The sequence below is a fragment of the Lepidochelys kempii genome, chromosome 1 (assembly GCF_965140285.1).
Source record: "Lepidochelys kempii isolate rLepKem1 chromosome 1, rLepKem1.hap1, whole genome shotgun sequence".
NCBI classification, from domain to species: domain Eukaryota; kingdom Metazoa; phylum Chordata; order Testudines; family Cheloniidae; genus Lepidochelys; species Lepidochelys kempii.
This window is the reverse complement of record NC_136380.1, coordinates 332,377,406-333,465,819: the sequence shown is the minus strand read 5'-3', so window position 1 is coordinate 333,465,819 and position 1,088,414 is coordinate 332,377,406. Positions and strand designations below refer to the sequence as shown.

The window sequence follows — 1,088,414 nt, the reverse complement described above, 5'->3', positions numbered from 1 at the left end:
GTGGCTCACAATGTTAACACTTTACAACATCTTATGACCAAGTTATCTGACTCATACAAAATCTTTGGGCTAGCAATAAGCTTGAAGAGGACTGTTATCATGCACCAAGGCTCTTCAGAACCAGCTCAAGATATCACCTTTGATGGCATTTGTCTGGATGTTGTTGACCACTTTTGCTACCTTGGCTCTACTGTTACCAGCAACGTAGATCTTGATGCTTAACTTGACTGTAGAATTGGCCAAGCAGCCAGGAACTCTGGTCTTGTGCAAGACAGAGCTTGGAACAATAACAAATTGTTAACTAAAGTGAAAAAAACATATTTATTATATGTGTTTTATCCACTCTTCTATATGGCTCAGAAACATGGACAACTTATGGCTAACATACCAAAAGACTAAACAGATTTTAAATCAGATGCTTGCGTAAAATTATTTGAATAAGATTATCTTGCCATCTTATTCAAATAATTTTGAATGACAAATGACAGAATGACAAATATGGAAGTGTTTTAAATTGTGCTGGTATGTCATTCATGGGAATATTGATTAGTAAGAAAAGTCTCAGTTGGCTTGGACGTGTCAAGCGGATGCTGGATTACAAGATAGTGAAGAGTGCGCGGTACTCTGAAGCTCACAAAGGGTCTAAAAAGAGAGACAGTCCACAGTACAGATTTTGGAATTCCTGCAAGGATGACTTAATATCCTTTGGAATCTCTGTGGATGGTTGGCAGGGTCAGCTTGTCGATGGAGCGAGGCGTTGCGAGGCCAACTGGCTCAAGCTTTGTGGTGACCGGCGTCAGAGGAGGAAAGAATCTATGGCTGGGATTCAGGGCATTGCTAGGGTGTGGGTAGATGGAACTGTCACACATGCATCAGACTCCGCAGTCATCAGATAACTCGAAGGCATACACACCGTGCTCTGTAAAGAGCGACAGTGTCATAGACCTAACAGACACCCATAGGGAAACTCTCCTTGGTGCCTGAGACCAAATGAACAGCATGCAAGGTATTTGGCTATGACATCTAGAAATTCCATTCTGACATTGCATGCTGCCATCATGTTCATTGCATAATCCCTGTGTCTGTTCATACACATCTGGGCACCCTGTTGTGGCTTCCTGAGGTTCACGTATGTGTCATTGACCGCTCTGAACTGAAGGGAAGTATGTGTTTTGGTAGAATTCTGTCATGGTTCTCCTCCAGGCGGGTGGCTCTGCAGGGAACTGAGTGTATTGTATTAACCTGCATGGCTGACTGTAGGAAAGTGACCAGAAAGTGATCAGGTACCCTTGAAGTGCTTGAGTCACTGATTCCGGTGGTCTGAGCAGTGACCCAGTCCCCACTAAGGCAACAGCAGTGCTTACCTTTATGGGACTGGGACTGCGTGACTCCTGTGGGTAGCAGTGGCTAGGTCCTCCTGAAGGATGTCACACAGGTGGTACGTAGTGTCTGGGTTGAAGTTGTCGTGCCCTATGCAGGCCCAGTCTGAGACCCCTATAAAACTGCAGGGAGGTCAGATGATGCAGATATTTCCTTGCAGATGGTGAGATCTGGCCTGTGCTGCAGCACTACACTGCTATTGATCATTATTAGTACATCCAACTCTCCAGCCTTCCCAGCACATGATCCCTTCCCCCTTCTGTCCCCAGGCATCCAAGCCCACTCCCTAGACCTGTCCCAGCTCTCTCTCTCTCTCTCCAGACTCTCTCTCTCTCCAGAACTGAGGTTCCCCTTCCCTGCCCCACCCCATCTGGCTACCCCAGATATTCCTCACCTTCACCCCTGAATTTGACCTACTACCTAACCCCCTGCACAGATAACCCGTCCCTCATTCCTGATCAGCTACCTGTAAGGATTGATGGGAATTCAACCCAGGCCTGGAGGGCTCCCAAGCAACCAACATCTCCATGCTGCCACCCAGCAGCAGCTATATCCTGGCTGCTCCCTGTGACTCAATCTGCAGAGACTGAACACCACAGAAAGTTCCACCTTGAGTGATCTGGCTGACAGTGGGCTTAGTTATCCCTGATTGGCTCCTTGATCCTAGATAAGCCCATGGGGTGTACCTAGAAGTGTCCAGGCAACAATGTGGATTCCTGGCTAGCAACCATGACTGTCCTGCATCTGAACTCTTGGTATTGATCTTGGTTCTGATTTGGATTCTTTCTGCCAATCAGCCCCCAGAACCGCAACACGGACCCTGATATCTGATATTGACCCTAGGCCTGATTCCTGACTCTGTCTCTCTCTAACCCTCATCTTGACTCCTGATTCTCAGCCCGGTTTAACCCTCAGCTTAACTCTTTTGGCTCTTGATCCTGACACTGGCTCTGACCCCTGTCTTTATTTCCTGGCTCCTCAGCTCCCGCCACTAGTTCTGACTTTCTCCACACCAAATCCTGGTTCCCAACAGGTTTTTTCTTTCTCTCTCTCACACACATACACATGCTCTTCTTATGCTGACCTGTGGCACTGGCTGCATTTTCTTGTGGCTACTCAAATGCCCCTCCACCCAACTGTGGCCTGCATCTAGCCCTCCCACATTGGAGGAGGACGTGTATTGGGTGTTAGACATTCTCTGAGCACATTTACCAGGTTGGGCCTCACAGGCAAGATAGGTGCTTCTCCATCTGTTTTACCCTGCTTTTTGGCTTGCTCTGGAGTTTAGAAGGGAGATAGATGTTCAGAGGGCTAGAAGGAGGCAGCAGTACGTGTGCCCAAAGGTAGAAATGTAAGGGCCAAAGGGCAGTTAGGCATTTAAGTCACTTTGTGAATGTAGCCCAGAGTCTTATTCTTATTGCAGCTTGTTTTATTTACATTATATGTGCTGGTCTTTGAACAGAGGTGGTCAAATAGCACATGGGTATTCCCCTAATTCAGGAATCTCCCAAACAGCAACACCACCTCAAGAATTGCAGTGTTGTCAGTTCCTGTGATTTTTATGGTGAGTCTAATGATTTTTGGTGATTTAATTAAAGCTTCTAGAGGCCAGAGATTATGTAAGAATTTCAGCTTTCACTTATTAAAGTAAACTTCTAGCCTTCTTGACATGGAGAAGAGCCTGAACTGACTGTACCCTAAAGGCTCCAAAGCTAGATGAAAAATAAAAAGAACCCCCAATATTTTATTTTTTAAATCTCCTGATTTTGTGGGGCTTGACTCATGATTTTTAAACAGTTGGGGTTGACAATACTGGAATAAACTCTAGATAGAAAGATTAAGGAGCAAATTCTCCTGCTGACTACAACAGCTCCCCCAAAAAGAAGCTTCATTCCAAAACTAATAAAAATGCAATATTTCTTCAAAGACTGAATAGTGCTCGCATGCCAAGAAAAATAAAGGTTCTAGAGTAGCAGCCGTGTTAGTCTTGTATCAGCAAAAAAAAAAAAAAATGAAATGAGGAGGACTTGTGGCACCTTAGAAACTAACAAATTCATTTGGGCATAAGCTTTCGTGGCCTAAAACCCACTTCATCGGATGCATGGAGTGGAAAATACAGTAGGACGATATATATACACAGAGAACATGAAAAAATGGGTGTTCCCATACCAACTGTAATGAGACCAATTAATTAAGCGCTATTATCAGCAGGAGAAAAAAACCCTTTTGTAATGGTAATCAGGATGGCCCATTTCAAACAGTTGACAAGAAGGTGTGAGTAACAGTAGGGGAAAAATTAGCATGGAGAAATAGTTTTTACTTTGCGTAATGACCCATCCACTCCCAGTCTTTATTCAAGCCTAATTTAATGGTGTCCAGTTTGAAAATTAATTCCAATTCTGCAGTTTCTCCTTGGAGTCTGTTTTTGAAGTTTTTTTGTGGGAGAACTGCGACTTTCAGGTCTGAAATTGAGTGACCAGGGAGGTTGAAGTGTTCTCTGACTGGTTTTTGAATGTTATAATTCTTGATGTCTGATTTGTGTCCATTTATTCTTTTGCATAGAGATTGGCCAGTTTGACCAATGTACATGGCAGAGGGGCATTGTTGGCATATGATGGCATATATCACATTGGTAGATGTGCAGGTGACCGAGCCTCTTATGGTGTGGCTGATGTGATTAGGTCCTATGATGGTGTCCCTTGAGTAGATATGTGGACAGAGTTGGCAGTGGGCTTTGTTGCAAGGATAGGTTCCTGGGTTAGTGTTTTTGTTGTGTGGTGTGTGGTTGCTAGTGAGTATTTGCTTCAGGTTGGGGGGCTGTCTGTAAGCGATGACTGGCCTGTCTCCCAAGATCTGTGAGAATCAGGGATTGTCCTTCAGGATAAGTTGTAGATCCTTGATGATGTGCTGGAGAGTTTTAAGTTGGGGGCTGAAGGTGACGGCTAGTGGCATTCTGTTACTTTCTTTGTTGGGCCTGTCCTGGAGTAGGTGACTTCTGGGTATTCTTCTGGCTCTGTCAATCTGTTTCTTCACTTCAGCAGGTGGGTATTGTAGTTTTAAGAATGCTTGATAGAGATCTTGTAGGTGTTTGCCTCTGTCTGAGGGATTGGAGCGAATGCGGTGGTATCTTAGAGCTTGGCTGTAGACAATGGATTGTGTGATGTGGTCTGGATGAAAGCTGGAGGCATGTAGGTAAGTATAGCAGTCAGTAGGTTTCTGGTATAGGGTGGTGTTTATGTGGCCATTGCTTATTAGCACTGTAGTGTCCAGGAAGTGGATCTCTTGTGTGGACTGGTCCAGGCTGAGGTTGATGGTGGGGTGGAAATTGTTGAAATCATGGTGGAATTCCTCAAGGGCTTCTTTTCCATGGGTCCAGATGACGAAGATGTCATCAATGTAGCATAAATAGAGTAGGGGCATTAGGGGAGGAGAGCTGAGGAAGTGTTGTTCTAAGTCAGCCATAAAAGTGTTGGCATATTGTGGGGCCATGCGGGCAGCCATAGCAGTGCTGCTGACTTGAAGGTATATATTGTCCCCAAATGTGAAATAGTTATGGATGAGGACAAAGTCACAAAGTTCAGCCACCAGGTTTGTCATGACATTATCGGTGATACTGTTCCTGATGGCTTGTAGTCCATCTTTGTGTGGAGTGTTGGTGTAGAGGGCTTCTACATCCATAGTGGCCAGGATGGTGTTTTCTGGAAGATCACCAATGGAAAATACAGGCGCTTAAAGCTATGCCACACTGCCATCTGCTGGCTCTGACCATAACAATAACATATGCCCATTCAACATTGACCTGTGCTGGAACAGAACTGGACCTTATCCAAAGTCTATTCAGTCAGTGGAAAGTCCCATTAACTTCAGTAGAGTTTGGATAATCTCATATGGTAAGGGTCTGTCTACACAGAAATGCTCCAGGGAGGTATTGTTTATTAAAATAAATCCAGAAACTCTTAAAGCAAATTAAAATAAAGCTCTCCCAGATAAGGTTTAATCACTACAGTCTCTTAAGTTGACTCGGAAAGCAGCTGTCAGTAGGTGACTTGACAATGGAGCTGAGAGAAATGTAAAAAAAATTCCCATCAGAAGTCTTAATGAGGGCAAACTCTGATGATGGTCTGAAGTTTGGCACTGGAGAAAATAAAATGCACATGAAAAGAGAGTTCTTGGTATTGAGTTACCTTGAACAATTTTAAAGGGCAAACCTGCTCTCATGCATCCTGAATGTGTAGAAGGAAGAGGCACTCAGGAGGATCTTTCCATCTTGCTGGAAAAATGTAACCAGCACTTGGGAATTAAAAAAAAGCAAGGGGTGAAAAAGATTAATTGATACTTTCAATTAGAAGCATTAAATATCACCTCCAGGATGCTAGCGCTAAGTGTGAAAACAATGTGCCAGTACTTCTTGTTGGTGTGGAATTTTTAAAAATGCTCCTGCAGCCATGGATTTGCACATTTCAGCAACATTCAGCAGCATCATTTTTCCCCAGTGGCTCTTGACCTCATTTTCAGCAGAGAAAAGACAATGAGAGCATCAAAATTCAATCTAATCAGTAATTACAAATCCCCAAGTGATTTTAGACATCTTTTTGATTATGAAATATTCTAATAGTTATTTTATTGGCTGTTACATGATGTATGACTATAAATATAGCATCCTAGAGACAATTCTGGCACTAAATAGAACTATACGTAGTATTACCAAATAAAACCTGCTTAATTACTGTAAAAATAAGTTGCATATTTAAAAATGTGTGTTATTATTTTTCTTTGCAATGGTTCTTACATAAGTCTTAACATAGCACAAAAATAACTTGATGCACTTCTTTTTTTTTTTTTTTACACAATTTATAATGGCTGGTATATTTTCAAATGGAGGAGAAACAAGGGGGGGAAATCAAATGCCCAGCCTAGCCCACATTATTTAAAAACTAGAGGGGAGGGGGCTATCCATGTACAGGAGAGTATAGCAACATATTCAGTACTACCCAGTTTATCAAGGCTGTACTCATTCTAGTAAAAAATAGAGAAAGCAGAGTTCTATACCACATACATTTATGACGAATGCAGATGTATGTGCTGTGCAGTGTTTTATATTACGTCATGGATCACCTTACTGACCACACTGAAGTGTGCTCAATGTTCCCCAACAGCAATAATACAAACAAGTGGGCAGCAGAGCTAGTGGACAGCATAACAGAACTAGGGACAAACTGTGTCCTCAGTTACCTCTTGGATGGTGTTTCAATAGCGCAACTGAGGACAGACTGTTTCATTCTGCGTCTTTAAATTTTCAGGGCAAGGGTGGGAGGTGAAGCTATTGCTCATGTTGAGCATGTCAATGAGGCTATTTCTAGTCCCTTTGTGCCACTCTGGAAAGGGGCTGAAAAGCCATCAGATCTCCCTAGGTAAGGATTCTCCTGGTGTGTGGGACTCACCAGCTGGCACAGAGCCAGGGTAGTCTGCCACAGGTGGCATGCCTGGAGCCTTATTGCCTTCCTACAGTCTTCAGCTGGTGTGATGCTTGTTGTAGGTCATAGCCAACGGGCATAGATTAGAGCAGCTTTGAGGCTGCTCGATTCCACGCCAAGGTCAGACTAGCTTAGAATTGGGCTTAATATCAGGGAAATGCAACTGGCTGCTTTATGGCCCCCATCTCAACTGCACCCAACAGGAACTGGGTGAAACTGAGAATCTAGGTGATGGTCTCCAGATGTTCACATAAGATTCAGATCTGAATAGTTCCTATTAACACTTTTCTAGAGTGTGACATACAGGCCCCATACCCACATCAGCCTAGTTACCTCTCAAATCTACCTGCTTTGAGAACTCTAGTGCCACTGTTCACCCTAGAATCCCACACTCCTACAGGGTCCTGGAACAGGATCTCAGGTTAGGACAAAGGCTCCTTGCCCCCAGGGCCATCCACACAGAGCTAGATATATTAGTTATATCAATTATTTACACCACCCTATGTAGTAAATTTGCTATGCCATTTGATAACATTGTAGCAAACCGTACAAAATCATCTTAGTAGGATGGTTCTGCATCTTCCATTATTCATTTGAGGCATAAAGGACCAGAAATGTACTCCTGCCATAACACCACCGACTTTAACAGAGTTATTCCAGCACAGGAATTTGGTCAATAATGCTTAATAAATATTCCATTAGGAATCAGGTTTGTGAAGAGAGAAGATAAAAGACTTTATTAAAGGCATAAACATTAAACTCAAATCAAGTCTGCTCAGGCTTCTGGAACTTCTAGTTCCCAGGATGCATGCTCAGAGGTTTTAACATATGCATTAGCATACTCACTCCCACGTGGTCATTATTTTATTATATTTGCATAGACATCCCGTACTTATATTCAGATAGCCTTATTGGGAACAAAAATCACTTTCATTCCAAGGATGGGATTTGCAAAAGTGCCTAAGTGACTCAGAAGCACAAGCTTTTGAAAATCCTTCTCTAAGTTATGTTTTTGTTGATGTTGAAATTGAGTTAACAAAAAATGAGAAGTTGAGTTTTTCAGTTGTCGTCAACTTGGTGAAAATGAAGAAATTGCCGATTTCACTCTGTGCTAAGCAGAAAGCCAACATTAATAACCTTTAAAGGGGAAATTTTATTTGTAGAGAGGTCATGAATTATTACAAAGAGGCCCTGGGGTTCTGAATTTTTAATATTATATTTTAATGATCATGTTGGATCCACAGTATATGTTCAATAAAACTTGGAAGCCCTCCTTCATTCAAACTTCAAAAGAATTTAAAGAGCAGCTGACTAGGCAATGGTCTACAGAGATGACAACAAGGAATGAAAAAGAAAGTGTGTAATCTCCCAGAGGAAAAACAAATACAGAGCCTGTATAAATCTAGAGCATCTGGAAGAGAACTGTTGCAGATGAAGACAATAAGAATAAATTATATGGTTACAACTATGATGGGAGGCAGCAGAAAAATAAATTTGGTGCTTTTGCAAAATTAACATAGTAAAAGAAAGCATTAATGTGCATTATATGGAAATGCCATTTTTCACAAACACCATTACCTATTGTTTATTTAGAAAGCACAGTTAAGGCTGAAATAATACTGTAATTACCTGAAAAAAACCCAGAGCATTGTTTATGTTTGTCACTTAAAATGAATACCTTCCATAAACTGGAATCATGATATACTTGATCAAGATTCTTGGAACCCAGCTGCTCACCCCCAAAAGATTTAGTTTCACAAAGTTATGGTATCTGTTCCCACCATAAATAACAGCATTAATTTCTCAACAGCATTAATTTCTACTCTCTAGGAATTTAGTTTTTAAATAAAAGAATAATAAAATAGAAGAATATTTTATGTAAATATAATATGAATGCTAGAGCTGCTTGAAATTTTTCCGTTGAAAAAAATTGAGATAAAAAATGGCTTTTTTCTCTAAAGAAAATTGTTCAATGAAAATGTTTTTTTCAAAAATTTTCAGTTTTACAATTGCAAAAAATTGCCCCCAACTTTTTTTTTTTTTTTTGCATTTTTTTTTCCAAGGGAAAAATTTGGGGGCAATTTTTCAAATGAAAAATTCAGTTTCTGAAAACTAAACACAAAAACTTTTCATTTTTGGTGTCAGGTTAAAAAAAATTGAAGAGTTCTGTGAAAAGTTTCCTAAAACATATAAAAAATTTTCCTTTTTCTTTTTTTGAAAATTTTCTGAGGAAATACTGACCAATATTTTCCCAATCAGTTCTAATGAAAAAAGCAAGAATGGCAGTGTAACCTAGCTGAAGTCACTTGCAATTGCTGCTTTAAACAGGCCATCAAAACAATCAACCCAAAAGTTGTAATTTACTCATAATTACTACAGAGTGATACCTGAGCCATTATAGTATTACATCTACTTAGACCAGGTATCTCAGAGACCACTAAGAGACTTCAGAATGACAACCATTGTTCTTGTAGAACAGCTACTATTATTATTTAGACAGAGGTAGTGTTTAGCAGCCCCACTCTGTAATCATGACCCCATTGTGGTTGGTCACAATAACCTTCCTGAGATGCTACCCCGAAAAATGAGTTTTGGGGTGCTGCCACAGTAACCTTTCTGTTGCCCCCTTAATATGCTCTTCCCGGGTAAAAGTTCTTGGGGTTGCTAAGGAAACACTCAAAGGACACGGATCTAGCCTTCTGATAAAGTAAGTGACACAGGCAGTATTCTTTCCAAAACAAAGTATCCTTTTAGTAAAATAACTAATAGTCCCTAGTACAGTGTATTCTAAAAATCCTAAATAAAGCACAAAAAATCCCTGAGACACAAATCCCTTTTTGCAAGTTAAAGAGCACTTAAACTACAATAGCATATAGTTAAAATGATACTAAGCGAAGTTGTTTGTTGCAAGTGGCCAGTTTGCAACAAATTGCTGACAGCAGATCTTAAATTGCTTTAAAGTTCATATAGATAAAATACAGTTAAAACACACACACCACACACATCTCAAGCATACACATCATAAGTACTATAAAAACTATCCTAATCTAATACTAAAGCTATAGTTAAAGACTATTAAGCTTATTCTATAAATCCTTTGCTGTTTTCTCTTTAAAAATCAAATCACTGCTGCTGCTGTTCAGCTCCTGGTCAGCCAATTCTGTTTTGTTTCAGCTTTTTTTCCCACTCCCTCTGCAGTTGTCTTTGGCTTTTCTTTCTGTCACGTTGGCTTCTCCTGTACGGGTCTTGCCTTCTCAGATGCAGCCTTCAGACTCTCCAAAATGCTGCTGGCAGCTGGCCTTTGATGCTACATGGTATCCTGTCATTATATAGCTTCCTATTCTTGGCTAGTTACCTCACTCACAGTCTTGACCATTACTTCAGACTTCTGATTGGCAGGTTTGACCTTTAAAACAAGTTGTAACGAGTATGAGTGGGTTCTGGCCAGTTAGAGGCTTAGCTGACTGGCCTCTCTGTCATCTCTCCCTTTCTTGCACATGCTCACTGTTATTGTTTACTTCAAATTAGGACTCTACCGACCCCAACACACACTTTTTGCCAAGGCACCATCTTGGAAATTCTGGGCTTTCTGCCAGGGCACTGTTTTAAAAAAAATGTTTAATTGTCCTAGGTTCTTACTAAGCATGCTCAGGGTCCACAGGGCCATCTCAGAGTGTAGTAGTTTTTACTTATTCAGGATAGAGATCAGAAATACAAAGGAGAGACTTCAGAGTAACAGCCGTGTTAGAATTTTCACTGGTAATAGGGACTTGGCAGGAGGATAGGGTTGCCAACCCTCCAGGATTGGCCTGGAGTCTCCTGAAATTGGCATCTCCTGGCAGCCATCGAAAGCAATCCAGGAGATTTTAATAGGATATTTTAAGAAAATGATATTACATCATGTTGGGGAAAAAAATCTCACGGAATCGCTTCAGTTAGAGTTGGCAACCCTACATGAGGCACATGGGTTGCCAAAAGGAAGAGTTTGGAGAAGGAACTAATCAGTTAGTCTGCAGGCACATGGCTACAAGGCTAAGCTTCAGTGGCAGCATCTCTGTAAATAGTTATTTTAATAAAGAACCAGTTTAGTTTAGTGTTGTGAACCTATCGATCTATGAAAGAGCCAATATAGTTTAATAAGAATGGAGCCCTCTCATGTTATTACCCAGCACGTTACATGAACTACTGTATAGACATAACACATACAGAAAAAAAATCCTTGTCCCAAGAGATTTCAAGATATATTTCAATCTATTCATTTTTTATGGCTATAAACTGGTTTGTCAATAATTATCAGTTTTCAGAAAAAAATGGAGTCCTAATTATTACTTTTCTACTGATCATTAACAGACAAATCTTGAGATCAGGCATTTTGAGACAATAATTTAGAATAAATAAAATGCATTCACTAAATGAAGTCATGTCTTACTCTCTCATTTTTGTCCTGTATTGGTGTTTAATATTCAAATCAATAGTCTTAACGTGTTCTATAGTGCTGCAGCAAGCTGTTCCCTACAGATTCACATGCCAGGGCCCCAGCCCCTGGAAGCATGTGAGAAATGCACAAGAGCTCCCTGACTGCCTCAGGCAAAAATAATAAACTAAAAATAACCAAGAAGCTTGCTGAGCTGCCACTGGCAACCTTCTGAATTCAATGTTTGCAAGCAAGTGAGCCTGGAAAATTCAAAAGAAAAATTACTGTTACAAGGACATTAATTTCCTATTAATGTTCTCTGGGTCTTTTGCCTTCTGCAGGACATGCTAAATGCACTTTTGAAATTCTCAGTCCTGGCTCATGCAGCCATACTGGGGCTAGTCAAGGACACTCCTGCCAGAGGTGAATACTCAGTAGTCCCACCTCTCTTCATATAGTTATAGTGGATGTCTGGCCAGGGGAGAGGGAGGTGTAGATTAGCATACATCTAAATGTGTTCTCTCCTGCCTGGACCAGGATTAGGGGAGCAAAAAGCAGGTTTAGAGCCCCCTTTCCCACTCATCTGCACCAAGTGTAATCACAGCACAGCTGAGGATCCGGCCCTATATTTTTAAGCAAACATGGACTGTATTTAAAGCTTATGCTCTAATAAATGTGTTAGTCTCTAAGGTGCCACAAGTACTTCTGTTCTTTCTAAGACATTGTAAAAGATCATGTTACCTACACACAACCACTTGGGCTGTAGCAAATTCAAAGAGAGAACTGGTTAAAAATTCTTTCACTGAATGCGGATAATAGAGCTCAAAGGTTTATTTTTCACCAGAGCTGCAATTTCACCTCCCTCCTGAGTAAATATGAAATGATTGGAATACACCCGCCCCATCTACTGGATGCTGAAGGGAATGCAACTAAGAAACAAAAGACTTGAGAAACCAAGTGCAGGAGAAATGACTGCTGAAAGCCAGTAGGAAGGGGGAGAGCCACTTCCCTCACTCACACTTCTTCTAAACATTTTTTGAGCCTAATATTTTAGTCTCTAGAGGTACTTCGTGAATTTTACTTCTCTTGGCACATCAACTGCTGACTGAAACAGTGGCTTGAATGTCAATCACACTTTCTGTCAGCACTGACCTCAGTGCAGCTCTTGGGTGCTGAGAACTTTTGGAAACCAATGAGATGGCTAACTGGTGGGGGGGAGGGGTCACACACTTCAGAGCTTCTGTAGGCAGAGCTCATTGTTCACACCAGGGCTCCTTGAATTCCTTCATGCCACTCCACACGCCCCCTCCCAGCCCCCCTCTATTTTAGGGACTCCTTGCAACTCCCTGCACCCCCTTCCTCTTTCTTGGGACTCTGTGTGGGCCTCCCATTTCCCTTTCCATCCATACCAAGGTCCTATATTCTCTCCCCCAGTGCCAGGGGCTCTGTGTGCACCCCCATTTCTCTCTTCCTGCCCACACCTTCCCATCCTGGGTGACCAGATACCAAGTGTGAAAAATTGGGACCAGGGTGTGTGGGGGGAAATAATAGATTCATAGATTCATAGATATTTGGGTCAGAAGGGACCATTATGATCATCTAGTCTGACCTCCTGCACAACGCAGGCCACAATAGGAGCCTATATATGACAAAGCCCCAAAACTCAGAACAACTGGTCACCCTATCTGCCTCCCAATACCACAGGTGCCTAAATATATAGATTTTGAAATCTAAATTAAAGCTTCTATTATTAAAAATCTTTACCATTGGTGGTATTTATTATTCGTATCTGGGTAGCACCCAGGAGCCTCAGTCATGGCCCGGTCCACACGATGCTAAGTACTGTACAAATACAGAACAAAGAGATGCTGTCTTCCTCAAAAAGCTCACAAACCATGATGCCTGCTATGAAAGAAGATTTAAATGCTCGCGCAGGAATTGGAGGGAAAGTGGCAGCAAGTGTAAGATGTGACCATCTACCCCTAATACTTAAGGCCGCCCACTACAGTGACAAGAAACTCTGCAACAGCCATGCTGCTGCATATGCCTTTGTTTTCGATGCCCCAATCTGGGGACTGATTGAAATCATCTACTCGCTTATAAATATACCAGTAACATCCTAGAATCTTCTGTACAGAGGCAGTATTAATATACTAAAATATTCATGAAGGCCTAATTATGGAAGAGGCTTTTAGCATTTTGAAAAGAAGAGAATTTCCCTATTACATCATGTAACAAACAATACCATGAAGTAGGAGGACACCAAATACAGGACTAGTTAACTATTCTGCTTTATCAGCAGACTCACACATCTCAAGTTAACAATACTATATTTGCATTTAGATGCAATACCAATCCTGTCTCTAGCCATAAATAACCACCTCTTCCAGGAGTTGTGTTTTAATATAGAGTTCACCCATTACCTGGGCTCACATTTGAATTCACACACAGCCGTATTTATTAGTACAACTAGGATATATGACAGACTCCCAGAAATTAGAGATGCAATGGACCTAATACAAGTAGGTCACCTAGTTGTTCCCAAGCACTCAAAACCTGGGAAATGCTTGCCTGTGCAACCTTCATTTGGTCCCCTTGTGCATTTTGAGACAGTGTTTAATTACACGATTACACAGTATTTTCCATAGTTTGACAACATTATAAACAACTGAAAACAATGTCTTATAATGGAAGGTGTTGGGTAACTTTAACAACAGGTGTTGCTACCTCCACCGCCTATAACATACACTTATACACAGGCATTAGTCAGGGAGTCATAGTGAAGGCTTCAGAGTAACAGCCGTGATAGTCTGTAGTCGCAAAAAGAAAAAGGAGTACTTGTGGCACCTTAGAGACTAACCAATTTATTTGAGCATAAGCTTTCGTGAGCTACAGCTCACTTCATCGGATGCATACTGTGGAAAGTGTAGAAGATCTTTTTATACACATAAAGCATGAAAAAATACCTCCTCCCACCCCACTCTCCTGCTGGTAATAGCTTATCTAAAGTGATCACTCTCCTTACAATCCAGACTCCAGCAAGAAACTGTTGAATTGGAATTCATTTGCAAATTGGATACAATTAACTTAGGCTTGAATAGAGACTGGGAGTGGCTAAGTTATTATGCAAGGTAACCTATTTCCCCTTGTTTTTTCCTACCCCTCCCCCACCCCCCAGACGTTCTTGTTAAACCCTGGATTTGTGCTGGAAATGGCCCACCTTGATTATCATACACATTGTAAGGAGAGTGGTCACTTTAGATAAGCTATTACCAGCAGGAGAGTGGGTTTGTGTGGGGGGGGTGGGGGGGGTGAGAAAACCTGGATTTGTGCTGGAAATGGCCCACCTTGATTATCATACACATTGTAAGGAGAGTGATCACTTTAGATAAGCTATTACCAGCAGGAGAGTGAGGTGGGAGGAGGTAGTTTTTCATGCTTTATGTGTATAAAAAGATCTTCTACACTTTCCACAGTATGCATCCGATGAAGTGAGCTGTAGCTCACGAAAGCTTATGCTCAAATAAATTGGTTAGTCTCTAAGGTGCCACAAGTACTCCTTTTCTCTTTAGTGAAGGCTGTGGCCCCTTTTTGCTAGGTGCTGTAAAATCTCGTATGAAGACAAGATTCTTTCTGTGAAGAGTTTACAGTGTAAGACAAAATATGCAGGGTCAAAGGAGAGTGATACAATCAAATATGTACATTTTTAATATACATGTCTACGTCTTGGCAGGTGGCAGTTTTGAGAAGCAGCTCCCAACAGCAGCTGGAAAATTAAACTGAACCTGACTGCCTAATTCATACACTTGAGAGCCAGGCTGCCAGTGGGGCTAGATAGTGGAGGGAAGACTAAGCCAGGAGCTTGACTCACAGCTCTCATTACAGCCAACCCTCAATGCTCAGAATAGTCTGCACATGGCTGGGACCATCCAGATACGTGCATACAGCTCGACCAAGTATATTGTCACCAGTTCCTCTCATCCAACTCCACTCTAGATGCCTTGGGCAAAGGATTTCATAATCTATTTTACCAGTCCTAAAGATAAATTTAAAGGCCCTTGCCAACTGACTTGCTTGCAGTATTGCCAAACCCAAGCCTTCAAAAATCATGCATCAAACCTCCCCCACTTTCTCTGCACTCCTCCCCTCCCCCCGATTATTAGATTTTCAAAATTAATGAATTCACATGTGGGGTTATTTGCCTTCTCTTTTCTCTCCTCTCCGCCAGAAATGAGCTCTTCCTCCCCCCTCAGGCCAGTTCAAAAGGCAGTCACCTTGGGTGCCAACTTTCCAGGGCTTCATTTTTGTTCCTTCCTTCTTCATTCTTTGATTGGCTGGCCAGTTTTACTGTGTTGATTGGCTTGCCTTTTTTTCACTCCTCCATACTCTGGCTGACCATTTTTGCTCCAATGACAAGTCAGCTGTAGTTAGTTTGATTTTTTTGGCTTTGTATTTTTCTTTGTTACTCAGGGGCATGGAGGGGGGAGGGGGAGCAATCAAAACACTTTCTGCCCTTCCCACCAAAATGACTAGGGCGACTCGTGCTCCAATCCAATCCCCAAGCTTTTCTCTGAAACCAAAAGAGAGAAAAACTTAACTTTTAAAATTTTTAATGAACACTGGGACTCTCATGTAATCACAAGAGCTGGAGCTTAAACAAAAGTTCCAAATATAGTAAGACTTCTGATAAAATTCTTAGGGTTGACAACTGTCATAGAGTCACCGGGGCGATGCTCTGGAACTACTCCGTATGAAGCCAGCCAGGACTCTGGGGGATCATGCCTCGTCTCTCTGAGCATTGCTCTTGTTTCCAGAGCAAGAAGTTTACACAGCTTCGACCTTCCTGGGTCTGACCTTGGAGCATTCAGCATCCCCTTCCACACCATGCGCTTCCCGCAGCGAGTCCACCCAGGCAGGGCTCCTGGGGAAGCCAGAGGGCCCTGCATCCCAACTCCGCAGTCAGACTATCCGCCAGTGTAAAATGGAAGGTTTATTAGTCGACAGGAACACAGCATAGAACAGAACTTTTTAGCACAGATATCAGTGACTTTCAGCTAAGCCATCTTGGGGAGTCCTGGGCCAGGCAGCCTGGACTCCCCCTCTTCCAGTCCCCCCAAGCAGACTGCCTGCTTTCAGCGACCCGACCTCAGGCACCCTCACTGCTCCTCCTCCTTCTCCTTCTCTTTGTCTCACATCTTGGGCAAAGAGTCACCTGGTTGTATCCCCATCCTGGGTCTCAAGTTATGAAGGGCAACGGTCATAGCATATGTGCAGGCAGCTTGAGCAGCTTCACCTGCCCCAGAGGTCTCAGTCAAACTCACACACCCCTATTCCCACCACCGAGTTATTGGTGCAGCACACAGGGAAGCTGAGGCACACACAGTATTAACGCAAAACAGTAAAACCCACATACAACATAACAAGGGAAAATCTCTACTTCATCACAACAACACTGTGATTCTAATTTCCAGGGTCTGATATCTCTGGGTTTACATATATAGTAAGGTGAAGGGTAAGAAACCTGTGGAAGCCTGGGGAAGAAAGAGGAAGAGGGGAGAAGCCAGTACTCTTTATTTGCATTGGTCACAATGAATTTCCACAGCATAATTTTGCACACCTACTTATCACTTGCACTGCATTTGTGCATTCACATAGCTGGAAACCTACACAGTCTTAGGTGCACATAAATCCCCAATTTTTACAAGTATATATGGAAGTTTGCACACACATTAGAATTGCAACTGCATGTCTATGAATGGGCATCTGCTTTTTGACTAAAAAACATCACCGATTAACACTGCTGTCTCAGTTTCCTGTTCATTAAAGGTCAATAATATTTACTTGCTCCCCTGCTGCCATGAATTAATTTTGAACTGTAATTAGTCCCACAGGCATAAGGGTCTGCAAGACCAGTCCTAACTAGCTATTATTTATAAAGCCTTTTGAAGCTAAGTGTGAGGGAGTACAGGTTTCAAACCCACACATACAAGTCCCCAGGCAGCACTCAGGTCAGGCCATAACCACGGCCACCGCCAAATAATTAGGGAAGGGTTAGCTTGCTAAGGGGCGCCCCCACCCCAAAGATCCCAATTGGGGGAACATCTCCCCCACAATTGACTAAGCAGTGATGTATAAGTCAGGAAGTAACAACAGGAAGTTATCGGAGCAACTAGACGAAGCCTTGGTTGTCTGCTGCTATGGATCCCATCCGCTAACCTGAGCCCTGCATTCCTGACTGCTGCTGCTGGTTCCTGTTCTCACAACCCAGACTCCTGTCTACTTCCAGGCCCCTGCTCCTCAGCCTTACCGCAATGCTGTCCCTGGCTCTGACCCGTGGCCTGGCACCTGACTCCATCTCCAGCGCTGATCTTCAGCTTGCTATCTATGTCTTTGATTTTGACCCTCTGCTCAGACCATTAGGCCTGACTCCTGGTCTGACCATTAGCCATGACCACCTATTCCCCAGGTGTTGCAATAAGTGTTCAAGTTATTATAACCTTGTTCACAGAATATCAAGGTTGGAAGAGACCTCAGGAGGTCATCTGATCCAACCCCCTGCTCAAAGCATGACCAGTCCCCAATTTTTGCCCCAGATCCCAAATGGCCCCCTCAAGGATTGAATTTACAACCCTGGGTTTAGCAGGCTAATGCTCAAACCACTGAGATAACCTTCTTTGAGGTACTTGTAGACACAGATCACTTTTGAAAACTACACATGTCTTTGTTGTATAAATTTTGCCTCCTTCACAATTACTGAATATGTACAGTGTTTGACATTTCCTAGATGTGCATCTATTTTTAATCACTCACCACTTGGGGAATCTGATGAGGCTTGCAAATTAGGCCCTTATTTGTAGTTTTAATGAGCAAATGTTACATGCTACCAGCAGATGGTGGAAGAGCACCAGGAAAAGAGATTATACTTTAGTTACTAGCTGTTGAAAAAAATGGAAAAGCAGAAACAACCAAAGGAAGTTTTTCTCTTTTTAGAAGTCTATAAAGTGTTTCACAAAAGTGATCACAGTTCAATTTCATAATCTAATCCAGGTGTTTGAAGTAGCATCTTGATCTGAGGATACTATGATGGACTTTGAGTTCTTTCATTTTTATGTGTTGATTTTAAATTTTAAGGGTCTTATCTGTCCAGAATGTTAATCCAAACAATCAATGGCCCCTACTACTTTAGATCACTTGTTCATAAAATACACAAGCCAAAAAAAATGTAAATATGGGTGTCTAAAGATAGGTACCTAAATACATATTTATGCACCAGAATAAATAACCAGATTTCCAGAGGTGTCGGGCACCGGTATGTCTCATTTCATCTGAGTGGGAATTGTGGCTCTTTCAATATGAAGTCAATTTTATGCTAACATATGAAATTTTTAAAGTGTTCTTTTTAAACAGCTTGATTACATTTTTCAGGGTATGTCTACACTACAAAATTAGGTTGAATTTATAGAAGTAGTTTTTTTAGAAATCGGTTTTATATATTCGAGTGTGTGTGTCCCCACAGAAAATGCTCTAAGTGCATTAAGTGCATTAACTCGGCGGAGTGCTTCCACAGTACCAAGGCTAGAGTCGACTTCCTGAGCGTTGCACTGTGGGTAGCTATCCCACAGTTCTCGCAGTCTCCGCTGCCCATTGGAATTCTGGGTTGAGATCCCAATGCCTGATGGGGCTAAAACATTGCCGCGGGTGGTTCTGGGTACATATCATCAGGCCCCCATTCCCTCCCTCCCTCCGTGAAAGCAAGGGCAGACAATCGTTTCGCGCCTTTTTTCCTGAGTTACCTGTGCAGACGCCATACCACGGCAAGCATGGAGCCCACTCAGGTAACCATCACCGTATGTCTCCTGGGTGCTGGCAGATGCGGTACTGCATTGCTACACAGTAGCAGCAACCCATTGCCTTGTGGCAGCAGATGGTGCAATAGGACTGGTAGCCGTCCTAGTCATGTCCGAGGTGCCCTGGCCGCGGCGGCCGGGAGCGCCTGGACAGACATGGACACAGGGACTAAATTTGGAGTGACTTGATCAAGTCATTCTGTTTAGTCCTGCAGTCAGTCCTATTGAACCATCTTATGGTGAGCAGGCAAGAGATGAGGATGGCTAGCAGTCCTATTGCATCATCTTCTGCCGGGCAGCCATGAGATGTGGATAGCATGCAGTCCTTCTGCACCATCTGCTGCCAGCCAAAGATGTAAAAGATAGATGGAGTGTATCAAAACAAGAAATAGACCAGATTTGTTTTGTACTCATTTGCTTCCCCCCACCCCCGTCTAGAGGACTCATTCCTCTAGGTCACACTGCAGTCACTCACAGGGAAGGTGCAGCGAGGTAAATCTAGCCTCGTATCAATCAGAGGCCAGACTAACCTCCTTGTTCCAATAAGAACAATAACTTAGGTGCTCCATTTCTTATTGGAACCCTCCGTGAAGTCCTGCCTGAAATACTCCTTGATGTAAAGCCACCCCCTTTGTTGATTTTAGCTCCCTGAAGCCAATCCTGTAAGCCGTGTCGTCAGTCGCCCCTCCCTCCGTCAGAGCAACGGCAGACAATCATTCCGCGCCTTTTTTCTGAGCGGATGCCATACCAAGGCAAGAATGGAGGCCGCTCAGCTCACTTTGGCAATTAGAAGCACATTAAACACCACACGCATTATCCAGCAGTATATGCAGCACCAGAACCTGGCAGAGCGATACCGGGCAAGTAGGCGACGTCAGCACGGTCGCATGAGTGATCAGAACATGGACAAAGATTTCTCTGAAAGCATGGGCCCTGCCAGTGCATGCATCATGGTGCTAATGGGGCAGGTTCATGCTGTGGAATGCTGATTCTGGGCTTGGGAAACAAGCACAGACTGGTGGGACCGCATAGTGTTGCAGGTCTGGGAAGATTCCCAGTGGCTGCGAAACTTTTGCATGCGTAAGGGCACTTTCATGGAACTTTGTGACTTGCTTTCCCCTGCCCTGAAGCGCATGAATACCAAGATGAGAGCAGCCCTCACAGTTGAGAAGTGAATGGCGATAGCCCTGTGGAAGCTTTCAACGCCAGACAGCTACCGGTCAGTTGGAAATCAATTTGGAGTGGGCAAATCTACTGTGGGGGCTGCTGTGATGCAAGTAGCCCACGCAATCAAAGATCTGCTGATATCAAGGGTAGTGACCCTGGGAAATGTGCAGGTCATAGTGGATGGCTTTGCTGCAATGGGATTCCCTAAGTGTGGTGGGGCCATAGACGGAACCCATATCCTTATCTTGGCACCGGAGCACCAAGCCGGCGAGTACATAAACCGCAAGGGGTACTTTTCGATAGTGCTGCAAGCTCTGGTGGATCACAAGGGACGTTTCACTAACATCAACGTGGGATGGCGGGGAAAAGTACATGACGCTCGCATCTTCAGGAACTCTGGTCTGTTTGAAAAGCTGAGGAAGGGACTTTATTCCCAGATCAGAAAATAACTGTTGGGGATGTTGAAATGCCTATATGTATCCTTGGGGACCCAGCCTACCCCTTAATGCCATGGCTCATGAAGCCGTACACAGGCAGCCTGGACAGTAGTCAGGAGCTGTTCAGCTACAGGCAGAGCAAGTGCAGAATGGTGGTAGAATGTGCATTTGGACGTTTAAAGGCGCGCTGGCACAGTTTACTGACTCGCTTAGACCTCAGCGAAACCAATATTCCCACTGTTATTACTGCTTGCTGTGTGCTCCACAATATCTGTGAGAGTAAGGGGGAGACGTTTATGGCGGGGTGGGAGGTTGAGGCAAATCGCCTGGCTGCTGGTTATGCGCAGCCAGACACCAGGGCAGTTAGAAGAGCACAGGAGGGTGCGGTATGCATCAGAGAAGCTTTGAAAACCAGTTTCATGACTGGCCAGGCTACGGTGTGAAAGTTCTGTTTGTTTCTCCTTGATGAAACCCCCCGCCCCTTGGTTCACTCTACTTCCCTGTAAGCTAACCACCCTCCCCTCCTCCCTTCGATCACCGCTTGCAGAGGCAATAAAGGCATTGTTGCTTCACATTCATGCATTCTTTATTCATTCATCACACAAATAGGGGATGACTACCAAGGTAGCCCAGGAGGGGTGGTGGAGGAGGGAAGGAAAATGCCACACAGCACTTTAAGCACAGCACTTTAAAAGTTTACAACTTTAAAATGTATTGAATGCCAGCCTTCTTTTTTTTGGGCAATCCTCTGTGGCGGAGTGGCTGGTTGGCCGGTGGCCCCCCCACCGCGTTCTTGGGCGTCTGGGTGTGGAGGCTATGGAACTTGGGGAGGAGGCCGTTGGTTACACAGGGGCTGCAGTGGCAGTCTGTGCTCCAGCTGCCTTTGCTGCAGCTCAGCCATACACTGGGGCATACTGGTTTGGTCCTCCAGCAGCCTCAGCATTGAATCCTGCCTCCTCTCATCATGCTGCCGCCACATTTGAGCTTCAGCCCTGTCTTCAGCCTGCCACTTACTCTCTTCAGCCCGCCACCTCTCCTCCCGGTCATTTTGTGCTTTCCTGCACTCTGACATTATTTGCCTCCACGCATTCCTCTGTGCTCTGTCAGTGTGGGAGGACAGCATGAGCTCGGAGAACATTTCATCATGAGTGTGTTTTTTTTTCTTTCTAAGCTTCACTAGCCTCTGGGAAGGAGAAGATCCTGTGATCATTGAAACACATGCAGCTGGTGGAGAAAAAAAAAGGGACAGCGGTATTTAAAAAGACACATTTTATAAAACAGTGGCTACACTCTTTCAGGGTAAACCTTGCTGTTAACATTACATACATAGCACATGTGCTTTTGTTACAAGGTCGCATTTTGCCTCCCCCCACCACGAGGCTACCCCCTCAATCCTCCCCCCTCCCCGTGGCTAACAGCGGGGAACATTTCTGTTCAGCCGCAGGCAAACAGCCCAGCAGGAACGGGCTCCTCTGAGTGTCCCCTGAAGAAAAGCACCCTATTTCAACCAGGTGACCATGAATGATATCTCACTCTCCTGAGGATAACACAGAGAGATAAAGAACGGATGTTGTTTGAACGCCAGCAAACATACACTGCAATGCTTTGTTGTACAATGATTCCCGAGTACGTGTTACTGGCCTGGAGTGGTAAAGTGTCCTACCATGAAGGACGCAATAAGGCTGACCTCCCCAGAAACCTTTTGCAAAGGCTTTGGGAGTACATCCAGGAGAGCCGCAAATGCCAGGGCAAAGTAATCCTTTCACATGCTTGCTTTTAAACCATGTACAGTATTTTAAAAGGTACACTCACCGGAGGTCCCTTCTCCGCCTGCTGGGTCCAGGAGGCAGCCTTGGGTGGGTTCGGGGGGTCCTGGCTCCAGGTCCAGGGTGAGAAACAGTTCCTGGCTGTCGGGAAAACCGGTTTCTCCGCTTGCTTGCTGTGAGCTATCTACAACCTCATCATCACCATCATCATCTTCTTTGTCCCCAAAACCTGCTTCCGTGTTGCCTCCATCTCCATTGAAGGAGTCAAACAACACGGCTGGGGTAGTGGTGGCTGAACCCCTTAAAATGGCATGCAGCTCATCATAGAAGCAGCATGTTTGGGGCTCTGACCCGGAGCGGCCGTTCGCCCCTCTGGTTTTCTGGTAGGCTTGCCTCAGCTCCTTAAGTTTCACACGGCACTGCTTCGGATCCCTGTTATGGCCTCTGTCCTTCATGCCCTGGGAGATTTTGACAAAGGTTTTGGCATTTCAAAAACTGCAACGGAGTTCTGATAGCACAGATTCCTCTCCCCATACAGCGATCAGATCCCGTACCTCCTATTCAGTCCATGCTGGAGCTCTTTTGCAATTCTGGGACTCCATCATGGTCACCTCTGCTGATGAGCTCTGCATGGTCACCTGCAGCTTGCCACGCTGGCCAAACAGGAAATGAGATTCATAAGTTCGCAGTTCTTTTCCTGTCTACTTGGCCACTGCATCTGAGTTGAGAGTGCTGTCCAGAGCGGTCACAATGGAGCACTCTGGGATAGCTCCCGGAGGCCAATACCATCGAATTGTGTCCACATTACCCCAAATTCGACCCGGCAAGGCCGATTTAAGCGCTAATCCACTTGTCAGGGGTGGAGTACGGAAATCAATTTTAAGAGCCCTTTAAGTCGAAATAAAGGGCTTCATCGTTTGGACAGGTGCAGGTTTACATCGATTTAACGCTGCTAAATTCGACCTAAAGTCCTAGTGTAGACCAGGGCTCAGACCTTGAAGGGGGAAAATCATTATTCCATTTAAATAGCATTACTGCCCTGTAAATATTTTTGGATTAGAAGCTGACACAGGTGCAAAGTTTAATAGCTATCAGTTCCATATATTAGCAGAACAGTGTTTTACAGTCAAATAAAATCTCTATATTTTAGGCCTCTGCTGCTTTTGTCTTATCTTTTCCATAGTCTAGACATGGTAGCCTGATGGGAAACTACTCTCCCTCTGTCTCAGATCACCCATAAGCATTTCTGTTATGAGAATATCTCATGTTTAATTAAATTATTTAGCCATAGCAAACTAATGACTATCTCAGTAATTATACAATCTTCCTCACTACCATATCTGAGGGCTAGATCCACAAAGGGACTCCAGCACCTAACTACCACTTCAGGCCCAACATTTCGGCACCACTGAGATCCTCACAACCCCCACTCAGCTACCACATAACTCTGGAGCTGCCTGAAGGCCCTAGATTTCCCCCAATAAAGACACCATTTCATTCACAGACCAGGTGATTCCTGCACCTCTCTCCTGCTGAGCCTTATTAGGGACCGGCACACAGAGCATGTCTTATCTGCACAAAGAACAGCAGGGAGGAGCATATTTAACAGCACAGTGGTTCAAGTGCTCACCTGCAATGCAGGAAAACCAAGTTCCAGGCCCCCGTTCCTGATTTGGAGCAGCTCTCCCATGTTCCAGGTGAGTGCTCTAACCATGGGGATTCTCTGGGTCATTCTCTCTCACTGGCCCAATAAATATGTATTTTATACAGAGTGGAATGGCTTCAGAAGCAGAGATTGAGAGAGTCCAAACCCAGCATTCTCTCTAGCCTGGTGATTAGGCTTGTCAACTGATGGTGAGAGGCCTGCGATCAAATCACTGCTCTGAAACAAGCATTCCCCCCACCCCCCGTGAGAATGGGCTGACCATGCTTAGGCACCTAACTCCAGGAAGAGGGTCCATGACTGTGAATCCTGATGGAAGGGAGGTGCCTCCCTCCAGCCCAGAGTTAGTTGCCTAACTCCCTGAAAGGGCTGGGGTCAAAACTCTCTGGCATTTCCTACTGGCTAGCTGGTTCATCTTACTGGATTCTTTTTGAGGATCCTTTTTGTGCCCAATTCTCCCCATGCATTACATAGGGAGCCTAACTCATGGCATTGTATGCTATTTGGCTGCAGGGTAAAGAAAAGCTCACAGTTGGCCCATGCCATCTGACTCAGGCTGTGGGGCTGTTTCATTGCAGTATAGACTTCCAGGCTCGGGCAGGATCCTAGAGCCCAAGATCCAGCTGCGCCCAGATGTCTGCATAGCAATGAAACAGCCCCTCAGCCCAAGCCGGGCCCCATGAGCCCTAGTCAGCTGGCATGGGCCAGCCACAGGTGTCTAATTGCTCTGTAGACATACCCTTAGAAATTAGGCACTGCAGCACTGAGTGTTGTGATGCCTAAGCCCCTTTGTGGGTCTTCCCTGCGTGCTTCCCAAAAAAACAGGTGTTACAGCTGCCCAGTTCCGAGATCAAACTGAGGATTCTCTTTGTGGAACACCTGATTCAGAGTAAACAGTTCAGTTAACATGAAATCTAGTGACTGTTTTATGAACAACACATTCAACATAAACCTACACAGAAAACAATGCAGAATGTGAATTACTCTTGTTGCATGGTGCAAATGTTAGGGAAGAAAATTGGGTAAGGTTGGATTGGATACATTAAGCGAAGCACTCAAGTGTATATTTAAGTCCCACTTTAAAGTTAACCACGTGTTTGACTGAGTTAGGCAGACTTAACCATGTGCTAAACTGCTTCGCTAGATCAGATCCAAGGAGAATGCATTTATACATAGTACCTGGCCCAGAAAGGCAATTTTCAGAAAAGTCATTTACAATAAAATCTTGCTAGATTACACTTATAACTGTCTAACAACCCCATTGCAAACTAATTCACAAATGGGCACACGTATTAAGATGTATTGATTATTATGCTAGAATAGACTATTGTTATCATCTTTTCTAACCTCCTGTATAATATAGGCCGTACGACGTCTCTGAATTAATTCCTGTTTGAACTAGAGCATACAGTGCCCGGTTCTTTTGGTGGCGTACACCATGCATACATGTGTAGCCCCCTTGCCTGGGTACAAATAGCAGTGTAGATAGTGAGACATGGTTTAGGAGAGTAAAGACACACCTGAAGGATGTGGGTGTGGACCTGAGTACACACCCTACACAATTTTCCACTTGCACACGCCATGCATCCCTATCTATTTTTAGCTGTGTAGAGTCCGTTGCTGGAGCTTGGCCCTGCTGCAGTGAAAGTCTCCAGCAGCTCAGAAGGCACCACCAGTGTGGAAAAGCTAAGCCAGCTCCCCACGGCTGGAGCACATCCCTGCCACAGGGAAAGACTCCGGCAGCAGGGAAAGGCTCTGCTAAGAGCCCTTCTACCAGAGCATTTCACTAACATGGGTAGCTGTACACCGCAGGGGAGACACAGCCTGCGTTTTGCTATGGAGTGTAGCTACACAAACAGTAAATGCTGTCACTAATGGTGTGTAGTGCAGGTGTAGTCTTAGAAAAAACATCCAATCTTGATTTATAAAGAATCCACCTCAACCCTTGGCAAATTTTTTCCAATGGTTAATTACCCACCCTGTTAAAAGCTTGCACCTTATTTTTATTCTGAATTTGGCTAGCTTCAATTTCCAGCCATTTGCTCGTAAGAACGGCCATACTAGGTCAGACCAAAGGACCATCTAGCCTAGTGTCCTGTCTTCTAACAGTGCACATTTCCAGATGCCCCAGAGGAAATTAAAAGAACAGGTAATCGTCAAATGATCCATCCCCTGTCATGCATTCCCAGCTTCTGGCAAACAGAGGCTAAGGACACTGTCTCTGCTCATCTTGGCTAATAGCCATTGATGGACCTATCCTCCATGAACTTTTCTAGTTCTTTTTTGAACTCTGTGTAGCCTTAGCCTTCATAACATCCTCTGGCAAGGAGTTCCACAGGTTAACTGTGTGCTGTGTTGAAAAATACTTCCTTTTGTTTGTTTTAAACCTGCTGCCTCTTGTTATACCTTTGTCTGCTAAACTGAAGAGCACTTACAGACTGTGATCAAATCACCCCTTAACTTTCTCTTTGTTCAGCTAAATAGATTGAACTCCTTGAGTCTACCTCTGTAAGGCCTGTTTTCGAATCATTTAATCATTCTTGTGACTCTTCTCTGAACCCTCTCCAATTTGAATTGTGGACACCAGAACTGGACACATTATTCCAGCAGTGGGCACACCAGTGCCAAATACAGAGTTAATATAATCTTTTTATTCTTATTCAACGTTCCCCTGTTTTTACATCCAAGGATATCATTAGCCTTTTGGCTGTAGCATCTCATTGGAAGCTCATGTTCAGCAGATTACCCACCATAACCCTCTAGTCCTTTTAAACAGTCACTGGCTCCCACGTTAGAGTCCCCCATCCTGTAAGTTTGGCCTACATGCTTTGTTCCTATATGTATGACCTTCCATTTGGCTGTATGAATCTTCTTTGCTTGCACCCAACTTACCAAAAGATCCAGATCACACTGCATCAGTGAACTGCCTTTTTCGTTATTTATTATTTCCCTTTAAGGAGGATAATGCATCACAAAATGCATTTCACTTCTTTGATGATACTTCATAGTATATTAATGAATCCTCTATAGTATATTTTTGAAAGTAACAAATCTTTAGCAGTATGAGACCCACTACAGCCTTCTGCTACTAAAGCTTTGCTGAGAAGTGGGGTGAGACCACCCTTTATGGCATGCAAATATTGGGGTGTGCAAATTAGCAAGGTTCCAGTGTAAAATGTATTAATGTTTTAAGATCCATGGGAAGCACAAGCTGTTATGCTCTCATGTGGATAAACTAATGGCAATCAATATTACAGCTACATCAGCAATTGTGTATTGTAACTGCAAACAAATTAGCTCTTTGTTTTTTTAATATAGATCCTACATGCTTGATTTTGGTGCAAATCAGGAAAACAGAAGGAGGAAATGGAGGACAGACAGAGCCCCTGGCATCTGGTAAAACATATCCATCAGCTGCAACCAGGTCTGTAATTGCCTGTAGATCAAAGAATCAGTCCAGCATAACAGTGACCACCATTGAGCTCTGCCCATCATCCAGATGGATTTTAAAATGCTGACACCCTGAATGACTTCTCTCCCAGGCAGAAAGAAAATAAATAAATTATAAATGATACAAGCTTATCTATTTATATGTGTGCCTGAAACAGTCAGGAATAAGAGAGGGACCCCACAGGGAGTTTGTGGGGGAGAATGGAGGAATGCAAGGAGCCTCTGGTATGCGCAAAAAGCTCAGCCTACAGAAGCAATGACATGTGCAGCCTTCTAGTATGCTGGGGTACGGTTACACAGCAGAAGCTGTGTGCATGGCTAGCCTACCCGAACTAACTTGAATCCAGATTGCTGCTATTGTTACCTGCACTAACGGCTCAGTGCAGGCTTCAGCGGGGGTAATCCAAGCCTGGCACAGATTTGGGACACTTTCCTGGCTTGCCAGTTTGTGCTGAAGCCTGCCCTGCAGTCGTCTCTGCTACAATTACCTGCACTAGCTGGATTCACACTAGCTCATAGGCTAGCCCACACACAGATTTTGTTGTGTAGACATACCCACTGTGTCCATAAACATCCCCTTCTTGCCGGCAATCTGTTCTTATTTAATTTCTTAGTGAGTCAATGTAATTTCATTATTTCCACTTCAGAACCATAGTAGCCTTTTCTTGTGATTTATTTGCTAGGAATCATAATCGTTAGGGCTTTCCTCAGACAGACTTTTGTTGCTGTCATCTTTGTTTATGCACTGCCACCGTTCACCATTAGATGGCACTGCATGACTACTGCTTACTAAACCTATCTTGCCTCACCAAAAGAGAATGAGGGTAGTCTGTGAAATAATTCCATATCCCGGCTTCTCATTACCTAGAGGGCTTCAACTGTAGAACTTGCTAAAAGCATTATGGAAACAGATAACTCTGAAATTGCGCCTGGAACAGAATGAATTGGAGAAAAGACCTTGTTCATATCCAATTAACAAGCAATAGCTTTTCTACAGCTAAACATCCAGACAGGGAGTGAACATCCAATGCGGTCAGGATCCCCTTTTGACATACAGACAGCAGGACTGAGCTAAGCTAAGCTCTATAAACCATTCTCCTCAGGAATGGTGAAAGGGGAACACAGGAGTAAGAATATCTACCAGCTGGAAGAGAGGGACATATACCATTGCCAAATGGCCATTTTACAGTTGTGCTTACTTGGCTCTGTCAAATTTAAGGGGACAGGGTCAGGAAAGCAGGTTGGGGGAAATAAAAGTTCCCTATAGGAGGGCAACCTTGGAGTGGGGACTGTTAGCAGAGACAAGGGTCCTACAGTAACACAAGATACTGCCGTCATTTATGTATGCTTAAATTTATACATGTGAGTAGTTCCATTGATTTCAATCAATGGGGCTACTTGTGTATAAAGGTAAGCATGTGGATAAGTGTTTGCAGGACTGAGGCCAGGGATATGGTTATGCTGAAGGGCATTGTTGGCTGCAACCAAGTTGTCTTTTGATCTATGTGTCATCACAGCTCTATTTAAAGCAGATGAGCATGCTAGCTACCTCCCATTCAGGCTAAACTGAAGGGGCAGTTAAATGCATCTTTGTTCATTGATAGTTCAAACAATAGAAGCCACAGCCCAAGGCATGAGCCAGCCTGGCAAAGCCTGAGTAGATGCTGAATCATGTGGCCCAATGTGTTTCCTTGGAGACTGATTGCACATGCAGGGGCTGGGGCATTGCTTGGTTGGCAGCTGCGTGTATCCATCTGTGTGTGAGCATAGAAAGTCAGCAGAGACGTAGTGTGAGTGTAGCCATGGGAGGAAGCCAAGAGAGATATTTCTTTGAGGCAAAGAACTCGCTGGGAAGGCAGACTTGGATCTCTGAACAAAGAAATTGCCTTGTTCCATCTGTATCTGGGAAAACAGGACTTTGTGTGAATCCTTTGCAAATATGCAGGATTGCAATAAACAAATACCAACTCATCTCATCAATTTCTCCTCTTAATGGAAACAACCTAGCAAGGCCCTGGGTATTGACTAACTGCTCAGGCCAAGTATCAACAATACTAAAGTAGTGAGCATTCTGAAAATTAGATAGATAGGTAGGTAAGAACTGATTTGAATTGTTTGACTTTGTTGTTCCAGATACTTCCTGCTAACTAAAATTAAACTTTAAATATGACTGGGTGATGGTATACACAGCACTCAAGAGCATTTCCTGCCTTCTACCCTTTTAGCCATGCCCCTGGTCAGCAGCATAGAATCATAGAATATCAGGGTTGGAAGGGACCTCAGGAGGTCATCTAGTCCAACCCCCTGCTCAAAGCAGGACCAATCCCCAATTAAATCATCCCAGCCAGGGCTTTGTCAAGCCTGACCTTAAAAACTTCTAAGGAAGGAGATTCCACCACCTCCCTAGGTAACGCATTCCAGTGTTTCACCACCCTCCTAGTGAAAAAGTTTTTCCTAATATCCAACCTAAATCTCCCCCACTGCAACTTGAGACCATTACTCCTTGTTCTGTCATCAGCTACCACTGAGAACAGTCTAGAGCCATCCTCTTTGGAACCCCCTTTCAGGTAGTTGAAAGCAGCTATCAAATCCCCCCTCATTCTTCTCTTCTGTAGACTAAACATCCCCAGTTCCCTCAGCCTCTCCTCATAAGTCATGTGTTCCAGTCCCCTAATCATTTTTGTTGCCCTCCGCTGGACTCTTTCCAATTTTTCCACATCCTTCTTGTAGTGTTGGGCCCAAAACTGGACACAGTACTCCAGATGAGGCCTCACCAATGTCCAATAGAGGGGAACGATCACATCCCTCGATCTGCTGGCAATGTCCCTACTCATACATCCCAAAATGCCATTGGCCTTCTTCGCAACAAGGGCACACTGTTGACTCATATCCAGCGTCTTGTCCACTGTAACCCCTAGGTCCTTTTCTGCAGAACTGCTGCCAAGCCATTCGGTCTCTAGTCTGTAGCGGTGCATTGGATTCTTCCGTCCTAAGTGCAGGACTCTGCACTTGTCCTTGTTGAACCTCATCAGATTTCTTTTGGCCCAATCCTCCAATTTGTCTAGGTCCCTCTGTATCCTATCCCTACCCTCCACTGTATCTACCTCTCGTCCCAGTTTAGTGTCATCTGCAAACTTGCTGAGGGTGCAATCCACACCATCCTCCAGATCATTTATGAAGATATTGAACAAAACCGGCCCCAGGACCGACCCTTGGGGCACTCCACTTGACACCGGCTGCCAACTAGACATGGAGCCATTGATCACTACCCGTTGAGCCCGACAATCTAGCCAGCTTTCTATCCACCTTATAATCCATTCATCCAGCCCATACTTCTTTAACTTGCTGGCAAGTATACTGTGGGAGACAGTGTCAAAAGCTTTGCTAAAGTCAAGGAACAACACATCCACTGCTTTCCCTTCATCCACAGAACCAGTTATCTCATCATAGAAGGCAATTAGATTAGTCAGGCATGACTTGCCCTTGGTGAATCCATACTGACTGGCAGGAGGGACTGAACCTGTGACCACTGACTCTTAAAATGTGAGCTAAAAAGCCTTAGTTAAAAAGGCCCTGGTCTCTTAGCCACAGCTGGCGAATCACTGAAACAGAGAAATGGAACTTCATGAAGTCATCTAGTCAAGCCCTCCACACTAAGGTGGACCATGTACACCTAGACAATCCGGGGCAGGTTTTTGTCTCATCTGTACTTAACAACCACCAATGACAGGGATTGCACAACCTCCTTGGGAAGCCTATTCCTGTGCTTTACCATCCTTATAGTTAGAAAATTTTTCCTAACTAAAAATCTGCCCTGCTGCAGATTAAGCTCATTACCTCTTATCCAGAGGTGAAAGTATGCCGTGCCGGACAGGACCGGCTTCCCCAGGCTGGCAATTTAAAGGGCCCAGGGCTCCCTGTAGTGGCTGGAGCTCTGGGCCCTTTAAATTGCCTCCCGAGCCCCTGGTGGCTGCTGCAGGGAGCCCCGGGTCCTTTAAATCACCACCGTAGCCCCGCCACCACTACCCCGGGGCTCAGGCAGCGGGGCTCGGACGGTTCTTTAAAGGGCCCGAAGTCCCGCTGCAGTAGCAGTGGCTGGAGCCCCAGGCCCTTTAAATTGCCCCAGGGCTCCCAGCCACCTCTGCAGCTGGGAGCTCCGGAGGTGATTTAAAGGCTCCGCCTCTTCCGGTTGAGGCCACACCTCTTCTGGTTGAGGCCATTCCCCTGCTCAGAAAGAAAAGAGTACTTGTGGCACATTAGAGACTAACAAGTTTATTTGAGCATAAGCTTTCGTGAGCTACAGCTCACTTCATCAGACTCTGGCGTACCGGTAAGTCCTTTAAGTTACTTTCGCCCCTGGTCTTATCCTACATTTAGGTTACATGGAGGACAATTGATTACCGCCCTCTTTATAACAGCCCTTAATATATTTGAAGATTGTTATCAAGTCCCCTCTCAGTCTTCTTTTCTCCAGACTAAACAAGCTCAGGTTTTTAAATCTTTCCTCATAGGACAGGTTTTCTAAACCTATTATTTTTGTTGCTCTCCTCTGGACTCTCCAATTTGTCCACAACAGTCTTAAAGTTTGGCACCTAGAACTAGAGACAGTACTCCAGCTGAGGCTTCACCAGTGCCAGGTAGAGTGGGATAATTACCGCATGTATTTTACATATGACATTGTTGTTAATACACCCCAAAATTATATTAGCCCTTTTTTGTATGTGTGCGTTTGATTTTTCCTTCCTACATGTCGTACTTTCCACTTGTCTTTATTCAATTTCATCTTCTTGATTTCAGACCAATTCTCCAATTCGTCAAGGTCATTTTGAAGTGTAATTCTGTCCTCCAAAGTGCTTGTAACCCTCCCACTTTTGTGTCAGCTGCAAATTTTATAAGCACATTCTCTCCTCAATTATCATGTAATGAGTGAAAATATTGAATGGTTTCAAACCCAGGACTGATGCCTGTGGGGCCTCACTAGATATGTGTTCCCAGTTTGACAGCTAATGATTGATAATGACTCTTTGAATACACTCTTCCAACCAGTTGTGCACCCATCTTATAGTAATTTCATCTAGACCACATGTCCCTCATTTATTTATGAGAATATCATGTGGAACTGTGTCAAAAGCCTTATTAAAATTAAGATATATCATGTCTACAGTTTCCCCCCAACCAGTAGACCAGTAACCCTGTTAAAGAAGGACATAAGGTTAGTTTGTCATGATCTGTTCTTGGTAAATCCATGTTGGCTATTACTTGTACCTTTGTTATCCACAAGCTGCTTACAAATTGATTGTGTCAGTATCTTTCCAGTTATCAAAGTTAGGTTGACTGGTCTATAATTCACTGGGTCCTCTTCGTTTCCCTTTTTAAACGCAGGTACTATATTTGCCCTTCTTCAGTCCTTTGGGACCTGATGATCTTCAAAGTGTTCTCAAAGATCATCAATAAAAATTCTGGGATTGCATCAGCTAGTTTCTTAAGTACATTAGGATGAATTTCATCATGCTCTGACATCTTGAATACCTTTAAGTGATCTAAATATTCTTTAACTTGGTCTTTCCCTATTTTGGCTTGCATTCTTTGTCCCTTGTTGTTAATATTAATTTTAAGTATATGGTCACAATTTACTTTTTTAATGAAGAATGAAGAAAAATATGCATTCAACACCTCAGCTTTCTTGATGTCATTTTATTTGTTCTCCTTCCCCCCCCAAATAGAGAGCCTACGCTTTCCATCGTCTTTCTCTTGCTCCTAAATATTTATAGAACCTCTTCTTACTGCCTTTTATGTCTCTTGCTAGATATAACACATTTTGTGCCTTAGCCTTTCTGATTTTATCCCAACATGCCTGTGCTGTTCTTTTGTAGTCATCCATAGCAGTCATCCATGTTTCCACTTTTTGTAGGATTCCATTTTGATTTTCACCTTATTAAGGAGCTTCTGACAGCCATATTGGCCTCTTCCTATCTTTCCTTTGCAGCAGGATAGTTTACAGTTGTTCCTTTGAATATTGTGTCTTTGAGAAACTGTCAGGACTCCTGAATGCCTTTTTCCCCTCAGATTCTCTTCCCATGCAACCTTTCCTACCAGTTCTCTGAGTTTGTTAAATCTGCTTTTTTTAAGTGCAGTGTCCTCATTCTGCTTCTCTCACTCCTTCCTTCCTTAGAATCATGAAATCTATCTTTTCATGTTTCAGAGTAACAGCCGTGTTAGTCTGTATTCGCAAAAAGAAAAGGAGTACTTGTGGCACCTTAGAGACTACATTGGTTAGTCTCTAAGGTGCCACAAGTACTCCTTTTCTTTTATCTTTTCATGATCACTTTTACCCAAATTGCCTTCTGCCTTCAGATTTGAAGCCAATTCGCCCCTCCCCCTGCCCCCCCCCGTTAGTTAGAATCTAGTCTAAAATGGTTGTCTCCTTTGTTGCGTCCTCCAATTTCTAAATGACAAAGTTGTCCCCGGCACATTCCAAGAGCTTACTGGACATTTTGTGTTTTGCAGCATTGCTTCTCCAACAGATGTCTGGGTAGAATGCCAGACTGAGTGGGCATGGATTACCATTCCATTATATGGATGGTATGGGTGGGATGCAGGGTTTTGTGAGACTAGGCAGGATATGTGCTCCTTGTATATGCCATGGAACCTAACTCCCTGGAGGCTCCCTGGAGGTGGGGATGGTAAATTTGCCACTGCACAGCTCCTTTAGCTATTGACCCTTTTGAAGCAGGGTTGGAAGTCATGAAGATTCTACTCTGGCCCTGAGGCTGGTATAGTGGCTGAGGAATATATCTATTGATGTTCTGTGACTGCTGGGGTGTGAGAGAGAGCATTTTTACTCCCCCTATCCCAGTGGAGATTCCTAGGGCCAGACCTATTACTTGGGCTGAACAAGAGGATCTTTGCTTAGTGCTAACATCCCTTTGGTAATACTTGTCCTCACCACCTCCAGAACTGATTATGAACCAATCTTACACACTGCATTACAACTTTTTGTGGAAGATTTTGTGGTGGGATGGAGAATGAATATCCACTCCTGTCTGGTGTCCTTCCTACTGGAGGGTACAAGTGCAGGCTGGGGATCAAGTGGCACACTTCTGCAAAGCCTAAAGAGAAGTTGCATCACCTGGTAACATAAGACCAAGGACATCAGGATGAAGTTGACACTGAAGAGACTTTCATACAAACCAAGTACTATTTACAATGATGACCTGATGCAATTGCTAGCAGCAAGTCCCTGTGATAGTCATAACAACATAATATTCTGGTGTCTTAACCAGAGAAACTGAACAGGCCTCTCAGCAAGAGGGGCAATAGATGCAGTTTCCATCCCATGACACAATTAGTCCAGGAAGAGAGTAAATCAATGTGTTTTTTTACAAGCAAATCCTGTGTGGTTTCATTGTTAATTAATAGGTCTAAGTGCAATGTTTTCTGTCTATGTGTGGAATACGTTTGGGAAGAGGTATTAATATTAGTTCTGGCCTCCTAATATTTCATTACTTAAACCAATTTTGTTCACTCCGTTTATGGGTTGACAATCTCCCTTTCTCTGTTATTACGGTTTGTTTGCTAGGCTGCTGGCAGTTTAATTTTTTATTGCTTTGTTAACATATAACTACATAAATATGGGAACAGTATATCAGCTATATAGAACAGTGACATATCACAGTGGGAACAATATGTATACATTTAATGACATTGCACAGTAATGGTAACACACTGATTTTGTTCTACCAAATGAAATGGAGCTATTGCAGTCCATTGTCATAAATCTTTGATAACCTCACAAGAATTCTTGCACTACATACTGTATAAAAACATCACTCCAGTATCCATCCACAGACACACAGTATTCCTAAAGTCATGGATTCTAAGACCAGAGGGAACCAATATGATCATTCAGTCTGACCTGCTGTATATCACAGGCTATAGAACTTCCCCAAAATGATTCCTAGAGCATAGCTTTTAGAAAAAAACATCCAATCTTTATTTAAAATTAGTTAGTGATGGAGAAGGCAACACAACCATTGGTAAATTGTTCCAATGTTCAATTACTTTCAGTGTTAAAAATTTACACCTTAGCTCCAGTCTGAATTTGGGTAGCTTCAACTTCCAGCCATTGGATTGAGTTATACTTTTCTCTTGTAGACTGAAGAGTCCATTATTAAATATTTATTCCCCATCTAGGTACTTATAGACTGTAATCAAGTCACCACTTAGCCTTCTTTTTATTAAGCTAAATAGATTGAGCTCCTTGAGTTTATCACTGTAAGGCATGTTTGTGGAAATGTATTTGAGTGATTGCATATTTGGGCTTTAGCATATTATAAAAAGTGATAAAGATTTCACACCACTTCTATTGCAACAAAGAAACCATTATTTAATACTTGCTTCTTACTGTGGAGTCCAAGAATATCCACTCCAGGTACACAAGATCATCTTTAAGGGCTTTTAGACAATCCAAAGTTATACTTTTGATTGTCAGTTCCATTAGGCAGCTCTTTCTTAAAGGCACACTATTAATCTCTTGCCTAAAATAGTTAAAGACATGTTATTAATTAACATCTGTAACACTATTGATGACCACAATTGAATATATTATACTTACAGTTCCTGCAGATACTAACCGGGCAGGAGGAAAATTCATAGCTTTTAAGGCTAGAATGACCAATATGATTATCTAGTCCGCCTTCCAGTATAAATCAGACCATAAAACCTCACCCAATAATTCCTGCATCAAGCTTATCACTTCTGTTTGAGCTATAGCATATTTTACACATAATGCAGTCTTGATTTAAAGACTACAAGTTATAGAGAAGCCACCACATCTCAAAGTAGTTTTATTCCACTGGCTAGTTACCTTCCCTGTTAAAAAGTAGCACCTTATTTCTAGTCTGAATTTGTCTTGCTTCAGCTTCCAGTCATTGGATCACCTTTATGCTTTACTTAATACTTACTTAACATCAAAAACATTTATAAATAACTAATGAAACCATTTAAGTTATTGATTCAGTAGATTCAGGAGTTGGGGAAAGAATCGACACTAACCATGAAAAAGGGGAGGAACTACAGTAAGATTAATTTATAAGGAAAGAAGAATGTTTTGCTAAACCGAATATCTGACTGGAATTCAGACAGACATAATAAGCATAATAAATGAGATACAAACGATTACACTAGATGAGTGAGCACATTCACTTAAGTCTTTATAAATGTTCAGGTGGAGCAACTGCAAAGTTTATCATCAGAAAATAGCTGGGGTACTGTTAGAACAAGTAAAATGAAATAGCATCCGAGACAGAATCTCTCCATCCCACAACATGGCTGAGAAAATCTGATCCACAGGCCAGGTAGAAGCCTACAAACCTTCTGGGCTCTTCAATGGATAGAGATGGTTGAAAAGATTCCCCCTATAGATTTTCAGTGGAAGAACAGGTTTTTGATTAAATGAAAAATGGTGCAGAAAATGTCTCAATTTTTGTTTGTTTTCTGCAGTTTTGAACCAACATTTTTCAGTTATTCAGCATTTGGTTTGTCACCAGAAGATTTAAGTTTTCCAATGAAAGTTTCAAAAGAAAATAATTTTGTTTTTGTCAAATTTTTCTGCAGATTCCCCTTCCCTTACCCCTTTAATTTCTCAATCACCTTTAGCAATAATATTGTGTATAGTAAGGGAACAAAGGAAGAGGAGAAGGAGGCTGAATGAATGCTTTATGGTGGTCACAGAGATGAAGGGGTTTATGTATGTGAACATCCAACGCAACATAACCATCGAAGTCTGTAGTTTGGAACAAAGTGAGGGCTAATTTTTATTAACACCATTAAAGGAATTTTCCTCCTTCAGACTTGACACAGAAGTAAGGTGGGGTTGCATATGTGCATAAATGTGTGTGTGTGTGTGTGTGTGTGTGTGTGTGTGTGTGTGTGTGTGTGTGAGAGAGAGAGAGAGAGAGAGAGAGAGAGTTTTATTCAGGAACATTAAAAAACAAATTCCAAATGCAACAGGAATGTCACAAGGTTCCTTATTCTTATCAACCCTGTTCCTTTATGGGAATAAGCCATAGTGGTATAAACACCCAAGTATTACTTTGTCCACACGAGAGGTTTAACAAAGTGGTACCATTATTAACTATAACAGTGTAATTGGTAAAAATTTTATGCGTAGACAAGCTCTTAGCCACCTGTCTGATTTTCAAGAGTTCTGAGGACCCAAAGTAAATGACAGCTGTTGGGCAGAGCTGGGTGCAATTTTTTGGCTGAAAATTTTTCAGCAAAAAGTACACATTCTGCAACTCTGAAACATTTGCAACTTCCCATTGATTTTGCTGAATTGTTCATTTGGACAAATACAAAAAGCAAGAAAACTGTGGGAGGGGGAATCAAACTGTTTTGTTTTGATATTTTTGAAATGGAATATTTCAATTTTTCAGTTTGAAATGACTTTTTGCTTCAAAATGTATTTTAATTGGATTTTTAATATTCAAAAACATTTGAAAATGGCCAAAATTGAAGTGGCACATTTCAGTTTCGTAGAAACAAAACAGTTCAGTTGACCTGAAACGTTGGTGGGTATGTGGGGGTGTGTGTGTGTCTTACAATTCACCAAAACTCTCCAACATTTTTTGGTTTGGTCCAACACAAATCCCAATATTTGAAATTTGCCAATGAACTGAAAAGCTGTTATTGGGTCAGCTTTACTGCTGGATGTTTAGTATAGCTTGTTGGGCATTTTTTCAGCAAAACCAAATCTTTTCACGGAAAATATCTGTTTTGACAGACAGAGGAAAGGAGGCAGCAGCGCTCTAGAGTAGCCAATATCCTTGTGATTAAGGAACGCATATGGGATGTGGAAGAACCTGGTTTAACTCCCTGCACTGCCTTATTCAGAACAAGGGTCTTCTATACTTCACATAAATGCCCTAACCTATTGGCTATGGTATATGCTCTCTGCTGACTCACTGGATTTTTTGTTTTTGTTTTATTGTAAGAAAAATTGCCAAGGTCTTATTTCGATTCCTCTTTGGAACAAAAAGAAATGTCAAAAAAATCATTTTTTTTTTCACAAAATGAAATTTTTGTTGTTTTCTGGCCAGTGCTATCACTTAGCACTTCTGAAAATCAGGAACACATCTGCTTAAATGTATACATCTATTTAAAAAAAAAAAACTTGGCCTACATGTTTACAATTATATTTTAAAGTTAAATTAGATTTTTGTATATTAGGGTTTTATACTGCTGCCCATCAGCACAGTACCTGAGCATCTAGTCCATTAAATGCCTCATATTTCAGATTAAATTCTTACAGGAATAAAAAAACAAGAACAAAAAAACCCCAATCTTTAATTGTACCAATTTCTACATTCAGCCTAAGTCCAACACTAATGGCAAACCACTGAAACTCCAAGAACATGGTAAGGAATAAAGCACTGAGATGCTGCAGTTGACTTAAATGGTTATTATTGTATTAAATCATATTTATAAAGACATGACAAAGTTATAAAGTACAATGCAAACAAGCAGGCAGTTAACAACAAAGCAAAATGGCTCATTAAATACTTAGCATGACAATTTGATTACTGCAATACACCAGTATTACAATTGCAATAAGAAATATAATAAGCTTAAGCTATTTTGAGACAAAAGAGCACAGCAAACCAAATTTCTATGGGGTGGTATAATTTTATAACAGTATCTTTTCTGAAAAACTTTCAGAAATGCAGTGTCATTAGCTAACAAAATTCAGTTATCAGCCAATACAGCGTAAATCCTTTTTCCAAGTTATTTTTATTATTACTATTACAGTATTGCCAACCCTAGATGTTCAAAAATCAAAGTCTAGGTGAGGTGCAGAATAGGTGAAAATGAAGAAAGGATGTCACTCAGCTGAGGGTTGGGAGGGACATCGGGGGCCAGTACTTACCAGAGAATGTGACATCAACCATTTCTTCCTGGCTCCTGGCCCATGGGGCTTGCTGGGCTCAGCTCCCCGCACCGAGCGTTATGACCCCTGGTGTCACAGTGCTGCTTAGGTTTGCCCTGGCCTCTCTGAGATAGGGGAAACTGGGCCAGATTTGTGGGAGTGGCATTCCTACCTGGTGCATAAGGTCACGGTTTAACTCACTCAGATTTGGCCTGGCCAACCCAGGGGCCTGGGCCAAACCTGAGTGGCGCTGAGACCCAGTGCACCAAGTCTCAATGCCCAGAGCAGGGAGCTGAGCCCAGCCAGCTCTGTGACCCTTTAACACATTCTGGTGACTCCATTTTGGGTCACAACCCACAGGCTGAGAAACCCTTATCTAGCTGAGAGTGCACTGGACTAGGACTCGGCAGAACTAGGTTCCATTTCTTGCTCTGCCACAAACTTCCCGTGTGACCATGGGCAAGACAAGAAATGTGGTCTTGATGAAATTAGTAAAAGGTGGGTGCACAACTGGATGAAAAAACGATATCAGAATGTAGTTATCAATGGTTCATTGCCAAACTGGGAGGGCGTATCTAGTGGGGTCTTGCAAGGATCTGCCCTGGATCTGGTACTGTTCAATATTTTCATTAATAACCTAGATGATGGAATACAGAGTATATTTATAAAAACTGCAGATGACACCAAACTAGGAGGGGTTGCGAGCACTTTTGGGGACAGTATTAGAATTAAAAACGATCTTGAGGAATTAGAGAATTGTTCTGAAATCATTAAAATGAAAGTCAATAAAGACAAGTGCAATGGTGTACACTTAGGAAGGCAAGATCAAATGCACAACTACAAAATGGGGAATAAACCGGCTAAGCAGTAGTACTGCAGAACAGGAACTGGGGAGTTAAAGTGGATCACAAACTAAATATCAGGCAATAATGTGATGCTGCTGCAAAAAATTCAAATATCATTCTGAGATATATTAACAGAAATGTATTAGGTAAGACCCAGGAGGTAATTGTTCTGCTCTATTTGGCACTGGTGAGACCTTATCTGGAGTACTCTGTTCAGTTGTGGGCACAACACTTCAAGAAAGATGTGGACAAAGTGGAGAGAGTCCAGAGGAGAACAACGAAAGCGATAAGAGGTTTAGAAAACATGACCTATGAGGAAAGGTTCAAAGAACTTGGCATGTTGAGTCTAGAGAAGAGAAGACTGAGGTGGGGACATTAAAGAGTATGGTGATCAAGGTGAAAAAACCTCAAGGGACTAAATTATCCCGTCTTTGAGCTCATGCTTTTACATGTGAGATGCACTTGAACTATAAACTTAGGCATTGTTTAAACCCCCCTCCTCCTCCCCAAGAAGTGAAGGCAAAGAAAAGTTTTGCACAAACACCAGAACTGAAACCACTGCGTTTTGCTCAGCAATATTAATTAATTATTGTTGGATACTTTGGGGACCCACAATACAAAGGTTGGTTGCTTATTAAAATCCCAGCCATCTCTGAACAGAAAATATAAATAACTATCCCATTTGCCCATGACATTGAATATCCATTCAGGAGTATTCATCATTTTCCACTTTATTGTATTTTCCTTTAAGCCTGAAATACAATGCTGTGCTTTAGGGACCTAAGGGGCAGACTTCTTTTAGCAGCTCAAGATAAACTACAGTGTGATGGTTATATGCAGAATACCTCTGCAAGTGTTCACAGCTCCCTCTGAAAAACTATGGGCCAAACACATCTGCAGCTTTATTTCATTGCAGCAGAAAGTCAGTTTATACTGGGGATGAATTTGGCCATATGTGTTTAAAGCTTGAAGGAAAAGCTAAAGGAATCAAGGGAAATCAAGAATATTCAATGAATTTCTGATGCATGTGTATCCTTTTATTGGATTTTTTCCTCAAGGGCTTATTATGGGGGCACATTTTTTGTTCAAATCTGAAAGGTGTTCATGACTTATTTATTTATCTTTCTTGGAAAAAAGACAAGGAAAGAGCCATACCATGAAAGATTATGAAATTATCATATATATTAATCTTCTGTTGTTACAGACTTCTGCCAAGTTTATAAGAAGGTTAGGTAATAATTCTCTCTTTCCATAGTGAATGTGAAATATTTTAGGCTTCAGTGATTATGAGCATCTGAGCTGCAAGATGTTCTGCCACATTCATATACATCTCAGATTTCTGCTCTCAGGCTGGTGTTCTTGAGGGACTTACTGGGATAACAGCTAGCCACCAATAAGTCCTATTGACGGCAGCCAAAAATCTGTTTTTAACGGTTGCTATGACCAACTAATCTATCTCAGATTTAATTCAGGCATTTCCTTCCCAACTACACTGGCAAACAGAAAACAAAAAACATTATGCAAAAGACCGAACAGAGAAATCACAAAGGAACCGGCAATGTTTACATGCACATTGAAAACAACTGCTTTTAAGTTTGGCTAGATCTTCTACTCCATGGAGGGTTTAAGTTCTGTCATGAAGAAAAACAAAAGTTTTTTGAGAGTAAGATGAGAAAATCCAACAACAAAGGAAAGAAAAGAAATAATCAACTGACAAGCTTGGCTTACTGCACACAGTGTAAGGTGCAGGTATGCAGGTGAAGATTCCTTGAGATGAACCATCATGTGTTACTATAATTTTGTTCAGTATGTCATTCCCCAAAACAGCAACAAACCTTTCCCATCAACAACATAGTAACTAGTTTACAGCCAATGTCCAGCCTGTCAGTCTAATCCCACTACCTGTCTTGACACAAAGGAGGTCTTGTGGTTAAAGCCCTGGATGGAACTCAGAAAACCTAGATCCAAATCACTGACTCTGCCATAGAGTGCTTGAGTGGCCTTTGGTAAATCACTTATTTTTATTCAGGTATTCAATCCATATTTTCCTTTGCTTAATTTCATCGAGCATGTACCTTTGTGATTACGCTCTCGAAATATTTGTACATGGATATCATATCCTCCTTAATAAGTGTTTGGCCAAGGTATACATACTTAGGTGCTGATCCTGTGCCTAACTTTATTCTTAAGTCTTTACAGCATCAGGGCCTGAGGTACCACAATAATGACAGATAGAGGGACAGAACAGGGGGATAGGTCATAAAAGATTGATAGATGGAGTTTTTGCAGGATAAGGGCCATAGATTTTGCTCTTTTTACTCGTAAATCAATCCCTCTAGTCCCTTGACAATAGAAGTAGCCTGAATCTGATATAGGAAATAAAAGGAATAGAAATGCCCCTGAGTAATATACTGAAAAATGTAGTGTAATAATTACTATGCCATTACACCATGAAGCCACATGTTCCTCCATTATATCTGTGCCCTGAAAGTTAAAGCTTTGCCTCCTTCTCATAATAACTTTCAGTCTCTCTAGGAAGAATATGAATTCTAATGAAACACTTTGAAAAAACAATGAATAAATCATTGACTTAATCCCCCTTGATAACGTGTGTACCAAAAAAGTTAATTCTTAATTTCCATTCACAAATGAAATTTTCTCGTCATTAAATCTAAAATAGCAGATGTGATTTTTTTAATTAAAAATGATGGCAAATTATGGATTTTTAAAAGCTTTTAATGCTGTATATGTTACCCAAAGCTACAAGCAAAACATCCCCCTGGGAGGGTAATGCCAGTTTGCTAGTGACTGAGGTTTTTCTCATGATATTAAAAAGGAGGAAAGAAATAACAGCACAAACACAACAGTTCAGAACTCATTAAAATGTTCTTTGTTCATGAAAAGCACTCAATATCCTTGACAGTTATAAATATCCAGTGGCAAGTGTAATATTTCAGAAAGGGAAAAATCTGAGCTTAACACTTCAATGATAAGTTTTATCTCATAGACAGAAGGGCCAGAAGTAAGTTTGTGTTAATTGTCCCAGGAACACTGTCTCAGCTGATAGACACTGAGTTTGTTTAAATTTAAGCATGTGCATAAAGCCCATTGAAGTTAATAGGATTAAGTGTATGTCAAAAAATAAACAAACCCACAGCAGCACATTTTAAAGCCTGGGTCCACTGACTGAGACTTGTGCTGCAGGGCTAAAATTAGCAGCATTGATGTTCAGGCTCAGGCTGGAGCCTGGGCCCTGAGACCTGGAGAATGCGGAGGGTCTACACAGCTATTTTTAGCCCCACAGCACTAGTCCTGCAAGCCCGATTCAGTTGACCCAGCTCTAACACTCGCTTTTTTTGCTGCCTAGACATACCCTAAGAAGCCTCAGGGCCTCACCCAAGGCTGCTGAAATCATTAGGAGTCTTTCCATTGATTCATTAGGCTTGGAACAAGACCCTAAATCTGACCTAGCCCTTTTTCCTCTATCTATTATACAAGCGAAATCACATCATTATTAATATGTTCTTTCCCCCAAACAAATACGTGCTTGAGCACATAACAAAAACCATGCCGCCAAGTGCTAAGCATTCATGAGCAAAGAAAAAGTAACAGAACACTGTGTGTGCAGAATGGAGAAGCTGGGAGAACTAACAGACTGTGGTATAGTCTCCAGTAAGAAACAATGAAAGGATCCATACCAGACCCGTGAAACACCGGCTTCCCTATGGGTCAGCACTGCATTGGCTGAGTTGTGAAATAAATGACTTGAAAGTATATTCTATCTCTAGTTTGCCATCACCATCAAAGCTCTTGATGGATCACCAAAACAATTGCACAGCTTTTTACAAGCACTCACTATTTAAGGAGCAAGAGCAAAGATGTGAAATAATAATGCTTGAATATGCATTGTGCCTATGAGGTGCAGCTTGGGATGGGGGCAGTGCAGAAGCAGAAGCACCTGGAGTTACTGTGTCTCAGACAGGTATGTAGCCTCTGGTGCTACAGGAAGAGCACAACCATTGCTGCCAGGGGTGCTGAACAATTTGTACAGCCGGGGTGCTGAGAGCCACTGAAAAACTGTTTCCATCATATATAGGGTTTACTACTTCAAGCCAGGGGGCGCAGCAGTGTCCCCAGCACCCTCAGTTCCAGCACCTATGATTGCTGCACCCTGTGAAAGGATAGAGAGGCCTCTCTACCATCCTACTTAAGGCCGTGGTCCTGCCCTTTTGGGGAGCCTCACCTAGCCATGTAAGTGGCATGGCATCTGATCCTGCTTCTCTTGAAGTACAGTAGAACCTCAGAGTTACTGACACCTCGGGAATGGAGGTTGTCTGTAACTCTGAAATGTTTGTAACTCTGAACAAAGTGCAGTTCAGGCTCCAGATCCACCAACTAACACTCCAGGCCAGGTTTCAGCAGCAGCTGAGCTCCCTACTCAGCTCTGGCCTGAGTTTGCAAGCTTGTCTCCCTCCCACAGGAGTGGGGGTAAAAAAACAGTGTATCCCCCTCCCAACCAGGGGAGGAGCGAAAAACAGCAAGTCCCCCTCCTGGTGGCAGGTGAGGAGGGGTGAAAGCAGTGCAGACCCCATCACTGCTTCTGCTCTGCTGGCTCTAGCTGCCCAGCATCTTGGAGTAAGTGACTGCCCTGTGCATTGGGGTGGGGATGCGGGTGGAGTGGGGACAGGCTGCCCAGATGTGCTTACCTTTAAGATGCAATACAGGCACAGTACAGTATTTGCTTCTTTTATTGTCTCTGCTGCTGCCTGATTGGTTACTTCTGGTTTCACATGGTGTCCGGTTGACCGGTCAGTCCATACCTCTGGTGTTCGTATCTTTGAGGTTAAGTGACAACAGTCCCACTGAGTTCATTGCTAACAGGATCAGGCCCATTGTTCATGGACACAGGACTTCGTGTCTACCTCCAGCACAGATGCCCAAGGGGATCATCCTCTCCCCTCCTTATGCAACAGCACAGACAGGGCACAAGGAAGCGCTTGTTGCTTACCACTGCATCCAAGGACCGCCTATTGCTTCGGCAGCTGCCATGCTTTCCTGTTTTGCTCAAAGGAAGTGCTTCTCTCAGATGATACTTCTGGGCCTGGTGCTTATGGGGATGTGATATTTCTGAGCATGCTTGTCAGCATCTTGAGGCAATAGTTTGGGGGATGGAAGGTAAAAAGCCATATTTAAAGAAAGGCACGTGCCTGTCAGTTTAACAAACCCCCCCACAATAATTCACCCTGATTTTGAGACGAATTGTGGCAAAACCAATCATAATAAATAACACACACAACAGATGTAAGTAAGTCAATAGAGATCCACAGCTTCAAAAGCATTAAAGCGATCTATTATTATTAATAGTATGGTAGTGCCTAGAGGCCCCAGCTCGGACTGGGTCACTGTTGTGCTACGTGTCGTACCAGCACATGGTAAGAGACACAAAGCTTCTAGTCTGAACAGACAATACAGACAAAAAATGGGAAGGGAACCAGAGGGACAGAGCAGTGAAGGGACTAGACTAAGGTGACACAGCACATTACTGGCAGAGCAGGAAAAGAACACAGGTCTCCTAATGCCCACTCCATTGTCCTATCCACTAGATCACACTGCCTCTTATTGAGGAGCTTAAGGACTTTAGAAGGAACCAGGTCAAACAAGCGTTCTAGAATCAGAAGTTTCAGACATGGGCACTGTCCTAGGATGTCTCTTGTCTCATATTTGAAGGCATAGATCAAAATATAGTCACTTAAGTTAGATATTTACATACCATGTACCAATTTGAACATCCAAATCTAGAATGTCCTATTAAAAACTGTTCATATTTTAAAAGAGAATTTGTCTCCATGCAGAATAAAATACAAAGGCATGTGGCTTGTCCGGATCCCCATGTTTATAGGGAGCTGAATCTTTAAGACTTTATCAGAGACATTGGAGACTTTATCCAATGAAAGTACTTTACAAAATTTTTAAAAGCATATTTCCAACTTGCACCCTAAGATCTACTCACACGTTCTACTGGTATATGAGTAAATCTAACCTGACATGCAAAGAACCAGGAAAAAAAGTATGAGGACGTGCAAATTAAAGTCGGGGGGAGGGAGGCTTCTTTAAGTTACAACATCTTACAGTTTCTCTTTGCTCTACATTGTGCAAATTGGTCACAATTTGACTCACTTATGCCTCTGCAGAGCAGGTGTAATTGGGTCTATGGGAGTCCCACTGACTGTAATTTACACCACCTAATGCTTCACTTCTGAATTTGGGCTTATGTCTTTAAAAAAGGCTTAATGAATTATCCAAACTGGTCTATCTCTTAAACAGTATTTCTAAAAATGGACCAAACCAGGGGTCAGAGTCGACCCTTGGGTAGGGCAAATTGGGGCAACCGCTCTGGGCCCTGCACTTTGGGGGGGCCCCCTGGGCTGGTGCGATTGGCCAGTGCGGTCAGTCCCGGAAGAGATGAATCCTTCTCTTCCACCCCAGGCCCCGCATCCCCGCTAGGGACGGCCCTGCTAGGGATGGTTTTGTCAAGCTTCTTTGATTGGGTTATGGTTTTGCAAGTTTGTGTGGTTCAGAACTGGCCCCATTTTATCTAAAAACCTAACATTGCAGGGCTCTGTAAAATGATCCCAGAGTTAACACAATTTATTAAAAAACATGTTCCTCTAGGCTGAATACTGGTATCCACCGACTGACTCCACAATGGCATGAAATAGGATGTATATAAATCTCTTGAAATCACAGTCCTTACGGGTGACAAAGAATAACCTTTTAAATCCTGCACAACACTATTGACCCACAGTTAGTGTAAATTAGTGTAGCTCCATTGATTTCAATGCAGTGACACCAATTACAGCAGCTGAGAATCTGGCCTAGTACAATTTGTGAAAAAAGATCAGGAATTTTGAAAGCACCTTCCAAAGACTAATAGGGTGTATTGCATGCATGTAAGGATCCAGCATGACATTATTAAACAGCATGACATCTCAAGGACATTATATTTGTCAGTTTGGAACCCAAGTTCTTTGACTGCTGTCCAACAGGGATCTCAAGCAGGACTTTTCATGTCTTTGAGCACTAATTACCATCACCAGGCCTCTATATTAATTGGTTATAAATATTCATAAATATCCATGTGTATTTTTTGGTTCCTTTAAACAGTAACTGGAGCATTCTTCCTGTTTGCAAGCTGATAACTGTATCCTGTGCTAAATGAACTCAAAGGCTGAAGGTCAAAGAGTTTCTATGGTTAATACTGAGATAAAAGGGAATACCCTCAGGTTATCGCTCTACTGACTGCTGTGTTCTCACTGGCTACGATACCAGCCCCCCCACCCCACCCCCTGCCCTGCTCTGGCTAGCTACTACCCTCAGGACTCCCCATCCATTTGCTCACATATCACTGTCTCTCCACACTGTTACCCCTCTAACCCCAGCCTTCCCCCCCTTGCTCCTCCTTGACTCTGGAACAATGTTTAAGCATTCATTCCCTTAGTGAGAGGCAGTGTGGTCCAATGGCTAGGACTCTGGACTGAGAATCAGGATACCTACAGATTAATTCTCTACTGTCTTGCCATTCGTGTAGTTATTTCCACCCGTGCAAACCAAATCTGAAGTCTAGTACTGTACTGTACATCCACTTTGCACTCATTGTGCATGGATGTAAATGACTATGCAGGGCTGAAGGCATTGGGAAACCAGCCCTTAGTTTCTATCCTGGCTGTGCTACTGAGTTGCTGTGTATCCTTGAACAAGTCCCTGCACCTCTTTGAATCTTGTTTCTTCTGCAGAAGGTAAACCCTGAAAGGGGATCTGGAGGAAACTATGTATGGGAAACTACTGCAGTTGTAGTGGTTGACATTCTAAGAATAGTTAAGGCAATGGAACAAACTGATAAGGGGAATTGTCCATTGACTTTTCCTGGGGCTATTTCCAGCTAGAGCTGACATTATTCTACAATGGTAAATGATTCAGTGCATGGGTAATTCAGTAGAAATCCCTTCCAAACCAAACAATCCTACAATAGCAAAGACGATCCTTAGCTAACTATTATTTTTTTTGTTAATTATCCCCAGATATTATAAACAATGGCTCATTTTGTTGCTGTATATGTAGATCTAAGTTGCACAAGTTCCTGTACTGTTGTTGAGTGGAAGTTGTTTAAACCCCTTCAAATTCCTGGTGGGGCATTATTGATGAACGTGTATTTATTAACTGCTGGTGCACAGAACGTGGCGACTGGGACTGACTTCCATTGCACAGTAAATGCTGAGGGATGAAAGATGCCTTGTTTGCCTGCAGCAGCATTTAAATCACATGCCTAATGGAAGCCTCAGATTTTCACTTTAAAATTACACAAGTATGTCAGGTCAGGTGGGATGACTCCAGCGAATCAATATTTAAAACTGTGCAGGCTGAATATGCAGGGCAGCTGTGGGAGTTATGATCAGCTACTCAGAGTGTCAGAAAACACACAGGGGCAGAGTGAGATTGCTTTACTCATGCTGAATAGTACTTTACTCCATGAATAGTCCCTCTGGAGCCAATGGCACTGCATGGGCAGTGAGGCACTGCCCCACATAGGTAAGGTTATCTCTCTGGCCCACACATGGAGGAACAACGGCATATTGCTATTTTTGGTCCACACTTCAAATGGCCAAATGCCAGTCTCCAATCCAGAGGACACCTGCACCCAGCTACAGGAACATGACCTGAAAGTTGGCCAATTCAGTTCTGTCTCCCTCAAAGCTTGTGGAAGGTTCATGCCACTGACCCTCTCTAAGAAAAAAATCAGACCTTAAGCAGGTCAACATTTTCAAAAGCGACTAGTGGTTTTAGGTGGCTTAATTTGGGGATGTCCAATTTGTGACATCTGAAAGAGGCCAATTTTGAGGAAGTGAATCTACTCCTGTGAAAATGGGGCCCTCTAATGGTGCCTGAAATTAAGCAACCAAAAACTGAGACACTGAAAAATCACTATTTGTTTTTGAAAACCTACGCAAACACCTGCAACTCTGAGACTTTTATATGTCTATTTTCCAAAGGATTTAAGATTCTTTTTCTGAGCACACATTTGTTTCCTTTAGGTATTTACTTCACCTATAAGACTCTGGGTGCAATTGCAATAGTTAAAAACAAAGGGAAAGACATGATGCTCATTTAGTCTGTAGCCCAGTACACTACACATAAAGGGGCCTTGGAATGGGTGTTAATGTATCCATCAACTTTACTGCCCTTGCTGTAAAAGGACCTTGGTTGTCAATGAAAAAGAGACCCATAATTTAAATCAGTACATCAAGATAGCGTTAACTGCCAACAGTAAAACAGCCTCCTAGTTACATGCATGTGTGGCTATCTAAGGAAAAGTTCTGCCATTACTTCACTCCTGGGTGTAGCAGGGTTGAAGAGTGCAAATGAGGATAGAGTTTGGTTTAATTAAAGCTTCCAGAATTGTCAGGCTGTTTTTAGGGTCAGTAAAAGTGAGATAGGATAAGGATCTTATATTTGGTGGTATATTTGGTGGAAGAGTCTACTGGAAGCACGGCAGCATTACCATGTGGAGACACGTGCTTCTTTTGATAGTTTACCTCAAAGAAAGAGAGACTCTTTTATGCCTCCTTTGTTTGCTGGACTCCCTGAGAAGCAACAAATTTGCATGAAGAAATCACATTGCTCTGATCATTTTAATTAAAGATTGTAATGCATCACTGGCTACATAAAAACAAACATCACACTCATCAGCTGTATCCCACACATAAACACGCACATGCACGGCATGTGGAATGAATGGAACTCAGGACCTTCTGTTCCAAAACCATATGCCTCTACCACTGACAGGATTATCTTTAGCAGTTTTTGAACAGACCAGTGAAACTTTCATAACCCCTCTGCCAGATGCCAATGGCAGTAACAAAGGGTTCAGTCTGTCTAGGGGTCCTTTTCCAAAATATATATAACTATGGCTCAAATCCCCACCCAGAGACATATGACTACTTTCCTACTTCTGGCTCTGGGAAATTGAAATAAAAACACTTTGGTGAACATTGGGAGCAGTTTTGCCCACTCATAAGCACTCATAGTCCTTGGGAATACAGAACCCCATGTGTCTGTTTTATTTGGGGGGGGGAAGGAGAAAACAGACAATAGCAACATGATAGCCCAGTATATATACAGACTATAGAGAGAATATATCAAGAATACAGATGGTCAACTTTTTTCTAACTGAATGCTTTTCTATTATTAGATTTATCAAAATGTTGTGTTCCATTTCCATAAACCCTAACTGGAAAAAAAAACATTTTGATAAGGTCAAAATGAAATATATTGATTTTTCCTGTAGGAAATTTCTGCAGAAAATTTCAATTTTTCCTTCTGATTCAAAACAAACACATTCTGAAATTTCAGACTGTCCCATCGACTGGGAATTCTGGGTACTGCCCAGCTCTAACCAGGAGTTTGGGCACCCCTACCCCAGTCCCAAATGATAAATATCCACTTATGGGATCTAGATGCCATCTCATCACAAACCCCACCCACCTAAAACCCCACTCATGGTTGAGTTAGTCCCGGTGATAGCCAAGAAACATCTGGGGGTGACTCTCTTCACTGGTCTGCTCCAGTCCAGAGAGAACTGTTCTGCCCTATCTCCCTCCAATGTGCAGCTACCCAGTCCAGCCCCAGGACTACAGATCTGTTTCTACTGGCCAAGGCACTGTGACATCAGTACAACTCTACTGCTGCTACTGCCACCAAATTAGTCTGGTCCAGTCCAGCTTTGGAGTCAACTCTGCTCTGATGCTGGTCCAGGCAGATCTCACTGTGGATCCGAACTGCTGGTCCATGCAATCCTTCCTTTAGATTCAGCTCTGCTGCCACTCTCATAAGTCCACCTGCTCCAGTCTGGCAAAATCTTCCACACAGGGCACAGAATCTCCAAGTGAGAAAGCCCGATCAAAACAGGACCCTTGGACAAAATCCCTATGACAGAACTCAGCTCCAGGGGAGAGCCCTTTCCTCCTCCTCTTTGCTGAGCCTGAGCTTCAGTACCCCACCAAAGTCCATGAACCATAATATCCTGCCCAACTGTTGTGTTATTTCATGAGTAGAGTGAGGATGATAATCTATCATCACATTTACACCACACAACAAATTCCAACCAAAACAACACTGAGTAGGTGGAATTATACATAAACAACATTATAATTAATGTGCATGAAGCTGGTCGAAACTGCCTTTTCTCCAGTGAAGGAAGCAGAGACTACCATTCCTTTATGCCTTCTAACCCTGACATTTTTGCTGCCCATCACTAGTATAACTATCTACAATGTCCACCCCCACTGGACAGGATAGGCCAGATCCAAAGGCAATGGGGGCAATGGGGGGATTCTGAAAAAATCCTATTCTGAAAAAGGAAAAACTTTTTCACTAAGTGGGTGGTGAAACACTGGAATGCGTTACCTAGGGAGGTGGTAGAATCTCCTTCCTTAGAAGTTTTTAAGGTCAGGCTTGACAAAGCCCTGGCTGGGATGATTTAATTGGGGATTGGTCCTGCTTTGAGCAGGGGTTTGGACTAGATGACCTCCTGAGGTCCCTTCCAACCCTGATATTCTATGATTCTATGATTGTATGATTTCCCAAACTTTCAATGGATCCAGCCCTATATACAAGACTGGGGCATAGAGAAAAGGAACAGGAAGCTAGGGCATTCAAGTGAACATTCTCCATTCCCACTGTATTCTTCCTCTAGTTTCCTGAGCTTTCCCAGAGCCACATCTCTCCTGGTATAGTTCCCACAAGTTCTGACTACCCTTAATATAAGTGGCACAGGTAGCAACCTAGTTAAGCTTGCCTGACACTTCCAATTATAAGAGGCTGTTTTCAGTTGCTTATAACTTTTCTAGGTGTTAACCATTTGGGCTGACATTTTCCATGCCAGGAGACTGTGTCAGGTATGAACAATGTGGGAGAGAGGGGTGAGGAGGAAGACAAATTGTCGAGAAGGGATGGGGCTGGGATGAAAAGCTAGAGTGGGATGGGAGAGCAAGCGACTGGGATGAGGAGCTGGGCAGGGGAGACTGGGACTAGAATGAGGCACACACTTGAGGCACCCCCGAGTGCCATAGCGCACAGCTCCATAGGGTTTCCTTCCTTAAGAGTTTTTAGGGACAAGGCAGGAGAGAGCTGCAGGATCCCTGATTACACAGACCCAAAGGCCATGCTCCCTTCCAGGGTAGGGGAACCACAGCACCACACTAGGTGCTAGGGATACTACAGAACACAGTCTGGAAGCCACAGAACACAACAGATGTCAAGTGTACTGCAGCCTGCAGCTAGGTATCTGGCTCAGTGACATCCACAGCCCCCACCCTATTTACTTGGGCTGTGTCTTTGAATCCCTTAAACAACCATTTACCTTCTTTCACACTGACCACCTTACTAATTCTGGGGATTCAGCTTTGACTAAGAGCTCCTGTGTTTTGCAAAGCTTTTATTTAGTTATTTTGCAAAAGGAAAATGCCCTTCCAGATTTCCAAAGCGTTTTTTTCCCCTTCAGGGCAATGTTTAACAAAGCACCACGAGATATATCTGATTAAAAACCCAGCCAACAATAAAGTGATTATCTTTCTGCATAGTGTGCCGTGCCATATGGTGGCTGAGCAAGTGGGAAGAACTGATGCTTAATATGCTGCTCCACTGATTTACGATTACCAACTTCATGTGGAAAATGACTATTTCTTTCATAAAAATCTAATTAGTTTAAAAAGTATGAGTTTGCAGAGGAAAATTTATGTTGATAAAGTTGCTAGTGCAGTTTCAAAAATATATTAATGATCTGTAAACAGCTACACTGGCAGATGCAATCTGAGCCAGCTGTCTTGTTCTGTCCCACTGACCTGTACGATCAGAAGTACTGCTTGAAATAAACATAAGCAGCTGTTTTTATTGTTGCTTATTATTTATCATATTTATAAACTTCTTACAATTACATCAAATTAGGGTATAAATCCACCAGCAGATTAAACAGCAGTTATACTCCTGTTAGGAGTTCTGCTGACAAACTGAAGGCTTTCAAAAGGGAACAGTGTTTTAATCTCTATTTTCTTTTTTCCCCCTGCAGCAGTAGAGATGGTACTGGGGGGCAGAGGACACAAAAAGGAAAGGGGAACCAAAACAGCAATTGAATCCAGACTGAGAAGGCTTAATGTAGAAAAGCATTTCAATAACTTCCCAGAATCATAACAGGTTCCTCCTGACTAAATCCACATAAATTCTGCTCTTGTTCAATTGTAATTCAGAAGACGGTTCTGTGATTCACTGGAGATTGGGTTTGATTCTTCAAGATAATGAGTGCCCTAAGGGCCCAATCCATAGCCTGCTGAAATCATTGCAAGTATTTCCATTCAGTCCAGTTTTTAATTCCTATTCTTAGAGATTGATGTATACTCCAAATGATGAGATTGTATATGATTTCTAATATATATCTACTTAATCCTATCTAATGACACTATGGAAGTTTTCATTATCCATATAACTCTCTACTTCATTTTCAATCCTACCAACTCCTTGGACTCAATCTTGTGGCAATGAGCTCCACAGGATAATTATGTATAGTATAAATAGGTGGAATCCCACAAGGATTTTCACCACGTCAAAGTGTACAGATTATACCTACCTGTGAGTCAAACCCATCTGTACTCTGACCCCTGGCCTCCCCTCTCTATGCATCTCACCACCAGCTCAAACTTAGTCTTTTGAAAACTGAACTTCTCTTGTTCCTCCCAATCTTTCTCCCCTTCTTCTCTGCTTTTGTCCCTGTTGATAACTTCATTATCTATACCAATTCAGAGGCTGTCAGGCTCTGTGCCATATCCATTCTTCACTCTGCTTCTACTCCCCAACCCATCCCTTCAGGCTCTCCCTAAATCCTGCTCCCTGCCCCCACATAACCTATGAAAAAAATCATCCTTTTCCCTCCATGGATACAGCTGAAACCATTGTCCACACCTTGCTCATCTTTCATCTTGATGGCTCTAACGTTCATCTCTCTCTGGCCTCCCCACTTGTCATTGCATAAATCTTGCAGACTATCCAAAAATGACTGTAGCAAAGGGTTATAGTGACTCATGCTGGATCTAGCACCTCCTAATTCAAAGAAAAGACAGAAATTGTTGGCCTGTGTTTTTCTTTGCTTATTCCTTTGTTTTCCATTGTCTGTGTTTACTTGTAAACTCTTTGTTGCAGGAATCAGATGTTCCTGTCTTGTAAAATATTACATATGTTTGTAGATCTGCATAGCAATATTGGCAATGGGCTCAGTTCTGATCTTATACTAGTATTAATTGAAGTTACAGTTACACCAGTTTAAAACCAGCACGATATCAGAATCAGGCCCATAGTAGGCTAAGCCGCTCATTATAGCACAATAACTAGCATCACTCCCAGAATGGGGAACTGTAACTTCAGCAAAAAACAGAAAAAGAGATTGAGAAATTATTCTCTCTTCTCTGAATGTATGTAAATCCATAAAGCCAATGGGAATGACACATATGCTGATAGAGTACCACACTTCTTTATGGATCCATTTCTTTAGTAATTTACAATTAAAATTTAGGCATAAAAACAGAAATCATTCCTAATGTATTAAATTAGAAATATGGACAGTAGAGTTGATATGGTATTTGGCATTAGTCAACTAATCTGAATTTGGTCTTATTTCTAGCAAGAAACTACATGAAGAAGAAAGATTCTCTGTTAATTCTGTAGTTCAAAGATACTGCAGTAACATAACCAGCAGTGAGTTAAAGAAGCCACTGAGAAGACCAACCTACAGAACCCTAAAACTGAGGAGACAAAGGGTCAGAGATTTTATGAGTTAATTAGAGGAAAACAGCAAGAAATAAAAGTATCAAATAACTGCAAGGAAAAAGGAAACATGGAAGGGAATTGTCTCTTCTGGTGAGGAGCAGAGTGTTAGGTGACAGCTAGAGAAGGGATACTAAAGAGGAGTAAACACCCAGCTAAACAAAGAACCTTTCCTTTGCTGGAAATTTATTCCCTTATCTTCCCTTCCCTTCCCCCATCCAGTTCTGTGGCACGAGCAAGGTGGGCAGGGAAACAAGCAGGAGGGACAGCAGTGTCCCATATCAGTGTCCCATATCTAGTTCTTATGCCTGCACAGGAAACCTCCAAAATGCAACCTGAGTGTAACTCATGCAGAGACATTTGCCTGAGTTTGTAGCATACCTGCACCAATGGCTCAGAGGTGTGAACTGTCCCAGTCACTTCAAATCATTTCTAACTCAGATGCTAATGATGACATTTTGTGTGTCATACTGTTAACTATGTCATTTAGCTTTGGGAGACACTGAATGACAGGAAAGAAGATCATATAAACAAACATTGAATCAATCTTTTGAAGAAGGGAAGTGCTAATAAACTGGTATACATTCTTATTAATTAATCGTGATTAATCACACTGTTAAACAATAGAATACCAATTTAAATTTATTAAATATTTTGGATGTTTTTCTACATTTTCAACTATATCAATTTTAATTACAACACAGAATACAAAGTGTACAATGCTCACTTGATATTTTTGATTACAAATATTTGCACTGTAAAAAGTATAGTTTTTATAGAAATAGTATTTTTTAAGTATCGGGGGGTAGCCATGATAGTCTGTATCCACAAAAACAACAAGGAGGAGTCCGGTGGCACCTTAAAGACTAACAGATTTATTTGGGCATAAGCTTTCATGGGTAAAAAACCACTTCTTCAGATGCATGGAGTGAAAATTACAGATGCAGGCATTATATAATGACACATGAAGAGAAGGGAGTTACCTCATAAGTGGAGAACCAGTGTTGACAGGGCCAATTTGATCAGGGTGGATGTTGTCCACTCCCAATAATAGATGAGGACGTGTCAATTCCAAGAGAGGCAAAGCTGCTTTTGTAATGAGCCAGCCACTCCCAGTCCCTATTCAAGCCCAAATTAATGGTGTTATATTTGCAAATTAATTTTAGTTCTGCTGTTTCTCTTTGAAGTCTGTTTCTGAAGTTTTTTTGTGCAAGTATGGCTACTTTTAAATCTTTTATAGAATGTCCAGGGAGATTGGAGTGTTCTCTTACTGGCTTTTGTATGTTACCGTTCCTGATGTCCAATTTGTGTCCATTTATTCTTTTATGTAGGGACTGTCCGGTTTGGCCAATGTACATGGCAGAGGGGCATTGCTGGCACATGATGGCATATATAACATTAGTAGACATGCAGGTGAATGAGCCTCTGATGGTGTGGCTGATGTGGTTGGGTCCTCTGATGGTGTCACTAGAGTAGATATGGGGACAGAGTAGGCAACGAGGTTTGCTACATGGATTGGTTCCTGGGTTAGTGTTTCTGTGGTGTGGTGTGTAGTTGCTGGTGAGTATTTGCTTCAGGCTGGGGGGCTGTCTGTAAGCGAGGACTGACCTGCCTCCCAAGGTCTGTGAGAGTGAGGGATCATTTTCCAGGATAGGTTGTAGATTGTTGATAATGTGCTAGAGAGGTTTTAGCTGGGGGCTGTACGTGATGGCCAGTGGTGTTCCTTTTTGGGCCTGTCCTGTAGTAGGTGATTTCTGGGAACCCATCTTGCTCTGTCAATCTGTTTCCTCACTTCCCCAGGTGAGTATTGTAGTTTTAAGAATGCTTGATAAAGATCTTGTAGGTGTTTGTCTCTGTCTGAGGGATTGGAGCAAATTTGGCTGTTTCTTAGGGCTTGGCTGTAGACAATGGATCATGTGATGTGTCCTGGATGGAAGCTGGATGCATGTAGGTAAGTATAGTGGTCAGTAGGTTTCCGGTATAGGGTGGTGTTTATGTGACCATCGCTTATTAGCACTGTAGTGTCCAGGAAGTGGATCTCTTGTGTGTACTGGTCCTGGCTGAGGTTGATGGTGGGGTGGAAATTGTTGAAATCCAGGTTGAATTCTTCAAGGGCCTCCTTGCCGTGGGTCCATATGATGAAGATGTCATCAATGTAGTGCAAGTAGAGGAGGGGCGCTAGAGGACGAGAACTGAGGAAGCGTTGTTCTAAGTCAGCCATAAAAATGTTGGCATTCTGTGGGGCCATGCAGGTACCTATAGCAGTGCCACTGACTTGAAGATATAAGTTGTCCCCAAATCCGAAATGGTTGTGGGTGAGGACAAAGTCACAAAGCTCAGAAAGCTTCTTGAAAGTATTTTTCAATTCACCTCATACAAGTACTGTAGTGCAATGTCTTTATAATGAAAGTGTAATTTACAAATGTAGGGATTTTTGGTTACATAACTGCACTCAAAAACAAAACAATGTAAAACTTTAGCACCTACAAGTCCACTCAGTCCTACTTCTTGTTCAGCCAATCGTTTGGACAAACACGTTTGTTTACATTTGCAGAAGATAATGCCTGCTTCTTGTTTACAATGTCACCTGAAAGTCAGAACAGGCATTCGCATGGCACTGTTGTAGCTGCATCACAAGATATTTACATGCCAGATGCACTAAATGTTCATATGACCCTTGATGCTTCAACCACCATTCCAGAGGACATGCATCCATGCTGATGATGGGTTCTGTTCGATAATGATCCAAAGCAGTGTGGACTGATGCATGTTCATTTTCATCATTTTATTTTTTGGTGGTTCAGGTTCTGTAGTTTCCACATCAGAGTGTTGATCTTTTAAGACTTCTGAAAGCATGCTCCACACCTCATCCCTCTCAGATTTTGGAAGGCACTTCAGATTCTTAAATCTTGGGTTGAGTGCAGTAGCCATCTTTCAAAATTTCACATTGGTATCTTCTCTGCATTTTGTCAAATTTACAGTGAAAGTGTTCTTAAAACGAACATGAGCTGGGTCATCATCCAAGACTGCTATAAAATGAAATATATGGCAGAATGCGAGTAAAATAGAGCAGGAGACATTGAACTCCTTGGGGGAGAATTGTGTCACAAATTGAACTAACATATTTTTTTTAGACGAGCATCATCAGCATGGAAGCATGTCCTCTGAAATGACAGCCGAAGCCTGAAAAGGCATATGAATATTAAGTGCATCTGGCACATAAATATCTTGCCGCGCCAGCTACAAGAGTGCCATGTGAACACCTATTCTCACTTTCAGGTGACATTGTAATTAAGAAGCGGGCAGCATGATCTTCTGCAAATGTAAACAAACGTGTTTGTCCAAGCAATTGGCTGAACAAGGAGGAGGACTGAGTGGACTTGTAGGCTCTGAAGTTTTACATTGTTTTGTTTGTGAATGCAAGGGTTCTTTTGTACATAATTCTACATCTGTAAGTTCAACTTTCATGATAAAGAGATTGCACTTTGGTACTTGTATTAGGTGAATTTAAAAATACTATTTCTTTTGTTTATTATAGTACAAATATTTGTAATAAAAATAAATATGAAGTGAGCACTGTACACTTTGTATTCTGTGTTTTAATTGAAATGAATATATTTGAAAATGTAGAAAACATCCAAAAATATGTTGACGCTGGCAGACCAGGTCAGATGAGGGCCACAGGCCAATTTGCTTGTGTATTAGTATATATCAAAGTGAGTAATCTATAAGTGTGTATTCAGATGTTTAAACTTCCTGAAAACTCCTGGAATGTGACTTGTCTTGTTTTCACTTATCTATTCCTGTTATAATGTAATAGCAAACATTTACATTGTGTATACCCATGTAACTAAATAACCCATCAAAGAAATGTTTTGAAATGCTAATGAAGGACTTAAAGACTTTAACAGAAAATGCTAATTTCAAAGCAAGTGGCCTTTACAAGATGGTCAGAGGTCAAACGGTTAAATGCATTCCTCACTCATCATCATCAAAGGAAAAGCCCATGTGGGTACAGCTTGCTTTCTGTGTGAAGATACTATAACTGTGGATTCAAAGAAAGATCCTTTATCTCTGGACTGTTTGGACTCTTACAGGGAAGTTTGCCAGATGCAAAGCAGAGATCCCCAGCAATAATTTGGGTAACTTGAAAGACTTTTGGGAACTTGCAGTTTATTACATCACTGCCACTATTTGGACTTACAAACTGATTCACCTGTAGATATATTTAATCTGCTTTAACCTCTCAATAACTCTCATTCTTTTTTCTTAGCTAATAAATCTTTTCTTAGTTTACTATAGAATTGTTTACTATAGAATTCGCTGCCAGCATTGTCTTTGGCACAAGATCTGGAGTACCAATTGGTCTAGGTAAGTGACTGGGGACGGGAAGAAACCTGATGTTCTGTGATTTTTGGTTTAAGTGACCATTATCACAAAGTTCAGCTTGACTGGGTGGCAAGAAAGACTGGAGAGTCTAAGGGACTGTCTGTGACTCCATGATCAGACTGGTATAGTGATCCAGGAGTTCACATTTGTTACTGGCTTGGTGAAATCTAATTATAGAACACACCACCAGTTTGGGGTACCTGCCCTTGTTTTCTGACTGTCTCCCCTGAGATAGGCACGCACAGTTGTGAGCCACTCCAGAGAGCATGACACATATGACTAACTTTAAGCATGTGCTTAAATTAAGTCCCATTCACTTAAATGAGATTTAAGCACACACTTTAAGTTAAGTATGTGCTTAAGTGCTTTGCTGAATGAAGGTGAGTGGGAGGACAGAAATATATTATATCTATATTACATCTGTCAAAAGAATTTTATATAGGCAGAATGAAATTACCAAGTTGTACTTTAGCTAGGACACTAGTACTAAAACCATTACTTTTGCAAAAGTGTCATGGGATCTTTTAATGATCATAAGTAGTTTGGGTCTAAATTTAACTCTCATCTCTCAGTTGGTTTGTTGTTGTTAAGAAAATGTAACAATGAGATTTGGTTTATTATTTTTGAGAACAATATGTGATAACTTGCATACATTTATACATTTATGAAAGTTTTGCTAAGAATAATTGTGGCCTGTAGACTTCCAGTAAAATGAGAAATTCTATATTAGAGTAGACGGTTAGTTGTCATTCACAAAGATGAAAATGCAAAATAGAGAGGCTTATTTCAGAATTGATCAATAATAAATCAACAGACCAGAGATAACTCAGAGTCTGCTCATGAATTAGTAGTTTGACATAGACCAAAGAACCATCAAGAAAGGCAAAGGAAAATGAGAAATCAGAGGAGGAGGAAGAGGAGGAGAAGGAGGAAGAATGGGTTTCAGGAAGGCTTCTTCTATATGCACAATAAAGTATCTAATATAAAATTGTAGGCAAAAAGATGGAGTAGCAGATCATTCTGACAAAATGGGTCAGACTCTTGAAGTCAAAAGGGCTATTCAGGGTGTAAGTCAGGGCAGAATTTACTCCATTGATCAAAGAACATCCTTGATGTGACTGTCTTGATGTTACTGGAGTTACATCAGGGATACATTTGTGTCATAAATATAAAGGGAAGGGTAAACCCCTTTGAAATCCCTCCTGGCCAGGGGAAAGCTCCTCTCACCTGTAAAGGGTTAAGAAGCTAAAGGTAACCTCGCTGGCACCTGACCAAAATGACCAATGAGGAGACAAGATACTTTCAAAAGCTGGGAGGAGGGAGAGAAACAAAGGGTCTGTGTCTGTCTATATGCTGGTCTTTACCGGGGACAGAACAGGAATGGAGTCTTAGAACTTTTAGTAAGTAATCTAGCTAGGTATGTGTTAGATTATGATTTCTTTAAATGGCTGAGAAAAGAATTGTGCTGAATAGAATAACTATTTCTGTCTATGTATCTTTTTTGTAACTTAAGGTTTTGCCTAGAGGGGTTCTCTATGTTTTTGAATCTAATTACCCTGTAAGGTATCTACCATCCTGATTTTACAGGGGGGATTTCTTTATTTCTATTTACTTCTATTTTTTATTAAAAGTCTTCTTGTAAAAAACTGAATGCTTTTTCATTGTTCTCAGATCCAAGGGTTTGGGTCTGTGGTCACCTATGCAAATTGGTGAGGCTTTTTATCCAACATTTCCCAGGAAAGGGGGGGTGCAAGTGTTGGGAGGATTGTTTGTTGTTCTTAAGATCCAAGGGTCTGGGTCTGTAGTCACCTAGGCAAATTGGTGAGGCTTTTTACCAAACCTTGTCCAGGAAGTGGGGTGCAAGGTTTTGGGAAGTATTTTGGGGGGAAGGACGCGTCCAAACAGCTCTTCCCCAGTAACCAGTATTAGTTTGGTGGTGGTAGCGGCCAGTCCAAGGACAACGGGTGGAATATTTTGTACCTTGGGGAATTTTTGACCTAAGCTGGTAAAGATAAGCTCAGGAGGTTTTTCATGCAGGTGCCCACATCTGTACCCTAGAGTTCAGAGTGGGGGAGGAACCTTGACAATTTGGCTTTAGGATCGTATTTCCCTCTCACACCAACTTCACCATTGACTAACTCCATTGAATACAACTGGGTTATTATTAGGGCTGTCAATTAATCCTAATTAATGCATGCAATTAACAAAAAACAAATTAACTAAATTTAAAAATAGTCACAATTAATCACAGTTTTAATTTCACTGTTAAACAATAATAGAATATCAATTTAAATTTATTATAAATATTTGTGGATGTTTTATTACATTTTCAAATATATTGATTTCAATTACAACACAGAATATAGAGTGTACAGTACTCACTTTATATTTTTTATTACAAATATTTGCACTGTAAAAAGATAAACAGAAGAAATAGCCTTTTTCAATTCACCTCAGACATCCACTGAGTCCTACTTCTTGTTAAGCCAATCACTAAGACAAACAAGTTTGTCTATATTTACAGGAGATAATGCTGCCCGCTTCTTATTTACAATGTCATCTGAAAGTGAGAACAGGCATTTGCACTATGGTAGCCGGCGTTGCAAGGTATTTACTTGCCAGATATGCTAAGTATTCGTATGTCCCTTCATGCTTCGACTGGTAGGCTCTAAAGTGTTGCATTGTTTCGTTTTTCAGTGCAGTTACGTAATAAAAATAGTAATAATTCTACTTTTGTAAATTGCACTGTCATGATAGAAATCGCACTACAGCACTTGTATGAGGTGAATTGGAAAATACTATTTCTTTTGTTTCTTTTTATTACAGTGCAAATACCCCCTGTATTTGTAATAAAAATATAAAGTGAGCACTGTATACTTTGTATTCTGTGTTCTAATTGAAATCAATATATTTGAAAATTTAGAAAACCATTCAAAATATTTATAAGTTTAAACTGGTATTCTATTATTGTTTAACAGTGTGAGATTAAAACTGTGATTAATTGTGACTTTCTTTTTTAATCTGGCGATTAATTGTGATTATTTTCAATCATTTGACAGCCCTGGTTATTATTCTTAATTTATATCGTCATGAAACTGAGAGGAGAAACAGGCTCAATATGTTCACATGACTGCTGATGTGGTGCTGAAAGAGTGACCTGGGAAGGGTGTATGGAATGATACATCTTCCAGTATCACATCATAACAGAATCTGCTTATAGATCAGTAGAGGTCCTAGATCTGAATGAATATTGGAATAAACTTTTCTATTTTTTACATTGTGTTGGATGAAGAAGAGAGCAAATATTATTCCCCTGAAAAGTTATTTTCCACTTGGAATGTAACTTCAGACTTTTATGTAACAATGAATGCAAGTGCAGACAATGAGAAAATTATTAGGATACCTGACATATACATAGTGCCTTTCATCAGACAGGCTCAAAGCCATTTACATCCATTATATGCCTAGATAGGTATTATTATACTCATTACATAGATGGGTAAACCAAGGCACAGATTAGTCTCAGGTGCTACAGTGGTGTGGTCCATTTATGTAGAGAAAGCTAAGGTGACCTTCCCAAAGTCATTGATTTCAGTGGGAATTAAGCACTTAAATTACTTTAAGAAAATGGGACTTAACCCCCCAGGCTCACAGGATTTGGGAATGCAGTGGGGGACAGCACTGGAATTAGCTGGGTAATCAACTCTGTTGTTGTGTTTTACTTCAGTACCTCAATATTCAAAAAGTTGGGGGAAGCATGAATAGTTGGATATGCTGTTGCACTGTTCCATATGGAAATAGATTATGGATGTGCTGTTCACCCAACTTGCTCAAACATTTGTCTTCTGATAGTAAACACAGTAACAGTAGCAAAGCGTGAACGGGAACTCACCACTTATGCCCTCCAGCTAATGAGTTGTTAAACTGGAAAACCAAGTGTCTTGAGGCTACATACATGTTATCTATCACGAAAGCTTATGCTCAAATAAATTGGTTAGTCTCTAAGGTGCCACAAGTACTCCTTTTCTTTTTGCGAAGGCCATCTAAGGAGCTCTTCTTTGTTTGACACCTGGTAGCAAACACAGCCTGTTCAATCACTCAGTTGGCCTTGTAGTCAAATTGTGTCCAACAGAAAAAAAGCATGATCAGCTCCTTGTCCTAACAAGATCAACCAAACTTTCTGTGTTAGGTCCTGACTGCCAAACGTCATTTGGCCCTACCCACATAATAGACAAACTGCATTCAACCAGAGCTAAAATGGAACAGGAGAGGGATTACTGTTTGACATCACACATCAATGCACATCTCAAATATGTAGTGTAAACGCTCAATAGAAGGAATAGTTCTCTTTTTAAAGCATTCTGCTGGTGCTCACCTCCCTCCGCTGTATTACCCAAGACTGAGCAGGATCTTTCCTCCCAGCATATGCAGGTTGACAGGAGCTAAGAGGTTTTCCTTTCTCCTCCATTCAACGGCTGCTGAAAAGTGCTGCAGAAATTACTCAGCAGCTACTGCTGTGATTCCATTAATAAGGTAATTAATTAACTCATTAATTATTGACATTAAAATTTGCCACCCATAGAAGCTTAAAGAGGAATGCAGAGGGGTAACGTTTGTTAAAAAACCCAAGCATATAGGAGATTTTTTTTAAAAAAGAGCCCCTGAATCCCAAACCATCACTGAAACCCAAACTCAGGCCAATGCTGTTTTGGTGGATTTGTCAAACTCAGGTAAATCAATTATGATGATGATCAGTTATGAGTATTATTTATTTATTATTTTATTACAGTAGCTCCTAGATGTTCTGTAGCACAACAGACACTAAATATATGTTGTATAGATAAACTCACATAATTTCACCCATGGGAAATAAAAGAGAGAACAACATATGAATTATGCTAGAAGATGTTCAGATACTACAGGGACAAGGACAATACCTGAATAAAATCGAATAGGCTCAGGCGCTAGGCACGATATAAACACAGGGTAGCAGCACAGTCCCTATCCCAAAGAATGTACGGTCTCAGGCAAGATGCAGTAGGGGGCATAGCACACAGTAGGAAGAAGCAACAAAGGGAGGACTGGGCATAAATATCAAGTTTTGAGGAGCTCCTCAAATGACATTTGTCACATTTGTGGCATTTAAGAAGTTCAGAGGCTAGAAAAGGGGAAGGGAATGCTTCCCTGGGGGGAAAATTATACTGTCCCCAATCCCCCTCTTCTATCCTGTGTCTGCCCCAACAGACACCAGCAAATTAGTGGCTCCACTACCTACCCATATCTCTTATTGTGCGCCAATTCCTCCTCCCCCAACTAAGTATTCTCAATTATGCTCCTCCATTCTCCCGCTGCAACTTGCCTGCCATGACAGATACAGTAGCAGCCAGTGCCAGTCACCCTCTTACTCAACGGTTCTCAGCCCTACAAGTTTTGCTTTCCTGCTAGCCAGCTACCAATGGCCAATCACTGCAGCCTAGCATGAAGCATGAGAATCCGCTGGGAAGTAAGGAGTCACAACGGAGGTGCCAAATTCACTAGATGCTTTATGCCTGGCAACTCTGTGGTGAGAACAGCAATGAAAACGTGTCAACGCAGGGAAGCTATGTGTATAGCTAGATGATGTTTCTGTTGTTTTTTACATTATAAGGGATAAATAATAGGAGTCCCTAGTGACCACCTACCTAGGTAGAACAGACTTCTAATATTAGTTAATTTAACAATTACAATTGAAAGAGAAACAACTATATTATATCACCCTAGAATTACAAAGAACTCTTTCATTTACCATGCTTACTTGAAAAACTCACATTGTATTTGGTATACCTATCAGGATTACAAGAAGGTTGCTAATGTCTTTAACTTTATGTAGCTGTTAGTCTGTTGCAAAACATATGTTGATTGCCTACCTAGTGCAAAACCTTCTCTTAACTAACACAGGCTTTGGGAGGCAGGCCAGTCCTCGCCCACAGACAACCTGCCAACCTGAAGCATATTCTCACCAGCAACAACACACCGCACCATAGTAATTCTAACTCAGGAACCAATCCATGCAACAAACCTCGATGCCAACTCTGCCCACATATCTACACCAGAGACACCATCACAGGACCTAACCAGATTAGCTGGTTCAGTCACCTGCAGGTCCACCAATGTAATATATGCCATCATGTGCCAGCAATTCCCTTCTGCTATGTACATCGGCTAAACTGGACAGTCCCTACGGAAAAGGATAAATGGACACAAATCAGGTATTAAGAATGGCAATATATAAAAACCTGTAGGAGAACCCTTCAACCTCCCTGGACACACAGTAGCAGGTTTAAAGGTAGCCATCCTGCAGCAAAAAAACTTCAGGACCAGACTTCAAAGAGAAATTGCTGAGCTTCAGTTCATTTGCAAATTTGACACCATGTCATAAATATAAAGGGAAGGGTAAACCCCTTTGAAATCCCTCCTGGCCAGGGGAAAGCTCCTCTCACCTGTAAAGGGTTAAGAAGCTAAAGGTAACCTCGCTGGCACCTGACCAAAATGACCAATGAGGAGACAAGATACTTTCAAAAGCTGGGAGGAGGGAGAGAAACAAAGGGTCTGTGTCTGTCTGTAGTCGTCTTGGCCAGGGACAGAACAGGAATGGAGTCTTAGAACTTTTAGTAAGTAATCTAGCTAGGTATGTGTTAGATTATGATTTCTTTAATTGGCTGAGAAAAGAATTGTGCTGAATAGAATAACTATTTCTGTCTATGTATCTTTTTTGTAACTTAAGGTTTTGCCTAGAGGGGTTCTCTATGTTTTTGAATCTAATTACCCTGTAAGATATCTACCATCCTGATTTTACAGGGGGGATTTCTTTATTTCTATTTACTTCTATTTTTTATTAAAAGTCTTCTTGTAAAACACTGAATGCTTTTTCATTGTTCTCAGATCCAAGGGTTTGGGTCTGTGGTCACCTATGCAAATTGGTGAGGCTTTTTATCCAACATTTCCCAGGAAAGGGGGGGGTGCAAGTGTTGGGAGGATTGTTCATTGTTCTTAAGATCCAAGGGTCTGGGTCTGTAGTCACCTAGGCAAATTGGTGAGGCTTTTTACCAAACCTTGTCCAGGAAGTGGGGTGCAAGGTTTTGGGGAAGTATTTTGGGGGGAAGGACGCGTCCAAACAGCTCTTCCCCAGTAACCAGTATTAGTTTGGTGGTGGTAGCGGCCAGTCCAAGGATAACGGGTGTAATATTTTGTACCTTGGGGAAGTTTTGACCTAAGCTGGTAAAGATAAGCTTAGGAGGTTTTTCATGCAGGTCCCCACATCTGTACCCTAGAGTTCAGAGTGGGGGAGGAACCTTGACACACCATCAGCACAGGATTAAACAAAGACTGTGAATGGCTAGCCAACTGCAAAAGCAGTTTCTCCTCCCTTGGGATGCACACCTCAACTGCTAGAAGAGGGCCTCATCCTTCCTGATTGAACTAACCTCGTTATCCCTAGCCTGATTCTTGCTTGCATATTTATACCTGCCTCTGGAAATTGCCACTACATGCATCTGACGAAGTGGATATTCACCCACAAAAGCTTATGCTCCAATACATCTGTTAGTCTACAAGGTGCCACAGGACTCTGCTGCTTTTACAGATCCAGACTAACACGGCTACCCCTCTGATACTTCTCTGAACTGTTGTTTTGATCATAACAGATCACATCTGCTTTTCTAGCTACCTCTTTTAATCAAGAGAAGGGTCTCAGCAGCTACATTAAATGTTTTCATACCTCCCCTTTTTTCCGCTTTTCTTTTCTGTTTTAAATGAAAGGAGAAGTTATTAAGCTACAGCCTTAAGACACATCAAGGCTGTCATTGTGAAAGCAAGTTATTCTTTCCTGTATTTCCCAGGTGGCTTTCAGTACTTCAGGGATGAACAGTCACTTTTATGAAATGGTGCGACCTGCATGTGAAAACCCATGTAACACTGAAGGGTTTGTCAAACTGGTAAAAGTGACTCTACACAATATCGACCCAAAAAAGCCCCAACAGCCCAAGAGCAGACAGCAGGGTGAAGAGGATGTTTTTAGGTCAAACAGGATCACATATTTTGATGGGGAATGGAATGAAAAACTAGTCGGTCAGATTCAAACTGTTACTCAGAAAATGCCGTTATACCATTTCTTTTCACGCAGCAGCTGGCTAAAATGATGGTACTTAAATGATGGCCCATTTCAAATACTGGTCCCTATCCAAGTGCTGTATAACTAATGAACAACTTACTCAGAATGGAATTGTTTTGATTTTAATTATTCCTAACACTACACTCTATCATTCTTGGAATAGTTTATTAGATTGTACAAACTCCCTACTTCCCAGAGAACACTTTGAAACCCTCCCTCCCATCAGTGTTTAGGTTCATAAGATTCAGATCCTAATTTACAAGTGTTGCCTTAATGAGAGTTCAAAACCCTGCATTCGGATACTCACATTGGCATTTAGAGATATTGCTGTCTTTTTTCATGGACCTAAACCCTGATTGGAGAGACATTCTGTGAAGGCATCTATGTTTGAAAATTTGTTTCTCTCACAGTGGGCCAAATCCTGAATTCCTTGCTCAATGTTAGCTTAATCATTACTGAGGCAAGAGAATACGTTTTTTGGCTGTATTCTCCTAGCTCTGGCCTTACAGATACTTATTAATCACAGTAAGAGACAGAAGAAAGATTTTCCATCTCTAGATTCTGTGCTAGTCCTTTCTGATAATCGTAACACTAGTTTGGATTTCGCAGTGAATGTGGATTGGTGTTTTTTCCTGTCTTTCATTTCCATTCAGCTAATTAGTGACCCTTAAATGTGGGAGAATGTTTCTGTGGCAGTTTTATTTAGGAGGCAGGGAATTACCCCCTTAGCACTGGCAAATCAAAGAGACATTTTGAACCTTTAGACATGTGGGATCAATTTACACCACTATTTCCACTGATTTATGGGAAATTGCTTCTGATTCACAATGGTGTGAGATCAGGATCTGACCATGCAGTAATATAAGCTCCAGTGTAACGACTTAGCTGACATATCTTAACCATGGGACTACACACAAGCTTAAAGTTAGGCACATGCTTAAGTATCTTACAGAATAATGAACATATACTATAAAGATGGGCCTGAGCATCAAAGATTGGGTCTGGATCCTAATAAGGACCCACTTCTGAGCTTCCTCAACATCCAAGGGGGCAGGGGCCAGTTGAGGAGTTCAAATCTAAAGTTCCCCAATATTTGAGTATACTTGGATCTGGAACTTTAGTTCAGGTCCATCTCTAACATACACAGTTAGCAATATCCAGAGTGGAAATGACTCCATCAGAGGCAGTGGAAATCCTTCTTTACTGGTTCCTTTTGACCATTGGTTATTCTATTGTATTTTCAGTATGTGTGTCATTCTCTTTGATATGTCACTGACAAGGGCTTGGTCATTATATCCCTTTTGAGACCCTGGTTATAGGCCCCAGGCAACACCACTCTTTCTTTTCAGGGCTAAACTAAGTTCTGATATTTTCTAAAAATCCTGCAATCAAACAATGGGGTGCAAAAAGAGAGGAATATGCACCCAACAACAGAACAAAATATCATTGGGAAATGCAAAGAAAATGAACCATGCTGAGGTTTTGTTTGTTTGGGAAAGGAAATTACAGTTCTCAAGAGTGTTTTTGGCAGTTATTTTTCTTTCTCCAGAGAATTCACATAGGAAATACACTGCATACATATTTCTCAGCATTTTCGTGTTTTGATGGAATTCATTATCATGATGGAAAGATACTGTTTCCTATTATAATACAAATAAACAGGAAGAAGTTCTTCACTCGTATTGCTGATCTATTCCTGTCCTTGACTGCGCAGCTCAGATTTTCCTTCACATTAAAGATGGCTCCAAACTAATCATTTGGATCTGAACAACAAAGAACTTTGGTGAAGTTCAGAGCCTGTTCTAAATGTTGTAACTGACTTTTTTGCTTTATTGTGCTGAAGCAAAAACCTGGAGTCAAACATCCACAGAACTGTGGGGCAGTTTGGATCTGGAGCTGAACTGTGCTGTTCAGTCTCATCTCTACAGTATAATTAATCAGATATGGTTGAATGGGAACAATAGGAAATATATCCACTTGCTCATTTTACAGGAACTAAAACACAGGAATTGCCATACTGGACCAGACCTGGACAGATCCATCTAGCCCTAACTGACAGTAGCCAGCACCAGCTGCTTTAGAGGACGGTATAAGAAACCCTGCAGCTGGCAAGTGAGAGATAACTATGTTTCTTAGAAGAGAAATCTTGAAGGGACTGATTAGAATAAAGGTGCTGAACTGTTTTTGCAATCATGGGATATACTTCTGTCTCACTGAAAGCGATGGAGGGTAGGTGCTGGGGTTGCCCTTGATCTAAATGGGACCAGGATTTCATCCACACTCTCTAATTTTCCTGGAGACTGTTTACATGAGAAGCATTACCCTGATGTTGCAGCAACAAGATGCCAAGAGAGGATCTGGGTGCAGGCAAAATGACAGGATTCTCAGTTCCTGGCCTCAGGTGCAGTACAGAGGTGACACATTAAGTCTTTGAGAGAGAGAAACAACTGCATTGTTGTTTGAGCTGCCCTCAAATGCCAATTAGTGAAGGCATGGAAATGAGCACTTTGTAGGAAACCGATTACTCTGTGGCCAAGTCCACCATGCCAACCAGCGAGAATTTTTACACCATGCCAACCAGGGAGCATAGCTAATGCTGCTAAAGAAAGTATTACAAGGAGGAAAGGGGACCGGGAGAACCTTTCTGCTTGCAGAATTCTCTAGTCTCTAGGGGTGTTCTGTCTGTGCTGAAAAGAGGGACATAAATAGCAAGCCCTTTTTGGGAGCAACAAAATATTAAACTTGTAGATGAGATATTTGAGTTTATGTTCCCAGATTAAAGCAGCATGCAAGGCTTGAAGTAGGGAGAAAATTTGCAATGTGAGAATTAACAGCCTTCTGCATTAAAAAGGGTTTAGAAAAATTGCAATCCACATTCCTAACAAAAGTGAAAAGCATGTGTCAAGGACTCTCATGAGGAGATTTTCCCCAGTCATTATCCAAGGGCTACACATGATTAACTTCTTGGTTAGGAATTACTGATTTATGTCCTCTGGGGCTTGATAGGAGAACTTTGCTTGACCTTTCCACTTTCAAATAACACTGAGTAAAGTCATGCCCTTTCCTATCAGCACCCATGTATGAGCCAGGAAACACTGCAAGTTTCTTTCCCTTCATAGAATTTCTTCAGGATTTCTCCACCGGGGGCGGGGCGGGAGGAGGGGGAAGCATTTGCTGCCATATAGAAGAAAGTTGGGGTCTGGCTCACTAGCCCCTGAAAAACCCTTCCTGACATCAGAAAACCATGTTCTTCCACATCTTCTGTGTGTCCCCTTTAGCTCTGCCCACCTCTAGTCCACTGGAGCTATGCCACCAATGTGTACACCAAGACACCCCTATGAGAGTGTTTACCAGAGGGGAGGAGGAGAGTGGCTCTGCAGGAAAGGCATCTAGTTGGCAGCCGGTATCAAGTGGAGTGCCCCAGGGGTCGGTCCTGGGGCCGGTTTTGTTCAATATCTTCATAAATGATCTGGAGGATGGTGTGGATTGCACTCTCAGCAAATTTGCGGATGATACTAAACTGGGAGGAGTGGTAGATACGCTGGAGGGGAGGGATACCTAGACAAATTGGAGGATTGGGCCAAAAGAAATCTGATGAGGTTCAATAAGGATAAGTGCAGGGTCCTGCACTTAGGACGGAAGAATCCAATGCACTGCTACAGACTAGGGGCTGAATGGCTAGGCAGCAGTTCTGCGGAAAAGGACCTAGGGGTGACAGTGGACGAGAAGCTGGATATGAGTCAACAGTGTGCCCTTGTTGCCAAGAAGACCAATGGCATTTTGGGATGTATAAGTAGGGGCATAGTGAGCAGATCGAGGGACGTGATCGTTCCCCTCTATTCGACATTGGTGAGGCCTCATCTGGAGTACTGTGTCCAGTTTTGGGCCCCACACTACAAGAAGGATGTGGATAAATTGGAGAGAGTCCAGCGAAGGGCAACAAAAATGATTAGGGGTCTAGAACACATGACTTATGAGGAGAGGCTGAGGGAGCTGGGATTGTTTAGTCTGCAGAAGAGAAGAATGAGGGGGGATTTGATAGCTGCTTTCAACTACCTGAAAGGGGGTTCCAAAGAGGATGGCTCTAGACTGTTCTCAATGGTAGCAGATGACAGAACGAGGAGTAATGGTCTCAAGTTGCAGTGGGGGAGGTTTAGATTGGATATTAGGAAAAACTTTTTCACTATGAGGGTGGTGAAACACTGGAATGCGTTACCTAGGGAGGTGGTAGAATCTCCTTCCTTAGAGGTTTTTAAGGTCAGGCTTGACAAAGCCCTGGCTGGGATGATTTAACTGGGAATTGGTCCTGCTTCGAGCAGGGGGCTGGACTAGATGACATCCTGAGGTCCCTTCCAACCCTGATATTCTATGATTCTATGATTCATTACTCCTGGGTGATGTGGGGGGCATGATGGATTGATCAGGCCCAAGCCTGCCTCTTCTGACTCTTTCCTGTTCCTAGAACACCCCATCCCATTAACAAAGGCCAGTGGCAGAATCTGAATAAAGGTTGGGGAGAGGATGCCATGGAAGCAGCTGACTCACCCCTTCCAAATCAGGAGGGGGATCTCTCTGCACAGGCCCCCAGGACAAAACAACACCACAGAAGAAAAGGTTCCCTCTATAAGGAAGCAGAAATAAAGCATGGTTCAACACATCCAGCGTGGCAGGGAGTGAAGACATAGGGAAGCTTTGTGATGAGAGGAAGTCAAGAGCTGAGAGGCTTTTCCGCTTCCTTGATCAGGCCTTTTCCCAGCACTGATATCTTCCCAGGACCAACCAGCAGACTGGAGAGGAGAAAGTAGAAAGCAAGTGGCAAAAAGTGCAAACAAAACAATTTGTACATTGCGAATGAGAGAGACCTGGTGCAAAGCCCAGGAAAGGCTTTCCATTGACTTCACTGGGCTTTGGATCAGGCCCATGAGAGACACCTTAGAAGAAACAGGCAGAGAAATAGGTCCCCTTGGTTGGAGAGCCAACAAGCAGACTGTGACATAACATATGCCTCTGCAAGCTAACCAAAAATCACCTGTGTGCCTTCCTCCTGTCTTTTTTGGTCATTGTATGACATCTCCTGTTTACTGTCACTGTAGACAGCCCAGTCCAGCTAGCTCCTACGTAAATACATCAGTGCATAATTATTCATATTTAAACATTAGGACTGGAAAAGACTCTGATAGTTTGGTCGTTACTGTCCCAGCCAAAGAAGGTTGTTTTATGTCTCCTACTTTGTTTTAAATATTCAAGCATGAGTTGCACAGTTCCTTCACTACAATTATATTTAACATATTGACATACAATAAACCAGGCTACAGCTTGCAATGATTTAACAGCACTCTTTGCACCAGCCATTCTATAAAATTTTAATGGACACACACAAAGTGACAGACATTAATGTATTCTGTAGAATGCAGGCAAGTCTGCAATTTATTTTTTTACAGAGACCTCCAGCAGTAAATAAAAAATTTATTAAAACCAATATATTACTTGATGCAAAAAGAGCTAAAATATTCCAAAGTTCTGCCAATATATTCTTGGCCAGCAGTTTTTGAAAGTTAATTTTAAAATGGAGCAGGGGAAAGTAGCAGCATTTAAGTTCTAGAAACTGTGTTTCATTCTTCAGGAAACAGCACAGTTGAAAGAGCTCAGACCAAGGTATAGATAATGTCCTAGCTTCCCAAAAGAGTGTTTTTTTGAAGAGATTTGAAGGAGCACAGGGAGTCTAATTGGCCCACAGGAAAAGGGAGATGGTTCCAAGCAAATATTACAGGCTCTCGAGTGCCATGGTGATGGGCACAATAAAAATCTAAAGAGCATATACTAAATGCACAAGTGAAAGCATTGAGAAATGCACTCTGGTAAGAGTGTTTCTGAGACCTATGGAAAGACAAGGTGTTTCAAATCATTGCAATAATATAGACTTTACTTTAACAGTTACATTCACCCTCCTACTGAGGGCCAGCATATGGCCTATGCACCACCTGAGTTTTATTTTAAGAACCAAAGTGGTGCATCTGCCTTCTGCTGGACTTTTGCACAGTGGTGAATTGGAATAACTGCGGAACTCAGGAAATCCAGAGTGGTCTACTTTAGAACCTGCCTGGAGAGGACCAATCCCTTATCCCTCCTCCATTTGATAAGCAACATATTCATGGCTGTGGCATTTGTGATGCCCCTCATTCTCCTGTGGGGGTGTGATGGCTGCCAACTCACATGTCTATGAATGATTCAGCTTCTTGCAGGCCGACACCATTGTTTACATGCTAGTTGGAATGTTCCCAGGAAAGCTCAGATGTGGTGTCTCCCAAAGTCCATTGTCAGTTAAGTGTTTCTTGATTGGGCACTTACTGAGAATAGTCCTTTCTCAAGAAGCTGACCAAATGCTTCACTGAGGCTGCTTAGAATCAAACACATGCAGAGCCAATATTCATAACTTCAAATACAAAAATGATACACACATACAGACGGCATAATTATAACCAGCAAACTACGGCCTTCCCACAGACACTCCACTTGGCCTCCTCCGTATACGAATGGGTGCAACCATAGGACCCTGGTTGCAACAATGATCTATCCGGTCGCAGTTTATGTCAATAACATCAGACTGGACTTTTTCTCCCCATTCAAATGCGGCCCACTATAGAGAACTAGGACTAAGTACTAGCAGCTCCACCACTGCTTGCTGGCAAAAGGCGGGCAGGCGACCCTGGGAGCATGAGAGCAAACGTTACCCTCTTATCTCCTCCTCACTGCAAGTTTCCTTTAACTTGGAAAGTGGAAGCTAAAGTCAAGTAGCCAGTCACCACAGAATTATACCACATGGTACGGTGAGCTCAATGTACATACAAGGGCCCAGCAACATGACTACAGGACTTCGCCTGTCGGCATGCTGCTAGGCCACAGCTGGGAAATATTTTAACTTGCTAGAATCAGATGGAATGTTTTCAACTTAATTTTTTAAAATAATAATGAAACTATTTAGTTTTGAGAGAACATTTGTTGGCTAATCCTTTTTTTTTTTTTTTTGGCCTAAACACCACACAGTAGGGTACCTTTAAGATGTCCTGGTCTCATTTTCCCTTGATCAGGCACACATGAAGATGAGAATGAAACTCTTGGTTTATACGCAGGAAATGCTAATCTTTTAATTCATTAGGTATAATACATTGGCAGGAGACCAGGAAGTACTCATTTTAATTGCCTTCAGAAGTAAAAACAAAATTAAATTATTTGATTCTAAAAGTACTCCATCCAGTATGGAGTGCATTGTAACAATCTGTACAGTGTGTAACTGGCAAAAACACAAAGCTGGAAAAACTTTTAGATTCAAACTTAAAATAAAAAATAGAATTTGACTATTCAAGGTCAAGGCACCTCTGCTAGATTTGGCCATACTGTGTTGTGCTCAGGATCCAAAAGTGACTTTCCTTCACCTTTGCTGCTTCCAAGTTCTGGGTCCAGCTTGGGACCAGTCCAGCCACCAAAGTAAGTTAGACCAGCCTCAGGTATGCTGTTTATATTCCCAAGGAACTGTTCTGGCAGCTAGTAATTGCTGCTATGTAGAAATCCATCAACCCATGCCTCCTTTTCCCCAGATATACTTCCCATGTGCTCGAGCAGGGCCAGAAGTGTGGTGCAGAGCCACAACACCAGCTCTGTCCCACCCTGGAATCCTCCCTTTCAAGGGGTAGTTCCCAGCTGGCTATCTCCACTGGATTACCAGCCACTTTGTGCCATGTTCTTTGGTGACACTTCTTTGAAGTGGAATTAACACACAATTTGAATCTTCCCCCCACTCCCCCTTCAAGTAAAAGTCTATTTTCTTAATCATTTGGAAACTAGTTGATCCCCAGGTGGCTATCAGTCAGAAACGTGGCAAATTTCCCAAAGGGAGCCACTGGGGTGCCGCAATGGGAGAGATGTCAAGGATTTGAATATTTGGAGGAAAAGTGTTGCTGGACCTGCTGTAAATCCCCGCTTGATCCCCTGGCAGGAGCCCCTGCCCTAGCCTGCCTCCTGACAGGAGCTACCCCAATGCTCATTCACCATCACTTTCTTCTACTGATTCCCAAACTCAGGGAAATGACATGGATCAGGAAGACATCCTGAGGGTAGCAAACAACTGGCATGGGCCCAGAGTGGCCCCATGCAGAGTATGGGGGTAGACGTGGAACCACAAGGACCCTTTCCTAATTAAGGGGGTTCCTCTTCTTGTGATCACAGAAGATATAAGAAAGGTAGTAGGTAGGGTAGCCAGCTCCCTGGTATGCCTTCCTGGCATAGGAGGAGACCCCTATCCTGTGACTATGGGCTCTTCAAAAGCTTTAGGGCCTGACCCAAAGCCCATTGTAGTGTAAGACAGGTGATGTTGACAGCAACAAAGACCAGGTTCAATAGCTAGGGTACCTCATAGCATTACAAAATGAAACTGGCTCAAGCCTCCCCAGAAATCTGGAAAAAAAATGACCACCACTCTAGGGCACCTCTAAGAGACAATGCTTCCTCACTCACCGGCACTGAGTCTGTGTATGACAAAAGAAAACTTTTATTAAGAGGAGAAGGAAACACAGCATTGATTTGGGAAAACACTGCAATGACTCAAAAGTATGTAAACCGTAAGTAAAGCACCTGTTACCACCACCACCCCATCTTGGGCCATAGTCCTTTGCCCCAGTTGCCTACCTTTGTGGTGTGAAAGTCCAACAGATGAAGGTCTCTTTAACATACCACTCTCCTTTTCCCTGCACTACTCCCCTGTTCATGGTTTGTTGTTTGAGGTCAGCAAAGCCCAGAGACCAGTGGTGCGTTCGGGTGCCCATGGGGAGAGAAGGCAGGGGGTGTCACTGATGCCGCCACCTCCTTTCGACATTGTCGCTGCCACCTCTACTGTTGCTCAGTTCCTTGTCTTGCTGCTGCTGTTCCTCGGTCTTCAGCCACGATGCCATGTTCTGAGGCTCCTCCACCTAACCCAGTCTTCAGGGATTTCAGTTCCTAGTGATATCGGTGGGTAGTGAGGAACCTCACTCCTGCTGCCCTCTCTGCATTGTCTTTTGCCACAACACTGTCCACACCAGCAGGTGTAAGGCTCAGTCACAGTGTATTGATGTTTTCAGCTCTAGTGATCACTGAGAAGAAACCATGGCTATCAACTGAGTCTAGTCAGTTCTGTCTTTAAACACTGGAGGAAGGGGGTCAAATGGTATTTTAGGACCCTTTAAAGAAATCTTCCCCACCCACTCTGACTTTCACTTAGATTTGGCATCACTGCCCCCTGCTGAGCAGGTGAGGTTGATGTTAGGGTGACCCCTCTCAATTAGGGCATATAAAGGGAAGCTGAACTGTACTTATGTCATACAATAAGGATAACATTTAATTACCCCTGCATCCAAGACAACGTGAATTTTAACCTAAAACAGCCAAAATTGATCTCTTTGGGAAAGCAGCTCTGTCTGCTGATCACCTAGACAAAATAAATGTGTCTATGCAAATACGGTCTGCTCCTGAGATCTTTTCTCCCAATTCATCAAAAAATAGCAGATGAGATTCAGACCCTGCCTTACTGCAGTAATTGGGAATCTTTCCATTGACTTCAATGAGCTGTGGATTAGGATCTCAGTGTTTAAATTGCTAGACTTTTACATTACACCAAATAGTGCTGAGTTAAGCTTTTTAGTGTCCGAGCTGTGAGGGAGAGTCCAGGGGGAAGGGACATTTGTCATACTTTAAAAATCAGCTTCTGAAAGTACTGTAAGCAAGTTCCTTCTCTAGTGATAGATCTGCTTTAAATTAATGTTACTGAAAATGTACAAAGTGTATGGAATGTAAAATTTAATTACCCCTTGTATGGCCAATATTTCTGCTGCAGAGGCAGCCTCAGTCCTCAGCGCTGCATTGTCATGGACCTGATGTCATGATCCACTAGCCGGCCAAGAATCTATGAGCATCCTCTGATTATATTTAATTGGATCTGATATACCCCAGCCGGCTATCTCCAAACTCCTTCACATCAGAAAATGTGATATCAGCCCATCAGGCACCCTCGCCTGCTCCAAATGTGCCTCAGCCCTGCCCTGCAGCCAGATCCTTGAGTTTACTCAATGAAGCGGGAAAAACAATAACAGAAAATGTGGAAATGGCAGAGGTGCTTAATAACTTCTTTGTTTCGGTTTTCACAAAGACGGTTGGTGGTGACTGGATGTCTAACATAATGAATGACAGTGGAAATGAGTTGGATCAGAAGAGGCTAAAATTGAAAAAGAAGAAGTTAAAAATTACTTAAACAAATTAGGTGTCTTCAAGTCACCAGGGCCTGATGAAATGCATACTCAAGGAGCTGACTGAGGAGATATCTGAACCATTAGCGATTATCTTTGAAAAGTCATGGAAGATGGGACAGATTCCAGAAGACTGGAAAAGGGCAAATATAGTGCCCATCTATAAAAAAGGAAATAAGGACAACTCAGGGAATTACAGGAGAGTCAGCTTAACTTCTGTACCCGGAAAGATAATGAAGCAAATAATTAAACAATCAATTTGCAAACATCTACAAGATAATAAGGTGATAAGTAACAGTCAGCATGGACTTATCAGGTTGGTTTGACATGTTTTGTTCTTGACAGCTTTCTTTGACAGGGCAACAATGGTAAGGGTAAAAAATGGTGTTCCTAGCCTCTGTTTGTCAGAGGGTGGAGATGGATGGCAGGAGAAAGATTACTTGATCATTACCTGTTAGGTTCACTCCCGCTGGGGCACCTGGCATTGGCCACTGTCGGTAGAGAGGATACTGGGCTGGATGGACCTTTGGTCTAACCCAGTATGGCCATTCTTATGTTCTTATGTAACAAGCCTTGTGGATAGGGGGAAGCGGTAGATGTGATATATATTGACCTTTGTAAAGATTTTCAAACTGTCTTGCATGACTGTCTCATAAACAAATTAGGGAAATGCAAGCTAGATGGAGCTACTCTAAGGTGGGTGCAAAACTGGTTGGAAAACTGTTCCTGGAGAGTAGTTATAAGTGGTTTACAGTCATGCTGGAAGGGCATAATAAGTGGGGTCCCGCAGGGATCAGTTCTGAGTTCGGTTCTGTTCAATATCTTCATCAATGATTTAGACAATGGGACAAAGAGTACACTTACAGAGTTTGCAAATGATACCAAGCTGGGAGGGATTGGAAGTGTTTTGGAGGATAGGATTATAATTCAGAATGATCTGGACAAACTGGAGAAATAGTCTGAAGTAAATAGGATGAAATTCAATAAGGACAAATGCAAAGTACTCCACTTAGGAAGGAAAAATCAGTTGCACACATACAATATGGGAAATGACTGCCTAGGAAGGAGTACTAAGGGAAGGGATCTGGTGGTCATAGTGGACTACAAGCTAAATATGATTCAACAGTGTAATACTGTTGCAAAAAAGGTGAACATCATCCTGGGATGTATTAGCAGGAGTGTTGTAAGCAAGGCATGAGAAGTAATTTTTCAGCTCTATTCCACACTGATTAGGCCGCGACTGGAGTATTGTGTCCAGTTCTGGGTGCCACATTTCAGGAAAGATGTGGACAAATTGGAGAAAGTGCAGAGAAGAGCAACAAAAACGATTAAAGGTCTAGAAAACATGACCTATGGGGGTTGTTTGAAATAATTGGGTTTGTTTAGTCTGGAAAAGAGAAGACTGAGAGGGGACATGATAACCATTTTCAAGTACATAAAAGGTTGTTAGAAGGAGGAGGGAGAAAAATTATCCTTCTTAACCTCTGAGGATAGGACAAGAAGCAATGGGCTTAAATTACAGGGAGGTTTAAGTTGGACATTCTCAACTGTCAGGGTGGTTAAGCACGGAAATAAATTGCCTAGGGCGCTTGTGGAATCTCCAGCACTGGAGATTTTTAAGAGCAGGTTAGACCAACACCTGTCAGGGATGGTCTATATAATACTAAGTTCTGCCACGAGTACAGGGGTCTGGACTAGAAGACCTCTCGAGGTTCCTTCCAGTCCTTTGATTCTAATGTGCCTACTTAATACTACACACCCAGATTCTAGACTGGGATAGTCCACCCAGGAGTGCAAGGGGAATTCTTACTTCCTCTCCTTACTCACTACATCTGCAGCCATGAACTCCAAATCACAATCCACCCCAACGTTTAATTATGCATTAGAGTAACAATTGTTATTTATCACCTGTCCACAGATTTATAGAGTTTAAGGACAAAAGGGACCACTAGATCATTTAGTCTGACATCCTGAATATCACCAGCTATTAAATTTCACCCAATTACCCCTGTATTAAGCCCAATAAATTGAGTTAGACTAAAGCATATCTTTCACTAGATTAAAGAACTCTTAGGTACCCAGTAATTTAGGGACCCAGTAATTTCTCCCCATGAAGGTATGTATACACTGTAATCAAGTCACCTCTCAATTTACTTTTTGATAAATTAAACAAATTAAGCTTTTTAAGTCTCTCATTGTAAGGCTTTTTCCTTCATCCCTCAAATAATTTTGTGGCTCTTTTCTGCACCCACTCCAATTTTTTATAATCCTTTTTAGAATGTGGACATCTGTCATAAATATAAAGGGAAGGGTAACCACTGTTCTGTATACAGTGCTATAAACCCCTCCTGGCCAGAGGCAACATCCTGTTACCTGTAAAGGGTTAAGAAGCTCAGCTAACCTTACTGGCACCTGACCCAAAGGACCAATAAGGGAACAAGATACTTTCAAATCTTGGGGGTATGGGAAAAGGCTTTTGTTTGTGCTCTTTGTTTACATTTTTATTCTCTCCTTGGACTGAGAGAGGCCAGACAGAAATCCATCTTCTCCAACCCATCCTAATCCAAGTCTCCAATATTGCAACCAGTATAAGTAAGCCAGGCAAAGCGGATTAGTTTATTTTTTGTTTTATGTGAATTTTCCCTGTGTTAAGAGGGAGGGTAATTCCTGTTTTCTGTAACTTTAAGGTTTTGCCCAGAGGGAGATCCTCTGTGTTTTGAATCTGAATACCCTGTAAAGTATTTTCCATCCTGATGTTACAGAGGTGATTCTTTTACCTTTTCTTTAATTAAAATTCTTCTTTTAAGAACCTGATTGATTTTTCATTGTTCTTAAGATCCAAGGGTTTGGGTCTGTGTTCACCTGTACAAATTGGTGAGGACTATTAACAAGCCTTCCCCAGGAAAGGGTGTGTCGGGCTTGGGGGGGTATTTTGGAGAAAGACGTCTCCAAGTGGTCTCTTTCCCTGTTCTTTGTTTAAAATGTTTGGTGGTGGCAGCATACTGTTCAAGGCCCCGGCAAAGTTTGTACCTTGGGGAAGTTTTTAACCTAAGCTGGTAAGAATAAGCTTAGGGGGTCTTCCATGCAGGTCCCCACATCTGTACCCTAGAGTTCAGAGTGGGGAAGGAACCCTGACATCACCCAAATTGGATGCAGAATTCCAAAACCAGTCTCACTGATCCCATATGCAGAGGTTAAGAACAGGACTTATACACACTATTATTTTTCTCCATAGACCTCTGAACAGCAATAAAATAATCAGTTTTGATCACCACTGATGTAGAATGAAGTCAAAGCAGCTGTGAAGCGTTCTACATTCCATTTCTGGCGCCATCTAATCCCACAGCTGCACTTCTGTGAATAAGCAGCAAGATTCAGTACCCATTGCTTATAAACCCAGCAGCTTTCATGGCCAGTAATTTTTACCAAAATAATACTGTTGTCTTAAAAATGTGGACCAAAAACCCCAACTATCTCTTCATCCTTGTGGACTTACTATATGGAGATAGCAGATTTAAAGTGGCTATAGTTTGACGGATGTTTATAGACACTCTTTTGATAGGTGATAAAAAAGACCCTATGAAGCAGCTTAAATGCACATTGCAAGAGCAACATGTAATTCTTCGACATTGGCAGTGAGTTGCTTATTAATGCAATGGAACAAGCTTTGTTGTTTAATTTACACTCTCCGGTACACAGAAGCACTTCTCAACTAGACAACCTAGTATATCTGCCAAGGCAAGGCCCTGTATTTCTGCAGAGCTTCTGATGTACTGGTAATGTCAGGCTGTCATGTCATGGAACTGCTTCCCCTACAGAATCAGTTCCAGCAAGCATTTCTATTGCTTCTGGTCAAGCCCTGTTCAGTACTCTGCCATGAAGAGCTTCATGCTTCCTGCACATTTGTTTCTTGAAATATAGCCTGTGCACTGGCCAGCTTCAGATCTCATCTTGGTAACTTTTTAGTGACCAAGCTGGAATTGCCACAATTGTGTGCACAGTTATCCAACCCTTGTAAATATGCTTAAGACTTATTAGTATTCTATTATTATATCACATTGTCTTATATTACTATTCCAAGCAGTTGGTAATACAGAACTGATTCTCATCTGATCTTCCAATAACAAACAATTTCAATTGGCAAAACATCACACGCTAATTTATTGCAGATCATGCTGCCTTTGGTGCTTCATTTGAAAATCTGCATTTAAAATTATTGTGAGTGCATGGAAAGATGCCCTGGAATAGTGCTCATTACAGCACATCAGCTTTCCTTCTGAGCAGCCATCTCAACCCAGTTGCCTCATATCTGTTGACAGGGAAGTGTTATGTTTCCTTTCACTTCGGGAATAGGAGCGACCCTGTTCTGCACATCAAGGTCAGCAAGAATCCTTCAATGGTGGGGGCTAGAAATCTTTCTTCAGCGCGGTTCATTATGAAACAGTCCGGTTGGTTTGAGACATCATGTAGAAGTGCACATATTGTTGTGTAAAGGAAATTACGTTTGTAAGATTTTAGTGACATTGTTACATTACTCACCGTAATCTGGTGACCCTTTTATATATGAGTGCTTAAGAAGAATGACAGTATGAAAGGTTATTGCTAGAACATAGTCAAGAAGAGCCCAAAGAAGAATTGCAGAAACTGCTGATATATACAAGAGATTTAAAAGGTTTATTTTTTCAGCTTCTAAACACCCATTTGCAGGTGAAATACCATCAAACAAAGCCTTGATTTTGTTAAATAAAATATATGGTTCATTTCAGCTGACTGACCTGAAACAATGGTATGTTCCAGTAATAATACAGTAATACAAGCCCAGATCTTTATAATCCCTAGGAATTTTATTTCTCCGGGGTTATATTACAGAATATGCAGAAAAGAAATTTGCAAATAAATGTAAATTACAAGCAGCCTCCTATTTTTACATAATATGGTCATGTCAGCTCACTTACACTTTTGGGGTCGAAGTACCATACATAATAAAGGACATCATGGGAGATGGTTGTGTATAGAACACTGGACTGGGCCTCATGAGACCTGGATTCTGCTCCTGGGTCTGCCACTGTGTGACCTTGGGCAAATTACTTCACCTCCCGTGACTCAGTTTCCCCATCAGTAAAATGGGGATAATGACACTGATCTTCTTTGCAAAGCAGCTTGAGCTCTACCAAGGGAATGGGCTATATAATAGCTAGGGATTTTGGGTAGGGGGGGGAGGTTGTTCCTAAAATACAATAATTGGAAAATGTTAAGGCTCCACACAAGGTATTAAGCACTCTGCCACTATGGTTAACACTGGTCACAAAAAGTCATTCTGGTGGCATTGTCAAACCCAGCAGGGTCTCCAAGTGACTCACCCTCTCAGAGTAAACCTTATAATGGAGCAAGCCGCAACACTACCACCACAGATCTCAAACTAGCTTGAAAGGAAATGAGAAACAGTCAATTATTTCAGAATAAATCACACTGATTTACCCCCAGCCTATGGGTTCACATGCATTTGATGTTATTATTTAGGTATTATTTAGATACATTATTCATCATGTACCACAGGTGCCCACTATGTGGGTGCTCCGTGGCTGAAGCCCCCACAGGGAAAAAAATAGTGGTTGCTCAGGTGAGCACTCACCAGCCACAGCTGTTCAGCTGCACCACCACCAAGCAGCTGGGGGAAGGCAGAGCAGTAGGCAGGCAGGGGCCTGGGTGAGGGAGTGAAGTGGGGGGTGGGAAGAGGCAGGGTGAGAGCAGGGCCTAGTGGGAAGGGGGCAGAGTGGGGGGGCCAGCCCTCGGAGGAAGTGGGGTTCTAAGCAACCCCGGGGCAAACTAGAAGTCAGTGCCTATGTCATGTACCCATATATTCTTACAATATTTACAATAGAAAAAAAAAGTTTGTAATGATTTTGTACATACCGGGCCAAAAAAGCTTTTGTTTTAAATGAATCAATTTTCCCCCCAGATTTTTTCATTTGGCCACCAAACAGAAATATCAATTATTCCCTCAGCTCTATTCAGGACCCGTCACCACTACACCAACCTTGTTCACAGACTCCAAGCAAAGCCAAGGAGACTGAATGCTCCATGTAGCCCAAAATCTGAGATTCAGACACAACATTAGGAGGTATTGGGAAGGCTATTCTATTCCTGTGTGTTGTATTTGTTCTGCAGATAAAGATAGGACTTAAGTCTGCAGGGCTGTCACTTTGGAGCTTTGCATGAGGGTGTGGAAAGGTAAAGTCTAAGTGTAGCTTTGTCCAATTATTTATCTGTTCCTTTTTGTATGAATTCATTGTGCTGCCGTAGAGCGATAGACTCTAGAGCAGTAAATGACAGGGTTAGGATCTCAGTAATAGGTACATCACGTAGGACTTTAATTTGTTGGGTGAAAACTGCAATGCACTTAAATTTAGGCTTCAACAGTTTTTTGTAGCCTTTATTTTATGTTTTAAGACAATGCTATTGTCACCTATGAATTATATATACACGCAAAAACAAATAAGGCAAGAAAGATACTTGATCGAGTCACCTCTTCTGGGAACATAACTCTTTTTTGTATCTCTGGTCTCTATGTTCTTCCTCTGTGTCTTATCCATTTTCTTTTTTGTCAATTACCTAGTTTTTATCCCTTGTTCCATAACTTTGTACAGACTCAGTTTACCAAATTACCTCATCTGTGTACCTACCTTCCTATTCTAACCCCAAATTAAAATATTCTAATACATAAATCACAAGAACTCACCCAAACAAATACGTTTTTTGCTTATCCTGCTAAAACTTACTTTTATCTGTCTACTTCTGTCACTTATTCTCTGCTGTCAACCCCACTGGCTCTGTCGAGTTTTTATCTTACAATAGTTGTTATTCTCCTTACTGGTCTGTTTTTGTGGGGTTGGGTTTTTACTTGTTAGCTTGTCTTGTTGTGACGGGAGAGGGAGTGCACCTGGAACTTGACACTCTGCTTCATTCTGCTATTTACACAGATTAAGTGTTTTACAAATAAAACACACAAACCAGGTTTCATGGTTTACACAGTCCTGAAGCTGTTTCAGAAATGCTGCATCAGCAGAGACACAGACAAAAAGCAAACATTCCTTTATATTTTCTTCAAATACTATGTGCAATATTCATTTCTCTGAAATTATTTAGTATATATGTTTTACTAACTATTCCTTACACAGTTTTCTAACAAACGTTCATCTGACATAGCATGATTTGGCAAATGTCAGAGGCAGATTTAGGATTTCCATGATTTTTACAGACAAACAAAAATAGGCAGGTCTCTGCCCTGTGGAGCTTGCTTCCAAATTAGCCATGAAAAGCAAGGGATGTCAATAAAGAAAGTGTGAATGGGAGGATGGCAAGAGGAAAGTTGGAACAGTGAAAGCCCAGTGAGTGAGATATGCTAAATGCTACATTGACATTACTGTTCTCCTCTCTGAAATACCTCCACTGAAACCCATGCATCTACAGAGCTGTAAGTTGAGTATAAGGGAGCAGAGTCAGGCATTTCATTTCTCGGAGCTGTGTGAATACCACAGTATGTTTCCTCCAAATATTCATTCAAATATTGAACCAAATTCACTTTCAACATAATCACACCCCTTTCCATGCTTGCCTTCTGCAGGCTTTCGTGCAAACAAGCTTTACTGGCAGAACAACTCACAAAAAGTCAATTTTTATTATGTGTATTAACAGGCACGAGTTTGAAGCTTGCATACTCAATAAACACAGAAAGAATTGTTTTAATTCATGTGTATAATCACCAGAACCACTCATCCAATTAGTGAAAAAGAATCAAAAGAGCCATGTAACACAAGTGACTAAGGCAACATAGCTTGAAAAAAACATTCCTTTCCCTCAGCAGCGCTATTGCGTCTCTTTAAACAAAAACTTTATGTATCAAAATTTGGGTTCAGAGTGAGGAATTTAACAAAAGTAGAGATCAGCAATGGAAGTCTAGAAAAAACAAGTGAGTTATGAATTTGGAACAGGACAGAAAGGCTGTATGGCACTCATGGCAAGGAAAGTTGTTTCAACTACGAGGAGAGGCAGTTGAAGAAAGGCACAGAGTTGTTGTTCTTGATAAACCCAAGATCCAGACTAAAAAACCCACATTTCACAGATATAGCTGGTCTCTCATCTTCTAAATTCATGCAAAGCCACTCACTGTCTAATGTAGATTCCACGTAACACTGTGGAGGTGATGGGACTGGAGACCCTATTGATTAGTCCCAGTGACAGAAGAACAAATATATTTATGCAAGCCTGATAATATTTGTGTACTGTACTAAGAGTGGCTTGCCAGTTGCAGTGGTTTTGGATTTCTCCTCTAGTAATATGACCTCTCTCTAGGAACACTGTAGAATCCTGTGTCATAGGTCAAAATGAGACTTAAAGTCCTTGTACATCAAGGCCTACATAATTTCCAAATTCACCCTGATACTTTGTCTGCTCCCAGAAAAGAAAAACGATTGCATCGTTTAGAAAGACTTACAGCTGGGCTTTAATGAATGACTGGTATACCAGGTATATAGATTTCTACAGCCCTACACTATTAGAATCCAGCACAGACTTCACAGCAAGATTCACTCAAAAGATTGATGAATCAATTCAGAAAAGTTCAAATGGATATAGCCATAGTCTTTATGGCTCCAAACTCTCAGAATAAAATCCTACAGCTCCTAAGGTCTATCAATAACTCAGCCTTTAAAGCAGAGATAATACAAAAGTGAAGGCACAGAGGATATGTGAATTCAGAGGGTTTAGTGTTGTGTATTTGGTTGTCTTGGTAATAGAATCTTGTTGTCCCAAGGATATAACATTTAGTGTCATCCTCCAGATTTAACACTTTTCTCTAGGATCTACATCTTCATTTAAAAGAAAAATCCAAAGAACAAACATTTGAGGGAATAGTTTGGCTCAGAGTATTGGTAACAATATAAAGGGTCTTCCATATACTCATAGAAATGTAGGGCTGGAAGGGACCTTGAGAACTTATCAAGTCCAGCCTCTGAGGTGTGGCAGGACCAAGTAAACCTAACCATCCCTGACAGGTGTTTGTCCAACTTGTTTTTAAAAACTTCCAATGATGGTGATTCCAAGACCTCCCTTGGAAGCCTATTCCAGATTTTAACTACCCTTATAGTTAGAAAGTTTTCCCTAATATCCAACCTAAATCTCCCTTGCTGCAGATTAAGCCTCTTACTACTTCTTCTATTTCAGTGGACATGGAAAACAATTGATCACCATTCTCTTTATAACAGCCCTTAACATATTGAAAGACTGTTATCAGGTCCCCCCCTCAGTCTTCTTTTCTCAAGACTAAACGTGCTCAGATTTTTTAACCTTTCCCTATAGGTCAGGTTTTCTAAACCTTTCATAATTTTTGTTGCTTTCCTCTGGACTCTGTCCAATTTATCCACATCTTTCATAAACTGTGGTGCCCAGAATGGACTCAGTACACCAGCTGGGGCCTCACCAGGGCCGAGTACAGCAGGACAATTACCTCCTGTTTCTTACATACAACACTCTTGTTAATACACCCCAGAATCAGTTTTTGTTGCTGCTTCATGTTAATGACTCATATTCAATTTGTGGTCCACTGTAACCCCCCAGATCCTTTTCAGCAGTACTACCACCTAGACAGTTATTCCCCATTTTGTAGTGAGGCGTTTGATTTTTCCTTCGTAAGTGAAACACTTTGCACTTTTTTTATTGAAGTTTACCTTGTTGAATTCAGAACAATTATCCAATTTGTCATGGTCATTTTGAAGTTTAAACCTGTTCTCCAAAGCTCTTGCACCCCCCTCCCAGCTTGCTATCATCTGCAGTTTTTATAAGCATACTCTCTACTCTATTATCCAAGTCATTAGCATGTAGCTAGTTTAAATCAATCCTTTGTTGGTAGTGACTGAGAGCTGGATCCAAAGCCCATTCAAGTCAATGGGAGTCTTTCCATTGACTTCAAAGGGTTTTGGATCAGGCTTTGAAATCATAAATATCTGGCATCTGTCCAAAGGCCGGCATGGAATGTGTTGCTGGTCTTGGGTGCCAGGTAGTTCCGAGGGGCAGTGGTTACAATAGATTGAAATGGTGGGAAGAGAGCTCCCTGTGCCAGCCCAGGAGAAAGATGTAATGAGGGAGCCACGGAGATCTGTACTCCTCTATTTATTCTTGCTTTAGCACCTGTGGAGAGACCAGGAGTTAAATCCTGACCCCACTGAAGTCTATGGGAATTTTGCCATTGACTTCAATGGGACCTGCGTGTCACCCCATTTGTCTTCATCACAACATCTGGAACTGAATGGCACTTTTATTGGCCATCCATGGATTTGAAGAGGAAACTACTTATTCACCTTTATTCACTTCCTCTGTGTTATTGAGGCACATAGGCTGGGCAGTGTGGGTAAGTATGCACTGCCAGTGGAGTGCTATGTCTGCTCTGGAGATGTACAAGGGATTACAGTCTCCCCAACGCTCAATCCAGATTGTTCGACTAGCTAAATCCATCTGAAATTTCAAGAGCAACAAATGTCGTATTCATGCTGCAGAAAAAAGTGCCTCTGACTGTGAAGAGTTACAAAAGGATTTCACAAAACTGGTGACTGGGCAACAAAATGGCAGATGAAATTCAGTGTTGATAAATGCAAAGTAATGCACGTTGGAAAACATAATCCCAACTATAAATATAAAACGATAGGGTCTAAATTAGCTGTTACTACTTAAGAAAGAGATTTTGGAGTCATTGTGGATACATCCAGTCAATGTGCAGGAGCAGTCAGAAGCTGGGAATGGGAGGCAGGAGATGGATCACTTGATGATTGCCTCTTCTTTTCATTCTCTCTGAAGCATCCGGCATTCGCCACTGTCAGAAGACAGGATACTGGGCTAGATGGACTTCTGGTATGACCCTTTATGGTTGTTTGTATGTTCTTATGTTCTCTGTCTTGCTAATACATATGGAAATCGTAGCATCAAGGAAGTGTATACTTCCCCATATACTTTAATGGGTGATAATATTAAAATTTATCTCTAACCAGTTATATGACATTACCTACAGCTAGATGAAAAATTGTGGGAAAAAAAACTCATGAAAAATTTGTCAAAATTTCATTTTTTCCCACCAGCTCTACATTGCAGCCCATAGAGCTAGCTTCAGCATTTTATTTTACTTAGGAGTAATGCAGGGAATCTATATGCCTGTAGGGTGTAAAATATTTGCTTAAGCAGTTTGCAGATGGCATAAGTTAGCATAAGGCTTTGAGGCCTATGACCTTTGGCATAGATAAATGGCCCACCAGTTACCTTGAGCTTTGGGGAACTGTGAATAGCATGCTCAAGGGAGGATTTTGTGCGTAACAATACCAGGTAATCCCCAAAAAATGAGCTGATACTGGGCTTGGATATTTTAGGATAAAATGTTGGCAAAGGCTTAACTATGAACCTGCCTTGGCAACAAATTGATGTATATGATAAATAGTTGACATTATTAATATACTAACCTATAAGATAAAGATACCCCAACATTAGTAGGGTGAAGAAGTTAGATATGGACAAGAGAGGCTAGGCATTTGAATGAATATTCATGACAGAACCTAAGCCCTATAATAGGCCAGACCACCATGTAAGAGAGAGATCTGGACCATTGGACTCATTTGGCATGCCAGGGACAGGGCTGGACCTTACCATGAGATCCCCAAGGAAGGGTGTGAGTATACAAGCATAAGTGTGAGTAATTGTACAAGATATCACCTTAACTATGTTTTTGCTATCTTTTTATGTGTTTTGGAGCTCTCCTATCTTTACTAGTTGTGCTAATAAAAGTGGTGAAAGCTTTCCTTTGCCCTCAATGTGAGTGTCTCTGTTGTGCACACCAGGTTTCCCAACCAGTTATTGAACTTAATAATGTTAATTCTGTTGTGCCTGATTCTGGGACTAGAAACCTACAATCCCCCAGCTCTTTAAATCAAAATTAATTGGAAATCAATAATAATCAATAACCACTAAAGAATTGGGTTATAACATTAACTAAGCCACTGTGCATCACCTCACCAGAATACCTAGATTATGTGCTTGTCCGGGAGGATTCGATAGAATCATTTATCAAAACTTTACATTTTTTTGCAAAACAACCCTTGCCTTGGTATTTTTCACCATATTTTAAGTCAGCATCTTTCATTTATCAAACATAGTTTTTTTTCTTATTGAAACCCAGAGTTTTAAAAAAATAAATTCTAAAAATTATTTTAGTAAAATTATTGCATAAAATGTTGCAAAAAACCCAGAAAATGGGACCATTTCAGACCTTGTAAAACGGAAGCAATATTGAAACTTTGAAATGTTTTGCAAAATCACTTTTTCTATCAGCTCTAGATAAGATGCAGATAGACAATTTGGATTCCCAATGGACAGTGAATCATTACAAGCTTAATCTATAGAGTGATTGATTTTGAACAAATATTTCCTGAACCTCTGAGGCTAAGCCTCCCCAAGCATGTCCAGAGATAGAATCCCACTCTAAGCCTGAAAACTCCTTTAGCCATGCCTTTACTTTCTGCAAATATCCCTTGTCTTGACATCCCTTCTGCAAACATCCCATACTTGTTGATGTAGCCCAACAAGTCTCAGCCTGACATCTTTTACATTTTGTGTAAGTAGCTGCACTCTGTACTGCTCTAACCAGAAAAGCCGATAGATCTATAGGTTCCAATGCATAGAGCCTTAGAGGAAGAACATATGTAACTTGGCCACACCGGACAGTCTCTATGCAAAAGAATAAATGGACACAAATCTGACATCAGGAATCATAACATTCAAAAACCGGTAGGAGAACACTTCAACCTCTATGGCCACTCAGTAAAAGATCTAAGGGTGGCAATTTTGCAACAGAAAAGCTTCAAAACCAGACTCCAAGGAGAAACTGATGAGCTTGAATTAATATGCAAACTAGATACCATTAACTTGGGTTTGAATAGAAACTGGGAGTGGCAGGGTCATTACACATATTGAATCTATTTCCCTATCTTAAGTATCCTCACACCTTCTTGTCAACTGTCTAAATGGGCCATCTTATTATCACTACAAAAGTTTTTTTCTCTTGCTGATAATAGCTCATCTTAATTAATTAGCCTCTTACAGTTTGTATGGCAACTTCCACCTTCTCTGTATGTGTATATATATATCTTCTTACTATACGCTCCATTCTATGCATCCAATGAAGCGGGCTGTAGCCCATGAAAGCTCATGCTCTAATAAATGTGTTAGTCTCTAAGGTGCCACAAGTACTCCTGTTCTTTTTCTGGATACAGACTAACACAGCTGCTACTCTAAATATGTTAAGAGGGTCTGTTACCCAGGGTTCTTTCAAGCCAAAGCTCTTGGTAACTTTTACTCTGTGCGAGGTGGTGTCAAGAAACAAATCGGGGAGACACAGCTGTCCGACCGATAGATGGCTGGCACAAGCAGGACAACACAAGAGTGCTTTCACTTAAAGCTAAACTTTACTTAGTCTCAAGAACTTACACACATCCACAAAAGGTTAGTAAAACACCCCCAGCCCTCAATAATTACCGAAGCTGAGCATGGCTCTTGAGCTGGTGGGGAACACAAGATGTATCCGGATGGAGAGAGTCCCTTCCTCAAACTTTTTCCCCTTATGTATACATTAGTAATATAATGATATGTCACTTAAAGAAACTTTGTTAAGCAAGCAGTTTCAATGGTCAAGCAAGAGGTTTCCTTCTGATTACTGATTAACCAGGTGTGTTTTTTTCCCAGCGTTTGCAGCCTTGTATCAGCAACTTGAACATAATTCTTCTCAGGAAGAACACGGGGTCGAGCTGCCCTTTCTGTGGAACCCAAACCCCCCTCCCCTCCTGCCTTGGTTAAGCTAAGCCTGCTGCATTGCCACTTTACGGCCTGCTGACTTGGCTGCTTTTAGCAACAGTGGTTTCAGGCACTTTACTGGCTTGCCAAGTCTCCTCATACAGGTTCTGTGGTTAAGGGATTCCCAGTGAAAATGCAGAAAGAGAACAGATAGGCACAGAGCCTTGGGATATGTCGGGACTACTGGTGCTTCATAAATTGTTATTAATAGTTTAACTGCAACATATAAGCCAGAAAGCACAAAACATTTAGTTTTGGTAGGTCCTATAAAATAATTTTTTTAGTTTAAATATTACATACATATGGATGCACATTCGCCTATCAGATACTTAGAATCCAGAGGACTTTTACTGTGGAGCAAACTTTAGACCCTAAAATATTGATGGCATCTCTTTAAGTGTTCAGTTTTAATTCCTACACTGAAGGCAGGGTTGTGGAGGTAGAAAATCAACCATTTAGTTATTAGCAAAATGAGAAACATTTTTAATAATAGACACATATAATAACATAGATGATATATTTCTCTGATTTATGGGCTGCATATGTAACTATAACACAATCGTAAAATGTTACTCACAGAGCAATGCAATACGTTTGTTTATCTGTGCTCCCAGATTAAGAAAGTAATGTTGTCAACTAACCATGTGAGGGCATTGCAGATTCCAGATTAATTACCATCTGTATGGGACAGATGTTAAATCCTCAATTTCACAGCAAGGCATATATTGCTTATTTCCCATGGAGCGTTTCTTTGTCTGATCAATAAAATTTATCAGTCTAGCTCTTCATCTTGCCATAGAGGTCAGAGAAATGACAGAGGTACATCTGTTTTTGTGTCAAATAAAGGCTGAGGAAATTAATCCAATCCAGGCAGATAAACATCCCAGCGACAAGCATCCTTCAATCTTCCGCTAGGCTACTTCTGACAATTAAGTTTTAAGCATTTGGGGATTTGTAAGAGTTGGCACTGTTAAAAACTTTTTACGGATTCCCCAACTAGAATTGGTCTCAGTAACTTAAATGTACAGAGCCTTATTCGTCTCTCAACTAGGCTAGTGCAATCCCAGTGTATTCAACTGCAGCCAATGGGGTAGGTCCACAGCAGATTCTCACTAATAATATTGCATCACAGGCTGAACTATTAATGGTTATATTTGTTGTATAGACTAAGAAGGGGAGTAATGAATCTGGTTATTATGTTAGTGACCAGATACTATGGGGATGAATGCCTTTGATAATAAACAGTGTGCTAAATGCTTAACTCCAGTGAAGTTAATGTGGAAATTGAAGACAAGGGGTGAAGTGACCTTCCCAAAGAACACAAGGATCCAGTGACAGAGCCATATGTGAGCAAACTACTCTGGGTTGTGTTTCATGTTTTTACATGAGCATCTAAAGGGTGTAGAAAACAAACTGTATGATATTCTATACCATTTGTTTAGGAAATAGTATGTGATCAGATAATAAAAGACTATGATGCATTAAGGGGAAGAGTTAAGGTTGCAAGCGTAAATTTAACTTGCACATTTCCTGCTTTGCCATTCTGTCTCTGTGGCCCCATTGCATTTCAAGGTGTAATCCAGACCAGTAAGGGGCTGTGCAGCCTTGGGTGCCTCACAATGCCTTTTTGCGGTAGCTCCTACATGGGCTGCTCACAAACAGCCTGCCAGCATGCAAGCCACACTCTGTGTGTCTGTGTATGGCCACAGACCTGGTTCAGTAAATCCGATCCCAGCAGCCTATCAGCAAACATCAGCCACACTCTGGCTCCTACCAGCCTTGGTTATTACTTGCAGGGTGACCCCAACTCATTCCCAGACCCAGATTCTACCCCCAAAATGTGTGTTCTGTACTGTTTAGCCCTCTCCTGGACAGTTCAGATATTTTAGGTCCATGGTCACAGTGATGGAACAATATACAACAACTTGCCATCTTAAATGGAGTTACCCACACAGTCACAACACTGGGTTAATTAAAGAACCAAAAAAAAAGTTTATTTAAGTATACAGAGATAGTTTTTAAGTGAGTACAAGTAATGAGGCATTAAAGTCAGAAATGGTTACAAGGACCAAATTCTCAGCCAAAAGTCCAATGGCTGTTTCTTTTGTATTCTTAGGTGAAAAGACAGAGATAGGTAGGGAGAGAGAACCTGGAGTGATTTTGTGCTTCATGTTTATAGTTCAGTCACCCTTTGAAAATCATTTTCCTGAGTGTGACCCCTAGTTAAAGTTCTTTCCAGCTGAGAGCAAGGAAACATGGAATAGGGTGGGGAAGAGGTGTTATGCTATTTGCTTTCCACCTCTGTTTGCTAAGATGCAGAGCTGTGTGTCTCTTGCCTTCCCCCTATTCCATGCCAAAGATTGGCCACTTGATAAGTGATGGCCCATAAGCTTTGAGGATACCTGGCTAGGGGTATCTGCTGGTTCTTTGTTTTTGAGAAACAGGTTTACCCACTTCCCAAACTAGTTAGATAAACACATTTCAGTCATCATTTCAGATTATGTTCATAACTTTGCTTATAATGTTGCTACATGCATTTCACCACAATATTACTGACAAAAAAGTGATTAGTTTTCAAATGATACCTTACAAGGCACTTGTTGTACAAAGATTATTATAGTAAGGTGTGAATACTGGGTTGCATTCCGTCACAGCCCCTCATTACTATGGTATCAGTGCAGCTGATTATTAATGGATTTTCTCTCAAAACACTCCTGTGAGGTTCAGAAATGTTATACCTATTTTAAAGATGTGGAACTAAGGAACAAATTAGATTATATAACTTGCCTAATGTCACGGGGAAAGAACTGAACACAGGTCTTCCAAGTCCTCATCTGGTGATTTAAAAATTAGAAAGAAGCACGGTCTGGTGGTTGTGTTGTTTTTTTATGTAGAATATGGCATTACAGTAACTCCTCACTTAACGTCCTCCTGCTCAACATTGTTATGTCGCTGCTCAATTAGGGAACATGCTCCTTTAAAGTTGTGCAATGCTCCTTTATAACGTCATTTGGCTGCCTGCTCTGTACACTGCATGTAAAATTTTGTGGAAGAGCAGCTACTTTACAAGGGAGCATTGCACAAGTTCCTCTTCTCCACCTCCTCCCCTTCCCTCCAAGCACTTCACACTTAGGACTTTGTATTCATTAATGATCTGGAGGATGGTGTGGATTGCACCCTCAGCAAGTTTGCAGAGGACACTAAACTGGGAGGAGAGGTAGATACGCTGGAGGGTAGGGATAGGATACAGAGGGACCTGGACAAATTACAGGATTGGGCCAAAAGAAATCTGATGAGGTTCAACAAGGACAAGTGCAGAGTCCTGCACTTAGGACGGAAGAATCCCATGCACCGTTACAGACTAGGGACTGAATGGCTAGGCAACAGTTCTGCGGAAAAGGACCTAGGGGTGACAGTGGACGAGAAGCTGGATATGAGTCAACAGTGTGCCGTTGTTGCCAAGAAGGCCAATGGCATTTTGGGATGTATAAGTAGGGGCACTGCCAGCAGATCAAGGGACGTGATTGTTCCCCTCTCTTCGACATTGGTGAGGCCTCATCTGGAGCACTGTATGTAGTTTTGGGCCCCACACTACAAGAAGGATGTGGAAAAATTGGAAAACATCCAGCAGAGGGCAACAAAAATTATTAGGGGATTGGAACACATGACTTATGAGGAGAGGCTGAGGGAACTGGGATTGTGTAGTCTGCGGAAGAGAAGAATGAGGGGAAATTTGATAGCTGCTTTCAGCTACCTGAAAGGGGGTTCCAAAGAGGATGGATCTAGACTGTTCTCAATGGTAGCTGATGACAGAACAATGAGTAATGGTCTCAAGTTGCAGTGGGGAAGGTTTAGGTTGGATATTAGGCAAAACTTTTTCACCTGGAAGGTGCTGAAACACTGGAATGTGTTACCTAGGGAGGTGGTGGAATCTCGTTCCTTAGAAGTTTTTAAGGTCAGGCTTGACAAAGCGCTGGCTGGGATGATTTAGTTGGGGATTGGTCGTGCTTTGAGCAGGGATTGGACTAGATGACCTCCTGAGGTCCCTTCCAACACTGATATTCTATGATTCTATGACTTTCTGGGACACTGTGTGTCCACTCCTCCCCCTCCCTCCCAGAAAGTCCTAAGCACCTCCAAACAGCTGTTTGGCAGCAGGGAAACCCTGGGAGGGAGGGGGAAGAGCGGGGAAGCACCTTGTCTCTGTTCCTCCCCCTCCCTCCCAGAAAGTCCTAAGTGTGAAGTGCTGGGAGAGAGGGGGAAGAGCGGGGAAGCACTGTGTCTCTGTTCCTCCCCCTCCCTCCCAGAAAGTCCTGTTTGGCAGTGCTTAGGATTTTCTGGGGGCAGGGAAGGAGCAGGGATGTGGTGTGCTTCGGAGAGGAGGTGGAGTGGGGGTGAGAAGAGGTGGGCCTGGAGTGGAGCGGGGATGGGAAGAGGCAGGCCTGGAGCATCCCCCAGCAAAGTCGGTGCCTGTTCTTCTCCAGGTAAGCTGCCACTGCTGCTGTGAAGGTGTTTCCCAGCGTCCTTGCCTGCAGTGGGCTGTGCCTGTGTGGGGTAAGCCAGGGGCACTTTCCAACCACAGTACAGTACTGTACAGTATAGAATGCCTTTTGTCTGCCCCCCAAAAATTTCCTTGGAACCTAATCCCCTGCATTTACATTAAATCTTATGGGAAAATTGCATCCGTTTAACATCGTTTCACTTAATGTTGCATTTTTCAGGAACATAACTACAACATTAAGTGAGGAGTTACTATGTAATGGTTGTGATCAGAGCATAGTATATCCTTTAAGAAGGGTAATATTGTCACTAGTAGGTGTTGCATCACCTACTTAGGGGCAGTTCTCTTGCTGAGTGGAAACATGGTTTATGCCAGACTTTTTTATCTAACTTCATTGTCAATATTCCCTCCATAGAAGTGCACATACTTTTGCAGCTTTGCATCTAACAGGCATGTGATGGACCTTTAACTCAGTGACTCTAAGGAGAAAGGCTTGTTCTCTGAGTTAAATTCAACTGTGTTCAGAGTGTGTAATCAATGCTTGATGCACTAACCCCTTGAGGAACTTGAAAAATACCCTCATCCTCTCAACTGTGTCCTGTAGGAAGCTTCCCCCACAAAAATACCATCATTGTCCTCAGAATCTAAGCTTTTATTTGGCAAAACCAAACAAAACCAAAAGAGAAGCTTATGGTTGTGACAATAACATTTCAAATTGGAACTGAGTATAAAGTGGTGCAGTGTTAGCTTCCTGAGTCTGCCAACAGTGTCAATGTCTCTGCTGCTGCCCAAGGCTTGCCCAAGCTGCAGCAGGATGAAAACTGCTATTTGGGACCTGTAGTCAGTTGTTGTCTGAGTGTGTGTTCTCTCTTTCTCCTGCAGTGAGTAGCAATCAAACTGACAAGAATTAAGTCAGTTTCAAACAACTGCTGCTACTTAAGAAAGCTAGCAGGAGGAGCGGAAGTGGGCACTGGAGCTATTCTGTAGGTAAGAGGACTCAAAAACAAGGTTGGGGAAGTGGAAGAATAACAGAGACAGACACATACCTCTGACAAGCAGCCAGCGAGCCTGGGAGGGGAGATGCACCAGGTTTTTCCCTGTGACTGAGCCACTGTGGCTCCTATGAGGATGCCCATGATGCACAGCAATGGGTCAGCTACAGGAGAAACCACATGAATCATGGGAAACAATATGGTCAGGAAGCTGGGCCCATGGGGGATAATGAACTACAACTACCATGAGATATCACAATGACTCAGGTGGATGCAGAGATTAGCGTCCAGGTGACAGACATCAAACAAAAAAAAAAATCTACTTGGCTTTCCCAATATAAAATTCCAGAAAAATCAATTTATTTCCTGTGGAAAAATATTTTTTAGTCAAAATCCCATTTTCCAATGAGATATTCCATTCAAATGTTTTCAACCAGCCCTAGACTTTACCATTGGCACACTTATATTATAGAACTTATTTATATTATATTATAGAACTTATATTCTCCCTCTGCAAAAGCACAAGAACCCCCCACTTGAGATAAAGGAGAATCTTTTTTTAATTTTTAGAGATTAACTCACTGTTACAGTTCATTTAGAACAAGGCAGGGGTACATACCTAGATTGGCCAGCTCTTCACAAAGCTTGAGTGGTCACGTGGGTAAGGCATCAGATTGGGACTCAGTAGAGCTGGGGTCAATTCCAAGCTATACCACATGCTTGTTGTGTGAGTTTGGACAGGTTACTTAATTTTATTGTGCCTCAGCCCTTTTCTAAATCTGGGATAATACTTCCTTTGCCTATTTAGATTGTAAAGTCTAACTGGACCTACAAATTTATCTTGAGTGTAAATTCAACTGTAAAAAGTAAGAGTTCATAAAATGTCACAATAACTTATAACAATAAATATTGATGGGAAAAGGAGCAAAAGGGAGACATGCTAGTTGATTTAGCAGAAATAAAAAAGGCCTACTAATATAATTCAAGAACTGTGTTAAAATTATGCCTGGTAAACAAGAAAATTGGTGTGTCAGAAATTAAACCTAATTGGTGAACAAAATAATGAGGGGATGGGCTACTGAGCCCATCACTCCCTTTTTGGTTTTTAAAAGAAAAAAGCATTTGGGGCACAATAAGGAGGGAAACTGAACACAACAATTGCTGACTGAAAGAAGGGGAAGCAAACATGGCTGCCTCCTGTGACCCTGGGATCTACAGCAACTCTACTTAGCTTGTCCTGATCCGGTGAGATGTCCTGATGAGACTGGGCCAGAGAGAGGGACCCAGGTGACATCACCACTTTCACAGGCTTTAACTAAATCCCAAACACCAGCTGGGATGTAAGATTTTGTCCTCCCTCCCTTGTCTCTCCCCTGCCATGTGTCCTTTTATCCTTCTCCACCTTATTTCTTCTGTCTCCTATCCCTCTCCTTTTGCCTGTGGTTTAATAGGTGTCTGGCTTAGCTGGCCAAGACAGCACATTTTGCAACACTGCTGTGAGCCTGTGACCAGAGAGGCAGTTAAAAGCAATGCCCTAAACAGCCCCTTTATAGAGAGGAGGCGTGGCAACTCTCCAAGATTGACAGGGAGGGGCAATCACACTCACCCTAGTGGGAGAAGCCATGCCCATGACACCAGAAGCAGAGGGGCGGGACAGGAAATACAAGAGGCAGGCCATGAAGCTCACTTGGGCTGGAACTGCCAGTGGAGATAGACACTTCTCCCCTGCTGCTGGAGTGGGATACTAAGGAGGACCTCTGCTGCCCTGAGGACTCACCTGAGCTTCTAGAGCCGCCAGCCACTCCAGACACCAAGGAGCTGCTGGGACTATCATTGGCCATATATCCTGGGAAGATGGAGGACAACCCCAGGATCCAGGTACAACCCAAGGGGAATCTAGGAAGAAGCCCAGGGACAGCCAGCCAATTATAATCCAGCTGAATTTCTGCCTGAATCCAAGTCAGCGTGTTGCAGCTGGATCCCCACTGATCCAGTGGCAGAACACACCACCACTGTTAAGGCCCTGGGCTGGGACCTGGTGCAGTAGGGAGGGCTCAGGTCCCCCTATCTCCCCTGCTGCCAACCCCACCCGTGGGGTGGTATCTTCCCTCCACTTTAGGCCAGGAGGCCTGCATTGATCTGCCATCCGCCAGAGCCTCCTTGACTCTTTGGTTCTCTGCCTGAGGGCCTGAGCCTTAGCCTTAGAAGTGCCTGCACTTCAGAGACAACTCCCACATTTTTGTTCACCAACCGCCATTTTAGGGGCATGACAGCAACGAGGGGTGGTCACACTTGCCTACACCGATGCTAGTCCAAGATCTTGGAATGGCTGATTAGACCCAGTGTTGTGCCAGCATTTTTCAAGCAGTCATGTTGCAGGTAAGAGTCAACACCAAAGACAGAAGCCTCATGTTCTATCTTTGCTGCTCTTTTCCCTCCGCTTTGTCTAGGAAACAGTATCAAATGTTAACAACAGCAGTAGTTTCAGCCCATCACAACTAACTTTCTCTTTTCCTCAAAAAGGATAGTTGCCACTATGACAGGTTTCCCCCAGGAACTGGGGTATCACTGAGCCCTTTGACTCACCAGCCTGGGCTCCCTCTCAGCACTGTGCTGCTGTGAACCACTTGCAGTCCTACACTTCCACCAGCATTAACACAGGTAGGGATACACCTAGCTGCAGTTACATGCAGGCTTCGGGCAGCCACTGCATGAACCAACAATAGAGGGGCTACAGCCAAGATAACCCCCAGCTTCCCAGGCACACACCCCCACTGGAGAATAAACCCAAAATGATACCATCTTGCATTGCACAGGGATCTGTGAAATGTAAGCTCATAAATAGTTCACCCCTCCCTCAATGTGGAGAGGAATATAAAACAAACTCGTGTTAACCAAGTTGAGATTTTTCTCAGACACTTCACTTAAAGGCACACTGGTTTAGATAAAGCAAAAAACAAGTTTATTAACTACAAAAGATAGATTTAAGTGATTATAAGTGATTGCAAACAGATCAAAGCAGATCAAAGATTACCTAGTAAATAAACAAAATCACAAACTAAGCCTAAAATACTAGAAAGATTGAATATGAATTAGCAATTTTTCACCCTGGTTGATGATACAAGTAGTCTACCAGGTTTCCATACACAGTTTAGAAATCCCTTTAGCCTGGGACCAGCACTTCCCCCAGTTTGGTCCTTGTTTCTCAGGTGTTTCTAGGGGTGTCCTTGTGTGGGGACTGAGGCCCCTAGATGATGTCACACCCCACCTTATATAACTTTAACATATGGCAGGAACCCTTCATTCCAAAAACAGTTCCCAGACAGTTTGTGGAAAAATACAGGTATCAAAATGGGGTTCAGTGTCATGTGATCTGGTCATATGCCCTTGCTGAGTCATAGCAGCCATTACTTACAGGCTGTCTGGAATGTTCTCAGGAAGACTCACCAGGTGGAGGATAAGCTTCTCCTAAGGTCTATTGTTTCCCCTGATGGCCCATTACCTTGAATAGGCCCTTCACAACCAGCTATCTAGACTAGAAGGATCTTGCCTAGTGGGTGCTACCCAGGTGTAACTACATTTGAAATACAGACACATAGTCAATATTCATAACTTTAGATACAAAAATGGAACACGCATACAACTCAGATAATCATATTCAGCAAATAATACCTTTTCCAATGACACCTGCTATGACCCATCTTGTACAAAATGCATCATAATTATGTCATAATTACATCATAATCATACAACTATGAAGAATATGGACTGCAGTGTCACAACCACCATCTAAGAGCTTGTCAAACAAGGGGTTATTTTCTTCTAAATAATTTCTACCGCTAAAGGGAAAGGGAACAAGGGATGCTGTTAAAATTAAAGCCTTACTTAATACTTTACATTTCTTTAAATTCATACTTTAAATGCTTAAGTGTTTTTTCTTCTTTTCTATATCATTAAGGAAAGGTTTAAAAGGATTTTTAATAATGATTTGCCATGGTATTAAGCAATCTTAAAGTCTTTAACGTTGGGCAGTTTCAGGGTCATGTTAATATCTTTGACTCTTTAGGCCTATATACTCCATCTAAATTAATACAACAGGACTCTAGCTACTACTGTAATGCAAATAATAATTGATTATGAATGTTTAGCCATATGTATATATTTGCAATTATATTATTTGTTGCTTTGATACACAATATGAGGGAGATAATAGAGTAAGTGATTCAAGGGCTTTACCATTCCTCGTGTGCCCTGCTTCTTTTTTTTTTATATGGATGAAATGCATCTGGAAGACGTTCCTAAGTTCTTCCCTTACACTTTCCACCAGCTCTTCCTATGTCACCCAGCTGCCTGTCTCCACATGTTATGACATCTTCTCATTGTAATATTTCTATTGTGCTTTGCCTCAGAGGTAGAGAAATGACTCATAACATTAAACTGCATTTTAGTTTAATAAAATGCTACATTGCACTGGAATACTAGCTGGATGGTTTGTAGCACATAACGCGACAACACAGATACTGAAACAGCAAAAGTATAATTTCAAAATGATATGTTTTTGCCAAGTGTATAAACATCAGACCGATACCAATAATCATTGGTAATAAAATCCTGTGGGTACTTTGTCAGCGGGTTTACCAATGTAATAATATGATCATCCACTAAGGGGCACCAAGGTGCTATGTTTAAAACTGTCCTGAGAGTTCTTTTCAGAGTTTAAAACTTCTGAAGTTTCCAGACAAAAGTTCCTCTCCCCAAGACACCAGTCCCAAGATTCAGTAAAATCCTAGCCTATAAAACTCCCTTACAGTCAACAGAGGCCTATGCAATATACATTTAATTCACTCTCATTTACCACAGTGCTGATCACAGTGACAAATATGATACTTAAATCACTCAAGGGTGTGTCCTCTTTACAAGACAATAGCCAAATCCTAAGCAAAGAAACTGAGGCCAAAAAATAAGCTTTGAGAACAAAGCGAAGGAGCTTCATAGGCCAGAATATGTTTGTTACCAAATGAACATTAAACAACCTATAAGTAAGTGTGCCTGTGATGGGGCTGAAGTCAAGGAAACCGTGATGGCTGAATGTCCATGGGAAATGCTAAAGTCAGAGTGGAGGAATTTTCAGCAGTCATTCACCATCATACTCACCATAATCATTATATGGCTATTGAGCAGGGGAGGGCAAACTATGGGCTGCGGGAGCGGCCAGCACCACGTCCCTGCAGTCCCTGGGGGAAAGCGGGGGACAGAGGGCTCTGTGCGTTGCCCTTGCCTGCAGGCACCACTCCCCACAGCTCCCATTGGCCAGGAATGGGGAATCACAACCAATGGGAGCTTTGGGGGTGGTACCCACAGGCAAGGGCAGTGCACAGCAGAGCTGCCTGCCCCACCCTACCCCCAGGAGACACTGCTGGACATGCTGGCCACTTCTGGAAGTGGTGCGGGGCCAGGGCAGGCAGGAAGCCTGCCTTAGCCCCGCTGCATGCTGCTGCCACCCTGGAGCCACTCGAGGTAAGCAGCACTGGGCCAGAGCCTGCACCCCGACCCCCCTGCCCTGAGCCCCCTAATCCCCTGCTTTGAGCCCCGTACTATACCCCACAGCCTTCCTGCACCCCAACCCCCTGCCCCAGCCTTACAGTCATGGCCCTGCACACAATTTCCCCACCCAGCTGTGGCCCTCGGGCCAAAAAGTTTTCCCACCCCCGCTATTGAGAAATCTGTACAGTGGAATTGCCAGACTCTGTGAATAAGCACGCAGAGATTTGCCTGACATATTATTGGGAAATAACCTATATATCCATTGTGCAAATCAGACTCATTCACAACCAGTTGGAATGCTGAGAACTGCGTAACTGAGAAGTAAATGTACAGTTATCATACAGCTTCTGACTGCATCAGGAAATTCTCTGACTGTACTCTGACTGCATCAGGAAATTCTACTTAATTATAATGTACTTTTAAAGAAGCATCAAACCACTTTAACTCTATCTGCTGATCTAAAGTTAATCTATCTTTCACTGCTGCTGGTTAAAATAACAACTTAAACTAACTAGAGTGGGTGTGGAGTGAGCAGTTCAGTGGTCATGAAGCCAATGGTATTGCATCAGTTTATACAGCTGGGAATTTGGCCCATTAAGTTTAACTCTTCCATTCTCCCCTGCACTTAACAAAAATCTACATTTTGTGTCTACGCTAAGCTGATGGTGTCTTAATAGCAATGGTTTGAAGAAGTTTAAAATTATTTTAAAATATTGTAACATATTTGAAACACATCTCTGATACACTGTGACACTGATCACTTGAAATTACTAGGCAGTGGTTTGGGAATGGCAACAGTTCTGATTTGAGCTTTCAGAGCAGTTAATAGAGAGTGCTGCTCACATTTAAGAACTAACATTTAAAATGTTTTCAGCCTTGTTTGGTTAATTGTTCCCATCTGGTGAAGGAAAGACAAACACACAACAGTATTGGGCCAGTACCTGAGCAGCAGGAAGTGAAACTGCTAAGTGAAACCTCTTTGTTTTCAAATTAAGTTAAATGGGAAAGTAAGCAATCCACATACATGATGAAAGGGTCATCCATTTTCAATTTTAGATGGGTTTAGCAACCTAGGCAAGGAATTTTAAAAAATGTATTCTCATCTTGTCACTGCCTCTGTCTTTTATAGACACAGGAAATAAAAGCTATCACTTTGTATATGATCAGCAGCATTGCAAAGCCTGGAAGTGTCTTCAACAGAGGAGGGCCATTTGTCAGCACCTGAATTTGTGTTAAACCATTTAGCATATGCCTACTTAAAATCTTGCTGCACAGTGAGATATGAAGTGTCATGAGACACAGTTGTAAGATAAGAGAACACAGTAAAGCAAATTTGTATCTTGCTGCTACAGTGGAAAGATTTAATATGTCCTATCCATTTACTATACATCATAGCCAGAGATATAATTGGCTAGAATGGTTAAGATTTGATTTAAAGCAGTGACTCCATCAGCTTGGGTTTTTGTTAATGGGAAGTAAGGGTTCCTTACTACATTGTATTTTCCCTTGTTATGGTAAGCCCTAGGTTAATTGTATGTTGCAATCTAATCTATTCCTGCCTTCACTACATTCTCCACAAGACAACACTGATACACATGCTTGATCATTCTCCACCTTTATAAGAAGAAGAATGATAGTTGTCACAGACTATAGCTTACCTGAAATATGAGGGGCTTGAAATCGATAATGACTGTTACAATGATTACAGCTTCCATTTCTATTCACTGCAACGCTTACTGGATCACAGTGGTCAAAGCTTAAAGTCCTTTGGCACTAGGCTAAGAGGTCTTATTCTATTCTTGTTATATATTAATACTGAAAAATCTGGGAACTAGATGATGACTGAAGACAGGGCCACACAGATGTATTCGGGTACCCAGGGCAAAATCCAAAGCTGAGGTACCCCATCCTTCCAAAAAAATTACCATGGAAATGAACACATTTTAGAAGAGGGGAGGGAATAGAGGATCAGAGAGGGCTCAGGCCTGTGAGGTCACTGCCCTCCCTGTGGGGCCCACCCAGCTGGGTGAATCACTCCCCACACTTTTGATGGTTGGTGCCAAACCGGAGTGGTGCTGTAACTCTGTGCATCAAGTCTCAACACCTCTTACTCAAATTTGGCCCACCTGCCAAGGATCCACCCATGAGGATGCAACTGTAAGATCATGGGCAAAGACTTGTCAGGGCTTCCTTTATCAGGACATGAACCAAAGTCCGTTGAAGTCTTTACACTGATTGTGCTGGGATTGAGATCAGGCCCGACTTCCTTTATCTTCCAGTTCTTAGCTTTTTGAATGCAGAGAGTTGAAAAGGTCCACTATCACTATTTGTGTAATGTAATAATGTATAAATAGTAGTATTGTGTGTTTGCTCATGTGCATATATGCGTGTATACACATACACATATATACAGTAGGTATGCATGAAAGGTGGTATAATTTTGTTTGGAATTTTTTAAGCAACTTCAGAGAATTTAATTATCTGTTCTTCTACCAAATGGGGACTGCAACCAGTTGCAGTACAATCTTCCTCATCCTACAGCACCAAGGGTCCTCTCCTTTCACTTAAAGGAATTCTCTCTAGGGGAAAAAGGACAGTTCACTCAACTCTTGGCTTTTATTCTGAGGCTGCCAATAAGGATACCAATTACTGCCAGTTATAGTGGTAATTATATTTTTAACCTTCCCTTTGAACATGAGTGAGAATGCATAGGTTATGGAAGAGCCATCACACAGATGATTATGATTTTTGGAACTACCCCCATACTCTGTCAGTATCTAATTAGTGACATATAGAGAAGAGGCTCTGTATCCCTGAGCCATGCAGTCCTCCATTCCGCTCCTGAATGTTAATATGGAAGTTTGGTATGATAGTTTCTGACTTGCAATCTCTAAGCAGGAAAGAAAATAAATTGAGATATTCATGAAGATCAACATTTAGTGGGCCAGATCCTCAGCTGACATAAATCTGGGTCTCTTGATTAACTGCAATGGAGCATCCCTGACTGACACCATTGAGGATCTGGCCACAGTTTTTAAAAACACAAATCTCCAGAATCACTCCCTGTTAAAATTAGAAAGTAGATCAATAGCTGCTAGAAATAGTATTTGGGGGAGATATTTTTTAATGATCTTCCAGCTTGCTCTTTTAAGGAATCTGCATGGACATGAGGGCCTCTTGAGCTTCCTTCCAGCCCTACGTGTCTATGATTCTGTGCTTTTATGCCCAGGATGCAATTTCTTGTAAACTGGCCAGTTGCAGTTGGCTGCCATAATAACATAATCTTACACTTCAGTATTGCCCTAAGTACCTGACTACAATACCAGCCTGGGATGAGGGGCTGCTGACCCACCATGTTCAGAGTTCCCATCTCTATTAAAGCCCCTATTATGCATCAAGATACCAGTAGTGTGGATTTCTGCATCTCTGGTTCCATACAGGGTCCCATTGCTGCAGTTTATCAGTTCAGTCATTGTGCCCATGTGCGTTAATATGGTATTTGATATTCCCAGATATGAAGTGATGTGGGATTGTGTGCCTGCACAGAGCCAAACAGTTCATGTCCATGTCTGTCCCTAAGTGCTGTAGAGCAGAAAGCTTCCTTCTCCCTTAACTGATCATTGCCTCACTTTGATTCATTCATGGCTCCATTTAACTTGCTTTAACATCTTCTGTGGTGTCTGCGATAGAATATTAATATTTCATCGAAACTTTGATGTGTCCCATCCTTCAGAATACTCCAGCTAAAAAAATTCTCCATACATCAGCAAGACTTGCTTACATTGATACGTCTTTACTGTTAAAGGTGCGCATGTATTGGCTCCAACTTCCAGGATCTCTGAGGGCACCAGTGCCCCGTAAGAGTGTCTCTTGTGTAAGGATGCAATTGTTTTCTTTTATCAGATAGTTGCAAAGTAGGCTTGGCTTGGAAGTGGAATGCAAATTTGGGCACACCAATTTGGAGACCAGGAACTAAAGCTGTCATCGCTGCAGCTTTATCAAGTGCTAGCTAGGTGGTCTAATTTGCCAGATGGTCTAGAGCTGTCAGGGACAGCTGCTTCTTGTTTATTGCTTATAAAGAGGCATTAATCTGAGTGACCTGGACTCCCATGGGCTAGCACCAGTGGCAGCAAGTATTGGTGTCACTGGATCCTTGTTTGTGTTAGGTGAACAGGCTTTTTAAAAATAATATATAGCTGCTGTAGTTGGGAAGATCGGCAGGATTAGCCATAAGTATACCAAGAACGCTGCAATAAATATTTGATCTGGAAAGAAAAAGTGAACAAAGATTGTACTTTCAGAAAGATAAACGCTGGAATGGTAAATGTCAAAATTTGGATGTTACTAAGACAATGCTAAGAAAGAGATTTAATACCAGACGTCTCTGTAGGAGGCAAGCAAAAGCTGAAGTCATAGAGATAGTGTACTTCCCAGGGTAATTTAAAAAGGGATTCACAGGCTCAGGGATGTCAATACAAAAAATAGTTTAGACTCAGAAAAGAATAGCAAGTTTGCTCAACAATGAGAGCACTAATAGCGAGTGATGTCTATGAGCCTGATTCAAAGACCAAAGTAAAATTTCCTTCTAGAACGGCCACTGGATCTGGTTGGGAAATGTGTCCCTCACCTGGAAAATTTCAATGAAACAAAAAAAGTTTTTCATTAAAATTTTCCTTGGAAACATTGAACTTTTAAGCCAAACATGGAAAAACCATACAAAATTCAGATTTGGATTGTCTGACAAAAATTGAAGTTTTTGAGGAAACCACTTTCCACGAAATTTTCTTCTTCATCAAATGTGATTTCCCACAAAAAATGTTGATAGAAAACTTTCAACTAACCCTAATAGCACCACTGTATTAAAAGACTGCCAAGAACTTTTTTTGACAAAGAAATAAGTACAGATGGGTCGAAACCAGACAGTTCAGCAGTTGGAATCTGAACTTTCCCACAGGTTTGGGCTGTTTAGAGATTGAGGCTTTTGTTTCAGGGCATCTTGAGAAACAAGACCTTCCATTCCTGGTGTTTGTGAAGGAAGCTGGAAAAATAACTATAATCAGATATAAGCCTCAAAGTAGAATTTAAAGGGATCCTGAAAGCAGAAAGCCACAAAAAGTCCTCCATTTCTAAGGTACCAGAAAGTCCAAATGAAAAACAAAAAAACGGCCCTTCATCCCCCATCCCTGGGCTAAATAGGCCCTCTTTCATATGGTAAAGAGGGTTTCCACCCACTTCTGGTGGGGGGGAGAGCATGTCTTCCCTCTACTCCATGTCCCAGCCTTGGGATGCTAAATTGTGGTCAGTCCTCAGCTCTAAGCCCAAGGCTGCCCTGCTCCATTTCTTAGGGTGCCTGCTTCTGGTCAGTCCTTCTTCTCTGGGTGAACAGTGTTCCTCCTGGAGTCCAGCTGAAGGCCTCTCCTCAGCTCCTTTCCCAACTTCTTCCACACAGCCCTTCCCAGGTTCCTTCACAAGCTCCTTCTCCAGAGCTACCATTAACCCTTTTCTAGACCCCTGTTCCTGGAGAATATCCCTGCAACCCCCACCAATGAGAACATAGAATCATAGAATATCAGGGTTGGAAGGGACCTCAGGAGATCATCTAGTCCAACCCCCTGCTCGAAGCAGGACCAATCCCCAATTAAATCATCCCAGCCAGGGCTTTTTGTCAAGCCTGACCTTAAAAACTTCTAAGGAAGGAGATTCTACCACCTCCCTAGGTAACGCATTCCAGTGTTTCACCACCCTCCTAGTGAAAAAGTTTTCCCTAATATCCAACCTAAACCTCCCCCACTGCAACTTGAGACCATTACTCCTTGTTCTGTCATCTGCTACCACTGAGAATAGTCTAGAACCATCCTCTTTGGAACCACCTCTCAGGTAGTTGAAAGCAGCTATCAAATCCCCCCTCATTCTTCTCTTCTGCAAACTAAACAATCCCAGTTCCCTCAGCCTCTCCTCATAAGTCATGTGTTCCAGACCCCTAATAATTTTTGTTGCCCTTCGCTGGGACTCTCTCCAATTTAGCCACATCCTTCTTGTAGTGCGGGGCCCAAAACTGGACACAGTACTCCAGATGAGGCCCCACCAATGTCGAATAGAAGGGAACGATCACGTCCCTTGATCTGCTGGCTATGCCCCTACTTATACATCCCAAAATGCCATTGGCCTTCTTGGCAACAAGGGCACACTGTTGACTCATATCCAGCTTCTCGTCCACTGTCACCCCTAGGTCCTTTTCCGCGGAACTGCTGCCTAGCCATTCGGTCCCTAGTCTGTAGCAGTGCATTGGGTTCTTCTGTCCTAAGTGCAGGACCCTGCACTTATCCTTGTTGAACCTCATCAGATTTCTTTTGGCCCAATCCTCCAATTTGTCTAGGTCCCTCTGTATCCTATCCCTGCCCTCCAGCGTATCTACCACTCCTCCTAGTTTAGTATCATCTGCAAATTTGCTGAGAGTGCAATCCACCCCATCCTCCAGATCATTAATGAAGATATTGAACAAAACCGGCCCCAGGACCAACCCCTGGGGCACTCCACTTGATACCGGCTGCCAACTAGACATGGAGCCATTGATCACTACCCGTTGAGCCCGACAATCCAGCCAACTTTCTGCCCACCTTATAGTGCATTCATCCAGCCCATACTTCTTTAACTTGCTGACAAGAATACTGTGGGAGACCGTGGCAAAAGCTTTGCTAAAGTCAAGAAACAATACATACACTGCTTTCCAATACATCCACTGGTTCATCCACAGAACCAGTAATCTCATCATAGAAGGCGATTAGATTAGTCAGGCATGACCTTCCTTTGGTGAATCCATGCTGACTGTTCCTGATCACTTTCCTCTCCTCTAAGTGCTTCAGGATTGATTCCTTGAGGACCTGCTCCATGATTTTTCCGGGGACTGAGGTGAGGCTGACTGGCCTGTAGTTCCCAGGATCCTCCTTCTTCCCTTTTTTAAAGATTGGCACTACATTAGCCTTTTTCCAGTCATCCGGGACTTCCCCCATTCACCACGAGTTTTCAAAGATAATGGCCAATGGCTCTGCAATCACAGCTGCCAATTCCTTTAGCATTCTCGGATGCAACACATCCGGCCCCATGGACTTGTGCACATCCAGCTTTTCTAAATAGTCCCTAACCACCTCTTTCTCCACAGAGGGCTGGCCACCTACTCCCCATGTTGTGATGCCTAGCGCAGCAGTCTGGGAGCTGACCTTGTTTGTGAAGACAGAGGCAAAAAAAGCATTGAGTACATTAGCTTTTTCCACATCCTCTGTCACTAGGTTGCCTCCCTCATTCAGTAAGGGGCCCACACTTTCTTTGGCTTTCTTCTTGTTGCCAACATACCTGAAGAAACCCTTCTTGTTACTCTTAACATCTCTTGCTAGCTGCAGCTCCAGGTGTGATTTGGCCCTCCTGATTTCATTCCTACATGCCCGAGTAATATTTTTATACTCTTCCCTGGTCATTTGTCCAATCTTCTACTTCTTGTAAGCTTCTTTTTTATGTTTAAGATCCGCAAGGATTTCACCATTAAGCCAAGCTGGTCGCCTGCCATATTTACTGTTCTTTCTACACATCGGGATGGTTTGTCCCTGTAACCTCAATAGGGATTTCTTGAAATACAGCCAGCTCTCCTGGACTCCTTTCCCCTTCATGTTAGTCCCCCAGGGGATCCTACCCATCAGTTCCCTGAGGGAGTCGAAGTCTGCTTTCCTGAAGTTCAGGGTCCGTATTCTGCTGCAAACCTTTCTTCCCTGTGTCAGGATCCTGAACTCAACCAACTCATGGTCACTGCCTCCCAGGTTCCCATCCACTTTTGCTTCCCCCACTAATTCTTCCGGGTTTGTGAGCAGCAGGTCAAGAAAATCTCCCCCCCAGTTGGCTCCTCTGGCACTTGCACCAGGAAATTGTCTCCTACATTTTCCAAAAACTTCCTGGATTGTCTATGCACCACTGTAGTGCTCTCCCAGCAGATATCAGGAAGATTAAAGTTGCCCATGAGAACCAGGGCATGTGATCTAGTAGCTTCTGCGAGTTGCCGGAAGAAAGCCTCATCCACCTCATCCCCCTGGTCCGGTGGTCTATAGCAGACTCCCACCACAACATCACCCTTGTTGCTCACTCTTCTAAACTTAATCCAGAGACACTCAGATTTTTCTGCAGTTTCATACCGGAGCTCTGAGCAGTCATACTGCTCCCTTACATTCATTGCTACTCCCCCACCTTTTCTGCCCTGCCTGTCCTTCCTGAACAGTTTATAACCATCCATGACAGTACTCCAGTCATGTGAGTTATCCCACCGAGTCTCTGTTATTCCAATCACGTCATAATTCCTTGACGTCGCCAGGACCTCCAGTTCTCCCTGCTTGTTTCCAAGGCTTTGTGCATTTGTATATAGGCACTTGAGATAACCTGCTGATCGCCCCTCATTCTCAGTATGAGGTAGGAGCCCTCCCCTAACAGACATTCCTGCCTGTGCTTCCTCCTGGTATCCCGCTTTCCCACTTACCTCAGGGCTTTGGTCTCCTTCCCCCGGTGAACCTAGTTTAAAGCCCTCCTCACTAGGTTAGCCAGCCTGCTCGCTAAGATGCTTTCCCTCTCTTCATTAGGTGGAGCCCGTCTCTGCCCAGCACTCCTCCTTCATGGAATACCATCCCATGGTCAAAGAATCCAAAGCCTTCTCTCCGACACCACCTGCGTAGCCATTCGTTGACTTCCACGATTTGACGGTCCCTACATAGGCCTTTTCCTTCCACGGGGAGGATGGACGAGAACACCACTTGCGCCTCCAACTCCTTTATCCTTCTTCCTAGAGCCCCATAGTCCGCAGTGATCCGCTCAAGGTCATTCTTGGCAGTATCATTGGTGCCCCGTGGAGAAGCAGGAAGGGGTAGTGATCCGAGGGCTTGATGAGTCTCTGCAGTCTCTCTGTCACATCGCGAATCTTAGCCCCTGGCAAGCAGCAGACTTCTCTGTTTTCCCAGTCAGGGCGGCAGATAGATGACTCAGTCTCCCTGAGGAGAGAGTCCCTGACCACCACCACCCGCCTCCTTTTCTTGGAAGTGGTGGTCGTGGAACCCCCAACCTCAGGACAGCGCATCTCATGCCTTCCAACCAGTGGAGTCTCCTTCTGCTTTCTCCCCCCAGACGTATCATCTGGTCCACTCTCCGCAATGGTACCTGTGGAGAGAACATGAAAACGGTTACTTACCTGTGTCCGCGTTGCTGGTACGCGGACATTCCCCCTTCTTCTTCTGGAGGTCACATGTTGCCAAGCTTCCTCACTGGCCTCTTGTTTCCGCTGTGCAACCTGCTCTAAATCTTTAGAGCTTTGTGCCTATCAGAAGCATATCCTGACTTTTATCCAGAAAATCCTCAGATTCTCGTATGCAACGCAGGGTCGATATCTGTTGCTCCAGACCTTCGATCTTCTCTTCCAATATGGAGACCAGCTTGTACTTTGTACAGACAAAGTCGCTTCTGTCCTGTGGAAGAAAGACAAACATGGCACATCCAGTGCAGGTCACAATAGCTGACCCCACCCCCCAAATCACCTTCCTACTATGTGCTTCCTCAGAGAAGTTGGCAAGATGTAAGCCTCACTGGGCTCACTCCAGGCGAACTCCCAGGCAAACTCCTGCTGTGTGCTGCTCCACTGTTCCCCGCCGCTCAGCTGGTTTGCGGAGCTCTGGCTACTTTTAAACAGCCAGGCTTCCCTGAAACAAACAAACAGACAGCCCCAATACCTGCCCCCTGCAGGCTACCACAGGATCATATGTTTCCCAGTTGGCCTGGCCGCATGTCCTCTTCTCTCAGTCATGTGATCAGAGCAAGCAGGAGAACCAGGTACAAGTCAGGGCTAGGACCTGCGTATCTTAAAGTTCTAGTACATCCTGTGACACCTCGCATGTTTTACACTGGAGATGAAAAAGTCTCCTAAAAGTGTTTCCCTAGTCCTCAGTCCAGAAATCAGGCTAGTGTCCTGATCACTTCTAAAAGAAGCAAGACCTTTGATCCTTAGATAGCAAACTGAACAAAGCACTTTACAGACAAATGTATACTTGACAACTAAGATTAAAATGAATAAGCAGTAAAATCACAAAGCCGCCCCTTAGAGGAGTTTCTCAGTGTGGGACAATCACCAGGTGGTGTAGAACTGATATAATTTCCTACACCAACCTCCAGCACAGTGGGTGTGGCATGGACAAAAGGGGTGTGGCATGTTTTGCGGAGGTTTGTGGGAGTAAATTAAAGCTGGTCCAGTGGCTGCTCTAATATATGTTAGGGACTAGCTCAGTTCCCAGGTGGGCCCAGGATTGGAGGGAACATAAAGATGGCTCCAGCCCCTATCTCTGGTTCTGTACTAAGCATAGCTCAGGTGCAAAGGAGAAGCTTCCCCCATATTTGTTTTAAACTACATATTTTTATAGAGGTGTTTTGTCTTCACTTGGTGGAGTTTTCTGACTACATCTCAGCTGCACAGGATACAGTAGCGGTTAGATTAATGCTCTGTTCACTGTCAGGCTGAAGCAACCTGCCCGCTCAGACAGCGAGCCTCGTTATTCACCTTGTACAGCCACTGTTCAGGGCTAAATATAGCCATCCAGTTCACCACAAAGACTGAGCCTGGAGTAAATGTTAAAGGCCATCCAGATAGTTAATGCTTTGTGCAAATAGGATCCAATAGAGCTGATGTAACAAAATCCAGGCAGCTTTTTTCAAGCTCTGTATCACAGGAAAAGGAAAGCACAGCAATAATGGCAAAGTACTCCTTGTTCTTCCTATCTATGCACTGGTTCGGAATTTCTCATTTAATTTATGGCTTGCTGCAGCAATTGCATGAAGTCACTGGAGTCCTTAAGACAAAGTCTGGAATAAAAAAATAAAGTCCCCGAATAATATGTGGTATCTAATCTTGGCACACTGAGACACTGATGTACAGGTTGAGCATTTTCATTGCACCATACTAACAGCAAAGATGTTGGAAAGAAGCTTTGTTGCTTCCTTTTTTCCATTTTCTTTTTCTCTTTTGGTGCGTATGCATGTTTTCCAGTTTATCAGCACTCTTGAAATATCAGATATAGGGCATGACCAGACAAGAAAAAGGTCATTAGCTGTGCCAGTACTTTGGATTCTTGATTAGGAAACTGATGGTTTAAGTGGCAGCATTGTCTAGTGGTTAGACTATAGAGCTCTATAACCTCGGTTCTAATCCCATCTCTGCTGCATCACCTTGAACAAGTCACTTCATTTCACTGTGCCACATTTTCCCATCTGTAAAACAGATAGAACAAACTTAACTTCTATATATTAAGTTGTGAAGTGTAATCAATTAATAGTGCAAAAGAACTTTGATATCATATACCAAGAGATTCTGTGTTAAAGTATTGTTAACTGTTAAATATTGCTGCCTTCACACCTCACCCTACCAAACTCACACAAAACATCAGCATGCTCATTGCTAGATAACACAAAATCTGGCATTTTTCAATGGTCAAATCTACCAGTCTAGACACAATACCTACTCACCCATTTAAAAAAAATAAGTTACTGACCCAGGTTAGAAGTTTGCAATGCCATGGTAGCAACTGGAGATCTAGTTAAATTGGTTGATCCCCAAATAAGAGACAAGTTGGCTCAAAAGAAAGTGATCAGACACTAACCTGGTGCTCTGTCTGCTCTATTCAAATCCATGCCAGAAGGACCCAAAGGATAATTCACTCATTACTAACCTATTCCAGGTATGGAAAGAAATGACTTTTCACCAGATTGAAAACTGTAGAACCATACAGTCTTCCTCCACTTCACAATTAGAGATAGCAGTTAGTCACAACATTTCAGATGCTAATGTGGATCCAAAATTTCTCAAAGTTTAAAGATGTTTGGATTTGAGATTTTGGTTCTGGCCTGCTTCTATTCAGAATGCCAAAAATCATCACTGCATGGTTAACACAGATGTCTTGTAAACCTGGTAGATTATGCATAGGCAGCTAGAAATAATCATTTGAAGATCAGGGAGGGGGAGGAGGGGATATCAGAGATGAAGGATCATGCAGAGACCTTGTGAAATATGCCGGTATTTCACATATTAGGCAGCTAGAAATAGTCATTTGAAGATGTAGCAAAAAATATAAACTCCCACAGTCTCATTATCTTTTGATATTTACAATAAAAAAGCATTTTCTAACTTAAGACATTGGTTCAATGTACCAAGCAGATAAATGCTGCCCCTTAAAGTGTATGCTAGTATTTCAAAGAAGTATCCCTAGGCACTCCTGACCCAATCCTGCTTTCCCTGAAGTCCATGGCAAAACTGCAATAAGGGAGAGGATCAACCCATTTCTCTCTTTGTAATAGATCTGTGGCAGTTTACATAAAGACATTATAGACATCAGTTAAACTGCACTCATACAGCAAAGACAAGGTTTGAAATACCATCACCTACTCCCACTGGTGAGTGGGAAGCTTGCCTTGGCAAGTGATGGATCTGACAGGATCCCTCTTTGCAGAATTTAATTTTTGCTGTTTATTTGCTTATGCCTGATTTTAACACATATGGTTCCAAACTTTAACTGAATATAAACCAATACAACATTTTTCTGAGGCTGCAGGCAGCTCCAGTGCCTCTGCTGCTGCTCATGGCTTTGCCAAGAACCAGCAGAATGAAATTAACAAGACTATGTTCAATTTCACTGCTGTTCAGACCATGATGGTAACAATGAAATAGTCTGGAATCATTGTTGCTGCTGCTTGGGAAAACTTTGAGGAAAAACAGGCAGTGTATTTTCCATGGACTTTATTAGTGTTCCCTACCCCCTAACTTTTACCTCCTGATTAATAGGTTTAGTCCTGTGATTAGTAGGTATCTGGTATATTTTTTTAAGTCTTGGGTATAGAGAATTGAATTCAGGAGCTTCAAGTTCAATGTATTCTGTATAGGTTGTTATGCCCCACACATTACCATGGTATCTGAACTAAAGAACCATTGATATTAGCAATGGTTAAGCTTACACCCTTTTTGTAAGCCCAAGAACTAGAGGATGACAAGAATATATATTTGAGCCCATTTGAGATCATATGCGGTAGTCAATAAACTATAGATCTTCAGCCTAAGCCAAAGCAAACATTGATCCTAAATTATCCAGCAGAGTGATCAGTGGGAAACAGATCAAAATATTCTCACTGAATGATAAGCAATGGGAAGGCTATGTCTGGGAAGCCCAGTCTGTTTTAAAGTCAGATGAATATATTCCAATCAAATATAAAGAGTTTGTTGGATTGTATTTTCTCTTATGTCTGTTCAGAAATGCACCTCCCTAGATACATTTAGCCCAGAACTATAAATATCCTAAACCTTAGCAACATACTCTAATTGCCAGAGACTAAAGTTTGTTTTTGTTTTTCCTGTTTGCTGGAGTGCTACAATTTTCTGAAAGACCACAGAAATATGTATAATCATTTTGCATAGAAGGTCAATAGGTTTTACATGTTATATAGAGGTCAATGTTGTAATCCTGACTTGATATGAGTAATTGGACATGGCTGCAGCCTCATTTCTTGGGAGACAGGATTAGGAAGGTAAATGGGTCAGCAGGCTGGAAACAGAATGTCTGTTCTAGCTACGATAAGGGAGAACAACCAGGGAACCATTTACAATGGACAAGATGACAATGGATAAGATAAACCCTGAACATAAGATGAGGTAAAAAGTCAATCATGCATGCATAGTGCAGGGAACTGAGTATGCTGTTCAGGTTCCTACAAAGTGACCAAGCCAACCCTAAAACGTGTGATGCAATGTGTAGTAAATGCAATGTAATATGTAAATATATATAAAGGAAGAGGTTTGCTGTGTAACTTTGGAGGTGTGGTATGCCCTATACTCCTCCCTTTCCCCCTCCCCCCTCCCCCCCGCATGCTTGAGTCTGATCAACTCAAGTGTAGTTTGATTGTATGCTGATAAAGAAACCTCAGTGACAAGTCTGGAGTGGAACTGATTTCTTGGATTCCAAAGAACTGAATAAAATGTCCTCCCACCTTGGATGGAGCATTCCAAATAAGCTGAGTGGAAAAGGTCTTGGAGGGAATCCCAACATCATTGGTGCCCAAACCCTGGAGTCACTTGTCTGGAGCAGGTAAAGTAGCCTTAGTGATGAGCCTGGAGTTAACCCAAAATTCACTCATCTGGAGTACGTCAAGTATACACCTCTTATTGTGAGGGTCACTACCTAACAGTAAGATAAATGGCATTGGAAGGGTTTAAAAGTTTAAATATGAGGAAGTTAGCACCAGGCTGGAGAAGTGGGTTAAATCTGAGGGAAGACCCTATGGACTCTCCAGAGAAGTTTTAAGGGGAGATTGGGACTGTGGGAAAAAGAAACTCAAGAGAGTGGTATTAAATTGGGGCAGAGGGAGGGGGGAAGAGAGAATGCTTGCCAGAGCTTTATGGCAAAGGTCTGCTAAGTGCCATAAAAAATAAATTATTGGCAGAGCACACCAAAAGTCTGTTAAATGCCACTAGAAGTTTCAAAAAAATAAGACGCTTTGGCAAGCATGGAAAAAATAATACCTGGGTGGGGTGATTTTGTTTCAATCCAAATGGGGGGGAACAGCCCAAACCAAGGCAACAGTTTCACAAGGATTAGTTGTGGTAGCTAAAACTTAACAAATGAAATATGCCACATCAAGGGATGAATGCAAAAAGCATACGGAGCAAATCAAAGTTGTACGGAAAGAAAAACTAAATGAAAAAGATTCCTGAAAAGTCAGGAAGAAAATGATGTCTGTCACCTATTTGCATAAATCCAAAGTAAAAAGCAACCATTCTTCAAGGACTGTATTTAGTGAGTACAGGTTTGCATGCAAAGGGCACTAAGTTAAGAAATAAGTGCAAAAAACATTAAAACGTAAGCTTAGAACCACCAAGGAAAAGTCAGCTAAAATATGTGTTACTCTAGGAAATAAGATAGAAGAGTTATGGTCCCAGAATTTAGTAGCTAATAAGGCCTTAAAGTGTCTTATTAAACAATACAGAGCTAAAGTATGTGCAAAATGAGTTTTTGCACAATTAATACTGCAGAGCTCAGAGGGGACTAAATAGCCAGGGGTAATGACAGTCATAAAGTATTTAAAAAGGACATTAAAGTGTTTAAAAAAACAGAATTCTTGGTTTAAGAATGAATCCCAGTTATGGCAGTATAATGCAGTGCAGTCATGCCTGGTGAAATCCTTAGTAATCAAACAAATTATGCACAGGGGAGGTCAGCTGGTAACAACTAGCACCGCTATGCTTTTGCCCCCAAGAGCCTTTACAGCCATTCTGAAAAAAATGGGCTCTTCCCAATGAATGTGTCTGTAAATAATCAAATGTGCTGGCTGCAGCAAATACAAAGACAATCTGATTTAAATTGTCTGACTATAAACGATTTACTTGAAATCACAAGAGGAGACAGGAATTTCTATAAGGCTTAACGGCTTCCAAATGTTCTAGTAAGGAGGTAACCTGGGCACAAAAAGAAAAAGTAATGAATTGTAGTGTTAAGTTAAAGAAAAATAAACAAAACAGCAGCTAAAACTGCCTGTCAAGATTCCTTCCCCACTCTGAACTCTAGGGTACAGATGTGCATGAAAAACCCCCTATGCTTATTCTTACCAGCTTAGGTTAAAAACTTCCTCAAGGTACAAACTTTGCCTTGTCCTTGAACTCTATGCTGCCACCACCAAGTATGTTAAACAAAGAACAGGGAAAGAGCCCACTTGGAGACGTCTTCCCCCAAAAATATCCCCCCAACCACTACACCCCCTTTCCTGGGGAAGGCTTGATAAAAATCCTCACCAATTTGCATAGCTGAATAGAGACCCAAATGCTTGGATCTTAAGAACAATGAAAAAACAATCAGGTTCTTAAAAGAAGAATTTTAATTAAAGAAAAAGGAAAAGAATCACCTCTGTAAAATCAGGATGGTAAATACCTTACAGGGTAATCAGATTCAAAACATAGAGAATCCCTCTAGGCAAAACCTTAAGTTACAAAAAGACACAAAAACAGGAATATACATTCCATTCAGCACAGCTATTTTACCAGCCACTAAACAAAAGAAAATCTAATGCATTTCTAGCTAGATTGCTTACTAACTTTTTACAGGAGTTCTGAAGAGCATTCCTGCTCTGGTACCGGCGAAAGCATCACACAGACAGACAGACCGACCCTTTGTTCCCCTCCCCTTCCAGCTTTGAAAGTAACTTGTCTCCTCATTGGTCATTTTGGTCAGGTGCCAGCGAGGTTATCTTAGCTTCTTAACCCTTTACAGGTGAAAGGGTTTTGTCTCTGGTCAGGAGGGATTTTATAGTTCTGTATACATAAAGGTGGTTACCCTTCCCTTTATATTTATGACACTGCCTATCAAAAAAAGATTAATGTAATACTATGCTTACTAAAGTCTGAGATAGCTAAAATGCAGAAGAAAAATAAAGAAGTAAAAAAAGTCAGCAAAACAGATGTTGCTAAAATTCAGAAATTATCAAAGCCCAGGCCAAAAAGTTATCTTGTCTGTAAAAAAAAGTATTCACGTATTATTAAATATAAAAATAAAAATTGCAGTTTAGTAATGTGTGTCATCTGCTCATCACTTGCAATTTACAAAGGGAGTGTAAAACCATTTTAGAAAAGAAGGTTCAAAATCTTAACTAACAGGTTAAGCCAAGCAAGTTTAGAAGTTTAAAACAGCTAAAAAGCTGCAAAAATAAAATAAATATTATAATAAAATATATTATAATATATAATGTAATTAATACAGCAAATAAAGTAAGTTAAATTACAAAACATTCAGTGTATACAGTAAAAGAAGCAAAAAATGTTAACATAACATGCTACTTAATTAAAATCTAATAAGGGTTCCAAAAAGGAGCCACAAAAAGTTGTTTTCTTTTTCATATGACTGTATGTTTTAAAAGCAAAAAACCACGCAGCAAAAGAAAAAAAACAAACAGTAAATGTAAGTAAAGGCCAGTCACCAGAATGCTATTAAAAATGCCATCCAAATTGTTTTCTTTTAACAGATTATTAATTATAAATAATTGTGCCATTCAAAAAGTGACAAAACCTCCAACTATTAAAATCCCACCCAAAAATTCTGTTTAACTGAAGTGTAAAATAAGTGTTACTAAGGGAGTGAAAACCAAAACTATATGGTGAAGTTTTTTAAATAAAAACAAATATAATATCCTAGACTGAACACAGGACCATATATAGTTTAGAGTTAAGACCTATTAAAAATATTGTACAAAAATGTTCAGTCTATATAGGTTTCAGAATTATTACCTTTTACCAATCTGAGGTTACCTAAAAAATTGTGCCCACCAAAATTAAGTAAAATATAGTTTACAACTGTTGAAAGGACTGTCTGAATAAAAAATGTGTACTATAGAATGCATAAAACTGCCATAGTAGGGGGCAGCTACACCAAAAGAAACTTAATAGGGCTGGTAAGACTAGAGTCTGTTTAAAATAGTTAGGGAGAGCCAACTAGAGATGCTGTGAAAACAAGACCAAGCATTTCAAAAGAAGATAGCAGCAAAAGTTCTGCATCCATTAAATAAGCAAAACCAAAGACTAATTACTAAAGGTTTGTTAACTGTATATGATGTACATCACGTTATAATTGCTTTTTTAAAACCATAACATTAAGTCAATGTGTTCTAATATAATGTGTGGTATGTGGGGGATACATGCTATACAAACTAAATGCAGCCTTAAGTGATATGAAGCATGAAAACTTTCCCTCTTTTATCACCATAGTAAAGTTTAAGATTTGGTACAAGAAGGGTGACACCATTTGGTGCAGGGTAAGAAAATTTACAAGGGTCCAATACCAGGAAGTTAAATGTGAAACCACTGTAACTCATACGGTGTGGAAGAAGTTTGTTTTTCCTCCTTAAATATTGTTGCAAGACAATTCCAGGTCTGAAAAGCTTGTTTTCAGACAAGTACTGCTGTTTGCACCTAAGGGACACTTACATTTGCAGGTGTAATGTCTTAAACAGAGTTGCCAGCATGTGCGTTCGCTATGGAGGAATAGTCTCCAAATTGCTCAGTAGCGTTGAGACACTGGAAGGCTGGTAAAGTAAAAACTGCCTGTGTTGATAATGACAAGTATTATGTGGTGGCTGAAGAGGACAACTTCTGGTATGGACCCAGAAAATGTTATTTTAATTGGCCTATGTTCTGTTTCACACACAAATTTCCTTGGTAATAAATGGAAAAATATATATGTTTTACCAGGTGTTTTGTAATGTAATAAAAGCTAAGTTAAAATTACAGAAGAATGTTTCAAAGGCAAAAATGTTTGCCAGCCCTTCCAGATTGTCCTGGAGTCGCCAGGAATTAAAGATTAATCTTTAAGTAAAGATTATGTCATGGGATGGAATCTCCAGGAATTCATCCAAAAAAAGTTGGCAACCCTAAAGGCAAAGCAAGCATATAATGTAGAATTATATCCTAGTGGACTATATCAGAGGAGGTGAGCTTGCACTGCCTGGTTTGTAGTAATACTAAACTTAGTATTAATAGTGGTTCAAACAATTACAACTACTGTGGTCTTGGGAATGTGTTACTGGGTAGTAAACTTTAAAAAAAGCACAACAAAAGAAATATATAATGCAAATTAAACAAATGCTAATATAAAAAAGAATAATAAAAGCAGCAGAATGTAGGCCTGGCTTGACATGAGTAATTGAACATGGGTGAGGCCTCATTTCTTGGGAGACAGGATTAGGGAGGTAAATGGATCAGGAGGCTGGAAACAGAATGTCTGTACTAGCTAAGATAAGGGGGAACTACCAGGGAACCATTTACATGAACAAAATACCAATGTATAAGATAAGCCTGGAACATAAGATGAGATATAGAGTAAGTTGTGCATGCAGAATGCATAGACAGAGCATGCTGTACAGGGATTGGTTCCTACAAAGTGACCAAGCCAATCCCAAACTGTGTGATGCAATGTATAGTAAATGCAATGCAATGTATAAATATATATAAAAGAAAAGATTTGCTATATCACTTTGGGATCTGTTGTATGCCCTATACCCACCCCCTACACTTGAGTCTGATCAACCCAGCGTAGCTTTGCTGTATGCCAAAAAGGCTGAGTGACCAAAGCAGAGTCTAACAGAGTTCTTGGGGAACCAAGTGGAAGGATATCAGGGGCACCCCAACGTATATCTGAGCAGATAATAGCATTACCACATACTGTGCCATCACTATATGATAATCTAGAGGTAATTCTTGTTGGTGCTTGGAAGATAGGTGCTGTTCAGAACCATGCTCAAAGATTCTTGGTGGTAAGAGAGCAAGTGACTTGTCCAAGGTCTCAGAGGCAGTCTATTTTAAGGTCACGAATCCTGATTTTTTGAGTCACACAACCACAAGGTCATCCTTCCTTTGCAAGAGGTTTAGCTCAAGGAAGGGTTCAGGAACATTGGTAGGGCAGTGTAAGAAAGCATGGACCATGACAAAATGTGCATTCTATTGAGCATGCTGTAACCTACCCTGGGAATAAACACAGGATCTATTCCAGTGTCACCAGTCCAGTACCTTTATCATGCACTTATGTATGTTCCTGAATAACAGGGATGGAGGGGTGAGGAAAGAGATTCCTCCTCCCCTTGAAAACTTGCCACTTTTGAAGTAGACTTAGAAACAGGGAAATCAGTCCAGGTTCCACTGCCCCCTTTTGCAAATTATTTGGGAGCAAACTTCTGGCCTTGTGGCCTCTTGAGCCTGCACTGGCATGGCATTAAAGTGATAGTAGGGGACCAGTTGTTGCCAACTTTCCACTCATAGAGTCCACGCTGGGCCAACCACTGCATCTGAGAGAGAATGAGCTCATTTCAGATGCTGGAGTGAGTCTCCTAGTTAGTGGGATCTTCTCTGCTCGTTATGAGTAACAGTCTAGTTTACGGCTGAGACAGGGCTGTGCTGCATCACCACAAGAGTGGCTGGAATCCACCAGAGAAAAAAGAGAGTGAATGGTGGAATTACCAAATTCCTAGGTGGGCTTCATAGTGCTGTGATAAGGCACGGGGAGGAGCAACAGAATTCATTTGTCTGACATAGGTTCTACCTTTATTAGAGTTTGTCTGGAGCAACATTTACCTAGCAAGCTGCATGAAGCTAAATGTTCTAGCCATTCAGTATGAGGATATCACAGGAAAAACCCTTTACCCCATCATACTGAATGAGGAAAGGGCTGGGTGGTGGATTCTGGCTTCAACCTACAGCCTTTGAGAGGGACTACTGGGGTCTGTGACGGGGTGTGCATACCCAACATGAGCCAAGACCGGGTTAAACTCGCATTATGGACAGCAGAAGTCCCACCCCCTAGGCCGGATTGGGCATATTCCAGATACTGCAGTAGTATAAAGGTAGGAAGCCCAGATCATTCGTGGCTGGATGCTGGAGAGGAAGGACCTGTGCTGGAAGTTCCCGCTGAGGACCAGCTACAACGCCTGCCTCCAGAAACCAGAGGCCCCATGGGTCAGCTTGGACCCCTGAGACCAATGGAGCCGCAGGAAGTGACGGGTGTTGCGGCGCCTGGAGGCCTCAAGGCTTCATGGACTGCCATATCAGAGGCAATGGTAGGAAGTGACCCGGGGAGGGTGACAGAGTGGTACCTCCCCCCCAGGTAAGCTCAGCATGTTTCGGTGGGATTCCCCACTGAGCTAGTGATGGACTGCTCTGTCACGGCCAGGCCCTTGGTCAGGGCCCGGTGGAGTCGGGTGGGCCTGGCTGCCCTGCACCAAAGGCCTGTGTTATTGACTCTGGCCGTTAGGCCACGCTGCTCTGGGCACCAGGGCTATTAACTTTATGCTGGTCCTTTGACCTTGCCACCCTATGGTCTGCAACAGACAAGCAGGCTAACGGCAGTGTCTGCATACCCCCAGGCAAACCTCCTTCTGGCCGGTGTGTGCATACACCACCACAGGGTCCTTGGTGGTTGTTGTGCCCGTTGTGATCGTGTTGTGATGAGCTAACTTCAGGGAACACTTTTGACTGGTAGATAACAGGCATTAGGATTTCTGATGTTTAAATGCGTAATAAAAACTGTGGCCAAGCTCTTCAGCCATAAGCCTTGGGTGGAGTCTATTTGCCAACCTTCCTGTTAACACGAGTGTTACATTTTAAAAAAAGAAAAAAACATAAGTGGGCATCAATAGACTGATGCAACCAGGAACATATTTTGCTAAGTTCTAATGTATCTTCACTGAGGACACAGTACTTTGTGGGGATAATGTGATAATGGACAATAACGTCTTCTATAAGCTAGTTTCCAAGTAGCTGAGGGTCTCTGATCCCTTTTTCAAAACCAGATTGGCTCATCCCTCATTTATTTCCTCCTCGTTCCAAGGTAATCAACAGAATGAAGAAGTCAACATGCACTCAGCCTTCTCATACCAGCACTGACTTTTCTTTTTCTGTAGCGGTAGAAGGCAGATCTTCAACTGGCTTGTTACACCAAAGAAAAGTAGATTCCCTGACTATTTCTTATGTGCAGTTTAAATACCACCGACTGAGAAAACTTTAAGCAGACACCAATGTCATGGGTGCTAGTTGCCTGATTGATTCCCTCTCAGAGGAACATGGCATAGATATGCATGAGTACCATTTGGCCAGCTGGCATCCAGTGACATCAGCTGCCCTGTCAGGCAGATGAATGGTACAGTATATTAGCTGTTTGCCAAAGGAGAGACTATCTAGGAAAGGAAGAGAGGAAACACACTTCATTCATTTATGTCTGAAGTTTTTATCCTCTTATCATTTGGTTCTGGAGCTAATGTTATGTGACGAGTTCGTCCTCACTAAAAGCCTCTCTCTAACACAGCAGTGAGTTATTTTGAATGGATTCTACAGAGCAGAACAATTCATAGAGGAATGTGCATTCTCTCTAATGGTGGTTAGTGTTGTATATTTTCCCCAGTGTGGTCACAACACTAAATAAAATGTGATCTTATAGAATCTTTTTTAATAACCTTTAATTACCAGGCCCCCCAAAATTGACTAGCTTTAGGCAGCTAACCGAAGTGGCCAGATTTTTGGATGTGATGAGCACCCATAATTCTTACTGGCAGTCACCCTGTTGGAGGCAAGATCCTCAGCTGGTATTAATGGGCAAAGTTCTATGAAAGTCAGTGATGCTCCAACCGTCAACACCAGCTGAGGATCTGGCAATGAAGTACTAAAGGCATGGTTCTCAGTGCTTTCCATACCATGATTCCATGGTACAACAGAAAAAGTTGCAGGACCCTGATAGTTTTGGGGATCCCCTGGCACCTAGACAGAAAGAAATAGAGGGTGGTCATGATCCCTCTGGACCCATCTGTGACTCCCTGTGGGTCGTGACCTCCACAATGATAGCTCTAATGTATAGTAAAACTATGGAACTGATGCATTTTCTTTGACTTTTATGCCAGGTTATGTCGGCGGAATCTTAAAGAAAGGTTGATAGAGTAAAGCTATTGTACATACTTTGAAAGACTCACACAGATTAGAAATGTAACAACTTGGCAACGACATTCTGATATTGTGACTTCTTAATAAGTATATATTCATAGCCTCCTCCTTATTCATATGAATTCTTGGGGCTCATTAAATGTACTCATTATCATAGAATATATATTCCTTTCCTCAAGAAGTGTAATAAACAATTATTTTTCATTTAAAACATCCTATGAACTAGCTGCTCAGAGTTTGCCCGTCCATCCTGTCTAGTCTATATTTGTCTGCTTTAGAATGTAAGCTGTTTGGGGCAGGATCTCTCAGTATTTTGTGGTTATTACTGTGCTGAACACACAAGAAAAAAGATCTTGCAGTGCTTTTCTGAATGCCAGATATGTCTGGGGATGTGAATGCTCATTTTTCATTCTCTAAGCATCTCACACCCTTTAGCTCAAGTGTTTTGATATATTTCTGCTGAAACTTAACTGCCAGTGAATTAACAACAATTTTAAAGAGAGTAAATGGTGATTTCTCGCCAGCAGGGTGCCTCTGAGTACTACCCACATAGTATATGTTATCTACCATCGGACACTCCAGATAACAGACTGTTTTTTTTCCCCCCATCATTCCTACTAATGTTGTCTCTGGCATGAAGAATTTGCAGGAGTAACATCACAGCATTGGCTCAACAATGTTGTGAGCTGAGATACTGGGCTGTTTTCAACCCTACCTCAAGTGCAGTAGCTGGGGCTGCTCCTTTTCCCTCAGCATACATAGCTGGAGAAGGGGACCTGCTGGATGTGATATCCTTCTCTGCTGATGTCTAGATCCCAGGTAGTGGAAGTAGGGGATAGGTCTGTCTGGACTGTTCTCACCAAGCCCCACTGGTACAGAAGTGGACTGAGCTAAGGTTCCTATAGGCATTTGTATGGCTCCTATCAGCATCTAAGCACCTTCGTGATTTTGACTCTGCAAATTTACATCCTGACCCAGCAAAAAAAAAAATAATCACACACACAATTAACTTTATCCCTGCATGAAGACTGTTCATGTGAGCAACACCATGCACATATGTGTTCGCAAGATCAGGACTCCAGTGCTGCATTAAACACAGTGGGTTTGCATTTAATTAAAAATATAAATCTAAATGATGCTTCACAGATGGGCACTGGTGACCCCAGCCAGTGTCATTTTTCTCTTCATGTAAAAAGTTGATGTAAGACTCTGGTGCAAAGTAGGAAAACATTTAGTGTTGCAGCCAAAAGAATCTCATTTGGAATCCCAAAGGAATTTGACCTATCCAAGCAAATGCACTTTAGCCAAATGCACTTTGATTATGTAGCTGTCAATTATATTATTATTTCCTGCATTACGTTTATGTGGTCTAGATTCTATACTACAATAGCAAAAAACCCACTTCAGTGAAGTGTTGTACCTTTGCCTATCTACCAAAGAAGTGAATATTGAACATGCATTAGTAATCTGAGTCTTTCTATTCAATGTTGTCAGTCATATAACTGGTAAGTGTCCAAAGTTTAAGGCTGAAAACAAAGATACTGCCATTACTCAGTTATGTAACAGGAAGGGTATAACATTGTATAAACAGGTTTTGATGAATTGAAGTGCACTCTACTTTTCTTCTGTATAATTGCTGGAACTGAGGGCTGCAGCCTTCTACAGCATGTATAAGATTCATGGCCTTGACTTGCATGTCAGTACAAGCAGACGATGACAATGGATTAATAGCATAGCTATAAAGAGAGTGCTGGAAATAAGCATGGACTTCAAACATTTGAAGGTTCAGTTTAGTTATCAAAATCCCTGAACATTTTCTGAGGAGAACCCCCATCACCATTTTTTAACTAGCTCTACCAGGGTCTTCTTTAACCTTTCACATGACTATTACATAGGCCTATATAAAGTTATATTCTCAGGCATTTTCTGTAGGCTGAAAGAAGCTCTTCTAAATGCTTGTGAAGTGGTACTCTCACACAATCCATGTTATCAAATCTTCCATGGGTCAAGATGTGGAAAACTCTGACTCCCAGTCAACTTATTCTCTGGTAAGCTTTCAAGGCCTCATACATGGAAACACCCAAAATAGGCATTTTCCTGCTAAAGGGTGGGCAGATTGTAGGCACCAGGGTGCCACATAGGCACCTATTCTAACACTGCAAGTCCAGTATTTACCACACTCCTCCCAATGGCCTGGCTGTCCCCTATTATCCACTACATAATGCAAAACCTAGATTCCCTAGACCTGATCTGACACTCATTGAAGTCAATGGATGTTTTCAGGGACTTCGGTGATCATTAGTTTTGGTCCTTAGTCACTGCAACTAACCTGCTTCCCTCCCTGTGGAAAGACTTACCTCCCTCAGTTCTTTCTTCTTGTCCACTTCCTTTCTCTTCACTCCAGAGACAGTCTTCTACCTGATCCCTTCTGCAACCATTTCCACATAGCCAGAGACTCCTTCCCTTCACCCCTCCGTTGGAGCAGTCCAACGAGGCTAGCCTCCCACTATTCAAGGTTCATATTTAGCAAATACCCAGGCCAACTATCAGGGTTTCAGTAGAAAATCCAAATGTGTCATGTCTTTTATATTTAACCATTCCCCAAAGCCACATTAAAGTACAATCTCTGTGGTACCTGCAACTTTGCAAACTTACATGTGTCTATATTTTGTCAAGCCTTGGCAGAATTAAATTAGTTGAGAATCACATACTCTTATACATTAACATCTCAGCCATGTAAGAGAACAGGAATTTAATGCCATGGCACTATAATCTCCATCTAAATTTACTGGGAACATTTATCTATTTTCTTCCAAACAGCATCAGACATTAATCCAAATCGATCCAGCACAACAGCATGCTGTTCAAGTATTAAGGCAAATAGGCTCTGCTCTTAAGACTCTAAAGCGGCAGTGAAATGTGTTAAGTTTGCGAGTGCCGGGATTTATTCATTAGCAAGGACAGTGTTATATAGTGAAAATGCCATAGGATAACAAGATGGTAATGGAACTTGCAACTGAAGAAAATGAAAAACTCCAATCTAGCTAAAGGCACAATGATTTTTTCAAAGAGTAGGGAGAACTGGTGACTATATCTATATTTTCAAGCCATTCTCAGCCAAAATACAGTATGAGATGCTGGAATCTAAGGGCCTCATCCAGCAAACACTTACACATATGAACCACTTTACAGTACTTGCATGAATATATTTTTGCAGCATTGGGCACTGAAATTGAAAGCAGATTGAAATAGCTATTTGATTAATATTTTAACTTATGCTAGGGAGAGCATGAAATCCAAAGACTTTATTATTAACCAGGTATCTCATCTAAATAAAATTCAGACTGATCATTCATCTTCCCATTTTACACAAAGTCCTATTTTCCTTCCTTTCACATGTATAATTATAGATTCATAGATATTAAGGTCAGAAGGGACCATTATGATCATCTTGTCTGACCTCCTGCACAATGCAGGCCACAGAATCTTACCCACTCACTCCTGCGATAAACATCTCACCTATGTCTGAGCTATTGAAGTCCTCAAATCGTGGTTTAAAGACTTCAAGGAGCAGAGAATCCTCCAGTAAGTGACCTGTGCCCCATGCTACAGAGGAAGGCGAAAAACCCCCAGGGCCTCTCCCAATCTGCCCTGGAGGAAAATTCCTTCCCGACCCCAAATATGGTGATCAGCTGAACCCTGAGCATGTGGGCAAGATTCACCAGCCAGATACCCAGGAAAGAATTCTCTGTAGTAACTCAGATCCCACCCCATCTAACATCCCATCACAGGCCATTGAGCCTATTTACCATGAATATTTAAAGATCAATAATTAATTTTATTATACACCTGATACATCTTATACATCTTTTTAAACAGATCCTTTATAAACAGAGGTTAGTTCACAGACACGTTTTTTTTTGTTTACTTTTATAATGCAAGCTCCTGTAATTTAATTTTAATAGACATGACAAATGTGTTTGACACATTCTAGACAATGTTTTGGCTAGTGCATTCATGCATACAAAATGGACATTTCCCTTGAGAGCAGATGCATCACTGCATACTGCTCCTATTAAAAGGACAGTGGGTTTCATGGTGGTCTAATTAACAGAAACAACAACAGTGGTAACATGAGCATAACATTTAAGCATCTGCTCAGTCTGGGTGATCTGGTTAGATAATGCTTATTGCTTTTCAGAATGTTAAAGAACAAATAAAAATGACAACGGGATAACAGGCCCGATCCAAGGCCCACTGAAGTCATCAGAAAATTCTCTTGACTTCAGTGGACTTTAGATGAAGCTCCAAGAGAGTTAATAAAGGAAAGACAACATTTCACCACAGCATGTAATGCTTCAGCAACAGTTAATCCATTTGATGTCTACAGGAGATACCTACAGTTTGTCACTGTGGAAATGAGCAATTTTGTTTTGCACAATTCAGAAAAGCTTATTTTGGTTTCATGTTATGGGTTAATTCTTTTTTTTTTCCAGTGTCCTATTCACTTTAGTAAATATGCAATTCCAGTGTGAAAACATGCATATTCTCTTCACAGGGCAATTTCATAGAAACAGTTATATTGAACATAACAGTGCCAGGGCCCTATATTAAAAATGGCTCCAAAAAAGTAGTGTGCAAAATCATGTTTGCATGAGCAAATAGACACCAAGGCACATAAAATGGGTAATCACTCATGTAAAAAACTCTGGAGGAAGTGCAGATGTGAGAAATGCTCTTGAAAATTTCCTTCCACATGAAATCCCTTTCAGGACAATTTACAGTACTGAAGAAAGGTGCCAGTCAAATTCCAATTCAGGTATTTTACTAAATTTAATACTTCTCCTTTTTTTAATGGCAGAAAGAGAATACTTCCAAGCTGACGTATACAGTGCATTGCCAGGGGTCACAGGGGTGTGAACAGCACTGAGATCTATCTAAATTCCACCTTTCTTCCCACATCTTGTCTCATGGCTCTGACGCAAAGTGTAACTTGGCTTTTAGTTCTGATGTTTGACCTTTCTAGGTGCTCTGTGGCCAGTCCATGTTTCTGTAACCTTGGCCAGAGTCCAAATTTGATGAGCTTCCTTGTGCAGTACTCCACCTGTTTTTTCAGCTGGACCTGTGATTGACCAATGAATCACCATTGCAACGGGTATGAAGGAAGCAGTCATCTTGTAAAGACCTACAGTATATCTAGGCAAATTTAGTCTTTGATTTTAATTGATGTATAGTCAGGTACCTACATGTTGAGGCCATGGTTGCACTAATAAGCCCTTAAATACATACACATATAGAACCAGATCCTCAGTCAGTGTAAATTGACATAGTTCCATTGACTTTATTTAAACTTTGCCCTGTTACACCAGAGGAGGTGTTTTATGGTGAAGTCCTTTCACAGAACACCTAGCAGACATTCACAGTGGGTTCTGTTCTGCAAGCTGCAGAATGGATGCTGAGGGCCATCCATTCCCATTGAGGTATACACGATGTACCAGATGTCAGTTGAATTGACAGATCTCAGCATCTCTCTGGATCAGCCTTATAGCAGGGATTAATGGACATTTTTTTTAAAGCAGTGAAACCAGGTGGGACTTCTATTCTACATCCACACAAATGGAGTTTCACTATACCCAAGATTATGATAGCTAAATCCCACTGTAACATTTGTACTTTCCCTTCTCCATTCATCCCCCTGTGCTTCCTGTGCATGCAGTATATTATTCCTCATGCCCTTCTCTGAAGTGTGTGCAGATTCATCGTGCCACAGTTGTGCAGAGATGGTGTCTGTGTTGTGTTGCTAGGCAACATCTGAAAAACCAAATCCCCAAGCAGGTCACCTGCACAGGCATACCTGCCTGCAGCCCCAGCTCTGTTTGTTTAATTAAAACTCCTGCCCCTGGACAACGAGCTGGCTAGAAAATCAACAGCCCCAATCAATTACAACTGCATTAACCAATCTGCCCACAGTATGTTTTCAATGCACTGGAAACATCTCCCACACTGCAATGTTGATTGACATCATGGAAAGAGTCTCAGAGCAAAATATGGACTGATCCTCTTGAGCGTTGCAGGAGTTGAAAGCAAGCTGTCAGGACTGTCTCTTCCCATTATGAAAGCACCCATGGCACAGCAATCCTGCAACCACATGACAAATACCCATAATAACACGATTTCCTCCAAAAAGGGACTGAAGTGTCATTTAATATTGGTAGAGAACAACTGAAAATATGTAGAGAAAATTTGCTTTGGTTTATTGATAAGAAAATAATGATGATGGCATACGCTCTCTCATTTATACTTTATCCTACATGGTTTTCTGTTCATTGTTATTACTATTGTGCTGATTTATTCCTTTCATATATCTCCAAATTACTCCAAGACTCCATTGTATCAAGCAGAAGGCATTGGCACTGGCTTGGCAAACTGAAACTCCTAATTGGAGACAGCAAAGCTTTGACATTATTCTAGCATGTGCCAGCAGTGCTCGTTCACAGAGGGCTCATTCTTGGATTTTCTTCTCTCTTGGGAGTAACTATACATCAAACACATGCTTTGCAAAAAGCTCCACTCATGATGCTATGACAGATTTATTTTTAATATCTGTTAGGCATGGCTTCTTAAGTGGAATTTTATGTAACCGTGCATTTTCCTAATTTCTACAAGTGCTATTTTGATTGTGAATGAGGCTTAAACAGGACTGAATGCATGAAATCACCAGTAGTAATGTATGCCATTATGCACATGTAAACATACATGTTTTTCCACTGGAATAGTACAACCTGCCAGAGTAAAGGTTGAGTATTCTAGGATGAAACTGTGAGATGGGAATGAAAACTACGTTAGGATATTTTAGGAGCTGCTTTTGAAGCCAAAGGGCCTGTGATCTCATTCACACCTTATTTCAGTTTAAAACCACAGTGAGATTGGAATTAGCCTCACAATGTAGCAAACTCTCTCATTTTAAGTGTAGAGAATAAAACATTTTAAAATTTATCTCATGAATAAGAGATACTTTCTGTGCTCTGAATAAAGAAACTTTCTATTCCCCTTCCTGATGTCATGGGAATAATTCAGGTTAGCTTTGAATTTGGTGATGAAGGAATGTGTACTTGTAATTGTGGATAAAACAGAAAGATGAATGTGTTTTGTGGTGGCTGCTCTTAATGATGTAAGCTTTTCAGAATTAAAGTGACATGACAAAAATGTCACTACTGGAAGGTCTAAAGCTGCCAATGGACAATGCACTGTGAAAGTATGAGCTGCAATTCAAAAACCCATGATGAATGTTATAGTTGCCTTGTGTCTGTTACTGGATATACTACAGAGTAGATATACAGTACCAGCAGGAAGGTGATGTATGCTGGGTACCTAAACACAGGAGTAACTAATATTTCCATAGTAGCTTCTCTGAAGTGTTTGGATGAATATATTCATATTAGAATAGCAATCAGATCATGGCCTCATTGTGCTGGAAGCTGTATAAACATAAATACGAAACAGTCCCTTCTCTAAAATGTTTGCAATCTAAAAAGGAACAAGGCACAAATGGGGAGCTGTAAAACAATGTGGAGGAAAGAAGAGGAAAATGAATGTTACATATAGGAATACAGCTTTATCTATACTGTAGGTAGAGTATCCATTTGAAGGCCTCAAAGATTTTTTTTTTTTAGTACGATAAGTGGACAAGAGATACATATGAATCACTAACAACCTACCTGCTTAAGCACTCTTATTCGGCAATTTACCATGGGCATCATGGTAAAGGTTGGTCATAAGAAAGAAAGTGAAGAAGAATATGATAGGTTTCAGAGTAGCAGCCGTGTTAGTCTGTATTCGCAAAAAGAAAAGGAATACTTGTGGCACCTTAGAGACTAACCAATTTATTCGAGCATAAGCTTTCAAAAGCTGTAGCTCACGAAAGCTTATGCTCAAATAAATTGGTTAGTCTCTAAGGTGCCACAAGTACTCCTTTTCTTTTTGTGAATATGATAGTGGCCGATGATTTGGCTGTACAGATTTTAGTGCAGCATAAGTTAATAGGCACATACTATTGGGTTAAAGTAATAGAAAGTAGTAGTGAAGGCAGTATGTTATCTTATTTAAACCAGTCTATATAAATAGCATGCAATATGATGCCTATGGGTAGTGTTGGGGATTGAACTCCAGAGCTCTCCATCTACAGCCATGAGCCTCTACTGGTACAACCAAAAAAAACCCAACCCCCTCCCTGCTCAGTTTGCTAAAAGGCTGTAACAGATTCTTAAACTTCTATGCATACCAACCACTAGAGGGGGACAGCGTGCCATAATGCATAAAACATGGGTTACAAACATTTGCAATTATGACAATATATTTTTATCTGTGATCATTCCCGTTTTACAGTTTGCATGATCATCCTTCCCAACTCAGCAACAGAGCTGGGCAAAAATGTTTAATCTAAGCCTTTGGGGGGCAAAAATCCAGATTCAGCAACAACAAAACGTTTCACAAATTCGTGTTGGCTTTGCCAAACTGTTCATTTTTGAAAAAAATGAAAATAAAAACAATTAATTTTGATGTTTTTGTTTCTCAGTCTTTTCCCATTGGGTCTTTCTCCATCTGGCACCATTTCTCCAGGAGGCTCCAGAGTCATTCTCTCTCTCTGGTGCAATGCATATTTAAGTATTTTATACAAAGTGGAACTTGAATGCCCCATAGCCCATGGTTAGGCCTTTCACCTAGGACATGGGAGATCCGGGTTCAAGTCCCTGTTCTATCTTAGACTGACTTGGGATTTGAAACTGGTTATCAGCCTTCCGAATGAATGGTCCATCCAGTGGGCACTGGGTATAAGTGGGAGTACTCCCACCCCCACAGGCTGCCATAGGCAGGAGAGGGCCCACTGCTGGCAATCTGCTACATTGGTTTCTTTTAAGATTCAAAGCGTTAAATGAGAGATGTGTACTCATAAATACACAGTATAAAGTGTAGCCTCTTTTAAATCACATTTAAGGGAAGATCATAGAAAAAAGATGATTAGGGAGTAGGGTATGAGTTATTCAACTATAAGTCACAGGTATAAATCTAGCCTAGTTGACATCAAGGGTGAAATACTGGCCCCGTTGAAATCAATGGCAAAACTCCCATTGACTTAAATGGGGCAAGGATTTCATCACATATTACTAGTAGGGGAGTGATCATGCAAATGAGGTGCAGTCAGATTGATAGGGAGTAGCTATGGTAATGATTTTCTTTCTCTTCAAGCATGCCCCGTGTAAAACATTGATTCCAAAAGCCCAAGGAGACTCAGTCAGAGCTTATGGGTTATGAAGTTAGTAAAGTATAATGCCTTTTCTCTAACCAACCTGCCTCTAAAGTGGCTAATATGAAATGGGATGCTGGTGTCAATTCAGTTTCTTGTATACAAGTGTCCATATCACAAAGAAATGACCACCCCCATTTCATGGTTATATATGTGTAGGCACCCTCTACTAGAGAGGCCTCCAAACTTAATTGGGAGTGATCACCTCGGGAAGATTCTTAGGGCTGCAATCCAACTTTGGAGACTCTTCCCCATTGAGGGAGTTGTAAAGACACTTCTGCTTCCAAGGCATGTGGGGAGACCATGTGGTGGGCTCCATCTTGGAGGGAAGCTAAGATTCTTTTCAGGGGGATTGCAGATTGTTTGAGGCACTCAATCCAAGCGGAGCTGCTGCTAAACTACTGATAGAAAGCCGAAGCTCCTGCTAAGAGTCTTTAGTGCAGTACTTATGCTCTTAGCTGTGCCATTTCCACATTTGATGTATATCCCATGCCTTTGCATGAACCCCTAGACCACTTGGGCAGAGCCAAGTATATCATCACATTAGACCTCACAAACCTGTACTGGCCCACTCATGCCAGAGTTCTGAGACCTTTTTCCACAGCCTTTGGGGTATACCAGTTCAAACCAGGCCTTTTGGCCCCCCCAGAACTTCCACTATCTTTGCGGCTGATGGACTCCATCCACACAGTTCATAAAATGATGCCTATTTAGCCAGGATTGGGAGTCCCATCTACAACAAATGGCTGTGGTCATCTGATCTTTACAGGAGGCTGGGCTGACAGCAAACCCAGCAAAAATGTAAAATTGGAAGGGAGGAAACTACTTACCAGAGATGTATGCTGGGGTAGGACCAGGTGCAGTCCCTGGCTGACAAACTCCAGGCCTTAAAATTCTGCCCTGTCCCAATAATGAAGAGACAAATTCAGAGCTTTCTAGGGCTCATGGGTTATTATTGCAGATTTGTGCCTACTCACTGACCTGCTTAAAGATAATGGCCGGAGAAAAGTCCACTGGTGTGAGGAATGTGAGAAGGCCTTCTAGACACTGAAGGATTGCCTATGTAGGGCACCAGATTTATGGTCCAGATTTATCAAAGGAATTCATGTTACAGACAGATGCTTTGGAAATAGGGTTTGGGGCCATGTGGTCCCAAGAAATAGATGGATAGGATCATTCAGTGCTGTATATTAGCCAGAAGCTATTTTCAGGGGGAAAGGTCTGTCATTGAGAAAGAGAGCCTAGATGTGAGCAATAGATGCACTCTGATATTACCTGCTCAGGAACCAATTCATACTGGTCATGGACATGTCCCCCTCAGGTGATTAAATGCCATGAAGCACACGAACACCATCCTTCCATCCCTAATGTTTTAAAGCCCAACATCGAAAAGGAAAGCACATCAAACTGTGCTTTTTTTTCCTCAGGAGGGTGAAGGATCTCTCTTCCAATCCTAGTACCCTGGGTACTGTCTTGAAGGGGAGGGTGTGTGCTGGATATACAGACCCCATGCTGACCAGGATGGAGTGAATTACAGCCAGCGGGCCCAGTCAGCCCCATCTAATTACACCTATGCAGAGATCAAGCTTGGAATCAGAAGATAAGAGAGGAAAAGCCCAGCTCAGTGGTGACTGATAGAGAGGGACCAGACCTCTTGAGCTGGCACTGGGAAAGAAGGGCCAACTGGGGTTAGAGACTCCTAAGCATCCAAGAGTCCTTGGGGCAAGTAGACCTGGTGCAGAACCTTTTTGTTTCCTATAACTAGTTTGGCTTTCCTTTGTTTTGGGAGTCAGCTGACAAAGGGACTGTGACAAAATGAATTAAACTGAACAAACAGATCTCCTAGGCTGGAACGCAAGGTAGAGGTCAGGCCTGGCTTCCCCTTCTGGCCCACTTAGGACAGGGCATGAAAATCCCTGAAGCCAAGGGATGACAGGTCCCAAAAGCCTGAAGTTTGGCCTAACCTCTGGCATTATGTTGCTAGGTTATTAGGATATTGACTCAGGTTGCCCCTGAAGGGACAGGTCTTAAAGTGACCCGGCTGGAAGGTCAAGTCACAAGAAGAGGCAGACCACTGCAGGTCCAGAGCCACTCTTGACAGGGGCACAACAAAGAAGGAGACCCACTAAACCACACCCAGATATAAGGGGCACACCTGCAGCAAGCAGTCCCTTCCATAGGAACAGGACAAAAGGGGCATACAGCCTAATGTAGGATTCTATCCGGTACAATATCATGGCAGGAAGTGTGGAAACCTGTCAGAAATACATGACAAGGAAAGGTGTAGAGTTATTACACTGGGTTAGGAAAGGAAAGAGGAAGCTACCCTGTCCCAATCTTAGTTCAAGCTTGGGGTTCACTAATTCTACAGTTATCAAGGGCAGCTCTTCCAAAATAGACCCTCCTGTTGCATTATGATTGAGTGCTGCTTGTGAACACTCGTTCTCCTGGAACTCCCGCCGCAGTGCTGCTCTCACCCTCCTTATTATTAGCTCCATATTTCCCATAGTTATTATCTACGTTAGCTTTGCCTTCATTTCAACGCTCCATGACTCAAGTTCTCTTCTCCTGGTGATTTTCATCTTTACTGATAGGTAAGTAAGAAAACCAGAGTCCTTTGCTCAAAAGCAGCCTGTTTCTTTCATTAGTCCAAATATACTGTGACATAGTAACACTACATATCATGTGACTATGTCAAATGGTATATGACTAACAAAAGACTATAGCAGATTCTTATCTGTTTCTCAGCTATACAGAACAATCAGCAAAGTTGGCACTAGCAGCAGTCTGGCTTTTATGATCCCTGATGAACTCCTTTTTGAAGTGTATTCAAACATTAGTTATGCTCCTATATCATGGTGCCCACATCCCTGCGATTTGAATGAACATGTGAATAAATTTAATGATATGTTACAAGAGATAGAATCATAGAATATCAGGGTTGGAAGGGACCCCAGAAGGTCATCTAGTCCAACCCCCTGCTCAAAGCAGGACCAATTCCCAGTTAAATCATCCCAGCCAGGGCTTTGTCAAGCCTGACCTTAAAAACCTCTAAGGAAGGAGATTCTACCACCTCCCTAGGTAACGCATTCCAGTGTTTCACCACCCTCTTAGTGAAAAAGTTTTTCCTAATATCCAATCTAAACCTCCCCCACTGCAACTTGAGACCATTACTCCTCGTTCTGTCATCTGCTACCATTGAGAACAGTCTAGAGCCATCCTCTTTGGAACCCCCTTTCAGGTAGTTGAAAGCAGCTATCAAATCCCCCCTCATTCTTCTCTTCTGCAGGCTAAACAATCCCAGCTCCCTCAGCCTCTCCTCATAACTCATGTGTTCCAGTCCCCTAATCATTTTTGTTGCCCTTCGCTGGACTCTCTCCAATTTATCCACATCCTTCTTGAAGTATGGGGCCCAAAACTGGACACAGTACTCCAGATGAGGCCTCACCAATGTCGAATAGAGGGGGACGATCACGTCCCTCGATCTGCTCGCTATGCCCCTACTTATACATCCCAAAATGCCATTGGCCTTCTTGGCAACAAGGGCACACTGCTGACTCATATCCAGCTTCTCGTCCACTGTCACCCCTAGGTCCTTTTCCGCAGAACTGCTGCCTAGCCATTCGGTCCCTAGTCTGTATATGTATAGATCATGACATGGTATAGAAATGTCCTGAAATGGAATGAAATTTCAGAGAAGAATTAGTGAAAGAAATAGTCTTCATTCATGATGTCACACCATCTATAGCTGTGTGGTCCATGGCATAGGGCAGTAGACATAGGTTCTATCCCTAGTTCTGCCACTGACTTCTAGTGTGATCTTGGCCAAGTCTCTGAACTTAGTTCACTTTCCCATGTTACAATCTGAAAAAATTCTGTTCTCTAACACTGAAACCTGTAACGCTGAAACCTGTAATCAGCTGCACATTTAAACAAAAAAAAAATGGGAAGCTACAAGCTATACTTCAACTTCATCCTCCATGAATACTGCATTGGGGCCACACACTAATAGGATGATCTTGTGGTCCGCAGATGAAAATGGATTCTCTCTCTGCCCTTTTAAATTTACCACCACCACATTTTTCTGCCTCTTTTTATAAACCCATCAAACAATCTGTAGACTTCAGCCAGGATGCAGCTAGCAATTGTGATTAGAAACAAATTTCTTCACACTTTTGCAAAGTGAAGGTCAACCACACAAAGTTCTGAAAAAATTGGGAAAGGGAAGGTCAAGAAATTGGTACAGCTGGAGGATGTGAAATGAATGTTATTAAAAAGAAACCTCAGAGAACAAAATCCAAATGTGAAAAATGCATGTCAATGCATCAATTAAAACAATGCATCATTAGTAACATTATTTCTTTACTTAATGCACAGCTTCTGGAGTCATATTTACATGAGAATCTACTCACAATTAATCACACAATTAATCACACCGGGAACAGTCTTGTACCTAGAATGAGCAGAATTTGGCCCAAAGAGAACAATTAAACACTTAAGCTAATTTAATGACAAAGAACTTCAAAAGAAGGCACCAGGGAATTTATGGCACAGTGGGTTAATTCACCTCTGGATACCATTTAACATATACCTAGTGTCTATGGCAGCAGGGGGATAGGCAGAAAAATCACTTGTTTCTGCTTGAAATGCCAACAAAGCTCTAGTGAAAAGCAGACGGGCTATGTAGTGTCAACAATCCGATTTGTTACGATGACCACATCTGTCTGGCTTCTGAAATGTGGGAGGAGTTATTGTATAGTACTCTCTAAAAGTACTTTGATTTCCTAATGAAAAATATTACTGTAAACTATAGATGCTCAGGCAACAATGATTTGCATTTGGTGAGCTCTGTGCTTCAGTAAATAATATACTCATTTCTATGTGTTATATCGTTTTCACATAAAAAAATATGCTGAGCAGAAAACTTTTGCTTGTATGATTTAAAAAAAAATAGTCAGTAAATAGCAGAGAACCAAACCCCCTCTTGCAGAAAAAAAGGAACCAGGAAACAGAAACCTCACCTAAATCTTTGTGCCTATCTTCATGCTCTCAGAGAAAAGAGAGCTCAGTAAAGGCTTCTGTGACTAGATGAATCTTACAGAATTCCTGAAGGTCCATATGTAATGAGAACTCATACTCTGCAAACACAATTACTATTTAAAAATAAAAAAACCATGTAAACATTGAGCCTGGACTAGAACCCTGACCATTCAGCTCTGAACAAATTGTCCACTATCACTAGAATGAAAGTGATGTCCTTCAGCAGCTGGTAACATCAGGTCCCTTGTCCTTTCTGTGTGACAGCCAATTTTGCAGAAAGCTAATACATTCCAAAAAGCTTTGGGTTCTGTTGGACCAGCAAAGGGAAGGATTCCCAATTTAAGGGCTCTTTTGCTGAAGAAGCCCTAACTCCAGCCCATGGTGTTGAAACCTGGTGCCATTAACTCAAGTACCCCAGCTAGTTTAAAGGTAGCCACAACTGAAACCATATAGTGCTCTAGAAATCAAAAATGGAAGCAGGCAGGTAACAAGCAGTGGAGTAAGTGACCTTCATGGAGAACAGCAAGTGGGGTCAGATTTGATTATGTACTTCCATACACACAGGCAAATGTCCTGGACTGCAGCACTGTGCTACTTCTGCCATAAATTGATGTGCTTCTGGTTCTGAACACTGATACTTATAGCTGTGCCCACCTAGGCTGATTAGAGTAGATTCAGCACCCCTTAAGTGGGACCCTCTCCTGTGTATTTCTTCCCATCCATGTTTATAATTAAAAATGTATGTTGCATGCTAATACAAGGATGATGAGTGCAGGGTAAAGGAGAGTCTCCGGGGTGGGGGAAGGCTGAACAGACAGCAGAAGGCAGCAGGGATAAGATTGTGAACAATCCCTGTCCCTGCCTCCCTTTGTGGCTCCCTGCAATCCCTGTACCCATAGACTCTGAAACCCACTAAGGTTTGTGATAGCCATGAGCCCCAAATAACATTAATCTGAGCCTCCATTGCAGCCCAACCTTCTCCACTCTGCTTTCTTGTTTTTTTTCCCCACATTCCCCTTTTCTTCACTGCTTTCCGCAAAGGAGCTCTCCACATTCAAAGGCTGCTCTTACCTTACAAGTGAGAAAGAGTTGGATGGTCTTATTGTGTTCCCTACTTTTCATTTGTTGGATCATAAGAGTTATCACATAATTTTGGCAAATCAACACTACTGGCAGTCTCTGTTCATGACCAGCCAAAGACTGGAACAGCAGGACTGTTGTAGCTTTGGATTGAGGTATATAAACTAACTCCTGTGGAGGATTTTGAATAGTACCTTCTATTCTACATAGCATGCCTGCAGCCTGATTCAAATTGGTATTTTTAGGCTCTCTGAATAGCACTGATATTCTCTCACTTTTTCCTGGAATGTGTGTGTGTGTTTTAAAATGAGTAAAGACACTTTGTGATGAGAATTGCAATGCAAACTTAACCTGGTGGATTGTTGCAACAAAAATTATCAAAGACAAGAAGAAAAGTCTTGTAGTCCAAGAATGAAGACTAGGAGGCAGTTAATCAGGATTCTAATTCAGGCTTTGCTACTGCCATCCTTGAACTTTACACTCTCTGTGCCTCAGTTTCCCCATCTGTACAATGAGGACAGTAAGATTTACCTACCTCACAAGAGCAGAGCAACTCTTAGTTAAGTGATTGTGAGAGGGCTCCACTCACCAAGCTAGTACCTTGTGATGGTTGTCTTGGGGATCAGCTCCACAAGTCAGTACACCTAATCCTGGTGATGTCTCACCCACTATCACTCCTGAACCCACATCACTCCAAGGACCACAGCATCCTCTTCATGACACAGCCCCCTGGCTGTACCACACTCTGCACTCCCTCCTTCCAGGAGCCAGTACCATAGTCCAACTGTCCATCCACTGCCTCAGCGGGGGGTACCTGGGCCCACCCACTGCCCAGAGCCTCAGCCCAGAAACCTTGTAGATGGCAGCCATGTGCTGCATCCCCTCCAGCCCTGTACATTTCCCTGGGCCACTTTCCTGTGACCCCAGCACTTTCTTCACTCTTACCTCAGGGCCTCAGCATGGCAGTCTTAGCAGCCAGCCAGGAGCTCTCCCTAGCTTCCCCAGTCCCTGATAGTAGCACTGTTCTGTCCAGAGTGCTGGCTCTCCTTCCTCTCGCTAGCAGCCTGATTTTCTTTCCTTAAGCTCCAGGCAGGTACTGACCCTGCTCTGCCCTGCAGCTCTTCTTATTTGGGCCTGTCAGGCCCAGATTGGCTAGTCCTCACAGCCCCTCTCCTATTGGCTGCTTTTTGTGCAGCCTCCCTAGGGCTCCATTAAGGCCTAACAGGCCAGTGTGGGGAGACACCCCATCACAGTGGTGATTGGAAACCCCTGTGTGGAAGGATAGAACTGCAAAGTATATTTTACTTACTGTTGAAAAGCAGCATATTTTACGGTGCATAGTGCACATTTCCCCATAATATACAAGCTTAGCCTGCATATTTCCACACTTACTCCCTCAGCCCAATGACTAAATTTACTAGTGATTGATGACATGGTCAGCTGTGACAAATGTCTTCAAACATCCTTCCTGGAAAATTCTTATATAGAAAGCTAGCCATCCCCAAAAGTGAACACATCCACTGTGGGGTAGATTGTGACATCAAGTGTAAATAATACTTTGCACCAATGGAGCAATTTGAAGAGTAACAAACTACTCAACATGAGCAGGAGTCTCATGATCTAGCTCCATATGACAAATGTATGTTGAAGAATGACCATGGAAAGAACCCTGTCAAGTGAGAGTGCTTCCAACTTGTCCATACATGAGTTATCTCTTGGCACGTATGATTGTCCATGAAGAAGACTCAATCATAGATCATCTATGGTTGAGGAGAGTTGGCCAGCTAGTACTCACAGTCTTGTGTGGCAAAATCAGAGTGACTAATGATCTTTTCTGTTCTAATTTTATTTAAAGATACTCTACAATTCAAATACTAATGAGCAAAAGAAGAGGTCACACAAGTCACCTTTTGTAAAAACAATTTAGACATTGGTGCATTCCAGAATTTTTAAAGTATTTGTTACTTTATAGGACATATTGTAAGACCACCTGTTTTCCCAGGCCTTACCTGGGGAGAGATTAATGAAGGAGGTGAATGGCAGGTAGTTGATGCAGGCAGAGGAAGATACAATGGGGAAAAAGATAAAGAGCGGTGAGGTCTCCTCTTTTTAAGTCCTATAAATGTTTTTGTGCTTAGGGTCATACTTCATCATTTGGTAATGTGCATATGGGTAAGATAAGCACATTTTATTAAAATATAAGTAAGTACTTGTATAAAATCTCAACAGCAATCAATCAAAAGCTGCCCATAGAGAAGGAAGAACTTAGGGGAAACAAATTCTGTATTAAACACCGGAAGGATGATTCACTGGTTCTTGATTTAGTAGTTTTGGAAAACTCCATTTTTGAAATCAGAAATTAGAAATCAGCTTTGTTCATTGCCTCAGCCCTGTACTGAGCATGAAAATAGGGTCTAATGTAATGGAACAAACTACTCGCCCCATGAGCAGATTACATGTTTTGCATGCAGAGTGCTGATTCTTTTATTATCATAGGAGGCTGAATATATAAACAATAAAACACACATCTGTTACTGAAACTTGACCTCCTTCATCTGATGTTTCCTCCTTATGAATGTCTGCCTTGTATTTGAAATCTCATCGTGAGATCACGTACTGGTGTTCAGTCCATAGAAACAGATTATAGTGCAGTGCAGGTTTCATTATTTCCATCATACCAGTCCCAAATGAGCTTGGTCTAATCAAGAGTGAGAATTGTTGCAGGAATGTTTAGCTAGTCAGATTGCTTAATTGGCAGAGTGTAGTAAAAGATGTAGTCTTGTGTTAATGAAATTGCGTCAAATCATGTTGAAATGTTGATATATGAATTTGGTCTGTTAAAAGCATATTGAAGGGGCAGTCTACAAAGGGGGGGCAAATTCTGACTCAATTTCACTTGTGTATAAAGTTAGCAAAAGCCATTTTGTGTATCTGTATAGTGCCTAGCACAATGCGGGCCCTGGGCCCCAGCAGTGCCCTTAGGCATTACTGCAATACAAATAACAAAGTAGCAGATGAATAAAGCTGACATATTCCAGATATTGTTCTCCAGCTTTTCATCCAAATTCTGCAAACCTTTAAAAACTTCAGATTGGCAATTGCACCTTTTCTATACTCTCAAAAAGGATGTAGCCAGAAGTAAAAGATTTGGTAAGTCTTATCCACAGATAGCCTCCTTCATGCTGGCTCTCTTAAACAGGTATAGGAACTACGTAGTTCTCATTCCCTCTCCGAACGGGGTATAAAGCAGATGAAGTTCAAACAAGAAAGACTTCTCCTAGCTGTTCAAGTGCTGAAAAACATCTTGTTTCCTCTATGTCCCTTGCAGCATATCCAGAACCTTATCCACAGCCCACTGAAGTCAATGGAAAGACTCCTGTTAACTTCAGGTTTCAGAGTAGCAGCCATGTTAGTCTGTAATCGCAAAAAGACCTCCTTCAGGTTTCAGAGTAGCAGCCATGTTAGTCTGTATCTGCTCTGTAGCTCACGAAAGCTTATGCTCAAATAAATTTGTTAGTCTCTAAGGTGCCACAAGTACTCCTTTTCTATTAACTTCAGTCCACTTTGCAACGGGCCACAATGGACAATCAGTACAATTGCTGAAGTTGCCCACAAGTGGGCCAAGCCTAGTCTCATTGAAGTTATTTGCAAAAATTGTGACTTCAATGATGCAGTGTTTAGCCCTGGATACCTGAAGCAGATGTTGTGTCATTGGATTTTGGGTTTATACACATTTATGTATCTCTTACACTTACTGGCATTTTAAAAAATGCTGTGTATGTTGATAGGCACAGTGGATACACATAACACACTAATACAGTCAAAAACCAACAAGACAACATATAATTCACTTCCCAACAAGAACATTTCAATTAAACAACTTTACAATTGACGGAGAAACCAGAAGAAATTAATCTTTACTTTGGGAAAGTTCTCTCTCACTATGTGTGTGTGTGTGTCTGTATGCATGTGTGCCTGTTGACCGCTAATGATTCAGAAAAATCACCCTGGATTTGAATTGCTTGTTATTATGCTCTTTAGATGACAAGTTCTCAGCTTCCCTTAATGTCCTTCTGGAATAAACTGTTCTGATCCAAAACTCATTGAAGTCAATTGAAAGATCCCACTGACTTCAGTGAGCTTTGGAAAAAGCCCTAAATACAACAGAATCAGTGAATGAAGGAGATTTTTCCACCCCAAAATAAATCTGCTCTTCATCAGTGAATCAAATTCCTGAAGGCTGCTGTGTTATACCTTGTGTTTGCTTTTGTTTTGTTGCATAATTTTGTTTTTTCCTTTTTGGTGATTCTTTGTAAGTGTTACGCAAATAAAATTATTTTCTGCTTCAAAAAAAAAAATCAGTGAATCAAACGGCATGATCCTCAGCTAGTATAAATTGATGTAGCATCACTGAAGCAATGCCTATTTACACCAGCTAAGGATATGGCCCACAATAATCGTGTATATATATCATGATGGCCTTGCAGATTTTCTGCTGACTAGGTTGCCCAGGTATGGAACCAAACTCCATCAATGGTCCACCATAGCCTCTACACATTTATGCTATATAGAAGGTCATGGGGTTTTGTTGTTGTTGAATATGGCACCCTCAGGAATTAATTAAATGGGATTTTAAATTATGAATACAAAGCCAGACAGGTCATATTGGATATTTCACTTTTATTTTACGGTAACTGGTTACACAAATTATTATTGTACTATTTAGAACCTCATGATTCTCAGTGGAAGTCCTTGTACATTTAATTAAGCATGAGTACAAAATGACTTTAACAAAGCAAAGCCATTAAACAACTCCTTATGCATTTTTATCGAATGGAAACAGCCAGTAACAACAACATTTTAGTTTCATTTATTGGGATTTTCTTTTTTTTTTTTTTTAAGAAAAACCAATAGAGACTTGTGATAAATATCACAAGAGTTGGCAACACTGATATGGCAAACAAAGTTTTGTCCCTTATACCAAGAATAGTTCATAATTGTTACTGATCCATTTTTAATACATTAAAAAGGAACAGATTAATTCAGTAAAAAGTAAATTAACTTTGTCAGGAGTGAGGATATTGTAAAATGGGAGATGGAGGACATCAGTTCTGAACCCACATGCTGTTTTAGCACTCATTACCCTCCCTGTTACTCCATAACTTTTTGTACTTTCAGTCTTCCTCTCATTATAATCTTTACCCATTCAACTATACATTCATTGGTTTGTGTCGATACGACAAGCTGTCAGTTTTGTCTTTCTCAGCCAGCTGAATCTTAGCTAATAAATGATCTTTTCTTATTTCACTTCCATGAGTCAGCATAAGTAATATATGACTTCTGCCAGCTTGCGTGTCGCAGTAATTTGCCCACTGGCAATGTGTGACAATCTTCATTTTGATCACCTGACTTAACCAATCAGTCTTTTTTAAACATAATTTTTCTAAGACTTTGTAAAGCAACGATGCAGTGAGGCTCCAGTAACATACAAGCTCTGTTTTAGAACTAGCAGTAACTTCCCTTGCAACAGGGTAAAATATATATATTATATACATAAAATACACACACACACACCACCTGTACGTCTTAATATATTCAAATGTTTTGAAAACATTAAGTGAAAACTGTAGAATTTTCCCACCAAAGTGCTGGAATTATTCTTTCATCTTTCATCAGAACAAAAGAACTGACTTCTTAAACAAAAATTAACAGTATGGACCCTGATTTTAATAAATAGGCACACATAATTCAATTGTTGAGAATGTGGTACCATGTACACAGATAGCTAATTGTGTGTTTGTGTGTGTATAATTTCTGTGCTTATGTATACAACAGTAATTGTGTATGCAGAATGTGCACAAGTACTTTTGCACACAAAGGTAAGAAATTGGGGCCGAAATGGCAAATTCTGTTCATTCCATTAAGAACCCTTTTTTGTTGTTGGCAGACCAAGGTTATGAAGGAAAATTTATTTCCCATTGTGGGAAAAGCACTCAAACTAGAATGCTGATTTTAAATATATTTCAACATAAATAACATTAAAACTAGAGCTGGTTTTCCTGCCTTGCAATAGTTTGAGATTTCAAAACTTTTTCCCATCCAAACGCAGGATGCAAATTCTAAAACTCAAAAGTATCTGCAAACCAATAATCTGAAAATGTTTTATTTGTATCAGGTCAAACAAAATATTTTGTTTTGATCCATTGTTAATGTTTCAACTTTAACTTGTACCTTTTAAAAAAAATTACTAAAACATACATTTTGAAATGAAAAATGAAAGTTTGTTTCAAAAATTTCAACTTTTTTTCCAAAAATTTGAATAGGGAGCTTCACAAAAACCGACTCTTTTCCTGCAAACAGTTTCAATGAATCAGCATTTTCTGAAGAAATTATGTTTTGTTGGAAAATTCGTACCCAGTTCCAATTAAAGCTACTGACCAATTTTCTGCAAACTTTGCTTGTTTTGTAGATTTCAGTTAAACCTAAAATCAAGCTATTACCCTTTTGCCAGGTGTTGTCAGCAGCAACAAAGGCCATATTCAAATAGCTAAGGGTCCTCTTAAAACTAAGAAGCACCATTGGCTCAAGCCCCCACCCAGAATTCCTAGGATCACTAAATACCTGCCCTGGGTGCCCTTAATATGCAATACTTTTCCACTTGCAGGCATTGAGTCCGTATGAAACAAGGGAAACTTTACTGGGGGGAAAAGGGAACACAGGATCAACTTGGAAAACACAGCAACAGTATGTCTATATGAATGATAAGTAACACAGCACTCCCACCCCCACATGGTAACTTCGATACTAGTCTATTGACTTGGTCCCTCACTCACCAGTGTGTATGTCCAATAGACAAATGTCTCTTTATCACATCACTTCCTTCTTCCCCACTCGCTGTTTGGTGTCAGAGGGTAGTACAGTCCAGAGCCCTTAAGCGCACTTCGGGCTGTCTCAGTTTCCTTGAGAAGTTCTGCCTGTTTTTGTCCTAATGCTCCACTAGTTAACCCAGCTATAGTGATTTGGGCTTTATTTAGTGGCTGGATAAGAAGGGCCTCACTGGAGGTCACTTAGCTCTACTGCTCTCCTCTGTGGCTTCAGCAAAGAGCCTTCTCTGCATTGCACCCATCAAGGATCCAACACTCATCCTCACCATCCAAGTGGGCTCCCCAACACTGAAAAATTGTCAGTGGAGGGAAAATCAGTAGAATATAGAATCCTTGAGGAGAATCCTTGCCACTGGGGATGCACTCTTTGCCATGAGGGAGGAGCCCTTTGCCTCTTTCTCAGTCCAGTTCCACCACCAACCAGTCCTTAGTTTGTGCACAGGTAAGGTGGCTCACTCGAAGTGTCACTAAAGAAATTCTGGTTGGAAAGCTTATGCAAAGGAAGCTCTCTCTCTAGCCATATTTCCCATATTCACCAATAGCTCCACCCACCCACTGGGATTATGCAGATGAAGAAGTTCTTCCTCCTGGTCACAAGATTTGGGAGCAGAGAGCTCCTGACCCTGTATAACTTCAGGCCTCAGGGCTTATAAGGATAACTGTGAAAGCCATATGTAACTTACTCTACATACCATTTGTGATGAGAATAGCTTATGTAAAATTTTAAATTTTATATTTCAAATAGATTTAATCTTGATAAGCTGTAAAGTAACTTTTCCCTATCAAGATGTTATGTAGTTTAGATGACTAATTGGCATATACACAAACCAAAGGTTTAATGATTATTGCGTGTCCATAATATGTTCATCCCAAGATGTCCTTATGTATCCATTACAGACAGTATTTGTTTATCCCGGTACTGGGTGCTCTGGAAAGGCCAAAAAAATTTGGAGAGGGTTAGGGGATGCAAAGAGAATGTAGGTTTTTTGCATTGATGTTTTTATTGTTTAAATTTAAATAAATAAAAAGGAAATAGGGTTAGAGAGCGATGAGAAAATATGTCCCAAACAATTCTCCTTTGTGTCTGAATGCAGCAGGTATATCTTTGCCTTTCATTGATCTGAATGGGTGACACACTGGGGAGTGTTCAGGTTTAGCCCAGTGTACTTCTAGATCAAGTCCATGCAAAACAACTTGCGTTCGTGTGGTATCAAGTGCAAGAAATTAAGTACTTCAAATTAGTGTGAGAAATCAAGCGCTCCAAAGGCAGGAAATGGAAAGTTCTGGCTAAAAGCTCTTTGGATGAGGATTTATATCCATTGAAGACCTTGACTGATCCCCAGTTCTACATCTGGTGTCTAGATATCTGGTGATTATCTCAACAGAAATGCTTAGGTAGATAAAACTCTACCAGAAGTTATGCCTTAAAATATGGTCTCCCTTTATTATTTATAACTAGTCAACTAATGAAGTATTACATCAACATATTATTTTTTTATATAATGTGAGAACCAAAGACTAAGGTCTGAGGCTGGTAATGTTTTTAGTTTGACAGGTTTGTATCTACAGGCTTGGCTTGACTGACTAATTACTAATTGAACATGGGGGGAGGTTTTATTTTTTGAAAGACAGGATCAGGGAGGTAAATCGATCAGCAGGCTGAAAACAGAAAGTTTGTCCTAACTAAAATAAGTAAATGGGTCAGCAAACTAAGAAACAATGTCCAAGCTAGCTAAGATAAAAAGCAGAACACCCAGGAAACCATTTACAAAAACGAAAACAACAAATACAATAAGTCTGGAATGTACAAATGAGGTAAAACATAAGTCCACCGTGGACAGCGTGTAAACAAAGCATGCTATACAACAATTGGTTCCTGCAAAGTAACCAAGCCAACCCTAAAAGATGTGATGCAAGGTGTAGTGAATGTAATACAATATGTAAATGTATATTTAAAAAAGGGTTTTGGTGTAACTTGGATTTGTGATGTGCCCTACTCCCACACCATGCATTTAAGTCAAATCAACTCAGTGTAGCGTTGCTGTATGCCAAATAAAAATACCTGAGTGACAAAGTCTGAAGTCAAACTAAGTACTTAAAAAGCAAAGGAAAAACAAGTCTAAAAAAAAAAAAATCCCCACAGTATGCACCCAGGTTCTGGACCCAGATTGCTTACTGAAAGAAATGTGATGCAGTATCAGTTTTATAAAATTTGTTAAAACACTTAAAGAAAAAGAAAATCTAGAAAACATATAATCAAAGCTGTTTATGAATATTAAAATAACCTGAAAATAAAGCAATACAACTATCCAATCATAATCAAATCAACAAATTAGTTTCAATATTGGATTGGAGTTAAATCATCACATTAATACAAAAAAAATCAATCTTTAATTCTGAGAAAGAGGCTATCCATTTGGTGATAAACCCCAACTATGGAATTTTTGTCAAGTCAGTTAAATCTATAACAGAAAAAACACAAATTACATAATGTCCAAACCGGAATCTCAGAGTCAATTATAAAGCTTCCCTCTGAGATTTCAGTTCTTATATGGTGGCTAACATTTCCTCCCCACAACAGAGATATTCGAATAGAGACTTCACCAAACACTCTTGATAAGCACAAGTGTAACAACTGTTATTTACCAGAAATTACAGATGACAATCGCAAGTCTCTCAGGACTTTTCAACATAGACCATGCATTAATGAGTATCTTTATGAGACAATATTTAGGGCTATTTCAAGCTGGGGATCTTTTCTTTCAGGTGCATTCCCTGTGTGGATTTTGTAGGTGTGTTCACAAGCATGCACACAGCCACAATTAAAAATAAAAAGGCTAGGGCATCTCCCCATTAATAAAAACAAAAGACAGAAAATAGAAAATACATAACATAACCCATGGCTTGCAAAATCTTCAGCTTTTGCAATCTTCTGGACTCTTGTAGAGTAGGAGCTGGAACTGTAGACAAGGAGTCAGATGGCAATATTTTGTAGGGACAGTGCTTCTTGCTAGCAGGCCTCCTTTCTAACACGTAGAGACTAGTTTGAGGCTGTAGTGACCTGTTTGTCGATCACATGACTTTTTCTGCCCAGTCTTGAATATTATGGAATGTGTAGCTGATTGATCCAAAAGGCCGTGCTCCTCTGGCTTAACCATGATTCTTATGGTTTGAGGACTTTGCTTCCTCAGCCTTGCTGTGCCTCCCTCCAAGGTCTCCGGCCAAATAGGGTGGGAGGCCTACCTTGGAGCTGTGCAGCGTGATCCAATCATGTTTGAATTAGGTCTCCCTTAGTGAGCATCAATTTGGAAAAGCCCTGCTTAAATCAGCAATTTAAAAAATATTCAATATGTTGTATACCACAGTAATTATAAGTCTGTGACCCAAAAAATATCAACAATCCAGATATATGAGGCCAGTTTTGAGGAAGCTGGCATGGTCTTATCTGGATGAAAGGTCATAAAATTAACATTTGTCACCAGTTTAGGAAAAATTCAATATAAAAATCCTATAAAATGAGCTAATTGGAAAATCTCTTAGCAAAATCTAGTCACTCAACATTCATTCAAGAGCAGAATTAAAAATAAGTTCAAATTGTGATCAGTTTCATCCATTCCAATTTCTTCTTATTCTTGAAATCAAGCCATTTATAGTAATGGCTAATTACTAATAATAGATTAACAAACCACATAGGTGGAAGTGGGAGTTTGAAAGCCAATTTAGACACTGTGAATTTTCCCCAATGTGTCAAACAATAGAAGTGGCTGTGCTCAGTAACTTTGTGCTGAGCCATTGTGGAAACTGAGTGATTAATAACCTTCAGTGCTTTTCTTTGCTTTCTTATAGTATTGTGATCTGGTTGCTATATGCTAAGAAGCAGTATATGCATAATACACACCCTGCACGCAAATCTCTTAAATAAGGGCTATGCTGGGTTCCAGCCATGTACACCTCCAGTCCTCTACGTAATATTGAATACTTTGTATACACAATATACTTAGGTCATGGATTGGGACATGGGTGGTCAGGCCTAGTGGTCTGAGCCAGAGTCAGAATTAGGAAACTAGTCAAGCCAAGGGTTGGAAACGGAGTCGGAATCAGGAATCAAACCGAGGGTCAGAGTGGAGTCAGAGGCCAGATGTGGGGTATGCACGCAGGGATCTGGAACGAGGCAGGAATCAGGATCCAGGTTAGAAAACAAGGTCCAAAGTAGCTAACAACCAAAAATTCACCTAATTGCTCAAACAACTTATTGTGCCTCCTCCTGATTTAAATAGCTAGTCTGAGCCAATCAGAGAGGCCATCTCCTTCAATCAGGAACTTTGTGGGTGGTGCCTCTGGTGACTTAGGGCCCACCAGCCCATACTTCATGCTGGAAGTAGCAAGCTGCTGGATGGTGACTGAGGTCTGAGGGACTACCTGTAGTTCCATGGATCCAGGTTCAAGAGCTGTGATACCTCTGAACTTATAAGGACAGCTTCTGGACTAGCATCTCTCCTTTGCCAAAGTTTCTGATTCTTGGCCACAGTCCTGATATGATTTCAATCAAAGGCTAGGATGCTCTGAGGTGTGGCCCTGGTGTAACTCTGCACTGCCACCCCATGTGTGGGGGAACGCCACAGGCACCAGACCTGGCTCCTGCACACTTATCCTAAGAGAGATCCCCTCCCACAGGAGGATTCACTGCCAGACAGATTGTCACCTGAGCAGGAGAGAATTTAGCCCATGTGTTTTCCTTCTCCAAAACTAAAAGCAGTGGAAGTTTACTATTGATCTTTATGGTGCTGAAAAGTACCGTGACAAATCCTTTCTAAAGACAGAAAAATAGACTTTAAAGAACACCTAGAAAAACCCATTATCCAGATAGCATCCAAATGTTTGCTAGGTGCTTTTTATACATGATTCATGTCCCCAGAGCTGGTCTTCTGACAGTAGGCATGCAAAGCATCCAGAAAATTTTGGGATATTATATAAATAAACAATAAAGGCTTCTCTTCAATCCTTGCATAGGGGGGAGGGGGAAGAGATCCAAAGCTAGCCTTCAACCCCAGCTGGGTGGAGCGCTGAGTTCTCACATGGCAAATATAATTACGAGCAAATCAAAGTTGTACATCAGACATGGGATTTTTTTTTCTCTAAATCAAAAGGACAGCAGCAAAGCAATCAGCTTTGTCTTAGCAGAGGGAAGGAGAGTCCCCAGGGAACAAGTGATCTAAGAACACATTTGAAAATAACTATGGCAATAAAATGGAGAAACATCTGTATAGGTTGCAGCAGACTTCACCAGGACTGAATTGGGGGAAAGACGAGAGAACGTGGCAGCACAGGACATAGAAAGCTGCAGATGTTGTCAGTGTTGGGATTTTGCTGTCAAAACTAGGGGGAGGTCTCCTTTCATCTTGGCTATGTCTACACTACAAAGATAAGTCAACCTATGTTAGGTGAACTTACAGCCACCGCATTAATTACGTGCCTAAAATGTCTTAATATTAAAAGGGGTCCAGGGTTGTACAGACCTTTGCAAGCAAAAGTCTTTGCAAGTCAGTATGGGAAGGAAAAACAAAACTAGCTGGCTGGTGTACATATCTATATCAATGTGTACATAATGGCTTACTAGCTGCCATTTTCTTTCTGAATTTTCCCTACAAATGACTAACAGAATTTTTGCTCCACCAATGACCCAGGATTTTCATGCAATTTACTGAAAAGATCAATGTGAAATAAATGAGCTGGCTCTGTGATTCAGAAAACAGGATGGAATAGGGGTGGTCAAAAAATTTCCATCATAACTGTTTTTCAGGGGGGAAATTGTGCTTTTGACTAAATGAATTTTTCCCCAAAATTGCCTGTTTTTTGTGGAAAATTTCATTTTTTTCAATCAAATTCTTTTGGGTTTTGAGCTTTTGCCAAATACACAAACATCTCAAGGGAAAACGTATGGGTGAAAGTTATTTTTTTTTTTGTTTTGTCAAAAATACCCACTGGGGAAAATACACATACTAGCTATAGTTAAGATGCCTCATTAGAGATCACTACCCAATTGTGCAGACTGGTTTTGGTTAGGGAGACCCCTCACCCCATGTATATTTCATTAGGTTCTCGTGTTATTATTCCTGTTGAGTAACAAATGCACATTTTATTACCACCAAACTTAAAACTTAACTGAATTTTGATCAAAATGTTACAGACTGTTATATAATAGAAATGCAAATGAGGTTTGGCCTATTTAGTCATTTCCCCTTTCTTACCAACAAAAGCAGGTGTAACTCTACACCGGCAGAGATCTCCCTCCCCTGTGGACCTACTGCTCATCTGGAATTCTTAAGCAGTTCTGGTCCAGTACTCTCCCAGCTCACTAACAGGTGTCAATAGCAGGCTGTAGGGCAGTGGTTTTCAACCATCTAAGATTTCCAAAGAAGGCCACACCTCCATCTGAAATTTTTTAAGGGTTTGCAAATGAAAAAATGTTGAAAACCACTGCTCTAGGGCTTCAGGCCAAAGAAAGCAGTGCTCTTCAGCACCACAAGGTGCCCATTTTGGAATGCCATTGCAGACTCGGAGCCTAATATTCCTGTCTTGCCAGTGTAAATCAGAAGTAACTCCACTAAAGTTAATGGAGTTATGCTGGTGGGAGAGGACAATTAGACTGTTAGCCTTCATTTATGGACATCTCTGTTTTGCATACTGGGAGGGTAACAAAATGATAAAATCACTGGCCCAGAAAGAAGAGGCAGAGTTTATGCCCACCCACACTTTCTACTCATTCAGGATCACAAGATGAGATTACTGTGATGTGGTGACTACAATATAAGGAAAATATGTTGTCTTTTTAGAGCCTAAGGCTAAGCTTATTTATTCATTGTCTGAGACTGAATTTAAAGAACCCTTCAGCATCAAAACAGACATTTTAAATATTTTTGCTGGAGGCTAATTTTTAAATAACTGACTGATTAATTAGTAGCATCAAAGAGCTGAACTGTGCATCACCTTATTTATCTACTACAATGAGCAAATCTAATCATCTCAGGATTTGATGATATCCACAGGATTGGTTCGCAGTTGCTGACTTTTGGGGATGAAGGTGAATGCACAGGACATATCCACAAAATGGCTTGATACCCCTGATGTTTTCAGTAGGAAGATAACAGGTGCACATCTCTCCACAAGGCTTACATCAGGTAACTCCCCCCTTCCTCTTCTGGAGCTGATAGGAGGCTGCTTCCCTCCCTTCCACAACCTATGGAGAACATGGAGGTTCTCCCACCCCCTCCTCCACCTGATTGGCATGTAACAGTTATAATAGGAACTCCTATAATCTTTCCTCCAAGTTTCATTTTCTTTTTTTCTTCTGAAATGGCCCCATTTCTCTGAGCTTTCATTGTTTCTGTCCCCATATTCTCTGGCCTTCTTTTCATCTCAACTTCATTTTTGTCCTCAGTTGTTTCTCTCACAGGAGCCGGGGTTCAAGCACCTGCTTTTCCACAGGCTTCTTGTGCGACATTAGGCAAGTCACTTAGCCTCGCTGTACCTCGGTTTCCCACCTGTAGAGTGGAATACTAGCACTGCCCTACCTTTGCAGGGGTCGTATCAGGATAAATACATTAAAGATTGTGCGGTGCTCAGGTAATAGGGTAATTAAGGTCATATAAGTACTACTGAGTCTCTTGCTGTTCTGTCTCCTGTAATTTATTGGACATCTCCATACTGGATCTGGAGGTTATTGAGAAGAGTGGGGTGGGAAGAGGTAGATCAACCAATGCCTTCTCTTCTCCTTTCACTTAGGTATGAGGCATAACTGCCCCTACTATGCCTCTCAGCCCTCTCCATTGCACTCTGCCCTCGAACAGCACCAGGATACAGGGAAAAGACAGGTATTCTGTTGCTTGCCTCTCTTCCACCTCCACAGTGCAGTGCCTCCTAGTTCATAGATTCCAAGGCCAGAATGGTTCATTGTGATTGTCTAGTCTGACCTCCTATATAACACAGGCCATAAAACTTCCCTAAAGTAGTTCCTAGACCATGTCTTTTTGAAGAACATCCTATTTTGATTTTAAAATTGTTGGTGATGGAAAAATCCATCAAGACCCTTGGTAAGTTGTTCCAGTGGTTAATTCCTCTCGCTGATAAAAATTTACACTTTATTTTCAGTCTGAATATGTCTAGCTTCAGCTTCCACCATTGGATGGTGTTATACCTTTCTCTGTTAGACTGAAGAGCCCCTTGTTAAATATTTGTTCACCCAGTAGATACTTATACACTAATCAAGCCACCTCTTAATTTTCTCTTCATTAAGTTAAACAGATTGAGCTCCTTGAATCTTTCACTGCAAGGCAGGTTTTCTAATCCTTTAATCATTCTTATAGCTCTTCTCTGTATCCTCTCCAATTTAGTTGCAAGAGGCTGGCATTCTTTTAATAAAGTGTAAGCACCAGTGTCAGACAGCAGTGCTTGGGTCAGTGCCCAAGGCTGGATTATAAAACCAGGACTGTCTGGCAAAAATGGAACTCTTGGCAGTTGTCAGTAGCTGAGCCATTGGCAACATCACACACAGTCATTTATTCATCAGAGATGTACAATAAAAGTGCATAACTAAATTCGTATTACATCATGGGCCAAAGGAGCTTGAGACTTGGCAGTTTCTCAAGGACACAATATTAAAAGGAACAACTGCAAACTATCACACTGTAAAGGAAAGACAGGAAGCATAGTAAGAGGGCATTATGTCTCCATCAGGAACTCTTTAATGTCCTGAAAATCAAAAGGGAATCCTACAAATAGTGGAAACATAGATTAATTGCTAAGAATGAGTACAAAAGAATAGGCACCAGCATGGAGGGTCAAAATCAGAAAGGCTAAGGCACAAAATGAGTTTCACCTACCAAAGGACATAAGAGGAAATAAGAAGAGGTTCTTTTAACTACGTTAGGAGGAAGAGGAAGAGGAAGGAAAGAGTAGGTCTACTACTTAGCAGCAAAGTAAAGCTAATAACTGATGTCAGCAAGAAGTCTGAGGTTTTTAATTTGGCTTATTTTGCTTCAGCTTTCACTAAAATGTTAATGGTGACCAGATACTCAACATAAATAATACTAACAAAGGGACAGGACCACGCCAGAATAGGAACAGAACAGATAAGTTAGATGTATTCAAATCAGCAAGGCCTGATGAAAGTCATCCTAGGGTACTTAAGGAACTACCTGAAGCAATCTTGGAACAAGATTAGCAATCATCCTGGAGAACTCATGAAAGACGGATGAGGTCCCAGAAGGCTGGAGAAGGACAGAATAGTACCTGTCCTTAAAAAGGAAAGCAAAGAGGACCCAGGGAAGTACAGAGCAGTCAGCCTAACTCAATACCTGGAAAGATACTGGAACAAATTATTAAACAATCAGTTTGTATGCACCTAGAGGATAATCGAGTCATAAGGAATAGACAGCATGGATTTGTCAAGAACAAATTATGCCAAATCAATCTAATTTTCTTTTATGACAGGATTCCTGACCTACTGGACAGGGGGGCTGTCATAAATATAAAGGGAAGGGTAAACACCTTTAAATCCCTCCTGGCCAGAGGAAAACCCCTTTCACCTGTAAAGGGTTAAGAAGCTAGGATAACCTTGCTGGCACCTGACCAAAATGACCAATGAGGAGACAAGATACTTTCAAAGCTGGAGGTGGGGAGAAACAAAGGTTCTCTCGGTCTGTGTGTTGCTTTTGCTGGGATCAGAGCAGGAATGCAGGTCAGAACTCCTGTAAAGGGCTTATAAGCAATCTAGTTAGATATGCATTAGATTCTGTTTTGTTTAAATGGCTGATAAAATAAGTTGTGATGAATGGAATGTATATTCCTGTTTTTGTGTCTTTTTGTAACTTAAGGTTTAGCCTAGAGGGATTCTCTATGTTTTGAATTTGATTACCCTGTAAGGTATTTACCATCCTGATTTTACAGAGGTGATTCTTTTACTTTTTCTTCTATTAAAATTCTTCTTTTAAGAACCTGATTGCTTTTTCATTGTTCTTAAGATCCAAGGGTTTGGATCTGTGTTCACCTATGCAAATTGGTGAGGATTTTTATCAAGCCTTCCCCAGGAAAGGGTGTGTAAGGTTTGGGAGGATTTTGGGAGGGAAAGACGTTTCCAAGCGGGCTCTTTCCCTGTTATATATTTGTTAGACGCTTGGTGGTGGCAGTAATAAAGTCCAGGGCCAAAGGTAAAATAGTTTGTACCTTGTTTTAACCTAAGTTGGTAAAAATAAACTTAGGGCGTTTTTCATGCAGGTCCCCACATCTGTACCCGAGAGTTCAGAGTGGGGAAGGAACCTTGACAGGGGCAGTAAAAGTGATATCTTGATTTTAGTAAGACTTTTGACACAATCCCACATGACATTTTATAAGCAAGCTAGGGAACTGTGGTCTAGATGAAATTACTTTACAGTAGGTGCACAACCTATTGAGAGACCATACTCAAAGAGTAGTTATCAGCGATTCCCTGTCAAACTGGGAGGGAAGATCTAGTATAGTCCCATGGGGCAGGTCCTGGGACCAGTACTAGTCAATATTTTCATTAATGACTTGGATAATGGACTATACAGTATGCTTATAAAATTTTCATATGACACCAAACTGGAAGGGGCTGCTAGCACTTTGGAGGACAGGATCTGTATTCAAAATAACCTTGACAAATGGGAGAATTGGTCTGAATGCAACAAGATGAAATTCCATACTTACAAGTGCAACATGGAGAATACAAAATACAGCTACAAAATGCTGAATAACTGGCTAGGTGGTAGTGCTGCTGAAAAGGATCTGGGGTTATAGTGGATCACAAATTGAATATGAGTAAACAATGTGATGCAGTGTGAAAAAGATTAATATCATTCTGGGGTATATTAAAAGCAGTGTCATATATAAGATATGGGAGATAACTGTCCCACTTTACTCAGCGCTGATGAAGCTCCAGCTGGAATACAGTGTCTAGTTCTAGGCACCCACACTTTAAGAAAGATGTGGATAAATTGGAGAGAGTCCTGGAGAAGGCAAAACCATGATAAAAGGTTTAGAAAACTTGACCTATGAGGAAAGGTTAAAAACAAACTGGGCATATTTAGTCTTACGAAGACTGTGGGGGAAGGGAACTTGTTAACAGTCTTCAAATATGTTAAAGATTGTTATAAAGAGAATGGTAATCAATTGTTAACCTACCTTCATTGGCTTGGAGAAGAAGTAATGGGGTTAATATACGGCAAAGAAGATTTAAGTTAGATATTAGGATAAACTTTCTAATGATGCAGGTAGTTAAGATCTAGAATAGGCTTCCAAGGGAGGCTGTGGAATCCCCTTCATTACAGGGTTTTGAAAACAGGTTGGAAGAACACCAGCCAAGGATGGCCTAGAGATTTCCTTGGTACTACCTCAGTGTAGAAAGCTACACTTTATGACCTCTCGAGGTCTCTTTCAGCCCTATAGTTCTATGAAAACAAGCTGCATATGGAAAAGGGTAATGTATACATGCATCATGCACTTAATTGTGAACAACAGTGAGATAGAAGTACTGTGTCACTGTGATGGGGCATGTTCTTCAGGCTGGTTCTGAAAAGGCTGAATTAGGTCAGTGGGTCCAATCAGCAACTGAGGAAGATATAAGCTGTGTAGATGGACCTAATTGTGAGGAAGTTCACCTGTGAAAGAAGAGGAGAGGCCTGTATAAAGCCCAGGAGCTTGGAGTAAAAAGGGGCTGTTGGGAAGTAGGATGCAGTCACTTCTGGAGGGGAGGGGATAGGATATATGTTTGGAGGTTACAGAGGCAGGTAGCCTACAGCTACTCCCTGGGAGGAGGGAGTTAGGAGGTGGAGCCAGCCAGCCAGGTAGGAAAGGCTCAGGGAAAGTGGCATCAAGGTTCAGGTGGGAATACACCTTGGCTGCTAATTAGAGAGTCCCTGAGCCGGAGCCTGGACTAGACGGTGGGCGTGGGTTCACCTACCAGCCACAGGGAAAGGGTCATTGGCTGGACAGGAAATGGAAAGGCTGCCTGAACCTGTTCCTAAGAAGGGACTTTGATATCCCAGAAGGGGAAACAGCATGGTGACCTGGCCAGAAGACCAAGTCATGAAGAGATAGAAGCAGCTCCTGGAGCAAGAGAGGTGCTATAGAGAGATCAGGTGCAACTGCAGGAAGGGGCTTTGGCCTTGCAGAGCTAGTCCCCAGAGAGGCCAGGAGGAGGCATCATCTAGTGGTGAATATTGAACACGGTGACAGTCATATTTAGAATTAAACAGAAATAGCTGTTAGTATAACTATCCTAGGCAGTCGTATGACCCCATTGCCATAGTACCCAATCACCTCACTATCTTTAATGTAGTTATCCTTATAACCCCATGAAGAGAGAGGTCAGTTCCTTTATTGCCATTTCACAGAAATGGCACTAAGAGCCTGAGAGATTTATCCAAGCTCATGCAGGAATCTGGGGCCAAGCAGAGACTTGAACCCACATCTCCCAACTTGCACCCTAACTATTGGACCATGCTTTCTCTTTAAACTACAGCTGATGTAAGGGTCACATGATAAGAGCCAGAATCTTTGGCAGCAATCTCTTGTTCCAATAACTAGCAAGCAAAGTCTGAAATTATGATACACCAGGGGTGTGTTATATAGCAAATGTCATATTTGAAAACACAAAACTAATATAAGACTTTAAACATACTGGCCTGATTCACTATTGCCTTGCGATTGTGTAGTCAGTTACATCACTGAAAGTGGGTACTGCTGGAATTTCACACTCACTGTGAGTAAGTGTAAGTGACTATATAAGGGGCAGAAAAAAGGGAACTGGGCCCCCATGTGTGTTCCACTACTTCCCATACTTGAATACTAATGAATTTCACATCATGTAAATTCACAATAAGCAAGCACAGGAAGTATGCTTATACACAGAACACTATGGAGTTTGCCCTACATAGTTTGTTGCATTTTAAATAAACTGGTCTGTAAGGTATGTCTACACTAAAGACAACCACCTGCAGCAGCAAGTCTCAGAGCCAGGGTCAACTGATTCAGTCTCCTGCTATGGAGCTGAAAATAGCCAAGTACATGTTCCTGCTCAGGCTGGTGGCTTGGATCTGAAATCTGGCAAGGGGGAAGTCTCAGTGCCCATGAGCAGAAATGTCTACACAGCTATTTTTAGCCCTGTAGTGTGAGCCTGAGTCAGCTCATACAGACTCTGAGACTTGCTGTCATGGGTTGTAGGTCTGTTTGTTTTTAATGTAGGTGTACTCTAGGAGGGCTTTTAAGCCAAACTTGGAGCACATTGTGCAATTGATTTTTCCAGAAGAACTCCCTAGTAAAAATCAATGAGGAGTTCGGCTTAATGATCAATAGGACAATATGGCCTTTGGCTTGGATTAGGAGTGAGATCAGATCATCTGATAAAGACAGCAAATGGTGCACATCTCACTACAGATGCATGGCTTGTTAGTTATATTCCATTTACCTCCACACCAAAATGCTCAAAGATAAAGTAAAATAAGGAAAATCCTCATTATTTTCTTTACTACATTTATCATTTTAACAGTTTATAGATGTACTAGCTGATTTAGAAATAGTTTTATTGGGAAGTGATGGGTAAAGATATTTAGACAAGAATTTCCAAAGTGACTGGTGATTTGGGGTGCCTACTCTGAGACCCTTTTAGGATGCCTGATTTTTCAGAAAGTGCTGCAAATCCACCTTCTGAAATCAGGCCTCTTTAAAAGTGTCTATATTAGGGCTAGAGACAAATTCACTCACTCTACAGTCCACATCCTGAGGGAATGCTCTAACCACTGTGCTATTGGGGACACTTCCCCTTTTTTTGAGAGAGAGGGGGTGGGGGGAGGACTCAACTAGCTTAGGCACCTAACTCCAGGACAGGGTTCATGGCTTCCCATAGGCACAACTCCTTTTAAGGGGCAGGGTTTAGGCTCTGCCTCTTTCATTGGTATTTGCTATTGGCTAACATAGGCAGCTCCCAGCTGAACATGTTAGTGTATATGAATCCCATTCTTAGCCACCTGTAGAGGGAGCCTGGGTGCCTAACTCATAGCCACTAATTCCATTAGGCGGCAAGGTGCCTAAAGGTAGGCATTACAATACTATGTCAGTCCCATTTCTGGATGCAGCTCTGAATGACCAAATCACTTTTGAAAATTGAACTTAGACTCCAAAGTCACTTATGCACTCTTGAAAATTTTACCCTTCATCCAATTTCAGAGGTTCTCCTCCTCACTGAAATGCCCCTTCTCCCTGTCCCATGAAAAAAAGTAGAGGGACCACTAACTGAAACCTAATATATTGAGGCTTGTTCTTTAAAGATACAAACACAGACCCCACTCTTACATATATGCTTCAGGCTTTGCAACTTTATGAAGTAAAAGGAGCCCCACGCACTTACCCTAGCTGAAAATCTGGTCCACAGTTCTGTTTCAAAGGAAGAGGTGAAATCCTGGCCCTATTACATTCTGTGGCAATGCTCCCACTGACTTTGGTGGGGCCAGGATTCCACCCAAAGTATCTTGTGGAAATGGCTACAGCAGGAGCCAGGGTGTTTGGGTTTGGTTCCAAGTTCTTAACACCGCTTTCCTGGCTTGGGCAAGCCACTAAGGGCTACTTTTCCCAAAGGTATTGAGATGTCTAAAGATGCACGTAGGTGCCTACTGGCTCTTTTTAGGACTTAGGTGCTTAAAGCCCATTGAAATAGACTTTCTTCTCAGGGTTATGTAGCTTAATTAATGTTTAAATTGCTCTTTGGTATACTAATATCATGGTTACAAGGAAACGGCTTTGGACCCATTCAGTCCCTCTCCAGTGCAGCTCTTGAGAGGCCTGACTTCTTACTCTTCCCTCTGACCGGAGCCACACTGTTCAACCACTCAGGGATGGGTTTTAGAGAGCTGGCGGCCCTGTTTCCCAAACATGTTAATGTGACAGGCCCGACTCAGTTTGACAACTGAGCCCATTCACTCAGGGGACCTGTGACCAGTGAGGGGATTAAAGCAACTCAAACAGCTTCTTTAAAACAAAGAATTATTTATTCATTCATCCAAAGGTGCAAAGCATGTAGAGTGAAGGGTTAAAAACAAGAAGTGTGTCTGTTGCAAGCATCTGTAAGTCCCCTCAACGCAAATAACCACCATCTGGCTGGGAGAAGCACACTGCCCAGCTCACAGCACACACTCTCCTCTTTTTGTTTCCTTGCCAGCATGTCAGCTCTGTGACTCCCTAGGCACCCTCCCTTAGCTCATCCAACTCCCCTCCCATTTCAAAGGCCCAGCGTCCTGTAATGGCTGAATGTTGCTTTTGAGCTCTCTTCTCAGCCTAGGCAAAACAGCTAGGTCACCAGGATTGGAGCCAAGAGTTGCCTCTTCACCACTGTAGACCTGGCTATTGTGTTTGAGTGTTTGCTGGGATGCTCCTTACCTCGGCCATTTTGTTGTCTTTCCTGCTTGGCTCCCCAAACAGCCTCTTTTGATCTAACTCCATAGCAAGTAACCAATCATAATCAGACACAGAAACATGCACCTTATTTGAAAAAAAAAAAAACAGAAATAATTCCCACTTCATCACAACTGGCATGAAGGACTATATATCTATATATGCACAGTATTAATCAGAAATCTGAATATAAAGATTAGATTTAATTTACCTGTACTTATATTGCAGAGTAACTTAAGGATATGCATTATATAGCAGCTGCTGCTGAGGCAAAAAAGTACCAGATTCTCAGCTAGTGTGAATCAGTTTAACCCCATTGACTTTGATGCAACTGTGCTCATTTATGCTACCTGAGGACATGGCCTTAGCTTTTACAGAGCAAGCAAACTTTTTACCTTCAGTTGTATGCTTCATGCTGTACTCTCAGTACCTTCATAGTATCACTTACCCTGTTACATAAGCCTACATTTGCCTGTGCTTTCACAGATTTTAAGGGCAGAAGGCACTGTTATGAATCCAGTGGTCTGACTTCCTGCATAACACAAGCCATAGAAATTCACCAAGTGATTCTTGCATCTAGTCCAACAACTTGTGATTAAACTAGAGTATCTTTTAGATAAATACTCACCCTTAAAGATATCAGGTGATGAAGAATCTATCAAACCAATTGGTAAGCTGTTCTAATGGCTAACTTCCAACACTGTTAAAATAAAAATGGTGCCTTAATTCCAGTTTGAATTTTTTTAGCTTCAATTTCCAGCCATTTCCTCATTGGATAAATAAGTATCACCTGATCAAATATTAGCTGGGCACAGTGCATGTGTGTTCTACTCACCAGCTACATCACACAATGTAGAGATCTGCTAATGACAACTTTACCCCCTTAGGAGAAAGTGTCACCATTTGCAGCACAGAAGACCAACTGAGAAGTTATAATCAGTATGTCTTTACTAACTTTTTTAGTTAGTGATTATGGTGGCTTCTTTGTATTTTCAAAGGCTAATATAGGAATCTAACAAAGTTTCAAAAAAGAGTAGCCTCCTGTGATATAGATAATATGCTGAAAAATAATTGCCAGCTCTCTTCCAAATGCTAGTCTTATTTTCCACAGGATGCAGAACAGTTATATTCACTCCAATGATGGCAATAGCACAGACTTCCATAGGGATAATATTTCTCACACATTCTCATGTTGCTTCATATTTCTCTGTTCCATTTCTGGGTGTCAGAGCTCATCAGGTATGTGACATACATTACATGCTTTGTTCGGATAAAAGGCTTAGTGTAGCAGTTTCATAGGTGTGAAGCCAATGTACCGCACATGAGGCACAAGAGGCATATTGTTAATACAGACTTACTACTAATCTGCAAGGAACATCGAAGCTAAATTTCTGCCAACACCAAGTTCCTGTCAGTTAGACAGAATGCCCTCATTTGAATTAGTGCTGCTTTTGAGCAGTGAAAATGAACCCAAAATCCATGCACAGAGCCTTGTTCTTTCTGCATGTCTGTAAATTTGGCAATGTAACTGTGTAGCTACTGTACATTTACAGTACATGTCCTTTATATAATTGGTCCCAGAAGAGAAACTGCATGATGTAGCTTGCACTTTTCCTGTGGGAATGGGGAAGACCTAGTCATAAGAAGATATTCTTTCTAAGTTCATGAAGGTGGGGGAGAGTTTTGGAAATAAATTAAAAAAATATACTGAACTGGCTCTCTGAAAAGTGTTTGCTTATTTTCAATTAGTTTGGGGCAAGTTGGTTCTTTCATTTTCCCTCCATCCTATGCATTCAGCACTACTTCTTAAAAAACTTGTCTACCAACTTGTCTTCTCTAGTAATAGCAGAATCCCTCTTTCACATACTGCTAAGCTACCATTACTCTGATAATCTCTTTCCAATCATACACTGGTTCAAGTTACTCTGTTTAGTTACACAACTTTTTCCGGCACTCCTGGACAGACACAAAGGGCTCTAAATTCAGCCATCTTGGCCTGTGAGGATTCTTACTGCATGGGGGGAACCCTTGAGTTGTGTAGAGCCACCCATCCTAACCCATGGCACAAAGGGCATATCAAGGGAAGTGGGTAGAGTAGTCCTATGCCTCGTATGCCTATCTATGCATTTATACTGGGTACATCACTGCACCTGGGAAGAGGTAGTGAGGAGGAGCAGCATGCTAATTTCACAGATACTACTACATTGATAGGAGCTGTGAACATTACTCGGGACAGAAATATGAAGATATAGAGAACTTAAAAACATGAGCATAAAATAGCAATATGAGATTCAACTTGGCAAACTACAAATTAATGCCCATCTGGGGGTAAGTGATCTGAAGGTCATGTATGCAATGGGAAGATACAGGCTTGGAAGTAGTAATACTGAGATACAATGTGTGATGATAGAGGACTAGACAGCATTGTAATAAGGCAGCAAAAAGGCTAATGTGATTGCTGGGGCCAGAGGTGGGGGGGTGGTGGAGCGGGGCTGTATGTGCAAAAGAACCATGTTACTCAGAAAGAGGCACTAAACACCGCTGTTGCCATATCAGAATATTGCATTCCATTATGGATACCACATTACCAGACAACAAATTGGAGGGAGTTCACAGAGAAGTAACAGAGATCAGGAGCATGCAGAGAGTGACTTACAAGGAAAACATTTTAAGAAGCTAAACATGTGTAACATGTCTTAGAAAGAACTAAGAAGATCCATGATAAGCATCTACAAAGATTTCAAGAAGCTAAGCACCAAGAATGGAGAGAATTTGTTAATCAATCTAGACACCTAAGTAAGCTACCTGTCATTGGATAAGAGGAAGGTCCTCTCATGGATCAGTAACTGGTTAAAAGAGAGGAAACAAAAGGTAGGAATAAATGGTCTATTCTCAAAATAGAGAGGTAAATAACGGTGTCCCCCAGGAGTTTGTACTAGGACCAGTAATGTTCAACATATTCATAAATGATCTGGAAAAAGGAGTAAACAGTGAGGTGGCATAATTTGCAGATGATAGAAAACTACTCGAGATAGTTAAGTCCAAAGCAGACTGCAAAGAGTTACAAAGGGATCTCACAACACTGCATGGCTGGGCAACAAAATGGCAGATGAAATTCAATGTTGATGAATGCAAAGTAATGCACATTGGAAAACAATCCCAACTATACATCTAACATGATAGGGTCTAAATTAGCTTTTACCACTCAAGAAAGAGATCTTGGAGTCATTGTGGATAGTTCTCTGAAAACATTTGCTTCATGTGCAGCGGCAGTTAAAAAAGTTAACAATGTAGGGAATCATTAGGAAAGGGATAGATAATAAGACAGAAAATATCATATTGCCTCTATATAAATCCATGCTACACCCGCATCTTGAATACTGCATGCAGATGTGGTCACCCCATCTCAAAAAAGATATATTGGAATTGAAAAGGTACAGAAAAGAGCAACAAAAACGATGAGGGGTATGGAACAACTTCCATAGGAGGAGAGATTAATAAAACTGGGACTTTGCAGCTTGGAAAAGAGATGCCTAAGGGGGGGAAATGATAGATATAAAATCATGACTGGTGTGGAGAAAGTAAATAAGGAAGTGTTATTTACTCCTTCTCATAACACAAGAACTAGGAGTCACCAAATGAAATTTAATAGACAGTAGGTTTAAAACAAACAAAAGGAAGTATTTCTTCATATAACATGCAGTCAACCTGTGGAACTCCTTGCCAGAGGATGTTGTGAAGGCCAAAACTAAAACAGGGCTCAAAAAAGAACTAGATAAGTTCATGGACAATAGGTCCATCAATGGCTATTAACCAGGATGGGCAGGGATGCAAAACCATGCTCTGAAGTGTCCCTAGCCAGAAGCTGGGAGTGGGCAACAGGGGATGAATCACTTGATGATTACCTGTTCTGTTCATTCCCTCTGAAGCACCTGGCATTGACCACTGTCGGAAGACAGGATACGGGCTAGATGAACCATTGGTCTGACCCAGTATAGCCGTTCTTACTTTCTTAAAGTGGTGCAGAACGCAGAGGCCTGCCTAGTCAGCAGTGCTTCTTAGTGGCAACACATAACACTACTTCTCTATGCTTTGCCCTGGCTGTCTATTGGCTTTTGGTCTGAATTTAAGGTATTCGTTTTAACCTATAAAGCCCTAAATGGCTGAGACATTTGTACCTGAGAGATTGTGTAACAACACAGGGCTTCTCCCCAGTTGCCAAAGACATACAGCCACACCCACAGTCTCTCTTAGGCAGTTTTATTGTAACAGCTTCTCAACTGCTCCTGGACTACAATCCTCAGGGGATTTTTTGCCCTTTACCCTTTGGCTTTCACTGCCTTGCCTTTGAGGGGACACTGGCAGTCCTGCTTCCTAGCTTTGCCTCCCTCCGCCTCCCTCTCACTAGGTCTCTTAAAGCTCACTTGGGTCAGCTGCTGCACACATATGCACCAGTCCTGTTGCCTCTTAAACATGCAGAGTCACCCTGTGCCTCTTTCCTTATGCTATACAGCTGGGGTCAGAAGTGCTTGAGCTAGAGCCATCTGTCTTTAAAAGAGAAGGGGCTGGTGTCAGAGAGGTCTCCATGAGGAAGCTTCACCTTGAGAGCAAACTCCGCCTGCACCAAAACTCTACTTTATTGATTTTTATTGATGCTACAGAAGTTGGGATTTAATGGGCTTTTGGACAAGGCTTTGATCTTTGGCCAGGAGGGAAGATTTTGTGTTCTGTTGGCTGTTTAATTTTATTTCTTATTCTTGTGACTTCTGGCAATAGTGCCTAGAGCCTCTGGTAAGCATCCAGTAAGCAGGACTGTAACCAATCCAGTTTGGGACTCTGTCTCTGCCTCAGTTCCCCTTTCCTGGGTTTCCAACTAACTGAACACAGGTGCTTATGCATCAAATAACATCCCTTCTTGGCGGCTGCTTTATTAAAATATGAACTGAAATCAAGACCCATTTTTCTCCAGCTCTAAAGATCTTCAGCCCCTCACTGGGCTCGATGGTTCCTTTCCAAAAAACACCTTGGCTCAGATATTTCCTAAATCCTCTCCCTTTTAAGGGTAAGTACTCTACTTATCCTATTCATTTGACTGGTGTTTAGAGCCCTTTTACAGGTCATCCTTTGACTTTTGTTCTCCTGCAAGGGCTTTCCTGCTTACTCCAGCTCTCTCCCATGCCTGAATACAGGCTGCCCTTATCTCCCAGCAAATCTGGACCTTGTCACATTATCACCCTTGTCATGCAACCTCTGGTTTCATTCTCTTCCCCTGGAGAGGTGGGCTAAACCTGGTACAGGTGAGGCAGGCCCCAACTCCTTAACAGGGCAGCTCATCAGGTAATACACACCATTATACTTTGTACACATCTAAATAAATGGATGGTGCATATTGGAATAAGTAGAAATGCATGACATCAAGGAAGCAGAAATGTGTCATATATAAATATCTACAACCAATGTACTGTGAGAAATTGTGGAAGGGAATTCATAAGAGCTCAGTTTCCTTCTATTGTTCAGTACACATAGTAGGCCATTGGGGAATTAAATTGGAAAACATGGAATCACAGCAAAATGAAACTCATAGTAACCAATGGTGCACACAGGTTGCACAAACATAATTGAAAACACCCTCTAGTCTTTTTCTCTCAAATCCCTAAGCGTCCAACACTAATGTTTCCAAACACATTTAGGAATCCAATCCTGCAGTCCTTACTGGCTTCTAAAGCTGATGGAAAACTTTTCCCATTGGAAAATGTGATTTAGTTAAAACTGAAATTTGTCCCAGGATAGGTTGATTTCAGCTAAATGTTTCAATTTTCTGTCAAGAAATTGAAACACAAAAATTCACTGAATTAACAATTTTTAACGGAATAATCTTTTTCATTTCAAAATGTTGATTGCAAACAAGTTTTTATTTCAAGTTCACATCTAAAATTAAAAATGTCCTTGTGAGTTGAAATGTTGATTTGAAATTTCATTTAAACAAACGAAATTAAACAAATTTCATTTCAAATTAACATTTTTATTCCATTTTAATATAACGAAACATTTTGTTTCCATTGAAAATATCAACATTTTTCACTTCAATGGTTGCACATCATTTTTCTCAGTGTGTTTCATCTGTAAACATTTTCAACATTTTGACTTTTTTCATTCTAAATCAGGATGAAAACAAATGTAGACATGTCATAATGTTCCATTGGAAGTAAACTCCAGTTTCCAAACAGCTCTACTGACTTTAGTGTGCTTTTTGTTTGAGTAATGAAGAACAATTTGTGCAGTAGTATTTGATAGTTTCACATTTGTCTAATCCTCCTCCTCGCATGCGTAGACTCTTTATTTTTAAACTCAGAAGATACTTTCAAGTCTATTTTCTACTTTCAAAATATTGATAGTAGCTCACCTCACATGCAAGCTGTATTTGTGCCATGCACTCTTATGGACATTGGTCATGCTGATCCCAAACTATCAGGTGTCTACTGTGCTGATTCACTTTTTTACCTTCTCCTCCACTCCCACCCTAAACCCCCAGGCAAAAGATCAAGACTTCTTGTATTGCCTAGAAAATCTTTAGAACTTCACAGGTAACCGGTGCTTATTTAATTAGTTACCAATCCCTTCTACCCAATTACAACGGATTGCAAGTCTAGTAATGATTCATTCCGGTTGAGTATTCCCAGTTGTTAAATTAAATTAATCTGGGAGAAAGCCTCACTTAAAAAAAAGAGAACCACTCATAGCACAGTTAGGAAATGTTATGCAAGAGCCAGTATTGCCAACTTACGGTGTATAAATTAATATGGTGGCAGCAGCTATGCCCACTTACTGTGCATATTTTGAACCCTATCTAAAATTGCTTATCAGTAACTTCCTACATTCAAGCTGGAATTAAAGTATTTTACTGGAAGCTTCACTCTTACCTCAGACAGAGATTGATGAAAAGATGTCCCTATAGAGAGTGGCCTCCCTTCACCTATTCCTTCTCTTTAGATCACTTAAGAAATTATTTTTCCCCTAATGTTCTGCTTTCAATCTCTCTATTTTTTCTGCAGTTTTTCTCTCTTGTGCTACTGCAATAGAGCTGAATGCTAATGAAGTAATATCTGGCTTAGCCATACAAAGACATTTTGGAGGTCATTTGTCAGGGACATTAGAGACAACTTTTTTTCTTTCTTTTGAGTCCTAAACTTCTGTTGGACAATTTGAACAAGTACTTCAGCTGAGCTAAGCTAAAAAAGGAGGAAGGAAACGTTGAGCTCAAACTGTCAACTGGTGGTCTTTGACTTCATTGGATCACAGATTTATACCAGCTGAAGAGCTGATATGGTCCTATGTTTTAGACTACAGCAACAGGTCTAGTGTACTATTGGGCCCTAGTACTAGTGATTTTTGGAGCCACTGGTCCTCTTATGGAAAACAGAGGCAAATAGGAACATTTTAATGTAATCTACTGGAATTGCAATTAGGGTCCTGTGTGCTGGCAAAATGCTACCAAAGTTGCTAATTTCCTAAATTCTGAGATCAAGTGCAAATCCAATTTCCTATATTTGCTGGAGTTTTCATTTTCTCCATTCAAAAATCATAAAAGCACTATAGAGACAACATGGGTGAGGTAATATTTATTTTTATTGACCCAAATTCTGTTTGTGAGAGAGACAAGCTTTCGAATTTATACAGACCTGAAGAAGAGCTCTGGGTAAGCTTGAAAACTTGTCTCTGTCACAAACAGAAGCTGGGTCAATAAAAGAGATTACCTCACCTACCTTGTCGGTCTAATATCCTGGATCCAACACAGCTACTACAACACTGCATAGAAGCACTACAGAAGTTTTCATTTTGCAGGTCATGACGGGTAGTAATATTGATTTTTTATTTTATTTAGAGTTGATTCTGACACAGTTACTCACAAAGAGTAGCACTTTGCTTTGTAAGCTGCAGGGGGCGGGCAGTGGGGCGGTCTGTTTGTTTGTTTCAGGGGAGCCTGGCTGTTTAAAAATAGCCAGAGCTTCGCGAACCAGCTGAGCGGCGGCGAACCAGCTGAGCAGCGGGGGACAGCAGAGCAGCACACAGCAGGAGTTTGCCTGGGAGTTCGCCTGGAGTGAGCCCAGTGAGGCTTACATCTTGCCAACTTCTCTGAGGAAGCACATAGTAGGAAGGTGATTTGGGGGGTGGAGTCAGCTATTGTGACCTGCACTGGATGTGCCATGTTTGTCTTTCTTCCACAGGACAGAAGCGACTTTGTGTGTACAAAGTACAAGCTGGTCTCCATACTGGAAGAGAAGATTGAAGGTCTGGAGCAACAGATAACGACCCTGCGTTGCATACGAGAAACGGAGAATTTTCTGGACAAAAGTCAGGATATGCTTCTACGGGCACAAAGCTCTAAAGATTTAGAGCAGGTTGCACAGCGGAGCCAAGAGGCCAGTGAAGAAGCTTGGCAACATGTGACCTCCAGAAGAAGAAGGGGGAATGTCCGGGTTCCAGCAACACGGACACAGGTAACTAACCGCTTTCATGTTCTCTCCACAGGTACCGTTGCGGAGAGTGGACCAGATGATATGTCTGAGGGGGAGAAAGCAGAAGGAGACTCCACTGGTTGGAAGGCATGAGATGCGCTGTCCTGAGATGGGGGGTTCCACGACCACCACTCCCAAGAGAAGGAGGCGGGTGGTGGTGGTCGGGGACTCTCTACTCCGGGGGACTGAGTCATCTATCTGCCGCCCTGACCGGGAAAACCGAGAAGTCTGCTGCTTGCCGGGGGCTAAGATTCGCGATGTGACGGAGAGACTGCCAAGACTCATCAAGCCTTCGGATCGCTACCCCTTCCTGCTTCTCCACGTGGGCACCAATGGTACTGCCAAGAATGACCTTAAGCGGATCACTGCGGACTACGTGGCTCTGGGAAGAAGGATAAAGGAGTTTGAGGTGCAGGTGGTGTTCTCGTCCATCCTCCCCGTGGAAGGAAAAGGCCTGAGTAGGGACCGTCGAATAGTGGAAGTCAACGAACGGCTACGCAGGTGGTGTCGGAGAGAAGGCTTTGGATTCTTTGACCATGGGATGGTGTTCCATGAAGGAGGAGTGCTGGGCAGAGACGGGCTCCACCTTACGAAGAGAGGGAAAAACATCTTTGCGAGCAGGCTGGCTAACCTAGTGAGGAGGGCTTTAAACTAGGTTCACCGGGGGAAGGAGATCAAAGCCCTGAGGTAAGTGGGAAAGCAGGATACCGGGAGGAAGCACAGGCAGGAATGTCTGTGATGGGAGGGCTCCTGCCTCATACGGAAAATGAGGGGCGATCAGCAGGTTATCTCAAGTGCTTATATATGAATGCACAAAGCCTTGGAAACAAGCAGGGAGAACTGGAGGTCCTGGTGACGTCAAGGAATTATGACGTGATTGGAATAACAGAGACTTGGTGGGATAACTCACATGACTGGAGTACTGTCATGGATGGTTATAAACTGTTCAGGAAGGACAGGCAGGGCAGAAAAGGTGGGGGAGTAGCACTGTATGTAAGGGAGCAGTATGACTGCTCAGAGCTCCCGTACGATACTGAAGAAAAACCTGAGTGTCTCTGGATTAAGTTCAGAAGTGTGAGCAACAGGAGTGATGTAGTGGTGGGAGTCTGCTATAGACCACCGGACCAGGGGGATGAGGTGGATGAGGCTTTCTTCTGGCAGCTCGCGGAAGCTACTAGATCGCATGCCCTGGTTCTCATGGGTGACTTTAATTTTCCTGTTATCTGCTGGGAGAGCAGTACAGCGGTGCATAGACAATCCAGGAAGTTTTTGGAAAGCTTAGGGGACAATTTCCTGGTGCAAGTGCTAGAGAAGCCAACTAGGGGGGGAGCTTTTCTTGACCTGCTGCTCACAAACCCAGAAGAATTAGTAGGGGAAGCAAAAGTGGATGGGAATCTGGGAGGCAGTGACCATGAGTTGGTTGAGTTCAGGATCCTGACACAGGGAAGAAAGGTAAGCAGTAGGATACGGACCCTGGACTTCAGGAAAACAGACTTCGACTCCCTCAGGGTACGGATGGGTAGGATCCCCTTGGGGACTAACATGAAGGGGAAAGGAGTCCAGGAGAGCTGCCTGTATTTCAAGGAATCCCTGTTGAGGTTACAGGGACAAACCATCCCAATGTGTCGAAAGAATAGTAAGTATGGCAGGAGACCAGCTTGGCTTAACGGTGAAATCCTAGCAGATCTTAAGCATAAAAAAGAAGCTTACAAGAAGTGGAAGGTTGGACATATGACCAGGGAAGAGTATAAAAATATTGCCCGGGCATGTAGGAATGAAATTAGGAGGGCCAAATCGCACCTGGAGCTGCAGCTAGCGAGAGATGTTAAGAGTAACAAGAAGGGTTTCTTCAGGTATGTTGGCAACAAGAAGAAAGCCAATGAAAGTGTGGGCCCCTTAATGAATGAGGGAGGCAACCTAGTGACGGAGGATGTGGAAAAAGCTAATGTACTCAATGCTTTTTTTGCCTCTGTCTTCACGAACAAAGTCAGCTCCCAGACTGCTGTGCTGGGTATCATAACATGGGGAATAGATGGCCAGCCCTCTGTGGAGAAAGAGGTGGTTAGGGACTATTTAGAAAAACTGGACGTGTACAAGTCCATGGGGCCGGATGAGTTGCATCCGAGAGTGCTAAAGAAACTGGCAGCTGTGATTGCAGAGCCATTGGCCATTATCTTTGAAAACTCGTGGCGAACGGGGGAAGTCCCGGATGACTGGAAAAAGGCTAATGTAGTGCCAATCTTTGAAAAAGGGAAGAAGGAGGATCCTGGGAACTACAGGCCAGTAAGCCTCACTTCAGTCCCCGGAAAAATCATGGAGCAGGTCCTCAAAGAATCAATCCTGAAGCACTTAGAGGAGAGGAAAGTGATCAGGAACAGTCAGCATGGATTCACCAAGGGAAGGTCATGCCTGACTAATCTAATCGCCTTCTATGATGAGATTACTGGTTCTGTGGATGAAGGGAAAGCAGTGGATGTATTGTGTCTTGACTTTAGCAAAGCTTTTGACACGGTCTCCCACAGTATTCTTGTCAGCAAGTTAAGGAAGTATGGGCTGGGTGAATGCACTATAAGGTGGGTAGAAAGTTGGTTGGATTGTCGGGCTCAACGGGTAGTGATCAATGGCTCCATGTCTAGTTGGCAGCCGGTGTCAAGTGGAGTGCCCCAGGGGTCGGTCCTGGGGCCGGTTTTGTTCAATATCTTCATAAATGATCTGGAGGATGGGGTGGATTGCACTCTCACCAAATTTGCGGATGATACTAAACTGGGAGGAGTGGTAGATATGCTGGAGGGCAGGGATAGGATACAGAGGGACCTACACAAATTGGAGGATTGGGCCAAAAGAAATCTGATGAGGTTCAATAAGGATAAGTGCAGGGTCCTGCACTTAGGACGGAAGAACCCAATGCACAGCTACAGACTAGGGACCGAATGGCTAGGCATCAGTTCTGTAGAAAAGGACCTAGGGGTGACAGTGGACGAGAAGCTGGATATGAGTCAGCAGTGTGCCCTTGTTGCCAAGAAGGCCAATGGCATTTTGGGATGTATAAGTAGGGGCATAGCGAGCAGATCGAGGGACGTGATCGTCCCCCTCTATTCGACATTGGTGAGGCCTCATCTGGAGTACTGTGTCCAGTTTTGGGCCCCACACTACAAGAAGGATGTGGATAAATTGGAGAGAGTCCAGCGAAGGACAACAAAAATGATTAGGGGTCTGGAACACATGAGTTATGAGGAGAGACTGAGGGAACTGGGATTGTTTAGTCTGCAGAAGAGAAGAATGAGGGGAGATTTGATAGGTGCTTTCAACTACCTGAGAGGTAGTTCCAGAGAGGATGGTTCTAGACTATTCTCAGTTGTGGAAGAGGACAGGACAAGGAGTAATGGTCTCAAGTTGCAGTGAGGGAGGTTTAGGTTGGATATTAGGAAAAACTTTTTCACTAGGAGGGTGGTGAAACACTGGAATGCGTTGCCTAGGGAGGTGGTGGAATCTCCTTCCTTAGAAGTTTTTAAGGTCAGGCTTGACAAAGCCCTGGCTGGGATGATTTAATTGGGTATGGTTCCTGCTTTTGAGCAGGGGGTTGGACTAGATGACCTCCTGAGATCCCTTCCAACCCTGATATTCTATGATTCTATGATTCTAAGTAGCCCCAGGAAAATCAATGAGACCATTGTGCACTGTAAGGTACTACTTAATCTGCCTCCCACTGCACCCGTTGAAGTCAATGCCAAAGCTTTCATTCACTTGAGGAGAGTGGGATTAACCCCACTGGAAGTAAGGCTGGAAGAATCGGACTCTTTTTTTATTGTTTTTGCCGATCATTGTCTGCTCTAGGAGGGCAATGGGCACTAAGCATGGTGGGGGACATACACAGACTAGAGCTGTGCTTGTCGCTGTTGCCACTAGTTCCCTTTAGAATGGTAGTTCCCAAATTTTTCATGCTGTGACCTCCGCAAGCACACACTTTGGGCTCACCTCTTTTACCATGATGCCCAGGGATCTGACTGGTGACGGGCTGAAAATTAAATTAAAAATAAATAACAAATGGGTCCTACCTCCGGGAGGTGGAGGAGCGAGGTACAGAGCGAATCTGCTCTGCATGCACCCCAAAACCCTGACTCCTTCAGCTCCTGTGCTGTGGTCTGGCTGGGCTCAACTCCCACTCTGGACATTGTAGCCTGGCCCTGGCATATGGGGTCACATCATAATGATGCTCAGGTTTGGCTGGGCCAAAAATTGAGTGAGTGGCACTGCAATCCATGGGCCAAGTCACAGCAGCCAGAGCTGCAAGCTGAGCCCAACCAGCCCAGTAGGGCAGGAGCCACTTCAGCCAGGACTTATTCTGGCTTTCTTGCATTTTCTTTTCTCCCTCTTTTCAACATCTCACAATCCCCCGAGTGCCCTTTTATGACCCCCGAGTGGAGTCATGACTCACCCTTTGGAAAATGCTGCATTAGAAGACTGGCAGCATTTCTTCAGGTGTTTTCTATACTGCACCGGGATGTGATGAAAGAATGGCTTCATGGCTGGAGGAGGTAGCCTCTAACAGGCAGGCAAACAGCTTGTGGCATTAACCATGAAAATCCCTTTTTTGCTGCAGTTATTTTTTGTTCCTATTTGTTCCCACTTTGTTAGCTATTTGTCCTATGGCAGTGAATATGAAAAAGGCTGAATGCCAGATTTTTCACCCTGGGTGATAGGAATGTCTCAACCATGCCTAGTGCTATAGGTCCTTCTTTTTTCCTGTTTCCTAGATCTTCTTTTTTTCCAGTCTCAGGAATAAGACTTCTATTTCCAGGACTATTTATTCAGCATGAAAAACAAGTTGAGATAATTCTGGGGACTCCTGCCTGCGTATGGGTATATTTTATACATATACTAAAAGCAGTAAACAGATTAAATTCTAGTTATTTGCCTAGCCAAGCATTGCACTATTGTTGTTGCTGACCCAAAATAACCGTAGGCTGACAAACTTCCTTGTCCTTGTGATATCACTATAGCACAGCAGCACTGTAGCTATTAGAGTAGAACTATAACGTATTTCCAAATGTCATCTTTCCACTGGGCAATCTCTGGATACAGAAGCCCTGCTGGTGGGTCTGACATCTGTATTGCTAGAGAGCATGGCAGTTGAAGGCTGTTGAGGCACATGGTCTCCAAGGCAACAACCCTGGTCTCCTTCTGATCTATAGAATTACAGGGTTGGCCCTACAGCCTATCCCATGGATGGGGAGAGATCAACATTTTTTGGAAGGTATTCTTTAGCACAACACAAGTTAAAAACAGGTCATTGGACTCAATGCAGCTGTAGCCAGGTGAAATTTAATGGCTTGCGATATGCAGGAGGTCAGACTAAATCTAATGATCCTTTCTGGCTTTAAAATCTATAACCAACCTACCCTGACAGAATAACAGATGACAGAAATGAACCCACAGGCCCCTCCTATAATTTCCCCTTGAGACAGATGACCAAGTCATATTTCTATAGGTGCTTTATCTCTGCCAGCACTAAGTTGTCATCATTTAAAATGGCAGCATTCACCGGTTGCTACCACACAATGGTATCAAAATTACTGCAGTGTTTCCTGGCATTAGAGTACAGAATAACTGCAATATTTCATATGCCACAGTGTGGTGAATTTTGACTTTTTAAAATAGTGATCACTGTATCTATATCCATGCATATATCTATCAAAACCCTTAAGAACATAAGACAGCCAGACTGGATCAGACCAAAGGTCCATCTAGCCCAGTGTCCCCCCTTCTGACAGCGGCCAATGCCAGGTGCCCCAGGGGGAATGAACAGAACAGGTAATCATCATGTGATCCATCCCCTGCCACCCACTCCCAGCCTCTAACTCAGACTACTGAGAGTCACCACCACCTCTTAGGAGCCCAGGGCCAGATCCTTATTCTCAGTCACGGCAGTTTGAGAGCCTTCAAGAGGAGGCATGGCATTTTGTTTCTCCCTTTACCACCTCTTTTGCCATTCTAAAAATGTTTTAGAATCATAGAATCATAGAATATCAGGGTTGGAAGGGACCTCAGGAGGTCATCTAGTCCAACCCCTGCTCAAAGCAAGACCAATCCCCAACTAAATTATCCCAGCCAGGGCTTTGTCAAGCCTGACCTTAAAAACGTCTAAGGAAGGAGATTCCACCACCTCCCTAGGTAACGCATTCCAGTGTTTCAGCACCTTCCTAGTGAAAAAGTTTTTCCTAATCTCCAACCTAAACCTCCCCCACTGTAACTTGAGACCATTACTCCTTGTTCTGTCATCTGCTACCACTGAGAACAGTCTAGATCCATCCTCTTTGGAACCCCCTTTCAAGTAGTTGAAAGCAGCTATCAAATCCCCCCTCATTCTTCTCTTCCACAGACTAAACAATCCCAGCTCCCTCAGCCTCTCCTCATAAGTCATGTGTTCCAGTCCCCTAATCATTTTTGTTGCCCTCAGCTGGACGTTTTCCAATTTTTTCACATTCTTCTTGTAGTGTGGGGCCCAAAACTGGACATAGTACTGCAGACGAGGCCTCACCAATGTCGAATAGAGGGGAATGATCACATCCCTCAATCTGCTGGCAATGCCCCTGCTTATACATCCCAAAATGTCATTGGCTTTCTTGGCAACAAGGGCACACTGTTGACTCATATCCAGCTTCTCATCCACTGTAACCCCTAGGTCCTTTTCTACAGAACTGATGCCTAGCCATTCGGTCCCTAGCCTATAGCGGTGCATGGGATTCTTCCGTCCTAAGTGCAGGACTCTGCATTTGTACTTGTTGAACCTCATCAGATTTATTTTGGCCCAATCCTCTAATTCATCTAGGTCCCTCTGTATCCTATCCCTACCCTCCAGCATATCTACCACTCCTCCCAGTTTAGAATCATCTGCAAACTTGCTGAGGGTGCAGTCCACGCCATCCTCCAGATCATTAATGAAGATATTGAACAAAACCAGACCAAGGACTGACCCTTGGGGCACTCCGCTTGATACCAGCTGCCAACTAGACATGGAGCCATTGATCACTACCCGTTGAGCCCGACAATCTAGCCAGCTTTCTATCCACCTTATAGTCCATTCATCCAGCCCATATTTCTTTAACTTGCTGGCAAGAATACTGTTGGAAACCGTGTCAAAAGCTTTGCTGAAGTCAAGGAATAACACGTCCACTGCTTTCCCCTCATCCACAGAGCCAGTTATCTCGTCATAGAAGGCAATTAGATTAGTCAGGCATGACTTGCCCTTGGTGAATCCAAGCTGACTGTTCCCGATCACTTTCCTCTCCTCTAAGTGCTTCAGAATTGATTCCTTGAGGACCTGCTCCATGATTTTTCCAGGGACTGAGGTGAGGCTGACTTGCCTGTAGTTCCCAGGATCCTCCTTCTTCCCTTTTTTAAAGATGGGCACTACATTAGCCTTTTTCCAGTCATCCGGGACTCCCCCGGATCGCCATGAGTTTTCAAAGATAATGGCCAATGGCTCTGCAATCACATCCTCCAACTCCTTTAGAACTCTCGGTTGCAGCGCATCTGGCCCCATGGACTTGTGCTCATCCAGCTTTTCTAAATAGTCCCTAACCACTTCTTTCTCCACAGAGGGCTGGTCACCTCCTCCCCATGCTGTGCTGCCCAGTGTAGTAGTCTGGGAGCTGACCTTGTTCGTGAAGACAGAGGCAAAAAAAGCATTGAGTACATTAGCTTTTTTCACATCCTCTGTCACTAGGTTGCCTCCCTCATTCAGTAAGCGGCCCACACTTTCCTTGACTTTCTTCTTGTTGCCAACATACCCGAAGAAATCTTTCTTGTTACTCTTAACATCTCTTGCTAGCTGCAACTCCAGGTGTGATTTGGCCTTCCTGATTTCACTCCTGCATACCTGAGCAATATTTGTATACTCTTCTCTGGTCATTTGTCCAATCTTCCACTTCTTGTAAGCTTCTTTTTTGTGTTTAAGATCAGCAAGGATTTCACTGTTAAGCCAAGCTGGTCGCCTGCCATATTTACTATTCTTTCTACACATCGGGATGGTTTACAATGACCCTGGCCCATAACTTTTTGGCAGTAGTCTGTTCATCCCCCAAACCCTGCAGACATGCACACTGGTCCTATGTTTGTTTCTCCCTCAACTGCTGTGCACCACAATTCTTACCTCTAACCCCATTCCCTCTCAACCCCTCCTGTGTTGTATTCAAACCTCTTTGTATGGAAAGATACCTTTATTACTCTAAGCCAGGAAGAAGAGTGATCAAGACTTGTAAGTTAATCACATATTGATGTGCACACTAAATTGTGTTGATCAGTAAAGTTAGCCAATGAATCAAACACTTTTCCTTTTTTTTCTGAACCATTGTATTTTTTTTTTCCATCTTCAAATACTAGTTGTCAGGAAGCAGGACCTGCAGCAGAACCAGTCTCCAGGCAACCTAATGAGTGCAGCTGACCTCTAACAAGCTGCCTGATTGGTGGGAAGATGTGGCTGATTGCCTCCCTTGGGAGTGCAAAGGTGTACTCTGGAAAGGGGGATGATTATATGAAAAACTTAGAGGCCTTAAAGCACCACAAATTGTAACACCTAGTAAGAGTATCAGGAAAATGTGGCCCTATTAAAAAAAAAAAGCAATATTGCATTTCTTTACAAATACATGGAAAGGTGAAAGGCTTTAATTCTTGAATTATCTATGGTGTCCAGTCAGCAAGTGAGTCTACTTTACCACAAACCACATGAAGAATTTTGCTAGCTGTTCAAAGCATTCGCCCAGGGCTGCAATAACTCCTGTGCCAGCTTGTTCCCAGCCTTATTCCTGGCTTGTCCCACCCCAGGTAACACAGCTCTGACCCTAGGTTCTGATTCCTGACCTCTGATGCTGACCCTTGTCTCTGGCATCTGGCCTGTCTCCAACTACTAAGTATGCTTGCCCTCATCCCAATTTCTGACCCTAGTAAAATGAAAATCTTTAGCAGATAGAAGATTCTGAATCCACTTCTTCTGAAGTTTCTACAGGAATAAATTAGGGCCACATTATCTTACAATGTGAAGATACAATTTCCCTGTAGACACAATCAAGAGGTGCCAACTGGCAGCTTCTACCTGAATTGGTTAGAAGTGTTTTGGCATTATCTCAAGTAATATCAGCTTTACAGAGGAGATAAAGTGCTTTTAGCTCCCCTCTCTCCTATATCTCCCCTCGCTAAGAATTAATACAAGGCTTTTTGAATAGTCTTTTCAGTATGATCTACAACGTATTTTACATTTTATAATTTAAAAAAGAATGGAAGTCTATGTGAACATAACAGACAGTAACAGCATGTGTATTAAATGTGGGTGTAAGCATGCATGCATTTGAGTTGTCATCTTTACAAATTTTGATGTCAAAACAAACAATTATCCAAATCAGGTATGTGCTGCTATGTCCAATGATTTCTCAACATAAGAAAATCCTAAGTAATTTTATTGAATAGCCACTTTAAGAAATGGTTCATTAGGACTTAAGACACAGGGGTCTTGTAAAATCTGCAGTCTCTCTCACTCTTACCTTTATGTCAGGAGTTTGATACTTGCAGAAATGTAGTCAGGTAGGAGAACACAACTGCACTGCAGTTTCAAAATACCAAGACATTTCTCTCTACCCTATGATTTCCTTTCGAGGACAGGAGGCAGGAATTCAAAGTATGGTCATACTCCACTAATGACTTTCAGCTATGGGAATACAGCTGTATTGAGCTGAAAGAGGAAATTAGTCCTGGACAATGAAGGACCGCCAAGAATCTTGCATTATTTTCTTTTGTACTTTGTTTCATATGCCTTAAGAATCATCAGCAGAAATGTGTCACTAAACACCATTGCACAGGGCTAGGCAGGTACACCAGACCCAGGTGGAATGGTACCATATAATCTCTCCAGTCAAATCCCATCCTGAAGACCCACTTCTAATATGATGCTTACAAGAAATTTACTGCCAGACTTGCAAGTTTGTGGGGTATTTGGAATAGACTTTTTTTTATATAATATTAAAGAATCTCTGGCTTATTAAAACATTGCTTTATCAGGATGTGGCTAATCAGTGCCTGGCCACTTTACTTGTCCTCTGTACCCCTTCCCAGGTTTTTTTTTTTCTGTCTGTCTATTTTGCTTTTGCAGACAGGGAGCTCTTCAGGTCAGATAGCATGGCCTCCTTTGGACCAGATTACAATACTCCTACGCATGCTGAATAATACCTTATGCCAAGGACAGTCCCAATTAAGTCTACACAACTATCTGTGGAGAAAGGTGCTACCTACTCAGTGGGACTGAGGATATCAGAATCTGTCCCTTCATATTTGCATGGTGCCTAGCTCATTATTGGCATTACTGAACCAGTCATAGGTATTTAAATTCCTATTATTTATCTGGACTTCCAGTTTATAGATAATTGGCCATAGTCATTCCTTATGACTTCATTAACTATTATTATAACAAATTTAGGGCACTTTGATCATGCTGCATGCCTCGTTACATTCCTCTACCGATATAAGAAGCCCCCTCATAGCCTTCCTCCACTCCCCCCAGGCTACCCATATCATGAGAGAAAGCAGATGTCACCAGGCTGCTACTTCCCCTCCCACACAGGTGGGCAAGGAGTGGATAGACAGCAGGAGTTAGTAATCTGTGGCAGCAAGAGGGCTACTATAGATTGTTTTCCCTGGAGCAAGGGTTGAGCAGAAACCAGATTGTGACTTTTATTGGGGTGCAGATATAGCCTCAAAAACACAAAAGCTGTAGCTAATTCAGGCTGTCAGGGGTCGGGCTGTGGGGCTATAAAATAGCAGTACAGATGCTCAGGCCCTGAGACCCTCCCGCATTGTGGGATTTCTTAGCCCAGGATCCAGCCCAAACCTGAACATGTATACTACAATTTTATATCCCATAGCCTGAGCCCTAGGTAGCTGACCCAGGCTCTGATACTTGGTGCTGTGGTTTTTTTAATTGCAGTGTAGAGATACCCTCAGAGTCACAGCCGGAGTCTTTGCTCTTATTTGGACTGAATTGTAACTTTACAATCCAGCCCTTAGGAAACTAATATTTGCTAACATGCTTTGTTTTAATAGATTGTATTACTTAATAGCAACAAGTAATTCTAAGACAGGTAACAATACTGCTTAGGATGGATATGTAGTAAACCTTCGCTAGTGTGTAGCGGATCAAGCACTCACTGCGCTGGCGTCTCCTGCTGATTGCCTCGGGAATAAGCTCAATTCCAGCATTCGGACTGCCTCCTGCTGGCCAGTGTCCCTCCTGGACACCAGTGCCCCTTACCTTGAGGTGCTGCCCCATGTCAATGCCCCTACACTCTAGGCCTCCCCTCCCAGGAGAACTCTCTCCCCCATGCCCACCTTCCCTCAGTGGCTACTGCCAGCCATCATCTAGCCCCCTCTCAGTGGAGCAAACTGAAGTCTGTAATGGGCACTCATCATTGGCAAGGGGGTAGGACCAGCTGCCTCTGCCTATCCCCAGGCTGCACCTCTGCTCTCCCAGTATCTCCTTAGGCCTTTAACAAGGCCTCAGCCTAGGGAGTTGCCAGGCTGGAGCTCCCCAGTTCTGCTTGGCCTTGGCCTTGGCCTTGGCCTTGGCCTTGGCCTTGGCTCCCAGGCAGCTAGGTTCTTCCCACTCCAAGGCTGAAGTGAGACAAAGCCAGCTCCTCCCTTAGCCTTTATATCAGGGCCAGCTGTGGCCTGATTGGGTGTGGCCACAGCTGTGGCTGCCTCCCCCAAGTCTACCTCAGCTACCTTTAACCCTTTCCCCTAGGAGCGGGGCAGCTGCCCCGCTACATAGTGTAAATACCATCAATTCCTCCCTCGGTATGTCTTCCCCTGGAATCTAATTATTAATCAAATCTCATACTGGCAGCAGTGCTTAATTTGTGATGGTGCTTGCCAGCACTGAGCCCCAGCACCTCAAGGGTTGGCAGTTCATAGCCCTGGCATCTCTGGACTTACCACGTCCACTGTGAAAGTAAAAAAAAACTGCTTGAGCCCTGGCACTTCTTTCATTACAAATTAAGCACTGACCATAGGCACACTTGAAAAAACCCCTTGCCTTAAGTGAATAACATTACATCACTGTCCCCTGTAGTAAGTATAGAGAATGACGGGGCAGATACTGAGGTAACATTGTCTAAAAGTGACGAGTTTTAAAATTACTGTGTATAATGTGGGAATTCATTTATTTAAGTGATGGAAGTGCATTCATGTTCGTGATTTAGAACAACTGCAATGGTGGCTGTACAAGTGAGTGATGTTGTCTGTCAAGGGGATTTGACAGCTGAGGAGACTGGAAATGAGACATTTTGTGCCTTCTTAGTGTGATATGAATTGTACTTGCTATATAAATCTTGGGGTGCGATCAATACTGCGTTTTCTGTATGTTTCTGTATGACAGTTAGCCTGTGGTTACATTTGCAAGGTTAGTAAACACTTTTCTCAGGGTATGTTGAAGGAACAATGCCCGACACCTGATGGTCAGACATACCCAGTTGACCTTGTATTACATGACAATGAATACTCTTGTAAATAACCAAAGTCTGACATAATTCCAAAGTTGCAATCCTATGAAACAATAAATTCAGTGAACTATGAATCAAGAGCTTATTCAACAAGTAAATCATGCTTACTGAATGTGAAACTGTGCAATTTCAAAGTCACATGTACCCCACAAATAGATGACCTATCCAGGAAACCCCATGAGAACCCAACACAGTACAAACATAAGAACAAGGAAATTGACACCTCCATGCAACCAGTAAATAGAAACCAGGCAGGGTATATAAGACATCGGGGGTGGAGCAGAAAGAAATACGCTTGGGAGCTTGAATTGGCCAACTCTGACATTTCTATTAAGAAGGCCCCAAGTGATGGTTGGGCACCACACCACCACCCATTAGGTGTGGTCTGCCTGCTTGGCACTGCCCCAAAATTTAAAGCCCCCTGTATGATTTATAACGCTGTTTACCCTTGTGGGAATTCCAGAAGACACTACTACCAGCATTCACCTGTTCTCAATTGCTCTGTGTTGGTCACTGTTGGCTTGCACTGGTTTCTGTTATCTTCAGTTGGAGAAAGAGTAATCCCAGGAAAGACTAGATCAATAGATCTGTTTCTCTGTTCCACAATTTAGTTGGCCAAATAGAAACCAGTAGGAGACAGCTGAAAGTTTTCACTTGGAACCTAAGTAAAAAAAGGCACATTTCTGGTCTTTACAGGAAAGATAAATGATAGTTTGTGGAGAGCCTTATCACTGTTGCTTTGGTATATGCATTTATACAGAAAATGTGAAGTGCTTTGTTGTTGACAATCAAGAGTATTTATTTGGGGCTGGGATGGTGGTAACCTATGAATCCACCAGTCTGTCAACACTAACATGAGTGTAAAACATCCCAGCAAGGAACAAAGGAGGTAAAAGAACCATTATCTGCTTGGCAAAGAAACAGAAAAAATGTTCTGTGCACGACTACTGGAAGAATTAATTTCAGTATGAGGTCCCACAAGTGTGAACTGGATAAGCTGTGGCAGGAGATGTCTAGCTTCCTAAAACATATATTTGAACACCAGGGTATATTTGTATCTGCACTGTTGGCATTTCCTCTGAATGTTTATTAAAAGCTATAATACTTGCCTGATGAATCTGTCCTGAAATGAATGTCACATTATCCTGTCTCAGTAAACTGGATTGTGGTTATATAATTTAACCCATGCTAATACAGTTCTTTGTCCCCCTCTAGTAACTGGACCACATGTAATCTTCACTTGTCTCTGAAATAATAGATTGGTTCATTAGTTTCAGCAGTAGAGGCACATAGCCTGAATCTAAGCCTATGACTACACTTCAAAAAAACACCCTGGGCAGTGAATCTCAGTACCTGGGTCTACAGACTCAGGCTCATGCTATAGTGTGGAAAATAGCCTTGAAGAGCCCAAGCAGGAATGTCTGAAAGCTAGGGGATTGGGTTTCAGAGCCCAAGCAGGAACATCTTATCTATCCTATTTTTAGCACCATGGTGCGAACCTGAGTCTGTAGACTTACTCCCTGAGACATGCTGCTGTGGTGGGTTTTTGGGTATTTTGTTTTTGTTTTGGTTTGGGTTTTTTGTTTTGTTTTTTTGTTGTTGTAATTTTTTTTCAGTGTAGACATCCCCTCAGAGGTCCTATGCAGGATACAGTCCCTTCAGACACCCCAACGAGGGTTGTCATCACAATAATGAACCACATAAATATGGCATGATGGCTCTCAGTTAGGTCAACCTAGGAACCTCAGCCCCAAAACTTAGTTACTATTGCTTCACTTGAAACAGTTCTTTTAACTGTGAATAAGTAACAGGCTTTCATCACCTCTGTGGCTAGCCACTCAACAAACTACACCAATGTATTGCATTTAGCAATCAAAGTGATGGGATCCCACCCTGTGTAGGACCCTTAGTTCCCTTATCTACGCTGGAAGCTAGTCCGGTTCTTTCTGTACACCCTGGATTCCTTTCTTCCAGTTGCCATGGAGGTTTGAGGAAGGCAGCCAGTACAAAAGATGGCATCTAGAATGAACATCCAATTCTTCCTCATTACTATAGAATGTCTAAGCTAAACCCTGTTGTTCAGTGAGATGATATCCATAAATTGGATCAGTTGGATGCCTAACATGGTAACAAGTCCCAGCTTCAACTCAACTCCCTGAATCCCTCCTAGAAATGCAATGTACACATTGCAAACTGACTTAGAGGGTTTTGGTCTTTTCTATATTTTTTGAATTTATTTATTTTTTGGCACTTGTACATTTCAAGCTTAGAGGAGTTCCCAGCAACCGAGAGACCAGAGCTTACAGCTGCTGCTTTTGTTTTCATTTTTATTTATTTCTGGGGCTATTTGAGACTCATGTATTCCCTTCAACAGCTGAGCTACTTTACATGATATAAAGAGTATAAATAATAAGAGCTGCTGGGAAAATAAAAAAACTTTCATCAAAAAAATCCAAATGCAGCTAGGTAAAGTACCTTATATGTTGGCAGCATTTAGTATCTTCATCATAGATGAAGTGTTCAGAGTGCTAAAAGACATAGTCAAAATTCAATGGTCCCTCCCTTTAATGCTGTACCATAATCAGAGAATGACAGATCCCTCAAAATAATTTAACAGCAAGGAAAAAGTCTAAAATACGTCACATAGAGCTAAATCCTGAGGTCTTTTGTCCTCAATCCAGCAAATTTCCATTAACTACAATCCTGGAGAAGGGGTTTCCTGAGCAAGAAAAAACTCAATAAGGACCTCCAGCATTTGGTCTCTTTTATGTAGGCAGCCTGTTGAATACACTGAAGCAAGAGGTAAGTGAAGGCTGCAGTGACATTACATATTTCACCACCAATAGGAAGATGTAGTTTAGACAAGCCTCCAGCATTCTTACCATTCAGTCAAGCCTAGATTTCAGCCTCATCTCTGCTGCTGATTGCACTCTTGATACCACTGAGGGAGTGTCATCTTTGGTGAATTGTGGCTGTAAAGTCCATTGGCGTACATAAGGCCAAATAAGACTCAAGGAGCTCAGTCTATTTAGCTTAACAAGGAGAAGGTTAAGTGGTGATTTGATTAGCCTGTAAGTACCAACATGAGGAATCAATATTTGGTGATGAGCTCTTCAGTCTAGCAGAGAGAGGTATAATATGATCCAATGGTTGGAAGGTGAAGCTGGACACATTCAGACTAGAAAGAAGGTGTAATTTTTCAACTATGCAAATAATTAACTATTGGCAAAATTTACCAAGGGTCATGGTGAAGTCTCCCTCACTGACAATTTTTAAATCCAGATTGGATGTTTTTTTCAAAGATCTCTTCTAGGAATTATTTGGGGAAGTTCTCTGGCCTGTGCTATGCAGGAGGTCAGACTAGATGATCACAGTGGTCTCTTCTGGCCTTGGAATCCATGAAACTATGAATAGAGGGGATTATTTGTATCAAGCATTCTTACAACTACAATACCCACCTGCTGAAGTGAAGAAACAGATTGACAGAGCCAGAAGAGTACCCAGAAGTCACCTACTACAGGACAGGCCCAACAAAGAAAATAACAGAAAGCCACTAGCCATCACCTTCAGCCCAACTAAAACCTCTCCAATGCATCATGAAGGATTTACAACCTGTCCTGAAGGACGACCCATCACTCTCACAGATCTTGAGAGACAGGCCAGTTCTTGCCTACAGACAGCCCCCCAACTTGAAGCAAATACTCACCAGCAACCACACACCACACCACAGAACCACTAACCCAGGAATCTATTCTTGCAACAAAGCCCGTTGCCAACTGTGTCCACATTCAGGGGACACCATCATAGGGCCTAATCACATCAGCCACACTATCAGAGGCTCGTTCACCTGCACATCTACCAATGTGATATATACCATCATGTGTCAGCAATGCCCCTCTGCCATGTACATAGGCCAAACTGGACAGTCTCTACGTAAAAGAATAAATGGACACAAATCAGATGTAAAGAATTATAACATTCATAAACCAGTCGGAGAACACTTCAATCTCTCTGGTCACTAGATCTCTGACCTAAAAGTCGCAATATTACAACAAAAAGACTTCAAAAACAGAATCCAACAAGAGACTGCTGAATTGGAATTAATTTGCAAACTGAATACAATTAACTCAGGCTTGAATAGAGACTGGGAGTGGATGAGTCATTACACAAAGTAAAACTATTTCCCCAAGTTTATTCCCCCCCCCTGCCCCCACTGTTCCTCAGATGTTCTTGTCAACTGCTGGAAATGGCCCACCTTGATTATCACTACAAAAGTTCCCCGCCCCACCGTCCTGCTCTCCTGCTGGTGGTAGCTCACCTTAAGTGATCACTCTCCTTACAGTGTGTATGATAACACCCATTTTTTCATGTTCTGTGTGTATATAAATCTCCTCACTGTATTTTCCACTGAATGCATCCCATGAAGTGAGCTGTAGCTCATGAAAGCTTATGCTCAAATAAATTGGTTAGTCTCTAAGGTGCCACAAGTACTCATTTTATTTTAGAGGGGATTATGTTAAATTAGAGGAAAGCACTGCAGAATGTGGGACTAGATCCATGAATAGATAGCTATCTCGTTCTATCTACATTTTACATTCCTTTTTCTGTTTCTTTCTTTCAATCACTGCATTATTTTCTGCCTTTTAAAGAGCTTGTTTTGGTATTACTTACCGGAATGTGTTGGGGCTCTTCTTCGGGGAGACCCAGTTCGCTTTGGGTTTGAGCCAAAGCACACTGAAGTCAGTGGATGTTTCCACTGATTTCAATGGGCTTTGGATCAGGCCCTTTGAGAGCTGCCCTGTGGACAGCCAAAAGTAACCAGGTTAATAGCCTGTAGCTTTGCCTGAGGGTCATCAGCTCTCCTAGCCAGTCATTAATAGCTAGGAAATACTCTATATAAGAGTTATTTAATGCTCAATTAACTTTAAAAAGTAGACCATTGTGCTCTCATACCTTGTCACTGGCATGTTTTCCTTTTTTGTAAAGAAACCTGAAGTTGCATTTAAAAATTGGGCTGTTGTTTTTGAACACCAGACTTTTATTGAGCAGTAGAAGAAAGTGCTGCACTTGCTTTCAGGTTTGGATTCCAGAGCTTCATGAAATACTGTATCCACTCCATCTAAAAACAGAGTTCAAAGCAAAGGAGAGAGGTGGGGAATTACAGCTGGCTGGGTGAAGAGAGAGGCACACAATATTTTTAAACATGTATTAATCATGACTCAAAACAGGGGCTTGAGAATGAAAGTTTGCACCTGAAAGGAGGTAGCAGAGAGAGTGAAGTACTTGTTTTGTAAGTATATGCTTTGCTGATGCTCAGAACGATCACTCTGAGTGGGAATGTGCAGCTAGGATTGGAGGAGGGAAGGGAAATGGATATTTTTCTAGATATGCCACTTTGACATATGTGCACTCCTGCTTCTGACACAGTGGGAGAGTTTGAGAAGCAGGGTGGACACGAGAATAGGGTCCTGTTCTAAAATAGAAGCCATCATTAAGCCTTCCTTAGGTTTGCTAATTAGCAAAGATTTAAAACAACAACAAAAAGCTAATGGACTTGACAATGCTTTGACGTATCACATTATTAACAGCAATTTAATGATGCCTTAATTATGCACGTATTTAGATCAGAGATGAGCCTGAGAGTCTGCTTTGGTGTTGGATTTGCTGCACCTTATCATTCAGGCTTTAATTTGCAACCCCCAAACTGGGGATGGCTCAGATCTGGGTTCATTCAACTTGAGCATCTGGAGTTTGGCATAGTAGGAGGTGAGGCAAAAGATTCTAGTTTAATCGACTCTCATCTCTAATTTATATAGCAAGCAACCTAGGAAGCTTTCTAGGATTGTGCAAGGTATATTAAAGGGTTCAATTTAGCCCTGCCCCATAGGATTACATGGAGCACATACGAATGCAGGATTTGGCCTTAGGTGTACCTGTTGCATTTCGGAGCAATGAATCCCTTCTCTGAGGAGTTATACAGTACGTTGGAGTCCAGATGAAACACAGGACAAGAATGGAGAAAGGCAGGAGTACTGAGACATCGTGGGGGAGGAGGAGCCTGACACTGGATGGTTTAATGGCCAAGGTGAGTTTTAAGAAAGAATATGGAGCAGAAAGAGGGGATCACTTAAAAAAGAAGTAGGAGGGGCTTTCAGTCCTAGGAGGTGGTGTGAAAGAAATGAGGCTTAATTATTTGTGTCTGGTGTTTTTTCTATGGACTTTATTTATTTTTAGAAAAACTTTTTTGGGCATCACTATGGGTGAGTGGCTAAGGCACTCAACTGGGAGTGAGGAGACTTGCATTCTATTCCTGGCTCTGCTACTGGCTGGCTGGGTGACTGTAGGCAAGTCATTTCACCTCTCTGTGCCTGTCTGTTTCTGTTTCCCATTGCCTGTCTTGTTAATTAAGACTGTAAACTCACCATGGAAGGGATGGTCTTCCTCAGTGAGTTTGTACAGCACCTGGCACAAAGAGGTCCCAGTCTTTGCTGGGGCCTCTGGACACGACTGCAGTACAAACAATAATGTGTCTGGCTCTCTGGCTGGGTGTTTTATCCTAAAGATGTTATGTCACACCATTCAAAAGTGCGATTACACAGAAGCCCTCTTACATAATTTTTTCTTATCTCTGAATTAAACTGGTTATAAGTAGTTGATCTCATTTTAAAACACTAAGGAGATATTATTTGTGAAGCATTTCATGACCATGTGTTATCAGTACAGTAAATGGTGCAACTAAATGGATTTGTTTGTGATGTCTTTAAAAAGAAACGGCCATGCTGGCTGTCCAGCTGAGGTATAAAATGAAACAACATCCATCATCAGCACAAGAGGAAGTAGAACCAACCCACCGCTGTATTCCCCTGAAAGCATGAGTCACAGACCTTTTGAGAACAAAATATGGATGTCAGATGGTTAGCCCCTCAGGCCGTCTGGCGACCTGCTCACTAGTGAGAAAAAGGTAATAGCTATTTCATATAAGACTAAGAAGGATGATGGAAAGTCCTATATTGGCATGGGGAGCTCAATACCTGAAGAAACCAGTCAAGGCAGACAACATCTGTGCCTTAGGAAACAACTAAATCCAGCTAATGTAGCTGGAATAAATACAAGATGGCATTTGCTTATTGGAGTCAGGAATTACTGATTTCTCCATCCATTTTATGGACCTTATTTTAAAATCTTCTAGTGCTGTTTTTATCATCTCTAGATAGTATTTATTTTTATGCTGGTAATTTCAGTGGGGCCTACAAGAGTTATGTGGCCTACTCCTATGGGCCCCTTTGAAAATTCCATCCTTATTTCTTAAGGCCAGCTTGTTTCATAGAATATCAGGGTTGAGAAGGAACCTCAGGAGGTCATCTAATCCAACCCCCTGCTCAAAGCAGGACCAATCCGCAATTTTTGCCCCAGATCCCTAAATGGCCCCCTCAAGGATTGAACTCACAACCATGGATTTAGCAGACCAATGCTCAAACCACTGAGCTATCCCTCCCCCGAGTTTCTAGGCTTTGTGCCGGGCGCAGGAAAGGGAGGGCCTAAGGAGTACACCTCTTCCAAGTATAACCACAGTGCCCACATTCAGAGCATAGATACCGTGCTCCTGGGAGCATAAGTCCCTGAAGAGGGGGCAAGATGGGTGAGAGGAGACAATGCCCTGGCACCACTCCCCTTATTGGCCTATGGAAGTGGCCAGCTGGTGAGAGGGTACATGCTGCACCTTCTCAAGAGAGGGTGCAGTCTGTATAGTCCCCTGTGAATCGGGGAGCTCCAGGAGGTGCTTATACTATTGCTATTATCTATAGTCCTTGCACAGTTGGTGTTAAGTTGAGGGAGTTTTTTGCGCCCTGCCCTCCTCTTCTGCACCTCCACTAAAAGGCTACACACAATCTGATCCTAATTATGGGGCAGTGATGTCAGATCAAATAAATGCCCTACTTGGCAGAGCCAATAGTCATTTCTCACTCCCTGAGTTTTATCCAAGCTTTGGGAGTGTTCAGCTACAGTTGAAATTCCTACTTCCAGTGAGCACCTGAATCCAAAGTTCTGATGTAACAGGAGAGACTGGCCACTAAAATGGCTAGAAGCTTTTCACTTCATGAGAATCTTGTGCATCCCATCCTAATGTACCCATCACAACGGCATCTCTATTCTGTTTCTGATGTGGGAGTCAGCCCAGTGTTGCTGACTCACAAGGATCAATTAGAGACAAGGCCTAAACAACAAAGAATGAATCCAAATCCAAAGTTTGGGGGGCAGGAGGAGTCTTTCTATCCATGATTTTACTTCCACTTATGCTAGAGATTGGGTCCAGCAGCAAATTCAGATCAGCAGAAAGGACAGTCTAACAATTAAAGCCGTGAGCTGGGATTCAGAGATCAGACTTCCTATGTGATCTTGGGCAAGTCACAATCTCCCTGTGTCTCAGTTTCCCACCTTTAAAATGGGCATTTCTCTCACTCTTGGTCTATCTTGTCTATTTAGTTTGTAAGTTATTTGTAGCAGGTACTGTTGCTTACCATGTGTGTGTGTATATCACTAGCACAACAGGCCCCTAGACACTACCATAATACAAATAACAGCATATGAACTTCCAAGAGAGTACGGCTGGAGTTCTGGTTGAGGATCAAATTTTGCCTCAAGTGCCACATAATATTCCAATTGTTTGGGCTTTTATCAATACTAACCAAACTCTGAATCCTTGGTATGGTGGGGCGACTGCCCCACCCCCATGTGAGACAGGGCTAGGGCAGGAAAGAGTGGTTGTGCGGACTGGCAGCCAATCAGGGAGGGCCTGTGGGAGAGCCAATCAGGGCTGAACAGGAGGCGGCCAATCAGGGCCACGCTCAGCCATATATAAAGGCTGACCAGCAGTGCAGTCTCTCCCAGAGCTTCAAGGGAGGTCTGTCTCCTGAGGGAAGGAGACCAGTGGGCAGGGCAGGCTAGGCTAGGCTAGGCTAGGCTAGGCTAGGCTAGGCTAGGCTAGGCTAGGCTAGGCTAGGCTAGGCTAGGCTAGGCTTGAGGGAGCTGAGGAGAGCTCCAGCCCAATACTTGCCAGGCTGCAGGCCTTGACTGGAAGGGCCTTGAGGGTGTGAGGGGCCAGAGGGGAATTGGCCCAGGGAGGATAGATGAATGAGAGATGAGAAGGAGGGCAGGGAGGCTGCTGCTAGAGGGTCCCTGCTCAGGGACCCAGAGTAGCGGGCAGGCCTGGGTCCCCCACCTCCCCTCACATTGCACCTGGCCAATGAAGAGCGTCCATGTCAGACTGCAATGTGCCCCAGATGTGAGGGGCTAGATGTTGAGTTGCGGTTAACCAGAAGTGTCTCTCCCCCCCCACCCCCCCCGCCCCAGAAGGGGGTGAGGACAGACTAAGGGGCACTGCCAGAGGGCAATGACCAGAAGCGGACGTCGCAAGCAGGGAGCAACGAAGGTCAGGATATCAACAGCGGAGCAGATGACGGATGGGACACCACCAGCAGAGGGTGCCCTGCAGAGGACAGAGCTAATTTCCAGATGTGCTAGTGGGAGGCGCTGTGGTGGTGATTCCCAACCCCGTCTCACTTGGATGTTCAGTTCTCACCAAAAGAAATAATACTTTTTCACTACTTCAGTGAATTGGTTAAAATCAAGCACATTCACTGTAGTATATTACATTCAATGGACTGTCAAAGACTCATGGAAATAGGGGAGCATCAACAGTGTTTTAAATGCCAGGAAACATTTAAATGCTATGACTGTCTCTCCTATAAATGAACAGGATAATTTTAGGAAATAAAAATGACCTCCCTCCTCCATGCTCTATTGATTATGTGTCTAATGCATCATCACCCACTTCGTTAATCAGGCGCTTTGCAACTACATGGAGGTGCCTTGCATCTGGCAATATTTGTTTCTTATAGGCAAAAGCCATTATGGCTGCTCCAAATAACTGAAGGGCGAACTTGTTATCTGTTCAGGGGACAAACAGATCTGTAGCAATGTTTGTTATATTACTTCTGGGAAGAAGAAAAAAAAGATGGCTAAATTATCCAAGCACTATCATATTATTATTTTACAAAAGCTGCCAAAACCTACTGCAATGAGCTTAGACAAAGTCAATGAAGAAAAGAGAAAAACCTGCAATAGTGACAAAACAAAAGTGGGAGCACTGCAAGTATTAATTCATAGTGTGGGGGTTGTTTTAGGAACATTTCAGCAGCATCCATGTATTGAGGGAGTGGCGGGGGGGACTCTCCTCTCCTCTCTGGTAGCTGGCTCCAAACTACCCTCCCTTCCTTTGGGATGAAGAACCTTACTGTTGTCTTTAGGGAAGGAGGAATTCCCCCCAGAAATCATCCCAATACCTTTATCAGCAAACAAACAGCCCCTGCCCCTCAGTCACTGATCAGGAGGCCTCCTTCCCTTTGGGCTCTGGCTACTTCTCATGTGCTGGGGGGGCTCATAGGGTATGTTTACACTGCAATTAAATACCCAGGGCTTGTCCATGTCAGCTAAGTTTGGCTTGAGCTTCAGGGCTGTTTACTTTCAGTGAAGTTATTCCACCTCGGGCTGGACCCTGGGTTCTAGGACTCTGTGAGGAGGGCAGGTCCCAGAGGCCAGGCTTGAACCTGAACCCAAACATCTACACTGCAATTAAATAGCCCCACAGCCTGAGTTCTGAGAGTCCGGGCCAGCTGCAGGTGTTTTAACTGCAGTGTAGGCATATCCAGGGTGGCCCCTCAAATGGACCTGTCTCTCAGCCCTAAGCTCAGATTCTTGAGCTGGTGTGTTCCTGCAATAGTGCATACAGCCTGCACCATCCCTTCTCAAAGGGCATTCCCCTCTGTCATGACCCCACATTACCTACAACCCAATTCTCACTTGGAACGTTTAAGCCAGACATCTGCTCCCTTCTAAAAAGGACCCTATCCCCATAAGAATGGCCATACTGGGTCAGACCAAAAGTCCATCTAGCCCAGTATCCTGTCTACTGACAGTAGCCAATGCCAGGTGCCCCAGAGGAAATGAACCTAATACGTAACTGTCAAGTGATCTCTCTCCTGCCATCCATCTCTACCCTCTGACAAACAGAGCCTAGGGACACCGTTCCTTGCCCATCCTGGCTAATAGCCATTAATGGACTTAACCTCCATGAAATTATCCAGTTCTCTTTTAAACTCTGTTATAGTCCTAGCCTTCACAACCTCCTCAGGCAAGGAGTTCCACAGGTTGACTGTGCGCTGAGTGAAGAACTTCCTTTTATTTGTTTTAAACCTGCTACCCATTAATTTCATTTGGGTGGCCCCTAGTTCTTATATTATGGGAACAAGTAAATAACTTTTCTTTATTCACTTTCTCCACACCACTCATGATTTTATATACCTCTATCATATCCCCCCTCAGTCTCCTCTTTTTCAAGATGAAAAGTCCTAGCCTCTTTAATCTCTTCTCATATGGGACCCGTTCCAAACCCCTAATCATTTTAGTTGCCCTTTTCTGAACCTTTTCTAATGCCAGTATATCTTTTTTGAGATGAGGGGACCACATCTGTACACAGTATTCAAAAGAGGGAGTCACCTGGTAGGTATGAGAGGGAGTCACCTAGTAGGCATGGTAGGTGTTCTTCAAATTCTGCTGCAGAAACCCACAGCGCCACTCCAGACTGAACTAATGAACTTCTAATTTATTATTTACAGTTAAAACCTCTGAATGGATTTGGGTACTGATCAGCTGGAAGAGCCTACTGTCCTTTTCAACCCTTGGAAAGTCTTATTTCACATCCCAGTGCAGGCTTCCTTTTCATAAGCCATGGAGACTTAAGTTCTCCATGTCTGTTCTCAATACCACTCTGGCAGCCCAAGCCTCTACCCTCTCTTGTCTCTGGAGTCCAGCAAGACCTTTCTGGGCATCTTCAGCAAGCCTGGATCAAACCACCCCCAGCTCTCAAGTCTCCACACTCCCTCCTTCCATTGCATTGTTTTGAATAAATATTTTTGGGGGGCTGCTAGCAACCCTATGAACCCTCATGTAGTTCTTAGGTTTCAAACCACTATCTCACTTCCACCCACATATTTTACCTTCCACATATCTCATACCTAAATAATATAAACACAACACATACCCAAATGTTCTCCAGGCTCCCCTACAAGTGGAGAAGAAATAGCAGATGGAAGTAGGGGTGGGATTTCCTGCCAGCTTCCTATCCAACCAGGGCTCTGGGGGCAGAGGCCTGACCCCTTCACACTGTTGATATGTGGAATGGAGACTCCATACATTACCTCCTCTTAGGGACATGTTTTTAGCTCAGGACATAAAGAGCTAGCTAAACGACTCCTGTTAATCATATTGGAAGTTGCTTTGCAATATTCCGGTGAGCCATACGCTGATTACATAAAAAACAGCCAAACAAAAGCCCTACTTAAAGTTAGAGGTAAACTTCAAATCTGGATCCAAACTTTCCCCAAGCCTGTGAGGATACTGCTCCCGAGTTTTGGATCAGCCCATTGCAGACTTAAGACCCGATTCTCTTCTCTAATATGGCCATAGCTGGCTAGCTAAGTGTCTGCCTGGTTGGGTGATCTCTCCACTGGCATAAAGTGAGCTTGTTTGCCAACCACCCCACACCATGCTGGCACTAGGGATGGGTTGGGAAAAAGCACAGCTCTGCCAGTTCTCAACTATAATCCCTGGGCTGCTCTAACTTTTACTGAGAGCAAGACTAGGACAGACCAACCCACAGGCTATTCCTCATGGCCCCCACCCAACCCCAATTTTGACACAAGAGAATCCAGCCTTTACCGTCCATCTATGGAGTCCAAGTGCATTGTAGATCTGGATTTCTGCTTTGGGTCTTCTTCCACTTAACAAGCTTCCACTCTATCCCTTCTCTTGTCTTTCTTCTCTGTTTTACATAAAAGTCACAATTTCCAGCTAAAAATAGCTTACCTTCCTGCAAGAGTTAAAGATGATGAAATATGCATGCAGCAATATTAGCAGCTATTATCCTGCAAACATGTACACACCTGAATAACTCCATGGATGTACATAGTTCTGTTCAACTCAAGAGTTTACCAGATCAGAGCCCTATTGTGTATTATAATTAAGGCTTTATTTAACTTGCAATATTGCAGAAATTGTGGATTCTGCACTATTAGGCTTCCACTGCAATTTTGACAGTGGGAGCCCCGCCGTGCACAGGGCTGACAATGGGAGCCCCGGCCATCCCACAGGGAGCCTTCACTGTCAGCCCTGAGCGGCCACTGTCAGCCCCAGGTGGCCAACACTAGGAGCCCCTGCTCTCAGCCCCAGACAGTGGACAAGGGGGTGCTCCCATGGAAAACTGGGAAAGTAATAATGGACTTTATTACTGTAAATAATAAGGTCCAGTATTACTTTTCCGCAATCTTCCATGGCTAATCCGCAACTCAACTGAATTTTTTTGACAATCATCCCACAATTCAAGTAGGGCCTTAATTATAATGCTCTTGCTAAAGCAATACTGGCGTGCAAACCACAAGGGGGCACAATGAAGATCTGAGGCCAGGAGTCTACTCAGAAGCAAAATGTCATAAGCAGTTGTTTCTATTTGGTAGCCAAGAAGAGGCTTTAAATCTTTTATTCCCCTGTAATTTTCCAAACAGCGATCACATCTTTATAAATATTGGGGCCTCTTGCCTGCATGGAGTTTATACTCATAGCTGCTTTTTGCACCTAAAAGTGGGATTTCTTTGAGGCAGGGTCTGTCTTTTTGTTCTGGGTTCGTGCACAGGGGAGTCCTGTGCCTTTTAAGTGCTACAATAAAAATAAAAATATAATAAAGAAGCAAACCAGTTCACATCAGTTTAAATTAAAAAGGTCAGACAAAGTGTAATGGTGGCTGTAGCCTTATTGAAATTCTACTTCTCCGAATTTATTTTTGAGGGCCCCACAATGTGCGAAGTATGGGACTTGTTTATCTCTGCACATAAGATGAGCTCAGTGTAGGGACTAGGGAGTGGAATATAGACAAAAGGTGGCTTTCTGCTTCCCCTATCCTGAGGCAGCCTGGCTCCAAATGCAGGTTAGAGCAGCCACTAGGGCTGCCCTAACTTGTGCTTGACTGGAATGCTCCCTGTGAGCTATTCTCATAGAATATCCCAACCATGTCCCCCGCCCCAGTAACATCATTGATGCATACCTTTACTCTCATCAGGGGGTGGTGTAGGGCTGGCGGTGTGGATTCAGTGCCAGGCAACAATTCCCACCTGTGTTGAAGGAATTCACAGATGGCCTTCATGGTCTCTTTACACTAGCAGAGTGCATTCACTAATGAATTTGACCCATGTGCCTTTGCCCCTAAGTAATTAATCTAAATTCAACAACATGCAATTGCTGAGGGTCAGGCAGACAGAAGTGGGGGGAAGAGACAGAACAGAAGAGAGGTAAAATGGTCATGAGGTAACTCAATAAGGAGTGAACACATCCTCCTGTAGTTTAATTATGTCCTTGGAGGTCCTGACACTTAGTTTCTCTTGGTTTTTCCCCCATCTTCAGGGCTTTGAGGTTTTCATCCTCTTTGTTAATATTACACATATACAGTGGAAACCACCTATACTGAGACATTATAAATGCAGACTTCCTATATCCAGATACACCCACCTCCCACTTCCTTCTTTGCTAACTTGGGACACTGACCCTCTCTATGGTCCCCCCAGCTTGTGGATCACCAGCAACCATGACAGGTAAAATATGTATAGGCAGCGGTGGTTCCGGTTGGGTTATCTGTGCAGACTGAATTCAGGGTCTCTGGGTATAAAAATATAAGCATCTACTGCCTGACCTAAAGGACTAGCTCTACTGAGCTCAGAGGCAGCAGCACAGTCTTACACCTTTCTATGTGGCCTACCCCTAGAGGGAGACAAAGAGCCACCATAGTGTTGAGGTGAGTTACACAAACATATCAACTGGGGACCAGGAGTTTAGGATGCCTGGCTTCTGCAGTCACTTTGCGAGGAGCACCAGTAGGATAGTGAAGTAATAGGGGGATGAGGGTTGAAAAATATGCTTGAAAAGGCACCATACATAAACCTAAAGGGCCAACATGGGGGGTGGGGGGGCGACTGCCCCTTTTGGCCCCCTATTGCCTCCTCTGTTACTGGCTCCATTTACTTCGTTAGGTGGATTCCCACCAGGTCTTTGTGCATAAATACAGCAGCACCTGCTGTTCCTCTCCCTCTGATATGGTCAAATGAAAGAGGGCAGGGAGAAGATAATTCACTTGGCATGCAGCACTTCTCACCTACCAGAGAGGTGAAAAAATCATGGGGATTATCCAAGAGGACCCTGCTTACACTGGAGTCTAGCTTCATGATAAGAGAAATGAAGGTCCATTAAACTGCACCCTTCTTGACCACAGATGGAATTTCACTCTATCCAGATTCCCTATAGACAGATTATTCTGTACTCCTAATATGCATTATTCAGACTGCTCAGTGTCTAGAACAAGGGACTAAGAATCAAGACAATGGGTTCTGTTCTATGGCTTAAAACATAAGAGAGCTACATAATCTGTGCTAGAAACTATAAAAACCATAGGTATTTTCACCCCAAGAACAGATCTATGTAAATCCCTTTCCTGACAACCAGTTCCCCACAAATTCCACATTAGAGAAAGCTGTACAAAGTAGACTAGATTGTACCGCACTGATGTTGGGGGGATGGACTCGGTGTGGGATTGTATCTCATGAAACATTGCATTAATTCTCTCTAAGCTCCCTCTTGCACAAGAAGATGTGCAGTTTGCACCATTCTTTAAGAAAGCGTGGCCTTCCCCTTACAATGCGTCAGCTGCTCTGCAACAGTGCAGGGAGAAAGGAGCCCTTCCTTTTCCTTAGTTTCATCTTCCTTCCTCCCATGGACCCCAGCAAGGGTCAAATACAATTTGCCCAGTGCATTAATCTGCCAAGGGGCAGGATTTATGTGCTCCTGAAACAGACGTCAGTGAAAAGACTTTTGTATGACAGAAGATGAATAAGGTTAAGAGCACCCGTTTGTGCCGAACCATGACTCTGGTGCATCACTCTGCAAAATGCAGCAGATGTGTGGAAGTGGATGATGGAAAAACACCAGTGATAATCAGTTACACATTTTCAGGGCACAAAAGACCCTTCTGCCATTGCAGTAGGTAGCTGGCCCATCACACTTGAAGTGCTAATACTAGGGAACACTCCATGGTTTCAAAGAAACTACCATCATACAGAAATTATGGCAGCATCTGTAATCATTGCAAGAGTGATGTTACTTTTCAGAGAAAAGCATCTTTTCAGAAATAAATATGTGCAGATCTGTCAGGCAATTATTTTTCCTCCTGCTATGGACATCTGCAGTTCATTTATTTGAATTTCTTCTGAAAATGTATAACAACTGTCAGTTGGCAGGGAGAGCTTCAAAAGGAATCTCAGATTCTTTGGAGATTGAGAAGGGCATTTGACAGAAATTTCTCTCACCTCCTTCCCCCCACGACACACACAGACACTTTAGTTGTATACCTTAATACTGTTTTAATAACACTTTTATTGGAGGAGGCCATTTCCCCCCTCCTTTTACATAACAGTCTGTAGCTTTTATGTAAAGAAATACAAACAGAGACACAGGGAAATCCTGATTTTTCTGAACTCCAAATAGCTGAATCTCAAGAAGAATGAAAAGTGTAGGTACAAAAGACATGCTATATTCAAATCTAGAACAATTAAAGAAACATATGGCGGAGAAATAAGTCAACACAAAGTAGTATAAACAACAATGCCCAATCAGTAGATATATAGAAATAAAAAAGAGAGGAAGGTGATATTGCATGAAATCATTGATGACCGGATAACATTTGTGAAGAGGGTTTATGTTTAATGATATTTCCCCTTCTGCATTAAGCAACTTAGTGTAACACAGGATGCCAGTGATCTAGATATAATTTGGCTGCGTTTTTCTAATTAAGTCACATAGCCTTGAAATGGGATAGATAGGCCACCCACTGGCGAGATGGGGATTAATGAGGCAGTAGGCTACACAATGGCAAGAAGAGTGTTAAGAAGAGCCTATGGGCCCACCTGACCTTGCCCTGCTACACCTGCAGCCAATGTCAGGCATGGAGAGGAGAGTTAAAAGGAGACCTTATCCAGTTTGGTGCTGACCAAGGAAGTAAAGCAGAGCTCTATTATGTCCTTGAGGAGGGAAGACTGGTTCCAGTCAAGAGCCTGAAGAAGCTCACTGTGTGAATGAGCCATTTGGTGGCTGGGGTGACTGGGCACAAAAAGGCTGATGTAAAGGGACTAGCTCTGTGATGACTAGCCTGGAGCAGAAAGATGGGATCCCACCAATTAATCTGGGGGTGACTCTGTTTTCAGTTTACCAGTTTCCTTTTGTTTTGGTCTCTATCACCCCAGAAGGGGCAGGACTCAAGTGTGCCGTAGCTGAAGAGCTCAAGCACCACAGCACTGGATCTTTGAGGGATGACACCTGACCAGCAGATGCCAGAAGAGTGAGTTGTGCCCTGATGAGCCACAAGGGGGAGGTGGGTGCTGCTGAGATCACTTTAAAGGCTTGTAACAAGGTTATGTCAGATAAGCAGTAGAGTACTTTATTTCAACAGGTATAACAATGAACTTCAGATTTAAGATAGCATTCTATGGCTATGTGAACAGAGTTTAGAGAGGTGTAAGGATTATCAGAGATGTGGAGAAGAATGTGAAGGTGTGGGTTGTTGTTGGGTTTTTTTAATCTACTGTCAAAAAATGGCCCACAGGACTGTGTAAGAAGAGTCATGTTTGTTTAAACCACTGCTGCTGCACTCTCAGGACACGTAAGCCAATAAACTCACAACACCATGTTCTGGGCTGATATTATAATGGATAGGGAAGCTTTGACACAAGTGCATTGCTTCAGGATTTTGGATGCACTGATGAAGGACCTTGCAGGGGACTTTTGGAGATATTCTATACTTAAGCAATGTATTGCCTGACTTTACAGTTAAAGGATCCTAATGCATCAGCATGTATCTAATGCTTCAGAGATTAGTTCTCTATGAATTTTAGTTTGGCACATAACCAAATGTGGCTGCAAGATCTAGGAGTGGGAAGAGAAAAGGAGTGGCTTCAGGTAAAAGGGTGCAGTTCACAGTTGTCTCCATCTTATGCTATTTCTATCTCCCGCAATAGAGGCAGCTGTAGAGGGAATGAACGAGCCTAGGCAAATCCAGCAGCAACAACCAATAAGGTACTTTTCCTATGCCACAAAGTTAATGGTAACAGTCTACAAACAAAATTACTGGGAAATAGTGAAACAGGGTAGGGGACATCTTTCAAGTTCAACATGACAAAGTGAGCAATTAGGCTGACAAGAAGTAAGAGGACAAGCTCTTTCCTCATCTTGTCATCAACTGTGAGGACTGAGAGTAGAACAGGTCACCTTAAAGAGAGACAGCAACACAAGCCAGGTCTAGGTCAGGGACCTATTGAACTGCTTCCTTTAACACAGGTGATGGAGTTCATGCCAAATACAGCTATCCTGGGAAACTAAATTTATTCTGCACACACAAACTATATTAAAATAACATTATTAAGGTTGCAGAATCAAGCACTTGGAAGTTAAGAAATGCCAGACTTAAATCTGTCTGTGTAACCTTAATTCAGCTCCTTGTGTGTATGCATTGGCAGTCTTTAATTACATGATCCCATAGAAAGAAAAGGAGTACTTGTGGCACCTTAGAGAAAAAACAATTTATCTGAGCATAAGCTTTCGTGAGCTACAGCTCACTTCATCGGATGCATTCATATAACTTTCTCTATAGAACCTGCTTAATTCGTGCACAGAATGGACAGTGCTTGCTTAATGAGCATCTCTTCAATATTGTCTTATTCTCCTTGTTCAAAATGTGGCTCCATGTCTTATCAATTGCACTCTGTTCAGATCTTGCTCTCAGGACAGAATTATAAATTTTATGAGTTCTTCACAGGTATTAATTTATCTTCATGACACTTCTAAGAGGTGAGGGAGAGGTATTAACCCTGTTTTGCAGATTGGGAACTGAGGCACAGAGAAACCATGTCCACTAATGTTGGGTGCCCAATCTAAGTTGCTTACAACCTGACTTTCTGGTATATTTCATGTTACATAGCACTTTATGGTCAAACCGTGGCGCCCATTGATTTTTGTTAGCTATGAGTACTCAGCCCTTCTGCAAATCAGACCCCAGAGTCTCAAGTCAGGCACCAAAAATAGGAGGGGCACACAATTAATGACCATCTCTGAAAAGTTTTGGTTTAAGTGACTTTCCTCCTATCACACAGGAATACTGGTCAAAGCTTCCCACCTGTGCAAAACAAGCACCACTCCCTGTGAGGAAAAGCCACCCGTTCCTTGGGCTGATAGCCAAGAGGGGGGATGCTATAGATGAAACATGCCTGGTCTGCATCCCCTGGGAACTGCCCCTCACAGCACTGGCACCAGAACCAGCTCCCTTCTCCGCCCCCCACACCCAACAAAAGAACCAAATGCAGAATTAATGTTGCCTGCAGATTTTTTTTCACCCCGCAGAATGATAGATTCTGCTGGGGAAGTGCTGCTAATACACCTTTCATCAACCAGGGGCTGCTGTGGCACCAGAAGAGAGGGCAGCTGGCTCACCGCCAGAGCAGCCAGCGGAGAGAGGGAGGGGGCACTTTGGCCTTTCCCCCTGTCCCACTTCTACAAAGGTTCTGATGTACTTGCTACACAGGCGTGCTCTGGGATAGCTGGTTAAACTGGCTGTTTTCCTGCTTTGTGCCACCAGAGCAGGCTAGAGGCCAGAATCAGGGCCTCAGCCGTTGCTTAGGCAACTGTGTGAGTTGCCTTGCCCTTGACTTCAGTTGGAGTTTTGCCTCAGTAAAGACTTCAGGAATTAGGCCCTTACTTTTGTAAAAGTGAAATCAGATAACACTGTCAGCACTATGAACAAAATTCCCTATTTATAGAAAACTGTCCTTCTGTAAATAGACTTGTGCTGTTATCCCCATATGTGCTGGTTTTCTATAACATTTTTTTCTGTTTTTCAATACCTACTAACATCTGGTAGTCCCTGCTATTATTCTGTATGGTAGTAGTGCCTAGCAGCCCCAGTTAGGGACCAGGACCGCATTGTGCTAGATGCTGTACAAACACAGAACAAAAACATTGTCTCTGCCCCAAAGAGCTTACAATAAGAACATAAGAATGCCCATACTTGGTCACACCAAAGGTCCATCTAGCCCAGTATCCTGTCTTTCAACAGTGGCCAGTGCCAGGTGCCCCAGAGGGAATGAACAGAACAGGTAATCATCAAGTGATCCATCCCCTGTCGCCCATTCCCAACTTCTGTAAAATGGAGTCTAGGGACACCATCGCTGCCCATCCTGGCTAATAGCCATTGATGGACCTATCCTCCATGAACTTATCTACTTCTAAGTAAAGTAGTGCCAGAACAACTTGGGTTTTTTTATTCAAAGCATAAATAGCCCCAAAGAATAAAGTCAATAAAGACAAGGTCAAAGTACTACACTTAGGAAGGAAAAATCAAATGCACAAATACAGAAGGGGGAATAACTGGCCAGGCAGCAGTACTGCCAATATATCTGGGGGGTTATAGTGGATCACAAAATTAATAGAAATCAACAGTGTCTTCAATCCATGTCCTAGTCAATGTCATTCTGGGATATATTAACAGGAAAGGTGACTGTAGGACGTGGGAGATAATTGTTCCTCTCTGCTCAGCACTACTGAGGCCTCAGCTGGAGTATAGTGTCCAGTTTTTGGCACCGCACGTTAAGGTGAGGGAGACAGTCCAGAGCAGAGCAATAAAAATGCTAAGCAGTTTAGAAAGGTTGAAAGAGTTGGCCATGTTTAGCCTAGAGAAGAGAAGGCTGAGGGGGGGATGTGATAAGTCTTCAAATGTGTTAAGGGTTGTTATAAAGAGGACAGTGATCAATTGTTCTCAGTTTCCACTGAAAGTAGGACAAGAAGTAATTGGCTTAGTTTGCAGAAAGGATGATTTAGGTTAGAATTAGGAAAAACTTTCTAGCTATAAGGATAGTTAAGTACTGAAATAGATTACCAAGGGAGTTTGGGGAATCCCCATCGAAACAGGTTAGACAAACACCTGCCGGGGATGGTAGATGTATGCATAATCCTGTTTCAGCATGGAAACATGGACTAGATGACCTCTGGAGGTCCTACATTTCTCTGATTCTCTTTCACAGTTTAATTGTTAAACTAAATTATCTGAGCATCCTGGTGTAATTTATAAATTTTTATAACAAAATTTTAAATATAATTCCCTTTCCCAGCATAAAATAAACAGATACCAACAGATAAAATAACCCCCCACTCTAAACAAGGCTTTTTTATAATTTCAAAAAATGGGAATGCCGTGTGTGTGTATGTGTATATAAACAAAATATCAGTGTTTACCCTTTGACAAATGCAACCCAATATCATTCAGTCTCCTTTGCCACCAGCAGGAGGCAGTGTTATGAGTGCCAGGAAGGGCATGCTGTAGTCAACTTATGAAAAGAACATTGCTCACATGAGTGAGAAATTGTGTTATTCCACTCTACATGAAGTAGAAGGCACAGGCAAACTAGTAGTAATCAGGCCACTTCTCAGTATAGAGGTAAGGATTACATTTGCCCACCTTCCCCAATGCTCTTTTTCTCCTCAGCCTAGCAGTTCAATGTGGAGACCACACCTTTGTCTTTGTTTTTGGTGCAGCACCTCCTCATACGAGCCTATAAGAGCCACTTTTCTCATTCATTTTCAGCCACGTTTTTTAATATCCTTTCACTCAGTCTAGTATCATTAAGGAAATGCAACAATGCTTTTTTTTATATACTATTGAATAGCCCTGATATTCTCAGTAGTCCTTTTGATTCCAAGCTGACTCAATTTTTTATTTTAAAAAACCCCTCTTTCCATAGCATATTTCCCACAATTCCACATAAAATGATCAACTGTTTCTTTGGTTTTGTACATATTACACCGCCTGTCTTTGTCTTTTTAATAATCTTACCATATCATCATCAAGGCACATTGACCAATTAACACTCTAAAAATGACTACTTCACTTTGTCTATCATGACTGTAAAGTATTATCTTTGATTTATTTAGCCTTTTTGTTTCCTTACTCCATGGTTTTTTGCCAATCCTTCGCAAGTTCCTTCATGATCACACTTCAAATTCTTGTCTAATTAAGGGTATCTTAATATCCATCTCCTCTTTTTTAGAGCATGTTTTGCTGCTTTGTCAGCCATCTCACTTCCAGGTATTCCAATATGTGCTGGAATCCATGCTGTTGTTACAGAGATCTGCTTGCATTATTTCCATAGTTAGGAACATTATTTCACTTATTCTGTCACTTCTGCTTTCCAAACTCCTTGCTCTGATTGTCATTATGTGTGACAAGTAATCAGATAAAATTACAGCTGCAGCTGGTCACGCATCTCTGATCCAGGTTAGTGCCAACATTATCCCCATTAGTTCAGCTGTCAGAATGGTCACATAACTCAATAGCCTTTTAGAGTTCTGGATTCCAAGACTAGGAACACAGAAGGCTGTTCGCACTCTACCCATGTTGTCATCGTTTGATCCATCTGTGCAGATTAGGCAAAGCTGGCCCCATTTTTTCATATATAAATTCAGACATTGCTTGGTCATAATGTGTAGTTTGCTTCCCTTGTAGATTTGGAATATTTTTTTTTAAAGAAGTGGAGGAGAATTACTGTCCTTCTCTTTGCTTTCTATTACTACAAATTCTTTCTAAAAGTTCTTTCAGTTTTTCTCTGACATCATTTTTACCCATTTTCTGACCCTGATAGGATGAGGAAGTCTGTTACAATCATATAATTTTGTCTACTAAACTCCCAGCAATCCTCATAAATCTACACACTTCTATTTCATTATTTCCCTTTTACCTTTGCCCAAGAGCTTAGATCTAACCGTTTCATTCTTATTCATAGGTGCTTCTCCAGTGGCTATTTGCAGCACACAAATTGGTACTTTTATCATTGCGCCACATGCCCATTGCAGAGCTTGGGCCTGGAGCAATTTCAGGTTTCTAAGAGTTGTTTTTGAGGGTTAACCAAAAGCTTGGCATCCACAGTCTAAAACTGGTCTTCTCAATGCTCTATACATAATCATCATTACTTTCTTGTCTGCACCCCCTTTGTTTCCAGCTATACTTTTAAGTAAGTTCATCCTACTTTTGTATGCTGTGACCTTTCCAAGCTAATTAAATATCAAACACTACTTCTACAAGCACAGATTTTTTATCTGAATTTTTTCACTATAAAGAAATGTCCTGTTCTTGGCTATCTTTCTTCCTGGTGAAAAGCATTCCCTCTGTAAGTGTGAATTTAAATCCCCAATCACTTTCCTCCTTGGAAATTCTATCAAGTGCCTCATTTTTTTTCCATGGCTACATTGTCTTTCATATTTAGTCCATATAGTACAGTCATCTGCCAAAAAAAAAAAAAAGAAGGAAATACCTATTGTCATTTGCACACTATGTGGAAGGTCATTTATCATAATGGAAAACAACGGAAGGCTGATCATGCTCCCTTGTGGAGTTCCATTGGTAGAGACAATCCCCCTTTTGCAGGCTTCTTCTTTTTTCCCTCAAAAAAACGGGTATGTCACAAGGTAGCCAATCCCTGTGAGTAGAACTGGGCCCAGCTCCCCAGTGTCCGAGCAGGTGCAGCCAATTAAAGGGGGCTGAGCTACACTGGGCCTATAAAGGGCTGCCATAGCCAGGAAATAAGTGGTGGAAAGGAGTGATTGGGAAAGGCAATACCTGAAGAAGGGAAGCCCTTGTGCTAATAACTCCTGCAGTGGGTCCTTGGAGCAAGGGACCAGGTGCTTAGGAATACAGCTCTGGGGCTACTGCTCTTGGAAGGGAGAAGAGCTGAATAGAACTAGGTAGCTTCCAGGAGCTTCTTTGAGAGCCCCAGACACTGCTGGGTGAGGTGACTCTGAAGCCTAAAAGAAAGGAGTGAGTTAAGACTGTTTTCTGTTGCTTTACTCGCCTGCATTAAGAGAATGAACCTTCTTAAAGGAGACAGGGCATGGCAGTGACTGCTTGGAAACTGCAAAGAAGCCCTGCCCTGGGACAGAGGAATACATAAGTGATTAGCAGAAAGAAGCCAAAGAACTAAAATCACTTCTAGAAGTGCAGTGCCCCTCAACAGGAGGAGAGAGTAACACACCAGGAGAGACCTTCAATAGCCTTGCTCTCTGGGTCCTCTTGAGGGCATGTGTTGCACTCCCATCTGCATTCTTTCCAGCCTGTCTACACACTGGGCCTGCAGCAACTCCAGCACAAACACACCTACCCTGCCCTGAAGATCTCACAGCAGAAAGGAGATTATAGACAGAATAGCAATACAAACCATACAAAATAATATCGTAAATACATTTGGCCAGAGGGAGAATTTTTAAGTGTGTTTTTGGTTTCTTTTGGCACGGGGGGGATAACTAATTTCCTTCTCTCTCAAGAGATGTCTATTAACGTGATTCATCTTTCAGGCTCAGGCAGACTGGAAGTGTGACCTCTTGCAAAACTTTGCCACATGTCACCCATCACATAAGAGTAGTCTTAACCTATCTCACACTACTGTCCTGAGGCTTAAATAGCTAATACTTGCAAATGTAAGGTGCTACGTAAGTGCACAGTCATGAAACATTTCCTTGTAAATTAGCACTGAGCTAGAGAATTTGGAAAGTCAGGAAAAGAAAGTCAAAGACAGAGGAAAAGGGTTAAGGTCTAAAGTCAAAGAGGAGGAAGGGCACTTAACTGAAGGTCAAAGAGAAGGCCTAAGCCTGAAGTCAAAGAAGGGAGTCATAGTACAGAACTGGCTGATGGGGGCAGAAGAATCCTCCCAATAGTTGGCGAGGTTCAGGAAGCCTAGCTTGCCCTCCACTAACGTTTGTTAGCTGTCCAGTATTACCAATGGGAAGATGTGCTGGAAAGCACCTAAAGAGCTAATACGGCAGGTCTTACTGCACTCTGAAGTAGTACAGGCTATCTGCGTCACTTTCAGTTATTACTCAGGGCTCAACCCTGGCTTTGCTGCAAGCCCCAAGTAAGGAACAGCCTGTAGCTGTGCTTTCCTAGGAGCAGACTAGTGACCAGATGTTGACTCAGACACACAATGCATCTGATGAAGTGAGCTGTAGCTCACGAAAGCTCATGCTCAGATAAATTGGTTAGTCTCTAAGGTGCCACTAGTCCTCCTTTTCTTTTTGAGAATACAGACTAACACGCCTGCTACTCTGAAAACTGTAGACTCTGCTTCCCTCCAGTCCCGCATGAGGAGATAAGATGCTCCAGCCCTATACTGGACTAGGGTGACCACCCATCCCAAATTGGGCTTGACAGGCCTGAAATGCAGAGTTCAAGTCCCAGTCCCAGACTCAGTGACTCTGGGACAGCATTTGTCCTGGATTCCCAGCAGCACCATTCTGCGCCTGCCCAAGAAGTGCGGTGGTGCCAGCCGCTTCCCGCTTCGGGGGCTGAGGAGGGCAGGGACATAGGCCGGGGGCTCCTCTTGGGCACCCAGGGCAGCTGGAGGGTCCAGGGCTTCCCAGGCTCCCTGGGAAGCTCTTACCACAGCCCTGCTCCAGCTTCTGGACTGGCCAGGGGCTGGGGCCTTGGGAGAAGAGGAGGGGTAGGGCCACAGAGAGGTGGGGCTCCTGCATCTGTTCCGCTTTTGCCTATTGAAAAGGTGGTCACCCTAGATTACTCCCTCACTGCACAAGCTCCACCAATTTCCCACTGCCAAGCGGTGGCAGGAGCAGCCGCATAGAGGCAACTCTGCCTCTGCACCTGCAATGCAGGTAGTCCACACAGGAGAGTAATGGGATTCCTTGTGCCGCCCTAGCTTTCCTGTGAAACAGCACAGCCAGGGTGACATTCTTTCCCTTACAAAGTCACTGGTTGCAGCTATGCTCCCTGCTCCTGCCTACAGCACCCCGTAATATGTTTTGCAAATTCCAGCCAGACTGCATTGATTTGGGTTATTGAAATCAAACATCTGTCTTTACGTCAAAAAGATAAAGGTCCCTCCCTCCCCTCTCTATGAACGTTCCACAGTTAACAAGTTTTGGACTGAAGTCTGGGAGTTAGCTCTCAGCTATCAAGTTCCTAGAGGCTGTCTGATATTCCTCTGTCATCATTAATAGTAATTATAAAAGCAAAGCCCTTACCTATTGATACAGACAGACATTTTAAAAAAAAACCATGATAGACATTTTTATGCCATTTCTCTAGCCAGATGAGCATTAAGAGATGAAGGGCTGCCTGCCACTCTGAAAATCATTGGATTTGCTTTATTGGATCAGATGACAGTAAATTGAGAGTAGAAATGGCTGGAAAAATGTTGACAGAACCACTTTTTGTCAGAGAATGCAGGTCCATGGAAGTTGAAACACTTTGTAAAATCATATTGATCTCACTGAAATTTCATTTCACTGAAAAAATGGGTTTTGTTTTCAGTTGGAACAAAGATAAATGATGAAATCTCAAAATTCTCAGTGAACAGGAATTTCTGCTTCTATGTGGCTCTAATTGAGAGCAGTAGACTGTCTCTGGCAGGGGCCAGTTGATAACACCTCTGAAAACTCCTGGTGCACCTAGTCAGTTGTGGAATACAATGTAATATGCAATCAGTTCTTCCCTGACCAGCTTTGCCCCCCTCCCCCGAAGCTTGGCAATCTGATCACTGTTATGTCTGCTTGTATAACCATAGATATCACTGGTCCTAAAACTAGTCAATACTACTCCTATCTGATGGCAGTGAATTCAATAGTCTGACTTCATGCTGGGAGTATTGCTTTTATTTGCCTTCCTCCCACAGCCCAGGAGCCAAGTTAATGTTCATTTGTTTTTGTTTTTTTTAATCAAATGTCTGTCTATTGCCCAAAATTATTTCCTGATTTAGATTTGGATTTAAAACCAGCATGGTTAAAAGGTTTATTGGAAGAGGGCAGGACAGAAAAAAATAGCTGTCTACTGTGGTAGCACAAGCCCTATCATTAAACAGGGGAAAGGAGAAACAAGGTGATCACTGGTGCTGTGGCTCTGCAATCTGTATTCTGCTGAAGATGAATTTATCTCTGCAGGGAGAGAATAGAGAGAGTAAGCAGCTGGGAGAGGATTGTTGAAACAAACCAGGAGCTGGTTGTCCCTGTAGCAGATCTAAGGAGGGAGTTACCCTCTGATTGGCTTACTCTGAGCAAGCTGACCCTTTCACAAGGTGCTGTTTGAGTGTGTAAGTGAAAGGCTCTCAGTGTTGAACTTCTTTTGGGGGCGGGGTGTGTGTGTGTGTTAAACATTTATGTTAATTGTGTACCTGGCAGAATGAAGCCTGAGTAATTTACTCTCACACTTACACACGATGTAACATCTTTTATTTCTCATTTTTTCATGTCCTATGTCTGTAAATTTCAAGGCTGCCTGTCACATGACAGTGGTAGAGAATCAGAAAAAGAGTTCTTCTAGCATCAAAGAAGGAACTTTATTAGAATAACAGAAAGCAGTTATCCTTAAAAATATTCTGCCATGGTGGAGAGCTTCTGCCCACATCCTTCCCCTAGGGCCACCCTACCGGGCTTCCACCAAATATTTTAAGAAACAGTACACATGTACAGATCCTCACAGACCCTTTACCTATGCCCATTACCAATAATGGGGACTGCAAAGGGGGAGCTGAATAGTCAGCATGGTGTTTCTTCATTAAGGTCCTGGGGTCTTTCAAGTATCATGTATCCATTTGCTGTGCATCTGTTTTTATTGCTTCTGTAAAGAGAAGAGAGGTCGGTACCAAGGGAAGGGGATGAGCTGAAGAAATGTAAAAATTAACAAAATGGTATTGAAGGAAGCAAGGGAGAAATATAAGAGTAAAGGAACACATAAAACAAGAAATGAAGGAAAGAAAAATAGCTGAGGGCAAATATGGGCAATACTGTGTTAATAAAGCCATTATACCCTCTCCCCTAGAGATTCTTCACTGAGCTCTTTAAGAAATACTGTGAAGTTAGAAATCTCAGTTGAGGAGTTAAACATAGATCTGGGTTTCAAGTCACACCTGCCCCTGCCCCAGCCTATTTTTCTGGTTTCACAATACACAGGAAAATGTTACCCCCCCCCCCTTTGTTGCTGTATAAAAGATTTAAACAAACAATAAAGGAAAGTGACTGACCATAAGGGGAAATGGAGAACTTGATCATATATAAAACGCTATCAAACGCACAATGTAAACTGGAAAAAAGAAATATGTTTCCTCTGTTGCTTTGGTAATAATCTTAATGTCACTTTCAACAACAGTAGGTAATACGTTTTCAGAAAGAAGTGTTCTTTTTTTTTTTTAAGGGACTGTGGGCTAGATTCACAAAAGGGCTTAAATGCCTCAAGTGGCACCTATGTCCCATAATTAGGCCCCAATAGGATTTACAAAATCCCTGCTCAGTAATACTGTAGGTGCCTAAACTCACTCAGCAACTATTTTTTGCAGTAAAAATTCCCTAGAAGCCTAGGATTCTGCCTGTGCACATACACACTGCAGCCCCATGCCAGGAGTCTGTACACACAAACCCAGGCAATTCACAAATGGGGGGGAAGATAGATGTTCCTCCACCTAACTCTCCTGCACAGCCCAATCTGACAAGCATGCTCAGAATTCACCTACTAAATCAGGCTGCCATAGGTCCAGCCACCACCTCTCAGATGAGTACCCTTATCACTAGGTTGGAGAATATTCTCATGTGGGGTCCCTCAGTCTCTCCTGTTGAAAGTGTTCCACTGTAGATAAATAACGAAAGAGTCATTGGGCCAGAGAGACCAAGTGCAATCATGAGGATGACTCTATAGCCAGCTGGTGAGAAACATCCAGTGCCCTGGCTCCAATACAAAAAACAGCACAGATAGGCGCCTAACCCTAAGAGAAGGTTTGCAGCTGAGAACCCCAAGCAAGAGAGAGGCACTTCCCTGCAGTTTTGATGTAGGCACCCAGCTCCCTGAGGGGTGCGGGGGCTTAGGACACACCTTTTGCTTTGGCTAGCTTAGGTGAGGAGCTGCCTAGAATGCTGGCTTTTCTGGATCCCATTCTGAGGTACCCCTCTCTCCCCACTTGTTCACAAGGGGCGTAGGCACCTAATCAAACTTTGTGAATCCCAGTGGTTTTCTTCCCTCTAGGCGCCTAGAAGTTAGGTGTGGCAACACTCACCAAGTCAGAGTTCCTTGGGGAATCTAGCCCTGTGTCCCTTTAAAAACCAAGCACCTGTGTTTTTCTGCAAATGAGAAAAGGGGAGATGGGAAGCAGATCTGTGGAAATTGGATAGGGGGAAGCTGGTATTATTTGTTTTGTCTCCCATGGGTAGAAACTCTCTTATTGGCCGTTTGAGGATGGGGCTTGACTTCAGCAGTGTCATCATCAGCAAAAGATGTTAATTGGGACGGGTCAGATTTCCAAAGCTATTTAAACACCTATAGATGCAGGTAGGCACCTAAGGGGATTTTCTGAAGTGCCTAAGCAGGTTAGGTGCCAAACTCCTATGGAAGCCAATAGGAGTCAGGCGCCTGACTCCTAAGGCATCTCAATCTTTAGGCACTCAGTACCTCTGAAAATCTGGCCCAAAATTCCCCCCTGGGCAAGATGTATGGCCCCAATCCTGAACTGTAATGTGTGAGTGGAGTGCTGAACTTGCACAGAGTCTCACTGAAATAATTGGGGCTCTGTGGAGAACTGCCTGAATGCTACATAGAATCATAGAATATCAGGGTTGGAAGGGACCCCAGAAGGTCATCTAGTCCAACCCCCTGCTTGAAGCAGGACCAATTCCCAGTTAAATCATCCCAGCCAGGGCTTTGTCAAGCCTGACCTTAAAAACCTCTAAGGAAGGAGATTCTACCACCTCCCTAGGTAACGCATTCCAGTGTTTCACCACCCTCTTAGTGAAAAAGTTTTTCCTAATATCCAACCTAAACCTCCCCCACTGCAACTTGAGACCATTACTCCTCGTTCTGTCATCTGCTACCATTGAGAACAGTCTAGAGCCATCCTCTTTGGAACCCCCTTTCAGGTAGTTGAAAGCAGCTATCAAATCCCCCCTCATTCTTCTCTTCTGCAGGCTAAACAATCCCAGCTCCCTCAGCCTCTCCTTATAAGTCATGTGTTCCAGACCCCTAATCATTTTTGTTGCCCTTCGCTGGACTCTCTCCAATTTATCCACATCCTTCTTGTAGTGTGGGGCCCAAAACTGGACACAGTACTCCAGATGAGGCCTCACCAATGTCGAATAGAGGGGAACGATCACGTCCCTCGATCTGCTCGCTATGCCCCTACTTATACATCCCAAAATGCCATTGGCCTTCTTGGCAACAAGGGCACACTGCTGACTCATATCCAGCTTCTCATCCACTGTCACCCCTAGGTCCTTTTCCGCAGAAGTGCTGCCTAGCCATTCGGTCCCTAGTCTGTAGCTGTGCATTGGGTTCTTCCGTCCTAAGTGCAGGACCCTGCACTTATCCTTATTGAACCTCATCAGATTTCTTTTGGCCCAATCCTCCAATTTGTCTAGGTCCTTCTGTATCCTATCCCTCCCCTCCAGCGTATCTACCACTCCTCCCAGTTTAGTATCATCCGCAAATTTGCTGAGAGTGCAATCCACACCATCCTCCAGATCATAATATAGGACGAGAGCCTATACATTCGTGCTTATGAGACAAACGTATGTATTTGTTCCACATTAAAAAGATAACTCAGGTATGCATTCTTGCAACATCTTGTTATCAAAATTAATTAAAGCTTAACAAAAAATAGCTATACAGCTGCTGTGTCAGCACCCGCCAGATTTCTTCATTAGAAAGTTTGTGGTTATCTGCTCTACTCACTTTTTTCAAAAGTTTGCACACCAACAGTAACTCCAGCTTCTCATTAATTTCTTCTGAACCCCTCTTGGAGTGAATACAAATGATCGATAGCAGACTCTGAAATCTACTGATCAAATCAGCCTCTATAAACAGAAATAGAAAGTAATAGCAGAAGCTCATGATTATTTTTCTCTCTCGCACACAGCCCTTTACAGCACTGCATTTAACAGCATGGAAGCCTGTGCACATGAAAAATAGAACAATTTTTATTTCTAAAAATATTCCCAGTTAAGTATCTCTCGCACAAAATGAAATCACAGTGGAAAACTAGATCAAACAAAGTGGGCAGGTGATAGTCCAGTAGCACAGGATAGTGCTGCAGTAGTTTAGGGGCTTTTACTGGTTTTCATTATAACCTCAGATTTCAGAGGTCATAAGTGAGCCACTGTAGGTTGTATTGGGACGAAACTATAATTTACAAGTTTTCAGGCCATTTCTGGTTTCGCAAAGCAATTTTTAAAGTACTTATGAGAAGAAATAGATTTAAAAAACCAAAAACCTGGCTGCGGATATTCATTCTTTTTTCTAGGTACCACCTAAAAACAGATTTTTAAAAATTCTAGACAGTGAGTTCTTTGTGAAGACTGGTACACTTCTGTTTTTGTTTTTTTTTTCCTATATTTTTCCTTGGAAACACTGGAGAGTATTTCCAGTTGGAAGAAAAAATAGTTACCAAGCAGATGCACTAGCTATTTTCAGAATGCCATTTCCCCGCCACCCCCTCCCCCATCAGCTGTACTGTTGATTATCGCTGCCTAATATTTTCACCCACACATTTAGAAAGCCATAATTTTTAGACTACAATATTCAGGACAGTTGACATCCCACTGTAGTGAGGCTCAGCATTCCGATTACCAGCCTGGTCGCAATTGCCCCTTGAGTTAGAGATTGTAAATCACACATCAAAACATGTGAACATATCAATTAACATTCTGTTGGAAGGAAATCAAGGACAAACATACACTGTGACATTTTTCAATTTTTACTTTAAATAGATATGGAGGTTAAAAACCAGCAATATTTGGCCCTAACTTTTATTTGCCCAATCTCTCTCTCTCTCTCTCTATTATAGCACCATGCTACTGCAATATTGATATGCAAATTCCCATTGATTTTTTTTTTCCCAATGGAGCTTTATTACAAAGAGAAATACTTGGCACTTCAAAACTCTGTGAACATAAATTGGTTAATCCTCACAGCCTCCCCTTTGTTTTTCTTTCCTGGAATCATGTGCTCTCTCTCCTGCCCCATGTACTCTCTCAAGGTTACCCTCTTCCTAGCTTCCCCTTTTCCTCAGGCTTTCCCCCACCTTCCTTCCAAAAACTCTCCCTTGATCCTCTTCCCTTCCTAACCTTAAAGATGGGACCATGGGAGCTTTGTAGGCAGATGCAGGGTGAGATTCACGTTCAAGCAAGGAAAGCACAGCTAAAAGCAGAGGAGTAGCTCCCCCTATTCTCCCTGACTCCAGGAGGGAGCAGCACCTAGCAGAGGTATCCTCTGTGAACTGCCTGCAACAACAGGATCTCTGCCTCTTAAGCCCAGATCCTGAAAGATATTGAGGCACTTAGCTCCCATTCAACTCAATGAGAGCTAGGTGCCTAAATACCTCTGAAGATCTCGGCCTTAGGTTCTGTGAAGCATACCAGCCCATCGAGCAGATGCTGATAGATACATCAGTGCAAACCACTTCCCTGAGAAAGAATGCAAACAAATGACTCTTAAGTTTAGAGGAAAACTGCCAGATCAAATTTACTCCATTTAAAAAGAAGATGTATTAAGAATCTCTTTATTTTTGTACATTTAATTGTTATGCTTTGAACTTTTAATTATTTTTTGGCTAAGAGTCTTAACCTAATGTTCTGATGACACTTTTAAATACCAGCCTGGGGTGTGCATATGCATTTGAGGTGAAATTCACCCCTCTGCCGAACACCAGCACAATGACTATACATCACTTACATTAAGCAATGTATAGGCCAAGTGTGGATCTCTGCACCAGGGTGAAGTTCACTCATGGAGCATGGTCCATGGGAATGGTCCAGGCCGTGCTGTACGTTTCCTGCAGTAGGACCAATGGAGCTTGTTCCAGAGGAAAACATGTAGAATAAGGAAACTTTAATACCTGAAACTATCCTGTGTGACAGGGTCGGGTCAGATGGCTACAGGAGAGTGAAAGAAAGCAGATATATTAGCCCCAGGTTAAGTAGGTCCCTTTTCCCTGGGTAAGGTAACAGGGATGGTTTCAGAACAATCAGAAACTTTCTGGAAACAATTAAGGCAGAGAGGCTGATTAGAACACCTGCAGCCAATCAACAAGCTGCTAGAATCAATTAAGGCAGGCTAATCAGGGCACCTGGGTTTAAAAAGGAGCTCACTTCAGTTTGTGGTGAGTGTGAGCAGCTGGGAGCAAGAGGCGCAAGAAGCTGAGAGTGAGAAGGCATACTACTGGAAGCCTGAGAAGTACAAGCATTATTAGACATCAGGAGGAAGGTCCTGTGGTGAGAATAAAGAAGGTGTTCGGCAGAGGCCATGGGGAAGTAGCCCAGGGAGTTGTAGCTGTCATGCAGCTGTTACAGGAGCGACTGTAGACAACTGCAATCCACAGGGCCCTGGGCTGGAACCCAGAGTAGAGGGCGGGCCCGGGTTCCCCCCATCCCTCCATCCCCCCAACTGCCTACTTGATACTGGAGGAGTTGAACTGGACTGTGGGTTCCACCAGAGGGGAAGGTCTCTGGCCTGTTCCCCAATCTACTAGGTGGATCAGCAGAGACTGTGGGGATTGTTCTTCTTCCTTTCCCCATGCTGGCCAGTGATGAGGCTAACTGAGTGAATGGCAGATTTGAGCCATGAAAGTGGCCAAACTGAGGGCTGCCGTGAACCTCTGAAGCGAGAAAATCCACCAATAAGCGCAGGACCCACCAAGGCAGAGGAGGAACTTTGTCACACCTCCCTTTGGAGCCTTGAGAAAGAGGCATATGGAACTGTGTGGAAGGAGAATGAAAACTCTAAGGAAGATTTCCTATCACTTCTGTGGAGGGAACCAGTACATCTCATATTGCCATAATTTCTTTTTGGTGTCTGTGTACCACAGCTCTCTGGACAGCATAAGAGGCCTACTCTAGTGCGTGTGTGTGTATATATAAAACAAGTGTGTATAAATCAAGAATTGTGCTGGCTGTGTGTAGTTACTGTATCTACGAGGTCTGAAACAGTACTGGTCACAAGTTTTTCAACAACAAGTTGTTCTCCTTGAAATCAAAATGTTCCACAGGCAAATGTCAACTTTGATTAATTTTTTTTAAATTTCTTTTTCAGAAGCAAATTTAGAAATGCCAATTTGAAAGTAAATGTCTTGTTTCAAATTGACATTTCATATCAAAATGTCAAAAGGTTATATTTTGATTGGAAATGTTGAAATTTGTCATTTCCGTGTTGTCCAATTAGTATTTTATGGAGCTTTTCGTTCTGCAAAAAATCTCAGCATTTTCACCTTTTGTACTGATTCAGGTTGAAAACAAATCTCAGAACATGACTATTTCTTGTGGGATGGAAGTGCCAGACAGCTCTGGTCTGAAATATTCTACCTGTCAGAGTTTGGAAGACTTCTCAGTTAGCAGCATCTGGAGTTTGGTTGGAGAACAGACCTTGAGATGGAGTGAAATGGTTGCAGATTATAGAAGGATTTACTGTGTTAGCTTGATTCATTTTGCTGTTTATCTTTTGCGCTTAAAGTCAGCGTAGCTGATTTTAAAAGATGTATTTGGATTCTGGGACATGCAACCATTTGGTAACTTTTGATGACCAGCTCACAGAGAGCATAGTTCCTACTACTTCTACAATTAACAGATTATTTCATAACTGATACAAGCCTGTGTTTGTGGAACTTAAGTTCTTGGGTTTGTAGCCTTGCTGGAACCACAAAGTCCTGTGTGTCTGTAGAATCACTTCAGTGTGTATGTTGAGAGAACCAGTGAGGCTACAGAGTGATAGCTTTTTATGGCCATGAGTTCAAGGTGGCTGTTTCTCATGAAGGAGTTAGGCACGTTGTGTGAAACAAATTGAAATAACTGCTAAATTAAAGGAATCTAAAGCCCAACTCCCACTGAATTAGTTGGGTGCATAACTCCCTTGGGCACTTCTGAAAATCCCAATAAAAAATTTCATAGCCCTCTACATCATCACATGTTGCATTTTGATTATCTTGCATGTTAAATTATTTTTGTATGTCATTTTTTGGTGTGCATATCTTCATTCCCCTTTACACATATTTCAGTTGCTTCCCCAATTTCTTTTAAGTATGTTAGTTACTATGGAAACAACACTGGAGTTGGGAGTGGCAATAATTAGTGATGTCTGCAAGTGCAGGGTAAAGTCAATGTATATAATTAGGCCTCGAAGCCACAGTGGGCTTTGTGTAGCTGGCGTCCCAGGGTCTGACTGGGCACAATTTATTCCAAGATGGGGGCCTTAGCATTCTATATCATGATTTTTGAAATAGTTGTGGGGGGGATTAATTAATGTAAATGAATGAATGACATTATTAGAGGGTTGAGTGGGGTGTGAATCAGGCCAGGGGTTGGACTTGATATGTATTATGGGTGCACATGAAGGATGTGCTGTACACTTGCAGCAAGCATAAAAAATTGTCTTCCTACTGCACTGTCAGCTTGAAATGTGACTTTTAAATTCCTTCCTTCATTTTAATGATAGATATCAGGGCTGGTCAGAGACACACATTTATCTGCAGCTGTTTTTATCTTTGATTCTTTAATTGGCAATTTTTAAGATTACCAAGAAGCTTTTAAAATAAAGATTTTAAATAAAACTCAAAAAGGCTGAGAGAACCTGCTTGCCATGGGCTTCCTCAGAGAAGGAACGTTTATTATCTCTTAAATGTATTTTGTTTGTTTTGTCTTATTGGTCCTTTTGCTGCTGCTCCCCCTACCAGACCTTGTCTATGCACAGAAGTTATACCCCTTTAACTTAAATTAGTATTCAAATTAGTGCAAAATCCTGTGTGAGCACTCTTATTTCAGATTATTATTTTGGTTTAGCTTAATCCATTTATATACCAGGTTAGGCTAAACGGAAATATGCCATTCTTAACCCAAAATAAGTGTGTCTCTTTGTAATGGGGTTGAGGCAATATTATGTGTAAATCTATCACACTCCACTTCTTCCTGTTTACCTCTTTGCTGAAGCACAGGTCAGATTTCTGTCTTTTCAGAAAGTATTACAGAGTTAAACCTCAGGACTATTGTATGGACAATCCTGACCAGTAGGTGTTAATAGTTCCCAGTCTACTTCAAAGTGAGAGTACCCTACAGTTTATTAGTAAACCAACATTGTAAACAGAATAAAGTATTATAAATAGGGTTTGGAATATTACAGCTTTCCCCAAAATTATTAGATGGTAAATGTGTTCCTTTTACAGACGTCCCCTTTGTTGCTGTTGCATATATTTAAATATAAGGTTCCAACATAACATTGGACTTCTATATTGTAGCACACACAAGAAAACACACTATCCTCTGATGTTATTCCAAAGATGGCTTCTCAGTCTTTATAGTGTGACCAGAATGTGTCACCTGGACTCTTCGGCGTTTGAGAAGAATGGCAGCATCTCAGTCCTTTCAAATGCTTCAGAATCCTGTCAGCACACAAAGCTTTGGGGATCTCCACAGTTAAGCATTCCAACCCTTGGGATAATAGGTGACTAGTCTTCATTTTGCTGATGAAATGGAAATCTGGAGCCTTTATCCAAAGCGGTAGATGGGACCCACACAGCAGACACATCTTAGTCCTGATCAATCAGCTGCTTCAGCCACAGGGTTGTCTTTAGCTCCTATGCTTATAACCATTCTCCCCCTGCCCACACGCTGTTTTGTTTGGCTCAGTCCTCAAATGGTGAATGTATTCCTTGCTCACAATAAAAGTTTCACAACATTCCTTGCTCACAATAAAGACTTCTTATACACATTTGGAAATGCTACTTAGCATGTTAGTAATCACCGCACCCTAGTTCTGGATGTTCCAGGACTGTTCTAACTGAGTTGCCCATCCTACTCTCTCTCCATCTTTGCAGAGACACAATATTTCAACTATGATCCATCTCTCTTCCCCATTGCTTCTCCCCCTTTCTTTGCACTAAAAATAAATAAATGCTATAGTATAAACCATGTAGGTCACACATGCACAAACTTAACACCAATTTAACAAACACTTTTTAGTTAAAGCAGTACTAGCATGTGTAGGCCAGGCACGCACCTGTCTCCACCTTTCTCTCCCTCCCCTTTGCTATCTACTCTGAGCTCCTATTTACTTTCACCATTTCCTTGTCACTCTCTTTTTCTTCCTACATTCTTGCTTCCCCTTTAACTCTTACTTTTCTTCTTGTCTCACTTCTATTCATCCTCTGCTCCATCCCACTCTTCATCTACTCTTTTTCATCTCTCTCTTCCATATCACCTTTTCCCCTTTGGTGAATGCTCATTACCATACTTCAATGTCCTGAAAGCAGAATCAAAGTTCAAGGGGTGAGGTGGAGTGAAGGAGGAGTAAAAAAGAAGCAGCTGAGCACTATCAGTGTTCAGCCTTGAACTCTATGGCCGTAGGCCACAGAACCATGGTAAACTTTGTAAAATCATCTGTGTAATGATGGCCAAAGACCTATTATGGTTCTAATAATAGTTCCTCTTTTTTAAAAACATTCTTATAAATGGATTTATATCAGTGGTGGTCTCCAAACTTTTGAGGGTCGCACCCCTCCTTACCCCTGTCTATGCTTCCCCACTCCCCTGGAGCCAGAGCTGGGAGCGGGGCCATGGCTCCCTGGGGTGTGGGGAACAGGACAAAGGGGCTGAGGCTTGGCCCGCAGTAGGGGGCAGGTCTGGGGCTGGGGCTTACCTCATGCTTCAGTGACTGTAGCTCACATATATCATTCCCATTCTTGAGAAGTAGAAGTTCTGCAACACCTACATACAATGAACGGGATTAACATTCTCAATGCTTATTGAACTCACTAGGAGCTGTTCACTGATTTCAATGATCTTTGAATCAGGCCCAAAGAAAGCTACTATTGAACTGATCCAGCATTTCTTCTCACTGACTTCAGGAAAAGCAGTGGTGAGCACCCTGAACTCCCACTCTGGCAAGGTGACCAACCCTGGCAGAGCTGTCCCAAAGACTCCTATTAATTACAGCAAGAGGCTGTCTGGTGCAATATTATATATTAAAAACTACAGCCAAGTTCCTCATCAAATGATGCACTGATCACAACAATACCATATTACTCCTGGCATGCAATATCTTCCTTATGCAGCTCCAAAACACGGGGCTTGAGAGGCTAAGCACATCAATTTTTCCATTTGTTCAGCAGTCCAGTGGTGGCTAGAGTAAAGGCCTGATCTGGAAATAAGACATACATTTTTGAATAGGGTAATTAGCCATTGGCACAATTTACAAATGGCATGGTGGATTCTTCAGCACTGACAATTTTAAAATCAAGATCGGATATTTTTCTCAAAAATATGCTCTTGGAATTATTTTTGGGAAGTTCTATGGGCTGTGATATACAGATGGTCAGACTAGCTCAGGGGGCGCCAACCTTCGGCATGCAGCCTATCAGGGTAATCCGCTGGCGGGCCCTGAGACATTTTGTTTACGTTAACCGTCCGCAGGCAAGGCCCCCCGCAGCTCCCAGTGGCCGCGGTTCGCCGTTCCCAGCCAATGGGACTGCGGGAAGCTGTTTTCTCCTAATGTTTATAGTTATAGGGCAAACCCTTAAATATTACATGGGATATAGATAGTTTAAGTGAGATTTATGCATGCAACAACTCACAAGAGTCAAAACACTAAATACATTTTTATAAATTTAATAGCTACTTTATTAAGACTAACCCACAAGTGAGCCAGACTGGTTTCCAGCTATGTGTTTGTCAGTGGCCAGTGAGGCCTAAGGGCCTTGGCATGAGCTGCCCAGCATCACAACACATACACACAGTTTGTAAGTGGAGGTGATGTCTAGGACACAAAATGTGTAACATGATATTACCTTGCATCTTGGTAGTCCCGGTAGTCCATCTCACCTGGAATTTATTCCACCCCTTAAAGAGACCCTTTTATATCGCATGCTGCATACTCATTTTAAAATAGAATTGGCCTTCTTCACAATGGCATTACACTGCGTACTCATCTTCCGTCTTCCTCTGATGTGCCTAATGGAATGGAGCCCTGACATGGTAAAGACTTCTAGGCACTACACCATGTTAGATTTTGGGAACGATGATGTTGATTTATCTCATTGAAAGAGGTTTCTAAATAATAGATCCCTACTTGACCTGTAGATGGGGCTTTGTTTTTTCTCAGGAATGTTATCTTTTATCTCGGGTACTTAAATGTCCCCTATTACTGTACTATCAATGTACTTATCCTCACAACACCCCTGTGAGATAGGGAAATGCTCTTACATGCATTTTACAGATGCAGAGGTAAGGCTCAGAAACACAGTGATTTGCCCAAGCTTGTACAGGAAGTCTACCATAGAGCAGAGAACTGAACCCAGGGTCCTGGGGTAGCAGGGTAGCATTGCACTGTCCTTTTTGTATTTTGCTATTTTAAACTCATCTTTTTCTTTGGCCTGCCGAATGTTCCAAATGATCCCAATTTCTCTGTATTTTACGTGGGTTCTATAGAAATTGTGCAAAACCTCAGAAACAATTTCAAAATTCTCCACCATTTCTCCTAAACCACAACAGTGGGATCAAACTGTTCTCAGAGAGTCTCCAATGCAGAGTGGTATCCATAAGCTGCTTTTTTAAAGGGCTGCACACTGAATCACAGTACAGTGGGAAGAGCTGCATCCAGGTATCTCCTTTTCTGGGGTAAATTTGCTGTATTTTGGCTCTGCAGATCACTGAGTCTGCTAGGAGCTTCTTTGAGTGAAGAGGTTTTCTTTTGTTTTTTTTTTAACCAATTAATAATAATAGTTAGTTTTCTGATTAAATGAACTTTGTCTAGGAGTTTCATAAGCATCTGAGTGACTTTATGCTCCTTTTCAAAGCCCCACCCATAAAACATAAGGGCAAGACTGTGGATTTAATTTGGGTTGGGTGGGGATGATGGGTTTGAGAACACCTGTGCATTGCCAGCTTCTGACTGGTATTGTGCATGATCTAAGTACAGACCCTCCGGGAGTACCGGGAAAATGTATGCAGTAGCTTTTACCGAGTGTGGCACTCTCCTCTCAGTGGCCCAGGTGTGATGGTAGAGGGCAGCAGGGTCATGGCTCAGGCCTTGCTTCGCAGCTTCCCCTGTTTTTGTGTCATTGTGTATATGGTTGTGAGTGCAAGTGTGAATGAAGTGGGCGTCTAGTACAGCTGTCACTACCAGTTTTCTGAAGTTCTTATGCACCAGGAGCCTGATCCAAAGTGGGAATCCCCCATTAATTTCAGTGGGCTTTGTATGAGGCTGTAGGAGCACAAAGGCTAGGCAGAGTCCTGGTCTCTGCACAGAGGCTTAATGGAAACAGAAGGAAGATCTTTGTACCCTACCACCTGAGCACTCCTACAAGGCAAGGCAGAATCGAGAAATGTGCTGGTATTTCATCCCTGATGACGTGCTGTTGCTCTACGTTTTGTCTGGACATCCCAGCAAATGCCAGACTGTTTCAAAAATTAACTATGGAGCTTCTCCAGTCTATACCAGCTGAGGCTCTGGCCCCATGTCCATAGACCTAGGATACTCTCTCAAAACCTGCAGTTTAAGAGAGCCCGTTGCAGCAGCGTGGAAGAGCCAGGGATGGCACACTTCTCCAGAGTGGAGTGTACAAGCTTTTTGCAGACAGTCTGGCTCTAAGAAACCATCTCTATTCATAATTATTTGCAAACAAAACAGCCATTCTGTGTCAAAGTATGTTTGACTGTATCTTACACTGGGAATGAGGAACAAGACTACCCTGATTCTTATTACTTCCTTTCAAAAAGCAATGGCCGTAGAGCATGAGTAAAGGTGGCTCTGCCATTTGGAGCATACCTCTGACATTAATAAGATGTATCAAGGGGCTGCGCTATATTCTATTTACTTACATGGGATTACTCTTGACTTTAAAACCAAAGCAGCTCTACATATTATTTAAAATTATGCTTCAGTCCAGTACTCTGACTTCTCTCTTGATGTTGTGTTTTCTGTCTTAAGTCCTATAACTGGGATTTCTCTGCTTAAAAAGCATTGTAAGGCCCTGATTCTCCACTCCCATAGGCTGGACACCCATGTGACTCCCTTCACTTCAGGGGAGTTACTCCTGATGTATGCATCTGGAAAGTGTATGAAGGCAGTAATAATAGTAGTAGTAAAATTCAGTGGTCCATCTTCCCATCTCTAATTGGGGTTATGAAGTCAGGATGTATTAGACCTGATCCTGCTCTCACAAAAGTCAATGATAAAACTTCTATTGACTTAAATGAGCCCATTGGGCCAAACTATGCTCCCATTTACACAGGTGTAAACTCACCAACTCCCTTACACAAGTGTAAATAAGAGTAGAATTTCTGTAAATCGGTTTTCTGCCACAGATTTCCTGAATGACCTTGGGCCTTTTCTGTGTCTCTGTTCCCTATCTGTAATGATGGTAATCTATGGGTAGTGCAAGAATATATACATTAAAGATTGTGAGGCACTCAAATAATATGGTAATGGAGGTCATGTAAATATCAAGGATAGATAAGATAGATAGAATATGGTGCATTGCCTAAAATATATATAGGGCCTGATTCTCCTCTTGCTTCCACTGGTGTAAATCAGGAGTAGCTAATCTCCCGTCCCTGCCATATGCATTATAGTGAGTATATTGATAGATCAGAGTGCCGTAACATTCATTACCCTTCTCCTTGGTCCCTATCTTTCTCAGTTCTTTAGATTTCTCCTGTGGGCACACATATAACTCCCCTAGCCCAATCCTCTTGTTTTCTAGAACTTATAGACTTTTAGGTCAGAAAGAACCATCGTGATCATCTAGTCTGGCCTCCTGCATATTGCAGGCCACAGAGCCTCACCTACATATTCCTGGAATAGACCCCCAACCTCTGGCTGAGTTACTGAAGTCCTCAAATCATGGTTTAAAGACTCACAGTTACAGAGAATCCACCATTTACACTAGTTTAAACCTGCAAGTGACCTGCACCCCATGCTGCAGAGGAGGGCAAAACACCCACAAGCTCTCTGCCAATCTGACCAGAGGGAAAATTTCTTCTTGACCCCAAATATGGCGATCAGTTAGACCCTGAGCATGTGGGCAAGACCCACCAGGCAGATACCTGGGAAAGAATTCTCTGTAGTAACTCAGAGCCTTCCCCATCTAGTGTCCTGTTTAAGGCCATTTGGGATTTTTGCTACTGAAAGTCACTGATGGGACTGCCTACAATGGCATATGACCTATCATACCATCCCCACCATAAACTTATCAAGCTCACTTATCAAGACTTTCCCTGAGACAAGCTGCTCTCATCTCAACCTATCTCCACCTCAGTTTGAGTTCCACTTTCTGTAATACACAAATACTTCCACCTCGTTCCCCTCCTGCTCAGTGACCACTCGACAGTACAACAGTTCAGAATCCCATCTTCTCGCTATAATTTCTCCACCTCAGTCCTTCTCCCTCCTTGTTGACCCACCTACTCCATTTCCAGCTACTGCTACCAGCTCAACCCCCCAAAACCCAAACAAAAGGTTTAAATGGGTCAATTGACATGGATCCATTATTACTTTTAATATGATCCTTGTTTATGCTTTCTCCAACTTGCTTGGCTTGCAGCGTGAAGACTTACGTAAGGTAAGATTTTTTTAGGATCTTTGAAACAATAAAACATTACTTGACTCAGGATTGCATACAGAAACCATCTGACTTGAAAAGTCCATGCTAAAAACAAAACCTTTTGTTTACATTGCAAGAGCATGAAGAAATATCTAAGACTTCAATCCTGCAAAAACTTATGTGGGCAAGCAACTTAAGGCCCCCAAGCCTTCCCATCAAACTCAGTGGGAACTCGCCTGAGTAGAATTACTCATGTGCATAAGTGTTTCAAGATCAGGCCCCAAATTGGTAAGCATTTTACATCCTCATAATCTGTAGCACAAACAGTTATTTATTTAATAAAACAAATGAAATAAATAGTTGGAAGGTTTTAAATATCAAACACTCCTGGAGTTTGTGCAAATGCATCATTCACTCTGAGTCAGGGTGGATCTTGCATCTTGATTTTCAGATTCAGAAAAATGCAAGAATTCAAAATATACCACCAAGCTTCACTTGGTTTTGAAGCAAAACCATGACTCAACTTCAGGTTTCTTCAACACCGGGCTCAGTGCCAAGAATGGTTGTAAATGTTGCAATGTTTTCAGGCTGAATCTGGAATATCATGGCTCTGATCCTTACGGTGAGGTCCATGTGGGTGGATCCCTGCACCCCATGCCCCTCAAATGGGGCTATGCACAGGCACAGCGGTCTGCCGATATGGAGCTTGTTGCAATTGTGGGGTTCAAGTTTGTAATGAAACCTCAAGCTCACCAAGCTGTTCCTGTTTTGTTAGCACCATACGCAGCTCTGTCCAGTTCTAACCTTCAACGAATTTCACCACGGAGTACATATTTATAATCAGGTTATAACAGAAACCTGCCCTTATAGTGACACAGCCAAAGTTGGAAGGCCTCAGACATAACCAGCTTTGAATCTAGATTGTGATTTAAACCACCAGCCCCAGGCCTGGACCCTTGCATGGGCTAGCCAGGCTTTAAGTCTGGGGGCAGAGAAATAAGATGGTGCTACATTCGTGTTTACTTCCCCTGGAGCAGGAGAGTGGAAAATAAGCACAGCCTTGGTTCCCCTGATTAACACAGCTAAGAGTTCACTTGAGTAATTCTACTCTTCCGGAGCTGCCCTCAGCTGCTGCTGCCTACTTGTTTTCTCCAACATGGAGGAGCATGACAAAACACCCAGCCTCAGAGTGTTAATAGAGCCACAGTCCTTGGAGCAGGAGTGGGGGAGCAGAGACCCCCCAGAGCTGACACAGATGCACTGCTTCTCCACATAGACTCCTGCATCTCTTAGAGAGACCCATACAGTCTGGGAGCAGCACCCACTTCCTGATCCAGAAGTGGCATCCCCCTCTCTTCCCTCTTCCATTGAAACAGTGAGATAAATACTAAAGCCCTATGGGCCTCCACTTCAGCCTAATGGCATCTGCTCAGCTCCTGATTGTGCAGGGCTTCCAAAGACTCCCTCTGCTACCCGATGTCAATGGACACCATGCTTCTCTTCCCTTCACCTCCCCTCCTTTCAATTCACCCCGGCTAACTCATCCCATCCCTGCCATTCCCATCTCTTCCCATACCTTGGCAAGCCAAAAAGAAAATAAAAGAATCTTCTATAAATAAAAGGAAAGAAACACCCTCCCCCACCCCAATTTGATATCTGTGTATAATCAGGGAGCTAATAGGACATATTCCGGTCATCACCCTAATCCTTCTGTCCTGATCTGTACATGAGTGCAGTCAGTTATCGGATAGGGGCTTTAGTCTATCTTTGGCCTCCAGCCTGCAATGAGCTTTATGCAGACCTTGCCGCCTGTATGGAATTCATTGCAGAAGAGGGCCTTAGCTTGTAATCTCTTCAGGGTGAGTATCTTGCTCTGTGTTTGTACGGGGCTTAGAATGGATCTGGATGCTGATTGGTGCCTTTGGGGTATTACTGTATTAGAAGGAGCAATAATACTTCTACTTGTATTCTTTCCAGTTGTTCACTACTTTGATTATTATTTATTTATATTGCAATAGCACCTAGGAGCTCTGGTCATGGACCAGTGCGCTAGGCCCTGTACAAGTACAGAACAAATTACAAGTTTCAGAGTAACAGCCGTGTTAGTCTGTATCCGTAAAAAGAAAAGGAGTACTTTGTGGCACCTTAGAGACTAACAAATTTATTAGAGCATCAGCTTTCGTGAGCTACAGCTCACTTCATCGGATGCATCCGATGAAGTGAGCTGTAGCTCACGAAAGCTGATGCTCTAATAAATTTGTTAAGTCTCTAAGGTGCCACAAGTACTCCTTTTAAAACAAATTACATTGTTATAGTGGGGTCAGGGTCTGATCCTGGAAGTTATTTGTATTACCATTACTATAATTACTTATTTTTACCGTTGCTGCCCTAATGAGCTGCACAGATGACAAATGCTGTGTTAGAAAGCTTAAGAATATGATGTTTATGTGGAAGAAATTAATCCCATGTCACTTTGTGCATCTGGCTTTGTTTGCTCTATCATTCCCCCTTTTGCCTTAGTTGCTCATTTGTCTCTTTCACGTCAGCATTGCCAACCCCAAGTGTTCAAAAATCACAAGTTAAGGCACCAAAATCAGGAGATTGGCTTAAAAATCACTGTATTATAAATGTAATTTTGATGGGTTTTTTAATTCTTCTAATGTTTGAGCCTCCTGGGGGTCACATTTTCAAGCCTTTCTCTGCAATTATCAGGACTAAAAACTTAACTTTTAAAGTGGAAGCTGAGATGCTTACATAGTCACATGACCCCAGGAGTTGGGTTCTTGAGAAAAACACGAAATATGAGACTCAACAAAACTGAAGATGGCTGAAAGTTTTACTTCAGTGCTAAGGTGGGTCTGAAACAGTCTTTTTTATGACCAAGGGGTTATGACCACCCTGCTCTTTCCATAGTGCTAAATGGAAAAGAGTCCTAGCTAGATAGGAGGGAAGTCTCAGAGGTGGGGATATTCTAATATAGCAAATCCAATGAGTTAACAGTGACTATGTTCAACAGAAGCAAAGAATAGGTGGAACTAAGCTGCATTAGTTTAGAATAATTAAAATGAGACTGGACAAAACTCTCAGGTATCAAACCGATGCATGATACATATAGACAAGGCAAATAGCACTACAAATGCACAGTAAGGCAGAAATTCTCAAAGTGTGGTCTGTGGAGTATTTGCTGCAAGTTGTTTTAGAGAGCTGGCTGATCACATGAGTAGAAGGATGGTCTGGTGGTTAGAGCACAGGGCTGTGATTTGGGACACCTGGGTTTAATTCCGTGATTTGTCACAGATTTCCGGTGTGATCTTGGGCATGCTGCTTAGTCTTTCTGTGCCTCAGTTTCCCAACTGTAAAATGGACATAACAGCACTGCCGAACTTCACAGGGGTATAGTGGGCTAAACAGATTCTGAGGTGCTCAGATACGAGGGTAAAGGGAGCCATATAAATACTGAAGATAGATGTTGCTAGCACTAAGAAAAGGAGGACTTGTGGCACCTTAGAGACTAACCAATTTATTTGAGCATGAGCTTTCGTGAGCTACAGCTCACTTCATCGGATGCATACCGTGGAAACTGCAGAAGACATTATATACACAGAGACCATGAAACAATACCTCCTGCCTCCTCAGTTCTATGTGTCGGATTGTTTTTTTGGTTTATTTTAAAGTTTGATGAAATTAAAAATAATTGTCATTGTTCTTCTACCTGTTCTATTAAATATCCATGACACATTTCCCCACTGTTCCTTTACCTTGTAAAATAATTGTAGTTTCCATGGGGATGTTACTGATGATGAATGGGGTAGTGGGAGAGGCTGCTTTGCAGGACTGTGAAAGGAAGAGGTGGTGGCTCCTACTGGAGCATAGACAACTTTTTTGCGGGTGGGTAGAGTTAACATATAAAATAACTGTTGAATCTCACTTTAATTAGTAATATTTTATTATGACTAAATTTGTCCGCTTGTAATACAGCAAAATAAACAAGCTTCTATTCCAAACTAAGTTTTCTTCATTTAATAACTAAATCCTGAAATTTTTAGCAGGGATAAAGCCCCTTCCTAGCTCCCAGTTGTCTATATCCTTGGCTCTAAGATGATTTCTGAGTTCAAATGTTGTGAGGCAAGGTGCATGGGGTATTATCTTTTATTGGATCAACTTCTGTTGGTAAGAGAGACAAGCTTTTGAGCTTACACTGCGCTCTTCTTCAGGTCTGGGTTCTGTGTAGCTGGCAATCTTGTCTCCGTCGCTAACAGAAGCTGGTCTAAGAAAAGATATTACCTCACCCACTTTGTGTCTCTAATATCCTGGGACCCACAAGCTTACAACACTGCACGCTTAAAATGTGGCAAACACACTGATCAAATCTGGTCTTGTCCTGGGAAGGAAATAGGTGGAAGGGGCCAGGTTATCAAAAGTGCCGCGCTTAGCACCCATAATTGGAAACCGATTTTCAAAAGAGCCCCCCAGGGGAGCTGGTGAAGGCTGAGCCCAGCACTTCTAAAAATCAGGCCAACTTCCATGGGGAGCCTAAATGGAAGCTACTGAGTAAGGGGGGCAGTTTGCCTAGTAGTAGCCGAACTTGCAGGGTTCTCTGAAGGGGGAAACACCCTCGCAAGGGCTGCCAGCGAGAATCAGAGCCAGGCAGCCGCCCGGGAGGTGCCGAGACCCAGCCGCACACGCCCAGGGTGCCGCTAGCGACAAGCCCGGCGAGGCTTGCGAACAGGGGGCGAGCAGGAGTCTCACCTGATTCTGCGCTGCAGTTCCCAGGCTGCCTGGGCTCCAGCCCAGGGCCAGTCAATAAAACAAAGCAGAAAGTGCGTTGCGGAGCAAACCAGGGCCGGCTCGGAGCCTGGCCTGCGAGGCTGCCTTGTGCAGGGCTTTCTGGCATGTGGCTGGCTGGGGCCAGGCACCATCTCTCTCCCTCCCCCCCGAGCTCGGGAGATCAGATGCTGACTTTGGGAGTTCCTCCTATTCCTTGTATGGAAAGCGGCTCCCCATAGGGCTCGCCGAGACTCATCTGACACCTTCCCCCGCTGTGACTTTCCCCAGCTTCCCTTTTCTTCTTGCTCGTAGCAGGGAAGCAAAGGAGAAATCTCCCAGCCTCTGCTGCTTCCCACAACTCACCCGCTCCAGCAGCCCCCACGCCCGCCGCCTCCGCCTCCTCCCTCCCCTCCCCTCCTCCGCAATCGGGAATAAATCAGAGGAGGAGAGACCCAGGCGCGCCAGAGCGAGCGGAGATCTGTTCCGAAAGTAGCCCTGATGGCGGCGGATCGGATGGAGCCGGAGCTGCTGCTGGAGTAGCGGAGAGCCCCCTGGATCCCCCGCTCCACCCACAGATCTCAGTCGGTCTCCTCCCCACCCTCCGCTCCGCTCCGCTCCCTGCTGCTGTGCCCATCGCTCGGAGAAGGGGGGGCACTTTAAAAAAAAACAAAACAACCCCCCACTCATTTAATTTTATTATTTGTTCCGTCTCCGCGACTGGGGGATCGATCTTCGATCAGGAAGATGGCTGCTGGCTGGCTGCTAGTCTTCAGTCTGACACTTTTCCAGTCCCTGGTGATGAACCTGTCCTCGGAAGGACCGTTCCCTTCTGCCTCAACGTAAGTCCCACCTGAGTTTCGGTCTGGACTGATCTATATATATCTATAGATATATATATAGATATAAAAATTGGGTGGTGGGAAAGGAAAGCGTTTCACTGGGAAAGTGTTTGTGTGTTTGGGAGAGGGTGACGACTGTAATTTGCAGGAGAGTTCTTCCTGGGGGTTGGGGGAGCCCCGATAATAAAGTGGTAATTGGGGTACACTGCAGGATTTTGGCTGCTTTTCTTTTAAAGATCCAGGCTCTCCAATAGATGGTCACCGAGAAGAGAGAGAGAGAGGAAGACCAGGGAGAGCCAAGTACTGTACTTTTGAGTCAAGGGATTGGCATGAGAGCAACACTCAAGAGCAGATCCCAGTCTCTAAATATACCCCCAGCCGTTTAGCTGTGCTAAGAGGAAAGTTTCTAGTTGCACACATTCCCCTCTCCCCGCCCCCACCAACTTCAGTGGTTATTTGTTTGCCTGGAATTTTAACACTTTCTATATTTTAAAAATACTGTATCAATTTTTCTTTTAAATAAAAGATGCATGAAATCCGTGTCCCCGCCTTTCCCATGCATGTTTCCAAGACAATGTTATTTTACTTTTTGGATGAAAATTTTAAATGTACGTATGTGCTTCTTTCTACTTGGATCTCCTCCAGTTCACAACATGAATATTTTGACAGTTCCAGGGTTTGTTTTGTTCATATGGTTTTGTGTGTGCATGCATGTGCAAAAGCAGACTTTTTTGCAACATGAGTAAAGTAGCAGTGTTTTCATGCAGACTCTCAAAGGGTAACCTTCACAATAATTACTTAAGGGGATTCTCCTTTACACCTTTAAGAGAAATATTCTTAATAATAGCGGTTTTATGTTGCACTGTTTTGCATGGATGTAATAGAAAATTGTAAAGCGTTTCATGTTAATAACTGTGCAAGTGTTTCTCTGAGCAAAGCAAGGATCACCTGAGAAAAACAGCCCAATATGTTATGTTTTTAGTTTCAGCCAGACACAGGACAAGAAACAATGTGGACTAATGACCACATTTTCTTTTTAGAATTACTTACTTTAGTTCCTGGGTTAAAACCTGTCATTAGATAACTTTATGTGGATGGCTCACTTTAATGCATTTTACATAAGAAAAACAAAGCTAAGGGTAGTCTTCTGTGGTGTTTGATGCTGAGCAGAATTTACTGTCCGAACTCATTCTGTACAGGAGATTTCTGTGATTACAAGTAGTGCTTTTTCACCAATTAGTGCAGCTGGTGTGTTAGGATTGGTTTCAGTTTTCTGTGTTGGTTCCATTATGTATTGGAGCAATGCTAAAAGGATGCACATAATGGTACAAGAAAGAAAGGGATTAAGAAAGATAACTGTGTAACCACTTAATATCTTTTAGACTATATAAACAATGCCTTGACTTTTCATTTTCATTTACTTTTATTTTCTTGCACTGAAAGAGTTACTTACAAAGATGTGCTGTGTAAAACAAGAAGAGTTAACTAAAAAATAATGCTAGGATACCCATCTTTTAAATCCTTGCTACTCTTAGACTTCAACATCCGAGATCAAAACACTATCTCTTAGTGAATTGATAGATCATGTTATACACAATTATTCACAATTGATCTTCTTAAATTTATCTAATTTATAAAAGGTAAAGAAATATGGAAACCAACATGATGGAAAGCAGATACTATAAAGCTCATGAAAGCTTATGCTCAAATAAATTGGGTAGTCTCTAAGGTGCCACAAGTACTCCTTTTCCTTTTTTATAATTTCCAAGTAGAATTATGGATCTCTTTTTACTGTGAGATACTTTGTTTTAAAATCTTAGTAGTCCACTCAGTTCATATTTGCTTCTTAACTTCACAGTTACTCTTACTATTCATGATGATAAGAGCAAACATCAGCAGAATAAGGTATTAGTTAATCAAAGAACTTTAATGATAAGGAGTGCACAATAAGAAATATCTTTTCTCTTGGTTAACAGCATTTATATGTTCTCCCATATCTACTTACTGTTTTTTGTTTTTTTTTTAAATCAAGCCATTAAAATATTGTAGAAAGAATCTACAGTGTCTGCCTATCCTTCATAATAATGTATTTCCTCTCTTAAATGAAATCAAAGAGCAAATAAGTCTCATTTCATTTAGGAGACAGTTCAGGAGGGCTTGTTTTGCAAAAGTAATGATGTAACAGGTGAAGCCGAAAACAATGCTAGGATACTGCTTTTAACAACTGCTAGTGTAATGATGTTTTGCTCACCAGTGTATAGTGTAAATGGGGAAGAACAAAGTGAAAATGACACAAGTGAAAATGTCTGTGAGTGTAAATCATTTTTGATGTAAATACTAGTAGTACCAAATAGAAAAAATGACTGAGGGGGTGGAAAGAAAAGAAAGGGATACTAATAGTTTAAAACCAAAGGCAGTTTAATGCCTGATATTCACATTCATCTACAAGTATTTTCCCAATATTTTTGATATGCACCCCTCTCTTTTATCATTTATTTGAAAAGTTGGTGTTAGGCGGCATTTGAATATTGCTTGGTTGGGTGTATTGTAAATAAAAAAATTAGCATATCCAAGGCTACATAGTTGTAGATTTCATCAACAATTGTTTCCCACCCCATTACTCTGTGAATTTTGCATCAGTTAATGCCATTCTTATGAGATGTATCTTTCCTGCAGAACTCAAAGAACTCATGTAATCAATACAGTGATATAAAAATGTTATCTTTTTTGGTAAAGAAAAACCAAAAAGCTGTCACTAGTGCCTCTGAGATAGAATCTCAGGCATTTGATCAATTTCACTACTTTGGCTTTGATATGTTTACCCAGCAAAATAGGGGGAGTCAGCTTATTAGAAACATCTATACTGAATGAAATAGAAACCGGAGCTGTTCATTCAAAATCAGAAAATATGGTATAGTCACATAGTGCTGCAAACAGCCAATGTTAGAATATTTTAAACAGATTGAGGAGTTTCTGTATTGGGAAATGTAGGCATATTGATAGATATAACTTGATCTTTTGATATAAGATTTGACAACTGATCAATATATATTGCACATTTCGTTAAATATATCATTTTCACTGTGTCAGAATATTAAGGAATTATACAGTGCACTAAAATATACAGTGGTCTCTTATGTTTCGATTTCCAGTAATTCAGTCATATGTGCAACATTGCATACATTTTTGCACTTGTATGAGAATATTTTTTTTGTATGGAAGACCTATTATACTTTAACTGAACTGCTGGTAAAAGTACACAATGCATTTCTTTCTTTCTTGTCATGTATGTACATTTAATGACTATATGTATCTAAATACAATATTTTAATGCATTTTTAACTTTATTTATAAGGACAGCATAGCACACCATTGGTGCTACATGAATAAAATAACAGTAATAGAAACAAAATAAGCCATTTTAATTTCAGATTTTTTTTTAAACAGTCATACTTTTTATATCAACTAAAAAGCAGTGATTACAGTAGTGTTGATATTTACAATTACACTGATTAACATAAAATGTAAATATGTACTCCATGCATTGAGAGGACTAACTTGGATATTTTGTTAAATAATTTAAAACGTAACAGTTAAGTGTTTGACAAATTTAGGGTTGGATCCTATTAAATTCAATCGGACTGCTTTTGCGTATGTGTTTGCAGGACTGGTCTCATAGTTTGGTTCTGTCAAATCCTTTTTAAAATTTTCTTTCCTTAGTTCTCTCTTTTTATGAAAATGACTCTCTCCTAATGTTTGGTTTTTAAAATAGGAAGTATAAGTTCATGACATAACTGAGACAGACTTTGTCTCTTCAAATGAATTACAAGATTTATTAATAAAAACAACGAGAAGTCCTTGTGGCACCTTAGATACTAACAAAATTATTTGGGCATAAGCTTTCGTGGGTTAAAACCCACTTCATCAGATGCATGGAGTGAAAAATACAGTAAGTAGTATATAGATTACAGCACATGAAAAGGTGGGCATTGCCATACCAAGTGGGGGGTCAGTACTAGTGAGGCCAATTCAGTCATCGTGGAAGTGGCCCATTCCCAACAGTTGACAAGAAGGTGTGAGTATCAACAGAGGGAAAATTGCTTTTTGTAGTGACCCATCCACTCCCAGTCTTTATTCAGGCCTAATGCGCTGCAATATATATACTGCCTACTATATTTTTCACTCTGTGCATCTGATGAAGTGGGTTTTAGCCCACAAAAGCTTATGCCCAAATAAATTAGTTAGTCTCTAAGGTGCCACAAGGACTTTTCGTTGTTTTTGCTGATACAAACTAACACAGCTACCACTCTGAAAGATTTATTAATATTATTCAGAATATGTAAAATGTGTGAGAATAACAAGGAAATCGTGCATATACTTATAGACAAGCAAACATTTAGTAAATAAAGGTCTAATCCTGCAAACACTTACTCATATGAATCACCCTTATTCTCTTTTATGTCATTAGGATTACTCATTGAAGTAAGGATGACACACATGAAAGGACTGGGATCTTTATCTTTTGGTTTTTGCACATGATCCTACCAAGTGTAATCGTACCATTAATAACTCTGCAGGCTAGACTTGATACTCTGTATCACTTTCTGTATTAAATGATTACTGACAAAGGGTAGACAGAAGTCATGCACAGTGTGTATTTTAAATGTGCTGATAAACTTCATTCTAACACTTCCAGTATAACGATTATTTGATCCTTTTTATTAAAATTTTTTTTGATAGCAAAATATCCTATTTAGCTTTGAAGCTAGCTGTAATATATCAAGTACTAGCCCTTTTGAAAATAGCATTGTTTTCATATATCCAGAAATACTCTGCCATAAAAAATACCCTACTGATGTGAACCTTCATGTAAATGGAACAGAGAGAGGGAGCCAAAAGATGTAATGTGCTTAGAAACAGGGAAGGGAAGTATCACCTCTTGGTGTGTTCTCAGCATCATGTGTCTGAGTGCCAAACACTACACAAGATGTATAAAACCACAGGTGCTTAAAACACAATCTTATGAATGTATGTCTAGTAGAAAATAAATTTAAAACAGAGTGCAAAACAGCTTGGTGACCAGTGTTGTTTTCTTTTAGTGTGTGTGTATGTATATCGATGTGTGTGATGGTGATAAATGAAAGTTATCTGGATTCACAGAACAATTCCATTTTTTACTATATTTATTATCAGTGAATGGGAGTTTCTTGGTATTTTGGTTTTATTTCTTTCCCTCTTATTAGTGTTTTGATCTCTCCCTTGGCCCCCACCCCTGTGGTTATTTCTTCTGAGGTTTTCAAACCTACAGCTGTTACATTTTATTAGGTATGAAAATCTAAACTGAAAACTTGCAGCATAGTCACTGATGAGAAAGAGATTTTCATTGAAATAAATCAGCGTTTTAGGGTTCTTGCCATCTTTAATCTTACAGTGATGCTATTTTCAGAACTGCATTGCTCATACCCTACAAAACGATTTTATCCAAGAATTCAGCTGCTAGAAAGAGAGGGAGGGAGCCTGGCAGTATGTTAGTTTTATATGTGTTCACTTAAATAGAAGGCCTTTGGTGTAGATTTTTTTAAAAACAATATTAATTTAGCTGAACATTTTAATTTGGGGGAAGAAAATGGTAAAATTTTAGTTTAACCTTTTGCAAACGATAAACAGCAAACTGGGTTACACAAATCCACTGATAACTGAGGTTAGACCTTTTAATGCCGTGATCCTCCATACCTTACTCATGTGAGCAGCTCTTACCAAAGCAAGTAATCTCATTTAAACCAATGAACTATGAAAAGATTTTAGGGTTGCAGTACTGGGTAGTATAACAGAAAGAAGAAAATAGACCAATCCTACTCCTACCGGTTTTAATGGAAGCAGGATTGGGCCCCAAACTCCCTTGTATTTTCACAGATGAACTAGAGTTTCGCATCCCTGTATGCCTATATATGCATTTTGTTTAGCGAGTTTATAAAGATCTTTGTGACTAATGCCAGAATTGTGGACCTGGAATAAAACCCTGTCCTCTGCTTAGGAAGAAGAAACTTCACCAATCTATAATGCTGGGAATCGAATTGTTACTTGGACCCCAACTGTAATTTGCTAAAGTCAAATGCTGTGCTTTATTTTTGTCTCTAGTAAATACTGAATCAGGCTTATTTACAGAAATGATACAAATTTATTTTCTGGATTTAAACAATTAGTGACTCTCTAGCAGCTTGAAAAAATGCAAAGGTTACTAATTAACAAAAAAAACCCCAAGAACCCTAAAAACATATTCCTCATTATTCGCCCTTGGGCAATCCATATTCTCAGTGCTCTGATTACTGTCAAAGCTCTCCAGTATGAGCATTTAACTCTGTCTACTGTCATTAAATGATGGATATCATTGAATATTTAAATTCTATATGACCGAGAATGCGGCCCCAATTTTTCCTTTTGTACTTAAAGGACCCGATCCTACAACACCTTTCTCATTCATATAGTTCTCTCACATCAGTGATACCACTGTCCCCTTGGACTACTCCTATGATTTGCAGGATTGGGGCCAAAGCTGGATTTTGTAGTCACAAAGGGTATTGTAAATAATAATGAACGGAATGCTGCTATTACACGTTATGCGCTTGTTTCTCATCACTCCTGATTGATACTGGGAAATTCTCTTCTCATTTATATGGGTATCTTATTTTGAATAAAGAAAAGGAGTACTTGTGGCACCTTAGAGACTAACCAGTTTATTTATTGGTTAATCTCTAAGGTGCCACAAGTACTCCTTTTCTTTTTGCGAATACAGACTAACAAGGCTGTTACTCTGAAACCTGTTATTTTGAATATGCTTTTTGGCTCCAACAGCATAATTATCTCCATATAACACTATACTGATCGTAGAAATGGTTTAAATACAACCTGAAAATATATAATATTAATAGCAAATATATAATATAATATTAAAAGTCCTGCCCTCAGTTGAATTTGTAACACCTTGATGACGTTAATGTGTTGGGTTGAGTTTAACTGAGGACAAAGTCAGGCCCAATAGGTCTAATGTTCCAGTACATTCAGTCAAATCTAGCCTGCTAATTATGCAATATTGCAGTAGATCATGGGTGGGATTTTCAAAAGAGCCTGAGTGACTTAAGAGCCTGTACATACCTTATTGAAAATCAATTGGACTTGTGCTCCTAAATCACATCAGCCCCTTTAAAAATCCCAGTCTGTATCAGAGGAGTATATCTAGGGGACTTACTGCGTAAACCTTACTCAAGCTAAAGCCCATGGCAGCTTTGCCTGCAAAGGGGCTGCTGGTTGTGGCCTTGGGTCTTTCCCAGGTGTGTAGTACTACACATTTTTGAAACTGAGATTAGTTCAGATTGTGCCCCCATCAGCAGAGTGCTCAGCAGCATCTCAATCTTCCCATGCCCTGAGAGCTTGGATTTATGCAGTGAGGGGGCTTGGGCTCAACAGGCCTGGCACAGGAAGAGAGTGATCCCACAATGGACTGAGGCAGCATGGATGATACACATCACTCCCTCTCACGAAGATCCCCCTCGTAAAAGTGATACTTTGTTGGTGGGGTTGATGTTTGTTGAGGGTGGAATTATTGTCCAAAGTGCGACCCCCAAAGCAGCTGTCCTATGAAGCAGGGTTATCAGTTACAGGGGGCACAGATCCTATCTGCATAAGTGCCAAAGCTCATTCCACATGGAGGCCAGCCCTGGCCCTGATGTTGTTTGAAAAAATAAAAGCAACTATGCTGATATAACAAACTTGCAAAAGCCTTGATGTTTCCCCCGCTGTTTTATTTTTCTGGGCTTTTGTTGAAACATCATTAAATATATAGTGTTGTGCCAGAGCACAGAGAACACACATGATTTACAAAGGGAAATATGACAGGTTTCAGAGTAGCAGCCGTGTTAGTCTGTATTCGCAAAAAGAAAAGGAGTACTTGTGGCACCTTAGAGACTAACCAATTTATTAGAGCATTTCCACGATATGCATCTGAGGAAGTGAGCTGTAGCTCACGAAAGCTTATGCTCTAATAAATTGGTTAGTCTCTAAGGTGCCACAAGTACTCCTTTTTTTTTTTAAAGGGAAATATGTCAACTATGGCTTTGTACATGACTGCTTCATTTGTTTACAACCTACTGTCTTTAATGGGAATTAATAGTAAATTAATGAATTCTGTAATGATGGGCTGGATATTTGAAAGATAATATCCTTATGTTCCATACAGTTTCACTCCTGAGCACATTTCCATGGTGACAAAAATCAGTACTAAATGTGTCTGATCTGTACTCCTTAAAAGGTGTGAACATTTGTTACCATACAGTAACCCTACTTACATCAATGGGATATCTTCCATGAGCAGTGACTTCTTATTTGAGTCAAGTTTTGCCAACTCAAACTCCATGTTTTATATTCTTGGTTTGGGGTTAGAATCTGACCCTAATCAATGAATCTTTGAGGAGCCCCATTCATGTCAGTGGGGTTATTTGCATGGGCAAGAATTCATCATATGAGTAAGGATTTGCAGATTAGGCCCATAGCTCTCTTTTGTTTTTAAATAACTAAAAATAATGGGTCCAGTCTTGCTCCCATTCAGTTCAATAGGAGTTTTTAATTTACTTCAGTGGGAGCAAGATCAGACCCAAAATTCTCCCCCCCCCCCCGCCCTCATTTCTCCCTGAAGCACTCTTCACTATGTGCAAGTGGTGGAAGAGAGAGGCAGGAAGCTGGATTTTTGTTCATCGTATGATTTTTGCTATTTATTTACAAAGATTCTAACAAGTTTATGAAAAAGATTGACATTCTATTGCATCAACAAATCAGCAAGCTTTTGCAGTTAATTACAGTAATTCAAAATCAGACTGTCTTTATTTGAGGCAGTGCCTGAAATACTCATAGCATCTGAATGTGGGGTTATAATATTTCTGGTTATAATAAACCTTGCTTCTATGGGATTTTTTTGCCCTCTTTAATTACCTTCTCTGCCTCTCTCCCCTTCCCGGCTTTTTAAGAGTTCAGTAGGAGAAAGAATGCAGATCAGCTGTGATAGATACAGATTTTGCAAATAATGGTTTGGGGCCTTGAACCTGAAATTGGATCAGTGTGTTCAGAGCCCAGTCCTTCCGCCCTTACTCACTTGACTCACATAACTTCAGCTGGGCTACATGTGTGAATACATCAAGCAAAATTTGGCTCATGTTTAGCAAAAGCTCTGATGTGACTAGATAGAGTAAAATAAAGATTGCAGTCATCGTTTTCCTTGGCATGCTACCGAAAGTCAATTTTGTTTTGGATGCCTTAGTGCAGCCATATTTTCTGAGGTAACAATTTTTACTTTAGGATAGCTCCTCCATATGACATCATTGGGGGTTGGGCACTGTGAGTTTATTCTGGAAGTGCAGCTATTCCATGCGTCATGTTCCCCTCTGCACATTGCCAGTTTCCCAGAAGATATCAATGCAGGAAGCGATATGGGTAGAAACAACCTTATACATTATAATGTGTTTTATTATCATCATCGTCATTATTAAAAATTCTATAGAAAGAATAACATTCTGTACTAGGGTCTCTGTCACCCTGTCAAAAATGACATTATCCTGAGTCGCTGATAACTTGGAATTAAATAATCTTATGAATCAGTGTCCTAATAGACCATGTATTAGTTGGTGCCTGCTACAGACCACCAGATCACACTAGGGAACAGAATGATGCGCTCCTTACTCACCTATTCGGCATGTGCAGGGGAAAAAAAGCTGTGTGATCATGGGGGACTTCAATATGAGTGACACACACTGGAAGCATTATGTGCCAGTACTAAAACATCCTTGGAATTTCTAAATATTATAGAATTCAGTTTAAACTCAAGCCCAGACAAGTAATAAATATACTTGATGCTTTAAAAGGGCCTGTTTTACAAAGCTGAAAACAATTACAAGTTAGATCAGCTGCGAGGAAAAATTTAATGAGAAAAATGCGAATGATAATTAGGAATTGTTTAAGAACATTTTACTAGATGCCAAAAAGCCACAATCCCACAACCAAGGAAGAAGGATGTCTTGGTTAAAAAAAACAACCTGGTTTATAAGAGAGGTGAAGGCAGCTATAAAATATATAGCAAATGGAAGAATGAGAGTAAGGAATATAAATCAGAAGCTAGGAATTGTAAAAAAAATAAAATAAAATAAAAAAAAAATCCTTTGGGAAGTAAAGGAACACAAGGAGAAATGTATGGCCAGCAGTATAGGATAATAAGTTCAAGTATGTTAGGAACAAAAAGAATCCTAACAATGGTATTGGTCCATTAATAGATGGAAATGGTGGAAGTATTAACGAAAATGCAGAAAAGCCAGAATTGTTCAATAAATATTTTTGTTCTGTATGTGGGGAAAAAACAGATGATGATGTTATGATAACTCACTTTCCATTATATTAGCATCTCAGGAGGATGTTAAACAGCAGCTACTACAGTTAAACATTTTAAAATCAGCAGGTCTGGATAACTTGCATTAAGAGTTTTAAAAGACCTGGCTGATGAGCTTGCTGGACCATTAATATTTGTTGTTGTTTATAATAAGTCTTGGAAAACTGGGGAAGTTTCAGAACACCGGAAGAAAGCTAATTTTGTGGCAAGATTTAAAAAAAAGCATAAACAGGATGACCCATAGGTAGTTTATAGGCCTGTGAGTTTGTGGATCTCTGGTAAGATAATGGAGCATCTGATACAGGACTTGATTAATAAAGAATTAAAGGAAGGTAATATAATTAATGCCAATCAATATGGGTTTATGGAAAATAGATTCCATCAAACTAATTTGTAATCTCATCAAAAAAAGATATCAAGTATGGCCGATAAAGATAATGTTGCTGTAATATACTTAAACTTTTGTATGGTGTTTTGACTTGGTACTGGATGATATTTTTATTAAAAACTAGAATGATGTAAAACATGGCACACTTTACATGGATTAAAAGCTGGTTAACTGATAGGTCTCAAAATGTAATTGTAAATGGGGAATCATCATTGAATGGGTGTATTTCTAATGGGGTCCCTCAGGGATCAGTTCTTGGCCCTGTGCTAGTTAACATACTTTTCAGTGACCTGGAAGGAAACATAAAATCAGCACTGATGAAGTTTGCAGATGACGGAAAAATCGGGGGAGTGGTAAATAATGAAGAAGACAGGTCACTGATGCAGCATGATCTGAATCACTGTGTAAGTTGGGCACAAGCAAACTATGCATTTAATACGGTTAAATGTATACATATAGGAACAAAGAATGTAGGTCATACTTACAGGATGGGGGACTCTATCCTGGGAAGCTGTGATTCAGAAGAAGGTTTGGGGGTCATGGTGGATAATCAGCTGAACATATGTTACAAGTGTTATGCTGTGGCCAAAAGGGCAAATGCGTCTCTTGGATGCATGAACAGGGGAATCTCAATTAGGAGTAGAGAGGCTAATTTTACCACTGTATTCAGCACTGGTGCAACTGTTGCTGCAATACTGTGTCCATTTCTGATGTCCGCAATTCAAGAAATATGTTCATAAATTGGAGAGGGTTCACAGAAGAGTCACAAGAATGATTAAAGGACTAGAAACCATGCCTTACAGTGATAGACTGGAGGAGCTCAATCTATTTAGCTTAACAAGGATAAGTTTAGGGATGGCTTAATCACTGTCTGTAATTACTGACGTGAGAAACAAATATTTAATATTGGGCTCTTCAGTCTAGCACAGAAAGGTAGAACAAGATCCAATGACCGGATGTAGAAGCTAGACAAATTCAGACTGGAAATGAGGAATAAATATTTAACTGTGAGAGTAATTAACTGTTGGAACAATTTACCAAGGGTTGTGGTGAGCTCTTTATGTCTGGAAATTGTTAAATCAAGATTGGATGTTTTTCTAAACTATATTCTCTAGGAATTATTTTTGGAAAAGTTTTATAGCCTGTGTGTTATAGGAGGTCAGACTAGATGATCACTGGTCCTTCTGGCCTTGGAATCTATGCCTCTATGAATTATTAAACTCAAGGTATTTAAAAGACTTTCTATAGAACCTTGTTAAACGACTGCAGAACCCTGTTGGTTTCACCTTTATTACATTTTGTAGCACTTCTCTAGCCGGGAGCAATAATACCATTCTGTATCTATAACCCCTCTTCAAGAGGGATAAAGGTGGAGGTGTGGGAGCCAGAGTTCTAAAGGGAGCTGTGCTGCTGGGGAGAGTATCTGTGATTGGGTGGGATAGAACATTGAAGTACGGCATAAAAAGGGTTGGCTTTCTACAGTGGTAGGAAGTATGCACAGGTCCACATCCATTTACTGGTGAATTTGCTGGTGTTGCCAACTGTGCCCCCTTCCTCAGGGCTAAATCCATCCCCATGAGTGGATGATGCAGTGCCAATGGTATTTTTTCTGCAGAAGAATAACGAGAAAGGAGACTAAAGGGGTATTGTTTTTCTGGTTTATGACCCCATGGGCAAATGTATTACATTATAGTTAAACTGGTCCAGTCTTTTCATACTGAGCCTTTCTGTAGGCTTGTTCTAGTCACTTAAATTCTATGCCTCGGTTTCCCTCATTTATTAAATGGGGGTAATACTTACCTACTTCAAAGATGTCCAGTTTTACAGATGAGGGGCCTAGTACCTAGCCAGATATGGGGGCTGGGGAGAGAAAGAGGACTGTCTAGATTAATTTGTTACTTAAGGTTTGTAAAGCCCTTTATGAATGAAAAGTGGTTTTATTTTTATACTCTCATTGTGCCTCAGAAAGCTGCATACACATGATCTTTCCTGACAGGATAGTAATTCTGATTTATCTGCTTCCCCCGGCAGATGCTTTTTATAGAACAAATGAAAAGTTGCTGTCACACCTAACCCTCCCCCCCTTTTTTTTTGGTGGCTGAAGGCCTGGGGAGTTAGGAGAGTTAATCCCCCAAATCTTTACTCCTGGGATGTACACAGATTGTAAAACATAAGCTCAGTAGCATTTTTAGAAACTAACGCAGGAGTCAGCAAAAATTTACAGACAGCACGGTGAAAAAGACCAGCATATCTGATTCGTGCCAGCAGTTAGTTACATTCATTTTGCTATACCCCCATCATTTCCTCAAATGAGAACACCTGAGGGGATTATTTCTGGAATTAATGAGCTCCTGGAGTTCCCACTGAAGGCAGTCGGAACTGGGGGTGCTCAGCTGATTTGAAAATGGGCCATAAACATCTTAAGTGTTCTTTAAAGAAAACGGAGAGGGAGGCTAATACAGAGGTTAGGATGCTAACCTAGGACCCATCCTACCTTGCAGGGGTGCTGTGTGAATAAATATATTACAGACAGAGGGGAGAATGGGGGCCACGTAAGTACTTAAGATAAATAGAACTACTTAATGAAATTACTTCCAAGGACACGCACACATGTTGTATGGGGGGCAGTGTAGTTGGGGGCGGATTAATTACAGACGATTTATTGATGCCATAACTAATGATAACAACTGAAGTAGTAAGTTTTTTTCAAATGTGAGTAACAGGCCTCTCCGTGGTAATCATTTTTGACATGCGCAGCAGAAGGAAATTTGTATAATCCTTACAGTGTTAATTTGTTACTTTCAAAATCACTTTCTTCTGTGGCATCTTGTTGCATTTGGCTTTTGCAGAAATGCTAGATTTGCAAGTGAGTGGGTGATCTGCATGAAGTGTTAAGGAGATTACATAAAGCCAAATATGTGGGACCAAATTCTGCTCTGTATCTGAAGGCAGAATCTGGCTAAATTAATCCATGTGTGACTTCAGTGGAATTACACCAAGGAAGAATTTGGCGTAAATGTGCATGCATAAACATCCACAGATATAATTTGGGACCTGAATCTGATCTCCCTCAGATCAGCATAAGTCAGAAGTAATTCTACTGAAGTGAATAGAAGTTATATTGGTGAATGCAAGAAGAGAATCAGGCCCATACCATATAAAACCAAGGTTTAGGATAATCTGCATAAAATAATTTCTTATTGTGCATAGGCAGGTTTTAATCCTCAGGGAATGAAGTCATCACTGTCAAGGCCTGATTGTGCAGATTGTATAAAATAAAATGTATTACATATCATATTAGGCTAGCAAAAGGAAATAGTAACATATCACAAAGGAAACCATGCATGATATCAGATGTGGTCATTTGTCTTCCCCTTAAATTATCAGCTCTGACATCACTTCATTGTCTATGCATTGCTGAGCAAGTGTCCATGGAAAAGAGGACTTTTTAACATACTATAGCCATGGCAAATTGTTCCTTCAGATTAGCAACAAATGCTATTTTGTATACATATGTGATTGTAAAGAGGAAGTATTTTCCCTGTTTAAAACACTGTATATTGTCTAATACTGTGAAGTCTAAAATGTAAATGGCTTTCACACGTTTTGCTTTTTTTTTTTTTTAGAAGTAATTAGTTGTAGAGCTCAGCATTTCATTTCAGCTTGGGTAAGAATGATCAAAGTCATTTATTTTAACCCCTCATTATGCAGAGCTGATTACCTAGTCCACCATCTGGTGCAAAATCTTGATTTTTTTCCAGGTATTTATATTTTAAATCTTCACAAAATCTAAAGCATCAGAGTTTTGCAAAGTAAAATCTTGATCTTTGTCACAAAAGATATATTGGAAAATATTTACCTTCTCTCTTCTCCACGAGGAGTTGAAATATACAATGGGGTTTAACGGGGAGACTGGTCTAGGGGTGAGAATGGGGTGTAGGAATACCTGGGTTATATTCTTCTGCCTGTGCTGGGTTTACAATGGGGCCAGTGGCTCCATGGAGTTGAGTCCCTGTTCAGAAGAGGTAAATCCATCCAATTTTTTTTTGAAGGATCACAAAACTCTCCAAACCCAGATCATTTATATTGAAAAGCCACTCCCTGGTTGGCATTACTTGTATAGCACCATGCAGAAGAAGGGCATAACATACTGTTCATCGGAAGTTAGTAGGCGCAGGTGCATTCTATAAAATCAAAACAAAAAATATGTGAGTCAGGAAGCTGGATTCTGTTCCTGGCTCTAGCACTGACCTACTGGATTAATAACAGTTAATAACAGACTTAAAAGTGGCAATTCTTCAACAAAAAACCTTCAAAAACAGACTCCAATGTGAAACTGCAGAACTGGAATTAATTTGTAAACTGGACACCATCAAATTAGCCTGAATAAAGACTGGGATTGGATGGGTCATTACAAAAATGGATTTTACCCTACTAATTTCCCCCTACTGTTACTCACACCTTCTTGTCAATTGTTTGAAATGGGCCACCCTCATTACCACTACAAAAGTGAGTGATCCCTTGGTATTCTACTGTTAATTGAATTGTTTCATTAGACTGACCCCCCCCACTTGGTAAGGCAACTCCCATCTTTTCATGTACTATGTATATATACACCTGCTACTGTGGTTTCCACTCCATGCATCTGATGAAGTGGGTTCTAGCCCATGAAAGCTTATGTCCAAATAAATTTGTTAGTCTCTAAGGTGCCACAAGGACTCTTTGTTGTTTCTACTGGATTGTGTTTCACAGCTGGGTATCATCATCATCATCATCATCATCATCATCATCATCATTATATATTAGTTGTAATGCCTAGAGGCCCCAGTTGAGATCTGGTCCCCATTGTGCTGTGTGTAGTTAGAGAAGAGCTGTGAAAAGCTTACAGTCTACATAACCAAGACAGAGTGGGAGGGGAAACAAGCACAGAGAGGTGCAGGGACTTGCCCAAAGCTGCACAGAAGAAGATTGGCATAACACAATCCTGGACCCCTGATTCCCACTATAGTGCGCTAAGTAATGTAGTTAGTCCTGTAGCCCAAGTGGTAAAAGTCTGCATACAGTGATGATGAACAATGGGGAGAAGGGTTGTCACAGCTGTGTATAAAATAATTTGCTTTTTCCTTTTTTATGAACAAAATAAACAAGGAAATGACATGCAAAAATGCTAAATTATAGAACATTGTTCAGATTGCAAAGTCAAATACTCCAAAGTTAGGAAATGTCAGCTTTCAGGTGCCTGTGCAATCTTGATTCAGCCCCCTTGTGCATATGCATTATGATACAGTCTTTAATTAAATGATCTCATATGGATATTTCCACAAAAATCCATGCCTCTTTCTGGAAGTAGCTAATTATACTGTTCATCGGGAGTTAGTAGGCGCAGGTGCATTCTGGGTGAAGCCTTGTACCTAAACTTCAAAAACTGTTTTAAGTAGCACCTGACAAATTCCTGGGTAGTCCCATAAGGGCAGTAGCTTTCCCTATCAGAGACAACTAAGTGTTACAGTCTGTAAGAGTCTCAATACAAACATATGTCACTTACAGGAGTCCAGTCCAGCATATACTTATTTAAAGATCAGGTGAGCCACAAATTGGAGATCAACCGAAAAATAATTAATCCCAAGTCTGGTTAAAACAGCAAAAGAGAAACTGATTAGGGAGAAAGTATGAAGTTGAGTTACCATCAGATACCTCTAAAAAGTCACGGTACGCTGCTTTGATAAACTAATAATTGGGGATTCTATAACTGTTAGAGTGAAACAACTCTACAGTAGCTGAAATAGGCCTGTTTATTTTTCCATGCAGGCTTATAAGAAGATTTTGGTCCGTGCCCATCAAATATATATATCCTGTGTGTTTACACAATGTATGTATGCAAGTATAGACTGTATACAGTCTAGGTGTATGTATATATATATTTGTGTGTGTGTGTATGTATATATACTTTTTTTTTGTTTTTGTATATGAGACTTCTTGTTCAACAGTAATTTGGTTCATTGCCAAGTTGGCCTGTTAGCACTCTATAATTAACATGGACACATACCCCTGCGTGTGACATTTGTTTCACCTGGGAAAATTGGATAATAAACTAATGAAGGTTTTCTTGGCTGAAAATGCTGTGTATTTTCAGAGGGGAGCAATTACAACTGAGTGTTATGCAGTCTTTGTATCTAAACAGAAAATCATCAGACAAATAGGCTTTATTTACAGAAGCATATTATTCTGGTGTGTGTGTGTGCGCAGGGGAATGAGGGGGATGGATGCATGGACGGATGTACATTTTATATAATCTCTGTGACATAGGCTGGGATGAAGTGATGCCCGTGCATTAGGACACAGGGATATTCAAAAGCCTGGTAGTACATCAGGTTTTTTTCTGACCATCTGATTTTGCTTTCAATTGAAAGCCGTTGTCACCTTCCGTTGTGTTAGAATCTGAATTGTAGGGGTGGCTCAGAGAACAGTACTTCCAGGAGAGACATTTAAGAGGCAAATGCTGTGGCGTAGCCCTGCAGAGCACCCCAGGGTTTTGGGTATGCTTTGCTCGCATTCATACACCACCAGGCAAGTTAAACAGCCCATCCGTTGCTGGAAAATGTAGATTTAGAAAACACCTCAAACCTTCCAGCCTAAAGCTAGATATGACTGAATGTGTCTACTTGACGTGAGTCACAGGAAGAGGATTGTGCTTAGTGTCTAGGGTGCCTCATTCTAATATGGAGGCCTTATAGAGCAGAGCTTGGAGTTTTGGAATCAGATTGTTGCTAATTGTTTCTGCTTCATTTTTCTCCACTGTGACAATGGGATAATAATACTTGCCTCTCACAGAGGTCTAGTGATGATAATTTAAAACGTAAAATGCTAAAGCCTGTTACATTTGAGAAGGTAAGAAAAGACTATGTACAAAAACCTATTGGAATGATTTTCAGAGATTAACAAGTATTCCTGTTACACAGACAAGTGGGTGAGGTAATACCTTTTATAAGTCCAACTTCTGTTGGTGAGAGAGACAAGATATTACCTCACTTGCCTTGTCTCTCTAATATCCTGGGACCTATACAGTTACAGCTACAATGTATACCAGTATTCCTGTTTTCAGCCATGGCATTCATTTATGGGCCTCAAATTAAGATCAGGAAGATTTAGGCTAAGTATCAAGGAAAAAAAGTCCTGACAGACTACCGTTTCCAACTTTGATTGGATGAATTCCTGGAGGTTTCATCACAGGACATTATCTTTAATTCCTGGAGACTCCAGGACAATCCTGGAGGGTTGGCAACCACAGACAGAATCCTTGGAGTGTGGAATCATCCCTTAAAGTGTTTTGTGGATGTTTCTAATCTATGAGACTTCTAAAATATTACTGCAGAGCTTGTGGAAATATAATGTAAAGCCCAATCCTTCACTAGTTTCTATTGCTCACTTATCTTGTGCAACCTGTTTGTACACTAGGAAAATATATTTTACTTTCCATACCCAGCTGGAAGATTTGGGGTATGCAATACGGGGTCTGGTAATGCAATCAGATGTATTTTTGAATTGTGTGTTGTTTCAACTACCAGTCATCCAGAGGAACTGGCATTAATGAAAAAAGAAAAGGAGGACTTGTGGCACCTTAGAGACGAACACATTTATTTGAGCGTAAGCTTTCGTGAGCTACAGCTCACTTCATCGGATGCATACTGTGGAAAATGCATCCGATGAAGTGAGCTGTAGCTCACGAAAGCTTATGCTCAAATAAATGTGCTCGTCTCTTAGGTGCCACAAGTCCTCCTGTCCTTTTTGCGGATACAGACTGACACGGCTGTGACTCTGAAACCTGGTATTAATGAGTTTATACAAATCCATGGTTCAACATGCTTTTCTCTGTGGATTTTCTAAGGCTTCTCTGAATTAAACATCTGTGGGATATTCTTTTAAGGAGATTTCCCAATTCAGTGTGGCTCTGTATCTAACCTCTTTATTGCCAACATTCACTGGAGGAATGCCACGACAATCGTTGATATTCTGTCTGGTCTCAGTCCACATTATCTTGTAATGAAATAAAATGTAGCTTATTCAAGTATTCAAGCTTTGTGGCAAGATATTGTTAAATACTATAGCTATGCAATCCTTCTCCCCGAATATTCTGGTGACAAGCAAGTTCACAGAGTCGTAGAAATTGCAGATAGAAGGGAATCAATTGGGTCATTTAGGCCATTGCTCTGCCAGTTGCATTCTTCGATGTCAGTGACATTACAGTTTTAATGTCGTGAGTGTGTATTGTGCCAAATAGGCAGACCTGGGGAATGAGTTCCTCTCTCACACAGAGCGGGGCAGCAGCAGTGGGCGTGTCCTCTCATCGTCCTACATAGCGCCTCTGTTGTTGCAGTTATTTATATTGCCATTGCACCTGGGAGCTTCAGTAATAGATCAGGACCCTCTTGTCTTAAGCACTCAACAAACACAGAACAAAAAGATGGTCCCTGCCTCCACCCCCCCCCCCCAAGCTGCTGATAGTCTAAGTATAAGGTAAGAGACAACAGGTGAATACAGACGGAAATTGCCATTTTGGAGACATGACACCTAGAAGGGAGAGAGGAGTTCACCTCATGCCCATTCAAATGTTGGTGTCTTTCTTACGATTGCCGATAAATATAACAAATAATATATAATAATAATAATGACCAATGGTGGTGTTTGGCTGTCTTGTGCCATGACATCTATCCACTATGAAGTGACCTAAGACCACTGCCTCACTTCATATGAATCACTGATCTTCATGGTAGTCAAATACTTCCTTTTCACCTGTACATACAGCCTCCATTGGTTTCAGTGGGGTATGCACGTGTGCATCAGAGGTTGAAAGGTGTGCCTTTGCCTTATTTCCATTTATCTGCTATCTCCTTTATTTGTGTTACAGAACAATAATACACTAATCCTTTGCTAAACTGCAGATGGTGACTATTGTTAATGGATTCTTTAAATGCAGAGATATTAATGAGATAAAAAATTTGCATACTATCCCATGAGTAGGGAATCAGAATTTATCAATGTAGATATTAAAATATAATTAAATATGCTCCATTACTGCATTGAGTTTTTGGCTTTTAACTAGGTTACCTTAGTCATGTCATTTGGTCACTTTTTGCCTCAATTACCCTGTCTGTAATATTGGTTACAAAGAGCATGTCATCATTCTACATCAGGCCAGGCTCAATGACTGATTATTTCGTGTCTTATCTTCAGCAAGTATTGAACCGCTTGCTTCTCGTATGAGACTGTGGATGAAATCCTGGCTCCACTCAAGTCTTTGGCAAAACTTGCATGGGGTCAGGATTTTGCCCTAAGGGTTTTCAAATAGCTGCTGTGATGCTGATGCAGATGGAACGACTACATTTTCCTGCACCTACCCTGCCTTCTTGTGCCAAGCAGCGTATAGTCTTCTTAGTGTCTGTCTTTACATCTAGTTGCCTCCCAAATCTTTATCAGTTGCAGCTGGTAATAAGTTTGTATCTAGATAGGTGTATGTTGCTTGAGAGAGCATTAATTCACTTTTGTTTTTTGCCAGCTCTGCCACTGACTAGCAAAAAAAAAAGGTTTTTTATTTTGTCCAGGGTAGAGTAGGCAGCATGGGGACCCTTGTGCTATTGCTGTACCTGTTCTGTGGACAAGGCGAGCACTCCCATTTCTAGGGATGGCAGTTGTCTTTCACGAGTATTAAAAAGTCTCTCTCAGACCCACTTGTGCATCCTGACAGGGAGAACGTATCTTTACCAAATAAACCATAGGTAGGTATACGTTACTCCTAGGATAGAAAAATAAATTTCCTCTTTTGTTTGTTGTAGGCTAGTTATAGAAATGGACTAAGGACGATTTATCAGTGGCCACTGCTCTCCTCATGACATGCTGTCATGGTTGTAGTCATCACTAGCACCTAAGCTGGGGATCCCCAGATATATGAGAGAGAGGGCAGAATGTTCTTGTGAGGGCCTCTCATCATTGGAATCACTCCCACCTTTTGGTCTGTAATAGCTAGTTTATTGACCTCTAGAGATCACTGAAAGGCAACTGGGTTTCCCTCACTGAAAGAGAGTAGGAGAGTTCTTGTGGCAGATCTTTTACATGTAAGAATGTGTGCTGGGTTATTGTTGGTTGTTGTGGAAATAGGGGATACAGGGGTGGTCAGTTTCAGGGTTCTTTATCTAGGAATTGTCAGGGATTATCTAAAGGAAGGGATGTGCATGGAAGTCTAAATATTGTTGCTGTTTCCCAACTCAATCTCAGTATTTTTGGAATTATACAGTATTAGGGATAAATAATGTGATTCTGCTGCCTCTTGGAAGGAAATCAGAAATCTTAAAGAAGTGGTACAGAATGGATGGTAAGAAAGAAATGTCCATTTGAACAAAAGCTGCTGCTATAGCTGGATATTGTTACATTTTAACTTTATTATTTTGTTTTATTTAAAGATGATAAAGGAAGTAAGGAATCCATAGTGGGGTTGTTTTATTAATTGGCTGTATGTTGTTGTAGAGGATGGTTGTGTGATTTTTGTCTTGTGGCATTTGCATATGTATCTCAGAGTCTTCAGTATAAAAAGAAGTTCTGTCTGATTTGCATTTTGAGAGCAGCTTGGATTCAGACAGATGACAATCAAATTGGAATATGCCAGTCTGCAGTGTGGTTTTTAAGTGCAAGGTTGACTAGTAACTGAAGTTCAGTTTGGAATTTTAAACCCTGCAGCAGGGACATAGTGTGTTCTGCTAAGGAGCAGCAGGGAACTGGCTCCACCTGAAGAGACCAGGTATGGTACAGTTGGACCGAATTCAGCCTTGAGTGTCTGTCCTTCCTTTGGGATTGCTGATATCTGATGAAGTCCGCACTGTGCTAGGAGTGCACTCACTGACAGCGTGTCACACAACAACAGGGTAATATAACTAATAAAGATATTTGCTCTGTTTTCTTCATTGCTCTTGTTGCTTTTATTTTTAGCTTTCTGCTACAAGAGACAGGGCTGTGGATTGCTTGCTCTGTTGTGCACTCTCTCTCTCTTTCGCTCTTTGGCTGTCTCTCTCTGTCTCTTGACAGGTGTAAGGAGGATCCTAAATATAGAATCCACCCATCAGTTGGCTTCAGCAATCAGCAGGCACTGATTTAGTATTTCTCTTAACCGGCTAAGTTCCAAATGATAGGGTTGTTTCTTTTAATCTACAAACACATTAAACTACAAGGTATTCTTAAGACCATACGAAAATCGGGATATGTTGTAGTGTGTATGAGCTATGCCATAAGTAGGCGTGTCCATGAAACAATAGAAGGTTGTCAGGAATGGTTTGCTTAAGCTGCAGTGATGGAACGGTATAACAGGAAGGGCCAGAAAATGCATTTTAAACAGTTCCTGTATCTTAGCCACTTAACGAGATGTTAGATCATTGATTAGGAAGAGATTCAGGAAACATAAATAAGCATATTCTTCATGTATTGGGTGTTGACTGCATTTTTAGCACTTATATTCTTCATGGATTTCCCAAGGTAAATAGAGTAACAGTCAGTGTAATGGGTGTGTGGGGGTGTTAATCAGTTGCATCCTGAAACAAGAATGAAATTCCAGTGCATGTTGCGAAATGCAGTTTTCTCGACTCTGAATGTTTTATGTTACTTTCATGAAAACATTTTAAAGAAAAATAAAATAAAGTGTGATAACTTTATTTCATAAATTGCAGTCATTAATGACTTAGCTGAGGTCAGTGCATTACCAATGTTTAACATTAATTGACCAATCTTAATTTGTTATTGGAAACAGTTTCCAATAAAGGTATTTGCCAAAGACCTGCAATTTTAAATTTAAGGGAGCAGGTAGTTTTTCTTTTTAGATTGCCATCAGGAATTAAAGGGGTCCCATCTGTCTCTCACATATCTGTACACTATTAATTTCAGTGGGAGTTTCGCACAGCACATAGAGAGTGGTGTTGAATTGTTAGCCTGGAGGATGTAATTCTTTATGTTCTACAGCCCTTATGACTGCGCATGTCTATGGAATGTATATGTCAAATCTGTAACACCACAGACCACCTTGAGGATAGCTTCTTTAAATGGATCAAGACCACAGTAATAATTTTCCTCATTAACTCTGTTACAGGTGGCCTGTCTAGCTGCAAGAATTTCCTCCCTGTTTGCCATGGTTCAGTGCCTTTTGTCAATGGCAAAGCTCCCTTATCCTGCATCCTCAGTTCTCCCCGCTCCTTCTGTCATCACTTTAGGGTGGAACAGGTTAGTAGTCCACCACCACCGTTATTTCTGATGTCTTCATGGGGCAACCAGCTGGGCTGTGTCCTCCAATATCCCAGTTCATCTGGAAACCTCTTCAGGGAAACAGGAAATACTCCTTGTCATAAATATAAAGGGAAGGGTAAACCCCTTTAAACTCCCTCCTGGCCAGAGGAAAACTCCTCTCACCTGTAAAGGGTTAAGAAGCTAAAGGTAACCTCGCTGGCACCTGACCAAAATGACCAATGAGGAGACAAGATACTTTCAAAAGCTGGGAGGAGGGAGAGAAACAAAGGGTCTCTGTCTGTCTATATGCTGCTTTTGTTGGGGATAGACCAGGAATGGAGTCTTAGAACTTTTAGTAAGTAATCTAGCTAGGTATGCGTTAGATTATAATTTCTTTAAATGGCTGAGAAAAGAATTGTGCTGAATAGAATAACTATTTCTGTCTGTGTATCTTTTTTGTAACTTAAGGTTTTGCCTAGAGGGATTCTCTATGTTTTGAATCTAATTACCCTGTAAGGTATCTACCATCCTGATTTTACAGAGGGGATTTCTTTACTTCTGTTTACTCCTATTTCTATTAAAAGTCTTCTTGTAAGAAAACTGAATGCTTTTTCATTGTTCTCAGATCGAAGGTTCCAGGTCTGTAGTCACCTAGGCAAATTGGTGAGGCTTTTTACCAAACCTTGTCCAGGAAGTGGGTGCAAGGTTTTGGGAAGTATTTTGGAGGGAAAGACATTTCCAAACAGCTCTTCCGCAGTAACCAGTATTTGTTTGGTGGTGGTAGCGGCTAATCCAAGGACAAAGGGTGGAATATTTTGTACCTTGGGGAAGTTTTGACCTAAGCTGGTAAAGATAAGCTTAGGAGGTTTTCATGCAGGTCCCAACATCTGTACCCTAGCGTTCAGAGTGAGGGAGGAACCTTGACATGGTGGCAGAGTGGTGGGATTAACCTGAAATCATTTTGAGATCCAGTTGAGATTTTTTGAACTAGAAATACAGATTTTAAAAAGGATTTTTTTTGCCTTTGGAAAGGAAGTCCAGAAAGCAGCTTGTTTTTTCTCTGCTTTGTGGCCAAGCAGACAAAAGGGGATTATCTTTGTGAATTGCAGGTTTTCTTTGCCTGGAGGCAGGGTACTTAACTCCTGCAGGGAAATTCACAGTCTTCCAACCCAGAGTTTTTTTTCCCCCTAAAAGTAAACAGGGGGGGTTGTTCTACCCATTTGCCTGGAGACAAAAGTGGCAGGTTTTTTTTTGTTTTTTTGGGTTTTTTTAGGATTTTGATTTTTTACAAGGAGCACAAGTTTGAAAAGGATTTTTTTTTCCTTTAGGCTGCTGGTAAGCAGTTTTCCGAGTAGTTGGAGGTTTTTTGCTTTGATTTGGGCCCAGAGCAGAGACAAGGGAATTGTCTTTTTCTGTAGGCTGACAATCACTATCAGAGAATAGGTATTCTATTCCAGCACAGCAAAATTTTACAGCCAAGTTTTGTTTGTTTATTTCTAAACCTCGGGTATAAAGTTAGTTAAAAAGAGAGAGGTTAGAATTACAAAATCCACAGCTCGACAAAAGCTGGAATTAGCCTGATTTCAGGCTGAGGAAAAACAAAGGGAACATGAAAGACAGATAGAACTCATGCGGCTGAAGAAGGAGGAGAAGGAAAAAGAAAGGGAGGCAGCAAAAGAGGCAGAACAACACCAAGCGGCTGCTCACAGGAGAGCTATGGAGGCAAGGGCCAAAGAAATGGAGGCAAGGGCCAAAGAACTGGAGGAGAAGGAAAAAGAGAGGAAGCATGTGGAGGAGATGGAGAAGATAAAGGCTCAGCAGAATATACCAACAAACCCTAGCAATCCTTCTCCAGGTACCACCCCCCATCCCAGAAAGTTCCCCACCTATAAGGCAGGTGATAATACTAAGGCCTTCCTAGAAAACTTCGAAAGAGACTGCCTTGGGTACAACAAAATGACCAATACATGGTAGAGCTGAGGCCGCAGCTCAGTGGACCCTTAGCTGAGGTGGCAGCTGAAATGCCTAAAGAACACATGAACAAGTATGAACTGTTTAAATCCAAGGCGAGAGTCAGAATGGGGATAACACCCGAGCAATCTCGTCGGAGGTTCAGAGCCCTAAGGTGGAAACCAGACGTGTCATTTACCCGACATGCCTACCACATTGTGAAACATTGGGATGCCTGGACATCAGGAGCAAGTGCTGAATCTCCAGTAAGTTTGCCCTTCCTAATGCAAATGGAACAATTCTTAGAGGGTGTTCCTGAGGAAATAGAAAGATACATCCTAGATGGGAAGCCCAAAACTGTAATCGAGGCAGGAGAGATTGGAGCCAGATGGGTGGCCGAGAAGAAGAAAACTGGTCGCAGTTGGAGCGGAGACCAGAAGGGACAACCCCAGACCGCACCCTATCACCGGGGGCTGCCCAAAGCCCCACCTACCTCCCAAAGAACCCTCCAGACCCCTTATCGTCCCACCACCCCGTTCTCCAGCAACCCACCTCGCCCCAGTGACCCATCAGCTGGACGATGTTTTAAATGTAACGAGCTGGGGCATGTAAAGGCCAACTGCCCCAAGAACCCCAACAGATTACAGTTCATTACACCGGGATCACACCAGAGGTCCGCAGGCCCAGATACTTCCCAGATACCCTTGGAGCGGAGGGAAACTGTGAGTGTGGGCGGGAAGAAGGTCACCGCATGGAGGGATACCGGAGCACAAGTGTCAGCTATCCATGCTTCCTTAGTGGACCCCAATTTAATCAACCCAGAGATCCAAGTGACAATTCAACCCTTCAAGTCCAACTCTTTCAATTTGCCTATAGCCAAGTTGCCTGTCCAGTACCAGGGCTGGTTAGGAACGTGGACTTTTGCAGTCTATGATGATTATCCCATCCCCATGCTGTTGGGGGAAGACTTGGCCAATCATGTGAAGCGAGCCAAGAGGGTGAGAATAGTCACCCATAGCCAGGCTAAACAAGCCGTAAGGCCTAGCTCTGTTCCGGAAACTTCTATCAGGACCTGGTCAGAGGTGATGGACCCGGACCCCAGGCCAATGTCTGCAACAGCAGTAGTGGATCCAGTCCCAGTGACCCAGACGGAACCAGTCCCAGAACCGGAACCAGCCGAACAACCAACACCAGACCCATTGCCAGCACTGAATCCAGTACTTGCAACCTCAGCACCAGAGGGCCCCACCGAACCTGAAATGGCAGCAGCCGATAACCCTACACAAGAGGCTCAGCCGGAGCCTGAATCCCAACATAGTGCACCAGCGGAGAGCGGTTCACAGTCAACGGAAACAGCCCCATCCCCTACATCGCTTCCAGAGGGACCAAGCATAGGTCCACAATCCAATGAGGAACTGATGTCTCCAGCATCAAGGAAACAGTTCCAGACCGAACAGGAAGCAGATGAAAGCCTCCAGAGAGCTTGGACGGCGGCACGGAGCAACCCACCCCCTCTCAGCTCTTCTAATCAATCCAGATTTGTTGTAGAAAGAGGACTTTTATACAAGGAAACTCTTTCTGGTGGACACCGGGAAGACTGGAATCCTCAGAGACAGTTGGTAGTTCCAACTAAATACCGGGCCAAGCTCTTGAGCTTAGCCCACGATCACCCTAGTGGCCATGCTGGGGTGAACAGGACCAAAGACCGTTTGGGGGGGTCATTCCACTGGGAGGGAATGGGCAAGGATGTTTCTACCTACGTCTGGTCTTGTGAGGTATGCCAAAGAGTGGGGAAACCCCAAGAACAGGTCAAAGACCCTCTCCAGCCACTCCCCATCATTGAGGTTCCATTTCAGCGAGTAGCTGTGGATATTCTGGGTCTTTTTCCGAAAAATACACCCAGAGGAAAGCAGTACATACTGACTTTCATGGATTTTGCCACCCGATGGCCGGAAGCAGTAGCTCTAAGCAACACCAGGGCTAAAAGTGTGTGCCAGGCACTAGCAGACATTTTTGCCAGGGTAGGTTGGCCCTCCAACATCCTCACAGATGCAGGGACTAATTTCCTGGCAGGAACTATGGAAAACCTTTGGGAAGCTCATGGGGTAAATCACTTGGTTGCCACTCCTTACCACCATCAAACAAATGGCATGGTGGAGAAGTTTAATGGAACTTTGGGGGCCATGATACGTAAATTCGTAAATGAGCACTCCAATGATTGGGACCTAGTGTTGCAGCAATTGCTCTTTGCCTACAGAGCTGTACCACACCCCAGTTTAGGGTTTTCCCCATTTGAACTTGTATATGGCTGTGAGGTTAAGGGGCCATTACAGTTGGTGAAGCAGCAATGGGAGGGATTTACACCTTCTCTAGGAACTAACATTCTGGACTTTGTAACCAACCTACAAAACACCCTCCGAACCTCTTTAGCCCTTGCTAGAGAAAACTTACAGGATGCTCAAAAAGAGCAAAAAGCCTGGTATGATAAACATGCCAGAGAGCGTTCCTTCAAAGTAGGAGACCAGGTCATGGTCTTAAAGGCGCTCCAGGCCCATAAAATGGAAGCATCGTGGGAAGGGCCATTCATGGTCCAAGAGCGCCTGGGAGCTGTTAATTATCTCATAGCATTCCCCACCTCCAACCGAAAGCCTAAGGTGTACCATATTAATTCTCTAAAGCCCTTTTATTCCAGAGAATTAAAGGTTTGTCAGTTTACAGCCCAGGGAGGAGACGACACTGAGTGGCCTGAAGGTGTCTATTACGAAGGGAAATGTGCTGGTGGTGTGGAAGAGGTGAACCTCTCCATGACCCTTGGGCGTATGCAGCGACAGCAGATCCAGGAGCTGTGCACTAGCTACGCGCCAATGTTCTCAGCCACCCCAGGACTGACTGAACGGGCATACCACTCCATTGACACAGGTAATGCTCACCCAATTAGGGTCCAACCTTACCGGGTGTCTCCTCAAGCTAAAACTGCTATAGAACGGGAGATCCAGGATATGTTACAGATGGGTGTAATCCGCCCCTCTGGAAGTGCATGGGCATCTCCAGTGGTTTTAGTTCCCAAACCAGATGGGGAAATATATTTTTGCTTGGATTACCGTAAGCTAAATGCTGTAACTCGCCCAGACAACTATCCCATGCCACGCACAGATGAACTATTAGAGAAACTGGGACGGGCTCAGTTCATTTCTACCTTGGACTTAACCAAGGGGTACTGGCAGGTACCGCTAGATGAATCTACCAAGGAAAGGTCAGCCTTCACCACACATCTCGGGCTGTATGACTTTAATGTACTCCCTTTCGGGCTGTGAAATGCACCTGCCACCTTCCAAAGACTTGTAGATGGTCTCCTAGCGGGATTAGGAGAATATGCAGTTGCCTACCTTGATGCTGTGGCCATATTTTCGGATTCCTGGGCAGACCACCTGGAACATCTACAAAAAGTCCTTGAGCGCATAAGGGAGGCAGGACTAACTGTTAAGGCTAAGAAGTGTCAAATAGGCCTAAACAGAGTGACTTACCTTGGACACCAGGTGGGTCAAGGAACTATCAGCCCCCTACAGGCCAAAGTGGATGCTATCCAAAAGTGGCCTGTCCCAAAGTCAAAGAAACAGGTTCAATCCTTCTTAGGCTTGGCCAGTTATTACAGACGATTTGTACCGCAATACAGCCAAATCGCCGCCCCACTGACAGTCCTAACCAAAAAGAAACAGCCAAATGCTGTTCAGTGGACCGAAAAGTGTCAGAAGGCCTTTAACAAGCTTTAAGCGACACTCATGTCTGACCCTGTACTAAGGGCCCCAGACTTTGACAAACTGTTCCTAGTAACCACAGATGCGTCCGAGTGTGGTGTGGGAGCAGTTTTAATGCAGAAAGGACCTGATCAAGAATTCCACCCTGTAGTGTTTCTCAGCAAAAAACTGTCTGAGAGGGAAAGCAACTGGTCAGTCGGTGAAAAAGAATGTTATGCCATTGTCTACGCTTTGGAAAAGCTACGCCCCTATGTTTGGGGACGGCGTTTCCACCTGCAAACCGACCATGATGCACTGAAGTGGCTTCACACCGTCAAAGAAACTAACAAAAAACTTCTTCGGTGGAGTTTAGCTCTCCAAGATTTTGATTTCGACATCCAACACATCTCAGGAGCTTCTAACAAAGTGGCTGATGCACTCTGCCGTGAAAGTTTCCCAGAATCAACTGGTTAAAATCATCCTTGAGATGTGGAAAATATTGTTAGTCTTTATGTACTTGGTAGTATATTTAGATATGCATGTATCTTATTAACTCTGTTTTTCCTAGAGCTCCAGGAAGAAATCCCAGCCAGTGTTTCACCCTAGCTGAGATTTGGGGGGCGTGTCATAAATATAAAGGGAAGGGTAAACCCCTTTAAGATCCCTCCTGGCCAGAGGAAAACTCCTCTCACCTGTAAAGGGTTAAGAAGCTAAAGGTAACCTCGCTGGCACCTGACCAAAATGACCAATGAGGAGACAAGATACTTTCAAAAGCTGGGAGGAGGGAGAGAAACAAAGGGTCTCCGTCTGTCTATATGCTGCTTTTGTTGGGGATAGACCAGGAATGGAGTCTTAGAACTTTTAGTAAGTAATCTAGCTAGGTATGCGTTAGATTATAATTTCTTTAAATGGCTGAGAAAAGAATTGTGCTGAATAGAATAACTATTTCTGTCTGTGTATCTTTTTTGTAACTTAAGGTTTTGCCTAGAGGGATTCTCTGTATTTTGAATCTAATTACCCTGTAAGGTATCTACCGTCCTGATTTTACAGAGGGGATTTCTTTACTTCTATTTACTCCTATTTCTATTAAAAGTCTTCTTGTAAGAAAACTGAATGCTTTTTCTTTGTTCTCAGTTCGAAGGTTCCAGGTCTGTAGTCACCTAGGCTTTTTACCAAACCTTGTCCAGGAAGTGGGGTGCAAGGTTTTGGGAAGTATTTTGGGGGGAAAGACATTTCCAAACAGCTCTTCCGCAGTAACCAGTATTTGTTTGGTGGTGGTAGCGGCCAATCCAAGGACAAAGGGTGGAATATTTTGTACCTTGGGGAAGTTTTTGACCTAAGCTGGTAAAGATAAGCTTAGGAGGTTTTCATGCAGGTCCCCACATTTGTACCCCAGTGTTCAGAGTGGGGGAGGAACCTTGACATTCCTCCTCCTCCTTCCACTACTGGCTGCTTGCCAGGTCTGGGATTATCTGCTAGCATTGTTCATTCCATTGATTTTAGCCATGGAGTGAAGTATAAGGGCAATGTGCCAAGAGCAGCACGACTCTTGCTTGAGAAGATGCTTCGAGGAGCAGGAGTGGTTTCTGTCCCTGTTCCCTTGTGATTGAGAGGTGCTGAAATAATTCTCCCTCCCCCTGCTGCAGCCAGCTGAACAGGGTACCAGGCTGGGATTTATGTTTCCACTGAATTCATCCAATGAAGTGAGCTGTAGCTCACGAAAGCTTATGCTCAAATAAATTGGTTAGTCTCTATGGTGCCACAAGTACTCCTTTTCTTTTTGCGAATACAGACTAACACGGCTGCTACTCTGAAACATGTTCTCAGGTGTGGACTGTGAAACCGTCCGTGTAAACTCACTGGCTCTTCGCAGTTCAGAGGCAATGTCTGCTGAAATGTGGCAGTTTTGGCTGAGTGTCCCTTTGAGTGTCTAGGCTCAAATGAATCTGAAACTCCAAGGGGCACAAACTCAAGAGAGCTGAACCTGATTTCTAAAGGAGCAAAATAGAACTTGTGTGACCTGAAACTGCTGCCTTTTTTGCACAGCTGTAGCTGCTTGTGAACAGATGGGCTCAATCTGTAATGACAGCTGAGAACACTGACCTTTCACCTAAAGCTATCGTCTGTCTCTACGTAGCCAAGAACTTAAATCAAAGCATTTTTTTAAAAATGCATGTACTAATGAGTAACAACATTGCGTTCATTCCTTCCTCCCACCACCATCTCTGCCAGTCTCACTCCTGCAGTGGACGGTTCCTGGTCTTCCAACACCCTCCTGTCTGCTTGGCCTGGGCTTTGGATGGATTTCTTTCTTTTCCCACTCTCCCCTTTGCAGAGTGCACTGGGGAGAGAGCCCATCTGTTTCACCATCATCTATATAACTCTTCCTGGTCAGAATCTATCCATCCTTCCCCCATCCTCACCATTTGTCTAGGTAGAAGATATATTTTGCTAACTAGAATAAACATCCAGGCCAGACCCAAAGTCTACTGAATGGGAGTCATTTCATAAAGTTCAATGGGCTTTGGATCAGGCCCATAGTCTGCATTATTTGGAAGTAATTCTGTTAGTTTGTTTTACCCCAGGATAAAATTGCATGAAGCAGAAATATCATTCAGGTAGGAAAATAAGTTCTAGAATAGATCCTAGTAAAAAGTGAATATGGGCAATAATGTAGTGGGATTAATGACTACACTTTGGCATTAGATTGTGTTAAACAGGAAACAACCTTCCTGTTGATAAAAGGGTTAATGGATAAGGATGTAAGATTAAGGATGTAAGAAGGTTAATAAGAGGATACACACTAATTGTGTACATGAGCATAAAGACCAAAGATTGCCTTAATAAAAATAGACCTCCTGGAGATATTATGTGTTTGGCATGTATCTGGGTGATGTTGACCTAAAAGAAATGTTGGGGATTTGCTGCGTATATGATTCTGGATCAGTCTGAGTGTGAAAATTGCTGACACTGGTATCAGTGGTCTTGAGGCCATGGACTCTGCCATCTCTTATCCTGGCAACTATAAGACCAGCTTATTCATAACCCTCCAGGCATGTGTGAAAGGGAAGGTACAAGGTATCTTGTGCTGCACAAGGGCTGCTCCCTCCCTATGGTATCATCTGCTCTGGGGCAGAAAGGGAGTGGGGTCATGGAGCTTGCTGGGTATGAATAGAGAGGCAGGCGGTAGCATCCTAAACCTGCATAATCCTCCTTCATACTGTGCATCTTGAAGAGGAATTTCACCTTTTAAAGGCACAGTCCCTCCTCATTTCCCTCTAGGGCAGTGCCGGCCTATGGCTAAATGCCACAATGTAGCCTATGCTGTGTAAAGCAAAGGCATGGCCTGCCACCAGTAGAACAGATAGCATCTTTTAGTAGTTACATGTTACAAAGAAGTTCACTTGGGATGGACTGGCAGTCACTTGATCAAATAGATGATCTGATTTTGAAGTAGCTGTATAAGTTGCAAAAACTTACTCTCCATGTAAGGTGCTTCCATTCCTAGGTTTTGTATGTTGTTGGATTTGAGACCTCATGAAAGAACACTTGGCTAGAGCATTTTACCATTCAGAAGGAGAGTGAAATGTGTGTCCTTGCTGTTGGGTTCTTGTCTAAGGCTTTTAGAAGTAGCAGTAAACAGAATCCTTTTATGTGTGAGGAGTTCTCACCCTGTGTTTTAAAATGAATTGACATTTTGGTTCCATATCCTGTATGAGAGGATTCCTCACAGTTAGTCACATACAAGACGCCAGACTCCGTTTTGTCAAAGTAAAAGGCTCAGAAAACAGATGGGCTGGATGTCAGTTTTAAGAAGCAAGGAAAAACTGCAATCTTCTTGTTTGAATGTACCCTTAGGCTATGATAATTACACTGTAACATCTCTTCTGCCATTCCTGATGCAGGGTTTAAAAGCTCCAGAACCTGCGGGTCAGCCCAACAGCTTCTGTTCTTCTTTCCTTCAACAGAATTGAAACATTTTTTAAGGTATAAGCTTGAGAATGTTTCTAGATGTTTGAAAGTTAAAAATAACTAACTAACTAAAAGTTAGTTTTCTAGATTTGAGTTACATTCTAGATTTGAGTTGCATTTCTAGATTTAAAACATTAATTCCTGTCCTATAGTTAAAAATGCAGTTCTCTTTCTTTCTATTATTTCAAAATAGAATACTACTACATAAAAATAGGGCCTGTTCCAGGCTGAAACATGGGTGCCACTGCTAAGCACAGTTGTGGGACTATGGCACAGAGAGAGAGGATGGTTTCTCAGGTAAGCAAGTCATATAGTGCTAAATGGGTGAAAACTGACAGCCAGCACAGATCACAAAGTGTTCACATATCTGTCTGCAGGTGCACCTTTCATCATATGTGAGACGCTGTCAGATCAGGTGCTAGCTCTTGCCAAGGCCCAGGGCCTCACTGACCACTGACAAATGCACAACTTGAAACCACTCTGGCTTACCTGTGGGTTAGAATAGCTAAAATAGATATTAGTGTTAGAAGATTGTGTTTAGTGTTTAGACTTTATGGAACACTTGTAGGATGCTGCATGCATTAATCCTACCTTTTAATATCTGAATCCCACAGTATAACGTTATACTGAGTGTTTGAATTGTAAAGCTCTCTAATTGTGTAACTCACCAAACATGAAAAGAAACATTAATTAAGGTAAAGTGCTCATGCTGCACACAAGGTGGCCAACTGAAGGCAAACGAGGCATTTATAGCATCAAAGGACAAAGACCTTGTTCATTGCATTCCTCACTCTCTCCAGGAAGGGAAGAACTACCCATTAATTCATCCCATCAGCTTGGATTCTGGGGTGAAGGGGATAAAAATCTCTGACAATGAGAAACTGGATCTTTATGCTGTCTGGACTCTGCAGGGCAAAATTTGCTAAACATCAGTAAGAGATTCCCATGCAGCTTGTCATGGGCCAGCCCCAAAGAACATATAGAACTGCTTATTAAATATGCTTCTATTACCTTTTTAAATCTAAGACTGTTACTCATGCGTATGTGTGTATGTTTCCTGTTTAAACTGTGTAAATAACTCTCATTTATTTTCTTAGTTAATAAATCTTTAGTTAGTTTATCACTAACTGGTTTGGTTTGAGATCTCAGGACAAATTTGCTGCAGCAGTGACTGGTTCTTTGGGACTGAGAGTAACCTGAATGTTGTGGTGATTTTTGGTGTAAAGTGACCATCTATCACATAGTCCAGGTTGCCTAGCTGGCAAGACAGATTGAAATGCCCAAAGGGACTGTCTGTGACTTCATGGTAAAACTGGGATAGTGCTTTAGGAGTTTATCCTTGTTAGTGGATTGGTGAAATCTAATTATAGAATATACAATAAGTTTGGCATTTCTGCCCTGCTTTTTATCAGTCTGCCCTTAGGTTAGCATTCAGAGTTGAGAGTCATTCCAGACAGTGTGACAATGTGAACTTCTGGTCATGGGCCAAGAACTAACCAAGCATTTATGCTGGCATTGCCAGCACCGTCTCAACATAGCTGGGGGATTGTGTTGATTCACAGCATCCTGTCAGCAGCTTCCACTACCATGTCTCTTGTGGAATCCCAAATGGTAATCTTACAGGAAAGGCCATTCTGCTTACCATCCTCTGGGTTAAAAGCTTGTTAAAGATCCCAGCCTAAGGATGTAATTGATGCTTCTCTGTTTTTGCTTGGTTGAATCTAGCATGTAGTTTGTGTTACAATTTCCGTTGTCTAGGGTATAACAAACCTGACAGGACATGAACCAGAGCAGTTGTAAATTAATCTTAACAGCAGTATATGGATAGAAGCACAGCACAAATTGGGGTGTGTGTGTGTGTGTGTGTGTGTATACTACTCATTTTATGGACTCTGTTTCTGCAAGTGGAAAGGAGACCCAAGATAGTAAATGATGCCGTTGACTTTCTGTGCATCTCAAACCACCCCATTTGTGTAAATGCCATGTAAACCTTCTTGACTGCACTCAGTCAAATTCTGGTTGAACAATTAGTCTTCTGGTGGCTACAGAATAAGAAGCATTGTAAATCCTCAACTAGCACACCCCTCTTAAGGGAAAAGTCGATATGTCAGATTTATGGCACTAGTCTAAATTCTTAGAGGGGCTCTTACTGAGAGATTGCCAGTAGGGCCCTCCTGCAGTTTGTCGAAATAAATATGGCTCAGTCTTATACTTCTTAGTGGGCACTACATTTCCTAAGGAACTGGGGTGGGGGTGAATTAAATTTCCTGATAAGAGGAATGTTGCCACCTGGCAGTGTTTTACATTTTAATGGTTCTAATTTTGCAATTAGTTCTTGCAAATAGAGTTTTGTAAGCTCTTTTCAAACAGTCTAGCTCAAACTAATCATGGGTCTTTCTGTTTAATTAAGGAACAGAATCTACATATCTTAGATTTGCCAGGACTCTAAATAAGATAAAAATGTAAATAACTTGCATATATCTTCTTGATATTTGCTGTGCTCTTCCTTTAATAATAATCATCACACAGTTGCCTAATGCAGTGGTTCTCAAACTAGGGCCACCGCTTGATCTGGGAAAGCCCCTGGGGGGCTGGGTTGGTTTGTTTACCTGCCATGTCCACAGGTTCAGCTGATCACGGCTCCCACTGGCCACGGTTCGCTGCTCCAGGCCAATGGGGGGCTGTGAGAAGTGGTGCGGGCCGAGGGATGTGCTGGCCACCCTTCCTGCAGCCCCCATTGGCCTGGAGTGGCGAACCGCAGCCAGTGGGAGCCGCGATCGGCCAAACCTGCGGACGCAGCAGGTAAACAAACCAGCCCGGCCCGCCAGGGGCTTTCCCTGAACAAGCAGTGGCCCTAGTTCGAGAACCACTGGCCTAGAGCATACAGCTCATTTTTTCATATCTTATTTGGGCTAGATTGTTGCCATCCCTTACATGGCCACAGGATGCAGCAGGACAGAGGAAGGTGTTTCCCCCTGCTTTAGTGGGCTGCATGGGGACCAACTAGAATTGCAGCCTCTGCATTTGCAAGTAGTGCAGGGGCTGCTAGCAAGAGGCTTCTTCCTGTTGAGAGCAACATGGCTGAAAACGGCGGGTAGGGAGAGTCATGAGTCTATCACCCTCCTGCATGCTGGCCAGGGCACTGTATGTTCAATGTCTTAAAGGGGTGTCACAGATTGGGGTTTTTTTCCCTCAGCACTAACAAGGAACCCCAGGGAGATGTCTCCTGGAGCAGTGCAGATCCACACTGTGGTTCAGAGCTAAATGCCAAAATCTAGCACTTTACAGAGCATAACCCAATGTTTTTTAATCAGGATGAATTTAGTGCTTGTCTGACTTCCAGCCTCACCACCATAATGATTGGAATTTACACCAAAGAACAAGAGCATAGGCAACAATTGTGCAAACTTCCTCAGTGCATCCCACCAACATGCGACCTGTAGGGATGAGACATTGTGTCTCTAGCCCCATTTAATCCTTGGTATCTCTGCTGATTCTTCCACCATCAGGGTCTTGAATACACTTTTTTAGTGATGTCTGAGAGGAAACTCAACTTGACCTTGGTCCTGGAGCTGTAGTTTTTGTTTAAACACACGTGGGTGTGTTTGAATGCTATCCAGGGACATTCCAGAATACTCACTGGAGGAGGGGAGTGACCACTTCTTCTGTAACTTCCTATGATGTGATCTAACCACATTGAACCAGACTGTGACCCTGCCTATGTTCCCATACAGAGGAGGAAGGAGGCAAAGGAGCATTATTTCACCCTGTAAAGGCTACTAGTATTGTGTGCTTGGGGAAGGAGCAGCCACAAATGATCTATGGGGAGTGGGTGGGCAGTGGTGGGGAGTGGGAAGAGTCTTAGCTCTACTCCCAATGCAATTGAGCCAATGCGTAAGAGGAAGTAGGCCATGCCAGGAAAGGGGCTGGGTGCTGTTCCCCAAGGAAAAACAGAAAAGCAGAGATCAAATTGTGTTTCTGCGTCACAGTTCACTTCCTGCTCTGCTCCTGCGGCAATTTGACAGCAAGCCATCCCTCACTCAGAGTGGATTGCAAGTTCAAGTCCATCACATTGTGTTAGCATTGTGTTAGCAGTTTCCATTCAAAATCCTCTTCCATGGCTGTAAGGATGGATGGTCCAGAGGTAAGGGCAGAAACCTGGTATTTGTGAGACCATGCTCTGCCAAAGGCTTCCTGTGTGAGTTTTTGGAAAAGTCACTCATGCTGGTCACCTTAGTTCGCCATCTGTAAAATGGGGGAATAATAGAGCTTCCATAGCCCTCATAGGAAGGATAAGTACATTAAAGATTGTGAGGTGCTCAGAAACTGTGGGCTTAGGATATGTAAGTACCCTAGTCTGTAACATCAAAACAACATTTTTAAAAAAAATAAAACTGTTATAATCTAAACAAAAAAAGCAAAGGATTTTCCACTAAGTACTGTAATGTGACTGCAGCAGTCTGTGCCTGGAGACTCAGAGGGGGAAGCTAATTGCTTTTCCAATAACAAGCTAATTCTGCAGGTGCAAAATGTGAAGGAATTCATATCTAAGATGCCACATTCACTCTGGAACCCATTCATATTTCTTGGCACCTCACAGAGTTTAAGGCCTCTCATAGAGATCATCTGAAAGATTAAGCACCTGATTTAGTCAGCTAGATAAGAAAGTGAAAAACATTCTGGGCCAATGAGGTCATAGGACAGTTGTCTATAAAACTCGTGTTCTGGTACCTGCCTCTGATTTCATTCACTCAGATCTCAGCATCTGCCTCTGGGAGAGCGGTGGTCTAAGTGGTTCTTTCCAGACTGCGCTGCAGTTGCTGAATTCATGGCCACTCCTGGTGGTTCACAGGAGATGCATGTCAACAAACTCCAAATCAGAGTCCAGGAGCTGGACTTTAACAAAATCTACCAAATATTGTGAGATCTGTGATTAAAATTATGAGTGCTGGCAACACTGTGGAACAGATTATGTTGGTACTCTGTGCCTGGCTATAATAGTTTATTTTATGGATCATCAAACTCCTCTTCAGAAACAGAATCTAGTATGTGAAATATAATAGTGTCCCCTGTCAGGTTAAAATCCTCTGAATACCTCAATAGGGTGCTTGAAGATTCCAATGTGGGAGGCAGGATTCCTTCTTTCAGAGGCTGTGGCTTAGATTCTGGAGCATAGTTCTACAATAGAGTGTGAATTCTACAGCAAACTTCTCTACCCAGAATACAAGGAACCCTGCATAGTGCTAAGTATTATCCCCATACATTCCAAAACATCTTTCTCTGGCTGAACAAGCCATGATGTGATCTGCTTTTTTAATTTACTTCTTTGTGGATAGGACAGCTTGAACACAGTACAAGCATCCCAAGGGATAAAATGCAAGTCATATTTTGAAATACGTAGATTAAAGAGCCATGTGAAAGACTGAAAGGCGAGTGGATGAACAGATTGTACAAAAGAATGGAAAAGAAGTGAGATTGGAAAGAAAGTAGATCTAAATCAGGGGTGGGAAAACTACGGCCTGGGGGCCACATCTGGCCCTCTGGGTGTTTTAACCCGGCCCTCGAGCTCCCGCTGGGGAGTGGGGTCCGGGGCTTGCCCTGCTCTGCACAGCTCCCAGAAGCAGTGGCATGTCCCCCCTCTGGCTCCTACATGTAGGGGCAGCCAAAGGGCTCTGCACGCTGCCCCCGCAGCTCCCATTGTCCGGGAACCATAGCCCATGGGAGCTACAGGGGTGGCACTTGCAGACAAGGCGGCACACAGAGCCGCCTGGCTATGCCTCCATGTAGAAGCCATAGGGGGGACATGTTGCTGCTTTTGGGAGCTGCTTGAGGTAAGCGCTGCCCAGAGCCTGCACCCCTGACCCCCTCCTGCACCCAACTCCCTGATCTAAATTAAAGAAGATATGGCAGCAAAATGATAACATAAAAAAGGAGTATATAAAAGGATTATCTAAGTTCACTCAGAAAAAATCAAGTTAGGGGTAAAACAGGGCTGCTAATAAAGGAGCAAGGGGAACTGGTAAGTCATGATTGTACAATGGCAAAACTTTTAACCATCTTTGTTCATCTTTCAGTAAGAAAGATGAAAACAAACGAATCAAAGAGCAAGGACAATATTAGCAGCAATGGTCTGATTCCCGAAACAAGAGATGAACAAAGAGATGGTGAAAGACTCTCTCAGTAAATGAAATACATAGTACAGTATCATATATCTTAATGTTTCAAGTTTCCTCTGTGTGGTGGAGGATGAATGGGAAAGCTGAATAGCCAGCTTTCATGGGCCAAGAGCCCTGTACGCACGCCAAGGATATGTTAAAGATCCCTGTGCTGGCCATGTAGCTATCAAACCCCTCACCCCCAGGGACGCATAACCAAGCTTCAGTTAACCAGGATACTGTTTGTAAATGTGCAGGCGGGACTGAACAAAATGCCTCTGAGAGCTCTAAAGGAGCCTCAGAACTTCTGAAAATGATCTGCTATAAATCATGTGTGTCAAGGGAGGTACTTGAGGACAGGAAAAGGCATTAAGCAAGAAGAAAGATAACTTAGGAAGCTATCAGCCAATTAGTCTCTGTTCTGGGCAAAGTATTCAAACATAGCTGGGAGTCGTCATAAAATATTTTGGATAGAAGCGTCCAACTGACAAAAAAGCATTAACAAAATACATATTCATCATCATAACTACTGATCAAGTAGACAAAGGAAATACAGGCACGTCATAGAGTGTTATATAATGGTGTGTCATAAATTGATAAAGAAAATGGATAAAAACTAATGATAAAGCATCATAGCATGGATTAAAAATTGGTTGATGAACAGGAGCAAAGGTGAATAGTTGATTTCCCAGCAAGGACCTGTTTTCATTTATGACCTATAGGGAGGTGTAACTTTAATTCTGATCAAATACATCGATGGCACAAACATTCAGAGGAGTGGCAAACACAAATATCTAGTCCAATTGCTAAGTGACCTGGAGACTTTGGAACAGTTGAATACTGTGAGCTGAGATTCATTGTGATGGATTTAAAAAAAATCACAAGAAAGATGAGATTAAATAGTATAGAAATAAATTAGGGGACAGTTTAGGGAAAACAATTAGTGATTGAGAGCAAAACTAGAGAAAATACCAGGGAGTTTAAAAAAAGATACAGAAATTGGAGGATAAGTCATTTGAGGAGGTTAAAGTAGCTAAACTTAAATGGCTCAGAAAAAAAGACTGGGGACATGGTCATGGTCTATAAATACCTTCAAGGAAATGGTATAAATGAAATAATGGAATTACCCGGTATTGGAAGTAGGTAGACAAATAGCAATGGCTTGAGGCTAAGAGAGAAAAAGTTTAAGCTAGGTATTTGAAAAAAAAAACACCCAACCCTTTTGAATAGCAAGAGCAAATAGCCAATGGAATAGACTGCCAAAGGCCAGAGGACCCTCATTACACGTGTGCAAGAAATAGGTAAGACATTAGTCTTGCAAAAGAGAAGAGTAGAGGGTGGTGGTGAAAGTTAATGAAGAGCAGAGAAAAATCACACACTAGCTATGAATTTGCTGTAATCTTAAATATTCTGCAGGGTTTATTAGAACCTGAGAAAGCCTCCTTGCAAAATTTTCTGCTTCTGTAAGTGCATAAAGCAGAAATGCCATCTCCTGAGCAGGTTAGGGACCCCTGCCAAAGATATCACATGCTCCTTCAGTACAGCCACAAATAGCCATTGTTTGCTCCAGAGGCTATATTACAGTATATAATTGACTTTCTCTTTGGCTCTCTTTGACTCTTTCCCAAGCAGTGTGGTGATGCCTTGCACTCAAATCATTTGGTCCTCCATTCGCACAATGGTGCTCATCTGTCCTCTCTGACACTCTGTATATAAATAGGTTTTATCCCCATGGCAAACAAACCTTCTGGCTTTGTGTGTTATACTGCATGTTACACTTTACTGGAGGAGTGAGGGGAGGTTCTTTAAAGCATTAAAATGTCACTAAATATTTGTAAAATGCAGTCAGCGATGTCCAGGCAGTCCAATTGCAGTTCTTGCAATATCTCTCCTGGCTTTTCTTAAGCATGTGTGTCAGTTCCAATATGCATTGCATTGGTGAAACTTCATTCTTTGAACCACTTTACCAGAGACCTCATGAATCCATGTACATGCCCAAACCTACTGTTTGATTCTTAAAAAGTTTCATTCTGCAGGTTATCAGGAAGGGTCCATGGGGCTGGCCATTCATTTCCTTTTCCTATTGCCCATGCTGCTCTTTAGTAATTAAATACCTTCCCAATTTTCCAAATCCACACCCTCTCCTCATTTAGAGCCCTCCTACAATTCCTTCGATAAAGCCCACATTAAGAAGAGATGGGGAAGGGGGGGAGTTTGTCCTCCTCTGGTTTGACCAGGGATTCTGAATGTCTTCCTGTGTCTTCCTTATAGCCTGGAAACACCCTGGCCACAGACTGTTCCTGTTTTTTCCTTATGATAATGAGTTCTACAGAGCACTGAGTGCTCTCTGGACCATGATCCAAGAAACATTATGTAACAAAACTGAACAATGCTGTGTACAAAAAAAAAGCGCCATTTTTCATCAAATACTTTCCAAATGAACGATTTTGACCATATTTAATAACTATGATATTTTATTCTAATATTTTATAATATAGAGCAGTGGTTCCCAAACTTGTTCCACTGCTTGTGCAGGGAAAGCCCCTGGCGGGCTGGGCCGGTTTGTTTGCCTGCTGCGTCCGCATGTTCGGCCGATCGCGGCTCCCAGTGGCCGCGGTTCACTGCTCCAGGCCCATGGGAGCCGCTGGAAGCGGCCCGGGCCGAGGGACGTACTGGCTGCAGATGTGGCAGGTAAACAAACCGGCCCGCAGGGACTTTCCCTGCACAAGCGGCAGAACAAGTTTGGGAACCACTGATAGTCTATATCAGTGCAAATTATAAATAAAAAGTAATCATTCTGTAAAAATACATACAGAAAGATTATATCAAGATGCTCAAAGGTATGGCACATAAAATGGGTTTCTTTTGTGTCACATGGAACTTAGCTATCGTTTTTGAGAATTTTTGTTAGCTTCACAAATACAGGGTTTCAGGGAAGGAGTTTTTTCTCTTTTTTTTTTTTTTGACATAAACCCAGTAACTTTTCCCACAAGGACCAACGCTCATGTAATGTTGGAAAATTAGGAAATGCTGATAAAACAGAGAAGTCTGAGCATAGGTCTAAATAGCCGATGCTCCCAAGTTCTGAACTAAGCTCTGGCATTTTCTCTCTGTGGCCTGGAGCAAACCATTTAATCTCCCAGCCTCAGAATTCCTATCTCTAACACGGGATCATACTTGTATACCTCCCAGTAGTATACTGAAGATTAATTAGTATATGTTTATAAAAAGCATTGAAGATGTACAAACCTAAGTAGTATTGGCAGAACTTTCTTGCTGCAATGACTCAGGAAATCCATTTTCTTAAAATTCAAGGCAATTTCCAGACTATGTGTGGTTCCTCTGAGGCAGCAGTCTATTTTGGTGTCATTTGTCTGGAAGTAGATTGAATTGTCATGCATGGAGAAATCTAAATCTCTCAGTAAATGATTGTGCTTTACTCTCTCATTTGTTTTCCATAGCCCCTTAAAGGTTTGCTCATTGTGCAACTCTCATATCCCTACTACTCTCAACTCTACTGGGGTAGATCATTCCAATGTGTACAATAGAGAGCAGAGTACTCTAACCCAGCTCAGTGGTTACTGAAAAGCATTGCCATCTGCTGGTTATTCATTATTCTGTGTGAAATTAATGGACTCTGTCCAGATCAGAGAGTCTGCACTAGAGTAGCCACCAGTGAAATTGGTGCCAGTTGTCAGCTCTCTCAGTACAGGCCAAAAAATAATGCCCATTTATGACTAAAATGTCCTCTCTCCAGCAGAAATTGTCCTGCTATCTAATGGTTCTTCTGACATATTAGTGGTTCATTGTGTGGGAGATTTGCAATATTGCTTTCCATGTGAGGCTTCAGCGATAAATTAATGGAGGCCTTCATTCTCTGGGTCTGCCAATCCACCACCTTCCATAGTGCTAAATTCATACAGATAGAACTACAGGAGTGTAGAGAGGTGTTTTTGTTGCTTACTGTTGCAGGTAACACACTGAACATAGGACTCAGGGCTTGTTTTCCAAGAACTATACTGTAGTGAAGGAAGAGTTCATTTATGTTTGATAAGTTTTATAATTCATATCCTGTTCCTATTGCAATCTTAGGCCCCAGTGATGCAAGTAGAAGTCAGTGGCTTCCATTTGCATGTGGAGTATGTGCTAGCTCATCTGTTTGCAGGTTCAGAGTCTGAGATAATATTTGTAAAAAAGCTTTGCACCTTCTATGCAGTGTTTTGGATCCTGCAAGTCAACTCTGTGGCTGCCTGTATTGACAAGTACAGAGCAAACAACATATGGTAAGATTCCAATGGAGTCATTTGTTAATGGCACTGTTATCTTGCTTGAAGATACATGTTTCTGGCATGATGCATAGACTTTTTTCTATACTGTGCTATGGCTTAATGCTAATGAAAAATCTGAGTCTTTGCCTAGTCCTAAGAGCACACCATTGGCTAATATAACCTCAGCAAATCCAACCATCATTTCTTAATGTTGATAGTGCTTGAAAGCTTCAAAACTGAAGGCCAGATTCTGCCCCATGTAACCCTGTTGACTTTAATCAGAGTTTAGTCCCTGGTATTCATTTTTATTCTAAGTATTCACATCTGCCTTATTTTCAGAAGAGATAAGAATTGTGAGCGTTTGGACATATTTTTCCTTTCATTTTAGAAGGCAAGAGTCGTACTGTTGTTCTCCTGCTGTCATGGAGAAGCTATGCCGGGCAATTATGTAGCAACAGAGCTGCATATATGTCACCTCTGAAAGGACTACCCATCAATATTGGGTTGCATGTGTGCACATAGCAATCCTGTGTTTCCAAAGGTGACTGAGATTTTTATGCAAGCAGGAGAGCGCTGTATTACTCAGATTGCTGGCTCTTTGGGGCAAGGGCTGTCTTTTTTGTTCTGGGTTTGTGCAGTGCCTAGCACAATGGGCTCCTGGTACATGACTGGACTTCTAGGTTCCAGTGCAATACATTTAATTAATAATAATGTGTGAACTTCAAAATCCAGCTCCTAGCCCTGTGGCAGGCTACAGGCTCCTCACCCATAGGAACCGCCATTTACCATTTATAAGTGGGTCACTGTCCAATAGAACTGGGTAGGAAGTACTTTTCCCATCTGATGAAACTTTTTGAGATTAAAAAAAATCTCATTTTTTCATTCCATTATCTTGGGAGATGAAAATGAGGAAGTCTTTTGCCATCAATGATAGAGGAAGAAGGGTAGCCTGGTGATTAGGGCATTCACGCTGGGACGTGGCAACTCTGGTTCATGGCCTTGGTCTGCCATCTTTCCACATCCACGTGGGTGTCCTAGCCACCAGGCTGTCGACTATTCTCGGATGGGTTGTTCTCAATTGCTCCTGTTTTGGAGCTGTTCCACTTCATATAAATGAAGTTCTTTTGAGCATGTTTGTGAGTGTGGGTCCTCCATCCCAGCTGAGTGCCCTTACTACTAGGCTTTTGGCTATTCTGGTCTCTCAGCATGAAGGAAAATCTGCCCAGTCTTTCCCTTCCCTGTAACATTCCAGAGTAGGTGCAGATAGGACATAAGTTTCTACAGTGAGCTAAAGTACGCATCTGTCTTTGAGGACTCATTTATTTAATGTTCCTTGGGATCTTCACCATCAGTGGCTAAAGCCATCATTAATCTGGCATACCATTATTAGTTATAAATTAAAGCACAAATCAGCTGAACCCCATTTGGTGGCACCAGTCTAATTTCCTACATACGTATAAATGTGATGCCAGTGTGAAAGCTTGCATTAGCACTTTTTTATAGCTCAAGCTATTCACTGTGTGTTTCAACACCTTTATACATCTAGTCCATTAATGTGTACTATAAAATCTTTCCTTTTTTTCCTGCTAAGCTTGTATATCACAGCTCAGCCTATGTTCCGAGATGACACTATCCTGAATTCAAATTATTCTAATTAGTGTAAGAAAATGCAGCCTAAAACAAGGGCAAAACTATCTTATCCAATATGCATTGTGTATCCCTAATCTATGCTATGTTTCCTTCTATGTGCTAGAATCCCATTAACATGAGTGGAAGCTGTGTGTGTGAGATGAGTGAAGAATATTCATTAGTGAACTGAGCTGTGGGTGGGATATACGCATTGCAGGTGCGAGGGAAGAATTTTGGCCATGGTCGGTGGTGTGTGCAGAAAGTCTAATGCTGCCTTTGTTGCTTTGTTGTTTGTAGAGTTGCAGAGTAAATCAGCAATGTTGCAATCCGCTCTACATGGGTGTGTGTAAATGAATTTATTTCCATCAGTGTGGGTCCTTGCAGAACAGCTTGCAGGTTCCACCAGGCAACATATCAGAATGGGATTTGATCACTGTAAAAAAAAAAATTGGGTTTAATAAACTCTGCAAATTCTGATAAAATCTTTTAAGGTTGTATTTGTGCAAATGAACCCCCCACAACTCCTGGGTGTGGTGCTCTGTCCCATGGAGTGGCACCAAGACCACTTGAGGCCACTACAGCCTCAGCAGATAGCCATGTGGCTTTTAACTCATGCAGTAGAGGTTCATGCAGTAAGCTCCAGAGGCCCCAGGTTTGATCCTGCCGACCGGGGTCCATGTCAGCATTACACAAAGATATATCTGTGAGAAATTCCCCACTTGCACATTCTGCTGCGGCATTTTGTGAGAGTAAAATCATGTCCACAGTTTTAAAAATAATGCAGGCTTTAATTTGCTTGGGAAGATTTTGCAGTGTATATATAATAGTGTGTGTTTGTGAGAGAGAGTGTGTATATAAAAAATGTATAATTTTAAATACATAAACAAAAGGGCACCATAAATCAAAACAAATGTAAATCTCCTGTTCTGTTTTTTTTAAAGATGATCTCTAACTTCACTGAAGGAATTTATATTGTATAAATATATGGATGTATAATGAATTTTATTCATATAAACAGTTACGTGCAGTGTTGACCTAGATACGCTTGCTGTAGGAATCATAACTTCATTTTTTTGTTTTAATGATTGAGGATGTAAACTTTCTGTGAAGGTAGGGTATTTTTTTTTTTTGCATTTAATTTCCTACTGCATGTAATTTTTTAAAAAAATATCACGTACTGAAAAACACCCTATGGATGTGATTTTAGTGTATCAAATCAAAAATAGGTGGTGGCATGCACAGTTAAGTGCATGTTGGAAGGAATTTGTGATCTAGAATGATTGGTCCCTGGTTTCATAAAGGGGGCATCAGAGGGTAATGCATGTCCACGAACCCTACCCAGACCTTCCCCAGCCTCCATTTCCAACTTTTGTGCTTTGTACAGACACAAGGCTATAGTACTGCATCCGTGGCTGTATAATTTCAGAGTATGGAAATCTGAATTAAAGGGCTGATTCGTTGTTCAGACATTGATAACATAGGGGACTAAGAGGAGGGGATGGCTGGCCAGTCTGAGATGGGTACAGAGTCCAGTCCATTTACACTGTGCTCCAAAGTGTGCATCTCAGATATAAAATGGAATGATGCCAGTTTATGCCCGCTGAAGACCGGAGGACTTTATTCATGTTTATGCATACATCGGATTGCAGCTGTCCATTGCTAACTTTTGTGATTTTTATCATGAAGTGTTCTTGAATTTCCAACTAATGCAGTCAAGTGATTTCATGAGAATTGCAGCTTTCATTTTTTTAAAAAAGTGAATTTCCAGCTCATGATTATGGGGGTGAGTTGGCGCTTGAAAATGTGAAACCTAAAGGCTTGAAAACCAAAAGAGAAATAAAAAGAACCCCAAATTGATTCATTTAAAAAAAAACAAACTCTTGATTTTTAAGGTTTCAGAGTAACAGCCATGTTAGTCTGTATTCGCAAAAAGAAAAGGAGTACTTGTGGCACCTTAGAGACTAACCAATTTATTTGAGCATAAGCTTTCGTGAGCTACAGCTCACTTCGCTGTAGCTCACGAAAGTTTATGCTCAAATAAATTGGTTAGTCTCTAAGGTGCCACAAGTACTCCTTTTGATTTTTAAGATCGCCTCATAATTTTTGGGATGGTCTCATGATTTTTGAGTGATTGATCGTACTGAGCTGTACGCATCTCTCTGTTTTAGGTGGTCTTGCAAAGAATTGTGCAGCCTATGACTTTTAAACATTTGTAACTTTATTTCCAAATGAAATTTCTTTGGACATGTCTAGAATGAGGACTTCGGCCCTAATCCTGTAATATGTAGCACAGAGCTGGACTGCTGCTGGATTTCTGTGAAGACTCAGGCTTCATGGAGGCACAGTGGGCTACCTGAATGCTCCATGTTACAGTACCAGGGTGTTATTCCATAGTAACAAGATTGACGTTTACAGATTAATGTGCAACACTTACCAGAGTCCAAAAAACTCAACCTGATTGTAAAATAGCCTCCCCTCTATGATTATCCTAATAAAAATGTCTGAATGTAATTAGACCTAGATTTATGCGCACGCACTCTCTCTCTCTCTCTCTCTCTCCCTCCCTCCCCTTGTCCTGATAAGAAGCATGATAAATTTCAGGCTGGAGGTTAATTTTCAGAGCTAGAAGCATCTGAAACAAAACTTTGTAACAACAGGGAGTCCTTGACCACAACTACAGCACAACTCTGTATGGAAATTGCCGGTGCTTTTGATAAAGGACTTTTATAGTATGCTCGCTTTCTTTACAATAAAGGAACACATTTTGATTTATTTTGTTAGTGTTAAGATTTGTTGGAGTAATTATGATGAAGGCCATAGTTATAAGAATGAATGATAAAGGAATAAAATGCCTGTAAGAATAGGTTCTCTATGCTGTGAACCGTTTTACATACCTCTCAGTAATTGCAGTTGTTAAAAGTATTGCATTTAAACTAATAAAATGGATGAAAGATGACAAAGTAAACCTCTCTTCCGTAATAAGATTTAGTGTATGAAACTCTCCTTCCTCAGCCATTACCAAAATCTATTCTCTCGTGAAGTGCGGAAGCGAACATAGTGATAATTTTACTTGTGATAATTTTACAAGTTAAGTGAGTCTGGAGTTTGTCTGTTCCCAATGAAGTAATTGACAAGATTACCATTAACTTCAGGAGCTGGATATGGCTTGCTGGTTGATTGTCCAACCACAATTAAGACAATAGAAGTCTTGTCATTGATGTCAGTGGTGGCAGGATTTCACCCCCTATGTTTTATAAGCTTGATTCAACTGTGCAAGGTGCAGAGTGCCACTGGGATGTGAGCGCACTCAGCATTTCCTAGGAGACGCACAGTGCTCATTGGGATCAAATCCATTGTAAGCCAAATAAAGAAATATTAAGCAAAGCAACTCCCCATCATTTGTTTCCTTAATGTTAATCTGTTATGCTATTGCATTTTTATTGTCCCTGTCCATTCTTTGAGTAGCCATTTTTCATCACCAGAGTGAAATAAGAGCTAATCAAATTCTTGCCCCAAAGAATCCCAAGCAGAAATTGTAATTATTGCTGTTCACGTCCTTCCAAATGGCCATGCTCCTTATTTTCATATGACATTGCTCTTGTGTTGCATAGTTTGTATTCTGTCTCTAGAAACTGTGACTGTTTAATGCTGCCATTCATAAGAAGACTTTGAACCTTTTAAGTATTCATTGATTTTCCTCACCTGTTTTCTTAAGTGGCATGACTTTAATCGGTTCTTATTATGATGTAAGTTGCTTTCTTATCAAGAATTAGTTGACCACAGAAAGCCATAGAAATAATCTCGATTATGGAGACTGTGAAAGATCACTAAAGCTAAGTGAGTACAATTATTTTGTATCCACTAATGCTAACCATGTTGATTTCTACTCACTGTTTAGCCAGTTTGAGGCCCCATTTCACCAAAGCACTTAAGGATGTGCTTAAAAGTAAAAACATGATTAAGTCCTATGGACTTCAATGAGACTTAAGAATGTAGTTTAAAGTTGAGCACATGCTTAAATGCTTGGATTTGAGCATGCATTTAAACTTTAAACACATGGTTAAATGCTTTAGTGAATCGGGGTACAAGCACTGTTGAATGGGGACTTGATTAGCAATCCATCCCTATTCAACATGTGCTTAACTGCTTTGCTGAGTTGGAGGCTTAATGATCATTCATAGATTCCAAGGCCAGAAGGGACCATTGTGATCATCTAGTCCAGTGGTTCTGAAACTTCATTGCCCCGCGACTCCTTTCTAACAACAAAAATTACTACATGACCCCGAGGTGGGAAACCGAATCCTGAGCCCACCCGAGCCCCACTGCCCCAGGTGGGGGGCCAAAGCAGAAGCCCAAGGAATTCAGTCCTGGGTGGGGGGCCTGTAACCTGAGCCTCACTGCCAAGGGCTGGCTTGGGCTTGGGCTTTGGCCCCAGGCCCCAGCAGTCTAACACCAACCCTGCAACCCTATTAAAACGGAGTTGCAACCCACTTTGAGGTCCCAACCCATAGTTTGAGAACTGCTGATCTAGTCTGACCTCCTTTGCAACTCAAGCCAGAGGACTTCCTCATAAATAATTTCTAGAGCAGATCTTTTAGGGGGAAAAAATCCATTCTTGATTTTAAAATTGTCATTGATGGAGAATCCACCATGACCCTTAGTAAATTGTTCCAATGGTTAATTATTCTCCCTTTCAAAAATGTGTCTTGTTTCTACTCAAGACTAGACAAATGCTAGCACGAGCCTGAAACATACATTCAATAGCTTTTTAGCAGAAGGCAGTGGAACAAATAGATCAATCTGAAGTCAAGATAGTATTGTTAAAATTCGTAAGTGCTCTTGTTGTCAGCATAGAATGTTTTTTACTTGTTTTATCTCTTTAGTGAAGCGTATCTGACTTTTAGTTCAGGATCAGGCCCTTCATTTTCAGAGCCCTGTGGGGTAAAATTTCACACTGGGTGCAAAACTTCACACCTTCCTCGAATTTGCAAACAGCAAAATATTTGTGACTTCTTTCTTCCTTCCAAACTTGTTCTTATTTCTTTCCCCCTTCCACTTCCTAAAAAGAGAGATTTTTATTGTGTGTGAATTGTCGATTTTTGCCTGGCACATGTGCATTAGTTTGCTTCTGAAAATTGTTTTTCACAGGTGAAAATTTGCGAAGTGAAATTAGATAGTTTTTCAAAGATCCACGAGTGATTTACTTCTGCCTGTTTAAATGGGCTCCATTGAAGTCACTGCATACAATGGTCCTTAAACAATTAACTTGTCTACAATGAGTGTTTTGCTTGAGTAAGGACTGCAGGATTTGGCACATAGAAATTAGTCAGACAAGCCATATTATCTCACTAGTTACCCCTTTATCAGATGGAGTTATTCCCTGCAGTGTAATTTCTAGAGCCTTTTTTGTTTAATTACCAGTATATGCCGAGCAACTCAGCCTGTCTTTAACACATTGTGTTGGAAAATGTCTCTTTTTCTTAAAAATATATAGCATTCTAGGGCTTGATTTTTTCCATCGTGGGTGTGACTCCATGAAAACTAATGAAGTTACAATAGCATATAGTTGATGTAAAGTCATGGATATTCAGGTTCCTACGTTTACTGCAGCAAGTGGTCTGCTGAGAGTTTGGATGGAAGTGGGGAGTTGTAAACATCTTTAAATTATGACAATTGTTTAGTCATCTGTTCTTTGTGAATTTGAGGAATCCTGTTGAGAATTGCAGCTGTAGAAAGAGCTGAATTTTGCTTGCCCTTCCCTGTCATAAGGTTCTTGTGGGTAAATGGCAGAAGTGAGGGTTCCTTTCCTGGCTCTGACATTAGCTTCCTCTGTGTCTTCTGGCAAGTTATTTACCATTTTGGAGGATGTAACACTGACAGTATCACAAAGAGCATTGCAAAGGGAGGTAGTCCCTTACACTGGTCTAGATGGCTGATCACAAAAAAAAGGTCAGATTTGTATCAGGTAGGACACTTGCCTCTTTGTCCAAGGAGCACTGATGTTTTGCGTACTGCCCTTCCCCAAGACTGGTATGAATGGATTCTGTGAATCATAGCATAGCATAGCATATCAGGGTTGGAAGGGACCTCAGGAGGTCATCTAGTCCAACCCCCTGCTCAAAGCAGGACCAATCCCCAATTTTTGCCCCAGATCCCTAAATGGCCCCCTCAAGGATTGAACTCACAACCCTGGGTTTAGCAGGCCAATGCTCAAACCACTGAGCTATCCCTCCCCCGAGTGGGCCAGCATGGCTTCTGTTTAACAGGGGTACCTGATCCATAATAGATGTAGCACTTAAAAAGAAATAGTAAAGGTCAGAAGTAAATATGATGGAGATTTGCTGATGGAAAGACCATTTTAGAGAGAGCCAGCACCAATCTGGAAGTTTCCGGTCACACATGGAGAGGAAGGAATTCTCATCAACTCTGTGGTTCTTTAGAGTTAGAACCAAAAGTTGAAAAAATATAGTAGCAGCCACCCCCCAAGAGAAAGAGTTTTAACTCCAGAAAGCCATTAGGGAGCATATATGCTTAATCTACTACCCCCGGGATCAGTTCTACAGCAAGAAAGATGCACAGGAGAAAATTTCTCAGTGTCAAATTACTGTGTGATATGTCCTCTGGTAGGAGAACACTTCAGCCTCTCTGGCCACTCAGTAATAGATTTAAAGGTGGCAATTTTAAAAGAGAAAAGCTTCAAAGACAGACTCCAATGAGAAACTGCTGAGCTTGAATTAATATGCAAACTAGATACCATTAACTTGGGTTTGAATAGGTTTCAGAGTAACAGCTGTGTTAGTCTGTATTCGCAAAAAGAAAAGGAGTACTTGTGGCACCTTAGAGACTAACCAATTTATTTGAGCATAAGCTTTCGTGAGCTACAGCTCACTTCATCGGATGCATACTGTGGAAACTGCAGAAGACATTATATACACAGAGACCATGAAACAATACCTCCTCCCACTCCACTCTCCTGCTGGTAATAGCTTATCTAAAGTGATCACTCTCCTTACAATGTGTATGATAATCAAGTTGGGACATTTCTAGCACAAATCCAGGTTTTCTCACCCTCCGCCCCCACCACACACAAACTCACTCTCCTTCTGGTAATAGCCCATCCAAAGTGACCACTCTCTTTACAACCTGTATGATAATCAAGGTGGGCCATTTCCAGCACAAATCCAGGTTTTCTCACTCCCACCCCCCCTTTTTTTCCCCAAAAACAAGGGGGGGGGTGAGAAAACCTGGATTTGTGCTGGAAATGGCCCACCTTGATTATCATACACATTGTAAGGAGAGTGATCACTTTAGATAAGCTATTGCCAGCAGGAGAGTGGGGTGGGAGGAGGTATTGTTTCATGGTCTCTGTGTATATAATGTCTTCTGCAGTTTCCACAGTATGCATCCGATGAAGTGAGCTGTAGCTCACGAAAGCTTATGCTCAAATAAATTGGTTAGTCTCTAAGGTGCCACAAGTACTCCTTTTCTTTTTGGGTTTGAATAGAGACTGGGAGAGGCTGGGTCATTACACATATTGAATCTGTTTCCCCATGTTAAGTATCCTCACACCTTCTTGTCAACTGTCTAAATGGGCCATCTTGATTATCACTACAAAAGTTTGTTTTTCTCTTGCTGATAATAGCTCATCTTAATTAATTAGCCTCTTACTCTACTTTTTTCATGTTCTCTGTATGTGTATATATATGTATGTATACATATATAGAGAACAGGAGTACTTGTGGCACCTTTGAGGCTAACAAATTTATTAGAGCATGAACTTTCATGGGCTACAGCCCACTTCATCGGACGCATAGAATGGAGCATATAGTAAGAAGATGGATCTATCTATCTTCTTACTATATGTTCCATTCTATGCATCTGATGAAGTGAGCTGTAGCCCACAAAAGCTCATGCTCTAATAAATTTGTTAGTCTCTAAGGTGCCACAAGTACTCCTTTTCTTTCTGATATGAGCTCCTCCTACATTATACCTCTTCTGAAACATCCATTCACATCTGCCACTGGGCAAGGATTGTGGGAAAGTTACTAGAGGCACATTGTTCAATGCTTGATAAGTTCACGTTACTATTCTCTAGTCACCAAACTTGAAACAAGCTTCTTAATTTCTCTGAAACCAATAGTTGTCCAGAATAGTGTAATTGGGACTATCTGAATCTGAAGGTCATTCATTTTTGTCCAGGAAAACAAAGCAATTCATATTCTCTTGCATCACAAATATTGGCAGAAATACGCTGTATTTGTAAACAAAGCCAAAACAAAGTAGATTTGAGGATTGTCGATTAGGAATTTCTGTGATCTCATCCCAGCTCTGTCACTAACTACCTCTCTCACCTCTGGCATAGCATATCACTGTTTTGCCTCAGTTTCTCCTACCGTAATGAGAGATGTACTTATCTACCTCACAGAAAGATTATATAAGTTTAGAAAATGTGAATTTCTATGTGTTGTCACATGCCTGTTAGTAAAAGCCTTGTCCCACATCTGCCTTTTGTTTGTACATGCTTCCTAGATTGTGCTGTATTATGGAATGGCACCCCCTAGTCAATAAGCAAACCTGTGCCACTTTTTGTTTCAGTAGCATGCATGCCACATATCACTGAATGCTGCAAGCCCCTCTTTAAATATCCAGCAACCTAAGGTTTTGCATAAAGACAGAGGCAGTCAGGTGAGGATCAAGGTAATGCTTATACACCTCATGACAGAAGACCCATTCATAACTCCTTAGGAAACTAGTAAGCATCCCTGTTCTTGCTATTTGTATAAGATATGTGTGGCCCTGTCTTCCTTTTCATACACTACCAACCATCTCTCAACGTTACTGGAGAAATCGTGAGCTTACTCCTTGCAATGTCAGCTATAACTTGGGCAGCAAAAAATGGTCACCAGTTTACATTTAAGTTCGCATCTCTTTAAGTAATGAATTTGGTATAAATGTTTTCTTCACTCTCCAAGCTTTGCCCCTTTGGACTATCTTGCAGCACCTTGTAACGTGAATTCTGCACAGTGTTGGAGGAAAGCAGGTCATGTATTGATGGAATCAGAGTGGTCAGTCTGCTTCAGAATAACCATAAAAATCATGCATTTTCCTCCAATCTGCATCGAGGGTAGAATTCACCCTGAGAGAGGAATCGGTTATTTAGTCCAGAGATTTTCAAACTTTTTATAGTGCAGGTCATGTCTTAATACAGGGATTGTCTTGGAACAGTTCCCCTCCCATTGATGATCCCTTTGGCATCTGTAACAATTGCTTGTGCAGAAAAGTAACAGTAGGAAAGCATTTGATACTTTTAGTTGGCTTTTAATGTATGTTAGTAGCTGGAGATGAATAGAAACCAGCACTGTGTGGCCAGAGCATTCATCACAGACCACAGTTTGGGAATCTCTCTTTTAGTCTTTGTAAAGTGAAAGTAATCTGCGCAGGAGAATAGAAGTGTATCAGCTTTGTGTACAACTGGGAGTTTAACTTGAGTAGAAACGTCAACATACACTTTTTCACCAATACCTTTCCTTGAAAGTGCTCTCCATTTCTCTCTCTGAAGGTATATAGTAGCCTGGGTAAGTCAAAGTATTAAGATGATTAAATATTAAACATAGACTCTAGATCTTCATTAATTAATCCCGTCTGTTACCTGTACAAGACATAAAGCCATCTCATCTTCATTCTGATCACAGTGTAATCTGTTCCAGGGCATGCACAGATCCCACATAGCAGAGCATGCTTATACGGTGGATGAAAAAGGGATTACGTTTCAAGGACAGCCTTAGAAAGAGGCTACAAATAGATAAATCAGGTTTTAATAATACTTTGAGCTGTGTTTGAGCTATGTTTTTAATCAGAGGATCTCAGAATGCTTTGCAAATGGTAACTAAGAATCATAGCACCTGTCAGAGACAGGTAAGCAGCATATTCGTTCTGCAGGTGGGTAAAGAGAGGTTAAACATCTCCGTCTACTTGTACAGAATCTTGTATGAACCTACCCAGTCGTGTAGGTTTAAAAAAACCTGATTGGCTTGCACTCAAATGCCTGTTTGTGTGTGTGTGTGTGTCTGTGTAACAGAGTTGCCCATAAACAGAAGTTTTGTTAATAGAGGTGCCCTAAATTTTCAAGCAAAGATTTTTTTTTTAAACAAAAAAACCACCTAGGGGATTTTAACAGCCTGTTGCCATTAATATAATGGGAATTGGGCATGCAAATACTTTTGGCACCTTTAAAAATATCAGCCTTATTATTATTAGAGAGGCAACTAGAGGCCCCACACAGGGATTAGGGTCCTATTGAGCTAAGTGCCATACAAAGACATACTAAAGACACAGTCCCTGCCTAAAGAGTTTACAGTGTAGGTTTATAACGAGATGCAAGTGATGGATGAATCAAGCTGGTAGTTCTAAGGGTGAGTTTACAAGACAACAAACATGTTTCCCAACAAACATAGACTGGCTGTGCACACAGTGTAGTGCCACTTGCCTAAATCAAGCGCTGTTTGACTTATATGCAAACACAGTCTGTGAATGAGCCTGCTACTTTTAATACAACCTGAAGCCTGGGTTCGAATAAGTGGGTGCCACAGCGCTGTCAGATTTCACCATTTTTGGTGGCAGTCTTAAAGCACCAGCTCCTGGAGTCACGTGATCCTATGAGAATATCAGATTTCATTTTTGTAAGTAAGTTTTTAGCCCTCAGATTTGCTGAGGAAAGCTTGGAAATGTGAGCCCTAATGTCTCAAAAGGCAGATGGCAAGTTAAGCCCCACAAATAATTGTTTAAAATCTCATGATATTTAAGCCAATCTCATGACTTCGGGAGACCTATGATTTTTTGAATGGATTGACATTAATGGAGTTGTTGGGCACCTCCCCTGTCCACGAGAAATTAGTAGAGAGACAAAGGCAGGGGAGACAACTTTTTTTTCCCTCCACGCAACATAGACCCCAGTGGGCCTTATTCTCAGCTGGTGCAAATGGAAGTGACTCTGCTGACTTCAGCAGAGGTGCAGCCATTTATATTGCAATGGAGAACCTGGCCCAATATGCATTCCATCCACTGTACTGATGTAATATAATATCCCTAATCCAAAGAGAAAAGCAAATCTAGTACCTTCCAAAGCACTTCTGAAACTTTAATCAATAATGGGAATGCAAGAGCTTGGCAGTGGGACAGGCATGGGGTTTAAAGCAGGCTGTGTGACGCTCGTGTAGGGAATCAATTTTTATGAGGAGTAGAATCTGGCACTTGTCCTGCATGATCCGTTGAGAATCAATTCGACAAAATTTGGATAATGGATCAGTGCTGATCGAAATTAATTAATGCTATGTGACTTTAACATGCTGCATAAGATGGTTCAGTCAATAGTACTTAAATAGAGATGCCCCAATATTAGAGGATAGTTTGAAGCAAGCAAGCAGCATGTTCTGTACAGTGCTGTGTGTATACAATTATCTCAGCATGCCTGCCAGGAGAAGGGGAGAAATCTTAACATAGAAATGCGTTACTAACTCACTTCTTTTGCCATTTGAGTCTAAAGCAGCATTGGCTTTTGGTGATGTGTAGCCTGGAAAGTCATCTTTACACGCACTCAGACCTAGTCCATGCCTAAAATTTAGGTCAACCTAACCACATTGCTCAGGGCTGTGAAAAATGGCATGCCCTGCATGAGGTAGTTAGGTTGACCAACCCCCACTGTAGATGCAGCAAGGTTGATGGAAAAATTCTTCAGCTGCCTCTCAAAGGTGTGGATTTACTACAGTGACTTAGGGGGTGGAAAAACTTTCTACAACTGTAGGGACTACATTACATCAGTGAAGCTGCTGCTGTAGCGCATGTAGTTGTAGACAACATGCCCTGAGTCATCAGCAGGCTTCCTGCACCCAGCGGCACCACCGAAAGCCAGGGTATTGGATGTTTCTATCATCCAGGAGGCTAGGAGCAAAGTGTGCTCTAACAGTGGGGGGAAGGGGGGGTTGAATCCAAAGTGTAAATATCAGACACATTTATGGGCTTAGCACTATGCCTTTTCTGAAAGGTTGCAACATGACGGGGCACAGAGATATTTACCTCTGAAGTAAATCATGTTCCTTGCACAGAAGGTAAGTGGAGAGATGATTGCCCTTAGTGAGTGGGATGTCTGATAAGGGAATGGACCTGCTGCTTCAGTACTGTCCCTTCGGTGAAAAAGACAATCCAGCTGTGCCAAGGTGTTTCACAGTTAGACGTCCCTTCCCCGGGGAGAGCGTTGGACATTCAGAGATGTTGCGGTGATTAACATAGCCTTTGAATGCTGTGTGCTGTCACGGCAAGGTGCCCAGCTGTTTGATTATGGATTTGACAATCAAGTAAAATTCAGTCTACAGGACCGCTCTTTATTTCTCTAGCGAGAATGGTAGCCATTTTACTGAGCTGCTCAAGGACTGCCTGAGACTGCCAGTCTAAAAAACACTTTTAAAAAAGAAAACCAGCTGTCAGCCATTGGCTCTGGTACAAAATAGAAAACTCCATTCATTATTTACTCAGTTTGTCTCCCTCCCTGTTGCAATGTAGGTGCCTCCCACACTTGCACAGTTTCAGCCATCTGTAGCCCAGTGCTATTTTCTTACTCACTGCCACTCGCTCAGGGGTGGATCTTACCACTCTCTCAGGGGTGGATCGAGGCTAAATAAGGCCCTCTGCCTCTCAGGCCAGAAAAAGTCTCTTCCCTCGCCAAACTTGCCAATGGGCTTTTTTTTTCTCAGTCCCCTCTCCATGGATTTCCAGACACTTCAGATCCATACCCTGTCAGTGCCCTGCTGTGGAATCCTTGATCTTTTTGTTAGTCCCCCCAGGACTGAGGCTGCCTCTTGCAGATAGTCAGGCTCAGAACCAAGGATCCTACCTCCAGTTGCCACAGCAGGGAAGTGTTGCAGCACCTTTCCTTTTAAGGGAGAGGGCTGCTTCTTCTGTGGCTGGTGCTATGTGCATTCTGTCTGTGCTTGGACTCAGGGTACCATTGTGGTTTCATTCAGAGTCCTTGGTTTGCTTTTGCACTCTTTTCAGGGGAATCAATCCTTTCCTGGCCCAACATGAGTGAGTGAAAAGCTGTGTCTGGTTTCCAAACTTAGGTTACCTTTTGGGTAGCGCAGTCTGCTCAGAGTGACCACCCTCACTGGCCGAGGCTTAGCATAATTTCTGATGAAACACTTCTGTTACTCGAACTCGTATACAGAAATGTCTTATGCTGAGACAATGGAAATAGAGGGGAAGGTGCCTAGAAGGGAAGAGGAATGCTTTATCAGGTTACTGTTGTGATGTATCTGTTTTGCATAACTCAGAGAGAAGAATTGCTTTACCAATTGGCTTCCCCCTCCCTTTGCTCACTCCAATGATTGCTAGAGAAACTGATTTAATCAAAAAACCATGCAAGTGCAGTGATTGTGAATCAGGTCCTTGTGAAGCCAACAAATGTTTCACAGTAAATTGCCAAAGGAGACCAGCTACTCTGCTCTCTTTTTACTCAAATAGATTGTGTTTTAAGCAGCTGCCTCATTAAAAAAGCCTGTGCTATGTATGGACCTTTAATCAACATGTCACTAAGACCTGCGTTCTCGTATGCTTCATTTGAAACACATCCAGTACTCTTATTTATTAAATTGCCCAGTTCTGATTCCAGCCACTATTAACCCTGGTAAACAACGAAGGATGAGTGAGTGACAAAAAGCTTGTGTCAGAGCTGAGATCATTTATGCGTGTGTGATGTCTTGATCTGTTTGTACATTACTCTTGGGGACCATCGGGCAATTAAGTTCACCCATTACAAACAGAGTCCTCTCTGTACACTCTGATTTGATAGGAGAATGGGTAATTCCTGTTAATGACTACTACATCTGTTCAATTACATTGCTTTGTATTGATGCTTAATTAGGGAATGTGTCTAGATGGGGCAGGGGAGGAGAAGAAAGGGGGAGGGATGGCTCCTGTGTAAATGTCAGACACACTTCCTCAATAGTCTGTTTTTGTAAGATGCATTGAATGCACTGACAGGCATTGTAGCCTTCTGACCATAGGGCATGTACCCTAGCCTGAGAAAGGAGGGCAAAGCCTCTTTGAGAAGGAGTTGTTCTAAAGCTGAATTACACTTAATGGCATCGTTATCCAGCTTTACTGTGAAGTGACCCTTGCTGACCTTTGGCCCCGTCTACATGCTCAGAAAACATTCCTAAGCCTTGGCTTTAAATCCTGTTTCAGAACACAGGCTTTGTTGCCAACCCCAGGCATTCAAAAATCATGTCAGACCCTTCCTAAAATTACTAACGTTAGTTTAAAATCATGAGTTTTTTTTAAAGGGTTGTTTTTATTTGCCTGCTGGCTTTTGAGTATTAATTGTCACATTTTCATGCTGTTTTTTCCACCTACAACCATGAGAGCTAGAAACTTACCTATTTTTTAAATAAAGCTGAGATTCTTGTGTAATCACATGAGTCCAGGAGCCAAGGCTTTAAGAAAAATGAGAAATATCAGTATTGAAAGACTTGTAATAAAATCGCAGGAGCTGGCAATGCTGCACGTGGCTGAGCTGGCCTGCGAGGCCTGGCGGTAAGTGTGTTAAAGATCTGTGATATAAAAAGCTGGAGAAAGTTAGTCACACATGGCTTTAACACAGATGTGGCCTATCCACACTGGCCGGCATGGCCCTGACCATGATCCTATGGCTATTACACAAGCAAGTGGTGGTCACTCATGTGAGTAGTCCCATTGAAGTCAAGAGGCTACTCAGATGAGTTGGAGTTTGCTGATCTGGGCCTGATCTTTTGCATAAACAATTTTCAGCCCTCTGTTTAAGATTGTTTCTTAGTACAGCAAACTGCACTGTGGACTAGATTAACCCTTTACTTAAGGAGTACAGAATATTGATTATTTCCTTTAGAGAAGTTTTCCTGACAAGGATCATGACCGCCATTAATATGCATTTGCAGTCCAGGAACTATACTATAACATTCCACTGGCTCCCACTTTTTTTTTTTTAAACAGGAACTTATTGCAATTTCAGTGGAATTGACCTTACAGGACATGAGCATTTGAAGATACCAGGATTTTATACACTCTATTGCTACTGTTGTGGGTGCTTAACAATCAGTTCAATACCCTTTTGACTTGACAATTGCTTTTATTTTCCAATTTCCTTTCCTTTTTTTTTTTTTTAAATGTTAGCATTGAATGCAGATAAATCCTACCTTTAGAAGATGGAGTCTATTTACATCTCTGCAGCGCAAAGTCTCGTTATGCTTTGACAGTTGTGGTATGTTACAGAGGTGACAGCTTTTACACATTGGAAGTCAGCCTTTGAAGGCTTGAAGATATTTGCAAATGAAATAGATTATTAGTCTGGAGGATATTCTACAACAAAGAGATGGCACTGTGTATAACGACTTTGATAAACTACTTTTGTAGATGAAAGCAGCGGTAACTGTAGGATGATGAGGTAAGGTGAGTTGGAGTCAAAGATTTGTGTTTCTTTGACTATGTGGCTTTATCATATATCAACATGTTACCTTCTGATAATAGATGTTTTATTGATGACTCCTTGTAATGATTAAACAGGAAGAATCAACTGCACAGAACATTGTCTTTCCAAGCAGTCTCTAAGGATCAAGTCTTGGTGGTGAACTGTTCTTGATTGCATAGTAGCCACCATGTTTGCTTACACATTTGCTATATTAGCAGTATTTAAATCATTATGGAAGTTACCTAGACTATGAAATGCATGGTATAAAAACAAGTCTATCTTAATAATATTTGGTGTTTTTCATTTGGAGATTAAATATTAATTGATGCAAGAACTGGAACACGTGTCCCCCCCTCCTCAGCCCCGAATATCAGGACTGTCCCTATAAAATTAGGCTCTTTGGTCACCCTATGAGCTAGCCAATATAAGACTGGTGTATCTTAATTTATTTTTCTCTGTATACGTGGAGCACAAATAGAATGAGGACTGTGCTTACCATAGGCTACATGGTGCCCTGATTTACGTCTCATGCAATGCCACTAACATAGGTCAGGCTGCACAGTTGGAAGGGCTTGCTGCTGCACCACTGAAGTCAATGGAAGCTTTGATATTGACTTCAATGGGAGCAGAACTGAGGGGTCTAAATCAAGAGAGAATTTGGGTGTGACTGATATATTCTGAGCAGATGTATACATGCACTGCTGGCAAACACGCAGCTTCAGTGACAAATGGTCTTAGACATAGCTACAGAACAATAAATACAACGATGAATGTGACAATATACTTTTAAAATGATCTCTTTGGTTGCTTTTTTGGTTTGTGATCTGATCCTATAGTCCTTTCCCAGGCAAAACCTCTACTGCAGGGCTTTGAGTGCAGGAGTGGGCCCTGACCTGGCAGGGTGATCTTACCAACTTTCTAGCACCAGCCAAGTGATTTCTTTCCGCTACATTGGGCAGGCAACATTTACACACTTTTTTACCACACAGACACATGTGAGATACCACCACTTTTCTGTGTACTCTATAATAGGAAATTAACTGCAGTGCCTCAGATACTGGTGTGAGGTAATTGTTGTCTCTAATTATGACAACTTTATATGTATTATTGTACAAAGGCTTGTGTAGCTAATTCAGCCAAAAAGTACAGTGCCTAACTGTTGCATTCTAGCTGCATGAAGACAAGCCTGTGCTACCGTGTAAAGACACAACGTGTGACCCAGATGGAATTCTCAGAATTGCCCAGGGAGTGTATATATTTGTCGAACTACGTATGTTGATCCTCATTTGTATAAGCCTCTTTCCTTATTAACCTTTAATCACTTCTTTACTAGTATTCAATCTGCCATATTTTAATTTCTTTATGCTTTTGACTAAGATTAAAATGTAATGCTTATTAGTTTCGGAGAAAAAAAATCATTTCAGTATAAATGACAGCTGACTTGTGAACCTGATATGTTAAATGCAATTGATAAAACTGTTCAATGCATAAAACTCCTTAGCAAAACTGTGCATTTTAAGCACTTTATAAAATCCCATTACAGGGATGATTTAGTTGGGGATTGGCCCTGCTTTGAGCAGGGGGTTGAGCTAGATGACTTCCTGAGGTCCCTTCCAACCCTGAGATTCTATGATTCTATTAATTGTATTTTTCAATCAGGGTTTTGATGACAATTTTTTTTCTTCTAGTGAGCAGTGCTAGGCCCAAGGACAGAGCTACTATATAATAAAACAATACTCAGAAGCACTTACATAGTGCTTTTCATCCATGGGGATCAGATTCTAATCCCAGTTCCATTGGTGTAAATCTGGAGGAACTGCATTCTGATGAATGGGTTCAGTTCTCATCTCATTTACACAAGTGTAAATCCACAGAAGTCAGTGGAGTTATTCCTAATTCTCACTGTCGTAACTGAGGTCAGGATTGGGCCCAGTGGAATTATTCCCGATTGACACCAGTTCAAATGAAAATACTGTTAATTATCTAATCTGTTTATTAGGTCCCGATCATCCTACGCTCTGGACACCCTGAATTTCAAAGCACTTTACATAGGTTAGTATCATTAACCCAATTTTAGAGAAGTGGAAACAGAGTCTATGTGAATTTACAGTGTCTTCCTGTACTGCAGCTGGCTTTTTAGTTTCATGTATTGTGTGTTAACAATCATGAATATAACTTCTCATGTAGAGACGGCACAATGGATTTTTGCATGACACAGCAAGAAACACTCTCTAAATTACACTAGAAGTTGCAGTTGTGTGTCAACATGGATTAAAACACAATTAAATACATGCAGAAATATTCCAAATAAAGAGCTAGGAAAGAAACCTGGGTCTTCTATTCCTGTGCTACATTAACCGGACTAGATTTCCTCATTATTTAAAAAAGATATATAAAGCTCCATCTGCTGTAGATTTAAAAACAAGCTCATTATTATGCATGATGCAATTCTAGTTTTTGGGCTATAGCAGTGTTAAGTAGATTTTGAGTATTTGATTAATTTTCTTCTTATGAGCAATAAACCTTCTTGATAGATATCCAATTGTAAGGGTATGTCTACACTACGAAATTAGGTCGAATTTATAGAAGTCGGTTTTTTAGAAATCGTTTTTATATATTCGAGTGTGTGTGTCCCCACAGAAAATGCTCTAAGTGCATTAAGTGCATTAACTCGGCGGAGCGCTTCCACAGTACCGAGGCAAGCGTCGACTTCCGGAGCATTGCACTGTGGGTAGCTATCCCACAGTTCTCGCAGTCTCCGCTGCCCATTGGAATTCTGGGTTGAGATCCCAATGCCTGATGGGGCTAAAACATTGTCGCGGGTGGTTCTGGGTACATATCGTCAGGCCCCCGTTCCCTCCCCCCCCCCGTGAAAGCAAGGGCAGACAATCATTTCGCGCCTTTTTCCCTGAGTTACCTGTGCAGACGCCATACCACGGCAAGCATGGAGCCCACTCAGGTAACTGTCACCCTATGTCTCCTGGGTGCTGGCAGACGCGGTACGGCTTTGCTGCACAGTAGCAGCAACCCATTGCCTTCTGGCAGCAGACAGTGCAATACGACTGGTAGTCGTCCTCGTCGTGTCCGAGGTGCTCCTGGTCACGTCGGCTGGGAGCGCCTGGGCAGACATGGGCGCAGGGACTAAATTTGGAGTGACTTGACCAGGTCATTCTCTTTAGTCCTGCAGTCCTATTGAACCGTCTTATGGTGAGCGGGCAGGCGATACGGACTGCTAGCAGTCGTACTGTACCATCTTCTGCCAGGCAGGCAAGAGATGAGGATTGCTAGCAGTCGTATTGTACCATCTTATGCCAGGCAGGCAAGAGATGAAGATGGCTAGCAGTCGTACTGTACCATCTTCTGCCAAGCAGCCATGAGATGTGGATGGCATGCAGTCCTTCTGCACCGTCTGCTGCCAGCCAAAGATGTAAAAGATAGATGGAGTGGGTCAGAACAAGAAATAGACCAGATTTGTTTTGTACTCATTTGCCTCCTCCCCTGTCTAGATCACACTGCAGTCACTCACAGAGAAGGTGCAGCGAGGTAAATCTAGCCATGTATCAATCAGAGGCCAGGCTAACCTCCTTGTTCCAATAACAACGATAACTTAGGTGCACCATTTCTTATTGGAACCCTCCGTGCAGTCCTGCCTGAAATACTCCTTGATGTACAGGCACACCCTTTGTTGATTTTAGCTCCCTGAAGCCAACCCTGTAAGCCGTGTCGTCAGTCGCCCCTCCCTCCGTCAGAGCAACGGCAGACAATCGTTCCGCGCCTTTTTTCTGTGCGGACGCCATACCAAGGCAAGCATGGAGGCCGCTGAGCTCATTTTGGCAATTAGGAGCACATTAAACACCACACGCATTATCCAGCAGTATATGCAGCACCAGAACATGGCAACGCGATACCGGGCGAGGAGGCGACGTCAGCGCGGTCCCGTGAGTGATCAGGACATGGACACAGATTTCTCTGAAAGCATGGGCCCTGACAATGCATGCATCATGGTGCTAATGGGGCAGGTTCATGCTGTGGAACGCCGATTCTGGGCTCGGGAAACAAGCACAGACTGGTGGGACCGCATAGTGTTGCAGGTCTGGGACGATTCCCAGTGGCTGCGAAACTTTCGCATGCGTAAGGGCACTTTCATGGAACTTTGTGACTTGCTTTCCCCTGCCCTGAAGCGCATGAATACCAGGATGAGAGCAGCCCTCACAGTTGAGAAGCGAGTGGCGATAGCCCTGTGGAAGCTTGTAACGCCAGACAGCTACCGGTCAGTTGGGAATCAATTTGGAGTGGGCAAATCTACTGTGGGGGCTGCTGTTATGCAAGTAGCTCACGCAATCAAAGATCTGCTGATATCAAGGGTAGTGACCCTGGAAAATGTGCAGGTCATAGTGGATGGCTTTGCTGCAATGGGATTCCCTAACTGTGGTGGGGCTATAGACGGAACCTATATCCCTATCTTGGCACCGGAGCACCAAGCCGCCGAGTACATAAACCGCAAGGGGTACTTTTCGATAGTGCTGCAAGCTCTGGTGGATCACAAGGGACGTTTCACCAACATCAACGTGGGATGGCCGGGAAAGGTCCATGATGCTCGCATCTTCAGGAACTCTGGTCTGTTTCAAAAGCTGCAGGAAGGGACTTTATTCCCAGACCAGAAAATAACTGTTGGGGATGTTGAAATGCCTATATGTATCCTTGGGGACCCAGCCTACCCCTTAATGCCATGGCTCATGAAGCCGTACACAGGCAGCCTGGACAGTAGTCAGGAGCTGTTCAACTACAGGCTGAGCAAGTGCAGAATGGTGGTAGAATGTGCATTTGGACGTTTAAAGGCGCGCTGGCGCAGTTTACTGACTCGCTTAGACCTCAGCGAAACCAATATTCCCACTGTTATTACTGCTTGCTGTGTGCTCCACAATATCTGTGAGAGTAAGGGGGAGACGTTTATGGCGGGGTGGGAGGCTGAGGCAAATCGCCTAGCTGCTGGTTACGCGCAGCCAGACACCAGGGCGGTTAGAAGAGCACAGGAGGCCGCGGTACGCATCAGAGAAGCTTTGAAAACCAGTTTCATGACTGGCCAGGCTACGGTGTGAAAGTTCTGTTTGTTTCTCCTTGATGAAACCCCCCGCCCCTTGGTTCACTCTACTTCCCTGTAAGCTAACCACCCTCCCCTCCTCCCTTTAATCACCGCTTGCAGAGGCAATAAAGTCATTGCTGCTTCACAGTCATGCATTCGTTATTCATTCATCACACAAATAGGGAGATGACTACCAAGGTATCCCAGGAGGGGTGGTGGAGGAGGGAAGGAAAATGTCACACAGCACTTTAAGCACAGCACTTTAAAAGTTTACAACTTTAAAATGTATTGAATGCCAGCCTTCTTTTTTTTGGGCAATCCTCTGTGGCGGAGTGGCTGGTTGGCTGGAGGCCCCCCCACCGCGTTCTTGGGCATCTGGGTGTGGAGGCTATGGAACTTGGGGAGGAGGGCGGTTGGTTACACAGGGGCTGTAGCGGCAGTCTGCTCCAGCTGCCTTTGCTGCAGCTCAACCATACACTGGAGCATACTGGTTTGGTCCTGCAGCAGCCTCAGCATTGAATCCTGACTCCTCTCATCACGCTGCCGCCACATTTGAGCTTCAGCCCTGTCTTCAGCCCGCCACTTACTCTCTTCAGCCCACCACTTACTCTCTTCAGCCCTCCACCTCTCCTCCCGGTCATTTTGTGCTTTCCTGCACTCTGACATTATTTGCCTCCACGCATTCGTCTGTGCTCTGTCAGTGTGGGAGGACAGCATGAGCTCGGAGAACATTTCATCGCGAGTGCGTTTTTTTTTCTTTCTAAGCTTCACTAGCCTCTGGGAAGGAGAAGATCCTGTGATCATTGAAACACATGCAGCTGGTGGAGAAAAAAAAAGGGACAGCGGTATTTAAAAAGACACATTTTATAAAACAGTCGCTACACTCTTTCAGGGTAAACCTTGCTGTTAACATTACATACATAGCACATGTGCTTTCGTTACAAGGTCGCATTTTGCCTCCTCCCACCGCGTGACTACCCCCTCAACCTTCCCCCCTCCCTGTGGCTAACAGCGGGGACCATTTCTGTTTAGCCACAGGCAAACAGCCCAGCAGGAATGGGCTCCTCTGAGTGTCCCCTGAAGAAAAGCACTCTATTTCAACCAGGTGAGCATGAATTATATCTCACTCTCCTGAGGATAACACAGAGAGATAAAGAACGGATTTTGGTTGAATGCCAGCAAACATACACTGCAATGCTTTGTTCTACAGTGATTCCCGAGTACGTGTTACTGGCCTGGAGTGGTAAAGTGTCCTACCATGAAGGACGAAATAAGGCTGCCCTCCCCAGAAACCTTTTGCAAAGGCTTTAGGACTACATCTAGGAGAACCGCAAATGCCAGGGCAAAGTAATCCTTTCACATGCTTGCTTTTAAACCATGTATAGCATTTTAAAAGGTACACTCACCAGAGGTCCCTTCTCCGCCTGCTGGGTCCAGGAGGCAGCCTTGGGTGGGTTCGGGGGGTACTGGCTCCAAGTCTAGGGTGAGAAACAGTTCCTGGCTGTCGGGAAAACCGGTTTCTCCGCTTGCTTGCTGTGAGCTATCTACAACCTCCTCCTCCTCATCATCTTCTTCGTCCCCAAAACCTGCTTCCGTATTGCCTCCATCTCCATTGAAGGAGTCAGACAACACGGCTGGGGTAGTGGTGGCTGAACCCCCTAAAATGGCATGCAGCTCATCATAGAAGCGGCATGTTTGGGGCTCTGACCCAGAGTGGCTGTTCGCCTCTCTGGTTTTCTGGTAGGCTTGCCTCAGCTCCTTAAGTTTCACGCGGCACTGCTTCGGGTCCCTGTTATGGCCTCTGTCCTTCATGCCCTGGGAGATTTTCACAAAGGTTTTGGCATTTCGAAAACTGGAACGGAGTTCTGATAGCACGGATTCCTCTCCCCAAACAGCGATCAGATCCCGTACCTCCCGTTCGGTCCATGCTGGAGCTCTTTTGCGATTCTGGGACTCCATCATGGTCACCTGTGCTGATGAGCTCTGCATGGTCACCTGCAGCTTGCCACGCTGGCCAAACAGGAAATGAGATTCAAAAGTTTGCTGTTCTTTTCCTGTCTACCTGGCCAGTGCATCTGAGTTGAGAGTGCTGTCCAGAGTGGTCAGAATAGAGCACTCTGGGATAGCTCCCGGAGGCCAATACCATCGAATTGTGTCCACAGTACCCCAAATTCGAGCCGGGAACGTCGATTTAAGCGCTAATCCACTTGTCAGGGGTGGAGTAAGGAAATCGATTTTAAGAGCCCTTTAAGTCGAAATAAAGGGCTTCACTGTGTGGACGGGTGCAGGTTTAAATCGATTTAACGCTGCTAAATTCGACCTAAAGTCCTAGTGTAGACCAGGGCTAAGAGCCTGTAATGAAACACATCAAGGAAACAATGGCAATCAATGAGCTGTAACTTCATTAAGTCTTATCTCTTTATATGAGATTCTTCTCATTTAACTGGAGGTGGTTAAACTTTAATAATTTTTTAAAGGGCTTCTGTTTAGGATATATGTTAATTTTGGGTCTGAATCAGTTTGTGTCAGGCGTCAGTATCTTGGGTTAAACATTAAGAAAAAGGAAGTGCGTTGAGTTTAAAATAATAAATGATTCTCTGTGTAATAGTAATTTCCATTAGGGAACATTTTTCATGTTGTTTACTGGAAAGCTGCAGATTGTAAAAGGAGACTCTTTTGGCAAAAAAGAAGAGAAATATTTGTGGAGCAGCAGCTGTAATTATGGGCTTGCTCTGCTAAACACCTGTCTGTCACTTGATTTATACAGAGTTTGCTTATAAAAAGTAGCAACACAATTGAGGACTGATCCTGCTGTCTTAATGCAGGCAGCAGAACTTCTGTTGAAGTCTGGAATCTATCCAAGGGAGATGTGGCCACCATTACTGCAGATTCTCAGCACCTTTTGGTCTTAAATCTATTTATGTTTACAACACTCCTGTGAGGTAGGGAGGAATGTTGTCCCCGTCCAGTGGCACTGGAACACTTTTTAGAGTGGGGGAGCTGCACTCCCCCTTGCCCCTGTCCATGCCCCGCTAGAGCTGGGTCTGTGAGCAGGGCCATGGCTCCGGGGGTGGGAGGACCTTGGGGCCGGCAGCTGAGAGCCTGGGCAAGGGGGCAGCAGCCAGGAGCCTGGGTGCGGGGGCTGGGACTGCGGGGCTAGGGCCAGCACCCAGGATTGCGGGACTGGCAGCTGGGACTCCAGGTGCGGGGCCAGGAGCAGAGCCTCACATAAAACCTGGGGGTGCTGCAGCATCCCCTGCACCCCTAGTTCCTACACCTAGGTCCCTATCTTCCAGATCGAGAACTGAGGCACATAGTACTGATGTGACTTGAAGGTCACACAAGAAGTCCAGAGCAGGGGCTTACTCCCAGATCTCTGAAGTCCTAGACTAGTGTGTTAACCACTAACCTTCTGCTAACTTTCGCTGGTGTAAAGATTACTGTGTTGGGCTCACACTGTGGTGTTTAGCTGAGGTGCAGAGAGACCATGACAGGCTCTCTGCATCACAAAAGCCTCACTTTGGGGCTGTTTGCTGGAGCAGCTGGTGGATCAGTCATGGATGTTTGTGAACCAAGCCTGCATAGGCCTGTAGCACATGCTGCAATGGGGAGGGACCTAAAGAGACCTATTTTTGGAGATCCAGTTACCAGGATGCCCTAGTCAAGGATGTGGAGGGGATGCAGCTGCTTCTTCAGCTTTGGACCTGGTTTTGGAGGTGGATTTTGCCTCCCGAACTCACCTAAAGAAGCCTAGATGTGGATTTCACTCATGATGAGTAAATTCTGCGTATTTGCCTTCTAAAGCCTTTCTGCTTAGCATGGAAATGTTAAAGCCTCCTCCAGGAGAAGAGGGGGGTTAGATGTGAGAGAGGGCTAACCTCTCTCCTCCTCTCCTCACCAGAAAACCTGGATCTCTAAGGTGACATGGCATTCAAGAATATAGAGATTCATATATCTAGCTCACTGGATCAAATCTGGTGCAGATAGGGAGTGGCTCCTAATCATTATGATCTGGTAACTTTTCGGTGGCAATCACATAAACTCTGTGCCTCGGTTTCTACTTCTGTAACAGTGGGATTGTGATTCTAACCCATGTACAGTGCTTTCAGATTCAGGATGTTGAGGTGATAAGTTAATGGGGACCTAAATATACAGATTAGAGAATTAACAGTATTTCATTTGCATGGGTGTCTATCGGGCATAATTCCATTAGGCCCAATTCTGACCTCAGTTACAACAATGTAAATCAGGAGTCACTCCACTGACTTCAGTGGATTTACACTTGTGTAAATGAGATCAAAATTGAACCCATTCATTTGAATGCAGTTACTCCAGACTTATACCAGTGACGGTGGGAGGATGAAAAGCACTATATTATTATTTATTATTATCATATGATATTATTTAATATTATTTTATTAATATTAAAATGTATTGCAGGCAGCAGGTTTCATGAGGACTGCATGAAAGTTTGATGTAGAAGTTTATTAATTTAAAGGGGCGGGAGAAATAAGGTGGTATTTATTGGTATTTCATCAGTGCCAAGAGGCTGCAACTAATCACTGAGCTAGACACTAGACAAACATAGAGTAAATAATTCCTACCATGATGAGTTTGCAGCCTGAATAGACACTAAAGGAAACCTTTCCACTGGAACAAGAATGACTGTCACTGTACAGAGGCCCACACCTCCCACCATACTGACAAACAAATAAACCAACCAAATAAATAACCCTACTTCAAGCAAAGTGTTTATACCCTGCAAAGAGAGACCTGGAGACACCCTGGAGTACCCTAGGGGCTTGACTATTGGTACTCTATTTTATGTGAAAGGCACTCACGTGCTGTATAGGCAGCAGTGTCTTACCCTTAGGAAGATTGACAAGATGGGTAAAGGGGAGTGGGGAAGAAAGAAAGTAGTATCCCCATTCTTGCAGTATAATGGATGCTGCAATGTGTACCCTCCATCCACACACTAGAGAGTTTCTTCATGGACAGCATGGCTCCCAGCCACTTCTCACTAGTGCAGTAGCTAGAGGCCATAGTCTATTCCTTATTTAGACAAAGCCTTGTTCCAGTCATCTCCAAGAATTAGTCCTATGTGATATACAATTTTGCAATGAATCTCTGGTAGTGCAGATGCACACAGACCCCACTGTCATCAGGGGATAGCACTGGGATCTTCAGCACTCACAGCACAAGCCCCTATCACTTGAGCTGAAGGACATAATCCTTTGTATACACCCTTGTTCAGTACTAATGGAATTTTACATGCCTTCAATCCATCAGCAGCAAATAGATTATACCAAAGTATCTGAAAAACCAATGGGTCCAGGTTCAGACATGCTGAACTAATTGCATAACCTTTGGGCATGTCTGTTATTGTGGTTGTAAAGATCCTTCATGGTGAGGCATCTGAATGAATCGTTAAGTGTCCTGTACTAACGTATAAGTCAATCAGAGATTCAGAGTAGCAGCCGTGTTAGTCTGTAGCCGTAAAAAGAAAAGGAGGACTTGTGGCACCTTAGAGACTAACAAATTTATTAGAGCATAAGCTTTCGTGAGCTACAGCTCACTTCATCAGATGCATACGGTGGAAAATATAGTGGGGAGATTTTATATACACAGAGAACATGAAACAATGGGTGTTACCATACAGATTGTAACAAGAGTGATCAGGAAAGGTGAACTATTACCAGAAGGAAAGCGGGGGGGGGGGGGGTGAACCTTTTGTAGTGATAATCAAGGTGGGCCATTTCCAGCACTTTACAAGAATAGTAGGAGGGGGAAAAAACAAGGGGAAATAGTTTTACTTTGTGTAATGACCCATCCACTCCCAGTCTTTATTCAAGCCTAAGTTAATTGTATCCAGTTTGCAAATTAATTCCAATTCAGCAGTCTCTCATTGGAGTTTGTTTTTGAAGTTTTTTTGTTGAAGAATTGCCACTTTTAGGTCTGTAATCGAGTGACCAGGGAGGTTGAAGTGTTCTCCAACTGGTTTTTGAATGTTATAATTCTTGATGTCTGATTTGTGTCCATTTATTCTTTTACGTAGAGACTGTCCAGTTTGACTAGTGTATATGGCAGGGGGGCATTGCTGGCTCATGATGGTATATTATTGATATTAACTGATATTATTGATTATCACTATCACTATTATTGATTATTCAGTGATATTATTGATTATCACTATAAAAGGTTCCCCGCCCTTTGTGCCCACCCTCCACTCTCCTGCTGGTAATAGCTCACCTTTCCTGATCACTCTTGTTACAGTCTGTATGGTAACACCCATTGTTTCGTGTTCTCTGTGTATATAAAATCTCCCCACTATATTTTCCACCGTATGCATCCGATGAAGTGAGCTGTAGCTCACAAAAGCTTATGCTCTAATAAATTTGTTAGTCTCTAAGGTGCCACAAGTACTCCTTTTCTTCAATCAGAGATGTGACATTCACTTCCTGGGATACTAACTGCTTATCTTTTATGTGGCTTCCATGATACACGTGGGCTTTACAATTGAGGTGACAGTTTTATCCATCTTTAGATACTATTGGTGTGATTCAGGGTAATGCCACTTCGCTAAGGGATTGATCTAATGCCCATTATTGAAGTCTGTGGGACTCTTTGCATTTACTTCAATGATCATTGGTTCAGGTCTTGTGTGTTCAGTCTTCTGAAATGCTGAGCACCCTCCTCTGCCTTTTGACTTGGAATAAACGGGAGCTAAGGGCAATCAGCCCATTTCAAGGCAGTTTGGTCAGTATCTCTCAGGATCTGCCTCTCGTTGCTTTTTTCAAAGCCCATCCATCCATCCACCTGCACATGTGAAATACAAGTACTGTCCGCTTGATAGGTCATTAGAATATATATATATTATTAAAATTCTCTCTAGGAGTCATAAACACTAGCAAAACTGGTGATTTCCGTATAGAAAGTTAATAATTCCATTGTAATGTGTGTTCTCCTTTCACATGTCATCTAGAAATTGTAATAACAAGCAGTTTCTACTTGCCCTTCAGTTTTGTCTGAAAGAAAAATCGTGGCTGACAATGCTGTATTTATGATAATTTTGTAGCAGGATTTTTTCTTTGTGCTCCCTTTCCCCCTCCTTTCATGGATAGTAAATCTTCTTCCAGAAGCATCTGATTCTGAAAGTGAAGGTTATTCTGAGAGGGAAAACAAAGAGTAAGTGTAGATTGGATAAATATAGCAGTGCTTGCTCTTTCATTATTTCTGAGTCAAACCTCCTTTATCTTCATTTTTCAAACATTGCTTTTCTATTGAATTAAGAGCATGTGGTCTGCATTTTCTGGGGGTAGGGGTTGATATGCTGAGAAATATTGAACCAGTTTGTAAACAATTCACTTTCTTGCCATCCACAATTTTCATTATTTTAATGGTTGTTTGTTAGGTATTCAAAGGTGTGCTGGACACCATTCAGAATCACAGACAAGATGTGCCCTGGTCCTGAGGAATTTACAGCTAAGGTCCTGCACCTCACTGTGATCTGCGTTGACTGACTGCAGTGGCCAGCTAGAGTATGTCTACATAGCCTGCTGCTTCGGTTGGCAGACTTGGGTTCACAGGGATCGTGCGACTGAGCTAAAAATAGCTGTGTTGCTGTTGCAGCTTGGATTGGACCTCAGGCTCTGAAACCTGACCTGCAACTTAAAAGTGCTGTCCACACAGCTGTTTTTAACCTGCTGGCATGAGCCTCGCAAGCCTATATCTGTCAGCCTGGGCTCTGAGTCTCATTGCTATTGGCTGTGTAAACAGCCTTCTAGAATTACACTGAAATCACGGGGGCTCCATGAGGGTGTGCGTAGCAGTCTGCCCATAACATCAGGGCCATACACAGCAGGGTTGGGCCTTACCTCAGTACACATTGCCTCAAAGCCTGATTCTGCTCTCATTGGCGTCTGACAAAACAGATGTAACACTGTCTGGATTAACTGCCCTCGTTTCTTTAATTTTTGAAATCCACTAGCATTCTACTTTTTTTACAGGCAGAGATCTTTGACACTGATTTTCAACCAGGTTTATGTTTAGATGGCCAGGGCTAAACCCTGTGACTCTGGGGATTGTAAATTGGTATCGTGGAAGACTGTTTGTTGTACTGACTGTCAAATTGATCTTTATGGACCACATCTGACTGTCAGCCCTTGAGTAGAGTATCCCACTGAACTTACTGAGGTGTTCCACTTAAAAACACATGGCATGCTGTGGCCCTGTGTCTGAAATATCAGGCCACATTCTGCTTTTGAACACTCAGATGAGGTTCCCATTGAAGTCAGTAGGAGCTGCACATGTGTGGAACATATATATGTAATCTTTTTACATAGAGCTTTTCATCCATAGATCTCAAAGCCCTTTAACAAAGGCGGTAAGTCTCATTATTCCCATTTTGTAGGTGAGGAAACTGAGGCATGGGGAAATGACTTGCCCAAGATCAGCCAGCAAACCAGTGATGGAGCAAAGAACCCAGGACTCATGAGTCCCAATCCACTAGGCAAAACTGCATTTTTCTTGGTTATTGTCTTTACCTTTGAGAACAACATATATGCAAGTGAGGGAATCTTCGCTATGTGGAATATATAGCATATTGCAATCCATCTCAAAGGAAATCTAACCTCAGTAACTTTTTTACTCTGCAATAATTCTCAGTGCCTGAGATGACAAAAACAAGTGTTCAGAGCAATTGTATTACTGTCTCTTTTGAGCTTAAATATATTCTGATTTTCTGTTTAAAAGTTCTCATTGCAACTTTAATGCTCTATTAAACAGAAAGAAACCTCTCTTCAGCATCAAGGGTCTGTTGCTGGCCTTATGAGGAAAAAAGATTGCTGCCTCTTCAAGTCACAAGACCTCATGTTTGCTGTGACAGCTTTCCAATTGTTAAATAAACTCTGACCATGAGCAACTGTCAGACAGATATTACACCGTAGGCTTCAGTGTAAAGAAGCAACAGACAAGCATTTCAGTGCCCTGAAGCTCTCATTTCTTTTCTTTTCTTTTTCTTTTTAATTTGACACATTACTTTTTTACAAAAAAAAAAAAAAGACGATGAGATGATATGATACATTTGGATGTGTTTAATAGAAATTGCCATTTTGGTTTGGGATTACAGTCTACAAGTGTTGTGCAGAATTTCCCCTGCAAGTTTAGTACTAATAATGTGTCCAGTTCAGAAACAACATCTAATAGAAGTTTGGAATGTCTAAACTGTATGCAACCAAGCCACTTATAACTGGTAGTGAGGTGGAGGATTACCATTCACAATTATAAACATTAGACAATTTAAGTAAATATTGCTGGCGTTACTTAGATGCTTGTGGGAATGGGATATAATTGCATTAATCTTTGTAGGAATTTTAGAACAATAATTTACAATGTGGTACTTTTAATATTAGTATTGGGGGAAGGATCTGAATTATTATTCTTTATTATATAGTACCCTATTGTATTAGCCACTATAGAAACAAATAATACCAAGAGAGTCCATGTCACAGAAACCTCATAATATTCTGTCATGGATATAAACTATAAATCAATATTTGAAGGTACAAAATTATTTTAAACAAAGCTAGAGTGGGGAGGGAGATAGTCATTTGTTATTTTTAGCTTATTAGTTTCATTGTTGTTATCCCATCTAAATGTGTGGAGCCAGTTGCAAGATTGAGCCTAAGTGAGATCAGAAGCAGGCCTGGGATCTTTTTATTTAATATACAATTTAATATTAATAGAAAAGCTGAGCATATTTTTCCACATTAAGGAGGGCATCAGTTTGCATTACAGCAGTTTCCCACCGTGAAAGAGATTGATGCTCATTTTTTAGGAGTAATTTCCTTCAAAACTCAAAAAGTTTAAGCATGTTAAAGTAATTTTAATAAAACTAGGTTTTTGTACCATCTCAGATCTAATTGAGTAGCTGACAATTACCATTAAAAAATTAACTGCAGAGAGCACAACTGTGGTAAATGGAAACTGTCAACTTAAAAATCAATCCTGTCTGATTTTATCAATTATTGTTACAAATAAGACCTAAAATCTTTTTGTAACTAGAATAGATCAGAGAAAAAAATTCACAGGGTTTTTTTTTCTCTGCAGTTTCCTTTATTTTGTGCACCGGGAAACACTTTTTGAATAATGGATGTCACTATTTCAGTGTTTCGTTTGTGTGGGTGTTTCACACAACAACTAGGGGGAAGAGAGACTTTTTAAAAAAACAAAAATAGGAAAATGTGAGGCTACAGAAATTGGCAGATTATCTCAGGGGCAGCTGTAGTTCCTGATACTACTACCTACTAACACTCTCTCTCTCTCTCTCTCTCTCTCTCTCTCTCTCTGTCTCTTGTTCTGTTTAAGTGACTAGATTTCAAATTGGTGTCCCTTTCACTAAAGCAGATGGTAGGCTTAGTAGATCACAGCTGCAGGGCACACAAAATGCACCATAAAGAATCCACAGTTACAAGCAATTTTCTAGAATAGAAAATATTAGATTAAATGTTTACTTGATGTAAAATGCAGAGAAGATTTGAACTAGGACCTTTAATATAATATATATGTAATGCTTCTGAAAATGAAACATGGTAAATAATATGGAAAAGCTTCAGAATAATGTTTGAATTAATTACAGTAGTCAGTGATAATGTAATCAATCAATAAGCCCAGAGACACATCATCAGCGTGTTGTTTTGCCATGTGGGAGTCTCAAGATGAGAATGAACAAAGAAGGGAGCTGATGGGGGTGAACTGTTGTTGATATGATGCTGAAGAGGAAAAGCAAAGCACACACTGTACCTCTGGGGAGCAAACCATCCCTCAGAATCTGATCTATGGCAGAGCATTAATACTACCCCTGAAGGGAGCTGCTTATTTGTTGGCTGGGAGGCTGTTAGCAAATTGTCACAAGTGGGACAGCAAGTGGAAAAAGCAGTGTTCCAGTGAGGGGAGTAGGAATTAACAGTGTAAACAAGGGAGAGATGTGGGGGAAAGAGAACAAGAACATTGACTTTAGTGGAGCCAAGATTTCACCTGCTGTCTCTGTGCTAGCATTTGTTTTAAAATTTCCCACCCTTGCATTACTGCCAGTCCAGCTACACCAGTGCTAGCAACATTAGAGTACTGGGATAGACTGGTACACTGGCTGTTCAACCACTGGGTTGCGTAAGCCCTGGCTAGCACTCCCACTGGTGTTAGCATGACGGTGAGAAATGTTAAAGAGAAATTATAGTGTAGCGAGGGCTGCCAAGTCTAAGTGGGTGAATGCAGGCTTTGAACTGCTACGAAAACATCCTATGTATTCTCATAGAAAATGGGGGGCCTTTCTCTTGGCTCTTTTTTGAATAACCTTACAGAATATAATGGAGCATTATAGCTCTGCTATAGAACTCTATCAGATGAGTCAAATGGAGTTGGGTCGGGGTACTAGGAACCAGAGCTACTGTAGGGGTACATGGCCTCTCCATGGATTGCCTAGCCTCCTATGAGTCCCTCAGGGTCCATGGGGACCTGGGTAGGTGGCAGGCTCTAAGGGGAGGCAAACTCCATCTTCCTGGTCTGTAGACTGGAATTATCAGTGAAGCCTCTTTTGGCACCCACTGGGAACCTCTGAGTATTATAGTTACTGCCAAAAATTCAAAGCAAACCTTTGTTTTTGAAAGAGAGTGCAGCTATCAAATCCAAATGTGGACACTGTCCCCTTCAAATTTTGGAGGCACTAGATTGTGTTGCATTGTAAATGTAAGCTTTGTTACATTCCCATTGCATTGTGCTGTATAATTAGTGTCATGTTCCAAATTGATGGAACACTATGGGATGCACTGTAATGAGATGCAACTCATTCTTGGGTTATTTTTTTCCCCCTTTAACAAAGGCATTTCTTTCTTGGATTAGATACAGCACATCTGCTTTGCAACTGAATCTAAAATAACTGCAAATCTGGAAGAGACCGTATCAAATATGAGAAATGGCCAATTTCTTTTTAATATTGAACGATTTTACAACATTAATATTTCCAGAATAACAGACCTTAACTGCTGAAAGCACAATTAACTTCCAGGATTTCTACCCTCCTGAGAGGTACCAAAGAGAGCAGAATGAAAGCACAAAGGCATAAAAGGTGAGCCAAAGGCAGCATGGCTCCTAATTGAAGGAATATGCAGACGTGGTCATCAAGGGATGAATGCTCTTAGGGACAGGCATTTCTTGCGAGTGCTCTGAGATCAGTGGAGTAAGGACCAGATTTCCCTGTGGATCTCTAAAATCTGCAGAGTTTGCAGTCCATGCTCTCTCCTCATCCTCTAGAGGGAAGAATCGGATGAGTTTGCTATACACTGAAGTTCTTTTTGTGTTCAGATGACTTTTTTCCCCTTCTGTTGGTTTTTCTATGGGAGGGGAAAACATAGGTATGCATATATAGCTAGATGAATGATGAAGACTAGAAATAAAAGCGGGAGAGGAATTATTTAGGATGGTAAATAGGATTAACAGGATGAAATTCAGAAAGAGTATTTCCAGTGGGATTAGATGGTGGCATTGTCTTCCAAGGAAAATTCTGGCAAATCCATTGAAAAGTAGACTAGCCAAAGCTCTAGAAAATGGACTAAGAGGAGCCAAGCCTGCACTGTCAGGGAGATCGGTTAGGTGACCCGATAGAAATTAAAGATGACCTGTGATCTCATCTGACCATAGGAAATTGCCTTTCCCATCACTACTGCAGTGGGGAGGGTTCCTGATTTAAAGATCTCAGCCCAGATTCTTTGCTGCACAGAGTTTCTGCTTCATGCAGCAGAGGAAGACCCATCAGGGAGGCTGTTACCACTTCTTAATTATCTGTGCTGGCCATGCCTCTGGCCACAGCATAGATTAGAGTTGCGTGGGGGCTGCAGCAATTACACCAGCTGGTATTGTTCTCCACGGGAACATTTCCTGGCTGAGGGGATGCTTGATGCCCATTGGACACCTCTGCACATCCCACCGCACTGATGCCAGGTGGGATGGTGGTGTATGGGCCATGCCAGGGGAATTCTGATCTAGTCTTAGCCATTAGAAAGCGCATTTTGCTTGTTTGTGTGCTTGTAACCCTTTCTAACCTCCTACTTGGTGTCACTTAACTCTGTCCTTTTGTTAATAAACTTGTTTTATTTTTACTATAAACCAACTCAGTGCTCTGCTTCAAGGGAAGAGTATATTTACCCCAGTTAAGTTAGCCTTGTCTACATTAAAGGGAAAAGTCGATCTAAACTACACAATTTGAGTTACATGAATACCATAACTCAAATCAACATAGCTTAGGTCTGCTTACCACAGGGTCTACACTACGTGACGTTGATTGGAGATGCTCTCCTGTCGACTCCCCTTACTCTTCTTGATCAGGTGGAGTACAGGAGTCAACGGGAGAGTGATCAGCGGTCAATTTAGTGGGTCTTCACTAGACCCATTAAATCTACTCCTGATGCATCGATCACCATGGCATCAATCCTCTAGTAAGTGTAGACAAGCCCTTAATAAGCTGTAATATGCTTTTGGTTCTTTAAAGAAGCAAATGAACTGTAATACCTCAGAACTGAGGTTGTGTTGAGTCACCCTCCAAGTGGTAACCAAAGCTGGTAGAAAACAGGGAATGTGACTGGTGTATTGCTGGCAGGCTGCTGGGTTCAGAGTTGCTGGACTAAGGCTGCAGTTATACACAGCCACTCAGGGCATGCTAGTTGCTGACTGTGAACATCCCAGGCAGGGAGTTACAGTAACAAAGCTTTTAATGCACATAAGGTTTACAGGGTAAGAGGTGATACAACTCCTCATCCCATATTGCACCCCAGGATGTGAAGTAGTGTTACAAGTGGGGTGACGGCTCATGTACAGAGAAGGTTTATGATAAAATAAAATCTGAATGAGACAGCCTATTCATGTGCCTCAATTGATTTGCGGTACATAATAGTACAATGAGAATAATCCCCAACGATTCTGGAACTTTAACTGCTGCATTCTCCAGCCTGTCAGTGCTACCTATTTGAAACAAAAACATCTACTTACAGGGACAAATGCCCTGGCTTACATGGAGGGAAAATGACCTTGTGCCAGTTCGATAAAGGACTGTGATCTATATTCCTAGGAGCTTGACCTTGTTCACATGGCATTGAAGTGAAATCCAAAGCATGTGCTCTGTGTGCAGCTGCTATGCAGAGTGATTTACATCTCTTCTCGCTTAGCTCCTGTTTAGTGATCAGAGCTGAAGCTTCAGCTGAATCAAAGCCATCCAACAGTGTTGTTACTCTGCATCTGCTGTTGTGACCAAGGCTGAGAGAATCTCTCTGGGTCAAATCCTCACTAGCTGCCTTGTGCCTGTGTTTGGGTTCTGCATAGCAACTGGGGAGGTGAAATCCATTCTGGCAACCTGGCAGGAGGGTGAAGGGCTGTTTCGTGGTCCCTGCTACTCCATCCTGGATCACATTCTAAGGCGACTCTCTTTCCCCGTTCATTGTATATGGAGCCAGGGCACATAACTCAGCTTTGTGGATCATAGAGTTTTTCCTGTGACTTTCTAGGCACCTAAAAGTGGGGCACTGTGACACTCAGCCTTTGAATCATTGAATCATAGAAGATTAAGGTTGGAAGAGAGCTCAGGAGGTCATCTAGTCCAACCCCCTGCTCAAAGCAGGACCAATCCCAACTAAATCATCCCAGCCAGGACTTTGTCAAGCCGGGCCTTAAAAACCTCTAAGGATGGAGATGCCACCACCTGCCTAGGTAACCCATTCCAGTGCTTCAGCACCCTCCTAGTGAAATAGTTTTTCCTAATATCCAACCTACACGACCCCCCCACCCACACACTTGAGACAATTGCTTCTTGTTCTGTCATCTGCTACCACTGAGAACTAGGCTGCTGGAGCTAGGGCTGCTCCATCTTCTTTGGAACCCCCCTTCAGGTAGTCGAAGGCTGCTATCAAATCCCCCATCACTCTTCTCTTCTGCAGACTAAATAAGGCCAGTTCCCTCAGCCTCTCCTCATAAGTCATGTGCCCCAGCCCCCTAATAATTTTCGTTGCCTTCTGCTGGACTCTCTCCACATTGTCCACATCCTTTCTGTCGTGGGGGGCCCAAAACTGGACACAATACTCCACATATGGCCTCACCAGTGCCAAATAGAGGGGAATAATCACTTTCCTCGATCTGCTGGCAATGCTCCTACTAATGCAGCCCAATATGCTGTTAACCTTCTTGGCAACAAGGGCACACTGTTGACTCATATCCAGCTTCTCGTCCACTGTAATCCCAGGTCCTTTTCTGCAGAACTGCTGCTTAGCCAGTCAGTCCCCAGCCTGTAGCAGTGCATGGGATTCTTCCATCCTGAGTGCAGGACTCTGCAGTTGTCCTTGTTGAACCTCATTAGATTTCTTTTGGCCCAATCCTCCAATTTGTCTAGGTCACTCTGGACCCTATCCCTACCCTCCAGCATATCTACCTCTCCCCTCAGCTTAGTGTCATTCGCTAACTTAATGAAGATGTTGAACAAAACCGACCCCAGGACCAACCCCTGGGGCACTCCACTTGATACCAGCTGCCCACTAGACATTGAGCTGTGGATCACTACCTGTTGAGTGATCTATCCAATGATCTATCCAGCTTTCTATCCACCTTATAGTCCATTCATCTAATCCATACTTATTTAACTTGCTGGCAAGAATACTGTGGGAGACCATATCAAAAGCTTTCCTAAAGTCAACGTATATCATGTCCACCACTTTCCCCATATCCACAGAGCCAGTTATGTCGTCATAGAAGGTAAGTCAGGCATGACTTGCCCTTGGTGAATCCATGTTGACTAGTCCTGATCACCTTCCTCTCTTCCAAGTGCTTCAAAATGGATTCCTTGAGGATCTGCTCCATGATTTTTCTGGGGACTGAGGTGAGGTTGACTGGTTTGTAGTTCCCAGGATTCTCCTTCTTCCCTTTTAAAATATGGGCACTATGTTTGTCTTTTTCCAATCATCATGGACCACCCTGGATTGCCACGAGTTTTCAGAGATAATGGCCAATAGCTCTGCAATCATATCAGCTAACTCCCTAAGCACCCTCGGATGCATTGCATCTGGCCCCTTGGACTTGTGTTTGTCCATCTTTTCTAAGTAGTCCTTAACCTGTTCTTTCGCCACAGAGGGCTGCTCACCTCCTCCCCATACTGTGCTGCCCAGTGTAGCAGTCTGGGAGCTGACCTTATCTGTGAAGACCAAGGCAAAAAAAGCACTGAGTACGTCACATCATGCATCACTAGGTTGCCTCCCGCATTCAGTAAGGGCCCCACACTTTCCCTGACCACCTTCTTGTTGCTAACATACCTGTAGAAACCTTCTTGTTACCCTTCACATCCCTTGCTAGCTGTAACTCCAATTGTGCTTTGGCCTTTCTGATTTCACCCCTGCATGCTCAAGCAATATTTTTATACTCCTCCCTAGTCATCTGTCCAAGTTTCCACTTCTTGTAAGCTTCCTTTTTGTGTTTAAGCTCACCAAAGATTTCTCTGTTAAGCCAAGCTGGTCATCTGCCATATTTGCTATTCTTTCTGCACATTGGGATGGTTTGTTCTTGTGCTCTCAGTAAGGCTTCTTTAAAATACAGCCAGCTCTTCTGGACTCCTTTCACCCTCATATTAACCTCCCAGGGGATCCTGCCCATCAGTTCCCTGAGGGAGTCAAAGTCTGCTTTTCTGAAGTCACAGGAGTCTTGTGAGAATAAATACATTAAAGATTAGAATGTGCTCGTATACTAGGGTCATGGGTACCGTACCATAGATAGTAATAATAAGTGCTGACAGTATGCTTGATTGTTCAGCTAGCTGGTGGTCTGGCCACTATAGACAACCCTATGAGAGGTACAACTGCAGAAATGTTCACCTGGCACTTGAAGGCTTAGAATCAAAATACAACTGGGAGGCTAGTCAGTCTCTATACCATTCAGTCTCTAACCTATCTGCTGCAGCTGTCAGTTACTGTTAATTGTGGTGATGGGTTTTGTGACAGGAACTCTTGTCTAGGATATGCGGGGACCACCATGCAGTCTACAGATGGTAACAAAATTGGTTGGTGTAAGACCAGGCTAGATTTGAGCTAACAAAAGAGATTCACGTTAACTTATGTCTCAGTATTGGTGGCATATTCCAAAAAAGCAAGCAGGTTACTTTTTCAACAATCAAGGGGAAAGGCTCTTGTGCCCTCTAAACTACTATTTTCATGTGTCCTGACTTTTTGCCCTTTTTTTGATGATCAGTCATTGTATACAGCTTCCTCACCGTGTTGGGCTTTTGTACGGCAGACAGCTTCTATGAGAGAAAGAGAGGGAATGAATGTCTAAAGCAGATTCACGGCAATATCAAGGGAACTTCGGCATCAATCTGCCTCCTGGAGGATAATCTGTCGGCCTGCATTTGTGTTTGTGATAGTCTTAACTATTTGCCATTGATCTGATGGGACGTCTCTTTCTCTCTTTTTATTTCTGTAGAATAAAGTCATGGGTGGAGAAAATGCAAGAGGATCTTGTAACGTTGGCAAGAAGTGCAAGTGGGGTGGACGAGCTTGCCAAGGTGAGTCTAAATGAGTAGACCCTCTGTCTGTGACAACTAGAACAGTCAAAAATGGATGGTGCTCATGATGTAGGGGAAACAAGTAATCATCCCATCCTCACAATGATTTCTTTTGGAATGAAAGCCGATAGTATCCCTTTTCTCTACTGTTTACTTAGAAGGAAATGAATAATGGAGACATCCATTAATTCACTCTCTTTATGTTGAAGCTAATATTTAATCAGCTTTGCAGTACCAGGCACAAGGTTTATGATTATTACAACTCCCATACACAATAGCACAGCTCCTTTTACATTGTGTATTTGTCCAATATGGTATCCAGGAAACAACTATTCAAGGAAAGTTCATGGAAACCACTCTGTTTTGAAAGAGAAGACCAGTTTTCTGACATACAATTTCTCTGAATTTAAGAAGTCTCTGTTGGCTAGATTTCTGTGGAGGAGAATGATAACTATCTAATATTCTTAGCTATACTACTTTAATCCAGAGTATATTTTACAACAGGAACAAATTATTATTACTTTTTATTATGGAGAAGAGGTATCGATGTTACAACACATACTATTATCGAACATACAAAAATAAGTTAAAAGAACATTATTAAGATTGAGAAGTCAAGCACTCATAAGTTAAGAAATGACAGAATTAAGGTTACCTGTGCAACCTTAATTCAGCCCCCTGGTGAGTATGCACTGTGATACAGTGTTTAATTTTGTGGTCACACACTATTTTTTCCATAGGACTTCTGCCCCAGTCGGTTCACAGAATAGACATGCTCTGAATATGAATCAAGGTTATGCAGGGAAGGGGACAGTTGTTTGAAGTTGTTTGCTACGTCATTTGTAGCAGAATTTGGAAGGTGTATTGTGCATGAGGCAGGAGAACGCAGGAAGAGAAAGGATGGTCTCATGGTTAAAGCAGTTGAATACTATCCTTGGGAATTAAATTCTGTCCCTGTCTTTGCCATAGAGTTCTTATGTGATGCTGAGCAAGTCACTTATACCAAATTTAGTGTATTCTATATTTTCTGGGTGCCTGAGTTGAGACTCTGGGATCTAATTTGCAGGAGTGCTGAATACTCTCAGCTATAAATGAAGTCAGTGGGACATGTGCTTTGGTCATATAAAATGCCATATGTTAGGATATAGATATTCAGGCCTGTCTGTAAAGGCCTATACTCTAAGAATTTGGGTGTATTCTTATCACTTGGCTAGTTATAGAGGTATAAAAGAAAGAATCAAAATCACTGTCTGCCCGTGGAAGAGCCTTCTCTTACTGTGACACTCTGAGGCCCTGTTCTTAGGCTAAGGCCTTTGGCTAAGCAGCAGAGGCAGCCATAAGCTGGGAAGCGACTGGTCACATCCTCACATTCCAAACTAGTCACATTGAAATAAGGTGCTATTGGGCTGTTAGGAATATAGTCCTGTCATGATAATGCCTATTGCCTCCAGAGAGAGGGAAGTGCCTAGAAGATGTAAAAGGAAACTTTGATAGCATCCTGTCTGGCAAGAACTCACTTATCAATAGCTGGGATGTGAAATCCTCACTTCTGTATTGTTTTGTCATTATAGTTCCCACTTTGCTATTGTTTGTCTGTATAATCTCTGTCTGGTTCTGTGATTGTTCCTGTCTGCTGTGTAATTAATTTTGCTGGGTGTAAACTAATTAAGGTGGTGGGATATAATTGGTTAAATAATCATGTTACAATATGTTAGGATTGGTTAGTTAAATTTCAGTAAAATGATAGGTTAAGGTATAGCTAAGCAGAACTCAAGTTTTACTATATAGTCTGCAGTCAATCAGGAAGTGTGTGTGTGTGGGGGAAATGGGAACAGGGAATGGGGGTGGGGAAATTGGAATCATGTTTAGCTAAGGGCAGAAATGAGAACAGGGCCACAGGTAAGGCTCTGTGGTGTCAGAGCTGGGAAGGGGGACACTAATGAAGGAAACTGGAATCACGCTTGCTGGAAGTTCACCCCAATAAACATTGAATTGTTTGCACCATTGGACTTCGGGTATTGTTGTTCTCTGTTCATGCGAGAAGGACCAGGGAAGTAAGTGGGTGAAGGAATAAGCCCCCTAACACGATATAATGGTAAGAACTCCTATAAAAGGAGGTCTTAGGCCACTGAAATTTGGAACCTAAAGTTAGTGAACACTTTTGATCTTAATCTTCCCGGGCCTCATTACTCCATCTGTAAAAGAGGGATAATGTCCCCAACTCATCTCACAAGTGTATTGTGAAAATTATTTAATTAATATTTGTGAAGCACTCAGACGCGACAGTGACAAGCGCCATTGAAACTCAGAAGGAAACTAATAATTCTGTTTTCAGAGGAGGGTTTAGATTGTTTTGTTTTGCAGTAAAGAGGGCACACACTGAACAATGAGGTGAAAAAAAATCTCCTCATTAAGTGAACACTGTCCATTCTGTGCACTGAATGAGGCAAAGGTCCTATGAAAAAATAGTGTGTGAGAGTTAGAGACTTTATTGTAATGCCCCCGGCAGCCGAATTAAGGTTCCACAGGCATCCTTAATTTGGAATTCCTAATTTTTTAGTGCTTGACTTTGCAGCCTTAATAATATTCTTTTAATCTTGTTTTTGTGTGTAATTTCCTAGGTTTTTTAAAATGGAAACGGAAAAAACCACACACCCTGAAATACCGTCATGTGGGATCATATTGACACTCTCACATGGTTCATCAACAGGAAAGGAACCCTTAGACCCACTGCATAGACCTCTGACGCATGAGCTAATGGAATAACTGATAGCAATAGTGGATTGTTATCCTCTGTGTGGACCAACTCCAAGGGGGGAGGAGACCCTTTGCTAGTGGTTTCAGAGATATTCACAGCAGAGGATGGTGAGACTCGGAAATTATAGGTTCCTTTCTGTTGGAGGGAGTGTGCTCTAGCAGGTACAGACTCTTCTGTGCACGTGCCCCAAGTGTGACACATTCTGCCCCATCCCCTCAGACTTGTCCCAGTCCTGTCTCTTACCCATCCCGGCCTCCTTGTCCAGTTCCATACTTCTCAACTACCCAGTTCCAGTCTCCACTCCTCAGGCTGCTCATCCCAATCCTGGTTTCCTTGCTCAGGTAGTGCTAGTTTTACCCCTGTGGACTTCTGATCCCCTTATTAGTCTGTCCCCAACTCCCAGTTTTCTTGTGTATCTATTCCTAGTTCATCCCTCCTCCTAACCCCCATCTCCTTACCCAGCCAGTCCAAGTTGTCCTCTCCTGGCGTCTCTTCCAGTCTCTCTCTTCCTCACCCTGGCCTTCAGTCACACCCCTCTTAGCTCCCATGTTCCCAGTGCCAATCTTCCTTCCAGGCTTTTTGTCCAATCTCAGTGTCCCCTCTCAGTTCTCTCCCCTCCTCCTGGCTTCCAGCCAGATCTCTCTCCTCTCCTTCATCACCTCCTCCCCCCTACGCATTGGTCCTAGTCGTCATAGCCAGCCAGTGTGAGTCTACTGCCTGACTCCTCATCTGATTTCAGTCTCCCACATTTCCCACCCTTCTCCCAGTGTCTTTTCCAAACCCTCCACAGTCTCCCCTTTCACCTTAATTCACAGTCCTAGTTCCCTTCCCCCAAGCTTCTTGTCCCAATGTGTTCCTTTCCATTCCCTCTGCATGAGAGTTAGATGGATTCCTCCTCCGTGCAGCCTGGGCCTAGTGGCAGATAGGGGGTCATGGAAAGCACAGGAGAGAAAGTCTCTCTGTTTAGATGCCTGGACTAAGAACAGCCCATAGCAGCCCTGAACTGCAATTGCAGACAAAACCCTGTTCAGCTGTGGCTTGGAACATGACCAGTGCACAGAGAATCTTTGAGAAAACTGCTAAAATCTAAGAACCCTCTACTGAGCATGTTTGATCTGCAGTTCTTCAAGGATTAGAATTTGGACAAATTAGGATGGAGTTTCCAAGGGACAACAAAAGTCACATCTGTGAAACAAAGGTTGCCCGCTGCAAAATTTCAAGACCCTACTCCAAAGCATGGAGGTGCTAGAGCTTTTAAAAGAAAAAGTGTCTAGAATATTTTAACATGGGCAAACCACATATTTATGCATATTTCTTTCTTGGAAATTGCTGAACCCTTTTGGTTAAAATTTAAAAAAGAAAAAAAAATCAGCCTGAGGCAGACACCAGGAATGGAAAATTTCAGCCCAAATGCATATAACTTGGCCATACTTGAACCAATTGAAAACAGGTTCTTATAATGGGAAATGTTGGGCAACCTTAATAATATACAGTGCTATCAGCCCTGCCTAGAGTATACCACAATTACATGAAAACTGAAGAAAATGTTAATCTCTGAACATAGTATCTAATCCCTTTTGAAAGCCAGAATGTGTAGCACACTTAATACAAATCAAAGTGCTGTTTCAGTGGGTATGCCGACTGGCTTGTGTGCATGTGTATGATTCCAGAATAAGAAGCATTAATGCAGTATGTTTCCATATAAAATACCACTTCATATTAATATCATGCAGGAAAGATCTATACTGCAGTATGTTTTTTTTTCTGTATCCACAGACTTTAATTGCCTTTCTTTGTAAGTGGGAATGTAAGACCCTGTAAGGAGTGACCTATGGAATCACTCTCTTTTCTCTTATTTACACTTCCACTTTCTGATTTTTAAATGAGACTCCATATTTCACTATTATGGTTCCATTAGTGTTTAATTACATCTCTTCTGAAATGAACCCCTGTCAAAGCTGAATCCCCACTCTGTCACTCCGAGTGCAAAAGTGGGGGCCTGCAAGGATTTTAAAAATTAATACTTGCCGCTCCAGGCTTCTATTACACTCCCAAGGTTACAGCTTTTCTCTGACCTTGGCTTGGTAAGTGCTGCCACCACCCAAATGCAAAAAAACCAAACTCCTTTGAGCCCAGGAAGGAGCACTTGGGAATTCCTCCCCGTGGGGTACCCTCAAACCCTTTCACCCCCCTCCAGGGAAGAGCTGAGAAAGAAAACAAAGGAAATTAGCTTTGGCTACCAGCTAATCAAACAACATGCACAAAGCTCTTAGGACACCAAAAATCCAATCCTGTTCTTAAGAAAGGTAAATTGTATTAAAAACAAAAAGGAAAAAATTACATCTGGAAGTTAGGCTTTTTGCTTGACCTTAAAAGAAACAATTCCAAAAATTAAGCACCCAACTAGCTTTTTTGGGGGGGTCAGCTTAAAGGTTACAAGCAAACAAAAGCATCAGGGGTTAGCACAAAGCCAAAATAAAAAATAAACCTGATTGTGTCTAACTAAACATTCCCTGTCCAAATAATTTCTTCTAGTGTGGAAAATGAATTTTCATATCTGGTTCAAGCCTTACATAGCATTGCTGCAGCCCAGAGAGCAACAGACAAAAAGAAAGTTTCTTTCCCAATTTTAAAAAGTTCTATGGCAACTTCCACCTTCTCTGTATGTATATAATATATATATATATACACACACACACATATATAATCTCCTTACTATATGTTCCATTCTATGCATCTGATGAAGTGAGCTGTAGCTCACGAAAGCTCATGCTCTAATAAATTTGTTAGTCTCTAGGGTGCCCCAAGTACTCCTGTTCTGTTCTTTTTACCTGCCTATTGGCTCTTTTGGTCAGGTGCCCACTCCTTTTCTTTTACCTGTGGGCTTTGTTAACCCTTCTCCCAAGCAGAGAACAGACACCAAGAGGGATTTACAACTAGCTGGCTGGCTGGATGTCCATCAAAGGGAGCTATTCCCCCTTCCCCCTTCATGTATCACAACCCCAGTCTTGTTGTATCAGAGATTAACATATATTAAAGATAAAGCGCTTGTGAATTCTGCAGGTAGGGTCCACTATCACTTTTATTCAAAGAATCTACTTTTCATTGCTCATAGCTTTTTGAAACATGCAGCTTTTAGGCTAAATTTACAGAGCTAGAGTCTGACCCAAACCCCACTTAAGTGAATGAAAATACTTCTGTTGACTTCAAAGGGCTTTAAATCAGCCCTCTAGTCTCCACACTTTTGGGAAACTTTGAGACGAAAATAGTTGTCTTTTCTTTTCTTTTCTTTTTCTTTTTTCTTTTTTTGGAGGCGAGAATGATGAGATTTTAAAAATAATACACTTTTGTGAGCAGCTGTAGCGCCAGAGTGTGTGGGGAGGGGCGGGGGGAATAGGGGAGTAGATAGCTGTAAATTGGCCAGGAAATAGGCTTTAGGAAGAATAAGTGTCTGTGTTCTAGAGAAAAATCCATTCTGATTTGGCCATGCGATAAGGGTTTGAAAATCACAGCTAGCGCATATAATAGATTTTTAATAATTTTAGGGCCTGATGCACCTCCCACTAAAGTCAGTGGAAGGACAACCGCTGAGTTCAGTGGGAGTTACTGCGTCCTTCCCAGTGCTACACTCACCCATTTTGTGTCACTAGGACTTCTGAGGACATATCCCATGATTCTTTGTGCTGCAGCTTAATATTAAATACTTGCAATAAACTGCTTATGAACACTCTAAGACTTATAAAAGACCAAGAATAATGCATAGAAATGATTTGGTGAATAACTTTGAATAGTGAATACATTTGAGAAAATTGTTGCTGCTTGTGGACAATTGGCCCACAGAAATGTATTGAATATTATTATTAATTAGTATTGCACCTGTAGCTAATTAGTATAGCACCTATAGCTGGCAAACAAGGTTGAGTCCCCGTTATGGTATGTGCAGTGCATACAGATAGTGAAACCCCTGCTCAGAAGAAAGTACAATCTAAATCGACAAGACAGCCAAAATATGTGTGTGTGCAGGGAGAGGAACCACTGTTATCCTTTATTTTATGGATGGGGAGCTTGAGCACAAAGAGATTGACTTGCCCAAGGTCACACAGGAAGTCTGTGACAGAGCCAAGAATAGATCCTGTATCTCCTGAATCCCAGTCCAGTGCTTTAACAACAAAGCATCCTTCATCTAAACAGTTTATGAATTATTGATTAGCTGTAGGAATAAGCAATAGCACGACTATTAATTCACTACAGTTATTATTACCCTTAAGAGGGACTGTGCTTAATATTTATGCTTCCTTTTGTAGTTCATCTTTGTGCCCTTTGCTGCTTATTTATGCTGTATGGGAATGGCTTCAAAGTGGTTTTCCAAAAATAGTTTTTAATCTGCATTTTTCAGTGCAGTTTTCCTAGACATTAATTAGGGGGCTTAGCTTGAGAACTGGGAAAGTGACAACACAGATTTTCTACCAACTGTGGTGTCCTCATCTCAGTTCCAGTCCTCCAAAGGTTACCTCGGCAAGGAGGGGAAGTCTTGGGTTAATAGGCCAAATTCTCAACTGCTGTAAATCAGAGTAGCTGCACTGAAGTAAATGGAGTAACATGGATTTATACCAGCTGAGGTTCTGGTCTGATATCTCTAATTTAAAAACCAAGCCTGCAAACCTTATTTGGAAAAAAAATATTGAGCCACTTTTATACATCATACATGAGAAATAAAGGACACAAACATGATCACTTTTTGCCTGTTCAGTTTCCCATTTGAAAAGAGCACTGTGGGTTTCATTACCAATCTCACATCCTGATACTGTCCAGTTTCTGATTCAGTACATGTTTCTTACTAAAATAACAATGGGAAAGAACTCACAGTGAAGCACAACATGCAGGATGATCTAGAGTTACAAGATTTTGCACATGTAGCAACCTCCCTGGCACTTGGAGGGGAGAACCACAGGTTGCAGGAGGGGAGAGTTTGGAGGAGGCACCAGCAGTCAGTCTGTGTGCATATGGCTTGAATGCTTGCTTCAGTTACAGCGCCTCTGTAAATAGTTCTCTTAATAAAGGGCCAGTCTAGTTTTAGAAACATCATATCCTCTACTGTTGTGTTACATGAAACAGTGCAATTGTTGTAGGTAGGGTTACCCTTGACCGGTATTTGACTGCCCTGGCTTTTTATTTTTAATGGATTTGCCAGTTGCCAGAAAAATAATTTAATCTGCTGGATTTTTTTAAATGTGGGTCTAAAGATTTGCATTATTATGACAATACACTGGGATATCTAATGTTAAAAGTTTCTGTGTCCAGCTAAAGACGCTGTAGTGTTCCCAATTTTGCAGTTTAAGTGATCGATCAAAACTGTTGAAAATACAGCAGCTGTCTTCCCACCAACATGTAAGCGCGCCATACAAATGTCTGAGAGAGGGTTTGAGTCATGCGAGAACGAGGAGAGATGCGATGTTATCAATATTATATGTATGTGTTACCTCTCTTGTTAGAGTGGCTACGGAAGGCGGGGTTGCGGAATTGTCTTGTGGTTGCGGTTAAGGCGGTCTTGCCTTGTGGGAGTGCTGCCGGGGTTTTTTGTTTTTGGTTTTTTGCATCTCAAAGTTGGTAACCCTTGTTGTTGGTCTTAAAAAAAGAAAAATATTAGGGGCCAGATTCTTATTTACACCAAGGCTTCTTTAAACTGCTCTGGCAGCATACAGGTGGTGTTCACGTGATGTAAGGGTAATTGCTGTTCACTTTAAGAAGTCAGTGTAAATCAACCCTAGTGTAAATGATATGCAGGCCATAGTGAGCAAGTAATATTTTTAAGTTTTCTGGGAAATATATAGATATATATTTTAAAAAAATGAGTGCCTATAGATAGGCTCCTAAATCCATAATAAAGTACCAAAATAAGGGGCCTGTTTCTCAGAAGTGCTGAGCACCCAGGTGATCCCATTGTCTTCAGTCGTTTTCTTCAGTGGGAACAAAAAATGTTTATTCAGAAAAGGTGCAAACCCATGTGTGTTAGTCCTGGACAACCAGGGCCACATTCCTTAAGAGTGAGTGGAGAATGGTTTGAATTGTAGAGCTAAGTACACAAATAATTATTGTTTTTTAAATGTGTGTATAGCTTCCATTTTAAATAGACCTTTCACAGCATAGACCCATGACTAAGCTAATTGACACTTTTTATAATTTAATAAACAGTGACAAGTGTGCTTCTAATTCCCCACATTAGTTGCTAATATACCTCTAGCAGAAGGGGATAGAAAGAAAAGGAGGGACCCTTACAAAACTCAGAAATCGAGTTCTCAGAGTGGGCAAGTTGACCCGTAGCAATGCACTAGCTTGTCCGTTTCAAACTGATTGACAAGGAGCATATATTACGTAAATATCAAAGTAAAAATGTGGTTGTGTGTTAGAAGTTTTGATGTGACAAATACACAGGAGCTGTACCGTAAAATGCAATGGCAATACATAACATTTTACACTGTGTAACCTTTTCAAGCAACAGGCTAATTGAACACAACAGCAGTTTAGAGATACTGTTCCAAGGAGAGCTAGTTTCTGAAAGTTTCCCTTTTGATGTATAGTAGCAATAGTGAGTCATGCATGATATTCATGAGGCATGCTGTTATTAAAGTCCCAGGAGTCTCAGAGAAACTTGTTAAACTTGTTCTTTATTAGAGCTGTTCAAAAATGGGAGGAAATTTTTCTTTAAAATTTAAAAAAAAAAACAACCAAATTTCCAAATTTCCAAATTTCAACCTCAAAAATTATTTGAAATTTCCATTTATTTTCAACCAGTTCTGTTCTTTATCCCTACCCATGTGTATTATAGTGAACATTACCAGTTGATGTTTTCTACCTTTGCATTTTATTTTGGTTCAGATATTTTTAAAGTAAAAATCATTTGCTCATGGGGGAAAATAATATTAGGGATGGAAATGATTGATTTGGAGAAATTATGGGAAGGATATATTTTATTTGCATATTTTATTTGTCAAGCTTCAGCATGGGAGCGGGGAGCACAGGCCACTGGCTTCACGGAGGTGGGAGATCACCCTGCAGCCTCCCCTCCCCTGCCCTCCGGACACAGATTCGATGGTGAGACTGTACCTGACCCTGACGTAGTATAAGGGCTAGGCCTGCCCCAGAAACACACCCCTGCCCTCCACACCAGGCGCACCAAAAGAGGGGCAGAATCTCACATGTATTCCCAGCCCTGGCCCCCGATACAGGTGTGCGGCAGTCAGGCTCAGCCCAGCAGGATTCAAGTATGGAGGGGATGAGTGTTGAGGCATCCAGGTGTGGGGTAACATGGTTCAGTGTTGGGCAGTCTGGGTGTGGGTGGCTTAGTGGGATATGCGAGGAGATCTGGATGCACATGGGCTCATTGTGGAGTTCCGGATGCAGGGGGAATGGGACTTTGCAGGGGGGTCAAGGTGAAGATGGTTGCAGCTCAGTGGCAGGAGTCTGGGTGTGGAGGGAATGGGGCTCAGTGATGGGGTCTGGGTGAGGGGGACTCAGCAGCGAGAGTGGAGGTGCTGGGGTGGGGGTCTGAGTGCAGCTGGTTGGGGCTCGGTGGGGTGGGGGGCCAGGTACAGGGAGTCGAGGTGGTCCAGGTGCTCAGGGGTGGGGCTTGTCAGGCTGGGGGTTCAAGTGTCGGGGATTGTCTGGTTGCAGGGATGGGGGTCTGGAAGGGCTTGGCGGGGGGCGTTCTGGGTACGGGCGATGTGGCTTGGCGGGTGGGTATGTATATATGGGGAGGCATCTGTCTGCATGGGGGTTGAGTGGACGGAGGAGCAACTCCCCGTACAGTGACCTCTCCCCCCGTCGCTGAAGAGCGATGGGGGCAGGAAGCGCGGAGCTTTCTGCAGCCGGGGGAGGTTTCTGACCCAGACCCAGCTGCTCCTTGCAGGGAAAGAGGAAGTTCTGTTCTCTCCCACCCCCCCAGCCCAGCTGGGACTAGCAGCAGAACCTGGCGCAAGGTAGGCGCCACCAGCCAGGGAGTCCCCAGCCCTCCCCGCCCTTCGCCTGCAGTGATTTACCTCTATGCCGGCTGCTCCGGGTACCCAAAACAACGTGCCCGCACTTCCCTTTGCTTCCCCATCAGAAGTCACTGTGAGGGAAGCAAAGAAATCTGTGGGAGACATGAATTCTGTGCATGGGCAGTGGCATAGAATTCCCTCAGGAGTAATAATACAGCAGGACTCATTACTGGAGAGTCAGTGTGGTTGAGTTGATATAATATAGAGCTGGCACTCAAGATCTCTTGAGTCCTAATCCTGGATGTATCACCAACTTGTTTTGTGGCCTTATGCCACTCACAGTCTGTGTCTCTCTTAATTCATCTGTAAACAAGGGGATAATACTTAGCTACCCTAAGGCTGCTGTGGAGGTTAAGTGGTTGAGGATTGCATGGCTCTTTTAAACATATAAAGCCTTATCATTGATGAGCATTATTATTAAGGGATTTTTGTGGTAGGGCAATGAACACAGGCACCAAAAATAGGCATTTCACGCATTCACTGAGGTGAATTACATAGCCCAATGGGTAGCGTTTGAGGCAGACAGGATAGGATAGGGTAACTAGTGGTCTCCAAAACATGAAAGCAGTGTTTTAACAATATTGTGCTCCAAAGAGACATCCCTGCCACTGCTATATAGTTTTATGTGAAACCAAATACCAAAGGAGTGAGAATTATTAAGATCATCCTCCAAATTAAGTTCTGTCGAGCTTACATGTTGCTAACTGATGTCAAGATGTCAGTGAAATTAAATCACTTTTAGAAATGCAGGCTGGGAAATTTGAAGACACATCTGCATGCTATCCTTATTATCCGAATGGAAATTAAGGGATTGTCAAAACACTGGGTGCCTCATTTATAACTTGCACATGCTACTCTCCCTCAGCTCCCTTTGCAATAAACTGGCATTTTGAAGTGCTCCTTCTTCAAGCTTGTGAAGTCGGTTATAAGAGTCTAAGCATAGGTGGCTGAATTAACAAAGTTCATTCAGACTCAAGGGGAAGGGGTGACTTGGCATTACCATACTTTCAATTATTTCTACATGATGAGCTGGGAAATTATTGAGCATGTTACTATTCCTGGCATATGGAGGGTTTTTTGTTTTTGTTTGTAATTATGCCTGCAAGTATAAGTGGCAAACCATCCTATTCCAGCTTCCTATGACGCTTGCTTTCTACTTGTTCTCATAGCAGCAGGGGATGGATTTCCTTGTTCCAAAAGCTTGTACTGGTCAGTCAGATGCTGGAAAGGGAATCTAGTTTTCTGTGAGTGAAATTCCCCCCCATGTAGAGGGTTGGCAAGGGGCTTCAGCTTGTGCTGGCCCCCTGCACTGTGATAGGTTTTGTCCTGTGTATCACTGTGTTTAAATGAAATCAGTAAATGTTCTTTGGCCAAAATATGTCAGTAGTGAAGGATTATTGAAGTACTTTGCTATGGGTGCTCAAGTTTTCTATTGTCCTGATCCTGATATTCTCCCACATTTAGTTGTGAGCATCTATTATCAGCATGGGTTGAGGAGTACGGACTCCTGTGTTCTCTTCTTGACACTGCCACCAAATTTACGGTTTTATGCTGGAGAAGCCACTGAATCTTTCTGGTCTTCAGTTTTTACATTTGTGAAACAGGGACAATATGTACCTCCCAGGGAGACTATACGGCTTAATTTTGTAAAATCCTTGCTTGCAAGGTATTCATAAAAGTATGAAGTTGACTAGAAGTTGAAAAGTGCTGTGTACATATTGAATATTACAGTATTGTTTGTTGTTATCAGTATGACATCCAATGAGATATTCTGAAAAATCTTTTTTTTAATTGAAGGGAACATTTCCTCCCCCTTATTTTTGTTGTGTGGTAGGTGAAGAATTGAATGTCTATTTTGAAATATTAGATACATATGAAATCGAGCTCATGGAAATAATTTCTTGCCTTTACAGACTTCCAGGCTGAGTATCTGGGCAGACAAGTATAAAGCTGTGCAAGGTCTCAATCCTGCAAAGTGGCCCTTGAGCCCCTTCTTAACTATAAGCGGATGAGTAGTCTTGTGACTTTGGGACTACCCATGTGCTTAGAGAGAAGCAGATGCTTAAGAGCTTTGCTGGATCAGGACAGATTGCTCAGCACTTTGCAGGATCAAGCCCCTGCTCTCTGCCTGAGAATTGGTGAATGTATCAGTTAGGAGTGGGCTCTCTCTTGTCATAGTTCTAGAACTTCCTAGTACATCTATCACGACTAATGAGATATTCTGGATATAGAAATTGTCTGCCCTGTCATGTCTGCTTGGATCGCCACAGCACTCTATGACTAGTATTGTGAAAAAGCAACGAATAATGTAAAATATTGGGGCATTTTCTTCCTTTGTGGTGGTGATAAGAATTTCAAGAACAAAGACATCTGTGGGTTGCTAGGAAACTACTGTAATTTTATTTAGACTTTGTATCTGACAAAAAAATAAAGGAAGCCATGTTCAACATGATCTCTCTGATTTTCTTGGCATGAACATTTTTAAAAATTTGGTGAAGATTTGTGGCTACAGTTTGCAGTTTATGCTCTATAATGAATCAGTTAATTGCAAACAAGTTAGGTAGTCATAAGTAAAAGCCTCAGGCCATGGACTTAAATAGAGAAAGTATTCGTATTGCTTCAGGAATTTGTTATGGGCAGTAGGAGGACAGGAATTATTTACTTTAGTGCTTGGAGCTACCTACAAACTAGATTCAAGGAAAGTGTGCAGTATAATGGCAAATCAGAAATAATAATAAGGGGACATTCTAGAAAAGGTTAGGGTGAATGTGTCTATTCTTGGAGTTTTCCTGTTTCTACTGAAATCAATGACAAAATTCTTTATTACCTTCATTGGCAGCAGGATGGAGCCCTTTATTTTGAGAGGTGTAAGAAACCCAATCTGTACAGAAACAATGTTATGAATTGAACAAAATATTCTGCAGTCCTGGAAACTTGTACCCCTCCCCCCCCATTTCATTGTACCTCACTGTCAGAGACTGGGATGTGGGCAGTTGTGCCTAGTAGTTGGAGCAGGAGTCAATAGCCAGGAATAGGAGCCAGGGTCAGAGGCCAGAGCCAGAGTTAAAGCCAAAGTCAGAAATTGGAGCTGAGGATCAGAGCCAGATTATTGGGCATGAGGCAGGCCAGGGCCTGGCTGGGTTCAAGGGAGGGGCAGGTGCTGTCACCGCAGTGGGTGAGCGCTGTGAGCAATTACTGAACTGCTGCTGACTGAAAAGCTGGTCTGCTGACTCCTGCCATCAGCCAGGTACGGTAGCCACTCAGACAGTCTACTACAGGGCAGCTCTGCTCATTAGGTTGCCTGAAGACTGGCTCTGCTGCAGACCGGCTCTGCTGTAGACCGCGATACTCACAATCTTAATATATTAATCCTCCTGGCAAATTAGGAAGGTATTGTTTGTCCCCATTTTACAGATGGGGAACCGAGGCACTGAGAGACTAAATGATTTGCCCAAGGTCATACAGGAAGCTTGTGGTAGAGCAGGGACTCCAACTCAGGTCTCTCATACCCCTTCCTCACATAAGCCCTGCACCATTTCATTAAACCACACAGGTCACACAGATCGTGTACAATTTGGTACAAGATGAAATAAACTTATAATTTAAAGAGGTCACATAAGTGGTGACTAGCCAATTAGATACATTTTCATTTTAACATTCTAAAGTAGTGCTAGGAACCCAGATAAGGAATTTTATTTGTGTGACTTTTATATTTACAATATTCCATTAAAGATAGGAATTATCCTTTTCTTTGTTCTTCATGTCAGTAGCAGGAATTGTGTTGTACTCTTATGATTCTTATTCTTTATTATTTGTATTACTATAGCACCAAGGAGCCCTAGTCATTGCCCTGGACCACATAGTGCTGGGTGCTGTACAAACACTCCCTGCCGCAAGAAGCTTACTCTCTAAGTATCTGTCATGACTGGGCAATCTGACCTAGTGGTCAGAGCAGGAGTCAGGTTGGAGCAGGTTACCGAGAGATCAGAGTCCAAGACAGGCCAGAAGGCAAACTGGGGGTCCAGTGTCAGGAAAGAGGTAGCATTAGTTTACTAGGAGAGAAGCAGCAGGTTGTAGGAGCAGGTATTACAGGGAAAGCAGTCTTGAGCCCGGAGAACCCTGTTGCAAGGACAATTTCCTGTTCCTGTGCTTGGATTAAATAGGGGCTGGGGCCCCTTCAAGGTTCCCCCCAATCAGATTCCAGGACTGGAGCCCTCTGTTAGAGTTCAGCTGCTGTTCTAGGCCTTGTTCATGTGTTGCTGGGTGGCAGGCTGGGATTGCCTAGCTCTTAAGCAGCCTGTAGACTAGGGTTCAAGACTCACAGTCACTGACAGGAAGAACAAATGAGAGGGCAGTATAACTAAACAACAAGATGTTCTTGGTCAGCATGATATGCTGTGGATGGTAATTTTGAACAATATAATGCATCACAGATAAAAATCAGTAGTAGTCCAATAATTTTGCCAGTACTGTCGCACCAGTGCAAGACTGGAGTGAGACAAGTATCTGGGTACTTGTGTGGGCCTCCATTGCTGCAGTATTTGAGTGTCTCACAAACATCAATAGATTTATCCTCACAACATCGTGTTGATGTAGACAAGTACTATACTCCCTATTTTACAGAAAGGTATCTGAGGTAGACAGAGATCAGTTGTGGGTGCTTCACACTTGAGCTCTTTTGAAAATCTGGCCTTGCCCAAATTCATACAGGAAGTCCAGTGGCAAATCTACAAAGAGAACTCACATCTCCCAAATCGCTGTCCAGTGCCTTAACCACATTGCCATCCTTCCGAAGAAAAGGACCCTTTGTTTCTTAAATTTGCATTGCACAAGGTACACAGAGACAAATAGAAGTAGTTGCAAAACAGAATAAACAATTCAGCCTTCCTATGAAAACATTCAGAGAAATTCAACTGTAGTTTGGAATGATTCAGTGCGCCTTTATTATTATGTGCTACTGGGCAATCTGTGCAAACAATGCAGAGGATGCTGGCCATTGGAAGGGGAGCACATTCAGTGCTCTTGGAAACTTGTGGGAGGAACCAAATTTTCTGAGTGATTATAATATATTAAAGTAATTTCAATGGAATTTCAGTTATAGCATGCCCCATCTGCAAGACATAGTAAGGGCCCTCAATGAGTGTGCATCTTTAATTCACTCTCGATCCGTATAAAAATGTTTGGCTTTCCTTAGCCTCCCTGCAGCAAGCAGGGAGAATGTCTTTTTTGTAAGGGATTTGTAAATATGCCCTTGAAGCCAGAGTGGAGAGGGGTACTGTTCTGTAAGGGTATTTGGCAGTTCTTCTAATCTTCAGCACATTAGACTATTGTTCTTGTTCTTGTGTGGTTTCATGCTGCAGTGTTGTTTTGTTTTTTTTTAAACTATGGTTCATTATCTTTGAATAAATATCCAGTATTTAGAAAACAATTTTAATACATTCTCTCTTGAAGGGAAAAGTACATGACGACTTCAGAGAGAAATGAGTGTATTTTTCTTGCTGTGACCTTACGGATTTCACATATCCATGCAATGAGGTTTTGTTCCATAAAAAATGGCATATTTTACTGTCAATTTGAAGAGCTTTTAGTAAACACTAGTGATTAAAGTACTGAAAATGAAGTTAGATGTAAAATCTAATGAAAACTTGCATTCACTTGGTGAAAGCAATATAATAAAATGTATTCAAATCAGCTGTTTAGAATAAGCCCCATAGATAGCCAAATTGCATTTTGAAAGGTGAATAAACACACCTTAGCTGATAAGGACCTTTATGACTATTAGAGATGAGCTTTTGCTAATTGTGTTTGACGGCTAGGTGGAAGGCTTTGAGAATGAAAAGTTTGTTGCTGCGTGGCTGATAATGAAACCTCCCCTTGCTGCGCTAATTTTCTGCAGCATCAAAGCTGAATTCAAGGAGAAGAGGAGCAAACAAATAAATGATATAAGCAACTCTTGAGTAATTAGAAAAGGAGGACTTGTGGCACCTTAGAGACTAACCAATTTATTTGAGCACAAGCTTTCGTGAGCTACAGCTCACTTCATCGGATGCATGTATTTTCCACTGCAGTTGCATCCGATGAAGTGAGCTGTAGCTCACGAAAGCTCTGAAAAACTGGAACAGGTTTGTGTTCAATAAATAGTGGGGTATATCTCTCGCTGGAGTTAGTGGCGGGTAAGAAGCACAGTGTGCTCTATGAAATACTATAGCATCCTACACATGTTTATCCCTGCCTGACCAGTTTCCAGGTTAGGTCACCTGGCAACTTTAAATTCCTGACAAAGAGGCAGCGTCTCTGGAAATAATGTGAACGTCAGTAGAGTGAGCCCTTCTCATCTGCAGGACCCACAGTGTCTGCAGTGAAGACTTTTCACTGAACAGGATAAAGGATTCCAGTTTGGCATTGTTGGATCTCCACTATAATTATAGGTTTCAGAGTAGCAGCCGTGTTAGTCTGTATCTGCGAAAAGAAAAGGAGGACTTGTGGCACCTTAGAGACTAACAAATTTATTTGAGCATCAGCTTTCGTGAGCTACAGCTCACTTCAGTGCAATTCAGTGAGCTGTAGCTCACGAAAGCTGATGCTCAAATAAATTTGTTAGTCTCTAAGGTGCCACAAGTCCTCCTTTTCTTTTTTCACTATAATTATGTGGATTATTCTTGGAGTAGGAGCAGGGGAAGGGAGATGAAAATGTTTCCTTGTTCCTGAAAGTGGTACCCAGCATTTTGGCTAAAGTGCTATTCAGTTACCTGCAACTTCCCACAAATCCCCACCAATAAAGGGTATTTAAATATTGCAGTGAATTGAAAGGCTAAAAGACCTGGTGAGGTTCTAGTGCTGTGCTTTGTTCTGTGGGCAACATCCTGCATTTTGCAGGCACATGTGATAGCATCATACATTGTCCCTCTCTTAGGACTCTGCAATTGAACACTCAGTGCTAGGACACTTATAACTGGTGAGTTGGGGAAAAAAAGTAATTCCCTTATCACCCCTAGCACTTATTACATCAAAAGCTCACGACCTGCATACACCACCCTCAACCCCATATGTGCAGAAAGATGGTTTGCATATATTTATATGTCTGCAGTATTATTGGGCGGTGGTTTATTTTAATACACCAGAGCTGATTCAATTGTTTGGAATTAAATATTTCCTGTAATCAAAAATAGCCTTTTTTATTTTTATTTTTCTTTCAAATGGAAATTTTTGCAAAACGTTCCCCCCCTCCCTGCCCGCCAGTGAAACCCAAAAATGAAAAAAAAAAAGTTTTTTTTCTGTTTGTTTGGGATTTTTTTCTTGCCTCCCTCTGGAAAGAAAAAGAACAAAAGTGGGGGAAAGGCATGGGTAAAATGAAAAAACTGGAAATTTTCAAAAGCAAAATTTTAATGAAAAATTTCAAATAAATGAAAAATGGTTCTTTTGACACCCTGGAAGAGTAAAAATTATTTCCAATTGATTTAATTTCTTTGTAAAATCTCATTAACATTTTAATCATATTTGTTGCACAGTTATCAAACCGTAAAAATCCATGATCAGTAATGGCTCTGCCCATCATTAGTGTCTATGGTACTGCATTCGGCTTCAAAATCAGAGGCTTTGCGTATATGAGGATCACTAAGATTACCATGATTGTCTCTTAAGTGGTCAAGATGGGTATTGACTGTTGATAGAAGATCCTGGTAGGTTTGGTGCAGTTTGTTTAAATCCAGACCTCTTGAGATTACAAAACTGAGCTCAGATTTGGTCTTTTTGGCAGTCCCGTGAAACAGTTTTTATGTCCCTTCTCCCCAATGTACCAGGCTCTTGGCCATGATCATGACTTGGCTAGAAATGTAGATATATGTATTACCAGACTAGATCAGACCAGTATCTAATTTAGTATCCTATCTCTGACAATGGCCAGCACTAGATGCCTCAGAGCAACGTACAAGAAACTCTGTAGTGGTCAATTATGGGATAAAACGCACATGGAATCATAGAAACATAGGGCTGGAAGGGACCTCTAGAGTTCATCTACTCCACCCACCCCTTGCTGAGAGGCTGGATTAAATAAACCTAGACCATCCTTGACAGGTGTTTGTCCAACCTGTACTTAAAAACCTCCAATGATGGGGATACCACAACCTTCCTTGGTAACCTATTCCAGTGGTTGACTATCCTTCTAGTTTTCCCTAATATCTAACCTAAATCTCTACATAAAAAAATAAATGGACACAAATCAGATGTCAAGAATTATAACATTCATAAACCAGTCGGAGACCACTTCAATCTCTCTGGTCACGTGATTACAGACATGAAAGTTGCGATATTACAACAGAAAAACTTCAAATCCAGACTCCAGGGAGAGACTGCTGAATTGGAATTAATTTGCAAATTGGATATAATTAACTTAGGCTTGAACAGAGACTGGGAGTGGCTAAGTCATTATGCAGGATAACCTATTTCCCCTTGTTTTCCTACCCCCCCCCCAGACGTTCTTGTTAAACCCTGGATTTGTGCTGGAAATGGCCCACCTTGATTATCATACACATTGTAAGGAGAGTGATCACTTTAGATAAGCTATTACCAACAGGAGAGTGGGTTTGTTGTGGGGGGGAGGAGGGGGGGAGAAAACCTGGATTTGTGCTGGAAATGGCCCACCTTGATTATCATACACATTGTAAGGAGAATGATCACTTTACATAAGCTATTACCAGCAGGAGAGGGGGTGGGGGGAGAGAAAATCTTTTGTAGTGATAAACACCCATTTTTTCATGATTTCTGTGTATAAAAACAAACATCTTCTGTGTTTTCCACAGTATGCATCCGATGAAGTGAGCTGTAGGTCACAAAAGCTTATGCTCAAATAAATTGGTTAGTCTCTAAGGTGCCACAGTACTCCTTTTCTTTTTGCTAAATCTCCTTTGTTGCAGATTAAGCTTGTTACTTATTAACTTACATTCAGTGGACATGGAGAACAATTGATCACCCTCCTCTTTATAACAGCCTTTAACGTATTTGAAGACCGTCTTCTTTTCTCAAGAATAAACATGCCTAGAGGTTTTTTTAAACTTCTCCCATAGGTCAAATTTCTAAACCTTATATCATTTTTGTTGCTCTCCTCTGGACTCTTTCCTGTTTGTTCACATCTTTCTTAAAGTGTGGTTCCTAAAAGTGGACACTATACGCCTGCTGAGGTCTTACTAGTGCCAAATAGAGTGGAACAGTTACCTCCATGTCTTACATATGACACTCCTGTTAATACACCCCAGAATGATACTAGCGTTTTTTTTTGCAAATACATCATATTATTGGCTCTCATTCAATTTGTGATCCACTATAACCCTTAGAGGTTTTTCTGCAGTATGACTGCCTCGCCAGTTATTCCACATTTTATATTTGATTTTTTCCTTCCTACGTGCAATACTTTGTACTTGTCTTTACTGAGTTCCATCTTGTTGATTGTCCAGTTGTCCAATTTATTATGGTCCTTTTGGATTCTAATCCTGTCCTCTAAAGTGCTTGCAACTCCTTCCAGTTTGGTATCATCCACAATTTTTATAAACATATTCTCTACTCCATTATCCAAGTCATTAAAGAAAATATTGAATAGAACCAAACCCCAGGACAGACCACTGAAGGACCCCGCTAGATACATCTCCCTTCCCCCTCCCCCGCCACACACAGTTTGACAGTGAGGCATTGTTAATTACTCTTTGAGTATGGTCTTTCAACCAGTTGTGCACCTTACAGTAATTTCATTGAGGCCATATTTCCCGAGTTTGCTTGTGAAAATAACGAGGATTCCGGTGGTATCTTAAAGACTAACATTTTTATTTGGGCATAAGCTTTCATGGGTAAAAAACCCACTTCTTCAGATGCATCAGATGTTTTTGTGGATACAGACAAACACGGCTACCTCTCTGATACTTATGAAAATGTTATGGAGGACTCTGTCAAAAGCCTTCCCAAAAAAATAGAGGCATATCAGATCTGCTTTCTCCTATCCACTAGGCAAGTAACCCACGAGAGACTGCTGAATTGGAATTAATTTGCAAATGGGATACAATTAATTTAGGCTTGAATAGAGACTGGGAGTGGATGGGTCATTACACAAAGTAAAACTATTTCCCCATGTTTATTCCCCCCCCACCACTGTTCCTCAGACGTTCTTGTCAACTGCTGGAAATGGCCCACCTTGATTATCACTACAAGAGGTCCTTCCCCCCCCCGTAATAGCTCACCTTAAGTGATCACTCTGGTTACGGTGTGTATGGTAACACCCATTGTTTCATGTTCTCTATGTATATAAATCTCCGCACTGTATTTTCCACTGAATGCATCCGATGAAGTGAGCTGTAGCTCACGAAAGTTTGTTCGAAAGCTCAAATAAATTTGTTAGTCTCTAAGGTGCCACAAGTACTCCTTTTCCTTTCAAAGAAGGAAATTAGGTTGGTTTGGCATGATTTTTTCTTTACAAATCCGTGTTGGCTATTGCTTATAATATAATCCTCTTACCCTCTCAGTGCTGGCAAACTGATTGTTTAATAATTCGTTCCAGTATATCTCCAGTTATTGAAGTTAGGCTGACTGGTCTATAATTGCCCAGGTCCTCTTTGTTCCCCTTTTTAAGGCTAGGTACGATGTTTGCCCCTTTTCCAGTCCTCTGGGACCTGCCCTTCCCCTCCTTGAGTTCTCAAAGATAATTGCTGATGGTTCTGAGATTGCTTCAGCTAGTTCCTTAAGTACCCTAGTGTGAATTTCATCAGTCCTTGCCAACTTGAATGCATCTAACTTATCTAAATTCTATATTTTTTAACATGTTCTATCTAACCCCGATCAATTAATAGTTGGTTTATGCCCTGAAGCATATATCCCTTCTATGGTTTTGTAATCCTGTCTAATGTAACTAAATATACATTTGTCATTACAAAAATAGGGCCAGATTTTCAGAAGACATTGGCTGGATGATGTCTCTTTTGGTTGATAAGTAGCTTTGAAAATCCAGCCTTTATTTAGATGACTAACTAGGACCTGAGCACCTTGTAAAATCTGTCTCTAATTGTACATGCTTTGCCATCTGACTATCTTGTCCATGATGTCTAATTTGGTTTTGGACTTGCAGTGGGAACTTTAGGAAGGCATGAGATAATTAGCCATGCTGGAATTCGACCAAAACACTAAGATTTGCAAAATGAGTCATGAGATCTTTAGTGTGCTCCTCTTGCCCCTCACTGGAGCATTGGCTGCCTATCATCTGAGCAAGAAGCATCCATGACTGAATCACCACTTTTTGCAGCACAGTGGACTTATATTTGCTTGTGAGATCTTATGTAATCCTAGGCTTCAGTGGTGGATTTTCTATAGGTGTTTGGGGGATATCTTCCCAAAAGCAAGAATTAAAACACTTTTCTTTTTAAATCAGTTTTGAGGGAGAAAAAGTTTATGATTAAAAAAAAAAGTATATAATCCAGTGTTCTGGAAATCAAAACTGATTGAAACTAATGATAAGTCTTGTCAGTTCTGTCATTCACATGAATTATCAGACATGACTGGTTTCATTCATGAGAATGATGTCAGACCTGGCAATATTCAAAATCTACCAGCTGCAAGCGGCAGATCCCTATATTGGTGTGTCCCTTTAAAGCCACCATACCCTGAGAACCCTGGCACAGCTGGTAGAATTTGTCTGCTGGATAGTTTCTGAGCTCTTTCTGCTGGAGCTCGGCCAGTGAATTAGTGTTGGACCTGTTCCTGTGTGTGTGCGCCTAGAATTACTTCCCACAAGACATTATAACCCCTATCAGGCAATGTTTCAGAGAGGCAAAGCACTTGTGTGACCTCAGACCATCTGTTGGTTGCATAAATTAGTTTTCCCCATTCACTATCTAGCCATAAGGTACATACTCTTTCTTTTTCCAGATTATTGTTAGGGTTTTTCTTTCCCTTTAAGGATGTTGTGTAGGAAGAAGGGGGTGTCCTTTAAAAAACAGAAGCAAACCCCACTCCTCTCTGTTTTTTGGTAGTTATCCCCCTTAGAAACACCACAGAATAACAGAACTAGGTACTCCCTCAACATGGTGAATTTTAAATCATGGAAGTAAGGACAATATTAAAACAACAAACAAACCCCTAGGTGAACGATATACCTTACTAAAATAAAGGTAAATAAGTGTCTAGATTATCAGGAGGTGGAAATCAGCATAAATATGTTTACTTCAGTAGTGGTACACTGATTCACCTTGAGTATCTGTCTCTTAATCTTTTAGGAAGAATACAATACATCAGTGATTTCTGGGCTCAACTTCAGGTACTTTTATAGGCATTTGATTTTCAGATAGGGGATGCTCAGCACTTTGTGAAAGTCAGGGCCCTTTAAGATCTCAGGTCAAGTATCTTACCCCCCCACCCCCAAACAAAACAAAACAAAAAACTGGAGGCACCCAGAACCATTTAACCATTTTTGAAAATGAGAGCCATCATTTTTAAGGCTCAATCCTGAAAGGAGCAGAGCATTGCTTGCAGATGTGGAGGACTGTTAAATCTGCTGATTTTGATCTGCTCATCTCCTTGCAGAATTGATCCCATAGTACTTTAGATCGCCAAAGACTAACAGAGGCACTAATCCTTCAGCCATCCTTGTGAGATGGGTAGTAGTGAGGTAACTACAATATCCTTTCTAGAGACAGGGAAACTGAAACTTAGAAATCCAAAGCTCCCTGGGGTAGGAACTGTCGGTTCATTATATGTGTGCACAGTGACTAGCACAGTGTGGCTCTGATCTTTGATCCTTTAGGCTTTATTGCAATGCAAATAATTAGTAATAATTATCATAATAGCCCCAGGAGTGCTGAGTGTTAATATTAACAGTAATGATAATAAATTCAGCCCTACATTATGCCCTCATAATCCCCAAATCAATGGGGACACAATTTTCAAGCAGAGAGGCTGTGGCTTGCCCAGCTTAACGTAGGTTTTTGAGAAATGGATAATAACTGAAGAGTTCCTGTCTCACAGTCCTGTATTCAATTCACTAGGCTACTGTGCTGTTATTACAATGTAAATAAAGAGGCCCATGTGCTAGTTCTGAATGATTTCCTTTTCTCATGCAGATTTATACGAAACACAACAATCTGTATACAGTGGAAGCCAACAATGCACGTAAATTGGTGGAAATGGCGGCCACAGATATTGAAAAACTACTGAGTAATAGATCGAAAGCCCTGGTGGTGAGTACTAATTCGATCTCTCTCTTCTACTTATTTATCATTCTTTTTGAGTCTTCATGTTTTACTGATGCATGTTTTTACTGTTGTTGTTTTTGCTGCTTATAAATGTAGGGGCAGTGTCAGCCTGATATGTACAGGATTTGACATATGCTGAATGAGGGCTGGTGACTTCATGATAGAAAATCAACTCATTAGTTAGTTGGCATAGGGAAGACGTTTATAGTATTGATTGACACATTAGGGACCTGGGCCAAATGGCAAATCAAAAGATAAATAGGTTGGAAAATATTCCTCTAAGTGCACATGACTGTTCATGACATGAAGATGATAGTACTCTACAGTCATTAGTAATCTTGAAACACTGACTGAATACTGGATCCTCTAAGGTAACTTATTTTGTTATAATATTTGTACATCATCCATTGGGAAGATGTGTTTTGAGACAGACACCCCATGAAAGTTGGGTCATATAAGATGTATCTCTAAGTAAATCACTTAGCCTTTATCGTCTCATCTTTTTAACTCTCATGTCTTCCGTGATGGTAGCCCCTGATTTTCCTCTGCCAACAGTGTGTTCATGTGTTGGCTGAAGCTTCACAGTGTGTTTATTCTACTGCTGACTGGCCATTTTAGTCCATATTTCAACCACCTTCAGTGTAAATGAAATTCACCTTGAACTTCTTATAAGAAGTCAGCCCTCTGTTCTAATCCCATGATCCCTTATGTTTTGAATTGCAAGTAGTTGCTATTTCAAACTGCTCATTGGCAGTGATCTTTTCCTTTTCCTTTCCTGTTCTGTGTTCTAAATAGGCCAAGTCTGGCTAATTGCTTCTTGTAACTCATACCCACAAAACCCTGATTCATTTCAGAGTAGCCTTCTGTTGCCATTTTCAATCTCAACAATGCCCTTCCTAAGAGATGCTGACCAGATTTGCATGGAGCACTCCAAGGGCTTGTCTTCACTACCAGGGAGATTTATGCTGCTGCTCTCCAGTTGACCCCGGTATTCCAGTTCTCCGAGAGCATCTCCCATCAATGCAGTGCGGTAAGACACCGGGGTAAGTCAACCTAGGTTATCTTGAATCCAGCTATGTTGTTCATGTGGCTGGAGTAGCGTAACTTAGGTCGACATACCCCAGTAGTGAAGACAAGCCCGAAGTGTGTTGACTCCCTTGCCTTTCCTAGTGTTAAATCTAGAAACAGGCATACCTTGAAGTGGGGTCTAAAGGATGGAACAGTGGACTGGGAGATGGGTCACTTGGGTTCTCTCATCTTCACACTGACTCTTAGTGTAGCCTGGGACAAGTCAGTTAAAGCCAGATTGTGATTGGCCATCTAGGAGTGAGGGGAGAGAGCACAAGCAGCCTTCATCCCACTCCAGTTGTACCTGATTTGAGTGCCAGTGGCTGGCTGGGGAGTGAAACCACTGCTCTGTATTAGCCTTCAGTACTAGCCTCCTTACAGGTGGTGAGGAAAGACATACACTTGCATCTGCCAGTATAGTAGTCTGGACCAGGGGGTCACCATATGCTGTACCCATTTAAAGGATTGTGGATCTGCCATTGCTTTTTGTGCTTCGCCAGGAGGAATTCCTGATTACTCTTCCAGATCTCTTAGCTTTCCCCATTCTTAATGCAGGGCTATATCTTTAATACATGATCTTTTAACTTCTCTGTGATTTAGCTTACCCAAGTATAAAATGGATGTCATGCTGTTCACCTACAATGTGTCACTGGGTGTTCTGAGGCTGGCTTAGTGTTCACCTTAGTACACATGTACACATAAGGCAGTGTTGCCAGTTTTTGCAATTTTATTGTTAGTCCCACAAGTTTTATTGTTTTTCTTAAAATCTCAGCTGCTGAAATCAAGAGAATATGTGAGAATCTCAGTTTTCATCTGAAAAAAGTAAGTTTCTAGCCCCCATGGTTGCTGAGAAAATCTTGAAAAATTAAGTGAATGCACAGTAAAGGCTCAAAACCAAGAAGGCAAATAAGAAGAACCCCCAAATTATTCTTTTAAAAACCTCTTCATTTTTAGCCACTTTCATGAACGTTTGGGGCCTAATTGATGATTTTTCAATGCTTAGGGTTGGTAATGCCACTAACAATAGGCACCTATTACAGGGCTTGTTATTTATACCTGTGTGGCTGTAGTCTCCTGATGCATATGAAGAACTCCTGTTGAAACATGGGAGACTCAGACTCCTGGCATTGTACTTACCTTGCCACTTTATCCATCAAAAGAAATTCACCCTGTGTAGAGGGCCAGAATTATAGAATCATAGACTTTAAGGTCAGAAGGGACCATTATGATAATCTAGTCTGACCTCCAGCACAACGCAGGCCACAGAATCTCACCCACCCACTCTTGTAACAAACCCCTAACCTATGTCTGAGCTATTGAAGTCCTCAAATTGTGGTTTAAAGACTTCAAGGAGCAGAGAATCCTCCAGCAAGTGACCCGTGCCACATGCTGCAGAGGAAGGCGAAAAACCCCCAGGGCCTCTTCCAGTCTGCCCTGGAGGAAAATTCCTTCCTGATCCCAAATATGGTGATCAGCTAAACCCTGAGCATGTGGACAAGATTCGCCAGCCAGATACCCAGGAAAGAATTCTCTGTAGTAACTCAGATCCCACCCCATCTAACATCCCATCACAGGCCAATGGGCATATTTACCGCTAATAGTCAAAGATCAATTAATTGCCAAAATTAGGCTATCCCATCATACCATCCCCTCCATAAACTTATCAAGCTTAGGCCTGGGCTACACTGGGCGGGGGGGTTCGAACTAAGATACGCAACTTCAGCTACGCTCTTCATGTAGCTGTAAGTCGAACTAAGATACTTTGACTTCCTGGCCATCTCACGGCATCGAGTCAACCGTGGCAGCTCCCCCGTCAACTCCGCTTACTCCTCCTGCCGGGGTGAAGTATAGGCATCAATTCGGGGATCAATTTATCGCGTCTAGATGATAAATCAATCCCCGATAGATCGATCACTACTCACTGATCCAGTGGGTAGTGAAGACATACCCTTAGTCTTGAAGCCAGATATGTCTTTTTCCTCCATTGCTCCCCTTGGAAGGCTGTTCCAGAACTTCACTCCTCTGATGGTTAGAAACTTTTCTCTAATTTCAAGTCTAAACTCCTTATTTCTACTGGAAATACCTCACCTGATGCATCCCAAGACTGCATTAGCTTTTTTCATGGCCATATCACATTGGTGGCTCATAGTCGTCCTATGATCAACCAATATTCCGAGTTCCTAAGCATCACTTAAACCTTCTGCACAGATGTGAATTTTGCTCAGAGTTGCTTACGTCCTAATGCTCCCTCTTTGGTGCTGAAACAGCTCAGAAATTACCATTTTTAGCTGGCCTTCATGAGGTGTTTTTAATCATCTGAGGATTTCTATGATTTACAAACATTAATTAAACAAATACAACAGATGCATCAGCCCCTCCTTGGATGAGCATACTTTGGATATATATAACCCTCATCCAGCCTACCACAATTGCATATTCATCTGCTCCAGTTGGCAAAGCATTGCGTTGGACTTCTGCAGACTCCCAGTATTCAAGTGTTTACCTCTATTCCTATGAAACGTTCTCCCAATCTTTGTTTAACTTTTTAATGCCATGTGTGTATATACACACACTTTTTTATGCCTTTATATGTATATAGGCATAAAAGTGTGTGTGTGTATATACATATATGTACATATACCCTTTTGTGCATGCTGGAAAACTGTATATTTAAATCCTAGTCAGTTCCTTTCAGAATATTGTCTGCCATTATATTAAATACCTACATACCCTTCAAAAGTCATAATTTCCCCTGTGGTGCAGCTGTGAAACTTCAGAAGGGTTACATGGGAATAGTCTAGGGAGGAATTTGTCTGCAAAAGACTTCATTTTCTTTTTATAACTACTAACAAATGTTGTGCATACAAGTTTAGCGTATATTACCGCACTATTGCCAACCTCAAGTATTCAATAATTATGAGTAACGTATTCCCAAATCATACGACTGGCTTAATAAGCGTGAGATTAAAAAAAAATTGGGGTGTTGTTTTTTTGTTTTACTTTCTAGGTCTGATCCATTAGGGTACATTCACATTTTCTCCACAGCCACTTGGGCTAGAAATGTTTTTAAAATGAAAGCTGAGATTCTCATGTATTCACAAGACTCCAGGAGCTGAGTCTTTCAGAAATATGCCAAAATAGTGCAAGACTCCCAATAGACACGTGAGGTTTGGTAATACTGTTACCAACTTCAGTTTTGTTTCTGGCTTGTGTTCTCTATTAATTATCAGTCTGAGATTAGTCTCTGTGATTTAGAGTCTTCCATTCCATTACCTTAGGTTAAACATTACCTACTTCATTCATCTTGCCATAAACGTTAATGGTTGAGATATTTTGCATTGATTTTTCTGTTCACAGCTTCCTGTTTTTGTCATCAGTGCACACTGTGACTTCTGAGTTTATGCCGTCCTCCAGGTCATTTTTACACAGTTGTGATACTCCCTTGTTATCTTCTGAATCGTAATCTGTTGCCTTCTACTAGCAGTTCCTCTTCATCTACCATGCACATTTCTGTGCCATACAGTAGCTTCCCCATATACTTTACTGATTTTGTAAACAGATCATCTGTGCTGCACAAAGTTGATCTGAAATGTAGGTACATTTATACCTACAGCTTCAACTTTGACTGAGAGCAGAAATGAAGTCAGGCATAGCTGTTACTAATCACCACAGTCCTACCAATGGGACTAAAGTGTATCAAAGTGTTAAATTGAGAGCGAGTATGATTCAAGAGGACAATACATCTTTTAGCGATGCCCGAAGGGAGATACCAGTGAATGACATCAGCCGTCTCATTGTTCATACGCTGGCATTGCTAAGGGGCTCCACTGGGTAAATGATGTTCCCTAGGCATGTAGCAGAAACAAAGTTGGGGCAAGGTTATAATAAGCAATATTGGTGTTGACTTTCCCAATAATATACTGGTTTCCCCCAGGTTGCCAGCATGACTATAAATGAAAATTCACCCTTCTGTAACAAAATCTGCAGTGGTGTAATACACCTCTGTGCTAAACCTCTATGATGAAGATTTTTGGACAACATTATCTGATGGTTTTGTACGTGATATATGAAAGTGTCACTCCATCAAGCATTGGAAATAACTCAGAGGGGATTCATTATTCTATTTCTGGTCTGCATATATTAAGAAAATAGTATGACATTTGTATGGAGAGATTATTGTGAAAAAATGGATGAAGATAGCAGGTGCTTTTCTAGCAAGGAGAGAAATTACGTTTAGTTAATCTTAGTTAGGTTTATATATTTACTATTCCCAGAAAGTAAGCCTGTCTACCCCCCTACAATCTGCCAAGGCTCAAATATGGGACACAAAGTGTCACAAAATTCCAAATGAGAGGCATACAAATATTAGAGTTGTGCAGGAAATGCCACAGAGTTTTTTTCTTCTAGTATTAGATAACTGTGTCTGTAACCATGGCACCATGATTTTTTATTTCTTTGGAAATAATTTTTCTGCAAGAAAAGTTATAGGTACCATCCTTGTATAGAATTTAAGTATTTTTGGAACTGAAATGAATGATTTTCCTCAAAATGAGAGATATTTAAGATGTATGAGTCCATCTGGCCAAGTCTGTGTAGGCAAAAAGTTGTGTTCTTCAAATGAGTTAAGCTAATTTGAATGAGCTAACTCAGTTCAAAACTCCCTGTAATGCCTATATAGGTCCTGTTTAACACATTTAAAATAGGTAGCTACAACATGACTAGCTCAAATTAATATTAAAGATATTAAATAGAGCTTGTCTGGAATTTTCTGTCACAACAATTTTGAATGAAAAATTCAGTTTCTGCAAAATTGGAATTTTTGATAGGAAAACTTCAATTTTGCAGAAATTTTTTTGATTTTCCACTTTGTTTCAAGGCAACACAACATTAAACTACAGTTCTATGTTACCTGATTTGGAGTAGTATTTTGGATGCCTGATGCCCACATTCTCTTCCATTGGCTGGGCTCCCTGGCTGGATGACGTCTCCTATGATGCAATGTGGTCTCCCCTCTGACTGCGGGTGCATCATGGGAGATGTCTTCCAGCCAGGGAGCTGAGCCATAGGGGAGAATGAGGGCATGAGTTACCTGAACAACAACCGTGAGGCACAGGAACATCGTAAGCAGATGTAGTTTTATGTTGAACTGACTCAAAATGAAATGCTTTGACATTTCCAAATCAACAAAATATTTTTGATATTTCAACGTTTTTGTTGTGATTTGGGAATGTTGAAGTATCAGAATTTCCCATGGGACAAATTCCGTTCATTGCTCAGCTCTGGTATTAAGCTGTCTACTCAGATGTTAAGGGTGTGTGTGTATGTGGTTCAATTGAGGTAGCTTAGCTCAATTGAAAAATGCACATTTTTGCCGGTGAAGATAGGACCTCTGAGATTAAGCATGGTTTTATTAATACTACCTCTGAATGGATACCTGCTCAACCATGCAGCCGATTAAAAGCCTTGTTGTAGCAGAATAAAATGTGTGAAAAAGGGCATTACAGTCTCCTTAATATTTGCGTGATTGAAGGCTTCCCCTTATGTTCTGAGTGCAGCAATATTATCTTTTGCCAATAATTGCAAGGTCAGAAAGAGACCATTATGATCATCTCATCTGACCTTCTATGTAACACAGGCCATAAAACATACCCCAAATAATTTCTGTTTGAAGTTGAGTGTATCTTTTATTAAATAATCCAATCCTGATTTAAAAATTGCCAGTAACACTAACAGTTAAAAGAAAAGACATGTTGGCAACAACACTGATGAATTTTTCAGAAATGTGCTGCAAAGGACAAGGGTATATTTAGTGTAGGCAGTAGTGTGATGTAGGCAGGTGATGGGCTTTTACCCAACAATTTTGAAATGCAATCTATATTGTTCAGCTGAACAAAACAAAGCCTCTGTGCATATGAGCTCCCGCGCACATAATTTTTGTGTAATATTGCTTGTTGGCCTAACCCATCACTCAATGCAAGTGACTTCAACAGAAGTTGGATCTGGCATAATGTGCGTACATGAGAGAAGTTACATCTGAAAATTTAATCAACGTGAACGAAAATGAGTTCTGCAGGTGTATGGCCTCACATGATAGTATACAAAGACTGCACGCATCAATGATTGCACTAGGGTTGCCAGGTATCTGGTTTTTGACCAGAATGCCTGGTCAAAAAGAGACCCTGGCAGCTCCATTCAGCACTGCTGACCAGGCTGTTAAAAGTCTGGTGGCACAACTAAGGCTCCTTGTCTGCCCTGGCTCTGCGCAGCTCCCGGAAGCGGCTGCCATGTTCAGCTCCTAGGCACAGAGCTGCCCTGAGCACTGGCTCCGCAGCTTCCATTGGCCAGGAATCGTGGCCAATGGGAACCGCGGCCAATGGGAGCTGCGGGGGTGGTGTGTGCGGACGGGGGCAGCATGAAGAGCCGCCTGGCCATGCCTACACCTAGGAGATGGACATGCTGTCCGCTTCTGGGAGCCGCCTGAGATAAATGCCACCCAAAGCCCGCATTCCTCACCCCCTTTTGAACCCAAATTTCTCCCGGAGCCTGCATCCCGCATCCCCTCCCGCACCCCAACTGCCTGCCCCAGCCCTGAGCCCCCTCCCGCACTACGAACCCCCATCCTCGGCTTCACACCAGAGTCCGCCCCCCAGCCAGAGCCCTCACCCCCTTCCACATCCCAACCCCGTGTCCCAGCCCGGAGTCCTCTCCGAAACTCTGGACCCCTAATTTCTGGCCCCACCCTGGAGCACACCCCCCTAGCTGGAGCCATCACCCTCTCCCACACCCCAATCCCTTGCCCCAGCCCCAGTGTGGGAGCCCCCTCCCACACTCTGAAACCCTCGGCCCCATCCCCAAGTCCAGACTCCCCTCCTGCACCCCAACCGCCTGACCCAGCCTAGTGAAAAGGAGCAAGGGGAGAGTGAGCGAGGCAGGGAAGGGGGGGATGGAGTGAGCGGGGGATGGGGCCTCGGGCAGGGACGTGGCAAGGGTGTTTGTCTTTCTCTAGTCAGAAGGTTGGCAACCCTAGATTTCACACAATTATATGGAGGTTGGATCGATACTTCTTTGAAAGAATGGCATGCAATAACCAAGTATCTCTATCTTTACCTGTATTTTTAATACAGTCTCACTTTCACAAACTGGTTGCTCTTGGCAGGGAAGTTAAGTGTCTCCACTTGACTGGATGCTTAGGGTATTTCTTTCTTTTGGCTTAATAGCTCAGATTACATACGTGATGAAACTTCCTTCTGTACTAGTCTAAAAAGTGGAGCTGACCCTTTAAAAACCATCTGTGGCAGGGTGTACATTTATAAATAACCTCCTGTCCCATTTGCTGCCCACTCTCCATGGGCGCATCTTGATCATTTATGTTCACAGATAAAAATACACAGAAATTCCATAAGAAGTACAAGACATCAAACACTGAGAGGGCTTTATATTTCTGCTACATTTTCACTTGTTACTATCGATTTTTGCTTACTTTTTCTCTTTTTTCTATAATTTTTTTAAGTCCTGCCCACAGGTGGCTTAGAATGATTTCAGGGAATATTCACTCTTGCAATGGAAGCCAAAATACCTGGGTTCTTAGTTACTAGACCACAATGCAACTTTGGGCAGATTGTATAACCTCTCTTTGCCCATTTGTAAAATGGGTTCTAACAATACCTCACTAGTATGTTGTGAAGTTTAAGTAAGAAATTGTGGTAAGATCCATGGACTTTGAGATCCATGAGTCAGAGACACTACACAAATGTATAGTGCTACTGGAATATTTGCTTTGGCTGCAGATTTGGTATGGCAGCTTACTTATTTATTGCTGTTTTGGGTGAAGACAAAAATGGGAATGTTTGTACTTTCACAGCTTCTCCTTTAATTTCCTCTTTGCATAAACCAGCTGGACTGTTGAAAATCTGAATTTAGTTGCTAAGAACTATTCCATTGTCATCTGTGAGAGTTAAATATGCATATCAAGAAGAGAAAAAAATATAAGTACAGCTATCTGAATATCTTTTATTTTTCTCTCCATTTTCTCCTCTGTATTCTATACAGCCTACAACAGGTTTGCTTCAATAAAAAATAATTCCGTGTCTCAGTTAGCTAGGACTGTTCATTTTTTAAAAGAACTGTTCAAGTGTCCAAAATATTATTTTTGGTACCTAAACATGTATTTTTCTGGTCTCTTTTCCCGTTTGCTAACCACACTACATGGTTGCCATGCTGATGAGCACCGCAAGAGCTATTGCTACCTCCAGACACAATACCTCCGGTGTTACAGGAAGATTAAGGCACTGGATAGACAGCCAGATGATATGGGTTCAATTCCTGGCCCTGCCAGAGATTTTCTGTGTGACGCTTAGTATCTCTGTTTTAGTTCCCTGTTGTAAAATAGGGATGATAATCCTCCAGTTCTCTCACTCTTTGTCTTTCTTATGATCTTAGTTTGTGAGCTCTTCGGGTCAGGAACTATAGCTGTTCAGGACCTAGCACAATGAGGCCTTTATTAAATAATTAGTTAGTGAAAAAAGGTTCCTACGCCACTTAAGAGCTTTTGAAAATTTTAACTATTGATAATGCAAGTTTATACTTTGTTAAAAAAGGCACTGCACCACTCTACAGGAGTAGCTCTAAACACTATCCCTTACCGTGGCTATAACTGCGGCGTTTGCTGTAAAATACTGTGGTATCTTTCTTGAGGTCTGGGCCTCATCTTATCAAAACATTTTCAATCTCCTGGCAATGCAGAGGAAACCCCATCTGACCACAGCTACAGTCTCTTCCTTTATAGATTGGTAGCTCTGGAACTGTAATCCAGCTGTCCCATGACTGGAGACTCTACACATACTCTACAAGCCCCCCAGCATGCCATGCCCCCGCTGTGGCAATTTTCTGTTTTTCAGTGTTAACATAATTAAAATGAAAGCAATGCCTGACCTAGCTTAATCCTCTGAGACTGAGGCTACTGTTAAATTTATTCTTGGAGCCCTATACTGTAGATAGTAGTGTTTTATTGCTGTTACTTACAGAACGAATTTTAGCAAAAACATGTTTAAAAAACAAAATATGTTGTAGCTGTTTGCCTTTCTCTAGGTTGTTAATAGCTGAATTATGGAGAAGGTGGCCTGTAATGGCTATGGTATCTCCTTCAAGATCTCCTTCAGGCTAAGGATCTCAAAGTGCTTTGCAATTAACATAGCTTCGGGGGAGGGGGGGGCAGTAGGTTAGTATTATTGTTGTTGTTACTTGCTTCTGGTCATAGCCTTTGTGACAGAGCCAGGAATAGTACCCCAATCTGTATCTGGCATTTCTAGCTCATACACCCTGACTGCTCCTCCAAATGCTGGTCCCTATGTGTATTCCATATGCCTGAATCTGGAAATTCTAACAAGCAGTGTCTGTTGGCCAGCACATGTGCAGTGGTTCTCTTTGTGCTCCAGACTGAGGGAAGAAGAGGCAGTAGAGGCCGACACCTCTCCAGTTCCTTGTTGCTGCCACATGTCCTGAGTCAGAATCCCTGTGCCCACAGATTTCTCCAGAATTTCTCCTTGATAGTCTGTAAATAAATTGTGTAAATAGTTCTACAGTTTTTATATTAGTATAGTTAGAGTTTTATAGTATAGTATAGCTAGTTCTTTTCCCCATATTGTCCGGGACTGTTCCTAGAGTCTCAGGGTTCAAGAGTTGTGTTTTCCTTCTGGTTGAGAGCAGACCCACCCATCATGGCAGACCCCCCAAATATTTTTTTTACAAAGAAAAAGTCTCCCTTTGCCTACATCCAAAATTCCATTTGAGGTTATTTCTGAATCCCATGTCAACTAAACGATCCACTTACATGTTTTTCTTCCCAAAACCCCACGCCTCTGCTAAGGAGAAGAGAGTTCATTCCCTCGGTGTAAGATGTGCCTTAGCATTCTACCTGCAGAGGACCAAACCTACCAGAACAATCACCTAGGCCATTTCTTGCCATAGCGGAAGGGTCACAAAGACTGGCTATATCCTCTCAAAGAATCTCTAAATGGATTTCTCAGTGCATCATCACATGTTACCAGTTTGGACATATCCCTTCGCCTGATGGGGTAAGGGCATGCTGCAGGAAGTACCGATACTGCATGCATGCAGAGTGGCTACCTGGAATTCCATTGACACATTCACAAAACATTAATCACTAGTTCAGGCCTCTGCCCTGGATGGAGCAGTGGGAACTGAAGTACTTCAAGCATCTTTCCTGCTGGAATCCTCACTCCCGTCTCCAGTCTGAATCTTGCTTGTCAATCACCCACATGTGGAATACAAACAGGGACCAGCATTTGAAGACAAAAGGGAGGTTATTTATCTATACCTGGAAGTTCTTTGAGATATGTGGTCCCTATCTGTAGGCCTCTACCCATCCTCCATCACTCTGCTTCCACTTACTACTGGATTTATAGTAAGAAGAGGAACTGGAGAGGCATCAACCCTCACTGTCTTGTTATGTCATCAGTCTGGAGCGTGAGGAGAACTACTGAGCATGGTGAGCTAATGGACACAGCTGGTCACACATCTCAAAGAACTTCCAGTTACTGGTAAATAACCTCCATTTCTAGCCGTCTGCCTTAATTGTCCAGCCATCTTTCATCTCTCGTATTCTATTGTGTGAAAGTGGGTTTATACTGAAAGATATTGCTCTGGGTGCTATTGCTGCACAAGAATCATAAATAAAATAAACCACAATGTTATGTATTCTGGACTATCCACAACTTCATACAATATATACTTGGAGTACTTGAAAAGATCACTTAGATTTTGGAGCTGCTACCTCTTCTAGTGATATTCCCCATTCTCAGCGCAGGATGGAATATTTCTGCAACCTGGTATATCTCTAAAACCAGAATGAACTTTTTTTAGGATGCCCACAAGAGCTGGAGACAGTGAAACAGTTCAAGTATTTGGTGGCAATCATCACTGATGAAGGATCAAAGGCAGAAATTTTGGCAAGAACTGCACAAACAACAGCAACAGTGGCAAAGCGAAAGCCAATTTGGAGGAACAAGAACATCTCTCTGGAATCCAAACTGAAACTGCTGCACATACTGGTCATCTCCATTTTTCTGTATGCGTACGAGACATGGACCGTTACAGCAGAACTTGAATGGAAAATACAGGTAGTAGAGATTAGATACTTTTGTAAAATCCTGGGCATCTCCTACTTCGACCACGTTATTAATGAAGAGGTTCACAACATCATCACCCAACATGCTGGGTCATATGAAGACCTCCTGACAACCGTGAAGAAGCACAAGCTGAAGTGGTACCGCCATGTAACAAGATCATTTGGCCTATCCAAGATCATCCTCCAAGGGACAGTACAGGGGAAGAGAAGAGGGGGTAGACAGAAGAAGAGATGGATGGACAACATAAAAGAGTGGACAGGAATGGACTTCGCGGAGACTCAAGCACTGACACACAACCATCAGGGGTGGAGACAGTTGATTGATTGCTCATCAGTGATGGTGCCCCAACAACCAATGCAGTTATCGGAGTGCTGTTGCAGACTGTTGCTTACATGTGACAACTGGATTAATCTTTCGTACTGACATCTTACTATCCTAAATTCTCTCACCCTCCATGCCTAATCATAATAATAATACAACATGAGCTTTACAATATGTCTGGAAAATTAACAAATGCAAGCTTTGGTGAACCAAGGATACAAGCGAATTCTGGCGTCTCTTCATGGAACATGGCCAGCTGGCCATCACATTCCATTTCTAATGCCTCTGCTGATTGCAACGGCTGTATGATTGAATGGGGAAGGTGGTGATTTATCAGATAACCCAAGTCCCAGTGTGTTTTGGCTTCATAGATTAAAGCCAGCACCTTGAACTCCACCCTGCAATCAACCAATCACTATTGCAATGCATTCCTAGTATAACACTCTGCTTAATACATGGTTTCTACACTAGCTTCAGTTTCTAGATAGAAAAGGAGTACTTGTGGCACCTTAGAGACTAACCAATTTATTTGAGCATGAGCTTTCGTGAGCTACAGCTCACTTCATCGGATGCATGCCGTGGAAACTGCAGCAGGCTTTATTTATACACAGAGAATATGAAAAAATACCTCCTCCCACCCCACTGTCCTGCTGGTAATAGCTTATCTAGATAGTCTCATCATCTAGCACCAGGTAACATATATTACAGTAGTCTAGTGCTGATATGGCAAAGGCAAGGAGGACTGTGGGGCAGTTGGTATGCAAAATAAACAGGCTCAGTCATCTTGCCTGGTATAGATAAAAGGAAGGGATGTTGGCTGCTATTTGGGCATTGAAGTCTATCAGAATTCTGCATGAGAAAGGACTGCAGAATATCACATTAACATGCCATAACCTACCGTATTAAGTAAAACAAAAACAAAAAAATGACCAGCTACTCTCTAGGCTGTTACCAGTCCAGTGTTCAAAGGAGTCTGTGCAAAAATAACGGGTAGAGCAATAACAGGCTGGGTGGTGCTAACAGATGCCTCCCAAAGACAAGAAAAGATTATCAGCCTGTCTCACAGATGCCAGAACGTCTGTCAGATCAGCCAGTGATGCTCACAGTGACTGGCAAAGTGCTGAAATGCTGCACTGTCACTGGGTGCCCATGCTGATGGTAGCTCTTGTAACGGTAGCTGATGTCAGCTCATCAAGACCCAGTTAGATAGGAAAGCCAGGTGGCGTTTTACCCCTGCAGCAGGGGCTTCTTACAGCCCTATCACCAGCATAACTGCAGTTGGCATAACTGGTCCCTCCCCCTGATTAATTAACTCATTAGGTCCAACCACTGCTTTCAGCAGAAATTCTGGGCTCATTCAGTGTTTTGAATGAAAACTGAGAGGGTTCAGGGAACTGACTTTCTGATCTGTGCATTCAGTTGCCATATAATTTCTCAACTACCTCCTAAGGAAAAAACAAGAGGCTTTCTGGGGGAGAGAGTCCTTGTGGACCTGGTGTTTCATGACATGATATTTGTGAGCAGCAATGTAGTGATGTGATTAACTAAACTCAGGCACGGGAACGGCATAATTCATGGGTCGGCAACCTTTGAGAAGTGGTGTGCCAAGTCTTCATTTATTTACTGTAATTTTAAGGGTTTGCGTGCCAGTAATACATTTTACATTTACAGGGGCCAGCGGACGGAACCCCAGACTGGCAGCGGGGTGGCAGATGGAGCCCCAGACCGGCAGCGGACTGAGCAGCTCAGCCTGCTGCCGGTCTGGGGTTTTGTCCGCCAGCTCCTGCCAGCTGGGGTTCCGGCTGCTGGCCCCGCTCAGATGGGGTTCGTCCATCCAGGCCGGCAGCGGGCTGAGCGGGGCCGGCGGCCGGGATCCCAGTTGGCAGCAGAGTGCCACTAAAAATCAGCTCGCAGGTTGCTAACCCCTGGCATAAATGATATATAGATGATGTAATCACAGGAGGAGCACGGTTTATGAAAGGTGAATGGATTGATCCAAAACTGAACAAATTTCAGCCTTTGAACATACAGTCAAAGGATCAAATGTCCATTGTAATGTTAAGAAAAAAGGGAGAGGTAGTGTTGGGAAATAGTTTTTTGTCTGGCTTACACTGATGATCTCTCTTTCTGTCTCTTGTACTTGCCAAGCACTGGAGTGGTGTAGGCAAGTACAGGGCACATGCCCCAAGCAGCTATGCCAATGCACCTTAGTTCTGAGCTGTAACATCCCAGGTATTTCAGCTCTCCAATGAAATGCTTCCAGTTTTAGCACTGCTAGGTTGCTTAACCCTAGCATGTGCCTGGAGAAGTTTCACAGCGCCTGTCCTTATGTACTGGTACAGAATACGGGCCATGTAAGCCTCCACTTTGAGTGTGTATGCGAGTGTGTGTGTGTGTAAGCTTTGCTTAGCCTATTTCAAACTAACATAAAACTTAATTTCAGCAGTTCTAATAGACTGCACTATGTAATCTCATTGATAAACTTCCTATTTCAGTTCCAGTAAAAGTATTCTTTATTTTATTTTTAAAATGTCATTAAATAGATGCCAACCCAATTGTGTAATGGTGCTAGTCGTGATACAGGAGACCCTGAGCTCAGACTTGATCTAGAGAGAGAAACTTCAACCCAGGTAGACTTGTCCAAAATTTTCACTCCCAAAATAAAACTGGTGATGAGACGGATGCAGAAGAGGCAGAGTTTGGTGGTTTCACTCCTTTGAAGAGAGGAGCAGATGAAGGGATTTCTGAGAGAAGAGGAACAGAAGGTAATTACAATCCTTCCCTCCCACCTTGAGCTGGAATTGTTGGAAACAGCAGTAGGCACAGAAGCTGCAAGTCCATATACCAAATATGTGGACCCTGCTACTGTGCACTGAAATTCCATCGTGTATTTTGACATGCTGCTGTTGTACATCAACAGTGCACTACAGAACTTTTAGTGCACAGTAGCAGGGTCCACATGGCCAGCTAGTGCATGGCAAGTAAGATTCATGCCCTGGCTTGCCGCACAATAACTTTCTGTGTAGACAAGCCCTAAAACTCAGTAGTATCTCACAAAGAAGGGCAGGCAACAATCCTATCTTCTCCATTCCTTTGTGCTGAATCTTTGTTGAGGCTTTGTTTGTGTCAGCTGGTGCACCTACCTGTACCAGTTTGGGTAATCTTTGCTGAATGCAAGCAAGTCAGTTTTATGGAAGGGAGCAGAGGTATTTATCAGCTTGGCAGTTATTTCATTGATCCCATGCCTGGCCTTTAAGCCAGTTAAAGTAGGGCTTGTTAAGAATTGCTGTGATTCCATGGCATTCATCAAGATCAGGTTTCTTTTCAGTGAATTGTAGTCTTTCTTCGTCTTGTCCTTTGCTGATACTACGCACCATTCAGCCCTGTCAGTTTCAGAAGCTGTATCAGTAGGTAAAGCAGCAGCAGCAGCATGATTGTCTGGATGAAGTCTCTGTTTTAAGTTTAGCTCTAAGAATTTCATCTGTTTCCCACTTTTTTCTTTTTTTTTAATTGACACATCACCCAGCATCACTGGAAGAGCTCACACTGGAGAAACGTTGGTAGGGAGGACAGCTTGAAGGGCTGACAGCAGTCAAGGCAGGATGTACTTTTCCTTTCAGAAAACAGCTCACAAGGGAACCTTCCCCATACTTTGCTAGTGTTTTATTGTCACTTAAGTAGATTGTCCATCGTAAGGGTAGCTAGCAGTGGACTTTATCTGCTGGATTGTAAGACAACAGCAATTTCATGCTTCTCAGTTCAGAGACACAGTTAAGAGGGGAAAATGCTGTAAATGGAGGAAGAAGTGGAAGATACATGGAACAAATTATTGGTACCCAAAGCAAATATGTTTTGTTGCATTTGTACATACATGTGTGTATTATATATGTGCGCGCACACACATCTACAAATATTATCTGTTATATGTCATCCTCTTTAACATATCAAACTTCTTTCTGAAATAGGGGGGCTAGGAAACTCCTTTTTATTTTTATACTAGACTGAACTTTTATAAAAAAATAAGTTTTAAATGTTGCTCTTAAATCTTGGGTTATGAAAAGATAGCTGGAAATTCCTAGACCTTGACAAATTTAGTACACAAATGTTTAAAATGTATTTTACGAACATAAAGTTAAAGGGTGATTTTATCTGTGTGAGTATTGCAAGATCATGCCTAGTGTATATCTTTATGCAGCAATGTGTGTCTTGATTCTTCAGCCAATTTTTCCACCATGTGCTATAGTATTGGGACTCTTAGTGTTCTAATTTCTGTGTATTAATTGCCTTTCTCCAGCAGTGCAGTAAAATCCTTTAATGAGCAATTCACTGGGGGTGTGTGTGCAAAATTTGCAGACTTTATCATTGGGTGCTTAATGTTGTCATTCTTGACAAGAGACTTGCCAACTGTGCAGCATCTAGCACAATGGGCTTGTGGTCCCTGACTAGGGCTGCTAGGAACTATGGTAATACAAATAATAAATAGTAATAATAACTGGCTCGGATACTATATAAAGCATAGCCCATATGTCAGAGAGCAATGTTGCACTTCTCTAAAAATAATGGCTTGCACTGACAGATTATAAAACTAGGAAGAAGATCCTGGGTGGTGAGACAAGCACGGTTTTGCTCTTTAAGTTGTAATACTGTGTCAGTTAGCATGTATGAACTTCACTTAAATCTTCAGATGCAAATGTAGCCTATTCTTGAAAGTCACTAGCCGTGGCTGAAGCAGATGTGTTTTGGAATGACAGCTAGTGAGATGTGACACTTATGTAGTCAAGCATTTGTCAACTTGTTCACATATCAGTTGTTTGAATTTGTTTTCACTTGCCTTGTCTTGAGTCTTATTTTATTAAGTTGGATGCAGGTTGTACGGGTGCAGCATAGTGTAAAGTAGCACAGCATGCCTGAAAGTGATGACTCAAAAAATTCACACACCTTGCAAAGCATTAGAGGTTCAGGAAAGTAAACCATAAGGGCTTGCAGTGAAAATCCATGATTGTAGTCTTTCCCTGTTGTTTTTCCTATCGTTTGCTGTGGATTTTATATCCCCGCTGACAGGTGAAAAGGGGGCCATTTCCCTCTCATCTACACAGACAATCATGACTCATCGTCTTGATGGTATGTAGCGTAAGTCCACAGAGGTGCTGGGATGGTATTTAGTTCCTCTGCTGAACCTCTGGCCTCCTGGCACAGAGTATTGCAGCAACAGTACTATATATGGACTGCTTACACATGTGACTGAGATGACATAGGCTGAGACTGGCTTGAGGGAAATATTTTTAAATGATCAGCATCACCATTTAGCGTTCCCTTTCATTCCACTCACAAAATTGACCACTGCTGCTACAACTATGAAACAAGTATGTTTTTTTGTTTCCATTGCACCATTCTGGCAGCATTTAGTATGAAAAGAAAGTAGGAACACTGGGACTAAAGGAGCCATAGGTCCCCCAGGTTAGTATTTTCTATCCAGATATGCCCCTTTTGAATGTTTGTTTTCTTTGCAACAAATTCCCTTCCGATATTTCCACGGCTTGAGTTCAGAACACTACATTCTGGGTTTGTGCATTACTTTTTACTTCTTTTCCCCCAGTTGGAAGATTGTGATTCTCTTCTACGGGCATGTTCCCCTATCCTCATTATTGGCATATTCACTGTAAATTAGTGGGCTGAACCACCAGCTGGGGAAGGCGAAGTACTGCTCCAAACATCCACACTGGTCCGGTCCCATTGCTCAGGGCTTTTCTTTATTAATTTATGCCTGGATTTCTCTGCTTAGCATTGCAACACATAGCTGAGCTAAGCTCCCAAGGCACGTCTGAATATGAAACTTAGGCTCCTGTAACAGGGTGGCGTGCCACGCGGGCTGGAGAGTCTGGGATTAAGCCAACTTGATTACAGAATGAGCCCTACCTGAGAGGAAGCAGGCAATTCCTGTAAAGAACAGAAGGTGGCTGAAATAAATTAGGGAGAGCTAGGAAAGCTCTCCAGACAGGGAAATCTGGGAAAGACCCTGACTAGATCAGAGAAGAGGCTGGGAAAAGCTCTTCAGGCAGGGGGACCTGTGAGAGACCCTGATTAAGCAGGGAAGAGATAGAGGGATCCAGGCAAACTTAAGAGCCTGGATAAGAAGTTGCCCAGAGAATACTGCAATTTAAGGAAAGGAGCAGATAGTGCAGACCTAGACCAGAACCCAGAGTGGTGGGTGGGCCTGCGTTCCCCTACGGGTCCCAAGAAAAGGGGCATAGAAGCCCACCACAAAGGTTATTGAGCCCACCAAGGGGCTAGAGGACAGGACTGGCTCTAGGCACTAGCAAAGCAAGCACATGCTCGGGGCGGCACATTTCCAGGGCAGCACATTCATAGGCGCCGGTGGGTGCTCGCGCCCTCCTGGCCCGGCCCTAACCCTGCCCCTTCCCCGCCCCCATTCCAACCCCTTCCCCAAATCCCCGGCCCCGCCTCCTCCCCTGAGCACCCCGCCACTCCACTTCTCTCCCCTCCCTCCCAGGCTTGGTGGCAAGCCTGGGAGGGAGGGGGGAGAAGTGGAGTGGCGGGGTGCTCAGGGCTAGAGGTGGAACAGAGGTGAGCTGGGGCGGGGGGGCACAGGGAGGGCTTCAGAAAGTAACCCTTTGCGGGGGACAGAGGAACCGCTCCCCGCCCCAGCTCACCTCTTTTCTGCCTTTCACCCTGAGTGTGCTGCCGATCCACTTCTCCCGCTCCCTCCCAGACTTGCTGCGCGAAACAGGTGTTTCGCGGCAAGCCTGGGAGGGAGGGAGGGATGGGGGAGAAGCGGAGCGGCGGCGCCGTGCTCAGAGGAGGATGTGGAGGCGGAGTGGAGGTGTGCTGGGGCAGGGGGGGAGCTGCCGGTGGGAGCAGAGCACCCACTAATTTTTCCCCGGGGGGTGCTCCAGCCCCAAAGCACCCATGGAGTCGGTGCCTAAGGGCACATTTCCAGGGGTGGCACATTCCAGGGGCAGCATTCCGGCCAAAAAGTGGGGGTGTCCAAAAAATGTTTTGCTTGGGGTGGCAAAAAAATAAGAGCCGGCCCTGCTAGAGGATGAGAGGAAGACAGACGTAAGAGGAGTCTGGGGGTGGGGCAGGGGAAGGATTTTTGTTTGTGTGAAAGAGAGATTTGGGACTTTCACTTTGGACAGCTGTGACCCTGGAAAGGATGTGCTTAAGATGCAGTGTAGTTTACTGTAGCTGCCAGAGCCTTCCCCACAGGGGAAGCTGGCAACTTCTTGTGACAAGGAAAGGCTCCAGCAGCGAGAAAAAACTCTGACTGGAGAGGCAGTGGGGAAATGTTCGAACAGCTCCCCACTGCTGAGCCTTTCCCTACTGTTTCCCGCTGCTAGAGCCTTTCACTGACATGCATAGCTATACACTGCAGTGTAGATGCAGCCAGCTTTTCACTGCAGCACATAGCTACATATACCCTACATGGCAGCGCAAGTGGCATGCTCTGTAGATGTAGCTGCAGGACGCTTTATAGATGTGTAGTGTTTAAAGTCAGATGGGACTACTACATCATCTATTCCAGTGGTTCTCAATCTGTGGTACTCAGGTCTGCAGACTATCTCTAAAGGGTCGGCGAAAGGTTGTCGTTTCCGTAGAACAGAGGTTTTCAATCTGTGGTTCCCTAGGGGTCTGTAGACTATGTCTAAGATTTCCAAAGGAGTCCACATCTCTGTTTTGAAATTTTTAGAGGTCCACAAATGAAAAAAGGTTGAGAACTACCGATCTAGTCTGACCTCCTGTACATCACAGGCCATTAACTTTCACCCACTTACTCCTGCATTAAGTCCAGTAACTTAAGTTTGGCTAAAGCACGCCTTCCAGAAAGGCGTCCAGTCTTGATTTGAGGACCTCAAGAGATGGAGAATCCACCACTTCCCTTCTCTTGTGTTATGGTTAACCAACCCTTATTTTAAAAATCTGTGCCTGATTTCTGTTTGAATTTGTCTGGATTCGTCTTCCAGTCATTGGTTCTTGTCACGGCTATCTCCAACAGATTAAAGAACCACTTCACATTTTCTTTGACTGTCCATCTTCCCAAGTGATGTCGAAAACCTTGAATTTTTGGCTTGGCAGCAGCATAGCTTTTCAGTTCAGCTTTCTGAGTGAATTTGGGATAGTGGTTGTTCAGAGCACTAAACATAATTTGCTGTTTCTGGCACTCCTAGGCAAGATCTTTGCCTTCTTTTTCTCTTTATAAAGTTGAAATGTAACAAATAGGTACTACTTTCCATAAGATCAGTAGCCCTCTATATTAGTACTCATTGAACTAATAAACAAATAGATGCTCCAGGCTAGACTCTGATTTTGTTTTACAGTGATTTATGGGAGATACTCTGAATTTTAAACTAGTGTCAATGAAAGCATAATTTGTTTCAGGTTGATTTTAAGGGGCTGGGTGTTTAATATAATTTGTCAGTTAGAGGTCTTGGATTGAGCATCCAAAAGCTAAAGCACACAAAAATCAGTAATCACTTCAGGAAATGTAACCCAGCCTGGTTACCTACTAGGTTCCTAGTTGATGTCTTATTTACATCTGTTCTGGAAAGCGTCACTTATTTTTTAAGTCAGGTAAGTGGCGAACAGGTGGTTTTGTCAACTTGTGCTAATGTGCCACCTTTTGTAAAAGATTAAACATTATTTAGACATGAACAGCTGTAAATGTTTACCTTTGTTTAGGTACAAATGTAGTAACTTTAGAGTTATTGTAGGCCACAGCTAGAATAAGAATAAAATACAAAGAGGTACTACAAAGAATTTTTCATACTGCAGTCCCACTGGCATACAGTCTTTCTGTAGATTTCCTTAGGTAGAGACTGCTAGCTCCTAGAGAATTTTTCTTTGTATACTACCAACAATCTTAAAGGTCAACTTTGTGACAAGGCCACTGGCCAAAATGTCAAATGTTTATTATAATGGATAGAAAGTGTAAATACACTAAGCACATTTTTAAATAGAATGGACTGCCTACATGACCAGAACTGTAGTTTGCAGACATATTGCAGATCTTCAAATAAAATGTTCCCTGTATGGAAACTAGTTACAATAATGGCTGCCTTTTCTACACAAGAACCTTGGAAAGGTCTTCTTTGAGTGAGTGTCCCTATTGTATTCCACTGAGGGTTGTATGCATGCACCATGCGTCCAGATAGATAAACTGACTTGCAGAGAAATCAAAAGGCAGTAGAGGTTAAAGGTAGAGGCCTGATGTCTGTATGAACAATTCTGTGTCTTTGGGTCCTGCGGTTGATGCGCGCAGTTCCTGTATTTGCATGCAGATATTCACCCTGATAACTGGGATGCGGCATGTAGGAGGTCTGAGGTTAGATTGCAACTGCTGCAACTATGTTGGGTTTGGGTGCAGTTGCAGGTAGGAAGGTGTCTATTTGAAGTCCCTGTAACTCGGTGGTCTGCCTGGGCTTTGGTCCTGGGCATGGCAACGCACGATGAAGGAGCATGCTTCTGGCTCACATGCAGCTTGTGGCTTCCTTCGTGTTATCTCTCCCACCTCCAGTGTGGAGGAGGAGAGAAAGTTTGGACTCTGGCTTTCAGTGAGGGTCCTTTGGGAGGCTTGAGGATGTTGAGAGGACATTGCCCTCACACTCACTCTCATATTTATAGGATACCAGGGACTTGGTGCCAGCTGAAATCTACACTCCAACATGGCTGCTGGGTAGTTTGGGCTTATTACCCCTGTTAGGTGATACTTACAAAGTAAGTTGTGGCCTCTGCTTTTAGACATTTTATGGTGTCTGTGCCTCATTGTTTCCATGTTCATATCAATGAAATGCTGCACATATTAGTGTACATTCAGAAGTCTCTACACTCCATGCCCAAAGGCAATAATTGTATGCATAGCTGCAGATCCTCAAATGGGCATTCTTGGGACTTATCTGTAACAATAAGATTTTAAGTGACTTCTCTGAGGTTTCAGTAGAAGCCTGTGGCAACAGAACCTAGATCCCTTCTCTCCAATGCCTGTATTATGATCTCAAGGCCATTCAAATTACATTAGTGGGATTTGAGTTTTGTGACATTTATGAACAGTTGGGGATTGTTTATTTTTAATCTGCCTGCCTGCCTTACAGTAATTAGCACCTTGCTGGTTGAGTAGTCCCCAGTGAAAGGGCGTACTAGGCCTTTGTGACCCCCGGCTGGAGGTCCTGTGGTCCTATCAAACCCAACCCCAGGAAAGGAGCAGCAAAGGAGGTCCTCCAGGCCTGCCTAGAGAGAAGCTCCATCGAAGCAGCCAATCAGAGTCCAGCAGGCTCCGCTATAAGGAGCTGCAGAGGCTTAGTAAGTCAGTGCCTGGGTGGGACCAGAGGGGCAAGGGAAGGTGCTCTGTTTGGCTGTGGGAGTGCAACTGGTGGCATTTGCTTGAACTGGGGGAGAGAGGAACTGAGAACTTTAACCCTGAGGTATGGGGTAAAGATAAAGGGGCCAGGTAGGAAGAGGCCCAGGCATGCAGCAGCAATGAACTCAGGGAAGCAGAACATGGCTGCTGTTTATAGGGTCCCTGGGTTGGAACTGTGGGTTCCCCCACTTGCAAAGTGTCCTGAAGCCTGAGCGAAGGGCTGAGTTTAAAGGGCCCAGAGCCAGGGCTGAAGACCCTGGTGATGGCAGACAGACAGTTTTTATTGGACTCTCTGCTGCCCTGGAAGGGATAAATTTTTGACTGTTGGACCCAGCCAGAGAGCTGAGCCTCTGAAGACCTGCAAAGCAAGGTCGACAGCCTACAGGGGGCACCAGAAGCAGGAAAAGGCCTGCAAACCACATGCAACAGCAAGACATTCTCAAGAGATTAGTAGCCCCTGTTACACCCCCTTTTATTCAATGGGGACTATTCGCAGAGAAAGATACTCACATTTCTTTGTCAGAGGGGGGCAGAATCAAGCCATTTACTGGTATGTTGTATACTTTTTCTCATCCCCCCATATGAATTAATTATTTTAATGCCAAATTAGGATATCCTTTCTCAATATGAAATAGTACCTTACTGCACGAGTAGAGGTCTTAACTTCGGTGTAACTACTCTTGCAAAAAGATGCTATAAAACTGGAGTAAATGTATCTGAATTTGACCTCAAGATTGTAAGCTCTTTGGAGCAGGGACTGACTTTTCTTATATTTTTGAAGAAATTCTAGAACATTCAGAGTCTCACTGCAATCAAGATGATAATTTATAGTAATAAATGGGATATTCCTGAATAGTCTTTCCGTTGACTCAACCGTCCCTCTCTTGTCATTTAGTCCAGGAATTGTTGTCCTGAATGTTACTTTAGCCAGCTGTAAAATGGCTATAATCCTTATAGAGAGCCTTAGCATCCGCAGATGAAAGGTGTTCTAGAAGTGCATGATACTATGGGGGTTCAGTGGTGTAGAAAATTATTTCTTGGAACAGTTTGAGATTTTTCTACAGCATCTTGGTGGCACAATTTGTGCCAGTATTTCAGGCATGCTGTTAATTGTAAGCCTAGGGGAAAAAAGTGGGTACATCTGGGGGTTTTCTGAGTAAGCTTTGAAGGAAAATTGGATCATCAGTGTTTGAATCTCCAGGAAACAGTTTGCTGCACAGCTAGTTAAGAAGCAACACCAGATCTCTCTCTCCAGGAAAGGACAAAGCAGATTTGAATAGCAGATTCATCTGGCATCTTTCTTTGATAGGTTTCCCTTCCCTGTCAGTATTAAGGTGCCTACTTCCTACCTTTATTGTGCCTTTTGGGCTTTCTAGTTGAATTTCCATGTTAAAATATTCCTCAAGGGCAGCTTCTGTCAGCTTTCTATGCAACAGTGACCTTTGATGTACTTGTTAGTACAGAAGGCAAAATTCCCTAGGAACCCAGCCCTCTCTCCACACCATACGGAAGTGTCTATAGAAAGGCTCAGAAGGCAGAATATGTCGGTAGGAAGGCAGCATAATAAACTACCTTGTGCAATTTCCTGAAGGTACAGATTGTATTTTATTCTGACTCTCCAACTGTTAATTTGCCCACAAACAAATAGAAACTTCACCTGTAAAAGCCTACATTAGTCAGAAGTGAGTGATCCACTTTCAACTGCTTTAATGTTAACCCCTTTATAAAATGAAGCGGAGTCTCATGGATGGTGTAGCTTCAGATAAATCTGCACACAAGGGGTCAGTGATGATGTACGACTGTCATGATAACATTCTAGATGTATCAGAGGTCAAGGCAAGAAGTGGTACATGAGAAGCCCCCCCCTCCCCTTGCACAACTGCTTATGGGCTGCACCAACAGCAGTTTGTGTTCTAGGGAGTACAGGAACTGTTCACTTCTGCTCCCCACCAGTGACTCTGAAAAGGAAATAGGGGAGGAGGATGGAAAACATTGCTCAACCTCTCCCATCCTATGCCATGTACACATGTAGCAACAGCGCGGAGATAGGAATTGCCACACTGGATCTGACCAGTGGTCCATCTGATCTAATTTCTGTCACTGACAGTGACTAGTACCAGCTGCTACAGAGGAAAGTACAAGAAACCCTGCAATAAGTAGTTATAGGCGAACATGTCTCCAGGGAAAGCTTCCTTCCTAATCTCCATTCGTTAGAGCTTGGCTTAAACTCTGAATCATGAAGGTTTATATGCTTTCCAAAAGTCTTGTTTTTTTAATATTTACGGGTATAACTCTGGATTTTCTTAGGCGCCATATAAATGTCTAATTAGTTTCTGAATTGTGCATTGACCTCAGTGATCCTTTGTGACAATGAGTTTCAAAGTCAAACACAATCTGACTTGTGCTCCTCTTGGGTGGTACTGATCTGCAGGGCACATACTCAGAAGTTTGATTTAAAAGCTACATGCCAGCCCTACAGTAAAATCTCATTCTAAAAATTCAACCAAATCAAGCTGGCAATAATAGCTAGGTCTTTATGTAGCACTCTTCATCAGTAGATGTCAAAGAGGTCAATAGCATTATCCCCATTTATAGAGGGAAAACTGAGGCACGGGAAGTGTGGAGAGTTGCCCAAATCACTCAGCAGGCCACTGGCAGAGCTGGGAATAGAAGCCATGTCTCTTGAATCCCAGTCCATTGCTCAGTTCATTAGGCCATGCTGCCTCCTGATAGCTGGAGTAGGAATAAACTATGAAGGCAGAAGGTAGAAAGGATTAAAAAGGGGAAACGTCATCATACAAAGAAATTTTAAAAGACGGGATGAAATTATTTTTAAATGGTGAAGTGTGGACTATTGGCTTGTCTACATGGCTCCGCAGTGCAGACTATGGGTCATGTAGGACTAAGTTAATGTGAACTAGATTCCTTTTAGTTCAGGCTAGCAGGGTCTACATGGGAGAGTTACAGCTCATCACTTCAGTGCATGCTGCAAGTCACACCCCTAGAGATTGCATTGCGGGACCATGTAGACAAGTGATGATTGAGACAGATGTCAAAGGAAAAGCAAGTTCTGTGTTTTAGAGGGCATCACACCAAAAGCATGAAGAGACATAAAAATAATCAGTAAGTGAAGTTATGTTTTTCAGCAGAAAATAACGTTATAGAACAGAATAGTGTATTGGTTAAATTCAGAGTAATCTACATCAGTTGTATAGGCCAGGGGTTCTCATCCTTTTTCTTTCTGAGGCCCCCCTCACCATGCTATAAAAACTCCAGGGCCCAGTGGGGGGAGGGTGGGACCCTTGGGCATAGGTGTAGTTTGACATCTATTTTTGGGGGGCAAGGGCTAGTAGGGCTCGGGCCAGCTACGCACAGCAGGGTCCAGGGAGGGAGTGCCACCTCCACCCCCGACTCACCTCAGCAGGCCACCCACCTGTCTGGGACTGTGTGCCGGTGGCTGTTGCCCGAGATCTCTGCTGGCCCTGGAGCCGAGTCCCTGCCTGGGTATCTCTGACCAGCTGCGTGAGCAGTGAAAGGGGGCTGGGAGCTGAGGAGCAGCTGAAAGCCTGGGCACCAGCAGCAGATGGGGGAATTCCACAGTTGTCCACTCCACGCCACCAGCCAGAGGAGCTGGCTTCCCACCTAGGACCTAGTCAGATGGTGGGCCCTGAAGGGGGCTGAGGGAGAGGAGGAGGTGGGGGGGGTAGAGCTGCCCCCGGGACTGCCGCGCTCTGACTTTTGCCGGGGGGGGGGGGGAGAGCTCAGGGTTTCAGCCCCGTGCTGCTCCCACCTTCAGCGGGGGAGGGGGAGCTCAGGGTTTCAGCCCCATGCCGTGCCACCCCCGGCTTCAGCCCTGCGCTGCTCCCAGCTTCAGGGAGGTGGGGGAAAAGGGCACTTGAGGTTTCAGCCCCGTGCCACCCCTGGCTTCAGCCCCATGTGCAGCACCAGGACTCGAGGTTTTGGCCCCACGGCCCCCCTGAAAGGGCCTGTGGACCCCCGGTTGAGAACCACAGGTATAGAATACAGTGATCCCTGTCTTTGTCCTGTTGGCTGTCCTTCCAGTCTATCCATAATGGGCCAAATCATCAGCTAATATAGCTCCAGTGAAGTTTCTGAAATCATACAACCAATATACCCCCCCTCCTTCATAAAACTCTGTGCTAATACTCATTCTCTGACATAAAAAGAAAAGGAGTACTTGTGGCATAAGAAGACTCAGTTTCCTCTCCAGTGCAATGAACAAGGTACGTGACATATAAGAAATAACCACCAGTAGCAGATTTTTTTTAGAGGTTGTAGGGTTGAGCAGGGAGGAAGAGGTGGTGGTGGTGTGAAGTCTAGGAAAATATGGCTTTGGTTTATTATGAATAGTTTTCCTAGCAGCACACAAGAAGTTTTCTGAGAAAAGTTTTTAAAAATTTGTTGGAACCTCAACCTCCCATTGATTCCTTCATCCCTGGAATCTAAGACATCTCTCTAAAGCTGGTGAGTCACTGTGTGAGCCAAGTAACAATATTTTACCTTATTTTAGTTCATGGTGACATAATTCTCCTATTTTATAACAATAATACAAGTTGCTGCTGATCTTCAGGTGCAGAATACCCTGAGCAGTCATTGCTCATTAGTGAGGGTTTTTTTTTTTTCATTATGCTTTTTGGTTTTAATGTATTTTAAATTCGGGATATGTTATTAAAACTTCAGTCACTTCTCACTTGATTGTAATTAAAACCACCCCTAGGCAATAAATTTTGTTCCATGTAAATATGACAGGCATAATTATGGCAAACCTAATTGTTCATGTATTGCTATTTTTCATGCAGTGATAAGGTTGGGTATAAAGGTGAGTGAACAAGTAATTAATTTGAAAACTGCCCCCCTCCATTCTTTCTCATTTTTTTTAAGTTTTATTTTCCTCTCCAACTTGATGACTGAACCACATCCTAACTACAATAAAATAACTTCAGAGTGCCACAGAGATATTGCTGTAGCCCCAGATGCTATTAAATTGGGAAATGGAGAAAAACAGTGCTTCTAGTCAAACACATGCAATTCTCCTTTTAATTGTAATTACACAGGCCTGAACATTTCAGACTTGCCCTAATTGCAACATTTTGTAACCTTATGCTTGCCTGTTTCCCTTCTATGATGAGCCTGTGTGACCCATTACAGCTCTCTTCAGAAAACAGTTTCATTCCCAAAGGAATTTTTCAGGAAGCAAGCAGGGGGCACACTACCTCAGATCTAAAGAATAGCAGCGATGGTACTTTAGGACCTATCCTTCTCTGCAAAGAAACCTTACATAACCCTTCCGTTTCAATTTTTGCTTGCACACCAGCTACAGACAGGCTCCTTTTCCCTAGCTCTTCATGCTGTCACAGGGTTGTTCTGTGTCACAGCGGCAGTGACTCATTAATGCTCAGTCCAGCGTAAAGTACTAAACAGACAGCCTCTGCTGCTAAATTCAGTAGCTATTCCCCAAGTAGACTGTCTGAGTCAGACCACTGTAGAGCAATGATTTCACTTGCTGGATATATTGGGGATGATGTCACGGGAGTGGGTGGCCCTAGGGCTCTGGTTGCTGAGCATACAGTGAGCTTTACCCTTTGACATTTGTTTTCTTTTAGCTCTTTAAAGGATTTGCATTATTTGACAGGATCTATTTCTGTTGTGGTTTGTGTTTTTTTTTTTTTTAAAGTTAATGGACTGAAAGTGCTAGAGTAGCATGTTTACCTGTCTGGAAGGTGATAAAGGCAGCTCAGGTGGAAATCCCAGGGGCTAATTATTTGCAGGCAGTTTTCAAAGAGGATCAGTCATTAGAAACATATGTGCTGTACTGACTTCTGTAGACCATGTGCACCTTACAAAATGTCATTCAGCTTCTCCAGAGAGCTCTCTCCTTCAGTTGCATTACTGTTATTACCAGCTATTATTTTTATTAGGTTAATACATCTGCGGGGGAAGCCCACACCATCATGCACTATTCCACCCTAAACATACTGTACTGGCAAATGTGCTCGTGGAAGTAGCCAACTGAGGAACAACGGGCAATGTAAAAATGTTTGTGTTGTCATGAGATGGAGGTCAAAGGTGATCATGTCACAAAACTAGGGAAAATTACCCAATCAAATGACATGTCGCATGAGCTTCAGCTCCTTATACACAAAGAGGAGATCATATCCACGTGTATTCCAGTTTTTCAGACTCCCAAAATGTTATGTGTGGATATTATGGAGTCACCACTTGGCGCCTCCACAATTAGGGTTGTGTCCCAAAATGGGTTTAATTGGGCTGTCTCCCCCCTCTAAAAGTAAGTGTCCACTTGGTGTAACATTTCACAGTGGACTAGTTTGTATACCCTTTGAGTTTTCTATGTAGTTTCTGTGTAGACCTCACACCACAACTGCAGCTCTACCACCTTCCCAAAATGCCAGCCTTCCATCACCCCCTTGAACCCCTCTGTTGCAAATATCCCCTTACTAAACTACCCTCTCCCAATACAATCAACTACAGCACCAAACATCCCCAACTACTAGTGTTAGGGGGGAAATAATCTGGTAAAGGGGGATGTGCAGTAGGTGAAATCATTTAATATTGTAATGCATGTTCTGCTATACAGTTGTTGTGCTCTTGTGCATGCATGCGTGTGTGTGTGTATATAATAGCTCATTTTTTAGCTATGATTATTAAACTGTATTTGAGCTATTCCACTGGCTCCTCATAGCACATATGGGAAACTCCAGTATGATCTTGATATTCCAGTTTTCCAGACCCAGTGATCTGTGTCTTGGGAGCAGGTGGGAAGGCAGAAGGTCTTTTGAAAACTTTTGTGTGAAAATCCCCATATAAATATATGAATGTTATTCAAGAAGAGTGCCTCCAGCCATTAAAAAACGCCAGCAGCTTCAGGCTGATTCTTCTGATGGATCAGAATTGCATTGCATAATCAAAAACACATACTCAACGTACTCCATATACAGTCTATTAAAGCATGTTATGTTTAGTATCATTTCCCATCAGTTATGTTTTGCTTTTTCTCCTATCCTTAACAATATCCACAAGACACCATATTTGTGTATCTCTTTGCCTTCTAGTGACATTTTTGTGGGTCAGTACAAATCTGAAAATTGTGCTCTGGATATTGTCATGAATTAATAATATCATTTTTGCTAGATTCTATATAGATGAACAGGTAGATGGATTTACTGAGACTTCTCTTAGTTTCGGTCTCAGAATGCAGCAGTAGCTGGGTTAGATATTTGCTCCGTGTGTGTGTGTGTGTTAGGAACATGTGGTGGGAGAGGTGAGTGAATGAAATGTGCTTTTGCTTTTTCAAGATGCTTGGCTACACGGCTCTGATTTATTATTTAGCTGTGTGCTGTGTTCAGTTTAGCAGGGGAGCTTTTCTTCCTGCAGTTCCATTGAGATCTGTGTATGTCAAGTTACCATTATTCAGTGGCTTGGACATCATTCGTGATTGCTTGCATTTTCTGCACACCTTCTGCAGAATTTATTCTCATAACTTCATCAGTGCCAACAGAAAACTAGTTATTACTAGGTTTATTTCCTCTTTAATTCTCAGCACATTCAAGTAAGCATACAACCAGAGGCTGCTATTGCACTGACTACCATTTGTCAGCTGGGAAATTAGATTGCTTCAGAGTTTGGCACTGAATTAAAACTACTACCAGTAACAGGCATACTTAATTAGCAGCTTTCCTATAGGTATGGTGTCACCAACGGGTAAATTACCATCTTTTCAGATTGTGTCCATTTTTTAAAGGTGTGTGATGTCTTCTGTACCTTACATAGTCAGCATCTAATAACTTAAAACAAAGAGAAAGGAGCACAATGTTCTGAAATGCTCATGTCATACCATTCAGGGTGTGACTTACCTGTGTCTGCACTAAACAAAGCCATTTCTTTTGCCAGTTAGGATTTTTGGAATGATACAAACACTCATTTCTGTTTTAGGTTTCAAGAAAACAGGTTAAAAACAGTTTCAGGGAAACAGATACAAATAAGAGAATGATGAGCATTGTAGCACTCTAGAAGGGCTTTTCAACACGGGTTATCTTCAGCTGCTGGGAGATCTAGTTCTTCACCCAGCTAAGGAAGGATTTTTTTTCCTAGACTGCCTTCTAGTCTTTTGTCTAGTCTGTTTTTCAATTTTCTAAGTGATTGGGCTTCCAACAGTTACCTTTGGAGACTTTCCACTATGTAGTAAATGCCCCGTCAAGACATTTTCCTTATCATGTTCAGCTTCCTTTTTACCAGTTTTAAATTTCCTACTTACGCTCCCTTGTGTCACCCAAAATAATTCCTCTGTGCACCACCCCAGTTGTCACTTGGCCACCCCATATCTATACAGATCTTTATATATTTCCTCATACATGAGATCCCTCCCACCGCTTGTAATCATTTCAGTTGGTTTCCTCTGCACTCTGTCCTGTTCATCACTAACTTTACAGTGCTGAGGTGTCCAGAATTTTGATATGATGCCCTGGGTGTGGTCTCAAAATAAGCAAAGAGCTTTTAAAAATAGTATTTATATTGTAGCGTTGCTCAGAGACACCTCTTAGGTTTGGGGTCTCATTGTGCAAACAGAAAAGAGAGTTTACCCCAAAGGGTTTACAGTCATCTTTTAGTGTTTTATATTTACACCAATCACCCTAATATCTGAAAGCCTTCCATGTAAAATTGATAGCAATAGCGAAGTCCCCAGTGGACTTCACTGAGTCTTTGGCAGGTCTCCATTTTCAGGGTAAACATTCTGCATGGGGCAGGGTTCTTGTTTAGGAGATTTTAGATTTTGTGAACTTACTTTTTATTTAGGCTGATTTGATTCAGAGTCTTTGTTTTTGTTTTGTTTTTTGTTGTTCTCTGGGGTTCATTGGGTAGAAGGAGGTGACCGTGTTGTGAATTCCTGCAATGAGAAGACCTTTCCAAAGAGTTAGTTTTTGCCGCATTTCCTAAAGACCATCAGACCTCAGGTTCACCTAATATCCTGCAAATGTGTTCCATAGCCCAATCCTCTCAACTGAGACTGCTTTGTCCCCAACCCTGCTGTATTTTAACTTGGGCTTTGCGATCTGCATTGGCCCAGTAGCGCACAGTGGTCCTAAAGACACACATAGTAAAAAGAGTAGGGGATGAGGCTGTAACATACACGGAAATGAGTATGATGAAGAATTAGCATAACTTTTTTAATTGGTCATGGAGTTGGGGGTGGAAGAAGGGCTTCGGAAAAGGGACTAATCACAGCTTGTTGGTTACCTAACCACAATCAGTAGGCTGGCTTTATTGGCCATTGTGGTAGAATCCTAAGGAGGGATTTGAAAAAATGAAAAGGTAGTATCTGTATGAATTGAATGAGAGAAGTTTTGCCAGGCACATGGGACAGTTCGGGAGAAAGCCCAGAGGTGTTTAAGGAAGAAGACAATTGGTGAGTGGGAAAGGCTGGGAGTGTTGGTGGAGCCAATTTTTGCATTAGATCCTGTAAATGGGAACATTCTGCCAGAGAAATCCGAGTGATGTTTCCATCAGTGTGCACTAGTACTGCTTCTCAAAATGCAAGGGACCCTCCCAAATTATGAACCTAGAGTTTATCAGTAATCCATCCCACCTCCAAAGTCCCATAATAGAGAAAATAAATAATGGTGCTCTCTAAGTTATAACACACAGAGAAACATAAAGGTTAAAATAAAAAAACCCCTATTTCAATTAGACTTTTTCTAGCACAAGGTACATTTCTGCAGAATCTAACTTCTAAAACATTAACATGAAATAAGTATCTAGGTTCTGATATTTTTGTAAGCAAACAGATCTTTACAAGCAATTTTAATGGCTGTTATAAAACAGCAACACTTTATACCAAAAATCCAAGGGGAAACTTTGTAAACAGTAAATAAGCTACACAAGTAGTGGCTTGGTTACTAGTTAAAAAGTGTCTGCAACAATTTATTTCAGTCTCTCTAGTAATTTTGAGGAAAATAATTTTCACAGCAATCCACAGCATATTAGGGTAGGACAGTGAGGCAGGGGAAAGTGATTAAGGATCATTTTCAAGTTTTCAGAAATCTAAAAACTGAATGATGTGCTGGCTGGATCACAACATTCTTGCTCAGGACTCATGCCAAAACTTGGTTATTTGTTCTGGAGCCCAAAGAGACTGTGTGACCCACGTATTGACTCTACAATGACTTTTGCAGCTTCAGGCAAGAAAGTTCCATTCCTTGAACCAAGTGACATGTCTTTATCCAAACTGTACTGTAAAACACTTCATGTTGTTGTTTGTTGAATGTTGATAATATGCATGACACTGAGAAACAGAAGTGGTCTCTACCCTAAGGAGGTTACAATCTAAACAGAGCTGAATATTCATTCTCAAAGTTATTCTTGCTGCTGCTTCTTCGATAACATCTTAAAATCTGTCCCTTTGTCTCTGACAATGCTAAAGCTCTCTTCCAGGACCACCTCCTTTCTCATTTTGTCTACTACAATCTCCTCATCTTTAGCCTTCTGACACCTTCCTAGTTTCTCAGAGGTCTACTCAAAACACTGCTGCTAAGATCAGCTTCTTTGTTATGTCATGTATCACACCTGTTTGGTCCCTCCACTGTCTTGTACACCACAACAAACAGAAGCTTCTGATCCTTTCCTTTTTAAAGCCCTTTGCAATGTAGTCCTTCTTTATGTAAAAGCAAATGTATCTTCTTGCATCATTTCTTGCCCCCCACTTCCTTCCTGGCAGTGATGACTGCCTCCATCACCTGTTTGGCTGATTCTCCCAGAAGCTATCTTGTACTTTTTCAGCTCCAGGGTGTGGTATGAGGTTTGGCATGTGGATCAGAACTTTTTTTTTCCCTTGTGCTTTTTTTTTTAACCAAGAATCCTCAGTTTTGTTTCAAAATTCCATCCAGTTCAGAAGTGTAAAAACATTAGTTTACTTACATGCTTAAATATTTTCGAAGACTGACAGCCACTCTAACCTGGAGCAGGAGAGAATAGACTTCAGTCTGACCATGCCATAAAGTACTGTAGTAGATTTTTAGGGTCAGGCTTGACAAAGCCCTGGCTGGGATGATTTAATTGGGTATGGGTCCTGCTTTTGAGCAGGGGGTTGGACTAGATGACCTCCTGAGGTCCCTTCCAACCCTGATATTCTATGATTCTATGATTCTATGATTTCATTGATATCTTTACATCCAATAGGACACATTCTGTCTTCATTTATACCCATGCAACCCTATGAAGCTCAATATGTTTTATAGAATTATACTTTTCCACATCAGTCGAGGACACTAGTTGAACTCTTTGTCCCATGGGAGGTCAGTGGGAGTCTTGCCATTGATTCAGTGCAGACAAGATTTCACCCAAGGTTAAATGTTGTTTTAGATTTCTATGCCCTGGACCCCTAACCATCCCCAGTTCCCTCTTCTTTGTCCTCCTTTTTCTTCTAAGGGCCCATATCTTAACAACCCTTTTCTGAAAAAGGAAAGCTAGACTAATCTCCTTCCATATTCTCTCCATTCATCCTCCAGAGATGGTCACTAGAAAGCAATACAAAGCATTGCATTCCCTTCCTTCCCTCTGCCCCATGGACTGAAAATGTAATGCAGCAATCTCTGCTGGACCAGGCTTTCAGAAGGGAAGTTGATGCAGCTCCTTTGAAATCAACGGAGCTTTGCCATTTTACATCACCTAAGGATCTGGCCCAGTGACTTTTGATTGATCAGCTTTTCAGTCCCCACATCCCCTGCTTGAATTTCTTATGCTTTTTTAAAAATGTTCTGTGTACAATTAAGAATTATAGGTAGAGTTAAGACACTAGCTTTTTGTTTTTGCAAAAGCAAATAGAAGGTGGCTGTGACTTGTTCCTCTTTTATTGGACTCAGAGAATCATAGAAGATTAGGGTTGGAAGAGACCTCAGGAGGTCATCTAGTCCAATACCCTACTCAGAGCAGGACCAACACCAAATAAATCATCCCAGCCAGAGCTTTGTCAAGCTGGGCCTTACAAACCTCTAAGGATGGAGATTCCAAAGCACCAAAGTTCAGGAATGGGGGTGTTTTATGAAGTCAATATTTATTTTGGTTCCATTTCCACTGCAAATGTTTACTTCCATGACTAGCCCTTTCACAGTCAGCCCCACTGAAGTCAATGAGGGTAGGGACCAGAATTATGATAAAACACCTAAATACCTCTGTAAATGTGGTCTTAGCTGCTGAGCAGTACTGTCCCCAAAGCAGGCAAAATTCATTCCCAGATCAGAAGTATTAATGATGTTGTGGCACTTTGCAAAATGCATGTAGTTGAGTGGTTACTGAGCCATCAGGATGCATTTTCAGCTGCTGGTGCTAGATACTGCACTTTTTGGTTTTTATTTTAGCATTTGGGTCAGGTCCTGAGGATGGATCTGAATTTGATTTTTTTTTCAGTCAATCTTTGAGATTTGTTTCCTTCACTGTAAAGTCAGTGCAGTGAAGCATATTAGACCGATGTTGTGGACTTAGAAAGGAAACAGACAACAAAATGCACACACAGACACACGCACGGGAATCTGCCGGGTTGAGTCATCGGAATAGAAAAAGATTAGAACACATGGGGCCTGAGCCTAAACGGAACCATAGCAGCAGCTACATCTAGGCAAAGAAATGCAAGTTGTTTCTCAATCTGCCTGCATGGAAGGAATTTAGCTAACAGGAAATCAAGCTCTCTCAATATGCTAAGGGTTATATAGTTACAGCAGAAAGGAAGGGTCTGAACCACAGTACACTAATGGATTTGTGTGGCAGGACTTGCTCTTGAGGCAATATTCCGGAAACAAACAAACAAAAAATCGCCATGCGAATTGTCATTGCCCTGGCTTGAAGGTGATAATAAAAAGGAGTGTTCAAAAGCCAGACCTAATGTATAGTAAATGAACTGTGAGTATGATCTTTTCATCGGTCTGCTCCTAGCCATGGGAGGATGCATCACCTGTCTGTCCTTTCTTGTGACCCGGTCCTGCTGTGCTCTGTCCCCTCTAGGTAGGTCAGGCTTGTCTGGGGGATATTTCATCTTGGTACTTTGTGGTGGGGATGGGTGTGAATTAAGCTCAAGGTAGAAAAAGGGACAAAATAAAGCACATGAAAAGCAAATATTTCTAGTCTATTTTTTCCTATTCCTTTTATTTCTGTCATGTTTTCTTCCTCTACCATCCACATGCAACATGTTTTCTAGTCTGGGGAGTGTGTTGCTATCCTCCACAATTTGCATTTTTCTGAATATTCAAAACTGGGTGCTCTCAGTACCAAATGGGTCCATAGGAGATGGAAGTTAATATCATCATGTGGATGATTTTCTTAATTGTTGGGTACAACGGGGAGAAATGCCACGTTTCCCTAAATGCGAATGTGTAGTATTTTCCGTGTGTGTTTGGTACGCTCTATCAAATGCCACAGTGTGCATGGGAAGAGGCCGCTTGAGTGCCTATGAAAATGGCATCAGATGCTCTTTGTGGTTTCTGAAAGCTCCTAAGGCTGGAAGCTGCTAGCTGATTAAAAACCTAAACCCCAGTCATTACAACAAAACCTGTTTACTTTTAACAGTCTCGAATGGAAGGTAGAACTTTGACTATTGCGTTATTGAAGCTGTATGTGGGAGGAAAGTGCAGAAATATCGCCAGCGCTGAGAAAGGGAAGGCCTCTGTAATGATACCAGGGACCTTGATGTAATTTCATTTGCCTTCAGTCCACTGGAATCCAGTAAACAGCATAGTCATTAGAAATGATGAAATATGTTCAGACAGCTAACACTACTGTAAGATAAATGATTAAGGGAGCTGAACAAAAAATCATTGTACTGTGTCCTTCCAGTGTACAGGCAAAGGGGAACTTCATCCTTGGAATGACTCCATTGAAGTCAGAGTAATGCCAGAGATGACTTTTTGGTGCAAAGAGCTTATATGTGAATGAGAGAGAAAGGATTTAATATACAGTTTTCAGGGATATCTTGAAGTGATATCAACTCTATAAGCAAAGGAAGTTCTGGCAAAATGACACAGCCCCAAATCCTGTAAAAATTTGTGTGCAGGAGTAATTGTAGTGAAAAGGATAGTTACCATTGAAATCAATGGAGATTTAACCACTTGCATAAATGTGACTTTCTGACATAGGTAGGTTTCAGAGTAACAGCCGTGTTAGTCTGTATTCACAAAAAGAAAAGGAGTACTTGTGGCACCTTAGAGACTAACCAATTTATTTGAGCATAAGCTTTTGTGAGCTACAGCTCACTTCATCGGATGCATACTGTGGAAAGTTTAGAAGATCTTATTATATACACACAAAGCATGAAAAAAATACCTCCTCCCATCCCACTCTCCTGCTGGTAATAGCTTATCTAAAGTGACCACTCTCCTTACAATGGTAGGTATTTGCATCAGGACCTGACACAGTAAAATGGGGAAGGGGCGAAAGAGAGTGCCAAAAAAATGCAGTTTTAAGATAATGGGGGGAAAAGAGGGGGAAAAGCTGGAGGGACTGATTCTGTCGTCGCTGTACACCCATGGCTGCTAGTGATTAGCAAAGGGAGCTTTGGGTGGGCAAGGAATGCAGGAGTGGATTGGAAATCGACTAACTAAAAAGCTGACGGAAAAGAGAGGAAAATAATTATTTTGGTGCACCATTCCTTCCACTGCTTAGGATATGAAATGACTTGATGGTAGGTTTATTTTCACAACTGTTTCCTCCGAAAGACACTATTTCTAGACCAGGCCTTAAAGATAGTGCCTGCTAATTAATGATATATATGAAGAAATCTAATTATTTTTCAAAATACCTGGTATCTTGCTAGTATCTTATTAGAGCTGTGATGATGAGTCCTCTCTTGCCCCGTCCAGTTCTATCTTATATTTGATCAGTAAACTGACTCCTTAACATTTCATTATAAGTATAAAACTTTCCTGACTTGAATTGGGAGTTTTTGCTTTACAGTGAAAGCAGGATCAGGGCTTGAGTAAATAAATACTAGAGAATTCTTGAACCAGAAGAGTAAAGATGGCTCTGAGACATTCCGGGACAATTCATCCCTGCACTGGCATAGGGGCTGATGGCTTGTGTGACAGCTGCAGCCTTGTCTGATACCCTGGGAATTGAACTGGAGACCTCAATAGCTAAAAAAACGTGAACTTCTACAGCTTGAGCTAAGGAGACAGCACTCTAACTGGGACTGTAACAGACTCAGATCCTTGGAAGAATGCGCTCAGAGGGGGACCACAATGCACCTTCGTCAGTGGGTTCTTCTGTAAGTGCTTGCTCCCGTCCATTCCATGCTAGCCCCATGCACTGTTGTTGGAGATTTTTCCCTTAGTGGTATCTGTTGGGCCGGCTCTAGCGTGCTCTGGAGCCGTGCACGTATGCATTATTATAAGGGGCGCTGCGGGCCCTCCTGGCCCCACATTCCCTCAGTTCCTTCTTACCGCCTGTGACAGCTGGTGGAATGACCCTTTCTTGCTCTGGCAAGGTTTCTTCCCGCTGGTTTCAGATGCTTGCTTCATTCATCGTGTTAATAGTTTAGTGTATAAAGTTTTTGCAAGTTGTGATAGTGTATATAGCTCTTATCATCGAAGGACTGTTCACCTCAGGGGCCCGGCATGCCCTGGTCCCATGTTTCTAGCCTTGTGCCTCTTGTGGCAGCCCTGTGCTTGTGAGTGACCTGCACTCGAGTTGCTTAAAGGGCTTGGGAGAAACTTACCTGAAGAACAAGTGCAAAATCTGTCGGGACTTCAGACCCTGCACTAAGAAGGTCTGGGACACCTGTCGCAGAGTCGAGCTGCTCCGATTCGTTGCTGAGTACTTCGGCATCAGTGCAAAGTGCTCCATCAGCACTGTTCTCCATCCCCAGTGCCAAGGAAGAAATACAAAAAGCAGCACACCAAGAGAGGGTGCTGGCCAGCACAGAAGAGAGATAAACGGGGAGAGGGATTGAGACCTGGGCCAGGCCACTCTTCTACTGCTGGCCCCACATCTGCACTGTCAACTCTGACAATGGTGTTGCGTCCGGTGTGGGTGCTACCGTGGTACCAGAGGACAGATGGTGCCATTGACCTCGAAGGTATTTCAGGCAGCTAGGGACCTTCTCTCTTTTCTGGTCCCTCCAACTCCTCTGGGGCACCTACCTGCTCCAGTGTCTGGAGGCCAAAGGTGATGTCACAATTCCATAACAACCAGGACATTTTTTTGACCTATCTTCTTCCCAAAACCTCATAGAAGCTCCGAGGACTGCTGCTTCATATGTTGGACATTAGGTGGGCCCTCACTTTTTATATTGCGAGAACTAAGCCTTTCTGCAATTCCTTGCAACTCTTTGTGGCAATAGCGGATGAGAGGGCTACCTGTGCTGACGCAAAGCATCTTCTCCTGGATAACTGCCTGTATTCTAGCTTGTTACAAACAGGCTCCAGCCATCATGACCTCTCATTCTATGAGAGCCCAGGCTTTGTCAGCAGCATTCCTTGCACAGGTACCAATCCAGGACATCTGCAGAGCTGCAACCTGGTTATTGGTTCATACCACGACACCATGAGCTAGCAGACCCAAGACGATGCTAGTTTCGAGAGAGCAGTGTTGCGGTTAGCACATTCATGGAACTCTGAGCCCATCTCAAGGGGTACTGCTTGTGAGTCACCGAGCATGGAATGGACATGAGCAAACACTCGAAGAAGAAAAAATGGTTATTAACCTTCCCCAACTGTTGTTCTTTGAGGTGTGTTGCTCTTGTCCCTTCCATGACCCACCCTCCTACCCCTCCATCAGAGTTATTGGCAAGAAGGAACTGAGAAGGTGCACAGGGCTGGCAGTGCTCCTTATACCAGTGCCTACATGCGTGGCTCCAGAGGGCAATAGAGCTGGCCCAACGGATACCATTAAGAGAAAAATCTCCAGCAACAGTGCATGTGGTACGCACACACCTAACATTTAATGGACATGAGCCGCATGTCTCGAAGAACACCAGTTACGGAAGGTTAGTAACTGTTTTTTACATTTGCACATCCTCCAATCTGAGAATGTATGTGCCATGAAATTCTTTGCTTTGTGTTTGGCAGAGAAGCCCTTTGTCCTAGTGCTGTTCACCTGGGGCATGGGGAGAAAAGCTGAATTTATGCCTTCCCTATAGGAGATGGATAATGCCCTTAGTCAAATACAAATTAAAAAAGCTAATCACTAAATTTGCTTTGTCCTTTTATTTATGAGGAGATAAGAAAACAATATCTGTGTTCATATATCATGGGGAAATAAAGGGTTTCCAGTTCTTTGGTAACCTCTGTTGTGATATTGAGAGAGGTTACAGTAGATTTTGGCATAACTGACTTTATCATTGATCAAGAATGTGAATTTCTTTACATTCGTGGACAGAGTGCCTAGTTATAAATGGAGAGAATTTTTTCATGTAGATATTTTAATTTAAAAAAAGTTTTTAAACTAAATTAAACATTAAATGTGGGATTTTCATAAGTGCTTGGATGACTTATTGTAATGGGATTTATGGCCAAGATTTTCAAAAAGAGACTAGTGGTTTCGTGTGCCTCCATTTTTGGGTACCCAACTTGACACCTAAAGATGTATGGCTTTCAGAAAGTGCTGAGCACCCAGCTTCTGAAAATCAGGTCCTTCTAAAGCATCTCATGTTGGACAACCAAAAATGGAGGCACTCAAAATCAATTTTCAATATTTTGGCCTGTGCTCCGAAGTCACCGAGGAGCTTTTGAAAAAAATCCCACTTTACACCAGGAACTACAGAAACACACACCTTGTCCTCATGTTAAAGGTTAATGTTATATGTCCTTCCCATCCTGCACTGCAGCAGGCCCCCTGCAATACTTTTAAATATGTTGTATTTTGTTATAAATTGTTCCCATATGAGTCCACGAAGCAATGTCAAGCATTACAGCAGAACTCCCTATCTTGTATGTTGCCTTCTTAGGGGGCCCATTGGGTCTGATCTGTTCTTCCATGTTTTTGGTTAGAACTGTACATTTCAAGATTTGTCTTCAACTAATTGCTCCCCCAGACCCAACAATGTGTTGACAATACCACCTGAGGTTGAAATTCTGAAGTCCCTTCTCAAAACCCCTTCCATCTTGTTTTTCATTGGAGCACAACTGTTGGGAAAGAAGCAATTGAAAATCAGTAATCAGAAAAGGCAATAATATATTGAGTACTGGGGCGCAGACAAATAAAGATCGATATTGTAAGCCTTCAGTTCCTCCAGTAAAATATTATTATGGCTTGATGTTTCATAATGTCGGGTATATTGGTATCCTCAAGGGAAACTGTAATGTGGACAAAACATAATTACAGGGGCTTGCTTCCTGTAATGTGTTTTTTACTGAATGCAGGAAACAAAAGGTCTTGCTCAGTTCAGAGCTTAAGTTAAGATACTTGTGAAAATTTAAAGATATTTGAAATGTTCTGGAGACACAAATCTCACTAATATGGGAATCACAACTCCACTTGAAGCTGATGCCTGGTTTATTTTCAGTGCTTAAATAATGAATTACTTTCAGGTTTTCTGAAGTTCAAGGAAAGAAATAATCACTTCAAATGCCACACTAGCTTGCTTATTGAAGATGTTTGTTTTACAGGTCAGCTTTCACAACATTCAGACTCTTTCTAAAGGTTAAATAAAGCTTTTTTCACTGGAGTCTGACCTAGTACCAACTCCATCATCAGGACTGGAGACATAGATTGTGAGTTCTTTACAGTTGGCTAGCTGGGTGACCCATTCTTTAACTGGGGTTGAGGGCCTGCAGCACACATTTCATTTTTCTCTTCTGTACAGCTGGAGCTCATCTTCACATGCATGGAGACAAGGAGGAGCTATTAATGATCTTTGGAATTTTCCATTAGCATCTATCCATCATTTAGTTATTTATAAGAGGCCTACCAGAGACTGGAGAACAGACCATGGTCCTTACTGTACTGGCCCCTTCAGCAAATGCTGATGTGGCAAAATTGTGTTAGAACTTGGAACACAGATTTTCAACATGGCTCACAGGTTTTGAACACGACTCCTCTGGGGATTCCGCATGGCAGCATGAAGGGTTGGGTGGGAGTAAGCCAAAGAATGACTGAGAATGAGGATCTATCTACTGCTTCCTCCCACAAGTGGTCATGGGACATATACTGTGTTGTGGAGGCAGCTCCAGCCCTACTACCTTGTGCATCAGTCCAGTGCCTGATCTGGCTACTGGTTTCCCAAACTGCAGGACTTGGGCAGTATCTTCGTGAGGCCTTAAACTCTTGCCTTACCTGCTTATTTACAACCCTGAAAACACAAAATGATGCTTTGGGCATTTGCCTTAGTTTCCCTCTGTGCTTGTTCCAGCTTTTGCTAAAGTCTTTCCAGTGCAGCCCAGTATGGCTGCAGGGACTCAACAGCGTTTCACTAGCAGTGATTCCTTCTGGCTGCTGGAAGCCACAGTGGTGCTAGTACCAATGGTAAGACACTGTGTCTCTCATTTGTTGCATTCAGTGCTGCTGGTGCCCAGTCAGTGTGGAACCACTGAGGGAGGAGAAGATAGCAGCTGAGTGCCTCAGGGTCTTGCCTGAATGGAGTTGAGGGAGCAGATGAAGGGCACAGGAGCTCAAGGGGGAATAGCACTGAGGGAACAATTTGGACTCTGGTCCTCCATGAACCTCTTTTTCTTTGAGGCGCTCACCACTTTCAGAAGGGGACCATAATTTTCACAACTAGATAAGCTCTAGGAACAGAAATAAGCTCCCATCCATCTCACTGAAGTATATTAAGGTAAAGGCTGTTACAGTAGTGTACGTATTAGGAATCTCATACTTGATTCCTGGTGGATACCTTTGTGTCTCGAGCATATGTGAAGCTTGAGCTCATTAGCCTTGATAAAGTACAAAGCTTGAGAACCACCATACTACTGAACCTTTTCATAACTAGACTTGTGAACTGACTCTGTAAGCCAAGGAGAAGGGAGAGGTGGCGAAGGAAAACATTCCACTTTAGAGAGGTGTGATGGAATAGAAGCACAATACTATGTCCCGAGTAGGCAAGGAGTTAACTCTGGCTTCCCTTCTCTCTGCCCTGGGAAGGCTATCAGAATGGCTTGTGGTGAGTCAGAGAGAGTGTAAAGTGATCACGTACTTTACCTGGGCTTTGAGGACTGGGTTGAAATGCAGCCTTCGAGGTTGCTTTGGCTTATGAAAAGTTGTCTTGACTGCTGGTTAAAAAGATTTGCTTGGGATATCAACCATTGCTGGCTGTTCCTGTAATTTCTGGAGTCAGCCCAGTTTATGGGGCAATCCTAACTCCTTAGTTCTCTGATATCTGCAGAGCTGGAGGAAAGGCTCGTGAACGTTTTGTGGCAGCACAACACTGATAAACATTTAGTGCTGGTTGGTTGCCTGCAAGTGCATCGCTATAGGAGGTGAGCATGTCAGATCCCACAAGCTTATGTGGCTGGGCCTGTTTTTTGGTCTTGTATTTGAATGGGGGTCATCCAAGGAAATCCCAGTGTACGGGTATGATGTTTGTCCTTCTGCATCACTATTGAACCAATTCTGTGGCACCATTGTAGAGAGGGAGGGAGAGCGGTGTATTGGAGGTGCCATCTTTCCTTCTGATTAAAGATCCCAGGGTTGCAAGCCCAAGTTTTTTTTAACTCTAGTAACCTGAATTAATCAACTCAGACGGTCAAATTCCAATTTAGGAAATTGGATTCTGCTTACCTACTGTTAATGCTTCTTGCAGTTTTGAATGAATAACCATATTTTTTTCTTATCTTCCTGTCCTAAATAGTTCTGCAGCATTGTGATGCACTGTTCAGAAATTTTGCTTTGTTCAACTGCAGAAATAGCTGCATATCAGTAGCTGGTCAATTGATTCCTTCTATGCTTGGTTTCATAGGAAAAGGGCACATAAACATATTGGATTCATCCCCACCCCATTATAAGACAAGGAACTACATACAATAGTTATTGATTAGTACTGCAGTGCCTCGGTTATAGCCAGATATTGTACAGGATAATGAAGCCAGCCTTTGTAAATTCCACGGTTCCTATATTGTCTTCACTTCTCTCACACACCTCGCTGATATTAGTAAGAATTGTATAATGGTTCCAAGGCAGTTTGTGGACCTGAAGTTTAAAAAAAAAAAACATCTAAATCAGCTGAGAACATTAATCTGTGCGTTGTAGGATAGAATAGAATAGCACTGATTAAATGATTGAAATCACTGTTCAGAGTCATCCAGTATGAATTGCAGAAACACATTACGCTGTGCTGACAATGCAAATGCCTTTAACCTAGTGTCTCTCCCAGTGTGCGTTGACCCTGACAAGGTATTTCCCGAGCTCTCTCTGTGATTTGTGCAATCTAGAGTATTTGGCCTTTAATCAGTTAAACAGGTTCAAGTGTTGCTTGTAGAAAGTAATTACAGGTTCTCAATGAAAATGGCAGAGTTAGTCTGCTGGATGGCACTTGTCACACTGGGGAGAGTACAAACAGCCTAGGCAAGGCATGGGTTCTCTGAAGAAGGGCCCCTTCCTCAGATAATGATACAGCTCCTTGCGGGAATGAGGGAATTGGGTAGCAACCTAACAGGGGAAGTGCTGCTTTACCTTGTGTGATATCCATTCAAGAGAAGCAGCGAAGTTAAGAAGGAAATGTTAAACAACAGACAAACTGTGCTGAATCCTCCTTCAGTGCAGAGTCTTTGCATTCAAAATAACTCTGGTAAAAAGGGGAATTATTGACATACAGATCTTCTGGGAAGTCTCCAAAGATATTGTGTTCTCCAGTACTTTGTCAAAAACTTGTCTCTGTGAGAGCAGCTATCTTGCTGGAAGTCCTGTCAGTTCTGGTATTTAATTAAAGTAACAAGGTTTACGCTGCAGTCTCATTGGCAGCACCAATGAGAGATGGCTGCTTGGTAGCTGAAGCAGCAAGTACAGCTTGTGTTTCTGAGCCATATGTCTTAAGTAAAGCTTGAATTGTTGTCTGCATGCAATCAGGCTCTACGGGTATATAACTGTGACCGATCTTCAACTAACGTAAATCAGTGTAGCTCCAATTAAATCAATGCAGCTACGCTGATTTATACCAGCTGATGATGTGGCCTATAAAATGTCATATGTGGCTGACTTACGTCTGTAAAACAGCTGGCAGCATAAATGTGGTTTTGTGTTCAGTGCTGCCTCCTTCCATGAGATTAGGAATTAGGTTATTGAGTCAAAGACCTGTGTACATGTTCCCTTTTTGAGATGAGCAGGCTGCTATGTTTTATATGCTAGTTATATATTTGTGGGGATTTAGTAAAGTAAATCACGGGGGGACATGTAGTAGTGTTAAGAGGCTATTGTTGAAGAAACTAGCAATCTGGGGCATTCGAGAAGCTACCTCATTTTGGAGGTGCCCAGGTTTCTTGCTTCACATTCCACTGAAATCAAGGCTGCTGTGTGTCAGACAAAGACAGCTGTACAGATACATTAACCGCTTACTGGTACTGCTTGTTTTTAGAAAACATAAATGAACAGAGCAAAGTTTTCCTTTGGTCATAATTACGATTTGGGAAACCCACCTTAATAATCAGAATATATGTGTGCACAAACAGAGGACTTCAGGTCTGTCAATCCAGAAACCTTTTTTTAACAATATATTTACTTGAAATTTAAAGGGGGGAGAGAAAGACTATGCTAAGAAACTGAATCGAACAGCCATTCTTCCAAAGAGAGGGTTGCACGGTACTTGTGTTAGTGCTGGCAAAAAGGCTTTCACTTCCATAGAAACAGATAAGAAGTCCCCTCTGTGAGAATACATCAAATGGCAACAGAATCACAGGCAATCCGATTAGTTCGACAAGTTGTCAATTTTCACAGGCTCTCTGGTTCAGGCAGAGAACATTGATGGTTTTTGTGCATGGAAGACAGATGTTCCCTTTATAGTCCCTAAGTGAGGTAATAAAAGTTCCCTGTCACATGCCAACCTGCCCTGGAACAAACACAAAATGAGATAATAATATGCTGCTGCTGCCAGCACCTCTGGTTCTTGTGTACAAGACTTTGGAGGGCCCAAGAAAATAGGCAACAGGTGCAAATAGGTGCAAACAACAGGTGCAAACAACAGGTGCAAAGGCCTTTGTGCTACATACTGTATCTTAAAAGAAGGCACATAGCTTTTTAAATTTTATTTTAAAGGTTATTTTTTGATTAAATGCATGGACGTTCTTTTTGATTTTGGAGAAAATACTCTTAAAATATTTCCATGCAGAAGTGCACAAAAAACTAAACCAAAACAAAAATACCAGGAAACAAAAAGCCCCAACATAAGCCTTTGCAATATTGCTTAGCAAGGGTCTACAACCTCTCTTGGAATGTTTGCGAGTTGACTTTTTGTTTGTCGCAGACAGGTTGTTAACACTACTTCAGGGTGTGTGTGTGTGTTTAACCAGGGAGAACTGGAGAGTGGCAGTGCTTGGAGCCAGACAATACTAACTGCACTATTTCTGCAGTGGAATTTCATATTCGAAACGTGAGTAGATGCCAGTTTAATCCATACTAAATAGCGACTAAACCAGAACCTAGAATCTAAAAACCTTAGAATATTGATGGAATTCGTATTTGAATTCCTGGATCTCAGAACCTGTCCCTATAGCTCAAGCTTTGAGTTGGATCCAAAACTTGAAGGGGTTTATGGGCCTGTTTTTCCATTTGGACTCAGCCCAAATTTCATGAGAACAGCTGTTCTTGCAAGATGAGTGCCCAAGTTAGCAGAGATTTTGTGAGAACAGCTGATCGTGTGTGATTTCTGTCATTTTGGGTTGAAATCTTGAGACTGCAGCAGGATTTCATTGATCTTGAATTGGAACCCAAGCCTTAGCCCTGATTTGGTTTCGAACCACCAGACTGAATGTGGATCTGGCCTTGCATAGCTGCAATCGTTAGCTACTTATTGAATGAAATATGTGTTGGCAGTGATTGTTGGCAGTGAGGCAGCACCATATAAGTAGGGAACAGCCAGAATAACTGAATAACCTTTAAAAAAACTTAAAACAATTAGAACTAAATGTGAATTATCTGTAAATTTTCAGACCATCCCTTATTAAATCTTCACTTCAACGTTTGCTGGCTCTGACATCTTCCTTTTGGGCAAACTGTGGTATTTTCCCACCACCTTACCAGAGCTTGTGGTCACAGAGGGTAGTATGATGCTCTCCCAAAAACAGTGTGGTCTGTGGATAAAACCACAAAGGTGAATGACAGAAGAGGAAATGCCAACTTGCATTATAGATTGTAGCCCGATCAGTGGATGAGGTTAACAAAAGGCCGGGGGGGGGGGAGAAACAAAGGGAGGAGGAAGGGGGAGGAACAAAGCAGAACTCCGACACGACAATGTCCAGTGCTGGCACCTCTCCTGAGAATCTGGTACATCACCACCACACAACTCAAAAGAGCAGACACACATTTTTTCCCTAGAGTAGAATTTTCAGTCATGCTTAAGCCCTATTTTTTGAGTGACTTCAGAGCCTAAGTCTCGTTGACTTTCTATGAGACATAGGCTCTTAAATCACTTTTGAAAAATGGGACTTACGCTGCAATGCTAAATCACTAAGGCACTTTTGAATATTTTACTCTTAATCTCAGATCCAACATTCTGGGTATGCCTACACTGAAGGCGTAATTTCAGCCTGGGTAGAAGTAGCCGCACTGGCTCAAAAATAGTAGTTTAGCCATGACTGCACGGGTGAAGGGATGGCCTATCTGCCCCAAGTACAATCCCATCTGAAACCCCAGGTGTGTAATTGGAGCAGCTATCCATCCCTCCTCCTTCTGTGGTGTCTACACTGCTATTTTTAGCACGCTGTTTGTTCAGAGCTAGGATGTGTATGCCTACCCGAGCTAGAAATTATACCTCCAGCTCCAGTGTAGACATACCTTTTAAAATCTACATTTACTGAAGATACTTCTATATAATTGCTAAACTAGTCTAGAAGTCAGTCTTCTCTTGAACAGGAAACAATGTCAGCCTAATCAATTGATTGGAGTGTCTTATCACTGAAATTTTATTAGAGATTTGAATCAATAGTGGGGCAATCATGTTGGCAGAGCACTCCATAGGAAAACTATTTGGACCTCCAGCCTTTCCTGAAAGAACACTTTTAATAACAGAAATCAACTATATTTCTGATAAATTTACTCAAAGAGTCTGACCAATTAATTTAGAAAGCGGTAATTTAGCAATCCACAGTAGTGTTTAATTCTACATTAGGGTTTGGAGATGTATATAACTGATATTTAAGCAAAGCAATTCTTTTTTAATATCTGCAGTTTAGAGTGGAAATTCTCCATGTGCATTTATGGGGCTTTTTCAGTCATAAATCCTTAATGGCAACCACAGTACCGTTAAGGCAGAATAACAGTACTTGCGTTAGTGCTGGCAAAAGGACTTCCACTTCCATAGAAACAGATAAGAAGTCCCCTCTGTGAGAATATGTCAGATGGCAGCAGAATCACAGGCAATCTGAGTTCTATCATGGACAGTGAGACAGTCAGATGCAAACAAATGGACAGTGAGACAGTCAGATGTGTCAGGTAAAAAAGAGAACATGGGATTGCTATTAAGGTTTTGCATTAGAATGTTGTTCCATGAAGGTGGAATGCATATTACTTTTCAGTATCTTTTGGAGGTGGAAATGAATCCTTTATGGGTGTGGTGGAGTGTGTTAGGGACGTCAGAGAAGGCAATGGCAAGGAATGCTGGAGATTTTACCAGTAACTTCATATTCTTCTTCGAGTGCTTGCTCATGTCCATTCCGTATTAGGTGTGTGTGCTCGCCACATGCACCGGCGCTGGAAGTTTTTCCCTTAGCAGTATCCATAGGTGACTGGCTCTGGCGCCCTCCCAGAGTGGCGCCCGCGTGGACAAGAGCAACACATCTCGATGAACACCAGTTACGGAAAAGGTAACTCTCTTTTTTTGCTTTCAGAATTTTATATGGGTGGAGAGTGTACTGATGTGACATTAAGTGCCCAATCAAACAAAGTTTTTGTCTGTGCTCATAAAATAAAGCAGGGAGGATAAAAGAATCCCAAACTTATATAATAAAAGTGTGTGTGACTGTGTGTAACAGAAATAAAACTACATTTAAAAGAACAGTAATGGTGCAAATTCAAGCACTCAAAAGTTAGGAAATGCTAGAATTAAGGTTGTCTGTACAACCTTAATTCAGCCCCCATGTATGTATGATACTGTCTTTATACAATCACATACTATTTTTTCCACAGGACCGCCATATCATTTGGTGCATGAGGGACCTGCTCTGGGGATGAATCAGAGTTCTTAAACTAGTCTTGAGAAGAGCCAGTGCATATACTCTTTGTAGGTGCCCTGTATGCATCCAGGCTTACTATTTTTTATTAAAGAAAAAATTCAAAGATGGCCTTCAGTTCACTTTCACTTCTGCTTGAAATTCTGTACCGCACACAATTAGTAGTAAAATGATGCTTTGTTGCACTTTTGTCTGTCTTTTGCCAGAAAAATATTAAAAAATATTCCAGGGCTCAAAATAGCCCAAATCTGAATGGAAATGTTCTGACAGCTCATGAAGAAAGTTGTTCCTTTTTTATCTTTAAGACCGCTATATTTACAACCCCATCTGTATAGTTTCTTTTAACTGGCTTCTTCAATTTGCAACCTCTGATGGGAACATTGAGTCCAACTTAGAGCAGGGGTTCTCAACCTTTCTTTCTGAGGCCCCCAGCAACATGCTATTAAAAACTCCATGGCCCACCTGTGCCACAATAATTGCTTTTCTGCATATAAAAGCCAGGGCCGGCATTATGGGGTTGCAAGCAGGGCAATTGGGACCCCACGCCACAGAGGCCCCAGCTACACTGTTCAGGCTTCGGCTTCAGTCCTGGGTGGTGGGACTCAGAGCCCTGGGATTCAATCCCAGGCGATGAAGCTTCAGCGTTCTGCCCTGGGCCCCAGCAAGTCTAACACTAGTCCTGCTTGGCGCCCCCCCAAACCTGCTCACGGTACCCCAGGGTGCCTCGAGCCCCTGGTTGAGAGCCACTGGCTTAGAGTATACTTGGCCAAAGGTGGCTAGAATAGTGTCAACCTTCTTATGCCCATACCAGAATTATTTTTCACTTTTTATCTCAGTTCCGATCTTTAGCTTTCAGAATTTCTCTTTCTTTGCTTACCACAGATGGACTCATTTCTCTTCATTTTTTCCTCTATGTCCTTATGCTATCACCAAAACTTTCACTCTTTTTGATTCTGATTTGTGGGACGTGTTGAATATGTCATGCATTTTAGCTATGTTAATAAACTAAAGCCATTCAATGTGCCAGGTTTCTCAAGCATTCAGGAAAATTGCTGCTGTGCAAGACTGCTCATTCTGGAGAGCAACTTATGACAATTCTTTGTACTTTATTTTGCTCTAAGGAAGGATGGATGGGAAAATTGTCACCATTCTGCTTGTTACAGGACCACCCTATATTGCTCAGCTGTCACAGCCCTTCTCATATCAGTTCAGCTCTACATTTTAGAATAGCTGCCTACCTAGGTCCTTAAGTTCACCTGATCAGAGACTATGAAGATATGATTAAAATAAAGTGACTGTAATTCACTAAAACGTGATCCTGTTGCTAATGTAGTGTAAATCCATTGTGCCAAACTCCAGTCCTTGTTCAGTGTTCAGGTTGTAAATGAATGCTCAGCAGGCTCTGTTATTTGAATTATTGATAAAGCATTTTTGTTCAACGTGAGAATGCAAAAGCAGTTTTGAGCTACAGAGGTAAGACACTCCCATATACTATTCCCAGGCTGTCATTGTGAAAATGCCTGCCTGTAGCCTAAAATGAAAGATACAGTGTACTTTGCTAAGATTGTTAATGGATGGCTGTGCTAGATATCCAGTTAACAAGCAAGCAGTTCTCTCACACTTGACTGGAGAGCCTTTCTGTCGTTGCAGCATAAGAGCTATCGAGTCTGTTTTTTTTTTTTTTGAAAGCCACATTATATATTGCTGAAAATAATTCAGTATTTAATTACTAGACCTTTATATGTGAACTCAGCCCAGTTCTTCCTTTTTTTCTCCTGCTACAGAGGTGAATTTATGTTCTCTTGTAGGCTGCAATTAAGAGCAGAGGTTAATAGATCTTGCATTCAGTTTCACTGATGGACAAATCTCGTAAGTTCATAGGTTTGGGGCCTTTTTATAGTTTCGGGGTTTTTTTAGGACCAGAAGGGACTGTTGTGGCCATCTAGTCTGACCCCTGTATAACAGAGGATATGAAATTTCACCCAGTTATTTTCAAATCAAGCCCATGACTTCTGGTTGAGCTAGAAAGAATCTTTTAGAAAGGTAACCAGCACCGTGCTCCTCTTCTCAATTGCTGTCTGGTTGCAGGATTAAACACACAGCTCAAACAGGATAAGAATCAAGCTGAAACTTTTTTGAGGGTAAGTTTAGATTAAATGAGGAAGCTGGATTCCTGTCATGTTTAAGTTTGAGTTTATTTCTAACTATTTTAAAGATAATCACCATTAACCTGCCTTTCCACATTGTCACATCGTTATTCAACACAGATTTATATTTTCACCTTCAAGAATTGATATATAAAAGTTTAAAATGAAAAAAATACACGCTTTTCCAAAACACACCGAGGGCCCTGCAATTGAAGTCAAAATGGATCTTCATGTGAGCACAGGGGTCTACTTACAAGATTGGTGCTTAAACGTATGTAGGCCAAAAAGTGGGGAAGGCCTTTCACTATCCTAGCTCATACAGTAATGTACTTAATGTTCCTACAAGCCTGACCTAACCATATGCTGTGTTCCCAGAGCTGCTTGGACCCTGGCATAGTTGTGAGTGACTGTCTGGTGAAGAAGAATTCTGGGCATTAGCATGCCAAGGGGTGCCTTTAGAAATCTATTTTTCTTCAACAGTTTGACTTCCAGCAGTCCTGCAACAGGCAGGTTGTATATGGGCGTAGAGTTTTACCCAGGCCAGGCATGCAGTCATAGATTTCAGCTGTATTATTTCATTTGTTTGTTTTAGAGAAAGTGTGGTGTTTACTCTCTCTAATGAATTTTCTGGCTTAGGCACACTGAATGCATTTGTGAATTAATATTTTCCCAATGAACTATAATAGCTTCTCAGTGAGTACACATGATTTGGTAAACACACTTTTTGGTATGCATATTACCTTGAAAATATGTTATTTACCTATATGCTTTATCAGATCCTTCTGAGTCAACATGGCTTATTCTGTCAATCTAGCTGATAAACTTTTTAAAAAGTTGGGGGCCAGATCCTACCATCTTTACTCGGGCAAAAGCCTCTTAACATCAGAGGGAGTTTTGCTGGAGTAAGGGCTATGGGATGGGGAGCCTTTTTGTGGCTAATACTCAGATCCATTAAGGTCTGTTACAGAAGTTCATTTTAATTCAGTTGGTTATTAATCCAGTTGGCTTTCACAGGTGCTACTGTGTCAGTCCATCTGCCATACAAACACTCTTCTACAAGTACAGACAAAATATGAACTTATGATGAAAAATTTAACTTGAACTGTATCCTTTAGTTTCAGTCTCCGTTTTGGTGCCACTATGTTGTGTTTTTGGCCAATGGGATAAATTCTTGCCAAACTTCACTTATTCAATCAAAGCCTTTACTTAATTATAAAAGTGCAAAGAAACCTATTTCAGTAGAAAATTTTTATTCAAAAATTAACTTCAAAGGCCACTTTTCAAGTTAAAAATCATTCATGTAAGAAATCAGCCTCCCACCCTATTGTGCCTATATTTTTTAAGCTGATTTAAAAGCAAGCAAACAAAATCCATGGCTTTTCTGCATTTGTTTGGTTTATTTACACTTGGCACTTCCTTTATTTTAGATAAGGGAAATATTTTTATTAAAAATACAATTTTACATTTGTCTTTTGGTTCTGGTCAATTTCACTGGCTTCTCGTGCATTTATTAGCAAGCACTATGCTGCAATGTTGGGATTGCAAACACTGCAGGACAGTGTTTAAATTCGTAACCAATAACACAATCACAGTTGGATTTCTTAGTTATTTTATTCTAAAAGCACAGAACCTGAATATTGGGCTCCCATTTCAATGTCCCTTTGAGGATGGCTAAATAAACTTCAGGCAAATGGCTCAGGGGTCGATTGTGGCTTTGCCTTAAACCCTTTGCTTGAGGCAGCACATAGCTGTGTTACCCCAGGAACAGACCAGGAACCAGATTGTAATAAAGTTACAATTTGCCTCCAGGTTTCTCTCACCCTGGGCAGGGGGTGGAACATATTTTGCCAGCCTTATACCTGGTGCAGCATACTACCCTTAGCACACAGCTGTACTGCCTGGTGCAAGGGGAGGTGCAAAGCCAAGGCTCAACCAACTCTCTGGCCACAGGTGCAATGGGTGGAGACATAGTGAGCCCTTGCAGGCTGTTTCCTTCTGTGCTATTACTAAAGGTATAGCCAGCTGATACAGGTGAATCTAGGGTACTACGTGCCCTATTACTCGCCTGTATGGGTAACCATGTTGGGCCATAACCTGGCCCTTATTTTATATTATATTGTGTGCTTCCAGAACATTGAGTTCAGCAAAACTCTCTTCTGAAAATCAGGAAATACTGAGTTGAGGTAAACTTCCACAACACCTTAATTCTGCCCCCTCCACACCCCCTGAGATAGCAATAGCCCCTGGGAATTGTCTGCACGTGCTCCACGTCCATTCGCTATTAGGTGGAGCTGTATTGAATGGTGGAGGAATAAGCTAGAGCATATTGGAAGAGCTGTGATTGGGATATGAGGCGATCTGGGTCTGAATCCTTACCCACCCAGAGTGCATATGTACCTTGAGATTCCAGTCTGTATGATTTCAATACAGAATTGTGTAGGTTATGACAGTGGCAGGGCACTGAGGTCTTCTTGCCATGGGTATTGTCAGTAGTAAGGTAAGATATGAGAACAGTCTGGATTTACTAATGTAGAGGAAATATAGGTTTCAGTGGTGTCCTGTGTGAAGGGGTTGTAAATGGGTATGAAGTGGTTAAATTTTACAATATGGTGATCTGACGGGGAGTACATTCAGCGTTTGAGAGTAGGGCAAGTGCAGTTTGTGTCTGTCCATTGCAGTGAAAAGGCAAGAATGGTGTGTGTTATGGGCATATTGGGGCATTACTCAAAGTGGTCAGAGATAGGGTTGTGTGGGTGTTTACCTTAACTCTGAATTTCCTGGTTTTCAGAAGTTTGAATTTTGCTGAACTTGACATTCTGGTAGGTGATAGAGCTATCACCAGGCAACCTTAACTCTGTGTTGATGAAGCTTTTTGCTATTTAATTTCTTAGTTTTTTAAAGAGAGAACTTTTTTTTGGTAGGAGTTAATGGTCACTCAGCAGATGAGAACTACAACTGCCTGCTATGGCTATGTAATAAGCAAAGGACCTAGCTTTTATATAATGCTTTTCATCAGTGGATCTCATATAACTTTACATCATTAACCGCATTTTACAGATGAAAAACTGAGGCAGAGAGTGGTGAAGACCTTGCCCAAGGTCACCCAGCAGACCAGTGGTGGAGCTAGAGATAGTCCTTGTCCAGTGGCTTTTCCACATGGTTGCTGTTATTTTGTCAATCCTCCTCCCCCTCCTGTATATTTTGATATAGTCGATAATGGTCATGCTTTCTAATGTGTAGTTGCTCAGAGGGCCGGTAAGAAAAATCTCATTTGTGATCTGTGGGTGTCCCCAAACCTTGATAGTTTTATTATATAGTTGTTACAGTAACTTAAAGTGTGTGAGGGAAGACTGGTTTGTCTCTCTCCTTCTCCAGCCCCTGATTCACTGTTCTCTGCAACATGTAGCTCCATCCACCAACATTTCCAGCCCCCCCCCCCCCCTTCCTACCCCGTTAAACTATTAGTTAGCTCTGTAAAAGTCATTAATATGTAATTTGCTTCTTGCTGTGTCCTGCCCTATGCTGCTGCATATGCATATCACAGGCAGCAGCTTACTGGAGGGCCTCACACTACCTTTGTTGTGTAGCCTGAGCTACATGCTGAGATGGGCCTCTCACTCTCACCACCAACCTCCAGCTTGGACTCCTACCCCTGTTTCAGCCAGGCTTCCCCAACCATGCCCCAGGTCCATCCAGTCTGACTGTCCTTCAAACTTGGACTCCTCCCTCCCTCCCCCCCCAACACAGTGGCCATCCCATTCCTCCCACCATAGGGGTGATGTGTATCTTAACTATTTATTTGCGGGATTTCAGATATTTAAATTTGTGTTACCTTCAATTTCCCAGCTATAGATGTCAGCTCACATAGAGGGGTAGGGAGAGGGACTCAGACAGCCCAAGAGGAGCAGAGTCCCCCAGAACCCACAGTGGGTAGAGAGAGAAGGGTAGAGCTCCCTTAGATCCACACATGGAATAGGAGTAAGTAGGGCTGATAAATCCACCCCACCCCTGAACCTCCAACTTCCTCTGCTCCCCTCAGATTCTCCAGCTCCCTCCCCTTGCCTGAGCACCCAACTCCTCTTCCTTCCCCTATCACCCATTCCCATTTATCCCCCTCCCATAATACCCCCACCCCTTACTTCGGACCCAAACCCCTCTTCCCCTATTACCTAATCCCCTAATCAGTCCTCCCCTCCCCGTGAGCATTCACGTGTGTAATTTATTCTTCTTTTTAAAAACAGTTTCAGTGCCTCTGCAATATTCTGCTGTACTCAGATTACATTTCCCCAAAGTAAATTAACGAAACAAAACAAAACAAAAGCTCAACCCTGGACAGAGACAGATTTTTCGCAAATGTTTTATTCTCTGTTCATATTCAGATTTCTGCACAGGATGGGTTTCAAACTTCAAAGCTGTAGGTTCAGAGGTGCGAAGTGGCTCTTTCATCTCAATGAGCTGTTTTCATGAAAGAGAATACCCAATGGAGCCTGAACAATAGTTCTGAGATTCTGAATCACTGCATGACAGGTGGAGAGTTTCCATGTGTGAGACATACCTGTTCTCAGCACCTCACCCCAGTCTCAGCAGTGTGTTCTTGGTGCATGTACTGAGCATTCCAATTTTAAGCTCTCCACCCAGAGGGGTAAATCTTCCCCAGATCCTGGCTCACATGGGCTTGGGGTAGGGAAAGGGGGCATCACACTCCTGTAGATGGGCTGGGGGCAGGCCCAGATCATGACAGGGATGTTATGATATGAGCCCTGGTTTTACCTCTGTGCACAAAAAATAGGTTGCCAAAATCTGGCAACTTTAAGAAAAGCTGTGCTTTGTTTTTGTTTTTTCCTAGCTACTATATTCCTAGCTGCTGAAATGACACCAAATCTGGATTACTATCAGAACCTCACGCCCCAGTTCAAATTTCAAAGAAATCCAAGCAACAATATAGCTTTTAGAGCATTTAAAAGAGTCGAGCTTTCAAGAGAAAGCTGGTTTTAATCTTAACTGGAGCAGCATTGTAAAAATACAAGGCACTGAGTAAAATTCCAGACTCCTTTCCTATCACAGATTTTAACTCAGACTGGAATTCTACGGCCAAGTTTCAAATGTGTAATATTATGTGTGGGAAGAGCAAAGAGTACGTTCACACCACCTTCCTACTTGTTCCACCCAGTGTAGAAGTCCTTAATCTATCAAATCTCACATTGACTCCGTTGGGGAAATTGGCCTGGGAAGACGCTTCAGGATTTGACCCTAGTTACTTTTTGTATGTTGGTATTGTGACAGGTTGGATCACAGAAACCCTCTTGGGGCTGCCAGTTGATGTGCCAAGACTACTTCTGCCCCTTCTTTCCCTGCCCTCCCAGCTTGGGACTTCAGTGTCCTGCCTGGTTTGAGCCAGACCTGCTAGCCTGCTGCAAACCCAGACCCAGGTCTGAACCACATCCCCTAACAGCTGTAGGCTTAAACTGAAAGCAGCTTAAGAAGTGTTCCTGTCTTTAACACTTAGATGCCAATCTCCCAATGGGGTCCAAACCCCAACTAAATCCATTTTACCCTGTATAAAGTTTATACAAGTTAAACTCATGCATTGTTCACCCTCTATAAAACTGATAGAGAGACATGCACAGCTGTTTGCCCCCCCCCCCCCCCCCCCAGGTATTAATATATACTCTGGGTTAATAAGTAAAAAGTGATTTTATTAAATACAGAAAGTAGGATTTAAGTGGTTCCAAGTAATAGCAGACATAACAAAGTGAATTACCAAGCAAAATAAAATAGAACATGCAAGTTTATGTCTAATACAGTAAGAAAACTGAATGCAGATAAAATCCTCACCCTCAGAGGAATTCCAGTAAGCTTCCTTTTACAGACTAGTCTCCTTCGTGTCTGGGTGCAGCAATCACTCACATCCCCTGTAGTTACTGTCCTTTGTTCCAGTTTCTTTCAGGTATCCTTGGGGGTGGAGAGGCTATCTCTTTAGCCAGCTGAAGACAAAATGGAGGGGTCTCCCAGGGAGTTAAATAGACTTTCTCTTATGGGTGGAGACCCTCTCCTCTCTCCTATGCAAAGTCGAGTTCCAAGACGGAGTTTTGGAGTCACATGGGCAAGTCACATGTCCATGCATGACTCAGTTTCTACAGTCAGCAGCCATTGTCCACATGCTACCTTGAACGTCCTCATGTAGATTTCTTATGTGGATTGGAGCCTTCCAAGATCCATTGTGAGTTAAGTGCTTCTTGATTGGGAGCACTTGCAAATTCCTTTCTAAGAAGCTAACCAAATACCTTACCAAGGCTATTTAAAATCAAACAAGTATGCAGCCAATATTCATAACTTCGAATACAACAATGACACATGCATACAAATAGGATGAATAGATTCAGTAGATCATAACCTTTACAGAGATATGTTACATGGCATATTTGGCATAAAACATATTTCAGTTATGTCATGTATATATTCATAAGCACACTTCCATAAAGCCTTATGGGGTGCGCCATCACAGGAATAATGTACATACTCTGTATTAAAGTAACGGCATATAGAGTACTAAATTTCAAACTCCTTGTTGTGCAGAAACAGTTGCCCTGGTTCTTTCCCTAGCAAAGACACAATAATTCCCTTTAACTTGAGAGGCAGTTTACTTGCATTCTTCATTGGATAACAGGGCCCAATTTCTTCCTCTGATTTGTACAGTGCTGGTAATGCTAGGGTTACCGAGAGTAGGTCTACGCTACTGCCTAAGTCCATCTAACTTGCGTTGCTCAGGGGTGTGAAAAAGACACCCGCTGAGTGATGCAAGTTATAGCAACCTCAGTGCTGTCCACACCAGCGCTATGTCGGTGGCAGATGGTCTCACGCTGACGTAGCTGCTGCTTGTCGTGGAGATGGAGTAAGTATGCCAAGGGGAGAGAGTGCTCCCTTTGGCATAAAGTGTCTTCACCAGATGCAGCTGTGCCAGTGTGGGTCTACCTTTGTGTATGTGAATAGTTCCAGCGAAGTCAATGAGGCAACTCACGTGTGCAAAGTGATTTACAGGACTGGGATATTGGCCACTCAAAGAGGGAAAGATGGTCAGTAGTTAGGATCCTAATCTAGGATCTGGGTTCAAGTCTCTGTTCTGCCTCATACTTTTTGTATGAGCTTGGACATGTCACTTACAGCAGATCTGCCATACAAATTTCTGCTGGCATAGTTGTGTGGGTCAGAGGTGTGATCCCTGATTGCCGTAGCTGTGCTGCCAACAGCTCCTAATGTAGATGCAGTTATAACAGCAAAATTGCACTTTTGCTGGCGTATCTTATTTTACGCAATGAGGCTGGAATAAAATATACCAGCAAAAGCTACATCCACGCTAGAAGCATTTTGGCAGTGTAATATGGTGGTGTATAGCTAACCTGGGAAAGCGCTCCTAGTGTAGACCTGGCCTTAGCTGCTCTCTGCCTCAGTTTCCCATCTATAAAATGGGTATAAAAACAGTTCCTACCTTTCATGAGTGTTGTGAGGATAAATACATTCAAGATTGCAAGGTGCTCAGATACTGTGGTGTTGGGGAGTGTATAAACACCTAATACAACAGATTGAATTACATGTGTCAATTATGATTCTGGTTCTTATTTACTAAAATAGTGTTGTTTTGGTTCACAACACAGCAGAGGAATATCTAGATAAAATGCACAATGAAATAAAACAACTCAACAAAATCCAATTGTTTGGCTTAAAACTAGTACTATTTCTTTAAGAAGAGAAAGAAATCCTCCTACTCCTTTCTGATGACTAATTATATGCTGGAATTATTTTATTTTTTTAATTATAGTATATAAAATGTCTTTGTCCCATTTTTGGCATAATCTGTAGATGATCTCAGACAATGGTATGAGCTTTGGCCTATATAACAATATAGGCTACATAAGACAATTCTAAGCTAAGCAAATTGAAAACATGAGCTTTGTGTCTAAAATCAATATGTAATAATATCATTTCAGCAAGGAATCAAGACAGACCCAATAGCTGCCATTCAAAATGCATCTCTGCAGTTTCCTGAATCAGAGCCATAATCAATCTGGTTTGTTTGCCTTTTTTTTTTTTTTTTTTAAAGGCTGTATTCACAATACAAATCTAACCCCAAAGGCCGGGCAGGTTTTCTAATTTTCAGCGCTTTAGGAGTAATTGTAAAGAGATTGGAATGGGAGATGGCGGGGGAAGCGGCAGTTGCAGAGATTGTGCGTTAGTGCTAATGAGCAGCTGCTCTGCTGTGTATTGAGAGACCTCATTGCAATTAAAAAATAGTTGTAGGTGGGAGAAAATCACTCAACTGTGTATGCGCTGTCAGATTTACCTTGACCAGTTTTTTGTGTGACAGATGCAGTTAGATTAAAAAAAAACAACCAAGGTCTCCATAGCTGGCGGCTGACTTGGCAACAGCACTGCATGCAGCAGAAAATGAGACCCGGGCTCAAAGGGAAGCTCAGAACTTTTTCTCTGGTAGAGCTCAGGTGTTTCAGCATGGGGCTAACGGCTTGCTGCTGAAGCAGCATGGATGTTAGCCACTGCCACTCCTTGCCTTCCTGTGGATATCTCACCCTTTCAGGCAATGACCTTCAAGGAGACTTTGAACTTCTCTTGATAAGTGCCAAGTGGAAAAGCAGCAGTCCAAGAGGGAAGGAAAGTGATACCCACAGGATCTCCCATGACTAGGTTATGCTTTAATTGTGGTCAGGCAGAAAGTGAACATTGGGTGACCACTTTAGGTAGGGATGGGGTGCATAAATGTGATACCCTCAACAATAACATGTCTCATAGACACACATGGCCTCTAGTATGGAGAGGGAGAGATGGAAAAGAAATTGACTGTAGAATTAATGTCCCTATCTCTAAGCCCACAGGTAATCCTGTCAAATTTATTAGAAAAACACTTCCAAGTTGAGGAAGCAGGTGCATCTTGCATAAGGAAAGGCACTTAGTGAGAACAACTCATCTGCTGCAGGCACTGTTAGAGCCAACTAATGCACTTTTTCCTCTATGGCCCCCTCCTGTCTCTCTCTTTCAGTTCAGGTCAGGGGACTTGAAGCATAATTAAAAATTGAATTATTTATGAAGAGACATTAAAGTGGGCGGCTTGCAGATTAGTCAAAGACAGCAGAAGTGTGACATGAAGCTACATTCTCCTCTGCCTCTCTCACGCACGGTAAATGATGTCTCAACTGACTGCCTGGAAACCAAGCTAATGTGTTTTGAGGTTTGGATTAAAAAAAAAAGATGAATGTTGTGTGATGAGATCTATAGGGGAGACAGAACTACAGATGGAGATCTGCTGGCAAAGCGGGGTATTGAGAGGACAAAGGGAAGGGCATGGAGCATGACTCATTGCACAGCTTTGGAAATTAGGAGACATAAGGCACTAGTTTCTCCATCCACTTGAGGAGTTTATGAGCTTAATGAAGTTTCTGAGAACAGCGGAAGCTCATTGAATACCATTAAGGTATATAGTATTCTACCAATACGGTAGGGAGCCTATCTAAAAATAACAGAAAAAGGCCTTTATTTATATGTTATTTCTCTGGTAATAAGGGCACATTTATAAGTGGGACTCTAATAAATGAGCTCCAAGACAAGTGAAGCCTTTAAGCTGCAGTCCTACTTTTGCCTTGACAAAACTTTCTTATAGGAAGGCAACATGAGAAATAGGCTGTAATTGTACTGTGAAAGTCAGCCTGGTCTGCTGGCTTCCCATTCACTTTCAAGTGCAATTCAATGTCCTGACTTTGGTCCCTCCATGGCTAGACCCTAACTGTCTGAAAGATCACTTTTCTCACCATAACCTATCATGGCATTTCAGGTCATCTGAACTGCTGAAGCAAGCAGTCCCTAGATTTAACGGTAAACTTGTTAGTGGCATTGGGAGTGCAGTGGTAAGGGTTCTGGTTGGGTGTGTGTGTGTGGGGCTATTCCTCTGCCTCCCCCGCCCCCAGAAAAAAGTACCTTTTTGTGTATTTGATAGTGGCTTATTAAATTATGCAAATGCGGCTTGTCGAAGGTCTATTTAATGATAAATACTGTGGTGTGTTTCTGTATGTGTGCGATGGTCTCATCATAAAGACTGCTTTAATTGTGAGATGGAGCTGTCATGAAGTATTATCCAGTTTGGTAATCCTGTGTAGCATGTCCCTTTTGAATACCATTAGAATTATAGTGTAAACATGCCTACAAGCCGTATGCGAAGAGCCAATTTGAAAATGAAACATGCACATCATCTCTTCAGCACGCATTGTTCATACAATGTAGACGTTGCTTTTAGTGTGAATAACACAATAAGACAGAGTATTTCTTCTTTTTCTTCATGTGTATATGTGTGCTCATGCAGGCTGGGGGAAGGTGCAGAGTCCCATCATAATTCCCCCCCCCATCATTAAATTTCTTTTTTGTTTGTTCCTTCTTTGTTCATGACAGATGGAATATTATTCTGTTACCTGATTCAAATGAGATTCTAACACAGACCTTTTGTTGCTCTGAGTGGCTAAACTGAATGAGCATTCATTCATCCAGGCAAAAACATAGCACCTTTAAAACCCATGTCTGATGAGAGTTGGCATTATTTTGCAAAGTAAGAATACAGACATATTAATTAATATGAATTGGCTGGAACTGAAGCTTAGTATGCAGAACTGAAACTGCTCTAAGCTGCCTTCACTTACACATCCACAAGTTATGCTGGATGTTCCCATGGTAATTATAGTTCTGTTCAATATTAATGAGTAATTGCCATAGTGAATTCTTAAAGCCCCCTCCTTTTTTTTTAAATGATTAACTCATTACTGAATTTGGAGTTTATGTGGTTTATGAAAACAGGTGATTAGCAAACCCAGCTGAAGTCAGGATCATGGCAGGTTCTGTATGCGTTCCCCAGCCTAAGTTTGCTAGTTACAGTCTGCCACCCTTTGCTTCATCCAGCAATTTCTACATAGGTGTATTATGTAGAGTTGCACTGCTGTTGTGTGATACTGTATATGCACATACTGACCAGGATTTTCAATGGTGATACCATCAATTTCAAGCTGCCCAGTGTGAAACACCTTAAATGGGCTTAATTTTCAGAAAGTGCTGAACACCCACTCCCTGAAAATCAGGGCTCTTTAAGGTGTCTCAAGTTGGACAGCCAAAAATTGAGGCACTCAAAATGACCGATCACTCTTGAAGATTTTAGACACTGTACTTAGGTCCTCAGCCTACTCCCTGATTTATAGGGTTGTGGAGAAAAGCCAAGTAAAGCTTTTAATCTCCTTCAATTATCTTCAGAGATCAGTCCCTTAATACGTCATTCTTAAAGCACAAACCATCACAACAGTTTCCAAGCATGAGACCATCACTTAGCATTCTCTTATCAGGATGGTAAAGATTCCCCTTTGGGTTAGGACATTCTTAGTTTTGTTCTGTGTCTGCTGCCCAGACACTTGCTGTGGATAGATAACATTTAAGTAACATAAAATGATCCTCCTTTTCTAGAATATTAGCTAAGAATTATCTGCCATTATCAACAGTATTATACTCCTAAACAACATCCCATTATTGCTAAGTGTGAAAGCAATTATACTCTTTCTTTTACCATGCCTATTCTGTCACACTGGAAGCAGGGAGTGTGTTTGTCTTTGATCTTTGTAGATATATTTTTTTCCCTAAGCCTTTGGTTCTATAGTGACTTATAAGATACTTTCTCAAGAAAAACGTAGCTGAACCCAATGAAAATAAATAAACTCTAATGAAAGAAAAAAAGCTGAATTGTACTCAGTCTGTGCCTAGGACTTTCTTTCATGTTAGTGGGAGTTTTGTGAAAAAGCTGAAGAAGGTGTTTGGCTCAAAGTGCGGTAACCATTGCTAGTTATTTTTCATTGATTTTTTAGAGCTTTGCCTTCTATTTTTATATCCTTTGTTCTGAGAAACATTTTATTTTACTTTCTTGATAAATTTCCCCTTGCCCCTTTTTTGTTTAAATGAGCGTTTAAAGAGGCGTCTCTTGCTTTGTAGTTATTGTGTAATAAACTTCATGCAACACTTTGAGATTGTAGCTATCAAGTTTGTTTTCTATTTATTTATTTATTTATTTATTTGTATTGGAGTAGCACCTAGCACCTTCATGGATGAGGACCCCATTTGCTAGCCTTTTTTCAAAAACAAAAAGAAGGCCCCTAAAACAAAGAGTTTATAATCTAGGTATAAGACAAAAGTCAACAGATGGATACAAACGGGAGCACAAGCAAACAACAAGACAATTATTGTTCAGCCTGATTGCCTGTGCACTTTCTCATGATGTCATAAAAATGCAGACGCTATATCAGAGGGACGTTTCTATGGTTTCCCCTTTTAACTTCAAGGTTAATATTTTCTCCATTGCTGATATATCATCCTCTGTAGTTTTCTATCTACAGGTGTAGTTCTGAGGGCTGACACCTGTTTTTAAGCTGTGGGAATGGTATACATTGGGCAAACCAATCTTTTTGGGTTTGTTTCTTTCCCTATTGTTCCCAACAAAGAAACAAAAATATATAAATAAACAATGAGTTTTGTAGTTTTCCTTCCCCTTTTCATGTTCATCTAGGTTCTCTGATACCATGGTGACAACATCTAAGTAAATGGATGGATGTCAGGGAAGGTGGTGTCTTCCAGTGGACGGGTCATCAGACTGGGAGTCAGGAGACCCGCTGAGGATGTGGCCCCAAATGTCTGTTCCTACTTCTGTTATTGTTTTGTATGACTCAGGACAAGTCACTTCACCTCTCTGTGATTCATCTATAAAGTCATACCCCAATTGTAAAGAGTGCTTTAGATCTTCAGAGGAAAAAGCACAGAATGAATTCAAAGTATGAGATTATACATTCTTTATTTTTTGCAAACTAAGGGGAATTGAAGGTTTTTGGTGCCCCCCATCTCCTGCTTGTCTGGCCTAGCAAATAGCATATAATTGGTAAATATCTTGTCCTCATTTTGAATAATGCCAACATTTCAATGTTGTACTCTTATATTTTAAAATATATGCCACAGTCTGTCAAATCCTTTTAGGTATATCCTACATTTTGCTTTTATTTATCTTCAGAGTGGAGCATCCTTATTCACTACATTTTGGCTGCCAGCATAAATGGAAACTATCTTGAGATATATATGCATTTAGACTGCAACAGAATGACTGGCACTGGGTGTGTGTTTTTAGTGTCAAGGCTATGGTAATATATATCATTAGTTGTAAAACATAGTCTGCTGCCGGCTCCGTGCCAGCATGCTGTCTTATGCGCAGTGCCAAACCTTGCTGGGAACCTAATATGTTCTTTAGTTCAGCTGCAAATTTCCACAGTTGAAACTACAGCAATAAGACACCAAATGGGGTGACACAAAATATCCTTTGTACACGTTAGCTGTATTTCAATTTGACATGAAAATCGATCTCGACCTAGGCCAGGTGAGATGCTATTGTATTTTCATCTTCCCTTTGGACTAGATGGCCACAGTCCTGAGTTGGCCATGCTATGGGAGTAAGGTCTCTCTTACGGTATCTTTACACCGGATAAAAGCCCTATGGCACAGCTACAGCCGTCTTGGGCTCGCAGGGCTCAGGCTGTGTGGCTAAAAATTGCTGTGTAGATGTTCGGGCTTCAACCCAGGCCCGAACATCTACACAGCAATTCTTCAGTTGGAGATTGGAGCCTGAAGCAGTTGGCTCAGGCCAGCGGCAGGTTTTTTAATCCCTGGGTGGACATACCCTTAGTCCCTGCTCAGATCGTGGCTCTCTGGCTATGGGGTCTAACACTGCTTTCTCAAGTATGCAGGGAAGAGGAGGAGAGGGGAAGCAACCCTAGCTCCATTCCCCTGCTTGCTTCAGAGAGTGGATGGCCCAACACACAGGGGGAGTAAGTTGCTTCACGAAAAGTGGTGAAGTACTTCACTACTTCCCCGAGGAAAGCGGAAGCAGAGGATGAACTGTGACTCTGAGTAACAATTCATTCTCTGGGCTGGTCCTGGGGCAGTGCCACCCCTGGTTTAGGACAGGTTGTAAAGTTATGATCTAGCTCTTTCTGATCTATTGGAATAGTACGTATAGACTGTGAAACAGACGATGCAGAGAGAAAACCTTGTGTTTGGTCTCCTGACGTGTAGAATAGCACAATACGTAATAACAGCTTGTGTTTTCAATAGTGCTATTTGTACGCAGTGTTGTCGTAGCCATGTCTATCCCAGGATATTAGACAAGGTGGGTGAGGTCATATCTTGTATTGGACCAACTTCTGTTTTTTCTCTCACCAAGAGAAGGTGGTCCAATACAAGATATGACCTCACCCACCTTGTTTCTCTCATAGTGCCTTTTGCCATTTGGTACTAACAATATTCAAGTATAGTTCTTCACCCACCAAAATGCTGAGGCCACTACTGTACAAAAGACTAGAGATACATTCAGTACAAAAGAAAAGTTACTTTACAAGTACTTCAAAAATAAAAAGTTAAAGAGCAGCAGCAACAACAAAGGGGAAAGGAAGGGATAACTAGGTAAAGGGGATTATGATACTCTCACTTATGCTCTATGGCGTTTTCCATTGCAATTAGTACAGCAGCGAATGTATTAAAGTACTACTGGGTTTGAGCATGAGTTTTCCAAAGAGCTATAGATAGCAGTAATGGGATGAGATGAAGGGAAAATATTAGGCTGACTATCAGCAAAATAGTTATTCCATTATGAAATAGTCTTCCAAGGGGAATTTCAGAAGTCCCATCATTTTAGTCTTTGAAAACAGGAGTTAACAAAGCAATGGAGACTATATTGTTAACAGTACTTTAAGAGGAAATGGACTTTCTGGCCTAACAGGTCTTATCCAGGTCTATTTTTCCTTGTTCTGTGACATGAGGAACTCAGTTTCTCACTCTGGGTATCTATGATAAACTTAATGGAACACAGACTATAAGAATGCCAAAGTACTTGTATGGTTACATATATCTAAGGGCTTTGTTACATTTTCACATATGATAGCCGTACTGTAAGATGGCAGGCTGCTATACAGTGGTAAGGAATGGCAGAAGGTTATGGCCAAAAAAGCAAAAAATAATAATAATAAAAAAATGTTAGAGTGAGAATTGTCATTCATCTAAAAACAATAGGTTTTTTTGACTGATTTACTTAGTCAAGGATTTGACTCTGGGATGAAAAGTTAGAAGCCAAGGACCCCCCCTCCCTCCCCATGATCCAATGTAATCCACCAGAAAGGGAAGAGAAATAAGCAGTGAGCAACAGCGCAGATTCTGTAATCCCTCATCGTGTGTTTGCATGGGGGGCCGAGGAGCAGCTGCTCACTGGAATAATATGCAGTCCAATATTAATCCAATCATAAAAATCCAATATGATGTATTGGATTATGGTGTTTGGTTTATAAAGGTTTTACGATCTAGCAAATCTGGATTTTGAAGCTCCTTAACTGCTCCTATCTCTGCAACAGCACTAGGTTTGCTTTGCAGAACCTGAAGATTATAATAGACTGCAACAAGAAAGTACATAAAAATAAAAATTGTGGGTTGGAATGGGTGTTGTTTGCTGTCTTTATTAGATATTTCTCAACAACTCTTCTCATTATAGCTTGGCATTATGAGCCAGCACACACAGAAAGAAACCTAGGGTCACCCATTTCTTTACACACAGTAATCCATTTTCATAATGATCTTTGGATTCAGATTGGAGTATACCTCCTGTGGTTCCTTTATGTATATGTATGAAAAGGAAAATATAAAGATTCCATTTCTAATTGAAATGGTCTGGCAAATTCTTTAGAGAAACTTTGTTCCTGAAACTCACATGAAAGTTAATGGGGATTAAAATTAATGGACGTTTCAGATGCCAAGCACCTCTTATGGTGTAGCCATTATTTGGTAAGGGCAATGTGTAATACAGACATCTACTTCAAGAGCTCTCATCTAAGACCCCACGGGTCTAGAACTTAGATCACTGGAGTTGCTAGGTAGCTGACAGGTCTATGCTGCCAGCAATTTATGCTCCATATGCTGTTGTGGGCACAGACCATGGGCTGTCTCCTCTCAAGGGGTCTGACAGGCAGTAATTCTCATGGCTCCTAATTGGTTCCTTGCCCTATATAAACCTAAAGGGGGTGTTCAGGAAGCGTTCTGGCAATGTGTGGATCTTCTGTAGCTGCCATGATCGTTCCTGCTCCTTATTGCTTGACGCTGATTTTGACCCTTGGTATCGACAGTGGCCTGGAACCTAGGTACTCCTCTGCTACTCCTAGCCTCAGGTTTGCCCCTGCTCTGACCCTGCAGAAGAGTGCAGAAAAAGGGACATTTTCTAAAAATGAAAAATAGTTCAATTTTGACACACAACCCACTTCAAAATTTCTGTGAAAAATAGGTTTTTAGGTTTCAACCAGCTCTGTAATCTACCATTTCACTAGTGATCATTTACCAGAAAAAGACTGCCATTCTGGGTGCAATCTGAGTAGACAGCAACAGCTCTTTTCTTTCTACCTGACTCCTGTCTGGCAAGATGTTCAGCTGCAGGGAACTTCTGAGAATGAGTGTCCTTATAGTCCACTTCCAGAAGATGAACCATGGAGACAGGCAGACCAAGACATTCCATGGGAGAACAACTGTTGTGAGAGGTATAGGAAGGGGACAGTCTCTGAGGGAGGAAATAGAGAACAATATTGGGTTATCAAGTGTAGGTAATACTACTGTTCTGTTCTACTAGGCTGTTGCTAAATGGTAGCAAGTTGGCAGTATTTAGTAGATCTGGACTAGGAAGTAACTCCACATTTGAGCAGGAATATGGCAAATGATAAAATTAACAGAATTTTGAAAGATAAGGCAAGCAAACTGACAGGGACATTCAGTCTCTATAAATGTGCTCTGTATAACAACAGAAACCGGATCACAGATAAAAAAAATCCATTCATCTATAGTCATACCAGGGATGTAGCCTCTATACTGTGGTTGTTATGTATTCTAAGATGGAATACACTCACATAATCCATTTTCGCCTTAAAATAATGACAACAGCATAGAGGATATTTCCTGGGTATTAATGATCAGCTGGAGTCAACACCTCTCCTCCTCCTCAATCATTTATTACCAGGAAATGCTATGCAATTTAACTGTCACTGTGTAAATAATGGCCTTAGTAGACTAAAGTATATGATTTTAAATGCATGCCTGATGAAACCACAGTCACAAATATGAACCAAAGCATTTTATTTTAGTGAAGCCCATTTACTGTCCTCCAGAGTGCCCCATAAAGTGTTCCACTGCCTATTTCTTTTATCAAACAAGGTCCTAAGACTTGCAGGTGCATTCACATTTATTTGTGAGCACCCTGAACTTTGCATCATTCTGGGCCATTCATTTCCATTTTTTAATATCTTCAGTTACCTCTGATCTGTTTAAAGTGGCATCTTAAACTCTTCCCAAACTGTTACCTGCACCAGAGAAGTGCCAGTAGTGAGTACAAGTATCTTACTTACTGCTGCCAAAGTTTGATGTCAGTCAGGGTGTAATGTGAATTACATCTGTTTGCTCTGGCTCATTGATTTTGCTTTATCAGTAACTATGAGAGTGTCGTCCCCCGTCCCCTCCCGGCAGTTAGGTCTCGACAAGGATTGGTCTGCTCTGTGTACAGTTGTTGATAGTAGACTTTTAAACATGCCCAGTTATTGTAAAGACCAGTGTGACATAAATTATTGAATAAATCAATATGTAAAAAGCAACCCATCATCTTTTTTTTACCCGTCTCTCAACTAAAATCTGTATTTGGAGAATAACAATAAAAGTTTAATGAGCACTGACATGATAAATATCTTCTCATCTTGTAAATCAAGAATTTTCTTCTTAGATGTATAAAAGTAAAAAGTAATATACACTGCTTAACAATCTGTTTTAAACAGTAGCTCAGAGGTAACATAAAGACCATGGCATGGTAAGGTTGATGTAGCAAGCATTTCTGATTAGATATTGTAATAGTCATGAAAATCTGTATAATTTGCCAGAGTGCAAATTAAGGCCCTAATGAGCTCGGTGTGGCAGAACCCCTTCTTGATTTCATAGTGAAATCTCTGCAGATACAAGAGTCCACCCATTGTGGGTTCAGGATTTAAGGCCACAAGCTAGAGTCCCTGTAAAGTAAGTGTGGCTGCTTGGGGGCTCAAGGGACCATTCATATGTTTTGCATGGACAGCACCTACATAAGACACTGGTATGTCTGGGGCCCATTTAATAGGAATTGCCAGACTGGATCAGACGAGTGCTCTAAGTAATCCACTGTCATTTCACTGGCAGTCTGGCCAATACCAGTTGCTTCAAATATTGGTGCAAGAAACCCGGCAGTAGGCAGTTAGGGGAAGTTTCTCCCATTAGTTAGCGTTTGGCTCAAACCCTGCAGAATGCGAGTTTATAGTCCTTCCAAAACTCTTGTTTGGTTTGTTTGTTTGTTTCAGTATTTACTATTATGTTTGTATTTTTTTTTTACTCTGGATTTTTTTTTAATTATCCATATAAACATATGGAAGAAGAATAATTTTGTGTTTAAGGCACATGACTGGAACTCAGGAGATCTGGCTTTAATTCACAGCTCTGCCTGAAATGTCCTGTGTAACTTTGGGCAAGTCACTTCATCTCTCTGTGCCTCAACTTTCTATGCATAAAATGGGGCTATTATTTCCCTACATAAGAGGGTTGTTTTGAGAATGATATCTGCTAAAGACTGTGAAGCACTTATGCTGATGTGGCGGAAGCTTATAAATACCTAGATAAATAGAAATGTCCAATTCCTTTCATGAATCCTGTGGAGCTCTTAGCCTCACTGATACACAGGCTCAGTATTTGTTGTGTGCAAAATAATTTATTTTACAATATCAGATGTGCAGTAGAGGGAGCAGCAGTAAAGTAACACATTAACGCAACTTTTGACATTTCATGACTTTTGAGTGCTTAACGATGCAACCTTAATGTTGCATTATCTGTTCCCCCCATTCGATATTTTATATAGCATTTATGATCCTTCAGGATAAGATTGCTATATAAAAGTAAGATGTTAGTGCCTTTCACTGAGCATTTCATCTTTATAGAGCTGTTGCCTAGGAGATGAACAATTCTGGTTTTCCAAGATTCCCTGCAGCATATATAAGAACATAAGAGTGGCCATACTAGGTCAGACCAATGGTCCATCTAGCCCCAGATCCTGCCTCTGACAGTGGCCAGTGCCAAATGCTTCAGAGAGAATGAACTGAACAGGGCAATTTCAAGTGACCCATCCCCTGTCTTCCATTCTCAGCTCCTGTCATAAACTATTTGAATGAAACCAAGGCTTATATATGGGCAACAAACCAAAACTATTAAGATGAGCCATTTGTGAACCCAAATTCATACTACATATTAGCAGCTTTGGAGAAAATATTTGTCCTCATGGACAGAGCAAACATATTTTATGTGCTTTATTAAAGTGTCCATTCTAACTTACTTTTTGTTACTGGGAGCTGCATTCTATTATTCAGGTACTAGAGTTCTCTGTGCATCCCTGGAGGAATAGAATGTAGAGGACTATTATTGCTGGAATATATTATTGGTGAATTTCAGTTGTACAGCAGGGTCTTCTTAAGACTGGTGAATTATCAAGGACTTTGTTTCATGGTGAAATGAAATTATGCTTCTGTGCAGAACTGAACAAGCTGGAAGCCCCAGGGGAATGCAAAAATGTTACCTTACCTGCAGGTGAATATTGCATATGTGAGAACGGATGACAATAATACAGTAAACAAAAGTAATAAATAAGCAAAGCAATGTCAGTTTTCAAGTTGCAGATGGTCACCATCTGATACGAACGTGATATGAAGACTGCCGTGATTAGTGATGTTACTTCATAGCATTTGGTTCTAGCAGTGCCTAATCCTACTGCCCTTCCAATGTGAATGCTGATGACTGCTTTATAATCCAGTGAAAAAACACTTCTGAATTGTTGCTGTTTCATATTTTATTATGCCTTTTCCTGCTTGTGAAAGGAAGTTATGATCAAAGATTCCTTCCCCGCTTCACCATGTATAATATATATATTTAAATAGGATTTGAAGATAGATGGCAAATAACCTGCACGAATGAAAAAAAAGGGAAGATGACTATAATTCTAATTGTCCACCTCTCCTAAACAATGGGGTTGTTTTGACATTTTTAGACGTGGTGAGGATTTATCACAGTATTAGTTAAACAGTGTTTAAAATAAAATAGCCACGTTAAAGAGAGACTTGCAGAATGAATGAAGAGGGGAAGATTTAAAGAGTTTGCATTGGAAAACATAGCTTTGGAACTCTCTGGGAAATATGTTATTGGTCCATTGATGTACAATCTGGGTGCATTGTGCATGGATAAATGCCTTCAGCAATTAAAGGTACAGCATCTGTTAATGGACAAAAATGCACACCCCAGATATTTTTTTTATTGTTATAAGAATCAGGTCTCTCTCCATTTAAATAAGAATTTTGAAACTATCTTTTACTAAAAAAATAATTTTCCCCTACGTATTTTTCTGCTATGAGAAATAGTTCATTGTGCAAAAATTGTGCTGCCATTTCTGTCTCTTTCAGACCCTAATGCATGAAGCGTAAATTAAGAAAATGGATTCTGCTTCTCACCAAACTAAACTTACTATTGTGATTATAACATTCAGGGTTATCTGATTGAAGCCTCATGGCTGTTAAGTAGTGTATTTTGTGAGCTGGACATAAGTCTACTTAATTTCTTTTTTCTTAGAATCATGAACAGTAGGCGTAGGGTAAGGGGAGGGAAAGGGAAAAACAGTTTAACCTGAACATATAACCTAAAATTTATATATTTTAAACTTAAGATTAACAAGGTAAAAGAAATACAAGACTGAAAACCAAGAACTATGTAAACCAAAAGATGAAACATGCTGAATGCGATTCTCCTCACCTTTTACGCTGGTTTAACTTCATTGACTTCAGTAGTTTTAAGGGTGTGAGGAGAATCAGGCCTTTTTTGCATCCGGGAAAGGACATTTCAAACAGCTTTCATTAATGAGAATTTGTCAGTCCTTATTTTAACTTGATCCCTTAATTCACTCCACTGGGAAGGATGAACAAACAAGATAGTTAAAATAAAATCCAAACATAAATCATGGGTTTGCCGTGCAAACACATTGCTTTTATGGCATTGTGTATGTTTATCTGTTTAATTTATAAATTCTGTAGGGTAGGGGCCTTGTCTTCATTACCTTTCAGTAAATTGCCTAGCCCAGCTATACAAATCAGGTTAAAGTGTTGTTTTGTAATCTGCCTTCAATAGGGGGCAGCACATAACTGTGCTGCCCAGAAGCAGAGCAGGAAGAAAATTGTGACTTTTAGTACCAGAACTCTCTTCCTACCTCTCCCATTGCTCCAGGGAATGAGTAATCTGCAACTGGACTATACCAACCTTTGCACCAAGCACCAGCTCTACTGTGCAAGCTGCTGCATTTTGGGATGCAGTCCAGGCTCCACCCATTTCTCACTCATGCCCATTTGCCTGTGGAGGGAAGTAGACTCCATTGACTTGAATAGGACTACCCACAAGTTTACAGTTAGGCATGAGCATGAGTATCATTCTGAATCAGAGCCTCCCTGAACTGCTTTTGACCTGCAAGAGTGGGACTTGCATGTGGAAATATCTGTACATGCATTTTTTTTTTTTGCCCAACCATCCTACAGTTTTGAAAATGCTACTTTGAGTGTCCAAACTTTCAAGCTACCAGAAAAAAAATATCCATTAGCCACTTGGAAAAAAATGGTAAAACATGCACCTCCAAACAAATTATAATTATATCTCATAATGATAATATCTTGACATTTATCAAATACCTTTATATGTTTGTGTGGTAGCAGTTAAAAAAAGATGAAGAAAATTTTCTGAAAGTGATGGTGCATATGGTATGTTATATGTTTTTGGGAGCAGAATATGCTTGTCGTATTGCAAAAGACTTGAGATGAGAAAACCAGCCCAAACTCCTTCATATCTTTTGTCGATGTTTATTTTTACACAATTATTTAATGTTCTGTGCTAAGAGGTCTTCCGGTTAAAGGCAGAAAAATGTTATCTTTGAATCAGAACAGTGGTAAAGTTTGAAAATCTGGTTCAACTCAGGCATCCTATTAAAACTTCTATGTTTTTCTGAAAGAAAAGAAAACTATAGCAGGATATTAAAGGCCTTCTGATTTAGAATTTAAATAGAAAGTGTCACTTTAACTTGGGAGAGAAACATCTGAAAACATACTGACAGCCCCAGGTCCACTGAACTAGAGGTGCCTCTTTTTAAAGCAGCTTTTAAAATTCCTTGATAAAAGATGACTGGCTATACTTTATTTAAACCTATATGAGGTCTTGGAGGCCTGCCTCATTACTTGCTCCACTCCTTGTATGACTTGCAAGTGCAGTAAATGCTAAAAGGCCTACAACTTAGGTTTTGTGTTCAGCTTTTTCAATGTCAAATAGTAACTTTGTAATGGACCTTATGAAAATATTAATTAAAGGCTCTTTTTCTCCCTCTTCTTTTGATTTTGATATTTCCCTGAAGTGTTTGTAGCTCAAATGCTGCAGCAGCATGCAGGAGAACCAGAAAGTGAAACTGTCTACAGACAAGCTGGTGTAGTTTTTCTCCAAGCCCAATGTAGATGCATAAAAATAAGCCCTCAATTTGGCAATTAGATTTAACCAGATCACTGGACCCATATGTACATGTGGAAATCAATGAGTGTAAGGATTTGTTTCTTCAGATTTAGCTGCAGGTTTGGGGTCTAAGTGGTAAACAGCGAATTAGAGTAGATATAGATTTAGATATATCTTTGACCCTTAATTTCCCCCCAACTATTTAGATTTCAAATAATCTTTATATGGACCTGTTTGGAGTTTTAAAAAAACCTGATAGCTATGAGTGGCCTATGAGAATAAATGCATGCATTCTAGTTTGTTTCTAGTAGTGGATAGGTCTCCATGTCACAAAAACAACACTGGTTCCAGTTATCACTAAATGGTACTTTAGCCGAATGTCTCAAAACACAGGCTAAGGTTTTAGAGACAAAACCTGCATTCATTAAATACAAATTCTCTCTGTATAGCCACAGGAGGCTGCCTCCTGCTGTTTGTATTCTACCTCTTTATATATAGTGGTTCTAAGTCTGGGTTGAGGCACTGTCAGGGTATTATAGGGAATCTTGTACTGCACACAGGCCAAGCTAATAACCTTTTCGCAAAATCAGAGGCTTGGAACAGTGAAACTATTGTAACCCACACACTAGAGGGGACAGAACACACCCAGGAGATGTGTGGGTTACACTATGTGTGAAACTGTTTCATGAAATGGTTGCACAAAAATAAATTACTGAAACTAGGTACCTTTCTGGCTAACCTAGTGAGGAGGGCTTTAAAGTAGGTTCACTGGGGCAAGGAGACCGAAGCCCTGAGATAAGTGGGGAAGTGGGATACCGGGAGGTAGCACAAGCAGGCGAGCACAAGAGGGGAGCCTGGGAAACAAGCAGGGAGAACTGGAAGTCTTGGCACAGTCAAGGAATTATGATGTGATTGGAAAGTGTAGGGGACAGTTTTCTGGTGCGAGTGCTGGAGGAACCAACTAGGGGCAGAGCTCTTCTTGACCTGCTGCTCACAAATTGGGAAGAATTAGTAGGGGAAGCAAAAGCGCATGGGAACCTGGGAGGCAGTGACCATGAGATGGTCGAGTTCAGGATCCTGACACAAGGAGGAAAGGAGAGCAGCAGAATATGGACCCTGGACTTCAGAAAAGCAGACTTTGACTCCCTCAAGGAACTGATGGGCAGGATCCCCTGGGAGAATAACATGAGGGGGAAAGGAGTCCAGGAGAGTTGGCTGTATTTTAAAGAACCCTTGTTGAGGTTACAGGAACAAACCATCCCGATGTGTAGAAAAGAATAGTAAATATGGCAGGCGACCAGCTTGGCTTAACAGTGAAATCCTTGCTGATCTTAGACATGCAGGAGTGAAATCAGGAAGGCCAAATCACACTTGGAGTTGCAGCTAGCAAGAGATGTTAATAGCAACAAGAAGGGTTTCTTCAGGTATGTTAGCAACAAGAAGAAAGTCAAGAAAAGTGTGGGCCCCTTACTGAATGATGGAGGCAACCTAGTGACAGAGGATGTGGAAAAAGCTAATGTACTCAGTGCTTTTTTTGCCTCTGTCTTCACGAAAAAGGTCAGCTCCCAGACTATTGCACTGGGCAGCACAGCATGGGGAGGAGGTGACCAGCCCTCTGTGGAGAAAGAAGTGGTTCAGGACTATTTAGAAAAGCTAGACGGGCACAAGTCCACGGGGCCAGATGTGCTGCATCCGAGGGTGCTAAAGGAGTTGGTGGATGTGATTGCAGAGCCATTGGCCATTATCTTTGAAAACTCATGGCGATCGGGGGAGGTCCCGGATGACTGGAAAAAGGCTAATGTAGTGCCCATCTTTAAAAAAGGAAAGAAGGAGGATCCTGGGAACTACAGGCCAGTCAGTCTCACCTCAGTCCCTGGAAAAATCATGGAGCAGGTCCTCAAGGAATCAATTCTGAAGCACTTAGAGGAGAGTAAAGTGATCAGGAACAGTCAGCATGGATTCACCAAGGGCAAGTCAAGCCTGACTAATCTAATTGCCTTCTGTGACGAGATAACTGGCTCTGTGGATGAGAGGAAAGCAATGGACGTGTTGTTCCTTGACTTTAGCAAAGCTTTTGACACGGTCTCCCACAGTATTCTTGCCAGCAAGTTAAAGAAGTATGGGCTGGATGAATGGACTAAGGTGGATAGAAAGCTGGCTAGATTGTCGAGCTCAATGGGTAGTGATCAATGGCTCCATGTCTAGTGGCAGCCACTATCAAGCGGAGTGCCCCAAGGGTTGGTCCTGGGGCCGGTTTTGTTCAATATCTTCATTAATGATCTGGAGGATGGTGTGGAGTGCACCCTCAGCAAGGTTGCAGATGACTCTAAACTGGGAGGAGAGGTAGATATGCTGGAGGGTAGGGATAGGATACAGAGGGACCTAGACAAATTGGAGGATTGGGCCAAAAGAAATCTGTTGAGGTTCAACAAGGACAAGTGCAGAGTCCTGCACTTAGGACGGAGGAATCCCATGCACCTCTACAGACTAGTGACCAAATGGCTCGGAAGCAGTTCTGCAGAAAAGGACCTAGGGGTTACAGTGGATGAGAAGCTGGATATGAGTCAACAGTGTGCCATTGTTGCCAAGAAGGCCAATGGCATTTTGGGCTGTATATGTAGGGTCATTGCCAGCAGATTGAGGGACGTGATTGTTCCCCTCTATTCGACATTGGTGAGGCCTCATCTGGAGTACTGTGTCCAGTTTTGGTCCCCCCCCACTACAGAAGGGACGTGGACATATTTGAGAGAGTCCAGTGGAGGGCAACAAAAATGATTAGGGAGCTGGGGCACATGACTTACGAGGAGAGGCTGAGGGAACTGGGGTTATTTAGTCTGCAGAAGAGAAGAGTGAGGGGGGATTTGATAGCAGCCTTCAACTACCTTCAGGGGGGTTCCTAAGAAGATGGAGCTCGGCTGTTCTCAGTGGTGGCAGATGACAGAACAAGCAGTGGTCTCAAGTTGCAGTGGGAGAGGTCTAGGTTGGATATTAGGAAACACTATTTCACTAGGAGGGTGGTGAAGCACTGGAATGGGTTACCTAGGGAGGTGGTGGAATCTCCTTCCGTTGAGGTGTTTAAGGTCAGGCTTGATAAAGTCCTGGCTGGAATGATTTAGTTGGAGATTGGTCCTGCTTTGAGCAGGGGGTTGGACTGGATGACCTCCTGAGGTCCCTTCCAACCCTGATATTCTATGATTCTATTCTATGATTCTAGAGCAGCGGCAGGCAAACTTTTTGGTCTGAGGGCCACATCGGGTTTCTGAAATTGTATGGTGGGCCGGTTTGGGGAGGCTGTGCCTCTGCCCCCTGTCCGACGCCCCCACTTCTCTACCTTGACAGCACCCACGGGACTCCTGCCCCATCTGACCCCACGTTTCCTGATGCCCCCTCAGAACCCCTACCCCATCCACCCCTCCCTGACCACCCCTGGACCCCCCACCCCTGGCTGCCCCCCGCCACCCCACCCAAGCCCTCCTCCCATTCCTGACTGCCCTCCCCCCCCGGAATCCCTGCCCCATCCAACCACCCCTTCTCCCTAACCGCCCCTGGAACCCCTGCCCCTGGCTGCTCTCTGCTGCCCCATCCAACCCCCACTCCTTCCTGACTGCTCCCCCGGGACCCCTGCCCCCATTAAACTCCCCTGTTCCCTGCCCTCTGGCGGCCCTGACCCCTATCCAAATCCCTGGCCCCTGACCACCACTACCACCCGAACTCCCCTGCCCTCTCTCCACCCCCTACTGCTCCCTGCCCCCTTACCGCGCTGCCTGGAGCACCGGTGGCTGGCGGCACGGCTGGCTGGAGCCAGCCACACCAGCGCGCAGCCCAGACCACCAGGTCAGGCCGCGGCTCTGCAGCTGCACTGCCCAGCAAGAGCTCGCAGCACCACCGCCCAGAGCATTGCCCTGGTGGAGCAGTGAGCTGAAGCTGCGGGGGAGGGAGAAGAGCAGGGTTTAGCCTCCCAGGCCAGGAGCTCAGGGGCCGGGCAGGAGGGTCCCACGGGCCGTATGTGGCCCGCGGGCCATAGTTTGCCCACATCTGCTTTAGAGAGATGGCAAGGAGATTATTTAAACAGAGCTGCAATTCTAGTGATATATTCAGGAAACCTATAGACCTTTGTGACGTAAGATGAGAAATCCACTTTTTTTGGAAGAACATCCTTTCCTTTATACTAAGCACATCATAAGTCTTAAGATACTTAGTGATGGACCAGACCAAGGGAAGTCAAGAGGTGGACTGCACCAGATGCTTTTGAACTGACCCCGAATCTTTTTATGTATTAAAATAAATAATATTTTCATCAGCCACCTATGGATTATTCTAGACCCCGTATGGGGAGGACCTGTTTACTCCAATGATGTGTTGCAAATGTGTGCCCAATCTGCTCTCCACTGATCCTCCTATGTCTCTTTCAACATTACTATTTTCCAGGTCCCTCCCTCCCACTAAATTTGTGTACTTCAGAGTATTGGTTCCCAGATTCATCAGTTTGCATTTTGCCAGGTTGAAGCTACTTTGGTCTGTTCAAGTTGCTAATCTCTCTGTCCCTTTGTATTTTTCTGTCCTCACTAGTGTGTGGATCCCACATTGCATCACACACAAATTTCATGAACATGCTGCTTACCCACTTCTTCCAGATCATAAATAAATATTAAGCAGGACAGAACCTAACACCTACCCTGTGGTACCTCATTAGACATTTCCCCACAGTTTAACACACTGGACCACTGATGTAGGTGGGCACTTATTCCATTGACTTTGCCAGAGTTATACCCATCTAAACTTGCAGTCAGGTTGGCCCTTAGCCTTTGTTTGTGGCCATTCAGCCAGTTTACAACGACATGACAGTGTTCCAAGCCAAGCCAATTTTAATTAATTTTTCAACTACAGTATCAGATGCTTTATTAAGATGCAAATATATTACAGCCACTGCATCCCTTTTGCCTACTCATTATGTAAATCTACCCCCAAAAAAGCAATCAAGTTTGTTTGGCAAGATTGTTTTCTGTAGAAATCCAGGTTGTTAATTGTTCGTGGTTATGTTTCCCCTACCCCACATAGCATCCCTACAATGGCCACCCAAAATCTATAGGGCTAGATCCTGATCTCAGTCAAATCTATGTCAAGCAGGAGCAACCCTGTTGACTTGAACTGAGTTACCTATGATAAGTAAGAGAAGTAGATAGAAGTGTGTGGCCCCCTTGCCAAAGTATTTGAGTGCCTCATGATCTTTCATGTATTCACCCTGCAGTCATGAGTTAGGGAAGTACTATTACTACCATTTTACAGATGGGTAACATAGAGACTAAGTGGCTTGCCCAAGGTTCACCAAAGGAAAAAAAAAGGGCCTATGGTAGCACAGAGAACTGAATCCAGGTTCAGGCGAGTGCTCTAACCCCTAGAATCTGCCCTGGCAGGTGCTGCTGAAAGTGACAAAGCCAACCCAGCTTGCACACTCCGCTGCTTCCTCTGTGTGTAGCCCTGGCCTTCCTCCTAGCCTTGTGGGAGCTGCAGTGCACAGCACTTGGAGCCAGCTGGGCGGAGGCTACATGTCCTAAGCTGTGTCAGTGGGTGAGTGTGTGTGCATGGGAAGGCTGGGAGCAGAGTGGGGCTGGCAGGCGGGGAGAACGCTGTGACTATTTCTGAAGAGCTGGAGCATAGCTCTGTCCTGCATTTCAAGTGCTGGAGCAATTCTCGACCACTTCAACAACACAACACCCCTGTGCAGAGAGAGGTTTGAGAGGGGCTAAGCCCTCTTGCCTTGCTGCCTGCTGGTTATGGTTGGCCAGTTAATACCCTCTTATACACATACATCTTGTGTACACTTCTGGGCACTTGCTTGCCCAAACATTGAGAGACTGGAAGGAATTCAAGGAAATACCAATTAAAGTGAATTAGGGATTGAAAGAACTGATTTAATAGGAAAGACTAAGTGTTAATATGTACACATTAGCTGAATTAAATGATAAATTAAAGGAAGGGTAAAGATGGAGGAAACAATAGCAGTATGCAGATTTTGAAGGTGTAAACAGCAAGGAGGTTGTAAAATTGTGCAGGGTGGTGTGTGTGCGTGTGTGGGGTGGGGATTAGTTGTAAAGGAATGAAATTAGGATGTACCTCACAATTTTAATGTATTTATCCTCCCAACACTCCTGTAAGATAGGGAAATCCCTATTTTACTGATGGGGAACAGAGAAGCTAAGTGACTTGACCAAGGTCACACAAACAGTTTGTGGCAGAGCAGAGAATTAAACTTGAGTATCCGAAATCACAGCCTAGTACCATAACCACTCTTTCTCTCTTCATTTTCATATTTCAATTTAGACCAAATTGTATCCTGCTTGGGTTAGGTCCTTATTCTATTTGATTTTTCTACAAAGTTTTCTGGCTGCTCAGATCTGCTTCGGATTCTAACCCCATAAGCCTTTTCCCTGTTGCCAGAAATTCCCTCCTTGCTGTTGGTCTGTGCTTCTGGCCCAACCCACCTTCCCAGCAGTGGTTCTCTTCAGCCAGGAAACAGGCAGACTGGAGTGGGAACCCAAATGGAGCTAGGAACATAGCAGAGTAATAGGTAAACAGGCAGCAGCCATGGAAAGCAAGCAGGGAACAGGAGGAAATTGGCCCACTGGTGTTTCTCTCTCATAGTTTGGGTTTTATGGATACAGGGCAGGGGTTGAAGAGGTAGGAGGAAACTTCTTGAGCTGGAAACAAGGAGGGAGCAGTGTTTGGGATGGTAGTAGGTGTGTTGTGTGGGGGGAAAAAGGGGTGGGAGGGAGCAGAAGTCAAGGTTGCTCATACTTGTTACTTCAGCACAGAAGGTACAAGTTTTGTTTCAACCGCTGAACATTAATACAGTGCTTGTATAGGTGTCCTGTTGACTTTACTGTTGGCTTTCTTTCAATGAATTAACTCTTTACAAAACACAGACTATGTTGAAGGACCACTTTGCCCGGGGTAAGCTCTTGCCATATCCAGGTTTGCTCTGTGTTTTGAGAAACTGCTCCTTCATAGAACTCTCTGGCAAGATGCACCTATTTTTTTATATATTCTGTTGAAATTAGGCATAAATGCTTAGGAACACACCAATTTGTGTTTCTTTTCTGTGTCACAGGAGTCTTAAAGTGAAGATCTTTGGGAGAAATAGATTTCTTCATCATCTTGTGTTGGATGCTTAATTGAGAACTAGCCTTGTCAACTGATCCAGTGCATTCACTGAGTCTTTCTAATTCGTCTGCTGATTTCAGTTTAATTAATTTTTCTCTTAAGTTTTCAGCTGCAAATGTATCTGGGAAGGAGCAATGACAGCCTAAGATAAAATTCCTCCTTCGGTTAGCTTGGATAATAACTTGGCAGTGATCAAAGCAGCAGCTATTATTCATTATCCTCCAGGTTACTTAATACATTTATTCTTTTTCATTATAAGAGTCTTGAGAAGACTGGAAAATTGTTTGAACCTTTCCCAATTGCACTTAAAATCATTGTAATTAGCGTGTGTGAGAGGTATGGGAATGACAACTGCCGAGAGCTTTGTCTGCGGAACAGGTCAGTGACTGTGAGAGTCAATAATGTGCCACACCCATAGACGGGATCATCTCAGTTTATACAATATGATTGATTCACAGTGCTTGTCTTAATACTTAGCCCCTCTGCCAACCAGAGTGAGATGCTAGTTATGTAGTTAATATGACATGGACCTGCTTCGTAGGTAAGGATGGAAGATAAGGATAAGGATAGGGACCGAATGGCTAGGCAGCAGTTCTGCGGAAAAGGACCTAGGGGTGACAGTGGACGAGAAGCTGGATATGAGTCAGCAGTGTGCCCTTGTTGCCAAGAAGGCCAATGGCATTTTGGGATGTATAAGTAGGGGCATAGAGAGCAGATCGAGGGACGTGATCGTTCCCCTCTATTCGACATTGGTGAGGCCTCATCTGGAGTACTGTGTCCAGTTTTGGGCCCCACACTTCAAGAAGGATGTGGATAAATTGGAGAGAGTCCAGCGAAGGGCAACAAAAATGATTAGGGGACTGGAACACATGAGTTATGAGGAGAGGCTGAGGGAGCTGGGATTGTTTAGCCTGCAGAAGAGAAGAATGAGGGGGGATTTGATAGCTGCTTTCAACTCCCTGAAAGGGGGTTCCAAAGAGGATGGCTCTAGACTGTTCTCAATGGTAGCAGATGACAGAACGAGGAGTAATGGTCTCAAGTTGCAGTGGGGGAGGTTTAGATTGGATATTAGGAAAAACTTTTTCACTAAGAGGGTGGTGAAACACTGGAATGCGTTACCTAGGGAGGTGGTAAAAACCTCTAAGGAAGGAGATTCTAAGATCAGGCTTGACAAAGCCCTGGCTGGGATGATTTAACTGGGAATTGGTCCTGCTTCGAGCAGGGGGTTGGACTAGATGACCTTCTGGGGTCCCTTCCAACCCTGATATTCTATGATTCTATGATTCATGAAAGAAGGATGGTCTTCTGGTGAAGATCTCAGGAAGTTAGGGTTCAGTTGCTGGCTCTGTCAGACTTCCTGTGTGACTTTGAAGAATTCACTTAACCCAATTTTACCAAACCATAGAGAGATTAAGAATTCCTTTCTCCCACCCGTACTGAGATCAAAAGCTTGTCAGGGGAGGCTCTGTTGCCTTACTATGTGACTGTACATGGTTAGCACAGTGGGATCCTGTGACAATTTGCTGGGGCTTTCCAGAACTGTGACCCGCTGTGTCACGCCTCTTAGCCTCCGCAACTGAGAATTTTGCCACTGCTAAGCTCCAGGACACACCAGCTTGCTTGCCTCACCAGCCCAAACCTTGCCTTGCAGGTAACAATCAGTTAACCCTAATGCCCGAGTGCCTTAGAGACATCTTTCTCTGCAGTGCTCAGTCCCTCCTACTGAGACGCTCACAAAACCTTACTAAATCTGCTGCTCCTTTAAAGAGACAGAACCTAGTATCTTATTAACTTGGGTTGACAAACCCTCCACTTCAATCAAAGCACTGAGGTGGTTTATGGTAAAAGCAAAACAAGTTTATTAACAAAAGGACATAGCTGTAAGTGTTCCCAAGTATAAGGAATAAGGATGGAAATGGTTAGAGAGAAACAAAAGTAAAAATATTCTTCTGAGACTAAAACTCAACAAACTAGAATCTTTTCTTCAAAGACATTTTTCTCACCACAGTAATTCTCAGCCAGGACTGGACACACACAGCTCAAAGCGCTTGGTTTCTTTGACTTCTCAGGTGAAGGATAACTTTCCCCCTCTCTTTATAGTCTAGTAAACCTCTGAAATGGATTCTTCTGAAGTTTATCCCAAGATAAAGTTCCTTTCCCATGCTGGGTATAGGTGCTATGCTATCTAGTGTAGATTCTGCTGCAACCTCCCCCCCCCCATGGTGATTTTTGCAGGGCAAATGATCTTCAAGCAATCTCCGATGCCCGTTGTCTTTTTGGCCACAATTGGCTTGATGGGAGACATGCTCAAGTGGCTGAACCACATTGCTTTGTCTAGGGCAGGGTAACTTTGCCTGCTACATGTTTTAAGGACATAATTTTCAGCACACATTTGTAATTTTTCATGCATCCCCCATGTATAGACCACACAGTAATAGTAATGACCAGTATGTTACCAGTTCACATTTGTTACCTTGCATGACTCCTTTTAGGTATAGATTATGACAACAGTGAGTTGGGTTATATTGAGCTGGTCAGGCCAGCTGAAACTCACTCCTAGATACCAGGAAGCCCCTGTCGTCTGGCATAGGGATGCTCTTGGGGTCATAGACCCTATCCTGTTGAGGACTCTAGCCAACGCTGTAATGCAAATAATTGGGGAAAGTATTAGGGTTTGTCTGTTTGCCTTGAACCTTTTCTTGGAAACCTTGCTGTACATAAAACAACTTTTTTTTTTAAACAATAAGGGTTATTAACCACTGGAACAGATTAGCAAAGAATGTGGCAAATTTTCCATAACTTGGAATCTTTAAATCAAGATTCCATCTCTATCTAAAACCTACATACTCATTCAACCCCAAGTTGTTGTTTTCTAGATGGAGGAATCACAGGGTGGAATTTAATAGTTTGTGTTTTGCAGGAGATAGACCAGATGATCTTCATGATGCCTTCTGATCTTAGGACTCTATGAATGTATGGCACCATATAAATAAAAGTTAGTAACAATTTTGGGCCTTGCCAAATATGGAAGTGCTGAGGTATACCAAAAAATTTAACTGGAACATAATGGAAATTCACAAAAAGTTCATTTCAGTGCAGGGACCTGGGCACTCAAAATTCTGAGTAATTTTCCCAACATTGCTTCAATCTTAGGTATCTCCTTGGGTGACTCACTGAACCCCTTTGTACCTCAGTGTTCCAGTGTGGTAGTACTACTTACCTACTGTGCAGGGATGTTATGAGGCTTATTTCTTTAATATATGCCAAGTCCTTTGAGATCCTCAGACAGAATGTAGTAGATGAAAGGAAGTATGTAGGTGATTTTACTTTGGTATATAGCATTTGTGAGACTGATATTGGATAACTGTATATAGTTATGGTGTCCACATTTTAAAAAATATGTTGGAAAAATTGGGGAGGGGATAGAAAAGAGTCACAGAAAAGATTTGAAGGTGGGGGCTTATCAGAAAGTCACCACTGAGAAGTGACTTAATTACAGTGAATTACCTTCATGGAGAAAAATACGGGTACTAAAAGGCTTTTTTTATATATAGCAAAGAAAGGCTGAAGCCAGACGGATTCAAACTGGATATTAAAACACACATTTTTAACAGTGAGAGTGATTAAGCATTTGAACAAACTACCAAGGGAAGTGGTGGATTTTCTCTCTGATGATGATATCTTAAAATCAGGACTGGATGCAATTCTGGAAAATAGGCTTTAATCAAATACAAGTTCATTTTTAGAGGGGTAACTGGCTGAAGTTTAATGGCCTGTGTTGCATAAGAGGTCACACTAGATGATGAAATGGCTTCTTCTGGCCTTAAACTCTATGAATATATAAAAGATGCCATTGAAGTGAATGGATTATTATTAGCACTATTACTTTGTTCAAAAAGTTTCACTGTTCATACATATGAGTAGTCATTTTATTATTATGGTAGCTGTAATAACAAGCTTTTTAGCACAGTCTAAGCTTTGGGTTCATAGTGAAGTTTACTATCACACAACAGTGAACTCTTTAAAATAGATAGTCCATCCGTCACTTCATATGTCTGAGGTGAACCAATAGCAATGTTGAGAACGGACATGGAAGGAAAAATATTCAAAAACTTTATTAAGGCTATCAGAAAAGGAGGTCTGTGCATCAATTATGAATCAAGAGAGAAATAAAATATATTATAAACAAAGAGAGCTATTGAACATCATAACATAATTAACTATGCCACATCATTAATTTATTAGCTTTTTCGCCTACTACTGCTGGAATGGCAGAAGCAGTCTTCATTCTAAAGTGAGTCCTTTTAAATATTTCTCTTTAGTCTCTCTTAAATATATTCGCAAAAAGAAAAGGAGTACTTGTGGCACCTTAGAGACTAACCAATTTATTTGAGCATAAGCTTTCGTGAGCTACAGCTCACTTCATCAGATGCTCACGAAAGCTTATGCTCAAATAAATTGGTTAGTCTCTAAGGTGCCACAAGTACTCCTTTTCTTTTTGCGAATACAGACTAACACAGCTGCTGCTCTGAAACCTGTCTTAAATGTATATTCACCTGACATTTCTCAAAAATATAATATCTTGGGCATGGGGGAGATACAAAATGTGCCTGAAGCCCCTAAGGAACTGTATGTAAATAATTAAATAGTCAATGGGCCAAAGAGAAAGTGAGAATGACTCTATATTCCTGTGGTCGTTAAGGTACTCATGTGGGAGACCCAGATTCTGGTCCCTTTGCTCAAGTGAATATTTAATTATTTTTATAAAGTTGAACAGCTTCATCAGGAAAAGATTGAGAGAGACTTGGCGTGGAAGTACCCCATAGCTGAGTGGTTAAAGCATTATCCAGGGACGTGGCCCATTCTCTTGGATGGGGGAGGGAAATTGAACCCAGGTCTCTTGTGCCCTGGGTGAGTGCCCTGACTACTGAGCTAAAAGTTAGTTTTTCTCCTCAGCTTTTCTTGAAAAATGACTGACCTGGCTCAGATGTCTAATTCCAGGGGAAGGTTCACAGCTGTGAATCCTGTGTGAAGATTGGCATCTCCTTCTAGCCTACATTTAATTCCCTTTGAAAAGTGGGGCTTAGATCACACTCCTCTTCCTACTGGCTAGCTTAGAAAATGCCCCACTCAGCTTGCAGGCTTTTGTGAATTGCTTTTTTAGGCGCCTCACTGTCCCCAGGCATTGTATAGGGAGCTTGGGTGCTTAACAGGATTGTGGATTCCACTGGGTGGCAGGGTGCCAAAGTGCCTCTTGTGAATTTCATCCACAGTGTTTAGAAGTACATGAATAATTTGGAGTGTGCCAAGCCCATCTCTAACTGCACCCCAATGAAAGTAAAACATATTTACATGTATAGTATTAATTGCATCATGATGATACTGAAATAGGTACAGTTGAACTCTCATGCATTGCTTGCAAACATTGTTACCAATAGTGTTCCATACTTTAGCACTGATCACAGTAAACCATGCCTGAGTCTTACACTGGTGGGCCCAGATATTAAAAAAAGGCTCAGAGCCAGATTTTTAAGTGTTCGGCTCCCATGATTGAAACACAAGTTCCAGTAAATGCAAATATAGCTACAATAGCATTCCTACTTAAGAAAGCATTTTGAAAATGGCTCGTAGGAAGGAGGGAAAGGAAGAAGGGCAGGGGGAATGAATTATGAGCATCTTACTCCCCCTTCTGTCCCTGAAAAAAGAACAGAAAGGCATCATTAGGGCTTTCTTTTCTTTATCATCTCTCCCAGCAAATTACACATTTTCTCTAGCGTACACACGCATAATTAAACACTCCATAGATCTCCCATAGCTTCTCCACCCTAACACTCAAGAAGCCAGTCATCAGATTAATCTTTGTCACTAACAATCACTTGTATAGCTATAAGAAAGGAACATTATAGCCATACAAGCACAGCAGGAATCTATAATTTAAACCTCATACTGCTGAATTAAGGGCATTTATCAATATAGTAATCCATCTCACACATATTATTATATTTTTAGTCCCACGGTGCCAGTATATTTAGGTATTTTAACCCAAGGCTCTAAATGTGTTAGTAGTTAGCAATCTGCTCTTGATATGAACTATTATAGCTAAGATGGGGCTAGGGTTGATATTATTTGTTACTTCACTGGTAGCAGGCCACTGAGATGCCCACCTGACACCACTTGGCTGCACCTTGATAGAATTAGGAGCACCTTTCCGATGTGGGCACATTCCTCTACAGGCTACAGGCCTCAGTGCCATTCCCCCTCCCCCCCAGTCCTGTGATTGAAGAGAGCTTCTGGGAACAGCTGAGACTTCCCCAGCAACAGCTAGAAACTGGGGCAAGGAGAACCCTCTCAATTAGGGGTCCCTGGCTCCAGTGGCCCTAATCTGACCTGGCCTCCCCTCTTCCAACCACATGGAGCGAGGGAGGCAGAGCAGGAGCTCCCACTTTGCGTAGCCAGCCCCCAGGAGCAGCCAAAACTACACCGACCTTCACAGCAACATCTAGGAACAGGTCTGGGAGTAGCCAAGCTGGGGCTGCCTCCCCCACTTCACAGCTGTTGGACACAGGTCTACTGTTGCCACTCTGAACTGCAGCCATTATTTTCAGCCTGCTGGTTGTTTGTTTGCCCTCCTCCCTCGGGCCCTCTGACTCACTGCCCTTCCACGAATGGCTTCACTCTCCCTGCCCTCTGTGTTCCTTTCTATCCTTCCAACCCTCCTACCTCACTTATGTACTGCTCGCACCACATTGTCTAGGCACTGGAATACAGGAGGTCATAGTCCCTGCCCCCAAGGGCTGGCAGTCTAAGATAGGTCTACGCTTACTTATGGCCTAGCTAACACAGGTATAAATAGCAGTGTAGATGGTGAGATATGGCTTAGGCAAATAGAGTGCCCTGCACACTGGAACTCACAGAATAGATACTCAACACAAGCTCTCTGCACACCCAAGCATTGTCTCCCCTGTCTGAACCATAAACTGTCTATGGATAGAAATTTCATACTTGAATAATAAGAATATAGCAGTAGGGTTATATTACTGGAGAGTGATGGTGACTGTGAAATGCTTCAAGAGATAGGCTGTACAAATAGAAAACTCAGTAATAATAATAATAATTAATAATGGGGGATTTCAACTATCCTTATGTTGACTAGGTACATATCACCTCAGGACAGGATGGAGAGATAAAGTTTCTTGACACACTAAACAACTGTTTCTTGGAGCAGCTACTTTCTGAAACCTACAAGAGGAGAGGCAATTCTTGATTTGTTTTAAATGGAGCACAGGATCTGGTCCAAGAGGTGAATATAGCTGAATCACTGGGTAATAGCAACCATGATATAATTAAATTTAATATCCTTCTGAGAGGGAAAAACCAAAGACGCCTTCCACAGTAGCATTTAACTTCACAAAGGGGAACTACACAAAAATGAGGAAGCTAGTTTAATGGAAATGAAAAGGAACAGTCACAAAAGTGAAATGCTTGCAAGCTGCATGGAAACTTTCTAAAAACGCCATAATAGAGGCTTAAATTAAATATATACCCCATTTTGTAAGATGACCAAAAAAGTGCCACCATAGCTAACCAACAAAGCAAAGAAGGGGTTAGAGGCATCCTTTAAAAATGAGAAGTTAAATCAAATTGATAAAAATAAAAAGGAGCGTAAACTCTGGCAAGTAAAGTGTAAACGTATAATTAGGCAGGCCAAAAAAGAATCTGAAGAGCAACTAGCCAAAGACTCAAAAACTAACAGCAAAACAAATTAAGTACATCAGAAGCAAGAAGCTTGCCAAAAAATCAGTGGGGCCACTGGACGATCAAGGTGCTAAAGGAAGATAAGGCCATTGCGGATAAGCTAACAAATTCTTTTTGTCAGTCTTCACTCTAGAGGATGTGAGGGAGGTTTCCACACCTGAGCCATTCTTTTTAGGTGACAGATCTGAGGAACTGTCCCAGATTGAGGTGTCAATAGATGAGGTTTTGGAACAAATTGATAAATTAAACAATAATAAGTCACCAGAACCAAGTGGAATTCACCCAAGAGTTCTGAAGGAACTCCAATATAAAATTGCAGATCCACTGTGATATGTAAAACGTTTAAATCAGATGATTGGAGGATAGCTAATGTGACGCCAATTTGTTTTAAAGGCTCCAGAGGTGATCCCGGCAATTACAGGCCAGTAAGCCTAACTTCAGTACCAGGCAGATTGGTTGAAACTATAGTAAAGAACAGAATTATCAGACACAGATGAAAACGATTTGTTGGGGAAGAGTCAACATGGCTTTTGTAAAGGGCAATCATACCTCACCAATCTATTAGAATTCTTTGAGGGGGTCAACAAACATGGGACAAGAGTGATCCAGTGGATAAAGCATACTTTCAGAAAACCTTTGACAAATTCCCTCACCAAAGGCTTTTACGCAAAGTAAACAGTCATGGGATAAAAGGGAAGGTCCTCTGATGGATCAATAACTAGTTAAAAGACAGAAAACAAAGGGTAGGATTAAATGATCAATTTTCAGACTGCAGAGAGGATAGAAATAAATAGTCATGTCCCTCAGGGATCTGGACTGGGACGAGTGCTGTACTACATGTTCATAAATGATCTAGAAAAAGGGGTAAACTGTGAAGTGGCAAAATGTGCAAGATAGTTAAGTCCAAAGCAGACTGCAAAGAGTTACAAAGGGATCTCACAAAACTGGGTGACTGGGCAACAAAATGGTAGATGAAATTCCATCTTGATAAATGCAAAGAAATACATACCAACTATACATACGAAATGATGGGGACTAAATTAGCTGATACCAGTCAAGCAAGAGATCTTGGAATCATTGTTGATAGTTCTCTGAAAACATTTGCTTAATGTTCAGCGACAGTCAAAACAGCTAACAGAATGTTGGGAACCATTAGGAAAGGGATAGATAATAATATAGAAAATATCATATCATTTCTATCTAAATCCATGATACCCCCCACACTTTGAATACTATGCATAGTTCTGGTAGCCCCCTCTTTAAAAAGATATATTAGAATTGGAAAAGGTACACAGAAGGGCAACAAAAATGATTAAGTTATGGAACAGCTTCTCTATAAGGAAAGATTAAAAATACGGGGACTTTTCAGTTTGGAAAAGAAACGTCTAAGAGGGGATATGATAGAGGTCTATAAAATCGTGAATGGTGTGGAGAAGGTGAATAAGGAAGTGTTATTTACTTCTTCACATAACACAAGAACAAGAGGTCACCCAATGAAATTAATAGGCAGCAGATTTAAAACAAAGAAAAGGAAGTATTTCTTCACACAATGCACAGTCAATCTGTGGAACTCATTACCAAAGGATGCTGTGAAGGCCAAAAGTATAACAGGGTTCAAAAAAGAACCAGACAAGTTTATGGAGGATAGGTTCATCAATGGCTATTAGCCAAGATGGTCAGCGATGCAACCCTAGGCTCTGAATGTCCTTAGTCTCTGATTGCCAGAAGCTGGGAGTGAAAGACAGGGGATGGAACACTCAGTCTATTCTGTTTATTCCCTCTGGGGCACCTGACATTGGCCACTGTCAGAAGATGGGATACTAGGCTAGATGGACCATTGGTCTGACCCACCATGGCTGTTCTTAATTCTTATGTTCTTATGTCTACACTGCTATCTTTAGCTGTGTAGTGTCCTGCAGCTTCCCAGGTACTGGAGTCTTTCACTGCCTTGTGTAGCTACATGTGTAGTGCCTATACTCTACATGCTGTTGTAAATGTAGCTATAGCCTAAGAAGACAACTAGAAGAAGGTGGGGGAAAGGGGCACAATCAAAATATGTTGCATTTACTGCATACATTTCAATGTACATAGTCTTTATATATATAAATTTACTTGGGTGCCTCGCAACCTATCCATTGTTAGCTGGCCAATTTCTTGTAGGAATTCACAGGAGAATTGGGTCTTGAGAGTGTGGGAGTTAAAGAAGGAAAGGGCAATCTATAGCTGGGGTAAAGCTGAGCCAGTACGGCAGTGGTAGGAGCCCCGGGACCTTTAAATTGCCGCTGGATCCCCAGGTGGCATGGGCCAGGCAGCATGGAAGGGCTGGCTGGGGGATGCTGAGCCCCCCAACCCCGCCTCTTCTGCTTAGGGCCCTGCCCCTTTGGAGGCCGGAGCCAGCTCCCGTACAGTAAGTCTTCGGAGTTACTATCACCTGTGGTTTATAGCCTATATAAAGGGTGATTCACAGAGTGAAAGAGCAGAGCTCAGAGAGGCAGGGGGAAAGTCTTCCTGATCCTACTCTCCTGTGTCAATGTACCAGATGCAAAGGACACAATTATCCTTCCTCCAGATGAGTCAAGGTGCTAAAATGGTGAGTGGTGTTGCTATGAGCTGTTAAACAGCTGTCATGTTCAGTGATAGGTGAAAGGGGTTCCTGTATTTGTACAGTTTGTAATGCACTTCAGGAATCCCTCTTGGATGAAAGGTGCTATAAAATATTGTGCATGAAAGATATGGTACAGTTTTTGCTTGGGGCTGAACCCAAAGCTAAGCAACTGAAGGGGAGGAAAAATGGGCAGCAGTTTAGGCTCTAAGTTAAAGTACAATATCCACATTCATTTCTGGAGTTCATTATAAAACAAGAACAATAGCAATATGACAGGTTTTTCACACCATGAAAGCAATAACAGAGGTGGTTTCAAATGTGATGGGGTGTAGAATGCTGGGCATCTGAATATTTTAGGCCAAATTCTGTTCTTTATCCTAAATCTGTTGCAAGTCCATAGGCTTTCAGATTTATTCTGGTATGACTGCAAGCTGAATTTGCCCCTTCGTGTATGACAGAGATTGCTTAACATCTAACAATTTGAGATTTATTGCTAAAATTATCTTTCAAGATGAACATTGATTTAAAAGACAAAGGGTTTTCCTCCTGCTGAAATCCATAACAACTTCTGTATTTTTTTAAATGTTGCATCATATTGCATCTTTATTAATCTGGAAAGGTGGTACAAGATGTGGTAGGACGAACTTGGGAACTCACCATGGAGAGGGACAGAGAGGAAATGGGAAATTTAATAAATCACTGTCTCAGTTAAGCACACCTCTTGCTCTTTGTGTGATAGATATTTTGGGTTGAACTGTTACTTTGTACCATGCCAAATAGAAGGGGGTACATGATTGGACCCTATCGGGGCTTGCACAAACATAGTTATAATTAATAATAGCATCTGAACCTTCCTGACATTTAGGATATGTTGCCTCTTGGTTGAAACAAAGGACTCAGGAGATGTAATTCTGTTTTTGCCAGAATTCCTGTGTGATCTTGGGCAAGTCACTTAATCTATTTGTAACTCAATTTCCTCATATGTATAATGTTGATAATAATACCTATCTTGCAGAGGGCTTCAGGGTCCAAATTAATTTGTTTAAGAAGCACGTTGAGACACTCGGATGGAAAGCCCTGTATAAATACAATATTTTCATTATTATTCCATGTGACTCTGTGATCCAAATACCAAAGAAAAATGGTGTAAATGGAGAAGTATTGAGTACGTGTGTTTCCATTAGGGTGCTGATCAGTTTTCGGCCCTGCGGTATTTAACATTTTTATCAATGATGTGGAAGAATACACAGAATCATCACTCATATAGTTTGCATTTGACATGCAAAGTGGGGGAGTGATAAATAATGAAGAAGACAGGTCACTGATTCAAAGTGATTGCATAAGCTAACAGTATGTGTTGTAATACAGCTAAACGTTAATAATGTATACATCTAGGAACAAGGAAGGGGGGCTGTGTCCTGAGAGACAGTGGTTGTGAAAAAGATTTGTGTAGTGTGGTGGATAGTGAGCTAAACATGTGACTCAGTGGCCAAAAGAGGTAATGTGATTCTGTGATGCATAAACAGAGGGGTCTTCAGTAGGAGTAGAAAGGTTATTTTACCACTGTAGTTAGTACTGGTGTGACTGCTGCTGGAGTACTATGTTGATAAATTGGAGAGGGTTCAGAGAAGAGTCACAAGAATGACGAAAGGATTAGAAAAGATGCTTTAGAATGATAGACTCGAGGAACTCCATCTATTTAGCTGAACAAAGAGAAGGTTAAGGGGTGATTTGATTATAGTCTATAAGTATCTACATGGGGAAAAATATTTAATAGGGTTGCCAACTTTCTAATTGCACAAAACCGAACACCCCCACCCCTTCTCAAAGGCCCCGCCCTCACTCACTCCACACCCCCTCTCCATCGCTCACTCTCCCCCACCCTCACTCACTTTCACCAGACTGGGACAGGGGGTTGGGATGCAGGAGGGGGTGAGGACTCTGGCTGGGGGTGTGGGCTCCGGGGTGGGGCCAGAAATGAGGGGTTAAGGGTGTGGGAGGGGGCTCTGGGCTGGGGCTGAGGGGTTCAGAGTGTGGGAGTGGGCTCAGAGTTGGGGCAGGGGGTTGGGGTGTGGGAGGGGGTGTGGAGTCTGGCTAGGGGTGTGGGCTGTGGGGTGGGACCGGAGATGAGGGGTTTTGGAGGCAGGAGGGGGCTCAGGGCTGGGGCAGGGGGTTGAGGTGCGGGAGGGGGTTGTGGTGCGGGCTCAGGGAGGGAGTTTGTGTGTGGGAGGGGTTCAGGGCTGGGGCAGGGGGCTGAGGTGCAGGAGCAGGTGAGGGTTATGGGCTCTTTGGGGAGTTAAGGTGCGGGAGGGGGTTCCGACCTGAGGCAGAGGGTTGGGATACGGGAGGGGGTTTGGGGTGTGGACTCTGGCCAGGCTGCACTTACCTCAGGCGACTCCTGGTCAGCGGTGCAGCAGGGCTAAGGTAGGCTCCCTGCCTGCCGTGGCTCCGCACAGTTCCTGGAAGCAGTGACATATCTGGCGGAGGAGCCAGTGGGGGTTCTGTCTGCTGCCTGTGCCTGCAGGCACCGCCCCCGCAGCTTCCATTGGCCACGGTTCGTGGCCTGTGGGAGCTGTGGAGCCAGTGCTTGGGGCAGGTGCAGTGTGCAGACCTCCCCGCCCCCAGTCCCTCCACCTAGGAGCCAGACACGTCACCACTTCTGGGAACTGTGTGCAGCCAGGGCAGGCAGGGAGCCTGGTTAGCCCTGCTGCGCCTCCGACTGGACTTTTAGTGGCCTGGTCAGCACTGCTGATCAGAGGTGCCAGGGTCCCTTTTCAGCTGGGCATTCCAGTAAAAAACTGGATGCCTGGCAACCCTAATATTTACTAAATGACTCTCCAGTTTAAATAAGAAAGTTATAACCCAATCTGATGTCTGGAAGTTGAAGCTAGACAAATTCTGACTGGAAATAAGGAATACATTTTTAAATGAAGATTAGAAGTTTTTCTGAAAGATGTGCCCTAAGAATTATTTGGGGGGAAGTTTTGTGGCCTGTGTTATACAGGAGGTCAGACTAGATGATCACAACGGTCCCTTCTGGCCAGGACCGGCTCTGGGCACCAGCAAAGCAAGCACGTGCTTGGGGTGGCACAATTACAAGGTGGCATTCTGGCAACCCCCCCTACCCCCCCCCTTTTTTTTTTTTTTTGCTTGGGCAGTTGTACTGTCGGAGCTTGGGGCAGTAAATTTTTGTTTGAGGCTGCAAAAAACCTAGAGCCGGCCCTGCTTCTGGCCTTAGAATCTATAAATCCTTGAACCTAGTAGTATAATGTTAAGCTTTTGAAGTTCCTTGTGCTGCTGATTAAAACTAGCACTTTATTCTGTACTAGGTGCAGTGATTAAAAACACAGTATATGTAGGCACTGACACTGACTTGCTGTTTGAATGATAATGCATTAATGATGCTCAATGTTCTTAGTAGGCTGTTAACTCCCATTGGGACTTCTTGATTTTTGGTGGGTGTAGTGGATGTTGAGTTTTAAGTGAGTGCTATAAATGAATGCCACAATGACTGTAGGGTAATGAAAGGGATGACTAGTTAAGTTGTAGTCTGTTTCAGCTGTCACCAATGTATGATTGTGACTAAAGAAGATAAACACAGAACACTTATAGTGCCGCTTATTCATACTCCAGAGAGCAGAGATTCCTCCCCTCCCCCACCAACTATAGAGAAATCCGGTATAAATGTTTGAGTACTTTAGCTTCAAATACAATCTGTAATGAGACTCTGGTAATAATGTAGCCTCCTGAAGAACATAAACATTCCCAAATAGTAAAAATGGTCACGGGGGGCGGGGAGACACACAAAGATAAGGTATTAGTCTCCCTCTCTACCCACTCGTCACTGTTTCCGTATTTTACGATTTTATATTTTAAGTTTAATGGAATAAAGATACCTTTTCTACCATCATTAATTATAATTATATCCTCAATTTATTAATTAAATATTGTAACATTTTTCTTTTGAAGGTGCTATGCATTACATCCACATCATTATATCTGGTGGAATGATTCTAACTGATATAATCTAATTAAACTGTTTTTAATAAACATCTTTTTAAATTATAGCATGGCAATATGTGTAATTTTCTTTTTCATTTTTTATCTAGCAGTCCAGATATGAATGGTCATAATATGACTCAATATATACTTCATTGATATTGCTATCAAGCTCTTTCTTCTTGGAGATAATTGTTTAACTTAAGCAAATTGAATTAATACTTTTCTTGTTCTTTTCTTTTTGTTTTTTCTAGTCTTGTTTGTTGTAAATTGCACATCTGCTTTTTCTACTCCACATCTAAAAAAGATACTTTTGGCCCTCTAGTGGTTAAACATGAACAATTTCAGCCCAACTTTTACACAGCATTGAAATGATAGTCTTTGAGGATGGGTCTTGTAGGTAGTGCTGAACTCCCTTAAGCCTTTCTGAACATAAAATTGTTTTCAGCTTCTTTGGGAGAGCAACTGGTTCTGTAAAGTATGGAAGCAAAAGGCAGCAGTAGAACCCACAATCTTCATTGCTTCTCTACTTTGTACAAAGGAATTGTGGGATTTTTGTTATGTGCATCAAATGACCATTGTTTAGGTGATGTGGTGGTTGAACGTTCAGAAACCTTCAGTTCGGAATGTTCTCACTCTTTAAAATTAGTTCCTATTTTTGACTCTTAACTTGGCCTTTCTGTCTCAGTGAAACTTTGCAAAGTCAGCAAACTAAAGGCTTTGGAATTTCATTTGTCATGTGGCTACGTATGCCAAACCTGCTCATGGTCCACTGAAGTACTGAGTAACACAAGTACCCCAGGAAATCGTGAGCTCTTGTGCATGAACAGTAGGTTATGCTAAAGAGTGTTATCTACAGCACAGGATAAGTCTCCTATCTATTTTTTACAAAAATTTGTCTTAAATGCACTCAAAACAGCATTTTTTTTTTAAATCTCTAAAAAATTTCCAACTTTATGCTCAGCTTCTGGCCATCTCTTATTGTTTCTGAAGTGGACTCGACTGTCCATCCCTAATGTAAATAGCTGCTACCAGCCATCAGAATGTAAGCTTAGAAATAACAGTTAAGTATTTTTTTAGAAGGGTGAAGCTCTGTTAAGTTGTGCCTTAGCTCTGAAAACTCATTCACAAACAATTGTGTGTTGTATGTGCGGGTGTGCGTGGAAACTGTATGAACTAGCCCCAACCCCCCAATGTTTTGAGAGCCCCCCCATTATTTCATTTTATTTTATTTATTTATTGCACCTAGGAGCCCTAGTTATGTATCAGGACTCCATTGTACTAGACACTGTACAAACACAACAGAAAGATGGTCCCTGCCCCCAAAAACTTGCAATGATCTAACAGGTGGATACAGGTGGACGGGGTTGTACAAGGAAACAGTGAGACAATATTGGCCAGCATGAAAAACAGTGATGTCAGTGCACCTAAAGTGCAACTGTCATGTTTTTTGTAAGCATCACGGCAAAGGAGAACTTTAAAAAAGAGGTTTTTTAAAGAGGATAATGAACGATGCATTCTGACACCATTGGCTGCTTGGTGGTGGGAGATGACATCTTGGTCAAAGAAGATGAGCATGGAGAACTGGTTCTGAGCATTGGCTTGGAACATGTCATTAGAAACCTTGGTGAGAGCAGTTCTCAGAAAAGTGCAAGGGGCAGAAGCTGGTTTGGGGAAGGTCTATTCAACCCATGTTTAGGGAGCAACCATACTTAGCACCTACAGTTTGTGGTGCTTTTTATCTTCCAACCACAACTAATAGTCACTTACTAATGGATCCTCTCAAAGCCAATGCCCCTGGAAGATGCTGAAAGGAAACACCATTATAAATGCTGAAACTGAATTAGGGGGATGCAGGAAACTGGCTGTTTTCTAGGGGGCTGATCCTGGTGACTGGTCTATTGCCAGGACTTTGTGGAGCTGGGAGTCAGGCAGGTTAGGAGCGAGTCCTGTCTTGAGGCCATGCCTCCCTGTTTCTGAGAGACAAGCTTTACAAAGGCTGTCAGTCCAGCTATGCCTTATCTATCTTTGCCACAGGACCCAGTCCCTCCCTCAGTCTAGGTATAGCTATACATTTTGCAGGTTGGACCCATCGCACAAAATAGTTCTGGAGAGACTAATTTGATGGAAGGGAGTAGGAGTTAGGGGAAGCTATGAATTTTGAAATTATACAGTGTTTGCGTTTGAAATATTTTAAGGTTCAGAATTTTAGGGTTTAAGGTTCAGAATTCATTCAGCTGCTTAAGAATTCAAGATCCCTGTATATGCCTTGAAACAAGCAGTAAATAGATGTAATGAAAATGCACAAAGTAGCACAGGGCCCTCATTATTCATAAAGGTAGTTCTCTGAGTATGTGACTCACATAATACCGGCAAACTGACGCTCCGAACAAGATTGTAGGATATTTTGTTTTTGTGGTGGTTGGATTGGTGGGAGGAAGGGAGAGAAGGAGGCCTCTGTGACTACAACAGGAGTCTAGTTGGAACATGTGTTCAAGGGAACCTTTTGACAAACAGGATGCTACAGCTTGTTCCCTTCTGCTCAGACCAATGTAGAAATTAAGCCAGAAATACCACTGGCCTGACTGTTAATATTGAATTGATTTTATTTTAACAGTTATCAGTCACAAATATCCTATCCCTAATTATGCTACTCAACTATACAATACAGTAACTGTACTGCATACACATAAGCTAGGCTAATTAAGCTGTTATATTTGTTTGAAGCTTCGTATAGGTAGCGCCAGTACCATGCATTTGCATCCTAGTGTCTGTTAAAAAGGTGCTGTAATAGGGTGGCCTGCCACTTTAATGCCAGGTCTGGCCAATGCTGAGACCTGATGCGAAGACCCCAATCTCAAACCCAGGCCTTAGAGTTCCCAGGCAGCCATTGCAACCTGGCCTTCACCCACTGTTGTCTGAAACCTGGTGGGCCAATGAGCTAGTAGGACTACAGCCTAAGCCAAGGCACCACCCATGGGAGCCCTGATTGGATGATCAGCTGTCTCCACTGATTGGTCCAGCCATGCTGTTTTAGCCAGAAGGAGGCACACAAAGTTGTCTGAGCAATTAGGTGATTCTCTGTTGCTGGTGCATTGGACCCTGCTTGTGCTTGCTTCCTGCGTTCTACACCCTGAACTCAACCTTGTTCCTGATTCTCACTCCTGACTCCTTTCTCACTCCTGCCTGGTTCCACGTTCCTGCTCCATGACTGATCCTTACCTCTCTCCGGTTCCTGCCCTTATGCCTCACTTCCAGCCAGTCCTGGCTCTGGGCTCTGGCCCTGGCATTTGGTGTCTCACCACAGCTCCAACCCTCAGCTTTGATTCCTGGCTTTGACTCTGACTCAACTCCTGGCTCTGGTAATCGGCATTTGATTGGTTCTGAACCTCGACTTTGTTCCCTGACTTGGACACCTGCTCCGCCCACTAAACCTGCTCTGATCACTAGGCCAGACCTCCAAAATCCTGGTCCTCAACACCCAGCTGGAATGTGAGTAAGTGGTTATAACAGCCAGCAAGTGTCTCAGTTAAGTGGGAGGAACTGTAAATGAAGCTGCAGGAAGGGAGAGGCTCCTGCAGTGGACCCTGAGGAAGGACGACTCCAGTTGGGAAGCCCTGGGAGTTGTCTGGGTAGAAAGTTCCAGCTGGAAGTTTTGTTTTCCTTTTCTTTTGTGAGTTTGCAGTCATTTGAACAATGAATAGAGCCTAGACCCAAGGGCTAAGGAATAACTGCTAATTTCCCAGTCTGGCAAGAAAGCTTGCCTTATCACAGGGGCACTGACCATGTGCTGGGCACATTCCAAACTAACTACAGTAGAACCTCAGAGTTACGGACATGTTGGGAATGGAGGTTGTCCATAACTTTGAAATGTTCATAACTCTGAACAAAGCAGAGTTCAGTCTGTAGATCCAGCAGCTGACACTCCAGGCCAGGCTTCAGCAGCAGCTGAATTCCCTACTCAGCACCGACAGCTTCCTTACAGGCAGCATCTTTTCCTCCGTTGGACTAAGTGTGTAAGCTTGTCCCCCTCCCAGCTCTCTCTCTCTCTGTGTGTGTGTGTGTGTGTGTGTGTGTGTGTGTGTGTGAGAGAGAGAGAGAGAGAGAGAGAAAAGAATGCGTTCCCCTCCCGGCTGGAGGGAGGAACTGAGGTGAAAACAGCAAAAACAGCACGACCCCTCCCAGCCAGGAAGGGTCTGAAAGTGGCGCACTTTCACTGCTCCTGCTCTGCTGGCTCCAGCTGCCTGGGGCTGACAGCCCCAGTGTCTCTTTTCCAACCTGAAAAGTCCTGGTCTTACTAATCTCTCCTCATACGGCAGCCGTTCCGTACCCCTAATCATTTTTCTTGCCCTTTTCTGAATCTTTTTCCAGTTTCAGGATATCTCTTTTTGAGATGGGGCAACCACATCTGTCCACAGTGTTCAAGATGCGGGCGTACCAAGGATTTATATAGAGACAACATGATATTTTCTGTCTTATTATCTATCCCTTTCTTGATGATTCCCACATTCTGTTTGCTTTTTTGACTGCAGCTACACATTGAGTGGATGTTTTCAGAGAATTATCCACAATGACTCCAAAATCTCTTTCCTGAGTGGTAACAGCTAATTTAGATTCCACCATTTTATATGTATAGTTAGGATTATGTTTTCCAATGTGCATTATTTTGCATTTATCACCATTGAATTTCATCTGCCATTTTGTTGCCCAGTCACCCAGTTTTGAGAGATCCTTTTGTAGCTCTTAGTTAAGTCCCAGGCAGACTGCAAAGAGCTACAAAAGGATCTCTCAAAACTGGGTGACTGGGCAACAAAATGGCAGATTAAATTCAGTGTTGATAAATGCAAAGTAATGCACATTGGAAAAAATAACCCCAACTGTACATACAATATGATGGGGTCTAATTTAGCTACAACTAATCAGGAGAAAGATCTTGGAGTCATTGTGGATAGTTCTCTGAAGATGTCCACGCAGTGTGCAGCGGCAGTCAAAAAAGCAAATGGGATGTTAGGAATCATTAAAAATGGGATAGAGAATAAGATGGAGAATATTTTATTGCCCTTATATAAATCCATGGTAGGCCTACATCTTGAATACTGCGTACAGATGTGGTCCCCTTATCTCAAAAAAGATATACTGGCATTAGAAAGGGTTCAGAAGAGGGCAACTTAAATGATTAGGGGTTTGGAACGGGTCCCGTATGAGGAGAGATTAAAGAGGCTAGGACTTTTCAGCTTGGAAAAGAGAAGAGTAAGGGGGGATATGATAGAGGTATTTAAAATCATGAGTGATGGGGAGAAAGTGAATAAGGAAAAGTTATTTACTTGTTCCCATTATATAAGAACTAGGGGCCACCAAATGAAATTAATGGGTAGCAGGTTTAAAACAAATAAAAGGAAGTTCTTCTTCACTCAGCGCACAGTCAACCTGTGGAACTCCTTGCCTGAGGAGGTTGTGAAGGCTAGGACTATAACAGGGTTTAAAAGAGAACTGGATAAATTCATGGAGGTTAAGTCCATTAATGGCTATTAGCCAGGATGGGCAAGGAACAGTGTTCCTAGCCTCTGTTTGTCAGAGGGTGGAGATGGATGGCAGGAGAGAGATCACTTGACCGTTACCTGTTAGCTGCCAGAGAGGGAGTGAACCTGTCATTGGCCATTGTTGGTAGACAGGATACTGGGCTGGATGGATCCTTGGTCTGACCCAGTATGGCCATTCTTATGTTCTTATCGTCCTTGAGTGCTCCTTTAGCATCTCGATCATCCAGTGGCCCCACTGGTTGTTTAGCAGCCTTCCTGCTTCTGATGCACTTAAAAAATTGCTATTAATTTTTGAGTCTTTGGCTAGCTTTTCTTCAAATTCTTTTTTGGCCTTCCTAATTATATTTTTACACTTAATTTGCCAGAGTTTATGCTCCTTTCTATTTTCCTTACTAGGATTTAACTTCCACTTTTTAAAGGATGCCTTTTTGCCTCTCACTGCTTCTTTTACTTTGTTGTTTAGCCACGGTGGCTCTTGTTTGGTTCTCTTATTATGTTTTTTTAATTTGAGATATATATTTAAGTTGAGCCTCTACTATGGTGTCTTAACAAAGTTTCCATGCAGCTTGCAGGAATTTTACTTTTGGTGCTATACCTTTTCATTTCTGTTTAACTAACCTCCTCATTTCTGTGTCATTCCCCTTTCTGAAATTAAATGCTACAGTATTGGGCAGCTGTGGTGTTTTCCACCACAGGGACGTTAAATTTAATTATATTATGGTCACTATTACGAAGCAATGCAGCTATATTACCTCTTGGACCTGATCCTATGCCCCTCTTAAGACAAAATCAAGAATTGCCTCTCCTCTTGTGGGTTCCAGGACTAGCTGCTCCAAGAAGCAGTGAAGAAACCTTATTTCTGCATCCCGTCCTGAAGTGATATGTACCCATGTGATATGTAATGGGGATAGATGAAATCGTCCATTATTATTGAGTTTTTTTATTTTAATAGCCTCTCTAATCTCCCTGAGCATTTCACAGTCACTATCACCATCCTGGTCAGGTGGTTGGTAATATATCCCTACTGCTATATTCTTATTATTCAAACATGGAATTACTACCCATAGAGATTCTGTGGTAGAGTTTGGTTCATTTAAGATTTTTACTTTATTTGATTTTGTGCTTCCTTTCACATATAGTGGCACTCCCCCACCAGCACGACCTGTTCTGTCCTTCTGATACATTTTGTACCCTGGTATTACTGTGTCCCATTGATGATCCTCATTCCACCAAGTGTCTGTGATCCCTATTATATCAAAATCCTCATTTAATCTGAGGCACTCTAGTTCACCTATCTTATTATTTAGGCTTCTAGCATTGGTATATAAGCACTTTAAAAACTTGTCACTTTTTAGCTGTCTCCCATTACATGATGTAATTGAATGAGACTTTTTTCATTTGACTGTTTCTCATCAGATCCTACCTGTATTTTATCATCTTCCATACTCTCCTCCTTACCAGGACACAGTGAATCTCCATTAGTAGACCCTCCTGTAAGGGATGTCTCTGTCTGAACCACGTGCTCCTCCATACCTGTCAGCTTTCCCCCAGCCCTTAATTTAAAAACTGCTCTACGCCCTTTTTAATTTTAAGTGCCAATAATCTGGTTCCATTTTGGTTTAGGTGGAGCCCATCCTTCCTGTACAGGCTCCCCCTTTCCCAAAAGTTTTCCCAGTTCCTAATAAATCTAAACCCCTACTCCCTACACCATCATCTCATCCATGCATTGAGACCCTGCAGTTCTGCCTGTCTAACTGGTCCTGTGTGTTAAACTAGAAGCAATTCAGAGAAGGCTACCATGGAGGTTCTGGACTTCAATCCTTACCTAGCAGCCTAAATTTGGCCTCCAGGACCTCTCTCCTATCCTTCCAATGTCAATGGTACCTACATTTACCACGAACACCGGCTCCTCCCCTAATATTGCTAATGTTGAGATGGGAGAACTGGATATGCCTGTATTAATTTGTAAAGAGAGCCATAGGGCCAAAACCTCTATTGCCTTGTACCTTGCTTAGTTATTGACATCTCTGCCAAGTGTATGGAAAATACTATGGGCCTGATTCAATGTTTATCAGCTCCTTGTGTAGCCAGTTACACCTGGACATTGTGGATGTAAGGCATTCTGATATGGTAGCGTTTCACATCCACTTAACCCCAGTGTAAATGATGGTATATGTGGGGACCTGCATGAAAGACCCCCTAAGCTTATTCTTACCAGCTTAGGTTAAAAACTTCCTCAAGGTACAAACTTTTCCTTGTCCTTGAACCCTATGCTGCCACCACCAAGCGTGTTAAACAAAGAACAGGGAAAGAGCCCACTTTGAGACGTCTTTGCCCCAAAATATCCCCCCAAGCCCTACACCCCCTTTCCTGGGGAAGGCTTGATAAAAATCCTCACCAATTTGCATAGGTGAACACAGACCCAAACCTTTGGATCTTAAGAATAATAAAAAAGCAATCAGGATCTTAAAAGAAGAATTTTAATTAAAGAAAAGGTAAAAGAATCAACTCTGTAAAATCAGGATAGTAAATACCTTACAGGGTAATCAGATTCAAAACATAGAGAATCTCTCTCGGCAAAACCTTACGTTACAAAAAGACACAAAAACAGGAATATACATTCCATTCAGCACAGCTTATTTACCAGCCATTTAAACAAAAGGAAATCTAACTCATTTCTAGCTAGATTGCTTACAAACAAGTTCTAATACTCCATTCCTGTTCTGTTCCCGGCAAAAGCATCAGACAGACAGACAGACCCTTTGTTTCCCCACCCCTTCCACCTTTGAAAGTATCTTGTCTCCTCATTGGTCATTTTGGTCAGGTGCCAGCAAGGTTATCCTAGCTTCTTAACCCTTTACAGGTGAAAGGGTTTTGTCTCTGGCCAGGAGGGATTTTATAGTTCTGTATACAGAAAGGTGGGTACCCTTCCTTTTATATTTATGACAGCCTTGTACCTTGCTTAGTTATTGACATCTCTGCCAAGTGTATGGAAAATACTATGAGCCTGATTCAATGTTTACCAGCTCCTTGTGTAGCCAGTTACACCTGGACATTGTGGATATAAGGCATTCTGATATGGTAGCATTTCACATTCACTTAACCCCAGTGTAAATGATGGTATATAGTACAAGGCAGTAGAAAATCAGACCTCTAGTAATCTGTGCTGCATCAATGACCAGACCACACAAAGAAGCGGGTTAATTAAATGACTTAGGGCTGCACATTGGGAAATGACAGGAAATTGAAAGATATAACGGACATCCATCATCCTTAAATAAACCCACTCTTTATAAAAACAACAACTTATGAAACCTTCCATGGAAGTTTATGAAATTCCTCGTAATTACCAGAGAGTTGTTGACATTTGAGGCAAATCTTTATTTAGGAAGACTGTTAAAACGTCAGTGATAGTGTATAGCATCTGAATTTGACAGATCACAGCAGCCCCTTTTGTTAGAGGGGAATAATGTATGGTCACACCAACCCTTGGCAGGGAGCCATAAACCACAGCAAAATACAAGAATCCAAGCAAAGAATTTAACAAATGCATTTTTTTTCAGCCCTCAGGTTTCTTAGACCACCTAGTATACAATGCAGAACATTGAGCATGTGGAGTGCCGGGCTATGTCATGCAGTTTATTTCCCTTTATGAATTTCCAAATGCCATGGCCCACTAAGACACTGGGGTGTTATTACAATATTGAAATACCTATTTATTGAATTACAATAATGGCTCCAATATGGATGGTCAACTTTGACTACTATAATCATTAAAAATTGTATGGCATTTCTTAGAAGAGTGGAGATGTTAACACCAGCATTCTGATTTAAGACACTGACCACCTTCACTGAGACCCATGAGAGCCCAGTCACTGTGGAAAGGGTTCTGTGGGATGTAGGAGGCCAGAGACAAGCATTCACTAGAGCTACTACTCTCCCTGCAACATCAGTTTGGAGACCTGAGCTTTGGTATCATTTGCTCCCAAAGCAGAAGGTAGCAAGTCTTCTGTTCTCTTACTCACCTAAATTCACTTCATTGTCCTAAACTGTCATTTAGGATAAACAATTGCTGTGTTTTACCCCAGAGGTGGCTGCACTTTAGTAGAGGTCAAAGTGCTTTCAGTTAGAATGAGCATTTATGCCTGTAAAATGCTTAGGGATGGATTTGGAAGAAAGGCGATATATAAATGGAGGCTTGTGATGGTCCCAAAATAACCGTCTCTGTATATCATGTCAGCACTTATACAGTTGTACAATAGAGTCTGGCTTTATTTATCATTTATTTTGTTTTCAGAACAGTTGTTAAAAATCCCCAAAATAACAAGGAAATGAAGTACAAAAACTATGTTTGAGGATGGCAAAAAAGTGAAAGCTGGGACATGAACTGAGACAAACGATAAACTGCAGCATTCAGACTGAATCCTCCAATCCCGAGAACATTCCATTGTTCCTTTTCATCAGCCTTGAATTTCTCTTCTTTTGTTGATCTGCATTACAACCATTAAATAATTTAAGCTGGAGGATTTTTGTTTTTGTGAATATATGTACTCAGCTTTTTTTTTTTTCTTCAGACAAGTCACCGTGCATGTAGCAATCATTTATGAATGGCAAAGTTATACATTCATTATTTCTTTAAAACAGTGGCAAGGAAACAAAAACATTTTATTTGGAAGTTGATATAATTATTTCTTGTTTTCATAGCACTAGTCCAGGTTGATTGCCCACAGAGATACGTTGATTCCTGCTGGGAAGGAATTGTTTATATTTTTATCTGTGGTATGTCAACAGAACTACATGCTGATTGTAGCCAAAACTGCCTCCCCTGGTCGTCAGAAAGCTTTAAACCCCAGTGGTGGTTTGCCTGCTAAAAGTCAGGACTGGCTTTTCCAGTTGCCCAAGTAAGGCTTCGGGAAGTATCGTGGGGCATCCATGATTTATTTATTTTGTGGAAAGATAATTTTGTAGCATTGTTTTACAGATAAATTTTATCTGAAGTGATGGTATAGATTCATTAAGCCCTTTTGTTCAGCAAGTTCATAGATACAGGTTACATGGGCCCACTGAAGTCAGTAGCTTATAGTGAACTATTTCTGGTTCTACCATGGACTTACTTTGGGATCTTGGGAAGTCCCTTTGCTATTTTATGTCTTTATTTTTTTCATGTGTAAAACAGGGATAATATTAATAACCAGCTAACTAGCAGTGGATTTGAAGATTCTTCGTTCTTCATTTGCAGTAGTTTGATGTTCTTGCATTTGTCTGAGTAACACAGCAAATAATGGATAAATTCAAAATCCTCTGGGCAAGCAGATAAGACATCCCCCTCACTCAGCTGCTAGGCGGAGGCATGGCCAGGCAGCTCTGTGGGCTGCCTCAGCCCAGAGTGCTGGCTTCGCAGCTTCCATTGGCTGGGAACTGTGACCAATGGGAGCTTCAGGGGGTGCTTGCAGGCGAAGGCAGCGCACAGAGCCAGGTGTACCGGCTGCTGAAGAAGTCATGGACGTCATGGAAAGTCACATAATCCGTGACCTTCATGACAAATGCGCAGTCTTAGTTATAAGGTCGATTGAGAAGCCCAAACTGAGACTGGGCCCTCATTTTACTAAGCACTATACAAACAACCAGCAAGAGCTAGCCCCCAACAGTTTAAAACCTAACTAGACAAGGCAGACACAGGGCAGAGGGAGAAATAGAAGCAGAGAAGTGCCATGGACGATGTCAGAACCGGGAATAGAACTGAGAAATCCCAACCCCCATCTGTGAGACCAGGTTGCCTCTCTAATGTTGCTGTTGATGAGGCTGTAATTTAGGTTCTACATTATATGGTGAGAGGTTAAAATGTGTCCTATATAGTGTGTTTTCTTATCTGTTGGAAGTGGAAGGAAGTTAGGTGTGAAGATGTGGAGTCTGTCACTATTTGGAGAAATGTCTTGAGTGGGTATTCAGGTTCATTTAAGAAATGTCCCATGACTTGGCATTTTCTTGCCTTTCAGGCTGTGTTTCAGTGTCAAAATATAAGTATTAAATTAGTCACAAGAGATGTCTCATTTACTTTCAGACTTAGTGGGTGAATGCTTTCTGCTATGAGTATTCTTAATTTAGATGCTGGCGTTGTTGAGTTTCTGAAGAGCATTGGTCAAGTGAACTAGCCTTTGACCAGTGCCAAAAAAGACTGAGGTCATTGAGAGGAACTAAATGTGAATGAAGGACTTGCAGCTCCAGAACACTGACCTGCCTTCCTGACTTGCTACAGGAGCAGTTGTACAAGATCAAAGGGGAGAGAGTCAAGCTTAATGCCCTTTTAAATAAAAATGTCATTTTTGGAATATGAAGCCAGGTTTTCTTTCAACTTGTAGGAGCCAGTGATATCTTACAGTATATATATTTCCTATATCCATACACCACCTTCATCAAGGAGGTATAACCACGGAAAATAGGATTCCTTTTGTATTTGTGAAGGGAAGCTGATAACCAATATATCATATGATGACTGTGTATGGAAGAGCATCCAGGGCCTGAGGAAGGTGCTTAGCAGACTAGGAAGGACATGGGATTTTTTTTAAAGGATAATAAAGGGAATATAATAGCCTGAAGACAAAATGTGGACCAGGGAAGGTTACTTTTTCAAAAAGGGAGCAACACATCTTCCTTTTTGTATATGGAGTTCCCAAGGGCAAACTGTATATCTGTTTTCATGATGACTAAATGAGTCCTGTGGTGATATAATTAGTTCCTAGGTCACAGCACCACATTGTTTTGTGTCTGGGTATATAAAGTTGAATGAGGCTTTCATTTGGTTGCCTAACACATCTGCAGTATCACTTCTGACCCTGAATTGAGGGTATTGTCACAATGGTCCTCATTCACCATGAGGTTCCTTGCTCTACGTGAGGTTGAGTGGGTAAAATAATTTTTAAGCAGACTATCCCAGAGGCACCTGAGCATGGCATAAAAATAAACTCAAGATAAAGATTCAGAGGTTGATATGAGCCCCTCACCAAATAAAGTACGTATGTTGTCATAAAGGATCTTTGCTCATGTTATGACAAACTGTCATATGTTACTAGCCCGTTTCCTGCTAACAAAAATTAACTCCACTCCACAGAAAATAATTAGCTTATCTCTCTTTGTGGCAATGATGTTGGTAGTACTGGAAGTTCTGGTACTCCTATAATATAACTTTGGGAGGACAATAAGCAGGGCTTGTTCTCTTGAGAGAACATGACTTTGGAATGCCCTTCCCCTGAAATACTCATCCCTGTTGACCGGGTGTCTGTGACTGAGTGCCTGGGATAGACCACACTGACAATGCCACATTCAGGGCAGACTGCAAGAAATAGGACAGACAATCCCTAGAGCTGGTAGTTTACTCTATAATTAGAATCACCAAAGCAGTAACAAAAGAGCTTCTGTAGTACGACACTGGTTAACCAGAAGCCAAACACAATCCCTTTTAGGTATTCCAGCCCTTGGCTCCCATCCAGGCGACCAAATCTAATATAGTGAGAGGTTATTGAACACCCATTTCACCATATGTAAGGTTCTTTCTAATCCCAAAGGATCAGACACACATCCCCAAGTCAATATGAATATTACCAAATATCATGCTGTCACCCAATCCTTAGTAGCTAACTAAAGATTTAATAATAAAAGAAAAGACAGTTATAAATATTTAATAGATCATATACATATAAATGATTGCAAAGTCCTTTATCAGGTTTGTAGCGTGATGGAATAGACTGTGGGCTTGTAAAGTCTCTCTCTGGCAATTTCTAAAAGATTGGAATCTCCTCAGTCCATAGTTCAAGATACTCCTTTTAGGTGTTAATCAACAGTCCAGAGAATTAGAGCAGAAAAGAGGCAACATGGAGATGTTTCAGGTGTCTTTATATATCCTCTGCCATGTGCATGGAAATTTACTGTCCCCGGTGAATAGAAAGTTACTGCTCCAAGATGAAGTCCAGGCTCCTATGAGCATATCATATGTTCTTCCATGGTTTGCTGAATCACAGTAGGTGGCCATTGGCTTCTTGCTGTCTGAAGCATCCTCAGGAAGAGCTGTCTGGATGGGATGAGTTTCTTCAATGGCCCATTGTGAGAGTGGAATATCCTTGAGAGACCATCAACACATAGCTGTCTAGCCCTTCTGAAATTCGGAGTGGGTGTCACCCAGGAATACAATACGTGTTTTACATACAAGTATATAGACAGTATTCATAAATTTAGATACAAATACGATACATAGATTTAATCAGGATAATCATACTTACAAAATCATAACTTTTCCATTGATACCTTACATGGCCTACATTGCACAAGACTTATGGAAACTGTGTAACAGTGGTATGAATCTCTAATCATACAGCATCACACTCTCTCTGTCTCCACTGGCTTGGTCATCATCACCAGATGGACAACGGGCACATTCCAAAGGGTCTCCTGTATGGAGAACTTGCAGATGTGCCAAGGCCACTGGGCCGAGCAACCTAAGCTCAGATTCAAAGACGTTTGCAAGAGGGACATACAAACTTTGACACTGCCAGCTAGGAAGATGCATCTAGCAACAGGCCACACTGGAGAGCTGTGCTGCATGAGGAGGTTGACGAGGGGTGGCTGAAAGAGAGGGAGGCAAAGAGGAAAGTGCAGCAGGCCTCAAGCATTAGTAGTGTGCCAGCTTCATCCTGTGACCTTGCGTGTTCCACCTGCATTATCTGTAGGAAGGATGGTTGTTCGAGAATTGGACTTAGCTGCGTGTGGTTATGCTGCTGTACAACATACAGTAACTGAACTGCTTTGGTGCTTACACCATTGTCTTTCGAGATGGATGATTGCCACTATTATTCTTACTAATCTGTATGTATCAAAAAGTGCCCTAGCTTTGTACTGTTTTACTGATGGGAGAATGGAGGCACAGAGAGCTTAATTGACTTGCCCAGTGTTAGAGAGTCAAGAGCAGAATGTGATGTTTTTGTCCCCCTATTTAATACATGTTTGTGTGGTTTATTTTTGTTGTCAGGAGTTGCACTAGTAGAATGTTTTGGTAGCCCCATGCATGCATCCGATGAAGTGAGCTGTAGCCCCAAAAAGCTTATGCTCAAATAAATTTGTTAGTCTCTAAGGTGCCACACGTACTCCTTTTCTTGTAGTCCCCAGTATTATTAAAAATACCTAAGGACTTTTATGAGCCTGATTACCATAGTAACTGAGTGCCTTGTAGTCATTGAAACACCCTGTGAGGTAGGGGAAGTACTGCTGTTCTCATTTTATAGTCCTGGAAGGATAAGTGACTTGCCTAGGGTCATATGGGAAGTGTTTATCAGAGTTGGGAATTGAAATCAGATCTCCTGAGAACCAGTCTATTGTGCTGACCTCGGGGCTGTCCTTCCTCCCAAAGGAAAAAAATGAAACTTGAAGTCTTTGACCTCTTCCCCTACTCCCACATATCCCAAGGGACCAAGATGGGTTTAGTAGAAGAGATCCTTCCTTAGTAGGACAGAAGAAAAGAGTTTTCCCTCCTTGCATTGTCCAACACTCACAAAACAGTTCTCTCAGTGATTCACTTATTTCAACTCTCTTCGGAAAGTGACTTAGATGATAATTGTTAGGGTGTGGGGAGACAAAGGAGATTAGATGATTGGGGAGGGGTGATAATGTGAGGGCAATAAATCCCAGTTTGAATTTAGCCCAGGATGTTAATGATCAACCTAATGACTACTTATTTCACATGAAATAAGTTGGTGCTCTGAATCCAGTTTCTTGTGGGTAGGTAGGAAACCACACTGCACACAAAACAAAAACCCAGTACAGCAAAAGAAACTCTCTATCACAGTTGCTATTAATTGGCATAATTGCGATGGCAGTCTCAGCAGAGAGAAAGAGACAAATAATTGAATTGCAGGACTGGAAGGGACCTCGAGAGGACGTGATGGCCTCCCCTTCCTGCAGCTTCCATTGGCCAGGAATAATGAACCACGGCCACTGGGAGCTGCGGGGGGCTGTCCCTGAGGACAGTCAATGTAAACAAAATGTCTTGCGGCCTGCCAGCAGATTACCCTAAAGCGTGCCTAAAGTTATTGATCCCTGATCTAGAGCATCCCTGACATGTGTTTGTCTAACCTGCTCTTAAAAATCTTCATTGACGGAGATTCCACAACCTCTCTAGGCAATTTATTCCAAGTGCTTAACCATCCTGAGAATTAGGATTTTTTTCGTAATGTCCAACTTTAACTGCCCTTGCTGCAATTTAAGCCCATTGCTTCTTGTCCTATCCTTAGAGGTTAAAGAAAACATTTTTTTCTCCCTCCTCCTTGTAACAATCTTTTATTCACTTGAAAACTGCTATGGCCCCCCCTTAGTCTTCTCTTCTCCAGACTAAACAGCCCCAGTTTTTTTCAATCTTCCCTCGTAGGTCATGTTTTCTAGACCTTTAATCATTTTTTTGCTGCTTTTCGCTGAACTTTCTCTAGTTTGTCCACATCTTTCCTGAAATGAGGCATCCACAACTGGACACTGTACTCCAGTTGAGGCCTAATCAGTACAGAGTAGAGTGGAAGAATTACTTCTTGTGTCTTGCTTATAACACTCCAACTAATAGAATGATGTTTGCTTTTTTTGCAACAGTGTTACACTGTTGACTCATATTTAGCTTGTGATCCACTGTCACCTCTGATCCCTTTCTACTGTACTCCTTTGTTGGCAGTCATTTTCCATTTTATGTGTGCAACTGATTGTTCCTTACTAAGTGGAGTACTTTGCATTTGTCCTTATTGAATTTCATCCTATTTACTTCATTCTGTTTACTTTAAGGGTCCTGAATAGTATTCTCTAGGGAAGAACTTGAGGCAGGAAAACTGCACTGCTTCTGACAACGCTGTATCTGTAGATGTATGGGAGACTTCTGTCTCCAAGGAATCCAGCATGAACACTATAGCTTAAAAAGAAGGGAAGAACGTAAAGCAGGGAAGTTTGACATATTAGCCTCAATACTACTATTTCTTCTCTCACACAGTCCTCACATTTTGTCCCATCTAGACACTTGTAAAACTGACTAAGGCATCCACAGAATTCTCCCTGCTGCTCATTTCACATGATATCCCCATTTGCTCTCCCATCCACAGTCATTGGGAAACAATTTCTAAAAGATTAATGTTATTGCTAAACTTTTTGTTAAACCAACCATTTTACTGTTTTAAAATTGGGCGAGTTTTCACCAAACCTAGCCATATATAAAGTAGAAAGAAATGCATTTGAAAGTCTTAAAATGGATAAAAATGGTTTATGCTGAAAGCCATTTTTGTCTCCACGCTCCATGGGATTTGGAACAATTATCTTGGCTTATGTCCTCCCCTAGTATCTCAATTTGGGGTTTTTTTTTGTACATCACAAACTACACCATACGTTCAATTGGTACTTGCATATTGCCTGATTTAATTTCACTTCCATAATTATCCTCCCTTGTATTGGCAAGACCTGGATTTAACTAGCTGACTAATTAAAATATTTTGTATGTCAGAGTCATATTCATTCATAATGAACGCACTGTATGTTTTCTATCCCCATATTTCCTTCCCATATGAGAAATGCAAAATAATTGTAGATGCTAATAAGAGTGCTGAACACAGAAGAAAAAGCAAAGAATTTGGTTTCATACAGCACCCTACATCTAGAAATAGGTTAGATTCTGGTAATATAGGGTGTATGTAGGCAAACACAGCAGCCATTATGTTGTTGGCAAGAGCTCATGCACAGCACTGAGTATAGAACTTGTTGTTAGAGCCCAGTTTAATAGAGAGATTGGCATTACTCACTAGCGGCAGGCTGGAAGAGAGGATACTGCTTCTTTGGGTGGAATTTGATCTAGAACCCTGCAGAAAAGTCATGACTTCTTTACCAGAAATAAATGGCACTGCATGGAATTTACTGTGGAGGTCAGGTGGGATTTTAAGGTTGTATTAACTATTTTTATCCCCACAGGTAAATAGAATTAGCTGTTGCTAAAATCAAAGGTATTACGTTGTATAAAGTTTTGAATGACATGAGTTTAGGGTGACCATATTATAGATATATTTACGTTCCCAGTATGCTTTTTTGCAAACTATCATGTATTCTTATGGTTAAAACATACGCTTTAGAAATGTGTTTAATTGTTCTAGTTTTCTTTCACCATTTTATTCTCCCTCTGTTTGTAAAGCTACTCCACCTTGGTATCATGTCTTGCAAGGACAGAAATATTAGAAACCTAGAAATCATCTGGAGTAGCTTTTCCATCCATAATAATGTTGCAGTTTTAAAGTTTGATACTTCATGATGTACCAGAGTAGAAATAAAAGCCCCTAGCTATTAGAAATGTGGGAGGTGGAAGGATTGCAAGCTCTCTGTTATAAATCATCAATTTCTAGCCCTGGCATATAGAAGAAAATCAAACCTTAAACTTGCAGGATGGAATATTGCCCATTACAGGTCTCATAGATTCATAGATACTAAGGTCAGAAGGGACCATTATGATCATCTAGTCTGACCTCCTGCACAACGCAGGCCACAGAATTTCACCCACCCACTCCTGCGAAAAACCTCTCACCTATGTCTGAGCTATTGAAGTTCTCAAATCGTGATTTAAAGACTTCAAGGAGCAGAGAATCCTCCAGCAAGTGACCCGTGCCCCATGCTACAGAGGAAGACGAAAAACCTCCAGGGCCTCTTCCAATCTGCCCTGGAGGAAAATTCCTTCCCGACCTCAAATATGGCAATCAGCTAAACCCTGAGCATATGGGCAAGATTCACCAGCCAGATACTACAGAAAATTCTTTCCTGGGTAACTCAGATCCCACCCCATCTAATATCCCATCACAGGCAATTGGGCCTATTTACCATGAATATTTAAATATTCTCACACAATGTGGCAAGGGATCTCTTTCGCCTTGCCAGGCTCCACATTTCCCCCTCTGGCAGTGGAGGCCTGGAGTAAATAAGTCCCATTCAGGAGAGTTTTTATTCCTCACTCAGGTTTTATTTTTGAATATTTATATGGTGGGCCTCAGGGTAGGCCCAAGCAGTACTCTCCAGCCACACAAAAAGTAACAAGTTCATAACACAGAAAGGGAATACCTCTCCCTGCCCACTGTCACCAGAAGAGGGGTTTCTAAAAGTCACAGGGAGCCCTTAATGTGTGACTCAGATGTCCCTTGTTGACCTGAAGTAACCTCTTTCAGCTCATAGGGAAAAGAGCCTTTACCATTCTAGAGCTGATATATTTGCTTTCCACCACTCGGTGGTAGCTGTCCGGTCTGACTTTGTCACAAGGGGTAGAAATTCAATATTTGATGAGGCAAAGGAGAAAACTGTCTGGCAGATGTTTATTTTCCAGTGGCAAGTGTTTGAAGCTACTCAAAGACTTTGAATGTTAGAAGTAGTTTAGTGGACGTAGTGCAAATGATGTTGTAGCCCTCTCAGGCCAACCACCTTGTCTCTCTAATAATGCAAGTGAGGCAGCCAAAAGTGTATGACACAATTTATCACATGGCTATCTATCACCACCACATCAGCAATGTCTGTGCCTTTTTTTTCTTTTGATGTTTTCCTGCTGACATTTGTCTACACATACTCCTCAGCAGCTACTCTTCCTAATTTTGTACTCATTCTTTGACAGAGGGGAGGGGTGTTTACTTTCTTCTGTGGTTCACTTTTTAATTTATGAATTCGGATAGTTAACTGAAAATATGTGGGCACTTATGCCATTGGGCAGTCCTCATAATGTGAAGCTTGGCAGCACTACTTGCATTTGGCATTAGTTTGTCCCATGTCGTCGCTCATGTCAGTTAACTGCCTTCCAACACCAGCTGCCAGACATGGATGAACTGAAGGTAGGTTTCAAATGGCAGAACAAAGTACTTCTAGCCTTAATTTAGAGGAGGGGAGTCTGGTCGGAGGATAAGAACACAGGACTGGGAAGTGAGAGCCCTGTTAATCCCAGATATGACACTAACTCAGTGTATGGTTTTTGTAATTCACATTCCCCATCTGTAAATTGGGGATGATAATGCTCAGCATTCCTGCCTCAAAAAAGAGGATTTCAAAGAATAATAAACCCATTGGTGTTTTTGAAGTGCTTAGAGCAGAAAGTGGGAGTAGTGGGGTTATGTAAGCTCTCATAAGTGAGCGTGAGTAGCAGGACTTTGAGTTCCAAGATGGAAAAGAAGTACAGGGTTTCAAAAGATGAAAGACCTTTAGAGTTGAAAGTCACTTCACTTTTTTTGGTGATATTTCCACTATAATATCTATATTCTGTGCATAGTTCCTTTTGACCCAGAGTAAAAGTTGGCAATGGGGCAATGGGGTTCATAACAGTTTTGTGTGTGTCATGGCTAATTTCTTTCCTCATTCTTATAGCAGGTTATGCAAAGTATGCCAGAATGCTTCGCACTGAGAGTTACTTGTAAACTTAGGGTACGTCTACAGTACAAAATTATTTTGAAATTATTCTATTTGAATTTTCGGAAGCTATTTTATACATTCGGTATTCTCTGTCCCCACTAAAGCATGTGAATTTGGCGGATTGCATCCACAGTACCAAGGCTAGCATCGAATGTGGGAGCAGTGCACTGTGGGCAGCTATCCCGCAGTTCACGCAGTCCCCGCCGCCCATTGGAATTCTGGGTTAAGCTCCCAGTGCATGATGGGGCAAAAACATTCTCGCGGGTATTTCTGGGTGTGTGTCGTCAGAAAACTATGGCAGACAATCATTTTGCGCCTTTTTGGTGTGCAGACACCATACTGCTTTCAGCAGATGGTGCACCACTGCTCTCCTGCTACTAAGAATCCACTTCTCGTTTCCTCTCATCTTCCTATGTAATCTCTACTATCTACTCTTTCTCTTCCTCATCAAACGCTTCAGCTGCCAACTCTGCTCGGCCATCGTGAACCGAGCGGCACAGCTTCCACCGCTAACTCTGCTCTCCCACTATTGCCATGCTTCCGAGCTTCTCCATGTTGTCTGTCCTGGGCTCCCACCTCCGGGAAAGCCACAGAAGACAATCATTTTCCGCCGTTGTTCGGCTACCGTGAACTGAACAACACAGCTTCTGCTGCCACTCTGCTCTCCTAAGTTTTGCACCGTTTTTCCAGGATTACCCATGCAGGCGCCATAACCATGGAGTCTGATCAGATCTCCGCTGCAGTTTTGAACATTGTAAATACCTCGCGCATTATCCAGCAGAATGTGCAGTACCTGCAAAACCAGGCGAGGAAGCGATGACAGCGCGATTACTATACTGATGAGGACATGGGCACAGGTGTTCCGAGAAGCACGGCATGTGGCGATTGGAAGATCATGGTGTTAATGGAGCAGGCTCATGCCATTGAATGCCGATTCTGGGCCCGGGAAACAAGCATAGACTGGTGGGACTGCATAGTGTTGCAGGTATGGCATGATTCCCAGTGGCTGAGAAACTTTCATATGCATAAGGCCACTTTCATGGAACTTTGTGACTTGCTGTCCCCTGCCCTGAAGTGCAAAGACACCAAAATGAGAGCAGCCCTTACAGTTGAGAAGTGAGTGGCCATAGTCCTGTGGACGCTTGCAACGCCCGACAGCTACCAGTCAGTCAGGAATCAGTTTGGAGTGGGGAAATCTACTGTGGGGCCTGCTGTGCTGCAAGTAGCCAACGCAATCATTGACCAGCTGCTATCCAGGGTAGTGACTTTGGGAAATGTGCAGACCATTGTGGATGGCTTTAATGTGCTGGGGTTCCCTAACTGCGGGGGGGGGGGGGGGGGCAATAGACGGAACACATATCTCTATCTTGGCCCCAGAACAGCGGGGCGGCCAGTATATAAACCACAAGGGGTACTTTTCCATGGTGCTGTAAGCACTGGTGGATCACAAGGGACGTTTCACCGACATTAGCATGGGATGGCTGGGAAAGGTATATGACGTTCGCATCTTCAGGAACTCTGGTCCGTTTGAACAGCTGCAGGAAGGAACTTACTTCCCAGACCAGAAAAGTACTGTTGGGGGTGAAATGCCTATAGTTATCCTCGGGGACCCAGCCTACCCCTTAATGCCGTGGCTCATGAAGCCGTACACAGGCAGCCTGGACAGTAGTAAGGAGCAGTTCAACTATAGGCTGAGCAAGTGCAGAATGGTGGTAGAATGTGCGTTTGGACGTTTGAAAGTGCGCTGGCATAGTTTACTGACTCAGTTAGATCTCAGTACAACCAATATTCCAATTGTAATTGCTGCTTGTTGTGTGCTCCACAATATCTGTGAGAGTAAGGGGGAGACATTTATGGCGGGGTCGGAGGTTGAGGCAAATCGCCTGGCAGCCAGTTTCACACAGCCAGACAACAGGGTGATTAGAAGAGCGCAGCAGGGCGCGCTGCACATCAGAGAAGTGTTGAAAGCCAGTTTCATGACTGTGTGAGAGGTGTGTTTCACAGTGTGAGAGGTGTGTTTGTTTCTCTCAAAGTTACCTGCCCTATATATATATATATATATATATGAGAAAGGAAATAAAATCACAATTGTTTAAAAAACGTTCTTTATTATTTGTTGTACAAAACATTGAGAGAAATCAGAAGCTAGACAGGGGAGGGGGGTATTGGGTTAGGCAGGTGGAGGAGGAGGGAAGGACAAGTCCAGAAACCAAATAAAAATTTAGGATATGCCAGCTTTCTGCTGCTTGTGGAATCCTCTGGGGTTGCCTGCGTAGGTCCCCATAGCCTCCCCTCCACCCGTGTTCTTGGGCATCTGGGTGAGGCGGCTATGGAACTTGGGGAGGAGGGAGGGCAGTTATTCAGGGGCTGCAGCGGCAGTCTGTGGTCTTGCTGCCTTTCCTGCATTAGATCCACCATACAGTGGAGTATGTCAGTTTGCTCCCCCATGAGCTTGACCATAGCATCCTGCCTGCTCTCATCGCGCATGTCCCTCCTCTCTTCGTATTCATGTACCGCTTTACGCGACTCCGCATTCCCCTATCAGTGTGGGAGGACTGCATGAGCTCAGCAAATGTGTCGTCCCGAGTTCGTTTTTTCCGCCTTCTAATCTGGACTAGCCTCTGGGACAGAGTAGACAGGGGCCGCGTTGAAACATTTTGCACCTGCTGCAGGAGGAGAAAAAGGGAGGGTAGTATTTTAAAATATACATTTTAGAGAACAAAGGGGACACTGTTTCTCAGTGAAACAGGAAATTCATAGTACACAGCACATATTCTTTCTGTACAAGGTCTCATTTTGCCTCTTATACTGAAATGCCTACCACTTTGGTGTGAGTAAGCCATCACATGCGGTCAGGCAATAGAATTCAGCTTGCAGGTAGCAGTCAGGCAACAGAATTCAGCTTGCAGGCAGCCTGCGGGCTTTCTGGGATGATCGCTTCACACACCACCCCCCACCCCACACACCGCAGGGCTCCGATGAGTCTCTGAGCAGGGATGGGCCCTTAAACTAAATGTGAACAGCCCAGCATGGCTGGGTTTCCCCCACCCCCCCACCATGTGGCTCCGATCAAGCTCTCACTCACCAGAAGTGCCTTCTCCAGGGTCATGGTCCGGGAGCATGCCTTGGGAGTCGGGGGAGGCTATTGGCTCCAGCGTTAAGAATAGTTCCTGGCTAGGGGGAAAAACAGATTCCCCACTTGCCACCTGTGCACTGTCCTCCTCCTCCTCCTCCTCCTCCTCCTCTTCGTCCTCCAAAAACTCATCCTCCTTGCTCCGTGCTATTTCCCCCTTGCAGGTGTCCACGGACAGTGGTGGGATAGTGGTGTCGTCACCCCCCATAATTTCATGCAGCTCACGGTAGAAGCGGCATGTATGGGGCTGTGACCCAGAGCTCCCGTTCGACTCCCTGGCTTTTTGGTATGCTTGCCTGAGCTCCTTGATTTTTGTACGACACTGTTCTGTGTCCCTGGAGTAGTCTCTTTCGGGCAAGGCCCTGGAGACTTTAGTGTACATATGTGCGTTTCTTTTTTTGGAACATAGTTCTGCCATAACAGATTCGTCTCCCCAATGTGCAGTGAGATCCAGTACCTCCCGTTCGGACCATGGAGCTCGTCTGCGAATCCGGGACTGCGTGGTCTCTTGAGATGGTGGACTCTACATGGTTGCCTGTGATGGTGGACTGTGCTGATGGTCACCTGTGCTGATGGTGACCAAACAGGAAATTCAAAAGTTCCCGGGGCTTTTACTGCCTACCTGGCTAGTGCATAGGAGTTCAGAGTGTTGTCCAGAGCGGTCACAAGGGGGCATTCTGGGATAACTCCCGGAGGCCCATATCGATGAGTTGCGTCCTCAGTACCTGTAACCCAGAACTGCGATCTCGATTTTAACGCTACTCCACTTGCCGAGGTGGAGTACAGAAATCGGAGTAAAGAGCCCTTTAAATAAAAAAAACTGGTTTGGTCGTGTGGACGGAATCAGTTTTGTTTTGAGGTAACTCGGCCAATTCTGAAATAACCACGTACTGTAGACCAGGCCTAAGGTGAAAGTGAAGGTTTTGAGGAGAGATTTTAAAAAGGAGAAGTAGTTTGAAAGGGAGAGCTCAAGCTATCTGTCTTTTCATCTCTACCTATTTTTGAAGACTTTATCACCATAATTATCGAATTAACATATCAACATGGATTATTCTGATAAAAATGTAATTACAACAAGCAGCCAAAGTACTTTGCATGATTGCTTCTCTCAACTCTGTCCTTATAAGTTTCAGGTTTTCTTAAATCTTGGATAAACCTCTAAAAAGAGAATGAACATTTTGACTTAATATTCCCTGTGGTACATTTGGTTGGAAAATTACTATACAGATAGTTTTAAAATTAGTAGCAATTTAGTAAGACCACAATAACTGTGATCTCAAAATATTTTCCCACTGTTTGGTTGTTATGAGTTGCTTTCCTGATTGTGTTATAATGAGGAATATGGTGGATAATTTTATTTTGTAATAAGCAATGATTAATGCAAATCATTTGCAGCAAATATATTAATAGTTTTATAGTTACCAGAGAGCTCTCGTTGCTTAAATAATGCATTAGAAAATTAAGTCCAAGGGCAACATTGTGAAGCTACATGTTTGGAAGCTAATATAATAAGAAAGAGGTTGTTTTATTATCTTCTATAATTTATCAGTTAATCCTTTTCAACCCACACATATGCATATTTAAAATTGTTTGTATTACTGATCATTCAGTACATCTTTGCGTATAAGTGGTCTGTTTACATCGTTAGCAATAGTTTTGTTTTCTTTAGATCACCAACATTTCATCATAGTATGTTAGGCAATGATTAAGAAGTCAGACTGAAAGCATTGGAACTTTAAGACCTGCAGTTGACATTGTTCAGAACTGTAGGTTTGCTAAAATGGAAGACTCTAGTAGTGCACCCGTGTGAGAGTTCCTTTTCTTTACATTCCTTGAAACTTCGGCCAGTCTATAAATAAATATAAGAGCTACTGAAATAATAAATGCAGCAGCTTAAAATGAGGTTAAAATTTATATGGGTCCTTGCTGCTCGCCATGCTTAATCCACAGGGTTCACGTGTTGGATAGTGCTTGAGTGAAACAGACATGCTTGGACATTATCATATTGCCACCTCGGTCACCCTTCACCTACCTATCAAATGAGCAACACACCTGAGCCCTTTTCTGAACTTTGTCTAGAGCATCTCAGGACGCTTACCCCCTTGTGTCTTATCCAGTTAGATATTTATGAAGTAGAGGAAGAATTCAGGGTATGTATACAGCTGAGTACAGGAGAGAAATTGCTGCCAGATTTCAGATAGTAGATTGCTATGAAGGAAAGTAGCATGGCTTCAATCTGTGCATGGTACTCTCTGAAACAAGTGAATCTGGAGGGATCATTTTATTAGACCCAGTTTTTATTTTACAACTTCCTTGGAGTCTATTCTTAAGTCTTTTCTATTGTGCTGCCAATAGTGAGCTTTTGGGCTAATTGATTTTTTTTACACATCATTCAGCTTTATAAAAGCCCCAGATGTTAAAAAAACAACCACCAAAAAATGCCATTAAAGATGTTCTGTGGATTTGCACAATTCCCTGGAGGTTGATGGGTGTAGAAATCAATGAACAGATTACACTAATCTCCTTTCTGTACCTGGCTAGCTGTCTTCTGTGGCAGATCAATTTTGCATAATAGTTGCAATTTTCAACAACTGTTTCAGGACGAGAAAGAGAATACAGAGAATAGAAAGAGAATACAGCAGGATAAGAATTGCTTACATATATAAATACATGTGTGTCAAGTGATTTTTTTTTTGGCTGGGCTCTTGAGAATGCAGGAAGATTGGGCATATTATTGTATTTATTGGTCCTGTATGTGTCAGCCATAAAGACCTGGCACTTTAAGCTAAAGATAGAGTCTGCAAACTGCTAGTCAGGGTTTCCGTGCTATGTCCAACAGAGAAATGATTAAAAGACTTGTACTGAGTTACATAACTAGCATAGACAGATTCTGTATGCAGTACGGCATTTGCATGCTGTGCAGTAGACAAGGCATGGGGTCACACGTTGAACGCTGAAGGATAAAATTAAATTCTGAATAGCTGATCATTCTGTTAGAGCTGTCCATCCTGTGCACTCAATAAAGTGGGAGTCTTATGGAAAAAAAATGGGAGCATGTAATTAAAGACGATTATTAATGCTTATGCACAAGGGAGGGCTGAATTAAAATTGTTCAGGAATCCTTAATAATGGAATTTCCTAACTTTTGAGTGCTCGACTTTACAATCTCAATATCTATTAATGCAGTTTTCTGTATGCCACGTGTCACATTCTCTCGCTCTCTCGCTCTCTCTCTCACACTCATACACACACACACACAAAAACCTTGGTTGCATGTTTGGGTGGCCCTCTGCAAGGTATGGACTTGTGTTGCTCAGTAATTGACCTGCTACTGTGTGCAATAGTAATGGTTAAGTGAAAAATCCTACAGTATTTAGTGAACACATCATTTTCCCACCATTTACAGTATCAGACTAATCAGGTTTCCATATTAAAATCTCCAGCTGTCCCCCTTATCTCACAGACGTCTTAGAATTGCCTAAGAGAAATGATTAATAAAATTTCATATCCTTTGTAATTCTTTGTCCTCTCTGTGGCTTGTAACTATGATTCACAGAATGCTAATAGAAGAAAAGCTTTAGTTATTGAATATGGTTGGTTGAACTTTTCATTGAGGATGTTTGTTCTACATTTACCATTTATTTCTGTTCACAAATCTGTCACAGACTAATTCCGATATCTGTGAATGTGTTCACTAAAAGTACTCACCAAACACTTCAGACAAACAAATTTCAGATTGGGTTATTCACAAAATGATTACGTCTGTTCGTTAATTGTGGTTGTGATTGGTCACCTAGGTCACATGATATTGTCTGTGGTTCCTAACTGATTGGATTGTAAATGGAGGATAAGGAGGAGGATAAAGAATAGCAAATGAAAATGTACTTTCAGGGTAATATAGGGTGACCAAACAGCAAGTATGAAAAATCGGGACGGGGTGGGGCTAATAGGAGCCTAATATAAGAAAAAGACTCAAAAATCGGGACTGTCCCTATAAAATCGGAACATCTGGTCACCCTAGGGTAATAAAAATGATTTTGCTGTATTTTGGAAATTCCTAAATTTTTCAGGTACCCATGGGTCTTCCCAAAACTACAAATGTGACCCCACAAGTAACCACAAACCATAATAGCCACTTTAATCTGTACATAACTGTGGGTGACTTTCTGTATTATTTGAGAATCATAGAATCATAGAATCATAGAATATCAGGGTTGGAAGGGACCCCAGAAGGTCATCTAGTCCAACCCCCTGCTCGAAGCAGGACCAATTCCCAGTTAAATCATCCCAACCAGGGCTTTGTCAAGCCTGACCTTAAAAACCTCTAAGGAAGGAGATTCTACCACCTCCCTAGGTAACGCATTCCAGTGTTTCACCACCCTCTTAGTGAAAAAGTTTTTCCTAATATCCAATCTAAACCTCCCCCACTGCAACTTGAGACCATTACTCCTCGTTCTGTCATCTGCTACCATTGAGAACAGTCTAGAGCCATCCTCTTTGGAACCCCCTTTCAGGTAGTTGAAAGCAGCTATCAAATCCCCCCTCATTCTTCTCTTCTGCAGGCTAAACAATCCCAGCTCCCTCAGCCTCTCCTCATAACTCATGTGTTCCAGACCCCTAATCATTTTTGTTGCCCTTTGCTGGACTCTCTCCAATTTATCCACATCCTTCTTGAAGTGTGGGGCCCAAAACTGCACACAGTACTCCAGATGAGGCCTCACCAATGTCGAATAGAGGGGAACGATCACGTCCCTCGATCTGCTCGCTATGCCCCTACTTATACATCCCAAAATGCCATTGGCCTTCTTGGCAACAAGGGCACACTGCTGACTCATATCCAGCTTCTCGTCCACTGTCACCCCTAGGTCCTTTTCTGCAGAAAAGAGAAGCTTGCTTAGTACTCAATTTTGCAATGTGCTGAGAACCCTGGCCCTAATCAAGCAAAGTTCTTAAGCCCGTTCTTAACTTTAAGCATATGAGCAGCCCCATTCACTTCAATGGGATTAATTCTGTGCTTTAACATGTGCTTCTATGCTTTGCTGGATCAGGGCCAGAGTGCTCAGCAGCTTGCAGAATTGAGCCCGCAGTGGGCACAGTCTCTGATGGTTGCTTTGCAGTAAAAGTGTCTCATAGCTAATCCCTTGCTATCCATCTGCATTTTGCTAACCTTTGTGATTGGATGCCACATTGATATAATCAGAAAGCTCTTCATCCCTGCTGTGTCCTTTGGGAAATCTACATTTTCATTTGAATCTCCCCACCAGCTTCAAAATTGGGTCTCATCTGTCATTGTGCATCTTAGCTTGTTCTGTCACACTGAGGACAAGGTGTAGGGGAGCAAGGCAGATGGCCTTGAGATAAGTAGACAGCAACAGCATGATGGATAACCAGTTCACACAGATTGCTCTTGGGATAGAGAGGACAAATTCAGACCTGTGTGAACTACTAAGTGTGGACCTGGTATAGCTGCAGGCTCTGTTTCATTGCTCCACTGCTCCCACGTGTTAGAATGAATGAAACTGCTTTTTGCAAACGTACTATGCAAAGGAACACTGCATTTTACACAAGTGATCACAATACATGTTAGATTAATTGGCAATCCTTTTTTTACGGGGCTCAAATGGCATGTGTAGGTGGCTGGTTAAAATGTGACAATATTTTCTTCTATAAGCTAAAAGGTTGTGCTCCTGTAGATGAGACACATCCTATAGCTTTTCTCTGGACCTTCTCCAGTTTTTCAGCATCCTTTTTAAATGGTGCATGCAGTATCCACCAGTGATCTCACCAGTGCTTTATACTCCCGTTCCATATTTCTCTGTTCATATAGCCAAGTATTGTGTTAGCCTGTTTTGCCCCAGCATTACTTATTTTATCATTCTTTGGGACTCCTGGGTGCTATAATACAAATAATTAATAATCATAATTGCACTGGAAGTGCATGTTGAGTTGGGTACCTACAATTTCCTTTTCAGTCACTGCCTTCCAGAATACAGTCGCAGTTCTGTCAGTGTGACCGTTTGTGACAGTTGCATTAAAAAACTGTATCTGTATATTATAGGCCGGGCTGGTAGTGATGTCTATTATTAACATTGCTTGACACTTCCTATTATAAGAACCTGATTTTCATTTGATGAAGCTTTGCCAAACTGTAACCAACTGGGTTGAAACTTTCCATGCCAGGTGTCTGCCTCAGGCTGAATTTTTTGATAAAGGCACTTCTATTGGAAGGAATGGGTGGGAGTGATCAAGAACAGGGAAATAGATTGTTTGGAGGTACCCTAAGGATTTCAGAGGAGAGAGGCAGGTGGGAGAAGAGGTTTGGGGTGGGCAATTGAGGGGATATATTTATTATCAGTTTGAGGAGGGGTAGCCTTTGGGAAGCTGCAAGAGGATTAAGAGCAGCAGGCATTGATACTTGTCTTCAGCTCTAAATTTTTTGCTTATGCATCGTGTATTCGAAACAATGTGGGTCTGATTTTGCTCTTAGCTACAGCAGTGTAAGTCACTGAAGTTATAGTAGGGTAAACACTGAGTTAGAACAGAATCAGGCCCTTGTAATTACACACATTGGATAAGATCCTCAGCTGATGCAAATTGGTACAGCTCCCTTGAGTTCAATAAATGCAAGGCTCCTGTCTCCCAAGTGAAGTCAATGGAGCCATGCTGATTTACACCAGTTGAAGATCAGATCCAATGAATTTACATGTGCTCATTGTGTTCCAGTCCTTTAACACTGAACTAGTAAATCTGCTCTATGAGTTTGCTGTCAGACCTCTGCCTTGTTCGTCTTGTTCAAGGATGCTTATTAATTAAAAGAAAACACAAAGATCTGGAGTGCATGGGCAGCTCATTTTTTTTACATGCACTGCTAATTGGTATTTGAATACAGGAGCTACAGACGGTCAAGTTCTCTTTATACCTACAACCCTCCCATTGATTTGAATCAGAACTAAAATAATGAAGTTCTCTCATTTATTCACTTTCAATCTTTCTTGGAGAATCAATCACACAACAAATGCTTGGATCTCTTCTCAGGTACTAAAGTTACTGGAGACACTGAAGTTTAATAGTCAGGGCCAGCCCTAGACCACATGGCTCCCAAGGCAAGGAGCTTCTTCTCTCTCCTCCTTTCCACCTCCATTTGTAAAACTTTTGAATACCTTATATTTTACTGCATTTGTAGTTCATTTTACGACTTTGATGCATCATTCTTATGCATGATTTATCCCTATCATATAAGAAGGTAAACTTGCACATTTGGATATGTAAATCTGTGTGTATTCATGCCATATATAAGCAAATAAAAAAATTGTTTCCTTTAAACTTATAGAAACTTTTATTTTAAGACTAACTGAAATATACTAACATCAAGAAATTGAAGTGTGCACCAACACTGGGTGGACCAGTATTGAATAGTGCTACAGTAGGTGACAGCCTTAGAATGTTAACCCTAGTCCTTTCGTTCAAAAAGTCGCTTTTCTCACCTTTGCCATTGCAAACTGAAGCTCCGCATCAGAGAGATCCAAAGACTGGCCAATGGCATTTTCAAGAGATAAAATAGCAAGCAATGACAGTCTCTCTTCAGACACCGTCAATCGAAGATATCTTTTAATGAGGCTGAGCTTTGAAAATCTGCGCTCACCACTCACAACTTTCAAATATTATGCGTTAAGCATGGCAAACGATATAACAGTATTTCTTTATATTGTTGAGTAGATAGGGATTCGATAGATATCTTCGGTGTCTCATGAAATATGTCCTTTATTAGTCACTACTTAAGCTCTTCAAGTCATAAAACAAAAGTACACTTTCACAATTACACAATAAAACAAGAGCTCTCACTTCACTTTAGTTCGTTTTTATATCTCACTGAATGGCTGGTGATGCTCTGTCCTTTATATACCCACAAGGGCATGGCTGACAGCAGTCTAGGAGGTTTGAGGAAAATGTAGTTCTCAGTCTGGAAGGTTCCCAGAGATTCTACAATGGTCCAGAACATTCTAGGAGGTTAGTGAAAAATGAATCCATATATGCAATATGTGAAAAATGTTACTTCAAACATTCTATTTTCCCTTTTATATTAACAACAAAATCAGTACCCCGAGCCCGGCACCCCAGGTGGTCACCTGGATTGCCTGCCTGTAAATCCGGGCCTGTTAACAGTACAGTACCCTTCTCACCAGAGCGTGGCAAAAGCACTCTTGCCAGTAATAACTGACCTTTTTAATTAAGGGCTAAGACTTTCAGAGTTCTGGATGACGTAAGGAGCTGGGGAGTTGTGGGTTCTATTCCCCACTCTGCCACAGACCTATTTTTGTGATCTTGTGCACATCACCTTTCAGTGCCTCCTTTTATTTCATGTGAAATTGATATAAAAATATCTAATTCCCATGGGTTCAATGTGAATCAGCCTCTATTCTGACGCTAAGCCACACTTATACCACTCTGACAATGTAAAGGGGTATTAATGTGGATATAAACCTTCATACCCGCTTCAGGCTCCTTTATACTACCAGAATTTTGTAATGGGACCTTAATGTAAATAAGAACTGGGTCCTCATTATGTGTAACATGGTTGGAGATTCTTGATGGAAAGGAAGAATAGAAGTCAAATATATTATAACCCTTTGAGCTTTCTGTAATATCAGACATTACATCAAACATCATTTCAAAGGAAAGGTGTTATAATATAAACTGGCTTTAAAGGGAAGATGAGAGAATTTCTTATTGGGATGACTAAAGAGAGAAAGAGAAAGGGGACTTATAGCACTTATTAGGCCTTTTTTTCTGTGTGACGCTGCAGTTCTATTGATCCCTGTTTATCATGCTGTCATTTTGTCTGTGCTTTAATCATCTTTCCAATACATTGTGCTTCAGATCAAAGTTCTGATGATACCTTTTCCTTTTCTTGAGATGAAAAAAACTTGATACTCTGTGAAAATAGAAAAGGAGTACTTGTGGCATCTTAGAGACTAACAAATTTATTTGAGCATAAGCTTTTGTGAGCTACAGCTCACTTCATCGGATGCATGCAGTGGAAAATACAGTGGGGAGATTCATATACACAGAGAACATGAAACAATGGGTGTTACCATACACACTGTAAGGAAAGTGATCAGGTAAGGTGAGCTATTACCAGCAGGAGAGCAGGGGGTGGGGGGAACCTTTCGTAGTGATAATCAAAGTGGTCCATTTCCAGCAGTTGAGAAGATCCTCAGACGTTCCTGTCAACTGCTGGAAATGGCCCACCTTGATTATCACTACAAAAGGTCCGTCCCCCCCGCTCTCCTGCTGGTAATAGCTCACCTTACCTGATCACTCTCCTTACAGTGTGTATGGTAACACCCATTGTTTCATGTTCTCTGTGTATATAAATCTCCCCACTGTATTTTCCACTGAATGCATCCGATGAAGTGAACTGTAGCTCACGAAAGCTTATGCTCAAATAAATGTGTTAGTTTCTAAGGTGCCACAAGTCCTCCTGTTCTTTTTGCAGATACAGACTAACACAGCTGCTACTCTGAAATCTGTGAAAATAATTTCCAACAGAAGGCCCAGTCTGAAGAAAAAAATATCAGAGTGTGAAAAAGCAACATTCAGAGAATAAGTTTTGGAAGATAAAGAGCAGGTCCTCTGCTACAATGTGCTGATGAATGAATCCACCGAAAACATAAGCCTCTTTACAGCTTTGTACTAATAAAAATCTATAATTTTCAACAGCAATTACGTGAAACAATTGGGAGTTAATTTTGTTTCAGCCAGTCAATAAAGAACTGATTAACACCACAATTTGGATGATACATTTTCTTATTTTGATAATTCAAGTGTAAACATATTAAAATAAAGGAATATAACACTGGCATAAAACAAAGGCTTGGGAAGATTCTATTTTATTGGTAGATGTAGGTAAATGTTAATTACACACCAATGAAAAAATATTTCCATCATCTGCCATTAATTTCAGTTCTCTGTGAGAGTATAGTAACTTTGTTCATCTCGGTTCCTTCTCTCTCTCTCTCTTTTTAAAGATGTGATTTTTTTTAAAATCTGATAAATCTGGGGCTCTGTTCATGCTTCTTTCATTGTCAACTTTTATCTTCATCTGTCCCCTCCCCTTCTCTGCTCCATCACTTGTACCAACAGGGACAATCTCAGAAAGGTGTCCTATTTGAACCACCCTTTACTCACAGCTGTACCTCTTTATTATTTCCACTCTGGCAGAGTCCAGGTGCTGAGTCCCTTCAGTATAGGAGAAACTGAAACCCTCATCTCTCCTTAGTCCCTCTCTTCTCCTTCATATCTGCCAATTCCTCAGTGATTCCTGTTTCCTAGGCCAACAATATGGATAGCATTTTTCCTCCTTCCCTTTTCCCCTCATATTCAGGCTGTTGTTAAATCCTGCTGCTTCCTTTGCAACCTATTCAAAATCCGTCTCTTCCTTTCCATGGCTTCTCTCAAATCATTGGCTTGGACTGATGGAACTTTATTCCCAACATCCACTTGGATGCCCTGCAGTCTGCCCAAAATGCTCATATCTGCCATGCCACACTGGTACTCATACAGAGTATCCTCAAACTATTACAATCCCATACTTACAAGGGACCACAACCTGAAAGAAATCTCTCCTGAACCCCCTCTTCTGGCCTTCAGACAAGGCCAAAAGCTCACCACCACAGGCAAGGTCCTAAAGATCCTCTTCCTCAAAGGAAATCTGAACTACACCTTGAAAAGACGAGCCTGGGGGCTTAAATTTATAACTGCTTGATGCTAAAAATCATGGCCTCAAAGACACTGGTTTTATGAATCATAGAATAGAATCATAGAATATCAAGGTTGGAAGGGACCTCAGGAGGTCATCTAGTCCAATCCCTTGCTCAAAGCCGGACCAATTTATAGCTCATTTCAACAATTTTTAACCTACTTAACCCTCTTTTGTCCTGATTGCAGAGGTGTTAATTGCCCATTTCAAGTGGTTTCTTGCAACAGGTGTTAACCCCCTATGTTTACCAATCTGTTCCACCTTGTATTTAGCTGTGACACTCTGGTTACCTTTCCCGGACCTGAAGAAGAGCTCTGTGAAGCGCTAAAGCTTGTCTCTTCTGGCAACAGAAGTTGGTCCTAAAATATTACCTCACTCATTTTGTCTCTCTCATATCTTGGGACCATTGTGGCTATAACAATACTGCAAATGACAAGACAGACATCTTTATCCATAGCTCTGACCTCATCACCCTTTGTAACATCAGAGTCTCATCTCTGGTTCACATTACTTTTAAGTTCCTCATCCTCACATTCAAGGCCCTGCACAACTCTGCCCTCGCTACATCTCATCACTGTTCTTACACCACTCTTTTTACTAGATCACCCACTCCTCCTCCCTCCCACTAGATGCTTCCTGTGCGTGGAATGATTCTGTATGACACTAAACTTCTCTCTCATCCTTCATATCCCTCCTCAACTCAACTTTTCTTGTGGTCCCTCAACTCTCCCCCAAACCAATTCTCTTAGTCTCTTTACATGATATGTAGAGAACAACCAACCCCACCCCCCAATGCTTAGTGTGCGGTATCACCCAACCCTTATTCTATGGTTTTCTGCCTCCTTCCCATTTCCCTAGCTTGCTATTTTATCCAGAGTCCCGTTTTCTTGTGATCCACTTACCAGGTGAGCTGTTCAGGGCAGGGATCTTGTCCTTACTTGCTCTGTGAAGTGTCACACACATGTATAGGGCTACATGCACAACACAGTGTGTCAAGGTTCCTCCCCCACTCTGAACTCTAGGGTACAGATGTGGGGACCTGCATGAAAAACCTCCTAAGCTTATCTTTACCAGCTTAGGTCAAAACTTCCCCAAGGTAACAAATATTACCCCCGTTATCCTTGGAATGGCCGCTACCACCACCAAACTAATACTGGTTACTGGGGAAGAGCTGTTTGGACGCGTCCTTCCCCCCAAAATACTTCCCAAAACCTTGCACCCCACTTCCTGGACAAGGTTTGGTAAAAAGCCTCACCAATTTGCCTAGGTGACTACAGACCCAGACCCTTGGATCTTAAGAACAATGAACAATCCTCCCAACACTTGCACCCCCCCCTTTCCTGGGAAATGTTGGATAAAAAGCCTCACCAATTTGCATAGGTGACCACAAACCCAAACCCTTGGATCTGAGAACAATGAAAAAGCATTCAGTGTTTTACAAGAAGACTTTTAATAAAAAATAGAAGTAAATAGAAATAAAGAAATCCCCCCTGTAAAATCAGGATGGTATATATCTTACAGGGTAATTAGATTCAAAAACATAGAGAACCCCTCTAGGCAAAACCTTAAGTTACAAAAAAGATACACAGACAGAAATAGTTATTCTATTCAGCACAATTCTTTTCTCAGCCATTTAAAGAAATCATAATCTAACACATACCTAGCTAGATTACTTACTAAAAATTCTAAGACTCCATTCCTGTTCTGTCCCCGGCCAAGACGACTACAGACAGACACACAAACCCTTTGTTTCTCTCCCTCCTCCCAGCTTTTGAAAGTATCTTGTCTCCTCATTGGTCATTTTGGTCAGGTGCCAGCGAGGTTACCTTTAGCTTCTTAACCCTTTACAGGTGAGAGGAGCTTTCCCCTGGCCAGGAGGGATTTCAAAGGGGTTTACCCTTCCCTTTATATTTATGACACGCCCCCCAAATCTCAGCTAGGGTGAAACACTGGCTGGGATTTCTTCCTGGAGCTCTAGGAAAACAGAGTTAATAAGACACATGCATCTCTAAATATACTACCAAGTACATAAAGACTAACAATATTTTCCACATCTCAAGGACGATTTTAACCAGTTGATTCTGGGAAACTTTCACGGGAGAGTGCATCAGCCACTTTGTTAGAAGCTCCTGAGATGTGTTGGATGTCGAAATCAAAATCTTGGAGAGCTAAACTCCACCGAAGAAGTTTTCTGTTAGTTTCTTTGACGGTGTGAAGCCACTTTAGTGCAGCATGGTCGGTTTGCAGGTGGAAACGCCGTCCCCAAACATATGGGCGTAGCTTTTCCAGAGCGTAGACAATGGCATAACATTCTTTTTCAGTGACTGACCAGTTGCTTTCCCTCTCAGACAGTTTTTTGCTGAGAAACACTACAGGGTGGAATTCTTGATCAGGTCCTTTCTGCATTAAAACTGCTCCCACACCACGCTCGGATGCATCTGTGGTTACTAGGAACGGTTTGTCAAAGTCTGGGGCCCTTAGTACAGGGTCAGACATGAGTGTCGCTTTAAGCTTGTTAAAGGCCTTCTGACACCTTCCGGTCCACTGAACAGCATTTGGCTGTTTCTTTTTGGTTAGGTCTGTCAGTGGGGCAGCGATTTGGCTGTAGTGCGGTACAAATCGTCTGTAATAACCGGCCAAGCCTAAGAAGGATTGAACCTGTTTCTTTGACTTTGGGACAGGCCACTTTTGGATAGCATCCACTTTGGCCTGTAGGGGGCTGATAGTTCCTTGACCCACCTGGTGTCCAAGGTAAGTCACTCTGTTTAGGCCTATTTGACACTTCTTAGCCTTAACAGTTAGTCCTGCCTCCCTTATGCGCTCAAGGACTTTTTGTAGATGTTCCAGGTGGTCTGCCCAGGAATCCGAAAATATGGCCACATCGTCAAGGTAGGCGACTGCATATTCTCCTAATCCCGCTAGGAGACCATCTACAAGTCTTTGGAAAGTGGCGGGTGCATTTCGCAGCCCGAAAGGGAGTACATTAAATTCATACAGCCCGAGATGTGTGATGAAGGCTGACCTTTCCTTGGCAGATTCATCTAGCGGTACCTGCCAGTACCCCTTGGTTAAGTCCAAGGTAGAGATGAACTGGGCCCTTCCCAGTTTCTCTAATAGTTCATCTGTGCGTGGCATGGGATAGTTGTCTGGGCGAGTTACAGCATTTAGCTTACGGTAGTCCACGCAAAAACGTATTTCCCCATCTGGTTTGGGAACTAGAACCACTGGAGATGCCCATGCACTTTCAGAGGGGCGGATTACACCCATCTGTAACATATCCTGGATCTCCCGTTCTATAGCAGTTTTAGCTTGAGGAGACACCCGGTAAGGGTGGACCCTAATTGGGTGAGCATTACCTGTGTCAATGGAGTGGTATGCCCGTTCAGTCAGTCCTGGGGTGGCTGAGAACGTTGGCGCGTAGCTAGTGCACAGCTCCTGGATCTGCTGTCGCTGCATACGCCCAAGGGTCATGGAGAGGTTCACCTCTTCCACACCACCAGCACATTTCCCTTCGTAGTAAACACCTTCAGGCCACTCAGCGTCCTCTCCTCCCTGGGCTGTAAACTGACAAACCTTTAATTCTCTGGAATAAAAGGGCTTTAGAGAATTAATATGGTACACCTTAGGCTTTCGGTTGGAGGTGGGGAATGCTATGAGATAATTAACAGCTCCCAGGCGCTCCTGGACCACGAATGGCCCTTCCCACGATGCTTCCATTTTATGGGCCTGGAGCGCCTTTAAGACCATGACCTGGTCTCCTACTTTGAAGGAACGCTCTCTGGCATTTTTATCATACCAGGCTTTTTGCTCTTGTTGAGCATCCTGTAAGTTTTCTCTAGCAAGGGCTAAAGAGGTTCGGAGGGTGTTTTGTAGGTTGGTTACAAAGTCCAGAATGTTAGTTCCTGGAGAAGGTGTAAATCCCTCCCATTGCTGCTTCACCAACTGCAATGGCCCCTTAACCTCACGGCCATATACAAGTTCAAATGGGGAAAACCCTAAACTGGGATGTGGTACAGCTCTGTAGGCAAAGAGCAACTGCTGCAATACTAGGTCCCAATCATTGGAGTGCTCATTTACGAATTTACGTATCATGGCCCCCAAAGTTCCATTAAACTTCTCCACCATGCCATTTGTTTGATGATGGTAAGGAGTGGCAACCAAGTGATTTACCCCATGAGCTTCCCAAAGGTTTTTCATAGTTCCTGCCAGGAAATTAGTCCCTGCATCTGTGAGGATGTCGGAGGGCCAACCTACCCTGGCAAAAATGTCTGCTAGTGCCTGGCACACACTTTTAGCCCTGGTGTTGCTTACAGCTACTGCTTCCGGCCATCGGGTGGCAAAATCCATGAAAGTCAGTATGTACTGCTTTCCTCTGGGTGTCTTTTTCGGAAAAGGACCCAGAATATCCACAGCTACTCGCTGAAATGGAACTTCAATGATGGGGAGTGGCTGGAGAGGAGCTTTGACCTGGTCTTGGGGTTTTCCCACTCTTTGGCACACCTCACAAGACTGGACATAGGTAGAAACATCCTTGCCCATTCCCTCCCAGTGGAATGACCCCCCCAAACGGTCTTTGGTCCTGTTCACCCCAGCATGGCCACTAGGGTGATCATGGGCTAAGCTCAAGAGCTTGGCCCGGTATTTAGTTGGAACTACCAACTGTCTCTGAGGATGCCAGTCTTCCTGGTGTCCCCCAGAAAGAGTTTCCTTGTATAAAAGTCCTCTTTCTACAACAAACCTGGATCGATTAGAAGAGCTGAGAGGCGGTGGGTTGCTCCGTGCCGCCGTCCACGCTCTCTGGAGGCTTTCATCTGCTTCCTGTTCGGTCTGGAACTGTTCCCTTGATGCTGGAGACATCAGTTCCTCATTGGATTGGAGACATAGGCTTGGTCCCTCTGGAAGCGATATAGGGGATGGAGCTGTTTCTGTTGACTGTGAACCGCTCTCCGCTGGTGCACTATGTTGGGATTCAGGCTCCGGCTGAGCCTCTTGTGTAGGGTTATCGGCTGCTGCCAGTTCAGGTTCGGTGGGGCCCTCTGGTGTTGAGGTTGCAAGTACTGGATTCAGTGCTGACACGGGGTCTGGTGTTGGTTGTTCGGCTGGTTCCGGTTCTGGGACTGGTTCCGTCTGGGTCTCTGGGACTGGATCCACTACTGTTGTTGCAGACATTGGCCTGGGGTCCAGGTCCATCACCTCTGACTGGGTCCTGATAGAAGTTTCCGGAACAGAGCTAGGCCTCACGGCTTGTTTAGCCTGGTTGCGGGTGACCATTCCCACCCTCTTGGCCTGCTTCACATGATTGGCCAAGTCTTCCCCCAACAGCATGGGGATGGGATAATCATCATAGACTGCAAAAGTCCACATTCCTGACCAGCCCTTGTACTGGACAGGCAACTTGGCTGTAGGCAAATTGAAAGAGTTGGACTTGAAGGGTTGAATCGTCACTTGGATCTCTGGGTTGATTAAATTGGGGTCCACTAAGGAAGCATGGATAGCTGACACTTGTGCTCCGGTGTCCCTCCACGCGGTGACCTTCTTCCCGCCCACACTCACAGTTTCCCTCCGCTCCAAGGGTATCTGGGAGGTATCTGGGCCTGTGGACCTCTGGTGTGATTCCGGTGCAATGAACTGTAATCTGTTGGGGTTCTTGGGGCAGTTGGCCTTTACATGCCCCAGCTCGTTACACTTAAAACATCGTCCAGCTGACGGGTCACTGGGACGAGGAGGGTTGCTGGAGAACGGGGTGGTGGGACGATAAGGGGTCTGGAGGGTTCTTTGGGAGGTAGGTGGGGCTTTGGGCGGCCCCCGGTAATAGGGTGTGGTCTGGGGTGGTCCCTTCTGGTCTCCGCTCCAACTGCGACCAGTTTTCTTCTTCTCTGCCACCTCCACCCATCTGGCTCCAATCTCTCCTGCCTCGATTACAGTTTTGGGTTTCCCATCTAGGATGTATCTTTCTATTTCCTCAGGAACACCCTCTAAGAATTGTTCCATTTGCATTAGGAAGGGCAAATTTACTGGAGATTCAACACTTGCTCCTGATATCCAGGCATCCCAATGTTTCACAATGTGGTAGGCATGTCGGGTAAATGACATGTCTGGTTTCCACCTTAGGGCTCGGAACCTCCGACGAGACTGCTCGGGTGTTATCCCCATTCTGACTCTCGCCTTGGATTTAAACAGTTCATACTTGTTCATGTGTTCTCTAGGCATTTCAGCTGCCACCTCAGCTAAGGGTCCACTGAGCTGCGGCCTCAGCTCTACCATGTATTGGTCAGTAGAGATGTTGTACCCAAGGCAGGCCCTTTCGAAGTTTTCTAAGAAGGCCTCGGTATCATCACCTGCCTTGTAGGTGGGGAACTTTCTGGGATGGGAAGTGGTACCTGGAGAAGGATTGTTAGGGTTTGTTGGTATATTCTGCTGGGCCTTTATCCTCTCCATCTCCTCCACATGCTTCCTTGCCTCCATTTCCCTCTTGTGGGCAGCCTCCTGTACCTCCTTCTCCAGCCGCATGAGTTCTATCTGTCTTTCATGTTCCCTTTGTTTTTCCTCAGCCTGAAATTTGGCTAATTCCAGCTGTAGTCGAGCTGAGGATTTGGTCATTCTAACCTCTCTGTTTTTAACTAACTTTACACCTGAGGTTTAGAAACAAACAAACAAAACTTGGCTGTAAAATTTTGCTGTGCTGGAATAGAATACCTATTCTCTGATAGTGATTGTCAGCCTACAGAAAAAGACAATTCCCTTGTCTCTGCTCTGGGCCCAAATTAAAGCAAAAAACCTCCAACTACTTGGAAACCTGCTTACCCAGCCCAACGAAGAAAAAAAAAAAATTCTTTTCAAACCTGTGCTCCTTGTAAAACAAAAAAAAATCAAAATCCTAAAAAAAACCCTGCCACTTTTGTCTCCAGGCAAATGGGTAGAGCACACACCCCCTATTTACTTTTAGGAAGAAAAGAAAAAAAAAACAAACCTCTGGGTTGGAAGACTGTGAATTTCCCTGCAGGAGTTAAGTACCCTGCCTCCAGGCAAATGAAACCTGCAATTCACAAGATAATCCCCTTTTGTCTCTGCTTGGCCACAAAGCAGAGAGAAACCAAGCTGCTTTCAGTTTCAAAGCTGCCTTCTGGACTTCCTAAAAATTCCTTTTTAAAATCTGTATTTCTAGTTCAAAAAATCTCAACTGGATCTCAAAATGATTTCAGGTTAATCCCACCACTGTGCCACCATGTCAAGGTTCCTCCCCCACTCTGAACTCTAGGGTACAGATGTGGGGACCTGCATGAAAAACCTCCTAAGCTTATCTTTACCAGCTTAGGTCAAAACTTCCCCAAGGTAACAAATATTACCCCCGTTATCCTTGGAATGGCCGCTACCACCACCAAACTAATACTGGTTACTGGGGAAGAGCTGTTTGGACGCGTCCTTCCCCCCAAAATACTTCCCAAAACCTTGCACCCCACTTCCTGGACAAGGTTTGGTAAAAAGCCTCACCAATTTGCCTAGGTGACTACAGACCCAGACCCTTGGATCTTAAGAACAATGAACAATCCTCCCAACACTTGCACCCCCCCCTTTCCTGGGAAATGTTGGATAAAAAGCCTCACCAATTTGCATAGGTGACCACAAACCCAAACCCTTGGATCTGAGAACAATGAAAAAGCATTCAGTGTTTTACAAGAAGACTTTTAATAAAAAATAGAAGTAAATAGAAATAAAGAAATCCCCCCTGTAAAATCAGGATGGTATATATCTTACAGGGTAATTAGATTCAAAAACATAGAGAACCCCTCTAGGCAAAACCTTAAGTTACAAAAAAGATACACAGACAGAAATAGTTATTCTATTCAGCACAATTCTTTTCTCAGCCATTTAAAGAAATCATAATCTAACACATACCTAGCTAGATTACTTACTAAAAATTCTAAGACTCCATTCCTGTTCTGTCCCCGGCCAAGACGACTACAGACAGACACACAAACCCTTTGTTTCTCTCCCTCCTCCCAGCTTTTGAAAGTATCTTGTCTCCTCATTGGTCATTTTGGTCAGGTGCCAGCGAGGTTACCTTTAGCTTCTTAACCCTTTACAGGTGAGAGGAGCTTTCCCCTGGCCAGGAGGGATTTCAAAGGGGTTTACCCTTCCCTTTATATTTATGACACAGTGTTACAATTAGGCTTGGAAATATTAGATTTTTATTGGTAGGTGTAGGTAAACATCAGTTACACACCGATGGAAAAATATTTCCATTGGTAATAATCACAATCCATGGATATGCAAAATAGTAACTTCTCAAGCAGCAACAGTTATAAAGCTTTAACTTTTAGAATTTCAACATCTACGCCATTAAATGTTTGTCTGACCTCTTCCCCCAATTTCCCATAACCGTGAAAAAATTTAAATCAACAAAAATGAAAAAAATGCTTGAAAATAAACATTAATATCTATTGAAATGATTACAAACCTTGAATTCTGCTAAACCTAGTTATAATAGGTCTCTAGATTCTCTGATGCTGGGTGCTTAACAAACAGCTGGTACACAAATAGTTATATCATCCCCAGTGTCTAAAACAAATTCTTTTTTTCTGTACAAAATGCCACTATCATGCACCACTTTACACAAGTGACCTAAATTTCATTATCCAAGGGGGGGGGGTGTATGTGGAATTTCATTTGTTCTGTAAAATGGAAATTGGGGATTTTAGAAAACCTCTCTGCCAGACTGATACATTTACTGTTCTTGAGTAGAATCTTATTCCCTCAGTAGACCCGCTAATTTAAATGGACTACATAGATACTGACTCTAATGTGGTCACATAGTGGAGTAATGGAAAATAAACCTCCTTTCCATCCCTCTGCACAGCCCCATTAATGTTCCCCTTCTCATGGTTGGAACATGATGGGGACAACAGGAGCTGCATGTTCAGTTATTCCACCCATCAGGTGGATGGAGCATCCCATTCCCTGTATGACAGCCTGTAGAACTGAACATGCTCCTGGTAACGGGTTTCAGTAAGTTACTTTATTCTGGAATAGGGAAGGTATCCTGCCTATGATTCACCATTCCTACCTTGGGTTCCTCTTGTGGTGACATGACTGTAGGCTGCTCCTTGCAGAGAGCCATACCATAAGCTTTCATCTAATCCAATGAGACTTCTCTCAGAATAAGGGATGCTAATCAATGTGACTAAGGGTTGTACAATCTAGAGCATCTGCACTTGTACCTTGACCAATGAATTCCTTCCAACAAAGACTTTGGCTTGGAGAATTTCAGGATAATTCAGTTTCTAAAGCATTCCCCTAGGAGAGCATTCACTTGCATTTATAATGTGTTTGGCCTTATTAGACAATGACAGCTCGTTTAAGAGTATATTATAATAGCACTTCTGAGAAAGCAACTTTGGAAATTCTGTCTGACGGTTAAATGAGATGTTTAGGGCCAAATTGTTACCCGCACACTCTAGGGCACCCCAACATTACCCTTCCATGGGTTCAAGGCGCAACCCAGTTAATTTAGGCACCCCCTCCCCACTGTTTTGCAGTTCCTGGTGTGTGGGATGAAGGACACCTACCCTTACCCAGTTCCTGGGGCTTTGGACATAACCTGGTTAATTTAAGTACCCATTCTTACCCAGTTCATAGGGCTCAGGTTATAATCTTCTGTGGGTTTGTGGGGCCTTTTACCAGTGGAAGAGCCTTACACAGTAATATCCTTAACCTCTATTTATTAACAGTTACCAAAACAGAATAGACTTGTTAAGCATGAAATGCTCCCCACTCCCAATAAGGCAGAAGAACTTTTCTTGGTGGCCAGTCAAAATTAGAGCCATTCAGGGCTCTAGCTTCTGCACAGTATGATTGTCAGGGTGTTGAGGTCTGGCACTCTGATCTTGGGCTGTGTCCTGGAGTTAAGTTCCAAAGAACTTCCTTTTGGACCCCAGATTATATAGTCCTGTTTAGCTGTACCTGAACCAAGCATTTTAAACTAAAGTCCTACAAAACAGTATTCTAGCCCATTCACCAATCCTAGCCTATTACAAAACCATTATTTAACCAATCAGACCCCGCCACCTTAAATGATTTAAATCTTGCAAAATTAGTGTGCAACAGACAGAAACAATTAAAGAACCAGATAGAGGCCATACAGATAAACAATAGAGAATTAGGGACCATAAAGGCAAAACAATAGACGTATAGATTTCTCAATCACAACTATTGATAAGTGGTTCCTTGCCAGACAGAATGTTATCAAACAAAGTTTTCTTTTAACATCTTAAGGTCTGTTTCTTTATCTAATGATGGTGTGTACTATTAGGACAGGAACTCTCGATATTACATTGTTTTGATGCAATTTAGATGGAATGTGAGGATGTGCCTCTCTCCTTCTTAGCTCATGGCTGCTGCTGTCTCAATGTGGCTGCTGCTGCTTACTGCAGAAAAAAGCCTCAGACCTTACAAAATGAAATCAGAATGTTTTCAGCGATGGTGGATTACCGCGTGGGACAACGGAGTCCGTGCTCTGGGACGCTGGCCAATTTGGGGTGTCTGGAAAAATCTCCCTCCACTGCGGCCCTGGGGCACAGAGCTTCTCCAGTCTCAGGGCCATGGGAGGGAAGGGGGAAGAGCAATGGGGAGGTAGGTAGGGAGGAAGGGGTAGGGGTGGATTGGGGTGGGGCTGTGGGTGGAACGGGAGCCGGGCTGTGGGGGTGTAGGAGGAACAGGCTGGGGCCGTGGAGTGGTCACAGCTGCACAGTTGCCAACTTTCCTGCAGTAAATAAGCACCCCGACTTCTACAATAAGCCAAAAATCAAGCTAATCCCATTTCAAAACAAGGCCAAAACAAGCCAATCCTGAAGTACCCCAACACTCTATGTGACTAGATCTCCCCGGTGTGCAGTCTGGCACTGTGGTGGGCCTGCTGTGCACCCTTGACTTTCTCCCCACATTGCCCCTGCTAGTCCCTCGCCCCTACTTCCCCCCTTGTTCCTGCTTGCAGGGAGCTCATCAGAAAAAAGAAGCAACAAGGTACAACAAGCAACAAGATACAAGCCAAAAAGTAGCCAACAAGCAACTCACAAACCAATTAAGCCAAAAACAAGCCCAATTTCTGCATTTTTTCCATGGGTTTGGCATGTCTGGTTGCAGGCAGAAGGGGTGGGGTTGGGTCACGGTTCCAGTGCTGAGGCCCCCCTACTAGCTGTGGCCCAAGGCCCCAGGCCCCAGGAGAGCTTAATCCGCCTCAGGTTTTCAGAGGATCTGTATGACACTTTTAACATTCAGGTAGATAGGAATAATAAGGTCCTCTTCTGTTTGTGGCACTGTTATGAGGAGACCTTTCTTAATGCTGAATATAGTATGAGCACTGGACTAGCTCACCTAGAAATTATGTTCATCTGATAGATATGATTTTGTTACCGTAAGTTATACAAAACCGGTATCTGTGGTCATTCTTCATACAGGGTTAAACATTGACTAATAATTGTTTTTATTCTTGCAGCACCATAAATGTCTGAAGTACTTTACAAAACCCAGACTAAGGCATGCTGTTTGCTCAAAACTCTTACAGTCTGACTCAATACAAGCATGGAGCAACATTTTAGGTGCACAATATTATTGATGAGGAGACCAACATATGAGAAATAATAAAGTATAAATTTAATCTGTATTCAACTTCAGTACAAGGGGGGAAAACAGGCAGTTACTTTAGACAATTATATATATCATGGTCAAGATTATTAAGGTAAGAATGATATTAGGGCTACCAAGGTAAAAGATGGCATGTACATTTTTGTATTCATTTGAACATAAAAGTGGCCATACTGGGTCAGACCAATGGTCCATCTAGTCCAGTATCCTGTCTTCTAATAGTGGCTAATTCCAGATACTTCAATGGGAATGAACAGAACAGGGCAATTATCAAGTGATCTATACCCTGTCATTCAGTCCTAGCTTCTGAGAGTCAGAGGCTCAGGGGTCTCCAAGATCATGGAGTTGCATCCCTGACCATCTGTGTTAATAGCCATAGATGGATCTATCCTCCATGAACTTACCTAGTTCTTTTTTTAACCTAGTTATAGTTTTGGCCTTCACAACATCTCCTGGCAATGAGTTCCACAGGTAGACTGTGCAGAAAAAGTACTTCCTTTTGTTTGTTTTAAACTTTTTGCATATTAATCTCATTGGGTAAGCGGTTCTTGCATTTTGCAAAAGGGTAAATAACACTTCCTTATTCACTTTCTCCACCTCATGGTCATGATTTTATAAACCTTTATCATATCCCTCCCTTAGTCATATTTTTTCCAAACAGAACAGTCCCAGTCTTTTGAATATCTTCTCATATGAAAGCTGTTCCATATCCTTATTCATTTTTGTTTCCTTTCTCTGTACCTTTTCCATTTCTGATTTTTTTTTGAGATGGGGTAACCAGAACTTCACACAGTGTACAACATGTGGGTGTAGCATGTATTTATATAGTGGCATTATTATATTTGCTGTCTTATTACCTATCCCTTCCATAGTGGATCCTAACATTCTGTTAGCTTTTCTGACTGCCACTGCACAATGAGCGGATGTTTTTCATTTAGAAAAAAACAAAACCAACAATAAAGCTTTTTTTTTTTTAAGTTGGGGGCAAATTTTAGATCTCAGACTGAGTGGACTATATGCAATAACAATCCCTTTGATGCCTTAACATGTTTGGCAGATTTAGAATAGTGACACATCTCACCTTACTGATCTATGTCAAAGTTGTGCCATTCAGCTGAAGTTGTGTGGTGTGATAAATTCCACAAGGAACCATGTGGCATGGAAGAAAGTCTGAAAGTGGTTGAGGGAAAATTGGAATGATGGATAATAAGGCTGAGTGATGGTGGAGTCTGATGGCTTGGTATCATTTAAGAGGTGACTGATAAGGCAGGACTAAAATTGTGTTATTCCCCATGTAAGCTGGGAAGTCTATATTTCTTCCTGGATTTTTCATTCACAGAGCATTTCCCTTCGTCAGTCAGGACACACCAGCAGTAATTTCATCTTCTTGGGCAAATCAGCAGCCATCCACCACACCTGGGTTCATGTTGAAAATCTACAACGAAGTATAAGACCCCGGTCAAGACAAAACAGCAGAGAAAACCATCTGCTCTATCATTGAGTCTCTGGTGGGTTGAGTGAAAGGGGGTTGCCGGAAATAACCAAAATATTGAGGCTTAAAAATTAGGTATTGCACATGTGAAGTGGATTTCTTCAATTGAAAAAATCATGGTTGTTTCATGATCTGTTTAGCATGCAACCTAGTTTGCATGGATGGCAGCTGATGGTACAGAACAGACCATTATTTCTCCATTGCTGTCACTACAGTTTTTCAGATAGATAATGCATGAACTAAGAATGGTTGAAAGACAGATTGTAATGATATATTGGTTCAAAGTCCTGTCTAATTTTTTTAAGTGCCTAAGTCTGTTTTATGTATCTTATTTTTATGAACTATTGTTATGCACGCAATGTATAATTAACCTCGTGAATTCACTGCTTCAGAATCATATTAACGCAAACAGCTTAGTGAGATGTACATGCTAAAAAATTAGAACATTTGCACAGTCAAAAGGGTTAAGCTTTCACTATAAAATTATAAGGGCTATCAGTCCACATGTGTTAGCATGTAAGATCATCAACTGGTATCTGGATAAAATATTCCATGGTGTCCTACGGCAAAATTACTAGGTCCACTATGGGTGCAGATACTGCAGGTTCCTGTAAAGCAGTGGTTCTCAAACTTTTGTACTGGTGACCCCTTTCACACAGCAAGCCTCGGAGTGCGACTCCTCTTATAAATTAAAAACGCTTTTAAATATATTTAATACAGTTATAAATGCCAGAGGCAAAGCGGGGTTTGGGGTGGAGACAGCTCGCGACCCCCACATGTAATAACCTCGTGACACCCTGAGGGGTCCCGACCCCAGTTTGAGAACCTCTGCTGTAAAGCATCCAGCTACTGTTAGAGATAAACTAATTGCCTACATGGACCTTTAGTCTATGTGGATAAGGCAATCCCCCTGTGTATGGTGGTGGTAATCTAATCACTATCAGGGCTCTGTTGTGCTAAGCACTGTACAAACGTACGGGTAGGTGCCGTTCCTACCTCAGAAAGCAAAGTATTTTTACTCTAATAGTAAGTATATGGAAGTGTAGGAAATAGCAAAGTAACTATATCTGAGGCAAAATTGGCATGGCTCCAGAGTGAGCACTGTAAATCTGTTACAAAGACACTCTATAGATGACACACGTGGTGGGTGTCGGCTGTTCTCTCACTCACCCCCAACTTTCTTAAAAGCCTTCATCATTTATCTTTAGAGTAGTGTTTCCCAAAGTTTGAGGCATGAACCATTAGCCAGGGGAACTTGGGTAGACTCCTTTATTGGTCTGTACTGTCTCAGCTTTCATTAAAAACAAAAAACAAAAACAGAAGTAAGTTTCTAGCTGTTACGTTTGCAAAGGAAACCTTGAAAACATGACCTGACCGAAAGCAATGCAATGGCTGCCTGAATTTGCAGAGCCTTCAGCAATAGCTCTGAGGTGTGGACTACCCTGTTCATTTTATGGGTGCTAACTCATTTGCCAGTGATGACACTTAAAAAAAAATCATGACATTAACTCTTTCATTGCCCATCAATGCAGAGTAAAAAAGAAGATTAATTCTCATATTATGAAGCTCTACCCTGTGTACTGTGAGTGACTGCTCATTTTGGGTAAGCCATTAATGCCGTCTATGTGTTGTTAAAGGCAGACACATTTGGTTTTATCTTCCTGAAAGACAGCTCGGCTTTCAAACATTTGGGAAATGCTGTTTTAAAAAGGGATGTCCAGTTATGTTAAAATGATGTCAAACTGGGGTATGTCTACATTAGTACTGGAAGGTGTAAATTCCAGCTTGAGAAGACATACCCATGCTAGTTCTGATTGATAGAAGTGTGGCCGCGACAGTGCTGGGAGGGACTAGCTACCCTGAGTTTTATGATTTCAGTGGGTTCGTACTCAGGATGGCTTGCCCCTTCCACTGTTTGTACTACCATAGCTACACTTTTCTAGTTTAGCACTCTAGCTTGAGCAGAGCTAGTGTGGGCATATCTTCTGGAGCTGGAATTTACACCGACAGTGGGCTGGAGAGCCTAGGGTGAGCCAGCCCTGATTACAAGATGAGCCCCACCTGAGAGGAATCAGGTGATTCCGATTATAAAAGGAGCAGGAAGTTGCAATGCAGCGGGGAAAGCTCAGGAAGCTGTGGCGGAGTATTCAGGGAGTGAAGAAAGTTCTCCAGGCAGGGAGGCCTGGCGGAGACCCTGACCAAGCAGAGGAGGGACTGCAAAGGCCCCAGGCAGGAAGGCGTAGGAGAGAGAGAAAACAGGGTTGTGTGGTCTTCTGAATGGACTTTATTGGGGGGGTGGGGAATGAGTTTTATTTACAGTTTATTTTATATTGATAAAGCCAGTCCCCTAGAAGGAGTATTTTTTGACCACGAAAAGGCTTGAAGTGAAGTTTTATTTGAAACTTGAGGCAGGCTGCCTGTAGCATGACCCTAGGCCACAAGGGGGCACACGGGAGGCAGCCAACTTGGCTGCAAGGTGGCCATCATTGTCTGTGCGGCAAGGGAACTATGAGAAAACTCATTGCCAGGCCCAAGTTCAGCCCATTTGTATGTTGCAAGAAGTGAGAACTTCCTGTGACTGAATTTTAAAAATCTAATTAGTGTTCATAGCTCACAGTCTGCTTCACCCATAAAGGTTAATTTGTTGAGCTGGTGCTTTGTTTCCTATTTTGTTTCCTAGATCACTCTCTGTAGTGACATCTTCATACATTAGCTAAACCAACACATTTTATATTATCTGTCAGCTTATTTAATTATTGGTCAGGCATCACTTTTTAATATCGCAGCCAAGCAAAAATTTATTTGTTCCAGTAGCAGTTTCTTTTTTAAACACCAGCCTGTAATATTTGAGTTTCCCTAGGGAACTCTTAGAACCAGGCCTAGCCAGTAAATAGAAACAGCTTTCTTGCAGCCTGAGGTATAGACAGATGCTTCAAATTGGATGCTTTATACTCAGTACCTGCTGTGAATAAAAGATTACTAAGGATTGACGGGCCATACTTTACTCACAAAAGAAGCTTTGCTAATTTTCCTGCCATTTTGTAATAGGAAAAATCACATCACAATTTCCTATTTCAGTGGTAGTTTTTAACCTCTTTTTTGTTTTTGTTTTGTTCTGAGATCCGTGAGATGCAGCAATCTCTTACCAGGATTATATTATTCAGCAAGTGTAATGCAAGTGATACATTACTCTGACATGAATTTGCAGCTAAACCACAAAACCATTTCCTTACCCCAAAGGGACAGAAAGTAGCAATAATGCCAATAGGACCAAATAAGAAGTGAATGATATAATAGATTAGATCACTGGCAGGCATAAGGGGATCTGTACGAGTTATTTATATTGAATACAATGGGACAAAGACCTATCCCAGGCTCAATACACACATGTAGAAGGATTATTATTATTAACATAGCACGTAGAAGTCCTAGTCATATACCAGGACCCCATTGTGCTTGGTGCAGTACAAACACAGAACAAAAAAACAGCCCTTTCATTGATAAACTATTATCCCCTAATGACATATGCTCTAACTTCAGCAAAGGGCCCCATTTACCATTGCACTTAAGCACATGGTTGTTATTGTGTGCTTAAATCCCATTGATTGCATGATATCTCAGCACACGCTTAAATATTTTGCTGAATAAGTATGGATTTAAACACAGGCTTAAAAGCTCTAAGTAAAGGATTTCCTAGATTGAAATATAAAATGAGAGAACAATCTTGTAAGGTGCTAACTATATCACATTCCCACAGAAAGCCCATTGGGATCCGAGGGTGCTCTGTCATCTTGCTTTATACTGGAATTTAGTTGGATTCTAAGGGCAGGTGTACACTTAAAATGCTGCATCTGCAAAGCTATTACCCCGTAGCGCTTTAATGAAGACCCTCTATGCCGAAGTTCTCCTGTTGGCATAGTTAATCCACCTCCCAAGAGGTGGTGGCTATGTCAAATGGAGAAGCTCTCCTGCCACTGTAGCACTGTCTTCACTGTGGGTTAGGTCGGTATAACTGCGTCACTCAGGGTGTGGATTTTTCACACCCCTGAGCAACGTTGTTATTATCAATACAGGTCTGTAGTGTAAACCAGCCCTAAGGCTAAGGAAAGACAGTTAGGTTGGTTTTCTTCCTTTTTAGACACATTTCACCAGTTGGGGTGTGCAGTTTTGTTCTCTTTTATTTTCAGAGAGAGAGAGAGAGAGAGAGAGAGAGAGCAACGAGTGACTAAATTCAATGACATTCCTCACTGCTGAGCAAAGCTTTCTCAACACAAAGAGAAATAGCCTGAGATTGGCTTGGCAGAGATTAAGCCCACTTCAATCCAATGAGTTATCATAGCAGCCTGATCTAAAATAACTGCTGGACATGTTGGCAGTCTCTCTCAGTAATCTGCAGCTGCTTTTTGCCGTGATATACGTACGAAGCCCTTGTCAAGACACTGATTCATTATCTAGCCTAGCCAAAGTGCCATAAATTTTAATGGCTATTTTCCAGGTTATTGCCAAAAGTTGTAGATTCAATATGCTCTGAAAGAATAAACAGGTTAGAACTCGATTTAGAAGTCTACTCAGTTAAAAAAAGATACTTTTAAATATTGGAAACTTAGTACAGCTCAAATGGTTTATTTAATAGATGATTATTGTTTGTGTTACAGTTGAAGATCCAACTGAGATTGAGGATCTATTGTGCAAGGCAGTGTAGTAATATAGTGCATAGCCTGAAGACGTCATGATAGAAATAGACAGTACAGACGAAAGTTGGGATGGGAAAGGTAGACAGAGAGGTGAAGTGACTTCCTCAAGATCACACAGCAGGTCAGGAGCAGACCCAGGAATACAACCTTTGGTCTCCTGATTCATGATCTCCTGACTTTTTTTTTAATGAATAGATTTCCCCCACCCACCTCCCCAAAAAATGCATTTATCACCTGCTACAAAACTATCCACAAATTTAGGTCAAATCCAGTGAATAATTTCAGCTGAGAAAAAACAAGCAAAGGAAAATTGAAAGTCAAAATGAAGAACTTTCACGATGTTGCATTGTGAATACTTTGAGATGTTTCCTGTTTCAAAACAGCGTTTCAAATTCAAATTTGGCTAAGGTAACCCCCCTCCCCCCGCACACACACAGACAAAGGATGAAACACATGCCAAAACAGGCAAATGGAAATGAAAAACTTGGAAGTGGGGGTGAATTCAAACTAATTAAAATGTTGGGGTTGACTCTACGTGGTTATTGTTGAGGTATGTTTTTTTTTAATTCAACAACAAAATTTGAAGAAAAAAATGGTTTTGGTTTAAATTGAACAAAATCATTTTTTTTTATTTCTCCTGACCCCAAGTCCAATACCCTATGTTTTGGAAAACACTGCAGTCTGTAATCTCATCATTTAAGCAAGGATGGTCCAGGTTCAAAATTCAAGTGTTTCATGTTGCTGGTGCAGAACGGTCATAAAGTTCTAGAGATTGTGTTCTACTGGTGGGAGTGATGTGATCTCTGTGCATGTTACACTGTACAGTATTATGAGGATTGTGAGCATTGCTATGTCCTGCCATCAAGGCAAGATTCTAGTTGGCTCAGGTGAGCATTTGGCATAGGTCAGGGTTGCAAGTTCAGGCCCTGAATCAAGAACTAATGTCGTTGTGTGTGTTGGGGGGAATGTTTACCAAGTATTACATTGACCATTCCATACTGTGATTCTCTTGATCAGGAAATATCGTTTATTTTAAACACAATGTTTGATGCCATTCAAGACAACATTAAAAATCATGGAAGTAACATGATACTTGTCAGCCATCATCCTGATGACTTGGTTTGTATGCTGTATTCCTGTTCCTAACACATTGTGTTGACCTTGGTTAATTTAAGCTGTATGTTTTTCAGGGCATGGACTATTTCATATATCTTTGTACAGCGTCTAGCACAAAGGGGCCCTGATCATGATTTTGGCCTCTGAAGGTGCCACTGTAATACAAATAATAAATAACAATTCCTGCACAAGAGATATTGAAATCTGGAAGACAAATACATAGAAGGTGAGATGTGATGGGAAACCTAGAGGAGGTAATACAGTAAACACATAGGAAGAATAGGCCAGAATGGGGAAGGATGGTCCAATGGTTAGAGGCCCAAGCCTGGGATCTGGAAGACCCACGTTCAGTTCCCTGGTCTGTCACAGACTTCTCATGTGACCATGGGCAAGTCATTTAACCTGTCTATGCCTTAGTTTCCTATCTGTAAAATAGGGATAATAGTGCTTCTCTACCTCATCTGAGGATAAATACATTAAAGATTGTGATAAGGGAGGTCGTATGAGCATCTTAGATATCTGTATAGCATCCATAATTTCTTATTCCCTCACAATATTGTATAAGGACACTTTGCAAAGCTCACTTGCTCATCCTATAAAATAACTATGCACCATTCACATGGAAATAAATATTCATGTTGTTGCCACTTACTTTTATATTTTTAATTAGCTAACTTTGTCTTAATTTTTCAAGCAATGTCTGACATTTTATTGGCATCCAAAATAGACCTTTATGACTACAATAGTCTGATCTGACAATAATAGACCCAGATGGAGAGCTGGACTACTTGATTTAAAAGAAAGGATTAGCAAGAAAATACAAAGACAATGTTGTTTCATAATTCTCTCTGAATATTGTTTAATATACCCCACACCTTGATATACCAGATGAAGTCTGAAAATGGTACTCTTAAGTGGTGTGAAAGCAAGTAATCAAGGATGATGCTAGGAATGTTGTGTATTGGACTTTGAAATGATAAATTTGGAGCATATATAGTTCTGAAAATGAATCACTTTTGTTTTGTAAATGAAGGGAAAACCATCCCTCTCTTGTTTAACATTTGTTCCAAGCTTTGGTACATGACCTGCCACCTATGTCAATATCCTTCTCATCTCGTTTTCAGTTATAGTCAAGGCAAAGATTTTGTCATGATTATTTTTAGTAAAAGTCACGGATAGGTCATGGGCAATAAACAAAAATTCACACAAGCCCGTGACCTATCCCAAACTTTTACTAAAATTAACCATGACAAAATGGGTAGGGTGGGGACAGCACCTACCTCTGCTGTGGCTCCAGGGTTCCTCCCTCGCCCATGATGGCTTGGAACTGCAGGGTCCCCCACTGCCCTGGGGCTGAAGCAGAAAATATCACGGTGGTCTCTGGAAGTCATGGATTCCATGACCTCTTTGACACAATTTTAGCCTTAGGTATAGATTCTGTTTAAAAAGACAAGCAATTTCTCCTCTCCAAAATCAGGTGCAAGGTGGCTAGAAACAACCATTTGAGAAATTTCTGATCCCAACGTACTGTAGAGTAGAAACAAGGGTTTGTTTTTCAATGACATTGTTCATCTTTATCCCACATCTTCTCTTTTGATTTCCAATGGGAAGGAATTGTAATGAGATGGGTTTCAGACAAGTTTCAGACACTTGTGTTAATGGACTCACTTGGTACCATTCATTCTGAGTGGAAGGAGCCACATATTGGGATATCCTAGGAATGTGGGCAAAATTGGTGGCACAGATATTCCTGGGCTGGAATTCCTCTTTTTAAAATATTTGCTATGACTTAGAAAGGAGGAACCACAGCTTCTAGGTACATCTCAGCACTGGCTGATTTTTATCGTTCATGAATGCCAAGCTTGAAAAGGTTAACGAATGCAACAACGTGCAGAAGAGTTCACAATCTCTTGGTCTTCCTTGGAACCAAGACCTTTTTGTATTTAAAGGCTGTAATTTGTGTGGGTAACATCTGATTGTGCTGATGAGGCTCATTGGAATTGGAAAGGTTGAAACTGAGAAGCAGTAACTCTGAAAAAGATTTGGGGGTTATGTTAGATAATCAGCTGAACATGAGCTCCCAGTGCAATGCTGTGGCCAAAAGGGTGAATGTAATCCTTGGATACATAAAGAGGTATCGAGTAAGAGGAAAGGTTATATTACCACTGTAGTTGGCACTGATGTAACCACTGCTGGAATTTGTCCAGTTTTGGTGTCCAAATTTTAAGAAGGATGCTGATAAATGGGAGAGGATTCAGAGAAAAATGAGAATAATTAAGGGACAGGAAAACATGCCTTATAATGATAGACTCAAAGAGCTCAATCTAATTAGCTTAACAAAGAAGTTTAAGGGGTGACTTGATTACAATCTGTCAGTACCTACGTGGGGAACAAATATTTAATAATGGGCTCTTTAGTCTAGCAGAGAAAGGTATAACATGATCCAATGGTGGAAACTGAAGCCAGACAAATTCAGGCTGGAAATAAGGTATACATTTTTAAACCGTGAGAGTAATTAACCATTGGAACAATTTCCAAGAGTTGTGGTGGATTCTCAATCACTGGCAACTTCTAAATAAAGATTGGATGTTTTTCTAAAAGATATTCTCTAGGAATTATTTTGGGGCAGTTCTCTGGCCTGTGTTATACAGGAGGTCAGACTAGGTGATTGCAATGGTCCCTTCTGGACTCGGGATCTGTGATTAGGAGCAGCTTGCATCTAGGTCTGACAAGCCTGTGATTGGGTTTAAAGAGCTCTGGGTGATGCACTGACATTTCCATTTTGCATGTTATTGCTGTCTCTCAAGAGAGAGAGACAGACATAATTAATTAAGCCTCTAACTTGCAGCTACAGCAGCCGTGCTGGCCTATGAAAGAGGAACTTAACAAACGACAACAACTAAAAAACAGGCTGATGGTAATAAGAAAATAGATAATATATGTAGCGGCTCAGGGAAGAAGGATGTTATTTCTGCCTTACATAGAATTTAGTACCTCATCTAGAAATTAGCTTATATCTGTTAAATAAAATTGGGCCATTTTCTGTGACCTCAAAGCTGGAAGTGGGGCACTGAAAATGTGCCAGGAAGAAAATCAGTTTGGAGCGGAATATAGAAGTTGCCATTACCATGTTTCTGACAGTGGCCAGTACCAGCTGGCCACTGTCAGAAACCATGTCAGTGACCAGTACCAACTTATACTGTGATCGGCCAAAGGCTAAATTCTGCCACAAAGTACCTGCCACAACTGTTGCTGAAGCCAGTGGGATTTGGACATGTGCATCTGAAAATGGAATTTGTCCCAAAGTATCGTCTTTCATATAAACATGGGGAGCTACTTTATAGCAAGGCAGATGTCTCATAATAAGCAGCACTTTAAATCCGTAGATCACCAAAGCACCTTATGTAGGTGTGTAAGCATCATTGGCTTGATTTTCAATCAGGTTGCACCTGCAGTTCCCATTATCAAATCTAGTTCCTATTGAAACTGAGCACCTTTAGGAAAGAGAAGGCAACATGATTTCTGTTTTACAGATGGGGTAACTGAAACACAGTTGATGTTTCGGTGTGCACAAGGTCACAGCAAGTCAGGGCAGAGTTAGGAGTAGAATCCAGGTCTCTTCAAGCTATGCTGAATTCTATAGATCGGTTTCTAGCTCTGAGAATAAACTCAGAGTGAATGTGCTTGTGGGTGCCCTGTGTGAGTGTGAAAATTAGCACATTAAAGGGAGTAATTTGTTTAAGCACTTTCCTCTTAAAGTGCCAGAAACTTTAACATATTAATAGTTAAGCATCATTTTGATGAGATAATTGAATGTGCTGGGCAGTTTGGAGTCCCAAGGCAAAGAAGAAAGTGCTAAACATACACATGAGGTCAGTTATTAGGTAACACTCACTTCTGAGCAGTTTACTGTCATTAACTGTTTCAAATAACTTTACTGAGGATCTGCTTGAAAAGCTACTACTATCAGTCAACAGTTATATACATAAGAGTGAGAACAAAACTTAAGTGGTGAAAGAGCCTGAAACAGCAAATGGAAAAAAGAGGCTCTGATTGCCTAGATGAGACAGGGTAGATGAGCAAAGTGTCACTTAGGGGAAAGCCTTTACATTTCCTACTTTAGAAAATGTTATGCGATGTTATAGGAAGAATTTACATTTTTCTGAAGATTAATATTATAAATATTTTCAGCAGTGTGTCATGAATATGGAAACTGTGCTTTTATTGTTATGTGTATAAAATATATATTTTGTGAGTTCATATCTTTAGAGTGTGTAATATGAATTTTTAAAATTGTTAATTAATGAAGTGATTCAGGGGAAGATAACTCTATAGTGGACAGTTATGTCCACAGGGGAAATTTCTTTCTATTCCCTGAACACTTATACCTCTCTTATAAAGCCTGAGAAAGACAAGATTGGAACTCATGTTTTCTGGTTCCTTGACGTGCCTTAACAACAAGAACATTCTTTCTCTCTCAAAATATTTAGCAGATTGTTTGATTTGGGTAGTTTTCTGAAGCTTTTCCAAATGTATTCAAAGATCTTGGGGAGGTGGAAAAGAGACTGAGAATCTGGTGCAAACAGATTTTGTATACATATTCCAGTGCTTCAGGGTTTTCACTGGGTCTGCAATAGTGTCTGAATAATCTACTCCTTTTCTTTTTGCAAAGACAGACTAACACGGCTGTTACTCTGAAACCTGGTTGATTTCACTACTTCCATCTATGTGCAGAAATCTAGGGAATTCAGATGCATATGAAAATTAGCATGGATAATTACATGATTTGTGAGTGCTTACACTTTTCTGTGTTACATGCACAAAAGTGAGAACGAGTCACCACTTCTTGAAAAGTCAGTCCATAGTACTAAGGAGCATTAACCAAACAGACCTGAGTCAAAAATAGAGCTGGATGAAATTTGTTTGGCAGATAATAAATTGGCTGAAAAATGCATTTTTTTTTGAGGCACTGAAACTGTTCATAAATTCAGGCTGTATTTGGTAAATAGTTTTGGCTGGGGAAAAATAGTTTTGGAATGTTGATATGTTTCATTTCAAGATTGCCAAAAATAACAGTTTTGACATTGTGTTTCAAAATCAACTTTTAAAAAATGAAATGTTGTTCGAATAGACATTTTCAAACCTTTTATTTGACCGGGACAAAATTGTTGGGGTTTTTGTTTTGTTTTGTTTGTTTTGGCAAGGAAAAAATAAAAAACATACAGTTTCTGTTCAAAACTAACCAAATGTTCTCCAATTTGTTTATGTTTTTTTTGTTTTGTTTCAGCCACCAAACCAAAAAATAACGTATTTGTTCAGCTCCAGTCATGAGTTCTATTCCTGACTCTTGCTGCCTTAGATACTGTTCCACAAGGTATTTGTAGGTAGGCATGTGCTTAAGTAAGTAGTTCCACTGAAGCCGAGGGGACTTCTTCTATGCTTTAAGTTAGGCACGCACTGAATCAGGAGCTGAATGTGCAACCTTGATTGAGTTACTTGAACCCTTAGGAATACAGTACCAGCTTATGAAATGTGAATAACACTTACCTTACTTACATGAATGGATGAAATAAAAGTTATCTTTATTAAAAAAAAACTGGTTAAAAGTGTCTGTATGCATTAAGTGACAAATAATGTAACATAATAAAAACGATTATAAATATTGGACGGAGATATCAGCATCCTTTAAAATTATTCTTGGTTTACAGTACGATACAACTCCTAGGTTTGGCAGAATTAGATTGATTTTTATAATTTTGACAGATATCAATGTTAGTTTTTTAAGAATTGTTTTCAGTTGTTATTGATTTAAATTTTCAGGAGTTCTAAAAGTAGTGCCCTACTCTGAAAGTAGTCCCATCAAAATCTGCATAATTCCTTGTGGAGTAAGGTACTACTCAACATAAGGGTTGAATTGGGCTGAGAGTGGTTGTGCCACTCTATGGCCGCCTTCATGGTCATCACAGTACACATCAAGGAATTTTTATGAATTTCTGGTTAGCCCAGTAGCACTATATTCCCCATATTCATTATGGACGCAAAATTTATATGCTCCGATTCTTCTGTTAGAATTCCGTGTTTCTTGGGTATCCCATGCAATTCTGTTTAGTGGACTCAAAGCAGGACCAGGATTTTTCATGATCTGCTGTGGGCATTGCACTAACCACCTTTTTTTCTTTTAGGGCTGGGAAGGAATTTCCTCCTCGCTGCCAGATTGGCTGAGGTGGAGTGGATTTTTATTTTTTATTTTTGCCTTCCCTACAGCAGGTCAGGGAGCCAATAAGACAGGGAGGGAGGTTAGGTCAAGATGTCTCAACTTAGTGTCCAGTGCGGGTCCTCGTTACAGAAGAAATATGGTTCCCTGATAAACAGGATTTGAAAGTGGATTTTGGGGGAGGCAACCCCTATGGAAACTGGAAAAAGAGAGTTGGGACTCCTAACATCTGGTGCTACAGGGAGACAATTCCCCTTTTTTTCAGCCCCCCTTGATCTTCATATGGGGGGTGCAGGAAGGGGCTGGTACCAGGTTGGGAAGAGGGAGCACTGACAGCAGCCTTCTCATATAGGAAGGAATAATTATGGAGATAATGACCTACATGTATGATTTATTGCTGGGTATTCCCACATCTGTTAAGTGAGTACAGTTGTGGCCTAATTAAACTGCATCCATTGTATCTAGTCTTTATTCCTGCAAAGCTAGGACGATAACAACGAATATAAATATTCTAGGGCCGAGCTAATGCTGCCATGAAACCAGCAGTCACAGCAGCAAAGAATCTCATCCAGTGCATTGGATGGACATACAAGGGGACAGAATTAAAGTTTCATAGGCAGCCTTGATTCTGACATTTCCTAACTTTTGGATGCTTGACTTTGCAATCTAAACAATGTTCTTGTAACGTACGGCATTTTGTTTTTAATGTAATAATAATAATGATATAACTCCAAGCAAGAATCCCATTGTGAGCTGCTGGTGAGATTAAACTCTGAAAGTGATTCAGAAGCACACTGTTCACTACGGTTGTTAGTTTTAAAACTCCATTGAAGCAGGAATTCAGCATAAAATGACACAGTGGACATTTTTATAATGTAAAGCCTGTGTTTAAATTTCTGTGATCTCTGAAAGACTGAAAACAAAATCTTTCCCCCGATGTAAAACTGAAATGAAGTCATGAGAGAGAAGGATGTTAAGGGTGTAATATGCATAACTGTAAACTTTTAAGCACTGTAGTTGTCACCCCACTACTCGGGATTATTAAGACACTTGACATTTTTCCTTAAGATTTCCTTTATTTCTGTTTGATCCAGTGGTCCTTTAGTGAAGTGTGCGTACATATGCCTAGTTCAGGGTGAGTTGGTAGGGCGATTGGGGACTCAGCTGCCACTATAGGGAGATTCCTTCGAGAGGCTCTGGGTCAAGAGACAGGACAGGACAGGAGCTTGCCCCACCAGCTACGTGGCTGGGTTGCTCTGTGGGCAGCAACATAAGCCCCCTAAGGCACAGGTCTCAAGAGGAAGGGGTCAGACAGCAGGACCTGGTTTACCTTCTTTGATTGACGTCAAGCTATGTTTGTGTCTGAACAATAAATACAGCCCTGAGAAAAGGGGAGACAAGGCTGACAATGGAGGAGGCTTCATTGATGCAGCTGGCTGGTGAGTTGTCCCACTGGCTTACACAAGAGTGGGGAAACTGAGGCAGGGTCAGAGTCCAGTCCCGATGGAGGCGACCCGATTGCACTGCAGTGTAATCCAAGGTTATTTTGATTTGATAGTAGATACATAGTATACTTATAAAACATTATAAAGAAAAAGAGGATGATAAACATTGATTGGGGCCTAGCAGTGGATTGGTGCTGCAGACCCTCCACGTACTGAACTCACTATGATTTTGAACTCCTGTTTGTGTCTTATGGAAAAGAAGCAACAAGCTAAAGAAGATCCTAGACAAGGCTCCCACAAGAATAGATGAACACATTTAATGAAGACAACCATGTAAGAGTAAAACTGGATCCAGAGTGTTAAGGATCCTAAAATGATTCTTGTGAAATCTCATTTGTCATTGGAGCTCAGGCATCAAACCAGGATGTAAACTGAGCTGTTTGAACCACAAGAAGACTGCAGCCTGTGTGCAGTGATTTGAGATTTCTGTAATCACAAGGTAGGCAGCCATAGGGCCAGACCCTCAGCTAGTGTAAATAGACTCTAGTGGGGCGACACTTATTTATAGCAGCTAGGTACCTGGCACATGAATGTTAATTCTCCACTTAGTGCAATTGCTGCACTCATTAAAGTTTGGATTGGTTCTAAATATTTACAGCATCTCTAACTCAAGGGTAAAGTTTACAGCTGCAGATCTGCTCTCTGTGTTAATACCAGATCATGGCCCAGATTTTCACAGGTGTTTAGGCACCTAAAGATGCAGATGGGATTTGCAAAGCAGCTTAGATGCCTAGTTTCCGTTTAAATCAAGTTTGGAGCCTGACCTTCTTAGGTCCCTAATGGAATATTCGTAAGCTCCTATTTACATATTTTGGTGCCTAAATACCTTTGAAATTCTGGCTCCCTGTTTAGTGACGTTTTTATTTTAAAATAAATTTTGAATTGTTAAAATTTCATATAAAAGTTTCCCCAGTTATTTAATCTAGAGAGTGGGGATGTTACTGAATAAGGGGTCATTGAACTCAGTGTCTTTTCATTGACTTTGTTTGGACTTAGATCCCACCCATGAGAATACATAGCATTCAGCTTCCTCCCTTCTAACAGTAATCTATTTTAGATACTAGTGACTGGTAACATTAGTATCTAAATGTGGATACGATGACACTGACATGATGATTTGAGGGTGCTGAGATGGGGAAATGTATTTGAATGGGAATGCTGGGGGGAGGGGGGACTCTCTTTCCTTTGGCTCAGGAAATAGTGAAAGGTGATTGCAAAAAGAAAAGGAGTACTTGTGGCACCTTAGAGACTAACCAATTTATTTGAGCTGTAGCTCACGAAAGCTTATGCTCAAATAAATTGGTTAGTTTCTAAGGTGCCACAAGTACTCCTTTTCTTTTTGCGAATACAGACTAACACAGCTGTTACTCCGAAAGGTGATTGTAGCTGAGGAAATTATTCCCTGGGGGCTCAATCCTGCAAGCTGATAGAGCTCTGGCCCCAATGCACTAAAGCACTTAAATGCATGCTTAACTTTAAGTACATACATAGTCCGTTGTTTTTGATGAGACTACTCTCGTGTTTAAAGTTAGGCGAATGTTTAAACTATATAAAAGGTAGAGTGCTTAGCTCCTTTCAGGATTGATCCTGTGCTAACTTTGCAACCATTTGTAAATTCCTTTGGTAAATAGTGTATTAAATGCACTGGTTTTGTTTTTATATATGGGTATGGTTTTAATTAGAGCTCTGCGGAGGACAAATTCCGTTTTGCAATGGATTTTGAGATTTCAACAGGCGTTCTGCAAGAGTAGTTCTGATTAGGAATGAAAACCCCAAAATTTATTAATTTCTCTATGAAAGAAAATTCTGAAAAAAACGTTTTGGATTGATTGAAATTTATTGTCACCTTTCTTGATTTTTTCGTTCTATTAAATGCCAAAAGTAATTTCAAAACAAAAAATCAGACATTCAGATCTTTTCCCACCCTCATTTTTTCAGAGGTGAAATTTACACGATTTCACAAAGGACTTAGGCTTAGATCGAACTGCATTCTCTGACATTTTTGACTACCTCTAATTTTATTTTTTAATCCTGTTTAAAGGTGTGTTTATGCCTTCTAAATATAGTTGAAGTTATTTTTAGATAATAAGACCAAAAGCAATACAATCAATATTGTTAAAGTCTTTCATTGTTACTGAAATCTTAAATTGTTTTCCAGTAAGCGTGTGGGGAGTGGGAAAAAAGGAGAAATAGACCACTTCAGCAATAGTAGAAAATGCACTAGGCTTCATTAGTGCATAACTGAAGCTCTTACTGGATATTTTTTCTTTGGCTCTAAGCAGTAACAACTACAGTTAGAATTACATTGGCACACACAGCAAGCAGTGTTCATTAGCTCTAGAAGCTACTTTCTTTTAGCCGTTAGAAATAGGAAAACAAAAACCAATCTGATTGTTCCCTGTTTCATATTCATGTTGTTTCTCCTTGTAATGGCTTGATTGACAGCTCTGGTCTACATTGTCCAATGTCTTCACATCAAGATTATGACCTCAATTCACCTATCATTCACTTCCACTGTGTCAGCTGAGCCTATTGTGGATGTCCATTATTCAGACTCTATGTTGTATTATGATGAATTGCCCTCTTGGGAATTTTAGGACATCTTAATCCCGGTCGGACAGAACTCTCTGGAATAAATAATCAAGAGGATCCTATGCTAAATCTAAGTAGATCAGAGGATGTGGATTTTTGACAGCTGTTACCTGATAGAAAAGAAGCAAGGGGGAGTGCCCTAAGCATCCTTGACAGCTTCCATCTCCCAGTTTACTGTCACTGGATGCTCTTCCACTGAGATGTCATCTATAGCAGGGATGGGGAAGTCATAATTTTATCCCCAGTTTCTTGCTTTATAAACAAAGTATGTAAGTTTCGGAGAACAGTTACAGAGAATTGTTGTTTGTAGTTTAGACTCACACCAGATTCTTCCTCCGTCTTTAGAGAAGAAAGAACTTTATAGCAAGAAAACTCAGTCGCATTTTAACTCATATTCCATTGAAAGCTGTGTGTGTATTTAGTACAGCTGGCAGTCACTAGTCAAACATAAGGTAAAAGTATAAAATCATGTATGTGTGTGTTTGTGTGTGAGAGAGAGGGAGAGAGAGCGAGCAAGGTGTTTAACCCTTTCAAAAAGGCTAGACTGTGGCCCTCATGTAGCAAGGCCTGGCTAGGGCAGGAGGGAGTGAGGAATCTTGTGTTGCCTGTCAAAGGCTAGCCAGAATTGAAGCACAGGATCTGTCACCAAGATACTTCCTGAAGGTAGTGGGGAGGGGAATGGATTGGTTTCAGACATGGCTCAACCCCTATTCACCCCACATCTGCAGCCCAGAGAGGCGGTGGAGCATGTGAGAAGGGTTTGCTGCAGCCATTTAAGGAGATCACAAATTGTGCTTCCTCAGGGGTAGCGTGGCTTCACATCACCACTTTTGATAGGTTGTAGATACATGCCAATCTACCCCAGAGCATTAGGACCCCTTAGCTATATTTGTGCTGGCCTAAGGAATTTTTTTGCAGGTTCATTCTTCATAGGGAAAGACTGTAAATTAAGGTGGGTAAATTAAGTCAATTTTTATTACAAAAATACATTACATCAGAATTAACAGAAGAAAATACAACATTCATATAGGACCACTTCTGACCATGGAGACAGCTGCTTCATTTAGCAGGCAGGAAAGGATAATCGGATTGGGAAGAACCTGCCACATTTAGAGATGGTCTATTTCCTAATATTCCCACTGAGTCCTTCTGTCTGAATTCCCCCTTCCTCTTTCCTGTAGATTTCAGTTTAGGAGTACATTTCCCAGCATGCCTTTCCTTTCCCCTTCTATTGTAGGTACCAGGGAACTTTTAGGTCCTGCAGTTCTACTACTTCATCTGTATTGAGGGACCTGTTACATTCCAGCTACCCATTATGTTCATTGCATAATTCTGTCTAACAGTGTAGGTGGGACCAAGCCATGTATCTGAAAAAGGCTGAAGTCTCAGAAATGTCCAAGCACATTGCCAACTACTCCAAGGCAACACTTCCTCAGTGTGTGAAATTTGTCAATGGCCTAAGGCTAGAGCTGGTTGAAAAATAAGGGATATTTTCCACATGGAAAAATCTAGATTTTTTTTTTTTTAGTGAAAAATTTCAGCCAAAAAAACTAGATTCAAACTGTCACTGCAATGCCTCATGGGAGTTGTAGTTTGAGTGCCTTGTTCTCCCATCTTCCAGTGAGGGCTGGGCTCTCTGGCTAAACTATATCTCCCATGATACGCCATTTTCTTCCCTCTTGGTGAGGTGAGGGAGTACATCACAAGAGTACCTGGCTGTGGTGCATCATAAGAGAAGTAATTCAGCTAGAGAGGGGAATGGGAACACAAGACTCCCATGAGGAACTGAGATCTCAATTTGAATTAATTTTTTTTAGGTTTTGGATTAAATATTTTGAGGTTTGGATTATTGATGCTATAATGAAATTTTCCATGGAAAGCAGACACTTCTTAGGGAAGAATTAATGTATTAAAAATCCCCTAATTTTCCATTTAAAATGGTGTTGGCAAAAAAAATCGACTAGCCCTATGTAAGGCATCAGTCATGTCATTTGATCAGTTTGCCTCACAATATTCTGTGCTTTATTTATTTATTTTTGGTAGTAGCTCAGGTAGCTAGTCAGCAACAAAACATTCATTTTAATTCTCCATTAGTGAGATGGCATTTACCAAAGGTCAGGTTTGATGCCAAATATTCACAGCAGCCCTAAAATAGGTCTGAAGTGCTACACATTATGGTATCATTGCCAGTCTCTTAGTGTGTAGTACCAGTTTCAAAGCTTTACTACCGGCATCATTTGAAAGAGATATTACAGTTTCAATTAACAGATTCTAGATAAATACATTTATTAACGAGACTTGCACATATTTCTTTTAAATAAATTGGCTGATTTAAAAAGAATTGTCAGGCTGTTCAAGTCTGAATTCTGTTAAGTTAAGGCCTAGGGTTTAATGTCACATTTCAGTATTTCTTGCATAAGCTGCATTATCTCATTTAAACCATGGATACTGTCAAACCTTGCAGAAGAAGCAAGTTCTTTTCTTCTGAACTGTCAGCCACCACCTTAATTAAGCTACAAAGCAATTTTTCTCCAAATGAAAAGTGCTAGGTGTCTCTTCTCACATTTCAGATCTGAGGCTCAAGTTGACAATGTAAAGTCAAGATGTCATCCAGCACTACACTGTTTGCCATTATAGCTTAGACAGCTGTAGGAGATGTTGTGTTCTGAGGTTGATAAATTCATGTGTGTGGGGAGGTGGGCTGGATAATAAATTGGCATTGGTAATGGGGGGAAAAAGAGCTTTGTCTCCACCGTTGTGCTCTTGCTTGTTCGGAAGCTAAGTAAGGATAGCTACATTGGTCGCACTGCTGTTTAAATAGCTGCATCATGCTTAGGCCATGTCTACTTGACAAACTTTGGTCAACACAAGTTATGTCGGCATAAAGCCACTGCGATTAGTGTATCGTTTGTGCAAGTACATACTTGCTCCTTGCACCAGTGCTGCGTGTACTCACCATGAGTGTCTGTGTTGATGCACAGTGCAGTGCACTATGGGTAGTATCCCAGTGTGTAAACTTCCATCGTCTGGTACACTGTCCTTTGGGAAGTGTTGGCAATGCATGGTGGGGCAGAAATGAGTTGAGCAGGGGTGACTAGTAGCAAGGGGTTAACTTCCCTGTGTGCAACTGTCCCCATCTCATAATGGCATCTACAGCCCATAATCTTCAGACCTTTTTAAAAAATCCCACTAACATGCGTGGCCCTCCTCACTCTCCACCATCTCTAGAGCCTGGACATGGAAGCATAGAGCCTCCATGGCTCTGCACTATTGCCATGAGCATTGCAAGCACAGGATGCATGATCCTCCAGTATTTGCAGAGCCATAAAAAGAACTCAATCAGCAGGGACTGAGTGCTGTGGGACATAGGGAGAATCAATTCAAGGTTGTTGTTGGTTTTACAGAGCAGATGTAGAGGATGGAATGCTGCTTCTGGGCCCAAGAGACAAGCACTGACTGGGTGAGATCACATCAATCAATGGCTGCAGAACTTTCAGATGCGCAAAATCACATTCCTGGATCTGCAAAAAGAAAAGGAGAACTTGTGGCACCTTAGAGACTAGCAAATTTATTTGAGCATAAGCTTTCGTGAGCGACAGCTCACTTCATCGGATGCATTCAGTGAAAAATACAGTGGGCAGATTTATATACACAGAGAACATGAAACAATGGGTGTTACCATACACACTGTAAGGAGAGTGATCTGGTAAGGTGAGCTATTACCAGCAGGAAAGCGGGGGAGTGAGGGGGGCATTTTGTAGTGATGATCAAGGTGGGCCATTTCCAGCAATTGACAAGAACGTGTGAGGAACGGAGGGGGAGGGAGGAATAAACATGGGGAAATATTTTACTTTGTGTAATGACACATCCACTCCCAGTCTTTATTCAAACCCAAGTTAATTGTATCCAGTTTGCAAATTAATTCCAATTCAGCAGTCTCTCGTTGGAGTCTGTTTTTGAAGTTTTTTTGTTGAAGAATTGCTGGACCCCCTGTTCACATGTCCCCCACCTTCCTCCTCTTCCTTGCTGTTCATGCCGGGGCCTGTGACTCAGTCTTCTTGGAAGTATCCACAGTGCTGTGGAACGTGGTGGTGGGATCTCTGCCAAATATGCCATGCAGCTCTTTGTGAAAGTAGGAGGTCCATGGCTTGGCACCGGATTGACTGTTGGCCTCGTCATATGACTGACACAATTCCTTCGCTTCCATGTGGCACTGCTACTGCTTCCTGTCATACCCCTTCTCCTGCATCTCCTGTGTAATCTGCGTGTAGATGTCCACGTTCTGTGGCTAGTCTGTGGCTTTGTTTGGACAGTCTCTTCTCCCCACAAGCCCAGGAGATCCAATATGTCCTGTCTACTCCAGGCCGGAGCGCATCTGGAGTGTTTAGCTGGTATGGTCAGCTGTGCAGTTGCACATGACAGCGGAGAGCTACTAGATGTGCTCGCCAAGCTGGACAATCAGGGAAAGGCATTTCAGAAATTCATGGGGCTTTAAAGGGGAGCGGGGTCTTCCACCTTCTGTGACCCCCTAGGCAGCGGAGTTCACAGTCATGACCAGAGCATTCAGTGTCAGGCATAGTGGGAGAGCTGCTGGAGCAGTATCAGGGTGAACATAAGTAATGCATTGTCTACATTCACTCTGCATCAACCTCAGTACATTGATCATGGCTCAACGCTGCTCAGGGAGCTGGTGTTTCTGTGTGGCTGTAAAGGGGGACTTACATCGTTGGGAGACAACTTTAAGCTTTGTCATGTGCTAGGGTGACCAGGCATCCCATTTTCAACGGTTGAAAAGGGATCCTGGCAGCTCCGGTCAGCACCGTTGAGTGGGCCATTGACTGTCCAGTTGGCGGCGCTGTGCAGTGTGGCTAGCAGGCTCCCGGAGAGCAGATGGCATGTCCCCCCTCTGGTTCCTACACACAGGAGCAGCCATGGGGCTCCGCACACTGCCTCTGCCCTAAGTGCCACTCCCACAGCTCCCATTGGCCGGGAACGGCACCTGCAGATGGAGCCAGAGGGGGGACTTGCCACTGCTTCTGGGAGCTGCTTGAGGTAAGCACCACATGGAGCCTGCACCTCCTGACCCCTCCTGCACCCCAACCCCTTGCTCCAGCCCCACTCCTCCTCCCACTCTCCGAACCCCTCAATCCCAGCCAGGAGCACCTTCCTGTACCCCAAATCTCTCAGCCCCACCCTAGAGCCCGCACCCTCAGCCAGAGCCCTCACTGGCCCCCACACCACAACCCCCTGCCCCAGCCCTGATCCCCCTCCCACACTCTGAACTCCTCATTTGTGGCCCCACCCTGGAGCCTGCACCCACAAGTGGAGCCCTCATCCCCTCCTGCACCCCAGCCCCCTGAGCAAGGCCAATGAAAATGAGCAAGTGAGTGAGGGTAGGGAGAGAAAGCGACGGAGGGGAAGATGAAGAGAGCAGGGGCGGGACCTCAGAGAAGGAGCGGGGCATGGGCGGGGCCTCAGATGAGGGGCAGGGCAGGGGTCAAACGGTGTTTGGTTTTGTGCGAGTAGAAAGTTGGCAACCCTACCATGTGCACAACTAAGTCAACCAATGTCAACTTAACTTTATAGTGTAGACCAGGTCCTAGGTACACTTTGCAGTAATAATCTTAGTTTTATTTTCTCCTCCAGAAACTGTGACTTGCTTTTGTTCTTTAACACATGGGAAGGGACAGAGGGAGGGCAAACCTGTATAAAATTAAAGAACAGGAAAAAAAAATCATTTCCTGAGCATTTCATAGAATTTGTGTGCAAGAGGAGACATTTGTCTTAATGTGTACTCATGATCAGGATGGTGTAGAAAAACTGTATTCAAGACAGGTAGAAATAGTGATATAAATTTAACTTGAGGGGAGAAGAAAAGGATATGCTTTGGTGGATGAGGTGAGAAATATACAATCATTTCCCTCATTCTAGTTTGGTACCTTCTAGACCTAACAGTAGAGCTGGTTAAAAATGAGGTTGAAAAATTGAAAACTACCAACAACTGAGAAATTTCCTGCTGAAAGCTACTAAATACCAGACAAATTTTGGCTGAAAACACACAATTTTGTCTGAAGGTTTTTGGATTTCCAATGAGAAATTAAAAAAAAAATAAAAAAAGTCAAGGAAAGCATACACTTTCCATGAAAATGTTTATTTAACAGAAAGTTTGATTTTACTTCAGCCAGCCCTAGCAGTAGTTAATGCTGATGATTGTGTGTGTCTTGCTGCAGACAAGTATCTATTCTGAGATTTGTTAAGTGTGAAACTAAAGGGCACAGTAGTACTGTCACAGTTTTGAGACAACGGGGGGAGACGGAACTCATCATTAATACTGCACAGCAGTATTGGTCAAGCTCATGGGCCCCATTCCGATACTTAGATTCACACGAGGGGACTCTTGACCTGCATAGAGCTTCATCATTGGGCACAGAATCTGATTTCAGGAGCAGGACATTAAGTGGTACAGTGCTTTGAAGATGTAAGGTGCTACGTAAGAGCTAAGTTTTAGAATTAGTTAGGGTTATTAATAACCCTGATAACATTTCTTTTAATTCCTGATTGTGAAAAATTGCATTGTGCAGTTGAGAATACAAGATTTAGGTCTTAGCCACTTAATAGGAATTCAAGCTGTAATTAAACAAATGCACCCTCATGGTAGAACAAAATCAGAGGAACTGAATCTTAAACACTTTCACTAGCACATATTTATTTTAAAAGATACCATTAAGATACAGCATCTTTCCTAACACAGAACAGTACTTCAAACCTTAATAGAAAAGTTTTCTTAGAAGTACATTTATAATGTGTTTGGGTTTGGACCTGTAGCTTTTAATTAGCTTGTGTTTTTTCACACTAAATTATTTACAGGAACTTTTAATGTTTTATATCAATCTAAATGGAGAGAGAATTAAATAGGGCATATATAATTAGATTTAAATAGCTGTAGAAAATCAATTCAGCTCAGTTTGTGCTATTATGTAAACTACAATTCAAGACATGCTACATCATTGAATTTGAGCATTTTGATTCTAGAGGGATTTCAGCAGTTACGTTCTAGCTAGCTTGATGCATCATTTGTATAGACAGATTTTGTTTTGTAGTCTTAAAGCCCAGTCCTGCAGTCCCTGTGCATACAAAACTCTTAGAAGTTCTGTGTATGTAATATATACAGGATCAGGTCCTGTGTTTCATATGAGTGGAGAGCAAGCAGATCTACTGAAGTAGCAAATAATGGATTCCACGCCGGTATCAAGAAGCATAGTAACAGTAGCAGAGAATGTTTATGGCATGAATTATTTATTGGTAAGGAAAGATCCCTGCAGTGTAACCATAAAACTAGACAAAGAAAAGGGAAATTATATTTCAATTTGGGTAGGAGTGAGATTCCAAATCTTAAATTATACTATATGGCTTAAGTGTCATAAATTGATGCTTTAGCAGACACATCTTGATTAAAGACATGTTGTTATGTAGGCACAGACATAGGGTTTATTTACTTACCTTTGTGAAAGTCCATAAATAACTACTGATGGTAAGCCTGTAAATGTAGAATTTGGAATAAGGCTGACAAAGGGGGTAACCAGGACAAAGCAAATGCAATGGGTGAGTTTGCACTGAGACTTCCTTGTCCTCTTGTCTTTACATGTTAAGCTTCTGTGTATCAGGCCACATCCTCAAGTGGTGAAAATCAGCATATTTCCATTGAAATTAGTGTATTATAGACATGTATACCAGCTAAGTAGCTGACCTATCTATATAACTGAAATTTTCCTTGTTTTACCTCAGCCAAAATTTCCACTATGCTTAGAGTTCCAATATCATTTCAGGGACAGTAATATAAACACATAATATAATTTTGATGTTAGGTAAATAAGAGGGAGGGTTGTCTAGAGGTTCACGTGCTGCTCTGGAACTCTACAAATGTAGGTTCAGTTCCCTGCCCTGCCACAGACGTCCTGTGTGACCCTGAGAAGTACTTTAACTCTATCTGCCTCACTTGCTCATCTGTAAAATTAGGATATTTGTATTACCAGACCGCTGGGACCCTTAATGATGGTCAAGGGCTCCACTGCATAGAACAAAGTGACAAGTTCCTGTCCTGACAGACTTACAATCAGAATAGCACCTCCCTTCCTCACACAAGTAATAGGAGGATAAATACATTAAAGACTTTGAGGTGCTTCAATACTGCAGTAGTGGGGCCATATCAGTACCTACGAGAGATGTTGCATTACACTGCTATTTCACTGAAGAGTTCCATAGATATGTAGCATTTTGAAGCAATATTGGTGCCAGATTCTGATGTCAGTTAAGTTGGTTTAAATCCAGAGCAACTGCCTTGCAGGTCTTGCCCTCTGCATGCCAGCTGTACCTAGGTAGGCAAACGACAGTGCTTGTGTATAAGGTAAGGTGCTGTTGCTGAGCTCATTCCTCCTTCCCATACTCTTGCAGAAGTTATATCTTGTGTAGGCATAATGCCTCCCTCCAGCAGCAACTGGGTAGTCAGCAGCTTTCTCCCTGTTACCATACCTTCTCCCATGGCTTCACCAGTGCTCAGAGCCATAGTTTAGCCTCAAAATCTGGTTGTCAAGTTTCTGTTTTAATAACTAGCATTTGTTTGTGTAATGGGTCTTAATTATTGGGTTTCAGCTGAGGAATAAGCTTACATATAAAAGTCCTCCTGGCTTAGTAGAATTACTGATGCTTCTCTCTGTGGCTTGGAGCATCCACATTTTTGTAGTTATCTCAGTTTCCAGTGAAACCAAAATCTATGAAGGGGGTATGTTTGGAAGCAATTAAATGGGCCATAATCTACTCTTCTATTGGGGTAGATCAGATATAGATTAGTGAAGTCAGTAGAGTTACACTGGATCTATGCCAACCTAAGAGGCAGCAGAATTTGATCCAGTGTTTATGGATGGAAACTTGCATTCAGAGTGACAATTATTAAGAGTGAGAATGACACCAGCAAACGTACTACATCTGGAGAGACCAATTCTCCTTCTGTCTAGTGTGTATGTCTAATGCGGTTAAGCAAAGTAAAAAGTGTTCCAAAGGTACTTGTGCAGCAAAGTCAGGCTGGATGGCTGCAAGAGGGTGTGATATTGCTGTCAAAGCAATGCCGTGACTCGGACGTGAGCCCAGGTTGCTGCAGCCAGAACGCAGAGTACTAACTGCTATGTGATCACAGTGAGCTACTGGGGCTCTGCTAGAAAGGCAGATATGTTAGCCCTAGAATGTTAAAGGCCCTCTTCCCTGTAAGCCAAGAAGGGCTTACCTCAGGTCAGTTAGGAACACCTGGATCCAGTTAAGGGCTGCCTGAGACCTTTTAAAACCAGGAGGGAGAGAGAAACAAGTGGCTACCAGCCTAGTGGCAGCAGGGAAGTAAGCTTCTCCAGGAGTGGAGGCTTTGCCCCTCCCCATAGGGAAAGCAGGCAAGCCTAAGTGCCTTCTAGGGAAAGGACACTCCGAGGCAGGCTACAGGGTGACACCTAGCCCCAACAAGGAGGCAGGGGAAGGTATCACCCTTTGTTTTTGTGTTTATGGGACTGTTCCCCTTTTGTTTGGTGGAGGATCACCCCATAGGCCTACCCAGGAAATACGACCAAAGCAGCACAGAAGGGGGGAGGACAAATGCTAACCAGTATGGGCTTGGGCTGATTTACCCCATTTATGCCATTGCCAGAGGGGGGAAATGTTTGGTCAGGTGAGAGGAAGGAACTGCCTTGCCACACTTGGTAGTCTGTTTTAAGTCATTTTATGACTGAGCTGTTTGACTAGGCTTAGTCTGAGACATGAGGGATTTTAATATTGAACATACACATTCATGGCCCAATTCCTCCATTAAAACAGTGCGTTTTAATGCTTAAGGAAAGCCAAAATGGGCTCTTACATATGCAAAGAGAGCAGAATCAATAACTTTATTGACATGTGTATGTTTTTAATGTAATAAATGAGAGGCAGAAATGACTCAGTTAGAGATGCCTCCACTGAAATAATCTTAACTGCTAAGTGATTGTTCTACCAACCTGGGGCTTCATTCAGTGTAACAGAGCTTTTGTTCTATTTAAATAGGAGCAAAACGGATATCTGGAAATACTCACTATTTCAGGGGATTGATTATAGCAGCTATTGTGCTAATTACATCAAAAACTTTTTTCCCAAGTGAAGAACTTTGCTCAAACTGATCCTACTGTCTTCAGAGACCTTCATATTTGTAGAAGACCCTTAAGAAAGCAGTATCTTTTAATCTCCTGAATCATTAGTCATTCTTCCCTTGTAGTTTCTTTCATAGGCAATTTCGTACCCATGCAATAGACAGATAATTATTACATAAGGCTGAAAATAGTTGTCAAGGTTCCTTCCCCACTCTGAACTCTAGGGTACAGATGTAGGGAGCTGCATGAAAACCTCCTAAGCTTACTTTTACCAGCTTAGGTTAAAACTTCCCCAAGGTACAAACTATTTTACCTTTTGCCCTTGGACTTTATCGCTGCCACCACCAAACATCTAACCGGTATATTACTGGGAAAGAGTCCGTTTGGAAACGTCTTTCCCCCCCAAAATCCTCCCAACCCTTACACCCCCTTTCCTGGGGAAGACTTGATAAAAATCCTCACCAATTTGTATAGGTGAACACAGACCCGAACCCTGGGATATTAAGAACAACGAAGAAGCAATCAGGTTCTTAAAAGAAGAATTTTAATTGAAGAAAAAGTAAAAAGAAACACCTCTGTAAAATCAGGATGGTAAATACCTTACAGGGTAATTAGATTCAAAACATAGAAAATCCCTCTAGGCAAAACCTTAAGTTACAAAAAGACACAAAAACAGAAATCTACATTCCATTCAGCACAGCTTATTTTCTCAGCCATTTAAAGGAATCATATCTAACGCATATCTAGCTAGATTACTTACTAAGTTCTAAGACTCCATTCCTGTTCTGTCCCTAGCAAAAGCATCACACAGACAGAGAGAGAGAGAGAGGCTTTGTTTCTCCCTCCCCCAGCTTTTGAAAGTATCTTGTCTCCTCATTGGTCATTTTTGTCAGGTGCCAGCGAGGTTATCCTAGCTTCTTAACCCTTTACAGGTGAAAGGGTTTTCCCTCTGGCCAGGAGGGATTTTAAAGGTGCTTACCCTTCCCTTTATATTTATGACAGGAGCATAGTGGAGAGTAGGGTTGCTAACCCTCCTAGATTGAGAACTGCAACCCAACACCCTGCCCCAGCCCTGAGCCCCCTCCTGTGTCCAAACTCCTTCCCAGAACCTTCACCCCAAGCCCCTGCCCCAGCCCGGAGCCCCCTCCCGTACTCCAAACCCTTCATCCCCAGTCCCAGCCCAGAGACCGCATCCCCTCCCAATCCCCTGCCCCAGCCCTGAGCCCCCTTCTGTGTTCCGAACCCCTCAGCGCAAGCCTGGAGCCTCCTGATTTGCACCCCAAATCCCTCATCCCCGGCCCCATCCCAGAGCTCACACCCCCAGCCGGAGCCCGCATGCCGTCCTGCACTCCTACACCTGCCGGAGTGCCCTTCCATGTCCTGAACTCCTCATTTCTGGCCCAAACCCGGAGCCTGCATACCCAAGCAGAGCCTCACCCCCTCGTGCACCCCAACCCCCTGCCCAAGCCTGGTGAAAGTGAGTGAGGGTTGGGGAGGGGGTGGGGGGATGGAGTGAGTGGGGGGTGGGTCCTCAGGGTAGGGGCAAGGGTGTTCGGTTTTATGCAATTATAAAGTTGGCAACCCTAGTGGAGAGAGTCACTGTCATAGCTGGAACCCACTGGTGAGTGTGTTACAGAGGGGTACTTGTGTCTGATGCACAGAAGATGTCTCTGTTCTAGCCACAGCTAGGGAATGTTAGCTCATGCTTTTAGCTCGGGAGGCCCCCTTCTGTGTCAGTGAAAACAGTGGCCATTACATGATCAGTGCCAGACAGTCTGAGATCCAGAAGAGTTACTTGTACTAGTGCCAAACAGGAAAGTGAGTCTCTTTTGTTTATTTTTGTTTCTCCTTCCATCTCTTTTCTTAAAACCAAACAAAAAATCCTTTTGGCCATTGTATACAAAATAGCTACCTGCATAGAACACTGGGATTAAATGATTACACTCAAAAGGCAAGACCCATCAGTTTATTTTATATATAATAATAATAATAATTAATATATAATATAATAAATGCTGATTTTATTACTGATTCTGTATATCCTAACTGTTGTGAAAGCACCAGAGCAACAGATGCATGCTTTAAATAACAATTGAAATGTCATAAATAAATTGGGCACATGTACTGTGATAGTCTTACTGATTATATAACTATTTAAATATACAACATGATATTGCACATTTTGTTTTCTACAACCTTACAGACTGCAGTACACTTGGTCTAGCATACACCGAGTCCTTGAGAATTTTACTGTGTCAAGAATGGTCGGTTTCGCTCACTTATACAACAGGCTGCGTATTAAGATATTTCACAGGGCAAAAGTGACATTCTCTGGCCATGTGTAGGCTAGCCAAGGGTGTGATTTTGCAAACACTTCAGTACTTATTTAAGTGTATTCATGCAACTAGCCTCATTGACTTCCATGGGACTGCACACATGAATAAAGTTGAACAAATGCTTAAAGGATTGGGGCTCAAATTAGCGGTGCATTTAACTGGCTCGTTCACTTGATTGCACTGAAGGAATGTTGGGAGAGTGGCTAAAACGAATCTTGTTGCCCTCCTGTATGGGAGCTGGGTACAACCTCCAAGGACCAGGGCAGAGAACTGAGGACTGTCTACATGTGCTGGGGGTTACCTGGACAGGAGCAGAGAACTGGGGACGGCCTGCATAGGACTGGTGCTGAATTAGCTCACCATAAAGGAATACAAGCTGTTGCTTAAAGAATGGCAGATTGGCTATTTCAGCAGTGTGTGATCCCAAAGAATTCTGAGATGGTCACAGTTCCTCCTGCAGAAGCCAACTACTGCCAAGCCCTTCTGCCCCTCCTCTAGTTGCGGCTGTAATTTAGCATTCAAAGGCTAGCTCATACTCTCTGTTCCTCTATGCCATCTGTAACGTGGTTATATCACCTAACCAAGAGGGGAGATCTGAAGCAATTTTAGATTCTTGGCTGAAATGGTGCTTTGGCACCACAGTGTATTAGCCCTTGTCTACACCACAAAATTAAGTCAACCTAAGTTAGGTTGACGTACAGCCACCGCGTTAATTAATGCAGTTCTTCATGTCCACACTACCCTTCTTCTGCCGGTGGTGCACATCCTCACCAGGAGCGCTTGTGTTGACTTAAGTGGGGCAGTGTGGAAGTTGTGAGCCCTGGGCCAGGGGGGCTCCAGCTGTGAGACTCAGGCCGAGCTAACAGCTATCAGGCCATGTAAGTAACACAGTGTCTACCTGGACAGTGTGTCGCCCTAACTACATTGACCTAAGCACTATGCTTCTCGTGAAGGTGGAATTATTAGATCGGGGTAGTGGGCAACTTACATTGGTGGGAGCAACATTGTAGTGTAGATGCTTACAGAATTAGATCGATGTAAGGCAGCTTACGTTGACCTCACTCTGTAGAGTAGATCAGGCTTAAGTGATTATTTGGCGTGGGATCTTCTCCAACTTGTTTGTAGTTGGCAATATTGCCAACCCCCAAAAAATCATGAGTCGGATCCTAAAACTTAGGAGATGGTCTTAAAAATTTTGAGATTTTAAGGAAGAAATGTTAATTTTTTTCTTTGCTTCCTGGTTTCTGAGGCATTACGATGCACTCAGGTCACACTTCTTAGGTTTTCTCTGCAACTCTCAGTGCTAAAAATATACGTATATTTTTTTTAAAAAAAGGAAAGCTGAAATACTCACATGATTTACAACAACTTGGCCACCTAAGCTGGGGGGTCTCAAAAAAACGCCCACTGGTATTTCATGAGACTCATGACAAAACTGCAAGAGTTTACAACCCTGATAGTCAAGCTAATGGAAAAGGGAAGCTCTTGGAAAGCCAGTTTTTAAAAAAATGACTTTTTAAAACTTTAAATAACTTTTCTTTTTCTGTTTTTGGTTCAAATAATTAACTATGCCTGCATGGCATAAATTTTGTCCACAGTTTCGTCATCCTGGGATGACCTTATCAGACCCAACCCAGATCTCCAAATAAAGTCATGTTATGTTAAGGTAAAACGGGAGAGAGCATCCTCTTCATGATCCAGTATCTGCCTTTTTCTTTCTGTTTAGCATTTCTCATAGCCCAGAGCTTAACTTTGCAACTGTCAATGACTTCTGTCTTCATACAGTCACATCCACCCAGTCTAATAACCATAGGTGCTGGAATTACGGGTGCTGGGGGTGCTGCCACACCCACTGGCTTGACGTAGTAATAATAACCCAAACACATGGTTTCTGCCTTCAGCACCCCCACTATAAAAATTTTTCCAGCACCACTGCTAATACTCAAATGATAAACTCTGTGTATTAAAAAACAAATAAATTAACACAGGAAGAAATCATGCTCCTCCGCTCCCTGTCCCCTTTGACTGCTTGTGCAGCCAGTAAGAGCCGCCCGCACAGGTGGACCCAGCTCCAGGGCCGGTAGAGCCCTCGGGGAGCAGTGCCCGGGGTGGTGTGCTCTCCCGCTCCTGGCACACAGCCCCCAGCTATTGCACTCCCTGCAACCCTTAGTTACCCCCTCCCTGCACCCTGAGCTGCACCCCTCACTGCGCACAGCCCCTAGCTACCTCCTCCTCACACCCTGAGCTACACCCATCAGCGCACACAGCCCTTAGCGACCCCCTGCCTACACCCTGAACAGTTTTCAAACTTTTTGAGCTGAGCCCCTGCCCTTTGAGTTATAATTTTTGGTTGTGTACCCCCACCCAACCCAGACAGGCTGGGAGGCCTGTTGAGGTGAGTGGGGAGGCAGAGGTGCTGCTCCCTCCCAAGGCCCCGCTATGCAGAGCTGGCCCGAGCACCACTGGGCCCTGCTGTCCCCTCACCCCCGAATATAGACATAAAACTCTGCCTATGCCCAAGGCTCCCTGCCCCCCACCCAGCACTCCACACCAGCAGTTGGAGCCCTGAGCCCCTCCCACTCGAGTTTTGATAGCATGTTGTCGGGAAATCTACTTGTAACTATTGAGAAGTGTAGACCCAGGTTTGTGTTTTATAATTCTGTTTTGTATTGTAGCTACTTGTTTTCAGCACTCTCTCATTTCTAGTTATCTCTACTCATTCATAAGTAAACCTAATTTTGTTTTATTATAAGTGCTCACAAGTGCTATATAGTTACGAAGCGGTGGTTTAAGGTAAAACTGGGTGCAGGGGATCTGGAATTTCTGAGAGTATGCAGTGTCAGGCTGGATATCACAGAGGAATGTTTCAAAGGCATTTGGGGACCGGGGTGCACCTGTTGTTAACCTGCAAGGTTGAGGAAGGGCTGGCATGAGCCCAGAGGGGAGTGCTTGAATAGCTGAAGGACTGCAGTGACAGGTAGCTAACACAAGGAAGACACCTCCTGTCTCCAGCAAGAAGGTAACAAGGTGACTCTCAGTCATGAGAACTGTCACAGCAGGTTATGAACTAAGTCCTTCCAGGAGAGGTTTCTTGCACCCTTCCCTGAAGAGCCTGCATTGGCCACTGTCAGGGACAGGATGCTGGACTAGATGGACCAGTGAACTGAACTGGTGTGGAAAAGTGATTGGTGTGTTAACTGCAAAATATATTTGTACTAGGGTATTCATCACACACTCATGTGTCTTCTGTATGCTCTTTCTTTTAGCATAATCTCACTTTCCTTTCTTTTTAGTTTTTTGTGTTGCTTTTTTCTGTTCACAACCAGATTCTGAAGATAACTCATATTAAGTAGCTTCATTTGGAATAAAAATAAATGAAAGTTCATAGATCATGCTATGCTTGTGTGTATTATGCATTTTTTCCCTTTATAGATAAGAGGCATGAAAGACTAACAAAACAAAGTAATATGAGATGTGAAAGAAATATGGGGGGGAGCAAAGGTGTTTTTGAGATGGGATAATGCTACTTGATGGTGTTCTTTGAGGTAGAAGGTGGTGATTAGATTTTCATATGTAGAGATGTGTGAGACATCCTAATTAAACACCTTTTGCTGGAAATCATCATTGATAAATCCAGATTGCTTGTGGTAGCTCTTTTACCCACGAGGCTAATGCTACACAAGCCTTTCAGAAATAGCTTTTCAGAAGACTTTTTTCCATATTGGAGGGAAATTGTAATTTGAGCTTTGAATCAAGTGTGTATGTTACAATTTGTGCCATTTTTCACAAAGATAATTTATGTGTTAAGCAAAACTAGAGTCAGTGTATAGTAGATTTTGATTTTCTAAAATTGTATGGTTCCTGGAAGGAATATTAAGTTACAGCCAAGCACATGTTCACTTGAACAGTACTGTGTGCAGTGAACTAAGCTTGAGGCTGGATGCCAGATGAAACTGAGTTCTAATCCCAGCTCTGCCATGTATTTGTTATGTGACTTTGGGCAAATCATTTAACCTCTCTGACTCATTTTTCCCATTTGTAAAATAAGATTAATAAAATTTATCTCACATGGTTCTTGTAAGGATTGTTTAATGTTTGCATAGTCTATGAAAATGTGCACTCTTATATAGGGGTTTCAGTATTATTACTACATTGTGCCCTACACTTTTAAGCTTTTTTTTCTTTTTTTTTTAACATAAAGCCAACTTGTATGTTTTGTACTACAGAATGGTAGACTGTGACTCTTCCTTAACGTATACAGGCATGGTATCTCTCAGCTAGATTTCTGACTGGAAAAAAATGACAATGATCTAGGCTAAGTTTCTTATAACATACCCATCACTGTGGTGTCTAAACATTGCCCAAAAGAAAGCAGAATAAAAACCCAGAGCAAAAAGGTAGAATGTGGTCTGAAAGGATGTGTAGATCCCAAAGAGATGCTGCTGAGAACTGGGGTGTTGGGTCGTAAGCAAAGCAAGGATACTGAACTTGGGGGGAGGGGAGGACTTCCGATGCTGAAGGATATATTCAGATAAATACACACAAATACTGGAACCAGTGAGTTTTTCTAGGTCATTTTAAAATATGCTGCACAGTCCATGCACTGTCTCTTTTTTAGAAAACATCTGACCAGAAGAAAATGATGCATAAAAAACTATATATGCATACATACAGGTGCCAACATTGTAAGTATGGATCAGACACAACACCTTAGATTGTAGGGGTGAAATCCTTGCTTCGATGAATTCAGTGAGAAATTTTCCATTGATTTCAAAAGGGTCTGGATTTTACCCCAGTACAGCACCCTCCTCCTACATCAGCTAAAGGAAAACACCTTTAGTTGTGATTAATTGTTGTTAGTGAACTTGGTAACACTCAAAGGTCTCAATCAGACTTGGGCCTCATTGTACAAATGTAGAAAAAGATGATCCCTGCCCTAAAGGGTTTACAATCTAGACACAAAATGACAAAGGGCAGGGAATGGGGCCACAACACAGAAGGAAATAAGAATGGTGAAGGCTTGGCCCAGATTTGTTAGTTACATGGATTGTAGGTTTTTTTTTGTTTTGCTTTTAATTTAACGTAGTGGTAGGGAGTAGGTAAAGGAAATAAGGGGTAGCTGGAGTAGTCACATATTGTCATCTGTTTAGCCAAGACCAGTAGGTTGGGTTCTGTAAGCATCATCATGGCAGAGAAGGATAAGGTAGTGATAATTAGGAATTTATCAGGGAGTGTTCCCTATAGCTAAGAGGCAGCATGGGAGAAAGCACAGGGATGTTTAAGAGATTAACAGATTGGCAGGTATCTGGCAGAACAAAGGTGGGGTGGGGTCAACATGTTAATAGGTTACTAGATGAACTAAGTAGACTGGGACTCTGTTTTGAAGGGTCATGAAGATAAAGAGGAAGCTTGTGTTTGATGTGGAGGTGAACAGGAAGCTACTGGAGGGTTGATGTGCTTAGGTCAGTAAGCCAAGGAAGTGATTTTAGTAGCAGCATTCTGAATAGACTTGAGGGAAGTAAGGTAGCAATATTCAAGCATAGAAAAGAGGAGTTTGCAATAGTCAAGGTGATATGATGAGGGACTGAACAAGTATTTTGGCTGTGTGCGTAGAGGAGAGGCCAGATTTTAGAGCTGTTTTGTAAGAAAAGTAGCAAACTTTAAAAATGACCTGACTATGTAGTTTGCAGTAGTGTTGTAGACATGCTGAGAGACAAGGTGGTGAGGTAATATCTTTTACTGGACCAACTTCTGTTGGTGAGAGAGAAGAACATTGAACACATCATTTACAACCATGATTTGGAGTGTTTCTGAAGAAAAGCTTGTGTAGCTCAAAAGTTTGTTTCTTTCGCCAACATAAGCTGGTCCAGTAAAAGATATTATTTCACCCCACCTTGTCTTTCTGAATATGTAGGTCCAAAGAGAGGACTGAGTCAAAGATGGACGCAAAGATCAGCTTTGACAGATACTCACAGATGAGGGAGAGGGAAGGAGGATAACCCACCGAATGAGATATTGAAAGAGAGTTTAGAGAGGTAAAAAGAAAAGGAGTACTTGTGGCACCTTAGAGACTAACCAATTTATTTGAGCATAAGCTTTCGTGAGCTACAGCTCACTTCATCGGATGCATTCCAGAGACTAACCAATTTATTTGAGCATAAACTTTCGTGAGCTACAGCTCACTTCATCGGATGCATGATTAAAGAGGTAGTTGAGAGTGAATAATGGGAAGACAGAACCACAAAAACTAGCGGAGGGCAAACATTATAATAGAGAATGGTCATCAGTGTCAAAAGATGCTTAGAGGTCAAAGAGAATAAGATTGAAGTTCAGGGCTTGAAACCTGGTCAAGAAGAGGTTATTAGAGAATTTAATGAGAGTAGTTTCACTTGAGGAAGAGGGTGGAAACCAGATTAGAGAGAGTAAAGAACTGAAATGGAGGAAAGACACTCCGGACCATGGTTACAGATAACATGTTCAATGTGTTCGGAGATTGGATGATGATTTAAGAGGAATGTAGGGCTGAAGGTGTTTTTTTAGGATAGGAGAGACCAAAACATTTTTGTAGTGAGAGGCAAAGGAGCCTAGTGAGAATGAGAGGTTGAGGGAAGTTAGAAGCAAGAGAGGATGACATCAATTGTGCATGCAGGAAATGTGGCTTGTTTGTGGTTACCATGAATATAATTAATCTGTCTCCAGCATTTTAAGTGGAGGTTTTTGCAAATCCAGCCCAAAATTAACTTGAGTACAAAATGATTTATTTAGCTCTCTTAAATATCTAGCCATAATAGCCATAGGCACTTCTTACAGAACCTCAAATGTACAAAAAAAAAAAAGAATAAAAATCCTTAAATAGGCAATGTACTGTCCATGCAAGCCAACACAGGCAAATAAAATAGGACTTGCACAGTAAATAATAACTTCCCATGTGTCACCATCTCAAATCCCTCCACCTACACTGGTAACAAAAGCTAGAGGTGTGCAATACACTCTAAAAGTCAGCAAATCTCTGCCCCTTTGTAGAACATTCTACATTCCTCATGGAAAACAGCCCATCACCAGAATTTTCTTCTTTTGAACTGGTGGCTTTTAGCTGAATGTTTCCAGTGTCTGTAGCTGCAGCATAACAAGAACTTGGAAAAATGGGCAGGGGAAAACTGTAAAAAATATTGTAAATTTATTCTACATTCATTCCATTTATCTTTGGGGGTGCTGAAGAGTTTTAAAACTACTCACTGCTGTTTTATGCAGTATTTCAAATGAGATTTAGGGAAAGCCCTTAATGAAGTTTTATCCTCATTAGAATGCCTCACTTTACTGCATATGTGATTGATTGCCAAATAATTACTATTATCTTTTAGTAATTAATCTCCTTTGTGCCACAGACTAGCTGTTTTGTACTGAAACAATGTATTCATAGGGTGTGCAATGAAACATTGGTCCCCATTCAGGAGAACTAATTGGTAAACGGATGTTTTATTTGTATGTAGTGATAGCATTAAAATCTTGTTTCAGAGATGAGGCATAAGGTATTGTTTACTTTTCATCAAGTAAATTAAGCGGGATATGAAAAGTGGACTATAATTGGCCAGCTGTGGAACTTTCAACTTCCTTTGTGTTCAAATATTGTTCATGACACTTCGGAGCACTACATCTGTAATTAGTTCAGCATCTTTAACAATGGGAAGCTTGACAAATTCAGACTGGAAATAAGGTGCAAATTTTTAACAGTAATTACCAAAAGTTGTGGCCGATTTTCCATCACTGGCCATTTTAAAATCCAAGGCTACATGTTTTTCTAAGAGAACTGCTCTAGTTCAAACAGGAGTTAATTCAGGGAAGTCTTTTATGGTCCATGCTATGCTGGAGGTCAGACTAGATGATCACAGTGGGCACTTCTGGCTTTAGAACCTGTGGGTCAAATTGTTAAAGCTATTTAGGCATCTGATGGAATTTTTAAAAGCATCTGTGTGCCTAGATGCTTTTACAAATCCCACTAGGCACCTAAATACCTGTAAAATCCAGCCATATGAATCCATGAATCTGTGCTGCGATAGAACTCAATTAAGACTAGTCTGCCTGAATTTAGCATAATTTCTTTCCTGGTTTAGAATTTTAGTGTAGCTGTGCATCCTGCAGTGCCCCTGTGTCATCCAGACACCAGAGTCGTCAGAAAAAATAAATACCACTCTCCTAACTAAACCTGTTGATGGCCAGTTTGTATCCACATGTTTCGGCTTGAAATTAGACGAAGGTTTCTAACCATCAGTGGAGTGAAGTTCTGGAACGGCCTCCCAAGGGCAGCAGTGGGGGCAAAAAGCCAAACTGGCTTCAAGACTGAGCTTGATAAGTTTATGGTATGATGCGACTGCCTACCATGCATATAGCCAATCTGCAACTGCTAGCAGGAGATATCACCAATGGCTGGTGATGGGATACTAGATGGGGAGGATGTGATGGGGACCACAGTCTAACTGGTTGCCCAGAGTCTAACTGATTGCCATATTTGGGGTCGGGAAGAAATTTTCCCTTGGGTCAGATTGGCAGAAACCGTGGGGTGTTTTTTTGCCTTCCTCTGCAGCCTGGGGCATGAGTTACTTGCAGATTTAAACTAATGTAAATGGTGAATTCTCCGTAATTTGGAAGTCTTTGAATCATCTGAGGACTTCCATATCTCAGCAACAAGTTACAGGAGTGGGTGGGTGAGGTTCTGTGGCCTGCAATGTGCAGGAGGTCAGACTAGATGATCATGATAGTCCTTCTGACCTTATTGTCTTTGAGACTAAATAGATGAAATATTCTGATTACACTAAACCTCAAATGGGCTTTAATGTTTAGGAAGATGAGTGAAATCTGGTGGACAAAAATAGATCTTGCAGCTCCTTGTCCCATAAGGAGTGGAATCTTTTTGAGCATAGGAGTTTGTGCAATAGTTGGCTGATACAAAATGATTGACAGCACCAGATGGATGGATAATATGCATCCATGTATTTGTGAGTGTGTTAAGTAGCCACTCCATTAAAAAAAAAGCATGATAATTGTACCATCCATATACCATAATGACAGGTACTTACAGTGCTTGAGTACCTCCGCTTAGGTAGGAGGCAAGTTGTCTGTGTGTGCCCATAATGTGCTTGAGGTGATGTCTGATCAATATAGTTCCTAATAAAGCTGTTGGCACATCTGTGAAGTAAAAGAGCTTTGGAATTGTTCAAATATTGTCAGATCATATTAAAAGTCAAGCAGATTGACATAGTTACAGTTGTTTAAGTTAATAAGGGCCCTTGCTGGAGTTAAAGAAACCTTTCTCTGACAGGTCCTGCCAGTCAGCATCCTGTCAAAATGTAAAGATCAGCCTGTTGTGTGTCATTGACAAGAAATGGGGGAGGGAGCAAAGGAGGGGGTGGAGTTATGATTTGGTTGGAGTGGCACATTCCTGAAAACGAGGAAGGTCAGTTTGGTCATTAACAAAACATAGCCCTGATTCAGGAAAGTACTCAAAGATGTGCTTTAACTTTATGCACATCAGTAAGTCTCATAGAAGCATGTACTCCATGATGTAGGAGTTTAAATGCTTTCCTGGATATGGATGCTTTTCTGAATCAGGTCCTATCCTTTGTGGGATAAGGATGGCTGGACAACACCAGAATGGTCAATGCACTATTTGATTTGGCTGGCTAACTTCACTTAGTCACAGATTCTGCTGTCATGTACCCTAATGTAAACCAGGAGTAACTGCATTGAAATCAATGCAAAACCAGCGTGAGAGGAGATTCAGGCTGTTTGTGTTTTTTTTTTCCAGTTTGATTATTATGGCACATAGTCCCTTCACAAATTATGTATTTACTTCTTAAGATGAACATGCACTCCCTTCATGCCCCACCCCCGCCAACATATTTCTATATGATGATGAGTTTAAACTTCTTTGTCTTTCTGGTGACTAAAAGCTTCTTCCATCACAGCAGTGCTGTCTGACAGTAGCATTCAGTTTCAGTGTACTTTTTGTTTTTGCTGTTGCCATTGGAAACATGTTTCTTTGACTCTTTCTCACTATTGAAGAGGTTAAATTGATTATTCAGCAGCTACCTCCTACCTCCTGCTCTCTTTCTTTCTTGACATGCAAAGCTGTTAATACGCTATATGGAGGGCATGGGCTCAGTTATCACTGATGCTGTCAATTTTCTGTCTGGTTAAAGTCAATATCCACATTGTTTGAAGGCGGCTGAGATTACTGCTATATTTTTTAATTTTTTTTCCTATGGAGGAGTTAATTCACTTTTAAACATAGGATCCTCTGCTAGTGTGACTCAGCATTAATCCATTGAAGTCAACAGAGCTATGCAATTTGCACCAGCTGAGCATCTGAAACAGAATGGTTTAATGTTTTTTGAAGCTCATATTACTGTGCCTTCCTTTGACCTTTGGATTTTATTAAGAAAAAGGCATATGTTCTGTAGGCCTGTTGTTGAAACTTTAATGCATACCATGATGTCATCTCAGTTTGATTATAAACATTTAATTATTTTGGACTCTGTTGTGCTATTGAAACCAATTGGTCGTACTGGTATCCTTTAGCTGGAGCATTGCACCTGCATTTTATTGATTTTTGTCATTTGGGGAATTTCAGAATTTAGTTTTTATTTTTTTAAATGTTTATAATTGTAAAATAAGTTAAAGCTATTTTTGGATGATGGAAGGAAGAAGCTGTAGGTATACGAGACAGCTGCATAGTCTGTGTGCAGCTATGTACCAGAGCATCAATCTGCTGCTGCTACACAACACAGTTATGTCTAACGGTTTACAGCTAAAAGACGAGATCCACAAAAGAACTTAGTGCATAACTTTCTTAGGCACCTTCCCACCCCGTGGAATCCAGAGCCCCAAGTTGGGGGACCAGACTCCCTATGCAATGCATGGGCAGAATTAAGCAACTAAGAGTGGGATTCACAAAAGCCAACAAGCACACTGAGTGGGGAACTGCCTAAACCAGCCAGAAGGAAATGATGAAGAGAGAGGTGTGGCCTGTGAAAGGGTGTTAAATGTCTAAATCATTATTTGCATGAAAAGCTGGAGGAGGTAGCACGCCCATTTGTAACTTTTAGCCAAGCGGTTAGGGCAGTCACCCAGGATGTAGGAGACTCAGTTTCAATTCCCCACCTCTGCCTGATGGAGAGAAAAGATTTGACCTTTGGTCCCCTGTGTCTCAAGAGAGGGCCCTTACCACTGGGCTGTGGTATATTCTAGGGTAGGGCACTCTCAATCTCTCCTGTTTAAACTGTTTTATAACTTAAATAGTCATTCTGATAGAGAATAAGCAACAGACTCTATAGTGAAGTGGTTAGGCCACTCACCTAGGCTATGGGAGACCAAGGTTCTCCATTGCATATTTATACACAGTGAAACAGCTCTAACAGAAGAGACAGAAAGATGTGCTCCAGAATACCCCATGGGTGCCGAGAAGTCACCTACTACAGGACAGGCCCAACAAAGAAAGTAACAGAACGCCACTAGCCGTCACCTACAGCCCCCAGCTAAAACCTCTCCAGCGCATCATCAAAGATCTACAACCTATCCTGAAGGACGACCCCTCACTCTCACAGACCTTGGGAGACAGGCCAGTCCTTGCTTACAGACAGCCCTCCAACCTGAAGCAGATACTCACCAGCAACTACACACCACACAACAAAAACACCAACCCAGGAACCAAACCCTGCTACAAACTCTGGTGCCATCTCTGTCCACATATCTATTCAAGGGACACCATCATAGGGCCTAATCACATCAGCCACACTATCAGAGGCTCATTCACCTGCACATCTACCAATGTGATATATGCCATCATGTGCCAGCAATGCCCCTCTGCCATGTACATTGGCCAAACCGGACAGTCTCTACGTAAAAGAATAAATGGACGCAAATCAGACGTTAAGAATTATACCATTCAAAAACCAGTTGGAGAACACTTCAATCTCTTTGGTCACTCGATTACAGACCTAAAAGTTACAATTCTTCAACAAAAAAACTTCAAAAACAGACTCCAACATGAAGCTGCAGAACTGGAATTAATTTGGAAACTAGATACCATCAGCTTAGCCTGAATAAAGACTGGGAGTGGTTGGGTTGTTACAAAACATAAACTTAATTTCCCCAGTACTAATTTCTCCCTACTGTTACTCACACCTTCTTGTCAACTGTCTGTAATGGGCCACTCTCTTACCACTTTAAAAGTTATTTCTCCTTCCTTGGTATCCTGCTGTTAATTGATTTATCTCGTTAGACTGACCTAACACTTGGTAAAACAACCCACATCCTTTCATGTATTTATACCAGCTCCTGTAGCTTTTACTTCATACATCTGATGAAGTGGGTTCTTGCCCACGAAAACTCATGTCCAAATAAATTTGTTAGTCTCTAAGGTGCCACAAGGACTCCTCGGTTTTTTTTTTGCTGATACAGACTAACATGGCTGTCACTGAAACCTGTTACCTCAGAGGGGGAGATATCCTTTAAATATGATGTCAGCACACAGTTTGTGTAATGGCATAGCATTTTGATAACAGCTAAGGCCAATTAGGAGCTGAATCTGAACTAGGGTTGCCAACTTTCGAATTGCAAAAAAACAAACACCCTAGCCCCGCCCCCTTCCCTGAGTCCCTACCCCCGCTTACTACATCCCCTTCCTCCCTCAGTGGCTCGCTCTCCCACACCCTCATTCACTTTCTCTGGGCTGGGGGAGAGGATGAGGGCTCTGGGCTGGGGGTGCTGGCTCTGGAGTGGGGCTGGGGATGAGGGGTTCAGTGTGTGGGAGGGGGCTCTGGGCTGGAGCAGGGTGTTGGGGTGTGTGTGGGAGGGTGAGGGCTCTGGGCTGGGGGTGCAGGATCTGGGATGGGGCTGAGGATGGGGGGTTTGGGGTGGAGGAGGGAGCTCAAGGTTTGGGGGGGTTCAGGGCTGGGGCAAGGGTTTGGGGCTTGGGGTAAGGTCCTGAAGTTAAGTAGGTGCTTAACATTAAGCCCACGAGTAGTCCCATTTGGCCTGATCAGTGCCCACTGAGAGCAGTGAAAGATTCCTATTGACTTCAATGGGTGTTTGGATCCAGATCCACGAACTCCAGTGGATACTTACAGCTGAACATGTGATTAAGTGCTTTGCTGGATCAGAGCCTTAATAATAATGAGTAATTTGAATGAGCTCAATTAAGATACACCTGTGTAGAGAGAGGTGAATCGTGCCCTTGGAATCTTAGAAAGCCTGTGTAAAGGAGTGGTACTAGTTGGATTTTTAGAAGAATTTTGTGTTCTCCTGTTTTTTTTCTTATGGCGTTTAACACTGCACAGATGCTGTAAATGAAAAAGAAAGGTAACAAGGCACACTTAATTAGCGTACATGTCACTTTGCTGTGCATCTTGTTGGTTATGGCTGCAAAGTTACTAGCTCAGTTGCTGAGCTTTGGGGTTTTTTTGGAGGTGGGGGCAGGGGATATTACTGAAGTAGGCAGTGAATAGTAGCTGCTGGTGTTCTGCAATTTGTGATTTGTCAGATCATTTGGCAAGTTCAGGCTAATGATTCCAGCATTTGTCCCTCACCTTAAGCATGTTTTTGTAAAAAATATAACAATAATATGGCTTGCTTTTAAAGCATATGCATTATGACAGTTCAAATCTAATAAGAAACACTCTAAGGGTTTGAAAACACTGGAAATGAGAAAGATAAATTGTATGTTAAAAGAAATGGCCTTTTACTGATTGGATAAACTATTCTAGTAAGATTTCACTGCTAGATGTCAAGACAGATTTGACAGACTATTTCTTATTTTCCCTTTCTGCTCATTTTTCTTCATGCCATTATCTATAGCTCTCTGTATCTTATCCTCTCCTTGGCAGAGACATATTCTGGCACTATCAGGCTGTTAGTGCATTGCGCAGGTTTTCAAAGCCCCCTCCCCCCCATTTTCACTGCCTCACTCCCAAAAAGAAGAACCTAGTAGGTGTGTAAACTATAGAATTAACTACTCTGCCAGTGTGTGAATGTCATAAACATGTTGCTGCTATTTAACACTTTTTTTACAGAAAAAACATGCACAGAATCATATTGTGAGCTATTATATATTTGTTTATTATTAATATTTCTCCATAGTGTATTGCACTAATACATGATGTCACTGGGAAAAGACATTTTTCTGGTCTATCTTCCATGCAGATGAGTATGTTTTGTCCTTCTTCCTGATGATCAGACAGGTGTCATTTGTGACTTTTTTCTTTAATTTAGCTGCCTCCTTCTACTGAATCTCCAGTGATACCCACTGCCCCCTAATTTTGATTCTTGTCGTGCAAGAAGTGGTCATACAGCAGCAGTCTTGTTACAAACTTTTCCCATTCCTGCAGATGGCAAAAGGACATTCATCCACTTACAGGTCTTCAGATTACTCTCTTAGTTCATTCATCCATCTGCATATATGATGCTCTTACACAGGTAAAACCCAGATGCCAAACTGACTAGGAACCTACAACGTTTCAAATTAGGAACTAGCTCCCTTGCCTGCATCCCTAAATGCCGATTTTATGGCTTGCACAAAAACTACTATTTTTTTCCGTGAAGTTTAAATAAATGACCCACTCTTAATGTTTTCTTTTCTGGTCACTAATAGGATGGATAAAGTTATCTGAGAATTTGTGGCTATTCTCAGGGTGGTATTAAGATTGTCTGAATAACCTTCATTTCAATACTGTGCATTTCAATACTTCTGCTTTAAAATGAAAACATTAGAAACGTCTTACTTTTTGCCAGTTTCCCTGTACAATGCTCATGACCATAGGTGCTTCTAAAATGAAAGCCAGAGATCTGAACTTCCTCTATGGCCCTCCAGTACAGAAAGGATGTGAACAAATAGGAGAGAGTCCAGCGGAGGGCAACAGAAATGATTAGGGGGCAGGGGCACATGACTTATGAGGAGAGGGTGAGTGAACTGGCCTTATTTAGTCTGCAGAAGAGAAGAGTGAGGGGGGATTTGATAGCAGCCTTCAACTACCTGAAGGGGGGTTCCAAAGAGGATGGAGCTAGGCTGTTCTCAGTGGTGGCAGAAGCAACGGTCTCAAGTTGCAGTGGGGGAGGTCTAGGTTGGATATTAGGAGAAACTATTTCATTAGGAGGGTGGTGAAGCACTGGAAGCGGTTACCTAAGGAGGTGGTGGGATCTCCATTCTTAGAGGTTTTTAAGGCCCAGCTTGACAAAGCCCTGGCTGGGATGGTTGGTCCTTCTTTGAGCAGGGAGTTGGACTAGATGATCTCCTGAGGTCTCTTCCAACCCTAATCTTCTATGATTCTATGAATGCAGACAGAATATAGTCCAGACAAGTGGAGAGTTGTCTTAATGACATGTCATGGTTTCAATTCATGATGAGGATGTGTCAGAAGGCTAACTCATCAAGTCCATATTTCAGTATACCCATTATGTGAAAGTCACATAACACCATGCATCTACATGGTGTTAGGTGATGCAGACCTAAAGCTCTTCCTCGGAGCTCCCACGACTATCCTTGTTGAGGATAACAAAATTCCCTGGCTGTTGAAGTACCCTCAATTTCCTTTGTGATTAAGAGACCTAACTTAAAATACTTACTTGACTTACTTTATCATGTTTCTCTAAACAGAGGGCCCATTCTTATTATTTTCAAATATAGACCAATTAAAATGGACCCATGCCAGACAAGCACACATTTTATTCATTATTTTTATTAACATATATTGAATGCCACTCACTGTAATAACAAAAATTCAAAAGTAAATGAAAATGAAATAATATAATACAAATGATGTCAGATTGAAAATGATCTGCATAAATAGCATGGTATCTAGCTAAATTGTCTTTGATATATTTGATGCAAACCTTTTCAGTTAAATACATACATTCCTTTTAACTCCTAAAACTATCTCAAACATGACTGTCTTGCATCCACACTACAATTAAACTCAGGTGAATTATGTTTAAAATCTGAACAAGCTTGAGTTGCCCACACAGAGAGAGTCAAACTGCCATTACCCTCATGCCATTTTACTAATGACTGCTGCTTGAGACAAATAAATGCCTTTTTAACAGGGAGATGATATCCAGAGTTCCTTCAGTTGCCTCTGGGTTGGATTTGTGAGAATTGAAGGGGAAATGGTTGATGCTTTAAATGGGAGGAAGGAAAAATCAATAGGGTTTCTCTAGTTGTTTAAATAGAAATTTGTTGGCAGAAAACTCAGGGAGAACACTATTTGAACAAGAAAATTATTGAGAAGCAGGTAATTAGTCTTGTGTCCTTAATATTTGTCCTATTAAGGGGCTTGGTTTGAGAATTTAAGGCACAGCGCTGGGATGGGGATGGGGCCATGCCATCCCAATGTGAGCTTTGGGACTCATTGGACGTGATTCACTCCAGTTGTGCCGAATCAGGCCCATGAAGGCGCTCCTAGGACACAGGAGAGATGTAACTGCTCTGCTGTCTTTAAAGGCATCTACTCACCTCTGTGCTTAGCAGAGCCATGGCTCCACTTGCCCACTCTGAAGAGGCTAGCACTGACAGTGTTGCTAGCCCCACACTTTCCTCAAAGGATCCCATGTACAGGTCTTACATGGGGATGCAGCATCTGCTTTTGCCCTTCTTTCCCCTCTTCCACCTTCGGTGGGTATGTGTGAAGGGCTGGGCACCGTCTTGCCTGAAGTGTGGACGGAGGGTCAGATTTTTAAAGGTATTTAGGCATCTAAATGTGCAGATAGGCACCTAATGGACTTTTTTTTAAATTGCCCAACTTGTACAGGAATAGAGGGGACTAAGACCCCAAACTCTTGGCTTTTTTTCCCCAGCTTTGCCACGTATTGCTTTTGTGACCTTCTGCAAGCCTGTGCTTATCGGGTTACCCATCAGTTAAATGGGTATGATAGTACCTACTTCACAGGGACATGTGAGGCTTCATTAATGTTGGCAATATGCTCTGTGCACTCTGTGTCAAAAGAGCTCTAGGAGAGGCCATGAAGAACAATAACCTTGCATTGGAAAGAAGCTTGGACCAGAAGAGTAAATAAAATAACCCTGCTTTAAATTTAATTTCTTTTCAACATTCATCAATAATAGCCTTCCTCTTGTCTGGCAACAGTTCCTCTGACTAGGCTTCTGATTGTTAATCATTTGGAACAGAGCAGCATTGAAGAGTTAGAAGTAGAGACACTGTTATAGTCTGGGTCTGTTTTTGTTTTGTTGTTTTCTTTTGACCAGGTCAAAAAATCCTTATTGAATTCAGACTACTGTGTCCCTAGATTTGCCTGTTTTAATGATAAGGCAATTTATATCTGTTTGTGGAGTTAGAGATGAAGTTATTTTCATGTTCTGGGATTGATTTCAACAGGCCTCTCCTTCAGTTACATTGCACAGCTCATCCAGACCCAAACGTACAATCACCACCATGCTGAAGCCATGTTACTTCGCTTTTCTTATTTGTCTTGCATCCAGTAAAGAGGAGAATGTGATATTTAGTGTGATTTCAGCATCTTGTTATGCACTAGAGATGCAGACTTCTCTTCATCATAAAAGTTTCCATTATGAAAGGCACTATTTGTATTCAGAGATTGCCTATTCCGTACATCTGAGAAGGGAGTCAAATGTGAGGCTATTATGATATTCTGTCAAAAAGAACTGGGTTGTGCTGAATTACATTAAATATTATTAGGAAGTATATAAAATTTTAACTCAGCATTTTTTTTATGAGGAATGATAGACTTTTTGTCATTTTTTGCTTATACCTTCTCTGAAATAACTCAGATATTTACAGTTAAATGCTAATATGTATGTATCAAGAGAAAGGGTAACAACATCAACCAGTTATATTTCCTATTGCATGCTTAAGGGCCCTACTTTAAAGTAGGTTCACCTATGCCCTAGCATGATGATTTTTATTTCCTGTAGCCTTAGGGTCCAGTGAGTAATCCTACAGATTTAAAAGGGAGAACATTTCACATGCTTTAAGCCCAGTGTCTGGGTAGCATTTGATCAATGTGTGCTTGTGTAGGGGTTTCAGAGGAAATTCTCTCTCTTGACCATGCAAAGAAATTGCTCAGATCTTAAACACATTCTTCACCTGAACAGTTTAGAGTTCAGCAACAGGGAAGCTTTTGCTAGGGATGGCTGAACCTTAAAATATGTGGGAGTTTAGTTTAGTTTGGGTAAATACCCAGTAAAATGAATGAATACCTGAACCTGATTTGAAACATCAAACTGAGGAAGTCGGCCACAGCCTCCATCATATCAAAACGTCCCTGATTTGCTACTAAGCCAGTGCATAATTCTCTGAATGTAGTGAGCTTGTGCAGTGTGTGTGCATTAGCTTGTCAGATGTTTGGAGTTGAATCTGCGCAGCACATTGGGACTAGGGTGTGAGAAATTAATGGAGGGCCATTAATTTCTGACTGGTGACATGGAGTAGAACATTAAACGTGCTCAGACACATCTTTAACTCAAGCACTGAGGGCCAGAGGTGAGACTCAGATGTTCTTAAGTCACCATGGATGTCCTGTAACTCCATGAGTAGCCTTATCAAATCAATGGGACATACACAGAGTAAAAGTTTCCAGGTCTACTAGTTTGGAATGGCAAATCCTCTTGGGAGTGGGGAGAAGAGTTTTCAGTGGAAATCAGTCTGACTCGAAATCAGTCTGACTCTCACTTTGTCCATTTTAATCCATACTAATAAAGTTTGGTTTGAATCATAAAGGAGGAAGATCCCCATTACATTTGTGTAACTGACATTGAACAGAAATCCTTTCAATCTAGTCTTCTAAATTTATGGAAGATAATCAGATTTCTCCATTAGATTTTATTAGTTAATGTGATTGTCTCATGTTAGAAAAGAGGTCATCTTGTTAGAAAAACTGATTAAGAAAGTCCGAAAATATAATTATTATTCATGTGATAAAAGGAGATGAGCTTGGAAAGCATTAGGCAAAGATATAAAATGTGTAAAATAGTATTTAGTTAATTGGTACACTAAGGTTGAGTTTGAACTCTTCTAGTCTCCAGTGCTATGGCAAGGAACACATTTTTCAGCATGTAGTATGAGGGGGATCTGGATAATTTAGACGGTTGGTAAATGGGGATAGAGTTTGAGTTACAAATTCAAATTAGTTTATAATAGAAGTCCCATTCCTAGTATACAGGTGTCCCCACTTCAAAAGCCACTGTTACTACTGGCAATTACTCACTTTCGACAGTCTCATGAAAAAAGGTAAGGACTGATGGATGTCAATTATACTGTAATACTCGGGGTGGTTCATCTAGATGCGTATTGAGACACGTTGGCAGGGCAATGTGGGGAATCTGGAATTGCTGCTACCCGTGTGGCACCCATCCATGAGATGATTAAGCAATGTTGGGTTTCCAGTGATAGTTTGACACCTTTCCCAGGAAATCTATTCACTTACAACAAATAAAAGAAGGGTGGGGAAGGGAGAATATAAGGGGCCTGATCATCTGTCTCAGCCAAGCTGTGATCAGTGAAAGGCAATGTGGGGGGATGAGCACTGGCGATGTTATGCTATCTTCATACCTCTCTTCTCAGTTATAGGGATGCAAGTTAGAACATTCTCAAATCTGCTCTAACTTCTGCCAGCCCCAAAGGGGCTGTTGTACAACTAAGGGTTTGTAAAGCACATGGGGCTCTAGACTTGGTTCCTTCACCATCAACCGCTCCCTCTTGCCAAGCATGCCCTCTAAACCCAAGTGCCTGGGAGGGTGTGGCCTAGAGCAGTGGTTCTCAAACTAAGGCCGCTGCTTGTTCGGGGAAAGCCCGAGGGATTTGCTGGCCGCCCTTCCTGCAGCCCCCATTGGCCTGGAGCGGTGAACCGGGCCAGCGGGAGCCGCGATTGGCCGAACCTGCGGACACGGCAGGTAAACAAATTGGCCCGGCCTGCCAGGGGCTTTCCCTGAACAAGCGGTGGCCCTAGTTTGAGAACCACTGGCCTAGGGCTATACTGGTTCTGTGCTACTCATAGATTAAACGGTGCTGGGGAATCCTCATACGGTGGTTAAGCCAGGAGGAACTGGATGCCCACAGTATATTAATGTCAGACTTGTATTATTTTTAAGAGTTTATTATTAGATTACATTAGATTCATATATACATTTGTAGCTCTGTAATTTATGTACATTTTGCTTGTATAAATGGAAGTGTATCAAACTAAATATTATGTTATGGTAGGATATTTAAAAAGAAGAAGAAAAAAGAGCAAATTGGTCATGGTCCAAATATGTATTTTTGGTCTTCCACAAATTAATGTAAAAAATGATTAGTAACACACACAGCATGAGTCCTGTTCAATTCTAGTTTCTCTATCAGAAAAGATTACTTTGGCAAACAAGCAATTACTTTAGCAACAAGATTACGTTAGCAAATCTTTTTAGCCAAATGGCTTTTGGGCCTAATGTGGTGGGTCACGTGCTGTATAGAGTGAAAACATTTTATGATTTTAACCCCATGCACCATGAAATGAGAGTCTAGAAAACATGGTCTCAACCATCATTTATGTTGTAGTATGTTATTTTCTTCAATTTAAGGTTTCCATGCTATCAAAACAAATTGAATCTCCTTTCAAGAGACTTTGTGCATGAAACACCTTGGTGCGTAAGGGTTCAGTCCTCTCCTTTAATTATGCCTTCATAGCTGCTTCTCCTTAAAAATCAGTCACTCTTCATGGCAAGTGCATCATGACTTTTTTCCTCATAATACCCATTGCTGCTTGCCGGGATGTCAGAGGGCAGGATTCAGCCCTTAAGATGAACTGTCCTCAGTATGTCTGTACTCTATACTGTACCAAACCAGTGAGTCTACTATGTAATTATAGAAGTAATAGTTCTCTTCTCCCATACCATTTTTACTCCTACACACATCTCTGGCCTTGAAGTCTTCTTTCTATGTACAAAGGTGATCAGCATATAGCTATAGCGCCCGTAATCAAATGTATGCGCTATGTATTTAAGACAATGAATTATACTTAAGCTATTTTAATACTAGCTGGTTAATATTTGTACAGAGTTTGGGGCAGATGGAAAACACTAGAAAGTATCAGGAAGCAACGTTACTATTATTATTCAGAGCTGATCAGAGAAGTGACGGGATGTTTTGTAAAACACTGTAATTGAGTAATGCAGTCATTCTGTGGGCCATAACATCATCAGCTTGTGTAAATTAGCATAGCTCCAGTGATTTTTCAATAGTGTTAAATCAGCATACATCAGTTGAGGACTTGGCAGCACACACACTCATTAGTTTCTTTAATTGTGAATTTTGATGGCAGCTATTTAGGCTTGGATTATTTACGGTGCTCATTAGTAGTGGGTGAAATCCTGATGCTATTGAAGTCAATGGAATTTTTTGCCATCTGAGCACCTATGGAGTGCAGGTGAATTTATTTCACAACCTTCCTGCTCTATCATGCTGATCAATGGTGTTTCCTTGTGCTCACCCATCTGTCTGTCTATGTGCATTGTTTTTTGTCTTATTGTTAGATTGTAAGCTGTTTGGGAACAGGGGCCATCTTTTTATTCTTGGTTTGTACAGGACCGAGCACAGTGGGGTGCTGGCCCATGCCTGGGGCTCCTAGGCTTTATTGTAATACAAATAAAATGCCCAATGATAGTTTAGGCGAGGAACCATAGGCAGAAAACATGTGGCAATTTTATGGCTATACTACGAAAAATATAATCAGATGGCCAGTTATCATTCATGATCAAACTAAATTTTCCATACACAGAGGGAAGGCTATGCACATAGACTGTTATACAGGAGAAGGCCATCAGATCAGAAATGTTCACTTTTGGTCTCAATACTAAATTTCAAGTAGTCACCACAATTGCCTTCCCATTGTACTTTGTCTCCTATTGTTTCTTAACCAGTGCCACTGTGTTCCTCAGTGTGACAGTTGCCATCTTGGTTGATACTGAGGTCCTGCAGAGCTAAAAGCTGGAGATAGTTGAACTTGAACAAAAGAATGTAGGCTGGCTAGCTGGGGCTGTTACAGCCTTGATATCCGCTGTGGATATCAGGAGTACACTGTAATGTATGTTCATCAGTAGCTTACTGCTTCTGCTCTTGGCCTAACACTGGCACTATTAATCAAAATTTCTCTGGCACTATTAATCAAAAATTGTTAGGTGTTAAATGTAACTGAATAGGTGAAAAATGTAACTTCTGTTACGAATTCATTTGAAAATAATCAAATGAGTCCCTTTCGTTAGTCTGAGCTATGTCTGAACTTTTTTCATGATTGCAATCCGTCCTTTGATCCCTGCTTTATATCCATAATTCCAGAAGGAAATGCCTAAACTGGGAGTTGAGGTTTATGGTTTAATGATTAGTGCATGCGTTACAATTCAAGTAGTTAAAGCTACAGTGATCACCATGAATAAAAGTAGCATTTACTCATAGCACAATGGCATATGAGTTATCATTATAACTGTTTCTTATTCCAAGTACAAATAAGCATGTGATGTCTCAGACACCTGTATGTGATAAGTATTGATAATGTTTGGCTTTTAGTTTTCAGTAGGGTTGCCAACTTTCTAATCACACAAAATCAAACACCCTTGCCTTGCCCTCTACCCTGCCCCTTCTCCCAGGCCCCGTCCCTGCTTACTCCATCCCCCTGCCCTCCATCGCTTGCTCTTCCCTACCCTCACTTGCTTTCACCGGGCTAGGGTGTGGGAGGGGGTGAGAGCTCCGGCTGGGGGTACAGGCTCTGGGGTGGAGCTGGGGATGAGGGATTTGAGGTGCAGGAGGGGGCTCCCGGCTGGGGCTGAGCAGTTTGGGGTGTAAGAGGGTGCTCAGGGCTGGGACGAGGTATGTGGGGTGTGCACTCTGGGAGGCAGTTTGGGTGCAGAAGGGGTTCTGACCTTAGGCAGGGGGTTGGGTTGTGGGCTCCAGCTGGATGGCACTTACCTCAGGCGGCTCCTGGTCTGCAGCGCAGCAGGGCTAAGGCAGGCTCCCTGCCTACCCGGCTCCACATGGCTCCTGGAAGCGGCTAGCATGTCCAGCTCCTAGGCAGCAGGGCCAGGGGGCTGTGCGCACTGCCCACAGCTACAAGCTCCACTCCCACAGCTCCCATAGGCCATAGTTCCTGGCCAACGGAGCTCCGTAGACAGCACTTGGGGCGGGGGCAGTGCACGAAGCCCCCGTGGCCACCCTTGCACAAGGGAGCCTGCCTTAGCCCCACTGCACCATTGACCAGACTTTTAGTGGCCTGATCAGTGGTGCTGACGGAGCCACCAGGATCCTTTCTCAACCGGGCGTTCCAGTCAAAAACCGGACGCCTGGCAACCCTAGTTGCCAACCACTGTACATAAACATTATGTAATTTGTTGGAATCTAAACAATATATAGTAACTAGGTCCAGAATCCTGCACAGAGGACTCTTATGCCCTCCTGGAGTCCAGCTGAAGTCAGTGCAATTCGAAGTGGGTGTAAGGGTCATCCCTCAAAGATCTCTTTTCAGATGGGGGCCCCACTTGCTAAAATCAATTTTGAATTATGATGTGGTGCAGAATAGCTACACAGACCAAAGTTCGGAGTAGATGGGAAGGCCACATAACAAATATTTCAGTGTTTCCAGTGGGGTCCTGCTTCTTTGTCCTACTACACTATTCAACATTTTTATCAATGACCTGGAAGAACACATAAAATCATCACTGATAAAGGTTTGCAGATGACACACCAATTGAGGGAGTGGTAAATAATGAAGAGGACAGGTCCCTGGTTCAGAGTAAACTGGATCACCAGGTAAACTGGGCGCAAGCAAACAATATGTGTTTTAATATGGCTAAATGTAAATGTTTGTCTCTAGGAACAAAGAATGTAGGCCATACTTACAGGGATGTGGAACTGTATCCTGGGAAGCAGTGACTCTGAAAAAAGATTTTAGGGTCATGGTGAACATGAAGCTGAACATGAGCTTCCAGCGTGATGCTGTGGCCAAAAGAGCTAATGTGATCCTGGGATGCATAAATAGAGGAGTCTCGAGTAGGAGTAGAGAGGTTGATTTACCTCTATATTTGGTGCTGGTGCGACCACCGCTAGAATATTATGTCCAGTTCTGGTATCCATAGTTCAAGAAGGATGTTGATATATTAGAGATGGTTCAGAGAAGAGCCAAGTGAATGTTTCAAGGATTAGAATACATGCCGTATAGTGATAGAACCAAGGAGTTCATTTTTTTTAGCTTAACAAAGAGAAGGTTAAGGAGTGACTTAATTACAGTCTATAAGTACTGCACGGGGAACAAATATTTAATAATTGGCTCCTAAATTTAACACAGAAAGGTATAACAGGATCCAAAGGTGGAAGCTGAAGCTAGAAAAATTCAGACTGGAAATAAGGCATACATTTTTAACTGTGATAGTAATTAACCATGGGAACAGTTTACTAAGGGTCATTGTGGATTCTCCATCACCGACAATTTTAATTCAAGATGGGAGGTTTTTCTAAAAGATCTGCTGTAGGAGGTATTTGGGGAAATTCTGTGATCTGTGTTATCATCTAGTCTGACCTCCTGTATCACAATGATCTTGGCCTTGGAATCTATGAATTATCTTCATAGCAGTTACCCACAGAAAAATCATGACAAATTTGGAATATTCGGGAAGAATGATCACTTAGGGCAGTGATACTCAGACCTCAGTGGCTCAGGAGCCAAATTAATTATCAAAATTACCCAAAAGAGCCACAGTAGTGTGAATTCATTGTTTCATTTACTATATTACTATATATTCATATTTAAACAGTATGATGGGGGAAATATGTAGTTTTATATTTATATATATGTGTATATATATAATTATTCTCACAGCAGAATGACTGACCAAGTATTATTTCATCAACTACAATTAGTTAATAGCATAGTAAAACATCCTGATTGGGTTAATAATTAAATCACAGAGTTTTAATATTGTGTGCTGCAAAAAGCCACAGGAGATACGTTAAAGAGCCATTTGCCGCTCGAGAGCCTCAGTCTGAGTATCACTGATTTAGGATCATTTAACCACATTTACTTACAATGAGTGCTCTATAAATAGTCCTATTTACTACAATTGATTACTACAGAGTTAGGTATCATACATGAGTAAGGGTAGCAGAATCTAGTTCTATGTGAGTGGTTTAATTAAGTTCAGCTTAATAAAGAGAAAGTAGCAGCATTATGAACAAATAAATAATTCTTCTAGCTTGCAATGCATCATCAGATTTTATTAAAACATTTTTAAAATAGCATTCTCTTAATATTCTTGCATTATTGCTTCTTTTTTGCCAGGAACTGCATACCTCACCCCCATCCCAACCCATTTCTTTCCCTGTGTGGTATGGTGTGGTGTTTATAATTAAAGGAAACTAATATTTGTGTAAAAAGAAAAGGAGGACTTGTGGCACCTTAGAGACTAACCAATTTATTTGCGCATAAGCTTTTGTGAAGTGAGCTGTAGCTCACGAAAGCTTATGCTCAAATAAATTGGTTAGTCTCTAAGGTGCCACAAGTACTCCTTTTCTTTTTGCGAATACAGACTAACATGGCTGTTACTCTGAAACCTAATATTTGTGTGATAGTATATGTTCTTTTATTTATATGTATAACCTGCACATACTGTACAGTGATGTCTTCTGTATTATTCATACATAACAGGATGGAGTATTTGAATTATATCTCCAAAGCAGCATTTGAAGTTCATTCTATATTTCTAAATTGTTCGAAGCCAGCTGTGATGCTGCTGCATTCTCCCTGGGCACATCTCTTTTTAAATGACCTAAAAAAAATATTCCGTGGAATTCAGCGTGTTAGAAAGCTTTTGTCAGACTATTGAGGTCTAATAGCTCTCGGATTACACATTTTTTAATGGCTTAATGTACAAAGGGGTAGTCAAATATTATTTCAAGATGAAATACTTGAAGAGAGGAGGTGGGAAGCATAAGAAGATTGATTTCATTCTACTGAATATAATTGTAATAGAGCCATGAACTGACAGAGGTCTGTGCTGGCTAGGGGGAGATAAAGATATGACAGACAAGAAAAGGGAACGTTGGAAGATGAATGGGCCTTTTAGGGAGTTGCTCTTTCAACGGATCAGATAAAGCTTCTTCAGGTCTTGTTCCTGCAGACTATGGTACATCAAAGGCTTTTCTGGGACATGGGGACTAGACCTTTAAAACAGGCAGTTCTTATATTGACAGTACGATTTATGTGGGTTTTTGTAACCCCTTTAAAAGTTACAGAAAAGTTGAAATAAACATAAACCTTGGATCCGTTTGCATTTTCTTAGTCTTCCACAATGGATATTTTACTTTAAGGGTAGCAGCTCAGTTGGAAAGATTAAAAGAAATGTAACAATAAGCAACATTATTTTTCAGTGTGTGGATGAGAATACCTGCTTGTGAGCAGAGACAGTGTTTCAAAGGCTAGTTGTTTTCATATTAATAATCATCGCCTCATTGAATTGAAGGTTATTGAAGGTAATGCATAGTTGAACAGCACATATCAAGAAAACAATGGACAGCAGATCTGATTCTTTAAAAAATAACAAATAAAAATAATTGTAGGTAAGAGCACTGGCAAGTATTAGCCCAATGCAATATTTTTAAATATTTCTTCTTGTAAAACAGTAGATTTTTCCCCATCATCTATGGGGACCTAAAATAATGTCTAAATGCTGGCCTTAATAATGTTCTTTATATCACGGTATATGTACTCAAAAGGATAATAACAATACTACTTAGTGTTTCTGTAGCTCCATTCAGTCACGGTTCTCCAAACACTTTATAAACTTTCTTCTTCACAACACCTTTATAGATGGGTAAACTGAGGCACATAGAGATGTAAACGATCAAAATGAATTTGCAAAAAAAAAGTTTGTTTAGGGACCTTTCTCTCTTCTTTTTAAACTTTAAAATATCAGCTCTTGGTGTCCCAGTTTTTGCTGGAGAATCCTGTGGGGATCTGCAGTAGTTTAATAGCATCATAGTAGGTTCAAAGCTAAACTTTAGCTTACTTAGTCCTCCTCTGATAGGGGTGGCAGTGTTGAGCCTTTTTTCAAGTTTCAGCCTATTGTTGCATCACTGTACAACTCATGGTCTCCAGAGAATATTCCCAGGAAAGAATGAAGGCAAGACCTGAGATTTCTGTGATTAAAAAGCAGAAGTTATTTAGGGGTGAGGGTGAGAAAAGTTGAGATTATCTTTGTACATCACCAAGGAATGAGAAAGGGCACAAACAACTCCTAATTTGCTGCACAGTCCATCTGTGTATGACCCTGGCTTCTAATTATACTTTTCACAGAGCATTCCCTCTCTAGACTACATGCTCCTACAACAATAGCGGTAGAGTGTCTTCCCTGTTCGGAACAATAGGCACAGCATCTGTGCATGAGAACATCTTAACTTTACAAAATAAGGAGTCAAATATTAATTGTGCTTTTAAAAAATACTGTTCTAGACGTTCTTCCGTTGCTTTTTGTCCAAAGAGATCCAACTTTACAAAGAAGGGTAAGTGACTTGTTCGTGATCACACTTGTAAGTTAGTTGCAAAATCTTAGATCCTTGCAGTTCTGCTTGACTATCCCTACACTAACCATTAAAAATGGCACCTTGTATGACAATAGTTGGGACTAGAACCATCGTCATCATGTTCCCAGTATGCCTCTGGCATTTAGGGCAGAAGTGAAGCACCTCCTCTCCTGTCTGTTTCTGGCAAGATTTTCAGTGGTTCAGCAGCTGTGCCCCAGGTTTTTCAGCTGAGCTTCCACAGTTCTTCAACGTGTTGTTTTTGGGTGTCCTCATTTTTTCTCGCCTTCCGGTGTCCATCTTAGTGCTATTCTGGTGGTGGAATCAGTTTCTACCCGAAGCACATGGCCAATCCGTCTCCAGTGTCTCCTGGTAATGATGGTGCTCAGATCTTTTTGGCAGTACTGTGTGAATAGATCTTGGTTTGAGATTGTTCTGGACCAAAAGATACAGCAAACTTTTCTGAGGCAGGTTGTATGGAATGAAGACAGTTTGGCCACATCAGACTTTCTCATTCCCCAGCATTCTGCACTATAAAGTAGAGTTGAATGTACGCGGCTCTGATAAATCTTGAGTTTGGTTTTGGTGTTGTATTTTGATGATTTCCAGACTGTATTTAAGCTCCTGACATTTTTCCTGGCTTTATGGATTCTGTTCTGGATGTGCTGGCTTGTTCCACCACCATGGCTGATAGTGCTGCCCAAGTATATGAATTTTTCTACATTGATGAGAACATGATCCTCTATCTTTACTAGTGATGGTGAGGCAATATTAAAGGTCATGATAGCTGTCTTATTGAGATTGATTTTCTGTCCTATTTGCTGGCTGAATGTGTTCAGTGGAGTTGGTTTTCTTTTATATGGTGTTGAGTATATGATAGGAGAGTGAGATCATCTGTGAACTCCAGGTCTTCAAGGGATGAGAAGGGTGTCCATTTAATGCCTCTTGACATGTCTTTTGTTGAATGCCTCATTATCCAGTTGGTGGCAATGTTGCAGATATGACACACCCCTGATGTACTACTGTTTTGACTTCAAAACTGAGCTCACTGTGATCAACACTGCATGTAAAGTTGGAATAGAAGCTTTTGATGATGTTGATTATACAGAGAGGGATTCCATATGCCCACAGAATGCACCATAGGCTGGTCCTGTGAATGCTATCAAAAGCCTTCTCAAAGTCTATGAAGTTTATATAGAGTTTCCATTGCCATTCTAAGCATTGTTCTATTATGTTTCATAGCGTGAAGATCTGGTCTGTGGATCCATGCCCTTTCTGAAAACCGTCTTGCTCTTTTCTGAGAACGCTATCAACTGCCTCAGATATGTGCTGGACTATGATCTTACACGATACCTTGCTTGGCACAGATAAAAGTGTGATACCACACCAGTTATTACAATCACTGAGAATTCCTTTCTTTGGTATCTTCACTATTACCCCATTGGTCCACTCATCTGGCAATTTTTCCCTTTCCCAAACTGATGCAAATAGAGGGGCCAGGATAAATGCTGCTAACTCAGGATTTACTTTGAACAATTCTGCATTCAAGTTATCCTTGCCAGGATTTTTCCCATTTTTTAAGGATTTGATGGCTTGAATGATCTCTTCCTTAGTTGGGGTGCCACGGGTGTCCTTAGTTGGGGTGGTTGATATCAAGATCTTCTTCTGACTCCTAGATGTTTGCTTCCTCTTTAGGTGGTTTCCTGTTCAGGAATTCTTTGAAATGCTCTGTCCAGGGCATTTCATGTTCTTTTTCTGTTGCCAGTACGTGGCCTTGTTTGTCCCTGATGAGTGTTTGTTGCTGTCTGCCATTTACCACTGATAAGCCACGTCATTTTGTAAACAGTTCCTTGTTCACCACGAGCAGCTGTGTCCTTTACTTGTGTTGCCAGATTAGCAGTATAATGTTGTTTGTCTGCTCTCACAAGGCATTTGACCTTCCGGTGTGCCTTGCTCTAGTGCTTGTGATATTTGTCCTTTAGCTTATGGGATTTTGTGTCTAAAACTTTTTTCTTCAGGGCTCATCTGGTTTCTATGGCGTTCCAAGTGCTGGATGTAATCCACTCCTTCCTTCTCTTCTGCCTCTAGCCTAGACAGGCTTCACTGCTCAGTTTATAGATTGCTGTTACTTTGTCCCACATCTTGTTGATCTCCTCATCTGCATTCCCCTCCTTTTCACCAAGGTCTGCAAGTGTCGGAAACCTGTTCTTTAACTGCAGAACAAAAGCTTTCTGTATTTCAGGGGACTTTAGTTTGTCAATGTTATGATATCTATGTTCCTTGTTTGGTGGACCCCCACTTCTCAGTTTTAGATTGATGGAGGCTGTCACAAGGTGATGGTCGCTGCCAACATCTGCTCCTCTTTTCACTTTCACATCTGTCAGCGAGCGTCACCGTTCGCCATTGATCATTGTTTGGTCAATCTGCTTCTTATCTCTGCCATTTGAAGAACATTATTTCAGCTTGTGAATTTCATGATGTTGAAATAGGGTTCAGCCAATGACTAGGTCGTTCATATTGCAGAGATCAACAAGGCTCCCTTCATTTTCAATCATGGTGCCACACCCATGTCTTCCCATTGCTCTGTAATTGTTTGTGTTGTCCTTACCGACCTTGGCATTCAGGTCTCCCATGTGACTTTTGGCAAGTAGCTTCAACCTAAGTTTTCTAAAGGGGCCGTGAGTTTGCATGCCCAGCTTTGCACAACTAGGGCCTGATGTCCAGAGGTGTTGAACATTTGCAATTGGAGATGTGGGAACATCTTAGAAAATTGGGCCCCAGCTGTCTAATATTGGGCAGCTGGGATTAAATGCCACTTTTGTAAATGTGGGGCTTTACCTCTCTGTGGCTCAGTTTCTCAAAATTCAAAATGTAGGTGTAAAGGTGGGTAGACATTTTTAAGGTGTTTTGAGATCTACATTTATAAAATGCTACAGAAGTGCTAAGTAGCTTTATTATTTAGGGTTGATTGTTTTTATTTGGAATACACACACAAATATGGATGTTTATCCAAACTACTTGAAACTCATGGCTGCAAAGCTGGGCTGGGAACTTCAAGAGAACAGGAGCTTTTATGATTTTGCGTTATTAATTCGTCCACTCAATAGAAATACTGGATGTGAGAATTAACTTTCTTACTGGCTTTGGGCAGTTCCACTGTGAAGTACAGTTGAACACAAAAAATGAACAACTTGTTAATTAAGAGTCTCTACAGATTTCAAAGAGAGGTTCATGTCTGGTTGCTCCTTACCTTCTCTGAAATCCTTAGCAGGGGCAATGCAAACAGATGTTCCTCCATTGTAACCCATTTACCAGTTTGGGTTCCTCTTGTCTCTCTATAAACAAGAAGCAGATCAGAGCTGTCCTTCAAGGATATATTGAGACACGTGTAAGGAGCCCAATACAAATAAATATCTGTGTTGTATAGTTTTGTGCAGTGATGTCACACTATGTCCGCTTTGCAATATTATTATGAAACATGGCTTAACCAGCTATCGCTCATTAGAGCACATCCTCTACAATTTGTTGCAGAACTGGCTGTATCAAGTAAAGAAATGGGGATTTATAAATCCCCATCCCATTGCATTATGCCAGTGCATTATCACACTGAGGTATTTGAGGTAATGAATTAATTTAATGAGTTGTATGGGGGCAGGCCATGCTTTGTCCCAGCATAATGCATCATGTTATAATGGAATTGTTTTTGTTTTGCAAACATGGAAGTTGGCCAGTTGGAAGGTAATTGTGGGTGGAAATGCTGATAAGACATCAGTAATTTCCTATTAGCTATGAATAGTTTGAATTGCCTAACACAGTAGAGTGGGCACAGCTCTTCTTTGGCAGTGGAACAGGCTAGGCTCTGACATTGTTTATAGGATGATTGCAAGTAAATAATAATAATGAGATAAAATGAATGCAGTGCTTGTGAAGCGTGCCAGCCTGCCAGTCCTGGAGTTTGACTTCCTTTCTCCACAGTGCTAGTCCAACACTGACAGCACCAATGGAAGCGTCTTATTAGGACATGGTTACACTTGCGGATGTAGAGCGCTTTGAGTTAAACCCGCCTTCGGAGAGCGCAGTAGGGAAAGCGCTGCAGTCTGTCCACAGTGACAGCTGCAAGTGCACTGGCATGGCCACATTTGCGGCACTTGCAGCAGCATTGGGAGTGGTGCATTATGGGCAGCTATCCCACAGAGCACCTCTTCCTATTCTGGCGCTGTGGCTTGTGGGAAGGGGGCGGGAGGTGCGGGGCATTCTGGGTCCTGTCCCAACGCCCCTTGATGCATCAGTTCGCATCCCAGCGATCCCTGTGCTTCCGTCCACATTTGGCGCCATCTTTCAACTTTTTTTGTACTGCGCGCTCTGTCTTCCCTCTCGGTTTGCGGGAATGGAGCCCGAACAGCTGAGGAGTATGCTGACGAGTCTCACCAGCACGTCACGTTTGGCAGTCGAGTTATTCCTTATGATCCAAAGTGACAGTGAGGGCTCCGACGATATCGACTCGAGTAACGCATATGATACGAGTTTGCTTGTGGCATTCATGGGCATGCTCACCACCGTGGAACACGGCTTTTGGGCTCGGGAAACAAGCACTGAGTGATGGGATCACATCGTCATGCAAGTCTGGGATGATGAGCAGTGGCTGCAGAACTTTCGGATGAGAAAAGTCACTTCCTTGGGACTGTGTGATGAGCTCGCCCGCACCCTGTGGCACAAGGACACGAGATTGAGAGCTGCCCTGAAGGTGGAGAAGCAGGTGGCTCTTGCAATCTGGAAGCTGGCAACTCCAGACAGCTAACAATCGGTCGGTAACCGGTTTGGAGTGGGAAAGTCGACCGTTGGAATTGTGTTGATGCAAGTTTGCAGGGCCATTAATCACATCCTGCTCAGAAGGACCGTGAATCTGGATAACGTCCATGACATTGTGAATGGCTTTACACAAATGGGTTTCCCTAACTGCAGAGGGGCGATAGATGGAATGCATATTCCAATTCTGGCACCAGCCCACCTAGCCTCGGAGTATGTTAATCGGAAGGGATATTTCTCTACGGTTCTCCAGGTGCTTGTGGATCACCGTGAGCGTTTCATTGACATTAACGCAGGCTGGCCTGGAAAGGTGCAAGACGCATGCGTCTTTTGGAACACTTTCCTGTTCAGGAAGCTGCAAGCAGGGACTTTTTTCCCAGACCAGAAGATCACCTTAGGGGAAGTCAAAATGCCCATTGTGATCCTTGGAGACCCTGCTTATCTTTTAATGCCATATCTCATGAAACCCTACACAGGGAGCATTGACAGCAGCAAGGAGCAGTTCAACAACAGGCTGAGCTGGTGCAGAATGACTGTGGAGTGTGTTTTTGGCTGTTTCAAGGGCCGCTGACACTCTCTGTATGGGAAGCTGGGCCTGGCTGATGACAGCATCCCCACAGTTATATCTGCGTGCTGTACCCTCCATAACATGTGTGAAGCAAAGGGTGAATGATTCACTCAGGCATGGAACTCGGAGGTTCAACACCTGGAGGCTGAATTTGAACAGCCAGAGAGAAGGGCTATTAGAGGGGCCCTGCTCAGGGCTGCAAGGGTTAGGGATGCCTTTGAGGCTGAAAGCCACCAGTAATGTCTGGTGCCCTGCACAGGAGTGAAGTGCAGTGATTCCAATGTTAGTAGGATTCTGTGTTTGCTACGCTGACTTGCGGTGCCTGTTGCTTTCCTGGGCTAAGGTATCTTTTACTTTATGCAATAATACAGAATGTTTTCAAAGCCAAAAAATCCATTTATTGAAAAGAAAATTCATTTATTGAAAAGAAACACAACTGCTTGGGAAACAGAAAGGGCAAGGAGGTGGGGTGGGGAACAGTATAATCACAGATTTGCATATGTCCTGTTATCATACTCAGCCTTCCTCTCTGGAGTGCTGTGCAATGAGTGCTGCACTTCAGGATGGCTATACTGCATGGTGATGAGGGTTGAGTGCAGAGGGTAAGGGTCGTAGTCTTCAGGGCTGGGTGGTGACACTACAGATTTTGGAGGCAGCTGGTGGCAGTAAGAACCTGAATGTTGGGGAAAGTGGGTTGGAGGTGACATGGGGGCACAAGGGAAAGAGTTTTGGGACAATGGCTGCAGGGGTGGTCGGGCACAGTAGTGCTCCACCTGTATGGCTACGAGTTCCTGGATTGAGTCCGCTTGACGCTCCATTATGTTTATCAGCTGATGCATGCTTTGCTGCTGGAGCACTGCATTCTTGTGCCGGCGCTCCTCATTCTGCTGGCGGATCCTCCTTTCACTGTCCTGCCACTCCTGCACTTTTTGATTTTCATGACTTGAATGCTGCATTACTTCATGCACCATGTCTTCCTTGCTTGTACGTGGCCTCTTTCTGATTCTTTGGAGTCTTTCAGCCAGTGATAACACGGACGGCTGAGATCTCAAGGTTGCATCTGTAAAGGCAAAATGAAACACTTAACAGAGGCAGCATTGTTCACCCCAGACAGAGCAATGATTCTCCCATTCTTAAAGGCAAGCACAGTCTACACAAGAGCGTAATTTGCCCAACCCAAAGCGAGCGCACATAACCCATGGGAGCCCCAAAATGGTGAGTAAGCACAGGGTCAAGCATGACTGATTGTTTCACGGCTATACTGTCCTCTGAGTTTCTGTGCCTTGGGGAGAGCCAACAGCAGCAGGGGGCTCCTATACTGAACACTGTCCCCACATTTTCCACAGGAGTTTGTTCTGGAAGATATCTCGCTGCTGAGGGTGACCTGGGAAACAAGGGAGGGTCTTCTACTGCAATGTGGCTTCCGCCCCAGCCCATATGCAGCTTGCCTGTGTGCAGCAAGGGTCCCCCCACCCCTCACGGCACAGTGGCGCAGACAAGTTAGCCTTGACAAGGATCACAGTGCTCTCTCGAGAAACCTGTGCAAGTGGATTGCCTAAGTTCTGGATGAGACCTTTGAAGAGATCACTGAGGCCAATTACCATGATGTGAGAGAGCACATCAATGCCCTATTCTGCATCTAGGCATGCATGCAACCCTAACCTTCCTAGCCCCAAGAGCCTGCACAGTATAGCTTCCTTCCCAAAATAAAAGCCACTTACCGGGAACCTCCTCTGGTGTTTGTCCTTCCCCAAGCACTGGCCGCCGCAACTGGCTACCTTACTCCTATCTTGAGAACAGCTCCTGGCTGCATGCATCTAGGGATTCCGGGGTGTCTTCCTCCGCCTCAGCACCCTCGCTCCCGCTTTGCTCCTCCACCTCCTGCCTTGTTACACTGGGCTCTGAAGTGTCCATGGTGGTCCTCGGAATGGAGGTGGGGTCGCCCCCAAGTATTGTGTCCAGCTCTTTGTAGAAATGGCAGGTCTCAGAGGCAGCACCGGAGCGGCAGTTTGCCTCACAGGCTTTGTGGTAGGCATTCTGCAGCTCCTTCACTTTAATCCTGTACTGCAGTGTGTCCCAGTCATGGTCCCTTTCCATCATGTCCCTTGATTTCTGCACAAAGGTATTGTAATTCCTACGGCTGGAGCACAGCTGGGACTGGACAGCTTCCTCCCCGAAATACTGATGACGTCCAGCACCTCGCCATTGCTCCATACTGGGGAACGCCTGGTACATGGAGGCATGGTCACCTGGAAAGATTCACTGAGAGCACTCCACGCCTGGCTGAGCAAACAGGAAGGGGATTGTCAAAATTCCCAGAGAATTTAAAGGGCTGGTCTGATGGTTGGTCACCTGACGGCAGGGCAGTAGAGTTCAAAATGATGACCAAAGTGGCTAGAACAGGCATTATGGGACACTTCTGGAGGCCGATTAGAGTGTACTAACAGACTGGGCATCCACACTGGCGTCACGGTGCCCCAGCAGGGGCACACCAAATGTTATTCCACTTGCCGAGGTAGAGTACTAGGAGCGCTCTAGTCACGGAGTCAGAGCTCTCTGCGTGCCTTGCCAGTGTGGACAGGTAGTCAGCTAGTGCGCCTGGGGCTCCTTTAATGCGCTCTAACTCATATGTGCAGCCAAGCCCTTAGCCTCCCACCAACCGCTGTGGCCAAACTCGTTTCTAAAGGCACCACCAGCAGGATGGTGATCATTCAGGTCTCAGCCTCTTGGCTGAGACTGCAAACAAAAGCGACGATTTACACATTATAAAACTATTGTTGTTATCGGTCAACTGGCAATAAAATGGACACTACCAATTCATTTCACATAAGATTTGATCCAAAGCCTATTGTAGTCAATGGGGATCTTTCCATTGACTTTAACTGACTTTGGATCTGTCCCATAGTGACCAAGATGTCATCAGAGGGTAATTAATTTTATTCACTATTGATCTTAACTAGATTCAAATAGATCACTAAAATCAGAGAGTTTTAGAATCCTGTTATCAATCCCCTGAGCCATCTAGCCCCATTTCTTCCCTCTAACAACATATCTCTAATAACATACCTCCTTTACACTGTTTTGCCTGAGTTGGATATTAAAATGAAGGATAGGTCTTTGAATTACCTTTTCCTTGTAACAAAGGCCTGTTAGAAAGGTGTGTTCTGTGCAATAAACATACGGAAATGTGTTTGTTGATATCCTTGTGTGCTTCCTTTGCTGTTTCCCTGACGTCTGACTTTCATTACAAAGTCTGAAGATGAATTTAAAGAGAGGGTGCTAAAGCAGTTCGTAGTGGGAGTTCTCCACAGATTGTGCGAGGAATTTCATGAGACATATATATCTATATCTCTGTCTCACCCTCACCCCAACCCCAAACAAATACACACAAAAAAACCAAACCAAAGTTACATTAAAAGAACGCTATTAAGGCTGCAAAGTCGAGTCCTCAAAACGTAGGAAATGTCAGTAGGTACCTGTGCATTCCAATCAGGAAGCTTACTCCTCCCTGCTGCCTGGACACCAGCATGGGGAGATTGAGAGCACCGGAAAGAAAATCTCCCTGCTTTTAGTTCTGGTGCCAGCCTGTCCCCACCCAGCTTGTAGCAGCCCAGAGCTGTAATTGCAGATAATTTCCTGCTTAGCCCTGGCCTGGAGCATGCTTGGTGCAGATGGAATCATCAGAATGTATTAGCCGCACAGCTCTAGCCAGTCTTTATTGAGCATGTGTGAACTGTTTCTCCACACTGCCCACCCCCTTCCCTCCTAGAGGCTTGTAACTTGGCCATATATTGACAGATTTTCATAGGGTTGGGAAAAGGCCACTCTTCTGTCAGATTTCTGAGCATGGGAACATTAGAGCTTTTCAAAGCAAAGGTCACTAGAATTTTTTAATATGGGCAAAACTAGTTATGCTTATTCTTGGAAATGGCTTTAGCATTTTGGGTGACATATTCTTTAAAAGAAAATATCTGCCTGAGACAGGAACCTGGGCATGGAAACATTTAGCCCAAACAGTTAAAATCTGGCTGTTAAATGGCTGTTTAGATGATAAACAACTGAAACCGTGGCCTTACAGTGGGACGTGTCTGGCAACATTAATAGGCGGTGCCATTAGCCCCACCTATAATGTGAGGTAAGTATTTAGGTGGTAAAATTTATGCAGAAACATATGCTCACCAACACATTATTTCCAGGATCTAATAAATCTTAGTGATTGGGTAACATAATGGCAGATTAAATTGATGGTGATAAGTGCAAGGGAATGCATGTTAGGGAAAGAAACTTTTTCAGAAACACTGGTTATGAATTAGCTAGAACCTCTCAAGAAAAAGTTGGAGTAGTTATGGTCAGCATGTGCTCAGGGCAGTCTATCTAGTGATTACCATGTGTGGGTGAGCAAAAGGAACAGCAGAAAATATAATGGCATTTTTAAAATATATGGTGTGCTTTTACTCAATTGAGTATTAATTTTGTAGTTACTCATCTCAGAGTATAGCCGAAAAAAGGGAAATGTCTAGAGAGGGGAACCAGAAAAGGCTTGGGAATTATGTATGAGGAGGTTTTTAAAATGAAAAATAAATGAAAAGGATTATAATGTTTTGACACAAGAAGAATCAGAAGGGACAGACATTCTTCCTTCACCATGACCCTTACTGCATAATGAAATTGAAAGGCAACACATTTAAATAAATACATTAAATATATATAAAGAGAGTGTATATCCACCTATAGAAATATCACTTAATAAGGAGAAGAAAGAAGTAAATAACGTAATGAGATAAAAAAATAATATATTTACATGTATGAGGAAAAAACAGTTACATTTACAGTCTCTCGGTTAAAAAGTAACACGGGATGTCAATCTTCATGCTACAGAGAATGATCTGCCCCAGTGGTCATACATTGATTACATTGGCTAAGGTCATTATGTTTGTATAAATAGTTTATTGTTCTAGCCTGCTGATTTATCAGGGACTGGTTACGGCCACAGGGAGGACAACAAACGAGATAGGGTCAGAGACTTGCTCTAGTACTGTGGCTCCCGTGTTGTGTTTCCTGATGGATTTGATTAGGAATTCAGCTTTACCCGTTAGGTAAATATATGTGAGTTGAGCACCAAAGAGAGATGGGGTTGATGAGAGCTTTACCACCAGTGTTGGATTTCTGAAATTTTGGGTGAAAGAATTCTTTGATTTAGAGAGGGGCAATTCACATGCAAATTACTTTACAGTGAATATGCAGGGTTGTGATGGCTGTGTTGGTCCCAGGATATTAGAGACACAGGGTGGGAGTGGTAATATCTTTTATTGGACCAACTTCTGTTGGTGAGACAGACAAGCTTTACAGTGATAGGCAGGAAAGGAGATGAAACACAAAGTGGGGCCTATGAAGGAGGCAACTTAATCATGTCATGATCTGTAATAGCTCAGACTGTCTTTTGATATCTATGTCACCACCGTGATGGGTTACAAATAAATGCTTGTAATAGTAATTGGTATTAGGCAGATGAAAATGACTTGGAAACCTCACTGAAACAGCAGTTGCTGTTCAAGTCTACAGGCTGAGCTAGCAGCCTAGAAGAGATGAGGTGGAAGATCATTAATATCCAGTATGGCAATGCCTCTTTTCTGAAGCCCAGTGTCATTCCCGCAGGCTGGAGAAACTGCACATTATCTGTTTCTCACACACCACTGCAGGTGAACAACCTGAGTAAAGCATTATTTCTTGGGCTTTATACAGGTGTCCTGATCTTCACCCTGTGGATTCAACTGGATGTGCAGCAGAGGGTCCAATATATTGAGTACATCCCACTTGTAGACGGGCATCTTTAAAAGTCTTCACAGTGATCTCTCATATTTGTTCATAAGTTTAGTGTCCCCACAAAAAATAAATAAATAAGAAATTTAAGAAACTATAAACTGAAACTGGCCTACCACCTGTTACACCTCAGTGTCATATTAATACGGTTATGCAGCTAGCTGTTATGTGGGTTAGAAAAATAGGCATTCCTATAATGACCATTGTTTAGAAGCATCATTATATTAAGACAAGTATTGAAAACACCAAATTGATGTCTTTTTCTTTTTCCTCAGAACCTTGCAACAAAAGCAGAGACATTTCAAAAATCGCATCAGTGGAGGGATGAGTTTGGGGTAAGTTTTCACTTTTCCCCTCATCTACCTTTTCAAAAATTTCCCACTTTACAATTGTCACTCTATTCTTGCAAATTTAACTTGTCACTATAGCTGTGTCAGCAGGGATCTGTTCCCTTGAAAACATGGATGGGGCCTGATGGAAAAAAATCTATGCTTTACATCTGCTAATTTGCTTTGCAGTGAACAATGAATACATTTGAGTTAAATCAGTTTCTGTAGGACAGTGGTGTGACTGAAGGTGCCTAGGGTAGCCCATATTGAAAATTCCAAGGGCAGGGCAGGCTGCAAAAAGGAAAGCAGATTCTCCCAAAACTGATGGTTAACATTGTAGTTAGACTCACCGACCAGCCACAAAACTGTACTCTTGATCCCCTACACTGGTTCTAAAGAAGCTAGAAAAAAGAAATCACAGAGCCCCCCTTTATTGCATTCCCGTCTCTGGCTCCCAATCAGCAAATAGGTCCAGTAAAGTGAGAAGTTACTTAAAACTCTATTCACTATACTAAATGTTCTTCTGATTCCCAAAGGACCAGCCACATTACTAGATAAATATTAGTTTGGAACTTACCCCAAATGCCACACTGCCAGCCAATCCTTTGGTATTTAAATCTAAAGGTTTATTATAAAAGAAAAGAACAAGAAGAGAGTTGTTAAATGGTCAAAACAATCAGATACATATATGGACTCTGAAGTTCTATGTATCAGGTTCTTAGAGCACTGGTGATTTTTCTAGCTTCTAAAGTCCCTTTGGAACACATACAAAGCTTGGATGGGTCTATCAGTCCTTTGTTCTAAGCTTCTGTTTGTAGAGAAGTTACTTCAGGGGTGAGAAGCAGGACTGAAGACCAAATGGAGATGATGCAGTTGCCTTTTTATATCCTCTACCATGTGACTTGAACAGCCTTTGTCCCAAACACAAACTTACATCACATGGGCATGGTGCGGTATTGCCACCCTTACTTCTGTGCTGCTGCCTTCAGAGCTGGGCCCTCAGTCAGCAGCCGCCACTCTCTGGATGCCCAGCTCTGAAGGCAGCAGCGCAGAAGTAAGGGTGGCAGGGTATGACGTTGCCACCCTTGCTTCTGTGCTGCTGCTGCTGGGGCGCTGCCTTCAGAGCTGGGCACCCGGCCGACAGCTGCTGCTCTCTGGCCACCCAGCTCTGAAGGCAGCTCAGAAGTAAGGGTGGCAATACCGCAACCCCCCTAAAATAACCTTGCAATCTCCCCGCAACCCGCTTTTGGGTCAGGACCCCCAGTTTGAGGAACACTGGTCTCCCCCGTGAAATCTGTATAGTATAGTGTACAGGCACACAAAAGACCAAATTTCACAGGGGGAAACCAGATTTCATGGTCTGTGACGTGATTTCATGGCCATGAATTTGCTAGGGCCCTACTTATACACACACAGTTAAAAATATGACTTAGGTTCTGGCCAAATTCAGATCCTGTAACTAGCTCAGAAGAGCCTGGATCACTAATGGGCAAGAGTCTGCAGTTTTGGTGGGCTCAGTGCACAAGGGGGTGGATAGTTTTAGATACTATGTTTGATCATGCACTCTTTTACTGCTACACTATGCACTTGTGCCTGGCTAGCACTGTCTCTAGGCTTTCCTTTTTTTTCTTTTGCCCTTCACCTTCAATGGGAGAGATGCAGATTGTCATACTCCCTTCAGGTCTCATCAGAATTCATCACCCAGGAGAGATCGCAAAGTAATTTTTTAAGTGTAATTTTATATTAATGTACACAGTTCAGGCAGTGGCTGGAGTTATAGAGTTAAAGCAATCACAATCTGTGCATATCTTATAGGCCAAAAGAGTCTGCAGTTGGATTTGTAATAAATTAGCTGCAAACCAAGCTTGTGCTTTACTGTTTTGAGTTAGGATGAGAACACTGTGCAGAATATAATAACCTTGACATTAGGTTATGCAATTAAATTGAGAATAAATGTATTAAGCATCTTATAATTTAATTTGTTCCATTTTAGCCAGAAGTAATCTTTCTTCTCTTCTGGCCTACTTTTTAGAAACTGCCTGATCAAATTAGCTTGCACACAGATCTTTTTGATAAACTTATGTTTCACTGCAAGATTCATTCTCCTAATGACTGTTTTGGAAGCAGAAACTGTACTGTAGAAAGTTTTCAATGGACTCTGCTTCTTATTGTATTTGTGGTTTCATAGTGTCTTGTTGGATGGAGTTATTTCTTTTGGGTTATTAAAGCCCCTTCAGCACCATGCATATGAATCACAAGAGAAACAAGCTTTTTTGGAAACAGTCTATTGCTGATTTTAATTAGCTCATGATCTGCAATGATCTTGACAGCCATATTGTAGCACGATAGCCTGCGGGGTTTTGGAGGGGGGAAGAAACAAAACAGGCAAAAAAAAACCCACAATATTACACGGGAGGCTCACTCTTACAGAGTGACTATATTGGCTGATTTCAGTGGAAGAAACCGAGGGGAGCGAGGGTAAAAGACATGACATAAGTTCTGAGGTCTGTGTAGAGGTATGAGAAGTGTGCCAGTAGAAAAAGTGTCAGAGCATCTGTTGTAACAGCTGGTTCTGAATGTAAATATTTGTGCACAATTACATAACAAAAGTGTTCAAAATATACTAAGGTTCAAAGATTTTGTCTGTAAGCTAGAGTTGAACTGGGACAGAGATCTAGTATCCTTGGCTAATTAGATGATGCTAAAATAATTGGTGTGGGGTAAATTTCCAAAGGTTCAGTTCAGATAAGACTCTAAAAATGCAAAGTTTATCCAAACTTACCCAAAACTTTCTGGTTAATTCTGCTGATAGTTTCATGTAGAGCTAGTAAAAATTCTCTGACTTTTTGTGGGTGGGGATAGTTAGGAAGAATGTAGATGAAATTCAAATTTGGATGAAAACAAAGAGACTCTTCTTTATGAAAAGGTCCTCATTTTTAATGATCTCTAGTTCCATGAGAGAAGACTTTCTTGTAATATTTCTAGTTTCTAGCTTTATTTTCCAGCTGAAATTGAGAACTATTACACAAGAACTGCAAGCAAAAAGTAAATGAACTTCACTTTTTTCAGTGCTCAAAAGCTCAGAGTTTGGGACATTTTAGTAGAGCATCAGATCAATATTTATTTTACTTGAACTGCTTTGAGAGATAGTCCTCTCCTTCCATCCCTCACCCCCAATGTCAGGGGATGTATCAATAACAAACCTACCTGGCATCTGGAAAGTTATGATTCAAGTGTTTGGTGTTCAAACAAACTACACAAAAGTGACTATTTAGGGCTACGGCAAGTATAAGAGCTAACCTACTTCAGAAAGGGAAGCTTCTGACAGAAGAGACAGACTTTGCTGGGATTGCATGGTGGTATACACTGGATTTGTCACACTGTTTAAGAAAATGGAGACTATGGAGTAAGTAGAGGGTGATGTGGCCTAGAGCCGGTAAAGAACTAACATTTTCTCAGTGAACTGTGTAAACAAAGGGGAAGGGTTATGTTTTCAACCCTGAGTTAGCAAGGTAGAGTTAGAAAAGAACAACTTGAAGCAGAGGGTTAAGTTTGGTATTTTAGAGGGAACCCAATTCTGCCACAACCCAATTCTGCCACAACCTTAAGACCCAATCCATTGCCCACTGAATTCAGGGTGGGTCTTTTCACTGATGTCAGTGGTCTTTCAATCAGGCCCTAAAGGCCCAAACCTGCATCCTGTGTTAACCTAACTCATAGATTCATAGGGTTCAAGGCCAGAAGGGACCATCATGATCATCTAGTCTGTCTCCTGCACATTTCTAGCCACAGAACCTCACCCATCCACTCCTGTAATAGACCCTTAGCCTCTGGCTGAGTTATTGAAGTCCTCAAATCATGATTTAAAGACTTCAAGTTACAGAGAATCCACCATTTACACTCATTTAAACCTGCAAGTGACCCATGCCCCATGATCCAGAGGAAGGCAACCCCCCCCCCCAGGATCTTTGCCAATCTGACCCCAGGGAAAATTCCTTCCCGACCTCAAATATGGCGATCAGTTAGACTTTGAGCATGTGGGCAAGACCCACTTCCACTGAACTGATTGTGGGGTTATGATGTGCAAGGATGAGACCATACATACAGACTGCAAAGCATTTCAGGTTCAGTAATCTCCTGGAAGCTGTAATGAGTCTATGTCAACACTACACAATGTATTCTCGTGACATTCTCATCACTTTGGAATTTTCCTTAAATAAATACACTGGGTAGCTATTTAGTATTTAATAAATGTATTTTATATAGCACCATAAACACAAACTGAAATCTGCAACATTTTCTAGTGACTTGGTGAGGTGAGCACAGCCTAATAAAAGAGTTAAAATTTAGAAAATGATGAATGAAACATAATGCACTGAATATAAATTAATTGTGGATATGTATTATGGATGAACTTCACATCTGTGGCAGAGGGCTGGCATGCTGAATTCAGTGGACTTCTTATGTGATTAAAGTTAAGAATGTGCATATGGACTGGGCCCTTACATAGATCCAGTTGCCCCCGATGCTCTGAGTTACCAGCACAGAGGGGCTGTGGTCACTGTTCCAGCCCATGGCCTGGAATAGCAGATGGAGGGGCTGCATGACAAGCCCAGCATCTTGTGTCTGAGAGTGGATCTCCCCATCTGGGATTCAGCCTTCATAGAGACTGATCCAAAGCCAACTGAAGCCAATGGATATTTCTACTGGCTTCAGTGGGCAATGGATCAGAACTATAGAGCCGAAACACTCTGGGTTTATGTGAAGTGAATTTTTCTGTATGTAAGTAGAATTTTATTAAGATGCAGGAGCATTGCCAATAAACCTTTATAACACAGGAATGTTTAGAAATCATAAATATAATAGAAACCAAATGATTTTTTACAGAATTTCTTTTAAAAATCCATTTTAACATGAATGCTTTAGAGTTTTAACTATTGTAAAGAGTCTAATAACTTCTTAATGCCTTGCATCAATAATTTAACATTGAGGCAGTAGGAATAATTACTGAAAAAGTACCTTAACATTTCAAAGGAATATTAGAGATCCTGGATATTTTCTGGAGTAAAGGAGGGCAGCTTTAATTACATATTGGTTTGTAAAATATCATTTTTCTGATTAAACACAATGCCAATTAAATATATCTGATTTGCAGTTACCTTTAAGGCCATAAAATACAATGTGCCTCTTATGAAAGTGTTAGGTCTCTTGAGACCTATGTGAACACTATAAAGAAGAATCCAAAATATTGAACAGCAGGAACATAACGAGAAAAAAGAAAAAAAGCCCACTTAATTCACTGCCCTTCTCCATTTCCTTTACTCCGGGCAGCACACAATTCCCTAGTTGAATATAGAGTTGGAGAACAAAAAATGTACTTATAAATTAGTTCAGATTAATGCAGCCATCAAATCGACCAAACCTCATCAGTTGCTACTCCGAATTTCTTGAGATTTTGAAGACTGAAAAGAAGATATTTTTTGTCACTTACAATAGTCCAATTATTCTTCTGGATTTCAGAGGCTTTTTAAAAAAGAAGGAAAAGCGTGTGTGGAGTGGACATGTTCTGTGTTGAAATAATTGCTTGATTCCCCAAATGGATCTCTTACAGTTACATTTGGTGTCACATTTGATTGCACTGCAATGGTTTGTTAGCTAAAGCAATTTTGTTTCCAGTCGGGCCCATAATATTAATTGTATTTACACATGTATAAACATAAGGAATATCTCTTTTGTATTTTAACAAGCAGAGTCTTTCTGCATTGCTTATTAGCATCCACTTATATATCACAAGACTGCAATGAAGACTTATAGGAATTAATTATCATGTAAAAAGAGGCTCTTAAAAATTCCTTTCAGTGTGTGTTATCTTTTAAACAATGGTATTGTTCTGGACTCTTTAGGGACCATCTTAATTCCCTGTATCTTAATATTTCAGATATAATATTTGGTATGATTTAAAAATAGGTCAGAGTTTGAGTATCAGTTGAGCTTATGTTTGAAGCACAGAGAAAAGGTCACAAAAATGTTATTCGCAAAAAGAAAAGGAGTACTTGTGGCACCTTAGAGACTAACCAATTTATTTGAGCATGAGCTTTCGCGGGCTACATCCGATGAAGTGAGCTGTAGCTCACGAAAGCTCATGCTCAAATAAATTGGTTAGTCTCTAAGGTGCCACAAGTACTCCTTTTCTTTTTGCGAATACAGACTAACACGGCTGTTACTCTGAAAAATGTTATTGTGGATCATATATTTTCATACCTTTTTAGTTTTCTTGAAGAGAGAAGGTTGGCTGCATAAAACTGTAATGAAAAGTTGCTCAGCAGAGAGGCAAAGGATAGAAATGATCATTGAGATTAATCTATTCTCCTACCATGAGAGGTGATCCTTTTAGGTCAGGGTAGACGCATATTAGAGGGGAGCAGTAGCGAGAGCTTGCCTTGCTTGACCTCTCCTAGGGATTGAAGACTTCAGTCTCCAGGGCTGTCTGTTATCTTTCATGAACACTGAGTCAGCTCCAAAAAAGTTGTATCTTAAAAATACCCCATCTGGAAATCCTACCAATTGTATTGTTAATTGCCTGCCTTAAAAGAGGCAGGTTGCCAAACCTAATCTTTCAACTTCTGAGATGGCGGAAAGAAATCAGACATCAGAGACAGAGATGGGGTGCAGTTCTTCGCTGATTTGTACCTCATGTAGCCATTCGTGTTTATACAAAGTGGTTCAGCTTCTCTGTTGCTCAGTATCTTGCATAGTCGATTGCACCAATGCAAAGTAGGTGGGAAATGCTACAATTCCAATTTGGTACCATTTCCTGCCCACTTTCACTGATATAAATGGCTACACAAGCTGCAGGGGAATAGAGAACTAAGCCCAGTGACTGCAGGTGGAAAGTAGGTGGAAAACTCTGTCACTGGGGTGAGTTGAGAAATCTGATTAAAAACATAAATGGTTCAAGGCAATGGAGAATCAGGCCCATGCTGTTATGTATCAGTCTTTTCTAGGTCTTCACACCAGGGTCTGATCCAAAGCCTATTGAAATCAATGGGAAGACTTCCGTTGATTTCCGTGGTTTTTGGATCAGGCCCTGTGCTTCTGAGATATTTGTGATTGAGATGATAACTCAGTGTGATTAATCTAAATTGACAGACAGATGGTCATGGTCTTAGGGAGAAAGAATTTGTTTTCTTCTGAAGGGCCCTGTGCTACCTTCACTTATGTGAAACATCTTTGATTTGTGCATAATTTAAATGAGACATGCCATACATCTCACTGCGATAATGGGAAAATGGAATTCTGCTGTCAGCTGTGTGTGCACTTTGGGGTCTTCCCACTCCGGGAATTGTGCCTCATATAATGGAGATGGTGAGAAGAAATAAAAATGGAGCATAACATGCTGAAATGAGGCAGTCATTTACATTGTTCTGATGTTTCTCTGATACTTATCCGAATCGTTCTAACCTTTCGGGTCTGTGCAAATGGGCTCAAAGTGTTGCAGGAAGAAGATTTCCAGTACTGCTTGCTTTAAATTGGGTAGGAAATATCTCAATTACACTCTTTCTGTCAGTACCTGGACTGAGCTTAAGTTGTTGTTCTTTCCCCTTAAGTTAACTGAAATGTCTTCCAAATTAAAAAAAAACAACAAAAAAACAATCAGTTTTAATTCAGTTGCTAGTGTATTTGAACCTGTTTCACCATCCTTTATGTAGGATGGCAACAACTGGCAAGGAGATAGAGCTCTTAATTTAGATGTTTTATGAGAATGTGACAAGACTGAAATTTGGCCTAGAGAAATGTGCCATGAGAGATAAATACTAAGGGCTTGGTTCTCCTTACACTATTTTTTTCACTTAGAAATATGTGAATCCCTTTGTCCAGATTTTGAACTGTTAGATTGGTGTCAATCCAGAATAACTCTGAACTCCAGTGGAATTGCTCTTGACTGGGGTAAGAAAGAAGAGAATAAAGCCTGCTTATATCCCTGGAAAAGTAAATACTAGAATTCTACGCTAGATCACTTACAGTCTTTTTTCTCTTTAATTTCTATCTCCCTGAGAATGGCAACAACTCCTTATGGTTTATCCTCCAGTGCTTCGTTCAGTATTCTCAGAAGTTCTTGCACTATCTGATCTAATTTATACTGCTTTTACCATTCAAGGTGGTTCACTTCAAAATGGGTACTCCTGATCAATACTAGTGTAAGATCAGAATAAAGATACGTAAGCACACGTACTGAAGTACTGGGCCTCCCAATGGGGTGGATTTTTGATGTAGCTATTAGAACACTGAGACCACAAATACACATAATAAAATCCTAAAGCTAAGCAAAAATCTATTGACGGCTTTGGATCATTCATCAGTATTACCACTGGTAAACTATGGTTTCAAGGTGCTATAATGTATGAGCCCCCTAACTTGGAAATTCAGCTCTTATACCCAAACAATAGACAACCCAGCATCAATGCAACTCCCCCATTGAATGTTAGAGCTCTTACTCTGTTACCATTTGTCCATTCAGACTAAAACAAAGTCTCCTTGATGTCTTGTGCATGTTTGTTAAATGGCATTTTTCTTAGTGTAGAAAAATACAGCATAAGACAGGGATCTCAAACTCAAATCACCACAAGGGCCACATGAGGACTAGCACATTGGCCCGAGGGCCGCATCACTGGCACCTTTTCATACAAAGACACAAAAGCCCCACCTGCCCTCGTTCCTGCCCCCACTCCTCCCCTTCCATGAGGTCCCGCCTCTTCCCACCCCTTCCTGCCCCCATTCCAAACCCTTCCCCAAAGTCTCTGCCCCTCCCCCCCGCCCCTATTCCAACCCCTTCCCCAAATCCCGGCCCCGACCCCGCCTCTTCTCTGCCTTCTCCCCTGAGCACGCCACGTCCCCACTCCTCCCTCCTCCCTTCTGGAAAGTCCTAATTGCTGCCAAAGGAAGTGCTGGGAGGTAGGTTGAGGAACGGAGATTTGGCATGCTCGGGGGGCACGGAGGCGAGGGGGTGGGGGTGAGGGGAGCTGTGGCGGGCTGCAGGAAATAACTCGGCCTGTGGGCCACGTGTTTGAGACCCCTGGTATAAGATTATCAGCTGGTGCAAATTGTGGTATTTCCATTGATTTCAGTGGCTCAATGGGACTGTGATAGATGAAGATTTAGTCCTTTAATTTTGACCTCAGTGCTCTTCAGGTATACTCTTTGAGAGTTGCTAGTACTGTAGGAAGCTCCTCAACAAACTCTGCATTGCTTCAGGTGGGAAAAGAAGAGTTTATGGTCCCTAAAAATACCTTTGAGAAGTGGTGAATCTGACATATCCCATTTTCTAATATACCTCTTGAGTCTTTGTATTTTGGTGCCTCTTTACATGCTTAACTTCATTGTGGAAGTTTAACATTTTAATATAAATCACTTTAAAAATTATATCCATCCAAAAGAGAAAATTCACTGGTAAGGATGGTGCCAGGAAAGCTTTTAGGGTGAGGAGATAGTCATTTTATCTTTCGAACACCTCACTTTATCTGAAAAAATTAAAGTGTGGACAGACATCACATACCATCTATACATATTGATCATGCAGCTAATTAAAATTTGTGCTGTTTCTGATAGGGGTGGGAGATGGCTGGGCTCAGTGTAATTTAAATCTTCTCATCTTTTAGACATCACTGGAGAAAACACATGTGCATTATCACCTTCTTTGGATATGATTGTTTAATGTGGTTTCTGAACAAACATCTAATTAAAAGCAAAAGGTACTGTTGTACCCAATTTATTAGCACTTTGCAGGTTTTCTAGCTTAGTTTAAAGAACCTACTGTACTGGTAAGAGATGCTTCCAGCAGTTGCTGCCTTCTTAGTACTATTTTTCCAAGAGTCTTCAATGACTTGGTAACACCATTATATGACTAATTATTTTTTTTGTCCATACGACATTCCAATGACAGATTTAGTAGCCACTTTAAGTTCGTGATAAGTGATTCTTAAAGTGCAGTTTTAGTACCCAAAGTAACTCTAAAATGGCATTGTGGGATTCCATTTGTATTGTTTCTCAATTTCCAAATCAAATGTTACTTTAAAAATAAATATTTTTTCCCATTAATGCAAGCCATGCTAGTGTGATCCAGCATCAAGATGGATTTCTTTTTATTCTTGTGCATCATCATTACTAAAGAAGGTCCTGCAGGTCAAATGAGACCACCAGTTACATCCGTTCAACCCCATTATCTTCATTTGGAATTTAGTTAACAAATCTGTTGCTGTGTGAGAAGGGAGAAAATTAGTTCACTCAGCTGCAGTGCTTTTGCACTGCTAATAGGAGAAAAGCAGTAACAACATACTTTTGTCTTCACTAGAATAAACACATATATCTCTAAATATACACAAGGAACCAGTCAGTTAAGTAACAAGTTGACATTTTGACATAGATACTTTTGAGAATGGAAGCACACTTTAAAAGGTTTGGAGATTCAGTTCAGTTTGAATAGCTTGGATATTTGAGAAGTATCCAAACTATGAATTACCTCCTGGATCTGCAAACTGAGTTGAAAAATCTTTAAAGGATATGATTTTTTGTGAGAATTTCAATATTTTCTCCTTCCCAACTCATGCAATATTTTAAAAACAAGCAACCAAGCAACCACCGCCCAAAAAAGAAAAACCCAACAATCTCCTTCCCCATAAACATTTTTTCAATTTGGCAATTCTGTTTCAAGAAGTCTGGAATCTGCCCAGAAGTGCCCAGAACTGCAGAATAATTGGGGATGGAGGGGGAGGATAGAAGAGGGAAATAACCAAATTTATTTGAAACTGGAAATAGATTTGCTTTGAGATTTTGAGGGCAGTAGAATTGATGAGGTTTTTTTCCCAATCAAATGTTTGTTTTCATCTTCTCTCTCTAGATTGCAGGGCAGTGCAGGCCTAATGTTGGCTGCAACTTAAAAGTTCCCATACTTGGTCCTGCCTCAGCACAGGGAGCTGGATTTGATGACTTCTTGAGGTCCATTCCAGCCCTACATTGTAGAGGCTCACATTTTTCTCCATATGTCACAGACTTTTTGTGTGGCCTAAAACAAATATTTAACCTGTCTGTGCCTCACTTTCCTCTGTGTAGAGAGAGAAAAGAAGATTGTAATATTGATGGAATCTGTATAGTAGGGTAGTTGTGAGGTTTAATATTTTAAAGTTTGAAGCCCTTGATGGAGATACTATAATGCAAAATATGGCAATAATCTGAAAATCTAATGACCCAAGAAATGAAAAATGCCTTTTTTACCACAGTATGTACACATAAGGAATGTCAAGAGCTGATGTTCCAAGGCTACCGGCTCATATCACCGCTAAAGATGGCAAGTATTTCATATCTCTCCAGTAATCTCAAGTAAAATACACAATCCAAAAGTAAATGGTATTCCCACTCAGGCATGACTTTAAAATGCACTTAAAACTATAAACAGAAGATCTACTGGATACCCACTGTTAACAAAAACATTTTACATTGGAGGTTTGGTTCGTATCCTTCTATGCCTTTTATGCTGTGCCTCTGACTTTCATGGAAGTTAAACAAGTGAGGTAAGATTGTGGCTCTTTTCTGTGACTTTTGTGAAAGTGATATTGTGCCTCTGAAGGAATGACACACTTTTCTGTGAGACAAGGTGGTTGAGGTAATATCTTTTATTGGACCAATTCTGATGGTAAGAGGGAGAGAGAGACTTTTGAGCTACACAGAGTTCTTCTTCAGGTCTGGGAAAGGTACTCAGAATGTCATAGCTAAATACAATCTTGCATTTAGATACACAGGCATAAATCTGTGCCATCCATTTGGGTATAAATCCACAAGTATAAAGCTGTGCCATCTAATTGAGGAACTGGCTCTAGCTGTGGTGTGTGTGTGTGTGTGTTATACATTCAAATTATTATGCATTTTCCATTTGATGACTTGTTCATAAATCATATTTAATTTTTAATGGTAAATATGAAATTATTTTTTAAAAAAATCTTTCGTACGTTAACCAAAATGGACCCTCCTCACATTTAGAACTCGAATAATACAAATAATTAATCTAAATTGAGCTCATCCCTCTGCAGTCTTTAGGAGGTGCATAGAGGCATGATACTCCTAAAATTGTCACAGAAGGACCTGAATCTGTGTGTTTGCCTCCTGTTTTTCAGGTATCTTCCACTGCACAAGGCTACAGACTCCTCCTCTTAGAGGGGAGGATGCAGAGGAAACTCAAAAGAAGAACTTTGTTTGAGATTTTATTGGAATTTTTTTCCTCCTTTTCTTCTTTTTCCCACAGTTGGGGAACACTTGGCCATTAGACATATACTAAGCCAATATTTAAATAACTGTAAATACTAATAGTAATGAATAGGTGATATTTTGCAAAAATGACTGTGCCTTTATTACTGGGATTGTACAATGAAGGTGACCTTCCTTTTAAGTGATTACTTCAATCTGAAAATGGCATTGGCACTAATATTACAAAATGTCATACGAATGAAAAAGGGGGGAGCAGCTGGAGTCGACCCAAGACTGCTATGTACACAATGTACTGATTAAAAGCAATCAAAGCTGACCTGAGCTAACAAAATAAAGGAGTCCATTCTGTAATAAAGAACAAAAATAAAGAGAAAAGAAAAGATGTATCAAGCTGCTTGATGCCACATTTTTCACTTATGAAATCTAATGTTTCTATAAGGGGGGAAGTTCTATTTTAAGGCAAGTGCTTTGCTTTTAGGAAGACTTTCTTCTCTTCTGTATGAGAAGTGCCCATAGTACTTGACATTCATGCAGGGCAATGCAAGGGAATATAGTGTTAGAGCAGGATGGCCTTCAGATAAAATGATAGGAGGGTACAGAACAACATTTTGTATGTGATTACATTACTTGCTTAAAAATAATAGAAATGTGCATGTTATGTGGTCAAAGAAGAAACAGAAGGAAAACTGACAATAGTAGGAAACCACAAGACAAGGGAAAAACACACAAAAAATGAATTGCTTGTCTACACAGGGAAACTTCCTAGCATAGTTATACTATTATATCTTCCCGTGCAGACATGCTTATTCTATAATGAGACGTGACTTTTTTTATTTAATTTATACTTCTTGAAAAACAACATATTCCAGATAGGGATTATAGTCTGATTCAACATTCATTAATGTCAGTGGTAGTTGGTGGACTCCAAATGAAATGTAATGAATCTGAATGAGGATTTCCTCTGATGACCATTAGCATTATTATTTGGCACATATTGCTAAATAAATATGCACCAATTTCTGCTCACAACACATCTGCAGTGGTCAACATGACAAAGCTTAAGTATGCAACACAGTGTGTGACAGACCCAAGGTACACACAGATGGTCCTTCAGAAAACTTAAAATAGTGTAAGATTAATTTATTGTGGGTGAAAAATTATCTATAAACGTGTTGTCATGGTTCTTTATTTCTGATGTAAATAATTTTCAGCGATAAAAGTGTGCCAAAGCTACGTTTGTGTGGAACACTGACAGCTTTGGGACAAAAATGAGTGATATTTCTTGAAATGAGAGTCACCTGAACAAAAAGAGGGACATTTAAAACCTAAAAATTACAGTAATTACCAAAAAGAGTTGTATGACTTGTTGTAGTTGATTCCTATTTGAAATGTAGGGAAATGTAGTGGCATTGCTGTGTAATAGCTGTGAGCAAATGTTGACTTTGGATGGTGGATTCCGTATAAGGCAGATCATAGGATTGACTCTCCCCAATTTTACAGAAGGAGCAACCAAGACACAGAAGTTAAGGGATTTGTCCAAAGCCACATAGAAATTGGCAAAGCCAAGACTGAGAAATAGGAGTTCCTGCCGTCTGTTTCTATGCACAGTCTTCCGTTAGACCAAGCTGCTTCCCAAACAAATGTTAGGGTAAATTGACACTTAGTGTGGTGTGTAGAGTATACACACTACATGCTCAGCTAGCATGGGTATAAATAGCAGGGTAGATGGTGAAGCAAACAGAGTACAACTACACCAGTATCTTAGGGTATATACCTAAGCCTCTTTGTTTTCAGCTTAAACCTATTTTTACCAAAAAAATCCTGGGTTTTACAAAAAGTATTATTAGCAGACATGCCAAACTCAGAACACAGAAATAGTGCTTGTTTGTGGCTTAATTGGCTCATGAGTTGCTTGTTGGCTAGTTTTTTGCTTCTTTTTTCTGATCGTGGGACAAGGGAGGGCAAGCAGGGGGAAGGGGCAAGCAGGGGACAGAGTCAGGGGTGCACAACGGGCCCACCACAGTCCCAGACTGCAGCCCGGGGGGATCTAGTCACGTAGAGTGTTGGGGTTCTTAGGGATTGGCTTGTTTTGGCCTGGTTTTGAAATGGGATTAGCTTGATTTTTAGCTTATTGTGAAAGTCGGGGTGCTTATATAGGTTTTTTTCTGATTTTTCACCCTACTTTTGAATCATTCAAATATATAAAAAATAACTCATTATATCAGAAAAATACAATACATTTCATGAGATATATGTATTATGATGAAACATTAGTCTGTGTGTGTATATGCAAAGCTGCCTGTTGAAGTAAGGCTATGTATTAGTCTAGAAGATACACACAATAAACAAATTTCAGAGTGGTAGCCGTGTTAGTCTGTATCAGCAAAAAAAACAAAACAAAACAAAACAAAACGAGGAGTACTTATGGCATCTTAGAGACTAACAAATTTATTTGGGCATAACCTCTTGTGGGCTAAAACCCACTTCATCTGATGCATGTAGTGGAAAATACAGTAGGAATTTCCACTTCATACGGCTAAATTCAAGGCAAGCTCTGAAGTGCATGCACACCTGAATGAACTGATTAAATTTACGCCCACCAGGTATACATTTCAAGCTGTTAACAGATAATGCTTTAAAGATCTGACACTAAATTGGGAAGAAAACTAAAATCTGAATCAGAATATGTTTCAGAAGACAAGGAAGTATTCAAAAGTTTTTTTAAAAAAAGGAGAAAAGGATGAAGTTGAGTGTATGCGCTGCAAATGGTGAGGCCCAATTATTAAAAGTAAATATTTATAGGCTAATAGTTCTAAGTCTAAATAGTAAACTGTGTTTATTCAAATGAAAAGTTTTATTTGGGAATTAGAACGATTTTTTTAAATCCATTTAAAGGCATTGTGTTTTGAGTTCTGTTTTAGTTCTGCAGCAAGCCGCACTGAATTCCATTAATCAAAATATTAATCTACTAAATGTTTTCCCCCTGTCCTTTTGAAATAAGCTTACGTAAAAATGCATGGGTTATTTGTTTTCAAGTTCACTTTTTTGCATAATTTTTTATTAAAAAATACTATGTCATATCTCCACTGACTGAAATTACAAATTGGGTTAAAGTAGACACTTCTAGCTGTTGAGGGGCTGAGAGACGAGACATATAGTTCATCTCATCTGGTGAGTTGGAAATGAGTGGTTCTATTCTATTCTGTTCAGCTTTGTTATTTGGTCCTCATCACTTCAGTATCTGAGCACCTTCCAGGAGTGCATTGAATTATGTTACTCACAACTGCCCTGTGTGATTCTTTCTTAGGCCTTGTCTACATTACGAAATTAGGTCAAATTTATAGAAGTCAGTTTTGTAGAAAGCGTTTTTATACAGTCGATTGTGTGTGTCCCCACACAAATGCTCTTAGTGCATGTAGTCGGCGGAGTGTATCCACAGTACCGAGGCAACCGTCGACTTCCGGAGCATTGCACTGTCGGGAGCTATGCCACAATTCCTGCAGTCTCCGCCGCCCATTTGAATTCTGGGTAGAAATCCCAATGCCCGATGGGGCTAAAACATTGTCGCGGGTGGTTCTGGGTACACATCGTCAGGCCCCCCTTCCCTCCCTCCTTCTGTGAAAGCAAGGGCAGACAATCATTTTGCGCCTTTTTTCTTGAGTTACCCGTGCAGACACCATACCACAGCAAGTATGGAGCCCGCTCAGCTAATCGTCACCATATGTCTCCTGGGAGCTGGCAGACGTGGTACTGCATTGCTACAAAGCAGCAGTTTATTGCCTTTTGGCAGCAGACAGTGCAGTATGACTGGTAGCTGTCGTCGACGTAGTCCAGGGTGCTCTTTTAACCAACCTCGATGAGGTCAAGGGCACCTGGGGAAACCTGGGAGTGACCCAGCCAGGTCATTTCCCTTTTAAGTTTTGTCTCATGGCGATTCAGTCCTACCGGCAGTGCACTGTCTTTTAATCAGCAGCCAGGAGAAGATGATGGCCAGCAGTCATACTGCACCGTCTTCTGCCGAGCACCCAGGAGATGACGATGGCTAGCAGTCGTACTGCACAGTTGGCTGCTAGCAAGATGTATAAAGATAGATGAAGTGGATCAAAATAAGAAATAGACCAGATTTGTTTTGTATTCATTTTCTCCCCCCTCTCTCCGTGAAATCTATGGCCTGCTAAACCCAGTTTTGAGTTCTATCCTTGAGGTTTTGAGTTCTATCCTTGAGGGGGCCATTCTGTTTCTCGCAAAGCCACTCCCTTTGTTGATTTTAATTCCCTGTAAGCCACGTTGTCAGTCGCCCCTCCCTCCGTCAGAACAATGGCAAACAATCGTTTCGCACCCTTTTCCCTGGATTGCCCGAGCAGGAGCAGACACAATAGCACAGCAAGCATGGAGCCCGTTCAGCTCACCGCAGCAGTTATGACCATTGTAAACACCTTGTGCATTATCGTGCAGTGTATGCAGAACCAGCACCTGAAAAACCAGGTGAGGAGGCAACGGCAGTGCGGTGATGAGGACATGAACACTTTTCTCTAAAACCGCGTTCCCCTGCAATTTGGAGATCATGGTGTTAATGGGGCAGGCTCATGCCATGGAACACCGATTCTGGGCCCGGGAAACAAGCACAGAGTGGTGGGACCGCATAGTGTTGCAGGTCTGGGATGATTCCCAGTGGCTCCGAAACTTTCACATGCGTAAGGGCACTTTCATGGAACTTTGTGACTTGCTTTCCCCTGCCCAGAAGCGCAAGAATACCAAGATGAAAGCAGCCCTCACAGTTCACAAGCGAGTGGCAATAGCCCTGTGGAAGCTTGCAACGCCAGACAGCTACCGGTCAGTTGGGAATCAATTTGGAGTGGGCAAAACTACTGTGGGGGTCGCTGTGATCCAAGTAGCCAACACAATCATTGAGCTGCTGCTATCAAAGGTAGTGACTCTGGGAAATGTGCAGGTCATACTAAATGGCTTTGCTCCAATGGGATTCCCTAACTGTGGTGGGGCTATAGACAGAACGCATAGCCCTATCTTGGGACTGGACCACCAGGGCAGCCAGTACATAAACCGCAAGGGGTACTTTTCAATGGTGCTGCAAGCCCTGGTGGATCACAAGGGACATTTCACCAACATCAACATGGGATGGCCGGGAAAGGTTCATGACGCTCATGTCTTCAGGAACTCTGGTCTGTTTAAACGGCTGCAGGAAGGGATTTACTTCCCAGACCAGAAAATAACTGTTGGGGATGTTGAAATGCCTATAGTTATCCTTGGGGACCCAGCCTACCCCTTAATGCCATGCCTCATGAAGCCGTACACAGGCACCCTGACAGTAGTCAGGAGCTGTTCAACTATAGGCTGAGCAAGTGCAGAATGGTGGTAGAGTGTGCATTTGGACGTTCAAAGGGTCGCTGGCGCAGTTTACTAACTCGCGCAGACCTCAGCAAAACCAATATTCCCATTGTTATTGCTGCTTGCTGTGTGCTCCACAATCTCTGTGAGAGTAAGGGGGAGATGTTTATGGCGGGGTAGGAGGTTGATGCAAATTGCCTGGCCACTGAATAGGCGCAGCCAGACACCAGGGCCGTTAGAAGAGCACAGCAGGAAGCACTGCGCATCAGAGAAGCTTTGAAAACCAGTTTCATGACTGGCCAGGGTACTGTGTGACACTTCTGTTTGTTTCTCCTTGATGAAAACTCACTCCCTTGGTTGCCTCTAAATTCCCTGTAAGCCACCCGCCCTCCCCCCTTCGATCACAGCTTGCTTGCAAAGGAAATAAAATCACTATCATTTAAAAAACATGTATTCTTTATTAACTGATTATAAAAATAGGGAGATAACTCACAAGGTAGCCCAGGTGGGGTGTGGGAGGAGGGAAGGAAAAGGCCACTTTAAAACTTGTTGAATGCCAGCCTTCTGTTGCTTGGGCTGTCCACTGGGGTGGAGTGGTTGGGTGCCTGGAGCCTCCCACCCTGCGTTCTTGGGCGCCTGGGTGGGGAGGTTATGGAACTTGGGAAGGAAGGAGGGCGGTTAAGCAGGGGCTGCAGCGTCAGTCTGTGATCCTGCTGCTGTTCATGAACCTCCGCCAGACGCCGGAGCATGTCCATTTGATCCCGCAGTAGCCCCAGTGTTTCCTCATGCTTCCTCTGATCTTCCTGCTGCCACCTTGCCTCATGTTCATTGGCCACCATCCTGTACTCTGCTATTGTGTCCCTCCACACAGCTCTGTCAGTGCTGGATGACTGCATGAGCTCAGAGAACATGTCATCGCGCGTGCATTTTTTTTCGTCGCCTTATCTGAGATAGCCTCTGGGATGGAGGAGGGAGGCTTGAAACATTTGCAGCTGCTGGAGGAAAAAAAGGGAGTGAAGTATTTAAAAAGATACATTTTACAGAGCAATGGCTATACTCTTTCACAGTGAACAATGCTATTCACATTACATAGCACATGTGATTTTGGTACAAGGTCGCATTTTGCATCTTATATTGAGTGCCTGTGGCTTTGGTGTTAGAGATCACACACGCAGGGCCGGGCAACAGAATTTAGCTTGCAGGTGGCCATGGTAAGCCATAGTTTTTTGGCTTCTGCAACCTTCATAACAGCAGTCCCCTCCTTTCCCATACCAAGCAAAGCCCGTTGAGTTGGCCATTTAGTGCTGCATTTTTCCTTTTAACGTGCCGCAGCAGAAACCACACTAACCCCCTCCCCCCATCCAATTCTCTGGGATGATTGCTTTTCCCCTCCCCCCACCGCCTGGCTGGTATCAGGGAACATCCCTGCTAGCCAGATGTGAATGGCTTAGCACCAATGGGCCCCCCTGTTTTCCTGTGGCTGAAAAGAAATCCTCCCCGTAGCTAACAGCGGGGAGGATTTCTTTTCAGCCACAGGAAAACAGCCAAGGGCACCTCTGAATATCCCCTAATCAAATTCCCCTATTTCAACCAGGTTACCATGAACGATATCACTCTCCTGAGGATAACACAGAGAGATAAAGAACGGATGTTGCTTGAATGCCAGCAAACTCCAGGACCATACACTGCCACGCTTTGTCATGCAATGATACCAGATTACTTGCTACTAGCATGGCGTGGTAAAGTGTCCTACCATGGAGGATGGAATAAGGCTGCTCTCTCCAGAAACCTTCTGCAAAGGCTTTTAGAGTACCTCCAGGAGAGCTTCATGGAGATGTCCCCGGAGGATTTCCGCTCCATCCCCAGACGCGTTAACAGACTTTTCCAGTAGCAGTACTGGCCACGAATGCATCCCAAGTCCTCCGGGCTACTTAATCTTAAAAAATGCTTGCTTTTATAACATGTATTATATTTAAAAAGGTTCACTCACCAGAGGTCCCTTGTCCAGCTTCGTTGGGTTGGGAGGGTATTTCAGTCAGGGTGATAAAAAGATCCTGGCTGTCCGGGAGAACGGTGTACTGTGTGCTCTCCCCAAGCTCCTCCTCCTCCTCCTCATCTTCCCCATCTGCAAAATCCTCAGCCATGGCGGAGAGTACCGCATCCTCGGAGTCCACGGACAGGGGTGGGGTAGTGGTGGCAGCCCCCCTTAGAATTGCATGCAGCTCAGCGTAGAAGCAGCATGTCTGGGGCTCTGTCCCAGAGCATCCGTTTGATTCTTTGGTTTTCTGGTACGCTTGTCTGAGCTCCTTAAGTTTCACGTGGCATTGTGTTGCATCCCTGATGTAGCCTCTGTCCGTCATGGCCTCTGAGGTTTTTTGAAATGTTTTGGTATTTCGTCTTTTGGAACGTAGTTCTGATAGCATGGATTCCTCTCCCCATACAGTGATCAGATCCAGTATCTCCCATTCGGTCCATGCTGGAGCTCTTTTTCGATTCTGGGACTGCATGGTCACCTGTGCTGATGAGCTCGCCTGGCCAAACAGGAAATGAGATTCAAAAGTTCCCAGGGCTTTTCCTGTACATCTGGCCAGTGCATCCAAGTTCAGAGTGCTGTCCAGAGCGGTCACAATGGTGCACTGTGGGATAGCTCCCAGAGGCTAATACCTTTTAGTTGTGTCCACACTAACCCTAATTTGAAATGCCGATGTCGATTTCAGCGCTAATTCCCTCGTTGGGGAGGAGTACAGAAATCGGTTTTAAGAGCCCTTTATGTTGAAAAAATGGCTTCATTGTGTGGACGGGTGCAGGGTTAATTCGGATTTAACACTACTAAATCCGACATAAACTCGTAGCGTAGACCAGGCCTTACTCTTTTCCACTTCCCAAAGATAAAGTGTTCAGTAGTTTTGTTTGTGGGGTTTTGTTTTGTTGCAGAACTGGAAAAATTAAAAGAAAATCTCTGCCGTCATTAGTTTTATTATATCTTAGTATTGGAGAATCTGTGGGTTTTAGTATCTTTCCACTCTTTTTTTTTTTTTTTCCCAAAACTGAGTTGCAGGGAAGAACTTCTATTAGGTCTAAAAAAAGGAAAGTTATAAGAATAAAAATTTTAAATTTAAGTTTACATATAAAATATAACTATTTTGGAAACCTAAAAACAGACCTACAAATGTAATAAGTGATTGGTGCCAATTTTGTACCAGTACAATTAAATTGTTAATTTGGACAAAAAATATAACTATCATTAATATATGATTAATGATACAGACCTTTGTTACTTAACATCTCTCAGTTTCCCTAGCTTAATTCATTAGACTAACCAAAAAGAGTCATCTTTAACTTCATTTTTGTATTAAATAAGTAATAAAATCGGTTGTACTTATACACACTCAGTAGTTACCTTGTGGTGCTGAAATACTGTACATTCCATTAAATGTTGTTTTATTCTAGTGATTGTAGACAGGGTATACACATAATAGATGTCAAAGCTGAATAATTAGAGTATGATTGTTTTTGTTCCTTATTAACTGGGTGAGTTTTGGATATTCCTTAAACCTGGCATCTGCCCACCTGTACTAGTTGTCATTGCGACACATCTTAGAGATTTAGAAAAATCATTCAAATCAACCCTACAAAGAGGGTAAGATTTATCTCGTGAGAGCCCCATTACAATCATTAAGTGATGGTGCCAGTTACATTTGTATGTGGGTGAGACAAACAGTTGGAAAAGCATATGTGGTCTGAAATGGCCTGAATTTCATTACCTTTTTGGCATGCTTTAGAGGCAATGGAGAGATTTGATAGCTTCTCTCTAATCTTCCTTCAAATTTAGCGAGCTACAGTGCTAGCAGTACATCAGCTCCAGCTGCAGTGTAACATTTTTACCTCTGGAAATAACTCAGTGGATAGACTTTAGGCGGTGGTATAAACCAGAATACAATTTTAAATCTTTCCAGAAAAAAGAGAATGATTTCTGAATGAATGTTAGGCACGTTGGGCCTCATCCAGAGCTCAATGGAAGGCCTAAGGAGTCCTTCCACTGATTTAAATGGCCTTTGCCTCAGGCCTGTGCTTGGTATATGAAGGCCAAATTCTGTTCTGTTACACACGGTTGAAATATTACAACTCGGAGGAGAGTGGGGCCCTGTGAGTTTCATGTACCTGCAGAAATGCAGCGTGTTATTTCTCCTCGTGTGAGAGTGGGTGCACGTGTGTGTGCGTGCACACACACACACGCACGCACACACGCACAGATTCTCCACTTGTTCATGCAAGAGAACTAACATGGAAAGAAATACAAGAAGACTAGTAAAAGTGAATGGTATAATTTTTGCAATTTTTTTGGTCTTATATTGTCATCGTGTAACAGATTACTTGCAATAGGCTTTTGTACAGTGTGGAGGTGCAAATAACTGAGAAAAAAATTACTCTATTTTCATCTCTCCCATCCTTTGTTTTTTATTAGGGTATTGTCTCCAAGATGTTTCATTTAAACTGTTGAGTATAATATTCTCTCTCTCTCTCTCTCTCTCTCTCCCCCCCCCCACCCCAGGACTTTTGTAGTGCTTTTCATCTTCAGATACCAAAGCAATTTACAAAGAAAGATTAGCAGAGCTGGTCAGAAACTGCGTTCAGTGGGAAATTCTGACTTTTTTTAAACAAAAGTGAATCAGAACAAAGAGCTACAATTTTGAAATTTCCTGTCAAAGAAAAATTCTGAAAAATTGGAACTATCATACTCTCAACTATCTCTCAATGATGCTGAATCATCTAATTTTGATAATATGTCATTAGTTAAGATAAAACATTTCATTTTAACTTTAGTGTGTTGATTAATTTTGATATTCTATTAACAATTTATTTTAATATATTTATATGTATCATATTTAGCTTTATATTAGGGCAATCAAACAATTAAAAAAAATCACTATTAAACGTGAGATTACCAAAAAATGTGAATAATCACTGTTTTCATCAGACTGTTAATAACAGAATACCATTTATTTAAATATTTTGGATGTTTTTTCTACATTTTCAAATATATTGATTTCAGTTACAACACAGAATACAAAGTGTACAGTGCTCACTTTATGTTATTTTTATTAAAAATTTTTGCATTGTAAAAAGAAAGTGCAACTTACAAATGCAGAATTATTTTTTTACATAACTGCACTCAGAAATACAACAATGTAAAACTTTAGAGCCTACAAGTGCACATTTGTAAGTTGTACTTGTATGAGGTGAATTGGTAAATACTATTTCTTTTATTTTTTTACAGTGCAAATATTTGTAATAAAAATAATAGAGTGAGCACTTTACCCTTTATATTCTGTGTTGTAATTGAAATCAATATATTTGAAAATGGAGAAAAACATCCAAAATATTTATAATAAATTTAAATTGGTATGCTATTCATTTAACTGTATGATTAAAACTGTGATTAATCATGATTAATGTTTAATCAAGTTAATTTGTTTTTAGTTAATTACTTGAGTTAACTGTGATTAATTGACAGCCAATATATATTAATAAATTATTAGAATATAACAATTGAAACAAAAGGAATCGGAATGTTGAAGTTGAATGGAAACATTTACCTTATCAAAAGAAAATGTTTTACATTATCGAAATGAGACAGCCAAAACTATTATTTTCAACTTTTAAACATCAAAAATATTGCTGAAATTGACACAGTCCTGTGAAACGTTTAGATGAACTGTGACAGAAAGCTGAATAAGTTCAAGGCCAGAGATCTGCCTGGGAGGCCTTCTTGCGCTCATTTTGGGTCTGATCCAAGAGACTTCCATTGACTGCAATGGGAGTTGAATAGGGTTGCCAACTTTCTAACTTCACAAAACTGAACACCCTTGCCCCGCCTCTTCCCTATGCCCCATCCCTGCCCCTTCTCCGAGGCCCCACCCCTGCTCACTCCGTCACCCCTCCCTCTGTCGCTCTCTGCCACTATCACTCCCTTGCTCGTTTTAACTGGGCTGGGGCAGGGGGTTGGGGTGCAGGAGGGGGTGAGAGCTCTGGCTGAGGGTGCGGGCTCCAGGGTGGGGCTAGAAATGAGAGGTATGGGGTGTGGGCTCCAGGAGGGAGTTTGGATGTGGGAGGGGCCTCAGAAAGGGGTGCAGAGTGCAAGCCCTGGGAGGAAGTTTGGATGTGGGAGGGGGCTCCAGGCTGGGGCAGGGGGTTGGGGTGCAGGAGGAAGTCAGGGGTGCCGGCTCCGGGCATCGCTCACCTCAGCGGCTCTCTACAAGCGGCGACATGTCCCTTGTCTCCGAGGCAGAGACGCCAGGTGGCTTTGCATGCTGCCTCTGCCCGTAGGTGCTGCCACCGCAGCTCCCATTTGCTGTGGTTTCTGGCCAGTGGGAGCTCTGGAGCCAGTGCCTGGGGCAGAGGCAGGACTCTGACTGCTGGAGCCATGCAGAGCCAGGTAGGGAGCCTGGCAACTCTGTGCCAACTGGACTTTTAATGATCCAGTCAGCGGTATGGACAGGAACCACCAGGGTCCCTTTTCAGCCGGGTGTTCCGGTCGAAAACCAGATACCTGGCAACCCTTTCTAATCAACTGAGATCACCATTTATTGTTGCCACTAAATTTGGCAGATTTGGTGCACTGTTGCTGTTGATTTTGGGAAACAGAAGGGTAGGAATAAACCCGATGATCAATAACCAGCTGTAAATGCTACTTTCAGGCAATGTTGAAGAAAGACAGGAGGCACTAGATGTCATTTTAATTAAGCTGCAATTTTATTCTTTAAATATCTGGGAATACCCAGCATATAAAATTGTACAGTGCAGGTAATTCCATAATCCTTTCTAAATACTTGGGGGGCTGCCCTCAGCCCTTCCCCTTATCCATCCTGGTCCCAGCCAACCCACTGCTGGGGCCTGCCAACCCAATATGAGGGATAAGGAGGGCTATAAAAGACTGGGGGGTTGACTCCCTGCTGTATCAGTTGTAAGAGCCCCAAACCCCTTTTCTCTGCTCCTTTAAAAAAATGCTTCCTTTAAATCCTTTGCTAATCCATTTTATCTGATTACTGTATCCATTCTATGTGGTATTTGTACTGGACATCCACCACCAGCTTAGATAATGAGTTGTGACATGCCAGCCCAGTGGTCTCCAAACTTTTTAAGAACTTGATCACTCTTTGAACTTAGGTGCAACCCAGGGTCTACCTCAAAGAAAATGTAGAAATAACAGTAATCACACAAACCCAAACACCCTTGTCTTGCCCCGTCCCTTCCCTGAGGCCCTGCCCCGCTCACTCCGTCCCCCCTCCCTCCATCGCTCACTCTCCCATACCCTCACTCACTTTCACTGGACTGGGATAGGGGTTCGGAGTCTGTGAGGGGCTCTGGGCTGAGCCTGGGGCAGGGGTTTGTGGTGCAGGAGGGCTGGGGGTGTTGGCTCTGGGAGAGGGTTGGAGTGCAGGAGGGAGTGCGGGGTGCAGGAGGGGGCTCAGGGCTCGGGCTGGAGGTTGGAGAGCAGGAGGGTGTGTGGGGTGCAAACTCTGGGAAGGAGTTTGGGTGCAGGGGGATGCAGGGCTGGGGCATGGGGTCGGGGTACAGGAGAGGTTTGGTGTGCAGGCTCTGGCTGGGTGCAGCTTACCTCAGGCAGCTCCCAGGGGGCGGTGCAGTGGGGCTAGGCAGGCTCCCTGCCTGCCGTGGCCCCATGCTGCTCCCGGACACGGCTGGCAAGTCCAGCAGCGGCTCCTGGGTAGGGAGGGGCAGGTGGCTCCGCGTGCTGCCCCTATCCGGAAGCACCACCCCCACAGCTCCCGGCCAATGGGAGCTACAGGGGTGGGGCCTGCAGATGAGGGAAGGGCACGGAGACACCCCTGCCAAGGAGCCACTGCCGGTTGGGAGCAGTGCGGGGCCAAGGCAGACAGGGAGCCTGTGCCTCCGGACCGTTGATCGCCTGGTTGATCATGGAGTCTCTGACGATCTCAGTCTCAGTGATCGCGATCTGCTGGTTGGTGACCACTGTGGTCACCTATCCTCACTCCTGCCTTCCTACTTTCCTAGGTCCCAAACCCACTGTGGGTAAAGCAAAAAAAACATCTTGTCTTGCCTGAAGGGCTGGGAGGGAATTTCTTTTCCCCTCACTGACAGATTGATCAAGAAGCTACACTGGGTTATGACAAAACCTGTACTTCTCCACAACCTGGTCCAGCTGACCCTGGCTGTTTCCTGCTTCTTATATGGAGCAGATAACCCTGGGGTGAGTGTCTTAAAGGGGAAATGGCCCCCTTTCTACAAGCCTCCTCAAAGGCTCCCTTGCTATTAAAGAGGAGAGGGGGGAAACTCACCTTCATCAAGTCAGACAAAGGACCCTACCATTTAATTCACTGAGGGCATTTTATATTGAACAGTCTGAAGTCCACTTAAGAATGCACCCTTATTGTATAGGCTGGAGCACCATTGAAGGTAAGAGAAGAGAGGATAAAGTCATCTGTTTATTTTCTAATTCAAATCTGTTCATCGATTGACTAATACAGCAGGATTTCACCGTCTTGCTCCAGCGCTTGCTGCTTGTTAGCAGAGCAGTAGCAGACACACGCATTAATTTTCATAAAGATAAATGGTTTTAGAGCATCGTCCACTGTTTCTTAAAAGCTTTCTCCATGTGAGCTTGTCACAGCTATCTGTGAGCTTGGCGATTAGAATCAGAATACCATTTTCTACATACAGTTATGATAGGGCAGTGTTATTGAAATAGTCTAGTTCATTGTGTATTGACATACTCCTGAGGCTGAGTTCTGGGTGGCAGTGCTGAGCTACTTTTGACTGGCAAACCTGGTTTAGCCTTCACATCCAAGCTATGGAAATAAAATTGTGATCTGTATGGGGCACCTGTACTTAAAATGCAGATGAAATCAGCATGCAATTTGCTTTTCTCTCTGTTTAGTATATTGATATCTATCATTAAATATGGATTTAGTAGACTGTAAATTAGGGTAAACATACATTAGTACTTTAATTAAGCAGATAGTATTGTATGATAGAGGTTAATTAGCTGTTAATACATTAGTTTCATTTTTTTCCCCACCTGGAAATCTTCTTTGCAATCAATTGCATTTTGTCATATTAAAAAAACAAGAAACAGAAAACTCACACCAGGTTGGTTATGCTCTGTCGCTGTGATCAAAAGATTAGCAGTTTGGGGAGCTAGTTTGTGGAATTACAGTGTCTGAATAAAACAGATTAAGAGAGTCCGTCCCCTCAGCCCATTTTGCCATGTGCTTAGTTTATGGGATTGTAGTACTGACTCCAGAGAGTGAGTGAGCTGTAACTCACTTTACTTGGAAACATTTTATTAAAACCACTGCTTCTCATAGAAAATCTACTTTATGCCTGTCATTTTGCATTTGTGAGTCTTCTTCTAAAGGTATTTTTTACTAAGATAAGAGTTTGTAAGATTAAAAGCTTTTCTGTTTCTTTACAGTGGAGCCAAGAACACTGAGGCCTGGCTGGGAGGTGTAGTGGGGCAGCAAGGATGCACTGATGTGATACCTTCCACCCTCAAGGTGCAACGTCAGGAGAGAGAGGTGCTAGGGTTTCCTGGCTGCCTATCTAGTCCGGGAGGGGCTGGCTGTAGAAAGTTGGAGCTTAAAAATATCAGGACCACAGGCACCAGCTGCTGGGGCCAGCAGACAGCAGACAGCAGCTGCTCCAGCCAGCTGCCTGGGCACAGTTGCCAGGGGCTCTGGGCGACTGCCTGGGGACCACTTCTTGGGGCCATTGACCACGGTGGCTCTGCCTGCCCTGGGGGCTACCAGAGCAGCAGCTGGTGTGGCCGTCCCAGAGTTTACCACACTGGCCCCTGCAGAAGTCACGGAGGTCGCGGAAAGTCACAGAATCCGTGACTTCCACAACCTCTGTGACAGACCCAGAGCGCTAACTGTAGCACTTGTGGCTTGTCACAAATCAGAGTCTTACACCTGAAGACACATTTTCGCCTCAGATAACTGCTACAGTGACAATCTTGATGCCGTAATCAGATGTGGCAAAGGTTATTGGCAGTAATGTTTTTGAAGTAGTGGAGTCTTCATCCCTACATGATTGTTATATTTGGACTTTGGGATTTTACATAAAAATTACTTCGTTTGGTAGCAATGAGTTCTGGGTGTAATTTTTCAGTTGCAATAAGGAAAAAAAATCCTAAAATGTTAACAAGCTTTCCTCATTGTAATGACAATTATTTTTATGTTCAACAGAGATTAGCTTTTGATCATAGACATTGGACAATAAGAAATCTTGGTGTGAAGATGCCCAGGCTATTAAAAAGTATTATAATATGTCAGAATAGACAACAATTATGTAGAGAAGCTTCACTGAAGAATCTGATTGAAGTGTACGTTTTAACATTATGAAGATATTTGTTCAGTTGTGGCAGCTGTTCCTTGTGGGCTTGGGGACGGTAGTTAGTACTTTTATTTTACCACATTAATCTGCTTTTGTGTTTTATCCTATTGCCTAATTGTAAGTAATATCTAAAGTAGATGCTTCATTTTTTCAGTGGAAGCTTATACAGTAGGAAATTAAGAATCATCCTGACAGGGTTGTCAAAAGACTAGTTCTTATAACAGTTCTAATGGGGGAAATTTAAAAATCCAGATTTTTTAAAAAAAATACATTAATACAGATTTTAAAAAATAAACAGATATAAAATTAAATTTATAATCTATGTTAAGGCCTAAATTTACTATAATCTATTAAAATTATTTAAATTAAACACAAGAAATAATATTAAGAATCACACATTTGCTGCCAAGTTAAAGAAAGTCAAAGCACTGAACTGCTGGATATCACTCTAAGCATCTGGAACCAGACTTGGTTGAACTGCTAAACCAGCATTTGACAGCAGTAGCAGATGCAGAGAGAATATTCTCTTCATGTCCATTGATTCAAACCGTTCAGTTCAATGTCTCATTCATTCAAAGTTCATAAAGCAATTGTGAGCTGAAAAAGTAAGAAAGCTTGTTTTTCTCTTCCAGTCTATGAATTAAAATTAGGTCAGAGGGTGCAATCTAGTAGTTCTAAAATCTTGCACGACACGGTGACCAGAAAAAAAAATCTGTTAAATTAATTAATTACATACAACACTTACTTTGTTTAATAAATCAGTTAGTTTTAAATGCAAAACATATTTTGATACACATTTTTTCTTATATATCCAGCACTTTTAAGGTAATTTTATGAAATAACAAAACCTGAAGATGCTGTTTGTACATTTTAACTTAATTTGAATTTCTATCCAAACAGAGACACAAATCACACACACACACACACAAAATATTGTAAATATGAAATGTATCATTCTCCATTTTCTAATATAAAACGGGTAAAACTTTAGAATCTGAATAAATGTAAGTTAACCTAAGCTATTCTAGGTAAATCTTAAATGTGTATAGTGTATAAAGTGTATCTTCCAGGTTAGCAACAACAAGCACCAAATTTTGTGTAAAAGCTACATTTAATTGCAACATGTTTTCATGGCTATCAACCAATGAGAATCAACCTTTCTTTAGAAAGGTAACTTAAAAAGTACAAATGCAAAACACAATTAAAGTCAATTATTTAAATCAATTTAAAATTGCTGAGTTAAATCATGAATAAAATCAGTGATTTAAATCACTTTGATTTATATCAATCCACCTTGGTCACAAACACAGCCCTGTAAAGAACTGTAAAATACACTAAATATTATTTCTTGTGTTTAATTTAAATAATTTTAATAGACTATAGTAAATTTAGGCCTTAACATAGATTATAAATTTAATTTTATATCTGTTTATTTTTTAAAATCTGTATTAATGTATTTTTTTAAAAAAAATCTGGATTTTTAAATTTTTCTTTAAAAAATGTATTTTTATCTACCTGGCTTGTGACTTAAATTACAGCAAAACCTGATACTAACATGAGGTAACTGTTGCTCAGTTTAATGCAAAATCAGAATGTACAGGAACCTATTAAGGTTCCTAAATCAGTGTGGCTGATGAAAATAGTCACTCTTTTCTATTTCTGATTTTCTGGCTACATAAATAGCTTGGTATATTATTATGATCAGCATAAAAAAAAGCATATTTTTTCAAGAGTTACCACACTGTGGTATCTGAGATCATCAACAATTTTCCTCTGACTTTAGCAACTAAGATACTTTTGTGATATAACAGCTTACAAAATCAGCCTGTTTTTTTAAAAAAATTACCTCTACTTTGGCAGCAGTGCAATGCAAATTAAAATAAAGTACACATTTTAAAGTGTATGTGTATGCTCTGGAAAGATCTTTTCAAGTAGGAAACATTTTAGTCTAGGAACCCTGTAACAATGACCATTCTTATGGCATGCACTAGAGGAGGTGTCAGCAACAAACTTATCAATACAGTGGTGTTAATTTCCTGATGTCTGATTTACTAGGTAGTGCATATTTATGCTCTGTATATAAGACACAATTTTGAGCCTGTCATTGATCATCATATACTGAAATGGAGGATGCACCATCATCTGACAGGAAGCTGCCTTCCCAGTATTATCTGATTTGGAAACCGAAACCTTTAATTAAATTAATTAATTAAAAAGAAAAGGAGTACTTGTAGCACCTTAGAGACTAACAAATCTATTTGAGCATAAGCTTTCGTGAGCTACAGCTCACTTCATCGGATGCATTCCCCAGGTTCCTTACTTTATAATAAGCATTGGGTTCAAAGTCTTCAAAATAAGATTTTTGTGGGGTGCATATCTGTCTTGTCTAGGTATTTATATGTGCTCATTACCAAGGTTTCTGAGCGGCACAATGACCACTAACACCTCATAAACAGTTTGATGTGTATGAAAGATCAGGCCTACGGGTCTTGGGAATGATGACAATCTGACACAAAGCCTTCTAGTGAACCAGTCACCCTGTGTCTGGTACCATTAGTCTATGATCTCAGTTCGTTTCACAGTAGGCAGGTGTTCACATCACAAAAAAACACCACTGCACTTGCTGTAACCTCATTATTAATCTGAGCAGAGAAACAATTTAAAGATTCATCCTACAGGAAAAACAGGGCCAATTCTCCTGTTTTAAAAGCAGTGGTTATTAAGATGGATGTAATGAGAAATGTGCAGCATCTTTAATCCTCCATCATTATATTTTCCAGTGTCTGCTTTATAACAGGAGCATTGTCCATTCCCTGTATTGGTCTCAATAAGATCTAGAGACAATCCTGGTGCACAAAATAGTCAGAATGGTCCTCACACAAGCTGTGGATCAGAACTAGAACAACTGAATACTTCGTAAATTATTGTACGAAATGTAACATTAGAAATACTGATCCTTCCTCTGTAGTATGTTATATCCCTTAGGTAAACCCTAAATAGTGACTACATCCCACACAACCCCTGGAGATCATCTCTTGACAGGGAATTTATTGCACTGTTTTGACACAAGCTAAATATGATCACAAGCTAAATATGAGTCAACAGTGTAACACTGTTGCAAAAAAAGCAAACATCATTCTCGGTTGTATTAGCAGGAGTGTTGTAAGCAAGACACGAGAAGTAATTCTTCCGCTCTACTCTACTTACGCTCTACTAAGCCGCTGATTAGGCTTCAACTGGAGTATTGTGTCCAGTTCTGGGCTCCACATTTCAGGAAAGATGTGGACAAATTGGAGAAAGTCCAGAGAAGAGCAACAAAAGTTTAAAGGTCTAGAAAACATGACCTATGAGGGAATATTGAAAAAAATGGGTTTGTTTAGTCTGGAGAAGAGAAGACTGAGAGGGGATATGATACCAGTTTTCAAGTACATAAAAGGTTGTTACAAGGAGGAGGAATAGAAATTGTTGTTCTTAACCTCTGAGGACCGGACAAGAAGCAATGGGCTTAAATTGCAGTGAGGACAGTTTAGGTTGGACATTAGGAAAAAATTCCTAACTATCAGAGTGGTTAGGCACTGGAATAAATTGACTAGGGAGGTTGTGGAATCTCCATCATTGGGGACTTTAAGAGCAGGTTGGACAAACACCTGGGATGGTCAGGGATGGTCTAGATAATACTTAGTCCTGCCTTGACTGGACTAGATGATCTCTCCAGGTCCCTTCCGGTTCTATGATTTTATTATTTGCCCAGTAATCACATTAAAAATAGCTGTTTTTTTCTTTTTAAGGTTCCTGTTTTTTAAAACAAGATCAACCTGATTTTCTCCTGTTTCTTAGAAACTGAATAATTTTAAGTTATTTCCTGTATATTTAGCCATTTTTATTTTATTAAATTATTGTGCTTTTGCAAGTTGGCTATAGAAACAGGAAGCAAATCAGTGTTTTAACTCAAAGATTAAGGGGAAAATGTTATTAGCTGATATTCTTTTTTTCTTATTTATTTTGCCTGTCTGAAATTTAACCTAAACAAGACTTTTAAAGCATTATTAGAAAACTAATTAATTGTAATGGTTGGCTCTGTTTTTTATTTATGAGATAGAGAACCTTTTTTACCCAGCAATACTTTGTTTAGAGACACCACGAGATACAGATGGAGGAATTTGGTCTTTATTGTAGGTCACATCTAGCTTTCTTTTGTGCCAAGTGTAACTGTGCCTGACAAGTATATGTCAGACAAAGACAGGTATTGAACTGAGGCTAGATAGCTTATTTCTCTTAGGGCCCATTAGGTTGGTGTTGAATCATAATGATCCTAAAGGAAACAGAAAGAATAGTTCTTTATCTGCACAGGGTGGCAGCAAATAAGCCAGATAAGGGAAGTATTGACTGGCATTTCCTAAACATTTAACAGACCATTTCAGCTTTTCTTGCTCAACCATTTTGATATGTCCACGTGAAGAGAGCCAAAACAGCATAATTCAGTAACATTTTTACTTGGTACTAAAGTATATGGTTCCCAAAACTTGCATACGTGTACTGTTTATTTGCTAAATATTTGGGACTGATTTGTGACATAAAATGAGGTGGACATAGTCTTAAAGCAGTTAAATGATTAAACTGTGCAGTCAAGAAAAAAGATGACTGTACATCGCTTTGCTTGAAGGAGACAAGCTAATACCGTGGAACCTGACTAAAGATATTAAGCAACTGTTGTGGTCTCCCTGCTTCCTGTTGAGAGAAGTCCATGGGGTTCAGTGCAGGCACAATGACTGTTACCCTGCATTGAACATTGTAGGATCAGAGTTGCGAATTGTACCTGCATTTATGAACCCTTGGTAAAGCTAAACATTTAGATTTTGACTATTTTAAAATGTTTCTAAAACTAAAGGAAACTTTGAAAGAAAAAAATCCCTTTGAACTGAAAACCAGAAACAATTTATTCTGAAAATGTCAAAATGAAACATTTTTAAAAGTAGCTTTTTTCAACCAAAGCAATTTGGCAAAATGTGCATGAATTAATTAAATGAATCTCCATTTTTCACTGAAAAAAAATTGTCTGAAAAACTGTGCCCATCTCTAATCTTTGTGTTCAAAACAAGGTTGATGTGACATATAGCAGCAAGAGGAAGGAAACCAGAAATTTGTCTGGGGGTGTGTGTGTGTGTGTGTTTCCTCCGTTTCTTACATATCCACATATTTCCTGGTGTTTTTCATTACTCTCAGGATTACTGCGGTCAACAATGACGTTATACTTCACCTCTTCTAGGTTGCTTTGGCAGCATTTTATGTAAAAAAGAACAGAAGATGTAGAAAAAGATGATGTGAAGGCAGCAATGTCGAATATATAAACAGATAAATATGAATTTAATGTAATATTTTAAAACACTTCAATTTATTTTCTATGTTAATTTATTCATACAGTATCCTACTACAGTATAACTTGTGCAGTAATTAATTCCAGTGCTGTATAGGGTGACTCTATAAAGCAAGGTTTCAGAGTGGTAGCCGTGTTAGTCTGTGTCAGCAAAAACAACAAGGAGTCCTTGTGGCACCTTAGAGACTAACAAATTTATTTGGGCACAAACTTTCGTGGGCTAAAACCCACTTCATCAGATGCATGGAGTGAAAAATGCAGAAAGCATTACAGTACATGAAAAGATGGGAGTTGTCTTAAATATGAGTTAAATATTTAAATATGAGTTAAATATTACAGCACATGAAAAGATGGGAGTTGTCTTACCGAGTGGGAGGTCAGTGCTAACGAGGCTAATTCAATTAAGGTGGAAGTGGCCTATTCTCAATAGTTGACAAGAAGGGATGAATATCAAAGGAAGGAAATTACTTTTGTAGTGCTAACAAGGTCAGTGCAATCAATGTGGACATCGTCCATTTCCAACAGTTGACAAGAAGGTCTGAGTATCAGCAGAGGGGAAAATTACTTCCATCCACTCCCAGTCTTTATTCAGGCCTAATTTGATGGTGTCCAGTTTGCAAATTAATTGCAGTTCTGCAGTGTCTCGGAGTCTGTTTTTGAAGTTTTTTTGTTGAAGGGTTGCCACTTTTAAGTCTGTTATTGAGTGTCCAGGGAGATTGAAGTGTTCTCCTACTGGTTTTTGAATGTTACTTTTCCCCCTCTGCTGCCACAAGAACTCCTTGTTGTTTTTTCAATAAAGCAAGGATTCTCGAATATTTTCATAGTATAGGACACTTCTTAATGGTGATTTTTGCTATGGATGTCTCCTTTCCCATTCATAATCTCATAACATCTCTTTGGCAAATACAGTGATGAGGAGAGCCAGCACAAGTTTAGCTCTGTATGGATTTGAGAACTGCTACTTTAGTACTCTTTCTGTTGTGCCTGGTGACTGTTTTTTTTTTTTTAAAAACCATACTGATAACACTTTGTTTTCCTATATTATATGAAGTTCTGAAAAGAAAATATGTATTTTTTGGCCTAAACCTGATTTTTTTTTTACTTGGAAATGCTGCCATGGTGCTGTTGTAGTTTGGGTTCCTCATGTCTCCATTCTCCTATGTGAAACACTGCAGTCTCCCCTCTTGCTGGACTACCTAGTCTGTCTTGGGAGCCACCCAGAGTGAAAAAGAGTCAGGGAGGAATGTACACAGCACATAATTACAAATCCCTTGAGCATCCTGGGTAATTTCTGAATCAAAATTTTAAATTTGTTTAAGCTGAAAATTTTAGGGTTTGGGGTGTACATTTTTTTCAAAAAGTCAACATTTTTCTGTGGAAAGCAATATTTTTTTCAGTGGTGGCAGGGAAGCTCTTTGTCAAGAAACTGTTTTTCCACCAATAAACAGTTTAGATCAGGACTAATAAGGACTATACTCTTCATGGGTCATTGCTGGGATTTGAACCAAGGATCTTTAGATCATACACCTCTACCATGTAATCCAAAGGAGTAACTTCATTAATTGGCAGTAACAGTAAGATGTTTTACTCTGTGGCTGCTGTTCTCTTCAGGCTGTCTATTAAAGATGGATGCATAATATGCTGTATTAGTGGGTTTACAGAAGTAAGTTGGCACTGTTTAACACGAAATAATAATTAATGTGCTGTAAAACAGGATTCTCTCTGAAATTTACTCCCTTTACCCCCTTACTGAAAGATCTTGATCCTATAAAGTGTTAAGTGCTTCCTGAGAGGAAGCTTCCTGAAGCTTGCCTTCAGTTTACATTCACTTAGTTGTGAACTGAGATTACAACCAGTGGAGTCAATGGATTGCCTCTCTCAAATTGTTTTGTAAGAGACAAAATGGTGTGCCTCTTTTAAGTTAGTGACTGTGATGTGTGTACTGATTCCATTTGCAAATATTTTGAAAGTGGATGTTTTCTCATGCTTATATTCATGTTTAATTTATCTGTGTGTTTGCCCAAATCTCTGTACAGACCTGGAAATCAGAGGCATTGGATTTCAGTATGTTGAATAGATGTATCTTGGGGAGTTACTAACATAACTCAATTTGTAATGTATACAACCCTTAATGCCCATAGGAATTACTTCATATCCAAAACTAGCAACGAAATGGCAGAAATGATAACACAAAATCAATGTGACTTGAGAAGACAATAGGGTCAATGAAAGCATGGCAGGATAAGGATAACCTGTACAGCCAGAAAAGTGACATTACTAAGTTGGTCCTAAATCTAATCATCATTTGTTTTTGATATTGTTAGATACTTAAATTGCTTGCTATGCAACAGGAATTCATGGCTGTGAATTATCATAGTTTCACCCCTGGGAAAGTCTCACTAATATGTAAAACCATTGTGGTCATGTACACATTTCTCATTTAAATGTAGAATAACCTGAGGTCATTTCTCCCATAAACATGATTCAGGACTATACAACAAGACCTGTGTTTGCAAGTGAACCCTGTGCTCACAAATGGGAATGATGACTTCCTCCTTTGTTTAATTTTAGTCTCCAAATTATTACCGGAAGAAGGTGGTAATGGTGGTGGTGTGGGGTAGGAGGGAAACCCTCCATTTTAGACCTGCTGGAAACCATCTGTAACTTCCCTAATGACAGGATAGTGTACTGGCATATATCATTGGGTGGATTCAAATTCCCTGTGCCCAGGAGTTAATAAATAGCTATTTGGTGGAAAATCAGAATCAAAACAATTTGTTCTTGTCATCTAGTGGTGGTTAAATATGAAAAATAGGCCTCAAGTTTTGACTGATCCAGGAATCTAATCTGTGAGCTTGTGTTGGCTTCAATGTATCATAATACAGTGTAGGTCATGCTTTCTGTATAAAGTGTAGTGAAACAGATAAAAATGTCCTTATTGGTTTATGTTTTGTGTAGGTGCTATCTACAAGGAGCACAAAATGTAATATATCACAAAACAAGGATTTAATTTCTTCCTTATGCGCTTATCTTGGTTAAACTTGTCCTTATGTTTCTGAGAGCTTCATTTGCTTAAAGGTAGTTTTTAATACTCCTAGTTATTTGGATCAAACAGAAGTAGCAATGGACTAATTCACATATGATGCAGTCCGCATCTTGCAGGCTTAGAGCTTCAGCAAATGTTAATTAAACAGACAGTTACATTTTTCCCAAGTGTGCCTGTACACAACGGTGTATGAAATAACAGGATGGAAGGAAACTGAAACTTTTGGTTCTTTCAACTCTCTTCACAAACCACATGCTAAAGTACCTCCTTTGGAACCATCAGGTTATGAGACTGACCTCACAGCACATTAAGCGGTGGAAGCTGTTGTCTAGCTTGTTGGAAAACCTGTTCCCCATTAAGGGCTAGAGAGCGACTTGTTGTGGCTTCAGCCCAGGTCAGTGTGGGGATGCTGATCCATCCCTCACCAGGTGACCGGAAGAGAGGGAACACTGTTGAAGTCTACACTGGTGCAGGAAAAGCGCTCTTTTACCTGGAGCAGGCTGAGCAGCACCCACATCCCGCCCATGGGAGTTTGTCATGATCGAGTGTGAGCATTACACGTCATCAGTTCTTTTGCAGTGGGCTGGGAAGAAATTACTTCCCTCACTGCCAGATTGTTCTCTTTCCCCACAGCAGGTTGGGGACTTAGTTGGGATGAATGGTGAAATGCGGGTTAGGCTATGATGTCCCAACTCATTATGTAAGTGTGGGGTGGATGTCCGGCACAGGTATTCCCATTGGGAAGGGATACAGTGATCAGATAAAATGGATTGGTAAAGGATTTCAAGGAAGTGTTCTCTAACGGAGCAGAAATGGGGGGTTGGGGTTTCTATGACTGGTACAGCAAGAAGTCAACCCTCTGCTCCTTTATAGCGCCCCCTTAGCCCTCCTGCATTTGAGGGTGGGAGGAAGTGGTGAGGTCCCAGCAGTGGGTTGGCCAAGGGAAAGGTGGCTGAGGGAGGGCTGACAGTCTATACCCTATAACTGGAATATATAAAAACCAGTGATACTCAGACTGAGGCTTGCGAGCTGCAAGTGGCTCTTTAATGTGTCTCCTGTGGCTCTTTGCAGCACATGATAATTAAAACACTGTCTGACTTAATTATTAACCAGTCTAGATTATTAACCAATCAGGATGCTTTTACTATGTTGTTAAACAATTGTAGTTGATAAAATAATAATACTTGGTCAGTCATTTTTCTGTGAGAATAATTTTAGAGGGGGGGAGGAAGTAAATAAAACAATGGATTCACACTACTGTGGCTCTTTGGGGTAATGTTGATACTAATTTGGCTCATGAACCATTAAAGTCTTTGTATCAATGACATAGATGATTATGCAATAGCCTGCACTCTAGAATTTTATCTGCCAGGTACTCCCAGAGATTTAGAAATAACGTTACGGCCTAACTAAACCACATCCAGTGTCTCCTGTCCTTGTTGTAGCATAGCCAGAAAAAGATCAATGTACTCACAGTTAGCTTTGATCTCTAGTGCTAAAAGGAATTTCCTCATGTGTCTGTGCATGTGATGAGCTGTGAGTTTTGTACCCGTCTTATAATAGCTCCATCTATGTTGCATTTCCCTAGTTTGTTTGGCATCATTTTCTCTATTGGAGAGATGAGGAAAGCAAAGTGAAATGATGTCATCCAATACCACGCAACATGGTGTCTTTATTATTATCAAAAATTAATTCTGTTTAGCCTGGAACTTCAGAATTGCTGTACTCATAGTTAGTACTCTTCAAATGAGTCTCACATGTTTATATGTATATGAGGGAAAAGGTGTGTCTTTCTTCCTTTTAGAGTCCAGGTCCTACAAATTTTCACTCATGTGAGTAGCCTGGGTTACTCATATGAGTAAGATGTATGCATGCGAATAAGGGTTTGCATTTTTGGTTCTTTTTATAAACTTTTAATGTATAGAATACATTTCTGTAAAAGATGTAGAAATTGATGCAGAAATTTACTTGGTTTACATAAGAACGTAATGGCCATAGTGGGTCAGACCAATTGATCCATCTAGCCCTGTATCCTGTCCTCCAACAGTGGATAATGCCAGATGCTTCAGAGGGAATGAACAGAAGACATAATCATCAAGTGATCCATCCCATGTCGCCCATTCCCAGATTCTGGCAATCAGAGGCGAGGGCCGCTTCAGAGCATGGTTTTGAATCCCTGCCCATCTTGGCTAATAGCAATTTATGGACCTATCCTCTGTGAACTTGCCTAGTTCTTTTTTGAACACTGTTATAGTTTTTGCTTTCACAACATCCTCTGGCAAGGAGTTCCACAGGTTCACTGTGCATTGTGTGAAGAAATACTTCCTTGTGTTTGTTTTAAACCTGCTGCTTATTAAATTCATTTGGTGACCCCTAGTTCTTGTGTTATGAGAGGGAGTAAATAACACTTCCTTATTTACTTTCTCCACATCAACCATGATTTTATAGACCTCAATCATATCCCCCCTTAGTTGTCTCTTTTCTAAGCTGAAAAGTCCCATTCTTATTAATCTCTCCTCATATGAAAGCTGTTCCACAACCCTAATCATTTTGTTGCCCTTTTCTGAACCTTTTCCAGTTTCAGTATATCTTTTTTGAGATGTGGCAACCACATCGGCATGCAGTATTCAAGATGTGGGCATACCATGTATTTATATAGAGGCAATATGATATTTTCTGTCTTATTATCTATCCTTTTTCTAATGATTCCCAACATTGTAAGCTTTTTTGACTGCCGTTGCACACTGAGTGGCTGTTATCAGAGAACTATCCACAGTGACTCCCAGACCTTTCTTAAGTGGTAACAGGCTAATTTAGACCCCATAATTTTACATGTATAGTAGGGATTATGTTTTCCAGTGTGCATTATTTTGTATTTAGCAACATTGCATTTTATCTGCCATTTTGTTGCCCAGTCACCCAGTTTTGTGAGCCCAGTTTTGGGCTAATGTTTCATTTAGTTATCAATTATTGCATGATAGAAACCTACAGAAAGAGTAAGAGTTCAAATATATCCTTGTAAAATTGATTATTTAATATAAACAGGATTAAAAGTACAAATGACAATGATTTTGGAGGTTGACCTCAGGCAATAATGATTGCCTTGTGATTTAGGCTCCTATACAAGCAAAATACTTAACCATGTGCTTAAGTTTAAGCACATACTTAAGTGCTTTACTGGCTTAGGGTCTTAGCATAGCACACTTGAGATCCTTGAGCAGAAGGGTATAAATAAGTGCAAAGGGTTATATGTTACAAAAGTGATATTTATTGGAAAGCAGACTCAGTGTATTGGTGAGCAATGTCCACATTACAGAATTCCACAGGATTGATAGATATACAACAAAAGTGACTGCTTTTTCATGGGAAAATTTCCCAATTTTTAACCATCTTGAGAAATCAGAAAATCAAGATGCAGAATGATATTCCAGCAGTAGCTCATGTTATGCTAGTTCACGGCTCTGTCAGATTTAGAATGTTACCATTCATCCACTGGAGCATTACATTCTGTTGTATGCCACAACAATTAGATTGTCCTTCTGATGCATAGTCCCAGGGCTTATTTTTACTACCCAACATGAAGAATGAAATATGTGCAAGAAAGACTTAATAACCCACTTACATTTGTAAAGTTAGTGAGTTATCATGTCTGTTGCCTGATAGGTTGTTTTGTTGCATGTATTATCTTCATATATCTTTAAAACAAATAGCTCTCATAAGTCTTCCATTAGTAGGCTTCCCCCCCACCATAGCTTATGCTCTTCCAGTTGTTGTTGATATACCTTTTATACATTTTCAGGAAAGAAGTGCTAAATAAATGACATTTCTCTGTCATATCTGTTGATTCTCAAAGAAGACAGAACTAACTAAGGGCTGGGAAATTAACAGGGGTGTTCACAAAATTCAGGATCAACCCTTAAGTGTATATATTCAGGTTTACTTTAGCCCATGGACCTCTGTATTCATCATTACTTTTCAATTAATGGAATGATTTTTCTTTTCTTTTTTTCCCACAGAATAATGATATCATCTATTACAATGCAAAAGATGATCAGAATGATGTAAGTAATATATTATCTTCTTGTTTTACCTGTAAACTGTAGGCTGCTTAAATTCTCAGAAAATTGAAAGGGTATTAAAGATTCTAAAGGTGTTAAACTGACATTTTCAGCTACTTGTGGGAAATATTTTGGATTTCTGGACATACACACCAAGTTTGGTAGACTGCTAGGCTGCCTTTTGTGTTTGTTTGTTAGGGTTACATTTTCCCTCGTTAGGCCTTCTGAGTTATTAATGAGGAAGTGTGCTTGGGAAAATAACCCTCTCACCACAGCATTGCCTATGTATAGAATCAAACTGTAAAATCTGAATTACAATACTATAGAATCAAGAACACAAAATTCAAGAACTCCAGAACTGTTTTCTTATTTTGTTTCCAATATTTCTTTCTGGCTGGGAACAAAACTACAGCAGGAAAAGACCATGAAAAAGACGGTTCTTATGAGATCTCTAGCCCAATTTTGCAGATTTAAGTGGTCAGATTCTCCATTGCATCATTGCACCCTGTGTAGTCATTTACAGCAGTGGAAAGTGAGTGGAAAATGGATGAAAACGGATATAATTTACAAACAGTAACAATTTGCACCTATTTTGCATTGATGCAAATGACTGAAAGGTGCAGGGCAATGGAGAATCTGGCCCAAGAAGAGTAAATTATATGAGTTTTCCCACCACGACTTTAAATCTTAAACATCTTGTTGTCTCTTGGGAGGAAGGGACGTTATTGTCTCCTTCACTTGAGATAATACAGCTGCCTTTTTTATTATAGATTTAATGTATAGGCAAAGGTATTGGAATGTATTAATCAGATGATCAACATGGTTAATTCGCACTCTGTAATCAAGTATTGCTAAAAGATTGATGGCGTCACTATAGAATTTGATGCTATTGCTGTAAGGTAATTAAATAAGATACATAGATCATGTCAAACAAAACTACTTGAGTTGCTTACGTCAGATATGGGTACTCAGCTGGGATGCAGGCACAGAAAGTTTGTGCACAAGGAACCAAAACCTACAGAATGAAATCTTCAGACGCGAGTGCCTGAAGATAAATCTATACTTAAGCACCTAAGTAAAAGTGATGTGAGTTTGAAAGATGCTGAATACCTAGCCTGTTGAATTGAATGCAATTTTCAGGTGTTCTGCATTTCTGAAAACGGGCCACTTTTCTTAAAGTGCCTAATTGTGCATTTAGGATACTAAAATGTGTGCATCCAAGTGTGAGCGGTTTTGGCATAAAATAGAAGCTCATGCTTTAATTCGGCTAAATAAAAATAGTATTGAGAGGTTCTTTGAGACATCTTTTTTTTATAGCAATGGTCAAAATAGGTTAGGCACAGCTGCAACACAAACACCACTCAGCAATTTGTCTTTCTCCGTTCGGAACTCCTGTAGGCTTTTCCAGAAACATCACTTTATCCTTCCTCCTTCCAGCTTGTTTGCATTGATTTATACTCCTTTCCTTTCTGGAGCTCTACAGCCTTTGACACCAGAAGAAAATACAAAGTGACAGAAAGCAGGGATATTTTATCTGTGGGATTTTTTTTCTCTTTAAGGTATTTTTTTTTTCAAATTTAAGAAAACAGTGTGAATGAACAAAGAATTAAACTTCAAGAAGCCGTTGGATTTTAAAGTCTCTGGTTGCTTTGAGAAACGTGTTTTTTCTCTGCTAGATCAGTCTTTGTAACTGGCATGATCAGAAGCTGCTTGGCTGTCTGAAACTAGTGTTCAGACTCCACAGGTGCCATTAATGACATCCCCCATGAGTCCTGGTTAGGCCCCGACAATTTAGGTCATCTTCACATTTCATTGCCACTGATGCCTATCTACTAAGTGCTGGACACGCTCTTCCTGGATAAATTCCTGTAATGCCTTTCTTTCTGCAGCATTCATCAAAGGTGAAGCTTTCATGTTAACACTAACCTTTATCACCTTTAAAGCAGCAGTGCACTCACTGGTTATAAACAAACAGTAGAAGACTTATTTTCATTAGCATATACGTGAAAAGAAAACATAGGCAGCAAACGTAATACCGAAAAGGCCACTGTTTCTGAGAGTAGCTAATGATTTTGTGTGCCCGACTTGAGATACCTTAAAAGGGCCTGATTTTTCAGAAAGTGCTGAGCACCCATCCTCTGCATATCTGGCCCCTTTAAGGAGTCTCAAGTTGGGCACACACAATTACTAGTCACTTTTGAAAATCTTGGCCTAAATATATAATTTTTTAAATCCAGTACATTTAGATCTTCTCCTTTATCTAGGGTTGTGTGATCTACTTGAATGAGTGCAGGGTTTAGGGACCAGGGATCTTCTGAGTTGTTAATCCCAGCACTGGCTCTGACTGTGTGGCCTTGAGCTAGTTGCATAACCATTTTAATCTGTAAAATGGGGATAAAATTTATCTCACGGGGTTATATGGATGGATGAATCATTTTTTGCAGAGTACTTTGAATGTGAAAAGTTTATATATATATAATACTATTACAAATTCTCAAAAAAACTGCCTAACTACCTTAAAAGAACAAATGATGAACATAAGATTGACCAGAAATCTGGTTATCAAGATATCTAGTTGAACAGATTTGCTGTCATCTTCATCTGAAATATGTACACTCAAAAAAAGCTCAAGAGACCTTTCTTCAATTTCTGTCTCACTGATTTCTAGTTAAATTCTAATGTGCAGACTCACTGTGTTGAGGTCCTACTTCAGCTGACTCCTCTCCTCCAGACCTCTTACTGCAGAATAGTATCCCCCCACCCTAGGGTTACCATATTTGAACATTCAAAAAAGAGGACACTCCATGGGGTATTTGCTCTGCCCCCCGGTCCTGCCCCAACTCCACCCCTTCCCCACCCCCATTCTAACCCCTTCCCCAAAGTCCCTGCCCCAACTCCGCCCCCTCCCTGCCCCACTGGACCCCTTCCCCAGATCCCTGCCCCGGTCCCGCCTCCTCCCCTGAGTGCGCTGCGTTCCCCCTTCTCTCCCCTCCTTTCCAGCTGTGCGAAACATTCACTTTCTTTCTCAAATGATCAACATTCTCTTTCTTGAATGATCAACTCTTCTTTGGGGAAAAATAATAATGGCAAAATACCGGACTTTTTAGATATTTAAAAATTCCTCCCGGATGGCAATTTAAGAACCAAAAAGCCGGATATGTCCGGGAAAATACGGATGTATTGTAACCCTACCCTATCACTCCCTGCCCAGCTCCATTTTTCCTACCTTTTCACATTTTGTGGGTATCTGACATTAAGATGGCGCTATTGCAGTGCACTCAGTTAGCCTTCCAGTAGTTTGGAATTAAAATGGAGTGCAAGACACTGCTCCTAGAGTAAAGGAATGTGTGTATCTGTTGAAAGAAAGAAAAAAATCTCATCAAGCACTAGGACTTTGTGAAGCTTAGAAACTTTTTCTCAGAGCAAGCAGAAAGGCGTCACAGTGAAGAAGTGCATCATTACCAGCCTTGATGAACTAAATTCTTAGATCTATAGCACATGTCCCTACTTGAAGCCTGTCTGAAACCTGCTTACTCTGAAAAAGAAAAGGAGTACTTGTGGCACCTTAGAGACGATGAAGTGAGCTGTAGCTCACAAAAGCTTATGCTCAAATAAATTGGTTAGTCTCTAAGGTGCCACAAGTACTCCTTTTCTTTTTGCGAATACAGACTAACACGGCTGTTACTCTGAAACCTTGCTTACTCTGGTAACTCCTGTGGTCTTTAGTTCACTTGATTTGCCTAATTCCTAGATCCATCTATTATTCTTGAAGCAAGAGGAAACTTGTTTACTCTGGTCTTCAATTCAACTGACTTACTCTCCAGTAGAGCATTCTGTTGATCTTGTACAACCAAACTGTCTTGAATATTCTGGTCAGCCTGCTCAGACCCTTCACTTAAAACTGTTGGTTTTTCCAGAGAAATCATTTTATATTGGTCTCCATAAATTATATTAATTCAGGACAGTTTTTGTTCCACATAATGTGCTGCAAAATTCAATGTTGTTTTTTTCTTTGCTCTCAACTAAACTATCACTGTTCTACAGATACTCAAGTTTATATATCCTGACTTTTCAATCTCCGATAAATGAGTCTTAATACTATCACCTTTTCTTGTAAGCCCTTTTAACCTAATTTGATTCTTGCCTCTACCTGCCTAACCCTCCCCAACAACATCACATCTGTGAAAGTTACTGAATTAACAAGACTGAACAGTCATTCTCAATTGTTCAGTCACAGCTCAGCTGACAGCAGTGAAAGCCTTCCTAGAATGTCCTACCAGTGTGTCTTAACACTGAACTGGGACCACTAAGATTGAAAGGGTTATTCAGTTTCTCTGTGAATGTAGTTTTTTGGCCTATCAGCTGATGTCAGTAAGGATGTCAATTATAGACATATTGAGTTTGTGATGTGAACACATGTATACTAGGAACTGGAATAAGACCAACTCATTTCACAGAGGCCACTTAATATCCATCAGTTGTTTGCTACTAACCTAGATCAGACTTTACCCAGTGACCTAGACATGAAAAGCTCTGTATTCCAGCACATATTCCTGATTATTTTACTCCCACAGTCTGTTTGCCTTTTCTGTCCTTTACTTGTTTGCTTGTGATCATCTTGTTCTATGCTACTGGTGATTGAATATTGGTTCATCCTAATCTTTGCAAGCTCCAAGTCTGAAATGTATACACTGTTGCAAAGTCCTTTAAATAGTGCAAAGTAATCTAGTCCAGGATAGGGTGACCACTACCAGATGTCCCGTTTTTAAAGGGACAGTCCCGTTTTGGGGGACTTTTTCTTATATAGGTACCTATTACCCCCTCAATCCCTGTTCTGTTTTTTCATGGTTACTATCTAGGAGTATATTTAGTTTTAGTTCATATTAGATTCCATCTGTCCATACATACACCTGAATCCAAAAAATCCCAACATCTTTACTTAGTATGATTGTTTTTATTATATTGTTTGTTTATATAATGCATTATATATAGTGTGCATTGACAGCATGCTAGATGCTTTACAGACAATCTGAAGTTGAAGTTAAATCTAGTTGCAATTGCTTTTCAGTGCAAATTGCAGTCATTATTTAGGGCCAGCCAGGAAAAGAAGAAAAAATGCAATAAATGACAGTTGTGTCTGCTCCCTGGCTGTTTCATTTGTGTTAGTTTATACCACAATAGTTGTAGAGACAATACATAAACACTGCTGGAAAATACTACATTTAGATACTGCTGTATATAATTTTTTGAAAATCAGTACTCCTTTTGCTCAGTGGATTTGTATTAGAGCCATATGTAAGTCTTAATAGATCATTACATGCTCCTGAAAATAACGTAGTTATGCGTCTGCCAATCTATCTGCCTATGTTCCTCGAGCCTAAAAAATATTAAGAAGTTTTCTGGAGCAAATTGTTCTCTGATGCCTTATTGAAAAGAAGATATCATCGGGAAGGAAGAACGGCTTTGTAGGTAAGGTACTGACAGGAGATTCAAACCGATCAAGTCCTTGGTGTGCTACAGACTTTTTTTTACCTAGGAAAATTATTTATCCATAATACCTTACTCTCCATCTATAAAATGTGGATTCTAATACTTCCTTCTCACCACCCTTCATCTCCCTCATCTGTTTACATTGTAAGGGCTATGGGAAGAGGACTGTCTTTTATTATATGTTTGCAATGCCTGGCATAATGGGGCCCTGATCTTGGTTGAGGCCTATACAGTAATGCAAATAACTAATAATAATAATTGCAGATTCTGCCACAGACTTCGTGTGTGAGCTTGAGCAAGTTGCATAAGCTCTGTGCTTTTGATTCCAATGTTCTGCTTATACGATGTATTGCTTTCTTTTACCCTTTGCCTGTCTTGCCTATTTAGGTTGTAAACTCCTGAGGATGGGGACACTTTCTTAATGTGTATGTACGATGGGCAGTATAACAGGGTCCTGACGTTGGACACGTCACACCCAGCTAATATCACCTTCTAAAACAACCTTCACAAATATGTGTTCTATCAGCTACCCTTTCTACAGTACTGAAATTACCCTTCTGTGTGTGGACAGTGATCTTTTCAATTACAGCCACTTTGCTTCTGTTGTTTTGGTTCTACGTATTCAACTCCTCTTCCTCTGTGCTTGGCAATGGAAAACACTTTACCACTGAACCTCCCTGCCATCGTGTCACAAAGTTCTTTGTTGCTCACATCCCCTTGGCATACTTCCTATCAGATTTTATTCTTGTGTAACTATTTTATGCTGCTGATATCCAACTCTGATTCCACCCCCCTACTGTTTCAGTCTTTCCTCATTTTCTGCTTCTACTAATTTGTAATCAGTGCACCTTGAAACAAAACTCCACCTTCTCCAGGTTTCTCCTCAACTCAAATTTCACAGCAACTCTAGTACTAAAAAGCTTAGGATGAGGTTGTGTATGAATGAGTAAGTGACCTGGGGGTCATATCTCCTATCTATATAAATTTGCCTAGCTTCATCTCTGAAACATTGCCCCCTGCGACAATCTCTCAGCCATTCTTCTTCAATTTCTTTCATTTCCTCTGTGGTAAGCTCGTGCTTTATATGTGCCAAGGCCCAACTCCTGAGACTTCAGTTTGTCAAGAATATGGGCTTATGTCCTTTTCCATACCTGGAAGATGTGTAGCTCCCATCCTCAGAAATATTTACTGCTAAACTAACCATTTAGGAATCTAGTTCAAGATTTCTTTCTTTTCCTTCTTAACCTGAAATACCTCCTGTTAATTTACTCCATTCTATTTTTCTGGTGTCTTTTTCTGTTCTTCAGTCCAGTTTGCTTTCTCCTTCCTATTTACACAATGCTCTGAAGAGACACCTCTCTCACTCTTTCCACCATCTAGAATATTGGGGGGGGGGGGGGCTAATTGTTTTCTTCACTTGGATTTTTTTTAAACCACTTGAAGACTAGTCATTCGTTGACCTTTGATTTCTCTAATACAACAAATAAAACAATCAAATTGTAAACCTTGGTCTTCCAATCAGTAACGAGTCTCTGGTGTTCTGCAACATCAAACAGATGCTGCTAGTTTATCTAATTATTTATATGCCCCTCGGTGCAATGGTATGTGAGCACCTCATAATCATTAATGTATTTTATCTTCACATAGGGACATGAGGCACAGGGTAGATTAAGTGTTCTTATGTTCTAAGTGACTTGCCAAGGTCACAGCAGATAACCGACTAAACCAGTAGGTTTCCGTTCACCAGAAAATATTTCCTAGCCCTCTTGTTTGGCAGGTTGTAGTCTATGCAATTGATTTTTATTTGAAGGTGTAGAGTACAGGTGTATGAAAGATACAATGCTTTTATGTGACAGCTGAACAGCACTGTTAGTCTGTCCTTTTCCACACATTTTAATTACTCTTTCTCTGCTTTTTCCATTTTGTCTCCTTGCTCTTTCCACTCTTCTCTATTTATAGTCTCTTCTGACTCACCCTTCAGTCCTCTCTTCTTGTGTTGCATTGGCCTGGCTTTATTTCAAATCATCACCTTTTTCTTCACAGATCTTTTCCAAATCTAATTTCTCTCTGTATTTGCTCATATAATCCATCCCTCTAGGAAGTCCTTAATTGCTCCATCTCCCTGTTTTCATTCTTCGGGTTCTTTTCCTATTTGCTTTTTTTTTTTTTTTTTTTTTTTTAAATATTGGTCACTTCTTCCCTGTGGCAAACTGCAGTAACCGGGACACTTCTAATACTGTACAGACAGTGCATGGTTTGTGTTTCCATTATGTAATGGCAAATGTATATGCAGTAGCCTTCTTTGTATCTTAAATAGCTATACCAGCTCCTGCAGTAGCAGAACCTAAACCACACATTAATTTTCAGAGTTTAAAATTCAGTGTTTTCTGGTGTCTTCTGTGTGATAGCTCTTGAAATTATTTTGTTCATGTTCCATTTTTAACACTAAACATGTAGCAGGTTTACCTACCAAATTGCCACTGTAAACTATAATGGTATAAATATACCACAGGGTAGATCTGCTTACTAATTTGTAATTGGAGATTTCAGAATAAACTAGGAAAATCATAGTGATGTGTGGAATCATTCCAGAACTGGCCATTAAGGTCTTCATTATTCACAGACTACTGCTCCCTCCCTTGTTTTAGATAGCGGTAATATAAGTTAGTTATCGGTTGCTGTGCTGCCAGTGAAATGATAAGTTAGGGCAGTGATAACCTGCGCTATCAATACCATGTTGTTTAATTTATAATGCAGGTAATAGCATGAGTCTTGAACAAATCTACTTTTTCCCCTTTTATTCTAATCATGCTTTTTATAATCCTTTCCACAAAAAGAACGTAATACCCTAAGGGAAAAGAGAATACAGAATTGCAGTGACTTAGCTAATTAACTCAAAGGACTGAGTCTTGTTCTTTTTACCTATGTTGCTCTTTTTATTTAACATTTAGTTTAACCTCAAACCAGAACAGCCATGCCTGGCTGGAAGCTTACTCTTATTCATTAGGCCTTAATTGGGAACATTCAATTGCATCTCCCGGCAAGGGATGCATCCCTAATTGACACAAGTGATTTATGAGAGAAGAGGATTTCCTTCATCAGCCCCATACTGGAAAGCAGCCATGACTGATGGAGCAGTACCGCTTGTGCAGATGCTAATCATTTACTAATAGTTAAAGCGGCAGCAGCACTTTTTATTCATTTTCTTACTAAACTCAAAGGGGGAGGTCTAAGAATGGAAACTCCACAAGAGACTGAACAAACTAGGAACTAATGCTTTGACTAAGGCTAAAATGTGAGTTTTACCTACAGGGAAGCAGCCCTGTTTTGTATCAAACAAGGTCATGCCTATAGCTAATTATTTTTTAAATATGAAACACTGCCACTTTTATAAAGTTTTGCATAATCTGTTTTAAATTGTTTGAGCTCTACTGCAGGAGATACATGGCATTTAGTGACTGCTCTGGGGATAATACCTGAAATACAGACTCAGTGAAAGATATAAAGCAGTGGCATAAATGCAGCTCTATACCTCTTTGCAAATGCAGGCAACAAGGAAGCATATGTTCAGCTTAAAATCACTAGATAAACCAAGAAGGAGGAGGCAGGGTTGGAGGGGAGGGCTTTTGTGTGGGTATAGGGGTGTCATCTTTCAAAACTGACTAGTAGATTATGAATGCCACAATTTTTGGGTGCCAAACTTGAGATGTCATACAAGGACTGGTTTCAGAGTAGCAGCCGTGTTAGTCTGTATTCGCAAAAAGAAAAGGAGTACTTGTGGCACCTTAGAGACTAACCAATTTATTTGAGCATAAGCTTTCATGAGCTACAGCTCACTTCATCGACTGATTTTCAGGAAGTGATGAAGCCCACCCTCTGACAAGTGTGTACCTTTGGTGTGCCAAGTTGGGCACCCCATATCCCCGTTTATTGTTTTAAATATTTGCATATATAATATAAAATAAGTCCTCAATTCATCTTTCTTTCTCTCTCTGCCTCCCTCCTCTCCTCTTAAAATATAGAGCAGAGAAACAAGGTAATTGCATTTGCCAAACAAGACACATAACACATGTTTCTTAAATTCTCCAACCCTTCCTTTTTAAATAGTGAATTATTATTCACTGTACTTTTCTTTGTTTGTTGTTTACGTGCATTATGTTAGAAGACAGAAGTTTCTTTGTGGTTTTTTTCAGAATGAGTCTAAGCCATGGGAATGTGTCTCTTTTGAGAACGGAATTATTATCTGGGAAGCAGACACTTTAATGCCTCTTTTCCTAGGTACCTGTTACCACGGTTTTTCAGAGACACATTGTTAACGCTGTGTGAAACTCACTGGTTTTGGTTTGCAGGGGTTAGTGTCAGTTTTTTCTTCGGTGTTAATTCGTGAGATTTAATACATCTGAATTTTGTTTTATTTACATTTCAGGTTAACTCATTAAAAATAAGCCATGAGAATCAATTAGCCCAGGTTTACTGGAAACTGAGTCCAGGTTCACTCCAAATTGATCTCCATTACCTGGCTGATCCTAAGATTTCTGACCTGGAATACATTTCAGTTTTGTGCTGAAACCATGTTAGCTATATTTGTTCTGGTGTTTTTGTAATGGAAATTTCACACAGCTTTAAATGTGGACTGCTCAGTATAGTTTTCAGTTATTCTTTCTTCAGTTACTTTTACTTCAAGTGTGGAGATGATTAAATCAATGGAGACAAAATCAGAACCAGCCCACATTTTAATCCTTTTTAGGGGATATGAAAGTTTGAACTTTTTTTTTTTCTTTACTGAACTTCTACAGCGCTTGGCTCCTTCTGGGATAAAAGTAGAAAAATGCAGATCAACAGAAAAGAAAAACAAAAACCAGGAAAATGCTGGCTAAACACCACTGCAGAATCCTGACAGTATGTTAGTTTGCACTTACCTTTCAATTCATAAACATATATTTCCTTCCACCTTTAAGAGTTACATATTTCTTTAATTTTTTGTTTCCATTTTAAGTCTTCATAAATTCACAATAGTCACTATCTTTTTCACTGTTGTCCCTTTTGGCGTAAGTGCTTGGCCAATATTTTGGACTTGCAGGGTTGTTTGTTAGGACGAGCAATACAATATGACTTGCATATAATCTTGGGTGTAATCTTGTCATTCAATAGTAAAGTCAGAAAATTATTTTTGTTACCCACTATTTCCCCCAAGGGAGCTGCTATAGCTGTGGGAGGAGCCTCTAGAAAGTGATTATTTGTTTCTGAGCTTCAGTATGGAGCAGCTATTTTAAAATTGACCAGGCTTCTCTTCACCATCCACTTGGGGTGCCTGCAGCAGAACAGGAAGCCGGGGATCCCAAAAACATGTTGTCTACTTCTCTCCCCTCTGCTACCTGATCGGCTTAGTATTCTCCTCAGGGTAAACAGAGTAGAATGGCAAATGAAAATCTCCCATCTATCTGTGATGCTGGGATTCCAAGGGGATCAGTGCAGCCGATGGCACAGTGACACTTTTCTGTAAATAGATTGAAACTTCGCCATGAAAGTTGAATGATGAGTACTCAAGCAATCCGGGACTTCCGCTCCACTTCCTTCCAAGACAGGTTTCACTAGAACAGGACTCCATTGATGTGCTAGCAACATTACTATGTTGCTTGAGAAGATATTTTGCTTATAAACCTCTATTTTGGGTACCAAGGTGGCAAGCACTTTAGAAATACCTTGAATAAATAGCTAGATTCTGGCACTTAAAATTTTATTAGGTGGTAGGAGGAGAAAAGCTTTTGAAATAAAATGATATGGAATGTCACGTGATTGTCTCCTGCTTGCTTCCCTCTTTCCCAAAATCTATTTTTGGGTTACCATAATTTTTAACTCTTGGTTCCCTTCCAAATCTTGTATTCTTTATTGTATTTCCTCTGCTATTCTACATCCAGTTGCTACACTCTGCTTCATGTTTGTGAGGAGCAACAAAATGAAAATGATACTCAGACAATGCTGCAGGTATCATGCCAATTTCACTTTGATACTCTGTAGTAGAATGGGTTATAGGGAAGAGAAGCTTAAATAATGCTGGTACGCTACATTTAATCTTGTGTTTATGTTGAGTGCTCTAGGAGGTGTTAGCTTGCCAGTCACAACTGTGGTGGGATCACACAGTGATAAAAGCAGTATCTCAGCCAGCCAGGTTCCAAATCCCATATGCTTTTATAGATCACAATCACATATTGAGTTCTTTTCTATCCTTTCTAATTGGAAAGACAGTTCATGCTGTGGAGCACAATGCAACATGTTCCTTGTATGATGCGCTACTCAATAACGGGACAACTGCATTGTGCCCTAACTTATGTTTCCAACTCATGTTGAGCACGTAGCCCCATGTTCTTCAGTGGAAGCAGAGAGAACTAGGGTGAGCATACACCTCAAATGTATCTAATTTTGAGAGTGTCACTCAGTTTAATCCCGAAGTTACTTATGTTCTACACCTATTTGATATCTCCTCACATTTACAGTGAAACTTATTTGATTCATAAATAAAGACTCATGAAACCAAGCTTATAGGAAACATTGTGTATCCTAAAGGAATGATTCCAACAGCGTTTGAAGTTTCCTTTTGTCCCTCACTTTGAGTCTTTGTCACACACTGTAATTTGATTATTGGCAGATAGATTGAGAGGTATGATGTTGAGTTCTACAGCTAAAAGGCCATCCCTTCTGCAGCACAGTGGGGTCCTGATCCATAACTAGGAGTCCTAGGTAATACAAATAATAAATAATAATTCTCATCTGAGTGCAGATAAGGAAAATGTGCCTTGCCCTAAAACAGCACAAGATGTGGCCAGTGTCTTGTAGAAGACAAATTAACAAATGAATCAAATTTTCCGTGGTTCTTTTGCCCCACTGTATGCCCTTCTCCTTTTTACATATATGAGCACACTCACCCACCATCCTTCCAGTCTCCAGTAGTTCCCTGGTGATGTTGCTTCCGTCTCTTTTAGCAAAATGCACACTCCATGATTTTACTGTGCACTTTCACTTTATGTCTGAAATCTAATATCAATAACAGTATGCTTTGAATGCCAGTGTAAATTAATGCCATTCCTTGGGAAGATAAACATTTGAACTGACAGTGAGTAGATGACTGACGTTGGCTAGTTAGATACCAAGGCTTTATCAAGTTTCTCACTGAAAATGAGCTCCTTCTACACCTAGCGAATGTTGTCGCTGGGAGACATGTCAAGTCTTTCCACGTCAAGTTTATTACAGGACAGTTCGATTCTAAACAGTGCTTGGGAAATGGGTTACCTTTGATGCTGTCATTGGAATCATAAATTATCTTAATGCCTGAAGTTCTTCTTACACTCTCTTTGAATTTGCGGGAGAAATCAGACACCATGCTCATATCCCATTACCAATGGTGCAAGTATTTTTTCTTCCCTCCCCTCTCCCTTGCACCCAATGTATGAATATACATTTGGGGCTGCATGAAAAATACATTATAATGAGATCTGACTATGCCCAGAGCTATCTCCTACCTGGGAAAGAGTGTTATGAAATAATAATGACAAGAGTGCTGCTATAGTCAATATCATAAGATGATGAGGGTGTTCATAATGCAAATAATCCTATCTTCAAGGCAGACATGCATCAGAACAACACTGGAAGTCTCCCAAAGGAGGCAAAAGTTTATGCCACATGAAAGATCACAATTCAACCCTAAAGCTAGTGATTCATCATTTTAATGGAATGTTACTTTCTTTGAGATCTTAGTTTTATCAGAAACATGAGCGATAATAACAAAAATAAAAATGTAATAATTGTTTTTTGTGTTTTTTGGGGGTAAATAGTCAATCCTGATTGAACTTAGTGGTAGGACTCTCATTGAAACAGTATTTTCAGACAGTTATGTGTTCCCCGATTCTAGATGAAAATGTTAGCGGAAGGAATGTTGTGATATGTCACTTTGAATTGCATCAGTCACACTGAGTTTTGTTACATGGCATAAAACTAAATGATTAACTAAATCTGACATAAATTGTTAGGTGGTTGATCTGAGGGTGAAACCAGATTTGAAAATTGCAGTTTTTTCCAAGAAAGGTTGAATAGGGTGTGGCACTACAACCCATATTTTCCATGGTTGTATGATTATGAAATATGATGCAAATTGTACAAGATGAGTCATGTAAGGTGTCATTGGAAAATGTATGATTTGCGGAATGTGATTATCTTATGTGTGTACATGTATCATTTTTGTACTTAAGTGATGAATATTGCCTATGTATCTGTGTTTCAAATGTAGTTACACCTGCATGACATCATCTGTAGGCTAGATGCTTCCAGTCTAGATAACTTGTAAGTAATGGCTGCTATGACTCAACAAGGTATGCAAGGGCATATGACCAGAGCACATGACACTGATCTCCATTTTGGGTACCTGTATTTTTTCACAAACTGGTCTGGGAACCAAGTTTGAAACAAAGGGTTCCTGCCCTATGGAAAAGCTATATAAGGCAGAGTTGTTCTTCACCCCCCCACAACTGAACACCTGAAAGAAGCTCCGAAAGAAAAGGACTTGAAATGGGGGTGGGGAGCCCAAGCTGCAAAGCAAGTGCAGCTTGTGCCTTGGGAATCTGCAAGCCTGTTTGTATCATCAGTCAGGGTGAGAAATTATTAATTCATATTCAAACTTTATAGTATTTTAGATTTAGTTTGTGGCTTTATTTATTTATTAAGTAATCTGCTTTGATCAGTTTTCTATCATTTATAATCTATCATTTGTAGTTGTTAAACTTGTTTTATGTTTTAATCTAAACCAGTGGCCCTTGACTGTAGTGTCTGGGGAAAATCTATCTCAGCTTGTATTGTGGATATTCCTCTCACATTGAGGGAGAGGTGTACTGAATAATAAATTCATACTGGTCGGGGTTTTGAACAGGGCAGGACAGTACAACTCTGGGGTCTTGAGCTGGGGATTAATTTGGCTGCAGCCTCTCTCTTGTTGGTTCATGCAGTGGTTCGCTAAAACCTGCATGCAATTGTAGCTGGGTTTGTCCCAGCCTGTGTGAATGCTGGTGGGAGTGTCAGACCGGGACCTGTCTATAGCCTATAGTCACAACAGCACAGTGCTGAGAGGGAGCCCAAACTGAGTCAGAGGGCTCAGAGGTACCCCAGTTCCAGGTGTCACCTCAGTGGGAGCCTGTCACATAGGTCTTTTAAAGATTCTTTTATTAATAGGTTCAAAAATGAAGACCTCACATAGATTAGTATCTAAATAAACTGTGTCCATATTGGTGAGTTTGGCACAAGAAAGTACAAATCACTTTACCCCCTAAACGTGTGTTCAAACTCATATTACTTATTGTATCTAATGAAAGAAATTGCCAAATATAATCTTACATAGTGCACTGTGGATTTGATAAGAAACTAACACTGGTAACTAATGTATGACAATGTTACAAAATCAGTTAAAATAGTCCAATTATAAATGAGACAACAGAAACAACAATCCAAATGATGTCTTAGCCATGGATAATGTACCAAAACTTGTAGCAAAGTGTTGGGTTAATAAGTAATTTTGTTTTCCACTGCAGTTTTGAAGTATTACTTTTATTCAAGGCAGAATGTCACACTACCTTAAAGTTACCTTGGATATATTTTAAAGTCTACATTATGACTTTGGGTACAGTCTTGAGCGAGGAGGGATGTGTAAATTGCACTGCTCCAGGATTAGTAGAGTAACAGTTCCTCCCCTACTTCCTGTGTGTGTGTGTGTGTAAGAAGGCTATTGGCTCTTCTTCTCCCTTGGAAGCTTCCCCCCCCCCGCAACATCCAGGTAGCCCCCCAATAGTAGTTTGACAGAGGATCCTATTCTCTCTAATCCAGTTAAGAACAGAAGGTAAGTGGAACTAGTCTTAAGAAGACAGAGTCCAATGCAGACCGTATCTATTTGCAGATGGTTATGTCTGCTATCTTACTCATTCCAGTGCTGTCCTCATCTCCATTTCTGCGAGCATTAATACTATAATCTACTGTTTCCTATACTTTCCATAAATAAAGCTGTCAACTACAGACAAGGCATCAGACTTCAAACAATCCTTTATGTAACGCCTTTCAGACAGTACTCCTGCATCCAAGTCATGTCTTTCCAGACATGTGCTGAATAGTAAGCAATCTCTGGTTTAGCTGCAGAAATAATTCTTGCCCAGTGTGACTGTGAAAGGTCAACTACATTTCTGCTTCTTCAACTGTTCCTGTGTTCTCTCAGCAGGTTCCTACCCTTTCAGCTCCCTTAACGATGGTCCAAGAAAAGGTATCTGTCTCTTAGCTAATCCTACAGCTCTGTCTTTTACTCTGTTCATTACTTTTAGCTGTTTTTAATTCTGTGAAATTTTTGTGTGAAGAGACCCATTGCTGATTATTTAAGGAGTTATGCTCATCTCCTTAAATAATTTCAAATTAGACTTCAGATGACTTTTCCAGAAAGTTCCTTAAGTATGTCCTGTATCTTTTTCAAACATTTGCATGAGCTTTGGCAACATATTGAGGTTGACCCTTCTGTCTTTTTTTGTGCTTCTCTGCTCATGCCTAATATTTTGCTAAAGTGTTTTAGTGAACTTCTTTCTTCTAACTTTTACTTTCTTAGACTTACTTCATACCAAACTTTTTTTAACTCTACAGTTGCTCACATAGTGAACTATCCGATTATTCAGAATCTACGATATGGACATTTTTACTTGCGGGGGGGCGTAAATCTATACATGCTTTGAAAAGTAATGGAAGACGGGAGAGATTCCAGAAGACTGGAAGAGGGCAAATATAGTGCCCATCTATAAAAAGGGAAATAAGGACAACCCAGGGAATTGCAGACCAGTCAGCTTAACTTCTGTACCCAGAAAGATAATGGAGCAAATAATTCAGCAATGAATTTGCAAACATCTAGAAGATAATAAGTTGATAAGTAACAGTCAGCATGGATTTGTCAGGAACAAATCATGGCAAACAAACCCAATAGCTTTCTTTGACAGGGTAACAAGCTTTGTGGATAGTGGGAAACTAGTAGACATGGTAGATCTTGACTTAAGTAAGGCTTTTCATACTGTCTCGCGTGACCTTCTCATAAACAAACTGGGAAAATGCACCCTAGATGGAGCTACTATAAGGTGGGTGCAAAACTGTTGGGAAAACCATTCCCAGAGAGTCATTATCAGTGGTTCACAGTCATGCCGGAAGGACGTAATGAGTGGGGTCCCGTAGGGATCAGTTCTGGGTCCGGTTCAATATCTTCATCACTGATTTAGATCAGGGCGGGCAAACTTTTTGGCCTGAGGGCCGCATCGGGTTTTGGAAATTGTATGGAGGGCCGGTTAGGCTGTGCCTCCCCAAACAGCCAGGTGTGGCCCGGCCCCTTCCTCCTATCTCCGCCCCCACCTGCTTCTCGCCCTCTGACAGCCCTCCACCGGGACTCCTGCCCCATTCAACCCCCCCCCCCCCCGTTCCCTGATGGGCCCCCCTGGGCCCCCCTGCCCCCCCCCACTCCCTGTCCCCTGACTGCCTCTGGAACCCCTGCCCCTGACTGTCTCCTGCCACCCCATCCAACGCCCCCCTCCTTCCTGACTGCCCCACCGGGACCCTGCCCCCTTCAAACCCCCACATTCCCCATCCTCTGACTACCCCGACCCCATCCACACCCCCACCCCCTGACTACCACCCCCGAACTCCCCTGCTCTCTATTAACCCCCCCCCCGCTCCTGGCCCCCTTACTGCACTGCCTGGAGCACCACCCGGCTGAAGCCAGCCATGCCAGCGTGCAGCACAGAGACCGGTTCAGGCCGGGCTCTGCAGCTGCACTGCCCTAGGAGCTCGCAACCCCACCACCCAGAGCATTGCGCCGGCAGCACAGTGAGCTGAGGCTCCGGGCGAGGGGCCAGGGACTAGCCTCCTGGGCCAGGAGCTCAGGGGCCAGGCAGGAGGGTCCCGTGGGCTGGATATGGCCCGCGGCCCGTAGTTTGCTCACCTCTGATTTAGATAATGGCATAGAGCAGTGGTGGGCAATCTGTGGGCCGCATGAAGCCCATCAGGGTAATTTGATTGCAGGCTGTGAAATATTGTGCTGGCATTGACCATCTGCAGGCACGGCCCCGTGCAGCTCCCAGCGGCTGCAGTTTGCCTGTTGCAAAAAAAGTGAACATCGTTCTGGGATGTATTAGCAGGAGTGTCATAAGCGAGAAGTAATTCTTCCGCTCTACTCTGATTAGGCCTCAACTGGAGTATTGTGTCCAGTTCTGGGCACCACATTTCAGGAAAGATGTGGACAAATTAGAGAGAGTCTAGAGAAGAGCGACAAAAATGATTAAAGGTCTAGAAAACCTGAGCTGTGAGGGAAGATTGAAAAAATTGGGTTTGTTTAGTCTGGAGAAGAGAAGACTGAGGGGCTATGATAACAGTTTTCAAGTACATAAAAGGTTGTTACAAGGAGGAGGGAGGAAAATAGTTTTTCTTAACCTGTGAGGATAGGACAAAATGCAATGGGCTTAAATTGCAGCAAGGGAGGTTTAGGTTGGACATTAAGAAAAACGTCCTAACTGTTAGGGTGGTTTTGCACTGGAATAAATCGCCTAGGGAGGTTGTGGAATCTCCATCACTAGAGATTTTTAAGAGCAGGTGTCACGGTTCCTCCCCCACTCTGAACTCTAGGGTACAGATGTGGGGACCTGCATGAAAAACCTCCTAAGCTTATCTTTACCGGCTTAGGTCCAAACTTCCCCAAGGTACAAAATATTACCCCCGTTATCCTTGGACTGGCCGCTACCACCACCAAACTAATACTGGTTACTGGGGAAGAGCTGTTTGGACGCGTCCTTCCCCCCAAAATACTTCCCAAAACCTTGCACCCCACTTCCTGGACAAGGTTTGGTAAAAAGCCTCACCAATTTGCCTAGGTGACTACAGACCCAGACCACCCTTGGATCTTAAGAACAATGAACAATCCTTCCAACACTTGCACCCCACCTTTTCTGGGAAATGTTGGATAAAAAGCCTCACCAATTTGCCTAGGTGACTACAGACCCAGACCCTTGGATCTTAAGAACAATGAACAATCCTTCCAACACTTGCACCCCCCCTTTTCTGGGAAATGTTGGATAAAAAGCCTCACCAATTTGCATAGGTGACCACAGACCCAAACCCTTGGATCTGAGAACAATGAAAAAGCATTCAGTGTTTTACAAGAAGACTTTTAATAAAAAATAGAAGTAAATAGAAATAAAGAAATCCCCCCTGTAAAATCAGGATGGTAGATATCTTACAGGGTAATTAGATTCAAAACATAGAGAACCCCTCTAGGCAAAACCTTAAGTTACAAAAAAGATACACAGACAGAAATAGTTATTCTATTCAGCACAATTCTTTTCTCAGCCATTTAAAGAAATCATAATCTAACACATACCTAGCTAGATTACTTACTAAAAGTTCTAAGACTCCATTCCTGTTCTGTCCCCGGCCAAGACGACTACAGACAGACACAGACCCTTTGTTTCTCTCCCTCCTCCCAGCTTTTGAAAGTATCTTGTCTCCTCATTGGTCATTTTGGTCAGGTGCCAGCGAGGTTACCTTTAGCTTCTTAACCCTTTACAGGTGAGAGGAGCTTTCCCCTGGCCAGGAGGGATTTCAAAGGGGTTTACCCTTCCCTTTATATTTATGACAGCAGGTTAGACAAACACCTCTCAGGAATGGTCTAGATCACGGGTCGGCAGCCTTTCAGAAGTGGTCTTCATTTATTCACTTTAATTTAAGGTTTTGTGTGCCAGTAATGCATTTTAACATTTTTTAGAAGGTCTCTCTCTATAAGTCTATATATTATCTAACTAAACTGTTGTTGTATGTAAACTAAACAAGGTTTTCAAAATGTTTAAGAAGCTTCATTTAAAATTAAATTAAAATACTGATCTTATGCCACCGGCCCGCTCAGCCCGCTGCCAGCCTGGGGTTCCATTCACCTCAGCCGGCAGCAGGCTGAGCAGGGCCCTGGCTGGCAAGGGGCCGGCAGCCTGAATTCCAGACTGGCAACGGGCTGAGCAGGGCCCTGGCTGGCAAGGAGTCAGCAGCCAGAACACCAGACTGGCAGCGGGCTGAGTGGCTCAGCCCGCTGCCGGTCTGGGATTCAGTCCGCAGGCTCCTTCCAGACAGGGTCCCAGCTGCCGGCCCCACTCAGCCCGCTGCTGGTCTGGGATCCCGGCCCTGACCACATAGAGTGGGTACCTACCTTCTCCCTAGTTCTAGCCCATTCTCTTCCTCTCTCTCTGCACTGAGCTGAAGGTGGGAGTGCACTGAGCACTGGGCTGGGGGTTGGGGTGTAGGGTCTGGCCAGGAGGTAAAATGAGGGTTGGGGCAGGAGGTCTGGGAGTGGAGTGCTTACCTGGGCAGCTCCCATTTGGTGTCAGGGGTAGGGGTGGGAATGTAGGGGTTGCAAGAGTCAGGACATGAGGTGTACGGGGGACTGGGTATGTGTGTGGGGGATGCAGTAGTCAGGGCAGGGGGTTGGGAGGTGTGAGGGGGTGCAGGAGTCAGGGCAAGAGCTGTGGGGGAGCTGGGTATTTGTGTGGGGGGTGCTGGAGTCAGAGCTCGGGTCGTGTGGGGTGCAGGGGTCAGGGCAGGAGGCTGGGGTGTGTGTGGGGTACAGGGGTCAGGGCAGAGGGCTGGGGTGTGTGGGGATTCAGGGGTCAGGGCAGGGGGCTGGGGTGTGCAGGGGTCAGGGCAGAGGGCTGGGAGAGTGTGTGGGGAGGTGCAGGGGTCAGGCCTGTGGGCTGGGGTCATGGGGGTGCTCCCAGCCCCCCTACCCTGAGCAGCTCAAGGCAGGGGGCTGGAAGGGATATGCACTGATTCCGTCCCACGGCCCTGTCTCCACCTCTTCTCCGCCTCCTCCCCAAAGCAGCAAGCCCATTGCAGCTCTGCTTCTCCCTCTCGCTAGCAAGGGCCATCAGCTGATCGGCAGCAGGGAGGGAGAGGAGGAGGGGCAGGAACCCAGCACGCTGGGGGAAGAGGCGGGGGGCCCTTGCCTACTCTGCAGCAGCTGCTGGCAGGACCAAGCTTCTTCACCCTGCCCAGGGAAAGGGGAGGGGGGTGGAGAAGAGCGGGCCGGGACGGGCAGGATTTTTAATGGCATGCTGCTGCCTGCCGGGGTCCCAGCGTGGGTTTGGCAGCGGGCTGAGCGGGGCTTGCGGCTGGGACCCGGCAGGCAGCAGCGTGCCATTAAAAATCAGCTCGCGTGCCATCTTTGGCACGCGTGCCATCAGTTGCCGACTCCTGCTCTAGATAATACTTATTCCTGCCATGAGTTTAGGGGACTGGACTAGATGACCTCTCAAGGTCCCTTCCAGTCCTATGATTCTGTGTTCCATATGTAACTTGTGGGATTTGTATTTGGTTTGGTATATCTACTGGTTTTCTGTTTGTGTATTTCAGTGCAAACAGTCAGAGTATAAAGCAACAATTAACATCAGCATGAAATGATGAGTTAAAGTTTCTACAGAGTGTTAAACATCTAGGGTACTAAATATTACTATTAACAACACTGAAGGCTGTAAAATTGAGGAGGGGATAGGGCAACAGCCAGGAGTATGCTGCAAACAGTACTAGAATCGGACTAGGGACAGCTGAAGACAGGAATGCATTATGAGATGGAATCAGAATTCAGGTGAAGGCTGTATATGGTACACAACAAAGACATGAGGATCAGTTAAAGAACTCAAATTCATAACTATCCAAATTCAATTGGCTTTCATGTTGTTTTTATAGCTAAATACCAGTGAAGTACTTTGAGAATTTAAGTATCAGAGGGGTAGCCGTGTTAGTCTATAAGGTGCCACAAAACTCTTTGCCGCTTTTACAGATCCAGACTAACAGACGTATTGGAGCATAAGCTTTCGTGGGTGAATACCCACTTCACTGGATGCATCTGTGGGTGAATACACACTTCGTCGATGCATCCGACGAAGTGGGTATTCACCCATGAAAGCTTATGCTCCAATACGTCTGTTAGTCTATAAGGTGCCACGGGACTCTTTGCCGCTTTTTGAGAATTTAGCAGTTTGTATTTGCTAGGGATCTGGTCCATGAATCATAGGGGAAAAAAAAAGGGAGTTCTGCCATTTTTTTCAGTAGAAGCAGGATTGGGCTCTAGACTGGAGCTTTGGTTTGACATGTATCTGTTGCATATCCTAATTTATCCGAAATGCTTTGGGCTGGAAACCTCACAAGATCAGACATTCTCAGTAGATGTTCAGCAAAACTGGGCATACTTTTTTCAGATTGCATTACATCTGGTTGAATACCTCAGTACAACCAGTTCCAAGGAAGACAGGGAATTGTGTTTTTGTTTTGTTTTATAATAAAAATAATCTAATGGATCTTTTCTGAACTTCCAAAAAAGTTTAAATTTGGTTTTAGATTAAGTAACAATTTATTTTATTCAGACCAAGTCATCCACTCGTGGTATAGACTATCAATCACCCCACTACCAAAGCCAAAGACACTTTAGCAAAATATTAGGCATGAGCAGAGAGGCAGAAAAAGAAAGACAGAAGGGTCAACCACAAAATGTTCCAAAGCTCATGCAAATGTTAGAAAGAGACACAGAAACTTTCTGGAAAAGTCAGTTGAAGTCTCGTTTCAAATTGTTGAAGGAGTTGAGCAATGGGACTCTTCACATAAAGATTTCACAGAATTAAAAACAGTTAAAATTTGATGAACACAAGATGTATGTAGTGCTGAAACAGGTAGTCACATTCAAAAAGTCATATTTCAGGAGTAGGCATAAAAAATGACTGATGGTGCTACTTTATGGTCATATTTGGCCCAGAATCTTGGAGTGAGAACCACACAGGACAAGATGATGTACCCCCATCCCATGTGACCCCTTACTTCCCTCAGCAGGCCCTCTGTGTTTTGGGTTATATTGTGGTGAGGAGAGCAAACTCCATGAGTGTGCGTGCAGAGGCTGGGAATGGCTGGAGCTTTGACTCTGCCTCACCAACAAACCAGTTAGCTCAGCAAATCCTGACTGGAATTTGCTTGCTACTATTAAGTATATGATAAATAATGATGCCAGGGCATCTTGAGCTGAATATAGTAAGGGTACAGAATGGTGACCCACAGCCTTTACTTTTCTGTCTCCTTATGGTGCACCATGCTTTTGTCAGTGTGCCCAAATGGCTTACACAATCTGGCCTGGAAAATGTAAAGCACTCTGGACTTGGTGAGAAAGGGAATGAGTAGACCTGTGAGTGAGAGCCAGGAGGAAGATAGCTGGCTGCCAGGACAGGCAGTGCCAGCATAAAAGATATCGCCAGTGAAGCAGGCAATGCTTTTATCTCCAGTGCATAGGAATTGGTTTTAATTATGTAAAATGTATCATGAAGAGAACTTCATCAATCTTCCTAGTTACGTCATGACTGTCCCAACTCAGATCTGCAGAGAATTATCTTGCACTTTAGTGGATATACTGTCCTGTGTGGTTGGGAAAACATGTTGTGATTTCCGTAGTATGGTTGGTTAAGTTGAGCTGTATGGGAGTAAACTGTGACTCTCAGAGATGAGATGGTGATTCTTCTATGGCTATGGTGTATTAATCCTGAGGCGAACTGCTCTACAGTTAGCTAGAATAAAGGGACGACAGAGTGTGGCTGGTTAGAGTGGGTCTGTAGTCTCTCCATAATGTAAAGTGTTGAGCCTTTGAATGACACTACAGAATCAAGATCTAAACTTGCTATTGAGTTTTGCCCAAGAAAGTTTTTAACAATGGACTTCAAAGGGGAAATTGTCTCACACAACTTTGTACATCATTAGGCTTTGTGCAGGGAATGCTGTTTTTGTTTTGGACAATGGGATCCACCAATCCCAGGTGGCTGCTGGGCTTCACCGGAGACCTTTGTAGCTGCTGTTCCAGGCTACAAACTGAAAAACGGCCTGCAGGTGGTGAGTGTGCGCCACTATGCATGGGGTTGTTTCTACGGGATCCATATAAGTTTTGGACCGGTAGCCCCTCCATATTGACCTATATGGGATCAGCATAAAACTCCCTCTCAGTGGTGTAAATGTTTAGATGTGCCAACTACTGCACCTCTGCTTCACCATCTCTGAGAATAAGGGTCATGCATCTTGGTATTCACACCTGGGGTAGTTTCACCAATAATTAACACCTTTCAAAAGTTCTCATTTCTCTCTCTCTCAAGTCCATTTTGTCCAAACACCAGGATAATCTTACACATCAAAGGAACATAGCATCCTTGTTTACCTGCTCTTGAAATTCCTCTGTGTACATTCCTCTACATTCATCTTTACAAAGGAGGCAGTTTGTGCTCCGTCTGCACTTGCCTGTCTTAGAACTCCTACAGTTACTGTGTAAATGTCTAGCTCTAGCACCTTTTCCCAGTGTAGTCTGAATTGCTGATAAGCTGCTGTCTAGTCAGGTATAATTGCTGCTGCGATTTAGTACTTTCATATCAGCTCTCCTTTGATTGCTGCTATATAGTTTTAATTTGGTTGAAAATGATCTCATTCCTCAAAGTCATTGCTCAACATCAGTTGTCCTGTTTTTCAGCTGTGGAAATCACGCCTATGAATTTTAGTCTCCTGCACTCAGACTACATTTCCACTGGCTGTTAGGAAAACCGTGCTTAATCTTTTGTTATTTAAGTAAGCACACTCCTAGCTTTTGATGCACCATTTAAAATTAACAAAAAGGTTCTTGCTTGCAAACATATTATTTACTATACTGTTGGGAGAGGAAAAACACAACCTAATAGATCAACATTTTTATTGTACTCTTTATGTGGTTTGCTTTGGAAGATGGCATGTTTTAGTTAGCTTCTATTTTTAAAATCAAGATTTTCAACATGTACAGTAAATTCAGCTAGCTAAAGTTCCACTTTGATTGTTGGGAAAGATAAGGACATTGCATGTGTCTCTTGAAAAATAAATAGATTAAATCCTGAATTTCTACCTGGATGACTTCAATATCCAATTTTAAACCTTGAAAAGAATTGTTTCTGATAAGCCCTAAATTCTCAATGCTTTTATGTTAGGGCTGTTGAATAACTGCAGTTAACTTACGCAATTAAGTAAAAAAAAAAACTAATCATAGATTAAAAACATTAATCACGAATAATCGCAGTTTTAATCGCACTTGTAAACAATAGAATACCAGTTGAAATTTATTAAATATTTTGGATGTTTTCTACATTTTCATATATATTGTATTCTGTGTTGTAATTAAAATCAAAGTGTATATTATTTTTATTACATATATTTGCACTGCAAAAATGATAAAAAAATAGAAATAGTATTTTTCAGTTCACCTTATAGAAGTACTGTAGTGCAATCTCTGTTGTGAAAGTGCAATTTACCAATGTAGATTTTTTTGTTACATAACTGCACTCAAAAGCAAAATAATGTTCAGCCAATCGCTCAGACAAAACAAGTTTTCAGGTGACATTGTAAACAAGAAGCAGATAGTATTAATTCCTGCAAATATAAACAAACTTGTTTTGTCTGAGCGATTGCCTGAACAAGAAGCAGGACTGAGTGGACTTGAACTCTCTAAAATTTTACTTTTTATTTATTTTTGAATGCACTTTTTTGTACATAATTCTACATTTCTAAGTTCAACTTTCATGATAAAGAGTTTGCACTACAGTACTTGTGTTAGGTGAACAGAAAAGTATTATTTCTTTTGTTTTTTTACAGTGCAAATACTTATCAAAAATAAATACAAAGTGAGCACCTTACACTTTGTATTCTGTGTTGTAATTGAAATCAATATATTTGAAAATGTAGAAAACGTCCAAAAATATTTAAATAAATGGTATTCTATTGTTTAACAGTGTGATTAATCATGATTAATTTTTAATTGCTTGACAGCCCTATTTTATATACATTATTGGAATACAGTCTGTTCCTAAGCATTAGTGATAGCAATTACCATATTGTATGACTTATTTCAGGCCCATTCCTACAAATATGTATGTGAGTAATTTTAAACAGACATGTGGACCCACCGAACTCAGTGGGACTATTCACATGAGCAAAGTGACTCTGTGCATACAAAATCTCAGGTTTCAGACATTTCTAGCAGGACATCAATGATCTAGGGATAGTTTCATCTTTTAAACTGGGACTTCACTAAACTGTGTTTTGCCACAGATTTCCTACATAATCTTCATCAAATTACATACAAACTTTCTAAAGTGACCATTGATTTTTGTTCATTCTTTTGAAACTTGTTTCCTTAAACTTCTCTGCCTCTATTTTTCCATCTGTAAAATAGTGTTGTGAGTTTTACTTCATTAATATTTTTCAGGGCCACATATTGCACTTATGAATACCATGGAAATGTCTATAAATAAATAAACCACTTGTCCGTGAGTTTAGCATCAAACTTTCCTTGACAGCTACAGATTATAAAATGCTGACATATTTGAAATTGTTCCAGGAAAAAAACAGTTTCTATTCTGATTTATTGCTAATTGCTGTATCCCTATCAATTTCTATTTTTAACAAAAAAGAAAAAAATACGTAGTTTTTCAATAGTGTATTACTAAATGATTTCTTAGCCCTCAAAATATTTCCTTGAGTATCACTACCAAATAAAATAATTTGTGGCTAATAATAAACTAGGTGTGGGAATGACATTCTATTTTTTGATACAAGTAATACATCTGTTGTTATGAAGAGCCACCTAGGTTTAGGTGTAGACTGGAATATTTGGTTCTATTCAGAGGACTGCCAGAGTTTTGCCAGTGACTCACTTTGTGATCTTAAGCAAGCTACTTAGGGCAACGTTCTCAAAATTAAAATTAAACTTTAGACAATCAACTTTTAAGTACTTGCACCAAATGCCTTTCTGCCTTAGGTTTACCTATTGGCCAACTGGTAATGATGCCTAGCTCATAAGGAGCTTTCATTGGACCTGTTTGGGGATTTTACATCAGGAAACATTCAGACAGAAAATGCCCTTTTTGTAAAAATTGAAAGTGTCATCTTGAGTTTCTCAACTGGAAAATATGGAAAAAATTGAAATGGTTGAAACATCGCATGTCAACGTTTTTTAAGCTAAAAATTGTGGGTTTTCATTTTGAAGTGACTTTAATTTAGAAATTAATTTATACTAAAAAAGGCTTTTTAAAAAAGAAAGAGGTCAAACTAAAAACAGAAATTATCCAAATAAAATAGTTCAGGGTTTTTTTGGTGGTTGTTTTCCAATTTTTTTTTAGATTTCAACTTTGTCCCAATTTGGGATGAGAAAAAATGTCAAAATCTCATGGGTGGGGAAAACTGTTTCTTGCCCAGGCCTATTTAACATTGAGTTCTCTCTTTTCTGTTATTGTGATACTCTTCAACACATAAAAAAAGAGCTAGAATGTCACTTTAGCACTAAGTCTGCAACTGTGATCAAGAGCAAAATGTTCAAAAACCACTTAAATGACTTAGGAGCCCACATCTTATTTCCAAAAGTGACGCAGACACTTCAGAGCCCAATTCCCATGTAACCCATTAGTTATGGGAACGACACATCTCATGAGACTTAGGCTTTTGAGCCCCAGATCCATAAAGGTATGTAGGCCTTGCTCCACTCAGCCTTGCAGCCTAGTGGAATCTTCAGGTCCAAATTAGGTGCCCGGACACCCTATAATATTCACAGAGAGAGTAGGATGCCTAAGAAAGTGATCCTCAAAGCCAGCTAGCTGAGGGCGTGCCACCTAAGCTAGCCAGGAGTGAAATGCTGAGGAGCACAGTGGGGAGATGTCTGCTTACAAACTTATCTAAGTCAAGCCAGCCGCTTAAGTAGCCCATATCCTACCAGCTGAAATTGTGTCTCTCTGCATCTCAGTCTGTCTCCCGTTCATGTGCAATACCTCTCTCATGCTCACTCTGTTTACATATGCCCCCAGCTGCTTTGTGCAGGTTCTGTGCTGCCCCTACACATAATGGGCATCCTGCCTCCCGCCATCCTGCTGCAAAGTCTGAAGGGTGTCAATCAGGCCTTAGCCATGCTTCAAGATTGGGTCCCACTGTCAAGTTAGGCCTAGTTTCAAGACCTCTGGGACTTTGGCTTGAGCGAGGGTGCCGAGGTGCTTGTTAACTTTGGGGCAGTGTCAGGGCTGAGGTGGCCTTGTGATTAATGACTGGCAGAAACTTAGGCACTTTTATAGGCTTTGGCAGCAGCTGAGCAGCAATTTTGAGACTGTCATTGGTGCCTAAATAGCAGATTTAGGTGCCTAAATGCATCCAAGGCTTAGAATCTGAGTGCCTAAGTCCTTTTTGGAAATGGGACTTAAGGTGCTTATTGTAAAGGTTACCCTAGGCCTTATTTGAGCCGTGAAAGTAGAAATAGATCATTGCTCCCTCCTATGACTATTTAAGGGCTAACCATAATCTAACCTGCTGTAAGTAAGCAGCTGCAATATACTTTTAAACAGCCCTAGTACTTGCATAGCTTTATGACTGCTAAATATATGTATTGTATATTAACAATTCTTCATTGACATTTTATGTAATGCAATTTTTCAGCTGCTAGAAAATTGCTAAATACATGTAGAAGGTTGTGACAAAAGTGTAAATGGTTTTACTCTGTGTGTGTGTGTATGTGTGTGTGTGTTCACGTGAGTGTGAGTGTGGGACTATATGCCCAGTACATGCTACAGTAAAATTCTGAATAAAATCACATGCTTCTGTCTACTGCAACCTCTTGATAAAGCTCTGGCAAAAAGAATGATCACATAAACTAAAAAACACATTCTGCTCTGAATTCAATCACTGATAATTATTAAAACAATTTGTTAGACAATGTAGACAAGTCTGACCCTAAGCACCCCTGTATGGTCTGTATTGCAGCCTAGAATGTGACAAAAAGTTAAACCTAAGAATATGGTTGGCGGACCACTTGCCTCAGGAGGTGGGAAGATGATCTTTCCATCTGCAGAATGGTCAATCTGTCATATTCCATGAGCACTTCATTATTTTAAAATATATATTGAATTATTTTCAGTGCTTTTAATGTTGTTCTATTCATCTTAAATATTTGTTTAAATTAACTATTGCATGCCAAAAAGAGAGTAGATTATTAAAAACAGTGAATCAAGCTTTTACATTTAGGTAATTGTTTTGCAGAGGGTTTTTTTTCTTGATTTGTAATATCTCGATTTAATATAAAACTACAGCATGCTATCAAATTTTTAAAAAGTCTTAATAGGATAATGTTTATTTGAATAATTATTAGGGCTGGTCAAATAATTTATTATAAACTACTTATGTGTCTTTTAGTCCTTGATTTCTGTTTGTATATTGCTCTTGAAGAGATCCCAATTTGTATAAATTTGTTCATTATACTGAGTTGTACAGTGAACGATCTATGCAAGCAAATTTCACCCTACGGATAGTTTGCAGATTATTAGATATTCACACATTATTTGATATTCATTATTCATCTAAAGTCAAGTGGTATTCTTACAGGTCCTTGATTGGCTGGCCTATCCATTATTTATTTTTGAACCCACCTGAATCTAGCAATATTGTACCATGAAATGAATTTAGTTTTTTGATTGACTGGATCGTGGCTCCAGGTTTGAAATTCACTTTTCTTAGAATGTACATGAGAACAAAACTTTGCGTGTAGAAGTGTTCATGAGAACTCAGACCAAAAAAGATTACAATCATGGTGTAACTGGATGCACTCACCTCATGCGATCACCCCCTGGCTGGGTGTGTGTGTCTGCAATTCTCTCAGCTTATGGTGACCCCTGTTGGCTGTTTCTCAGGTGGGTTTCTGTGTCTCAGTCCTCTGGCCCAGTCACACGCAGTTCATGGGTACCCAAACATATTAGACCCCGTCCAGGGTAACAGGGCCTGTCTCAATGGCCTCTGTCCTGTCCTTATATGTAGCCCTAACTCTGGGCTCCGTGCTCAGTCAGTCCTTTAATTTCAGCCCCTTCTGAACTGCCTTTCAAAACCATTTCTCCTCTCTCTTATGGAGCCGTCTCCTTTGATCCCAGCCCTCCAGCTGAGCCACCACCCAATATTAGTTCATTAGATCTCCCTCCGGGGTATATCAAAGTTCAGTATTGTTGACCCTCTTCAGGGTATTCAGTCCCTTCTCTGAAACTAGTTCAACTTCCTCCTCAGGGAGCCTGTGGCTGGTGGGGGGACCCAGGCCCACCCACTACTCCATGCCCCAACCCAGGGACCCTATAAATAGCAGCCATCTGCTGCTTTTCTGTAAGTCTGCTGCTGTTGTTGCGACTGTTCCCTGGGCCGCTTCCCATGTGGACCCTTCACCTTCACCCTTACCTAAGGGCAATCTTTTTTTGAGTCCCAGCAGCTAGCCAGGAGCTCCTTCTTGCTCCCCCGGTCCCTGCCAGGCACTGCTCTGTCCCTGCTACTGTGGCTCTTTCAGCCAGCCAGGAACACCATACTTGCTCTTCCAGCTCCAGGCAGTAACTGAACTTCTCTAGCCCTGCAGCCCCTTTTATATGAGTCTGCTGGTCCCTGATTTGCTGCTCCCCTACAGCTCCTCTGTAGGCCACCTGGAGGACTCACCTCAGCATGGTGCCTCTGGGCCTAGTACACCCCATCACACATGGTCAAACCTAAATCTTATTTGAATTTCCATAAATTTTGAAAATGTTTCTCACTCTAAACCCAGCTCATATAATTGGGTGTTAATTGTTTTCAGGGGTGGATTTGAGGGGTAGAGGATTGCATGTAATAATCATAAAACTTGAAGCCCTATCTGAGAATAACATTTGTGTGGCAAATCTATTTTAAAAAGCCAAAACAAACAAACAAACAAAAAACCCAACAACAACAACAACAAAAAAACCCAACCCTGTGATTTAACAGCAGGTAACTCTGAAAATTCTGGGCACATAAAATTTGCCTTGATACTTATTTCATTTAAAAGGAGAAGACACTTTAATGGTGGTGATATTACATAATGGCTTATTCTAATAATATTTTTCATTAATGCATAAATGTGTCAATTAAAGGATACTGTGAAAATTACCACACATGCCATTCCCAAGCAAAAGATTTGGATATGATCTTATGTTTCTCTTTATTTAATTAATAAAACATATTTGAGATTTAAAAACTAAATAATAGACACATCAATATATTATATGAATAAGTGCATTAGGAATTCTAAAGTAGTGCTATTTATTATCTCCATGTTTGTGGACTTATAATAATGAGGGGTAAGCCATTTTGGCTAAAACGAGAACCACTGAGAATTCTAAACTCTACATTCAATCTGAACTCAAATTGTATTGAAAAAAGTTTATTTGTTTATTCATTTCATAAGCTTTGTATTTCTTGGCTCTAGCAGCGTATGGATATGTGAGGATAAAAACAACTCTTGAGGCATCCAAATGGAGCCAGGGCTCTGGAAATTTCTCAATTCTTTGCTTTCAAAATTTCCAGTTTTTGTCTTGTGACCAAAGAAGTTTACTTCTTTTTTGTTCCACACATGATTTGGATTACTCAAACTACCAAACAATTGGAGGGGTACCTATCAATAGCCTCTGAAAATCATTTTATTTCCAGAACAGACTGTAAATATATATGTTTAAGCTGTATTTTAAACGATTACAAGGTAGCCTTTAGAATTTCCTTTTCTGATGCAGCATGTTGCATGATTTGTAGTAAAAGTATACAGATTCTACCTGTCTCTTGGTGTAAGGTTGCCTGTCTCTGTGGTATGTGAGCACTCAGAATGTATTAAATATCTACGTAGCTAGCTTTTGTCAGACTACATAGAAGTCACTGTGGTTTACTCATATGCTTAAAGTCAGGGACATGCTGAAGTGTCTTGCTGAATTAGGGCGTAAGGACTGGATCTTGCAAACTCTTGCTCCTGATATTTATTGTTGTTGTAATATATTATTCATATTGTGACTGTGCCAAGAAAGTCAAGACAGGTTTTGGTCCCACTGTACTAAGCTTTGTACTAACACCTATGAAGAAAGGACCTGAAATAATTTCCAGTCATAGGCCTTAATCCTGCAATTGATTGGGACGCAGACATACCTGCACAGGCCCCATTGAAATCAAACAGGGCAAGGTAAATTGCAAGATCAGGGCCTAGGAAGTCAATGGCACATTTCTCCTGAGTAAGCAAAACATGCATGAAAAAGATTTGCAGAACTGGCCCAATTTCAGACAAACCATATAATTCAGGCCATATCCGATGAAGTGAGCTGTAGCTCACGAAAGCTCATGCTCAAATAAATTGGTTAGTCTCTAAGGTGCCACAAGTACTCCTTTTCTTTTTGCAAAGACAGACTAACACGGCTGTTACTCTGACATCTGTATGAGTGTATCTGTATCTACTGGATTATCACTGGAAAAACTTCCTTGAAAACATGGTTATGAATGAATGGCCTGATGAAGAAGGGGAAGCAAGGAATTCCAAGCTGTATCTGTTAGCATGGTAGAAGCCATCAAGATGAGTGGATCAGAAATGCAAAATGAGCATATAGGAGGCTGTGGTGGAAGGAGCATAGCAGTGAGATGAGGACAAAATAAAGCAGTGGTTTTCAACCTTTTGTCATGTATGGACCTCTAACAATCTTGCATGTAGGTGCGGACCCCTTTGGGAATCTTAGGCATAGTCTGCAGATCCCCAGAGGACCACGGCTCACAGGTTGAATGCCACTGTTCTGTGGTAATGACAACCTTTCATGGACCCCATAGACAGTCTGTGGACCCCTGGGGTGTCCGTAGACCACAGGTTGAAAGCCACTGAAATAAAGAAAGATGTTGGTAAGAATTAAGTGAGGCAGGAGCTTGAAACTGAAGATGGAAAATTTGTGCAAGGCATGAAGACTTCTATGGGAAGAGACAAAGAAGAGAGTGACACAGAATAGCACCATTTACTCCTCTAAATTCATAACACCATTTTTATGATTGAATTCTTTCTCCTACATCCAGTCTGTGATGTTACTCATAAATAAGGAAGTTTTGCAGCCATACAAAACATATTCTCTAGGCAGCAGAAACATGTGACAGTATTAGGTATGTCAATCCCTGTCCATGCCACACAAGCACAACAGGTTTCTGCAACTATAATTTGTCTTTGGTTTGAATTTGCATCTGTTTAGCAGCTAATAAAGCTAATTCTAGCTGTCATAGCATACATCTACCCTGTGCCATTTGGCACCTGTGTTAAATCTTTTATGATACTTCAAGAGTAACTTTCTGGGTGTGCAGCTCTAAATAATCTGCCAAAAGAGAACAATTCAAGAGTAATTTTTTTGTTTGTTTCAGTTATATGGTATTTTTCAAACTACAGTTCTATTTTTCAGGCCATCTGTTGCTAACAGCTACAAGAAGCAGGAATCAAAAATATTTTAATGTATTTATGGAAGGAATTCTTGGCTTATCACCCTCTTAATGCAGTCTACTGGATTTTTGCTGGAATACAGCATGAACAGAGATCTTAACATTATAAGAAAATTTTATAGCAGAGGGGGGAAAAAATCTACTCGCCTTCCTGTTACTATCATGATGAAAGAGCAAATTATATTTTACTTCTCTATCTAAAACAAACTAAACTTAAAAGTAATCAAAACCTCAACCCGCTCTCCACAGAGGAGTGGGAAAAAGTTTTCTGAAGGTGTTTGTCTATATCTGTAGTCGGTAGGTTTGTTTTCTATATATGTCTCTCAGTGCCACCCATTACCATACTATCTGAGCACCTTTTGCGCCTGAATGAATTTGCATTCACGACAAGCTGGGTGAAGTTGGGAAGATAGTATCTCTAGTTTACATATGGGTTACTGAGTCACATAGGCCCAGATCAACACAGGGACTTAGGTGCCTAAACCCCAGATTTAGGTGCCACTGCAATCCACAAAACCCCCATTTGAATGCTGCTTAACCCTGCCTAAACTCACTAAGCCCCTACATTTTCACTGTAAAAGTCTTTATATGCTTACATTTCTGTCTCTGGGCATACATGCAATCTCTCACTCTAGGCATCTGGAAGCCTAAGACCCAGCATAATTTTCAAACCAGAGAAAGGTAGGTGTTCTCCCACCTATCTCACCTGCAGATTGTGGTCCTTTCAAAATTCAGCTGGAGGAGTTTGTGGTGTCTTTCTTATAATCTTTAACCACTGGTTAGAGCACTCACTCAGGGTGTGGGAGACCAGGTTCTAGTCCCCGTTGACCTGATAAGGAGAAAAGGATTTCAATACAGTCTCCTGCCTCTCTGGCAAGCACCCTAACCACTGAGCTATGAGAGATTCTGATGAAGGTTTCCACATTCTCTTCTGTTGAAGCTGTTCCACTGTGGAAAAATAATTAAACAGTCATTAGGTTCAAGATGAGTGAGAATGACTCTGTTGCCAGGTGGTCAGGGCATTCACCTGGGTGGTGAGAGACAAGGGGCCAGTCCTCTTACTCCTATGACCATTTAGTTATGTTTCCAAAGTGTAATAACTTCAACAGGAGAGACTGAGGGAGAGCCATATCAGAATATCCCTTAGCCCACTGGTTAGGGCACTTGCCTCAGAGGTGATAGGATTTGAATAGGAATCTTTCTTCTCATCAGGCAGAGGAGGGGAAATGAATCCAAGTCTCCTACCTTCCAAGAGTGTTTTAATCACTGGGCTGAAAGTTATAAGGGAAACACCACTGTTTCTTCCTCCAGCATTTCTTGCAAGAACAGCTGAGACACCCAAGTGTGCCTCATACTGAGAGGGATTCCCAGCTGTGGATCACAAGCAGAGACAGACACCTACCTACAGCACAGTCTTAGACACCTAACTTCTTGGGAAGAGTGGGATTTAGGATACACCATTCTCATTGGTATCTCCCTTTGGTTAGTTTAGGCTGCTCCCCTCTCATTGGCATTTCCCATTGCTTAGCTTAGGTATCTCCCTGCCTAACATGCTGTTTTTTGTGGATACCATTCTTAAGCACCTATCTCTCCCCATGCAATGCATGGGGAGGTAGGCACCTAACCCAGGGTTTGTGGATTCCAGTGATTTTTCAAAGTGCCTAAAAGTTAGGTGTTGTAATCAATATATAAGTGTCTTTGTGGTTCCAGGTCATAGAGTTCAAGGGCCTGATTGTTGGGTGGGGGGGAATGGGGAGGTAGGGATGAAGTCCCCAGTTTACTTCAGATCAAGCAGTAAGCAACTTGGCCAAGGTCACAAAGAAGGATTATGGCAGAATCCACATTTCCTGAATCCTAACTAAATGCGTTAGTCACAACATCCACTGTCCTCTATTCTGCTTCTGAACTGTGCGTGCATGGGGAAAAATGTATTTCTTAAAGTTAATGTCCTAAACTGGTACAAATATGAATTGAAAGGAGAAATGGATGGTATCTGCTAAACAGGGCAGGGAGAAATTGGTCTGGAGATTTATTTCCGAGAAATAAGTGAGAGATTTTGCTGAATGTCAGTGGTAGTAAGAATGTAATTCAATAAGTGTAGGCCGAGTTCAAATAGATGGAAAATTAATCTTCAGCTTCTGTCTCCTGTGGGATTTTCCTGTGCCATTATTGATTGCATTTCAAGCTCCTGCCTCAGGAGAGAAATTGGTTGGAGTTAGATTTTAATTGTATTCACAAGCTACATTGGATTACTTTCCTTCACAATATATGTGCTTTGTGGTATGTTTGTGAAAACAAAGTTGGTCTGGATATTAAAAATGTACCCAATACGTTTTAGTCTATTGATAGAAACATAATTCTTAGTTTTCTCATTGTTATTGTGTGATTAATATGTTAATGGGAATACACTGGGTTTTTTTCAGTCTTGGACAGTGTTACTCTGAGTCTAGGTTATTCTAATTCAGATATATTTTTCAGGGGGAACTGGTAAATTCCTATTAATTACTGAGAAACCGTCATGACAACTGGATTTTGTCAATTAGTGGCTAGGAGTGAAATTCACCCAGTTTGGAAGGACCCAGGCACCATTTAAACCACTTGGTGCCTGTAGATTGTGGAGGGGATATAGGCAAATGTGTTGAGAATGGGGTCTGGGTTGTACCCATTGTCATCACAGTGGCTCTCTATGCCAGCCCAGAAAAGGTCAAAAGTAGGCACTTGAAGGCAGGCTGCTGGTGCATTTTATATGAAACCTTTGGGCCCAGTCCCTTGCATCAGGGGGCCACAGAGACAGTGGATGAACTCTCAGATCTACATAGTTCTCCCTTTGGGTCCATGGAGCATAGACAGAAAAAATCAGACACCCTGACTTGATGATCTCTACAGCAAGAATTCTCATCTGGGGGAGGAGTGCTGGGAGAGTTTCAGAGGGTCTTTGGGGCTAGAGTTTGTGTGAAAGCATAAGGCCTCTGTGTGATAGCTCAACGTGGGGATGGACCTGCAACCTCTTCTCCATGCCAGGCGGGTGGGGTGTGGGCAAGCTAACACCCTCTCTTTCCCAAAAGAATAATAGGAGGAACAAAGAGAGATTACCTCGCCCAGAGAGCCCTCTGGGATATGTGCCTTCCCCTTCTTGGCAAGAGGCAATCATCTGAGCCTGTATTTGCAATCAAATATTCTAATATACCTTACCAGAACTGAACTGAATCCTTGCAGAAAAGAGATTGCAGAGATTCATGTTCAGACGAATATGGAGTTTTCATAATCCTTCCAGTCAAATATGAAAGCTCGCTCTTGGGAGCACTACTTTTATGGAAAACAGACTATAGTGAAGCTTTGAAATAAATAAACCCCGCAAACTCAAAACAAATAATCTTTGTTGAGAAATAGAGAGGAAACACTACATGGTTCTGGCATTTTGTAGTGGTAATGTGGCTTGACGGCCCCCAGCATTCTTTTCTGAGCATGTCAACATAGAGTTTGAGACTGTTAGTGCTAATCTCCAAAATAAATGACAGTGCTAAGTATTTTTGGTGATTTGTTTAATTGAATGGTTTGCAGGCACGAGAGATATTTTCTCACATCCACAACCTGTTGTTGGGATCTCATTTACAGCATTAGTCTAGCTCATTAGTTGGACAGCATGAGGCCAGAAAATAACTTATGAGCACCACACCAAAATTTGCTAAATATTAGGTGGCATTTCAGACATGGAAACACTTACACTGCCCTGTAATTGAATTGAAAAGCAAGAATTATGGTAAAACATTAATTGGGCCAAATTACATTGTGTCTAGAGCAATGTTAATGTTCCATCATTTTGAACCATACACAAATACAGACGTCTATAAAAAAATCACTGTTTTTTTAATCTAGTATGATCATTTAAAATCAAGATATAACACCAAGAACTTCTTACTGAGACTATGGTTGCCTTGATATTTGGTTGAGTATGATTCCACCACCTCCCTAGGTAACGCATTCCAGTGCTTCAACACCCTCCTAGTGAAAAAGTTTTTCCTAATATCCAACCTAAAACCTCCACCACTGCAACTTGAGACCATTATTCCTTGTTCTGTCATCTGCTACCACTGAGAATAGTCTAGAACCATCCTCTTTGGAACCCCCTTTCAGGTAGCTGAAAGCAGCTGTCATATCTCCCCTCATTCTTCTCTTCTGCAGACTAAACAATCCCAGTTCCCTCAGCCTCTCCTCGTAAGTCATGTGTTCCAGTCCCCTAATCATTTTTGTTGTCCTCCGCTGGATGCTTTCCAATTTTTCCACATCCTTCTTGAAGTGTGGGGCCCCAAACTGGACACAGAACTCCAGATGAAGCCTCACCAATGTCAAATAGAGGGGAACGATCACGTCCCTCGATCTGCTGGCAATGTCCCTACTTATACATCCCAAAATGCCATTAGTCTTCTTGGCAACAAGGGCACACTGCTGACTCATATCCAGCTTCTCGTCCACTTGTAACCCCTAGGTCCTTTTCTACAGAACTGCTGCCTAGCCATTCGGTCCCTAGTCTGTAGCGGTGCATGGGATTCTTCCGTCCTAAGTGCAGAACTCTGCACTTGTCCTTGTTGAACCTCATCAGATTTCTTTTGGTCCCATCCTCCAATTTGTCTAGGTCCCTCCGTATCCTATCCCTACCCTTCAGCGTATCTACCACTCCTCCCAGTTTAGTGATAGAGTGGACAGAAATGCATCACTAATAATCTAGACAGTTATGTTTGACTGGTTAAGATCTTTATTATTCTTAAAGACATTGCAAAATCAGTGTCTTTGTGTATAATACTCAAAATAACAATATAGTGACAGTTTATTTTTATATTTATTATTTCTGTTCCAAGTAGTTAACTGTTATGGTAAGTTAAACAAAAATCCTGTGAATATTTATATCATTTTCCTTTCCGTTTTGTCTCTTGTTATAGGCCAAACAAGCCATTTATGTAAAGTCTACTTATGAAAGAAATGTACATTGTTGTAGCAATTTAGGATTTGCAATCTGCAAGATAATTTCATGATAGGAATATGGAAATAAATCGTATTTACACTTTTCCACCTACAGCTTTAGAATGAGCTTGTAGCTCTGATTATGAATAAGTGCCATGCAATAAAATTAAATGCTCTTGCGTTGCATTTTTTTTGTGTATGTGTTTTACTTGTATATATTAAATATGCATCTGGGAGTATAGTGCTGGTTTTACCTTTTCTTTATGTCAGTTTTAATTCTACTGAGTTTAATGGGGGATCTCTTGGTTAAAACCAGTGTAAGGGAGGATAATGTGTGTGTGATAGTGTGTGTGTGTGTGTGTGTGAGAGAGAGAGAGACATATACGCACATCTAGCTATTAGAGAAAGTTTGAGTCTATTCTGTGCCAAGAGGCAAATATGAATACAATTGTTCTTAACATACATTTTAATATTTTGTCCTTTGAATGTCTTTCCTTTAAAGTCTGAAAAGAATGAGACTGAAACTGGAAGCCAGAGAATCAGACCAGTGTTTGAAGAAGATGCTGTTTTTGGGCGACAAATATCTTACCAGCATGCAGCAGTCCACATACCAACAGATATTTATGAAGGCTGTAAGTAGCATGTGAACACATGGTTTTATAATTATAATAAGTGTATTATGTGCACCCCATTCATAAAAGCAAATAGATAAGTGTGCCTATTTTTCATTTGTGTTTATATCTCTCTGAATGCTTTTCTTTTAAAGAGCTTCATATATGGTACATTAGGCATGATATTCATATTACAAGCTAGAAAAAGCCTTATTTAGTTAGACTATCAACTATCAGCGAGAGGTAAAGATCTGCTGAGAGAAGATCTGAATTTGGGAAACAGATCAGGGAGCAGGAACTGTGAAAGTAAATTCTTGTAAAAAGAAAAGGAGACTAACAAATTTATTTGAGCATAAGCTGTAGCTCACGAAACTTATGCTCAAATAAATTAGTTAGTCTCTAAGGTGCCACAAGTCCTCCTTTTCTTTTTGAGGATACAGACTAAAATGGCTGCTACTCTGAAACCTGTAAATTCTTGTGAATGTCCTAATTTTCTCATCCATTCAGTCTTTGTGCTGTTTTCTCATTTAATCCAAACTATTCTCGACAGCTCTTCCTTAGATGGTTTCAGCCTCAGGCAGAGATGAGCACTGAAAACATCTGAAGTATTCCAAAAGCATATACAGTTCACTGAAATTGCATGCTGTTCAAGATGGTAGTACTTACACTGCGTGTAGCTTATATGAAGCACTTTTTGGTGGACCAGACCTTTAGCAGAGAGCATTGAATGAGTTCTCTTCAAACTGAGCCAGTACAGGAAACAATAGCGCTCAAGTTTCCAAGTAAGTAATCACAGCAACCCAATATTCAGTATTAAATTGTCTCTCAAAATAGAAATATTTTCTTGTCTGAAACTTCATAAAAAGGTACAATATGAAGTAGGAAGACAGACAAGAGATGCTACACGCACATAGAAATGCCTGAAAAATTATGAGAGGAGGGATGTCTCTTTTAGTTCTGTAGTTAGGACTACTCATTTTTATTCTGCAGACTTTTCTAGTCTGCCAAAATCTCATCAACAGGGATGAGACTCTAATCTGACCTGTATTTTTTTAAAATTCAAAGACATCATTGTGTGTCTGCATCTCTAAATGACAAAGGAGTGAAAATGACAATGTCAACAGGATTGGGGAGGGGGGAATCATAGTGACTGGTATTCCTCATATGGTTGTCGGAACGACACAGATTTAGAGGATTATTCTGGGATTCTGACTTTAATAAAGGCTGATGTTCATTTTAATTGAAGGATTAAAGTGAAAACAACAGCCATTTCCTTTCCTTATTTTTAGAGCTTCTTACATTTAGCTGCTAAAATCTTATGAGAAATCATATGGTTCCCATAACTGGGAGGCTAATTTTTTTAATGCTCTATGAATTGAGATGTGATTCAAGGCCATAGGAATATTTAAAGGGTCTGGATTTGTGTTAAGGTTCTAGGCAGGATTTGTAAAAGGCAAGTATATCCCATAGAAATATTTCTAAAGTAATTTTACTAGCAAATTGTCTGTTTAATCTAAAGTGAAAAACTTGTCACTTCCATAGCACAGGTACAACTTTCGTACTTAATTAAATGGATCTAAAAGATTAAAATGAAAACACTTTATAAGAGAGGACTGTTTCATAACTTGTGGTGGATGTGGTTCATAAGAAATTCATTATTTTTTGACGTTGACCATCACATTAAGTGCCAGAATAAACTGCCTGGTGATATGACTTTTGATTTAGATTCAGAGAAGAGAAAGTCTTCAAATCTGTTAGATTTCTCTGTCGTCTCCCCTCCGCCCCTCCCCCCGCCCACACACACACTTGCTACAGGGTAATAACTTGCTACAGGGTAATAACTTTTAACTTTGACTTATAAAGTTACAAATTATCTTTGGGCCCCAACTTGTAAAAAAATCATAACTCTTGCAAGTTACAGATTACATATTTAATGAGCACGGAAAACAGCACCAGATTTATTTTTTTGTGGCAAAAGACTGTAACATCTGGAATCTAGCAAACAAGTTTGGATAGTCATGTATCAACAAATACTGTTTTTACGCTAGGATGTAATTCTTTATCAAAAGCAAATTTCTTCAACAACAAGAACATTTTCTTTTTTGTCCATAACCCAACGGAGAGTGATAACGTATTTTCAAACTGATGTTAATTCATCATCTTGCTGAACAGTGCTTTTCAACATACTGACTCAGCTTTTGGTCCCCAGTACATAACAAATAGTCGTACAGTTTGAGAACAGTTTGATTGGCAGCTCCTTGACCACACTAGACTGCTGTGGGCTGTCTAAAGGCGCTATTTCAGTGAATACCTCTGAAAAACAGTGGGTGAGACATAATTTACAAGCTTTAGAGTCTGAGATCAAATATTTTTTTGTAAATGAATTATAGCTTGGAAAACAGGGTTATGTTTTTTTAATGTTTTATTTTTTCTTATATATCCGGGGGGTGTGGGGGTGGGAGATATAGAATTGGAATTTTAGATCTCACAGAACAATCTTGAGGATAACTCCCTTGAATGCTCTACTCTCAATTGAGATTTGCCTGTGCAGATCTCGTCTCTTGACATACCCTGCACTTGGCATCACAAGCTAGAAACAATGGTATTGAGGGCCAGGTACATTTCTCCTTATGGGACTGAATATTCACTGACGTCTTTGGACCACAGCTTCACCTATCTTCAGTTCCTTTCTTGATGCCTAAAGTATGGGCTTTAAAATCACAGATTCCTCACCACTGATATTTATATTGGCTTCCTCGTTTTACAATCAGCCCTGCATCGGGGTGGTACATAACTGCATCTCCCCAGGAGCAGACTGGAGAACAAATTTGTGACTGACAAGAATTACAATTCACTCCTGTTGGTGTGGAGAGGGAGTAAGTTTTATGCCATCTCTTTTTGTGGAAAAGCTTACTCCTTGCTATGTGATGTGGGGCACATCCAGGTCTCCTGGTCACTGCTTGCCATTCTACATCCCTTCCCTGCACACATGCTTGTAGAAGGGAATAAAAGGCAAGTGGTCTGTGCTCTTGTACCTGTACCGGGAATCACAGTCTGAATGGGGTCAAGCAGGAACATAAGGGGAGCCTTAATCTCCATTTCTTGCCTGCATGGCAGAGTATGGACTGGAAGTCTTGCCAAAAGGGAGGTCTTGGGTCAGCCTGGCTAAAACTGACACAAGCCAGGCCTATAATCTTAGGTCTCAAGATAAAATCAAAATTCTGTTCAAAACGAAAAGGGCCCTGGAATCAATTTTCTGTTACAGGGTTTGGGAAATTGACATGCATCTCCTGTTAACAATTACATACTTTTCATGTCTAATTCCTTATACAAGGCACTGGAACTTTACTCTTCTCCTCTCTAAGCAACTGCAAGCCAAATCAGAGACAAACTTCAGCATAAGGCAAGTAAGGTCAGTTGCTCTCACAGTTTGCAGCAAATGGCAAATTGTGTGAGTCAATGGTAGCTCCAGTTAAACATCTGTACTGGTGTCACTACAGACTTTGGAAAAGGTGCTCGATGAGGTACCAATGCAGATACTTTTTATAGGGTTCAGAGTAGCAGCCGTGTTAGTCTGTATTCGCAAAAAGAAAAGGAGGACTTGTGGCACCTTAGAGACTAACCAATTTATCTGAGCATAAGCTTTCGTGAGCTACAGCTCACTTCATCGGACGCATTCAGTGGAAAATACTATTTCCCCATGTTTATTTCACCCCCCAACCCCCACTGTTCCTCAGACGTTCTTGTCAACTGTTGGAAATGGCCCACCTTGATTATCACTACAAAAGGTTCCCCTTCCATCCCCCCCCCCCCCCCGCACCCCGCTCTCCTGCTGGTAATATCTCACCTTAAGTGATCACTCTCCTTACAGTGTGTATGGTAAAACCCATTGTTTCATGTTCTCTATGTATATAAGTTTCCCCACTGTATTTTCCACTGAATGCATCCGATGAAGTGAGCTGTAGCTCACGAAAGCTTATGCTCAAATAAATTTGTTAGTCTCTAAGGTGCCACAAGTACTCCTTTTCTTTTTGCAATACTTTTTGTAGTCTTTCCTGCTTCAGTTGTTATAAATGACAGGTTTCAGAGTAACAGCCGTGTTAGTCTGTATTCGCAAAAAGAAAAAGAGTACTTGTGGCACCTTGGAGACTAACCAATTTATTTGAGCATGAGCTTTCGTGAGCTACAGCTCACTTCATCGGATGCAGTGATCTGTAGCTCATGAAAGCTTATGCTCAAATAAATTGGTTAGTGTCTAAGGTGCCACAAGTACTCCTTTTCTTGTTTTTATAAATGTTCACTCTAAGTTAAAGATTTACAAATTTTCAGCAATCAGGACTGCCATCACTTCATTATCTAATTAGTTCCAAAGAGTTGATGAAAGTTACAAATCAACACTGCTTACATACAAAAGCAACAAAGTGCTTTTCAAGATACTGACATCACTTTAAATAAGTCTAGACAGCTTCTGATAACCTAGTAGAGAATCTCCTCCCAAATGTTTGAGAGCAATGATAAATAGTTATGCGTTTTCAGATGATTGAATTCGTTCAGTGAAATATTTTCTGTGTATTTTTTTTATCCTGAATGAATTTGGTATTTTAAGGTGTACTCTTTTTATTGGTATGGCAATCTAAATTCTCCTGTCTCTTTTAAAGAGTGAAGGTGAAGACCTGGCCCCATTGAAGTTATTGGAAAAACTCCCATTAACTTTACCCACAGATTTCCCTCGCAGAATGAAAATATATATAACTGGGGTTGTTGGGTTTTTTACATTTCAATTCTTACCTATAATGGAATATGCCAATGAGCTGAAGCATGTTGTTATAATAATAATAATTAATAAATAATAAATATTTATTATTTTCTGATGGAGATCTTCTGATAGTAATTCCAGTGGTATTTGTTGCTGTCATGAAACGTCAACTACTGATGTGACTTTATAAAGTAATATATTGGTAAGATTTATTGCATTTTTGGCCTTGAAAAGAGTAAGTGTTTAAGAACAATCTGAAAACTATCATTTTGAGGCCTAAGCAATTATGATATCCATATCCTTAAAAAAATAGAATTTGTACATGCTCCTTACATGGTTAGATGCCTGGAATATTCCAAGTTACAAGTTTGTTAGAAAAATTATTCCTTAGAAAGAAACTTTAAGGCCATTAGGGAAGGTCCTAAATGTATATGTAACATAGTCCATATGTAGGATAGATTCCCCTGTCAACAAGAATAACAAAAGACTGGAAAAACTACTTTGGTTTTTATTCTCATAATATCCATATATGGGTAGTAAGAAAGATTTATTTCACGAAGGGTCTGTTAAGGAAGGGTTTTATAAATAGGTTGGAATGCTACATCTTAAGGATTTTAGAGAAGATCAAGTGAGTATTAAAATTTTCCTGTGGCTCATTGTAAATATTTTAAAGAGGTAATAAATGCATACAATATAAGGTGTTTTTTCTTCGAGGCAAGACAATTTTCTTTCTAGAATTATTTTGTTGTGTCTATGAAAGTGATAAAGATTTGTGCTATCAAACTCAAATTGTGGTGATAACTTAATAGGGATATTAGTATTCCAGTGTTCACCTTTTGTGGGGTAGAAAAGGGTAATTTAAAATTGTTGGACACCAAGTAATTTTATTTTAAAAATTACTGTCCATAGAAACAAGAAATGGTAGGCCAGCTCTTACTACTTGTTTCTTTTACTGCCAAATCAGGGAAAGCCAAAATCAAAATATGCACCATTGTTGTAGCCATGTGGGTCCCAGGATATTCGAGATACAAGGTGTCTGAGGTAATATCTTTTATTGGATCAATTTATGTTGGTAAGAGAGTTAAGTTGGTATCTCTCTAAGCTCATCCTCAGATGCAAGCTGTCCCCCGGACCAGGAAACACCAACTCAAAGCAGCACCAGACGCTGCCAGAACAAGAGATGCAAAACCTGCAGCCTTATCTCCACTGCTACAATAATCAATGCCCCCTACAACACGCCTTTCAAGATCCGTGGGTCCTGCACATGCCCATCACATTATGTGGTATACATCATCCAGTGCACTAAATGCCCCAATAACAACTATGTGGGTGAAACCAGATAATCGCTATGCTCTTGAATGAACTCACACAGAAAAATGATAAAAACCCCATATCATTTGTGGGTGAACATTTTTTCACAAAATGATCACTATATTAGACCTCTCAGTTCTCATCCTCAAAGGAAACTGCACAACACTTTCAAAAGATGAGCCTGGGAGCTTTAATTCATAAGTTAGCTAGACAATAAAAATCATGGTCTTTAATAAAGGCACTGGATTCATGGCTTATTGCAACAATCTGTAACCCACTAACCCCCTTTTTGTCCTATGACTCCAGGGGTGTTAATTGGCCACTTCACCTTGAATGGTCCCTTAAAATATGTTCTAACTACTTGTGCTAAACTACCTGTTGGATATACTATTTAGCTTTGACACTGTGAGTACCTTTCCAGATCTGAAGGATTCTGTAGCTTGACAGTTTGTGTCTCTCACCAGTATCCCAATAAAAGCCTTGCAAGAGTTTTAAATCTAATCCCTTTGTTGTGTCTTGTTAACTTTCTCTTACTAATCCATGTTGAAGTCTTCAGGAACTTTTCCTTGAGTTGGTTTTCTTGAGTCTTCTCTGTTCATCTTAACTGTCTGTACTAGCTTTACTGTAGAGATGGGCAGGATGAGTTGTGGAGTGCTTGGTGTTTATGCAGAGGAGCAAAGGGTGTGAGAGTATGGTCTGCCCAGTTCAGAGTTTTATAGCATTCTGCTTCCCATTTGCATGAAACTGTAGGGAAATGCCTATTTCAGGCTTGTTTAGAACAAAATTGGTTGCTATTTTTTCATTGGCTCAGCACCTTCCTGGGTTTTCCATACATGCCTCTTCATCTTATGAATGTGTAGTTTCTTAATGCATATATGCATTAGGGTTGTAATTCTTTACAAATTATATTTTCTTCTTCCTTTATTGCAAGAGATTATCAGAACATCTTTAGGTTTAGGGTTTTAACTCTTTCTTTTCTATTCAGTCCATTTTTTGAGATATTCCTTCAATTTTATTGGAGTTCAACAGGGAATGAAATTCTGCCTTCAAAAGTCCAAACACTTTAGTTCTCTATATAAATTCTCAGTTCTCAAAACAGTCTTTTAAAATTAAATAATTCTTAAAGAGAGATTTTAGCATTAATCGTTATTAAAGAAGTTAATTCTTCATGATAATTTTTTGGAAAGAGGATATTGTTGTCTTCCTGAGATGAGTGAGGGATTTGCTTGAGCACAGTCAGTAGCTAATTAATTCACCATTAATTATTCTATACTCAAATGGCTTCTTGCATTAGTAATCAGTTTAGCAAGGTCATTACATTTGAGTTTGGTGAATAAAGCATTTTTACCATTTACATAGCGGTGATATTAGGGAATTATATTAAATGCTCATTTTGTTAAAATACTTATAAATAAGCCATCCAAAACAATTTTCCATTTCAACATGTAAGAAACAATCAAAGGTTTAAAACATTTCTTACTATACATGTTTTTCCTAAAGGCTTTCTCAATAAAGTTTTTAGAGTATTTATAAAAGTTACTTTAACAAGAATATTGTTAAAGTATAATTCTTTGTGTGTGTTTACTTAGACGTTTTCCTTGGAAGGGTAAAAAAACCCACATTACACCTTGATGAATTGCTCTGATAACACAACCCTACATTCATTTTCATAGGTCTTTTCCTAAAACATGAATGTTTTACATGCCTTGTTTTCTTAGGCTAAGTTTTATATTTGAACCAAACTGGCATTTTATACAAGAGGGGGAGGGCAGGGTTCATTTACCCCTATGTTTTATGATTTGATAAGAATCTTCAGTGTTACTTCTCTTTGAAATCCTTTTCACCAAATTGTGTTTGCCAGTGCAGTCTTTACAACTAAAACTCCTATCAAACATTCTATCCAAAGCACCAATCTCAATCACCAAGTTTACATCCAATTTTCAAAACATAATATAAAAGAAATTGGCATAGAGAGTAAAGCAAGATAAATGTCACAACGTAGCTTTTCTGAATTGGCATAAACACTCTTAGAGGGGATAACCCCTCCTTAGCCGTAAAACCATGTTTGTCTTCCTGACATTTGCCTGTTTCCAGGGTGACTAAGAGCAGAAGCCTCCTGTTATTAAATAAACAAAAATATATGCAAATGAGGTACTCTTTTCCCCCAAGAAGCATGCATATGTAACAAAAAATAAATATCCCCTAAGCTTCTGTAAAAGATAAGTTTAATGACCTAAAAATTACAATAATTTATTAATAGTGAGGTCTCGTCCTATATTCTGAAAAGTAAACACAGGGGCTACTTGTTCTACTACAGCTGAAATTGACAAACAAGAAAATTTTAAACCTCTGAATATTTCTTCATGTCCAAGTCTTTGAAATTGAGAATTGACTCATTGCCTTAGCTGTAAAAGCAGTGTATCATTATTTAGTTCCATGTAGCATATTACACTGTTCTAATTTTTCTGCATGTTTACTATGATTTAATTACCAAGCAATTTGGGAAAAAAATATAATCAGTGAAGTGGATCTTTAAATGAATTCACTATGTCAGCATATTCCAAATACCAAACCCTATGGCTTGAGGTCAGATTAAAGCAAATGTTAGTTTCACCAAGCCTTCATGCACTCCCAGCCTGCCTGGCAGGAACCAATATTAAACCTAGAAGGAAGTTATTGAAGCATGAACCCCGGCACAGAAGTTCAGGGTCATGATTGCTTTTAATGTTCTGAAAATCTTGATTTATTATTATGTTTGTGTGGGTAGCTTACTAAAATTCTCAGAGTGAGAGTCAGGTGACTTTTAAGTGTCATAAAAAGCAGGAGAAATAACTCAAGTGAGTGACAGGTTTCAGAGTAACGGCCGTGTTAGTCTGTATTCACAAAAAGAAAAGGAGTACTTGTGGCACCTTAGAGACTAACCAATTTATTAGAGCATAAGCTTTCGTGAGCTACAGCTAGCTCACGAAAGCTTATGCTCTAATAAATTGGTTAGTCTCTAAGGTGCCACAAGTACTCCTTTTCTTCAAGTGAGTGAGCTGCCGCCATGCTTATTACTATTTTAAAGCTACTATTTTAGGAACTAAATGTTCTTTTCTGAAAAAAATATTATTGCTGTCAGAATTCAGAAAGCAAAACAATTTTATTTGTTTCCTCCATAGGTCACATTAATTTTATTGGTTAGTGTAGCATATTTGCCTTATGTCACTTCTGCTTCGCCTTCTGCCTAAGTTATCATGGTTTAAGAAAACATGAAGGATGAGATACTGTGAAGAAAGACCTGGTAACCAAGCTTTATTTATCTGTATGTATTATACTGTTTTGAGGAACAGTGGATAAGTCTGACATAGGACTATTAAACAGCAAAGTAATGAATAAAATATATGACTATAACAGAGTTAAAAAATTAATGGAGGATAGGTCCCTCAATGACTAGTAGCCAGGATGGGCAGGGTTGGTGTCTCTAGCCTCTGTTTGCCAGAAGCTGGGAATGGGCTACAGAGCATGGATCACTTGATGATTACCTGTTCTGTTCCTTCCCTCTGGGGCACCTGGCATTGGCCACTGTCAGAAGGCAGGATACTGGGCTAGATGGGCTATGACCTTTGGCTGACCCAGTATGACTGTTCTTATATTGTAATTCCAGTACTCTGTCATTCTTATTATTTATTATATTACTTTAATTGTTGAAGATTATTTGCCCATCATGTTCTAGATAGATTCATCATTGCATAGGATAGCAAAGACTTTATACCACCACTTTCATTCTTGTCTATAATGAAAGTTCAATGTTATGGATTATTTTAAAGTAAAACACACATATGCATACCTCCAACATGATAAGACAACTTTGTGATATTGCCATGGTAATATCAAACAGGTTTCCCTGAATCTTTCTTCCTACCCAATGTTTCTTTTTATCATGAAACATGAATGCCATTAAAGGAGATCACTGAAAGTTGAAAGTTATCTCTGCTTAGCCGTTCTGATGTAGATTTTCTCTGAGTCTGTTAGTAGTATAATTCTGATTTTTTATTAGTTTTCCAGTATTTTCTGGCACTTCTGCAAAGCTTCCTATTACCAGCACCAAATACAGACTATCTCTATCTGTAGAAATATTAAAATACAGACAATGCAAGCTTCCCCATGTGTGCACATAAAAATGTGTGTTGACTCTTACCTGGAGAGAACAAAAGCCTGTACGGATTGATTCACTGTTCCTACTTGATCCTGGCCTATCAAGGCCTGTCGGGGGTGTGTGTGTGTGTGTGGGGGGGGGGGGGTATGTGTAAGTGTAACCTTCTGGTACACATGTCCCCCTTGTTGCCAATCCTCAGAGAATTTAAATTTGTTACAGTACCAGCTAGAAAGCATTGGCTGCTCAGCTCAAGCTGTAGCATCTCATGCTTTAAACTGTGGAGATCCCTCCTATGTTGGCCAAGACAGTGTCTATCACATGTGTGTTTTTTTTCTTTTTTTTGGGTGTGATGTGGACACTTCTCAGTGCAATATTGGACTGACACTGTCAAATTTTTGTTGTATAAATACCAAAAACCCATCAAATGCTAACAGCTTGTGATCACTATTAACCTGTGCTAATAGTGATGCAATGAGAATGTTAAAATAGTATGTTCTGGATCCAAAGATTTGGATTGGGTATGCTTTCCCTTCCATTGGCTGTCCATACAATACTGGTTGCATGTTGAAAAATGGAATTGAAGTTTCTTTTGAAAAAAAAATGCTGGAAATCTTACAAGGAGACTTACTTTTGCGTTATTCCCATCCATGTTTTCCAGGTTTGGAGAAGTATCCTACATGACTTAAGAGCCCAAATCCCATTTTAGTATGATTTAGGTGCTTAGGAGTCTACGTCCCATAGACTTTATGTGAGATTGAGGCTTCTATTTTTTTTCTAAGACTGCGGAGGTGGGAACTGTTGAATCTCTGCTCTTGTTTAGAGTGTGTAACCATAAAGGAAGGTATGACACTACACCCCATATCATCCTATCATATCATAGTAATATTATTATGATATGATTATGGCATAATTATGATGCATTTTATACAAGATGGGTCATGTAAGGTGTCATTAGAAAAGCATGATTTGCTGAATATGATTATTCTATTTGTATGCATGTATTATTGTTGTATCTAAAGTTATGAATATGTATCTGTATTTCAAATGTAGTTACACCTGGGCGACACCCACTAGGCAAGATGCTTCCAGTCTAAATATAGATTGGGAAGGGCTGATTCAGGGTAATGAGCCATTAGGAAAAACATCAGGCCTTAGGAGAAGTTTATCCCCCAGTGGATGAGCCTTCCTGAGAACACCCCTGATGGCCTGTAAGTAATGGCTGCTATGACGCATAACAGGGCATGTGACCAGACCACATGACACTGATCTCCATTTTGGGTACCTGTAGTTTTCCACAAACTGGGCTTGGAACTGGTTTTGGAACAAAGGGTTCCCACCATATGTTAAAGCTATATAAGGATGGGTGTGACATCATCAAGGGGCCACACTCCCCACACAAGAGAACTCCTGGAAACACTTGAGGAACAAAGACTGGACTGGGGGAAGTGTTGGTCCCAGGCTAAAAGGATTTCTAACCTGTGTATGGAAACCTGGTGAACTGCTTGTATCATCAGCTAGGGTGAGAGAGAGGCTGGATATGAATTAGCAATCTGGTAGTTTAGGCTTCGTTTACACTTTTGTTTATTTGCTGGGTAATCTGCTTTGATCTGTTTGTTATCACTTATAATCACTTAAAATCTAGCTTTTTGTAGTTAATGAACTTGTTTTATGTTTTAATCTAAACCAGTGTGCCTTTAAGTGAAGTGTCTGGGAAAAAATCTCAGCTTGGTTAACACAAGCAAATTGTGCATATCCCTCTCCACATTGAGGGAGGAGCAAACCGGGTAGTAAATTAATACTGGTTGGATTTCAACCAGGACAGGATGATACAGCTCTGGGGTCCTAGGTTGAAAGCTGGGAGTTATTCTGATTGTAGCCTCTCTATTGATTCATGCAGTGGCTGGCCAGCCTGCATATAACTGCAGCGGGGTGTGTTCTAGCCTGTATAAATGCTGGTGGGAGTGTAGGATTGGGAGCAGTCCAGAGTTTGTCACAGCAGCACAGTATGAGAGGGAGCCCAGGTTGGTGATTCAGAGGGCTCAGTGGTAACTCATTCCAAGTGGCACCCTGGGGGGAACCCATCACAGAGGGTACTAAGTATACAAGCCTGAGAGACGGACACTTTGTTCTGTTCCCGGTTAGCAACTTGTTGTTCCAAGTACGTGATGTAAGTTTGCCAAAAGCGACAGAAGCTTTGCCAATTCTATCATCAAGTTCCCTGTCAAGGTTAAGTGAGCTGCTAAGAATTGAACTGATAGCAGAAGTGATCTACATTATCCAGAGCTTCATTACTGACATAGATTTTAGGTGGAATGTAGTACCTTGTGACATGACAACTGTTTTCTTGATACTGATTACCATGATAAACTTGGTACATGTACCAGATAACTTGTTCATGATGACCTGAAATGAATCAGATGAATTAGAGATGAATGCAGTGTTCTCTGTGAAAAGCAGATACCAAATAGTAAGCTGGGTGGCATGCATTCTGCTCTGGAATCGTCTGATGTTAAACAAGCTGCCATCCATCCTTGGTTCAGTTAGTATACCAGACTGATCATTTCCAGAAAGAAGAATCGAGAAGAAGAAGCCAAAGCTGGTGGGTTCTTCATACCAGTTTCCATACTAAACTTGAATGATGATTAATTTTCATAGTGGATGGTTGCCATAATTCCCTCATGGAACTCCTTGAATAGGGAGAACACCTTTTCTGGACAGCCAATTTTCAACAGGATCTTATAAATGCCATTCCTACTTACCATGTCAAAGGCCTTTTGTAGGTCAATGAATGCTCCATAGAGAGGTTCTTGTTGTTCATGGCTTTTTTCTTGCAAGCGCAATGTGAAGGACCTGTCAGTCATGACACACATAGATTTGAACCCACACTGGCTTTTAGGGTAGATTCTCTCAGCAAGCACTTGGACGACTTTGAGTCTTTTCAGTAGGACCCTTGCAAGTACCATGCTGACCACGCTGAGCAAAGATATCCCTCAGTAGTTGTTGCAGTCTGCGGCGTAATTAAACCATATCCAGTGTCTGCTGTCCTTCTTGCGTAGCCAAACAAAGCTGGATTTTCTGTAGGAACCTTTAAGTACGACAAGTGGACATTATAATAGGATTCAATTTTTATCTTCTTACGAATCTAGTACCAGTCTTTACCACAAGACCGTTTTTTACTCTCCCTCTCTCTTTCTCTCACTCACACACACACACACACATTAGCAGTTTCAAATTTCTTTTTACTGAATAACTGTCCAAAGATATCACTAACTAAAAATGTGTTATTTTCCTTTAAAATAAAAAATATAACACTGGGCCTAAAATTAATTATATCGCAAAATAAATATAGGGATTGGGACTTCTGAAAATCTGAGATCTTTTGCTTTCAAAGGAGGTCACCCTTGGTATTATATTGACAACTTGATAAAACACTTAGTTGTAACACAAAAACAGTTGTTTCAGCATCCACAATATTGAGCATAAACACAACTTCAAATAAGTAAAACTGACAATTACTGTAGCTGTTAGGCTCACATTGGGTCTCTGGTTCAGTGATGTTATACAGCTCACAAAGATATTTGGCCTCCAATCTGTGATTCCTCCTTTATGGTGTTTTCCCAGTCTCATTCCCACTGAGTGCTGTAAAATTACAGGAAACTGCATTGAGATCCACCCCATAGACTGGGTTATCCATGGCAGCGCTATCTTCTCCCTGCAGAGCTGGGCTGGATCTGACTAGTGCTGTACTAGTCAGGGCACAGGGCCATGCCTTGTGTCTCAACAATATATATAGTCTCAAATACATCTTCCCTACTTATTTAATTCTAAGCTTGCTTCTTAGAATAACAAGATTAAGGCAGCAGTAGCCCTTTAGGCAAGTAGCAAACTTCCCTGTGACCTTCACTACAACCCATTTGCTATATAAACAAATACTTATTTTCCTTCTTGGGACTAAGGACTGTATAGATGCCTTAACATATAACTGCTGCAGACCAATAAAGTCCAGCTAACCTATAGAATTACAAGAAACTGCATTGAGGTCCACCCCACAGATTCAGTGTGGGTTACCTCTGGCAGTGATATCTTCTCCCTTTGGGGCTGGACTGGATCTCACTGCTGATCAAATCGCTGCCAATTTGTATCCCTGACAGAATTCACTTCTGACTGGTCAGAGCTTCAAAGTAAGGTGTGTATGTGCACATTCAGGAATGTCTACCTTCAGTGAAACTTTCAGCACCGGCTACAAAACTGCTTCTTAGCCTGGTTAACAACTTTCTGCACTCCCTCTGGTATGCTGAAATAGCAGCTACTTGTTTGCAATCCCTCAAGTCTCTGTACGGCCTCCTTGTCTGGGAATCTTTCCATATTAATTCAAAGCAAGTAGAAACAGCAGCTGTAAATACAGCAATAAGGTTTTAGGCTGGACTCCAGAAAATACAAAAAATAGAAAACGGAGTTGTACTTTCTTGAAATGAACCCAGACTAAACCTTTTGAAAATCACCCATTGCTAATTTTAATAATTTTTGGGGAAAGCAGGGTTTTTTGGTGAGGCAAAATCCTTTGAGATTTCTTAACACAGCTCACCAGTATTTTTCAAGGAACATCAAATAGTCATTGTTTTTATTGCATTACTTTAAACAAAATGGTCGTGTTCAGTAATGCAGAGACAGATAGAAGAGGCATATAACATTTTTAATACTAGCTTGTGCATGAAACATCTTGGATAGCTTTTATTTCCAATAGTTTTTGTTATTTGCCTGAAGTTGGAGGCAGTAAATTATACATTTTTCCTTTCTGTCATATATTACGCCATATTGATTAGCTCAGGCCGCAAGTACTTCTGCAGCACAAATGTATCCTTTAAGAAACTGCTGACATGGTTTCCGAAATGTAGTTGTTAATTAAGTAGTGTAGATAATCTGGTTGTATTTTTCCTCATGGTAATCTGATCATTTGAATTCAGTAAGTAAGGGCATTTCAAAAATAATTACTGTGTGAGTGATTCAAAGCCTTTTATTGATTTTTTTTTCATACAGTTAGAAGAAGAAATGAATCATGATTCTACCAGACGAAGTAGGGGAGACAGATGAGTCAGTGGAGGTACAGTAGTATAGAAAATCTGCAAGAAACTAAATGGATGGTTCCATAGTCACTGAGTTTCTGTTATACACAAAAGCAGACAGGCATTAAAAATGAGGGAAGCCTTAAAAATTATGGGAATAGCTGGTTACAGAAATGCAGTAGACAGACTAGCACAACAATTGTCCACAGACATTCCTTCCTTCTAAATGTTGGTTTAAACAGCCAAATATGAATTTCAGACTGAAACAGGTTGTCAGTGTTCTTATATCCGTCACCTCTGATGAATCAAGAAATTATGCTGTAGTCACCTAGGCAAATTGGTGAGGCTTTTTACCAAACCTTCTCCAGGAAGTGGGGTGCAAGGTTTTGGGAAGTATTTTGGGGGGAAAGACGCATCCAAACAGCTCTTCCCCAGTAACCAGTATTAGTTTGGTGGTGGTAGCAGCCAATCCAAGGACAAAGGGTGGAATATTTTGTACCTTCCTAGCTTGGTCTTTCTTTTCATAGGACAAAAAAAATTCCCTATCTCTTGGTTACTCTCCCAGCTGGTGTTTGCCACTCATGTGCGCAATAATAAATAATAATAATAATATTAATAATAATAATTTTTGAAAGGCAGGCTACAAGCACTTTGGGAATGAGTATCTCAGGTTCTTTCTCTTCTCCTCTCTCCTTCCCTGACCCCTATCTTCTGCTATTGATAGTATTGGGGTGAAGCCAGTGTTTAATTTGTAATAAAGAAGTGCAGGGGCTCAAGCAATGATTTACTTTTATAATTGATGCAGCAAGTCTAGAGGTGCCGAGGCTCAGCCCTAGCAAGTCCAGCACAAATTAAGCACTGGGTGAAGCACCAGGAATGAAATGGATGGCCCAGGCAGCATCATAATGAGTTTGTACATTTGTGTGTATAAAGGGATGAAATAATCTGCATGTTTTACTTTGAAGAACCTCCCCAAAAGTCTGGTTACTTAGTATTATAACCATAGTATGTATGTATTTGTACTAGATATCCATCATAAGGCAAGGAGGTAAAGGGGGTAGGGGAAGCTATGCAGTAAAAGAGATACCAAGATTTTTGAGAGTCAATAGAACTTTTATGTTTTAATATGAAAGCCTTAACTCTGCACTATGCAGAATTTTTAAAAAGTAAGTATTGAATCCGTGTGGTTAAGCTTTGTATTATTTAAAACATAAAGAAAGAGTCCAAAGCATGATTGTACTGAAGAGAGCTCATAGGATTCACTTGTCAAAACTCACCAAATCAAAGGGGAGGCTCTGATGTTTTATTTGCCTCTGAAGTTCACCCCAGTCTATGGATATGTCTACTTCATCCCTGACAAAAATGGCTAACCTCTCTGATTCACCAAAATTATTTGGAAAAACATGTATTTTAGTTTATAGAATAAAATTTCTATAAATTAGTTTATAGAAAGGATAGGCTGCATCAAATGGCAGGTATTAAAAAGAAAAATCCTAAGGAAGCTCCTGGATTGCCTTCAGGCTCACCCACTTAAGTTTACACCCACTGAACACTGTGCTATACTAATCAATATAACTTGCAGCTTTTTCTGAAAACCATTTGTTATATGGTGGTTGTGCCCAGAGCTCTTGTCTCCTCTCTTGGTTATGATTGACAGCATGCTTGTTTGATATATGGATTCTCCGTCACTTGAAATCTTGAAATCAAGTTGGGAAGTCTCTAAAAGATATGCTGTTAGGTCTACCATAAATTATTGGGTTTAATGCAGAAAATACTAAGTTAAATTCTGTGGCCTGTTTCAAGCAATTGGTCAGATTGTATGATCGCAGTAGTCCCTATTGGATTTAAAATCTATATGAGTTTATCAGAGTCCCCAGTTCCTCATTCGTCTTCCTCACAAAGATGATGGATGCCAGTACATTAGGTTTAACAAACCCTTTCTGAAAATATTGGCAACATACTGCTGGTTAAAGAGATAAATATCTATAATTAAATTATTTGGAGATTTTCAGGTTACATATTTGATTTTTTTTTCATATGTAGTGTGTGCGTGGGATGGGGGGTGTATACACTCTGTGTGTGTGTGTGTGTGTGTGTGTATATGAATATGAAAAAATCAAGTCTGAAATCATCTGGAAATCTCTAATTACTTTAAATATATCTCTCTATCTCTTTTAATCAGCAATATGTTGCCAGTATTTTTACAAAGGCGTCGCAAAAATGTTTCTCTCTTCAGCTTTTGTTAAACTTCATGTAGTGGCATCCTTGTTTTTGTAAGGAGGAAGAATGAGGAACTGGGAGAATTTCTTAACCTTATAGATTTTCATTTTTCCCATTTATTTTGATTTTTTGCTAGCTAGCTAGCTGTAGTCTAGCTATATCATAAAGCAGTGTAAAGTTTAAAAACAAAAAACAGAAAACCTTGAGTGACATGAGTTAAACAGAGACATTTTAACTCAACTCTGCAGTTTTCCCCATCTCTTCTTTTAAAGTACTTAGAGATCTTCAGTTGAATAGTTTTTTTTTTTCATATATAATGTTTTATGCTCCATATTTTACATTGCTTTATGGTATGCCTGTACTATCTTCCCTGTACTTGGTACAACAAATATCCTGTTTTGTTTGATCTAATGGTGAGATTGCTTCCATAATCTTTTGTCTTTTATTTCATTCACTGATCTGTGGTTTAAATTTAAAATAAAAGTTCTAATAAATAACTACCTTTATTTCTGATAATTTTGTCATTATAAAGTTTAACATATGTTCACCCTGATTTTTTAAAATTTTATTGAGAGAGAAACTTTCTTTCCATTAAATCAAGGAAGCAGTTGGATTTTATTTTCATTTGGTTGCTGTGAAAAAAGGCAGACTGAAACCTTTAGTGGGTTTTTTTCTTCAATACAACAACATGCCTGTACCATGAGTAATTAGGGTCGAATTTCCCATGAGTGACTGGCATGCAGTTGTAGCAATGAACTCTATGGAAACTATCTGAAAGCTGCTGAGCTTTCTGCGTTTTGTCACTCCTGTTCTTAAAACCAGGAATTAGTATGTATGGATTATTGATATGCCATATTTTCCCTTAATCATTCAAGTATATGGTCTGCTATTTAATAAATCACTTACACATACTAGTGACAGGTGGGAACCACACTATAAATGAACAGAAATTACAATTCTCTATGCAAGGAAAGAGAAGTCCGTAATAGTAAGGTAATTCTTTGCAAAGCTCCTCATTTTGGGTAGCTCAATAGATTAGGCAGAACAGGAATGGGGTATTTGCACATTCCACCTCCTTTTCTGTAGCTTGAATGTCTGGTTGGGATACCAAGCATGCAGTAAAATGTAAGTGAAAAATCATCTTCTGGTGAATTAAATGCAGATTTTGATCCAGTGAGACCTCTTTGTATTGAGTACATATTGATACATTGGGCCTGGCATGCCTCCCAAATTTTCTTACAAATTTTAGTAAGCCTGGAGATTCTAGGGTTGCTACTATACTGTATCCAAATTGATTGAGTAATTAATGTTTACTCTGTAGACAGTACCAATCTGGAGACCAAATTTTCACAGGCCCTCCTCAGACATCTCTTACCCATTGCTTCTGTCAGGTTGGGAAACTGATTCACAAGTCCACCCAAAGTAGGCTTAATCAATTTTCATCTTTATCCATTTTCAGATGGAATTATTGTCACTTTTGGTTTCTGATCATACATTTATGACAGACAAGCAATAAACAGTTACGACAGAACAGGTAAGGGCCCAAGTCACTTTGTTCCAGGGTACTGGGAAGCTCACCTGCACTTCATGATGGTCACCTCATTTCATTCTCTGGCCTCTGATCTAATTCTTCAGTCTTATTCCTTGAGTTTCTGGTCTGGTACTTTTTCTGACTTGGGCCCTTGTGCACTCTGTTTCTTATACCTTTTTAATGTTACATATTCATTAGCTTTCCAGCAATCAAAGTTAAGCCTTGTGTTTTATGTAACCTATACAATATGCATGTGGTGTTACGTCTTCAAGTCACTTTACTCGTGTTTCCCCACACCAGAGATGCCAAGGGTTTGCTGTCCATAAGAGTGAGATTTTCAAGGTGAGATTGAAGGCCAAAAAGGGAGACTTTCCAATGTGGTGCATTAGGTCATTGCTTAAAACAGCGACTCTCATCTCTGGTCTTTGGCGACATCCAATAGTCCAGGTTTTTAATCCATTTTTAAAATGTGCATTGCTTAATATTGCATATGAAACACTTATATGTGCTACTTCATACTAAAGTCTAGGGTATGTGAGAATTCTATATGCAGTATAAACCAGTGGATTTAATAAAGAAAATTATGTGCAGGAACAAAATCCTGCATGGTTGGAGATCCCTGAGGACCAGAATTGTTAACTTCTGATTTAGGCATGCAGGCAGTGGACAGAACAAGAAAAATGCTCAAAAACAAACTGTTTTCTATAAGCCTAACAAAAAGGAAAACTGTGTTATCAACAATAACAATATGTTTATTGTATATACAATAACAATACAATACAATATGTTTATTTTTGCATGTCACCTTGTCATAGTGATCATCCATTTGAAAAACACTTTACAGTACAAATATTATTTGGTTTGTATCTTATTGCTCATATTACATTTACATTTAAAATAAAGTAATCAGATTCCAAAATAAATGCAAAATAAAGTAAAATTAAAGAATTAAAATAAAACACAGCCAAACAGTACATTAAATGAATGTAAAATAAAGTAATTAAATTTAATATAATTAATTTGAAGCTAATAAACAGTAAATAAAGGATTCAGAGTTTGCATTCCTTTTAATATCTAATTTGGTTTCATATTTTATTCATGTGGTTTGTTAAATTGACATGTGACCCCATTTGCTTTTTTCATAACTTCTTTGGGTGGCTCAAATTTGAAACATGCTCAGGATTTGCTAGCTTCACTTGGATAATAGAGGACAGTGTCCCATCTAGTCCAAGGTTTGGTCTGAATAGTGTCTTATTCTTTCAAACAAGACTGGACACTGTCTCTTCTCCTGCATTTGAGTGGGGTAAAACTCAGTCAAGCCTGGCAACTCTGGACAGTAATGGGAACTTGAGAAGACCACATATAAAAAAAGAAGTACATTTAAAAAAGAAGGCTTGCCTGCTACCAGGACAACAAAGGGCCATGAATTTGTCCAATATGGTTTAAATTTTGAAGAACCTGAAAACTTTTGGTCAAGTCCTGCTCATTTTTGGGGCGAACTCCTATTTTTTGACTGTCAAGTATTCACACCCAACGCCCCATGTATCTTCCTCTCTCCTTTTGCATGCATACAGAATACGGGCCTGTGGTCTCTATGGGTACTACAGGACACAGGCTTAGAAAGTGGCATTCCAACTCTAAGCTTCATGCCTGAGGCCCCGGACATATTGTTGTCTCTTTCAGCGCCTGAGCAAAAATATTTTACATCTTTATATACAGTATTTACTCAAAATAAGTGAGATAACCTAAGTAATGTGTGTGAGAGTGAGATAGCATGCTAATGAGTGAGTCTCACACCAAATGAGTTGACATGTCTGCAACACAGGGACTTTTAGCATGACATTTTGTGTATTTAGTATACAAATTTTCATCCTCTTATCTCAATCCTCCAATACAAAAAAAAAATCAAAATCACCTTTGTCCTATAAGCTGTAAACATTATCTAAACAAGTCTATGTAAAAGAAAGAGATTGGCAAGACAACACTCATGCCAGGGAAGAGTTAGGCCAAAGCCTTGCTAAATATTACACTGTCCAGAGTCATTCATTATCCTTAATTATAAACTATTGTATTAAACTAACAAAATCCTTATTTCTACTTTTTAACAATTCTTCATCTTTACATTTCAATATCATAATTCAGTACATGTCTATCATGTATACCATCTTAAATTATTCATTCACCTTTGCTTGAGCAGGAGAATTATGGGAAACACCATGACCCTAAATGTCAATGTTTCTTATCTTCTCCAAACATGAGTTTTCAGGAGACTTTTGCTCAAAATTCTAGCATCATGCTTGTACATTATTAAAAAGCCTTGTCGGCAGAGGCAGATTACAGTTTTGTGGCGCCCTGGGCCACAGCAAGTGGGGGCCCCTCTCTACCCCTTCTGCCTGCAGTCATCCCCCTACCCCCTGGCAGGAGAGCTGGGCAGGCACAGTGAGTCGGGGCCCAGGAGCATCCATTTTTCTGGGGCTCCCCAATTGGTCTTGGCCCCTCGGCACAGGTCCCATTGGCCCAGTGGCTAATCCACCGCTGCTTGTCAGTAATTTTGTCTTTTGCATTTTGAGGTTCTGTTTTAGTTTTAAGGCCTTGCTATTCCCTAACACTTCCATATTATCAGGTTCTCTTATATTGATAGATTTTAAACTATCAATGGGTATTGAATCCTCATGTGTCAGTGGATGAAATTTAGTTCTGCAAGACAGTTAGGCCACACTCTTCTGATAACATCATCTAACAGTGCTATTTATATTTTAAACCAGCAAAATATATCGATGACCATTAATGCATCTTTAATCAGGAGGAGCTGTGAGAAATGACATACCAGTTTAAACAAAAATCCTGAAGAGAAAGTGACCAATTTCTAATAAGATTCCAGGCAGCTAATGATGTCTGAAGTTTATATTGTCTACTCTTATTGTGTGAAAATCCTGTGCAGAAGCCAGCAGGCAGACTATTCACCACTTAAACCTTTAAGATCAGTTTAAGTAGGATTTAGGTGATTCATAAGTCTTGGGCTGGGCCTCTGCACAGGGGTAATATCACCAATTATACCTTTAAGTCAACAGCATCATTTGGATGCTTCAAGTCAGCTGGGCTTCTGTAGGCATAGTATGTGATGGTGGTGGTCCAAAATCTGCTGTTGCACCAGTGAAAATCCAACATAACTCCACTGAATTAAATGAAGTTACTCCAGATTTACTCAAGTGTAAATGGGATCAAAATCGGATCCAGTATATAGGATAAATGGGCAACTCTGGTTTTATAATCACTCAGTCTTAACAATGTCCAGAGAGGTTTGGGGAAGGGATATTAGGGTGGGCTGGGGGAATGTTTGTCCATTTTGCAAGGTTGGAACTTAGACCAGCTGTTTGCACATACTTTATTCTCTATTTCAAAAGCAAATATGATGGTGCAAGTGAGAGGAAATGATGTATTGTTTGTTTGTTTTGTACAAGAACAAATTTGTACAAAGCACTTTACAGAAGAAATAAGACATGTTCTGTCGCAAGGAGCTTATCTAACTTCAGACGTGAGATAATATTATTTGGTTAATTAGGTTCACCATATGCACTTCTTGATGGTACCATTAAACTTCTCCTAGAGAGGTACTATACCTTCCCCACTCCCTTTTTGCTCTCGGGCATGAAGTACTTTGCTATGGCTCCTTTCAGGGTGCAGTATAATCTCTCTCTTCCACCAGCTAGCTCTGTTGGCCAGTGTGTTGAGACAGAGGGCAGAACCTTGGCACCATCCCTCTCTGTGCTGTTAACTCACTTCTAACAGTCAGGAGGAACTAAAGAGCCACTGCCTTCCCACACCCCACCCCTCCTCTTGTCCAAAGCCATGGTCGTGGAAGAACTAACATGGCTGTACTGGTCCCTTCCCCCTCATAGTCCAACCTAGCCTACAGATGGGATTGAGTGAAAAACCAAAGAGGGTATGGTGTATTTGCCTTCCCCAGGCAAATGTGGACCAACTCAGAAATGAGATCCTAGATGCAGAGCAGGCCAAGGTATAGAATTGTGAAGGGCCTTTAAGAAGGTGAGGAAAAGACATTTCCTCGATTTTTGCAGCATGGCAATATGTAGTAGCTATTTATAACTGCCATATATTGCTAAGATATAGGGAGGCGAGGAGGGGAAAAATGTGCTCCTGCCTCTTACCTGGAACACAGAAACTATAAGCAAAGCAGACATTGTCTTTAAATGGTCAATAATATCATATTAGTTACTTTTACATCCTAGGAATATGAAATACCGCTTATAAATTTACTCTCTGCACAGTGATGGGTTTTCAGAAGTGACTAGGTAGTTTATTTCTTTATTTTTAATATCAAAAGGAGTAAGTACATAAATTGTGAACAAAATGCCTGCAAGGTTTTCTTTCGAAAAGGAAAGCTGCTTTCGAGTTATTGTAATACCGGGGCAAAGGGGGGAGGTACTTAAAACCAGGAAAATCTATTATTAATACTTGTCCTCATGCTTCAAAAATCTCTTATTTCAAGGCTATGATCTCATAGCTAAGAAATTGTAGTGCATGATACCAACATGGCTGTCAGTTATGACTCCCCTCTCCTCCCCGCAATACTTAACTAGAAATTATATCTTTGGGTTATTGGATTTAAAAGATTTACATCATGTCCTAATAATCCTGCCCTCTAAGGACATTTCATTCATTTGGACTTTCAGAGTGAACTGAATGAAACTTTGTTAAATTATAGATGTGCAGAAGATAAAAGTTAAGATTCAGAGCGCTTAATGCTGAAAAAGACTAAACATATGTAGGATAAAATATTAAAAAGGAAACATCATACCTATGGGAACTGTTTAAAATTTCCCTGTTGAGATAGTCATCTGGTCTGTGCTTTTAGGATGTTTACTAAGAAGCTGCCTGGATCATCAAGGCTGTATAAAATTGGCTAGAATAAATAGTATCTACTAGAATGATAGCATCTATCTTATCGTAGAATCCAGCACACAATTTTTGTATAGCAGTTCTTAAATGCTGAGTCATCTTTGCAAGTGATATTGAAGATGTAACATGCAGAGGGGGAAGAAAGTAGATGGAAGAGGGGAGAGATCAACAAGAAGAAAGTATGTGTTTGTGTGTAAATTTGTGCTTTGTTGAATGACATTTCTTTCTGTATGAATACTATCTGTATCCCTCAGATTCACAGTTCCTGGAGCTCTTAACCCCATGTAGACTATTTTATCAATATTATTCTTTATTATTACCAGTTTAACTGATCAGCTGGCTCTAGTTTACTCTGCATGTCCTATGTGGTCATTTTCTGACTATTAGAAGGCACTTATTTCTAATTTAATAGCAGGGTGCTGCCATGACAAACCATCAATCCCATATTCCTTCTGCCTAATGTCTTTGGCTGTTCAATACACTATGTGAAATAGGGACCCTCTGAACAAAGTAATTTGAAATTTAGTTTTTTGATTGTTTGATTTTTTTAAACAAAAAGCTGTAAAATCATTTTATTCAGTCATTATTTTGTATTGACCACAGTATTAAAAATATTCATGCACATAAACTATATTTGTTATGTATTGTAGTCTTTTGCATATCCTTTAGATACATCAATTAGTCCTGAATTCAACAGCTATATGGTGAGCCTGCTTTTGTCATTCTTACTCACACTGAGTAATAACTTACTCTGTGAGTAGTTCCACAGAAGCTGCTGTATAAGATAATATTCAGCATGAGCAAAGGTAGCTGAATTTTTCCCATGCTAAGCCCTGGTCTATACTACAAACTTATGTTGGTATAACTACATCACTCAGGGTGTGGAAAATCCACAGTCCTGAGAGACGCAGTTATACTGACCTAACTGCCAGGGTAGACAGTGCTATGTTGATGAGAGAAGCTCTTCTGTTGGTGTAGTTAGCGTCTTCACTAAGTGTTACAGCACTGAAAGTGTAGACAAACACCAAGCAGCTAGATACATCTCAAAAGTATTAACCATTTGTGTGTGTCACAAGTTACAATCTAATTTGCTGCCTTTTGTGTGTGTATATCTATCTATCTATCTATATTTTAGATGGCATTGAGCCAGTGTGATATATGTAGATAAATGTATAGTGTAGTGCGGGAGGGGGCACTTGTGACACTTACTGTCTGCGGGAGAATAATTGAACTAATTGCCATTCACATAGTTGTCAACAGATGAACTTTTGTTTCTCCAGGTACTTATCCAAGTAAGCCAGGCAAATAGCAACTTATGGAGGACTATGTGCCCATCCTAATGAAATTTAGGCTATTTTGAATAGTGTGTGTTTGTGTGTATGTATATTTGTTACGTATTGTACCCAATGCAATATACAACAGCCAGTCTGCAAATGCATATTGACAAAACAAAGAATTGAACTGCAATTATAAAGGACTAAATTTCTACAAGTGACTAATGGGTGCCTCAGTTTTGGGGGTCTACTGAGACAAAAACATTTTCAGAAAACATTGAGACCCTCCCTGTTGAAAATTAATCTCCTTTAAAATGTGTCAAGTTAGGTACCCAATAAATTGAGGAACCCAAAATGATTAGTGATTTAGACCTGAACACAAAATTCCAAAATGAACCCACCTGTACAAGTCTTATAGAATGTAATTTGTAGGGATAAAACCAGTAGGATTCTTAAAGAAATTACTCTTAAAAAACCCTATATACTATAATACAGATTGATATCCTTCTATAGATTTTTGAACCATTTTACATAATCTAATGGGTATATAGTTTTGTCACATTTTATAGGATGGAATGGGAAAGTTTTCATTTTCTATAATATTCTAGAGTAGCATTTCTCAAACTGGGATCCACGGACCCTTGGGGGCCCATGAGGGTAATCCAGGGGGTCTGCAGGCCCTATTGACTCACTCCTCCCCCTCCCTTCCACAACTCTTCTCTCTCTCTCTCTCCCTCCCTCCTAGTGCCGCCTGCACACCGGGGAACAGCTGTTCAGTGGCGTGCAGGAGGTGCTGGGAGGGAGGGAGAGTAGCAGGGACAGGGCATGCTTGAAATAGGGGGTGAAAAGAAGCAGGGAAGAGGAGGGGCAGGGGTGGAGCAGAGGTGGGGTCTTGTGGGAAGGGGTGGAGTGGGGGTGGGGCCTGAGGCTGAGCGGGGAGTTTGGGGGTCTGCTAAAAATTTTAAAGCAAAATGGGGGTCTGCGGGTTGTTAAATTTTGAGAACCACTGTTCTAGAGGATCTTTTTTTTTTAAAGGAGTACTGAATGTGAGTACCAAAAACCTTCTCACTGTATGATGTATGCCACCATTTACATGGCTAAGGACATTCAGCATATTTCCTAAAAACAACCACCCCACAAAAAGCCAAAAATTATTCTTCTTCTTTTAAGTCCCTCACCTCATATGACTCTTGTTCCCATGCAAGGTTGCAACATCTATGCAAATGTATGAAAAATAATTACTATATCTAGTGGTAGAATCATAGAAATGTAGGGCTGGAAGGGCCAACAAATGGTCATCTAATTCATTCCCCCCACTGTGAGGCAGGACCAAGTATACCTAAATCATCCCTGAAAGCCATTTGTCTAACCTGCCCATAAACCCCTCCAATGACAGGATTTCCACAGTCTCCCAAGGTGACCTATCCACTGCCTAACTCTCTTTATAGTCTGTTCATCTAATTTTGATCCTACTGAAGTTGATGGCAAAACTCTCATTGACCTTAATGGGAGCAGAGTTAGACCAGCATTGAATGCTTTTGAAAATTCCACCCTTAATCTTTTTGCCCGTGTTTTCCTATCTGTAATATAAGGATAATACTGTTATCTTCTTGTCCTAATCCTATTTGCCACACTATAAAGATGTTGACTCTGCCGCTGATCAGCCAATGATGCTAGCCTTGGTTTAAATTACCAAACAAGTGCCTTTGTGCTCCATTCCTTGCTGCCCCTCATGCTTGGGAGGAGCTTCCTGTAAACATCTGTAAAGCATCTGCATCATTATTGTCCTTTCATCTGTCCATAAAGTGTTCTTTTGTAGTTAATCTTAAAGAAAATATGACAATGGTTAAACCTGTGGTAATCTGTAACTGCTGCCTATTCTACCAACCAGTATTGTCTCATTGTCTCCTTATGCTTCCCCATGTATGTGTCTATATTCTTCTGTTGTCTCCTGTTTTATAATTCTGTAGTAAGCTCCTCGGACAGGAGCCATATTTTTGTTCGACATTTTACAGTACCTAGCACAATGAGGTCATGACTGGGGTTCCTAGGAATGACTGCAATACAAATAAATAATAATTATGGCAGGAGTAACTGGATGATACTGTTACACATAATCTTACAGATTTTTTTTTCTTTGCGAACAAGCAATTTTTTAGTCTTTGAAAAAAGGCTTTATTGATTTTTGTTGTGGGAGGATCTTTTGAAAGAAGCTGGAGTGAGCTGCAGCAGATTTCACTCTCAGCCTTAATCTCTCTAATTAGAGCCAATTATCAGGACACAGTAGCTTCCTGGGAACCAGACATTGGTGTATGAGTTTAGATTTCTGAAAGAGGATATTGTCTGCTTCCTATTTGTGACAACCTCGGTTCCAGGCCTGAAATATATGTATAAATATAGCCATTTATACTTAGATTATATCTAGACTCTGTGTCACTGATTCTAGGAAGCCGACTTGCAAGGCCCCAGAATCCTGCTGCCGTTTGGCACAAGGGTGACTGTGGTGTCAATAATAGGACACTGGTGTAAAAAAGAATGGTGACAATATATGAAAATACCCTTATGCCAAAGTTCCAGGATAAAATTTTCAAAGGAGTTTAATTCTCATATTCAAAAGTGACTTAAGCACATAGAAATCTACGTGTCACTGAAAGTCAGCTTTTAGAATTGTGATATACATACACACACACAGAGTGGTTCAAAATATTCATTTAAAGTGTATTATTTTATGCATTTTAAAGTAATGTCTATAAAACGTTATCTTTTGGTACAACTTTCTTGGCTCTATTCCTATTAAATTTGAAAGGACTTTTTTTATTTATTGATAAAGTTAATCAAATATACTGCTTTAAGACCCAGACATGTGAAGTTCTGAATGCCCGTTTAATTCAGTAGGATTTGAGGGCACTCAGCACCATATAGGGCCAGGTCCTTACTTTTTGGTACACCTTTATAATGGGAAAATAATAAATAGTGGCTGACCACAGGAAGAGAGCATGCAAGGAGGAAGTTATAAAACCGAGACCTTGTTCCTCTTAGTTGGTGGTTGAAAATCAAAGGCTCGCTTGAGTAGCTGAGTGTGATAGCTATAGCAAGTGACAGTCCATTCAGAGACTCAAGGAAAAAAGATAATGAAATCTTAAATTAGAATAGCCTCCAAAACAGGCTGACAGAACTGCTCAAAGCAAATTAAAAAACGTTACACAGTGGTTGGCTATCGGGGGCTGTGAGGGAGGGAATAAGGATTGAGAATGTAAGAAGACAAGTGAATTTTTAAAGCCTGGAAATTTATTTCATGATAAATTCTTGCACAAATGTGTTGTCAGAGAGTTGGAGGCGAGTTTTGAAGAAGAGTTACCAGCATTCCTGTTGTTTATGTGAAAGGTCCAAAGGGACTAGAGTATCATTTGGTAGCTTCTCTTTTGCAATATAAAACAGATTTTTTAACTGAATTATGCATTCGGCTCAGATGTTTTGGAATTATTTATCTTCCTTTGATTCTTTATGTGAGGATAATACTCCAATGACTGTTTAGAAATGGGTGAATGGGTTTGAATAAAACAAGACGTGACCAGAAATATTTTGTCAGAGCTTTAACCCTTTTTGTTTTATTACTTTTTTTTTTGGTTGAGGGGGGAGAATGGGGATGAAAAGAAGTTTGATTAACTTTCTTTCTTTCTTTCTTTGGCCATTTATTCTTCTGGCTTTATTGGAAGTGGGAAATACCTGAAATCTGATAACTGAACCTGCTACAGTTAGGTTTCCAATATAGGTTTATGCATTCAAAGATAGAGCAGTTTGGATAAGCATCAAATATTTGGATCTTATCCAAACTGTACCATAGATAGAGCTGGGTGAATAATGGATTTTTTGGTTCGCTGTCAATTCTGAAAAACCAAACAAAATGATGACACTTTTTTGGAATTTTTCAGCAGATCACAAACGTTTTGGTAATGATGAAACATTTTGTTTAGATTTTAGATATTATGACAACAGCAAAGGATTTGCAGAATGGCAAGAGGAGGAGATGGTGGTGCTGCTGCCACCCTTATTATCGTTTGCAAGCTCACCTGGGACATGGGAGACCTGGGGCCCAGTTCTCCCCTCTCCCTGGTGTAAAGAAGATATTTGAATCTTCTTTACAGGGGGTTGAACTAGATGGCCTCCAGAGGTCCCTTCCAACTCTGTTAGTTTATGATTCTATGAATGTGGGCCCCTCTCATATTGCAGGAGAGTGCCCTAACTGCTGAGCTATGGCAGTCTCTCCTCCTGAAGCTGTTCCACTTTTACAAAAAATTAGTCATTGGAGCACAGACTTAAGTCTCCCATATCCTAGGTCAGTAACTTAATTACAGGGCTGTAGAGTAATTCTCACACTCTTTTTCTCTAACCCGGTGGTTCCCAAACTTGTTCCGTTGCTTGTGCAGGGAAAGCCCCTGCCGGGCCGGGCCGGGTTGTTTACCTGCCGCGTCCGCAGGTTCAGCCAATTGCGGCTCCCAGTGGCTGTGGTTTGCTGCTCCAGGCCAATGGGGCTGCTGGAAGTGGCTGCTTCCAGCAGCTCCTGTTGGCCTGGAGCAGCGAACCGCGGCCACTGGGAGCCACAATCGGTCGAACCTGCTGACGCAGCAGGTAAACAAACCGTCCCGTCCCGTCAGGGGCTGTCAAGGTTCCTTCCGCACTCTTAACGCTAGGGTACAGATGTGGGGATCTGCATGAAAAACCTCCTAAGCTTATCTTTACCAGCTTAGGTCAAAACTTCCCCAAGGTACAAAATATTCCACCCTTTGTCCTTGGATTGGCCACTACCACCACCAAACAAATACTGGTTACTGGGGAAGAGCTGTTTGGAAACGTCTTTCCCCCCAAAATACTTCCCAAAACCTTGCACCCCACTTCCTGGACAAAGTTTGGTAAAAACCAATTTGCCTAGGTGACTACAGACCCAGACCCTTGGATCTTAAGAACAATGAACAATCCTCCCAACACTTGCACCCCCCTTTCCTGGGAAATGTTGGATAAAAAGCCTCACCAATTTGCATAGATGACCACAGACCCAAACCCTTGGATCTGAGAACAATGAAAAAGCATTCAGTTTTCTTGCAAGAAGACTTTTAATAGAAATAGAAGGAAAGAAATCACCTCTGTAAAATCAGGATGGTAGATACCTTACAGGGTAATTAGATTCAAAACATAGAGAATCCCTCTAGGCAAAAACTTAAGTTACAAAAAAGATACACAGACAGAAATAGTTATTCTATTCAGCACAATTCTTTACTCGGTCATTTAAAGAAATCATAATCTAACACGTACCTAGCTAGATTATTTACTAAAAGTTCTAAGACTCCATTCCTGGTCTATCCCCGGCAGAAAAAGCATATAGACAGACACACAGACCCTTTGTTTCTCTCCCTCCTCCCAGCTTTTGAAAGTATCTTGTCTCCTCATTGGTCATTTTGGTCAGGTGCCAGTGAGGTTACCTTTAGCTTCTTAACCCTTTACAGGTGAGAGGATTTTTTTTAATCTGGCCAGGAGGGATTTTAAAGGGGTTTACCCTTCCCTTTATATTTATGACAGGGGCTTTCGCCGCACAAGCGGCGGAACAAGTTTGGGAACCACTGTTCTAACCCAATGAGTATCTTGCGGTCACAGCTGGGCTGGAGTCCACATGTCAGGGATGGTGGTCAGTGAGCAGGGGTTGGAGGAATTGGAGAGCTGGGTTCAATAAGCAAGAGATGGGGTCAAAGTCAAGCCAGGTTCAGAGACAGGAGATCAGAGGTTGTACCAGGCTGGAATTGGGAGACAGGAGTCAAGGTCAGAATCAATCCAGAATCAGAGGCCAGAGATCAGGAGGTGAGGTGAGGTTTGGAGTTGCAGCAGGTCTGTTTTGTTGCACAGACAACTCCCTGAGATACTCCAGGGTTAACTAGGGTGGTTAGCCAGTCAGAGGGCTGCAGGGTACTGTCACTCTGGCTCCCTTGGGTGGTACTTCCTGTAGTGCTTATTCTCCACAGTACTCTCTGGCTGCAGCTTTGCACAGCCTGTTGTTTGCACTGCTATGGCCCAGGCTCCAATCCCTTCATTCTTACAGTCATGGATTTAGGCCTCCCACTTCCCAGATGAGAGCCCTAGCCCCCGGATTAAAGTTTATAAAGGAGGAGGCACCATCTCCTCCTGCTCTGTGAATCCTTTCCTGTGCTTTTGTCAAAATGCCTGAAATCAAAGCCAAGTGTTTCATGTAGAATCAAAACATTTTATTTTGACTTTACCATGATATTTTGACTTTTGATTCAGTCAAAACTATTTGGCGGACTTGACACAAATTCATGAATACTTTTGGACAACACAAATCTGCATTTTTTGGCAAATACCAGGGGGTAGCCATGTTTGTCTGTATCCACAAAAACAACAAGGTTATTTTTTGGCAAATTAACTATCTGAAAAACTTCACCTAGTTCTAAACTTAGACACTTTTTTGGGGTGAGGGGGGGAGGGGGTCAACCTTTACCATTACAAGCCCACAAAATGCTTCTGTACTAGGTGGATGTGGCATTTTTACAGTCTTTTACGAACTTTTTTGTGGTCGCAGTGGGAATATATTATTTTTAAATTATTTAATTTTGATTTAGTTAAAATTAAAAACTAAGTCGAAACGTTTTTAGTTGTTCAGGTGTTCATTGAAAAATAAAAGTAGAATGTGACAGACTAGATCTCATCTAGTTTAAATGTGGTGGCAGTTTCTCTCCTTTCCCTTTGGAGACCACATGCACGCTTCAAGGGCTTGTTGTTTTGCTTTCATGTACTTTTATCTTTTTAATTTGAGTCCATCACACATGGGTTTGAATATTGAACACTCATGTTTGTACATGCAAAGTGTGCACGTGGAGGTGGGGGCAGGAATTGCACTCAGAAAGATCACTCTAGGAATGCAGCTAACTGAGTTGCTAACAAAAACGTGCATGTGATAATCCATTTTTGGTTCACAGAACTCAGTTGTTTTGTTTCTTAGTTAACATAATTTAACCCCTAAACTTTGTCAAACGCTCAAGGTGAAATCCTGGCTCTATTTAAGTCAATGGGAGCCAAGATTTCAACCTCAGGGTCTTTAGAGCTGACTACTGTATGAAGGCAGATTCTTCCTCCCTTGTTTATGTTGAGTAATACCTTATTTATTGAGGGTCAAATTGGGTTATTTTGGAGGGCCAAGAACATCTAACACTCCTACACAGAGAGCCAGCTGCTTCTGTGCCTTGAAAGAATGGATTACTTCTGCTATCTTAAAAAACAACAACAACAAAATATTATCCCCCTCACATGATTCTTGGTCTAAAATATGTAATTTTAACTGGATTGGATTTGGTAAAAAATATATAGGATTTTTCAATAAATTAGTATTTTATTAGAAAACTGATGGGCTTTTGTTTTTTAAGTGAAGAATAACTAGCAGTTGTCCTGCTGATAGAGTTTAGCACTTTGCATGTATACAGTGCCTTTCAATTTAAAGCACCCCAAAAAGCTTTTAAAAAAGTGGGCCAAATCCTGTCTTTATCTGTGGATGGTTAATGACTTTGATATGAATGGAAGAGTCTCAAGGTATACACCTGAGTTTTGGCATGGTGTAAGGATTCAGTGAGTGAACAGATTCAGTACCATTACTGTAAAGGTAGATTAGAACTCTGAATAACCAGTAAACCACTGAACAAAATCCAACATAGCAATTCCACTACTGAGTGAGAAAATAGGCTTTAGCGGTCCATCTTGTTAAAGCTTTTGCAACTCTTGCTCATGATTTCAAGTGTCTACCCATTGTTGATTGTACAATGTGATCCCAGCAAATCTGGTTGTGAAGGTCTTGTTTTGTCTCCGATGAGCAATATTATTATACGTGATTGAGTTATTAGGTACTGAAAGGAATTCATGTATGATTAAGTTGTGAGTTGGTAAATAACAAAAAAAAGTATGGAAAACTGTTTCTAGTATACAGTAGCATTTGATGAAGGATTCTGATCTCTGTTGTTCGGATGTTATCCAAAATAATTCTGCTGATGTAGATGGAGTTTTCTGGAATAATTCCATTGACTGATTTTTTCCCCTCTCCAGATTTAGAACAATAAAACCATTTGATTGCAGTCTTCATTGTAGATTGGTTTGAGGTCGAATTCTATGCATGAATCGCTGATTGTGTTTTAGCCAAAACTGTCTCATGCTGAAATATTCATTCATGCTACCTTACCACTGGAGCAGATTAATGGAGTTGTTCAGGGGTGAAAGTAATATTAGTCTCTGGTACAGGGGCTGGCTCCGGGACCCCGGAAGGGGCGGGGCCTTAGGTGGAAGGGGCGGGGCTGGGCTCAGCCTCCTCCCGCCAGCCCATCCACGTTGCCTGACCCATGCTGCCCGGGGCTCTGGCGGCGATTTGAAAGAACCTGGGGCTCTGGCTGCTGCTAGTAGTGGCGGCAGTGGCCAGGAGCCCCGAGCCCTTTTAAATTGCCGGCACCGGGGTAGCTGCCTCTTTTGCCACACACTCCCGTCAGCAGCCCTGCCGGTAGGGTTCCTACTGGCAGAGCCGCCAATGGGGGAGGCAAAAGGTGCAGGGACGTTAAAGCGCTGTACGTCGACTGCGTATGGGCCAGTACCGGCTTCTTATCGGTACACCGTCCCGGCTTACTTTCACCCCTGCAGTTGTTCCAAAACTGAAGCTATACGAAGTATTTGAACTAAACTTGGACTTGAGGTGAACAATTCAGATCCAGGTCTGGGTCTAGATTTTTAAAATCTCACTTAAAGTTTGAGGATGATGGATTTAGGAGTTCCAGTGCAGTCCATTATAAAGAGCAGCCGCAATAATGAAATTGAGATACGCTCAATTGGAACTATTTCTAGTTTAAAACAAAATTGAAATGTGCTCTATGAGATTCCAGCAAACTTTCCTAAATTGCACCATGGATTGTTTCTTAGAGAAAGAGCAAATAGTTGTAAAAATGCAAATCCCATAGTATAAAATCCTGGTATCAACTCTGTATTCAAAGATTTTTGAGGGATTTATTTCTAACTCCTGTTTTTTTCATTATTTAATAGAAATGCAGTGAAATAGAAATAATTATCATTGTCTTTGCTGCTAAAGTGTTGTAGACAGGAGCTGAGTATAAGAGGGCATTGTGAATCTTTCCTTTTTTAGGCTTTCAGGAGTAATACATAGCACCCCGAATCAGCTGACCTGCAAATGTGATGTGATGATTAAGGTGTGGGTCAAGTCATATTAAAGCATATAAATATATTACTTTATGCCTTCATAAGTAGAAAATAATTAATCATTACTTATTTTTAAGTACCATAATTACAGCTGATCCAAATTATGAGTAACAAGTTTGGATTTTGAAGAATTTGGGTTTTGGATAAGAATCTGCATATTTGAAAAAAAAATCACTAGCTATGTGACTTCTGTTAACCTGTTCACAAATAGCATACAGTTCATATACAGATTTAAAATTCACATATACCTGAAATCAGGGTAGGAGAAATGTGGATGGATTAATTGTTTTAAAAATTGGTAGATTTTTATCTGAAACAGAGTCTATGTCCTTGTTCAAAACTATAGTCAATGTTCTGCTAACCCTGCTCAGTAATTATTATATAAGTATTTTCAGTTTAAGGGAGAGACAAGCCTGTCTGCTAATTGGGAGCTCTGGAAGGCACTGTGCTTCTGTGGAATGCTTCCCAATGCTCCTGTTCAGGTCACGTGTCCCCTCACCTTCCTTTCAAAATGCCTATATGGCACAATCTAGGTATTGCCTCCATCAGTGTAATGGCACAGTCTTGCTTCCATCGCTGCAATATTCTTGAACCTTTGTTTAATTTAAAAAAAGGAGTACTTGTGGCACCTTAGAGACTAACCAATTTATTTGAGCATAAGCTTTCGTGAGCTACAGCTCACTTCTTCGGATGCATTCAGTGGAAAATACACTGAAACCTGTTTAATTTAAGTTACTTTCTTCAGCATTATTTGAATAGATTTCTTTTGGTTAATTATATAGCACTCTAGTTCAGTTTTAACATTGGAACAACTGACTACAGAAACTGACACAGAATTGTGTTGGATGCTTCAGGTTGCAGAAGCAGTCCTTCACGTGCAGGTTGGGAATAAATGGGCCGGTTTTTGACAAGGGCCTCTAATTAATGTTTACAGTATTGTGCCCAGTAATAATTGCAGGGAGAATGAATAGTAGTCTGAGTTTTTATAGAATGTAGACAGTCTTGTGTCCTCCAATTTGATAGTTATAAATCTAAGCTTGGATTTGCAAAAGAGCTTAATGGAGTTAGGTGCCCAGGAGTAGGCATGGAATTATTCAGTGAGTTAAAGTCTGTCCTCAGTTACACACATCAGAACTCTCACTGCAGTCAATGGGAGTATGTGAGTTATTCATTACCCTTTAAATAAAGCACCAGGTGAAATCTCGGCTGCACTGAATACTCCTATTGACTTCAGTGGGGTCAGGATTTCACTCCAAGAAAAATTGATATTGCCATTTTCAACCTAAAACATGTTTCCTACTTTTCTTATGAACATATTTTCTACAGCTCACTTTAGGACTGTCAAATATCTGAGATGCTCAAATACTGAAATATAACTGGAAAGGATTGAAAAATCTTACTGTAATATTAAAACCACCATATTGCAATTGGTTCTTGCATGCGAGCAAAGTAATAGGGAAACCAAATAACTTCCTGTTGACAACTTACAGATGAGGTGGAATTGTGTCCTGAAAAGTCCATTAGTTCCAACTTGAGTGTAATAGCTTGGACAGTGAATAAATAAGAAACTTCATTACAGGATACCTGCTTTATATTTAGAGTTGATCTGTGGAGAGGTATACAGTGTAGCTGTTAAATTATTCCTTTATTATCTTTAAATTTCATTTCCTGTAGCTCTCACCAGCATGAGAAATTTACATTTGCTAACCATGAAAATCCCACTTGCTTTGCAAAGTAGAAACTGTGTTTTGACATGCAGACTCGCTCCACTGGCTCATCAACTATAGATTGAATGTTTGGTTTATTTAAATGGTTTTATTTACGCCGGTGTGGATTTTTTTTTTCTGAAAGAACAAATATAATGCTATAATTGCTAACCAACAAAAAAATAATTTCCCAAGAATCCAGACAAAATACTTTGTCAATAGACAATAAAGCTAATAATTTAATTGTATACATAATACTTTTAATAATTAATAATTTGTGTGGTCCATCTAACAATAGATCAAGGTCTCATTGTGCTAGGTACAATACACACACAACAAAAAGACAGCCCCAGAATATCTTTAAAATTTGTAACAGTTAAAGATGTATTAAAAGTCAGATATAAGAAAATTGTATACTAAGGTGGCTCTACCAAACTTAACTCAGTTGTTTCCCAATCCACGTTCCATGTGTTCCCCAATATTATTACTATTTGCCCCATGAAATTAATCTGCCCAGTTCAGTACACAAATTATACCAGTTAGTCATTTCATGTGTCCCAATTTGAGAAGAAAAAAGGAAAGCAAATCTTCCTTTTCGTGAATATCATTATGAGCATGGTTATAAATTCTGTTATACGCAATAACTATTATGAGACATCTGTGTGTAGAGTAGATAGTGCACACTTAGATCTGGAAGGTATTTCCTCAGTGTTGGGAGGAGTTCTGGGGTGCTGTGTAGTTTCTTTGCCTTCTACAACAGAGCAGGAGGATCCACAGTGTGGTCGTTGGCCTCTAATGAGGACGGTGTTTGTGGCAACAATTTTGTCTTTGGCCTGTATATGGAGACCAAGGCCTTGTCCTGCAGTGACTCTATGAACATGCTTAACTATGCACTGAGTAGTTCCATTGACTCTAATAAGACTGCTTGCAGTGTGTCAGTTAAGCACAGGCAAGTATTTGGAGTATCGGAGCCTAAGAAGTGAGCTATATAACTTCTGGATTTTTGTCAGGGGGTCTTCTAATGGAGGAAAGAGTCCTGATCCCATGTGGATTAGATGTTGGCAGTTTATAATAAACCAGAGTGTAGAGGTTTGGAGGATAAAGTGCTTGTGGTGAGCTCCATTTTAAGCACACAACAAACTGTTTGACTGTAACCTTCCACTGAGGATCCTCTATAAAACTTGTCATCACTAGGAATAATTGCCTACAGAAACTAGGATTTGGCTCTTTTAAAGGTCTGTTCTGCATGTGGATCTGTAGAGGATGATACGGGCCAGAGCTAACTAACTATTTGTCTTAGCTCACAGAGAAATTGAGTGGAAATATTTCTCTAGACTGAGCAAGTTTAATATAATTATATTGGTTAGTTATAGAGAAAACAATGTGGGATTTGTGAACAAAATGCAAACATTCTCTGGATCATAATGTAATATGAAGTCATTGCAAAGTAAGGAGACTTTAGGTTAAATTAGTTTAAAGTAAGGTTTTCTGTTTCATTATGAAAAGATAAACCCAAGATTGCTATAATATGAACATTGAAAGGTGTTTTGTATGGCTGGTACTGATTGCAGCTGGCGTAATTATGAACAAGCATAGACGGGCTCTATTAAAGAGAAAAGTATTCCTTACAAAAGTAAAGCTTTCCTACCCCCTGACTCTCAGGTTTGACAACAAGATGATGTCTTGTGCTATGCCTCCTGCCTTCTTCAGTCCCTGTGGAGATATAGAGTGGTGACTTTTATCAATCTATCTCCCTGCCAATGTAAGAATGTGTCAGTCATAGGGACATCATGCAGGCTTTATAATCCCTGACCCACCATCTCCTGCAGATATCTAAAAGGACCAGAGGGAAAGCATTTGAAATTTCTTTGTATATGTACATAATAGATCAAACAGTTGCTTTTAAATATTCCTTTGGCAAGGACTAACAGTGATGACTGACAGCACATACTCAATCATAGACTGAGCAGTGTTAATAAATTCTGATAGTTCTATGTAGCCTCTCCAGACTGGCACAGCAATTTTTAATGCCAAAATACTTTAGAGGTACAGTTTACCCTGCTATTGTCAAAATGTACTAATGTTTCTGTCCGTCACATTTCACTCTTTTTTCCCCAAGCCACTTATACCTTTTTATCATTTAACCATAAAACTTGTTCCATGTTTACATTTGACATCCACAGATTTGACATCCATTTGACATCCATGGTTCTAATGATTCTCCCCCACCCCCAATCATTATATCATTTTTGCTATCCTGACCTTTTAAAAAAATGTACTGTTTTTAAACATAGATTTTTAGTTTTCCTATCTGTAACTCAGCAGTAACGTTTTGTAAAATTTAATTGTGCGGGTGATTGGTTTGTATTTGTCTTTTTTTTCCCCCCAGTACAGTCAAACATATTAGTTTGGATTATTGATCAAGACTTCTATAAACCCCTATGTCTATTCACACAATATCTGCAAACTAAAATTTCCCTTTAAAAGTGCATGGGGAACTGTATGTTTTGCCCGAAGATTGCGAAGTAGCTGGATTCCACAATGCTACATGGTGTCAAGCTAAAATTCATTTTTCTATTGCTTTAACCACAAAGGAAATTCAATTAGAAAAAGGGGACACAAAAAAGATGCTCATTACTTATGAGACAAAGCTGTTTTTAGGTTGTACACAGTCTGGTCATATTATCCTATTTAGAGCCCTGAAAATTTAACAGGACAGACAAAAAGCTACTTTTCCATGGTGATGATGATTTGAAAATTCGTCTCTCTTGCCAACCCCCAAAATTCAAAAAGCATGAGTCAGACATTAGAGATTCATGAGATTGTCCTAAAGATTGTGATAGATGTAAAAACTAATACATATTGGGCTCATTTAATTGTTTTTCTGGTGCTCTTGTCATGTGTTTACACTTTTTCTCTGGATTTTGTTGTTGTTGTTGTTAAATGAAAGCTGAGATTCCCATTTAATCACAAGAATCCATCAACTCCGGGGGACTGAGTCATCTATCTGCCGCCCTGACGGGGAAAACCGAGAAGTCTGCTGCTTGCCGGGGGCTCAGATTCGCGATGTGACGGAGAGACTGCCGAGACTCATCAAGCCCTCGGATCGCTACCCCTTCCTGCTTCTCCACGTGGGCACCAATGATACTGCCAAGAATGACCTTGAGCAGATCACTGCAGACTACGTGGCTCTGGGAAGAAGGATAAAGGAGTTTGAGGCGCAAGTGGTGTTCTCGTCCATCCTCCCCGTAGAAGGAAAAGGCCTGGGTAGGGACCGTCGAATAGTGGAAGTCAACGAATGGCTATGCAGGTGGTGTCGGAGAGAAGGCTTTGGATTCTTTGACCATGGGATGGTGTTCCATGAAGGAGGGGTGCTGGGCAGACATGGGCTCCACCTTACGAAGAGAGGGAAGAGCATCTTTGCGAGCAGGCTGGCTAACCTAGTGAGGAGGGCTTTAAACTAGGTTCACCGGGGGAAGGAGACCAAAGCCCTGAGGTAAGTGGGAAAGCAGGATACAGGGAGGAAGCACAGGCAGGAATGTCTGTGAGGGGAGGGCTCCTGCCTCATACTGAGAATGAGGGGCGATCAGCAGGTTATCTCAAGTGCTTATATACGAATGCACAAAGCCTTGGAAACAAGCAGGAAGAACTGGAGGTCCTGGTGATGTCAAGGAATTATGACGTGATTGGAATAACAAAGACTTGGTGGGATAACTCACATGACTGGAGTACTGTCATGGATGGTTATAAACTGTTCAGGAAGGACAGGCAGGGAAGAAAAGGTGGGGGAGTAGCACTGTATGTAAGGGAGCAGTACGACTGCTCAGAGCTCCGGTACGAAACTGCAGAAAAACCTGAGTGTCTCTGGATTAAGTTTAGAAGAGTGAGCAACAGGAGTGATGTAGTGGTGGGAGTCTGCTATAGACCACCGGACCAGGGGGATGAGGTGGATGAGGCTCTCTTCCGGAAGCTCACGGAAGCTACTAGATCGCATGCCCTGGTTCTCATGGGTGACTTTAATTTTCCTGATATCTGCTGGGAGAGCAATACAGCGGTGCATAGACAATCCAGGAAGTTTTTGGAAAGCGTAGGAGAAAATTTCCTGGTGCAAGTGCTAGAGGAGCCAACTGGGGGGGGAGCTTTTCTTGACCTGCTGCTCACAAACCGGGAAGAATTAGTAGGGGAAGCAAAAGTGGATGGGAATCTGAGAGGCAGTTACCATGAGTTGGTTGAGTTCAGGATCCTGACACAGGGAAGAAAGGTAAGCAGCAGGATACGGACCCTGGACTTCAGGAAAGCAGACTTCGACTCCCTCAGGGAACGGATGGGTAGGATCCCCTGGGGGACTAACATGAAGGGGAAAGGAGTCCAGGAGAGCTGGCTGTATTTCAAGTAATCCCTGTTGAGGTGACAGGGACAAACCATCCCGATGTGTCGAAAGAATAGTAAATATGGCAGGCGATCAGCTTGGCTTAACGGTGAAATCCTAGCGGATCTTAAGCATAAAAAAGAAGCTTACAAGAAGTGGAAGGTTGGACATATGACCAGGGAAGAGTATAAAAATATAGCTTGGGCATGTAGGAATGAAATTAGGAGGGCCAAATCGCACCTGGAGCTGCAGCTAGCGAGAGATGTTAAGAGTAACAAGAAGGGTTTCTTCAGGTATGTTGGCAACAAGAAGAAAGCCAAGGAAAGTGTGGGCCCCTTACTGAATGAGGGAGGCAACCTAGTGACAGAGGATGTGGAAAAAGCTAACGTACTCAATGCTTTTTTTGCCTCTGTCTTCACAAACAAGGTCAGCTCCCAGACTGCTGCGCTGGGCATCACAAAATGGGGAAGAGATGGCCAGCCCTCTGTGGAGATAGAGGTGGTTAGGGACTATTTAGAAAAGCTGGATGTGCACAAGTCCATGGGGCCGGACGAGTTGCATCCGAGAGTGCTGAAGGAATTGGCGGCTGTGATTGCAGAGCCATTGGCCATTATCTTTGAAAACTCGTGGCGAACGGGGGAAGTCCTGGATGACTGGAAAAAGGCTAATGTAGTGCCAATCTTTAAAAAAGGGAAGAAGGAGGATCCTGGGAACTACAGGCCAGTGAGCCTCACTTCAGTCCCCGGAAAAATCATGGAGCAGGTCCTCAAAGAATCAATCCTGAAGCACTTACATGAGAGGAAAGTGATCAGGAACAACCAGCATGGATTCACCAAGGGAAGGTCATGCCTGACTAATCTAATCGCCTTCTATGATGAGATTACTGGTTCTGTGGATGAAGGGAAAGCAGTGGATGTATTGTTTCTTGACTTTAGCAAAGCTTTTGACACGGTCTCCCACAGTATTCTTGTCAGCAAGTTAAAGAAGTATGGGCTGGATGAATGCACTATAAGGTGGGTAGAAAGCTGGCTAGATTGTCGGGCTCAACGGGTAGTGATCAATGGCTCCATGTCTAGTTGGCAGCCGGTGTCAAGTGGAGTGCCCCAGGGGTCGGTCCTGGGGCCGGTTTTGTTCAATATCTTCATAAATGATCTGGAGGATGGTGTGGATTGCACTCTCTGCAAATTTGCGGATGATACTAAACTGGGAGGAGTGGTAGATATGCTGGAGGGCAGGGATAGGATACAGAGGGACCTAGACAAATTGGAGGATTGGGCCAAAAGAAATCTGATGAGGTTCAATAAGGATAAGTGCAGGGTCCTGCACTTAGGACGGAAGAACCCAATGCACAGCTACAGACTAGGGACCGAATGGCTAGGCAGCAGTTCTGCGGAAAAGGACGTAGGGGTGACAGTGGACGAGAAGCTGGATATGAGTCAGCAGTGTGCCCTTGTTGCCAAGAAGGCCAATGGCATTTTTGGGATGTATAAGTAGGGGCATAGCGAGCAGATCGAGGGACGTGATCGTCCCCCTCTATTCAACATTGGTGAGGCCTCATCTGGAGTACTGTGTCCAGTTTTGGGCCCCACACTACAAGAAGGATGTGGATAAATTGGAGAGAGTCCAGCGAAGGGCAACAAAAATGATTAGGGGTCTGGAACACATGAGTTATGAGGAGAGGCTGAGAGAACTGGGATTGTTCAGTCTGCGGAAGAGAAGAATGAGGGGGGATTTGATAGCTGCTTTCAACTACCTGAGAGGTAGTTCCAGAGAGGATGGTTCTAGACTATTCTCAGTGGTGGAAGAGGACAGGACAAGGAGTAATGGTCTCAAGTTGCAGTGGGGGAGGTGTAGGTTAGATATTAGGAAAAACTTTTTCACTAGGAGGGTGGTGAAACACTGGAATGCGTTGCCTAGGGAGGTGGTGGAATCTCCTTCCTTAGAAGTTTTTAAGGTCAGGCTTGACAAAGCCCTGGCTGGGATGATTTAATTGGGAATGGGTCCTGCTTTTGAGCAGGGGGTTAGACTAGATGACCTCCTGAGGTCCCTTCCAACCCTGATATTCTATGATTCTATGAACTCGGGCTTTAGTAAAACATCAAATATCAAGAGACTTGAGATGAAATCACAAGAGTTTGCAACGCTACTTCTTGAAAACCAAATACTCATTCAAGGAAATAGAACTTTGCAAGGCTGCTTCAATAGATGACCCTAATCAAGTTTATCCAAAAACTCTTCTGATTCATCTGGTATAACCTTGGCCAAATTCAACATGGTGCAAGAGGCAGTAGAAATGCAACTACTGTGCACAAAGACAGAATTTGGTTACTCAAATTTCCTTGAAATTCTTCTTTCCATTTCTTCCTTTTATCAGATGCTGATAGGTAATAACAGGTGTAGAGTCATTGTCTGGCTATACCAAAAGAAGCACAGATGACATTTGACATGGGTTTAATCAGGCCATAACTTTATTATTAGATGTCTGGGACTACCCGGCAGATAAAAGACACAGGCTAACCCCATGTTTATTCTGTAATTACCCAGGGGGCTTTTACCAGCTCCATCCAAGTCCCTCCAGCAAATCCATTGCCGGGACCTTACTATACCTGGGGGGCTTCCCCCAGCTCCCCCTCTTTTTCCATTGAGGTCCCTCCAGTAAATCCATTGTCAGGGTCTTACCATCCACCCCCCTCATAGAAGTGTTAAGGTGGGCATTAAGAATGGGGGGTTGGCTCCCTGCCGTACCCATCAGAGGAGTCCCCAACCACCCCCCATTCATTCCTTTAATGAACACCTCTTTTTTTAAAGACATTTTCCAAGCCATTTATCAGGTCACTGTATACCTTTCCTATGGAGTACCTGCCCTGGATGTCCACGCTACACTTAAATAATGAGTTGCAACATATAACCTACTGCCCTTCATCCCATGGATAAACAAAGCCCTTTCTGAACCCACTATGGGGAAGGCGAAAAAACCCCAACTGCACCCAAGCCAATATGGTGGTAAGGGAAAAATTCCTTCCCAGACCCCCTAAAAAAGGGACAGCTAGCGTAATGCCCACAGCAGGTCTTGACAAAAGAGGAGGGAGAGCGAGTCCTGCCTCAGCCTGCTCTATGTAAAAAGGAGGCTGCGGGCACAGAGCTTCCCCTTTTAAACCCTGCATTCCTAGGGGATGAGTCAGCAACCACGCTGCCCCTTTTGCAGCAGTTTTCATTTCCCCGGCCTAGCTGTAAAGCACTCTTCCCTTCATTGGGCCAGCCAGCCAAATACCCCTTCTCCCCCTGCTTAAAAGTGCAGTGCGGTCAATGTGGAATCATCATGTGTTATCTCTGGAATCATGATCCGGTTTATTTAAACCAGTTTCATATTGATTTCAGTGCATTCCTATCAAATAAATTTGATGTTTTACATTCAAAAATAATGCCTCTGTCATTACACAATAGCTCTTTTCTCCAAGGATTGATTGACAGAATCATTAACATTTTACTAAATAAAGAGATTTAGTTTTTGAGGCTTAATGTAACAAGTTTTTAAAACAAGTGAAACTGGTTTATAGCTATTCTCTTTCTTCTGGCACCGTCCATCTGTCCTTTAGATTGCAACGGGATGCCAAAGAAAAAAAATATTCCTTAAAGCATTGTTATCTAGTAGTCAACCTGAGGGCCTTAGCCTGTGGTCAACATCGCTTTTCCTCTTTGTCAGACTATTGCTGTAAAATGAAGGATGTCAGCCATTTGGCAGGCAAACCGCTACTGATCCCTCTTAAAATGGATACGTTACATCCTGATTTTCCCTGATGTCAAATTCTGTTGGTAGGACAGTGCTCAAAGTTGTGATCTCATGAAACAATAGAAGCAACCTGTGCTTGAGAATTCCAAATCTGAACAAACCGAGATTTTGTGTGATCCAGTGGAAAGAGAACAGGAAAGAGAGTCAGAAGACCTGGGTTGTATTCCCAGCTGTGTTACTGATTTTGTGAAGTCACCTCATGTCTCTGCATTTCCACTTCCCCATTTCTATTAAATTGAGGATATTTTTAAAGTGCTTTGAGACCAGTGAATACAATTACACACAATCCCACAATAATACACAAACTTTGCATTTAAAACAATGGACTCCAAAGAAATTTAACTTAATTCAGTAAAGATTTTAAAGGATATTGCAGGAAATTGCCTTGCCATGATAAGAACTAAGTACCATTCATTACCAGATTTGGTATTTCACACATTCATTTTATTTCCTTTAAAACTTGCACTATGCAGAAAGTATCACTCCTTTCCTCAAAATGCTTTGTGTATAGCATTACTTATACATTACGAGGCTGCTAGGTTTGGGATAGTGGGGAGGATTCCTTCATCTCTTGCACAAAATCCTTTAACTCTGGTTTTCAAAGGGTAAGATTGTCAGGCAACGTTTAGTCTTGTAGGCAGGTATTGTTGTATATAGATGCTGGAGATAATTTCACTGTTATAGAAAATCTCTTGCCACTAGCTTAAATGCTAAGGTGAAATGGAAACGTTTACTTTCTAAACTGGAGGCACTGAATCGGTAACAGCATTCTGTTCCTGCAAATGATTGAGCTAGCTGTTGTTATTCTCCTTCCCCCCAAAGGATTTTGGTTCATTTTAGAAAGACAGTTACGTACTGTAGCATTTCCATATAGCTGCGGTCTTTTTTATTCAGACAAGAGACTTATTGAGTGTTTTATGTGAACAAGAACCAAGTTGGTTTTTCTTTAAGATGTTGGGTCAATGCAGTGCCCAGGAAGTGATGGAAGGGGCAGTGTGTTAGCATTCTTTATATCTTTTCCAATACACCTTGACTCTGGCTTGCAATGAATGTTTGTCTGGTATCAGTAATGATTTTGTTTTGTAGCTAACCTGTGCTGTTTATTTTTAGGTTACATGAAAGGACACCTTTCTCCATTTTTTAAGGTGGCTCCCGGCCTTCTTTCACTTAGGCTCTGATCCTGCACTACAGAAGTCAATGGGAGTTTTCCTGCTGACTTCAGTGGAAGCAGCATCGAGTCGTAAAACTGTTTGTATCTTAATTGAATACCTACTGCATTTTGATTTGTCCAGAACAGCAAAGAATTTGAAATTATCAGCTCTGTCAGGAAATATGAGCCCAAAAGATCCACTAATGGGACTGAGATGGCAACAGCACGCTGAAGTGAAATAAATTGCAGCTGTTGTGTGTGGCATGATATCTTAACTCTAACTTCTATATGCTGATAGACATCCAGTATCAGGTTTGACTCTTAGTGAATGCAGACCTGTTACTCTGTATAGCAAGAGTAATAAAACAAATGTATAGTATTCTTCAAAGAAAATGGTTTCTTGACAGGAAATTATACATTTTCATTAACTTGTCGTTTTTGTCCCTATTGGAGAGATCCTCCTCCGCATCCCTCAAAGACACATGAAAAAAATGAACAGGCAGTGATATTTAGCTGGCTATTTTAGAATAATATTAGACTCTGTTCAAGAAGGCTGCATTTCCATTTACCCGGGTTAACAGTGAATGAGCTAGGAGACTGTTTGGTAGCTGGGCACAGTTAACTTTCACAGAGTACACCTATCATGCAGCACATTCCTTAATGTTGAAAACCTGCTGCAACTCTTCCTATTGATTTAAAAAGGATGTTTTGATCTAATTTTAAAATGTGACTGTTCTGTTTCTTTGTAAACATTTTATTTTAATATTCCATATTTGAGCATAAATAGTTAAGGGAGGATGATACGGTTGATTTTTCAAAAAAAATTGTTTTATATATCAAATTTTGTCATGTGGTAAACTAACATATAGTTTTGCAAATAAACATGCTGAGTTTGGTTCACTATGCTTTGTCGTGCAATATTTATTATTCACAAGTATTCAGGTGACAACAAACCCCTACAATTTCACAAATTTTAGCAGAAATAATTATTCGGCCAAATATCAGTTATTCTTTATTTGTCATTGATTAATATCCTGTCACCCAACCAGGAAGTAGAAACAATAGCAATACATAATAATAGTGACTATTTTAAGCAAACCTTTTGCAAACAACCAAAAGACTGAAAATTATATCAAAACTATTCAACAAATTCCCAGTACATTCCCAGGAGTCAGGATTGGTTTCCTAATGATTGGCCAGTCAGAAATAGACTAAACTTGTGACAAAAAATACTCTTAATGAATGGTTTGACCAGTTCCATGACAAGTTATTTGCCGTACTGGATCTGATTCATGGTCTATCTAATCCAATATTCTGTCTTTGACACTGACTGGCATCACGTGATTCCATAGAAAACGTGCATAAAGCAGCTGTGAGATGATAATTTCCCCCATGAAAGTCTTGTCTTAATGAATACTAATTAGAGATGTGTTTAACCCCTGAGGAATGAGGTTTTAGATCCCTTCCAATACTCTTTTTCGCATTAACTATACTATAACTCTGGATGTTCTTGTAATATATATAGACATCCAGTCCATCTTTGAATCTTGCTGTGTTCTTGATATTTGATGATACACATCCATTATTGGTTTATATTCTGCTTTTTTTCATCAGCTACACTTCTTCCACTTTAAAACATATTATTTTTAACATTTAATTATGCCTCAGTTAATATGTGGGAGGCACTGTACTTTGTTCTGAAGTTGAATTAATGGAATCATAGAATCATAGAATATTAGGGTTGGAAGGGACCTCTGGAGGTCATCTAGTCCAACCCCCCACTCAAGCAGGGCCAATCCCCAACTAAATCATCCAGGCCAGGGCTTTATCAAGCCTGACCTTAAAAACGTCTAAGGAAGGATAAGTAGGGGCATAGCGAGCAGATCGAGGGACGTGATCGTTCCCCTCTATTCGACATTGGTGAGGCCTCATCTGGAGTACTGTGTGCAGTTTTGGGCCCCACACTTCAAGAAGGATGTGGATAAATTGGAGAGAGTCCAGCGAAGGGCAACAAAAATGATTAGGGGTCTGGAACACATGAGTTATGAGGAGAGGCTGAGGGAGCTGGGATTGTTTAGCCTGCAGAAGAGAAGAATGAGGGGGGATTTGATAGCTGCTTTCAACTACCTGAAAGGGGGTTCCAAAGAGGATGGCTCTAGACTGTTCTCAATGGTAGCAGATGACAGAACGAGGAGTAATGGTCTCAAGTTGCAGTGGGGGAGGTTTAGATTGGATATTAGGAAAAACTTTTTCACTAAGAGGGTGGTGAAACACTGGAATGCGTTACCTAGGGAGGTGGTAGAATCTCCTTCCTTAGAGGTTTTTAAGGTCAGGCTTGACAAAGCCTTGGCTGGGATGATTTAACTGGGAATTGGTCCTGCTTCGAGCAGGGGGTTGGACTAGATGACCTTCTGGGGTCCCTTCCAACCCTGATATTCTATGATTCTATGATTCTAAGGAGATTCCACCACCTCCCTAGGTAACTCATTTCAGTGCTTCACCACCCTCCTAGTGAAAAAAGTTTTTCCTAATATCCAACTAAACCTCCCCCACTGCAACTTGAGACCATTACTCCTTGTCCTGTCCTCTTCCACCACTGAGAATAGTCTAGAACCATCCTCTCTGGAACTACCTCTCAGGTAGTTGAAAGCAGCTATCAAATCCCCCCTCATTCTTCTCTTCCGCAGACTAAACAATCCCAGTTCCCTCAGCCTCTCCTCATAAGTCATGTGTTCCAGACCCCTAATAATTTTTGTTGCCCTTCGCTGGACTCTCTCCAATTTATCCACATCCTTCTTGTAGTGTGGGGCCCAAAACTGTACACAGTACTCCAGATGAGGCCTCACCAATGTCGAATAGAGGGGAACGATCACGTCCCTCGATCTGCTGGCAATGCCCCTACTTATACATCCCAAAATGTCATTGGCCTTCTTGGCAACAAGGGCACGCTATTGACTCATAAATCCTTTAAGTCTTTCATTAAAGTCCATATCTTTGTACTTTTCCATACACTCTCTCTAATAATGTTAATTCAATTAATATTTGAAAGAAATAAAATATGAATGCTGTCACCACAAATGCAAACATACTAGCCTTTCATGTGGCTACGTCATCTTATTATCTCACTTTTGCCCAACCCTTTACTCATTTCTCCTTGTCTCTTATGGCTTTACTCTAGGCCCCATTTCTGCAATTGACTCAATGCAAACAGACCCTATCCTCATACAGAGCTCTCTTGAGTTAACTGGGACTCCGTGCAGACACAGGGATCTACTAGTGCAGAATCAGTAGCAGGATCAGGACCATGGATTATAAATTTGTTCGGGCAAATAACCTGTCTTCTCTGAAGCTCCATGAAGTTCCAAGGAGCTCTATAAATGATGATAATCATGAAATTCTTATTTAAATTATAGGTGGTGTGGTATGTGATTCTAGGTAGTATCCTTGGTAAATAGCTAATTTATTTTCACTATGCAGATTTCTGGAATATTTTACATTACAACGTTATATATTTAATTTAATCTACATGGGATTCTTAATTATTTGAGCTGCATTTTCATGAGTAAAATGGAAATATTGAGTGCTCTGTCTATGACATAAGTTGGGATCTTATTTTAAGAGCATAAAGCACACACTTCTTTTGAACAAAGTGCTTCTCAGGAGGACAGGAAGTGCTGAAGGCTACTGTGATATCAGAGAGGTTGAAAGGGTGTGTTTGTGTGTGCGCATTTATATATCTGTATATGAAAACAAATGTGGTGATTGTGTCTTGCAAAATCGATCTCCCGGTCAATTTGAAATGCATCAGAAAGCATTCTTCAAACGAGCTTCATAGAGTATGGATTTGTCTGCACTTTGTAAATTAGTAATGTGATTTGAAGTATTAGAAGCTTGTTCATTTTCTGTGTCTGACAGATTCTGAAGGATTTAATTCTTAATGATTTTTTGAGGCCAGGCCTGGCGAAACTCCTTTGATTTAACTCAGATACTTACCTGTATAGGAGATGCTTGTGTTTCATAGAGATCCCTGTGAAAGGCATGGCAAGAGCTGAGATCCAGTAATTTGCAAAACAAGTAAGAGGGAAGACAAAGACAATGCTTACTTCATTTTGTCCGTAAAAGTATCTTTCAGTGATTGGGCTAGTGAGGCATAATGCATTGGTCTATAACTTCTGTACGCCTGTAAAATAATCATTTTTAGGTTGTAACTGAATTGATTGGTAAATTTCCATGTAATTCTTGGCATATACTTGTTAATAACATAAATCCACTTAATTAAATTGGTGCAAATGGGGAGTTTCTTCTCAGAAAAAGCAGAGGATTGTTGTGCCTTCCAAGTACTATGGAAGGAAGCATGCACAGTTTCTCCCCATGTTATGATGGACTCTAGACCATTCTGGACTCTAGACCATTCTATCAACCTTTTGCTTTGATGAATACTGAGTATTCACCAGAATCATATTTTAAAAGACAAAAGGAGATATTCTCTTGATTTATAGGAACATATTTGCCATGTTAATTTTAAATGCATTAGTCAAATTCTCTCTGAAAGCTTGATTAACTGTTAATTTAACTATTCATAGCCCTTTCATGTGATTCATAAAAGGATTGTACTTCTAAAAATGGGCTGTTTCTAGGCATTCTTTTGAAATACCTTAAGCAGTCATTAAACATTGAAATAATACCTGAACAATCTTTTTAAGAGGATAGCAAACTTGTGGGAAGGATCTGTAAGTTTCCCCAAGCAATAAACATATTAAAATAAAATGTAAAATATGCTGTGATAGAAAGCAGCATTTCATCTGAGGCCAAACTCCAGTAAATCTGCTTTGACCTGACTTCCAATTAAACAAACTAAGCTATGCCTCATACAGTTATAATGATTATGCAGTACTGCTTCATGCAAAATAGTTCATTATGAACAGCTTTAGGTCTCACCAGACCAATTTATGAACATACTTCCTCTTCCCATCCCCCAGTCTAATAGAGATTTGTGGATTTGCTCTTTTTGTGTGCATATGTGTCCGGTGGGTGGCTGTGTGAATTTAATCATGTGTACCACTTGTTCCCCTTGTGGGTGGTGATTACAGAATATATATTTGTTCAGTTTCATTCTCTTGTCAATTACTGGCCAGTGTATTCTGTTAGTGAAAAAGCAAGTTTTACATTAAGTGCTACTGGGTCTGTGGTTTCGTAAAGTGACGTAAGATGTTAGACCTAAATGGTGCAGTTTCAGATTATTAGTAAAGCTTAATTATCAAAATTAGTTGTTGTTTTCTATCATGTTTCCAATTCTTCAGCTAGATACTGAATGAAAATTTCAGTGAAAGCCAGATTAGTCTTAAAAACTTAATTCTTGGGCCGTTTGAGAAGATTCTTAGATTGATCAAGCCACAAAAAAAATCTGTTTCTAACAACATGGAGACCAAAGCTGTGTTGTGTATTTAGTAAATGCCCTACAGTACTTGTTTATCCAGTAATTTGCTATTTGTTGTTGAGACAACTCTCCTCCCCACAAAAGCAGCTTATACCATTAGCACAAGCAAGCAAGAGTAATTAATTGTGCTGGAAACTAGGCAGCAGTGTCATTCGTCTTATATTCTATTAAGGCTACTGAAACAGAAGGCTTACCTTGTGGTTAGGGGACTGGACTGGAACTCAGGATATCTGGATTTGCTTCCCAATTCTGTGTTAGAACATAACATGAATGAACGCTCCCAACCTACCTCTTTTATACATTTCATTATTGTATGTACTTTTATCATGACCTCTTGATTTTCCCCTTTAAATGTAAACAATCCCAAATCTTTTCAGTTTCTTTCATATGTTTTTTTTTCCATGTCCCTAATCATTCTCATTGCTCTTCCCCTTCTAATTCTTCAATATTCTTTTGGAGATGGGGTGACTGATAGTGTGCACAATATTTCAGATGAGGACACGCCATTGACTGATACAATAGAATGATATTTTTTGTCACATTATTCTCCATTCTGTTCCTTATGTATCCCAACATCTTGTTTGTTTGTTTGTTTGTTTGTTATTGTTGTTTTTACCTTATCATGGCCTTAAAAATCAATTGTATTGGTAATACACAAGAAAGAATAGAATCCATCTCACATTCTCTCAGCTGATTTGGCTATGCAGTGCTAATACTGTAGCTGTGAAAAGCAGAGCTGACCCAGTAGGGTGGTGGTGTTTATGTTCGTTCTCTCTCTCTCTCTCTCTTTTTTTCCCCATTGGAGCCACATTCCACTTAGATTACATAATCTTTTCTATGTTTTAGTCTCACAATGAAATATTATGTATATATTAGCCCTGTCTTTCCTGATTTAAGGATTTTTTGTTTTGTTGATGTGCAGTTTCAAGAAAGATATATTTATGTCCACCTGTGATAACTGGATGTGTTTATCCTTTTTCTGGTCAAGTCTAGAGAAAGAGATTCAAAATGTGGGTGCTTCCATAGGGTCTCTTGTGAGTCTTCTGGCCACCATGGAATAATTTTTTCAGAAATATATATATGGATGCACTTTCAACAAGCTTCAGAATGGTAGCCGTGTTAGTCTGTATCCTCGTTGGTTTTGCTTTCAATAAGCAAGGATTTATTATATTATCCTTTGTATTAGGAAATGGCCCCTACCATTGATACTGGAGGGGAAAAAAACCAGGAACTGTTCGCATATTGAGCTGGTGGGGCTGCAGTGTCAACGTAGCTGGTAAATTGCAGAAACCAACATCATCTGTTGAGGGGTAGCTTAATACATTGTCCAGTTAAACTATAATTAATAGGTAAACATGAATGAAATTATTTAAATTGTGGGTACAAGTATTTCAAGGGAAATAGGTGTCCAAGATCTTAATGTAAGATAGCAAAAAGACCCAGTTGGCAGTACAAGAAGCAGCCTGATTTATTCTCAGTAATTATGTGGAAATCAAGAGAGCAGAAAGCTTATTGACTGGCAGAAGCAATAGTCAATATTGTGCAAAAATGAACTGTGTTAGTTTTAGACTAGCAGCAGATTCTGGGGTTATATACAGCAAAATGTTCTGATGCAATAGCCTCTTTCATTAGGATTCTTCATTTTGAATATGCATTCATTATTTTGCATTTTAATTGTTTGATCAGACTAGTATTTAAAAGATTTACTCAGAAGAAAATATAGATAGACTTCTGAACATGCAGATCCTAGAAGGCTGCATATGATGGGTACACAGTCAAGTGACTAACAGTGACTTGCCATGTTGCCGTGCTGTACCATCAGATATTGCAAGCTAAGCAGAAGCAGTGTTTGAAAGGAGTCCTAATAAGATACAGCGTTTTGTAGGATGTATAGAGCGACTGATAATGACTCAATTAATAAAGAATTAAAGCAAGGTAAAATAATTAGAATTATAGACGATTAGGGTTGGAAGAGACCTCAGGAGGTCATCTAGTCCAACCCCCTCCTCAAAGCAGGACCAACACCAACTAAATCATCCCAGCCAAGGCTTTGTCAAGCCAGGCCTGCCTTAAAAACCTCTAAGGATGGAGATTCCATCACCTCCCTAGGTAATCCATTCCAGTGCTTCACCACCTTACTAGTGAAATAGTGTTTCCTAATATCCAACCTAGACCTCCCCCACTGCATCTTGAGACCATTGCTCCTAGTTCTGTCATCTACCACCACGGAAAACAGCCTATCTCCATCCTCTTTTGAACCCCCCTTCAGGTGGTTGGAGGCTGCTCTCAAATCCCCCCTCATTCTTCTCTTCTGCAGACTAAACAAGCCCAGTTCCCTCAGCCTCTCCTCGTAAGTCATGTGCTCCAGCCCCCTGATCATTTTTGTTGCCCTCTGCTGGACTGTCTCCAATTTGTCCACATCCTTTCTGTAGTGGGGGGGCCCAAAACTGGACGTAATACTCCAGATGTGGCCTCATGAGTGCTGAATAGAGGGGAATAATCACTTCACTCGATCTGCTGGCAATGCTCCTACTAATGCCAGTTAACATAGTTTTATGGAAAACAGATCCTCTCAAACTAAATTGTTTTGGTTTTGGTGAGATTACAAGTTTGGTTGATAAAGGTAAAAGCATTTATGCAGTACACTTAGAATTCTGTAAGTCATTTGACTTGTTACTGCACGACATTTTGATTAAAAAAATCAAACGGTATAAAATTAGCATTATTTGCAGTGTTGTTGGTCATAGGATATCACAAAGAGAAGATGGGTAATATCTCTTATTGGAACAACTCCTGTTGGTGAACGAGACAAGCTTTCGAGCTACACAAGGAACTGAAGAAGAACTCTGTGTCAGTCCAAAGCTTGTCTCTTTCACCAGAAGAAGTGTGTCCAATAAAAGATATTACCTCACTCATCTTGTTGCTGTACAATTAACATGGCACACATGAAATGATTTTAAAACTGGCTAACTAGCAGGTCTCAAAATGTAATTCTAAACAGGAATCGTTATCGAGAAGGTGCGTTTCTCCATTCTTAGTCCTATGCAATTTAACATTTTTTTCCATGACCTGGATGAAAACATAAAATAATCACTTACAAAGTATGCAGATGACACAAAGATTGGAGGAGGGCTAAATAATGAAGAGGACAGGTCACTGAGGGATCTGGAACACTTGGTAAACTGGGTACAAGCAAATCATATTCATTTTAGTACAATCAAATATAAATATATACATCCAGGAACAAAGAATAAATGCCATTTTTACAGACTCTATCCTGGAAGGCAGTAACTGTCCAAAATACTTGGAGGTCATGTGTTTAATAAGTTGAACATGAGCTCCCGGTGCATTTTTTTGGCCAAAAGGGCTAATGCATACCTTAGATGCATAAACAAGGGAATCTTAAGCAGGAGTATGGAAGTTATATTATCTCTGTACTTGGGTACTGCTGTAGCTGTAGCTGGAATTCTGTGTCTAGTTCTGGTGTCCACAATTCAGGAAAGATGTTGCTAAATTAGAGAGGGTTTAGAGAAGAGCCATGAGGATGATTAAAAGATTGGAAAGCATGCCTCATAGTGATGGACTTGAGGAGCTCAGTCTATTTAGCTTGACAAAGAAAAGATTAAGGGGTTACTTGATCACAGTCCGTACATTCCCTTCTGGGGAACAAATATTTAATAATAGGCTCTTCATTTAGCAGACAAGAGTTTAAAAAGATCCAGTGGGTGGAAGTTGAACCTAGACAAATTCATACTGGAAATAAGGTGTATTCTTTTTTAAACAATGAGGCTAATTAAACATTTGGAACAATTTACGAGGGGATGTGCTAGATTCTCCATCATGGATAATTTGTAAATGAAGATTGGATGCTTTTCTAAAAGATGTGCACTCGTTCAAACAGGAATTATTTCTATGACCCGTTATTTGAGTTTGGATTAGATGATCACACTTGTGCCTTCTGGCCTTAGAATCTAAGGTGATTGTTACCCTCTGAGTTAGTCTTGTTCCAGTTCTCCAGTATTGTATGAGGGGGCTGAAGTCATGGTCATGTGTGGTTATTAAAAGATTGCACTATTCAGATGAGTAGTGGTTCAAACTTGGCATGCTGCCCAAGTACCAGTATCTTGTGATTGAATGTTCTTCCTGTATAAATTACCTGTCTCCATGAGAAAATCCTGTTGGATACAGCATTCTTCATTTCCTGTCATTATATGGATCGGAGATGGAGAATAACTATTTGATTATCGCTCCATCTTTATTTTGTAGCTTAACCGATCTCACTGTCAGGACGTTTTGTTTTCCCTTTCATAATTTAATCTGTTTTAGCAATACTCTTTTATTCCATTAGTAATAATTCATAATTCCTATCCTTCCTTGGTGTTTCAACCCTTCAGATATTTGTAAATTATTAACCTAGAATGCAGTATGAAAAAGAGACTGATGGGTGGTAGTGGATCCAAAATTATGACTTTGCAATGTAATAATGGTAATCAAAAAGATGGTTGCAATTTCTAGCTCTAGGGAGCTAATATGCCTCTAGTTACAGTGTGAATGAGCCTGGAATAAAGAAACCATGATCAGTAAACATCAGTGATCAGATCCTCAGCTGATATAAATTGTCGTAGCTCCATTTAAGTCAATGAAACTGTGATGGTGCCTCCAGGATATACAAAGAACAGTCTGTGATAGACCTAGAAAATTATTGGAAGGAGGAAAAGCCTTAGATGTAATATATCGACTATAAGTTTAATTTGTGGCTTCTGATGTAATGCACATAAACCAAAGTCATCTCTCCAGTGCCTACCCTGAGTAACTGTATTAAGACATATGCTCTGCGACAGCAAATGAGAGAATTAGATTTGTATTTGTGAATTAAGTACTGTCTTAAATCATAAAATCATTTGCCCAACCGCAGAGTACCAGGTTAGGTTTATATCAGTATATGAAAACTGGAGTATTACTTTAAATTCCTGCAAACTCACAACACCAGCAGTTCTGCAGGTGGCTTTGTTCTTGTTGCTCTCTGTACTTTAGCCCACAGCATAATCACAGTACCTTAGCCACCACTGATATTCTTGTTTTGCAGATTTTTAAATTAAATTTCTATAAATGTGATTGGGCATTTGGATGTTGCTGCAGGATCAGCTGTCTGGTATGAAGCTTTTTACAAGACAATAATACCTGGGATCAAACTGTGAGCCACTTACTGGAGCATTTGAATCAAAAGGTTTACTGCTCCAAGGTGGACAACTTCTTGTGATTGCACTTGTTGAGTCTCTTCAGGAGACCGTGTACATTTCTCTCTCCCCTCAGGGAGTGGAAGTGTCTTTCATGAATTACATTAGTATGCACATCTGGTGGTGTTGTGTAAACATCTAGTTTTTGCTTTGAGATATGGCTTTTTGCTGAGGGAAAACAGTATTCTAAAATGAAGGTATATGCTATAAAGGTTTCTATGTTGAAATGTATTAATATTTCTCATGTTCCACTTGGGTAAATGCAGCTTTTCTACAATTAAAACAAAAGCAAAAATACTTGAAATTCCCTGAGGGAAGCATAATTCACTCTCCATTTATAGTAATTGTCATTGGTTTGGTTCATAATGCAGATAACTACATTGCAGAACAGTCTCATTTGAAATGAATGTTTAAACAGTGTATGTCTACCTACTTGGATTGATAAATTTGTTCCTATTAGTTGTTTCTACATCACAATCAATCTAATTTTTCCATTGTGATTGAATCAATAATTATTGATCACTTAAGTCACTCTGCTAAAGTGCCTCAGTCTTTTCTGACCAAAAAAAACAAGCTGTTAATGAAGACCTATGCCTTTTGATTTCAGTTGGCACTCTAGGAAGACAAATAGAAGCAGGTATGTACATGCAGTACAGCCATAGTGGTGTGTGAAGATGGGCAGGGCCTGAAATAGTAAATACACGGGACCCCCTATGCTAATCTACTTTTCAGTATTTTTTATTTTTACTTTTATTTTTAATGGCTATTGAAGAAGTTCAAAAGGCTTTTATGGCTGCTGTTAATATCAGTAGAGCACAAACAGGAGGAAAACACAGTATTAACATGTGGAAACAAAAATGGAAATACGTTTTTTATTCTTTTCTCCATATGGCGAACATGTTTTGTCAGGAAATTGCAGGTGTCTAATAGCAATGGAAGTGTTCTTGTTTGTACATCATGCATCTGTGTGTATGTCTTATTTTCATGGATTCATATATTAAAGCTGGTTGAGAATCAGAACTTCTGTTTGGCAGGAAATTCCGACATTTCAAAAAATGGGATGTTTGTGAATTGGATAACACACTTCTGCATTAAATTGTCAGATGAATAAACATTCATGGTAAAATTGATGCAATCTTTGGGATTTACTGACTTTTTCATTATTAAAAGGATGGTCATCTGACACGATAGTCATGGACAATGAATAAAACAAAGCACAATTTGGGATATTAAACAGCTTTGTATAGGTGATAATAAGATGAGAGAGGAAGCCATAGTGACACTGGTAAGACCTAGTGTGTATTCGGTTTCAAATTACCTCCTTTGGTTTTAAGGTAAGTTCTTAAAGTTGGTATATAGTATATTTTTATTTTAAAAATGCAGCAATAATTTGACCAGAGATATGATTTATTGCCTTTTTAATTCTTTTACTGGATTCTACAGTGTTCTTTTTCTGTAACTATTTGCAGCCAGCCAGTCAGTGTAGTGTGTGCAGCTGTTTCAAGTGTTAGTTCCATGCTGTTATTTGCACTCCAGGTACATTAATAGTTTATGAAGAGGGAAGTAAAATACCATTTAATAAAACAACATGAGAAGAAGGTGATTTGGAACCACTGCTAGTCAAAGAAGCAGAGCAGTGGCTCTCTATTCTTTACTGCATATGTAATGGTGATAGCAGCCAAATAGTAATAAAAGCTAACACAATTTGTGTGCATTCTGTTTTATGGGACTAAGCAGAAAAATCAGCCAAATAGCCTCCTGGTGCTGGCTGCAGTGTAGAAATTAATACTTTCAGTTACTACTGCAGATGGCTCCGATGAACCATACAGAGCATTTACTAATATGTCAGATCTGTGAAGTACACCTGCAAACAAGATTAATAGAGTTCTGTGTTTGAATAAAAGAAGCTGAATTTTATTTATAGGGTAACTTTTTCATGGGAGAGGTTGTTCTGTTAGGTGTCAGTAAGACTTGGTCATCCAGTGGAATTCAGAGAGACACAGTCATGTCCCAGTTTACTTATTACTTTTACTTTGGGGCTTTTCTATGGTGGTCATCACGACAGTGTCTGAGGACCTGGCAAACATCAGTTAATTTATCCTCCCAATGCCACTGTGCAGTAGAGAAGTATTACTGTCTCCTGCTTTGCAGACAGGGAACTAGGGCATAGAGAGGTAAATGAGCTTCCAGAGGAAAGGTGGGTGAGGTGATATGTTATTGGACCAACTTCTGTTGGTGAGAGAGAGAAGAGCTTTTGAGCTACACAGAACTCGTCTTCAGGCCTGGGAAACATCATCAGAGTCTCACCGCTAAATACAAGGGTTGAACTATTGGATAGAAAGACTTTTTGAGAATATTTGAATATAAAAGGAACAGACAGACAATGCTTTCACTTTTGTTGAATCCTAGAAACACAATACAAATATTAGGGCATGCTTCTGCTTCTCTTTATTACAAGAGGACAGTGAGGAGTAAAATTATCTGAAACTCTCATTTATAAACCAGTTCTAACCTACCCTGCAAACCAAATAGTTATTGTTATAGATTGTTGTAATAACAACACCCAGGGGTGTTAACAGGCCACTTCACCTTGAATGGTCCCTTCAGTGTGGGGGAATAAACATGGGGAAATAGTTAGCCTCTGATAGGGTTCACTTGCACATCTACCAATGTGATATATGCCATTATGTGCCAGCAGTGCCCTTCTGCCATGTACATTGGCCAAACTAGACAGTCTCTACGTAAAAGAATAAATGGACACAAATCAGACGTCAAGAATTATAACATTCAAAAACCAGTTGGAGAACACATCAATCTCTTTGGTCACTCGATTACAGATCTAAAAGTGTCAATTCTTCAACAAAAAAACTTCAAAAACTTGAAGACTGCTGAATTGGAATTAATTTGCAAATCGGATACAATTAACTTTAGGCTTGAATAAAGACTGGGAGTGGATGTGTCATTACACAAAGTAAAACTATTTCCCAGGTTTATGCCCCCCCCCCCCCCGCCACTGTTCCTCACACGCTCTTGTCAACTGCTGGAAATGGCCAACCTTGATTATCACTACAAAAGAGTTCCCCACTCCCCCAGCTCTCCTGCTGGTAATAGCTCACCTTACCTGATCACTCTGGTTACAGTGTGTATGGTAACACCCATTGTTTCATGTTCTCTGTGTATATAAAATCTCCCCACTGTATTTTCCACTGTATGCATCTGATGAAGTGAACTGTAGCTCACGAAAGCTTATGCTCAAATAAATTTGTTAGTCTCTAAGGTGCCACAAGTGTTCCTTTTCTTTTTGCAGATACAGACTAACACGGCTGCTACTCTGAAACTTAGAATATGTGGTTTCAGAGTAGCAGCCGTGTTAGTCTGTATCCGCAAAAAGAAAAGGAGTACTTATGCTCCAATAAATTTGTTGGTCTCTAAGGTGCCACAAGTACTCCTTTTCTTTTTAGAATATGTGCTAACTAATTATGCTAAACTATCTTTTCCACCTTGTATTTAGCTGTGACACTCCAAATACATTTCCCAGGCCTGAGGAAGAGCTCTCTGTAAGCTTGAAAGCTTGTCTCTCTCACCAACAGAAGTTGGTCCAGTAAAAGATATTATCTCACCCACCTTTTCCCTCCAATATCCTGACACAGCGACAACAACACTGCATACTTCCAGAAGAAGTCAGTTACATATCCAAGAACAGAATCCAGCTCTTCTGAGTCCAGGTCTTGTGCTTTGATCATAAGATCATTATAATGTATCCTCATATTTGTGTGCTGAAGTTGCATTGATGTATGATATACTATCAGGAGTCTATATAAATTTATTTTTGACAGTATTGGCAATATCATTGGCACAACTGACGTTATCCCTTCTCTCCTCTTTTGTCTGCTGGGGGCTGGCAGTGATAAGAGTAGCCCTTGAGCCTATATCTGATTATTTGAGCATAATTCCATGTTGGTTTCGGATGTTTGGGTTTTGCTGTCTTTTTCCATGAAAAGCTGGTGATAAAATGTCACTCAATGAGAGGATATAGACCCATTTTTTTCACTCTTTTGAAAGCAGTGTGATTGTCTGAATGCATTTTATAATATAATTAGTAGATAAGGAATCAAGATAAAAATACTTAGGTATGTATCACCAACGGTGATAGCTGGCTTGATATTAAGGACTCCTAGGACTCACTGGACACATGGATTTTATCTTTGTGCTATTAATTGACCACTTAGGCAATGAGCGTCACTTCCTCTGGAGTGTGTGCATACACAGCATAGTTACAGAAAGCAAGACGTTCTTGGGTTACTTTCTTGAAAACCTTTGTGAAAACTTAGCCTTCAGTTTGAATTTATCCTCCCAACGCCATTGTACAGTAAATTCTGGTTTCTTTTTAAGTAAATTTTGACTAGGGGAACGTTTGGTACGTTCAACTAGCAAGTTTTTATTTTTTGTTTAATTTATATAGAGACCTTCTGGTTACCCAACGGCTTACTTGGCCATCAGCAAGACACTGTTTGGTTTTCAGGGTAGGTTAGAACTGGTCTGCAAATGAGTTTCATATAATTTTACTCCTCACTGTCCTCTTGTAATGAAGAAAAGCAGAAGCATGCCCTAATATTTGTATTGTGTTTCTAGGATTAAACAAAAGTAAAAGCATTGTCTGCCTGTTCCTTTTATATTCCAAATATTCTCAAAGTCTTTCCATCCCATAGTTCAATCCTCCAAATATTATCATCAAGTGATGTCTTAAGCTGAGCTCAGACAGGCGTTACCTACAAGATCAGTAAATTTTTACATGGACAAATAAAAGAAACCCAATTAACTCAATGCTACCAATGCCTGGTAGCATTATTGATGACTGATACATGTAGCTACAATGTGCAAGATAAAAGTGAATTTGTGAGAGAATCTCTTACTCTGAAATTGTTTGGTAATTTTTGTGAAAGGCTGACCTCTTTCCTTACAGCAAATTCAAAAGTTCTGGCTTTGACTTATTTTAAAATGCATGCTTGTATAATCAGAAGCTACAACAGAATGATGTGGAATGTCTAAAAAGTGACAAATGGAGTTCAGACTGCTCAGTCGTCCACACAGCATTTGTCTATAGAAGCCATGTATTATTTTCCGTACTCTCGAGTTTTTAAAGGCAACAAAATGTGTTGAGCCTGGGACTAGAATAGGTTTTGTTCCATAATTATTGTTCTTTACTTGATATTTTCTTTTACTAATATGTACATAAGGGTTGTACTAAGGAGAGTTCCACCAAAATTCTGGGATTTAGCCAGGTTTAATAGCAGTTTACTACCCCCTCCTGCCATGATACCTGCAGCATGGCTAGCTTGGCAGCTTTTTCTTAGTCAGTTCTGCCCAGCACAAGTCTGGGTCACAGATAGGTGGTTTGGAAGAAGCTCCACTCACTTCTGGTAAATCCACATTTTGGTCTTACATCAGGGCCCACCAACACCAATTGGGCAAAGAGCCTGTTTTGATGGTCAGTTCTCTGAAACTGATGGGAAGCAGTGAGCCTCCAGACGGATAAGAGGTGGGAAAGTTCTGTTGAGCGCAATGGTCATGTATAAAGTTGCTCACATTTATATATGTTTGCAGGATGCAGGGCCTAAAAGGATTAATTTTTCAGTTCTTACATGAGACAAAACTACCCCGACCTCAATGGGAGTCTTACCTGGGTAAAGACCATAGTAACAGACCATAAATGTAGGCTGAAATGATAGACTATTGGTAGCAGAGTTTGAGTAGTGTTTCAAGTTTAACAGTCAATTATATCCTTCTGATGTACTCAATAAAAGAAGCACTTATTCTTGAGCTGTGGAATTTTAATTTGTTTAGAGCCATAGTCTGACATTCTTTCTTAAGCCAAATGGTATCACCTTACTCCCCAAGCAGTCGCACTGAAATCAAGAGGACAGCCTGAGGAGTAAGACACTACTCAATGTAAGTAAGGGTAACAGAATATGGCCGATAGTGATATAAATCTAGAACTTTAGAACAAAATCAACCTTAATTATTATTGTCCATCTGAACAATAAATAATAATAATAATATTAATAATTAATAAACAATGTCAGATCATGAAAAATACTTGTAATTGTAGAAAAGATGAAATTGGGGGAAGGCAATGAAGCAATGTAATGATGATATAAACATGGCAATATAAAAGCGAATGTGCTATATATGAAAATGATAAGAAAGTAGAAAACTTGAATAAGATCAATATAAAAGGAGATTCAATAGAAGCTGACAAGGGAAGTGAAAGCTCTTTGCTTGAATAAGATGAATGAAAAATGGGAAGCAATATAAACTGACAAGTGAAGTAAAAGATCGTTGCTTGCATGAGATCGATATAAAAACAGATGCAATGCAAACTGACAAGTAAGTGGAGGGTTGTTACAAGAATAAGATTAATATGAAAATATATACAATACTGAAAAGATTGGGAAGATGGATATTGTTTTACTCTGATAGCATACTACTCTTACTAATGTGCTTCTTTTCAATTAATCACTCTGGAAATAATTGCACCTTTGGCAATAGTGTTTCCCTAATTATTATTTTTTAATTAAGCTTTTGAAAATTGTTGCACATGAGGGGAAAAGTTCAATTGAATATTTATATTTTGTTACATTTATCTGATATAGTAATTTTAAGAATACATATTCTCTTCACCCTCTATATCTGTCAGTCTTTAAAGTGGCTGGGGCATTCTCTTCTCTATAGCTCATGGGGGTGGATCTCTGCGGCAGTTTAAGATCGTCTCCCAAACTGAACTTCCAGAGTTCTCTGTCTCCATTCTCCATTTGAAGCAGAGCATTCCTGTAACATTTTTATTTGTTTTTCCCCTCATTTTTTTCTTCAGGACTTGACTTCCTAAAGTTAAATCTTCCAGTTTCCAATTTGGCTGGAGTACATCCTTTTCCCTTTGCCCTCCCACACTTCCAAGGTTGACTTTTGGGACATCGCATTCTCTTCCGCCTTTCACCTCAGAATAATGGCAGACAGAGACCACAAAAAAGGAAGCAAAAGGGGAAAAATACCTGTACTGCTTTTCCCTCTTACAAATAGGCCAATAAAAGTGAAGTGTCTGACATACTGGGGTACAAAGAAACGGCAGACGATTGTCCTGAGGTATGGGTGAAACAAGGTCCACAGTAACCAGGGAGAAGAATGATCTGCCCCGACCATCATGCAGGTCTTGTGGTGATATGGTTGTAGTGATGCCTTCCAATCCACGAGTGGGAATCTGGCAACTCAGCAGGAGCAGCAACAGCAAAAGGTGCCATCTCACCCGACTGAACTTCAATGCAAAGTGGGTTCAGTGTTGTCTGCCCATTGCAGCATCCAGTCTAGCACATGAGGCCACCTTTGATAAGCAAGTGTGGAGCTTTCTTTCTTTCTCCTTTCTCTCCCCCACCCCACCTTCTCTGATTCTCTGCACAAATCTGATTGGCTGGGTGTGGGGAGGTACGACTCAAACACACACTGTTCAGTCTGAGCCCAGGGAGGGTTTGAGCCAATGAGCAGACGGGGGGAATAAGCCTGGGAAGATTGGAAAAGGAGACATAGGAAGCAGCAGGTGCAGGAGGCTGGAGCCTTAAGCAGAGAGAGAGAGAGAGAGAGAGAGAACTGCTTGGAGGAGATCCAGCTGCTGGTAAAAGAGCATTCTTATAAACCCATAGCCTGGAGCTAACAGGAGCTGTGCCTACATAACCAACACACCATCCTGAGCTCACATCACATGCCAGCACCAGACCAGAGTGCATGGACAGGTTGGGCTGACCCAAGGGGAGGGAAGGGATTGCAGTGACATGGGAGAGAGAGTCTGTGTGTATGTCTAGCTGGGAGAGAGGTGTAGAGCTGTTTTGCTGTGGCATGGTGAGAGAGTCTGTGTGTGACCCCTACTAGAAGTCCTGAGCTGGATCTGCTCCTAGCTTTGCCTGGGTTAGATAAGTGTCGTGCTGTTAGGTGTGGTGCTTGTTCCAGGTGTTAGCTCTGACCCCGCTAGGAGGGAGGGTTGGCGTTCATGCAGAGGCGCGTGACTGAGTCCTGGGATCCCAATTGCAAGCCTGGGATCCCCGACTGGACACAGGGGTGAGTGAAGTAAAGCCCCATCAGTCTGACCTGGTGCTCCCCTCCGCACTTCACCTTCACCACCAGGATTTCCTCAGGAGGTAATGAAGTGGCTATTGTGTTCATTTAGTGTGAGTGCATGTTCTAGCACCTCATCTGCCTTAGGTCTCCTCTACCACAGATGGACACTCCTCAGGAAATGGTTGCTCCTCTTGTCTACTCTTAAATGGTTAACCCCCAATTTCTAATTCCCCAAGAGCCCAGGTCGATGACTTCACAAAATCATTTTTCAAATTAAATCATTCCAGAAGTAGGCACTCCACAACACAGACTCAGAAAAGACTCACGCAGAAGATATCAAAGCAAGAAAAAAGGGAAATAATTAATTTTTCCCCTCATTGTCTTCCAGCTCATTTCCTTTGAAAGGAGACCTACCTCGCCCCATTCAGGCTGACTTGAAAGAGGAAAGCCATCAGTCTGTTTTTCCTCCTCCATATTTTTTATTTAATGCTAAGAAAAGTGATTGTTGGTGCAGGATTTTTCATTTTGGAAAGACCTTTCATTTTGGCATTTCCCTAAATTTCATTTAAAAACAAAATGAAATGTTTATTAAAAGCTCTCAAAATCAAAGCTAATCATTTCATGCTGGATTGATTGAAACATTTGGGTTGACCCGAAACAAAACTTTTTACATTTCAGTTTGCCCACTGCCACGGATCCATAGGATCTGTCCTAACCCCCAGCTTTTAAACAGTCTCTGAGAGGAGCCCCTTTAGTGTGCCAGGTCCCCAAGGGGTGCCACTCTTCTGTCACTCAGCCTCACCACCTCCTAGGCTGGGCTACTGGGCTTCCAGCACTCCCGCTTCACACCATGAGCTCAGCTCAGCGAGTCCAACTGAGGTAAACTCCTGGGAGAGACGTGGACTCTTCAGGGACTAATGCACATCGGCAAGTATTTGCAGTGCCACCCCAAAGTGCATTTTCAAAGCATAGGAGGATTTATTAGTCAAGTGGAACACAGCACTGGAAGTCTTTAGGGTAGCATAGAGAAATAAAGGTTAAGGCCTCGTCCTCTTGGATCAAACCAAAATTCACAGCTAAGCTGTAGTGAACTCCATTTTCAGCTGTCCCTCTCTCTGGCTTCGTTTGTCAGTCCCAGAAGAGAGCTAGCCCCTGCAGATCCAGAAGCCCACATTTTATTCCCTGCTGGACTTGTCTGTCGTCCTGTGTTCTCCAGGCCATGCCATGCTGAGTTCTCAACCCGCCTCGTCAGAGCTTCCCACTGTTGAATGTCAATCCATGAGTCACTGGAGCTTGCATTGTCTCTCTGGACCCCTTGTTGATTTAGGTTGATTTCAACCATTTTCTTAATGACTCTGTTCATTCCACCTAGACCGCAGGCTGACATGCACCTCTTAGTCTGCCTTGAGAGCAAACTAAATTATATTTTTTCTCCCGTTGGGTAGCAGTCCAAAGTATAGGGGGAAACGGAGGCACACAAAGGACTCATAAAAATATTACAAAAAATTTGCACTTTATCACAGCTCCAAACCAAAAAAATCTGTTATTGGCTCAGATTTACTTCTAATCTATTTTCAACAATATGTTAATTACACGAGTACACTATTTATTTTTACAAATGACTAACTGATGACAGGAAGATGTATTGCTCTTTCTCTTATGCATTTATATGGCCGCAATAACTGTAATTCACTTTCCCCACAGCCGGTGGTATTAGCATATGGTAAAATGAGTGATCAAGACACTTAAGTAGGCTTGCTAACAGATGGCACCATGATGCAATCAAAAAGGCAGGATGCTACCTACATCAGCGCATTCTTACTGGAATATTTGGTAGTGGTCAAATAACAGGGAGTCAATTGATATAATTTAACTGCTCAATAGACCAGTTTGCCAAGCCTACTGGAGTCCCCGGCAAACACACTAATACCAGACCATCCTTTCCCTCATGCCTATTTATTTTTTAAAAAGAATATTTTGAATCTTGGTGAGGTTTAAGCAAATATATACAGTGCTTGAGGGCGGATATGTGTGTCATGTTCTGGCAATGCAAAACACTGTCTAGTGCAATGATAACTACACACAAAGAACCTTCACTTTTACTTTAAGTCTAAAATCTCTTACAGTCTTCTCCATACTCTTCAAGAGATCTTAGCTATAAATAATTCAATCTCTTCTGTTACAAGAGAATCTTTTGGTACTCTTCAAAGCAGAACAAGAAATAGCATCTACAGTCTGCTAAGCATCTTGCTTTCAGTGGAGTTAAATAAGATGAAAACACTCAATGTTGTTTCAATCAATATCTGATATTGTTTTTTAAATAAGTCTGCGTGTTTTTTAAGAGTTTATAAAAAAGAAGTTAAAGAAAGATACCGCTTTTTTGATGCATGTATCAGTTTTGTTTGTTGCACCGATTTGTAATTTATTTACCACTGATGTTTCAAACTCACTTCACTCAAGATTAGACTGACTTCCTAATACTTGTGCTGACTACTGGGAAAGTAGTTCCAAAAATGTCACTATCTGTAAATTAGAGAAATGGAAAAGAGTAGGTTCTATATGTTTATGGCAGGGGCCAGCAGCCTTCGGCACATGGCCCATCAGGGTAAGCCACTGGTAATCTGCTGGCGGGCTGCAAGACATTTTGTTTACATTGACCGGCCACAGGCATGGCCCCCCTGCAGCTCCCAGTGGCGAACCGCGGCCACTGGGAGCTGCGGGGGGCCATGCCTGCAGATGGTCAACGAAAACAAAATGTCTCGCAGCCCGCCAGCAGATTACCCTGATGGGCCGCTTGCCGAAGGTTGCCGACCTCTGGTTTATGGCATCTTATGATGCTGTAGTAGGCACTGTTGAAATTTCAATGAGGGACCAAATGTCAGGCTTGGTCTACACTACAGAGTCTGGTTGATGTAAAGCAGCTTACATCAACCTAACTGCATAAGCGTCTACACTACAAAATTCTGGTCCTGTTTCCTTTTCCTGCTCTCAGCTCCCTTCTTGCTCCTCGCCCTCACTCCGGATCCCCATTCCTATTCCTTGTCCCTGGTTCTGCTCCTGGTTTCCTGCTCCTGGTTTCCTACTCCTGAATTCTGCCCCTGCTCCAGCTGATACTCTGGCTCCAACTCCTGATTCCTGGCTCTAGCCTACTCTGGACTTGGTATTCATATTCAGACCACGACTCTGACGCTTGGTTTCTGGCTCTCGGCTCCAGCTTGCTCCCCAGACTTGATAACTCAGCTCCTTACTTGGCCACTAGGCCTGGCTACCTCTGTTCCAACCCTAAGCCAGCCTCCTCCCCTGATCATTAGGCAAGGCTGCCCACAGCCCAGTCACTGCGCCCAAGGTAGACCATTTCATTATATCTGTTAACTGGCTTATTTTGTATGCATGTATGTTGCCAAACTGAACAGTAAAGCATGATTTAATATTTTGTGGAAGAGCAAATTAGCTGAGTAACATTCGATATAGGTTCCATTCTTCACACACATTTGCACTGCACAGCTCAAAAATTCAGAAAAACTGGCAGCCTTGGTGCAAAATAGACTCCTGTCATATTCATATTTGAGAAGAAGTTCTTACTCTGGGTGCAATCCTGCATGTATGTAAACATAGGAATCAGGGGGACTACCCATATCAGGAAAGTTTATATTTATATATATATGGATTTTGTATCATTTACTTAAGCCTTGATTCAACACTATATTACTGCACCTTTAAGCTGATGTAACTCTTTCGAAGTCAGTAAAGTTACGCTGATTTAAAATTGGAGTGGTGAAACGGACCCTGAAGCTATATCCCAGCAAAGCTTTCCTTTTAAATCAATGGAGTATTGTTTGAATCCAATGGCTGCAAGTTAAAGCTCAACAAATTCAACCTGGAAATGAACTTTTAAGTGAGGGTAATTAACCACTCTGTAACCACTGTGACAATTCACAAAGGACTGTGATGGATTCTCCATAACTGGTAGTTTTTAAGTCAAAATGGGATGATTTTTTCCAAAAGATATACACTAATTCAAATTGGAATTAACTGAGGAAAACTGTGTGGCCTGTGGTATGCAGAAGGTCATACTAGATCAGTGCTTCTCAATCTGAGGCCCAATTAGCACAGAGCTGTGACCCATGTGACATCCTCAGGGCCATACTGAATGCAACAAACAATGTATTGAAGTATTGAATGCAACAAACAATGGTAAATAGGTTGAGAACCGCTGGACTAGATGATCACAGTGGTCCCTTTAGCTTGTAGTATCTATACATCTATTAAAAACCTACGAATGAGAAATGAGTGAAATCCTTGCCTTACTGAAGTCAGTTGAGTTTTGCCATTGACTTCAGTGGGCCATGATTTCCCCTTAAGTGTGTATTTTAGGATTTGCGCCACCAGCGTTTATTGTGATATATGGATATGTGTCCATGTATGAGGAAGTGGGCACAAAAGAGGCTTGAGATATGTTTGCACATGCACCTGTAATATATAGAAAGCAGTTCTTGTATGTAGTATGACTGTAATTTACTACAGTGCAAGTGGTGGTTATTCATGCATGCAAGGTTTAGCATTAGACATCATCTTCTGCCTTCAGAAGTGAGTCTGCATGCTTAGTTTCTCATTTTCAGCTATGAAAAGTAAAATAAAACACGGTAGTGTGAGTAAAGAATGGGTCTAAGAGGGTGATGTGTATCATGCTAAGGAGGAGCTTAGCTGTGCATTTCCACTTTTGGTCTTAGGAGCACTAACTTGGTGACAGCAAGGCAGGGCTCTCACTAGTGCAGGGTTATGTTTCCCTGCTCTCCCTGTCCTGATCACTAATCATGTTTTACTTTCTGTTTAATAAGTGTGATACCTGTTCCATGCAGACTCAGGTTTAAAGCAGACAATTCCAGGGGGTATAGCCACTGGGTTATCTGCAGTGGATTTTTATTTGGGGATTATTTTGAAATAAAATAGCTACGGCTTCACAACCAATTAACCTCTGCTACTGAGGGCATGTCTAGACTGCAATAAAAGATTGTGGCTAGCTTGGATCAGCTGACTTAGGTTTGTAGGGCTCTGGCTGTGGGGCTATAAAACTGCAGAGTAGATGTTCAGGCTTGCGCTGGAGCCTGGGTTCTGAGACCCTATGGAGTCCCAGAGCCCAGACTCCCCACTAAGCCCAAACATCTACCCTGCAACATTATAGCCTCGCAGCCTGAGCCCTGTAAGCCTGAGTCACCTGACCTGGGTCATCTATGGCTGTCCTGCAGGCCTTTTGTTGCAGTGTAGAAGTACCCTGAGTGGCCAGTTTTACAGAGAAATGAGCTCTTGCATATATGTAATAGCATGTTTCTGGATACGTGTGGACAGCTTCAGGCATAGGGATGGAGCAAGATCATCAGCAAACTACAAATCACTGGAATGGCTCGTAGAAGCATAGTGTAGAGCTACTATACTGTGCATCCTGAGGGGAAAACAGAATAACCATTCATCTTCGCTTCTGCCTATTCTATAATAAGAAATAGACTGCATGAATTTTTGAAAACAAAATGTTGTTTTTCAGTTTGCATCCTGTTCCTTTCTAAGTCCTTATCTTCCCCATTCTATCTCCAGGTTCATATTCTATAGCTAGGCTATAAATCTGATCTTTGAATCATCAAATTTGAACCTAGTGGTTATTGTTACTTCTTTCAAGGTTCATTGGTGACCAGGAACACCTGGATGAGTTAGATCTTGGATAAATATTAAATCACCTTTATATGACACATTGGTGGTGGTGGGAAATTATTTGTTGTCATAAGCTTGGCTGTTGCATCTATCATTGACTTTGAGCCTATTCCCATCGTAGGAATATTGTTTCATCCTCCATCTTTTACACCACAAGACATGAAACATATGGCTACATTACATGTCACCATTTGGGTTCTTATCCCTCACATCACTTGATTTAGGCAGAAATAACAGGAAAGTAGATGGATTGTTAATAATTTTGTCACAGCAGCACTGAGTTGCCGGGGAATAGAATTAGCTATTACTGAAGATATGGAAGAAAGAGCACAAGGCATAGAGTATTGCTGCACAGATTGCATATTAAAATTAGTGTATATTATTTGTTTTGATTTAAATTCTTGCTGGTGTTTAAAAAGTATTTGTGTGTGTGTGTGTGTGTGTGTGTGTGTGTGTGTGGAGAGAGAGAGAGAAGATGGGTGTGGCAATATCTTTTATTGGACCAACTTCTGTTGATGAGAAAGACAGCTTTGGGTCAAAGCTCTCTGTAATCTAGAAAGCTTGTCCAAAGCTCTGTGTAATCTAGAAAGCTTGTCTCTCTCTCACCAACAAAAGTTGGTCTAATAAAAGATATTACTTCCCCCACCTTGTCTCTAATATTCTGGGATCAACACAGCTGCAATAACATTATATGTCTATCTAGACTTATAAGCTACTTGACAAGTCCCTTTACATTCTGACGTGAGCAAGAAGCATTAACTACCGATCCAACTGAGACATTACTTTAACAGTAAGCTGCAAGCTTGAATAGAAGTCTCTTAATGGACAACTGCTGAAGTGTTTTTTGTTGTTGTTGTTTTTTGTAAACAGTGTATCTATACAGTATCCTGTGGGATTTAAATATTTGAATGTGTTTTTGCTTTAACATACTGCTGCTTCTTTTTGAGCCAGAGAAAGCCAAAGATCAGTAACGTATTTGTTAACAGACCAAATCTCACACGTGAAGGATTTTTTTTTGCTTTTTGTTTTTTTCCATATAATACTTACTTACAAAATACTTGATATTTAATTAAATTACACAAAAGACACACTTTGTCAACAATCTTTCATTGTGCTGTTTTGCAGGTTGTGCTTTGGTTGGGTAGGTAGGGTCACATTTTACTTTTACCTTCCCCCCCCCCATGAATAATTAGTATGTCTGGTTGAGCTGTTGTCACTCACATTGTCTCCGTACATCTCACAAGAATTAATCTTGCCTTACTTTTCTTGGTAGAGGGTTGTCAGCATTCTCCCCTTTACTGAAAGTAATTGCCCCTTCCATCTTATCCTGTCTGGCCTGTTCCTACTTTTCTGCTACTTCATTTTATTGCATTCTGGTACCTCTGTCTCTTTCCCTCTGCTCTGCCAACAATGTGAGCCTTGAATGTCCATTTCCCCCATAAGCATATCCTTGTATTGTTTTGCATAGAATGTCCTTTAATCTCATTTGCATAGCCACTTCCCTGTCCACCTTCAAATCATTCCTCACTTCTACCAAAATGCCTATAGCAAGTATGTCTATAAATAATGGTGAGGTAGATGGCAGCTGGCATGGAGAATTGCTGGTATTAATTTAAAGCAAGGTGGGGGGGGGGTTAAATGGGTCACTTGTGCACATACCTACTATATGAAACTACCAGTTCTTATCTAGGTGATGATTATGGTTCCTCTCCCAATTCTCTGCTATTATTTGTTTCACTCACTTGTTTTTAAGATCTTGATTTTAAGATCTTCAGGCCATGGAAAGTACTTTCTTATGTGTTTCTACAGCACTTAGCAAAATGGGACCTTGTTACAAAGAATACATTAATAATAAGATTGAGTAATAATGACAAATGATTTATAACAGCACTTCCTCTTTTCACCCCTGTGCCTCAGTAGTTAGTGGCTTCTGAATATACAGTCGTTCATCTGCTTCCTCTTTTTATCATATGCTGTTGGACAGTATGCACTGGATGCATTATCTTTCTTTTCTTTTCAATATTATGTGACCATAAGAATATTGATTATTGTCCTGTGCTCAAGATATCTAGGCTTGTACTTTTCTGTGGCATATGGTGCCTTGAAGGAGGAGCAAAATCAGTTTTCCTCTGTTTACAAGTCTACTAGTATATATGGGGCACCTGTGGATTACTGACCAGAATTTTTGACTGCTAGCAGCTGAAATCCAATTTTGTGAAAACCAGATTATAGCCCTGGCTGGGGCTGTAATGCCTCCTTAAATGATGTCCATGCTTTTTTACCTCAGGCAGCGTTCTGGGTCCCAGAGAGGAGCCTGTCATCAATAATAAACCATAATAATAATAAAAAAAGACCTGAAGAACAGCTCTGTGTAGCTTGAAAGCTTGTCTCTTTCACCAACAGAGGTGGTCTGATAAAAGATATTAACTCACCCATCTTGTCTCTCTAATATCCTTGGACCAACATGGCTTCAGCAACATTCTAAACATCAATAATGTTTGTACGTTTGACTTTTTGGTTACATACTGCTGATCGAGAAAAGAATAAGATAGACTTTTCTGTGTCAGTATCTGTCAAAACATAATAGATTCACAAAAAAAATGATCATTTTGAAACTTGTTTTAATGCCATAACTATGAACAATAGAATATATTCAAAGTATTGTCAGAGATCAGTTACCTGCAGCTAAAATGAGAAATTTGGTTTATTTTGTTGAATGCTATGTAAACCACACCTCTTCAATGGCACAAAAAGAAAGACATCTTTGATCAATAAGCCCTAAAAACATAGAGGGGGGCTTCATGGGTCCATTTTGGGCTCTGAGGAAAAAAACTCAACAGGTGATTTTTTTTTCATGCATGAGACTTTACCATACTGTTAGATGTTGTTAATTGAAGTAGCAGGAGCAAAGCACTCAGCAGATTTTGGATCCTGGAGCTGAACAACAATAAGAATACAAATAGCAATTTTATAGTGTGATATATTAGTCATTTGTATTCTTAATGTTCAGCTCAACAGGATACAATATCTCCTGAATGCTTTGCTCCTTCTCCTTCAGTTAACATCTAGCCATGTGGAGAAGTCTCATGTTTTAAAAAAAGTCCTCAGAGCACCAGAAGTACATTACATTATAACTAATATATAAAATTTCTCCTCCTTCTAGGTGCTTGAGTCACTGTGCAGCATCAAGAAACAATTTAAAGTGTCTTTACAAACATTAAAATAGATGATCATTCTCTTAGAATTTAATATTTAGTTAGACCTGACAACAGCACTGAGAAGTAGGTAAATACAATTGTCCCCATTCTGCAGATGGGAAATGTGAGGCTTAGTATAATTGTGATGTGCCAGGTTGCTCAGGAAGTCTGTGTTAAATCCAAACTTTCAGACCACATGGATTGGGCCCTACCAATTTCATGGCCGTGAAAAACATGTGTCAGACCGTGAAATAAGTCCATCCCTGTGAAATATGGTCTCCCCGAAATCAACCAGGCTGGGGAGGGACAGGACTTGTCCTTCCCTTGCATGGTTGTTATGGGAGAGATCAGACCCACCCCCACAGGCAGCGGAGAAGTGAGGATGATACATCGTCACTTCTGCACTGCAGCTGCCCCAGGCTTGGGGCACTCCTCGCGGCTCCAGCGAGCACTTAGGGTTTCCGTTCCCCACTCCCATGGCTCCTGCCCAGGTACAGGGTGCCAGGGCTCAGGGCTCCTGCCCCCCATGGCTCCTGTTCTCTGGGCTGCCCAGGCTCAGGGCTTCAGCCCCCACAGCTTCCACCCCATGGCTCCTGCCAGGGCTGGGGCACCTATTTTTCAAATTGGCTGGGACCCCTGGGCACGGGTCCCATGGGCTCATGCATTAATCCACCACTAGCTCTGACTAGCAGCTAGGAGCCGCTGGCTGGGGTGCTCCCGGCAGGGGTGCTCCCAGCAGCACTGAGGAGATTGGACCTACCTCCACTTCTGGGAGCCTCCTCCAGCTGCAGGAAACCCCTCAGCCGCTGCCTTCAGAGCTGGGCTCTGAAGGCAGCACAGAAGTGAGTATGGCAATACTGCAACCTCCCTACAACAGCTTTGGGACCCTTCCCACCACAAGCCTCTTTTGGATAGGGACCCCCAGGGCTACAACACCGTGAAATTTCACTTCTGAAATCGTGAAATTAACCAATTTCAAGATCCTGTGGCCATGAAATTGACCAAAGTGAATCCTGAGTTTGGTATGGCCCTATTAATGGAGATTAATGGGGATCTGGTGCTGGTTTTCCTACTGGACTAGTGTCATGTGTATAGGACATACAGGGGAATACACTGGTTTAGAGTGTTGTCACGTCCTTTAAGTGGCATAGTTGCTCAGCTTTTCTTACTGGGTCTTTCATTTTAATGGAAAAGGACAGATGTTCTTGGTAGGCGCATCGATTCTAGGGCAGATCCTCACCTGGTGCAAATTACCATAGCTCCACTGGTTTAGCTTCTGTTGAAGCCAATGGAACAATCTGCACCAAGAATGTGCCTCTCAGTATAGAGTGAATAGGTAGTAATTGGTTTCTAGACAAGAGATGGAGAACCTGAAGAAACCAGATGCAAATAGTATTTCTTATACTACAGTCAACGATCTGTTTTGAACATGAGATGATATCTTTTGTCATGCCCTGTACTTTTATCTTTGTATGGCTCTGTTCCGCTAGCTGAAACTGTGTGGCATCTGCTGTCAATTATAACAGATTAATATGGCCATAGCTGGAGCATTTCAAATCTGCTGCTGAAAATCACTGAGCAACACTTTATTCCAGATGGACTGACACATTTATTTAAGTACAGACCAGTGTATTGCCTGTTGACAGCATATCTTCTATCACTGGCAAGCCCAGTCAGCTATGTTTTATTAATCTGCTTTAATTTATTTGACCCTTCACTCTTAGTTCACCAGACCAGAATTGTATCTGAGCTGTCTAACCGCTGTATGCAGTGAATGAAATCACAAATGGAGGCAGTGGTATCTCACTATGATGAGCTCAGTGTTGCTTAGTTATAAACTCATTTTTAATTGATTTAAAGAACAACTGTTCTTGTCTTTTCCTTTTTAAAACCAGTCCTGCAAGGAGGGCCTTGTACGTTTGGACAACAGTACCGTAAGATCATATTCTCAGCTGAAGTCAAAGATGCTATGAACAATATGCACCTGCTGAGGATCTGATCCCCAGTCTTACAGGTCCTCATATGTTTCATGTGCCATATGAACAATTTAATGTGCATAAATATTTGCAGGATTGGGGGCTGTTTGTTATATTTTACTATGAAGCATGGCCCCAAGTTAAGTGTCTTACATTAAACTCAGATTCCCATTTTAATATAGTCTCTATCTTATGAATTTGCAATACTATAAGTTTTTGTTGCAAGGCATGTGTTGGAAAAGCTAGTTAAATTATTCTGTTATTTGACAGGTGTTAGGGAAAAAAACAGTCCTGACCATTTTGGTTCCAGATGCTTCTCTTCGCTGTTCAGCAATTGCTACACATGGTTTTTATTTTCTTAAAGACCACTGGCCCCTTCCTGTTTTATGGAATGAATTAAATTTAAGCTTCAAAAGAATCCATTCTCAGCAGTCTCTAGGATTCCAAAGTTCTCTTTATATAATTGTTACTAATTAGGAGTGGGGTTATGGCTTTTACGATTAAAATACCTGAAGCTTTTGCAACTACATTTTTGTAAAAATTAAAACAAATAGATAGTTCTTTGTTTTAAAAATGATTTGGTCTCTTTCTTACTAATGTTGCAGTTGCTTAAAGCTTTTCCTGCAGCTGTGTCTCCTGTGCTGGGATTCTGTAGACTCTCACAAGCTAAATGGGGTCAGTGTAAGTCAATACATGGATAGGAGACCTCCAACAAACACTTAACAATTACCACTTCCTATAACACCTGAGCAGTATGGTCCAGTGGTTAAGGCAGTAGCCTAGAGTTTGGGATAACTTTAAGTCCCTGCTCTGCTAATGACTTCCTGGATGACCTTGGTGAAATCACTTAGACATTCTGTGCCTCAGTTCTCCATTTGTAAAATGGAGATAATAGCACTTCCCTATCTTGCGGGTGTATTGGGAGGATAAAGCCATTAAAAATTGTGTGGTCCTCAGGTACTGTGATGATGGGGGCCAGGTAAGATGGTGGGCTGGGATAGTTGTTTATAGAACAACCAAAGAATAGGTGATATGCAGATGATAAATCTGAAATGTAGGTGCTTGGGGTGTATTGTGTGGCAGGGCTTAGCAGAAGGGTTTTCCCCCCCATTTTATGGGATTGAAAAAATATACTGCACTTGTATTATTTAAGTGCTTTGCATCTTTGATATCAAAGACATCATGAACTTTAAGAAACATGCTTTCTAAAGTTTTGTTTGTTTTTAGATCTAAAGAAATTATAAGACTTGGGACTTCCCGACTCCCAGTCCTGTGTTCAGTTCTCTAGACCTTTCTACCAATCTATTGACTATAAACACAGCAGATGAAAGATGCAGGAAAAGCTCTTTGATGAAACCATTGGGGAAGGGGAAGTAAAATCCTGGCCTTATGGAAGTCAGTGAGTATTTTGCCATTCACTTCAATCATGCCAGGATTTCACCCTGAGAGCAGAATATAATTTGGTACCATGGAGAACAAGGCACAGGAGTGTGTCTGCGTCCTATTCCACTTGGAATAGTACAAGCTGTTCCTTTTGTATAAATGCAGGAAGAGTATTTATAGCAAAGAAATCTTGGCAAGAGTCCTTGGGGAAATAAGCAGCATCACTGTCTGCACAGGCTGCTAGTGTCAACTCTAACCCCTCCAAAATCCCATAGCCCTCTGAAGGGGGAACAGCTTTATTAACTCTTCAAATAAGCATCCAGGACACAAACATGCTTTGGATAGAGGATTTTCTGCCTCATTTGTATTATTTGACTATTTGGCTTACTAGAAGGCATATGCAGTTGCATGGTGGGCTGTTGTTTCTGTATCCCTCCAACTGATTTCCTTTGAGGGAGGAGATCTCTTGTTAATGAATTTCTCCAGAGCAGCCACGCTCCAATCCTTTCTTTTATCAGCAGATTTCTCCAAAGAGAGAGAACCCTGATGCAACCTTTTGGCCAAGCAAAAATTACAGAGGTTAGGAAAACTCTGCTATTATTTAGGCTGGAAAAGTCATCCATGAGAATATTAGCGTATCAACAAAGACCAAGAGTCTTTCATATCTGTACTACATAAACTGAAGGAACAGGCTTTATCTCATTGTCAGTTTTCTCACGTATGCTTGTTCATTGTATTCCTGTCATACTCAGTATATCTTGGATTTCTATAGCCTGAGATACGATTAGATAGAATAAACCAGTATGCCCATCTCCCCGTTGCTCATTAATCTTCCATTTACATGGGGATTAAATTAGTTTCCAGTAGCCAAATCCACTGAAATGGTCTGTACCTTTTAAATATTTATGAAAATGTCGCATCCCTTAAAGTAGATTTCCATATATTTAATTGAATGAACAAGTGTATTAGTGACTGCTTTACCTCTCTGTTGATTAGAGCCACTGTAAAAAATCTGCAATGTTTGTGGTTATCAAACTTGGCCTGTTAAAGTTGCCTTTCATTTATTGTAACAAACATCAAACATATTTCTGGCTTTACAGGCACTGGCGTAAGAATAAAAGGAATGAAGGCTGTTAGACAGTATACTTGTCATAAGGAAAGTCTTGACAATTTGGTACTCTGTGAATGGTATGAAATTAATTTGTAATAACATCTCTGCTTTCAAGGAATTCTCAGACTACAAATAATATAAATTGTAGTGGTAGTGAGCATAACAGTTTATAGCAAACTGCAAAGGGGGGAAAAAGCTTGTGCTGTTTTGGCTTCCTTATGCTATAAAAAGGCACACAAATACAAGAGAGAAAATCCTTTTTTAAAAAAAAAGTAATTCCCCTTTCCCCACCTCCACCCCCCTCACTAAAAGTTTAGGACTCATCTAGCCTGGAATACTTTGATGTCCAAAGAACACCCCAGGTTTGAAATAAATTGATGTATTAGTTTTGAAGTTGTGTTTTAAATATTGGTGCATATGCAGCCGGGTTTTCTGTTCATTTTATTTTGCTAATTCAAAGACCTGAATTTTCCCCAATTTCAGCCATCGGTGGCCAGCCAGTAATGTAACTGCACCAGTGCAAACCCATAGATCAAATAGAATGAGCCATTATAATCTTATACCACTGGCTTGTACTCGTGTATCTTACCTTAATTTTTTGTAGAGTAACCTTCAGTGGTGCCAACAGTGAAGTTGTCTACACTAGAGGTTTGTGTTGATGTAGGTACATCAGTGACTAAGTGTAATCAGGGCAGATTTCCTATGTGGACAAAGCCAAAAGCAGATTTTAAGTGTGCTAGTTTTTAAAAGAGCTTTTGAAGCCTGAATTACTGTAATGGTGGAGAAGATCCTAAATAAGTGATAACAGGTTTAGAAGCCCTGCCTCCTGAATTCTGTTTCAGCCTTTACCAGCCAGTCTCCTTAATAATACATTTGCAAAATGTTTGATAAATTATATAGCCGGACACTACAATACCTCTGTGAGGTCGGTAGCTGGTTCATGTTAGTTCACTGGTGCTTATATGCCAGTAGGCAGTACTTACAGTTTACAGAATCACCACCTATTGGCAAATGGGAAAAAAAAAACACCCTTAATAAAATGAGACTTCAGAATGAATGCAATACTAGGGGGTGGGGAAAGAAGGTTAGAAAGGCAATAATTCTCAACGCTATTTTCATGAAATCTAGCCCTTTCTTTGTTCTGTGTCAAGCCACTGGATCCCCTTTCAGTGGTAAAACAAAGCAGTTGTGTTTGTATTTAATTATGATTTGAGTTGGCCAAACTTCATTAGCATAATTCTGAGCATTGTTCTGACATTTTGGGGATCACCCAGACCAGTAAGGGAATCTATATCCACTGCCTTGTAATTTTGGGTGCCTGGGTGCTGTGCTGTTATAACTCAGAGCTCTGACATCAGTAGCCACCCTGGCTTCCACCAGCCTAGTTACTCCTTGCAGGTTGACCTCAACAGCCTCTTCCTCTCCTCAGTTCCCCAAATCCCGTAGTTCTTACCTACTAGAAACTTGGAATTTTCCCCCTCTGGTTTGTCACCCACAAAGGAATGAAACCTGCTCCCAGTTATCAGTTCACTTTGGTACATACACTCCATACAGTTTGTGCAACAGAGACCTGCTTTGGGTAATTGTCTGGCTATGCCAAAAGAATGACCGGAGACTTCAGCTATGGGTTTAATCAGGCCGCAGCTTTATTATTGACAGATGTCTGGGACTAACCCAGCAGATAAATTGTGTGCAGTGGAGGTGCAAAATTTATGTCCCTCCAGCAGATTCACTGCCAGGACCTTTCCAATTCCGGGGCAGGGGGAGGGCTTCCATAGCTCCCCCCCACCCATTTATCCAGGTCCCTCCAGCAATTCTCTTGCCAGGACCTTACCGACCACGCCCCCTCGTAGGAGGGGATTAAGGTGGACTATAATGATGTGGGGATTAGCTCCCTGCTGTACCCGTCATAGGAATCCCCAACTGCCCCCGGCTTGCTCAGTTACCAAGCACCTCTCCTTTATTCCTTTTCCAAGCCATTTTTTCATTCTTTTGTACCTTAATTTATGGAGTACCTGCACTGAACATCTGCTCTACACTTAAATAAAGAGTTGTGACACACAGCCTACCGCCCATCATGCTGTGCATGAACCAAGCCTACCTGAACCTGCTATGAGGAAGGCGAAAAAGCCCCCAATGCACCTGGCCAATATGGTGGTAAGAGAAAAATTCCTTCCCAGCCCCCCTTAGTGGGACGGCTAGCATAATGCCCACAGCAGATACAGCTAAATACCTGGCATATTTGTGACATAATTAGGAAGGCTGGGTGGGTGCTGCCCAGCCTGTTCTGAGTAAACGAGGGAGGGGCCAGGCCCAACTGATCTTTTTTAAACACCACATGCCTATGTGGTGAGTCATTTACCACGCTGCCTGCTCTTTCCAGCAGCTTTACGTCTTCCCTCCTCTCCCAAGCCTGAAAGCATTGCCACCTTCTTCCCCCGGCCAGCCAGCCAAACTCCTCCCTGCTTAAGTGCAGGATGGCAAAAATAAACCAAATGTTTATTTAATAGAAAAATTGTAGATTCACAGATGAAATAATAAGGAAAAGTCAACACATGCAGGTTACACAGAAAATAAACATAAAGACACAATTTCAGGCTTTACACTTCTGTATTAGCTACATTTCTTTTTCTAACACAAGTTACCTATTGTTGAGGAACAGTTTTCCAGTGTGCCCTCTATCCTAGAGGGGATCCAGGGTTTCACAGACAGCACCCCACTTAGCCAGAAATTTAGGGACAGCATCTAAAACCCTTCAAATCCAAGCCTGTTTTTTAATTTTTTTCTTCTTCTCTTTTTTCCCTGTTTCTCCTGGCATGATGACTCATAGTTATTCAGAGTGGGGGAAACTCTCTTGTGTCCCAGGGTATGTCTGCACTTAAAACACTGCAGCGGCTCAGCTGCGCCACTGTAGTTCTTTGTCATAGACACTACCTATGCCCATGGGAAAGGTTCTCCCGTCGGTGTCAGTACTCCACCTCCCCAAGAGGCAATAGTTAGGTCAATGGAAGAATTCTTCCATCAACCTAGCACAGTCTACACTGGTGGTTAGGTCGGCATAGCAATCGCTCTCAGGGGGTTGGATTTTTCACACCCCTGAGAGTTGTTGTTTAGTGAAGAAAATTCCTGGGGTAGACCAGGCCTTAGTTCTCCAAGCCTGGGATTTTCTTTTCAATTTCAATGTCTCTCCATTAACTTTAATGGTCCACCATTGTGTCTTCCTGGCTGGACAATGGAGGGTATTTGAAGTTGGTCTTGTGTAAATAACTAGCCTCCCCTTGCCTGATTACTTCATCCCCTGTTGTGAGGTGGTGGCGGTGTAGTTGCACCACAGTTACAATTACAATTGTCTACGTATATACACGTGTATACATTCATAACTATAACCTATATACATGTCTCCTAATGGCCATCAAGTTCAAAGTATTACAAGGTTTCATGAAAACCTTACTTGACATATATTTATATACAACAACATTGTGTATCACCAATTGATTCAGTTGCTTATTCTTTGGGGTTCACACCCCCTGTTATCTCCTTTGGGTGTCTAAACCCTGATTGTTATAATTGTAAAACTGGAAGTTCAGAACCAACTAATATTATTGCGTTTGTGTTTGACATGGAAGAGACCGGAGCAGCAGTGGGGAAAGGGTGCAAATTAGAACAACAAGTGGGCAGAATAAAAAGATTGCAAAAAAAGGAATAGCAAAAATAGTGTCCAATCCCTCCAAAAATAGATTGACAATAGCATGTCTAGGGGTATCACTTGTGCCATCCTAGCTTTTGGAACAGGGATCGGCAACTTTTGGCATGCGTCCCATCAGGGAAATCCGCTGGCAGGTCGGGACGGTTTGTTTACCTGCAGCGTCCGCAGGTTCAGCCAATGGCAGCTCCCACTGGCCCCAGTTCACCGTTCTAGGCCAATGGGGGCTGCGGGAAGCAGCAGCTAGCACATGCCTCGGCCCACGCCGCTTCCCGCAGCCCCCATTGGCCTGGAACAGCAAACTGCGGCCAGTGGGAGTTGTGATTGGCCGAACCTGCGCATGCTGCAGATAAACAAACCATTCCGGCCTGCCAGCGGATTCCCTTGATGGACCACATGCCAAAGATTGCCAATCCCTGTTTTAGAATTTTTTATCCTTAATAGATGGTATATGCATTAAATTACAAAATAAAAAACAACAACAAAAAATGCTTTTATTTTCAAGCTGAAGCCATTTTGAAAAATAAATGTGTTTAAATTATAAAGGAAAAAGATTTGCCAACTGACTTAGTTCTGAGACCACTGTGAATTAAAAAAAGAATTCACAAGGTAGTAAAACCTCTACAATCATAAGATTCATCCATCCCTACTTAGGAGAGAAATGTACACTGCAACTGACAATAGGCCAGGGTACATTTTAAAATGTTTCTCTCTTGTTTTATATAGAGTGGTGAATAACTCATTTAAACCCTGTGAGTTCGTACTGGTGAAGCTTTTGATGCCTACTTTACATTTTATTAATTGCTCTTGTTGAGATGTAACACAAGCCTAATTTCATCCTCTGTTCTTGACATTTTTATGTTCATTTCCTTCTTCTGGGCATGTCTCTTTTTTATGAGCTTTTAGTGTGCCATTCTTGCAATCAGCATGTGGCCGCTAAACCTGTCAGCTTACATCATATGGCATTGCCAATTAATTTTCTTGATTTGACATAAGAAACAACTGAATGTTAGGTTTCAGTGTCTTCTCTTGTGATTCATTAATAGAAGTATCTAATCCATAATGTCAGCTATGTAATGAGGAACAGAGAACTCATACATTTAAAAAAAAAAGTACAGGGTATTTTACAATTTGGATATCTCATTAAGAGTGTCACATGTATATCATAACATTATTCTTCAGCAATTTCTGATGTTGAAATTATTCAATATAATTGCTTTTTCAGAAACTTGCAATTCTTTTTGTAACTTTTTCTGTATTTCCTATGCTGTTTTTTATGCTTATTGCCTGTAAAATTCTGATTGTCCTGCAAAACTGAATCTTACTATGGGATGAACTACTGATTAAGGATAATTCCAAACCAAGGTTTTGCACTTTATTTGTAGTTAAAAGACCATGCACTAAAATATCCCATTGAAAATTTCTTCCCTGCTCACTGAACTATTTTTGAAACTATTAGAGAGAACAAGTTTAGAACCATTTTTTTAGTTAGTTCTGTCCTTTAAATGCCAAGTTGGTACTCGGACAAAATGATAAATGGGATAGTGTTACTTTGTGTTTCTTCAGAGATTCCTGTTTAATTTTTGTTAAAGCAGACAAACAAAATGTATATAACTTGAATATAGCATACTGATGATGATAATTTCTATTGCAGATGTTTATATTTCTTTGCATTCACCAATTTAAAAAATAAGAGTATGAATTAAGTACATTTGAATAATGGAATCATAGAAGATTAGGGTTGGAAGAGACCTCAGGAAGTCATCTAGTCCAACCCCCTGCTCAAAGCAGGACCAACCCCAACTAAATCATCCCAGCCAGGGCTTTGTCAAACCGGGCCTTAACCTCTAAGGATGGAGATTCCACCATCTCCCTAGGTAACCTATTCCAGTGCTTCACCACCCTCCTAGTGAAATAGTTTTTCTGAATATCCAACCTAGACCTCCCCCACTGCAACTTGAGACCACTGCTCCTGGTTCTGTCATCTGCCACCACTGAGAACAGCCTACCTCCATCCTCTTTGAAACCTCCTTTCAGGTAGTTGAAGGTTGCTATCAAATCCTCACTCGTCTCTTCTGCAGACTAAATAAGCCGAGTTCCCTCAGCCTCTCCTCATAAGTCATGTTTCCCAGCCCCCTAATCATTTTCAATGCCCTCCGCTGGACTCTCTCCAATTTGTCCACAATACATTTATATGTGGGTTTTTTAAAAATGTATATTCAGTGAGGTAGCTGCTCTAGGTATTATTTTAGTGATTTAGAATTAAATCAATAGGATCATGATTTGAATCTAAATAACTGAAAATGCAGTTAATTACTAATGTTTGCAGTAATCTTGAAAAATTTAGCATATTGTAGTTCAACTGCGCAATTATTCTTCTTATCTCTTTCTTTGTGTATGTATAAATAATCTTTCTTTTAGCTACAAATATGTTTTGGCTCAACACAATATAAAAATTAAGGAAGAAAGAATTTTGCAATATCTTAGAATTCATTTACCTACACAACTCAAAGGAGTGAAGAGTAAATATTTATATTTTTTAGAATTATTCAATGTGGCATTAATAATCATTGCTTATCTGCCTTTTATTTTGACAGAATTTGAGGGTTAGTTTCAGGATTCCAGTATCTGTGTAGGTACTTATTTGACCCCAACACCCTAATATTGTAATTCTTCCTATATATTTAAAAAAGAAATTGCAATAGTGCTTGTGCTCATTCTCTCTCTCTCTGACTGTCTGTCTCTGTCTCTCTCTCTCACTCACTTCTCGACTTGTAGAAGAATATCTTAATTATTTTATAAATATTTGTGTTTGTTTTTCTTTGTCAGTACGTGAGAGAGAACACATTAGTGGGGGAGAAGCCATGTCTAAAAAACAAATTCTATATTAAGTTCTGAAAAAGGTTAGTTCCATGATAACCCTTATCTTCTATAATTTCTGTCTTTTGCACCCATGAGCTTTCCCTTTTGATTGACAGCATCATCCTTCTGGTGGAATGCAGCTGTTGTGTAAGGTCATGTTTGCAGAGGGAGAGGAGATCTCTTAGGTAGCTAGGGCCATTCCCATAGAACACTTTGAATAATAGGATGCAGACATTGAACTTGTATTGCGGGATGAGCAAGCACAGAGAGTGAGGTGTTGCACTTTGGTGAGGTGTTTACTGTGTGGTTAAGCTGAAAGATTGCTTTTTGCTTCAGTTGGAGCTTTTTTCAGGGTGTCTAGTTTCTCTTTTGACATAATTTGTTTCAGTTATCTGGAGGTCATCACTGTGGCCAGCTCTGTGACCAGTATGGCAGGGTTAATTCTTCTGGCTAGTCACAGATGGAAGTTGTGGGGTTTTTTTTGTTTGGTTTTGTTTTTGTTCTTGTTTTTTGCTAGCATGGCTATTTGTGCATCTAAAAACAAGAGGACCTTATAGTTGCAGACTGACTTAATGGTATGAAGACAGATGGTCTCAAAGCAGAGGAAAAAGTCACTATAGAGGCCACAGGTTCTTCAGAGAACTTCCTACCTACATAACCACAGCCTTAATAGAAAGAGCACACATAGGGAAAAACTTACTTAAATGTATGGTAGACGTTTTGCTTCTGTTGAGCTTTATATCATGGGGAAAATTGTACCTCACCAGGTCATACCTTGTGAGGTGAATTACCCCAGTATCTTCATTTGAAGCTCTGAAAATCACCAAGCTCTATTTTTTTTTAAATGGCCTTTTCAGGACTTTAGTATTTGTGGATACATCCAAAGATTTATATGTATGAGCCACCCAAGCACGTAATAACAATACTCTCAGTACCTAGTTTGTTTAGAAACTTACTGGAAATTACACTTTCATTCTCAGCCCCACATAAAATGTGATAGCTGTAAAAACTTTCTGTGATTGGTGACCGTATTTAGCACTATTTCCTTTAACATGCACCAGAAAGTGTCTAAGCTCTGAAAATGTAAATGAAGTGTACTGGTTTTGTAATAAAACATATGAGGCAGAAACATAAAATACATTTTCAGTGGAATTTCCGCAGTGTATGGACATTGTTGACTGGGGTTGTGGGGGGGAGGGGCGCTGAGCGCAAGTGTGAACACTTAATAAATACACACATGTAAATATATCCTCCCTCCAATATTCCAGTATTTGACTGGAATAATATATAACATTTACCACAATAATTCTGCCTAAGTTGTGTGCATTTTTTTAAATCAATGAGTCAACTTCATTAAAATAGGAGATGGATACCCAGTGCCCGCCACCAACACTCTAAAAGACAATCACTTTTATGTTATAAATGAATTGCTGAGGAGGTGCTTTCTGTTCCCTCCAGTGTATGCATAGCTGCATCATTAGGGAACAGTAGCTGACATCTTTTCAGAGATAGTAAATAGCTCTCAGGCTTTTCAAATAAAGTCATACATTGCCTTCTATTCAGGCCAGGCCCTATACATTAAATAAATCATCAAAACTAAGTTCTTCCAGTTCTGTTTAAAAGAGAGCAATAGTGTCGTGTTTTATTGATTGCATTTGCAGAGGCAGATTGAATCCAGGGCTTGTCAAGGCTCCTGAATCCTATCTCATAAACAAAAAGGAGGGGTGGGGAGGAGAAAAGACAGATGTATTTCAACGGAATTAGCAGGAAAGAATGATGTTGCCTATCAGATGATGATGAATTTAGTATTCTTTCCTGCCCATGTCAAGTGGGAGGTAGCAATAGAAGTACACTGAAGAATCAATCTCCAAAGACCAAGGCCTGTTTTTTAAGAGGATTTAGGAGTAAGCCAGTTATCATCAAAAGCTCCATCATCTTACAATGGTATGCTTCAAAAGATAAGGTAAGTGATCCTAGCAAATGTCATTTCTCAGTTGACCTGGCCACTACAACTCATCAAAAGTCCATTTTAGGAAGGTCCAGTTTTTCAAAACAACAAAAATAAATGAAAATATATATACTATAGCTACTATAAGAAACACTTACTTTTGGGAAGCCAATAGAAATCCAAATCTTACAGTTTAGATCATGGTCAGCTTAATTCAATATCTCTGGACTGATTTAGTTATGTACAAAATGAGTTGATATTTTAGGAGGGAGTGGTTTGAGGAATAGCTCTTTTTTGTTTGTTTTGTTTGTTTATTTAAGATGGCTTTTCTTAAGGTGAAAAGCTTCAGAAGCATTGCTGTTAGAAGTTTAACCAGAATCAACTATTCATCAGAGGTGCCAGTTTGAAATTGCCTGTTAGCAGCCATAGAAGAGGTAGATCTCATTATCAGCAAATTTTGGCATGCTTGCTTATTTAAAGTGAGGGTATATCCATCTGCAACTGTAAAGCAGTATTAGCCGTGGAAGTGATGGTGAAAGCTATAATTCCTTACAATTATTTCTTCACTCCCTGTCCCTTTGGATGGATATTCTGTTTGTGATAGAAGCTTGTTGTTTTATAGCACGCACACAAATACCAAACCTCCTCCAGGAATTTTTAATGACCTTATGTTGTGGTATCTGAATAACAGCCTTCCCCCATTGCACTGTACTTTTGCTTCCAAGCACATGACATGTTGCTGCGGCCACAGTGAGAGAGTGAATTAAAAGGAAGTTGATGCAAATTGAAGCATACAATTGTGTGAGCTATTTCTGTAATTTAAAACTGGAGCATTCACTGTATTCATTTCTGGGGTGCTGGAAGGTTTGCTTTTGAAAATGTGACAGTAGAAATGCTACTCGTATCAATAGTAGCTTTCTCCCCGCTTTTTTTACTACTATAACTGGTGCTAGAGTGAGCTGCTTTTTCTGGTCCAGTTAAACTCCACTCATAAATTCCTGTTTTTAGGCATTCCTACTTGAGAGGAAACAGTTTTTTTCCTGGATTTTATTTTTTTTTCCTCATTTTTAACAAATCATTCTTAAAATGCATAAATAAGGAAAAAAGTCTCTTTCACGTGTGCAAAAATATTACTTTAAGGCAAAATATAGTATGTATTCTAAAATTCTGGGGGTAGGATGCAGGGTGGTAGGGAATTAACCTATAAATAAAGACAAGGTTTAAAGTTAACTGTCTAGCACCTTTTTTTCCACAAATATCAGAAGAAGGGAAGGGATTTTGCCATAAAAAACCATGGACAAAAATCAGAGGATTTATTAGTAGGTGAATTACTCTATTATATCAGTAAGGTCCTTGTCACTGTAGTATCTAGGTATTTCAATAATATGTGTGATCACTCTTTTTCCCCCTTGTTAACCATTATTATTATTTATGCGTAGGCTTTTCTGGGATATTCATCATTGTAGTATTTGAGCACCTCATATACTTCAGTAGATTTATAGGGGCATATCGTTATCCCTATTTTAAGCATGGGAAACTGAATCATGGAGAAATAAGTCCTTCCTAATTCAGCAAGGCACTTAAGCACATATCTAGCTTTACACTTGTGCTCAAGTTCATCGCTGTTTAGCAAAGCACTTAAGCATATGCTAAATCCCATTGACGTCGGTGGTCTAAGTGACTTGCCCAAAGTTATAACGGAAGTTTGTGCAGAGGTGAGGATAGCACCTCTATCTCCTGAGTCTCTGTCCAGTGTCTTAATGCAAAAACCCTCCTTTTATCTTCCCCATGTTCTTAGTTTAGAGGCACCTCATGCCAAAACTTGCATTGACTTCACAGGGGCCAGGATTCCAAACTTTAGGTATTTAGTCATGTAAGTAAGGTCCAGGAGAGAATCACTGCACAAATTAAAAAGAGTGTTTCAAGGACTGTACAAAGACTTCAGTGCTTCATTACATAATTATACAATAGAGCAAACCTGCTCTAAAGAACATAATTGTACAATAAACATTTTTATAATGATAGTTAAGTAGTTATTGTACTGTGGGAATTGCTCCTCTTTCTCAAGTAAATATATATTTAATTAGATATTTGACAAAGAGACTGGGTATATAGATTTATTGGTTACAAGGGATCTGGAGAATAGGTTTAATTTTATATTTCTCAAAAAGTCAGCATCTCAGAACAGAAAGCACTTTTAAAACTTCTCTGAAAAAATAAATCTTTCACAGAACATAAAGTGTACCAAATGTCCCGTTAGCCTTAAAAACCAAATATATGACATTTAATGTTAGCATTTTATTACTTTAATTATAAAAACCTCAATTTAGAAGCTGATATTAACTTCAAATATTGTACCAAGTTTTATTCTTTGTCTTCCCTCCACCTCGCCTATAAAGCTTTGCAGAATGATCCATTTTTTTCTGTCTGAAAGATGGACTCACTTTACTTAGTCCAGCTTGAATTTCCTATAGACAATTCTGTAGAAATACAATAGAGAATTCTGATGAAAAGCAATATTCTATACGTATTTTGTCACTTCAGATATATTTCTCCCCTTTCCCCGCCCCTTTTGAGTTCACTGTTGGTAATGAGAGTGTCTCTGTCATCTTTATAACCTATGTATTTCAGTCTTGAAGCATTATTTATAATGCCATCAGACAAGACAAAGGAAAGCATTAGTGACCCAACCACCAACTAAAACCTTGCTCTGTTCTAAGAATCTGAATGCCAAGCTGGTGCCTAATGTGATTGAGATATCTTTGGAAATTAATAGGATTTATCACTGATTAAAGCACGGTACCATAATTCAACTTCATTATTTGTTCAGTTGATTAGTACTGTAGTGGAGCATTGTTCATAAAGCCCCTACTATCTTTTTCCCACTAAGGCATAGAACATGCTAATATAAATATTTGCAAAAGTAACACAAGCATCAGTCCAGGGCAGCTTTGTGACTATGAATTTCCATGTCACTGGCCACTTAGTGTTTAGTGCTGATCATGCTTAAGCATATGAATTTCCTTGTAGCTCAAGTTCACTGTGGAACTGACCCTGCTCATGAATATTAATGTCCACAGAACTGATCTTTCTGCAAGTGTTCACATCCATAAACATGAAATCCTGTTAACTTGCAATAATGAGCACTGCCTTAGTTGCTAGTCCCAGCTCGGTTTTGCAATTCTAATGTTGTTTAATTCATTGTTTTCTCTTTTCCATGGAATCCATCTTAAATAATCGCATTTAGCTTGAAAGAGAGACCTTTGTTACATTTTCCTATGACTTATACATCTTTTGTTGGTATCACCTTGCTTTGTCTCATGGCTATGTCCTGTGATCAAATAGGTTATGTGGTTACATCCTCTAATTTACTTATCATTAGCCTGGAATCAAGAATAGAATGGCCCATCAGAAACAACATATTTCACAGAAGAAATTCAGTATCCAAAAAAATAAGAATAATCTTTGCATACAGATGAATCACTGGGAAAAAAAGCAGTACAGGAAAATTAAAGAATATTAATCCTTTCAAGGAGTAGGACTGTATTTCCTCAAATTTACTCTGTTGATTACTTAAATTACGTACTCTCTAGAATAGTTGTTAGAATAGTTTACTCAGTTCCTGCACCATATTTGTCATGTTAAATCTTTCACAATTTTTAAAATTCCTGTAAAGAATATTAGCTGCTAATTATGTAAATACTTAGCTTTGTAATACCAAATATGTTTCCTCTTTTACAGCTACAATAGTGTTAAATGAACTCAACTGGACTGGAGCATTGGATGAAGTATTCAAAAAGAACAGAGATGAAGACCCAACTTTGTTGTGGCAGGTTTTTGGTAGTGCGACTGGCCTTGCCAGGTATTATCCAGGTAATTGCCAGCTTATAAACAAATAGCATGTCTCCCAGAAATCCCAGTAAGGCATTTCCCTTTATTTATCCAAGCAATCCTATGACAATTAAAGGTAACTTAATTTTCTCAGAACAAAATTATAGATGGCCTGGTTCTCTTCTTAGTTACCCCACTGCAAATTAGAAGCAACTCTATTAACTCAGTGAAACTGTCTTGGTGTAAAACTGGTGTGAGAGGGGAAAATGGGTTCAGAACATTTCATCAGCTGTAACTCTGCACTAAGGGATGGGTTTCAGGAGTATAATGTTGCTTGGAATATTGTGCATCTGCATTGTTTCCATATGTAGTTCTCTAAAAGTATGTCCACAGTTCAAGCTGGGAGTGTGATTCCCAGCTCTAGGAGACATACTCCTGCTAGCTTTCATCCAGCTAGAGGACCAAAAATAGAGTGTAGGGGTGGCAGAGTGAGTGGTGGGACAGGCTCGCTTGCTATAAGTCATAACCATCCTAGATCATAAGCAAGTATTCAGGGCAGCTAGCCCCGGCTCCCGCTACTCACACCACCATGGCTACCCTCTAGTTTTAGCATGTTACCTTGATCAGAACTTGCTCAGGTATGTGTCCTTCAGGTGAGAATCACACCCCCAGCTCAGAATGTAAATATGCCCTATATGACAGCAGAGGAAACTACAGAATAATGCTGGAACATTTGCTGGTGAGGTTTGCACCTTACATGTTTCACGAATGCTTGACTCAGTAGCTTGGCAGACAGTCTTGTAGATTAGGCACAATTGTATGATGATGTATTTATTCGCCAGATTCAGGACCTCCAACAATTATGGCCATGCCACTAACCCTAAAACTAATTAATACAACTGGAGTTCTTTTAACCTGCTTATATTCCACCTGTCAAATAGTCAGCTTATTGTATCACAGGTTTCAGAGTAACAGCCGTGTTAGTCTGTATTCGCAAAAAGAAAAGGAGTACTTGTGGCACCTTAGAGACTAACCAATTTATTTGAGCATGAGCTTTCGTGAGCTACAGCTACAGCTCACGAAAGCTCATGCTCAAATAAATTGGTTAGTCTCTAAGGTGCCACAAGTACTCCTTTTCTTTTTATTGTATCACAGTAATTAATGTAAGAAGATGTATATTTTAATGGCTTTTAGTCTGTTGATTGAATATGTTCCATAAGGATCATCTATTACAAAGATTTGTTTTATATTAGGCATGTTCTCTACACTGGTGCTTTTATTGTTGAAGTTGTCCATTCTTTTTAAAATTACACTATAACCAGCAACAGCATGAAGTTTATGTACATTATCGTGTATCTCCTTTACCTGTAACTGGTTAAGAAAAAATGTTAGGGTGTTCCTCTTCTGTTCAGGGTGGATTACTGGCATTTCTGAGGGTCCGGAGGTTTACATTAATACTGTTGTTGTATGATTAGCACAAGTGGCTGTTAAACTCCCTCGGGGTAGTTGCGAAAAAAGATATATAGTACCTCAGTCCGGTGGATGTCACCATGCTGTTAGTTGATGAAATAACTACAGTGAGAGGTAATGAGTAAATAATAATGAAAAGGCTACTTTCATGTTTCCCTTGTTACAAGGTTCTCTGTCAGTATACTTATGTGGTACATTAGTGCTGTGCCTTGGGGTCACTATTAAAAGATCATAATAAATCAATAGTTTGTGCAGTGGTGTATTCCAAGTAGAGAGAAATATCTGTGAATTCTCACATTCCACTGTTGTATAACTGTTGGAAACAGCTGGCACTCTTAAATGACAATCATATTTGTAATATATCCTTAAAGGTGTATTGAAAATACATTTCCACCAATTAAATCTAGTTTAGCTATCTATTTTAGGTGCTTACATCCATAACATCTGTGTGCCAGATGTAACATCTTTAATAAGGTATTTATGTTCCCAACACCCTGTGTTGTAGGGAAGTGCTGTTAATTCTGTTATACAGGTGGGAACTGAGACATAGCAAGACTAGGTGAGTTGGCCAAGGTCACAGAGGGAGTCTGTCAACAGAGCAGGGAATTGAACCTGGGTCTCCCCAGTCTTAAGTTAGCACACACACCATTAAACCATCCTTACAATTTAAATGAATGGAAAATAATGGTATGAAAATTACTGTCCTTTGAATATTCATATGAATAATATATTGGAGATTCTGAATGTATGTGTTTTGTAGATGCATAGTCACATATATCGTAAAATATAGCAATAATCTTTTATTCCTATGTAAAGCAGATGCAGTCAACATATAATTTGTATATTAATGTATTTTTGCTGGGCTTGAGCTTGCTTCCACTAAATGATGATAAAACATCCATTGACTACAATAGAAGCAGGACTCAGGCCACGAAGAGCTATAATAGGGTATGCATTTAGTAAAATCAAGTCAATTCAAAATATCTTATTTATTGCTTTCATCAGGTGTATATAGGGACAATATATTATCAGTATAACTGACAAAACATATGACTATATTGATGTTAATCCTGCACTTTCATTAAAACCTATATATTGTAGTTTTACATCATACAAAAGTGTCAGTATTATAGTATTCGGAACCCCATATCATATTGAAAAAAATAATGTCTGTGAGTGAAATCCTGGCCCCATTGAAGTCAACTGAAGTTTTGCCATTGCCTTCAGTGCAGCCAGGATTTCACCCCATATGTTTCCAAAAATTGTTTATTGCCTTAGACAGAAAAGGGACATCCCTAAGAAAAGACACACAGACCAATTTGGAAATGAGAATACAATACCCTCAACCAAAGAGGAAAGCGCTCAGTCTTTTAATATACAGGAAAATGAGAGAGAGGGAAGATATACAAGAGTTTCAAGTACACAGACCATAAAGTTTATAGGCAACACATCAGCATCCTGGAGCTGACAGAGAAGCAAATGTTCCAGAAATATGTTTGACAACAAAAATCTATCATTTCATTGAGGTGCTGAAATGGGACCTGCAGAGTCAGACGCAGCTAAATCACACAATAGTTGTAGTGAGGAAAGTCACTACTGCCTTAGGATTTCTTCTAGAAAGCAACTGGAAACACTACTGGTATTAGACAGTCAGCATCCTCCCAGCTGTTACATCTAGCTATTATACTCTAATGAACCATAGGTGAGTGTTCTTGTGCTTAGCCCTGTGCATGCAAGTTGGAAATATGACTGATTGGTATATCTGTAACTGGACAATTCCCTGACTCCCAATCCTACACATGTCATTAGTAGATTGTCACTAGCGTAAACATTGTGTGTGCATTCTTTACCCTCAGTTTAAGTTGATGAGCACTTTGGGATTTGGAAATTTGAGCCCAGGTGTTTTTTGTGCAATTTCTCATCTTTTTACGTGTGCCCTACAAACAAATTTGTGTCAAACAAATTATTAGCTGCAACTTGCCTACCCAACCCTAGCTGTAAATATCTCCCATAGAGCCAGTCTATCTTTGAGCAATTTGAACTGGAGAGGATGAAATGAAGGGGATGACCTGAAAAGATCTGGCTAGTAGGCGATATCTTGAATATCAGGGCATGATGAGGTATTCAATTGATGCTTTCAGATGATGATGTCCTCCTTCTGTGAGTGATGAGATGGCGGTTCTATTCTAGGTTACTGGCCTAGTCGATAGGGAAGAAGTAATAGATATGATATATCTTGATTTTAGTAAGGGTTTTGACACAGGCCCACAGGCCCACTGACACAAACAAACCAGGGAAACGTGGTCTAGATGAAATTACTATACGGTGGTTGCACAAGTGGTTGAAAGACCATACTCTAAGTATAGTTATCAACAGTTTGCAGTCAAGGTCTCACAGGGGTGAGTTCTAAGTCCGATACTATTGAATATTTTCATTAATGACTTGGATAATAAAGTGCAGACTATGCTTGTAAAATTTGCAGATGACACTAAGCTGGAAGGAGTTGCAAACACTTTGGAGGACATGATTAGTATTCAAAACAATCTTGACAAATTGGAGAATTGGTTTGAATTCAATGAGATGAAATTCAATAAAAACAAATGCAAAGTACTACACTCAGAGGAAAAATCAAATGCACAACTACAAAGTGGTGGAATAACTGGCTAGGTGGTAATACTGCTGAAAACTATCTGGGGCTTGTAGTGGACCACAAACTGAATATGAGTCAACAGTGTCCCAGTGTACTCTGCATTGTTGAGGTCTCAGCTGAAGTACTGTGTCCAGTTCTGGGTACTGTACTTCAGGAAAGATGTGGATACATTGGAGAGAGTACAGAGGAGAGCAAAGAAAAGGTGAAAAATTTTGAAAACCTGACCTATGATCTAAGGTTAAAAAAGTGCACATCTAGTCTTGAGAAAAGAAGATTGAGGAGGGACCAGATAACAAATATGTTGAGACCTGCTATAAAGACGAAAGTGATCAATTGTCCTCCATTGTTCTCATTGATGGTAAGACAAGAAGCAATGGGGGGAGATTTAGGTTAGAAATTAGGAAAACCTTTAAGGATAGTTAAATTTTGGAATAGTTTCCAAGGGACGTTGTGGAATTTCCATCACTGGACGTTTTTCAGAACAGGTTGAACAAATAGCCATCAGCATGGTCTAGGTTTACTTGATCCTTTCTCATCTCAGGGGGCTGGACTTGATGACCTCTCGAGGTCCCTTTCAGCCATTCTATTCTGTTCTATTCTATTCTTATGCTACCCTCATCATTATAGTATGATGTAATGAAGGGACAATTCTTTCTCTCATCTTCTGTTATTTGGGGGGGTATAAAGTTTTTTGTTTTGGTATAGTTGGGTTGGGTTGTTTTTAAATATGTACATGCTGCTGGGTTTATATTACCAAAGGCAAGGTTGAAGAAGTTGGAGTTTCCTCAGAGCTGATGACTTTAAGCCCAGATACATTCAGTAGTTCATATTTACCAGCTAGATTGTGATTCTACTTTCTCCACTAACCACAGAGCAAACCAGGGTAGGAGTACAATTCACTTTCTAACTCAACACCAACGGGGAAGTCATTTACTACTGATCATAAGCAGTAGCTTATAATTTCCCCCTCCATGGTGACTAAACAGTGTTTGCTCGCACATAGGATGGGGAAAACAATGAGGCTCCACCCAGTCCCTGTCCCTGCTCTCCCTGCAGTCTTGTATCAGCAGTGGCTGCTCTTTGCAATATGGTGGGACTCGATGTAAAGAATCCAGAGACCTCTAAATCCTCTTATGATTATTTATGACTGGAAGTGAATGCTGCAAGCCATGGCTGACCATTTTACTAGTGATCCAAAATGTATCTAGTTGTAATGTACTGAAAATGTAAAATGTTACCAGTTTAAAATGAAATGTACTAACTCTCATATTTTTCTAGAGTGTCTCTTCCAAATTTTCTGACATGAGGGAATAATTGTAACAGCAGCTGAGACATGAAGTTAACAAGTTTGACTAGAAAAAGTTTCCAGCTAGTGAAGTAAGACAGCTAAAACATTTTAAGTTTCACTGGCAATTTTAATTCCTCAGCCTTCTAGTTACAAACGTATCCTTATCAAAGCCATTCTTGCTTGTAGACCTAGTGTCACAAACCTCATATATACAACATCCCTTGAGAACAGAGCACTATTAAATAGAAGCATCTTTCAAGGAGATAAAAAACCCAAACAAACAAACAAAAAAAATCTTTGTTAGCAACCTTTAATTTCTGTAGAAAGAAGGCACAGCATAAACTATGTTAAAATGGGGTAGATAATAAAAGCTCCCAGGTAAGTATAAAAAAGGAAACTTTAACAGAGGGTTAGATGTTAAGAAATTATAATAGGACCATAGGAACAACAAGAGGGAAATCAGTGGGGGAGTCTCCTCAGTATCCTAGACCGTGTCTACACTATGGACCTTACAGTGACACAATTGTGCCACTGTAAGATCTCCTGTGTAGTCGCTGTATGCCAGGGGGAGAGAGCTCTCCTGCTGGCATAATTAAACCACCTACAATGAGTGGCGATATCTATGTCTGGGGGAGAGCATCTCCCACGGACATAGCACTGTCCACACCAGTGCTTTGGTCGGTTGGGCAGGTGGTGTTCTTTCACACCCCTAACCGACAAAAGTTTTGCTGATAAAAGTTCTAGTATAGATAAAACCTTAGATGTCTGTACACAAACGTAAGGTGTATGGGGAATAAATATGAAAGCAGTGGAAGTATTAGTACATAAGCTAAATTATGACTTAACTGGCATCAGTTAAGACTTGGTGGACTTGATGACTTCTCGAGGTTCCTTCCAGCTTAATGTTTATATGATCATATGGTTCTGTAATAATATGTGTGAAATCAGGTCTAGTTGAACTCAGGTTGTATTGGGATCTGGTAACAAAAGCGGAGAAGAAAGTGCTTATTTACAAACATCTGTCCGACAGAATGTAATCTAAATCTGAGAGAGACTCAGACAAACCATGCATTATCAAGCAGTAGATGAGACTGCAAGGGAGAAAGGAAAAGTTAAACAGAGAGATGGAAGGAATTCAGTGACTATACGTAGAGTTCTCTTAGTTATTAGACCCTTTTCTGCACAATACTGTCAAACCTACAGTCATAGGCCATGAAGTCATGGGACCCTCCTGCACTAGTGTAAAGTTTACCACCCATGGTCCAGGGAAACATGCTTGCAGACAGAACTTGTTGGTGACCACTTGAGCCACTGAGTTAATCAAGATGTCTCAGTTTCTTTGTTGACCCTGTTTGGGGCATATCGTGGGTTCTTTCCAGGGTAGATTTGATTTAAATCAAATTGATTTAAATCATGATTTAAATCACTAGTCAGGAAGACTCAATTTAATCATGATGGATTTCTACATAAAAGTGCATTCTTGTTGGTTGTTATAACCTTAATACATATTCTTCACAACTCAGAGATAGATGTAGGTTTCATTTTTAGAAGGTACACACTACACATTTCAAAGTGATTTATTCTGAAAACTTTTCAGATTAGTTTTACAGCTATATCAGAAGATTACCAAAGGTAATTGAAGCAGATATTTATGAAGTCATTGGAAAGTGAACTATCTCCAATTCAACAGGTTAATCATTAATATTCTGAGGATTTTTTTGCCATGCTATATTAGGAGGAGAACATCACCAGACAGACATTTAAATTGTTTTATTTAAGTAAAACAACAATGTTATGAATTCTGAATTTTTTTCTTCAACAGCAAACATAATATTTTAACAAAACAAGCATATTCATTTTTGAATTTAGTTAAACATTCAAGTTTTTTAAAATCAGGGTTTTTTTGTTAAAATTGTTTTTAACTAAAATAGTTACATGATTAAAAAAAAATTAAATCGACTATGTCAGCCAGGTCAAAATGAGAAACTTAAAATATTGGCTTCTGCAGCTAACTCAGTCATCTTCACCTTCATTTTCCTGTTTGTTCATAATCTGGAAAACAAGCTTTCCTGCTTTGTCAGGTCCCCAAGCAATATCTCAGTTTTGAACAAATTAGTCCAAAGGAAAAAATATTCTTTCTATACTGGCAGAAGAAGCTACTGCTGTTAAAAGTGAGATTATCACTTCAACAGTCTCTGAATCCAAGTGCTTAAGTGACTTCCACCAGTTCACTGATGTGACTTTCTTTAAAACATCATCAGCAAACATATATTTCTTGAATGGTTCACCCTTAGCTCTGAAGTTTATTATAGTTGGCATTATGGAGGGATGGTTGCTGGATGTCCATGTCACAACCAACTCCTCTTCTTCATCAGTTAAGGTTTGATCCTCAGACCGCATATAGAGAATATTTGCAAGAAAATGAGCTAGAGACAGTGCTTGTCCCATTCGTTTTTTTCATTATTGTAATTTAACTCTGTCATTGCATATTTGTGTTTTTAAGATCTCACGCCGTTCCTTCCAAATTTCAACAGTGTCAGCAATAAAAGAGCAATTTCCCTGCATTTTGTTCAAGGCTACGGAAATAGGCTTCAGGGTACTCAGCATGTGTTCAACATTTCTCTTAAACCCAATGTTGAGAACTTGGGCTGTGACAGTGCCATCCATTTTTTTCACGATTTTGTTCACAAACTGTCATCACATTAGGCCAGTTCTCGATATAGTGCTCAAAACAGTCCACGACTGAGTTCCATTGCACGTTTTGTTGAAGAGTTAGCTTGGTTCCTTCCACTTTTTTCAGAGCAGCTGCTGCAAAGTGGTTGTTATGGAAGTATTTTTCAATTTCAACAACATTAGCCTTTATTTCTGGAACACTGAAGTCTTTGGCTAGGAGGTGCATCAAATGAGCACTGCAACCATATGTCCCAATTTTTATATGGACAGTCCTGATATTTGGGGCTTTGCCTTATATAGGCATCTATTACCCCCACCCCCCACCCCCACTGCCTGCTGTTTTTTCACATTTGCTATATGGGGGGCTGAGAGAGGGCAGATACTCATACATTTGAGACATCTCCGCTACCTTCTCTAAGGCCACAAGAGGCTCTCTCCTGACTGCCTTCCTTCCCTGCTGTTGCAGGGCTGAAACAGCACAGACCTCAGGAGTGTTTTTTTGTGTGGTTTTAAATTCTTCAGCTCGGGATAGAAGTAGGGGAGAATTCAGTGCTTATAAGTGGTTTTACCCATTTTGCATTATCTGCGTTCTCACAGTTATCCATATCTTTGTGGCCTCCAGACTGGATTATTGCAACACACTCTTTCTGAGACATGTCTTGAACACCAATCAAAAGCTACAGAAAGTCCAGAAGGAAATTACCCGCTTCCTTACCAGTTTAAGCAACAGGAAATATATTACACCAAGACTGCACAAGTTTCCAATTTACTTCCAGGTCCATTTCATGATTTTTATTCTGACATATAAAGGCCTACATAATGAGAGTCCTGGATAAGCTGAGAGGCCAACTCTCTCCCCATGTGCCACCATGGCGCTGACATAATTTTTCTACCAGTCCCTAGATTTTAACATCTGAGCTTTCTGAATGGAAGGCCTTTTGCTGAAATTCACTTTCCCCATTTATCCAGCACTAGAGTCTGTTGGCTTTCCTAATATGATTTAAGGTTGCTTGTTTCTCAGGCTCGTGCCTAGTGCAGTCTTCATAGGAATGGTATATGTGCGGATGATAAGTATCTTTCAGTATTGACACTGGTCAACAAGCAAAACACGCTATTTACCTTTCATTAGCTTTATGCTTTCATCTGAAAGCCTTTAAAATGTTCAATGTCCCTTATTTTTCCTCTTTTTGCTAAAGTAACACATCTAGAATGCATAAGCTCTCGTGAGCTACAGCTCACTTCAACTCAGAGTTGTCACTTTGGATGGGCTATCACCAGCAGGAGAGTGAATTTGTGTGGGGGGGTGGAGGGTGAGAAAACCTGGATTTGTGCTGGAAATGGCCCACCTGATGATCACTTTAGATAAGCTATTACCAGCAGGACAGTGGGGTGGGAGGAGGTATTGTTTCATATTCTCTGTGTATATATCAAGCCTGCTGCAGTTTCCACGATATGCATCTGAGGAAGTGAGCTGTAGCTCACGAAAGCTTATGCTCTAATAAATTGGTTAGTCTCTAAGGTGCCACAAGTACTCCTTTTCTTTTTGCGAATACAGACTAACACGGCTGTTACTCTGAAACATCTAGAATGGGAAAATTACGTCTTGGAGTTCATTGAGAGCCTTTATCCTGATTTTCCTTTGATTTTCTAACTAGGGATCCGATGTTGGGTGGGAGGAAAGAGGGATTGTCTGCCACTGACCTTTGGGAGGGTTTCAGTTATTCAGTTGATCCTGCAATTAGTTCCATGTGGGCTGAACTCACGTAGAGCTTCACTGACCTTAGTTGGATTTCTTGCAGACAGAAAGGTCCACGTTGACAGAATAGATGACAGATACTAGGTTGTTCACATTTTGTTTGACGTCTATCCTGCTATCTAATTTCACTTCTGGGCTGTAAAAAAGCAAATGCCCAAAAGAACAATTAACTATAGAATTCTTGGTAGATTTAATGGAACTATAGATGCAGACCATCTATTTTCCCTTGTAATGTCTTTGAAATCCTTCTTAATTATAGATGTAATTGGGATTATAATTGTTAATCAGTGGATCAGTATAATGATGCTATGGGAAGCACATTATTTTTGCTTTACTAATTAGTAATTAAACTGAAGAATTAGTTTGTCTTTATATGGCCTTTGCTGAATGCCTTATTAGTCATTCCCTCACCTTTCCTTTTGTTTATGTTGTCGCTCAAAGGATAAGACCTTCAATAATGGAATTTGTTATGTTTTGGACTTCAGTCAAATAAACCAGAGGGAAGCATTTCTGTGTAGTTAAATATGATATACAGGTGTTTGTGCTCATGTTACAGGATACAGTTTAAGAAAGGTTGGCTGCACAGCGTTGCTGAGAAGAAGTTGTTTTTTTTTAAGACAAAAATGTCACCAGTCCTTGGTGACCAGCTGCCTAGTTATAATTTAGCTGTCCCCCTGCCCTCCCGATCTTGCCAAGGCTGACATCTTTGCTTAATTTTACTTTCTGGTGTAGCCCCATTCAGTAATAATACCAGGCTCTTATATGGCATTTTCATCAGTAGATGTCCAAGAGCTTTACAAGGGTGGGAAGTATAACTATCCCCATTTTACAGATCATAAAACTGAGGCATATTTTACACATAGTAAAGTGACTTGCCTGAGGTCACTGAGCTAAGAATAGAAACCAAGTCTCTTGAATCTCAGTCCAGTGCTCTATCCAGTAGGTCACATTCATGTTACATATTTAAAAATAAGTATGTTCAAAAGACTTTGAAGGATCTGTGCAGCCTTAGGGTAGGAGAATGGGAATCAGGATTTCTGGGTCCCTTCTGATCTCTACCACTGGTTCACACTGACCACACAGATTTTTAGCATCATTACCTCAGTTTACTTATGTTAAAACAGATATAAATATTTACCAATCTCCCAATGATAATGAGAACTTTTATTAAATAGATTAAAATTCTCTCTCAAGTCCTTACGGTCATTCCTTTGGGATACTGCGCTCTCCTTATGGAACTAGATGGTCCATAGATTTTAATGGGAGAACCATATAAGTAAGGAAAATAGAGGGCTGAAGATGAGTATCTGGAAGGATAAGTTTCCCCTTAATGTGTGTAAAGTGCTCTGAAACTCTCTGCTTAAACATAACTAGATAAGAGGGAGTCTTAAATTTTTAAAACATTGAGGAAAAAAATTATTTTGAAAATCTCTCCGGAAGTGAATGGAAGCCTGTCTTTCTCAACTGCTGAAACTTTCCCTGCTAAGGCAAATTAATAATGGAACAGCTTTAAAATCAATTTCTAATCAAATAAAATGGTATCTCTCTAAATGAAGGACTTGCTGTGCACAGCTGCTCTTATGTTAACCATTAATGCTGAGTAATAGTTTTGCCATGATATTGAACTCTCCAAAGAAAGTCATTACTGTAGCAGATAATAGGAGACTAGAATGTGTGAAAAATCCATACAAAATGAATCTGAAGCCTTGCAAAAAGAAAGTTTAAGGGAGAACTTTGTGGACTTTTTCATACATCTTTGTGTAGCTGACATTTCCCCTTTTACAACTGAAAATATAAAGAAGAACTTAGAGAGAGGAACATGAATGTTCCAAGTGTTTCAGCTTGTAAATTATCTGTACAATTAATGTTCTAGTCAGAATGGCTTCATCACATACAGAATGAGTCTCCATCTGATCATTATTCACTTTCTATTTTTTTAATGTCTGGAAAGAAAGGCCAAGGACTACAATGTTTGTTGCTCTTACAATGTTCATGATACAGACGCTTTAACGATTCACTTAATTGGGTCTCATATTTCTAAAGCTATCATGTTGAATGCCCGCAGTTATGCAAGCAAGCCAAGTCAATCATGTGAAAGCATTTTAGTTCTGGTAACAAAATGTTCACACCATGGCCAGTACCCATATATTATGTGAAAGGTAACACTGCCGCAGTGCATTTATCATTTAAATAGAAACTTCTGCAGTTAATATTTAAGAAAAAACAAATGCCAAGAAAGATGTCATCTTCACTGGTGACATTCAGAAATGTTAGGCTCATTGTTGAAGTACTTTACAACCTCCAAACCTATGTGTATTCTTACCCCATTCAGCGTTGTATTTAGTTCACAGATACAAATAACCTCAGCTACAGGTGCATGTGAAGGATGAAATTCACTTTGACCATATAAAGACAGAAGTATTGGGTTCCATGCCCATGATCTGGCGGGAGGTGGTGGCTAAATACATTCCCAGCCCAAGGCAAGATACAGGGCTGCAGCACAGGGCCCACAACCACAGACCCTCCCCCTCCCTCCTTGGGGTGTTAGGAAGACTGGGCCTGTGGAATCATGGATTCAGTCACCCCTGGCCTAATGGAAGCCTTCCCAAATGCAAGCCAAATTGCCAGGCCATTTGAGGCTGAAGTTGAGCCTATCAGTCCACACCCAGACAGGCATGAGGTGCTAAGGAATGTGTCGTCACACTGCTTACACTCTCTTTCATCTGCTCAGGGTTAAGTGGTAGGGAAGGCTTCGCACGAGACAGTCTTTGCCAGGGAGACTTTCACTTGGAAAAAAAAATTAAAAAGCCTTTGCCCATGTAAACTAGTTTAGCCGTGGGATTGTCCACTGTAGCATAAACATTGCTTGTGTTGCTGCAGTCTGTGATCTCTTTCCTTTGTCCAATTGTTTGGACAATGTCATTTGCTAAAAATAAAGAACCGTGGAGAAGTGTTCTCTCTGATACTCACAGACAGAGACTTTTCAGCTGTGTGTGAGTGAGAAGGTATTCTGTTGTGAATACTGTATAGTTATCTTAAATATTTCCCTCAGAGAACTGGATGGAGTCCCTTCCACCATCTCTTCTCTACAGATTCAACTCTTCACCACTGGCGGCACCATCTGCTTGGTCAGGGCAATCCCCATGTCTCTTCTCCATAACCCTGCTAATTGGCAGCAGTGCCATCTGTGTCAGGAAGAGGACTGTCCTTTAAATTACCTCCTTTCCCACTCTGTGCCCCAGTTCAGCCTGGGATGGACTCCTCACTGCTGGGTGACCATTTCACCTCATCTTGTAACATTCATTTTGAGTTTTCCTCCTCTACAGTTGGTTGTTACAACCTACTGAGACAGGAGGTCATTCGCTCAGCGGCAACAGATTATGTCCCTTTGACCACTTTTTAGTAGCCAAAAGGATTGAACGCCGCTTGCATGACATGGATATATGGGGAGCTGGGGAGAAGGGGCAATCAGTTGTGAGGGTGTGGGCTGTCTGATCTCTGCTGCGATGGACATGGAAAAACTGGGTAGGAAGAGCTTATTTTTCATGATATAACTAGGTACTAAGGTCACAACAGTTGCACTAGTGTTATGTGGGGTCTTGTGCAGAATCTACATCAGCGTACAGAGAACCTATACAGGTTCATGATGATTAATGCAAGGGCAATGGCTAATAAAATGATAGTCATCTATGATTTTAATTATGGATAAGGCCCCTGATTTTGCATGTATTACTGAAATCTAGCTGGATAATACTGCTGAGTCACTGTTGCACCAGCTGTCTCCAAGTTGGTACTCATTTTAATGTAATTAGCTTAGGAGATAGCTGTTGAATACAGTTCACCATTAGTGTAGGCAGTCTCACATTCCAAACTTGAATTCGTTTGAGTGTCTTCAGTTGATATAAGAATTCCTGTTAAAATGGGAATAGTGGCAATGCATAGGCAGCTACTAGCTCTACCTCAAATGTCCTGTCTTGCTAAGCCAGTTTTATCTAACCTGGCAGTGGGGTCGCCTAGGCATATTTTCCTTGATGATGTTAGTCCCAAAGTGAACATTTCCTTAAGAGAATGTAAAATTTCCGTTAAAGTAATAGCTGTCTGATCCATGTTCAATAAAACATCGATTGATGCCAACATTCTCACTAATTATTAACCCTTCTAAAATTTTCCATTTTGGGGAAAAGACGATTTAAAGAATAAATTAAAGATAATTTGGGCAACGATTATTAAGAAGCTTGTGGCAAAATAGACTTGGTGCCATCAAGGATCTAATAAATACATTAAAATACAGTATAGCTTAGAAAACAACAAAACAACATAAACAAATCTTGCTTGAAATCTATCCAAACCTTTATCTCCATAATGCAAAGATTAGACAAAGAAGGGATATCAAATTAATATGATATGAAGTCTAACCATATGCCAGAGAAGAACAGCATCAAACAAGAGCATAACTAAAATATACTGTATGCAACAAAGAACCCTGCAGTGCTGACATAGTTCAAGGGTAACAGTATACTACAATGAAACATAAAGGTGTGGGTCTCTGATGCACTCTACAAGTCAGGTTCTAGCGTATCTGATTAAAATGGGAATTTAAAGCAATAGATTTTAGAAATGAAACTAAATGAAATCTTGAATGTTAATAGGGCTTTTAGAAGAATTATCTAATACCTTGTCAAATAATGTACTTTTATATTCAACAGACTTGGAGCCATATAGGGTACATCTAGATTGTCAGGCTCAACAGGTAGTGATCAATGGCTCCATGTCTAGTTGGCAACCGGTGTCAAGTGGAGTGCCCCAGGGGTCGGTCCTGGGGCCGGTTTTGTTCAATATCTTCATAAATGATCTGGAGGATGGTGTGGATTGCACTCTCAGCAAATTTGCGGATGATACTAAACTAGGAGGAGTGATAGATACACTGGAGGGCAGGGATAGGATACAGAGGGACCTAGACAAATTGGAGGATTGGGCCAAAAGAAATCTGATGAGGTTCAATAAGGATAAGTGCAGGGTCCTGCACTTAGGACGGAAGAACCCAATGCACAGCTACAGACTAGGGACCGAATGGCTAGGCAGTAGTTCTGCGGAAAAGGACCTAGGGGTTACAGTGGACGAGAAGCTGGATATGAGTCAGCAGTGTGCCCTTGTTGCCAAGAAGGCCAGTGGCATTTTGGGATGTATAAGTAGGGGCATAGCGAGCAGATCGAGGGTCGTGATCGTTCCCCTCTATTCGACATTGGTGAGGCCTCATCTGGAGTACTGTGTCCAGTTTTGGGCCCCACACTACAAGAAGGATGTGGATAAATTGGAGAGAGTCCAGCAAAGGGCAACAAAAATGATTAGGGGTCTGGAACACATGAGTTATGAGGAGAGGCTGAGGGAACTGGGATTGTTTAGTCTGCAGAAGAGAAGAATGAGGGGGGATTTGAGAGCTGCTTTCAACTACCTGAGAGGTGGTTCCAGAGAGGATGGTTCTAGACTATTCTCAGTGGTAGAAGAGGACAGGACAAGGAGTAATGGTCTCAAGTTGCAGTGGGGGAGGTTTAGGTTGGATATTAGGCAAAACTTTTTCACTAGGAGGGTGGTGAAACACTGGGATGCATTACCTAGGGAGGTGGTAGAATCTCCTTCCTTAGAAGTTTTTAAGGTCAGGCTTGACAAAGCCCTGGCTGGGATGATTTAATTGGGGATTGGTCCTGCTTTGAGCAGGGGGTTGGACTAGATGACCTCCTGAGGTCCCTTCCAACCCTGATATTCTATGATTCTATGATCTACACTGCAGTAAAAAACCCACACCACTGAGTCTCTGAGCCCTGGTCAGTTGACTCAGGCTTGCCACACTTGGGCTGTGGGGCTAAAAACTACAGTGTAGACATCCGGACTCATGCTTGAACCCAAAGGTATACACACTACATTTTTTAGCCCTGCAGCCTGAGCCCCACAAGCCTCGGTCAGCTGACCCAGGCAGGCCATGGCCATTCCACAGGTCTTTCATTGCAGTGTAGACTTGGCTAGCCAAAATGCAGTTCTTCTTATTAACAATAGTGGGTGTTCTGCATGCAGATCCAAGTCAGCATGCAGCCCTTAGAGAAGAACACCCCTTCTAATGAAGTTTCTATATAATATTAATCTATAATTACTTATCTTGTCATAGACAGCATTTACAAGCTTTAAATATTGATAAAATATAGATGGAGCTCAATCAAATTCAGATCAATGCAGGTGAAATGCCATCAACAAATTTCACTGTCTATTCCTCTGGAGCATCCAGAATATTTGGTTTAAAAAGGAAATATTTGTCACTTAAATTATATGATCATTTTCATGAAATGAAACATTTAGCTATATCTGGGCGAGATCCTCGGGTAGTTTAAATCAGCATAGTGTTATGGGCTTCAGTAGAGTTATGCCAGTTTGCACCAGCTGAATCTGTAAAAACAGGGATCATACCCTATGATTGGAGAATTGCTAATATAGTACCTATTTTTAAGAAAGGGGGAAAATGTGATCCGGGAAATTACAGGACCATTGGTTTGTCTTCAACTGTATTCAAAGTCTTGGAACAAATTCTGAAAGAGAAAGTAGTTAAAGACATAGAGATAAACAGCACCTCAAAAAAAAATTCAACATGGTTTTACAAAAAGTAGATTGTGCTAGACCAACCTGATCTCTTTCTTTGAGAAGATAGCTGATTTTTTAGACAAAGGAAATGCAGTAGATCTAATACACTTGGATTTCAGTAAGACATTTGATACAGTTCCACATGGGAATTTTTTTGTTAAATTGGAGAAGATGGGGATTAATACGAGAATTGAAGGTAGATAAGCAGCTGGTTAAAGGGGAGACTACACTGGGTCATACTGAAAGGTAAACTGTCAGGGTGGAGGAAGGTTACTAGTGGAGTTCCGCAGGAATCTGTCCTGGGACCAATCTTATTTAACATTTTTATTCATGACCTTGGCACAAAAAGTGGGAGTGTGCTAATAAAATTTGCAGTTGACACAAAGTTGGGAGGCCTTGACAGTACAGAGGAAGACTGGAATATCATACTAGAAGATCTGGAGGACCTTGAAAACTGAGTAATAAAAATGGGATGACATTTAATAGTGCAGAGTGCAAGGTCATGCACTTAAAGACTAACAACAATTTTTTTGCTGTAAACTGGGGCCATATCAGTTGGAAGCGACAGAGAAGAAGAAAGACCTGGGTGTACCGATTGGTCACAGGATGACTATGAGTCACCAATGTGATGTTGCTGTGAAAAAGGCTAACGCAATCTAGGAAGCATCAAGCAAGGTATTTCCAGTCAAGATAGGGAAATGTTATTGCCATTATACAAGGCAAGACTTCTTTCAGAATATTGTGTACAATTATTGTCTTCCATGTTTAAGAAAGATTAATTCAAACTGGAACAGGTGCAGAGAAGGGCTCCTGGGATGATCAGAGGAAAGGAAAGCGTACCTTATGAGAGGAGACTCAAGGAGCTTGGCTTTTTTAACCTAACAAAACAAAGGCTGAGGGGAGATACGATTGCTCTTAATAAATACATCAGAGGGATAAATACCAGGGAGGGAGAGGAGTTATTTAAGTTTAGCATCAATGTTGACACAAGAACAAATGGATATAAACTGGCCATCAACAAGTTTAGGCTTGAAATTAGACAAAGATTTCTAACCATCAGAGGAGTGAAATTCTGGAAGAGCCTACCAAGGGGAGCAGTGGGGGCAAAAAACCTAACTAGCTTAAAAACTGAGCTTGATAAGTTTATGGTGGGGATGGTATAATGAAACTGCCTACAATGGCATGGCGTCCATCTGTGATTGCTAGTAGCAAAAATCCTTAATGGCTGCTATGGGATATGAGATGGGGAGGGCTATGTGTTACTACAGAGAAATCTTTCCCAGGTATCTGGCTGCTGGGTCTTGCCAACATGCTCAGGGTTCTGCTGATCACTATGTTTGGGGTCAGGAAGGAATTTTCCACAGGTCAGGTTGGCAGAGACCCTGGAGGCATGGGTAACTTGAAGGTTTAAACCAAAGTAAATGATGGATTATTTGTAACTTGAAGTCATGATTTGAGGACTTCAGTAACTCAGCCAAAGCTTATGAGTCTGTTACAGAACGGGGTGGGTGAGGTTCTGTGGCCTGCAATGTGCAGGAAATCAGACTAGATTATCGTTATGGTTCCTTCTGACCTTAAAGTCTATGAGTCGATGAGCTAGGATCTGATCTATTAATCTATACCCCTTCAAAAGATTGATTCCATCTTAAATAAAAGCCCAAATCTCTACATTCATAGCACAAAAGACTGAGGTTAGAAACACTCCCGTGTAGGACAATCTTTCATCTTCTATCTGAATTACCATTAATCATAATATAAGATTGAAGATAGCAATTAAGGAGTCAGAACTATTTTTTTATCTGAAATAAAACTGACCACTCAAGAAAATCCAAGCATTTTTACAATTCAATTATCACAACAAATGGCTCAGGATTATTATAATTTTAATGATGTAACCAAAATATTTTAAAAGATGCTTTGGGTTGATATTAATGGACCTCACTGAACTGTCTGCTCCCAGTCTTTCGCAAGGAGACATTGATTGGGTGGGAGGGCTTGCTGAGGGATAATTTTGTATTCTGTGGTCAAGGTCTGTAATTGTGGGCATCAGTACAGTTTGATTTTGTTTGTATTTTGAATTACACTTTGTATGTGTGCCTAGACTACCCAATTTAAATAAACCTAAATGAATAAATTAAATACAAATCTCTCAACTCCCAGAGGGAGTATTTCAAGCAAGAATCTTCAGATCAATTTTAATAAATGAATTAGTCCGTGTGGATCACAAAAATAAAACTAGATATAATCAACCCTAAGCAAACACAAATTCTTGTTCCATCCAGGGCATCAAAATTAATGAATTGCTGTTGTCCTGTGTGTTAAGTCTTTGCATATCTCAGTAAATGCTGCTAAACTTGCTCAGAAATTTGAAATCCAGTCATTCTTAAAAATGATATTCTCTCAGACCTGGAAATTTCACGTAGAGAATATGAAGTGCTTTGCAGCTCTTGTGGTGCAGAAGACTGTGCTATGTGTTTTCTCCATGAATCAAAGTGGTATATATTTTTGTTTTTATGTTTTGTGGGTTGCACCTTGTGCAAGTGTTTGTATTTGAATAGTCAAATGCCAATGCAGACAATGGTCATTAACAATATAGAATCATTATACTCCTTTATGAATTGAATGCACAGTAACTCGTATCCGGGTTCTCTATATACATTGGTATATAACTGCTTTATATTTACCTTTTGTGTAGAGATGAGCCCAACCTACAAAACTCAATTGGATATGAATTTACCTAAAGTTCAAAAAATGTTTAAAACTGAATTCTTGGATCAGATTCACCTAATCTTGTATGTGTGTTCATAGTTTTAAAGTTCTTTATAATTATTTATTCAACACCAACAATGCAATTGGTGCTGCGCAAACAACAATATGTGTTCCGTGCCCCAAAGAGGTTACATTTCAGTTCAGACAAAAATAATATATGGCCTATGTTAGAAACGATAGTGGTCATTTTAGAAAGACTTAGTGGAAGTCGATATGACTAGAGAGATGTGAAAGAAGATAGAGATTTGAAATGCTGGAAAGGGAGATTGTCACAAGCATAAAATATAATGTCATCAGGAGAGACAGAACTCCTTTGTCCATCACATGAAGATCATCATCCCCAGCTTGACTCAGAGATTGGTCCTATAATTGGTATTCAATAATAAATAGTGATAATGTTGATGGTACATTTGGTCATGGGTTGTTGGTAACTAGTTATTCTGAATTTACACTGGTGTACCCAACATCAGCATTTGTCCCAAGTATCTTTATTGCTTTGCTTAAGCATTTGAAGGCTCTCTAGATTCCAAAAGTGCAGAAAGAGTAATTATTAATATCTCTATCCTCTGGACATAGCTTGCTTTGATCTTTTTGTGTAGAGGACAATGGAGCTGATGTGTATTACAAAGATTAAGAATCTTCCTGATTTCTTCAGATTTCCCTCTTCTGGAGTTTTACAGACATAGATACTTTAGTTGCATGTCATTTTCAGGATACTTTTATGCCATATCTGTTTCCTAATTAAGGATTTCAGCCAAAGCCCATTTAAATCAGTGGAAAGACTCCTGTAAACTTCAATGAGCTTTGCATCAGGCTTGCGTTTCCATAGACCAGAATATTTTTAAAAGTTTGTTTTATAAAGTATCTGTTTGTCCTAAAAGGTTATCTCCCATCCCAAAAATACTTTGGGTGAAATCTTGGGACCATTGAAGTCAATGGCAATACTTCCCTTTGAAATGTTTTAATAAAAACAATATTTTTAGTAAAGTGTAAGAAGATAAAGAACATCCTAACATCCTACCACATGTTATTTATATAGTGCTAATAGTATGAAATATTGATATACCGCATATTAAAGGATTTTTAATGTTCTCTAAAAGTCTTTAGCATTATGTTATTTTCTTCAAATAATGTGCAATATACTGAAATGAATACAATATATCTTCTTTCATTTTTAGCCTCCCCATGGGTAGATAAAAGCCGAACTCCAAACAAGATAGATCTATATGATGTTCGCAGAAGACCATGGTAAGCTTTCTTTGGAGGACTGAAGCACATGAAATTGTCAACATAGTACATATTCTGATAAAAGACAAAATAAATAGTAAATATGGGCTAAATACTACACTAAACCCTCTTCTGATAATTTTTGAGGACTTAAAGTTCAAATTTTAAAATATTTTCACTTTGTAAACTCAGTTCAGCTTTTTTGGTAGGTGACATATATGCTATACCATATTGCTATACAGAAGGAATTTTCATGATAAAGACAAATACCCAGGTGGCATGACGATAAGACCATTAAACACTTGGATTGAAGGCAGCAAACCAAACCAAATTAGGATGATCAAAATGAACCATTTCCAGAATGATTTACAAACATGGTCCTAGAGGTTAGGCTAGTACTACAGTCACCAGAGCAGTGGACATTCTCTGAAAATGCTCTTTTTCAGTACTGACTTTTAGCATTTTTTCCATCAGAATACCATTCCATTTTTTCCTCGCTGTATTTTCTCATTTGTATTTTGCTCATTTTTATTTGTATTGGTTAAGTATACAGTCAAACCTGCCTAAGTGATCACCTCTGAAGAGAGACCATCTGTCACAAGCAACTACTTGCAGAGGCCACAGAACATTTTCCCCCTATAATTTAACTGGGAAGAAACTGCTATCTGGCTTCCCAGCTCTGAAGGCAGTGCCCCTGCCAGCAGCAATTCAAAAGTAAAGGTGGCAATGCCATTCCTTTGAAGAGAGACGGCATATTACAAGCAACCACATTTACTAATTCCCATGAGTGGTCACTCTTGCCACATTTTACTGTACTCTCATTAGAAAAACATCTTTCCCTGAGTTGGGCAGCTGTAATAATTCACCTGCTAACTTGTCATCAAGATATATTTAGCTCTCAAATCCTATTCACCCCTCTCTGTTGTCAACGTACAAGAACAGTGAATTCCTATGTACTGCCTCCAGGTCTCACTGTTGTTACTTGAACCTTGGTTTACCTAGAAGGAGAAGCAATGAGAAAAAGTGACAGTGCATGAATTTCCTACTGAAATGCAACTGGGGAGTTCCTTTGGTTCAGTTAGACTTGATTTTAGAGATCAGAGGGTCTTTGCATCAAATGTAGAGTGGTGTTTTCAAGTTTTTATCTTTCATATCTTTTCATTTGTTTATTTCAGGTACATCCAAGGAGCTGCATCTCCAAAAGACATGCTTATTTTAGTTGATGCGTAAGTGTTTAAAGACTGGATATTAATACTGGAGAGATGAAAAGCTATTTGGCACCTTTTGAACAAACTATTGCAAGCTGAAGAAGAGATGAGGTTAAAAATAAGACATTTGAATTGTTGAAAAAAACGGCCTTGATATTAGGATGTCTTTATGTCAGTGGTTCCCAAACTTGTTCCGCCGCTTGTGCAGGGAAAGCCCCTGGCGGGCCGGGCTGGTTTGTTTAACTGCCACAACCACAGGTTCAGCCTATTGTGGCTCCCAGTGGCCGCGGTTCGCTGCTCCAGGCCAATGGGAGCTGCTGGAAGCGGCGCGGGCCAAGGGACGTCCTGGCCGCCGCTTCCAGCAGCTCCCATTGGCCTGGAGCAGCGAACCGCGGCCACTGGGAGCCACAATCAGCCAAACCTGCGGACACGGCAGGTAAACAAAGTGGCCTGGCCTGGCAGGGGCTTTCCCTGCACAAGCTGGGGAACAATTTTGGGAACCACTGCTCTATGTCCATCTGATGTTGGACATAAACATCTCAATTACTGAAATAACCAATAGAAAATCTCTCAGGTGAATGCCAGAGCTTGTTGTGAAACACAGAAGAAAGTACTAGAAGCAAAGAGCTGGATTTGTCTGAGAATTAATTTGCATGGTTTGGTGACCAAAAGGATGAGAATTCATGTATGCTTAATGTATTGTATTCTAGCTCTCCACAGTTTATCTTAAACTGTTCAAAAGCCTAAAGTCCAACCCCTTCAGAGCTCTCAAAACATTAATCCCCAAACAGTAAAAATAAATACGTAAATGTGAGAATACACTGATTTTTTTAAAAAAACGACAGTTTTGAATGTAAAGCCAAAATGAAATACGGGGGAATGAACGTAGAGGGTAAAATGGCATATTTTTGGGACTTTAGCTGCATTGATTTGCTCCATTATTCAAATGGGGTTGTTCTACATTACAATAACATTAATGAAGATAATGTTATAAAATTCTATGACAAATTTACAGTGCCATTTCCCATTGTATAAATAAATCTGCCTCTGGTTTGGTATTTATATTCAGAGATTCATTCCATGCTGTGTGAAGACTAAGGGAAGAAATTCATAAAAACATTTCTCTGTACCCCTAGAATCATAGACTATCAGGGTTGGAAGAGACCTCAGGAGGTCATCTAGTCCAACACCCTACTCAAAGCATGACCAATCCCCAACTAAATCATCCCAGCCAGGGCTTTGTCAAGCCTGACCTTAAAAACTTCTAAGGAAGGAGATTCCACCTCCCTAGGTAATGCATTCCAGTGTTGCACCACCCTCCTAGTGAAAAAGTTTTGCCTAATATCCAACCTAAGCCTCCTCCACTGCAACTTGAGACCATTACTCCTCGTTCTGTCATCTGCTACCACTGAGAACAGTCTAGATCCATCCTCTTTGGAACCCCCTTTCAGGTAGTTGGAGGCTGCTCTCAAATCCCCCCTCATTCTTCTCTTCTCCAGACTAAACAAGCCCAGTTCCCTCAGCCTCTCCTCCTAAGTCATTTATTCCAGTCCTCTAATCATTTTTGTTGCCCTCCGCTGGACGCTTTCCAATTTTTCCACATCTTTCTTGTAGTGTGGGGCCCAAAACTGGACACAGTACTCCAGATGAGGCCTCACCAATGTCAAATAGAGGGGAACGATCATGTCCCTCAATCTGCTGGTAATGCCCCTACTTATACATCCCAAAATGCCATTGGTCTTCTTCACAACAAGGGCACACTGTTGACTCATATGCAGCTTTTTGTCCACTGTAACCCCTAGGTCCTTTTCTGCAGAACTGCTGCCTAGCCATTCGGTCCCTAGTCTGTAGCGGTGCATGGGATTCTTCCGTCCGAAGTGCAGGACTCTGCACTTGTCTGTGTTGAACCTCATCCGATTTCTTTTGGCCCAATCCTCTAATTTGTCTAGGTCCCTCTGTATCCTATCCCTACCCTCCAGCATCTGCAAACTTGCTGAGGTGCAATCCACACCATCCTCCAGATCATTTATGAAGATATTGAACAAAATCGGCCCCAGGACCGACCCTTGGGGCACTCCACTTGATACCAGCTGCCAACTAGACATGGAGCCATTGATCACTACCCATTGAGCCCGACAATCTAGCCAGCTTTCTATCCATCTTATAGTCCATTCATCCAGCCCATATTTCTTTAACTTGCTGGCAAGAATACTGTTGGAAACCGTGTCAAAAGCTTTGCTAAAATCAAGGAACAATACGTCCACTGCTTTCCCCTCATCCACAGAGCCAGTTATCTCGTCATAGAAGGCAATTAGATTAGTCAGGCATGACTTGCCCTTGGTGAATCCATGCTGACTGTTCCTGATCACTTTCCTCTTCTCTAAGTGCTTCAGAATTGATTTCCTTGAGGACCTGCTCCATGATTTTTCCAGGGACTGAGATGAGGCTGACTGGCCTATAGTTCCCAGGATTTTCCTTCTTCCCTTTTTTAAAGATGGGCAATACATTAGCCTTTTTCCAGTCGTCTGGGACCTCCCCTGATTGCCATGAGTTTTCAAAGATAATGGCCAATGCCTCTGCAATCACATCAGCCAACTCCTTTAGCACTCTCGGATGTAGCGCATCCGGCCCCATGGACTTGTGCTCGTCCAGCTTTTCTAAATGGTCCCAAACCACTTCATTCTCCACAGAGGGCTTGTCACCTCCTCCCCATGCTGTGCTGCCCAGTGCAGCAGTCTGGGAGCTGACCTTGTTCGTGAAGACAGAGGCAAAAAAGCATTGAGTGCATTAGCTTTTTCCACATCCTCTATCACTAGGTTGCCTCCCTCATTCAGTAAGGGGCCCACATTTTCCTTGACTTTCTTCTTGTTGCTAATATACCTGAAGAAACCCTTCTTGTTACTCTTAACATCTCTTGCTAGCTGCAACTCCAGGTGTGATTTGGCCTTCCTGATTTCACTCCTGCATGCCCGAGCAATATTTTTATACTCTTCCCTGGTCATTTGTCCAGGCTTCCACTTCTTGTAAGCTTCTTTTTTGTGTTTAAGATCAGCAAGGATTTCACTGTTAAGCCAAGTTGGTCGCCTGCCATATTTACTATTCTTTCTACAGATCAGGATGGTTTGTGCCTGTAACCTCAATAAGGATTCTTTAAAATACAGCCAGCTCTCCTGGACTCCTTTCCCCCTCATGTTGTTCTCCCAGGGGATCCTTCCCATCAGTTCCCTGAGGTTGTCGAAGTCTGCTTTTCTGAAGTCCAGTGTCCATATTCTGCTGCTCTCCTTTCTTCCCCTTGTCAAGATTTCCTTTGTTAAGCCAATGTCAAGAGTCTGGGGGAATCATCAGGCTTGAAGTGTCTCCAGATTGCTTTATACTGAAAAAAAATCTATTCATTGGTTCTTTGCCTCACTGGGAGAGATTGCATTTGATGTTTTTAAATGCAGTCAAATACTGCTGTATTGCAGAGGTGTGTTTTATCAGCATTTGCAATTCCACCCCTTCCTCCCTCCCAAAGTTTGAGCTTTGCCCTGAAACAAACATGCCGCAATTTAGATCCCTGAAAATATAACGCCTTGACTGAATAGAAGAGAGTAGAAGAATTTTTAGGGAACACACAATTTGTATGTGATAAATTCTCATGGCAATCATGAATTGAAAATGAGGAAAAGATGTGTCACTGTGGGTCATGGGTCAGGTGACAAAACTATTCTTCTGAACCACAAAGTTATGGCTTGGAGACTAACTCTGGAACTTTTTATTTTCTGTAACAAGTATTGCCATTGCAGAGCAACTCTTAAAGGTGAGACTTGGGGCTGAGTAAGCACTTCTGGAGCAATCTTGAGTATGAAAATATGGGAGCCAGTTTATAAAATCTAGTTCCACTGTATGTTTTCAACTGAACTCCTTCAATCCATTTTTTAACTTTTCTCTGTTATGCAGGAGTGGGAGCGTTAGTGGACTGACACTGAAGTTGATCCGAACCTCCGTCATTGAGATGCTAGAAACCTTGTCAGATGATGATTTTGTGAATGTAGTTTCAGTGAGTATCAATTCTTTCAGTAACTGGTAGTGGCATCAGTGATACAAGGAGGCTCTTTTCTGGGACAGAGTTGAGTACTTGGTTGTGTCTTAAACTGGACACACAGTGCTTCCAAGCTGAAATATGTGATGCAAACATTTTATTAAATATAATGAAAGGCACTGAAACTTTGAGACATGTGGATTTGAAATTAGAAGTGATTGGCTGATCCACGACTCTTCAAGGCAAAGTTTGCTTTTTACCATGATGCAAGAAAGCTTAATTTTAAGAAAATTTTGGTTTATTAGAGCAAAATTCTCTTTTTTAATCCACATTGTTGCTCTCTATTGAACATTATTCATTTGTTCTGCATGTGCAATTTCTACTGAGATCATCATATGCTTCCCAGCCTCAGTAGTGGAAAATATGAGAGCTGCTTATTTGAGATAGAATAATAAGATGAGGGTAAGGAGTTGATTCTCCACTGACTTTCAACTTGTTTACTCATTTATACCTGTGTATAACAGACTAAATCCTCAGCTGGTGTAATTTAGTGCAGTTCATGGTACATCATGACAAATGGTTAAGAGTGTATTGTTTAATATAGAAATTAATGGTGTGGGTGAACGGTCAGAGCTTAAATGGCTGAAAGAATCATAATATGGATCAATGACTATCAAGCCTCAAATGCCTGGTGGAGGACCCTCTTTGGACAATGGCAAGAACCACATAGCCGAGTTAGCAGGCTCTGCAGGGCAGACACAGACATGGCCATCGAGCCTCGGCTCTCTGTTGAATAAAGGTTGTGACATTCCAGAGTGTGCATCCTGCTACTATGCGCCACAGGTTAAACATTAAACTATTTTGCGTGGACAGTCTACTGGTATCAGTAGTTTTCACCACCCCAGTATCTCACCATCATCATTCACCAAACTTCACCAAAAGACTCATGGAACGAGTTTCCTACACAGTGCTGACAGGACTGAAAAGCTGGAAGCCGATATGCAACGATCTCCATATGAATGGCCTAGGTGGGGTGGTTGCATGAAATCCCAGACTGGGGGAGTCAGGAGTAACGGAGGAGCTGAGGGAGAGGGAAGTAATTTCTGGGAATGAACCTGGGAGTGAACCTTGGGGGTTGGTGGGAGAAGTATAGAACAAGGTTTTTCTGGGAGGTGGGAGGGATTGTTGAGGAGTTGGGGAGTCTCCCCCATGCAGATTCTGGCTGACCCTTAGTCTCTCATTCAGGCACATGTGCCTCTGTCCCCATGTGATTCTGCATCCCCATTCAGCCACCCCTCCACTGTCCCCATGTAGCCCTGCATCCCTTGTTCCCTATTCCCACGTGGCCCTGCACCCCCATTCCACCCCACCCTAGTCTGTCCCCTCCCACTAGCCCTTCTGAATCCTAGTCTGTAACCCCCCATTAGCTCCATGTCCCCTGCTTTGACTGTTCCCTCTTCCCCATATCCCATGCATCCTAACCTGGCTCCACGGGCAGGGCACTGTGAGTACCACAGCTGGCTGCTGACTTCTATTACCAGTTAACTGGCTGCTCTCTGTTCTGGCACCACTGGGTGGGAGAAAGGTGTAACTGCAGCTCTTCTCTGGCAGAATGTATTTTCCAGAGAGAAAAAATCTGAAGGGGACATGAATTCTGCACGTGCACAGTGGCGCAGAATTCCCCCAGGAATACTTAAGGGAAAATATTCTTCTGATTAAATAACTGGACATGCCGTTGACATATGGCTGACACTAGGATTAGCTCCTGCAGCACCAAGGAAAGCTGATTGCCTATCTCCCATAGCTTGGCAAGGACTCCAGAATTTCTTCAACCACTTTTACACCTTGGTAGTCTTAGCAGCCAGAAAGATGATGCACGGCTTCTGTCAAGGTTCCTCCCTCACTCTGAACTCTAGGGTACAGATGTGGGGACCTGCATGAAAAACCTCCTAAGCTTATCTTTACCAGCTTAGGTCAAAACTTCCCCAAGGTACAAAATATTCCACCCTTTGTCCTTGGATTGGCCGCTACCACCACCAAACAAATACTGGTTACTGAGGAAGAGCTGTTTGGAAACGTCTTTCCCCCCAAAATACTTCCCAAAACCTTGCACCCCACTTCCTGGACAAGGTTTGGTAAAAAGCTTCACCAGTTTGCCTAGGTGACTACAGACCCAGACCCTTGGATCTTAAGAACAATGAACAATCCTCCCAACACTTGCACCCCCACTTTCCTGGGAAATGTTAGATAAAAAGCCTCACCAATTTGCATAGGTGACTACAGACCCAAACCCTTGGATCTGAGAACAATGAAAAAACATTCAGTTTTCTTACAAGAAGACTTTTAATAGAAATAGAAGTAAATAGAAGGAAAGAAATCACCTCTGTAAAATCAGGATGGTAGATACCTTACAGGGTAATTAGATTCAAAACATAGAGAACCCCTCTAGGCAAAACCTTAAGTTACAAAAAAGATACACAGACAGAAATAGTTATTCTATTCAGCACAATTCTTTTCGCAGCCATTTAAAGAAATCATAATCTAACACATACCTAGCTAGATTACTTACTAAAAGTTCTAAGACTCCATTCCTGGTCTATCCCCAGCAGAAGCCGCATATAGACAGATGGAGACCCTTTGTTTCTCTCCCTCCTCCCAGCTTTTGAAAGTATCTTGTCTCCTCATTGGTCATTTTGGTCAGGTGCCAGCGAGGTTACCTTTAGCTTCTTAACCCTTTGCAGGTGAGAGGAGCTTTCCCCTGGCCAGGAGGGATTTCAAAGGGGTTTACCCTTCCCTTTATATTTATGACAGCTTCTAACCAGGTTGTTCCTTCCTGTCTGGTAAAGTGCCAAAGAAGAATAACTTTTTAAGGAAGGAAGGTTTGTTCTTCTGGAATTGCAGATCTATATGGACAGCTACCAGGCCAGGATAGCTCTTTCAGCTTTGGTATCAGATGCTTCCACTGCTTAGATCATTTGCCAGTGGAGCATAAGTAGAGGCTGTCTTAGGGGGATGTAGAGTCAAGCAAGAATCCTATTCTCTGACACTTCTGTTGATGTTACGACAGACATCATCTGTCGTCTTTACTTTTGGATTAAGTTCTCCACGCTCTCACTTAATTGAGGCAAAGAGCTGAGTTATACATCTTCTCATTAGAGAGTGTGTGTGTGTGGGGGGGGGTTCTTTAGTATAGTGAAGAGGACCCTTGAGCAAATAAGACATAAAGTAAACCAGGTCCATTGCAAGGTCAGTGGAGGGAGGATTCATACAGCCTGAGCAAAGGAAGCATTACGTCGTCTTCGTTTGGTTATCAGACACAACACCTTTCACTTGATGGTTTCTGTTTTTATATCCAGAAACCCCACTCTTGACAACAGAAGACTAGGTAAAGAGAAACATGCCAGACAGAGGCAGCTGCAATGTCAGCTGCCCATACATCTGTTTCACTTGCTAGTCTTGAGTGTTAAAGTATTACTTGAAAGCCTAGAACCAGCTTGCATGTGGCTTTCCTGACTCTCCCTTCCTCCTTTTGCAGACCATCTGCTCTGTTTCATTGCAGAAGGGAGTGGAATTGCTGTGAATTATTGATTGCTATAGATTGTTCAGTTCAGTTACTTGATCAAATTCCACCTCATGCTATATCTGAATTCTCCTTCCTAATTCCTTGGCAAGTATCCCTCTCATCAGATGAATCTCAGTGCAAAGGTGGATTTTGTCCTAAGAATGGGGCTACAGAAGTTCTATGGCCTGTGTAGGACAGGAGGTCAGACCAGATGATCACCGTGGACCCTTCTGGCCTTAGAATCTATGAAATTGCTCAGTGCTACAGAAGGGAGAGGCTTCTATTCAAGGTATTTCTTCATGCTGAAAACCAAAGATGGCTTTTGCTCCATTATGAATCTTCAGAAATTGACCTATTACACCAGGAAGTTAATGTTCAACATGCTGACCCTGGATTCCATCATTCCTGCTCTTGCCTCTTAATACTTGTTCTGGACTTCTGGCTTGAAAGTTGCTTATTTTCACATTGCAATCAAACTGGCACACAAGAGGGCCTTTATTTCTATGTAGGCAACAGTTGCTACCCATACAAAGTCTCACTCTTCAGCCTGTGTACAGCACCAGGATCATTTGCCATGTGATTGGTAGTAATTCCTGTTTTCTTCAGGTTTCCTTGCATCCATGTGTATCTGTAACTGGAGGCCTGGCATGAACCTAGTTTTCTGGAAGGATAATAAAGCTCAGGCTTGCAGAGGAGGTATATCTCCAAAATGTATGCCTGGGCAGAGGCAGTAAACTCAAAAAATTACAGTTACTGTGATTTCTTTAACTTTTCTTCCTAAATCTGTAGATTCAAGAAATATTGTAATTTAAAACAGTCTCTTGGACTAGCATTGCTTTTCAAGCTCTTGCCTGGGATTGAATATGCCAAGTTCTGAACATCAAACCTGTGTGATGGGAAAATAGATTATTTTGGTGTAGTTTGTTTTTAAAAAGTGGGGAACCGTAGAATACCATGGCTTAGCCTGGAGCATTTTTTATTTTTATTTTTTTATGACTGAACTATACAACTCTGAATATAGGAATTTATAATGGAAGCACTGACAGACCCTTAAAGCCAAGAGACTGCATGTGTGGTGAGTAACTATGTAATGATTTTGGAGATAATTTTCAACTTCTATTGATAAATTATAACCAGGCTGCAGGGAAAAAGTCCTGAAATAACACTTTCAAAATATCTTTGAACACGATTTACTGCTTCATTTTTTATCTCTCAGTCTACTTAGCCCTCTCTTCTAGTAGTATGGAAGGAAGTTTTATGGAAGTCACATTTTCTGCCTTAAAGTTCTTAATAGTGAATTAGAAGGTTTTCTTTGGTTTGAACTGCAGTGGAAAATACCTCATGCTCATTTGTTTATTAAAGCAGAAAAACCTTTTCACTAATGTAAATGGTGATGGCTGCCAAAATGAATTGAAATCTCATTGTTTGGTCCTTTTGGATCTTCTCCGGTTTAAGAGAAAAGGGCCAGATCCTCAGCTGGTGTAAATTAGCATGGTTTATTGCGTTCCATGGAGCTATGCCAGTTTTTGGCAGCTGAGGATCTAGTCCCAAGTTCATTTTTTCCTGCTGCTTTAGACAAGAACTTTATAGTCTTACCAACCTAAGTGTTCAAAATTACTAAGTTATTGTACCTTTAGGTTATCCTCGGTTGGTTATGTGTGGCAGACTTCAAAGCTTGAGTTTCCTTAATTATTCAGCTTGTGTTAGGCTGAGTGGTTTTAGGTGGAAATGAATGGACAAATTGAGATGGTTGCATTATCTCATGCGTTTACAATCTATCATGTCATTACCAGGGGAAAGGACCTAGAAGGGATATAAGTACCTGCCATTTAGTGGGTCGGCTGTGGTGGTGACCCCCACAATCAGGCTCTTCCCAATCTCTGCTTAAGGCCTCTCCAGACTTTCCCCCTCAGCCCCTCTGGCCTGTTTCCCAGGCTTCCTGCCTGACCACAACGGAGAACCTACTTCAGGTCCTGCCTTGATCCAGGATCTCTGTAGCCTATGCTCCAACCATGCACAACTAATAATGAATAGCAAATACACATGGGAAACTCATGAGGAGTTCATAGATGGAAATGTTGTTAGCGTGAAGTATTAGTTGAATAATTTGGAATGAAGAACATTGTTCACTATGAATACCATTCCCAGCCCTAGGCATGACCAACTTTAACTATATCCAGCATGACCAAAGTGCCTGCTGAAATATGTGTACATGAACATACATGCACAGTCATGTACATAGGGGAACTTATGCTCTTTTTTTTTTCTTGACCTTTTTTTTTAATGTGGAGCAACTGTTGTGTTTTTTTTTTTTCTGTTGCTCATATATCCTTTTGAATACTTGGGAAATCCTCCTCGCTTTACTCAAGTGAGCTAGGCAAGCAAGATCCGGTACTGTATGAAAATAAGGATTCATCACATCAAAGGAGTTAAATACCATTTGAATGCTTTCGCAGTAACCTCAGCAGATGAATTATAACCCCTGCAGAATATCAATATATTTTCTAATCCAGTGAACATTTGTGATGCTTTTGTGGTGTGTGCTAGTGTTTAGAGACTTCATTGTGGAAGTCAAGGATAGTTTTGTTTTAGGGCATTTATACTCATGGGAAGTCAAGGCCCACAGATCTGTGCATAACAGAATATGACATCTTTTAAATATTTTTCTACACTGCAGTTTGGAAAGTGGTGGTGGTGTTGTGTATGTATACCATTTAAATATAGGCTATATCTTTTGAGTATCACAATTCAGTTTTTATAACCTATATTTTTAAGTGTCTAAAACCCTATTTTGGATTGCAGTTGTAAAACAAGATTGAATTTCAACTATGACATTTTGCTTTCTGTGACAAGAAAATGGGATGTGTATGCCACAGATAGGAAAGCAAGTTTGAAATGATTTTACTGCCACAAGGTTTTCTTCAGGCAAGGGAAGTAAAAATAGAACAACTTTGGTTCAGTCATATTTTGTTTTTAATGATGTTTTTATTTTTTTATTTTATTATTTCTTTAATTTTTCCACAGCCCAGCCAAAATCTCAAAGCCAAGTCAAACACTGACAGCATGGCACTAAATATATATAAATGATGACAATGAGAATAAAATAGTCCACTTTAAGGATTTTTTTATATAACTTTAAATTTAGGTGGCATTCACCCAACACAAAATTGACATTAATTGCTGTGGTGATTATTGATTTTAATAGTTCGTTTACTTTTTGTTTCACTTAAACTGGTTACCACTATCTAATAGCTTACCAGAGTGAAACACAAAAAATAAACAAACTACAAAAATGGAGATAAATAAAACTAGATTGTTTGTTTTAAATTACATATATAACTTCAGCACACAGCAGACTCTTAGCAGGATGTGCTGCCTCAGCTTCACTTTTAATTGAATATGGGATTCTTCCATTTTAAACATTTTTTTGTTCGCTTGCTTTTCTTCTCCTTTTTACAGAAAAATCTGATGGTTTATGCAGTTAAAGAGTAGTGGGGTCAGTGATTGTTTTTCTAAGCCCAATGTAATCTAATTCTTCCCATCTATACTTCATAAAATGATCTGAGGATCATTTGGATGAATGGTGTTACGTTCATGAAAGGTCATGTTCATAATAATAGGAGTAATCATGTTAACGATTCCAAATTGATTCCCCCTGAAACAAAACAAAGCTCTTTATTCACGTGAAAAAACTGTAACTTTATTCAGCGGGCCCATATTATTGGTTAACAACATTTATAGCTAATGAATAAAAATCTGGGTGGTAACTGGTACGAGTATTAGTTGGCTGGCTTATATTAACCTTAGCAAGAATTGTAGGTTCTTCTTCATGTGCTGGTCCCTATCTGTATTTTACTGTAGATACACATATGCTCCATGTTTCTGAGACTGGCAATTTCTAGCAAGTGGTGTCCCATGGTCTGTGCCTGCACAGTTGCTCTCCTTATACTCCATACTGAAGTTATAAGCAGCAATGGGAACCAAAGGGTCTTCACTTCTTTCTTATTGCCTCATGGCATAAGTTGAAATCCTCCAGTTCCTGGAATTGATCTTCTTTGACATTCTTTTCTCTTGATATTTGAAAGCTTATATTGGTAGTTATTGTTAGCGGTTTTCATAGTTTCCCTATCATGGGGTCCACTCACAGCAGCTGGCACCTCCACCTAGCCACTCTGGTGAATCAGCTCTTTCCAGGCCTGAGGCCCCTTTTTGCTGCTCGCTGTGTGCCCTACTGCCGCGCGCTCTCTCTCTCTCTCTCTCAGCGTGTTCCCTTTTCATGACTCAGCCCTTTGGCTAGGTCATTATGCGTTCTTCCCCATTCTGGGGTATCAGTCTTTCCTCACCAGCACTCTTAGGCAGCCTTCCTGTTCACTGCCCCATGGAGCCACTTCACCCAGTGGCTGGTAGAGGAATCTGCCTTCTGCACAGGGTTCCATCAGGGCCTTCTAATGAGCAGCCAAATTCTGCACCATCTTGAATCTTGCTGACTTTCCCCTGAGCCTTTCCTTACCTTCTGGCTCTCCCTCCTTCTCTGGGCTCACCAGCTGCAAACTCCCTCCTCCCAGGGAGTAACTGTAGGCTACTTGCCTCTATAACGCCAAAAACATCTCCCTTCTCCCAGAGTGTGACTACTTCCCAGACTACTTCCCTGCAGCAGCCGAGCTGCTCTCAGCTTCCGGGCTTTATACAGGCCCCTCTTGTTCCCATCCAGATAAGCCTCATCCAATTAACCCCTACTCCCTGGATCCTCCTCCAGGTGCATCCTGGGCAGTTAATTGGCCCAGATGGCCACCTTAACCCCTTCAGGCCTTGTGTGGGGTAGAAACCCTATCACAATCCCCACCCCAGGGAATCCTCCAATCCCCAGGCACAGGATTTAGATTATGCCCAGGTGCCCAGGCTTTAAAAATTGTCTTCCAACCCTTTTCAGTCAGCGATGGCCACCAGTGCTGCCTTTACTGCCTCAGAGAAGCTCATATCTCTGTTAAGGACAGTATTTGCCTCTTCTTTCCCAACCAAATGTGGCAGGCGCAAGAGCTCTGGCTTCAGAAGCATCTAATGGAACATGCCACAAGCCCTCAGTCAGATCCAGACCCTGTACATTGGCCTGAGACATCAAGTGTGCTCATCATAGCTTGATGTCTGACTCAGGAGTGGGAACGACTAGCGTGAAGGACCCTTCATAGTGGCCTTCTCACAAGAATAAGAGTGACTCTCATAAACGTAAAAATAGATCTCCTCCTGGACCTTGTAAGAGAAGGGATCCTTCTCCATCCAAGTTGAGCAAGTCTTTCTGCCCAGGACACAAGGACGTAGGTCCTCTTAAGCCTCAAAGCCATGATCAAAAAGGGCACAGGAGCAAGGCTACTTCAGCACCACTCCCCCCCATCATCATCAACACAAACCTTGGTACTGACTAAAGCAAAGTACTGAGAGCTGCAGGCCCACAAACCATCAGTACTGATGTTAACCATGCAGTTGGAGTCTTCATCACTAGTACCACCACCGCCTCAGGAGGAACCACTGACTACTGAGAGTTCCTTCACGCTGTCTCCAGTGGTGCAGGGCAACAAGACTCAGCCTTTCTAAGGCTCCAATGTACGACACCACACCAGAGGATAGTTGCTTCTCCTGGACTAACGTTCCCCACTTCCACCCCCGAGTGGCCAACCCTCACCAGGGAGATTCTAACACCAGCTCATCTCCCATTCCATCTGCTAACTGTTGTTTTCTGATACTGGTACCAATGGCACTACCAATAGAACTGGATCAGATCTTCTGGAGAGTTGGGGCATTTTGGTGGAACCATCTTTTCCTCACCTAGAGAGTTCTGTCTAGACAGAGACTTGAGAACGTACTACTTCCAGCCTTGTCCATCCAAAGGGGTACCACCCCGCATTTGGCATCAAAGGTACCCAATGCCTTGGGGACCACCACTAATCTCTGGTCTCAGGTGCATGGACTACATGCGTAACCATGGTGAAATACAGGTAGGGACTGTAGATCTTGAAGAATTACAGTTACGAAGTGTGACTTCCCTTAATTGGCAGTTACACTTTTTTCCTTCTATATCTTTTGGCCAAGAAAGTAACAATATTTTACAGCTTGATAAATTTAATAATCACAGCAGTGATTATTTAGCAATGAGATGTTAAATTATCCAGATCTCTGTTCTGCAGCTAAACTATGCCAAGATGTTGCCCCACAAAACCCTCATGTAGCTCTTCATGCCCACACCTGAGAGACTGGGATTTAGGGTCATGTCAGTCAGCTCTAGGAAGTGGCACAGTGTGATTTAATCAGTCGTTCTAGGTTTATGTAGAAATTCTGGAGAACAACAAGCTTAAAACTGCATGTGCTAAACACTTTAGTTCTACGTATTTAATGTAGTCCTTGCATTTATTTCCAGGGAGAAAGGGCTGCCTGAACTATTTAAGTCATGTAAAGACTGTCAAGGGTTAATATGTCATAATTTCCTCTGGGATTTGCATTTCTGCTATCTGAAGAGCTGTGCTTTGTTGCAGAAAGGAAACCTGCTGTTAGAAAGAGCTTAAATGTATGAGTAATACAGCTGTTTTCCCACTAATCCGGTTATATGCTTTGATAGCAGTAAGTGGCAGATGATAGGGGTAGCAATTCAATCCCAGCACGCTGTGATTTAGAGACTTGGTTGCAAATGTTGACACAGAGAGTGTAATTTGTTTATGATTGTGGGTAGGCTGTGGTTTCTGGAGAAATGTATTTCAACTTCAAGCCTGCAGAGGGTAAAAATATGCACCAAGGAAAACACTAACTTGTAACAACAGACATGTTAAAGGTCAGAAGCTGTAGGGCTGCTTAGAATCACTTACCCTTTATAAAAATACAACCAAATATTTACTGTTTAGGTACTGGAAATGAAATATTATGAGCATGCTAGGGATAATAGAATCATGCTTTGAAAGCTCATCTCTAGCTATTATGCTGTGGTTTGGAAATGTGTGAGAGGGAGGTTGGGGACAGAATTGTTTTAAAACAATACACCTCCCAGCCCTCTCATACAGTCAATCAAATTGTAGGCTGAAATCTTCAAAGGAGATAGACATCTACCTCCCATTGAATTTTAATAAGTGTTTGACTCCTAATTCTCTGAGGCGTCTTGGAAAATCTTAGCATAGTTACTTAGGCAGTAGTGGTCCCATGGAGCTGCTAGAGAATCACCCAAGTTTCCATGATGTTGTAACATTCTAAATAACAAGGCTGTTTGAGAGGAGGTGGAGCGTTACTGAAGATATTGAGGTGGATCACTGAGGTCAAGAAGTAGCAGAAGGTGGTCGAGTGGTAAGAATGAAATGGACTGAGAGAGGGAGGCTTGGCAGCAGGGGGATAAGACTGGGCAGCTGAATGGGAGAGGTCTGACAGGTGAGAAAGTAGGAAGCAGTTAGAAGTCACTGATTTGGAAAAGCAAAGAGATGGTCCTCAGAGTAAAAAGGGAAGAGAGGAATTACGTCCTGGAGAGAAGCAGAGAGTGAGGAAAAATTGGTGGGGTGTTTTTGTTGTTTTTTTAAGCGAGAGCATGAGGGTGGTCCTGAAACAGAGGTTTAAATTGGGCCATGGAAAGACAATTCTAAGAGCCTTCATCTGTGCAAGAAGTTTGAAAGTCAGTTGGTCAAATTCAGACCATAAGTACCTGGATGGTACTCCAATGATATCAGTTGAGCTGTAGCCCTCTGATTCCAGGTGTGGATTTAACCCTAAGACTGCTCGGTGGGAAAATACTTTTCCAATTTGCTGAAATCAGTGAAACCCCTTCCATTTACTTTAATAGGTGCTGGATTGGAGCCCTTATGTTTAAGACAAGATATACACCACTCTTAATTAAATAAGCAATTTTTGTTTGCATTGGGAGGGATTGTCTTTGAAAAAAATTGTTTTTTCAAAATATTGCTGTAAACGTTTTAAACAAACATCTAAACTTTTAAATATAATTTCAATAGGTTTGCAGATCCAGTATACAGAAATACAATCTCCTCCCTATTCCTACTCTCTTTTTATACATCCAGGGATTACCCTGGCCCTTTTTTTCCACAGCACCATACTTGGAAATCATGTTGAGTTGCTTATCCTTTATGGGCTCTGAATCCTTTTCAGAGTCACTGCTTTCCAGGATAATCTCTCATTCTGTAGGTATGGCCTGTATTCCTCCTCCTTAGATGTATAACTTTGTATTGGCCTGCAGTAAAATGTGTTGTTTTAAAGGACACTGTTTACCAAGTGTTCCAGATTGCTCTGTATGATTGCCCTGTTCTCATCAAAATTTACCACTTCACAAATCTTTGTGCAATGCACAGATTTTATCAGCAGTGATTTTACCTTTACTTCCTGATCACTGATTAAAATGTTGAATAGTGTCAAGGCCTAGTGCTGATCCCTGCAGAATTCCACAAATAACACCCCCTTCAATGATGATTCCCATGGATGACTACTTTTTGATACCTGTCAGTTATCCAGATTTTAATCCATTTAACTTGTGCTTTATTGTTATTGTGTTGTGCTAATTTTGTAATCAGAATATTGTGCGGTATTGGTTCAAATGCCTTATAAAAGTCTACATATTTTGCATCTGCACAATTACCTTTATGAAGCAAATTTGTAATCTCATCAATGAATGACAGCAGATTTATTGGAGACCTATTTTCCATAAAACTATGTTTACTGGCATTAAATATATTCCTACACTTTACTTCTTTATTAATTTAATCCTTTATCAGCTTTTCCATTATTTCACATGAGACTGATGTCAGGCTAACCCAGACTATAGTTATCCTGCTTGCCCTTTTTGAAAATAGGCACAACATTAGCACTCATCCAGTCTTCTCACAGTTCTTCTTTATTCTAAATTTAAAATTAACATCAGCAAGCCACAGATCTCCTCAGTCAGCTTTTTTAGGACTTTTGGGTGGAAGTTATCTGGGCCTGCTAATATAACAATGCTTATCTCTAGTAGATGTTGTTTAATGTTCTCTTTTAGTTATTCATGGACTGGAAAGTACCTCATCATCCTCATAGGATACGCGTACATCATCCTGCTTCTTTCCCAATAAAGAACAGAAATATTTATTGAACGCTTCTATCTTTGCTGCAGCATTTTTTAACAATTTTACCATTTCCATCTATACCATTGGTAGGATTTCTTTTGGTCCGAATATATTTATTTAAGCTCCTCATTTTCCTTAGCCCTTTGAGCAATACTCTCCTATAATGTACTGCATTCATGTATTGTAGCATAAACCAACAAAGTAGTCCATCGACATGGAGGTGTACTGAATGAAACACCAAACAGAGCTGAACTTTGACTATCACTGTGCTGTCAGAGTGACGGGCATTTCATGAACAGACAGAATCAACATTTAACTTAAAATAATCTCCCAGTACACAAAACATTAATACCTTGGAAAAGCTTATTTAATACTCATATTGTTACTGTCTTGCCTGGAACATACAATCTGGGAAGAAAGAATGAGGCCCTGGGCTCACTTTCCCTGTTGATATATGCACATAATATCAATTTATGTTAATGGGAGCTGTGTGCGGCACAGAGAAGAAAGTACTTTAAAAAATATTGTAGACGTTGATTTCAGACCACTAAGATGCTACTGCATAAAGCCAAGAAAAAACCTCAATGAACATAAGTGTATGTTTTAACAGCTCGGTCCTAGCATGCCATTTAAATTGAACCCTGAATAACTAGAAATTATATTATGAAGCATTTGGGGATTAAGTTATTACTGGTTTTGCATCTTGCATACTGTGTTTAAAAAAACTAATAAAGCCTGCTAAGTTTAAACATTCTGATTGCCCCAGTACAGTATTTTTTTTTCAGAACTCAGAAAATGAGTCACACAGAAAATGAGTGCAGAGTTTGCAGTTTCTTTCCTTAGTGATCAGTGGTCCAGGACCAGTGGTTGGAAATATTTACTGGTCCTGAAGCATTAGTACAGGCCTACCAATTTGGTTTTAGCTTTAGCATGTGAGTGGTACCTTAAAATCATGTAACTCTGCTTCCCATTTTGTTATTCCCTGTACACTCTAGCAGCTTCCTCTCTATTCCCTAGAGCTAGATATTACGGGCTACATTTTTGTCTGGAATAAGTACTAGCTCCCCCTTTTTTCATAGGAATGACTGGTGACTTTAAAATTTGCTCCTAACTTTGTGCCCACAAAGCGAATTCTGAGCACAAATCAAAATGGTCCCCGAAAAGAGAAGGCTCTTTTCTGAAGATTTAGCCAGAAGTTTCCATGTCACTTGAAAGCTGGAATTCCAAGTTGCGAGCAGTGATAGGGTCCACGTTGTTAAAGAACCAAGAGTTTAACTTTGAGGCACATTTAGGCACCTGCCTGATTTTTCAAGAATGCTGAGTATTCAACGGCTTCCACTGACCTCAATGCCTGTGTAGTGGACTGCAGTGGAAGCTCAGAGCGCTGAAAATGAGGCAGATGCCTAAGTGTAGGTTTAGAAATTTAACTGTGGGCTCTTAGTTTTGAATATCTTGGCTAAGGTTTACTGTTGTTTTATGTTGTTTAATATTTTTTTCTTTTTATTAAAAAAACTGAAGGAAAAGGGCAGCAAAAATGGAACTGTATGTCTACCTTTTGCTTCCACTGCCTAGTGAATCCATTTGTTGTTTCCAGTTCCATAACTACTTTAAATGTAGAAGTCTTGCCAGTCAGAGGCCTCCTAGCTGTTGTCCATATTATCTTAGTGTCAATCTCATGCATTTTTTGGACATCATCTTCCTCAATAGGATACTGGAACTAAACTACATTTCAAAGTTAACTTGTCTATGAGTACAGGCTTGTCTGATTTTTGTTCTGTGTATGAAAGTGACTGTCATCACATTTGCTGTAGGTGCACTGACAAGCAAGCTCCAGGCGCAACTGACACATTCTTTGTTTTGGAGGTCAGAAGAGACTGGGCATTTGGTATGGAGTCCTCAAGTTCATTGCCAGGTTCATCTACTTTTAATTCCCAGATTTTATTACTGCTACTTCATTTAGTCTTAACATTAATAATTATTTCCAGTAGAGAAAGGACCACTACTTTGATGCAAGGAGTTGATTGTTCTCTTATTAGTTACAGTTTTCTAAAAGAAGAACAAGTTCTTTCTTTGGTAGTTTCTTGATGTTTTTGAAACAGTTGGCCAGATTGTTGTACTGCCATGTATGCTGGTATAAATCTAGAGGGACTAGGAAAGGAGGGACAGGTTGTAGAAAGCAGGCTAGGGAGTCTGCCATAACTTAGACAGGTGCCCATGGCTGTCTAAATTACACCAGCTTTCACAAACAGCGGAGGATCAAAAAGGCACAAAAATGACTTAAAGCCACATTATCCTCCTGTGCCCCTAGGATGTAAGTTCTGTGCAGAAATTCCAAGAGGCACTGCACAGAATCTTACCCTTTATTCCAACTGTTGGTCCCTTTGTCAGGTGGTAGTTTTGCATTGATTTCTGTGCAATCCAGATTTTGTACTTTTGGAAATTATCAGTAGACCAGTGTAAATTCATACTGAGTTTGGCCCAGAATTAATCCTAAATATTTCATGTAGTCTTTGCTTGAATAACTATGTAACAGAGAGAGAGTTCATTATGGTAACTGATATATTGTACAATAGGTATCTCTCATTGTATCTTCTGTAATAAATGTTTATGCCAGACCGTGTTAAATGTTTCTGTAATGTATGTGCCTTCTCTAAATAAAAAAACGTTTCAAAGCATGTTTAGCATGAAAAGGAAGAACTAAGCATTATATTGCCAAATATCAGGAGATACAGTATTAGAAGTTTACATCATTCAACATATATTCCTGTTTAAGGTAGCTGAATGTGCAGAATTATTTTAAATATGATGCTCCTGTAAGAATGAGGTTTTTATAGGTCACGATACAGCATGTGTATTGTGCATGTGAAGCATCTCTTGAAGATTTTATTCTGAATTGCATGCAAACATAACAGAAAAACATTGTTTTTCCATAACATGATATGAACCCTAAACTTTAACATGAAATTATTATTCTATTCTCTGTTATTCTCTATGATGTCAGGACTGCAAGGCAAACCTCCACTGTTTGCTGAATTCGCTCAGATTTTCCAGTTCTCTGAAATCTACTCACGATTAACACTTGCAAGTGCTCTATGGTGTCTTCTTATTCTCGCAATGGCCTGTGATAAATATTAGTAATATCTTCTAAAATATAGGTTGTAGTTCAGAAAATTGCCCTTATTCTGGTTCAGGTATTCTTTGGATTAACCTAAAATCCTGTTACGGAGCCGACAGCATGTAAACACACACAAAACAGAAAGCAGCAAAGCTGGATTTAGTTACAAGGGGAAAGCCTTATAGGATCAGATCTGTTTCACTCCTGCTCATTTAATATGTATAGATACAACTGGGTCACCAAGCTGCTTTAGCCATGAGGTAGGAGTAGCATAGCAACAACCCTCAGTAGACTGAAAAATCAGCAGCAGTAATATCATATTAGATCTGCAACATGCTGACTGTATTTTTTTCAATTTTCAGTATTCCCAGAGGAATATTTTGATTGATTCAGATATCCCCATTGCAGTATTTTAAATAGATAGGATTTGTCCCTGTAGCAGGCCCAGAGATAAGAATTACTTATTGGTGCAAGCGCATTTAATCTTTCATACACATCAAAAATCTGACTCTTGCTTAATATTCATTTTTAGTCAGTGAATTGTCATTTAAAGGGATTCCGATTAGACTGGCTGCATTCTACAATAACTGTAAGTAAACCAACAGGGGATGTGACTAAGGGAGCCACAAGGAAGGAGGTCTGAGAGTGTAATCTGAGCTAAGATTTAAGTATGACTTAGATATAGGCAAGCACTGCGAATATCATCTATCACAGTCCTTGGAAGGTCAGGAAGACATTTAGGCAGCACGTCAACTGTGTAAAATTTCAGCCTATGGCTGTAATCAGCAAGTATTGCAAACACTTCCGAAGTATTCATTTGAAATGAATCGACTTGTGTTTATAATGTGTGTGCACTTTGCAGCTGAATATACGAGGTTTTCTGTCCTCTCTATCGCAATGAACCCTCCTGTGTTCAAGACATGGAGGCTTCTGTAATATTTATATTTTAATGGGCCTGTTCCTTCAGCCCATCTGGTGCACAACAGAAAGTAATAATGAGTCTGTTTAACAAGCAATTTACAGCATTCACAAAAAGTTGTGATTTTAATTGCTATACTGGGGGGGGGGAGGACAAAGTGTAAAACCTTCTGTGTAAAAGTAAAATGCTGGTCTCTGTAAGTCCAGGTCAGGCAAAGCTTTTTACTATAGTGCCACCTAGTGGTTGAAGCCTGCAAAGTATGTTGTAAGATGTCTCATTAATTTGTAAAAAGAAAAGGAGGACTTGTGGCACCTTAGAGACTAACAAATTTATTTGCGCGTAAGCTTTCGTGAGCTACAGCTCACTTCATCGGATGCTAAATTTGTTAGTCTCTAAGGTGCCACAAGTCCTCCTTTTCTTTTTGCGGATACAGACTAACACGGCTGCTACTCTAAAACCTGTCATTACTTTGTGTTAGATCTGACTCATATGTAATGTTGTGTTTTCACCATTGAGATGATTTCCCAAATATTTTATCTTTTGTGAAAATGGGTTGAATAGAACCATTGGGCCAAGGCTTTGTTTATGAAGACTTGTGTTCATACGTGCTAATCACTCTCCTATTGGCTGATTTTCAGTATGGCTCAACATGAGTATATTCTGCTCCCACCTACACCAGAAACAGCATAGATACATACTGATTGAGAGGTTGGGTCTGAACAAATACATAAAAAGGGAGAGTCCCTTGTGATAAATGGGAAACATCTATTTTGGCTATATAGAAGCATATATATGAACATATTGGATACAATGTACATACAGTGCTTTCCCATAAAGATCCGCAGATTAATATAATAAGTCATTTGTACTAATGATAAATGAATGGTAGAATTACCTCCAAGTCCCAAGTTGATGCTCTTTGCATGCTCTAGTCTTAATGCTGCCATTTCTGATGCCCTCGTGGATGCTGCCTGCGTGTTTTACTCGCAATGCAAGTAATATTCACTCCGGGCAATGGGATGAAGGGGACACTTTGGATATCCATGTAATAAAAGGAGGAAAGTCAATTTAAATATTCCATTTGTATTTAAATTGCCTGCCATGCTCCCCAAAAGAAAGTAACATTGAACTGCAGATTGAAATCCTCGTTACCCCTCTGGATCTGTATATATAAAGAGAGAATTTCAAATGTACATCAATTTATACATCATCTGTGAAACCAAAGATTTTTCTCTGGCAGTGCTGTATTATTCAGAATGAATTTCATTAGCAGTGTATACTTTCTGAATAAAACTTGGTTATAGGAGACTCATAAGAATGTATGCTTTAAGGATTTGTGTCCTGTTTGCCCTTGTGGTTAAAATAGGATAGACTAGGATATCAAGGATCAAGTTCAAGGAGAAATTTGAGGACTGGGGAATTGGGTGCATGTGGCAGAGAGAGAGACACTATGGAACTGGTTTCAGAGTAGCATCTGTGTTAGTCTGTATTCACAAAAAGAAAAGGAGTACTTGTGGCACCTTAGAGACTAACAAATTTATTTGAGCATAAGCTTGCGTGAGCTACCACTTCATTGGATGCATTCAGTGGAAAATACAGTGGGGAGAGTTATATACATAGAGAACATGAAACAATGGGTGTTAGCATACACACTGTAACCAGAGTGATCACTTAAGGTGAGCTATTACCAGCAGGAGAGCGGGGGAGGGAAGTAGTGATAATCTTTTGTAGTGATAATCAAGGTGAGCCATTTCCAGCAGTTGACAAGAATGTCTGAGGAACGGTGGGGGGCGGGGGGGAATAAACATGGGGAAATAGTTTTACTTTGTGTACTGACCCATCCACTCCCAGTCTCTATTCAAGCCTAAGTTAATTGTTTCCAGTTTGCAAATTAATTTCAATTCAGCAGTCTCTCATTGGAGTTTATTTTTGAAGTTTTTTTGTTGAAGTATTGCCACTTTTACGACTGTAATCAAGTGACCAGAGAGACTGAAGTGTTCTCCAACTGGTTTTTGAATGTTATAATTCTTGACGTCTGATTTGTGTCCATTTATTCTTTTACGTAGAGACTGTCCAGTTTGACCAATGTATGTGGCAGAGGGGCATTGCTGGCACATGATGGCATATATCACATTGGTAGGTGTGCAGGGGAACGAGCCTCTGATAGTGTGGCTGATGTGATTAGGCCCTATGATGGTGTCCCCTGAATAGATATGTGGACACCGTTGGCAATGGGCTTTGTTGCAAGGTTAGGTTCCAGGGTTAGTGGTTCTGTTGTGTGGTGTGTGGTTGCTGGTGAGTATTTGCTTCAGGTTGGGGGGCTGTCTGTAAGCAAGGACTGCCCTGACTCCCAAGATCTGTGATAGTGATGGGCCGTCCTTCAGGATAGGTTGTAGATCCTTGATGATGCGTTGGAGAGGTTTTAGTTGGGGGCTGAAGGTGATGGCTAGTGGCGTTCTGTTATTTTCTTTGTTGGGCCTGTCCTGTAGTAGGTGACTTCTAGGTACTCTTCTGGCTCTGTCGATCTGTTTCTTCACTTCAGCAGGTGGGTATTGTAGTTGTAAGAATGCTTGATAGAGATCTTGTAGGTGTTTGTCTCTGTCTGAGGGGTTGGAGCAAATGCGGTTGTATTGTAGAGCTTGGCTGTAGACAATGGATTGTGTGGTGTGGTCTGGATGAAAGCTGGAGGCATATAGGTAGGCATAGCAGTCAGTAGGTTTCCGGTATAGGGTGGTGGTTATGTGACCATCGCTTATTAGCACCGTAGTGTCCAGGAAGTGGATCTCTTGTGTGGACTGGTCCAGGCTGAGGTTGATGGTGGGATGGAAATTGTTGAAATCATGGTGGAATTCCTCAAGGGCTTCTTTTCCATGGGTCCAGATGATGATGTCACCAATATAGTGCAAGTAGAGTAGGGGCATTAGGGGACGAGAGCTGAGGAAGCATTGTTCTTAGTCAGCCATAAAAATGTTGACATACTGTGGGGCCATGCGGGTACCCATAGCAGTGCCGCTGATTTGAAGGTATACATTGTCCCCAAATGTGAAATAGTTACAGGTGAGGACAAAGTCACAAAGTTCAGGCACCAGGTTTGCCGTGACATTATCGGGGATACTGTTCCTGACAGCTTGTAGTCTATCTTTGTGTGGAATGTTGGTGTAGAGGGCTTCGACATCCATAGTGGCCAGGATGGTGTTTTCAGGAAGATCACTGATGGATTGTAGTTTCCTCAGGAAGCCAGTGGTATCTCGAAGATAGCTGGGAGTGCTGGTAGCGTAGGGCCTGAGGAGGGAGTCTACATAGCCAGACAATCCTGCTGTCAGGGTGCCAATGCCTGAGATGATGGGGTGTCCAGGATTTCCAGGTTTATAGATCTTGGGTAGCAGATAGAATACCCCAAGTTGCGGTTCCAGGGGTGTGTCTGTGTGGATTTGTTCTTGTGCTTTTTCAGGGAGTTTCTTGAGCAAATGCTGTAGTTTCTTTTGGTAACCCTCAGTGGGATCAGAGGGAAATGGCTTGTAGAAAGTGGTTTTGGAGAGCAGCCAAGCAGCCTCTTGTTCATATTCCGACCTATTCATGATGACAATAGCACCTCCTTTGTCAGCCTTTTTGATAATGATGTCAGAGTTGTTTCTGAGGCTGTGGATGGCATTGTGTTCTGGACGGCTGAGGTTGTGAGGCAAGTGATGCTGCTTTTCCACAATTTCAGCCCATGCATGTCGGCGGAAGCATTCTTTGTAGAAGTCCTGTCTGTTGTTTCGACCTTCAGGAGGAGTCCACACAGAATCCTTCTTTTTGTAGTGTTGGTAGAAAGCTCTTTGCGGGTTAGTATGTTGTTCAGAGGTGTGTTGGAAATATTCCTTGAGTCGGAGGCGTCGAAAATAGGATTCTAGGTCACCACAGAACTGTATCATGTTCGTGGGGGTGGAGGGACAGAAGGAGAGGCCCTGAGATAGGACCAATTTTTCTGCTGGGCTAAAGAGTATAGTTGGATAGATTAACAATATTGCTGGGTGGGTTAAGGGAACCACTGTTGTAGCCCCTTGTGGCATGTAGTAGTTTAGATAGTTTAGTGTCCTTTTTCTTTTGTAGAGAAGAAAAGTGTGTGCTGTAAATGGTTTGTCCAGTTTTTGTAAAGTCCAGCCACGAGGAGGTTTGTGTGGAAGGTTGTTTTTTTATGAGAGTATCCAGTTCACAGAACTCATTCTTAATCTTTCTCTGTTTGCTGTAGAGGATGTTGATCAGGTGGTTCCTCAGTTTCTTTGAGAGCGTGTGGCACAAGCTGTCAGCATAGTCTGTGTGGTATGTATGGAACTGAGAGTCAAGCTTCTTAGCTTCTAGTCTCTTAGATGCTCACTCACATGTGACCTGGACAAGACCCCTTTTGCTACAGTTTACATGCAAATTAAACAAGAATAATACATGACTATTTCACTTGGGAACTGGGAAACTGCATTCATGTTTGTAAAGTGACTTGCATAGTAAACACATGTCTTCTAGTTGTAACAATTGAGTGTTACTTGCAAGTGTCAGCTACTGTATTCTTTCAAAGATGGCTCCTTCAGCCCACAGCACAGTACCAAAATCCATCTTAATTTATTTTCATCACAATAATATCTTGATTTCAGTATGATTACTTTTAATGTGATCAGTGAGGGGGAAATATCAGTGTGTCGAATGCCCAGTCAACATGCATTTATTATGGATGAGTTGAAAATGATTCTTGAATAAAATATGGATTAAATCATTCAGATCTTAAATCATTAATAGGACATAATTGTTATCATAGGATTAATATATGTGGACTTTAAAAAAAATGGCACATACTTTTTGAAACAAATTAGGTGAAAGTTATTTTGTCCAGTTAGTCACAAAGACCATGGTACAAGGTCAGGTGATTTTCCTCTGTTGAAGAGTGAAAGGAAGCTTGGCGTATGGATTAGTAATAGGACTCAGAGTCAAGTGAACTGGTCTCTATTCTAGGCTGTGCCATAGACTTCCAGTGTCACGCTGAGCAGGTCAGTTTTTCAGTTTCATGGTATGTAAAAGCCACTGTATAAGTGGGAAGTATATATTCTCACAAACATCTAAAGGTAGTGTAAGGAATGTACTTCCCTGCACTATTACTGTTTTACTTGTTTATAATATCACCAAATGCTACAGGAGAACCAAATTGTTTGATTTCTATTCTTAGATAAGTGATATGGATGGCAATTGTCAAATACGGTATGCAGATATTTTTGCTTATAATAGCTACATGATTGAAAGATAAATGATTGAATTAGTGCTGGCATATTTGAGACAAACATAACAGAAAACTGGCCAGATAGGATATTTCTTAACATGTCTGAGGTTCCAAATGGTCCTGGATGAGTCTGGTATTTGTCACATTGTCAGCTGGCTAGAGCATTGAACTATTTTAGTATTGTGCAAAAGGAAGGACTAACCAGTTCTAAGGGCAGTCTGGAGGCTTTTACACATGAAGTACTTCAATTAGTTCAGTTCTTTAGTTTATTGTAGCTCAGATTAATTAAATATAACCCTGAATTTTGTCCCTCCCTACAGCCGTTTTTGTCAATCATTCTTTGACCTTCAGACTCTTGGTCTCCTCTCCTGAAGAAGAGGTTGATGTCCACTGTGGAGGATTTTACCTAAACTGATTGTTTTATCTAATAGAAAACTAGTCTTGTCTACTTTGTTTCCTTACTTCAGCCTGCTGGCCTCTAATTATAGTCTACATTTGAAGACTCTTGTTTTCCTGGTCTAACACTCTGTCTTACAAATGTGCAACTTCTCTCTTCGTTATAACTTTCTTCCCTCAGTAAAAGTAGACATTTTGACCTGTGTCTTTTTCTTTGTTCAATTAACATTTTGTGCCAGTGTTGCTCAATGCAATTTTTTCTGCAAGATACCTGCAGAGTCAGATCCATAGCTGCCATAAATTTCTAAGGTAGTTTATCATTTTAAATGTATAAGTAACTATCCCAGATGCTAGGTGCATTGCAACCATTTAAAAATTATATTTGATATCTTGTGAAGCACTATTAACAAGTGAACCCTTTGGACTCTGCATTTAATAAAAGTGATGTTATGGAGCTAATTTAGAATTAACCCAAATTAAGGGTGAAAGTTTGCTTTCTGAATGATCAGACCTCTTATGAAAGACACACCCTTCAAATTTGGAGACATGGGATAGATGTCATCTGCCCTAATCCTTGTCCCTCCCATGTAGAAGCAGATCCAAAGACACTCTGTTCTCACATGGTTTTGTGCATGTACACCTTTCCTAGAAATGGATCCCCTCACACCCTCTTGTACTGGATTATCCTGCAGGTGGCTATTGCTGGCCAGAATATAGATAACATTAATGTTGCTTTTGCAGCAAGTGTATATCCTGACTCTTGGGTATTTATGTATTATGAATATTATATTAATATTAGCATAGCAGCTGTGGACCCCAAACTCAGGGCCCCATTGAGATAGATATTGTACAAGTAAGAGACAGAAGAGCTTACAGTCTAAGTAGGCAAGATATCACGCATCTCTCAGCCCTGTCACACGTTCCCATATCTTAGCTGGATTCGCACATATCCAACTGAGAGGCAGCAACACTGCAGGTGTTTTGCATGTAGTGTCACCTTTTATCCATTAGAGGCCGCTGTTTTGCTGTTAGATCAAGGCCTGGAATGCGCAGCCAGAAGTCGGTGACAGCAGTCGCTAGAGAAAGCACGGGGGGCAGCAGCCGCACAGTCAGGGGACTCATACCACCTCCAGACTCCCTGCCCTGCTCCTCAGCCAGTCTCTCCTTAGATATCCAAATAGTCCCAGCATCTACTACTCCCTAGAACCCCCATGGAGCCCTCTGCCCCCAGTAGCCTCAGCGTCCTCCACCCCGGGAACTCTCCCCTCGTCCTTCAATGTCTCAGCAACCAGTCTACTTCCTAGCAGCCACCCACTTACATACTCCCTTGAGCATGCATCTATCTACCCCACCACTGCCCAAAGCAGGGTGAGGGTATATTGACCATAAGCTCAAGTTTATGGAAATTAGTTCATTAAATTTACATAAGATAACATAGATGGAGTGGAACAAAACATGGCATCTCTGGATTGGTGGGAAGAGGATGAAACATACAAACCAAGTAAACATTGGGTTAGTTCCATGGTGTCTGTGGTTTTGGGTTTTTTTGTTTGGTTGGGTTTTTTTGCGAGAGTAGTGAGGTTGATTTTTGGGAGGGCAGTGGCTAAGAGGTCAGATGAAGGGAGAGAGGTACATTGAAGGGAGATGGGGAAGAAAGTGAGCATGGAGGGCTGGTGGAATGAGGCTTAAGTGAAGAAACTGTGACAACAGGAATTGCAGCAAACAGCTAGTCTGCAGAGTGGAAAGAATACTAAAAACCAGAAATAAAGCAGTCTGCCACTGATGATATGAACAATCCCCAAAGGTCCCTGCTATAGCTGCATCTTTCTGCTGCTGGCTGAGTTTCTGGGCCAGCTTCTCCCTGCAGATGTTATTCTTTGAGGTCACATGGCAGGGGGTGGGGTGGGGAAGGGGGTAGAGCTGAAGCCATATGTGCCATGGTGTCAGTAAAGAGCGGGTCTGGTCTGTATGATTCCGGGTCCAGAGTGTTGAGGTGGGAGGAATAGCTCTCTTTGGGTCTCAGCTCCCTTGTCTCCACCATGGTATGGCTATAGTTGCTCAATGTATTGCAACAGAATTTGGTTCTTAGATTTCTGTGAAACTTGATTAATCAGACTGAGACTATTTAATGTTTCCACTCTTCTCTTACAAAAAAGAAATGGATTTTGAAGGGCAGAGCTGAATATCAGATAGTGTTCCTTTTTTTTTCTCTCCACGTGCAAACATTTGTACTGTAATGTCCTCTCAGTACTTGATTGTCCATTAGAACATTTTCTTTAAAAAATTACTTTGCCTCATATAATACTGCCCTTCCAAGTTTCAAAATTAGGTCAAGGCAAATTGAAAGACTTCTTTTAGCACAAAAATGTTTTGTGCTCTCACATCCTATGTGCACCTAATAATTATGTGGTGAGTCATCATTTACTATTATAAGAAACTGCATTTGAGTGTGTCAGTTTATAACTTCAAAGCCTATTTTAACAGTGCGGTATACACTTGTGGTTTTGCTGTGTGGGCAAAGCACATTGTACTGCTGCTAAATCAGAATCACCACAAACAAGCATTTCTGTGGGGAAAAAGACTATACATAATCTGCACAGAGGCTGGGGAGAAACCTTTAGAAAAGGAGCGAACTTTACAATTATTAATTGTGTGAATGTTTTCTAGGTAGGAATCCTCAGTTCGAATACGAGGTCTAGATCTACACTTCTAGCTTGATATTATTCTTCCACTGCATACTATAGCAGATGACTCAAAGGAATAGTGAACATCAAAACTCTGAATTGAATTCACCTATGTTGTCTTTTTTTTTCAGGCAAGGGTGATAACCATAAAGAGTTTGCTTTATGGCTAAAGATGGGTGAGAATTGGGCATCATTATATTTCTCACCACCCCTATTTTCTCCTTGGTCCAAAACATGCCTACTTGTACTTTTCTGAAAACTAAAGCTCCAATCAACCAAGTTTAACAAAATGCAGCCTACTCTACCCATCTCAAACGGTGACATAACAGGTCCAGAGAATGCAGAATATCTGATTAAATAGAGCATTCTCTCATGGTCATTCATGTTTAAGGTCTGCACTGCTTATGTTCGATCAATCTTCTCATATGTTGCAGAGTGTGTGTTGCTTCTGGAGCGTAAGGTGCTATCTACTGACAAAACAGGAAAGTCAGACCAGGCTTCTGAGAGGCTAATGATGATAAACATAACACCAGATCTAATTCCCTTAACACTGGAAAGATTCCCATTAACTTTAATGGCCTTTAGATCAGGGCCATATAAATAAGAAGACAGAATAATAGTTTCCTGTTCCCCTATTGATGCAGAAGAAAACATATAGATGGTTTTGTTAGCTATTTCTCACGTCACATACACCCTCATACCAACAGTTATCAACAATTTTAGGGAAGTAGGTGGGGAGAGATGCCTTGGGAAAACAGAGTATGTACTAGGAAACCGTATCAATAAACCATTGAAGGGCAGCACTAACTGGGGCAAGGAATGAACAAAATCAGCTGCCTGGCAAAGCTTACGCAACGTGAAGATGAGAAAGTATTAGATTAGTGCTAAAATATACCATATTCAAAATAAAAATAGAGGAGTTTTGTTTACTTGTTTGGTTTTTACTAGGGCTATTGATTAATTGCAGTTAACTCATGCGATTAACTCAAAAATTAATTGTGATGTAAAACATTAATAGTGATTAATTGCAGTTTTGATTGCACTGTTAAACAATAGAATACCAATTGAAAAGTATTAAATATTTTGGATGTTTTTCTACATTTTCATATATATTTCACTTTCAGCAAATAATACAAACTGTATATTATTTTGATTACAAATATTTGCACTGTAAATATGATAAACAAAAAAAAGTATTTTTCAGTTCACCTCAAACAAGTACTGTGATGCAATCTCTTTATCGTGAAAGTCCAACCTACAAATTTAGGTTTTTTTGTTACATAACTGCACCCAAAAACAAAACAATGTAAAACTTTAGAGCCTACAAGTCCACTCAGTCCTACTTCTTGTTCAGACAATCGCTAAGACAAACAAGTTTGTTTACATTTACAGGAGATAATGCTGCCAGCTTCTTATTTACAATGTCACCTGAAAGTGAAAACAGGCATTTGAATGGCACTTTTGTAGTCGGCATTGCAAGGTATTTACGTGCCAGATATGCTAAACATTCGTATGTTCTCACTTCCATTTTTTTCATCGCGTGATGTAATTTTTTTCATTGTGCGATGTAATTTTTTTTTCATTTCACGATGTAATGTTTTTTTCATTACTCGACAGCCCTAGTTTTTACATTAATTCAAGGATGACTTATGAAACAACAGTGATATTGGAAAACAACAAATACATTTCTTATACTCTCTAGTTAATGTGGCACTTTGAAACTTGTGTTTTATAACAACAAAAAATGACATGTGCAATTGTACATGGAGGCCTAAGAATATATAGTATAGCAAACACTACCATCATAATGTCAACTGAATTTATTCACATACAGCAAGGAGCAAGATGGAGCTGCATGCACATTTGCAAGACCGGTTTGAAACAGATTTGATTTTTTTTCTCATTCTGACTTAGTTTACATGGGCTTTTGTGGGCCTTGGAGTGCCAGTAAATGATAGCACCTTCCCTACAAAATAAATTAATAAAACTTTTACACTTAAAGGATTTATCTGTTTATCTTTTGAATGCACCCAATCACCATGATATTTAGGTGTTGAGTGAGTGATAGAAAGAGACAAGGTGGGTGTCTTGGGGTGAAATCCTGGCCCCATTGAAGTCAATGGAAAAACTCCTATTTATTTCAACAGAGCCAGTATTTCACCCTAGGTCTCTTTCTACTTAGGTCCTAACCCTGCACCTAGATTTCTGGCCAGAGTTAAAACATGTTACGAGGCTCAGTAAATATTCCCCAAGCACAGAGCTACTGCCCCAGAAACTTCAACATTATTAGTGAGAGTTTTCAGCCGCACTGCACTCAGTGGCTATCTGCTGACGTACATAAGATGCCCTTCACAATAAAGCAAGGCCTTCTTTATTCCTATAATTAAAATCTGTTCCCAGACAATGAAGCAAATACTTTTCCCCCAGCTACAACTCAGGCAGGGAAAATCCTGTAAATGATGTCTACCAGCTGTGCTATTCTTCCCACTATGCGCCTGATTTTCTGCTGCCACTTTGCATCATTTACACCCATGCAAAGTAAGTATTAATATGCTACCATTCTGATTGGGTAGTGTTTTACAATTACTTGGCACTAGGTGTATGGCTGTGAAGAACCAAGCCGCCTATGGCTATATCACTGTTGAGCAGATTAAATGTAGAGGACAGCTACTTGTTTGTGGGACTGTTGATCCCTGTTATCAGTCACTTCCACTTCTCCTTGTTTTTGCCTTTCTCCCTGTTCTCACTTGTACTTTCTCCCCCCATCTCCTTGATTCTCACATTGTTGCTAAAGATCAACCACTGAATTTTAACCAATTAATAATTATTGAACAAACACTTTTGATTAACACTAAAAAATCAATATGTATATATTAGACAACTCATTTTATTGTTTGGTTTATTGATAAGTATACTGGATATCATTGAGTTGTGGATGAAAAATAACTGTTCTCTAACATAAAGTTACCATGAAATGAACAGGATACTACAGAACAGCATTATTATAACACTGCTATAATTAACATCTAAAAGCCCCAAAGTGTGACTAAAAATGAACTCCAAACTCAGATAAAAGAGGAAGACTCCCATTCTCAGAAATTGCCATTTTTGCCCGTTGAAATGCATATTTTAATGTATCTTTAACAAATATTAAAAAAGAAGCAATACTAACCCCCCCCCCCCAAAAAAAAACTTTCCCTTCAATTTGTGCTTGGTAGTCTAGTCTGGTATAGCATGACTTAGTACTTGATGCTTATTATATTTTGGGGTCTGATGAGCAACTGTTTACTTTAAGATGTTTTCTCTCATCTCCATTGTAAAATATTCCAAACTATAGATTATTTAATAACCAGAATCATCATGATCAGTGCCTGTGATGTCATTCAGAATCCCTACCAAACTAAAACCTTCTCTGGCTTTACTTAGTCTTTTGTTAAAATATCAGCTCCAGGCCTTGTCTGGAGGAACGATTCTGTACTAAAAAGCAGGAGGGTGGGGGAGGGATCTTTTCATCAGTTTTAAGGCCTGATCGTCATTCAAGTTCCCAGAGCCATGACTGTGTATGAGAACAACAGAAATACAATCAGCAGTATTTTTTAATACCAAACCTAAAATAAAACTGAAGTACCAGTTGCAAGTGCAAGTACCAGTTGCAAGAGTTTTTCCTTTCAACTTATCTATTTTCATTATCCAAAATCATGTCTTTCTTTATGGCCTTGGACCTGTTCCTACTGAGTCAATGGAAAAACTCCCATTGATTTAAAATGGTGCATGATCAGAGCATTGCTAATACCGGCTAGTAATTCATATGTCTTCTACAATTGGTGTTGATATGGTAGTTGCCAGTTCTGCAGTACACATCCACACATACGTGATTTTAGGACATTGAAAACTAAAGTACTTTCTAAGTAACCTAAGAGCATGTATTGAGTGACAATATAGAACATGTGTATGGTCAGGAATTCTTTAAACAGAGATCACCTTATCCACTTACGCTCTGCCTCCTGGAAACCACCTCATGCATTGTTTCCTTTGGTATCATTCCATAACTGCTTATGGTATCACAGGCCTGAGATGCTTGCTTTAAACACAGGAGGTTGCTACACATTTTTCTTAAATACTAGTGAAGAAATTGGTCCTCGTCTGTAATTATCTGTTGTCATATTGCTTTGACATATATTGTAAATTTGACAAACCCTATAATTAACATATATATTTTAACTACATCTAAGATTCAGAGGTAATAATTAATTTACTGGAAAATTGTGTGTGTGCGTGCATGTTGGACCCAAAAAAAACTATGTTAGAAGAACGTTAAGGTTGTAAAGCCAAGAATTAAAAAAAAAAAAAAAAAAAAAAAAAGTTAGGAAATGCTACACTTAAGGTTGCCTGTACAATTCATCAACCAGGTCTGTATGTGTTGTGATACCGTATTTAATTACACGATCACATGCTATTTCTTCCAGGGCACCACTGCCTCAGTCTATGCACAGAATGGATGGAGCATACTTTATGAGCAGCTATTTATCCTCATTGTTCAGAGAACAGAATTATTAATTTCCTCATGGGGTTTTCTATGGTGCTCATAATTATAGTATTTCAGTACTTCACAATCAATTGATTAATTTATCTTCACATGAGATGAAGAAATTATTATCCCCATTTTATAGTTGAGGAGCTGAGGCACAGAGAGATGAAGGACAAAAGCATCCATTAATTTTGAGTACCTAATTTGAGATGTTTAGGATCTAATTATTTAGAATACTTAGCATTATATACTCCTTTGTGTATTCAAAGTACAGCTCCCATTGATTTCAGTTGCAGCTGTGAGTGTTCAGAACTTCTGTAAATCAGACCTGAAGGTCTCAGGTCCGGCACCAGATAATGAGGAACTTACACAATTAGTGATAATCTGTATACAGTTTGGTTTAAGTGACATTTCAAGTATCACATAGGAAGCCAATGGCAGAGTCAGGGATAGAATCTGGTTCTCCAGGGCAGCATTTCACTGCCTTAACCATGAGACCATCCTTTCTCTTCCTGCAATTCCTTGCCCTTATTTTCCAACACCTTCCGAAGTCTGCAGCTAAGAAGGTGAAGGTCCTACAAACAACAGCCAGTTCTGATTTTTCCCCTGTGCAGATCTAGCCTGTATACTTAATGAGCCAGGGGGCTGTGTAAGAATTAGTATGTAAGCATGTATTTAAAAACAGTGTCATAATGCATATGCACAAGGGAATCAAAGTAAGATAGTATAGGAAACCTTAATTCAGACATTTCCTAACTATTGAGTGCTTGACTTGGCAATCCTAATATTCTTTCAACATAGTTTTTGTGAGTGTAGTTTCCTAGGTTTTTTTTAAAAAAGCAAATTAGACATTAGAAATTGTATCATGTGGCATCTTTTAAAACCTACATGGGTCATCTGCCAGGATCCAGTGTTCCCTCTAATTTTTTAGGTGCATGGGCGGAATGAATTTTGTTATGTGCACCAATATGGAGGTTATGTATGGTGGGGATGGGGCTGAGGGCTTCAGAGTGTGGGAGGGGGCTCAGGGCTGGGGCAGAGGGTTGGGGTGCAGGCTCTGGCTGGGGGTGTTGGCTCTGGGGTCATGGGGTGGGACCGGGCATGAGGGGTTTGTGGTGCGGGAGGAGGCTCAGGCTGGGTGTGAGAGGTGAGGGCTGTGTCTGGGGGTGAAGGCTCTGCAGTTGGGCTGGGGATGAGGGCTGTGTCTGGGGGTGAAGGCTCTGCAGTTGGGCTGGGGATGAGGGGTTTGGGGTACAGGAGTGGGCTCTGGGCTGGGGGTAGGAGTGCGGGCTCTGGGGTGGGGCCATGGATGAGGGCTTCAGGGTGATGGAGGGAGCTCTGGGCTGGGGCCGAGGGCTGGGGTGCGGGCTGTGGGGTGGGGCCAGGGATGAGGAGTTTGGGGTGCAGGCTGCCCAAGGGCCAGAAGACTCCCCCTGGACAGGGGCCAGAAGACTCCCCCAACCCCTCTCCCTGGCTGCAGCAGCAGCAAGCTCCGGGGAAGGGGCCCCTCCCCTTTCTCCCTGCCAGCAGCGCAGAGCTCTGGGGAAGGGACCCGCAGCAGCCCTGCACACCCCAACTTGCTTCCTTCCCAGTCCCCACCCACGCCCTGCCTCTCTCCTCTCCAGGCCCCTGTGGCTGCACGGCCCTTTATAGCCTGCTGCACGGCCACGCAGTTTAGAGGGATCTTAGGTGGGAACCTTTAGCTCCACCACACAGACCTCGGCCATTAGAGCTAACAAAGTAACTGACAGCAGTAATGTGTTGTGTTTCTCTATCGCTACGTCTATACTTATGGCAGTGTGTGCGGTGCATGCCACCCTTGCACAGGTATACATACCAGTGTAGGTGATGAGGCACTGCCTAGGTGAGTAAAGACACACCCGAACTGTAGGTTATAGATGCTACGTGGCGCTCTACATACCCAAGGAATGTTTCCAACATCTACACTGCAATTTTTAAGCAAGGGAGTGTCCAGCTGCTGGGCACAGTTGCCAACTTTCACACGGTAAATAAGCACCCCGACATTCACAATAAGCCAAAAATCAAGCTAATCCCATTTCAAAACAAGGCCAAAACAAGCCAATCCCTAAGAACCCAACACTATATATGACTAGATCCCTCCAGCATGCAGTCTGGGACTGTGGGGAGCCTGCTGTCCACCCCTGACTCTCTCCCCACTTTGCCCCTGCTTGCCCCTTTCCTTTCTTTGCCTCTCCTTGCCCCTGCTTTCCAGGAGCCGATCAAACAAAAAAAAAAGCTGCAACAAGCTACAAGCCAAAAACTAGCCAACAAGCAACTTACAAGCCAATTAAGCCAAAAACAATCCCAATTTCTGCGTGTTTTCGTGGGTTTGCCATATCTGCTCCTGGGGCCTTTCCCTGCCACAAGGGAAAGCTCTGGCAACAGGGAAAAGCTCAGGCAGGGGAGAGGCGGGGTGGGGAAAGCCTCTGGCTACTCCTCACTGCTGGAGCCTTTGCCTGGTGCCTCCCCCGGTGGAGTCTTTCCCTGCAGCGGGGAGTGGGCTGTGTCTATCCTATGTATAGGTACACGTGGTAGTGAAGGCTCTGACACAGGGGAGGCAGAAGGGAAAGGCTATGGCAACTGGCTGCTGGTGTCTTTCCCTGCTGTCTCCTTCCCACCAGAGGCTTCACCTGCAGCGAGGAGCAAGCTGTGTGTAGCTAGGCTCTGGCAGCAGGGAAAGACTCTGCCAACTCCTTGCTGCTGGAGTCCCCTCTGCCTCTCCCCACCAGAGCTTTTCAGTGTTTCGTGTAACTACACACCACAGTGTGGACACAGCCTGCCTTTTCACTTTGGCATGTAGCTACATGTACAGAGAGGGGGATGCCCGTAGGTTTCACAGATGTTTGCTGACAAAGGAAGAATGGTGAGCCACAGGAAACTTGTGATCCATTCAAGGCTCTGGGAGGAGTGTGCTGTAGTAGTCAGACTCTTCTGCACATTCCCCCTGAGGGGGACCCCTTCTGCTCTGACCTATCCATCCTATCACTTTCCCAGTTCTATTTCTTCACTTCCCCTAGCTTCTTATCCTAGTTCCATTTGTTTTTGCCCAGCCATTCCTTGTCTCTCCTCCAGGCTCTCTCTCTCTCTCTCTCTTGCTCTGAGTCCCAGTTTTTTTCAACCCATTGATTGTCTCCTTGCCCAGCCAGTTTCAGTTCCCCCTCCTCATCTTACCTTGCTTGCCTTCAGTTGCCCCCCACCACACAAACTCCTGTTTCACCATCACCACTGGCTCCCAGACCTAGTCTACCTCCATGGCTTCCTCAACCAATCTGTCCCCTACCCCAACCATTTCCTGGTACCTTGTCCTAATATCCCCTCTCTCTGGCTCTTGGTCCCAGTCTCTTTGCCCAGCCAATCCCAGTTCTCCCCCTGCATCTTGCCTTCTCGTCTGATCTCAGCCCACCCACCTCCTCCATTTCCCTCCCCAGCACTCAGTCTCCCTGCACAACCAGTCCCAGCCTCCCCTATGCCTCTGGCCCTCAGTTTCGTTCTCTGTGCCCAGCCTTTCCTGGACACCCACCACGAACTCACAGACTCCCTGCAACCTCCAGTCCCAGTCTCACCAGGCTCCTTGTCCCAATCTACTCCTTTCTATCTCAGTCCAGCTCTTTGTGTCCGGCAGCTTCCTCCTCCACATTGCCTGTGCACCGAGAGGGGTTATTGACAGCTCAGGAGAGAGTAGCACCCAGCTCTCAGTTTCAGCTTCTCCCCTGTAACCCTGGCCTGGAACAGTCATTCTGTGGTGAGGGCGCACGTGTAGTCCGGTTACCTGCAGGAACTGTGAGGTGCTGGATCATGCTCATTGAGGACAGACTGTTTAGAGATTTTTACCTGCTAAACTCTAAGAAGTCTCCACTTAGCAACTGTGAAGTGATTTTTCAAAGGCTTATAACTTGGTCAAATTTGAGCAGAGTTTCACAGGGACAGTAAAAGACACATCCCTGACACAAAGGCTATTCCTGCCAAATGTCAAGTCCCTGTTCCAAAGTCTGGGGACACTAGAGCTCCTCAAAGAAAAGATCACCAGAATTAATACGGCACAACAACATAAGAATTGTTATACTAGGTCAGACTAATAATGGTCCATTTAGCCTAGTATCCTGTCTCTGACATTGCCCAGTGCCAGATGTTTCAGGAAGAAGGAGAACAGGAAAATTATAGAGTGATTCATCCACTCCCAGCTTCTGGGAGTTGGAAGTCTAGGGACACCCAGAGCATGGGGTTGTGTCCCTGATCATCTTGGCTAATAGTCATGGATGGACCATGAACTTAACTAATTCTTTTGTAAACCCAATTATACTTGTGGCCTTCACAATGTCCTTGGCAACAAGTTCCATGGATTTACTGTGTATTGTGTGAAGAAGTACTTCCTTCTGTTTGTTTTAAACCTGCTGCCTATTAATTTAATCGGATGACCCCTAGTTCTTGTATTATGCGAAGGAATAAATAACACTTCCTTATTCACTTTCTCCATCCCATTCATGATTTTATAGACCTCTATCATATTTCCCCTTTAGTTGTTTCTTTTCTAAGCTGAACAGTCCCAGTCATTTGATTTCTTCTTGTATGGAAGTTGTTCCATATCCCTCATCATTTTTTGTTGCCTTTCTCTGCACCTTTTCCAGTTCTAATATATCTTTTTTGACATGAGTTGACAAGAACTGCACACAGTATTCAGGGTCTGGGAATGCCATGGATTTATATATAGTGACATTATCCCTTTCCTAGTGGTTCCTAACATTCTCTTAGCCTTTTTTGACTGCTGCCGCACATTGAGTGGTTGTCTTCAAGGAACTCTCCACAATGACTCCAAGAATCTAATAGCCAATTTAGACCCATCCATTTGGTATGTATCGTTGGGGTTATTTTATAATTATCAACACTGAATTTTATCTGCCATTTTGTCATCCAGTCACATGTGATCAGGAACAGCCAGCATGGATTCACCAAGGGAAGGTCATGCCTGACTAATCTAATCGCCTTTTATGATGAGATTACTGGTTCTGTGGATGAAGGGAAAGCAGTGGATGTATTGTTTCTTGACTTTAGCAAAGCTTTTGACACGGTCTCCCATAGTATTCTTGTCAGCAAGTTAAGGAAGTATGGGCTGGATGAATGCACTATAAGGTGGGTAGAAAGCTGGCTAGATTGTCGGGCTCAACGGGTAGTGATCAACGGCTCCATGTCTAGTTGGCAGCCGGTATCAAGTGGAGTGCCCCAAGGGTCGGTCCTGGGGCCGGTTTTATTCAATATCTTCATAAATGATCTGGAGGACGGTGTGGATTGCACTCTCAGCAAATTTGCGGATGATACTAAACTGGGAGGAGTGGTAGATACGCTGGAGGGGAGGGATAGGATACAGAAGGACCTAGACCAATTGGAAGATTGGGCCAAAAGGAATCTGATGGAGGTTCAATAAGGATAAGTGCAGGGACCTGAACTTAGGACGGAAGAACCCAATGCACAGTTACAGACTAGGGACCGAATGGCTAGGCAGCAGTTCTGCGGAAAAGGACCTAGGGGTGACAGTGGACGAGAAGCTGGATATGAGTCAGCAGTGTGCCCTTGTTGCCAAGAAGTCCAATGGCATTTTGGGATGTATAAATACGGGCATAGCGAGCAGATCGAGGGACGTGATCGTTCCCCTCTATTTGACATTGGTGAGGCCTCATCTGGAGTACTGTGTCGAGTTTTGGGCCCCACACTACAAGAAGGATGTGGATAAATTGGAGAGAGTCCAGCGAAGGGCAACAAAAATGATTAGGGGACTGGAACACATGAGTTATGAGGAGAGGCTGAGGGAGCTGGGATTGTTTAGCCTGCAGAAGAGAAGAATGAGGGGGGATTTGATAGCTGCTTTCAACTACCTGAAAGGGGGTTCCAAAGAGGATGGCTCTAGACTGTTCTCAATGGTAGCAGATGACAGAACGAGGAGTAATGGTCTCAAGTTGCAGTGGGGGAGGTTTAGATTGGATATTAGGAAAAACTTTTTCACTAAGAGGGTGGTGAAACACTGGAATGCGTTACCTAGGGAGGTGGTAGAATCTCCTTCCTTAGAGGTTTTTAAGGTCAGGCTTGACAAAGCCCTGGCTGGGATGATTTAACTGGGAATTGGTCCTGCTTTGAGCAGGGGGTTGGACTAGATGACCTTCTGGGGTCCCTTCCAACCCTGATATTCTATGATTCTATGATTTCAGTGAGATCCCTTTGTAACTCTTCTCAGTCAGCTTTGGACTTAACTATTGTGTGTAATTTTATATCATCTGCAAATTTTGCCACCTCACTATTCAACCCTTTTTCCAGATCATTTATGAATGTGTTGAACAGCAGTGGTCCCATTACAGATCCTTGAGGGACCCCGCTACTTACATCTCTACATTGTGAAAACTGACCATTTATTCCTACCTTTTGTGTTCTATTTTTTAACCAGTTATTGATCCATGAGAGGATGTTCCCCCGAATCCCAGGATTGTTTAATTTGCTTAAGAGCCTTGCATGAGGGACCTGGTGAGGGATATATTTTTCACTAGTCTTGTTTTTCAAAATGGCTGAAATGTCTTGCCTGAAACTTTATTTTAAAAGCAGCCTAAGGCTGACACGCAGCATATAAAATTTCAGCCTGAACAGTTAAAATCTGGCAAAGTTCTAAGTAACTGAAAACAGGGCTTTATAATGCGAAGAGTCGGATAATAATACCAGATGGCACTGCCGCCAGCCCTGCCTATGGTAGCTAACACATACACCCGTAGTATAAACAATTGCTTCACAGCAAATGAAATCCAGAGCTAAACTATTAAAGGCATAATAAAATTAAATAAATGAAAACAAGAATATTAGAAAATGATTCCCTAGTTGTAAAGTATAGACTGTTGGAGGCAAATGTCATCCTCTTCATTGCACACACACTCACGCTACCTATACACACTGTGAATCAACATGTTTCTACAATATTTAATGTAGTTGAAAGAATAGTACAGTATGATCACACAATGTAAGCACATATTTTGTCTTCCATGTAATGCAAATGAGTGAACAGATTTTTCAAGAATTCGATATTTGCAAATATTAATAACCTGACTCACTCCCTGAACAGATGTCTACAGTAGCTTTGTCCTGATTATAAATTCAAATTTGCCTAAATTCATTGTTGGTAGGAAAATGGTAACTACAGACAGCTAAAGTAATTAGACCTATAAAATATTTAGAGAAAGTGCTATCTCCTCCGTGTGTGGTGTTGGGATTCTTCATGCAAGTCAATCCTGAAATGTACGATAAAAAAATTTGCTCTGATCAGAGCACAAAGGATGTTTTTATACCACATACTAAATATATAAAACACAAAATATTGTCACTTTTGAGAATGATTGCAGAGCTTGGCATCCTAATATGATTATGTGCCAATATTTCTTCCATGCTTAGAACTATAATTAATAATGTGCATCTCCTGTTAGCATTGTGTATACATATATATTCAAAAATAGTAGGACACAAATGTCAAATGAATATATTGTGTTGTATGTATTTGAACAATTATACAAATAGCTGACTGGCTAATATATATTTCTCCAACACATCAGAAATAACATCTGAGTGGCATTCAAACTGTTTGTGCTGTTAGGTTATCTCTGTATCTATTTATCTTGTTTCAAATACAGGTGAATGTTTGCAGTCACTGATACACACAAAGTGAAATATGCTATCCATCCATGTACAGTCCTGAGTGATGTTTGTATTTTTCTTCTAGAGGTTCTCTCTCTTTAGTTTTATGCTTTTATTTATCAGTCTCCACTGTCTGATATAAGAAAAGGACTTGATAGTTCAAGGATAAACTTTAGAATCTGACTTTGTCATAAAAAGATTGCTATACTGAAAGGAGCTGACAACGCAAACAAAAAAATCAAAGTTAAGATGAGTAACTAAAGTTAATGCTATATCCTTAATTGTAATGTGCAAACACCATACCTGTCAATGGGGACTCAATCTTCAGATCACCACCACTAAAACCAGAGGCTTCTGTGAGCAACAGGCGCACTCTTAGTTGTGAAAAAAGAGGAAGCTGGTGTAGTCACTGCATCTAACTACTAGAAGGAGACTCTCATAAAATTCTATACTCTAGGTTGGTATATTATACATGGATAAAGGAGCAGTAGAGAAAAACCTTTTTTTGTGGGGTGTCACCAAATTCCTGTGAGGTTGTAGGAATCTTTTTGGTTTGGGTCTGCTTGGATTTTGCACCCCTGAATTTTGCTTTGATTTCAGGTACAAGTGAACCATTAAAACTAGAAATTCCTGATCTGGGGTTGAAACACTTTATAGCCAATGAGTTTTATAATGTTTACACCAAATATAACAACTTGGCAGGTTTGCTCAGAATTCCACTCAAACTCTGGGTTTGTACTAGCATCAGGTGTTTTGTCCTGTTTGGGAGTTGGGTGTGTGTGTGTGTGTGTGTTAAATTTTTGCACATCTTTAGTATTTACCCATTATATATGTGCTCTGTTAGCACCTGGATAAAATGAGGTGTGTCTATAAACTGGCACTCTGAATTTCTTTACTTCTTTGGTTTAAATCAAACCTGTTGTGTCAGAAAAATCAGTTTTTGGTGTTTTTAATTTTGAATTTACCATACCATAAGAAAATAGAAATGGTTTCAGCATCCCAGCAAAATATGTAAAATCAATGGTCAAAATCTCCTCTTATTTACTTACCCTGAGTGCAACACAAGTGGGTTAAATAGAGGTGTTCAGGATGTAAGGACAGAATTAAACTCCTAGGGCTTGATGCCGAGTTATGCAAAGGTGACTTTACATGATTGGCATTCTCTTTAAGGCCCCATACACTTATAGAGTGGTAGGAAACAGCTTTAGTGAGCATTTTGAAGCATATAAAATGGCAAGTATCTGTTGTGCCTAGTATTTATGTTCAGTCAAACCAATTAAAATTTCTTTGGGCAGGAAAACATTTTTTTGATAATGTATGTCAACTGTACTTGTTTTTGAATGTAAAAGAGATGTTCAGGCAATATAGGACAGCGTTTGTACCACACCTAGCACAGTGGTGTCCAAGAGCATATCTGTGGCTCATAGGTGCTACCGCAATACACGATAGATCACCACATACAAGACCAAATTTCAAAGAGGTCACAAAATGACCTCCACTCGAGCAGGCAAAACTTTTCCATACAAACAATTTGCATGTATATATTTGAGCAATGTCACATGAGTGCTAGAAGTTATCAAGTGCTAGGATCTCCCATCTATCATGAGTGATAGCACTAAAAAATAAAAGCATGTGCATAATACACAAATGGAAACCTGGTTTAAAAATTGCCTTGTTATGTATATCTATTCCGTGATGTGCTTATTTTTGCCAAGAGTGTTTTGTTTTTTGTGGGCCATATATAGCAATTGATCTTGATTTGCAGCTCCCGTTGTGTGATGATAGGTTTCGGGATGGGCCAGCTGGGTTTGGATAAAATAAGAAGCAACCTAAAACTTGACTCACACCTTTTCCAAGGAGTAAAAGTTTCAAGGAACTTTCAACCTTTTTTCCCCATTTTTTTTTAATTTTATTGCATTTTTTCTATGCCTCTGAACTTCCTACTTCTGTTCGACTGGTAAGGTCTGTACCAAAGGCCATTGAAACTCCAGTCAGAGTTTTTCTGCTTATTTCAGCTTTGGATCTGGTCTTAGAAGTAAAGGACTGAATATCCATTTTCATAAAATCACGGAAACGTAGGTCTGGAAAGGACTTCAGGAAGTCATCAAGTCCAGCCCCCTGCATTGTGGCAATGTCAAGTGAACTTAGACTATCCCTGACAGGTGTTTGTCCAGCCTCTTATTAAACACCTCCAGTGATGGGGATTCCACAACATCCCTTGGAAGCCTATTCCAGAGCTCAATTATCATTATAGTTAGAACATTTTTCTTAATATCTAACCTAAATCTCTCTTGCTGCAGATTAAGCCCATTACTTCTTGTCCTACCTTCAGTCCTCTTCAGACTTGAAGAAAAATTGATCAATATCCTCTTAAACAGCCTTAACATATTTGAAGACTGTTATCAGATCCCCTCCACCCACAGTAATCTTTTCTGATGACTAAACTTCCTCAGTTTTTTTAACTTTCCCACATAGGTCTGGTTTTCTAAACTTTTTATCATTTTTGTTTCTCTCCTCTGGACTCTCTCCAGTTTGTCCACATCTTTCCTTAAGCATAGTGCCCAGAATTGGACTCAGTAACTCCAGCTGAGACCTCACCAGTGCCAAGTAGAACAGTACAGACCTCAGCTGGGCACTACACTTTAGTGGACAAATTGGAGAGAGTCATAACATTTGCTACCCAAATTTGAAGTTTCAAGAGACTTTGATGTTCTGGATAAAGTTGTGATAAGTATCCAAATGTTTGTGTGCGTTATTGCATCATCTGAATCTTTTCAGGGTCACCCATTTCTAGGAGTCGCATGTATGGACTGAAGGCAGCATCTGGCCCTCAGCACTTAGAAATATGGAGCAAAAAAAGAAATTAAGCCAACATTCTTGGCTTTAATGTTCTTTATTACTTCTTTTTCAGTTTAACAATAACGCTCAGAACGTCAGTTGCTTTAATCATCTTGTCCAAGCTAATGTGAGGAACAAGAAGAAGCTGAAAGAGGCAGTCTACAAAATCTCAGCTAAAGGAATCACTGACTACAAGAAAGGCTTTAGCTATGCTTTTGAACAGTTGCTAAATGTAAGTATTACAAAGTTTTCCCTCTGTGCTGTTATACTATTGATCTGTGATAATAGAACTTTAATGTCCAGATGGTCACTTTGAATGCTCCACAAGTCGTAAACAGTGTGATATATTTTATGATGCAATTACTTAGCAAGCAAATGTATCCCATCAGCATGCTTTCCCTTAGTAGAGCTCCACTCAGCTTGATTTGTTAAGATTTGTGAAGGGGAAACTGGTTTGTCACTGTGATGTACTGTTTTTGTTTCACTTTGGGCTTCTTTTTTCAATGGGCTTTTCTCCCACTTGCCACATGGCTTCAGTACTGGCTGCATTGCTGCCAGTTTTCAAAGAAGAAAGTATGTTATTACATCTCAGATTAATATTTCAATTAAACCCTGGTTTAGAGTGTCCCTCAGTCATGTTTAATGCATCCACCTTTCCTGATTTAATTTATTTTATACCTAGTGCATGCTTATCTGATTGCAAAGAAGTATTAGCTGGCAAAGGGATATTAGGTAGTGGAAAGAGACTGTTCCAAACTATTTAAAACATGGAAGGGAGAAAGAAATCAATCTCACCTGGGGGGAAATGCATTGGCTCCATCTTTTGGTTCTGTTACCTATTCCCATATTGCACCCACACAGTGTCTGTCTAATTAGTAGTGTAGTGAAATAATATTCCCAACTTGTTTTGTTTTAGTTTTGTTTAGAGCTGTATGTTCCTCAGAGCAGAGACACTCTGTGGGTTATGTTTGATAGGGAACAGAGTATATTCTTAGCACTTAACAAATAATCACTAGGAAGTAGTAATAGAAGTTCTAATTTGAAAGTAATGAATACAGCAAAGTCATAAGATGCACTTGTTCTTAAAGCTAAATGCAAAGGTAAAGAGAAATAAAATACTAGAAGAAGATGGGTCGATGGTTGTTATTGGAAGAACATGTATTAGTTGTTGCTGAGATTATGGGTATTTTGAGGCCCACAGAATGTTCTGTAAGCATGTGAATGATGGATGGATGTGGTGGACATGTATATTTGGGGAATTTAAGAGATTAGTGAGGTTAACGAATTGCAGTTGTCCACTCCAAATTCTGGCAGATACAACTGACTGGAGAAATAAAGAGCTGTTGATGGAGTCGGCTATAGACTCTAGAGACAAGCATATAAAATTACATGGGATCAGATAATGAAGATTTATAAAGATAACATGATTATGAATATGGTTATTTTTATTTTATGTTCATGATTTCAAACAGGTCAACTTAGTAATAAGTTCCAAGGATGCTAAATATTTTAAAAGGTCAAGGTCTTATTATAATTACGTAGGCTGTGGATGACAACCACTTGAACTCACTTTCACGCTTAAACAAGTGTTGCCTTCTTTGTGCCTAAAGGAAAATTCCTTTCTAGAAATATTGCTGGATGGAAATAAATATTTTAATATAATCTTTTAAATAAATTAAGGCACGCCATTAGTAACACTGATGTGCTGATTTGTGAGTCGGTGTTATCTACTGTTCTTCTACATTATATTTGCAAAGGAATCTTTACTCAATGTTCTTTAGATTTGGTGGTACAATTAATTTTTACCCTATTGTAATGAATACTATAGAAGGAATTTTTCTGTAAATCACTTTGTGGTCTATTGTGATTCCAAGTAGGAGGTTTTTGCATTGCTTCACTTTTTTCTTCCCCAATTACATGAAAACTCATTGTGCAAGATGCATTCATAGAGTTTCATGCATCAAGCTATATTCCAGAAATAAAGGTAAGGGAACTCAATTTTTAAGGGTGTGATAATTATTTCAAAGTAAAGCAATTTTATCCACAAAATGAACATAGTAGCACCTGCATTAAAGAAAAGAAAAAAAAAGATGGCTACCTATTTGCTTGCTTAGTTGAAGTTTAAAAATATAAAATAAAATAAAGAATGGAAGACAGTTAGCATCCTAAGAGGGGGGTCAGAAAGGTTTTTTTTTTAAAATAGAGAGACATCCTGTCATTATGTAGCATCAAGAAAATCATTCAGGTTTCTGATGTATTTTAGCACATTTTCATCTTCATCTGAGACACAATATTTCGTCTTGTCAGAGGGTAGTATGAATTCTTTAATAGACGAATCTCTGACAAGATGAATCAAATCCTACAGTGAAAATGCAGAAAAGGTGTAAATTAAACTCACGTGTAAGTTAATGATTTTTAACTTAGTTATAAGTCTCTAACATGGTGGGTGGCCAAACCATCACAATGGGCTGGACTGTGAATTTTACAACCAGCCCAGGCCGTGTAAGGGAATCTGTGCCTTCCCTGCTGGCTCCTTGGGGTAGGAGAGGGAATGGAAATATGGAAGGGAATCCATAAAAGATTCCCCCACCCCTTGTGCAGGCCCATACTTTTGTGAGAGTGGAGCCTCCCACTCAGAGATTGGGGGGAGGGACAGCAGAAATGAAATAGCACCCCTTACACGTATTCAGTCAGACACAAGGTGTGCACATCTGCACACGGGCAGAGGAGAGTCTTCTTTTTCCCTATGCTGCTGGGAGGTTAAGTGGGCTGTGCTTAGGGTTGCCAGGCATCCGGTTTTCAACCGGAATGCCCAGTCGAAAAGGAACTCTGGCGGCTCTTTATGTGCGGTCAGCGGTGCAGTGGGGGCCCAGGGCTAAGGCAGGCTCCCTAACTGCCCTGGCTCCGTGCTGTTCCTGGAAATGGACGCCAGTCTCTGTGGCCCCTAGGTGCTGGGGCAGCCAGGAACTGGGAGGCTCCGCAAACTGCCTCCACACAGAGTACCGGCTCTGCAGCTCCCATTGGCTGGGAACCACGACCAATGGGAGCTGCAGGGGGTGGCACCTCTGGGCACGAAGGCAGCGCGCAGAACTGCCTGGCCGCCCATGCACCTAGAGGCCATGGGGACCTGGCAGCCGCTTCCTTGGAGCTGCATCCCCAGCCCCTCACACACCCCAGCCCAGCCCCCCCTCCTGTACCCCAAACCCCTCATCCCCGGCCCTAGCCCAGAGCCCATACCCCCTCCCGCACCCCAAACCCCTGCCCCAACCCAGTGAAAGTGAGTGAGGGTAGGGAAGAGTGAGCGACGAAGGGAGTGCGGATGGAGTGAGCGGGGGTGGGGCCTCAGAGAAGGGGAGGACATGAGTGGGGCCTCAGAGAAGAAGCAGGGGTGTTCGGTTTTGTGTGATTAGAAAGTTGGCGACCCTAGCTGTGCTGTAATATAGATTGATGTAATTGACAGGTAAGGAATGTTGCATAAACCTGCTCACTAACACAGGGTTCATGAAGATAAACCCAGAAGGAACAGGAAAGAGGGGAAAAGCTCCTCTTGTAGTTGCTTAGACTACCCCGCAAAGGGACTCTAGGGAAACAGGGAAAGTATGCTAGTACAGAATAACGCTACATCACAATGCAGGAGACTGTTAATACATAGCAAATATATATTATATTTTGCAATATTGGCTATCTAGATATAGATATGAAAAATATATCACCAATATTGCAAAATGTATAATTAAATATAAAATAGACCATTTAGTTATTTAAACTAAACAGGATGTACGGATAATATGATTCTTGTATTTATAGCAATAGATTGGATAAAGTGTGCAATTAATGATATATTCTGGAGAAAATTCTTCTCTAAGTAGCAATGGTGTTAATGCAGAGTAAACGCCATTTATCGCAGTGTGAAGAGAGATCCTGTCCCAACACACATGAACCCATTATTATATAAACACAAATCTGTTATAAAATATCATGCTTTAGTATGGCTATGGTATGAAGCATACATTTTCAATATATATATAGTATTTAAATAATATACACAGGCACCAGTTTCATACCACTTCTTTACTTTAGGAGACAGTAGGCTGTCCTGCAGTCACTGTGCGGGACACTTATTTTTACTGGCAGAACCCCCTTTTCCCTCATCCTTTCAGCAAGAGAGTGAAGTTAGACCTCCTTTGCCCTAGTGAAAGAGCCAACGCTGTACATCAAGATGCATATGTGACAAACTACAGCAACCACCCAATTCCAATATAATCACCATCCTCCCTTCCCGCTCCTTCTCCCCTTAGTTTCAACCACTCCTTACAGCCTGATCTGGGCAAGATTTCTGTTAATGAGATTGCATGTGACAATGGCAGGGGACCATTTTTTAATCTACATTTGTATATTGTTGGGTCTCCAGTCCTGATTGGCTCATAAAAATGTAAGTTTCCATTACATCTATCAATTCTATCTAAGCACCATAATACATGTGCTAATAGTCCCACAGTAAGCTCTTTTGGGGTAGGAACAGTAAAGTACTTTGCACTCTTATGATGTTATATAGATGCACACTAGATGTCTAACTTAAACCACCAAGTAAGTCAGTACAAAGTTCGGCCCAGTAGAACAAAGACCAAATCTGTTTTACCTTACTCATGTAGGTTGTCCTTTTAAATCAATGGAACACCTTGTGAGAGTAAGGTGACCAGGATTTGGGCCTCCAGTCAATTATTTGTGTGGTGCCCTTATGAATTTATTTTGGAATGTATTAAATCATTAAGCAGGTAGGTGTTTTTCAATATTTATAAAGTACCTGTTCTAGTTTTATTACTTTTTTAACATAAAAAAGCAGCAGCCCAAAGCAATGTATTGTATATTGTATTTTACAAGCAAAATTGATCCTCCATTTTCTATTTCCAAATCAAACTTACAGTGGTGACAGGAGCGATATTAATGCAATGATTTCAAATTTCTTTATTCATCATTACTGGTAAGAAAATTCATAAGGCTCAGTTCTGTCCTTCATTAGACAGAGGCCCCTCTTGAAAACTGAGCTTCTGATGTCAAAAGGTCCATACAGAATTAGATTTAGTAAAAATGCAGTAATAGCAAATAAAGAATTTTGATTTGTTAATGCCAGAATTTGCTGAGAGTACTATAGAATTATATAATTAAGTAGCTGCACTAGTGAGGACCAGATCATTACATTATGGTCTCTCCTCTGTTAGGGACATTGCACAGCTTCAGCACCCCAGGAGCATACCGCTGGATGACAGAGGGCCAGAATTTCTCCTCACTTCTCCCTTGTTTTCATTGTAGAAAAAGTTATGTCACCTTTTTTCATGAGCAGCTTGCTTCTCCCTGTTGCTCTGCCAGCTCCATTGACTAGTGAATTAGGGATCTGAACCAGGGCTCCTCCTAATCCCATCGCCTCCCAGCCTGCTTGCTTACAGAGAGGAATCTGGGATGCGCAGCACCTCCCCTCCACTGGTGTTGCAATTGAACAGGAGACTCAGAGGAGCAAGGGTTTTCTTGTTCCCCCAAGTACCCAGGTAACCTTGGTGAAAACCTACCCCACTTTGTGTAAGCCGGCAAAACGTGTGCTCTGGTGTAAAAAAAAAAAAGTCAGCAGATATAAAAGAGGAAAACTGAGCTGATTCTGAAGAAATGTAACAAAAAATAAAACAAAACATGGTCCTGAGTTTGTAAGACTTAAATGTAAGGGTAAGTTCACTGGGAGCTGAGTGGTAATTTACCTTAGATTTTTGGTTTGTTAAGGACTAATTTAGTGGCCAGAGAGTTTGACTGGCTCAGCACTTGAGACACTCATTGGACTCCCATGAGTTGAAGCATCAATGGCCACTTCAAATTTCCAGAGCGCGGAAGGAAGGAGGGAGTCACGTCAAATAAACCTGAAGGGTAGAGTGAAAATGCCCTCTTTTTTGAACTGCGTAGCAAGATATCCACTGCCTGAGTCACATTCAGGCATCCAGCGAAGAGAATTTGGGATCATGGTTTGATCTGCATGTTTTGTTTTAACAAATATACAATTTACTTCCACCCCAAACAACCCCATTCATGCAGCTCCCTTATGCTTCTTTGGGTGGAACATACCTGATTACCACAATGTTGCTTTTGGTCAGATCTGAGGTGTACCATAATTTGGCTCTTAAAGAGTGAAGGAAGGCTCTGTCAGTAGTGATGCACTAATAATACTAATATCTTGGTGACAAAAAGCAGGATATAGACTTAGAAATACTAGAGTTGGAGGCAGACTTATTGAGTGAAATCCTAGCTCCATTGAGGTCAGCAGGAGCTTTGCCATTCTCCATTGCTGGGTCCTAGAACCCAGCCTCTGGCCCAAGCCTGAAGGTCTACACTCCTGTTTTATAGCCCCTCAGCCCAAGACCCACGAGCCCCAGTCAGCTGACCAGGGACAGCCAGGGAGGCCATTTTATTGCAGTGTAAACATACCCAGTGAGGTCAGGTTTTAACGCATTAGTACTTAAGTAATGTGCTTTCTTCTGCACAAGGCATAAAAAAAGAGGCATCCCTTGCCCTTCAGAGCTGAACTATGTTTCTGGGAACTATATTACACTTCTGCATTTTTTGTGAGAGCCAGAACTAAAAGGATACTTCTCTTTGAATCTCTTACAGCACAGTGTCTCTAGAGCTAACTGCAATAAGATCATTATGTTGTTTACTGATGGTGGTGAAGAAAGAGCACAAGAGATTTTCCACAAATACAACAAAGACAAAAACGTAAGTGGCTTTTGTATGAAGGTATGACGATGCCTAATGGGGACAGTTAGGTGGTTTCTGGAAGAAAAAGCTTGTGTTTTATAAGTGTTCAAAACAACTGATATCTTTGAGATGCAAGTATTGAATAATACACCATCAGAAATTTTACCAGTGAAAATATGATGGAATTATTAAATAATATTTTGCATTTCTACACTGCCTACCACCCATGGATCTCAAAGCCTTTACTCCTGGGGGAAATTCTGCCCCAACACATTAAAAATTCTGCACCAAAAAAATTAAAAACCCTCCACGTTCACTCCTACAAAGTATTTTAAAATTCTGCAAAATTCTGCATGTTTTATTTGTCAAAATAACACATTATAAGCACACCAGTTTCAATTATTTTTGTCATTTATTTCAAAATATCTATCAACAAGTTTGTGACAATACAAACAAAAAAGATTCAGGAAATGGTTTTTTTTGACAAATAGTTCCCTTACTAGGCATAGTCATACAGAACTTTGAGTAATAATTAATTTAAACTACAATAAAAAAACGTATTTCCCATACCCCTCAGAAGCCGTGCACAGGCTTAGGGAAACCCAGGGTAACAGAGGAGCTGTGGGATAGGGAAGTAATTGCTGGGAAGGAACCTGGGAGTGAACCTGGAGGATGTTGGGTGTGGGTGGGAGAAGACTGGAACAGGGTTTTTTTTGGGGGGAAGGCAACTGTTGGGGAGCCTCCCCCATGCAGACCCTGGCTGATCCCTAGTCTCTCCCAATCAGTCAGACACATCTGCCCTTGTCTCCGTGTGTCCCTGCACCCCCACTCAGCCATCCCCACCTCCCAGTGTCCCTCCACCTCCACTCCCATTCAGAGCCTGTGCCAGACTGTCCTCCCACTAGCCCTTCTGAATTCCAGTCTGTGTGACCCCCCAAGCAGCCCCAGGTGCCCACTCTGTGTCTGTTTCCCCCCCACTTCCATATCCTGTGCCTCCTTACCTGGCCCCGGAGGCAGGGCACTGTGAGATGCGCAGCCTCTGTTCTCTCCCTATCGACTGCTGACTGCTATGGCCAGTGAGTGGTGAGCCTGCTGCCTCTGCTCTGGTGCCACAGCAGGCCGTGGTGGGCAAAAGGCACAACTGCAGAGCCTCTCCAGCAAAATGTATTTTCTGCTGAGAAAAAAGATCTGCAGGATACATGAATTCTGTGCATGCGCAGTGGCACAGAATTCTCCCAGGAGTACTTTTTGTAAACCATAATGCATTAAGCTTTCTTGTAACCACAGTGCTGTAGCTATTATCCCTGTACTACAAATGAAGAACGTGAGATACAGGAAAATTTAGTGACTTGCTGAAGGCTGCACAAGTCACCTCTGTGCATGTGGGGAGAGCCACACTTGCACACTCTTTCCCCTTTTTCCCCACTGGCATTCCTGTGTTAAGCAGTGAGCCATTTGTTTTCCTGACTGTATGTAATACCCATACAAAACAGATGAAAAGTTAAGGGAGTTTTGTACATGAACATTTATTTACCTAAAGCTTTCTGGATCACAGGTTTGCAGGGCTGTAGCTCTGGCTAATAGTTCCTAATAATGCCATTTCACCACTCTTCTCTGTTTTGTTTATCTCTGTTGATATGTACACCTCCACAGCTGATATTTTCTTTGTAATAGCAATTAATATTTTTTAATCTAGCAGACATAGACCTAAGTAGATAGGATAGCTAGAAACTGAAGTTACATACATTCAGACTAGAAATAAGGTGAATATTTTTAACAGTAAAAAAACTGGAACAGGTTACCTAGGGATGTGGTAGATTCTCTGTTACCTGAACTCTTTAAATCAAGATTACACGTCTTTCTAAAAGATGTGCTATAGTTCAACCAGAACTTATGGACACAATGCAGAAATCACTGTCTCAGATTCTATGAGTCATGTTATTCAGGTCATGCTGACTCCTCACCCAATATATTTCAATATAAGTTTCTTCATAATTAAGATAATTAACTCTCCCAATGTCCCCTGATGGGTCTGTAGTCAGTATAGTGCAAGTAGCTGGGAATCAGGGCCCCAGCTCAGCAAGATGCTTGCTATCTTTAGCACATGAGCACATGTACAGTCCCTTTGGCTATTCATGTGCTCAAAGTTGGGCATGTACCTTGCTGAACTGGGGCCCAGGAACCCAGGGCTCCGTTTCAGTCTCTGACCATGACTCACTGTGTGACCCTGAAAAAGTTCCTTCACTTGTTTTCGGCCTAGCTCCCGATCTGCAGTATAAATATAAAGCCTCCCTTACAGTGGTGTTACGAGCTTTAGTTAATCTTTGTGTAGTACTTTAAGACTTTTGAATGAAAGACAGTCCATAAGTACGAAGTATTTTTAAAAACTGGTAATTAACAATAAGCTACGTTGCACTTACAGCTGGAGTTGTAGTCACTCAATTCTAAGGCATACTGACTATGCAGCCTTCTCATGGAAATTTCATGCTATCCTATCTCTTTTCTGTGTCTGATAGCATTTATTATAACACAACGAAACCAAAGGAAAAGTTACTAGATAACATTGTGTGAAAAGCATGAATAAGCGTGATTCATTTCTTAGTGTTTTCCATTTGCAATTGTGTTTTAGGATTGGAAATAGGGTAAAATGTCCAGTCCTAAGACAGGTACAGTTTTATAATGCTAAGAAATGAATCACACACTATCCTGCATTGTGTCCAACTACTCAACTTTAAGAAAGACAACAAATTCCTCAGCCATGCATGGGAAATGAAATGTGTGGGTATTGTCCATCACACAATTTGTTACTGCATACTAAATAAGATTTGTGGATGATAATGGCCACTTTGTTGAAACATATGTCACAATTAAGCACATTTTCTGATATTAATTGTAATGCAAGTGACTCATATCTGATTAATTTTATAAATCTGCTGATTTAAGTTTCAGTAAATGCCAACATTCCTTTTCCTTATCTAATAATGTACTAGCAAAAATGTCTGTATTCTTGCTTTACTCCAAAGTAATTTTGAAAGTACAGGGAGCACAGTTTTTGATATTTGCCTTGTAAAAAGCACAAGGTTCATTCAAGAAAAAAGAAAATGCTTCTTCAATCAAGTAAACATCTTCACATTCTTGAAGGTGAATTAGTGGTTGCAAAATATAATTAAAGACATTTAAAAATATATTACAGCAAAAGATAGAATGAGGGTAATCAGTGATTTGTATTGGCAAATTCATCTATGTGAAATCATAATACAAATAACCATGTTATTGTAGCAAGGTTCTGGTGTTTCTCAAAGTAATATCTTAATGCAAAAGTTATTAGTAGTAATTCAAGGGCTCATGGTCTATCTGATGTCAAGGATAAGCATTATTTCTGGAATGCTAAATGTGTATATGTATCTTTGTCTCTCTTTCTCAACATCTATAATTAAAGTTTAGACTGGCAGAAGATAAAAGTAAAGCCACTGGCACATGCATTCCAAGATTAGAAAATTAATATTTTGTCTTGCAAAGAAATCGCCACGGAGAATTATGTAGTCTTTTAAAGACTATATAGTAAGCTGTGTTCATGCAAGAAATGATAAAACTCCTCACTGGTTATGATTATGGTCCAGATTCTAGTATTTTTACTCCAATCTACTTATGCCACAAGTAGTCATTGAACTTAATAGGGACTAAGTTTCAGACAGAGATTCTATTCAAGATGACAGGTTTCAGCCGTGTTAGTCTGTATCAGCAAAAATAACGAGGCGTCCTTGTGGCACCTTACAGACTAACAAATTTATTTGGGCATAAGCTTTCGTGGGTTAGAACCCACTTCATCAGATGCATGAAGTGAAAATACAGGAGCTGGTATAAATACATGAAAGGATGTGGGTTGCTTTACCAAAAGTGAGGTCAGTCTAACGAGATAAATCAATTAACAGCAGGATACCAAGGGAGGAAAAATAACTTTTGAAGTGGTAAGAGAGTGGCCCATTACAGACAGTTGACAAGAAGGTGTGAGTAACAGTTGGGAGAAATTAGTGTTGGGGAAATTAAGTTTAGGTTTTGTAGTGACCCAACCACTCCCAATCTCTATTCAGGCCTAAGCTGATGGTATCCAGTTTGCAAATTAATTCCAGTTCTGCAGCTTCACATTGGAGTATGTTTTTGAAGGTTTTATGTTGATAACATTCAAAATCCAGTCGGAGAACACTTCAGTCTCTCTGGTCACTCAATAACTGACCTAAGAGTGGCAATTCTTCAACAAAAAAACTTCAGAAACAGACTCCACCATTATTCAAGATGTTAGGTTATCAGAATCTGCTTCTATGTATTTTTCAGTAATAGCATTACAGAATAAGAAAATGCAGCTGAGCCATGTCATGCACACAAGACAGAACCAAGTAGTGGTATATTTTCTTGAATGATGTGCATTCATGTTTGAGCATTTCTCCCTATGCTTAGCAAAAGGGTTGTAAAAGAAAAATCTTTATGTTGTTCACTATTGTAGCATAGTACAGTGAATCACTGTTACCTTGGAGATGTAACTTTTTTGGCTGCCAGTCTGAGATTGTGGAATGAACTCCCTGAGGAAGTAGGGGCCATCACAAACCTCTCCTCTTTCTACTCCAAATGCAAGGCACGTTTCTTCAACCTTGTCTTCTCTAACATAAATATACATTTAAAAAAAACAAAACCCCAAGACACTACACTATGCACAATTCTCTCCCTGGGGAGAGGAGAGAGAACAAACAGACGATAGATTTTAATCACGTTGCTTAATGCACTACTGGAAGATGCTCAGATACTATATTAATGACTGCAATATAAGAATGCCTATATGAAGAGAATATAATTAGTTATAATGTCATATATACCTTATGGTGGAAGACTTATTGCCTGTGTATTGTACAAAAAATGCCATCTTCCCCTTTACTCAAATCAGATCTCGTTACTCCATATTGTTGCTTCCTTTCCAAGCTGAACTCACTTTAGTTCTCAGAGTATTTCCTTCTTGGTGTCAATCGCTTTGTCATTCTTTGGCATGTAAGGGAGCTAAGCACCTTTTTGCCAATCACACAACATGGCATATTTACACTTCTTTGAATTGTTTAGTTGTTACTGGAGCTTGACTTTAGCTCAGCCTTCAAGCTGACAAGTCAAAGAAAACAATAAACAGTTTTAGAAAACAAAAATAGCAACCCTTGAAAATAGAGGTAGGAAAAATGTCCCATTAAATGACTGATTTTCATCAGACATGCCAAACTCACGAAAAACACACAGAAATTGGGCTTGTTTTTGGCTTAATTGGCTTGTGAGTTGCTTGTTGGCTAGTTTTTGGCTTGTAGCTTGTTGCTTCATTATTATTTTTTTTTATAGACTCCCAGCAAGCAGGGGCAAGGGGCAAGCAGAGGCAAGGGGGGGAGAGAGTCAAGGGTGCACAGGGGGCGGCCAACCACAGTCCCAGACTGCACGCCGGGGGATCTAGTCACATAAATAGTTGGGGTTCTTAGGGATTGGCTTGTTTTGGCCTTGTTTTGAAATGGGATTTGCTTGATTTTTGGCTTATTGTGAAAGTTGGGGTGCTTATTTACTTGTGTGAAAGTTGGCAACTGTGATTTTCATCTGTTTATGCTGGCATATGGCTATATTTCAAGTCACTTTCTGTCTCTTTAAATCACTTAGTGTGTGAATGCAGAGATTGTTATAAAACCAACTTAACCATTAATATTTTGAGGGGACACATTCTAACTTTTTTGTTCTGTGTTTGCACGATGGGTCCTGGGCTATGCCAAAGGTGTTACTGCACTAAAAGTAATAGTAATGCCTTTGAAATTTAAATTATTCATTGAGTCTTGCTTTATCATGCCCTGACACTTCTATAAACCTATACGTAGTGTAGCAGAATACAACTTCACAGGGTGCTATTTAACAATTGACATGTTTACCTTTACTGTGGCATTCACAGTGCTCGTATTAAACACGGGAAATACCACATGCGCAGTGGTAAATTACAGGAATGAAAGTGGTAAACGTTCATTTTGAGTGTGCAGCCAGACTACAGATAAGTTCCCTGGAGACAGCAGTATATTTAGATACAATGGCCAAGCGAAGCAAAGCCCTTAACTGGATTGCATTTCTCTGATACCATTACTGCAGGAGGGAACCCTTGGGGACTACTGTTCAGAACCAGTTAGCAGTAATTATCACACAAATTACAAGCCATCATAACTAAAGGAAGAGCTATTTTCCATAAGCTTAGACAGCAGCATACATCTTTTAAAGAGAATTCTGAAAACCACAGCCCTGACTACTTGCGGCTATTCATGATAGGGTGCTAGCCGCAGTGTGTTGGCCAAATTCCAGTCTGTACATATTCTGTTTTCTGTAATTACCCGTGTAGTTGGAATTAGATTTGGCATTTTTCCACTTTAAGACTTGATTTCTTAGTGTAATTTAACAGCTGTCAAATTCTGCCCCAGAGATGGCTGCATTTCAGTAGTAGGTGGAGATTCTTGTGTGTGTGTTTTACATGCATGTGATGGGACTAAAGGGGCGTAATATAATGTTAACTGAATGAAACTAAGGAAGATTTAGATTGAATGGGTCAGACCCTGGGCTATGTCTGAACTAAGCTTGGCATAGTCTAAGGAGGGACAAAGGTTTTAAGCTAACTTTACGCTTCCTGCATGCTAAGCTAGTGTCTGGACTACTCTACTATACATCAATTTTTACCTACTCCTAAGGTGACCCAGAAAATAGGGATTACCATGACACTTTGTCTTGGCCTAGGCCATGCCCTCTACTCTGGGAACTATAATAGGGGTGGTGGTGTAGAAGGTACTGGGCAGGAGGAATCCTCCACTGGCCAGCTAGCCTGGCTTTACTGCCACTTTGTACTGGGTACTAGCACAGTGCAACTGTAAGGGACCAGAGCATAGGTGTCCTGGCCTAGGGGTCACAGCTGGGCTATGGTCCACGTCGGGGACAGTAGTCGATGAACACGAGTCAGAGGAATCACTACAGTCAGGGTCAAATTCATGCTGGAGTCATAGACCAGAGATAGTACCAGGCTAGACTCGAGAGGCAGGAATCCAGCTCAGAGTTAGGCTGGAGTCAGAGACCAGCGGTGGTACCAGGCAGGAACCAGGGGCAGGGTCAAACTGGGATCAGAGACCAGAGATCAGGAGATGAGATCTGGAGTCGTAGCAGGCCAAAGTCTTTGTTGTTGACCAGACAACTCCCTGGGGCACTCTCCAGGGTCAGAGAGCCTCAGGGTACTGTCAATCTGGGTCCCTTGGGTACTTCCTGTGGCACCTTCTCCACAGTCCTCCCTGGCTGGGGCTCTTCATAGCGTCTCAGTGGCACTGTGGGAACGTCAGCCATCCTAGGTTCTACAGAGTCTGATTCTAGTTCCCGCATCTTTACAGCAACCTAGCTAGGCCAATTTCTAGAATACCTTTCTAACTATGAGATCAATTGAACTGTAGAATGGTTTGCCGAGAGAATTGGTAGAAGACCTCTCTTTGGAGACATTTAGAAACAAAAGTACTAGAGGGAGCAATCCTATAATGGCCAGGGAAGAAGATCTAGTAGGTCACTTTCATTTCTAATCTCCACGAACCAGCTAATCACATGCAGCTACTTCACTTTCCTCTAGTGACACAGTAACTATACAAATAATGGCATCTTCTCAGGGCACTGTACTGGTCACAGCTACTTATTTGAAATATATTCCATTAGTCCCTTGTGATATGAGGCCATGCCCCAGTGTTATCTGTTAATAATATTGTGATGACATTCAGACACTTTAAAAAATTGAAATGAATCAGTTTTTTGGAGAAACTGATAAATAAAAACACTGCATCAGAAGAAACATTTTTTGTATGTTTTAATTATAGAGCATAGATATTCTGATATTCTATTGTGCCCTGCATCTCAAAGTATTTCAGAACATGGATGAATTGCACAGTACAGATTCACAACAGCCCTGTTGTTTACGTAACTATACTATCCCCCTTTAAAAAAATATGAACAAACTAAGGTTACAGTCCTGGAATGAGCACTATGTTGGCCAAATCTTGCACCTGGGCAGAGCCCATTGTAGAGTTTAGGATTAAGCACAGAGAGAGATTAAATGACTTGCCTCAGGTCACAAAGCAAATATTTGCCAATGCTGGGAATAGAACCCAGATCTCCTAATTCCATTCACTCTAAAAACTTTTCTTCCTCCCTTGATATTTTATTTCTGTGTTTAATGGAACATGCAACTTAAAAACTGAACCTTCCCTCCAATTTCCTTCCCTTTGTTAATATTATTAATAGGCTGCACCTTGATTATGTAGATTATGTATGAATTATTTACTATTCACCATTTATGCCATTTGTCAGTTTTCAGCTAGATGGAATATTGCTTATGTCACACTTGAGCACACAGAACTGATTAATGAAATTTCAAATTTTTTGAGTGGTAACCCAAGTTGTCTTTTGGCTCCTATTAGTTGCCCTAGTTCTACTTGTCCTCATATAATTCTCTCACTCTTTTATCCAGAACTTCCTGAGGTGGTCTTTTCCTCTCAGTTTAGTTAGGTCTGTCTCCCAGAAGATACAGAGGTTTAAAATGAAAGCAGATAAGGGAAATGCTTCTCTTTTGATGATGCAAAACAACCAGGTTTTATCAGGTCTCTCTCTCTCATGCCAAAGCTTCAAGCATTGGCCTTTGAGATGACAATAACCTTCAGTCTCTTCCTAGCTTCATCTTCAGCTGTCGTTGGCCAAAGACCTTTAACTCCTTGTGACACTACAACAGTCTTACCATCAAAGACGTGGCTTGCCCCTTATTCCTCTTAGCCTTCTACTACTAAGAAGGAAAAGAAATACTGTTGGTGTAAGGAGAGCTGCTTTATGTCAACTGATTATCAGCTCAGTAAAGTCTTTTCCAGCCAGAGTGTGGTGAAAGTATTGTTCTCATCCTTCATAGCCATGGCCAGAAGGGACCACTGTGATCTAGCCTGATCTCCTGTGTAATACATGCCATAGAATGGTGTTTCCCAAACTTGGGACACCGCTTGTTCAGGGAAAGCCCCTGGCGGGCCGGGCTGGTTTGTTTACGTGCCACATCTGCAGATTCGGCCGATCGCGGCTCCCACTGGCGGCGGTTCGCTGTGCCCGGCCACAGTGGCTGAGGGAAGCAGCGGCCAGTACGTCTCCTCAGCCCACGCTGCTTCCCACAGCCCCCATTGGCTGGCCAGTGGGAGCCGCGATCGGCTGAACCTGCAGAAGCGTCAGGTAAACAAACTGGCCCAGCTCGCCAGGGGCTTTCCCTGAACAAGCGGCATCCCAAGTTTGGGAAACGCTGCCCTAGAATGTCCCCAAATTATTCCTAGAGCATATTATTTAGAAACCATCCAATATTGATTTAAAAATTGTCAGTGATGGAGAAAACACTGCAACCTTTGGCAAGATGTTCCAATAGTTAATTACACTCACTATTAAATATTGACACTTTACTTCCAATCTGAATTTGTACAGCTTCAATTTCCAGTCATTGGATCATGTTATACCATTCATTGCTAGATGGAAGAGCCCATTACTACATATCTGTTCCCCATGTAGATACTTATAGACTGTAATAAAGTCACCCCTTAACCTTCTCTTTGTCAAGTTAAATAGATTAAGCTCCTTAAGATTATCGTTCTAAGGCATGTTTTCCAAACCTTTAACCATTCTTGTGGCTCTTCTCTGAATCATCTCCATTTTATCAACATCCTTCTTAAATTGTGGGCACCAGAACTGGACACCGTATTCCAGTAGCAGTTGCACTAGTGCCAAATACAGAGGTGAAAGAGCCCCTCTACTCCTATTGGAGATTCACCTCTTTACACATCTGAGGATCACATTAGCTCTTTTGGCCACAACATCACACTGGGAACTCATGTTTAGCTGATTCTTCACCACCCCTCCCCCATATCTTCTTATCAATCACTGGGTCCCAGGATAAAGTCCCCCATTCTGCAAGTATGGCCAGCATTCTTTGTTCCTAGGTCTATACATGTATATAGTTGACCATATGAAAACACACATTGTTTGTGCCCAGTTTACCAAGCAATCCAGATTGCTCTGAATTAGTGACTTGTCCTCTTCAATATTTACCCTTACCCCAATTTTTTTGTCATCTGTAAACTGTTTCAGGGTTGATTTTTATGTTTTCTTCCAGATCATTGACAAAAACATTAAATAGAGTGGGGCCAACAACTGATCCCCATAGGTCCACACTGGAAACACCACCTCTCTATGATAATTCCCTGTTTACAAATACCTATCTGTTAGCCATTTAACCAATTTTTAACCCATGTAATGTGTGCCATGTTAATTTTATATTGTTCTAGTTTTTTAGTCAAAATGTCACATGGTGCCAAGTCAAATGCCTTACAGAAGTCTAAGTATATTACATCAACACTATTTCTTTATCAGTCAGACATGTAAACTCATCAAAAATAGATATCAAGTTAGGATCTATTTTCCATAAACACATGTTGATTTGCATTAATTACATTACAGTGTGTAATGCATTGTGCTCACCACTATGGCGCCTACTGCTGGTTGCTCCAGGAATTAGCTCTGTCCGTCAGCAGGGCACCCTCCTCTTGTGGTGTCTCACTCTCCGTTGCTGCTTCTCCACCAGTCCTTTGGCTGGCCACTTCCTTTGGTTGCCAGTGGGGCAGAGTGGGGGTGGCCCAGGCCCGCCTGCTACTCTGGGCCCCAATCCAGAGACCCTATAGCTGGCAGCTGCTCACTGCCTCCCCCTCTGCCATTACCTGCTTTCCCTGGGCCATTTCCCCATAGCCCAGGACCTACTCAGCCCCTGTATCAAGGCCACAGTCTGGGAGCCAGCTAGGTTGAAGCTCCACTTGTTCCCCTGACCCTGTCCAGCACTGCTGTGTCCTAGGTTCTTCTCTCTACAGGCAGCCAGATCTTCTCCCTCAAGATCCCAGGAGAGACTGAGCTACTCTCTGCCCTGCCGCCCTTCTCATAAGGCCCAGCCTGGCCTTGATTGGCTGCTTCTAAGCTTCCTCTGATTGGCTGGATTCTGCACAGCCACTTCAAGGGCTGCTATTAACCTTTTGTCAGCCAGTGGTGGCAGCTGCCCCAACACCCTGCTTCAATTCTTTATTAATCGAATCCCGTATCAGCCACTCCATTATCTTGCCTGGGATTGATGTCATGCTGACAGGCCTATAATTACCTGGCTCATCCCAGTTACCCTTTTAAAAAATTGGCACAACATGAGCTTTCTTCCAGTCTTCTAGAACTTTCCAGTGCTTCAAGATTTATTGCAAATCAACATTAATGTCCAATGAGCTCCTCTGCCAGCTTTTTTAAATCTCTTGGATGCAAGTTATCTAGGCATGCTGATTTAAAAATGTCTAACATTCTTATCTTCTGTTTTGCATCCTCCTGAGATACTTGTGGAATGGAAAGAGAGTTATCATTACTGTATGATGAGATTATATCATTTGTTTTTTCCCCCAATAGAGAACAAAAATATTTACTGAATGCTTCTGCCTTTTCTGCATTATTATTGATAATTCTACCATTTCCATCTAGTAATGTATCAATACCATTGTTCCTAATATATTTTACAACTCCTTATTGTCCTTAATACTGCTTGCCATAGATTTCTTCTTGTGTCCCTTCGCTTCCCTTATCAATTTTCTAGAATTTCGAACTTCTGATTTGTATTGATTATGATCAACAAATATAATATACTTTCCAAAGCTCTGATTGTCCAAGATACTGTGCATGGGGGTGTCCCCATTGGCTTTAGTGGGGCTCCGCACAGGAGCCTACCATCACGGAACAGCTTAAAGCAGTGCTACTCAAAGTAGTGGTCCGTGGACCGCTGCCGGTCCGCAAGCCATTGGCTGCCGGTCTGCGCGCACATTGGGGAAAAAAATTGCCTGTCCCCTACGTCAGATAGCTTGAGAAGCACTGGCTTAGAGGATCCATCCCTTAAACAGGCTACTACCGAGGGAGCAATTTGAAGGGATCGCTTGGGGACAGGGGCGGCTCCAGCCTTGTCCTGATGGTGGGGCAGAGATGGGCTAGATAGAAAATTGCAGGGGCTGCGCTATACATCTTGTGGGCAGGTACAATATGCACTTAAACATGTATTTTATCTATGTTGTCCTCAAAAGGAGAATAAAAATATATACGGACAAATCAGTTTTAAACTTCATGTGTGGCAGCTCACTGGTCCAGCATTTATTCACAGAAAATGAATAGGAAAAAAAACCTAAGTCAATAAATAAGTAAATAAACTAATACTACTAATAATAACAATATTCAAACTTCTGGGGGAAAATTGCTCATTAAATAATACTAGTAGCTAATTACTTTAAATCGGAGATTATGTATTAAAATTAGCCATTTGCAAGCAGCAAAGTAGGCTACTTGGAAGAGTTGGAGACTCGGAGCCAGAGCACAACAACTCAAACCACCGTCGTTCTGGAGCAGGGGGCCTCAGTGCTGGAGCAGGTTAACTGAATAGAAGTGCGGTAGGCGGTGTTACCTGGACACCTTCTGCTCTGTCCTCCATCCTTAGCAGCAGCTGGAGGGGGCAGTGGGTGGAAAGGGGGAGGCCCGCTGGGGCTGTGGGGCTCCTGAGCCCCAGCCAGTTTGAACACCGAAGTCTGCGCAGCAGGCACAGGGCAGGGAGCTGCCCGCTGGGGCTGGGGCCTCGGCAGGGAGGAAGCCGGGGTGCGATTTCAGATGGTTTTAAGTAAGAAGCAACTTTTTTTGCAGCTAATTACTTAGAAATTAGTTGAGGGAAGCACTGTATCTATTTCCTATGTAAAGAAAGAAAACACATGTATATATATATACACACAGACACACCAGGTAAAACCATATTTTAAATGTATATGTAAATGTAGAACAATCAGGAGATAATACAGCAAGATATTCCCAATCCCAAATTGTGAGAGATCAGTTTTGGAGCTTTAACGCAGATCTCAGAAACACAACTTTGATCCTTTCTACACTATCTTTAGTAGAGTTAAAAATAAATAAAATCTGCTTACTTTCTGTAACATACACATTCTGGGTTACTGTCATGATCTACTCTATCTTAGTCAATTGTTTTTCATGCCACTAAAAACATATTTACTTCATTTTAACATATGTGGTTAAGATGTTTCTTCTCTTTTATTAATAATGGGAATTTATTTTTCTAATTATTTTGGCAATTATGTTTATTGATCACAGTCATGTATGTGACTCACTAACATTTGACTCCATCGTTACTATTAGTATCAGACTTGGAACCACATTTATTTTTGTACAAATTTGAAGTCATTTTACAGATATAATTAATAATACAATTTGAAACTAAGCGAGCTTCATCTGCACAGTATCTAAAGTTATGTGTTTAGCTTTTTTTTTTTAATCTGGCACTGCTAAAGTGAGTACAAGCTAAATTTACATTCTAGAAGATTACTATTATTTGATTGTACCATTTTAAATAATTAATGACAAAGCACAATATGGTGATAAAAGTAATAATGATACTTAATCCAGCCAGGACAGCTTAGGCATTTTAGAACTCAATACTCAAAGAATTAAATTTAAGCATAAGAGGGAAATAGAAGTATGAAATGCATAGACGAGTCAAAAAACCAATATAAAAGTACTGTAATCCTTACTGAACTTTGAAAGAATAAAATCACAGAGAATATATGTGCATTGTGCATTTCGACAGGAAGTAGCAAGAGAGAGTGAGCGAGTGTTGGTGGGAGTGTGTGTGTGACTGTGTCCCTGAGTGTGTCAGTGCACTGTCTCTTTAAGACGAGTACTGAAGAGCCTGAACCCTTGTTCAGTACAGCAGCAGCCTCAGGGGCACCAGCACAGACAGACTCCCTGCCCCCCCCCCCAGCCCAGCTCAGCGGAATCCCACTTGGGCATGGCCACCTCTAGCATTGGGTGAGCTTCCCCAGTGCCCCTCCAGCCATGGACACCCCACCCCACCCCTGTGCTGCCTCTGCTTGGGGATTTACCATAGTATAATATCCCCTTTTCGGATGTTTCTTTCAGAGTCCTCTTGAGTTAAGCACTCCATTTACAAGGTCAGCGCCACTTACAAACCAAATCTAGTATTACTTGTTTTAGAGAGGTTACCTTTCTAATGTTTTTAACTCTTCAGCATTTTCTAATAAGACGTGCCTACCGTCTTAGTTTTTTCAAGGTTGTTTTAGGTACTGTGAATTCTTTTAATCAAAAGTGCCCTACTGAGTTCCATCAAAACCCAGAGGCTGTCCTCCCAACCTTGTGCCCTTCTCAAACCACTGAAGCTGAGAAATGCTCAGAAATGTAGGACCAAGTATCAAAGGTCATGAAGCTCTGCTTAAAAGGTAACAAGATTTTTGAGATGACTACAGCTTTTCCTTTATTTTGAAGAGACAGGGAGAGAGAATAAGGCCCATGTAAATGTTATTGAAATGGATGAAAATGAACATCAGCCCTGCTTAATGCTTAGGACAAGCCTGTTCAAAAATTGTCCCTCACTGTTAATTTCTTATCGTTTGCATGTTATCTATAAAATTGATTCAGTTTATTTAAGACTGAGACTTTTTTCTTTCTCTAATGACTTCTACTTCAGCAAGGTTCTCTCCCAGATTTTATTTTTAATTATTATCAGTGCAGGGACATTCACAGCTGGGAGAGCTAGCAAGGACTTGGAGAAAAGTTGGGATGCCACTCAGAAATTCTGCAATTTAATTGTTTGTACCTTTTTAAGTGGAACATCGGTAAAAACTCCTCTAGTTTGAGGCTCAGCTTGTCACTGCAGTAATACAATAGTGGTAAGAGAAAATATCTATTCTCTACCTGATTCTCGAGCACCATTTATTTAATTAATGATTTGTTGTGTACCTAGTGTCATAGCATCTGGGTTCATGACATAGATTAAATGCAGCCAGTTATTGAATTAAACATTCCACACAAATAGGCCTCCACCCTGCAGTGCTCCATTAATCAAAAATAACCTGCCTGTGATCCACTAGCACAAAGCTAAAATGTTCAGGGCCCAGAGTGTGTAAATCCAAACAAAAAATAAAATATTTATGTTAATAATTCTGTACACGTTTTTCTTACAGAGCTAAATTTTGGGCCCTAATTACCTAGCACTGGCCCAGATCATCCTCTCCCATGGCACAAACATATCAAAAGTAGGGGATCTCAATGAGGATCTTTTTACAGAGATTCCCATTACAGAGATTCCATTAGGTAGCAGAGTCCTCTCGTGGAAAAGGCCATGGGGTCTGTCCTCAAAACTGGTGCCTGCAGAACCCTGGGAAGCCGGGATCCTCTCTGCAGAGGCCTGGGGGCTCTACATTTGCACCTCACCTGCCTGGCTCCTTGGCAACATGTTGCCATTGGAACCATTCTGACAGGGCCACTCCCAAAGTGTGACTGCCCCACAGATCACATAGGGCTCTAGTGAAAGAAGAACGCCATACTCTATCAATGCTTCTGACTAATTTCTGTGAGGTTAGAAGAAGGAGGATATGTCCCCTAGCTCTTCCTTGTCCATGCCTCCCTTTGGCCTGCACAATCTACCCCACTTTCTGCCATGTGGATCCCAGATTGCTGGGACAGACCAATGCAGAATCCAAGTGGGAGGCAGATAATGCCCAGCTGAGCGCCCAGACTGTGTAGAATAAGGAAGATCTGCTCACAGTGGGTCTCATCCATGCATGGAGCTACAGGGCACAATATTTGCCAGTATCTTTTTTTTTAGGCAGCTATTTCATTACCAATGTAAACTTATCTAGAATATCATGTGACATTTTTCTCATGTGCGGTGTTATCTGCTGTGCTAGATAAAATCAGCATAGTGATGTTGTGAACCACAGATGGCTAATAAAGGTTTTAATATAATTTTGTTGAAAAGTAATATTTTCAATCATTTTTGGATCATGTGTATCTGTTACATAAAACCCAAATGGCATAGTTTTTTTCTTCCATTTGGCACAGACAAGGCTATTTGATGCTTTTATTTTTGTGAATGTTGCAGTCCAGATTACAATATTAATACTGAGTAAGTCACGGTATTGCAATCAGGCTGATGCTGTAGATGGTGTAAATTTATTAATCAAGGCTGTGAGGATAGGAAACAATTTAATGACATTGTGTCTGTGTTGGAACGAAATTAAGAAAGTCAGATTATATTTCATTTATTTAAACAAACATACTGCTCCTTAGAACAGAACCGCTATGGTTAGTGGTGTTAAGGTAGGTTCTGTGTCATTTTTATCACAACTGCAAGTTCTTGTACATTTGTGTTTAGAGTCAGCTCTGTGTTTGATTATGTTCTCTCCTAATCTGTGGTTCCATTTTATTTTTGTTCCAGGTGTCCTTTGCAGCCATTGCTGTATGAAACTTTAGGAACTGCAGAAAACTAGGCTTTCATTTTCAAATCAATCTAGTGAATACCTATGTACGGTTTATTTTAATTGAGTGAGTTATTTGGGGTAAAATTTTCAAAAGCATTTACATTTTTAGTAGTCTAAGTCCCATTTTCAAAAGTGTCTTAGGCTTTTAGGAGCCTGAGTCCTACTGACTTTCAGTGAAATGTAGTTTCCTAAAGGCCTACATCATTTTTTTTGAAAATAGGATTTGGATGCTTTTGAAAATTATAGCCTCCATCTAGCTCTAAGTTTTGTGAAGGCATCGTATGGGGACAGTGTTGGAGTATTGATTGTCTATCCTATCATCACATTAAGTCCCATTATATTTCTCTTGTGTTTCTACGGTCTTCATTTACATTCAAATAATATGAACCTACGATTTGCTAGCGATGCAAAATGTCATATTGCTTGAATAACGACATCTAAAAGACTGTCCACTTACATTCAAGAGAAAGATGTTTCATGCGTGTGTAACGAAGAAGCCATCATGGTCAGATCCAGTCAGTGTAGTTTGGGGACAGGGAAGGTTAAAAAGTCCTCAGACATTATGGCCAAGAGAGGTTGTCCAAAAGAGAAAAGGCTAAAAATTCAGAGAAATTTTTGAATACCGCTGAGTCCTCCATTTCACTTAAAAGCCTAGAGTGAGAAAGCAAGCAGAATGGAAGGACTTAAAGAAGTGAAGCAGCAATTCTCTATGTAAAGGGAAGCAGAACTGGGCTTAAGAAAAAAAATACTTAAGTGGTAATAATGCTGATAAGGAGATGTTTTTCTTTAAAATATTCATAATATATATAATCATGGTCCTAAGTTTTTTATTACTGACCAACTCTTGGATGTCAAAAAAAGAGAATTTATACCATTGGTAGAAATGCTTCTGGTAATAGCTATAGAGTTTTTCATTTCAGTCCACTGAGGAGGACACTGGATAAAACCAGGTACAACAGGATCTGGTATGAAAAAGCAAGCTGAAGTACATGACTGCAAGTGCAATTGTTCAGAAATAATAAGACTTTGGGAAGGGAATTTAAGCACAAAAATGCATGTCAGAATAACTGATATGCAGGTGTTGGGCATGAAGTCACTTTTTGGAACAGATGGAATCAATGTAGGTGGGATGGGATATATTTGAATTGAAGGGCTGCCAATGTTCTGGTGAGAGACCAGATAGAAACATGTGGGGGACTTCATAGTAGAGCCAAAGGGGATAAGAGAATATGGGAGGCTCTGTGATAAGCATGAGAAGGAAAGAACAGCTAGAACAAACAGGCAGTGAAACAAGATGGGTATATGTAGTATGATAAACAGGTGACATAATAAAAGGTTTAAATATAAAGTAAAAATGGAAAATATCAGGAAACAGAGTTAAATTCCATTCAGATAATATGAAGTTCGTATTTATATATTCAGGAAGCATGAGGAAGGAAATAAGAGGTTCAATAAGAGTCGGTGCATCAGGGGCTTAAATTTAGTCTGGTGGAGGCAAAAAATAAGGCTTAAATAGTTGAGTAACCTAGATTAATAGTTTTCAGACTCTGGTTAGCAGATCTTTGGGGGTCTGCAAACTATGTCCAAGTTTTCCAAAGGGGTCTGCACCTCCATTTGAAAATTTTTAGGGGTTCACAAATGAAAAAAGGTTGTAAACCACTGACCTAGATTGTTTGGAAGGGTTTAGGAAGAGTTGTTTTTGAGGAGAAGGAGAGCATGTGGTTGATTCAAGAACATTATCTCCTGTAAGAAATATAGTTGAGAATAAGGATCATTATCATTAATAAAAAATAATTCCGGAGACTTTTACTCTAAAATGTTTGATCACAGGAAGCAACACAATGGAGTGAACCTAACCTAAATCAAAACATGTGAAGAGTGCAAACTTATACCTGAACTAAACTGTGGTATTGTAAGTAGATGAGGTCAAAGAAAGTAAGGATGATAAAAAAAAATCAGAAAACAAGACAAATAAATTCTTCACTCATTAATGTGATTGAATGGGGAGCATAAGGAAAAGCCGTAGAATGATATTAAAATGGTGCAAAACGTTAAGAAAAGCAAAGGGAAGAATGAGAAACTTATACAAGAGAGTAAAATGCTAAAATAAAAGAGGCTCCTAAAACATTTTGATGATTATGTATTGAAAAGCAAAAACTTGTTTACCTCAACATTAAAAAAAAAAAAAAAGAATGGAAACAATTGCCATAGAAAGACACAGGATTAAAAAGGTCTCAACTCGGTGTTCATTTTTGCATCCATAATTAATTACAAGCACAGATGGTAGCATGTGTATGGATGACTGCCCAATTTGCATGTGGAATGGGTAACGTAGATAGATGGCTACCTGATTTTAAAAAAACAAAGTAATACTTTAGAAAGTGATAAAAATTCTAAGGATGAAATCCTGGTTCCATTGAAATGGTATTTGCCATTGACTTTGGTAGAGCCAGGTTATCATCCTAAATTATGTCAATAGTTTTGGGTAATAGAACAAGGAAAGATAAGAGACATGCAATTCAGATGACACACTTGCAAGGTTTTTAGGCAAAGTCCTAATTAAAAGTAAATTAGAAAACCACTCAGTAATAGGGAATATATTGGCAGTAATGCTACAAACCACTGATCAGGAAAATAATTTAAGGTTTGACCCATGACAACCTTTCACCAGCAGTTAGTAAAGCACAATCCATGAGAGTAGAATGCATGAGGACATTTTATAATATTCAATATTCACAAGATGAAATGCTGCCTGCACTGCAGACTAATGTTAGTGAGTCATCAGTAGGTGCTATGCGCTGCTGAAATCTTCTTTTTAAAGAAGTCTGTAGAAGAAATGGAGACATGGCAGGAAAGGTCAAGTTGCATATCAAATTTAGTGTTATAAACTCCGTGTGTGCTGCATGAGTGAAATCCTGACCCCATTGAAATCAGTGGCAAAATTCCCATTGAATTCAGTGGAGCTAGGATTTCATTCTATGTTTAACAAATAATAGAGAGACAAGGTGGGTGAGGAATATCTGTTTATTGGACCAACTTCTGTTAGTGAGGGAGACAAGTGTCCAATAAAATAAATTACCTCACCCATCTTGTGTCTCTAATATATAGGTACCGACATGGCTTCAACAACACTGCATATAACAAATAATAATCCACTAGAATGAACTGAAAATCTGTTGTTCATGAATGTTAGCATCAGCTACAGAATGCTGGCATTAATTGGAAAGGACAGACATGTATGTGGAGTTTCTGGTCCATATCCTCAGCTGGTATATATCATCAGAGAGCTCTGTGAAACCAATAGGGCTACTTCTGGATCTGGCCCACTGTATCTCCATTATGTCTATTTCTCTGTTCAGCATTTTGAAGTTAATTATTTTACTTGAATTCATATTCACATTAGCCTTGTATCTAAATTTACATAATATTATATATCCACGTTTTTAAGCCTATTTCAAGGGCTTAAGTGAGATGTGTGTGGCTCATGGTCCTTGCACTGGTTCCCTGCACAGACATGAATTTTACCACATAGAACAAAGAATTAATCTGGAATATGTGCTGAAAACACCTTTTATCAAAAATTACATTTTTTATTTTTAAAGGTTCCTTTAAGCGTCAGCAAACAACAAAATATTGTGCTTGCTAACTGCAGTGTTTGTGGCAATTGCATCTTTGCTGGTGATGCTTCTGGCTTCATATCAGTGCTTCATTTTGTTAACAAACACAGTTTTCCCAGAGTATGTCCCCTGTTTTGTGAAAAGCATATTTGCAAAAATTTTAAAAAAAAAACAGTTATTTGTGTTGCAATCTAAGACTCTGCAAAATATTTATTGTAATTTTTTAAATAAAATAGATGGAACCATCGTAAATGTCCTCATTAATTACTGCTTGAAAAAGGAGCAGACACAATTCTTCCATTAAAGTTCAAAGCTGAGCTAAATGAGATGTTATCAGCTATAATCTATTGGTAGTTAAGATTGAACAGGATTTTCAGCTTTTTCATTAGAAAACCCTGAATCACTGGGGAGATGGAAAAAACCTCCGCTACTTCACATCATATCATGTTGAAACAAGATTTATGTTTTGTCAGCTAAGATGTGATTTAAATATAGATCCCTACCCTGCTGTCGTTAATCAGGCACTGATCCTTAGCTTTCATGCTTGTAAAGTTGAGCATGTCCAAAAGTATTTGCAGGATTTGGGCCTCAGGCAATACTTATAATTAAGTTAATTGGAGTTTTGATTGCAGGATCAGGTATAATTTCTTCTTTATCAGAAAATGAAAAGAGAGAGATAGATAGATAGATAGATTTTTTTCTTAAAGTAATTGAAAATATTCATCATTTAGGATGGAAAGGACCTCACAGTGAGAATTACATGGTCCCCATGAATTCCGTGGCAAGATTCATTTTATTATCCTAAACCATTCCTACTACAGATGAGGTCTAAATTTCTGAATCTGTAATGGTGATACCACAACTTTAACTGTTCTTGTAGTGGATGTATAGAAGGAATCTTGAGATTCTGGATGCAATTTTCCTGTCCTTTGACCTATTCCAGACAAATAAAATACAGGTTTCAGAGTGGTAGCCATGTTTGTCTGTATCAGCAAAAACAATGAGGAGTCCTTATGGCACCTTAGAGACTAACGAATTTAGTTGGGCATAAGCTTTCGTGGGCTAGAACCCACTTCGTCAGATGCATGGAGTGGAAAATACAGGAACAGGTATAAATACATGAAAAGATGTGAATTGCCTTCACGAGTTTTTTCATGAAGTTGATGGATTTCCACTTCATACGGCTAAATTCAGTTTTACAAGCAAGTTTAGCTAGCCTGCATAGTATTATCTTTATTTTAAATTGCAAAGAGCATTCCATACTACATGTGTGAATTTATAACTCGATCCTTCAGATACACTAGGAAATATACCAACTGCGGACAGTGGGTAGGAGCAGTGGATGTACTTGTATCAAGACTGGAAATGTTTTAACTGTAAGTGAAGACAGAGTCAATTTGTGCTCAGCACAATCTCAAAAAACATGTTTGAGACTTCTGTGATATACAGTACTTACTTTCATTTTCTCTTTTTATACTAATGAAAAATCCTAACTAGAAAATGATGACATTGAAATACTATTAAAGTTCATAAGTTTTTCATATAGAACATAGAGTCATAGAATATCAGGGTTGGAAGGGACCCCAGAAGGTCATCTAGTCCAACCCCCTGCTCGAAGCAGGACCAATTCCCAGTTAAATCATCCCAGCCAGGGCTTTGTCAAGCCTGACCTTAAAAACCTCTAAGGAAGGAGATTCTACCACCTCCCTAGGTAACGCATTCCAGTGTTTCACCACCCTCTTAGTGAAAAAGTTTTTCCTAATATCCAATCTAAACCTCCCCCACTGCAACTTGAGACCATTACTCCTCGTTCTGTCATCTGCTACCATTGAGAACAGTCTAGAGCCATCCTCTTTGGAACCCCCTTTCAGGTAGTTGAAAGCAGCTATCAAATCCCCCCTCATTCTTCTCTTCTGCAGGCTAAACAATCCCAGCTCCCTCAGCCTCTCCTCATAAGTCATGTGTTCCAGACCCCTAATCATTTTTGTTGCCCTTCGCTGGACTCTCTCCAATTTATCCACATCCTTCTTGAAGTGTGGGGCCCAAAACTGGACACAGTACTCCAGATGAGGCCTCACCAATGTCAAATAGAGGGGGACGATCACGTCCCTCGATCTGCTCGCTATGCCCCTACTTATACATCCCAAAATGCCATTGGCCTTCTTGGCAACAAGGGCACACTGCTGACTCATATCCAGCTTCTCGTCCACTGTCACCCCTAGGTCCTTTTCCGCAGAACCGCTGCCTAGCCATTCGGTCCCTAGTCTGTAGCTGTGCATTGGGTTCTTCCGTCCTAAGTGCAGAACCCTGCACTTATCCTTATTGAACCTCATCAGATTTCTTTTGGCCCAATCCTCCAATTTGTCTAGGTCCTTCTGTATCCTATCCCTCCCCTCCAGCATATCTACCACTCCTCCCAGTTTAGTATCATCCGCAAATTTGCTGAGAGTGCAATCCACACCATCCTCCAGATCATTTATGAAGATATTGAACAAAACCGGCCCCTGGACCGACCCTTGGGGCACTCCACTTGATACCGGCTGCCAACTAGACATGGAGCCATTGATCACTACCTGTTGAGCCCGACAATCTAGCCAGCTTTCTACCCACCTTATAGTGCATTCATCCAGCCCATACTTCCTTAACTTGCTGACAAGAATACTGTGGGAGACCGTGGCAAAAGCTTTGCTAAAGTCAAGAAACAATACATCCATTGCTTTCCCTTCATCCACAGAACCAGTAATCTCATCATAAAAGGTGATTAGATTAGTCAGGCATGACCTTCCCTTGGTGAATCCATGCTGGCTGTTCCTGATCACTTTCCTCTCATGCAAGTGCTTCAGGATTGATTCTTTGAGGACCTGCTCCATGATTTTTCCAGGGACTGAGGTGAGGCTGACTGGCCTGTAGTTCCCAGGATCTTCCTTCTTCCCTTTTTTAAAGATTGGCACTACATTAGCCTTTTTCCAGTCATCCGGGACTTCCCCGGTTCGCCACGAGTTTTCAAAGATAATGGCCAATGGCTCAGCAATCACAGCCGCCAATTCCTTCAGCACTCTCGAATGCAACTCGTCCGGCCCCATGGACTTGTGCACGTCCAGCTTTTCTAAATAGTCCCTAACCACCTCTATCTCCACAGAGGGCTGGCCATCTCTTCCTCATTTTGTGATGCCCAGCGCAGCAGTCTGGGAGCTGACCTTGTTAGTGAAAAAAAAGGCAAAAAAAGCATTGAGTACATTAGCTTTTTCCACATCCTCTGTCACTAGATTGCCTCCCTCATTCAGTAAGGGGCCCACACTTTCCTTGGCTTTCTTCTTGTTGTCAACATACCTGAAGAAACCCTTCTTGTTACTCTTAACATCTCTGGCTAGCTGCAGCTCCAGGTGCGATTTGGCCCTCCTGATATCATTCCTACATGCCCGAGCAATATTTTTATACTCTTCCCTGGTCATATGTCCAATCTTCCACTTCTTGTAAGCTTCTTTTTTATGTTTAAGATCCGCTAGGATTTCACCATTAAGCCAAGCTGGTCGCCTGCCATATTTACTATTCTTTCGACTCATTGGGATGGTTTGTCCCTGTAACCTCAACAGGGATTCCTTGAAATACAGCCAGCTCTCCTGGACTTCTTTCCCCTTCAAGTTAGTCCTCCAGGGGATCCTGGCCATCCGTTCCCTGAGGGAGTCGAAGTCTGCTTTCCTGAAGTCCAGGGTCCGTATCCTGCTGCTTACCTTAGAAAGGAAAAGCAAAGCACTTCAGGTAATGTAATACAAACCCCACTGCCCAATCCCCCTCCCAAAGTGTCCATTTTCAAAACTCTACCAGAAACTGCAGATGTGCTGGTAATCTGGATTTTCCATGTTAATTGAGCACTTGGATTCATATCAGGGCTCTGTAAAAGAAAACCCATTAAAGAGAGTGCCAACCACCTGGGGCCACATCTTAAGGGAATGAAAGTAAAAGCACATTGAGGTCAATAAAAGGAGACAAGAATGAAGTATGCTGGGAACTAGATTGGGAACCGGGGGTTGGTGGGTTGGGGTGTAATATCAGCTTAGTTGGATGTTAGATAATGAGAGGAAAAAAGAGTAGAGGTGTTGCAAGAAATACTGTTGTGTGTGTGTGAATGGAACAATTGAGCTTTGTCATTAATCCCACATACTATAAAGAAAATGGAGAGGGTTTCATTTAAACTAACAAAGGAAGGACATTCAAACTTCAGGCTGCAATTTCATTCTGAACCCTCACCTATGGGATGCTGTTCTGAAACCTTTGCAATCCCTGGGCAATATGGTACCAGCAAGAAAAGAAGCTTTAAATGTGATTTTTGCCTATTTAGTGGGATCTTAATCATTTGCCCACATCACCAAAGCATTTACTTTTAAATTTCCCTCACTGCTTTTCCTTTCCTCAGAGTCACATTTTCATTAATCTTTGGAGAGTTGATCATTGTGAAATTAGACTTGAACTTTGTGTAACTGATAATTGCAAAGGCAAAGATTTCCTGTAAATAGGCTCTGCTAGGAAATGAGAATTTCCTATGGCCTTTTCCCCCTCTGATTCTAATGCAACCCTTTGGCATTTTAAACATTTAATTGAAATCAAACATTTCATGCCGAGAGAACCAGAGTAATGGGAGTGGAAAGCTGAAAGAATAACGATACAAAAGAGAACAGTATGGTATTTCCAGAGAGCAGTCTATTGGCATTCATAAATAAATCTATCCGCAATAGCTGGAGAAGGACCACAATGGAAGCAAGCAAGAAAATAATAATATTCAATGGGATATTAAAATTATCCTACTGTCCTCAGCCGTGTAAAATGACAGTCTTATAGATAATGTTTCTTCCCTAGGGTTGATGAGGTCAAAAAATGGGGAAAGTCTTACTGTTGTAGTATGAACAGCGAAAATCACCTTAACTAAGCTGGCGAACTTCCAATATCATTGTCATCAAATTCTAGTCTATCAAAACATTTCATAAGATCGTCCCAGAATTCCAGAATTTATTCCAGAATTGCCATGGATGGTGGCCCCTTTTCTTAGTCTATGGGGAGATCTCCATCTAGATGTAGAGAAAGCTTTACTTGAGTATGGTTATAAGCAGCTGCACTGAGAAGAAAGTAAAACAGAGGATGTAAAAATCCATCTACTTTTTGAGTAATTTTACCCACTTTATAACAAGGAGCTCCCCCAAAAAAAAAAAAACCCCTTTAGTTTGTGATCAAACCCGAGTATCAAAGAGCATGCAATCATATAGAGGAGAGGGACATGGGGACTCTGTTAATTTGTTTTCCACTTTAAACAAATAAATGTTTTATCATAATTATAACCAAGGAAAGAGGCCTTGGGTAAACAAAATTAGATTAGTTAACTTTTAAAATGTCTGTGCATTGTTCCTGGATAAACATACTGATAATACAGAATAGTGTTTTGCTTCTGTAATTTGAAGTGGGGATGGGAACATAAGGGTGGGTTTGTAGGGAAGATACGAGCAGCTTCTGAAATCTGATCCCATCTACAGGCCAATACTTTACGCTTCCAAAATATTGAGAGATCGAGGTGTAAGTTATCTCTGAGTGAGACAGTTTAGCTGTATTTAGAGAGTAATGGCAAAACCAGGGATTGAATTGGTCTTCTGAGTTCAGCTTCTTATCCACAAGACCATCCTGTCCTGAGGAGTGCTCAGACTCCACTTTAGGAAACATATGGGCAGCTCGAGAGTGCTTGTTTAATGCTGTGTCATTCCATCACTGCCACTGTGTGGTTGGCCGGTAGGATGGGTTAAATATGGTGCTGCTGAGACCATATTCCCTCAGAGGAAGGGAAATCATCCCAACCTATAGTTTTGTTGGAAGAATTATAATGTGAGTGTCTCAAGAGCCCTCAAGAATCCCCTCCAGTACATCATTGGGAATTCCCATTCCTACTATTGTACACAGAATTTTTACCCTGCCCCTATCCCAGGGTAGACAAGATCGCAGGACAAATCCGTACCACTGATGCTTTTGAATGGACCCCAAAATCTTTTTAAGAACTTATTATTATCATTATTGTTGGGGGTTTTAAGGTATTTTCTCTGGAGATTGAACTTTGACTATACCTTGACCAAGACATTTGGACCTTGACAAAAAATAATTGACTACCCCTGCTATCCCATGTTGTTGTTCAGTTTGATTCTCCAGTGAATCCTGATCAAATAAGCCTCTTTTTAGACCTGCAGTTGGAAATGTTTGAGGTGACAAATCCAGCTGATTGAAGGATCAAATACAAGGAGAGACTGGCGTACAGAGGACATGGTGTGCTTATTATCAATACTATTTTATTACATTGTTATTATCAATGAGCCAAATCTAGATTTGTTAATTTATCTTCAGCAGCAGTTCGGCCTTATCTGGGGTGGAGTCCAAACTGAGTGAGGATATCAAGGGCTAGATCCTCAGCTTGTTCATATCAGTGTAACGCCATTGAAGTCAGTGGAGGTATATTGATTTATATCAACTGGGAATTTTGTCCTTTAATAATAATTGTCACACATATAGCCAAGGCTATGAATGGATTTTTCAGTTCAGAAAAAAGTCATTTTGAAATTTTTCGGTGAATCAAAACATTTGTTTTTTAAACAAACTTCATTTTGGGTTACATGAAACATTTCATTTTGATTTTGAGCATTTTTAAATATTTTTAAAATAAAATTAAAGTAAATATCAAATGAGAAATCATTTTGAATCAAAGAATCAATATCTTTTTTACCAGAACAAATTCAGCTAAATTAACACGAATGTGCAAAAACTTTGTGTTGCCAAATCTCTCTGTTTCACTGAAAAAAGTTTGGGTTGAAAAATTTTGCCCAGCTTTATTAAGGCACACATAAAAATGGCAAGGGGAATTTGTGGAAACACGGCAAGATAAAATCATAAACCATTATATTAATGTGATATATTTTAGTGGATGTCTTCAAATAGATCAGATGTGTAAGTTGATGCCCTGACCAACCACTGAGACTGTTCACTGCCACCTTTATTACAAACTACTTTGATTAATAATAGAGTATAAGAATATCACTTTTTAGTACCATCATCAAATTTTTCTATGTTCAGTTTTTCCAGTTTCATTTGATCTGGACATGGCTGAGCTTATAAATAATATTGTGAAACATTCCAACAAGTGGAAGGACTGAAAACAGAGCATCTAAGGCTTTGGTGGGACGGCTTTTTTATGTTTAGAAATCCAGTGGCATGCTAATAACAGTAAAGATTCAGTTGATAAGAAAAGCTGTCCTCCTTATGTACCCTTCTGAAATAATAATAATAATAATTAATAATTAATTAATAAAAAGTGGCACGAAAGGACTACCAACTTCAAAACAGAGAGAGACGTCATGCACTTTCCATTGACAGGTTCAAAAATGGGTAGCTGTATGCTCATGTTAGTTCCCCAGTTGTTCCACAAGGTGGCAGCAATAAGATATGGAACTGTATTATTGAAACTTGTAAAGGATTATTAATAGAGAGATTGCTCCTCAGGTCACAATTTAATGGTATTTTCTGCCTTTGCAGTATAAAATATCTCCTATTGAATGCAGATTTTTTTAAAAAATGTCCAGAAGGATAAAGACAGACAAAAACAGTTTTTCACCTAGAGGTTAGAAGTGGAAGTCACTTGAAGGATTTTGTCAGTGAAGACATAGCTTAGGGATATGTGTGAATTAGCATAAAGTGGAAGACTTCAAATATTAACCCCTTCACATTTCAATGAATATTGTAGTAGCATTCTCTCTTATTGCCTCTTGACCAGAAACATTTGAGTGGTCCTGTGCCAATTTTCTCTTCGCTCAATAGGGATGTATTAAAATATTTTTGTTCTTTACTGATAAAAACCTTAATTAATATAATTTGACTGTTTAGAAGCTTTGAGATTCTGAAACAAGCCAGAGGAAATTAATGATCAGGACTTATAATTGGAAAGCTGTCTTGAATTTTTCTGAGCTGAGCCCCAAGCAGCATCCTTTTATAATAATCTTGTGGTCAAAGCACTGGGCTGGGACTAGGGTGACCAGAGAGCAAGTGTGAAAAATCGGGACAGAGTGTGTGTGTGTGTGGTGGGGGGGGGGAGGGGAATAGGTGCCTATATAAGACAAAGCCCCAAATATCAGGACTGTCCCTATAAAATTGGGACATCTGGTCACCCGAGCTGGGACTTGGAAGTCTTTTCAATTCTTGGCTGTGTTACAAACTCACTGTGTGCTCTTGAACAAGTTACTTAATTTCTATTCCACTCAGCTCCCCACCTGTGAAACGGGGATGATTATTATCTCTCTCATGTCCTTTGCCTGTTTAGGCTAAAAGCTTTTCAGGCCAGGGACTGTCTCTTGCCATGTGTATGTGGAGTATCAAGGACCATGAGGCCCTGATGTCAATCAGAACCTCTTAGTGCTACTGTAATATAAATTACAATTAATAATCATCATCAAACACAGTGTCATTCTGCCCGTACTGCTCTGTGGATTTGACAGTAGGAAGTGCTAACTGGTGCAACTAAGACCACAATCTGTGAGACATCAAGAGCCTGATTTTGATACCTTTACACATGTTGTGTAGTTCCTTACTCCGCCATAGTCTCACTGAAATTAAGAGTATCAGAATCTGATGTTAATTTACCTGTCCATAAAGTCTACACTTTATTGTGCACTTCAGTGAAGTTAGTATGTTAGCCTTCCAGCCACTTTCTGTACATAAGATTTATTCAAGACTAGCATTTTAATGCTTTATTTGAATATATATAACTAATTCTGATTCAGTATACTCATCAAAGTATATCGTGTGTGTGTGTGTGTGTGTGTGTATGTGTAAAAATCTCCATGGTATCTTTCTTCTCAGTTTTCAGATGCTATCTCCACACTAATGCTGATTTCATTTACTATCTGTGCAATACCAAGCAAGCCAGATATTCTCTCTGTGTTTCAGGTTTCCCATCTGTAAAACTGATATAAAATTACCTCACTTGCAGGGAAGTTCAGGAGTAATTTTTATTTTATTTTATTTATTTATTTTATTATTGTTATCTTTGGGAAAAAACAGTCAATTTACCCAGTTATGTCTTATTTAAAACAAAAGTCTAGGCACAAATGAAGTATTCTCAAGGGTCTGATCCAAAGCCTATTGAAGTCACTGGAAAGACTGGCATTGTATCAGGCCCCAGTTACACGACAGAGATCGTTTGCCTCAATATCCAGATGTTAGTGTCTTTAATGGCTCTAATTTTGTTCTGAGTTTTCAGTGGGAACTGAAATATTATATAGGTAGAAAATAAGTTGTTCTTAGATCAGTGTTTCCAGTGCTATGGAATGAAATTGTCTGAACAGGTAACAGAATAATTTAGGGCTTAATTCTGAGCAGGTGTAAATCAGCAATGATCCGCTGGAGCCTCGCAATATGTAAAATGTATGCTTCGGAGTGAAAGCAATTTAGATCAGCTGAGAATCTGGTCCTTTGTTGTGAACGGAGTTTTAAAGATATCTCCAACTAAACCGTTGTTCTGTTCTAGATGAGATTGTAAATTAATTTGTCAGCCAGTGTTGCAGTTTGAAGTTAAATTGGGGTGAGTGTGAGGAGTTAGAGATAGGTATTGATTGCAAAAATATATGGAAGGCTGAGAAGGACAAGTAGGAACAGCTCATTTTGAAGAAATTGGAAGAAGAGCAGCTTTAAATCCTCAGTGCACTTAAACATGTGCCTTACATTAAGCACGTGTACTTCCATTGACTTCAATGGGGCTACCTGCACACTTAAACTTAGGCATATGCTTAAGTACTTTGCTGAATCGGGCCCCAATGATGAATTAAGACAGTACTTGGGAAGAAAATTATCAATAAACACCCTATGGCAGCCTAACTGACCTAAATAGAGATTTAATGAAAGACATAACAAAATCTGGTTCATAACAAAATCAAAACATACTTCATATTCCTTTTCACAATAATCCACTGTTTTATGTGTTATGAAGCATACCCACGGAATAAAGCAATAATAAGGAAAGATGTGTTCAGAATTTTAACTGGGGCAGCCTAAAAAGGGTATAGCATTTCTGGCTTGTGCATCATGGCATGGAAAAAAAAGCAGCCTTAAGATTTATATTTAGAAAAGTGGGTTTAATTAGTCGTTTCAGAGTAGCAGCCATGTTAGTCTGTATTTGCAAAAAGAAAAGGAGTACTTGTGGCACCTTAGAGACTAACATTTATTTGATCATAAGCTTTTGTGAGCTACAACTCACTTCATCGGATGCATTCAATGGAAAATACATTGGGGAGATTTATAAACACAGGGAACATGAAACAATGGGTGTTACCATACACACTGTAAAGAGAGTGATCACTTAAGGTGAGTTATTACCAGCAGGAGAGAAAAAAACAAACAAACCTTTTGTAGTGATAATCAAGGTGGGCCATTTTAATTAGTGTATTTGTTCCCTTCTTTCAATAGAAGAACTACAACCATAAACAGAAATTAAAGTGAACAAGATGTCCATTTCAGAGTAGCAGCCGTGTTAGTCTGTATTCGCAAAAAGAAAAGGAATACTTGTGGCACCTTAGAGACTAACAAATTTATTTGAGCATAAGCTTTCGTGAGCTACAGTTCACTGTCTGTTTGTTCGCATTAAATAGTGAAAAGTAATTTCCTGGGACATGCTTTACCCCGCTGATCTTGATTTCCCCTTTAATTTGCCATCTTTTGGTCTATAACACTATATAGGCTTACATCTTTGGTTCTTTGTCCTCAGTGACACAGGCCTGATACAAAGTCTGTTGAAGTCTGTGGAATGACTCCTACTGACTTTCATGGTCTTTGGTCTGTGTCCGGTATGAGTAGATGTTTTCTACCTACACTAAGGCAAGCAAACCTACTGAGCAAAAGTTTGATCTCATCAATCCATACAGCCACATTGAAATCAACTGTGAATAAAGAATTTGCCCTGTTTGTTTATTATACTAAAAGTGCATTTGAATATGTTCCAGTTGTTATATAACTACTTTTTCGAATAACCCACATCAACCCATTTCTTTTGTATTATACTTACAGTACATGATGTACTAGAGGAAGCACATAATTATTTCTTGCTTTACTTTACTCCAGTAGCACACTGGAGGAAAAAAACATAGATAAAACCTAACGTCTGTAACCAAAGCATTGCTTTTATTGCATTTAATAATGGCTCTTAACCTCTGCCTTTATAACAGCTTCTAGAGTGTCTGAAATCTCTAATATCTGTAGCAGCCAGAACCCTTCATTTTACCTTGACCTGCATGCACCTGTCCAATTGGAGGGAAATCCAAAACAAAATAAATTACTTTGATTCTTGGAAAACCACATTCTCCCTATAACAACAATTGTCCTTCTTTCTCTCCATTGTCTTTCTTCTGCCCTTGATATCCCCACTATGACTAGGAGGGGTTTTTTTTTTTTTTTTTTTTTTTTAATCTTGTGTCCTCCATCTAATGTAGATTATAAACTTTTTGAGGCAAGGACCTGTCTTCCCACATGCTAGAAAGTAAAGCACTATGCACAGCTAAATAAAATAATTAATTAATTAATGTCATCAGAGTTTGCGAAACTGAGAATTAGCTGATTATTACTAACAGCTGATTCAAATATGATAAAACAAGGTATGCAACTCTGTACAATACACCTGTATACTCAGTTGCCTGAAAATAGGATTGTTCCATTTAATAAAATTTGGAGGGTACTCCTGACTGGTCTCTTAATGCTGAACATAGTATGTGTCTCTAGTTTTCTACTTTAAGGGCCAGTCTTGGTTTTTAGTAGTACCTTAAGCTGTGAGTAGACCCATTGTAAGTCAGCATGAGCAAGGGTGGCAGGATCTTGTATAGATTTTTGATTCTTACTCCTCTACTTCGACTTGCTAACTCGTCTTTTCAGGTGACCATTTTCCTTGGTTCTGGATGAATCAATAGATAAAGGAAAATTCTGAGAATGATTTTTCTAATGCCCCAGCAGTTTGCCAAGTCAAACTGTAATTAACAAATGCCCAGTTGCTTTAATTGTTGTTCTTTACTACTATTGATCCCCAGGAAGTATCTGAGGGCTTGTCTTCACTACCAGGGAGATCGACGCTGCTGCAATCAATGCAGCGGGTGTTGATTTAGTGAGTCTAGTGAAGACCCGCTAAATTGATGGCAGAGCACTCTCTGGTCGACCCCAGAACTCCACCTCTCCGAGAAGAGTAAGGTAAGTTGACTGGAGAGCATCTCCCGTCGACGCAGCACAGTGAAGACTGCGGTAAGTCGACCTAAGCTACGTCGACTCCAGCTACCTTACTCAAGTAGCTGGAGTAGCATAACTTAGGTCGACTGACTTCAGTAGTGAAGACAAGCCCTGAGGAGCAGTAGATCAAATATATTTCTCTTCTGTTCATTGTCAAGGGGTTTCATTCCAAATTCCTTATAGAACTGCTACAGAGATCACACCGCACTACTGCCTTGGCCTGAATTACCAGTCACAAAGTCTGCAGATAATTGCACAACAGATTTATCTGCTAATCCAGGGTTTCAGTCTTATGAACAGCATAGGGTTTTTCTGTTTAGAAAGAAATGGATAGAAAATTTTTGACCATCTCTGTAGCGAATTTTGCTCTCAAGTACACAGATATAGAAGTCAGTGGGGCGGTACCTATGAAACAAGACAAAATTGTATCCTCAAAAGAGTATGTTTTAGTGAGGAGTTTTTAATAGCTTAATTGAACAGGTCCTTACACATGGAACTCCCATTGAAGTAAGTGGGAGTTTTGCAGGTCTGGGTCTAATTAGACTTTACTCTGTGTATTATTTGCAAGTTTCACTTTCAGAGTAAAGGTCCTCATCAAAATTCTGTAATATCTTGGAAAATCTTATTTTGCATTGCACTTATTTCTGCTGCCTAAAATATGCACGCTACATCTCCCTGGGGACAACACAGTACTCAAAATGATTACATGAGGTAATTTAATAAAATGCTCAAAAATGATAATTCACACCCCAAAACAAGTGTATTTAGATGTCTTGTAAATAGTAACCTTGTCTATTGGACTCAGAGTACTGAGAGTATGGATGAGTGTTCTTCCCACTAGTCTTTATACTATTTAAATATCATATATATCAAGGTGTAGATATAACATACCTCAGTGCAGCTATTGTAAGGTTTGGGATGCAATGCTAGAATTTTAGAATGTTATCACACTGTTTAAATGAATTAGACATCCAAGTAGCACTGAAATTGGCATCTGATTGATGACATGGAGAAAAATGATGTGTATCTTCTTTTCAATTTGCTTAGGTACGTGTATTCACATTTTCTGTTGGTCAACATAATTATGACAAAGGACCCATACAATGGATGGCCTGCCAAAATAAAGGTACCGTGTGTATATCTCTGAGCTTATACCTATATAAAGTTTTGATTAACCCAAAAAATATCTAAACCGTTCTGTAGGTTTTACACAGGACTACAGATTTAAAAACTTTAGCCGGATTTACAAATTCATTTTGATGTTTTGAATCAGGGCTCCAAATAGTGTGGTTTTTTTCTTTTTTAGTAGACCATTCAGTTCTAATATTAGTATGGATATTATAGGATTATTATTAATAGCCTTGGTGTTTATTATTAATAAAATAAGAGTTCTGAATAAAACAGACCTCTGTCCGCCATGATTTGAGATTTCTGTGGTAATGTTTTCTCGGGAGAAGTCTCACCCTCATTTATCCAGGTCTGAGGAGTGTTAATTACCAATAGGTATTAAAGTGTTACCGAATGTGTGCAGGTCCAAGCTTCCTTCAACAGATTTAAAGAATTGAGTTGAATAATAGACAACAAAATGAGAATAGATTTTTGGTACCGATCATAGCAATTAGTAGCATGAATTTATACAGACTCCTACTGTGGTAAACTGAGTTGGAGGTAAAATCCTTGCACAGTTATCTCGATCTTCTGATTGCCTTGGGATATTTTCTCAAGTTGAGCCTCTAAACAAACAAAGACACACGGAAAATGTGGCAGAATGTCTAGCTAGTCGTTAGAAGAGTCATCAAATCTGGTAGAGATGTTTCAATTCCAGATAATCATAAATTCGTGCCTGTGGTATTAAAACTTGCCCTAAAAGATCTCATTGAGACAGAAACTACATTTATATTGATGTAATTGTCAGAAATTTTAACTGATCAATCCACTCTGTAAAACCATTTAAAGAAGTGACACCAGTACAGAGCAGCCAGCTGTATTTCCATAAAAGAGATTTCCTAGTCCATTGGAATGTGAAATACTAAGATATTTAGAAAAATTAAACCAAATTTAAAGCACAATAACGTTAAACTTTTCTTGAAATCTGTTAAAGTATTGGTTGAGAGCATGCTAAAAATTGTGACATTTGTTTTTATCCCCAAGAAGAAAGAAAAGTCAAAATATTAAATATTTTTTTTAATTTGAAAACATCGAGAACAATTTGACAGTTTTGATAGAACAAAATATTTTGTTTCAAAATTATTATTTGAAATGAAATGTTTTGCTTTGATATACTGACATTTTCAGACTTTCTAATTATTTCTGTTCATTATATCAAATGCTGATTTGAAACAAATTGTTTCATTTCAAACATTTTTGTAAAAATCACAAAATTTTATAGAACGCCATATTTTGTCAGGAAAATGTTATGATCAACAATTTTTACTTTTCTCTATTAATAGTGTAGCATAAATCGTATATGTTTTGGAAAGTTCTTGTTTTGGTGGAAGATGAGAAGCTGATATTGAGAACAGATTAGAAAATTAAGCAAAGATGTTTCAAAGAGTAGAGCTTGTGAACATTTGTTGTCGAATGAAATGAACAAAAGTTTCAGTCTGAAAGTTATTTCACAGTGTTTCCTTTTATTTCCACACAAATAAATCAAAATGATTTAAGAAATAAAACAAACAAAAAAAATCATTTCTAAAAATGTGTTGATGGGGGGGGGTTCCCTTTTCTCTCAGAAAAAAGGAGTGAGAATTTTTTTTTAAAGTTGGGGGGTATTTTCTTTCACCCTTTTGCCTAGAAAAATGGTGGGGGAAAAGTTTTGTTGCTTTTTTTGAGAGAGAGGGAGAGAGAGTAAGAGAGAGAGAAAGAAGAGTAAGATTTCCATCCACCATTTTGAACAAAAAAAAATCCATTTTTTTAAAGATTTGAACGAAATTTTATCAGCCAATGATTTTTGTATGACAATCCATTTTTTTCTGAAAATGTTGTCGTCAAAACCCATCATTTTGTCCAAAAACATTTCTTTTTAATTATCTTACCACCATAGACAATCCTGAGTGCTAATTGAAAGAAAGATGTTGTAGATACCAAGCTGATACATTATAAATCACATAATGAGATAACAAGGAAATAATATAATAGTACTTTGATAATAATATAATAGAATTTCTAGTTCCAAACTTACAGTAGACTACAGGTGGTACATTCCACAGTCAACAACTACTGGGATAAACTGATCTCGGAATCCAAAATAAGGTTACCTTCTGCCTAGTGAGAGAGCTATTAATCTTTACATGCTTGAACTTTTAGACTCCCTTATCCTTTGCCTCCCACAAATACTTTGTTATTTTTATGTTGCTGGCAATTTGTTTATCATCCGACTGTCTCCTACTCTCCCACTTAAGTAAAAGTCTCACCCAATTTTTCTCTTGTTGCCAGTTTAGGTCCAAATACTGAGAGGTAATGAGCACAGTTATTATCTTTAATATTATAGGTCCAAGTGCTCTAATTATGCTCCAAGACCACATTGTGCTAAGCGCTTTATAAACACAGAACAAAAAGTTTCTGCCCAAGGAGCTTACAATCTAAGTACAAGATGAGATAACAGATGGATATAGAGAAACTGGTGGGACAGTACAATGAAACAGTAAAATAATATTGGTCAGCGTGACAGGCTGTGGTCTCAGCACACTGGTGGCCTAACCATTTTCAAGTTTTTTGTAGGTATCATGGCCAAGGAGGGATTTGGAGGAGGGTGAGTCAGTTTTGCAGATGTTTAAGGGGAATTTGTCCCAAGCAGGCGGGACAGAGCGGGGGCAGACATGAAAATGCTTGTTTAAAAATTTAAACAGTGGGTGATAGAGGCTTGCATCTTAGGCCTTGAAAGTGAAAACAAGGCAGCTAATATTTGATGTGGTAGAGAAAGTGGAGACATTCAAAACGAGCGGTGACACGGGCAAAGTGATGGCGTAGCAGAAGGACCTTTACCTCAGCATTCTGAGTGAATATGAGCACGGCAAGATTACATGTATTAAGGCCTGAAAAAAGGATATTGCAGTAATCAAGACATGAGATGAGAGATTTAGTTGGCTGGATGGATAGGAGATGCCGTATTTGAGAGAGATCATGCAGAAAGAAACTGCAAGATTTACAGAGAGCTTGTGTGTTAGGATCTAAAGAGGGGTCAGGATTGGAAATGATGCCCGTGATACAGGCTTGAGTGACATGCAGGCTGATTCTGTGGTCCATAGTGATTGAGAAAGGAGGCAGTTGGGAGGGTTTGTGCAGGAAGATTAGGAGCTCTCTTAGGAGCTGTCAGACAGGTGGAGGTTTTAGTTTGGATAGAAATAGATCACTCTGGAGGAGAGAGAGAGAGAGAGGTAGATCTGGGAGTCAGCTGGATAGAGCTGATAGTTGAACTTGTGTTTTTGGAGATTACCGAGAGATATGGTGCAGAGAAATCCATTATATTTGACTTTAGTGAATAGTGTGCTCACTCTGCACCCCTCAGAATTTGACCTATCATGTTCAGGTAAAACTTCTCAAGAGCAGTGGGCATTGCCAATGGCAGAGGGTAAAAGGAAAAGATGATTAGGAGGGTTTTTTTTCCACTGTTGATTTTCAGAGCGATTGGCTGCACTTAGTGTTAATAGCAAAAGAATATCAATTTTCCTGCTTGTTTTCCAAGTTGTTTCCCACTCAATTACCTGTTTATGACAATGAATGATCAGTAGATCAATATAACATAATTATATATTATATTTATAGGAGATCTAGGTGTATGTTTACTTTTTGGGGTAAGTGTATTTGTAAACCTCTCTGCATATTATAGTGTGTATATCTCTACATTATGACAGTCTAATTCCTTTTGATATTCATCTAGTATTGACCAACCAGCTTAAGGTGCTGAGTGACCATGTTATAGCTCTATTCAGTTTATAATGTGGTTTATCAAATTGCACATGCAAAGAAGCAGGCAGAGATTTTATACATTTATTTTTAAATCAGATCATTGGGAAAAATCAAGTGGTGAACAGTGTTATACCATGTAACTGTTTAACTTTATTGCTGTTACCTTTCTCCCCCATACTCCGCACTTCCTATTACTTGTGATTGATAGTCTGTAGTCTGCAGGGATCGTGACTTCTTATAGCTGTACAGTGGGCCCTCAATCATGATTGGGGCCTTTGACAATGTTATAATGCAAATAGATAACAAAAATGCAAATGATAAATGGATGGATGCCACTTACATTTTGTGAGAGGATAAGTCAAACGGATGTTTTCATTCTTATCACACAATAAGCAGTGTTTTTATGCTGTGGATGAGTTCACTTCATTGTGAAGGCAAACTAGATTTTAATTGGATTTAAACATTTATCCAGCATATAATTGTATTGTTGTCACTGCCTATTAATATACCTATTTAATATGATTGTTCTTCAAAATAGCTGCAGATGGAGATGGAAAATGTATGAAAATTCCATTTCTTCCTCTGGGAAAAAACAAAGGTTACAAAGTAGCTCGTCATTGCTCAGGAATAGCTAGCATGGAGCACATATGTTGATGGCACAACTTAACATGTCCATTCATTGCTATGAAGTCTTATTAAACAAGAATGGCTTAAAGGCTCTTTTGTGCAAATGCTTTTAAGATACTTTCCACAATTATTGTAAGTTAATGAGATATGGAAATAGATTTTTTCTTTCAAGTGATTTCAGATGAAGAGCATGGCATTATAATGTAGCAGCATGTTATTGTTTCCATTATGTATTTTAGGTTACTATTATGAAATTCCTTCCATTGGAGCGATAAGAATAAACACACAGGTAAGTCGATAGTGCTTGAAAACTGCAAGTACAGTCATAAGTCAAAGAAATGTAGTGATAGTAAAGTATTTACAACAATTACTTTTGGTTTGCTTTATAAGTAAAATGAAATACATCTTTTTAAGATAAACAGAGGAAAGCTTGATAATCAGATAAATACATGTGATTTCTCACAATGTTAAGACATTCTTTCACATTGGAGAAATTAATCTACAAAGGTCCTAGACTGAAATCCTTTTCATTTTTTGATATCTGATGAAAACCCATGATATTCAGATGAAAAGTTCACTTGAACAGTCTTTCTTGTGGCATTTTTGGTAATTCCTGCATCTGGTTTGGCAAGAAATAACAACATAGCAGCCATTTTGGCACTTCAGCTTCCTTGGTCAGCCGTGATGTAGTAGGCACAAAATATATAAACTTAGGTTTAAGGTAAGTTTTGATTGCAGGGCTCTTGTTTTACCTGACTATGTTAAACTATCCCTGAAAGTAACCATAGAGAGAGAATATTCGTATGTTGTCCAGAAGAATATAGTTGCAGAGTGAAACAAATTTGAAGGTGTCCACTCATAAACCATTACAGAACATTTACCCCTCATCAGATCCCCATCTCAGCTCAAGGTAGGCAAAGGCCACCGCTAAGTTCTAAAGCTATTGTTTCCAATAGGTGGTGTCCTGAGCAAGACCCTGCAATGGTAGAAAGACATACATCATTGCTAACCTGATGTTTCAATCCCAGTATTTACAGTTTCAGCCATAAATCCTTATGAACTGGCTCTGTCTGTTGTTAGCACCATCTTGATCAATTGACTCACATCCACAGTTTCTTTAGTGTTAAAGAGCTTTAGATCTTTTGATTCTCAAACTTTGTGCTGGAAAAATGTGCTGGATTTTTCTTGTTCCACTTCCCCCATGCTTTTTTTGTGTTGTAGCTATGGAGAGAAGACAGCTCACTGACACCAAAAAAGTGACACAAATGCCGTTAACCTGTCTGTGCGTGCTTAGGCACATGACTGCTAGGGCCTTAACAGAACATTGTGGAGACTTACTTACAGATGCTACTGTGAGCAGTCAGGTCCTAAATAAAATGCCTCAATACTGTCTTGCCCTCTTCCCTTAAGTCCCCCCGAGGCTTAAGAGACTTCAGTCTCAGGCAGTTCGGGGTTGAGAACACCACCTACATGTCAAAACTGTCAGCACCATCTGCATTTCCCAGTCTTTTCAAGATGGTCCACAAAACTGCACCTCAACAGTCTTAAAGATTTTGGAGGTTGTGGTGTCAGTTTCACTGCAGTGTGTCAAAGTTTTGATGCTTTTGATGCTTCAAGAAACTAGTCCGGTGCTCAGCTCCACTCTTCTTGAAACAATACTCACTGTCACCTATTCTTAGGAGCCTAATCAGGCCTGCATCAAGAGTAGCACACTCAACTATCTGCAGATGATTTCATCCTGGATTTCTAGCAGCATCCAGTCAAGACTACTGATGACTCCAGGTGCAACAACAGACCAGATCTTCAACCCCTGAAGGCAGTGGAAAATATCAACCAATCTGACCATTCATTCATGTTTCCTGCACTTTATCCGTACAGACTCTAGACACCAGTACGTGTCCTTGAATCCTTGGCTCTACAAGACCACCAAATGTGTTTGAGATGAGGTCCACATTCTACTCCTCTAGTACACTTGGTGCAGTTGTCAGCACTAATGCCATCACATCCCATAGGGTATCAGGTCATTTTTGGATGGCCTTAATCCTGCCTCCCCAGTACTGACATTAGCTTATATGAATAAGTATGGATGAAGACATTCAAGAGTGCTGCTTGGACACAGAGAATGCAAGGGACCATTCTGAATCTTGCCTTTTGGACTTGCATCCATGCTACATTTGTTAACAAAGTACTTAGAAATCATAGTCCCAAACCCACACAGAATGGGAGTATATGTTTTCTTCTATTTGGACAATTATTTAATCAAAGACAAAAAATTGGAAGCGATTCAAGCACCAGTCCCTGGAACCATCAGGTCACTGGAGACACTAGGGTTGAAAATAAAGTATCCAGAGTCCCAGATTTTTCTTCAGAAGCTATTGGAATACATGGCTGTCCTGCTAGAATTGAAAAGTTCCACCCCAGGATTGTATTTTGGATATTGTAGAATTGATGGGAAATATTTTCAGAAGCCAGCTGGAATCAGTAAAGACCATGCTGTAGATACTGGGTCTGAGAGCACCCACGGTATTTATAATTGATATATCACACAACTTCAGTGGACCCTGAAATCCCAGTGGTGTCAAGCTACACAAAGACTTTCAAATTGAACCTGGATGATGGATGGACTCCAAGCCATGCTCACTTGGGGAAGTTCAGTGAATGTCTGTAATTAGGAAAGGACTTGCAAATTCCTTCCTTCAAATTGTAGTAGACATAGGTAGGATTAGGTAGCTCACAGAAGGAGGGGAGGGGGTTACATTAAAAGCACTTGGCCTGTCCAAGAAGATCATTTGCACATAAGTTATATGGATATAAAGACACCCCTGAAAACACTGAGGACCTTCAGAGATCTGGTCTCTCAAAAGATAGTCCTGTTTCAAATTAACAATCAGGCTGCCACATTTTACATCAACTAACAAAGAAAGTCTAGGACCAAGCCTCCTGTGTCAGGAAGCCCTGTAGGCTTGATCTGTAGACAGTGCCCTACAAGATGTTCCCAGTGGTCACTTATTAGGCTGGGAAGGAAAATTATTGGTAGTGTTCCATAGTGAACCCATGGGAAGCAGGTCTGGGTCTACATATAGTATATCTGTCTAATTTATCTATCATAAGTAGTTCCAATACACCATCTCCCGTGGTTTCTGAATAGACAGAGTGGATTGGATTTCTCTCAAAGAGTTCTGTTTGAAGCATCTCAGAACAACAAACAACTGGTTTTCTGCACAATACAGTAGGAAGCACTGAATTGTCTACTACATCCATTAGTGAAAGAAGCTGACATATATCTTTCCTTCACTATCTCATGTATATCTTTCTTACATTTCCTGTGTTAGCAAATTTCCAGGGCTCAGGAGAAAAGGCAAAAGTAGATCCTTTTGCCTGTTCCCTCACAAACTGCTGGAGTGTCATCTTCATCTGTATTGTTGTTGTTCACATTGTTTGACTTTCTTCTCATTTGAAATCTAATGTCGTTACTGTTTTTGATTATTTTAGAGACATCATTGGATCTTTTCAGTAGCGGAGATCTATTCCGACAAGTAACTTTGGAGAAGGTGCTTATTGGTAATTGCTCTCTGATTATACAGAGCATAACAAATTACATACCCCATTGTTCCCTCATGCACTTGAGGGTTCTTCAATGTTGTCATCATATTACTATTAAACCTAAAATTCATTTTTATAGATTTATGTTCAGGTGGAGCTGCTGAATCAGAATACCCCGTGTTGAATCTAATGTGGTATGTAGAACAAACCCAAGTGTGATCTGCTTTGATGTATAACTTCAGAGAGCAATGAATATAAGTATTCTTCTATTATATTACTGGTGTTGAAATCATGCCCTTGTACTGACTTCACTTTATTTTTTCTCATATGTTTTGTTTTCTTCCTGGCACTATTTTGAATGTTGATTGATAATGTCTTGTCTCTGATGGGCTTCTTGCTCTTTTTGACAGGAATATTTGGACGTTCTGGGGAGACCGATGGTTTTAGCTGGAGATAAAGCAAAACAAGTCCAGTGGACCAATGTGTATTTGGATGCACTGGTATGAGCTATATTTATGTAGTAAAAAGAAAAATATCTGTTTAGTATAGAGCATTTTGAAGTATACATGCTTATGAGTTTAATATATCCATTGCTTTTAAATCTTAAGGAAAGAACCTTACAGTACTCAGATGAAATGCATAATTTAAGTCAACACTTTATGAACTGTATTGTGGATAAAGCAGAGTATTTTGTATATATGGAAAAACATTTATAAAATGAAGAGTTCTCCAATTTCTGTCCACCACCTACAGAAGACTCAAACTCCTACATCCCAAAATGTAGCATTTCTGAGTTGTCATAAAGCAGCTTTCTGAACTGCTATTATACTACTGGACATTTTCTGTCCTTGCTATCTTAGCTGGACATTTTCTGTTCTTGCTATCTTTATCATTTTCTTCTAGTATAATGACATGGATAGAAATGTGATTCATTCCAGAAATACCTCCCACACACTGATCTCTAAATGCAGCTCACTGCTGACATAAAACAAATAACTGAAAAAAAAATTGTTTTCCAATTGTGGGCCTCTGCTCAGCAGAGACCATCACTTGTGCTAAATTGTCTGGAGACCTTGTTCTGTGGGAAAATAATCTGAAAACCAGCCACCTCATTTTCACATGATTTGTGAACAGGATTTGGACTCCAGAGGTACATGGTTATTGCAATTGCCCACTGTCTCAGCCAACTGCTTGTTTAGCTGACTATTGTATGTGATGGAGGAAACAACCAAAAGGGCATAATCCAGCACTTTCCACGCCGCTAGTTTATCATTTGGGTCTTTTAAAACAAACATATGCAGGAAACTATGAAAAACTAAGTATTATTAGCAGCAGTCAGGACAGCTGAAGTAGATAAACTTGCTGTACATACTTCTAATCATGCAGAAATTACTGTAAAATGATCAGCTGAAATCACATATTTATTCAAGTTCACATGGTCATCTAAAGTCATGTCAAAATCCACTTCTTCCTGCCCGCATTTCCTTAAAAATCTATTTTTTTTATCAGTCCATCATGGAACAGTGTGTGACATAGAGGAAACAATTTTGTGTCATTGCAGTTTTAATAGCCAGACGTTCATTGACCACATTCTCTTGGTTGCTGTCGAGGTACTTACTGGAAATATAAAGGATGTTATGAGGAAAGTTCATATGTTCTGTACATATCCTGTTCTAAAGTCAAAGCTAAATTTGTAACATGGGTGTCGGAGGAGATCTGGTTAATTAAACAAAAAGAACAGGGATAGCTGCAAATAACCATTACATTGGTTTATGTGATCAGTGGGTTACAAAAAGCTTTCATTCTGAGCCTTTACTTAATGTCTTTGTCCATATATGTAAACAAGCCAAACATTCTCTGTATAAATATACTTAAGTAAAGATGGACCCAAGTTGCAAAATTCAGATCAAGGCTAGTGTCTGCGGCTCAGTGCTTAGAAAATAAAGTGCCGAACATCTAACCACACTGGTAACCCCTGACCCGCTGATCTGGTAAGTAAACAAGCTGCCCTCTGTAGGAATCATGATCTAACATGGCAGAAAACTATGTGTTAGGGAATGCCCTTAACGCCTCGCTGAAAATCCCCACAAAGTTTAATAAAGTATGGATGTGCTGGGTTGAGGACAGGGATCCAGATTTCAAACCTTCTAATACTTTGAGTCTGTTCAATTGGAGGGTCTTCGTTCAGCCCATTGCAGAGGGTTTCTATTCATGAAAGCTAGTTCTGGGTTCAGGATCGGATTTTGAAACCCCACTACCAGTGCTTAGGGATGTTCACATTTAGGGGTCTAGTTCAGGCCCATCTCTAATAATAAGGCACTTGTTATATATGTTTATCATAATAACATAAATAACATAATAACAAGAAGGGTTTCTTCAGGTATGTTGGCAACAAGAAGAAAGCCAAGGAATGTGTGGGCCCCTTACTGAATGAGGGAGGCAACCTAGTGACAGAGGATGTGGAAAAAGCTAATGTGCTCAATGCTTTTTTTGCCTCTGTTTTCACTAACAAGGTCAGCTCCCAGACTGCTGCACTGTGCATCACAAAATGGGGAAGAGATGGCCAGCCCTCTGTGGAGATAGAGGTGGTTAGGGACTATTTAGAAAAGCTGGACGTGCACAAGTCCATGGGGCCGGACGAGTTGCATCCGAGAGTGCTGAAGGAATTGGCGGCTGTGATTGCAGAGCCATTGGCCATTATCTTTGAAAACTCGTGGCGAACCGGGGAAGTCCCGGATGACTGGAAAAAGGCTAATGTAGTGCCAATCTTTAAAAAAGGGAAGAAGGAGGATCCTGGGAACTACAGGCCAGTCAGCCTCACTTCAGTCCCTGGAAAAATCATGGAGAAGGTCCTCAAAGAATCAATCCTGAAGCACTTGCATGAGAGGAAAGTGATCAGGAACAGCCAGCATGGATTCACCAAGGGAAGGTCATGCCTGACTAATCTAATTGCCTTTTATGATGAGATTACTGGGTCTGTGGATGAAGGGAAAGCAGTGGATGTATTGTTTCTTGACGTTAGCAAAGCTTTTGACACGGTCTCCCACAGTATTCTTGTCAGCAAGTTAAGGAAGTATGGACTGGATGAATGCACTACAGGGTGGGTAGAAAGCTGGCTAGATTGTCGGGCTCAATGGGTAGTGGTCAATGGCTCCATATCTAGTTGGCAGCCGGTATCAAGTGGAGTACCCCAGGGGTCGGTCCTGGGGCCGGTTTTGTTCAATATCTTCATAAATGATCTGGAGGATGGTGTGGATTGCACTTTCAGCAAATTTGCGGATGATACTAAACTGGGAGGAATGGTAGATACGCTGGAGGGGAGGGATAGGATACAGAAAGACCTAGACAAATTGGAGGATTGGGCCAAAAGAAATCTGATGAGGTTCAATAAGGATAAGTGCAGGGTCCTGCACTTAGGACGTAAGAACCCAATGCACAGCTACAGACTAGGGACCGAATGGCTAGGCAGCAGTTCTGCGGAAAAAGGGACGAGAAGCTGGATATGAGTCAGCAGTGTGCCCTTGTTGCCAAGAAGGCCAATGGCATTTTGGGATGTATAAGTAGGGGCATAGCGAGCAGATCGAGGGACGTGATCGTTCCCCTCTATTTGACATTGGTGAGGCCTCATCTGGAGTACTGTGTCCAGTTTTGGGCCCCACACTTCAAGAAGGATGTGGATAAATTGGAGAGAGTCCAGCGAAGGGCAACAAAAATGATTAGGGGTCTGGAACACATGACTTATGAGGAGAGGCTGAGGGAGCTGGGATTGTTTAGCCTGCAGAAGAGAAGAATGATAGCTGCTTTCAACTACCTGAAAGGGGGTTCCAAAGAGGATGGCTCTAGACTGTTCTCAATGGTAGCAGATGACAGAACGAGGAGTAATGGTCTCAAGTTGCAGTGGGGGAGGTTTAGATTGGATATTAGGAAAAACTTTTTCACTAAGAGGGTGGTGAAACACTGGAATGCGTTACCTAGGGAGGTGGTAGAATCTCCTTCCTTAGAGGTTTTTAAGGTCAGGCTTGACAAAGCCCTGGCTGGGATGATTTAACTGGGAATTGGTCCTGCTTTGAGCAGGGGGTTGGACTAGATGACCTTCTGGGGTCCCTTCCAACCCTGATATTCTATGATTCTATGATTCTATGATTCTAATATGGCTTCTGGCAGTGGCCCTCTGTCTCCTCTTACCCCTATCATTTAACATCCATCATTTGGCATCCATCAAAGGGCTGTTTTGAGTTCCGTCCTTTCCTCCCTCTAGAGTTTATATTCACTGTCTGTTTATGAATTCATCCACTCTGAAGGTGGACTGCACCTTCTTTATATAGGTAATTACCAAATCAACCTCTCTAATCCCTGACTTTTCTCCTTCTGCTTGGTTTTGTGTACGTGTAAATGGAGCCTCTCCAAATAGAACCCCTTATCTTTCCACCAGATCCTTCTCCACCACCTTCCTTCTCTATATTCCATGACAGTTCCACTGTCTTTCCCTTCACCTGGGTTCACTCCTGCAGTGTGATTTCAGTTCCTGCTTTCCCCATATCTAGCCTCCTGCTAAGACTGTCACTGTCACTTCTCCTTTTTTAATATGGCTTAGCTCTGTCTCCCAGTGCCAAGGTATCCAGACTACTACAATACTTGTAATTTATCCCTTTGACCATTATTATGTTTTCTGATCCCCTCATCTCATTATCCATCCCCACCAGTCTGTCCAAAAGTAATCTCAGGTAAAGAATGGATCAGGGTGAGCACCTGGGGGAAGGACAACTGATAAAGGGTTTTGAGTGAGCACATCTGAGGAGGAGCAGTTTTGGCTGAACGCAGCTGGGGAACAGTTTAAGGTATAATTTTCTGTTACTTCTCTCAGACCAAATCATCTCTCGTTCTTGAATCTCTACACAGCATTATCACATCACTCATCCTATTCAGGCTCCTTATCCTGAGCCTTGTTACACTACATATTCTGGTACCCACCTTGATCTCAGCTCTCATTTCCTCCTTTTGCTCAGTGCCTACCCCTCTGCTCCCTTAATTTTTTACTACTCTGCTTTGCTCCATCTTCTGCTTCACTAAATATCCACTCCCACCTCCTTGAAATGCCTCTTTAAAACACATTTCTTCCAGGGATCGCTCTTACCTTCCTGTCCCGCCGATAATCTCTCCATACCCTTCTGAACCCTTATTCTGTGTCTTATCTTGTCATAGTTTGTCTTCTCTATGCCCTAGAAAACTGGCTTTTACATAATAAACTCTTCATAGAAGTTAGTGTGTCTCATTACCATGCATTTTGACTGTTAATGGTTCTCTGCACTTTATGTAAATCATAAGACTTTTCTCCAAGATAGTTCTCTAGTATCAGTCATCTGCCTGCATTACAGTGATTAGATTCAGGCTATCCAGATATACGCACAGTCTGCTCATGCCTGGATGATACAACCAAAATATGTTCACATAACAAGTGCTCTGGCTAAATTCTTGGCACTATCACCTTCCAGAAGGTTATATGTGACAGTGTTTTCACAATGCGATTACTGTACATCATTCCAGACATACTCACTTTTTAAAAGTATTGCTTTTGGGAATGACATTAGGAAACAAAGGAGATGCCATAAGTAGCTTAACCTGCTGTTTGATGTTTCTGTATTGATTTGGCTTAATTGTTACTTTCCTTTTTTCTACCCCCTTGATTTAATAAGTTGGATTTTTTTTCATAACTACTGCTAATTAGAGAATGTGTGAGAGAGAAGTAATGTATAGGTGTCAATTAAGTCTCATCAACCTACAGTTCTCTTGAGTTGAGATATTATATTCTAACTGTAGAGCACCACTCTTCTTAAACATTGAGTTATCACCTGGGGGGGAGCCTTCATATACACACACCAGTAAATATATTTACACAAATTTTTACCCTGCAAAAGAAGCTGGAAAAGTATTCTCAAATCGTTTATTCAGAGAAGTATTCCACAATGTATTAAATACAATTGATCTTTAATACCGTTGGAATTAATTATTCAGTTAATAGCTTTCCAGGATTTTTTTAGCAAAATGAAAGCCCAGATTTATAACATCGGTTTAAAAAAGGTACTCACTGATTTTGTCTTAATTTATTTTTGTTTAATATTTGTTATTAATTACAGATTTTTTTTTCTTCCCTTATGATTGTTTTCTAGGAACTGGGCCTTGTCATTACCGGGACTCTGCCTGTCTTTAATCTAACAGAAGACCAACAAGGGAACAAGGTAAGCTATTACTTAAAGCTGAAAAGTACGTTTCAGTTACGTTAATAAAACTTGATGTAGCAATCCTTATGGAAATAGATATTTCTATAAAGAACTATCTACAGTATAACTGTTTTGTACAACCAGAAACAAATGGTCATATCGAGTTATCTGATAACCACCTGGGAACAAGGAAATGCAAATCACATTGCTTGTTCTGAGTTTCAACATACGATATTACTTGATCTATCTGCGTGACCTGGTGGTAATGAGAATGCATTTGGGGATGAATAGTTACATGGGAAATAGATGATAATAATTCATAGGTCTTTCCAAGAGAGAAGCCTAGAGACATTTATAAAACCCATCGAAGCTATGAAATTTCACGATAATAGGCAATACTTATAATGATGCTTGGACTTCAGATGAACAGCCAGTTTTCTAGGGCATTGCCAGCAAAATTGGGTGGGTTTTCTAGAATGGAAGAGGACTATCTGTTTTTTCCCTTCCATTAGATAATAAAAATGATTCTATCTTTACAGAGCGCTTCCTGCTTTTCTCAGAGATGACACATCAGGTTGTGTGTAATAAATTATATACAGAACAAAACAACCCTATTTAAACTGCAAAATGAAGCATCCAAACTTGTCTGTATATAGATATATATATTCGTCTTTCACCTTTGAATATCTTCACCTGCTGTTATGTAGACTATGAACTCCTCAGGGCATAGACCTGTTTTATGTGTATTTTTGTGAAGTGTGTAGCAGAACTGTAGGAGACTAATTTAAACATTAACATATAGAAAGAGAGATTAGATTTTAATTTACACGCATTTTATAGATAGAGTGAATGAAATCTAATTATTAGATAGGTATAATTCTATTCTTTGGCCCTGTATAGTGTTGAAACCATGTATGTTTTTTGCTGTATCATGACACTGCTTTGTTTTTTTCTGAATCAGACCTAGAGTGTATTTTGAAGTTGAATGTAAAAATTATATATATTTGACATAGCCTCAGTGTTAATCTGGGCCACTTAAACTGTCATCATGTACATTTTATTCAGAGTTAGAAATGAGAAAACAGACATGTTTTCAGTTTACATTTATGCATTCGTGGATTGAAGTATGCAAAAGCTTATTTTAGCCAAAATAGTCTTTTTGATTTAAATTTATCAGAGACCACATAGGCCCAGAAAAAAAATTAAGTATTAGATCCATAATGTTTCTCAAACTAGTTTATCATAAACTCTTTAACCTTTCCTATTCAGGATCAAGTTCTTATACTCTTAGTCATGGAATAGTGCCGTACCTCACACTGATTCCATTGAATTCACTGGGTCTGCTTGTAAAGTAAGGTGCTACTCACTCAGTAAAGGTTCCTGAACTCAGTGGGGCTCTTTGGGGAAAGTAAAACTCTATTACATTTCCTAGGTATTCTACTTAGGGTTTTTAAGGACAATGTGCATTCTAAAGATAAAGGTACCCAGTCTCTGCCGCCTCCCTCAACATGTACTCCAAACCCCTGGAGTGCCCTCCATGGGAATTGGAATGGGAGGAAATTATATTATGGAGATGCATGACTCCTTTTTCCAGAGAGGAGAACTGCACGGGAAGTTCTTGTGTTCGCTGACTCTATGGTACACAGTATATTCAGACTTTGTTGTTACTATGCTAAATACAAAAGGAGTACTTGTGGCACCTTAGAGACTAACAAATTTATTAGAGCATGAGCTTTTGTGAGCTACAGCTCACTTCATCGGATGTAGCTCACGAAAGCTTATTCTCTGATAAATTTGTTAGTCTCTAAGGTGCCACAAGTACTCCTTTTCTTTCTACGGATACAGACTAACAGGGCTGCTACTCTGAAACCTGTCATGCTAAATACAGTGTCTTTTGTGTTGTCTGACTGATCGTTACCTTATAGTCAAAAGTATGTACTGATTTTGCATGATTCAATTTTTGAGTGTCCAGCCTGAGACTCCTAGTAGTTTGTGCCTGGAGTTTTTTTGAAAATCAGATCTCTTTAGGGGATTTCAGGGTACACAAAATCACAAGCAGGATTTCAAAATCTCGGCTGAAATACCTAGAAGCCCTCATCAGGACTGGGACCCCATTATGCTGTATTCTGTATAGACACATAGGAAGACATGATATACACACCAAAGAGCATGTTCTACTTGTACCCTCCTTAAAAAAGAAGGGAAACTTGAAATAAGATTTAATAAATAGTATAAATTGTAAATTTTCAAAACATGAGGGAAAGTTCATAAAGACTTTATATGTTGTTACTATGTCATTTAAGTCATCATAATTTTGTGGGCCATATTTATGTTAATGACTTTAATGGAGATATATCATACCTTTTATACTCCTATTCTGTTGCTTCTTGAAATTGTTACCCATTTATCCATGAAAGTACATTTTTTTATATTGTTTTCACTTCAAGGTCCACATCCCCTTTTTATTAGCCTTCTGAAATATTTTACTCTCAGGCTGGTGTTAATATTATTCCATTTATTGGCTAGTGTAGCATAAGGTCCTTAAAATACATGCAGCTGCTCTCTTCTTCCTGTCAGTTAATCAAGCTCATATGAGTGCAGTAGTTGATCTGCACCTTCACATAACTACGCTGCTCTGCATTAAAAGACCAGCTGACTCTCTCTCTCTGTAGGCAAGTATCACCCAAAATAAGTTTTAACTAGTACCTATCACCAAAAAAAAAAAGATGAAAGCAAAATTAAGATTCAGCTGCTACATGTTTGCGTGTGTATTGTCAACATGTTAAAACTGCCACTAACTTTTTATAATCTTACCCCAGAACCAGCTGATTCTTGGAGTTATGGGAGTTGATGTCTCTTTGGAGGACATAAAAAAACTGACACCACGGTTTACAGTAAGTTGCCCTCTTCTGTTGGTATTAGCTATTTCCCTTTATGTATGAATTCTTTTTACACACTTTCACAGACCATCTAACCATGTCCTAGATGGGAGTCAGAAGATCACCACACCTCCTATAACCTATGCTTTCTTTTCCTCTGACCGCTTTAGAGGGTGATTGCTTCCTCTGTAGCTAGTATCAGTGCTGCTCCACAAAATGGTCATCAGGATGCAGCTTACTAGCACAATACGCCTGTCTTCTACCAGCATTGAAAGTAGCAGACCTTAGATCCCCTGGGGAGACCACAGAGAGTGCTGTCATCCAGATGTTTGACCTATGTAGTCTTTTCATTACACTGTACACAGTGTACCTTCATTATGAAGTTAGTGACCTTTTCTTCAGTTTGTATGTTGCAGGTATAATTTATATCCAGTGTGTAGGGCGAGATATTTTAGAGTTAATTTATATAACATTTTGTCATAGTTGAAAACAAAACCCATATAAATACAAGATTTTTTTAAAACTTTCTTATATGGTAGGCGAGGCTGATATCTGGTTAGCACACACACCCCCCAGATACTTTAGCTTTGCCTTAAGCTATGTATTTTCCACATTCTGAATACTATTAGAAGGCCATAACGAAATCTTTTTCATTAGACTAAGTCTAATAACAGTGCATATTGTTTCTTTTTTTTTTCAGCTGTGCCCAAATGGTTACTATTTTGCTATTGACCCTAATGGTTATGTGTTACTTCATCCAGATCTTCAACCAAAGGTATGAAAAATCTTCTATTTTATATCACTGTAGCTCTGGGATTCTTATCAGACATAAGAGAAGCGCACTGTAAGTGCTGATTAAGGTGCTATACAGCAATGGTAAATATCCTGATTTGGGGGTTGATCCAAAACCCACTTTAGTCAATAGATACCCACTGATCTTACTGGGATTTGGACCTTGATGAAAAATGAAAATCAAACATTCCACTCTTACATCATTATTGTCAAGCATATCATTTGTTACATTAATAATATAATAATTTTAATAATAATGAATTGCTTGTTATAACAGCAACTAAAACTGATTCTGAAGTGTATCTTCTTTTGGGGGGCGGGGAAAGATTGTTACAAGGTGACCTCAGGAATAGAAGAACCCTTAAGAGTTTATTTTTGAAAATGTTTATTTTATTTTATTTATTCTTCCTAGCTGCCGTAGATTTAGTTTAAAGAAGAACTTTTGTACTGAGGAAAACTTTCAGACATGCAAATCAAAGACAAATAGCAATACCATTATGCTTGCTTTTTCATATTTTCCTTGCACATTTCCTAATTACTAGAGTTGAGATCTGATTGAGAATTTGTCCAAAGGTTATTAACTGCTAGGGTTTGTTTTGGCCCACTATAGAGAGATAGTCAGCTATGTGGAGTTTAGATTTAGATCTAACTCTAATCCCGATGAAACTTTCTCAAAGTTTGGAGATGTTCAAATCAAAGGTTTTGGTTTGTGCTCATCTCTGCTAATTATGACCCCAATCTTGCAAATATTTACGTACTACAAAGGTTTACTCATGTAAGTAGCCTCATAGACTTAATCAGACTTTTCACATTAGTAAAATTATATAGTGTATAATTATTTGTTGGATCAGAGCTTTAATTTGTGTTTCAACATGGTTTTGCCCCATCTTAGTCCATCTTCTCATCTGTTTTAAGAGACACGGTCAGGTGGCCTAATCCAATAGAAATATTTCAATGGGTTTTGTATTATTTTCACTAGAAACATTTTTCAATAAACATTCCTCCCAGAGTGTCTGCAACACAAATACTGCAGCATTGTACTAGTGCGCAAGAAATTGCAAGTCAAATTAAATAGAAACTAAAGAAATAAATGTAAAAATGACCAGTCCAGAGAAATGTGTGAAAGGAAAGGGGGTAAAATCAACCAAGATAAATAGTGAAAAGCATATTAGATTTTAGATTTTTCAGCTATTAATATTAAAAGTTGCTATTAACATTATTAGCACTGCTTATGATTCTGCTAATGCAGAACTCTCCGTGCAGCAGGAAGTGGGGGCTAAAGTGATTCTATGCCACCTTTACAGCCTTCTCATCCTGTACTGCTCCTCAGCTCCCTGCATAACTTAGCCCAGGGGAACAATCCCCAGCTGCCCACAGGCTATAGGACTGCCTGTAATCTCTGCAGTCTTTCCCTCCATATACTTCTCCCCTGTGACATCATCTATGGCAGGGCTTGCAAGGTCATCCTTGGAAGTCCTCCTTATAGCTGTCTTCCTCAGTTCCTGCACCAGTGGAATCCTGCTGCAGATAGAGCCATGGCTTTTAGAACCCCTTTAAACTTTTCCAGGTATTTTACTTAGCCCGGGGGTGGGGGAAGAAGGACCAAGGATGGATGGTGACTTTATCTGTGGTTTTTAGTGGTTCATTTTATCCTGCAGTATAGTCATCACTCTAAATTTGTCATCTGAGAAATTTCCATGTGATGTAATAAACACAAAATTTTGAAGTACTTATGAAGTCTAACAGAAAGGGAAATTGATCTTGGAAGGAAAGATCATAATTTAAACATAATAATATCTAATGATAGCAAGGGGAAGATACAGAAATATTGTCTGATAAAATAAAATAGATTTATAAAACTATTGCTTTTTTGTCTATGTTTTCTTCATTTTCAAACTGGAAATAGTGTAAAAGTTCTTCTTTAAAGAGGAAAGAAAAGGAAAAGTTGGATTATTGGTTTAATAAATTGCATGCACTTCAGTTTAATGGATAAGTGCATTAGGCTTTTGATGAAGTATAAAGGACTCCCTTAGTCAGCTTTCACTTGATGAATTAACGTGTTGAATAGTTTTCAGAGAAATAGTAATTACACTGATGACTTATATTAATTGCTCCATTACTGGGTGATTTTGTTTTCATTAAAGGTTATTAGAGGTCTCCTAAGAACAAAATGGTTGGGGCAAGTGTCTATTGTTGTTCCTCGCCTTTTATGCAACTGATATGAGCCCCTTTATAAAGAGTCAAACAAAATGATGCATTACTGTGATTTGGGGGCCAGTCTTGCTTGGTACTGAGTACTCATTTCATATTCCATTGATGTCTGCCAGCACCCAGCAGGATTAGACCATGTGTTTGCTAGGATGCAGGCTTCCAGGTTTTCCCTATGAGTTTAGGCTCATAAATGTATGAATGCATCCTGATGAAATGATAGGGTGACAGAAACTGTTCTTAAGAAGGGAATTAAAAAGTATAAAAAGCAAAGAACCATGATGTATTATATAACCAAGATTTTTATTACCATTCCAGCACTTTAAGAGTAATTTCTTGTACTGCCTTTTTAAATAATATCATATTCACCAAAACTCACTTAATCTCATGACTTTAAGATTGGTTTTCTTGGAAACCCTCATTTATTTTCACATGTGGATTTATTTTCAAAATGTACTTCAGTACCACATAGTAGTAGTAGTATGGATTTTTTTTAATTAAAGGGGGTTCTGAAGTCCAGTGAAGATGAGTAGAGATGTCCCCCGAGTACTTCTCCAATGGCTGTTTCAGAATGTTCTTAAAAATGTATTATTTCATAAATGATATATTGTGTTTTTATGTCCTCTGCAGAATGTAAGAACTGAGTATTAAGCATGCTTTCATTTACGTATTATTATTATTATTATTATTATTAACAGTTATACAGACTAGACTTTATTACTGCCAGTTTGTTTGGGGTGGTGCATGCAATTCAGACTGATACAAGAACTGCCGTCTCACACTAAGGTACACTACAAAGACAGCTATAAAACTCCTCATCTTCTCTTAACACACTATATTAATTTTTAGTTGAATTTTCTGATTGCACTTAATATACTAACGAACAACGTCTTAAACCTCTTTGCCAGAAATTGTTCAATAGATTATACCAAAACATACCTACTCATTTACTTTTGAAGAGGTGAGGGTGTGCTGGAGTGTCATTAGTTCCTTCTTCTGAATGCCTTTTGCTTTCCTTCCTACAATCTGTAACCTGAAATCAAAACTGGTTCAACATAATTAACATTTTGTAATATTGCCTTACAGTAACAACTCACAAATCAACAACCCCACCATTTACTAGGAACTTGTAAGGTTTTTATTCTGATGTTCTTGAGAAAACAGCATCATTTATGTTACACAATCGACAAAATCATATTTTTAACAAAATACGAGTTCAATTCTAATCTCATTTACATGAACTTTTAAATGAGGGATGATCAATTTATAAATATTAATTTACACTTCAATGTCAATTTTATATATATATATTAATTGTCATGAGCCAGAATCAGTTATCCCAATGGATAGATCTAATCAGGGAAGTCAGTGGAGTTACACTGGAATAAACTTCTCTCAACGTGTTCAGTCTTAATAGGATACAAATTCTGAAATAGAAAATGGATGAACCCCTGGCTGTACTGTTGATATCAACGTACTTTACCCCACTGTTCATTAAGGTCCTGATCCTAGCCTTTCTATGAATAAGACTCCCATTGACTTCAGTAGACTTTGAATAAGGTCCTATGTACTTCATGCACTTCATACTATATATATGTTGGTTTTCTTTTTAAAAGAAAAACAAAAGGGTAGGTGTTTTTTTTTAGGAGCAAATGTTGTGATGAGTGAGAAGGAATGTGCTTTTCTGTGATCTATTAAAACTCTGGTAGAATGTGCTGGTTATGTAGATGTAAAGCTCTCAATTAATTTAATTCACCTGCTTTACCACTGTTTGTTGTTTGTTTGCCCAGCTTGAGACATGTGACGCTAACAGAGAACTCAGAACTCTGAAACTACTTTGTCAAAATGAGCTTAGTCTTGTGATTCCAGGAAAATGCACACTGGAGAAGAGTAGATCTTGAGGGTAGAGTATAGACCATAAATAATTAACTGTGTGTTAATGGCATGAAGGTATAAATTACTGCTTTTCTGTTACTTCAGCATATTGGTGTGGGCATACCAAAAGTTAATGTGAGAAAAAGGAGACCCAATGCCCAGGTAACTGTGGACGGAGGTGATCATTAGTGTATTAAAATGCATAGAGCTGGAGATTAGATTTAGAAAGCTTCTGCTCTGCTTATTAGGAGGGACCTAACTAGGGAACTGTTTACTTTGACAAACAGCTTCCAAAGCATGATGTTTGCATCCTTCTTTGTTAAACGATTATTGACGATGGTACCTGAATATGTTCCTTTAAATTATGATGCATTACTAATAGCTGCTAATTAGAGCTGTGCTGTAAACATTATTCTTCTGACTTGGAAATGAATTTGCAGTTTGAAAAAGGAGACTGCTTATGCTAGATTTGTTTTCATAAACCTGAAAGCCAGGGGAAGATTCTGCATCATTCTTTGTGAAATTATTGCCACGTTTTATCGTACAGTGTGTGCTGTATCATAACACCCTCATGGCATCTTGGTGATTTGTGTAGCTTTCTATGTGGAAGTCAAAAAGTGGTGCATATGTTTTCTGTCACTCAACCAGCATAACTACATCTATGGCTAGAAGCCATCTCACTAAGCACAGAAAGAAAATAAGTGACAGGTCATGCAATTTGAACTATGATAAAAGTCCTTGTGTACAAAACACATACTGAAAACAGTGAAATCTAAAAAAAGAATGGTTTAACGATATAAATAGCATTCCAAAAAATTAAATACAGTATATAATGTTAATATCCTATGCATATGGGAGTCCATCTTAGGGTGTTACATAATTTAGTATATGAAGTTAGCATCTTATGTAAAGAAGACAAAGATTAATTAACTAGCACTGAAACAGTGTGAAATCCTGACTTCATTCAAGTCAGTGACATAACTCCCATTTACTTCATTAGGGCCATGATTTTACCCACAATTCCAAATTTAGCCTGATCATGGATTAGCTTAATAAATATAAAAGAATCTGACAGTCCACATCTTCAGGTTTTACCTTTTCAGGGACAGGGTAAAATCTAGACTCTTGTAATTCAAAGTAAGGAAGAGAGATGCCATATTCTAAGAATATGTAAGATATAGGTCTGCTCTCAAAATCCTATCAAAGCACACAATGATGACAGTTTAATGAACTTACTTTTATGTTGCTGCACCAGTTCTTTCTTTCTTTCTTTCTTTCTTTCTTTCTTTCTTTCTTTCTTTCTTTCTTTCTTTCACAAAAATAACATTTCCTTGCTCTTCTTTGCCCAGGCTGAAAGTAGATTTGCACTAATCTTGTTTGCATGCTTCACTTCTGGTGATGTACTTCTGTTTCGTTTTGTTAAGTCGTGCTCTTGTATGGTCATATTAGTATAGTTGTGCTTATTTAGTCTGTTTGTGTGCATGTCTGAATGGGTAAATAGAAGAACAAACTTTATGGAAAGTTTGTTTCTTCACACACACACACACACACACACACACACACATGCACGTACGTACGTACGCAAAAAAATAACCAAGCAAATGACAACCTAGAGGAAGGGAAAAGTTATGGAGCCCAAATACCTGAGAAATAAAACACATTATTCAGAAAAAAAAAAACCCACAGTTAAGCTATTGGACTACGAGTTAATATTGCTATTTCAGTCTCTGCTACAGATTTCCTTTGTGACCTTTGGCAAGTCTCAGGATCTATGTTCACTCACTTCAGTTTCCTCATCTGTACGATGTGGACAATAGTATGTACTTCATAAGGATGCTGGGATAGATAAAGTACAAATGAGTCAAATACTTTGAGACCCTAAACCAAACAGCAAGATGCATTTAATGCATATTTTTGTTGCATGAATTTCACTATTTGTTTGTGTTTTAAATCAGTCATCTAACCTCTGGGCCTCCTTAACTAAGACTAGCTCAGGTTATCATTTGAAAGAAAAAGCTGATGTTAATTTGATGTGATGGCTTTTTTTATTTTTTACCATTTTCTTTTCTTCTCTGTCCTTTTGTGTATTGGAATGGGATACAAACTTCACAATGCCACTTCTGCCATGGCAATGCCTTCATGCATGCTGTTTGGGTTTGATCGTGCTATTCATTATCCATTGCATGTAAGGAAATATTTTTTATTTGCTTTTGCATTTTAGCCTTTTGCTATTTGTTGTTGGGTGTGATTTTGTTGGAAAAAAGTTGATGAATAGCAAAAGATAAACTTGTAATGAATTGTGATATGTATTTTATTGATGCTGCATTAAAGCTGATTAATTGTATATGTTCTAGATGAATAAGAGCAGGCAATTCCTGTGCAATTATAAATACACATTTAGTGGTTAATTGCCTGTATTTAGCCTAGAGTCCTTTGTTCAAAACTGTCCAACGTATACTTTCATTTGAAATATAAAATTTCTTCTTCTTCTCTTACAAGAGAGTAACTTTTACTTACTGAAAGAATGAAAACACCATCCATCCAATAACTTGCACCTTTGTTTCTCAAGAATGTTAGGGACTGATCTTACAATCTTTTATATCCATGTGAATTACATTGAACTATAGCACTCAGATGACAGAGAGCTGGGCTATTGGCCCCCAGTACTCCAAAATCATTTAGATGAATACATTTCCTAACAAGACATATAGGACATGATTCTCCACTCATACCAATGTAAATTGGGACTAGCTACATTGAAATCAATTGAGAGAAACTGGCATCAGGAGGAGGAGATTCATACGTGCACTATTTAGTAAAATATTCATATGCTGTATAATGGCCATGTAAATGTGCAGAAAGTCTAATTTTTGTCCCGCTACTATAAATTAGCTGCTGCTAAAATGTGAGGGCTACATCTTGAGAACTTTTGTTTGTTAGGATAAAAAAAGGATATGACCATCGGTCTGAAAGAAAGTATCAGAGGGTTAGCTATGTTAGTCTGGATCTGAAAAAGCAGCAAAGAGTCCTGTGGCACCTTATAAATTAACAGACGTATTGGAGCATAAGCTTTCGTGGGTGAATACCCACTTCGTCGGATGCATGGAGTGGAAATTTCCAGAGGCAGGTATAAATATGTAAGCAAGAATCAGGCTAGGGATAATGAGGTTAGTTCAATCAGGGAGGATGAGGCCCTCTTCTAGCAGTTTAGGTGTGAACACCAAGGGAGGAGAAACTGCTTTTGCAGTTGGCTAGCCATTCAGTCTTTGTTTAATCCTGAGCTGATGGTGTCAAATTTGCAAATGAACTGGAGCTCAGCAGTTTCTCTTTGAAGTCTGGTCCTGAAGTTTTTTTGCTGCAGGATGGCTACCTTTAAATCTGCTATTGTGTGTCCAGGGCAGTTGAAGTGTTCTCCTACAGGATTTTGTATATTGCCATTCCTGATATCTGATTTGTGTCCATTTATCCTTTTACATAGGGACTGTCCAATTTGGCCAATATACACAGCAGAGGGGCATTGCTGGCACATGATGGCATATATTAAATTGGTGGACATGCAGGTGAATGAACCAGTGATGGTGTGGCTGATCTGGTTAGGTCCTGTGATGGTGACTCGGGTGTAGATATGTGGGCAGAGTTGGCATCGAGGTTTGTTGCATGAATTGGTTCCTGAGTTAGAGTTACTATGGTGCGGTGTGTAGTTGCTGGTGAGAATATGCTTCAGGTTGGCGGGTTGTCTGTGGGCGAGGACTGGCCTGCCTCCCAAGGCCTGTGAAAGTGAGGGACCACTGTCCAGGATGGGTTGTAGATCACTGATGATGCGTTGGAGAGGTTTTAGCTGAGGACTGTATGTGATGGCCAATGGAGTTCTGTTGGTTTCTTTCTTGGGTTTGTCTTGCAGCAGGAGGATTCTGGGTACACGTCTGGCTCTGTTGATCTGTTTTCTTATTTCCTCGTGTGGGTATCGTAGTTTTGAGAATGCTTTGTGAAAATCTTGTAAGTGTTGGACTCTCTTTGAGGGGTTGGAGCAAATGCGGTTGTAACTCAGCACTTGGCTGTAGACAATGGATTGTGTGGTGTATCCGGGATGGAAGCTGGAGGCATGAAGGTAGGCATAGCGGTCTTAGTGTATTCCTCAGTGGGATCTGAGGAAAGTGGCCTGTAGAATTTGGTATTGGAGAATTGTCTGGCAGCCTCCTTTTGGTAGTCAGACTTGTTCATGATGACAACAGCACCTGCTTTATCAGCCTCTTTGATTATAATGTCAGGGTTGTTTCTGAGGCTGTGGATGGCATTGCGTTCTGCACAACTTAGGTTATGAACCAAGTGATGTTGTTTTTCCACAATTTCTGCTTGTGCACATTGGTGGAACCCTCCCATGTATAGGTCCAGACTGTCATTTCGATCCTCAGGGGGAGTCCATGTGGAGTTCTTCTTCTTGTGCTGTTGGTGCGAGGGTAACTGTGTATCAGTGTGCTGTTCAGTGTTATCTTGAAAGTATTCTACAGGCCACTTTCCTCAGATCCCACTGAGGAATACACTAAGAACCTGCACCATCTACTCAGGACACTCCCTACACTAACACAGGAACAAATCAACATACCCGTAGAGCCCTGACCGGGGTTATTCTATTTACTATCCAAGATCCACAAACCTGGAAATCCTGGACGCGCCATCACCTCGGGCATTGGCACTCTCACTGAAGGACTGTCCAGATATGTGGACTCTCTACTCAGACCTTATGTCATCAGCACTCCCAGCTATCTCTGTGACACCACTGATTTCCTGAGAAAACTACAGTGCATTGGTGGTCTTCCAGAAAACACCATCCTAGCCACCATGGATGTAGTGGCTCTCTACACAAACATCCCGCACACAGATGGAATACAAGCTGTCAAGAACAGTATCCCTGATGATGCCACAACACAGCTGGTTGCTGAGCTCTGTGACTTTATCCTCACGCACAATTATTTCAAATTTGGTGACAATATAGACCTCCAGACCAGTGGCATCGCTATGGGCACCCGCATGGCCCCACAATATGCCAACATTTTTATGGCTGACCTGGAACAACGCTTCCTCAGCTCTCGCCAATCACACTCCTTCTCTGCCTACGCTACATTGATAACGTCTTCATCATCTGGACCCATAGGAAGGAAACCCTGGAAGAATTCCACCATGATTTCAATAGCTTCCACCCCACTATCAACCTCAGCGTGGACCAATCTACATGGCAGGTCCACTTCCTAGTCACCACAGTGCAAATAAGTGACGGTCATGTTAACACCACCCTATACCGAAAACCCATCGACCACTATGCCTACCTTCACGCCTCCAGCTTCCATACTGGACACATCACACAATCCATTGTATACATCCAAGCGCTGAGGTACAACCACGTTTGCTCCAACCCCTCAGAGAGAGTCCAACACCTACAAGATCTTCACCAAGCATTCTCAAAAGCAGTTTCTCCTCCCTTGGTGTTCACACCTCAGCTGCTAGAAGAGGGCCTCATCCTCCCTGATTGAACTAACCTTGTTATCCCTAGCCTGATTCTTGCTCGCATATTTATACCTGCCTCTGGAAATTTCCACTCCATGCATCCGACGAAGTAGGTATTCACCCACAAAAGCTTATGCTCCAATACGTCTGTTAGTCTATAAGGTGCCACAGGACTCTTTGCTGCTTTGAAAGAAGACATTTTAGACTTATTATAAAAATAAATTAGCACGGTTGATCCTATGGCACCTGGAAGAAGATGCCTCTGTCCCTTTGATTTATCTCCCTAATAAATTAGAGCTTAGCATATACCAAGCAATAATAAATTTTGCTTAGCTAATTACATCACAAGGAATGATGTCATCGAATCTCAGGGTTGGAAGGGACCTCAGGAGATCATCTAGTCCAACCCCCTGCTCAAAGCAGGACCAATCCCCAATTTTTGCCCCAGATCCCTAAATGGCCCCCTCAAGAATTAAACTCACAACTCTGGGTTTAGCAGGCCAATGCTCAAACCACTGAGCTAAGCTGGGCCTTGAAGTCCCATTTTATAGGTAATGTCCCATTTACACAAAGCACATTTTCTTCCAGCGAATAAAAACAAAATACATTGGTGACCTGGTTCCTCTTCTGTACTAAATCAATCCATAGTATCATGTTTGCAGGGTTTAAAAAATATACCCCATAATCCTTTTACTTAAAAGCCTAAACTACATGTGTGCCTTACATAACTTTTGAGTAACCAGGATTTTGCTGGGAGCTTTTACTCCAGGACTAGGGATAGTTAGGAACAGATGGTTGTAAAATTATAGCTGTTAAGGGCTTGTGATTTGTTCAGCCAATGCCCCCCGTGCCCACTGAACCACTTGGTACAGTAACAATCCTACATAGAGCCTTAATCCAGCAAACATATATAGTCACACTTAACTTCACACATGTGCATCAAGGATGGTCCAGTGGCTAGGATAGTAGCCTGGGACTTGAGAAACCTGGTTTTAATTCTCTATTTTTCCAAAGACTTCCTCTTTGGAAAGTTACTTGACCTCTCTATGCCTCAGTTTCCATCTGTGGAATGGGGATAATAGTACTTCCCTACCTCAGAGGGGTGTCTTGAGGATAAATGCATTCAAGATTATGAGGCGGAAAAAGAAGATCTTGAACCTCAGTTAGAATGAAGTCACCTTTGTGATCTGTGAATCACATATGTGAAGCACATTGGCTGCAGCGTGACTGATTTTCTGTCAGAATCCACTCTGCACTCACAACTCCCTTTAGCAATTCCCTTTATTGTGTCAATTCTGTGTTTAAAAAAAAAAATCCAGTGGAAAATTCGCTAAGTGCTGCTGAAGCAAAGGGTTTCAGTACAACGCAGTGACCTTCTGTTTAAAGGACACTTATGCACCACTATTAAAGTAGAATACAGCAGTGGTTTTGAAACTTTTTTCTGGGGACTCAGTTGAAGAAAATTCTTGATGCCCGCGACCCAACGGAGCTGGGGATGAGGGGTTTGGTGTGTGGGGGGGGCTCAGGGCTGGGGCAGAGGGTTGGTGTGCGGGGGTGAGGGCTGGAGGGTGGGGCTGGGAATGAGGGGCTCTGGGTTTGGGGGCGCTCAGGGTTGGGTCTGGGGGTTGGGGTGTGGGAGGGGGTCACGGCTCTGGGTTGGGGGTGCAGGCTCTGGGGTGGGGCCAGGGATGAGGGGTTTGGGGTGCAGGAGGGGGCTTTGTGTTTTGGGGGGGCTCAGGGCCGGGGCAGGGGATTGGGGTGCAGAGCTGGGGCATGGACTTACCTCTAGCAGCTCCCAGTCAGCGGCGCAGCCAGGGTGCAGAGGCAGGCTTCCCGTCTGTCCTGGCACCGCAGACCATGCTGTGCCCTGGCAGCGGCCAGCAGCAGGTCCAGCTCCTAGGCGGAAGTGCACAAGCAGCTCGGCGCAGCTCTCGCCCACAGGCACACACACACACACACTCACACACATACACACAGGTCCCATTGGCCAGGCAGCACTGCCAGTGGGACTTTTAACGTCCCAGTCGCCAGTGCTGTCCAGAGCCGCTGGGTCGCTGAGCAAGGTGACCCAGTGCTTTATATGCTGCGACCCAGTACTGGGTCACGACCCAAACTTTGAAAAACACTGGTATACAGAACGTGAGATATGGAAGACATGTTTCTGCAGGTCACAACAATTTCCGTTTTAGTTCTTTGCTTGTTTAGATCCTGATTCAGCAAGGTACTGAAGTACATTGAAGTCAGTAGGACTGATTGTGTGATTAAAGTTTTACATGTCCTAACTGCCTTGCTTTATCAAAGCTTCATTTATTACAAATAATATCAGACTTTTTGTTTGAGGCAACTATATGTTCCATGAACACGTTTCCATAAGAGATTCTTTTCATTGGATCTTATCCCTTTGACATTCCTTTGTCTTGTACTTGCTCTCCCTTTCATCTCCACCCACAACGGATTCATGCCATTGCCACTAGTCTTCTGTAGAAGAGTGCAGGTGTTGATATTACTAGTCGCCCAGAAAATTTTCTCACTGCTTGTCTCCCCTTTCTTTTTGGTGGTAGGAAAGTTAAGGAATGACTCCTTCCTGACAGGTCACCCCGTTATCATGCTTACAATTTGTGACTAACCAACAGCAGAGGAAGCAGCCTTCAGCCATTAACACTGTGTATGACCGGACCATAGGCAAGCACTAGTTTTTAGAGTTAATCCAATTATCACTCACCTGATTACCTCTCTCTTTTTAAAATCCGTTTTAAGTGAACTAGCACTGCTAGCAATCCACTATGCTATATCTGATTAAAAGATAGAATGGTAAGTAATCCTATTTAAACAGCCTTTTTTGATCTCAGGGAGGGTTTGAATGATTTCAGTAACCTATTCATAACATCAAGTGAGAGATCTTTGTTATTTGATTTGTTTAATATCTTCTGCTTCAGAACCCTAAATCTCAGGAGCCTGTTACACTGGATTTTCTGGATGCTGAGCTAGAAAACGATATTAAAGTTGAGGTAAGATGCACCAGTAATGTAGTGCCTGCTTTGATATATATATTTTTCACTGTTCTGGGTAATAGCTGAAATATAATAACTGGTGCAGATTCCTCCAATTTCCTTAACCTCTTGTTCTTCTAAATGACAGAGGACTTCAGATTTTCATTGCTCTGACAAAGTGTGATTTTTGTCTGAAGAGAAATGCAGGTTTAGTGAACGGTTTCTGAAATTTATTTTGAATCTATGTATTTTCTTCTCTTATACACCTGGCACATTTAAAAAAACCCTGTCATTTGAAAGATTATAGTTTTAAGATTAAGATTCCCCATTATTCTCTCTATATAATGGGAAGTGCCATCATGAATGGTAGAACCATTCAAAACAGTGCAATTCAGGTTTCAGTATAATGCCAGCTGAAAGTTGGTGGTTCCAATTGAGTACTGCATTGAACCCAAAACTCAAAGTAAAACTTGGGGAGGGTTAATCCACACAGACTGAAACAAAAAAGTTTGTACATATCCATTTTAAGACACACTACAGCTGACTTTCAATTAGCTATCATGAGAATAACTACAGTTATTAGGCAATCTGCATTAGTTCTGCACCGAAAATCCCCATTGACTTCACTGGGAGTTCTGGGTTTGCAAAGAGTGCAGGAATTAATACTCATGGCTCACTGAGCTTAGTCATGCAACCGTTACTCATACAAGTAGAGTCCTTACCATCATGAGGAGTCTTACTAGTGTCAATAAGATTGCTCCACAAAAGTATCAATTACAGGGTTGGGCTCTCTTTCGTAGGGGTACGATAAGTAGGCGTGTACGGGCTGTTATTTTCAAATGTGTCAATATGATAGGATTGCTCATAAGATGCAAAAGATCTTGGAAAACATTAATCATGTTGTATGTCATGCCTAGATTTTGATTTTCCTTTTGTCTCTTCCCCCTACCTCCTTCTTGCTTTTTTATTTTTTTGTTTGTTTTTTTCTGGTTTTGTTTTTTCTTCACCTTCTTGTATATAGATTCGGAAAAAAATGATAGATGGAGAAAGTGGGGAAAGAACATTTAAAACATTGGTCAAGTCTCAAGATGAGGTAAGACTGGAACACAGGCTGTCCTACTTTCAGAACAGAACACTGCAAAATGATGACAAGAAACTCTATTTTGTCCTGTCTTTTATATTTAAAAGCTAACATTCTACTTTTCCAGTGTTCTATAATAGCCTCCTGGATTATTCCTGTACAAATATTTTCCTTCCCCCCCTCCCCAAAGTTGCCAACCTTCCTGGCTTGTACTAAGGGAAAGCACACATTTCTTAAGAACAAGGGTGTTTTGTTTCTCTCTTTCTTTGGTGCTTCATAATCATACAAGTGTTAATAAGACCCTGAATTCTGTTGTCAAGGATTTAGCAGAGCATTGTCATAATTCTTTACATGAATCCCTTAACAAAAGTCTTAAATGGTATAGGAATGTGTTGCTTTGTAAGGCATTATATTCTGGTTTGATATGAAGAACGTGGCGGGGGGGGGGGGGGAATGATTATACAATTTACAGTTCCTAGATTAGGATTCATTACAGTAAGCAAAGGAATCTTCCAAACAGTTACAGTGATAGTATAGATTAAATTTTACTTTGTATCTTAGTGTGCTTATGGGATAAAGTGGGTTTCTAAACATCCTGTCTTGGTTGTTAAATTTTATTTTCCGAAGAAGTTAGACCTAGAAAGTTTGGTCCTCAACCCTAACAAGCTTTTGCAGTAACACAAAGCTGCTTTAAAGCTGAATGAGCTGGCAACCCTCAGTAATAGGGGAATCCATAGATGGTGTAGGTCTGCCATATGTCTGTGCCACATCCCTTAAGGCACCGGGGCAGGGTGTATATCAAGGGGAGGAGTGACAACCAGATTGGGCGGCACTTTGTTGATTCCGACCTGCCACAACAGCTCTTTGGGGTTGTATTGTAAAGAGTAGGAGCAGCTTGAAGAGGCTTGAATCGACCTATTGTGGCCTCAGAGGTGAGGGGAGATGTAAAAATTGCATAGGAAATATATATCTTTAAAAAAAAACAAAAAAGGACATAAATCATAATGTATACTTATAAATATAAACAAACCATAAAGTAGCAAATGGAATTGTTCATATGTATGCATCACGGATTGCAGCATCCCTTGTGCTGTAACGCTTGTTGCCCTTCCCCCACCAACAGCCTACATTTTGACTGCCTCCAACTCTTGCGTTGTGTCTGTACTGAAATGGGTAAGAGAATTTGGGCCTGAGCCTACTCTTACATTGGTGTAATGCCGGAGTGACCCCACTGAAGTCAATTGAGTTAAACTTACGCTTCCCAGCTTTCTGATTGCAGAAAACTAAACACCCTTTCCCTGCCTCTGCCCTGCCCCTTCTCTAAAGCCCCACCCCTGCTCACTGCATCCCCCCTCATTCTCCCCCCACCCTCACTCACTCGCTCATTTTCACCGGGCTGGGGCAAGGGGTTGGGTTGTGGAAGGGGGTGAGGGCACTGGCTCGGGGTACAGGCTCTGGGGTGGGGACAGAAGTGGGGGGTTCAGAGTGTGGGAGCAGGTTCTGGGATGGGGCAGGGGGTTTGGGTGCAGGAAGGGTGATGGCGCCAGCTAGGGGTGTGAGCTCTGGGATGGGGCCGGGGATGAGGGTTTTGCGGTGCAGAGGGATGTTCACGGCTGGAGGGTGGGACCGAGGGGTTCGGAGTGCAGGACGGGGTGTGGGCTCTGGGAGAGAGTTAGTGTGCAGGAGGGGGCTCAGGGCTGGGGCAGAGGGTTGGGGCATAGAAGGGTGTTTGGGTGTGGGTTCCAGGCAGCACTTACCTTAGGTGACTCCCGGAAGCAGCTGGCATGCCCTGCGGCCCCTAGGTGGAGGCGGGGCCAGGCGGATCTATGTGCTGCCCAAGCCCACAGGCCACACTCGCAGCTCCCATTGCCCACGGTTCCTGGCCAATGGGAGCTGCGGAGCCAAGGCTCGGGCTGGGGGCAGTGTGTGGAGCCTTCCGGGCTGCCCGTGCGCTCAGGAACCACAGGGACATGCCGCCGCTTCCGGGAGCCACACGGAGCCAGGGTACGCAGGGAGTCTGCCAGGCTTAGCCCCACTGCAATGCCGACCAGACTTTTAACAGCCCAATAAGCAGTGCTGACCGGAGCGGCCAGTGTCCCTTTTCGACTGTGGAATTCTGGTAGAAAACTAGACACCTCACAACACTAATTAAACTGGTGTGAGGTCAGAGGTAGGTCCCATTTATTTCATTTGCCTGTGAAGTATGTATGTCACTATAAAATTATGTTGTTAATCATAGCATTCTCACTCTCATCGCATTTAGATTATTTTATTTTTAATAAAAGAATCATAGAATCATAGAATATCAGGGTTGGAAGGGACCTCTGGAGGTCCCCCCTGCCCAGAGCAGGACCAATCCCAACTAAATCATCCCAGCCAGGGCTTTGTCAAGCCTGACCTTAAATACTTCTAAGGAAGGGGAATCTGCAATAATAATGCAATATGAGCAGCTGCAAGACTTTTTCATGAGGATGACCATTTTATAAAATGAGGGAAAGACAGAAAATGATGCAAATGGGCATGTTGTGTTTTCCTTCCGTAAATTCTTGAAAACCTGAAAAACCTGAGGACCTGTATTTAAATCAGTCTCCCTTGTAGGACCAGCACTTACTCCTTCTATTACTTTGGCATGATAAGAGAGTCATGTTTACACATGATGAATTAATCTTCAACAATATCTCGAATGTTATGCACAATCCAGACTTTTCTTTAACATTAAGCATATGTGTCTTATATTTCCAAGTTCTCTTTTACCTGCACACATATCCATGGCAACTATAATAATAAAATCCCCCCTCCATTAATGTCTGAGGTACCCATTGTCTATCCCACAACATGTGAGAGTCCTGGCAGAGTGCAGAACTCTGTTCTAATCTGATTTGATCCATCAGGAGCTCTTTAATGAACTTAAAATCAAAAAGAAACCCTACAAAAAATGGAAACCTGGATGAAAGAATAGCACAAGCATGTAGGGACAAAATCGGAAGGTACATCTACACAACAATTAAACACCCGCGGTGGTCTGGGTCAGCTGACTTGTGTTGTGGGGCTGTAAAATTACTGTGTAGATGTTTGTATTCAGACTGGATCCTGAACTCTGGGACCCCGTTAGTGTGGAAGGTCCCACAACCCAGGCTTCAGTCTGAGCCTGAATGTCTCTACAGCAATTTTTAGCCCCACAGCTCGAGCCCACTGATCTGGCCCAGCTGCGGCTGTGTCATGGGTCTTTTATTCCAGTGTAGAGGTACCCAGAAAGGCTAAGGCACAAAATTAATTACACCTAGCAAGGGACATAAAAGACAATACAAAGACATTCTTTAAATATATATATATATATATATACATCCTTTAAAAACAAGGAGCAAGAGAAAGGTGAAGGAAAGTGCATGACTTCTACTTAGTGGAGAAGGAGAGCTAATAGTGGATGACATCAAGAAGGCTGAGGTGTTTAATGTCTGTTTAATGACAGGTTTCAGAGTAACAGCCGTGTTAGTCTGTCTTTGCAAAAAGAAAAGGAGTACTTGTGGCACCTTAGAGACTTACCAATTTATTTGAGCATGAGCTTTCGTGAGCTACAGCTCACTTCATCGGATGCATTCCACGGTATGCATCCAATGAAGTGAGCTGTAGCTCACAAAAGCTCATGCTCAAATAAATTGGTTAGTCTCTAAGGTGCCACAAGTACTCCTTTTCTTTTTGCAATGTCTGTTTAGTTTCAATCTTTACTAAAAAGATAAATTGTGAACAGATACTTAAGACAAATAATATTAGCAACAAGGGGGAAGGAATGCAAGCCAAAATAGGGAAAGAACAAGTTAAAGAATTTTAAGATAAATGTATTCAAGTCGGCAGAACCTCATGAGGTTCTTTCCCACCCTACATTTCATAATATACTGGATTTATATCCCTGGAAATGGAAGTCCTCTATTTATTTTCAGAACATATGCAGTGTGCATAGCTGCAATGCAAACTCTCCTACACTGTTCTGTCAATATGCCAGAATACTAGCCTGTATGGCTCACTTCTAGGGGGAATCATAGAACATTAGAGTTGGAAGAGACTTCAGGAGGTCATCTGGTCCAACCTCCTGCTTATAGCAGGACCAACCCCAACTAAATCATTCCAGCCAGGGCTTTGTCAAGCCAGGCCTTAAAAACCTCTAAGGATGGAAATTCTACCACCTCCCTAGGTAGCCCATTCCAGTGCTTCACCTCCCTCCTAGTGAAATAGTTTTTCCTAATATCCAACCTAGACCTCCCCCACTGCAACTTGAGACCATGGCTCCTTGTTCTATCATCTGCCACCACTGAGAATAGCCTAGCTTCATCCTCTTTGGAACCCCCCTTCAAGTAGTTGAAAGTTGTTCAGTTTCCGTGCCCAATTAATCCTTGGCTATCTGCTGATATCCTGAACAAAGGAGCCCACATGATGCCAAATGTATATAATAGTGACTTTTATGATCTGGACAACTTTCCACTAGAAAATAGACTGAAACGACCAATTCATTCTACACAGCTCATTGAACAGCCCTTATATGACAGTGACTTGGAAGTACTACTGACCTTGGCCAGGTAACAGCTAGAGACCCAGTAATGAATGATTTCCATTACCCATTCTCCAAGGGACATGGTGAGAATCTTACATACTCATAGTCATTTTGGCATAGGAAAATTCCTTGTGTCCTTAATCTGTCATGAAGTCACAAATGCAATAGAAAGATAAGGTGCGTTTACTGCTTTTTTTTAGTGGGTGGGCAGTGTGACAATCAATAGTACTAGGTCAATAAACATGGGTAAGATCAGTGCTGAATAAGTTCACCCATCTATAAGTCTTAAGTCAAAAATATCTCAAAGCATTGCACATTATTCCAAGCATCTTCTTTGTGGCAAAATAGCTCTTAGATTGTTTACACCTGCCCTGCTGTGCTGAAAAATAACAAGAGAAGAGAGTTATTCAATTTATAAACGTCAGAATAGAACCAAAAACACATTTTTTTCATAATCATGTTAATTTTTGTGTTTTTATTTTTGCACAGGGACAGAAATAACATCTACTGTAGCACATTTGAACAGTATTAGTAATGTTGTGATGTAGCAGCTGCACAGATTTTATTGCAGACATCCTCATAAATCTTTGTCTCTGACTATAAAGCAGCAATATGCTACAGCTGGCATATACTTATAATTTTTAATGTGGAAAAATGAGTAAAACTGCTCCAGTGGGGTGCATTAATGATGATTAAATCTTCTACGGGAAGTCAGAGGACCTTTTAAACTTGTCTGTTGTACCATCTTTCATTCCAGAAGCAAGTGAATTGAAAAGCTAACTTTAATCTCATACTTCAGGAAAGCGCTCATGCTCATGCTTAACTTTACACAGATGAGTTGTCCTATTCACTTTAAAGGGCAAATACATAAGTGGGTGTAAGACCAGAGCCATAGAATGTATATACAGGGATAAATAATGTCCCACGGACACAGACATTAGTATATGTAAGTATGTACAGGCATAGTGGTTTGTTATTATAGGGTTGCTTATAAGTGCTTTGCTGCTGTCACTAGTTTTTTTGTTTAGATACAAGATCACTGGGCCATTCCTATGGGGGAAGACTCTTTCCTGTATTTAAAATAAACAATAAACAAGAAAAAGAAGTAATCTGACAAACAGACACAAAGGGTAAATGGACAGGCCAAATTTATGGCTCACTATACTTGACACAGCACTTCTAAAATTCTTTATTAGATTTAAAGAATGCAGATGACTCTGTAACATCTGTTCTAAATCTGGAAATTGTTGAAGAAATGCAATTGCAAAGCAGGTCACATTTTAAGGAAAGGAGCAAAAGAATTCCAACAGCTTGTTTGTTACTGAGTTTTACATTCCTTTCACCTCAATAATAAAGCCAAACCTAGTATTTACTGAGCCTCCAGGGGCAGTGATATACTTGTTTATCAAAATTGCTTTCCAGAGATATATTGACAAAGGAAACAGAACGTATACATGGACTGCTGTGAATGGCACAGATTACAGGTAATTAATCTGTTTCTTTTAATGGAAAGTGTTGGTTGGTTTGTTTGTTTTGATGAATAATTTTATTCTTATTAGATATAACACTAAAAAGACTAGGAACTGACTCTCTCTGCCCAAAAGAATGGAGAGACAAACATTGGTGCAGTTCATCTTCCTTGAGGATTTCCCTCTGCTCACCACCTAATGGCATAAGGCCCAGTCCTGCAGGCCTTTTAAAAAAACAAACAAACTCCCATTGCCCATGACTGTTTTGTTAAAGGAAGTGTACAGAGTCAAGCCTTCAATCTTTTGTGGAGCTTTCTAAACAACTTACCTACTAGCAAAGTTTCCACATACTTACTAAGAAGATTGTGTGATTCATGGTATCAATTTTAAGTGGACCTTATCTTTCCAGGGATCTCATAAAATCTGCAGGACTCTTAAAATCATTGTAGTGTTTGATTTGTAATTGTGTCTTTGGTTGTGGTCCTCTCCTTCAGATCCTCCTCTAATCCCACCTTTTCTTGCAGTCTCTCCAACAATAATTTCCATTCCCACACTGGCCTTTGCAAGTAAAATTTAAAAAATAAAATAAAAAAGGAAGAGCTAATGTTTCATGCCTTTACAAAACAAGCAATATCGCAACCTTATTTTTTGTAAACCTCCTTCTCAGTCTTATATTCATTATTTGTTTTGTCGTGTCATACCTAAACTACCGTGTCATATTTTGGCAGGCAAGTACTATGGCATTATCACTCTAGTGAGCAGTTGCATTTAAGATGCCATATACAAATGTTAAATAACAATTACATTATTTTTTATATAAAATCATAGGGCCATAGATAACAGCAGAGAAAAATAACACTTTTTGAAAAAGGTGTATCTCACTCTCACAATTGTCCTGAAATGCACGATTTGAGACACTATAGCTACACATCGCTGTGACACTAGAAGGGATGCGACATCTTGACATCCACTTCTTAAAGTATTTGGGCTGCAGTTGGTCCAAGAAAGTTATCATACTTTAGTTTAAAAGCTGAATATTTCTTAAGATTACCAACATTGGGCCCAAATTCTATGAAGTTCTGAATATCCAAGTTAGGGCACTCCGTACCTTTCAGGACTGAACAAATTGTCACAAAGCAGAATCAGTCAGTGCACAGTGTGAAACTTGAAACAACATTGAAAGGATTATTTTATTTTAACAAAAATATGTAATATTAGGAGTTTTACCCAAAATAAGAATATTTGCATTACTATGCTGCCTAGAGACATCAACCAAATTGGGGTAGTAGGCACTGTACAAGTATATAGTGAATGACAGTCTGTGACCAAAATATTTTACAAAACAGAAAAAAAATACCAACCCCCTAAACCTAGTTGTTGTGAATTAAAACAAAGAGCTGGCTTGATCTATGCAATTCAGAACCTTGTTTTTCTGTTGTTACCCCCATTTTTATTTTCTGAAGGAAAGCAAGGTATTTTTCATCCTATCATGCTATCTAGTATGCAGTACACGTGTATTTGATTTATATGAGTTCTCAGTTCTTACCAAATTCCTCTCATAGTTGTTTTTCATAGGCTGAGAGAAAGCAGTTAATCTCCTGGGTTCACATTGCAGCAGTCCCATTAAACATAAAATTATAGATTTTAATTAGTAGTTTCTGTTAGCAATAACTGTTAATGACAGGTAAACCTCTCCTGATTTCCCTCAAGGGGAATTGGTAGAAGGCTATCACTAAATAATCAGCAATCTCACTTCTGTGATGTTTAAATGGCAAATGCATTATTAAAGGTCATCTTGCTTATAGCCCAGTTGTACAACTTGTTTTAATGTTAATTTCTGCAGCCATCCATTAGAAACCAGTGGTAAAATGCACTTTTATGTTAATGAAAATTGAGTGCAAACATTAGGGATGTGTGATGAAGTAGATACGTCTCTGATGGGGATTTATACCCGTTGCCTTTAACATCCTTTTTTAAAAATTCTGTTCTCAGGTGCATGTATTGATTTTTAGTGGCAAAACCAAAAGACAGAATCATTTCTAAACAACAATGAATATTGAAATCAAAGGAGGTGCATTATGAAATATATTGTACATCTTAGGGCACTCTTATAAAGTACAGTTCAAAGAATTATTTTGTCCAAAAGTGACTGCATTACTTTAAGAAGATATTCTGTCTCTTAGAGATAATGTAAATTCAAGTACTACACGTTTTTGCATTAAATATCAGTAGCTGTTTTATTCTAAAAGGGAACTCGGTCATTATCATACTCTTTTCGTAGCAGTTCAGAATTATTTGTGATTTTTTTCAGCTGTTCTTTAAGCAGAACTTTCAGTGGTATATCCATAAAAATTGTGACTAGCCTATGAATTTTATGATGGGTGCAGATCCTGGAATACCTCCCACTTTACTTCATGCTCCTTTTACATGTAGTTAATTTCAACCCCACTGAGGTGCCTAAAGTTAGCACTATGGCAGTGTGGGACTGCATATAATAATCAAATCATCTCATCTCACAATAATTTTCATCCCCAACTTGTTAATTGTTTTCAAAGACACATCAAAGCTGACTTGAGAAAACTGCTTTAAAACTTCTAAGTTTTCTCCAGTGAGCTAAATGTGTCTTTATTTCTTTGTTTATGCCTTTGTTATTTCTGTTGCAGTTTGGCCTTGGTATTACCATCCTACAGCTTTTACTACATTAAAGCCAAAATAGAAGAACCAATAACTCAGGCCAGATGTAAGTACTTGGAAGGTTCTCTGGGTTCTGACCTACTTCTGACACACAGGCGTTTTAAAAATTTAATTTTGAAATTCATAAAGTTTGTGGAGTTCCCTAATGTTATCATAATGTACCCAAAATCTACAGCAATGATTCTAACCCATTGTAAACATTCAAGGTACAAGAAATATTCTACATAGCTAGAATATGTGCAGGTACCCCAACTTCACTTACAGCTCCTTCCCTTTTGCTATGTACCTATAGAATCATTGCTTTGTGTATCCTCTGTTGGTGTTGTTTTAAGGGTCTGCTAGCTGACATTTAAATATTCCACCTGTTAAAAATTAATATATAGGCTAAAGCGTCTTTTCATAGTTTGCAGTAATTACAGTGCTGTATATAGCAATTTCTCATGCTGCTCTTATAAATAAAGTAAGATTAGGGGCTATTTAGTTTTGGCTTATAGTTAAGCTTTTATGTTGCACTTTGTAAATAGTTTCAGTGGATGTCTATAGAATCTTATTTGGATGGCACTCATTTCAAGCCACTTCCAGATTCTAGAAAACTGACTGGAAATAATATGTATGATATATTTCCAGCATTAAAGTTTTGTTTACTTTGTTTGACCATAGTTGAGCCAGTAAATGAAGTATGAGCCATCATATCCTTTTAACTTTATCCAAGTGTTAATCCAAACCTGAATGAATTCCATTTTTGCATTTAGAAATATATGTATGCAAAAACTTACTTACAAGGACAAAACATTTTCCACTCTTGTTACAAGTCTCCTTGTCAGTCATAGCTCCTGTTAGCTCAGAGAAGACGTGGTTAGAAGTGGTTTAATTGACAACTATGTCATCTATCACCATATGCTGGGTAGGAGACAACAACATGATAAGCTTTTACCAACCATTTGTATGGTTGTCATTTTGTATGATTTATTTCTTAACTTTATCAAATAGGGACTAGTGATTAAAGTTTTAATGAGTGTAAAAAATGGTTCTGTTTATGGACTAGATCTACTGATGTCGGAGCGGTATCAATATACCCTGCAAAATAGACCCTTGAAATAGCCACAGTATATAGAGGTTACCTCAGAAATAATAGACAAGGACATACACTCCAGTCTTCAAAGATGTTTGTCTTTTTCCCAGACTACAGCTGTACATAAATTGAACCTATGATCTACTCACAATATTTTTATTCAAGGGGTGGTTGAATAAAATATTGGTTTGTGACCCCTTTTGCTTTACCCTGTTTTTTTCTGTTTCCCTGCTTTCTCTTTCTGATGGATTTTCACAGTCAAAGAGGGCAAGTATATTCTTGTTTCTCAATTTCCTTCTGTTTACTGCAGTTGATATTTTCCACTTATATTTCTATTCCTACTGGATGTTCTCCTTTGTATTCTTCATTTCTGGACTTCTCCCATGACCACTGGGTACCATAGCAAAAGCCGGGGCGGAGGGAATCTCTAAAATGCTTTTGTGTTTTCATGCACATTTCAATTTGTTGCTAATCTCTAATCCCTGTATGTCTGATCCTATCACCTGTTGATTCATGCTGATGCTCAGATATATCATTACTTTTTTTAAGACCACTCTTTTCAATAACATTGAAAGGGGTTTATTCTAAAAGTGATGCTTTATAACTTTATTGATGAAAATATTAGAGATAAATGTTTTTCTTGATGTTCTCAATCCTAAATATCCTGGATATTTTGAATTATCACATTGCAAAGCTAATGGATATGTCACATATACTTTGGATTATCATATTGTCATGATAATGAAACAATGACTCAGACTTAACTTGCTTCAGTTGTTCTGTTATTGCTTGGTGTATTGCTGTATAATAATCGGATCATTTCTTCCTACAATGTGGACTACTGATGATAGTATAGTACATTAGTTAGAAAAATGTTCTTTGTAGATCACATTTTTTAAAATCCACAGATGCATGCAGAAATTATCCAAGTAGTTTTACAAAATCCTGTTTATTTATCTGATATTCAACCTTCATCTTTGTAGATTCAGAAACTCTAAAGATTGATCACTTTGATGAAGCTGGCTATACCTTTATAGCACCAAGGTTGGTCAATTTCCCAGTTCTAAGCATTAAACACAGCAGTAAATAAGAAGTCTTGATCAGGTTAGTTACATTTATAAAGCATTGACTTGCCCAATAAAACTTAATTTTGCACAAGAAATGTGCTGGGGGAAATTGTTAAGTATAAGAGCAATGGTTGAACTCAGATTTCCAAGTTTAGATAACATTTTTATTGGAAGAATATGGATAACACCTCCTCAGGCTACTTCATCTAACAGTTTATCATAGAGCACTCCATACTCGGCAGTGTTATAATATTTGGAAGGATAAAATTAAAAAAATAGCTACCTCAGACAAAGCCTCATTTATTTATTTATTGAAAGGTAATGTGGTCTAGTGAATACAGTGTTGGGACTCAGGAGTTCTTAATTCTATTCCTGGGTCCAGATGATATTTGACAAGCTGGTTTAACCTATCCATACCTCAGGTTCCCCACCTGTAAAATCGGTATAATAATACTTATCTCTTTTGAGGTTTAAGGATGAAGAGTATTTCCATAAGAGCTACAATAACAATTATTGTGTGTAACTCCATGGACTTCAGTGGAGTTACAACAGGGATGAATCTGATCCAGTAAGGGCATTAGTTTCCTGGGTTTTCCCAAGGAATTGTGCTTTCCTAGTCCATTGCATTTGTGCAACTGAAACATATTAGTATAAATGCTACATATAAAGACTGACTAAAGCAAGAGTATCTTAAAATGACAGTGGTGATAAACAATGGAGAAATTATCTATACACAATCAGTCTAGAATGATTCAAACTCATTCTAGCTCAAAAAGCTCAAGATTTTTTAGCCCACTATATATGTATTCTGAAAGAAATCACATGTAAAGCAAGTAGTTGTGGGTTTTTTGTTGGTGCCCCTCCCCCACCCCCAAACTCAAAGCAATCTAAAACCGATCAGAAGCATTTAATTTTCTTGGAGGGTTGGAGGCATTGATAATGGATTGTAGCATTGATAAAGGATACTTGATCCTGCAACTGATCTATGTGGGCACAGAACCAGGCACAGAGCCCCGTTGAATTGCTGACTGTAGGACTGGGGTCTAAATTCTGCCTGAGTTATTCTTAGTCCATGGTGTAATAAGTGAATGGCAGGAAGGTGGGTTCTTTCTAAAGAAATGTTTGACCCAACTTTTCCCTTTGCATAGCATAAAAATGTATTTTGAAAATGAGCTACTTCCCTATACCACTGGTAATTGTTCAACACCTATCTTCTCTTTATCATTTACTCTACTATAGAAAATTTAGTGCATATTTTAATTTGAAATTAATGCATTTAATCCCAGTTGCTAGCTAATATTTCCCCTTGAAGTGCACACTGATTTTTAGCATATTACTTATGGCTCTGCTTCAGAGAATATCACAAGGTATGTGGTCATACCAAATTTGTATAAATAAACCCACTTTACCCATGTGGATTTTGTTGGGGGGAGGGAGTAGTTAGTCTCTAATTCAGTTTTAACAGTGTACAATCTCCAGTCAAGGACCTCCAATCTTAAGAGGTCATATAAACAATAAGATTTCCAGTATATTTTGGCTAAAGATTGCCTCTACTTAACCAATAATTTAGGTTGCTCCCTTGGCTGGGTCACTTAAAGCACTTTAGAAGATGGCTAGGAAACTTGCCTCTTCCTATTGAATTCTGCAAAGAGGGTCAACGGAATTTTGCAGAATCCTGTTCCATTGTCTGTTATAATACACTAGCACTGATCTGAGGGCCTGCAAAGCTCTGCCTGGCTTCCAGGAAATGCGAGCCACTTCTTATCGGCCCCAGTCGCATCTGAAACACATCTAACAAGGCTGATGTTTTGTTGTTTTTCAGAGAATACTGTAATGATGTAAAAGTATCAGACAACAACACTGAATTTCTTTTAAATTTCAATGAGTTTATTGATCGAAATACCCCAAACAGCCCTTCATGTAAGTATTCTATTCCAGTCACTAAAATTATTTTCACAGGGAGATATAAAAATATGAAAACTGCTGCAAGACGATAGCTTTCACTATGCCAGTGTTTTAAGATTTTTTCTGTGTTTATTTGCTTAATGGAATTACATACAGGCCAGAGCATTGAACTTATCAGAGGTTTTATTTATGTCCAAGAGAGCGCTTGTAAGATTGTTTTGCAGATTGCTGTGACCATCAAGAAATCTCCCTAAATAATAGAAAGCAAAATGTATTCAATAACTTACAAACTTCCCTCATGGATCTATCTAATATTTACTGACTTCCACAGTCCGTTTCAACACCGGTCTAAGGGTATAAAGGCCTTTCAGATAGATCTGTTCTGAAGATTGTAGCATATCCCTTCAAATAGTTTGTGAGCCCTCTAGTGGGCCTTCTATTGCAGAAGACACCAGAAACTAACAGAGCCGGTGTGCTAGCGAACGCTAAGCATTCTATGCTTGCTATCGTTAGTAAACATGGTTACTTGGAACCCAGCTTTGTCTGTGTGTATTCTTCCTATCCTGAATGTTGTATAGAGAGTAAAGACACAATTATTGTTAGGGTCTGGTGGCTTCTACAGCAGAAGACAGGGAGGTCCACTAAAGGGCTCACCGACTATTTAAAGAGATACTAACAATTCCTATTCACTGCAAAGATGTATTCCTTTTGTAGTGTTGCTTTATAATTACCCTTCGTGTGCATGGATTCCATTGAATTTTAAAGTCTGGGTACTGGAACCAGTGCATCTGCTTCTCTGCAAAGGACTTTTCACTGTACATTTAAGAGGGCCATTTTTTGTGATTACTAAATTAATTTCCAACACTTGTTCATAAAAAGGGTGCTTACAAATGGAACATGCAGTATTTCTGTAAAATAGATAAGACATAGGATGGCAAGTTGTTAATCCTAGCTCAAGAAACCATCCCATGACATGAATGATCTCTCCAATTCTCACCCTAATGCAAATCTTCTTCTGCTAGGGAAAGTTGCTCAGAAAGATGGGGCAGAATGGGTCTGGCAGCAGCTGGAGTCCTCGGGTTTACTTGGCACCGCCACTATGTTTTTTTCTTGCCTCATCAGAGAATGGCGAGAATACACTGATTATGTTGTTTAATGCTGTCTGCCTGCAGATGAACGTATATCAGGTGTCTGTGATATTCATTAAGACCCATCCGCTGTTTTTGGTGCCATTGACAAACCTTCTGATGGATCCAAGAGCATATGGCGTCTCTCTTGAGTTGCTCCAATCCTTTCTTTGTCCAGCTATGCTGGAAGAAGGACAGGAGATAATGGGTGTGGTCTAATTAGGAATTTTATTCTTAAATGTTTGGGAGTAGAATCATAGAATCATAGAATCATAGAATATCAGGGTTGGAAGGGACCCCAGAAGGTCATCTAGTCCAACCCCCTGCTCAAAGCAGGACCAATTCCCAGTTAAATCATCCCAGCCAGGGCTTTGTCAAGCCTGACCTTAAAAACCTCTAAGGAAGGAGATTCTACCACCTCCCTAGGTAACACATTCCAGTGTTTCACCACCCTCTTAGTGAAAAAGTTTTTCCTAATATCCAATCTAAACCTCCCCCACTGCAACTTGAGACCATTACTCCTCGTTCTGTCATCTGCTACCATTGAGAACAGTCTAGAGCCATCCTCTTTGGAACCCCCTTTCAGGTAGTTGAAAGCAGCTATCAAATCCCCCCTCATTCTTCTCTTCTGCAGGCTAAACAATCCCAGCTCCCTCAGCCTCTCCTCATAACTCATGTGTTCCAGTCCCCTAATCATTTTTGTTGCCCTTCGCTGGACTCTCTCCAATTTATCCACATCCTTCTTGAAGTGTGGGGCCCAAAACTGGACACAGTACTCCAGATGAGGCCTCACCAATGTCGAATAGAGGGGAACGATCACGTCCCTCAATCTGCTCGCTATGCCCCTACTTATACATCCCAAAATGCCATTGGCCTTCTTGGCAACAAGGGCACACTGCTGACTCATATCCAGCTTCTCGTCCACTGTCACCCCTAGGTCCTTTTCCGCAGAACTGCTGCCTAGCCATTCGGTCCCTAGTCTGTAGCTGTGCATTGGGTTCTTCCGTCCTAAGTGCAGGACCCTGCACTTATCCTTATTGAACCTCATCAGATTCCTTTTGGCCCAATCTTCCAATTGGTCTAGGTCCTTCTGTATCCTATCCCTCCCCTCCAGCGTATCTACCACTCCTCCCAGTTTAGTACCCAGCACATAAGTATACAGTGCAAGTAATTCCAAGATCCTTTCGCTATATGCCGGGGGGCTTCTCTCAGCCCATCCCCAGCCAACCCTCTGCTGGGACCTCACCATCCATCCCCTCTTGAACAAGGGTTAAGAGGGGGCTATAAAGGATGGGGGCTGGCTCCTGGCTGTACCAGTCATAGGAGCCCCAAACTACTCCCCCCAGTTTCCTCTCCTTTAAAGAATACTTCCTTTAAATCCTTTATCAATCCATTTTATCTGATCCCTGCATGCATTCCTTACGGATTACCTACACTGGACACCTGCCCCATGTTTACATGAGTAGCGACATCATGGCCAAACTCTCGCTTCATGTTTGTCCCAGCTAACTCCCCCCTCTCCCCTCCCGCCTCGAACTCATTGTGGGGAAGGTGGAAAAAACCAACTGCGCCTTGGCTAGTCTGGCAGTGAGGGGAAAATTCCTTCCCAGTCCCACGCGAAAGGAGCAAATAGCGCAATGCCTACAGTGGATCCTGATAAAACCTAGAATTTTACCACTTCCCTGGGCAGGAGGTGGGTGCTGCTCTGCCAGGTCCAGGTAACAAAAGGCTTTTCCTGCACCAGCATGGACCTATATAGTCCCCACTCTCTTCCTGTCACCTGACGGGGAATAGGTCAGTGTTTCCCATGCTGATCTGGTCTGGAGCTGCAGCAGAAATCACTTCCTGGCTCTCTGGCTCTTAAAGGGGAACACTGGTTTTCCAGGAAGCCAGACAATGTGTGGTGGAGGTCATTCAGAGAGAACCTAGAAGGCAGCATTGAGCAATTGCTCATTTGCACTGAGGCCTCTCATAAGGGGCTCTGCTTGGTTATATTCTGCCACCTACATCCCCTCATTCAACATTAATCCTTCTACCTTGCAATCTCTTCGTACTGGGTTTTTACAATACCAGCCTCACCCACTGTCCCTAATGCCTGGTGCATCATCACACATAGCCACCCTTAGAGAAAAACAAAACAAACGAACCAAAATTTGAGTGCAGTGTCCTTTGTCATTGGTCAAAATTCTCTCAGATACCTCTCCTTGTGTCAGTGCAGCATATTGTCATTTGGCTACAAAGACGTTAAATCTTTGATTTTTGTGAACCAGGGAAGCACAAGCACAGGAAGTGGAGAACAGCACCTCCAGCACTTGAGCGCTGTGGGTGGAGGCATAACATACATTTAAGCCATATGATCCCGATCCCTGGAGAGAACACACTGAGCAGAGGCATATACTGCATCTGTTTTAAAAAAAAATGCAGCCTACACTCCCCATGGTGCAGCCGTGCTCGTGACTGCCAGTATGCTGGGAGGAAGATGATGGAGTCTTAGCCACACTCCTACACGAATAATCCACCTCCAGGGCTTTGATCACTTCTGGCAGCACTGGCTGGCCTTGACTCTGATGTGACCCCAACACTATGAACACCAGTTTTGGATGCCTCCTTTGTAAATTCACTGGGGCGGAGGAAGGGGCTTTCTATTTCTCTTCTCCACTCTAGTTCTCCCATAAAGAGCCAATCAAAGTCTAGTCCTAACTGTATAGGATTGAGGTTGCTCAGTTACTTTCTACATGGAGGCAAAATAGTTGACATTAAATTGGCTACTGATTAGAGGAGAGGGCATGGGCTCCTAGGTTCTGTGATTGACCCTTCCATTGGCTTGCTGTCACTTCCACTGGGCAAATCACTGCAGACCTGATCCTGTTGTCAGTGGAGTCGGCAACAAATGTTCCATGGATTTCAGTGGTGCAGGATTGTGCCTCTGTTTAAACTTAGCTGCCTACAAAATGGGGTTCCTTTAGTCAATGTCTGTTAAGCATTTTCCTTGGGTTAATCTAATCTACCATTATAATTTATTATTTACTATTTGTTAAGCACCAGCTGTGTGCTTGATACTATACAAGGACAGAGAAGCTTACATGCTTAATAGACCAAACATGCTGGAAAACACAGAGGAAGGTTCGATCATAGAATGAATATTTTTTACTCTGTGTTCTTCTTTAAGGCCCTGATCCAGCAAACCCCACAAGAATGTGCTTAACTTAAATGATGTGTAGTTCTGATAGTCAAGGTAGACTACTGTCATGCTTATGTGTATTTCTGGATTAGGCCTAAGTGCAGTTCTTCTTTGGAAAGTACAAGTGGCATTGCCTGGTCCCATGTTTATTGTCTGTCAATATCAACTATGTCAGTTCACAAGTAAAAAAGACATTTTTCTTTTTGTCACCTCTGCAAATTCAGCTGGACTTTTGAAGTCAAACTTGATTCTTTCCAGCTCATGCATAACCACCAATAATAAAGATCCTGTATGCCAAATTAGGGTTATACCTGGGAAATCCTTTTGTTTTCAAGGCATGCACTAAGTTTCACCCATGCAAAAACATTGCCTTCAGTGGGTTTGCTGACTGACTGGAATTTAATACAAAAAATAATAATGTCTAGATGCACAAGATGGAATAGAATTCAGATCTCAGCCTTAGCTTTGTTTGTTCAACTGGGAAAGCAGGAAAAACATTTGTTTGTCAGTAAATGCACAAAAGTTGCTTTTTCACAGATGTTACTCTGAATATAAAAAGGAAACAGATCTCTGAATAGTAAAAGCATGTCATTTTTACATTCTGATTTTTCAGAGTGGAATGAACAATACTTAGTATAAGAAGCTTAATCTTACAATAGGTGCACTTTAAGTAGTTCGTTACAGTTTGGGATGTGTTACCAGTGGTATTCCCCATTGTAAATATAGTAATATTCTTGGAAATGATAATAGTTCTGAAAATGGAATTAACTTATTAAATGTGTCCACTGTATATTTATGTTATTAAAGACATCAGTGAAACATTACTTTTCAAGAAAATTTCACAGAAGATTTTAATGGCTACATTCATTTATTTGAGTACTTACCTCCTGTTAGCACTGCTAGAGGTTTTAAAGAGACATGGAGAGAAAAATATACCTCTTGCGATCTGTCACGATATGGGATCAATTATCATGAAAGCCGATGAGATGTCAGATTCTAAGCATTACCATGGGGTCATAGGATCATAGAATCATAGAATATCAGGGTTGGAAGGGACCCCTGAAGGTTATCTAGTCCAACCCCCTGCTCGAAGCAGGACCAATTCCCAGTTAAATCATCCCAGCCAGGGCTTTGTCAAGCCTGACCTTAAAAACCTCTAAGGAAGGAGATTCTACCACCTCCCTAGGTAACGCATTCCAGTGTTTCACCACCCTCTTAGTGAAAAAGTTTTTCCTAATATCCAATCTAAACCTCCCCCACTGCAACTTGAGACCATTACTCCTCGTTCTGTCATCTGCTACCATTGAGAACAGTCTAGAGCCATCCTCTTTGGAACCCCCTTTCAGGTAGTTGAAAGCAGCTATCAAATCCCCCCTCATTCTTCTCTTCTGCAGGCTAAACAATCCCAGCTCCCTCAGCCTCTCCTCATAAGTCATGTGTTCTAGACCCCTAATCATTTTTGTTGCCCTTCGCTGGACTCTCTCCAATTTATCCACATCCTTCTTGTAGTGAGGGGCCCAAAACTGGACACAGTACTCCAGATGAGGCCTCACCGTCGTTTTCATCCAAAGGGAACTGCAGTAAAAATGTCTTTACTTTGTTAGACCACCTAGCTGGAATAATCTGAAACAAGATATGAAATCCTCTCACAATGTAACTGTCTTTAAGGCTAATTTATTTTCTTAATTGTCCACACATTTGTCTTATCAGATGCTGTATTATGGCTGTATAATGTATGACTGTAACTTTGAGTGTGTCCCCTGAGTCAGTCTTAGAAATGAGATTATTCATCTCAAATGACTTAACCCAGAAATAAATTTTAATAAATGAAAACTCTAAGCTAATAGCCTACATTAGTTTATAATCAAGTATTGAGGACACATTAATATCAGCATGGTACACACGAGGGCTTAGAGAGTAATTAAACCATACAGCACATTGTCAAATTACTGCCACCTCTCAGATTTGAAATCACAATGATATTTGAATTTATTTTCCTAATTGTTTTATTTTTTTCATAACTGTAACTTAAACAAGTACTCTCCTGAATGATTAAGATAATAGTGTTGACTAAAGTAATGTGTAATAATCCTTTTTGGAGATTATCCTTAACAAAAAATTGTCTTTAAAAGGGAATAACTAATACCATCTATAAGGTTATCTAATTCATATGTAGGATATAGCTTTAATTTTCATTACTTTTTATAACTAAACATTTAGGGACAGATCGGTCATATTTAGAACTCCCATTTGACTTCAGTAGAAATTTGGACCAAGTATGGGCTGCAGGAACTAGCCCTGGTCATATTCAGCACAGTCCCTGATCTGTTCTCATTATTTTTAGCTGGACAGGTTACTTTTAAACAAGTACCCTGTCCTGGTTATGTACCTTAGTATGGCTCTGTCCAAAGGACTCGAATCTTACCATCCCTGATTCTGCAAACAATCACCTCTGTAAATTTAATTCTGTGAGTCCCAAATAATTGGAGCCCTTACGTGAATAAGGTTGTGCAGGATTGCAACGAAACAGGCTGGCTTTAGCAGGATAATGTAAATATGGTCTAATTAGAATTAAAGTAATTTGTTAAAATTGGATTGAAGCAGTGCTATCTACTGGTTAGAGCCTGGCCTAGGAGTTGATTGTGTGACATGTTTGTAGTAAGGATCATTACAAATTCAAATTTTAAAGTGGATTTACTGAAAGCTTTTTTGCAAAGGTTCACAAACTGATTTTTGATTTTGCATAAGAGTAATAGAGAATTAATAGATTCAATGTGAAATGCAGAAAAACTTGGGTGGTTTTGATGACAGGTCATTCTGAGTTCATTTGACTCCAAAGGTAAGAATGAAACTTAAGGCATAAGAAACAATATCATAGAAAAAGTTTGCGATATCCTCTGCAGTGAAACCACAGAGTTCGCCGCAATTCAAATTGGGAGTCAGAACTCCCTAGTTCTAATCCCAATTCAACTGCTGCCTCACTGAGTGGCCTGAGAGTCTTTCTGTTTACTTCATTGGGCTTTGGGTCAGCCATTGTTTTATTTCACAAAGCTGTAAAATTGGGTACTATAATATTTACCTAAATCACTAGGGTATTGTAAAGAACTTCCTGTTACAAAGTGGTCTCCAAAATAGAAAAGCTTGAGAAGCACTGACCTCTGAATAGCTTTTCAAAGGTATAGTCTTAGACATGGCCCATCTAATCTAATTGTTTAAAACATGATTATCACTGTAGTTTTTACAGGAAGGGACGAAGAAATGCTTGTTGCATTTTAAAAATAAAAATAAAGAAAGGTCTTAATTGTCAGATTCATACTGTAGTTGAACTGTATTTCTTCTTTGTAATGCAAGACAAGGTAGGTCTTTTATTGAACCAAGTTTTGTTGGTAAGAGAGTCAAGCTTTCAAGCTACAGAGAGGTCTTCTTTGGGTCTGGGAAAGGTACTGCAGAAGTTTCCTACGCAGAAGATATAAAACAAAACAAAAATGGCTTAATTGTATGTCCTGAGAAGGATGAGGTGTCAGCTATTTGAATGAAAATGTGCTCTTCACAGTATGTTAACTTCCATCTTTGATACAAAATTGGAATCTTTCCCCATTAAATGACTGGGTGGCTTTATAGAATGTAATGTAGGCAAAGCTAAAGTTAGCCCAAGCCGCCTAAAGTTATAGATGTGGAGATTACAGAGATCCAGGACACTGGTCACAGTGAATGCAGGATTGTCTTTATTTCTTGTTTACATTGAGTCTTACCTCCTTACTAAGTTCCCCCAGTGGTCACCCTGAATAGTGGCTCTAACCGTTCAAACTTAACACCACAATATTTAGGCACCTGATTTTCAGTGGTGTTGCCCACAGTGGGAGTTCTGGGTGTTCAATGGAAGCTGTGAGCATTCATACCTCTGAAATTTGGGCCATGTCAAGTAAGCTGCCTAAAAATAGATGTAGGTGCCCAATTTTAAAAAGACAAGTTTGAAAAAGTTGTCTTCTGTATTCTGATTTGGTAGTCTAAGGGCTTGTCTTCACTATGGAAGTTGACCTAAGTTATGCTACTCCAGGTATGTGAATAATGTAGCTGGAGTCGGTGTATGTTAAGTTGACTTACCCCGGTGTCTTCACTGCACTAAGTTGATGGGAGATACTCTCCAGTCAACTTCCCTTACTCTTCTCGGAGAGTTGGAGTACCAGGATTGACCGGAGAGCACGCTGCCATTGATTTATCAGGTCTTCATTAGACCCACTAAATCGATCCCTGCTGCATCAATTGCAGCAGTGTGGATCTCCCCATAATGGAGACCAACCCTAACTTTAGCCGCTTGAGTTTGAAAATTTTAGCTTAAAGGTTTTGATTAAATTAGCATATTTTCTTCTCAGCATCAATCAACATTTTGAAAAATCACAGTTTTTTTTATTAATAAGTAGCAGGAATCAAGCAATTCAGACTTTCATCTTTAACAGATTTACAGATCTCAAAGTCATGTGTTTTCAGGTGACTCATGTTGTCTCTTGCTAGGTAATGCTGATATGGTCATTAGAGTTTTGCTGGATGCAGGATTTACAAATGAACTAGTCCAGAACTATTGGAGTAAGCAATCTCTGTGAGTGTTCTTTTTTCATATCTTTTCATATCATTTTCATATCTTTTTATTAACTATGTAGTCATTGGGGTATTTGTAAATTGTTTATGAATGTCAGGACCCAAGGCCTGGTAAATTCAAATTTGTGGTTAGATATCAAAGTCAAAAATAAAACTAGATGTGTGATATGTATATTTCAGTATTTAATGTTGATTAGAAAATATGTGTATTTTTTTCATAATTCTATGCCTAAATGGTGGCTATTGTGAGGGAGGAGTTGGTAATAGTTCTGATTAGCTTTCATTTAAATTTCTTCTTTTTGTCATAGCAATGGAGTTGTTGCACAATTTGTGGTCACGGATGGTGGAATCACTAGGGTTTACCCTAAAGGGTAAGGGTCGTCATTTTATTTTCAAATAATATCAGAATGTGAAAATAATTCCTGTAAGCCGTATCAATGGAATATCCAAGTAATGGATGTTATGCATACAGCTGAAATTCCTTTGGTAACCCCAAGGATATATAAGAACACATGAATGGTCATAATGGGTCAGGCCAAAGGTCCATCTAGCCCAGTATCCTGTCTTCCGACAGAGGCCAATGCCAGGAGCCCCAGAGGCTATGAGCAGAACAGATAATCATCAAGTGATCCATTCCCTGTCACTCGTTCCCAGCTTCTGGCAAACAGAGGCGAGGGACTCCATCCTTGCCCATCCTGACAAATAACCATTGATGGATAATCCTCCATGAATTTCTCTAGTTCTTTTTTGAACCCTGCTGTAGTCTTGGTCTTCACAACATCCTCTGGCAAAGAGTTCCACTGGTTAACTGCATTGTGTGAAGAAATACTTCCTTTTGTTTGCTTTAAACCTGCTGCCTATAAATTTCATTTGGTGACCCCTTGTTCTTGTGTTATGAGACCTTCCTTATTTACTTTCTCCACATCAGTCATGATTTTATAGACCTCAATCATATCCCCCCTTAGTCACCTCTTTTCAAGCTGAAAAGTCCCAATCTTATTAATCTTTCCTCATACGAAAGCAGTTCTATATCCTTAATCATTTTTGTTGCCCTTTTCTGAACCTTTTCCAATTCCAGTATATCTTTTTTGAGACAGCATCTGCACACAGTATTCAAGATGTGAGTGTACCATGGATTTATATAGAGGCAATATGATATTTTCTCTCTTATTATCAATCCCTTTCTTAATGATTCCCAACATTCTGTTCAACTTTTGGACTGCCGCTGCACATTGAGTGGATGTTTTCAGAGAACTCTCCACAATGACTCCAAGATCTCTTTTTTGAGTGGTAACAGCTAATTTAGACCCCATAATTTTATATGTATAGTTGGGATTATGTTTTCCAGTGTGCATTACTTTGCATTTATCAACACTGAATTTCATCTGCCATTTTGTTGCCCAGTCATTCAGTTTTGAGAGATCCTTTTGTAGTTCTTCAGCGGGGACTTAATTATCTTGAGTAGTTTTGTATTTTCTGCAAATTTGGCCACCTCAGTGCTTGCCTCTTTTTCCAGATCATTTATGAATATGTTGAATAGGACTGGGCCCAGTACAGACCTCTGGGAGACACCACTATTTACCTCTCTCCATTCTGAAAACTGACCATTTATTGCTACCCTTTGTTTCCTATCTTTTAAACAGTTGTGAATCCATGAGAGGACCTTCCCTTTTATCCCATGGCAGCTTACTTTGCTTAAGAGCCTTTGGTGAGGGACCTTGTCAAAGGCTTTCTGAAAATCTAAATACGCTATATCCACTGGATCCCCCTCAAAGAATTCTAGTGGATTGGTGAGGCATGATTTCCCGCTACAGAAACCATGTTGACTCTTCCCCAACAAATTATGGTCATCTATGTGTCTGACAGTTTTGTTCTTTACTATAGTTTCAACCAGTTTGCCTGGTACTGAAGTCAGGCTTACCGACCTGTAATTGCCGGGATCACCTGTGGAGCCCTTTTTAAAAATTGACGTCACATTAACTATCCTCCAGTCATTTGGTACAGAAGCTGATTTAAATGATAGGTTACAGACTACAGTTAGTAGTTCTGCAATTTCACATTTGAGTTCCTTCAGAACTCTGGGGTGAATACCATCTGGTCCTGATGACTTATTACTCTTTAGTTTATCAGTTTGTTCCAAAACTTCCTCTAATGACACATCAATCTGGGACAGTTCCTCAGATTTGTCACCTAAAAAGAATGGTTCAGGTTTGGGAATCTCCCTCACATCCTCAGCCATGAAGACCGATACAAAGAATTCAGTTATTGTCTCAAAAATGACCTTATCGTCCTTGAGTGCTCCTTTAGCATCTCATTTGTCCAGTGGGCCCACTGTTTTTTTAGCAGGCTTCCTGCTTCTGATGTACATAAAACTTCTTTTTTGCTGTTACTTTTTGAGACTTGGCTAGCTGTTCTTCAAATTCTATTTTTACACTTCATTTGCTAGAGTTTATGCTCCTTTTTATGTTCCTCACTAGAATTTAACTTCCACTTTTTAAAGAATGTCTTTTTGCCTCTCACTGCTTCTATTACTTTGTTGTTTAGCCACAGTGGCACTTTTTGGTTCTCTTACTATGTTTTTAAATTTGGGATATACATTTAAGTTGAGCCTTTATTATGGTGTCTTTAAAAAGTTTCCAGGCAGCTTGCAGGGATTTCACTTTTGGTGCTGTACCTTTTAAGTTATTTTTCTCCTCATTTTTGTGTAGTTCCCCTTTCTGAAATTAAATGCTACGGTGTTGGGCTGCTGTGGTATTTTCCCCACCACAGGGATATTAAATTTAATTATATTACGGTCACTATTACCAAGAGGTACAACTATATTCACCTCTTGGACCGGATCCTGTGCTCCATTTAGGGCTATATCAAAAATTGCCTCTCCTCTTGTGGGTTCCAGGACTAGCTGCTCCAAGAAGCAGTCATTTAAGGTGTCAAGAAGCTCTATCTTTGCATCCTGTCCTGAGGTGACATGTACCCAGTCAGTTTGGGGATAGTTGAAATCCCCCATTATAATTGAGTTTTGTATTTTAATATCCCCTCTAATCTCCCTGAGCATTTCACAGTCACTATCACCATCCTGGTCAGGTGGTCAGTAGTATATCCCTATCACTATATTCTTATTATTAGAGCATGGAATTATTATCCATAGAGATTCTGTGGTAGAGTTTGGTTCATTTAAGACTTTTACTTATTTGATTCTATGCTTTCTTTCACATATACTACCACTCCCCCACAAGCATGACCTGTTCTGTCCTCCTGATACATTTTGTACCCTTTGGATACATAATAAGAAATGCTACTATGTAGGTTGTCTTTCAGTTGCACCTTCCTGTATATTTTAGGTGAGGTAATCTTAGCAAATAGACACTCTCTACATTGTAAATGAGACATTGCTTTAAGTTATCCTTATGGAGTTACCTTCTCACTAAATCTCTGATTCCCCCTCCAACCTTCTCACTGACAAACTGACCGTCCAAATGGATCTCTTTGCCTATATGTAGTCCCAATTCATTAGGGCCCCATATGATTGCAATAGCCCACCTGAACACAGGGATCTTGTAAGATCAAGTCCCAGCACTGTTCACTCTGTGGTGAGCACAATCTAACAACTGTGAAGTCCCAAGTGGCCATAAGTCAGTTAAGATGATGAGGGTGGCATGTACTGTATTTATCCTCATTAGATGAAAGGGTAGGAAAAGTTTAAAAAAAAAACCCTCTCTGTTTTTTTTCAACAAACTGATTATGACACAATTCACTGTTTGCAATGTTCGTGCTTAAAAATTACTCTCCAGGCACTGTTGTTAGAAGTAAATACTGAGACCTTCTTCTCATAAGATGGGCCTGTATTCATATATAAGCACAGTTAACACCTAGTTGAAATAATCTTGTTGTATCCATTAGGTGATGGAATTCCAGCAATAATTTTCATAGTAGATCATAGAATAACAAAGAGAACAAAGAAAAAGTAATTTACTAGAGTTTGTTAATATGAATCTGTGTTCTTCTTGCTATCCATGTAAATGTTGTTGCCTGCATTGAGATCTTCACATTTATCATTCATCTTCAGTCTTCTGCCATGAAGTTATAGGGTTAGGTCATCCCCTCCACTAAGGGGATGAAAACAACTGAAGACCCACTGAAATAGCTCATATTTTGTCGGCAGACATAACGTACCTTCCCTCTCCCTCCAGCCCACACTTGCAACTCTGTGGAAGCCCTTATCTCTCTCTGACCATGCTATCTTGCTGTGTTACAGCCTAGGCTCCCAGCTAGGCTAAAACATGGCCTGCTAACAGTGCTTTGTATGTGTTAACCTGCATCTTAATGGGCCTTTTCAATCATGTTAAGCTAACTCAATTGAGCTAGCACAATTGAAACATCATTTTGCCCATCAAGGCACGCCCACTGTGTTTGGGTCCCCATTGATTTGTGTGTGTGTAGGGGGAGGGGTTTCATGCGTGTGGAGAAGGGGACACAGCTAGGGAAGTGCTGTTTTATGAAGCATTTCCCTCCCCCACAGTCTTGCAGTAAGACACTGCTGACCCTGTCCATATTGAATTGAATCCTGTTTTGAGTTTGCAGCTTCCTGAGAATCAAATGGGTTTAGGAGCAAAGTTCCTGAAGGAGATATGCTCCCATGGAAGACAGGTGGAAACTGGAGAATAACGTGGGCACAATGCTTTCGCACACATACTTAGGCCCACAATGGAGGCCCAAAATTTGGGTGAATAAAAGAAAAAAAAAGTCAGCTGATCTTTCTTTTAGTCAGTATGTCAATGCACTGACTGACGGACAGCTGATCTGAGAGCAACTTTTCTTGCTGAAATAATATGCACTGTTACATGTGAAATTTCATATGCATGCCTTGATTTTCTTTGAGCTGCAGATTTTAGCTATGTTGCATTTGAAACATGTCTGTACTGAATTCCTACTGAGCATTAAGCAGGAGCAGGTCATAGTAATCCAAGCTTCTTAGCACAGTATAGCAGTAAAGTGATGTCCTTCTGAAAACCATCTGACCACTTAACTCCTAATTGCTCAACATTCATTTGGCTGGTTTCAGAGTAACAGCCGTGTTAGTCTGTATTCGCAAAAAGAATTTGGCTGACAAGCTTGAAAATCATGAATACTCTAAAGTACTAATCACAAGTACTCCCAGGATGTAAAGGGGAATGATGCAACATTAACAGATAGTATAGAGGACACATAAAAGTGATCAAATTTCATACCATATCATGCAATTCTTATCTTCAGTGATTTGGGTGTGTGGGGGGATTATATTAATATGAATTTACATACCAAATTTATCTTTTTCCTGGGATTATCTTGTATATATTACCCATTAAAAATTTCATGGAGTATGTTTCCCAATAGATTTGCCTCCCATGCCTGTAGTTCTCAGTTTCTCTCTCCCTCTCTTATTAATTAAGTCTGTTAAGCTGCTTCTGTGATTTTTGAATAAAGGATGTCATGCAAAATGATTCTATGGTTTTCTGTTTTAAACAAACCCAGTGATAGATTTATAATCAGAAAAATGTCCATATAAAAATTCTGAACCTGGTCCATGTTGTTCTCAGGAACCCTTTCTTCATTCTCTGGTCTGTTTGGTTTTGTTTTTCTCATAGCAGTTTGCAATTTAAGTTGCTGAAAGCTCAGACTTTTGTGAAGGATAGGCACAAATACATTGTAATAAAAGGAGCTCATGAGTTTCCCAAACAAGACATTTATATTAAGGGAGAAAAAATATCTCTGCCTTGCAGCTTAAAATGAAAATCTGACAGACTTTATTTTTTATGACCTTTTCCCCCCCATGTATAGGGCAGGAGAGGATTGGACAGAAAATCCTGAAACTTATGAAGTCAGTTTCTATAAACGGAGCTTGGATAATGACAACTATATCTTCACAGCTCCATACTACAACAGTAAGTCATCACTAGTTTGACATTTCAGAGGTGACTGGCACAACATAAACATTCATGGATGTTTTCCGTCTTACCAGTTGAGTTAGCTATTTAAAGTGGTATAGTTCATAGTTCAGAACAGGTTTCAGAGTAGCAACCATGTTAGTCTGTATCTGCAAAAAGAAAAGGAGTACTTGTGGCACCTTAGAGACTAACAAATTTATTTGAGCATAAGCTTTCATGAGCTACAGCTCACTTCATCGAATGCATAGTTCAGAACAGACATTCCAACAGAGTCTGCCAGTTCATTGGGGGAAGCAGCTCTAAAAAAATGTCACTCTGGTTTGGAAACTGTCATCACAATCAGTCATCCATCCCAGTAAAGCTATGTTTCTCTGCATTGTTTCTCTCAGTGACTAGCAGGCTAAAATGCATGTTGGTTCTATATTTTGTTAGTTAATTGGGCTTGAAAGGTTTCTGTAGATTTCTCAAAGGCAGAGTTTCTTGTGTGAAGGAAACTACAGTGACAGTGTATCATACTGTCTGCAAGAGTCTCAGTTCCATATATTGACATCGGAGAGGGGATCCAAGAGCAACCTTATATAGCTGAGTTCCCTAGATCGCGTCAGTGTCAGAGCTAGCCATCCATGGGGTAACCAGGCCCAAAGGGAGGTGCAAGGTGGCAAGGAAGGCTTGAAGTTTCATGACTGCTTTAGCACCACACTATTTATTTTTTCCAAAATGAGCTCGGATAAGTGCAGTCACAGAACTGTGTGGTCCTGAGAGCTTTTCTTCTGCATGGAGCCCAGACAGTGTCACTGATTTATTTAACGCTTCAGACCATTGAGTTTGGATTATTTTACAGATCAATATTATTCCACTGAAATGGTTTCTGTGACCTTTTGTAATACTTAAAACTTAAATATCCACAATAATAAACTGGTTGATGAGAAGAGATGCATCACTGATGCACATTAACCTTGTAATGCTCCTCTGAAAGCAGATGCTGCTGTGAATTAGATACTCTTCCCTCTTAGAGGTGGTATTTTATTGCAATTATTTTATATACAAATTTATTATTGCAATTTTCAAAAAATACTAGCCAGGTAGTAAAATGGCCTGCTTCAAAACCTTTATAGGAATCCTGTTCCTTTGAAAACTCTCGGGATTTTTTTTTACTTCATTTTCCATATTGAACAGTGCTGCCAGCAGGTTAGCCTGTCACAGTACCAGTCATTATTTACTGAGTGTTGTTAGTGGGCTGCACACTGTCCAGTGACTAGAAGACTGCATGGGCTCTGTTCTAATGACCATACAATCTCTGGCCCTAATCCTGCATTTCATGGGGCTGCTCACATGTGTAAAATTAATTACGGTTGTGTTTGCAGAATCAGGGTCAAACTAACTACACAGAACAGTGAAACTGACTGTACACACAGAGCTCTCAACTGTACAAAGTAAATAAAGAAGAGCAAAATATATTTTCCTCTAACTGTTCTGATTGTTCGTGATCCTAGGCATAGCTGGGGTAACTATTAAGTACAGTTAGTAAGTATAACATTTTCATATAGAGATTTGGGTTTGGGGATGATGGTTACCAGTTAAATAATGGTTAATTTCTTGATTGAACTTGCATTGAGGGGTAGGACTTCTTTATTTAGGGCCAAGAATAGGAAAAGATCACATCACTCTTTTTAACCTTTTGTTTTTTCCCTTACTCTCAGAAAGTGACGCCAGTAGCTATGAAACGGGCATTATGGTGAGCAAGGCTGTGGAAATAACCATTGGTGGAAAACTTCTTAAACCCGCAGGTAAGATGGAATGGTGCTGGTGCTCTAAATACACAAGTTCTTTTGTTGTTGCTCGTCACGAACACCCATAAGAAATATAACTGAAATCACAAAGCAGTCTCAGTCTTCTAAAATTCTTCTTCACAAGGCTTTTTAAAATTTTGCTGGTGAAAGTCTAGCCAAAGATCTGACAGTGTGTTAGTAAAGATATTTGGTTGATTAGAATGATGAAGGGCCTTGGAGGACAGATGACTGATCAGAAATACGATTTCTTTTAGTTTATCAGCTTCAAAAGTTAGACTTGTATGGTGAATTTTTCATCTGTTTTAGGATCTAGCCTTTCGTTGTTGCTGTTGTTTCCTTTCATTTTGCTAAATAGAATTTCCAGGGTTTTTTGTTTGTTTGTTGGTTTGTTTCAGTTGTTGGAATAAAAATTGATGCAAACCAATGGATGGAAAATTTCACCAAAACCACAATCAAGAGCCTGGTAAGGAATTGAGTGACTTCTGTTGAACTTCATTTGCTTTTTCTCTAAGCTATGAGGACAAACCGGTGCTTCCCCCTTCCGTGCAGGCAGCTCTGTATTGCAACTTCACAAAGGTCCACAGTTGCTGACTGATGGTGGTGTTTAAAGCATTTCAAAACACAATATGCATCTATTAAAAAGCAGCTGTATTTTTTCAGTTATGCACTTGTACATGTCTTGCATTGGAGGTTAGAATGTCTCAAGATTCAATAGTAACAATGAAGAAAAGAAAATGCACAACAATGTCATATGTCAGCCACTAGAGACAGTATTGTGTTTTTACAATGAGTCAAAACTCTCAGAAAAGCAGGGATGCCCGTGGCTGGCCCTTGCCAGCTGACTCAGAATCACAGAGCTCTGGCTCCAGGGCTGTTTAATTGTGGCATAGACGTTCAGGCCGAGCTCTGGAACCCTTCCACCTGGCAGGAGTTGAATGGGAATTTTTAAAGGAGTTGAATGAGAAGGGGAGAGAATTAGTGGCAGCTAGAAGGAAAAGTAAAGAAAGGATCTGGCACACCAGGGAAGTGGAGGAACAAGAAGTAGTAGAGGAGGAAACAGGCTCAATGAGCCAAAGCTGGTGGAAACCCAGACTCATGTCTGGCATGCTACTCCTGTCAGAACTGCAGCTCTACTGGTAAGCTGAGTCTGAAGAAACAGCTGCATGTCCATCACCATGAGCTGAAGGAAGCTGCTTGCCTGAAAAAGAGAGAAAGTGGATTTGTGGGTGTCAGTGAATGCAAAAGAGGCTGCACTGCCGTCTGGGAGCAGAGTAGCCCAACACACAATAGAAGGAAGAAAGGGTGTGTGTGTGTGAGAGAGAGAGACGGTGGGCTCAGAACAAAACTGGCATGTTCCTATGTATTTTGTATATATCTGGGAAAAAATACATAGGAACATACCAGTTTTTCACTTTAACTCTGTTCAGAGATGAAGGAGGTTCACCAATCTTCAGTTTTGGTAGCTTCTGTGCCCACCATCTCTCTCTCTCTCTCTCTCTCTCTCTCTCTCTCTCTCTCTCTCTCAGACACACACACACACTTTTTTCCTTCTATTATGTATTGTGTGTGTGTGCATATACACACACAAGGGCTGTCAAGTGATTAAAAAAATAATCATGATTAATCGCGCTGTTAAACAATAACAGAATACCATATTATAAATAACAATAGTAGAATACCAAACAATAATAGAATACAATAACCAAACAATAATAGAATACCAAATTTTAATATTTTTAATGTTTTCTAAATGTTCAAATATATTGATTTCAATTACAACACAGAATACAAAGTGTACAGTGCTCACTTTATTTTTATTATAAATATTTGCATCGTAAAAAACAAAAGACATAGTACTTTTCAGTTCACCTAATACAAGTACTGTAGTGCAATCTCTTTATCATGAAAGTTGAATTTACAAATGTAGAATTATGTACAAAAAATAACTGCATTCTAAAATAAAACAATGTAAAACTTTAGAGCCTACAAGTCCACTCAGTCCTACTTTAGCCAATCGCTCAGACAAACAAGTTCATTTACATTTGCAAGAGATAATGCTGCCGCTTCTTGTCTACAATGTCACCTGACTGTGAGAGCAGGCGGTCGCATGGCACTGTTGTAGCCGGCATCTCAAGATATTTACATGCCAGATGCGCTAAAGATTCATATGTTCCTCTATGCTTCAACTACCATTCCAGAGGACACGCTTCTATGCTGACAATGGATTCTGCTCGTTAAAAATCCAAAGCAAAAAGAAAAGGAAGACTTGTGGCACCTTAGAGACTAACAAATTTATTTGAGCATAAGTTTTCATGAGCTACAGCTGAAGTGAGCTGTAGCTCACGAAAGCTTATGCTCAAATAAATATGTTAGTCTCTAAGGTGCCACAAGTCCTCCTTTTCTTTTTGCGGATACAGACTAACACAGCTGCTACTCTGAATCCAAAGCAAAGTGGACCGATGCATGTTCATTTTCAGCATCTGAGTCAGGTGTCACCAGCAGAAGGTTGATTTTCTTTTTCTGTAGTTCGGGTTCTGTAGTTTCCGCATCTGAGTATTGTTCTTTTAAGACTTCGGAAAGCATGCTACACACCTCATCCCTCTTAGATTTTGAAGGCACTTCAGATCCTTAAACCTTGGGTTGAGTGCTGTAGCTATTTTTAGAAATCTCACATTGGTACCTTCTTTGCATTTTGTCAAATCTGCTGTGAAAGTGTTCTTAAAACAAACATGCGTTGGGTCATCATCTGAGACTGCTATAACATGAAATATATGGTCAAATGCAGGTAAAACAGAACAGGAGACAAACAATTCTCACCCAAGGAGTTCAGTCATAAATTTAATTAATGCATTCTTTTTTTAACAAGCATCATCAGCATGGAAGCATGTCCTCTGGAATGGTGTCTGAAGCATGAAGGGGCATAGGAATGTTTAGCATATCTGGCACATAAATACCTTGCAATGCCTGTTCTCACTTTCAGGTGACATTGTAAATAAGAAGCAGTCAGCAGTGTCTCCTTTAAATGTAAACAAACTTGTTTGCCTTAGCAACTGGCTGAACAAGAGGAAGGACAGAGTGGACTTGTAGCTCTAAAGTTTTACATTGTTTTGTTTTTCAGTACAGTTATGTAACAAAAAAAATCTACATTTGTATGTACACTTTCACGATAAAGAGATTGCACTACAGTACTTTTATGAGGTGAATTGAAAAATACTGTTTCTTTTAGCATTTTTACAGTACAAATTTGTAATATAAATAATAATATAAAGTGAGCACTTTACACTTTGTATTCTGTGTTGTAATAGAAATCAAAATGTTTGAAAATGTAGAAAAACATCCAAAAATATTTAATAAATTTCAATTGGTATTCTATTGTTTTTACAGTGCGATTAATCGTGATTACTTTTTTTGAGTTAATCACGTGAGTTAACTGTGATTAATCAGCAGCCCTTATATATATAGAACCATTACCAACCAAAAGAAACAAAGAGGGAATTAATAAAATCTATAAATAAATAAATCTACCCTGAGCAGAGTTTTGACCCCCCAGAGACAAGTGCAATGCACTCAGATATCGTGGTAATGGGTAGCAGTATAAAACCCTTTAGTAGACAGCCAGGCACACAGACAAAGATGGACATAAAAAACACCTGGGTTTGTCTTGAATCCAACTGTTTATACTTATGAGTTAATGAATATCACGTAATAGTACAGACTTTCTAAGAAACCATTCCCTAAAGATCATTATCCTTCTGTTTTCCAGTGCAACAGTGAACTTTGTGGCTGTGAAAGAGGGAGTATGGTAAGAATAAACCTAATAATAAAGACCTGGAAGAGAGGGAAGGGTCCCCTTTGTTCTTTGGGTCCATCAAAACTTGAGACCGCTGTTCTACCCAATTACTTTCTGAAGGTTAAAAACAGAAGCAGTGTTAGCAGAGAGTTGACAATCTTTTGTGTCTAGGAAGAGAGAAGTGAGGATTCTGAGGGAGATGCTAGTGTGAGAGAATGAAATGAAGTGATAGGCAAGGGAATCATTGAAATGAGACTATAAGAACTAAAGGGGAACAAAGAAGAAGAAAGAACATAATATGGGAGCGAGCAGTAGAAAATGGGGCAGTCGTGAAAAAGAAGGTGAGAGAAAAGATGGTGAAGCTTTTCAAAGAAACAGGTGAAGAGAAAGGAGAAGGAGCAAAAAAGAGGGGGGGGGGATAAGAGAAATTGAGGAGAGAGACTGTGAAAAGGTGGAAAGCAAGAACAGATGCACAATGTTTCACCTAGTGAATATTAGATCATAATTAGTTTCTCCTCTTTCTTATTGTATTTCTTTCACAGACCTCCTGTATGTTTTAATGGCCGGGAAGGCAGGGAAGCCTATGTTGCGCATGTGTAACCAACACACCTCCTGGGTGTGGTGCTCTGTCCCCTCTAGTGGCACCAAGACCACTTAGAGATTAATGAGTCTGCTACAGCCTTAGCTAAGAGCCATGTGGCTTTTAGCTCTTGCAGTAGAGCAGTGGTGGGCAACCTTCAGTCTGTGAGCCACAAGCAGCCCGTTACGGTTAATCCACTGGTGGGCCGCAAGACAGTTTGTTTACATTGCCTGTCCACAGGAACAGCCACCCGCAGCTCCCTGTGGCCGCGGTTCACCGTTCCCAGCCAATGGGAGCTGCGAGAAGCCTTGCGGGCCCACCACTGCAGTAGAGGCTCATGCACTAAACTTCAGAGGTCTCAGGTTCAATCCTGGCAACCGGGATCTGTTGCTGTTACACATTCATATTATATTAATATTGCTGCCTAGTTTGGATTCTGTATTATCAAATAATTTGAGGGAAAGAGATAGATGATAACCTTAAATCCACCATAATGCACACAGCACCCTCCAGCATGTGGGGATACTAAGCTTTCCCCTGCCTTTCTTCCCTCCATCCCTTGCTGAGCCAGGATTTGGGGGCACATGGCCCTAGAAACACTGATGGGTGATGATTTTACAGCTTCAGGAGCCCTAATGTTGTCAGGAACTCCTAATTCTCTTTTGTGCTTAAGCACCTTCCTCAATCAGGGCCTCTGTGAGTTCTCTTGTGGGGTTGGGAGAATGACTGTTGGGTGTGGGACCTATGGCTAATTGTCAAGCCAAGGCAGCAGCACTGCATCTTCAGGCCACAGGAAGATCAGTGTATGCTCTACACAGCAGTGGTTCTCAAACTTTAGCAACCCGAGGACCCCCAAATGCCCCGCTCAGCCCCAGGTCTCACCCCCACTCCACCCCCCTTCCCCCAAGGTCCCACCCCACCTCACCTCTGCCCACCGCCACTCCACCCTTGCCCCTCCTCTTCCCCACCTCTTTCTGGCTCCTCCCCCTTCCTCCCAGTGTCTCCTGCACACCGCTGAACAGCTGTTCCCCAGCATGCAGGAGGCACTTGGAGGGAGGAGGAGAAGTTGAGGGAGAGGGGGAGGAGTTGATCAGCAGGGCCTGCGGACCCCTGCAGTACCCTTGGGGACACCCAGGGGTCTGCAAACCCCAGTTTGAGAAACGCTGCTCTATAGTTAATCAATGGCCTTTCTGCCCCCAGCACCTGGCACCTGCAGGAATCCACCCATGGCACTGGGACAGCACTAGAGAAAGTGGGCTCTTAGCTCTATGTGGAACAGGTGCCTTAGATGGAGAAGAAGGGGTTCATCACCTGAAGGGGGTGAAAAAAAAACAGAGCAAAATAAAGTAAATAATGTGAAAATAATTATAGGCAGCAAGCCCAGGTTTGCTGTTTTAAAAGACTCCTACCACTAAAAGCTACAAATCAAATCGTCTCTAAGCGTGAGCTAAGACCAAATCAAAAGTTTCAGTCCCTTTATCTGAGCTCTGATCCATGTATGAAGTGGTTTTGTAAGGACGTAGCACTCTTAGGGCTAGTTAAGTATCCTGATCAAATAATTTACAAGAATAAGTTATATAAAATTAAGCCACAAGAGGGTTCCTTGCTCCAAATTCTACAACACTTATGGATTCAGGGCCATTGGCCTCATGTCCTAGAGTCCTGAACATAATCTCCCCTACTTATACTTTCTAAATACCAGGTATGAAGTCAGAAAACACCTTCCTCAGGTGTTAATGGGTGAAACAATAGGGTCAAGTTACTAGAGCAAAGGAATAATGAGTGTGTGAAGTTCTCCAAAAACTAATGTTTTACATGAAACCTCTAGGTCTTGAGAGTTGGAAACTATGTTAAACGTGCAGATTCTTTGTTGCCAAGCTGATTTCTTTTGAAAAGGGACACTCCAGTCCTGGTCGTATTGATTCTAAGATGTATCTGAAATGCTGAATGTCAACCTTTTCTCAGGGATTGTGTCTGGCTGCTTGGAAAGAGAACCATTTTCTGTATCTTTCCTGAAAAATATACTTTTTTTTCCTTGTGGTAGCACCTGGATTGTGTTGTTCTTGATGATGGTGGATTTCTTTTGATGTCGAATCAGGAGGAATATACCAAACAGGTATATGTGTTTTTAAATTCATGCATTTAAAGATGAGATTGACTCACTTCTCCATTAAGATAGAGCGAGTTTTATCATTAAAACCTAAGTTCACTACATAAAAACAGAGTGCGGCTGTTCATTGACCTCATTTCATTTTTTAAATCACAGTTATCAGAGTTTGAGGTGGTGAATCACAGCCTCATGTCCGAACCACAAAGAAAATTTGCAAATCTCAAATTTCATATAATTTGCTAGCTTTTATCACTGTCTTACTAGTGACTTGACATGTCTAGGCCTGCACTAATGTGGCTCTACTTATAGTGATTTAAGGGAGTGCATAAGAAATGGGATGAAGAGTTTGCACTGTTTCCCTGAGACAGACTGCTTGAAGCATAAGGATAATGTAGTGTAAGTGCCTGGAGCACAGAATTATTCTGTGTTAATGTATGAGAACATGAAGATGTTATATTTTTCTATGAAAAAATTAAATTTTTTCCAGTATCTTTTAGAGCTTCGGTAAAACAACAAAAATATTTTGGTTTTCAGTTGTTAAAAATGTCCATTTAATCAAAAAGCCATTTTTAATTAAAAAAAAAGTTCCTATGAAAAATTTTCTATCAAATCTAATTGTTACACTGAAGAATTATTGCATAAAGAATCTATTTCATGAGAATTCAACATATTATCATCACCATCTTTGTGTCTTGGTGTTAAGACATCACAGTGCAACATTGCAGTGCAATAGCTGTTGTTTGATGAGAGACAACTATAGTCAGTTATGTAATGAAAGGTAAGATCCCAGGTCAGCTGGAAAGCCTGAGCATGGGAAATTTTGATCTCTGGAGAAGATGGTGGCTCCTGTGTGGTGGGGTGCAGCAGCCTACTTCTCCTCAGAGCCAGAATTCAGGAATTACATGGTAAAGTCGTAAATATGCCACAGAACCATCTTTTGGTTGGTTCTGCCTTTTTCCACCTAGAAAAAAGAGGTAAGCACCATATAGGAGATACTGAGATAGCATGTGAACAGATTTGGGTAACTGTTGGTGGAATGAGTACAAACATTAGGGGGAAACACAAGTTACCATCTAATCACATCAAGAGTCAAACATTCAAAAATGGCCTTGGAATTTGCACCTAAAATATTGCACGTGCAGTCATTGGTTCATAGGGAAAAAACCTAAACACTCAAAGTAGATATGGAAATAGTAGATATGGAAATAGTTGATGCCCCTTTGAAAAATGAGTCTCTTATGGGTTTTATAATAATAATGAACCAAATCATGCAGCTGTAAATCAGGCCAAACTTCCCCTGAAGTCGTTTAGAGTTTTGCCTGAGTAGGTCTGAAAACAATTTATTATTTTAGAGAATGTAAAGTAAATGCAAAATGAATATAAAAAGAAAGACTTTTATACTTTATCACCATATATCCCACAGTAAGAACAATAGGATTTATACCTTCTTTGAATTCAACAGCATTGTTCAGTATATGTAAATTACATGTATATTATTTATCATGTGACATCAGTTTAGAAGTGTTTAAACTCATTTTTTTTACAATTTTCTGCACCAGATTGGACGATTCTTTGGTGAGATTGACCCTGACCTGATGCGAAACCTCATTAACATGTCCTTATATGCCTTTAACAAGTCTTACGACTATCAGTCTGTTTGTGATCCTGAAGAAGAACCAAAACAAGGAGCTGGTCTTCGTTCCGCATACGTGGTCAGTATCCTCTTGCCAAGTTACCGCCATCCCCCTTACCTATGTGCTGACTCTTGTACTAATGGTACAATCTTTATACTTCATTTTGTAGCCTACAGTAGCGGATATTTTGCATGTCGGATGGTGGGCCTCTGCAGCTGCCTGGTAAGTTCAGATATGCTGGTAATGTTTATACCAACGTCATAATTAACAATTCAGTAAAAAGAAAATGTATTTGGTAACAGTTAGTATCTTCTTTCTGTAGTGTCTATGTATGATAATAACAGACTCTTGAATTCCTAGGAGCTGTTCTGAAATCTTAAGGGCTGGTATTACTTCTCCAGCCTCATACAGTGAACATTTTTAGTAATCTTCCCAGACTCTTTGGAAAGTTCATTTTATTGATCTTCAATGAAAATGAGACTTCTCAGACTCTGTAATTCTCTGTTCTCGGTCTACATTGAACATGTGTAAACGCAGGCATTGGTTTGTGTTGAATCACCTTTAATCTAGGTTGCTGGCGTGCAGCTTTCAGATGGACTTGTTCGATTCATAATTCAGTGCACTATAGTGTTCTTTTTCAAGTGCATGTTTAAGCAAGAAGGTTGAGAAAGAGTCAGTTTTTGAGGTGTCAGTGAACCATTTTGTTAGGCACATAAGGGCTTCTATTTGAAAACATAAGCAAGTCCTATTTCAGAACACCAGATGCCATTAAAATGCATTGTTTGGTAGTGTAACTCACTGAAAGTTGCTGATTGAAAAAAGTCAATTGGTTTTGTTCATTGTCTTTTTATCAAAGATACTATAAACTAGTGATACTGTTTCAAGGAAGAAGCCACATAAAACAATATAGTATAACAGCTTGTTTCCATTTTTTTTCCTTTGCTCAGTTTAAACCACAAAACCATACTTCATCTGCAAGAACAAAAAGAACTTTGGGTAATGTTCCAGCAACATATACCTTAGAAACTGTCATGGAACAGGGAAGAGGGAATGGCAGTCAATTTTAACTTTTAGAACTATTGGGTGAAATCCTGGTTCTGTTGAACTCAGTGAGAATTTTGGGATTGACTTCAGTGGAGTCAGGATTTCACCTTTTTACTGTTTTAATGGTTACTATCTTTAGCTAAACACAATACCAAATAAATCTCAAAACTGTTCTAAAACTCCACACCACAGAGTTATCTCATTTTGGATTTAAATCCATGCAGTAATTAGCAATAGCCACAAAAGTTGTTTTGGTAGTTTCATAATGCATATATAATGAAATTCAGCCCTATACAGATTAAGCACCCCTGTGATACCAAAACCATGCGGCAAAGATTTAATTGGGACTTAAGTGGTATGGTGGGCGTCAGACAGGCCTTCTGCACTGCTGTGAATTTTACCCTCTGAAAATATCTGTCCTTCATGATAAAGTTTTGTGGTGCATATTCTGTAGCACAATAGTAGGTAATTTACACTATTTGGAGGTAAGCATTGCAATATATCACAGCTGAACAAATATATAGAAAGTAGTTCTCTCACAGATGGCACTATGAAGGCTTTGGATATTTGTTTTTATTATTGGTTACATTTAGTTAACAGGAACAGTTAAGATCTTTGTTTTCTGGAACAAAAATGAAGCTCAAAAACCAGAGATGGGAAATGATCCAGGGACGAAACCTAAGCTCTGCTCAAACAGAAAAATTTGGGCTATCAGTGTTCAAATCAATCTCAGAGGTCTGGACTCAATTTAGACATGGGTCTTGTTTTCCACAGAGTTTCAGTTGAAAGCACCCACAAGAAAGTGCTTTCATCGGAAATTTTTGAAATGGAATCTAGACCACAAGCAGGCTGAGGGGCCATTAGGGAAGTGGAATAGAAAGGGCCGATCAGAGTGCATTTCAGCAAGGCAACTAGTAAAAGCAAATGCAGAGAAATAGAAGAAGCTGGGTTAGGGATAACTGTTACATTTCGGGCAAAAATTTGGAATAGGATAATGAGTGACAATTTTCAAAGCTTATGTGGGGAGCATGAGGAATCAGTTAAATAAATATCTTCTGTCCTCTGCACTCTGGGAACGTTGAGGCTCTTTCCCATTTTTTCAGGCTTTCTCTCTTTCTCATCCTCAGTGAATTCTATTATCACTTTCTTTCAAGCTAAAAAAAGGGCTTGATGGGGACTTCCCTTCCTGGTCAGCCAGCGGAGTCACTGTTGAATAACATGAGGTTTCTCTTCATCCCTGCAGATGAGCACACAGCCCATGCAACAATCCCAATCCTGATGTTATGTAAACAAACCCAGTGTTTGATGCAGTATTGCAGAGCCCTAGCCACGAAAATAATTGGCATATATATTTTCTAAAAAATATATGAGGCTGTGGAGGAAGTAGATTAAAGGTTCATCAAGACTGGCATTTATGAGTAGTAGAACGTATGGGGGAGTACGGTCCCACAATAATAGACCAGGACAGATCTGATGGCAGAAGTAGGGCTTGCAAGGTGAGGACAAGAAGTTTAAAGTTAATGAAGAAGGAGCTGGGGGAGGGATTCAAAGAGAGGGAATGATGAGAGAAGGAATCTAATTGTCATGGTTCCAGTAGGAGGGGTTGGGCATTGTGGATGACAGATGAACCAGAGAGAAGGAGGTTGCAATAATTGAAATAGGAGTGATGTGGGCATGAACACAGAAAAATAAGAGCTTAACGTTATCTGTGTTAAGCTTAATTTTTTCACAGCATCGAGGAAGAAATGACAGGCATAGGCTGAAGTTCAGAAGTGGAGATAGAAATACAAGTTGCTGGCACAGAGATGTCTTTTGTATGAAATGGTTAGAATACTCCAGCGTTTATCTGCCTCACAGGAGGGTTGTGAGGCTTAATCAGTGGAAAGTGCCAGAAGCCCCTTAGAGCTACGTGTGGCTATTGTCACTTAAGGCATCCTAGTTGGTTTAAATATGAGAGTAATCTCAGGATTCCTGTTTCTCATTCTGTGGAGTCTTAAAGGATAACAGTTAAACTGGTCTTCAGCATCTCTGCTAGCTGAATTATGGGTAAGAGGGGCACTGAATATTGATTGTCAAGTAAAAAGATAATGTGGGACAGTAGCTGAAGGGGAAGAAGAGGATGACTGACAAAATGTAAGATATTAAAGAAACACATTCATATTAGTTGGTATAAGTGCAATTAAGTTATGTTGTTGCTGTTTTTATTAACAATTATTTTTATCCCAGTGGTATTTAGGGTCTCCTGTAAATAATCAGGGCTCCCATATTAGCAAAGCTATGTTTAAAGGAGAGGGAAATAACTATTTCATTAACAAAATTATTTTTTCTGTGCTCAGGTCTATCTTGCAACAGCTGTTTTTGGGCCTGACTTTTCCACGTTTCCTTGAGGCAGGTAAGTCACTACTCAGGTTTGTTAAAGGGTGAACTTTGAATGAACTAGAAGATAAGAACCCATGTACCAGCCGAATTCTGCTCACTCCACTATATGAGTTGAAAATATTTCTGTTTTTTCTTTCTTCTCAGCGGAAGCAGATGATGACGACTACACTGCTGCCCTGTCCAAACAGAGCTGCATTACTGAGCAAACTCAGTATTTCTTTGAAAATGACGATAAATCCTTCAGTGGGATTGTAGACTGTATAAACTGTTCCAGGTAAATTTTCAACTTTGAATAGAAAATGTAAAGAGGAGCCTTTTTGGTGAATATTTATCTTAGAAGTAGGTAATTACATTACTGTATGAAGGATAAACTATACTGTGTCATAACCTTATCACATGTATGTAAGAAGGATAAAGATATACATGTGTGTAGTGTAGTACATACACGACAGAATGTATATGTGTGTATTAGTGTATACTGAAACAGTAATAACAGAGCACAGAATTATTTTACTCCAAGTTGTGTTGTTCTGTTTTATGGGACTGTCTCCATGTATGTTTTAAAAGGATAATTGGTGTTTAATATATTTTATTCCTATATTTTTCACTGTATTTTTTTCTAATTTATTAATTGAAATTCTTGAGTTCTATCGCAGATATTCAGAACTGAGGGGTTTTTTGTGCATCCCATTATCAATTTAAATGCAGATAATGTTAAAGGGTTGATCAGCTTCTTCATGTTTTGCCTTGAGTTGTCCAATAGTGCTGCTGCTGCTTTCATTAAAGATGTTACAATCTCAATATAGTTTTGTGAGACTTGAAAGTTTCTTCCATACTAAGTTATTAGATTGATAGATTTTCTAAAGTGAAAGACTTTAAAAATGACCATAAAATTAACATGTTCTAAAAAACTAGGAGCCATTTGAAGATCTCTGTGTAGACAGATTTGTGATAATTCAGTTTAAAATCCTTAAACAAACATTAAGCTACAAATGGGTAAAAGAGAGGACATTTAGGATGTGTTATAGCACATTCCTGAAAGTGTTGGAGACAACAGAACCGTTATAAACGGCCAAGCCTTGAAGAACACCTAGAAAATGTTTCATAGGGGATTTCAGTCCAGCAAAGTACACACAAGGAATTGGACACAATCACAGCACAGGGTCAAAAACGGAATTCCATAAAGGGTAGAATGGTGCTGCTATGGGCAGAAACAGAGCCATCCTCAGAGATTATCTTTCACTGATTTAATCAGAAGAGATGTTTGGGTCCCTAAAATGGCCAACTACTGTGAATGAGTCATTTGTAAAGTTACAGATGACCTGAAGGAGCTGTTGGGTCAAATTTAGCCATTGGCATAAACTCCACTGAAGTCAATGAAGTTTTGTCCACTTATACCAAAGGATAGATTTTGTCTGGTTTTGTTAGATGTGCGCAAAAATGGGTCAGGAAGCCAGTTACAAATAAATAGCTGTCTACTTTAAGAACAACACAAAAGCTTTTCTTCAGCAATTAGAAAATATTCTCTTTGTTTATGAGTTTTACATTATTTCTCAGCTCACTTGGATGGTTATTTACATCTATCTATCCATCTATCTAGCTGTCTAAATATACAGTATAAACACCTGAAAATAAGCCATGAAAGTGCATAAATACTCTTAACTATAGTGTCCAAGATACACTGTATCGACTAGAGATGTGATATATTCAAATACATTATTTTCTAACTGAAAAGGCTCTTTGTGGATTTATAAGTGCTTAGTGGTGTAACATCACCCTGTGCCCTTTTTCCATTTTTTAATCACAGCATCTGCTCTAATGCAGAACAACAGTCCTGTCAATAAAGATTACAAAATTTCCCCTTGAATGGTCCTTGCTATTGTTAAAAAAGACCAGCTGTCCCTTGTATACCAGTCTAGTTCAATCTATAAAGTTGTGTTACCTGTGATCTCATTAGTGAACGTGAAAAACCCCAGAAGATATACTGTTTGCTTTGTTTAACCAGAGTTGTGTTTCTTTTTCAGACTTTATCATGCAGAAAAAGTTTCACACACCAATCTAGTATTTATAATTAGTGACAGCCAAAAGATGTGCCACTCCTGTGACCCAAAGCCATTGATGCAAGCAGAAAAGCCGGGTATCCTTTAAAGTCAGAACTTCTAGTGGTATAAACTGATGTTTGTTGGCCAAATATTAGAACAAGATTTGGAGAAATGTGGCCTATTTATATACATTTCTGTGACACACATCACTGTAGTATCTGAGTCAGCAGATGGTTATCAAATACATTTTGTATACAACAAAACATAGCATGGACTAAATAGGAATCATTTCAAAGTGGGATCTGTGCTGGAAATGACCCACCTTGATTACCATGCACATTGTAGGGAGAGTGGTCACTTTGGATGAGCTATTACCAGCAGGAGAGTGAGTTTGTGTGTGTGGTTTTTGGAGGGGGGTGGGGGGGTGAAAGAACCTGGATTTGTGCAGGAAATGGCCCACCTTGATTATCATACACATTGTGAAGAGAGTGGTCACTTTGGATGGGCTATTACCAGCAGGAGAGTGAGTTGTGTGGGGGGGCGGGCGGAGGGTGAGAAAACCTGGATTTGTGCTGGAAATGGCCCAACTTAATGATCAGTTTAGATAAGCTATTACCAGCAGGAGAGTGAGTTTGTGTGTGTATGGGGGGGGGGGGGGGTGAGAAAACCTGGATTTGTGCTGGAAATGGCCCACCTTGATTATCATGCACATTGTAGGGAGAGTGGTCACTTTTGATAAGCTATTACCAGCAGGAGAGTGAGTTTGTGTGTGTGGTTTTTTGGAGGGGGGTGAGGGAGTGAGAGAACCTGGATTTGTGCTGGAAATGACCCACCTTGATTATCATATACATTGTGAAGAGAGTAGTCACTTTGGATGGGCTATTACCAGCAGGAGAGTGAGTTTGTGGGGGGAGGGGGTGAGAAAACCTGGATTTGTGCTGGAAATGGCCCAACTTGATGATCACTTTAGATAAGCTATTACCAGCAGGACAGTGGGGTGGGAGGGGGTATTGTTTCATGGTCTCTGTGTGTATATAATGTCTACTGCAGTTTCCACGGTATGCATCCGATGAAGTGAGCTGTAGCTCACGAAAGCTCATGCTCAAATAAATTGGTTAGTCTCTAAGGTGCCACAAGTACTCCTTTTCTTTTATCAATTTTTATGTAGATGTATTTGATATGCTGCTCATAATACCTGTTCCCAGACTATGTTACCAGGCAAAATCTCCTGAAGCCCGTGCACTGAAATGACTTATCAGTAGGTCAGGGCAGCTATCACTGAAGTATATAATGGCCTGTTGTCATAGTATCCTGCTATTGGTGAACTTGCAGGAACCAGGCCCTTCTGCAGAGGACCAGAAGATGCATCCCAAGCCCCTCAGTTTGTCACACAACTTGGTGACTGACCTGAAGAAATAGAAGGGGAGAGGCCAGAGCTTAACAATTACATGCTGTCTGAGGTCATAGAATATCAGGATTGGAAGGGACCTCAGGAAGTCATCTAGCCCAACCAGGACCAATCCCCAATTTTTGCCCCAGAGCCCTAAATGGTCCTCCTCAAGGATTGAACTCACAACCCTGGGTTTAGCAGGCCAATGCTCAAACCACTGAGCTATCCCTCATGGCTGAAGACTATTAAGTATGAATCACATGCTAGTTTCCCTCCCCTCACCACAGCGAGAGAGTAAAAAGTGAAAAGCCCCTGTTCAAGTGTATTGGTGCTCTGGGGTCTGCAGCCATTCTGAGTAGAGCTGACAGGGTAAAGAGAAATGCCTCTGCTGAGATGCACAAGCCAAAAGGCACAGCCCAAGACAGGGGTAATAGGACTAGGCCCCAACAATAAATGTAACATCTGTCTAGTGTGGCTGACATACTGCAGGGCGCAGGAGCACCTGCTGCCAGTAGGTCTTTCTGCTGGGGCTGGAGCTGTTCTGGCCATGGAGGCTGCAGTACCTCTGTTTGCCACCCAGGGGACTTCTTCATAGACTGCAGGAGGCCACAGAGCAGGAAATACAAGCAGAGTACAGAGCAGAGCCCTGCAACGGGACTGGGATCCCACAACTCCCGCAGGACTAGCTTCCATAATAGCAGGTAAAATGTACTTCGTGGCAGGATAGGGTGGGCAAAAATACTAGACTGCGGTAATTTGTGAAAAACACCAAATCTCTCATTGGTATGTCATGAATAGAATTTCAGCAATGTAAAGCAACTTTTTCTTTTCTTTTCTTTTTTTTAAGTAAAGGTTTTAATACTTAAGTTTGAGCAAAGGATAGAAAAGAAATTTGATGTCTCTCATAACAGGAGTTAAATTATTTTTATATCTTTTAAGTAAGATTTGTTTTATTCTTTTAATAGTAAAAGTTGTGTCTGAATTCCGTTTATACATATATATTATATTAACCAATTGTCTTTTTGTTGGTTTGGTTTGGTTTTTTAGTAGCAAGGGAGAATCTGTCTATCTTGCGGGATTTTCAGGATCTAAAGCTTTTTCCAGGTGGGAGCAGGATAAAAATGAAAGAAGCAATGCAGTAGCAGCTGGGACTGGGTATTGCGGGATGGGATGGGAATGAGATTTAAAAAATTGTCCCACGCAGGGCTCTAATATAGAGCGCTTTGCACAAGTTCCCTCCAGCACATTGTTCTAAATGAGGGCAGTTCTCCCCCTGCTGTCTGTGGGCTGCTCAGGACTCTAGCTACTCCTTCTCATCTCCATCTCTGGTAAACATATCCCATATGCCATAGCGACAGGAGCACCATAGGGCAGCATATACTGTGCCAGGGTAATTCTCCTTACACTCTTTTTGGCCCTTATGCCCTTATGAAGTGGTGTTAAGGTGTTGAGGCAGGGGGCCAGAATCTGACCGATTAACCCCGACAGTAGAAAAATAGTGTGGCCAGAAATACATATTCCTGACATGCACGGAGACCTATGAGGAGAGATTTGCAAATCCCTAGAAAAGCACTGCTGCTCCTGTACCTGATGATAGAGCTGCTTATGGTGGAGATGATGGAAATCCCTCGGCAAAAGCAATACATTAAGTATCACATTAATTACGACACAGGAATTCTGTCTGCACTTCAGGTGAAAGGGAGGTTACATCAGTGGAAGCAGCATCTCTGGCACTGTGAATGTAGACTGCTACTCTGACCGGCTTGGCTCCATGTCAGTTTGATTAACTATGGGTACTGTCTACAGGTTATGTACAGGGCCTGCTGCACAAAATAAAGCAAGTTTAATAAGAAACAGATAAGAATTTCCCATGGGGCATTTTACTTCACAGGGCTCGGGGCAGTAGATGAAAGCTTGACCAGCTGGCTAGGCTAATTTTTCACTAAATGAATTGCTATATGTATTCTTCACCTGAGCTGCAGTAAGTCAAGCTTTCTTTTTCATAACCAGGGCCCATTGTGAAGTGCAGATGTAGCATGACAACACACAGATGGGAAGGATGACCTTTGAGTGCTGTTCATCTAGGTGTTTATTAGGTTCCGCTTCCTGCTGTCTGGTAGGGATATGCTAATGTTGATGGCCTTTTAAGTTATCATCCCTGTTTCTAACTCTCCTTTCTCGCATGACATAAAACTCATCATATATAAACCACCATGGCATCAGTGGATGGGTGGATACTGCTAAGATGTAAATTAGGGAAGAAATTGACCGTATGTTGTCTTTTCATTTATTTATTTTTTAACATTTTAGGCTTAGGACCAAATCCCATGCCATTTTGCATCTTGAATATAGTAAACTGGATTGTGCCTTGCATTGGGACAGCGCGATTGACTTGAATGTGATGACAGTAACATTTGCTTTAATTGTGTAAATGGAATACCCTGAGTGCAAGTTAGCTCAGACAAAATCTGTAAAAGCCCTAAAATGTTGTAAAGCATTAGTTGTTTTAAAAAAACCTCTAGATTAGATGGAAAATTTCAGATAGAGACTGTAGAAAGTTATGAGAAACTTAATGCACAAGTGTTACAGTCGCAAAAGTGAAATATTAACCTCAAGATCCAGTTCATCCATGGTGTGTCCAGGGGGCTTGCATCAGGGTATAGAATTGTCCCAGAATTGAGGCAGAATGACTCAGTGGATGGGGCATACCCAGGTTTCAGGAGACCTGGGTCCTATTCCTGTTTCTGCCATTGATCTGACGAGTGACCCTGAGTATGCCATTTCATCTGTTTGCCCTTGCACTCTAAAGCTGAAACCCTAAGAAAATCTTTGTCCCTTACTGTGGGCTGGTCTACACTGAAAATTGACATTGCCATAGCTATGTCTCTCAGGGATCTGAAAATCCACACCTTTGAGAGACATAGTTAAGCCAACCTAAGCCACTGCGGAGACAAGAATTCTTCTGTTGATCTAGCTACCACCTTTTGGAGAGATGGATTAACTATAGTGATGGGAGAAGCCCTCCTATAGCTGTAGTAAAGCATTCTGGTTTTAGATTGGCTGTTTTTCCCATACAGTCTTGCCGTGTGTATCTTTATTATCTTGGTTAGGAGCACTGGAAGGTTATCCTATAAGTCATAGAATCGTAGTACTGGAAAAGACCTCAAGAGGTCATCTAATCCAGTCCAGTGCACTCATGTCAGGACTAAGTATTATCTAGACCATCCCTGACAGGTGTTTGTCTAACCTGCTCTTAAAAATCTCCAATGATGAAGATTCCACAACCTCCCGAGGCAATTTATTCTAGTGCTTAACCACTCCAACAGTTAAGAAGTTTTTTCTAATGTCCAACCTAAACCTCTTTTGCTGCAATTTAAGCCCATTGCTTCTTGTCCTATCTTCAGAGGTTTAGGAGAATAATTTTTCTCCCTCCTCCTTAAAACAACCTTTTATATACTGGAAAACTGTTATCATGTCCTCTGACAGTCTTCTCTTTTCCAGACTAAACAAACCCAATTTTTTCAATCTTCCCTCACAGATCATGTTTTCTAGACCTTTAATCATTTTTGTTGCTCTTCTCTGGACTTTCTCCAGTTTGTCCACATCTTTTCTGAAATGTAATGGCCAGAGCTGGACACAATACTCCAGTTGAAGCCTAATCAGCATGGAGTAGAGTGTATAATTCCTTCTTGTGTCTTGCTTACAACACTCTTGCTAATACATCCCCAAAAGATGTTTCTTTCTTTTGCAACAGTGTTACACTGTTCACTCATATTTACCTTATGATCCACTATGACCCCCAGATCCCATTCCACAGTACTCCTTCCTAGGCAGTCATTTCCCATTTCGAATGCAAATGATTGCTCCTTCCTAAGTGGAGTACTTTGCATTTTTCCTTAGAATCATAGAATATCAGGGTTGGAAGGGACCTCAGGAGGTCATCTAGTCCAACCCCTTGCTCAAAGCAGGACCAATCCCCAATTAAATCATCCCAGTCAGGGCTTTGTCAAGCCTGACCTTAAAAACTTCTAAGGAAGGAGATTCTATTGAATCTATCCTTATTGAATTTCATCCTAGTTACTTCAGACCATTTCTCCAGTTTGTCCAGCTCATTTTGAATTTTAATCTAATCCTCCTTGAACCTCTCCCAACTTGGTATCATCCACAAACTTTAAAAGTGTACTCTCTATGCCATTATCTAAATGATTGATGAAGCTATTGAACAGAACTGGACGTAGAACTGATCCCTGTGGGACCCCACTCGCTGTGCCCTTTTAGCTTGACTGTGAGTCACTGATAACGACTCTCAGGGAACAGTTTTCTAGCCAATTATGCACCCACCTTATAGTAGCTCCATCTAGGTTGCATTTCCCTAGTTTGTTTATGAGAAGATCATGGGAGGCAGTATCAAAAGCCTTGCTAAAGTCAAAACAAAGCACATTTGGTTTCTATTAATGCCGTTTTCTTTAATAGAGAACAGTAACAATGGGTGGTTAATGTGATGCAAGCAACATCATCACAAAGCCGTAGCTGGCGAAGTATGTGTCCCGGAGGAGGCCATAAGTATTTGACATCACTTACACTGCTTGTCATCGTAAAAATAAAACCAAACCGCTGGTGCTGCTGCTAATGTGTTGTACATGGGAAAAGAATGTTACATTCCTTAGCCGAAGATCAGCTGAAGGGCCAAATCCTTGTGAAATGGTGAAGCAACCCAGATACAGAAAGGGGCCTGATGTCTGCTTTGATAAAGATGACCGGGTAAGGTTGAACTCTTCAGGTGTTAAGACTCAGATAGTGTCTTTCCAGGTAAAAGCAGTTATAGGAGATGTTTCAGAACAACAATAAAACCTGTGTTTTAGTGTACCTGAATCTTATGACATAACCTATCTCTCATTAAACATACTGTTTGCTCTGAACCATAGTCTCTTTATTTCAAATGTTCCATGATTAACATAAAATTAACAGCTGCTTTCTTATCTGCCTGTCTTGTAAACACTGCACTTTCACATATGATTCCTGGCAATAGTAATAAGTCAAGAAACCTAGTGCTCTGCGCATGATGGTGCCAAAGATAATTCCCTCATGGCTCTGGGAAGCACTCAGATGGTTATCCTGGTTATTTCTCTAGTCTATAAGCTTTGTTCATTGGTATTTCTGAATACTGAAAAGATATTTGGGGCAGATTTTTAAAGGCAGCTAGGCACCTAAATGCCTTTAAAAATCTGGACCTTAAAGCATTCTATTTCAGGATGTCATGCCTCTTAGGAATACAAATCCGTTCTGCAGGGAATTAAAAATAGAGGGATAATTTGTTAGCCTTTTCTCTTTCATTTTTAAATACTGTATGAAATAGAGAAAAGCAATTGAAAATGTTATGTCAAATCTTAACTGATAGGTTGTTGAACTGTGTATTATCTAAAAATGAAAATCTCAGTGGTCACTCCTTCTTATCCATAATGCTGTCTTCTCTCAGGGCCCAATCATGCAAGGTGAAGAGAGCTCTCCAGCCTTCAGTGAAGACAGTGGGTATTGAGGGTACTTGGCATTTTGAAGCATTTGACCCAAAACTGTAGATTTAATTTTTTTAGAAGCTGCTTTTACACCAAATGAGTTAATAGCTGTGGAGGGTTTACAGAATTTGCAGAAGGCAATTTAGTGGTAAATTTTTACTTTTTTTGGAAGTATTCATTGTTTGATGTTGAATACCTTTCTCCATTCCTAAACCTGTCCTTCCCTTATTTAGTAGCCAGATATCTAGAGGGCTTACTTTCAACCAAGAGGACCAGACAAATGGTTTTGTGAAAGCAATTGCCAGTACCACTGTTTGATCCTGCTGTTACAGTGTGCTGAGTCTTGATATAGCTAAATCCAAGGAGACGTAATGTCTCAGATGTTAATGATGCTTACACAAGCCTAAGCCTTGGGAGTGAATACATTTTCTTTCAAACCCACTTGTGTTCACAAACAAAGTATTATGTTAAAAAAAAATCTTTTTGATCAGCAAATGCAAAACAATTGGCTTCCACGGGGACTGAAAAACAGTCCTAAATGTACAAACTTTTCCAACAGATGTCAATCCAGGTGTTATTATGTGTGAAAGTACAACTCTTGCTCACTAGCTTGATGTGCTAATTGGTGTGTAAGTCATGTATTCTCTGTAACAGTGGAATATTTTGGTTAAGTTTATTTGCAATACTCACTATGATTCTCTTGCTCTTAAGTGGATGCTTTCACATTTACTCTGCTAACTGCCAGCAAACTGCATGAAATCTCATCTTGTATGTCTTTTTTTTCTGTGTTTTCTTTCCTTTCCTCTACTTGCTACTTTGCCCGTTATTAATAGGATCAGCCTATATGCACAACGAGTCGTGCCTCTGCCATGATGTCCGCTCCTATCTTCATTTTTCTGCAACTTTTCATATGGTGTGGATGGTCAGTTACTTTCTCTAATTTTTGTTTTGTTTTGTTTTTGTTCTTTGCATAAAAGAGTAACAATCTTTTTTACTAACTAAGCCCACAAAAGAAAATGGAATGAAATGGGTCCCAAAAACAGCAATCTGGAACAAATTCCTGTAGCAATTTAAGGGAAAATTAAAAAAGCCCTGCCCAGAGACTTGTAAATCAGAATTAACAGAACTGTGGGGATCTCCCCCATAGAGTTAGGAACCTGCCAGCTTTGTAGGGCTCCAATATTTGAGCTTCTATTCATATCGCTGTCATTACCTTCTATGCTAGACCTTCCAAATGTTTATTGCTTTCCATGCTCCTGGTAAAGATGAAAATGAGGAAGAAGAAAAAGAAGACATCCAGGACAAACTTTCTACATAGAAATAAACAGAGGTCCAAAGTAGTTGGAAGAGACTACAGTTCCTGCAAATCTAAAACTATACAAGTCACAGCATAACTGAATGCTGTCTTTAGGGTTTGCCAAAATCATTGCTGTGGAGAATATTAGAAGTTCACAGTGTCGCCAAGTCCATACAGAGGTTGATGATCAAAATAATAAGACTCATTGCTTGTTATTAGGAATTCAAAAAAATCATGTTGACTTTTTTAACCTAATATCCAGCAAAACACAGTGTCATTGGCTAATAAAGATACAAGAGAACTTTTGCTTCTAATAAAAATATTGATATGTGTTTCAGAACACAAGATTCAGCACTATGAATCTAGAACACTAGTGTATGGATACATCAGGGTTCATAAAAAAAGTTCAATCTTTGTCTCCATGTTATGTTTATTAGTTTGGAAACTCTGTGCTACCACCATTGCTAATATACCAAAGAATCGATGATCTGAGTAACATCATAAAGCATGTTCCTTGTACAATGGAAGAGTGTCAGTATATAGATAGCAGTATTGATATAACTTCTCAGCAGACCACTAGAGGGAGATGCTATCATGACTATTATTGTAAAGCTAACAATGAAAAGAACAAATAGAATCATTATATTATGATGAGAATTAAGTTTTAATGTTAAAATACATTAGATAAATTATATTTGTTTCTAAATGTTCTAAAATATTTTCAGCAATGTTTTAGATATTTTTGAAAGGTTAAGTACATATAGTTATGGTTATAGGGTGATATTTATAACTAGGTAAAAAAATTAAAACAAATCAGTTGTAAGAGTTCATCTTCTTTACTGCCTTTAGTGCTGGAGAAAGCTAAATCACTTGGATGTCAATAAAAAAAAGTCACGCTCAGTTTGATAGCTGTTGTTTTCTGAGCTTCACATAACGTATTAAACAGTCTCATGACTAGCAAACATAGGAAGTTGAATAGGTGCAGTTCAAGATTGGGAGGAAGAATTAAAATTCCTCTCCAACATCAGCCCCATGTAAAATGTGAAGACCAGATTCTGACATCTTTACTCATGTTGAGTAGTGCTTTGCTCTATAAGTAACTGTATTAAAATCAAGTAAGGTACTAATCATACATAAGGTTAGCAGAATCTGCCCATAAATAAAATTGCTAAGGACCCAATTCTGTGTCCGGCAAGTCATTCCAAAACACCCATGGAAGCAAAACCTCACAACACAACTTCAACAGATGGATTCTCAGCAGCAGTAGATGGAAACTAGGCAAGATTCAAAGTTAACTTTTTGTTCCTCAGTTCAGCCCTTAATAATTCTGTGACTTTGAGTCAGGCTCTCATCCGGTATAAATCTATATAGTTCTGTTGAAGTCACTGAAACCAAAACTGAGTTACACCAGCTGACAATCTGGTTAATGAATTATAGCTTTCTTTTTGTCTTCTTTTCGGGAGCGCACAGCAAAAGTGCCTGTATCCCTTATGTACTTGTACCTGGTTGCTTTAAAAAATAAAAATAATAATAAACAAGGAAAACAACATGCAAGTTGTTTCTTACAGGAGGACCTCCTATAAGATACTGAGCTCCCTTGACTCCCGCTGAAGTCAGTGGGTGCTGTGAGACTGCTTAACATGTTGTTGGATTGGACTAAATTGAATGTTTCAGTTGTGAAATGGACTACCAGTGAAATGATCAACACATCAGGCATCACAAGAAAGATCATTAATATTGCACCAAAAAAATCTTTTGATAGCTAGGGTGAGTGAGGTAACACAACTTCTTTTCCAAAAAAAGGCATATAGTCTACCCATTTTAATACAGGAATTATTGATCAAGACAATCTGAAAACAGTACACGTAGGGATTATGGCTCCATCTAATGGCAGAAAATAGCCCAACGTTTATGTATGACCAAAAATGGACCTCAAACTCAATTGTCTTTTGCTGAATCAAGGAGCTTTCCTTACAACATGCAGCTTTCAAAATGTCTTCTATATATGTTAAAAGGCCAAGATTGTAAGCTCATTGGAGCAGGGAACTTTTGTGTGTGTGTGTGTTTATATAGTACCTAACACAATGGGGTCCTGGTCCATGACTGGGGCTCCTCAGTGCTACTGCAATACAACTAATTAATAATACTAATATTTTATAACACACGTTTATCTTTAGTTATAATGTGCGTCTGAAAGGGAAGCAAGTATTTACACATTTCTTTGACAACTCATGCTGTCCCCCCGGAGATTTTGATACATTTACTTTGATGTAAATGTGTGGCTATGTAAAAATGTTGACTGCTAACATGAAGATACTAAATTAAGATGGTACTGTATAGTCAGAAAATAAGCTTATCGTGTATCATTTCGGTAGGACTGCCTAAACGGGGGAAATAGTGTTTGGATTTGTCTCTCTTCCCACTCCTTCCTCTCAAACCTTGATGTTGAGGAGAACTGGCAAGTGATTTTTGACTATAGGAAAGCTCATACTACTAGCAGGAAAAGAAAGTGGCAAAAAAGGCTTCTTGGTGTTGAGGGAAAATCCATGCTACAAATGATTAATAATAAGGTAACAGAGAAAAATTGCCCCAGTTAAAATATCCTGATTCAGGACTGAGTAGTGTTATGAATTGGAAAAGAACAGGTCCAGTGTCTGACAGTGCTGGCAGAAGGGGAAGAAGTAAGTGAAACTTATGTAAATAACAGAATGATGTGAAAGAAAGAGAAGTTCTGGGCAGCCTTCCATGAAGTTAAATTATTTGAAAAGGATATCCAGCCATGTTCTGGAGCAGGAAAAGGAGTATGGAAGCATCTTTCTATCAACAGAGGTGGCCATGACTCAGAGATTCTTCATCACTACATTTTACTCTTATGGGTGCACTTATACAAGGAATCTTGGGATGAAGGTCCACAGAAAATTCCAGAACAACTGAGTTCCTTTAGCAGAGTTGGTGAGTGAAGGAAAACAGTTTCACTGAGTCTGATTCTGCTCTCACGCCATTTTTTTACTGGTGTGATTCCATTAGTTTCAGTGGTGACACCCCTTACATGTAAATCAGAATAGAATCAGCCTCTCGCTCATTCCTCCTCCCACCTCTCTTTCTTCAGCCTTCATTGTTTCCCATATCTACACAGTTATAGCACATAGGAACTTTGCCAATTACAATACACATTGTTGGGGGAAAAAACAAATACTTTAAATCAGTATCACTGATTTCTTCCTTATCATGGATAATCCACCTTTGATTAGGACAGAAAAAACTGAGTCCCACAGAAGATGTCTTCAGGAATTGTCATGAGCAAAACTGTGAAGATACGTGCTTCACTATGAGTTGGTTCATAGGCCTCAGAAACTCCAAATGATTTAAGTCAGAAACAACCTGCAAAACCCAAAAGAGTAAAATCTCACTAATCATTAAAAAAATAGATACATCTTATATGTTTTTAGACTTGTACTGCTGAACTCAACCAAGCATTGTGAGGGTGTCTTATATACTCTCTCCTGTCTGAGATTTTGTTAAGCCACTTCTACCCCACAATTTCTGAGCCATCTTCCACTCCTCTCAGATAGTAAGACTCTCTGAAGCAGAAGTGACATGCAGTCAAAATACTGTACCATATTTTTCAATCTGGCAGGTGCAGCACCGTTAATGTAATGTACCAGAATAGTGCATATTATTCATGATTCTCATATAGACAGTGGAAAGCTACAACACTTCAAAGATATCTAACTATGAAAGGGTTCAGTGGTCAGTGTGATCTTCCCAGTCATCTGTTCTAACACAAAGATGAAGAAAAAACTGAATACTGAGTAACTCCTGTAGGTGGACATCCACCTAGTTCACCAGTATCCTAACCAGATGCTATTTTCACTAATCTGACAGTTTCCTCTTCATATTATACCCAGTTTCGCTTTAAGCCCCTGGCTTTCCTGTGTGCTTTATTTAAGAAGTGAGCTGTGCCCCTTCCTTTCAATATTCAGCTGCAGACACCCATTCCTTACTTGAAGATCTCAAACTTTCAAACTTACCAATAGCTTAAACCATTTCTTGGGAGATACTTCCTTTGCAGCGTTTCAGTGATGAGACTAGGTATCAGAAATGTGATATAGGCTATTGTTTGTTGATGAACTCCGGTCAGAAGAAACCATCACTGGTAATGGCCTTTCTAATGATGCTCACTCTAAGGAAGAAACTTGTGCAACAGAGTACACTTGTGACTTATTAGTTGACCAGCAACCTTTGGAATTTTGAATTTCTAGGGTACAATTAACAAACAAAACCTCAAGCTACTAGAACTGAAGCTGACAATGAAAGAAGTCTGCTGCTACTGGTAAAGAACAGAAGCAAATGCGAGGCATTTTCTTTGCAAGAGAATGATCTAAAGATTTTAGAAGCATTTGAATACTTATAAAACAATATCTCTGGTCGTCCACTTAGCCTGTCTTGTCTTGGCAGTTTAACCTCTCGGAGCAGTGAAAAAACCACAGGACCTCCCATATTCCCCTCCGAAATAACTCTTTGATTTTCCAGAGAGAGGTTTTAAAGTGAGCTGTAGCTCACGAAAGCTTATGCTCTAATAAATTGGTTAGTCTCTAAGGTGCCACAAGTCCTCCTTTTCTTTTTGTCTGACAAGTGTTGTTGCAAATCAACTTTTTAGGTAGATAATGGCTAAAACACTCCATATACAGATTAAGGATTTTTCAAAGCCGGGGCTTTTGATGGTTCTTGTAATACAGGTGGCTTGTTTCATGTTTACCTACACTGGCTAGAGGATTTAGAACCCTGCAGGGAAATGGTTGCTGATAGCTGCTGACTGACTGTGGCAGGTGTGACTCATTAACTCCACCTTGATGTAAGCAATTAGCTCTTTGGGCAGAGAAAATTGGGGTCAAGGATACAGAAATCTTTGTAGGGAACCTTAGGAGGAGCCAAGTTTAGGACAGAAGCTTCAGTTGAAGTTTATTTTAGCTATGTGTTATTGGAGTTGCCAAACCCCGTAAGTCTGGACATAATACAATGGGCCAGATCCTCATGTGGTATAAATCAAAGTTGTTTCAATGGAGCTAAACCAGATTACATCAGCTGTGAGTTTGGCCCAGCAAATATAGTTCTAAGATCTAGAGGCAGGGGCTGTGTCTTTCTTTGTCTTCTACAGCACAGATCAGGCTTTCAGTGCATTTCCAACACTGAATAATAAGCTTTCCAATCAGTATACTCTGAGCACTTCATTTTGCAGGAACCAGATATAATTTATTCCATCTGTGATGAGATATTTCAGAAGGTAGATAGAGACCAAGTATAAAGAGAGCATGGCTCCTTCTCGCCCAGATACAGAATAAAACCACTGCAAAATATAAAAGCTTTGTCTGCTGAGGTGGTGCAGAGGGCTGTAAAGCTGACTTACCCAGCTCCCTGAGAATCTCTCAGGCAGAAGAGGAAATCTTCAGGTAGTCCTGATGTTTTTTTTTGTTTGGGGGGGGTGGGGGAGAAGTGGAGAACGTAACGGTGGTGTCTAGCTTGGCCGGACCTGAATAGCAAGACTTTGGCGCTTTCACAGGGTATTCAGTAAGTCAATGCAAGATTTGGTTCCAGCACTTGAATATAGCGATATTTGGTCTGGCAGAGTACACTCCTTCTGAAGGCATGCCCACAGAGAGTACTGGGCATGGCTATTTTTTGAAATAGGCTCCTTTCTCTTACCACAAAGATTCCACTGCTCTTCTATCTCTCTTTGCAGTAAAGTGGTGTTTGAAAAAAAACCAAAAACCAGTGTTGTCAATGAAAGAATTAAACCCGTGAATTTTAGGCCAGATAAACAGAGTGATTTAGGGCTCATTAGTAGTTTCACAAGTTATTTCTCATCTGAATGTGCATGCATCCTGCATTTTTTATGGTGAGTGACCACAGTGAGTCTGTGAGTATTTGTCTTTGTTTTTACAAGAGTATTCTAGGTATACCTTCTATCGCACTTTCTTTAAAAATTCAGACTGTTGCCTCCAAGAATATTTTTAATGGCACTTAAGGGAAAACGATGTATTTGAGACCAAAATCCATCCTGTAGTGTATTTCAAGTGACAGGCTAAAATGTAGATTATTTCATTGGAGATTTAATGTCAATTAATGCTGAACTATCTCGTTTTCTTGCCAACAGGAAGATTCGTCAGACTGTGGTGGGGTCTCTGGACTGAGCCCATCACTCTGGTCTATGATAGGAATCCAGTTTGTCCTGCTTTGGCTGTTATCTGGCTGCAGACATTGCCAGTTATGACCCTGTGAAACCAAAATCTGCAAAACTAATCAAGACCCTGTCAAAACGTTAGCCCTCAGTTTCATTGTCAAAGGGTCAGCAATTCAGACAGCAGAAGAACAGCAATGCCCATAACTTGGTATCAGTCTATGTGAAAGATTCATAAAGGCACCCACAGTGGCTGCATGTTGGAGTGTCAGATCCTTAAACATGTGTGAATGCTGCATCATCTATGCCATCAGAACAGAATTCTATATATGCTTTATTGAGGAATCTAAGATTTTTGTGTTCATTGTTGTATCGTTGCTGACTTCATGTAAAAGGGCTCCCCTTAAAATAGCTTATGTATGATATGATTTCCATTTATTTTTATCTTAGCATTGAATTTGTTGCAGACCCTGTATACTTTTACATTAACCTTCCTCTTTTATTGTATCAATACCATTACAGCTGCTTTGAACATCAGTTGTGTCCAGAATATAAAATAGTTGGCAGACTTCAGTTTGTACAAAACAGCTTAGTGAATTGAAAATATTGGCTAGTCTTCTCCAGAACTTCACCATGACTGAAATGCCTTACAATGAGTGGTTTATTCTGCCAAAATTAATCAAAACATGTGGCTAGCTAAGTTTTGGTAGGTTCATAAACTGTTGGTTTTAAAAATAAAATAAAACAAAAAAAAAAGCAAGAAAGAAGCTACTGAATTTTGAAATATAAAGGTGTTTGAGAGTTTGATATTTTATCTAACCAAGTGATTTTCCTCCTGAACTCAGTGTCATGTCCCTTTCAGAAAGCTGTTAATTTCCATGTAATGATCAGTGCTCTCTTCACAGTGCAGTTATGTAACGCTAGCCAAATCCTTCAAAATGCTCAAACGAAAAAGCTTGTGAATACAAAATGTCTTCTTTGTGATTATTGAACGTTGGTTTCCAAGGGTATTTTGCATGATGATGCTGCTACTTTATTGTTTTTAAGTTTGTTTTCTTGAATGGTAGAGTATAGTCCATTGAAAAGGTAACTGAGTGATTCTTTTGTTGTGTGAGAAACTGAACATTGCAATGTGATGCAATTAAATAATCTTAAATTATATTGTTAAACAAAGCTCTGAATATACTGTGCAATGAAAAAGCGAAGAAAGTAGCGTAAATTTAGTTGGCTGGACAAAAGGGATGAGGTGGATTTTATACAGATTAGTGCTCTCACATGAAAACCTATGTACAGATATTTTAAGTATATACAAATCAGATTTGACACATTTATTTTTGAAGAGTATATGTTGTTCTGAGATTCATGTCAGGTTCCCCTTTTGTTTTCATGGCATGGTAGCACTCCTTAATGTTTAAACTCCTACTATTGCTATTTTATATTGAATATAGCAAGCTTAATAGAGCAAGATTTCCTGGCTGCTGAAATTAGAACGAAATCAGAACAAATGGGGAGCCTTGAATCTATACGTATGCACATTGATACTTGATTGTGAATAACAATAAAAACAATTGTTTTATACAAACTTGTTGGTGATACAAATTGGTGCAGTAAATTATAATATTACACTGTAGAATAGTGTACATGCAAAATATGATTTGCGCTTTTTTCTAGTTTTCAGAACTAAACAGTATTGCAAGACAGCTAAACCAATGAATGTGCAACTCTGCTGACATTGTGCAATTCTGCTAACAGCTGTAATATGCAAATATTTACATGGCACGAAACATTTGTTCTTTAAAAAAATGAAAATGCAAAGCGTTGGTATGTATATGCTGGCAAATGACTACTATAATCTTGAACGGTCAAAAGCTTACAGAAATTATTAGGCATGCATTAATATGCCATGAAAATTGAAGAAGCCACTCAAACCTATGGCATGGCTTACAAGATGAAATGACTACATGTAGCTGTGCCTATGATTAGTTGTTTGTTTTTTCACGTTACCCTTGGTTCCAGCTGTGTATGTTCCCATGTTTAGGATTACAGTGCTGGGGAAAATTTTAAAAAACACTATATTGTTTAATTATCACAATTAACTGTTTAATATCTCTAGGAAAGTCATCTAATTAAAAGTACAATTGACTGAGTTTGGTGGCTCCAGTTCTTCCTTAGCGAAGAGGAGCTGATTTCAGCAGCATGGGGTGAGGATAAGTGGGGAATTTTCTCCGCCAGTAGTGTTGCTGGTAGGGCTGTCAAATGATGAAAAAAATTAATCACGATTAATCTCACCATTAAACAATAATAGAATATGATTTATTTAAATATTTTGGATGTTTTCTACATTTTCAATTACAACACAGAATACAAAGTGTACAGTGCTCACTTTATTTTTCATTACCAATATTTGCATGGTAAAAAACAAAAGAAATAGCATTTTTCAGTTCACCTAATACAAGTAATGTAGTACAATCTCTTTATCATGAAAATTGAAATTACAAATGTAAAATTATGTACAAAAAATAACTGCATTCAGAAACAAAACAATGTAAAATTTTAGAGCCTACAAATCCACTCAATCCTGCTTCTTATTCAGCCAATCGCTCAGACAAACAAAGTTTGTTTACGTTTGGAGGAGATAATGCTGCACGCTTCTTGTTCACAGTGTCACCTGAAAGTGAGAATAGGCATTCGCATGGCACAGTTGTAGCCGGCATCGCAAGATATTTATGTGCCAAATGCGCTAAAGATACATATGTCCCTTCATTCTTCAACCCCATTCCAGTGGACACACGTCCATGCTGATGATGGGTTCTGCTCAATAAGAATCCAAGGCAGCTTTCTTTTTTGGTTGTTTGGGTTCTGTCGTTTGCACACCAGAGTGTTGCTCTTTTAAGACTTCTGGGAGCATGCTCCACACCTCATGCCTCTCAGATTTTGGAAGGCACTTCAGATTCTTAAATCTTGGTTCGAGTGCTGTAGCTATTTTTAGAAATCTCACATTGGTACCTTCTTTGCATTTTGTCAGATCTGCTGTGAAAGTGTTCTTAAAATTAACATGTGCTGGATCATGATCTGAGACTGCCATAACATGAAATAGATGGCAGAATGCGGGTAAAACAGAGCAGGGACATACAATTCTGCCCCAAGGAGATCAATCACAAAATTAATTAACACTTTTTTTTAACAAGCGTTATCAGCATGGAATCATGTCCTCTGTAATGGTGGCCGAAACATGAAGGGGCATACGAATGCTATGTTTAGCATATCTAGCACGTAAATACCTTACAATGCCAGCTACAAAAGTGCCATGCAAATGCCTGTTCTCACTTTCAGGTGACGTAAATAAGAAGAGGGCAGCATTATCTCCTGTAAATGTAAACAAACTTGTTTGTCTTAGTGATTGACTGAACAAGAGTTAGGACTGAGTGGACTTGTAGGCTCTGAAGTTTTACATTGTTTTGATTTTGAGTGCAGTTATGTAACAAAAAAATTTCTACATTTGTAAGTTGCACTTTCACAACAAAAAGATTGCACTACAGTGCTTGTATGAGGTGAATTGAAAAATACTATTTCTTTTGTTTATAATTTTACAGTGCAAATATTTATAATCAAAAATAATATACACTTTGATTTCAATTACAACACAATACAATATATATATGAAAATGTAGAAACACATCCAAAATATTTAATAAATTTCAACTGCTATTCTATTGTTTAACAGGGTGATTAAAACTGTGATTAATATTTTAATTGTGATTAATTTTTTGGAGTTAATCGCATGAGTTTACTGTGATTAATCGACAGCCTTAGTTGCTGGAGTTCCTTTCACTCTCTCCATGCCATGCTTCCCAAATGAAAACTGTCAGCTGTAGTTTGTTGATCACAGAAGCCTCATTCTACAATCCGCTACATGCTGCCAATGAGAATGCTCTTGAAAGGAAGGGGTTTGTTGGATGGGAGCAATATTTATTACATTTATGACTCTAGAACTAAGCTTACTAAGACTACCTATTAGTTTGTATTTTACTTTTTTTTAATTACATGAAAGGTTATCAGAATATTTGTTTAAATATTTCCACTTAGTTTCCCAGAAGAAAAGCCTTCATGGAAAAGTATGATGCTTACACTTCCAGAATAATGTGGAGTGTATGTGTCTATACTAGGTTTACTAACAGAGATGGGTCAAATCCCATGTTACTTACTGAGGCCTTGATTGTGCCTGGTCAGCATAGCCCATGGAAACAGATGATGCAAAACCACATTGCTCCCAGAAGGCGTACCACCAGCCCCTGCCTCCTTCCTGTCGCCTTTGGGCTGCCGTACAACCCTGGGAAGTAGGCAGGGAGTAACACTGGCACCTCAAAGGGACTAGGGTTCTTCCTGGCCCTCACACGGCCAGGCGACTAGTTCCACCTTCCAAATACAGGTCTGCACAGAGGCCTTTCCAAAGGGAACTCCAATTGGCTATGGGTGGGATTATCAAAAACACCTAATGATTTAACAGCACAAGTCCCACTAAAAGTCAATAGGACTTGTGCTCCTAAGTCCTATAGATGCTTTAGAAAATCCAATTCTGTACAAGTAGTTTTTCTTCCACAGAAGTTCTGCCTGTATGGTAACAGATTGAAAACAGGATTTGGCCCAACTATTGTTTTTCATAAGGCTTAATGTTTTGAAGGTTAAAAAATTGAATTTTTTGCTGCTGTTTGCAGAGAACTACTGATTGTATACAAATGACATCCAATTATTTAAGGTTCAAAAATTCACTATATAGACAGATTTTTTGTCAGAAGAGCAAACATGACATTGTCAACATTATCTACATCATAAATTCTAACTCTCACATAATAGACTTGTTTGTTAGAAAAAAAAAAAAACCCTCAATCCTAGCCTTTACAATTGAGAGATGTTAAAGTTATAATACCTTGTAAAAATGGTTTGCATTTTTTTAATTACCAAATAGTAAGTTGTGTTGATATTTGTTTTAAAGCCTTTAAACAGCACTACGGGATCTAGACAAGCTGCTTGAACTGTTTTGGTTCACACGTAGTTACACAGCCTATTGTATATCTGACAGTTAACCACAGTTCAAGTCATTATAGCACTGTTCTAACAAACAAAAAGGTAACATGAATGGTTTCTTTCTTATTTTTCATTTGAAAAACCAGCATTACTGCCAAAACACTGACTGTGGTCCATATTTCTAACAGGTTTTTTTACATGACATAGTTAGCAAGTTTGAGTGAAGAGATTTTTAGGTCCTGTACCTTTAAGACTTTAGTATAATCTTTTTCATGTTTCTAATGCTTGAGGCTTTATCGCTTAACTTGACAAAAACAGTGTTGCTGCCATTTGTAAGTTTTCCTATAATATTCCTTTTACTAACTTTAAATATTGGCCTTACTGGGTTCAAATAGGCAGTATCCCTTTTAAGTGACCTTCGCAACCCAAGTGTTACTTGCTGTGTTTTACAGTTTTCGATATCTTTTAAAGGACATTGAGACTCTCTGTTCTCCTTTACACTGAAGCTCAGAAAGCTTAGTTATTATTATGTCTTAATTTCAAAACACTGCATTAATCCCACCAGTCCTGCAAATTCAGATGCTAACCCTGCTGGTAATTCAGAATTCCAGTAATGCTGGCAAGCCACTGCAAAAAGGTCTGTGAAGTTTTTTAGAAAGTCTACCGAAGACTCAATGTCAGTAAACCCTTTTGGAGTACAAACTTTACCCTAAACCTTCATCCGACATCCACACCTTTGGCAAAGGCCATATCTCTTTTTTGTTTCTTTTTCCATACCATAGTGTTAATATTGTTAATATTCAATGTACACTACTGTAAAAAAAAAAACTACAACAAAGTGTCTGAAAATAATTCCGGAGTTTTAAAAAGTTGGCTTTGCCCTCTTGCCAGCATTTCTGTTGGTTGTTTTCAAAAAAGGATTATCCTGAAGAAATAATTTCACTGAGGCTAAAGGGATACTGTCTTGTTCAGATGCCATGAATTTGCGATTGTGATCTGACAGAGCTGTCTTTTCTTCTTGTGTTATATGGAATGTCTGGATCATGCTTTCTGGAATATTTTTATTGAGATGCTTACTGTGCGTTCCTGCAGAAAAAGGCCCCTGACTGCTCTGATTGGGTAAACAGGCCTTTTCTCCCTTTTATTGTGTTCTCTTGACACTTTTGTGGAACTTGACAAGCTGGAAAAAATAAAATAAAATTTTGTAAAAATTTGTACAATAATGTTATAAAAAAAGTTTATAATCCTAGAAAATGTTGTGTTAATTCTTGTGCAAAAACAGTATATTCAGAATAAAAGTTTATCATTTAAAATCAAGAACAAGTCTGGATTTGTTGTCATCTTGAACAATGACATGTAAGTAGAGCCCCCAGAAATTTCTGAATAATTATCTGTCTTTTTGAATTTGCTGCATAATTGTTCTGCAGAAACTTAGGAGGAGATTTTCAAAACCACAGGGTTTTGAGGGTTAGGAGCCTAACTCCTATGAAGAGTCAATAGGAGATGTTCAGCTAATGTCAGTTGTGCCTTCAGAGATCACCCTCTTAACTTCATGCTTTCGTGAAAATAAAAGTCTCTGCCTGCAAAACCTTTAGAAAGTTAAACCAAATGTAACATTATAGGCTCTGTGCCTGAGTCTGCAAAGAGCCTGAAACACTCATGCTGAGAATTGTGATTGTCTGCTAACTCTGCCCAGGCTGACATTGATGAGATCTCAGAGAATTGTAGTCGCAGAGTGTCGTTGTATATTTGAACTATGAGTGAGCGAAACTGGGAAGAACTCAAACACAGGTCCTCTAGTCCGTAGAACACTACAGAGTATCAGGCCCCCTGCATGTAAGATTGCTGGGCAGCACATGATACTGCACATTAGCATCCGTAGTTACAGGCATCAACCATACCAAACGTTTCAGTGTAACTGTACTATTATCATCGTATTGCTAGAATAACTTTGGCATGCTGTGCTGAATGCCATGAGGATGAGGTACAAATAAAAAACAAAATTCTGTTCCCAAATTTCACAGAGCTCCTGACACAGGTTTTTAGTTTAAATTGTAGTGTTACCTCCTGCAGTCTTTCTGAAGTATTGTACATCTATCGAACATTGACTACAGAATATTCCGTGTCCAGGTTCTGCACACAAATCTGTCTCTTGGAGTCTAGTGTGATAATAATGGCTCTGCCACAGTGAGACATTTTATACTGGTCACCAGTGCACAGCAAACCTGGGATAGTGCACTACATCTGTTCTTCCATATAATTTTGAGAGATGACTTTACTCCATTGTGTTCATAACTTTGCTACTAAAATCTGAGAAAATCAGAATTACGTGGTAGCTGTAAAAATCCCACAGTGCCGTATTTGTTCAGTGTCCCTCGCTATGCTTGACTGAGCAAGAAGCACTCCTGTAATTGGTAATCCACTTGCTCTGCCTGATCAGTTTAACCAATGAGGGGCCTGACCCAAAACCCACTGAAGTAAATTGGAGTCTTTCCATTAGGCCCCACTGGGCTTTGGGGAAAGCCACAGAAGCACAGGCACTAGTGTGTTTAAGTTCTAATTCAGTTCTGTCTGAAGCATTCATACTGCCCCTTTCCTATCGTTCAGAGGGAATCTGGTGATTTTGTGTCCTGCTGGTGACTTTGGGAGAAGACTTCTCTTATCGTACTTCATTAGCAGAGAATTTGAAATTAGTTCAACATGAATAATGAATTCTAAATTCATTCTAAAAAAGCTTCCTTTATTGATGAACATATAGTAAATAAGCAGATAAATAAGACCAGTCAATTTAATGCATCAACAGCCTCCTTACTCCTTCCATCTACGCAACTAGCACAACTGATTGAGTCCTAATTGTCAGAGGATAGCGACTTGCAAGGTTGGAAGGTCCTTAGCTGTATTCTGTAAGATGACTGAAACCTTAAACATGTTAAGGAACATTGTTTAGGTCCCCTCTACACAAAAAACTGCAGGCAGGTCCTAACTGTGTCTTCTGGTTGGTTGTATTTATTGTGTGCTCTGGCTCTCTGATGCAGGATAGTGATGCATAGAATCATAGAATAACAGAGTTGGAAGGGACCTCTGGAGGCCATCTAGTCCAACCCCCTGCCCAGAGCAGGACCAATCCCAACTCATCCCAGCCAGGGCTTTGTCAAACCTGTGTGTGGACGGATAGTGATTTCATTTCCTTGACTGCAACTTGAGAAGTCTTAATGTAGACCAACATTTTTATTCTTGAGAGAGAAGAATCACAGATACTTCAACCTGCAGTGGATTTTGATGGGTGATGCTGCGATTGCTGCTTCAGCATACTGTCCAGTAAATCAGAGATGTCTTTCATCTCATGAATTTGCTGCATTTGCTGCTTTTGCCATTGCTTTCATGACCTGTTCTTTTACATTTTCTTGGTGCTGGTCATGGCTGCCTCTGGCAGCTGTTTTGCAGAGGAAATGTGAAGTAGAGGGCTTGAGAGTTGGTTTTCTCCTCTCCCTAATGACAATCAAGCAGTTTCCGTACACTGGATTGGTTAGTTCATGCACAATATACAGTGCGAGGAGTAGAATGGCAGAGTTCCAGTCTTAATTTGTATGGATTTAAGTCCGACTGTTCTTGTGGTCTCAGCCCACATTTTGTGGTTTAACTGTTGAAAATCAAATGCCCTTGAGTATAATTTTATATCTACATTTTGTCTGGGGAAGGAAGCAACATTGTGTTGTAGGGTGCTGACTAATAGTTAGCACTACGGTATGGTATGTGTGGTTAACATACGTTATTTGAATTGTTTAGTAGTTTGAGCAATAGTTCAAACAACTTACACTCACCATAGTCAGAATTTCCAATATGATTTCTTATAATTTCATCATGTGTTTTTTAGCATAGCTATGAAAAGAAAATGCAGGCAGCTAAAGCTTTGCACAGATAGGCTCAGTCTCAGAAGGTTATTTTTTACAGATTTGTAAATTGAGCCCACCCTCACTCCATCCTGCCCACCTACAGTTAGGATGAAGGATTACAGTATCCGTACATAATGCCAGGGTATGTAGAAGGTGCATCCCAAAGGCCAGATGCATCCTGCATTGTCATAAAATATGTGTCTTGACATCTACCTAGAACTCCAAGTTGAGATCTAAAGCCCGGTGACTTTCAGGTGCCTAAGTCATTTTTGAAATCTGAATTTTGTATCTAGGTTTTATTTCTGTAATGAGGCAAACCAAAATGCTTGACCAGACTTTTGTTTATGTGTGTCTACTGAAATGTAGATCTGGATCTAAAATTGGAAGTTTAACCTCCACCTCGACTATCAGGGAAGATTCAAGTAGGTGTTCATTTTTTATTTGAGAATGTGTATATATTTCTATCTTAATTAGATGCAGATCATGGGCCCCTATCAAGTTATCATTGCAGCGTTTGGTCTCACAAGTTTGGACTCCTACTGTGCTGTTCAGTGTGGCATGCAGCATTAGAAGAATAACTGCATGTAAGAACTCCATTGTACTGATTCCACACAATGTGATTTTTTTAAATCTACATTTGAGCTAGCTGTTTTACATGGTAATTGGCTCAGATCTGAATGAAAATCTAGTTTGGGAGTTACATAGATACTTTCATTATTTCCAGGAGAAGTTGACATTACAGAGTTTTATAGAAAACCAAGTTTTATAGTTAATCTGGATTCACATTTCTGTAATTGAGAGCGCTGACTCTTTTCACCACATTTGAGGTTTTCAGTGGTCCTGCAACTTAAAATATAGCTGATTTACACAGTGAAAGGGAAATCAGAATCAGGCTTCAAACTGCATTTGCAAAGTAATGTTTGAGGATTTCTTTTATTTCATAAACTAAGATTGAGAAATTAAGTTTTTAAAAGCAACTAATACACACAGAGTAACTTTTCATTAGGAAGTTTGCTTTAGAATCATAGAATATTAGGGTTGGAATAGACCACAGGAGGTCATCTAGTCCAATGCCCTGCTCAAAGCAGGACCAACACCAACTAAATCATCTCAGCCAGGGCTTTGTCAAGCCAGGCCTTAAAAAGGAATCTCTAAGGATGGGAGATTCCACCACCTCCCTAGGTAACCCATTCCAGTGCTTCACCACCCTCCTAGTGAAAGAGTGTTTCCTCATATCCAACCTAGACCTCCCCCACTGCAACTTGAGACCATTGCTCCTTGTTCTGTCTGTTAGGGGGCTTATTCCTTCACCCGCTTCCTTCCCTGGTCCTTCTCGCATGAACAGAGAGCAACAATACCCGAAGTCCAAAGGTGCAAGCAATTCGATGTTTATTGGGGTGAACTTCCAGCAAGCATGATTCCAGTTTCCTTCCTTAGTGTCCTCCTTCCCAGCTCTGACACCACAGAGCCTTACACCTGTGTCCCTGTTCCCATTCCTGCCCTTAGCAAAATATGATTCCAATTTCCTCACCCCCATTCCCTGTTCCCATCTCCCCCACCCACACCCACCCCCTCCCACCCACACCCACTCACTTCCTCATTGACTACAGATTATATAGTAAAACTTGAGTTCTGCTTAGCTATACCTTAATCAATCATTTTCCTGAAATTTAACTAACCAATCCTAACAATATTGTAACATGATTATTTAACCAATTATATCCCACCACCTTAATTAGTTTACACCCAGCAAAATTAATTATACAGCAGACAGGAACAATCACAGAACCAGACAGAGATTATACAGACAAACAATAGCAAAGTGAGAACTATAATGACAAGACAATACAGAAGTGAGGATTTCACATCCCAGCTATTGATAAGTGAGTTCTTGCCAGACAGGATGCTATCAAAGTAAGTTTCCTTTTACATCTTCTAGGCACTTCCCTCTCTCTGGAGGCAATAGGCATTATCAGGACAGGACTATATTCCTAACAGCCCAATAGCACCTTATTTCAATGTGACTAGTTTGGAATGTGAGGATGTGACCAGTCCCTTCCCAGCTTATGGCAGCCTCTGCTGCTTAGCCAAAGGCCTTAGCCTAAGAACAGGGCCTCAGAGTGTCACAGTAAGAGAAGGCTCTTACACGGGCAGACAGTGATTTTGATTCTTTCTTTTATACCTCTATAACTAGCCAAGTGATAAGATACACCCAAATTCTTAGAGTATAGGCCTTTACAGACAGGCCTGAATATCTATATCCTAACACTGTCATCTGCCACCACTGAGAACAGCCTAGCTTCATCCTCTTTGGAACCCCCCTCTAGGTAGTTGAAGGCTGCTATCAAATCACCCCTCATTCTTCTCTTCTGCAAACTAAATAACCCCAGTTCCCTCAGCCTCTCCTCTTAAGTCATGTGCCCCAGCTCCCTAATCATTTTTGTTGCCCTCCATTGGACTCTCTCCAATATGTCCACATCCCTTCTGTAGTGGGGGGACCAGAACTGGATGCAATACTCCAGGTGTGGCCTCACCAGTGCCGAATAGAGGGGAATAATCACTTCCCTCGATCTGCTGGTAATGCTCCTACTAATACAGCCCAATATGCCGTTGGCCTTCTTGGCAATGAGGGCACACTGCTGACTCATATCCAGCTTCTCATCCACTGTAAACCCCAGGTCCTCTTCTGCAGAACTGCCGCTTAGCCAGTCGGTCCCCAGCCTGTAGCAGTGCATGGGATTCTTCCTTCCTAAGTGCAGGACTCTGCACTTGTCCTTGTTGAACCTCATCAGGTTTCTTTTGGCCCAATCCTCCAATTTGTCTAGGACACTCTGGACTGTATCCCTACCCTCCAGCATATCTATCTCTCCCCCCACCTTAGTGTCATCTGCGAACTTGCTGAGGGTGCAGTTAATCCCATCATCCAGATCATTGATAAAAATGTTGAACAAAACTGGCCCCGGGACCAACCCATGGGGCACTCCACTTGATACCGACTGCCAACTAGACATGGAGCCATTGATCATTACCTGTTGAGCCCAACAATCTAGCCAGCCTTCTATCCACTTTATAGTCCATTAATCCAATCCATACTTTTTTAACTTGCCGAGAAGAATACTGTGGGAGACCGTATCAAAAGCTCAAAATATATCACATCCACCACTTTCCTCATAGCCACAGAGCGAGTTATCTCATCACAGAAGGCAATCAGGTTGGTCAGCCATGACTTGCCCTTGGTGAATCCATGTTGACTGTTCCTGATCATGTTCCTATCCTCCAAGTACTTCAAAATTACTGTGGATGCAAGGCTATACTATTTTTAATGTACATCCCTATCATAATGTTCTCAAAGCTTATGTGTGCCATGAATCCCTATTTAAAAAAAAAAAGGTCACATACTTGGCTAACTATATTTTTCCACAATTTCATAAGATGGAATGAATACTATGGTGAATACACATACATGGCCTATTCTCTTATGCTTCCTATTATTATTAGATCTGTGAAGAATTTACAGTTTTAGTTTGCAGGTGATTTGGCAATTATATTTTGGTTCCAGGTAAAGTGGGATTGATAGCTCCTGAATTACACTTTCAGTTTCAAATTTGAATAAACCCAAAAGTCGAAAGCAAAATTGGACCATGCCAGTGACATTTTGGTGGCCTTGTGTTTCACCCATGTGTAGCTAGGTTCTTGAGTCAGTGTCTAGCCGCAGTGGGGTTAGTGAAAGATGAAGTCTCCGCCTGAAGCTTAGTGCTTTCTTCTTTTGTGACCATTAATGTTGTTTGAATGTGATTGCTTGTGGTGTTTACAGTACGACTAGCAGCATAATATGGCCTAGTGGTTAACCGAAGTACTATTCTCTGTTGTTAAGCTTGGAGTGGGCACCAGTAAACGGAGTTACTAAGCGACTATCAATTGACTCTGCCAAAGTTTTCTAAATGTGGTCCCTAAAGTTAGGCCCCTACAGCCATCTATAAGCACCTGAGACTTGATCCTTTGAGATGCTGAATATTCTGGACCCAATCCAGCAAAGCTCGTATATGCATGGATCCAGCCTTGATGGTCAGATGTGTCCATCCCTGTAGCTCCCAGCAGGTCCCAAGGCTGGAATGGGAACATGGGATGTTCAACGCTTCTGGAAAAGAGGCCAGTTTTATTTATAAATATGGATTTGGGTGCCGGACATCAGGGAGCCAAATTAGAAACCTGTGGCTGAGTCAACTGTGAGTCAATTGAAAGAGACAGTTAGTAACACTGGGTCGTGGGATCTGCTTGGAGCTTGATGATCGAGATTAGGGTTGCATTTACCTATCCCCTTGTACACGCAAGCAAGGGCCAGAATCAGCCTCATCCCCTGTATCTGACAGTATTCCTCACTATCGGCCAAAGCAAAGACCCCCAAATGAAATACATGATCGTATATGTCTAGGGTGTCTGGTTATAGTTATTCTGAGGGTAATATAATCTTTGGCAAGGTAGGCAGATGGCCTTTTGGAAACACAGGATGGCCTGACCTTTTTTTTTTTTTGGTTAATTTTGCTGCTTCAATAGATTATTTAAAAATGTCAAACTTCGTGACCACCTTTGAAAAGAATCCTTAGAGGCAAAGAGGTTATAGCCATCTAACTTATGTCGCTATGGAATTGAGGGAAATGCAGCTGCTGGGAAAAGGCTGTAGTGCTCTGAATAGCTTTAAAGTGATTTCACTGATGTTATGTCTCCTGGTTTTAAGATGCCTGATTAATGTTTTGAAGGTGATTCATCTTTGGTTCCCCTATTGGTGACCCCGACTAAAGAAAACACGATAGCTCCTTAAAAGACAGGAAAATTGGCTGCAACACAAATTTATATATTTAATTAATAAAAAATTAAAACTCGAGATATTGGAGAGGAAAAGCGAGATATTTCCTCATTCTTTTTTCCGATGGTCTATCCCCAGCAGAGCAAAGTTGAGAAGTGTTCTTTTTTTCATTGCATGGGCTGTGCTGTGCTATGTCAACCTGTTATTGATTCACTTACATAATAATTGATTCCCCTATCGTCTCAAACATTGTGAGTGACTGGAATAGAGCACACATCGCTGGCTAATGTGTCTTATTTGTGCACATTTTTTACCAAAGTCTTGAATCATTGAACTGTTTCTGCTTCTGGACACTAGATTTCATTTAGCAACCAAGGGTAAATATGAAAACAGATACACAAGCTAAATTCCCCACAAACAGTGCTTATTATTTACTATTTGGCTTTTGTGCAAATATCTTGAAGCTATACCTGGTACCCTCAGTAGTGCTGCAGAGAAAACCGGGGTCACAAGACGTGCACAGAATTTGGCCTAATGCCCCTTTCAAAAGAGCATTACACTTTGTTGCTTGTATTTATGTACTTCCGGACACATTTGCTAAGGGCCAGATCCTCAAAGGTATTTTGGTGCCTAACTCCTGTTGAAAGGGAGTTAGGTACCTAAATACCTTTGAGGATCTGGGCCGAAGTTACTATACGTTGCCTAAGGTTGGTGGGATTTTTTTAAAAACATTTAATGAGCTATTTTGGTGGCTGCACTTCACACTAGAACGTTAAACGGAAACCGCACACACAGATAACATGTGATGGTGTGGTGCAATATCTAGGTTTCCATGGGATGAGTTCAGAGGAACTCTATTACTCACAATACCATTTCATTTGTACATCTATACACTTACACATCTCTCTGAGAAGATTTGTGTGTGTTAATTGCATTTATCATGGACCTTTAGCCTCATCATTTGCACCCTGCCCACAAACCTATCACTGCAGAATGACTTATGATATTCCAAAGAGCAACTCTGAACAGCTGCCATTAAGAAAAACATCCTGCCCTTCTTTGTTTCTTATCCCCAAAATTGTATTGAGATGAGGTGCAGAGTGGGCAATAGGTCTTCAACCAGTGACAGGTTTATAGTCTATAGTTTATAGCATTACCTTTTTAGGGCTAGAAACAGGAGCTTTATACAAAGGCAAAGGGGTGAGTCCCATCTTTCAAGACACCGCTTGTTCTTGTTCAGATGGTCCAGAGAAATTGGCCCTTAAAATTGTAACATTATTTATGGGAAAGCATTCTGAGGTTTATAATATGTGGCATGTTCAAGTGTATTTATCTAGCAGGAAGTCATTTGGTTGACAGTCTAAAGACTGTAGAAGCTGAGTGCATGGTTATGCATTTGCTTAAGGGTTTTGCTGTATTTATAGGGATGAACTTAAGCATTTGCTTAAGTGCTCAATTGAGTCAGGGGCTTTATTAGTTAATATCCTATTGTCTGTATTGTGGGTTCTATTACTTAGAGCTCTCCTTGCTTTATTCAAACTACTCTATTCTTCTTAAATTCATAATTAATTTGGCTTATTTAGCACTTACGTTAGATGCACTCATGGGATTTTAAAACAAAAAAAAATACACCATTATTTTGAGTCAATATTTCAAGCAGTGAAATGAAAACAGCAGCTTTCTTCCATGGGAAAAAAATTCTGACAATTTATGGTTTGTTGTTTCAACATGTGGCAAATCCATGAGTAAACTGCTATTTAAAATGTTAAGATATCCCAAAACTGACGTGACACTTGATACATTTTAGTTAAATCAGACCTTTACAGAGAAATGCAAATGAAGTAGATACTAAAGTGTGGTAAAATCCTACAAACATTTTACAAAGGGGTCCTTTATACCTGTTCCACACCCCTATTCATATTAACACAAAAAAAACCCTCTAGTTAATTCCCACACCGTCCAAAACAAATCATCAATCTAGAATGTCCACTAAGGAGTAATATATTTCAGTTTGTAGGAAGCACAGATGTTGGCCTTGGTCCCTGGATGAAGGCTGAAGAATGATTTCTGAAATTAAAGAGACATTGCAGAACGCTGGTATTGCAAAACACTATCCCAATTTGTGTGGTTACACAAAGTGGGGGAGAAGATGTTCCAGTTTCTTTCCCTTGTGAGCATCCTAGCAGCAGCGAAGCAGGATCCACTCTTAATGCTCTCTTTGGCACTAAGAGCAGGGCTTGGGTAATGCATCTGTGAGGGCCATGCTCCTTCACCTTCAAACCTGCTGATGTGTGACATGAACAACTGAACTGGGTGACAAATGAGTGAAACATGGAATCACCTGGGTTGTGTTGCACATTGCAACCTCATTGGCAGATCTTAATGGTTTAACTAGAAAGTGTGTTTGTTAAGGATATTTTCTCACTGTGTGAATTAAATAAACCAGTTAATTTAAAAAAAAAACCCTGGCAAAACAGAAATTTCATCTCATGCAACAGTGCTTGAGAGTAAAGGTTGTGAGGTGCACAGAAATTTAAACAGCAGTCATGGTGGAAGAGGTGAAGTATGGGAGCAGTCATGGTGGAAGAAGTGAACTGTGGCTTTCTGACCACCAGCCCTAAAGCAAAGAAGATTTGGTGGGGCAGTGTTTTCTCTGGCTCATACACAAGGAACCCAAATGCTCCAAAATGCATAATGGACCATGAAATCCAGGACAGCTGAGAGGTCTGACCAGGACCCAAAGTGGGACACAGCTGACTGACTTTGCAGGAATGACCAGATCCCCACCTCTCAGCCTCCTTGTGTGTATGAGCAGGAGACACTAGGAGGCATATACTGTTCCTTTTAGGAGGAGGAGTAAGGACAGCTACAGAACATGTTGCTCCAGGAACCTCCCCTGTCTGCCACAGATGATTCTTGACCCCACTTTACCCCCACATCTTCGGGATTCACAGCACAGTTCATGTTAGTTAACCATGGAGTTTTGTATTCATATTCTGGGCCTGATCCTGCCATCTATTGAGGCACTGCTTTCAGCTCTCTCTGACTGTAATCATGTCTGCACACAAGATCTACACACACATAATAAACAAAGAAATACATTTCATGGTGTCAAGCCTTAGAGGCCCAAAGGGATGCGCACACAGCACGGGGCACAGAAGTGCATTGACATCAGAGGTATTACTATAGGAAGCAAGCACTATGCCCAGCAGCAAGTGTTCCCACAGTCAGGGCCTTATTTGTCTATACACAATTGCAAATGTCCATGCACAATTGTACCTCAGGATCAACTTCATTTTCAGTGCTTTGAGCTATAGGCGCATGATTTTAAAAAACAACATCACCAACCCAAGGCTTCAAAGTCAGGGTCCCATCCTCGTCCCTCCCCGGGTCAGGAGATTGTTTTAAATCATGAGATTTTTTTAAACAAAATGAAAGTGTGTGTGGCGGGGGCCGGGTTCTTTGATTTGACTTTTTGGTTTCTGGCCTTTCGGGTGTACTTGTTTCTATTTTCTCCACACCAGTATGCATAAAAAACTTACTTAAAAATTTAAAAAAAGCTGGAATTCTAAGCTGCAGGAGTTGGGGCTTTACAAAAAACCTAAATATCAAGAGATTTAGGATAAAATTGCAGGAACTGGCTACACTGACTGGCTGGTGTCAGTACAAAGAGCTGCTGATTCAGTTGCTGACAATAGAACCCCTTGTAAAAAAATCTTTCCCTGAAGGCAAGGAAAATTGGGAGTACATAGCCATGCCATAGACACAGAAATGTGAGGGCACGGAAAGAAGAGGCTTTGATTATGTTTTAAATGCTCCTGTTTGGCACTGTCCTTCTCTGAGGGGAAAAAAAAGTTTTACAGTATATATTTTGAAGGGCCAAATCATCAGCATAGCTCCATTGAAGTGGATGGACCTATATGTAAGTGGTTTTATATTAGTTAATGAGCTTGCAGGTGTATATTTGATGTGGAAGAAATATCTGAATATTCTTTATGTTGCATCATTTATAAATAAACCACTTGCATATAAAACCATTAGTAACGCTCAGTCCGTTTTCAAAAAATGTTCTTTGTTTTAGTTCTTTGTCTTTGATTTTCCTGTGTGTGGCTTTCTGTATTAGCCCATGACTAGAATGAAGGAAAAAATTACATGGAGAAATTAATTTCCCTACTGCATAATTTGAACAAAAATAAATATCTAACAGGCTTCCCACTATAGGCTCTTAAAACTGAAATTCAATAATTCCGTGCTTAAATGATCTTTTCAGATACACACAGCCTGGTTTTTATAGTGGCTTCTAATGTAAAACACTTCTATGCTGCATGGTCTGAATCTGAGTATGGCATGTAGACTGATGTTTAGCCATAACTGTGTGTGGCAGAAAGCCAGGGTTTTTGCTTTCTGCTGACCTGGATATTTCACAAGGATAATCTCTGTCAAGGTATTTTGGCATTTGTGTCTCTGGCCCAAACCAGGAAATGCAGATGTGCAGAAAAACAAAGGAAAAAGTTAGCCAAACATTTTTGAGAGTCAAACTGTGGGTTTGGTTTGCTTTGCACTGAGTGAGGTTTAAGGTTGGTTTGTCTTTCATGACAGCAAATTTGCAGTTCAAGTTCCTGCTAAAAATTCACTTTAAACCCTCCCCACAAAAAAATCTTATAAATGTTGTGGAGAGCTTTTATATTAATTCTTATTCTCTCTCACATAAACGCATTCACTACCTAATTCAAGGACCACCTAAGGACCCCCCAGTTCTGCCATGATTAACTCTGTGCCCATGATTAATCCTATTGACTTCAGTAGGACTACTCACATGCACATATGTTTGCAGATCACAGCTTGAAGGCCAATTCTCTGCAGTCATTATTCACATCAATTTTGCCTAAGGGAGGACTGCAGGGTTTGCTGCTTTAATGTAAAGTGCAGGGAAAGCAAGAACACTGAGAACCTTGACACTTGTGGTTTGTCAACCTGGTGCATTAATCTGCACCAGAGTGCTGTAAATTCTAGTGTGCTCTAGCATGTTGCCAACTAGCTGGCCCATGTGGCCCCTGCTGGTGCACGCTAGAAGTCCCCTACGGTGTGTTAATATAGTGTTGCTTGAAAGGGGACTTCATTAATGCACACTAGGAAACTTGTAGTGCATGTCAGCAGGGTCCACACGGGCCAGTTAATGCACTACACTCTAGTGTACACTAGAATTTACTCCCCTCTAGTGCAGACAAATGTACCATGTAGATCCATGAGTCCTGCATGAGTTCAATGAATTTGTCAAACTAGAATCAGGATTGCCGAAGGACAGAGGATTGTTTAAGGAAAAAAGTTGTGGAAGACTCTGGCAACAAAAGAAAGAGTGTGGGCCTGGCATGATGGCTACATGTTTCTTCCCTCCCTAAAGAGAACCAATAGGGTATCCACTCGTAAACATAGAATCATAGAATCATAGAATATCAGGGTTGGAAGGGACCCCAGAAGGTCATCTAGTCCAACCCCCTGCTCAAAGCAGGACCAATTCCCAGTTAAATCATCCCAGCCAGGGCTTTGTCAAGCCTGACCTTAAAAACCTCTAAGGAAGGAGATTCTACCACCTCCCTAGGTAACGCATTCCAGTGTTTCACCACCCTCTTAGTGAAAAAGTTTTTCCTAATATCCAATCTAAACCTCCCCCACTGCAACTTGAGACCATTACTCCTCGTTCTGTCATCTGCTACCATTGAGAACAGTCTAGAGCCATCCTCTTTGGAACCCCCTTTCAGGTAGTTGAAAGCAGCTATCAAATCCCCCCTCATTCTTCTCTTCTGCAGGCTAAACAATCCCAGCTCCCTCAGCCTCTCCTCATAACTCATGTGTTCCAGTCCCCTAATCATTTTTGTTGCCCTTCGCTGGACTCTCTCCAATTTATCCACATCCTTCTTGAAGTGTGGGGCCCAAAACTGGACACAGTACTCCAGATGAGGCCTCACCAATGTCGAATAGAGGGGAACGATCACGTCCCTCAATCTGCTCGCTATGCCCCTACTTATACATCCCAAAATGCCATTGGCCTTCTTGGCAACAAGGGCACACTGCTGACTCATATCCAGCTTCTCGTCCACTGTCACCCCTAGGTCCTTTTCTGCAGAACTGCTGCCTAGCCATTCGGTCCCTAGTCTGTAGCTGTGCATTGGGTTCTTCCGTCCTAAGTGCAGGACCCTGCACTTATCCTTATTGAACCTCATCAGATTCCTTTTGGCCCAATCTTCCAATTGGTCTAGGTCCTTCTGTATCCTATCCCTCCCCTCCAGCGTATCTACCACTCCTCCCAGTTTAGTATCATCCGCAAATTTGCTGAGAGTGCAATCCACACCATCCTCCAGATCATTTATGAAGATATTGAATAAAACCGGCCCCAGGACCGACCCTTGGGGCACTCCACTTGATACCGGCTGCCAACTAGACATGGAGCCATTGATCACTACCCGTTGAGCCCGACAATTTAGCCAGCTTTCTACCCACCTTATAGTGCATTCATCCAGCCCATACTTCCTTAACTTGCTGACAAGAATACTATGGGAGACCGTGTCAAAAGCTTTGCTAAAGTCAAGAAACAATACATCCACTGCTTTCCCTTCATCCACAGAACCAGTAATCTCATCATAAAAGGCGATTAGATTAGTCAGGCATGACCTTCCCTTGGTGAATCCATGCTGGCTGTTCCTGATCACTTTCCTCTCATGCAAGTGCTTCAGGATTGATTCTTTGAGGACCTGCTCCATGATTTTTCCAGGGACTGAGGTGAGGCTGACTGGCCTGTAGTTCCCAGGATCTTCCTTCTTCCCTTTTTTAAAGATTGGCACTACATTAGCCTTTTTCCAGTCATCCGGGACTTCCCCGGTTCGCCACGAGTTTTCAAAGATAATGGCCAGTGGCTCTGCAATCACAGCCGCCAATTCCTTCAGCACTCTCGGATGCAACTCGTCCGGCCCCATGGACTTGTGCACATCCAGCTTTTCTAAATAGTCCCTAACCGCCTCTATCTCCACAGAGGGCTGGCCATCTCTTCCGCATTTTGTGATGCCCAGCGCAGCAGTCTGGGAGCTGACCTTGTTAGTGAAAACAGAGGCAAAAAAAGCATTGAGTACATTAGCTTTTTCCACATCCTCTGTCACTAGGTTGCCTCCCTCATTCAGTAAGGGGCCCACACATTCCTTGGCTTTCTTCTTGTTGCCAACATACCTGAAGAAACCCTTCTTGTTACTCTTGACATCTCTGGCTAGCTGCAGCTCCAGGTGCGATTTGGCCCTCCTGATAACATTCCTACATGCCCGAGCAATATTTTTATACTCTTCCCTGGTCATATGTCCAACCTTCCACTTCTTGTAAGCTTCTTTTTTATGTTTAAGATCCGCTAGGATTTCACCATTAAGCCAAGTTGGTCGCCTGCCATATTTACTATTCTTTCGACTCATCGGGATGGTTTGTCCCTGTAACCTCAACAGGGATTCCTTGAAATACAGCCAGCTCTCCTGGACTCCTTTCCCCTTCAAGTTAGTCCCCCAGGGGATCCTGGCCATCCGTTCCCTGAGGGAGTCGAAGTCTGCTTTCCTGAAGTCCAGGGTCCGTATCCTGCTGCTTACCTTTGTTCCCTGCGTCAGGATCCTGAACTCGACCAACTCATGGTCACTGCCTCCCAGATTCCCATCCACTTTTGCTTCCCCCACTAATTCTACCCGGTTTGTGAGCAGCAGGTCAAGAAAAGCACCCCCCCTAGTTGGCTCCTCTAGCACTTGCGCCAGGAAATTGTCCCCTACGCTTTCCAAAAACTTCCTGGATTGTCTATGCACCGCTGTATTGCTCTCCCAGCAGATATCAGGAAAATTAAAGTCACCCATGAGAATCAGGGCATGCGATCTAGTAGCTTCCGTGAGCTGCCGGAAGAAAGCCTCATCACATGTGCACCCCAATTCCTAGACTCATTGAGGAGCCTCCACCTGAAAAAGCAAAACTGGTTGAGTATGATATTGCAGTCTCCTGAAGCGACTGTCAAAATGCTTCAGAAGAGGCATTTTCTCAGGACTAAGGTGGAGTAGGACATCTCCAAGCAGACAAACTGCTCTCTCGGGTTCACCTTTCCTCATGCTCAATTAATAACTTGCCATGAGTGGACAGTCTGTGAAATGACAGGTTACTTAAATGTACAGATGGCAGGATTTGGCCCTCATTATTTACATACACAGGACACTGAGTTTGACCTGCTGGGTCTTCTCTCCAGGAAAATGACAGCACCTATGTCAGAATAATTTCCACATAGCAATGAGAACTGATGATGTGGTAGGGTTTTTTTTTTTTATGTGATTTGTTTTAGTTCCTTTTCTCTTGCTGCCAACCATCATCATAACTAATTCCCTCATATTGGGAATATAAACGTGAAGCTGTTGTAGGTAATAACACTCCTGCTCTGTGAAATCAGCTATTAAGGGGGGCTCCAGAATGTCACTGCCAATATCACTCCAGCAGAAAGTGAGTGCCATGACTAGGTTACAAACCCTAACTCCGCCAGCCCGGGGTCCAAAGATGTCTACTCTATTTTAAGCTCCCCATATGATGACAGAACATGCGAGAAAAAGAGATGGTGGATGGTAAAAACAAATCAATAGCAGTTTTGTGAGAGTAAAGAATTATATCTGATAGCTGGGGGGTGGGAGGAGGTATACATGCAGTGTCTTCTTGATCCTGGAACTGGCATTAAAAAGCAGACATGGTATGTCCCTGGACAGCATTAATGCAAGCAATTTCTGATGGCCTACAAAATATTCTGAACATGTAGATAGTGATGCCACTACCAAATGTAATACCCACTTTTCAAGGCTAACCTGACCTGTTTACGCAAGAAAGGGCAAGTGAACCAGAGGCTGGGTCTGCACTAAAGAAATTAACCATTCCCAGTTGAACCACTGGGACTGCATGGGGTTAAACTCCAAAGGTGCATGTATATGCTGCTAGTAGCTTGCTGATACAGGTTAAAGACTGGGGCAGGTTCCAGGTCCAGAGTCTCACTGTTCTATACCACTGCAGTAACAGCACAAGCAAGCGACTTCTGGTCAGCATGATGGGTGGGCAGTGGAGTGCATCAGACAGCAACCAGTGCACAGTGCGATAGCTTTGGGTGGCATATTTGTGCTATTGAAATTACTTTAGTGATCTCTGTCCTCAGTGTACATGGTAGTTAGCTTTGCTGGAAGCAAATCTAAGCCCAGTGCCACACCCGTAGATACACCACTGCAAGCATTTTGGTGTATGGATAGTGTAACATGCATCCATTTATTAGCACAGTAAATCTCTCTGCTGTAGATAAGGCTGTCACAACCCTGTGTGAGCTCCCCCTGGCAGACTGTAGTCTTATTGCTGGTTTTGGCTCTAACCATTGGATCCAACCACATGCTCTTAATCTTCTGTGTCTGGACACAGTCTCAGCAGTGTCTCTGGGCCTGCAGACATGGACTCAGGGCACAGATCCTGTGTCTAGCTCCCCGTCTGAAGAGATGGGCAATCCAACTACCTAGTCCCTGTAACCAATGCCAGGTCTCCCAAGCCTCACCAGTAGCCATAACACACTGACAAGAGTTTCACCAAAGCTGCAGACCCTCTGGATTATGGTTTTTCCTCTTCTGAGACTCCATGACCCTTAAATCTAGTAACACACAGACTTTCTAAAGCAATCAACCTTTACTCTTAGACAAAGCACAAGAAATATGCATATATATGAAAAAATAACAAAACTTGCACACAAATCCCTGATCATTCAGAGAACCCTTTCAGTTTTAGTCAGTGTTCCATGGAACCCAGGGTTCTTGATGCCTTCTAGCTCTGGTCATCTCCTCCTTGTTGGAGAGAGTCTTTTTTGTAAAGATTCAGTCCCCTCTGTCAGGTGACTCTACTGAGTGGCCTCAAGTCCCTCATCAGGTGATCTATTGCTTGGTTACAAGCCCACTTTGAGAACTGATTCCTCTGGGCAGTAGCCAGCTCATTGATCTAAGGTGCTTCCATTTGAATGGAAGATCATTCAGGTTAATGATAGCTGATTGCTTTCCATTGTTAGCTGTCTACTAACACCTCCAGCAATCAGGACAAATTGATAAACTAAACAGTAATAAGTCACCAGGACCAGATGGTATTCACCCAAGAGTTCTGAAGAAACTCATATGTGAAATTGCAGGACTACTAACTGTAGTCTGTAATCTATCATTTAAATCAGCTTCAGTATCAAATGACTGGAGGATAGCTAATGTGATGCCAATTTTTAAAAGGGCTCCAGAGGTGACCCTGGCAATTATAGGCTGGTAAGCCTGACTTCAGTACCGGGCAAATTGGTTGAAACTATAGTAAAGAACAAAATTGTCAGACACACAGATGAACGTAATTTGTTGGGGGAGATCAACATGGTTTTTGTGAAGGGAAGTCATGTCACACCAATCTATTAGAATTCTTTGAGGGGGTCAACAAGCATATGGACAAGGGGAATTGAGTGGATATAGTGTATTTAGATTTTCAGAAAGCCTTTGACAAGATCCCTCACCAAAGACTCTTAAGCAAAGTAAGCTGTCATGGAATAAGAGACAAGGTCCTCTCATGGATTGGTAACTGGTTAAAAGATAGGAAACAAAGGGTAGGAATAAATGGTCAATTTTCAGAATGGAGAGAGGTAAATAGTGGTGTGCCCCAGTGGTCTGTCTTGGGCGCAGTCTTATTTAACATATTCATAAATGATCTGGAAAAAGGGGTAAACAGTCAGGTTGCCAAATTTGCAGATGATACAAAACTACTTAAGATAGGTCCCAGGCAGACTGCGAAGAGCTACAAAAGGATCTCTCAAAACTGGGTGACTGGGCAACAAAATGGCAGATGAAATTCAATGGTGATAAATGCAAAGTAATGCATGTTGGAAAACAATCCCAACTATACATATAACATGATGGGGTCTCAATTAGCTGTTACCACTCAAGAAAGAGATCTTGGAGTCATTGTGGATAGTTCTCTGAAAACGTCCACTCACTGTGCAGCGGCAGTCAAAAAAAGCAAACAGAATGTTGGGAATCATTAAGAAAGGGAGAGATAATAAGACAGAAAATATCATATTGCCTCTATATAAATCCATGGTACACCCACATCTTGAATACTATGTGCAGATATGGTCACCGTGTCTCAAAAAAGATATGTTGGAATTGGAAAAGGTTCAGAAAAGGGCAACAAAAATGATTACAGGTATGGAACGGCTGCCATATGAGGATTCATTAATAAGACTGGGACTTTTCAGATTGGAAAAGAGATGACTAAGGGGGGGATAAGATTGAGGTCTATAAAATAATGACTGGTGTGGAGAAAGTAAATAAGGAAGTGTTATTTACTCCTTCTCAGAATACAAGAACTAGGAGTCACCAAATGAAATTAATTGGCAGCAGGTTTAAAACAAACAAAAGGAAGTAATTTTTCACACAACACACGGTCAACCTGTGGAACTCCTTGCCGGAGGATGTTGTGAAGGCTAAGACTATAATAGGGTTCAAAAAGAACTCGATAAATTCATGAAGGATCGGTCCATCAATGGCTATTAGTCAGGATGGACAGGAATGGTGTCCCTAACCTCTGTTTGCCCGAAGCTGGGAATGGGTGACAAGGAATGGATCACTTGCTGATTACCTTTTCTGTTCATTCCCTCTGGGGCACCTGGCATTGGCACTGTCAGAAGACACAATACTGGGCTTGATGGACCTTTGTTCTGACCTGGTATGGCCATTCTTATGTTCTTAATCCCAAACCACAATGAAGTTTAATAGACAGCAATGAAAGTACTGTGAAGTTTATGCTCAAAATGGCATTCACAAAACAAAGTGGAGTTTGTAGTTTGATATAAACATATGCCAGTCCATCTTAGGCCAGTGTAGAGGGTTGTATGCCTGATAAAAAAGCCCAACTTTCCACTGACTTGGTCATTATATGGTAAATAGTTTTAGCCCTATCTCGGGGCAGATCTCTTAAGGATCCCTATCTTTCAACACTGGAACTGAAGAAACACTTGTGCAATATGAGTTATTAAATTCCTTGAAGATAATCCACACAGGAAGACCAGATTAGATCAAAGTCAGAGTGCTGCCCTCTGGAGTTGTAACATATTTTTCCGGGAGGGGTCATTTCTTAGAGAGTTTGAATACATAAGGATGAAATAGGGAGACTTTCTGTTTTCTAGAGATCAGCAATTCTTTTCTTAGCCAGCGATAAATCACTGTCCACAAAGTTTTGCTGATAGACATTTATTTTATTCTTCTTCTACTTCCAAATACACCATACTGAGTTTGGGACAAGGTTGATTGGTTTGTTAATGATTTCTGGTGTGTTTGAAGTAAGTTTTTGCCAGTGCCTGGGTAACTTAGAACAGGATCAGAACATATTTGGGATCTCCCCTTTAATAAAACATTGAAGTGAATTCTGGCTGTTCTGCATAGGGCAGGCAGTGATTTGAAAAGGGGATAATATACATTTTGTACTGTTATAAGTGTGTCTTTCTATATTTAACATGGATATAACTTCCACAGAAATTTAGCCCTGTTTGCATTCTAAATGTATAACTATCCAATACACATTTTTCTTTAAGGTTCTTGATTCTTTTTGGCAGAGGCGGTGGAGATGGGATTACATCTTTCCTGGCAACAACCAAGCTAAAAAATAAATAAATCTAATTTCTGAGTGTCATTTTCATGCAATCCAGTTGTATCCATTACCATTAATGCATCTCCCTGTAAATACCACATAGTTACCACAACTGTTACCATAAGTGAAGGGAAAATATGTGGTATCTCAGTTACCTAATAATTAGTAGACATTGGCAAAGGCTTTTCTATTGATTTTACATACTTATGTCCCCCATTACTGTAGCAGCTCACATTCTTTTTATGTATTTAGCCTAGGGGTCGGCAACCTTCTGCACACGGCCCATGAGGGTAATCCATTGGTGGGCCATGAGACATTTTGTTTACATTGACTGTCCGCAGGCACGGCCCCCCGCACTCCCAGTGGCTGCGGTTTGCCGTTCCTGGCCAACGGAAGCTGTGGGAAGCAGCAGCCCATGTTCCGGCAGCCCACGTGTCGAAGGTTGCTGACCCTGATTTAGCCTAACAACTCTCCTGTGATGTAGGGAAGTACTAAGACTCCTGATTTACAGATGGGGAACTGAGGCAGAGGGATACTAATTGACTTGCCCAAGAGCACACAAGTGGCCTGGGTCAGAGGAGGGAATTGAAGCTGTGTCTCCCAACTTGTAAATGAGCATCCTCGCTGCTGGGCCATCCTTCTACTTTTCTTAGTAGCAGCCACTGTAAGTCGGGGTCTGTGAAATACATAATGGAACACTATATTGAAGTAACTACTACTGCTGGTATGGGGAAGTAATTTTTTTTCTAAATGAAAAGGACTGATGAAAATGAACAGTTTCGTCAACACTTTTCTAAAAAAAATTTTTGGGCAAAATCAAAAATGTCTGAGCAAAAATTGCCCACTTGGGAAAAAAGATTTGGTTTAAGATAAAATTGAAGTATATGCTGAAATGTTCCAATTTTCAGTGGCTATTTTCTGAAGATTCTGTTTGGGTTTTTTTTGAGGGAAACCTGGAAAATTTAATTAAAATGGACATTGCCAATGGAAACGTCTATATAAATAATCATTTTCAGTAGGATTTTTTCCCCATGCAAGGTCTTTGAGTAGCTCCAGTAACTACTACCAAGTAATTTCTATTGTGCAGTGCATTGTTGAAAAAATGTAAAATGTTCATCCCTAATAAATAAGTCTTGAGGGCAAAGTCCTATACAATCTGGTGAGGTGCTCTCCGACTGGCCCTTAGTAATTATTATTTTGCCTTGACTCCTAAGGACTCATCATCTCTAACATAAACTTTCACTGGAGGCCTCAGATCCCTGAGTCAGTCTGCAGCCTCAGTGTCTACCTGGACTCCTCATTGTCTCCGGATACCAAGTAGATACTGCTGTGACAAATGCCCTTTTCCATCTCAGTAATTGTCTGTACTGTTTGTAGGTCTGTAACCAACAACTTTCCAAAAGCTACAACTGGTTCGGAATAGTGTGGCTGGATAATAATTATAGTTAACATATTGCGAGGAGAGGGTAGTATTTAAGTAGCCTGTTGGTTCAGCAGCAGAGGCATTGAGAGTACATCATTCCACTACTCTTGTCTCTGCCTCTGCATGGCTCCCCAATGAATACCAGGTCAAATTCAAGCATTCAGGCCCAGATCTACACAGGTATTTAGGCTCCTAATTTCCCTTGGACATCAGTCCTCATCTCCAGTGATCTCAAAGGCTCCATCGACTGGTGAAAGATGCTGCGAGTCTTGGAAACTCTTCAGCCAGGCACCAGCAGCTCCTCCTCCTGCTCCAGCTACAGTTTCCTCTGCCTGGTGAAAGCTTCTTTTCAGGTCCATGGAGGAAAGAGAAACACACCCAAGTCAATGTGAGGAGGGGAGCCCTTCCTCTGGTTTTAGCAGAGAAGACAGAGTGGTGTTCCTTTGCTTAAAGCCCGGTCTCTCTGGATTAGACCACTGCATTTCATCATTTCTGTGTTGTATAGCCTAGTGCTAAATCCATAGAGGAGCTCACTAATGAAATATAAAATGACTAAGACTTTATTCAATCCCAGTTAATATTCTTAAACACTGCCCAATATGTCAGACCCACTTCACATTAAAGATAAATGGCATAAAAGTCATTGTGCCCAAAAAAGGGTATTCCCCTCCATGTTTATCTTATGCAGCGTGATCAATGCCTTTTTGTAAATTAACAGTTTTCAGATTTATAAACAAGTCTTAACTCGGCTGCTATTTAGGCGCAAGTGATTATGTTTAGAGTTATAATGCAGCTATCTTGTTACACAGGTCAGAAGCCAATTTATTTATAGTACAAAACATTTGAAAAGTGACATCTGTTCTCGGGATACTTACAGGATGACTGAATTGACGTCAACAATGTAACCACAAACAACAAAAAAATGTTTCCTGTACATTTCCTCACAGTTTTTATCTATGTGATAACTGACCCCAGCATATTGTGCTTTTTATGCTTTTTCTGCATTCTAGGTAATGGCACTAATGGACAGATTTTCAGAAGTGCTTAGCTCCCAAATAAGTGGCCAGATTTTCAAGCACATTCAGCATGTTGGAGAGTGATCTCTTTGGCAAATCCAGATATGAGTGCAATGCTGGGCTGGGTGTTGAGTACTGAGCACTTTTGACAATCCTAAATGTGAAGTGAGCTGTAGCTCACGAAAGCTCATGCTCAAATAAATTGGTTAGTCTCTAAGGTGCCACAAGTACTCCTTTTCTTTTTGAAATACAGACTAACACGGCTGTTCCTCTGTAACTAGGAACTGGAGTCTCAACCTGGTCCTGGTTGTGAATGTTGAGTGCTAGAAATCTGGCCCTGAACTCTCTTGAAAATTGGGCCCTAAATGTGTGAGGGTATCACTGGAAATTAGGAGAAAATGGCAACTAATATTTAGAGGAAGAAAAAAGATGTGTCTATATTTTTGGAAGGACAAACTGTAGGTATTTGACTTCCCTGACCACAGAATTCCCTTCCAACAGGGGTGAAAGTAAAATTGAGCTCTTACCGGTACGGGGCTGGCTCTGGCCCCCCTGGAAGAGGCGGAGCCTTGGGTGGAAAGGGCGGGGCTGGGGTCAGTGTCCCCCAGCCAACCCATCTGCGCTGCCTGGCCCACGCCACCTGGGGCTCCAGTGGTAATTAAAGGGCCCGGGGCAGCTACTTCTTTTGCCCCCTCCCCCGCCCCATTGGTGGCCCGGGGTGGGGGAAAAGGGGCAACAACATTAAAGCACTGCAGGGTCCTTTGCCGCAGCAGCGTTTTAACGTTGCTGCCCCTTTTGCTCCCCCACCCATCGGCGGTTCTGCTGGTAGGGACCTCCGGGGCGGGGGGACAAAAGGGGAAGCGACGTTAAAAGTGCTTTAAAGGCAGCGGTACGGGCCGGTACTGGTGGCTACTTTTTAGCAGTACACCGTACTGGCCCATACCGCCTTACTTTCACCCCACCTTCTAAAAGAGTTTGTCATTGACCTAAATCAGGAGTTCTCAGTCTCTTTCATAGGGTGAAGCACATCTTGAAAGTGAACATCTTGTAACAGCTAATTCTTCTGTTTGATTAACATACAGACCGCCTCCCTTCAATTCATAACTGCATAACATGCCCAGAGAAGCTACAGCAATGGGCAACATGGAGAATTAAGATTAAGAAAACATGTAATGTGTTTTTAGCTTCTTTAAATGTGACTTAGCGGCTGGAAATACAAAATAAAGCCTGCACAATGTAACCAGGCAGGTCTTTGTAGCTCACCATCAAGTGTTCCATGGATTACAATTTGGGAACCATTGATCTCAGTATACGGTCAACCAGAGAGTACAGTCAGGTCCAACAGTCTGGAAAACTCTAGTCATATCTGAATATACTTGAACATGATCATGGATGAAGATCAAACGTTTATGTTGAGCCCCTTACATTTCTCAGCTGCTGTTGACACCATTGGCTACAAGCTCTTATTGGCACATCTGTGGTCTCCAGAGCAAGGAGTGCTGAGTTAGAGAATCCATTTTACTGACTTAAACCTTTGAGACAGCTGCTTTCTTCTGCCTAGTTAGTGATATCACTGCTTAGCACAGCTCACTAAAGTAGTATGTATCATCATCCTACAGTCATAGCCTTTGAGGCCAGAACAGACCATTAAGTCATCTCGTCTGATCTTTTTTATAACACAAGCCATAGAATTTCACCCAGTTACCAATGTATTAAATTCCTTGAACTTCCCTTATAGAAACTGTAAGCGTTATGACTTTTTAGGTACTGGTAGGTAGTGGTTATATTATTTCACATCCTCTCTAGCAAGACTACTGCATATTTTTTAAATACATCTTTACTGGCATTTTTCACTCCTTCTTATCCCTTCATGATGCTGAAAGCTGTCCAGAACCACAGTGAAATATTTATTAAGGTGGGTTAAATTATGTCACTTAGTTTGGTGTTAATGCCTAAAGTTATTTATAGGTGTCAGAGATGGCCTGTGACTGAAATACCCAGTACAATTCTTGTATCCACTCTCAAAATACCTCGCCTAGTCAAATGGAATCTGAAATGAAGGAGATTGTTTGTTTTGCAAAGAATCATAAAGATGACTAGCACTAAAGAAGCAACTGCTGTTTTGATTACAGAATGCTACAGAATAATTGTCTACACTCCCTTGATATCACTTCTGAAAGTACAGTCCGTGTCTGCCACTTGATTATCTGACTCAGAAAGTAGTCTCATTGATTTCAATATCAATAAAGGTGGCAGAATCCATCCTTGAAAGACGAGGTACCAAATTTCCAGGAATGACCTCAGTATGCCAGCTAACCAGCACTGCCTGACAGACCTGACGAAAACATTTGGGGTGGGGGAGGTAATTGTGGAAGTAATAAACCAGCAACAAGGTGGCAGTATCCAACAGGGCAGAGGCAGAAGTAAAGCCCCAGATCTACTCATGGCTGGCTATTCATACCTGTGTTTGGAAATATTGGTACTAGTGCAATGTAGAACCAGCCAGGCTATACTTAGGTGGGTGGCTGGGGGGGGGGCATTGCCCCCCTCCCAACAGAGGCCTGGGCCCAGAGCAGAGGGAGTATGGAGCTACTTCTCCTGCCCATGGTGCCTCTGCAGCTGCATGCCACCTAGTGCTGGTCGGCTTCCCCTTCTATCTGTGCTGGGCGCTCTGCATGGCCTGAATGCATCCTGTTTTCTGTACAAGGATGAGTGCCCATGGGGGGGAAATGGGGGAAAGGGGGGAAAGTTGGGGGAAGAAGCAATGGGGCAGGAAGGGGGATGGTCTAGGACAAGGGGAGGGGGATGTGGAAGTGGCGGGGAGGAGGATGAGAAGGGGATGGGAAATGGAGGGGGAAGCAGGAGCCCCTCATGCCGCATCCCCTCAGCAGCAGCAGCAGCTGCGGCTCCCCCGTAAGCTGGCCCATCCCGCCTCAGCACTGGCAGCCCACTTCTAGTGGGTAGCCCTGTCGCGGGTACCTCTTCCAGTGCCCTCCATATACGCCCTTCAGAACCTCCCAAATACTTATCCAGTTCCTCCTCCCCCTGTCCCTGGTAGCGTCCTCTATTTGGGAACTTGAAATATAGTAACCATAGGGGTCGCTCCGTTCTCTCAGTCTTGGTTTCTGGAGCTGGTGGGAGCAAATCCACCCTGCCAGCAGCTATCTGCCCCGAGTACCGGGTTCACTGGGCCGAGCTCAGAGCTCGGGCTGTGTGACCGTGAGCCTGGAAGCTATGGGGCTGGAGTAGGGCAGCTCAGAAGAGCAAGGGGTGGTTCCACTGTGTGCACAAGCTGTGGGGGGAAAAGTGACCCGGCTGCAATGTCAGATACCTGGGCAACGAGCAGAGTGTGAACAGGCTGCTGAAAAGCAGGTGCCCAAGGGGATGAGTACTGCAGGGAGCACCTTGGGGAGCATCTCATGGCAGCCAGGTCCATCCCCCTAGGGAGGCATGCCTCACAGTTTGAAATCCTCTGTGCTAAATGGGAGGCAGAAGTGTGCAGGGGGAGGGGGAGAACGAGACCCTGCGTGCCTACCCCTGCAGCCATGTCACCTCCAGGGTGCACAAATACGATTGCTCGCCCCAGGCGCTAAAATGCTTAGAATCATAGAATCATAGAATATCAGGGTTGGAAGGGACCCCAGAAGGTCATCTAGTCCAACCCCCTGCTTGAAGCAGGACCAATTCCCAGTTAAATCATCCCAGCCAGGGCTTTGTCAAGCCTGACCTTAAAAACCTCTAAGGAAGGAGATTCTACCACCTCCCTAAGTAACGCATTCCAGTGTTTCACCACCCTCTTAGTGAAAAAGTTTTTCCTAATATCCAATCTAAACCTTCCCCACTGCAACTTGAGACCATTACTCCTCGTTCTGTCATCTGCTACCATTGAGAACAGTCTAGAGCCATCCTCTTTGGAACCCCCTTTCAGGTAGTTGAAAGCAGCTATCAAATCCCCCCTCATTCTTCTCTTCTGCAGGCTAAACAATCCCAGCTCCCTCAGCCTCTCCTCATAAGTCATGTGTTCCAGTCCCCTAATCATTTTTTGCCCTTCGCTGGACTCTTTCCAATTTATCCACATCCTTCTTGTAGTGTGGGGCCCAAAACTGGACGCAGTACTCCAGATGAGGCCTCACCAATGTCGAATAGAGGGGAACGATCACATCCCTCGATCTGCTCGCTATGCCCCTACTTATACATCCCAAAATGCCATTGGCCTTCTTGGCAACAAGGGCACACTGCTGACTCATATCCAGCTTCTCGTCCACTGTCACCCCTAGGTCCTTTTCCGCAGAACTGCTGCCTAGCCATTCGGTCCCTAGTCTGTAGCTGTGCATTGGGTTCTTCCGTCCGAAGTGCAGGACTCTGCACTTATCCTTATTCAACCTCATCAGATTTCTTTTGGCCCAATCCTCCAATTTGTCTAGGTCCTTCTGTATCCTATCCCTGCCCTCCAGCGTATCTACCACTCCTCCCAGTTTAGTATCATCCGCAAATTTGCTGAGAGTGCAATCCACACCATCCTCCAGATCATTTATGAAGATATTGAACAAAACCGGCCCCAGGACCGACCCTTGGGGCACTCCACTTGATACCGGCTGCCAACTAAACATGGAGCCGTTGATCACTACCCGTTGAGCCCGACAATCTAGCCAGCTTTCTACCCACCTTATAGTGCATTCATTCAGCCCATACTTCCTTAACTTGCTGACAAGAATACTGTGGGAGACCGTGTCAAAAGCTTTGCTAAAGTCAAGAAACAATACATCCACTGCTTTCCCTTCATCCACAGAACCAGTAATCTCATCATAGAAGGCAATTAGATTAGTCAGGCATGACCTTCCCTTGGTGAATCTATGCTGGCTGTTCCTGATCACTTTCCTCTCCTCTAAGTGCTTCAGGATTGATTCTTTGAGGACCTGCTCCATGATTTTTCCAGGGACTGAGGTGAGGCTGACTGGCCTGTAGTTCCCTGGATCCTCCTTCTTCCCTTTTTTAAAGATTGGCACTACATTAGCCTTTTTCCAGTCATCCGGGACTTCCCCCGTTCGCCACGAGTTTTCAAAGATAATGGCCAATGGCTCTGCAATCACAGCCGCCAATTCCTTCAGCACTCTCGGATGCAACTCGTCCGGCCCAATGGACTTGTGCACGTCCAGCTTTTCTAAATAGTCCCTAACCACCTCTATCACCACAGAGGGCTGGCCATCTCTTCCCCATTTTGTGATGCCCAGCGCAGCAGTCTGGGAGCTGACCTTATTAGTGAAAACAGAGGCAAAAAAAGCATTGAGTACATTAGCTTTTTCCACATCCTCTGTCACTAGGTTGCCTCCCTCATTCAGTAAGGGGCCCACACTTTCCTTGGCTTTCTTCTTGTTGCCAACATACCTGAAGAAACCCTTCTTGTTACTCTTGACATCTCTTGCTAGCTGCAGCTCCAGGTGCGATTTGGCCCTCCTGATATCATTCCTACATGCCCGAGCAATATTTTTATACTCTTCCCTGGTCATATGTCCAACCTTCCACTTCTTGTAAGCTTCTTTTTTATGTTTAAGATCCGCTAGGATTTCACCATTAAGCCAAGCTGGTCGCCTGCCATATTTACTATTCTTTCGACTCATTGGGATGGTTTGTCCCTGTAACCTCAACAGGGATTCCTTGAAATACAGCCAGCTCTCCTGGACTCCCTTCCCCTTCAAGTTAGTCCCCCAGGGGATCCTGGCCATCCATTCCCTGAGGGAGTCGAAGTCTGCTTTCCTGAAGTCCAGGGAAGTCTTAGTTATGACACTGTTGGTCAGCACTACCCATGTTTCTGTTTTGATTTCTCTAATGTACTTCTGATTTCATCTGTTCATCATACAGTTTTCCCTCATTCTAATGTGGTGAGTTGCAGAATACTGAATGCCCACACTCGCATTTCTTGCTGTAATTTAGGGACTGGATAAGATGCCCATCTTCTGTAACTGGGGTGTATAAAAAGACTGTGTGGCAGAAATGTGGTTAAAAACAAAAATGTCTTTTATACATAATTACCACAGTGAAACATCAAGGGCCTGATCTGCAATGATTCTGCCATCCAGCTTTCACTCTTGCACACAACCTTCCTATGCACTAACATACAGAAGATTCCGGCACCTGCAGTCGCAGATTTTGGAATTTGCAAATTGAGAACCCATTACCATTGGTAGCATTGAACTCCACCAACCATGCATCATGGTGATTAGAGCTGGAAAAATAATTGATTTTTCATTTTGTGGGCAGTTCTGAAAAATTGATTTGGGCTGAACCAAATCCAAAAACTTTGAAAAACTTGGATGAATTGAAAATGTCCATTTTGTGTTGAACAAATTAGAATTTGTATCAAATTTGCAAAAGCTTTCAGGTTGACCAAAACTGCATTCTCTGGTGAACAAACTCTCTGTCTGAAAAATCTACACATCTGTTGTGGTGATACTACACAGAAAGCATGTGTGCTGTAAATTGCACATGGATAAAAAAGATTCTGAATAGCAAACCTTTAATTTTTGAAGTTATGAAAGCATCTTGCACACACGAAGGTTGAAGGGCTTTCATTCTAGCTTAACCCATGTCTGAAACATTCCGAAGGTTTGCAGTTCTTAGGAAATAACCACAATTACTGTTGAATTGCATAAGTACTACAAAATTCTCTCTTAGTCAATACACAAGAATTAGATAAAGTGGCTTTGACATAGTGCTTAGTAATTGAACACAGAATAACTCATTGAAAATCCCCTTATAATTTTAAATGCAGCCTTCCCTCATAATGTATGAATTATTCAAAAAATAGGTCTCAGATTTTCTCCAGGAACATAGAACTAGAAACCATGGTCATATTCCTGTCTACTGATTCACTGTTCTCTTCACTTACAAATATAGGAGATGTAATATGAAGCATCAGGCATTCAGTAGCAGCTTACGTGCTAGTTGAGTGAGATCCTGACCTTTAGCCAGTCAGCCAGGCCCTACTGGAGTAGAGAGTGATGCTGCTGCTGGTCATACATCTAATCCAAACATAGGATACATTTTCATGACAACTTTTACAACATCTCCCTTTTTCCATGGCAAAATTTCAAAATTTAAAATATCCTGACCAGCTATAATCAGGAGGCTCCCTCCATGTGACTTGCGGCAGGACCTGGCCACATGCATCTGGACTGAAATTTCAAACCTACCTAAAAGATTTGGATACCCAACTCCCATTCATTTCAGTGGGAATTAGTTGTCCAATTACCTAGGCGGTTTTGAAAACCTAAGCGTTACACTTCAAAAACTGTACAATATGCTCAAAGAGGGCAATGAGTTGATTTAGGTACCAACCAATCAAGAAGAAAATTCTGGACCAATTTTTCCAAAACCAGATGGCTAGAGTTAGACATCTTGAGTCACAATTAGGCACTGAAGTGGCTAGGTTTTCAGCAGTGGACCACTCATTTAAGGCTGTAATTTTAGGTATGAGCTTTTAATAAATGTCTGCCCTGGTGACAAATAGCCAACTATCTGTTTTCAGAGGGTTTTCAGAAGTACCTGCATCTTTGAGTCTCTTAATATAACTGAATGTTTTGCATTGCAAGCAGAATGATGAATGTTTATTAATATAAAACATCTGTATTGTGTTAGGCATTCACAAGACAGTCTGAGATAAGAGAGAGGAACTATTTGTCCCTTTTCCATTGCCTGGATAGAACTGAGTGGGGTTGTCTGCGTAACATCCAATACCTATTAGCCATGTGTCAAGCGAGTCATTTTTTAAACTGATTCACCATCAGCCAAAGAAAATGGCCTATCTGTTCTTCATTGACATGCTTGTTTAAATTAGTTTAATTTGTGTGTGGCAGGGGTAGGGGTTTGTGTAAGCAAGTACTTATGGAAATGAAGCTTTGGTATCAAAAATGAGCACGTCAAAGATACAGCTTCCTATAATTCATGTTTTCAGTAAATAAAATAGGAAATCAATCAAGAGGAGCTGCACAAAAGATCTCTTCAGCAGGAAGCTGTTTCTCAATTAACTCCAGACACTTTTTTGCACAAACATCAGACAGGGTGGGCTGCCTTGTGGTGTTATTTATCAGAAATTCACTCCCCTCCTTCACCTCGCTTCTTCCCGCACATGGCTAGTGCTCAATGTCTTCCTCCAGCCAGGAGGGGCAGTTTAGAGGCTTCCTTTTGCAACTGAAGCCAACATCACTCTTTTGGCCAGTTCACACGGTATGGGCAGTCTGCCCCAATCTGGGTGCAGGAAGCCATCTCTAGTTCCAGTGCTTTGACTAGGTTGAATGAAACAAAATGTGGCCAAAAAAAGGGCCTTTCAAATGTATTTAACATTCCGTGTGTGTGTGTGTGTGTGTGTGTGTGTGAGAGAGAGAGAGAGAGAGAGAGACATACTGTACCAGGAAAAGCAGCATGATGTACTGCATCTTTAACTCATAGTAAGTCTACATAAAATTACTAATACTTCTGGGTGTCAGAAAGGCATAGCATGTACATGGAGGCTAAAACATAACATGCTAGATCTTTCAGGGTTTAAGAGTAGAAGTAATTAAAAAAAAAATCTGTTGTCAAAGCCATTTCAAGAAACAGTGTGAGGATTAGTTATAAAGCTTCTTTGGGAGTGACCCTCTTCATCTACAAGTCTTAAAGTATCACATGAAGAAAGTTTGCTGTAGCCCAGAGCCAGATCTTGGCAAGCTAACATCAATGACAGTTTTCTAATAAGAGCAACCACAAGAAAGTGTGTTACAGGTTCTGCAAAGAAAACCAAGTGTCTTCACCTGGTGTAAGCTATTTGTTTCGCGTCTCAGAGTTAGCTCTAACTTCTGCAGAGCTGCATGCAGTGTAAAACTTGGAGCCCATGTAATTCCTTCCCTACTTGTAGCTATGTTCCTACATGGCAACATAATCATGGCACTCCAGCTTTGGTTCCATCCTCACATGGACAGATACCACAGTGCTGAGTGTGAAATAAATACCTAGCTAGATCCACCCTGGCTTTGAACATACACAAGTGTTCCTCTTTCCTTACGCCTCATGGTGCTTCTCAGGTCCCAGTGACCCTGGGTGTGATGTTCCAGGGGTCTGTGTGACCCCCTACATATGCTGAGAAACCAGATGGTGAAAAGTGCAGCTTTCTATCAGGGCAGGGCAGTAAAGGAATCCAGTCTCTGCCCCACTCCACTAATGCAGGATCTGATTGGGACTATGGATAGAGGATTGAAGGATAGTGATCTGGCTGTTAAGTCATAGGTGTATATGTGGTTTGGGGCTGAATACATCACATTGGCTTTAGGTCACCATGGTTACATCTTCTGACAGAATTGTCAGGAGTTTTGATTATTCACTTTGTCAAGGTTCCTTCCCCACTCTGAACTCTAGGGTACAGATGTGGGGCCCTGCATGAAAGACCCCCTAAGCTTATTCTTACCAGCTTAGGTTAAAAACTGCCTCAAGGTACAAGCTTTGCCTTGTCCTTGAACCCTATGCTGCCACCACCAAGCATGTTAAACAAAGAACAGGGAAAGAGCCCACTTGGAGACGTCTTCCCCCGAAAATATCCCCCCAAGCCCTACACCCCCTTTCCTGGGGAGGGCTTGATAAAAATCCTCACCAGTTTGCATAGGTGAACACAGACCCAAACCATTGGATTTTAAGGACAATGAAAAAGCAATCAGGATCTTAAAAGAAGACTTTTAATTAAAGAAAAAGTAAAAGAATTATCTCTGTAATATCCGGATGGTAAATACTTTACAGGGTAATCACATTCAAAACATAGAGAATCCCTCTCGGCAAAACATTAAGTTACAAAAAGACACAAAAACAGGAATATACATTCCATTCAGCATAGCTTATTTACCAGCCATTTAAACAAAAGGAAATCTAACGCATTTCTAGCTAGATTACTTACTAACTTAGCAGAAGTTCTGAAGAGCATCCCTGACCTGTTCCCGGCAAAAGCATCACACAGACAGACAAACCCTTTGTCCGTCCCCCCCTCCCCTGTCCAGCTTTGAAAGTATCTTGTCTCCTCATTGGTCATTTTTGTCAGGTGCCAGCAAGGTTATCTTAGCTTCTTAACCCTTTACAGTGAAAGGGTTTTGCCTCTGGCCAGGAGGGATTTTATAGTTCTGTATACAGAAAGGTGGTTACCCTTCCCTTTATATTTATGACACTTTATGAATTTGGGGCAGAATTCAGAAAAGAGATCCTAGGTCAGATTTTGGCATTAATCACTTCATCACTCAGTCATTCGCTTTTTGGGGCAATGTTGCCACTTCCATTGCTTGTATCTTGTCTACCTAGATTATAACATCTTTGTTGCAGGGACCATCCTCTGTACATATGTCTATGAAACACCTAGCACAGTGGGACCCACAACAGCAATAATACATAATAATAATTGTAAGTTTTTTAGGGCAAAAGCCTTGTATTCTTATTTTATTCATGAAGCACCTCACACACTTTTGGGACAAAGCAAATAATAATAAAATAATGATTTATCACATCAAAACCAATTGAAAGAAATGAAGCGCTCTCTGAAATGTTTGCATGCAATTGCTGATTACAAGATAAACAGCAATCAAAATGTATCTAATAATAATAATAATAATACCTCACATATATATAGTGTTTTTCATCAGTAGATGGCAAAGTAAGTGCACCCCCCAAAAATCAGTCATTTTGGTTAGACAGTGGTATTTGGTTCCATTTCAGATGGCAGAGATTTCTTGTTTTATTTTTTAGCTATTGTTTGGAATGCAATATTACATATAAATCTGGGAATTAGAAAAGGGGTAACGTGTGTGTGTGTAAGTGTAAGAGAGAGAGAGAGAGAGAGAACAGGAACTGAAAGTCTCAGAGAACAATAGTTTTCATTTCTGGAGGTGGTGTTGACTCATCAACAGCAGAGTCTATTCTGTCCTTGCTGGAGTGAGCAGGAAGTGAAAGTGCAATCTAAGGAACTCCAGACATTCAGATAAACAACCAGATAAGATCAAGTGGCATGAAATTACTTGTCCGTGTCTGTGATTTTTTTTATGATGAGTTGATTTTTGTTCAGTGTGACTGAAAGTTGACTGAAGAATTGGTGAAAGGTGTTGGGCAGAGCCCTGGAGATTGGATGCCTCCATTTATCTATTGCACCAGCAATGGGGGAGGTAGGTTCACTCACGCTGTTCTTACAGTGTGTCACAATGCACTTGTAAGGAGGAGAGGGTACTTCACTCTCCATTGCCTATTCAGTCCCTATGCTCTCTGCAAAGATTGCCAACAAACCTCATGACAATGAGATCACGCAGTTACTCAGCATATTGGAATGATTCTATAACTTCTCCCCTGCCTTTTCTTTTTCATTTTTTTAAAGTTACCTCTCCTTAGTCTTCACTCACTTTTTGTAGGTGAGATGGTAGCAGTAAGTTTCTAGGAGATATTTGAATGTGGTGAGGTGGCAACATACTGGTAGAAGAAAGCGCAGAGACAATGGTGGAAGTAGGAGATTAAAAGAAAACGGAGGCTGATATGAATGACAGGGAAGGAACAGGAAAGGAGGTGAGGTCAGAGATGTTGGCAGGGGATGTATCATATAAGGACTATGTGACAGGGTGTAACAGTCCTGCACTGGTGTAGCAGGGGTTAATCCTTCTCTTTGGGCTGAAGAGCCACACCTCCTCGGTTCTGCTGGGCATGCTCCAGTTGGAGATGGTATAAAAGGCAGCAGAGCTACTCACTCTGGGCTGACCACTGGCAAGGAAGGAGGTGTGCTGCTGGCTCCTGTGGGAAGACTTCCTGTACTCCAGGATGCAGAGGCCAGCCAGCCAGAGGTGAACCCCAAACCCTAGGCTCAAGACACCACAGAGAGTGGAGGCACTGTGGGGACCCAGAGATGTCAAACTGCAGAGAATTGGGGAATTGGGTAGGAAGTGACCCAGGGAAACTTTGCTGAGAATTGGTTGTGGAGCCAGAGACCAGCTTGGTGTGTTTTGGTAGGAGCTCCGCTGAGGTGGTGGTGTGCTACTCTGCCACTGACAGGGCCCTGGGTTGGGACCCAATGAAGATGGATGGCCTGGGTCCCCCAACCCTGGCCACCACCCTCTCCAGGGTGGTGGCCCAACTCACCAGTACTACTGACTCTGGCCACTAGGCCTCACTGCCCTAATAGCAAGGGCTGAACTATTGACTCTGGCTGCTAGGCTGCACTGCCCTGATCACAGGGGCTGCACTATTTACCCTGGGTGCTAGGCCACAGTGCCCTGATTGCAGGGCTGTGCTACTGACCCTGGGCACTAGGCTGCACTGCCCTGATAGCAAGGGCTGAGCTATTGACCCTGCACACTGCCCTGATCGCAGGAGCTGCGCTATTGACCCTGGGCGCTAGGCCACACTGCCCTGATCGCAGGGACTGCGCTATTGACCCTGGGCGCTAGACCACACTGCCCTGATCGCAGGGGCTGAACTATTGACCCTGGCCGCTAGGCTGCACTGCCCTGATCGCAGGGGCTGCACTATTTACTCTGGCCGCTAGGCCACACTGCCCTGAAAGTAAGAGACAAACTGTTGACTCTGGGGTTACGGGGCCACAGGGATGTGATGCCCCTCTCCCTTGCCCCCAAAGGATGACAAGGTGTACCTGCCCCCCAACAAACTGTAATAACAAGAAGTTGGAATTTCATGCTAGTGAGACATGGCTAAAGCACCAGGCATGAGGTATGATTTTTGCAGCAGTATTTTGGAGGCATTTAACTGGAAAGGAGCTTGGTTAATATTGACAAGACCACTGTGATAGCTGAGGTGAGAGATTTGTCCTTTGGGACAAAAAGGAAGGGGACAGAGTTTAGAAATGTTGTGGAGGAAAAAAACAGCAGGATTTGGCTACAGCCTGGGTGTGGAAGGACAAGGAGAGGAGTTAAAGATCTCCTAGGCTACAGGCCTGGCTGCCAGGGAGGATGGTGGCATTGTTAGTCCTAACTGATAATGGAGATAGTGGAGGGAGTTTGAAGGAGGAATGATGATGAAAATCATGGAGCAGGTCCTCAAAGAATCAATCCTGAAGCACTTGCATGAGAGGAAAGTGATCAGGAACAGCCAGCATGGATTCACCAAGGGAAGGTCATGCCTGACTAATCTAATCGCCTTTTATGATGAGATTACTGGTTCTGTGGATGAAGGGAAAGCAGTGGATGTATTGTTTCTTGACTTTAGCAAAGCTTTTGACACGGTCTCCCATAGTATTCTTGTCAGCAAGTTAAGGAAGTATGGGCTGAATGAATGCACTATAAGGTGGGTAGAAAGCTGGCTAGATTGTCGGGCTCAACGGGTAGTGATCAATGGCTCCATGTCTAGTTGGCAGCCGGTATCAAGTGGAGTGCCCCAAGGGTCGGTCCTGGGGCCGGTTTTATTCAATATCTTCATAAATGATCTGGAGGATGGTGTGGATTGCACTCTCATCAAATTTGCGGATGATACTAAACTGGGAGGAGTGGTAGATACGCTGGAGGGGAGGGATAGGATACAGAAGGACCTAGATCAATTGGAAGATTGGGCCAAAAGGAATCTGATGAGGTTCAATAAGGATAAGTGCAGGGTCCTGCACTTAGGACGGAAGAACCCAATGCACAGCTACAGACTAGGGACCGAATGGCTAGGCAGCAGTTCTGCGGAAAAGGACCTAGGGGTGACAGTGGACGAGAAGCTTGATATGAGTCAGCAGTGTGCCCTTGTTGCCAAGAAGGCCAATGGCATTTTGGGATGTATAAGTAGGGGCATAGCGAGCAGATCGAGGGACGTGATCGTTCCCCTCTATTCGACATTGGTGAGGCCTCATCTGGAGTACTGTGTCCAGTTTTGGGCCCCACACTTCAAGAAGGATGTGGATAAATTGGAGAGAGTCCAGCGAAGGGCAACAAAAATGATTAGGGGACTGGAACACATGAGTTATGAGGAGAGGCTGAGGGAGCTGGGATTGTTTAGCCTGCAGAAGAGAAGAATGAGGGGGGATTTGATAGCTGCTTTCAACTACCTGAAAGGGGGTTCCAAAGAGGATGGCTCTAGACTGTTCTCAATGGTAGCAGATGACAGAACGAGGAGTAATGGTCTCAAGTTGCAGTGGGGGAGGTTTAGATTGGATATTAGGAAAAACTTTTTCACTAAGAGGGTGGTGAAACACTGGAATGCGTTACCTAGGGAGGTGGTAGAATCTCCTTCCTTAGAGGTTTTTAAGGTCAGGCTTGACAAAGCCCTGGCTGGAATGATTTAACTGGGAATTGGTCCTGCTTTGAGCAGGGGGTTGGACTAGATGACCTTCTGGGGTCCCTTCCAACCCTGATATTCTATGATTCTATGATTGGTTTAGTCTTGGCTGTGTTAAGCTTGGAGTGATGTTGAACCATCCAAAAAAGAGATATCAGAGGCAGCAAGAGAAACAAGATGGAACCTCTAGGGATAAGTCTGGAAGCTGGGGCACAGCTGATCCAGCAGCAAGGCTGCGGTGAGGAAGTTAATCCAGCAGTTGTAAACAGTCCAGTCAGTGACCTGGGGAGTGGGGAAGGAAGATAGGACAGAACCCACCAAACATACTTCATACAGAGCAGCAAACACTCATCAGATTGTAACAGATTTGTGATCATACTTCTTTAATATCTGCTTAATAGTTTTCTTTTTCTTTCCTGTGCACCATTGCTTTGGTCTACAGCCACTCTCAGTCCATGGTTTCTTATCACAATATGCATGGGCAGGGGGCTGGGTAGCATCATCTCATGAAGGTAACATTTGTGGCCAGTGAGCAATTCCCTTGGGTTGCTAATGGATTAGTCCCACATCTGAAAATGCTGTTAAGAAGCTTCTGAAGTGGAACATGAATCCAGCTGTAACAATTACTTACTGCTCAAATTTCCTACACCGGGTCCCACGAGTTTCACTACTGCCTATTAGCAAGCTGACAATGAAAGGAACAGTTGTAAATCTCAAAAGCAATGATAAGCCCAATGCTCCTGAATGAAATAAAGAATAACTAACTGCAATTTAAAAATAGACTCTTGAACCTTGATCTTTTAAACTGAGTGATGCCAACAGCAAGCCAGTGGATACAGAGAGAGCATAAACTATAACCATTTCTCATATCTTGCTTTATGGTTTTCCATTTTTCTTGGAGCGAGCTGGATGATGAATGACAGTCAATGGGTTGCATCCAAATGTCAAGCCAATATATCACATTTTTTTCAAGCGTGACCATATGGAAGCTGGGTAACTGAAAACTTCTGAAGAAGTAGGAGAGTCCAAAGTTCTAACCCTGCATTGTTCTACTGTCCTACTCTGTGGCTTTCAGCAAAGGAGAAACACGAGGGAATATAGTGGGGGAAATCTAATAAACATCTTAGATGTCTGTGTACTAATCCAAGAAATATGGGGAATAAACAGGAGAACTAGAAATACTAGTGAATAATCACAATTATGACATAATTATGACAAACTTGGTGGGATAATTTACACCACTGGAATATTAATATAGAAGGGTACAGCTTGTTCAGGAAGGACAGGTGGGGAAAAAGAGGAGGTTTTGCCTTGTACATCAAAGATGTATACATCTGCACTGAGATTCAGATAGTAGTAAAAGGCACACCTGTTGAAAGTCTCTGGGTAAGGATAAAAGGGATAAAAACAAGGATGATGTCATGGTAGGTGTCTGGTATAGACCACCTAATCAGGAAGAAGAGGTGGATGAGGTTGTTTTTAAAAACTGCTAACAAAATCACCCAGAATACAGGACTTGGTGGTGATGGAGCACTTCAACTACCCAGACATCTGTTGGGAAAATAATACAACAGGGAGCAGATTATCCAAGAAGTTCTTGGAATGCATTGGAGACCACTTTTTATTACAGGAGGTGGAGAAAATGACTAGGGAGAGGCTATTCTGGATTTGATTCTGACAAACAGGGAGGAACTAATTTAGAATTTGAAGGTGGAAGGCAGGTTGGGTGAAAGTGATCATGAAATGACAGAGTTGATAACTAAGGAATGGTAGGAGGGAAAGCAGCTGAATAAAGACAATTAGCAAAGTCAGAGAACTGGTAGGTAAGATTCCATGGGAGCAAGTCTTAGGGAAAAAAGTGTTCAGGAGAGTTGGCGGTTTTTTAAAGAGACATTAGTAAGGGCCCAAGAACAAACTATCCCAAGGAGTAGGAAAGATAGGGAGTAGGGTAAGAGAACACTCTGGCTTAACCAGGAGATCTTCAATGACCTGAAACTCAAAAAAGAGTTCTACAAAAAAGCAGAAACTAGTTCAAATTACAAAGGATGAATATATATATATATATATATATATATATATAAACCCCACAAGTATGTAGGGACAAAATTAGAAAGGCCACAATAAGATAAAAGTACCTCAGGATAATAAAGGTAACAAGAAAGACTTTTACAAATACATGAGAAGCAAAGGAAAGACAAAGGACAGGATAGGCCCATATTCAACGAGGAAGGAAAGACAATAACAGAAAATACATGGTTGAAGCATTAAATGCATTTTTTGTTTCCGTTTTCACCAAAAAGTTAGCAGTGATTGGACAACTACCATAGCAAACATCAGTGTAAATGGGGTAGGGTCTGAGGCTAAAATAGGGAAAAAAAATAAGACAAAAAGATGGAAAAGTGAGGGAGGAAAAAAGTCAGACCTGGTGCACACAGAGTGAAATCTTGGCCCGCATGAAAGTCAATGGCAAAACTCCCATTTACTTCAGCAGGGCCAGGATTTTATCCCTAGGGTCAGATTTTGGCTGAATTTCTATATGTGCAAAAGATGAGGCACTGGCACAGGACTCCAGCCCCTGATCCCCAGGCCACGGTGTAGCTGGAGAGAGATGGCCCTAAGCAAAAGCTAGAACTGCTTTCAATGCTAACCCCACCAAAGGGACTTGGCCATAATCTTGTCACTCCCCTTCCACACAGAGCAAAGCAGAGAAGTACATACTATAACCTTGTCAATGGTTGCAGGAGTCTCATTGCAACACAGACTACCCAAAGTCACAGGAGGGGTTCTGAGTCAGCCAGAATTCTTCCAAGAGGCTCTTGCTGCAATGGGAGCCCCTGCTGCGGGCTCCTACCACAGAGCTGTGTCATTCAGGAACCATCGAGCCAGGGGCATTAGTGATACGCACCCAATTCCCACTGAACATCTGCCTTTCTATATTTCTTAGCATTTGTTTTTTAGACTCCCTCTCACTCAATTAATGAGCGCAGTGAGACTACAATGGTGTTGTAGATGAGAATTGTCAAATTGCTGCTTATATGTTTCATGTAACTGAGTAAAAGAAAGAGATACTTGAGGGGGAAAGATATGGGAAAGCCACAATGCCCCAGATAATATTTTAAAATGCCAAGCCCTGAAAACCCTATTGTAAAACTAGGTTAAAAACAAAGAGAACCCAACTGAAAACTGTATGTTGAATCTGAGCCAAGTTTTTGTAGGATGATAAATTACTCATAGAGGGATCAATTTAAAAAACAAAACAAAACATTGGCCTCTATCTGCAGGTGTCTCTGCCCATATTTGTACCTGCAAATCAGCCGCTTAGATATCTAGACGACTTAACCTGCACCTCTTTGATGATTGCAGGTCTAAAATGGTGTCCATAATTCTTTGGACTCTCAGACTTGTAGGCTCAGAAAGGAAGGTCTGATATTAATATAGGGATAAAAAATCAGGTCCACAATATACCAATGGCCTGATCCAAATTATATTAAGTCAATGTGAGTCTTAACATTAACTTCACTGGGCTTTGGATCAGGCCTCAAAGCAAAGAAAAACCTGCAGCTGGCCCATGCCAGGTGACTCGGGCCTGCAAGGGCTTGTACTGCTGGGCTGTTTCATTACTGTGGAAGTTGAGCTGAGCTGGAGCCTCGGCTCTGGGACCCTCCCTCCTTGCAGGGTCATAGAATCTGGGCTCCCTCCTGAGCCCGGAAGTCTACATAGCAGTGAAACAGCCCTGCAGCCCAGGCCCCGCGAGTCCGAGTCAGCTGGCATGGGCCATCCATGGGTTATTCTTTGCTGTGTATACCTAAAGGTATAGATTTAGCATAGACTTGGATTGCTGAACGCATTCCTTTCTTTTAGAAACAAAACATTTCTTGAAGTACAGCCTGAATTCCAAGAAAACTACTACCTCCCCTGACTAATAAAAACTAAGAAACAGGAACAAGAAATGGAATTTTAAAATAAACACAAAAACAAGAATCGATAAATCAATCCAAATTTAGTAGCTCTACTCATCTTCAATAGACATCAGTACTTTTTCTTGATGGTTCTGAACAATCGGATGATTAGTGATAAAGAACTTGGAGTAATTGCTATTATCAATGTGAGGATTATTAATTATTGCATCAGTGTTTATATAGGACTCTGAAGACGTCAAACATGAGGTAAGTGTTAAACATTATTAGTTATAGCATGTTATTGAAAAGTCCTTGAGTCCAGCTGCTTTAATATGTAAAAAGAAACGTGCAGCCAAGACACAGTGTAACTTTACTTTGTATGAGAGATGGTGTGGACTAGTGGATTGGACACTACACTGGGGTTCAGAGGTAGTGACAGTCCAGGCTCTGTCACTACCAACTGTGCAGTTTTGAGCAAATCTCAATGACTCTGTTTCCGCTCCTGTAGCTCTTCAGAACAGGGACTGTCTTTCACTGTGTTTGTACACTGCCTAGCACAATGGCATCCCGATTTTGGTTGATGCCTGAAGGTGATACTCAATGCTAATAATGTGACACATTATAAGGCAATATAGGTTCATTTTGGCTATCTAGGAGGCTTCAGTGTAAAGTTTAAGGCCTTTTCCGGTAAGGTACTTAAGCACATGCCCAAGTTTGAGCAGGAGTAGTCCCACTGACTTTGCTGGGACTACGCACATGCTTAAAGTTAGACATACATGAGGGGACCATGCTGGATCAAGACCTTATTTAATCATTTTTGTGGTGCTAACCCACCAAGCAGGAAACCTCGTTAATAAAATTCACTTGCATGAATCATAGATCTTGCAATATATATTAAAAGGAGAGAGAGGAGAAAAAACGGAAATTAGAATTCTGATCCTCTACTTTCCTAGACTGGTGTTTTTTCCCATAAAAAAAGGCATAGTTGGAGTCATGGTGTGCTGTGCGCCTTTGCTCCTATTGTTTGCATCTGCTACATGTTCTGCTCTCCAATAGTAAAAACAAAAACAAAGCATGATCCTGTTTTCTGTGGCCCTCAGGAGAAGTAAAGTGGCTGATCAATCGGGCCTGCCAGCAGCACTGACCCTTTGAGAGATGACTCATAAAGTACCCTGTCATGGGGAAAATTAAAAGGGAAGGTGCCAGTCTAAATTCTATTACTTTTATTACTCTGATGATTATTTTTTAAATGGGTGGCCTCAAACTCATCTCTTTCATTAGCTCTCTATTTGTTTTTACTCAGCATGTCTTTTTTTTTTTTAACAGTAGAGGAATGCCATAATCACCTAAATGGGAAAAAAGAAAAAAAGAACAGAGAAACTAAAAACATCAGTTTCCAACCTGAACATTACAGCCATACCCTTGCTAGAACACTGGAGCACACTGCTATAGTGTGGCAAGGGCCAACTTTACAATTATTAATAATGCAAAGCTGATAATGCCTATCCTGCATACAGATTCGTATGTTGGTTGCACTCCTAGTCATGGGAAACAAAACTGGGCAAACAACAAATGTGTTTAAACAAACTTGTTGCTAGCATGGCCCATCTGTGTTTCCCTGACCAACGTGAGAAGGGATTTTTAGTCTGGGAGCCATATTATAAACCTTGCTATAGAAAGAGGAGCAGCGTGTGTACTTTTTGCTTAGATTGGTTCGTTCTCCAAGCAAAATATATATTTCTGTGGAGTTCAGGGTAACGGTGCTGGCACTCGTCTGGCTACAGTTAAACAGAATTACTGCTGTTGCTATTCAGATCTCAGAGTGAAAAGGCGCCTACTTTATTAAAGCACAACATGATTGTGTACACAACAGAGCATGTGCTGCGTACCTGTCCCCAGACCAGTCTAATTTTGGAAATGGTTCCAATATTTTCCTTGAACATGCACGGAGTATTTTGTTTATGAGCTAAGGCTACTTCTGTTTTTTAATGACCTCTTAATATTGGGTCAAGTCCTGCTTCCCTTACAGATCATTTCATTAGGACAGCTCACATGAGTAAAGGCCTGCAAGATTTGTCCTCTTATGTTATTGGCATCTATCCCAGATATGGCTCAAATGTTATCCTATGTCACCGTTACAGTTCTGAAATCAGAAAAAAAGAAATCTACAGTCTTAATACTCCAAATAATGTAACTATATTTTTACGCTAAAATCCTGGCCCGTTCAAGTCAATGGGGTTTTGACATTGATCATTGGGGACAGATTTTCACTTGTAATGGTGAAGACGCAAATCAAGGTAAAATTGCAATCTCCTCATTCAATGATTCTTGGCATGAAATGTTATTATTATTAACAAAAAAGCCTTGTTTTGTGACAGTTAAGGTTTCAACAAGACATACCGACCCTCAACAAGCCCTTAAAAGCAAGGAAATAAGTTAAGAGAAAAGCTGCCAGCATTCTTGCCCACCTTTGCATCACCTAAAACACTGTCACTAATATACTCTGACATTCCATAAGACATTCACTTCCATGGCCAAGAGATACTGAAAAGCAACACACATCCCAGCTTCATCCAACTCGCTGAATATCCAAAACCTTAATGGTGGATCCCCCCCTCTCCCCCCCCCGCTCTCTTGTATCCACATTGTATCCACATTCTTACCGCCACATCGTCTGTTCATTTGGAAAGTTAGTCCGTCTTAACATCACTATTAAGGTTGAGCATGAGTTAGATGAAGCTGAAGTTGTGACACTTTCCTGGAACTATTGAGTGACATTTTTATCCCTTTGCCTTAGCAAAAGAGAGACTTGCTGGAGCTAAACTGGGTGACAGCTCCCTGTCACCCCGGTCTGTAAGCCCACCCCAGACAAACATCTCAGGACTCTGAGCCCCTTTGAAGAGTGTTCTCCTGTGGAATCCAGCCCCTGTCACTGGATGCTCACAATAATTACCAAGTCCACTGCTTCCAAAGAGAGTGTGCTCATCAGTTTATGTGATTCAACTCAGAATTCACACATGATAAAACAAAGGGGAATGTTATCAACAGAGATTCAAATTACACTGAGTAAGGGCAGTAGAAACAGATATGGTTACAAATAAAAGCATAACATGCTTCTAGGCGACACTAGACATAAGTTAGACAACTTTAGCAAGCTAAAATATTTAAGTTTCTCACCTCAAGCAGCCTCCCAGCATCTCCAGATCCCTTGGCTAGAAGCCAGCTTTCATGGATACAAAAAGCACTGTCCTTTTTGCTCTCTCAAAGATGGACAATGAAATGTCCTTTTGGTTTTCCTTATATTTCTCATAGTTTGTGGTCTTTATTTCCAGGGTCAGGAAGGCATTCAGATTCCAGTGTCTTCCCATGCTGATTTAATATCCCCCACTCAACTTTTCCACAAATGTGACTTACATGCAAATGTGGCTTCCTTTGTATTTATTTCACAATGCCTAATTTACATTAATAACTACCTTCCCTCCTGTCTGGAAGAAAACAGTAAGTATCCATAATTCCTCATAGTGTTAATTCAAACATGTCACAATGATATTAATGATCAATGTGTTGTTAGCTTTTATTTGATATCTTGCAAGACACTCTTTATAGATAAAGACTATGGTGTAGTGAGTTTGTCAGGCCTGATAGGAACTGCTGAACCACCCATGGGCTGCTGTGTCACAGAGGTGTGTACTTCTTTTTGATATCTGTTGGAGACTCTCTTGTGGAGTGAAGTTATTCCATTAGCTTCACTGGAGTTACTCTTGATTTACAGCAGTATAACTGAGATCAGAATCAGGTCCAACTACTCAAGCCTTTGGTCCACTGTATGGTTTCATTTTATTTTGCTTGAAATAATTCCAACTACGACATTGTGTCTTTTGTATCTCAGAATTGGTGGTATGTTTTAATTGTTTGTATTGCCAGGGCAGTAACTGAGTCAAAGGATCAATTTCTGATAGTGTGACAATAGTAACAGGTATGACATCTTACGATATCCTTATGGGACAACATGCCTATCTGTCTTCAAGAAGACTTATTAGAGGGACAGTCTTTTTCAGTTTTCCTCTCGGATTTTTGAAGGAGCCAAAGGGAAATTCAGTGGGGGTTGTGTGCCACCACCTAACTTCCTTTGGTATCTTTGAAACACCCAGCCTGAAGGCATATGCACACACAAATGCATATATATAGTTATTTATATGTAACACACAATAGAACATAAATCTTGCATAATTACATAGGAATTACCAAAATTAGGGTTGTGCTCACAACCTTATCTCTGCCCATTTGTACAATATTACAGTCTAGTAGATGACCACATAATTCTCAGATACAATATAATATCATGCTTTCCCACTAGAATCTTAGATAAACATGTGTAGCACCTTGTAATATGTATTAATTGTTGCCTGCTTACGCTAATTTTATCTTCATCACAGTCTAATATATATTGAGTGATTTTCTTTTCATATAAGTTCCTATCTCTCTACTCTGTATCCTATTAGGGGGAGGGATAGCTCAGTGGTTTGAGCATTGGCCTGCTAAATGCAGGGTTGTGAGTTCAGTTCTTGAGGGGGCCATTTAGGGATGGGGGAAAAAATTGGGGATTGGTCCTGCTTTGAGCAGGGGGTTGGACTAGATGACCTCCTGAGGTCCCTTCCAACCCTGATATTCTATGATTCTAATATTCTTAGGATCAATGTACTATACATTTAACAGGATTCTTTCCCTTTGCAGATATATGCACTTTTATTATAGTAGTATTTCACTCAAAGTAAAATAAATACACTCTTAATAGTGCCTTTTTCAAAATATTTCTTGATGTACAGTATATCTATAGAAGAGATAAGTCAAACTGATTTGTATTTTTCCTGTGATCTGCTCTCAAGTGACTTTAAAAATTCAGCTTATACTTTCTCTGAGTATTGAATATTAAAATATTTTTCAAAAACTGTTTTAAAAATGTTTTTTCCAGAGACAAAATTTATAGTTCCACACATTAGATTTCATAATTATCACTAAACCTCAAAAGCTGACAAGTATAAATAAGTTTAAAACTGAATTTTTCAGTGAGATGGCATAAAAACCTTGTGTTTTCAGGTACAAAATATCTAGCTGTATTAAATACAAACAGTTTATTTACAGTAAAATGTGTGACTGAAGCACTGCTCATAACGAGATGGTAATTTAAAGAGTTAATGTTGTAATTTAATTCTAAATTATTACTTGACATTGTTACGTGTTGCAAATGAGGCATTCGTTTGACTTGATGGGTACTTTCCATGGGCTGATATACAGAGAATAGCTAATACACCATTCTCCTAAATCCTCCACAAGTGTATTTAAGGTTGTATAAAATACAGTTGAAGCTGAATCAGGCCTTTAACAAGTTAAGCAAAACCAAAACCAAAACCCCCCTTTCCTATGAAGGTTTCTCGTGTGATTTTTCCAAATGAGCATAACTGGTTTTGTCTGGAACAAAACTGTCCATTGCACCACAGTGAAGGCTATTTCCATGCCACATTGAAACCTCAGCTATTCTCTTGGGCTTTTATTTTAAAAAAATCTCAAGTTTAGGGTATTTTTTTCTTTGAATAGTGAACAAAAAAACTCCCCCAAAAACCCAAAACTATTATTTTACATTCTCACCCAAGAACTGCTCAAGTTTTACTCAAACAATCCAGAAAAACTTACTTTTGAGCAGAGACCAAGCTTGGAAAATTGAGCGAGAATTTCACTAAGTTATGACCAGCTGGGAATAAGGTTTTCATAAAAGAATTCCTGCAGAAATATATTCAGGACAATAAAAGAGACAAAGCACCGATAATTCTATCCCTTTGCATTAGCCTGGCTTTGTATTATCTAAAGTTGCTATGTACTGTTGCCTCTTTATCCTACGTGTTAGATCAGTGTCTGTCTGGTCCAGATCACCCCTTGAGGAGCCATATTGGGAGGGAGCATTCAATGCACAAATCTCCCCCAGAGGCAGGAGTTATATTTCTGCTTCACCGTCCAGTCACCCCTGCTTGCTTGCTGCATACAGCCTTCCTCTGAATTTGGTGGGGAGAAGATGAGGCTGGAAGCAAAAGAGGGCAGGAGGCTGCAGCACCCGTTTGGACAACTCAAATTTCCATGTGGAACTCTGGGAAGGTGATAATATGGCCAGGAGCTGGATTAGCTACTTGCCATGTTTTATATTCCATGCTCCCAATGGGAGAGAGCCACAGTGCAGCAGCATGGACAGCTCCCAGTGAATACTGGGGTGCTCTTCCCTCTGTTTCTGTGAGATCTGAAGACTTCATTCCACTCCCCTGAGGGGACAGTTTATAGCGAACTCCATGAATTCAACCTCAGACTTTTCCTTCTCCTTTGCCCCTTTCTTAGAATCATAGAATATCAGGGTTGGAAGGGACCTCAGGAGGTCATCTAGTCCAACCCCTGCTCAAAGCAGGGCCAGTCCCCAATTTTTGGCCCAGATCCCTCAACAGCCTCCTCAAAGATTGAACTCACAACCCTGGGTTTAGCAGGCCAATGCTCAAACCACTGAGCTATCCCTCCCCTCCCCAATTTCCTACACGTTTCTCCACAGAAGGTTGGCAAACCGGCCCCAGGAATGTAAATGGCAACTCAAGGGTCAATTCTGCAAATTACATAGCATCCACTGCAGTCAGCAGAAGTAGCAGTGATTCCGCACCTTGCAATTAACACTTTCTTGGATCGAGTACTCATTGCATAAGGATTGGCTTTTTATTGACATCTCCAGAAGATCTTCGTATAGACTTTTCTTGCTGATGATTGATGGCAATGTGGTAAGCACTTGAGCTCAGAAAAAAATTACAGTTTGTGATGAGGAAATTGTTTAAACAGAATGAAACTGTCAATCTAAATTTAACCGTGCCCTTTAAACACATTCATTCTTCCTACCTCTCCTCCACAATTGTTATAAATGTGTCACTTCTGTTGTCTAGAGTTTTAGACTCTTAATATTTCTTTGATGGAAACTAAGTATCCCGCTTGCCTGGCTTCCCTTTTCCAAATGCCCATACATTAGGGATCACGAGTTACAGAAGCCAGGTTTAGACAATGCAAAGAACTGCTATTTTTCATGATCCCCTCGCTTGCCAAATTTCACTTCTGCTCTCAATGTATTCCACGCAGCTAATTTTAACAACAATAATGACACTTTCTATATACACAGCAAATTCTTTCAATCTCTATTTTAAGAAATGATGTCAAAATTTCCAAAAGTGGCTGTTGATTTTTGGTATTGCAATAATGTGGGTATCCAGCGTGAGACAGCTCGGGCATGTTTTAGAGAGGTGCTGAGCACCTGTAACTCTATTTGATTTCTAGGGTTTTGAAAACTCAGTATCTCTGAAGAATCAGACCCAAAGTATCTCATGTGGGGTGCCCCAAGACAAGAGGCCACTCAAAATCAACGCTACTTTTAGAAAGTTTGTCCTAATTCCTTGTAGAGAAAGCCTCACCGCACTGAAGTCAAGTGCAAAACTCCCATTGTGGCCTAAAGTTTTAAAAGGAGAAGTAACATCATACAATTTTGTCTTTTAAGATTTCTGTTTGCTTGACTCAGGCATTCCTTTAGGTTGGAAAAACATGTTTTTAATTTAAATTCCATAAAAACAAGTACTAGTTTAATTATGGGGTGGTGGGAGATTTCACAATGCTTATGAAACCACAAGTGCTTGAAAGCCCCACTTGTAAAGTTCAGTAAATCTTAAAAACCACTGAATTTGCTTCCCCCCTTCTCCCAATAATACTGTAGTTGATAATTTTACAGCACAAATGAGAAACTGATGAAAAATTCTAGTAAATTAGGTTAGCTGAATTTAGAAATTTGCAAAAGGGAGCCCATAGTAGGTCAGAACCTATAGTAAGCCACAGCTGTGATTTATTTTGCTAATCTGGAATTTGAAGAAAAACTTTATATTTTAAAAAGATAACTTGTAAAGTAGTTTAAGGTGATTATGTCTGCAAAATATAACTGTGCTAAATTATGATCCTATTCTTCTTGTGGTAGCTTAAAAATAACCATTTTCTATTCATAAATGTCTTTTTGGCATGTACAGAAATCTACCTTTATGCCTATAATTGACCACATTCTAAACATAATTTAGATTATTTTTACTGAATGTAAATAGGGAATTCAAGGAAGGATTTAGGCCAAGAACCAACTTGCCAATATATACACAAAGATAGACTCTTTCTGTTTTAATTTAATAAAATATCTGTCTTATATATTGGTCCCTAAAGCAAACTAGTTAGCAGAAAATGAACTAGAGAAAGTTGTTATAGGTGTTTTAAGTAAACTTTAAATCCACTTAAACCTACCATAGGTTTAAAATATGTTTCAGATCTATGGCTGTAACACTTCTGCAGTTTTTCTATTCCCTGAATTCGGAAAGGTGTGTATGTGCATTCATACACACACACACACACACACCTGCCCCAAGCAACCACACTTCTTCCAGTGTTTGGAGTGTTAGAATTAGACTTGGTAGAGAGATTGGTGGGCAGAGTGAAGGTGAGGAGTGATCAATGCAATTCGTCATATAGATATACCTGATCTGTCTTGCCATTTTTTAATGATATATAATGAATCATTATGGTAGGGACTACCATGCAGTGTTCTAGCTATAGTTAGAAACTATGGTATCTCTGATATAGTGCAGTAACTAGACATAATTGTTCACTTTTTGATGGTGGCTACTGTTTCTTGATCTTCATATTGTAATAAACAGTTGCTCATTAAACACTAATAATTATATAAATCGTTCAGGGTAAAATTTTCAAAAGTGCCTATTTTTCTTAGGAGTCTAAATCTCATCGGCTTTCAATGGGACTTTGGCTCCTAGGTCATTTAAGCACTTTTGAAAATTTTATCTTCAGTCTTTTATACATCCATAATAGCCAGTGGAGACAAGCCAGCACCAGGGTTGCAGGATTGGCCTCATAATAGGGCATATTCTATCTTCGACACATCACTATCTCCCATAATGTTAATGGGTTTCATGCATGAGCATCAATGAGAGAATGGACCAGCATTTGTAAGAAAGCTGGATCTCAGTTAGTAGTATCCCTACAGGGCCCTACAGATACACCGCGAAGGTTTCTGTACTGGTGGGACTCAGATCTTTCTCAACATCCTCACCACATTGCCATTTTCTTCAGTTGCAGTGGTTAGTAAGCACCTTTGGGAATTTACAATGAGCTGGTGTGTGTGATTTGCACATAGGGGCTTGCACCACACATGTTGTCTCTCAGGATTGTACCTCTAGAGCTGCTTGTTATATCTAAGAGGGCTCTCTTGAGCCCTTTGATTAAGGCATGAGTTGAGGGCTCAAGAGAGCAGGGTTCAATTCCCAGCTCCTTTCTGTCTGACTGTGACCACTTAATACCTTTAAAAATCTGGCCCTATGTGCCTACAGATAGACATCTAGTTGGATTTTCAAAAGCTCCTAGTTGCCTGTCTGCATCTTTAGGCATCTAAATATCTTAAAAAGGAAAAAAAAGCTGGCCCTTAGTCTATGTACATGAGCTACCCATCTGTAAAAAGTGGATAGTACCACATCCCTACCTCACAGGGGCGTTGTGAGGGAAAATACACTGTGAGGTGCTCATGATGATGGAAGCCATATCGGTACGTCAGCTAGTTAGTGAGGGAAGAGGAACATCACTCCTCCCTGGTGCACTGACCCCATTGTGAGGGCTAGTATGAGAGCCCGCCCCCTTTCAGGTGATTTGCTCACTGAGGGAGGAATTCTTCTCACAGGGACTACTAATGAGATAAGCAATGGTGGAGGGCAAGCAAGGGGCAGAAGAAACATCCTATGATCTCTCCTGCAATGCTTCTTGACTGCTTTATAGACAGTTTAGAGGAAGACTCATCCATGTTGAATGGCTCTGCTAGTGGTGGAGAAGGGGAAATGGAGCCTCCAACCACTGTGCCCAAGGAACAGGACAGGATTCCAGTTTGGATCTCAAGGGAGTGCAAGGGAAGCTGCCCTGAACTAGCTAGCAACCTAAAACCTCAAGAGGGCATGGAATGATTGCCCCTCTGGTTAGCAGTCATGTTGTCATCTTCAGTATGAGTTGGCTAGAGGCTCACGCTGCTCTTTTGCAAAGCGTGCTCCTTGCAGTGCAGTATCATTGGTAACTCTGAGTCAAGCTGCCACACTCCATTTATATCACTTTGGAAACCAACATGTAGCCGGACCTGGTCCACTACCTGCAGTGCCTATAAATAAAGGGCAGTGTTGCTCTTTGTGTTGTAGCCTGATGGCAACTGGTAAATTTGTTTCCAGGCATCTGAGATCTCTCAATCGACAGACTGGACTTTTACCTTTCCACCTGTCACTTCTGTCTAAACAATGTGCTTGGAAAACACGTTGCGCTAATCCACCTTACCTTTTGTCTGGCAAGCCTCCTGAGGCATCTGTTCTCAGCTCCAGGGAACATTCAAAGGCCTTAAATCTGATCTTTCAGACAGCTGCACTAATTTGACTAAATGGGCTACAGAAGGGGATGCGGAGAAATCTATAAAGTATTTGGCTGACATTTGAAAAAAGAGGTTGGATGTTTTCTTGTTAACCTTTAGAGCAGCACATTACGTAAATTGTGACAATGTTCCCAGACTAAATGGGACTGTATTCAGGCATCACGGAGCTCGCTTCTAGATTTATACTCCAGCAAATGAATTCTACTGTAAAGATTGGCAATATATCTTTTAAAGAATGCTGTTTATCTCATTTGGGAACCTGAGCACAGAATAATGAGGGGCATGACTGAACCATCACAAAGATGGGTAGACAAGAAGATTCAGTAGAATCATTTTCCTTTGGCGAACAGAAAGTGTTATACTGTAGATAGCCTCCTGAAAATAATAGATTTCTCTTACCACTTTTGTGAGTGTAGAGTAGTTAGCTATATCTGTGCAATTACTTTGCTTAATTAACATGACTGTGGTGTTACCAGTATTCCCTATACTATGGTAATGTTAATTACTTGCAAAGAAGCAACTGTACAGATTTTAATGACAAACAACTGCACTGCTGTATCTTAAGTTACTAATTACAATTCTGCTGGAAAGCATTCACTTTGAGCAACTAAATGTAACTAATTTATGTCTAAAAGAAGAGGGTTTGAGGTACAAATTGTAGTGGTATAGTTGATTCATTTAATTCAGACCCCTCTAAAAATAAATTATAAACAGCCTAAGAGTAATGTCTTTGGTTTTCTAAGATATTTGGGTCCAATGCCTGCAGCCACCAGTTAAGTGGTAAGAATTTCTTTGTAGTTTTTCAAAGACTAAATCAGAGAATAGCATGAGAAGTTGCAATTAAAGGGCTCAGTTTTGATTCCATTAAAGTCAATGGGAGTTTTGCCATTGACTTTTAGTGGCAGCAAGGTTGGCTCTTGAATTGTTTAACTGCAAGATTATGAATGCCAGTTCTAAACAGGGTGTATTGCAATGATTCTGTCTTGCCACCTCCTGCATGAAGTCCATTTCTTGCCTACAAATGCAATAACATCTCTGCCCTGAGACAAAGCTCAGCATATATCAAACCTGTGTACTGTTATATAGGTCAGAAACCTGGATCTTTTACAGACAGACTTGGAGGAGCTAGAGGCATTCCATATGTTGTGTTAGCACAAAACCCTGACCATAAAGTGATTGGACTTTGTGTGGAATGCTATAATCTCCCAGAGATCTGGCCTTCCTCCAATCACTTACTTTGTTCAAAAGCAGCATTGCATAGTCTTTGGCCAGTTCACCAGGATGGACACAAACATCCCAGCACACTGTGCTCTCAAACACTCCATCAATGCAGGAAGGGGTGCACACCTTGACCCTACCTGCCATCACCTGTGGGGCTACCTCACAGGTTTATGAAGTTGCAAAATTGAGCCAGATCTGGGAACTTGACTCTATGATGCCTGGTACAATGCCATCAGATGTATTCACTCTGGCTATCACAACAGTTCTCAATAGACTATGTGCTTTTAGTTATGATGAATTATGAACAAGTCTGTAAAGCAGAAGAATCCTCAATGTCATAATTAATGTAATTTCAGAGCTTTTTGAGATCCATGTTTTGCCTGAAAGTGGGAGAGGGAAAAAATAATGTAAAAAAGTTTGACACGATGGAAAACTTCTATAAGACCTGTATGTTCTATGAAATAACTAGAGCTTTAAAAAAAAACCCCCCAAACCTGGCTCACAATCACTAAAATTTCAATTGCTCCTCCAGTACACTCCATTTCACCTACTTCATAAATAACATATTTGATTAAATCCTACAAGCTGCTAAGCACCTTCTAAGAGGTGCTGAACTCTCTCAGTTTACATTAAATTAAATTAGATCCCTCAGGATTGGGCCATATGTGAACATATGCAAGAAAACCCCCAAAATACTACATTAAAATGTACTTGTTGCATTTGTTTTTGATAACTAGTTTAGTTTGAATTATTTGCGATAATATTCTATCGTGTGCCTTAAAGGCACTGTAGCGTGCTTTGTAATGACTAAGAAATGTCAGTAATATGGTAGCTCAGTGCAGGACTTGACTATTAAATCTTTGAGACAAGGGGAGAGATGGATATTTGTGTGTACACTAATTATAATTGTGTAGTTTACCAAAGTGCAAATTACTGAGTTTTTACTATACGATGTGGCGTGTGTAATATAAATGTTCAAAATAGGGATGTCAAGTGATTAAAAAAATTAACTGGGATTAATCACATGATTAATCACACTGTTAAACAATAATAGAATACCATTTATTTAAATATTTTTGATGTTTTCTACATTTTCAAATATCTTGATTTCAATTACAACATAGAATACAAAGTGTTCAATGCTCACTTTATATTTACTTTTTATTATAATTTGCACTGTAAAAAAACAAAAGAAATAGTATTTTTCAATTCCCCCATAACAAGTACTGTAGTGCAATTTCTTTATCATGAAAGTTGAACGTAAAAATATAGAATTATGTACAAAATAATAACTGTATTCAAAAATAAAACCATGTAAAACTTTAGAGCCTACAAGTCCACCCAGTCCTACTTCAGCCAATCACTCAGACAAACGAGTTTGGTTACAATTTGCAGGAGATAATGCTACCCAATTCTAGTTTACAATGTGAGAACAGGCATTCGCATGGCACGGTTGTAGCCAGCGTCACAAGATATTTACGTGCCAGATGCGCTAAAGATTTGTATGTCCCTTCATGCTTCAACACCATTCAAGAGAACATACATCCATGCTGATGATGAGTTCTGCTCAATAACAATCCAAATCAGAGCGAACCGACGCATGTTTATTTTCATCCTTTGAGTCAGATGCCACCAGCACAAGGTTGATTTTCTTTTCTGGTGGTTTGGGTTCTATAGCTTCCGCGTCAGAGTGTTGCTCTTTTAAGACTTCTGAAAGCATGCTCCAAACCTCATTCCTCTCAGATTTTGGAAGGCACTTCAGATTCTTAAATCTTGGGTCAAGTGTTGTAGCTATCTCTAGAAATTTCACACTGGTATCTTCTTTGCATTTTGTCAAATTTGTGGTGAAAGTGTTCTTAAAATAAACAACATGTGCTGGGTCATCATCTGAGACTGCTATAACATGAAATATATGGCAGAATGCAGGTAAAACAGAGCGGGAAGCATACAATTCTCCCCCCAGGAATTCAGTAACAAATTTAATTAACAGATTTTTTTAATGAGCATCATCAGCATGGAAGTGTGTCCTCTGGAACGATGGCCGAAACATGAAGAGGCGTATGAATCTTAAGTGCATCTGGCATGTAAATTTCTTGTGATGCCAGCTACAACAGTGCTATGCGAATGCCTGTTCTCACTTTCAGGTGACGTAATTAAAAAGCGGGCAGCATTATCTCCAGTAAATGTAAACAAACTTGTTTCTCTTAGTAATTGGCTGAACAAGAAGTAGGACCGTTTGGACTTGTAGGCTCTAAAGTTTTACATTGTTTTGTTTTTGAGTGCAGTTATGTAACCAAAAAAACTACATTTGTAAGTTGCACTTTCATGATAAGGAGATTGCACTACAGTACTTGTATGAGGTGAATTTAAAAATACTATTTATTGTGTTTGTCATTTATACAGTGCAAATATTTGTAATAAAAATAATATAAAGTTAGCACTGTACACTTTGTATTCTGTGTTGCAATAGAAATTGGTATATTTGAAAATGTAGAAAAACATCCAAAATATTTAATAAATGTCAGTTGGTATTCTATTGTTTAACAGTGTGATTAATCGTGATTATTTTTTTAAATCACAATCAATTTTTGAGTTAATAGCATGAGTTAACTGCAATTAATCGACAGCCCTACTTCAAAATGTTACTAAAAGCATATTGGAACAACAGTAAAGATGAATACTACATACTGGTGTAAAATTAGGACAATGTACTAATGCTAAAGGTCTATAGGAGGGATGGGACCAAATGATCTGGACATGCCACAGCTTTGGGAGAATTTGTAGCTGAGCCAGCACTCCAATAAAGGCTTTAGAAAGAATAAAATAGATATGCTACCTATGAGCCAAATTCTACAATGGGACTACTCATGGAAGTGAGAACTAGTTGCTTGAGAAAAGCAAGAACTGGTCCTATTTCTTTGTAAAATAAGTTTAACTTCCAATAAGATTCTCTGCTGTGGAAAAGTTACATTTAGGAGGGCAAAAAAGCAGAAATGCATGATCCCTCCAGCCCTGAGGACTAATCTTGTTGAAGGTTGCAATGTTTCCTTATTTTATCTGTATTTACTGTAGAAAGTTGGTTGGGTGATGGTGACTAATAGCTGAACATCTGGACAGAGTGACCTTTAAAAGCCTTTAGTCATTACCGTGCCCAATTAAACACAATGTCAACAGAAACGCTCACATTTTGACTTGACTGGTATAAATCAGTTTGCAAACCGTGGTGAACATTACCTTTCTGGGCTCATTCTCCTATAAATTGGATGAAAGATGACCAGAGTTTGCCTGACCTGCAACAACACAAACTCTCTCTGAGGCTGATGTTCATTAAATCCTACCAGACCTGTCCCTTTTTTGCTCTCTCAGATTTTGTGAACCCTTGGGCATTTCAGATTAATTACATAAAGGAAATCCTTCCACTGCCTCTTAATCCAGACCTCTCCTTCTCCAGAGAGAAGAAAGGAATCCTTTTCATTATCATTCATTAGTTGGATTCCTTATATAAAAAATCCTCTGCATTTAGATAAACTATTCCAAAGTGAACAGTGGATTTTTTAGAAGGAGCAGAGAGAGGTAACCTCCCCACCCGCTAACCGTAGAAGAGCCTATCGAAAGGTAATTTAACATTTATTTCAGCACCATAAATCCTAGGAAAAGACAAGTTCATGGCTCTGTTAATCTGTGTTCCATGTTAACATGAAGCATTACTGGAAACTGAATAATAGGGAATTCAGTCTGGGCACTCTCAGTAGCAGAAGAATGCTAACAAGGTGAAGGGAATTCAGAGATGATAAAAAAAAAACTATTAAATAATTAGGAAAGGAAAAGAACTAAATATCGGCAGCCTGACTAAGCAATCAGTGAAGTGGGGACGAAAGCATCTGCAAGTGTCTGAAGTGTGTAAAAACCCTATAAAGGCAGACAATTATTTAGAGTGGCATGAAGGTCTAAATTAATTAATGTTATCTCAGGGCTGGACAGTGGCTTTCCCCCACAGGCCCCATGTCTGGGGCCATGAACAGATTGGGAACCAAACTGTATCCTAGAGACTCATAATCTGTTTCCTGGTGTCCTCCTGGTCTGGAGAAGTATCCTGCACCAACCCTATAGCTGTCACAGAATATAGCCCATGGCACAGTGGCACAGCTGTGCAGTCTGGCATATTGAAGGGCAGGGACATAGCCACTGCTTATTTGGTGTCTCGTCCTACTGTCAAGTGTCGGGGAGAGGGACTATAGTGGTACCACAGAAGCTGCTCTTCTCCATGCTACTGCTCACAATATAGGAAGCTGGCATGGAGGAGCAAGGCAAGGGTGAATGCAGATGACATAAGTGGGGAGGGGATACAGACAGAATGCAGTGTGCCCCCCACCCCAGTGAACAGGTAAATACTGTTCTAATTTTTTAATGTTTTATTTAAACACACTGGCATTTTCAGTATGATGCTTCGCATACTGCCCACCGCTGCTCCTCTTCTCACCACTCTGCTAAAGTGTCCTATGGTTCTGGCAACTGTTGAATCCCAGAAGATTCTTCTCCTCTTAGAACATCTTTACTGACATTGCAACTGGAACAGGCCCTTTTACTCTACAGAAAGCACCTGATTTCAAGTCTGGTACTAAATACAGAATTATAGAAATATAGGGTTGGCTCGAGAGGTCAGCTAGGCCCTTGTTGTGGCAGGAGTCTCTCAACATGCTATCATTAAGGGGTATGTTGAGCACACTGGAAGAGGTGGGAGTGGAGGTGCACTGCTCCAGGGGAGCTCCCTGGTTGCACTTGAGTTGGGGAGGAGCAATTTGTGTTCCCTTGCAACACGCCATCCCATATGCTGACCTTTTCTCCCATTGCACAACTGAACCATACTAATTTTATAGTCAGAAACCCTCATACTGCAGAGGAGTAGGCAGTAATTGCACCTAAAAGAATGACTGCTAGTTGAAGCTAATGAAGATGCACTGATTTATTGCGGCAGAAATTTGGCCTTTTCCTTATATTTTGTAAGCGTAATTTTACTTTGATCCATAAAGCAGTGCACCATTTCTACAAGGATAAATTCATAACAAGCTCAAGGTACGTATGCTAAAAGAATTCCCCAATGTATCTAATTAGAAATAAATAATTATGCTAAACGCTAAGCCAGAGAGAATGGAAGATAAAAATTTTGTTCTTGAAGAAGGTGCTCATGACAAGCATATTAGGGGCCACTGATGTATTAGCACCCAGTCTCCATAGAACAAGTTAAAAGATCCCCTGCAGTAAATGCCCCTAGAGAGTCATTATAGGGGTATTGTGTGGGTTAAAGAACTCTTCCTTGTTTGGGCCATTAGATCTATGCTTCCTTTGTGTTGCAGAACAGCTGCAGAATAGAAGGGCTAATGGCCAGATCACTTTTCCAGGCCATATGGTCAGAGAAGAGCCTTGGGCTAGGGTTTCCCAGGTTTAAACGGGAGGAGCTGAGGGAGGTGAAGGAACAGAGACTGTGTGTAAGTGGCTGGATGTGTGTGAAACAGAGACCAAGACAGCTGCTTCTTGGGACAGAGCAATGATGTCTTATCAGAGGTTTCTGCAATCAGGTTGGGCTGACATAATTTTTACAAGAGGAAAGTGGGAAAGAAAGGCAGCAGGACTGGGTCTGAGCAGCTGGGTTCTATCTGGGGTGACCATATGTCCTGTTTTGGTCAGGACGGTCCCTTTTTTAAACCCTGTTGCGGCCATCCTGGCTTTTTGTGTGTGTGTGTGTGCATTTGTCCCATTTGCTCTTGCCAACTCAAATGCCCACGTTTGCCAAAAAAGTGGGGTGCAGAGGAATGTGCAGGAGGGGATGCAGGGCTGGGGAGGGGGTGGCAGTGTTCCAGCATACGGGGGGATGGCAGGGTTCCAGCGACAGGGCAGCAGGCTCGTGGCGGGAGGGCAGCAGGGGCCGAGCAAGCCGGAGCCTCCCCATCCTCTGCGTATTTCTAGCTTGCTTGGCCTCTGTCTCTGGCAGTTTGGCCGGAGCAGGGAATGGAAGCGGTGGGGCTGTTGCTGCCTCCCCAGCTAGGATCTCTCTCAGGCAGCCACCGTGCTGCACAGAAGAGTGGCCACCCTCAGGTGGTTTGAGAAGTGGCTCTGTTCCATCCCCTCCACTCCCTGCCCAGGCCCAGATGCCAGGTAGTGCGACTGAGTGAGCTGGAAATGTGCTGGAAGGAGGTGCAGAAGGAGAAGGACAGAGCCCCCCTCAAATAAGTCTGGTGGGGACAGCATGGTGGCCCTGGGCCAGGCGAAGGATTGGTGGGGATGGCACTGGGGAAGGTTCTGGGAACAGAGTCCCCCTGCTCAGCTGCAGATGGGGCATTGCCCTCGACCCCTCCCCACGCTGAGGTGTCCGTGAGGGTGCCAGAGCTCGAGGGAGACACTTGTGCTGTGAGTCTCCCTGGGCTGGGGCTGGGGCCGGGGCCGGGCCGGGGCTGTCTGGCTGGCCCAGAGGCACATGCTCCCCATTCCTGTGGCCCCAGTCCCTGCAGGGAGGTGGGGCTGGAAGGTTCCTCCCTGAGGAGACACATGGGGCAGTCACGTGGTTCAGCCTTTGCATTGTGCCCCTCCAGTATCAGCAGACATAGGTTGTCTCTGATCCAAACACTGCCTATTCAGTTCCTGATTGATTCTTCATTCACAAGCCTTGAACCATGGAGATGAAGGGCTCAGAACTGCCAGAAGAGAAGGGGCAGGTGTGGGCCTTCTTGGGCCAGGCAGACATAGCAGCCTGCAAGTAGGGACAGCCTGCACTAATTACACTGGGGGGGCATAGAGGGAGTGTTGCACAAATTGGGGGAACGGTGCCTTCTGCTAATGTTGGAGGACCATTTGGGAATGCATTGTTTGAACTGGGGTCAACTTGGAGTCAACCCTTCCTCCCAAACCCCTCCTCTCCAAAAAGCTAGTACAGGGATCCTCTCCACCCCACATCCCCTCCCCAGTCCTCCAGGAGCCTGGGTAGTGATCCTTTACCATCTTCAAAAGATTACTGATTTAATTGATCAACAAAGTAGGAGAACTTCCCCGAGAACTTTCTATTAAAAAAAATACTATAATCTCTTGTTTATGGATCGTCATGCAACAAAACCCAAATGTTCCACATTGTGGTAAATTTTTGATAACTTGTTTCACACATTTGCAGAGTTCAAGGTTGAGAGGAACGTGATTAATCTCCCAGAAGGCTGATCTGGATTCTGTTCCCATCTCTGGAACAAATGAATTGTGTGATCTTGGCCAAATCTCCTGGGCCACATCCTCATGAGAGGAGTCCTTACAATTATGAGTAATTCCACTGAAGTCAGTTGGACTAACTCATGGTACTGAGGTATTGTGAGGTGCTCAGATGAATGTCCTCAGCTGTCAGTCTCTTAAGCCATCTGTGCTCAGTTTCCTTATCTATAAAATGGGAGCCAAAATACCTAACTCACAGGGGGTTTTAAGCTAAACTAATGTTTGTAAAGCAGATTGAGATCCTATATAAGTATACAATATCCTCAAAATATAGCCAAAGTACTCAAGACTTGTGGGTTTAACATTTTATTTGCTGTCTAATTACTATTTACAGCTCCTATTGTCCCTTGCACTCTTTTACAATCTTATGGTCATAGTCTAACAAGAAATTCATAATATACATGCTGCTTAATTCTACATTTTCCTTCTGAGCACTTAATTACACAGTTTTAAAAACATATGGGGCTTTTATAATATGCATTAAATAGACTATAACTGAACCAAATTACACATAAAACATCATGGAGGCACGTCTCCCACCCAATTGTTTTCAGTAAACTATGCTACAACAAACAAATCTTTATATAACAATAATTGGTACTGTTTCCTTTTACCTTTTGAAGCAGAACTGCAACTGAAATGAAGTTATTTCTAGGAAATAGAAACTAAGGCAGAAAGAATCCCGTAGTTCAAAGTCAGGTATTCTGGATTTCTTCAAGTACTACAACTCCAGCTTTTACAGCCAAGCTTCAGAACCTTGATGCAGCAGGTAAAGGATATTGTGCCATAGGATAATTGACCCCAAGGGAAAGGTATATCAATGGCTTTCCTGCTATAAAGCAGCATATGCCATCAAGTCATTAATCATTTATGAATGTCACTGAGCAGTTACAAATGCAAAGGAAAGAGATTGAGAATGTAAAATATCACAGGGAAATAAAAAAATATGATTAAGAAAACAGAAGCGGAAAAAAGAGGAAGAAAACCCTTTCACAATGGACAAAATTTACATGCACTAGTAGAATGTCAGAAAACATTCTGAATTTAAGACTCTAAAAAAATTGCAATTTGAAGTAAGATTTGAAATTAATCTCCCAGCATCTTTCGTCAAGAGCTGCAAAGGGGCTGAAGAATGAAAACAGAGCAAGATATTTGGGTGGCTAATTCATTCATCAATTTAGATTAGTACAAACTATTAAAAAGGTGCCTATCCTGAGCCCGACGTGCCCTTGGCAAACATGGGCACTAAAATAAGTAATACATTTAGCACCTTGGCCTTCGTAGCAAAAATACACCAGCTAAGAAAATAAACTTCAAAACATGCCCACTGGTGATGACTGAACTGGTTGGAGAAGAGTAGGACCGCTGACATTTCTTCAAACCTTTATCAAGCCCACGCTAAGATAGACAAGCAATCCCCCTCTGTGGCCTTGCAGCAATGCTTTTGCCTCACCCTTCCTCTTTTTCCTTCTTGTCTCCCCATAGTTTGGTGGTCTCACACCGTCTGGGGATTTCCCATTATAGATGTTCCAAGAGTGCATTATACACACCTGACATGAAAACCCCACGTCAACTCAGTATCCTGATGGAGCTGAAGGCGGAAACTGCTCTTGGGTTTTGGAGAGAGGCTGGACCACACACTAATATCATCAAAAGCAGAGAGAAAGGATGGAGAATAAGATTAAGAAGGAATCAAATCCTCAGCTGGTGTAAATCAGTGTTCTCTGTAGACTTCAATGGAGTGATACCAATCTATACCAGCCTGGGGACCTGGCCCACGTGGGCTCTAATTCACATGCTTAAGTGCTTTACTGAATTGTGGGTTGTGGACTCTAAGAGTAAGGGATTGGACAGGTAGAAACAAAGTATGGGCAGAGTCACTCAAACAGTAATGCTCCTATCTCATATTTGTATAGTAAATTATTAAGGCTGGGATTTTCAAAAGCACTCAGCAATCACCTAACATTGCTTAAGTTTATAACCAATAGAGTTTATAACCAGGAACTTCAGTGGAAGCAGAATTAGGCCAGTGCTGAACGCTCTTGAAAATACCAACCTAAAACAAGAAGAAACTCCTCCAGAACAGTCTCTTGGCCATATATTAGGGATTATCACACATCTCTTAGGCATTCTGTGCTAGTTTTCTGTGGTTGTTAGTAGTTACATTCCCATTTGCTGCACTGTTCAGCAAAGGCAATCCCCCAAAACACATGTTGCATATTATCACTTCTCTGAGCTTTCCAGTACCATCTTAAAAGAGACAAACCAATATCTTATGTCATGAAATGTTGTATATTATCAACGGTAACAGGGGCAAATAAAAACTGCTAAAGCACTGTGATATAGTTACCATAGGTTTCAAGAAACATACTTTGCTTCCAGCAAATTAGCTTCTCAAGAATTTGTTCATGTAAAGAACAGCTGTGTACCACATGTGTCAAACTTACAACTGGCAAAATTGGATCATTTTCCCCATGCCCATCTGATTTTCATGTACAATCTGTGGAGACCAATACTCCAGTCATATATCTGACTGTTTAAGAAAGGAGTTTGCTGGTTTACTGAGGACTATTCCCTTGGGATATATTTATTTTCATATCCAGTATTCTTTTGAATTTTCTTCAAGAAGTATCTACTTCATCTGTGGAAGACTCAAGAAAGAATCTTGTAAAAATACCTGGAAGAAAACTATAGACCACAAAAAAAGTGAAGAAATCGTTCAACTTGCACAGAATATGTCAAAGACTACAGTAGAGCCAGGATTTCACCCACTGTATTCGCCACGTGTTTTACATGTGTTGGATGCCATGTCAATTAAAGTAAGAGTTCCACTTCTAATTATTATTAAAAATTGATATTTTGGTAGTGCCCAAAGGTCCCACACTGCACAAACATAAAGAGACAATCCCGTGCCCTGAAGGGTTTATAATTTAAAATATATGTAATTAATAATTATACACCTCCACCAGCTTTCATCAAAGATCGCAAAACAGTTTTCAGACATTTAATGTATGAATGAAGCCTCGTAAGACCGTATGAATGATGTGGATAAAAATAATTATAACTATTTTGCAAACGTTAAGATAAAGGTAAAGACACAGTGAGATTAAGTAACTTGGTCATGGCTGTTTTAAGAATATAATCAGGATGTCTGCATTCATAGGGCCCTACCCTAGCCATGCATTAGACCCATGTACACATGCTCACATACGCATACATGTGTGTGTAATGCAAGCTACACTAGATCAATGAGATTTCAAATACATAAAAGTTAGGGAAGGCTAAATTATGGTTTCCTCTGCAACTGTAATACAGCTCCCCTGGGTAGGTGTATTATCTTCTTGGATAGGGAACTGTTCTTAGTGAACTCCTAAGAACTGGGATTGTTTAATCATAACTAGAGCTGGGTGGGAAATGATTTTCCCATTCCGTGACAGTTTTGAGATTTTGAAATTTTTCCCATCCCAAATTGGGGTGAAATGTCAAAATCTTGAATATGTTTGTGATCTGATAATCTGAAAAAAAAATCAGATTGGTTCAATCAAAACATTTTGATAATTTCTATTTCATTTAATGTTTTTAATATTTTAAACTTCTTTTTAACTACAAATGAACTACAGTCTTGAAACAGAAAACACACTTTTTGTTTTGAAAACATCATAACAGGATGTTTTGAACAATTTCAAACCTTTTTTTCTCAAAAATGTTTTGAATCCGGAGAGATGTCGGAACTAATCCTTTCCCACAAATCATTTAGTTGTTCATTAACTGACATTTTTCCAGTGAAAAAAAAATTTGTTAGAAAGTTCCTGATCAGTTCTGATAAGAACTTGTGGAATTCAATGGGCAGGTGGATACTGCTTACTATACAACTGTCATATTTATCAATATCACTTTCACTTTTACTACTTTAGTAAGGGTAGCCAAGCTAGCTCTGATTTTCAGAAGTGCTGAGCACACACATTTCTAGTTAAAATCAATAGAAGATGCAGGTACTCAGCTTCTCAGAAAATCAGGGCTAACGTCTCTTCAGCTCCCAGTATCCTCTGCAGGTTGCCAGACTGCCTCTGTGCGTCTTCTGTGACTCAGCCCTCCAGTCAGGTCACACATTGCAACCCTCTCCTGGTGTACAACAAACTCAAATAGAAGTAGTTCCTTGTTCCTACCCTTCTGGGACTTAATTCCCTCTCCCGATTTATATCAGCAAGGTTCCTCCTGAATACCTGTTACCAACTGTGGCCTTGATTGGCTGTTGTTGATCCCCAGCTCTTCTAGTTGTTGGATCTCAATGGTTCCCAAAAACAACTGTTTCTCGTATGCTTCTCTACGTACTGCTCTTTTCCTCTCAGAAAGTTCTTTCCTGAGCTGTGGTGTAGCAGAGCAGTGGGGCCTCCAGAAAGGGGCCATGAAGGTCAGGTACATTGCGTCACGATTCTACATGGGGATCCTATATTGGTAGACTTGACATCACACGGTGAATTCTAAGTGGTGCTAAAGGTTACTTAAGTTCACTTTACAAAACACCTCAACCAGTTTCTTTGTGTATCTTGTCTCTCCCGTTTACGTAGTGGTGGGAATTTAAGACATCAAACACAATGGCCAGCATCTTCTTCTCAGTCTAAGATAAAATTCTTTCTCCCTTGTTTAGAGATCTCAGTTCAAATACCTCTGACTTCCCTTTCTATATAAGGCTTGTGTTAAGTCCTTTGGAAGATGCATTTATTAATGCAATTGGCATAGTTAAATCACTAGATTTTAAAACTGTCAGACTGGTAATCAGTGTTTTTAATTGCCCAGGTGCCTATTTATGCCTGTTTTCCCAATTTCTGCAGTTCCCCAAATGGTTTATTGATCACAGATCAGAATGGATTCTATCAAAGAGTTTATCATCTCCATAAATATCTGTTGATCTGCTTTACATTGTGGAGTGTATATTTCAATCATTGCCTTTATTTTATCTGAATCAGCAATTAAGTCATCTTTGCTCAACTTATGTCCAAGATAGAGAACTTCTTCTAGCACCCACCCCCACTTTTAAATTTTGCAAGTTCATTGTTACATGGCTTTCTCTTGCTCTGTGTAAAACTTGCCTAAATCTTGCATTGTATTTTTAAGGTCCCAAATCCAAATTTGAACATCATCTGTTATAACTTCAACACCTTGTAATTGCTCAAAGTTCTGTGCAATTACTGTGAGATGCCTTGGGAACAGAACTAATACCACATGTTATTTGCTTAAAGTTACAGGGAAAGCTCCTCAGAGGGTGTAAATTATCATCACTCCATTGGCTTCAATGGAGCCACGAAAGTTCACACCAGCTGAAGTTCCCATCCATAATGTTTATATGGAAAGTCACTAGCTTAGAACTGGACTTATCTAACTTTATTTCTCAGAACATTTGTCTTGGACCTAGAACTAAAACTGTTTTTACTTCTGGGAGCTTTTCTGCCACTTCTTTTCATCAGACAACGTTCACATTTCATTACTTTGTTTTTAATTGTGTGAATTGACGCGTACACTGACTTTATTAGGTTTTCCAATAATTCACAGATTTTCTACATTATAGAGTTCAAGTTTTCTCATACATCTATCCGGGCAAGTGGAATTTTTCTGGGTGCTTGGATCACTGTAGTTAGTGATTTGTAGGTCTTATTGTAGTATTCATCCAGACATCCTGGAAGACATCTAAGACTTCTCCTGTGTTCCCTGTTTGTATTTGTGATTCTATGGCATTTACAACAAATCCTCTTTTCACTAACTTCACAGCAATACAGATTTCCATTTCTAACACAGGAGGTACATCTGCACTTACCCTTGCCATGTTAAGTGATACTGGTTTTCACAACAAGTTGTAACTCTTACTGGTCCTTTCACACTTTTAAATCCAGAATATGGCTTTAGATTACTGTACCATTTCCTTAGCTACAGTAATATGTATTTTCTTTAGAATAACAGTTCATTTGTGCTCTTGTATTCAGTTTAAAACAATACAACACTGCCACAAACACTGCATTTGCCATTCTGAAGCAGTTTGCTCTGTACTCAAAAAGCTATGTCATTGCTTTGTTGTTTTTTAAGCATGTGGTCACTCTTGGCATTAACTGTACGACATACTTTTTGAATAGTGTTTTTTCCGCGCTACTGCATTTACGGCATATTTGAGCAAATGTTGGGCAGTTTCTTGCTGTATGTTTTCAGCCACATCTAGTGCACAGGAATTTTTGCCTGTCAGATGACCTTTCATTCCCATTTGGAATGTTATTTTTTTTGTCCTGCCTTCACTTTTTAAGATAATGTCACAAAGACTAGCTACTCGTTATAGACTGGTTTGTCCAGAATCCAGATTTGCAATTAATTAACTCAGTTGGTTCTACAAATGTCTATTCCCATAGTAATCTGTACCTCACTTGATGATTTTGTAAATTATTCTGGAGTTACATAGTTCTTTGAATTAGCTATCTTACACGGGGAATGCTCACAGGGCTAATGCAGGCTTTGGCATAGTGATATCCCTCTTAATAACCTGATAAAACTCCTTACTCCACCTAAAATGCCTATTAGTTTTGCTTGTATAGACTAGGATTTGCTCCCAGTGTCACAACTAATTAAAAAAAAATCTCTATTATGATCCAAAAGAAAGGTTTTTTAAAAATCACTAAAAGACTGGAAGACGTTACTGTCATGTAATATTGATTTTTCCTATATAATTCATTTAAAAAAATTCAACTTAAATCCCATATTCTTTACCATTTAGCTTATAGAAACCCTGCATAGAAGTGGTTTACCTATGTAATCAGTGCTTAGAATTTTTTTAAATTGTGACATACAACATTCATTGTATCAGTTAATTGCATGTTTCTGTTAATCATTGAAATTTATTTCCAGATTTAGAGTCAGCTTTCCATACCAATTCTTCCAATGGGACCACATATCAGACATCCTTGGGACATGGAACAGCTTAATTGCAGGTAGCCTACTAGCTATTTTAGTCCTGGAGAATAAATACCAGATGTATCCTCCAAAGGGCACTATTGAAAAAAAAGGTCTAGATGTAGTTTTTCACAAGCTGGAGGACCCAGCTTATTTGTCTTCCAATTCTAACAGGGGCTTTAATTCACATTTATCACTGGGTTATTTGTAATGGTTCCATAACTGAAGGCTCTGTGCATAAAATAATCTTACAGGACCATGAGAAGACTTTATTGATCCATAACAAATGAAGAAGGATTTCTGTGCTTGATCTGCAGTGAAGAAGTACATTGGAATGTTGTATTAAGATGTAGCTAATCACACCAGTGCATGGAAATTCAAGTGTTTGTGGGAAGGTGATTATTTTATTCATAAATGAAGTTGTATAACCTGATTGGTAAGAATAAACTAAAGAACAGGGTTTTAAATTGTTTTCTTTACGAATGAAATGTAGTTAAATTGAACCACTGCACATTTGCTGTCTCAAAACTGGTGAAAACGAATAGTTTGTCAGTTCACTGTACCAAGAACATATTTTGCACAGATGAAACGTATTGCCCTCCAAAACAACCCACAGAAGCCTTGTAGTATTTGGAATTGGACTGCCCACTTCTATTTCAAATATTTAGCCCATTATTCATTTTGTTAAATTGTGTTTAGAGTGGAAATCACTTTAGATGGCAAAAGAGAGAGTTGAAGCGATGAACAATCTTGTGGACATCAAAATAGATTAATTTGAGACCAACAGAAACTACAAAAATTGCCATTCTCCTGTGTAACAGAATTTATAGTTTATTTGGGTAAGATAAATATAGGATGGATATTGGTTCAGAAGATGCTGTTTCCTAGAAAGTCTTCCAAGTAACTTTGAAAACTAAACAAAAATATCAGATAATCTGCCCCACCTCAGTGGAGAATCCAAAAAGACAATGGCAAATCCAGTCACTAGGACATTGACTCCCAGTAACCAATGGCCCAGAGGGAGATGGATTTCCCTATCTCTCAACGGGGAAGCCGAGCAACATCCCCCAGCTCAAGAACAAAAGGGCTGGAAAGGTGTGTGAAGGGGGATAAATTCAACTTAAATCCCATATTCTTTTTTCTTTGACTCCCTCAGGGAACTGATGGGCAGGATCCCCTGGGAGAATAACATGGGTGGGGGGAAAGGAGTCCAGGAGAGCTGCCTGTATTTTAAAGAATCCTTATTGAAGTTACAGAGACAAACCATCCCGATGTGTAGAAAGAATAGTAAATATGGCAGGCAACCAGATTGGCTTAACAGTGAAATCCTTGCTGATCTTAAACACAAAAAAGAAGCTTACAAGAAGTGGAAGATTGGACAAATGACCAGGGAGGAGTATAAAAATATTGCTCAGGCATGCAGGAGTGAAATCAGGAAGGCCAAATCACACTTGGAGTTGCAGCTAGCAAGAGATGTTAAGAGTAACAAGAAGGGTTTCTTCAGGTATGTTGGCAACAAGAAGAAAGTCAAGGAAAGTGTGGGTCCCTTACTGAATGAGGGAGGCAACCTAGTGACAGAGGATGTGGAAAAAGCTAATGTACTCAGTGCTTTTTTTGCCTCTGTCTTCACGAACAAGGTCAGTTCCCAGACAACTGCACCAGGCAGCACAGCATGGGGAGGAGGTGACCAGCCCTCTGTGGAGAAAGAAGTGGTTCAGAACTATTTAGAAAAGCTGGACAAGCACAAGTCCATGGGGCCGGATGCCCTGCATTCGAGAGTGCTAAAGGAGTTGGCTAATGTGATTGCAGAGCCATTGGCCATTATCTTTGAAAACTCATGGCAATCGGGGGAGGTCCCGGACGACTGGAAAAAGGCTAATGTAGTGCCCACCTTTAAAAAAGAGAAGAAGGCGGATCCGGGAAACTACAGGCCAGCCAGCCTCATCTCAGTCCCTGGAAAAATCATGGAGCAGGTCCTCAAGAAATCAATTCTGAAGCATTTAGAGGAGAGGAAGGTGATCAGGAACAGTCAGCATGGATTCACCAAGGGCAAGTCATGCCTGACTAATCTAATTGCCTTCTATGATGAGATAACTGGCTCTGTGGATGAGGGGAAAGCAGTGGATGTGTTGTTCCTTGACTTTAGTAAAGCTTTTGACACGGTCTCCCACAGTATTCTTGTCAGCAAGTTAAAGAAGTATGGGCTGGATGAATGCACTATAAGGTGGATAGAAAGTTGGCTAGATTGTCAGGCTCAACAGGTAGTGAGCAATGGCTTCATGTTTAGTTGGCAGCTGGTATCAAGCGGAGTGTCCCAGAAGTTGGTCCTGGGGCCGGTTTTGTTCAATATCTTCATAAATGATCTGGAGGATGGCGTGGATTGCACCCTCACAAGTTTGCAGATGACACTAAACTGGGAGGAGAGATAGATATGCTGGAGGGTAGGGATAGGATACAGAGGGCCCTAGACAAATTAGAGGATTGGGCCAAAAGAAATCTGATAAAGTTCAACAAGGACAAGTGCAGAGTCCTGCACTTAGGATGGAAAAATCCCATGCACAGCTACAGACTAGGGACCGAATGGCTAGGCAGCAGTTCTGCAGAAAAGGACCTAGGTGTTACAGTGGATGAGAAGCTGGATATGAGTCAACACTGTGCCGTTGTTGCCAAGAAGGCCAATGGCATTTTGGGATGTATAAATAGGGGCATTGCCAGCAGATCGAGGGACGTGATCGTTCCCCTCTATTCAACATTGGTGAGGCCTCATCTGGAGTACTGTGTCCAGTTTTGGGCCCCACACTACAAGAAGGATGTGGAAAAATTAGAAAGCGTCCAGCGGAGTGCAACAAAAATGATTAGGGGACTAGAACACATGACTTATGAGGAGAGGCTGAGGGAACTGGGATTGTTTAGTCTGCAGAAGAGAAGAATGAGGGAGGATTTGATAGCTGCTTTCAACTACCTGAAAGGGGGTTCCAAAGAGAATGGACTAGACTGTTCTCAGTGGTAGCAGATGACAAAACGAGGAGTAATGGTCTCAAGTTGCAGTGGGGGAGGTTTAGGTTGGATATTAGGAAAAAGTTTTTCAGTAGGAGGGTGGTGAAGCACTGGAATGCGTTACCTAGGGAGGTGGTGGAATCTCCTTCTGTCATAAAAATAAAGGGAAGGGTAAACCCCTTTGAAATCCCTCCTGGCCAGGGGAAAGCTCCTCTCACCTGTAAAGGGTTAAGAAGCTAAAGGTAACCTCGCTGGCACCTGACCAAAATGACCAATGAGGAGACAAGATACTTTCAAAAGCTGGGAGGAGGGAGAGAAACAAGGGGTCTGTGTCTGTCTATATGCTGGTCTTTGTCGGGGATAGACCAGGAATGGAGTCTTAGAACTTTTAGTAAGTAATCTAGCTAGGTATGTGTTAGATTATGATTTCTTTAAATGGCTGAGAAAAGAATTGTGCTGAATAGAATAACTATTTCTGTCTGTGTATCTTTTTTGTAACTTAAGGTTTTGCCTAGAGGGGTTCTCTATGTTTTTGAATCTAATTACCCTGTAAGATATCTACCATCCTGATTTTACAGGGGGGATTTCTTCATTTCTATTTACTTCTATTTTTATTAAAAGTCTTCTTGTAAGAAACTGAATGCTTTTTCATTGTTCTCAGATCCAAGGGTTTGGGTCTGTGGTCACCTATGCAAATTGGTGAGGCTTTTTATCCAACATTTCCCAGGAAAGGGGGGGTGCAAGTGTTGGGAGGATTGTTCATTGTTCTTAAGATCCAAGGGTCTGGGTCTGTAGTCACCTAGGCAAATTGGTGAGACTTTTTACCAAACCTTGTCCAGGAAGTGTGGTGCAAGGTTTTGGGAAGTATTTTGGGGGGAAGGACGCGTCCAAACAGCTCTTCCCCAGTAACCAGTATTAGTTTGGTGGTGGTAGCGGCCAGTCCAAGGACAACGGGTGGAATATTTTGTACCTTGGGGAAGTTTTGACCTAAGCTGGTAAAGATAAGCTTAGGAGGTTTTTCATGCAGGTCCCCACATCTGTACCCTAGAGTTCAGAGTGGGGAGGAACCTTGACACCTTCCTTTGAAGTTTTTAAGATCAGGCTTGACAAAGCCCTGGCTGGGATGATTTAATTGGGGATTGGTCCTGCTTTGAGTAGGGGGTTGGACTAGATGACCTCCTGAGGTCCCTTCCAAGCCTGATATTCTATGATTCTATGATAAAAGTTGGCTGCTGGAAGGAGTCAGGCCTGTCCAGGGATCTGATGAAGGAGATCAGTCAGAGAAAGACACAGAGCCTGAATAATGAGGTTAATTACAGTTTGGCTGGGGCTCTGGCTAACCAGAATATGCTTTAACCTTCTTTTCTCTGTGCTAACCTAAGGACTTCCTGATTCTGTGTGCCAGGTGACTAATAAATGGTTATCCTGTTTTGAAAAGGCTTCCTGTGTCACTGTAAATACTCACTGAGAACATTGCGCCCTGAAAGGCTACAGTACAAGCCTCCTACAGGAGTCTGGGTTGACTGGATTTGCTGTAGAAAGCCATGGCGAGAGACGGGGATGCTGGTGCCAAAGGCCCAGTCTTGGAGGCCATGGGCCTGCCCCTGTGAGCTATGTGGATGGGCACTGTGACAGTAGGCACTTGGATACCCTGGTGATGGGTGCAGCATAAGAAACTGAATGGAACAGAAAAGCAACAGACCTTGCAATAGTTGCAAAGCAATAGTTGCATAACAAGTGTAGCCAAGGTTACACCATGTTCATTATTGTTCAGTAATTGTGGTTAAGCATTTTAACTGATAAACAATGTATGGAAATATTTCTTATTCAGTATAGAGAGCAAAAATAGTTAGGAAATGTAAGTTTTCTTTAGTCTTCTTCTGAGAGTTCCTGTCCTGATTCCACAGCCAAATGTCTCTTTTCCTCCCTGACTAATTTCCAGTAGCTGCATTGCAAAGATCACGTGGCAAACCAGGAGTCTTTGATTCAACTGAAGTACCGGATGACCTGTTCTTGAAAAGAATTCAGTCTGAGACTCCTTCACTGATAACATCTTTTTCTGATGTCTTTGTGAGCTTGTAGCCCTTGGATTGCCAGGTATAAATCAGGAAATATCAGCACTTTCGGGCCCTCAGTTGTGAGTTCCTCTTTTGTTTTTGTTTTTTTCAGTGCTGCTATTAATATTCCTTCAGGTCTGAGGGATTGGATGACAACTACTACATCCCCATCTTGTTTTTTTGTTGAACAGTGTGACAGCACTCTAGATACAAAGGATCTTCTTTGATATCAAAGCCTAGATATTTTACTCTTGACAAGCTGACCCTGGAAGTCTTCATCCTTTGGAATTTCCAGGTCTAATGTTTTTATGTGTCTCTGGATTTTCAAGTAACTCCACTCATCCCATAATCCATCAACTTTTAAACCTCACTCTTCTCTGTGCATTTAATTCATTCTCTTATCAAAAAGTGAGCACACTTCAAAAGTTTCTATCTGAGAGATATCAACAGTAAAGGCAGAATTTTGCATCTTGAACCTGATCCAAGGCCAATGAAGTCAATTAAAAAAATATATGGACTTTTTAATCCTGGTCTTTATGTATAGGAAGTCTGTCTCAAACTGGCAGAATCTTTGTAAAAGGGAAGAGACATTCTTTGAGCACAGCCAATGTATTCCTCTAGTTTAGTATCCATTGCATGAACCTTTGTTATGAATGTCTCTATGGTGTAACATCTGCAACTTTTCTTCCAGCATCATTTTTTTGGTGAGGTTTTCTCATTATTTTCAGACTGATGTTTCTCTTATGAAGGAGTCAGATGGGAAGAAGAGGTCCCTTGGCTCTCTGATAGCTGCTGGGCCAAGTCTGTGTGTTATTTTTAAATATTTTTTCTCTGTCTTTTAATGCCTTTCTTCTTTATGCCAATGACAATACTATTTGCACCTAATGTAGCCTCAGAGTAAGGGTAGCAGTATTGTCAACCTCAGGAGTTCAAAAATCATGAGTCAGGACCCCATTTTAGATTCTTTTTATTTGACTATTGGTGTTGGATCATTTAAGATTCACATTTTCAAGTTTTCCTCCACAACTATAGAGGCTAATTTTTTTTTATTTAAAATGGATGATGGGATTCTCTGGTAATAAATAATCTTCAGAATTCATGCATAAACATTACTACACTTGAATTATTTTAACTAAAAAAATTAAATCACTCTGGAAAAAGACAAGTTTCCAGAGGCAGTGGGCAATAAACACAGAGAGAAGAGGCCAGGTAGACTATTGCTTTTAGACTACATTTCAAAGAAAAACAATACACATTCAGTAGGTGTGACAAAACTCTGGGCTATGTGCTAAAACCCATGTATTAAAGAAGGAGCAGCAGTGACCGGTATATTAAGGTTGACTATGTTATGGTTCATTTATTATAAGTCATCAGATAACTTTGCTTAATCAAACATATAACAATACATACAGTCAGGCAAAGGTTAAGGTGACCTAATCAGGGGTTGCAGTCACAGTGTAGTCTGCTCCAAAAAATATTAACTCGCTATTAACCATATGTGTACCTTAGTCTGTTACCAGACACAGGAAACTCCACAAATTTCTTTATGACACGATGTACCCTAATTTTCCTTTCCCGTACATTTTGTATCTACTACCCAAGGCTTTTGGATATCTGTACAATGTTAGTTTTAACAATCTTGCAACAATTATAAGAGTTTATTACTTTAGCAAAGCTCTGCAAAACACTGTCTTGTCCTTGATGATTTCTCCATAGGCCAAGAATAAAAGCTTACACACAGTTTTAAACATATTTCCAGCACAAAGTATGCTGGACGTGTGACTCAGGTAGCATAAGTGTAAAGCCCTTAATAATACATTGATTTTGGTTAAATAATTTTTGCTAACACCTAACCATACACACATACATAATAATAAATGAAGGTTAACTGATAAATGGTTGAATATAGGAATGTTTAAAAATGTGCAATGTGACTATCCTCTAAAAACTAACTTCGGCTTGGTCTAGATGACAGACTTATGTTGGTGTAACTGTGTCACTTAGTGGTGCAGGTATACTGACTGAACTCCTGGTGTAGACAGTGTTGTGTTGATGGGAGGGCTTTGTCCATCGACAGAGCTACCGCTTCTCAGGGAAGTGGAGTACCTATGCTGACGGGAGAAGCTCTCTCATCGGCGTAGGTAGCCTCTTCACTACACGCTACAGCGGCGCAGCTGCATTGGTGCAGCCATACTGCTGGAGCACTATAATTATAGACAAGACCATAGTAACTATGGAGTTATGGGGTTCCATGCTTATTCCCTCATATCAGATTAATCAATATCATAGATACTCACTTTGGAAGTTAAAATTATGTTTGTTTTTCTAACTGCCAGCCTCACAAATTGATCCTTGGATCTAAGAGTCAAGTGGGGCCTTTTCATTCTTACACATCAGAATCAGTAGAAAGGTTCTGTAGATCAAGTTAGAGATGAGTAACACAGATGTCATTGATTAGCATTTAGTTCACAATTCTGCTGCTGATGTTTACCCTCTCTTGGCTGTGTTGGCACTGCAGGGCTAAAAGGAGTGAATGAAATAGAAACAAAACAAAACAAAAGTACTATTTTTAACTCCTAAGTCAGTAGATATAGATTCTGAATATGCACAAGGAGTAGATTTGCTGAATTAGATCAGTGATGCAATTTTTACATAACCATTTTTTTCAGAGCAGGCCTGAACTTTAAGGACCTGATCCTGTAAACATTTAATCCTGTAAATATAGTACTCCTGCATGGAGCCCCATTAACTTTATTGGAAATCCTCTATGGAAGTAACCATATTTGCATTATGCCTTAATAATAATTAATAATAATAAAAATAATTAATACTGTAAATTAATAATGAAAAGAACAATTAACAATCACAAGAAAATACATCCCATTTTCTCTTTTCAGGATGTGGTGTGGAAGTGGGTCAATGGGATGGGGAATCAGTGATACAGGTGGAGGGTGCTGTAATTAAATGTGGGAGGGGGTAGGTTTTTATTTTGTTAACACAATGACAAGACAAACTTAATTGACTGTTTTAAGTTTTTTAATTAAATTGTTACAAAATAGAATATAGGACAGATACTTAAATAATCTAAATAAATTCATACATAGATACATACATAAGTATGCATACATAGCCCACTTAACCCCCCCTCCCTTACAATTGACTTCAGTGGGAACAGTGTCAGGTCCTATATCTACCAAAGAGTTGAGCCATTAAAACAGAGCCTATGCTCCAGTGTCTTCTTGAAAAAGAATATATGGAATTTCTTGCAAAAATATAGGGATGAAGAAGTAAGAAAGTTTGTAAATAATTAGAGTTGTATTTGATCTTGGTAGACTCCAGTATATCTAAATGAGATTTTGTGGCATGTAGTTATCCCAATCTATGCGCTGGACTTTTCTTTCCCCTGTCATATGTTGTCCTGTTTTTAAAAAGACAGTAAAAATAGACTCATGGATTTTAAGGTGAGAAGGACCATCATAATCATCTTGTCTGACCTCCTGTACATTGTAGGCCACAGAACCTCACCAACCTGCTCCTGTAATAGACCCATAAATCTGGCTGAGTTACTGAAGTCCTTAAACCATGATTTAAAGACTTCAAGTTACAGAGAATACACCATTTACTCTAGTTTAAACCTGAAAGTGACCTGTGTCCCATGCTGCAGATGAAGGCGAAAACCCTCCAGGGTCTCTGCCAATCTGACCTGGGGAGAAATTCCTTCCCAACCCCAAATATAGTGATCAGATAGACCCTGAGCATTTTGGCAAAACCCAACAGCCAGATACCTGGGGAAGAATTCTTTGTAGTAACTCAGAGCCCTACCCATCTTGCATCCTCAGCCATTGGGGATATTCATTACTGGCAGTTGCAGATTGGCTACATGCCATTATAGGCAGTCTCATCCCCTCCATAAACTTACCAAGCTCAGTTTTGAAGCTAGTTAGTTTTTTTGCCCCCACTATTCCCCTTGGAAGGCTGTTCCAGAAACCTTCATCTAATTTCAAACCTAAACTTGGAACATAAGAATGTCCACACTGTGTCAGACCAATGGTCCATCTAGCCTAGTATCCTGTCTTCTGACAGTGGCCAATGCCAGGTGCCCCAGAGGGAATAAACAGAACAGGTAATTATTGAATGGTCCATCTCCTGTCATCCACTCCCTGCTTCTGTCAATCAACTTGCTGATGGCCAGTTTATATCCATTTGTTCTTGTGTCAACATTGATGCTTAACTGAAATAACTCCTCTCCCTCCCTGATATTTATCTCTCTGATGTAAATATAGACAGCAATCATATTTCCCCTCAGCCTTCTTTTGATTAGCCTAAGCAAGCCAATCTCTATGAGTCTCCTCTCATACAGTAGGTTCTCTGTTCCTCTGATCATCCTAAAAGCTCTTCTCTGCACCTGTTCTAGTTTGAATTCAACTTTCTTAAACGTGGGAGACCAGAACTGCACATAGTATTCCAGATGAGTTTGTACTAGTGCCTTGTATGATTCCCTATTTCTACTGGAAATACCTTGACTGATGTATCCTAGGATTGCATTAGCCTTTTTCACAGCTCATTGGCGGCTCATAGTCATCCTGTGATCAACCAATATACCCAGGTCTTTCTCCTCTTCCATTGCTTCCAACCAATAAGACTCCAGTTTATAGCAAAAATTCTTGTTGTTAATCCCTAAGTGCATGACTTTGCACTTTGCACTATAAAATTTCATCCCATTTCTATTATTCCAGTTTTCAAGGTCATGTATGATATTCTTGTTGTATGATATTCAGGTCCTCCTCTCTATTGGCAATACCTCCCAACTTTGTGTCATCTGCAAATTTTATTTTATTTACTTTTTGTGCCAAAGAAATTAATAAAAATTTTGAATAAGATTAGTTCCAAGACAGATCCCTGAGGAACTCCACTACTAACCTCGATCCAGCCTGACAGGTCACTTTTCAGTATGACCTGTGGTAGTCTCCCCTTTAACCAGTTCCTTATCTGATTTCCAATTCTCATATTAATCCCCATCTTCTCCAGTTTATCATTTTGAACCATAATATGTGACTTCTCTAGAAGTGTTATAACCTGAGTGATTTGCCTTAGTCATCGCCTACTGTTTTCACTTCCTGGAGGAGCTGTTGCAACCTTCTCCCCATGGAGTGCATATAATGCATGGCTCACAGTGATACACAAACCATTCATATACTTAATACGATATGTAAGCCAAGAATTTTTTTTTAAAGATTTACTTTGAACTCATTAGGTGATTCATGTGACTAAAAATGCTTCCCTTTAAACTTAATTTGGACTCAGTATCTTTTGTCAAGGCCAAAATTGTGAATATTTGAGATTTCTGCACAAGATGCTATATCTGAAAAACAGATTAAAGTGTGGTTATGGTCAGAAAAGGGATTGTGTAAATATAGCAACTTCTATACATTTGCTCATCTAGCTCTTTGCTCATGTCTGCTTACTTTACCAAGCAAAATAAACTTTTGAAACTATTTACTCCTGTTAACAGCTCAGAGTCAATACATCTAGGGTAAAATGAACAAGATTCTCGTCTCCTTGGACATCCTGTACAAGATTGTTATGCTAATTTCCAAATACACCATCTTTAACCCTGGCAATGTCATGGGAACAGGGTTATCAGGGTGAATTTGAAAGACTGGCAGTTGTGGGGTGCGGGAAGGGAGGGAAGAGAGAGAGAGAGACTTTTAGATTTGAAGGCCAAAAGTGAGCATTATGGTCATCTAGTTTAATCTCTTGCATAGCAGAGTCCATAGATTTTCACCTAGCTATTCCTGCATCAAACCCATAACTTCTAGTTAAGCTACAGCATATTTAAATCTTTATTCCTCTTTCTAGCTGTAAGATCAAATTTATTCTGGAAATCACTGAGACAATATAAGCATTATAAGCATTTTTACAGACTCCCTTTCAGGGAATAACTGCACTTTAAGATGAAATTTGATTAATTTGAAGGAAAATATGCTTAAATTGTGAACTCTTTGGGGCAAGGACCATCTTTTGTTCTGTGTATGTACAGCACCTAGCACAATGGGGTCCTAGTCCATGACTTGGGCTCACAAGCACTACCACAATACAAATAATTATTAATAATAATACACCCCCTCTAGTTATTAGTGACTTTCCTCTGGCCTGCCTATTGTGGATTGTGGGGTCTGACAGGTATCAGGTCTTACATGTACTCAAAGCATGCCTACAAGATTGGGCCATGCATTTCCCCCACCTAGTTTAAGAATCCTGCTCTGGGGCCTCTGGGACTTCGGTTTAATCCAGGGCTCTGAGCTGCTCATTAGCTGTGGCGTGATGTCAGGGTTTAGGTGCTTTGCAAATGAAAATGCTGACTGCAGGAAATGTAGACACCTATGAGACTTAGTCACCCACAGGATGATTAGGTGGCACCTGAGTGAAAATGTCAATTTGAAAATGTCAGTGGTGCCTAAATGGTGGACCTAAGTACTCAAAGAGTCAGATAGGCACTTAAATATATTTGAGGATTTTAGCTTTAGAGCTTAAGTCTCATTAAAATCAGTGGGAATGAGGCTCCTAGGCACAGATCCTCAACAGTACTCAGGTGCCTAAGTCATTCTTGAAAATGGGACTTCGGTTCCTATGTCCATTTTCAAAATTTTACCCAAGTTAAATAAATATCTGGTCTTGCTTCTTGATTTTTTTTTTCTTTAAACAATATTTGAAAACTATTTAGCAAAACCAAGACTTTTGTTGTAGACTGAAAAAATACTGAAGGCAGGAATTTTCAAAAGATGCTAAGAGAGTTTAAGTATCCAAATCCCACGGAAAGTCAAGGTGAGTTTGGTGGCTGGCACCCTTAGGGCCTTTGGAAAATCCCAGTCTGAATAAAACAAAACAATAGAATTTAAAGAAGAGTGAGTAAATTCTCACTCAAGGTTCCAACACCATCCTCAACTCTGTCCCATACCTCTGCCTGCCCACCACACTATGTTAACTATCCATCAAGATTATATTGATGTTTTTGTCAGTTTGCAGGAGGAAGAAAAATATATTAGTAATTGTTTATATAGCATCAGAAGTATGCCAAGCTCTTTCCAAATGAATGTTAAGACACGATTCATGCCCTAAGAAGCTTGCCTAATTGGTTAATCCAGTAAGTAGATGTTTACATGCCATGATTTGCATCTGCAAGGCACAAAACAGAGAAAGTCGGTATTAAAAATCAGGCCCTAAATGGACAATCAAGGATGGGGAACAGAATGCAACGAAGTGGTGACTCTTAGCAGATGAGTGGTTTGAGGTTTTGTTTTTTCCACTGTCACCTATTTATTGGAGAGGGGGACCAGAAATCAATTATTACTTATTATAGTATAGCTGTTCCAAGACAACATGTATTATGCATTAGAATGCTTTTTTGTTACATGGTAATATGACCTTAACTCACCCTTCTTGCCTGCATTTGGTAGGTGGGACAAAGATAGGGGTTTGTAGCTCTTACTGAGATGGTACGTGTGGGAAAGGTGGAGTGTCTAGCTCATGTTGGGAGGGTGGATGAGATTACAGAGGTTTTAACCCAAATCAAGATATGGTAGGAAGTTTGGTGGTGGTCAGAGGGGTGTCAGGCTCATAGGGGGAGAATGTGTGGTGATGGTTCCTGATGCTTCCAGGCTTGAGTAGGGATTAAACCTGGTTGAAAAACTGTTGTTTTTGTGAAAAATTTAGAAATGACTTTCATTTTGAAAGTTTTGAAAAGGACATTTTTTTTATTTTAAATTGTTTGCAAAAATATTCATTTTACATTTTTTTTAGCTGCACAGACCTCTTTGCCCCCTTTCTTCTTTCACTTCACTTATCTCCTCTCTGCCGACTGCTTTTTCCATTGCAAAAAATAAAATGAAAGGAGGAAGAAAACACTGAATGTTTGGGGATTCAAAAATGGAAATTTATTTTTCTCCAAAAATATTCTGTTTAAGAAAAAAGGCCATTTTTTTAACAGAGTCACAGAGTCATAGGGTTTAAGGCCAGAAGACACATCAAGTCTCACCTCCTGTATATCAAAGGCCACCAATACCACCTGCACACTAAACCCCCAAAATATGCATTAGACTGTTGTTTTTTTTTGTTACATGCTAATATGACCTCAACTCACCCTTTTTGCTTGCATTTGGTAAGTGTGGCAAACATAAGGGTAAAAAGTGATGAGCAGTATTAATGCAGAAAGTAGGAGTGGGCAAAGGGGAGGGAGAGGGTGTCTCTGAATAATACAAGGAGACTGAATATGGCTGCTGTTAAGGTTGGCATGGCAACATGTGGAGGTTTCTGGATGGTTTGTGGAAAATGAAGGGAATTATGGTTTCCTGCCTGCTTGTGTTATCTGTGCCCCACACATATTAGCCAAAATGGCCCTGTGAGACAGAGGGTGGATTCCTGGGATAAGACGGCAGAGTTAAGGTCAGCCAGGAGTCTAAACAGAGAATTCGCTTTATTCTGAACTCTATAATTTTATTTGATAAATTGATCTACAACCTAAATTGAGCATTAATGACACTGCTTCAGTGTAAAAAGAAAAGGAGTACTTGTGGCACCTTAGAGACTAACAAATGTATTTGAGCATAAGCATAAGTAACATAAGCATAAGTAACACTAAAGTTTGATAGAAAAAACATAGTTGACATTTGCCTATGAAAGATGTGAAGATAAATGCACCTTTGGATTCTGCTGTTTGTTTCTTCTAATTGCACCCAACCAGCTTGTGTTTGCCTTTTTTGACTTGCCCTTTTGAGTTCCTATAATTTTAGGGAACTGGAACTTGGCTGGTGGAGTGAGGGTGGTGATGGTGAGGTCAGGCTGCATGGCATGGGAAGAGTGGGGGTGTGGTGTGGAAGAAGAAATTGGGGTAACTGTTGGGTCGGGGGGAGCTGAGGAAGGGTTTATATCTGCCTTGCTGCTGTCACAGGAGCTGGGGACAGTGGGAGAATTTGATTGAAATAAGTGATATGACTGCTTGTCATGGAAGGGAACTGGGAGTTTAGCTGAAGGTGAGGGAAAGAGAATGGAGGAGGGGTGATCTGGCTGCAGATGAGGGAGGGAGCCCAGGGGTGTCTGGTTGCAGCCTGGGGGAGAGGGGGGGAAGGTCAATCTGCAGGTGAAGGGGGACGGTTCAGGTCAGAGGTCTGGCTGAAGATGATGGAAAGACCAGGGGTGATCTGGCTGCAGAATGGGGGAGGGGGCTGGCTGTAGGAGAGAAAGGAGGGTCTAACTACAGGTGAGGGGGTCTGGCTGTAGGTGAGGCAGGAGAAGGGCTTCTGGCTGAGGAGGTCTGGCCCCAGGTGAGGTAGGGGATGGGAGGTCTGGCCATAGGTGAGGTGGGGGAGATCTGGATAAGAGCATCTGGCTGGAGCTTAGAATCATAGAATGATAGAATCATAGAATATCAGGGTTGGAAGGGACCTCAGGAGGTCATCTAGTCCAACCCCCTGCTCAAAAGCAGGACCCAGCCCCAATTAAATCATCCCAGCCAGGGCTTTGTCAAGCCTGACCTTAAAAACTTCTAAGGAAGGAGATTCCACCACCTCCCTAGGCAACGCATTCCAGTGTTTCACCACCCTCCTAGTGAAAAAGTTTTTCCTAATATCCAACCTAAACCTCCCCCACTGCAACTTGAGACCATTACTCTTTGTCCTGTCCTTTTCCACCACTGAGAACAGTCTAGATCCATCCTCTCTGGAACCACCTCTCAGGTAGTTGAAAGCAGCTATCAAATCCTCCCTCATTCTTCTCTTCCGCAGACCAAACAATCCCAGTTCCCTCAGCCTCTCCTCATAAGTCATGTGTTCCAGACCCCTAATCATTTTTGTTGCCCTTCGCTGGACTCTTTCCAATTTATCCACATCCTTCTTGTAGTGTGGGGCCCAAAACTGGACACAGTACTCCAGATGAGGCCTCACCAATGTCGAATAGAGGGGGACGATCACGTCCCTCGATCTGCTCGCTATGCCCCTACTTATACATCCCAAAATGCCATTGGCCTTCTTGGCAACAAGGGCACACTGCTGACTCATATCAAGCTTCTCGTCCACTGTCACCCCTAGGTCCTTTTCTGCAGAACTGCTGCCTAGCCATTTGGTCCCTAGTCTGTAGCTGTGCATTGGTTCTTCCGTCCTAAGTGCAGGACGCTGCACTTATCCTTATTGAACCTCATCAGATTTCTTTTGGCCCAATCCTCCAATTTGCCTAGGTCCCTCTGTATCCTATCCCTGCCCTCCAGCGTATCTACCACTCCTCCCAGTTTAGTATCATCCGCAAATTTGCTGAGAGTGCAATCCACACCATCCTCCAGATCATTTATGAAGATATTGAACAAAACCGGCCCCAGGACCGACCTCTGGGGCACTCCACTTGACACCGGCTGCCAACTAGACATGGAGCCATTGATCACTACCCGTTGAGCCCGACAATCTAGCCAACTTTCTATCCACCTTATAGTGCATTCATCCAGCCCGTACTTCTTTAACTTGCTGACAAGAATACTGTGGGAGACAGTGTCAAAAGCTTTGCTAAAGTCAAGATACAATACATCCACTGCTTTCCCTTCATCCACAGAACCAGTAATCTCATCATAGAAGGCGATTAGATTAGTTAGGCATGACCTTCCCTTGGTGAATCCATGCTGACTGTTCCTGATCACTTTCCTCTCATATAAGTGCTTCAGGATTGATTCTTTGAGGACCTGCTCCATGATTTTTCTTAGGCAGGGGACTGGGTGGGTCTGGCTGCAGGTGAGGCAGAGGACAGATGGGGGGAAGAGGGTCTGGCTGTTGGTGATACAGGGGACGGGAGTCTGGCCGCAGGTGAGGCAGGGGATGGGTGGTGGTGGTGGTCTGGCTGCAGGTGAGATGGGACGGGGGAGGGTCCGGCTGCTGGTGAGACAGGGGATAGGGGTCTGGCCGCAGGTGAGGCTGAGGGGGGTGGGGTCCAACTGTTGGTGAGAGAGGGAAGGCGTCTGGCCCCAGGTGAGGCAGGAGGGAGGGGTCTGGGTCCGGCTGTTGGTGAGACTGGGACAGGGGGTTCTGACCACAGGTGCGGCAGGGGTCTGGCTTTAGGTGAGATGGGAAAAGCGGGGGGGAGGGGGTACGGCTGTTGGTGCCACGGGACGGGGGAAGGGGTCTGGTCACAGGTGAGGCAGGGGATGTGTGTGTGGGGGGTCTGGCTGCAGGTGAGATGGGAAGCGGGGGGGGTCCGGCTGTTGGTGCGAGAAGGGGGGGGGGTCTGGTCACAGGTGAGGCAGGGGATACGGGGGGGGGGGGTCTGGTCACAGGTGAGATGGGAAGCGGGGGGGTCCGGCTGTTGGTGCGAGAAGGGGGGGGGTCTGGTCACAGGTGAGGCAGGGGATACGGGGGGGGGGTCTGGTCACAGGTGAGATGGGAAGCGGGGGGGTCCGGCTGTTGGTGCGAGAAGGGGGGGGTCTGGTCACAGGTGAGGCAGGGGATACGGGGGGGGTCTGGCTGCAGGTGAGATGGGAAGCGGGGGGGTCCGGCTGTTGGTGCGAGAAGGGGGGGGTCTGGTCACAGGTGAGGCAGGGGATACGGGGGGGGGGTCTGGCTGCAGGTGAGATGGGAAGCGGGGGGGGTCCGGCTGTTGGTGCGAGAAGGGGGGGTCTGGTCACAGGTGAGGCAGGGGATACGGGGGCGGGGGTCTGGTCACAGGTGAGATGGGAAGCGGGGGGGTCCGGCTGTTGGTGCGAGAAGGGGGGGGTCTGGTCACAGGTGAGGCAGGGGATACGGGGGGGGGTCTGGCTGCAGGTAAGATGGGAAGCGGGGGGGGGTCCGGCTGTTGGTGCGAGAAGGGGGGGGTCTGGTCACAGGTGAGGCAGGGGATACGGGGGAGGGGTTCTGGCTGCAGGTGAGATGGGAAGCGGGGGGGGTCCGGCTGTTGGTGCGAGAAGGGGGGGGTCTGGTCACAGGTGAGGCAGGGGATACGGGGGGGGGGTCTGGCTGCAGGTGAGATGGGAAGCGGGGGGGGTCCGGCTGTTGGTGCGAGAAGGGGGGGGTCTGGTCACAGGTGAGGCAGGGGATACGGGGGGGGGTCTGGTCACAGGTGAGATGGGAAGCGGGGGGGTCCGGCTGTTGGTGCGAGAAGGGGGGGGTCTGGTCACAGGTGAGGCAGGGGATACGGGGGGGGGTCTGGTCACAGGTGAGATGGGAAGCGGGGGGGTCCGGCTGTTGGTGCGAGAAGGGGGGGGTCTGGTCACAGGTGAGGCAGGGGATACGGGGGGGGGGGTCTGGCTGCAGGTGAGATGGGAAGCGGGGGGGGGTCCGGCTGTTGGTGCGAGAAGGGGGGGGTCTGGTCACAGGTGAGGCAGGGGATACGGGGGGGGGTCTGGTCACAGGTGAGATGGGAAGCGGGGGGGTCCGGCTGTTGGTGCGAGAAGGGGGGGGTCTGGTCACAGGTGAGGCAGGGGATACGGGGGGGGGTCTGGCTGCAGGTGAGATGGGAAGCGGGGGGGGTCCGGCTGTTGGTGCGAGAAGGGGGGGGTCTGGTCACAGGTGAGGCAGGGGATACGGGGTGGGGGGTCTGGCTGCAGGTGAGATGGGAAGCGGGGGGGGTCCGGCTGTTGGTGCGAGAAGGGGGGGGTCTGGTCACAGGTGAGGCAGGGGATACGGGGGGGGGTCTGGTCACAGGTGAGATGGGAAGCGGGGGGGTCCGGCTGTTGGTGCGAGAAGGGGGGGGTCTGGTCACAGGTGAGGCAGGGGATACGGGGGAGGGGTCTGGCTGCAGGTGAGATGGGAAGCGGGGGGGGTCCGGCTGTTGGTGCGAGAAGGGGGGGGTCTGGTCACAGGTGAGGCAGGGGATACGGGGGGGGGTCTGGCTGCAGGTGAGATGGGAAGCGGGGGGGGTCCGGCTGTTGGTGCGAGAAGGGGGGGTCTGGTCACAGGTGAGGCAGGGGATACGGGGGGGGTCTGGCTGCAGGTGAGATGGGAAGCGGGGGGGGTCCGGCTGTTGGTGCGAGAAGGGGGGGTCTGGTCACAGGTGAGGCAGGGGATACGGGGGGGGTCTGGCTGCATGTGAGATGGGAAGCGGGGGGGGTCCGGCTGTTGGTGCGAGAAGGGGGGGGGGTCTGGTCACAGGTGAGGCAGGGGATACGGGGGGGGGTCTGGCTGCAGGTGAGATGGGAAGCGGGGGGGGTCCGGCTGTTGGTGCGAGAAGGGGGGGGTCTGGTCACAGGTGAGGCAGGGGATACGGGGGGGGGGGTCTGGCTGCAGGTGAGATGGGAAGCGGGGGGGGTCCGGCTGTTGGTGCGAGAAGGGGGGGTCTGGTCACAGGTGAGGCAGGGGATACGGGGGGGGGTCTGGCTGCAGGTGAGATGGGAAGCGGGGGGGGTCCGGCTGTTGGTGCGAGAAGGGGGGGGTCTGGTCACAGGTGAGGCAGGGGATACGGGGGGGGGTCTGGCTGCAGGTGAGATGGGAAGCGGGGGGGGTCCGGCTGTTGGTGCGAGAAGGGGGGGGTCTGGTCACAGGTGAGGCAGGGGATACGGGGGGGGTCTGGCTGCAGGTGAGATGGGAAGCGGGGGGGGTCCGGCTGTTGGTGGGAGAAGGGGGGGGTCTGGCTGCAGGTGAGATGGGAAGCGGGGGGGTCCGGCTGTTGGTGCGAGAAGGGGGGGGTCTGGTCACAGGTGAGGCAGGGGATACGGGGGGGGGGGGTCTGGCTGCAGGTGAGATGGGAAGCGGGGGGGGTCCGGCTGTTGGTGCGAGAAGGGGGGGGTCTGGCTGCAGGTGAGATGGGAAGCGGGGGGGGGGTCCGGCTGTTGGTGCGAGAAGGGGGGGGTCTGGTCACAGGTGAGGCAGGGGATACGGGGGGGGGGTCTGGCTGCAGGTGAGATGGGAAGCGGGGGGGGGTCCGGCTGTTGGTGCGAGAAGGGGGGGGTCTGGTCACAGGTGAGGCAGGGGATACGGGGGGGGGGGTCTGGCTGCAGGTGAGATGGGAAGCGGGGGGGGTCCGGCTGTTGGTGCGAGAAGGGGGGGGTCTGGCTGCAGGTGAGATGGGAAGCGGGGGGGGTCCGGCTGTTGGTGCGAGAAGGGGGGGGTCTGGTCACAGGTGAGGCAGGGGATACGGGGGGGGGGGTCTGGCTGCAGGTGAGATGGGAAGCGGGGGGGGGTCCGGCTGTTGGTGCGAGAAGGGGGGGGTCTGGTCACAGGTGAGGCAGGGGATACGGGGGGGGGTCTGGCTGCAGGTGAGATGGGAAGCGGGGGGGGTCCGGCTGTTGGTGCGAGAAGGGGGGGGTCTGGTCACAGGTGAGGCAGGGGATACGGGGGGGGGTCTGGTCACAGGTGAGATGGGAAGCGGGGGGGTCCGGCTGTTGGTGCGAGAAGGGGGGGGTCTGGTCACAGGTGAGGCAGGGGATACGGGGGGGGTCTGGCTGCAGGTGAGATGGGAAGCGGGGGGGGTCCGGCTGTTGGTGCGAGAAGGGGGGGGTCTGGTCACAGGTGAGGCAGGGGATACGGGGGGGGGGTCTGGCTGCAGGTGAGATGGGAAGCGGGGGGGGTCCGGCTGTTGGTGCGAGAAGGGGGGGTCTGGTCACAGGTGAGGCAGGGGATACGGGGGGGGTCTGGCTGCAGGTGAGATGGGAAGCGGGGGGGGTCCGGCTGTTGGTGCGAGAAGGGGGGGGTCTGGTCACAGGTGAGGCAGGGGATACGGGGGGGGGTCTGGCTGCAGGTGAGATGGGAAGCGGGGGGGGTCCGGCTGTTGGTGCGAGAAGGGGGGGGGGTCTGGTCACAGGTGAGGCAGGGGATACGGGGGGGGGTCTGGCTGCAGGTGAGATGGGAAGCGGGGGGGGTCCGGCTGTTGGTGCGAGAAGGGGGGGGTCTGGTCACAGGTGAGGCAGGGGATACGGGGGGGGGTCTGGCTGCAGGTGAGATGGGAAGCGGGGGGGGTCCGGCTGTTGGTGCGAGAAGGGGGGGGTCTGGTCACAGGTGAGGCAGGGGATACGGGGGGGGTCTGGCTGCAGGTGAGATGGGAAGCGGGGGGGGTCCGGCTGTTGGTGCGAGAAGGGGGGGGTCTGGCTGCAGGTGAGATGGGAAGCGGGGGGGTCCGGCTGTTGGTGCGAGAAGGGGGGGGTCTGGTCACAGGTGAGGCAGGGGATACGGGGGGGGGGGTCTGGCTGCAGGTGAGATGGGAAGCGGGGGGGGTCCGGCTGTTGGTGCGAGAAGGGGGGGGTCTGGCTGCAGGTGAGATGGGAAGCGGGGGAGGGGGGTCCGGCTGTTGGTGCGAGAAGGGGGGGGTCTGGTCACAGGTGAGGCAGGGGATACGGGGGGGGGGTCTGGCTGCAGGTGAGATGGGAAGCGGGGGGGGTCCGGCTGTTGGTGCGAGAAGGGGGGGGTCTGGTCACAGGTGAGGCAGGGGATACGGGGGGGGGGGTCTGGCTGCAGGTGAGATGGGAAGCGGGGGGGGTCCGGCTGTTGGTGCGAGAAGGGGGGGGTCTGGCTGCAGGTGAGATGGGAAGCGGGGGGGGTCCGGCTGTTGGTGCGAGAAGGGGGGGGTCTGGTCACAGGTGAGGCAGGGGATACGTGGGGGGGTCTGGCTGCAGGTGAGATGGGAAGCGGGGGGGGGGTCCGGCTGTTGGTGCGAGAAGGGGGGGGGTCTGGTCACAGGTGAGGCAGGGGTTATGTGGGGAGGGTCCGGGTGAAGCGTGGCGGCAGGGGAGCCCGGCTGCTGCCCACACGCCGCTTTGGGGCAGACCTGGGTTCCCATGTAACACTCCGCGGGCCGGTCCTGGGACCCGGGCCGCTGGAGACCAGGCAAAGCTCCCAGTGAGTCGAGCCGGGTCAGGACCGGGTCAGGACCCTGGAGCGCGGCGCTGCCCCCGGGCTCCCCGCCCCGGGTGAGCGCCCTGCCAGCCCCCCTGCACCGGGCGATGCAGCTCGCCTGGGCGCCCTGCACCCCTCTGCCGCAGGAGCTGCCTGCTGGCTGGCTGGGGGGAGGGAAGGAGGCAGCTGCGGCTGGGTGCAGGGGAGGGGGAGAGGAGGCAGAGGGGATGTTGTTAAACAATCTCTTACCGTAAGAGGGAGTTGGGACTCAGATCTTTCCAGTTAATCACACAACAAACTTAGATCATCGCAATAAAAAGCAGCGCGGCTCACTCAGCCTCCTCTAGTGACCGACTGTGCACAGGGGTCCTTCCACCAGCCATCTCCTCTCCTCCTCCCTGCGAGCTGCTGGGGCAGCCCAGCGGCAGCATGTGGGCCAGCAAACTCCTGCCGGTCCTGCTGCTCTGTCTGCTGCTGCTGCTTCCCGTCACCATCCCTTTGGCAGGTTAGTTTTTTGTCTCACTTTTTGCCAGCGATCTCTCTTTTCTGCGTCCTTTTCTTTCCTTTTCCCATTTATTATGGTGGGTGGAAATGTGCACTATTTACAAACCTTTGGGAAATGATACAGAGAGAGGCGAAAAATCTCCACCCCCACCATCCTTACCTCAGTAAAACAAACACACCTACCTACTCCTTCCCGGATGGCTGCAGAACAGAAATGGTGAGCTGTAAACCAAGTGTCACTTCTAGTGGAACAAGCCTTCTGCTCTGGCAAGTTTAAAGCTGCAGGCACATTGCACTGAAGGAGGGAGGATGGATCTTATCCTTTCTCCCGGAGAATAGTTTCTGAGCACTAGGGATCTTTTGTGTGAAAGGCAGTAGTGTATGAAATATTATACTATCTGTGCCAATGATTTTTCATTGTGTTTGTGTATTTCTGTGTATATTCTTTGCACGAACAGCCTGTATGTGCGGTTTAGCTCTGGGCTTCTGAGCTACCATTACCTTCTCACTCTTCCCCACATTTAGGGGTGTCTCAGGACAGACAGGGAGCTGGATGAACCAAAAATGGTAGAGAATATTTCATGATTGCTTCTTGGAACTCTCAGCTGTTATCAGGGCAAGAAGAAACATCTGTACTTTATTGCACAGTAATAGATTAAATAACTGTGAGATAACGAACATCCAAAACATATGATAGTATGTGGTTTGGAGTCACTGTCCAAATAGCAGGCATGTCTTCCTGCACATTCAGCAGCAGGAATATGCTATTTCTAAGCGTGAATTAATTCTAATTTCATTAGTATCTCAATTCAGTTCCTGATTAAACTGGGGGTGTGGAAGGTGCTAGAAGTGAACAATAATAAGCAATCAATTCTTGGAAGCTGTCTAGTTGAATTTATTTTCTGAAGTGCTCCTTTTGATAGCGGAGGGACTGGCTTTGCATTCCTATTGGCTCTTCGGTGAGGCACTTGAGGAATAATGTTTTACAAAGATTTCCACAAACCTTTCCTTCCTTCCTTCCTTCCCCAAAGCAGTAAAAGACAGACTGCTACTCTGCTAGACAGACAGAAAGAAAAGCTAACATGCAACTCAGGGAGAAGATCTGCCAGCAAAGTGGGCAATATATCTGCAGAGAGCAGAAGGGCAGATAAACAATGAAGAGGTCCAGCAAAGACACACATAGAGAGCGTGGAGTTGTGGGACAGGTTCTGAAGGCATAATGAACAAATAGCTGCTTTGTAGACTGCAGTTGCACTGTGGTGTCTTGGAGGAAGCAGCTGCTGTTTCCCAAAAGCTTGTAGTTGGTAAGCAGAGTTTACACAGTGAACCCCCTCTAAATATAGATAATCTCAAGAACTCACTGGCTGTCCAGACCTGGGGCTCGATTCTGTGATCCTCCGATATATCTCCAGGAGGGATCCAATGCCTTCTTAAAAACGAAAAAGTGATAATGAATTGCACAAATAATTGATTATTTTGTGTTTTGAATGTGCAAGTCACAAATACGCTGTTGGTATCACCTTCAATTGATCCTGTCATATTCTTCTAAGATAAGAGCCTAATTCTGCAAGGTGCTGAACATTTCACAAGAAGTGTTGTGTGCCCTCTACTTCCATTGATTTCAGTGTTGTGAGGCTTGCTCAGCAGGTATTCTGGTTATAGGCCCATGTTAGTACACTTCTTTGTACTATTTCCCTTCTGCATGTGCCTCATAGTTTCCATTCCATTGAGTTGCACCCTCTTTGAAAAATGGTGACCTTTCCATGTCTCAGCAACATCTCTCCGTTTTCACCCCCCTTCCAACCCCCTCTGCCCTCACTTTAATATTGTATCCATCCTATTGGACAAAGAAGATGAGTCTTGCCACTCACCACTATTGGACAGCTCGGAGCCTTGATTCTGTTTGTTTTGCTTTTTTAATTCCTATTTTCAAGAAGAGCTTGAGTTTCATCAAAAAAGCCAAACTTTAAATTCCTATGAGAACAAGATACATGAGGGAAAATTGTGCCATTAATTTTTTTAAAATATATTGTTTTTTTCATATACTAAGACTTCTCCTTGAATAATTTCTCCATTGAGGTTTTTATTTTACTGGAGATTTTTAAGAGGCCCTGTACACTCTGAAAAAAATATTAAATGCGTTAGCTTCATTTCTGAAGAGTTTCTTTTTGATTTGTGTATTAGAACTTAGAGATAGAGGAGACTTCTTATATCTTCAGATCAACCTACCTGCTAATATATGAATGTCCCTATTCTGTTGATGTTAAATGTGTCAAGCTATAAGGTTTATTTGTATTATGTATTATTTGTATTATGGTGGTACCTATAAGCCCAAATTAAACCTTGGCGGTCCAACATACTAGGTTCTGTATGAACACAAGAGTCTCTGACTTGCAGGACTCAGAAGTCAGGATATGTCAGTGGGAAAGAGAGAGAGAGAGTGAAGAATACAATACTGAGAATGTGTTGATGTGAGCCAGCTATGTCCATTATGAGAGGTCTGATTTTTTTAAAATATATAAATAATAAGATAAGAACAGATGAATAAGATAAATATGTAAAGTTCTTACTAGCCAGCTGTTCTCCGTTTGCAGTATTCTGTAGGTATCTATCATTTACACTGAGAGACTAGTCTATAAGCTAATAACTTTCCTGAGGAACTTTTTTCCTCCCTGATATTCAGCCTATTTAGATATTCTTAATAACATCCCAGTATTCCCAGTCAGTACGTCTTTTACTCTGTTAAAAACAGACTGCTTAGCTCAATAAAAGCTGTTGAACTAAAATGACCCCCATTTTTATGGAACACAAATTAGTACATGTAAAATTGGGAATGAAAGATTTATAAAAATGCATCAGATTTTCCCATGAAGAGGTCTTTAATCTAGCATTTTTCTTAACACCAAGTTTTACAGCATGTTCTGTAGGTCACATGAGATTAAAAGAATATGAGGTGCAGGTGTATTCAAGATGTGGGAGAACATTTTGTTTTTTTAATTAAAAATGCTTTATACAAATATTGGTAGCCATAGGAGTGTTGTGTGTCCCCGTGGCTTGCATAACTGCATGTATTTTACAAATCTAATGTAATTTATTCTTTTCACTCCCTACTTGTGAATAATCATTATATAATATGCCATCAGCAATGCAAAACTCTGCCAGTTTGAAGACTGTATTCCTTCTGGTTAATAGAATCCATTTGGCACAGTATGCCAATGGCTTCTTGTTTTGCTCTCATGCATTTACCCTACTTAACAGATTTTTTGTTTCCATTAATGCCATTTTTGTGAGCAACATAACCAGAGAAAAATAGAATAAAAAGACTTGAGATTAGGATGTTGCATACAAACTGGAAAAATGTGCTCTGAAGTCAAAGAAAGAAAAGCCTCTTAGTGGAGAAGCTTATCTCTTATTAAGATAATACTTTAACTGAGGCCAGAGTTGGGAGGGAAATGTGCATCCTCTCTCCAGAGGATGACATCTTTCCTCCGAGTCTTTTTTTTTTCTGAGTATTACATGCAATTTATATCCTTCTAAACCTTGTGAAGGAGAGGAAGGATGGCTTTGCAGGGACGATACAGGATTGGAAGTCAGGAGGCAAGGGCCTGTCCTACCATAGTTGGAGAGCAGTCAACTTAATGGCATTCTCCCTGGACCCTGCAGAGGAGTTTTACAATTCTGTTTGTAAGGGTGGGTTTAGAGACTTGTACTTCTCCCCCAGCATTCACGTTGGGGGCTACCCTGCAGTAGCAACATCCAGAGGACCGACATAGCTGGAATTCCTCCTGGATCACTCAGGAAGAACACATTACAGCGACAGCTTTGCCATCTTCTAAATGGAAGCAGCACACACTGTCTGCGCTCACTGAGCAAGTCTTCTAGAAAGCATGAAAAGGGGTGGGTCACGTTCCCTGTTTTCACCCCCACCTCATCTTGGTGAGGCCAGTGCTAGCATGGAACAGTGGCTCTGCTCCCCAACCACTCCGTGGCTGCCCAGTATGCAGGGATTCTAGAATGGGGGAGGTGGGCTTCCTTGCACCCTTTGCCATTGCCTTGCATACCCAGCAACCACCAAGCTCCTCTTCCAGAAGGATGTACACAACACACTGCTGGAGGTGAAAGAGACACCAAATGCTTGTAAAGATGGTGGCTTTCACTGTGGACGGTAGTGTGACATGGGGGGGATTTATTTCTGTGGTAAATACAGTGCTTTGAAGGGCTACAGCTCTCAAAAGAAAAGACTCATTTTACAGTGCGAGGCTAAGGACAGCACTTCTATGTATATACCATCTGACTTTAGAACACAATATTGGCTGTTACCATTATTTTCAGTCTAATGGACTTTGGTACTGTGTACATATGAGTTGTGAAGACGGGGCTTACTGAATTTGAAAGTCAGGTTTCTAATAAAAGGTTAATCCTGGTGCCTTCTACTGAGATACCTGTTGTAGGAAGGAGTCACTGGTAAAATAAAAAAATAGTAATGAACAATAAACAAAAAACAATCTCCCTCCTTTCTCCCTCCGTCTCAAAAGCAACTGTAAAGCACAAAAATAAGGAAAAAACATATATGTTTGTTTTTTCCAGATTGTTGTTACAGAAGCACCTATGCTTTGTCAGCACCCTTTTTTGGCAAGAGAAAACTTTGGAAATTAAAATTATTCCAGTGCCATTCTGTATTGTTGTCATAAATATAAAGGGAAGGATAAACCCCTTTTGTCTCTGCTTGGCCACAAAGCAGAGAGAAACCGAGCTGCTTTCAGTTTCAAAGCTGCTTTCTGGACTTCCTAAAAATTCCTTTTTAAAATCTGTATTTCTAGTTCAAAAAATCTCAACTGGATCTCAAAATGATTTCAGGTTAATCCCACCGCTGCCACCATGTCACGGTTCCTCCCCCACTCTGAACTCTAGGGTACAGATGTGGGGACCTGCATGAAAAACCTCCTAAGCTTATCTTTACCAGCTTAGGTCAAAACTTCCCCAAGGTACAAAATATTACATCCGTTATCCTTGGACTGGCCGCTACCACCACCAAACTAATACTGGTTACTGGGGAAGAGCTGTTTGGACGCGTCCTTCCCCCCAAAATACTTCCCAAAACCTTGCACCCCACTTCCTGGACAAGGTTTGGTAAAAAGCCTCACCAATTTGCCTAGGTGACTACAGACCCAGACCCTTGGATCTTAAGAACAATGAACAATCCTCCCAACACTTGCACCCCCCCTTTCCTGGGAAATGTTGGCTAAAAAGCCTCACCAATTTGCATAGGTGACCACAGACCCAAACCCTTGGATCTGAGAACAATGAAAAAGCATTCAGTGTTTTACAAGAAGACTTTTAATAAAAAATAGAAGTAAATAGAAATAAAGAAATCCCCCCTGTAAAATCAGGATGGTAGATATCTTACAGGGTAATTAGATTCAAAAACATAGAGAACCCCTCTAGGCAAAACCTTAAGTTACAAAAAAGATACACAGACAGAAATAGTTATTCTATTCAGCACAATTCTTTTCTCAGCCATTTAAAGAAATCATAATCTAACACATACCTAGCTAGATTACTTACTAAAAGTTCTAAGACTCCATTCCTGTTCTGTCCCCGGCCAAGACGACTACAGACAGACCCAGACCCTTTGTTTCTCTCCCTCCTCCCAGCTTTTGAAAGTATCTTGTCTCCTCATTGGTCATTTTGGTCAGGTGCCAGCGAGGTTACCTTTAGCTTCTTAACCCTTTACAGGTGAGAGGAGCTTTCCCCTGGCCAGGAGGGATTTCAAAGGGGTTTATCCTTCCCTTTATATTTATGACAATTGTCTTCAAGCAGCATTCTGTGGGAAGCACTTAACTATGGCTTGGTCTACACTATGGGGTTAGGTCGAATTTAGCCGCATTAGGTCGATTTAAAAATGAGTTTGTCCACACAACCGACCCCGTTCTGTCGATCTAAAGGGCTCTTAAAATCGACTTCTGTACTCGTTCCCGACGAGGGGAGTAGCACTAAAATCAACCTTGCTGGGTCGAATTTGGCATAGTGCGGACGAAATCAATGGTATTGGCCTCTGGGAGCTATCCCAGAGTGCTCCATTGTGACCACTTTGGACAGCACTTTGAACTCCAATGAACTAGCCAGGTACACAGGAAAAGCCCCAGGAACTTTTGAATTTCATTTCCTGTTTGATCAGCATGGTGAACTCAGCAGCACAGGTGACCATGCAGTCCCCCCAGAATTGTAGACGTAGAATGTTTCTACACTCCCCCTATCATCTCCGTCCCTGAGGTTATCGCAGATTAGAAGGTGAAAAAAACACACTTGCGATTACATGTTTTCCGAGCTCATGGAGTCCTCCCGCATTGATAGGGCACAGCTTAATGCGTGGAGGCATTCAGTGGCAGAGGCCAGTAAAGAATTAAGAGAGCGCAAAGAGTGGACGCAGGACACGATCCTGAGGCTAACGGGGGAGCAAACGGACACGATGAAGCATCTGTTGGGGGAGCAAACGGACATAACGAAGCATCTGTTGGAGCTGCAGGAAAGCCAACAAGAGCACAGACCTCCGCTGCATCCACTGTATAACCGCCTATCCTCCTCCCCATGTTCTATAGCTTCCTCACCCAGATGCCCAAGAACGTGGGGTGGGGGAGGCTCCGGTACTCAGACATTCCACTCCAGAGGATGGCCCAAGCAACAGAAGGCTGTCATTCAAACAGTTTGATTTTTAGTGTGGCTACAATAAGCAATGTGGCCTTGTCCTTCCCTCCTCCTCCACCCCACCCGGGCTACCTTGTCCGTTATCTCATTTTTTTTAATTAATAAAGAAAGAATGCATGATTTCAAAACAACAGTTACTTTATTTCAAAGTGGGGAGGGTGTTTGGCTTACAGGGAATTCAAATCAACAAAGGGGGTGGGTTTGCATCAAGGACAAACACACACAACTGTCACACTGAAGCCTGGCCAGTCATGAAACTAGTTTTCAAAGCCTCTCTGATGTACAGAGCACCTTGCTGTGATTTTCTAATCGCCTTGGTGTCTGGCTGCTCAAAACTGGACGCCAGACAATTTGCCTCAACCTCCCACCCCGCCATAAACATCTCCCCCTTACTCTCACAGATACTATGGAGCACACAGCAAGCAGCAATAACAATGGGAATGTTGGTTGAGCTGAGGTCTGACCAACAGCACCAGTGAGCTTGTAAACATCCAAAGAGACACATGCTATCACCATTCTGCACTCTTGCGCAGCCTATGGTTGAACTGCTCCTTACTACTGTCCAGGTTTCATGAGCCATGGGAGCAAGGGGTAGGCTGGGGTAGGTGCAACCGCGCGGTGCTGCCGGCTGGGAGAGCAGCCTGAGGCAGAAGCTTCCAGCTCGCAGGAGAGCAGAGTTGCAGTGGAAGCGGTGGAGCCATACACCATGGATGAGGACGGCTAGCAGTCCTACTGCACCGTCTGCTGTGAAGGCACCCAGGAGCTGCTGCTGTGTAGCAATGCCAGCTGCTGCAGATGCTTCTGTGTCGAATGCTTGGAGGTCCTGGTAGGGCAAGGTACCTCAGCCAAGGGAAAAGAGCAAGAGCCCTGGAGCTGTTACATGTGTCAACCACAGAAGTGCTATGGGGTGTTACAGCACTGACCGGACTGGAATGTACGGCTGCAAGACTTTGTCATGAGTGACAAAGGACAGGAATATGATATACCTAAAATCTAAAAAGGCCCGCACATTTCCCAGAGCCACTACACTTTATAACAGAACGGCAATGATTGCATTGGCTTCTTGGATCACAGCAGCCCCCACAGTAGACTTGACCACAACAGAAGCGGTGACAGTGAGCTGAGTGGGCTCCATGCTTGCCGTGGTATGGCGTCTGCACCGGTAACCCAGGAAAAAAGGCGTGAAACAATTGTCTGCTGTTGCTTTCACAGAGGGAGGGGCTACTGATGACATGTACCCAAAACCACCCGTGACAATGTTTTTGCCCCATCAGGCATTGGGAGCTTAACCCAGAATTCCAATGGGTGGTGGAGACTCTGGGAACTGTGGGATAGCTACCTACAGTGCACCACTCCGTAAGTTGATCCTAGCCATGGTAGTGAGGATGCACTCTGCCGACTTAATGCGCTTAGTGTGGACATACGCAATCGACTGTATAAAATCAAATTCTAAAAATTGACTTCTATAAAATCGACCTAATTTCGTAGTGTAGACATTAAGACAAGCTAGGGATGAATCTCTGTATGGCCTCCTTGTACAATTGTCTCCATTTTCTTGGGTCTGGGCAAATGCTTTTTTCACCAAGCTGGTGTCTTACATAACTAATGTCACTGAACCCAATCTGGCATTTTTTCGTATTTGATTTAAATTTTTTTTCTTTGGCACATTGCAGAACATTATGCAACTTCTCTTTGTGCTGATCATTTTTGACCCAAACCAGCATTCATGGGCAATTATTCATTTCATCCATATACTCAAAGCTCTGGGACGTCTCTAGTGCTGAAACAATTCTAAAGGGAAGTCACTTAAACATATCTACCAAAAGGGATGTAGAAAAGGCTAATTATTATACTTTCTCCATTGATCTGGGTCTGCCAAAAACTGTGGCTTACATCCAAAACTGAACAGTTCTGAATTTAGTAGTCAAGGAATGACCTTCTCATACCATGTTTGATGACACTGTTAAAAATTTTTGACTCTGCACAAATCTTTAACATGTTTGATTTTATTATGACTATGTTGTTAACCCAATCGGTTGTTGTCAGAATTCTTTCAATAATGTCTAATTTTGCTGTCTGGTCAAATTTAGCTTTTACTTTCTATATGTATTTGTGGTGGCAGGCTGGAACCTGTATCAATATATGATATACTCAGGATGTATATCCTAGTAGATTCTAGTCCCTTTAAAAACCTCATTGAATTCTTTAAGAATATATTTTGCATCTTGTTTTGTAGACTAGTAGACTACTCATTTGATCATCTGTATTTGCAGACTGTTCTTCAACGCAAATCTGGTATTTGTGTTGCATAGTTTCAAACTCTAGTGACTGCTATCTCTTCTTATATAAACAGGCCAGTGTGGCTCTGCCACATTGGCTCATTTTGTGTGCATTATCAAATATGCTTTTTATTTTAACAGAGTGCTATCACTGTATATACTGCACTCAGCTCCAGTGCCTATTTTGAAATCTATGTTTGGTCATCTATTTGTTTTGTCAGAAACTGGTCTTTTGCGTAATCTTGTGTAACACCAACAAGATTATACAAAATCTTGCGTCGGCGGGATCAAACTGGGAACCTCTGGAGCTTAGTTCATGAGCCTCTACCACAAGAGCTAAAAGCCAGCTGCCTGTTAGCTGAGGCTTGAGCAAACTCATTAATCTCTCTCTCTAAGTGGTCTTGGTGCCACTAGATGGGACAGAACACCACACCAGGAGGTGTGTGGATTACACTTGCACTGTAAATGTTATTGAGACCTAATCAGGAAACTTTGTTTCTACATCATCACCATACGGCTTTCTCCTTCAGCTGTATATTTGTTAACGTATTTTGCCTTTGTATTTCTTTTGCAATTCGTGGCATTCTCTTGCAGAATGGTTGCTCTTTTGTTGGACAATTTGCATCATATACTCTGGTTGTTTTCACATTTATTCCAAACAAATATAATCTTTGCCATTTGTTTATTCTGCCTCTGTGCCTCAGTGAACATTTTTAATTAGATGCAGTTCTGTCCTTTCATTGGTTGCTTCTCAATTCATTTGGGAAGCATAGTTTACATTAGCCATTTAATTACTGTTCTTTGCAAAGGTAAGTTCTTTTCTTAATCCTACTTTGAACTGGTTATCAGTAATACCACAAATAATTTACTCTCTAATTAGTCCATCAGTTAACTGTTCAAAGTCAGGTAACTTAGTTTGATTACTTGTGTCTGTGATCGTTATCATTCACATAATGATCAATGATCTCACCTGGCAGCTGGTGTCTTGTAGTGAGAATGTGCCTTTCCCAAGTGACATTCTTGTGTGGATCAAAATATTCTTGACATTTTTGAATGACTTGGTCTAGTTTGCTATTGGTGGAAATGTGTTGTAGATCTCCAGTATCTATCGCCTTGGCACATGTAGCAGTGTGGAGGATTTTACCCTCTGCAGTATCTCTTCATTACAACTTGGAAGAAATAAAGTCGTAAGCATTGGCAACATTCCCAAGTAAAATTATGAACCCTCATTTTATGGAAACCTTGGAGGATATATGAAAACTCAGTAAAAACTGGAGATTTGACTAAATGGAGGTTGCTGGAGAGCTTCAGTTCTGCTCTACAGTCTGAAGTTACTCTGTGGCTGTGTACTGTATGGCTGTGTCTACAGCAGAAAAAAAAGGTGTTTTTTAAATTTTTTTACAAAGAGAGCTATTTTATTGTAAAATCCTAATGTAGACAAGGTAGCTTTGTGTTCCTGTAGATGGTCAAGGTAATCCATAGGTCCTTCTCTGCCCCCTAGGTTTACCTCCATAAGCTACATTGAAGTAAAACTACCATTTTGTTGAGGTTGCCTTGTTTACACCTGGATTGTACAAGAAGAGGACTGACAGGAGATAGTTATCTTGTTTAGATAAACAAACAAAAAATCAAAACCAGACCAAAACCCAACATCTTGTTTGGTAGTGAAGGTAAACTGTAGAAGACTGAAGCTGCCTACTTAACTTACGATATTGTGGAATTTGAGCATTCCGCAATATTACGCTTCTACTGCAATTTTGACAACAGGAGCCTCGCCATGTATGGGACTGACAGTGGGAGCCCTGGCCACCCCAGGGCTGAGAGCAGAAACTCCCCGCTCTCAGCCCCTGCTGGCCGACAGCAGAAGCCTCCGCTTTCAGCTCTGGGTGGTTGACGAGAAAATCACGGGAAAGTAATAATGGACTTTATTACTGCAAATAATAAATTATTACTTTTCCATAATTTTGCATGACTTGTCCGCAACTCAGCTGCAATTTTTTAACAATCATCCCTCAATTCAAGTAGGGCCTTACTTATGAGGTATCTAAGCTCTGCATGGTTAGATTTCTGCTGAGCTACGTAGCACTGCTCCTACAAAATTCACCTTCAGAGTTGTGGATCTTCAGTGCTACTCACGTTATAAATTTTTGACTTGCTCAGTAAAAAACATTCTTCAGTATAGGCAATACAGGGAAATAAGCCGTTCTCAGTTAACCAGGAGTTTAGGTTACTCAGAGTTTAGAGAGTAGGGATGAATTGTAATTACATGTGGCTAGGCAAGCCATTCATTCAGTTTTAAGATGGACAGTCCTGTTTTTGTATGGTTTGTCCACATCAAGTACTGACATAAAACTGGAAGTGGTTTTATCTGCTATCACACACAGAAGATACCATTTTATAGAGCATGACACTCTGTCCTCTCTGGTGTGGCTTGCACACACAGTGTGTGCGAAATCATGCTGGCAGGTGGGGCAACTGAGGGGATGTCCTGTTTTCTGGAGATGCAGCAGTGGCCATCCTACATGCCGTACATCATTTACTGATTACAGCCCAACATTTGAGAGGCCCTAATCTCATAGAGAACATTTCTTGAGAATTATTTAAGATTATGCAATGACTCTGTTTTATTATTTTTAAAGTAAAAGTTCATGCTCTCATTTAACTATTTCTGTTTTTTTTTATTACTAGAATTATAAGCATTCATGGTTAAAATTCATCTCTGGTATAGCTCTGTTAGCTGTAATGGAGTTACACAAAGGATTTATTTGATCCTTTCCTCTTGGATTGCAATCAGGGCCACAGAGTGTAGTTGTTTCAGATCTAAAGTAAATCAGGTTGTTTGAAATTGCTGGATCAAACTCTTAATCCTCTTTGGACAACAGTTCATTTAGAAAACAAAACAAAACAATGTTCCATTACTTTTAGGCTAAGCTAAGCTACTTCACTTTTTTATCTAGCTCTCTCATGCTAGCTAGTGACAGTTTAAGAATCCATTATCACATGGATTTATGATTATGACACTTATCGGTGGATGGGAAATGTTATCAGCAGAAACCAGAAAGAAATACTTTGATATTACTGAATGGATTCTCACCTTCATTTGTCATAGAGATCTTGGCTCAGGCGCTATTTAACTAATTCAGCAATAATAAAGAAATCTTATAAGATATGCGTTTTCAACATTTTACCACCTTTTGTTTAAAAGGATCACTTTCCTGTGGTAGTTCTGGCTCATGAGACTGAAATGTGTGTTGCAGTGCACTGACTTTAGAATCAGTATTGTGGAAAAGGCAACTTCATTTCAGCTGCCTGATTTTACACAATAAAGGGAAAATAGGTACCAGTGATGCACTGTGGATATTTTAACAAGGGGCTCTCCATAAATTTTACCCCTTAGCATGTGATTAATTCTGTGCCCTTTGAATACAGGAGCTACAGAAAAAGAAGTGCGGAACTAGGGAATCTATTAATATTTTCATTTTAAACAAAAGCTTTTTCACATAACAACAACAACCCAGGAGTGTAATCAGCACCATTGGTAAAATAAGTCTATATTAACCTGCCCATTCCTGGCAATGATTGTAATTTCTCCCTGAAAAATAAATGAATATATTATATATGTAGCTATAGTCCATTGTTCAACTTGTGCAGTTGGAAAAGAGAGGGAGATGGCAGTGTGAAGGTTCTGGAGGGATTTGTTGCAGGAGGGTTGCCCTCTCTCTGAGAATTCTGTTTTTAATACCTGAAGCTTGGTGAAATCTGATCTAAATGCAAAAACAAACCAACCCAACCCTTTTCAAACTATTTTGAGGAGCCCAAGGGGTAATTCGTCTCTTGGATGGTTGCCTGAGCAACATCCAGTGAAGGAGTGAACTCATCATAGCCTTCCATATAACGGCATGGTGGACTTTTAATCAGGGGCTCCTGGGAACCCTCCTGTAGTTGGTGGAAGTCTGTTCTGAGACATGGGGCCTGATTCTCTGCTGTCCTGCCTCTTGTGTAGTCATTTACACCATTGCACAATGAATGTAAAACGCTACCATCCTGACCCAGTAGTATTTTAAACTCACCTTGCACTGGCACAAATAACCTACACATGGTGCAAGGTAATGATGAATCAGGCCTATATTTGCAAAAATTAACAGGCTCTAGAGAACCTCTTTTGTAATCTAATTGCTGCTGAGCATCTTTTGTAACATGCATTGCTTCAACTTGTAGAGAGGAGAGAAAAAAAGTACAAAAGGAGAAATAGGCAAGTAAAGCATGAAATATAAGGTGATGTACTCCTGGCACCAACTCTTTTCTAGTTTTGTAGACTAATATCTTATACAATTGTTTATCTGAAATTATCTGCTGTATTTTTAAAAGATCTCTATGTTTGAACGAATGCAGATCAATGACTACAAGTGATATTTCCCCCTCCATGCTACGGGGGCTGATGTGGGTTTGGTTTCTTAATAAACTTTATATATTGTCAAGTAAAATCATTATCTTGGCTGATCTCCTTAAAGGTCTTTCTTTTCTTTTCTTTTCTTTTCTTTTCTTTTCTTTTCTTTTCTTTTCTTTTCTTTTCTTTTCTTGGGTTCTTCCACAGAGGGCAAAGGGAAAAGGAGAAATGCTCTTCATGACTTCAAAAAAACAAGCGAGACTATGCTAATTAAATCAGACCTATCACTAGTGGGAAAAACCAAGCTATTAAACACGACAGAACAATGTGCCAAGAGATGCAGCAGGAATAAAGGTTTTCCGTTCCCTTGCAAGTAAGTTATTACATCTTTGATATTTTTGTTTCATTATTGAAGTGACCTCTAGCCATGCACATCACTTACATTGACATCAGTGGAACTGCCATCTTGGATAGAGTGTATATCCTGAAGTTTGTGTTTTGACAGCTGGGATCTTGCTCTTCATGGTCAGAGATTCTCTGGTCTTCTCAAACCCTTAACGTGAAATTGGAGAGTTGTTCTGATTTCTTTACCAGTGCAATCTGTAATTTTTTTTTTTTTGCACACTAGATCTGAAGAAATGTGCTCAAATTAAGATGTGGATGGCTTGTTTTAGATTTGTTTTTGTTAAAGATAAGTGTCTGAGTTTTCTCAATTTCTCCATTGCTTATAAAATGGTTATTACAGCTGCAGCACCACTTTAAGCCATATTCTGCCTTCATTCTTTACATGTTACTCATGTTGACTTCAATGGGAATTCCACACATGGAACACAGTTAAGTGCGTGGCTGAAGTTCATTGGCATATACATTGAATCTCTGGTACAATGGGATCAAACATTTTGAGCTCCATAATAATTACAATGGAAAACTCTAAGTGATAAATATCCTGAGGTGCCTGCTGTCTTTTTTTCAACACATTATGCTGCTGATTGCTTCCCTGCCTATTGTAATGCTTGATCTATATTCTCTTTTGGAATAAAACACACTATTTTGCCCACTATGCACTGGACCTGAATTTTCCCTCTGGCCTGTGTTAATCTATGACTGTGACTACAAATGAAAGAAAATGATTGCAGAGGAGAGATGCAGATAACTCCTGTGCTGGAAAATGGGATCCACCAACACTGATGGCAGTGGAAGTTTTACTATTGACTACAGATGGGACCAGGATCAGATGCTTTATTTAGAGAACTCCCTTGCAGAAACAACAAAGAGTCTGGTGGCACCTTAAAGACTAACAGATTTATTTGGGCATAAACTTTCATGAGTAAAAAACACACTTCTTCAGAAGCTCATATAGAGCCTGGTCCTTCTCCCACGAAAGTCATCAACAGTGGTACAAGTTCTGGCCCCTAAGTTCATTAGGTCTGATCCTTTCCCCCACCCCACTGTCTTGCCCCTTGTGTACACCTGTGAGAAATGAATGCCAGGGGGTGTAAAATGCTTCCTGATGAGAATGGTAGGTAGCATGTTGCACCCAACTGACACTCACTATTCACATGGTGTAAATGACTTTGGGCTTAATTCTGTTCCCACTGAAGTAAGAGTCATAACTCCCATTGTCTTCAGTGGGAACTGGATCAGATCATACATAAGATTCAAGACAGCATGGGATCCTGCCCATTGAGCTGAGCTGAAGGAGTGCAGATATGGGGCCCACAATAAAATTACTTAGGTTTCATAATATAAAAATTATTTCTGAACTCTGCCAGACTTTGAACAATGCTAAATTCCTACATCTGCTCAGGAAAATTGCTTCAAGCATTCATGAGTTGTGGCTGCTCTGGCTGTTGTGTCCTGAAAGTAGGTTAATACATGTATGTTATTTTAATCCATTATGAAAAATAATCTAGAACTGCTCATATTTTTTCATTACTTTCTCATTTGTGAAGGATTTTCCATCACGACTGTGGCTGTTGCGTTCATTCAGAGGCAAATCCTTTGCTCTGTGCACAGCATGAGTAAAAAGGCTGCATACTGGGGAGATATACAAGGGCTTGGGAGGAGTGGGGGATGGGAGGAATCCTGCATCCAGCTGGCAGAGTGGCAGCACTGTCCTGCTTCTGATGTTTGCTTGCTTCATGAGCTAGAATGAATCGCAGATCTGCCTAATCATGGATCCACAGGCCCTGCATCTACTGCTTCCCTAGGCTGCCACCAAACTCCCCCTCCACAGTGTCAGGCAGAGATTTCCATTATGCACAGCTCTATGCACTGTCGGAAAATGCACGGTTCTTGCCTCGGCTCCCAGAAACCAGCCCTCTCATCCAGCATTAACTGGACTGATTTTATGTATCCAGGGCCCTCAATTGGTATGTCTTGGTTTTGGCCCTAAGTCAATTGATATAGCATTTGGCCCTAAGCATTGATATAAAGTGCACAGAGGGCGACATGATTTCTTTAATGCCAGTGAAAAATAAATATTTAGAAATAAATATAATTATAACTTTCCCCTTTAGAGTTGGGAGCCCAATCCTCAGCATTGTGCTAGAGTGTGACAGTCAGAAAATGAAACTGACTGTGTACATAAGATAAAACTGTCCGGTCAAGCTGTGAGACTAATTTACTTTTTGGTTCAATGTCAGTTCCAATAATAATAATAATAATAATTAATAATAAAAATAATTTTGGGGAGTGTAACAGCCCTGAGAATGTGATCAGGAAAAGATTGTTAGAATCCTTTGTGTGGAGAGGGCAAAAGCTAGACTAGAAGATATCCAAGATGGAGCTGGAGGAGGAACTCAAGGAAATGGCTGTAAATGATGCATTCAGTGAGTTTAGAAGTGAAGAGAAGAAGGGAAATGAAAATATATTTGGAGAGGCAGATGGGGATCAATAGTTGAATTTTTGTGAGAAAAGAGGAGATCAGATATGACATATTTAGGAGAACTGGGCAGAAGAGAGGCTGAGGAAGGGGCAGAGGGATGAAGGTTAGCAGTTTGGAGGAGTTGGAGTCCAAAGAACAGGTAGTTAGAGAAGGGATGAGAAATGTTGGTGGTAGTGACAGGGGAGAAGATGAAGGGGAGGGAGATTGCATCTTATCTTGTAATATTTTTTCTTTGAAAAAGGCAATGAAATCTTGCAAAGAGACAGTGGTTTGGGGCACTACGAAATGGGGTATTTTAGGAAGGAGTCAAAGATTTAAAAAGTCTATTAATAAGGCTGCAGAAATAGTGGGAGTCAGTAGAGCTGGAGAAATGGTGCTATTCTGGGAAGGAATAAAGCAGAACTGAAGGAGGAGTGGACAAACCTGTAGCGAAGGAAGTCTGGTTGGTCATGAGATATTCTACAATAGGGCTGGGTAGCACCAGAGCAGAGTGAAGAAAGCAGATATTGGAGAAGAAAAGGGCTGAGATTAGAGGGATATACTTTGTGGTGGGAGAGAAGGGGCAAAGAAGTCAGCAGTGGAGTGGAACGAAACAACAGCAAAGGACAAGGATGGGAGGAAAGGGTATTATCATAATCGAAATTATTAACAATAATATTCCTGACTCCACTTTGAGCTTCCATTTATCTTTAAGCAACATGAGTGAAATACTTACTACATCCCTGTGAGGCATGCAAGTTTCAATTAATGTTTTGAGATCCTGGGGTGGAAGATTTTGTATAGGTACACAGTATTGTCATTATTTTCAAGTTAATCAGCCACATTCATATCCAGTGTAAATCCACAGAATTGAAGTCAACTAAGTTGCATCTAATGACATGAGGAATGAATTTGGCCTGTGGGGTTCAATGCAGTATATCCCCCTCTTTCTTTCCACACCTCTTGTAGCAGAAGGGAATGTCTTTTTTAGAAAAGAGCACAACTGAGGCTTCATGTACTGCCTCAGCCACATTAGTCTTACTTTTAAAATAGAGATTTTTAATGACAAGTGCAATCTGAGATTAGTGCAAGCAGCAAAACTGGTATTTAGTGCTACAACCACAACCACTTAATTTCTTTGTTTCTGAATGCTTGTCAGCACAATTGTGGGTTAAATACCAATTTGGGCTGCTTCTGTGCATTTCCCAGTAAAAATAGATGTATTGTCATAGTATATTCATTGATATGCCATCTATCATTGCTGTAAACCATGTAGGATTCCTTTCCTTATCGAGATTTTTGTTTCAGGGCCTTTGCTTTTGACAGAGCTACAAAACGATGCCATTGGTTCTCTTTCAATAGCATGACGAATGGAGTGAGGAAAAAGCAAGACCACGCATTTGATCTATATGAAAAGAAAGGTAACTGATTTATTCCCCAAGCACAGAGAAGGGAGTCAGCAAGTGACCTTTAGGACTGTGTGTCTTGCCTGAAGAAAGGATGGTTTATGCATTCGAGGAGTTGATGTGTTGTGCCTTAAAACTCTCTGTTTACAAGATGCCCTTTATCTTTGCTGAGATGCACAGCACAGTGATGGACTGTACATTTAAGAGCCTGAGTTGTGTGACCTTTGGTATTTATGTATCATATTATGTGCTGGATTGCACTGCCACTTACTTTACTACTTAAGGGCCTAATCCAGTGAGTTATTGCCATAGGATTGGGTGCTGTTCCTGTTTGGGTCACTGATGTCAGTGTGCGTTGAAAGTGCTCAGAATGTGCTTTTGGTAAATGAAAAATCGTAATTACCTTTTCAGTAGCATTTTTGATAGTGTTTAGGATTAAGTATTTTGAAAAAAAGGCACTTCTTTGTGGAAACACTAAAAATTATGACATGACATTATAATTGATTTTTAGCTTTTGCACAAAAAGCTGCATGCCTTTCTAGAAAAAAAAACAAAACATAAAACTTTTCTGGAAAAAAAAAGGCTACTTTTTCAACAAAAATCTTTTTAGTTTGAAAAATGTTTACCAGCTCTAATTTTCAACAAGTAAACAAGACTTTCCACTAGGTTCTTATTTTTTCCTCTGTTTTCTTCCAACAGACTACATTAGAAACTGTATCATTGGTAAAGGCGCAAACTACAAGGGAACAATATCTGTTACCAAAAGTGGCATCCAGTGTCAGGCATGGAATTCTATGATACCTCACGAGCACAGGTAAGCATAGTCTGAACATAAGAAGGGCGGACTCTCTTGGAACTCTGCTGGTATTCTGTACATTAAAGTTAAAGAACATGGAATACAAACATGTATGGTGGGGTGTAGCTCCTGATTCATTTTTAATTTTACAAATGAGTATTGGGTCTTTGACCCTACTCCTCTTCCAGAACTTCAGGCATTTCACCCCCTCAGTCTCTGAAATGACCTTTCCAGTTACCAACCTATATTTAAAATGAAGGATTTTTGGTATAGATGGTAGACCAGATTCTGAATTCAGTTATGCCATTGAGTAGCTGAATTGCTCCATTGAATTCTGTAACCTAGTTATGGCCTAATTCATATCCCAGATCAAACAATTAAAGAAGTCTGAGGATCTACAAACTTTCTCTGCCCGTGATCCAAAACAGTCATATTCTCTTTTGCCAGGGCCCCAAGTTAATTATCTTTTATAGATGCAAATTTTAAATATTGAGATTACTTTTAACAATCATAAATGCCCCAAGGTAGCATGATGGTGTATATTTCAGAAATGCAGGGGGTGAGAGGGGGTGGGGGGGCTACAGAGTGCTTTTTTGTGCTTCTGGCTGCTGCTGGGTAGATGCTGGGCTGGGTGGAGAGAGTTGGGGTGTATTTCTGGAAGGAAATTGCTACTGGGGGTTGGGTGGAGGTAAGTGCTGCTGCACGAAGATTACTCAGTGGAGGATGCTGCTTCTGAAATGCACTGAGTGGAAGCGTGGTGGTTGATGAGTGTAGGATTTCTAACCTGCACCACACTTAGCTCTGAAGGAAGGTGCTGATTAAAGGTGTGTCCAGCCAGCTGAGTCTTACAGCTGAGGGCAGTGAAGAGAGGACAAATGATGAGAGGTGAACAGAGGGTGGGAGCAAGGAGCTGTATTAGGGCTGCTCAGGAGGATTATAGAGCAGTCTTTTCCTTTCTTTCTGCTGATGGCCCTAGCATTCAAATCCAACCAATCCATCTAACCAATTAGGCTATTTCTTTTTTAAATGGGAGTTAATCACACTGGAGTCATAATACCAACCCTGGGAACCATCAAAGTCTCTATATATTTTAAAGTCAGTGTATCATATGTTTACAGCTATCTATACATGTTATGGATGAGATGATCCATTAGATATCCCTTCTAGACATTAGAGATCTATAATCTGATGTTAAAGATGCAAGAGCTAAGTTCTGTCCTCATTTACACTGAGAAGTGAAGTTACTCCAGATTTACATCAGTGAACAGTAATTGAGAACAGAATTTATCCCTTAAATTTGCAGGGCACTGTAAAATTTTGCAAAGCCAATCTTTTGACTTCCCCCCCAGGCCTTTGGGAAAGGGATAGTTTTACAAATATAGAGTGGCAGGTTTGGGGATGTTAGCTTATCAGTTTTAGGTGCTTACAATTGTTTTTATAGTTTGGTTCATGTTGCAAATCTTGTGGATTGTAAGCGTTGTTAAAGCACCTCGAGCCTAGGACACATATTTGAAATCAATAAACAAACCAATGAATAACTTCCCATTCATTTCCAGAGGAGCATTACCACTCTGACCTTTTAAGAACGGTTTAGAAACTAACCTCATTCATGAGAGAGGTTCTCAGAGGAAGTTGGCCTTAAAGCAGAGTTACATGCAATTTGTAGAGGATTTGAGGGTACTGGCTATCGTTTTTAGAACTAGTCATAATAAATGCACACAGAATTGTTTTGGTTTATATTTCCTTTCAGATTTAGGATTACATATATAATATATAAAATTAAATAATAACACAGCAATAATTGGAGAATGGTACAGTAGCTATGGGACTTAATTCTTGAGCTTAGGGCCTGATCCTGAAAGGAACTCAGAGTCCTTAGCTCACACAGCACCCGAGACTTCAGCACTCAGCACCTTTCAGAATTATTCTCAGATACTACTTTCTTCGGCGTCAGTGGAAAAACTCCCATTGACGTTAGTGGTAGCAGGATACAGGAACTCGGTTTACTGTAAATGTATTTGGTTAATATCTTTAGCAGTTTTACTTTTGCATTGTAGTAATGAATTTGGATGGCCACTCATCTGAGAAGCATGCTGTGAAGCTGACTTCCTCCCGCCTTATGCAATAGATTTTGTTTGAAAAGGTCACGATAAACAAGGTGGTCGCATGCTAATTTTGTTTCTCAACGTCAAAAAATGTCATCATTGGAGGCTTGAGTGAGATGGGACAGAAGCAAAGAGTGGAGTGTTTGGAATTTACTAACATGTACGGTGGAAGTTATTAGGTCACAACATCTGGTTATCACAAGGTGGCATTTGTGGTGGAAAAAAAATAGGTTTACTAATTTTGCATAAGTTTTTCCTCAAAACTTGTACTTACTCCAGACTCTGGAAGGTTGTGCTTTGATGTTAAAATTATTATGCTATTGTTATTGTTATTACTCTATATGCCAGTTGTGCCTAGAGGCCCCAACCAAACCTGGGGCCCCATTAGGGTTGCCAACTGTCTAATCACAGAAACCCAAACACCCCTGCCTCACCCCTTCTCTGAGGCCCCAGCCTGCTCACTCCATCCCCCCTCCCTCCGTCACTCACTCTCCCCCACCCTCACTCACTTTCACCCGGCTGAGACAGGAGGCTGGGTAGCAGGACGGAGTGCAGGCTCTGGGCTGGGGCCAAGGGGTTTGGAGTGTGGGAGGGGGTCTGGGCTGAGCTTGGGGCAGGGGGTTGGGGTACAGGAGTGGGTGTGGGGTGCAAGCTCTGGGAGGGAGTTTGAGTGCAGGAGGCGGCTCCGGGCTGGGGCAGAGAGTTAGGGTGCAGGAGGGGGTGTGGGCTCTGAGAGGTAGTTTGGGTTCAGGAAGGGGCTCAGGGCTGGGTCAGAGGATTGGGGTGCAGGAGAAGGTGCGGGCTCAGGCTGGGCGGCACTTACCTGGGTGGCTCCCAGTCAGCAGCACAGTGGGGCTAAGGCAGGCTCCCTGCTTGCTCTGGCCTCATACCACTCCCGGAAGTGGCTTGCACACTCCTGTGGCCCCTGGGGTAGGCAGGGGGCTCCACGCGCTGCCCCTGCTTGCAGGTGCTGCCCCCACAGATCCCATTGGTCGCAGTTCCTGGCCAATGGGAGCTGCGGAGTCGGTGCTTGGGGCAGCGTGCAGAGACCCCCTGTCTGCCCCGCCCCCAGGGGCTGCAGGAATGTGCCAGCCACTTCTGGGAGTGGCACGGGGCCAGGGCAGGTAGAGAGCCTACCTTAATCCCATTGTGCAGCCGAACTTTTAGCACCCTAAAATCTCCCGTATTGGCTTCAGTAGCCTCTGGCAGATAGGGCCTGATTCCGGGAGACTCCCGGCAAAACCTGGAGGGTTGGCAACCCTAGGCCCCATTGTTCTAGGCACTGTACAGATATAGAACAATGACATTTCTTGCTCTGAAGAGATTACAAATTAAATAGACAAGGCAGACACAGGCAGGTTCAAAGAGATACAGGAGCAAAATGAATGGAGTGATGGTTTGCAGGCTTCTTGTTCGTTCCAGAATGACTTCATCAGTGGCTGAAATTGCTTCTTTAGCTACTCCTGCTGGCTTGTGTTTCTGGCTTGTGTTCCTGAAGATTCTTTCTTTTCTGAGCTCGCATGACTTGGGGAGAGGTTGTGCTACATGGGTCCTAGTGAACAGTTCTGTGCCTGAAGAGGGCTAGCCCTGGCTGGTTCTCATCTTTCTCTCTTCCCACCATGGTGCTGTAGTACCTGTTGATGCTGCTTGTGCATCTTCTTCTGCCAGCTTGGATCTCTACGTAATGCTGTACAGTATGAATGATTTCAGAAATGGTTTTGATCCTGATCCTAGGGTAATTTGGATTGACTGTTGCCAGGCTTTTGTAATGGTTATTTTTGAGCTGAGAGACTCTCTGATGGTAAAATAATAAATGAAATATGGTAAAATGAGAAAAATGATTCTCTCCAAGGACCAAGAAAAGGAAAAACTCCCATTAAATTATGTTACAACATTGTGCTGATTGCAACCAGGATGTGAGTAACGGGTATTTTCCACCTCAATCTGTTCCAAGACTTAATTAACCAAAGGTTAAAAAAAGACACAAAATACATTTTTGGTGGTGTGGGAGTGGGCAGGGATTTTCCTTTTTTCCCCCTTTTGTTATTCATTCATACCATGCAGTTATCCAATTGAGGCAGCAACTGTAAGCTGTTCTTGTACTTCTTGTCTGAGTTGGATCAGTTCTGCTGTATGAGTGCAACAACTGGTTAATTCAGTTTAAAGAATAAGATGCAAGTGTAGTCTCTTCTAATTGGGGATTTGCACTGATGACAGTCATAGCACTACTGTAACCCCCTTCAGAGACAAGCAGAGTAGCTAATTAGCTCTGGAGAATTTACCCCAGTTTCAAGCAGGGGTAAGCTCTACTAGTGCAAATAGTGTCTTTTCCTGTCTACACTGGGAGTTTCACCAGTCCTGCTACATCAGTGGCTGTAATTAGAGCAAATCCCTAGTCTAGACAAGTCCTAAGATACAGACTGAAGTACTCGCTCCAAAGGGTTCATCACTAAACACAGGAAATATATTTTTTACTTTACTGCAGTCCTACCTCCCTATGGGAATGATCCAAAATCCATTGAAATCAATGGGAATCTTTCTACTGACTGCAATGACCTGTGGAATCACATCTTATGCCTTTGTTTCTCTCTCTGTATAAACCTTTTTTTACTCCAGGAGTGTGTAGAAAAGCAGTTGTATTAGCTTTTTAAAGAAATGAGTCAATATAATGCTGTGAAAAGTGCAAGACTGAGAACCATGGATATGGTCTTTTGGTTATTCATAGAGTAGATATCTGGCAGGAACACATCAAGCTTCTTCATGTGCCGACTCATTGTGCCTCAACTGTGTTCTCATCTGGAGGGTAGACTAACATTTAGACTCCATGCCCGCTCAGTCTGGTCTCTCTGATAAGATTGCCAACAAGGGTGACAATTAGTACTAACCAAAGGGTGTTTTTGTTTTTGCAGTATAGAGACACATCCATTAACTACTGTACTAAGAACACCAACTATTCCATATACTACCAAAGACATATCCTGGCATTGCTCATTAACAGCTTGGCTGAGATGGCTGTAAATCAGTGACCAAGAGGTGAAAGGCTCTGATTCTCATTGCTAGTCTTATGAGCCATATAGTCTTCCTTTAAAATTTATAAATATATAATATTACAAAATATCCTCACTATATTCAGATAATCCCAGGGTAGGGGTACATTGATAGAAACTTTCCACTGATTTGATTCCAAAAATTATTCTTTCACTTTTCACAAAGCCTCATCTTTTTTCACTGCAAATCGAACTAAAACAAGAATGGGACTAAAACATGAATTAGACATGGGCAAACAGATTCTGGAAACTTAAGAAATGATTGAAATATCACTCCTGTTCATAAAAAGAACCAGAACCCAAACTCCAACCTTTTCTTAAGTTTCTTAAATTTAATCATTGCAGACATGGTGGATGTCATCTTCTTCCTAATTTCTGACCGAACCCTCTGTTTTTGCCGATATCTATCTCAGGACATGACTGTCTCTGCTACGTCAGGCCCAGTGTTACAAACTTAGTTGGATTTGTCCAGTGCCCCAAAGCTCACAGATTGGTTCTGGAGCTTCATTTTACCTTAAATCCTTGTACTGGAACAGGTTTTGATTTAAATCTGAGCAGGGACAAGTTAAAGGATGGGATATTTGATGCACTGGATGAGGTATATGACATGTTGTGGTATACATTTTAGGACTCATGGATCTTGAAAGGTGTGTTGTGGGCCGTGTTGATCATTGCAGCAGTGGACCTATGTCTGAACGTTTTGCATCTGTTATTTTGGCAGGGTCTGGTGCTGCTCTGAGTTGGTAAGTCCTGGTCTATAGGTACCATCCTTCTGATTATGAGCTTGGTGAGCTTTGGTGGTTGTTTGAAGGCCAGAAGAGGGGGTTCGGGAAAGATTTATTTCAGGACATGGTCCCCATCAAGTATGAGTTGTAATTATTTGATGATACCTCATGAGAGTTCCAGTGTGGGGTGGTAAGTGACAGCTAAGGGTGTACAGTCAATGTTTTAGGTTTTTTTTCTGTATTGAAGCAGGTTCTCTTGAGGTGTTTATATAACCTATTCCATGAGGCAATCTACTTCTCTGGTGGAGTGTCCTTGTTTGGTGAAGGTTGTTTTAAGTGTGTTAAGGTGTGTATCCCAGGCTTTCAACTTGGAGCATATTCTGTGGTATCTGATTGCCTAACTGTAGATAACAGATTTCTTGGTGTGTCTGGGGTGGTTATTGGATCTTTGGAGGTAAGTCTGGTGATCTATGGGCTTCTTGTGTATAGTTTTCTGTAGCTTTCCATTGCAGACGCTGATCATGGTGTCCTGGAAGTTGATGCTTATATGGGAGTGTTCTAGAGAGAATGAAGGATGGGTGGTGGTTGGTGAAGTTGTGGTGAAAATCTCTGAGGGAGTTTAGGTCATCTGTCCAGATGATGAAAATATCATTGATGTATATCAGGTATTTCATTGGTTTGTGGTGCATATTTTCAGAAATTCTTCCTTGACGTGACCTAGAAGAGGCTGGCATATTGGGGAACCATCCTACTATTCATGGCTGTTCCCGTGGTTTGGAAAAAAGTGCTTGTTGAATGTGAAGTTCTTAAGGGTGAGGATGAAATGGATGATTTCGATGTGTTTTGGGTGGATATCTGAGTGTCGTTCATTGTTGTGAAGATATCTGATGCAGGCAGAGAGGCCGTCATGGTGAGGGATGTTGGTAGATGGGAGGTGACATCCATGGTGGCAAGTATGATGTTCTGAGGGAGTTTGTTAATGTGTGAAGTTTCTGGATGAAGTTGCTTGTGTCTTGGAGAAAACTTGCCCTTTTTGTGGTGAGTGTTTTGAGGATGATTTCTGTGAGTTCTCATATTCATAAGCATGCTGTGGCCAGATATGATGGGTCTGCTTGGTTTCCCTAATTTGTGTATCTTGGAGAAACATTTAGAAGTTCCCTGGGGTAGGTTCATGGGGGAGGAGGTTGTAGAGTTTCTCTTGGAGTTGTCTGGGGAAAGATTTGATGATATCCTTAAATTCCTTTGTGGTATGGGGGTCTTTTTTGAATTCCTTATAGGAGGGTGGTGTTGGAGATTTGTCAGTTGGCCTCATTGATTTACTCATCATGGCTGAGGACTATGAGGGCATTCACTTTGTTTGCTGCTCTGCTCGCTGTATGTTGGCTGGATTTCAGGGGCTATATAGCGGACCTCTTGGCTGTGGAGAGATTGTGGTTGGTATGATGTTTCAGGATTCCACAGTCTTTTGTGATGTAAAGATCAAGTGTGTCATTTCCTCCACTGATGGGTGTCCAGTCAGATAATTCTTTTTTCTTATGACTGTCGGTGGGGACATGGTAGTTCTGGTTGATGTCAACTGTGTTGTGAAGTAATTCTTTGAGACAGTCAGTGAAAGAATTCTTCCAGTTCTCTACATGTCAGTATGATATCAGTTTCAGTGGTGGGAGAGAAGTTCAATCTGTTGGAGAATACAGGTAATTCAGTTCCAGTTAGGGTAGTTGTGATAGGTTGATGATTTTGGGGTGTTGTGTAGCGTCTGTGTGGTAGGTCCTGGTGCCCTGGTTTATCCTGGAGGTGAAGTTCTGTGGGTTGTGGCATTGTTGTTATAGATGGTTCCACTTTTGTTTTGGTGTTGCATGGCCATCACCAGGATTTTTTTGATAGTTGTTTTGGGTTTCTTGAATGATCTCCAGGTAGGTTTCATGACTTTTCCCTTCCACTGTATGGGAGCATGTGATGATTTCTCGTTTGAGGTGGTCCCTTCCAGAACATGTGAGGTGCAGGAGATTGCACCTCAGTTTTTCTGAAATCCTTTTGCAGAGCTGTTCAGAGTTGTATGTGGTTGTCAGAGGGTTATAGATGGAAGTTCTCTGGGGATGTAGTTTTGTTTCTTGCATTTGCTCAGGAAGTAGACGTTGCTGTTAAGTTTGTCTTCCATCTTCTTCGTGTTGTGGAGTTTCCATGTCAGATGGCAAAATATATCTTCCATTGTTGTTTGCTGTGTTGTTGTAGCCGTGTTGGTTACAGGATATGAGAGGGACAAAGTGGGTAAAGTAATGTCTTAAATACTTCACTTAGTTTGGTGGTTGGAGGTGTTGTTCCAAAACTGTGCAGGAGCATGATGCTAATTTCCTACTTGGTCTCCTTACGCAGCATCAGAATGTCAAAGTTTATATAGGAACAGGATGGAAACACATTCCAGAATGCAATGCCTGGGTATGGTTACCCCAAGTGTAAAATATAATGGAGGTTTTTTTTTATAATATGTAAAGAGTCTGGGTCAGTAGTTGTCATACACAGGTTTGCATACTGTAAACCCATATTACAACAGAAGAAAGTTTCAGTACAGCTCTCCCATCTATCCATAAAGAAAGGTGATCCACCTGGACTGAGAACACACAATCTAAGGGACGGTTTCTGCTACCTTTATTCAGGTTGTTTAGCACTTTATCACACAAGTTACCCCATAGAAATAGATCTATCTGTGTCTATATGTACTGAACACAATGGAAATTTAGTGGATTAGATTACTGTTAAATGACCTCACTTACGTGATAAACTGAATTACATTACTTTAACTCTGCAACTATTTGACAAGCACATTTAAATGTAGGAGACCCTGGGGTGAAATCAGTGGAGTTAGTTGCTGAGTAAGGTATTACTCCACAGGAATAAAGATGGCTGAATCTAGCTTTGGTCTTGTCATTTGTTAAAATGAGAAAATGTATATGGTTTAAGGTAGAGGTATATGGATGTGTGTGCAGGGGGGGGAAGCAAGCAAGAGTTTGATAAGCTGTAACTGTTCATGAATACAATAAGATTCACAATGAAGTTTGCATGCTCTTATACTGTAATGATTGTCATTTTAAAACTAGCTTTTTGCCTTCGAGCTATCGGGGTAAAGACCTGCAGGAAAACTACTGTCGGAATCCCCGAGGGGAAGAAGGAGGGCCTTGGTGTTTTACAAGCAATCCAGAGATACGCCATGAAGTCTGTGACATTCCTCTCTGTTCAGAAGGTAACATGACACAGTTGATACCATAGAAAAGTCTCTTCTGCCCTGGAAGCAAGTGTGTAACTGTTATTAGAGAGTATTTATATATTGGCTTTGAACAAAGAACGGCTCAATTCTTAGTAAGAATGATTTAGCAAGAGATGTTTGAGTAGTGATATGCTTATCACACAAATTAGGTAATTTGAATAGCTCTCTAGTCCACTACAGATCAGCTAACAATTTCTGTTGTGTTCAGTACATTATGAAAGCACCCGTTGCAGGTCCATAGTTAATGTCAAGTTGACTTTAGCACTTTATATGTAGCTAGATAATGGATTTGAGGATGAATTCTGAAAATAAATTTTTGTTTCACCTTTCAAATGATGCTCATGTGACAATCTGTAAGGAACATTGGTCAGTGTAATTGCTGTAGAACATTCTGATTGGGTGCCTTCCAATTTAAACTGATATTTATAAATAAGAACATAAGAATAGCTATGCTGGGTAAGACTGATGATTCATCCTGTCTTCTGACAGTGGCCTGTGCCACTGAATGAACAGAACAAGGAAATTTTGAGTGATCCATCCCCTGTTGTCCAGTCCCAGCTTCCATCAGTTGGAGGTGAAGGGACACCCTGAGTGTGGTGTTGCATTTCTGACCATGTTGGCTAGTAGCCATTGATGGACCTGTCCTCCATTAGCTTATCTAATTCTCTTATGAACCCAGTTACACTTTTGGCCTTCACAACATCCCCTTGGAGCAAGTTCCACAGGTTGACTGTGTGTTGTGTGAAGAAATACTTCCAGTAAACCTGCTGCCTATTAACTTCATTCTGTCACTCCTAGTTCTTGTGTTATGTGAAGGGGTAAATAACGCTTCCCTATTCATTTTCCCCACACTATTCATTATTTTATAGTCCTTTATCATATCCCCCATTAGTCGTCTCTTTTCTAAGATGAACAGTCCCAATCTTTTTATTCTCTCCTCATATGGAAGCTGTTCCTTTCCTCTTGTAGTGATTTATTGGTTTTGATTTTTATAGTATTAAATCTCATGCCTTCCCTTCGGCACTTCACAAAATGCGGTCAATGATATTCAGTGTATCGATTCTAAGTGTTGGGCTCAGCAGTTCCACAGTTCAGGAATATATTAATATGACTGCCTTATTTACCTCAAATCCAAGCCCCTCTATACTGCTAATCAGCCCATTCCCTTCTTTTACCGCTGGCATTTGGAGTAAGCTTTACGGTATGCTAGGAAGGCAAACAAATCCAGGCTCTGTTGGACCAAGAACCAAAATTTACAGCCTGAATCTAAATTACACTCCAGCCGGGATTAGACCTGCAGCTGAATGCAGGATCAAGGGCTTCCTGGTTGATAATGGAGGGAGGGATAGCTCAGTGGTTTGAGCATTGGCTTGTTAAACCAAGGGTTGTCAGTTCAATCCTTGAGGGGGATCTGGAGCAAAAATTGGGGATTGGTCCTGGTTGGACTAGATGACCTCCTGAGGTCCCTTCCAACCCTGATATTCTATGATTTGACTGAAGAATTCATTCTCTAACTGCCTAAATTATCATTTTCTAAGGCTTGGTCTACGCTAGAAAATTAGGTTAATTTAGCTACAGTGATCAGGGATGTGGATTTTCCAGGGTGAGTGGCATAGTTAAACTGACCCAAGTCCCCGAGTATACAGTGCTAGGCTGACAGAAGAATTCTTCCATCAACCTAGCTACTGCGTCTTGGAGAGGTGGATTACCTTTGCCAATGGGAGAATCCCTCCTGTCAGCGTAGGTAATGTCTACACGGAAGCAGTACAGCAGCTCAGCTGCAGCAGCGCAGCTATGCCACTGTAATGTTTTTAGGGGTAGACACGCCCTAAGTGATTTTCACATTTAAATGTAAACGTATATTTATATGTAAATGTAATGTATATATAAATTAGTTATCCCTTTGTGACCCAAAGTTCAGGGCGCTGGGGATATTTCAGTTGGGAGCAGAAATTGATGATGGAGTCTGATACATTCTTTGATGAAGTCTTGTTTATTTATAAGGAATGTACATCATCCTGCTTCTCTGAATGCAGGAGGAACCAACTGCAATAGGACCACGTGCTCAGAGTCTAACTGATCGCCATATTGGGGGTCAGGAAGGAATTTTCTCCTGGGTCAGCTTGTCAGAGACCCGGGAGTTTTTTATGCCTTCCTTGGCAGCATGGGGCATAGGCCACTTGCCAGGTTTAAACTAGTGTAAATAGCGGATTCTCTGTAACATCAAGTCTTAAAATCATGATTTGAGGACTTCAGTAACTCAGCCAGAGGTTAGGGGTTTATTACAGGAATGGGTGGGTGAGGTTCTGTGGGCTGCAATGTGCAGGAGTTTAGACTAGATGGTCATGATGGTCCCTTCTAGCCTTAAAGTCTCTGAATCTATGAGGAGTGGTTTCTTAGCTTACTGGCCCAGGCATCTTTTAAGCACGCATGCCTGACCCAGATCATTCCCACATTTCTCTTAGGGTCACCCTGTGTTTACAGATTTCAGCTTTGTTTTCTTCAGGCTGTCTCTGTTTCTCCCTGGTTCTATGTTCTGCCTCTACGGGCTCACCCATAGACTTACCAAAACATACTCAGTACAAACCCTTCCACACAATCCAAAACTCCTGATTGAGTTCACATAACCCTTGTGCCTTAAGTGGGTGATTGTGATTAATGTATCCTTATTGTTATGCTAATGAATGGGTGCATTCACACCTGTTAATCTCAATGAGGTTTTAACTCTATCCATAACCTGGTTTCATCACAACTAATGTGCATGTGTACATATATTTATAAATATATATTTATATAATTGGCACACAAGCAAGTATCACTTATTTAATCAATAGTAACATTTCCTGCTTGGTGTGTGCTTTAGATCTAGATCTTTGTTTAACACTCAGACTAATTTCTATAAAGGCCCAAGAAAGAAGCTGGGTATGTAAATGCCTTAAATACTTCCATCCAGATGCATCCAAAGTAACTTGATGGTGAACTAATCTGGCACCAAATCTAAACATCTGACAAGATCTTGAAAGGAACCCACAGTGAGACGTTTTTCTGAAGGGCATTTCTTACACCTGTGTGAAATTGATGATCCAGGAAGTATTATTTTTATAACGTTATAATTCTCTGTGCAGGACAGCTTGAGTTTATGACAGCAATTTCTTTCTACTCGTGTTATGAGCTACTAATATACTATTTTTTGTTTTCAGTTGAATGCATGACCTGCAATGGAGAAAGTTACAGAGGGCCAATGGATCACACTGAATCAGGCAAGGAATGCCAGCGCTGGGACCTTCAGAGACCACACAGGCACAAATTCAGACCAGAGAGGTAAAATACTACTTCACTGTTTTGTTTTGTTTTTAAATTACACATATTCTGGTACTCATTAGGCCTAACCTCAGCTGGTTTAAATCAGCTGCATTGAACTTTATGGAGATGCGAATTTACATGGTCTGACGAGATATGTATGTCTGTATACACAGAGCAAGTGACGTCACTAGAAAAAACCCTAATATCATAACAACAAAATAAATAATAATAATAATTACTAGTAGCAGTAATACTTTACACCTCCCAAAGATCTCAAAGCCCTTTAAAAATACTGATGAAATTAGCTTTCAACATTAATAATTTACAATAGATCCATTTACTTCAATAAGGAATAGCTAGACCCTATGCAATTATCAGTCTTATGTTGCATAAGGTGTTAAATTATCCAGTTTATGTTGCATAAGGTGTTAAAAAAATCAACACTGATTTTCACCCTGGAAAAGCAACTGTGAGTGGCTGAATTCAGCATTTTATGATAATAGATTTATGTTTTGGACAATAACTTGATGAACTATAGATATAATGCCAAAAAAATGAGTTAGAAATAGCATTAAAAAACTGCAGACAAGAAAGGTTTTATTCTAGTGGGTGAAATTCACCAAAGTGCAGACAACCATCTGCAACATTTACACTCCCTTCTGGAGAGGCTGTGTGGGTGGGTTTAGGCCACACATAAAGGCCTTTGAACCCTTACTGCATTAGGGAGGGGGAATCTTTCATGGGCTTATACTGAAACAAGCTTTTCTGAAAAAAATTGATTTTAATTAGGCTCATTTATAAAATAGGTAAAATAATGCTAACCTACCTCACAAAAATGTTGTTGGGATTAATTCATATCTGAAAATACGTATCTGAGATCTTCCTCTGAATGTGTCCATATAAACTACAAAGTATTAATAATGAAATATATTTATTATGCTTTAAAATAAGGTATGGGTAGCTTTAGGCTATGTCTGCACTACAGCTTATGTCAGCATAATTTATGTTGCTCAGGGGTGTGAATAAATGAAAGCTACCCGGGGGGAAAAAGGTCTGAGACCTGCTCTGCATTACAGTCAGTTCGATGTAAGGCACTAAATGTAGCTCCCACCGATGTAACTCACCCACTTTACTGACTTCATAACTCCACTTCTACAAGAGGTGTACCACTTAGGTCTATGTAATTATACTGACGCAGTGTCAGTGTGGACACTATTGCTTACACTGAGTGTTGCTGCCTTTCAGAAGCCATCCCACAGTGTCCCATGCTGGCAATTAAATCAGTGCAAGTGCTCCTGTTGAGGAGAAGCACCACTGACACAAGGAGCATAGCATGGACATGCAAAACCAATTTATTTAATGTAGTGGCTGTATGTCAATGTAACTTAGGTCAACTTAATTTTGTAGTGTAGACTTGCCCTAAGGGTGACATCTTGGCATCACTGATGTCCATGGAAATTTTGTCATTGATTTCAGTGGAAATCTTATTGATTTCATAGGATTTCATTCCAGTGCTTGAATCCTGCATTGTGCTCTGCACAGACACACTGTTGCACCTTCATGGAATCCAATTGAGGTTGATGTGGCTTGGCGTTGAACATATTTATGAACAGTAAAAGCTTTAGCCCCCACAAAACACCATTCAGTTTTTTTTTAAGTGTGACAAATCAGAAGGCCAAATTAATCACTGGTGTAATTTAATTTACAACAGTATACTCATGCCAGGGATGCATTTGGGATGTAAATTTCAACATGAATAAATAAATAATGATCGTCCATTGGTGTTAAAGAGCAATCTTGGTCTATTTGAAAAAAAATATGTAATATTCAGAACTTCAGTGGCTAACTCTCTTCAAACCTAGAAGTGGACATGTCTCTGACATTGGAGAAGTGTCTTGTTGCTTTCTTAGCCATTGAAGTCAAGGTTTCTACTGCTGCTTCAGGGGTAGGATGGGGTAAAACAAATAATAAACCTAACAAAAATCACTAAGGAGGTGTAACAGGGATCTGAAAGATCTCAGGAACCCTTAGGATCCTCCTCTGATCCAAGCAGCAGACTATGGCTCTGGGTATGTTTGGGGGAAAGAGACCTGGAGACTGGACTAACTCTTACAGGTCCATTACATAATTCTCAGTGACATAAATCTGAGATTGGGTGGGCCAGATTGCAACCCCATCATCCAGTTTATCCCTGCTAGTTGTGGCTACCTGTGGGGGAAGGGACACTAAATGGTCTTCTGCTGTAGGGACTAAAGTAGCTACTGCTGACTCCCAGGGATGTGGAAAGAAGCAAGCAGATTTGAGAACACTAGGCAAAATCAGTAACTGGGCAGGACAATTTTTTCCCTACCCACTCTCTCTGTATATGAGCAAATGAGGGAGGTAAACTGGAGCTCTTCTGTTCCCCAAGGTTAGAGGAAGTCAAAAAGGGCTTCTTTCCCTGCTGCCCCACCCTATTCACGATACTCAGACTAGCTTTGTACCCTAATATCCTCCTGCAACCAAGGTCATCTGTAGTCCTTGCAGGGAGCAGATCCCTAAGAATCTATATATCTATTTATCTATAATAGACGTTGAGAATAGTCAGTGGATAGTGCTGGAAATTTCCCTGTTTATCTGTCTATATGGCATGATCCTGCAAGATGCTGAGCACTCTGGTAATGACTGTTAAGCTCAAATGATTCAACTGAAGTTAAGTCTGTGCCTAAGTGGGGGGTCTTGCTGGATTGGGACCAGAGTGCTCAGCATCTTGCAGGATTGAGCCTTTAATGTACAGTTACATGATGGCCTTTAGGGGAAATGGTTCTGATGATCTGACCCCCTTATCCTGTCCCCATCCCAGGGACTGATCAGTTGTAGGGGTCAGAGGAAGGTCCTGGGAGATATCAGGGTACTTTTAAACTTCATCCCCTCTCCCAGTTTAGAACTTAGTAATTGTCTTGAAGCATTAATGAGTATTGTCAAGCACAGTTGCTACTGCGGATAAAGGGCTCTCATGTTGCCATAGCCCTGTCTCCTCGCCCCATTCTGCAGGGTTCAATGAAAGTAATGATTGAACCCTCTTTCAAATTGTCTCCCAACCCCATCTTTCAAACCCTGCTGTAGCAGAGGGAGTGTGATTTGTCCCAAGGAAGGCAGGATTGTACAAACAGACTTTGGGATGAGTGTATGGTGGGTAGAGAACCCCATCGGCACACCTTTGTAAATCACATGTAAATCATGTGCTCATGAGAAGCACATCTGCTTGCAGTTGTGGGAAGGTCTCAGGTTCATAGGTAGTTAACATTTTTGTCCCCTTAAATAAGTTCAAGTTTAATTGGTGAGGCCTCATCTGGAGTACTGTGTCCAGTTTTGGGCCCCACACTACAAGAAGGATGTGGAAAAATTGGAGAGAGTCCAGCGGAGGGCAACAAAAATGATTAGGGGACTGGAACACATGACTTATGAGGAGAGGCTGAGGGAACTGGGATTGTTTAGTCTACAGAAGAGAAGAATGAGGGGAGATTTGATAGCTCCTTTCAACTACCTGAAAGGTGGTTCCAAAGAGGAAGGATCTAGACTATTCAGTGGTAGCGGATGACAGGTCAAGGAGTAATGGTCTCAAGTTGCAATGGGAGAGATTTAGGTTGGATATTAGGAAAAACTTTTTCACTAGGAGGGTGGTGAAAGACTGGAATGCGTTACCTAGGGAGGTGGTAGAATCTCCTTCCTTAGAAGTTTTTAAGGTCAGGCTTGACAAAGCCCTGGCTGGGATGATTTAATTGGGGATCAGTCCTGCTTCGAGCAGGAGGTTGGACTAGATGACCTCCTGAGGTCCCTTCCAACCCTGATATTCTATGATTCTATGAAGTTTTCACAGTAGTCCCTCGGGCAAGCCTACTTTTTGTTCTCTTTCAAACATGCTGCAAAAAACCTGCAAAACCAAAGAACCAAAGCATTTTGCATTTATTGGCAATAAGTACATTTTACTTTTATCCCCATGTTCGGAAGTTTGTGGCTGTTACTTATGACCATTTAGATAAAGTAAGTCTCCTTATTATGCTCCCCCCTCTTGTCTGTTTAACAGAGGCGAGACAAACATGGAAACAATTAAAATAACACAACAGTTTCAAACCTTAACAAGATAAAGGGAGAGGGAAGTTTTAAATATTTTTTGCAGTGCCGGAAATGAGGGCATGACCTAGAACAAGCTGTGTTACCAAAATGGAGCTATCATTAGTAACAAAGCAATTGAAAATAGCTTCCAGTTTGAACCCAGGGTTGTTGCACTAGAGAACCTGTTTTCTTAATGAGTCTGGCATGCCAGGCAGTGTTTATATAATCCACACTTAATTTGGCTGTTTGGAAAAAAAAAAATGAGGCTTGCGTGTCTGTCAAGGGATGGTCATGCTCTACAGTGGAGTGAAGCGATTAGCTGAGTTACCCCATCTGGTGTCCTGCATATTACCACAGCTGAGTCTCCCTGCCCAAGAGCCTGATTCTGCTCAGTGCTTCCTAGGAGACTCCTCTATGGGAGTCGAGGGAATTCCCCAACCCCCATGATCAGGTCCCAAGCCAGCAGGCAATGTATCAAACTTGTCTCAGCTGGAATTGGTTCTTGACACGTCTTGTGCATGCCTGTATAGTGTTGCCAGCCAGACGTGCTGAACACATTTGTTGGTGTGGTTTGCAGATATCCTGACAAGGGCTTTGATGATAATTACTGCCGCAATCCCGATGGCAAGCCGAGACCATGGTGCTACACTCTTGACCCTGATACCCCGTGGGAGTTCTGTGCAATTAAAACGTGTGGTGAGTTAAAGCAAAAATTTATTGCTTCCTTTTCCTTTCCCAAATCTGGACTCAAATAGTCTGTTCTAAGTGGGTGGGGAATATAACTGTTATTGTTCATTCATTGTGCTTTGTTCAATTTTAAAACAGAGTAAGCAAAGAACAGCCCTTACAATCTCTTTAATCTCTTTTCATAAGACATAATCAGCAATGCATTATTTAGCACTTTTTATAGTTATTGTATTATACACGTCAGCATGCCACACTCCCATCTCTTCCACACAGACTGCACTAAGATGTCTTCCTTGTAAACACCACTGTGCAGTTTATTTACAGTGTTTTAATCCTTCCACCAATCCATAGCAGTGTCTCCATACCTCTTGACACTGTATCTTAAACTTTCTAACCCCTTCTCCCAAACAGAGGAGGGGGAATAAGGTGACTCTAATCAGAGGGACCCCTTGGTCAAGCTCTCCTAGCTTTCTGTTCCTCTCCTTTTTTCCCCTTGAGCATGCATTCGTATGTCCGTTTATATAGCTTCCCTGCTAATGGGCTAGTTGGCTCATTCACTCACTAGCCCCAATCTGGCCTGGTAATCAGGTACACCTTGTCCAATTAGGCATTCTCCAGGTGAATCTAATTAATAATAATAATAGTGCCTAGAGTGCTGGCTCAAGTGCTAGACCTCATGACTCTGTCACATGTCTCCTCCCTTTTTCCAGTGGAAAGATACGTCTTCTTCCTCACTTTCCCTCCTTTTCTAGAGGTACTACTAGGCCTCTGCCCCTCCTTGCCCTAAGGGTGTTTATCTTGGATCTTGTTATAAGGTCCATCCATTCTCCACCCACAAGAATCAAGTTTGGTGGGTAAGGGTTGTCCCCATAATTCTGTCTCTGCCGACAGGTTGTCACACCAAGGGCAGTCTGTTGGGTTGTGCTCACAAGAAAACCAAAATTAAAAGAGCACTAAGGTTTCAAAATTGAGCACAGAGTAATTAGGAAATGCCAAAATTAAGGTTGTCTATGCAATCTTAATTCCACCCCTTTGGGTGTATGTATTATGATACAGACTTCAATTACATAATCATACACATTTCTAAACAGGTCTCCTGCCACATTCAGTGTTCAGGATGGATAGTGCTCACTGAATGAGCAGCTATTCAATATTTTTTATCCTTGTTCAATATGTAATCTCCTGGCTTGCTTACTGGACACTATTCAAACCCTCCACTGAAGACAGAATTATTCATTTCCTTATGGGATTTCTATAGTATTCATCACTATAGTATCTGAGTGCTTCGTAAACATGAATAAATTTATTTTCACAATGTACTTGTGAAATAAGGGGTGCTATTATTCTCCATTTTACTGATGGGGATCTGAGGCACAGAGAGATTTAAATGAAGTGTCTACTAATTCTGAGTGCCAGTTTGAGCTGATTTTTAGTGTCCTTAGTATTATATAGCACTTTATATTTTCAAAATACAGCTCCCACTGACTTGTGTTGCAGTCGTGAGTGCTCAGCACTTCTGCAAATCAGGTGTCTCAAGTTGGGCACCCAGAGAATAAGGAACACATAATTAGTGGCCACTTGTGAAAAGTGTATATAAGTGACTTGCCTAGCATCACATAGGAAATCTGTGGCAGATGCAGAGATGGAATCCCCCTGTCCAGGGCAGCATTCAACTGCTTAAACCATGAGACAATCCTTTCTCTTCTTGCAACCCTGCCTCCTTCATTACACACCTTTCAACTTCAGCAGCAAATGAAGCAGGGATCCTGCAGACAGCACTCTTTCACTACACAACCCTGAGGCATCTCCACAGCAGGTCCATCCTGTGCACTGAATGAGACACGAGTCCTTTGGAAAAAATGGAACGGAATCACATAGTTAAGGGCTGTGCCATAATGCACATGCACAAGCGACGAAATTAAAGTCACACAGGGAACTTCAATTTTGGCATTTCCTGGCATTTAGCTGGACTTTGCTATCTTACCATCGTTTTTAACATAGTTTTTTTCTGTGTAAGGATATATGGACTTATGTCTTGAGAGCTCTTTATGTGCAGTACTATTCTTCAGAGAGATTGTGGCTTTGGTAAGGTTTCATGGTTATAAATGATATCAGAATTTGGCACAGTTAGTTTTAAAGGTTAACTGATGCTGTTAAAAACCCACACCATTAGAACTTTTATCCATGCGGAAGCTGAATTTATTTATTTGTGGATTTAAAAAAAGAAAAGAAAAGAAAAGAAAAATAGTTGAGTGAACCTTTATGATTGTTTATTTTAATTGTTGTAGTCCTCTGCAATTTTGGTTTTGACTGAGACCAGAAACAGAAGGGGGGGGGGGGGCGCTCTTGTGGTATTTTCAACTAGCCCAAAATGAGAGATAACTGGAAATTGTATGAAAAATATATTCTTCCAGTTTTCTAGCCCCTCACTGGTCAAAGTGTGGATAAAACATCTGGGGCCACATTCTGCTTTGCACCCTTGTATAGTGTCCAAGAGGCTGCTCACAGTGTAAAAGCAGAATTTATCTCCTTACCTTTTGGGTTCTTATCCAATTTAAACTTCTCAATGTTTTAAAATTTTGCCCATCAATACTTCTGAACAGTCCATAGTCACTTGTGCTGGTTTTATGTTACTGTAACCTTTTTACACATGACTCACTTCTCATTACCCTGTATTTATGCTGGTGTAATTCTGTTGACTTCCGTGATGTTACTCCTGATTTACTCCTTGATGTAGAACCTCACTTTGAGCCTAATTCTGCTTTCACATATATCAGCACCAGTCTAGAATAATTCCATTAAAGTCAGAGGAGTTACATCACTGTAAAAGTGGTGTAAAGGAGAGGACAATTTGCCATGCTGTATGATGTCTATAAAGGGAGTGTACAGAGCAGTGGCAACTTACTTAGAAGTGACCCTGCTGCCTTATGTGATCAAAAATAGTGGCTTCAAAAATCTATACATCAGTTCATGTGTGACCTTGTGCCAAAAGATTTCCGGTGAACTTCCCCTGTGAACTACAAGCAGCTTATTCTATATATTGGTATCTGGACTTTTTGCTACTCGAGCGTCCGACTTTGGCCTCTAAGAACAACTGGGAAGTTATTAAGCCAAAGACATCATCTAGTTTGGACCTAGTTTTTGTCTCAAATATAAAACAGTTGAGTCTATACACCTAGTTTAAAGATTATGAAGAGCAATTTACTATTCGTTTCTTTAGTCTTTATTTTTTATTGGGTAATTCTTCCCACAACCATTGCTGATTAGCCATGGGTGCCCCTGGAAAAATGGGTGCCCCCAACCTGTTCCGCCCGCCCGGTGCTCCTGCCAGAGATTGGGGGAGCACCAGGTGGGTGGGGAAGGGCAAGCTCCTGCGCCCCGACCCCACACCGTGGCAGGAGCACTGGGCGGATGGAGCAGGGCAAGCTCTTGCTCCCCAACCCTGCTCTCTGGCAGCAGTGCTGGGGGGGGCTTGAAGGGGATGGCAGGCAGAAGGGGTGAGGAGGGGCCCCCATGTGCTCTGGCTCAGGGCCCCACAAACCCCTAATCCAGCTCTGTCCACAACTACTTTCAATATTCAATAAAATACACATGATCAGTCTCTGTTGTAACATATCCATATACTTTTTTCCGGTAGTGGAGATTTTATTACTAAAAATTTGTTTAAGTTATAATTTCTGACAGTTTTTACAAATGCAACTTTTATAAATGTTTATCCTTTGGCATTTCCCAAGTTGATGTGTCAGTGCTCTGAAGATTCACATCTGGCGTTGGTGGTTACATAAGCTTAACAACCAATGTGACTCTTAACATTCACAGTCTGATCCAATTTTTCAAAAGACATATGCTAGGGGATCTTTTCCAAACTCTAGTAATGGCTCCTACTCCCCCAGCAGTCAAGATTATGTTAGAGTCTTGAAGAAATGCAATCCCAGTACAGCCCTTCTAAAAATAAGTGGCCTACATTGATGATCCTGAGCACTTTGCTCTTGATATTGTGATGAAGTTGGGCTCTCTTTATTGGGTACACAGTCTTCTTTTTGATCTTCATTTGATATCAGGGGAAATTCCACACTCGAAACTAAATTTTCTTTATAGTAAATGATAGTGTTCTGTGTAAGGGTGAATATGTAAAAGATATATCCACCATACAAAAGTTCTTTCAATAAATTGCTTGATTCTGTTTCACATTAGTAATCAGACAATAGTGATGATGATGATACTATCAAGTAGTGTTCTAATTTTACAGCAGAAAAAAACCCTCCACTTTTTAAAAATCTTCAAAACTGAATAAAACTCAGGTAAATGAGGTTTTTTCCATTAAATATGGTGGATGTTTTAGTGCAGTGGTTTTCAAACTGGGATACACGTACCCCTAGGGGTATGTGAGCTCTCATCAGAGGGGATATGAGAAAAATCCTATCATGGCCGACAACACATGTATTTAGTAAGACTTGGCAATCTAATCAAGTTGAATCTCCTTTCAATTAAAACTGCAGCAGCGTTGGTGTACCTCAGAATCAGGGGGTTTCAAACTGTGGGGTGTGCCCAGTGGTGAGCTGGAGCCGGTTCACACCAGTTCGCGTGAATCGGTTGTTAAATTTTGAAGCAGTTTTAGACCCGGTTGTTAACCCGCTTCCCTGCAGGGGATGCAATTCCTCCTCCGGCCGCCGGGGGCGCTGTGCTGCGGGAGCCATGTGGGCTGCCGCCTGGCCCTGGGCATGAGCCCTGTTGCTGCTGCTGCTCCCCTGGCCCTGGGGCTCCCGCTGCTGCCTGGTGGGTCCCCGGCTGCTCTGCTGGTCCTGGGCTGCATCCTGCTGCTCTCCCTGTGAGTACCCACCACCCTGCCCGCAGCCAGCCCCTGTCTCCAGCCACCCCCGCACCCGCTCCCTGCAGCCAGCCCTTGCCGCACCCCTGCCCTGCCTGCAGCCAGCCCCTGCCGCACCTCCAGCACCCTCTGCCCGCAGCCAGCCCCTGTCTCAGCCACCCCTGCACCCCCTGCCCGCAACCAGCCCCTGCCGCACACACCCCCTGCCCTGTCTGCAGCCAGCCCGTCTCCAGCCACCCCCGCAAACGCTGCCCGCAGCCAGCCCGTCTCCAGCCACCCCCGCACACCCTGCCTGCAGCCAGCCCCTGCCACATGCACCCCTGCCCTGCCCGCACCAGCCCCTGTCTCTAGCCACCCCCTGCCCTGCCCGCACCAGCCCCTGTCTCTAGCCACCCCCTGCCCTGCCCGCAGCCAGCCCCTGTCTCCAGCCAGCCCTGCACCCCCTGCCCTGCTTGCAGCCAGCCCGTCTCCAGCCACCCCCGCACACCCTGCCTGCAGCCAGCCTCTGCTGCATGCACCCCCTGCCCTGCCCGCACCAGCCCCTGTCTCTAGCCACCCCCTGCCCTGCCCGCACCAGCCCCTGTCTCTAGCCACCCCCTGCCCTGCCCGCAGCCAGCCCCTGTCTCCAGCCAGCCCTGCACCCCCCTGCCCTGCCTGCAGCCAGCCCCTACCTCCAGTCAGCCCCTGCCCCGCAGCCAGCCCTGCATCCCCTGCCTCCAGCTAACCCTGCCCCACGCCCCTGTCTGCCGCTAGCCCCACATCCACTGGTGCCCTGCAGTTCCCAGGGCAGTAACCCTGCACACCTGCTTCAATGAGGGGGGCAGGGAGCAGCTGGGACACACACATGTGCACACCCTAGAGTGACCAGACAGCAAGTGTGAAAAATTAGGACGGGGGTGGGTGGGAATAGGAGCCTATATAAGAAAAAGACCCCAAAATCAGGACTGTCCCTATAAAATCGGAACATCTGGTCACCCTAGCACACCCCCAGGGAGTGGCAGGGACCCACACATGTGAAACAGAGCTCATTTTTAGTTCAGGCCCATCTTTTTAAAAAAGAACTTTAGGTACGGTTAACATACATCCGTAGTTTCCCGGACAGGTCAGGCTTTTTGGTTCTTAAATCACCGTCCGGGAGGGGGTGGGGGGCGGGGTGAGTTGTTTCTGAATAGACAGTTTGAGTTGTTTCTAAATAGAAGGCAGAAGACTAAAGGGGCATGTGACCACGCATGCGCCCCCCACCCCCACACATTGCCTCTGCCTATCTCAGATAGGGATATGTGGTAAGCTATGTTATTTGGAAAGGGATACACAGCCTAAATAGTTTGCAAACCACTCTTCTAGTGGTTAGGACACTAGCCGAGGATTTGGAAGTCCTGGGTTCAATTCCTTGCTCAACCACAGACTTCCTGTGTGACCTTGGGCAAGTCACTTAGTCTCTCAGTACCTCAGTTCCCCATCACTAAAATGGGGATAACAGCACTTCCCTACCTCACAAGGATGTTGTGAGGATAAATAAATTAAAAATTGCAAGGTGCTCAGATACTAGCATAATGGGGGCTGTGGTTAGATGTTTGGCAGCGTGTGTGTGTTCTCCCTGTGTGCTGTCCCAGCTCTGTGCAGACAGCCGGCACAGCAGACCTTGAACGAACCACTCAATGACCACAAAATCTATTAAGGTACGAAGGCGCCAGACCAGGTTTATTGTTGACAAAGCACGGTAATAGCACCTGGCACTCTATGAGGATACTGAGGGTATGTCTATACTACCTGCCGGGTTGGCGGGCAGCTATCAATCCAGCAGGGGTCGATTTATTGCATCGAGTCTAGACATGATAAATTGACCCCCAAGCACTCTCCCGTCAACTGCTGTACTCCACCGGAGCGAGAGGTGCAGGCAGAGTCGACGGGGGAGCATCAGCAGTCGACTCACTGCAGTGAAGACAATGCGGTGAGTAGATCTAAGTACTTTGACTTCAGCTACGTTATTCACATAGCATACCTGTGACAACAGACGCAGCTCAGTGAAAGGCGGGACTTTCCATTCCTCCCTCGGCTGGACAAAAATACTCCCTTTGAGATCCCTTAGAATCATAGAATCATAGAATATCAGGGTTGGAAGGGAGCCCAGAAGGTCATCTAGTCCAACCCCCTGCTCAAAGCAGGACCAATTCCCAGTTAAATCATCCCAGCCAGGGCTTTGTCAAGCCTGACCTTAAAAACCTCTAAGGAAGGAGATTCTACCACCTCCCTAGGCAACGCATTCCAGTGTTTCACCACCCTCTTAGTGAAAAAGTTTTTCCTAATATCCAATCTAAACCTCCCCCACTGCAACTTGAGACCATTACTCCTCGTTCTGTCATCTGCTACAATTGAGAACAGTCTAGAGCCATCCTCTTTGGAACCCCCTTTCAGGTAGTTGAAAGCAGCTATCAAATCCCCCCTCATTCTTCTCTTCTGCAGGCTAAACCCAGCTCCCTCAGCCTCTCCTCATAACTCATGTGTTCCAGTCCCCTAATCATTTTTGTTGCCCTTCGCTGGACTCTCTCCAATTTATCCACATCCTTCTTGAAGTGTGGGGCCCAAAACTGGACACAGTACTCCAGATGAGGCCTCACCAATGTCGAATAGAGGGGAACGATCACGTCCCTCGATCTGCTCGCTATGCCCCTACTTATACATCCCAAAATGCCATTGGCCTTCTTGGCAACAAGGGCACACTGCTGACTCATATCCAGCTTCTCGTCCACTGTCACCCCTAGGTCCTTTTCCGCAGAACTGCTGCCTAGCCATTCGGTCCCTAGTCTGTAGCTGTGCATTGGGTTCTTCCGTCCTAAGTGCAGGACCCTGCACTTATCCTTATTGAACCTCATCAGATTTCTTTTGGCCCAATCCTCCAATTTGTCTAGGTCCTTCTGTATCCTATCCCTCCCCTCCAGTGTATCTACCACTCCTCCCAGTTTAGTATCATCCGCAAATTTGCTGAGAGTGCAATCCACACCATCCTCCAGATCATTTATGAAGATATTGAACAAAACCGGCCCCAGGACCGACCCTTGGGGCACTCCACTTGATACCGGCTGCCAACTAGATATGGAGCCATTGATCACTACCCGTTGAGCCCAACAATCTAGCCAGCTTTCTACCCACCTTGTAGTGCATTCATCCAGCCCATACTTCCTTAACTTGCTGACAAGAATACTGTGGGAGACCGTGTCAAAAGCTTTGCTAAAGTCAAGAAACAATACATCCACTGCTTTCCCTTCATCCACAGACCCAGTAATCTCATCATAAAAGGCGATTAGATTAGTCAGGCATGACCTTCCCTTGGTGAATCCATGCTGGCTGTTCCTGATCACTTTCCTCTCATGGAAGTGCTTCAGGATTGATTCTTTGAGGACCTGCTCCATGATTTTTCCAGGGACTGAAGTGAGGCTGACTGGCCTGTAGTTCCCAGGATCCTCCTTCTTCCCTTTTTTAAAGATTGGCACTACATTAGCCTTTTTCCAGTCATCCGGGACTTCCCCGGTTCGCCACGAGTTTTCAAAGATAATGGTCAATGGCTCTGCAATCACAGCCGCCAATTCCTTCAGCACTCTCGGATGCAACTCGTCCGGCCCCATGGACTTGTGCATGTCCAGCTTTTCTAAATAGTCCCTAACCACCTCTATCTCCACAGAGGGCTGGCCATCTCTTCCCCATTTTGTGATGCCCAGCGCAGCAGTCTGGGAGCTGACCTTGTTAGTGAAAACAGAGGCAAAAAAAGCATTGAGTACATTAGCTTTTTCCACATCTTCTGTCACTAGGTTGCCTCCCTCATTCAGTAAGGGGCCCACACATTCCTTGGCTTTCTTCTTGTTGCCAACATACCTGAAGAAACCCTTCTTGTTACTCTTGACATCTCTGGCTAGCTGCAGCTCCAGGTGCGATTTGGCCCTCCTGATAACATTCCTACATTCCCGAGCAATATTTTTATACTCTTCCCTGGTCATATGTCCAACCTTCCACTTCTTGTAAGCTTCTTTTTTATGTTTAAGATCCGCTAGGATTTCACCATTAAGCCAAGCTGGTCGCCTGCCATATTTACTATTCTTTCGACTCATCGGGATGGTTTGTCCCTGTAACCTCAACAGGGATTCCTTGAAATACAGCCAGCTCTCCTGGACTCCTTTCCCCTTCAAGTTAGTCCCCAGGGGATCCTGGCCATCCGTTCCCTGAGGGAGTCGAAGTCTGCTTTCCTGAAGTCCAGGGTCCGTATCCTGCTGCTTACCTTTCTTCCCTGCGTCAGGATCCTGAACTCAACCAACTCATGGTCACTGCCTCCCAGATTCCCATCCACTTTTACTTCCCCCACTAATTCTACCCGGTTTGTGAGCAGCAGGTCAAGAAAAGTGCCCCCCCTAGTTGGCTCCTCTAGCACTTGCGCCAGGAAATTGTCCCCTACGCTTTCCAAAAACTTCCTGGATTGTCTATGCACCGCTGTATTGCTCTCCCAGCAGATATCAGGATGATTAAAGTCACCCATGAGAATCAGGGCATGCGATCTAGTAGCTTCCGTGAGCTGCCGGAAGAAAGCCTCATCTACCTCATCCCCCTGGTCCGGTGGTCTATAGCAGACTGCCACCACTACATCACTCTTGTTGCACACACTTCTAAACTTAATCCAGAGACACTCAGGATTATACCCTTTTTATACCCTGATACAAACAAGTTAGTACTGCCTCCGACATAGTTATTTAGTGCCCCCTGACTTGGCTAGTTATTATCTTGTACACGTTGGTTTGATCAAAACATCTTTATTACGTACTGTCATCCTGACTTTATCTTTTAGGAGGGGTCAGTGTGTTCCTGTTATCCTTGGGGAATGTTTTTGCACCATCCTTGATATCGGGATGTTCTGGTACCACTTCATATTGGGATGTGTTTGCTTAAGTACTCTGTGCTTAGCACTTCTGAGGAATGTGTATTTTTGCAATATTAGCCCTATTCTTGCCAGATTCTGTGAGCTGGTTCTGCTTCATACCAGGCCTCTGATACAAGGGCTTATGTCTCTGACTCTCTTCCTACTACAGGGGCCATAAAAGTATTAAAGGTAGACGATGAAACCTCATAATAAAAAAAACCCTAAATTGATAATCAATTATTATCTTCTCTAAATTAATCTGAAATTGCCTTCTGCTGCTATCATTACTATTAATTGTTGGCCCAGAACTTACTGTGTGTTAGAGAAGCTTTGAACAAACAGCCTTAAACCTGGTTTACCAGCTACCATGTGATTCCTCAGCACAGGTGAATTCTTGGTTTACAGTCGCCCTTGTGCTCCCTCCCTCGTACTCCACCCAAACTTCGCAGAGTACAGCTCTCAGCAGCAGCCCAGGATTTGGTACATAGCATGCATTAGTATATATGACACTTTGCAAAACACAAATAAATCCAAGTAGTTTGCAGTTTAATTCAGAAATATGGTATATGAGACAGTTCACATGCAAGAACGCAACATTTTTAGTGATGAAATCAATGTACGGATGGCTTCATAAAATAAATGTATGTTTATGGAAGGATTTGAATGGACAGAAGTCAGGGGACTTGGTGTACCAGAAACTGAAGTCTCTTCCAAGCACAGAAGACAGTATGAAAATGAAGACATAAAGCCAAGAGTGTGAGAAGGAGATGATGGCAACAATTAGGATTAGAGATGGATTCAAACTGCAGTAGCTGGATCTGGATTGAGGTTTTGAGCACATGAGTTGGTTTGAAGTTGTTCACATATGTGGATGTGGTTTTGGCTTGGGCCAATTTCTAGTTAGGAGAGAAGATACAAAGGAGCATTAAAATAGGCAGAATGGGTGTAGGAGGAAATGAGAGCAGAGATGGAAGCAGGGACAGGGATTGTGAAGAGGAGATAAGGACAAGGAATTTGGGATTAATGGGAAAGGAGAGTGGATGCCTGTTATAATAATCAGAGGTGGGGGGTGAACACAATAACATGGTTAGAATGACAGAGAAAGAGGATACAGTTAGTTGGCCTACAGGGGAAGAGGAGAGGAGACATTTGTTGGGAGCACAGAGAGGAGGAGACTCCAGATGTCAGTCAGTGTGAGAAGTATTGAAAGCCTACATCAGAGTAGAAGGGACAGAGAGGAAGGATGATGTTTGGAGATATTGAAGAGGTAACAGGACTCAGTGAGCACCTGGATGTGATAAGAGAAGGAGAAAGAGGAGTCAGAAATAACAAGGTTGCTAGCGTGGGTCAGAGGGACGAGGGTGCTGTTGTCAACACTGATTGGGAGGATAAAGAAATGGACCGCCTCTATTTTTGCCAACTACATTTTTTAGAAGCAGAGATTCCTTTGCTGATTTGAATGTTGAGCTGTGCCTTAGGGCTTGTCTATTAAGGGAGTTTAAATGAATTAACTAAAGCTGTGAAGTTAATGTGCATAAATTAAAAGCTCTGTGTGGGTACTCTCATTCAGAAGTAAAGTTTGTTGTAGTTTAATCCTCCTAAGCAACAATGCACCAAGGACACTTTACTTCTGAATGAGAGTACCCACACAGGTGTTTAGTGCACTTGAATTTCTGCACCTTCACTTAATTTGTCTTGACTTTCCTGAGTGACCACATGTAGGCAAGCCCTTAGAGTGTCTTGCTGAAACAAACTACACAAATAAAGAAAGTGCAACTCAAGCTTCATATTTACTTAACATAAAGATGTTTATAGAAGTGAGTCAGTGGGAAGAGACTGGTGTTTAAAATTTGATAGTTACCTCCCACTTAATTTTACAATTGGGCCTAACAGAGGGTTGATACAGTGTTCATTCTGTGTAACTATGTATTACTTTCTCTCTCTTTATAAAGACTCCATCTCTCTACTTCTAGCATACTTTTCAATATGAGATTGAGTAGGAGTTCTGTTTAATCTAGAGGTGAGATTCAGGGTCAAAATTTGGATCCAGATCTGGATTTTGAACACATTAAATATAAAGGGGTTTTGGATTCAGAGATTTTCAGCCCATTATAGAGGTAAGAACAACTCTGAAATGTGTATCTGGATTCCAGAACAATCTAATTGTCGGTGTTAACATTCAGGCTGCAGCATGTGCCAAGATATGACCCTCTGTGTTTTGTTTTGGATTCAGCTCTAATATATTCTTTAGTTATCCCTCAGGCAATGTAGATTAAAATTGGCGCTACATGGTTCTTCCACACCAATGCTATAAAGCAGGTATTTTTTCCTCTGCTGTGCTGTATATCATAATAAAGCTACCAAGCACATAGAAGGGGTTGAAGAGCCAATGTTCAAAATATAGGGTAGGAAAGTTACCCAAGCTGTGGTATAGCCTAGAATTTCAAATTCAATAATAATACAGGACATGAATTAAGGCTCCTTTGGGGCAACTTTACTGTGCATGAGCAGTACCTGCTCAACAGATCACCCCAGCTTCTCACTGATCTCTGCAGCATTACACAGGTCACATTTTATTATGACTGAGTTGTTTTAGAACAGTTCCTCTACTGTATTAGGTACAAACCTGCTTGTCTTTAAAAACAGGGACAAATTCTTCCCTCATTTACACCCTGGTAAACCCATTGACTCGAACAAGTTGCACTGGTATCACTGAGAACAGAATTTGGCTCTATGGGTTCATTGCGAATTATCCACCTAATTTTTCTCTAGTAAACCTAGCTACTGTTACCATTAAAAGAAAATTCCACCTTCATTAATATCAAATTTCCACAAATGCCAGCATGGGGTGAAATCCTGCCGCCATGGAAGTCAATGGGAGTTTTGCCATTGACTTCCACGTGGCCAGGATTTCTCCTTGGTTTCTAAGAATGGTAGTCTCTTCTATACTCATTTCTTTACTGTGGAATTCTCTAGGGAAGGAACAAATGGTAGTGTTGACTGCTCTTTTCCTACCTTACCATTGTTGTGAGGAATAGGATCGAGAAGATCATCCTCAGTTTGCCATGCAAAGCTCCAGGTTGTGCGCTTGTCCTTTCTCCCAAAATTCCATATGGTTTTTGTTTTTTTCTGCACAAGGGCTTCCTTTAATAAGTAGTTCATATAAAGATATCAAAAGAGAGACAATTTTATGAAAAATTGGTACTTTTGCATTTTTGAAACTTTTTTATTTTTGCGTTAGGAGTGTGATGGTGAAAGTGTAGAGGCGTAGAAGGGATGTGGGAGAATCTGTCACAGCTTTCTGAATCAATCAAAGTGATAAAATTAGTGGGGTTCCTTTTGGTCCTCAAATTGTAAGAAATCGTTTCATTCAAGTTCCAAAAAATAGATAAGTGACAAAATTATTTCTGCTAACGGTTACAAAACTTCACAGGACAGCGTTAATATATAACCCATAGCACTTTTTATAAAAATGTAAAAACATAACACAGAATCACACTCCCTTTGAAGTCAGTTCTACCTTTTTACTAATTAAGGCCCTTATTTAATTTATTTTACTAATTAAGGCCCCTAATTAAGGTCTCTTCTGCCAAACACTTAAGCATGTGTAACTTTAAGCACATGACTGTTCCTTTGGAACTCAATGAGATTAGTCATGCGTTTAAATTTAAATGTGCATAAATGGCTTGCTGGATCAGGGACTAAGACCTGATCCTGAAAAGCAATCCATGCAGGACTTTTTGCAGGATTGGGACCTGATAGAGTTGGGTGGATGGGATAGTGTAAGACAAGAAATAATCATTTAGATTTTTTTAGCCATATTCATAGGCCTTTTGTGTTTTGCCTTTTGCAAATGTTCATGGAAAATGCATTTTAAAGTTGCATTCTTGAGAATTTCCAGAAGCCAAATTTTAAATTTGGAGGCTTAAGTATTGGTGCCAGAAGTGCTTCTCCTTCAATCAGGGAACAGAAATAATACTTTGTGACTTACCTGACTAATTGGAACTAAAGGACACGGCTCAATTTATGAAGATCAAGTTCCAAATATAGTCAGCTCAGTTTATGATCAATACACAGAATAAATGTTGAGGAATAATATCATTAAATTAGTTCAAAGAATGAATAAGTCTGAGGAAATTGCAATCTATTTGCAATTATTCTAAAAGAGGGGGAAAGGATACATTCAGAGGATAAATTGTTCATTGTGAATAATTCACTCAGCTCTGCTAATTAATCCTCACAACAGCCCTGTCATGTGATATTATTATATAACATTGTAAAGGGTGAAACTGAGATGCAGAGAGGTTAAGTGACTTGTCCAAAGCCACACATTTTATGAGTGACAGAGATGGGGCTATTAGACTGGCAGCTTTTGTTTCTATTACTCGCCTCAGTGGGTCACTGCAATCCTCAGTTTAGCCACTTCCTCCAAGGGCAAACTGCAGTCTGGCTTAGCCACTCATCACTGGCAATTGCAGGGGGTGGGGGGAAGTGGAGGCCCAGGCCCACCCGCTACTTTGGGCCCTGACCCAGGGACCTTCTAGTGGCAGCCACTGACTGCCCTCCTCCAAATCTCCTCCACTGCCTACTTCCCTGGGCCCCTTCCCTGTAGCCCCAGCACCTTCTCTGCCCCTTTGTGTCAGGGCCCCAGTCTGACAGTCATCAGCCTAGAGCTCTCCAAGCCTCTGCTGACCCTGCCCATTACTGCTCTATCTTAGGTGCTTCTCTAAGAGCCAGTTCTTCTCCCTTTGCCCTGGTTTTATTTATAAAATCAATAAAAATGTTTTTAAAAAATTAAAACTAAAGAACAGCTACTGCTTCAAATCCCTTTAGTGAATCTACCCTAGAGGGTGCATTTACCAGCTTGCAGAAATCTAGGCATAGAAGGGACATCACAATGGCCTTTTGGCTTTGGAATGAGCTTGGAAATCATAACCTCAGTGCAGAGGGGCAACTTTTGCAGATGGACTGCCTTGGGAAGGGGAGACAGGCAATTAATCTGACTATGAAGCAGAGGTAAAAGCATCCTACGATGAATAAAAGAGAAATTTAGAGTTCTAGCACAGAGATATATATAGTACCACTGTGCATCTTGATGTTATTGACTGATGTTAATATGATCTTTAAAATGAGGGATTTGAAAATAAGTCATACAGAAACCTATGTTATAACATTTCGTTTTCCTGAGATCCATTCCCTTTGCAAATTAGGAGATCTGGCTGGAATTACTGATGCACTAAGAATGAATGACATTATCAATAGAACACATCTATATTATTCTAATTCCTGGAACATAGAAAAATTAATTTAGAGACTGTTTATTAACATATTTACAGTTGAAAACTATACCTGGTAAATTAACTTGTAAAATTACTCATCAGACTATGAACAAATACCAATTAGCAACAATTACAAAATGACTCTTGAATAATTATTCAAACATGTTTTTTGGGGGGCATTTGGAAGACACTGACATTACCGTAGTGTGTTTAGTTTTGCGTTAATTAATAATTTTTGTGCTACAACATCTTTTCCATCAACTTTTCAATTACAGGAAATATAAAGAGGCTTTCAAGCATTTGAAATGACTCATTTGAGAAGCCACTGTTTGTCTGAATTTAGTTCAAAACAGCCCAGACTAGGATTAATGCAGATCATATTAACATCTGTGAAAGACCTTGAATCTGATGCATTTGTTGGTCTTGAAAATATTTATCTCTCTCTAGAGAATTCTGATCTCAAATTTCCAGAAGTTAGGGCACTTCTTTTTCTTAACTTTATGAAGCATAAAATGAGTAGCTTAAAGGAGCTTTAGGACATTAGCTAATAATAAGATTTATTGCTTTTTAGGTAAGTACTGTTCACTAATCCATCACTGATATTTTGGGTGCGTTGGAAAAAAACTCCCTACATTAGGGTATGAATCCTTCAAACATTTATGCATAGGCTTCACTTTAACACGTGGGAGGTCCCATTGGGGCTACTCAATTGGGTAAAATTAAGAATGTGTGTAAATACTTTCAGGATTGGGATTATAATAACTAAGAATATGACTCTGACACTGACTGCTGTAGAAACAACCTAGTATCTCTCTGTGCAGCAAGATTTACAAAGGAACCCTTATATATTTCAGACATTTTATGCCCTAATCCTGAAAGCAAATGTGCTAACGTGAGTCCCTGAGGCCACAGAGAATCTCGTTGGTCTTGTAAAAGTTTAAAGAGGAAATTAATTGTTTTAGAGTTGCCAGACTTGACCATCACTGACAATGTCATCAGAGGCCCTGGATTTGAATAGCTATAGAGTCTGAACTGCAGTACACTAACACCAGACTCACTCTTAGGAAAAGGAAACCACTCTTTTTCTTTCCATTTACAGCTCAGACCATTGTGAACATCACTGATGCTGCCGTAGAAATGACAGAGTGCATCAAGGGGCAAGGTGAGGGCTACCGAGGTACCATGAACACCATATGGAGTGGAGTCCAGTGTCAGCACTGGGTCTCCCAGTTTCCTCACCAGCACAACATCACTCCAGAAAACTTCAAGTGCAAGTGAGTAGCGTGTGCAGGTGTCATAGATTACAGGGCAGAGATCAGTTCCTGCAATTTAGACATTCATGTCGCCAACGGGTATTCAAAGAAAGGTTACTACTTTTTTAATATTGTCATCATCATCATCATTACTCTGCATGCTGACATGTTCATTGTTGCCTCTGACATTGGAAACTACACGAAGATTGCAAGACTGTGCTATAAATAATTCTTACTCTTTGAAAACAAAAATTATGGGTTATTATGGGTCACAGATGAATTGGTTCAAGGCTGTCTTTGTTTTTACACACTGAAGACCCTTATCCTGAAAACACCCATGAGCTTAATTTTGACCACATGAGTAGACTGATTTCAAAGTTAAGTACATGTGTGTTTACAATACTGTGGCCTAAATCCCATTAATAAAGCATCACTGTTTCTTAGAAGGAGACAATTGTTTATCTGTAGTTTTAATATTCAGAAGTAACTTAATCTTGGTGCCGCCCCCCCTTTTTTAAGCTAAACAATCTCACTGTGGATACTTGACATTTATAATATTTTATGGAGTTAACCTTTTTTATTTTGTTGTCTTGTCAGTTCTATTTCCCCCTCATTAATGATTACATTTCTAGCGTGTATTTTCATTACCTTGTCTAGATTTAATGACACTGATCCCTTGGCCCGAGCACAAGACTTGAGTGGAAGAGATTCCAGCCCGAGTTCTAACCTTGACTCTGAGAAGCACTTGCTCTGTAGTTTTGGGCAAAACACTTGTATTTGCTGCGTCAATCCCTTCATTGACCTGGGGCATTGTCAGGGTTGTTTAATGTGTGTTATATCCTTATCAAGGTTCCTCCCCCACTCTGAACTCTAGGGTACAGATGTGGGGACCTGCATGAAAAACCTCCTAAGCTTATCTTTACCAGCTTAGGTCAAAACTTCCCCAAGGTACAAAATATTACACCCGTTATCCTTGGACTGGCCGCTACCACCACCAAACTAATACTGGTTACTGGGGAAGAGCTGTTTGGACGCGTCCTTCCCCCCAAAATACTTCCCAAAACCTTGCACCCCACTTCCTGGACAAGGTTTGGTAAAAAGCCTCACCAATTTGCTTAGGTGACTACAGATCCAGACCCTTGGATCTTAAGAACAATGAACAATCCTCCCAACACTTGCACCCCCCCTTTCCTGGGAAATGTTGGCTAAAAAGCCTCACCAATTTGCATAGGTGACCACAGACCCAAACCCTTGGATCTGAGAACAATGAAAAAGCATTCAGTGTTTTACAAGAAGACTTTTAATAAAAAATAGAAGTAAATAGAAATAAAGAAATCCCCCCTGTAAAATCAGGATGGTAGATATCTTACAGGGTAATTAGATTCAAAAACATAGAGAACCCCTCTAGGCAAAACCTTAAGTTACAAAAAGATACACAGACAGAAATAGTTATTCTATTCAGCACAATTCTTTTCTCAGCCATTTAAAGAAATCATAATCTAACACATACCTAGCTAGATTACTTACTAAAAGTTCTAAGACTCCATTCCTGTTCTGTCCCCGGCCAAGACGACTACAGACAGACACAGACCCTTTGTTTCTCTCCCTCCTCCCAGCTTTTGAAAGTATCTTGTCTCCTCATTGGTCATTTTGGTCAGGTGCCAGCGAGGTTACCTTTATCTTCTTAACCCTTTACAGGTGAGAGGAGCTTTCCCCTGGCCAGGAGGGATTTCAAAGGGGTTTACCCTTCCCTTTATATTTATGACAATCCTTTACAGAGTTATCAGTAAAATGAACAATAATTGGAGTCACTTGGATATAGGCGTAAAGCTAAAAGCATTCTCTCCTTGGGCAAGAATATTGGGTTTAAATCACTCACATGTTAACCTTTTGCGTTCCTGTTCACTTCAGTGCGGGAATAGAATTGGAACTGGTCCTGAATCTCCTGTATAAATCTCATAGATGTTTGAGCAGGACCTTCCTGCGCCCACCTGAAAGACAATCGGTGAAGCTGTTCCTGAAGTGTTTTCTCAGCCAAAATACAATTGAGTCTTTGACATTTTGCCTGAGTCACTACTATTGTAAGATTAGGCTTAATGTACTGTTCTCACAATCTCCTGTAAAAAAGTAGCCCTGTAACAGTTCACCTTGAAAACAATAATGGGGCTGATATGCAGGCCTTACTCATATGAGTAGTTATTAATCATGCTAGTAGCCCTCATGAAGTCAATGGAACTGCTTGTGTGACTGAGGAAAACCCATGTGAATAAGGGTTACAGGATCAGGCCTATTTATTATAACGTCAGTTATCAATGACTGTTGCAGATGGGAAAATACTGTGGAATGTGAAATTGCAAAGAAAGTGAGAACAGCTTTCAGGAGAAAAGAGAATAAAACTTACATTTGAGAAGTTTGATTATTTAATTCAAGCTGTGAGAGATTTTTAAAGAGTGACTCCCTTGTGATTAGATTCCTATTCAAAAGGTAACACCTGTATAAGATTTCAACACAATTTTTTCATATATTAAGATTCAGTTTCCTAATTAAATCAACGAGAAACTACAGGACACCATTTCTGAACATTCTACAGAGCCATTCAAAGTACTGAGAATTTTTAATGCTATGGCATGGTTTGTATTTTTTTAAATACTTTTAATAGGTTTCAGGTGTATCTGATGCCATGCAAGAATTTTGTAATCAGAGAAAGCTTTGAAAAAAATGGTGGAAGTTCCCATATGGCAATATACTACATTTAAAATATTATTGTACTTAAAGTGAAATCCTATAGCTAGTCAAAACATAGATCTACTGGAGATGATTCCTCTTTAACCATACTCCAGTTACAATTGCTTTACTTTATTAGTACCTGCTTTCTTATTGTCTCACCTAAATCTCTCAGCACTAACTACTGATCAATAACATACAGACCTCAAGGAGCCTCTATTATTGTTACCTTGTAATAGAAAAAGCAATAGAACACAGCAGTTTTAGGTTATGCCTAATATAAAATAGCATATTTATTTTTATAGGGATTTAAGAGAGAACTACTGCCGAAATCCAGATGGATCGGAGTCACCTTGGTGTTTTACTACTGACCCAAACATTCGGATCGGTTATTGCTCCCAAATACCTAAGTGTGATGTGTCAAATGAACAAGGTAACTGATACAAAGGAGATAAAATATTTTAAGTTCAAGATGCCAGACTGACTTCCTTGATTCTGATCTCAGTTACACTTATGCAATTCAGAGCAAGTCCACTGGCTTCATTTGAATTTCATTGGTTTTACAGTCATATAAATGAGTTCTGAATCTGGCCTAGTCCCTCTAGTCAGGCAAAGGAAGCAACAGTGAAAGTGTTCCCCCATCTGACGCCTTATTGTATCAAATCCTCTGCTGATATAAATCAGTACAGCTCCATTGAAAGTAAGGAACTGTGCCATTTTACACCAATTGAAGATCTGGACCATTGTGTTTTCTGCTTGAGATGGAGGGACCATCTCTAGATCATTCTCCAGGCCTAGCTATGTCTTGATCTCTCTGCTGAAATTGCCAACAAGGCTACCAGATCTGATGTATGGTTGGTTGGTTGTTTTAATGTGGACTCCTGACCACCGGGCAATGAATGTAGACAATAACATGCAACCTACCCCAGATAGGTGTGAATTTTAAACAAAATCAGGAAGCATTCTAATCTGAAGCTTTAACATTACATACATTTTCTACAGATATTTTCCCATTAGATCTCTGCTATATGTCAACTTGATCCTGCAAGATGCATTGTTATCAATGGGAGTTGACCGCATTCAGCATCTTGTAGAGCATGCTCAGGCTTTGACCCTATTTTAGAATAATTCATAAGAAAAGATTTCAGCTTTATTCCATTTATCCTAGCATTCCATTAAGATTTTTGGTGGGATAAGGGGCTTGGATTTTTTTGTATTAACAAGGATTAAATTTTGCCTCCTTTTTTTTTTGTGTTTGTAAAAAAACAAAAAACAAAAGCGTGTTGGGGGAGTCTGTTTGGAATTAAAATATTGACCATTCAAATCAATCATTTTATACATAAAGTCTTATGTTATTGACCATTTCAAATTATTTTTACACATACATGTTTGGTGACAGCACATCATACGATAAACTTAATTTATGCTTCATTATCAAGGCATGTTTTTAAATTGTATTTAAGTTGAAGGTGCACTACTCTTTGGCCATGCCAGAGAACAGAAAAACTCCAATTTATCTATTGCTGCCAAAATCCAGAACCTCTCCTTAATGAGTTCAGAAGTTTTGTTCTCAGTTCTATTGAGGACATCTGGACTTTTTAAAAAGAGCACAACATATTCTGGCAGCTTTTAGAAGTAGAATAATTTGCAGTGACCCTGTTAAGTTAACTGTAAGCAAATTATATTTAAACTGAAAAGCTTCCAATTTATCTAAGAAAGACACAGTAAAAGTAAGTTATTGCATACTATAGTTAAGACCCTAGGCCTTAAGAAGGGGATATATCATCTAATTTCAGAAAGGTTGACTTTCCCTCATTAATTTGTTTTCTGGTTTTGGTTATATTTGCTTTATCTTGTATAGTGACTGCTAAATATAGCACTTGATTATCTTTAATTATGTGGATGCTTGCTGTAAAAGAACAACTTTCTTTTCATTATTGCACAAGTTCCTTCAACATTTCTTTTTCTCAATATTCTTTTTCCAGATTGCTATCGTGGGAATGGCAAGAATTACATGGGGAATTTATCTAAAACAAGATCTGGATTAACATGCTCTATGTGGGACAAGAATATTGATGACTTAAGGAGGTGTGTAGCTACAAGACATAAATGAGTCCTGTACAAACATCACCTCCAATTTGCACCTCACTGTCTTATGCAAACACTTCAAAATATCCCCTGCAGTTCCCAGCATAATTTCCGTCAACATTTAAGTATATTGTACAATGTGTCTTTGTTCAGGCTTGCCACTAATTACAGACTTTGGGATCTCATAGCCCGTACATTCAATGCCTGGGATTTTCCCGTCTCTGCCCTTTAAAGTTGTGGGCGAGGAGGGTAGGGAATGTAGCATAGTTGCTCCCTAAGGATGAGTACTGCTAGTTGCTGAGTGCTCCCTGCTGAGCATCCTCAGGTCCCATTGACTGCAATGGGAAGCCAAGATGATTGGTGGTGAAAAAGGCAACTCAGTTTAACAGGCATAGTTTCAAGTTGGTTTTAAGATGAAAATGGATAAACAACCCAAGAAAGGTTCAAAGCAAGAATAAGAGCTCTCCGGGCTGTCCATAGCTCAATTGTATTCTAAGCACCAATTCAGCTTGCTCAGAAAGGGACTCTAAATAACTCCCACAGCAAAAAGTGCAGATGCCTTAAAGGTACAACACCCTCCTCACAAGATTAATCACAAATTGAACTGTTTCAGCCATTCAGCTTGCAGGGATGCCACGCAGCTACTGGCCCCTAATTAAACTATTCTACCTCAGTAATGCAATTCGCTGCTCTCTGATTTGTGCTGTGTGTTTAGTTTGTGTAGTCACTGTCTGGTTATTTCTCACTGTACAATACGTGAATTGCTATACACTTGTGTTGACTGCTGTTATTAACCCATTATATTGAAGGGATTTGTCATGATCTGCATGTACAAATATGTCTGTTCTAATTGGGACCTGTAAACTGTTTGATTTGATTGGCTCATCCCATTCTCATCAGTATAAGTAGAAAATCTCTACAGTTTTAGATGGAAGAGAAGTCCTGTTGTTATGCACATGTATGCGTGTGTGCATGCATACTCTGAAAACACTACGAGCGGAATCTTTAAGGCATGTGGGTGGATTTTTAGGCCTCTTTCTGATCTCTGGTGTGGAACGTGGAATCCTGATTCACCAGCCACTCCCACCTAATTGAAAGGAAATATGATTTGCTCTTTAATGTGGCCCAAAGCCTCCCATTGAGCACACTGCCTGAATACGGAGCTTTGTGCTAGGTTTCTTCATATCGAGCTGAGGAAATGAATTTTCCTGCCACTCCTTGAAGCAACTAGAAAGCAACTCTGCAACCCTCCCTGCAGTTCTTATGCTTGAATATAGTCCATGTGAATTCATTTAAAATTAGGAATGAATGTTTATAGCAACATACTTATTGGTAGCATGTTTTCTTCTGTAGGCACATACCAGTATTCAGGGAACCAGATATTAGCAAACTGAAGAAAAACTACTGCCGCAATCCAGATGATGATGCTCATGGTCCCTGGTGCTACACAAGCAATCCTCTCATTCCCTGGGACTACTGCCCAGTTTCTCGATGTAAGCACTGAAGATGCCTTGCAACTTGGGAATTACCGTCAGCTGTATAATGTCGGCTATCTTGTTTTTAACGTACATTTGTCTTTGTTCTGGCTGTTACATGTGGCACCACAAAACTTAAACTCTTATCATGAATAATTTGTGCATTAGTTGGGGGCAATGGGGAGAAAATGCCTTGTGCAAAGCCTGTGCCAGGGAGATTCTCCCTTGACTGGCTCCAAGGCTCATTTATGCTGCCACAGCAGGACAAAAGGGCTGTAGCAGATGAAAGAATCCTGCCCACTGCAAGATTACCAGTGATAGTCAAGCAAGGAGAGGAAGAATGATGATTCAGGGGCTAGGGTGTTACCCTGGAACTCCTGAGACCCAGGTTCAATTCCCTTTTCCGTCTGCCACAGACTTCCCATGTGACCTTGGGCAAATCACTTAGCTTCTTGGTGCTTCAGTTCCTCATCTGTAAAAGGATAACAACACTTGCCTACCTCATAGGGGTGTTGGGAGGATAAATACATAAATGAGCATGAGGTGCTCAGATTCTGGGGGAAAGTGGGGTTCATATAAGTACCTGGATAGCATAATTTGCCCAAATTTCTACAGTACTACTTAAATAACTCAAGTGATCAAAGGAGACAAATATTAAAGAAATCTTTGCTTCAGTGTACAAAGAGTTTATTCACCATTATACTCATTTGCTATAGTTGATAGTCTTAAATATGAAGCAAGAAAGTACAAACTCATTGCCTTTTATTTGTGTGTGTGTATGTGTGTTTTTCTCTGTGTGAATTTTTACATCTCAAAACACAGTATACATTATATATGGAATAAAACCACAGATATGTGTATGGGGTACTCCCTTTAAACTTTTAGAGAATGATGTAATGTTCCCCCTCTTGGCAAATATTGTGGAAGTCATTTTCAGACAGATCATATGTTAAAATTAAATGGTGTAAATAAACATAAAGAAAAGGGATTGGAAAAATTAATTGAGAGATAGTGGGGGGAAAAGTTCACGATGCAAATTATGGAATTCACATTTAAGTTTGAAAGATGTTTATCTTCATTTTGTATCTTAAAACTGGAAATGCTTCATAACCTGGGAGAACATTTCAAGAGTAAAATAGGCTCTTGGTTAAGGCAGAAATGTGTCCCTATGCACTCTAGGAGTTAGGAAGAAAATCACACTAATTCCTAGGAGCAACTGGCAGCACTTTTTCAGCCCCTAACCCTGCAGCCATGTTCAGGCTCTGTCTACAATACAAGCGCTACAGCAGTATGGCTGCATTGCTGCAGCCACACAGCTGCAGCGTAGATACTTGCTCCAGCAAAGGAAGGGGTTTCCCCTTTGCTGTAGTAGATCCATCCCCTTGAGAGGCAGTAGCTAGGTTGATGGAAGAATTCTTCCATTGAGCTCGTGGTGTCTACTGGGGCTTAGGTTGACTCAACTGGGTCTCTCAAGGGTGTGAATTTTTCACACCTCAAGTGATACAGCTTGGTCAACCTAAGTTTTAGGTGTAGACCAGCCCTTAGAAGGAGATCCTCTGATTCAGGTGTTGTTATATCTGTTGAAAGTAAAGAAACTGTGTAAAAGGTGTTTTGTTTTTGTTTTGTCAGTGTAGAGGAAAAGAAATAGTCGAACAAATGTCAAATCTATTCAGCTTTTGATTTTATTATTAGTACTTTTGGATTGTTTACAGCAGGGGTGGCCAACCTGTGGCTCCGGAGCCACATGCGGCTCTTCAGAAGTTAATATGCGGCTCCTTGTATAGGCACCGACTCTGGGGCTGGAGCTACAGGCGACAACTTTCCAGTGGGCCAGGGGGTGCTCACTGCTCAACCCCTCGCTCTGTCACAGGCCCTGCTCCCACTCCACCCCTTCCCACCCCCTCCCCTGAGCCTACCATGCTCTCACTCCTCCCCCTCTCCTCAGAGCCTCCTGCACGCCACGAAACAGTTGATCAGGAGGTACGGGGAGGGAGAGGGAGGCGCTGATCGTGGGGCTGCTGGTGGGCAGGAGGCGCTAGGAGTGGGGTGGAGGAGCTGATGGGGGGCTGCTGACATATTACTGTGGCTCTTTGGCAATGTACATTGATAAATTCTGGCTCCTTCTCAGGCTCAGGTTAGCAACTCCTGGTTTACAGCAAGCCCTAGTGGGCTATGTGGCGATGGTAATTATTTTTGGTCACCACTGGCAGTGCTATTTCTGGATTCAAACCCCAGAGTTATAGGTGAAAGTTCTCCTAACTTGAACAAAGCTTAAGCAGTTTAAAAAAATATAACTGGATTTGAGTTGATCTTCAGATAACAAATTTGGCTTCAGATAAATTTTCCCTAATATCAATATATAAATAAGATTTAGATTTTCCAGAGGGTTAGGGTTAGGAACCCAACTTCCTTGGAAAGTCAGTTGGATTTGGACAAGTAACTCCTTTTCATAACACCAGCCTTATTTATTAGTATTGGCCGATGCTTATGTGAAACCAGATGCATGCATTGGTAAATGTCCGTGTAGTTCAGATGTATCCAAAATTAAGCCAAGAGGAAAAATGTGAAATAAACATTTCTAAATGTTGCTAAATTTTTTCTGAAATTAAATTCTACCCCCTTCCTTGCCTCTATGCCTTTGTGGCCTTTTCCAAAGCTCATTTAAGCCTTAATCTTTGTGAACTATTAAAATCAATAACATAGCATTTATTTTTCTGTTATGACTCCTCTTAATTTTAGACTTTCTTTTATTTTTCACTGTTATGGACGTCTTGTGTGTCTGCTAGGTGAAGGTGATACAACTCCTACCACAACCAATTTAGATCGTAAGTAATTGTTGCATACATACTGTATGTCCCATTATGATAGTTCTACTTTCTTTGAGTGTTCTGTGTATATGTATGAGGTAAAGGAATAAGTTCCTTAAAACTAGCCAATCCTTTCTGATTGGCATGCCACAATATCAGCTAAAGAAAGCAAATTACTTCTAGGCTTAAGAAAATGAGATTTACAAAAGAAACACTTAAAATTCCTTGGCAAGCTGATACCTTTATAGTGTTCTGTGATATACATTTTTAAACTCACTCTTCCAACTGGTGAGGTATGGTGCTAGCTTTCAGTATTAGCTATATAATTATATGAATTTCAACAATAAAACTATTTAAATGTTTTCATGCCAGCAGCCTGTTTAAATATTAGATGGCCTACTGCCACTCCAACTGATGTAATTGTGAATGCTTTTAGTAGCTCTGAGAGAAAAAAATCTGTTTCTTAAAAATTGACCTTTCTGTGGTCCTTATGTGCAACTGTACAGGTTTCCTCCCGCTGTTTTTAGTAAAATGTGATCTCTGGACCTGCTTTCAGATACTGTCATTTCTTGTGCCTCAACAAAACATTTGAGAGTTGTAAATGGAATCCCAACGCAAACTAACGAAGGATGGATGGTTAGTTTGGCATACAGGTAACTATCATTTATCAAGATGACCCTACTTTAAAAAAAAATAGGTTTGAGGTTACACTAAAACATAGACCTCAGTAAAGACACACGTACATTTTGGTTAAACACTGCATAAGCAAAGTATAAATATGCTGGAACAACTGTTGAATCCAAGTCTGTATTCTTCTTGTCCATGAACTGGTTATAAGCTCATTATTTCTGTCCTATGTATAAGAACTGTTCTTTATAAAACATGCATAATCTTCTGCTTTCCAGATTAGCTACTGTAGATCCATTTATATCATTGGCATCACATCTAGCCTTAAAATGTTTGTTTCAGCGTCTCTTGTTAGAAAATTGAATTGCATGTTGCCTTCTGCAGTTTAACAGCAGTACATTAAGATTTAAGATGACATGCAGGATTTAAACCAGTGTCAAATTTTAAGGTTATCTGTTCATCTCGTTACATGCAATTGAAATGCAATATGTATGAGAAATAAATATGGGCAATAAGGAAATCCCTTTTCTCCCTGTAAAACAAGATCCTAATGTCCACAGATGGAAATGTATATTACATTATGAAAGATCTTATTCGATAAAGTTATGGAAATAGTTTATCTCATATTGTTCTCCGTTTGGTACCATATGAAGAACTCCCAACATAAAAAAATGCATGTTCCTTAAACTCATTATTCTGCTCCTCCACAAATGCAGTTCTTAACCCATTTGTTTGCCTTTTCCAATTGATGTATATTTCTGCACTATTTTGATAGCTATATTAGCCTTTCTTTAAAGCTCTATGGACTATTTGAGCCCTTTGTACTCCCATCCCCCATCCCTCTCCAACTCACTTTCTATTAGAAAAGCTAATTTTGGATGATCAAACTGTTCTATGGTGACATGTTCCCTGAATAACAGGAATGTTGCATCAACTTTTTGTTCTGCGTTTGTACAGCACTTAGCACAATAAGGTCCCGGTCCATGACTGGGGTTCCTCGGCACTGCCAAAATACAAATAATTATCATTTATAATATTTCCAGGGTCTGTCTCAACGTCCCAGTTGGTTTGACAAAAAACAATGTTTTTGTCCTCTTGAATAAGCTACTGATCAGGTGGCTGAGGGATTGATCCTACAAGGCTGGTGTGATCGAGCAAAACACTTAAGTGCATGCTTAACATGTGAAGCATTGACTTCAGCTGGACTACTGACAAAGCAGGGCAGGTGCACCTGTGCTATGTTGAACCAGACAAGTGTGTTCAGCACATGCAAGCAAAGAAGGAAAAGGAGGTTTGTTATATGACCGAGGAAAGGAAAAGGAAGGAGTGGGCATGGCTTTTCTCTCACCCCACAGCTGCCCAAACCCTATGATATACGCACATTTCTGACCTTTCCAAAACTATCTTCTATCTGCCTACCATAGCAGGTGTCTTGATTCTCCCCTTTAATATTTGGTCACCAAAAGCAACTCCCAGTTTAGCTTTTACTCTGGCAAGTGGGTTAAAAGTAGCTTGCAGGCCACAAACTGCTGCAGAAAAGGCATTTTGGAAGAGTAGGCTGTCTAAATCTCTGATATATTTGCCCTCAGTGCTTCCCTCTGTCCACCTGCCACTAGTACCTCTCTTCCGGCCCTAACTGCCTTTGTTCCCCTTCCTCTGTTAACTTTTCTCTCTCCCATACCCATAATGGACATAGCAGCTTTGTTTTGTGAAGTTTTTTGATGATGATGCTTCATCTGTGCATTGTCAGGTGTTGCTGCACAGGTGATATAAGTGAAAAAGCCCAGCCACTGGCCAATTGGAATGTGTCTTTGGACACTGTGTCTCAGGCCATACCACAATATATCCTCAAGAGAGACAGAATGACCAGTGGCTGGGGGAATCACCAGAGACACTTAAAAGATTATGGGGTCTTTTACTGAAAGATGAATTCCGAAAAGCTTTTATTTTGTTTGGTAGTAGGGAGGGTGAGTAAAATTCACAAGGAACAAAATTATGATTGAAAAATACTTTGTTGGTGAATAAGAGTATGGTTTTATTATTCAACTGTTGTATTGTTAGAAACAAACCCACTAATTATAATAGAGGTCTGAACCAAAACTTCAGATCACTCTGGAACATTTTGGGGGAGGGGGTGGAGGGAGGAAATTTTAAAATCAAATCAGTCTCCTAATCCGAGTTTTGAAAACATTACAAAGTGTTAAAATGGGCAAAACCAAACTCAGAGTTGAAGCTCTTTAAACTTTGGGGTGCTTGAAACCCAGATCTGGGACCATACTTTGCAGCTAAGGCCCATCTCTAAAATGTAAAGAAAATTAATTACCCTGAGCATCTTGAGATCTAGGCCAGATTCTGCTACTGATTACACTTAAGTAAATCTGGAGTAACTTCATCTGCAGAGAAGTTACTCTGAATTTGTGCCACTGTTGAAGCAGAATTTTGACCTCTGTGTGCCACTGTGTATGTACCAGTCACAACTTCTAAATGAGATGATGCCAATCTGGCCAAGTGACACTGACAAAAAGTTTATATGTACTCTTACTTGTGATGCAGTGACAAGGAATCTTTCGTTTAAAAAGAACCCAACTTGTTCCCCAGCCGAAATACAGTCCAAAAAGAAGTAGAAGGCAAACATCTGTGTTAGTCTGCTATCTTTGAACTGCAACACAGAATAAGCATAAGTGAATTTGGGCTCATTCCAGTAGTTCTTGCTAAAGCTTTGAACATCTGTATGATTTGAATTCATAAAATGTGAGAAGTTAAACTTTGCCCAGAGCACTGATGTATCTCCTTCCAAAGAGCGGCAGTAAATAAATATAATGATTTTGGAAGTAGAAAGAAGCAAACTAATTAATCTGCATTCCAAATTCTCTTCTTTATTCCTGGAATATCTGTCATATTTAATCCTTTTAATTTTACATGATATAGTATGCCGCAGTTTCTATAATCTCACACCGGTCATCACATATTGCAGATTGTTTCCAACTGAAGTACGTTGGGACTGGATAACCCAAGGGATTGGTAATCAAATAGGAACTTTCCACCTTTAGGTCAATACTTGGAATACGAGCTAGCTAAGTAATGACCAAATGTTGTTACCATCTGGTGGCAGTTTAGGGGCCTGTCTGAAATGAGCTGGTAATTTCAGTCCAGTTCCTACTAGACAGATAGCCACATCACAGTTTTACATTTGGTTCCCTTATTTTAGTCTCAGCATTGAGGCCAAAAAATGAATGAACAGAGAGATGAACTTCCCTCTCATCTTTAGAGATAGGTTGGTGGGGCAGTCTGAGGGAAGCCTACATTGCTCCAGTATTATCCATGATTCACCTGCACTGTAGAGGGAGATCTTCATTTTCTGGGGCTGTCAATATACCTTTTAATGGCACTAAATTTATTTAAATAATATGATTGTGTAACTGAATGGTGGCCTTAGAAGTGCTGTTAGAAGTTTTGGCTTGATAAAAACCAAATAGTACAATTTTTTTCCTATGTTTTTTTTTCCTCCCCTAGGAATAAACATATCTGTGGAGGTACTTTGGTAAAGGAAAACTGGGTTCTAACAGCAAGACAATGTTTCCCTTCTCGGTACAGTAGTTTGTAGATTTGCATTGTTGAAATGTATTTTCTTTCTTTTAAGCCTGTGGCACAATGCATCTTCCCTTTAAACCCTGCAGTCTTCTCTCTTGCTCTATCTTCAGTCCTTCTCTCTTGATAATGAATGTCTTTATGGAAACTTGCTATTCATTTATTATCATTATCATAGCTCCAAAAGAGCACTGGACATTTTACAGAAAGTATGAAGTACGACTGTCTCTTTCAAGTGTGATAATTAGACAATTGCCTCTTTATAAGATTTAATTTCATGCTACTGCTGGGAATTGGCTAGAGTATAATACAAACCTGGGCAAATCTCGGAAAGTTCAAAGGTTCAGTTCACTGAGAATCTAAAGTTTGGATATTATTAGGAAACAAAAACTACAGTTAGTGGCACATTTCATCCGTCCAAACCCTTAAAAGAATGGAAACAAGAAGTTAAGAGGAAAGACTTGTGTGGCAGAGTTTGAACCCATTGAGTCACTGGGGGGAGAGAGAGAACATGCGTGAGAATAATTTATAGGCTGATGGTTAGAGCATTACCTAGGATATGAGTGTCCCAGAATCAAGTTTCCCCCTTCCCCCTGTGACTAATTACTGATACAAAGTGCAACAGCTTCACCAGGAGAGACTGAAGGAGCTCTGTATCCAAATGTCACATAGCCCCGTGGTTAGAACTGGAGAAGTGATAGATCTCAGTTCAAATCTTTTCTCCCCCTCAGATGGAGGGAGACTTCAACTGGGAGCCTCCCAGGTCAGTATCCTTATGAGTTGGCTAAAGTTATGAGTAAGTTTCTCCTCTTTTCCCTCCCTCTCTTCCCTCGGGTAGAATTAGTGGGGGAAGCAAAAGTGGATGGGAATCTGGGAGGCAGTGACCATGAGTTGGTTGAGTTCAGGATCCTGACGCAGGGAAGAAAGGTAAGCAGCAGGATACGGACCCTGGACTTCAGGAAAGCAGACTTTGACTCCCTCAGGGAACTGATGGGTAGGATCCCCTGGGGGAATAACATGAGGGGCAAAGGAGTCCAGGAGAGCTGGCTGTATTTCAAGGAATCCCTGTTGAGGTTACAGGGACAAACCATCTCGATGAGTCGAAAGAATAGTAAATATGGCAGGCGACCAGCTTGGCTTAATGGTGAAATCCTAGCGGATCTTAAACATAAAAAAGAAGCTTACAAGAAGTGGAAGGTTGGACATATGACCAGGGAAGAGTATAAAAATATTGCTCGGGCATGTAGGAATGTTATCAGGAGGGCCAAATCGCACCTGGAGCTACAGCTAGCCAGAGATGTCAAGAGTAACAAGAAGGGTTTCTTCAGGTATGTTGGCAACAAGAAGAAAGCCAAGGAATGTGTGGGCCCCTTACTGAATGAGGGAGGCAACCTAGTGACAGAGGATGTGGAAAAAGCTAATGTACTCAATGCTTTTTTTGCCTCTGTTTTCACTAACAAGGTCAGCTCCCAGACTGCTGCGCTGGGCATCACAAAATGCGGAATAGATGGCCAGCTCTCTGTGGAGATAGAGGCGGTTAGGGACTATTTAGAAAAGCTGGACGTGCACAAGTCCATGGGGCCGGACGAGTTGCATCCGAGAGTGCTGAAGGAATTGGCGGCTGAGATTGCAGAGCCACTGGCCATTATCTTTGAAAACTCGTGGCGAACCGGGGAAGTCCCGGATGACTGGAAAAAGGCCAATCTTTAAAAAAGGGAAGAAGGAAGATCCTGGGAACTACAGGCCAGTCAGCCTCACCTCAGTCCCTGGAAAAATCATGGAGCAGGTCCTCAAAGAATCAATCCTGAAGCACTTGCATGAGAGGAAAGTGATCAGGAACAGCCAGCATGGATTCACCAAGGGAAGGTCATGTCTGACTAATCTAATCGCCTTTTATGATGAGATTACTGGTTCTGTGGATGAAGGGAAAGCAGTGGATGTATTGTTTCTTGACTTTAGCAAAGCTTTTGACACGGTCTCCCATAGTATTCTTGTCAGCAAGTTAAGGAAGTATGGGCTGGATGAATGCACTATAAGGTGGGTAGAAAGCTGGCTAGATTGTCGGGCTCAACGGGTAGTGATCAATGGCTCCATGTCTAGTTGGCAGCCGGTATCAAGTGGAGTGCCCCAAGGGTCGGTCCTGGGGCCGGTTTTATTCAATATCTTCATAAATGATCTGGAGGATGGTGTGGATTGCACTCTCAGCAAATTTGCGGATGATACTAAACTGGGAGGAGTGGTAGATACGCTGGAGGGGAGGGATAGGATACAGAAGGACCTAGACCAATTGGAAGATTGGGCCAAAAGGAATCTGATGAGGTTCAATAAGGATAAGTGCAGGGTCCTGCACTTAGGACGGAAGAACCCAATGCACAGCTACAGACTAGGGACCGAATGGCTAGGCAGCAGTTCTGCGGAAAAGGACCTAGGGGTGACAGTGGACGAGAAGCTGGATATGAGTCAGCAGTGTGCCCTTGTTGCCAAGAAGGCCAATGGCATTTTGGGATGTATAAGTAGGGGCATAGCGAGCAGATCGAGGGACGTGATCGTTCCCCTCTATTCGACATTGGTGAGGCCTCATCTGGAGTACTGTGTCCAGTTTTGGGCCCCACACTTCAAGAAGGATGTGGATAAATTGGAGAGAGTCCAGCGAAGGGCAACAAAAATGATTAGGGGACTGGAACACATGAGTTATGAGGAGAGGCTGAGGGAGCTGGGATTGTTTAGCCTGCAGAAGAGAAGAATGAGGGGGGATTTGATAGCTGCTTTCAACTACCTGAAAGGGGGTTCCAAAGAGGATGGCTCTAGACTGTTCTCAATGGTAGCAGATGACAGAACGAGGAGTAATGGTCTCAAGTTGCAGTGGGGGAGGTTTTTCACTAAGAGGGTGGTGAAACACTGGAATGCGTTACCTAGGGAGGTGGTAGAATCTCCTTCCTTAGAGGTTTTTAAGGTCAGGCTTGACAAAGCCCTGGCTGGGATGATTTAACTGGGAATTGGTCCTGCTTTGAGCAGGGGGTTGGACTAGATGACCTTCTGGGCTCCCTTCCAACCCTGATATTCTATGATTCTATGATTCTATGATTCTTTCAGCAGCTTATTACAATGGCATAAGGTGCCTAACTCTAAGAGAGGATTCACAGATGAGAATTGCTAGCAGACATAGGTGCTTCCCTGCAGTCTGGACTTAAATGCCTATGTCTATGAGGTGGTGGGGCTTGACACTCACCATTGGTCAGCATCTCCCATTGGCTAGTTAAGCAGCTCCCTGTCTAGCATACTGGTTTCTGTGAATCAGTCTAAGGAGCCTATCTCTCCCCATTCATTGTATAGGAGCCAAAGTGCCTAACGCAGGCTTAGTGAATTGCAGTGATTTTCTAGACATCTAAAAGTTAGGTGCTGTGATGCTCAGCATTACACACCTGACTTCTTTTGTGCATCCAGGCCTTACTACTTAGCCATCATTGCTCCATAAGATCTGAATATTCACAAGAATTCTGAGAGATCATGAAATTTCTGGAGTTTTCTTATTCTGCCTTGGAAATACAAACAGAACAAACTTTCAGTTCATCCTCTTTAGGTCCTGGCTGAAATCAGTAAGTCCAGTTTAATTGTGCAAATGAAAACTAAATAATTTTTAAAAGTGTGACCTGTTGGGTCTTCCAAAGGATCAGTTTGAGTTTTGGATGCAAGTTTCTATTGGTTCTTATTTTATCCATATTGTTTTCCCCTCTCTATACACTGCTGAATTACTAACATGTTCTAATTTATTGACCTAGCATCTTCCAGTGTATAGACTAAGAGGCCTGCCATGAATATATGTGGAAATGAACTGCATATTTTTATCCTAATATAGAAGTGGAGAAAAGATGGGTAACCTGCTACAAGATCACTCCCACTTTTAAAAATAAAACTTCAGTAGTTCTTGTCTTAGATGTCACAAATTTTAAAAACCAGTAAACAGATTCTCGTTCAAGCTGCAGTACTTGCAAAGTGAAACAATACAATCTTACAGTTGGTGGAATTGATATAAAATGTACAAAACCAAAAAAAAAAAAAAAGAGAGAGAGAGAGAGAATACGGGAATAGTGGAGATGGACGCTAACCAAAATGCCTTTGGATTTTGAAAAACTTTGGAACTGGATGTGAACTTTATGGCTTGCCTTTATTTCCAAACCAAAACCCTATATCTGAATGCAATGAAATTTTTGGAAAAGTTCTGATTTGACTTGGAAATGGCAGTGTGTGTCCATCTCTACCAAAGAGTGGCAGTTAATCTCTTTCAATATATATGTGAATGTTACCATACCAAAAAAGAATGTTTGTGTTGAGACTAGACCAAGTAATATGCCAATGTCTCATACTAAATTTGTCTTATTCAGGTACAAAGATTTGAAAGACTATGAAGCTTGGCTTGGAGTTCATAATATCAAAGGAAGAGAAGAGAAACATAAACAAGTTCTGAATATCTCCCAGTTGGTGTATGGACCTGAAGGGTCTGATCTGGTATTATTGAAACTTGCCAGGTTAGTTCTTAATATTGCTAACTCCAGGATCTCCAGTTGATGAGTGTTTTGCCTAAGAAAGTACTGTAGGCTCAGACCTAGATAGTAGCAATACGGATTATGTCCATATAGATTAAACTCACACTTACAGTTAGTCATAAAAAGGTAAAGTAAGCCTAGATCATGAAAAAATTCAAAAGAAACGTTTTCAGTTTGTTTGAAAGTTTTCATTTATTTTAAACAAAAATAATCCTTTTGGGAGGAGAAATAACAAAACCTTTACAATATTTAAGTTCTCCCACCCCACTGGAATGGGGTGTGTTAAAGTAATAGAGCAAAAGAATAGGATTTTCCCCATCCAAATAAAATGAAAAAAAAAAAAGAAAGAAAAAATTTCCCCCTTCAAAAAAGGAAAAATGTTGATGAAAACAAAACTGTGGATTTTTTTCTTTTTGGTGGTTGAAAATCCATTTTTCATTAAAAAACATTGACAAAAATGTTGACCAACTCTACTCACAGTGATATAATTTATAACTTTGTGATTAGTTGCTAATCATTGTTTTCTTGTTTTGGGGATTGGCTTAATATTCTTCACAGTATATGCCTGATTTTTCAGCCATCCTGAGTTTTTGCTGGTGCAAAGGATAGTAGTTAGATTATATTTGTACCAACAATTCATTGCTGGTGGAATTGACCTGTCATTCTTGTGTCTGGTACAAAGTCTCTATTTAGGGGTTATGCTGGTGTCTGCTAGCAGAATAGCTGAAAAGTGGTACCTGTGCACTTACTATGTACTAAAGAAGCAGCTTCTACACTGGTCCCATGAAGTCTGGCATAAAAGGCCACAGTTGGGATAACTAAGAGTAGGGTGACCAGATAGCAAGTGTAAAAAATCAGGATAGGGGAGTGGGGGTAATAGGAGCCTATATAAGACAAAGTCCTGAATATCGGAACTGTCCCTATAAAATCGGGACATCTAGTTTCCCTAACCAAGAGTGGGCTCACAGATCTATTTTTATGCTATCCAGTGGCCCCAATAACTGGTGTGGAACAGCAGCAACCAGAGAGGCTGGGGTGCGCATGTAGTTTGATTCTCAAGTTAATGAGCATTCCGTCAGAATGGAGCCCAGATTCTTGGACATGTGTTAAAAATGCACATTCACCTTGTGCACCAACAAAAACAAATGCCATTTCGGAAAAATCATGCCCTACATGTATCTTTCTTCCTGATAATCAGGCCTAGTTAAATAGAATGGCGTGTGGTTTTAATTTATAGAATAGAATAAACACTAGATTGTAAGTGAGCTCCTTTTGTACATATGACCCTTCATATGTACCGTCATATTATCATAAATGTTTATTCAAATTAAGGGTATTCCCTTTATGCCTTCATTGTTTATCTTTGTACAGAAAACCCAAATTAAACAGAATAAAAGCTGCAACAGCACTACAGGAAAGCTGCTTGAGAAGTAACATCTGCAATTCAAAAAATATTTAAAAGGAACTCCCAGATTTTCATGAGAAGAAAAATAAAGCAGAATATTTGGCACAATTTTTAATTATTACTGTGATATATCATAGATCATATTGTTTTTTTAAAAAGCAGTTTAAAATGCTATATAAGATCCATCATATCTACTCTTTGTTTTCTCTTTGCAGAGCTGCAGTATTCAATAATTTTGTGGATCTAATCAGATTGCCCATTTCTGGATGTACCATTCCAGAGAGGACCACCTGCAGTGTTTACGGATGGGGACACACAGGATGTAAGATATTAGTTTTTAAAACTGAATGAAACAATATATGTTGACAGTCTGCTTAGTTCCCATTCCCAACATATTATAGGCAAGACTAGTAGCGCTAGCTAATATTGAAGTTCCCTAAAATGTCCCATTATAAGATCTTGTTTTCCATTGCTTATAACATTGCCAAACTTTAACTGTTTCAGATTAAATTTTCCCTGCTCGATGTCTTCATGAAGCTGAATATTATTGGAAAATTAAGCGAAAATGATTCAGCTGTGTCTGAGAATGAGGCTAGGGAAAAATGCATTATTTTGTGTATGTGAAAAACCTCTCACCTATGTCTGAGCTATTGAAGTCCTCGAATTGTGGTTTAAAGACTTCAAGGCTGGGCAAAGAGACCTGGATGGGAAGCCAGTGGGGATGGGGAACATCAGGAAGGTGGCTGGAGTCTTGGGATGCATGTGACAGAGGCAGATCTGATGAGGAGCCAGGAGGGAACTGGAATGGGCTGGGCAAGGAAACTGGGGGCCAAGAGCCTAGAGGGTTGGGCTGGGAACCAGGAATGGCTAGGCAAGGAGACTTGGACTGTAAGTGTGGGAAATCTAGGATAGGGACTAGAGATGGGGGGCACTAGGACTTGCTAGACAAGGAGGGAGAGCGAGCTCTGTGGGCTGCTACTTCCTCTTCCTCAAACAGATGAGTGGAATGTGAGCAGAGCCTGGTTTCTGCACTTCAACCCATACTGTGCTATCCAGAGTAGCTGAACAGTGAAGGGAGAGGAGGAATTTGTGCTTGTAAGGGCATGTCTATACTGCAGTTAGACACCCATGGCTGGCCCATACCAGCTGACTTGGGCTCATGGAGCTTGAGCTGCGGAGCTGTTTAATAGTGGTATAGATATTCAATTTCAGGCTTCAGCCTAAGCTCTGGGGCCCTCCCACCTTACAGGGTGCCAGAGCCTGGGCTCCAGCCAAAGCCTGAGCATCTACATTGCAATTAAACAGCCCATTAGGCCAAGCCCCACAAGCCCAAGTCAGCTGGCATGGGCCAGCGTAGACATACCCTAAGTCATAGTTCCTTCCCTATGCTGATCTGAGGGTGGCACAACTGCATATTGCCCTTTATTCAGGGCAAGACAAAAGGTGAAATCCTGGCTCTGTTGCAGTCAATGACATAACTCCCATTGATTTTTGTGGAGTCAGACTTGCACCCACAGTCTCAATCTTACCCTCAGTGATTTTTTTCCAAAGTCATACAGCAAATCATTGGTTGATTAGGGAATAAAAGCGAGAAATCCATATTCCAGTCTTTTGCTCTTACAAGTACAACACGCATCTCCAGGTATTATAATCTAAAAATATTACACACACTCCAGACACACTTTCTTACCTGTCTTTTAGCTGTAACAATGTAAGAAATCTAAAACATGCATGTGTATTACTGGAGAGTTTGGGAGAATGTGCAGCTGATAAAGTGGTATATATCAGCATAAACGGTATTAGTACTTAGTGTTCATTTTCATTAAAATGTAATATAATTTGTGCACAATTGACTGTTGCTCTTGTTTTCAATGCTAGTGATTCACTTTGATGGCCTGCTCCGAGTAGCAAACCTATTTATTATGGGAAATGAGAAGTGCAACCAATATCTCAAAGGGAAGATGACTGTGAACGAGTCAGAAATCTGCGCTGGGGCTGAGGGCATTGGCACTGGACCGTGTGAGGTAAAATAGTAAGACAGAGTGCAAGAATCTACAAACATCTGCTCCGGGGTTGTTTTTTTCCTTTACCAGTAATACGTTCCTGGTGTTTGCCTAATTATTCTCTCTGCATTTAATTGGTAAGTGGAAAGAAACCATGGATACTATTTCCTTTCCATGCACATTGCAAACAAAGGTCTCTCTCTGGAAGACTCTTTTCTGCCACCTTGACCCACATTGGATAGTTTCTTATTCTTAGTTCCTCTGAAATCAATGGGACTATGACCCCGATCCAACAAAGCTCTTGAGCACATGCTAAGTTTACTCAGCATGATTAAATCACATGCTTTGGTGGACTGGGATCTGTTTGTGGAGTAAGTATATGCAGTCCGAAAAAGGTGGCAACATCACGCCCCCTGTGAGCAGCAGCAGCAATTTATCTGAATTGCCAGTAGGGTTGCAATCAGGTTAGCTGCTGAGCCAAGTCGGGGGTTGACCAAGAAATTAACAAAATAGGTCACCTCATTGTGATGTTGAAAGAGAGAGCTATGAACAGAGTGGAAGCCCTTAGAGTTCCAAGCTTCTCAGGGTAGATGTCTCACAATCTGTGCAACCACTACTGGGATTTAGAGTGTTTGCAGCTTTATGAAATAGATTAGATTCAGAATTTGGGGCAGTTTTAGTTGTTATATATACATCTGGGATATATTGGCATTCATCCTTGATTGTGGTGGGGATCTTACTGGGGAAAAAAGACACAGCAGATGGTAGCTCTGTTTCTAGATAGAAAAGTGGAGCTTTGTGAGAGAAGTTGGTATCTTTCAATTGCATCCTGAGCCAAAGCTCAGTTGAGTCAGGGAGTGTCTTTTCACTGACTTCATTTGGGTTTGAATCAGTCCCTTTGAGTGGGAATTGGTTAGGATGTAGAGGAAAAGGTACAAAATCCTCTTATTGTAGTGATGTATCATTTTTAGACTGACAGTCTGCCAGCCGAGATGATGGGTGGAGAAGGCAACAGTCACTAGTATGAGTACACATTTGGTTTAGATGGGTACAAGGAAATTTTAAGTAGTTCAATATAAATAAAACAATGGACTTTTTCCTACCCAAGGACAGCACCAAAACTTGCGGGAGGCAGGTCCTGTTTAGGTAGCGGCATGTTAATATGACTCCTCAGTGGGATCATTTTGTAATAACGAAGTATTTTCCTCAAAATTAAACATTTGGTTCATTATCAATTAGTTCTCAGGGTTCTAAGATATAAATGACACACCTGCATAGAAGTCCTCAGGAAATCCAGCTCTTCATTTTTTCATGTAAGAAGAAATGAAGCACATCAATATTAATTATGATTATAACTAGTGGATGGTTTCACTCTTCCTGTGTTCCTCTTGGAACAACATCTATCAGTATGGAACAAACAGAAAAACAGAGCTATCAGATTAAGGGAAATTAAGTCAGAATGGCAGGTGAAAGCCCAGCAGACAATAAATATTTCACTAGCAGGTTTGGTGATGCTATAATAGTACAGGCATAGTCTGTGAATTAGCCTGCAATCAGCAAGAACTAAGAAAACCAGCTGTATTTGGAAGAGGTCAATCACTGTTAATTCTGAAGTGATCTGGAGAGGATACAAGGATTGTTATCTTTTATGTTTTAAGGCAGTATTTCAAGATCTGATGCAAACACTTCTTAGTGCCCAGTCCTGCATTCCTTACTCACTGGCGTCAGTGAATGAAGACTGCACGATTTCATCGTTCATTAGCTAATCAAATCTTAAAGAATGTCATCGCTAACTAAGGGCTTGTCTACACGGTGCATTAGTGAGCAACAGATGGATATAAATTCTGGTTATGCTAGTGTGTTGCGCACTGGACTGTATGGACCCTGCAGAGGCACACTAAAAGTTCTCTAGTACATGCTAACGTGATGCTGTTTACAATGGCTCTACATTAGCATGCACTGTGCCAGCAGGTTCCACCCAGGCCAGTTAGTGCGCGACATGCTAGTCCACACATGTAAAATTCCCATCATACATGTAGAGCTTGGATTGATGCATGTGTGTACCACCATTAAAAATAATGAGTTATGGGGTTCATTGAGGAGAGAAGAAGTCCTCTCCTTTTTATAGCTGTGGCTAATTCATTTCTGAATCATTCTTGGCGGTGGCCTTTGCCATCTGTGCAAACGCATGCAGCTCTACGCACCCAGGGGCCTTGCTGCCCAACATGTGACAGAGGGATAGCACTGCTGGCTCTCTCAGAACCCTTCTATGAATAGCCTGGCATTGCACCAGAGATTTTCCAACCACCTGTCCTGTTTGCTGGATGGCTTTTATGAATACTGTACATATTTTGCACTTGCCAGGTAGCTGAGAGAAAGAAGCAATATTGTTGGTATGTAGAAGTTTGGAAGAATTACAATCAGTATCTGGATGGGGTCTCTCTTGCCTGGCTCTTTGCATAGAGGCCTGACAAAACCTAGGGCCAACCCTGCTGTTTGTTGATATAGGCCCTGTTTGTGATGCTCTGCATAAATGAAGATATCATACTACTCCTTAGATAGTCTTACTGAAGGTTCCTAGAGTAGGGTGCTACCCAATAGCTCACAGAAAACAAGGGGGAACTGTGTCTTTTAGCTGTTCACAAATTAATGTTCTTTATTTCTCTTTTCCTAGAGGGATTATGGTGGCCCCTTGGTCTGTGAACAAAACAGGATGAAAATAATAGTGGGTGTTATCGTTCCTGGCCGTGGATGTGCCATTCCAAATCGTCCTGGGATTTTTGTCAGAGTGGCATATTACTCCAAGTGGATACGCAAAATCTTGTTGACGTACAAATCTGAGTTATAGCTGAATATTTCACACAAAACCACCAATTCCATTCACATGAAGATCTCAGAGAGCATGAAATTAATGTGTAATGTAAAGATCCATGATTTTTTAAAAAAAACTACTTGATAGTCAAGTTTCCTGATCATTTATGGGTGTTTTCTGAAGATTTTGTCTATCAGTGTTGTTTTATAGATGTTGAAGTGAGCTACAGTATCTGCAAGTATGGTGACATATCTCCTGAAGATACTTGAATGGGTAAACAAAATTGCAAAGATACTATTGCTGAATGCAGAAGTGTTTTGTGGAAATAGCTCATGTGGCCTCTTTCGGCTCCTTCTTCAGATCAGCTTGTCCATGAGATACAAAGAAAGCTTGTTTTCTTTAACACCCCTTACTCTTGCTATGTACCATATACACTCTCTGTTTGTGGCAAAAGTTCTACGGAGAGCTGTGTGCATTGATGAAGAACAGCGTATATGGACCTAATTCTCTTCCCCCATATGCAGAATTTAAATATGTTAAAAATAATCTCTTTATTTGCTCATTTCATTGTGGGCCCAATTCTGCAAGCCCTCCATGAGCAGAGCTCTCACTGAAGTCAATGGGAGCTCCTTTTACATAGGATTTATAGGATCTGGCTCTGTACTTCTGTCCTAAGGGATATTACAATATACCCTATGGATAAGGGACAAGACAGAGAAACGGGTTGATGAGCAACTTATCAATCTTTTTTTAATCGTCCCAGGGTACATCTACTCTGCAACTGAAGGTGTAATTCACTGCTCAGGTAGATGTACACAAATCTATACATGCTAGATTTGATTGAGCTAGCATGTTAAAAATAGTAGTGTAGCTGTGGTGGTTCTGGCAATGGCATGGGCTAACTTCCTGAGTACTTATCTAGAGTCACTGGTGGGATTGCAATCAGGCGGCTAGCCCATGCAGCTGCCCATGCTGCCGTGGCTACCCTGCTATTTTTAGTGTGCTAGCTCAATCAAATCTGGAAACTGCACCTCCAGCTGCAGTGTAGATGAACCCTCATATTTAAAAATCACGCCTAAACGTGTATTTCATAGGATCCCAGGAATGTATCCTGATTAGCTAATGACAGACCATTTTTACTATTAAAATTAATTGCATTGAAATAGAGACTTTAGTGCCAGATTTCTCAGTAACTCAAGGGAATAACTCTGGATTTACAGCAGGGTAAGTAAGAGTAGAATCTGATCATGAGCTGATAGAATCAACAGGGAAAAAAAAGAATACTGTTGTCATTAATGCATTTAAAACCAAATTGTGCCCTCAGGTATGCCTGAGGGCATTGGAAATTGCATACTCAGTCTGAAGGCATAATTTCAGCCCTTCGTATGTAACAAACAGAACCACTGAAACAACAAATATTTCAAATCAAATGGAATACATCTTTTGATTTCAGTAACATTAAATATGTTTTATTTATAGGTGTTTTATTATCTTAGAGAAAAACCTAAACATGTGGTTAAACAATACATCTCTCGTATAACTCCTTTGAAGCCAATAGAATTATTGCAGAGATGAATCTGGCCTGTTGTAAAGTATGCAACATGTCACTAATAGTGCAATTGCTTGTGTTACATGTCTACTTGCACACCTAGGGCCATAATTTTCCATACTGAAGATGGAGCAAGAGAACAAATAGTCAACATCTATGAGGCTTCCTTGTGCTCCTTTAGAACATGTATTGTGTAGCTGAAAGTACTAAACAATTAGCAAATGGCAATATTTTATGTTAGATGGCACTAATTACCATGTACCTGCTGGAAAAAAATGATACACTATATAATCCCATTGTACTTACTACTGTACATTAAATTGCATAAGGAACTTCATTGTTACTTTATTCATGAACTATGTAAATGCATATGTTTCAGATAGCAGACTGTAAAATATGTACCATATCTAACTACATAGCCCCTAAACTGACATCACTGTGTAAAAGTAAAGAACATTTCACCTTAATTACATGTAAGTGACATAGGGCTGAATCCTGCCTTGGTAAAAATAACTATGCAGGGAGCTGCCTTGGGAGGCTGTGAAGGTGCTGATTCCCCAAACTGTCCCTCATCAGCAAAGCATTTCGACTTTAATGGGACTTAGCTATATAGTTAAATACTTGGCTGAATAGTACCCAAAACAATCTACTGGCACAAAGCAAGAGGTCTTGCAGCAAGCAGATAAATAGGCATGTTTCTGAAAATCCTTCCTTGTGTGAGTAGTCCCACTGACCAAAATGGGACTACTCACATGAGTGGGACTACTCACATGAGTAGGACTACTCACAAGGGCTTCTAGGTTCTGGCTCATCACTTGTATGCCTGGATGTTAGCTGGGTGTACCTCCCACTTGGTCTGCTAGTGAAGGGGATTAGGCTTCATACTCTCCCTCTGGCTCCTCTTGTTTTCCAGCGCAGTCGAGGGCAGGATTTAGCCTGTAGCACTTACAAGAAATTGTTGCCATTTATGTAAAGTGTATATTCTCATTAAATATGTGCTGACTATATCTTAACAAAAAGGATTAACTTTTAAGGAGAGATGAGAAACTCCAAGTGAGTTTTTATTTTGTGCCATTGAGAAGAGCGTGGATAAAGTATACAATGACATATTTACTTTTCCTATTGTAAGACTTGTTATGTGCTCACTGTATTATATTTGCAGGCATTTTGTTATGTCTACCAACAAAATAAAATAAATTGGATCCTAAAGTATTTTAGTTATAATCTTCTGCTGTGCAGAGGACAATATGATTATATATATATATATATATATATATATATGATAAATATACTGTTTTTTTGTTAGACAATGTGTAAGGATTTTTACCTGTTTGTTCTGGGCAGCATCTCAGTAAAATGAGTTGTGCAGAGTCAATGCTCTAGAACTTAATGTATTTGTAAGCACTTGCTTATAAGGTACATGCACTCTCTCTCAGTATGGAGGGAATTTGACACTCTGAAAAGCAAGGAAAGAGAAGAATAATGACATGATAATTAATTTGTACTTCATTTATTCCTGTGAATATTTCTTGTTGGTACCAATGGTACTGTACCAGGCAAATGTTATAGCTACAGCATTCTCCTTCAAAAGGACACTGTTAAGGGACTTTTTTAATTGTTTTAACAATATTTTTTAAAACAACTAGGGGCCTGATCCAGTGCTCACTGAAGTAACAGGAAAGCCTCTTACTGACTTAAATGGGCATTTGCCTGGGCTCTGTGGATGCAGTTCTGGCCAGGGCCATATTTAAGAGAAAAATTGGGTGGTAGTGGTATAAAGGGTATGAAACAAGTAATTAGGAAAAAACCTCAGTCACTGACATTGTCTTAACCCAAATTCATCCTTTGTTTTTCAAATTTTTGATCCCGGCAAGAAGGATAACTAGTCCCAGGGCTGGGATAACAGACAAAAGTGTAATACATAATTGACATGGGACTTCGAAAAACTTAGGGGCTGGTTCTGCCCCATTAAAGTTAATGGAGCTTTATTATTGATTTTCTTTGAGCACTGAATCTGCATTTGTTACTGCAAACCTCCTCTCCAGACTTTTTTCCCTTGACCCTAATCCGAAAACAAATGCATGACTCCCCGGGGAATTAGAAGTCTGAGTAGTCTTGATGCTGCTGAAATCCTTTCCGCGGGTTTAAGATGAGAGCTTTCAAGGGAAATCCTGAAAACCCTTACTCCTGCACTTAGTGCCATGGAATTTCATGGGGCTACTCATGCAATTGAGGGTTTTTAGAATAATACCTGAAGTTTTCTGTGAGGGACACAATCCACTCAGGCAAAAATGTCCATTGAAATCAGTGGATATTTTTTTGCCAAAAAACTGCAGCACCGAGCTTGAAGGTTGCTTGTCTAAGATGACCACACATCCATTTACATAATCCCCAAATATCAAAAGGCATGAAAAATCATATCGCCTTAGAAGTCTAAATATGAACTAACTGATCTCATTGGAAGTCAATGGGAGTTTTGGCAGCGTATAGTCTGTTGGACTGGTCATTAAATGTTTTCTTAGCAATTATTTTCTTCTTTCACATGCACTGGTATAATACTGTATCGCAAGTGTTGGGGCTGCTGACAAGAACTAACATTGCTTTTCACCCTACCTCCTTTTCTTTTTGCGAATACAGACTAACACGGCTGTTCCTCTGAAACCTGTCCTTATAAATAGGCTCATGGACATATGACTGTGGAATTTCCTAATTTGGAATCTGACTTCAGGGAGCAGTCAGTGAAAAGCTGTGGATGGTTTGATTCTTTTTCTTGTATTTAAATAGGAACATATTAATGTTGCCTATTGAATAAGACTAGCTGAATGCCTATCAAAAAGGGAACACTGTGGTTATAACTTCTATTACAAAAATTCTGTAATTAATGGCATTATTGTTAGTTAACAAAGTTGGTATTTTTGTAACCTTTATCCTTATTATTCTTAATAAAATATTTTATAAAAAAACCCACCCAAATCAGCATCAGATTTCTTATTTGGGGTTTGGAAATTGTATTGTTGGGCAGAGGCACTAATGCCCTTGAAAAAAACAAGAAGCCCAATTCTGACTTCAGGGGCCGAGTTTTGGATGTGCAAA

The 1,088,414-nt window shown here is 41.4% G+C and overlaps 2 protein-coding genes and 1 long non-coding RNA gene across 6 annotated transcripts; 2 read left to right on the top strand and 1 right to left on the bottom strand.

Annotated features, from left to right (window-relative positions):
- Positions 1-211,751: 211,751 nt before the first annotated feature.
- Positions 211,752-232,201, bottom strand: LOC140905388 (uncharacterized). Its single transcript, XR_012156842.1, has 4 exons — positions 231,810-232,201; positions 222,536-222,658; positions 215,213-215,334; positions 211,752-212,119 (listed from the first exon to the last, which is right to left on the bottom strand). It is a non-coding gene; the product is annotated as an uncharacterized LOC140905388 (long non-coding RNA).
- CACNA2D1 (calcium voltage-gated channel auxiliary subunit alpha2delta 1) lies at positions 232,135-915,883 on the top strand. Of its 3 annotated transcripts, XM_073328631.2 has the most exons (38): positions 232,135-232,666; positions 315,522-315,603; positions 339,489-339,605; positions 549,846-549,905; positions 590,311-590,355; positions 628,676-628,805; positions 718,663-718,794; positions 739,164-739,233; positions 740,388-740,438; positions 744,360-744,459; positions 784,559-784,717; positions 791,134-791,238; positions 824,606-824,684; positions 829,333-829,382; positions 833,047-833,136; positions 838,804-838,872; positions 841,674-841,748; positions 842,434-842,508; positions 855,047-855,118; positions 856,122-856,193; positions 862,150-862,211; positions 864,860-864,936; positions 866,946-867,006; positions 868,852-868,949; positions 877,755-877,839; positions 878,147-878,209; positions 883,656-883,759; positions 885,463-885,549; positions 885,948-886,015; positions 889,316-889,354; positions 891,967-892,038; positions 893,592-893,744; positions 893,836-893,888; positions 897,047-897,102; positions 897,234-897,363; positions 899,114-899,226; positions 905,200-905,282; positions 913,486-915,883. In XM_073328631.2, exons 1-38 carry the CDS (start codon positions 232,572-232,574, stop codon positions 913,600-913,602), a joined length of 3,249 nt encoding a protein of 1,082 aa, XP_073184732.1. In that variant the 5' UTR covers positions 232,135-232,571; the 3' UTR covers positions 913,603-915,883. The 3 variants fall into 3 exon arrangements, with proteins under 3 accessions (XP_073184732.1, XP_073184733.1, XP_073184734.1); XM_073328632.2 differs by lacking the exons at positions 885,948-886,015; positions 893,592-893,744; positions 893,836-893,888; ... (3 more) ...; positions 905,200-905,282; positions 913,486-915,883 and having other exon boundaries at positions 891,967-892,024; XM_073328633.2 differs by lacking the exons at positions 866,946-867,006; positions 868,852-868,949; positions 877,755-877,839; ... (11 more) ...; positions 905,200-905,282; positions 913,486-915,883 and adding an exon at positions 866,221-866,284.
- A 91,701-nt stretch (positions 915,884-1,007,584) lies between these two features.
- HGF (hepatocyte growth factor) lies at positions 1,007,585-1,086,497 on the top strand. 2 transcript variants are annotated; one of them, XM_073328630.2, is made up of 18 exons: positions 1,007,585-1,007,774; positions 1,021,352-1,021,517; positions 1,025,319-1,025,431; positions 1,026,116-1,026,230; positions 1,035,200-1,035,327; positions 1,038,552-1,038,672; positions 1,043,327-1,043,445; positions 1,059,546-1,059,720; positions 1,062,729-1,062,856; positions 1,064,409-1,064,511; positions 1,065,865-1,066,004; positions 1,068,773-1,068,811; positions 1,069,350-1,069,446; positions 1,072,934-1,073,008; positions 1,077,391-1,077,534; positions 1,079,173-1,079,279; positions 1,080,836-1,080,981; positions 1,083,635-1,086,497. In XM_073328630.2, exons 1-18 carry the CDS (start codon positions 1,007,699-1,007,701, stop codon positions 1,083,806-1,083,808), a joined length of 2,166 nt encoding a protein of 721 aa, XP_073184731.2. In that variant the 5' UTR covers positions 1,007,585-1,007,698; the 3' UTR covers positions 1,083,809-1,086,497. The 2 variants fall into 2 exon arrangements, with proteins under 2 accessions (XP_073184731.2, XP_073184730.2); XM_073328629.2 differs by having other exon boundaries at positions 1,035,185-1,035,327.
- Positions 1,086,498-1,088,414: the final 1,917 nt, after the last annotated feature.

Bases quoted from the DNA above. Each gene is read 5' to 3' on its own strand.
- CACNA2D1 (XM_073328631.2), top strand. From the start codon at position 232,572: ATGGCTGCTGGCTGGCTGCTAGTCTTCAGTCTGACACTTTTCCAGTCC. The intron at 841,749-842,433 runs GTAAGTTGCCCT...TTTTTTTTTCAG, and splicing joins AACTGACACCACGGTTTACA to CTGTGCCCAAATGGTTACTA. The intron at 883,760-885,462 runs GTAAGTCATCAC...CCTTACTCTCAG, and splicing joins CACAGCTCCATACTACAACA to AAAGTGACGCCAGTAGCTAT.
- HGF (XM_073328629.2), top strand. From the start codon at position 1,007,699: ATGTGGGCCAGCAAACTCCTGCCGGTCCTGCTGCTCTGTCTGCTGCTG. The intron at 1,025,432-1,026,115 runs GTAACTGATTTA...TTCTTCCAACAG, and splicing joins TGATCTATATGAAAAGAAAG to ACTACATTAGAAACTGTATC. The intron at 1,080,982-1,083,634 runs GTAAAATAGTAA...CTCTTTTCCTAG, and splicing joins TTGGCACTGGACCGTGTGAG to AGGGATTATGGTGGCCCCTT.